Below are 1,153,433 nucleotides of genomic sequence, written 5' to 3'. Positions count from 1 at the left end.
TCATGAAAATTTGAACCTTTTTAAATTTGAATGATTTGAGTGACTTGTGGGTACTTATTTTGGTTAGTATTAATAGCACAGGAAATGCATTCCATAGTTACAATGTGAATCTTATCACTTTTATTGGTTAGCTATTGGGACACATTTCTCCCTCACCCACATTGGAAAACGATTCACTCAAATGAATTTTACACAGCACAATGGAAAAGACAGTGGTTTACTCATTTACCTATTTGTTCACCCAAAAGCAGCACTACTAAGTGTGAATGAAAATATTCTTTCATTACTCTATTCATAGCATCCCCTCAACTACAAATTTTTCTATAGCTCACCTATCCTTAACTCCTACTCAATTATGTTATTAAAATGGTTGTTCTTTCTGCTGTTATGATGGTTGATTTTATGTATCAATTTGACTAAGCCATGACATAAACATGTGAAACATTATTTCTAGATGTGCCTGAGAAGGTGATTCTGGAAGAAATTAGCATGCGAAAGCAGACTGATGTCCATGGTGTGGATGGGTATCATCCAATCTGTTTAAGGCCTGAGTAGAACAAAAAGGTGGAGGAAGGGAGAATTCACTCCCTCTTCCTGACCCCTTGAGGGGACATCAGGCTTCACTTGCCTTTGGACTAGGATTTACACCATTGGCTTTCCTGGATCTTCAACTCACAGATGGTAGAGCATGGAACTTCTCAGCATCCATAACCACGTGAGTCAATTCCTTATAACAAATCTCTCTATAGGAAGGGAGGGAGGGAGAAAAGGAGGGAGAGACAGGGAGAGAAAGAATCTCCTACTGGTTCTGTTTCTCTGGAGAATCCTCAATATACCGTCCAAACCTACCTCTCCATGTAGATTCTGAATTTCCTCAGGGTTCTCAATCAATTACTTTCCATCCCTCTACATCTTTGAATTCTTTCTTTCTTCTGACTCTCTAACTTATAGGGCTGTGGTTGGTAGAATTATTAGGTGATTCCCAAGATTCCCATCCCATCTGGTGTACATGTGTTGTGTAAGGCCTTCCCCTGCAGTATGGGGAAAGACCAGTGACCTTGATACTAATGATGGGATAGTCATTCTTGTGATTTTATTAGGGTAAGGTTTTACCCTATTAACTGCTATGACAGATTAGAGATGCATTCTTGGACCTTAAGAGACATGTTAGTAATGGATCATATGATTAGAACCTGAGGGTGACCCTTAGAAACTAAGACTGATCCCCTGCTGAGGCCAGCAAGAAAATAGGGAACTCAGCCCTATAATTAAAGAGAACTGACTTCTGTGAACAACCTGCACATGCTTTAAAAAGCCCCTTGGGCTTCAAATGAGAAGACATTCTAGCTGACACCTCCCCGTCAGCCTGGTGAGACTCTGAACAGAGGATACAACTATACTGTTCCCAGACTTCTGACCTACAGAAACAGTGAAATAATAAATTCATGTTGTTTTAAGATGATAAGTTAGACAGCTGTTAGACTGCATAGAAAACTAATACAAGAGTGCAGGGAATAAATATTTGTCAGATTAGTTATTAGACATCTACAATGAGACAGGGGCTAAGTTATGCATCATGCACAAATCATTTCACTTAATCTTCACAATCCTCTGAACTAGGTTTTATCATTCCCATTCTATGGAGTAAATAGGTATTTCTCATTATATAAATGAGGAAACAGAGACCGAGGGAGGCTAAGTGATGTAAAAGTGACACAAAGCTAGGAAGAGATTAGGATGAATAAAAAACATATCCTGCACTTGCAAATCCAATGCAATTTCTGCTATACTATATGCACTTGAGAATGACCAGTGACCTCGACTGGGTAGTCAGTACTGTAAAGTAGTACCAAATGAATTAGTCAGTCATCCTAAAGGGAAATAAAGTAGAAATAATTAAGGTACCATTTCAGGCTGGGATGTCCAGGTACTCTGGTAGAAAAAGTGAGATTTCAAATGACTCTCAAAGGTAGGTGGAACATTTTAAGGGGAAAAATATGCTGAGTAGAGTGATCTAGGCAGAGGAAATGGCAGGTGCAAAGCTCTGGGAGTCTAGTTCACAATGTAAACATGTTTAGAGGATAATTAGTGGCAATCATCATGAAATGGGCAAGAGAAGTTAGATGTGGGCAAATTCATGGCATTATCACAGAAGTAACATGGACTCTGAAACCTTCAAGGAATGTGTAAGATGAAAATGGCATGTTTAGATACTATATATTAATATAATGAGGTGGGAAAGAACATATTAATCATAGTAGGATTCATTCCTTGGCAGAAATGGGAACAATATATGTTTTGGGAAAAAATATTTGGTTAAAACACCAGTGAAGCATTTAGGCTCTAAGTGGCTAGTGTCAACTGAGACCAAGAATTCAGAGAAAAAAGAACAGTTCCTTTACATAAGGCAAGCACATAAATTTTTGTTTGGTTTGAGAGGGGAAAAAAAAGGAAAAAAAAAGAAGAAACATGAAAAGAAATATAAGGGGACCTAAGGATGAACAAAATAGATGGAGGAACTACCAGTGCAAGCATTTGAAATTAACCCCCATGCTAATAGTCTCCAAAGGCCATGGATGATAAGAATACAAACAGGGATATATTTGAAGATAGAGATGTTAATAGGTTTCTCAATGATGAAGTAGTTTTATTGTGGAATGTACAGATGAATAGTAGAGAGCATTTAAAAATCTCAGCCCAGTATATGCACAGGGCATGGCTAAAGAATTGGAGGAATTCTGCCCAGGATAGAGAGATTCCATTCCCATAGCTGTTACGTATGGAAAGCAAGAGGTTGGGACAGAAGTCAGGGTAATTTAAAGATTGTTTTAAGAAATAGCTGTATAATCAGGCTCTTTCCGTGGGCTATAAATGTTGCATGAGGTCCTTCCCCTCCAGAAAAATCCTGAGGAGAATTCTCAAGACAAACAATTTGCTGAGTAAGACCAGAGTTAGAGTTCACCCATTTAACTAAAATGAAGGCTGCATTTGTCCTGTCCCATCCATTCATCCTTTTCATTCAGAAAAGTGGCTTATTGGAGCGGGAAACCCATACATACTAGCTACATAATTAATCAAGGCTGTCTTTCATTTGTTATTACAGATGGAAAACCAAACTCACCAAACACTGGAGAAAAATAAATCGCATCAGAGAGTATGACCAAGATGAACAATTTACTCCAGAAATAATTAACAGATCAGAGCTTTTCACAAATATTTCTTAATGAATTCAATGAGATCCAAGAATATGTTACATCTCTAAAATATAATAGGTTGCTGGAAAAAAAATCAGGAAATGACAGTGTTCTTACAAATCAAATAGAAACATTGGACTTCTGTTACTGCTTAGGATGTAGAAATAAGCAAGAGTGTTGTTCTCACCCTAAGGAGAGCAAGACTGGTAGTCTAAGAAAGTCCCTTTTTTTTTTTTTTTCCCTAGCCCTTCGGGGAGCTATAATTACAAGGTAACAGGCAAACTGAAGTCCAAAGGGCAAGAAACCCTTTGGGGAGACAGGGAACACACAACTCTTTCCCTCTCCCTAGAACAAAGAAACTAGGAGAGTTGGCCATCACAGAAATAGGTAAGAAAAAAAAAATTTAATAAGTTCTTTGAGGCTGAGTGTGAGCTAATAGGACAATTCAGAATTCCAGACACAAGAAAAGTCTGTGCCCTTCCGACAGCCTTCTGGCAGTCCTCCACTGAGTTCTGGAAGGAACAATGGGACCTGACTAGAAGACCTGAGAAGACCACCTTGCTTGTGTGGGAATTTAGGACCTATCTACATATGAGGTTGGAACAGGAGAATCTAGAGAAAATCTCATCTTGCACTCCACACTCTGCACAAGAATAATGTAGTGGTCACCTGCCATTCGGGGACAATTGGGAAACCTGCCCACTCATCCTGCCCTATGTTGACACCACCAGAAGAGGCTTTCTGACCCTCAGGAGGGGCAGGAAACCCACTCCTACTCACCCTGCACAGATACAAGATATAGGTTTTCACTGTTGGGCTGGAGCAGGAATGCTGACCCAGCCCCATCTCTGAGGATCAAGCCTAAATCCTGCCTAAACTGAGGCAGGAGCAGGGAACTGAGAAGTCCCTAGCACCAAGCACCAAAAGCCTGCCTCAGGAGGGAGCAAGGACACAGAGAGACACCACCTCTACAGTATAGAAAGGGCCCTTTGGAAAGCTACCATTGGAACAGGAATATTGAGAAAAACTTCTGGTAATCCAGGTCTCACATTAAACATAAAGTAGCAGCAGACTGAATTTAAAACCTGTGGTACCTCTGGGCTTTTCCAAAACATAGAGTGAAAATACAAAAGAAAAAATATGAGAGAAAAATTAAAAGATATGGAGAATCACTTCACAAGTTTCAATCTCCATAAAATCGGAGTTCTTGAAAAAGAGAACAGGGACATGATTAAAGGAGTAATAGATGATGATTTTCCAGTGCAAAAAAACCATCAGGACTCTAAACATAGAGCCTTCCCAGTGCTCAACAGGAGTAGTGGAAAAAAGAACCCAACCTAGACGTATCTTTTTTAAAAACATAAGAATACCAGAACAAACTAAAGAACCTTAAACTTCCAGAGAGAAAATAAGGTCACCTGCAAAAGTACAATAATCAGATGGGTTTTAGAATTTAAATTAGCAATACTGAATGTTGGAGGACAGTGAAACATTGTGTTCAGGGTGTTAAAAATTATTTTGAACTATTAATTCCATACCAATCAAACTAACCAAGTGTGAGTTGGAAAAAACCAACAAGAGAGTCTCAAATATGGTGTACATTCTGCCCATGGCCTGACAAATTATCACTATAAATGGGCATCATATATACTGGCAGCTGTGCCAACATTAAGAATCACACAGTGGCCCCTCATCTGTGCTCTGGGGGGTTTTACTTTGTCAGTTATTCTCCATGGTCCTCTCTGGGGTTCTAGAGTGGGGGTTGAGTCTTTGCCCCCACCCCCACCCCCCGCACAGGATCCTCAGCTTTTGCAGCTTCTTCCTCTGCAAGCAAGTTTGGATATATGAGGGCTGTTTTAGACCAGGGTTTCTCAACTGGTAAAGTAACATTTTTGGGCTGCATAATTCTTTGTTGTGGGGAGATATCCTGTGTATTCTGGGATATTTAGCAGCAATCCTGACTTCTACCCCCTAGTAGTGACAATCCCCCAGTTGGGACGATCAAAAATGTCTTCAGACATTTCCAAATGTGCCCTGAAAGACAACACTGTTCCTTTTTGAGAACCTCTGTTTTAGGAGGTTAATAGCCTTCCCCATGGGGTTTGCAATTTCATTGGCAATAAAATTCTTTCAAAAATATGTAAACTATTGATCTATTTGTTATCAGTCATTTTCAGACACTAACAACCATGCAATAAACCCAAAGTTTATTCCTAGACATAATTTTCATGCTTGATTTCTTGACTCCTGTGGGGCCTTCGAGCTAGAGTGGGAAGACAACACCTGAATCCTGATGAGCAATAGTGGAACAAAGACTCTTTCAATCTTATATCCTGCAGCTTGTATTCTAGAAAAAAGTTGGCTTTTCCATTCCTTTGTGGCATCCAATTTCTAGATTCTATTTTCTTTCATTTCTGCTTCCAAACTAGCCAATTCTTATCTAAACTTATCTCATTCTTGTAATACTTTAGCCAGTAGCAGCCAACACAGATGTTCACTCTTATTCTTTGCAACAACTTCCTGAAAGTTTCAGGTTCAGTTGGCATATGGTCTCTTTCAAAGTGGTTGTAAATAACAGTTTACCATAAATGTTCCCACTGTACAACAGGTCTTCATAGGGTTCCAGCCTTCAGTTTGATTTTGTGCAATCTGCCACCCAGCCACAAAGTCACAAATTTTATGATTTGCATTTCTGCACCAGTTTACATGAAGGTACTGATTTCTGCATTAGTGAGTGTAGGTTAAATGCTCTAATAAACAGTTCCCAAATCCCAGTGGCTTGGCATAATATACCCTTATTTCTTGCTTAAATCATATTCCCGTTTGAGTCAGTGTGTCGGGGATATGTGTTCCACTCTGTCATTGAAGGCACCCAGAATTCTCCCATCTTGTTGCTTTTTTCTCTCCCATGTCCTCGGAATCTCCTGGTCTTCTCCATTTAGGTGGTGGATAAAAGAGAGAGTTGCATATCGGTGGTACTTGTGCACCAATTCTCCAAGTGGACCCATCACTTCTGTCCCTGTTCTATTAGCCACAGTTCTATCAAAATGTCCTTCTAACTACAAAGAGCCTGGAAATGTAAGAGCTGTGCACAAGAAAAAGAAAACAGGACTATACAAATACTGGAAGCACTAGTGATTTCTGTCACTAAAGTTAAAGAAAAATAGCAATTCTGAGGGTTTTAAGAGAAATAGATTTTAAAAGATTTTAGTAGATTTAAACGCAACAGATTATTTGATTGAGAAGCTAGAAATCTTACTAATGTATGTTAAAAATTATATACTTATTTTATCTCTAGATAGATCATAGATAGAGATTCTTTCTCTTTATATTCTCAATAAGAAAAAAATAACAGAAGAATAACATAGGAACAAAATAGTCTAGAAAAAAAATAACAAAAATAAAACTGGGAACTTCAGGAGGGAAAAAATAACTGTACAAATTGATTATATTCTAAAAATAAAACAAGTTATAATCTACATGATTTCAAGGAGCTGATGGTATAAACAACAAAAACAAAAACTCTGACCCTAATATTTGAAACCTGTCCTTTGCGTGGGACAAGTTTAGAGACACAGGAATAAACTGTCCTAAATCTCGCCACTCATGGTGAATAATGCTTACATAATATGATGATATAGTATATGAAATAATTTGTTTTAAAATGTACTCTAGAGAAAAAAATATAATTTAGTCGTAGTTATAAAACAGAATCTGAAGATTTTTCTTTTTTGACAATGTTAAAGAATATTCTATATATGAATTCAGAAAACCAAAATGAACAAAGATACAGAAGTATTCAGAACGATGAATATCTTGGCATTTAGACAGAGGAGAAATTACTACAGTTATAACTAAAAGAGAAGAACAGGGCCAATGGCACTTGTTCCAAACATTGTCTCTCCTAATTGTTGTTATACTACTGTGATTATTATTATGTCTGGAAAAGTTTCTCAAAGATGTTTCTCTATAGTGTTTTGTTTATTGATAATTATCTGCTATTACTTGAATTTAGAAAATCCAGGACTATTGTGAAAAGTAGGCAATTTTTCCACCAATTATTGCTTTGTGTGAAAATGGGGCTAGTGACTGGGAGATAGTAATAGCATTAGATTAGAACTACCTTTGTGAAAGCCTCACTCTGTAGGGCTCCTTCTATAGTTCAGATAATGTATCCTAGTTATTAGGGGTCTGAGGCTTATCAAAAGAGATGGAATTAATCATGCTGGGTTGTTTGATATGTTTTGGAGAATGGACATGACTCCACTAAAATGAAAAAAGCAAAATAATTTTCTGAGGGCTTTTGAATGCTAAGGTTACCCTCCTGTTCCCCCTATCGTCCATCTCCAGATTAAAGCTTGGAGCAATCATCAGATTTTAAAGTGAGCGGGGGAGATGGGTGGAGGCAGTCTGCACCTGGAAACCATTTTCTTGATTTGTGCTGGCTGGAGTCCTGGAGATATAACAGCAAGTATGCCTCTCTGGGATTTCTTTGAAATCTGGGCAGGATGATTGGTCTGAAGGGAGGAATTGGAGGATAGAGGGTGGGGAAAAAATTCATTCCTGGTTGCCACATTGTTGTTCTGCAATGGAGGAACTGGCCTGACTTGGGTTTGAGTTGAAAGGAAATCAACAAGCAGCCTCAAGTATGCAGGAATCTGCTGCCCTGAACTTGCCAATTTTTCAAACATAACTGGCTATTGTATCCACTGTAGGGGGTTGCCAACATCAAGGCTCACACTTCTATGTTGAAGATCTTTCCAATAGCTGCACAAATTACAATGTGTTTTCATCTGCTTTAGCACATTCAAAGAATGACAAATGGTTACCTCTTTGCTTACATTACCTGAAAATGCACAGTAATAAATTTGCTTGTGAAATTCCCTTTGTTGTATCATTAGACATTCACATATTTGAAAGGTGGGGTTTTTTTTTTTCTATTTGTACAAACTAGTAAGCTCCAAAATGTGAAATGTACTTCGCCCAAGAAGCAGGGCAAAAATGCAACAGAATGAAAAAGGTATTAATTTATGTGAACATTTTTCAGACAATTTTACACAATATTCAGTACTGAGTTTGTACCTCAAACTTCTGGTTGTCATGTAGTGCAAAGCTGTAAAGCCAATGTTTAAAGGCACAAACTATAGTAAGAATAACATTTTTTTGGAGCGCCTGCTTCATGCTAGGAACTTTATACACATTATTTCTAATCCTCACAGTAAAACTGCTCAGGACAGGTACTAATAATTGTAATTTAATGAGGAGACAATGACACTAGGAGAAGTTAATGGATTTCTTGAGGTTATGCAGTTAGTAAAGGTTTGCTCCCAGACTTGCACTGTGGGCACAGAGACATCAGACCTCATGCTTTTTAGATCAAGCCTGTGTGTTATGCATCATTTTACACATTCCCTCTTCCCTTTAGTAGAGCAATTTTTGCACCTAAATGTCAGGTTGTTGTTTTCCTACAAAAGATGCTGAATGTCCGTCCTGATGACCAGGGTTTGAATTTTGACTCTACAACTTATGACTTTGTAACCTTGGGCAAGACTCTTACTATGCAGGACACTTAATTTCTCTATCTGTAAAATGGATACAATAAGCATACCAATGCTATAACATCACTGTTCAGATTAAATAGAGTAAGAAAAATTCAATTACTCTAATAATAAAACTAAAGGAAATTTAGAGGAAAATTCAATCCAAAGAAATATAACTAATAGTCAATATAAGCCAAAATTTCTTTATCATCTCTTTCCATACAGTCTAACATGTATAATAGGCCTCTACATACTTTACCTTATTTCTCTTTTCTCTCAAATCTTCACAATTAAATACCTATTAATTAGGAAAACCCAAAATAATTCCTTTGTTGATACAATCATTAATAGATTCATTCATTCATTTATTCATTCATTTTTTAACTTATAATATTTATTAAGCAGCCACTACATACTAAACCTGGAGCTAGCTACTCGGAATATAGGTATAAAAGACCCAGTTTCTGTCCTCAAGAAGACAATTTTCTGGTGGGGAGTAGAGAAAGCAACTGTTTATATTCCAGGGTCACATTTGCTATAGTAGGGTTTAAACAGTGCACTGTGTCAGTCCTACGCACTGACTGTTTGGCTCTTAAAAGCTGATACCTCAAATGAGATGTGATGGATAAGTGGGAGTAAATCAGGCAAAGAAAGTGAAGGAGAGCCAGAGGGCATTGCAGAGGGAGAGAGCAGTGTGCACAAAGGCGCAGCACCATTAAAATGCAGGACACCCACCATTAACTGCAAGTAGTTCAGGCTGGTACAAGCACAGGGCACAAAGACAAGTGACAGGTAGTCTACAGAGGTAAGCTCAAGCTCCAAGGACCCAAATTATCAAGTCCACAGTTAGTTTGTTTACTCAAAAGAGATTATGCTCTGGAGAGAATAGGTGAGCAAGGGTAAATCTGAAGGGTGTACAAATGACTAGGTTCTTCTGAGTATTCTAATCTAGGAGTCATTTTAATTTGGTGAGTTGAACTGTAGCATGTCCATTGTCCATGCCATCAGCTGGAAAACAGTTAAATGTCAGCAAGCTTACAAAACAAGACCTGCAGAGTTTAGTAAGAAGGCAATTAAGAGAAGAAAATAGACATAGCAGATTTCATAATAAAATTTTTTTAATGAATGAATAATACTGCTGATTATGCTAGCTACTAGGAAGGAACTTTGCTAAAAGTTTATGTGATATTTATGAGATAAACTCCGCCAGGTTGAATGATATCACCATGGTCTACCTACATCAAGAAATAAGTACCACAGAAGAGGAGCCATGGAGAGTAGTGACAAGAATTGCCTTTCTTGAAACATTCACAATCTCTTGTACCTGCCTCATTGAAGCAGGTACATTTCTCAAAGTTGGAATACACATAACTTTTGGCTCAAGTGCATTAGGCCTTCATTTACCCAAAGTAAATGCTAATTTGAAGATCTGTCTTGTAAACATATTGCAATTAAAAGGAATCATTCTTTTGAAAATTTCCTGTACAGCAAGATCCCCAGCCTAGCCTAAATTTGCTCACTTGGAATTCAGTTGTTTCTTTCAGTCTGTTAGGTACCATTCCACAAGGATAGTGCTTGTGTGGGGGCAATGGGTAGCCTTTGAGAAAGAATCAATACAGAGGAGACAGGTAAGTCCTACTGAATGTCAGTGTAACAATGTGCAGAGGCTAGAAAAAAAGCAAAAGGATACTTCTGACTCAGATGGTCTTTTGGTCCAGACCCCATGCATTTCTTACAGAAAAGGGACTGGGGTGAGGACAGGTCACTAAAACTAAAAATTGAGAGAACTGTTTGCATAAACATAATCTTGATCCTTTGAAAACACAAAATGGCACTGATTTGGCACTTAAAATCCAAGTCAACTGATATCTAGAGTTTTTACCATGCACCATGTACTGTTCCAAGCATATTTTAAATCACTGAATCCTCTCAGCAACCTTATGAAATAAATATTGGTTTTATTCACAACATTTTAAGTAAATTGCAAGATAGGTTAAGAAACTTGTCTGAACTCACACAGCAAGTAAGTGGGAAAGCTGGGATTTGAACCTAGTCGCATTCAGCCTCCAAAGCTGTTAACCATTGTGCAATTTAAAGGAAATGGGGAGTTCTTCTCTATGAGTCCATCTGCAAGGGTCCCAGGGCATGGTCATCATTTGCATTTGTGTGCCTCATGTGGGCTTTGCACAATGAGAAACTTTGTTTCAGGATCTGAGGTGCATGACTTCAATAGCCCTCAACTTGGACCAGGGAATGCAACACTGGAGTTGGAGGGTAAGGGATTTGAGGGAGCCAAAGGGTTTATCACAAGCAGTAACAACGTGCACTGGAAGAGAGGAGAAAGATCAAGTAAATCGTATTGAGAGTGGTATTCATGAGTCCACATTGGGAACCCCCTTCCCTTCCTCTCTGAGATATGGGACACATAGCAAAGGAAGTCTCCCTATGGAGGGAGGACAACAGTCAGGAGATACTATTCATGAAAAAGTAGGATGATCCAACTTTGGGTGGGGCCTGAGAAACATAGAACATGTTTGCAATCATTAACTATAATTAATACTAGTGTCCAAAAATTCCCAAATGATCTCATATAGCTCACTTCAACTGTAAAACACTAAAAAGAAGTACAGTGAAATTGTGAGATGATCCAACAAGTTCCGGTGGAACTTGGTCAGGAGTTCTCTCAAATCTCAACTTCTTTATATCCCAATGTAACAAATAGGAAGTTTTGATATGCAGGAATATAGCAGTTATTCTTTAGCTTGTAAAGTTTAAAGTTAAGAACCTCAGGAATAACAGATTAATAGCATCCCAGCTTATGACTCAGACCTATTTATGAAATTTGATTTTTTTTTTTAAACAAACTCTGTTATTTGCCACTGTGTCTTTTAACCCCCAAGGGGGTGCACCATTCCTGGAAGTACTACAATACCAGGTCGATGTGTGGAGTGGATGGAGCAAGCTCCTATTCCATCTCCCTGTTCCAAAAATCTATATAATATATTGTCCTCAAATAGAGGATGCATTAGCTATTAAGCTGATAAGAACAGACATTACACTTGATCTTAGCCAAAAGGCCGAGAAGCGATTGAAATTTGATTTTTAACCATGGATGTCCTAGGTCTTTCTTTCAGTACTGTTTTGCAATAGTAATGTGACCAAGACCATATGCCAAACTAACACTTCCATCATAAATGGGGATTTAGGTCTTATACACAAATGAGATAGATTATTCCATCTCAATTAAATGCAATGTAATCATGCATGATGCTGGTCTAACAAAGGAAATCAAGCTTGGCAAATCATCCCAGAAATAATAGAATTTTAAAATAAAGGTCTAAATTTTTCAAAATAAAAATAATTTTAATTCATCCCAGGTAAAGTTTTTCATAAAGCATAATATTGTAGAAAACAAAAAAATGACACATAGTATCTGTAAAATCATAAAGGTACAAGGCCATTTTCCTAGAAGAAAAATAATAACTGGAACAAGCTTGAAGAATTCTCTTGATGCGGTATTCTCAGACAGCTAGCTACCCTACAAAGTCCTACTTAACCTGTTTCTGGGTGTCAGAGACTTTATATCTGTTATCAGTTGGGTTGAGGAAACATTCTTTTTTTTTTATATATATATTTTATTTATTTGACAGACAGAGATCACAAGTAGGCAGAGAAGCAGGCAGAGAGAAAGGAAGGGAAGCAGGCTCCCCGCCGAGCAGAGAGCCAGAGAGCCTGACTCGGGGCTTGATCCCAGGAGCCTGGGATCATGACTGGAGCCTGGGATCATGACTGGAGCCGAAGGCAGAGGCCTCAACCCACTGAGCCACCCAGGCGCCCCTTGAGGAAACATCTAACAGTACCCTCCTACTTGCATTTTTCTACAGGCTTAAGAACTTCCTGGTCAGGTAACTAATTTCTTCTTTGTAATGATTATGTTGTTGTAATCATAACCAAACCTCTTTTCTTTTTAATGCCTCATCCTGAAACTTATTTCTGTCTTGCACTGTAACTTACTATGCAGAGATGTAAAATACATCTCCACGAGTCAACAGTAGCATCATAAATACTCTATTATGGGACACTAATGAAAGGCACCGCCACGGTACCCACTGCGCTAGCTTAGCAGAGGGTGCATCAAAGAGGAATAAATCAGTCACTGTTAACAGCTGATTTGTAGTACTTAACATGTAAAATATGGTCTGTGTCATATATACAGCTGCAGATCTCCTAATCTACTGGTAAACTGATACACATATAAAATAACCAGTATATTAACATCAGACTGTGCCCACTTCATTTATGTTCCCTGACCTCTCTATGTGCAGATAACAGCTGAAACTAGGAAACTACCTCTCTTGGCTGAGTAATGTCGCTCCCACATGGGCCCTGAAAAACATAAGTGAACTTAGCAGGTTCAGGATGGAGATGGCTGCAAAGTATTCAGAATAATGGTGGCTTAGGCAATTCCCCTGCAAAAGAGCCATTTGTTATTCTAACAGACTCCTTGCTTAGAATATCAGCTGGGTGAGCCTGGTGGTGGGTATTATGGAGGGCATGTATTGCATGGAGCACAGGGTGTGGTGCATAAAAAATGAATTTTGGAACACTGAAAAAAATTAAATTAAATTAAATTGAAAAAAGAAAAAGAAAATCAGTTCAGTGATCACTTAGACAATGCTGAGTTCTGCGGATCAATAGTTACATGGTTAGAGCTATGTTGGTTCCCTCTGGACCCCTTACTGAGTATTTATTTATTCCATATTCAGCCCCCATCCCCTACAAATCACAGCCAAAACAGTTTTCCCCGAGCCTGGCATTTCACAGAAAGAGAGTCTCTTTGGGAACCTAAAGAATAAAACTCAGTGGGGAGTTTAGCCTCTGGCTGCTTTATAAAATAAATACTTCAACAAAACCATTTACATAATGAAACTGTATCATCCATAAGAGATTCAGGAAATTATATCAAATGAAGCTGAACTATAATTTAAGGATATGTTTTAGGGAGTAGATAAGTGAATCTTCTTAATCCGCATAGTTTTATATTTTGTTCTTTTTTTGGACAAAGATCTCTTCACTCAATTTTAGAATGGAGAACACTCATTGGAAAACAACAGCTGTTTGCTCTTGCCTGTATACCAATTTTCATAATTTATCTGGAGCAGCTTTTAAAATTTGTGGCGCTTTTTTCATTCTTTAACCTTGTCAGTCACATACTTGGTTAACAAGTTGGTAGATGATTGGAGCCTCAGGGATACCCATTGTTACAAAACAAAAGAGGTATCCGAGAATCACTTTGAACTTCTCCCCTTAAAACTGAGCTGTTCTTACTTAACTTGAAGCATGGATTTATGTTGTCACACACTTCACTATGCCCTGCCAGAAAAAGGCAGCTCTGCACTCATAAGCACTACTATGCATTTGCTGGTGCTTGTGCTAGATTCCAGAACCTTTGGATATTATTCAGTTTGTTCCTTTTTGGAGACTGCCAAAGGAATGTTTTGACATAATTCAAGAAAGGCAGTCAGAAATTTGCATTCTGAGTTTTCTGCAAATCATAATGTAATTTCTTCGGAGTTCCCTGGATCCTTCTCTTTAATTTTTTTTAACATGGTCTCTTGATCAACAGGAAATTTCTTTGAGGTTGGAAAAACTCAGATTAAAATAAAAGAATAATAGAGTTTTAAATCTTAATGAATAACATAATGAATACTCTGATGTCCAATAAACATTTTAATTAATTGCTTTTATTCTTATTTTCTAAGAAGCTCTTGCATTTCCAGAATCCTAAGTGATTTTGGACCATGCTCCCTCAACATTATAGCTGTCACCATTGAACATTTATTGGGTACAAGGCACCATAATTACTTGAGTTCTGAAACTAATCAAGGACCACTTTATGGAAATGAATAACCATACCTAATTAGCACATAGTCTCCTTTCCCTACTCCCAAACTGAACCACCTGCTTTGGGCTACTGAAAGGTCTCAGAGAGTCTTTAATCCTTATTTTCTGGGTAAGGGCATGACTAGGGGTAGTTGACTGTTTTAAAAAAAAAATTACTGATGTCATATTATTAACTGCATTTGATAAGTATAGACAGCAATTTCAGTGGGTCATACCCAGGAAGAATTTGCAGCTAGTATTCATCAAATATGATGAATAGAAGAAGCAAATACAACTTGTCCTGATATTTTCAATAGCTTCAGAATTTCAACTCACTTGAAGATATTTCTCTGATTACTCTGGTATCCCAATAAACAATGTAGGTGGGCTCTAGGTCTGGACCCATTATCCTGATTATATAGTAAGGATAGGCTAGGTTATGCTGTCATAAAAAAGTAAACCAAAAATCTCTGTGACCTGGCACAATAAAGGCTCATTTCTTGCCCAGGGCAATTCTGACACAGGTCAGATGTCTTCTCAAGGAAGCTGTCCTCCATGCAGTGTCTTATTAAGTGATCCAGGTTGTTTGGATTTGCAAACCTGCCATAATAATGTACAATTTCCAGACCACTTCAGTAAGGGAAGAAAGAGGTGAAGAGGCTCCCACCAGTTCTTCAATGCTTTGGCCCAGACTTGATAATGGTCTTACAAACCATTGGTTAGAAATTTTCCTGTGCCCTAACTACAAAAGGTCTGTGAAATGTGGAGGAGTATATAGATGTTTGGGGAACAATTGTCCAAATAATCTGAAGCATAGGCTACCGGTATGTCATAATGCTAAGAGGTAGATATCACTATTAATCTAACCTTTGAGATGATAAAAATTGAAGCACAGAAATGTAAGTAACCTTTCCAAAGTCACAAAGTGGTTCAGTCAGGGATTAAATCCAGGTAATTTGGCTCTATAACCCACAATTCTAGCCATGACAGTGTGCCATTTGCACAGGGTCATTATTAATTCTCTGTGGTTTTGGCAAACCATTAGATTTTTCTTAGTTGTCTCATTTGCAAATTAGGGAAAAGGCTATATCTATCCATTGGACTTTACTGATTACAAATAAAGTCACATATTGTGCAGATGGAATTTTTACCATTTTTGAAGTGTATTACATGCCAAGGATGTTGTATTTTTTTATGAACTATAATCCCCAGAATAGCCCAGTAATGAGGAGGGTGATAATGACGATGATGATTAGGATGATATCTGACATTTACTGAAAACTTAATACCATTCTCTACACATTTAACATAAACTATTCCATTGAATCTTCATTAAAATACCATGCTCAATTTTATACTCTCTTTACAAGCAAAGAAAAGGATGTTCAGAAGATGTCAAATAATTTTACCAAGGCCAATTAGGTGACAGAGCTAGGACTCAAAACCCTGTCCTCATTTCTACTACATTGCTCTGTATCCTACTGAATGAGCTGTGTAAGAAGTATTTAAAAAATGAAAATACTATGTCAACTTAAGTCATTATTACTTATTAATTTTTTTTTTATCTGTGGTAAAATTTCTGTTTTTACTTTATCACTCTAACATTCTTCCCTTACATATATTGCCTCATATTCTGGTCTTTTTTGATAAACAAATGACAGGAGTAGAAATTTCTTAAGGATTATAACTGGCCCTTTGGCTTAGTCTATAGTTCTCACAGCATGCCTCACAGTAGTAAGAGTTTAATAAATGTTATCAGAGTTAAATTTAAATACTGAGTAGAAATATGAAGTTTTGGTAATTGCGTTATGCCTTTATACATAATTCCAGGTATAAGCTTTAGCTGCTCTCTTTTCCTAGTCTGCTTTTAAGACAAGACGGTTCTTTTGCTCATCATTTTCTCATTCCTTAAAAAATCCAGTTAGTATGCATATCTCCGGTACTATTTACTGGGAAACTGGATCCTTGACAAGCCTCATATTGCTTTCTAGTAAACACATACTCTTTATATCCTTACAGGATATCTTTTGTATTCTCTATTTTCTATTTCCCTTTCTCTAGTAAAAATAATAGTGCATAGGGCACCTGGGTGGCTCAGTGGGTAAAAGCCTCTGCCTTTGGCTCAGGTCATGATTCCCAGGGTCCTGGGATCAAGCCCTGCATCAGGCTCTCTGCTCTCAGGGAGCCTGCTTCCCCCTCTCTCTCTCTCTGCCTGCCTCTCCGCCTACTTGTGATCTCTGTCTGTCAAATAAATAAATAAAATCTTTGAAAAATTAATAATAATAATAGTGCTTATTAGTAGATGACAATCCCAGTTGCCGCCAAGTTATGGCTGGTTTTATAACTCGGGTTAGCAGAGGCAGAAAGAGTCATAGAGATATATTTTAAGAACCATGTCTGTGGTTAACAATGATATCTATGAGAATTGGCTTTTTGGTTTGTTTTATTATGAAACATTAAGTAGACTATGAGCCAGAAGAATTCTTCCTTTGCTGTGAGTCCTCTGACCTTAACTTCTGAGATGAAACTGTTTTATTTTATGAAAACAAATTCCATAGGCTAGGACTCACTAGACTCCCTCAAGGTCAAGGCTCAGTCTCATCCTTGTCTCCATCCATGCCGTATCACAGGAACTTGTGAGCCTGAAAGATGTCCAATAAATATGCATTCATGTCTCCAGCTTCCTAGAATGAAAGAGTCCTGGGCAAATCCATACAGTAATGGAAATGTTTTGTCTCTCCCTCCCTCCCCCTCCCTTCCTCCCCCTCCTTCTTTCTCCCTCTGTACACCCCCCCCCCCCCCGTCTCCCTCCTGCCTTCTCCCCTCTGTCCCAGCCAGCCTCCTCTTTAGAATTCTCTCATTCCCATTTTTTTTCTGTGACTATCACACCCCACACCCTCATCCATGTATAAACTCAAACTTTTTAACTATTTGGCTCCACTTCCTTGAATTTTGCAGCTCTGTCCCAAGTCCTTTTCACTCTGTCGCTGGAACTACACAATAAAAAAAAAAATAAATAATGATACTAATTTAAAAAACAAAATTTTTAAAAAATCCTCTTTTCCTCCCATTGCTAGGAATCCAGCACCTGCTCCCTCCTCCCTACAGTAAGTAGCTTTCTCACCCCCTTCTCTACAGCCTCAGATGCCTTTTCTTTGGGAATGGAAATGACTGCTTTACAAACATGCATCTGTATCTTCTTGCCTAAATGTGACAGGTCTTCTTTGGCTCTTTTCTCCACTGTTCTCACAAAAACAATCAACTGTATAGAAAATTGAGACTCCCCCGGCAAAAGTTCAAGGGAAGTTAGTAGAGCGAAGTGAATGAGGAAAGGAAGATGTAAATTCCAGATTCTGAAGTGACCTTAAACACATCCGGATGAAAAATACTGCAACATTTGTCTAATTCCATCCATATTACAAACGAGTCTGGGTTAACCAGTTGCCTCGCTTTTAACTCTGTCTCCCCTCAGTTTATGCCTGGACAGATTTTGCATCTTTGGGATCCTTTATTGCTTGTCTCGTATCATTGGTACTTATTTATGCAAAAGGCCATTGCCTCACAGTATGATAAAAATAGTTGCATGTTCACTGACTTCCGTAAGAGTAATCATTAAAAGAAAGTATTTCTTCTTATATGTATTACATTTTGAAATTTACTTCGCAATACAAAATTATGAGAGTTCATGAGTCTGAGAATCTATTTTCCTTGTTTTTGGAATAAAAATAATTCCATTTTTTATCCTTATCTTTTTAATTATATTATCATTTATCTAGGGTTTTTCCTTCCCGCCTTCACATACTTTTATTTTTCCTTGCCAGTCACATTCTATGCCTAGATCAGGCAAGGAAAGACTCCTTTTTACAATTATTCCTGAAATTGCTCTCAGAGATGCTGAGCATGCTCCTGTTTTAATCATACATTGACTGATTCATTCAACAAATATATGTTCACTACCACCTGCCAGGTTCTACCACAGATACTGGGAACAAAACAGTCCCTGCCTTACAGGAACTTAATAAAGTTGAATAGGCAATGAACATATAAGCAAATATCCAGTATGAAAAATACAGAGAGTGAAATGACTTATGGAGAAAAATCATGTAGGAAAGTAGACTAAGAATGCGAGGATAAAAACATACATATTTTAATAGAGTTATCAGGGAATGCCAATTAGAAGACCAATAAACAACCATCACATAAGCCCTACCCAACTTTCTTTAATTCTTATTGAAAACAGAAGAACTGAAGGGAAGGGAGGTGAAAACCATTTCTTTTTCTTCTATGCATGTGGAAATATGATACTATTTAAATTTCTAGTTTCCTAATCTTATTTCCTAATCTAATTTCCTAATCTTATTAACATTTTGAAAAGAGCCCATGGTATATGTCTCTCTGTCTATCTGTCCACCCACGCATCTGTCCACCTATCCTAGCCAGTCATTGACCATAAGAGGCACAACCAAAAATGAGCTCAGAGACCATGGATATAGAATAAACTTGACTGGCCATTATCAGAAGGTCATTAATTAATTAGTCAATTATTCAAATTTTTTTTAGCCTTACCATGTACCAGGAACACTTAGAATCTGGAGATGTGAGATTGACAGGTTCCTGATCCTCAAAGGGCTTACATTCCAAGCTTTCAAACCAGGCAACACAGCTCCTTAAGGTAGAATCTCACTATTGGCCTGCATAGTTGCTCTAAACTGCTGAATGCTTGGAATACATACCCATGGGATTGCTGGTTTTTGTGGGTTTTTTTGTTTTGTTTTACCTTCAATGATATGTTTTACTTAACCAACGATATTCAGAATATTATCCTTGACATATAATAATAATTGACATATTTCACATTCTATTTTTATACTAAGTCTTTAAAACCCCATGTGTATTTTTTTTTTGAAGATTTTATTTATTTATTTGACACACAGAGAGAGAGAGAGCACAAGCAGGCAGAGGGGCAGGCAGAGAGAGAGGGGGAAGCAGGCTCCCTGCTGAGCAGAGATCCGGATGCAGGGCTCCATCCCAGGACCCTGAGATCATGATCTGAGCGGAAGGCAGAGGCTTAACCCACTGAGCCACCCAGGTGCCCCAAAACCTCATGTGTATTTTATACTTATAGCGTATCTTAATTTGGATTAGCCCTAATTCAAGCATTCAGTTGCCAACTGTGGCTATTGGCTGCCCATACTGGTCAGCACAACTGTAGAAAGTAGCATATGATTGATATTACACTTGTAATATCCTAAGTCTTTTGTTCTAGTTATTATTCTTGTATTGTTTAGAAATGTTCTTTCCCTGTCTGGTGGGCAGCTTCACCATTCTCCCTTTTGCTTATTACTCCTCACTTTAATAGTTATAGCAATGTCTTCCCCTCACAGCCTGAAAATTGTCAAAATGAGATCCCTTACCTCTGTTTACTCAAACTGCCTTACATGTAGACTTTTACTGGCCTGATCTGGCCTCTAGAACTTTGCTATTCCAGTTTCCCTGTCATCTAGGAATTACCACATCTCATATACAAGAAATTGTCATAGAGACCAGGTCATAAAGAGGGAAGTGTAGGAAAGTTACACAATCTGTGTGTTTCTATGTATTTCTTATTATGCTTTCTAACTGATAAACTGAAGCTAATTCATTTTTCCTTTAGCCTATAACAAAGCCAGAAACAAAGATTCAAAGAGGACATTTGCGTAAGTTTAGGGTGAGAAAACTCATATACACATTTGTAAAACAGTAATTTTCATTCTTAAAGACAAGTCAAAATCTAGGAGGAAGGGGAGGGTAAAGTCAATCACCCCAGAGAGGAGGGAACAGATACAACACGATTCACAAAAATGAGAAAAAAGCAAGCATTTATGTTTATTATTATTATATTGATCAGGGGGACTGAAAGGAAAGGAGCTAGGATTCAACCTCATTATGTCATTTCTTCTGATCCATCACTGCCAAACAGTCTTCGACATTTGGGAGCTCCTAATGGTGAGGATCTTGGATAATTTGGGTGGGAATGAAGAGAGCAAGTGAAGCCCATGGTATAAGAGAATGAAGAGAGCAGCCTATGAGCAAGGTAGAATCAAGGAGAGCCATTTTGGAATGTACCCATGAGCCAGTACAATGATGAATGTCTCAACACTGTAACACAACCAGTAGATAGAAATCCAGACAAGCAAACTTTGGGTAAAGGCCAGGCAAGTGCATCAGTAAATTTTAGTGATGTGAGAATACATAAAAAGACTCTATTGTTGGAGGAATTTTAGTGCCTAGCAAAGAAGCAAGACAGATACTGATCTGGGGCTAGTGGGTGAATCTCAGTGTATCAGTTAAAAAGTCTGGCCACAAATGACAGAGTTCCCTGACAATAACTTAAAACATTTTGGCATTTATTTTTTACTTTTCATAAAGTCTGGAAGTAGGCAGTGCCAAAGAAGGCTTAGAGATGAAGGCCAGAGTATCTCTCCACCTCTGCCAGCCTCCTCTTAATAGCTTTTGTACTCTGTTTATGATCTAAGGGGTCTCAGATTAACCAGAAAAACATTCTAATCATATAAACTTATACATGGTCTGAGAGTGAAAGAATGGAGAACAGGCCAATGGCTTGTTCCTAGGAGTCTCTATCTTTTAATCATGGAGGAAAAATATTTCTGAGAAGCTCCCAGGAGATTTGCCTCACATCTCATTGCCCAGAATTAAGTCATATACCCATCCCTAGCTAGAAGGAAAATTGGAAAAGTTTAGGTACCAAGGGACAGGGGGCTTTGCAATTGTTGTTTGGCAATACTCAGCCACTTGAAGTCAAGCACGTGGTCAGGGCCAAGGCCAGGTAGGGATGCTTTCTGCTCAGGTCATGATCCCAGGATTCTGGGATCAAGCCCCACATCTGGCTCCCTGCTCAGCAGAGAGCCTGCTTCTCCCTCTCATCTGCCTACTGCTCTATCTACTTATACTCTCTTTCTGACAAATAAATAAAATCTTTATCTAAAAAAAAAAAAGGAATCTGACTTAATTTCAAATCCATGAAATTGACCATGGACCTTTTTTTTTTTTTTTTTTTTTGGCCTGGATACCAGTTGTAGGCTGAGATCAAACTTAGTGTGGTGGTTAGATGCCCTTGTATAGGGAAAAAGAGGAAGACCAGTGACATCATCACAGGTGACAGGACCAATTTTGAGGACATTTCAATGCCAAGTAGAAGACTTTTTACTTTATTATGTGGATAAGGAGGATATATTATTAAGTTTTTGAGCAAAGACATGGCAATAAAAATTTTAAACCTGCGGCAATGTGCATCCTGGGTGTGGGTGGAGGTTAATCAGTGCTGTCTCCACTGGGGACTCTGCGATGTGCAGTGCTTTCTTGCATACTCAAAATAAGAGAGCAAAATCAGCATGATGTAGTTTACAGAGTCTATACATAATCCCAGAGTGTCATGGAAGTGTGAAAACAGGAATAATCTGAAGCTTTGACTCCAGGACTTTTAGTTCACTATATTTAAAGGTTGGCCAGTTATAAGAAGCACTTACCATATAAAAATTAAATAGTTAAAAGAGATGCAAAATGATAATTTTTCAATTCTAAAAATGATATCACAAAGGAGCATAAATACATTAATGGAAAAGTTGAAGCTCTGAAATTTGGTAAGAGAAAATGTCTCAAATTTGTATTATAAAGATAAAAATAGTAGTAAAATTAAGAAATCATTTTTAAAAATCATATTTCATTTTTAAGTTGAGCGGCTCTTCATTCTTAAGAATAACCACAAGAGAAAAGCTTCAAAGGCATGGCTGATGTATATTTTTATGGTTTTGCCCTCTCTGTCTTCAGGTAGAAAAAATTAAGCTTAATTATTCTACAATCATTAGAGTTTTCTCAGTCCTATTGCTCTTTGACCTTATAGCAGATTCTCCCTGGATAGCTTAATATTCTCTACCATTTAAAATCAAATATCCCACATTGCTTCTATTTTAAAAGGTCACATGCTATAGATATAATCACCTGATTTAAAAACCTTCAGCTTCAATGTTAAAAATATACTGCTTTTACCTTCTAATGAAATGAGTTCAGATAGTCCCAAGCAATATTTTTAAACTGTCACTTAATCCTTTACAGCTAATAAGCTGTTCCACAAGATCACAGTGATTATTCACAAGGTTGTGTAATTTATCTTAGAAAAAAATTTTCAGTATAATTGATATCAACAAACTGCGGTAGTCTTTAATATTATGATAAATTAATATCAGTCTTTAAAATACTGATTTATTATCACATACAAACCAAAGTTTTAAGAGATGCATACCAGTTTGCCCTTAAGCAAAGTAAATAAGTATTTCTGAAGAGTCAATGCCCATTTATCCTATTTGTTTTAACTGTTTATTGCTGTTGACCAAAGACCATCACTTGATGTTTGATGTAAGGAGCTGAGTATAGTGTGATATTTAGAAGAATCGGTGGAACAGTGATTTTTCTAAGCATAAAGATATGTAACACATCAAAAACAGTATCTAATAAAAATTATGACACTGTTCTGTGTAAGTTTGAGGAGTTTGATTTTGCTCTGATTTTTTAAACAGCAGATTAAAAATGGTAGATGCTAAATATTAAATACATATATTTGTATTAAAGAGTGAGCAACACTTTTCCAGAAAGTTATTTACATATACTGTTACCCCAGCAGTTAGGTCCAGAAACTGTGGGATAAAACTGATATGAAAGACAAGAGGTTCAAATATTTGTAAAATACAAGGTTGGTTAGGAGAGCCCAGAATTGTGGCTAAAGTATGGTCTAACAAAGTAGTATTTGAGCTTAGGAAGTTATGATTGCCATGAAGATTGATTCCTCTAATCACTTCAAAAAATTTCCAACAAACTGAAAAAAAAAAAAAAAACAAAAAAACAAAAAACCCACAACTTTGTTTTTCACCCACCCAACCTATTGTGTAGAACATTTTGGTTAAAGTTGTAAAGGTCAATGTCTATGTGTCAGACCAAACAAAAGACCTGATTGGCTTCAGGAGTCAAAGATGGTTGACTTGACTCAGCTGTGGGTGAGTTTTGACCTGTATTTGTTCATCCCTTCTTGGATTCACATATGCAGAGTTAACGGGGATGCTTGGTAGAGCCAAAGCAGTCACATAGCTCTGTCTCCAGTATAGAGACTGAGTTATTTAACCTTAAATTCACCCAGGATAACCTTTGGCCAAAGAATATCAACACACAGCAGAATGTTCCAACCTGCCTGCCTCATCACTGCACACACAGGAATAAAATTCTAAACCCCCTAGTTGCCATTTTATCCAGCTTCCTTTGTCTTGCCAAGTCTATAAGGTGAAGGATTTACTCATGCTCCATCATTCCACTGTTTCTCTTCCCAAGGTGTAGTTATTATTGACAGTAATAATAATCTGTCTTTATTGTTCTGTGGTTGAACAGGCATTTTGAGGGTAAGTTTCAGAGGAATGTCAATTTTGCCTAGACCTCAAGAAATGAAGGACTCTGACTAAACAGGGTTTTACTTTTCTCCAGTCCAGAATAGCAATTCCAGAAGATTGCTGGGAAATTATTTTGTAAGATTTTCTGTTTTGCCGTGTGTTTATGCCACCCCACCTCCCCGTTTCATGGAGAATGAAATTTAGGAGCTGTAAATTTAGACAGATGTACCCCAGTTAGTAGCATACAATCATACAAACGCACAAGAAAACAGAGGCCCTGAGAGTTATAGCCATTTGACAGAAGGTGCAAACTAGTAGTAAACCGAGGGGCCAAACTAGGACCTTCTAACCCCCAGCATGATAAATTTCACACAACTGCTCCTGGTCTCTTCCTGTACTACTATCACAAAAATCAACTTTTTATGACTTGATATAAAAAAGACCATTCTGACAACTGTTGTGCAACTATTAAGTCAGTTCTCTCAGATGTAGTTAATTAGGATCTGAGGAGACATTGCAATTTTGACAATGAAGAGTGGAAAGATCACCTGCTTAGGGGTAGGGAGAGCATCACCACTGAAGGCAGGGATACAGAAGGTACAACAGACCAACATTCCAATTTGCCTTTTCCTCACATTCTCATATTCTTTAGTGGGGAAAGAGGGCATTAGAAAGAACAGGATACCACACATTCTAGATCACCATTGGAGGGAAAAAAAAAAAAAAATCAAAGATCATACCTGTGGGATCTGAGAAAGAAATGGTTTTACAAACCACACTGAAGAATCTACAACTTCTCATTTATTGAACAAACCATTTTCTAGTAAAATGCTTAACTGAAATAGAGGGTACACTATCTTCCTGTTGATATTTGCTTGATGAACCTAACCACATCCAATTCACCCACCTGTTTCCCACTTGGTCTCAGAATGTTAATGGTACACAACTTTCCATGTATTTTATAGTCTCCTTTGTTGCAAGTGACAAAAACAAAACAAACACCCTCATCCTTCTTAGGTTAAAAAGGAAGGAATTTTGCTTACGTCATTACCATGGAAAGGGCCAGATTTTGGCCCCAAAGACAACTGAATGCAGAGATTCAACTCTTGTCCAGATACTTCTCTGTCCTTCTCTTCACTGCTTGTCTCTACCTTTCTCTGAATATTAGTGTCATTCTCTGCTACACTATAAGCAATATAGGTCTTTTTCCACCCAGCAAAGAATACACACACACACACACACACACACACACACACACACACACACACACACCAGCAATTCTGGGGTTATATGCTTATAGCCTTGCCAAAGGGAGAAAAGAAAACTTAACCAATTTAACTGAGATAGACAAATTCTTAGGAAGTTTCTGTTTGTCCTAGCTTAGGTCCTGTGCCTGCTTTGAACTGATCACTCCAAACAAAAGGTGTGAGCAGTCTTCCTGTCCTAACTTCGGCCATGTGTTCACCCCTGCCACCAAGGGGGAAAAGTTTTTACTAGAATAAGTAAAGGTAGTACAGACATGACCACTTTAAGAATCCCAAGCATATTAACTGTCCCAGTTTGCACATAACAGCTAATAGTCAACACTTAACAAATGCTTACCATATTATTGCTAATAGTCTAAGTGTTATACACTAATTATTTTAATCCTCACTGCCCTATGAGGTAAGGTCTATTATTACTTGTGCATTAGAACAAATTGAAGCCCTTTGGGGTTAAACAATTTATCCAGGCTACCCAGATAAGTGGCAAAACCATAGCAGGTTAGCTCAGGGCATATACTGTGAACTTGCACAGCATATTTTTACATCCTAGAGGCCCCTGGCAAAATTTGTACCCCTGTCTATAGAGATCATTCTTTCATTATGTCTGATATTTAGAGGTATTTTCTTATTTAAAGCCAATTCCTTCATTTTAACTCTTTACTCCACCCCCTTTTTCTTCTTTAAGGACTTACCACCAAACACTCCCTCCTTTACACAAGGTGTCTTCAAGCCCTTCCATTCTATTAGATCATCTCTCTGTTTTACCAACCCCCATAATCTCTCTACCTTTATAATTCAATCATTGTAAAGCAATATTTTTTAAGATTTTATTTATTTTATTTTGACAGACAGAGATCACAAGTAGGCAGAGGCAGGCAGAGAGAAGGGGAAGAAGGCTCCCTGCTGAGCAGAGAGCCCGAGGCAGAGCTCAATCTCAGGACCCTGGGATCACGACCTGAGCCAAAGGCAGAGGCTTAACCCACTGAGCCACCGAGGTGCCCCAAGGCAATTTTTTTTTTTATTATTCAATGCCTCCACTTTGTTATCTTTTTCCCCTCTCCCTGCAAACAACCACACCTATCATCTGCCCTAGCCTGACGCTCTCTTTTACTCACTATTCTAGTGACACAATTTAATCTCTGATATCACTACTGTTGAGTTCCTGAAGGTTAAATCCAGTGGATTAGCCCGCATTTTACCTCTGTTCTCCAAACATTCTTATTCCCTTACTTTGTAAAACTCAATGCTCCTCCCATACCTAAGAATATTGCCTTTCATTATTTTTACTCACTCTTCTTTGGCTTCTCCTTAAATGATAAGTTCTCCAGGGATCTGTTCTTTGTTTGGTTTTTTTTTTTTTCCTTGCTTTGTGAGAACGCCTCAGAAATTCTCACACAGACTTATGATCTTAACCCCCATTTCCACGCTGGCTACTCCCAAGTCTATAGGTCTAATTCTAGAGCTCTTCTCCCTCAATTTTGATTTCTTCAAATATCTTCATTTGGACCTTATAAGTTATAGGGATCCAGTGACTAGCTTCAAGCAGGATAGCAGTATAATCGGATGTTTATTTTATTTTATTTTATAAAAAAGGAAAACACTTAGGAAGCAACATGAGGCCTGAGTTGGGACTCTTGGTCAGATCACTTAAGAAGACATGAAATGATGCTGAGATCATGAAACATTGAATTAGAACACTTTGGATGGAGAAAAAAGGATGTGTGGAATATCTCAGACACGGACTAAATTAGGTAATTGATTGAATTTACATACAAGAAGAGTATGCTTAGGAGTAACTTCTGGATTTGACTTACATAATTGTATGAATGGTGATGCCATCCGACAAGAGTGGAATACAAACATAAGAACAAGCTCTGAAAGGAAAAATAATAAATGTAGCTGAAAGACTGAGTCCTTTCTTCTTTGCTGCCCACCATTCTAAACCTACATTATTATATTTACTTTAGCATATACGGGTTCCATGTTCATCCTTATGTCTGCTGGGTAGAGATCATATAACTCCCTTACAAAGCTGGAATAGAAACACTTTAAGAAAAGCAAATGCAGAAAAAATTAGCTGCTACTCCAGGGGGAATTCTCTATGTTAAAGCAAACTATCTGGTTCCAGAGCAAATGAATTTCTAACGATTTGCTCAAGTATATCTCTCTGATGGCAAGGTCTCTTTTCCCTGTTTGCCCAGTCCCCCAGTGCCTGTATCAATTTTAATCATTAACTTTGTTCCTCCTTGCTCACTAAACCCCCTCTTAGTACCTGTTTGTACCTTTAAAAGACCACTCTTCATACTGCCAATCTATTTTGAGTATTGTTAATTACTTTAGTGCTTTATTTTGAGGGACTATGGTCTTTATTTCTTTTCATCTATTCTCTTCAGGAGTCTTGCACACAGCCAACACTGGATCAGCTCCCAGCCCCAAAGTGGGACTTTCTACTCTTTTTCACAGATACAAGGACATTTGGGCCACTATTCCTTGCTTGGTTTCAAAATCCCTTTTTAAGTCACATATGTGCACTTCAGAAATGTTCTAAACCTGACTAGTGTTCACACTGTTATTACACTAATAATGCCCTAAAAAGCCAAGCATAACTAGTACTACATATGATTAAGACAGATGTTATTTATTGAAATATTGAACAACTTCCCATGGTTTTTCAATGCATATGACAAGCCATTCCTTGGATTTTAATTATGTCATAGGTATGGAACAAAGAAACAGATTTGGGAACAGAATAAATCTTAACTCTACATAAAAGCAGAGTTCACTGGAATTCCATCAAGGTTCTGAACCACCTCATGTAATTTCCCTGTGCCATGGCCCATTGCTTTATATGAGGAAACTATTCCTCTATTCTCAAATGCACATGTCTGAGAGGAAGGCATAGTGGGTAAGGAATACGCATTGACCTTCACGAGTTTACTTATGAGTTTGCTCATTTATCCTCAGGGTCTGGGTGATGGCAGTGCTTACAGAACACTGCAAAACAGGGTGGAGACAAAGGACTCTGTACACCAGAGTATGTAGGCAAAAAGAATAAAATACTACCAATAATACTAAACAAACTTGCAGATTGGCAAGGGTGGGTATTAGATTTCATATGTATCTGTAAATTTGATTGATAAGCCTCTGTCACACCATCTACCAAGTCTGAATTCCATTCTCTGGTTTCTCTTCTTCAGCATTTTAATTTGATATAATCTTCATAGAAATATTTGGGAGCTAGAAAACCAAACAATTGATCTTCACAGGGTCCAAAAGCTCCCAGCAGAAAGGAAAGATAATTAAATGTTTTTCTAAAAAAAAATGAACTACTAAATTATTTTTATAAACCTCTGGAAATAGTCCTCAGGAAACAGAAAATTACTTTCCTGAATAAAATATTTTAAAAGCCCTGTTTAAAAAGTATTTTATGAATGAATTCTATTTATTTTGTATTTATTTAAAAATAAAAACAAATTACTTTCTCTGTCTTGAAGTGAAAGCAATTCACTTCTACAGTACATGAATATGAGCCTAACCATACTACTTTCCAGCACTTGCATGTTGCTACTTCCGGGACGTTGAAAAAGAACTTGGCCTTGCTCAAAATCACAGCTCATTTACTAAAACCTCCTTTGAAACCACACCCATAAAAAGCATTAGTAGGAATCTTACAGCTGCTGAGCATGACCCCAAGACTGTTTCAGCAATTTATAATGCCCTGAGTGACTGAAGTCTATATATGAAATCTTAATTCCTCCTCTGAGCCTTACAGATTTTCGCTAAGAACTAATAGTGTTAGTGTAAATACACCCCAAAGGGTCAGACTTGCTAATGTATATTTAATTCTTTCCATGGATGACCATCTCCCTTGAGAATGATATCCAGTCATAAAAGTAACAAAGATTTTCAGCAAGGATCTGACACTGAATATGGAATAACTGAAGAATGAGATAGCCTGTTTTGATCACAGTCCTTAAAGAAATCCCTGTACTGCTGGGATTCTCTGTTAACTAAAGCTCATCACTTCTAATCTGGAGAAAAGCAGGAGGCCCTGAGGCCCAAATAAGAGAAAGTTATGTGGTCAACATGGTAAATAAGCCTCTAAAAGAAGAAATGTCCTTACCTTAAGAGATGTACTGTCTGAGAAGTTAGTGCTCACCAAAATTCTGAGATCTTAGAAAGAACTATTATTATTGTTTATATTCCCTGAAGGTGTCCTCTCTTTACTACTAGGCTTAATGTAAAAGAAAATATAAACTCCTTTAGCAGCATAATTGAACAGTTCTACACTGCATGCTTTTTATTGCAGGGAAATGGTAATTCTCAGGAGTTTATAATATGGTCTCTAACAGCATTCATTCATTTATTAGGACAGTATTAAATAATTATTTGGAATAAAAATCTCTCTAGGGTATCAAAACTTACTGGAAAGTATGCCAGGCAAGTAATGTGGATTTATTGTTGGTAAATAAGGTAGAACTTTTGACTTAGGACTGGCTCTAAGTTAACCTCATCATCATTAACAACTTTTATTTCAGGTATATATTTTTTTCCTATCTGCAGATACCAGTAAAGGAGAAAAATCACCTCACTTAATGAAGCTATTTCTCTTTTCAAGAGATATTATTACCATAATCACAAGCTTGGATTTACATGTATAAAAGGATTCTCTGCTCAAACTTACAAAAATGAAATCACCTATATCTCTTATTAATCCTCTCCCTAACCAACCCCCCGCCCCTCCATCCCCCCCACCCCCCCCAATCCTTCCCCAACACTCATTAATGTTAGGGTAGAGGCGCAATAGAATGGTTGCCAGTTAGCTTGACTTTTTCTCCTACTGAGCTTTGAGTTACATATAATTCAGATACCCATGGTGTACTCGACACTGATCTGGCAGCCAGCTGTATAATAGGATGCTTTCAAGATAACTATAAAGAACAAAATGTAAACTACTTCACTGGAAAATAAACTCATTTTCTTAAGGTATACTACTGCTATGTCAGAAGTTTGCTTTGGTTAACGTTATAAGGCTAGTTCAACGAACACCTTTGTACCTGAACACACTCTGTGCCTTTACCATTCACTTACTTAATATTTACCTCTACAAAGTCAAGTGACATAATGACTTCAATTACTTATAGTTAACTATTTTCAACAATGCAGTTGCCTAATTGTGACTGAAAAGTTATATGAATGTATTCAGAATCCTACCTAAGTAGAAATAAAATTACCCTCTGTGGTGGTTAATTTTGTGTGTCAACTTCCATGTTACCACAAGATGCCCAAATAGCCAGTGAAACAGCATTTCTGAGTGTTTGTGAGGGTGTCTCTGGAGGAGATCAGCATTTGAGTCAATGCATTGAGCAAAGCAGATGGCCCCTTGCTAATGTAGATGGGCATCACCAAATCCTTAGAGGGCTTGAATACAACAAAAAGGCAAAGGAAGTTTGAATTTGATTATCTCTGCCCGAACATTTGAGCTGGGATGTGGATCTCCTGCCCTTGTTGCTCTGGGTTCTCAGGACTTTAGACTCAGACTAGAATCTATACCATCAGTTCCCAGGCCTTTGAACTACTCATGGGTTAGCCTTCTTGGATCTCCTGTTTGTCAAGGCAGACTATTGGATTTCTCGGCCTCTATAATTATGTTAGTCATAATAACATATGACTCTCTAGAGAGAGAGAGAGAGAGAGAGAGATTTTCACACATATATACACACATATGTGAGATTTACACACACATACATACACACATATGAATCATATATGAATTATATATACATCTTATTAGTTCCATTTCTCTTGAGAACCCTAATATACCCATATAACTTCTATTTGGAGATCTGTTCCTCCCCAAATCTATAGAGGTTATCAATAGGACCAATGAAGTAAGTACTGCCACAACACAACACAGCACATCTATCAACCACAGTCCCCTCTACTCAGCAAGTGCCCTCCTGGAACCAAAGGATAGATTCATCAACAATTAAACTGTTCCTCATCCTATTTGTTGGGTCATTGGGTTTTCAGGCCTCACAGAAAAGTTACCTAAAGAAAAGTGTATGGCTTCAAGAATTTGATATTCATTATTCATTTATTCAATAGTTCACAGTCAGTATATATTCTTCTATTTTATTTATTTATTTATTTTTGAAGAGAGTGAGAGACAGAGAGCATGATCAGGGGATAGGCAGAGGCAGAGGGAGAAGCAGACTCCCCTCTAAGCACTGATCCAGATGCGGGACTCTATCCCAGAACCCTGGGATCATGAACCTAGCCAAAGGAAGATGCTCAACTGACTGAACCACCCAGGTGCCCCTGATACTCTTCTATTTTAAATTAGGGTATGCAAATGTCTTCTGCATCTTACCAGACAATTACTTTTTAGTGGGAGAGACTAACCTTGAGTCCCCAAAAACTGGCCAATCATCCAACAACCAACGCAATCTATTTCTCTGAGATGCAAAGCAAATTTCAAATTCTGTTCACTTTAAGAGAACTGAAACAGACTGGTGTGTTTATTCCCTAGAGTTCCCTTTGTTTCTGTCAAAGGCGATACATATTTAATATACAATTAAATATTATGATAAAAAATACATAAGCATTTAATTCTGAACTTTCCTACTGCTGAGTGAATTCTAAGTTTATTTTCAATAGCTATTTCACTGACTATAATTGTAATATTGAAGATCCTATTGAAAATTATGAAATTATCTGCTCTCTCCGATGTCATCCAAAAGCACACATTTACATTTTAATTATTTATATATCTAACATTAAAAGCTAAAACCAATTGAAAAGAGTAACAGCTAAGTTCTAGTTTTACCTGTTCCAAACAAAAGAGAGAGAGCTAAACTGAGGTTCCTTGATTTGCATGTGGATTTGGGCAATTCCTCATCCAACTTAATTTGCTCCTCTAGGGAGTATAGGTGACTCATAGGAGTATGAATTGAATATTTCCTAACAATTTACCCCAGAACTGGGGAAGTGGATTGTCTCATCCCTTATAAGATCACAGTTCTTTAAGGATCTATATGCATGTTCACACAAAGTGGTCCAATTTGGTTTAGTGATTGGTTATTCATCTCTTGTCCTATTACTCTCAGCCCCTTTTGAAGAATGTCAGGGGTTAATGGCTAGGAATTCAGTCAGGGATGCAATATCCCTCCTACAAATGTGGCAGAGCTCCAGTAGTATTCTTGTTCTCCCTCCAAATCCAGAGTCTTCTTACTTTGGGTTTCCAAGGATGGAGATGTTGAGTGTAGGGAAAAATACTCATGACAAACTAATAATTTGAGGGCTTAAATAAGAATAAAAGATGCTTGATTTTTAAAGTTTATTGTTATTGTTGTTAAACACCTCATTTGTCCAAAATAAATTTCTAGGAGTACAGCCAAATACTATAGCATAAAATGAAAATCAAGATGAAGTTGGACTAATAAGAAGTGCTGACAGAGAGTCATGTAAAATAAGGGAGTTTTCATTTCAGAGATGAGCAGAACAGACAAGAAAATAAGTAATTGTGTATCTGCCATTTAAGGACAAATTCCAACTGCTGAGAGGGTACCATTAATTCTGGTTCTGAGCAAACATATCCTTGCTTTCTTTTCAGAGGACTCTTTGTTTCATTGCTCTGGAATTTTTTGCTTTGTATTTTAAATCTCCTACCTTAGTTGCTAACAGACAAAATTTCTAGTTGTCTTCAGCCTCTTTCAGAGAAACAATGGTGTTTCTCTTTATTTCTACTGAGATTGATTTGAGTCTGCTTATTTGAAATCCATATCTATGATTAAGCACGGAGAAGTGATGTGGTTATAGCTAAAAGATTACAAAAACACATCAAGGATAATGTAAAAAATTAAAATATTTTAAGCTATTAGAGACTTCAGGTAAAGTAAGTACTGAATAGAGATCAAATGGGGTAAAACTGCTTAGTAATCATTCATTCAATCTTCATTATCTTCAAGTGAATGGTAATATTAGTATTTACAATTCTTGTAAGAGTTTAGTGTGAAAAGTTACCAAAATGATTATATCTTTGTGTTTGTGTATATAAAAATACACATATGGTGGATAGAGGCAAAAGGCAGATTCTTAGTAAAAAAGGAAGTTTTCAGGCTAAGTTGTAAATTAAACTTTACTGATACAAAGAGTTTTCAGAAATTAGATCAATCATATTGATCCTCATATTATTTTTATTTATTAAAGCATTTAAATAGCTTCATATATGAAAAGTTTAGATAGTTCCTTAAGCCAGAGATCAAATTCATAAGATTGAAAAGTTTAGCAACTAAACAGTCAGGATACTGGTTAAATGCAAATTTCAGATATACCACAAATAATTTTAATGTAAGTATATTCCAAATATTGCATGGGGCATAGAGAAAAGACTGCATGGCAAGAATGTGTTTGCTTGAAATAAGAATTAAGGCTGACAGTTGGCAGCTAAAATCAGTACTTCCATGACAGACACATATTTTCCTGTCTGCTTATCTCTAAAATGAAAATCCCCTTACTTTATATGAAAATTTGTCAACATGGGACAAATTTTATTTATTTTATTTTATTTTTTTAAAGATTTCATTTATTTATTTGAGATAGAGCAAGAGAGAGAAAGCACACAAGCAGGGGGAGAGGGGCAGTGGAAGAGAGAGAAAAACAGATTCCCTGCTGAGCAGGGAGCCCAATGTGGGGCTTGATCTCAGAACCCTAGGATCATGACCTAAGCTAAAAGGCAGACATTTAACTGAATGAGCCACTCAGGTGCCCAAACATGGAACAAATTTTTAAAAATTATTTGCTGTATATTTGAAATTAAAATTTAACTGGGTGTCCCGTCTTTTATCTGGCAGTACTAGAAAATACCAGAATTACTTTTAATACTAGGGATATTTAGCATTAAAAAAAAAAAAGTTGGCCCAAATTTTATATAATTTGGAGTATTTAACACCAGGGAAAAAAGAGTTTTAGCCAAGAGGAGATTTCTCAAATATATTTATGATCAACGATTGGTAGGGTCATTTTCCAATGTATCTAAGTTATCACCCTTTTCCTACCCAATGTCTTTAGCCTCTTTTGCAGTCTTATTTTGGGTTTTGTTGTGGTTGTTTTTACCCTGAAACTTGAATATAGGGGAGGAAAAATAGTCTTAATATCCTTTGAATAGATGTGTTCACCTCTCTTTGTTTTTTCATGCCATTCTACCAAGTCTTTGCCTGACAGTCAACACAAACTATACCCTGTCACCTTCTCTCTGCCCCAGTTGTACATGTTATCCAGGTGGGGTCCAGGGTCTTCAGACCAACTTTCAATTCTATTATTCAAACTTCATGAATTCTTCATATCAGCAGTAACCAGAAACTGAAGCGTTTAGAGTCAGGGACGCTTCCCTGAGATATCAATTTGTCTCTATCTCCAGTTATTTAATATGATCAATATGGTCAGTAAATGTTTCAGTGCTCACAAAAAACCATAAAAGCACTCTACTGCCCTTCAGTCTGGTAAAGGCCATTGCCATGTCATTTGATTCAAACTATAACTTAATGTAGATCCCACAGATAAATTCTAGAAACTTTTGCTTTAGCCATCCACAAGAGATGTTGCTCCTTAGGAGACAGAACTCATTTGTAGCAAAACTGTTCATAATTCAGCATAATCACTCTATGAGGGTTTCTCAAAGTAAGATCTTTGTCACAGATTCATTTTTTGGCTGAGGTAGAAGTTTAATGATTCAAACATCTTTCTGTACTTGTGAGTATCCCATAGGTCACTGTGAGAAAAGAAGACAAATTAAACTTAACATCATCTCAATAGTAAATTTAATCCTTTTCATTAATAAGCTCCCAAATAAAGTACAACTGTGTGAAGTTATCTTACTTGAATTTGTAAAAGTTATTTATACATTCTGGAGACAAGGGTTTTGTTCACTGTTAACGTTTTCTCCTAGTTTGTGCCTTGTGTTTTAGTTTCCTTACTGATGTCTTAATGAGCAGAAATTTTAAATTTTCACAAGGTACAATTTATAATTTTTTCCTCTGAGAGCTCAGTATAAGAAATCTTATCTATCTCAGATTGTGAGTATATTCTTCCTATGTTTCTTTCTAGAAAATCTATAGTTTTGGGTTTGTTTTTTTTTTAAGATTTTATTTATTTATTTGACAGACAGAAATTGCAAGGAGGCAAAGAGGCAGGCAAGAGAGCCTAATGCGGGGCTCAATCCCAGGACCCTGATATCATGACCTGAGCCGAAGACAGAGGCTTAACCCACTGAGCCACCCAGGTGCCCCAAGAAAATCTATTGTTTTATCTTTTGTATTTAGGGTCATAATCCTTCTCTAATTAATTTTGTGCATCTTGTCAGTTAAGGATCTTTTCCATGTGGTTTTCCTTTTTTCAAAAGTCATATCATCTCCAATTTCTGCTTGCTTTTGTTTGCTTTCCCGTGGGCTTCAAGTAGTAGTTGTTACAGGTGTTTTTAATTTTGTCTAGGGTGTATGGTTAAACAATAGTAGTGTGTTTTAGTACGTTTCTGCTGCTATAACAAAATACCAAAGACAGGGTGGTATAAACAACAAGCACTTATTTCTCACGATTCTAGAGGCTAGGGGCTTCAAGATCAAGGTGCTGGCATATCTGAGTCTAGTAAGGTTGCCTGTTTCATGATTTATAGATGGATTTCTCTCTGTGTTTTCACATGGCAGCAGGTTGATCCAATTCAAGTTACTCCTCCTACATTGCCAGAAACTTTTCCAAACATAACTAACCTGTTCCTGTCCAGGGAGCTTGGTAATAACGCCTAAGTACTTAACTCCTTCTTCTGGTATCTTGCCAAAAAAATTTTGTCTCAATCAGTTGTACCATATTCTGAGAGATGTAGCAAACTACCCAGACTCCAACTTTGAGGGGTCTTGAGATACATAAGAAATTTTAGGTTAGATGATGAGAAAAATGTACGCTTTAAACAGAGACTGAGCAATCCTTCCTTAGAGTTTAGAGTCTGATGCCCTAATGTAAGTGATTATCTCATGTATCACATAGTGTATATCTAATAATTTATTCATTTTATTGCTTGGTACTAATCTTTCATAACAAGCCCTTTCAATGGCAATGAGATAAAAAGTAGATGTTTAATGGAAGATTACTGAATTTCCATTTCTCAAGACAACTGGCAGTACGTAATTTGTCTATAATTACCATCCAACATGGGGGCAATTCCAATAGCCAAAATTGTGAAAACACACGTCTGCTAGAGAACTACGATTATCTACCTCAAAAGCTCATAGTTATATTGACTATTTAATGCATACACCTGAAGAAAATGACTTAACATATACCCACAGGAATATTTGCATATAAATTTGTGAAGCATAATTTTTCAATTAGATGAAGTGACTGTACATCTAAACTAATTTATTTTTAGTTCTAAGTTTTCTTATGCATGTATAAATAAAGCAATAGCTATTAATATATTGGTTCCATTAACTGAAATAAAACCTTTAAAATAGTTAAATAAAGCCAGCTTTATGTTAGTATCAAAGTCCTCAAATAATCAAGTTAATTTTTCAAATGTTTTGCTCCCAACCAATTTATAAAATCAAAGTAAGAAAGACCCTTTTTATTTTTTATTTTTAAATTTTTTATAATTTTTAATTTTGATTTTTTTCCATTATTTTATTTAATTAATTATTTTTAAAATATTCCCTAACTACTATATAGTCATAATTAGTTTTTGATTTAGTGTTCAATGATTCATTAGTTAAGTATAACACCCAGTGCTCATCACAGCAAGTGCCCTCCTCAATACTCATCATCCTGTTATCCCTTTCCCCTACCTTCCTCCCCTCTGAAACCACCAGATTGTTTCTTGCAGTCCATAGTCTCCCATGGTTCATCTCCCCCTCTGATTTCTCACCTTTTGGATTTCCTTCCCTTCCCTATGGCCCTCTGTGCTATTGTTTATGTTCCACATATGAGTGAAACCATATGATAATTGTCTTTCTCTGCTTGACTTACTTCACTTAACACAATCTCCTCGAGTTCCATCTATGTCAGTACAAATGCTGGACATTCATCATTTCTGATGGCTGAATAATACATACAAAAAATAATTAAACTATGCAATTTTGGTTAGTAAGCTGATCTTGAATATCAAATAAATACTTCACCATGGCACTATATGTTTTCCCTTATGAACCATTATCAGTTGAAATTTAGTGCATTTGAGAATCTGGGAACTATTTTTTAATTAATTATCTAACATGGTATTGAACATGGTATTTGCAAATGAGTCCTCAAAATTTCAGGCTTTGTTCAAAATTATTCAAAAATCTTGAGTCAATGTATTCACTGAATGAGGTGTCAGAATACTTCAAACTTTGAAGCGTTTATTGAATTGCTATTACTGAAAACAAAGCTTGCAAACAGGAAGACATTAAAATTTATTACTTAATATCAAGGGAGCAATTAAACAAGTTGAATATTAAGAGCTGAAATGGTGTACAATATTAAATTTTAAAATTCTGTAATTGTGATTTAGAATTGTATTTTCCAAACTATCTTTGGTAAAGAACCAGTTTTGTTTTTAATTTTCAATAATACACAGAACAATAGTTTTGTAAATTACAATAACAAAAATAAAATGGACAAAAAAAAACATAAAAAAATTCAAGCCCACATTTTTCATCATTAGTTTATGTAGACATAAAATTACATTTTAATAAATATAATTACAGCTTTCATAACAGAGGAAAAATAAAATTATAAAAATTACACATGTTGCTCAATGAAACTGTGTATATAAGCAACTAACATTTAGGGATTTTATTAAAATGCTTTTTTAATCATTCCACAATCGTAACACAAGTAAAAATTATGATTGAAATTGGTTCCCCATATTAAGCACCTATATGCACACTTTCAATGAGAAGCATGTAAATCAATATTTAAAGTTTTTAATGTGACAATCAAGTTTGATTCCTGATTGCTAATTTATGTACTTGTAAGAGACAATATATATCTAAAGTTGTTCCTTTTTATATTAGTATGAAAACACAGTAGAGAAACCAGAGTCACAAATATGTTAATGGAAATAGAAGAAGAGATTTTTAAAACTTTTCCAACAAGTTCAAGGTATTATTTATTAACTATTATTTAAAATTGAGCAGGTGATACTTGATGTTAAAAATTCATATTTAATCCTTCAGTAACCAGTTCTGACAGTTTGTCCTATAAAGTTAAACTTGTTATATAATTTTGTTAAAGAAATGAATTTCCTCTGCAGGATCTTCTTGTGATGAAAAATAAAATTCAAGACATTCCATTCAATTCAGGAAGTATTTGATGTGAATTTTTACATACATATATACAGTATGAAGTTCACTTCCTTGATAAGTGTGTTTAATCACAGAACATGTTAAAATAATCTATAGAAACTCTGTCTTCCAAGATTCTAACTTAAAGTTTTTCTAAAAAAAAAAAAGTATTTTCTGCCATTGAAAAATGTACTTCTTTCCTTCACTGTATGCATGGAATAAGATCATTAAAAATTCCAAAAAATATCAATAAGCACATCTAGTGCCCAATTTACAGCTTTAAAAACCTGAATCAAGTTGTTTTCTTATCTTGCATAAACCCATTCTTGACAGAACTTTACCCTTGATAACAGTCATACCTCCACATGCAACAGCAGTTATAGATGATCAGTTTCCCTATTATCACATAACAGACAATATTTTATATTTTAACATCTTTATAAAACTAGTATGAAACCTATTGTTCTCTGTTTCTCCAGGATCACTTCCAACAACACCATCACTGTTTCATTTACTACTATCATCACATTCAAAGAAGGCCTGTCTTTCAAGTATCGGAGCAAAGCTTATTTTGCCATCATTAAATTAAATTAAATAAGGGTCAAAAATGAGTAATAATACACTAAGAACCAAAACAATCCAGGTGAGCCAAATGAGTCATTTGGAAATACGTTAAAAAACTGAGTACTAAAAACCCTAAATGATCCAAATTCCAGAAAGTTACATTCTCACAAAAGAGAAAAACAATTCGCATCTGCTGTCATCTCTGAAATAGACAGGGAACAATCTGCTGCTAATAAAGGTAATGAGGACCAGCCTACCTTAAAATAAACCTTTTATGGTTATGTGTGAGCTGGTCTGTTGGATTAATAACTTGAGCCCAGTGGGGCACCTGGGTGGCTCAGTGGGTTAAAGCCTCTGCTTTCAGCACAGGTCATGGTCCCAGGGTCCTGGGATGGAGCTCCATATCAGGCTCTCTGCTCAGCTGGGAGCCTGCTTCGCTCTCTCTCTGCCTGCCTCTCTGCCTGCTTGTGATCTCTGTCTGTCAAATGAATAAAATCTTTAAAAAATAAATAAATAAATAACTTGAGTCCAAGACACAAAAGAAGACTATACCACTTTCCAACTCTTTCCCCCACATCTTTATTGGGGGTGATACCCTTAAATTAGGGCAGGAAAAAAGACCTGAAATTGCCCTTAGCACTTCAAGCTTTCAATTAAGGAAGAACATGAGGGGGCAGGAAAGCTATGTGAAATCTCTCAGGGGTAAGTCCTGTTTCATAGAGTGTAGACCAGCAAAAGCAACTCTCCAAAGGCCAAGAATGGTTAACAGGGATGAAAAAGATCATCAATTTTTTTTTTTTCCACAGAAAGCAGAGAAAGCAGAGGACAGGACTAGAGAGCAAAGAGAACTCCCCAAAACACCCCAAAAAGGTGAAAGTCAAAATGTAAAGTGAGGAGAGCTCTTCCACAGTTCAGAAGTCATGCAGTTCAGCAATGAGAAGCTGCAGAAATCCTGAAACTTGCCAGTGCTGGGATCCCAGGCCCTGCTGAAGGGAAAGGCTAGACCCATTCTGGATCCCATGATGCACTGTTATCATTGTTTTATTGACCCAGTAATCATCTAGATTTTCCCACTTTCCCTTCTTTCTGTTGACTTACATTTTTTCCTGAATCTGAATTTTCTTTTGGAATAATTTTTCTCTTCTTGAAGAACATTCTTTAGTACTTCCTTTAAAATAAGTCAACTATAAGCTAAATGTCTTCATTGTATCTCCATTTTTGGAGAATATTTTTGCTGAGCCAATAATTTTATTACGTAACAGAACTACCAGTTTAATGCTCTTTATATGGCCCTTCCCTTGAAATTTCAAGGTATTCTCTCTTCATTTGAGGTTAAAGGTAATTGAACACTGTCTCCCAGAGATGCATATGCTAAAAACAGACATAAATTGAAGATCTCTGTGAGGTACCAGACTCTTCATGGCCCAAAAATCTTACCAATATTGGTAGGATTTGGGGCACTCAACCCATCAAAACTCAGACTGACTTAATCAACCCTTCATAGAAGCTTATACAATACCTTTTGAAATCAGAACCAAAGGAAATATCAAGACCTATCTTATACCATAAACGCCAAGAGAAATTTGATGTAATATACATTTCATTATCCCTTGAATTACTCCTGCCTTAGGTAAGAGTTCAAGATCCTAGGGCTATTAATAGAATGATTATACCTTACTTTTTGGAACTGCTGAATTCTCTGAATAACATTTTTATAGTCATCACTCTATGCTAGTCAGTCATTTCCTTCCATTGGCCCCTTCTGATACTTAACATATCCCTGCACTACCAGAAATACAACAAATTAAGAATAAGCAATGGGGTTATTTTTTCTGCTTAGTTCACTTTTTCTCCTTAGAGACTCTTCAACAGCTTTATAGGAGTTTTTCAACTCCACGGAATCTTCCTTTCCCTCCAAATTGTTGTTCCTGTTATATTAAATGATTCCAACATTACCACATAGGCTGTGCCCTCTAGGATACTATTTTATTATATAAAACCAATTCTTTGCTTATTTACCACTAACAACCAATCTCTTGGGAAGTAAGTCTCCTGGAAGTATGTGCCTAGGAACTTAGGAAATGAAGTCACATAGTATATTCGGGAGAATTAACCAGAAGAATCACTAATGTACCTTTGTATTGACACCATTCAAGCAATAGCTCCTACACGGTGGTTTATACAAATGGAAAGAAGGTAAGAAATTAAACCTTAGCTGATATCACAAATCATAATTGTATCACTACTGAAGCTCATTAGACGAATCTGAACTTTTTAGTCCAAGTAGTAAAGACCAAAATAAGAGCTTTGGATTTTCTATTAGCTAGTTAGTGTGGTAACCATCTCACAGCTATACTTCAGCTGCACTTGGATGAACACTACTGGCCAAATAGAACAATTCATCTCTAAGGAGATATTCACCTGGCTCTTTAAAATAGATCCAAATGAATTCTGCAATGTGGGTATTTTTGTGTTTTTTTTTTTTCTTGCTCAGGATTTTAATCATCATTTTACTCTAATCATTTTGTTAATGGCCAAATGTGAACTCTCCAGAGTCTTAAATGTCTCTGCACAGCCACTGTCACATCACATGATGTAGCAACTCCTAACTTGATAAAAGGAGGTAAAAAGACAAAATGTGGTCCAAAGTGGTGTTTGTTGTTTCTCAGATTACATACTATCTAGAGATTAGGACAGCAGTGTAGATCTGGAATGAGAGTCTTCTCTGGAGGGAGATGGGTGGAAGATGGACTTGATCGGTGATAGGTATTAAAAAGGGCACTTCTTCCCAATAGTTCATTTTTGCCCTTGCTTCCCTTGCCTTTTGCATTGTTCCTAGGAAGATGTTGCTGCGGCTGAGGTCGAAGAGGTTGCTGCCTGTGTTCTCCTCAAGGATTTTGATGGATTCCTTTCGCACCTTGAGGTCCTTCATCCATTTTGAGTCTATTTTCGTGTGTGGTGTAAGGAAATGGTCCAATTTCATTTTTCTGCATGTGGCTGTCCAATTTTCCCAGCACCACTTATTGAAGAGGCTGTCTTTTTTCCATTGGACATTCTTTCCTGCTTTGTCGAAGATTAGTTGACCATAGAGTTGAGAGTCTATTTCTGGGCTCTCTATTCTGTTCCATTGATCTATGTGTCTGTTTTTGTGCCAGTACCATGCTGTCTTGATGATGACAGCTTTGTAATAGAGGTTGAAGTCCGGGATTGTGATGCCACCAACGTTGGCTTTCTTTTTCAATATCCCTTTAGCTATTCGAGATCTTTTCTGGTTCCATATAAATTTTAGAATTATTTGTTCCATTTCTTTGAAAAAGATGGATGGTACTTTGATAGGAATTGCATTAAATGTGTAGATTGCTTTAGGTAGCATAGACATTTTCACAATATTTATTCTTCCAATCCAGGAGCATGGAACATTTTTCCATTTCTTTGTGTCTTCCTCAATTTCTTTCATGAGTACTTTATAGTTTTCTGAGTATAGATTCTGTGTCTCTTTGGTTAGGTTTATTCCTAGGTATCTTATGGTTTTGGGTGCAATTGTAAATGGGATTGACTCCTTAATTTCCCTTTCTTCTGTCTTGCTGTTGGTGTAGAGAAATGCAACGGATTTCTGTGCATTGATTTTATATCCTGACACTTTACTGAATTCCTATTGGGATTTCATCAAGTCAAAAGCTTTTGCACAGCAAAGGAAACAGTTAACAAAATCAAAAGACAACTGACAGAATGGGAGAAGATATTTGCAAACGACATATCAGATAAAGGACTAGTGTCCAGAATCTATAAAGAACTTAGCAAACTCAACACCCAAAGAACAAATAATCCAATCAAGAAATGGGCAGAGGACATGAACAGACATTTCTGCAAAGAAGACATCCAGATGGCCAACAGACACATGAAAAAGTGCTCCAAATCACTCGGCATCAGGGAAATACAAATCAAAACCACAATGCGATATCACCTCACACCAGTCAGAATGGCTAAAATCAACAAGTCAGGAAATGACAGATGCTGGCGAGAATGCGGAGAAAGGGGAACCCTCCTACACTGTTGGTGGGAATGCAAGCTGGTGCAACCTCTCTGGAAAACAGCATGGAGGTTCCTCAAAATGTTGAAAATAGAACTGCCCTATGACCCAGCAATTGCACTATTGGGTATTTACCCTAAAGATACAAACGTAGTGATCCAAAGGGGCACGTGTACTCGAATGTTTATAGCAGCAATGTCCACAATAGCCAAACTATGGAAAGAACCTAGATGTCCATCAACAGATGAATGGATCAAGAAGATGTGGTATATATACACAATGGAATACTATGCAGCCATCAAAAGAAATGAAATCTTGCCATTTGCGACAACATGGATGGAACTAGAGCGTATCATGCTTAGCGAAATAAGTCAAGCGGAGAAAGACAACTATCATATGATCTCCCTCATATGAGGAAGTGGTGATGCAACATGGGGGCTTAAGTGGGTACGAGAAGAATAAATGAAAGAAGATGGGATTGGGAGGAAGACAAACCATAAGTGACTCTTAATCTCACAAAACAAACTGAGGGTTGCTGGGGGGAGGGGGTTTGGGAGAAGGGGGTGGTATTATGGACATTGGGGAGGGTATGTGTTTTGGTGAGTGCTGTGAAGTGTGTAAACCTGGTGATTCACAGACCTGTACCCCTGGGGATAAAAATATATGTTTATAATATTCAAAAAAAAATAAAATAAAAATAAAAAGGGCACTTCTTGTGCTGAGCACTGGGTGTGGTATGTAAACGGAGAATCACTGTATTCTACTTCAGAAACGAGTACTGCACTGGATGGTAAGTGAAATTTAAATTAAATTTCAATTAAGTTAAGAAAAATAAATCTTTTCTAAAAAGTCTTCTCTGACTGCCTCTCTGGCCTGGCTAAAGGCTGGCCAAAGGAGAGTGGTACAGAAAAGACCAAGAATAGGAAAAATCACCATCAGATATGCAAGACTGAGAACAATCTCTTATCAGCTAAATATTTATAAGCACACGAAGTCACGATTTGCTTAATACTGCTTAGCTCAGAATATCATCTACTTTGCATTGATCCTCCCACCTGAAATTAATCAACCCAAAGTCTCATTCTGCTTCTGATATCATAACCTAAGAACTTCTGATGCCAATCCATAAGCAATACAAACCCATGTTTTCTTTGTTAACTAAGATGCTTTTTAAGGTTTTCCTTGTATTGGTTCTCCTTTACTACAGAGTGTGAATAAATCTCCTGTTACTTATGTCATAGCAGCTTTCTTTGAGTACGAATACATAGAATACAGAACAACACATAGAATACAGAAACACATACACAAAATACAAAACACATAGAATACAGAAACAACATACATACAAAATATATCCAATTAGATTATAGATTAATATAAATATTCCTGGCTTAAAAAAGAAAAAAATGATTAAACAGAACTTAATCTATAAGCCAGAAAAGTAATCTCTCATCACAGAGCATCAAAATGCTATATTGTTTGATAACTCTTGAAAAATGGCACGTTAAACTATTCTAATAATTATTAGTAACACTGAATCATAGTATGAAAATACAAAAGAATATTCCAGACTAAAATAATAACATTTTATACTAATGACCACTGAAGAAATCCTGGGTTGAAGACAGCTTGCTAATACTTTAGACCTTTATCTTCTCACATAAAATGGAATGATAATATCTGCCTTGCTCAACTGAAAGTGTTACTCAAAGAGTAAAATTAAATAACGAATGTGGAAAAATTATAAAATGTCAAGTTCTATACAAACTTAAATGATTGTGACTGGGTATATGCTTCAGGTTTTATACAGCTTTTTTCATGATTTACACCAATGCCACACCACTCTGCTATCCCCTGGCCTATCCATTCTAAATTCCTGTGCCAAAAAAAAATCAAAATATTATAGCATTTGGAAAATTGAATCTACACATTGTAAACTGAAGATCCCATTCAATTTACTTATTTACTTGAATTTAAACCAGTAGTAGGATTGAGGGATTGGGATGCAACATAACAAATCAACTTCAATAAATGTCAACACTAAGAAATCAACTTCTCATAGTTTTGGTATATATAGTTTGGGTAACTATATGAATCAAAAAACCAATTCATTTAAAATGTAATTTTGCATGTGATTAATCTATAATCTGGTCTGATTGCCTGTGGTACATTTTTATAATTATAAATTGAATTAAGAATAAAGATAATTCAAATAATCTTATTGGCTAAGGCACAGGGCATTAATTCAGTTTATAATGGCAATAATGACCTCAGCCCAGGGCATTTCCAGGCAATTAATGACTGGTTGGAGTTAATGGCCCGAGTTTCAGCCAAGGACCATCAACTCTTCCTCACTAGCCATCAATCCTCAGAAATGCCCAGTGCTCAGAGCACAGTCAGACCCATTCAGAGTTTGACATCATCTCAACTTTTAATTTTCAAGTATATTTGTTGCTATATTTTCCCTATAAACCCATTTTACTTGTAATCTAGGTTAAAATGATTGATACTATTTTTGAATAATAAATTAATTCCTAGAACATAAGAGCTGGATGTCACAAGGCATAATTTATTAAGTAGCACTGTAATATTGAAAACAGTACAGACCCAAAATATAAGATATCCATTTTCCAACTCTATGAATGCCTCAAAATAGTCCTACTAAGGATAGCCTGGGTGGTGAGCCCCCATTTTCATGGTTTTATTTTATGTATCCCAGAGTGAAAATTGGAGCTAATCTGTAATAGACACATTTCTACTTTCTACCTAATAAGCTGCCCTGTTTGACTTTAAATTTTTCCTAAGATAAGTAGGAGACAGCAGAGAGAAACGTGATTTTTAATATGCAAGCCCAAGTAATACCACATGACAATATCATCAGTCATTTCAAGCTCCTATAGAGGACTTAACATATTTTTTTTCCATCTCACAGGAGACATATGAAAAAGATGACCTGGATCACCGGCATGTCACACACAAGCTCATTGTGAACCATTCAAGTAGAGAGAAGGATTCAGCCGGCCAGCCCCCATCTCTATGGGAAGCCACCAGGATGCTGCTCACCCAGGGAGTCATAGCCTACGGGAAAAGCACTATACTGTCTCATTGAATTTGCCCCCCACCAGCTTCCCTCTAGCACTTAAAAAAAACAAAACAAAACAAAACAAAAAGATTTCTTTGTAGTTTCAATCCATTAAAGGCAGAAGTCATGAAATAACAGTGTATAAAGTGGCCTGTACAGTTAGGGTCACTGGCCCGGAAGACATGAATTCAAACCACCTGTGGTGGTTAATGAAAGAGATGCCTTTATTCAGAGATTACACATGCCTGTAGTCCTGTTGTGGATGAACTTTTTGCCTTCTATTCATTATCTATTTGAAATGGTAATCCTTTTAGAAGTATGCATATTATATTCAAGTGGACAATTCATTATCATTATTACCCACATTAAGAGCCAATGCCCACAACAGGCTTCATGCAGGCTATGCAAAGTCGTTTTCCATATAGGGAAAGAGAAAGCCCCCCAGAAGCTGAAATAATGCCTCCCAGAGGGGTTTTCTCAATGGGACTGGGAGATGCATTGCTAAAGAATAAAGTCTGGTTATCAAAGATGACTGATGACAAGAATAGTCAAAATAATGTTAATAATAATACACTTTAAAAATAAAGGAAAACATTGCATTCCCATGTTTTCTTATTTATTGGGATGATGAGTATCTATCATTAAAACCATTATTTTTCCTGTCAAAAGACAGAATGAAATAACTCAAAAACTGTCACAAAGAACATTTACGTACTGATGGTTTGATGCTTGATGGTGCCAAAAAGAAAAAAGAAGTCTAAAATATGGGACATTGCTCATGCTCTAGGATGGCTTTTAAGGGAGTCTGAAGCTTCAGTTAGAAGATAGCAAAGAAGTGATGTCAAGGGGCGCCTGGGTGGCTCAGTGGGTTAAAGCCTCTGCCTTCGGCTCAGGTCATGATCTCAGGGTCCTGGGATGGAGCCCCGCATCGGGCTCTCTGCTCAGCGGGGAGCCTGCCTCCCCCTCTCTCTGCCTGCCTCTCTGCCTACTTGTGATTTCTGTCTGTCAAATAAATAAATAAAACCTTTAAAAAAAAAAAAGAAGTGATGTTAATATCCAAATGGCAAAACATGTTTTAAATATTCCCCCAAAGAATTTTAAACATTAATAATCAAGAATCAATTTTGCAAGTAGCATAAAGTGGTCTAAATGTTATTTAAACTAGGCCTGTAAGAAAAAAGTCATGCAGTTAAACATTGACTTCCAACGGAGTTGAGGAGGACCAAGAAAGAAGTAGAAGTATGTATACTTTTCTGGGAACCAAGTTGACAGTCTGTCTTCTTAGTCCTAGGATTAAAGGGTCTCTAGGATGTGTTTATCTTGTGAACTCCTATATTTAATTTCCATTAAAATTATACAGTAAGCATTAATTGATGGCCTTTCCTCTGTCTACTGAGAATATGCTTTAGTGGTTATTTCTACAGATGCTCTGAGCATGTACAGTGAAGTTGTTTTACCTTTAGAGAGCAGAGTTAGGAAACTGAAAAACTGAAAAATCTCCTACCAAAGGAGATAGCTTTTAATTCTCTTTTAAGATAAATATTGCAGGAGGTTATGATGAAAACACCTCAGTCTACCTCCTTTTTTACGGAGCTGACACAAGATGCTCTTTCTAAAGGCAGTCCATTTTTAAGATGTGGGGCACTCTCTTTAGAAGTATAATAACAAGCCCTGAAATACAGATAGGGAATTAGTTTCAAAATAGGCCTTATTCCCAATATCTATAAAGTGGTTGGTCAAACTGACTGCTTTTTCCCTTATAACTGTATACATAGGGATCATGTTGCTGAAACATTGCAGAAAATCAACCTAATTATTAACATAGTTGAAATAGGACCTAAGATCTAGGTCCTGGGATCAGACCTAATAGTGCAGAGAAGGAGAAGAGAGAAAAATGACAAAGTAAACGTTCTTTTCTTATCACAAACATCAGGGATGAGCCTCAGAAGAGTTTTGAAACAGGCAAATTGTATCTTGGAAGTTTCCTCACTTCCTTTTCTATATTGCTCCTGAGTATAGGGTATTTCTCTCCAATGCTGACCACACGGCCAAGGCTCTGCTCTTCAGCTCCCCTTCCCCAGCTTCACTCTCAGAGATCACTTACTTCATTTTCCTAAAACCTCATTTCAATCTCTTTGTACAGTAGTACTTGGGTAGGAGGTAGAAAAAAAAGACAATTTTAACTTAAACCCCTATACTCCATTTTCTTCTGGTGAAAAGTGGTAATAGTCCTTTGCCTAAATCACGTGCTCATAATAAGGAATAAAATTTAAAATACAAACAACATGAACTGCAAGCTGAATTTTAGGTGTTATTTTGTTGAATGAATTTACACAAATGTGTGAAGGACTTGCAGCCCATTAACACTTTAAGAATTATATATACTTTAATCAGTGAATGATGACTAACCCTCATTAATCTTAAATGGGGAAGATTTAAGGTAGCATCAAAAACACTAGTGAAAGAGTCGGTAATTTGGAATAAAGAGACTCTGGTCAAAGGCATCATTCAGATAGCCAGCCCCACAGTCTGACAAAGTTGGGTCTAAGAGATCATCCTGATATCTCAATTTTTCCCCTTTCTTTCCTTTGTTTTTATTCCTTATCAGAGACAAAGATAGATAGATAGATAGATAGATAGATAGATAACCTTGCCCAGCTGGCCATTCTATCATCTCTGATATGATAGCACAAAAATTTCAGCTGCAGGAAATGATTCAAGTCTATAGTTTCTCCAATCTGGGAAAGGTAACCCATTTTCTTGGTGCTAAATGACACATGAACTAAGTCTGCATCTTAAGACGTATGAGTGACGATCAACTACAGAACTTGCTCTAGAAAACGTTTTAGATTAAAAAAGGAAAGACCATATGAAATGGTATATGAGGGTGCCCTCTACAGGAAGGTCAAAGAGACAAAAACATTCAGTGGATTGAGAATGGACTAAATAGCTTCAGGATCACTGTGTGTCTGTGGTTCTTCACAGTAAATAATGGTAAAGATAATTTGATCTTACACTTTAGGATAAAAAAATTTCTCCTTACCACATCTTCTCCCATCAAAAAGCCTTGTAACTTGTCAAGACACTTAGGTGGAAGACTTTAGACATACTATCATAGGGCTTTAACCCACAGTGCTCCCTTGTTCAATCCCTGAAATATTCTCAAGAGAGGTTGAATCTTGATAAGTGCAAAAAGGCATTAGGAGCACTAAACGTTATCTGATCACTGTCTGTGATGGACCAAGAGTAGAAACCCTGGGCAACTGAAGGGTAGCATGCCTTTTGCATCAGTTAGTTATCACTGCATAAGGAACTATTCCAAGTTTCCTACCTTAAAACCACAATCACTTACTTAATCACAGTCCTGTCATTTGGGGAAGCTGGGTAGAAATGGCTTATCTCCATATCATATCAGTTAGATTGCTCAAAAGGCGATATTCCGTGGAAGTTCAACTGAATTTCCACTGGATATCTTGATATCCACGATGGTATTAATGTAGGAAACAGCAGCAGAAGAAAAATTATTAAATTTCCTTACCTACTGACAAGCCCTTAAAACAGGCAGAGTGACTCTCCTCTAGGGACTCAACTATCCTCACCTTGAGGCTTTGCTAAGGGCAAAGGACAATCCTAGCCTGACTGACCCCTACCCCCAACCAGGATCCTGTAGGTCTACTTTAACAATTCCTTTAGGAAACTTTATCTCGAAACCTCCAAGACAGTGCCAAAAATCATTCCCAAGCATATGGCCCACTGATATACATCTAAAGGGTATCATGAGAAGGTTTTATTACTGGTAATGAATAACCTTTTCCCCAGACAATAGCTAGCCCCCCAAGGTCCTAGAAACCTTGCTTCTAAAAATTCCTTAGAGACTTACGCCATCCCTAGTCCCTTCCCCAACTTACAAGTATATAATAGACTACTCCTCACATGCCCGGGGCAGCAGCTCTTCCTGCCCACGGGTCCTGTCCCCGCACTTTAATAAACCACCATCTTGCACCAAAGATGTCTCAAGAATTCTTTCTTGGTCATCGGCTCCAGACCTCACCCCACCGAACCTCACCTATATTCTAGAACTTCATCAGTATCACGCTTATGCATGATGATTCAGCTAGATGGCTGGAATATATAAGACCCCACTGAACATCCCTGTTTCCATATAGTCTTTCCATCAGGATAGCTGGATCTCTTTATAGGATTGCTCAGAGTTCCCAAAGAGTGAAAGCAAAAGTTCCAGGTGTCTTAAGACTTAGCTCTGGCACTGGTACAGTGCTACTTCCATGGCACTCCTAAATATTCAAACATATCACAAAGCCAGTTTTCATTCAAAGGGGAGATAAAGAGACTCTTGATAGAAGAGCCCCCCCCCCTCAAAAACACAAAACTTTAATATAGTATATATTTAATATAAATATAGTATATATTTAATATACTATATTAAATAATATACTTTAATATACTTTATCCCTGCATGTAAAATTTGGCAGTCATTCTAAATAAGATAGAACTTAATTCAGAAAGGGAGACTGAGAATGACTTAAGACATTTGTTGGTTTTTTCTTTTTTTTTCTTTTTCTTTTTCCAGTTTTGTAGCCTGCTGGCCAAGCATAGGGTCTTTGGTCCTATATTTAAATCTGACCATTCACAACCCCTTTAGCACCTATTTATCAGAGCAATAAGAACAGCAGTGGCAAACTACAGCCATGTCAACTGTTTTTGTATTTAAAGTTTGACTAGGACACGTCCCTTCCCAGTCATTTATATATTGTTTATGGTTGCTTTTGTGCTACAACAGCAGAGCTGAGTACTTGTGACAAAGACCGGTGTGGTCCTTAAAGCCAAAGTTGTTTACTTTGTGGCCTTATTTGATTTGCTGGCCTACCTTCAACTAGTACAGACCGGGTGGCTTAAACAACAGAAATTTATTTTCTCACAGTACTATAGGCAACAAGCTTTGAGATTAAGGTGTCATAGGGTTGATTGCTTCTCAGGGCTATGAGAGAATAATGTGCTTCTGGCCTCTCTGACTTGTAGATGGCCATCTACTCGTGTCTTCGCATCATCTTCCGTCTGGCTGTTTATGTCAATTTCCTCTTCTTATAAGGACACCAACCATACTGGATTAGGGGACAGCCTAATGACCTTGTTTTAAATTATCTCTGTAAAAACCCTTCCTCCAAATAAGGTCAGATACTGAGGTACTGGGGATTGGGACTCCAATATGTGAATCTGGGGATGGGGGAAGCACGATTCAACCTATAACAACGGTTGTTTACAGAAATAATTTGTTAACCTCTGGAAAAGAAGAAAGAAGACAAATCCAGCTATTGGAAACCTTGGATTCTAGTTTCAATTCTGGGCCTTACTAGCTGCGTCACTGTAAACAAGTCACATAAACTCTTTGATTCTCTATCTACATTAGTAAATTACACTCAGGGTGCTTGGACTACATAACCACACAAGGTGATTCTAAGATCAAACTGTGATGCTGTGCAAAAAGTAGCATGAAAAATAAAAGCTGGGGACGCCTGTGTGGCTCAGTCCATTAAGTGTCTGCCTTCAGCTCAGATCATGATCCCAGAGACCTGGGATGAAGTGCCCCCAACCCCCAAATCAGGTTCCCTGCTCAGCAGGGAGCCTGCTTCTCCCTCTGTCTCTGGCCCTTCCTCCTACTCATGTGTGCGCTCTCTCTCTTTCAAATAAATAAATATTTAAAAAGAGGCGTTACATGAGTTACATATCTACTACATATATTGAATAATTTATTAACATTTAACTCTAGGGCTTTGTGTATTTGAACTTGAGGTTGTCCTCCATTTAGTGGGAAATATATTAGCAGCTTTCTCCTGGTTGGAGAAAAAAGTGACTACAATGGTCAGATTTCCTCAATGTTTCTGAATCACACTGTTCAGCATACACTGACCTATAGTTTTCTTGATTTCTAGAAGATTCTTCAGCTTTTGACACACTTTCTCATTCCATGGACCCTCTGGTCCCTTATTCTGCCTACATCATTTGCTCATTGCCTTATATCACTCTTCAGTAACTTTAGCGTGGGAGCCTGAGGCTCCAGTTTGATTGAGGTCCAGGACCTTATTTCAATTTCCTCTGTGTTCTGCCACTAAAAAGCACAGCAAATCTCAGACTCCTGCCTTGTACCTGAAAAAGTTTCTAGAACTAAACTCCTTCAGAGGTATGACCCATCCCAAATCTTTTTAATTCTAATCTCTACTTCCATCTCTGTGTTCTACCTCCACACCTCAAAAAAAGAAGCTAGAAAACTCACACTTTTCCCTTTGATACTAAGTTGCATGAATCAGGTAACTCCAATTCAAGGCAGAGATTCCTAAGTCTCCTATTTGTATTTAGATGTCCTAAGACAAGCCACTAGATAAGAAAGCAAGGATGATTCCATAAGGTGAACATTAGTGGTAGTTTGTTCATTTTTTTTGTGGGTAACTTCTTAGTTTTTCAAGTAAAAGTTATTTTTAAAAAGCTCAGGAAAAATTTGTGGGTTTTTATGAAATTTCTAAAGAATAATAGAAAAATTATTCTAAACTAAATGACCATCCAAAGTGGTAAACTCAACTAAACAAAGAAGTCTCCCAAAGAGACTAATGAAATCATCCGACCTCAGCAAAACTAAGTATTAGTCTTTGGTGACCATGTGTTTGGGTAGATGGGTCCACTCAGCAATACCAGGATAGATCTCCTGTTGAATTGCTTAATGGAGAAAGATAAGTTGTTATTAATTTTATCTTGATAAATTATGAAATGCCATGCCAATCTCTCTCATGTTGACTTGCCACCTTGTCTTTTTTGCCCCCTACTTGCTGAGCCTGAACTTCCTAGATTGAGTCATAGAGCTTGGCAAATTTGCTGAGATTGCTGAGATGTGTCACTGTCATCCTGGAAAAAGAGATGAAAGTGTTACATGCCATAAACCAAAAGTCACTTATCCATGGAATTCTGCCACTCTGCCATGTATTTGCTGGAGAATGAATGCCAAAGGATCTTGAAATCTTCAGAAGATCCAATTTTATCACTATTCACTACTCCTAGCCTATTTGTATTTGCCTTGACTTTGGATACATACCCAGTGACATCAGTGATATGGTGATTCAGGCATAGTTCTCTTCATCTAAGTATCACATCAATTAAAACAAAATACTGGAGTTAAAAAAAAAAAAAAAAAACCTAGGTTCTTTGACTTCTGGATGCATTCTAACCAACTCATTAAGCTTTAGCTTGGTGCTACATCTACGTTTTGTTGAATTAAAATTTATGGAAAAGATTTAGCTGAAGACAAGCATAAAATTAAAAGTGTAATATGAGCTGAGGTCTCTACTCTGTCATTTTAAAAAACATAGGAGGTCTCCAATTATCCAATAGAATAGACTTAATAAAAGTCATATATAATGTCATAATAGATTTTATTACAATAGAACAACATTATTACCCCTGATTGTAAATCACACAAATATTTTCTGGCAACCAAAAGGAAAAAATTCACACTATTGATAATTGTGCAGCTTCTCACATACCAAAATGTATGAGGAGTATATGTTACTTGTATCATTAAATTCTTATTATATTATAATGTAGTAATCTAATTTCTCTAAGTGCCTCATTATTTTTCATTTCAACTGCCAAATACACATATATTTTATGTTGTTAGTGAATTAAACAGAGAAGCATGCTAAAGAGATTGATATTCTAGATTCACTCTGTGATTTAAATGTACTGATTATAGTATAAAATAAGACATGGAAAAATGTGCTGTTTCCTGTAGGTCACACCCAGTGGTTTATAATAAAGGCAATCTGTATTGTGCCCAGAAACATACTGTATGCAAACAACTGGTGTGATAAATAATACAATTTCAAGTGAGTCTAGTTGCCTATTTGAATCAGAATCACTGAGATACAAACAAAATTGGAGCTAAAATCTGAGAAAATTGTGTTGTGTAACATCCAGCACAGCCTAATGAAAGTGTAGCCACTTAATAACTACCCCATCCCTAGAAATGACATCTCTTGGGTGAGGATAGGCATGATTAACACAAAGAGATACGACAGAATGGTATATTCACTAGGAATTACTGGGTAACAAACCACACCAAAGCTTAGTCTCTTTTGGAAAAGGAAAAAAAAAAAAAAAACCTATTTAGCCCCTAATCCTGAATATTGTCAGGATTAGTCTGTGCTCAGCTGAGCTGTTCTGGTCATGGTGCAGTCATTTCTTGTGGTCAGCTACAAGCTGCACCAGTGGTTTTGCTGATCATGTCTGGGTTCTGTTTCTGGGGCCTCAGCTTGGACAACTTGGGTATATACAGCTCTGGCGATTGGTCTCTCAACCAGCAGCAGAGTAGCCTGGGTTTTTGTCACATAGCCATCTTAGGGGCCCTAGGAAAGCGAAGCACATAAGGCTTCTTGGTGCCTGGGCATGGAGCCTTTATACAATTACTTCCACTGATTTTTATTGGCTAAGCAAGCCTTGATTTAAGGGAGGCAAGACAAATTTTATCTCATGAAGGGAGGAGCTGCAAGGTTACATGACAAAGGACATAGACAAAAGTAAAGGTAGAGATTTGTAGTCATTTTTGCAATGTCCACAAGTGGTGATATATTAAAAGTGATACTGAAACAAATACATTATATGTTAATAAAAAAGTGATACTTATTAAAAGAATTAAATGTATTAATAGAATCTACCACCTCTCTTTTTACTAGGACCTGTCACGGAATCACAAATATTACTACTAGAGACTGAGGTAAGTCCAAATTGTGCGCTATAAACCTTCTACACCCCCTTTTGTCCCCTGTTGTGGTGTTTCAAAGAAGGATCACACAAAGAACCATAGTCAAGTGGATTCAATTACTATTTCATTGATAACTGCTATAAGGCCCTGATAATCCTTGATCAGCTGCATGTGGGAGGGACATTGGTAACAGCTCCTGAGTGTGGCTCTCTAACCTCTCAATCAGCAAGTTTCATGGAGAAAAAAATGTGGAGACAAGACCGGCTCTTTTTCTTTAATATAAAACCTTCATTCATTTGGAAAACATTCAGAGAATATTCTGGACCTCTGACAGTTGATATTAGCAGTTGTTCCTCTTCTTAGGATATCAGTAGCTAAGAAGGGGGTCTGGTCAGAAGTCGGCCTGGCCTGCCTCCATCACTTCAAATCCCAACACACTGGGTAAAAATTAACAAAAATAACAGTAACAAAGAGAGTTTGAAGCTAGGTCTCCTGCCAAAATCTTAGCCAGACTAATGCATGTGATTTGCACATATCACCAGTTCCATCCATTCCTTCTCACAAAACAATAACCCAATATGCTCATGGTCCTGTCCTTTGGCACAAGCTGACACACAAAAATACTGGTAACTTCATTAACACCTTTACAGCTGCAAGAGTAACCTGGAAACTCTTGCTATAGCTCCTTCCTCTTCCATTATTCAATATATAGGAAGAGACTATCTAAATTCTCTAAAATGACACTTTTCCTCTTTAATCCAGGTTCATAATTTTACTCTAGAACAGTAAAGTAAACAAAATCCCCAGACTAGAACTGCTAATCTCAGCTCTATAACTGTGCGATCTCAGAGACAGCTGGGGTAATAATACCTTCCCTCTCTCCTAATTTCTCCATATTAGAACTTACACATGCTTAAGCCTCTTGAAATTCATAAAAAGTAACATAATTTAAAGCCTCCTCGAATCCCTCATTCTTATATAGTAAACAACCTTCCCCATCTCTTCCTCGCAGTCAAATTTACTTTAAATTCCCTCCATTTCCCCCAATGTTTCACTCATCTGTGAGCCCCCTAATTCCACCAATCTTCTGCTAAAAGTGACCTCCATGTTATTACACCCAGTAAAAAATTCTCTATCCTCATTTTGGTAACTGCTTAGAAATAATCTGATACAATTAACCTTATTCTTTTTCAGAATACTCTCTGATTTTAGTGTCCCTTCACTTCCTGGGTCATCATTTTCTACCTTAGCACCTCTCTACATCTCTTTTCTGAGCAGTTATAACTACATGTAGACAAACCCCAAACTGAGCTCCGCACCCGTATTTCCAACCATCCATTCTCTCTCCATTTGTATGCTCCAGAGGCAGCTCTTGTCAAATGTCTCAAGCTGACCTCATCATCTTCTCCCCCTAACTAGCCCCTCTACCTGTATTCTCAACCAGAAACTGGAAACCATCAAACTTCTCCCTCCCTCTGCTGCTCCACAATATCCAAATAATCACCTCTGTCTCATGAAGCCATCCATTTATGCCCATCTCCCCTTCCTCAAACTAAAATAATCTTATTCTTGGCAGGTATAAGTTGAGAGTTTTCTAGTTGACCCCCCCACCCTCCACCCCACTTCCTTTCACTCTTACTGCCTGTGACTCATTATCTGCTTTTCTGCCCTACAGATGTAAATCTGCTCATGTCAATCCTCCATTTCAAACCAACTTTCCAATGCTCTTTCATTTCCCTTGGGATAAAGTCAAATCTCTGAAGAGAACCTAGCAGGTATTAAATAGCCTCCCAGTTATTATTAAATCATCTCTTGCAATTCTCCCTTGCTAGTTATATTTGGCCTTCTTTGGGCTTCTGGATCATTCCTTCCTCTTTCTTATCACTGTACATGCCTTTGTTTATCCACAGGAATACCCTTTACCCCATTTTTAGTTTAGGTTGTTTTTTTTCCCTCCCTCTGGCCCTCTTGATAAATGTGCACTTTCCTATCACTTTCAATTGCTAATTCAATAGCTGTGTTCCCTGAAGATTGTGTATTTCCTGAAAGCATGGGCTCTGCTATAACCTTTATGCTTAGTAAGGTGCCTTACACATAGTAGTGGCTTAATAAATTTAATTAATTAAATTTTAAATGTTTAAATTTAATTAAATAAAATACTATTTAAGGAAACAGTATTTATAGACCCTTGGGTTACCATAACCATTTCTAAAGTAGAAATGTTCACTTTTGTCCCTACTTCTGGTATTAGCTATTTCTTGAAGTTGTCTAGATTATATAATTAGTAATATTTTTTTTATAAAATAAAGGTGAAGGTCTTTCAGACACAAAGCCTTTTACAAACCAAAATATTATTATAACCACCTCTATGTACCATTCACCTAAATGACTCAAGAAGGACTGGTGAAGGACTGAGAACCTATATTATCATGAAGGAAAAAATAGTTTCAAGTTTAAATGATAAAAGTCAGCAACCTTAGGCACTTCAGTTGGAGGCCGATCATTACCAATATTACCATTACCTGATTATCTATATCACTAATTTTTATGCCTTGCCAAGATCCTGCTAGCTTTCCACCCAACACCAAATCAAAGTTTAATCACTTGCTTTTCTCTCCTTCTCCTCTGGTTTCATTTTTAAAATATTTATTATGAGGCAATCACTGTACCAAGTTATAGGAGTAGAAAGCTAATTATTAAATAGTTTTAGACATTTCCACTTGCTATTAAAACTGTGGAAACCATCTGATAAAATTTTGAATTTAAGAGGAAAGAATGTGAGACCAGAAAGGTGGGGCTTTGAATCTCATCTTTGCCACTTACTAGATCAGTGAGCTATAGTACATTTCCATTCATCAGTGTCCTTATCATTAACATGGGGTAGGAGGAGGGGTAAAACAACCATCAAAACTACTACTAACATCACCATTAGAATTAAAAGAGGTAGCATTTGAAGCATCTAGTGTGTAGTTTGAATTTAAGTAGATAATTACCTGTAAATAACTTTAATATAATAAATTAAATTAATAAAAAAATAAATTAATAAATTACCTAAATAAAGTAGAATTACCTGTAATAACTTGGTAACAACCCAAAACAGCAAATACATTGTTAAAATACTCAACAAAGGAAAACTATTTTAAGTTGCTTTTTACTGCATATGAACACAAATACCTCCTTTAATAAATTTCCAGTTTCTGTTTATGCTGTGATATATTACTTATCACATAAGTACATCCTCTAGCACAAATAGGTGCTTAAATAAAATATTTGATTATCATCAAATATTACTTTAGAAGTTCTTTAGATCAATGATTTCAGAAGTAAGGTATATACACCCTCAGGGATAATAAAAAGGATATATTAGAGCATGAATTTCTATAAACTTTTATCTATAACCAAGAAATAAATGTTTTCTAAGAGTTAATATGCACAAATAACCATGGAACTCACCCTGGGTCTATGAGGGAATAATGAGAGCTCTACAAGATTAAAGGTTTACTAGTAGCACATCACTGGTAGCTTTTCTTTCAGAGATCTGTGTGACACTGCAGTTTTCTTGTCCCCAGTTTGGTATATGCACAGATTAGATTATTTAGTCTGAACCAAATTAGCCTTTGCAAAACAGACAAGTGGCTAGGAGAACCGTAATCACCAAGCACAGAAGCAACATTAATAATTCATGCACAAGTAAACACCAAGAAAATGGAAAACTAGATACTTTTTCTATTACAAATCCTAGCTCTTCATCAGCCACATTATGAAGAGATGAAAAAATAGTGATAATCCAAACTTATTCAACATATGACTTTTCCTAGAAATTAATAGTTGAAGAGTCATTGAATACAATGCTTTTGTACATTAACAAATATAACCAGCTAGTGATTGATGCTTAATTCAAACTTTGGTGACACCTTTAGGTACATTCTATAAAAATTACCATATTTACAGAGCCCATACATATGCTTGTTTTGGTTTTAAGTACTGTACATATATTAACTCATTGAATCTTCACAATAACCTATAAAGTAGACCATATCATTATCTCCATTGAATCAACATGTAAGCCGAGGCACCAAAAGATAATGTTACCAAGTTCATAAACTCAGTAGATAGAGGAAATCAGGCAATATGAAACAAGAGTCCCCAATCTTAAGCCCTCTATCTCATTAATGTTTTGCCTATGTTACAATAGTACATGTAACTGATGTATAAATATATAAATATACATATTTTATGTCTGTGTCTATATCTCATCCAATGCAGTGTTTCATCCAAAAAATTAAGGTCCCCATTTTGGACCACAGAGAAGAAACTCCTGGCAGAGAATTCTGGGAAGAGGACAGCACAAATAAAGCTTGCTATTCTTCTATTCCAAAAATTAATCCATCTTTCCTAAGACAAAAGTTGCTGGGGCAAATTAAAAATGGAGGTAAGCAAGATCTTGGGCTCTGTGGGAAAGATGTGGTATGGAGCTTTCTCCTTCATGAGCTAGTGAGAGGCCGGACCCTAGAATCAAAAAGCTGTAGGGTGATAACCTGGATGCTTTAGATCTAGGAAAGATGTTGGCTTTTACCGTTCTGTAGACTCTGAAAAAGAGCTGGCATCAACCTTATGGGATCTAACTAAACTCCCTGCACCCAATGAAGCCAAGAAATCACTCAGTTGGGATATCAGTTCTATACAGAGGTTGGGAAAGGGTGAGAGAACCCTGGAATGGAAGGTCTCTTCTGGGTACCTTTGTGGACAGAGGAACCCTGCCTACTTCTGCACCTAGTCACCCACCCTTGCCTGAGCTATTCTAACCACCAGACAGACCAGAGATTCAATGACGAGAGGAACTCATTTCCCACCTAAGGAATCCTATCAGCAAGAACATTAAAAGCCGAAAATAGATAACCCACTTAACTGCTAGAGTACTGTATTCATTTCCTTTTGCTGTATAACAAATTATCATGACATCAGCAGCATCAAACATTAATTTACTATGTCATAGGAATCTGGGCACAGCTTACCTGGGTTCTCTGCTACAGTTCCTTGTATTTGTTTGACTGAGGTCTTCATTTTCTTGCTGGCTGTAGTCTGGGAGCCACAACTGGCTCCTAGAGTGGCCTACCCCTCTCTTACCATGGAAGTTTACTTCTTCAAGGCCAGAAGGAAATTAACGCAACATAAGTGTGGGAGTCACCATCTCATCACCCTTCTGATATACATTAACCTAAAAAGTGGGTAACTATCCCATCACATTCAACGTTCCCTCCACACTCCAAAGCAAGGGAATTACACTTGTGTATACCGAGAGAGAATCTGAGGGCTGTCTTAGATTCTGTCAGAATCTAAGGAGCTATGTTAGAATGTGCAAGAAGTCTGAGAGGGTGTGACCCACATAACAAATCCTAGAGAAATACCTGACTAAGTACTTAACCTAACATAAATGAAGCAGAATCGAAACTTCACTCACAATAGGGGAAAATAAGTAAGAACTAAAACAGCGGTAAGTGATGAACTTTACAATTTATATAATCTAAACAAATGATAATAGATCACTTAGAAATACATGATGAAAGCTCTTGAAACAAAATAAGATATTTAGGAAAACATTGTGATGATAAAGGGTAACATTTTAAAGACAATAGTCATAAACCCATGTGGAACATACTATATAGCAGCTAACTAGAAAATGCCAATATTCAAGAAATTCCAGGAAAACCAGATTAAAAATATAGTTAGAGACTTCGATATGCTTCATTCAAAGTTAAACAACTCTACTACAAACTAAAAATGAATAGATCATGCAGGACTTCAATACAAATAATAAAAAAAATTAATAGACATATATCCTCGCATCTCTACAAATAAGATAATTTTGCATATACACTAAACATTTAGGAAAATATCAACTTGTCCATAAAGAATATTCTAACATTTTTAAAAAGCAGAGGACACACTTTCTGATTATAATCCATTAAATATGGAAATAGCAAAAATTTGGCAAGAAAATTACTTAAAAACTGAGATATGTTCCTAGCTATTGCTCAGATCAAAAAATAACTCAAAGGGAAAATAAAAACTACCTAGAAGAAATTAGTAAGTGATTATGTGATATCAAAAACTATGAAAGACAACCAAACCTGTTTGCAAAAATTATTAACCTTTATAATCAATTTTTAAAAAGGTAGAAGATAGAAAGGGAAAGGAAAAGAAAAAGAAAAAAAGAAGAAACCTTATTACACATCATACAAAATTAGAGAAAAAGCAGTTCTCAGGATGACTCACTTTGGATCTTTTTTATAAGCTTATTCACAGCATTATAATGGGTCAAAACTTGGTTGTGTATATAGCAATATTTGCTTTATTGAAAAAATAATCCCAATGTGAAACAAATCTAACCTGAAAAGATTCAGTTCTTAGTAGTGACTGGTTAACTCAGGCAAAATGAAAAAGGATACCTAAATATCAAACTAGAGTGTAAATTAGAAAAATTATTATGGTATGGTAAGAGCAATAACAAAACATCCAAAGAACTATCTAGTACTTTCTGATGATATCTACCAGAATCATCTGTTTAAAGGTATCTGCAGTAAAGGTGCAGGCTTTGTTGTAGAGTATGCAAATGTGACATGAGAAATTCTAGAGTAGAGGTACCCTAGGATGCTAAGTCTTACAGATACCCCCAAGAAGCCAGACCTAGATGAAATGGCTCCATGTGTCAGACATGAAATTTCTTTAAGAAAGAAAACCCTATCCCTAGAGGGACACACAGAATAACTAAAGTATATGTCAAACGACTCACTATAGGATGAGTAACTGTGTTGTTCTGTGCATGCAGAAGTCTCTAGCTCCTTGTGCCCCCTCTAAAAATATCATAAAATGGCCAACATAGAGAAAAAGTGGGAATTCTAAATCAGCACTACTCATTAAGGACCTTACTTTGCTTCTCAAGTTAGTAAAAAAAAAAAAATAATAATAATAATGTTTAGTACCAACAAGGTATATTGAGATGGACACATTCCAAACTTCTGGTGAGACTGCCTACTGGAATGATATTTCTGGACAATAACTGTGCAAACTGTGTCCAGAAACTTATAATTGTTTATATCCTTTGGCTATAATTACTTCTCTAGAATTCTATCTTCATGAAACCTTTTCACTACAGCCTAATGATCAGAAAAAGATTCAAAAGAATATAAATATGTAACAAAAGATTAATTAAAGTATATTTATGGATCATCCATATTATGCAATCATTAAAATATCTATTAAAAACATGCTTGTTGGGGTGCCTGGGTGGCTCAGTGGGTTAAAGTCTCTGCCTTCGGCTCAGGTCATGATCCTGGAGTCCTGGAATCAAGCCCCGCATCAGGCTCTCTGCTCGGCAGGGAGCCTGTTTCCCTTCCTCTCTCTGCCTGCCTTTCTATTTACTTGTAATCTCCATCTCTCTCTCAAATAAATAAATAAAATCTTTTTAAAAAAATGCTTGTTATGTAATATTAACAAAACATGCACTCTAGAACTCTTATCTCCTGCTAAAACACAATGTAAAATGGATTAAGAAAAATCCTGAAACAAAATGCGACAAGATATTAACAATGACTATATTACGGAAAAATAAAAATTTTGTTTTAAAGACTGTGTTCCACTTTGAAGGAATAACATTTGCAGGATTTTTTAAGAAAGCTGCCTTTCCCACTTAAAGCTTACAAGCTCCATGAGTTTCGTGATCTGTATCACAGGTCATTTATCCTTATCTTATAGAACTGTTCCCTCTTTGGTTTAGATTCAGGATCTTTGATCAAATTATTCTTTTCTAATACCATATTATATTAGCTGAGTTCCAAATGAAGCCTCAGTTATGCCTATCATAACACTGTATTCTTGTATGAAAATTTTCATTTTGCTTGGTAAGCACTTTAATACACAGATACACGGAACCAGAAGTATAACTCCCTATACTGTCCATCTGAAAATTATGGATTTTTTTTTCCCTGCCATATCCCCTCTTTAACTGGCTCTCATTTTTGTCTCCTACCTGCAGTTTTATTAGGAGTTTTTCTTTCCACCCATTAAAATTCAGATTAAAATCAAGTGATGAAGCTTTATCTTTCTTCTTCTAAACATAGTTTCCATGGTGTTCATGATGCATTTGCTAAATCCCTTCCAGAAACCTTTATTTCACTTAATATGATATATACACCCTGCTGTGGACTCTTCATAGTCTTTCAGAATCATAAATACCAAGTGAAGAACCAAAACTGTCACCAGTACTCCCCTCACCACTCCCCCCACCCCATCCAGCCCGTCTTGGAATTTTCTTTCATAATATTAAATGCTAGAGCTGTAGCTGAGATTTTTACCTGGATGTGTAATGAATTTCCTCGTGCTTTAGTGGAAAGAAATAGTCCTCAGTAAATTTAAGGGATTGACCAAAAACCTCATCACATGAGTCCAAACTACAAGTCCAAGAATGCAGGTCCTGCAGTAATCCTGGACAAAGCTACCACCTAATGGCTCTGTGGCCAACCCCCATGACCTGAAAGAGTTGACAGAACCTCTTCAATTTGTAGTCCCTGGGCCTTCCTGCCTGAACTCTCCTCTGGTTGGACAGTGATGAGCCCTCTCTAAGATCTAAGTGACCAGTGATGAAAAAAATCCCCTGCTTTAAAATATCCCATGTGCTTCCTTTTCTGCATCTTCTATTTGTTTGTCTTTGTTAAAACAGATTTACTACCACACTCAAAATTCTATTGCCTAAGAATTCCCTCCATCCAAAAGTCTTAATAACTTTATTTTACCTAATGGGTGTAAAAATCACTTGGAAAGATATTATGTTTTAAATGTATGCATGCAGGTCCCTGGGCCCATCCCCTGGAAATTCTGTCTTAGTAAGACTAGGCTGGGTACAGGGAATCTGCATTTTTAACATTGTGCTTGATTCTAATAGAAACGCTTATCTAATTGTAATTGAGAAGGCTTGCTTTTACCTTCATAAGAACGTAGGAAATCATTCCTCAAGCTCCTTTTCCTATAACAGGCTCTAGTTCTCAAAATGGTCTGCTTCCAAGGGTTCCTGGTGCATGTCATGGTAAACCTACTTTGTTCTATCCATTTGATGGCTGCTGAGTATTAACCTACAGAGTACTTAAATACTCTTTTGTAGGAGACATATATACTTAGGCAATAACTAAGTACTTCCTACAATCGTTAAGTTTTCCTTCCTTAGAGTAGCAGGTAGCACCCTAAATAGTGTTGACTCACCTTTCCCACTTATTTCTGGACTCCTCCTGTACCCAAGTACCTGGGTCACAGACATCACTAATTGCAGCTTTCACTACCTACAGTTTCATGGTCAATTATGTCATGTAACTAGTAGTTACTTCTGATTTCTTGAAAAAATTTAAATCACGAAAGCTCCATTTAATTTCATTTTAACGTATTTGCATGTAATGCACACATTCAACCTCTCTTTCTCTTGCCCCTTCTCACCCTTCTGTAGTTTTTCCTACTTGTTCCTCTAATTATCAAATCAGCATAAACTTCTGCATTTACAAACCCTTTCCAAGTCAGCCCCACAGCTATACAAAGCTTGTAACAGTGTTTACTGTTAAGAGTAAAATGATGTTTGCTAATATTTAGGACCTTTTCAAGCAAGATGTGGGTTCCCATTATGTAATCAAGGCAGAGCATTACAATAAGTTGTGATATTTTTTTCTTCCATTCAAACATCTCACTTGAAACAAATGATCTGTACCCAATTAAAGTAAATTCTATGTTCAATTCTAGGGCAGAGTTTACATATTAGAAACCTTAATTTATAAAATAGCCATTATTTTTTTCATTCTCCAGTTAAGGTGACTGACAGTTTGCAAAGAAGGAATGGTTAGGAAAAAAATCATAAATAAGCCTAGCCCTTCATTGAGACCATGAATGTACAGCCATTTCTCACAAATGCACATTAAGTACAGCTGAACATTCTTTTTGAAATATGCATACTATCAGCTTGCCAATATCATCTTTTAAGCTAATGTACTCAGACATTTCTTGGGAGAAAAATGACTTCTGTGATGAATTTTAAACCAAGTAACAAAAATATGTTATAGTTTCAAACTGTATGACATTGCATTTAAATGTATCCCCACTTACAAATATTATAAATACTTACTGACTATAAATATGATGAATATAAAATAAGTGGAAAGTGTTTTCCCTTGAAATGCAACTTAAATCAGAGATTATCTCAATATTTTTCAACCATCTCTGAAAGCATGGGTACTATTTCTGAAACTGACTTGAGAACAGGAATAAACTGATGTCCTATGCAGCAGAAACTAAGAAAGAAATCCCTGCTACTCAATAGTTTGGATTGAAATCCGCCTTCACATCATAAAGTAAGTTATTTAATCTGCTTATACCTCTGTTTCCATATGTGAACAATGAAGATTATCAGAGTTCCTGTCTCACAGGGTTGTTGGGAATATCAAATGCAAAATTAAATGTAATGTATTCTGTATGTATTTTTGTTTGTATTTATATTTATGTACTTCACATATATTTCTATATTTTAGACATATGCATAAATGTGTAAGAAAATTAATATGAAGAAAAAATCTAAAAAAATTGCTCATTGGGAAAATTCACTAACTATTCGTTATTGTTATTACATACCATTTTAGGGCACTGAAATTTCCCAAAGTGATTAAATTGAGGTGCCTCTTTTTAAAAAGTTTTTAATAACTTTTTTTATAATTTTATATCTTTTTAGACTGAATTCTTGCAAAACTGGTATTTCCCAATGATACTCTTATAGTCAAAGTCTAAGATAATAAGCAAGTAAGATGATTTTAGGGCAAAGCACTTTCAAAAAAATCCTCTACAAATGTCAGGCATTATTATTATTTTTCATGACACTGGTGACAATGATGATGATTACACATTCCTCAAATCTTAATGTCATCCAGATGGCCCCATTTTTCCCAGCCTTCATGAGTCACTCTTCCTTTTTACACAAGTAACGGTAGTTTAAGTCTGTTTCCCCCACCACAGAGGACTAAGGAATGCATGCAGTGACACAGTTAGATTCTCTGTCCTGTTCTCCAATACGCACATAGCCTGCCCAACGACACCTAAAGCACAGTTAAGACCAAGGGGAAACCAAGGCAAATGAAGGATAATTGTAATTCAGGAAAAGAAAACATAACTCTCCATTCCTTCTTCCACAGTAGTCACTTATTCTCTCTAGCCCTTTAAATAGTTCTTAGCATTTTACCTGCCAACATATTACAGAATTCACTTGCCTTTCCCCAACCAAAGTTCTTTTATACCATGTCCTTCCTATTGAGAACGAGGTGCATATGTTCCTGGTAATAGAAAGAAAAGTAGCATTCCCCTGCTCACCTTAGTCTAAAACCTCAGTCCCAGACCTGCCTCCTGCCTACCCAAATGACACTCAAGGGTGGCGGCATTTAGGAAACAAAACAAAACAAAACAAAACCAACTATCTTAATAGCCAAGATTACATTTTCCAAAGTTTGGAAGGCATCATATGAAAGTCACAGTTCTTCACAATACTTTTTTTTTCAAAGTATTTTTTTTAAAGAGGATATTATATTTGCATATCTTTCAAGTCTTCTAATCAAGAAAGAATGAGAAAGAGAAAAGACAGAGAGAAAGACCCATCTGTCAATGACAGATATTTAATTTTCCGAAAGTCTAGCCAAAAGCCGTATTTAGGAGAAAATATATTGGTCTCTTTCGGGCAGCATACCCTTATAAATATATGCCCTTTAACAAATTTAACATATCAGTCCATGGCAACTGCATTTTTAAAATTAAGACATAAAAATATTATATGTTTCAGATGTATAGCATAATGATTCAATATATGCATACATTGTGAAATAATCACCATGAATCTAGTGAATAATTAACATCCATCACCATGCATGGTTATGATTTTTTTTTCTTGTGAAGAGAACTACTCCTTCAATTAGTAGTTTCTCAAGTACCATGAGCTAAATACATGCTTCATATCTTGTTGGTTAAAACTTCTCACAACACTGGACTCTCCCACAAAAAGAGAGGTTTAATCCCCAGCCTAAATTCCCTGGTCTACTGAAGTTTAGAAATAATTACCATCTCTTAAGTGGCGTTTTCTCAACTTCATCTGTTTTAAGATCTGGGGACATCCAATTTTGTAAATATGAATATGGATCCATATTTAAGTATATATAATGTACAAAAAGATATGGTCATTTTGGAAGGGATATAGGAAGCATATATGTACAATTCATGACAGGATATTCTAATAGCTATGAATTCTTATAAATATCAAATTATTGATCTCATATTTGCAGCTGAGAAATAGGAATTCCAAATAACTGTCATACACCAAAAAAGAACCAAGTCAAATAATGAGTTGATTCCATGATAGATTTTTCAAACAAGAGCATATTTGCTCTTCTAATCCTTATTAGGAAAAAAAAATTATTGTCTATTATTAGACAGCTTAGACTACTTATTAAATATAAAAAAGCATACTTATAATTAGTTATATACTAATTTAGAAAAAAAGAAAGATGAAGACTAAGAGGAAAAAAAGAATCATCCCCCAAACTACTTATAGTCAGATACCTTCACAATATACATACAACTACAAAGCACAAAGACTAGAGTCCAAAAGATATCCAGGCACCAGTTAAACTTATGATCTGAAGTGAGAGTTCTATGGTCCTATGAGAGTCTTACCTCCATCTGTAAACTTGATGTGTATGTGGCTTGGAGGGTGATGGGGCTATCCAACGAGATACTGAAGGCCCAGCATAACCCTTCTGGGATCTGCAAGGGGTCAAATAAAACTATCATGTTAAAAACGAAAAATAAGCAATGGGAATTCATTCTTCTTTGATCGATTATTGATAATAAAAAGTTCAAAGAAAGGTGATGAAACTGCCATCATCTTACTGCCTTGGCTGCATAATCAAAAGAAACAGCTTTAGTCTGAAGGCGGTTAATTACATTACTAACTAAAAAACTACCAGAAGTGTTTGAACTTCTGTAATCTTAATATTATTGCAATTATCTAAGCAAACATTTTTCAAAATCATAGTTTTTCTTATTTTTTTTTAAGATTTTATTTATGTAGTTGACAGACAGAGATCACAAGTAGGCAGAGAAGCAGTCAGAGAGGGAGGAAGAAGCAGGCTCCCTGCTGAGCAGAAAGCCTGATGCGGGGGCTCGATCCCAGGACCGATCCCAGGACCCTAGGATCATGACCTGAGCTGAAGGCAGAGGCTTTAACCCACTGAGCCACCCATGTGCCCCAATAGTTTTTCTTATTTAAAGCATGATTTACTTTCCTTTTTGCACTAAAAAATAACTAAACATTATTTCTTTTCTAGAACATTTTCTTTTCTCTGAAAGCATATTTACCACTTGTAAATCATCAGATTTATAAGAATGATATAAAAGATGACATAATAAACAGTTATGCAATTCAATGAATCAATTTGTTGTAATTGTTTTAATCTTTTTTCAATAAAAAATTGATTTTACTCAAGTAACTTCCCAATTCTGTCAAATTGTCAAGCTTGTAAGTGATTCAGATCTGCGTGATTTTGATATTAAACTATGCTATATTTAAACCTAGATTATCTTTATACCTTCCTGAAAATTCTGATATTGGGAGCATCTTTCTTTTCATGGAAATTTTTTTACATTAAGACATGTTCATGAACTTTGCATTACTATTGCTAAAAATTTACTAAATTTTCCTTAATTCTGAAAATAATTCTTATTTCAATCTTTTGCTCTTTTAAATGGTTTATTTTATAGGTCCACCCACCTACGTAGGAGTAAGTCAGGATTTTATTTTCTATTCTTTAATTCTCAAGTTTCATAGTAAAACAGAAGAGACTTCATAACTTTAGAAAGACCACCTATACTGGTTACCTACAAACATTGCCCTCTGATAATGAAAATTTAATCACTAATGGTGATAAAAGAAGATTCCATGGGTTGTATTTCAAAGTCAAGCAATAGTTCACTTTTTTTTCTAGATCAGTTGGCACATGGCTCACAATAGCCTTCCCATCTCTTCAGGAGAATACCCAGGCTTGTGTTGATTGATTGCATTTTTAACTATGTTGGAAGTAATGCTTTTTTATGGATGACAAGCAACAAATCCCTTCAATTATTTCTTTAATATCATTTTTTCCTGTGTAGTTGTCATTACTAATCCTCTCACCAATATTTCCTGTTATACAATTCCAAGAAGAGGTAGGTTTCTGCCATTCGCTGAAATATGTTGGTTTCCTTTTACTAAGGTTTTTTCTTTCAACTAAGAAATAGTTTGCTAATTGTAGGCTAATTATATAGGATCTTCTAATTGTTCATGTGTCTAGGCATAGGTGATGGCTCACAATGAGAATATATATGCATTAACATGGAACATCCACACATAGGTATAGTCAGTGGTGCTTTAGAAACTCTCTTCCGTTCAAACAGCACTCTGAATAATCAGTGCAAGACTGGCACACAGAACATACTCACACACACAAAACAAACACTAACTGGTGAAAAAAAATATTTAGCACCTATGTATCTCTATATTGAGTATCTTGCCTAATTTTCATATAACCCAATGAAATATTATCTATAAGATAATGAGAAAAAAAGAACACTTAGTAAATTTCCCAAGGTCTCATCTGGACTTCAAATTCCTACTCTATGACACCTAATTTGTAACCACACTCTCCATGAAAATAAAAATCAGTATGTGGGGTCTCTCATTTCTAAAGTATTATAATATTTCATTAAATACTCCATTCTGAAGGAGGATATTTTAGTATTAGTTGATATTTAAGTATCAGTGTAGACGGGGAAGGAGCAGTGTGATCTGTTGCATATTTTAGAGTCCTGGTGACGACATGGTATTTATGAGGGCCTGTTAATTTGCAAATGTTTCTGAAAAGGAAGAATGAGGACTTCAAAAATTATCATTTAGTAGCATTGCAATAGATGAATATCAGTAAAAACCTGTGTGACAAAAGTAAAATAGTTTTATCAGCAGGACCCTAAGAATGCCTAGATGTTGAGACAACAGTCAAGGATGACTGCTATGTTTCTAGCTTCCATGAATAAGGGAATTTTCATGCCATTAATTTAGAGAGAGAATATAGTTGAGAAATAGACTTTAGCTGAAATTACTAGTCATTTTTAGAACATGTAGTGATCCAAATTCCTGTAAGATGTATAAGTGAGATTTCCAGGAACCAGCTGGATTTATGGGTCTTGAGTTCAGGACAGAATTTAGGGCTAAAAATGTAACATGTAAGTGGTAATTGAAACCATGAATATGGTTTAAGTAATCTTATGAGTATGAATAGTAAAAGGAACACAGTGCCAAAGAAGATGACTAGGAGAATGTGAATATTTAAAGAATAGGCAGAAAAACATGAGCCCACAAAGGAAACTAAGAATTCTAGAAAAATAGGATGAAGTCCAAGAGAAAATAAAGTTGCAGAAGCTCAGGAGGTATTTCTGGCTTAAGGGAGAGAATGGTCAACAATGACAAGTAAAATGAAGACAAAAAGGATCTATGTTATATGTCATTCTTCATCTTGGGGAAAAAATAAACAAGGAATGAATTTGTACTGAATTGGTAGAAGTATTTATTCCTGTATAAAGCAGCTTGATTTTCACAAGCTCGGAACTCAGATATAACTAAAAGAAAATGTGATGTCAAGAGCCAGTATTTTAAAGAGAGGAGAAACCTCATGCTACACTTTTTTTCCATAGTTCTTACTTGTGAAAAAGTCAAGAGGTAAAACTATTGAGTCAATCTGAACCTATGATTTTACAAAGGATTTAATCAGAAAGACAAGGTGCAAGAGAGGCAGCATGATGGTGACAGATTGACTGACATGACTGACTTTAGAATCAAGGTTAGAAAGGGAAGAAAGTGAACCTAGAAAGAAACAGATTAAAAGGAAATGGAGTAGTTCAGATCCTGAAAGTTTCCTAAAGTCCAAGAGTAGGTGTATTGGTATTACAGAGTTGGAAAGAATAGGTTGTTACAGTTAAAGAAGAATGATAAATTGAAGTTGAATATTTCATATATAGAGTGTTCTAGGTTTTGATATACTTCAAGATGTGTCAGATACTGAATTAACTTAGAGGTGAAGACCATTAGAATTGAAGTCAGAGAAGTGTCTTGAATTGAGTCACCCACAAAAACACTGAAGTCACTTTGGAAGTTACTGAAATTAAAGTAAAAACTTTAGACACTAGAAAGACATTGCTAATCAGTTTTATGTCGGCCAACTAATAGGGCTTTCTCTTGGAATTCATTCAAAACTGAAAATGAATTGAAAGTATAAAATGTACACCATAAAATGAAAATATAAAATGACTACAAAAATAGTCAAATAGGAGCTGACTTATTTTGAGAATTAGCCAGGGCAACTCAAACCATAAATAGCATTATGGAAAATAGATAAAAATATTTGGATATTAAGTTTAATTGATAAATATCTTCCTAGCAAGAATCTACTGGGTTTTTTTTTTCATTTTTTGTACCAGCTTCTAAAAAACTGTCCTTAAATATTCTTGATTATGTCACCTTCATAGGACACATACAATATTATATAATGGTGGTGTATATTTTACTAAACGACACAAATATATTACTGTTCCTTTTTTGTCCCCAGTTTTACTGAGACCTAACTGACATATAACATTGGATATAACATATAACTGCATGATGCTTTGATGTATAAATGCATTGCAAAGTGATCACCACAATAGGGACTGGACATGTGGGCAAAGAAGTTGTACCATGGAGAACGAGAATGAAAATGGAAACAGAAAAGGATCTCTGGTTTATGCCATGGATTAAACTCAAATCCATAAGTTTGCAATTGGTACCATTTTCCCAGTTAAGTCAGTTGCTCTAACAGTTAGCCACATTCATGAGAAAGAAATCAAGGATCTATGAACATAAAATAACAAAAACGTAAGTTATACAGTGAAATGACTAAAAATGAAGTTTCACTTGGGATAGAGAAAAGTAATATGTGGAAGGTGCTAAATTCTTCAATAAAGGTCAGAGGGATCAATGCATGGCTATTGCAGAGAGGACAAATGCAACTGAAGAGACATGAGAGGCTAGTAGAGGCTAGCTAAGTGGTATGATTCTCAGAAGTTTCACCCAGATACAGAAACCTATCAGTCCTTAACAACATATATTTTTAAAAGAAAGGCTTATTTTATTGAATGGAAGCATTTTTTATTGTTTTGATATATAATCTCAGATTAATTTCTCAACAGTTTATATTATCAATATTAATTATGGAAGTTTTGCATTTACTATTACTACATGTGGTCAAGTCAGTGCAGCATAATGCACATGTTTGAACCAAAGCTAAGACAAGACCTCTCATACCACCTTCTTAAAATAGTTGTGTGTGTATTTAGGGCCAATCAGAACCAAAAAGTATTATAAGTTTCAGACGTTTAGATTCAGTTTTAACGTAAGAATTTTCAGTAGTAAGATCTTTCCTCTGAACAACCTCTGAAGATGATTTGTTCATTGTTTGGACACGTTCAAACTAGGTAGCAATGTTGGAAAGGAGATTCTACTGCATGAAAGGCTTTTAAAAATTGATGAACTTGTAACCATCAAATATGTTTATGAAAATGTATAAAATTCCAGGTATTCCATTTATGAATCACATCTCCAAATAAAAGTCACAGAGACATGATTTTCCTATCAGGGCTCTTGAAGAAGATTTCAAACAATGAATTTAACCAGTCTGGCCCATAGACCACAATACTTGGGTATACAAACAAAATCCAACCTACTCAGGAAGCTTCTTCCAGCTTAAGTATAAAGGGAGAGGGATGTGAGCTGCTATCTCCATGGTTTCTACCCCTGTTAATGTCTTCTTGTGACTGGAGAGGTATTCCCATCACTTCCTATTAGAATGGTAGTAGTGTCCCTGGTGCTCTCAGAGGTACCTCTGGCACAGATTAATCAGCAATCTAGTTGGTGAAGTTGTCTGAAAAGGAAGTCCTTCACAGTGAATGTATCTTCCCAGCATGTGCCAAACACCCAAGTCATTTTCATGGCTCCAGGTTCCAGGCTAGGTGACTCAAGTCTTAGACCAAGAGTAGGCATTTTTCTCCAAGTTTATGCAGTTCTAAGGGAATGAATCACTTCTTCTACACAAGAGGACCAAAATCCCTATGCACTCCACTAGGTTTATTCTCTTCCCTTTGCCTTCTTCCATTTGCTTGCCCACCCATATCATAATATAAACCCAATTTCTCCCAAAGAGAATTAGTAAACTACCTTCCTACCCCTTCTTGTATTTTGGAATGGGGGGGTTCTCTTACACCATCATTGGTTGGATGGCTCATTGAGTTTTAATGGTAACTGAGGGATTTGCCATTTCAAAGGAGAAACAGCCACAGTAGAAGAAGTCATATGTCTATCATGGGAATTATGTTGGTAGATGTGTACAACTTTCCAAATATATTTCCTAAAACTTTCCATGGCCTATGTTTTCATTTTTCTCTTTAATTGTTTACTTGTAGCATTCTATTTGAACTCTTCCATAGCTAAGAAATCCTGTATGAATGTATATATTCTTCTAAGAATGAATTTGATAGGAAAAGTTACTTACAACTACAGATTCAAACCAAATTAATAGTTGAGTACTGTAAGGATCTATGCTTAAGAAAAATTATGGGTGGAGCCAAGATGGCAGAGGAGTAGCAGACTAAGATGACATCAGGTTGTTGGAGTTCAGCTAGTTATCAAACCATTCTGAATACCTACAAACCCAACAGGAGATTGAAGAGAAGAAGAGAAGCAATTCTAGAAACAGAAAATCAACTACATTCTGAAAGGTGGGACATGTGGAGAAGTGAATCTGAAGCAACGGGAAGACAGACCACAGCGGGGAGATGTTGGCAGCTGGCAAGTGGAGGAGCAATGGAGCACAAAATCAGAACTTTTAGAAGTCTACTCCACTGAGGGGCATCACTACAGAGGCTAAGTGGGGGTGTGTCAAGTGGTCTCATGTCCCCCAGGGTCACAGAAGGATCAAGGGTGCCTGAGTGTAGCAGAGCTCTCAGGTATCAAAGTGGGGAAGCCAACTACAGAGACAGAGCTGAGGAGTGAGCACTCAGCTTGGGGTTACCTTAAACTGTGACCCGTAGCACAGTTGGACCACTGTTCTTTGAGCAGGTACCCCACAAGTGGCAGATACAGGGAAACCCACCTTCTTCAGCCAGAAGAGCAGTGTGGCAGGAATCTGCTGGGTTGGAGACTCCAAACAGGGCCATGTGCCAGATGCAGAAACACTTGGTCACAGGAAGGGTGAGCTTGGACTACGGCTGGAGACCAGGGAGATGGGAGTGATTGACTGCTTTTCTCTGAGGGTGCACTGAGGAGTGGGGCCCAGAGTTCTCAGCTCCTCCAGGCTGGAGATTGGGAGGCAGCCTTTTTCATTCCTGTCCTCCAGAGCTCTACGGAGAGCATTCAGAAAACAAAAATTCTGGAGAACAAACCCAAGCAGATTACTTAGCCTGGCCCCTGGCAAATGGGACACAATTCTGCCCCTAGCAAAGACATTTGAGAATCACAGCAACAGGCCCCTACCCCAGAAGATCAACAAGAACATCCAGCCAAGACCAAGCTCACTGATCAAGGAGAACAAAAGAATTCAAGAGGAGGAGAAAGCAAAGCATGGAATTCATGGCTTTCTCACCATGATTCTTTGGCCTTGTGAAGTTAATTAAATTTTTTTAATTTTCTTTTTTTTCTTATTCTATTTTTTTAAACTTTTACTCTTTCTTCTGTTAACATTTTTTTTTATTTTTTTTATTTTTTTTATTTTTTTTATTTTTATTTTTTTTTTTTTTATTTGTCAGAGAGAGAGCAAGTGAGAGCAAGCACAGGCAGACAGAGTGGCAGGCAGAGTCAGAGGGAGAAGCAGGCTCCCCGCTGAGCAAGGAGCCCGATGCAGGACTCGATCCCAGGACGCTGGGATCATGACCTGAGCCGAAGGCAGCTGCTTAACCAACTGAGCCACCCAGGCGTCCCTCTGTTAACATTTTTAAACTAGTTCATCTTATCAATACCTTTCCTTAAAAAAACCTTTTTTTTGAAACTTCATTATTATAGTCATACTTTATCCTTCATTATATTTAACTTTATTTTGTGTGTACATATAGGATTTTGCTTCCAAAAAATTTTGGGATAAAATTTCTCCTAATAAATCAACATATACCTTAAATCTAGCACATGCATTCGTCTCCACCCTGAGCAAATTCTCTCCACTTTATTTAACTTTCTTTTTCCTACTTATTTTATCAATTCTTTTTTAAGAATTTTTTTTAAATTTTCATCTTTACAGTCAAACTCCATCCCTTCATCATGTTTACCCTTATTTTTGTATACATACAAATTCTTCATTTTTTTTTTAATTTTGGGAGGTAGTTTCTTCTAAGAGACCCAAATACACCCAAAATCAAGTGGGTGGCTCTGTTCTATTCATCAGTCTAATATATATATTTTTTTAATTTTAATTTCTTTTTACCCTCATCTTCTCCCCAGATTTGGGGTCTCTTTGGATTTGGTCAGCAAACATTTTTCTGGTGTCTTTGCCATGCTTTTAGTATTTTATTCTCTCATTCATATATATTGGATAAAATGACAAGGTAGAAAAACTCACCAAAAAAAAAAAAAAAAAAAAAAAAAAAACCAAGAGGCAGTACCAAAGGTTAGGAACCAAATCAATATGGACATTGGTAATATGTCAGATGTAGAGTTCAGAATGACTCAAGGTGCTAGTTGGGCTCGAGAAAGGCATAGAAGATATTAGAGAAACACTGTCTGGAGAAATAAAAGAACTAAAATCGAATCAAGCTGAAATCAAAAAAGCTACAGTGAGGTGTAATAAAAAATGGAGGCTCTTATGACTGGGATAAATGAGGAAGAAGAGACAATTAGTGATATAGAATACTAAATGATGGTGAATAAAGAAGCTGAGCAACAGAGAGACAAACAGCTACTGGACCAAGAAGGAGAATTTGAGAGATAAGCAATACCATAAAATGAAACAATATTAGAATAAATGGAATTCCAGAAGAAGAAGAAAGACAGAGAGAGGCAGAAGGTATATTGGAGCGAATTATTGTAGAGAATTTCCCTAATATGGCAAAGGAAAAAGCATCAAAATCCAGGAGGCACAGAGAAGCTCCCTCAAAATCAATAAAAAAGGCCCACACCCCATCATCTAATAGTAAAATTTACAACTCTTAGTGACAAAAAGAAAATCCTGACAGCAGCCTAGAACAAGAGGTCTGTAACATACAATGGTAAAAATATGAGACTGGAAGCAGACTTGTCCACAGAGACCTGGCAGGTCAGAAAGGACTGGCATAATAAATTCAGACCACTAAATGAGAAAAACATACAGCCAAGAATATTATATCCAGCCAGGCTACCATTGAAAATAGAAGGAGAGATTAAAAAAACTTCCAGGACAAACAAAAACTAAAATAATTTGTAAGCATAAAACCAGCCCTACAGGGAATATTTAAAGGGATCTTCTAAGCAAAGAGAGAGCCTAAAAGTAGTAGACCAGAAGAAACAGAGACACTATACAGTAACAGTCACCTTACAGGCAATACAATGGCATTAAATTCATAGCTTTCAACAGTTATCTTGAATGTAAATGGGCTAAATACCCCAATCAAAATACACAGGGTATCAGAATGGATAAGGAAAAAAATCCAACAACATGCTGTCTACAAGAAATTCATTTTAGACCCAAAGACACCACCAGATTTAAAGTGAGGGGGTGGAAAACAATTTACCATGCTAATGGACATCAAACAAAAGCTGGGGAGGCAATTCTTATACCAGAAAAATTAGATTTTAAGCCAAAGACTATAATAAGAGACGAGGAAGGACACTATATCATATTCAAAGGATCTGTCCAATAAGAAGATCTAACGATTTTAAATATCTATATGTCTAAGATGGGAGCAGACAACTATATAAACCAAATAATAACAAAATCAAAGAAACACATTAATGATAATAGAATAATAATAGAAGACTTTAACACCCGCCTCACTGAAATGGACAGATCATCCAAGCTAAAGATCAACAAGGAAATAAAGGCCTTAAATGACACTCTGAACCAGATAGACATCACAGATATATTCAGAACATTCCATCCCAAAGCAATAGAATACACATTCTTCTCTAGTGCACATGGAATAGTCTCCAGAAGAGCTCACATCCTGGGTCACAAATCAGGTCTCAACCAGTATCAAAATATTGGGATCATTCCCTGCATATTTTCAGACCACAATGCTCTGAAGCTAGAAATCAATCACAAGAGAAAAGTTGGAAAGAACTCAAAAATTTGGAAGTTAAAGAGTATCCTACTAAAGAATGAATGGGTCAACCAGGAAATTGAAGAAGAAATAAGAAAAATTCATGGAAACAAATGAACATGAAAACACAACTGTTCAAAATCTGTGGGACACAGCAAAGGCAGTCCTGAGAGGAAAGTATATAGCAATACAATCCTTTCTCAAGAAGTAAGAATGGTCTCAAGTATACAACCTAAACCTACACCCACAGGAAATGGAGAAAGAACAGCAAAGAAAGCCTAAACCCAGCTGGAGAAAGGATAAAAGTCAATGCAGAAAATAACGCAATAGAAATGGAAAGAACAGTAGAACAAACTCAACGAAAATAGGAGCTGGTTCTTTGAAAGAATTGATAAGATTGGTAAACCCCTGGCCAAACTTATCAAAAAGAAAACAGAAAGGACCCAAATAAATAAAATCATGAATGAAAGAGAAGAGATCACAACCAATACCAAAGAAATATAAACAATTATAAGAACATATTATGAGAAACTATACACCAGCAAATTTGACAATCTGGAAGAAATAGATGCATTCCTAGAAACATATAAACTACCAAAACAGAACCAGGAAGAAATAGAAAACCTGAACAGATCCATAACAAGTAAGGGGATTGAAGCAGTTATCAAAAATCTCCCAACAAACAAGAGTCCAGGGCCAGACACTTTCCCAGGGGAGTTCTAAAAAACATGTAAAGGAGAATTAATACCTACTCTCCTGAAACTGTTCCAAAGAATAGAAATGCAAGAAAAACTTCCAAACTCATTTCATGAGGCCAGCATTGCCTTGATCCCAAAACGAGACAAAGACTCCATCGAAAAGGAGAATTACAGACCAATAACCTTGATGAACACAGAATGCAAAAATTCTCAACAAAATACTAGCCAATAGGATCCAACAGTACATTAAAAGGATTATTCACCACAAGCAAGGAGGATTTATACCTGGGCTGCAAGGTTGGTTCAACATCCACAAATAAATCAATGGGATACAATACATTAATAAAAGAAAGAGCAAGAACCATATGATACTCTCAATAGATGCTGAAAAAGCATTTGACAAAGTACAGCATCCTATCTTGATCAAAACTCTTCAAAGTATAGGGAGAGAGGGTACATACCTCAATATCAGCAAACCCATCTATGAACAACCCACCGTGAATATGATTCTCAATGGAGAAAAACTGAGAGCTTTTCCCCTAAAGTCAGGATCGCGGCAGGGATGTCCATTATCACTACTGCTATTCAACATAGTACTAAAGTCCTAGCCTGAGCAATCAGACAACAACAACAAAAAAATTTAAAGATATCCAAATCAGCAAAAAAGTCAAACTCTCACTCTTTGCAGATGATATGATACTTTATGTGGAAAACCCAAAAGACTCCACTCTAAATCTGCTAGAATTTGTACAGGAATTCAGTAAAGTCTCAGGATATAAAATCAGTTCACAGAAATCAGTTGCATTTCTTTATCCCAACAACAAGACAGAAGAAAGAGAAATTAAAGACTCGATCCCATTTACAATTGCACCAAAAACCATAAAATACCTAGAAATAAACCTAACCAAAGAGGCAAAGAATCTGCACTCAGAAAACTATGAAGTACTCATGAAAGAAATGGAGAAAGACACAAAGAAATGGGAAAATGTTCCAAGCTCATGGATTGGAAGAACAAATATTATGAAAATGTCTATGCAACCTAAAGCAATCTACATGTTAATGCAATCCCTATTAAAATACCATCCATTTTTTTCAAAGAAATGGGACCAATAATCCTAAAATTTATAGGGAACCAGGAAAGACCTCGAATAGCCACAGGAATGTTGAAAAAGAAAGCCAAAGTTGGTGACATCACAACTGCAGACTTCAAGCTCTATTACAATGCTGTCACCACCAAGATAGTATGGTACTGGCACAAAAACAGACACATAGATCAATGGAACAGAATAGAGAGCCCAGAAATAGACCCTCAACTCTATGGTCAACTAATCTTTGACAAAGCAGGAAAGAAGGTCCAATGGAAAAAAGACAGGCTCTTCAACAAATGGTGTTGGGAAAAATGGACAGCCACATGCAGAACAAAGAAACTGGGCCATTTCCTTATACCACACACAAAAATAGACTCTAAATAAATGAAAGTCCTCAATGTGAGAAAGGAATCCATCAAAACCCTTGAGGAAAACACAGGCAGCAACCTCAGCCATGGCAACTTCTTCTTAGAAACATCGCCAAAGGCAAGGGAAGCTAGGGCAAAAATGAACTATTGGGATTCCATCACAGATCAAAAGCTTTTGCATAGCAAAGGAAACAGTCAACAAAACCAAAAGATAACTGACAGAATGGGAGAAGATATCTGCAAATGACATACCAGATAAAGGGCTAACATATAAAATCTATAAAGAACTTATCAAACTCAACACCCAAAGAACAAATAATCCAATCAAGAAATGGGCAGAGTACATGAACAGACATTTCTGCAATGAAGACATGCAGATGGCCAACAAACATATGAAAAAGTCCTCCACATCACTCGGCATCAGGGAAATACAAATCAAAACCACAGTAAGATACCACCTCACACCTGTCACAATGGCTAAAATTAACAAGTCAGGAAATGGCAGATGCTGGCAAGGATGCAGAGAAAGGGGAACCCTCTTATGCTGTTGGTGGGAATGCAAGCTGGTACAGCCATTCTGGAAAACATCATGGAGGTTCCTCAAAAAGTTGGAAATAGAGCTACCCTAAGATCCAGCAATCGCACTATTGGGTATTTATCCTAAAGATATAAATGTAGTGATCCGAAGGGACACGTGCATCCAAATGTTTATAGCAGCAATGTCCACAATAGCCAAACTATGGAAAGAACCTAGATGTCCATCAACAGATGATTAGATAAAGAAGAGGTGGTATATATATACAATGGAATATCGTGTAGCCATCAAAGAAATGAAATCTTGCCATTTGCAACAACATGGATGGAACTAGAGGGTATTATGCTAGGTAAAATAAGTAAATCAGATAAAGATAATTATCATATGATCTCCCTGATATGAAGAATCTGAGAGGCAGAGTGGGGGGTTTCAGGGGTAGGGAAGGAAAAAATGAAACAAGATGGGATCAGGAAGGAGACAAATCATAAGAGACTTCATCTCAGAAGAGGGGAGAGGGGTGTGGAGAGGGTGATTGGGTTATGGATATTGGGGAAGGTATGTTCTATGGTGAGTGCTGTGAAGTGTGTAAGTCTGATGATTCACAGAGCTGTACTTCTGGGCCGAATAATATATTATATGTTAATAAACTAATTAATTACTTAATTAATTTTTAAAAAGAAAATGAAAATTATTTATACACTACTCAGGCATATTTTAGCTTGAAATGTCATACCATAATTTATGGGCAGCATCCATTAATAATAAAGCTGATTTTTAGAACATAAATGATAAACAGAATACTAATAATTATTATAGTTATGTTGCTTATAAATTTAGTACCAGCATAGAGATCTTTTCTCTTTTCCTTATTTAATCACCCATTCAGTATTTTTCTTCTGTTCTACCTTTAGGAAGCTAAGAAATTATCTGAAAGCATTTATATCCTTTAATATGAGTATACTGAATTATAAATTATATAGCTGTAGTAGAATTGAGTTCAAGCAAACTACTTAGTATTTCAAAGCATGAATTTGAGACTCATAGGACTTGAGTTGACTATAGACAGAGTTTTTTTTGTTTTTTGTTTTCTCTCCACATGAGGAGACAAACCAGCTCTCCTGCTCCATTAATATTTGGGGAAGTTGATAACAGACAAAATGGTTTCATCAACCTCAGCTCTAACTGGGAACTAAATTTGCTCAAAGAAGATTTCAAGGAAACATTGAGTCTATTCTGAGTTAATAAAATTCTACTTTTGCTTTAAAAATGGCCATTTCCAAAATTCAAACATTTTAAGCAAACACTCAGAACATGTTACTCATAAAAAAAAATTAAAGACAAATTTTACTCTTTAATCACTTCTTTTGACTTTTAAAGTAGACATTTCTAATTGGAAAAACTGGAAGGTATAAGTTACAAAAAAGTTTAATTTTCTTTCTCATTACAAATGCCATAATCCTTCAGTCATTTATAACTTTTTCCTGGCAGAGCTGCCCTGCAGCATTCATATGATCTTTTCCCAACCCCTAGCCAGGTTTCTACGGTGCTGCTTTCCAGGTATCTCTGGAATTAGAACCTTATTTTTCTTGTCATTCTTTTTTTCCTTCAGTAATTATGTCTCCTTTTTCTCTGTCACATTTAGCTATTGGATATGCTGGCTAACATCACAATGGTATATAAAAAAAAAAAAAAATTCTAGTCCCTATCTAAAAGATGGTATCAGGCCATAATCAACCTCATCAATAAGAGCTGTATGGAAAATCAATACTTTCAAAACTTTTAAGAAGATTTTTATACTTACTTAACTTTTTAGCAGTTTGAGATATAATTGCCATGCAGTAAACCGTAATTAAATTATACAATTTGATAGGTTTGCACATAGGGGTACACCCAGGAAAATCATCACCACCAGCAAGATAATGTAGATATTATTCATACCCCTCAAATTATCCCATGCCTGCTTATAATCCTTGCCTCCAACCCCTCCCCATATACCTTGTACACTCTCAGGCAGTCATGATCTGCTTTCAGTCATGATAAATTCACTTGCACTTTCTAGTATCTTACATAAGTCATTCAGCATGTATTGTATTTTATCTAGCTTTTTTCACACAACATAATTATTTTGAAATTCATCCATGCTGTGGCATATTTACATAGTTCATCTGTTTTATTGCTGAGTAGTGTTTAGTTAAATGGATACATCATTTCGTTTATCTATTCGTTGATAGATATTTGGGTGGCTTCCAGTTTAGGGCTATTACAAATAAAGTTGCTATGAACATTCATATGCAAGTCTTTGGACATATGCTTCTATTTTTTATAAGTAAATACTTAATAGTGGAAAAGTCTGATCATATGGCAAATGTGTGGAGAACTTTTTAAGAAATCCACAAACTGTTTTACAAAGTTATTGTACCATTCCACATTACCATTAGCAGTGTATGAGAGTTCCATCTCATTCCTGTCCTTAGAAACTTGTAGTAGGGTCTTCACCCACTACCTTTTAGCCATTCTATTAGATATATAATGATACCTCACTGTGATTTTAATTTGCCTTTCTCTAATGATTAGTGATGCTGAGCATCTTTTACTACTACTCTTCCTGGGGTTACAATGGAACCAGTGGTTTTGATATTTATACAAATATGTTGGGATTTCAGAAACTAAGGTCTCTACATACAAATGGTTGGATTAAGTGAGATCCAGAGTACTCGCATAATGGGAAATCTTAGAAGTGTGTAAATCTCTCAATTAAGATGACAAAGTGAAATAAAACATACACCTGGTGAAATTATATCACAAATCCGGAAAGGGGAAATACTCTTTAAAATTCAAAGAGATAGGTCAGGAGCAAGATGGTAAAGGAGTAGGAGACCTAAATATCATCAGGTCCCAGAAGTTCAGCTACATAGTTATCAAACCATTCTGAACACATACAAACTCAACAGAAGATAGAAGAGAAGAAGAACAGCAATTCTAGGAACAGAAAATCGATCACTTTCTGGAATGCAGGACATGTGGAGAAATGAATCTGAGGCAACATATGGGAAGATACACTGCAGGGGGAGGGGTCAGCTCCTGGCAAGCGGTAGAGCAGCAGAGCACAAAATTGGAACTTTAAGAAATTTGCTCCACTGAGGGATGTTGCTCCAAAGGCTAAGTGGAAGATGAAGCCCTCACAAGGACAGTGTGGTCTCAGGACCCACGGGGTCACAGAAAGACCAGGGGTGTTTGAGTGTGGCAGAGCTCCCAGGTATCAGAGTGGGGAGGCCAGCTGAAGAGAGAGCCAAGGAGTGGGCTCTTAGTTCAGGGCTACCTTATACCATGGTCCGAGATACTATGGGCCAACCCTCTTTGGGCAGGAACCCCACTAGTGTCAGATCTGGAGAGATCTGCTCCTTCCTCCTTCAGAAGGAGCAGGGTCAGAGCAGCTGCAGGAATCTTCTGGGTTTGGAGACTCCAATCGGGCCATGCACCGGAGACAGAAAAGCTCAGTCACACGTTGGGTAAGCACAAACTGCAGCCATAGACCAGGGAGATGGGAGGGATTGACTGCTTTTCTCTGAGGGGGCACTGAGGAGTGGGACCTTGAGCTCTCGGCTCCTTTGAGGCTGGAGATTGGGAGGCTGCCATTCTCTCTCTCGTCCTCCAAAGCTATACGGAAAGCCTTCAGGAAACAAAAGCTACCAAGAGCAAACCTGAGCAGATTACTTGACATTTGGCAAGGGCAGAGCAACTCTGCCTTGGGCAAATACATTTGAGAATCTTTGCAACAGGCCCCTCCCCCAGAAGAACAGTAAGAACATCCAGCCAAGACCAAGTTCACCCATCAATAAGAACTGCAGAACTCCAGAGTTAGGGGAATGCAAAACATAGAATTCATGACTTTTCCCCCATGATTCCATAGTCTTTCAAAGTTAAATTTTTAATTTTATTTTTTTCTTATTCTCTTTAAAAACATTTTTTCCTCTTTTCTACTTTAACATTTTTTAACTATTTTATCTTATCAATACCTTTTAAAAATCTTTCTTAATTTTAATTGTTATAGTGATATTCTATCCCTTCATTTTATTTAATCTTATTTTTTGTATACATATAGTTTTTTTTTTCTTTAAAAATTTGGGATACAGTTTCTTCTAACAGATCAAAATATACTCTAAATCTAGAGCACAACTTTGTTTTAGTCTCCAGCCTGATCACATTTTTTTCCTTTCTTTCTCTTTTTTCAACAAACTTCTTATCATTTCCTTTTTTAGATCTTTTTAAAATTTTCATCTTTACAGTTATACTTTCCTTTCATCATGTTTACCGTTATTTTTATATATATATAAGTTTTACTTTCTTTAAAATTTTGGGAAGCAGTTTCTTCTAACAGACCAAAATACACCCAAAATCAAGTGTGTGGCTCTGTTCTATTCACCAGTGTAATATATAAATGTATTTTTTTTCTTCTTTCCCCTTTCTTCTCAGTCCAGTTTCAGATCTCTTCTGATGTGGTTAGTGTGTATTTTTTTCTAGGGTTGTTGCTCCCTTTTTAGTATTCTGTCATCTCATTCATCTATTCTTATCTGGATAAAATGAAAAGGCAGAAAAATTCACCAAAACAACAACAACAACAACAACAAAAAAGCAAGAGGTAATACTGAGGGCTATGGACCTAATCAATACAGACATTTGTAAGATGTCAGAACTAGAGTTCAGCTGGGCTTGAAAAAAACATGGAAGATACTAGAAAATCTCTTTCTGGAGAAATAAAACCTGTGGTGTACCTCGAGGCTCAGTGGGGTAAGCCTCAGCCTTCAGCTCAGGTCATGATCTCAGGTACATGGGATCAAGCCTTGCATTGACCTCTCTGCTCAGCAGGGAGCGTACTTCCCTCTCCCCCTCTGCCTGCCTCTCTGGTTACTTGTGATCTCTCTCTCTTTCTCTCTGTGAAATAAACATCAAAATCCAGAAAGTACAGAGAATCCCCCCTCAAAATCAATAAAAATAGATCAACACCCTGTCATCTAATAGTAAAACTTACAAGTCTCAGTGACAAAGAGAAAATCCTGAAAGTAGCTCAGGACAAGAGGTCTATAATATACAATGGTAGAAATATTACATGGGCAGCAAATCTATCCACAGAGACCTGGCAGGACAGAAAGGACTGGCATGATATATTCAGACCACTAAATGAGAAAAATATACAGCCAAGAATACTATATCCAGTGAGGCTGTCACTGAAAATAGAAGGAGAGATAAAAAGCTTCCAGGACAAAAAAATTAAAACAAAACAGCAAAACAAAAACAAAACAACCCACCAAAAAAACTAAATGAATTTGCAAACACCAAACCAGCCCTACAGGAAATATTGAAAGGGGTCCTCTAAACAAAGAGGGAGCCTAAAACTAACATAGACCGGAAAGGAACAGAGACAATATACAGAAATGGTCACCTTACAGGCAATAAAATGGCATTAAATTCATAGCTTTCAATGTTTATCCTGAATGTAAATGGGCTAAATGCCCCAATCAAAAGACAGTGAATCAGAATGAATAAAAGAACAAGACCCATTGATAGGCTGTCTGCGAGAGATTTATTTTAGACCCACAGACACCCAAAGACATATGGACATCAAAAGAAAGCTGGGGTAGTAATCCTTATTTCAGATAAATTAGATTTTAAGCCAAAGATTATAATAAGAGATGAGGAAGGACACTATATCATAATTAAAGGGTCTATCCAACAAGAAGATCTAATAGTTTTAAATATCTATAAGTCTAAAATGGGAGCAGCCAATTATATAAACCAATTAATAACAAAATTAAAGAAACACATCGATAATAATACAATAATAGCAGAAGACTTTAACAACTGCCTCACTGAAATGGACACATCACCAAAACAAAAGACCAAGAAGGAAATAAAGGCTTTAAATGACATACTGAACCAGAAAGACATCACAGATATATTCAGAATATTCCATCCCAAAGCAAAAGAATTCTTCTCTAGTGCACATGAAACAGTCTCCAGAATAGATCACATCCTGGGTCACAAATCAGGTCTCAACTGGTACCAAAATATTGGGATCAATTCCTGCATATTTTCAGACCACAATGCCTTGAAACCAGAACTCAGCAACAAGAGGAAAGTTAGAAAGAGCTCAAATACATGAAGCTAAAGAGCATCCTACTAAAGACTGAATGGGTCAATGAGGAAATTAAAAAAGAATTGAAAAAATTCATGGAAACAAATGAACATGAAAACACAACATTCAAAATCTGTGGGACACAGCAAAGGCAGTCCTGAGAGGAAAATATATAGTAATACAAGCCTTTCTCATGAAACAAGAAAGGTCTCAAGTACACAGCCTAACCCTTCACCTAAAGGAGCTGGAGAAAGAACAGCAAAAAAAGCTTAAACCCAGCAGGAAAAGAGAAATAAATAATAAAGGACAGCAGAAATCAATGAAATAGAAACCAAAAGAATAGTAGAACAAACTCAACGAAACTACGAGTTGCTTCTTTAAAAGAAATAATAAGATTGGTAAACCCCTAGCCAACTTATCAAAAAGAAAAGAGAAAACAACCAAATTAATAAAAACCATGAGTGAAAGAGGAGATCACAACCAACACCAAAGAAATACAAACAATTATAAGAACATATTATAAGTAACTATACACCAGCAAATTTAACAATCTGGAAGAAATATATGCATTCCTAGAGACCTATAAACTACCAAAATAGAACCAGGAAGAAATAGAAAACCTGAAGAGGCCCATAACAAGTAAGGAGATTGAAGCAGTCATCAAAAATTTCCCAAGAAACAAGAGATCAGGGCCAGGCAGCTTCCCAGGAGAATTCTAACCAAACATGTAAAGAAGATAATGCCTATTCAGAAGATATTACCTGTATAGAAGATTAATACCTACTCTTCTGAATCTGTTCCAAAGAATAGAAGTGGAAGGAAAACTTCCAAACTCATTTCATGAGGCCAGCATTGCCTTGATCCCAAAACGAGAAAAAGACTCCATCGAAAAGGAGAATTACAGACCAATAACCTTGATGAACACAGATGCAAAAATTCTCACCAAAATACTGGCCAATAGGATCCAACAGTACATTAAAAGGATTATTCACCATGAGCAAGGAGGACTTATTCCTGGGCTGCAAGATTGGTTCAACACCCGCAAATCAATCAATGGGATACAATACATTAATAAAAGAAAGAACAAGAACCATATGATACTCTCAATAGATGCTGAAAAGCATTTGACAAAGTACAGCAACCTTTCTTGATCAAAACTCTTCAAAGTATAGGGAGAGAGGGTACATACCTCAATATCACCAAAGCCATCTATGAACAACCCACTGCAAATATCATTCTCAATGGAGAAAAACTGAGAGCTTTTCCCCTAAGGTCGGGAACACAGCAGGGGTGTCCACTATCACCACTGCTATTCAACATAGCACTAGAAGTCCTAGCCTCAGCAATCAGACAACAAAAAGGAATTAAAGATATCCAAATTGGCAAAAAATTCAAACTCTCACTCTTTGCAGATGATATGATACTCTACGTGGAGAACCCAAAAGACTCCACTCCAAAACTGCTAGAACCTGTACAGGAATGCAGTAAAGTGTCAGGATATAAAATCAATGCACAGAAACCAGTTGCACTTCTATATACCAACAGCAAGACAGAAGAAAGAGAAATTAAAGACTCGATCCCATTTACAATTGCACCCAACACCATAAGATACCTAGGAATAAACCTAACCTAAAGAGGCAAAGAATCCGCACTCAGAAAACTATGAAGTACTCATGAAAGAAATGGAGGAAGACACAAGGAAATGGGAAAATATTCCATGCTCATGGATTGGAAGAACAAATATTGTGAAAATGTCTAGGCTACCTAAAGCGATCTACACATTTAATGCAATCCCTATCAAAATACCATCTATTTTTTTCAAAGAAATGGGACCAATAATCCTAAAATTTATAGGGAACCAGGAAAGACCTTGAATAGCCACAGGAATGTTGAAAAAAAAAAAGCCAAAGTTAATGACATCACAGCTCCAGACTTCAAGCTCTATTACAACGCTGTCACCACCAAGATAATATGGTACTGGCACAAAAACAGATACATAGATCAATGGAACAGAATAGAGAGCCCAGAAATAGACCCTCAACTCTATGGTCAACTAATCTTTGACAAAGCAGGAAAGAAGGTCCAAAGGAAAAAAGACAGGCTCTTCAACAAATGGTGTTGGGAAAATTAGACAGCCATATGCAGAACAATGAAACTGGGCCATTTCCCTTTACCACACACGAAAATAGACTCCAAATGGATGAAAGTCCTCAATATGAGAAAGGAATCCATCAAAATCCTTGAGGAAAACACAGGCAGCAACCTCTTGACCTCAGCATTCCTAAAAATTCTTTCTAAAATCAATCTAGCGAATATATATGAGTATACATGTATATACACATTCACACACATACTTATATGTGCGTATGTATATGTAGATATAAATATATATTGCAAATCAAATTATACTTTTCATTGTCCAGATTCATGATTCCAGGGATGTTCTATCGTATAACTGATAACCATTTGGCAGGAGCCCCCAACTTTTAAACTTATCTTTAATAAACAAATAGAAAGTCATAGTTTTTAACATTTTCATTGGCAACAGCACCCTCTTCTCCATGGAAATTCCCTCCAGAACTCCACAGATGAGCATATTGAAAGGGCTCTGCTTTGGAGGGGGCCTGGATGGGACAGGTGGAGGACTACACTCTCAGAGACCCCAGGGTCCACTCCGTTAAACACAATTTGAAACAAATGACTTTAGAAATCACAAAGATCCACCATATTCACTGTCTCATTTAATTATTTATTTTGTGGTTTAAAATAATGCTGTTGGAAAAAAATAATAATAATCCTGTTGGGTATATCAGTGTAGAATTTCTCTTATTTTAAAGTTATAGAAATGGAGGCTCCAGTTAATCAGGTGTTGGTCATTATTGGTCAACTATCAGTTGTGTTCTTTATTGCCCCATTGACAGATTTTGGAAGACAGAAAAGACAGTGGGCAATGTGAGAAGCTGAGAGCAGAGAGCAAGTTGCTTCCTAGCAATGCTTCTTGGGAGTCCATTCTCATTTGTCAAGTAGCCCTAAAGCGGAGGGTGGGAGAGTCCGTGGATTGATGGTGACATACATTATGGTTTAAGAATTAGCAAATGTCTTGACCACCAATCATTTTTTGTAGTGACAAAAGTAAAAAAATCAGAAAGGGAGGCTTTTAAAATGAATAGGGGTAGTAACCCACTGCAAATATCATTCTCAATGGAGAACCTGAAAGCTTTTCCGCTAAGGTTAGGAACACGGCAGGGATGTCCATTATCACCACTGCTATTCAACATAGTACTAGAAGTCCTAGCTTCAGCAATCAGACAACAAAAAGAAATTAAGAGCATCCAAATCAGCAAAGAAGAAGTCAAACTATCACTTTTTGCAGATGATATGATACTATATTTGGAAAACCCCAAAGTCCTAGAACTTGTACAGGAATTCAGTAAAGTGTCAGGATATAAAATCAGTGCACAGAAATCAGTTGCATTTCTCTACACCAACAACAAGACAGAAGAAAGAGAAATTAAGGAGTCAACCCCATTTACAGTTGCACCCAAAAACCATGAGATACCTAGGAATAAACCTAACCAAAGAGGCAAAGAATCTATACTCAGAAAACTATAAAGTACTCATGAAAGAAATTGAGGAAGACACAAGGAAATGGAAAAATGTTCCATGCTCCTGGATTGGAATAATAAATATTGTGAAAATGTCTTTGCTACCTAAAGCAAGCTACACATTTAATGCAACCCCTATCAAAATCCCATCCATTTTTTCAAAGAAATGGAACAAATAATCCTAAAATTTATATGGAACCAGAAAAGACCTCAACTAGCCAAAGGAATACTGAAAAAGAAAGCCAAAGTTGGTGGCATCACAATTCCAGACTTCAAGCTCTATTACAAAGCTGTCATCATCAAGACAGTATGGTATGGGCACAAAAACAGACACATAGATCAATGGAACAGAATAGAGAGCCCAGAAATAGACCCTCAACTCTATGGTCAACTAATATTCGACAAAGCAGGAAAGAAAATCCAATGGAAAAAAGACAGCCTCTTCAACAAATGGTGTTGGGAAAATTGGATGGCCACATGCAGAAAAATGAAATTGGACCATTTCCTTACACCACACATGAAAATAGACTCAAAATGGATGAAGGACCTCAATGTGAGAAAGGAATCCTTCAAAATTCCTGGGACGAACACAGGCAGCAACCTCTTAGACCTCAGCTGCAGCAACTTTTTCCTGGGAACATCGCCAAAGGCAAGGGAAGCAAGGGTAAAAATGAACTATTGGGATTTCATCAAGATCAAAAGCTTTTGTACAGCAAAGAAAACAGTTAACAAAACCAAATGACAACTGACAGAATAGGAGAAGATATTTGCAAACGACATATCAGATAAAGGGCTAGTATCCGAAATCTATAAAGAGCTTATCAAACTCAACACCCAAAGAACAAATAATCCAATCAAGAAATGGGCAGAGGATATGAACAGACATTTCTGCAAAGAAGACCTCCAGATGGCCAACAGACACATGAGAAAGTGCTCTACATCACTCGGCGTCAGGGAAATACAAATCAAAACCACAGAGAGATACCACCTCACACCAGTCACAATGGCTAAAATTAACAAGTCAGGAAACGACAGATGTTGAAGAAGATGCAGAGAAAGGGGAACTGTCCTATACTGTTGGTGGAAATGCAAGCTGGTATAGCCACTTTGGTAAAAAGTATGGGGGTTTCCCAAAAGTTGAAAATAGAGCTACCCTAAGACCCAGCAATTGCACTACTGGGTATTTACCCTATAGATTCAAATGTAGTGATCCAATGGGGCACATGTACCCAAATGTCTACAATAGCCAAATGTCTACAATAGCCAAACTATGGAAAGAACCTAGATGTCCAACAACAGATGAATGGATAAAGAAGAGGTGGTATGTGTATACACTGGAATACCACACAGCCATCAAAACCCCCCAAATCTTGCCATTTGCAGCAACCTGGATGGAACCTGAGGGTATTATGCTCAGCCTAATAAATCAACCAGAGAAAGACAATTATCATATGATCTCCCTGATATGAGACAGGGTGGAGCATCATGGGTGGAATGGAGGGGAAAAAATGAAACAAGATGGGACAAGGAGGGTGACAAACCATAAGACCTTTAATCTCAGGAAACAACTAAGGTTGCTATGGGGTGGGGAGGGAGGGATGGGGTGGTTGGATGATGGACATTGGGGAAGGTATGTGCTATGGTGAATGCTATAAATTGTGTAAGACTGATGATTTACAGACCTGCATCCCTTAAGCAAATAGTACATTATATGTTAATAAAAAATAAAATAGAATTCATAGAGATATAATTCCTTAGATATTATGTAGTGTAAGAACCAGAAATATATATTACATATATATTTTTATGTAAAATTCATATAATATATATTTTATAATTTATAATAATTTTATTAATTATAAAATATATATATTATCTAAAATATATATAATTTTGAAAACTACTTGTTCCTCAATAATTTATAAAAAGGACTGAATAGAATAGAACAGGAGCAAAACACCACAGGAAGAGACTGGACTGAGATTAAAGTTCATCCATATAAAATGACAATAAGTATGACATCTTTTAATGTTTGAAGGCAAATGTCTGTGATGCTAGATTTTTATTCTCGCCAAATTGCCTTTCATCTAGGAAAGCAACAAAGATATTCACAGATATGTAAGAGTTCAAAAAACAATCAGTAAATCACTCTCCTTTTAAAAAAATTAAGATGTACCTCACTAAACTGAGGAATGACTTAATGTATTTGCTAAATAAATACTGAACCATTATCATTATCAGATTAATACAAACTTTGTAGTCATTTACCACTTACAATAAATGGATGGGAGCAACCAATTAATTACTAAATAATTGAGTAAATATGTAAATAAAATAATTTGATTATGAAGTCATCTGTCACCTTTACTTTAAGATTCATAGAAGATTTCAAGATTGTACATGTCATAGTTTCCTTTTTGTACCCTATAAGCATGTGCTTTTATTGTGAATAGCTGTGAACAATGGCTGGTTCAAAAATTCTGAATAATTGATAAAGTTAAACGTCCATATAGAATAGATTAAGTGACAACTAACTATTCTGTCCTGCAAATGATTGACTCGGCAAGGAGTGGAAGGAGGGAATCTGATTGCCATGATTTCTCTGACCCACTATCCCTAGATTAGACACAACCTTGATAAAGCACTGAAGGCTTTTATGTCTCTTATATAAATAGCAACTTGGAAAATGTTAGAATGTTGATTCTTACCAGACACAGCAACTGAAAAGCTTTTCTGACAGTAAGCTCCAGAACAAGTAGGCTCCAGAACAAGGATAAAGAGAAGAGCTGCTCTCACAGAGTCCCTAGAAACTGTGTAGTCTCCCTTCTTTAGAGGGGAGAATGTGTACTCTCCCTTCTTTAGAAATCCATGTTGTTTCCAGCATTTACTTCATGTAATGGAAGGTTTTTTTGTTAGAACCACAAGGGGGGGGGAGGACTTCAGAAAAACAACATAAATTTCTCCGCTATTATTTCCACATTCCTTGTTGACTCACATGCCTCTCCTGTAATAAATAATTTACTGTAATAAAAAATTTACTACACTAAAACTATCATTAAGGTCACTGAAAGAATAAATCATCGTGTTTTACAGAGTATGCCTAGCTAAGCTAACCAACTTTACTGCTTGGATTTTTATTTGCTGGGTGATGGGATGTGCGAGGCAATTAGAGGAAGTAGGGATTACTGAATAAAAATTAAAACATTCCTACAGTAAGCCACCAGGATTGAACTTGACCTTTGGGAAACAAATTGAAGAGTCTCATAAAAGTCATCCTTCAAACCACATCAGAGTTATTTTTATGGACAAAATCTGCAATGAGATCGTTGACACTGTGTGTACTCACGACTCTCAAAGGAAAGAACAGAACAGAATGCCAGTTTGTTAGTGATCCTTCAAAAACAATAGGACACTTTCAAGTCATTCTGCAATGTAAAATACTAATAAAAACTCCAAGAAAACTCCCTTTAGCCAGTGTCATTTTATTTATATGTATGCATGTGTATGTATATATATATAAATGTATGTATCTGTATACATATTTCCTATATAATATGGCGCTAGGGTTGCTCAGTTGGTTAAACGTTAGCCTTTGGCTCACGTCATATTTCAGGATCCTGGGATCAAGCCCTGCATCCATCTCCCTGTTCAGTGGGAAATCTGCTTCTCCCTCTCCTCTACTACCTCTTCTTCTCTCCCTACTATTCCCACCACCCCCCACTCCCTTTCTCTCTTACATAAATAAAATCTTAAAAAAAGATATTTCCTATATAATGAATTGGGTCTATTGGAACTGCTTTGGATAACTGTTTAATAACGGATTTAGATAACAATGTAAATAAACCATTATCTAATCACCAAATGAAATTTTAGATATGTTCCAAATTGCTTTATGAAACTTTTTTGTGGAATGAAGTATTGCTCAAATATAAATGACACTGTGTAGTTTTAAAATATGAGAATAAATTCAATGGAAAAAAGCATACCTGTGATGAAACCAAAAAAAAAAAAAATCATAGTACTTACTAAACCTTGTGTTATTCACAGTTAGAATTACAAAAAAAAAAAAAGGGGGGAGAATACTATTTGATCAAGTAAACATAATATTTACACCTGTGACTCCAAAGAAGACTATAAAGATAACTGAAGTTGAGCTCATAAACTCAAGAAGCCAGAGTATCAGCAAGGTTATCTATCCATGGGGAAACTGAAGTCACTGGAAATGTTGCCAGGTTTCAAATGAAAAGAATTTGGAGTCATGTGCAAAATCTCGAAAGCCAAGAATTGACAATGGCCTCACCTTCACTCATGTCTTTAGCATTTTCCCTTTCATTGTAACTATGTCCTCACACTCAGTATGTAGAATAAGAGATATCATTTCTTTGGTATAAGGCTTTTAAGATTTCTTTGTGGTGACCCAAAGCCAGTGGGTAGGAAGAATGAGCCACCTCATTCTTCTGTACATCTGCATAAGGCAGATGTACATTAGGACTAACCTGGACTGGAAAAAACAACCTAGATCAGAGGATGTGACCAAGTATAGCAGAAGGTTCAGGCACAGTGCCCAAGAGGGACAGTGACCAAAGTCACTCTTGAGGGAACTGAAGAACAGTAAGTGAAGCATGACAATACAGAAGTGGGGTGAGTACACCCCAAAGTCTGAGGACTGGCAGGCAACTATTCTCCATTCCTGAGCATCCCCAACTCAGCTGCCAATCAGACTGAGAAGAAAGGAAAAGTCTCCCCAAACAAGGAGACTGGCAAGAACAAGAGAGGAGAGATATCCCCAGGCACTGAGCAGAAGCAGGGAAACACTCTACTGGGTGAATGACAGGACAGGACTTAGAATCAAGGCAGCATCCCACACCCTCAAATCAAGCCAATACAAGTGAAAAAGCTTCCAAGTGTGCAAGAGAGTTTTGGGAAGGCTAGGCAGGATAAATCCAGGTGTTTTAAGACCTGAAGTTTATATAAATGTGAGAGCCTCTTTAAGCAAAATAATACAATATTATGAAAACCAAGTATTAGGACTCTTCTTAAAAACTTGAAAGTTGTCCATGCACATAGGGTTCTGTAACTTAAACTCCATTAGCTTTATAGCTGTGCAAGGAAAGGGGCTTGAAAAGGATACTGTGAAAACTAACTCTATTAATAGTTAATGAATTCTATTAATATTAATAGTAATAATACATATTAATAGTCATTCCTAAAGCACCTACCAGTTTCTGGAGTAAAATCCTGAAACTACTACAAGAAAGTATTTTCTGCCCTCTCTGAATGGCCTAGGAATCTGAGTTGACCTTACTTACCTTCAACAGCTGTGATCACAGGTGATAACCGTGGCAACGTGGAAAGGATGAAATCAGGAAAGCGAAGCAAGAAATTTACATAGAAAACTTTTATTTGCAAAAAAGGATGAAAACATTGATTTCCTTGCCAAATTTTAAAAGATGATTTATATATCTGAAAATATGATTACATGAACATGTATGCATATTTGAGCATTATTTTTTTATGTTAAAGAACAAAATAGCAGGGGCACCTGGGTGGCTCAGTGGGTTAAGCCTCTGCCTTTGGCTCAGGTCATGATCTCCGGGTTCTGGGATTGAGCCCCGCATGGGGCTCTCTGCTCGGTGGGGAGCCTGCTTCGTCCTCTCTCTCTGCCTGCCTCTCTGCCTACTTGTGATCTCTCTATCAAATAAATAAAAAATCTTAAAAAAAAAAAAAGAAAGAAAGAAAGAACAAAATAGCAATGTGAAGGATAAAAAAACAAATGCCAGAATAGAAGTAATAGACACCAATTGGCAAGTTTTATTTTAAATAACTTTTCAACTATAAAACATGTAATAACCACATTTTTTAAAAAACAGAGTAATCATTACCAACCCAGATACATCCATTTTAGTTTTTGTTCATTTTTCTCAGGTTTTTAAAATATTCATCTTTGCTTATATAATCCCTTGTCCTTTGAAAGGCTAATACTTTACTAGTAGTAGTGAAGTTCCTCAGTGTTAAAACCTATCTCTATTACTTATTCACTAACTTCTAAATGCCCCCCCTCCTTTCTTTGAATCTGGTCAAGCTGCACTTCATGCTTTAACCATCATTTTCATCCCTGTTGCTAACTGCTTAACAATAGCTAATGCAGCCCTCGATTTCATTAATGGAAGCATAATGCCCAGAACACAGGTGTTAATAGGCCCTCTTTACCCTGGGCTGGGCAGACCACATGTAGATCACTGTGTTCATTCTCAGAAACACATTTTATAAGGGTCATTGACAAATGGAATTACATTCGTTCAAAAGAGGATTATCAGGATGGTGAATGCCAAATGAGGGACATTAAAGAAATTGAGGGTGTTTAACCTTGAGAAGAAAAGCCCTGGAATGAAATGGGGAGATATGATAGATCCCATCAATTATCTGAAGTTTTGTCATGTGGAAGAGGCATTAGGCTTGTTCCATGCAGCTTGACCGTTAGGTGGAAGTTACTGGGAATCAAGCTGCTGCTCAATCTCAGTGAACTTTCTAACAAGGAAGGCTGCCTGAAATTTTAATAAGCTCTCTGCTCCCTGTCCCTAAGAGTGTTCAAGCAGAGATTGGAGCACCACCTAGCAGATGTGCTTAATTGGAAGTTAAGTCGAACTGGCTGGAGTCACAAACTCAGATGTCTTCAAAGCCCCAGGCAGGTACGTGAGAGGAAGTAGATCAGAGTTAATATGGAGAGATGAAGCATGGGGCACTCCAGAGAGTGATGCCCCTACCCCCTCTACCACCTCCACCCAAGGGCTTTCACTTTCATTTTTGAGGTATTGTAAATACACACACACACACACACACACACACACACACAGAGCAGGTCATATTCAGCCTATAGGCACCAGTTCATAACCTTTAACTATGTCATTTCTGAGATCTCTTATAAGGTTAAAGTTCCTGCATTCTAGGACTACGTTCAACTCTCTGTGCCCAAGAGATCATATAATTCTGTTATGTTAATGATGACAATTTAGTTCAAATTAAAACAAAATTATTTGCCAATAGTAGAATTTGACATTTTGTACTTTAAAAAAAAAACATATAACTTTTATAAGTTGGAATACATTTCCATTTTTTTCTCATCACCACCCCAAAACCCAATGTGAATCAAGAAGTAGTCCTTGTTAATGGCATTACCATTATATATGTAAATAAACAGGATCCTTAAAAATGGAGGATTTGAATAATATTCACGTTTACATTCTTTCCCAGTATTTCACACTAAATTTCCTACCAATAATTAACATGGAAAAAGGAGATTAAAATTAATAGATAGTACTTAAATAACTGTCCTTTTGTCCAGATAGAGGAATAAAATCCTTATCTTTGTTTCAAATAGCAAAATATAAAGTCAATTTTAACATGATTTTATAAAATACCATTAAAATGATAGGTTTTCTATATGTAAGTAGTTGTATTATTGACAATCAACTGCACATTTGAGAGCCATGAAATAATGCAAGTGGGAAAACAAGCTTAAATATACAATAAATTGTTATTTTGCTTCCAGGTCTCTGGTATATGAGGGAACTGATTGATAAAATTAGATGTGGGATTTGGTAAGGTGGTAGTTTTCATTGACAAATAACTGAATACCAATAATTGATAACTGAACAGGAGGAAATTATTTGGGAATGGGAATGACAGTTATGAATTTGGTTTTGGAATTCCCATGTGTTAAAGATAGACATAGATGGTTCTAGAACTCAAGGGAGGGACTTCAAATTTTATAGCTTGAGTGCAAATCTAAATACTACTTAAAGCCAAAGGAGCAGATAAGCCCGGGTTAGTCAAGTAAAAAGGGAGTGAAAGACAAACACTGGGATCTGTAATAGTTATAATGTGGGGAGAGTTAATCTGAAAAGAGGGGCACTTGGGTGGCTCAGTTGGCTAACCAGCTCAGGTCATGATCCCGGAGTTCTGTGATCAAGTCTCACATCGGGCTCCCAGCTTCATGGGGAGTCTGCTTCTCCCTCTGACTGTCTTCCCTCTCATGCTCTCTCTTACTTGCTCTCTCTCTCTCTCAAATAAATAAATAAAATCTTTAAAAAGAAGAAGAAGATCTGGAAATAAATCAGAGTAGAGGAGTCAGGGGGCTAAAAGCACTCCAGGGAATATTACTGCCTGGACTCCCAATTAGCCCAATTTCAAGAAAAGAAGGTGGCCAATAAAACAAAATATCAAGAAGGAAAAATGTCCCATGGTATGAAGGGCCCTTGGTGACCATAGCCAGAGAAATTTAAAAGAGGGAAGAACCTGAATCCAAATTAAAGTGGGTTAGGAAGGGGTACACGAGGCTACAGCCATGTATTGGGAGTTCTTTAGTATTTTTTGTGCTGTTATCTTACACATATATTTTTCCCAAAAATATAAAATACCTCTTTTAACACTTTTAGATAATGCTATATCTTTTTTCCTTCTCTGCTCAAGTAGGTTCCTCAAAGTTATACAGTAGCTCAATTCTGCTTCCTCAGCCCTCCTTACCTTTCTATTTGTTGATATCCACCTTACAGGAATATAAACACTAAGACAGATATACAGAAATATTCAAAAAACATTATGAGAATAATTAAATTTAGAGAAAACCAAAATATCCTAAATTGAGGGAGCATTAAATAAATTATCAATTACTATGGAACATACACCTATTAAAAATGAGCGAGATAGACCTGTATATACCAATGCAGAAAAAAACTTAGTATGTTGACAAAATTTAAAAAGCAAATTTCAGAAAATTGCCAAAGAATACAACCCAAATTGCTAGGAATTTTGTATTAGTTTAATGTTTACAATACCTAAGTATTATTTCCATATCTTATATAAATTTGTTTCTCACAACCAAGTGCTTTTGTAATAGCTTTTAAATTTTAAGTATGATGCTTACTTCTCCTTAATATACTCTATCAAATTAAAACCCCCTTTTTTCCATTCCTATCTCACTGAATTATCAACTCGATATTGTATTTTAATTCACACATCTTTTTGGCTGTTAATTCCATTGCTCAATAACCTGCAGAATACCTATATTAGAATGTACATGCAAAAAAAAAATAATTGCTACTACATTACTTGTAATAGTCAAAATTAAGAGAATACCCCAATAGCCACCAATGGAAAGATAAATAAATTACGATACATAGACTTGGAAGTATGCAGCAGTTAAAATGAAGGCACCTTGCCAACAGGTACATGAAAAGATGTTCAGTACCATTAATCATCAGGGAAATGCAAATCCAAATAATGAGATATCACCTTACACCTTTTAAAATGGCTACTGTCAAAAAAAAAAAAAAAAGGAAATAACAAGTGTTGACAAAGATGTGGATGAAAAAAATATCTTTGTGTACTTTTGGTAGGAATGTAAATTGTGGAAAATAGTATGGAGATTCCTCAAAAAACTAAAGTAGAACTACCATATAGCTTAGATTCCACTTCTGGGTATGTATCCAAAAAAAAAAATTCCAAAACACTAACACAAAAGCATATGTTCCTCCATGTTCATTGCAGCTTTACAATAGAATATTAGAATATTAGAATAGAATATTATGGAAACCACCTAAGTGTACATCAACAGAAGAATGAAGAAAGAAAAAACTAAATGGAATATTTTTTCACCCATAAAAAGAAGGAAGTCTGCTATTTGTGACAACATAGATGACTTTGAGGGCATTATGCCATGTGAAATAAGTCAGACAAATAAGACAGGAAGACAAATACTGTATGATCTCACTTATATGTGGAATCCTAAAAACAAAATAAAAAACCAAAAAACCAAACAGCAACTCAGAGACAGAAAACAGGATGGAAGGAGAAGAAATGAGTAAAGGATGTCAAAAGGTACAAACTTTCAGTTATAAAAAAAGTCATAGGCATGTTAATGTATAGCATGGTGATTATAGTTAGTCCTATATTAGGGATTCAAAAGCTGCTGAGAGTTAACATTAAGCTGTCAACAGAAGAAAATATTTTAACAATCTATGCCAATAGATGTTAAATAAACTTAGAGTGATCATTTTCTAATATATAGGAAGATTGAATCATTACATGTATACCTGAAACTAATGTTATACATCTATTATACATCAAAAAAAGAAGCATTGTCTTCATTTATGGCCATGGTTTTTGTTCTTTTAAGAAATTGTGACATCCATTTGCTAATATTTTATTTTCCATCTTTTCTCTTAAGTGAACTTAGTCCATGTAGTATTTTGCTACTGTTGCTGTTCATTACAAAGTTTTACTATTAATCTAATCTCACTGAAAGGGTAAGAACCTTTTATCATTTTCCCGTGATTTTGCATTTAATTATAGTGTACAAGAACTATTTTTTCAGGGAGGAGTCAAGATGGCAGAGGAGTAGCAGGTTGAGATGACATCAGGTCACAGGAGTTCAGTTACACCTCCAAATCCAATAGGAGATTGAAGAGAAGAAGAGCAGCAATTCTAGAAACAGAAAATTGACCACGTTCTGAAAGGTAGGACGTGCAGAGAAGTGAATCCAAAGCTACGGGAAGATAAACATGGGGGGAGGGGCCTGCCCCCAGCAAGCAGTGGAGCAATGGAGCACAAAATCAGAACTTTTAAAAGTCAGCTTCACTGAGGGACACAGCTCCAGAGGCTAAGCGGGGATGGAGCCTTCATGGGAACAGCGTGGTCTCAGGTCCCGCAGGGTCAAAGAAGGATCAAAGGTGTCTGAATATAGCAGAGCTCACAGATATTAGAGCGGGAAAGCTGGCTACAGAGACAGAGCCAAGGAGTGAGCGCTCAGCTCAGGGTTACCTTAAACTGCGATCCGTGGCACAGTCAGGCCACTGCTCTTTGAGTAGGGACCCCACAAGTGGCAGATCTGGGGAGACTGACCTTCCTTCTCTGGAGGCAGGAATCTGCTGGGTTTGAAGACTCCAAATGGGACTGTGTGCCAGAGACAGAAATGCTCAGTCACAGGCCGGATGAGCTCGGAGCATGGCCAGACACCAAGGAGATGGGAGTGATTGAGCGCTTTTCTCTGAGGGCCCACTGAGGAGTGGGGCCTGGAGCTCTCTGCACCTCCTGGGCTGGAGACTGGGAGGCTGTCATTTTCATTCCCATCCTCCAGAGCTCTACGGAAAGCATTCAGGGAACAAAAGCTCATGAGAGCGAACCCAAGCAGATTACTTAGCCTGGGCCCTGGCAAGGGCCATGCAATTCCACCGTGGGCAAAGACACTTGGGAATCACTACAACAGGCCCTCTCCCAGAAGATCAGCAAGAACATCCAGACAAGAACAAGCTCATTGATTAAGGAGAACAGCAGAATTCAAGAGGAGGGGAAAGCAAAGCATGGAATTCATAGCTTTCTCACCACAATTCTTTAGTCTTGCAAAATTAATTAAAATTTTTTAATTTTATTTTTTCTTATTCTAATTTTTTTAACTTTTACTCTCCCCTAACGTTTTTTAACTAGTTTATCTTAACAATACCTTTCTTTAAAAAAATCTTTTTGAAACTTATTATAGTCATACTTTATCCTTCATTGTATCTAACTTTATTTTTTGTATACATAGAGGGCTTATTCTTCTGAAAAATTTTGGGATATAACTTCTATTAATATATCAGAATATGGGTACCTGGGTGGCTCAGTGGGTTAAGCCGCTGCCTTCGGCTCAGGTCATGATCTCAGGGTCCTGGGATCAAGTCCTGAGTCCCGCATGGGGCTCTCTGCTCAGCAGGGAGCCTGTTTCCTCCTCTCTCTCCTCCTGCCTCTCTGCCTACTTGTGATCTCTCTCTGTCAAATAAATAAATAAAATCTTAAAAAAAATATATATATATATATATATATCAGAATATACCCAAAATCTAGCACAGGGCTTTGTTCTAGTCTCCAGCTTAAGCAAATTCTCTCCACATTATTTTTATTTATTTTACCAACCAACTTGTTTTATCAAATCTTTTTGAATTTCTTTTAAATTTTCATCTTTACAGTCATATCCCATCCCTTAATGATGTTTACACTTATTTGTGTGTGTGTGTATATATATATATATATATAAATTTTTTTCTTTTATTAAAATTTTGGGAGGTAGTTTCTTCTAAGAGACCAAAATACACCCAAAATCAAGTGGGTGTCTCAGTTATATTCACCATTCTAATATATATATAGATCGAGATAGAGATAGATATATCTAATATATATATAGATAGATAGAGATAGATATATCTATAGATAGAGATAGATATATTCTAATCTATCTACAGATATAGATAGAGATAGATAGATTATATCTATCTATAGATAGATCTATCTATCTCTATCTATAGATAGAATATCTATCTATATCTATATCTATAGATAGATAGATATTCTAATATATATATATAGATATATCTATCTCTATCTCGATCTATATCTATATCTCTATATATCTATATATCAATATATATGTCAGAGCAGAAATCAATGAAATAGAAACAAAAAAACAATAGAACAAATCAACAAAACCAGGAGCTGGTACAGTGAAGAATAATACAATAAACCCCTGACCACACTTATTAAAAAAAAAAAAAAACAGAAAGGACCCAAATAAATAAAATCGTGAATGAAAGAGGAAAGATTACAACCAACACCAAAAAAATACAAACAATTAAAAGAACTTATTATGAGCAACTATACACCAGCAAATTTGACAATCTGGAAGAAATAGATGCATTCCTAGAGACATAAACTACCAAAATGAAATCAGGAAGAAATAGAAAACCTGAACAGACCCATAACAAGTAAGGAGATTGAAACAGTCATCAAAAATCTCCCAACAAACAAGAGGGCCAGACAGCTTCCCAGGGGAATTCTACCAAACATGTAAAGGAGAATTAATACCTACTCTTCTGAAACTGTTCCAAAGAATAGAAATGGAAGAAAAACTTCCAAACTCATTTCATGAAGCCAGCATTACCTTGATCCCAAAACAAGACAAAGAACCATGGAAAAGGAGAGTTACAGACCAATATCCTTGATGAACACAGATGCAAAAATTCTCACCAAAATACTAGCCAATAGGATCCAACAGTACATTAAAAGGATTATTCACCATGAGCAAGGAGGATTTATACCTGGGCTGCAAGGTTGGTTCAACATCCACAAATAAATCAATGGGATACAATACATTAATAAAAGAAAGAGCAAGAACCATATGATACTCTCAATAGATGCTGAAAAAGCATTTGACAAAGTACAGCATCCTATCTTGATCAAAACTCTTCAAAGTATAGGGAGAGAGGGTACATACCTCAATATCAGCAAACCCATCTATGAACAACCCACCGTGAATATGATTCTCAATGGAGAAAAACTGAGAGCTTTTCCCCTAAAGTCAGGATCGCGGCAGGGGTGTCCACTATCACCACTGCTATTCAATATAGCACTAGAAGTCCTAGCCTCAGCAATCAGACAACAAAAAGGAATTAAAGATATCCAAATTGGCAAAAAATTCAAACTCTCACTCTTTGCAAATGATATGATACTCTACGTGGAGAACCCAAAAGACTCCACTCCAAAACTGCTAGAACCTGTACAGGAATGCAGTAAAGTGTCAGGATATAAAATCAATGCACAGAAACCAGTTGCACTTCTATATACCAACAGCAAGACAGAAGAAAGAGAAATTAAAGACTCGATCCCATTTACAATTGCACCCAACACCATAAGATACCTAGGAATAAACCTAACCTAAAGAGGCAAAGAATCCGCACTCAGAAAACTATAAAGTACTCATGAAAGAAATGGAGGAAGACACAAGGAAATGGGAAAATATTCCATGCTCACGGATTGGAAGAACAAATATTGTGAAAATGTCTAGGCTACCTAAAGCGATCTACACATTTAATGCAATCCCTATCAAAATACCATCTATATTTTTCAAAGAAATGGGACCAATAATCCTAAAATTTATAGGGAACCAGGAAAGACCTTGAATAGCCACAGGAATGTTGAAAAAAAAAAGCCAAAGTTAATGACATCACAGCTCCAGACTTCAAGCTCTATTACAATGCTGTCACCACCAAGATAATATGGTACTGGCACAAAAACAGACACATAGATCAATGGAACAGAATAGAGAGCCCAGAAATAGACCCTCAACTCTATGGTCAACTAATCTTTGACAAAGCAGGAAAGAAGGTCTAATGGAAAAAAGACAGGCTCTTCAACAAATGGTGGTGGGAAAATTGGACAGCCACATGCAGAACAATGAAACTGGGCCATTTCCTTATACCACACATGAAAATAGACTCCAAATGGATGAAAGTCCTCAATATGAGAAAGGAATGCATCAAAATCCTTGAGGAGAACACAGGCAGCAACCTCTTCGACCTCAGCCTGGCAACTTCTTCTTAGAAACATCGCCAAAGGCAAGGGAAGCAAGGGTAAAAATGAACTATTGGGACTCCATCACGATCAAAAGCTTTTGCATAGCAAAGGAAATAGTCAACAAAACCAAATGACAACTGACAGAATGGGAGAAGCTATCTGCAAATGACATATCAGATAAAGGGCTAGTATCCAAAATCTATAATGAACTTATCAAACTCAACACCCAAAGAACAAATAATCCAATCAAGAAATGGGCAGAGGACATGAACAGACATTTCTGCAAAGAAGACATGCAGATGGCCAACAACAAACACATGAAAAAGTGCTCCACATCACTCGGCATCAGGGAAATACAAATCAAAACCATAGTGAGATATCACCTCACACCAGTCATAATGGTAAAATTAACAAGTCAGGAAACAGCAGATGGAGGTGAGGATGTGGAGAAAGGGGAACCCTTCTACACTGCTCATGGGAGTGCAAGCTGGTGCAACCATTCTGGAAAACAGCATGGAGGTTCCTCAAAAAGTTGGAAATAGAGCTACCCTAAGACCCACCAATCACACTACTGGGTATTTACCCTAAAGATACAAATGTGGTGATCCGAAGGGGCACGTGCACCCAAATGTTTATGGCAGCAATGTCCACAATAGTCAAACTATGGAAAGAACCTAGATGTCCATAAACAGATGAATGGATAAAGAAGAGGTGATACACACACACACACACACACACACACACACACACACACACTGGAATACTATGCAGCCATCAGAAGAAATGAAATCTTGCCATTTGCGATGACGTGGATGGAGCTAGAGGGTATTATGCTGAGTGAAATAAGTCAGAGAAAGACAATTATCATATGATCTCCCTGATATGAGGAATTTGAGAGGCAGAGTGGCGAGTTTGGGAGGTAAGGAAGGAAAAAATTAAACACAATGGGATTGGGAGGGAGACAAACCATAAGAGACTCTTGATCTCACAAAACAAACTGAGGTTTGCCTGGGGAGGGGAGTAAGGACAGGGTGGTTGGGTTGTGGACATTGGGGAGGGAATGTGCTACGGTGAGTGCTGCGAAGTGTGTAAACTTGGTGATTCACAGACCTGTACCCCTGGGGCTAATAATACCTCATATTTTGATAAAAAATTAAAAAATTTTTAAAAAGAATTATATTTTCCTTTAAAATCATGAAAGAACAGGCCTAAAAACCATGTGGTCCTGGGTGTTTTGATTCCCCTTAACCTTCTTCTCAATTTATTCTGTAGTAATGGTTAAAGAAGAAAGCATGATGGAGAAAGTTGAATGTTTTGCTTTTGCAGGAAGTCTCATTTAAGTAAAAGCTTTGAGGTGAAAAGAATATTCCAAGGTCAAACTAAGAACATGGGCAATTTTGCTTTCAGACAGTACATTGGATCAGAGGGACAGAGAAACTACAGTGGATAGAGCCTCAGAAGAATAGGGGCAGAAGTGTCCTCTTGATCAGAGTACTCTTCAATTTGGGCCATGCTTGCATCCTGCAGATAAAAGCCCATTCAGAGGGAATTAGCTACTCCCAGGGGTCCCAAATTTAAGACAAAATCATATTGCTTTGGTATCAGAATTATTTGCAGCAGTGTCTAGGAAAATTAAGTCTTATGTAAAAGATGCAAAAGCAGACACTCTGGATTGGAGGAGTCCATGATGGACCACAAATCCCATCCAATTGGGGGGACTTGTCATATAGTTCCATTCCTTCCAGAAGCCGCCTCTATCTATTGTGATCTGTTCTTTCTCTTAAAACCAGTAGCTCTTAGTAACATTTGTCTAATGATAACATTTTTTATTAGTAAATGTTTTATTTTAAAATACTTCAGAATTGGAAAATTTGCAAAGGTAGTCCAAAAAGTACATATGTACTTTCTGCCAGTTTCCTTAATATTAATATTAATTAATTAGTATAGTTGTCAAAAATAAAAACTTGGCATTGGTACAAAATAATTAAACTATAGACTCTATTCAGATTATACTGTTTTTCATTGATATTCTCTGTTCCAGGATCCAATATAGTGTACCATGTTACAGTTAGTCATGTCTCCTTATTCTACTCTAATTTGTGACAAGAGTCTCAGTTTTTATGCGTTTTATGATTGAAAGTGGTAGAGTATCAGCCTGGTATTTGGTCTTTTAATTATTTGTCTGTGAAAGTACAGAAAAAATACCATAGAGGCAAGGTGTCCTTCCACTACAGACTCAATGTTCGTATCTCTCAAAAATTCATATGGTGAAGGCCCAACCCCCCAGTGTGATGGTATTTGGAGGTAGAGTCTTTGGAAGGTAATTAGGTCATGAGATACAACTCACATGATTGGGGTTACTGCCCTTAAAAAAAAAGATGAGAGACAGGGGATATGCTGTATGATACTATATGGTAGATACCTATCATTATACATTTGTCCAAACTAAAAGAATATCTGAGAAGGCTGCTGTCTGTAAACCAAGCAGAGGACACTAGCTGGACACTGTTGGCATCTTGATTTTGGACTTCCCAGCCTCCGGAACTGTGAGAAATATATTTGTTTTCTTTAGGCCACCTAGTCTATAGTAACTATTACAGCAGCCTGATTTAAGGCACCCTCTCATCACAAGATACCAAGAATATATGATACCAACATGACTTATCACTGATGATATAAACCTTGACCCTCTGAGGTGGCGTCTTCTAGGAATTGCCACTCTAAAGTCATTATTTTTCCCTTTCCATACTCTATTTTTTGTAAATTAATTGCTAAGACCAGCTCAGACTTCAGGGGAGACAAAATTAAGCTCAGTTTTCTAGAGGGGGGTTATTCACATATGAATTCCTCTGTAAGGAAAATGTGTCCCCTTTTTTATTCCTTTCATTCATCTACTTATATGAGTATGGTCTCATGGATACTTACTTTATTCTGTGGATTATAACCAAATACTGTCACTATTTTGTTGCTCAAAGTTAAAGTTCTTTAACATGTCACCAGATGTGTTTGTTATCTTTACCCTTTTCCTACCCCAAACCTCCAGATAGGCCCGACACTCTGAATCTAGGCTGTGCTTGTAGAGAAATCCTTTGTTCTCCTCCACGGCATCCAGCATATATCACTAAATATAGTCAATATTTGTCAAATACCTATTGATAAATATTAAGTAGAGAGAGAAAGAGAGACAGATGTGTTTCTGCCACAAGGTTAGTCTATATGAAAATCATACTAACTAGATAATTTTCTGCCTTAATCTTATGGATCTCAGGGGGGGGAAATGTTAGAGATTGAGGGCATTATAAGCATACTTAAGGAAAGTGACATCTTCAAGACAATTCTCAGAGGTAAAAAACTGTTTATATCCCACTTAACATGAGCCTTGCCTTTTCTCTTTCTACAATGTCCCATGTATGTTAAGCATTCTGGACTTTCCCATAAAACTGCCTATGTACAATGAAGAGCTGCAGATTAAAAAAAAATCAAAACTCTAAAGATTAATTTTAAACCAACTTAAAGTTAAAAAAAAAAAAAACTAACGTTTACCCAACATAGAAAGGAAACACTACAAATTTTAATTACCCTAATTTAAAAAAAAACAACTGTTATTATTGCAATAATCAATTCCAAAGCCGCATATACTAATGAGATAAACACACCACTCTGATACTTGAAAGCTCTTGACCCTAATGTACTAGAGATGTGTGATTCTCTAATTAGGATTCACACCATCATGTGCTATTACATTTATCAGCTGAGGAATGCGTTTGTAAATTCCTTCCTGTGAGCAAAATGCCAAGTGCTCAAAGGCCAAGTCTAAACAATCAAAATGAAGCAGAATACCAAGTAATTATACAACAAATTCAGACAGTGTAGACAATAATTACCGAGGCCAAAGCATTCATCCTAGGCTATGGGACAACTAAGTGACCTAAGCATTGGGCTAGCTGCATCTAGAAATAATATTGACTTAAACATATTTAGTAAATAAAGTTTAAGAAGTTTTTTTTTTTTTTTTAAAAGATTTTATTTATTTATTTGACAGAGGGAGATCACAGCAGGCAGAGAGGCAGGCAGAGAGAGGGGAAGGGAAGGAAGCAGGCCCCTGCTGAACAGAGAGCCCGATGTGGGACTCGATCCCAGGACTCTGAGATCATGACCTGAGCCGAAGGCAGCGGCTTAACCCACTGAGCCACCCAGGCACCCTAAAGTTTAAGAAGTTTGATTGCTATTTATTCTAATTAAGAACACAAAGCTAACTATGTAGAGGCAACTGTTATATCATGATTGAATTTAAAAAAATCAATTGCACAAACAACATTCCAGAGCCTGAACTAGGTTTGCAATACAGTTGGAAGAATGTTCTGGAGGGGTAGGGTTTAGGTGGAAGAAGCTCATCAGTAATGAAAGTCTATTTTTCTTCTTATTTCCTATTTGAAGTCATCAGATTTGACAAGCTGTTAGCCCCAAAACAGTTTAATTTCCTAATAGAATTGGCAATAGGCTGTCTGCTCTTTTCACGCAGGGTCAAAGTTAGAGTGTGCATGCTGTACATTGACAGCTTCTAGAAATATGATTTTCCCTTTGCTTACTTCGGGAAACACAACACCTGATCCCCAATTAACACAATGATTTGCATAAAATGAAAACCCTTATTTCTTTGTTTCCCTGTCATCCATGTGTAGTGTTCCCAGACAGGGCTACATTTAAAGCAACACCTGACAATTAGAAATGAAGAACACACACACTCATACACACACACAGATGAAACCACCATTGTTCTCTTCCACAAGTCTGGACGTGAGAGAGACTCCAACTTCTTAAATTTCCAGCACTAACACTTCTTGTTTCTCTTTCCACAGTTATTCCAAAGCACAGTTTCATCCAGTAACTGGGGGACATCAGAGCAAAGACCTCAATCATTGTGGGAAGCATGGCCTCTTTGCCTCAGAAAAGCCTCAGGGTCCTGCTCACTGCTGTTTCAAATTCTAGTTTGTTATAGTGTGCAGAAGAAATAAAATTGTTTGGGGAAACCAGGAGTGGTGGCTGCTACATGAGGAGTGCATGGCAGTGGGCCAATTACCCAGCTCCCCTGCACTCCAGAACAGTGAGCCAGGAAGGTGCTCTCTGTTGGGACCACGCCCTCTGTCCCATTTCCATCACTTCTGAAGCCATCTATTACAAGTGGTTCTTTAGAAAGATAAAAAAGAAGAAGAAATTAGACAATGGTAGTTTATGAATACTGAATGAGGTATATTCTCTTCTGAAATGACGATCAAGCACATTAGTTAAGATTTAGTTCATTATCAATTAATGTGTGTTAGGCAAAGCTGGTTTGGATGTATTTTTTCCAGTGTTAAATGAAATTAAACGGGAGAAATTGGAGGAGCAGACTCTATATTCCTTATTCCTTTCCATATTTATAGTTATTACCTATCAAAGACTAATTTTTTTCCCTCTCCCAGTACTTTTCAGCTATTTATCATTACTATATGAGCACTATAGGTAAATAGTTTATTTTGTAATATTTGAGATGTAATTTAAGGGGAAATAAAATTTTCCTTTGGCATCAAGGTACATATAATGGGATAAAATTATAAGTATAAACCTTGAGATGCCCAGTGTTTCATAGCTCTGAATTTGAAATTCTGAAGGTATGAGAATAACCATCTTGAAACAGACTTTAGGTTTTTGGTTTTTTTCTAAGAAAAGGTAGAAAGAAACTTAATATTTTCATTTCACTAAAAGACAGGAAACTTATTTAAAAAAATTTAAGACCTTGCCAAAACATAACACTGGAATTATGAAACTAGAGAAGCTTACAAAAAAGGTTTAAACATAAGAGATCAGAGGAGGGAGACTTAGGATCACTTTATTTAGAGAGAGTTTCACTATACAAAACATTAAAACATACTTATATTTTATATTCTTTGGACATGAGAAAATGAAGTATGATTAAATCCAGGTGGTAAATTTTACCAAGAGTGGCCAGGTGGTCCCTGTGTTAGAGGACATCATGCCACACCAGCAGTGGCCAGGAGGGAAGCATAAATGAGTAAAACTGAACTAGAACATGCTGTGGAGAACAAGACAGGAAAGGGCTCCAGCCAACTGTGACATGTGAAAAGCTGGCCACCCCGTGTTGCTATCATTGTTACTTTTTCAAATGATGCTTAGAATTTGAGGGTCCTCTTATTTTTAAGCATTGAAAATTGTCATTTTTTTTCCTTTTCCAAAAAATTTTTAGGCCAAACAACACAAGGTTGGGTCAAGCCCTCAGAAAACCATCTTATCCCTTGGATTTAGAATGATTCTACAGCGCAAAGGATTGATAATGTTAGGAAGGCAATCAATCAAACTAGAAATGTCACTGTCACTCAGCAAGTGCACTGACATGACCAATTTACTGGGGATACAATGTAACTTCTAAGGATGCTACTATGGACTGAATGTTTGTGTCCCCCTCCATCCACCAAAGGAAAAAAAAAATCAGGTTAAAGTCCTAATCCCAATGTGATGGTATTTGAAGGTGAGGCCTTTGGGAAGTACTTAGGTTTAGATGAGGTTATGAAAGTGGAGGCCCCATGCCAAGATTAGTATAATTATAAGAAGAGAAAGAGACCAGAGCCCTTTCTCTCTGCCATGTGAGAAACAGGAAGGTGGTGGCCATCTGTAAAGCGGGAAGAGTGCTCTCACCAATAACCCAATCATATCAGCATCCTGATCTTGGACTTCAATCTCCAGAACTGTGGGAAATAAATGTTGCATTTTTTAAGCCATCTGTATATAGTACTTGGTTATAGCAGCCCAAACTTAGGCAGATGCTTAACTTAAAATTACTGAGTAATTCTTGATGAAGCTCAATATCCTTATTGTGATATTTACATTAATGTATATATATATATATATATATATTTTTTTTTTTTAAGATTTTATTTATTTGACAGACTGAGATCACAAGTAGGCAGAGAGGCAGGCAGAGAGAGAGGAGGAAGCAGGATCCCTGCTGAGCAGAGAGCCCGATGTGGGACTCGATCCCAGGACTCTGAGATCATGACCCGAGCTGAAGGCAGCGGCTTAACCCACTGAGCCACCCAGGCGCCCCATTAATGTATATTTTTAATTTCACATTAATGTTTATGATGATGATGCAATGCTCTGCTTTTTAAAAATATTTTTAATGATTTTATTTATTTATTTGACAGAGAGAGAAAAATCACAAGTAGGCAGAGGCAGGCAGAGAGGGGGAAGCAGGCTCTCCACTGAGTAGAAAGTCAGATGCAGGGCTCGATCCCAGGACCCTGGCTGGGATCATGACCTGAGCCAAAGACAGAGGCTTAACCTACTGAGCCATCCTGGCACCCCTCCCAGTGGAAGAAATGGAGAAGTCACTTATGGTATTTGGCCAGGACTGCCTAAATATTGTGACAGGAAGGGCCTTATAGGAATTTTGGTCACAAGGTCAGCAGACAAATATCATGGACTCTGGACTGAACCCAATCGGGTTTTTCCTTTGTTCTATGCTTCCAAAGATACCTTGTTGCAGAGGAAGAGGCCAACCTAGTCCTCAGTAACAAATCAGAAGGCAAACAAGAAAAAGGTAGACCATATAGAGAGAACAGTCATAGGAAAACAAAGATGGAACAAGGTACAATGTGAAGGGAGGAAGTTCTGGAGAATGTCTTGGTTCCACCTCTATATCTTAGCATCCCTCAGACAGGTAACCTTGGTCAGCATCATAGAGGAGATAAAGGCATACAAAGAGACCAAATAAGCATAGATTTGGAAAGACCCAGGAACTCCAAGAAGGGCAGATATACAACAGCAGATTATTAAATACAAGGATGAAACATGGACAAATTTGGATATAACTTTTCTGAAAATAATTGAGCACAGTTGTAGATAAAATTATACTTCTATGGTACTCAAGGGTAGTGCTAATAGCTGCCTTTCTTAGTCTTTGTATTTGAATGATACTTCAAACATACTTTAAAAAGCATTTTTGGCAAACGGGTACAGTTGCAACCAGGAGTAGAAAATTTATCTTCAAATAACAATCAGTGAAACAACAGAAACACCCACAAGAAGAACAAGATAAAGACTTCCCCAAGTCTCAAGCCGTTCAGTCTTATTTTCTTGAAGAGGCTGGTAATACAGATCCACATCAAAGAGAGTAGCATGTATAATATTCCTCCAGAGTCATCATAATTTCAGCACGACCTTAAATCTGTGAAGCAGCATGCTCATGTAAATAGTGTCAAACCACAGTATAAAACTGTACAGCATTTGATATGGCCACACCTCTTTATAATCTAAGTTGATTTCAAGGAATCGTTAGGGGGTCATGAAATCTATTCTGTGCCTCATATAATCACTTGTAACCTCTCTCCTGTCTCCTCTTTTTTTGTTTTGTGCTTCCCATTGAGTATATATCCAATCTCGACAGGACGGTCTTTGGCTTAACTTCAACCTTTTCCATGACAGGAAACACCAGGAAACCTTTCGTACCAGTGATTTCTACTCTGGTAGGAAAGTTCTTTAAAGTCTACAAAGAATCTGTGGAATGCATGACCATGTGAACAGTTTTTCCATTATCGTTTTGTTTCAAAATGGCTGAGTGAATTAAAAATAAAATTGTGGTTAAACCATTTGGCACTATTCTAAATATGGACATACCTATAATGTCCCTTAAATTATGCAAAAATTTCAGGTTTGAAATTAGACTCATAAATTACTCTCCCTGCTTATCAACTGTCCTCACCTATTTTTGCTTTCTATTATTTATATTGAATTTTAGTTATTTCACTTATTACATGTGAAGAAATTGTTTTGTATATTCATTCAAATGTCCCATTGAACCTTTATGTGTCAAGTACAATACCAACTTATTCTGTTCAGAAGCAGCTAAGTTGGTAAGTAAATGAGTAAAGAATTTTGTTTTGAATAAATACATTTTTTTTAGAACTGTCATGGGTTGAATTATATTCCTCCCACCAAATTCATATGTTGAAGTCCTTACCCCCCTACCTCAAAATGTGAGCATATTTGCAAACAGGATCTTTATAGAGGTGATCAAGTTAAACTATCAGTACAGTGGGTTCTAATCTACTATAAATGGTATCCTCATAAAAAGGGAAAATTTTGACACTCAGATACACACAGAGGAAAGGCAATTTAAAAAGACAAAGACATCTACAAGCTAAAGAACAAATTCTCCCTTTTTAGACTCATAAAGAACCAACACTGTTGACCTTTTGATTTTAGACTTCAGACTTCAGAACAATGAAGTGAGACTACATTTCTGCTAAGTAAACTACCCAATCTGGTACTATGTTACAGCAGGCTTAGCAAACTAATACAAGAACATGCATTTTTATAGTATATTGGAATAAGCACCAAGTAAAACAGGAATGGTTTTCATTTCCAGGCATTTGGTACTACCTGGGAACATTTTTGGTTGCCACAACTTGAGGGGTGGGTACTACTGGAATCTAGCAGGTATAGAATATGGATGCTGCTAAATATCCTACAACATATAAGACAGCCCTCACAACAAAGAATTATCTGGGTCAAAATGCACATAGTGTTAAAGCTGAGAAATGAATAAAGCATCAGAAATCAAGGTCTTTGTCACCTACAATGACTTGTCAGATGCTAAAATAATCATGAAATTTGGTGTTAATAGCTATAAGATGGAAGTATACAGTACAGATGAAAGAAATAATGTATATGGTGGTGTGCAAAGAGGAAGGTAAGTGAAAGCTAACAATTGAAGTCATGGTGCCTTTCAGCGAGAGGTAGTGTTGTTATGTGATGGGCAGGGGTGAGGTGGAAGTGGGATGGGGAAGGACAGTCACATACATTACCCATCTAAAGCCAAATCATTAGGGGAGGTACTTGTGTAGAGAAAAGACCATTTTTGCCTCCTATTCTATTAAGGTCAGTCTTTGTGGTAACTTTGGGAAAATTAGAAAGATGTACCCTGCTCTGGGAAGACTGTTCTGCTCAGGCAAAGCAAAATGTAACCCCTTCTCCGTGGTAGACACTATCCTCTCTTGGGCCAAGCTACAGTCCTCCATGCTCCCTTGACTAGGCACTTTTGTGTACAAGTTTCCAAATTGTACAGCAAGGTACAGGGCCTGACTAGGGCTCTGAGGGTATATTGCTAATTACAGATTAATTTACAGAATAAGTGGGGCGCCTGGGTGGCTCAGTGGGTTAAAGCCTCTGCTTTCGGCTCAGGTCATGATCCCAGAGTCCTGGGATCGAGCCCCGCATCGGGCTCTCCGCTCAGCAGGGATCCTGCTTCCTCCTCTCTCTCTGCCTGCCTCTCTGCCTACTTGTGATCTCTGTCAAATAAATAAATAAAATCTTTAAAAAAAAAAAAAAGAATTTTAATTTACAGAATAAGTTACACTAATGCATTCCGCCTGAGACAATACATCTATTTGTAGCCCTTGAAAGGGCAGATGACACCCAGGGAAGGCTGAGAGAGCTGCTTAGGGAGAAGGCAAAACAAAGACTGATGGGAATGTCAAGCAAGAACACATCTTCCACCACGGAAGGTAAGAAGACACAAGTCAAAAGATTGGGACTTAGATGCATAGGACCTTGCAGAAATGTTGATTAAGGCAAAGAAGATCCATATTTCTCATATTCCCTGTGGTACTAGGAAATAGGGTATGTCCAAAGAAGCTCTGTATTCTGTAACACTATCTGAGAAACTTGCTAATTTCATTGAACTAATTAAATATGATGGTTAATTTGATGTCACATTGGCCAGGCCACAGTGTCCAGACATGTGGTCAAACATTATTCTACATGTTTCTGTGAGTATTGTTTGGAATGAGATTAACATTTCCATCAGTGAACTCTGATTAAAGAAGAGTACCCTCCACTTTAACCAATAATATGGGTGGGCCTCTTAAAATCAATTGAAGGCCTTATGGATCAAAGACAGACTTCCTGAAACAGCAAGGCATTTTGCCATAAGACTGCCTTTGGTATTGAACTTTAGCTTTTCCCTGGGACTAGCTGTCCTTCCACAGTTGCGGAAAGCCAATTCCTTAAAGTCTCTGTCTCTCTCTCTCTACACACACACCCTGTTGTTTCTGTTTCTCTGCAGAACACTAATACGTTAAGCACCTACTATAAATAAATAATAAATTTAACATTTTTAATGCTAAGAAAGCCAGGAAATACATCAAGCACTTAGCATGGGTTTTTCCATTTGAGACTCAACTCAATCTGGAGGAAGATAGTGCTATTCTTCAAAATATACAAATGAGGAAACTGAGGCACAGGAACAGTAAGTAACTTAGCCAAATTATTTAGCTAGAGATTCTACCTCCCTGGGGCACCTGGGTGGCTCAGTCTTTAAGCATCTGCCTTCAGCTCAGGTCATGATCCCAGGGTCCTGGGATCCAGCCCTACATCGGGCTCTCTGCTCAGCAGGAAGCCTGCTTTTCCTTCTCCCACTCCCCCTCCTTGTATTCCCTCCCTCACTGTCAAATAAATAAATAAAATCTTTAAAAGAAATAAAAAGTAAAGAGATGCTACCACTCTGACATCAGAACACATAACCTTAGCAATGGTCCTATTGTAGTCAAAGCCAGGCACCAAGCTAAGTCCAGGGGATAAATGGTAAGGTGGGTATGGCATTAAAGGCATATGAAATACATCTAGCCCTACAGTGAGTGACCCATAAATGTTTGTTCAGCTACAGTAAAGCATAGGACAGTAGCCCATCAGGTTAAATAAGAACAAAATTTTGATGAAGTAAATATCAGATACTTTACTACTCCTGTCCAAAAAAGGCAGGGCAGAGTGGGCACCAACAGTGGCCATTTTTCCCACAGTATATTCGTAAGTTGTATGGACCAGGTATAAAATTTTAAAAAGGCATTACATTGCATATAAAAGTGGCTCTACCCTACATCTGGAAATTACTGAGCCTTTGGAAAGAGTGATGCTTAGATAGTGTAATGTTAGTCTCTTGAGAGAAAAATGAACTAGATTTGTTTTTTTAAAATTTTCTCTTGTATATTTCAAGGTTTATAACTCCCAGAGAGATTCGTGTGCATCTCTGCTTGAACGCAGGCTCATTATGTTTGGAACAAAACCGGAGCAATGTGTCCTGCAGGTGTGATGTTTTTTCAAGCAAAACCATTAGTCCACCAGGACTTGCCCATTAAGCGTGTGTCTTTTTACAACCAGCTGGATCACTTCCTATTACTCATAACAGGGTTATTTACAAATGAGAAGCTGAAGGTGTAATGTTGTCTACCTCAGTCAAGGTACTTTCTGTTCTTTTAAAAATATACAAAATTAAGCAACAGAAAGGAAACACATTTCCTGCCAGTTAACGAGATGCTAGTTAAGAGCCTGAGGCAAAGCCCAGGGCCCTGAAGCTAACCGGTCATTAACTGCTAGGAAATGCCTACAGAGAGGTCACCACTGGTGATTCAGGAGAGCCCAGTACAATGTAGGGGAAATGCTCACCTCTGCGTGATGGGATCACTGAAGGATGCAAGACAAACACGGAACAATCCAAGGAACCTTTTCTCATAGATTTCACCTGAAATCAGTTCCATCATGCTACAGCTTTTTTTTTTTTTTTTTTTTCAGTGAAAAGAAAATAATAACATCCTATTTTTTCCTCCCGGTTTTTTGTTTTTCAAAGATTTTATTTTCTTCTACGTAATGGCAAACTCCACATGTAGGATCTGATTACAGATATGGAGCAAACAGTAGGAATTTTAATAAAAGACCTTAAGATGAAGGTCTGCTATGTTCTATGCTTCATTTTGGTTATGAATTGCACACAGTGCTGTTTTATTCTGTCTTGACCAAGGACCAAAATGAAACCAAACCTCTGCCAAATACCTAACTTGGGCTAATCTTAAAGCACTAGTAAATTTACTCCCTAGAAATATTCACAACATGCCATTCCTACTTGATTAAAGATGTGAAAAATCAATTTGGGTTTGAAACAGCCTTATACCTTGGAGCTGCTGCTGTGATATATTTCTTTTGGCTTTGGTTTCCAAAATGTCAGCACAGATGGAGAACCTAAAAAGTAGAATGATGTGCCTGGGTCCAGGAAAAAGAAACCAGAAGGTTTCTCCTACTGCTGAATGTCCCAAGTTCCTTGATCCCCACCCCGACTCAGTGTCTTACTCTGGGACACTTCTTACTGCTCCCTCTATGGGCCTTCCTTCACACATTTCCATTTGTTTCTCCTTGACCACCAATCCGCAGGGCTTCAGAGTTCTTCAGAAGCTCCAGAAATTATCAATTAACGCCAAAAGTAGTAAGGAACAATGAAGACTGTTCCCTAAGATTAAATGGAAGAAATAGGAAGGTCTTACATGATTTACCTTATAGAACCGAATCTTTTTTTTTTAAGATTTTATTTATTTATTCGACAGAGAGAGATCACAAGTAGGCAGAGAGGCAGGCAGAGAGAGCGAGAGGAGGAAGCAGGCTCACTGCTGAGCACAGAGCCCAATGCGGGACTCGATCCCAGGACCCTGAGATCATGACCTGAGCTGAAGACAGAGGCTTAACCCACTGAGCCACCCAGGCGCCCCTAGAACCGAATTTCTTAATTCAACATTTCTTTATCCAGATATCCCTGCTTTTGCTATCAACAAGGGGTAGGTGTTTGCAGAATCTTTCTTGATCCAGTGCTCAATCTTTCTGAGTGTCACAAGCAAGAGCACATGTATTGTCCCAAACTTGCATGAAAACCTAGTGAGTGTTAGCAGTGACTATCCCTTCAGGAGACAGTTTAACTATCTGTTGATACTCCCCAAAACATCCCTTCCAGTCACATAAACACTCACACTGTAAGGAATCTGCTAAGTGAAGTTTTCTCCAAAAGTATGTATGATCTTATACATACTTTCAAGCATGTGGAATTTACCAACGTAAGCTAGGTTTTGACTCACTTTTGAGAGGTAACTGCTCATGTAAAGCATTTAAAGAGGCAAAAGGAGGTGACTTTGTCAGAATGTCTTCTTAATTCAATATGGAATCCATCTTCTTTCTATAAAAAGCCTACTGCTATTAGTAAGAGAAATCCAGAGGAAAATCATTAGTGATGCCATTTTAGTAGAGGCTCTTCTAGGTTGGGAATTTCATTAGGTTCCTCACTCTGCTGGTCCCAAACATTTGGTAAAGTTGAAGGTAGGGAGGGTAGTGCTTACTCAATTTAAAAGGATGGGTGAAAGGAACAAGCAGAAGAGTATGTTTTGCCTAGTGAACCTAGGTACCTAGGTTACCTAGAATTTCCTTCTGCAGAGGAGTTAAAGAATAGCATTTTTCTCCTGTCCATCATACGATCAAACTTCACTTCCTTATCAGATTCAAACATCTTCATTTTTCTGGCAGTGTTAGTAAAGCAAAGATAGTTATTGCTATAAATGGAATTGGACTGATTAATAAGCTTTATGAGAGTAGACAATTTTACCTTGGTAACCAGTATCTTCATGTTAGACAGCTAAGCATTCAAGGGCACAGGGTTTAAAGTGAACTTTTCATGGCTGCAGAAAAGGTCAGCCAAAATTGGGAAGACTTTGGTTTCCCTAAATTGTTAGGGATTGTTTTTTTTGGAGGGTGGGGTTGTCTTTCGTTTTTTTGGCATGCTCATTCACACAATCAGGGAACATAAACCTAGTCTAGCTCAAATTCTCCAACAAGCTGAATGAAGCATCTTATTCCTTATCTCTTATTTCAAATATTGTGTTTGAGGAGAATAAGTTGTTTCATGCCACTCCATCAGGAATTACATATTCAAGGGGTGCCTGTGTGGCTCTGTCAGTTGAGTGTCTGATTCTTGATTTCAGCTCAGGTCATGGTCTCAGGGCTGTGGAATCAAGCCCCAAGTAGGGCTCCATGTTCAGCAGGGACTCTGCTGGAGATTCTTTCTCTCTACCACTCCTCTCCCTCTTTCTCTCAAAATAAATAAATCTTTAAAAAGTAATTACAAATTCAAACCAAAGCATATCATTACCAATTATAGTACTCTCTAGTTACAAGACACCTTAAAGTCATTTTTAATTCTTGTGTATGTTTGGAATTGGAAAATAGTAGAGCTTCCCTTTTTCATGCAAAGAAAAAAAACCCATACTTTTATAAGGTAAGTGATTATAAAAATGTCAAGTTCTTCAGTCATAGAGGATTCTTCTTCAACTACTACTTGCTATCCTCATTTAACTCCATTTTCATGGTAAGACTAGTCCTTATCTTAGTTGTCTCTAGTCTTCCATAAAATTAGTTGGGTTAGAAAATGGAGATATTTTGCATGTATAATGCACGTAAATTTTTCAATCTAACAATCAAATCTTTGGGACAGCCTGACATGAATTTGTCAATCACTATAACTGCTCCAACACTATTACAATTAGTTCATTGCTTGTCATTACATATGCCAGTAAATACTTTTCTTTCAGACTGTGCTTGTTCTTATCATTTACTAAGGCATGTACATCTTCCTCATGTCAATCCAAGACTTTCTGTGCAATGACTTCAGAAAATAATTCCAAAATTTTCCTGAAGAAGCTGAGTGAGGAAGGCACTGCAGCCTGATTGCCTTAAAACATCAACCAAATTTCACCCAAATTATCTAGATTAAAACTGTATATTTTATTGGGTTACAAAAGGTTTCATAATCATGGATCAGTGGCTGCGCATGTCATGAGAATGTACAAAGAGTAATGTTTGTGTTTTTAGTAAAACAACTGCTGCTAATTTGTCACCATACGGTCTCACATGCCTTTCTGTAAGTTAGGGCCTAGATGCAAAAGTAAGCTAGATTCTAGTGGAGTCTAGTGAATGGACTTGCACTCATACAAGGGAGCAAGAATGAAGACAATCACTTATTATTTAAGTGAAGACAGACATACAGGTAGAATAACTTAGAGAAAATGTTATTACTAGATGTTTATAATGTTTTAAGAAAGGGAAAAACCATTATAAGACACTATGTACAATATGATTCTTACCAGAAGTGAATACTAGAAATATATAGTCATTAAGGACAAAACTAAGAAAAAGTAAAAATTTTTAGATTTAGAGGCTTAACAATAATAATATCTTCATCATCTTTTCCCTTTGACTATATCACCAGTACTTTTAATTTGCTTGAAACCAGTTAAATAGATTCATAATTATATCATTTGATTTTGGTGAAATTAAAGGAAGATAAACCACAGAAGACTGCAAGGGTGTTTGAAAGCCACCTGCCAAAGAAACTACAACTTGCCATTAATATTAATCCTCTACACTCAAGCAAATAATTAAGTGGTAAAACTGACATCTCCCACTCCTATATTAGATCTTCACTAACCATATCACACCTTAGAAGCAATAACCATCTGACTATTCAAAATAATCAAGAAGAGTATTTGGAGTATGCATGTCTACACATATTTGAGAATAGTCTCAAGTGCATTCTGCCTGAAGATATTAACGATAGTATAAAACTATCACATTGGCAACATATAAAAAATGAACTTCCAAGACAAAGACAGAACATGAAAATTTTAAGGGATGTTTAAGTTATGTCATACACAGTGATATAACTTATGTATAACATAGTATTTTAACTGATTTCTCTATGAAAACTTATGACATGTGTTTAAAAATTTCCTAAGACTCTTTCACTACTTTGTGAAAAACCCAATGCCATGCACCAATGGGGAAACTCTTTCCAGCAATAGGAAATGGATGGCAATGACTTAATGAGAACAGGGACACAGTCTAAAACATGAGCAAAGATCATTTCTTTTTCAGAAAACACTGCTAGGATATAAAAGGCATTGCCAAAGACTGGAGGAAACAAGTCACATATCATATAGTGAAAGATTTGTTCCTGTGAATCAAACCATGGATTATGGTATATTTCAGCTTATGGTATTCATTATGTGTGGTTTCAGTAATAACAGGTACAAAGAACTACGATTTTTGTGTGAGGCACTAAGGGTAGTTGCCTGTGACTGGACTGGAGACAGGGATTTGCTTTAAGAAGTCAGATATATTCTGCCTGTGAAATTCATTCACTGCATCTTTCATAGAGCAGCTGTTGCAGCCAAGAGTTGAAACCAGCAGCAAATAAACTCAATAAACTGCTACAAGATGTCAATCAGGCTCCTGAAGCACAGCGCCAACTACCTGCAATATTGTATGAATAATACACCTTGGGGCTGGGCCACAATGGAGGCCTTGCTTTAGGTGTGGTCCCAGCTCCCCACTGCAGAAGGGTATTTCAGCATCTGACTCTTGATTGCAGCTCAGGTCATGATTTCAGGGTGGTGACAGTGATCTTGGGCTCCCCACTGAGTGGGGCATCAGCTTGGGATTCTCTCTCCCTCAATCAATCAATCAATCAATCTTGAAAAAAAAATACTAAAATATATTAAACCCAGCAGGTACTAGAGGGAAAAAATGAATACTTATTACCTTATTTTCAACAAATGCTTTAGAATCCTGGGGATGAAAAATACATTTTATTATTTGGTAGACAGAACCATTTAGATCTATCCTTACGAAAAAATATTTTTCAGCTGTAAAAGCCTCGAAATGTAGTATCAAAATAAACCTCCAGAACCAGATTTTAAGTTGTTATATCATGAAATGCTCACTGCAGACTTAAAAAAAGAAAAAAAAATTCAGTTATATTGCTCTAGTTTTAATAAATTTTGAGGGGTAACAGTATTTTGTACTGGTAAAGAAAATTCAAAATTTAATGTTTACTTCAACTTTTGCCAATCTTCTGAAATTTCTATTTCATGTATATTTCCATTATTTAATTATGTTAGTTCACTAGCAGAAGCAAAAAATAAATAAAAACCAATGTATATATATTCATTCGGAGATCTAAATGTTTACTTAATAGGATATGTAATTTTAAAGATGTAGTCAACTGCTCTTCATAATAGATGTGTTCAAACTTTAAACATAGTAAGAGAATGTTTAGAGGAAAGATCCCTTTCATATTATAAATAAGCATATCTAAATCAATTTATTTTTTATATGGATTAGGTCAGAAGTTAAAAAGATATTTCCCCATGCCAATATTATTCCTCCCAATTGTGTCATGCCTTTTTGATAACACTGTTTTTGCTGCTATGAAGGTTTCCAGGACCTCACTGTTCTGGCAGTACAGTCAGAACACCAGGAAAGCAGTATCTGTTACAGAAAGAGATCATTTCCCCAAATGAGACTGTGATCTCCAGAGAGAATAAGACCTTTATTTTCTTAAGCCTTCTGATAGCTCATGCTTCTGTTTAAATACCAACACTCTATAAAAATCATAGCCATTTATCTTGCAATTCAAGAATTCTCTATGGTTGCCACATAACGGTTTTATTACAGAAAACAAATGGGAAATAAATTTCTTCACTATCCCCAAATCGGATAATGGAACTCACATCTTTCTCCTTGTCCAAGTTATTTATCTGGGACTTCCTGGTAAGTACTCTGTACTTCATGTGAGCATCATATTGGGTACACAAAGTGAGTATTTGACTTGGGAATGGGGATATTGTTTTCCATTTGTTTGCTAACAGCTGAAAGTTTATTTTGAAGTCACAACTAACCATCAATAAGATAATGAGGATTAAAGGTGTGTATGTGTGTGTGTGTATCCCTAAATGACATTAAGTTTATTTCCATTATGTTTTGAAATTTTGAAAAATACTTTCCTTATACTAAGTCAAATAAATGTTCATTGTAAAAAATAAGAATAAATAATGAAAAAAATGTAAAACAATGAACTCGCATATAAAATGGGTGGAAGAATAAATTAATAGCCCCTCTAGTAAAATTAGAACTATATATCCCTGTGAGCTAACAATTCTACTTCTAGGTATATGCCCCAGAGAAACCTTTACCACCAAGCACCAGGACATACAGTTATCTTCTTGGCAGCACCATTCATTATAGCTCTAAACTGCCAACAAATAAAATGTCCATGGAAAGTAGAATCCATTATTGAAAGTTCACACATAGAATACTGTACAGCAGAAGGGGAACAAATGAACTACAGTTACACATTATATGGAATACTGCATAGAAATGTAAATAAATGAACTATTACTACATGCTATGGGAAATACCAAGAATAAATAGAAATAAATGAAAACTACATGCTTCATGGAATACTGTATAGGACTGAAAAGTAAATGCCAACTGCATGCTTGATGTGGAATGCTATTATATTTGTTCACCTGGATCAATATCACCAACAATGTTAAGAAAAAAATGCAAGTCATGGAAGGTTATTTTCATTTATTACATCTAAAGCAAGAATAGAACTAAACTATATTTTAAAGATATACTTTTATTTTAAAAAAAGACAACGGTCTTAAAGATATATAACAAGTGAATGGTTATCCCAAATCAGGGTAATAGTTATCTCTTATCCTTATCTCTTATCTCTTACAGGCTCCTATAACAAAAATACCATAGACTAGTGGTTTAAACAACAAACCTTTATTTCTCACAATTTTGGAGGCTAGCAAGTCCAAGATCAAGGTGCCAAAAGATCTCACTTCTGGTAAAAGCATACTTCCTGGCTTGTACAGTCAACTTTTCCCTGAACCTTCACATGGCCAAGAAAAGAATCATCTCCTCCATGTCCCTTTTCTACAAGGGCACTAATCCCATTCTTTTTTTTTTTTTAAGATTTTATTTTTTTTATTTATTTGACAGAGAGAGGGAGATCACAAGTAGGCAGAGAGGCACACAAAGAGAGAGGGGGAAGCAGGCTCTCTGCTGAGCAGAGAGCCCGACGTGGGACTCAATCCCAGGATCCTGAGATCATGACCTGAGCCGAAGGTAGAGGCTTAACCCACTGAGCCACTCAGGCGCCCCACTAATCCCATTCTTAAGGTTTCTATTCTCATTATCTAATTTCTTCCCAAAGTCTCCACCTTCCAAATACCATCATCAGATTGGAAACTAGGCTTCAGCATATGAATTTGGAGGTAGGGGAGGAGACAGAAATATTCACTTCAAAGCATCTTTAGACAGAAGGGAGAGAAATGTGACTACTGAAGGGCACATAGGCTGGGTTTTAGCTCAAAAGTAAGGTGTTGATAGAGTTATGCTTAATATATAATATCTACCTAAATAATCTTAGCATTCACCTCAATTTTTATCAGAACATCCACTCAAAATAGATACAAATGAGAAAGGACACAAAAAAATTTTTTAAAGATTTTATTTTTTTATTTATTTGACAGAGAGAGGGAGATCACAAGTAGGCAGATAGGCAGACAGAGAGAGGGGGGGAAACAGGCTCCCTGCTGAGCAGAGAGCCCGATGCAGGGCTCAATCCCAGGACCCCAGGATCATGACCTGAGCCAAAGGCAGAGGCTCAATTCACTGAATCACCCAGGCGCCTCAAAAGGACACAAGATTTTATAAGACTTAGTAACAGGTTATTTCAAAGATACTTAAAAACAACAACAACAAAAACTAAGGTATATCAGTTACAGACTGCATTCAACTGCAAGTAACAGAAAATAAGACTAGCAGTGGTTCATCATATATACTAAATCTTGGGTTAGCAGTCAGGGGTTGATATAGCAGCTCTGTGTCATTAAGAGCCAGCTTCATTTTTTCTTGCTTTGCTGTTCTCTATAAGGCTTTTGTCTTCATGGTAGCATAATGCCTGCTATATCTTAATACATCACCTCTAAAAGGTAAGCAGTGAACTCATGGCAACAAACAACTTGAGTCCTTTCAACTTATACCTGGCATTGTAGCAGCTATCTTGTTACCACAAAGACACAAATCACATGCTGAAGACAGTAGAGGATAAAAATAACAAGACGAGATCTTTGCATTTTTCTTCCTTTAGAAGATGTGTTCAGAAAAAGGTATGAATATGAAAATAAAATATTTTGCTTTTTATGAATATTAGGACAAATATGACAATCACTATGCAGATTTAAAGAAATTAGGGCCTATAATTTCTTTTCTCTCTGTTCTCACATTTCCAACTTTTTTTTCTTCATGTATCCAGGGAATTTATACTCCCTTATAACCACTGAAAGGGCTGCAAGGAGCTGAAAGGTTAAGTAAAATCCTTCTCTCTTTTTTAAAGCACTTCTATTCATCCCGGTTCTACAAATAATTTTTGTTGGAAGTAGGAGAACTCATCTTCCATGTGGAAATCCAGAGTCTGGGATACGACACCATTTGGACCTATCCTTGTTCCCAATAAATCATTCTATCTAAGTTCCTATAACGTGATTTTTTTAAGGACATTTTTTTTTTAAGATTTTATTTATTGAGAGAGAAAGGGAGAGTAAGTGAGAAAGAGCACAAGCAGGGGGTGAGGCAGAGGGAGAGAGAGAAGCGGGCTCCCTGCTCCGTGGGGCTCAATCCCAAGACCCTGAGATCATGACCTGAGCCAAAGGCAGATGTTTAACCAACACCTGAGCCACCCAGGTACCCCACCCTAGAACATGATTAATATCATGGGAGCCCAAATGTTTCATCTACGTAGTGGTCTTCTAGACTTCTCCTAAACCTGACTTAAGGATAACTGTGATCTTCAGATACCTAATTCCTTCTTGAAAGAACAAGAATTTGCATTTCCACCCTTCTCACATCTTCTCCAGGATGAAAACAGAAACAAACAAACAAACAAAAGTACACTGAAAATGTATAGAACCCTAGAAATATTGAGGTGAATACTTCAGAATTGTCTGAACTCTTTCTATTTCCATAAAGACATCAAAACATTATGACAAGGTAAGACATATGGTAAGACATATGGTAAGAACAATAATGGCCATGGAGACAAACCCAGTTTTAAGTTCCAATGCTGTTATTTACCGGTTGTGTAAGTTTCTGAAGCTTCTTATTCCTCATCTGCTATATCAGAAGAATAAACCTATTTCCTAGGGTGATTATGAGTATTATCTGAAAACAACATGTCTCATGCTTCACAAAATTCCTCAGAGTACTTTGCTTTGAGTCAGGAAAAATTGTGGTGCAGCCTCCTAGAACATAAATTTTATTCTAAGATTGAGGAGTAAGGGAAGTTAAAGTAATTTGACTCATAATGTAAAATATTGATTAGATATTAAGACAGGCACATATCATAGAGTTCAAGATTCACATGAATGCATAAGCTAAAACAAAAAAAACTTCAAAGAAATTTGACTTTCAGTGAGCTGTCACAAATATACACAAGGCATGCATACATTGCTTCTAAAACTTATCACCAAAGTATACATAGTGGAGAAGCATGAAATTTGGGGCAGCTCATTGTTGTGGATATATTAATAGATACTCAATAGCAATAAAGAATATTTCCTTATCTGGGCAAAATTTCTTTATTAATGGAAATTCCTTATGAAGTTAGCATTATACATCACACCAAGTATAATATATTCACAAAGATGAGTGAAGAAATTATAATATATCATATAAATGATAAAAAGCATAACATGTATGACAATCAATAACCCCTTGAACCTGGCAGACCAGGAAAGGAATGGGATTTGGGGGGAATTGAGAACTTGAGGAAGGGTTGCTAGCCTGAGGCAAAGCCAGAGGTTATTTGTCCCATATAATCATTTGCTTCCTAAAATGCCTTCTTTACCAAAATATGTACAGACATTGGTTGGTGACAACAGAGAGATACACTGACTTGCTAATAAATTCTTAAGTTGGCAACTTGGTGCCTAAACGAATAGGAGCAATATGCACCTTTCTCCTTTCATCCTTTGTATCATCTTACAGATATAATGAATAACACTAGATTAGCTTTTACGGTTTTGTAAGTAGGTATAGAAATCAAGATTTTCAAACAGGACTGCAATTTATTAGACCATACTACAAAATTCAGCTAGTCAACTAAATTTTTGGTTAAATATAACTAATTATTTTAGTGAATTTGAGTAGAATATTTTTTAAAAAGATAGCAGAGAGCTTTTATGTAGTAAAAGTAAGTACTGTATTTAGAAAATACTGTATTTAGAAAAATAGAAAAATTTAGAAATACTGTATTTAGAAAAGTAAATGTTTCTAGAAACTTTTGCTTCAGTTATCTGTGAACTGGATTACTGTGTGTATCTGAGGCTGGCCCCTATGTAAAAGGAATTGTGTATTGTAGGTGGTAGGGAAAGCTTGAGAGCCCCTGATGGAAAGTATCCATTGATTTTATAGATAATGAAACTGGAGCTCAAGAGTTTAGAGGTTTTGCTCAAGTCAACTGTGAATTTTTTGTTAATGTTAGCCTTAAAGTAACACTCAGGTCTCCTGATTCACTCCAAATTTATTTTTTTGTTTTCTGCCAAATTTTTCTATCTTGTCAACTAATCAAAAGCCTTGAAATCTTATTTCTTCTTTAGGAAATACCCCAGTTATATTTAAATAAGTACCCAAAATTTTAAAGTACTTTCATTTAGAAAAATATGAGAAACTAGGTTTATCCTCAAGGGCTTTGCCTCTTTTCATAAAAAGTTTGTGGTAGGCAATCTCTGAGATGGCCCCCGATGATTCAACTTCTGGTATTCATCCCCTTGTGTAACCCCTGCCCTTGAGGCTGGGCTAGACCCAGTCACTCACTTCTAATGAGTAGAATGCAAAAAAGTGATGTTACATCCAAGGTTGGATTCAAGGGGATTGAAACTTCCATCTTGCTTGCTTACTTACTTACTTACTCTTTCTGTTAACTGCCCAATAGTGTGGCCTCTGTGGGAATGAGCTAAGGGAACCTCTAGCAACACCATTAGGAAACTAAGGCCCTCAGTCCAACAAGTGGTAAAGAACTGAATCCTGCTGACAACCACATGAGTGAGCTGGGAGCCTCCTGCTCCAGTAAGCAGGAGTGAAGACCAGAGCTCCAGCCCATACCTTGATAAGAGTCTTATGGCAGACCCTGAGCTAATGGACCCATCTCAGTTACCTGTCAATTCTTGACCAACAGAAGTTATAGAAAATAAACTGTTTGTAGTTTCAAGCTGCTAGGTTTGCAATAATTTGTTATGAAGCAATAGAGAAGTAATATACCATTTTCCCCCATTGGCATATGAAAAAAAAAAAAATCAGTAAAATAGTGATTTTTCCCATCAGAAAAAGAAATGGTCACAGTGGCTTTTAACACAAATAATATCAGAGGGCTGACAAGATGGAAAATGAGGAAAAGTGAAGCAAAGGCATAGGAGACTATAATGTGAAATATAGGGTTGATAATAATAAGTTACAAAAGGTACTGTGATTTTTAAGTTTTTAAAAAATATATAGATAAGTATTGATAAGTATAGAGAAATTAGAAAACCTCATACATTGCTGATGAAGATACAAAATGGTACCATTACTGTGGAAAAGATTTTGGGGTTTCCTCAAAGAATTACACATAAAATTCCCATTTAATCTCAACAATTCTACTCCTGGATACACACCCAAGAAAATTAGAAACACATGTCCATATGAATACTTACATATGAATAATGTCGCTATGAGCATTCCAACAGTCAAACAGTTGAAACAACTCAAGTGCCCATTAACAAATGAAGGGATGAACAAAATGTGGCCTATCCATACCGTGGGTTATTATTCGGGCATAAAAAAGAATGAGGTACAAATAATACATGCTTACAACATGGGTGAACCTGGAAAATGCTAAGCTAAGTGAAAGAAGCCAACTCTGAAGGCCTCACATTATATGATCCAAAGTATATGAAATGCCCCAAACGGGCAAAGCCACAGAGAGAGAAAGTAGACTACTCGTTGCTAGGGCTGGAGCAGGTAAGGAAGGTGGTGTGACTGCTTAATGAGTATGGGGGAAATTATTCTGGAATTAGTGAATGGTTGCACAACACCAAATATACTAAAGACTACCAGAATTGCCTACTTAAAAGTTAAAAATGTGAATATGATGTCATGTGAATTTTATCTCAATTCCTTTAAAAAAGCAACAGGAGATGTATCAACATGGATGGGACTGGAAGAGATTATGCTGAGTGAAATAAGTTAAGCAGAGAGAGTCAAGTATCATAAGGTTTCACTTACTTGTGGAGCATAAGGAATAATGCAGAGGATATTGGGAGATGGAGAGGAGAAGTGAGTTGGGGGAAAATGGAGGCAGAGATGAACCATGAGAGAGACTGTGGACTCTGAGAGACAAACTGAAGGGTTTTGGGCAGGGTGGGGAATGGGGGGTGAGGTGAGCCTGGTGGTGGGTATTATGGAGGGCACATATTGCATGAGCATTGGGTGTGGTGCATAAAGAATGAATTTTGGAACACTGAAAAAAATTAAATTAAATTAAAAAATAAATATTAAAAACAGAGAACAAAACAAAAATGAAAAAAAGCAATAGGAGATGATGGAACGATATAAGGGGTAAGGGAATGAAGCAAAGCTGAGGGAAAGAATTCTATATTATTGATTCTTCTCCTTCCAAAGCACTGCTATTGGCTTGGAGCAGTCACTAATCCACTGAGGACCAACAGTGCCATATAAGCCGATTCCCTGGGAATAACCCATCTGCTTCATCACACTACCACTCAGTAATTGCTTCCAGGCAAGAATGCATCCTATCCTATGCTCTCATTAAACAGCAAACCCACTTCTTCCCTAAGCCAGCAAACTTTTCTCCCCCATCTTTACAGTACATTAAGGCCAGAGCTCATTTCTTCCCATGTAAAATTTTATAGGGGTCAGACATTTTATTCTTTCCAAATTATTCCCTAATGGAATTTTGTAGATAACCTACTAGATAGGAAATTCTTTGAAGTGCTTGAGGAAAAATTAAAAGCCTGTCATTAGGTCATAAAAGGAGAAAGGAACATTCCTTCGAGCAGAAGCATTTAATCAAGATCCCAGATAGAAGAAAACCTGATGTGTAAAGGATGAATCATTTTGTTATATTTCAGGAAGGAGTGCTCTGAAGCTGAAACAATTTATTAGGTTTTTACAAACCAAGTATATATAGATTATAAACTCTCCCATGGCTAGTTCTGGATTCCTTCTTCCCATCCACACCCCATACCTAAGCTCTGAATCTAAGGCTGTTTCTCTTTTAATTACAATGGCAGGCTTTTTTTTTTTTTTAAAGGTTTATTTATTTGAGAGAATGTGCCCAAGGGACACTAAGTAGGGGGAGGGGCAGAGGAAGAGAAGCAGACTCCAGACTGAGTACAGAGCCCAGGATGATTTAGGATTCTATATCCTCAATGCATGATACCAGGCTTGATCCCAGGACTCATGAGATCATGACCTGAGCTGAAATCAAGATTCAGATGCTTAACCAGCTAAGCCACCCAGGTACCCCACAGCAATTCTTCTAATTTCTCAATCTAAGCCCTCACCATTTCTTGGCTAGTTGTTTTTTATTTGTTTGTTTGTTTGTTTATTTTTAAATAATTCCTAACTGGCTCTGGACTTTAAATCTGTCTACCAGATTAGGATTTTGCTCTAATCCCTACTCTGAAGTCAAATAATTTTTCTACAAGTTAAGTATGATAGGTCATTTCAAGTATTCTTTTGCACTAGAGGCAGTAAACTCTTGGTGGGTCAAACCACTGAGTGGATCTTGAACCATTTTTTTCCCCTAAGGAAGTATAGAAAACACTAGAAGCAGAAAAAGGAAAGGTAATAGGAAAAAGGAAGAAGAAAAATGAAGGACGTGCTTTATTAATTGTAAGCCTTGTTTCAGGTGACTTGTTTTAATTACAATTTTAAAAAAAACGTTTAATTACAGTTTATTTAGAATTTCCTACTGTCAGGGTCAGAAAAGTTTGAAAGCTACTGATCAAGGAAAATCAAGGTTTAGGCTGATCTACAAAACCGGTTTCATCAGGCTTTTGCCTGCCTCCCCAACCCTTTTTGGTCCCTTCAGGTTCTCTCACCCCTGTGCCTTTGGTGTTCAAAGGCAGTCTTCCCCTACCTTAGCTGGCAAATGAGTACTTATCCTTCAAGAGGCAATCCAAATGTTTTCTCTATATAGACAACAGCTCAACTTCTAGGCAGGAAGCAACACTTCCTGTTCCAAGCTGCCATCAACCCTATTATAAGATCCCTTATCACACTGTAATCATTTGCTGATATACTGGCTTTTCTAAGGCTTGTGAAAGGCAGAATTCTGAGCAAACACATTATCTGGCTTGTACTAAGTGTTCAATAAACGAATATAAAATGTATGAATAAGTAGAGCTTAAATAGTCTTATGTTTACATACTATTATACTGCCTCTTGATTAAGGTATGCCTTCAGAATCTGTCATTTATGCCACAAGATTAGCAAGGGCTTGAGAACCTTCCCATCCATCACTAATTACACAGGTTGCTGCTGCTTCTCTCCCCACGGTTTACCACACAGGGTTTAGCATCCGTGTAGGAAACATTCAGCACGAGTTCTGCATCCAAGTGCCCACATGTGAAGCCTAGTTCCATAACTTCCTAGCTGCGACTTCAGGGAAATTACACAGCAGTTCTTTGCTTCAGGCTCCTCATCTGATGATAATAGTAAGGCTTAAATTATTTAATACCTATAAAGACCATAGAACCGTCCCCATCCCATAGGAAGGGGTCAATAAATATTAGCTATAGTTATTGCCCAAGTAAGAAGCAGAAAGTCAATACATATAATTCAGAGCTTCTACGCTAATGACTTTCAATTTGAGAAGCACTATTTAATTTGTCTGAAAACCTATTTGTTCTCTCTATCCTCAGCTCTTTGATATGTATGGCATACTTTCCTATCGTAGTCACATGGGCCTCTTGTTGTTGCTCAGGTTCAGCTACCGTGGATATTAACGACTTATCTCTGAGTTGCCTTCCAGGCTGTATATCATAAAGTCTACATTTAATTTAAACCAGGTCAAACACAGTTCTCAAATATCGAGAGTGAAAAAAAACAAAACAAAACACCTAGTTGTTTCATGGGATGAGATAACAAACTCAATTTTTTTTTTCCTTTGGTCAAGATTTCATCTTTTTGTTTTAGTACTGATAGGAATGTTGACTGCCAGTCTGTCATAGCTTATTTATTAATTTGCAGGTGCTATTTGTGTTCTATTCCTTACCTGGGTAATGGTCTATGTAAATGACATTTGTGAGTATTCCTTGCTTTGAGTCCTTATGACTTGTGGATGTTATACTTCAATTAAAATTTATTTTGGAAAAAACAAGCTTATTCAAACTGATTCATGCCCTGTGAACGTCTGTCTTATATGTCAGAGTATTCTGCCTGTTATAGTATTTCCAGTAAGAGAGAGCTCATCTCAAACCTCTCCCAAAAGAAATTTTCCCTTCACTAGTTAACCAGAATACTATCCACTCAATTCTCTACCAGAAACCACAGAATAAAAATTGATTCCCCGTCTCCATTATTACCATAAATACCCAAATAAATCAAGTCTCACTAATTCTACTTCTAAAACATCCCTCAATGCCCATAAAATGCCTTGGCACTCTCAAGGTCAGAACCCTAACCCCAGCTCTCAGCATTTTTCATTTGGATTACTGCAAAGGCCTGTTGACTTAACCCCTGACTCATGGTTATCTCCAACCAATCCTCTTCAATACTGCCAATGTCTCTTTTCTATGAATCCTAAGTGATCATGCAGTTTATACACTTAAATGTAATTAATGTCTTTCTATTACCTGTAACATGGAGTGTACATAATTTTAAAAGGATATAATTCAAGGCTTCCCCAAATTATCCCATCCTACTTTTCCAAGGTCATCCCTAGCTATCACCCAACCCAATAACTATCCACCACAGGTTTCTTTTTCTTTTTTTTTTTTTTAAGATTTTATTTATTTCTTTGACAGAGGAGAGAGAGATCACAAGCAGGCAGAGAGAGAGAGAGGGGAAACAGGCTCCCTGCTGAGCAAAGAGCCTAACTAGGAGCTTGTTCCCAGGACCCTGAGATCATGACCCGAGCAAAAGCAGAGGCTTAACCCACTGAGCCACCCAGGCGCCCCCACCATAGGTTTCTGTTACATGTATTATTTCTCATCATTTCCCAAGACTCTAATGTAAGTTCACGCCTTTATGCATTTCTCCACTTGGAAAAAATCCTGCTCATTCCTCAAGTTTCAATTCAAACACCACTCCTTCTGAGCCTTTCTCCCTTACCTGCACTGCATTTCCACACAGAGCATAATTAATCTTTCAAGTATCCTCACTTACCTAACTCTCCCTTCACATTTTCAGTATAGCATTACCATGCAATATTTGTTAGTTGTCTACATATTTATTTGTACATAAAAGGGTTTTGAGCATCACTTACATGCTAGGATCTCTGCTGGTTCCTTGGAATTCAATTATAAGTAGACTAGCTAAAGAGTCTGTTCTATTTTGTCTTCTAGACTGAACTGCTTGACATTAGAGAACATATGTTATTCATCTTTGTATCTTCAGGTTCATCTAGAGCCTAGCATCTAATTAGTAAATTTTCAATTGAATGCCTGCTCTCTCAGAATAGAGACTTGTACCAAGGGTACCTGAAAAAGATCTGGCACTTTTTTTTAGTTAATGCAAACACTAATATTTAATAATTCAACCAATTAATTTTCTATCCCAGTATCAGTGCCCTAATCCAGATATTGGATTATCTTCTAAAGAATATCAAATAGTGCTTTGCTAAATGAACCTACTTTTCAATAATTTGCTGCCATTGAATTGAATTACTGTTCAAGAAAATTAGAATAAAGTCTTGAAATATTTCTGAATAATATAAATCTTCCAGAATTAAAAAGTCCATTGTTGTGTCACTTAAGTATAGGATGGCAAATAATCCTTGAGACCAGACTTTTCAGTGGGAATTCCTGCCTTTTACTTCCCACAAGCATCATTGATGTCCTGCGTCTGTACATTAAGACCTGCTCAGTTTTCAAACCAATGCATATTAGACTGAAGCAATCCATTAGCAGCCTCTCTTAATTGCCCTGGGCCTTCCATGTGTTGGAAGACATGTAGTTCCCTGTTTGACCACTGGATCATTCTTTTCATTTTTCTAGGCTATCCTACTATCAATGTAACGCAGTTATTAGTGGCAACTGAAACCCTGACTTGAGACATTGACCATCAGGCCTAAAACCCAGTTCCTTTCTCATAAGCATAATTTTATAGCTTAGGGAAGAATTCTGCAGCTGAATCATTTATCTCTGCATCATACCCTGCTTAGTCCTAATATCTATCCTAACTCTACCAGTTTATATTACAAAGATCAGATCAGGATTTATGATAAAAATAACACTAAGTTAATCCAGTATGGCCTAATCATTACCACTACTTCCTTCCAAATGAAATATGATATTGTTCAGAAATTCAGTATCTATGTGCTCTATGAGATCCTTCTCAAACCACAGAAGTGAGTGTTAATTTTGCCAAGACAATTACAGCAATTCCATTCCTGCTGGCAGCAAGCTCACATGTGACACAATCCTACCAATGAGACAGAAGAGACAATCCGTTGGAGGGCATCAAGGAAAGTATCTCTTCAAAGACAGAAAACAGGCACCTATGACATCCTAACTTTGGAGCTGGTCATAGAGGATAAAATGCTTAAGGCTGCAACAAACAACCTGTTAACAAAACCCCAAGAAAACCTCTTGAGATTCTAAACTGAAGTCCCAATGAATCAGCCAAATCTGTAATCTCTGACCTCCAAAATATAAGCCTTTCTATATTTTCCTCATTGTTTAAGTCTATTTTAGTTGTGAATTCTTTATGTATAGGTAAAGGCATTCCAACTAGATTTATATTCAAGTTCCAATAGAAGCCTGAGAACCAGGATGGGTACAAAATTTCCTTCAAAAATTACAAACATATAAGAGGTAAATATGAGAACGCCTAGAACAAGAGAGAGAAAGTGTATACCTGGAGGGCCAGTAGATACGTAGGAAAATGTGAACTGCCACTTGGACTTCTTCTCTGGAAAAGATGAAGTAGACCCATTTCTCCCTGTTCCTCCCCCCTATTGCAACTATAAAACCTAGAAATAATGCAAAAGGCAACCAAAATAAAGGTCTGCAGTCTCTAAGGAGAATTCAAACTGGTTTAGGTGATCAGGTGTGTGATTTCTTCCCCCCAACAGAAGAAAGCCACCCAAACTCAGAGTTTCTGACCCTCATTCCATCACCAGAAGGCAGCCCAAGAAGGCCGGCTCCTCTCCTGGATCCACCAGGAGCCTGGAAAAAACAACAGTTTTAGAAGTGATTGAATAGCTAAGTGGTTGTCAGGAGTTTAAAGGGGATGGAGTATTGAGAGACGGGGGTGTAGGGATCCTTGGGGTGGTAGATACATGAACTTACACTTGTCATAAAATTATACAGAAATATATACACCCACACATGAGTACAGGCTAAACTGAAGAAATAGGAATAAGAGCAATAGGTTGTATCAATTCCATTATCCTGGTTGTGATACTATTCTATATCACCATTGGGGAGAACCTGGTAAAAGATACAAGAGATCTCTCCGCATCATTCTTTACAACTCCTCTTAAATATACAGTAATCTCAATAAAAGTTTCAATTAAACACACACACAGGACCAAATAGAACACCATACTGTACTTCAGTTTCTGATTCCTACTTATGAGCACCTCTGGATGGTCAGAATAGTTCTAGAAATACCCAAGAAATACAAGATCTCTCTTCAGGTCTTGGTGGCTTGGATAAACCTCTCAACCCAACTCTTCACAAAAATATCTAGAAAGGTCCAATAAACTCTGAGAAACCTGTTGTGTCAAACCTCACCCTACCTTTTGCTCTTTCTGTATTTGTGCTTCCACTTTCAACATACAGACAAATCCTGGCTCCTGAAGACAGCAAGTTTGCATGTGTATCATCTACTAAACCCTAGGTATTTCAGTAAACATAATTTACTCCCTGGAGATATCAAGGGCCAGGGAGATAAAGGGATAATGAAGGAAGTTTACAGTGAACATTATGGAAGTGAATAAAACCATGAAGTGCTATGCTAATTAGGTGAAAGAGTTGCCAAGAAGTCCTTACAAGGAGGACGCTATGGCTCCTGTACCAGCCATATGCAGCCTGCTTAATATATACTAACGTATACCTTCATCAGTTTTCATATGCAGACATAGTCATACCTCATGTAAATCAAAATGAATATCGAAAATCATCCATGTGTGGAGTTACATAGTAAGACATTAAGTACCTCACTTTTCTAAATATTTTCCAACCTGAGACTCTTCCCTCTTCCTCTGACATACCTTCTTCATGCTTCATCGAGTAGAAGAGAATGGAGGAGAACACACACCGAGGCATTCAGTGCTAGCTACTTCTTGTATGAAGTCATTTCTTCCTCATTCCTGGAAGGTTTCGTGGGGAAGACAGTCCTCCCACTGCAGGAGAATTGAGCAGATAGGATTTGGTCCTTCCTGAAGCTCACATATTAAATCGCAGCTTTAAGAAATTTACTTGAGTCTCTGATATTCTGGATCAACTTTATCACTAATGGTTTTCCTTATGAAAAAATATATAAGAACTAATTTGTAATTCTTTAGCCAAAATATCTGATTTCATTTTTTTCATTATATGATTAATTTTTTTTAAAGATTTTATCTCAGAGTGTGTGTGTATGTGTGTATGTGTGTGTCTTAGAGTGTGCACATGTGCATGCAGAAACAGAGGAGAGGGGCAGAGGGAGAGGGAAAAGCAGACTCCCCACTGAGCAGGGAGACCCATGTGGGTCTCAATCCCAGGACCCCAGGATCATGATCTGACCCAAAGTCAGATGCTTAACTGACTGAGCCACCTAGGTGCCCCTTCATTCATTTATTTTCTTAAAGAAAGTTTGCTTATGCAAGTTGTAATAGGAAATAAAATAAGGCAGGGGCACCTGGGTGATTCAGTTGGATAAACATCTGACTCTTGATTTTAGCTCAGGTCATGATCCAGGGTCATGAGATCGAGCCCCACGTTGCACTCCACACTCAATGGGGAGTCTGCTTAATATTGTCTCTCTCTCTCTCTCTCTCCCTTTGCCCTGCCACCACCCTGTGCTCTCTCTCTTTTTCAAATAATCTTAAAAAAAATTAGTAAATATAACATAAGACATTGAGCTGGATAAAGCTAGAAACATTAAGCGTTTGTTACCACTCAGTTTAATATTATACTTTTTTTGTTACCACACAGTGCATGGGCCTAATGGTGCTTAAAAGATGAGGGAACAATCACACTGGAAGCAAAGATAACATTTTACTCTAGGCCGCGGTGTGAACTACTGGACATGATTTTGACAGGAAGGAAAATACAAAAGAAGCAACTATTGAATTCTCCTTAAGATTGTAATTCAGTAAGTCACAATGCCTCCTGAGGCCCCTAAACCCAAGTCCCTACAGTCATTCAATTTATGACTTTTTGTCAATCTTTCTCTCAATTTATTTCTAAACCACTATGGACATTAGATCTAAAAATTGGATTCATGAAAAAACCCAAAGGGCATGTTGATACCTGTTTTAGGCTGTTGATGAAAACTACCTTTATGAATATATTAAACCTATGGCAAAACCTCATTTAGAAATGTTAATATGGAAACAAAAAAAAAATCTGAAAATGATGTAATCCATTTATGAATTCAGCTAAAATATCCATAAAACTAAACTGCTATACCTAGTAATTTTCTGTCATTGTACTGTTTATTATAACTTTCTGGTTCATTAGTACTGCAATATGCCACAATTACTTAAGCTATATCTTTAATTAAGCATTAATAAAATATGAGTTAGATAATTATTCCAGCAGTTTTATTATATAATTAGTGAGTAAGTTAACATGAGATTGCATAATGAGATTTCATATAAAATTTAGTATGTGCACATGAGCTTAATTTCATGACAAACCATCCTCAAAACAAAAATAAAGGTTGTTCTGAGTAAATGTTCTCTGAGTTCTAGAAATAATTCCCAAAGAGAAGGAAACTTTCCAAATAGTTGTGTTGTGACATTGTAGAAGCAAAAATAAGTATGTACCATCTGTAATTTTCAATTTTCGTCTTTGTTCCAGGGTACCCAACCCCCCCTCTATAAAAACTGTCACATGTAGCAGGACAGGTCATGGTATAACTTGGTTACAGCATAGGAACAAAATGCAATGCCACAGAGCATTTAAATTGTTTGCCCCATCACACCATCTTTCAGAGGTGAGGCCAGATACCCAAACCTCTGGTTAGTTCAGTTCTCTCTTTCCCAATTGCCTCAGCCTCTCTGTAGTAGAAAACATTAACAATTTAATGTTGTGATAAAATAAAAAATATATACACTAAGTTGATTGCTAAGACAATTTAAATCCGTGTTAGAGCATTCGTTTTAAAAACAGTAACCATGACATATGACAAAGTGGGTAAATGAAAAAAAAAAAAAAAAACCCTAAGTGTACCATAATATGAATGAGTACAGAGTAAATCAGGTGGGGTGGAGGGGGTGAGTAATCTTTCCTTTACTGGTTTGACTTTATCATAAATTATATTTGGTTCTATTTCTAGAATACCAAAATCTGGCCTCAGTACATGTTTATCATTTCTGCAGTATAAAAACTTTTACCTTAGCATTATAATTATTTCAGCTGGTACTTCATTATTTTTCCTAAATAAATGTTCTCTTTATTTAGAACTTAAACTTTTCTTGTTCAGTTTTTTCCTTAGGTGTTTTTGTGGCAATTTTGTTTATATGATGTGTGTAACTAGCCTATAATTACGTTCTCTTGTTTCTAAGTGATTCAGATGATGCTATTCAATTATTCAAGCATATTACTCACATATGACATTTTTAACTTTTTTTTTTTCCATTAGGGTCCATGCGCAGCATGGAGCCTAATGTGGGCCTTGAACTCATGACCCTGAGAGATCAAGACCTGAGCTGAGATCAAGAGTCAGATGCTTAACTGAGTCAGTCACCCAGGCTTCCCAGTGGTTTTAACTTCCTAAGAACTTTCTAACAATTTTTATTTCTATCATCTAGTTGTATAATCCTAGAGAGATAAAGAATTACAGAAGTCATGAAAACGTTCTTTGTCATTCTTTCATAGCAACATTACCTATTTGCCACTATAATGGCTTTTGTTTGATCTATGCATACCTAGAAATATAAAGGTATACATACATTCACACACTTATGTGGGTATGCAAATGTATATTTGTTATATGTATACAATTATGTATAACAGTCACTTTAAAATATACACACATTGGGGAGGTATAGAAAAGTAATATTACGGGTTTTAAACAGGATAGAAATTGTTCCATCAAATGCTTTTGGGAGACTCCATTCAAGTGATAGGATTTTTACCCAATTTATATGGTGAATGATATTAGCATGACTTCTAACATTAAATTCTGTTGTACTCCTGGTGCAAATCCCATTTTTGGTGTCACATTATTCTTTTAAAGTATAATGAATTCCATACCTAAGATTATTCTGTAGTACAGCTACTATGGAAGACAGAATGGAGGTTCCTCAAAAAATTAAAATTAGAACTACCATGTAATAACAGAAAGGATCCGCCTTCTGGGTATATATGTGAAAGAAATGAAGTCACTATCTCAAAGAGCTATCTGCACTCCAATGTTCACTGCAGCATTATTTACAATAACCAAGATACAGAAACCACCTAAGTGTCAATCAAATGGCAAAGGGTTAAAGAACATGTTATTATACTGCTTTTTTTTTAACATCAAAAATTAAAAAGAAGGAAATCCTGCCATCTGCAACAACACAGAAGGACCTTAAGGGCATTATGCCAAGTAAAGTAAGGGAAAGGCGAATACTGTATGAACTGACTTATTTGTGGAGTTAAAGTACACACACACACACACACACACACACACACAGAACACATTGGTAGTTACTGGGGAAGGGGATGGGTGAAGGTGGTCTAAAGTTATAAACTTCCAGTTACCAACCAAGTAAGTCCTGGGGATGTAATGTACAGTGTGGTGACTGAGGTTAAACATATTGTAATACAAATTTAAAACATGTTAGGAAAATAGATCTTAAATTATCACATGAAAAAATTATAGTGATGTTTGGTAATGTTAATTTATTATAATCATTTCATAATATAACCATATATCAAATGATTACACTGTACATATAAAACTAATGCAATGTTATTTTTCAGTTTCATCTCAAAAATTATTCTGAAATTAAAAGAGTTTTTTGTGGTAGTAGTGATGGTAGAGAAGTTGCTATCATAACTGCTCTGTGTATGTGTGTGTGTGTGTGTGTGTGTGTGATTTTCAGATTTAGGTATCAAAGTGATACTGGCCTTGTTAAAAAAGATGAAACATGAGGCCTTTCTTTTCTTCTCTGTGCCATTAAAAATGTAGAAGAATAATGGAATAACCTGTTCCTGAGAGTTACAAATTTTTACCTGTGAAACCATTTGGGGCCTGATCTTACCAACTTCTTCCATCGCTATTTGTCTCTTTGGGTTTCCTCTCTCTTTCAGCTCTGATTTAGATAAGATATCATTGATAATTCTACATTCCATAGATTGCAAAATTCTAAGCAAGCATATTATGAGCCTTCAGTTCATTTTACCTTTGACTATTTCCTAGTATTCTATTTTAACTTTTGCTCACATTTCTCCTAAATTAGTCCACTTAATGATTTATCTACTGTATTAAGGAGGAGTATGTACTTTTTTCTAAAGAGCCAGCTGTTCAGTTGGAAAGCAAAAACACTCATCAGAAAAATGTTGCCATAAAGCAGATAACATTTGGACAAAATATCTGTATGAATTAAAAAAGTAAAAATTGGGGGCACCTGGGTGGCTCAGTGGGTTGGGTCTCTGCCTTCAGCTCTGGTCACGATTTCAGGTCCTGGGATCAAGCCCTGAATCGGGCTCCCTGCTCAGTGGAGAGCCTGCTTCTCCTTTTCCCTCTGCCTGACAGCTCTGTCTACTTGTGCTATCTCTCTGTCAACTAAATAAATGAAATATTTTTTGAAAAGGTAAAAATTGAAGGAGCTGCCTCTATCAAATAAAACCACAAGTATAATTACAAGCACTTATAAAGGTACTTAACAGTATACAAGTGCTATGAATAAATTAACTCATTTAATCCTCACTACCTTCCTACCAAGTAAATGATTATTACCTCGATATTAAGCTAAAGAATTAAAGGCCCTGAAAAATTCCAAGTTTACATAGACGGTAAGAGGCAGTAGTGCAAAGTAGGGACATAAAAGCACAAATTTCATTTAACCAGGGGGCAAAAAGCCTATTGCAAATGAACCAGCCATGGGTGTTGGTTATTTTAAACGGTAGACTAAAACTAAATATCAGGGTTAGAATTATAGTACAGATTATAAATGGGATAAAGCAAATGTTGGAAGCAAAGGTGAGAGAAGTAGAAGTGTGCAGGCTTCCTTTTTATGTAATAGCTGGTACAAACGTAAGTCTTTAGGAGTTTATAAACCAAGTAAAGATATTTTAAAGTATATTTAAAGGTATAAAATCCAGAAGAAATATAATTAACTAAGAATCAAGTGATGGAGAAGTACGGGGAGTTAGGAATATAATAATTGTGTCACCTCTGAAAACAAAAAGTCAGCTGGTGACTTGAGTAGAAATGGAGAATTAAGTATTTTACGTGTTACGGACTGAATGTTTATGTCCCCTGAAAAGTTTCCATGTTGAAATCCTAACCTCCCGATGTGATATTAGGAGGTGCAACCTTTGGGGAGTGCTTAGGTCCCTCCTAAATAGGACTGGTGCCCCTTTAGGAAGGGGCAGGAGAGCCTGCTGTGTCTCTGTGCTCTCCACCATGTGAGAACACAGAAGCTGGTAGGTAGCAAGCAGGAAGAAAGCCCTTATTAGAACGCAACAACAGTGGCGCCCTCATCTTAGACTTCCAGCTTCCATAATTAGGAGAAATCTCTGTTGTTGATAAGCCACCCAGGGTACGGTACTGCTCCATAGCAGCCTGAGCAAAGATTTTACATAAACTTTAATTTTATCTTGACTAAGCCTCTATCGAGGGCATTTAGACAATAACCAACAAAACTAAAATGTGTACCCTTTCACCCTGAGCTTCGGCTTTTAGGAATTTATCACAGATATACCTAAACACGTAATATAAATATTTATGGGATATTTTTTTGTATTACTGTTAGATTGTTACAAAGTCTTTTACTAAGTATCCATAATAAAATTCACTAAATTCTGGTAACTTCAGACAATGAAATGCTCTGTAGTACAATGTCCAAGATGTGTAAGTGAAAATTGAAGCTTACAACAATGTGTATAGTATGCCATCAGGTAGGTCAAAATACTTAAAAAGGAAACCGTATATTTGTGCATGCTTCCATTTGCATAAAATTCCAAACAACAGAATTAGCATGATAGACATGTTTGTCAAGCAGCCCCCCAGTGTGTGCTTAAAAATAAACACTTTTTGGTACTAAGTGGCTCCATAAGAACACAATTGCAATCTCTTAAGATTTTTGCTTTAGTTTGAGCAGAGCAGAATTTATGAGGCATACAGGTATTTAAATGAAATCACAACTCTAATTAATTGAATGCATAAAAGCAAAATGATGCTATGTAAATACACTTACTTAAAGTATAATGACATGTGAATTAACATAAAATAGGAAAGACTCTACATCATACATCTAAACTCTGAAACATGCCCAGAGAAAAGTTAAGATCTCTATACAGATTCCCCAGTACAGGCACAATCTGGCTTGATGTTTCCATTGTTATTCAAAACTGGTTATCAGGAACAGTTGAACCTCCAAATGAAGCTCACAGCAAGTACAAGCTATAAAAAGCATTCGCTTGTCACTAAGAGAATATGAACAGGTTTAGCACATCTACTTTTCCACACTTCAAGTTTTCAAATGAGACTGTAAGGCGATTATCAAGGGATTTTGCAAGAAGATAACTTTCCCTCTAAATCTTTTCATCCAGGCGTGATATACAAATGTGCAATATATCTTTCCCATAATTAAGTAAACTGTTTCCTTGCTTCACAGTTACTCAGCAACAAATGACACCTACGCAGTCTCTCTGGAGGGGAAAAAATTAAGGCTTATTGCCAAGTAAACTCTCAGGAAATGGACATTTTAATTGATTATTCTGGTAGAAAATAATTGAGAAAATACTTTATCATATTTCTTCTTTATAAAGCTCTTTTATCTTCTTTTGAATTCTAGTCGTACTGTCAAAAAACTGCATTTTGTTACTTTGTTGTCTTGCCTCAAATGAAAAATGTCTTTCTGGGGAAAACTGTTTAGTCAAAAGAAAACAGGAGGGGTCTAAAGGGAAAAATACATATACATTGAGAAAATATATAGAAAGAGAGACACTCCTTTAGTGACGCTATCACTAATAAACATCAGTTCTGATAAGGTTTTAGAATTTAATAAAAACCCAAATGAGGGTTTAAGACTGTGCAAGATTGTTATATATATGCAATCTTTTGAGTTCCTTTTGGCATCTGTTTGAGAACTTTTCTTTCAGAGTCTGAGTTTAAAAATGGGACACATATTATTTCTGCCTTCAATGAGATCCTAATGTAAATATAGATGTATAAATTTAAAATATAATTAAACTATCAGAAATGCAAAAAATAGTCCACGTATGTCAAAAGATTAAGTAATGTGTTACAACTGGTAGATAGTAAGTGAAATCAGAATTTTATCTGAGAGGATCTCACAGAGTTCACTAAGATAAAAGAAGAGGAAAGTCCAGGCAGCAGGAAAGGCATACACATAACCATGACATGTGACACATCATTGTGTTTTCAAGGAACTGTATAAATAATTGAGTATTGCCAGAAGGTAAACTGTTGAAAATGAGGACTGATAAAGAGATCAGGGATAGAGAATTAAACTTAGGCCGAGTTAAGACAAACCTAAATAAGACAAACTTTAGGAACTGGGGGTTTCATCTTGAGAGAAATGCAAAGTTCTAAAGATCTTTTAGCAGAGGAATAACATCAACTTACCTACCGAAAAAAGGCAAAGCAGTTGCAATTAATAAGGGCCTAACTGTAGGCAAGGAAGCCATAAAAATCACATTATAGCTTTTGAACTAGCCTAACCAACATTTTTCTAATCTTATGCCTGTATTATTTTCACTTTTTGAACAAAAAAATTATTTTAAATATAAAATAATTATTTTGTAATAATTATTTTATAATAATTGTTTTAAATGTAAAATGGTAAACTATAAAAGGCTCTATGCCAAAATTTTTCAGCCACCCTTGTCCACAAGTCATCCAGACTCCCTCCTTGTAGGTAGCTAATAGGACTAGTTTCTGCCCATTTTTCCAGAGATATTTACACAGAAATCCTTACATATGCCCCTGCCCTATTTTTTACACAAATAGTTGCATATTAAACATACTGTTTTTCATTTTGCTTCTTCACTAAATGTATTTCAGAGATATTTCTGACTTAGTGCATCTTCAGTCTTTTTTAACTACTACCTACCTACATACATACATATAAACTATAACTTAACTGTCATCTATTGACATGAACAGTTGTATCTATAGGTTTCTCTTGCCATAACCTATTGCTGGACAACAAGATACTGTAAAACCTAGTAGCCTAAACCAGTAATTACTGCTGTATCTCACTATTTTGTAGGTCAGGAATTGGAAAACCTTGGAGCAGAAGAACATCCTAGCCGTGATGCATCAAAAGGGGGTCACTTTTTTCCAGTTAATTCATGGGTGGGTGGGTTGGATTGTCCAACATGGCTCAGTCTCTCCTCTAGCACCAAGGAAACAAACTTTCAGTTTTATGATAAGTTGTGGGCACCTAGTGTATAACATCAGGACTATAGTTAATGATACTATACTATGTACTTAAAAGTTGCAAAGAACATAGATCATGAGTGTTCTCACTACAAAAAGAGAAAAAGGTGAGGTAATGGATGTGTTAACTAACCTTATTATAGTAATCATTTCACATTATACATATCTCTCAAATCATCACGTTTTACACATTAAACTATGTTATAGGTCAGATATTTCTCAATAAGGCTTAGGAAAAAAAAAAAAAAAAAAAAAAAAAAAAACAGGAAAAAGACCGAAGCACTTGTTGCTGGTATCTTCATTAAGGGCCAGTGCTATTTTGTGGAAATAGTTATCTGTGGCTTTTCACTTCACCCTCTGGGTCCTTGCAACTCACCTAGTGGTCATGTTTTATTTTCCATAACAAACAACCCATTTTGTCTCTTGAGCAACATTTTTAACTTCCTCTCTACTCTTAGACAGTTGAAGACCTGTGGGATTTTGTTTTGTTTTGAAATATTTCTGTCCTTTATTCCAAGTTGATAGTACTAATATAATTCTCTTATAAACTTTGTGGGATTTCTATAAATCTTAATAAGGTTCACTACATTGGATTAAAGTCATAACACAAAAGGCAGGTTCCCTTTAACTTGGTATAAAGATCAGGAGGCTACAGAAGAATGATTAAGCTTCCCATAAGGCATTTTGTCTAGTTGAGAGGTTCTATGAGACACGTCCTTAAATCTTCATAACATCTTAGAGAAGCTGGGAATAAGAAACAGTTTTACTCCTAAATGGCAAGATATGACTATCTTTTCTCTAAATCCTATGAGAAAATGGGAGTTTTTCCTTTTGTAGCTCATTTCCCTTCATCTGTACTTTATTATATATGGCTAAAAAATAATAATAATATGGTACTTGAAAAACTGTTCCCAAAAAATGTCTGCCAAATTGGCCAACTTTATATTTATATATTGATATCTATCTATTGATACCTATCAATATCTATACCTATTCACAGATAGATATCAATATATATTATACAAGTGACAATGTTGCCAAACTTCTAGCTAATATATAAAAAAGTTTCACTTTCTCTAGCCTCCAATAACAATTTCCTGATTTCCAAAGTCAATGAAACATGTTTTAAAGTTTATGACAGCACTTCACTTCCATCTATTGAATTCTGTATTGCTCATCTATTCCTGTTAACAAATATGCTAAAATTTAGTGGTTTAAAGCAAAAACAATTTGATTCTATCTCATAATTTCAAAAGGTCAAAAATGGACAGTGCTCAGGTAGGTGACTCCTTCCCACATGAAATCAACAAAAATCTTTTGATGGCATTCAGCTGGCAGATAGGCTGGCCTTAACAGTCTAAGATGGTTATGCACATGTCTGATTGGTCTCTATATTCAAAGCAATTGATATAAAAACCCTAATGTGGTTTGTGAGAAATTTAATGAGCTGACTAAAAAATTTATGTAGAATAACAAAGCCCAAGAATAATGAAAACAATTAAAAATATGCAAGGAAAATTTCTCTACTACATCTCAAGACTTATTGTTACAATACGTTAACTAAGATGAGTGTTACTGGCATACAATTTGACCCACAGTGCAGAATACAGAGTTAAGAAGCAAAACTACATGCATATGGAAGGTGTATGTGTAAAAAGGAGCATTGTAGAAAACAATTATTCAACAAATTGCCCTAGGAACATTGAATATATATACACACACACACACACACACACACACAAGACAAGGGACTTCTATATTACATCGTACACACACACAAAATGAACATTTTATATTACCCCAAAATATAGACAGATATTACCCCAAATACTGCCCCAAAATATAGATAGATATTATCCCAAATATTACCCCAAAATATAGATAGGAGACAGATAAATTCAACCACATTAAATAGCTTTTGTTCAAACACACACACATGAAAAGTGGCAATAAAGTTGAAGATATTTGTGACATATATAACTGACAAAACTAATTATCTATGAAGGAAAAGTAGTTAAATGGATGGATGGAGGGAGTTGGGGTGGCAGTAGGGGAAGGGTGGTTTGAGTTGCAAGGGAATATTATCACTTAATAAACTGCAAGAGAAAATGACAATATATATTCAAAGGTATATTCCAAGAAAAATAACTGACAAATACAAAACAACCTCAATTTCATTCATAATCAAGGAGATTTAGATTCATAGTGAGTCATGATTTTCCCCTAAGAGGTATGCAAAAGTAATTGCATTACTAGGTACTGAGGCTTGAAGAAATAATAACTCCAGTGCAATGTAAACTGGTACAACTACTTTGAAAATCAACTTGATATTGTCTTAACACACTTGAACACTTAATACACTACACACTCACACACTATACAATCACAGGTATAGCACGGTGTTTCAATAAGTATGCCCCAAGGACAGGTACTGGTTCTCTATTCATTAAAAATGGAATGAGATAAAGAGCTTGTACCAGAATATAAACAAACAATACTTCATTGAGGAAATCTGGAAACAGCAACTTGGCTGAATTAAAGGGTGGAACTGTAATGACAGTTTGAGTGCAAGCTCCATATCTCATTCTAGATTGGATTTTTCAATAGCACGGGCCTAAAACATTTGTGTTTGATACTAATTAGCGGACCATGAAATAAGTTTCTAAAGTTACCTGGGACCCACTATATATGTTATACACACACACACACACACACACACACACAAACACACAGTTGTAATCAAGAACTTTCTTCTGTAGGTTCCTGCTAAAAATTTTTGAAAATATTCCTAAATAAATCCTATATTCCAGAAGACATATAGAAAGATTAAAATTATATAAAGTATCTCCTCCAACTACAACAGAATGTAATTAGAAATAAAAGATATTTAGAAATTCACAGATGTGGAACTTAAACCATATACTCTAATTGACCAATAGATCAAAAAAGAAATCACAGGGAAGTTTGATAATACTTTGAGATAAATGAAGATACAACATATCAAAACTTACGGGATACTGTGAAAACAGTGCTCAGAGGAAAATTCACAGTTACAAGTGCCCAAATTAAAAAAGAAGATAATATTCAATCAATCATTAAATCATCTCACCTTAAGAAATTAAGGAGGAAAATGTGCAATCTAAATGCAAAACAAGCAGAAGGAAAGAATTAGTAGAGATGAAATAAATATATGGAATATAAAAAGGAAAAAGAAAAATGTTGATTCTTTACAATCATTGAAAAAATTGTTAAGTATTTAGCTAGACTGAATAAGCAAAAAACAAGAAGTCTCAAATTACTAAAAACAGGGGAAAAAGGTGACATTACAGACGCACTGAACTTACAGAAAATTTTAAGTGAATAGGAAAAAAGAAATGCCAACAAATTAGATATCCTAGATTAACAGACAAATTTTAAGAAAGATACAAGTTTCTGATATTGACAGAAAATTTTTCTGATATAACAGAAAATTGGCATAGACTTATAACAAGAAAAGTGTGAAGGATTTTTGATGATTAATCATCAAAACTCAAACCCAGATGAATTCACTGACAAAATCGATCAAACGTTTAAATAAGAATTATGACCAAGTGTTTTTGTGTCAAAAATACCAACTGTAGAAGACAAAGGAATACTTTAACTCTGAAACCATCATTACCTAGATGCCAAACCAAATCAAAACATCACAAGAAAATAAAACTACATACTAGTATTCCCACTAAATAAAGGCAAAATCCTCAACAAAATACTAGAAACCAAATGCAACAGCATATAAAAAAGAATATTCACCATGACCAAGTAGGATTTATCCCAGGAATGCTAGGTTGGTTTAAATATGATTTACATACATATGATTTACATGTATGATTTACATACATAATATGATTTACATAGATACATAAAAAAGACACCTGACAAAATATAACATCCTTTAATGTCAAAAAGACTCAAACTAGTAACAGAGAGAAACTTGTCCTACCTGATAAAGATTAAAGAAAAAAAAAAGACACAGAACACAACACTAAAAGACTGAAAGCTGTACTCTTAATATCAGGAATGAAACAATGATGCCTATGCTAGCCACTTCTATTCAATGTTGCACCAGAGGTTCTGGTCAGGGCAATTAGGGAAAAATAAATAAGTAAATAATAAAGACATCCTCATTGGAAAGGAAAAAACTATATCTGTAGTTGACGAGATTTATAAATAGATAACCCCAAGGAATCTACAAAAACACTAATACATTAGAGCAAACAAATAAGTTCAGTAAAGTTGAGGGGTAAGGATTATTATACAAACATCAATATATTTCTGCTTATTAGCAATGAATAATCTAAAAGAAATGTTTAGCATTTGTAACAGTATCAAAAAAATACTTAAAGATTGACTTAATGAAAGTAGTATAAGACATACATATTGAAAACTATCAAACATTGTTGAAAAGAATTAAAACCATATATACAGAAAGACATTTCATGTTCATGAATGGGAAGATTAATATTGTAGTGATGGCAGCATTCTACAAATTGATCTACAGATTCAGTGTGATCTCTTTCAAAGTTATACTTCCTTTTTATATGAACTGATCCTAAAATTCATGTAAAATTTTAAGGGAATAAGAATAGAGTACAAGAATAGTCATAATAATCTTTAAAAAAGAAGAACAAAGATGAATGATTCATATTCTTCATACTGTAGCTACTATAAAACTATAGCAGTCAAGATAATGTGGGACTTCCATAAAAATAGATTAATAAATCAAAAGATAAGAATTGAGAATCCAGAAATAAATCCATCCATCTATGCTCAATTGATTTTTTTCATGAGAGTCCTAAGACCATTTGTATTTGTTTCCCATTGCTGCTGTAACAAATTAGCACAAACTGAGTAATTTCTAAATAGTTTTTTTTTTTTTTTTTTTTTACAGTTTTAGAGGCCAGAAATTCAAAACCAATGTGTCAGCAGGGTCTTACTCCCTCTGGATTCTCTAAAGTAAAATATATTCTTCGAGCCTTCTAGTTTCCAGTAGTTGATACTTTTACTGGCTTGTGGCCATACCATTCCCATCTCTGCCATTACCTTCACATAGCCTCCTTCTCTATCTTTCTTTCTTTCTGTTTCCTATGAAGGCACGTGTCAACAGGGCCTACCCTGATAATATAGGATAATTTCATATCAAGATTTAATTTAATAGCATATACAAAGATCCTCTTCCCCCAAAATATCACGTTCACAAGTTCTGGGGATTAGGATAGGACCTATCTTTTGAGGGGTCACCATTCAACCCACTATGTTATTCAACCCTCTATGTGGTGAGACAGATTACCACACAGGGGGAGCCCACATGGGAATATGAATCGCCATAACAATGGGCTTGGACAGAGAGCCCAAGTTTTTTGAGTTCTTGCAACCAACAGCTCTGTTGGGCTCCCCGCCGAGGGGAGGAGGCGCCCGGGCCAGCCGGAGGCCTCTCCTAGGGGCTGAGCGGGATGGCGAGTGTCGCGAACCCGGAACGCACCCACAGAAGACACCGGGCTCGGGGGATCTGTCGAAGCAGGATCTCACTTTATTGAGCGGGGTTGCAGCTTATATTGGGTAGGGGATGGGAAATGAGGTCAGCGGGGTGAGAGCCTATGGGGTTTGGTTACGTAGTCAGTAACTGGGTAGGGGGTGTTGGGCGAGAGGAGGAAATATCAGAGATATGCGGAACCGAAACCGCCACGTTGGCGCCAATACTGCCACGTTGGCGCCAATACTGCCACGTTGGCGCCAATACTGCCACGGTGGCGCCTTTTCTAGCCGGAAGAGAAGGCAGGCCAGCGCCATCTTTGCTGTGCCCAACATTTCCCCCTTTTGTTTTTGTAGGCATGACTTCTGTCTTAGGTTGCCAGTGGTGAGGTAACAGACTTACCCGTCATTGAGGGTCATACAGCAAAGGTATGTCCTCTGTCTTAGGTTGTTCTGTCCCTCCCATTGGTCTTACCCGTCATTGAATATCATGCAGCTACAAGGGGAACTTTCCTCTAAGGCCTGTCTTAGGTTGCCCTGGTCTTCACGGGGTCTTACCCGTCATTGGCCAATAAAGGTCGTTGGCGCTATTAGTAGGTGTCTTCATCATGGGCGGCCAATTTCTGATAATGTACTTGGACATTCATTAATTGAATGGCTTCCATCCTCTTTTGCACGAATTGGGCCAACTTGTTTATAATGCAGGGGCCAAAGGAAACTAGGAGGAGTAGGGTTAAGATGGGTCCCAGGAAGGGGAGGACGAAGGGGAGTAGACCATTAAAGCCTGTCCAAAAACACTGCCTTTTTAAGCTCCTTAAGGTCCCCAGGCTCCCATGGGTACCATGGAGCTGGATGGTTACCCCCTGGGTTAACATTAGTGGATGGGGGTCTCACAGGGGGGCTCTTACTTCGAGGTTTGGGTTGGAGATCTGGGGGCCAAGGGGCTTCATCAAAAGGGTTTAGAGGGGGATAGAGTTTTTGGGGTCTAGCGGAGGGGCCGTCAGGAATGTTTGAGGCGGGAGTGGGAGACTTCTCTTGTGGCTTGTCTGATATAGTCGGAGTGGGCGTCCCAGAAGGGAGTTTGGTTGCCTCGGATTGGGAAGGGGGAGGGGTGCAAGATTTCGGGGGGCAAGGTGACTCCTTAAGCCCCTTTGGGGGTCTGGGTGGAAAGCAACTCTTTAGTGCCGCCAGAGTAGGATATGTACCCAAAGGGGGTATCTCCCCCCTGTTTACGTGGGCTTTATGGATTAGCTGTTCAATATGATCCCACGTGTCCCAATCAAAAAGGTTACCTTCTGGAAGCCAAGGAGCCACCTTAACAAAGGCCTCCCATGTCTTAAGGGCTTGGGAATCGGTGAGGGAAAGACCGCGGCTTCTCAAAAGGAAACGCAGGGATTTGAGGGCAGGGTCACTTTTGGAAGATGACTGCCCCATAATTTATGGGGGTACACTCACCCGAAGACCGATTGGCCCGTCAGCGAGAAGAACGAGGAGAGGGTCCTCACACGGGGCACCAGTTGTCGGGCTCCGGTAGGTTTTGCGGGCCGACAGGCACGAGGAGAGCGTCCGGGCCAGCCGGTAGCTCCCCTTGGGGCTCCCTCCCCCAGAAGACCAGCCCAAACTTCCCTGACTCAGGAGTTGTCTAGTCTCAGTTCTGGTGGTGGTGGCAACAGGTCTCATTTCACAAGCAGACCATACTACAACTAGTTGAAACTCACTACATTCAGGCCAGGGACCAAACACTGCCCACAACAGACAAAGAGAGGCTCTGCAGATGACTGGTCTGAAGGATAAAGTAGCCAGAACACAACAGCAGAGCAAATGCAGCACACAATAGAGCACACAATAGAGATATTCCCAAAAGTACCATACTCTTTGGAATGGGAGACACTACATTGCAGGGCACTATAGGAAATTATCTTTATAAGGTCAATACTTTCAAGAGCGGGAGACACAGCTGACTTTCATAACACAGAGAAACAGGCAAAGAGACTTAGACAAAATGAGAAGACAGAGGAATTTGTACCAAATGAAAGAAATGGACAAGGCTATGATCTAACCTAAACTGATATAATTAACATGCCTGATGAAAAATTTAAAGCAATGGTCATAAGGATCCTCAATGAACTTGTGAAAATAATGGAAGACATCAGTGAGACCATTAACACAAAGATAAAGAGTAACACAGCAGAAACAGGTCTCATGAGAAACATGTTTGATGGGATGAATAGCAGACTTGAAAAAGCAAAGGAATAAATTAATGACCTAGAAGAGGGAGTAATGAAAAGTAATCAAGCTGAACAAAAGAAGAGGGGGAAAGAACTAATCAAAAGAAGAATATAGTTAGGGAACTTAACGACTTCTTCAAATGTAATAACATTCACATTATAGGAGTCTCAGAGGAAAAAGAGAGAAGGTGGGGGCGAGAAAGTATTTGAAGAAATAATAGCTGAAAACTTCCCTAATCTGGAGAAGGAAATAGATATTGAGATCCAGGAGGCACAGAGAACCCCCAACAGAAATCAACAAAAGCAGATCCACATCAAGACATGCTATAAATGGTAAAATATAATGATAAAGAAAAATATTAAAAGAAACAAGGCAAAGGAAGACAGTTACATACGAAGGAAGTCCCAAAGGGGTATCAGCAAATTTTTCACCAGAAACTTACCAGGCCAGAAAGGAGTAGCATGCTATATTCAAAATGATGAACTGGAAAAACCTGCAGCAAGAAAACTCTATCCAGCAAGGCTATAATCAGAATAAGAGAGATGAACCGTTCCCAAACAAAACTAAAAGAGTTCATGACCACAAAACAAGCCCTCTAAAAATTATTAAGAGGTATTCTTTGAGTGGAAAGGAAATATTAGAAATGACAGTATGAAGGTAGAAACACAAAAGCTATAAAAATTAACATTTCTGTAAAACAAAATGAATGAAAATAAATAAAAAATCAATCAAGAAACTTACAAAATAAAAAAACCTAATATATGACACCATATATCTAAAACATGGGAAGGAAAGTATTGAAACAATGGATTCAAACTTAAATGATCTTCAACTTAACACAGCTGTTATATGCAGAAGATGTTATAGACAAACCTAATGACAAGCACAAATCAAATACCATTAATAAATATGCAAAGAATAAAGAGAAAAAAATCCAAATATATCACTAAAGAAAACCAGCAAACTATGAAAAAGACAAGAAAGGACCAGAGAAAAATCTTCAGAAATAATAACCACAAAACAAATAACAAAATGTCAATAAATCCTATTACATACCAATTATTACTTGAAATGCAAGTGGACTAAATGCTCCAATCAAAAGACATAGGTTGACAGAGTGGATAAAAAAAACCCCAAAACACTCATCTATATCCTGCCTATAAGAGACATATTTTAGACCTAAATACACCTGCAGATTTTAAAGAGAGGAGATGGAGAAACATTAACCATGCAAACAGATATAAGTATTGCTACTCCAACTTATAGCAGGACAAAAAAACTTTCTTATAGCAGACAAAACAACTTTAAAAAAAGACTTTAACAAGACAAAGAAGGACACTGTATAATAATAAAGGGTACAATCCAACAAGATATAACAATTATAAATATTTATATACCCAAATACATGAAATCATCAAGAAAAAAGATTAGTTTCTAAATGATAATAATAATAGTAAGGGACTTTAAAACCCACTTATATCAATGGATAGATCATATAAACAGAAAAATCATTAAGAAACAATGGCTTTAAATGATACACTGGACCAGACAGATTTAACATATATTCAGAACATTAAATCCTAAGATAGCAGAAAACACAGTCTTTTCAAGTGCATGTGGAACATTCTGCAGAATCCTGGGCCACAAAACAAGCCTCAACAAGTTTAAGATCAAAGTCAAACCATGAATGTTTTGTGACACAATGCTATGAATCTATAAATCAACCACAAGAAATAATTTGGAAAGAGTACAAATACATGGAGATTAAATAACATGCTACTAAACAATGAATGTGTCACCAGGAAATCAAAGAAGAAATAAAGTATATGGAAACAAATGAAAATGAAAACAATGGTTCAAAATCTTTGGGACATGGCAAAAGAGGTTCTGAGAGGGAATTATACAGCAATATAGGCCTAGCTGAAGAAGAAAAAAAAATCTCAAACAACCTAATCTTTCACTTAAAAGAAGCTAGAAAAAGAACATATAAAACCTAAAAACAGCTGAGGTAGGAAATAAAGAATGGAACAGAAATAAATGACCTAGAAACTAAAATTATACACACACACACACAAAAAAAACCAAATTGATGAAACAAGGAACTGTTTCTTTGAAAAAGAAATCAATAAAATCGATCAACTTCTAGCCAGATTTACCAACGGGGGAAAAAAAAAAGAAAAAGAAAAAGGACTCAAAATCACAAATGAGGAGAAATAACAACCAATATCACAGAAATACAAACAATTTTAATAGAATATTATTAATAACCATATGCCAATAAATTGGTAAACCTGGAAGAAATGGATAAATTCCTAGAAACATATAAGCTACCAAGTGATAGAGGAAGAAGCAGAAAATGTGAAAAGATCAATAACTGCAAAAAAATGAATCTGTAATCAAAAAACTCCCAACAAAAAAGTCTAGGACCAGATGACTTCAGAGGTGAATTCTACGAAACAAAAAAATTATTAACTATTCTTCTCAAACTATTAAAAAAAATAGGAATAGAAGGAAAACTTCCAAATTTCTTCTATGAGGCTAGCATTACCCTGATACCAAAACCAGATAAAGATACCACATAAAGAGAGAACTATAGGCCAGTGTCTCTGAGGAACACAGATAAAAAAATCCTCAACAAAACACCAGTAAACCAAGTTGAACAATACATTAAGAATTCATTCACCACAATCAAGTAGGATTTATTCCTGGTTTGCAAGGGCGGTTCAATATTCAAAAAATCAATATGATACATCACATTAATAAGAGAAAGGATAAGAATCATATGATCATTTCAATAGATGCAAAAAAGCATCTGACAAAACATAACATTTATTCATGACAAAGAACCCTCAACAAAGTAGGTTTAGAGGGAATATACCTCAACGTAATAAAGACCATATATGAAAAACCCACAACTAACATCATTCTCAATGGGGAAAAACAGAGGTTTTCCCCTAAGGTTGGGAACAAGACAAGGATGTCCATTCTCACTACTTTTATTCAACATAGTACTGGAAGTCCTGGCTGAAGCATTCAGACAACAAAAAAGAAATAAAATGCATCTATACTGGTAAGGTGGAAGTAAAACACTCACTATTCATAGATGACATAATGCTCTATATAAAAAAACCTGAAAGACTCCACCAAAAAAACAAAAACAAAAACAAAAAAACAATACTAGAACTGATAAATACAGTCCCAGGAGAGAAAATTAACACATAGAAATGTGTTGCATTTCTATACATGAATAATGAAGTAACAGAAAGAGAAGTTAATAATCCCACTTACAACTATACCTGAAGTAGTAAGATACCCAGGAATAAACCTAGATATAGATGAAAGACTTGTAGTCTGAAAGCCATAAAACACTGTTAAAGAAACTGAAGATGAGACAAAGAAATGGAAAGACATTCCATGTTCATGGATTAGAAGAATATTGTTAAAATGTTTATACTACCCAAAGCAATGCATATATTTAATCAATATCCATCAAAATCCCAACATCATTTTTTGTAAAACTAGAACATACAATCCTAAAATTTGTATGGAACCACTAAGGACCCTGAAAAGCCAAAGCCAAAGCATCTTGAAAAAGAAAAGCAAAGCTGGAGGCATCACAATTCCAGAGTTCAAGTTATATTACCAAAGCTAAAGTAATCAAAACAGTATGGTAGTGGCACAAAAACAGACACATAGATCCACAGAACAGAATAGAAATTCCAGAAATAAATCTATAATTATTTGGTCAATTAATCTTTGACAAAGTGGGAAAGAATATCCAATGGCAAAAGGACAATCTCCTCAACCTATAGTATTGGGGAAATGGAGCAGCAACATGTAAGAAATGAAACTGTACCACTTTCTTATGCCACACATAAGAATAAATTTGAATGGATAAAAGACCTAAATGTAATACCTGAAACCATAAAAATCCTAAAAGAGAGCACAGGCAGTCAGTGGCCATAGCAACTTTTTTCTAGATAGTTCCTCTGAGAAATGGAAACAAAAGTAAAATATTGGGACTACATCAAAATAAAAAGCTTCTGCATAGCAAGGGAAATAACTGAAAAAATCTAAAAGATAAACTATGGAATGGGAGGAGATATTTGCAAATGACATATCTGATAAAGGGTTAGTATGCAAAATATAGAAAGAAATTAAAATCTCAGCACACAAAAACAAATAGTCCAATTAAAAATAGGCAGAAGTCGGGGCACCTGGGTGGCTCACTGGGTTAAAGCCTCTGCCTTTGGCTCAGGTCGTGATCCCAGGGTTCTGGGATCGAGCCCCACATCAGGCTCTCTGCTCAGCAGGAAGCGTGCTTCCCCCCTCTCTCTTTCTGCCTGCCTCTCTGCCTACTTGTGATCTCTGTCTGTCAAATAAATCAATAAAATCTTTAAAAAAAAATATAGGCAGCAGTCATGAACAGAGATTTTTTCAAAGACAACATCCAGATGGCCAACAGATACATGAAAAGATCCTTATGATCTGTTATCAGGAAAATGCATATCAAAACTACAATCAGATATCACGTCACATTTGTCAGAATGGCCAAAGTCAATAACACAAGAAACAATAAGTATTGGTGAGGACGTGGAGAAAAAGGAATCCTCTTGCACTGTTGGTGGGAATGCAAATTGGTATAGCTGCTGTGGAACACAGTATGGAGGTTCCTTAAGAAGTTAAAGAAAACCTTAGAAAAAAATTTAAAAAAACCTTAGGAATCAGCAATCACACTATTAGATAATTACCCAAAGAACACAAGAATGCTAATTCAAAGGAGTACATGCACCCCTACCCTATTTTTTTTTAAAAGATTTATTTATTTGACAGACAGAGATCACAAGTAGGCAGAGAGAGAGAGGAAGAAGCAGACTCCCTGCTGAGCAGAAAGCCTGATGCAGGGCTCGATCCTAGGACCCTGGGATCATGACCTGAGCCAAAGGCAGAGGCTTTAACCCACTGAGCCACCCGGGCACCCCCATACACTATGGTTTTAGCATTGTTTACAATAGCCAAGTTACAGAAGCAGTGCAAATGTCCATTGATTGATGAATGGATAAAGAGGTGGTATATACAGACAATGGAATATTATTCAGCCATAAAAATAAAGAAATCTTGCTACTCACAAGGACATAGATCAAACTAAAGAGTATAACACTAAGTGAAATAAATCAGCCAGGGAAAGACAAACACCATATGATTTCACTTACATGTGGAAACTGAGAAACAAAACAAGCAAGCAAAGGGAAAGAGAGAGACAAATCAAGAAGCAGATTCTTAACTGTAGAGAACACACTGACGGTTATCAGAGGGGAAGTCGATGGGAGGATGGGTGAAATTGGTGATGGGGATTAAGGAGTGCACTTGTCATAAAGAGCACCAGGAGATTATAAGAAAAAACAAACAAAAGAGCTTTCCTTCAGTTAAAAAACAAAAACAAACAAACAAACAAAACCACATCATGGTTAAGTAAAACAAGCCAGACACAGCTGGAAATGTTTCAAACAGGAAAATCCAAAAATATAGTTGGTTGCCAGGAGCTGCGAGAAGGAAAAAATTACTGATTGTTAACAGGCAGGAGTTTCTTTTGGTGGTGATAAAACCATTCTGGAATTAGATATTGCTGCTGGTTGCACAAATTTGGGAATTTACTAATGAGTAAATTATACATTTTTAACAAATGATTTTCATATTATGTGCATTTTAGCTCAAAACTCTAAAATAAGTTTTAAAAAAATAAATGAAGTACAGCTACCTACACCATGGATGAAAATTATAAAATTTTAACTAAATTTTATTTTTAAATCCTAGAGACACCAGATGTAAGAAGTTTCCATTTTTGTACAACTTAAACATGAGAAATTCTAAAAGGGAAATGAATAACAAAAATAAAATTTGGGAATTTCTTTAATTGTGGGAGTAGCCCAAAAACATATGCAGAACTAATAGGGACACCTGGGTGGAGCAGTCAGTTAAGCAGCCAACTCAATTTCTGCTCAGGTCGTGATCTCAGGGTCCTTGGATAGAGCCCTGGATGCAGCTCTGTGCCCAGCAGGGAGTCTGTTTGAGACTCTCTCCCTCTTGCTCTGCTCCTCCCACCCTGGAAAGTCTCTCTCTCTCTCTCTCTCTCTATATATATATATCTCTCTCAAATAAACAAATAAAATCATTAAAAAAAAAACCCTACTGGTAATATTTTTATTAAAAATGGTGTATGTTTGAATGTGTTAAGTTTAAGTATGCTTTTTACTGAATATATAGTTTTAGCATCCTTTAAAATATTTTATAATAAAAACATTTAAGTGACTTGCAGCTTTAGGTGGCTGGGAAAATGCTAGGGTTGCTAGTAAAAACAGTGGTGTTAAAAGCAGATGATCTGTCATTTCATGACATGGGTCAGCCTTCCTTCTTTTAGTCAATCTGCATCACCAGCCTCCACTAGTGATTGCTTCTTAGTCACCAATTTGTTGATGCCCAGCCAGCTGAGTCAGGAGCTGTGCTTTTTATAGATCTGGAGCATCAAAAATGAGTCATCTATTCCCTTCTGTTACAGTTCATTTCAAAATTCTTTCACTCCCCATCAGCTAAAATTAATCTGCCTTATATCTAAGCAGTTATCAGCTATTATGCTGTCTAATAATTTAAATTCTTAATTTCCCTTAAGTTGTGATGTCCTGTGATTCCTGATTTGTTACAGGAAAGTACTTCATTGCGTCATAAGAAGGTTATACACTGGATGAGAGCAAAAACATCCTTGCCAAGAGTATGTCGATTTGGACTTTCTAAGTTCAGGTTAAGGAAGTCACCTTGAAAAACAAATTTATTGTAAGAAGGGTTTTGTTTTTTTAAATTATCATTTTGGGTTTTTAAAGGGTTTGGTTTTTAATTCTAAAAGCTTTATGACTTCATCATAAGGGACAGCTCATGGGAGAAGAGGCTACAGTAACTCTTCAGGTTTGGGGATGCAGTTTGGTAAGGGAAGAGGCAAGCTGATTCAAGAAGAGAGGTTAGAAATGAAGTCTCAATTCCCAGCCTTGGGATCAAGCATAAGGTGGAGAAAATTACACAAAGGAGAGGAGACATAGGCTGTGTGAGCTTGCAGACTCTTCAGCAAAATAATCATTAAACTGATAAAAATTACCAAACTACAAGTATTTAAAAATCTCTGGAAATTGACCTTAGATTAAGTAATTAATTGAGAAGCATTTATTTAAGTAAGTTTACAGAGTGTTAGCACAAGTAGTGCTAATCTGTGGCATTTAGGTTGGGAAATGCTCCCATCACCCATACCCCACTTCCTACTCAACTTTCCAAAAGGTTTATTCTGGTTGGGCAGGCCAAGAAGAGACTGGCTCCCTTTTCCCTTCTCCTCTCCCACCCTCTCTCCCAATTAGAAGGCAATGGTTTCACTCTGAAAGAGTTCCCTCAAAGCCAAACCTAAGATCTAGGTTTCAGAAGATGCATACCTAGAGGGTACAGCCAAGGAGATAGGGTCTCCCGCCTACTCTACTTCACTTATAGGCCAAAGGCTCTATCCTGGTCAGACAATGGCACACCAGGACAACAAGACTTGGGTCTTCCATTGCCTCTGCCTTATCCCCCAAACCCAGCATCTGTTCATAGGACATAAGTTCCAGGTCAGTTAGGATAACTTAAAAAAAAAGGAGACTACCATTTTCCCAAGCTCCCTCTTAGGGCAAAAAAATAATAATAATAAACAATAAAAAATAAATAAAAATAAAAATCACTCTGGGAGAAGCAGACCCTATTCTATTCCCCTTCCCAGCACTGTAAACAAAATTTCTTTTTGGGGGAAGGAGGATGGGGAGCAAGATTTGAGGCCTGGCAGTTCCATAGCACTGCCTTGGGGGGCTGACTTAATCTGGAACAGAGAATACAGGAACTCCTTCATACAAGCTTACTCTGTCCAATAGAGTCTTAATAATATACAATTACAGAAGCAATTAGATACTGGTAGCATCGAACAAATAGTAGACCCATCAGAAATTTCACAAGGAAGGGCATAAGGGAAAAAAGACAGCCAAAAAAGACCCTGAAAGGATCACATTTATCCCTACTAGTCTGAAAGGCTGTACATATAAACTAGGGTACATCCACTCTGAAGCAATTGAACTGTTAATCCCTGGCTAAAAGCAGTGCAGATTTGAAATCTTCCTGAAATGGGTGGATTCTTTTTTTTTTTTTTTAATAAAGCTTTGTAGTTTATTATAATTTTTTCCAAATATAACTTTTAGTTACATTTTTTTCAAAAGATTTTTATTTATTTATTTGACAGACAGAGATCACAAAAATGGGTGGATTCTTACTGGCTCAGAAGGCTTACTCACAGTCCTTAATCCATCACTGACTGAAAACTAACCTACACTGACCCAGGAGCAACTTCTAGTTCTAGTAAACTATAAGAGATAAAAATTCTAGGCATAATTCTATAAAATTAGGCATAATTCTATAAAAATTCTAGGCATAATTCTAGGCAAAATTCTAGACATAAAAGATTGCACACTTGAGAAATGGACTTCACAAAATTAATCCAAGCAATGTGCTAAACAAATAGAACCAAGCAACAATAAGTCCCAGAAACTACAAACATTGTATAAAATGTCTAGTTATGAAAAAAAAAGAGACATGCAAAAAACAGAAGGTGTGATCTATACATAAGACAATCAGGCAATATGTTAATACTATTGAGGAATCTGTATGTTGGGCTTAGCAAAGATTTCAAGTGAACAACTACAAGTTGTACGAAGAACAAGGGAAATCACTCAAGAGAAAGAGGAAAAGAAGGGAAAGAAAAGAAAAAGGAAAGGGGAAAGAAAAAGGGGAAAGAAATGGAAAAGAAAAAAAGAAAAGGAGGAAAAGAGAAGAAGGAAAAGAAAAAAATTAGGATTCAAATACAGAATAATAAACATACAGAAAATACCCTCAAAAAAGGACATTCTAGAGTTAATATGTACAATAACTGAAGTGAAACATTAATTTACTAAAGTGGACTCAGAAGTAGGTTTGACCAGCAGAAGAATCTGAGAACTTGAAGGGGGGAAAAAAAATTTCTAGAGATTATCCAATATAGAGAAAGAAAAATATAGTAAGAAAAGATGAACAAAAACATGGAAAACTTTGAAACATCATAAAGATAAGCAACATCTAAAATATGAATATAACAGAAAAAGGAGAATACAAAAAATTGTTTCAAATAAAATCACTGAAAACTCTCTAAATATGATAAACATTAATCTGCACATCCAAAAATTCAACTTGCTCCAGTAGAATATACACAAAGTGATCCACATCTAGATAAATAATCAAGATATTGATATCTAAAGACAACAAGAAGATCTTGAAAGCAGGAGAAAATGGACTCACCATACAGTGGGACTAAAGTTCAAAGAGCAAAGTTGCTAATTTTAGAAAATAAGGCTTCTCAATAGGTGTTCAAAGTAGGGATTGTTCAGACACTTTATACCTGTAGTGTTTTTGAAACAAACTGACTTAGTAAATTCAATATTTTTCCCCTTAAAGCAAGCATCAAGTCTTGAAGATTTGTACCAAAAATAGTTCTAACCAAACCCAAGGAACATGCTGAGGCAACTCCAAATATAACTCTTCCAAGGAGATGAAAAAGAGCCCTTCCCTTATTCACTTTGTGAAACTGGTATAACTTTAATACCTTTTCTACTTGGAAAGGTCCCCTCTTTCTCATGAGTTTAAAGAGGTTTTCAGAAGATGTTTCAAGTCACCCAGGATGGCAAATTCCTTGCCATTGATCATCAATAGTTTATCAACAGACACTGATGCACAGAGATCTAGATCACATCACTAATAGTGTCAAAGTTTGGAATTGAGGTTTAAATGTCTGGTTCCAGAATTCATGCTCACATTCCTCGCTAAATACTTAGCACCCACAAAACAAAACTCACTAAATACTTAGCATCCACAAAAACAACCTCTTTTATTTTTCTAGCATTTTATACAAATTTATATTATATATGAAATTATGACTTGGCACATATAGTTTTAAAGAACTCTTAAAAACACTTTTCCTAGTATTATGTTTTAGATTTATATTATATATAAAATTATGACTGCACATATATTTTTTAAAGACTGTTAAAAAAGACTTAATAAGAACAACTATGATAGAATAAAAATGCTTTAAGAATTGTAACTGCAGAAATTTGGGGAGGAGCAAGATGTTGGAGAAATAGGAGGCTGAAATATCATCAGACTCCAGAAGTTCAGCTAGATAATTATCAAACCATTTTGAACACCTACAAACTCAAGAGGAGAGAGAAGAGAAGAAGAGCAGCAATTCTAGGATCAGAAAATTGACCACTTTCTGGAAGGTAGGACATGTGGAGAATTGACTCTGAGGCTGTAGGAAAATAGACCCTAGGGGGAGGGGCTGGCTTCTGGCAAGCATTAGATTAGAGGAGCCTAAATCAGAGCTTTTATAAGTCTGCTCCACTGAGGGACTTTACACCAGAGGCTAAGCAGGGGAGGAGGGGGGAGCCCTCATGGGGACAGTGTGATCTCAGCATCCCCAGGGTCACATAAAGACCAGGAATGTCTGAGGGTGGCAGAGCTCCCAGGTGTTGTAGTGGGGAAGCTGGCTGCAGAGATGGAGCTAAGAAGTGGGCTCTCAGCTCGGAATAACCTTAAACCATGATACAAAACACAGGCAGGCCACTGATCTTTGAACAGGGACCCTGCAAGTAGCAGATCAGGAGAGACCCACTCCTTCCTCCTTTGGGAGGAGCAGGGTGGGAACAGCTGCAGGGATCTGCTGGATTTGGAGACTCCAAAGGGGGCCATGTGCCAGAGGTAGAAACACTTTGTCACAGGCTGGATGAGTTCAGAGCATGGCCAGAAACCAGGGAGTCAGGAGTGACTGACTGCTTTTCTCTGAGGGTGCACAGAGGAATGGGGCCTGGAGCTCTCAGATCCTACAGACTGGACATTGGGAGGCCGCCATCTTCATTACCATCCTCCAAAGCTGTATAGAAAGCGTTCAGGAAACAAAAGCTCTGAGAGTGAACCGGAGCAGATTACTTAGTCCAGCCTCTGGCAAGGGCAGTGCAATTCCACCTTAGGCAAACATTTGAGAATCACAGCACAAGCCTCTCTCCCAGAAATTAGCAAGAACATCTAGCCAAGAGAAAGTTCACCTCTCAATGAGAGCTGTGGAACTCCAGAAGCTAGGTTGAAGCAACACATAGAATTCATAGCTTTTCCCCCAGGATTCCTAAGTCAAGTATTTTTTTTTTAATTTTTTTTTTTAAATTTTTTATTTTTTATAAACATATATTTTTATCCCCAGGGGTACAGGTCTGTGAATCACCAGGTTTACACACTTCACAGCACTCACCAAATCACATATCCTCCCCAATGTCCATAATCCCACCCCCTTCTCCCAAACCCCCTCCCCCCCGCAACCCTCAGTTTGTTTTGTGAGATTAAGAGTCACTTATGGTTTGTCTCCCTCCCAATCCCATCTTCTTTCATTTATTCTTCTACTCACTTAAGCCTCCATGTTGCATCACCACTTCCTCATATCAGGGAGATCATATGATAGTTGTCTTTCTCTGCTTGACTTATTTCGCTAAGCATGATACGCTCTAGTTCCATCCATGTTGTTGCAAATGGCAAGATTTCATTTCTTTTGATGGCTGCATAGTATTCCATTGTGTATATATACCACATCTTCTTGATCCATTCATCTGTTGATGGACATCTAGGTTCTTTCCATAGTTTGGCTATTGTGGACATTGCTGCTATAAACATTCGGGTGCATGTGCCCCTTTGGATCACTACATTTGTATCTTTAGGGTAAATACCCAATAGTGCAATTGCTGGGTCATAGGGCAGTTCTATTTTCAACATTTTGAGGAACCTCCATGCTGTTTTCCAGAGTGGCTGCACCAGCTTGCATTCCCACCAACAGTGTAGGAGGTTTCCCCTTTCTCCGCATCCTCGCCAGCATCTGTCATTTCCTGACTTGTTGATTTTAGCCATTCTGACTGGTGTGAGGTGATATCTCATTGTGGTTTTGATTTGTATTTCCCTGATGCCGAGTGATATGGAGCACTTTTTCATGTGTCTGTTCGCCATCTGGATGTCTTCTTTGCAGAAATGTCTGTTCATGTCCTCTGCCCATTTCTTGATTGGATTATTTGTTCTTTGGGTGTTGAGTTTGCTAAGCTCTTTATAGATTCTGGACACTAGTCCTTTATCTGATATGTCGTTTGCAAATATCTTCTCCCATTCTGTCAGTTGTCTTTTGATTTTGTTAACTGTTTCCTTTGCTGTGCAAAAGCTTTTGATCTTGATGAAATCCCAGTAGTTCATTTTTTCCCTTGCTTCCCTTGCCTTTTGCGTTGTTCCTAGGAAGATGTTGCTGCGGCAGAGGTCGAAGAGGTTGCTGCCCGTGTTCTCCTCAAGGATTTTGATGGATTCCTTTCGTACATTGAGGTCCTTCATCCATTTTGAGTCTATTTTTGTGTGTGGTGTAAGGAAATGGTCCAAATACATGGAGACTAAACAGTATCCTTCTAAAGAATGAATGGGTCAACCGGGAAATTAAAGAAGAATTGAAAAAAAATCATGGAAACAAATGATAATGAAAATACAACGGTTCAAAATCTGTGGGACACAACAAAGGCAGTCCTGAGAGGAAAATATATAGCGGTACAAGCCTTTCTCAAGAAACAAGAAAGGTCTCAGGTACACAACCTAACCCTACACCTAAAGGAGCTGGAGAAAGAACAAGAAAGAAACCCTAAGCCCAGCAGGAGAAGAGAAATCATAAAGATCAGAGCAGAAATCAATGAAATAGAAACCAAAAAAACAATAGAACAAATCAACGAAAGTAGGAGCTGGTTCTTTGAAAGAATTAATAAAATTGATAAACCCCTGGCCCGACTTATCAAAAAGAAAAGAGAAAGGACCCAAATAAATAAAATCATGAATGAAAGAGGAGAGATCACAACTAACACCAAAGAAATACAAACTATTATAAGAACATACTATGAGCAACTCTACGGCAATAAATTTGACAATCTGGAAGAAATGGATGCATTCCTAGAAACATATAAACTACCACAACTGAACCATGAAGAAATAGAAAGCCTGAACAGACCCATAACCAGTAAGGAGATTGAAACAGTCATTAAAAATCTCCAAACAAACAAAAGCCCAGGGCCAGACGGCTTCCCGGGGGAATTCTACCAAACATTTAAAGAAGAACTAATTCCTATTCTCCTGAAACTGTTCCAAAAAATAGAAATGGAAGGAAAACTTCCAAACTCATTTTATGAGGCCAGCATCACCTTGATCCCAAAACCAGACAAGGATCCCACCAAAAAAGAGAGCTATAGACCGATATCCTTGATGAACACAGATGCGAAAATACTCAACAAAATACTAGCCAATAGGATTCAACAGTACATTAAAAAGATTATTCACCACGACCAAGTGGGATTTATTCCAGGGCTGCAAGGTTGGTTCAACATCCGCAAATCAGTCAATGTGATACAACACATCAATAAAAGAAAGAACAAGAACCATATGATACTCTCAATAGATGCTGAAAAAGCATTTGACAAAGTACAGCATCCCTTCCTGATCAAAACTCTTCAAAGTGTAGGGATAGAGGGCACATACCTCAATATCATCAAAGCCATCTATGAAAAACCCACCGCAAATATCATTCTCAATGGAGAAAAACTGAAAGCTTTTCCGCTAAGGTCAGGAACACGGCAGGGATGTCCATTATCACCACTGCTATTCAACATCGTACTAGAGGTCCTAGCCTCAGCAATCAGACAACAAAAGGAAATTAAAGGCATCCAAATCGGCAAAGAAGAAGTCAAATTATCACTCTTCGCAGATGATATGATACTATATGTGGAAAACCCAAAAGACTCCACTCCAAAACTGCTAGAACTTATACAGGAATTCAGTAAAGTGTCAGGATATAAAATCAATGCACAGAAATCAGTTGCATTTCTCTACACCAACAGCAAGACAGAAGAAAGAGATATTAAGGAGTCAATCCCATTTACAATTGCATCCAAAACCATAAGATACCTAGGAATAAACCTAACCAAAGAGACACAGAATCTATACTCAGAAAACTATAAAGTACTCATGAAAGAAATTGAGGAAGACACAAAGAAATGGAAAAATGTTCCATGCTCCTGGATTGGAAGAATAAATATTGTGAAAATGTCTATGCTACCTAAAGCAATCTACACATTTAATGCAATTCCTATCAAAGTACCATCCATCTTTTTCAAAGAAATGGAACAAATAATTCTAAAATTTATATGGAACCAGAAAAGACCTCGAATAGCCAAAGGGATATTGAAAAAGAAAGCCAACGTTGGTGGCATCACAATTCCGGACTTCAAGCTCTATTACAAAGCTGTCATCATCAAGACAGCATGGTACTGGCACAAAAACAGACACATAGATCAATGGAACAGAATAGAGAGCCCAGAAATAGACCCTCAAATCTATGGTCAACTAATCTTCGACAAAGCAGGAAAGAATGTCCAATGGAAAAAAGACAGCCTTTTCAATAAATGGTGCTGGGAAAATTGGACAGCCACATGCAGAAAAGTCAAGTATTTTTAAATTTATTTTTTTCTTATTCTATTTTTAAAATTTTTTTCTCTTTCCCATTTTAACATTTTTTAACTATTTTATCTTATAAAGACCTTTTTAAAACTCCTGTTTATTTTCAATATTATAGTCATATTTTATTGTTTCATTATATTTAACCTTATTATGTGTATACATAAAGGTTTTATTTTTACTTTAAAATTCTGGGATACAATTTCTTATAATAGATCAAAATATACCCTAAATCTAGCACATGGCTTTGTTCTAGTCTCCAGCCTAATCGCATTCTTTCCTTTCTTTTTTCCAAACAACTTCTTATCAATTCCTCTTTTAGAACATTTTAGAATTTTCATCTTTACAATTCTATTCAATTCCTTCATTGTGTTTACCACTATATTGAATATATTTACCACTATATTGAATATATATAAGTTTTTCTTTCTTTAAAATTTTGGGAGGTAGTTTCTTCTAACAGACCAAAATACACCCATAATAAGTGTGTGGCTTTGATCTATTCACCAGAGTGTGTGTGCATATTTTATATATATATATATATAATTTAAAATATATTTATATAAAATAATATTTATATAAAATAATATTTATATAAAATATTTTTATATTATATATATATTTATATAAATATATATATTTTTTATATATGGGTGTATTTTGATCTGTTAGAAGAAACTACCTCCCAAAATTTTAAAGAAAGAAAGAAGAAAGCGAGGGGAATGAATATATATGAATATATTCATTCCCCTCGCTTTCTTCTCTCCACAGTTTTGGCTCTCTTCTGATTTGGTTAGTGTATATTTTTCTGGGGTCATTGTTCCACTTTTACTATTTTATTCTCTCATTCCTCTGCTATTATCTGGATTAAAAAAATCACTCCCCCCCCAAAAAAAAGAAGAAGAGGCAGCACCAATGGCTAGGGACCTAATCAATACTGACATTAGTAATATGTCAGAACTAGAGTTCAGAAAGATGATTATCAAGGTGTTAACTAGGCTCAAAAAAAAATCATAGAAGACATTAGAAAATCCCATTATGGAGAAATAAAATCCCTTTATTCAAGAAAAAAAAAAGAACTAAAATACAAACAAGTAGAAATCGAAATGCAATTAATGAGGTGCAATCAGAAATAGAGGCTCTTGCTGCTAGGATAAATGAGGCAAAAGAGAATTAATGATATAGAAGACCAAATGAGAGAATTAATGATACAGAAGACCAAATGACAGAGAATACAGAGGTTGAGCAAAAGAGAGACAAACAACTACTGCACCACAAGGGGAGAATTCAAGAGTTAAGTGATACCATAAGATGAAACAATATTACAATAATTGGGATCCCAGAAAAAGAAGAAAGAGAAAGAGGAGAAACTATATTGGAGCAAATTACACTAGATAATTTCTTTAATTTGGCAAAGGGAAAAACATCAAAATCCAGGAGGCACCGAGAATCCCCTCAAAATCAATAAAAATAGGTCAACACCCTGTCATCCAATAATAAAACTTACAAGTCTCAGTGACAAAGAGAAAATCCTGAAAGTAACTCGAGACAAGAGGTCTATAACATACAAGGATAAAAACATTAGACCTGGCAGGCCAGAAAGAACTGACATGACATATTCAGACCACTAAATGAGAAAAATATGCAGCCAAGAATACTATATCCAGTTAGGCTATTATTAAAAATAGAAGGAGAGATAAAAAGTTTCCAAGACAAACAAAAACTAAAAGAATTTGCAAACACCAAACCAGCCCTACAGGAAATATTGAAAGGGATCCTCTAAGCAAAAAGGGAGTCTATGAGTAACATAGACCAGAAAGGAATAGAGACAATAAAAAGTAACAGTCACCTTACAGGCAATACAATAGCACTAAATTCATATCTTTCAATAGTTACCATGAATGTAAATAAGCTAAATCCCCCAAACAAAAGAAACAGGGTATCAGAATGGATAAAAGAACAAGAACAATCAATATGTTGTCTGCAAGAGATTCATTTTAGACCCAAAGACAACTCCAGGTTTAAAGTGAGGGGGTGGAAAACAATTTGCCATGCAAATGGACACCAAAAGAAAGCTGGGGAGGCAATCCTTATACCAGATAAATTATATTTCAAGCCAAAGACTATTATAAGAGATGAGGAAGGACACTATAACATACTTAAATGGTCTGTTCAACAAGAAGATCTAACATGGGAGCAGCCAACTATATAAACCAATTAATAGCAAAATCAAAGAAACACATCAAAAATAATACAATAATAGCAGAAAACTTTAACACCCACCTCACTGAAATAGATCACCTAAGCAAAAGAACAACATGGAAATACAGGCTTTAAATCACACACTGAACCAGATGGACCTATCACAGGTCCATCACAGATATATCACAGGATATATCACAGATATATTCAGAACATTCCATCCCAAAGCAACAGTATGCACATTCTTTTCTAGTGCACTTGGAACAGTCTCCAGAATAGATCACATCCTGGATCACAGATCAGGTCTCAACTGGTACCAAAAGATTGGGATCACTTCCTGCATATTTTCAGACCAAAATGCCTTGAAACCAGAACTCAACCACAAGAGGAAAGTTAGAAAGAACTCAAATAGATGGAAGCTAAAGAGCATCCTACTAAAGAATGAATGGGTCAACAAGGAAATTAAAGAAGGATTTTTTAAAATTATGGAAACAAATGAACATGAAAACACAACTGTCCAATATCTGTGGGACACAGCAAAGGTAGTCATGAGAGGAAAATATTTAACAATACAAGCCTTTCTCAAGAAACAAGAAAGGTCTCAAGTATACAGCCTAACCCTACACCTAAAGGAGCTGTAGAAAGAACAGCAAAGAAAGCCTACACCCAGTAGCAGAAGAGAAATAAAGGTCAGAGCAGAAATCAATGAAACAGAAACCAAAAGAACAGTTGAACAAACTCAATGAAACTAGGAGCTAGATTCTTTGAAAGAATTAGTAAGATTAATTAATCCCTGGCTAGACTTATTAAAAAGAAAAGAGAAAGGACTCAAATTAATAAAATCATGAATGAAAGAGGAGAGATCACAACCAACACCAAAGAATTACAATTATAAGAACATATTATAAGCAACTGTACACCAGCAAATTGACAATCTGGAAGAAATGAATGCATTCCTAGAGACATATAAACTACTATAACTGAATCAGGATGAAATGGAAAACCTGAACAGATGCATTACCAGTAAGAAGATTGAAGCAGTCATCAAAAATCTCCCAACAAAGAAGAGCCCAAGCCAGATGGCTTACCAAGGGAGTTCTACAAAACATGTAAAGAAAAATTAATACCTATTCTCCTGAAACTGTTCCAAAGAATAGAAATGGAAGGAAAACTTCCAAAACTCATTTTATGAGGCCAGGATTGCCTTGATCCCAAAACCAGACAAAGACCCCATCAAAAAGGAGAATTACACATCATTATCTTTAATAAATACAGATGCAAAAATTCTCACCAAAATACTAGCCAATAGGATCCAACAGTACATTAAAAGTATTATTCGCCATGACCATGTAGGATTTATTCCAGGGCTGCAAGGTTGGTTCAACATCTACAAATCAATCAATGCAATAAAATGCATTAATAAAAGAAAGAACAAGAACCATATGATACTCTCGATAGATGCTGAAAAAGCATTTGACAAAGTACAGCATCCTTTCTTGATCAAAACTTTTCACAGTGTAGGGATAGAGGGTACATACCCCAATATCATCAAAGCTATCTATGAAAAACCCACAGTGAATATCATTCTCAATGGGGAAAACCAAGAGCTTTTCCTCAAAGGAGGAACATTCACTGTCTCCACTGCTATTCAACATAGCACTAGAAGTCATAGCCTCAGCAATCAGACAACAAAAAGAAAGTAAAGGTATCTGAATCGGCAAAGAAGTCAAACTCTCACTCTTTGCAGATGATATGATACCCTATGTGAAAAACCAAAAGGCTCCACTCCAAAACTTCTAGAACTTATACAGGAATTCAGTAAAGTGTCAGGATATAAAATAATGCACAGAAATCAGTTGCATTTCTATACACCAACAGCAAGACAGAAGAAAGAGAAATTAAGGAGTAGATCCCATTTACAATTGCACCCAAAACCATAAGATACCTAGGAATAAACCTAACCAAACAGGCTAAGAATCTGCACTCAGAAAACTATAAAGTGCTCATGAAAGAAATGGAGGAAGACACAAAGGAATGGAAAAACTTTCCATGCTCATGTATTAGAAGAAAATATTGTGAAAATGTCTAGGCTACTTAAAGCAACCCCTATCAAAATACCATCCTTTTTTTTTTTTTTTCAAAGAAATGGAACAAATAATCCTAAAATTTATATGGAACCAGAAAAGACCTCAAATATCCAGAGAAATGTTGAAAAAGCAAGCCAAAGTAGGTGGCATCACAATTCCAGACTTCAAGTTCTATTACAAAGCCAAGATAGTATGGTACTGGCACAAAAACAGACACATAGATCAATGGAAGATAAGAGAGAAAGCCCAGAAATAGACTGTCAACTCTATGGCCAACTGATCTTTGACTAAGCAGGAAAGAAGGTCCAATGGAAAAAGACAGTCTCTTCAACAAATGGTGGTGGGAAAATTGGACAGCCACATGCAGAACAATGAAACTGGACATTTCCTTATACTACGCACAGAAATAGACTCCAAATGGATGAAAGACCTCAATGTGAGAAAGGAATCCATCAAAATCCTTGAAGAGAATATAGGTAGCAACCTCTTCGACCTCAGCCATGGCAACTTCTTCCTAGAAACATCGCCAAAGGCAAGGGAAGGAAGGGTTAAAATGAACTACTGGAACTTCATCAAGATCAAAAGCTTTTGCACAGCAAAGGAAACAGTCAACAAAACTAAAAGACAACCAACAGAATGGAAGAAGATATTTGCAAATAACATACCAGATAAAGGGCTAGTATCCAAAATCTATAAAAAACTTAGCAAACTCAACACCCAAAGAACAAATAATCCAATCAAGAAACAGGCAGAGGACATGAACAGACATTTCTGCAAAGATGTGCAGATGGCCAACAAACATATGAAAAAGTACTCCACATCACTCGGCATCAGGGAAATACAAATCAAAACCAAAATGAGATACCACCTCACATCAGTCAGAATGGCTAAAATTAACAAGTCAGGAAACATCAGATGTTGGCAAGGATGCAGAGAAAGGGGAACCCTCCTACACTGATGGTGGGAATGCAAGCTGGGGCAGCCACTCTGGAAAACAGCATGGAGGTTCCTCAAAAAGTGAAAATAGAGCTACCCTAAGACCCAGCAATCACACTACTGGGTATTTACCCTAAAGATACAAATGTAGTGATCCGAAGGGGCATTGCACCTGAATGTTTATAGCAACAATGTCCACAATAGTCAAACTATGGAAAGAACCTAGATGTCCATCAACAGATGAATGGATAAAGAAGAGGTGGTATATATATACAATGGAATACTATGCATCCATCAAAAGAAATGAAATCTTGCCATTTGCGATGACGTGGATGGAACTAGAGGGTATTATATTGAGCGAAATAAGTCTATCAGAGAAAGACAATTATCATATGATCTCCCTCATATGAGGAATTTGAGAAGCAAAGTAGAGGGTTTGGGGTAAGGAAGGGAAAAATGAAACAAGGTAGGATCAGGAGGGAGACAAACCATAAGAGATTCTTCATCTCACAAAAGAAATTGAGGGTTGCCGGGGGGAAGGGGGTAGGGAGAGGGTGATGGGGTTATGAACACTGGGGAAAGTATATGCTATGGTGAGTGCTGTGAAGAGTGTAAACCTGGCAATTCACAGACCCATACTCCTGGGGCTAATAATACATTATATGTTAATAAAAAATTAAAAATTAAAAATGAAGAAGAAATGGGGAAGGGGGGGAAGAAATACCCAAATTCTTTATTCTACCAGTAATCAAATTGAAAGAATGCAATACCATTTTGTGGGTATTTAATTAGCCAAAAATTTAAATGATAGCAATGCTTGTAAGGAAGTAGAATAATGAATTAGAGTTGAGACTGTAGCCTCATTACCCTGTGTTTGAACTTTCAACCCATAATTTACCAGCTTTTACTTAATATCTTGTTTTAAAATGTTTAAATCTTGGTTTTCTCATCTTTAAAATTTGCCTAGTTTTTCCACTCCACCATTTTGAGTATGGAATAATTTAGTATTTGTAAACATGCATCTAATAGTGGTTAATATGTGTGAGATATAGTAATACTTCCATAAATGTTAGCTGTAAGTATAAGTAGGAATTTCCATAAATTGGCATGCTTTCTAAGAAGGAATTTTCTGCACTTGAGCATAAAAAGAACATTTAAAAAAGCATTAAAAAAGACTTTTATTTTTAATCTACTAACCCCCCTTCTAGGAAAAGTAGACCAACATAACAGTCACTAATTCCAACATTTATGTACAGTGATTTTTTTTTAATTAAAGAGTTTTGATAAATTGGAAGTCACTCAAATATCCAATATTTGGAACAAAATAAAAATCAATAAAATTAAGGCACTTATAATAGACTTTGTTTAAATGCTATTAAATTAATATGGAATACCTACTACAGCCAAGCTATAAAAATAAGGATCTAATTTAACTTCCTACCTTAACTAGAAAACTAGATAAAGTAAATGAAATAAAAATAAATTTTAGATATTGGACAATAGGTCAGGATTGTAATTCCTAAAAAGATGGAAACAAAGGAGTTTAAACCCTGCAGCTGTCCCAGTTTAGCCAGAAGCAATTTCCAGTTTGTAATGCAGTGAGGAGGAACTCAAAAGAACCTCACTTTTTGCTGAGTGAAGGCCAGTATCAGAGAGAGAACACTAGAGATCTGCAGAGGGATCCTCTCAAATCTTTGTCTTAGAACTGATTTATATATGTGAGAGGAAAGGAAAGGTACCACTGGTGAAAACATTGGCAGCTTAACTTCTGAAGCTCACATAAGACTGAGAATTTTTTTGGAACCCCACAAATCAGAATGGAAAGACATCAAACTGCCTGGAGCATTGGGTAGAGTTGTTACAACATACTACCTTAGTAATGGGAGTATATTACCACTACATAGAAGACATCTTTATTCCTTCCTTAACAAAGCTTAAAGGCTTCAAAATGATTTAACTAATTCGGAGTAATTTAACTATATACCATAACCAAAAAACAAAATAAAAAACAACAACAAAAACCAACAATAAAAACCAAAAAACTCACAATGTATAAAGTAGTACAACAGAATTAATGGACAAGGACATTAACAAATCTATTGTAAATAGTCTTATGTTTAAGATCTAGAGTAAACTGTAAGCATCTAAAATGAAAAAGATCCAAATATAGCTTTTATTTTTTTAAGAGGAATCATTTTACATGGTTTTTATTTTCAGAAATATCAGAATAGTAAAAAGCACATTTGATGCTGGTAAAGACTTACTAGTTCCTTCCTAAATCCATTCTTCTCTTTGTCCATAATAATAGAACTTTGACCTAGTTACCCTAATGAGACAACTGCAAGAGAAATTAGGAAATGTAGTGTTTATTCCATATGACTAAAGTCAAATATAGCTTTCAGAGGTAAGACCCACAGTATCTGAATTTTTTTAAAAAGGCAATAACAGCAGATGAGACAATGAAATCAGTCCCATGAACATATAATTAAAAAATATATATTTTTTTTAAAAAATGAACAGAGCACCAGTAAACTTATGGAATACCACCATGAAGTATTATATATAAAATTGGAGTCCCAGAAATTGAAAAAAAGGGCTGGGGAAGGGGAAGTGCCAGAAAAAGTACTTGAAGAAATAATGGCCAAAATATTTCCAAGTTTGATTTTAAAAAATTCACAAATGCAAAAGCTCAAATATAAAAATGAATAATCTTAAAGAAAATTATATCAACTTCTAATCAAATTACTGAAAGCCAGAAATAAAGAAAATCTTAAAAGAAACCAGAGGAACAAAGGTAAATAACAGTAGACTACATTTCAGAAACTGAGAAAAGCAGAGACATACCTTAAAGTATATACATAAAAATAACTAGGTATTAGTAAGGATGTAGAGAAATTGAAACCCCTACAGACTGTTGATGGGAATGCAAAATGGTACAGCCACTATGATTATAGGGGTATAGAAATTCCTCAAAATATTAAAACTAGCACTATAGTTATGGTCTGGCAATTCTACTTCTGGGTATTTAGCCAAAGGAATTGAAATAAAGATTTTGAAAACCTATTAGTACACTCAGGTTCATTGTAGCATGATGCACAATAGCCAAGATATGGAAACAAACTAAGTGTCCACACACAAGTGAGTGGATGAAAAGATATATATATATATATATATATATATATATATACATACATACAGTGGAATACTCTTCAGCCTTTAAAAAGAAAACTGCAGTAAGTAACTCCACAGTAAGGACATTATATAAAGTGGAGTAAGCCAGACATAAATAAATACTGCACAGTTCCACTTATGATTTACCTAAAACCATCAAATTCATAGAATCAAGAATGGAATAGTAAGTACCTGGGGCTGGAATGAGGGAGAAACGGTGAGGTATTAATCATCAGGAATAAAATTTCTGTTAAGAAAGATGAATAAGCTCTTGAGACCTGCTATACAAAATTGTCCCTATAGTCAACAATAAATATATTACACATTTAAAAATATGTCAAGAGGATAGAACTCATGTTCAGTGTTCTTTCTGCAATAAAGTTTAAAAAAAAAAAAGAAAAGGGAAATCATCTAGAATTCTGTACTAAGCAAAAACTGGTTCAAAATTAAAGTGAAAGAAACTCACCTCAGACCTAAAGGTACATGCAGACTGAAAGTGAAAGGATAAAAAACACATTTACCATGAAAATGGAATCAGAAAGAAAGCTGGCATAGCAATACCTATAACAGACAAAATACACTTTAAATAAAAAACTGTAACAAGAGGCAAGGAGACTACATAATGTTAAAGGGAACAATCAACAACAGAACATAACAATTGTAAATATCTATGCACCCCATAGGGGAGTACTGAAACACATAAAGTGACTACTAACAGAAATAAAGGAAGAAATTGACAGTAAAACAATAATAGTATAGGACTTTAACCCTACACTTATATCAATGGATAGATCAACCAAACCAAAAGAAAGAAAGAAAGGGAGGAAGGGATGGAGGGAAGAGGGAAGGAGGGGAGGAGGGGAAGGAGGAAGGGAGAAAGAAGGAAAGAAAACTGAAATCAGCTAGAAGCTTTGAATGACACACTCTATCGGATGGACTCAACAGATAGACTTAGAACATTCCAATGAAAAACAGCAGAATGTGCATTCATTTCAAGTGTACACAGAACACCCTCCAGAACAGACACATATTAGGCCATAAAATCAGTCTCAATGAATTCAAAAAGACTGAAATCACATCATGTATCTTCAATACAGAACTGCAACAATATAGAACTAAAAGTCACAAGAAAAAAAAATCTGAAAAAAACACAAATACATGGAGGGTAAATAATATACTAACAAAACAACAATGAATGAGTCAACCAAGAAGTCAAAGAGGAAAATCAAAAAATACATGCAGACAAATAAAGATGAGAACACCGGTCTGAAATCTTTGGAATGCAGCAAAGGCTGTTCTAAGAGGGAAGATTATAGAAATACAAATTTACCTCAATAAGTAAGAAAAAACTCAAGTAATCTACCTTACATCTAAAGGAGCTAGAAGAACTACAAATAAAACCCAAAGCCAGTAGAAGGAGGGAAATAAACATTAAGGCAGAAAAAAAAAATTAAATAGAAGGAAAAAACCTCAATGGAACAGATCCATGAAACCAGAAACTGGTTTTCTTTCTTTCTTTTTCTTTTCTTTTCTTTCTTTCCTTTCTTTCTCTTTCCTTTTTTTCTTCTCTTTCCTTTCTTTCTCTCTCTTTCTTCCCTTCCTTCCCTTGCTTCCTTCCTTTTCTTTTCTTTTCTTTCTCTTTCTTTCTTTCTTTCAGATTTATTTATCTATTTGAGGGGGCGAGGGGCAGAGGGAGAAGAGAAATCCTCAAGCAGATTTCCCTGAGAACAAATGGAGCCTGACGGGGCTCAAACGCAGGACCCCAAGGTCACAACCTGAGGCAAAAGTCAAGAGTCAGCAGCCTAATCAGCACCCCAGTGCCTTGGGAGCTGGTTCTTTTAAAACATCAACAAAATTGATAAACCTTTAGGCAGACTTATCAAAAGAAGAGTGAAGACAGACGAATTCAGAAAGGAAAAATAACAACTAACAACACAGAAGTGCAAAGGGTTATAAGAAAAAAATATGAAAAATTATATACTAACCAATTGGACAACCCAAAAGAAATGGATGAATTCCAAGAAACATAACCTTTTAAAACTGAATCAGGAATAAATAGAAAATTTGAACAAACAACCAACAAAGAAATTGAGTCAGTAATCAAAAAACCATCAAAAGTCCAGAACAGATGGCTTCACAGGTGAATTCTACCAAATATTTAAAGAAGAGTTAATATTTATTCTTCTCAAACTATACCAGAAACTAGAAGGAGGAAAGCTTCCAAATTCATTCTATGAAGCTAGCATTACCCTTTACATCAAAACCAGATAAAGACAATTAAAAAATGAATTATAAGCCATTATCTCTGATAAACATAGATGCAAAAATTCTCAGCAAAATATAAGCAAGCCAAATCCAACAATACATTTTTAAAAAATCACTTACCACAATCAAGTGGGATTTATTTCTGTGATATTGAATCACAAGTCAACATGATATATTACATTAACAAAAGTAGGGATTAAAACCATATGATCATCTTAATGGATGCAGAAAAAAACCTTTGACAAAATAAAACATCCATTCATGATAAAAATCCTCAACTAAGTAGATTGGGGGAACATACCTCAACATAAAAAATGCATATATATATAATATATATATATGTTTGTGTATATATATGTGTGTGTATATATAAATCTGGCAGCCAACATCCTACTCTATGGTGAAAAACTGAAAGCTAGTCCCCTATGAATAGGAACAAGACAAGGATGTCCACTCTCACCATTTCTATTCAACATATACTAGAAGTCCTTGCCACAGCAATCAGACAAATGTAAGGCACCCAAATTGGCAAGGAAAAGTAAAACTTTCACTGTTTGCAGACAATATCATGTCATATAGAGAAAACCTGAAAGACTCCACCTAAAAACTACTAGAATAAGTGAATTCAACGGAGTCACAGGATACAAAAAACAATGCACAGAAATCTGTTGCATTCTATACACTAATAATAAAGTAGCAGAAATAGAAATCAAGAAAGCAATCCCATTTACAACTGTACCAAAAAGAATAAAATACCTAAGAGTGAACTTAATGAAGGAGGTAAAAGACCTGTACTCTAAAACTATAAAACACTGATGAATGAAATCGAAGATGACATAAAAGAAAAAATACTCTATGTTCATGAATTGAGAGAATATTGTTAAAATGTCCATTCACCCAAACCAATCTGATTTAATACAATCTCAAATTACTGACGTTTTTCATAGAATTAGAAAAAAAAATTCTAAAATTTGTATGTAAGCACAAAAGACCCCAAATAGCCTAAGCAATTGTGTAAGAGAAGAACACAACTAAAGGTGTCACAATCCCAGATTTCAAGATATATTATAAAGCTGCAGTAATCAAAACAGTATGGTACTGGCACAAAAACAAATCAACAGAATAGAGAGTCCAGAAATAAACTGATGATAATAAAGTCAATTAATCTTCTGAAAAGGAGACAAGAATATGCAACAGGAAAAATGTCAATCTCTTCAACAAATGATATTAAGAAAACTGGAAAGCTATATTCAGAAGAATGAAAGTGGACCACTTTCTTACACCATACACAAAACAAACTCAAAATGGATTAAAGACCTGAATATAAGAGCTGAAACCATAAAAATCCTTGTAATAATTTCCTTGAAATCAGGTGTAGTAACATTTTCTAAATAGGTCTCCCGAGGCAAGGGAAATTAAAGTGAAAATAAACTACTGGAATTACATCAAAATAAAAAGCTTCTGGGGCGCCTGGGTGGCTCAGTGGGTTAAGCCACTGCCTTCGGCTCAGGTCATGATCTCAGGGTCCTGGGATCGAGTCCCACATCGGGCTCTCTGCTCAGCAGGGAGCCTGCTTCCCTCTCTCTCTCTCTGCCAGCTTCTCTACCTACCTGTGATCTCTCTCTGTCAAATAAAATAAAAAATAAAAAAATCTTTAAAAAAAAAATAAAAAAATAAAAAGCTTCTGCACAGCAAAGAAAACAATCAACAAAACTGAAAGACAACCTAATGGGAGAAGATATTTACAAATGACATATCTGAAATGTATAAAGAACTTTCACAACTCAACACCAAAGAAACAAATAATCAAATCTAAAAAAAGACAGAAGACAGATTTTTCTCCAAAGAAGACATACAGATGGCCAACAGACACAGGTAAACATATTCAACATTACTCATTATCAGGGAAACACAAATTTCAATGCTTACCTCACACTGTAACAAACTGATCTGAGTCATAATATAAGAACTGAAAGTATAAAACTTCCACAAAAAAAAAAAGGTAGAAAATATTTTCAACCTAGGGTAGAGAAAGATTTCTTTGATAGGACACAAAAGGAACAAACCACCAAAAGACCAAAAAATAAAAATAAAAAAAAAAAGTGAAATTCAAGGTCATTAAAATTGAAAATCGATTTTCTTTAAAGGACATGATTATAAAAATGAGGAGCCAAGTCAGAAAGAGAAAACACTTAGAGAAAACATTCACAATACTTACAGATAATAAAAAACTTGCATCTAGAGTATGTGCTGAACTCTTACAACTTTTGAAAATCCATTAAACAAAATATTTGAAGAGATACTTCATCAAATATTGTCTATTAATGCAAACAGGCAATTATGGGTTGGATTGTGTGCTGCCTGACCCCCCATTCTACATTGAAATCCTAATTTCCAATACCTCATATTGTCATTGTTTAGAGATGAGATATTTAAAGAGATAATTAAATTAAAATGAGGTTATTAGAGTCATTAGGTACGTCCTCATCAAATTTGACTAGTCTCCTTGTAAAAAAGAGATTAAGACATAAGCATACATAGAGGGAAGACCATGTGAAGACACAGAAAGATGTCCATCTATAAGCAAAGGAGAGAGGCCTCAGAAGAAACTAACCCTTTTGATATCTTGATCTTGCGTTTCTAGTCTCCAGAATTTTGAGAAATAAATTATGTTGTTTGAGCCAGCCAGTTGGTGGTACTTGTTATGGTAAACTTAGCAAACTAAATACAGACATGAATATGTTTATTATCATTGGTTATATGAAAAATGCAAATTAAAACATCCTAGAATGGCCAAATTAAAATAGACTGTTAATATCAAATGTTGGCATGAATTTGGGGCAACGGGGATTTTCATACATTGTTCCCGAGAATGAAAAATGGTACAGCACTTTGGAGAATATTTGTTTTAAAGTTTTTTGGGTTTTGGGTTTCTTTTTTCTTCTTTCTTTCTTTCTTTCTTTTTTTTTTTTTTGAAGTTAAATATATGCTCAACATAAACCCCAGCAATTCTATTCTCAGATACTTATGTAAGGGAAATGAAAACATACATTCAATAGAAGAGTCATATTCAACTATTCATAGATTAATTGATAATAACCCCAAAATGAAAATAACCAAAATGTCCAACTGCTGAATAAATAAATTGTGTTTTATCTCTATAATGGATTACTAATCAGCAATTTAAAAGGAAAATATTACTGACTCACGCAACACCACGGATGAATCCCAAAACTATTATGCAAAGTGAAGGAAGACAGATCAAAGACTACATATATATGTTTCCATTTATAGGAAATTCTAGAAAAAGCAAAACTATAATGACAGAAAGCAGATCAGTGGTTGCCAGCTCACCACTTCCCCATTTCTGCTATATATGTTTTTTATCTCAAGGCTTTTGTTAACCCTTAGCTTCTAGGTCTTGGTATCTTCAAGTGGTCATCTCTGTGTGCTTCCCATATCTCAAGATCAAGTTCTCCAGAGCAGCAATCAATCCCAGCTAATTATCATATGTGGAGATGCTAAACTGTAACCTAAAATTTAGAGATACTTCTCTCTTTAAGAGATAGATGTTAATACCTTCCACTCCCTTTGAATGTGGCAGACAGTGACGTTGTAGGTTTTTGAGACCAGGTTTTAAGAGGCATTATGGCTTTCTTCTTGTTGCCCTTGGCTTGGTTCACTTGCTTTAAGGGAAGGAAGCCAGTCACCATGTCATGGTAACCCTCAGGCATCCCTGTGGAGAGGAACTAAAGCTTCCTGCCAGTTGCCAGTGAGGAACAGAATCTTCCTGTCTTCAGCCATGTGAGTGACCCATCTCTGAATGGCTGACCCGGGCCAAGTCAAGCCTCGGATGACACAGCTCTACATACTCTCTTGACTGCAACAGCAAGCTGGTTAAGCTACCTCTGAATTCCCAACCTCCAAAAAAATAGAAGGTAATAAACATGTATTGCTGTCACATAGTAGGTTCGGGGTACTTTGTCTTATAGCAATCCTGCCACATATAAGTCCTAAAATTCCTCGTGGAGTGACTATTTTAGGGCATCCAGGCATAAAAATAACCCAAGAGTATTCTCTCAGCAAGCAGTCTGGATTTGGAAATGAACTTCCAAGTGAAGAGATAGGCAAGAAAGATACTTTTATTGGTATCTCTATTTTATCCAGTAAAACACAAACAACAAAACAACAAATAATAATAAGTAACACTGACTGAATAGAATAATAGGACAATCATCTACCTATCACTTAGGATAATAATCTACCTCCTACCTCCTTAGCATAATAATCTACCTACTACTACCTTTAAAAATCAGAAATAATTTTCTTCCATACAAACAGGACTCCAAATTAAGATAAATTAGTGTAATAAGCAGTTTCAGAGAAGCCTAGCATTCCTGAGAGTTGGTTTCTAAGATACGTTGTTTTGGGTTTTTAGATTTGCCACGTTAGCAGCGTAAACCTAAGTCAATTAGCCTTTTAGGGTCTCTTGTGTACAGTAGTTTTTAATCTAATTTTGGTCAAAGACACCTTCGTGAATCTAGAATCTTTCTCCTGATAAAGACATATTGCTATAGTGAGTTTTACACATTCTCAGCTTCTTCTGGAAAGTATTTCTAACCTGGCAACTTTGCCTAGTTAAACTTGAGTTATTCTGGTAGTTAGAGTCCACATAACTCTTGGTTTTCTGGCATTTTATAAATTTGAAGACTTTTAATTATACAGTTTACTACATACGTAGTACTTCACTGCATACACTAACTACTGCTTTATAAACGAAGTTGGTGTTTTTTTCACCAAGTGTTTTCTGTTCCCAAGGAAGCAGAGACTCCAAATGCTAATACAAGTGTAGAGAGTTACCCATTCTTATTACAGCTGATTTATATAACCTGCTACAACAAAGCTATCCGGTAAAATGTATGCTAAGTGTTAACAGTGGTAACTTATACCGGTATTCACCTAGGGAGACTAGATTTAAAGTAAACCCTCGGGATCACTCACTACCATGTATTCAGCTTTCTGTTTAATTAACCTTTTTTTACTGAAGTCTCTGAAAAGTAACTCAGAATAAAAGGGTACATTGATCACAGATAAGCAGCATCATTTTCTCAACTCCATTTTTCACGCACAGGGTAGCATATAGAGATTATAGCACTGTGCACACAATCTCTGATTCTACTGTATTTAACTGATTTGCATGACTCCTCCCAACACTCATAGCTGAGTATAACTACAAATACCCACAAATACTTTTTCCATAGGTTAACCTCTTTATAGACCAAAAAAAAATCAGAACAGAGTGCAGTTGAAATGAATCTATTAGATGCTTAAGATGGATCAATACTTCTTTTATGAAGGAAAGAAAAGAAGGTACTAAAGCATCTCATTTGAATACTGTTTGGGACAAGGCAGCAGGAAATCACCTGAGTGGGCTCATTCCTCCCTTATGGGTCCAGGGCAGAATATTCCTCAGAATCCATAACTTGCTCTCCAAATAAAGTGCAAACCATGCTTCCCTACTTACTAAATGTTTATGCTAGCTTAAGAGATACACTCCCATGGAGCTCTCCTGATTGGAGCCTTCCTCAATGTTTGGTTGCATAGATTTTTCATAATTTCACCTTCAAAATACATAATGATAGGGAGAATGGGGGATATTTAAATAATTCTTGACTGCAGCAAGAAGGGCAAAATAAACCCTTTCATACAATTCCTATTGTTTAAAAGATCCAAGTTTTTAAAATTTCTATTCCAAAGAAAGATACCTTTTTCTCTTTTGCATTAGAACACAGAACAAAAGAGAAACATTACATAGACAATTGGCTACACTACTCAAGTGTAAGGAGTGTTAAGTCACTGAAGGCCACCTCTCAACCCTCTCTGTGACCACAATTCCATGTTCTCCTCTTCGGGTGGAAAAAGAAAGAAAGAAAAGATGAATCCAGCTAACATAATTCAAGTTAAAAAAAATAACAGTCTAAAGCAATTTAAAAGATCTTTAGCAATTTATGATAATGTACAATCATATTCTTTTCTCCTAAAAGACTTTTGCCTACGATTGTCGTTATTTCTTATTAAGGTAAAATATCACTCATCTTGAAACAGATGTGAAATTATCCTTATTAGAGACTTTTCCTTAATGTTGGTATTTTAACACTGTGATTAAACCAGATGGAAGACAACTTTCTCCCCCCCTTTTCTTGAAAAAGGGGAGGGAGGAAAATAAAACACACACACACACAACCAGGTACTTTCGGATTCTAGTTGCCATAACAACTTGAGTCAGCTTCCATCATTAAAGCATCTTTTGATCACCCTTATGGATTTTTTTGTGTAACAAGTAAAAGATTCATTATTTCACTTATTTTCTATTGAGAAAATTCTCCTCCTCTTTGAAAACAGCTCATTGTCTGTTTTATTAAACAAAAGCAGACAAGTACTATAAACTCCCCCTCAAACCTGTAAACCACAGAGGCTCCACAAAGAAAGCTTTGAAGTATTATATTACACTTGCAGACTTCTAATTATATTTTTAAAGGGTATTTTGTTTCCATGAAAATTAAATACTTCTGGTAATTTTACAATGTGAGAATTATCCGTATATTTTTCTCTTTCAATAGGCCAATTCAAAAATTGTTTACGGTAAAACCACCAAAACATATTGCAGTAATACACCTTCCTTCTGGCCTCTTTCGTCTATTGTTTAATCTCTAGGTCTGAACACATCTGGAAAACAGTGAAGTCAGTGGGAAGTGTGAGAAGCCGGTATCAAAGCAAGTTGCTTCCTAGCAACAGCACTCGGGAAAAATAGGCTTCATTTGTCAAGTGGCCCCAAAGCAGGAAATCAGGGGGCCATAGGGACTGATAATGGCATATATAAGGTGCAAAACATAAGTTAACATTTACCTTCCCAAGGTGGAATAGTTAATGTCTTCTATAAACAGGACATACAAACTAAACAAAGTCAAAAGAGCCCCAGTGGGTCAGTGTGGAAAACCTCCCACACTTCTGTGATGAAGGACCAGCTTGTATGTGTGACCAATTCATAAAATCGTTACTTTTGTAAAATACCATTTTGAGAAAGTCTTTAGAAAACTGAAATTAAAAGGGGCATTACAAATACAAACCCAAATTTTAAATAAAAGCCAGCCCCCCCAAAAAAAAAATCTTTCAGATTAATTCCTTAAATGCTTTTAGCCACTTACATTCAATTTCTGTCCAGACCTCCTCACAAACCAGACACAGTGCCTACACAGCAGAAAACAATGGGCCACCAGACCACCACACAGTCAATAGCTCTGGTTTAGCTCTGAGCTTCTCAAACTTACTGAGTGTCAAGTTCACCTGGAGAGTCCATTAAATGCAGACCCCTGAGCCTCAATCTCAGAGAGTCAGGTTTAGAAAATCTGGGCTAGAGGTGGATACTCAGCATTTCTAACAAGCTCACAGCTATTGCCAATGTAGGAGTAGCAGTGTGGAGAAGATCTGATGTACTATATGGCACCACTAACGCCATCTAACGCCATCCCTGTGGATGTCCCATTATACGTATGCATTAAAATCTTGAAAGCTGGGTGATGGTAGGATTACCCAGGAGGAAAGGGAGGAAACTAAGGTTTTAATTCCTCCAATGACTCCTCCTTATTTTCAACGAAAAGCTAAATGCCATGGCTGAGATCACAAAATGCCTCAAGATCTACCTCATTCCCTCTCTTTTTGCCAGTCTGTCTTTATTGTACACTCTTTATCAGTATGGAATGTATGCATCAGTCACAAGGAATTATGGGTAAATGGAATCTGACACTGCCAGAGTTCTGTTCTTGTGCCTTCCCCCTTTCATTCCCTCACCTCCCCCACCCAACTCCTCTTCTTTCCTCTTATTTATTGTTTCAACAAATGTTTCTGGGCTACCTAACTGATAGGGTTTTATACGAGGTTTAAATGAGAATATATTTAGAGGACTCAGTATGGAAGGTAGCACATGTCAAGTACTTGAGAATCATGGCAATGTTGACAAGGATGATGGCAAAGATAATGAGTTTATATGCTGATTAGAATGTCTAGCACTTTGTTTTGTAACTACTGAGTCTTAAGTCACCTCAGTTAGACTGAAGTTCATTGTCAGAATTGTGTTTTCCACATCAACATTTCCATTTCCTACTGAGGTCTCTAGGACACAGTAAGGTCTTAATAAACATTTGCTGATAGAATGGTAAAAACCCGAAGGGGTCACAACACTTAACTATCCTTAATCTTATTCAACTGTGCCATGTTGTATCTTAAAAAATTACCCCTTTTCCAGGCTATCACAGGGTTTAAAAACACAAGGGGGGGAAAAAAACCAAACCTTCCTTTCTGACATTTTAAATAATCCTTGGGAAAGGCAAGTAAATGTATTTCTTAGTGAACTTGTTGCATTATTTCAGAGTTCTTAGAAATGGCTTAGTTCAGAGTTCTTAGAAATGGCTAAGCACTCCTCATTCATGTAATGGAAGGGAGTTGGGGCAGCTGGGCAGGTGTGTCCCTCAGACTCCCCCTCCAGAGAGAATTTGCCCTTTGGGATTTCCAGATTGTCTCAGCTTTCAACTCAAGGCCAGGAATCTCTCAGGCACCCCCAGTTCTGAGACTGAGGGTAACAGGGGAGTAGGACTTAGCTATTTTTGCCCAGTTTAGGCTTTACTCTTGAGCTTCCATTCAGCTAGCTTGGGCTTTCTGGTCTGCATCATGGTATGAGGCTCTTCTTCCCAAGCTGTTTTCTTTCCCCTCTTTTCTTTCACAGGTGTCCAATCAGCGATGCTGTGGGAAGGCTTTCCCTGCCCAATCCTGTATCCCTCGTGGTTCGCCTTTCACAGGTGTTACTTACCCCCTCCCTGTGTAATTCCAGCTTCATCGGAGCATCTCCTTCCAATGGCACAGGAGAATGAAAATGCAAAACCATGCTTTTGACTTTCTCAAAGGGAAATCAAGCATTGAATCAAACTGGGGTCTAGCTAAGAAAAACAACTTGAATAAGATATAAGCGAGACCTGCCAAGAACTTCCCCCATTTATCTGCGATTAGGCAGAGAGAAGTGTAATTGTGTCTCCCACCTGCTGTCATATTTCATTTTTTACCCCTCAATGTGTTCCCTTCACTACTGCGATTTGGATTTCACTAAGTCTATCTTCCTTTTTCTCCATTGTGTATGTTCCTGATGCCTTCAGACTGCAGGACCAATATTCAACAAGTCACTCTTCATCTGGTTTGTATTCAAAGGGGCAGCACAGCCTTTGTGGGTGAGTGAAAACAATTTTAGGTTTCTTCTCAACTATTTAACAACTAAGAGCAAGAGTATGTAGCCAGATTTTCTTTCTTTTTTACAGACAAAAGCTATAGCTATGTCAACATAGGAAAGATAAATTTATTCAAACACCTAGTAATAATTATAAAAAAATATGTCTGTACTGAATCAGGGGTTCTTAGTCTCTTTTGGAGTTTCAAATACCTTTGAATATAACACAAAAAGCATACACTCAATCCCTAGATTAAAAAGTACTACTATTATTAGAATGAAGAGCTTAGGGTATCTGCTCTACTATCATCCTTTCATTTTAATCAGTGTTTTACTACTAACAATTGTGAGTACAGACGGGGATAACACTTTGCTATATGAATATTTTCCACTTAACATCATTAGTTTTACTTAATTGCTCTTCTACAAATAAAACGACTTTGAATTCTGCCTCAGGGAGGGAAATTTTCAGTGAAATAAGCATACTAATACATAAAAGATACATATTTTCAGTGTTTGGCTTTTCAAAGCCAGCTTCTTGGTCTAAGCAATACATTTGTTGACCCAATTTCTTTTATCCTAGAGCAGATAAAAATTTCTAGTGCACAGGGCCAGGGATGGGGAGCAAAATCAGAGAATTCAGTGGATTTTGCTAAGTGACACTACTCATTCACAAAAGGGAAAGGGAGAGAATAGAAAGATAAAAAAAGATAATGTGCATATTTGAATGCAAGGTATAGAAACAAACAAGTTTAGGAAAAATGCCAGAGATTCAGAGGTATTGAAATATCATTCCAATATAAGAATGTGAGTCTCTAAGAAATATTCCTACTGTTTGCTATATAACAAAAGTCTTCCCACCCCAGCACCCCCCAAAATGCAGTAGCTTAAAATAATAACCATCTATATAGCTCATAAAACTGAGGGTTAGAAACTTGGGCTGGAGCAACTAGGTCCAGGGTTTCAGCTCTGCTCTCCAAAGCATGTTCAGTCAGCTGGTGTGGGAAAGCTGGGATATGTGGGTTTGCTGATCTTGGCTAGGCTACTTCGAATATGTGGGGGATCAGCTAGGACAACGGGGCTGACATAGCTCTGAAGCACATAGTATGCCACCTCCAGCAAAGTCAGCACTGTGAGCAAATGGAGGTGGGGTCCTGAGAGAGAGAGAACAAAAGTGTGGTATACAAGGTCTCTGTGGGACTCCAGTTGGAACTGAAAACCTATTATTTCCACTGCATTTATTGGCCAAAGCAAATCACAGATCCAATATAGATTTAAGGAGATGGTTAAAAAAAAAAAAAAAAAAGATTACCTTTTGACTGGGGACTTTGCAAAGTCATATTATAAAGGTTATGGACTAGAGAGCAGTGAAGGATGTGGCCATTTTTTCAGTCTACACCATTTAATATGATAATCAGATTTAAATTACCTTGAGTAACTCTGAATAAAAACTCAAAACCGTCCATCTCCATTTTACAGTGTCCCAAATCACCATATCTATCTTTTATATATAAACAAAAACAAATGCCTTTAGGACCCTAGTGAGCACTATGGTCCTTGAAAGCACTAATTAGTTCATCATGGCATCTAAGTGGCCTATTAGTCTGTGTCCTATAAAGGTGGGTGTCACCTTGGCAGTTTATGTGAGTCTCTCAAGTGCTACCTATTATTCCTCACTTCCCTGATACCTACAAGGCATCTTCCAGATAGAAACCAAAATTCTATCCCCTCTCTGACATATGCAAGACTTTGGCTTCATATTCTTCTGTTTGGATCATACTGACATTTGTGGACTAACTCATTCATTCACTCATGAACTAATATGCCTGAGCATAGGTTCAAAGATCAGTGGTGCAATTTTAGTATTTTGGTGGATTCACATGCCCCTTTGAGAAGGTGGTGAAAGCTACTGGCCTTCTAAAAAGGTACACCACACATCACACAAAATTTTGTACATAATTTCAGGAGGTCCATGGACCTCCTGAAACTTATCCATGGATCTTCTAAGAGACATTTAGATGATCTTGTTCTAGATTATGGAATCACTGCTCTTACAACTATGGCATTTAGCTAAGTGAATCAGAGGCAGCAGAAGAGCACATGGGAGCAGTCAAAACTCCTAAAGGCACAGTCACTGAGTTATGACTTCCTGAATGATGAATGTTCAGACATTATTCCAGGAGAGGCAAGCCTCCGATTTTCTTCTCAAATGTTAAAGAACAGAGGCAGACTCACTAAGTATGGATCCCAGTATCAGTTACAGAATCACTACTTGTGATCAGGACAGCAAAATATTCCCTCAGACCACACCTTCCCTCAGCTGAGAAAGTAGAACTTGATGCACTTTGAGCAATGGTCATTTCAAGGATGACACTGTTCTATTCCAATGATTCCCTATCGTACTTACAGATAAAATAAAATGATGTCAAGGATCTGCTTCAAAAGAATCCAGGGTGGAGGTGCATAAAGATGAAACAAAAATTGGGCATAGGATATAAAATTCCTGAAGTTGGGTGTTGAGTACAGGAGGGACTTTACATTATCCTCTCTACTTTTGCATGTTTGAATGTTCTTTGTGATAGAAAATTTAAAAGAGAAAGAGGCTTCAATATTTATTTCAAAGAGAAAGGCAATCCAGGCAAAATAGAGAAGCATATATATATCATCTTCTTTCCAACCACTCTGGAGTGAAGGAATTTCTAATTCTTACTTTATTCTTTCCTATACAACCACAATCTCTTTACTACCCCTATTCTTTTTAAAAGACTCCCTTACTGATATTTTTACTTTTGTCACTACAAAAAATGATTTCAGAATGGTCAAGACATTTGCTAATTCTTAAATCATAACGTATGTTACCATCAATCCATGGACTCTCCCACCCTCTGCTTTAGGGCTACTTGACAAATGAGAATGGACTCCCAAGAAGCACTGCTAGGAAGCAACTTGCTCTCTGCTCTCAGCTTCTCACACTGCCCACTGTCTTTTCTGTCTTCCAAAATCTGTCAATGGGGCAATAAAGAACACAATTGACAGTTGACCAGTAATGACCAGCACCTGATTAACTGGAGCCTCCATTTCTGTAACTTTAAAATAAGAGAAATTCTACACTGATATACCCAACAGGATTATTATTATTTTTTCCCAACAGCATTATTTTAAACCACAAATTAAATAATTAAATGAGACAGTGAATATGGTGGATATTTGTGAATTCTAAAGTCATTTGTTTCAAATTGTGTTTAACGGAGTGGACCCTGGGGTCTCTGAGAGCGTAGTCCTCCACCTGTCCCATCCAGGCCCCCTCCAGAGCAGTGCCCCTTCAATATGCTCGTCTATGGGGCTCTGGAGGGAATTTCCATGGAAAAGAGGGTGCTGTTGCTAATGAAAATGTTAAAAACTATGACTTTCAATTTGTTTATTAAAGATAAGTTTAAAAGTTGGGGACTCCTGCCAAATGGTTATCAGTTATACGATAGAACATCCCTGGAATTATGAATCTTGACAATGAAAAGTATGATTTGATTTGCAATATATATTTATAATCTACGTATCTATTTATACATACATATAAATATGTGTGTGAATGTGTATATACATATACACTCATATATATTTGCTAGATTGATTTTAGAAAGAATTTTTAGGAATGCATCCATTAAATAAAACAGGATGAGGGGCGCCTGCGTTCCTCAGTTGGTTGAGATTCTAACTCTTGATATGGGCCCAGATCTCAGTGTCATGAGATCAAACCTCATGTCAGGCTCCATGCTGAGCATGGAACCTGCTTAAGATTATCTCTCTCTCTCTCTCCTCTCCCTTTGCCTCTCCCCCCACTCACTCATTCTATTGCTCTATCTCACTCTTAAAAAAACAAAAAACAATAAAACAGGGTGAGCTAGAGTTTCTCAGGAAAGGGCAAACTACGAAAACAACTGTGACATTCTGGAACCAGATTAAGAATCAGATGACCTAGGTTTGAGTCCTGATACCAACATCTAACAGTATGACTTCAAACAAACTGTGTTTCTGTTCAGTGTCCTCAACTTGTGAGCTATTTGCAGTAATACTTGCCTTGTTATGAGGACTAATTAAAAATTTAAATGTTTGGTATTCCCATAAGAAACAAACAAACAAAAATCATGCTAGGATAACTCTGTTTTCCCTGAGAAACTGCTCTACATCCTTTTTTTAATAACAGGAATTATATAGCCATTCATGTCTTCCATCTTGTTTCATCTTCCCAAAAATTCACATCCCATTTTGAAGCTCAACTCTTTAACAATTAGGCTGACCCTTCGAGTCTGTGAATGTGTATTTTTCCTTTCCTTGGTATTGAATTTTTACTTTTGTGTAAATTTTCCTCCATCTCAGTTTTCAATTTCATTACCTTTTTAACATGCACTTTCTCATCTCACCTGTTCCCAGTCCTTTGTGTTGCTAAGTGGTAGAGGTCAAGAGGAGGAAGCAGGAAAAGGAGAAGGAGAAATGGGGAGGCTGGGGAGAATGAATCTAACGTGGTTTATTTTGTTTTTTGTTTTTTGTTTTTCAACAAATGCTCAATAAGCATTTGTGAAAAGGAAAATATAATGTGATGAATCTAGTTGTTGAAAGCTTTTGAAACTATTGAATTGAGGTGTTTAATTGACTGCACTTTCTATCTGTAGAGCACCTTTACTTCCCCACGATGCTGTGCCCTTGACGTTAGTGTCACAGGTAATATAGTCCCATTCTGACATCTTTTCTGGCACTGTGAGGATGGGACCAGTGTGGACTCATAAGAATACAACCTTTCTCTTGCTGCTCTCTCTCTCTTTTTAATCACAGTTTGGGTTATTAAATATAATACACCGGAGCCTTGCTCTAACAACGAATCTTTGCCACCAGCCACATAATTTATTTATGTACCTAGAAATATTCCTGTAAAACATCTATATACTATAGATGGATAGATAAATGGTAAGTGATAGCTGAAAGAAAAATAGTCTCGACCTCAGAGGAATGTAATAATTCAAACTTACACAGACAGCCTGAAGATAGTTAACATATATAGTATTGATTATATCAAGATTTAGTACTCTAGAGAAAAACCTCATAAAAAACATTTTGCTATCACAGGAGTTTGAGAAAAAGACAATTAAAATGCAAGAAACACCAGTCTTGTTTATATGAAATTTTACAAACATTTCCAGAAATAAAACCATTGTCTCCCAAGAATAGGTGTTTGGTTACAAATCTAGATTCTGAAAAGCCAAAGAACATGTTTTCTTCATTAAAAAAAATAAAATAAAAAATAAAAAAGGCTATGTGTCCCCCGATAGCAATATGCTCCAGGCTTATCCCCCATCATTCATTGCTAAGAGGGTACAACTTAACTGTTCTCATCCCAAAAGCTGGGGGTAAATATGTGAAGTAATGGATATGTTAATTATCTCAAAGAAGGGAATCCTTTCACAATGTATACATATATCTAATCATCCCATTGTATACTTTATTATAATTTTATTTGTCAATAACTCCTAAATAGAGCTGGGGGAGGAAAGCACGTGGAGAAGGTGCTTAAGCTCCAGGGAAAAAAAGAGTAGAAAACATAACTGAGATGCGGGTGAGGCAAGGTAGGAGTTTGGGGCCGAAAATGTTAGGATGCACCAGCTATCATGCACCTGTTAAGTTAGGACCTGAGAGGGAGGGTGTCCACACATTTTGTTTCCCAAGGACCTCATTCTAGCCTTGGCCTTGGTGGAAAACTTCTGACCTGATTATATGTCTCAGAGTCATTTGTAAAAGTATCCCTAGGCAGGTTGTTAGAGCCTTAAACATCAGGAACCCCTCTAATAGGAAGTTAAATATTTTATAGAGGGGGCAGACTCCCTTCTACTAGCAGTGTGCTTGAGAGGTTAAACATAATCGCTCTAGATAGGCTGGCAAGTAGAAACATTACAAATCAGGCATAATAAAAATTACAGTAGGCACAGGAGAACGTGTAAAGATGCTGAATCACTATGATGTACACCTGAAACTAATGTGACATTGTGTGTCAATTATATTGAAATTAAAAATTTTAAATACAATAAAAATTTAAAATCAGAGTGCAAGCATGCATATAAATGGTACTCATGATAATACATGTATTCAGTAGTAATTATATAGTACAGTATTCAGGGCAAAGCATCTAATGCTCCATTCTTTACGAGCTATGAAGCCACAGACAATCACTTATCCTCATAATATCTCAACTTCCTCATCTCAAAGTGAAAATAATAATAACACTCTACCTCATAGTGTTTTTGTGAACATTAAATGAGTTAATACACTGGAATACACTAGAACGGTGCCAGGCACACTGTGAACAAATCACAGCAATGTCATTTTACCTGCCCACCCAAGTCTCCTGTTTCTGTTTTGAGCAGAGCAGTTAGAGTGCTCTGACTAAAATGGAAATCAATCATATTGCTCCATTGCTTACAACATGTTGAAACAATTCTAAAACAGGTTACATGGGATATGACTCTATTCCTTGATTATATTCCTTGATCCTCAAAATTACAAGATTGAAGAGAATGAGTGCATGCAAAAATTAGTGAAAACAGAATGAAGACTGTCGTCTACATAACACCATCCTATCAATGTCATTTCCTGGTTTCCATATTGTGCTACAGTGTAATGAGATGCCACTACTGGAGAAAGATGAGTGAAGGGTTCAGGGGTTTTTGCACTATTCTTGAGACTTCCTATAATATCTTCAAAATAAAAAATATGCCCAAAAAACATGTCATAGGCTCACAATAGCCCTCGAGAAAAACAAACAAATGACTCAACCACCCTATCATGAGTCATAAGATTCTGAAGGATCCAGCCACAGATTGTATTTCTAGCTTTACTGCTTGTCACTCAGGTGATACGGTTTCAAGTGTACCAATGAACCCTAATTCATTTTATCTGGTTGTTTCATTAGTTTAAAGTTCTACAAATATTATCCTTATTAATGGGTATATGGAAACAGAAATAAATAATATGACATATTCTTGGTTTCTGTATCAATTAGCTGTCACTGCATAATAAACCACCCGAAACTCAGAATCTTAAAACAAAAAAATTCTTATTGTAATGAGTCATTGTGTCAACGGGGATCACCTAGGCATCTGTGGCCAGCCACGGGTCAGTTTTGGGGGTTCAAGTGGGTATAGGATTGTTTCAGGTGGTCTTAACTACAAGAACTAAGCTCTTCCACATGATATTTCGTCCTCCAGCAGGCTATTCTCACAGCTGTGGCAGGGTTCCAAGAGAGGAAGGAGATGCTCAAGGCTTAGACTTAGACTTGGCATGTCACAAATCCAACCCATATTCAAGAGGTGAGAAAACTGGAGCATTTCTTAATGGGACGAGCCACAAAATCGCATTGCAAAAGGTATGCACACAGTGTGAAAAATTGGGGCAACAAAATAATCTGCTGAAATAGCCAAATATAAACCACCCAAACAAGAATAATGCCTTTCCTATTACAGTATAAAATGCTAAAGTTCTGGGTGAAATGGCAAACATATTTCTAACATAAATTCAGTATTTAAAAAGACATCATTATATGGAGCAATGGAAAATCAGCATCTTTTGCAGACAAGTAATTATTCTCCTTAATTCCTCTAAGGTTATACATTTGACAAGCTTTTAAAAATCTGCTGCTTTCTCCTTTCAGCCCCTTTTCTAGGTTTAATTTCCTTTTTCATTTTTTGTTCAGTTTCAGTCTTAATGAAGTAGATTGGAATTCAAGCAACAGCAGCAGCTCACTCCCAGGGAGATCTATTGTTTCATATTAATGTTTACCTAAAATGAAGCAATGCCCTGCTGCCTTCACCATATTTATTCCATGAGAAATTCTAATCCTTAGAGAGAGATAAGTAGGGGTGACAGTGCTGCCCTCAGCTGTGTCCTTAGGGTGCAGGAGACCAAAGCAGTGAGCTGCCAGATGGGGGTGGGGAATCATCCTGTTGCCCAAGTCAGTTCCAGTTGCGAAACTCTAATCATCCAAGTGGGCAGGAAGTCACCTAGGCAATTCAGCTGGTGGGCGCCCATGTGAAAGGGAGAGATAATCATTAATGTCACTCCCAAGATGGGAAGGTCTTTACGGACAGAAATAGATTCCACCAGCACATTGCATGGAACCTATTGAAGTGCAGACAGTGATTTGTAAAATGTTATGAGAGCAGTAGAGCAGGCTTAAATCAAATTCAGCAGTATGTGATTAGTTGATAAAAATAACTATTTTGTTGTGCTTTGGACTCTATTAAGTAACATGACTTCAAATTCTGGATGGCAAGTCTTTTCTGCCTATTAAAATGAAAAGCTTTTCCTAAGTGGCATTTACTCCATGAAATTCTTCATATAAATGTTACAGATAAAGAAAGAATAAAGTCTGCCTACCAGCTTACCTACCTGACACAATGCCCTGGAAAATAAAATAATGTCCTTTTCCCAAAAAAGTCTCTTTCAAGAATCAACTTTAACTTCAAAGAAAGTAAAAAAATGTGTAGTTTATATGAAATACAGTCTAACAGGACCAAAGTTTTTCTTAGTGTCCATTCATTGCTTTCAATAGCAATCCTCTTATTTTCTTTTTTCATTGACTGAAGATATAACTGTGGTTAATGAGTGCAGTTTTCATTACCTAAAGAGATCTCAAAGCTCTAAGTATTGCTATGTTTATGCATACGGAAAATTTGCATACCTGGAAAACAGAAGCCATACCTTACCCTGGTACCCAGATCTCTTGAAGCAGAGAGAGAACGTGTATTTTTTTCATAGTTTAATAAGAAGGCAATACTCAAATATTGGTAAAATTTCAACTGCTTCTCTTACACTTCCATCTTTTAGGACATGTTTATGATAAAATATACCAAGAATTCGGTAAATGGGGATATTGTACAAGTAAAGATATGAAGGATTATATACTGCTTCTTAGTGTTTGGTAGGGTAAACTCATGACAGACACCAGATTTTTCAAAGGAGGGCAGAGTGTGATTTATAGGTCAGCCTATGTGCTGGCTTATGGACTACTTTTTCTTATTAATGAGTCAGATGAAATGACAAAAATATCTTGTAAATATGGATGGTGGCACCAGCTTATAATCACACAAGAATGGCTCTACAAACGATTCTAAATACCAGTAGACTACATTATAATTTACAAGACACTTTCTTCTTTATTTAAACTTAAAATTCTGGGGCACCTTGGTGGCCCAGTTGTTTGAGCATCTGACTCTTGATCTTGGTTCAGGTCATAATCTCAGTGCCATGATATCAAATCCTGCATTGGGCTCTGTGCTGGGCATGGGGTCTCCTTAAGATTCTCTCTCCCTCTCCCTCTACCCCTTCTCACCCCCATGAGTTCACACTCTCTCTAAAAAAAAACCAAAACCAAAAAACATAAAATCCTTACAATAACCCCACAGGGTAGATGGTGAGTGAATTGCAGATCCCTGAGGTTTAAAAGATCAAGAGGGTCACCCAAGACCTGTAGGTTAGTAAATGGCCAAGCCAGGATCCCAAACTTGGGCGTTTTATCTCCCCATTTAGTTTTATTTCTACTGTTATTATTCTGGTCAAAAAGAAAAAAAAAAAATCAGCACCTCCCTCCCATTCACAAACCTCTGAAAAGTGACTGAAATTTTAAATTGTGTTAAAATTAAAGACAATGTCTTAGATGGAATTGTCCAGAATAAAAAGCAAAGCTTCATTGTCTTAAATGTTACTAACATCCTTTGCAGTAGATGGGACAAGTAGGGTCTCCCAAAGGAGAGGTGAGGAAACAGCCCTATTAAAAAAAAAAAAAAAAAAAATTATAATGGTTTGCTGCCCTAACATTACTTTGCTCTTCTTGCCAATTCAGGGCAAGGATGGCACCCTATCCTACCTTTCACTGTAGAGCAAATCCCAGAGGGTGCTAGGATAAATTGCTCTAAAAATTAGATAGCAGAGTTGTGCTGTGTAGGTTGTGACTGAAAGTGACATGTGCTGCATAATAAAACCAGCTTTCAACTTTCCACTACTAAAAATACTTCCCTGGATGCAGAACTTCCTTTAACTGTAGCCCAAGCCTTCCATTCCACAATCAGAGATGAAAATCTGGAGCTGATACCTCTCTGGAGTTAATTTACACAATGAATTTGAGTTCTGACCCTTTCCAGAGCCCTGTGTGTATTGGCAGGCCTCCAAAACCCCTTCACGTAGTCTTGGGTGAAGAATAATCTAGAACACCTGGCTTGGTACACCACAATTAGGTGCTCCTTCAGCGTTTTCTTCCTTCTCTTCCCATCCCATTCAAACCTTCCTTGCTATGCCTGTCTAGACTCTGTACTCAAACACCTTACAATTTTTCCTGTGCTGGTCCTTCCACCTGAAATGTCTTTCTCTCTACCCCTGTTTGGAAAATCCACATTCATCACTCCCTCAAGGGTTTTGTGTAGCTTCTTCCAAGAAAAACCCATGGAGGCTCCCAGTATCCCTCCACCAATAACACCCTGAGAGCAACACTGTGTGTAATAATACAGTCTGCTGATAACATATATGCTCATAAAGAAATTCAATAAATATTTGCTAGATTAAATTTAGGGGATGGCATCAAGCAGACTGTGTCACTTGAGGAGAAAAAAGGACAAAAGATGAAGTGATAGGAAAAAAAGATATATTTGACCTACTTACACTGCTGTCCTGAGCGATGCCTAGAGGCATAGTTGGCCCTGTTCTCATAAATTTCTCTAAAGTCCTTGTTTTCTTAACAAAGTAGTGGTTGTAGCATAATAAGAAATATGACCTCTAATGAGTTATTTGCATATACTAGGATCCTTTATGCTCTCTGGTGTTAAGAAATAAATTTTCATATTATTTTGAGAAAATATTTTTAGGATTAGCAATTTGTTTTGTTTCATTTGTTTAGTGTTGGGTTTTGCTGTTTGATTTTTTTTTTTTAAACAAAGGATGACAAACATGAATACTTGGATCACTCTGGATTAAGTTATCTCTGCTGTTTTCTGTGTACTGTCCTACTACTGGTATCAGGGATTGTTTGCTTCCTCTTTTCTTCCAGAACTCCATTCAAGCGTCTCCTTATCAGATAGACTTTCTCTGACCCATTATTCTCAAAACAGAACAACTCAATAACTAGTATTTTTAGCTCCAACACTAAATTCCAAAAGGAAAGAATCTGACCAGCTTACCATAGCTTCACTGTAATACCACAGTCCCATCAGTTTCATCTTGGATGGGAGTGGCAAGGTCATCAGGAGAGATGATCTGCACTGCCACCTGGCTGTTCCTGGACCAGTCACTGTCACACCAGACAGGTCACAATTTCACTGTCCTTATAACTAGAAATAAATGTCATTAGCATCCTAACAGAACAAATGTAAGACCTTTAGTATTAGTGTATGTTTAGCCTATAAATTACCCTTCAAAACTTAAAGAAAAAGATTTGGGAGATATCTAACTGGTTCCTATTGAACACACTTAAATTGTTTCTCTTAAAAATATGTATATTTGATATTTTTTGAAATCTCCATATTATTTTCCTATAAAATATAATTCATTTCACTCCATAGAAAATATATATTCTGAGCCCCCATCTAAAAAAACAAGAGCAGAAGGTAGTTGTTTCAGGCTTTTTCACTTCATGGAGTTTACAAGAAGAGATGAGGAAGACATAATAGTATATAAGGAATGCCTCAGGGAGGTTCTGCAATTATACTGAGATTTCAGCTGAGGAGTTTTAAAAGTCCATAGTCAGAATCAGATACTCAAGATGAGATTAAATAAAGAATATTTTATCACCTTTCATCCGATTAAGTGTATTACGCATCTAATATGTGCCAGGCACTCTGCTAGGCTCTGTCACTTAAAATGGCTTATTTAACACCCACAATATAATACAATAGCATACACACTGTGGATGGTATTATTAGGTCCATCTTATAAGAGGAACAAAGAGATCCTTTTTAAAAATAAAAGTTATTTATTTATTTGAGAGAGAGTGTGCAGTGGGGTAGGGATGGGCAGAGGGAGAGGGAAGGAATCTCAAGCAGAATGTCACACCCAGAGCAAAGCCAGAGGCAGGGCTCAACCCCACAACCGTGAGATCATGACAGGAGCTGAAACCAAGGGTCCAATGCCCATGTAACTGAGCCACCCAGGTGCCCCTTGAAAATTTTATATATATGTACATATATACCTATATATAGCTATTTAATTCTATTACATAGAAGTGCTATATACATATAACAATTACGTAATAGAATTAAACAGTACATAAACAGATAATGTGAGTGTGTGTAAATAAAATAATTGTTTCTACAACTAAGTAGAACAATCTGGAGAGAATTGGTAAAAGTGAGCCTCAGCAAAAATTGCTGAGAAAAATTACAACAGAACTGTAAAATAGGTTTTAAAATCTAAAAACACTCTGTACTCAGCCTTGAATGCTTATTTAGGTTCTTACTACATTTTAAAAGGCTGAAATTGAACTCGCAGGTGATATATAAGTATACAGTTAATGCTTAAAAATGGTAGGATTCTGCTAAGCAGAACAGTAATCAAGGAAAAGACATTTTTCCAATATCAAAAGGCAGGAGAAACAATGATACTATTTGTATTAAGTTAAAATAAAAGTTCAAAGTGTATGTTGTAGGTCAGGTTCTCTGGAAACAGACTCAGGCAGATTTTTATGCATGGAGGTTCTTAGTGCTACAGCTATAAAGCAGTGAGGGAAGAATGAATCTGTACAGTGGGAGAAGTTAAAATCTCAAGGTGGCCCCAAATGAGGGGGAGGGGGAGAAACTTGTAACTCTCCTCCTTTCCACATCCATCAGTGATGGGATGAGAACTGTCTCTTGGGATAGAGATGTAACCAGCTTCAGCTCCCTTGGGGTAAGGGTGGATGACCAGGAGGGACTTAACTGTGAGCCAGAAATGACCAACACTTCCCGAAGGTACTTGATCCCAAAGTGGGAGGTCATTAATATTGACATATTAACAATTGAAAGACTATCTGAAAATAGCTTAGATAAAATTAAAATGAACTCAATGAGATATACTATGAAAAACTTAAACTGCATGTATATAAATATTCCTGAGGATTCTTTAATTGGGAAGTGACACTGATTAATTTCTTTTAGTCCCTTCAAATAGAATTATGTATAAATAAGTGGCTTTTAAACAGGGTAATTGTGTTCCTTCTCAAGAAACCTGTGGAAATATCTGGGGACACTTTTGGTTGTGCTACTGGCATCTAGTAGGTAGAAACCAGGATACAGCTAAATGTCGTACAATGCAAATGGAAGCATCCTCAACAAAAAAGTTATTTGGCCCAAAATGTCAATAGTGACAAGACTGAGAAACCTTGGTCTAAATCAATGCTTTGGTTAGTAGTTGCAGATAGAAAATATTTAAATCTTAGATGTCTTTGGAATTTCAACCTGTTGGTTGCAAAGTCATCTTTTTTCTATTTTATTCTAACCATTTGACACAATTATGTTCAAAAAGATACTGTGCTAAGGATAAAGATTGTGGCAGAGACTATTCTTTGTTCACCAAAATCTTACCCTCTTTTTATCTTGGGCAAGGAGCTAAACCACATTTCCCAGTCACAGGTTTGGATGGCTGAATGACTGAGTTCTAATTAGCAGAAGAGAAGCAGAAGTGGAATGCACCACTTTCACACATGGACCAGAGCAACCTCTGGTTCTCGTTTTCCATCCTTCAACTGGAAAACAGTGATCCCAGCATTCATGAGCTGCCGTTGCTCAACAGTATATTGGACACCCCTAGGAACCATAGCGAAGTCACAGGGTTTCCTGGCATATTATGAATTTTCAAGGGAAACACAGCAACATCTATCAAATATTGCGCAAACTGCTAACTTGAGGTAGCCTACAGTTTCAACATTGGATCCACACTACATTTCTTTCCAGAATTTCTTATCTCTGTGGTTGCTGTCATAAAAAGCAAGTGCTGCATAAAAACCAACACATACCAGGAAATGAGAGTGGGTGGTTTCCAATCTGATCTCAAAATTTAAGTTGTGCAATACCCAATGAGCATACATACTCCAATTGGTACATAACTGTGGTATGTAAGAATAAAAACATTTTCTTCTTTCAGCTTATGTGTATGAGTTTTTTTCAAATGGCTCCTAGGTTGTTAGGACATAAATACTTAGTAAGTTGTTGGGGATAACTGCTTAATCAACAGAACTGCTAGGTGTTTCTTTGGCTTAGGAGCACTAAAAAAGTTATGAGGACAGTGATGGTGCTGTGCACTGAGAATTAGAAGCCTCTGCCCTACAGCATGGCATAGGCACAAGACAGAAAGAACCCGTCTAAGATCTGTATTGTTGCAGGTTTTATCTGCTATAGCAACTCAGTGCCACCACATCTAACACAATGAATTAAATTAATTAATATAATACCATACAAATTACCATGAAGTTCTGTTAAAATGCAGTCCTTGGGTTGAAGCCATGAATCAGTTCTGGATTGGGAAGCAGATCGCCAAGGATGTGACATCAATTCCCAGGCCCATCTCTCATTAGCTGTGTAATCCATACACATCACTTGGAACTGCTGGGACCTGTTTAAACATCTATAGAATTAGGCACTAGTCTCTCTCTAGTGTTTTCTCAACTCCAACAGCTTAAGCACCCCCCAGCTCCCTGCCTCCTAAGGCTCTCATCTGGTCTCTTCCCACTCTTCCTTCTCACTGCTTCAGAAGAGTCAGATCAGTTTTCTTTTCTTAAAGCTGGAATACCTACTGTATTACTCAAGTTCTTACCCAGTCAACACAAGGGTTACAGTAGATAGAAATATCGAGGGCTCCTCTTCCATATGATTCAAGAAAGTAAATATGTTATTTCACTAACAACTATAGTAATTGTATTACTCTAATTAGTAACAACACTGGAATTCAGATCAGGGATAACAGAAGCAATAAACTTTATATCACAGTGTTCTCAGATTTTGTGTTAGAAATTTAGAACAATATGTCACTTATTACTTTGCCTTAAATCTCATTCCTTAGGGGTCATTCCTCTGTAGCCCCAGGGAGGGGAAAAGTACAAAAGGGCAGATGCCACATCCAGGGAAGAGAAGAGATGATATAGATAAGCATAGGAGGAAAGGAATCAGAGGAAGAAAGGCTAGCTCCTGTTCCCCTCCACCCAGTGCACTGTAGACGGGAGAGAAAAGACAGAAGATGGAGACAAAAGCAAATATACCTGTGTGTGCTGTATACCTTCCCTCTCTGCACCAGAGGCTGAGAAGAGAGAAAACGATTAGACAGGATACGGGCGAAAACAGAAGTAGAACAGGCTTTGGCTCTACCTCCCATAGGGGGCTGTAACAGGAGATTTGCATTACAGACTGGCATCATGCCCAAGGTGGCTGTTGCAGAGGAATAATGGTGAAGTGGCCAGTGTGGGCAAGGGAGGATCCCAGAGCCTCCTTCGGTGCTCATGGATCCTGAAAGGTATCCAAAACCTCCTGAGTGCTCTCTCACACCACACACAAAGGCATTTATAGGGTTAGCTTTCCAGATGTTGTGGCAATAAGACCCTGAAACCTCAAGGTGTTGGGAGAAGTCAAAGGCAAACCTCAATGCTGAAGTGGGGCAATGCCAGGAGGGCTGAAGCCCTAGCTCTGATAACTAAAACAACAACAAAGAGTTCCCTATTCAGACCTTAGCATCAAAGGTCAACTCTGCCAACTCTGTGGGGCCAATAAAGCCAAGGACACTACAAGAGGATGGCTCTCTTCCCTCCATTTGGGAGTTTCATAAACCTCCTTTTTAGCAGACAGATGCCCTCTTGGAAAGATATGAAGGAACAAAGAGAAAATTCTGAAGATGGATTCTATTTTTTAAAAATGAAATACTTAGGGATATACTTTAAATTAACAAACCAGATTGGGTTAACTGGATTTGACCAAATACTTTTTCTCTATTAAGATTAGATCAGTTATGAACAATCTGAGGGTTCTGAAGGGGCCGGTGGGGGGAGGTTGGGGGAGCCAGGTGGTGGGTTTCATGGAGGGCAGGTAATGAATGCATGGAGCACTGGGTGTGGTGCATAAACAATGAATTCTGTTACACTGAAAAGAAATCAAATTTAAAAAGTAAATAAATAAAGGGCTTTTCTTTGTATATCTGACAGTGGCACACAATTTTGATTTTTCTCTACTATGCCAGATACCATGCTAGGCACTTTGATTAGGGTCCTTGGTTTAATCAGTGGAAGTCCAATAGCCTTGTAATCTCCTCTTTCTTGCCGTCAAACCTCTTCTTTCCCCATCCTCCAAGTCTGCACTTTATTACACAGGATCCCTCATCCTTGGAGGCGCCTCTCCCTAGTACAGTGTTTTCCCAACTGCCCTGATGATTTAAAAAAAAAAAAAAAAAAAAAAAAAATTTCGTAGTGCTTTTCAAAATGAAAACTTCCTAGGCCTATTACTGAGAGATTCTGTTTCAGTGAGCCTAAGATGGGGCCAAATATTTTTAACATCTACTGCCAAGTAACTCTTATCACCAGAGCAAATTTAGAAAAGTTGTTCTCTCTCTTTTTTTTTTTTTTTAAGATTTTATTTATTTTATTTGACAGAGAAAGATCACAAGCAGGCAGAGAGGCAGGCAGAGAGAGTGAGAGGGAAGCAGGCTCCCCGCTGAGCAGAGAGCCCGATGCGGGACTCGATCCCAGGACCCTGAGATCATGACCTGAGCCGAAGGCAGTGGCTTAACCACTGAGCCACCCAGGCACCCAAGTTGTTCTCTTTTAATTCATATATTGCAATCTGCCCCTACAGTCAGCTGCAGTTTAGTAAAACATCACCATTTACCTTGATGCATAAGCCAAAATCTTAGTTCTTAATTCTGTACTTTCTCTCAACCCCCACATACAATTTATTACCCATAATGAATTTGATGCTGTTTTCAAATTATATCTCAAATGAACCCACTTCTCTCCATATTCTCTGCTAATATCACTACCACCCTCTACTTGAAACTTCTACAACTCTTAACAATGTTTCTGCTTCCACTCTTTCTCACTTTCACTATATATTCAGTAGCCAGAATCATCGTCTTAAAACATAGGTTGGATTTTTGTCAAGATCATGTCACAGTTCTGAGTAAATATTTTAAAGGATTAAATTTAGGATAAAATTTGAACTTTTTTCTCCTGGTTCACAGATCCTGTGTGTTCTGGCCCTGACTCTCACCAGCTGACTCGAGCCCTTTCTCGTAACCATGCATTATCTATCCCATTCAGTGTTCCTTGAAATCTGTGAACACAACAGGCTTGCACCTGCCTCATGGCCCTTTTTCTACATGGGCCACTCTTTACCCACTCTTTGGAGGACCAGGATCTACACATCCTTCAGCTTGCAACTTAAATTTCACTTCCTTGGGGGAAGACTTCCTTCACTGCTTCATAAAATGTAGAATGTCCCCTCTTATCTTAATCGCAGGCATTGTTCTTTTCCTTCCTATCACTTATCATGAGTTATAAATGTTCCATGTCATTTGGTTTAGTCTTGCATGCCTTCTTTTATTTATTTTTAGCTTTCCAACTAAAATGGGAGCTCCGGGGCACCTGGGTGGCTCAGTGGGTTAAGTGTTGCCTTCGGCTCAGGTCATGATCTCAGGGTCCTGGGATCGAGTCCCGCATCGGGCTCTCTGCTCAGCAGGAAGCCTACTTCCTCCTCTCTCTCTCTGCCTGCCTCTCTGCCTACTTGTGATCTCTCTCTGTCAAATAAATAAAATCTTTTAAAAAAATAAATAAATAAAATAAAATAAAATGGGAGCTCCGTGAGTGTAAGGTATGTATCTTCTCTGTTTAACAGAGCACACAGCACTCAGGAAATACCCTGTTGAATGAATAAACAAAAGTTAGATTATTAGACTTCCAAGCAACTCTTAAGTTCTTTGCAAAAAGAATCTCTCTCGATCTTCCTTCTGGAAAACATAAACCTGTTTCCTCAAGATCATGATAGGAAAAAAGTACAAATATACAAGATCTCCAAAGTAATTCTCTAAAATCAGAGGAAAGTTTGGGGCTCCTGGGTGGCTCAGTCAATTAAACATCTGCCTTCATCTCAAGTCATGATCCCCAGATCCTGGGATGGAGCCCCACTTCAGGCCCTCTGCTCAGTGGGGAGCCTGCTTCTACCTTTCCTTCTGCCTGTTGCTCTGTTTGTGCTCTCTCTCTCTCTCTGTCAAACAAATAAAATCTTTGAAAAAATAAACTAAAATAAAATCAGAATAAGGGAGAGGTGGGAAGAAAGAAAAGAAAGCAAGGTAACTTTCTAGAAAGAAATACCCTGGTAAGCTGGTACCTTATACAAACTTACAAGATAATCCATACTCAGTCCTTACATTCTAATTATCACTGTGTATGAAAAGTATACTCCATAGAATCATGTCTATCAGCCTATTTATAAAAGCAGAGTTGAAAACCACACAAATAACTAATTAATGTGTAGACAGTTGAGAGAAGAGCAGAAAATTGGTAGACTATTTCTAACACACTATTCTTTTCCTCTGTTCCTTGGAAGAAACACCATAGAAGGGAAAACTTTTATGTTTGTATTAGTCAAGTTTCTCCAGAGAAACTGACCCAATAGTGTATATATATACATACATATATATATATATATGCACACATATATTTTAATATATATTTTATATTTATATATAATATGTGAATATATTTATACATTTTAAAATATTTTAAATATTTTTATATTTTATATTTATATATATTTTATATACATATATGAGAATATTTACTATCTGAATTAGCTTACACAATTATGGAGGCTGGAAATCCCATGATCTGCTCTATATAAACTAGAGATCCAGAAAAGCTGATGGTATAATTCAGTCCAAATCTGAATATCTGAGAACTGGAGGGCTGACGGTAAAAATCCCTGTCTGAATCTGAAAGCCTAAAAACCAGGAGCACCAATGTTTGAGGGCAGGAGAAGACAGATGTCCCAGCTCAAGCAGAGAAAGCAAATTCACCCGTGCTCACTTTTTTGTTCTGTTCAGGCCAGAGCGGATTTGATGATGCCCATCCACGTTGGGGAGGATGATCCTTACTCGGTCTACCAAATCATACACTGATCTCTTCTGGAGACAACACAGAAAAAAGTGGTTCATGATATCTGGGCATCCCTTAACCTAGTCAAGTTGGCACATAAAATTAACCATTACAATGTCGATATCCAGGTATCAATAATGTCATAGAAAGCTGCTTCTTCAGGCATTTTGGAAAGTCCCCTATCCTTACGTATACTGGATATCACTCTCAGGGGGTTGTGAACATGATCTCTGTTGTGAGACTTTCTTCATACTATTCCTGATACATATTATGGTTGTCATTCTCAGTTTCACAAAATTTAGGGGGTAAGGGGAGTACTGTTTAAATTCACTATCATAAGACTTTTTATTACATTTTTGTGGCTTTGTCTTTTTCATGCTTTTTAAAATTAATTTCTTTAGTACCATTTTATATCCAACTTGACAGCTGAAGTGAATTACTTTCAAGGAGCTCACGGACTTTTGAAATGTTCGGACTACATAAGGAGCACTCTTTTATTTCACACATTTAAAGAGTCATATCCAAGAGGATGAATTATATCCTTTTGGTGTCAAAAATAATTGGAAAATCTCTTCATTGCCATTTCTTGATCATGTATTTTCTCTTTCTCTGCTAATGAAGAATTCTGAGATGTTACTAGCATCACAATTGCTGGCTGATGGCTATTTTATTTCCAAATTCCTTCTTTGACACTAATGAATGTTCAGTAGCTCTTCAAAATGATACTGTTTATTTATAGTTTATCCTGAGGTATTAAATCCTTTCTAACCTGACACCTCTGGGACATACATCAGTGCTCCAGCTGTATTTACTTCTAAAATGAAATCTAGGATGAGTTACTGATCTGTACAATCCAATGAAATGCCTTCATTTACTGTAATTTCACTCACTCTCACTTATAAAAAAGTTGTATTTTCACTGCCAAAAGAACAGTCTTTAAATGACACTGGGTACTATTGATTACTGACATTCAAAAGAGGCTCATTCCAACAACTATTGTTAATCTTTAAATTTGGCAACTTAATTCATTTCATAGTATGTCTTCTTGAGAAAAATAAAACCTCATTAAGGAATAGATGCTAGTCACTTAAACTTACCCACTAGCTAGGTTTTTCTCCGTACTTGTCCTCAAAGGTGTGGGGGGTTGTCATTTATACATTTACATGTGCCAAAGTAAAATATTTAGATATGTTTGGTGACTTTTTGATAATAAGATATATCTTTTAAAAATTTTTGTTTTGCACTCAAAATTCCAAAGAAGTCAAAATGGACTCTAAGAAAAAAATCTGCTATAGTAATATTTATTCCCACTTATAACAGTGAAAAATCAGTAACATTGAAGGGACTTGGTTAAACAAATTATAATACACGTATGGGATGGAATATTATGCAGTCATTAAAAAGAAATTCTAGAATGTGTAATGAAATGAAAAAATCTTAATAACAAATTTATTTATTCAGTAATTGATGACTGAGTGCTTAGCATGTTTCTGACACTGTTGGGTGCTAAGACCTCAACAGTGTTAAAGACAGACATAGTTCTTGACCTTTGATAAGGAAAAAAATGCAAAACAAAAACAATAAGGCATATCTTCGGCAAAATCTAATTTTTTTCTTATTTCAGATATATACAGACATAAAAACACTGGGGAACATATCACTTATTCTGATGATAGAACTGTAAAAACTTTAATTTTCTTCCTTTTGCTACACTTACTAAAATAATGACACTTTATTTTTACTAGAGGAAAACCAATTTTAAAAACAATTTTTGGCAAAGTGTTACAAATCTGCATATCACAGCTATGAGTACCACATGAGAATACTGAAACTGTAAATGCGAAATAAATAGATGCCAAGATGTCCACAACAGGTATAATGTGATTAAAAACAAGAAAAGTGTTTTCTCCCTTCAGCCAGTCAACTACCTTCATTGAATGCTTATATGCAAAGCATCACAGCAAATACTGCAGTCTACTTTATAGGCTGATTATTTTCCTTTTTATAAAATGCTTTGAAAATGAACCAAAATACTGTGTGATATTTATTATCATAACCTGAGCTGAAGGGCATATGCAGACAATAACTTTAATTATGCTCTTCTAATGATGAATACACTTGCTCTCACGCCATAAAGTATTTGGCCACCAACTGATGTGACTTCAGGGTGAGTTGATTTTGCCTTCACCCCACCTGGATTTTAAGATCCATTAAAGCATCTTGTTAACTAAACCTCCTTTATTGTGGGTTTTTTTTTTTTTCTCCAGTAAATCCAAGGTGAATTCAAATGAATAAAATAATGTAATTTAAAGAGCTTGGATGTTTAGTAAAACCTAAGGGAGATTATATTCATTGTGTTGCATAACAGTTAATATAATGAAGACAAGACTTTCTCCCCAGTGCTCACTTTGTGTGTTAAATGCTTTAATCATTTTGAGCATAAGGGCTTTCCTTCATTATTATTGCTATGCTAGGAAGGTCTAAGGTTATGTTTCTTATACAATCAATAATAAGAGAAACTCGTGTTTAGAAAGTGATTTGTACTCAGATGTTTCCAAAGCTCTTGGTACACAATTTTTTATTGCTCCTGTTGTTTGTTTATTATAAGCTTCTTTTATCTGATAACTTAAATGAGGTCAAAGCTTTATGAACCCCATTGACTAACTGTATTAAACTCTACAGTATTAGTACTTGTTGTGTATGTTGGGATGTGTCAGGGAGGTTGGGAAAAATGTGGTTAGGGTATAGTTTAATGTTTGAATTTTTATATTTTTATTCTTTTTATGTTCTTGGAAGTATTTACAAAATTTTCCCTTCAGTAAGGATTACTGGTGAAAGCTTTGTTCTTTTTCCAAATTTATTTTTTATTTATTTATTTTTTAAGATTTTATTTATTAATTTGACAGAGATCAGAAATAGGCAGAGAGGCAGGCAGACAGAGATAGAGAGGAGGAAGCAGGCTCCCCACGGAGCAGAGAGCCCGATACGGAGCTCGATACCAGGACCCCAGGATCACGACCGGAGCCAAAGGCAGAGGCCTTTTGTTCACCACTGGTGCCCCTATTTTTATTTTTTTAATTCTTAAAAAATATTTTATTTATTTATTTAGTTGTGATTTATTTATTTATTTATTTATTTAGTTGTGCAGGGGAGGGGCAGAAGGGGAAGGAGAGAGAGAATCTCAAGCAGTCTCTCTGCTGAGCATGGAGCCCAACTCAATCCTAGGACTCTGAAATCACTACCTGAGCCAAAATCAAGAGTCAGATGTTTAAACGACTAAGCCATTCAGACACCCCTGTTCTTTTTTTAAAATTTGTTTAAATCCACTCTACTATGGGGGACACAATAGCTTAAAAAATCTTGAAGTCATACTGAGTTTGGTTTTAATCCTGGTTTTGTGATCTTGGGCAAGTTATTTAATCTGGAGCTAGCTTTTTCATGGCTAAAAGTGAAAACTAACATCTATTTCACAGGGTTACTGTTTGAAAAAATGAGATGATGCATGGAAAGTGCCTGATGCTTACTAAATAATAACTACTAGCACCATTACCTATTGCTTCATGTGGACTCATGCTATAGATAAGGGCAGTGGTAGACAGTATATATCTGCACTACAAGATTACAATATTATATCACTGAATCTGCTATGGCTGCTGATATGTGAAGCCCAAATATAAACCACACAAAATAATTCCCATGGCTCTAGTTTTACCTAGTACAGAGACAATTAATAGTTTTGTATGATTCAGAGTTTATATCTCTGGTGCATTATTAGTCACTGTTCAGATTTTAAATGTCACTGAAACCCAACAGCTTCTGGGCATAGAGGCACAGCTGTGCCACTTGGTTTTTGTGTTTTGTGAGCTTGTTTACATGACATGCTGCACCACCACACCGTAGGTAAAGTCTCCACAGAGCTGTCTATGGGTCACTTCTAAAAAATACCAGAGTTGACATCCATAATAACATCTGGGGCAGCATTCTAGAGATAACCAGAAAACAAGGGTCTGATGCATCCAAGCGATGGAACACAGCCAGGCAGAGGTTTAGGATCCTAGTGGGGCAGAAGGACATGTCAAAGGAGATCTCTGTAGGCAAGCTGGCTAGAGCTGGCAGGGCAGGCTGCCGCTCCCTGATCGCAGAGCTCCTACTCAGAGTCAGGTCTGCCATCCCTGGCAATCTTGGAGAAATTGGAAGGCAAAGTGAGATGCTGGCCACAAGCATGGGCAGAAACCCAGCACTAAGTTTGGAGTACAGGATCAGGCCATTTGATCTCAGTCATTTAGACTAATGAACTAAGTGGGGCTCCCTAAATTCGACTTGTACGATTAGTCCAGAAGCTAGTACAAGCCTTGACTTTGATGTGCTTACTTTGGGTTCAGTCATCTCACTTACATCTCTGGCTTCTCAGTTGATTCTCACAGGTTTTCCAGTTAGCGTATGGCATCATTTGCAAATGAGGATCCTGCTGTCTCCACATTCCCAATCATTACAGCGCTTATTCTCACCTTCTTTGCATCAGGTAGGACGCTGAGAACACTACGGGCCCACATTCCCTCACCCAAAACTCTTGGGCTCTGATAGGTTTTAGAATTCAGACTGTTTCAAATTTTAAAAAGGTAGTAATACGGTTTCCCTTAGCAAGACATAAAGCAGTACTCCTTAACCAAATGAATATTTCTTCAACAAATAACATGAATGTTCTGAGGACAAATAAAGGCTACATAGCACCTCCCATCAGTTCAGGGCAGGTTTAGCCACCATATGACTAGTAGATAAAAAAATTTTTCAAAAACTAAATACCTCCTGGTTTCAGAGCTTTTGAATTTCATAATTGCAGGTAAGAGACTTTGAATATGCAGTAAGAAACAGTGTCTGTAATGAAAAATCATTTTTGAGAAGGGACACACTGGTTGAAACTTGTTTATTTTGGGACAAAATGGATAAGACTTGCAATCGTTTATTTCTAGAAGAGGGAAGAAGTAAAATGGACAAGAAAGAAGAGTGCAGCAGTGCTCCCCAAAAAAGTGGAAGCACATGGACCGCAGAGCTCATACATCTCTGACAAGAAGAGAGTGCCATCCTTAGCTGTACCCCTCAGCCTTTAGAGCTTAGAACCAGAGCACCCTATGATACATCCTTCTTACCAGTTACCACACTTATCTTATTTCCATCCTGCCCATAAGGTCCATGAGGGTCTAAATCATGCCTTCCATCTTTGCATTCCTGAAAACATCTCTCATGTGGCTTGTATTTGCTGTATAATAAGTATCCGTGGGATTGATTTCTTTGGATATGCAAAAGATTTTGAGTAGAAAAACAAGAAAATATTTTCAGAAGGCACTAATCTTGGCCATGCCATATACTGCATGGATCAACAGTTTCCATGACAGCATTAGCTAAAGAAGCTGTCTGAAGAGTCATGGTGAACTCAAAAGAATCTGGAAAAGATGGAGTGTGCTTCAGTTACTCAGCCTAACTGCAGAAAGTGAACAAACACTTGACCTCACTGATTTATGAGGTCATTGCAGAGGAGGAAGTGCTCCTTAAGCAAGCAGACTTACTCATAAAATAGCTCCAGGTCCTTGAATTCCACCTTTAAACACCATTGTAAAAATTCCTCTGTGGAACCTGTTCAGCAAAAATGCTTTAACAAGTCCCGGCCCATTATTCTCCTCCATGCTTCTCTCTCCAGTTCAATGACAGACTCACAATTGCACCCCTCCTTCTCCCTTCATCTTGCCAATCCTCAATCCCGCTCAACTTCCACTCACCAGTACCTTATATTTGCACAGGAACTTCTCTTCTGAGCAACTGCCTGCTGGGTAGACACATCTGCCTTATTAATCCTCAAGTCTGACATGTACAAAATCAAGCTCATCACATTCCCACAAGACTACTCCTCTTCCTGACTTCCAAGTGTTTATCAACTACATCACCACTAACAAACTTAAGGATGACAGGACCTCCAAAGAAAGTAAGATTCTAAATTCCTCTTCACTTTCATTATGGTCTTCCAGTCTCCCATCCAAACTATTTCAATAGCTTCCATACAGATCTCTTTTCCTCCAATTCATCCATCACATCAATAATAATCTTAACCACTCAATCACTGAATTGTATTCAGCTGTGAATAATAGATTTCTGAAAAATAGTGGCTTGAACAAGAATGGGGTATATCCTTCTCTCTCTGATTTAGGTTCCTTCTAGTTTGGGCTCCACCATGTTTAAGGAGTGTCTCATCTCAGACCTTAAAGATGGCTACTGGAATTCAAACCATCTTGCTCATTCCAAGAAGAAAGATCTAAGGGAAAAAGGACATGCCATCTGAGTCAGCCTCCTTCTTAAGGAGCTTTCCTAGAAATTCCCGAAATAACTTCTGCTTAGAATGTATTCTCATAATCCCCTCAAGTACAAAGGAGACTGGAAAATGTAGCTTTTCTTTCTATTTGTCATCCCCATTAAAATTGAGATAGAGGTAGTAAGAAGGGTGAGAAGAATGTTAAGTAGGCAAAATCAGACTATTATTTTTAAATACTGTGATAAAAAGAAAAAAATTCAGTATAGCCTCATTGACTACCAAGTTAAATCTAATATTATAGCAAAATGTTTAAGCCCTTTCATGCCCATCCTAGTTCACCCCCAACCAATCTTGCCAGCTCTTTCTTCTACTTCTCAGAGTAGTTCTCATATTTTATTTTTATTTAATATTTTAAAATATTTTATTTATTTATTTGACAGAAAGAGAGAGAGAGAGCTGAGAGCCTGATGCAGGGCTCAATCCCAGGACCCTGGACCATGACCTCAGCCGAAGGCAGAGGCTTTAACCCACTGAGCCACCCAGGCGTCCCTAGTTCTCATATTTTAATGTGCAGGTGAATCATCTGGGGATCTTATTAAAGTGCAGACTCTATTTCAGTAGGTCTGGGATGAGGGTCTAAGGTTTTGCATTTCTAACAAGTTCCCAGGTGATGCTGATGCTACCCATCCCTGCAGTGGTAAGTATTTAGCACAGTGATTCTCACCTAAGGGTCATACTGCCCCCCAGAAGGCATTTGGTAATGTCTGGGTAAATTGCCTGACACAACATAGAGGGATGGGATGGGAAGGATACTACCGACATCTAATGAGTAGAGGCCAGAGATGCAGCTAAAGGTCACAGGATAGCCCACTGTATCAAAGAATTATCTAATCTGAACTGCCAATACCACTGAGGTTGGGGAAATAAAAACAAAAAACCCTGTTCAAGAAGTAGCCTATGCTCCAGAAAGATGAGATTATATGTTATTCTAATATGTCCCACATTTTCCTATCTTTATCACTATGTTTCCTCCAATTAGTTCTTATCTTTCCTATAGTCAACTCGCTCAATTGATTTCTTCATCATGTGTCAAGCCCTGTTAATGTACCACCTGTTTCAGGAATGCATCTTAGCTCCCCTTACCATATGCTCTCTCCCTCCTCTGAATTGCTTTCTATGCCTTTGCTATAGACTAAATGGTTGTGTCCCTCAAAATTCATATATTAAAACCTAATCTCCAATGCAATGGTATTTGGAAGTGGGGCTTTGGGGAGATGATTAAGACACGGGGTAGAGCCAAAGTAAATTGGATTAGTGCCCTTATAAAAGAGATGAGAGTTCCCTCCCTTTCCTTTCTGAGGCCACATCCAGAAGATGGCTATCTATGAACCAAGAAGCAGTCTCTTACCAGACATCACATTTGCTGGTGCCTTGACCTTGAACTTCCTGGTCTCCAGAACTGCGAGAAATAAACTTTTTTTTTTTTTTTAAATAAACCACCCAGTCTATGGTATTTTGTTACAGCAGCCCTAATGATGAAGAGAGCATTTCTCTGTCACATATACCCCACCTCCATTATGCTACTTAATCTTCTCACTAGAAATACATTATAAGTTGTTCAACTTGGATACTATACTTTCACAACCTTGGTAAACTTTCCATGGTAGCTAGCATAGTGCCCTACACACAGCTGAATGGGCTCTCTTTTATTTATACAACATAAATAGACTTTAAAAATAATTGTTTAAAAACAAGTGTGTGTACGCGCGTGCGCGCGCACACACACACACACACACACACACACACATATATATATATATATATATATATATATATATATATATATAACATTGGGCCTTTAAGAAGTTCCCCTAATACAGTTAACAGTTAACTCACCATGGCTTTATCTTTTCTAGTCTTTTCCTTATGCCAATCACCAATGCAAATTGTAACACCTTCTGGTCCTCATAAAATACAAATGTGATTCCCACAGACAGCTTTAAAAGGCAGAAAAAAGGAAAGTTTAAACCCTTCTTTTAGGACCACTGCATGGTTTTCATTAAGCTTTCCCTGATTCTTTCAGGCCAGGGTTCATGGACCAGTGCCTGTTTACCTGGTTGGCTGAGATTCAAATGAGTAATAGACCCTCTGAGCCACCAGTACCATTCCTAATGCATTTTTCATTAAATTGAACTCCCACCTGGGTCCTCTTTCTGAGGTTCAGACAGTGGTAAGCGAGGTACATGGTGCTTGTTTACTAGCATTTAAACAAGATTGCTCTTTTCTCACAAACAATAACAATTTTGTGCTTAAGATGATTTCTGGGAAGGTCGAAACGTTGTGTTTATTTGACCATCTGTTAAGAGAATACTGATTCATTAGAAAAACTTGTAACTGATTCACATTTCAGAACTTTAATATTTTAAGCAAAGGTCAGATGGATAGCCTGCTTTCCATAAAAAACACCGAAACCCATATACCTATACATGCATATCCATCACACACATTTCACCAGTGTCACTTACTATTTTATTTCAAGCCATAGCACCTGTGCACATGCTGGAATCAAGGCTAATTGGGTCATCTTAACTGAAATCAGAGTTCCATCTGGTAAGGGACTTTACCCTTACCAGGGCTATGTCCCTGCCAGCACCACCCTCCCTACATACATACATAGCATGAAACCTTCTGCCACTGGAGACATGACATGTCATGTGCACTGTGCAAACAAAGGCATGAGCTCACACCAACAGCATCTTGACTGAGCTTTCCAGGCACCTGAAATTCTGCTCCCTCTGTTAGGCCAACTGGAACCATATAGGACCTCTTTCTTAGGGTGATTTTGGAAATATTGTTATCTTCTTTGTTCCTGACATATAGCTTATACATTCTGATGCACAAATCAAAATCATGCTATCAATGCAGATTTATTTGAAGGAAGAGAATATTACAAATTGAGTCTTCTTGAAAACCAAAGCTTATCATTATATTTACACCCCACCTCATAATGCAACCATGAGTAACAAATTATTTTCAGGCTAGATATAAATTATTGCAAAAACTGCTTCACCAGAGGTATGAGGGAAATAGTATACTGTTCATACCAAAATTGGCCATTCTAGGAAATTAATTAAGAAACAATTTTGCTCAGGGATTCCTTCTTTTAGCACACTATAGACAATCTTCTCTGTTTCTAATTCAGCCCTGTAAGTATTCAAACCATCAATTTCCAACCATCAATCCTAGCCAAACTCCTGACTATCACAGTATCATTTGTCCAGATTCCTAGAACCACCTACTCTCAAGCAAAACTGCTTACCTCTTTGCCTAAATAACCCTGTGAACAGTTAGTTTGTCCTGGTTTCCAAGTATCTACATTTGATTGTGTGTGTGTATAGGTAGGTAGTGAAGTAGGTAAGTAGGAAACCAGGTAAATAGTTATTCAAAGGCAGCCTTTAACACTCACCAAAATACCTGAATCCTGCCCCTTACCACCTATCTTTCTTGAAATCCGGCTCCTTCCTTGATGCTTGTGATTCTGATTTCACCAAGAAGACAGTTGCTATAAGGGTGCCTCTTTCCGCCAGATACAAGACAGCAAGATAGAGTCCTTCTCTAACTTCCCTGACAAGAGAAGAAAAGGCTACTGTGCTGCAGGTGGCTTGAGATGGGCCAGGGGTAGTAAAACAGAGGGAAAGTCCTGAGAGGAAGCAGAAGCCCATCACTTGAGTGAGTAAGGAAGGCGAAGAAAGTCCAGCCTGTCTGCATCTCAGAGAAGGGACTCAGGCAACCTTGCAATGAACTGATTTCCTTTGTGTTTTCTGGGTACTGACAAATTAATTAAACAAGGAGGACATTAGCCTGAGGTGGCTCTAATGCCCTGGCAGCCTGTGTAAACAAAGCTAAATCCAAACCTATAAGTGCCTCAAGGTCATGAAATAAAAACACTGAGGACGACCAATCACTAATAACCAACCAGGCTTTAAGCGGTAGTCAATCAATAACTCTCTTTTGCTTCCACTTTTCTTTATAAAACCCTCTCCCAGAGCTCCTGTGTGTGGAGTGTTTCTGACAACTTCTGGGTTTGATGCTGCTACATTTGAATTGATTTTTGCTCAAATAAACTCTTGAAATTTTTAATATGCCTCAGTTTATCGTTTAGTAGCATAAATGGGCCAACCAAGACAAAGGCCATGTTCAAAAGCTGTTAAATAACTCTGGCCATGGGGCTTTAGGACAGTTATATCAGTGAATACAACAGAGGGTCTATTTCTTGAATTTGTTTTATTAATAAAAGAAAACTAGGGACGCCTGGGTGGCTCAGTGGGTTAAGCTGCTGACTTCAGCTGAGGTCATGATCCCAGGGTACTGGGATCGAGTCCCACATCAGGCTCCTTGCTCAGAAGGGAGCCTGCCTCTCTCTCTGCCTCTGCCTGCCTCTCTGCCTGCTTGTGTGCTTTCTCTCTCTCTCTCTTTCTGACAAATAAATAAATAAGTAAAATCTAAAAAAAAAAGAAAGGAAGAAAGAAAGAAAGAAAGAAAACTAAAAATACATGAGAAATCTGGCCTTGCCCTCAAGCACCTCCCTGGTCTCCCTCCATTACTTTCTCTCATTTGTTCTGGGAAGGACACTCAAGTGAAGGTGACAACCCTCATCAGGGACAGGGTGATGATCACATGAGCAATATGAATTATCACATTCAGCCAGACCTTGGAGAAAAATGTAATTGCTGTTTCTTACAGTGGGACATCAGACAGGATATGGCAGTTCCCTGAGATAAGCCACAAATCTCTCCTATCTTAGGATCCCTTTTGAATCCTCCTGATGTGTCCCAGAGAGTGGTAGAGTGTCTGTAAAACTAAAGGAAGAGAATGGAGAAGAAAGTTGGCGGTGTCCTGCATGGGAAGGAGGGTTGGCTGTTCTCTACATGGGATCACAATAATATCAAAGTGTCACTCATGTCCATACATGAACAATGGAAAAATCAGGGAATTGTCCTGTGGTCACAATCCATGCATGTGTTTTTATACAGTTTCCCCGCGTTCTAAAGTAGAATGATCTACACCACCTGCACAAAACCTGCCCCTAGAGATAAAATGACACCCAGTGGGTACTGTTGTGATACGGTCTGCTATGTCTTAGGGTTGAAAACTGATTATCTGCTCTTCATGTTTTCTGCTTCTCCTGTTTTAAAACAGTTACGGTGCTAGCTGCGGGTGTTCGCTCTTATGACACTTTGAAATCTATGAATGTTTCTTGAATTTGAAGGAAAAAAAAATCCCACACAATGTTTATGTGACCTGTAAAATTAGAACTGAAAAAAATTCACTTGAGGAGGAGCCCCGTAAAGTGAGACTTCCTTTGTTTTATTTCCTCCCTCCCTTCCTTTCTTCATTCCTTCTCTTCATCCTTCCATCTTTCTCTTCTTTCTTCCCTTTTTGTATTAGCTAAAGAACAACTATTTGTGGACTGGAGTTCTTCCCTGTGTTTTGGGAAAGTCAGAAGGATGAATCCTTTGGGAACACAAATGAACTGCAAATTCTCACTCTTTGTATTCAGAGGAAATGGAACGCATCTGCAGTGGACTGGGATGTCAGAGTGAATCACTTTGTCTTTTGCCAGACTGTTACCTAGAAGAAGGAAAAATGGTTTTCCCTGAATGTGGAATAGACTGTGATACTGATGGGAGTGATCTAGTGCTGGATAACTCAAACTATAGCACATGGACCACAGACCGTTAGCACCGTGTTAGCTGGACCACTGTGATAAGACTTGTCTATACCTTGAGGAAACTGACAGGAAGCAGCTGTGTTCACCTTGGACCTTATAGAAGATTTGAGCTTTAAAAAAGACAAGTTATAAAACAAAAGAAGCCCAAGGTGATCTAAAAGGCCCCTCGTATTCTGTGGACCAAACAATATGTAGGCATATGAGACAAATGGGAAAACAGGTTACAGAAAATATAAGCATTCCTTGGGGAATTCCCAGAAATTACTTGGTGAGAAAGCATCAGGAATAAATTCACTCTCTGGCACGTACTTGCATGTGGATCATTGTTCAATCATTTTTAACAGTGACCTTAATTTGTACACATAAGCACTGGAGTGAAAAATGGTGATTACAGCTTATTTCTACTCATTCTTAACTAAGATTTTTTTTCTTAATTTACAGATTCTGTAGAGAAAAGCACGCAAATCTTAAATGTAAAACTTCTCAAATATGTACACATCCATATAATGACCACCCAGGTTAAGATATAGAGTATTTCTGGCCAATACTCCTTCTTCTCCCAAAGGTAACCACTATATCAACTTCCATCACTACTGAGTAGCTCGACCTCATACTGAATTTCATATAAATCAAATCATACAATATGTATTCTTTTTGTGTCTGGCTCTTTTTGCTCCACAATATGTCTGTGATATTCATTAGGTTATTCTGTTCTTTTTATTGTTTGTGAGGCATTGCATTCATGAATATATCAAAATGTATTCATCTATTCTAACACTGATGGACATTTGAGTTGTTCTTGTTTAGAAGCTATTATAAATTATAGCACTATTCTTGTACATGCAGTTTGGTGGATATTAACACTCAGCTTCCGTTGGGTATATGCTCAGGACTGCTTCTAAGGGTTAGAAGGAATGGGAATGTTGAGCTTTGAAACTTTCTCATGACAGTTTTACAAAGTTGTCTAACTATTTGCACTTCTACCACCCCCTGTATGGTTGCCAGTATATCACCAGTTCTTCTCATTTTAGCCATTCTGCTTGGTATGTGGTAGTTCAGACTGTATATATAATTAAATTTGTTCAAATTTATGACCTTGAGAATCTTTTGGTAATAGTGCATTCAAATATCCTTATTCAAATATCCAAAGATCAGAGCAGAAATCAATGAAATAGAAACCAAAAAAACAATAGAACAAATCAACGAAACTAGGAGCTGGTTCTTTGAAAGAATTAATAAAATTGATAAACCCCTGGCCCGACTTATCAAAAAGAAAAGAGAAAGGACCCAAATAAATAAAATCATGAATGAAAGAGGAGAGATCACAACTAACACCAAAGAAATACAAACTATTATAAGAACATACTATGAGCAACTCTACGGCAATAAATTCGACAATCTGGAAGAAATGGATGCATTCCTAGAAACATATAAACTACCACAACTGAACCAGGAAGAAATAGAAAGCCTGAACAGACCCATAACCAGTAAGGAGATTGAAACAGTCATTAAAAATCTCCAAACAAACAAAAGCCCAGGGCCAGACGGCTTCCCGGGGGAATTCTACCAAACATTTAAAGAAGAACTAATTCCTATTCTCCTGAAACTGTTCCAAAAAATAGAAATGGAAGGAAAACTTCCAAACTCATTTTATGAGGCCAGCATCACCTTGATCCCAAAACCAGACAAGGATCCCACCAAAAAAGAGAGCTATAGACCGATATCCTTGATGAACACAGATGCGAAAATACTCAACAAAATACTAGCCAATAGGATTCAACAGTACATTAAAAAGATTATTCACCACGACCAAGTGGGATTTATTCCAGGGCTGCAAGGTTGGTTCAACATCCGCAAATCAGTCAATGTGATACAACACATCAATAAAAGAAAGAACAAGAACCATATGATACTCTCAATAGATGCTGAAAAAGCATTTGACAAAGTACAGCATCCCTTCCTGATCAAAACTCTTCAAAGTGTAGGGATAGAGGGCACATACCTCAATATCATCAAAGCCATCTATGAAAAACCCACCGCAAATATCATTCTCAATGGAGAAAAACTGAAAGCTTTTCCGCTAAGGTCAGGAACACGGCAGGGATGTCCATTATCACCACTGCTATTCAACATCGTACTAGAGGTCCTAGCCTCAGCAATCAGACAACAAAAGGAAATTAAAGGCATCCAAATCGGCAAAGAAGAAGTCAAATTATCACTCTTCGCAGATGATATGATACTATATGTGGAAAACCCAAAAGACTCCACTCCAAAACTGCTAGAACTTATACAGGAATTCAGTAAAGTGTCAGGATATAAAATCAATGCACAGAAATCAGTTGCATTTCTCTACACCAACAGCAAGACAGAAGAAAGAGATATTAAGGAGTCAATCCCATTTACAATTGCATCCAAAACCATAAGATACCTAGGAATAAACCTAACCAAAGAGACACAGAATCTATACTCAGAAAACTATAAAGTACTCATGAAAGAAATTGAGGAAGACACAAAGAAATGGAAAAATGTTCCATGCTCCTGGATTGGAAGAATAAATATTGTGAAAATGTCTATGCTACCTAAAGCAATCTACACATTTAATGCAATTCCTATCAAAGTACCATCCATCTTTTTCAAAGAAATGGAACAAATAATGCTAAAATTTATATGGAACCAGAAAAGACCTCGAATAGCCAAAGGGATATTGAAAAAGAAAGCCAACGTTGGTGGCATCACAATTCCGGACTTCAAGCTCTATTACAAAGCTGTCATCATCAAGACAGCATGGTACTGGCACAAAAACAGACACATAGATCAATGGAACAGAATAGAGAGCCCAGAAATAGACCCTCAAATCTATGGTCAACTAATCTTCGACAAAGCAGGAAAGAATGTCCAATGGAAAAAAGACAGCCTTTTCAATAAATGGTGCTGGGAAAATTGGACAGCCACATGCAGAAAAATGAAATTGGACCATTTCCTTACACCACACACAAAAATAGACTCAAAATGGATGAAGGATCTCAATGTACGAAAGGAATCCATCAAAATCCTTGAGGAGAACACGGGCAGCAACCTCTTCGACCTCTGCCGCAGCAACATCTTCCTAGGAACAACGCAAAAGGCAAGGGAAGCAAGGGAAAAAATGAACTACTGGGATTTCATCAAGATCAAAAGCTTTTGCACAGCAAAGGAAACAGTTAACAAAATCAAAAGACAACTGACAGAATGGGAGAAGATATTTGCAAACGACATATCAGATAAAGGACTAGTGTCCAGAATCTATAAAGAACTTAGCAAACTCAACACCCAAAGAACAAATAATCCAATCAAGAAATGGGCAGAAGACATGAACAGACATTTCTGCAAAGAAGACATCCAGATGGCGAACAGACACATGAAAAAGTGCTCCATATCACTCGGCATCAGGGAAATACAAATCAAAACCACAATGAGATATCACCTCACACCAGTCAGAATGGCTAAAATCAACAAATCAGGAAATGACAGATGCTGGCGAGGATGCGGAGAAAGGGGAACCCTCCTACACTGTTGGTGGGAATGCAAGCTGGTGCAGCCACTCTGGAAAACAGCATGGAGGTTCCTCAAAATGTTGAAAATAGAACTGCCCTATGACCCAGCAATTGCACTATTGGGTATTTACCCTAAAGATACAAATGTAGTGATCCAAAGGGGCACATGCACCCGAATGTTTATAGCAGCATTGTCCACAATAGCCAAACTATGGAAAGAACCTAGATGTCCATCAACAGATGAATGGATCAAGAAGATGTGGTATATATACACAATGGAATACTATGCAGCCATCAAAAGAAATGAAATCTTGCCATTTGCAACAACATGGATGGAACTAGAGCGTATCATGCTTAGCGAAATAAGTCAAGCAGAGAAAGACAACTATCATATGATCTCCCTGATATGAGGAAGTGGTGATACAACATGGAGGCTTAAGTGGGTAGAAGAAGAATAAATGAAACAAGATGGGATTGGGAGGGAGACAAACCATAAGTGACTCTTAATCTCACGAAACAAACTGAGGGTTGCCGGGGGGAGGGGGTTTGGGAGAAGGGGGTGGGATTATGGACATTGGGGAGGGTATGTGATTTGGTGAGTGCTGTGAAGTGTGTAAACCTGGTGATTCACAGACCTGTACCCCTGGGGATAAAAATATATGTTTATAAAAAATAAAAAAATTAAAAAAAAAAATTAAAAAAAAATAAAAAAAAAAACATTTAAAATAAAAAAAAAAAAAAAAAAAAAAACAAATATCCAAATATATTCAAGTTGCTGTTTTGGTTTTTTGCTCATTTTTTCTTACTGAGTTGTTAACAGTGATGTAGGATGGATGGATGGGTGGATGGGTAGATTTTATTAAAAGGCATTTAACTAACAGATACATCTAACAATGTGTATTACTAATGTCTTCTCCTAGTGTTTGACTTGCCCTTTCATTCCTGATTGTGTTTTGATTAGCCAAGGGGTTTAATTTTAGTGAAGAATCACAAAATTCTTTTGTGATTAGGATATTTTGATGTAGATAATTCGATTTAAGTTCTGAAATATATTCTTTATGTATTTTCTAGAAGTTTTATTGCTTTGTATTTCACATTTAGGTCTATCATCTTACATGAATCTTTGCATACGATGTGAGATAGGGGTCACTGTTAACTTTTTCTCCATATGGTTATCCAGTTGACCTAGCACCATTTATTGAAAAACCTATACTCCCACACTGCCTTCTTCCCACACACTGCAGTGGTTTCTCTGTCATAAAACAGATGACCATATACATGTGGATCTATTTCTAAACTAATACTGTCTTCATTTCTGTGGCTATATAATAAATAAATCTTATATCTGCTAGTGTAAGTTGTTCACTTTTATGCTTCAAGTTTGTCTTGGCTATCTCAGGTATTTTAATATATGTATGCATTTTAGAATTAGATTGTCAATATGATACCTATAAAACATTTAAGGAAGAGTTAATACTTATTCTCCTCAAGCTATACCAAAAAATAGAAACAGAAGGAAAATTTCCAAATTCATTCTATGAGGCCAACATTACCCTGATACCAAAATCACATAAAGACATCACATAAAAAAGAGAACTACAGGCCAATATCTCTGATGTACATAGATGAAAAAAATCCTCAACAAAACATTAGTAAACCAAGTCCAATGATACATTAAAAACTCATTCACCACAATCAAGTGCAATCAGTGTGATACATCACATCAATAAGAGAAAGGATAAAAATCATATGATCATTTCAATAGATGCAGAAAAAGCATTTGACAAAGCACAACATCTGTTCATGATTAAAAAAAAAAAAAAAACCCTCGACAAAGTAAGTTGAGAGGGAACATACCTCAACATAATAAAGGCCATATATGAAAAACCCACAGCTAAATTCATCCTCTATGGAAAAAAAACTGAGAGCTTTCTCCCCCCTAAGGTCAGGAACAAGACAAGGATGTCCATTTTCACTATTTTTATTCAACATAGTACTGGAAGCCCTGCCTACAGCAATCAGACAACAAAAAGAATTAAAAGGCATCCAGATTGGCAAGGAAGAAGTAAAACTTTCTCTATTTTCAGATGGCATGATACTCTATATAGAAAACCTGAAAGACCCCACCAAAGAAGCTGCTGGAACTGATAAATGAATTCAGTAAAGTCGCAGGATACAAAATCAATGCACAGAAATCTGTTGCATTTCTGCATGCCAATAATGAAGAAGCAGAAAGAGAAATTAAGGAAATAATCCCACTTACAATTGCATTCAATATAATAAAATACACAGGAATAAACCTAACCAAAGAGGTGAACAACCTATACTCCAAAAAATATAAAACACTGATGAAAGAAACTGAAGATGACATAAAGAAATGGAAAGATATTCCATGTTCATGGATTGGAAGAACAAATATTGGTACAATGTCTATACTACCAAAAGCAACATACACATTTAATTCCAACAGTGATTTTCACAGAACTGGAACAAACAATCCTAAAATTTGTAGGAAACCACAAAAGATTCCAAATAGCCAATGTAATCTTGAAAAAGAAAAGCAAAGTTGGAGGCATCAGAACTCTGGACTTCAAGTTATATTACAAAGCTATACTAATCAAAACAATATGAAACTGACACAAAAATAGACATATATACTCATGAAACAGAATAAAAAAATCCAGAAATAAACTCACAATTATATGGTCAATTAATCTTTGCAAAAGCAGGAAAGAATATCCAATGGCAAAAAGACAGTCTCCTCAACAAATAGTATTGGGAAAACTGGACAACAACAGGCAAAAGAATGAAACTGGACCACTTTCTTACACCATACACAAAAATAAATTTGAAATGAAAGATATGACCTGAAACCATAAAAATCCTGGAAGAGAACACAGGCAGAACCTCTCTGACATTAGCCATAGCAACTTCTTTCTAGATATGTTTCCTGAAGCAGGGAAACAAACGCAAAAATAAACTATCAGGACTATGTCAAAATTAAACGCTCTGCACAGCAAAGGAAAAAACCAAGAAAACTAAAAAGCAACCCATAGAATAAGAGGAGATATTTTCAAATGACAATCTGATAAAGCTTTATTGTCCAATAATATATAAAGAAGTTGTAAAACCCAACACACACAAAAACAAATAGTCCAATCGAAAATGGGCAGAAGATATGAACAGGCATTTCTCTAAAGAAGAAATACAGATGGCCAATAGACACATGAAAAGATGCATATCATCACCTTTTGTCAGGGAAATGCAAATCAAAACTACGGTGGGATATCACCTGTCAGAATGGCTATAATTAACAACACAAGAAACAATAGGTGCTCATGAGGATCCGGAGAAAAAGGAACCCTCTTACACTGTTGGTGGGAATGCACACTGGTACAGCCACTATGGAAAACAGTGGTGAGGTTCCTCAAAAAGTTAAAACTATTTTAACTGCCTTATTTCTTTTTTAAGACTTTATTTATTTGTGAGAGAGAGCACCAGAGAACATGAGCAGAGGGGAGGGACAGAGGGAGAGGGAGAAGCAAAGGCTCCCAGCTGAGCAGAGAGCCCCACATTGGGCTGGTGACCTGGGGTGAAGGCAGATGCTTAACCAACTGAGCCACCCAGGCATCCCTATTTTAACTATCTTATGATCCAGCAATCACACTGCTGGATATTTACACAAAAAATACAAGAGCACTAATTCAAAGGAATACATGCACCCCTATGTGTATAGCAGCATTGTTTACAATAGCCAAGATATGGAAGCAGTGCAAGTGCCTATCCATTGATGAATGGATAAAGAAAGGGTGTTATATAAATAAAAAGGAATAGTATTTAGCCATAAAGAAGGAAACCTTGCTATTTGCAAAGACACAAATGGAACTAGCAGGTATAATGTTAAGTGAAATAAATCAGAAAAAAAAAAGTACCGTATGATTTCACTCATATGTGGAATTTAAGAAACTGAATAAACAAGCAAAGCCAAAAAAGAGAGAAATCAAGAAACAGATTCTTAACTACAGAAAACCAACTGATGGTTACCACAGAGCAGGTGGGTGGGGAGATAGATTTAATAGGTCATGGGGATTAAGGAGTGCACTTGTTGTGATGAGCACAGGGAGATATATAGAATTTGCTGAATCACTGTATTGCACACCTAAAACTAATATAATACCATATGTAAACTAGCTGGAATTAAAATAAAACCTTTACAAAAAGCAATAATCTCTCTGGTCTGAAGACTCATAGAACAGAATTCCTTAATGGAAAATAAAAAGGAAAATCCTAGAAAGGTGGTTTCAGAAAGAGAGAGTCCCAGATTCTGGCTATATCCAAATATCTGGCTGAACCATAAACAATGCATGTGTAGAGAAGACTCAAGGAAGCCCGGCTAAAGAAAAGAACAGAAATGAGACTTGAGCCATTGTCAAAGATACAGTATTTCAGTATGAATCCAGTGAAGGATAATGTCTAATTTTTTTAAAAATCTGTACTCTTTAAAAGTATGCGACAGAATTTAAAGTGTCTACTCTGTAACTTTCACAATGTACAGTGTACAACCCTAAGTAACTTAACACGCAAAAAACCAATAAAGTAAGACCCATTCTACAAGAAAAGACATTCAACATAAATAAACCCTACGATGACCAAGAAGCTGTATCTGACAGCAATATTAAAGCAGCTATTACAAGTATGCATTATGACATAAAGGAAAATATGCACGAGAGGAACCTGCTTAACATTCTCTCTCTCTCACTTCCCTCACTTTCTCTCTAAATAAATAAATAAATAAATAAATGGATAGAAGAAATATATATCATGCAAAGTGTATTAGTTTCTTTACTTTTTTAAAATTTCTGCTTTGCATATTACCCCAATCTTAGCAGCTTGAAACAACTCACACTTCCTATCTCCTAGTGTCTTTAAGTCAGAAGTCCAGGCAGGCTCAACTGGAGTCTTTGTTCAGGGTCTCACAAAATCAAGGTACTGTCTAGGGTAGGCTCTTATTTAGAGGCTCTGAGGAGAATCTGCTATGAAGTTCATGGAGGTGGTTGCCAAATTCAGTTTTTTTGCAGTTGTATGACAGATGTACCATGTTCTTTCTCATTGTCAACTAGAGATCACTTTCAGCAATGTGAGGCCTCTCTCAGATCTTTCTATATGACTTTCTTTGTCCCAGCAATGGAGAACCTTCCTTTTGTCAAAACCCCTTATACTTACAATCTCTCTGATTTCTGTGATCAGCCAGTTGTCTCGATCAATCAGCTCATACAATTAGAGCAGGCCTACCCCAATAATCTCCTTTTTTCCCATATAATATACCATAATTATAGAAATTATTTATCATCATATTCATAATTCTGGGGACTAGGACAATAAATCTTAGGGACGCTCTTGGGAATCTTCTGCCACAAAGTAAGTATAAGAAGGCTGTGGTGGTTACACTAAAATTAGATACAGTAGATTGTACAGACAAAAAGGAAATTTCAACAATAATGAAACGGTTAATTTAAAAAGGGAAATAAATAAATTTATTTATTTAAATATATAAAAAACAGAGCTTCAAAGCATAAAGAAAAAATTGACAGAATTAAAGGGAGAAATAGGCAAGACCAAAAGCACAACTGGTGATTTTAATGCCCCTTTCTCATAAATCAAAAGAACAATCTGATAAAAGTTAATAAGATATAGAAAACTGAACATTGATCTAATGGACGCTAAACACTAGTCCTAATAACTTCAAAATCTACATAATTTTAAAGGGTACAGGGGCGCCTGGGTGGCTCAGTGGGCTAAAGCCTCTGCCTTCAGCCCAGGTCATGATCCCAGCATCCAGGGATGGAGCCCCGCATCGGGCTTTTTGCTCTGCAGGGAGCCTGCTTCCTCTTCCTCTCTCTCTCTGCCTGCCTCTCTGCCTGACTGTGATCTCTGTCTGTCAAATAAAAAAAAATTAAAAAATAAATCTTTAAAAAAAAAAATTTTAAGGGTACATAGTATATTGACCAAGCCAGACCATATGTGAGGCCATAAAATGAGTTTGCACATAAGAGGATTATAATCATATGTACATATGTTCTTGTTACAAGAGAATTAAATTAAAAATCAAGAGGAAGATATATCACATTAACAAGATAAAGGATAAAAACCATATGACCATTTCAATAGATGCAGAAGAAGCACGTGGCAAAGTACAACAGACATCCATTTATTACAAAACTCTCAACAAAGTAGTTTTAGAGGGAACATACTCAACATAGTAGGCCATTCTACAGCTAAAATCATATGCAATGGTAAAAACCTGAGAGCTTGTCCTCTGAGATCAGGAACAAGACAAGGATGTCCATTCTCGCCACTTTCATTCAACATAGTACCAGAAGTCCTAGACATAAAAATTAGACAAGGAAAAGGAATAAAAGGCATTCAAAAAAAAAAAGGCATTCAAAATGGTAAAGAAGAAATAAAATTTTCACTATTTGCAGATAACATGATATTATATAGAGAAAATGCTGAAGATCACCAAAAAACTACTAGAATGACAAATTAATTCAGTAAAATCACAGGATAGAAGATTGATATATAGAAATCTGTTGCATTTCTATACACTAATAATGAAGCAGCAGAAAGAGAAATTAAGAAAACAACCCCCTACTAAAAAAAATCAATGACCTGTACAGTTATGGTAGGTGCATTTTGTAGTATGTAAATTTTACTTCAATAAAAGTTTGTGTACCATAAAAAAAAAAAAATCCCACTTACAACATCAAAGAGATAAACTTAACCAAAAAGGTGAAACACCTGTACTCTGAAAACTATAAAACACTGATGAAAGGAATTGAAGATGACACAAACAAATGGAAGATATTCCATGCTCAGAGATTGAAAGACCAGTATTGTTAAAATGTCCTTACTAACCCAAAGCAATCTATAGCATCAGTGCAATTCCTATCAAAATACCAACAGTAATTTTCACAGAAATAGAACAAATACCTAATATTTGTATGGAATTACAAAAGACTCTGAATAGCCAAAGCAAAATTGAAAAAGAAGAACAAAGCTGGAGGTATCACAATATCACAATCCCAGATTTCAAGGTAAATTACAAAACTCTAAAAATCAAACCAGTATGGTACTGGCACAAAAATAGACACACAGATCATTAGAACAGAACAGAGAGCCCAGAAATAAACCCGTGATTATATGGTCAGTTAATTTACAACAAAGGAGGCAAGAATCATATGGTTTCACTTACTTGTGGAGCATGAGGAATAACACAGAGGACATTGGGAGAAGGAGAGGAGAAGTGAGTTGGGAGAAATCAGAGGGAGAGACAAACCATGAGAGACTGTGAACACTGAAAAACAAACTGAGGGTTTTGGAGGGGAGGGGAGCTGGGGGTTGGGGGAGCCTGGTGGTGGGTATTAAGGAGGACACATATTGCATGGAGCATTGGGTGTGGTGCATCAACAAAGAATCTTGCAACACTGAAAAAAATTAAAAAAAAAAAAGAAAGAAAGAAATCACAGAGGTGGGGAAAAAAAAAAAAGAATATATAATGGGGAAAGGCAGTATCTCCAACAAATGGTACCAGGAAAACTGGATAGCTACATGCAAAAGAATGAAATTGGACCATCACAAAAATAAACTCAAATGGATTAACGACCTAAAATGTGAGGCCTGAAATAAAAAAAAAATCCTTAAAAAAAAACATAGGAAGTAATCTCTTTGACATCAGCCATAAAATCATTTTTCTGGTTATGTCTCTTCAGGCAAAGGAATTGAAAGCAAAATTAAACTACTGGGATTATATAAAAATAAAAAGCTTTTACAGAGTGAAGGAAAACATCAACAAAACAAAAAGGCAACCTACCAAATGGAACAAGATATTTGTGAATGATATATCTCATTAGGGGTTAATATCCTAAATATGTAAAGAACTTACATAACTCAACACCAAAACAAAATAAAAAACCCACAATCTGATTAAAAGTAGGAGAACATGAGGGTGCCTGGGTGGCTCAGTAGGCTAAGCCTCTGCCTTCGGCTCAGGTCATGATCCAGGGTCCTGGGATTGAGCCCCGCATCAGGCTCTCTGCTCAGCAAGGAGGCTATTTCCTCCTCTCTCTCTCTGCCCGCCTTTCCACCTACTTGTGATCTCTGTCTGTCACATAAATAAATAAAAATTTTTTTAAAGAAAAAAAAATAGGAGAACCTGAATAGACATTTTTCCAAAGAAGACATACACATGACCAACAGACACATGAGAAGATGTTTCACATCACTAATCATCAGGAAAATGTAAAGTAAAATCACAAAGAGGGATGCCTGGCTTGATCTTGAGGTTATGAGTTCACTTAAAAAAACAAAATCATGATGAGATATCATTTTATACCTGCCAGTATGACTAAAAGTAAAACACAAGAAATAATGAGTTTTGATGAGGATGTAGAGAAAAAGGAATCCTCATGCACTGTTGCTGGGAATATAGATTAGTGCAGCCACTGTGGAAAACAATATGTAAGATCCTCAAAATATTAAAAATAGAATTACCATATACTCCACTAATCTCTCTACTGGGTATTTACCCAAAGAAACTGAAATACTCATTAGAAAGGATATATGTACTCCTATGTTTATTGAAGTATTATTTGAAATAGCCAAGCTAAGGAAGCAATCCAAGTGTCCATCAGTGGATCAACGGATAAAGAAGATGTGTATGTGTGCATATACATATATACATTATATATACATATATACGTACACACACACACACACACACACACACACACACAAAATGGAATAATACTCTGCCATAAAAAAGAATGAAATCTTGCCATTTTCAACAATATAGATGGACCTAGAGGGCAAAATGGTAAGTGAAATAAGTCAGGCAGGGAAAGATAAATACCATATGATTTCACTCATATGTGGAATTTAAGAAACAAGAAAGAAGGAAGGAAGGAAGCAAGGGAGGGAGAAAGGGAGAAATTTAAAAAGAACTCTTAAATGAGAGAACAAACATGTTTTCCAGAGGAAAGATGGGTGAGGGGATGGGTGAAATAGATAATGGGGACTAAGAGTACATTTCTCTAAAACGCACTGAGAAATGAATAAAACTGTTGTAGTATATTGTATACCTGATGCTAATATAACACAGTATGTTCATTATATTTGAATTTAAAAAATTAATAGGAAGAAAATAAAGAGAAAAACACAAGTCAGAAATTACACAGTACACGTCTAAATAATCCATGTGTTAAAGAAATCACAATAGAAATCATAAAAAATTTTTACAGAATGATAATGAAAATATAACATATCAGAATATATGTATCTCAAAGAAAACATATAGCTTTAAATATTTAAATTAGAAAATAAGAAGGTCAAAAAAAAAAAAATCCATGACCTAAAACTCTATCTGAAGAAGATGGAAAAATAACAAAGAAAACCCAAAATAAAAATATAGAAAAATATTTCTGTTCAAGAGAAGAGCAGAAATCAATAAAATGAATAGACAAATGATAGTGACAAAATATTTTTTAAAAGCCTTAGTTACACCGATCACAAAAAAAGGAACACAAATCACCAACATTATGAATGAAAAAAGAAACTATCATTGTAGATTCTACAATTATTAAAAAAAATATGAGAATCTGGGGCACCTGGGTGGCATGGTCAGTTGAGCGTCTGACCCTTGATTTGGTTCAGGTCATGATCTCAGGTTTATGAAATAGAGAATCATTTTGGGTTCCTTGCTCAATGCAGAGTTTGCTTAGGATTCTCCCACTACTTCTGCTCCTCCCCCAAAACTGCATGTTCTCTCTCTCTTTCTCTCTCTCAAATAAATAAGTAAAACTTAACAAAATGTGAGGGTCTTATGAATAATTTTGTGCTAACAAATCCAGCAGATATTTTGAAAAATGCAAATTAAGTAAATTGACAAAAAATGAGACAAAATTTGAATACCCCCTATTGATTTTAAAAATTGTGGTTTTTTTATATATTTTTTTTAAGATTTTATTTATTTATCAGAGAGAGAGAGGGGGAGAGAGTGAGCACAGGCAGACAGAATGGCAGGCAGAGGCAGAGGGAGAAACAGGCTCCCTACTGAGCAAGGAGCCCGATGTGGGACTCGATCCCAGGACGCCGGGATCATGACCTGAGCCGAAGGCAGCTGCTTAACCAACTGAGCCACCCAGGCGTCCCTAAAAATTGTGTTTTTTTAAAACAAAAAGCTTTCCATAAAGAAAGATCAAGGCCTACATGACTTCACTGATGAAATCTAATATTTAAGAAAGATATAGCATTGATATTATGAAAACGTTTTCAAGAGGAGAAGGAAAGATTGCTTAACCTGTTTTCTTAGACCAGTGTAACCCTAATACCAAAACCCTGAAAAAGATATAACAAACAAACAAAGAAACAAATAAAATTACAGACCAATGTCTCTCATAAACATAGACACAATATTCTTAATGCTAGCAAATTCAACGCAGCGAGATATAATATTGATTAACCATACTAACCAAGTCATATTCTGGTAATGCAATGTTGCATTAACATTAAAAATCAATCAGTACATTTCAACATTTTAACAGAATGTAGAATCCCATACAATAATTCTCATAATTGTAAGGAAGCATTTGACAAGAGGAAACATATATTCATGATTTTTAAACAAACCTAGAAAACTAATAATATAAACGATCTCTTAAAATTTGTTAAGGCAGGGCTGCGTGGGTGGCTCAGTGGGTTAAAGCCTCTGCCTTCTGATCAGGTCATGATCCCAGGGTCCTGGGATGGAGCCCCGCATCGGGCTCTCTGCTCATCGAGGAGCCTGCCTCCCTTCCTCTCTCTGCCTGCCTCTCTGCCTGCTTGTGATCCCTGTCTATCAAATTAAAAAAAAAAAGAAAAGAAAAGAATCCTCTAAAAAAAAAAAAATTGTTAAGGCACTACCCGCCAAATGTCATATTTATAGTGAAATATTGAATGTTTTATTTGAAACAGGAACAAAACAAGGATGACCATGTCACCGCAGGAGTTCCAGTCTAAGATAACAGGCAACCTATGAGGACCCTGAACAGTACTCCTCCCAAGGACCCACCAAATCTATAGGTTCACTCAGAGTCATTCCCTCTGAAAGAAATCCAGAAACTAAGTAACTCTCATATGTCTGGCAAATGAGGAAAAACCCACATTTAAACAGGCAGAAAAAGCTCAGACACACTCTCCATAAACCTTACCCCTGGCAGCAACATATAATCAGGAGGGAACTCACAACTCCCATCTTCTCCTTGGGGAGAGAAGAGTTTAGACCAAATATCTAGTGTCCCAACCTTTACAACTCCCACTGAGGGAGTTTTGATATGTTGTACTTTCATGATCTATTTCCAAGATCATGCATTAATTTCTAATTTCCATTGTGATTTCTTCATTTACTAATAATCACATTCTAAAGCTCTCGGAGATTTTCTGATAATGCTTACATTATTAATTTCTAGTTTCATTACATTACAGTCAGAGAATATGCTCTGTATATTTCAGCCCTTTGAAAGTCACTGTCTTAAGTTATGGTCCAGCATAGTGTCTATTTTTGACAATGTTCCATTTGCCATTGAAAATAATGTGCATTCTGAATTAGTTATATTTCAAGTTATACTTACATTGTATATTTTTCAGTTTGGTCAAGTTTCTTAGTTGTAATATGAAAATCTTCTGTATTTTTAATGATTTTTCTGTCTTCTTCTTTCGTCCATAACTGAAATGGTATGGTAAAACCCCACTTCTGATTATAAAGATGTTAATTAAACCTTCTAACTTTGTCAACTTTGGCTTTTTATATTTTGAATTTTGCTACTAGGTACATACAAATTTAGGACTTTTGTATGTTCTGATGGAAAGGAAATTAAAGATTATGAAATCCTTTTCTTATCTCAAAATATATCCTATCTTATATTAATGTAGGTACATTAGCTTTTTGGTGTTAGTGCTAAATTATTTTTTTTCCTGGGTGCCTGGATGGCTCAGTTGGTTAAGCATCTGCCTTTGGCTCAGTTGATGATCCTAGGGTCCCAAAACTGAGTTCCACATTGGGCTCCCTGCTGAGCCCCTCTCCCCCTGCTCATGCTTGTTCTCTCTCTCTCTCTCTCGCAAAAATACACAAAATATTTTTTAAAAATTAAAAAAAAAAATAAAAGAAAATTATCTGTCTTTTCCATCCTATACTTTGAATCCAATTTTTATGTCTGTAATATATAATATTTTTATACATAAAAATATACAATATTTTTAGTGTTTCTTACAAAGAGCATACATTTGGATTTTGAGGTTTATTTTTTTATTTAGGTTGATAATCTTAACTTATTGAATTGCTTATTTTATTTACATTTAATGTAATTAAAGTAGTTATGCTTATGCCTAAGAACTTCCTGTTTACTACTTTTTCCATTTAGTCTTTGTTCCTTTATTCTTCCTTTCTTACATTCTTTTTGATGAATCAAGTAGCTTTTATTATTCTCTTTTTCTTCTCGAAGTTATACAATCTTGGATTATTTTGTGGTTACTCTAGAGCTTACAATGCCCATCCTTCATTTACTACATTTCACCGTAACTAAGTGCTTCTACTACTTCTCAAGTAAGGAACTCACAAGCATTTAACTTTGCTTACATACTTTGCCCCTTTTCTTTATTGCTTTCATATATCTTACTTCTAATATATATTATAAACCCTACAAGACATTATTGTTTTTATTTTGAAAAGTCAATATTGTCTTATCTTTACCCACGCATGTACCTTTCCACTGTATTTTATTGTTTTATTACTTTATTCCTTCCTACAATTTCTGCCAAGGATCACTTTTCTCCAGCCTGAACTTGTTAATATTTTTGTACTGCAGGTGTGCTCCTGTCAAATTGTCTAACATTCTCCTCATCTTAAACAGTCTTTATTTAGCTTTCAATTTTGAAGGGTATTTCCACAATTGATATGATTCCAGGATGGCAGTTCTGTCCTTTCAGCTCTTGAAGATGACAGTCCATTGTCCTGTGGTTTTCATATTCTGTGCTGCAGAGCTGGTCATCAAGTTTATTATTGCCACTTTATAGAGTAACATGTCTTTTTTTCCCTACCTACTTTTCATCTCTGCCTTTGATCTCCAGGAGTCTGACAAATTTAGCTTTTTTAATAGCTTGTTATATGAAGATATTTAAAACTATTTCATAAAGCTTTATCTAATGATAATACCTGTAATCCCCAGTGATCCCAAGAGATAAGGAAAGAAAAAAATGTAGACTTTAAACCCAGTTAATCTCATTAATACTTCTCAGCAAGAGAAGTATGATCTCCCTGATATGAGGAAGTGGTGATGCAACATGGAGGCTTAAGTGGGTAGAAGAATAAATGAAACAAGATGGGATTGGGAGGGAGACAAACCATAAGTGACTCTTAATCTCACAAAACAAACTGAGGGTTGCCGGGGGGAGGGGGTTGGGGAGAAGGGGGTGGGATTATGGACATTGGGGAGGGTATGTGATTTGGTGAGTGCTGTGAAGTGTGTAAACCTGGTGATTCACAGACCTGGGGATAAAAATATATGTTTATAAAAAATATATGTTATAAAAAATAAAAAATTAAAAAAAAAAAAAAAAAGTCTTAACCATTTCGAATAATAATTCTGACTCTCCTTTTTAAAAGATGATCTAAAAACACTGTGATACTTGGAGAAATAATTTCCTTGAGAAAAAAATACTAGAGATTTCTGAATCCTTTCAGTCATGATGCCTTAACTGTGTTTTAATAAAATACAAAGGGAAGTTGATCCCCATTATTCAGATTCTGTATTTTTTAATTTGCCGACTTGCTAAAATTTACTTATTACTCCAAAATCAATACCGATAATGTTTTCATTGTCATTTGTGGACATGTGAAGGTAGTAAGAAATTTGAGTCACCCAGCATGCACATTCCCAATTGATCAAAAGTCGCAATTTAACTTTTGCCTTGTTTCAGCCCTGATACTGTACATAAGTATCCTTTTTTTTTGGTTTAGTTAGTGCTAGATTTTTGCATTTTTATGTTTATACTGCCGACTGTTCTGTTTAAAATGTTTTTCAAGCATAGTGCTTAAGTCCTTAATGCAAGAAGGCTATGCTGGGTGTGTCTTATAAAGAAAATACATATGTTAGATAAGCTTCATTCAGGCATGAGTTTAGTGCTGTTGTGAGTTTGGTGTTAATGCATCAACAGTACATATTTAAGAAGGTATCTTTAAACAGAAACACACCTAAACAAGGTTACATATTGATTGGTTGACAAAAATACTGTACCGAGAAGCTCACAGGAACCCAATTCTGTATTTCTTAGGACCAGTGGGCCAATATTCACTAATACAGTGTTTGTACTAACTTTATACAACATAACTACCATGAAGAACAAGAATTGACTATAAATGGAAAAGTTTGGGGGCAAGTACTAAAATTGAACCTCAAGAGAACATGGATTTTTTTTTTTTTTTAGATTTAAAACACTCTTGGGGCACCTGGGTGGCTCAGCCATTAAGCGTCTGCCTTTGGCTCATGTCATGATCCCAGAATCCTGGGATTGAGGCCTACATTGGGCTCCCTGCTCAGTGGGAAGCCTGCTTCTCTCTCTTCCACTCTCCCTGGTTGTGTTCCCTCTCTTGCTGTCTCTCTCTGTCAAATCAACAAATAAAATCTTTAAAATAAAATAAAAACCCCCTCTAATTATGAACTAGTGATTATATTCAATTCAGTGTAAACTGGAACTTTAAAAAGTAGCTTAACTATTAATAATATACTCTGCAAGAAAAACTGGATGATTTTCCAAAAAAAAAAAAAAAAATGAAATTAAACACCACTTATAACTTATTTTTGGCAGAAGGGGACTTCCTTTACCTATGTAATGAACCCATTTCTCAACTGAAAGATATTTACTCTCAAAAGTGGCAAGAAACACACAGTCTTACTATTCCTGTCTTCCAGTCCTTATTCCCACAGATTGAGTTTTCTTGGAGTAGTATAAACATCTCTTTCAAGAACCCATGAAATGAGGTTTTTTTCTGTATGGTCATATTAGGTGATATTCATTCTACATTGTCTTGACTCCTTTGAGGTAGTGTAGTGAACAGGTTCAGGGAATGTACTTAAGCCAAAACTCTGACTTGGAATGTAGCTCTGCCACTTACCAGCTGTGGGATGCTGTACATACTACTTAAATTATGGGCCCAAGTATCCTCATTTATAAACGATAATGAAAATTACACTACCTCATAGAGTTAGGAAGAAAATTTAAGTAAGTTAATATTTAAAGCACTTAGAGCAGTGTCTGTATCCCATAAGTGATAAAAATGGTTCAATCATCATTATTTTTATTAGCACCTGGTGTCCAAGATAAAACTGCACTGGATGGAGATGTAAGTGGCTGAATGATCATACTGAAGAAAGTGTAAGTAATTTGGAAGGAGGAACTTGTTTGATACTGTGGGACTGTATTTTCCTCACTTTCCTGCCCAGTGAGTGTATCACTGTGTCTTAGATATAGACATTGATTGCTTATTAATCAAATCTATAGATGATGTGAAAATAGAGTGAATTCAATCATAAATTGTTATATTCCCTTATAATACCTATACTTTACTGCTACCAAAGTTACTTATATAAAACTTGAAACTAGTTGTACAATTTCCCCCTTAAAACCTCTCATGGTTCCTGATACATATAGAAACTTTCAAACTCTATTTCAGTTTGTGTCAAAACAAAGATTTCCTGATTCATCCTACTCCTTATTAAGAGAAACAGCTCCTAAAAATATGAGAATAAAGAGTTCTATAATACTTCAAGGAAGAAGCACACCTTGGATATTGGTCTCAGTTCTGGATAATACACCACCAAAACATCATCAACAAATTTAAGTTTGAACAAAAAAAAGCAGGAAAAAGGGATCTGGCACCATGTTCTTATGAACAATTTAAGGATCAGCCTAAAAACAGATAATTTAATGAGAAAGGAGTGGTGAGAGTATTGTATGTCTCTGCCTGTTTTCCAGGAAAAAATGAGCAGAAGTGCTCTGACCTGCCCTTGTGTCAAGATGGAGGAGAATGAGTAAGAACTTCATGAAAGGGAATTTCCATTCAACAGTATTGAAAATACAGTAGGCTACTCAAAACAAAGATTTTTTAAAATGAGCTGACAAAGTTACCTAGCTTCTTAGAACTATATTCATCTCCGGGTAGTTTTGATGAGTGAAGTGGGAGCTGGAAAAATATGTAAACTAAGAGCAATAGTTTTAAACCGAATTCTGAATAATACCATTTCTACACAATCATGAATATGCAAAGTTCATGGGTATCGTTTTCAAGAGCTTTCCAGACAGTAAGGAGGAAATGAAAATTCATAAATAATTTTATACATCATAATATACCTTTCTTTTGCAAACTAAAAAGGTTTCCAAGCTCTCCAAATAACAGAAGTGAGTTGTTACTTCTAAATTTGAAACTCATGCAAACACAGCAATAGTCTGTCATAGAAAATCAAAGGTCAATTTTAATCTAATTCTTTATCAAAGACCAAGTTTAAAAAATTCAAATTGGTGGACTATTTTGGACTTCACAATTCAATTTCTTTATGTAACCTCCCCAATTGATTTTTAATCCAGTGCTCTTTAGAGGTCAATTACAAATGGCTAATTATCAAAGTAAATCAATAATTTGCAATAGAGAACCATGGCTATGATCATACAGCCCCTATTCCTAGGTGCCCACAACCAATACCTCGCCAAGCATTCAAGACAAAGACCCAACCTGGAACCCCAAGGAAATACATATGTGTTCATTAGAAATAGTGTGTTCCTCAAGATATAAAGATGATTATTCAAACACTTAATGTTTCTTCGTAGTGACTCTGACCACAGCTACTTGCCAAACAGTAATTCATTATTGTGTTTTACTTTAGTCTTTTGGTTGAGATCATATTTGTAGCAGATGCTGTTCTACTTACACTTTCTCACCACCTGGCTTTCTAGTTGCAAGTTCTGCTGGCAAACTACCTGCAACTCTCTGACAGCTCTCTTCAACTGTGAGAACATATTCTGCCTATGTGCACAGTGGACTGGAATTACCACAGAGTTTATACCATGGAGAGCAGTCTCCAACTAAAGTGAAAGGTGTGAATAACTATCCCAGCTTCTTTGTCCCTTGGCTGGGATCATTATTGGTGATTTCTACATCATCTCCCAGATGTGTCCAGTGGAATTGTGCCTCAGTTGTCAAAAGCAGCAGCAATCTCTTTACTGACCCTCTTTAGTTCTTCTGTTCTTCATCTCTTCTCCACACTCCCCTGTTGATGTTTCTTGGGATCATCTGCCTAATAGGCTACCTGTTCTCACATAGTTTCAGCAGTGAACTCTGAAGCAATCGGTTTTGAGGTTTAGGCTTCTCAAAATCACTATTATACCCATATTTGAATATTAATAAGGAGCAGTCTTTTACATTTATTTTCCCAATTTTTAATAACATGGGTCATTTTTCTTTCAAATATGAAAAGAATTCACAGCCATGAACTACCACTATATTCAACAATATGGATGAATCACATGAACATAATGATGAGCAAAAGAAGGCACACAAAAGAATACACACTGTACGATGGATTTAAATATATTTTTAAAAGCAGGCAGTACTAATTTATGATGTTAGATTTCAGGACAGCTGTTGCTTTTGAGAAGGAGTATGAGGAAAGTAACAAGGAGAATATCTGGGTACTGTTTCTATCCTAATTCTCGTTCTAGGGGATGCTTACACAGATGTATTCCCTTTGTACTAATTCATCAAGCTTTATTCTTAGTGTTCGTGTGCATTTAATTTCTATATTATTTTTTAACAAAATTTATTTTTAAAAATTGGGTTAAAATTAGGTACTTCTGAACACTTACTAACCCCCAAAGTATTATTTATTTCTCAAACTTGATTTTATCTTGGGTAGCAAAAACAAGTATATGAACATATTTTTTAACCCATTGTGATATGCTCTCGTTGATTCTTAGATACTGGCTTTATTGCTCACAAACTGGTGATTATTTAACATTTTTAAAAAGGCAAACCTGATTGATGATCAATTAAATCTTCAGACTCAAGTGTTTCCCTTTCCACATATCGCCTTTGCACAGGATTAACACACCAACTACCATTATCTTCTAATTTCAGAAAAGCCTTAAGGAGGTAGCAACTGTACTAACGACAGACAGCACTACTCCCCTACGATTTACAAAAGCAATCTCTAAAAACAAAGTAAAACCAATAAAGACTCTTAGGCACCACATTGCTGAGTAATAATTTGATTAAGGAAAATAAGAGAAAGAAGGTTTTATAAATATTCTCTCATTACTGGCATTCACAAGTTATTTTCTTTAACTTTATTATAACAAAAAAAATTTAAACTCCACAGTTGATGTAATTTAATGTTTTCCTCACTCTTAAGGTTGAAAGAAGGCATTTTTATGGCAGAAACATTCTCTCATATTCCTTCTCACAAAATGTCCTCTCAATTGCCTCTCATGAATTCATCCTCTTTGATGAATTCGTGAGAGGGGTTGCTCTGGAACCCCATCTGCCTTTGCCCACAAACCTCTAGAAAAACCACTTATTTGGGGGCTCTTTTGCTAACTCTCCTAGGAAGCAGTACTGTGCAAGATGCTTTCTCCCCCTGCCATTCCTTCTCTTAAATAATTCAGCTACATTTTGTTCAATATTACTTTTAAAAGTTATGATTCCCGAGACTTGCTCTCTCTTCCTGCCACGCCCCCTTTCTGTTGTATAGAATGGTATCTTCCATTCAGACACAGGGTTTTGTCAGGAACTAGCCCAATGTCTCCATAAGCATAATGACCAATCACAGGCTTGTAATCTCATCTGTATCTTTACTCTTCTTCAAGGCTATACACCATGTCATATACTCATATTTCTTCCTTTGCCTTTTCAGTCTTATATCCATAATTGTATGCCAAGGCAACAATCTCTTTTGTTAAATACCAACAACTTCCTGCCCTATGATGTTTACTCATATTCAGTACCTTTTGCTCAGCTGAGAAATGATTTAGAACTGCTTCTTACATGTATGAATAGACATCATCACAATTGTCTACCATTTTTCTCACTTTCACTGTTACCTTTCAAACACACCTCTTTCTCTACCCCAAGCTTTTATCCTCCTCTTCAAAGCAACCCTCTCTTTGTCTTAAGATGAAAGTTCTTAATATGACTTAATATTGATCTCTCTCACAGTCTTTCCAGATAAACTCATTCAAAATCCTATAATAACTTTAGTAATTCCTTAGTAGTGGACACAATGCAAACATATGTGCATGTACATTTTCCCAGTGATACATATGTGTTATCTACTTCAATTAGAAAAATTGCTCCAAATAAGGGACTTCTTCCTTATTTCCTTTGGTATTGGCAGCAGGTACAGTGTTTTGATCACACAGCTGAGTCATGTAATTGGCAATATCTTCTTTTCTTTAAAAATTTTATTTATTTATTTGAGAAAGAGAAAGTGAACAAGAGAGAGAGAAGGAGCAGGAGAGGAGAGGCAGAGGGAAAATGAGAAGCAGACTCTCTGCTCAACAGGGAGCTTGATGACCTGGGGCTTGAACCCAGGACTCTGGGATCATGACCTGAACCCAAGGCAGACACTTAACCGACTGAGTCACCCAGGTACTCCAAGTATCTTCTTTTAAGAGATGGAATAATGTGACACAAACCCTTTACACGAGTGGCTTCCATAGTTCATCTGACTCCCTGAACCACAGTGGCCTCTGTGATCCTAGTCACAAACTCTATTCCTACAGTTATGAGTAACATCATCTCAAAGAAAATATGCCATACCTGCATCTATGGTACAAATTATCTTGCATTGACAACCATCAGAGCATTATCAAGTCAACTTATAGAAACTTAGTAAAGATTCAGAATTTAACAAAAATAGAAAAATGGATAATCAGATGATAGATATATCTGGCAGGCAATTAAGGAGGTAGATACACAAACAGACACAAACAGAAAGACAGACCATCCCAGTGAATGCTAAGGGAAAGGAATTACAATATAGAATAACTGCTAAAAAAAGTTATATAGGATTTCTATTACTCCAAAAGCCAAAGAAATATGAATTCATTTTATGTATGCTTAAGTGAAGAATGGATAAACATCATTCCATGAACATCATACCATGTTTGTTGAAAGAATTTGTTTTCTTCACTATACATTTGGTGCCAATGCTATAGATACCAAGACCAACCTTCCTGACTCTAAGGCACATACAGTCTAGCAGAAGATAAAATATAATCCAATGTGTGAAGTGTTTTATGTTGTGATAGCAGATGCTTGATTGCAGAATGTGCATGGTTGACTGGAAGGTGAAAAGTGAGTCTGGATTTTTTTTTTCAAGGGGTTTGATGAGGAAAGGTGTGAATAAAAAGAAAATAAGATTTAAGTGGACGTAAAGAAGATGGGTTTGTAGGCTGCATGGGAGAAACTAAAAAAGGAATGATGGAGAAATCATTGTAAGGGAGAAGTTGATGGAGAGTGATGCAAATACTGTTTTACTTATCAAGTCCTAGTACAGTATTTTTAATCATTAGAAGAATCATTCCTAATAAAAATGCTGATAGATTTTTACTGCTGCCATCACATTGTGGAAATAGATAAACTGTTCAAATATGCTTATGAAAAGATACACTTTAAATTAAAATTTTTTAATTACTGAGAAAATATCTCAAACTGCAGAAAAACTCAATGTAAGCATATTTATCACAGCATATTATCTAACAATGCATTTGAAACAAGGGTCCTTTAGAGGCATGATTAATTATAATAAATCCACAAAATAAAATGTTAGGCAACCACTGAAACTTTTAATGAAAATTTTTATAATACTATAACAAGCATTTTTAGCATTTTTAGTATGGGAAAAGTACGTACATTGTGATTATAGTTACTTAAGATAGAGAGGAAAGCAGAAGGGAGAGAGAGAAGAAGGGAAAAAGAAGGGAGAAAAAAGTAGGAGACAAAGGAGTGAAGTAGGAGGGGGAAGGGAAAGGAGAAAGAGAAGGAGAGTAAAGAAAATAGTACTATGGTAGCAGCTACAAAATATACCAGAAATTTTAAGAAGTAATTTTTAGTCAGTCATCTTTGTAGTGGCAGTATAGATGGACCCTACAAGCATTCTGAAATGATTTTCTTTTGGACCAATGATTTCATATCTGATCCTACCTCAGCTGTGAGATAATAAACAGGAGTTAGTTTCCATCTTTTCCTAGATCTGTTCTTTCTCATAATCATTCTAGAGGAATATTAATAGCTATTGAACTTTAAAAGGAAAGTTTTATGGTAGGGGAATTCTGAGAAATACCAGGTTAAACTGGTTTCTTAATGCAGAAGGTTTTCTTGAAACTTTTGTGTTAATGGCTATCATGAATCTCCAATGGGGTATAAACTAGACCGCATTTAACAAATGGATTTAGCCACCAAATACTTCAGTGTGTGTGAATTATTTCATGGAGCTCTTTTTCTGCCAAAAGTATCTGGAGGAATTTTTCACTTACCATCATGGTATTTACTTGAAAGTAACAAAACAAAAATTATCTGAAACATTAAGAGCATATATCTCTGTGATATCAAGGTGATACTAGGTTAATGAAGAATTTGAGAGACTTTCTCTGATACAGCCTCTTTAGCTCTGACTACATCCTACACATAATCCCTGCCAAGTCCCTTCCTGTCCTCTTCCTGGGGACGTGCTGAATATACTTACCAATGCCTTCAATTCCCTTCACCCTCAACTGGACCAATCTACATCATGACTCTAGCTTAGAATACTTTCCTGAACATCACACTCAGGTATCCAGCTTAACCCTAGACAGCACCTTCTCAATATCTCCTTGAGATATCACAGGCACCACAATATAATAAATTCAACCAACCTTCTGTCTTTTTTGTGTCAATGATACAACACCTATCTACCCAGTTACTTGGGCCACAGATCTAGTGTCAATTTGAGCTCTCAATCGAGAAACAAACTTTCTCCTCAGTTTCCCTATTGGCTCTACTCTATGGGGACTCTATCAACTCTCACTGACAAATGTGTGATGGCTTCTAACTATTGTCCATGCCCTTTAAATCCATCAACACAAAGTTGTATTTAAAATACAAATTTGTGGTGTCACTCTCCTTAAAAATTTTCATTATCTCTTCACTGACTGTTGAGTAAAGACAAAACTCTTTAACATATGTGGCAGGAATTAAGATTTTCACACTCAGATCAAGAAACATAACTTAATTTTTCAATCAAACATATCGTGTTCTGAGGATAATAAAATATTCACTGTTTCTTTCTTTGAGTTTGTCAAACTTCCCTGGTCTTGCAAAATAAACTGGAGTCTTCTCTGGTATACGGGAAATAAAAATAGAAGTCATGGCCTTTAGTTTATGGAGATCACCACTTTCACTGTGACTCTGTTCATTCATGAGGTTGCCTTCCAACTGCTCCCTCATCCTCCCCTAGACACTAATCTCATGCTGCTCAGGTTATGTCCTTCATAACTATGCCCCCCTCTTCTTTAACTGCATCTTGCTCGTAAGACACTCATGACAGCCACTGGCCAGAGTGGCAATACTCTGAAGCACATGGGTAGGTCTGTGCCACTAATGGAAATCCTCTGGAAACCTTTCCCACATACAGCTCCCATTATTCTGGGAAGACCATTTCCTCCTCTTCCATCCAGAACTCCAGCCTCACTCAAGAGAAATAAGGCCCCAAAGAAAAACCTAGGTAAGGGGATGTCCTCCAGGCGCCTCACAGCATCTTTTATCAGTCCTGAAACAAAATGTTATTCAGACCCTTTTTTCTGCCCAATGGACACCATTACAGAAGTAGTTGACTTTCTCCATGAGATGAGGACAAAAATGCCGTCTCATTTCTCATCTCTCTCTACACCCTATAGGTATCTCAATTCCCCTAGACTACTTAATCTAGTATTTTTTTCCATAGCACTTTTCACTTTAATATGCTGAAAGATTTATTTACTTATTTTTCTCATTGCTGATGATATCTCCCCTAAGCCTTAGGATGGCAGGCCTTTTTGTCTCTTCTGTCAAATGGATATATCTTGATTGCCTGTAACAGGGCCTGGCACATATTAAGTTACTGAACAAACAGTTGCTGGATGGATACATAGATTCATAAATGAATGAATGATCAGGATAAGGAGAGAAAATTCCTCTCATTTGCATCTCTTAAGATCAGCATAAACAAAACAAAAATCCATACTTTAATCCATACTGTACTACTTCTTGTTTTCTTGCCTTTCACTCCTTATACTGTTTTCTCTGCCTAAACATTCTCCCTTCCTTTTTTTTTTTTTTAAGATTTTATTTGTTTTGAGAGAGAGAGAGAGAAAATACACAAGTGGGGGGGGGAGGGGCAAGAGGAAAGGGAAGAGCAGAGGGAAAAGAAGGGGCAAGTGGAGAGGGAGAAGCAGACTCCCAGCTAAGTGGGGAACTCAATATAGGGCTTGATCCCAAGTCCATGAGATCATGAACTGAGCCAAAGGCAGATGCTTAACCACCTGAGCCACCCAGGTGACCCTGAATGTTCTCCCTTCTATCATATACATACTACACACACAAACACACATCCCTCAGGTAATTTTCAAGAAAAAGGGAGACATGAGCAAAGGTATCTAATCACCATTTCCTCCCAAACAGAACCAAACAAAATATAAAATTAGTGAAAACTTCTATCAAGCCTTCAGACAAGACTCTTTTAATTGTAAAGAACTGAAACTAATCTCGAGAAGTTATCCTCAGAAAACAAATAATATATACATTGACTATGTACAGTTTTTTGTGCTAATCATACCTCAATAAAGTGGTTTAAAAATAAATACTAAATTATATAAATTTAAATAAATGGCTATTGTTAACATTTTTATACTTTGGGACTGTAATGACATCAGAAACCGAGGCAACTTTAACTGCACTTGTTTCACCTGGTGGAAGTGAGGCAGCAGGCTCTCACTTCCACACTAGGTTCTGTAGCAACCAGCTAGCTCCCTCTGCTTACTCTTAGTTTCTGGTCCCTCATCAGTCTGTGAGTGACTACAATAAAACTGATATGGTGCTGATTCTTCTTAACGGATTCTTAACCAACTACTGCAAGGCTCCCTGAATCATTTACTTAGATTTTCTTAGCTCAGACTTGGAAAAGAAATAAATTGGCTCAACTTATTTTTTAATGCCACCACATAGATTGCTGCTCAGTCTATGCATTTGTGAGTCAGATTCAGATACCTATGATCCAAGCAGTTATGGCGAAGGGGTCAAGGTCATATGAAACAAAATACAATGATCTAGACAGCTAGAAGAATGTAGCATCAGCAAGACAGATATTCAGATGGTTGGCTTATTCAATACAACATGGTTACTGAGGCAGCAGGAGCTATGGATTCCTGAATTGGAATGCTAGAAATTCTAAATCAAAATAAGAAAGCAACAACTAAGATTCTACTACCTAAACTGTGACAGTAGTTAATTAACATGGGAAGTGAGTCAAAGAAGAGCTCCTGTTAGAAACTCATTAACTTCCCATTTGAGAGGATGAGAGCAAATAGGGGAATAGACGAGAAGCACTCGATTTCTGCTATTATAGGTCATTTAAGACCTGTTGTGACAACTGAATAATCTAAGACATACAGGATTACTAGATATGGTGGGTCCCTTCCCTGATGCAATCGTTAGTAGCACCAAGAAGAAAGCAGGTCACAGTCACACCATGTCCCTGGACATGAATCTAGGCTGAAGAGAAGCCTGCATAAAGAACTTTACCTGCATACTTTGACATCAGCACATATTAAAAAGAAAATAAGAAAAATAAAGGGCCCCTCATAGGAATATCTATGATCTATTTTCTCCCTACTTATTTCTGGCCTTAGAGTTTCATTGTCCAATACAGTATCCATTACCATATGTGGCTATTTAAATTTAAATATAATTAAATTATGTTAAATTTAAAATTCAAGGGTTTATACCCTAAGCAATACCTACAATTGAGGACTCCTCCCCAGGAGGCAGCTGCCTGTCAGCATGGGCTCAAGAATTTGTGGACAGCAAAATCCAACCTGAGAAGGTGGCTGTGTTCGTCAAGCCCACCTGCCTCTACTGCAGAAGGATCTACGAACTCCTCAGCCATTGCCCTCCAAACAAGGGTTTTTGGAATTTGACAATATCATAGCCATCAGTGACACAATCAAGATTCAGGATTATTTGCAACAGCTCACAGGAGCCAGAATAGTACCTTGGGTCTTTAAAGATTGTATAGGTGGATGCACTAATCTGATCGAAATGCATCAGAGTGGAGAACTGTTGAAGCAGCTAAAGCAAATTGGAGCTCTACACTAATTACAGAGCAGCCCCCAGGCTGATATCCCCCTTGAGAGCTGGATGGCATTGCAAATGACCAAACTTCCTGGTGGATGTTTCTGGGGCTAACAACTTTTTCCTTAAAATTCTGAAATACATTCACCAAAAAAGAGAGAGAGAGAGAGAGCACGAAAGAAGCAGGGCACATTTTTTGGCAAAAACAGCTTTTCCTTCTTTTGACTGAATTTTAAAAGTGGATCAACTCGCCCCAAATCACAGGTCTGAGAAGGTTGATGGACATCTTGAGTACCTCTCAACTGGCCCTTTGGGTTTGAAAAAGCTGTGACAAATTATGGCTTAGGATTCACTCAGTGACTCAAAGGATGTTCTTTCTCTTTGACACATGCTTCTTACTGACTATTCTCTATATGCTAGGACTCCTCTACCTCTAAGCCAGTGTTTTTCAACCAAGTTTATCCCACACCTTCTAGGATGAATCTATAACTGGTTTTCTGCTGATGCCTATTTTATTGAGTCTGACTTTATAGAATTTGCATTACAAAAACAATAGGTATTTTGAATGTGCTTTTCTAAGCTACATCCGTCTCCCCAGTCATCACCCCATCCCACCCCATCCCATCTTGAGAATTTCTGCTCTGAACCAGTTCTTAACCTTGACAACTCACAAATCTCATAGGAAATGTTCAACAACTCCATGAAGAGTTTTGAGGACCCAATCTGAGAAACACCATATGAAAATTTAAGCACGGTTGGTCTTCATTTAATGGATGCCACCAGGATCAGAGGTACAAATACAGTGGCTGTAGCACCTCTGTTATGTAAGATGGTTGTCCACATAATCTTGAATGAGTATTAACTTGTTTATATTATAAAGAGAAATAAAATATAAAATTTAAATATTATCAGAGAAAATTTGCAAACCCTCTCTTAAGAATATGTCAGAGAAAGTGGCTGAATTTGAGAAACACAGTCCAAAATTATTTTCTCTCTCTCTTTTTTCTTTCTACTTTATGAAAACTTGAGTCCCTTATTGTAAAGTTTCTTCTAGAATTTCCATATTAAGTTAATTTCCTTCTGTAGTCTCCAGTGTGAATGGTTAATTTCTTTTCTAATAAAGAAATACTCAGAAATGAAAAAAAAAAATAAGTTCCTCAGTTGCATTAGCCAAATCTCAAGTGCTCAATTGTCACATGTGACTATCATATTGGACAATGCAATGTAGAACATTTCTTTCCTAGAGTACTGATTGGTAGTAATATAGAAGTAATAAGCATCAAAATTATTAGATGAATTTCAAAAGTCCATTTGGAAAACATACATATGAAAATCTGAAAAACACCAAAAGGGGGGGGAGGGTAGGTAATGTGCCTTGAAATAGTATGAAAATACATGTAAAGCTTCTATAATTAAAACAGTACTGGAGATATCAAAAGAAATAGAAAAATAGATCAATGCACAATATGCTAGCACAGAATTATTTCTAAACATATGTGGGAATTTTAAAATCATTAAATGTGTCATTTTAAATCACTGCTATTTGAACTATATATAAATTCTGAAAGAAAATTAAATAATTAGAAGCTACTTACTTTACATTAATAAAAAAAAATCACTCCAGATAAGACTAAAGATCTGACTGCATTCAAAATAGCTTAATAAACTTGAGATTTAAGAATAGATGGAAAAGCCCTTTTAAGGAAGATATGAAACCCCAGGAATAATTATAGATACAATATAGGAAAAAATCCTGAGGTATATGTAAACCTGAACTTGCAAATTAAAATGGTTTGTTTTGTAACATCATAATAATGAAAAGAGGCCATTATCTGGAACTGGCTTGAACATTTTCTGAATTTCAAAGATAAAAAGAGAATTCTAAAAGGAATCCAAGCAAGGAAAAAAAAAAAAAAGCTCCCCCCCCAAAATAATACTTTTTCTTCAAGATTTCTTTAAGCAGTAACAAAAAATATATATTTAACTTCAAATTCCAAAAAAGTAGAAATAGTGTAAGTCACTTTGACCATGATGCAATAAAGATGGAAAATTTTTTAAAAAATAAATTTAAAACCCCAATCAAACAGAAATGTAAGGAAACAAAACCACACTGTTCTAAATAGTTCCTAGGGCAAAGAAGAAATCAAGGCTTTAATTATAGACTACTAGGTAAAGAAGGATATTAAAAAACTTCGGCTCCTGACAGATGATAAACTAGCTTGAGCTACTGAATTCCTCTAAAAAAATTAATTAAGACATATATAGGAATGAAAGGGGAGAGCTCAGGTACAAACAACTAACCTGTAAGAACTTCTCACAGAGAAATAAAGAAGTATTTCTAGAATCCTCTCTCTGGAAGAGAAAGAGAAGCCTGTCTTAGATTCTTGGTCTACAAAGGTAGTGCTCTGGCTCATCACACCTTGCAAATTATAAATAGTATAGTTATAGCGCCAAGTGAAACTGAGCTCGTGGACAAGAACAACTAGATGATAAAGAGTATATGAGAAATTATACTTTACAAAGATGCCCACACCTGTAAGTTCATTCATTCTAACATGCTCTTCTTACAGTGTAACTTTCACTCCCTTCGCCAAGATTTATGGTCTATATTCTTTCCTTGTGAATTTGGACAGAGATTCATGCCTGCTTCAAAGAGTGGAATAAGAAAAAAGTGATCTATCTGACTTCCAAGGCTAGTCCAAAAAAGTATTACAACTCTGCCTGATTCTTCTTTTTCCTTCTCTCTCTTTCTCTTTTGGAATCCAGACACCATGTTGTGAGGAAACTTAAGCCAAATAGAGAAGTCACATCTGGGTTTTCTTGTAGACACCCCCAGCCAGCCTCCAGCCAACACCTGCATCCACTACTAGAAATGTGAGAAAATGCAATTCATATCATTCCAGTCCCCATGCTTGAAGTCTTCCAGCTGAGGCCCCAGAGAGTGTGGAACAGAAACAAACTACCCCTACTGTACACTGTCTGAATTTCAGAACCACAGAAACCATGAATGGCCAAAAAAAAGATTACTGTTTTCTAAAGTCATTAAGTGTTAAGATAATTTGTCATAAATTTGTTGTGTGGCAATAGATAAATAATACAAAGGACATTTGTTACAAAGAAAAGATTTATTACATAAAGTAGGACAAAAAACAAGAATAAAATTCTCAAAGAAATAGTTCAGGTTATAGATTGTATGAAACAGGCACCAGAAGTCAAAAAGAATAATCAAATGGAAATACTGGATACTGAAAATATAACAGTCAAAAAATAAAATAAAATAGATGAAATAAACTGCAGAATCTATAAAAACAAAAAAGTTATAAAGAGATGAAATTAAGAGGGAGAACAGAATAAAATACTGACATATACACAACAGAAATCCCAGAAAATGACAAAAAGGATGAGAGAAAAATTCAAAGGTAATGATGATATATTTCCCTGTATTTCAGAATTGATTAAAGACCTTAAATCCAAAAATCTAGAATATGCAAAACTGAATAGTTAAGGAAAAAAGACCTACTCTCTACACGTTATAGCAAAATTTAAGACCATCAAAGTCAGATATTAAATGGTAATTTTTTTTATTTTTTATGTGTGTGCTCTTCATTGGTTCCCTACATTAAGTTTGTAATTAGAAAAATAACACAAAATATTTGAGATTAGATATCACCTTCTCCAGAAATACTTCCCTATCCAACCCCCTCTGAGAATAGATTCAGTGTCCCTATTTTGGGATGCCATAATATCCTGTTCATGACTCAGAAATTGTTCTTACCTTGCTATGTCTGTCCCCACCTATTAGCATGTTGAGTAGTGGTTATTAACAAGAGTGACACATCAAAACCCCAAAGGAGTTGCTTTTGTTACTGATGATGGTGTTTCTTAATCTACTTGTTCAGATGCCACTACAGAATTTCTAAATCTGAATCTTTAGGACTGGAGTACAGGTTTTTAAAAATACTCCAAGATTTAACCTTGGTTTAATCCATCAATACAGAGGAAAAGGCCGACATATTCACCTCTGTATCCTATGACTTACACAGTGCCTGACATATAGCATATGAGAAAAATATCTATTGAATGAACACATGATACCGTAGATGTACATTATTTCCAACATATGTTAACTAATGACATTTATGTCTCTAAAACCACATTAAAGTGTTTTGAGATATGAAAATTCAATGTCATTTACTAATCCTAATGTTGTCACCCCATGTTATCTAATATCCTATGCTACTCTTTTGTCAGAGATCAAGTTTTATATCCTACTGACATACTGTCAAGGTTCTTGATTTCAAGTGAACATTTTCCTTCCAATGTTAGATACTGGGCAGCTTAAACTGAAATCTGTCAGATACCTTTGCATTCCAGATTTAGTTATGATTACAAAACAGTTTTATTCCATGGATAGATATCTGACTTTCCCCCAGAGTAATATGATTCAGGTTTCTGGGTTAAAAAAGGGCAGCCTGGGTGGCTCAGTGGGTTAAGTCGCTGCCTTCAGCTCAGGTCATGATCTCAGGATCCTGGGATTAAGCCTGGGATTTAGCCCTGCATCAGGCTCTCTGCTCAGCGGGAAGCCTGCTTCCCCCGCTCTCTGCCTGCCTCTCTGCCTACTTGTGATCTCTCTCTGTCAAATAAATAAATAAAATATTAAAAAGGAGCACTGGATGTGGTACATAAACAATGAATTCTGGAACACTGAAAAGAAATTTTAAAAAATAATAATAAGTCGTTAAAGGCACGGAATAAGGAATATCATACATAGAAAAGATTAAAATTACTAAATGTGTGAAGAAACCAATAACTTATCTTTTCTTAGAATTTCAAATGATAGTAGTAACTATTGTCATTAAATGTGGAAAATTCCAGAAAACAACTGCTTATTTTCCACTATTCTTTTTAGGAAGAATCCATGCATGGGTCTCCACCCACAGTGATTATTTTAGTTTTGAAATGGTTAGGAAAATCTCAACAGTCCCTTGGCAATTTTAATACCTTATACTTGTGTAATGCCTTCCAATTTCCAGAGAATTTTCACTGACATTATCTCATTAGGGCATTATAGCAACCCAATGGGGTTTACACAGTAAGTGTTTTGCTGTTTCCCCTTTACAGATGAAGAACTTGAGATTCCAGTCTGATAAGTGACTGACTCAGAGACGCAGAGCAGAGCTGGGATGAAGACAAGACCACCTGTCTTCCTGGGATGGTGCTCTATAGTGCTTCCAGAAAATCCTGCCCAAAGAAACAATAGAACATGGGTATTTATATATTTTATTGTCCTGTACTCTCAAAGTCTACTATTGACTTACTTCAGTTGGAATTCTGGGAAGGAGCACATCCCCAATCATGTAAAATGAAGAAAGAGAATAAATAAGGATACAATATAATATCAAGAAAAGAGAATCTTTAGGGCACCTCAGTGGCTCAGTTAGTTAAGCGTCCGACTCTTGGTTTTGGCTCAGGTCATAAGCTCTGGGTTGTGAGATTAAGCCCTGCCTTGGGCTCCATGCTCAGCTCAGAGTCTGATTGAGATTCTTTCCTCTCCCTCTTTTGTTCCTCCCTGGGCTTACGATCTCTCTCTCTAATAAATGAGTAAAATCTTTAAAAAAAAAAAAAAAAGAAGAAGAAGAAGAAGAGAATCTTCATAGTCTGTTGTAATGTGCTTTCTATGTGTTATATGAAGAATTTTCTCTTTTTCAAAATGTAAAAATATATTTACAATTAAAAGCCAATTAACATATTTAAAATCACAGCCAACTCTAGGCAGTTAGCATTAGGTTTTGGTCCATCTTTATAGGAAACAGTTATTGTGTGGCAGGAACTTCAGTGTTTTCTATAATTCCTATTTAACCTTCCCTTCAGTCTTACAAGTGTAAGGCATTTACATTATTCCAGCTTTCATAAGAGATAAACGCACAGTTCTATACTCTGTGCCAGCAATAATCATAAAAATATGTTAAACGTGACCTGATGCCAAAACTAAGTTTCATGAAAAGTGATCTGTCCATGATGCAGTTGGCAGGCAGGGTGCACAGCTGACTGATATTTAAACTTTTAGGAAATTAATGCCCAGAGGAAGCATATAAGGCAGATGTGGAAATTCACAGAGGAGTTCATCATAGGACATTGTGTTATGGAAACGGGAGAAAATTTTTTCCACTTCCCTAATTCACAGGAATTTTGCAGGAATGAATGTCACCAAAACATCAAACCACCTAGATAAGAACAGTTGAGTCTCTCAAAAAAGACAAAATGTAAGTTAAAGATTCATCCAAATTCCCAATTTCTTTGTATAATCTATGTAGCTGACTAGATATGCAAGAGGGACAAATTAATGTCCCTTGGGAAGTTTTCCCACTTCATGACTCAGGGTTTTTAAATTTTATAAATTAAGGCTTAATTTTCATTTTAAAAATAAATTCCAATACAGAAGGAATAAATAGCTGATTCATTCTGGCTCTGTGTACTACTTTTCATTAGATTTTATATTTTTTGAGCCACCAGGAGTTCAACAGTGATGTCAGATAACATATGACACCCAGGTCATGCACCACACCAGTGGCCAGCAGTTCAGCTCCTCACCCCCACGGTGCTGAGCACAAAACAGAATTCTGGACCTCCTCAAATCTTCCCACTACCTCATTCTGAGATTTTCTCTAAGAGACAATAGGGTAGAACAAAAAAATGCCTGAGGCTCAGAAATGTGCACACTCATTTCAGACTAGCTCATATACTTTGGTCTCTATCGGGTCTCTAGACTAGGTCTAAGAACAGAGGAGAATCAACAGAACTCCCACAGTAAACAATTTTCTTCTCTTCTTGTATTCAAAATAAATCCAATAGCAATATCTAAAGTTTCTACCTTAGCCAGCTGCTTTAGCTGCACTTAGAGCTCTTTGACAAATATACCACAGAGCTCCAGATTGAAAATGCCTTCCCCTTCCAATCTTATGAGCAATGGTTTTCCACAGAATTTACATGGTATTTCAATATTGGAAATGGAATTAAAGTAGCAAGGACACATTCATTCAATATTCATTTACTGAGTATATACCATGAGCCAGGCACTTTGCTTATATTAAGTATTTTATAGATTTACATCAATAACTTGAATTACTTCAACCACATAATATATGTTAAATTGTATGCATGCAGTTGAGATACAATAAAGAAGAGTCATCACACTTAAAACAATGCCATTCAGAAAAGGACCATCTAACTGTAAATGGAATAGCTCTTAACATCATGCACTCGAAGGAAGAAAGCCAGAAAATGCCTGTTCTTTGCTGCTAGTGTTCATCCAGTCATACTTTCTCTCAACAAAGGATTAGTTACATTTGACATTCTAAATAAGTTTAAAACTGTGTAAGACAATAGATCATCTCTAAATGTTATGACTTTAAATTTATCATTCCAAGATTTACCCAAGACCCTTTTCTTACAACACACTTCTAGATGGTAAATTAACAGAACCCATGTCTCCTATCCATGAAGGAGTTAAAACAATATATTTTATTATAACCAGACTGACTTAAAAGAAGGTCTTCCACAGGTAAACCAAATAAAGATAAACTTGAAAAGATAGTGATAAATAAATATATAGGCTAATAAGAAGTGAGCAAGTCTAAGATCTTGATCTAGCATACATCTTCCCTCAGTACAAATGATTTCATTTGCCTTTTAAATAGATAAATACAAAAACAGCATTTTCCCTTGGCAAGAAAGTAACTGTTTTGTATTATTTACCTAGACTGCATCTGTGTTTCTAAAAGAACAGTAAATACATTTCTGGAGCAAGACATGTTTCTGTGATAATGTGAGTAATGCTTCTTAAACACTTTGGAGATTATTAGAATGCTTTCCAGAGCTGCTATTGAACTCAGTCAGTTTAGCAAGAACACAAGATAAAGAGGAAAAGATACTCTCAGCATTTTTCACTAAACTATTAGTAGAGAGCTGCAATTGAAAGGCCTCCAGTAGGGTAACTGTCAGAAGGTGAGGGTCAGGATTCTGCCCAGGCATTCAGAAAGAAATCTGATTCCAAGCCAGTTTGAAAGCTACATAGGCCCAGATGCCTTCCTCAGAAGGGTTTTCTGAATGATCAGCCCAAGTTGGGTGATAACCCCTACCTCCATCCCAAATACTGGAATAACTTTAAGCCTGCCATGAGAAGTTAGATTCACAATATGGCTATTGAAGAATCTTCTAATAGGTGTTCAGAACTTAATTAAGTAACTACATCACAACAATGAGAACACAATGAAAACACAACAAAGAGGGAAAAAAAAGACCTGATAAGATTAAGTCTTATATGTTCCCTCCCAAGCCAGGCCAGACCTGGAGAATTAAGACTTAATGGAATAGCCTTCTCATGTCTCTCACATACCCTAGAACTGGGTGGTGGTGATAGCATATGCATACTCATCCTTTTAAATAATGAAGGATTAATTCAATATCTACTGAATTTCTATGGTGTAAACTCATGGAGCTTATATGCTAACATGGAGGGGTGGGGAGACATACAAGTGATAGACTAATAAATACCTAACTATATAATAATATATCATATATATATATAATATGTTTGTGTGTGTATATATATATATTATAACAACTGGTTGATTTCATGTAAGTTTTATAAGTGTTAAAAAGAGAGTGAAAGAGTGACACTAATTTGAATGCAGGTGGTCAGAGATCTTGCTGAGAATGAGCCACTTAAGAGGGAAATTATATGAAGAATGGGAAACAGACTTTGCAAGTTCTAGTCATTCAGTTCCTCAAAGAAATTTTTGAAAGTCATCACTTTTTTTGACATTATACACTTGGGAATTTCATTAACTTTTTTTTTCAGTTCTTCTAACATTAGATGGAAAAGAGTACTCCTCCCAGATCGTCTACTTACAAGATTTTTCTAAGAACCCATATGTATTTGACAAAGTTTGCCTGTCTTGCTTCAGTGTATTTAAATACTTCTTCTAATTCCAGACTTCAGGATATATTACAAAGCTGTAGTGATCAAGACAGTATGGTACTGGCACAAAAAGAGACATATAGATCAATGGAATCAGATAAAAAGCCCAGGAGTAAACCCACAACTATATGGTCAATTAATCTTTGACAAATCAAGAAAGAATAACCAACGGAAAAAGTATCTTCAATAAATGTGTTGGAAAAACTCCAAAAGAATGAAACTGTGTCACTTTGTTATACCATACACAAAAATAAATTCAAAGTGGATTAAAGACCTAAATGTGAGACATGAAAACGTAAAAATTCTAGAGGAGAACACAGGCAGTAACCTGTTTAACATTGGCCATAGTAATTTCTTATTAGATACATCTCCTGTGGCAAGGAAAACAAAAGAAAAATGAAACTATTGGGATTTCATCAAAATAAAAAGCTCCTGCACAACAAAGAAAATGATCAACAAAATTGAAAGACAACCCACAGAATGGGAAAACATATTTGCAAGTGACATTTTTGATAAAGGGTTAGTGTTCAAGATATATAAAGAACTTATACAACTCAACATCCTAAAACCAAATTTATTCAGTTAAAAATGGGCAGAAGACTTGAAAGGTATTTCTCCAAAGAAGACATACAGATGGGCAATAGGCATATGAAGAGAAGCTCAGCATTACTTATCATCAGGGAAATACAAATCAAAACTGCAATGAGATACCACCTCACCCCAGCCAGAAATGCTAAAATTAACAACACAGGAAACAAAAAGTATTGGTAAGGATACAGAGAAAGAGCAACACTCTTAACACCAATGGTGTGAATGCAAACTGGGTGCGACCACTCTGGAAAATAGTATGGAAGTTCCTTAAAAATTAAAAATAGAACTACCATATGATCAGCAATTTTATTAGGTATTTACCCAAAGAATACAAAAGTACTAATTCAAAGAAATAAATGCACCCTGATGTTTATAGCAGCATTATCAACAATAGTCAAATTACAGAAAGAACCCAAATATCCACCTACTGATGAATGGGTGAAGAGGATATACACACACATACAGACACACACACACACAATGGAAGAAGATGGTGGAAGGTGGTGGTAAATACACATACACATACATACACGTCCCCAAACACACAATGGAATATTACTTAGCTATAAAAAAAGAATGAAACCTTGCCATTTGAAATGACATGGAGGAACTAAAGAGTGTTATGCTAAACAAAATAAGAGTCAGTCAGAGGAAGCAAATACCATATGATTTCACTCATATGTGGAATTTTTTAAAAGATTTTATTTATTTATTTGACAGAGACAGATCACAAGTAGACAGAGAGGCAGGCAGAGAGAGAGAGAGAGAGGGAAGCAGGCTCCCTGCTGAGCAGAGAGCTCAGTGCAGGATTCGATCCCAGGACCCTGAGATCATGACCTGAGCCGAAGTCAGCGGCTTAACCCACTGAGTCACCCAGGTGCCCTCATATGTGGAATTTAAGAAACAAAACAAATGAACATGGTAGGGGGGGGGGGAGAGAGAAAAGCCAAGAAACAGACTCTTAACTGTAGAAAACAAACTGACGGTTACCAGAGGGGAGGTGCTTGAGGGAATGGGAGAAATAGGTATTGTGGATAAAGGAGGACACTTGTGATGAGCACCAGATGTTGATGTAAGTATTGAATCACTAAATTGTACACCTGGAACTAATAGTATACTATATGTTAACTAGCTGGAATTTAAATAAAAACTTGGGATGGATGGATGGATGGATAGATATTCTTCTAATGATACCTCCACAGAGTCTCTCTGACCCTTTTACCTGGTACTTACTGATATATTTCCAGAATTTACTATAATAAATGTAAGTTTTGCTCTTTCCCCCCAGACTTTTTCCCAGAGCTTTGACTCCCACTCCTGTGACATTAGAATGTTATCTCTTTCCAGTTCAATTTACCCTCAAATTCAACATTTCTAAAACTTTTTATTCCATTCCCTCAACTTTCTTCCAACCAGATATTGCTGCTTTATTTCATCCTTTCTCTTAAGAGCATCACGATCATTTCATTGCTGTTTAGAATTTCAGTGTCGGTTTTGGTTTTGTTTTGTTTTTAAGAAAGAATGGTGTTTGTGTCATTTAATTTTGTTTTTGAAGTTTTTGAAGCTCAATTAGAAATACATTTAATATTTACTTACATAGACTTATACTTAGAGGAATGCTTTTAAATAACATTCCAGAATTTTCTGATCTCATTTATCAGTTGACTAATTGTAATTGGATCAGTAAAATTATATTTAGCAGGTTCACTTCAAAAGTGGTTGAACAGATTCAACCTCCTATGGCAAAAACAGCTTACACTTCTAAGAAAAACACAATTCTCTAGAGTAAACATCCTAACAAATAGGGTTGTTTGGATTTTTTTTAACAATCAATATGAAGTTTATAAAACGTCAGGTCTTGGATCTAGGACAACAAACTTTTAACTATTACAGAAAAACCTTATGCTCTTTTTAGTAAACAGGTTGACAGAAATTCAACATTGTATGGCAAGATACAGAAATATATTTAGCTTAAATTTGGGGGTACCATATTTAGCTTCTAATTCCATAAGGGTATATATAGCTATTATCTACTCGGTTTCTGTCAAAAAAATGTATTTTTTTTGTATATTTTTCATTCTTGTTCAAATGGCTAAGTACTATATTGACCATGGGTCTTTCTCCTCATAGATTCACTAACTAATGAAAAAGCTGTGTTCAAGTTATTTAAACTCAAGATGCAAACATAGATGGATAAAAATAACATTATTCCTTTAATAGACAAAGGTGTTCCCCACCTACCCATTCATATCTATACAGCTCTAATCAATACTTTGATTAGAGGGGAGGGGGTCCCCTGTAGTCAATGAAGGATTTAAGATGCCATTTCTTTCAACTTGTTTTTTTTAACCAACTAGGAAATTCTCTGTGCACTCACTCTCTCTCTCTCTCGCTCTCTCTCTCTCTCTCTCTCTATATATATATATATCTATATCTTTTTGTCTCCAAAAAGAAATAAATTTCAGAGAACCTGCATGTTAAATCTTACTCTTAGAAGAATAAGATGCCGATTAGCATATCAAGTAGTCTGAAGGATGTCCTTCTGAATCTGTTTAACATCATTCTAAGTTCTTGGACAGTAGCACTCTTTTTTTTCAAATAGCACCTTTAATATCTCAAAGAACAATAATCCTATAAAAAACCCTTTCACTGAAGGCTAGATCACTTTATTTTTTTATCCGTCCTTTCCAGAACCTCTCTTTCAATACCTTCTAACCATGACCAAGCACTTTCCTTTACCCCAGAAATAACACCCCTTATCTAGTTCCCTTATTTCAAGATGTTTGGAAGCACTCTATAATAGCTAAAATTTCAGCAAAGCTAAGAAAAGGGGGAAAATCAAGTATCCTGATATGAGAGGTATCATATTCCCAAAGAACCAAAGACATCACGGCATTCTTCATGTAACACATCTCCCAGGGTATATTTCTGTCATCTTGAGGGCAAGATTATATTCATCTTACAAACCGAAGTATTTAATAGTTTCAGACTCTAAAATATTTATTCAATGAGATAAGAGTATAATGTTAATTGCTAATTTGTTCCTAACTAGATGTTATACAAACTAGGTTACAAATATCTCTCTTGCCTTTTAAGAGTTTATAATCTTTTGGGGCACTTGGATGGTGCAGTTGGTTAAGTATCTGACTCTTGGTTTTGGTTCAGATCTTGATCTTAGGGTCATGAAATCAAGCCCCGAATCCAGCTCCTTGCTCAGTGCAGAGTCTATTTAGGACTCTCTCTCCTCTGCCCCTCCCCACCTCTCTAATATAAATAAATAAATCTTTAAAAAATAAAAATAAAATAAAAGCTTATAATCTGTGATAAAGAGAAAAAACATGGACTTTACAGAAAAATATAAGCATCTAATGATCAACTGACTTCATAAGCTTTTTAACCCACAAATACTTTGCACAGAAGAGTGTAGGCATAATAAAGCATAAATAGGCTATCATTGAACCTATGGAGCTGAAAAAAAAAATCTAGAAAAGAGAAACTCAGTTCTTAAAAGATAGCAGAGGCATAAAATGTACCATAAGAGAAGCAGAAAATATAATGAAGACCATGGCAGACAGATTCTAAGGAGGTGCCCATGACTCTTAAGATGTTCATGCCTTTGTGTAATTCCTTCCCCTTGAGACTGGACCAGACCTGTGACTTGATTCCAACTAGTAGAAAGTGGCAAATGTCATTCAATATGTACGATAACATGTACATGATTATGTAAGGCATAGAGCCCATCTTACTGGAGATCCTCTCTCTCCATTGCTCACTTGGAAAAATCTACAAAACCTGCAGTGGCAGAGAAATGAATTCTGCCAACAACCTGAATGAGCTTAGAAATAGATGGTCTAGTTAAGCTTCTACATGAAAACCCAATCCAGATGGCTGACACCTTGATTATGCCTTACGAGACCCTAAACAGAAGACCAGCTAAGCTATGCCAGAGCTCTTTCCCCACAGAAACTGTAAGATAACACTTGCATGTTATTTAAACTACCACTAAGTTTGCTGAATTTTGTTATGCAAAAGATAACCTATACACAGAGGTTCAAATGAAAGAATATCTGACTGTGAGCAATCAGAAAATTTTCATTGAGGAAGAAGCATTTTATAGATGTTAAGAAATGGTTATGATTTGAAACCTTAGAGATTAAGGCAACCATCTCTTAATTTCGTAGAGCTATTATGTCTAACTTGAAAATTAAAAATTATTAAAATAAAAGCATGGTATGTCAATAAGAAACAGTTCATATTCAATAGTGAGAAACTTGAAGCTTTCACACTAAGATCAGATACAAAGCAAGGACGTCCCCTCCCACCACTCCTTTACAGTACTGGTCTGCAAATACTTGCTACTGTAATACAATAAGAAAGAGAAACAAAAGGCACACAGATTAAGAAGGAAGACCTGTCTTTGTTCATAGATGCTATGGTCATCTATGTAGAAAAACTAAAATAATCAACAACCAAAAAAATTCTTGGAACTAATAAGCAATTATAGTAAGATTGTTTGATATATATATATACACAAATAATCAATATACAAAAGTCAATTTCTTTACTATATACCAACAAAGGACAAGTGGAATTTGAACTTAAAAACACAATACTATTTACATTAGCACCAAAAAATTGAAATAGTTATAAATCCAGCAAAATAAATATAAGATCTATAGAAGAAAAGCAAAATTATGAAGAATGAAATCAAAGAAGAACTAAATAAATAGAGAAATATTCCAAGTTTGTGGATAGGAAGAGTCAATATCATCAAGAAGTCAGTTCTTCCCAAGTTGGTCTACAGTTTTATTGCAATCCAAATAAAAATTCCTACAAGTTATTTTGTGGATATCAACAAAATGGGTCTTATGATTATATGAAGAGGCAAAAGACCCAGGATAGCCAATAGAATATTAAAGGAAAAGAACAAAGTTAAAGGATTGATGCTATCCAACATGAAGATTTATTATAAAGCTACAGTAATGAGACTTAATATAAAGTTATAGTAATCAAGACAGTGTGGTACTGGTAAAGTCATAAAAAGACATGAAGGAAACTTAAATACATATTATTAAGTGAAAGAAGCCAATATGAGAAAGCTACATACTATATGATTTCAACTATATAACTTTCTAGAAAAGATAAAACTACAGAGACAAGGGGCACCTGGGTGGCTCAGTGGGTTAAGCCTCTGCCTTCGGCTCAGGTCATGGCCTCAGTGTCCTGGGATCAAGCCCTGCGTCAGGCTCTCTGCTCAGCAGGGAGCCTGCTTCCCCCTCTCTCTCTCTGCCTGCCTCTCTACCTGCTTGTGATCTCTTTTCCTCTGTCAAATAAATAAACAAAATATTTATTTAAAAAAAAAAAACTACAAAGACAATAAAAAAGATAGGTGGTTGACCAAGGCTCGGGGAGGTGGGTGAATAAGTAAACCATAGATGATTTTCAGGCCAGTAAAAATACTCATTTATTGTTTTATAATGATAGTTATATGTCATCATACATTTCTCCAAAACCATAGAGTGTACAACACTAAGAGTGAACCCTAAGGTATACTACACATTCGGAGTAAATTTGACATGTTAATGTAAATTCAACCTTGGTAAAAATGTACCATTCTCAAGAGTGATGTTGGTAATGATGGGAGCTATAGGTGTAGGGGGGTGGTGAGTAAGGGGTATATAGGAAATCATTGTACCTACCTCTCAATTGTACTGTAAACCTAAAAGAATTCCAAAAACAACTTAAAAAAAAAAAAAAAACAAGAAATAGCTATAGCCCAGGCTACTTAGAGTATAGGCCAGGTAGAACTAACCAATATTCTTTGTAAGATGACTCAAATTATTACACTGAGGAGTTCATAATTTATATGGGGACCAAATAGATGTTACTGAAGATTTCTAGATTGACAGTAATGTGACTGAAGATGTGTTCAGATAAGATGATTCTGGTAATACAAAGCCCAAGCACTGTATTAGAGAAAGGTAAAAGCCCACAGGAATTGAGGTAAGAAGAGGCTAATTTATAGGAGTGGGAGAGGGAAATTTTCATAGGAGAAGTTTCCAGAAGCGTGTACAAATGAAAGTGAAAAAGCCTAGCAACTGCTCAGCATGGAAGGGCAGAGTTGACTCAAAGGTTTCAAACCTAAGCTTCCATCCTCTCATGAGCAGATCAAAAGAGATCTTTTGAATGGTCAAAGGAAAGGAGCACAGGAATTATAAAATGCTGCTGCCAAGCATTTTTATTGATGTGTCTTGATAGAACAGTCTTATCCAAATTTCCAAGTACCTCACTGAAAATGCTGTAAAACAAAGTAAAATATTTCTATGCAGCATTATTGGAAATAAGAATGAGTTAAATCCTATCAGCAGTGTCCATGCAATATCCTCTAGTCTTTCATATGCAAAACTTTGGATGGAATATGAGCTGCACTTAATAATTTTATCATTATACAACATTTCTCAAATGTATATGTATATGTAATATGGCTTTTTAATATAATGAGATACCAGACACCTATCTTCAGTGATAGATGAAAAAAAAATGAAGGCTTAATATCCTCAACCAAGCTAATTAGAGGTCATCAGATTACAGGTAATTCCGAGAAACTACAAAATCCAACATCTCTATTTCCACCATCACATACATTGAAACCACTGTGACAATGCTGTCATTCTCCTTTGTGAGACCGAGGCAGGATGACAGGCTCTAAATAATGCATAAGCTACCAACATTCCTGCTCATACCCTTTTCAAAAAGTGGTGAAGTGTCTCTTTTATCCCCAAAGAATTGAAATCATATGGTGAACTCTGATAATTGCTTTCAGGAGGAGCTCTTGGCCCGAGCTGCAGGTTCTTCAGTGCACCCATGTTGGGAACACAGACTGTCACAGCATACAGATGAGGATGGCACCCAAAGGCCTCCTGGATGCAGAGTTTCCCAACACTGGAAGATCCATGCAAACTTAGAACCCCACCTCTACCTCTTCCTCACCAATGAGCATTTCCCTCACCCACTCCATTTCTTTCCTATGAAGTCAGATTAATATTTTACACAAGTCAATAAGGCTCTCAGAAAAATGTGTGACTCTTTCCTTTACCTCTGAATACAGATCCCAGATTACGCAGACTGAAAACAGAATAGAAAATATAACCATTGTGCAAGTTAATACTAGCTCTCAGTTACTGGGCCACATAAGTGCATACTGACAGTTCAGTGTTTCCCTGAGAGTAGGAGCAAAGAGGTTCTAGGGGAGAGATGGAGTGGTGAGAAGAAAGCGCACTGCCCAAGAATAACGTGCACTCTCCTTTGTTATCTTCTTCTCTGGATACTCCCTAGGCTTTTGGCTTTCAGTATGAATTTTTTCAAGATCATTCTAACCCAAACGTCTTACTCTGGTCCCTGAATGCATAGCACACTAAGAGCATGACTCTCCTCTATGACATTTCTTACCGTGTTGCTTTGTTTAATCATTCGTGGTATGTATATGACTTACACTCACTATCAGGCAAAGGCCATAAGGCAGAGAATGTGTAATATCTCTGGTTACCACCTACATTCCATCCAGTACACAATACTGGGAACATAACAGGTTTCAATAAATATTAGTGAAATGAATAAGGACCAATCTGAGAAAAGCCAGTTTCCTTGGAGGAGTAGGATCAGTGACATGTACAGGGTTTACCAGATAGTAACCACACTATTGTAATCTTACATGAGGAGAAGTAATATAATTCCTTGAAGGGAAAGAAGAGCAAGATAAGAATAAGGGACTAAAAATTCACACTGTCTATGATGCATTCACTGTTAGGGCCAAATGTTTCAATTTAGCTTAAAACATGGAAAGCTCTTAATACTATTCAGTAGAGATTTACATGTTAGAGATTACAAAAATAAATAAATAAAGATAAATCAATTCATCAACATATTTTTTTCTTGCTATTTGCATAACTATCTTTTAGAAATGCATTTTCTAGTCATTTATCTTTCTAGTCACCTCACACAGCTTAGTTCCTTGTCTCATATTTGTGGGTACTGACATATTGGTTAGCTGATCACACACATACTGAGCTGAAATGATCCCCAAGCCTACTCCAGGTATGAATAAACAAGCACAAAAGGGCCAAATATTTTGCCCATGGCCTCATAACATAACAAAAGTCATTAATTGAGCCTTGCTTTTCTATGGCATGAGTACATTTAATTTAGTCTTTAGTCAAAATACACTATACAGTAGGTGTGGTGAGATATAAAGTATATTACAGACCTGCTTTTGAGATCATAGACCCATACAACTTTGAGAAAGTTACTTTAGCTCTCAATGACACAGTTTTGACATCAAAAAAGAAGGCAATTTCTAACAGGTAGGCATACTGTGATTGGAACTGTGTCTACAACAGTAGTTCCCAAAAGTCAAAGTCCATTAGAATCATCTGCAGAACCTGTTAAAAGATGAGGTGATCGGCTCCATCCCTTGGCATTTTCATTTTATAGTTCAGGAGTGGAGGCCAAGAATCTGCATTTCTAACAAGTTCTCAAGTGATACTGATGCTGAGAGTCTAGCGATCATGCTTTGAGAACCTCTGATCTTAAACAACTAATGCAGACTGGACATTCAGTAATTAGTAGCTATTATTATTTCTGAAGCATAGGAAGCATTTTAATGAAATGTTAGATTGTAGGGCAGGTATTGAACATAAACAGAAAACATAATCAAGAGCCAAGTCCTATCAACTCAGAACACAGATAGAAGGTCATTTCATCCAAAGCTAATCTGAGAGATTTGAGAAGGAAGTGATGCTCCTTAAGTTTTGCGGGGGGGGGGGGGGGGGACGCTTCATTTTATAAATGTCTTTTATACATTTTTTTAATGGCTAATACAATACACTATATGGAAATGATTTACTTGTCTCTCTTCTTCCTCTTCATGTGTGACCTCTTCCCCTGAATGTGGTGAAACGTTCATGGCCAAGAAGCTGGATGATTAACATTAATGGGAGGTGTCTGTGTTAATCCCTTGTGCTTACTGGGAGAATGGATTTTTATCTGCTAAACTATTCCAGATTTAGCCTTTACACACATAATATAATGTAGTGTCAGAAAAATTCAGTAAATGTGTTTTATGTAAAAATAAACACATGGAAGTTAGAATGTTGGCTCGTATATATGAGACATGGAATACTACTGAATATCTAATACTCATAATTTAAAACAATGAAAGCACATATGTGAGGGAAGTTTGAGAAAAAGAACTGCATACAACACAAAAATTTCTTTTGAAACTATATAGTTTTAAAAAAAGGCTATTATTAAAACAGATGTAAGCTTGAGACTTGGGGCCATACTGTGTTCCCTACTTTTATTAAATCTCCCAGTTATCAAAAGTTAAAAGTAAAGATAGTACAAATATTCCTATTCATCTTTTCTTCATATCTAAGATGAACTGATTCTGTCAACTCCTCTCAAATCCCTTCAATTTCATTTTCACTTCTCCCTTTCAGAGCCTCAAAACCTCTCACCTAGAATATTTCAATAACCAATTAATTCCTCATTGCTCCATTCAAGGACATCTTATACTTAATGCTGCATAATTTTTTGTCTTATCATTCAACCCTCTAGTCATCAGGCAATAATTTGCATTGCATAATGAATAAAAGTCCAAATTTGGCCTGGTAATCAAGACCTCCATGATTTGGCCCTAACCCTACTGCCCACTGTTTCACTATTTTTTTTTTATATTCACCTCACTCCAGGCATATTGAACAACCAGGCTGCTAGCAAATCTTGAGCTTTCATTCTCCTAAATTGTTGCCTACAGTACCTCTGTCTCTTTAAATAACTAATAAAAAATTTAATGTTTATTATTATTACAAAACAATTTCACAAGAATAGTCTCAATTGATCCCCAAAAGATTAAATAGAGTTGTAAACTAGGCATTTTCCTTTTCATTTAACAGAAGAGTAGAGACTTACAGAGATTACATATTGATAGAAATAGCCCAGCAGAGATACAACTGCAATAACTTTAAAACAAAATCAAACCAAACACACATATACATACATATGTGCACACCAATGCACATGTACGTGCACACACACAACTGGGAATCATTCCAGCCTTAGACAATCTCATCTTACAGATCATAATAAGGAAAGAAGTTGCAAGATCTATACATCAAAAGAATTCATCTGAGAATGTGCCGTGATAGAATGTGAATCAATTCAGTGATAATTACATTTAGGGCAGGCTGATGTTGAATGAATTCCAATAGCCTGAATATGGATCCTCTATGGAACTACCAAGTCATCTTATTGAAAAGTTAATGACTAATAGGTTCTTTATTAATTTCAAGCCTACGGAGTTTTGTACCCCCAGCAAATAGAATCCTGCCCCACTTTCCTTTCTTAAGTTTCTATTCTTTGGCTTTTATAGCCCCTTACCCCTCAAAAAGGAAACCAAAAGTTTGTGGTGATACTAGCTGCCTTCTTAGTGTTTAATATTGTTGTCAATAAAAAAATAAATTTATTTTATCACAAGAAAAAAAGTAGATGGTAGGATTTGACCTGTAGAATCTAAAAGATGTAAATTTTGGACTGTAAGACTAACTATATCAAAATGATCTGGTACTTTGTTAATAATGCAGATATAAATTATAATCTTCAGCTATGGGGCCCCAAAATATAGTTTTCAAGCACTCCAAATGATTCTCATGCCTTCTAATGTATAAGAAACAACAGAGATCTTCTACTCATATCAACAATATATAGCTTATATGAAACCAGACTTTCTGACTTGGACAATCCTAAAAGATTAATAAAATGCAGAAAACTGAACAACTTTTCAAAGGCATCTGAGAGCAACCAAGGAAGCCTGGACTTGAGGGATTAAACTCTTGAGTGAAAAGAGAAGCACACTGAGGTAAACCTCACATTAACAACCACTTTATTCTTTGACACATTTTCTAATTCCCAGCATGATTCATAGAAATCATACAAAAAGCTGCAGCCCCAATCATATAGCAGCCATGCTGAGCTTGGAGGAAAAATTTGAATTCAAAGTTCTAAAGGCAATCAGAATGTAAAGAGCCAAAATCCAGGAGAAAAGAGAATCATAGGGAAGTAAATAAACCATTGTTCAGCTTGGCTTTTGCCCTTTTAGTTACTGGCTGAATGGAGTAGGAGGTAAAAAAAAAAAAATTAAAAAATTAAAAATAAAATTAAATAAATCACTCTGAGCTGCTAAGATCTTTAAAAACTAAACAGAATCTTTCCTGTTTTTGTTTTTGTTACATTTTCACAGACCTTAGAAGTCAAAATATAAGTTCAGGGTCTTCCAAAGGTCAGGGGTTATAAACTCACCAGGCGTTTAAGTTAAACTTCAGAAGGATAACAGATAGTAGTAATAAGAACAAACCAGAAAGAGACCTGTCTGAAAATCAGCCTCAGTTTACCTCATCATTGATCAGATCTAAATGATTAACCTCTAACTGCCTTCTGGAAAAAAAATAATTCTCTCAGAAGGAAGGTGATATTATTAAAAACTTTTTAAATTCTTATACATAATGTAAAGCATGCAATCCAAATTTACTAAGCATAACTGGAAGTAGGATCAAATGACAAAAAGAAAAAAGGGAAAAAAAAAGTAATGAACCCAGAGTAATGTAAGTACTGGAATGATCATAAGGGGATATTAAAATAACTAATGTGTATGTTCAAGAAAATAGTTTAAAATATAGAAAATTTCATAGAGAACTGAATCTACAAAGTAAATGGTAGGTTTTGAAATAATTTAGAAATGAAGCAATTAAGAGATGAGTTTACTATCAGAGAGTATTAGTGAACTAGAAGAAAGTTTAGTATAGGGGCACCTGTGTGGCTCAGAATAACAACTTAAAAAACTGACAACAATTTTTCCAAATTGGTTGTGCCATTTTATATTCTCACTGGCAGTAAGATTATATTCTTTAGCATGTACTTCTCCTGTCCTACTGAGATAGGCAGACAGCACTAAAAATATTCACCATCGAAAGATCTTCTTCCTCCACAAAGGTCCCCACTCCATGACCAGACCACTTTAGCCAATACAGTTTATCTGTGTGAGTCCCTATTCAGCTGTGCTTCCTCTGGAGAGGAACCATTTCATGACCCAAGTCTCCCCTCCACAGGTCCTATACCTTCTACCTAACTGTGCAAACAGGTGAATGCCTCTCACCTTGAAAAAGTGTAATTTACTGGCCCCTAACTCTAACCACTAGTAGGCTCTCTCTACTCTCTTTATTGTTTTTAGTAGCCCTGTCTCTTGTAATGTGGGTCAGGGTTCCAGATGCTTTCTGGTTTTATCAAAAAGATATTTTTTGCTCATTTTTCTTCTGTTCTTTGAGTAGTTTCCAAGTGGAGAAAGGGAAATATCAAATTTATTCTGCCATACTCAAATGTCTACTTTGCCTTTTAGTATCAAATAATGAAAGATTAAGTTTTGGTGATTTTAAGAACACCTGAAGTCCATTTTTTTTTTTAAATGAGAGTCCTGTCCTGGTATTTTAGCATATTCTGGGAATTTCAGGGAAGTACCTCACATTCCGCAGATCTACCCTTATTAATATATGTCACCTCTGACAACTCTTACTTCAGATTGTTTCTTACGTTCTTGCAATTGACTTTTTGCTAACTCATAACTAACCTCCCCAGATTTCTCCTACTTTCCATAGGTACCTTTTTTAATTCCCAAAGTCCTGCTGAGTGCAAGTTACGATTTTAGCAAGATATTATGGAAGGCCTGAGGATAACAGCAACAGAGAAATAACAGAGAAATAACAACTGCCAGTTGAAATGGATGGTCTTAGCATTCCCAAGGCCAACCCCACCCTGAGTCCCTAGCTACTTCCTATGAAGCATTCACAGGCTCAGATCAATTCCCACCAATGAATTCCCACCAAAAGAGTTCCAGCCCTACTTCCGTCAGCCCCACAAGAATAGAGAATAGAAATGATTTATAGAGGAACCATCCACTGCATTGCAGGGAAACTCCATCGCCCTCTTTATGGATGCTATATAAGCCTACATCACCAGGACAAGAATATCACAATAGTCCAAGGTTATGCATTGTCAGATAATACGCCATGAGGAGCACACATGGAGGCAGGCCTGGTAGTGCTTAACTAAGCCCAGCTCAAGTTCAAAGCAAAATCTATCTTCCAAACTAACATAGCCTTCCTGTTCTAGGCTCATCTCCCAAACTTCCATAAACAAAGTCCTACTTAGATCAGAACACACACATGCACACACATGCGGATCATCTTCAATGGCAGAGTTCTTCTAATGTGAACATGTTCTTTTTTCTTTATTTTTTCATTGTTCCAGGATTCATTGTTTATGCACCAAACCCAGTGCTCCATGCAATACCTGCCCTCCTTAGTACCCACCACCAGGCACACCCCTCCTCCAAACCCCCTCCCCTCCAAAACTCTCAGTTTGTTTCTCAGAGTCCACAGTCTTTCGTGATTCCTACCTGCCTCCAATGTACCCCAATTCACTTTTCCTTTCCTTTTCCTAATGTCCTCCATGTTATTCCTTCCTTATGCTCCACAAGTAAGTGAAACCATATGATAATTGACTTTCTCAGCTATATTCTTAAAGTTTGTCTAAAATGCCTCCATTTGAATCACTCTGCTAAATCAGAGGTTTCTAAACCAAAATCAGGTCATATGTAACTAAAGATGGTTATCAAAATGTTTTCTCCCAGAACAAAGGAAAGATATGCCCTCATTCCTGTACTCCCCCAAAAGGCAGGAATTATTTGCAACTTCTAAAATGACTGTTTTTCAACTAAATATACTTTCATAAAATATTTATAACAGTTTAAGGAGTAAGCACCTTAGATATTCATATCCTTCTCTAACCAAGGGGTGTCTGTTCTTTATTTACATGGCAAAATATTTAATAAAACATAATACTGAAACTGAACACAGCTCTCCAGTAGACTCTGGTCCACAGCAAACCCGGTGGGGTCACAACTTATCTTGCCATGGGCACTCTACTTGGTTACTGCAGCTTAAGGTATCCTCAGCCTTCTTGGTAACCACCTTACATCACTGGCTCACTGAACACATTTTGGTCTGGGGGCACCTGAGCGGTGCAGTTGCTTCAGCGTCTGACTCCTGGTTTCAGCTCAAGTCGTAATCTCAGTCATGATATCAAGTCCCACATTGGGCTGGGTGCTCTGCACAGAGTCTGCTTGAGTTTCTCTCTCTCTCTGCCCCCCACCAAATAAATAAATTTTTTAAAGTTTTTGTAGGGGCGCCTGGGTGGCTCAGTGGGTTAAAGCCTCTGTGTTCGGCTCAGGTTATGATCCCAGGGTCATGGGATCGAGCCCCGCATCAGGCTGTCTGCCTAGCAGGGAGCCTGCTTCCCTTCCTCTCTCTCTGCCTGCCTCTGCCTAGTTGTGATCTCTGTCTGTTAAATAAATAAATAAAATCTTTAAAAAGAAAATATTTTTCGTCTGTTGCACAGAGATCTTTTTTTCCACAGGAATAACTATCAAGTAAAGTCTCTTTCTGCACTTTAGCATTCTTTTTTAACTTTAGGATACAACTTGAAATTTAGCCCTACTCAATTTCACCTTTCTTATTTTTGCTCATTACTCATCCATCAAATAACCATTTTGAATCCTATCTTCCAATGTTAGCTGTTTAGCTTCAGTTTTTATTATTCAAGAATATGATTAAGTAGCCTTCTATTTCATTGACAATATGGATAACATTTTTTAACAAAGCATAGTCTCAAGTGGGATCCTACAGTATGCCACTATATACTTTAGTCCAGATTGATCTTGACTCATTATTTAACATCATAATCCAGGTATCAACAAACTAAACCCTATGGGTAGAATTCAACTTGCCTTCTGTTTTTATAAAGAAAGTTTTATTGGAACTCCTGTCAGTCACACATTTATGTGTTTCTATGGCTGCACTCATGCTACAATGGCAGAGTTGAGTAGCTGTAAAAGTAACCATTAGCCACAAAGCCTAAAATATTTGCTCTCTGGCATTTTCTGGCAAAAGTGTGCAGACTTTTGCCCCAAAGTGACAGACAGATTAAACATGTATAAATATGACTTAATGGTATAATCATTCTCTTTTTAGTCACACAAACATTTCTCAAATATCATCTTGCTAAAATGAAAATAACTATATATATAAAGCATTGTCTTGGTCTATAGATTCTCACAGCATCATCCACAGAGGAAATGAAATTATTTTTGTTTGGATATTCTTAGAGCACTCCCAGGCTCCTAGTGATTACTGCTTCCTTTCTTCAATTAGCAATTTTCTGTCTTACTAACCCATTCTAAAATGTCGCTAGGAATCATTCATCTGAAGTTTTTAAATTCCTTGTGTCTTTTGGAAGTTGAATCTACCCTACTTTTTTGGAATATCTCTCATTCTTGTTGGTGAAGTATAAGGATTCCACAAATAGGAAAGCCATTTCATTTAACCTTTGTAATACCAGAGCAAAATAACCACGAAGGTATTTCCTTTATTTAACACTAAGATACCTAAAATAACATCAGTGTTTTACCTTTGGAATAATTTATGTGATATTAGGAGTTTTGAATGACTTACTTACATACCATGAATTTTGAACTATTTTTGAGCAATTAACAAACTAGTACATTTTATTGCAAATATAAAAATTTCTAAATGTTATGAAAAAGACAATAAACTTCTAACATTTGTATGTTAAATATATTTTGTAATTTTTATATAAGTCATTAGCTGTTCCCAGTTCTGACACTTTTTTTTTACCTAACTCCCTTTAAACCAAGCTGCTCTTGGAGTTGCTGCCTCTAATGTAGGACTTCCATTTATAGGCTCCAGAACCTTTGAGCTGAGCTAATTCCCTCAATAGTTTTCAGGAGTGCTGGCTCAGAGCATTAAGTCTGCTCTGCAAAGTGAGGCCACAGAACCGCAATTATCGTCCATATTCCCACCCACCCATGAGGTCTGGCCTGGGCTTAGTCTACATTTCCTCCAACAGAAATATCTACTCACATCAAAAGATTTCTCCTTCCAGTTCCAAGCTTAACCTTTCCTTCTATGCTTGGAGTCAGAAACTTGACTGGAGAGAGAGCTAAGAGCCTGGGTTGTTGCCAGCTACTTTGAAATTTCAAATTATATGAAAACTTAAAAAAAAAAAAACCTGAAGATGACATATTCTGACCCTATTCTCCTATCTGCTACCTTATTTCAGCTTACATCTCTCACCTGGATGAAGGCAGTGATCTCTGAATCCACCTGCTTCTGCCACACTGCCCCCCAAAAGATTTTCTCCGTGCTTCAAATCCTCCCAAGACTCCCCATTGCCCACAAATATAATTACAAACTTCATAACACATTGCTCTCTGTGTTCTCTTCCACCCAACACTCCAGCAGTAACACATCGCATATCCTTGAGCACAGGATGTATCTGTGTCTCTGTACTTATTTCTTCTTTCTGGAACAATCTCCACTTTTCCTTCAGAACTGCTACTGATCCTCCACAAAAATGGTAATTTTAACTCATTAGTTAATTAGTTCCTAACCTGTTCTTCCAGGCTATATTAAGTGTTCCTATTCTGTTCTCTAATCATACTCTTATACAAGGCTCCTTAATGGGGTTTATCATGTCATGTTACAGTTATTTCCTTACCTATGTTTCTGTGCCAGAATCTGAACTCCTTGAGGAAAGGGCCATTCTTTTTTCACCTTTGTATTGTTAACTGCTATCACTGTACCTCCCTGATGGCCGGAACTGAGCAGTACTTAATGAACAAGTAAACAGATGAGCAAACTCATTCAAAATAGTCTGGTCCTTTCTTACAAACTCTGTATCCATCTTTAACTCCAATTATGTCTTCATTGTATTTATTTGATCCTTTCTGCAGTTTCATATGGTCAGATCATTGGCAATTTCTATACCTGCAATTTGCAGCTTCTTTAATTTCATAATTTGAAATCCATTTTAAATGGATCTTTTCTCCTAGTTCACCTCAAGTCAAATAAATGGTAAATGAAGCTAAAAGATGTCTCTGCTTGCTTTCACATCCATCAATGCCTCTCTTCCCACTGGGACTATTTTTGCTTCACAGCCATTCCTCTGCACACATGACTGAATCCTCCCCTAGGGTCCCTTCTTGATTAGCCACTTGCCCATCATTATATTTTGAACTGTCACTGCCGACTGTCCCCACTCTCTATCCTGTTTGCTTTTCCTCCTCGTGTTTCTTTGTCTGCCCCACAAGACCTTTCCTCAGCATCACATGGCTTGTGAGAGGGAGCTGGAAATCAGAAAATGTAGAGCAAAGCTCCAGCTCCAGCAGTCACCAACTGAGAGTGCCAAACAGCACCCATCACTGCCACTGAAGCAGCAGAAGTTACTGCATTAGATACTTTCCTTGCGTTCTTAGGTGATTGTCAAAACACCCTACAAGGTATGTACAATCTATCTATTTTTTTTTTTTTAAATTTATTTGACAGACAAAGATCACAAGTAGGCAGAGAGGCAGGCAGAGAGAGAGGAAGGAAAGCAGGCTCCTCTGTGGAGCAGGGAGCCCGATGCGGGGCTCGATCCCAGGACCCTGGGATCATGACCTGAGCCGAAAGCAGAGGCTTTAACCCACTGAGCCACCCAGGCGCCCCCAATCTATCTATTTTTAAAGATATGGAAACTGAAACTGAAATGGTCACATGGCATATAAGCTGTGAACTCCAATAAGGCGCACAGGGTAAACCAGGCAGACTAATGTTCAGATCCGGACTCTATCACATATTATTATCTCGCCCACCACCAGCCAATTCGTCATTTTAAGTAACAGCTTTGTATTTATTAAAATGTGGATAATACTACCAACTTTGCAGTAATGTGTGTGATTGATAAGTGACTGGCACATAGGAGGTACTCAAGAAATCATAACTTTTTTAAAAGATTTTGCTTATTTATTGAGAGATAGAGAGAGAGAGAGAGAGTGTGTGTGTGTGTGTGTGCGCACACGCACGTGCAAGCAGGATGAGGGACAGAAAGTGAGGGAGAGAGAGAATCCCTCTTGACATGAGGCACAATCCCACAACCCTGAGATCATGACCTGAGCTGAAATTAAGTCAGCTGCTTAACTGACTGAGCCACTCAGGCACCCTGAGATATGGTAATTCTTAATGTGACACAGTGACACATTTGGCATTTGGCTTCAAATCTGGCTAAAAGTCCTTGTTCCTAGGACCATGAGGCCCTGATTTTTTTTTTTAAGATTTTATTTATTTATTTGATAGAGAACACAAGTAGGCAGAGAGGCAGGCAGAGAGCGGTGGGAGGGGTGGGGGCTGGAAGCAGGCTCCCCGCTGAGCAGAGAGCCCGATGTGGGACTCCATCCCAGGAACCTGGCTGGGATCATGACATGAGCTGAAGGCAGAGGCTTTAACCCACTGACCCACCCAGGTGCCCTGAGGCCCTGATTCTTATGCAATTAAGTAAGGAAGACAAGATGATTCTAAGTACTACAATGACCTGCCTCCTCCTTCTAGTTTAACATCTTCCTAACATAGGCTTGCCATTTAATCTCTGAACCTCAGTTTCCTCATCTATAAAATGAGGGGGGTATCTCTCCTATCTTCTTGAAGTTTTTTAGGGTCTGATTACATAACATAAAATATCTTGAGAAATACCATATGTAAGGGAAATCCTCAATGGAGTTAATTGATTAAGACTCTCTCACCACACCACCTCAGAAATGTTTACAGTCTCATAGGGTAAATAAGAAAATAAAAGCTACAAAGAAAAAAATTACAAATATCTAATTTTTGAGGCCCTAGACAGCAACAGGTAAGTGTGAGAAGACAGTCTACTGCTTAGCAAGGCATTCAGATAATATACCATGTGATTATATTTGGTTTCCAATTCATGAAGCCAGACCTAATGGAGCATCTGCTCTGAAAATCAGTGGGTCTTTATTCCTTGTCTAAACAGTAGATTTCAATTAAGTAAGGAAAAATTATCCTCTAAGAAAACAACAACAAAAAAATAAGTCCAACAAGCTGAAACAGAGTCCAACATAAATTGTGTGCAGCTAACACTGCCTGCAGTGTGAATGTACTTGGACAGGACTCTGTGCTCCTGGGCAACTGCACACCCCAGGAATATTATGGGATAGACGAATGGCTAAACATCTCGTTGGATATAATTGGTATTATAATTACAGAATCCACTGAGGAAGGTTTTCTCTGAGAGGGGGTGAGAGGTTGGAAGCTAAATCCCTGCATAACCTGTATTTCACACTATGCCCTGTCTGGTCCATGCTGAACCTAGATATAAATAAATGTGACCTGATACACGGGTTCCATTTCTCCATTGCTCAGAAAAGCCATAGCTACTTTATGAAGAAGGCTTGAAACATTGATTCTGACCAAACACTGGAAACAATCTCAGCACCCTACAGTGTCCTGGCTACTATGATTATCACAGTGGTCCTCTTACCAGGTTTGACTTATTTGCTTCTGTAGAAATAGGGAGATATGGTACAAAACAGTAAACAAAAACTCAGTGTAGAGTAGATCAACATTTAAGCCCTCCACCCAACTCTGCCATGCTGTGGTGTCTCTCCCTCCCAAGGGCAACTCTTCTTCCACCTGGCTATGGATCCATTCCCTCTCATTGCTTACATCAGGGATGTTTTTTTGGTTTTGTCTTTTGGGGTTTTTTTTTAAGATTTTATTTCTTTATTTGAACAGAAATCACAAGTAGGCAGAGAGGCAGGCACAGAGAGGGGGAGGCAGGCTCCCTGCCAAGCAGAGAGCCGGATGCGGGGCTCGATCCCAGGACCCTGAGATCATGACCTGAGCTGAAGGCAGAGGTTTCAACCCACTGAGCCACCCAGGTGCCCCTACATCAGGAATGTTTTATCTCCCACAGATCAAATCTGCTGTCTTTGTTGTTCCTCCTTCTTCATCTATAGAAGATTCTTAGCTCTTGTTGATACCATGAGTCAGTCTCCCATTTGTGACCATTGGAGGGCCATTAATCCTTAAGAACAGCAGGTTCTCTGCTGCGTCTACTTCCTCATAGATTCCCTGCAGCCTCCTCTAATATAATTTCCATTTCCAATAGACAACTGAAAATGCTCTCCTGAAATGTGAATAATGATGCCTACATATTAGCTCCTACTCTCTCCTTTCAGGCCTCAAACTACTGAAGTCTGGCACTGCGGCCCACATTCATCTTCTTGGAACATTTCTCCCCTGATTTGAGACACTGATTTCTATTGTCTCCACTATTCTTAACCACTTCTATTTTAGGCTTCTATTTCTCTTTGAGTGTCAACAGTCACTAGTACTCTTTTATCAGTACTCTTTTAACTATTTACCTTGACGATGATGATGAATGTAGTCACAACTTGGTTACAAAGGTTAAGATAATTGTTTAATACCTGGTGTTTACTAAGCATTCAAAATTAAAAGTAGTTATAACAAATTTTTTTACTTCATTTCCTATCACACTTTACTATAAAATCTACATTTCAATACAAGGAAGATTCTATACTTTCAAACAACAACTTGATGTTTTCTGAGATACTATCTTCATCATGGAATGTCTTGCCTCCTCCCCTAAGGACTTGTTGCTGTTGTTGTAAAGAACACTTTTTTATCGGATTGTAGTTGACATGTGGTATTACATTAGTTTCAGGTGCACAACAGAGTGATTCAGTGTCTATATGTTATCGTATGCTCACCGCAAATGTAGCTACCATCTGTCACCATGCATTACTACTATAATACCATTGACTATATTTCCTATCCTGTGCTTTTTAGTCCTATGACTTATTCATTCCATAACTGAAAGCTATACTCCCACTTCCTTTCACTCATTTTGACCATTCTCTCCTACTCCTCCCTCTGTCAACCATTTCACATATAAGTAAAATCATATGATATTTGTCTTTCTCTGACTTGATTCACTTAGTATAATACCCTCTAGGCCCATCCATATTATTGTGAATGGAAAAATTTCATTTTTTTTTTTATGGCTGAGTAATACTGTATGTGTGTATATATAATAATAAACATATACACACACATATATATGTACATACATATATATCTATCACATCTTTTTGTTATCCATTCATCTATCAGTGGACATTGAGTTGCTTCTGTATCTTGACTATTGTAAATAATGCTGCAATAAACATAGGGGTGCATATATCCTTTTCAATAAGTATTTGTAAAGAACATTTTAAAAAATAAATTACTTTAAGAAAAGAAAGTACAGAATAAAAAAAGAACTTTTAGATATTTACATGGTTTAAGCATCACACAACTCTAAGGACTTCTCACAGCCTTCAAAACCTGTTTAAATATCAATACACCATCAGAATTTTTCTCTGGGCCCTGTGAGCATATTGTTACCTCCATTAAAACGTATTGCCTTATGTCTTCAATAATAATGTAGCCTGTCAAAAAGCTAGGATCCCATGGGACTCAGTGTCTATATAAAAGTACATCCAAAGCACAGTCCAACAATTAAAATATTTACACATTAATTCCAGTTTGTATTTTCATCTCCATTTGTATATGCTATCCAATTTATAACCCACAATAATGCTTCTCAAAAAGTTCTTTTGCCATTTCTTAATTCTTTTTCATTATCTCCAACTGCTCTAGAACAATTCACATGCTAAACCCTCACTCATTCACCCAATACCCACGATGTGGGGAACAAAGGCAGAAGGATATGTAGATAAAAATTAAATGTCCTTATAACCTGCAGGCCACTGACAAATACTTGAGGCAGGCAGAGTATAATGTGCCTCCAGGAAGCTCCCAACTTTCTTAATATTAATGCCCTACCAGAGGTAAAAATAACCTTGGTTTGACAAATAGCAAGGCCTTTGGTATGCTGTGAGTCTTCTCTGGCATCTAAAAATCCTTTTGGAACCTCCCTTACCTTTACATCCCCCAACCTCAAAGTATATCATCAGTTGCTCCTCACAGTCCCAGGGAAACAGCTCTTTCTGCCTAGGAGTCCTGTCCCGTGCTTTAATAAAAACATCTTGCAATGAAGACATCTCGAGAATTCTTTCTTGACCTTTGGCTCCAGACCTCAACGACACTACTTCAAAAACACATCACCCATGGCATTTTTTTTCTTAACCTTCTAGATTGAATTAGCTTCTTATTTATCTGTTGTTTGTTTTTTGCATCAGTATTCAGATATTTTTAATTCTGTGTGTCGCAAAACTTGGAACGTCCCTGGAAAAGACAGAATTCTTTTAAACGTGACAGGATTTGAGTGATATAAACTTGGGACTGAAGAGGAAAATTACCCAGAGCAGGCCCAGGGGCAGGCCCTAGAAGATGGTTAGTTACTAGCAATAGCAAGAGATAACCAGAAGCTCCACGGGGAGCAAGAGGTAACAAGCTGTTTCTGCTTCTGTAGACAGGCTTTCTGCCAGGAGCCCGCACTCCCCTAACCACTATTCCTACCTAAATCAACTCTCCTCCCCAATTTAAAACCACCTACCAGCAGTCAGCACAGCTCTTGGAACCTGACCTCCTGCCCTGTCCTATAAAAGCTCTGTAACCCCACTACCCAGGGCCCAGAATTTCGAGTGCAAGCTCATCTGGATCTGCGGACATAAAATAAACCTGAGTTCTCCTACTTCTCTGAGTGTCGCTTGGTTTCTCACCAGTCTGATTTTTATTTTCTCCAACAGGACAAGGAAGAAACCAATAACACTCACATATGAAGAAATCACATCATCACAATTTTAATCACATGTGTTTTCTTCCCCTTGGTTTAAAATGGTACATAGAGGGGCGCCTGGGTGGCTCAGTGGGTTAAGCCACTGCCTTCAGCTCAGGTCATGATCTCAGGATCCTGGGATCGAGCCCCGCATCGGGCTCTCTGCTCAGCAGGAAGCCTGCTTCCTCCTCTCTCTCTGCCTACCTCTCTGCCTACCTCTCTGCCTACTTGTGATCTCTGTCTGTCAAATAAATAAATAAAATCTTTAAAAATAGATAAATAAATAAATAAATAAATAAATTAAATGGTACATAGAGGGAGTCTCTATATCATTTGCATTATAAAGCACCAAAGCACCCGTAATTCATGCATTTATTTGTAGAACATGCTGTATATATCATGAATAATAGAAGCTAAGATACAAGGGAGAGGAAAAGGAAGAAAGAAGAAACAGGATCAAGAAGGATATTGCTCTTAAAGAGCTTATGACAAGTGATCAAGGTCAATATGTCTAGCACATTAAAGACACTCAAAACTTATATGCTGAATTGATTGCACTACCCCAGCTACTATTCTCTATTTTGCAGCAAACTACCATACAAAATTTCATAAATAACTTGCATTTATCCTCAAACTAGGTGCTCTAATTGGTTGTGAGAATTCTAAGAAGTAATTTATAATAATAATTAAATGTTTGAAAGGTTTTTAATTTTTAAGATAAATTAGTTATTTCTGTAACAAGATCACTTTTACCTATTTGCTTATAATATACATTCTTAGCTCAAAGAAAAATGAATAAAATTAAAATTAATATGCTGTAAATTGCTCATAAGCCTGGGTATATCCATGAGTGTCTGCCTTGCATGTGACCACCATTCCCATGTGTGTTCACAGTGGGGAAAAAACAAAAGATGATAAGAACTGGTGATCTAATAAAGGCCCCATATTTACTACTTCTCATAATAAATCAGCAAAAAAGCCATCACAATGATTAAGAAACTCTGGCATTATCATCCTTTCTATTCATGTTTTCCCTCACCTTTTCTTCTTCATATACTCATTTTTATTCCTTTCACAAACTCCATTTCTTTCCAAATGCCTCTTTCCCCACTTGAACACTTTTTATTTTAAATGTTCATCTTCCATCCCTTTATATGTTCCTTTTCATTGCCATGCTTTCTCTGCTTCCTGCCCTACCTCACTCTGCAGCTCCCTTTGGGGACTAGAAGTGGCTAAAAGCAGCAGGAGAGGCTGAGAAAGCTGAGCAGGAAGGAGAGAGTGAAATAAAATGGACTAGCTATATGAATATGTCATTCAAGGGCTTACAACCACACAGACTTTACTTGGGGAGGTGACACGGAAGACTTTTAACCCAAGGGGAGATTCAGCATATGCTGAATAACTAGTTAAGACTCATCTGGATCTTATTTTCCTTGGAAAGATACTCCTGTATGTTAAGAATTAAAACCCACCATCCTCTTCATCTACTCTCAGGCAGTTCCTCCTGTACAATAATTGGAATGCCCTCTTTACCTTACCTTCTTACCTTACTTTGGAGGCAAATTCATGTGTCATATATATTATTCTAGAATTTTCAGTGCTTAACAAAGAATCTTGCATGTTGTCAGCATTTCATAGCCTACGAATTGGTCTTCTGTCCAGTTTTGCTTTGATTCCCTACTTGCCAATTTTCTTCACAGGAAACTCAGAGTAATATTTCTAAAATACAAAGCTATATAAACTGTTAACTGCTTTAAGATATTTAATTTCCCTCTAGTGAAATTGTTCCTATATCTTCTCTTTAGGACAATATCTATCTCTCCCATTAGTCTATAAACTCAATAAGTGCTTACTCTTCCATGTGTTGTATGGAGCAGTGGGTGTGGTGCACATACAATGAATCTTGAAACATTGAAAAATAAAATTAAATTTAAAAAAAATAAAATTAGGGCCCCCTGGGTGGCTCAGTCAGTTAAGTGGCTGCCTTCAGCTCAGGTCATGATCCCAGAGTCCTGGGATCCAGGCCCGCATCAGGCTCCTTGCTTAGCAGGAAGCCTGCTTCTCCCTCTCTCACTCCCCCTGCTTGTGTTCCCTCTCTCGCTGTCTCTCTGTCAAATAAATTAAAAAAAAATAAAAATTTAAAAATAATTAAAAAATTTTTAAAAAGAGCTTAATCTTCTTGGGGCACCTGTGTGGCTTAGTAGGTTAAGAGTCTGGCCACAGCTCAGGTCATGATCTTGGTAATGATCTCAGGGTCCTAGCATGGAGCTCTGCCTCGGGCTCCCTGCTCAGAAGGGAGTCTGCTTGTTCCTCTTTCTCTGCCCATCTCCCTTTACCCATCTCCTTTGGCTCATGTGCTCTTGCTCTCTCTCAAATAAATAAATAAAATCTTTTGTTTTTTCTAAGATTTTATTCATTTATTAGAAAGTATATCCATGAGAGAGAGAGAGAGAGAGAGAAGGCACATGAGCAGGAGGAGAGGGAGAAGCAGAATCCTGGCTGAGCAGGAAGTCCGATGTGGGGCTCAATCCCAGGACCCTGAGATCATGACCTGAGTCGAAGGCAGACACCCAGGTGCCCTTAAGTAAAATCTTTTTTTTTTTTTTAAGAGCTTAATCTTCTTATAATTCTAGTGGTCAGAAAAAAATCTAGCACCCAAATATTTGATTCTATTTATACTGGTTGTATTTGCTTAAATATTGGTTGAAATTACTGAATGGATCTTGGGATCTATGTTTTATTCAAAGACATGTTAACTTCCCTGGATTTGGAACAATTAGGACAACACATGTATTTTATCTAGTTTATTTGTTTATATGTCTCCAATATTCTGAGCAAATCATGTTCACTCTCCTAGTTGAAAGGGACCATGATTTATTTATAGTGTGCAGGATCTAGCAAAGTAAAATTTTCAAATATACAACAACTGTTTACAATGGTGTTACACTTGGGTTAACTGCCTAGTTTTTGAAAATGAGACAATAACAAAAAAATAGATTTTCAAAAGCCATATTTTTTAAGTACATTCTCAGTTTTATATTTCCCAGGACTCTGATAAATATTTTACAAATAACTAAGGATATACATCTTTCTCTAAAGAGCTTAAAAGTAACTGTCATTCTTCTTTATCACAGGAGGGTACTGAGACAGAGAGAATGAGTGATATGACCAAGGTCACAAATATAATCATGAGGTGCAGATGACAGTGACATAAACAGAATCAGATAACGATTCACATAACACAGGGAGGAAGGCCAGGAATACTAAACAGGGAATAATGATGGGGATATTAGACAGATAATTCTACAAATTCATACGCCTCATCCTAAACAATAAAATCCTTGACCATACAAAGCAGAGACCATCAGGAATAAGGGAAGCAAAATCTGAAAGCACATGTGAAATAACTGTCATCTCACTGAGGTTTTAATAAGAAAAAATCTTACAGACAAAAGCCAAAGATCATGCCCCCAACATAGCCTCTCCTAAAAGACAATGCTCATCAGGAACTGTCATCTGCATTCCTTAGGACAATCAATATTATGTAGGTTTAAAGTGGTTAATTTAACTACTATTTAGTACCTAGACTATCTAGTTCTTAGACTCTTCCTCATTTTTGCTTCTGAATGCTTACTTATTGTTCCTACTGAACCTATGGCCTGGTAGTTGATCTCACAGTCCATTACAAGAAAGTTTCAGGTTTCATGTTTCTTTAAAAGGGCATGATCTGGGACCCCTGGGTGGCTCAGTTGGTTAAGCAACTGCCTTCAGCTCAGGTCATGATCCCAGCATCCTGGGATCGAGTCCCACATCGGGCTCCTTGCTCGGCAGGGAGCCTGCTTCTCCCTCTGCCTCTGCCTACCACTCTGTCTGCCTGTGCTCACTCGCTCTCTCTCTCTCTCTCTCTCTAACAAATAAATAAATAAATAAAATCTTTAAAAAAAAAAAAAAAAGGGCATGATCTCGGGACATCTAGGGGGCTCAGTCTGTTAAGCATCTGCCTTCTGCTCAGGTCTCAATCCCAGAGTCCTGGGATTGAGCCCCACATCAGGTTCCCTGTTCTCAGTGGGAAGCTTGTTTCTCCATCTTCCTCTCCCTGCTGCTCCTCCTCCTTGTACTCACTCCCTCTCCCTGTGTCAAATATATAGTTAAAACTTTTAAAAATAAAGTAAATAAAAGGGCATGATTTCATACTACTTTTTGGAGTATTGGCCTTCCTAAATTCCCTATTTTACTATAGTCATGCTCAAAGGCACACTTCTTTCTCCACAATGGGCTTAGGTTTTCAAAATCTCTTTATTCTCTGCTCTTTCATGAACCTAATCACGTGCATCACCTGGTGGCTGACGTCACAGCCTTGTCAGCCCTTATATAAATGTATATGTGTTTATATATTATATATAAATATTATATTTATAAATATTATAAATTTATAAATTTAATTTTAATTTTTTAAATTTTTAACAAAAAATATAGATTTTATTCTCTTTTGGTCCCTAACTCCTATATTACTGCATGGAGGTTAAGATTATGACCATAGCATCAGACTACCAAGTTCAAATCCCTACTCCATCATTTGCCACCTGTGTGACCTTAGGTAAGCTCCTCACCCTCTCTAGGTCTTCATTTCCTCATCTGAAAAATGGAGATGATATAAATGTAGACCTCATAGAATGGAAGTGATGGTTTAATGAGATAATGTATATAAAGCATACATGACATAGAATGAGCCCTTCATAAAAGCCAACTATAGATTGCTTTACTTAAAAACTCTTTTTAGTTCTTGGGGCATTTTTAGGAACTAAACATTTTTAGGATCTAAAAATTTAGGTTGCTTATCTTCATATATAAATATAGAACACATTTATTTTCTAAAATATTTTACTGATTCATTTAATGTAGTAATAATAAAAGAATTTTAGAGACAAAGGAAAATTACATCTTCTAGCAAAAATTTTTTTCAAGGGCTGAGCATTAAAGTATAAACTGCACCATTTTAATGTGGGTATTTACTCAAATTCAGGAATGTTTTTAGGATTAAAGGGGCCTGTGGTCTAAGTGACTAAGTATTGCAGTTTGGCTTAGATTGTCCACATTCAGTAAATCTAGACATTAAAGAGTGCTATATAAATTAATCTTGATTGATCTTCAAAGGTATCTCTGTAACTTATGTCTTCTTAAAATCGGTTTCATTCTTTAACACCATTCCATTATGCTTTAGTATGTAGTTTAATGGTTTTTTCCTTCTTAGTATAAAATATAAGCTAAGAAATAACATGCTTAAGGCAGCATTTTTGATCTGGCAGTCTTCAATTTTACAGTCAAGAATGTGTTCAACAAGCCAGAGATGTACAATTCTCCAAGCAGGTGAAAAAATGTGATTGTGAGGGCTGACATGACAGTTTTCTACTATTTTCAATGCATGTCCTCTGCATCTGCTCTATATCTAGGAATATGTTTTTACATTTTTTTCTAGAGAAAATTAAATGAGCATTTCTATGTTTAGTTTCCCAGTTATCATAAAATATATAAAAGAAAATACATAAATTAAAGGCCAAGGAGATACCTATCTGAGTGCAAAGCAGTAAAATTTCAAGGTTGGTTATAACCCTAGACAATCTTTGTCATCCTTACAAGTGTTTCTTCAAACAGTGATGAAATTAATGCCCGTAATGGGCATGAAATAGAACCTTGTGTTTATTTTGTTTAAAGTGAATACATTCATTAATTTGTAGATAAATTTTGCAAGACTCTGAAGTCTCCTTTCAAATAAAGGCAATGAAAAATTAAAAACTCATTTAGTTGGTGCTATAAGTTTTGTCTTGAATTTAACTGGATTCCAATTAAAACTCTAATCAGCTTAGAGATATGATACCCATTACAAGATGTCTCACTTTTAAATATTTTAACAACACCATTATACACACACACACACACAAGAAAGCAGAGCCATGTATTACTGTTTGATTATTATTTTATATTATAATATAATATATCGTATTAATACTGTTGATTATAACCTGAGGTTTTTAAGAGATACTTAACATTTGTATAGACTACCCATATGTTTGTAATTATTATTATAAAAGTATTATTAAAAATATTATAGTAGTCAGTTATTTGTAATCTTTTGAAATTTTAGTTAGTAAAGACAATTGAGTAAAATATGCCCCTGCTATTCTATTTTAGTAAAACACTTCAGAAAGGAAAAATTTAACTAGAAAATAGGGCATAATCTTAATGATTGCTATGGACTGAATGTGTTTTTTCAAAATTCATATGTTGAAACTTAAATCCCCTATATCATGGTATTTCGAGATGGGGCCTTCAGTAGGTGATTAGGTCGTGAGGGTGGAACCTTCAGGAATACTCTAAGTGACCTTGCAAGGATACTCAGAGACCAGAACTCTCTGCTCTCCACTATGTGAGAATATAATAAGAAGATGGTCATCTGCAAACCAGCAAGCCATACCTCATCAAAACTAGATCCACGGGAGTATTGATCTTGGACTTCCCAGTCTCCAGAACTGTGAGAAATAACTATTTGTTGTGCAAGTCAACCAGCCTATGGAGAATTTTTATAGTAGCCCAAACTGACTAAGACAATAATATTCTTTTTTAGAAAATTTTTTTAAAGATTTTATTTATTTATTTGACAGAGATCACAAGTAGGCAGAGAGGCAGGCAGAGAGAGATAGAAAAAGAGAGAGAGAGAGAGGAGGAAGCAGGCTCCCTGCTGAGCAGAGAGCCCAATGCTGGGCTCTATCCCAGGATCCTGGGATCATCCCAGGATCCTGGGATCATGACCTCAGCCGAAGGCAGAGGCTTTAATCCACTGATCCACCTAGGCACCCCAGACAAGAATATTCTTTCAAAAGTATTCATTATTCTTCTCCTTGACTTCCTCTTCTCTTTGTTTTCCCTCCATTTCCTTCCTTTGCCATCCTGAGTAACTCAACCAAAAAGGCATTAGATGTGATAGGCAAGATAAATACTCACTTGGGGGAAAGGGTTAGAATGCATGGAGTGACAAGACCCAAGAAGGGTGATGAGGGATAAGATTAGGGTTTAAGAAACAAACAGAGTTGCTGGGGGCAGGGGGTTTGGGAGAAGGGGGGTGGGGTTATGGACATTGGGGAGGGTATGTGCCTTGATGAGTGCTGTGAAGTGTGTAAACCTGGCGATTCACAGACCTGTACCCCTGGAGATAAAAATATGTTTATAAAAATTTAAAATTTTAAATTAAAAAAAAAAAAAGAAAGAAACAAACAGAGTAAGAAGGTCATCCATGTTGGAAGGTGACCTGGTATAGGATGTCACAGTTCAGTTAAAAGATTCTCATTTAAATAGTTGCTTTACTACTATTATATTCCCATCTTTTTCTATTAAATCTGCCTGTTCTGAATAATTTTTAACTCTTTCCAGCTACATACTCATGAATAGTTGATTAATGAAAAAAAAAATTCTTTTTCAGTGGTCTTTAATTTTTTGTGTGCATAATATTGCTCATTATAATGAGATACTTATGAAACATGGTCTCTTAGAGAAGATAAAATGGGTCAAATGAGGGGCTTTCCTGAGGATAGTTGGGACAAAAGCATGGCCAAGCTTTGGGTTCTCAAAGATGATGCCAAAGAGCTGATTATGGACTATTTGCTCTCACATCTGTAAAAAATTAATGCTGTGTGTATCTTATGTCATTGGAATAGATTCTCTTCATTAACAGACATATTGATATACATAGAAAATCAATGGCATTAACAAGTTCTTGAGAAGGCATGAGGTACAAATGTTGAAATGTTGATATGGATACTTCAAAAGAGTTCTGAAATGTGAGCAACATCATTTGGCCTCTCTTTCAGGAAGAAGTTCAAAGTTGTTTCCAATTCTATGTTGATTCTGGGATCATCCCAGGATGAATATGGAATTTAGGTTCCTTTTAACTTCTTAGCCAGTATTCCTTGTCATGGCAGACATACTGGTGCACTTGTCTTGTCATATGTACCAACAGATTTGGGTAACTCTTCAATAAAGAGAATGAGCAATCTTGCCATTGAGAAAGCAAATTTGCATAGTGACTGAAAGTATGGGCTTTATCTTCAGAATAGCCTAGATTCAAATCTCATCTCTATCTTTTTACTATCTATATGATTAAGTAAGTCACCTGAGTAATGATTTCTTTAGCAATAAAATGGACAGAATGATAGCTAGCTCAAGGGGGTAATGTGAGTGTGAAGAGACAACGCTTACTGATTGTACTTAGCACACTATCAGGCACATGGCCATCACATAACACACTGCAGCAGTTCCAGTTGTTCTTTTAATTGTTCATAGAAGACAATGGGATAAATGGGGAATCAGTCATCTAGCCAGGTTTGAAATCCAGAAACCCATTTGATAGTAATTTTCAACCAAAGGTTCCTGATATAGCAGGTAGACCATAAAGGTATAATATAATTTAATTCACACATCCGTGGAAGATAGGAGAGACTCTAAGTCCCTAGGTACTCTTGACTGGTACTCTAACCATTCAATATTACAAATAAAAACCAACTGTTGTCTCTGTTCCTAAGATAAGAATCTAAAGAATGTACATGGCCACAGATATTTTTTTAGGTGAACATACTCTTGGTATTTTGAGTTCACAGATCTGGTACAGTTTCTTCAGCACTGAGACCCTAATTGAGCCTGTAGACATCTTGTCTGGAAACTTTAAAAATTGGTTGGCTTGGTTAACAGGAAATGGTGATTATTTTGCAAACCTTAAGTCAGGTATTCATCCAATGTCCATCTACAATAGTGAATGGTTAGTGCACCAATCCCTAAAGCCTGAATACAGCCATAAACTAAAATGCCAAGCAATAGCCAGGGACTAGCAGGAGTGTGATCAATAGCCCCAGCCCTGGTAGATTTCCAGCCTTAATATTCTGAGCCTGTTGCAAAAATATCAGCAAGAAATCTGTCTTTGGGGAATTCTAGGTCAGGTTCTGCTGAAAGGGTAATGATTAATGTAAATGTATCAGTCAAAGAAGTAAGTGCTTTATTCTGGCATTGCTTCTGAAATACATGGTAAGAGACTCAACAGGAACACAGAAAGAAAACATGGAATTGGAAACAACTTTGAACTTCTTCCTGAAAGAGAGGCCAAATGATATTGCTCACCACATTTCAAGCCAGAGAAACTTTTTACTGGGTAAAGGCAGTCACCATCTGGCTACCCTGGGCCATATCTCAGCCAGACCACCAGATGATGCAATAATCTTCTTACCAAAACCTAAGTAACTAAGAACAAGTGTCCTGAGTGAAATAAATCAAGCAGAGAGAGTCAATTATCATATGGTCTCACTTACTTGCAGAGCATAAGAAATAACACAGAGGACACTGGGAGGGAGATCGGAGGGAGAGACAAACCATGAGAGACTGTGGACTCTGAGAAACAAACTGAAGGTTGTGGAGGGGTGGGGATGATGGCTGAACCTGGTGGTGGGTATTAAGGAGGACATGGATAGCATGAGCAATCCTGAGTGCACTGGGTGAGGTACATAAACAATGAATTTTGGAACACTGAAAAAAAAAAATAAAATGAAATGGGAAAAAAAAAAAAGAACAAGTGTCCTCCTCAGCACCACAGAAGAGTTTAGAAATAATTAAAACTAGTGTTTCCTGTGTCACCTATAAGAGGTAACACCCATATGGAACTTTAGCATCATCCAACGATGGGATGAGGGGGCAGAAACAACATTGAACTTCTCTGGAGTTATCAACCTAATTTTGGAAATAATTCAACATAGATCAAGTGCAATGATGACTGACAATCTCACTTACCAAAGTGTATTTTATTCAATATTTCATTATTCCCTCTTATAGATTTTAATTTTAAATTTTTTTTTATTTTTCGATTTAATAAATATTTACATAGCATTTACCTTGTCAGGAATTTCTAAGCCCTTTACAAATATCAGCTCATTTCCTCCTTTTATAACTTTAGGAAATAGATACCCTTATTAACTACATTTTACATATGAGGGTATTGGTAGTGGTGTGATTTGAGATTCTAAAAGTGTTTCTAAAATCAGTGAAATAAAAATACTCAAAATGACTCTAGATTTCTCCAAAAATTGGCATTCTTATCAGCATAAAACAGGCCCAGAATCTGAAGACAAGAATATAACATACCCCAGATAAACCCTTAAAATGCCAAGTCCTGGTTATTTTAATGGCATACTTTTCAACAAAAATTTGGTGAGGTAGATTCAAATGCCAAATGGCTTTCCACTTACTATCCATTTCCCCTTCTGGGATTCCTGCTCTCTTCTTCTCTGCCTGTCTTTGTTTTCTTCTATGACTTGCTTCTCTCAGACTCCCTCAAAGAAGTAATTATCAGAAGATTTTTTTCTCTCTCTGATAAATGACAGGGGCTAATAAAGAGATTGGTGGAGAGGGGTACAAAATATGAAAGGACTTACTGCAAAGGACTTACTTCATAGGACATCAAAGTGATTTTTCAGGAAGTCAGGAGATGTTGCTGAACTAAGCTCGGGTAGCTTTCTTCTCCCCTCACCTCCTTGCTCAACCACTACTCAGGCAAGATTCCACAATGGAAGGTATTTCATTGCCCAAGCCGTCTTTCTCCTTCTGTACCAGCTAGCGAGAGTGACAGATGCATACCAGGTGTCACATCTTTTATTTTGATTAAGTAAATGCTCTCAATAGATATCACCGAATAATATTATCACCTAATTCTCTTGGGGTTTCTTTCTCTATCTTGAAGTATTTGACAGTAGTTTTCAAATTAGGTAGCATAAATGCAGGAAGGATTTCTGCCAGTGTGGCCTAGTGTGTTGAGTGATGAGACTAACAGATGAATCATCTGTGATGTTATCAAAAGCATATTATTAGAGCTGCAACAACACATTTTATAAGAAAGGAAACAAACGAGCTATAAAGAACCTATCATGCTACAAAACCAAATGAAGAGTTTACCTTCAAAACTGGACAATGTTGACAATATAACAAATACCCACACAGAAACTGAAAGATTTTGATTGTCACACCAATTATTTCAAATATATGGACTTAGGTTGTCACAGAAATGAAGCATTTGGATGCTTTTCTTTGTCACGTTTCATCCATATCTTAGCTATACTTACACCATATCCTCAGAGCTATTTCCGAGCCTTTCTTTCTCCTTAGTACCAAGGTCCATTACCCATTTCCCTTTGCATTTGCTCCACTTCCCAGCCCAAGCCCTGTCCAAAAGAGGGATGAATAACACAGAGAAAATATAAATAAGTCCGTTGTGTGCAAATATTTCATGGCTTGAAGTTGATCTGGAAGACAATGCTTTGGCATGCATCGTCTAATTCCAGCAGGACAGCCCATTTTATGTCAAACTTGAGAGGATTTTTGCTAACAGTTTGCTTTGCATTTTATCTTTCTAAGAATGTGAATCAGAAGTATAAGCAGTTGATGGTAGCAAACGTCTGTATTACTTTTCACTCAGTCTATCAACTATGTGATTCCATAGTACAAAGTAATGGGAAAGAATTTAGGAACAAAATGTCTTCTCCATCTCCTTAAAGATTGAAACATGACTGACTCATGCCCAGTGTTACCTCTAAGGACTTAGAAAAATTCAACATTAGATTTTTAGTGCTGTCATCATTTTACACCTGCTGCTAAAACCCATATTTTTCTAAACCTCCTATAGCTTTGGATTTACAGGGCTATCTACAGTAGAGATTTACTTTCTAATGTGTTCAAAAACTGTAATAAACGATGACTATTGTCAGCTGAAAAGCCCAGAACATAGTGCAGAGTCTGTTTCTTTTCCTTTGCTTCTGAAGACAAAAAAAGAACAGAAAAGAAAAACTAATCAAATTAAATGGTCATGTCATTTGGCATAGAAAAAGCATTTGACAGAATCCAATACCTCTCATAATAGAAACTCTCAGTAAGTTGTTAACCTCAACTTGATAAAAACATCCACAAAAAACCTGCTGCTAACATCATACTTAATGATGAAAGGCTGAATGCTTTCCCTGTAATATCAACAATGTAAGGATCTTTGACACCTACTCTCACCACTCTTATTCAATATACTACTGGAAATTCTAGCCATTGCAATAAGGCAAAAAAAAAAAAAGCATATAAATTGGAAAGAAAGAAATAAAACTGTCTCCCTTGCATGTAACATGGTTATCTACACAGAAAATCCTAAGAAATCTATAAAAATTATCCTAGAACTAACAGATGAGTTCAAAAAGTTCAAAAGATAACAAATAACATAAGAAAATCAATCACAATAAGCAGCAAAAACCAAGATTAAAATTACAATCCTATTGAGAACTGTTTGAAAAGAAATGAAGTACTTAGGTATATTTAAAATACAGCATGTATAGGATCTATATACTGAAAATCAAAAAATACAGATGAATCAATGTCCTAAATAAATGGGGAGACATACTGTCTTTATAAGTTGAAGACTCAATATGGTAAAGATATCAATTCTTCACCAATTGATTTTTAGATTTAATGTAATGCCTATCAAAATTCTATTGAAAATTTTTTGTAGGCATAGCAAGTTCCTTCAGAAATTCATATAGAAAGGCACAGCTCTTTGAATAGCTAAAACAATTTGACAACAAAGAACATAGTGGAAGAAATCACTCTGATATTAGGGCTTATTTCATGGTTATAGTAATAGAGACAGCAAAGTGTGTGGAGACAGAATCATAGATCCATGGAAGAAACTAAAGAATCCAGAGACAGACTCACACAAATATTCTCAACTGATTTTTAGCAGTCTGCTTTTGTGTCTGCCTTTGGCTCAGGTCATGATCCCAGGATCCTGGGATGGGGCCCGACATTGGGCTCCCGCTCAGCGGGAAGCCTTCTTCTCCCTCTCCTACTTCCCTGCTTGTGTTGCCTGTCTCACTGTGTCTCTCTCTGTCAAATAAATAAAACCTTAAAAAAAAAGGAAATGGGCAGAAGACATGAACAGACATTACTGCAAAGAAGACATCGAAATGGCCAAGAGACACATGAAAAAGTGCTCAATATCACTTGGCATCATCAGAGAAATACAAATCAAAACCACAGTGAGATACCACCTCACACCAGTCATAATGGCTAAAATTAACAAGTCAGGAAATGACAGATGCTGGTGAGGATTCAGAGAAAGGGGAACTCTCCTATACTGTTGGTGGGAATGCAAGCTGGTTCAGCCACTCTGGAATACAGTATGGAGGTTCCTCAGAAAGTTGAAAATAGAGCTACCCTATGACCCAGCGACTACACTATTGGGTATTTACCCTAAAGGTACAAATGTAGTTACCCAAAGGGGCACATGCACCCAAAATGCTTATAACAGTGATGTCCACAATAGCCAAACTATGGAAAGAACCTAGATGTACATCAACAGATGAATGGATAAAGAAGAGGTGGTATCTATCTAAAATGGAATACTATGCACCCATCAGAAGAAACAAAATCTTGCCATTTGTAACGACGTGGATAGAACTAGAGGGTATTATGCTAAGCAAAATAAGCCAATCAGAGAAAGACAACTATCATATTCTCTCTCTGATAGGAGGAATTTGAGAGGCAGGGTGGGGGGTCATGGTGGGTAAGGAGAGAAAAAATGAAGCAAGATGGGATTGGGAGGGAAACTAACCATAAGAGAGACTCTTAATCTCACAAGACAAACTGAGGGTTGCTGGGGGGTGCAGGAGGGAGGGATAGGGTGGCTGGGTTATGGACACTGGGGAGGGTATATGCTATGGTGAGTGCTGTCAAGCGTGTAAGCCTGATGATTCACAGACCTGTACACCTGGAGCAATAATACATTATATGTTAATTTTAAAAAAAGAATTGCCTAGAGATACTTATATATGGGATGATACTGATTTTTTTTAAATTTATTTGGGTGTAGTTGACAGATGATGTACATTAGTTTCAGGTATACAACATAGTGATTGAACTTCTCTGAATGTTATGCTATGCTTACTCCAAGTATAGCTACCATCTGTCACCATACAATGTTAAAATAATATTATTGACTATATTCCTTGCACTGTACCTTTTATTCTAATGGTTTATTCATCCCATAACTGGGAGCCTACCCTACTTCCTTTACACCTGTTTTGTCCATCTTCCCCGCCCTCTTCCCTCTAGTAACCATCAGTTTGTCCTCTATATGTATTGATCTGATTCTGCTTTGTGCTTGTTTGTTTATTCATTTGTTTTGTTTTATAGATTCCACATAGAAGTGAAATCATATGGTATTTGTCTTTCCTGGTCTGACTAAAATAAGGGAAAAGCAAACAGGAAAAAAGATCCAGAAGGAACACACAGGTAAGTCCAAAAAGCTGGAAATTTCTTAGTTCTTAAATTGGAAATGGATTCAAAGTGTTTATGTTATCTCGCTTTATAACCTTAATGTATCCTGCATATGATCATTCCTTATATGAATCAAATATTACAAAATAAAATTTCCAAAAAATTAAAAGTTAAGGGAAAAATTAAGAATAAGCTAGGGAATAAAAGGTAGACTTGCACTCTAAATTTCCCAGTAATGATTTCAGTAAAATGACCTTTAATGTAAGCACTTATTTGAGTGAAAAGATGGGTTTTTGAGTTTAATAATATTGGATATAAATACTGGCCCAGGGAATCCCAAGTATGTGACAAGAGTTTGGGCAAGAGTTACAGCTTCCCCCTCCATAAACAGAAAATAATTGCATCTATCTCACAAGCATATCATAAGGCTGACTTGTGAAATAACACAAGAATAGCTAGCACAGAATCGCTCAGTATGTTCAGTCAATGGTAGCTGTAATTTCACTGATGATGCTCTCCTACAAATTGATTAACCTTTGAGGCATTAAGCAATTACCAGTCTCCAAATTGTGGGGAACATCTTATTTTCACCACCAGGAATGAATGAAGAGTGGAGGAAGATGGAAACTACCATTTTAGTAGAACATCTACTATTTGCTAGGTGTGGTTTAGTCCTACGAGTTCTACAGATGTTCAAACATCAAATCCTCAGGCAATTACAATGAGGAAGGCTCTATCAACTCTGTGATACAAATGAGAAAATTGAGCTTAATTACTTTGCTGAGGATAAGTCTCTGGCCATTAACAGACCCAGAATTAGACCAAAGTGGGCTCCCTTGTCCACATTCCAGGGCCTCTGCTGGAAGAACAAGTGCTAACAAACAACCTTTCTCCTGGTTTAACCCAAGTCAGCCCCTACAAACTTACCCTCCAGCTCTTATTTTGGTCTCAGGGTCCTCTATAGCTCACAGCCCATTTTCGGAGAATGGAAAGTTGATGCCTTTGAGCTCTAAAGAGTTCTTAAAAACTGCCTTGAGTTCCTTACCTCTCTCATTTTTTAATTTTGAATTAGCTTTCATGAGTCTTCCATGAGGAAGTGACTGAAAAATTCTCGCTAAGTTTTACAATACCTAAACCTTCACAGTTTGTGTATATACCATAAGAATAATACACAAACAAGGTTATTACCATAAGACAGACCTTAAATCTTATTACTAAAACTCAGCGAAGACCTTTGGACTCTAGTAGACATTTCACTGAGGAAGAAAATAGAGAATGAAAGCAAAGCAGTGTACCAGGTGGGAAAAGACAGGAAAGGAAAACTGGAGGATTCCAAACTGAAACTGAGCCTGCTTCCCAATACTGCCAGTGGCAATTCTCACTCTGTATGATACACATCATCATCCTCATCTCACCACTCAGAGCTCCCCACCACGTTCTAGTCCTTGGCTTTCTAAAAGCCTACACAGTTTATGTTGTGCACATTTCCTTTAAGTCTGTCAGTTTTCAAATCTTCCTCTCTGAGATGGTTGGCGGGTAGCTAACAAATCATATTGCTGAAGAGTGTAGGCTCTGGAGTCCGAACTCCTCGGTTCTATCTTTTATTAGGTAGACAACTTTGGTCACGTTATTTAAGTTTTCTGAGGTTCAGTTTCCTCATCTTAAAGTGGATTTTAATTTTTATTTTTCCAAACATTTTATTTATTTGAGAGAGAGAGAGAGAACGAGATGGCAACAGAGATAGTGAGAGAGAGCATCAGCAGGGAGAGGGAGAAGCAGGCTCCCCAGCTTAGCAGGGAGCCCACTGCGGGGCTTGATCCCAGGGCCCCAGGATCATAGCCTGAGCCAAAGGCAGATGCTTAATTGACTGAGCCACCCAGGTGCCCCTTAAAATGGATTTTAATAATAGTATCTGCCTCATTAGATTGTTATGAGCATTAAATGAGGTAATGTAACACCTCCAAAGGGCATAGCCCATGACCCTGGTACACTGTAAGTGCCAGACATTTATCACCAACATTGGCATCAGCATCAAATCATGAGCTCCAAATTGAAGTAATACTAATACATTTTATGCAGAATAGGACCTTCTGTGATGTTTGATGATATTAATGATACGAGGTGATGATGTTGCAAGAAACCTACCAATGGGACAAAATCCCTTAAGAGAATTTTTTAAAAATATAATTGCAAGATAATTCACAATAGTTCTGTACTATAATGAGAGCTATAGGCAAACCCTGGTCCTCACTTTTTGTTTCTGTATATTGTATCCTTTTCTTCTTCTTTTTTTATATGGCCTCAACTTGTAAAATAATTCATCTTACTATAAGAAGGATTCCTAATTACTTTATAGAAAATAGGAATACTAGGGGAAGAAATCAGAAAAGCTGACACAACAGCATATTCTTTCATATTTTTACTTTGTTTGGTACCTTTCCCCCACCCCAAATGTGATATAACTGTATGTCTAAAAAGATGTATTCTTAGTGATTTCAGGCTCTACAAGAGCATGAAAAAAACCCTCATGTTAATTTATGGCAGTTTATTTTACATCCATATGGGAAAGTTCATTTGGCTTGAACTTTTTTCCAGACACTGATGAGGCTGCTATTGATTTAACACTCTCCTAGAATACAAACCCACAAAACACATAACAGGGGAAAAGCTAATTATGGTAATAAGAATCAAGCATGCATAATTCCATTAAAAATAGTCACCTCTCTTTGTATACCATGACTTTTTTTTTTTTTAACAACTCTTCTGTTCATTAGGAGAAAATTACCTTTTAGTGTTAAGTGGACTATAAATGCACTGTTTACATTGAAACCGGGAAAAAAAAAAAACTAATGTCATATTTTGTGTCAAGATGATTATTGCTATTGGTGTTTCCTGACTACATTACTTCAAAACAGTGTGTAATGAACACCTAGTTTGCACATGCTGAGTCACTGTCTGAGATTTCATTGCAGTAGAACATGCCCCTCCCAGTCTTTGTGGGTAAACAGTTGAGTTGAGGCTCATTTAAGTCTCCAAAGTTACCTTACTGGTTCTTACTTTCTATAAGGAGCAGGTGTTTTCTAGTAACTCAACTACTGGGACAAAAGTCTTGTGTGTTTTTTTGTTTTGTTTTGTTTTGTTTTTTAATTTCTCTAGGAACCATAGTGCAAAAATTCAGAGGGATCTCAGGGTTTCAGAGGTTGAAGAGACAGCCAAATTTTTCTATTCTAAACTTCCAACAACTGAAGAAATCCCCAAAGATGGATGCTTCCAGCAAGAAGTCCATTGCCTCAAAAGGTAAACTATTCTATATTGAGTATCCTGTTAGAAACTTCTTTACTGGTCTGAACAGCTCTGTTATCCTTATCTGTTGAAAAAAGTTCTTCTATCTAAACATAGATAAAGACCAGGAAGACACAGAGTAATGATGTGAGAAAGATGGAAAAGTTAAACAAATTGAACAAATACCACGAGAGGTAGGGAATATTTATGTGCTATAAAAATGTGAAAACTTGTCTAAATTTCTATTATCAAAAAGACACAAATTAATAAAATAAATTGCCACGTTTTATCTATCAAGCTGACAAGTACTTTTGAAAACTAGTAAATGTTAGAGGGTTGGATGAAGTAAGGAATGGGAAATAGGATCACTCATACAATGCCAGCAGACTGTAAATTATTACACATTTTTTACTGTGCATTTCTGCAGTAAGTATCAAAAGCTTCAAAATATATTTATTTTCTGACCCAAACTTCCATTCCTATTTATTTATTCTAAGAAAAAATGTACGTAAGGATGTTCATTAAACTTATTTAAACATAAAATTAGAAATCATAAATATTGGGGCACCTGGGTGGCTCAATTGGTTAAGCATTGGCCTTTAGCTCAGGTCATGATTCTAGGGTCCTGGAATCAAGCCTGCATCAGGGTGGTCTCCCAACTCAGCAGGTAGTCTGCTTCTCCCTCTCCTTCTGTCCTCCCATCCCCACTCGTGCTCTCTAACAAATTTTTAAAAAGAAATCATAAATATTAATGATATTTTTGTGGCCTTGTTTAATTCAAGAGGCTTCAAGGTGTTTTCAGGGTCAAGGGTGGCTTATACTGGATGCCTGAAGCTCTCCTGTCACCTTCTCTTTTGTGGAAATCACTCCCTGGGGAATTAGTCAAAGCAGGTCCAGAAATTCACAGAAAAAGAAAGTAAGAAATTCTGAACTGCCATTCTGGATCATTCTCCTTCAAACTGGAATCTGCATGAAATTCTGTCTTCACAATGGCAGCAACCCTAAACTAATGCCTCCTTCTTACTCATCTGAGTGACCATCATTTAAATCTTCATAAAGATCTTCAAATTCAGTTTCCAAAAAAAATAATTAAGTCATCATGCCTATCACTGTTGCCTAAGTAGTTGAAATTCCCCCTTCAACATTTTAATGTGGCTTACTCTGCAATTTTAATAGGAGCATGCTACTACAGATAATTACGTTATCATTACTTTAAGTTGCATCAAAGTTCTTAATTGCAAAAAAAACTTAATTGCTCATATTATGTCTTTCTTTTACCTTTCATTTGTTCATAAGTTAACCTTTCAAAAAAGATCTAGGAAAATCTTGTAATACTGTGTGGTTTTCTGACAATCTGTTAAGCAGGAATTAGATGTTCATTGAATAGATTGTAAGCTGAAGATATGTGGGAATTTGGTGTTGTGTATGACTGACTTTGGGTCAACTTAACTGATAGTACACAAATCCTCTTTATTTTGGTTTGCTCATGATAAATGATAGTATTCATGGTATATGGTATGCAATGATAAAAATCTCTTACAGGAAGCACTAACTACTTAAGTTATTATATTACTTAATTTAAAAGGGATCTCAAATGAGAAAAATTGCTTGTTGAGTACAAAGAGCACAGTGTTCTTTCATTGAGCCACCTGTATGAATGAAAATGCCCACATACTACTTTAAAAGCAATGTAAATAAAATAGAGCTAAAAATCAATATGAGCAAAACTAAAGGGACTAGAAAATTGTGCTACTGTAATAGTGACTAGATTTGTAATAACCTGGGGAAGGAAAAAAACGGGCATTTCTTTAGAGGAGGCAGGGAAGAAATATGACATAAGAGCCAAAGGCTATACTGAGTCAGTGAAATTGTCCATTATTTAAGCTGCAGGTGGTGACACTCACATAAACTGGTATAGCAAGATGCATCTAAAGCAAGTGATGGGAGCGGATTTAGTGTGAAATCCACTGCAGGATTCTGTTCTTCGTGGAAGAGCGCAGGTGAGCTCTGCCTTAGGAAAACATGGTCCTAGAAATGCCACCTCTGAAAAAAGACAAATTAAAGTCTAAGTACAATGAATCTATAATTTAAACCCTATTTCCCTATGTATGTATTATTAACAACTTGGCAGAAAATTTTGGGAATTAAGATTCCTGAGGTGGCAAAGAAGAAAAAGATAGCAAGGGAAAGGAAAAGAAATGACACAAGAAGATGAAGAGTAAAGCAAATGGAGGGGGGCTGAAGAAGGAAAAAGTGAAGACTGTGGAAAAAGAGAGATATCTAGGAGACAGGTAATAGAAGTAAGATCCAATGTTACCAAAATATTGAGACTATATCAATGGAAATCTCCAAAAAAGTCTTCCTGCTTCCAGACAAAACTAAAATTGATGCTATTGGTCTTCATCATGTCTACTCTTAGTCTCTATTTCAGTGATCATATTTTCTGTAAAGAGCCTGATAATAAAAGTTTTTGGCTTTATCAATTACTCAACTCTGCTGTTGTGGGATGAAAGCAACCACAGGAATGTGTAAGCATATTGAAATGGGTATGTCCCAATAAAACTTTATTTATAAAAACAGGCAATAGGCCACATTTGTTCAACAAGCCCATACTGTTCCAATCTTACTATATTTTTTTGCTTCCTCTAAGACTTTCCACTAATGCCCCATCACTCAATGCACCAACTCTTTATAAGTTTTACAGTTATGCTCCCTGTCTTTAAACTTGCCTCCCATTTCTTTTTTTTTTTTAAGATTTTATTTATTTATTTGACAGAGAGAGATCACAAGTAGGCAGAGAGAGAGAGAGTGAAGGAAGCAGGCTCCCTGCTGAGCAGCGAGCCTGATGTGGGAAACGATCCCAGGTCCCTGAGATCATGACCTAAGCCGAAGGCAGAGGCTTAACCCATTGAGCCACCCAGGCGCCCCCCATTTCTTATCACGTAAGTCTTTCTGTATCTTTCAGGTAGCATCTAGACACCATAATAAAATTTCCTGGCTTAGAAACTCCCAAGAGGAAGACAACGACACTCACAAGAGCACCACAGATCCTTCTATCACTACCAAATGCATCCCAAGTGAACTGCATTTGGCTCCTATCCAACATCTACATCATTATGTGTTCAATCATTCAAGAATTGAGTACCTGTTATGTCTTTCATCCTATAAACAAAGGTAATTTTTAGAAATTAATTCTTGGCTTTAAGTAACTTAATCTACAATCAGTAGAGATTACTTGCATGCCCATCACCTTCTTAAATCCAGCCCACCCCATCAAGTCATTAGAAAGCCATTCGTAACTTCAATAGTGGCAAATCAAACTGGAACAGGGAGGCCAGAAGTAGGAAAAAATAATGGAGAAGATACTTGAGGATCAAGGATTTGATGATATATGGCAATTATTTCTCCCCACAGGAGTTTTATTTCTAGTCAGTCACTAGGATATGTTGGGTAGCAGGCACCAAGAATGCTCTGTCCTGATAAGGGAGAAGAGAAGAAATCAATTTATCAGATAAAAGACTGCCTTTACTCCTTTAAGTTTATTTCATTTTGTGAAGAACTTCAGGAGAAAAATGCTTCATGATTACCAACCCTTGATACCAAAACTAATTTAAAATTTTTATTAAAAAAAATAAGATGCAAGAGTCTGGTTATAGCTATGGAACATTATAGTATATCAGATAAATCTTCCTGCGAGTGCCAACTAGAAGAGCTGGATAGCATGTAAGAACATCTGCTTGGAGGCAGCAAATGGCTACCATGGTAGCAAGACAAGCATGGAGGTACACATTCCAATCTCCATTCAAGAGAGAACACGCTGCAAAGATTGCACTTAGCTAACAGCTCCATACTTCAGGATGTGCTGAGGCACTCATGCTGAGGCCATGTACTCTCCAGGCTGCTCCTGCCCAAAGGAAACTCTGCTAATGAGCATTCTACTCTCCAGCTCCTTATTAGTCTAGCTGAGCCTATCTCAGAGCTGCACTAGTCTGAGAATCTTCCTGTCCAGTCCTCCTGTTTCCTTCCTTCTCTGCTCTCATGGGCATCGGGTCTGCATTGCAGTCTCTACCTACTTCTGCTCTCTCTATGATTCACAATTACCAACCTCAAAAATAATGACACTTTCTCAGTAGTGCAGCCACATTCCACAGAAGGCTAACAAATGGTATTTTAATCAAATACTTTGCTTTGGTATATAACCAACAGCTTATATAAACATAGCAAAATACTTCCTACCATGTGAACTTTTGGAGTGTTTTGCCAAGCAAAATGGCTGCAGTTTTCTATTAGTGGAGAAGTTTTTCCTGAATGGAAATGCATAATTTAGGTTTAATAAGACTTTTTAACATAAGCTGTACATACAAATGTGTATTTTCTTCTTTCCTTGTGTTTACAGCATCAGATAAGCTATAGACCAATTTTATGCAACCATTTTATATGCAAATAAGAGGTTATTTTTACGGGTCTTCAGTTTTATAGGAGACAGGCAAGAGAATTTCAAATAATGCAGTTTTCCACTCTAGTCAGAGAATTGACTTTTATATTTTCTGCTTTCTGTGAACATCTTTATCTCTTGACAGCTGATGACAAAATGCTTAAACACTAAAGGTTTAAGACATCAATACAATTTTACAAACAATTTTATTATTTCAGGTTAAATGACCTCATTTTTGCTTTTTTTTTTTTTTAATTTATTTATTTGACAGAGAGAAATCACAAGTAGACAGAGAGGCAGCCAGAGAGAGAGAGAGAGGGAAGCAGGCTCCCTGCTGAGCAGAGAGCCCGATGCAGGACTCGATCCCAGGACCCTGAGATCATGACCTGAGCCGAAGGCAGCAGCTTAATCCACTGAGCCACCCAGGCGCCCCCTCATTTTTGCTTTTTGAGCATGAGTTGAAATGGCCAGTTGACCTCTTCCTCCATTCAGAAGAAAGAAGCATCTTCTGTATGAATAATTTCCCAGGCTCCCCACATGGAGATAAGTCAGGTAATGATGTCACCTCCCCCAGTCCTCATAGAAAGGGGAAGAGGAGTTAATTTATTGGATGGCATCAGTGACCACAAAAGGAATTGAGAAGAGGATTCTAACATGAACAGATTACAGATCCCATAAATGGAGCTTCATTTTTGGCAAGATGGATAGGTTTGGAAGGACCCACAGACCTAACAGAGCTAATACAGACAGCATGCTGCTGATCCAATGATTCTCCAGCAGAAACAAAATCTGCTTTGGCCAATAGTACATTGAAGGAGCCAACGGCCATTAGGCAGAGGCTCAAGTAAGCAGGTGGTTTCTGTCAATGAATGTCCTACAGTGGACAAAACAGAGCATGGAAGAGGAAAAGGAAATAGGTACACAATAGGTAGAGATCTGGGCAGAGAGTTTTAATGGATATGGTATGGCAGAGGGAGCAGAAACACGAGTTCAGCAAGACTTCTGTTCTGATATAACTGAACAGAAGGTAGCACCTAAAATCAAGAGGAAAAGAAGTTCTAAACAGGGCTCGTTCGACAGGATTGACCAAAATCTACTTACTAGAGTCTACTTACTATATTAAGGGCCATAGCAGAATGACCAGCAATTATTTTCATATGCTCCATAGTCAGAACTCTTCAAATCCCCCCTGAAAAGTGCCAGGTCTGATGGAGGAAAGGTGGCCGGGAGAACTGCTGGAATTCACACCTGTGAGATTCTAGGGGCTGCTATAACAGGAAGCCAGACAGAATAAATAGAGGGAAGGGCTATGAGGGATTGGAAGAGAATAGGTCCTAATGAAACTCAGTATTACCATCTGAAAATAGAAAATAATGTCAACTTCTAGAATTGTGGAAATGATTGAAAGCCAGGTGGTTAGCTCACAGTAAGAACCCTATGGATATGAGTGAACCAGCCCTTTCAGCTACCCTTAGAATCATACAATGACCAAAGAAGGACGTTCTCTTAACTTGGGAGTTTTTAACAGGTTATGAGCAGTGTGGCAATTATAGCTAACATACCTTGAGTACTTATTATGAGCCAATCACTACCTTGGTTCTTTATAACTATTATCCCATTTAATCCTCTCAACCTTATGAGATGAGAAGCAGTATCAACCCCATCCTACAAATATATGAAAACCAAAGAACAGAGGAGAAGTGACTTGTCCAAGGTCACACATTAGCAAAGTGGCAGTAGCAGAATTTGAACAGAGACTTAGGAGGCACCACTAATAGTTGAATTACACATAGCATCATACTTCTATTATGATGGGGAGGGGGGAATAGAGAAAACAATGTAAAAGCAAGAATTGGTCCCTTTAGTACCTACTCAGAATACCAGTGGTAGATCACAATGAGATATGTAGAAAAAGTATTTAAACTGTGGCAGCAAATTTTTAATGTAATTTGTCCAGTGTTCATTCCCCTAACTATGTTCCTGGCATGGAGATATGTTAGCACAGCCATGCCAGGAGCAGGGTTTATGGCCAGAGTCTTTATTACCAGCATGAGCAATGGTGCTGTAATGACCAGCATCAGGAAGATTTAATATGGTTTGCAAAGGCATCGACTCAAAAAAGCTTTCAATGAGAGGGGAGGAGTCAAGATGGCGGAGAAGTAGCAAGCTGAGACTGCTTCAGCTAGCCGGAGATCAGCTAGATAGCTTATCTAAAGATTGCAAACACCTGAAAATCCATCGGCAGATCGAAGAGAAGAAGAACAGCAATTCTGGAAACAGAAAAACAACCACTTTCTGAAAGGTAGGACCGGCGGAGAAGTGAATCCAAAGCGACGGGAAGATAGACCCCGGGGGGAGGGGCCGGCTCCCGGCAAGCGGCGGAGCAACCCCGCACAAAATCAGGACTTTTAAAAGTCTGTTCCGCTGAGGGACATCGCTCCAGAGGCTAAACCGGGGCGAAGCCCACGCGGGGTCAGCGTGGCCTCAGGTCCCGCAGGGTCACAGAAGGATCGGGGGTGTCTGAGTGTCGCAGAGCTTGCGGGTATTGGAACGGGAAAGCCGGCTACAGAGACAGAGCCGACAGTAAGCTCGCAGCTCCGTGTTACCTTGAACCAGTCGCAGGCTCGGTGAGCTCGGAGCGCGGCCGGAGGTCAGGCAGACGGGAGTAACTGGGCGCGGTTCTCTGAACGCCCACTGAGGAGTGCGGGCCTGGACTCTCGGCTCCTCCGGGCCGGAGACCAGGAGGCCGCCATTTGTATTCCCGTCCTCCGGAACTCTACAGAAAGCGCTCAGGGAACAAAAGCTCCTGAAAGCAAACCCGAGCAGATTACTCACCCCGGCCCCGGGTAAGGGCGGTGTAATTCCGCCTGGGGCAAAGACACTTGAGAATCAATACAACAGGCCCCTCCCCCAGAAGATCAACAAGAAATCCAGCCGAGACCAAGTTCACCTACCAAGGAGTGCGGTTTCAATACCAAGGAGAGCAGCAGAATTCCAGAGGAGGAGAAAGCCAAGCACGGAACTCATGGCTTTTTTCCTGTGATTTTTTTTAGTCTTGCAGTTAATTTAATTTTCTCTTTTTCCTTTTTCATTTTTTTTTTTTCCTCGCCTTCGGGTAAAATTTTTTTTTTTTTAACTGTTACCTTTTTCTTTTTTAACGATTTTTTACTAGTTTATCTAATATATATATATATTTTTTTACATTTTTCTTAGGTGTTTTCTTTTTTTAAAAAAATTCTTTTCTTTTCTTTTCTTTTTTTTTTCTTTTTTTCTTTTTTCTTTCTTCCTTTTTGAACCTCTTTTTATCCCCTTTCTCCCCACTCACGATTTTGGATCTCTTCTAATTTGGCTAAAGCATATTTTCCTGGGGTTGTTGCCACCCTTTTAGTATTTTACTTGCCCCTTCATTTACTCTTATCTGGACAAAATGACAAGACGTAAAAATTCACCACAAAAAAAAGAACAAGAGGCAGTACCGAAGGCTAGGGACCTAATCAATACAGACATCGGTAATATGTCAGATCTAGAGTTCAGAATGACAATTCTCAAGGTTCTAGCCGGGCTCGAAAAAGGCATGGAAGATATTAGAGAAACCCTCTCGAGAGATATAAAAGCCCTTTCTGGAGAAATAAAAGAACTAAAATCTAACCAAGTTGAAATCAAAAAAGCTATTAATGAGGTGCAATCAAAAATGGAGGCTCTCACTGCTAGGATAAATGAGGCAGAAGAAAGAATTAGTGATATAGAAGACCAAATGACAGAGAATAAAGAAGCTGATCAAAAGAGGGACAAACAGCTACTGGACCACGAGGGGAGAATTCGAGAAATAAGTGACACCATAAGACGAAACAACATTAGAATAATTGGGATTCCAGAAGAAGAAGAAAGTGAGAGGGGAGCAGAAGGTATACTGGAGAGAATTATTGGGGAGAATTTCCCCAATATGGCAAAGGGAACGAGCATCAAAATTCAGGAGGTTCAGAGAATGCCCCTCAAAATCAATAAGAATAGGCCCACACCCCGTCACCTAATAGTAAAATTTACAAGTCTCAATGACAAAGAGAAAATCCTGAAAGCAGCCCGGGAAAAGAAGTCTGTAACATACAATGGTAAAAATATTAGATTGGCAGCTGACTTATCCACAGAGACCTGGCAGGCCAGAAAGAGCTGGCATGATATTTTCAGAGCACTAAACGAGAAAAACATGCAGCCAAGAATACTATATCCAGCTAGGCTATCATTGAAAATAGAAGGAGAGATTAAAAGCTTCCAGGACAAACAACAACTGAAAGAATTTGCAAATACCAAACCAGCTCTACAGGAAATATTGAAAGGGGTCCTCTAAGCAAAGAGAGAGCCTACAAGTGGTAGATCAGAAAGGAACAGAGACCATATACAGTAACAGTCACCTTACAGGCAATACAATGGCACTAAATTCATATCTCTCAATAGTTACCCTGAATGTGAATGGGCTAAATGCCCCTGTCAAAAGACACAGGGTATCAGAATGGATAAAAAAACAAAACCCATCTATATGTTGCCTCCAAGAAACACATTTTAAGCCCGAAGACACCTCCAGATTTAAAGTGAGGGGGTGGAAAAGAATTTACCATGCTAATGGACATCAGAAGAAAGCAGGAGTGGCAATCCTTATATCAGATCAATTAGATTTTAAGCCAAAGACTATAATAAGAGATGAGGAAGGACACTATATCATACTCAAAGGGTCTGTCCAACAAGAAGATCTAACAATTTTAAATATCTATGCCCCCAACGTGGGAGCAGCCAACTATATAAACCAATTAATAACAAAATCAAAGAAACACATCAACAATAATACAATAATAGTAGGGGACTTTAACACTCCCCTCACTGAAATGGACAGGTCATCCAAGCAAAAGATCAGCAAGGAAATAAAGGCCTTAAACGACACACTGGACCAGATGGACATCACAGATATATTCAGAATATTTCATCCCAAAGCAACAGAATACACATTCTTCTCTAGTGCACATGGAACATTCTCCAGAATAGATCACATCCTCGGTCCTAAATCAGGACTCAACCGGTATCAAAAGATTGGGATCATTCCCTGCATATTTTCAGACCACAATGCTCTAAAGCTAGAACTCAACCACAAAAGGAAGTTTGGAAAGAACCCAAATACATGGAGACTAAACAGTATCCTTCTAAAGAATGAATGGGTCAACCGGGAAATTAAAGAAGAATTGAAAAAAATCATGGAAACAAATGATAATGAAAATACAACGGTTCAAAATCTGTGGGACACAACAAAGGCAGTCCTGAGAGGAAAATATATAGCGGTACAAGCCTTTCTCAAGAAACAAGAAAGGTCTCAGGTACACAACCTAACCCTACACCTAAAGGAGCTGGAGAAAGAACAAGAAAGAAACCCTAAGCCCAGCAGGAGAAGAGAAATCATAAAGATCAGAGCAGAAATCAATGAAATAGAAACCAAAAAAACAATAGAACAAATCAACGAAACTAGGAGCTGGTTCTTTGAAAGAATTAATAAAATTGATAAACCCCTGGCCCGACTTATCAAAAAGAAAAGAGAAAGGACCCAAATAAATAAAATCATGAATGAAAGAGGAGAGATCACAACTAACACCAAAGAAATACAAACTATTATAAGAACATACTATGAGCAACTCTACGGCAATAAATTCGACAATCTGGAAGAAATGGATGCATTCCTAGAAACATATAAACTACCACAACTGAACCAGGAAGAAATAGAAAGCCTGAACAGACCCATAACCAGTAAGGAGATTGAAACAGTCATTAAAAATCTCCAAACAAACAAAAGCCCAGGGCCAGACGGCTTCCCGGGGGAATTCTACCAAACATTTAAAGAAGAACTAATTCCTATTCTCCTGAAACTGTTCCAAAAAATAGAAATGGAAGGAAAACTTCCAAACTCATTTTATGAGGCCAGCATCACCTTGATCCCAAAACCAGACAAGGATCCCACCAAAAAAGAGAGCTATAGACCGATATCCTTGATGAACACAGATGCGAAAATACTCAACAAAATACTAGCCAATAGGATTCAACAGTACATTAAAAAGATTATTCACCACGACCAAGTGGGATTTATTCCAGGGCTGCAAGGTTGGTTCAACATCCGCAAATCAGTCAATGTGATACAACACATCAATAAAAGAAAGAACAAGAACCATATGATACTCTCAATAGATGCTGAAAAAGCATTTGACAAAGTACAACATCCCTTCCTGATCAAAACTCTTCAAAGTGTAGGGATAGAGGGCACATACCTCAATATCATCAAAGCCATCTATGAAAAACCCACCGCAAATATCATTCTCAATGGAGAAAAACTGAAAGCTTTTCCGCTAAGGTCAGGAACACGGCAGGGATGTCCATTATCACCACTGCTATTCAACATCGTACTAGAGGTCCTAGCCTCAGCAATCAGACAACAAAAGGAAATTAAAGGCATCCAAATCGGCAAAGAAGAAGTCAAATTATCACTCTTCGCAGATGATATGATACTATATGTGGAAAACCCAAAAGACTCCACTCCAAAACTGCTAGAACTTATACAGGAATTCAGTAAAGTGTCAGGATATAAAATCAATGCACAGAAATCAGTTGCATTTCTCTACACCAACAGCAAGACAGAAGAAAGAGATATTAAGGAGTCAATCCCATTTACAATTGCATCCAAAACCATAAGATACCTAGGAATAAACCTAACCAAAGAGACACAGAATCTATACTCAGAAAACTATAAAGTACTCATGAAAGAAATTGAGGAAGACACAAAGAAATGGAAAAATGTTCCATGCTCCTGGATTGGAAGAATAAATATTGTGAAAATGTCTATGCTACCTAAAGCAATCTACACATTTAATGCAATTCCTATCAAAGTACCATCCATCTTTTTCAAAGAAATGGAACAAATAATGCTAAAATTTATATGGAACCAGAAAAGACCTCGAATAGCCAAAGGGATATTGAAAAAGAAAGCCAACGTTGGTGGCATCACAATTCCGGACTTCAAGCTCTATTACAAAGCTGTCATCATCAAGACAGCATGGTACTGGCACAAAAACAGACACATAGATCAATGGAACAGAATAGAGAGCCCAGAAATAGACCCTCAACTCTATGGTCAACTAATCTTCGACAAAGCAGGAAAGAATGTCCAATGGAAAAAAGACAGCCTTTTCAATAAATGGTGCTGGGAAAATTGGACAGCCACATGCAGAAAAATGAAATTGGACCATTTCCTTACACCACACACAAAAATAGACTCAAAATGGATGAAGGACCTCAATGTACGAAAGGAATCCATCAAAATCCTTGAGGAGAACACGGGCAGCAACCTCTTCGACCTCTGCCGCAGCAACATCTTCCTAGGAACAACGCAAAAGGCAAGGGAAGCAAGGGAAAAAATGAACTACTGGGATTTCATCAAGATCAAAAGCTTTTGCACAGCAAAGGAAACAGTTAACAAAATCAAAAGACAACTGACAGAATGGGAGAAGATATTTGCAAACGACATATCAGATAAAGGACTAGTGTCCAGAATCTATAAAGAACTTAGCAAACTCAACACCCAAAGAACAAATAATCCAATCAAGAAATGGGCAGAAGACATGAACAGACATTTCTGCAAAGAAGACATCCAGATGGCGAACAGACACATGAAAAAGTGCTCCATATCACTCGGCATCAGGGAAATACAAATCAAAACCACAATGAGATATCACCTCACACCAATCAGAATGGCTAAAATCAACAAGTCAGGAAATGACAGATGCTGGCGAGGATGCGGAGAAAGGGGAACCCTCCTACACTGTTGGTGGGAATGCAAGCTGGTGCAGCCACTCTGGAAAACAGCATGGAGGTTCCTCAAAATGTTGAAAATAGAACTGCCCTATGACCCAGCAATTGCACTATTGGGTATTTACCCTAAAGATACAAATGTAGTGATCCAAAGGGACACATGCACCCGAATGTTTATAGCAGCAATGTCCACAATAGCCAAACTATGGAAAGAACCTAGATGTCCATCAACAGATGAATGGATCAAGAAGATGTGGTATATATACACAATGGAATACTATGCAGCCATCAAAAGAAATGAAATCTTGCCATTTGCAACAACGTGGATGGAACTAGAGCGTATCATGCTTAGCGAAATAAGTCAAGCAGAGAAAGACAACTATCATATGATCTCCCTGATATGAGGAAGTGGTGATGCAATATGGAGGCTTAAATGGGTAGAAGAATAAATGAAACAAGATGGGATTGGGAGGGAGACAAACCATAAGTGACTCTTAATCTCATAAAACAAACTGAGGGTTGCCGGGGGGAGGGGGTTGGGGAGAAGGGGGTGGGATTATGGACATTGGGGAGGGTATGTGATTTGGTGAGTGCTGTGAAGTGTGTAAACCTGGTGATTCACAGACCTGGGGATAAAAATATATGTTTATAAAAAATATATGTTTATAAAAAATAAAAAATTAAAAAAAAAAAAAAAAGCTTTCAATGATAATTCACTAAAAATAAAATAAAAGTAGAAGAATGTTTTAAACAGCAGCCTGACATCTATGATATATCCGCAGTGTATTTAATATGTTTTGATGCATTTTTTACTTTTACTTAAGCACTGTATGCTCATTTTAGATAACTTAGAATAACATAATTTAAAAATCACCTGAAATATTACCACCAGAGATGATCATTATAAACATTTTATTGTTAAGCCTTCCAGAATTCTGTCCTGGTCATTTAACAGTTAGTAAAAATAAAAATATATTTGTCACACTATATATCCTGTATAACTGCCACACTCATTTAGCTATATTACGATTACCTTCCCAAGTCCTATATGAAATTACATTTATATATATATATATATATATATTTTTTTTTTTTTTTTTTAATTTGACAGACAGAGATCACTAGTAGGCAGAGAGGCAGGCAGAGAGAGAGGAGGAAGCAGGCTCCCCGCTGAGCAGAGAGCCTGATGTGGGGCTCGATCCCAGGACCCTGGGATCATGACCTGAGCCGAAAGCAGAGGCTTTAACCCACTGAGCCACCCAGGCGCCCCTATGAAATTACATTTTTAAGACTACATATTTTTATTTTGCTCTATGGGTGCCCATCATTTATTCTGTCAATCCCCCATTGTTGGATATTTGCATTACTTCCAATTCTTCTTACTTATAAGACTGCTTCTTGGGGCGCCTGGGTGGCTCAGTGGGTTAAGACTGTTTCTTACACTTAGCAAATTAACATTTAATCTATTATGTAGAAGTATTACATAGAAGTATTTAATCTATTATGTAGAAGTATTGTTGTCCAGTCTCTAGTTTTCCTTTTAACTTTATAGTAGTTTGCATTCAAAAGTAATTTTTTTTATTTTTGTGAAGAAGTGTATGAACATTTCAACTGTGAATTTTGCCTTTACCGCTACTCTGAGAAAGCCTTTCTTTCAATAATGAATAACCCTCCTACCCTGTGATATGTGTGTATTCATGAGTGTTTTCCTCCAAGGCTTTTATGGCATCATTATTTTTCATTTAATATGTTCTTGAAAGAATAGATACTAATATAATCCTGGAAAATCGCATAACAAGAACTTCCAGATAGCTTGCTTTGTAAAAGAATATGAGATGACTCTGCTTCACAGGAGAAAGGGGCCCTTGCATTTTATAAAAACTCAAAGTAGAAGACATTGGAGAAGTAAATGATTTGAGTACCTTTCTATAAAAGTTGGTAAGACTGTACTATAAGGACAAAGAGATACTATCTTCAGTGTAGATATCCAGAGCAGGCTACCTGTGATTAGTAAGCATAACCATTCCTTGCTCTATTTGTAAGGACTTTTTCCTGAAGATGCTACACCATTCCACCAGTTTACTATAATTCCAAATGGATTGCCTCCATGACTTCATCTATTTCTTAGGAGACCATGAGAGATATTTTTACATCAGAGTACACTGGTCAGAAAAAGAGAATACATACCATAGCTGCTACTCCTGATAATAGTACTACATTTCCACACCATGTAATTTGACTACAGAGGTTTTTTTATAGTAGCAGCTAAAAAGTTTGACATGTAACATGCAAATTGCAAACCTTGACAAGATTCAACATGCCTTTTTCTTTCGCTGATTTTATTTCTAAATTATTTTTTAGGATCCTACAATGCCTCTATGATTAAACTTTAATAACCTTAAAAATCTATTCATTATTCCAAGGCCACCTTTAATACATCAGCCAGTGATATCACTAACTTTCCAGCTTAAGAGGTTTTTCCCCTTGGAAGAATCTGTTCATTACAATAGTTAACAGCTACTCAGTTAGCAAAGAGCCCTAAGACAAGGCATGGGACAAGTTAATGGTGTAACAAATCAGTCGTCAAGCTAAACGGTCAGTTTGCACAGTAGAGTATTATTGCTTTATTGAATCCAACTTAAAGATTTACAGAAGTTACACTTTATTCCAGGTACAAGATGCCCAAATGAAATACAGAGGGGTGCAGTTTTGTTTTACGCTGCTTTCGTTAAGAACCCAATTGCATGGCAAAATCAGTTAGTATATATCTCGTTCCATGTGACAGCCAATTTTCCACTGAGATTGGAAACTCCTGGAGCCTTTTAATCCTTGTCCCTACTCTAGGAGTACAGGAGTGGGAGTTACAGCATGTTTTTAAATTGTTTAAAGTAAAGCATCAATGGTAACAAGGGCTTATCCCTGACTCCTGAGCAATGGAACATCTCTGGATGGATGGGGCATGGCCTGAACTCTAGGTCTACTTTGATGATGAAATCTGTCTGGGACATACTCTTTGGCCCAACATACTACAGTGGTTTTTAATCCAGTGAGAAAATACGTAGTGTTATAAACATAGCTACATTAAATAACCTGTGACACAGTCAACTTGACCACCTAAAGGTTCAAAGCTGATAGCATCATCATTCATTTAACAAATATTTTTTGTATCCCTAATACATGCCAAGTACTTGCAAAGATCTAGGGATATAGCAGGTACTAATTCTCATGGGGTTTATATTCTTGTGGAGAAGGCAGACTTCAAAAACAAATAATTTTACATTAATACATTATCATATTACATTAAACAGGATACATTAAGTACATAAAACATTACATGAAACAGGATAAAATACATTAAACACAAACATTAAACAGAATAATTTTGCAAGTAATGAGTGTTATAAAGAAAAAATATGTCCAGGAAGAGTGTTGAATGGAATTCAACTGTTCATGTAAGGAGTGGAAATTATGTTATTTGGAGGACTGCAGACAATCAGTCAATCAGGGGTCCATAAGTAAAAAGAAAGATAAGTAAGTATTTCACTGAATACTTATAAAGCACCCTTCTACATGCTTTCAAAGGCCTGTCTGCTGCTTTTAGTTTCCATGAGCAAACCTTTCCCTTCAGAATAGAAGAGCTACGGCGAAAGATTAAAGCTTAGCATTTAGGGATAGTGCATGCCCAAGATTCCTGCTCAGTGCCCAGCACTACATACATAATACTTTTTATAGCACTAACAACAATGACGAGAAAGGTCAAATAGCGAGGTTTTGGAATAATTGCTCAGTTCAGATCTATAAAAAACTATTAAATCTGTCCTCTAGAGAATAATATGTTTTGTTATTCTATAAGGGCATAAGTGTAAAAGTTATCTAGCTTACAGACTAATTCTGGACCTCAGCTTACTATCACTTAATACATTTATGTTCTAGAGTTGCAAACCACAAAATCACTTTTAATGTCTTTAGTGGGAATAAAATACCACAAAATAAACTGTTAGATTTTGTGTGTGTATGTAATAACATCTGAAAATCTTCACTTTCCAGACTAGTACTTATGAGCCAGCAACAAAAAAGAAGAGCTTTTTCAGAAAGCCTGTGTTTCAAAGTATACATATCATCTGAAATATTTTAAAAATGAATTCTTTTGGTAAGAGTTATTTCATTTTCATATTGTGGTTGGCAAGATAAACCCTTGCTTTGACAACGAAAAGGCTATTTATGAAAAACTAATGACATCATGTGTAGCTCACATCATATGGTATATTTACATAAATGTAAATGACATAATTTTAGGATCCTTTGTTTCTTGCTCCACTGGTACTCTTCCCAAATACAGCTTGACAATGTTCCTGTACTAATTAATCCATTTATTAAAACAACCATAACAAAGTAAAACCTGTTGTCCTTTCCTCTTGGAGCTCACTGAAAATTAAATGAGAATTCCTTGTCATGGTTCTTAGTTCTCCTGGCCTTAGAAGAGGAAGCAAGGTGTATCAGTCGGGGACCCAGCAGGAAACAAGTGGCATTGTATCAAAGGTAACTCAATAGAGTGTAAGGAACAGGACATCTTACAAAGGTGAGAGCAGGGTAAGGGAGACCAAGGCGGTGGTGCAGCAACCCAGACTGGCAACAGCAAGAAGAGTTTCCACTATGCTTACAATGGCAAGGGGAATGTGTTAGTTTCCTATTGCTGCTGAAAAAATTTACCACACTAAGTGACTTAAAACAACAGAAATTTTTTTTTCTTATAGCTCTAGAGACCAGAAGTCCAAAATCAATCTTACTGAGCTAAAATCAAGGTGTTGGCTGGCAGAGACACTCTCCCTCTCCCTCATGAGGCGGTATGGAAAAATCTATTTTCCTGTCTTTTTCAGCATCTTCTTTAATTTTATTTTTTCAGTGTTCCAAGATTCATTGTTTATGTACCACACCCAGGGCTCCAAGCAATACACGCCCTTCTTAATAACCACCACCAGGCTCATGCATCTCCCCATCCGCCTTCCAAAACCCTCAGTTTGTTTCTCAGAGTCCACAGTCTCTCATGGTTCATATCCCACTCTGATTTCCCCCAAATCACTTTTCGTTTCCTTCTAATGTCTTCCATGTTATTCCTTATACTCCACAAGTAAGTGAAACCATATGATAATTGACTTTCATTCCTTGCATTTAGGCTTGTGGTCCCTTCATCTTTCAAGCTAACAGTGTAGCATTTACTCCTTCTGACTTTGCTTCTAGCACATGTTTTTTCCCCTCATCTGTATGTAGTCAAATCTCCCTATATTCTCTTTTAAGAATATTTTTAACTAAGGCACTAGGTTGGCTCAGTTGGTTAAGCATCAAATTCCTGATTTCGGCTGAGGTCATGGTCTCTGGGTCATGAAACTGAGCCCCATATCAGGCTCTGTGTTCAGGGGGGAGTCTGCTTGAGATTCTCTCCCTCTCCTTCTGCCACTTCCTCCCTCTTTGCCCTTCCCCAGCTTGCATACATGAAAACTCTTTCTCTTTCTCAAATAAATAGCTAGATAAAATCTTTTGGTTGCAGGGAGTGCCTAGTTGGTTCAATTGCTCAGGTGTCTGACTCTTGGTTTCTGCTCAGGTCATGATCTCATGGGTCATGAAACTGAGCTCTGTGCTCAGCAGAAACTTTGCTTGGGACTATTTCTTTCCCTCTGCCCCTCCCCTCACCATGCCTGCCTGCGTTCTTTCTTCTCTTTCAAATAAATAAATATTTTCTTTAAAAAAGAAAATTATATTTTCTATAGGGCCCCCTTGGATAACCCAGGATAATTTCTCTATCTCAAGATCCTTAACTTAATCACATCTGCAAAGACCCTTTTTTATATGAGGTAATATTGATGAGCTCTAGAGATTAGGATCTGAATATCACTGGGGATCACTACTCACCCTGCTAGAGGATGAAGGGTCTGGAACTGGAACTGGAACCCAGGGAGATCTATAGCAATAGGGAAAAACCATCTGACAGAATATGTGGTTTATAAACACTGATCACATATGTTAGTAGAACATGGCCACTACTAAGAGATGACCAAACAAGAAGAGACTCTGGGAAATAAGTACCCCAAACTCTCTCTTATCCCACCCTCCAATTTCTGCCTGTGAATCCCACAGTCCAACCTCAAATGGAATCCAGAGGGCAAGGAAGGTCAAACCACCCATCCATAAAGGTCAGCCTGCTAGCACATAGGATGCCACAGAAAACTGACCAGTGGTCTCAAGAATCAAATGAAGAATATCCAGCAATGTGCACTGGAAGGAAACTGACAACAGTTCTGGGGCCATGTGTAAGAATGAACACTTCCACAAGAGACCGGGGAGATATGGATCACGTACCACTGCTTAAAAAAAAACAACCAAGCAGCCTGAATGCAGAGAAGTAGGTTCATTTCAGCATCCACCATAAGGGCTGACACTGGAGACTGGGAAATCATTCTAGAGTTCATTCACTGTGCATTCATGGAGCTCAGCCAAGCTTTAACTCTGCAAGACTCATTCCAAGATTTTGGAACTTTAATCAGGTTTTTCAACTGGAGATTTACAGTTTACAAATGCAAATAAAGAATGTATTTGTTAAAACCACTAATTCAAAGGGATAGATGCACCCCTATGTTTGCAGCAGCATTATTTATAATACTGGAAACTTGGAAGCAGCCCAAGTGTCCATCAGTGGATGGATGGATTAAAAAAAGGACATTTTTAATATAATTTTAAATATAATTATATATGTGTGTATGTATATATAAATAACACACACCCATACATATAATGGATGTATGTATGTGTGTGTATATATATATATATATATATATATATGTATATATATGAAATCTTGTCATTTGCAATGACATCGATGAAGCTAGAGAGTATTATGCTAACTAAATCAGTCAGAGAAAGAGAAATACCATATGATTCTACTCACATGTGGAATTTAAGAAAAAAAAAAGATAGAGAAAAGAGAGAGAACCAAACCAAGAAACAGACTCTTAACTATAAAAAACAAATTGATGGTTACCAGAGGGGAGGTGGCTGGAGATGCAGGAAACAGGCAATAGAGATTAAGAAGGGTGCACTTGTGATGAGCGTAGGGTGATGTATGCATGTTTGGAATCACTATATTGTATACCTGAAACTAATATAGCACTGTATGTTAATTATACTGGAATTAAGATTTTAAAACTTAATTAAAAAAAGAAACAAAAATATGTATTTGTTTTAATTGGGTGGGAAGAATCTAACCCATCTTATCTTGGTTTGTATTAATGGTATCATAAAAGTCAACATCATGTTTGGAGCCTCCTCTTTTTCTCTAGAGATACTTAAGCTGTAATTGAGGCAGATGAGATTAAGGAAGGCAAAACTTGGCTCGATTTGACATCCCACTGCCTTTATGGCTAGGAATCAACTTGCTTACGTCAGAGACCAAATTAGTGTCACTTCTAGGCCAAAGTCTCTGCAGGCAATTCAGTCCATGCTTCCAAAACTCTGAAACTCAGGATGTTTGGCCTTGGTGATCTGTATTTCACTGGTCATGATATTAAGATCCAAAGAGTGCCAATCCCTTGAGCAAAGCCTAAGGACAAAAACTTTGTGATAAAAGGGTACCTAACAAATGAATTAAATATTAGCATTTGGAAGAAAAATCATTGCAGTTTGTTGTGAATAGTAGGAATTCTAAAGACTACTTTACTTCACTCCCATTTTAGAAGTTATTAAAAATTATTTTTGAATAAAAGAATAGATAAATGTAAGTTAAAACTCTGCCAAAACAAAATGGTTGTAATATAAATAATTTGGTCTGTAGGTACAAAATACTTGTTATTTAATCAGTATAGTCCCAAATGACCATGGTTTTTATACCCTCCAAGCTGATCATAGTGTAACTCTTAAAAAAAAAAAAAAAAGATTTTATTTTGAGAGAGTGAAAGAGAGAGAGAAACAGTGGGAGCTGGACAAGGGGCAGAAGGAGAGGAAGAGGGAAAAAATCCCAAGCAGACTCCACAACTGTGAAGCCCCTCCTTACAACCCTGAGATCAAAACCTGAGTGGAAATCAAGAGTCATTCACTTAACCCACTGAGCTACTCAGGCACCCCATAGTTAAACTCTTACACAGAGAATTATAACCAAAAACCATAGACGAAGTATAATGCTGGTAACATTGCCAGAACCCCAAAACCATGGACAGGGACTGGACACTCAACTGGGCACACAGTGAGACTCCTCTCTTCTCTCACCTTCTTCTACCACTCTTGGTAGTCCTGTGTGCCACCCTCTTGCTTGAAGAGGGGCTGGAAAGTGGTTGCCAGTGGTGCAATATCTTGGAGTAGAGGAAGAACAAGTAAAAGATTCAATAATAGAAATGAGGAAGCTGAGGGTTGAAAGAGAGGAAGCCAAAGATTTTTCAGAAGAAGGAAGAAGATGTATTTGGGGAATCTAAAGACTTAACAAAGGCAGATGCATCTATCATATTTATAAAAGGAAAAAAAGAGACCAGCATTGTGAAGTTCCTTATAGACTTGATACATAGGGTACAGAACTTTTGTTGTTAATGAGATGTTTCATTTCATTAGCCTCAGGATCACCAATTTTATATCCAGAATATCACAATTCTTCATCTAAACACCATAGGGCCATTTCAGAAACAGGCAACTTAGAGTCCCCGTCATTCCTCTTTGAGAGTCCATGGGTGGTTGACCCTGTGATCTACTCATATATCTAAATTCAAAGATTTGAATGGCAATGTATTCCAAGATGCTATTTGATCAAACAGTTACAATTAATGAAAGAGAATAGGTTAGATGAAGAAAGTATTATATATAGTAATATATGTAACATATATAATAACATATTTACATATGTTTCTTTCTGGTTTTTAGCTATAGCTATTGGACTTTATCAATTCCCATAATCTAGACATCAAGAGATTTATACAGCAAATAGAAATATATACATCAAACCAGTGTGATGCTAGTGGGAATTCATTCTTCATAAAATTTCGAATCAGATTGATAAAGCTTCAACCAGAAGTTTTCCCAAAATACAGGCACAGAAGAAATCAATGGAATCTGATGAGCAAATGGTCTTTTGTTCAACAATTCAGACTTTACTTAACTGTTCCAGCATTTTTCAGTTTGGAGGGAATTAACACAGAGAAGCAATATCACCATAGAAGGCAACTGCAACAGATGTGTGGACTAAGCAACCAGTCAATGGTCATAACGATGCTGAAAATGGACCACATTCACTTCTGCAAAGTCACAAATTTACTTTTCTACAACCACTGGAATCAGTGCGTGTGTGATGTGTGTAAACAGTTGGCTCATCAGAATCATTATTGTACCACTTGAAGCACACCTTTAGAATACTAAATATAGCACCTGTGTCTCTTCTTATTCACAGTTTCTAATATTTCTCTCCCAAAATGCAATATATATTTGCCCAACAAGATGGCAGATTTCATGCCTCAAACTGTATCAAAGAAAACAATCTGTGTCTTCCCAAATCATTCCAAATCCACATTGAGGACACAGATAAGCCTGTTGTTGTTTTACAAAATAGTATTCTGAAGACACAAGTAATGCTTTTTTAGCATTTATTAAAAATGCTACTTTCTTTTCTTGTTCTTTAACATGCACATTGAGAAATTCTCTCAAGGAATCAAGAAATTTGGGGACCTTCCAGTGACAAAATTGTGAAGCATGAAAATTTCTGCTGACTTTGCTACATAAACCTCACCTCTATTTTTTAACAAAAACTAAATAGTGCCACACACACATACACACACACACCGTGAACAAACTTTGGGTTAAGGGGAAACATTGACTTAAGTAAGAATAGTTTATAAATGATCCATAATTAAATAAACATTGGTTAATGAACTATTTTTAAGTTCCAGAAAGTACTTAGTTTTCCTAAATTCTTATATACAAAAATTATATCATATAGCACTTATTATAGAAACTAAATCAATAGGTAATTTCACTGAAATAAATCTTGGGGACATACTTCAAAATCAGAAGTTGCCCTTTCGCTCTCCAAACATCTCCCAAGTAGGACACACGGGGCACAGACAGACAGGAACAAGTGGCTCACATGGAGTAATCTTGAAAACTTCTGGTCCAAGATAACAATTGGAATCCATATCTTTAATTCTAGCACCTCTATAAATTGTCCCACTTACATATCTAAAGAAATATAATTAGCAATTATTACTAGAAATTAGGTAAGAGTACCACCCACATTCTAGAAAATTTTAAGGACCTTTACATAAGGGTGGCTGGGTGATGGACACTCGGGAGGGTATGTGCTATGGTGAGTGTTATGAATTGTGTAAGAATGATGAATCACAGATCTGTACCCCTGAAACAATACATTACACATTATTTTTTAAAAAAAGATATAAAAAGATTAAACAAGATTGAGGTAAAGACCTACCAAACTACAACCAATGAAAAAGGCTGTCTAAGGAGTAGTTGAAAGAATTTTCCAGTGTAACTTAATAAGCACCCCTCCCCACTCCTCAACTCAAAACAGCAGAAAAAGAGGGTTATCAGCTCCTAGAAGAGATTAATAACTTAATCAGTCACACTAACACTGAGAAAGTGGCCAGATTCCAGAATTCACACAGATCCTGCTGAACATCTGACTTCTATGTGGTATGAGCAAAACAGCAAGTTAAGCAAGCAGGGGAAAGTACTATTTCTTAATATGGGTGTTTTTGCCTATTGGAGAAGTCAGTTACCCACAAGAGACTGAGGAAGAGCCCTCAATTGGTAAGAGATACAAGGAGAAATTTTGCCTTTGTGCTTTTACCTTCATAAGCCATTTGATTGTTCTACCTAAATACCAACAGATTTCTTATTTATCCTTAAAACCCAAAAATATCAACAACATTTATCTAAAAGTAGGTTAGGTTTCATCATTCTGCTTTATATTTGAATCTTCATCATTGTTTTTAATTTCTTTGACAATTTCTTTCTCATATTTCCTGTTTTCCTCATACAAATTTTATTATATGCCTAGTTGATATATATTCATCATGTCTCTTTTCTTGAATTTCCATGTACTGGTTCATGAATTTTGTAGAAATTTTTGAGTATAACTTTTAATAAAGCCATTTGCTTTTCATTGAATGGTATCTACAATTCACTGTTGCCCTTTTAATTAGACAAACACACTAAGAAGTCTTCCTTGGTCTTAAATTGTTCCTTTGTTATGTCATCAGCTCTAGTTTTAGGAGAACGATGTCTTCTCAATGTCACTAAGAAAATAAAGTAGGATAAATGTTTATTCTCATTTCTTTATTTATAAATGATCATTTGTCCAAATTTTTATTAGACCCCTGTGTTTTAAGTTATAAAATCCACATTTGCCTCTTGGTTTTCCTCCATTTGATCATCCTTACCAGCGAGAGTTCATATAATAGAAAATGGGAAATGAGATTTACTAACTTCTACTTCCCAAAATTATATTTATTAGTCTGCTCTTTTTTAATTAAATAAAAATGAAGATAAATGAACAAAATATTTACTTCAAAAATTTAGAAAAGGAACTTAAGAAAGCTAAAATGATGTCATTAATAAATATAAAAAGCTGATTAAAAAAGAGTAAATCAATTAGAAAATAAGAATTCAGTAAAATCAATTATTCAAAGAGCTGTTACTTTGAAACAATACAATAGATAAAACCTTGGTAAGGCTAGTTGAGCAAAAGTGAGAAAACAGAAATATAACCAGAATTATACTATTTTTGAAGCAAAATCATTTAAATGTTATCTCAGTATCTTTGAAAATAAAAAATTTTCTAAGAAAATATAAAATACCAAAACTAACTAATCAAACAGACAGTAGTTCAGAACAGTCTAGTATTCACAGAAGATATTTTAAAAGTTACCAAAGAATTACCACCTCTTCCACTTCTGTTCATCTGACCTGGATATAATCATGGTTTAAAAAATGTGATCATTCCTATAAGTATTACTGTCCTGAAGCACCAAAAATAATAATAATAATTTTAATTTTTTAAACTAGCTAACCTGCTATCAAAACCAATAAAACAACCATAAAATAGAACAACAAAGAAACCTTATTTGTGAATATATATTAAATATTGTAAATACATAGTAACTAAATAAAATATTACCATTTGAATCCAGCAGCAAGTTTGGTATATTGATTGATAAATAACTAGTTTTATTGTTGGTATTAAAGGTATACATTCTCCTTGAAGAATGGCAGGAAAAGCAAAAATCCTTCTAATTTCCACTATGAAGATATAACCACTACTAACATTTGGATAAACATGCTTCTATTTTCTCTCTAAAGAGGCACACACACATACATAGAGCTCAATGCAAATAACTTTGTGTGAATAAATCATAATATATGTAATCTGAGAGTTTCATTCAACAATATGTCATGGACATTCATCCATGTTAATAATATAGATTGATACCATCTGTAATGGTCACCTATTATTCAATTGTACTTATGTACCATAATTTACTTAACCAGTTTAATGGGTGTTTGGCTGTTTCCAGTTTGGTGCTATTATGAATAGTTCTGTACTATTATTCCTTGGGTATAAATCTCTTCCCATTTTGTGATGAATTCTTTTTTTTTTTTTTTGTGATGACTTTTAAAAGAAGGTTTGCTGGATCATATAGCACATACATTTACATTTTCTATTACCAGACTGCCTTCCAGAAAATTTCCACTATTTATAGTTCTATTGACTATGCTTGAGAGAGCAACTGCCTCACACCTTCAACAGCACAAGGTATTGTAATCCTTTAGTAATAGATAATGATTTGATAAAAGGAAACACCAGTTGTCCAGTAGTTTACTCACCATTCGGGGCATATAGTTTTTCAGCAAGTAAGATATAAAATGTCTATAGATGCCAGAAGCTGAGACAGGTCTAGGCACTGAGAATTTATTAATTGACAAGAGAAATGTGGACACTGGCTTTAAAAAACATTTTTTAATTGAAGTGAAGACACTAAATTAACAAATAAATAAATGAAGAAAATAATTACATATGGAGATACTGGACTATAGGAAATAAAAGATATTTTGAGAATAACAGGGGAAGGACATAATTTTTGGTGGGGAGATTTAGAAATTGCATCTCTAAAGAAGCGATATTTAGCCTGAGATAAGAAATATGAAGTAACATAGTTCTAGGCAGAAGGAAGACAAAGGCAAAGATTCCAAAGCAGGAAAGATATTATGTGTTCAGGGAAAGAACGGAGGCCAGTATAGCTAGCGTGCAGCAAAATGAAAAGAGGGAGGCACCAGACTATGCACAGCTTTGACAACTACAATAAAGATGGTTAATTATCTTTTAAGATCTGTGGGAAGACACTGAAGCAATTTAAATTTGATACAATTAGAACCACCTGTAAAAAATCCCACTGTCAACTCTGTGAAGATGACTTGGGTAAACCTTGGCTTAGAAAACTAAGTCGGTAGTAATGCCACTTACTGAAATGGGGAAGTATGGGTGAAAACAGGTTTTAGGGTAGATGAATACCAAGTATTCCGATTTTGTACATGTTAAGGTAGAGATGCCTATGACATATCTAAGTGGAGATGCAACATTAGCAGCTGTATATGTAAGTCTGGGGCTAAAAGAATTGTCATATATTTGGCAGTCCCCAGCATATGCATGATATTTAAATCATGCAATTGGATATACCCATCTAGGGAATGAATATACATCGAGAAGAGATTTAAGAAATGTTCTTAAATTAAAAAGGAAAAAAAAAAAGGCACACCAGAATGTAGATCTATAGTCAAAGATCAAAAACCAACTAATTACTAAAAAAAAAAAAAAAAAAAAAAAAAATCAACAAAAAACTGTAAAATATGTTAACCAGCATCATAAGAGATCAGTATTCATTAATGAGGAAATATCCAGTGCCATTTTCCACACTAAAAAAAGCATGGGTTGTTTGTCTTTACATTTTACTGCTTCAAACTTTGGAGGAATTGCTACTGAGTCCCTCAAGGTTGCTGTGGACAAAGGAAAAAATGAGGAGGCTGCCTCAGCCCTATGAGGTAGGCTGTGTACTCCTCATAGGGAGGCCAAAGTAGAGACAGAGGGGAGGTGGGATTGTGCTAGGAAATGTGTCAGTGATGACAAAATGCCCTCCCATTTTCTTCTACCCCAAGAGAACTGCACAACATTCCACCTAGTCATGACCCCCAGTACCAGAGTTGTAAGTAGGATTCCCTGCTTCCCACTGTGGAACTGGGAACCTTTCTTCCTTGGGAAGAAGATAAAGCACTGGGCATCCCAGCGCAGCATCATAAGATTCTGATAGAGAACACTAGCCACAGGTTAACAACAGTCTTTATTACAGTTATTATTACTATTACTATTACTATTACTACTATTATTACTATTACTATTATTATTATTCCTCATTGGCATATAATTCAGAAAGAGAGTTCTGAGGTGATTCCTGATAAGAATCATTAGTCTGTGTTATAAAAAGATGTAACTAGAGATGGTGGCACCTGTACAGGCAACTTTAGACATTATAATACAGCGAATTACAACATTCCAGCCAAAACAACATTTAGATAATGATCAATTCCTATTATACAGGTCAAATACAAGCCCCAAGAATAGAAGATAAATTTATCTTTCAGTGGCCTGTGTAAATCCCTTGGTTGAGAGAGGGGGAGGGGATGTGAAATATCACTAAAAAAATCAATATCTTTATTGATTAATCAGGCTACTGTGATTTATTGGGCACTCATTCATTTGTTTGTTGCCGTCATTTCATGCATTGCCTCTGGCTGTGATAAATGGTCTGGACTCTTCTTTGGGAAAGAGCAAAGCTTTTTAGCAGTTGTTCTTGTAGTGTGGGCCTTCCAGATACCTACATATTTACTACCATAGCAAACTGAAAGTTTAAAGATTGCATTTATGCATGGCCCTGAAAATATCAGAAAATTTTCTCAATGTAAGGAACTTAACAGCAGGGTACACAGACATCAACTCTGGATTCTTCCAAAATGGAAACAGAAAACTAACCCAGAAGTATCTAAAGATATGATACCTATTCCTCATTGGCATATAATTGGGAAAGGAGAGCTCTAAAACATACGATACTTGCTGACATGGTTAGGACTTACTATCTCAGAATAGGCCTGCAATTTCTGTATTATTTACTGGGTATGTGTTTTCATTAGGATGTCAATACCCTACCTTCTGCAGGTGCAGAATATTTTACAAATATTATGTAACCGGACTGTTGTCTCCCAGGACATAATCCTCCTTTACCTCTGGAAAAAAGCTGTCTGTTGCAAGGCACCATTGTTCATTATTGGGGAATAGGTATACTCTGGTTACTTTAAAACACAGTAAATAAGAATGTACCATCCAAGGTATCAAAACACCAGACATGACTTAGTATTACATCCTCACTTGACTTAGTATTACTACTACATCTTCTTCCCTTCCTGCAAGGGAAAGGAACATGGTACTTCTCTTCAATTTCATCCAGCAAACTTCTGCCCCTACTTGACTTCCAGCTGCTATTTCATTCTTGGCCAGAGATGAAGGAAAGAGTATGAAAATGGGCCAGTTCTTCCCTGACTAGGTGGCTTCCCATGCTTTGGGCCCACCAGATGGTAAAAGCTGCATCTCCAAGTGGTACCTGGCACACCAATAAAGGTGACTTTTTCTTTCCAAGGATATGTTTTCACTGGATCTTCAGAGGTTCCCCGCTAGATTGTGCTGGCCTACAGTTGTACCGCCCCAGGCCAAATAAGTACCTATTCCAAGAGGCCACTCGGGCTCCTTTCTCAGCTATGTTCCAGAATACTATGCTATGTTCCAGAATGCCCTCTACTGATATTCCTCTGCCCATCCAGATGGCTGTACTGGATAAGTCTCAAGATGACCCCATGCCTGCTCTCTCCCATGTGGTTCATATCTAGACTACAGAAAACAGGTCTCTCTTCCCTTGCAAATGCTAGTAGTGCTGATCAATCTTAACACAATATCAGAGTGACCAACCATCCTAGTTTGCCCATGACTATGCCAGTTCTATTATCAAAAGTGCCATAAATCAGGAAACTCCACAATTGTGGGCAAACTAAGACCCTCTAACTAACAGCTTTTCTTGGCTCTACCTTCCAATTGCCTCCTACAGTCAGACCCACCCAACTCTACAATCTTACTTGAGCTTTCTTGGTCCTAAACCTACCATTAGTCCTTTGCATCTCCTAACCACAAAGTTCGGCTTTTGAAGCTCAAAAGGGATCTTCTTTTTTTTTTTTTTTTTAAGATTTTATTATTTACTTATTTGACAGAGAAAGAGAGATCACATATATACAATGAGGCAGGCAGAGGATGAGGGGGGAAGCAGGCTTCCCGTTGAGCAGAGAGCCCGATGCAGAATTCGATCCCAGGACCCTGAGACCATCACCTGAGCCAAAGGCAGAGGCTCAACCCACTGAGCCACCCAGGCGCCCCTCAAAGGAGATCTTCTTAAAGACTCTTTCATTTGGCTGAGAATATAAGGTAGCATCACTTTCCACTAAACTATGGGGGTACTTCTCACACACCTTCAGAGAGAGGCCACCATGAGCCCAGAGGCTTCTCAATTTATAAAGTTACCCTAGGAGATGAACTGGTGTATTGAAATCATCCTTCTGGGAATTTGTTCCCAATTAAGTTCAAATAAGTGGAAAGCTTACATCTTGTTTAATTTGTGACAGAGATTCACTCATTCAAATTCAGGAAGACATAAGCAACATACAGCTCTGGGCCTCACTCTCAATTCCTTCCTAATAAAGTGTCCTGTTATCAAAGAGTTGTACTTTCATGGCACCTGAGTGGCTCAGTCAGTTAAGTGTGTGACTCTTGGTTTTGGCTCAGGTCATGATCTCAGGGTCATGGGATCGAGTCCTGCATCCAGCTCCTGCTTAGCATAGAGCGTGCCTAGGATTCTTTCCCTCTTCCCTTCCCTCACTCTGTCCCTTCCTTCCCCTCCATTCCTGTGTGCATGTTCTCTCTCTCAGTCACTCTCTTTCTCTCTCAAATAATAAGTAAAATCATTTTAGAAAAAGTTATACTTTCTACTTTTCAGCTATCATTGGTAGACATGGACAAGGTTTGTGGATTGCGTGTGGATGATTAAGCCCCCAACCACCATGCCTCTTCACATGGCACAAAATGGCTCAAAATACCCCATGGAGTCATCATGGCACCATGCTAACCAGACTGTGGCTATTGACTGGATTTGGTGGTCAAGATGAAATATGGCCCCAGAACATAAAAGGGAGAGAGAGATTGCTTATATGGATAACCACTTGGTGCCACCATCTAGACTTTCATAAAAAATTTCTCCTCCATGGAGAAATATTTATATACTTATATATTTAATATTTATGTATTTCTATATTCTCCTCCCCATTTCACACTACTCAGCTTAGCAGAAGTTAAAAAAAAAAAGTGCCTTGTTCAGCCACTCTTTTTCTCATGCACTGTTAAGACGGCTGTACTAACAACTATAGTGACATTTGGGTCTATGGGACTAACTTCTAAGTTCCCTTAAAATTCTACCATCAGTCAAAGGCTGAACTATTTCTTTCAGCCATTTTCATTGTAAGACTTCATGCCCTTTGCTACCCAGGACCAAATTCACACAAGAGATTCCATTTGAAATTTCCTCTGTAGCCATTCAAACCCCAAAACTGTAATATTCTCTTGATACCCCTCATGAAAGTCTTTGACCTCTCCTATTCTGGGATCATAGCCAAATTCCCTCATTTCATGACTTTGTCCCTAGAACACTACACATCTGTTCCTGCTTTAGAATTTTTTCTAATAGGCTGATTGCTCAAATCTTGCCAATCAGGAACAATTCTTCCTGATTCTTCCCAAGCTCTGCTCACTTCTGCAGAAAAAACCTTTAAGTTATTTTCCAACTACCTTCTTCAGCATCATTATCACAGGCTCCCACTGACATCTCCAGGATGATTACACACACCCTCAAGAAGCCACCACTCTTATCATATAGCTCTTCCTAGGCAGCACTAACATTAAACAACAAAATATAAGAAATTAAAATACACTTCAGTTCTTCAGGTTGCAGCCAGATGAAGATAATCTTGACTTCACATATGAATTTATGATGGTTGTAATATACAAAAGATCTGGTGCCAGAGTTCATATGTATAGAGTGTAATATGATGATTCATTTTCCTCAAACCATCATTAATACAAGCTGATGCCATAATGACCCCAAACTCCTCCTCTACTTGGCATGACAGAAAACAGGAACTTTAAGATGTCTATATGCCATATACCCAATATGTGCAGAGATAAAAATAATAATAATAAATAAGCTCTGGTAAAAGTCTGTAAGTTGAAGAACAAAGGGTTATAAATCTCTGGTCCCTAGGTGATACTCCTCATTGACATGGCTTCTGAGTAGAAATGCCTCCAGTAAGATAGAAAGAGAGGGTGTGGGTTGCAGCCCTTTGGATCTGCTGCTGTCTTCAGTCTCGTCTCTTGTGTTTATTTCCCTAGGGAAAGCTTTCTTGACCATCCACCACCCCTAGACTGTTCTTTACATGTTCCTGTATGTTTTTTCCTATATGTTCCTCTAAGAACTATACTTGTCTTATTACAGAATCCATCATACCTTGTTACAATTTCTTGTTTAATACTAGTCTGCCTGACTCTAGTCTGACCTTTGAGCACTGAGACCATGTCTACCTTGGTTCCTGCTACAGTCTTTCTGACAAATAGCAAAAGTGCAATACTATTTGATGAGTGACTAAGACAAAGAAACAAAGAAAAAAACAATGATTGGCTGATCACCCTCACAGATATTCAGGGCACTTGAATCAATTTTTTGCTTCACTGCAACTATTTGATTTTGAGGGCATATAATTAGATAATGTGTCACTGAACTGATACAATCATCCCTCATATGTTGATTCTTTAAACTCATCTACCTATCAGGCAAAATAGGTATAAAACACTAAACTAATTATTGTGATAAATAAAGCTTAATGCCTATATATAGTTTACAAATATTTACTTTGCTTTATACCAACTTGAAGTTCTAGTAATTTAAAATTAAAATTGGAAGGGCATAGCTCCTTTTAGACTAAATTTTCCATTTATTTAATCTTTAAAATATACTCCAGAGAGAACCATACATGAAGACTAAGTTCTAACTTAGTACTTGCTTAATAAGAGTTGTTTCATGAACATTTTATTACATCTTTGGAAAATTTCAACTAGTAACACTTTGTCTCCACAAGTTCAGAAAGGCAAAAATTAATATTGGCAGCCCCATTAAAATGGAAAGAGGGAAGCCTTCCACAAAAGTAGAGAATCTTTTTAGACTCACGACATGTCCCAGTCCCTGGCTATGTGCCTCCAAAGCAGCTGGAAACACAGCCCATGTTCACTGCCAGAGTATCTTCACCTACAAACAGGACAAAAATGTTCCCAGAGACGGACCGTGTTTCAAAAGGGGTAAACATACTTCATTTTTTATGAAGTAGCATTTTTAATGCTACTTCTAACTTTCTTTCTTCCCCATTTTTTGGAGAACTTGGGAAATTTGTCTCTGAGGCATCTGCATGTTTGTTCATTTTAGATCCTGTCTCATACTCAGAGTGACAGGAACAGCCAGCATTAATTTGAAATGGTCTTATAAAGACATATTTTCTCCCTGTTTTTGGCTTGGAAAGGCAGTACTTTCCTTTAGCGGATGGATTATGTGTTAAATGACCTACAGCAGATGGGCTTAATAACATCAGCTTCACTTGAAGAATTCTGCACGTGTTGAAAAGTCATCCTAAAGGCATTTGTTTTCATGATCCTTTCACATCTACTCTAGCCAAAGGCTGAGTTTCCTCAGGATTCTGTGAAGTCGGTGGCTACTGACATTCCTCAGTCAACCAAAAAGTCACCCTGGATTGAAATTAACACTGTTTAAAGACAAAACTGTGATACTCTTCTCCTAAGAGAAAGTTGTTACTTACCTTTGTTTCTGGTTTGAATTCTCCTCTCAGGTCTAAGAGTGCTCTCAAAATGTTTTCCCCATGACCCTTCTTGGTCCCCAAGCATATAACTTAAAAAACCATCCAACCTTCATCTGAAGGTACTTCCAATATGGGGTAAGAAACTGCTGAAAGATTTTCATCAGAGACATAGTCTAAGGACAAAAATACTGAGTATTTATGACTTGGAGAACTATCTCTGGCACCCACAAATATGCCCTCATTAGGATGATGGAATTTATTTTTCTTATTAACTGTAGTAATTATCTATGTTCACAGCTTTCTGAAATTGATGAAAATATGTTCAGTGGCTATGTCGATTTAACAGGAAGATCTTTTCTCAAAGTTTCACTTAACTTCAATGGCACAATCAGCCTAGAATTAGTGCATGTCTAAACAAAATCATTAGGACTCATTCTGGTGGGAAATTATATTGTATGCAACATATCATCATGAGTTAGGAGGAGTCTATGCATTGAATGTTATCCATCTGTCTGATACCCGCAAGACTCCAACAGCAAAGATCAAGATAGACACCTAAAATTCTAGAAAACCCTCATGCCCAACATTCACAGCCTGGCCACAGTTAATGGCCTGAAAATCACTAACTGATAATCAAGACAGTCATTTATTTTATGCCAGTCCCAGGATACCCAGGCCATCCCTCTAGACTCTCTAATCAACATAAGGTTCCTCCCCTACATTGTCTTCTGCTCAAACTTCCCAGATCTTCCCCCTTCCTTATTCTCTGCAATTATCTTGATTTCCCTGTTAAAGGAAGCAATTTTAGAGAACTCCACAACCTCCTGCCATCACATCTACTCACCCTCCTGCATGCGGGCCCAGATCCTCAGTTCTTGCCCGTATCTATGCTCTTTCCATGTCCCTAAATTGGCCAGTCCATCTCTCAGTGACTCAAATGCCAGAGCCCATTCTCATCTTTCCAGTATTAGCACTCCAGCAATTCTCCCCCCTTTCTCTTACATCATCAGCCTATCATTCTCACTGATTTCTCCCACTAACATATAAAATACTATTATTTTTCCCACAATAAAATAAAGACAATCCCCTCATGATCCCACTTAACTCCCAGCTACTGACCATTTCTTTCCTCCCATTTACAGGAGAATTCCTCCAATAGGTTGTCAGTCATTGTCTCTAATTCTCCTGTTTGCTTTTAAGCCTTCTGTAATCAGAGCTTTGCTTCCACAACTTCACAAGAACAAACTGTTCTTAGTGCTGTCACCTATGTGTTCTATCATACTATCCAAAGAAAGCTTTGGGGATCATTCTTACCAAAAATTAAGTCATTTTTGTGATTTGAGGAACATTGAAAGAATCCATTGGCCATCTTGATAAATTGAAAGTTACCTCTCTGGAATGTCCCCTTTTCCTAAGCTGTAGGTTCTTCTATAACTGCACTTTCCTACACAAACAAATTAGCATATATATAGGTCAGTGAATATCATCCTGAAAAACAGACAAATGAATTCACTCCATTCTATGCCTGTTAATGCAAATATACAATGAAAGGATTGGTGGGGCACATCACTCAGCCTACATGTTGGCATATAATCCTCTTCCTGCCATATGGGGCAGTGGTCAAAAGTGCAACATTAATTTATTTGAACAGATTTGTGTCATTGTCCCTCTTAGGGAAAAGGGCCAGAAAAAAAAATGCAACTTTTGTTGAAAAATATTCCCCTCCCCTAACCAGATCTATAATTGACTAAATTGCTAAGCATTCACTTTTAAGGATTAAAACTTGCTGTGCAAGAAGATAATTAGTTACCTAGCTAACACATTAGCATAGATTTCTTAAGGTAATTAATAAGCCATTGCCATCCACTAATGGCACTCAGAAAGTGGGGTCCAGAGGAAGGAAAAACTGTGTGAGAGAGGAAGAACCCTAATAAGATGAGGCTAGGATGGTGTGTGAAGGAGAAACTGTCCCTTGGGACAATGTTTGGCTGGCCATGGCATCTGATGAGCAGATACCATGAAGGAATGTGAGGGAGAAATATTGCAAGAAGTGGTAGAAGGCTACTTGGGGCTCTCAGCTTTCTTCACACTTTTGTCCAAGAGTAAACCCGCTTCTCAGATGTTTGACCTTCTATTTTCTTCTCAAGTCTATTGTCACTAAGCTCCAATAAGATAAAGTTCTGATGGAAACTACATTTTAAGAAACTTAATAATGCCTTTTTTGAGGAAAATAAAGTGACAGTAAAGTAGGTTTTATTTGTTGACTAAAACTGACTTCCAATCATCCTTTTCCCATCGAAATGTTTATTACTTAAATTTTAAATGTGTCTTTTGATCTTTCCGGCCAGCTTCCACTTATTTTGCTCAGATGTCTTTTTCTTCAACTCACGATGAAAAATTTGCATCCTCACCTTCTTCTCCTCTAATTTAACAATCCCCCTTTGACTTGTATATATATTTTTTTCTCTCACAAATTACCTTTACTGCTTAAACAAATGGTTTTAATAAAGCCAATGTATTGTTAATCACTGGCACATTGACTGTTCTCATCTCAGTTGGTACTAGAGATGATTCCTAAAGAGCTGGTGTTGGAATTAGAGCTAACCCTAGAAAAAGATGGGGATTTATCTTTTCAGGACTGCAGTACCCACTCTGAACCCCAGGGGAAGAGTTAGAGCTGGGATCTTAGAACGTTAAAGCTAAAGGGAAATTCAGAAATCACAATCACAGACCAGCCATCTCATCAGATAAGATGGACACCCAGAAAGATGGAGAGGTTTTTTCAGAGTTTTAAAGAAACCTCTCACAAAAGTTGTTACTAGAGAATTTTCCAGGGTCAGAGACCCTGAAAGCAAATTCTGAGAAAAAGTGTCATAAAACAAGTGATAAAGATCTGCTCCCAGGGGTGTCTGGGTTGTTCAGTGGGTTAAAGCCTCTGCCTTCGGCTCAGGTCATGATCTCAGGGTCCTGGGATAGAGCCCCACCCACATTGGACTCTCTGCTCAGCAGGGAGCATGCTTCCTCCTCTCTCTCTGCCTGCTTCTCTGCCTACTTGTGATCTCTCTCTCTCTCTCTCTCTGTCAAATAAATAAATAAAATCTTTAAAAAAAAAAAAAAAAGAAAGAAAGAAAGAAAAGAAATGTTCCCAGAAGCTAGTAAGGTATGTAACTAAAGTCTGTGGGGAGGGTCAGAAGGAATCAGTACCTCACAGAGGCTTCTGGTTCTCTGTACATGTGCAGGCAAAGCAGCTCCAGGAGCCCTCAGGCTGTTGGCTAAGGTGGTCTGAAGGTACAGGCTATTAGACTGAAAGCGCACAGGAGCTGGGGTCCAGTGTAAAGACCTGAAGAAATCTGGGCCCAGCATCAACAGTATCTCTGGGTGTTCTGTCTCTAACTCCACAAGTGTCATCCTGAGGCAATGGGATGGGGGAAAGATATTTTCCCCTTTTGTACCTTCACAGAATTCTTATAATTACCTTACAGAATTCTGCTTTTAAACACTCAAAGGTCACCTTGATCATGATCTTCCTGCTGTGGCTCCTGTTAATTTGAGATACAAGTCTAAACATTTCAGCTGGACATTCAAGACCTTCATAAATGTTATCTTAAACTCCACATAAGGCCTACTTTCCATCTCAGAAAAAAATGTATTTGAGGCAAATTATTAGCCATCTGTCTTAAATTTCACACCTTTCTACTTCCATGTTTTTCTCATACTAAGCACTGCCAAATCAGCAAATCCCCATCAATCTAACTCAATCCTCCAAAAATATCAAACTCTGCATTTTGTACGATCCTTTCTGACCACATTCACTTTAAGTAATACCTCCTTCCTCTGAGTTTCCACTGCAACTTTTGTCTAAACAAATTTGGCAACACTATTCTGCGAAATCATTCCTACTGCGTTGTTCTTCTATTTTACTTTTAATTAATATACTTCACATTTTAGAGCAGCTTTAGATTTAGAGAAAAGTTGAGCAGAAAATAAAGAGAGGTCCCATATATTCTCTGTCTCCTCTGCCCTCAGTTTCCCTTATTATTAACATCTTGCATTTGTCTGGTATACTTGTTACAAATGATGAAACAGTATTGATCCATAACTATTGTATAAAGTCCAGAGATTACATTAAGGCTTACTCTTTGTGTTATCCAGTTCTATGAATTTTGCATAATGCCATATAACCACTATTATATTATCATACAGATGAGATCTACTGCCCTAAAAATCCACTGTCCTTCATCTGTTCATCCCTCTCTACCCTCCCCTGAAACTCCTGGCAATGACTGATCTTTTTATTATCTGCATAGTTTTTCCTCTACCAGGATGTTTTCCTCAGCTTTTTAAAAATACCCTACTACTAAACCTAACCAAAGAGGCACAGAATCTATACTCAGAAAACCATAAAGTACTCATGAAAGAAATTGAGGAAGACACAAAGAAATGGAAAAATGTTCCATGCTCCTGGATTGGAAGAATAAATATTGTGCAAATGTCTATGCTACCTAAAGCAATCTACACATTTAATGCAATTCCTATCAAAGTACCATCCATCTTTTTCAAAGAAATGGAACAAATAATTCTAAAATTTATATGGAACCAGAAAAGTCCTCGAATAGCCAAAGGGATATTGAAAAAGAAAGCCAACGTTGGTGGCATCACAATTCCGGACTTCAAGCTTTATTACAAAGCTGTCATCATCAAGACAGCATGGTACTGGCACAAAAACAGACACATAGATCAATGGAACAGAATAGAGAGCCCAGAAATAGACCCTCAACTCTTTGGTCAACTAATCTTCGACAAAGCAGGAAAGAAGGTCCAATGGAAAAAAGACAGCCTCTTCAATAAATGGTGTTGGGAAAATTGGACAGCCACATGCAGAAAAATGAAATTGGACCATTTCCTTACACCACACACGAAAATAGACTCAAAATGAATGAAGGACCTCAATGTGCAAAAGGAATCCATCAAAATCCTTGAGGAGAACACGGGCAGCAACCTCTTCGACCTCTGCCACAGCAACATCTTCCTAGGAACATCGCCAAAGGCAAGGGAAGCAAGGGCAAAAATGAACTATTGGGATTTCATCAAGATCAAAAGCTTTGGCACAGCAAAGGAAACAGTTAACAAAATCAAAAGACAACTGACAGAATGGGAGAAGATATTTGCAAATGACATATCAGATAAAGGACTAGTGTCCAAAATCTATAAAGAACTTAGCAAACTCAACACCCAAAGAACAAATAATAAAATCAAGAAATGGGCAGAGGACATAAAAATACCCTACTACCAATCCAAAGTCCATGCACTTGTGCCCTGCTTCTCCATATAGATTGGAAAATTCTCATTATATTTCCATTAGCATTTACTAGTGAAAAGACCATGTACATGTAGACTTCAGTAAGTATGTATTAGTTTTATTTAAATGAGTGTGGATTCAGGTTCTTTTTTTCTTTATGAAAATTATTAGAATACCTACATCTTGATGTGAAGAATTGGCTTTCCAGTGTGAGGTAGATAAAGTTCGTTAAAGATTTTAAAATGTTAATTCAATAAAGAGAATCAGCTGAAGAAAGAAAAAAAAAAAACTTAGTCAGATGTAAATAAATACACTAAAGCCAATCTTTCCCAGATGCCAGAAATAAATTGATTCAAAACATAATGGAAAAAAGATTGTGAATAATCCTAAGAAAGATAAATCTATTAAGAAAATTATAACTATGATGTTTTATGGAGAGACATGAAGAAAAGATGTGAATAAGTGATAAGTGAACCATATTCATGGATGGAAGGATTCAACAATATAAAGAGGTCAATGTTTCCAAAACTAGCTCATGACTTACTTTTGAGAACCTAAAAACATATTTCTGAGGTTCATTCAAAAAAAATAAAGTATATGAATACAAAAAAAAAATTTTTTTTAAAGAAAAATAAGAAGCTAAAAGAGAAGTAAAAGAAAAATAAGGAGCTCTTTTCTGACGGGTATAAAAACATAATAATGACAAAAGTAAAAAGTATTTAAAATCTAAATGACTATAACCTTTATGTTTTCTAAATGTGTCACAAGCTAAAATATGTTTCATAATTTTGAAAAAGTAATAAAGGGAATTAATGAGTAGCCTAAAGAGAAGAGATGGAATCCAGAAAATAGAAATATATTTGGAAAGAATAAAGAATACTAATAGATATACTAACACTAGGGTATAGTGGCTAAAAACTCTTAATGAAGGGGTTATTAAATACTTAATTTCAATTTTTTACTTAATTTAATTTAAATACTTAATTTCATTTTTTTTTACATTTTTTACAATTTTTTTGGATGCAAAAAGTATTTTGCTCAAGACTTTCACTAGAAATCTGTAGTGACCTATGTACCTAGACCTGTGCAAACATGCCACAAAGAGAATCTTAAAGACCTGAGAAACGGGCAATGTATCAGCCATGCCTCAGTGCGAGGAACAGAATCCATCTGAGATATTTCGAACAGAAAAAATTTAAGAGATACTTTCAAAATATTTTAAAGGGCTGGGGAAATGAAAAACAGGGAGCCACAATACAGCTTCTGCCTTGAGATCTTATTATTGAGTCCAGGATCCAAACTTCGCTCTGCTAAGAACTTTGCTGCTAACATCACATGTGCCCCCGATTCATGAAGGTGGTAATAACAATGGAATGTGGAATCTGGGTACCGTCAACTTCCACACATCTTGGAAGCCTCTAATTCACCTGTAATTCTATTTCTATAGCCTCGCAACAGAAAGGTGGAATCAGTCCCCACTTCCACCTTTCAAAACTCATGTCCCTTTATCTGATTGGTACAACCTAATTCACATTTAGGGACTAGGGAAAAAGATGGATTTTAGTTTCCCACCTACTCTGAAAATGAAAGTAAAATGGAGATGAAAGAGCCTTCATAATTATACAAGACCAACAAACTACTAAAGAAGAAATCTGAATGGTACATTTTTATGAGAAAAAAAAAGTTGTTTTACTTGTCATTAAAGAAACACCAATTAAAACCCAAATATAATTTTCTTTGAATATTTAATAACAATCTGAGAAAAGTACAGTGAGATGAAAACTCTCATGCACTACAAAAGAGAACAGATAAAACTTACCTAGTTATCTTATCTGATTTGGCGATTAGTATCTAGAACCTTAAAAATGATTCCATCCTTTGATACAGTAATCTACGTGTAGGACTCTAACCTAAGAAATAATGTGGTCTATTATGCTCAGTGAAATAAGTCAGACTGAGAAATAAAAATAGCATATGATTTTATTCATATGTAGAATGTAAAAAAAAAAAAAAATGAACAAACAAACAAAATGTAGAGTCAGCCCTATAAACACTGAGAACAAACTGATTGTTGCTAAAGGGTAGGAGAGTGGGAAGAAGTTGGGCAAAATGGATGAAGAGAAGTGGGAAAACAGGCTTCCACTTATGGAATGAATACAGTCACAGGGATAAAATGTACAGCATAGAGAATATAGCCAATGATAATGTAACAGCGCTGTATAGTGACAAGTGTTAGTTACACTTGTGGTGAGTGTAACATAAAGTATAGAGAATCTGAATCATGATCTTGGACACTTAAAACCAACATCACATTGTGTGTCCACTATACCCAAATTTAAAAAAATATATTAAAAGAAAAAATTTTGTCTCCAATTTATGATCAGAAATATTGGCAATGGGGAAAAAATAGGCATTTATTTATGTGTCAAAAATTGGAAAATAACTAGTACCAACCAAAAAGGGCCCAATAATTAAATGTTATATTACCCCTATAAAACAGGTTATTCTAAAGCTTTGTAATGACAATGGAATTTTTTTCATGTTATAGAAAAACAAGTAGGACACAAAGATGTATAAAATATGGAGCTAACTGGGACACCTGGGTGGCTCAGTTGGTTAAGCAGCTGCCTTCGGCTCAGGTCATGATCCCAGCGTCCTGGGATCGAGTCCCACATCGGGCTCCTTGCTCGGCAGGGAGCCTGCTTCTCCCTCTGCCTCTGCCTGCCATTCTGTCTGCCTGTGTTCGTGCGCACTCTCTCTCTCTGACATATAAATTTAAAAAATCTTTAAAAAAAAAAATATGGAGCTAACTTTGTAAACTCTTGACAAAATTGATGTAACAGAGAAGGGACTAGGAGAAAACACATAAAAGCCCTAACACAGTATCGCTGATGAAGAAGGGGAGGGATAATTAAATTTAATCCTCATCTTTCCAGACTCAATACTTTTTAAATATTCTACAGTGAGACTACATTTCTCAGAACTATTAAAAATAAACCAAAATTTATCATTAAAAAATTAAAGTAATATTCTAAGAAAAAAAAAAGACTTACTTTTTTTCTCTTTCTCTCCGGTTTGAAAATGTATAAATATATTTTAGTGGATTAAGGATTTCTGTCTCAGTTTATAGCTAGAACTTAACATGTCCTTGAGTTCTAGAAACTGTACTTTAAATATGTCATGTCAAGGCAGGGATGAGGGTGGGGGGACTAAAATTTAACAAAAACATGGCATAAAGTTCACAGTTAGGAGACTTCCTAGTCATCAAGATTTCTCCAGCCACCTCAATGTGTGCTTCTCCTCACATTAAGACTATAGTCAGCAAACCCACTAGACACATTGGTTTCCATGTCTATTTCACGAGTTCAAATTCCATAAAAAGTTAGGAATTTCTGAAGAAAGAAAAAAATAGTAAGATCTATTTGTAAGAAGATAATAGTAAGATAATATTGTAGCAAAACTCCCATGAAAATATACATCTACCAGATGTCACATTTTGTTACTCTCCTTAAGAAAAGTTTTAGAAAATGGTGAATACTAATCCTTCCATCTTCAGAGACAATTTCACAAGAACTGGGTGGAGTCAGGGTGGCCAAATGAGAACCAAGAACAAAAGTGAATAAAGAGCATTGCTTTATGCAAGAATTATGTCAACACTAGATGCCAAGCAGCAACCCACACTCATGGCTATTCACAGCCCTTCCTTCTTCCTCACAGGCTAGGCTACTCTTCAAGAATACAGAGTAAATGAAAGATGGGATTGGGAGGGAGACAAACCATAAGTGACTCTTAATCTCACAAAACAAACTGAGGGTTGCTGGGGGGAGGGGGTTTGGGAGAAGGGGGTGGTATTATGGACATTGGGGAGGGTATGTGCTTTGGTGAGTGCTGTAAAGTGTGTAAACCTGGTGATTCACAGACCTGTACCCCTGGGGATAAAAATATATGTTTATAAAAAATAAAAAATTAAAAAAAAAAAAAGAATACAGAGTGCCCTCCATTGTTTCGTATCTTCCCTGCATCACCTCAACAAGTAACTCCACCTATCCACTTCCTCAGTTCCTGTCTCCTCCAACTGATCAGGCAAATAATTTTCAGTCAGCTTCCTTCAGCCTTCCAAGTGACTGCTACAGCATGGGCTTTTTCCTAGGACACTGAAAGAAAACCTTTGTCTTCAGCCATATCTGCATCTATATCCAAGGTCTTGATTGAGACTTTTCCAGACCATTCCTACGTTTTTGGCCCCCATTTGTTATTTATATGCCAATTAATTCACATAACTAAAAGCAAAACAAGAACTACAAATTAAATGTCGTCCTATTAGTTTCATTTTATTTCATTCAGTTAAGCTTCTCTTAAGAACTGCCCATGTTATAGATTCCAAAGGCTCCTGGCTTTGACTGAGGCAAAGTTCCAATAAACACATGGACTCTGTTACCAGTCTGGGAATAAGACGGATACATTTGCTCTCAACATTAGCCCTGGCAGAGGTTCTACTCTGGAGTCTGGGGAGTTTATGTAGTTTGGCCGACAGTTTTGCCTTTTATAAAAAGCTGAGATGATTGTTTCCATGTATAGTATTACAACTGTAAGGACAAAATGCACTTTCCCAAAACTCCATTTTTCTCATTTTCTAACATACTCTTGAATTAAACCATCATAGTTTATCGATCACAATCATTCTGCCTACTTATATACAATGTAACTATATATTGCTATACTAATGGAACCTAAAACCATGGTATAGTCTCATTGGAACAAAAGGAGCTTTCCTCCGTTGTGTGAATTTTACCTCAAAAATAAACCTCTATGCATCAAATTGATTAGATTTCTTCTAAAAGAGTAGCTGCCGTTGCAAATCCAAAGTAATAGATGGTTGACATGTGACACTAATAGTAGCCAATAAAACATCTACAGGAAAATTTTCCCAAATGCTTTGTAAATTGATTATCTATAATACCCTATGATAAATTGACCCATAATGTCATCTGATGGCTATTTATTTAGGCAGAAATTCAGTCTTGGGAATTTGAGAAACAAAATCTCAGAACTGCAATGATGAAGATAACACATTTCACAGTTCTCGAGAAGAACAGATATTGCTGTCTTTTACTAACCTTTGTCTTTGCCCATCTGCCTAAAATAAGACTTTCACTAATACTAGTTTGGTCAAGAAATAAACCTACTCTGAGTAGGTTCTCTAGCAGCACTTCAAACTCCAACTGTCACCTACCCCCCACCTCACTCCCCACCCCACCAAAATCAACTTCCTGATTTCTCTATTTCACTAATAGGACTAGCATTAGCCCACAATTCCAGGGGCAAAATGAGTTATCTCCAAATTATTTTCAGTGAGGTTGCAATTCAGTTATCACCAAGACCAGTTCTTACTTCTCACTGTCCCTCTCATACACCATTTCTTACACTCCCTCAACCCCAAAACAATTTCACTTATTAATCCTCATTCTCAACTCTGTAGTCCTCTGTTACTTGACCTCTCCACCTCTACATTTCCCTTCATTCTGCCTTATGAATTCCACACAGATCTGTGAGGGGTCACCCCCTCCCATTCATATGATTCAATGAGTCCCTCTGGCAAAGAACAGTGATTTTCCAAATTGATTTTCCACTGTGACATGTATGTATGTCATCCAAGCTGGAGCATAAATAAAATATGCAGTCTGGAACTAGAACTCTGCTCTTCAAATACTATCTTCTCTCTGCACCTCCAGGCAGAAATGATTCCCCTCCCTTGTGTTTTCCTATTTTGTCATACTCACTTGGAACACATCACCAATTGCTATAAATTGAAAATATTTATATATGTATTGTGGTAGGCAGAGTCAGAAAATGGCCTCCAATGATTCCTACTCCCTAATATATGTGATCTTGTATAATTCCCTCCCCTCAAATGTGGGACAGGCATAGTAATTTGTTTCTAATAACAGAATAAAATAAAAATAAAGGGATGCCATTCTTTATTCAAATATAAAAAACTAACTTCCACCTAGGTAGCAGACTCTCCCTATTGCCTATTCAGCTTATACACTTTGATATGCTGAACTCCAGCAAGGACCTAAAGCCCTCAATCCAATAGCCTTAAAGGAACTGAATCCTGCCAACAGTTGTGTGAGTGAGCTTGGAAGGGGAACCTTCCACACCAAGCCTTCAGATGAGACCAAGCTTTGGGTGACACCTTGATTTCAGCCTTGTGACAGACCCTGAAGCGCAAGACCCAGCTAAACTATGCCTGGAGTCCTGAGCCACAGAAGCTATGAGATAACTACTTTAAGTGCGAAGTTTGTGTTTGGTGGAGGGGAGTTATAATTTGTTGCATGTAAGTAAATAAAATACATGTATCTTATTTCACTTGCTTAACTATACAGTCTCTGCCAGGCACACACTGAATGGCAAAACTAGGTGCAAGCACAGTGCTAAGTGTAAATGATAATGCACAAGAAATGCTAATGTGCAGTAAATGCTAATTAGCAGTGATTGAATAAATTATTTTACTAACGCAATTTTCCCAGTCATTGCAGAGAGCAAGTATCACTTAATTTTTTCTGAATGTATGAACTACATATAAAGTTTACACTATCCCTCAATGTCAGATCTTGTGTTTTGATTTTTGCCTATTTCTCTAAGTCATTTGAATTTCCTCTTCCATTATTAGCAGAAATTTGGTCATATCATCTTATCATCTAAAGGACAGCATAATTCACAGAATGATAAACAATAATAAACTTGGACTCATTTTTAAAGGGCAATATAAAACGAATATAATTTCCTCTATGATATAAATGTGTTTAAGTGATAAAAGGAATAGATATCTATATCAGGATGCTTTGAGCAGCAAATAACAGAAAAATGGAACTTGTGATCCATAGCAAGGATATATTTGATATATTAGTAATTCTGTTGGTTTCAGGATTAGAAATTTAAGTAGGTCATCAAGGACCCAACAGTTTTTCTACTCTGCTCCGCTCTTCTCAGAATTTTAAGTAGCTCATAATTATAAGGTAGTTGACACTACTCCAGTAATCAGACATAAGAATATCCAGTGGAAGAAAAGCATTTCTCTTCCTGTGTGTCTCTTTTTTAACAGCAAAGAAACTACTCACAGAAACACCCAATAGACTTCCCTTTGCATCTCAATGACCAAAACTGGATCACCTAACACATCCTAAATTAAACCCTGATAAGAGAACTAAGATAACCATTATTGCTAGGGAAGGGCTTAGATGACTCAAGACAATTGAGATTTCATCAGCAGAAGAAAAGAAATATCTATACACCCATGGAAGATAACATAAAGTACTACATATTTCATCACAAAATGTGCTTATGTGAATTCAGCAAAAGAGGCAACTACTGTCACCTTGACTGGTTTGGGATTATGATAAAAGAGTTACATATTAGGAGATGTAAGGGGAAGATGGCAGAACTTGAAGATCCTAAACTCACCTCGTGCCACAGACACAACTAGATAACACCCACATCAGTGTAACTAACCCAGAAAATGACCCAAAGACTGGCAGAATAAACGCCACAGCTAAATGTAAAGAAGAGGTCACATCAAAGAGGTAGGAAGGGTGGAGATGCAGTCAGGAGCAAACAGACCTGTGGCCCTCCACAGTGGGGAGGGTGCTGCAGACCTAGAGAGGGGAAAGAAAGAGACTCTCACACTGGAAATCCCAAACAGGAAAAAATAACTCCCATAACACTTGACTTTGAAAACCAGAGGGGCCTAATTTTTCAAGTTTTTACAATTTGCAAGACTTAAAACCTGGAACTTTAAACATCAGGAGACTCCACCTGGGAGAGCTGGGAGGGTGAGAGGAAATGAGTCCCACCCTTAAGGAAACAGTACAACCAACAGTCCCACTGAGATACAGCACAGAAGCAACAGTTTGAAAAATGCCTGGTATACAGAAGTGTGTACTAGTGGTGCAGGAATCGTTGGGAGAATTCTCCAGGAACAAAGGAGCAGGCCAGCAACATTTCTTTTCCCTGCCCCCCATTAAAGTGTCAACATTTGCTACCTAACTTGCTAACACACATTCTGCCCCCATGATCACCTGTGGACATGAGCCCTCCAGCCAGGCCTCCATTCCAGGTCTCCTCCTACAGCAGACCCTGCAAACCTTGCAAACACTGCCCTCCACCCCCGCCCCCATACTTCTGCAGACCCACTCTCTCTAACCCAGCCTGCCTCAGTCCCAGTAGCTGCAGGTCCCCTCCTGCTGAGGGCCAGTACAAACCTTGCTAATACCCACCTCTAGCCCCTACACACTTCTGCAGATCCACTCCCTCCAATTCTCACTAGGCCAGAGTCCATTCAAAGCAGTGCCACAAGTCTGACAGTGTGTAAGCAGCTAGGACAGGGACCAGCACCACCCCAAAGTGACCACTGCCCCAGGAAAAGAGAAAGATAACCACATACAACAATCAGACTATGACCACGGCAGTGAGCTGAAGCAGACAACTGATAGACTGCAGGCTCCACCAACAAAAGAAAGCTTCTCACAGACAACACAGAAAGAGTGCCTTGTAGTTCTGTGTTACTATATCGCTGGCTCATGACTGGTTTGACTCAACTCAAGCCCAAGGCAGCCCACACTAACCTACTAACACCACAGGGCCCAAATCCTGCCCATAATAGGCAAGAGAGCCATTGCAGATGAATGGACTAAAGAAAAAAAGCAACTCAGCTACAATAGCAGGGTGCACACAACACATGTAGAAATTCCTGAAGCACCACGTTCTGGCAAACAGGGGACACTGCACTATAGCACCCTATAGGATTGCTTCTTCCTTAGGCCATTACTTTCAAGAGTGGGAGACATAACTGACTTCCCTAACACATAGAAATAGACACAGAGAGTTAGACAAAATGAGGAGATAGAGGATTATGTCCTAATGAAAGAATAGGACAAAATCACAGCAAGAGACCTAAGCAAAATGGAGATAAGTAATATGCCTGATAGAGAATTTTAAAGTAATGGTCATAAAGACACTCACAAAAGAGTGGAGGACCTCAGTGAGACCCTTAACAAAGAGACAGAAAACATGAAGAAGAAAAAAATCAGAGCTAAAAAAATTCAATAAATGAAATTAAAAGTACACCCAGTGGAATGAATAGACTAGAAAAAGCAGAAGAATGGATCAGCAACTAGAGTACAGGCTAATGGAAAGAAACCAATTTGAACAAGTGAGAGAAAAAAATACAAATGAAAACAGACTTAGAGAAATCAGTGACATCATCAAATGTAGTAACATTTGCATTATAGGGATTCTAAGGAGAAGATACAGAAAACTTAATAAGTGAAAACTTTCTGAGTCTGGGGAAGGAAAAAGAAATCCAGATCCAGGAGGCAGAGAGCCCCCAACAAAATCAACCCAAAAAGGTCCATAGCAAGACACATAATATTTAAAGGAACAAAAAGTAATGATAAAGAGAGAATTTTAAAAGCAACAAGAGAAAAGAACACAGTTACATACAAGGGAAGTCCCATAAGACTATAAGCTGATTTCTCAACAGAACCATTGCATGCCTGAAGAAAGTGACATGATATATTCAAAGCACCGAAAGGAAAAAAACCTGTAGCCAAGAATACTCTATCCAGTTCAGAATAGAGAATGATAAAGAATTTCTCAGATGAAAGTTAAAAGAATTTATGACCACTAAACAAGTCTTATAAGAAATGTTAAAGGGGACTCTAAGTAGAAAGGAAAGAACATGCACAGGAGTAAGAAAAGTAGGATTCACAAAAGCAGTGAAGGACAAGAAAAAATACACACACACCCACACACACACATATGAGATATATATATATATATATTATATATATATATATATCAGTATATCAGTATATATCATATGATATATGATACATATATATCAATAAATGGATTCATGAAAATAAAAGGATATAAAGTATGACACCTTATACCTAAAACATGGAGGAGAAGAGTAAAGAATGGGTTCAAACTTAAGTGACCCTCAACTTAATTTAGACTATATACAGAAGATGTTATATACAAATATAAAAGTAGCCACAAGTTAAAAACCAGTTATATATATGCAAAAAAAAAAAAAAATAGAGGAAGAAATCCAAGTATGTCACTAAAGAAAGCCAACCAACCATGAGAGAGAAGAGAGCAAGAGAAGAAGGAAACAGAGAAGAACTATAAAAACAAGGAACAAAATGGTGATAAGTACATATCTAACAATAATTACTTTGAATGGAAACATACTAAAAGCCCAAGTTTCCATCAATAGATAAATGGATAAAGAAGATACAGTACACATGAGCATGTGTGCGCACGCACACACACACACACACACATACACACAGGAATATTACTCAGTCATTAAAAAGAATGGAATCTTGCCATTTGAAATAATATGGATAGATCTAAAGAGTATAATGCTAAGTAAAATAAGTCAGTCAGAGAAAGACATATACTATATGATTTCACTCATATGCGGAATTTTAAGAAACAAAACAAAGAAAAAAAGAGACAAACCAAAGACAGACTCTTAACATAGAGAGCAAACTGATGGTTACCAGATGGGAGGTGGGTAGAGGCACAGGTGAAATAGGTGACTGAGATTAAGAGTACACTGATCTTGATAAGCAATGAAGAACATATAGACACACTGCTCCACTTTACACCGAGTTGCAGCAAGGCACATCTCTCTCCTGCTGGTCAGGAAGCAGAGGCAGGAAGAAACCTAGAACCCCTGTTAAGCACATACTATTATTAAACAGACTGCTCACATCTTTGCCTCTACATCCTTCACCAGAGGCTCAAATCTTTTTACTTCATAAACTGCCTGCACATTAGGGTTTGCCCTTCTAACTGAGGCTCTTTGTCTTTCCAAGTGGCTTCCATTCACTGGCCTTGGATGTGAAAAATGCAAATATGCATCTGCCCTGCTCTGTCCTCCTTCTGAATCTGGCATAGCTGAGAACCTCTTTAAACCTCACAGAATATATTTAATTCTGCGATTTCGTAAGCTAAGTCAGCAGTATCTTCACTGAACACTGAACAAGGCAGAGACAAAGGACTTGAAATGATGTTTATTTCTTTAGCTTTTATTCAGATTTGCAACTGAGTTTTTGTAAGTGATGGATATGCTGTAGTGAATCACCTTTATTCCACTTTAAAGCGATCCAAATCCATTCAAGACACCTCCTTGATTGCAAATCAAAGCAGTTAAGTTGTTTTTACCCATCATAATCATGGGATTCTGGTTTTAGAAATCTTATTAGTAGGCTGCAAAGAGTATTCAGCTCAGACTTCAGATTGTGTGGCATAATCACCTGGCCAGATACAAGGTAACAACATTCCTAGTATACTTTTGCTATTTTTGTTCTATTTTGTGTTTCAATAACCATTTCCAATTATCTTCTAATAAAGCAGTATTAGTATATTTGAGTACGAATGAATCATTGTCAAAAATTTCTAAAGTGAATAATAATTCACTTAAATTCACTGTAAATTCAAAAGTTAAAATCAGCATCTTGGAATTCTATTATTTCAATAATTATCTTACTTGCCCTGTCATATTGAATCAAAAGACAAACTTTTTAAGGCACCATGCACTGAATTAGAAGAGTAATCCATTTTTATAAGAATCATAATAGAAATACTAATTAACATATGAAAGTCCTTTGAGAACATTTTGATGAAGAACTTAATGAAAAATTGAAAGCAGTGGTAAAGATGGGAAATAGAGATTTTCTTGGATAAAATATACAAACATAAACTGATACTGCGAGCAATCTTAACTGAGATTACACACCAAGACATTTTTTGAAAATCTGATGAAATATTTTTTTAACTTGCACTACAACCTAGTCTGTATAGATAAATAATGTTATTCTATACATGGCAACTTTCAAATATGAATAAAGCAAATCTTAAAAATGTGTTGATATACACACTTAATAATTGTGTTGTTGGAAACCAAACTAACCTTCTAAGGGTGAAGGTAGGATCTTCTCTGGGAAAAAATCCTACTGCCAGTCTTCCTGAAAGAAGCCTATCATAAGAAAGAAATGATAACTCAGTGGAGCTTTAATAGAATAAGACAATTCAATGCCCCTTTATCTGTCCCTTTATTAAATATCTTATTTAATTAATTAAATTAATTAATTTAATTAAATTTAATTAAAATAAGGCAATTCCATGCCCCTTTATCTGTGGAAGTCAGTACGGTTGGGAATTCCAAGGTCTGAAGACACCTGGAGTAGTTCTGGTGGAAAGAGAGAGAGAGACAAGTAGATAAATGGAATGCCTGCCAACCACTATGGACCCAGGTAGCAGGCGGCCAAAGAGGATGTCTCAATTGTGTAATTATTATAAATTATTCTCTATCTAGACTATCTCTTCCCCTGACCCCACAAGTTTGGAGGATTGGGTAAAGTTATAGCCTGACTTCTAGTGCTCACAGAAGATAAAAAGAGCTTACCCTAACTTTGGATTGGGCTTTCTAAGAGGATAGTTCCAACACACACACACACCCATGCCCACACATACAGCCAGTGACTGCAGCATCAGAGGATCCCCTTCAGAGGAGAAGTAGCAATAGTGAGGAAGTAAGATGTATAGGTTGGAGCCCAAGCAACACTAGGCATCCACTGATGAACTTACCAGAAAGTAAACAATTCAACTGCTATTTTGACCAAATTAACCAGATGATTCAATTTAGTCAAGCTATAATTTAATCTTTATTTTCTTGTTAAACTAACCAATTGTTTATTTAAGCTTATTGTACTAACTAGTTTTTTTTATGTTTTATATAGATTCAAGAGGATCAAGAACTATATGGGGAAGAAATCTCATAGACTTTTGAATGTTCCTCAGATTTAAGCCCCTCACACTTGAGCTCTTAATTCTCTCTTCTGCCATCCTTTTATCATTACTTGAGACAAATTTAAAGAAAATTGGTGAAATGACTCTCTTTGAATATCCAACAAGTCAATAACAAAGAAAGAGGTCTGAACCTATATCCAAGGAAAGCATTCCAGTTAGAATAGCCAACAAGGTTAATATTTCAAAATTTTCACATTTATCACCCCATTTTCCCTCTCAATATAAAAAGCCTTTTAAGCTAACACTATAAAGATATTCAACTTATGTTGTCATTTAGTCATCTCAAAAATATGCTAGGAAAGAATTAGTACTTTCTATAACTTATAACTAAGCATTTTTCATTTTCATAAAATAATATGTTTTAGTTTTTTTATGAACCTTAGATTAGTAAAAGCTTATAACCAACACACAAAAAAAAGATAGATAGAAAAATGGAATTAAATACCTTACTTGGAATGATTCTATATATTGCATATATGTTTTATATTATTTCTTATATCTCCTAGCCTACAAAAGCTAAAAAAAAACAAAAAACAAAAAACAAAAAACATACACTGTTAAGCCCAAATAACAGGTCCGTGATTAAAGGAGCAAGACTGATACAAAGTGAAGGTCAAGCAAAGCTTTATTTTGCGCCAAGCATCAAGAATCTAACCGAACGTTCGGGGCTGCACCTCTTGCAAGAGAGGGCAACCCTTCTCTGTTTCACGGACTAGCTTTTAAGGGCAAAGTCCATGTGGTCGGGCCTGGCCAGGCACAGGTGGCCAATGAGATTGTAACACACACAGGAAACTACTCCACAGTGATGCTAGGTGACCAATTGAATTACAATTTACCCTAGTAGACATTAGAACCTATTACACCTTGATTAGAATTGTCGCCAAAAAGGCTCCCGAAGGGCGGGGGCCCATACTCCTTGGTAGCTAGGGAGACAGTATGCAACCCCCCACTAATCGGATGTCTCCACCTGGTCTGACCCATCCTTGTATCTGTGTTTTGTTACCTGAGGCTGGCTTCCCGGACTTGTTTTTAAGTGAATTCCTGGGGGAAGGGAAGCAGGGACAGTTTAACTTTTTAGCCTCTTGCTAAAAAGGTCCTTACATACACAAAATTGAAAATAATGTAAACTAAGCCATTCATTGAAATATTAATGAAGTTAGAAGAAAGGATGATACAATTCTCAAAAAGTAAATAGGGTCTATTGTTTAAATGTTTGATACAAATAAGAGAAATGACAACTAACAAGTCATGCACCTTTAAAAAACTGTTTTCTTCTCTCAGGAACTGTTTGCCACCTTAATTGTTTGTGTTTTCTACCTAGAAGGAAGAGCCATCAAATGGAGACAAGTCTCTTTATGTTTGTGTAGGATCAAGTGCATTTCCAGAACTCAATAACTAATTCTTTAGGAATAATTTGCCAATGAATGGCACCTACAGGCTGAAGCTCTTCATTGTGTAGTAAAGCTTACCACAGAATTCAAATCATCTTAAATCTTAGCAGGCAATATCTGTGCCTTCTAGCATTCATTATATTAAGGTTCTACCTATTTTTCAATCAGCTAAAGAGAAGATTAGCTTTTCTGTTCAAGGTATTCCTTCTGAATGCCTCTGAACACATTCACTTTTTACCTTTGCTAATTATACCTAAACACAAACATGTTGAAGGTTAAAGAAAAAAATTATTCGGACACATGTAAAGTGGTAAGGGAGATTGGGATGCCTGGTTGGCTCAGTGGGTTAAGCTGCTGCCTTTGGCTCCGGTCATGATCTCAGGGTCCCGGGATTGAGTCCCACATTGGGCTCCTTGCTCAGCGAGGAGCCTGCTTCTCTCTCTGCCTCTGCCTGCCACTCTGCCTGCTTGTGCTCTCTCTCTATCTATCTCTCTCTGACAAATAAATAAAATCTTTAAAAATAATTAAAAAAATAATTTAAAATGGTAAGGGAGACTTTACCCAGACTAAGACAATAGAGAGAAATCAGGCTCAACTCCAAATACAACAAATACAAGTGGGGATTTACAGCCACAGAGCAGCATGAAGGAGTCAATGGATGGAAAATTACTTAGGAGACATCAAGGGTAGGGACGTTTTGCTATACCAACTTAATAGGATTCTTACTGATTTCAGGCCAGAGTGATCAGAATGATTAGGGGTGGAGACTAAGAAGTTTCATTAGATATGAGGGTGATCAGAATCAAGGATGAGAGGATTTTCTCTAAAATGATTCTGCAGGATTCCTTCTAACACTAGACTTGGCAAAAACAGACACAGAAGCCCAAGGTCAAGACCCAGTCAAAAGAAGGCTTAGGGGAGCCTAAGAAAAGTTTGATCAAGGAAAGAGTCTGAGTCACTGAGAAGGTAGCCGATATAGGGAAGCAACATGGAAAACCCTTCTCTCCATATGCTATACTAGGTCCTAGTATCAACTCTCACTGACTAGGTGACCCTATCTTTATTAATATTTTTCTGTCTTTAAATCTGTTCTTTTAAAGTCCATATGCCTTGTACATATTTATAGGCAGCTATTTCTGGTATGATTTCAGAATGAGTACAAATCCTTTTTAAGGAAAAGAAGAATGGGCTATGCTGGAGTGCTAATGGATTTCAGCAGGAAGCCTATCACCCAGCATTCTGCCTGAACAGTCCTCAGCTGGACAGCACTCACAAGCCCAGATGCCAAGCTGTGGACAACTGTCTCCAGGCAGCACCATCTGCTTCCATGGGAATCTCCCCAGGCATTTGGTTGGCAGCTCCAGGTTGGCCTTGAGGTCGGCCATGTGGGAAGGATGCTGCTGGGAGGCTGTCTGGCTTTTCTTAACACTTGGGAACTCATTTCCTACCATTTAGCCAGAGTTAGCATTTCATTCAATTTCCTTTCTTTGAGGACAAGAGTAGACAGTTGAGTTCTCCTTGGTAGGAACTTAGCAGAAAGTAAAACTGAGTTCAATTATCTGTCCTTGCTGTTGAGTAAATCGTGTTTTTTCCTTAGAACAGCCAAGCACAGTGCATCTCCCAGAGTGTGTTGCAAACCTCAATTTTGCACAAATTGCTCCAAGAACAAAGGGTCTCAGAGTCAAATAAGTTTGAAAATACTTCACATCACACATCTTTAGAGATTGTACCATGCACATTAAGTAGTGATACCCTGAGAAGTACAGTGAAAAGCAATCACTTTAACATGGCTTAACTCAGTATTTCCCAAACTTAGGAGAACACAGAATTTCAACTCAGTTCAGCTACTTTTCAATCTGTAAATTGTGTAATTTGCACCCAGAAAAGGGATCATCAGAACACAGCAAGTCACCATCAATCATCAAAAGGGCTTGGTGGCCTTGGGGCAGCCAGCCTGGGCTGCACAAGAAAGGACAAATGTCTTCCATTTCTTTTATATTCTGTGGTTGTTAGAATACAGCATGTATTTTATAGATGGGCAGAATTCATTTATTCTTTTCCTCCATTCAACAAACATTAACCATGCCCCTACTGGCCCCAGCATAGTGCCAGGTACTAGGGATTTAGAAGCAATCCAAGTAACACGGCCACAGCTTATACTTAAACCATTAAGAGGCACATTTGGAAAGTATTTATAATGAAATGCTATGAGCCCTCACCTAAAATCAGGATTTGCCTCTGGATGTTTTCTTTAGGTTCATTGATTAGCAAGAGTTTACCTAATCTGGAGAATAGGTAAGGTCTCCCAGGAAGCCTCTTCCAGCCCACCCAAGCAGCTAATGAGTCTATCTGATGATAGCACAAGACACGCAAGGAGCCCTGAGAACAAAGATTAAAGACAAGAACAGATCATTAGTGGTCTTTTAGAGTCAAAACAGAAAACTCCTGACAGCCTACCACTGCATTTAACAACTCAACAAAATTCTGCACAACACCAGAGTAGATTTATCTTAAGGAAAGAGACCATTTCAAATAACTTTTATACCCTCTTAATTACACAATAGTTCCAGGTACATTATAAATTTTAAACAAAGAATAATACTGCATAATGTATACCTTCATATAAGTACTAGTAATAATGTCATATTCACACAACAGGTATTCAATAACTATTTAGTGGATGAATAAAAGAAACATTTGACACATTAAGGATCATTCAGAATTTCACAATTTCCAAAACTTTTTTCTTTTAAAAAGACAGCCCAGAGTATAAAAACTAGGAAGGTAAAGGAAAATACTATTTGTTGAGTCCCTGATATGCAAAGTAATCTGCTAGGATCTAGATTTTCTTTTAATCTGTATACTCCTTGAGGGTATTGGCAAAGTTTACACCAATCACTACCCATAACCGTGGTACATGGTGCCATGCTGGTACTATTAAATGCAGGGTAAAAAAAAATTGTTGGAGAAAAAAGAGAACAATGAATTCTGCCCATCACATAATTCAATCCTCAGGACAGACCCATGAGAAAGATACCATACTCCCAAATATTTTCAGGAAAATATTGCTCTGAACTCTTCTCAAGATTGTCTAATCTTTGAGAGGTAGGTACTCAGCAATTGATTAAATGTTTGTAACTTCTTCTAAACAACTCTTAGGTAACGGTTTTTTTCACATTTCTGCTCTAATGTGAGCAGAATGGAACACTAATAAGCACATTTGCCTCATCTTGTCAGCTGTAGTTTCAAATTTCTAGGTATCCATTTTATTTCTTGGCAAATATATGTAGAATTCTAAGTTAAATGCATGCACCATGCTATACTCCATAGTTAATCATAAAAATTTACCTCCTCTTTCCCCAGACCTTGGTTCAGATCTCTCATTTTCTTACCTTGAGCTGAACTTGCTCAAAGAACTATTTTGGGACAGGCTCTGTGCACAGGTTAATGGCTCCTCCTCCTAGGCTTGCCATGTCCACTCATTGCCCCTTCCCTGCCCTGACTCTCCTTATATGCACAAACACATACCAGCACACACAAATATGCTTCCTAAATCTTAAAATTGACTATGGGGAATCGTAAAGCACAAAAACAAAAGCAATCTAGCAAATGAGTAAGGTAGATAGCCTGCCATACTGCTAGTTAATTCCATCTGGTTTTTCTTTAAAGATCACTTCATATATACTTTACAGGTTATCTCCTTCATACTACATCCATAATGAGGCTATTTATCCTAAATACCCTATGGGATTGTCTCTTAAGTAACACATCCTCTATTCTAAGAGATGCCCCAGAGGGCAACCACTTCAACCATTAGAAGATGCACACTTTCATCTAAGAAAGTGGGACTTTTGTTCCTCAAAACCAAAGATGGCACCTCAAGTTTTAAAGTTTTCTGACTGTCACAATTACAGATGTATTATTTAGCAGGTACACTAGAATTCATGCAAATCATGTACACCAATTAATTATGCTAAGTGCTTAATCAAAGAAACTTGGTATGACTTTCTTGAAAATCTCCATGCAAACAATGATGTGTGAGAGATAGAGATTAAATGGACATCTCATATCTGCATATACATCAACTATTTCAAATCAAAGTCAAATCACCTATTTAAGTAACATCTCCTATTTTCTTTGCTCTGTATAAAAGAACAGCGTTAATGAGTACTGGAATGTCTCAAAGTCTAGCAGCAAAAAGGAGGAGAAAAAAAAAATGAAAGTATCAGCGTAATTCTTTTTTTTTTTTCCTTCCTCTTTTTTCAGGATAATTTTTATCAAGATTTTTTTGCTCCCTGAAAAATCAAGGGTTGATGTTCAGTATGAAAGGCAGGCTTTGAAAAGAAAAGATTTTTTTTTTTTCTCGCACATCTTTATATGACTGCTCAAGATTAGCAAGAGCAGGTCTTTCCTCGCTCTCCTTTATATGAAGAGACAAAGGCACAGGACTAGGAGTCTCCCCAACTCCCCCTTCAGGTTAGGCAGTGATTCCCCTCTTTGAAAGAGATTTAGTTATGTGAAATCTCTATTTCAAGGAGGACATGGCAAAAATCCAGGTTATTTCCCACAAATTCAAAGTGTTCTGTGTCTTTTGTTAAAAGATACTACTGGGTAGAGGTTGCAGTCATCTGTAGTTGCCTCCCGTTGGGTGATTGATGTCACGGTGGTGTGTGTGGCCTGGTGGGCTGGAAGACAGGCATGCTGCTGGGGAGAAGCCCGAAGCTCCACCCCACAGAGCCTCAGAGCAGGATGGATTCATGCATAGAAGAAATCGACAGCTATAGAAAACGGACTGATTGTTGAGACAAATCAATAATGATTTTAAGAAAATTAAATGCTGGCTGAAAAGGAGTGAAAAGCACCTTTGAAAGCTCGAAGGCTTTAAGTAGCAATGGAAGGTCTAAATTTAGGACCTCTTGGGTGATTTCCCAGACCTGAGCGTTTTGATTCTGTGTGACCATTCTCTAACTCCTTATCAGCTCATTATCTCAGATGACAGGGCTCCGGGCCTTCACTGTATAAACAATTGCTTAGAGAAGAGAAGCAAACTCAGTGGACCCAGCTATCTTTTATTTGTATCTGTGGGCCCTGAAAGGATTACTAAATGGAAGTCCCGGGGTTCTGTCAGGGCCCTAACACAGGCACACACCAAGCAGCCCAGAGACATTTTTACAAAAGAAGGAATAACACAAACACCACGCAATCACCATCAGGGACTTTCCCCCTCCACTCTGTGACTCTCCTGTTATCGCACATATCTCCATCAGTCCCCAAATGCTTATTTGCAAGACATACACATAAGTGAATAAAAAAAAATTCTGAGGAATATTCAACACTTAACTCCCTTCCCAAGTGGCATACAAAATCCCCTTAATAACGTTTAATTTGATTAACATGCTATTTAAACCCAGCCTCACAAATTAAAGTCTTTGTGTTTATTAGAGTATGGAAGATCCTAAAAAACATAACTATCTTTTGATCAGAAACTCTCTCCTGTGTTCCACCTAGCTCCACATAGTAAGAAATGTTGTAATTCTCCAAAGCATGGGATAAAATAATACTCCCTTCACAGTCCTGCCCACTCACAGAGACCCTCAGAATGTCCAAGTTTGTCCTGATCTGTGTTCATAGCTATGCTGGCTCCATCTGTGTGGGGCTTGGAAACTCACTACCAGTAAGGAGAGTATGGGGCCAGGTCAAGGAGGATAAAGAGGCTGGCACTGTGAGGAGGATAAAGAGGTCTCTTTTTAAAAGACTATACTGGCCTTACTGTGTCTGCTCTACTCCCAGTGTTCTATGTTAACCTAAACCCCTCGAACAGCTACATTGATAACCAATAGGATTTTACATCTGTTTGGCTCCTTGCCTCTTACAAGGCATGGCTTTTCGTATTATTCAACTGATGAACATAGCAATCCTGTAAGCTACACAGACAAGTATTTTTGTTCAACCCATACTTTAAATATTTTTTCAAATGCTAAATGATTTTCCCAAGGCACCACAGCTAGAAAGAGGAAGAGTTCTGTGCAAGGATTCAGCCTCTTTAAAATCATCCCCAAGAAAGAGAGGCAAATAGATTTAATTTCCACTCTGTAGTGTAGGAAAGTTCAGTGGCTATAATAAAAGCTTTGATTCAAATAAAAACTTAGCACTCCTCATGTAGTAGGTTGAATAATGGCTGCCCAAATATGTTGATATCTTAATCCTTGGAAGCTGTGAATGATATTTTTACCTGACAAAGGAGACTCTGGAGATGTGACTAAGAATCTTAAGATGGGGAGAGTGTCCTGAATTGTCCAGATGGACCCAATCTAATCACAACAGTCCTTTTAAGAGGGAGGCACAAAGGTCAGAAGGAGAGTCAGTGACATGACCATAGACGCAGAGACTGGGAAGATGTAAGACAAAGATTGGAAGATCCTACACTACTGACTTCAAAGATGGAGGATAGGGGCCATGAGCCAAGAGATTCGGGTGGCCTCAAGTAGCTGGAAAAGGCAAGAAAATGTATTCTCCCCTATAGCCTCCAGAACGAATATACCACTACCAACATCTTGACTTTAGTCCAGTAAGACTGTATCAAATTTCTCACCTGCAGAATTGTACTATACTAAATCAATGATGCATTAAAACACTAAATTTGTGGTAATTCATCCAGCAGCGATTGGAAACTAATATACATCATATGACAGCTTTCCTTATGTTAAAATGGATTCACAAAAAAATCATAAAATGTGATTTCATAAAATGGAAACTGAACCTACAATTTGCCATCTAGACCCACTCAAATTTGAAAATAAGTACCAAAGGCAATTATTGTGGCTTACAGAGAAAATAACACCTAATATTTATTGCTTCATATGTGCGATATAATGTTTTGCAGCAGGGGGGTTATGTATCTCATTTAATCTTTATCATAACCCAAATTATTTAATCTTTCTATGCCTCATTTCCCCTAAGTAAAAAAGGAGGAAGCACCTATTTCATATACTCTCTTGTAGTCATCACCAAGATGACCCCCAATGCTCAACTGTCAATATTGTGATTTATAAATATATGAAATATATATTTGGGCTTTGTCCACTTTCCTGACACACAGCTCCTAAAACACATGGACTTTCCTAAATGACTGGAAGAATAGGGTTCTTTTAAAATAATATTTGGGGTTTTGTCCTGGGTTATTAGTTTCAGTGATCAAGGTGACTATGGTATGTTTAGTTATTTATAACAAGTCTGTTTCAACCATATCTGAGTTTATGTTAAACAAGTGATTTGGGGGACATTCCCGAGGATGGGAGCTGGTTCCCAAGGGAACCAAACTTGATTAGAGAGTTGGAAATTTCAGGTTTCCCACCCTCTGACCTCCAGGGAAGGGAGGGGATATGCTGGAGGTTGAAGAGATCACCAATGGTCAATTATTTAATCAATCCTGCCTATATAATAAAGCCTCCATAAAAATCCAGAGGTCTTCCAGTTTGGGGAACATGTGGAAGTATTGGGAGTGTGGTGCCAGAGAAGGCCTGGATGCTCTGGACCCCTTGCTACATTTCTTGCCCTGTATCTCTTCCACCTGACTGATCCTGACTTATGTCCTTTCATAATAAATTGGTAATCTGATAAAACTGCTTTCCTGAGTTTGGTGAGTAACTTTAGCAAATTAGTGGAACTCAGGAAGGGGGTGGTGGGAACCTCCAATTTATAGCCAGTCGGTCAGAAGCACAGGAAATCACCTGAACTTTTCCAACAGTATGGTAAGAACCGAGGCATGCTGCCAACAATCAGCACTAACTTATCAAGCATGGGAATGAATGACCTTGGAAGCTGATCCTCTAGCCCTGATCAGGTCTTCAGATAACTGTAGCCCCAACAAACATTTTGACTATAATCTCATGAGAGATCCTAAAACCAGAACCATCCAGCTAGGCTGCTCCCAAATTCCTCATGTTCAGAAACTGTGTTGGATAATATCTTTTGTTGCTTCAAGTTCCTAAGTTTGGGGTTCATTTATTATGCATCAATGGATAACTAACACAGTTTTATGAGAATAGAATTAAGTTCATATTTTATTAATACAGAAGGTGCTTAAAGTAGTACGTGCCATAAGCTATGTACTATTTAAGTGTTTATAAAATCAATTCCTTCATTAAAAGTATGGATACTATGAACTGTATCCTGGTGTGTGACGGGATTACACAGATGACAAATACATAATCCCTGCCCTCAAGCAGCCCACAATGAAGGAGAGTGATGAGTAGGGGATGAACATAGACAAAACTGACATGTTTCATACATCAGAGCTACAAGTGCATAGAGCAACAGTCACAGGTGTGGAAGGCCAGCCATGAAAATTAATATATTTCAGTAAATTTGTATCAACATAAAATGTTTCAACAATTACAATGAACGTTTCAGTGGTTTGATTTTTCTGCAATTGTTATTCTCCCACTTCCACTTATTTGTTCCCTTAAGTTTTTAAAAAGGTTTGTGTCTTCATGTAATAATAACTTGGTATTTTCAAGGAATTCTGAATACTAAAATTCCCCACATTAATTTATGCTATTAATTTTCACATTATTTTTAAGCCATGTGCCTTTAAGAAAACATCTTAACTCAAAAATAAGGAATATCTTTTAAATACTTAAAATAAAAATTTTTGAAATAAAGAACATTTAAAATAAGGTAAAATAAGGAATATTTTTAAAGGAACTTAAGTTTATTCTTTATTTACTCCCTTTGAGTCATTCAAAAGCAAACCCGCCATACCAGCCTTTACCAAAATAATGTTAGAAAACAGGGACAGTATTTTTCTGTGAAAAATGAATCAAAATTATCTGAATGAGTCTAAACAAGATGTCTGTATATCTCTGCTCTCCTTGTGCCAAGATATCCAGCAACTTAGAATGCTGCTCAGTTCAGCAATGTTTCCGCAGGTTATTGTTTTTTACCCTGAGACTAAGGTTCTTACTACTTTTTTGCAAATTCTGCACTTGATTGAGCCAAAACCAAGATATCCTTTTAGCAGCTAAAGAGTATGTATTGAACATTTATTTTAGCTTGTAGAAATGCTCAAAAAAAAAGAAGGAATTAAAAAAAAAAAAAAAACCCTGTGACTTTACAAGGACAATCTTTGGTTTCATGGAACACTGAGGATGTCAGAACTGTCAGCTCTTGTAATACCTACCTGCAGTTAATTTGATTTCTCCATTCGAGTCTAAATGAATTGCATAACTGAGCAACCACATACTTTCCATCTTATTAAACCAATGAGTACTTTATACACTGTATCCTTCTAGTCATCCTAACTGAGCTCTTCACTCACAGCTGAAAGGTTTTAATTGCATAACCAGCTGTTATTGTCACTTGAGGCTCTATGTGTAGTAATTAGTGAGAAGACACTAAGTCAACCCAAGAGAACTCTGATAGAATTACGTTCTGCCCACAGATGTGCAAATCATTGGGTGTGTGTGTGTGTAGATAGTGACTGAGATACAGCATTAGTCCCCCCAATCCCCTAGATACCATCACAGCTGTATATTTAGGAATGGGAACAATTCCTGAGCAATAAAAGTTGATCCACCCAAATGGGTGCTCCAAAGGACAGAGGAATTCACATGGAAGACTAAACAGGAGAACACAGAATTATGAAAATTATATTTGAGAACAGCAGGGAGTTGAGTTTGGTTGGAGAGAGGCAGAGCTAAATCTACAGAGTAGTTCCAGCATGTGAAGGGCTTACATGTGAAGCTAAGTAGGCTGGGTCCTAACTGGGCAAGGCATAAATGTTCAAACACGTGTGTGTGTGTGTGTGTGTGTGTGTGTGTGTGTGTGTGTGTGTGTGTGTTGGTGCACAGATAGATTTGTTTCTTGGGAATACTGGCAGTGAACATAGTGGGAAGAAGCAAGATAGGAGTGTACTATGAAAACTAATGAAATCTTGAGCCAAATAAGAAACTGGGAATGTTATTTAAGTAAACAGAAATGACTTAAACTCACTTTTGAATAATGAAAATAAAAATAGCTCTTTTAAAGCTAAATAAACTGGAACAATTAAGAAGGAAGGAAGGGAGAGACAAATATTAGTAGTGAAAAAGAAAAGAAAATGGAGAGAATTTTAAAATTTTAAATCAAATCTATTTGGTAGCCATTTCTGTATATAAGAACGAATGAAAAGGCAAGAGAATGATACCTTATCCTTGATAATCTAGGACTCAGTCTAGGATAATGGTGAAGGTGTCTTAAGGAGATACAGTTAGATATTTACAGTCTACAGTTGGAAATGTGTCTCTAGAGCTTAGAAGAGGTCATGGTTTCAGAGGAAAAAACTCAATGGTCATTATAATATAGAAAACTACATTTATTAAGCACTCATTCCCTTTCTAGAGATTCTACTATATACTTTAGATATACAGTCTCATTTAATTTTTTAAAAAACCCTATTAATAAAAAAAAAATGCCTTCTACAAATGAAAGACCAAGATTCAGGAGGATAACTAATTTGCTCAAAATCATAAGGTTAGCAAGTGATTAAACTAGAATTCAAAATCAGTAGATACTCAGTTTAATTTCTGATGAATCCAATTATTTTAGAAGACTTCTTATTTTTCAAGATGAATAGTTGTTGGTTAAAGCAGGGAATCATTAAAAAAATGGTTGCCTATAAACTTTAAGTACTTCATTTTAACTTGAAAAAATATATACATACCAATGGTTAGCTGTTGAGCCAAGAGCTCTTCGTTCAGTATGGGCCCGCTAATGGAGATCTGTGCCTTCATAAATCACACATATAAATCATACCCATCATCCCCTGTCTGTGATTTCCACTTTGTATTTATTTTATTTTTTTCAGTGTTCTAAAATTCATTGTTTATGCACCACACCCAGTGCTCCTGCAAGAAGTGCCCTCCTTAATACCCACAACTAAGCTTACCTATCTCCCTCCCCTCCAAAATCCTCAGTTTGTTTCTCAGAGTCCACAGTCTCTCATGGTTTGTCTCCCCCTCCGATTTCCCCCAACTCAACTTCTACTCTCCATCTAGTTTGTATTTCTTAAAGAGGAAGGAGAACCTAAATCCATTTGTAAGGCATTGTGAGGGCAGAGGGTTTTCCCAGTATATTTCTGTTGCATTGCCCACACCTAACTTGACAGAAATTTTTAGGAAGTCAATTTTGTCAACTACTTCCAAAGTATTCAACTTAATTTCCACAAGATATACTTTTTCTTTTTATACTCAAAGTATAACAGTTTATCCAATATTTAAATAAATAAGTCACTACAGTCCATAATAACTGGAGTCACTGGTTTGTAAATAAACACGAGTTCCTTGCTAAGAAAACAACTCAACTGTTAGAAACAGAAATATGCTGGCACACATGGAATAGTGGCCTGCAGTGTACAAGGAATGTTCAATGTCCTCTGGGCATCAGCACTTATGAGCTATAAGTGAATGAGAGCATCAATCAACCTTTTGAGACAGTTCAGGGAAGATCTGTTAAGAAAGCTCCTACTTTAGCCTTATGTCATGGGAATTAATATTTGGAATGATAATCCTGAGTTATAAATATTTTTGAGCACATGAATCATTGTGTATTTAAAAACTGTGCAAGACTGGTTCCTGCCCTATGGGAATTTCAAATCTAGTCACTGAAGTGAAAGATCTTTAATCATAATGGTATTTGTTGAGTACTTGTGAATACTCCCAGACAGTGTTCCAAGTGTTGAACATAGATTATTTCATAATAATCTTTGAGTAGGTACCTTTAAGACCTGATACATAAGGAAAATAAAACACAGAAAGGTTAAATGATTAGCAAAATGTGACCCATTTAGTAAGTGATAGGTTAATTTCAAGCCCAGACTCTCCCATCTCCACAGCCTGAACTATTAACAGCAATCATATATGAATAAGTTATCATATGCCAGGAACTGGACTGTACCACTCATTTATTTTATCTAATTTTGATCTCCAAATAACACAAGATATATACTAATAGTTTCACTTTCAACATATGTCATGTCACAGAGCTGTGAAGTGGCAGAGCTAGAATTCAAATACAAATAATTTAACTTTAGTTTTCACATTCTTCACTCTATGCATCACTGTCTCACAATATTATTTATAAATAACTACATGCTCATCTGTATGAAAGAGCTCTGAAGATAGCAGAGAAGCAAATAAATCGCATTTATCTAACTAAAAAAACCAGTTGGGATGCTTCACAGTGTTATATACCACTGAACACTCAGATTAATTACCCCTGTTCTAATAGAAAATTACTTTCTCACACACACACACACACACACAGACACTAGATTATATTTAGACTACTTTTTCTGATATGCTTATTGAAGAGAAAATTTAAAATTTAGAAAAGTGAAATGAAGAAAGTAAAAACTATTCACAATTCCATCATTAGATATAATGTCTGTTAACATTTTCTTACATTATCTTCCAAATTTTTGAGTGCTTGTATGTATACAGAAATTTCTTCTGCAGATAATTTTTTAATATTAATTGGAATTTAACTGAATAATTAGCGAACTTCATTATATTATGTGGAGGAGTGTTTTGTGACTGTTCTTTGTTTATCATCATTATGAGTGATTAATGTGCTGGGAATTTGAAATAAAGTCTTATAGAGATGGAAAATATATCTTGGCTTTCTCCCTATCTCTTTCTGGCTGCTGCTTTTTATTTTCTTTGGCACATCTTTATCCTCCTCTAACAACTACATGCTGGCTTTCCTCATGACTCTGAACTCAGCACTTGACTCTTCTCGCCCTGTATTTTCCATAAGTGATGAGATCCACTTCTACAACTTCCAAATCACCTATGATCTGATACCTCCCTCAATTGTATTTCTAGTCCATTCCACTTTTCTGACATTTATAGATATCCCCTAGGCATCTCCATTTAGCTATGTAAAATCCATCTCAAAGTCAACCCTAGCTACACCTCTCACACCTATTCCCTATCTTGTATTTCCTTATCCACACAGTTCACTAAGCCAAGACTTTGAGAAACTTTTGTGGCATGTCCCTTTCATTTATATTCCATAGTCAATCCATTACAAAATCTACAGGTTGATACTTCCAAATTTATCTCTAATCTGTCTACTTCTCCCTAGCTCCGTCTTTGCTCAAGTAATCATCATGTGTCTTTGTTCAAGTAACTACGTATGACCAGGCAATAGTTGTATGTCCCACTTTTCTCACTCTTGAGCCCTAACACCTCTTTTATAGAAACTGAAACAATCTTTCTAAAATTAAAAAAACCAGATTAAGCCATTCCACTGTTTAAACTCTTAACATGGTTGCCCACTGCACATAGAATAAAATCTAAACTCCTTAACATGATCTATAATGTTTTATATAATTAGCCCCTCCTACTTCCCTGACCTCACTTCATACTCCATTCATTCCACTTCAAATATCTTCTTCCAGTTCTTCAAATACACTAGATCCTCTCCAAGGGAAGGAGAAAAACAATTTTGTATTACCAGAAGTTTAATGGTGACTCCTGGTCTAGACAAAAAGGCACAGACCCATTTTTCCCTGTTCCCACTAGACTATAAACCCTGGAAATAATGCAGCGGACAAGCAAAGAAGAACCCTGAAAGATGGCAAAAAGGCAAACTTGCACAAAACCCCAGGGCTGGAGGAACAATACAGTGCTGTGTGCTTCTCTCCTCCACAACAGAATTTGTAAGTCACTCAGACTCCACATTTTCAGGCCCCCAACCCAGCAACAAAAGCCTAGCCAGGCATCTTCCTTGCCCTGAATCAATGGGAGCCCTTCTGACAACAACAGGCATACCTGAGAAGAACTGGTAAGAAAGACCATTCAGGAGCCCCACTAATAATTAGTGCTTGTGGAATTATGCTTCTTGCTTAGTGGCCCAGACTCCCTTTCCTCACAGAAAGATACTAGAGATGCCAGGCGGCTGGAAGAGGGACCTAAGCACCACCAGCAACACAGTCCAGAAAGCCCCTCTAACCCTGCAGACATAATACTTCTCTTCCTTACTGGGAAAACCCCTCATTCTCCTCAGCCAGTACCAGCAAGTACTGGTGGGAGCCCCAGCAACAAAAAATAAATCAAGCAGTCTAAAACAATATAGCAAAGGCTCTAAAAATTAATCTGTCGTTTTAACAATAACCCAGGAAAGGAGGCTAGGATCTGCATGCTAAATAGGATGACCTACTAAACAGCCTAATAAAATGAACACTTTAATTTTTTTTGAAAAATTTAATTAGAACCCAAAGACTCCCAACATAATAAACAAAATTCCTAAGAACACATTCCTTGGCTTGTGGGCCCTTCTCCATCTTCAAAGCAAGCAGCATAGCATCTTTAAAGCTCTCTCTGATTCTCTTACTTCTGCTTCCCTCAGCATATCCCTTTTTATGACTCTCTGCCTACTTCTGGTAAGAACCCTTGTAATTATATTGGGCCCACCCAGACAACACACAATGATCTTCCTATCTCAAAATCCTTCATTTAATGATATCTCTAAAATCCCTTTTTGTCATGTAAGGTAATATATTCATAAGTTTTGAGGTTTAAGATATGGGCATCTTGGAGAGCAGTTGAAGGAGGGACCATTCTGTTTTCTATACTAATAGATTGTGATAAGTCATATTTGTATACTGTAATAACCAAAATAACCACTATGAAAACTATGCAGGGATACACTATCTAAAGAAAAGATGATATCTAAAAAAGAAAAAAATCAAGTAATTTACAAGAAGGCAAAAAGAGAAATAGAAGAAGAACAAGAGGGAGAGAAAACAACATTAAAATGATGGACTTAAGGGCTAAAATATCAAGATTACTTTATATGTAAATGATATAAATACACAAATCAAAAGACTGTGATTGACAATGTGGATTTAAAAAAAATATGACCCAACACATCCTTGTTGTAAGAAACTTACTTCAAATTCAATGGCATAAGCGTACATAAAGTAAAAGGATGAAAAAGTTATACCATGCAAAGGTTAAATTTAAAAATCAGGAGGGTATTTGATAAGTAGAGATCAGGGCAAAGGAAATTACCAGAGACAAAGAAGGATATTACATAATGATATAAGTTTCAGTATACCAGGAAGACATAGCAAGTGTGTACTCACCAAATAACTCATCAAAATATATGAAGCAAAAGCTAATACAGCTGAATGGAGAAACAGACTATAATATAGTTGGGACCTTAAACATCCTCCTTCCAGAAACCAATACACTTACTAGGGAGAAAATCAGCAAAAATATAGGTGATCTGAACAATACAACCAATAAGAAAATTTAATGGACGTATGTAGAACATTCCGCCTAACAATAGCAGAATACATTTTTTTTTTTAAGTACCTATGGATTAGTCACCAACTTAGACCATATCCTAGGTCACAGAACAAGCTCAAGGTAAAGAAGTAGTAAAAGAAAGAACTGAAATTAAATAAAACACTTCTTTTTTATATTTAAATTTAATTTAGTTTACATGTAGTCTATTATTAGTTTCAGGAGTAGAATTTAGTTATTCATCACTAAATGAGCCATAAATCAAAGAGGAGTCTCAAAAGAAATTTTTTTAAAAATATGTATAGAATCAAATGAAAACAAAAATATAACACATTGTTTCTAAAGCAATGCTGAGAGGGACATCTATGGTATTGCATACATTAGAAATGAAAGAAGTTTTCAAATTAATAATCTAAGTTCCTACCTAAAAAGGGAGAGGGTGGTTGGATTATGGACATTGGGGAGGGTGTGTGCTATGGTGAGTGCTGTGAAGTGTGTAAACCTGGTGATTCACAGACCTGTACCCCTGGGATTAATAATATATTATATGTTAATAAAAAATTTAAAAATTTTTTAAAAATTAAGCAAATAAAAAGAAAACCTAAAACAACTAGAAGGAAGAAAATAATAAAGACAACACAAAGAAAATAACAAAATTAAGAATAGAAAAACAGTAAAGTAAATCAATGAAACAAAAAGCCAGCTGCTCTTAAAATATGAAGACAATCAATAAGTCCTCCATAGGATTGAACAAAATAAGAAGAGAAATGACACAAATCACCAATATCAAAATATCATTACAGATCCTGCAATCACCTAAAAAACAATTAGGGAGTATTATGAGTAACTTTATGCCATAAATTCAGTAACTCTGAGGAAGTAGACCAATTTCTTAAAAAACAAAAACTACAAAAACTCAACCAAGATGAAATAGATACCAAAAACAAAAGCAATAAGAAAGAAGAGAACTACAGACCAGAATATAGATGTAAAAATCTTTGACAAAATAATAGCAGCCTAAGTCCAACAATGGAAGACAGTACAGAGATTCCTCAAAAAATTAAAGAGAGAACTACCCTAGGACCCAGTAATTGCACTACTGGGTATTTACCCAAAGAATATGGAAACACTAATTTGAAAAGATTTATGCAACCCTATGTTTACCATTAACAACAACATGGACGAAGCTAGAGAGTATAATGCTAAGCTAAATATGTCAAATACCATATGGTTTCATTTATATGTGGAATTTAAGAAACAAAACAAACAAAGGAGAAAAAAGAGAGGGACAAACAACAAGAAAGTGCTCTTAACTATAGGGAACAAGCTGACGGTTACCAGAGGGAAAGTGGATAGGGAGATGGGTGAAATCAGTGATGGAGATTTAGAGTACACTCATTGTGAGGAGTGCTGGGTGATATATGGAATTGTTGAATCACTATATTGTACACCTGAAACTAATATTTAAGCACTGTACATTAACTATACTAGAATAAAAGTAAAAATGTTTAAATTTTTTAAAAATGTATATAGCAAGTTAGGAATTCAGTGATATAACTTCAGTTTAATAAAACCATCTATAAAAAAAAACCTAGAAGTTATACCATATTTAATGATTTTTAAAAAGTTGAATGATTTCTCAATAAGATTGGGAGCAAAGCAAGAATGTCCATTCTCACCACTCTTACACCATATAGTATTGGAAGTTCTAATCACTGCAATAAGAGAAGAAAAGGAAATAAAAGGCATACAGATAAGAAGGAAAGAGATTAAACTGTTTCCATTTGAAGATAACATGACTATTTATGTAGAAAGTTCAAAAGAAGGGGGCCTGGGTGGTGCAGTCAGTTAAGCATTCGACTCCTGGTTTCAGCTCGGGTCATGATCTCATGGTTGTGAGATCAAGCCCCATGTGGGGCTCCATGCTCAGTGCAGGGTCTGCTTGGGGTTTCTCTCTTCCTCCCCACTTCCCCCCGACACTTTGTCTAATATAAATAATAAATAAATCTTTAAAAAATACAAAAAAAATTCCAAAGAAACTATAAAAAGTCTCCTAGAACTAATAAATGATTACAAGTTTACAGCATACAAAGTCAATCCCAATTTCTATATACTATCAATGAACATATAGAATACAATGCCTGTGAAAATCCCAGCAAGGATTTCTGCAGCCATAGACAAACTTATTCTAAAATTTATATAAAAAGGTATAAACCCAGGACACCTGAGTGCCTCAGTCAGGTAAGCCTCCAACTCTTGATTTTGGCTCAGGTCCTGATCTCAGTGTTGTGAGATCTCTGAGCCCTGCATCATGCTCTGTGCTGAGTGTGGTGCCTGCTTGGGATTCTCTCTCTCTCTCCTTCTGCCCCACTACTGGCACACATGTGTTCTCTCTATCTCTTTAAAAAAAAAAAAAAAAAAAAAAAGGTGTAGGCCCTAGAAAAGCTAAAACAATCTGCAATCTTGATTTTAAAAATAATAAATTGAGAGGAATTACACTACTGAATTATAGTGAGCTGAATATTAGCCCCCCAAAATATATGTCACATTCTGGAACCTACAAATATTATCTCTATGACAAAAGAGTGAATATTACCTTATATGGCAAAAGATGTGATTAAGGAAAAAATCTTGAGAAGAGGAACTGATCCTGGATTATCTGGATGGATGCTAATTATAATCACATATATCCTTACAAGACATACAGATAGTCCATACACAGAGGGAAAGAAGAGGTAAAGACAGAGGCAGAGATTGAAGTAAAGCAGCCATAGTTCAAGGAAGCCAAGGATTGCAAATAGTTACCAGAAGCTGAAAGAGGCAAGGAAGAATTCTCCTCTAGAGCCTCCAGAGGAAGCACAACCCTGCCTACACCATGATTTCAGACTTCTGGCCTCCAGAACTGTGAGAGAATACACTTCTATTGTTTTCAACCAAGTTTGTGGTAATGTGTTACAATGGTCCTATGAAATAAACATATAATATCAAAATGTATACAATCAGTATTTAATACAATGTGATACTGGCAGAGAGGCATAAATTAATGAAACATAGAAAACCCAGAAACAGATCTATACAAATAGACTTAACTGATTTTTGACAAAGGTACAAAACCAATTCAATGGAGGAAAGATAGTCATTTAAAGAAATGGTGCTAGATCAATTAGGCGTCTATAGACAAAACAAAAACAAAAGCAAAAACCTTGACTTAAACTTTATAACATAGACAAAATGAATTCAAATTGGATCATGGGCATAAATATAAAGGGCAAACTATAAAACTTTCAAAAAGATGAATAAGAGGAAATCTGGGATTGGGGCGCCTGGGTGGCTCAGTGGATTAAGCCGCTGCCTTCAGCTCAGGTCATAATTTCAGGGTCCTGGGATCAAGCCCTGCATCTGCCTCAGAATCCCTGCTGAGCAGAGAGCCTGCTTCCCCCTCTCTCTCTGCCTGACTCTCTGCCTACTTGTGATCTCTCTATCTCTCTCTGTAAAATAAATAAATAAATAAAAGAAAAAAAAAAAAAAGAGGAAATCTGGGATTTAGGGTTAGACAAGGAATTTTTAGACTTGACACCAAAAACATAATCCATAAAAGGATAAATTGATAAATCTCACCAAAATTTAAACATTTCATTGTGACGGCCTACATAAAGAGGATGAAAACATAAGCTACAGACTCAGACAATATGTTTGCAAACCACATATCCAAAAAGAATTATATTTAGAATGTTTAAGGAAATCCGGAAGTTCAATAATTTTTAAAAATCCAATTAGAAAATAGGCAAAAGTCATAACAGACATTTAACTGAAGAGGATATATAGATGACAAAAAAGCACATGAGAATATTTCAGCTTCATTAGCAATCAGATAAATACAAATTCAAACAAATAAGATATCACTACACATGAATCAGAAGGACCAAAAGAAAAAACACCAAATGCTGTGGAGGATGAGGAGAAACTAGATCACTCATACACTGCTGGAGGAAATGTAAAATGATACAGCCACTCTTGAAAATGGCAGTTTCTTATCCATCTAAACATACAATTACCATATGACCAAGCAACTGAACTCTTGGACACTTATTTCCCCAAAAAAATAAAAATCTATGTTAAACAAACACCATGACACGCATGCTCATGGAAGCTTCATTTAAAATAGCCAAAAGTTGAAGTAGCCCAGGTGGCCACCAGCAGGCAAATGCTTAAACAATACTATGCAGCCATCAAAAGAAATGAAATCTTGCTTAAACAAATTATAATACAAATTCCATGTAATACATTCATTAAAAAAAAAAAAAGAGGAATAAACACTTGGTACACATAACAACTGTGGTGAATCTCCAAGGCATTATGCTGAGGTAAAAAACCAATTCCCAAAAGTTATATACTTTATGATTCCATTTGCATAGCATTTTGAAATGATAAATTTAGAAATAAAGAACAGATGGTGATTTCCAAGGGTTAGAGAAGGGAGGGTGAGACCCAGGCAGCAAGAGGGAGATAAATATGGTACAAGGGCAAAATTTGGAAATTCTCAAGTGAAAAGATTTCAAAATAGAAGAAATTTTTGTTGTTTTTATTGTTGTTGATGTTTTAAAAAAGAATGCCGAGGGCACCTGGGTGGCTCAGTTGGTTAAATGTCTGGCTCTTGGTTTTTGCTCAGGTCATGATCTCATGGGTCCTGAGATAGGTCCCCACCTTGGGCTCCATGCCTGGCAGGGAGTTCGCTTGAGATTCTCTCCCTCTGCCCCAGCTCCACTCATCCTTATTCTCTCTCAAACTAACAAATAAAACTTAAAAAAAAAAAAAAAAAAAAAAAAGCACGCTGAATAATTTAACTCTCCAGTGAACTCCAGTGAATATTTTGATTTGGCAATCTACACAGATAAATTTTACTAGATTGTGAGAGTAAGCCATTTTACAGCAGTTAAATTCCTTCTAATATATGTGAGAAAATCTAAAATAAACATTGTGAAGATATTCTTCTTCTGAAACTCTCATAGCATTTACGATGTGAATATTAATACTGTATATTCATTCTATGTGATTTTTTTAAAAAATTTATTTAGAATCATATTCAACAAATTGTTCTTCATTTTTGTTCCTCCAGCCTATGCAACTGTTCTTGCAGATCTGAGAACACATACAGCTGTAAGGAATCTATTTCTCCTCACACATGACCTGGGGAATACTTGTTCACATATCCCTTACATACTTCTGAAATTATTAAACGAACAATGATTACATCTGTGTCTTGAATTATTTCAGTCAGAAAAAGCATGTACTGTCTTTATTGACATGATTACTACAGATTTGTTAATTAAACTACCACTACTGTCACAATTCTATATATAGATGAGTGCCAGTTTAGAAATTATTTAACCATGAATTCCTCTAAAATGGTAGCATTTTAAGTCTTTTATTAAATGAAGTTTTTTTTCCCTCTAATACAAAAGCAAGAAATTTTCATTACAGAAAACACAGATAAAAAATTAAACTGCTGGGACGCCTGGATGGCTCAGCCGTTAAGCATCTGCCTTTGGCTCAGGTCATGACCCCAGGGTCCTGGGATCGAGCCCTGCATCAGGCTCCCGGCTCAGCGGGAAGCCTGCTTCTCCTTCTTCCACTCCCCCTGCTTGTGTTCCCTCTCTCGCTGTGTTTCTCTGTCAAATAAATAAATAAAATCTTCAAAAAAAAAAAATTAAACTGCTAATTTCTGGAGAAGATGGCAGAGTAGGAGGATACTAAGCTCACTTCATTTCACAGATACAACTACATAACATCCACATCAGCGTAAATAACCCAGAAAACATCTCAAAGACTGGCAGAACAGACTCTCTACAGCTAAATGTATAGAAGAGGCCACATGAAAGAGGGTAGGAAAGGCAGAGACACAGGAGCCAAACAGAGACATGGAACTACATGCAGGAGAGAAGGATACAGTGGGTGCAAACAAAGAGGAACAGATCCCATGCCAGACACGGCACGTATGAGGGATCCCACTGGGAGAACAAATTCTTGTAACATTTGGATTTGAAAACTATAGGGGCCTAATTTTGCAAGTTCTTACAATCAGCAACGCTTAACAGGTGGAACTTTAAAAATCAGTGGGCTCAACTCTGGAAAAGCAAGGAGGGTGAGAGGAATCTGAAGCCCCACCTCAAAGAGACAACACAACAAATAACCCTGCTGAGATACAGTATAGAAGCCGTAGTTTTAAAAATACCTGGGGTATATGGGAAGGAGATTTGTTTACCAATCTCAGACCTTGTGCTCTAGGGGCAGGGATTTTTAGGAGACTTCTCCAAGAACAAAGGTGCTAGCAGGCATATTTTCCTCCCTCACCCCCAGCCTAGATACAGAGACACCTGCAGGAACCAGTGCAGCTTAGACATGCTCCACCTACTTTGTCAAAAGCATGCCCCACCCCATGTTCTCCCTTGAACATGCCCCCCACCCCACCATCCCAGCCTAGGCAGGAGTTTCCTGGATGGCCAAAACTTCCCTCCCACAGCAGACCAGCAGACCTTGATGGCAGCATAGGCCCTGCACCACAACCCTCAGTGGAAGTCTGTATAAAATGGCGTGACATGCCTGGCAGCATGTGAGTAGTCCCAAAAAGGGACAGCACTTCCAAAGTGCCCCAGGGAGAGGGGAAGATAACTACACAACCAACTGTGACACCAGTAGTGGCAGGAGGTAGACAGCTGGTCTGACTGCAGTCCCCAATAACCAACAAAAGCTTCTCAGGTGACAACACAGAGAAAATGCCCTGAAGTTTGGTGCTACCACAGCTGTGGCAAACACTTGGTCTGACTCAACTAAAGGCCAAGGTGGCCCCAAACTGGCCCAATAACAATATAAGAACCAAACCCTGCCCACAATAGGTAAAGAAAGCCACTACAGATGACTGGACTAAAAGCAAACATGTTTTAGCCATAATAGTAAGCACACACAACACACATAAGAGACACCCCAAAAATGCCAGGTTCTGGTGAAGAGAGGACATTGCACTACAGGGTGGTATAGAACCTCTTCTTCATAAGGCCACTGCTCCCAAGAGCAGGAGACAAAGCTGACTTTCCTAACATAGGGAAAGAAACAGAAAATTAGTCAAAAAGAGAAGTCAGAGGAATATGTGCCAAATGAAAGAAGAGGGGGAAAAAATCAAGCAAAAGAACAGAGTGAAATGGAGATAAGTAAAATGCCTAACAGAAAATTTAAAGTAATGGTCATAAAGATACTCAAGGGACTTAAGAGTGGAGGACCTCAGTGAGACTTTCAACAAAGAGATAGAAAACATAAAAAGGAACCAATCAGAGATGAAGAATTCAGTAATTGAAATTTAAAATGTACTGGAAGGAATAAATAGTAGACTAGAGGAAGCAGAAGAATGGGTCAGTTAACTGGAGGACAGACCAAAGGAAAGCAACCAAACTGAACAGGAGAGAGAAAATAATAATAATAATACATGAAAATAGATTAACAGATCTCAGCAACACTACCAACCACAATAACATTTGCATTATAGGGATCCCAGAAGGAAAGGAGAAAGAAAAGGGGGCAGAAAATATATTTGAAGAAATAACAGCTGAAAACTTCCTGAATTTGGAGAAGGAAACAGAAATCTAGATCCAGGGGGCACAGAGAGGCCCCAACAGAATCAACACAAGAAAGTCCACACCAAGAAAAAGTAATTAAAGTGGCAAAAAGTAGTGATAGAGAATTTTAAAGGAAGTAATAGAAAGGAAAGCAGTTACATAAGGGAACCCTTATATAAGGGAAACTTTCAGAGTTTCTCTGGAAAAATCTGCTGCTAATTAGCCTAATGCTATCAGCAGATTTTTCCAGAGAAACTCTGAAAGCCAGAAAAGAGTAACACTATATATTCAAAGTGCCGAAAGAAAAAAAAAAATCTACAATCAACAATCATGAATACTCTACCTAGCAGGCTATTATTCAAAATAGAAGGAAAAGAATTTCTCAGGCAAATAAAAGTTAAAGGAACTCATTACCACTGAACTATCCCTACAAGAATTGTTAAAAAGGGACTTTGAGTGGAAAAGGACTGTAAGCAAGAGAAAAAAAAAAGTAGCACCGGGCGCCTGGGTGGCTCAGTGGGTTAAGCCGCTGCCTTCGGCTCAGGTCATGATCTCAGGGTCCTGGGATCGAGTCCCACATCGGGCTCTCTGCTCAGCAGGGAGCCTGCTTCCTCCTCTCTCTCTGCCTGCCTCTCTGCCTACTTGTGATCTCTGTCTGTCAAATAAATAAATAAAAAGTCTTTAAAAAAAAAAAAAAAAAAAGTAGCACAAAGCATAAAAAAGTGCACACACAAAAAAAAAGCACAAAGCACAAAAAAAGCACACAAAAAAAAAGTAGCAGGAAGCACAAAGCAGTAAAAATAAGTATATCTGCAAAAATCAGTCAAGGGACTCACAAAATAAAAGGATGTAAAGTGTAACACTATATATATAAAATGTGGCAGGGGAGAGGAGTAAAGAATGGGTTCATATTAAGTAACCATCAACTTAATATAGACTGCTATGTGCTAAGATGTTATGTACAAACCTAATACTAACCACAAATTGAAAAACAGCAATAAATTTGCAAAAAATAAAGACAAAAGAATCCAAGTATATCACTAAAGAAAGCCAACTAACCATGATAGAAGAGAACAAGCAAAAAACAGAGAAGAAGTACAAAAACAATCATAAAACAAGTAACAAACTGGCAGTAAGTACATACCTATCAATAATTACTTTGAATGTAAGTGGACTAAACAATCTGGTCAAAAGACATGGGAAGATGGAATGCATTAAAAAAGAAAGAAAGAAAGAAAGGATTGGGAGGGAGACAAACCATAAGTGACTCTTAATCTCACAAAACAAACTGAGGGTTGCCGGGGGGAGGGGGTTGGGGAGAAGGGGGTGGGATTATGGACATTGGGGAGGGTATGTGATTTGGTGAGTGCTGTGAAGTGTGTAAACCTGGTGATTCACAGACCTGGGGATAAAAATATATGTATATAAAAAATATATGTTTATAAAAAATAAAAAAAAAAAAAAAAAAAAAAAAAAAGAAAGATCCATCTATATGCTACCTACAGGAGACATATTTTAGACCTAAAGACACCTGTAGATTGAAAGTGAAGGAATGGAAAAGCATTTATCATGCAAATGGAAGTGAAAAGAAAGCCAGGGTAGGAATATTGATATTGGACAAAATAGGCTTCAAAACAAAGACTGTTAAGAAGAATGAAATAAAGAAACAATTTAATGATAAAGGGAAGAATCCAACAAGAAGATATAGCAGTCATAAATATTTATGTACCTAACATGGGAGCATCCAAATACATAAAGCAGTTATTAACAAACATAAGGGAAATAATTAATACTAATATAATAATAGTAGGGGACTTTAACATCCCACATATATCAATGGATAGATTATCCAAGCAGAAAATCAACAAGGGAACAGTGCCTTGGAATGACACATTGGATCAGATGGATCTAAACAGATATATTCAGAACATTCCATTCTAAAACAGCAGTTTATACATTCTTTTCAAGTGCACATGAGACATTCTCCAGAACAGATTCCATGTTAAACCACAAAACAATTTTCAACAAATTCAAAAAGATCAAAGTCATACATACATCTTTTCAAACCACAACACTTAAATCATCCACAGAAAAAATCTGGAAAGAACACAAATACATGTTTGTTAAATTAAATAACATACTACTCATGAAAGAAATTGAAGAAAACACAAAAAGATGGAAGACCATTCTACACCCATGGATCAGAAGAATAAACATTGTTAAAATGTCTATACTGCCTAGAGCAATCTATACTTTCAATGCCATTCTGATCAAAATTCCACCAGCATTTTTCAAAGAGCTGGAACAAACAATCCTAAAATTTGTATGGAACCAGAAGAGACCCTGAACTGCTAAGGAAATGTTGAAAAAGAAAAGCAAAACTGGGGCATCATGTTGCCTGATTTTAAGCTTTACTATAAAGCTGTGATCACCAAGACAGCATGGTACTGGCACAAAAACAGACACATAGACCAGTGGAACAGAGTAGAGAGCCCAGATATGGACCCGCAACTTTATGGTCAAATAATCTTTGACAAAGCAGGAAAAAATATACAGTGGGAAAAAAGGCAGTCTCTTCAATAAATGGTGCTGGGAAAATTGGACAGATCTGTGTAGAAGCATGAAACTTGACCATTCTCTTATACCATACACAAAGATAAACTCGAATGGATAAAAGACCTCAAGATGAGGCAGGAATCCATCAGAACCCTAGAGGAGAACATAGGCAGTAATCTCTTCAATATCAGCCACAGCAATTTCTTTCAAGATATGTCTCCAAAGGTAAAAGAAACAAATGAAAAAAAAAAAAAAAGACAAAATAAACTTTTGGGACTTCTTCAAGATCAAAAGCTTCTGCACAGCAAAGGAAACAGTCAACCAAACAAAGAGGCAACCCATGGAATAGGAGAAGATATTCGCAAATGGCACTATAGACAAATGGCTACTATCCAAGATCTATAAAGAACTCCTCAAACTCAACACACACAAAGCAGATAATCACATCAAAAAATGGGCAGAAGACATGAACAGATACTTCTCCAAAGAAGACATACAAATGGTTAACAGACACATGAAAAAGTGTTCATCATCATTAGCCAACAGGGAGATTCATATCAAAACCACATTGAGATACCACCTTACACTAGTTAGAATGGCCAAAATTAACAAGACAGTAAACAACATGTGCTGGAGAGGATGTGGAGAAAGGGGATCCCTCTTACACTGTTGGTGGGAATGCAAGTTGGTGCAGCCACTTTGGAAAACAATGTGGAGATTCCTTAAGAAATTAAAAATAGAGTTTCCCTATGACCCTGTAATTGCACTATTCGGTATTTACCCCAAAGATACAGATGGAGTGAAAAGAAGGACCATCTGTACTCCAATGTTCATAGCAGCAATGACCACAGTCACCAAACTGTGGAAAGAACTAAGATGTTCTTCAACGGATGAATGGATAAAGAAGATATGGTCTATATATACAATGGAGTATTATGCCTCCATCAGAAAGGATGAATACCCAACTTTTGTATCAACATGAACAGGAATGGAAGAGATTATGCTGAGTGAAATAAGTCAAGCAGAGAGATCTATTATCATATCATTTCGCTTACTAGTGGAGCATAAGGAATAACACGGAGGTCATGGGGAGATGGAGAGAAGGGAGTTGGGGGAATTGGAGGGCGAGATGAACCATAGGAGAATGTGGATTCTGAGAAACAAACTGAGGGTTTTGGAGGTAAGGGGGGTGGGGATGGGTGAGCCTGGTGGTGGGTACTGTGGAGGACATGTATTACATGGAGCACTGGGTGTGGTGCATAAACAATGAATTCTAGAACACTGAGAAGAAATTTTTTTAAAAAATGCTACTAAACAATGAATGGGTCAAGCAAGAAATCAAAGAGGAAATTAAAAAAAATACATAGAGACAAGTGAAAATGAAACCACAACAGCCCAAATTTTGGGGGATGCAGCAAAAGCTTTTCTAAGAGCAGAGTTTATAGCAATACAGGTCTAAGAGGGGAGTTTATAGCAATACAGGTCTATTGCAAGAAGAAAAAAAAATTAAATAAACAAGTTAACCTTACAACAAAAGGATCTAGAAAAAGAAAAATCAACAAAACCCCAAACCAGTAGAGGGAAGGAAATAATAAAGATTAAAGCAGAAATAAATTAAATAAAACAAGATAACAGATCAGTGAAACCAGGAGCTGGTTCTTTGAAAAGATCAACAAAATTGATAAATCTTTAGCTAGACTCATAAAAAAAAAAAGAAAAGAATTTAATGAGCATGGGCACCTGGGTGGCGGGTGGCGCAGTTGGTTGAGCGACTGTCTTTGGCTCAGGTCATGATCCCGGACTTCCAGGATCGAGTCCCGCATCAGGCTCCCAGCTCCTTGGGGAGTCTGCTTCTCCCTCTGACCTTCTCCTCTCTCATGCTCTCTCTCACTCATTCTCTCTCAAGTAAATAAATAAAATTAAAAAAAAAAAAATTAAAAAAAAAAAAAGAATTTAATGAGCAAAATCAGAAATGAAAGAGAAGATAACAACAAACACTGCAGAAATACAAAGGACTCTAAGAGAATATTGTGAAAAATTATATGCCATCAAATTGTACAAACTGGAAGAAATAGAATAATTCCCAGAAACATATAACCTACCAAAACTGAAATTAGAATAAATAGAAAACTTGAAAACACCAATTAACAGCAATAAAACTAAATCAGTAATTAAAAGAAAAAAGAAAAAAGAAAAACCTCTCAACAAATGAAAGTACAGGAACAGATGGCTTCACAGGTGAATTCTACCAAACTTTTAAAGAAGAATTAATACTTATCATACTATTACAAAAAAATAGAAAAGGAAGGAAACCTAAATTCATTCTATGAGACCAGCATTACCCTGATACCAAAACCAGATAAAGACACCACATAAAAAATACAGCTACATGGGGCACCTGGGCTATTCAGTTAGTTGAGGGTCCAACTCTTTTTTTCAGCTGTGGTCATGATCTTGAGGTATTGGGATTAAGCCTTTCATTGGGTTCTGCATTCAGTGGGGAGCCTTCTTGAGACTTCTCTCTCTCCCTCTGCCCCTCCCACCATTTGTGCATGTGTAGTCTCTCTCTCTCTCCCTAATAAATGCAAAAAATCTTTTTTTAAGAAAGAGTACTAAAGGTCAATATCTGTGATGAACATAGAAGTAAAAATCCTCAGCAAAATATTAGCAAACCAAATCCAACAACACATTAAAAAAATCATTCACCATGATCAAGTGGGATTTATTTCAGAGATGTAAGAGTGGTTCAATATTCACAAATCAATCAATGTGATACATTATATCAATAAAAAAAAGGATGAGAACCATATGATCAATTCAGTGGATGCAGAAAAAGCATTTGACAAAGAATAACATCCATTCATGACAAAAACCCTCAACAAAGTGGGTTTAGAGAGAACATACCGCAACATAATAAAGACCAAATACAAAAATCCACAGCTAACATACTCAATGGTGAAAACCTGAGGGTTTCTCCCTTAAGGTAAGGAACAAGACAATGATGCCCACACTCACTACTTTTATTTGTTACAGTACTGGAAGTCCTAGCCACAGCAATCAGACAAGAAAAATAAATTAAGGACATCCAAGTGGGTAAGGCAGAAATAAAATTTTCACTTTCCAAATGACATGATCCTATACGTAAAAAAAAAATCTAACAAGTGCACGAAAAAACTACTAGAAGAGCACCTCAGTGGCTCAGTCAGTTGGGTGTCTGACTCTTGGTTGCAGCTCAGGTCATAATCTTGGGGTTGTGGGACTGAGCCCCATATTGGGCTTCACACTCAACAGGGAGTCTGCTTGAGACTCTCTCGTTCTGCCCCTTTCTGTCCCCCTAAATAAATAAATAAACAAATATTTAAAAAGAACTACTAGAACTGATAAGTGATTTCAGTAAGTTTGCAGGATACAAAATCAGTATACAGAAATCTATTGCATTTCAATACACCAATAATGAAGTAGCAGAAAGAGATGAAGTAGCAGAAAAAAAATTAAGAAAGCAATCCCATTTACAATTGAACCAAAAATAATAAAATACCTCAGAATAAACCTAACCAAATAGGGGAAAGACCTGTATTCTGAAAACTATAAAACACTAATGAAAGAAACTCAAGACAAACTGAAAAATATTCCATGCTAACGGATTGGGAAAACAAATGTTGTTAAAATATCTATACTACCCAAAGCAATCTACAAACTTAATGCAATCCCTATCAAAATACCAACAGCACATTTTTCACTGAACTAGAACAAATAATCCTAAAATTTTGTATGGAACCACAAAAGACTTTGAATATCCAAAGCAAACTTGAAAAAGAATAAAACTAGAAGTATCACAATCTCAGATTTCAATATATATTATAAAGCTATAATCAAAACCGTATGGTACTGGCACAAAACAGTATGGTACTGGCACTCATAGATCCATGAAACAGAATAGAGAGACCAGAAATAAACCCAAGATTAAGCTTCAACAAAGAAGACAAAAATATGCAATGGGAAAAAGTCTCTTCAACAAATGGTATTGGGAAAATGGGACAGCGACATGCAAAAGAATGAAACTGGATCACTTTCTTACACTATATACAGTAATAAATTCAAAATGGATTAATAAATGTGAAACCTGAAACCATAAAAATCCTAGAAGAGAGCATAGGCAGTAATTTCTCTTATATCAGCCATAGTAACATTTTTCTAGATGTCTCCTGAGGCATAGGAAACAAAAGCAAAAAACAGAAACAAAAATAAAACAACAACAAAAAAATGATTGGGATTTCATCAAAATAAAAAGCTTCTGCACACTGAAGGAAACAATCAACAAAAATTAAAGACAACCTAAAGAATGGGAAAAGTTACCTGGGTTGTTTTTTTTTTTTTTTCGATTTTATTTATTTGAGAGAGAGGGAGGAAGGACACAAGTATGACAGTGGGAGGGGGGGTAGAGGGAGAGGGAGAAAAAATATTCCCTACTGAGCAGGTAGCCTGATGTGGGGCTCAATTCTAGAACTCTACGATCATGACCTGAACTGAAGGCAGATAATTAGCCAACTAAGGCACCACTGGAAGAAGTTATTTGTAAATGACATATCTGATAAAGGGTTAGTATCCAAATCTATAAAGGACTTATACAGCTCAACACCCAAAAAACAAATAATCCAATTAAAAAAATAGGCAGAAGACATAAGCAGACACTTCTACAAAGAAGACATATAGATGGCCAACAAACACATGCAAAATTGCTCAGTGTCACTCATCATCAGGGAAATGCAAATCAAAGCCACAAAGAGAAATCACCAGACACCTGTCAGAATGGCTAAATCAAAAACACAAGAAAGAAACAAGGTTGGCAAGGATGTGGAGAAAAAGGAATCCTCACATACTACTGGTAGGAATGCAAAATTGTACAGCCACTGTGGAAAACAGTATGGAAGTTCCTAAAAAATGAAAAATAGAATGATGTGATCCAGTAATCACACTACTGGGTATTTACCCAAAGAATACAAAAACACTGGGGCGCCTGGGTGGCTCAGTGGGTTAAGCCTCTGCCTTCGGCTCAGGTCATTATCTCAGGGTCCTGGGATCGAGCCCCACATCGGGCTCTCTGCTCAGCAGGGAGCCGGCTTCCCCCCACACCACCGCCTGCCTCTCTGCCTACTTGTGATCTCTGTCTGTCAAATAAATAAATAAAATCTTTAAAAAAAAAAAAGAATACAAAAACACTAATTCAAAAAGATATATGTATCCCTATGTTTGTTGCACAATTATTTACAATAACCAAATAATGGAAGCAACCCAAGTGTCCACTGACAGATGAATGGACAAAGAGGAGGAGATAGATGGATAGATAGATAGATAGATAGATAGAATATTGTTCTGCCATAAAAAGGAATGAAATATTTCCATTTGCAACAACATGGATGGATCTAAAGCATATAATGCTAAGTAAAAATGTCAGTCAGGGGTTCATGGGTGACTCAGTCAGGTAAGTGTACAACCCTTGATTTTGGCTCAGGTCATGTTCTCAGGGTCATGAGATCAAGCCCTGTGTTAAGCTTTGTGCTCAGTGCAGAACCTACTTGGAATTCTCTCTCTCTCTCTCTCTCTCTTCCTCTGCCCCTCCCCCTGCTTTCTCTCTCTCTCTCTTTCTTGCTCAAATAATAAATAAAATATTAAAAAAAATAAAAGTCAGAGAAAGACAAACATCACATAATTTCATTTATATGTGGAATTTAAGAAATAAAAGAACTGAACAAAGGAAAAAGATTCAAACAAACACAAAAACCAGTCTCTTAACTATATAGAACAAATTGATAGTTACCAGTATTCCATTATGTTAATGCCTCTTAATTTACTTAACCAATCCCCAATGGTTAGACATTTAGATTTTTTCAATAGTTTGTTATGATTAATAGAACTAGAGCTAAATATTTTACATACCAATATTTATTTCCTTAGGATAAATTCCTAAAAGTGGCATTGCTTTAGAATATTTACAAAATAATTAGCAGAAAGAAAATAGCAATTTATAATATCACCAGTGATTTTTCAAAAGCTTAGGGTAGGGGGAATAACTCTGCCCTTACCTTCACTGTATCCTTACCGTCACTAAATACATCTTTTTATGTGTACCGATCTGCAGGCTAAAAGTGGTATGTTGTTGTTTTTATTTTCTTTAATTATTGAAGTTGAACATTCCTTTCAGCAATGTACTAGGTTTATTAATACTTTTGTGATTTGTCTCCCTGTGTCCTTAAACTACTTTTTCTTAATGACTTAAAGTGTTTTATGTAAGAGACCTTAATTTTTGTCACATGTTATGAATACTTAATTTTATTTAATATTTATTATTTAATAATCATATTTAATATTTATATTTAATAATTATTTAAGTTTTATTATTTAATATTTTATTAAGTTCAATTAGCCAACATATAATACATCATTAGTTTTTGATGTAGTGCTAAATGATTCATTTGTTGTATATAGCAATATTTATTGGGTATAGAGATATTTTTCTATTTTGTGCTATCAAGTTTCTCAAACCTCTCTTTTGATTTCTATGAGGAAAGTTCTTCTTCATTTTTAGGTTATATAAATAGCCTCCTATATAAAATCAGAAATTGGAAACTGCACTGAGATATCATATAGTCCATCATTTTGTAGTTAAAAGTTAGATTCTTAAGAGATTTTATTAATTTCTTATGACCACACCATTATTATCTAGCATTGCCAGCACCTGAATCCAAGTCTTTTATTCCCCCAGCTATTGGAAAATTAAACAGGTCTCTTTTCCTCCTGGAAGAATATTAATGAGATACACTGGCTGTCAATAATTGAGGGAAAGTCTCCATGCTCACTTCCCATATTCTCTACCCCAATTCAGGCTATGCTTTCCAATTCTCTGGATGGTACCTGATTCTTAGAGACCTGAGCATGCCATGAAATATCACATGGTAAAGAAAGATACAGTCTTTTGGTGGCCATTGAGTTGTGAGGGTAGCTACAAATGTGTGGATGTGAAATTTTGTGAATGAGCAACATACCTTCCTCAAGTTAGGGAAAAAAAAAAAAAAAGACAGCTTCACTGGCAGATGATCACCAATATTTACCTTAATGTCTAATGGATTAAGGCAATAAAGGTAAAAAAAGCAACGGACTGTTCAATAGAGAGAAAGGGAATTATAATGGAAGAATCACAGTAGTTCTTAGCAATCGGCAAAATGGCTGATGTGTTTGCGTGGCCAACACATGCTCATTGGTCTGGCAGCTACTTCTCTCAGATGCCAAATTTCTTCACTTCCTTAAATTTGGCCTACAGGGAAATGTTTCCAAGTCTTCATCCCTTCCATGAGGTTGACAATATTAAACATGCAGCTCTTTTCTTAGAATGCAGGGAGTAACAGAAGCCAACCTTCGTCTGTTGCTCTTGCTAACAAGCTACATGGTGAGTGCCAAGCAAAGACCACATGATATTTTAAAGGCAAGACAGACATTAAAACCAAGCACAGTCCCGGTTTTTCAACCTATACCTTTCCACCTAGTCAGGCAGCATTGGTGATTAAGATTTATTTGATCGATATTGGAGCAACACCTTCAGCAAATGCTGAAGGAATGTGAAGAGAAAGGCAGCATGGCCAGTTACTGCTGAATCTTTTGCCCACTGAAATCATCTAATGAGGACCATATCACTGTTTCAGTGCTCTGTTGAGAAGGCAGCGCAAAGGTCAGGGCAGAGCCACTTCCCGCTTATCAGAATTAGCGACCATTGTCCAAGAACTTGACTTGAAAGTGCTCAATTATCCAACCAGAGAGAGGAAATTCTCGAGAGATTATAGAGAGGCAAAGTGTTTTTATGTGACCTGGTTAAAACCTAAGGCAGAATGAAAGGCAGACACAAGGAAGCAAAAGGGCTGAACTTGCAATGAGTTATGGGAAGGAAAGAAGGGGCCACATAACAAATAATATTTTTTAATGAAACAGAATAAATCAGAAACTTTCTTATTCATTCTCTTTATTTGCTATATATCGGGTATTTTTAAACAGCTTAATCTCTGAACCAAACTAAAATTATTTCCTTCTACCCATCCCCCCACAAATACGTTGGTGGGGGGGACCTTCTCCGAACCATGGTTCCACATCTAATTATAGTATACACTACTTAGTGCTGTGATAGTAACCATTTTAAGGAGATGAAGATTCTCTTTGCTCAGTAGGGGAGGGATGAAAAGGTCTGGTTTTTCAGGAAAATATAGATTGCCAAATGAATGTGACTTGAAATAAAATCAGCTTTAACTCTGCTGGAAACCGGCCCTATGACCTCTTGCTTCCCAGCCCTCCACCACCACACCCACAGGCCTCCATTTCATGTTTCACCCTGGCGGGTCCCCAGGATACCAAGGCTACAGATCTCCCTCCCATTAGCTGCTGGAATCCAGAATATCCATGGCAACCGGTCTCTAACCCCAGGGAGAAGGCAGCAGAATTGAAAGGCTCCATTCTGTTTCTACATCTACAGCTCAGTGAATTGACAGCTTGGTGGTTCCCTTAGTTCCATTAGATTAGGATGCACTTTCTCCCTTCCTTTGTGTCATCTTTTTACCTGTGTAGGTCTCAGCCAAGGTTAAGGAATTTTTCAAATGAGTATTTCCCCTCTCTATAGCTACTTCTGCACATACCCAGAAGCATATTCCTTAAACGTCCAGGCATTGCAGCATTTTTCTAAACAAAACATAACAGTTCTGCTATTGGTCTTTTTACCTTCCTACAAAAATATCCCACGTTTGTTGTGCATGTTGTGCAAATTACAATGGTATCTGATTTCAAACAAACCAAGTCCTTTGTGCAACAAGATCGTATAAAAACCAGCAGAGAGATAATAAATACATAGAATTTTATCATGAAATTAAGTTGTAGCATCAAATAACTATAATCATGTTTAAGTGATTGTTTGTGCCACAGATATTTAGACGGGGTAACAGATTGCACAGTGTTCTCGCTGTTTGCTGATGGAGCCTGAATAACTAATTTGCACTCTATGCCCTGTGGAATGGCAGCTGAGTCCCCAGTGGATATGAGGAGATCTTAACAGAAGCAGACCATGTGGTCTGCAGATTCAGAACAGGCAGAAATGTTATGTACGGTACATAATTTAGAGTCATATGTTGCATCTATGGTTGCCTAATAACAGGATTGTAAAAGGAGGTCAATCTGCCAGTTAGTGCTATTTAACCCTTTTGAGTAAAATGGACCCTTTAATAAAGCCAGTAAGAGCTAGAGATTTTCCTCCCAGGGGAATGTATATATTCGTAAAATGGGAAGTTATACATGGCATCCCCTCTTGCTCAATTTTGGCAGAACACTCAAGGATGAGTATATAGTCGGCATCAAGGACCCCCTCGCAGTCTAACTGGAGAGGACATTGCCTAAAACAGTACACCAAGACTTCTAAAGAGGTACAAGAAATTAATTTAAGAAATTAATTTCTGAGATATGTAATACTTTTTTCCCCACAGAATCCCTCTTTCATTTTTTCACAAAATGACAAACATCTCATTCATCCCTATCTCAACTCTGGTGTACTGTTTGGGTTGTGAGCAACAATATGATCCCAAAGAGACAACATATATATCCATATCTATTAAGTTGCTGCTCATCAAATCCCAGGTTTGAGTCTCATGGCATATTTTATAGGATTCAAGAATAAAATGATGACAATTCCAAGTTTACTGATAACAGATTAGTATTATATTATGTATATATTAATATTCTATTTATATTCATATTTATATATTTTATTAAATATATTATATATTGATATTATAATCTATATATTTTTGAGCGCAAGTACAGATTATTACATTTTCCTGAGCACTTATTCAGATTAAGAGAATTTTTTTAACTTCTGTCCCCAAATTATTGTGTACTCTAATTATCTATTTGATTTTTATGCTTACTGTCATTCATTAACCTCTTCTCTGTTACTCCCTGCTACCATGTAATTCTTTTATTTGGATTTACTTAATGGGAAGGCATTATAGATTTCCCTGCAAACACTGCCATTAAAGGCTGTAATGAATCCTTTGTAACTACACACTTACTCATGGCCCACTACTTTCTTTTATGGCCCTTGCTGATTTTCACCAAACCCTTATTCTTCCTCAAAACTGGAAGAAGGAAGAGGAGGAATAGGAAATGGAAGAGGAGGAAGAGAAGAAAGGCCTCATCTCTCTTGACAGCACATTTCTGATAAAAGTTGACTTTCATGGTTAGGATATATTTATCAAAATGCATAATATTTTTATGCTTTAATCAACTGAGCATTAATAATAATTATGATAATGTAATTCAGAAAAAATACCTAAACATTACCTTATAATCACAGAAATGAAAAACTTTGTATTTTTATTGAAGAAAAGTATGATGGGAATAAGACTGGAAAGTCCAAAACTTACTTATATGGAAAAATTCTTTGGGTGAAGTAAAATGCAAAAAAAAAAAAAAAAAATTGTTCAAAGGGGAAAAAGAACAATGCAATATTTCCTAATATTAAAAGAAACTATTTATTTTCTTGTGCAGGTAGTGAGAGGACATATGATTTATTTAAAAGATGGTAGTAGGAATCAAGTTACTATGGCATTTAAGTTCCATTAGGTATGTTTAAAAAAATAATATAACACATTTATTTTAAAATATTGATATTTAAAATAAGCAAAAAAAAAACAGATCCTTTGGTACTATTTGAATTTATGATTAAAAATTTGAGATATGGGATATCTGGGTGGCTCAGTGGGTTAAAGCCTCTGCCTTCTGCTTAGGTCATGATCCCAGGGTTCTGGGATCGAGCCCCACATTGGGCTCCCTGCTCAGCATGGAGCCTGCTTCCTCCTTTCTCTGCCTGCCTCTCTGCCTACTTGTGATCTCTGTCTGTCAAATAAATAAATAAAATCTTTAAAAAAAAATTTGAGATATCAACATAAAAATGTTTAAGGGGAATACAGTTCAACTTTCAAAATAAGTTTAAGTGGTCTGCAAACCAGAGAGTTGAAAGATCAGTGCCCTAAAAGATTGTGAACAGTTGTACCACTGTTTGCCCACAAGCAACTGCCAGACTACCTAAGAGAAAGTAGAGAGAGTGAGCTTGGGTTTCTTTGGAGAAATTTCAAAATGAAGCATTTCTTTCCCCTAACTCCTCATGTGGAAAAGGAGAAGATTTTCTTTCTTTACTTGACCAATAAGACATTGTGGCTCCAACTGCAACAGAGAGAAGAGAAAAGGCAGTGTAGGTAACCAGTCACACTTCCAGAATTTAGCAAGGCAAATGCTGGGCAAATTCTCTACCAGCCAGATGTGCACCTCATAGAAGGTTGCACCGGGTCATTCTGGGAGACACTTTCTCCAAAAACCCTGAAAGAGCAACAACACAAGGCCGCAGATTGCAAGAACCAGGGGTTGTGGGGCATGGGGCTGATGGTGATGGTCAGATGTGGCCACCACAGCAGGTAAGCCTGAAGTCAAAGGAAATGCAACTTGACAATTCCCAGCCATGAGAAGGTCTCTAAAAACACACAAAAGATCCCTATGAGAAAGGATCAACTTTGGTATCTCTCATAGCCAGAGATATCAATGCCAATAAAAAATGAACATGAGTTAAAAAAAAAAAAAAAAAAAAAAGAACCAGAATAAAGTCTCTTTTCTTTTTATCTTACCTGTTTCCTTCCCTGGAGGGCCTTCAAAACAGCCAGCCAATGAATGAAAAATAGAGGATAAACTATTCCATCCTTTCACTGGAAGATTATAAGAGTAATTGGAAGATTCAATAGAGATACTCAATGAAATATTCAGATCTTTTATTCCCATACTTTTCTTCAATGAAAATACATATTTAAATTTAAGTTTTTTATGTCTTGTGATCATAAGTTACTATGTCTTTAGAGAATTTCTTCTGAAGTATGTTATCATAAAACTATTAAAACTGATGTGATCAGGGCGCCTGGGTGGCTCAGTGGGTTAAGCTGCTGACTTGGCTCGGGTCATGATCTCAGGGTCCTGGGATTGAGTCCCGCATCAGGCTCTCTGCTCAGCAGCGAGCCTGCTTCCTCCTCTCTCTCTCTGCCTGCCTCTCTGCCTACTTGTAATCTCTCTGTCAAATAAATCAATAAAATCTTTTAAAAAAATAAAAATTAAAAAAAATAAAACTGATGTGATCAAAGCAAAACCAACAAGTAGGGGTGGAGAAAAATAAGCTGAACTGGAGTTTGGTGTTATATGATTAATAAATTGGACTGAACTTTTCATCTAAATATGACCAGGAAACTCTTGAGTCCTACCCAAAGTTTCTTCCAATGAGTGGAGAATAAAAGAAGAGAGAGTAGAATCGAATGGGATAGTGGTGAGAAGCTTTTAGCTCCTACCTTACTGAGTCCAGTTTGTTCAATAAACTACCACAAGCTTTCATCAGCAGAAAAAGACTACAGATATATGCAGATTCCCTCTTGAGAAGCTGGCAATGATAAGGAAGGAAGCTTCCTTAAGGGGGAAGAGATAGCACTAAAAGAAAGAATGAACTGACATATTATTCTCTGAAAAAGATGTTAGAGCTTGAAGAGAATGAGTTAATTTAATTGGCTAGTTTTTCCCCCACCAATACCAAGACCAGGGGAAAGAAGATTGAGCACAAATGTATCAATTAAAAAGAAGGAAAGCTAGAGACACCTGGGGGGGGGGGGGGGCACCTGCCTTAGTCTCAGGTTATGATCCCAGGGTTCTGGGATCCAGCCCCACATTGGGCTCCTTGCTCAGTGGGGAGTCCACTTCTCCCTCTGCCTGCCACTCCCCCTGCTTGTGTGCATGTGTGCTCTCTCTCTCTCTCTCTCTCTCTCTCTCTCTCTCTAATAAATAAATAAATCTTTAAAAAATAAGGAATGCTATACTTTTGTACATGTGGGTTTTTCTTCTAACTTACTGCAACATGTGGGGCATGACTGGGAAACTGGAAATAGGCAAGATCATTGAGAGATGTGTAAAGTGAGAAAGGGATGCACAGGAGACAAATAGGACCAATGTCTAAGGGACTGGGAAAGAGCCCACAAGGGACAGTGAGAATAAGCAATCAGAGGTAGAGGAGAAAAACAGGAGAGTAAAATCATGAGTGCCAAGGAAATAATTTCTATAAGGGAATGGTCTATGTTCTCAAATGCTGGCAAAAGTCAAGTACTGTATGAACTGTAACTTCCTTTGGGTTAGCTACAAGAAAACAGTCAGTGGCCTTGGCAAGAGCAATTTGACTGGAGTGGCAGAGGCAGAAACTAGATTGAGGAGATTGTTTAAGAGGAAAAAAAAAAAAAGTCTAGCAATAGAGATGCTTGAGTGTAGGCAACTCTTTCAAAAAGCCTGGCAAAAAAAAAACATGTGGTAGATTGCATTTTAAATTATTCACTTCCCTTATTAATCCCTGACACTGAGCCTAGTCATGTGGTTGGCTTTGGGTAGTGGAATAGTGAATAGAATGGAGAGACAATGGTTGGAATGGGAAATTTTGCATAGGAAGATTTCTGTTCTTAAGATAGGGAAAAGTAAGGCATATTTAAAAGCTTATAAGAAAGAGCCAGTATGAAGAGGATCATCAAAGAGACAAGAATCCTAAGAAGGAAGAAAGGTATTGACCTCTAAAACAAATGAAGACAACTTGCCTATTGGATAAAGGCCACCTCTCCCATTAACTAGAATTAAGGAGGAGAGAATGGATATGAAAAAAGTTAAGTTTGAAGGTAGATATGGCAGAGAGCCAAGAGGGCATTTAATTTCTCTTCAAAATGGGAAGTGAAGTCACTCAGGAAGGGCCAGGGGAAGGAAACACAGAGAAGGAAAGAGAGAAGGAAGTGGTGTTGGGGAGCATGGAGGACATTTTTTGCTTAAGATACTCTAGATAACCACAGAGAGCAAGTCATAGAAAAGACAAGAAGCGGTACTGAGAACCAAATTGAGGTTGCCAACTATAAAATTTTATGGTAACAGTATTCACAATTATGTGATTTTTTTTGTTTCCAGCTCCACCGAGGACATAGATCTGGACGTGAAGGCCAAGTTGGGGCTCCATTAGGCATGTGGGATAAAAGGTTAATGGTGGGGGGTGGTTGGGACTGAGGATGTTGGCAAGAAGTACTAAATCCAGTTTAGCTTAAGTGTCAGATCTTTGCACTCGCTCTGTAGTTTTTCTATTATACTGTCTGCCTCAGTGTGCATTATACATGTCATCCTTCTACCTCCCTCTCTGGTTTCCTCTTGCTTTATTTTTCACTATCTTCCCCTATGATCCCCTATTTTGTTTCTTAAATTCCATATATGCATGAGACCATATGATAATTGTCTTTCTCTGACTAAATACACTCATATATTATATGTAAATGGTGTTCTCTGGAAGTACACAGCAGGCAATAGCCCTACCAATCTCCCTTAGCATGAACTTGTCACATTGTCAATGTTCAGTTGTCCACACTGTAGATGAGAGTCTTCCCAGATTGCTCAATTTGAAAATATTTTAATGCTCAAACTCTGGAATGTATGTCTTTTTTCCTTCTTACCCCACAAATTTTCTTCTAATAACACTTAATTATGGCACAAAATCCCTTACCTCTATCCTGCTTTGCTAGCCATGGAATTTGGGACATATTTCCCTTAATTAGGTTATCCCAAATGGGATAGAGACTGCTGGTTACTTTCCAATATTGTCTTTCTTCCTTAATAATAAGGTTTGGCTCTACCTTATAAATAATAGAATGCTTATATTTTGCTGAGAAGAAAGCTTCCCAGAAAACAACAAAAAAATAGATCTCCTAGTTTTCCTTGCAGATAAGCATATGGTCAGTAACTAAGTTCTGGTCAATGAGACAAAAGTGAAAGTACTGCAGGCAACTCTCAAGAAGTATACTTAAAGGACACGGACTCAATGTATCCTAATTTTTCCTCCTGCCTGGAATGTGGAGGTGATGTCCAGATCTCCAGCAGCCAACTTGGACTCCAAGGTAAACTCAAGGGTTAAAGCCATCTTCTGTGTATGGCTGTGCCAAAGAAGTCAGTCCCCAGGGCTTCCAAAACTGTCTGCTTCAGAATTCTTTTATGCAAGAGAAAAAAAACTTTGTATTTTGAACCCACTGTATTTCAAGTCTCTATTTCTTGCAGTTGAACACAATTCTTCAGTGGTTAAGGAAGACAGATGAATTCAATGGTAGATTTCCATTTCATTAATACTAAACAGATCTCATTTACAGCCAAGATATTTAATGAATGATTCAAATTTAAAAAATAAATACAGAGCAAAAACCAAGCAAGGCATATCCAGAGGAGAAAGTACTTTCTATTCATTTTATCCAATACTATGCTCTCCACACAAATACAAATACGTCTTTGGCTATTTGTCCTTCCTATCCCTCCTCTCAGCCTCCAAATGGCTAACATCAAAGTTTCTAAAGCTCTTAATGAAATTTGATCATCTCCTCATTTATTGTAATTTCAGATGTGCAATTCAATACCCAAAATAAATTGGGATGGAAAATACTTCTCCATAAAGATTGGTCATCCTTTCAGTTGATTCTGAACTTTGTTTCATTTTTTTAAAGACTTTTTTAAAATTTTTAAGTAATCTCTACACTCAACGTGGAGCTTGAACTCACAACCCCAAGGTCAAGAGTGGCATGCTCTACTGACTGAGCCAGCCACGTGCCCCTTTTTCATTTTTGAATAAGGCACTCAAACCCATTGTTTGTCCTCAGCACAATAGACAAAGAAATTATATTTTCAGGTATAAAGTTCCAGTTATAAGATAAATAAATCCTGGGGATATAATGTACAGCATGGTGACTACAGTGCATGTTTTATCTGAAAGTTGGTAAGAGAGTAGATCTTAAAAGTTCTTATCATAAGGGAAAAAATGTAACCATCTATGGTAATGGACATTAACTAAACTCATTGTGGTGATTATTTCACATTATATACATATATCAAATCATTATGTTCTACACCTAAAACTAACACAATGTTATATGTCAATTACATTGCAATTAAAAAGAAGAAATATGTTTTCCAAGGTATAGCTCGTTCTGCCATGGATATCAGCATTTTTTAAAAATTCACTAAATTCAAGAGATTTTTCTTTAGGCTACCTAGTTATTTACTATTGGAACAATAAGTACAGGTGTTAAATGTTGGAGTTTCCACAGCATACCTGTGTCAGGGCTCTCCCAGATATAATGCCCAAGTAATGAAAAAGCATAGCATAACATTTCCATAATTTGATCCCAATACAAATCGCACTAGCCTCTCACTTTCCCTGCACACCCAGGATGATACAATGTGCCCTCTTAATATCACTGTACTTTTCCCCCTCTAGCCAAGGGTAGCCACACTGGAGGAGAGAAAAGCACTGCAGGTTGTGGCAGCCCATACAATGCTGAACAGTCTTCACCGAAAACATACATTTCCTCCCCTATGGAGTGTACCAGTTCTACACTCTGGTAGGCACCAGAGCTACTCTCCAACTCCAACCATCCTAAGAGCACTCACATCAGCCACTTACCTCCCACGTCCCTTACTTACATCACCAACATTCCAGTCTTCAAACCCGGATGTCTCCAGCCCCCTACCTCTCCATCTAATTGTTAAAATACCAGGCTCATAAGCCATTCCTCTGGGTGTTGATATGAAAAAGGTCCCTATTGTCTAAGTCCAAACACCTTAAAGGTTCTTCATGGTGTGATAGCCATGTCTCCAAATTTACCTTCTCCCACTCTCCTAAATTTAGCTAGGTTTGGTCAAATTAATCACTTTCCTCCAAAAATATTTTTACCTCTGTGATTCAAGTCATGATACCCCCTGCCTGGAAATCCCTGATTTTAATTTTTACTTACTTACTATGTTGAAAACATTTGCTATACTGGGAAGTACTACATAAATGAAAGTAAGATTTTACTTTGTTTTGTTTGAGATGAAATACAGTCTAGTGGGAAAAGTATGAAGAAGCTTCCCAAACTACCACAGTAGAGTATATCTGCTCTCTCTAGTTGCTTATTTAATTGCCTGGCTGCTCAACTAGACTGCAATCTCCAGCCTAGTTGAGGGTAGGAATTGTGATTACCTATTTATTGTTGAATTCATACTACTCGACAGACTGCTTCACATATTTGGTGAATGAATAAATGTTGAATGTCTATAACAGCTTAGTAAGTTGCAGAAGTAAAATTCAAACTGAATCTTTGACATAGTTGCCTTGGGTCTGTTTCTTTATCTGTAAAATAGCAAATTGTTTTCATACAAGAAAAAGAACTTCTGCATCCTACCTGTACTTTTTCCTTCTGAGACTTCCTCATAATATAGCAAGGTATCTTTGTTCTCCAAATGAGTGATGGCAATGCAAAATAAAATATTGAGGCTATAAAACATTTAATACAGCCCATGGTGTACACTAGGCACTAAATAATATTAGAGGAGGGAATGAAGGAGAGCAAGGAACAAATAAAAATAGGAAGACAAGATAAATTAAGACAGAAAGGGAAGAAGATGTAGCAGAAACTACAGGTTGCTCCTGATACCTATTCTTCCATGATTATAAAATTTTTAGCAGGTACATGGCTGGCCATGCATGGTAAGACTAGTTTTCTAGTTTCCTTGGAGCTAGATATAACAATGCATTTAAGTTGTGACTGATACGTAGGACAAGTTCTGTGGGCCAGCTCTCCTGTAACATTCCCCCAAGAAAGAACTGGGTTATACCATTTGCTAACCCTTCTTTATCCCCGCCTTCAATCTGCTGCATGGGAGCTGGTGTCACCATCTCAGACTACATCCTATGGATGACAGAGAGGGGAACTGGAAAGAGACCATGTCCCTGGGAACTTTGTGAAGCAAAGCCATCATCATATTAGAACTAGATTACTTACTATCAGCCTTTTTGCATGAGAGCAAATAAACTTTTACCTTATCTGAGAGTCATACTTAAACCTACATCCTAACACACAGAATCAAGAAGAAAGGGCTAGGAGCAGACATGAATGAAAATAATAGGCAGGAAGGAAAACACAATTCCTGCCTTCATGATGACTTCCCTCTAGACACGCAATCTAAAGGGAGAAACCACAATTCCTATTTTACGAGAACATTATGAGGTCAAAAAAAGAAAGTAGCTACAGAGTGCTTGCTTCCTTGCTTCCTTCCTCAAAATCAGCCATGGCAAAACTCTTCTAGAGGAAGGCAATTATTGAACTGTCATTATCAAAAACTACAAGAAGTCAGGGGGAAACTGAAAATTGACTTGAAATAGTAAAGGAAGAGTTTGCCCAAGGATACTCTTTTCCTGGTACTTTACTAATGTAGTCCCAACCCTAGCCTAATGGGTTAACATTAGATTAAGGCCACGTTTTATGTGCCTAGAATGTTAATAAAGTTAACTGGGGACTAACCAGCTGCTCTGGAATCTTCACTCCTCCATCTTCCCCTGTCTAGGGAACCAAACTGTTGTTCTCCCAGTGTTATTCTCCCTGATATTTACCAATAAAAACTGAGCCCAAGTGTTAGGTAAAAGCCATCAGTGGTAGCGAGATAGAATCTATAAGGGCCTAAGCTAAAAAGGCAAAATATTTAGACACCTAAGGAGCACAATTACTATAAAGACAACAAAAAGAACAATACTTGAAGTATAATTGTTAGAATGACAAAAGATTTAAAATAAGCAAGGCTTTAAATATCTTTGAGAAGTTACTAATAACATGGAATATCAATAGAAAATCTCAAGAAAAGGAGCCCACTAAAATATTATAAATGAGAAATATAACACTTGGAATTTTTAAATAGAGCAATGGGATAAATAGTAGGATGCAAACGGAGTAGAAATTTGTGAACTGGAAGATTAAACTGAAACACTCTCAGAAAGCAACAGGAAAAGATTAGAAAATATGTATCAAAAGAAAGCTGAATCAACACCTTAACATCTAAGAGAATGTTTGTCTAATGTTAAACAGAAAGTGCCACAAAAAAACCAGGACACAGATCAATCGGACCACCAAATCCAATCTCTGAACTTCTCTGTTACAAGCTCCTTTGCATAAAACTTCCAAAAGTAGGCAAAGATGAGAGAAGAATAAATATAGCTCTTACAGGGGTGTCCCATTACTTCTATACAACCAGGCAAAATCTCAAGGTAGAGTTAGACACTAGGACACTTATGCAGAGGCAGGTTGCCAATATGAATTCCTAGTAATATTTAGATCATGCGACCTAAAAGTCCACTTTGGCAAGGTCTCAGATTAGGCAATGGTCTCTTGACTTTCTGTCGAATGAGAATAAAAAATGGTGAGAGAGTCCCTCTGTAGCACTTGTGTGTACAGATATCCCTGGGGAATGCGATACGCTACAATTTATGCAAGATTGGACAGTGGGCTATCCACGGACCAGGACAATGCCTGGCTCATAACAGCTGTCAATATTGTGAATTAGGTTCAACCACAGTAATACGAAGAGGTCGTTATATCACGAAGCATTTTTGGAGTGTGAAATACGCCTCTCAATAGAAAAAGAAATTTAAGTATAAAAAAAGATAAATTGAGGGGGGAGGAGTCAAGATGGCGGAGAAGTAGCAAGCTGAGACTGCTTCAGCTAGCCGGAGATCAGCTAGATAGCTTATCTAAAGATTGCAAACACCTGAAAATCCATCGGCAGATCGAAGAGAAGAAGAACAGCAATTCTGGAAACAGAAAAACAACCACTTTCTGAAAGGTAGGACCGGCGGAGAAGTGAATCCAAAGCGACGGGAAGATAGACCCCGGGGGGAGGGGCCGGCTCCCGGCAAGCAGCGGAGCAACCGTGCACAAAATCAGGACTTTTAAAAGTCTGTTCCGCTGAGAGACATAGCTCCAGAGGCTAAACCGGGGCGAAACCCACGCGGGGTCAGCGTGGCCTCAGGTCCCGCAGGGTCACAGAAGGATCGGGGGTGTCTGAGTGTCGCAGAGCTTGCGGGTATTGGAACGGGAAAGCCGGCTACAGAGACAGAGCCGACAGTAAGCTCGCAGCTCGGTGTTACCTTGAACCGGTCGCAGGCTCGGTGAGCTCGGAGCGCGGCCGGAGGTCAGGCAGACGGGAGTAACTGGGCGCTGTTCTCTGAGGGCGCACTGAGGAGTGGGGCCCTGGGCTCTCGGCTCCTCCAGGCCGGAGACCAGGAGGCCGCCATTTGTATTCCCGTCCTCCGGAACTCTACAGAAAGCGCTCAGGGAACAAAAGCTCCTGAAAGCAAACCCGAGCGGATTACTCACCCCGGCCCCGGGTAAGGGCGGTGTAATTCCGCCTGGGGCAAAGACACTTGAGAATCACTACACCAGGCCCCTCCCCCAGAAGATCAACAAGAAATCCAGCCGAGACCAAGTTCACCTACCAAGGAGTGCGGTTTCAATACCAAGGAGAGCAGCAGAATAACAGAGGAGGAGAAAGCCAAACACGGAACTCATGGCTTTTTTCCTGGGATTTTTTTTAGTCTTGCAGTTAATTTGATTTTTTCTTTTTCATTTTTTTTTTTTTCTCGCCTTCGGGTAAAATTTTTTTTTTTTTAACTGCTACCTTTTTCTTTTTTAACGATTTTTTACTAGTTTATCTAATATATATATTTTTTCTTTTTTACATTTTTCTTAGGTGTTTTCTTTTTTTAAAAATTCTTTTCTTTTCTTTTCTTTTTTTTTTCTTTTCTTTTTGTTTTTTTTTTTTCTTTTCTTTTTGTTTTTTTTTTTTTTCTTTCTTCCTTTTTGAACCTCTTTTTATCCCCTTTCTCCCCACTCACGATTTTGGATCTCTTCTAATTTGGTTAAAGCATATTTTCCTGGGGTTGTTGCCACCCTTTTAGTATTTTACTTGCCCCTTCATTTACTCTTATCTGGACAAAATGACAAGACATAAAAATTCAACACAAAAAAAAGAACAAGAGGCAGTACCGAAGGCTAGGGACCTAATCAATACAGACATCGGTAATATGTCAGATCTAGAGTTCAGAATGACAATTCTCAAGGTTCTAGCCGGGCTCGAAAAAGGCATGGAAGATATTAGAGAAACCCTCTCAAGAGATATAAAAGCCCTTTCTGGAGAAATAAAAGAACTAAAATCTAACCAAGGTGAAATCAAAAAAGCTATTAATGAGGTGCAATCAAAAATGGAGGCTCTAACTGCTAGGATAAATGAGGCAGAAGAAAGAATTAGTGATATAGAAGACCAAATGACAGAGAATAAAGAAGGTGAGCAAAAGAGGGACAAACAGCTACTGGACCACGAGGGGAGAATTCGAGAGATAAGTGACACCATAAGACGAAACAACATTAGAATAATTGGGATTCCAGAAGAAGAAGAAAGTGAGAGGGGAGCAGAAGGTATACTGGAGAGAATTATTGGGGAGAATTTCCCCAATATGGCAAAGGGAACGAGCATCAAAATTCAGGAGGTTCAGAGAACGCCCCTCAAAATCAATAAGAATAGGCCCACACCCCGTCACCTAATAGTAAAATTTACAAGTCTCAATGACAAAGAGAAAATCCTGAAAGCAGCCCGGGAAAAGAAGTCTGTAACATACAATGGTAAAAATATTAGATTGGCAGCTGACTTATCCACAGAGACCTGGCAGGCCAGAAAGAGCTGGCATGATATTTTCAGAGCACTAAACGAGAAAAACATGCAGCCAAGAATAATATATCCAGCTAGGCTATCATTGAAAATAGAAGGAGAGATTAAAAGCTTCCAGGACAAACAACAACTGAAAGAATTTGCAAATACCAAACCAGCTCTACAGGAAATATTGAAAGGGGTCCTCTAAGCAAAGAGAGAGCCTACAAGTGGTAGATCAGAAAGGAACAGAGACCATATACAGTAACAGTCACCTTACAGGCAATACAATGGCACTAAATTCATATCTCTCAATAATTACCCTGAATGTGAATGGGCTAAATTCCCCTGTCAAAAGACACAGGGTATCAGAATGGATAAAAAAACAAAGCCCATCTATATGTTGCCTCCAAGAAACACATTTTAAGCCCGAAGACACCTCCAGATTTAAAGTGAGGGGGTGGAAAAGAATTTACCATGCTAATGGACATCAGAAGAAAGCAGGAGTGGCAATCCTTATATCAGATCAATTAGATTTTAAGCCAAAGACTATAATAAGAGATGAGGAAGGACACTATATCATACTCAAAGGGTTTGTCCAACAAGAAGATTTAACAATTTTAAATATCTATGCCCCCAATGTGGGAGCAGCCAACTATATAAACCAATTAATAACAAAATCAAAGAAACACATCAACAATAATACAATAATAGTAGGGGACTTTAACACTCCCCTCACTGAAATGGACAGGTCATCCAAGCAAAAGATCAGCAAGGAAATAAAGGCCTTAAACGACACACTGGACCAGATGGACATCACAGATATATTCAGAACATTTCATCCCAAAGCAACAGAATACACATTCTTCTCTAGTGCACATGGAACATTCTCCAGAATAGATCACATCCTCGGTCCTAAATCAGGACTCAACCGGTATCAAAAGATTGGGATCATTCCCTGCATATTTTCAGACCACAATGCTCTAAAGCTAGAACTCAACCACAAAAGGAAGTTTGGAAAGAACCCAAATACATGGAGACTAAACAGTATCCTTCTAAAGAATGAATGGGTCAACCGGGAAATTAAAGAAGAATTGAAAAAAATCATGGAAACAAATGATAATGAAAATACAACGGTTCAAAATCTGTGGGACACAACAAAGGCAGTCCTGAGAGGAAAATATATAGCGGTACAAGCCTTTCTCAAGAAACAAGAAAGGTCTCAGGTACACAACCTAACCCTACACCTAAAGGAGCTGGAGAAAGAACAAGAAAGAAACCCTAAGCCCAGCAGGAGAAGAGAAATCATAAAGATCAGAGCAGAAATCAATGAAATAGAAACCAAAAAAACAATAGAACAAATCAACGAAACTAGGAGCTGGTTCTTTGAAAGAATTAATAAAATTGATAAACCCCTGGCCCGACTTATCAAAAAGAAAAGAGAAAGGACCCAAATAAATAAAATCATGAATGAAAGAGGAGAGATCACAACTAACACCAAAGAAATACAAACTATTATAAGAACATACTATGAGCAACTCTACGGCAATAAATTTGACAATCTGGAAGAAATGGATGCATTCCTAGAAACATATAAACTACCACAACTGAGCCAGGAAGAAATAGAAAGCCTGAACAGACCCATAACCAGTAAGGAGATTGAAACAGTCATTAAAAATCCCCAAACAGGGGGAGGAGTCAAGATGGCGGAGAAGTAGCAAGCTGAGACTGCTTCAGCTAGCCGGAGATCAGCTAGATAGCTTATCTAAAGATTGCAAACACCTGAAAATCCATCGGCAGATCGAAGAGAAGAAGAACAGCAATTCTGGAAACAGAAAAACAACCACTTTCTGAAAGGTAGGACCGGCGGAGAAGTGAATCCAAAGCGACGGGAAGATAGACCCCGGGGGGAGGGGCCGGCTCCCGGCAAGCGGCGGAGCAACCGCGCACAAAATCAGGACTTTTAAAAGTCTGCTCCGCGGAGGGACATCGCTCCAGAGGCTAAACCGGAGCGAAGCCCACGCGGGGTCAGCGTGGCCTCAGGTCCCGCAGGGTCACAGAAGGATCGGGGGTGTCTGAGTGTCGCAGAGCTTGCGGGTATTGGAACGGGAAAGCCGGCTACAGAGACAGAGCCGACAGTAAGCTCGCAGCTCCGTGTTACCTTGAACCGGTCGCAGGCTCGGTGAGCTCGGAGCGCGGCCGGAGGTCAGGCAGACGGGAGTAACTGGGCGCTGTTCTCTGAGGGCGCACTGAGGAGTGGGGCCCTGGGCTCTCGGCTCCTCCGGGCCGGAGACCAGGAGGCCGCCATTTGTATTCCCGTCCTCTGGAACTCTACGGAAAGCGCTCAGGGAACAAAAGCTCCTGAAAGCAAACCCGAGCGGATTACTCACCCCGGCCCCGGGTAAGGGCGGTGTAATTCCGCCTGGGGCAAAGACACTTGAAAATCACTACAACAGGCCCCTCCCCCAGAAGATCAACAAGAAATCCAGCCGAGACCAAGCTCACCTACCAAGGAGTGCGGTTTCAATACCAAGGAGAGCAGCAGAATTCCAGAGGAGGAGAAAGCCAAGCACGGAACTCATGGCTTTTTTCCTGGGATTTTTTTTAGTCTTGCAGTTAATTTAATTTTTTCTTTTTCATTTTTTTTTTTTTTTTCTCGCCTTCGGGTAAAATTTTTTTTTTTTTTAACTGTTACCTTTTTCTTTTTTAACGATTTTTTACTAGTTTATCTAATATATATATATATTTTTTTACATTTTTCTTAGGTGTTTTCTTTTTTAAAAAAAAATTCTTTTCTTTTTTTTTTTTTTTTTTTTTTTTTCTTTTTTCTTTCTTCCTTTTTGAACCTCTTTTTATCCCCTTTCTCCCCACTCACGATTTTGGATCTCTTCTAATTTGGCTAAAGCATATTTTCCTGGGGTTGTTGCCACCCTTTTAGTATTTTACTTGCCCCTTCATTTACTCTTATCTGGACAAAATGACAAGACGTAAAAATTCACCACAAAAAAAAGAACAAGAGGCAGTACCGAAGGCTAGGGACCTAATCAATACAGACATCGGTAATATGTCAGATCTAGAGTTCAGAATGACAATTCTCAAGGTTCTAGCCGGGCTCGAAAAAGGCATGGAAGATATTAGAGAAACCCTCTCGAGAGATATAAAAGCCCTTTCTGGAGAAATAAAAGAACTAAAATCTAACCAAGTTGAAATCAAAAAAGCTATTAATGAGGTGCAATCAAAAATGGAGGCTCTCACTGCTAGGATAAATGAGGCAGAAGAAAGAATTAGTGATATAGAAGACCAAATGACAGAGAATAAAGAAGCTGATCAAAAGAGGGACAAACAGCTACTGGACCACGAGGGGAGAATTCGAGAAATAAGTGACACCATAAGACGAAACAACATTAGAATAATTGGGATTCCAGAAGAAGAAGAAAGTGAGAGGGGAGCAGAAGGTATACTGGAGAGAATTATTGGGGAGAATTTCCCCAATATGGCAAAGGGAACAAGCATCAAAATTCAGGAGGTTCAGAGAATGCCCCTCAAAATAAATAAGAATAGGCCCACACCCCGTCACATAATAGTAAAATTTACAAGTCTCAATGACAAAGAGAAAATCCTGAAAGCAGCCCGGGAAAAGAAGTCTGTAACATACAATGGTAAAAATATTAGATTGGCAGCTGACTTATCCACAGAGACCTGGCAGGCCAGAAAGAGCTGGCATGATATTTTCAGAGCACTAAACGAGAAAAACATGCAGCCAAGAATACTATATCCAGCTAGGCTATCATTGAAAATAGAAGGAGAGATTAAAAGCTTCCAGGACAAACAACAACTGAAAGAATTTGCAAATACCAAACAAGCTCTACAGGAAATATTGAAAGGGGTCCTCTAAGCAAAGAGAGAGCCTACAAGTGGTAGATCAGAAAGGAACAGAGACCATATACAGTAACAGTCACCTTACAGGCAATACAATGGCACTAAATTCATATCTCTCAATAGTTACCCTGAATGTGAATGGGCTAAATGCCCCTGTCAAAAGACACAGGGTATCAGAATGGATAAAAAAACAAAACCCATCTATATGTTGCCTCCAAGAAACACATTTTAAGCCCGAAGACACCTCCAGATTTAAAGTGAGGGGGTGGAAAAGAATTTACCATGCTAATGGACATCAGAAGAAAGCAGGAGTGGCAATCCTTATATCAGATCAATTAGATTTTAAGCCAAAGACTGTAATAAGAGATGAGGAAGGACACTATATCATACTCAAAGGGTCTGTCCAACAAGAAGATTTAACAATTTTAAATATCTATGCCCCCAACGTGGGAGCAGCCAACTATATAAACCAATTAATAACAAAATCAAAGAAACACATAAACAACAATACAATAATAGTAGGGGACTTTAATATTCCCCTCACTGAAATGGACAGGTCATCCAAGCAAAAGATCAGCAAGGAAATAAAGGCCTTAAATGACACACTGGACCAGATGGACATCACAGATATATTCAGAATATTTCATCCCAAAGCAACAGAATACACATTCTTCTCTAGTGCACATGGTACATTCTCCAGAATAGATCACATCCTCGGTCCTAAATCAGGACTCAACCGGTATCAAAAGATTGGGATCATTCCCTGCATATTTTCAGACCACAATGCTCTAAAGCTAGAACTCAACCACAAAAGGAAGTTTGGAAAGAACCCAAATACATGGAGACTAAACAGTATCCTTCTAAAGAATGAATGGGTCAACCGGGAAATTAAAGAAGAATTGAAAAAAATCATGGAAACAAATGATAATGAAAATACAACGGTTCAAAATCTGTGGGACACAACAAAGGCAGTCCTGAGAGGAAAATATATAGCGGTACAAGCCTTTCTCAAGAAACAAGAAAGGTCTCAGGTACACAACCTAACCCTACACCTAAAGGAGCTGGAGAAGGAACAAGAAAGAAACCCTAAGCTCAGCAGGAGAAGAGAAATCATAAAGATCAGAGCAGAAATCAATGAAATAGAAACCAAAAAAACAATAGAACAAATCAACGAAACTAGGAGCTGGTTCTTTGAAAGAATTAATAAAATTGATAAACCCCTGGCCCGACTTATCAAAAAGAAAAGAGAAAGGACCCAAATAAATAAAATAATGAATGAAAGAGGAGAGATCACAACTAACACCAAGGAAATACAAACTATTATAAGAACATACTATGAGCAACTCTACGGCAATAAATTTGACAATCTGGAAGAAATGGATGCATTCCTAGAAACATATAAACTACCACAACTGAACCATGAAGAAATAGAAAGCCTGAACAGACCCATAACCAGTAAGGAGATTGAAACAGTCATTAAAAATCTCCAAACAAACAAAAGCCCAGGGCCAGACGGCTTCCCGGGGGAATTCTACCAAACATTTAAAGAAGAACTAATTCCTATTCTCCTGAAACTGTTCCAAAAAATAGAAATGGAAGGAAAACTTCCAAACTCATTTTATGAGGCCAGCATCACCTTGATCCCAAAACCAGACAAGGATCCCACCAAAAAAGAGAGCTATAGACCGATATCCTTGATGAACACAGATGCGAAAATACTCAACAAAATACTAGCCAATCGGATTCAACAGTACATTAAAAAGATTATTCACCACGACCAAGTGGGATTTATTCCAGGGCTGCAAGGTTGGTTCAACATCCGCAAATCAGTCAATGTGATACAACACATCAATAAAAGTAAGAACAAGAACCATATGATACTCTCAATAGATGCTGAAAAAGCATTTGACAAAGTACAACATCCCTTCCTGATCAAAACTCTTCAAAGTGTAGGGATAGAGGGCACATACCTCAATATCATCAAAGCCATCTATGAAAAACCCACCGCAAATATCATTCTCAATGGAGAAAAACTGAAAGCTTTTCCGCTAAGGTCAGGAACACGGCAGGGATGTCCATTATCACCACTGCTATTCAACATCGTACTAGAGGTCCTAGCCTCAGCAATCAGACAACAAAAGGAAATTAAAGGCATCCAAATCGGCAAAGAAGAAGTCAAATTATCACTCTTCGCAGATGATATGATACTATATGTGGAAAACCCAAAAGACTCCACTCCAAAACTGCTAGAACTTATACAGGAATTCAGTAAAGTGTCAGGATATAAAATCAATGCACAGAAATCAGTTGCATTTCTCTACACCAACAGCAAGACAGAAGAAAGAGATATTAAGGAGTCAATCCCATTTACAATTGCATCCAAAACCATAAGATACCTAGGAATAAACCTAACCAAAGAGACACAGAATCTATACTCAGAAAACTATAAAGTACTCATGAAAGAAATTGAGGAAGACACAAAGAAATGGAAAAATGTGCCATGCTCCTGGATTGGAAGAATAAATATTGTGAAAATGTCGATGCTACCTAAAGCAATCTACACATTTAATGCAATTCCTATCAAAGTACCATCCATCTTTTTCAAAGAAATGGAACAAATAATGCTAAAATTTATATGGAACCAGAAAAGACCTCGAATAGCCAAAGGGATATTGAAAAAGAAAGCCAACGTTGGTGGCATCACAATTCCGGACTTCAGGCTCTATTACAAAGCTGTCATCATCAAGACAGCATGGTACTGGCACAAAAACAGACACATAGATCAATGGAACAGAATAGAGAGCCCAGAAATAGACCCTCAAATCTATGTTCAACTAATCTTCGACAAAGCAGGAAAGAATGTCCAATGGAAAAAAGACAGCCTTTTCAATAAATGGTGCTGGGAAAATTGGACAGCCACATGCAGAAAAATGAAATTGGACCATTTCCTTACACCACACACGAAAATAGACTCAAAATGGATGAAGGACCTCAATGTACGAAAGGAATCCATCAAAATCCTTGAGGAGAACACGGGCAGCAACCTCTTCGACCTCTGCCGCAGCAACATCTTCCTAGGAACAACGCAAAAGGCAAGGGAAGCAAGGGAAAAAATGAACTACTGGGATTTCATCAAGATCAAAAGCTTTTGCACAGCAAAGGAAACAGTTAACAAAATCAAAAGACAACTGACAGAATGGGAGAAGATATTTGCAAACGACATATCAGATAAAGGACTAGTGTCCAGAATCTATAAAGAACTTAGCAAACTCAACACCCAAAGAACAAATAATCCAATCAAGAAATGGGCAGAGGACATGAACAGACATTTCTGCAAAGAAGACATCCAGATGGCGAACAGACACATGAAAAAGTGCTCCATATCACTCGGCATCAGGGAAATACAAATCAAAACCACAATGCGATATCACCTCACACCAGTCAGAATGGCTAAAATCAACAAGTCAGGAAATGACAGATGCTGGCGAGGATGCGGAGAAAGGGGAACCCTCCTACACTGTTGGTGGGAATGCAAGCTGGTGCAGCCACTCTGGAAAACAGCATGGAGGTTCCTCAAAATGTTGAAAATAGAACTGCCTTATGACCCAGCAATTGCACTATTGGGTATTTACCCTAAAGATACAAACGTAGTGATCCAAAGGGGCACATGCACCCGAATGTTTATAGCAGCAATGTCCACAATAGCCAAACTATGGAAAGAACCTAGATGCCCATCATCAGATGAATGGATCAAGAAGATGTGGTATATATACACAATGGAATACTATGCAGCCATCAAAAGAAATGAAATCTTGCCATTTGCAACAACATGGATGGAACTAGAGCGTATCATGCTTAGCGAAATAAGTCAAGCAGAGAAAGACAACTATCATATGATCTCCCTGATATGAGGAAGTGGTGATGCAACATGGAGGCTTAAGTGGGTAGAAGAAGAATAAATGAAACAAGATGGGATTGGGAGGGAGAGAAACCATAAGTGACTCTTAATCTCACAAAACAAACTGAGGGTTGCCGAGGGGAGGGGGTTTGGGAGAAGGGGTTGGGATTATGGACATTGGGGAGGGCATGTGATTTGGTGAGTGCTGTGAAGTGTGTAAACCTGGTGATTCACAGACCTGTACCCCTGGGGATAAAAATATATGTTTATATAAAATAAAAAAATTATAAAAAAAAAAAAAAAAGATAAATTGACTCTAATATTAAAAAACAAAAACTGTTGGGGCACCTGGCTGGTGCAGTCAGTTAAGCATCTGACTCTTGGGTTTCGGCTCAGGTCATGATCTTGGTGTCATGAGATTAAACCCCACGTCAGGCTCTCTCTCTTGCTCTCAAATAAATAAATAAATCTTTTAAAAAATTTATATTTATAAATTTTATATTATATATATTTATAAATTTTATATTTAAAATTTTTATATTTAAAAAATAAAATGAGAACAATTTTTTTAAAAAGAACAAAAACTATAGCAGTAATATGATAAAGAAATGTATCTGACTTATCACTATGAACACAGAAGATACAATTTGATTCAGAGTATAATTGTAGACTACTACATGGTTTTCTCCACAATTCATCTGAAGCATTTTTCAAATTGAACCAAAAATTAAACTTAGCTGTAAAGAAATCAGCAAACATTGTTGGAACTTCAACTTTCAAATGCACTATAATTTTTAGGGCTCAGAAACCTGACAAAACATTTTTGCTTACTTTTCAAACATCAGTCAAATAGTAGCTGGGGAAAATCTATTTTTAAATGATCATCACTTAAAATATCTGATATCTACAAGTTTCAATGGCTGGACATCTGTTTTCAAAAATATCAAAGGTTGACTCAGATCTTCCAAATATACCTGCAACTTGGGCACAGTTAATAGAAACATTTGTATGACAAGTTTGGGGGTCTTTTCCTACACTGGCAATAATTTTCTGTATTTTCCCCTGCTGTCACCAAAGCAATTTGTGTCTGAAAAAGAGCTTCTCCTGCATAGAACTTGGTTTCTCCTTCTGTCTGATCCTGCAGTGAAGTCATCATAATCTTGTTTTTACGATGCCACAGTCTGTTGCCATGAAAATGATTGCAATGTCATAAATTCGGCATTTCAACTTTATAGCAGAATCAAGGAGGAAAAGATGACGAGGTTGTTCGAAAGGAATGGTACAAGTGCTTCTGGTAATTAGCTGGAAGAACATGGAAATAGTAAAATGCACAGGGAGATTTAAAAAAAATAAAATGGGTATATGGGTCCAAGCCCTTTCATTTAAACCACAAAACTGCCTCATATGCTACCCATGAAGGTTTTAACATATGGCCCCTTCTACCATTAATTACTTTGTGCCCGTGATAAAACCAGTGGATTGTCATGCCCTTCGTAAGCTTAAGCATCTGTTCTTTGAATTAACACCAACACACTGGACAAGAGTTTGAATTTGTGAGACACAGTCACTAAACTTTTGAGAAGAGAAGCACTTGAAATGTTACATTTACAGTCTTTCCCTACCTAATGAGAACATTTTTTAATCTCAGTTTTAGTGTGTGTTTTATATTACTTTCAGGAATTAAATGGAAGATAATTTGTAATTCAATTTAAAAATGAAATTTTGAAGATCAAAAGAAAAACATTACTTCCAGATTCATAATTCCACAAAAGCAATCATTCCGCATTTAGCTCTCTCTGGTGTATGACACAAGGTCCTCCTTATCTGATACTATCATTTTGATTCTTATCTTCTCATATCTGTGCAAGAACAATAGAATGTTCTTCACAGGGATAATTGGAGGGACAAGAGTTAACCTTGGTACTTGGCACATAATACATGTTCAAGAACTGTAAGTGCCTTACTGACACCTGATCTTCAGTCTAGTGCTCTTTCAATTGTATGACATGTTCTACTTTTGGAAGTGCTTTGTTAACAGCTTCATTCATTGTCTGTTCCAGTTTGGCCTTCAATCTTGATTAAGTAACATCTTGAACTTCTATGACTACACTTCTTAGTTTTCCTCCTTTGTCTCTGGCCATGTCTTCTCTTTTCAGGTTCATCCTTCCTACTGGACCATTAAATACTGGGGTTCCTAAAAGTTCTTCGATGTTTATCAAGGTCTTCATCTCTTCTCTAGACAACCTCCCCACCCCAGTCTCATTCAGATCCAAAGCTTCAGGTACCATCTCTCTATATATACTGCTTATTCACACATGTATTTCCTCCCCCAGACCTCTCCTTTGAGCTCATGCCTCATCTTGTATGACATGCACAACAACATCATTCCAATGTACCACAAACTCGATTTTTCAAAACTAAGTTTGGCATCTTCCCCCGCTAAACTTGGCGCTATTCTAGATGTCTACATGTCAGCAAATGCCACTGTTGTACAAGCTGAAACCCTTGAGCCCTTTTGCACTGCATGGCGTATCTTACCTATCTTCAATACCTGTCAATTTTATCTCCCCAACAGCTCTCAAATCCATCTATTTGCAATACCTGGCACATCACCGAAGCTCATGCTGGCACCACCGAAGGAGCCTCCTATCTGCTCTTGCACATCCATTCTAAAGCCCCCTGTACTCTGTTTGTACTGCAGCCAGAGTGATCTTTTCAAAATCCTAATCAGAGCACATGACCTTCTTGCTTAAAACACTTTCACATTCTCTTGAAATAAAGGTCCAATCATGAATAAGACTGCCCTGGGCCTGCATTATCTGATTCCTACCTCCTTCTACTCCAGCCACCTGGACTTTTTCAGATCCTCAAATGTATTTGAGGATCCCTTTAACTCAGAGCCTTTGCACATGATGCTCCCTCTTTCTTTTTTATAAAGTTTTATTTATTTATTTATTTATTTATTTATTTGAGAGACCGAGACAGAGCTTGAGCAGGGGGCAGAAAGCAGAGGGAGAAGCAGATTCCCCACTGAGCAGGGAGCCCAGTGCTGGGCTCATTCCCAGAACCCTGAGTTCATGACCTGAGCTGAAGGCAGGTGCTTAACCGACTAAGCCACACAGGTGCCCTGATCCTCCCTCTTTCTGAAATGTTCTTCCACCTTCCATATCCTTCAGCTCTTTGTCTAGTTTGTCGACATTCATCCTTAATTATCACTTCCCCCTAGAGTCATGTGATACCTGAAATTATCACTTTCAGGGATAGGAGTAAGTTTACTGTATTGTAGTGTTTCAGAGAATCACTTTCTGTCCTTCAAAGCACATGTGTCATTGTACAATTACACAATTATTAGAATAGTTATTGAATTAACTATAGTTATTTAATGTAACTATAAGGCAATGAAAATAGGCAAGACGTCTATTTTTATTTCTGTTTTATCCTCAACTCCTGGCATAGTACCCAGCATGTAATATATTATCAAGATATTTTTTGGATTTATGATTGATATTCTGATCACAGTCCATTGAGATGTTATCACAAGTGACACTGCAAAAATTCTTTTAAAAAATGGTAAATATACACCCACCAGACTATCCAACCTTTCTACTTACTGCTAGATATATTTTCCATAGCATCTTCATTCACAATAGCCAAAAATAAAAACAAAATATAAACTAGAAAAAAAACCATCGCACGGCAACAGTGAATAGACAAACTATCCATATAATAAAATACTACTCAACAATAATATATGCTCAAAAATACCTTTTATGCTCAAAAGATGTTTTTTTTTTGCATATTAAATATTTATTAATATTACAGCATGTTTAATACTTGTTATTGATTGGTACAGCCTACAACACAGGCTTTAATCGAATTCTGTTTAAATTATGCCAGGCAATTGAAATGCACCCATCACAGCAACAAAGGAAGAATTAATTACAGAACATTATCTTGGTTGGCTTCAGAGATCAGTGCAGCACCTTTGAAAAGTGGTTGACCATATATACCAAAAGCCTTTAAAATGTTCATTATCTTTGCACCAATAATTTTCTCTGCTAAGAAGTTCCCCTAAGGAACTAATCAGAGAAGTGGACAAATATTTGTATTTAAAATAGGTGATTGCTTTAATGATATCACAAAGTGGGAAACAACCAAAATGGGTAACTGTAGGGGACTGTTTTAATAAATGATCATGTATTTACATGACAACATATTAGGCAGCTATTATTTCTCCCTTACCCCTAAATATGTCAAAAGATGTTTTTAAAAGGAACTATTAATATACCCCACAACATTGAGAATCTCAAAATCTTTATGCTGAATGAAGCAGCTAGACATTAAAAAGTATGCACTGTATGATCTCATTTTTATAAAGTTCTAGAAATGCAAATCAAACTATAGGGACAGAAAATAAGTCAGTGTTTGCCTGGGGACAGGGGAGAGAAAGAGATATTGCAAACGGATACAAGAAAACTTTGGGGGAGGGGGACTTATAGGAGATGCTTATTAATTGTGGTGACCAATTCATACATGTTTGCATATATCAAAAACAATCAATTGTATTCTTTAACCATATACAATTTGTCAATTATACATACCTTAATAAAGTTGCAAAAATGGTATAAATTTAATAGGAATCTTTAAGTGCTAACTACAACTCGTTCTGACTTAACATTATCATATTACATACTAAGGACAACAGAGGAAAGGTATGAAAGGTATAAATTTCAGCTGTTTACTAACAAAGCTAACAAAATAACTTTGTTATTGAGTCATTAGACAAATATGTATTATTTCTAACAGAAACCAGCAAAATAAAACAACTAAGAAATCCTTGAATTTATAGTTAGAAAATAACTCTAAAAATAACATTCCCTCTCATGAGCTTTTGGGTAAATTAAAGATACCAAACAAAATATTTCTACTTACATATTTATTTTCTGGATGTTACTAGAGACTCTCATGACTTGAGTCCCAGAATATATATTAAATATAATGGGCTTGGAAAATGGTATGACCAGAAATTGAAATAAATTAGGAGAAGCACAACTTTTAAAAGGCATTATTGCTAACACTAACAGTAGTAAACAAGTCTCCTACCCTTTAACTTTCTTTCCTGTTAGTTTTCATTGGAGTCTCACAATCTGTGTTTAAATAAAAGCTCTGAGCATTTTTGCTACAGGCAAAATTTTATATTCTCTTAGTTCTGTGATACAGAGGAGTCAGCCATTTCAAATTTTTGCAGACTAAATAGAATATTAATGGCCCTAATGATTTTTAAATACTATTTGCAAGGTTGTTTAAAATGACTGTGTCATAGTAATGATCAATAAGATAATAAATGTGAAAATACTCTGTACATGGCAAAGGGCTATGCATAAGCCCTTATGCATAAGCATAAGTGAAAAAAATGAAAAAATTCCCCTAAATTATTTTTCGTTGGAAAGAATAGAAGGGATGGAAAACAATCATAACTTACTCAAATACAAAAAGTACTAAAAACAAAAACCAGACAAGTATAGGTCGCTTGAGAAAACAGAAGCCCACTGTCTATTTTAAAAGAGGGAGACATGATTTCCTAAATAAGAAAATAAACCATTCTGAAAATATATGACTTTCTTATGGCCCAGAACAAAATGTTCCTTCATTATCTTCATTGTAAGAACAAAATCTAGAACAATATTTGCCGAATTTTTTTCCTAGAATGGTTCCACGGGAACAAAGAGTTTCAGAGTCAAGGAAGCCTAGGTCATTCTGAGTTAAACAGGGTTTAAAGGGCTATTAGAGTAATTTTCACAGACCCTAAGATGATTATAATAATGTGAAAGAGAAGATAATATGAAGAGAGAAGTATATTATGCAGTCTTTTCCAAACTTCCTTAACAAAAGAACTATTTTTTTTTCTCCAAGACCGTAATGGGAGTGCGAAAGGATTTTAATCTAAATGGAACCAGAGGATATGAAGAATCTCACTAATGTGCCCTCAGAAAAGGAAAACTTAAAGACTGAGACACTGATTTCCTGTAAATGTCTGATTTATGGAAAACAGAAACTTATCTTTAGACCAATGAGCATCTGCCAAGAATCTCTCCCCATCCTCGAGCCAATGAACTCACTGCGTGGACCCTGACTGGACTCCCTCCTCTTTGGCACTCCTTGCCCATAAAAGCAACCTACCCAAAATCTTGTTGGAATAGCCTGTAACTTGCTGCAACTTGTAGGTCCTAAAGGGCAATTTCTCTGCTATTCCCAAATAAACTTGCTTTCTGGAAACTCAAACTTCCCCTAGTTCACATCCTTTATTTTCATGTGACAGGTCTGACATGATCAATCTTTTTTTTTTTTTAATATAATTTTTTATTTTTTATAAACATATATTTTTATCCCCAGGGGTACAGGTCTGTGAATCACCAGGTTTACACACTTCACAGCACTCACCAAAACACATACCCTCCCCAATGTCCATAATACCACCCCCTTCTCCCAAACCCCCTCCCCCCAGCAACCCTCAGTTTGTTTTGTGAGATTAAGAGTCACTTATGGTTTGTCTCCCTCCCAATCCCATCTTCTTTCATTTATTCTTCTCGTACCCACTTAAGCCCCCATGTTGCATCACCACTTCCTCATATCAGGGAGATCATATGATAGTTGTCTTTCTCCGCTTGACTTATTTCGCTAAGCATGATACGCTCTAGTTCCATCCATGTTGTCGCAAATGGCAAGATTTCATTTCTTTTGATGGCTGCATAGTATTCCATTGTGTATATATACCACATCTTCTTGATCCATTCATCTGTTGATGGACATCTAGGTTCTTTCCATAGTTTGGCTATTGTGGACATTGCTGCTATAAACATTCGAGTACACGTGATCAATCTTTAACCAGAAACACTGAGCTAATCGGTATAGATGATTTAGGAATTCAGGGAATCCCATGAAGATCAGAACATAGAAATTTTACAAGAACACAGTCATAGTATGACTTTGACTACATTGGTTTTGAGTACATGAGATTACAGATTACTAAAGCACTGCATAAAAGTAACATTGCAGGGCGCCTGGGTGGCTCAGTGGGTTAAGCTGCCGCCTTCGGCTCGGGTCATGATCTCGGGGTCCTGGGATCGAGTCCTGCATTGGGCCTGCTCAGCAGGGGGCCTGCTTCCCTCTCTCTCTCTCTGCCTGCCTCTCCATCTACTTGTGATTTCTCTCTTTCAAATAAACAAATAAAATCTTTAAATAAAAAAAAAAGTAACATTGCAGAAAGAGTTTGGTTACAGAGAAGCTTGCAACCAAATGTGGGAATAAAAGTTGCTACCATGTTGGCCAAATAACTCCTATTTACTGAAACCCTTGTGTGAAAATTTATAGCACCAAAGAAAATTCCAAAACCCAAGGTACAATAAGAACCCAAGAAACTAGTGATAGCGATAGGTAATTGTTTCCCAAAATGGTAATCTTGGAACCCTGGCCAGATGTGTAACTTCTCTATAAAATCTGTCCTTCCTAGTCTCTGGGTACCTTGTACGAAGTGGCACATTCCAACACTCCTCACCCCTCTTCAATTTGAGATTTTCCAGGAAATCTCAGTCACTTTCAAAACCCCACCTTGGAACATGGAAGCTGTAGAAAGTGATTTTCATGTACACAGCTTCTGTGTACAATTGAGTCACAAGTGCACTGCACAAAGACCTCTAGGCAGGAGAGCAAATGGGACCCAAAATCCAAACTGTGTTATAGTCGCCAAGCCACGTATCCTACCCTAGCCTTGTGCTGCCTCCATCAGGAGAAAAAAGGTCCTGAGTTTTGCAACAAGGCACTGGTTAACTGGCCAGATTTCTATCTACTATCTTCATCCATGCAAAGAGGGTGTCTTTTTCTAATTCTCATAAAGCCACCCTCTCGGCTTATAACACCCTGCTCACAACCAATGGCCCTGACCCCTTGATCAAATATCTCTACCTTCCTGCACAAGAAGTGCCCTGTGGCTCTGGTGACACGAATGAAGGGCTCCTCTACAGGCAGAAAACATAGACCTAAACCTGAATCTGTTAGCCAGGAAAAGCTAGAAGCTTCCCTTCCCTGAGCAAAAAGAGCAGAAGGATTTGAGAAAAAGAAGCAGAACCACTGGAAAGTAGAACACAGGAAGGTGTACTTCACAAATAAAACCCCCATTACAGAACCTATTAGCCTAACCCAGTGTCTGGATGGAACATTTTTGAGCCAAGTGCCCACTCCTTTGGTCATTCAGTATCACCAAGAAGGAGAGTGGGTAAGATTCTATGATGCAAACAGGGCTGGGCTGTTGGTGGTGGGTAGAGAGGTATCTGTTCTTAGAAAAAGTGAATATGGCCTGGGCAGGTACACCACCAGAAATGTGCTACTATCTCTCTCTAGACTTGAGAGTGATAAATTTTTATATAGATTAAATAATCCTGAGCCTTTAACTTTCCACATTGGATTTTACATCTCAACTCCGTGAACTCTAACTTTCTTTTTCAAGTTAAGAGGCTCATTTTAGGTGTAAAACTGAGTTTTATAAGTATTTTGATAACAATATATGTGGGAGAATGATAAGGTGATTCTGCATGGTTTAGGCCTGTTTCCATTTCCTAATAGCAAACATAATTTTTCAAACCTTTTCACACTGATACCTGCATGGCTCTCCAACAGGAGTCAAAAAAGGGGAAAAGAAGCAAACTCTTCAACAAGAAGTCCTGCTTTGTGGAGGAATGATTCCCTCTTGACCCCTTCCCAAACACCTCTGAAGTTCTTATTCCCTCCTGCATCAAGGAATGATCTGACCAAAACTTTGACTCCCAGAATAATATTCAGGGAAAGAAAAGCAAAAAAGAAAACAAAAGATTCAGTTAGACACTGACAAAGGAATGAACTTACTCTTGCCCAAGAAAATTTAGGGACTGAGGAGCTTTATGTCCCCATTTTATGACATATCCCTAATAGACCTACTCGAGGAAGTTCAGAAAGCTTGGGCTGAAGGAAGTCAGAGATCTGAAAGGCTAAAAGGAAAGAAGGGAAAAAACACATCTCCTGTGCTCACCAAGAACCCCACGCACCAGGGCCAGCAGTGAATTCCTCCAGCTCTGTAAAAATGCGATTTTGTAACAGACACAGAAGAAAAATGAGACATCACAAGGTGTGACAGTGAAGCTCTGACAACACAAATGAAATGAGAAAGGCAGTCAGCCCAGGCTGGGTCCTTTGGAATTCTAAAGAATTCCCGATGCTTATTTTGTTCATGTTCGAATTAGTTTAACACTGGCTTCCAATGACCTCTCTGTGTGCCAGGACGTTTTTCACTCATCTCCAGGGCGTCCCGCTATTCAGGGAAGGCTTCCCTGAAGGAAAGCAAGCACACCCAGTGACCCACGTAGGAGCCAGATACCGCTGTCCTCCTTCTGGCGGAAGCCTTAGTAGCTTTCTTCCCACCAGCTATGTGCAAACCATTTGCAGCTGGGTATTTCCCTACTTGTGAAACCAGATTGTCTTCCCAGCAGAGCAGGACCTATTTGATGAATGGTGGCAGAGGGCTAAGGTGGAAGCAGATTTTGATTGCCTTGATTGCAAGAATCCAGGCGTTTAAAAGTGACCTAGATGGCTTAACCCTTTCTTACCTGTGCTACAGTAAATGACAGACAATTGTGTGTATATGCTGACACAAAGCCAAAGATAAAATAGGTGTTTTGCTCAGTGTGTTTGAAAAGCACTGTGATCACATTTCTAATTAGTCTCTGAAAACTATATTACATAAATAATTCATTAATGTATTTCAGCAAAAAAGAGCCAGTATATATGCATAGAGAGTAAAACGTAGAAGCCCATTTTTTTACCCCTCACCCACTCCCACTTTTCTTCCCAAAGGTAACCAAATTTACAGTTTTGTGTGTATGACTTTAGTCAGTTTTCTATATATTGAGGTAAATAACAGATTTTTCACGAACATATTTTTCTGTCTGTTGCTCTTTTCACTAACAGTACATCTTTCAGGTCCTTCCATGTTAGTATATAAAGGTCTGCTTCATCCTCTTTAATGGCTGCATAGTTGTTGTGGTTTGATATAGTGGAAAATTATCATTGTGTTGTCATAGCTAAAAAGAACTTCAAAAAGGAAGTATACAATTTGCCTGATTTTACAGCGACATCTTGAAAAATTAAATGGTACCTTCCACAGGCATATTTAAACTCTAGTCACTGAAAAAAAAATGCTCCGCGAAATGAGCCACAGAGCTCAGTGCTCACAGAGGCAGCCTGGTATGGACTCTGCCTTGTAATCTGGCTTTGAGGGAGCTCTTTGGGTGGCAACTGTTTGCAGTAACTCCTTGAAACTGATCAAGTGCAAATAATTTCCAATCCTGACAACCCTTTACATATAAATTGTATTAAACTTTGACCTGGTGGTTCCTTAATAGAAAGAGAAGGTTGTTTGGGGAACAAAATGACAACAAGAAATAGAAGAGCAACATTGACTTGTTAGGTTGATTTTCCTGACAGTGGTAACTTGCTTTCCATAAATTCTGGAATGCTTAAGCAGTCTTTCTTTAAATTATATTGGGCTGATTGGGTTACTCACCTTATTACAACACTGGTCTCTATTTTTCCATTGTGAATTACTACTGGCTTACTCTAAGCAAGTTAAAGATTCCGTAACCTCTTTGGTAACTAAATTTAAGGCATTGCAGCAGAAATGGGTCATGAGGAGTTCCCTACTAGTTTCCTTTTAAGAAAGTAAAATGAGCCTAAAGTTTAAGGAAAAAATAACCAACTGCATTCTACATAACTGCATTCGATAACACCTTGGCATCCTGCACTTTAAAGTCACAGTGTATTTTAGCTTCTCTGCAGGAGAAAAGAAGATAATCATTTCGTGTCAGCTTGTAATGAATTAGCACTACTCTTTGATCAATGGAATCAAAGGCTATTGATAGCACCAACAATATAGATGTTAGAAAATTTTGCATTGGTTTAATGCCTGAAATCAATCAGCCTTTCACCATTCTGTTTCCCTTCCATTGCTCTTACAGACTTGGATAACATTCAGATCCTGAATCATCAGAACCTCCTCTAAAGAGGGGAGTAGGCTCTACTGGAGAGTCTAGTAGTCTATAGCTACTGGATTTGAAGCCATCAAAAGCAAGAATGGGTAACTTAATCATCAAAAGAAAATCCTTCCTGCAAGGAAATGTCAAAAATCAAGGGGTCATTGCACCTTGAGATGGTTTTGTTTGTAGAACTTCCCAGTTTCACATCTCTTACAATCTACTGTGGTTACTCAAGGACAAGGGTCCTGGTGGCAGCAAGGCTTGCCGCCAGGATTTGAGTCTGAATGCAGCTCATGCTTTCCTCCACATTCCATTTGTTCAAGTAACTTTTCCAGGGCTATGCAGTCAGACCAATTATCTTAGAAACAAGCAATTATAACCACATTCACAGCTCCCTAAAAGGGTGAGTCCATTCCAGTAACAATTTCTCATGAAAGAAAACAGTAATTGAAGGATTGGCAAGGCTATTGCAATAAACCAAGACCTCTGGAAAGACATTTAATAGCACAAGTGCATGCCTACGCACACACACATACATGTCCACTTGCTTTCCTACCAGAGAAGCTTATCCTTTCCATCTAAATCAACTAGATACTGGGGTTGGGGAAGGGCGGACTATTGGCAATAGGAAACAAAATAGATGAAGCTATGGTTGGCATTCTGAGTTCTGGTCCTGTACTGTTCTTTATTATCTGTTCTTTATTATCCGTTCACCTCATGCTGACATGTTGTTGAAGGGAAGTCACAACATAAAATATTTATAAAGTCTTATTCCTGAGATAATACATGTGGAAGTACTTTAGAAAAGGTAAATTATTCTAATCAACCTAAGGTAAATTTAGTCCTTTTTGGAGGCTAATTCACATTTTCAGCCACAGTATACAGTACCAACTGAACCCAGGCATGGCACTTTGAGACAACCAAACTACCCCATCTAGAAATATTGCTCTAAACTGATAACAGCACCAGATCTCAATCTGAACTGGATACACACAAACACTAACGTGCACATGTAGCCTAGAGGCACATATCCAAATCCATCTACACGATGCTTTGGATCTAAGTGTCCAAAGGCTATTTTTCTAGGATTAGGTAATAAATTATTTGAGGGTAAGAACTTATTTATCTGGGCCTCCTCCACAACACAGACTGTAAGAATTTGTACATCATCTCAGTCAGTAACTAGTTGTTGAATTGATTAACAATCAGACTTTCATGATAGGTTTTCAGATACTGGACCTTTGAGATGACATGTAAACATATGCTTTGAGTAGACTGGTGAAAATATTGTCCATAAACATTTGCTTTTGGCCAAAGGAAAGAAATATGTGTGTGTGTGTGTGTGTGTGTGTGTTATTTATATATATTTATATATTTCTTTCCTTTGGGCAACAGTAAAATGTCTGTGGTACACACACACACACACACACAAGCACACACATGTATTTAGGCAGCAAAGCAGCTCATTCCATTTGGTTCAGAAAATAGGAAAGACAAACCCTTATGGGAGAGAATGGGATGTCTGACCTTGCTGCTTTGTTTTTCATGCATTCAACCAGAGTATTAGGACCAAGGGGAGACAAAGGTAATTGAGCTGGGATTCTGGGGAAGCATTTTGTAAGTGAATGAAAGGCCACAGTGATGAGTTCGGTGGCAGAGGGGGTTTCCAAACACATCTCCAGAGAACCTGGAATGAACCTAAATAGAAAGGCTTTTTTTTTTTTTTTTTTGTCAAAATGCATAAAATGCTAGGTTTAATGTTTGTCTCTTGTCTGTGCACGGGTTAACATGGGTTTTTGGTTTGCGGTTTGAACAGAACAGACCCAGCCCAGTTACCTTCCTGGGCTCCCTGGCTGCCTGAGCGTGGAAGCAGCGCCATCTACTGGCTACAGATGCAAGGAGCGCCTCGCATGTCCTCAGAGTGGAGTCTAGGAATAAAACATGCATCATTTTGTTAATAAGGCTTTTGGAACCCCGCTGCTCCAAAGTTAGGAATCCAAAAACAAATGACAAAGTACATGAGCTTTCCATTCTCTCTCTAATTCACCCTCCCCAAATATCCTTGGGAAGTAAACACAGAGGAAGAAAAAGAAATAGAAACTTGCTTAAGAAAGCAAGGAGTGATGGAATTTGGTCTGTCTGGAGGAGGGGAGAAAATAGAGCTCTTCTGACTCTGCAAACCAGGCTTCAAAATAGACTTAAACCCATGCTGCCCACCCCCATTTCCTCTACCCCTTGGGCTCAGCTAGCTAAAGAGGATGCTGGCTAGCTGGGGGGCTAGGGGTGACATGGAACAAAAGAACAGTAGAACTGGGCTGCAAGCAGGTCGGCCTGGGGCTGTGTTATGAGCCCTGTCAAATCCTGGACTAGTGGTGCTTTCAGTCCAAAGCAGAGCAAAAGCCCCCACCTTCCTCTGTCCCAGATGCTGAAGGACAGCCCTAAGCTCCCAGAACTACCCCATGAATGTCTCTCTATAGAGAGGCAACCCCAGAATAGTTTGATCTTCACCACCTGCATTTCCAACCCAGGGAAATTTTCCATCACAGGCAAACACAACCTTCCTGCTGCGAACTGCAGCTCACTTATTAAGTCCCCACTTCCAACAAATCCAAAGGACCACCAAATTCTCCATTTCAAAGGATTGGCATAAAAAAGCCAAAATTCATCATAAGACCCAAATCAGGAACAGTTTCTTAGCTCTCGTATTCAATGAATAGTACAACAGATCCCAACGGATCCCTCCTGTGAGATTTCTGATGTGGGACTATCAAAATGAGGAGCCATTTGTTCACACACACAAAACACAGCGGCATCAGATCAGCAAGTACGGAGTAAGACAGTTTATACCATGCAGTTTATACTGCAGTCTGCTCTTCTCCAACACTCTTGCCTCCTGGCGATCCAAAGTCAGCCCCCATCACCCACCCTGCTTTTCAGAGAGTACATCTCAGAGGCTGGCACTTCTTTAACTCCACAGACAGGATAAGTATCTCAAAACGAGGAGAATCTTTTAAAGAGAACCAACCAAAACCACATGTTTTTGAAAGATGTGATGACTGTTTCTCTAAAAATGAGACAAAAGACTCTATATTAGGTTGTCTTCATTTTGCCAAATGTTCTTAAAATAAAAATAATCCCAGGAAATAAAGTAAAGAAGCAGACTGCTGATGCATTTTTGAACCTTAACAAAACTTAGGAGAGAGAGCCATACAATCTAATTGCTTGGGTTTGGGTTTTAAATTACTCACCACGCAGTAACAAACTCTATTTCAAGCAGGGATGATTCTTACAATGGTGGTTACAATAGACAGTTCTATCACACTTTTGACATTAAGAAAATGAAAAACACCTATTCTTTTCTGGTTGCTGCTGCTTTATTTGTTTGTTTGTTTAAGGAGAGTGTGCATGAGCAGGGGGGAGGGGCAGAGGGAGAGGGAGAAGGAATCTCAAACATATTTCACATTGAGCAAAGAGCCGGACCTGAGCCTGAGTTGGATGCCAGAGATGTTCATGACCTGAGTGGAAACCATGAGCAGGATTCTCAACCCACTGAGCCACCCAAGCACCCTTATTCTTTATATGACACCATGTCCCCTCTTGCTTTCAAAAACTGCAATATTTAAGACCCTCTTTCTTTAGGAAACTGAATCATAGCTATCTCCAGCCAAGTCACTTCATGAAGCAACACCCAAATACTGATGTGTGTACAGTGATGTTGATAAAACGGGGAGGTGGGCCAGCAGGAAGGAGGGAGATGTGCCCTGATGTATACATTCATATGCGTTGCTTTTGTGTTGACCACACCTCTCCCGTTGAAGCATCAGTTCCTCCTAGAGAGAAAGACTTGGTTTGTCTTCCAACTCCCTGGTTTAGGTTCCTAAAATAGTGCTCTATGGAGGGCAGGTACTCACCAATGCTTTATTTTAGCCAGTTCAACCTGCCCAATTTCTAAACAAATCCATACTCAAGGGAAAAGCATAAAAACAACCCTGTTGGTTCAGTGAGTCACTGAAATGGCCATCTCAGACTCAGAATAAGGTAGCTCAAGGGGAAGAGCAGAACAACTGTTCCCATTTAGGACCTGGATCCCCAGGCAGTTCTTCCCTGTGGCCCCAGAATCCCCTTACCAACATCACTGCCCTATGTTGGCCCTGCCATAGATGGGATTCTGCTCCAGGCCTTGGACTCAAATTCTGGCCAGTAACTCCCACCTATATCCCCACCTCTCCTGAACATCAGGTGTTATCTTGTCCTCTTGGATCACAGTTTTGTCCTTGAATGATGACCAGCTATCTGGTTGCCGGCACTGCCAAACACTGTATTCTCTTGTCTCTCTGACTCAGACTGCTGGCCACCTTTATCTCATCTTGATATCCAGTGTGTAAACGATTTGCTCATGTTCAGTGATAATGCTGTGTTCTTTGTACAACTTTGTATGCCCCCATGTCTAGCACATAAAAGAGATATCTGCATAATTAATGTGGGAAAACAAATGAACAAATTAATAAGCAGATGATGTTAGTATCACCTAATTGACATCACCTCTTGGGTGGCTCTCCAGAAGCTATTCATCCCTAAAAAGTACACTGTATGCCTGGTCCTAGGGTCTCCTGTACCCCTTCTTCTTGTAGATAAAATCTAGAAATGAGTTAGCACTCCATGTCTTCCTTCCCAGAGCCTATGTGCAGGTGTTGAACCAGCTTGTGGGTTCTTCAGAAGGGCCATCTAGCCATGAGAAGATAGGCCCACCCCTGGTGAGTTCCCAAGTTATGGCAGGTATGATGAGAGACAGGTGCAGACCTAGCATCCCCTAAAACCTACCATTTTATTTTGCCAACACTTAAGAGTACTTACTACTCTGTGTAATACATCCATTTAATCCTTATAATAACCCTATGATTATCATCTCATTTGACATAAAACAGACACAACAATGTTAAGTCACCTGCCCAAGATTACACTGTGGCAGGGCTGGGCAGGTTGAGTCCAGAGCCCACATTCTTGTGCTCTACACTACGCTGACTGTCCATTCTGTGACCACCCAGTGGCTGTTATAGTCTCCCTATCAAGAAAGAAGTCAAAGATAATTTGACACAAGCCAAATTAAGAGAAAACTCAACTTTACACCAAACATGAAACTAGCCTGTCTCTTCCCTGCACCAATGAAATACTATTTAATTCAGAAACTGGTGTGGGCCATGACAATCTTTCGGCGGAGAGGTGGTATTAAGGCAGTAGGGATCCTGAATAAGTGCAGACTGGCTTTAAGAACTCAAAAGGTTGCACTGTTTTGGTGGGGGGAGGAGTTAAGAAAGCAAGCAGGGCCTAGGATGGCTCCAGTATTCTTACTGCTGTTGAATGGGTGAGGATGGCACCTTTAATGGGGGTTAGGAATATAGGAATAAGAGTGAGTTTTGACAGGAAAGGAGTGGAAACAATAACTTACTTTCATATGGGCTAAAAAACACATTGATGTTAAGACATGATTCACCTAAAAAGTACAAACAGTTAAGACATGATTCACCCAAAAAGTACAAGCACTATAAAGATAGCTCCTTTACAAAGCTGCAAAATAATTTGAAAGCATTTTAGATTCATAGAGATTTCCATTTACTTAAACTTTCGTATTGTTCTGCTCACAGCATCTCCCCAATATGTCAGGGAATGCACTGGACTCCACATACTTTCATGATTTCATAATTTCAAACTTACACCTGGATATGATTATCTCCCCCCCCCCCCAGTGTTGGGGCCATACTTCTGGCCAGAATAGTTCAGGAGGCAGAGGCCCATCTGCACTCCAGGCTCCTGCTTCTCTCCCCCGTAGGATCCAGAGACCAAGCTGTGGCAAGGGAATGCCTGCCAGGCAGGCCCCAGGTGTGGGAGGCAGGCTCAGATGTGGTCTGTACTTCACCCAGGATGGTCTGGGCCAGCTGGGCCCTGCTCAGCGAGACTCACAACTGAGACCAAAAAATTGATTTAAAGCAGGAATAAGGAATCTAGAGTAAAGGAATCCCAGGGTCTAATATTAAATGCACAGGATACTCCCTTAAGACTTCAGTTGGCAGTCCGTGGAAGTGATAAATTGTTACAGAAACATTAGAGAAATTCTAGGGAGGAACAATTCAGACAATCCCTTTCTTAGAGGAGACACATCAGGCCAATGCAGTACACCACAGACCCACTTCCATGTTCAGTATCAAGTTTCACAAGCAGCCATGTCTGTGACCAGCACCCAATTCTGTAGGCCTCCCCTCTCCTGCATTCCCGACTCCAGCCTCGCAGGAAGTTCATGTGTAGGGATGACCTACACATGTCCCTATCACAGCCAGTCTGTGGCCACTACAATATACTGTCAGTAGGATCTACACTGCGTTTACTCTCGGTTTAGCATAGCTGACCAACAGTGTCTCCCTCATAAGTATTTGGGAGGCTAGGACTAAATCTGAATTTCAAATACACTGTATTTTGTTTCTATAAAAGAACATCTCATGCAGCATGTGGACATATATATAAACCAAAAATTATTTATTAATCTGAAATTCAAACTTAAGTGAGCATCCTGTATTTTATCTATTTTCTCATCTATTTACCTAGTTCATCTATTTATCTATCTACCCAGGAGGTCTCCAAAGTTTGGATTTTGACAGCTTTAGGCCTGGTGCAGAGGACTCAACTTGTGCAAGATCACACAGAAGAGGCAAAAAAATAAACTGCTGCTGAATATAATTTTATAAAGGACCAGGAAATCACTTCTACTTAAACTCTGACAGAATCTTCTCTTCCTGTTTTCCTGATCTTAACGAATGGCATTACCAAACCATCCGAGCTGACATTCTGGGAACTATCCTAGACTCTGCCTTTGCCCTTAGTCCCGACCTCCACTGGGCCAGAAATCCACCTCCACACTAATTTTCAAATTCACCCCTGTGTTTTGGCAGTACAGTTTGAGCCTCTCGGCTCAAATATTGCCACAGTCTTCCAAGAGGATCCCCACCTCCCTCTGACCCTATTCAAGTGAGCCTGGAGATGTAGAGCCATCTAAAACCCAAATCTAACAGAGTCACTTTGCTTACAGCTCTTTCACAACCTACTCGTTGCTCCACGCCCAGGCTCTCTGCCGTGTGCCTCGGTACTGAGGAGAAGGCAGCCCAGGAGCCAACTGCATGTGCCTCTTCTCAACACAGCATTTGGTGACAATGTTGGTGACTGGAAAACTGGTCAAGGTAGGAATATTTACACCCTAAGAAATCAACAAGCACTACAAATCAGGGCCTTTTGTTTTTTCATTGGAAAGCTGATTGTTAAACATTTACCAGCCCACTACCACCTAGGTCTTCTAGGATACATTCATATTCGGCTACAAGAAACAGAAAATGCGGCCAGGAATAGATAAATGGCCAGTGAGGCTCAAGATGTGGTCCCAGACGATCAGCAGCAGCAGCATCTGGGAACTTGTTAAAAATACAAATTCTCGGGACTTACCTTGGATGTTCTGAATCTGAAGCACAGGGTGGAGGCCAGGCAGTCTCAGTTTCAATAAGCGCTCAGGTGACTCTGATACCCACCTATATTTGTGAGCTGTTGATGTAACCAGAGCTTGCAAATGTTACTGTTCATATACATCACCTGGAGAGCTTGTCAAAACGCAGCTCCTGGTTCCCTGGGTCTGAGGTGGAACCCCTGGGGATGCTGCTGCTTGTTCACCAAGCCGTTTTAACTAGCCAGGGTTTAAAGCACAAAGATACTAGTAATTTATTTAACAGGAGGAATGGAAGTTTAGGACTGTTTCGGCGGCTCAGTGACATCATCACACACTCTCTCTCTCCATCCACTCAAGCAGTATGCTCATAAATTTTAATTGCTGACTGGGGTTGAGGCACCTGCTGACTTGTAACATCATGATTTGTAGCTTTTGCCAGTTTCCATGGTGTAAATACTTTCATAAGAGTTATTTTTAATCTACCAATGTGATGCTGACCAGTTTGCAAAATTCTTGAAAATATAACACTCAGATCTCATAAGACAGTATGAGCTGACTCCAGTACACCACTGGATATAGCCCCATGATGCCCTGGTAAAGAGAAAATGCCACTGCCAAGGATGACAGTGCTCTGAGCATGGGAGTCTCCAGCTTTGCAGATCCATGCAAGCTGGCAGTGTTTTATCAAAAGCCTCTGGATGAACGGCAAATCTTTTTTTTTTTTTTTAAGATTTTATTTATTTATTTGACAAACAGAGATCACAAGTAGTCAGAGAGGCAGGCAGAGAGAGAGGGGGAAGCAGGCTCCCCGCTGAGCAGAGAGCCCGATGTGGGGCTCGATCCCAGGACCCCGGGACCATAATCTGAGCCAAAGGCAGAGGCTTTAACCCACTGAGCCACCCAGGTGCCCCTGAATGGCAAATCTTATTACTGGTTTAAATCAACCTAGGCAGATGAGGATTACCCCACATTTGGAAATTCTGAGTTACTATATGAAGAGGTAAGGTGCAAAAACCCTGTGGAAGATGAATATATGGTCCATAAATTAATCCACTGTACAAATGTGTATTGAGTACCTACTATGTACCAGTTACATGGCTACAGTGAACAAGATCGCTGAAGGCCCTTTCTTCAAAGTGTTTACCATCGGGGCACCTGAGTGGCTCAGTAGGTTAAGTGGGTTAAGCCTCTGCCTCAGGTCATGATCTCAGGGTCCTGGGACCGAGCCCCACATCGGGCTCTCTGCTCAGCGGGGAGCCTGCTTCCTCCTCTCTCTGCCTGCCTCTCTGCCTACTTGTGATCTCTCTCCGTCAAATAAGTAAATAAAATCTAAAAAAAAAAAAAGTGCTTATCATCTAGAATTAGAGTTGACACTCTACCTAAAAAAAAAAAAGTATTCAATGTAAAGTAAAAGTACAGCCATAATGTAAAGAAAAAGCACAAGAATGTGAGCCATGTGAGTGCAGGAATTTTTGTCCATTTTGTCCATTTTGTCCATTTTGCTCACAGCTTTTTCTCTGCATCTCCCCTTGCTGGGCAAACAGTACCCTTAACAGTTATGCTTGCGGCCAAGAATAAGGGGAAGCCACTCTGCCCTGCAGCACACAGTTCCAGAGGTCAGACCTCAAGAGGCCCGTGAAAGCTGTGAAAATGCACCGGGTTGAATAGGTGAGGACATACTAAAGTCAGATTCCTCTATGAAGCCACAGAGTCGAGTGATCCTATCTGCTGCCCTAGGAGACTGTGATTAGTTCAGGAAGAAATTCTAGCAAATTGATAATAAGACCTAAGTAGGACAGATGTTTAGAGGCAAGAAATACCCAGAGCCTGGCAGAGGGCTCTGAGTCACCATGTTTCCTGGCACTTAATCCATAAGAAATTAGCCAGCAGCAAAAGAAAACCATTTGATCTTGTGGGTATGGTTCTCCCAGGGTTTTGACTTCTCTCTTTTTTTTAAAGATTTTAGAACAAGCAGTGGCAGAGGGAGAGGGAAAAGCAAACTCCCCACTGAGCAGGGAGACTGATGTGGGGCTCGATCTCAAGACCCTGGGTTTATGAACTGAGCCAAAGGCAGACGCTTAACTGACTGAGCCATCCAGGTGCTCCTTGACTTCCTTATTTTGAGTGGGTTTCCTTCCTTTTTTTATTTAACTTTTTACTCTTGTTTTCATGAGTTAGCCCCAATACATGTGTCAGTCTGCCAGGGCTGCCATAAGAAATACCATAAACTGGGGGGGCTTCAAACAACAGAATTCTGGAGACTGGGAAGTCTAAGACCAAGGTGACCGTGAGTGACATGTGATGAGACCTCTCCCCTTGGGTTGCAGATGGCTACCTTCTTGCTATGTGCTGCCATGGCCTTTCCCCTGTGTGCTTGTAGAGAGAGTTCTCTTGTGTCTCTTCTTTTTTTTCTTTTTTTTTTTTTTTAAGATTTTATTTATTCATTTGACAGACAGAGATCACAAGTAGGCAGAGAGGCAGGCAGAGAGAGAGAGAGGAGAAAGCAGGCTTCCTGCTGAGCAGAGAGCCCGATGTGGGACTCGATCCCAGGACCCTGAGATCATGATCTGAGCCGAAGGCAGCGGCTTAACCCACTGAGCCACCCAGGCGCCCCTCTTGTGTCTCTTCCTATGGGGACACTAATTCTATTGGATCAAGGCCCAACTTTATGACCTCATTTATCCTTAATTACTTCCCTAGAGGTTCCATCTCTAAACACAACCATACTGGTGGGTTAGGGCTTCAATATATGAATTTGGGGATGAGGGAATACAATTCAATCTACAGCACACACCCTTTATGCAATTTAAACAAGTTGTGGGGAGGGGAAGGAAAAAGGTTTCAAGTCTAAATCCTGAGAGTGAGTGATAACCTCTGAAAAGCATAGATGAGGTAGACATAAAGCAAGAAAACACACATGACCCAAGAAGAAACTCATTAGCTAAAAGAAGCCTCTGTCAACAAGAAATTCCACCCCACTTGAGATTCTAGGGAAACTGAGAACTTCTTACTTTAAATGAGTCATATTTACAAATAATTTTCCTAAATTTAAGAAACAGATCAGGCTAAGGTTCAAAAGAATTTGAGTTACATATGAGGAAAGTAACTTTAGGCTCCTTGGAGGAAGTGGGCACTTCCCACAATGGCACTGGATATCCCTAGGACAGGCTGCAAAAGGCCAGGGAAGGAAGCCACCATTTCGCCTTCTCTACTAGCAACAAAGACTAATGGAAGAGTTAGGTGTACTCCATTCTTCTCCACATCACCCCAGCCTAGGAGAATTCAATGTGATCACAACAATAGTACAATGCATTTTTTTAATCTTTTTTTTTTTTTAAATAAACATATAATGTATTTTTATCCCCAGGGGTACAGGTCTGGAATCGCCAGGTTTACACATTTCACAACAACTGCATTTTTCTTATCCAGCTCCCATCCTCTATTAAAGGAATTTCAACCTCCTACAAAGGTCCCTATCTGCCCTCTGCAGAACTATTTCCAAGTGTTCCAGTGGATAACTTGAACTCAGACTTCTTCCTTTGGTAGAATGCCTTATGGTGGACTGCTAATGAGGTCTCTGACCCTGAAGAAGCCAGGGCACCTCAACTGCACACAGTATTTTGCAGGGCCTTTGCCACCCACCTTGCAGCTTTTGAACAGCCCACAGTGGCTCTGAAAGCTCTCAGATCTGGAGAGAAACATTCCCCACTTGGGTCCTAAGCTATAGAAATAAACCACATGGCTTTTTAGTGAATACTGACCTGCATGAGTCTTGATTCTTGTTGCTCTAAGCGGAAGTTCTTTCCACAAAGGCTCCTCGTTCTTTCTAACACACAGGAAACTAGGGATCACCTTTTTTGGTTCTTCATGAAAGGCCAACTATATACTCAGGTTAGGTGAACACAAGCTGAGTCAAGCTGACTTCCTTTCTACCAAAGGAATTCAGAAAGAAAGCCTTGGGGAATCTAACCTGAAATGACAGAAGACAATGTTTTTAGAAAACAAGGAGAGATCGGGAGTACTTCTAAAATGTCAAAGCAGGGACTTCCAAAAGTTCACCTCTTCATAAAAGCAACAAGAACACTAACAAATTGGTCAAAATCAACTTGCACTCTGGAAATTAACCAAAGACTTACAACAATCCAAGGAGTATTTATTTCTCTCTCTCTCTCTCACAAACACACACACCCTGACTGACTCTCATTATGAACAGCAAGTTTTGTGGCATTTTTACTTGCTCTATTTCCACTCTTGCAAATGTGTAGTAACTTTGAAAATCAGCGACTCTACAACCATGAAAGCTACAAAGACCATCAGCCTAGCAGCTGCTAGTGAAAAAATTAATTTAGACCTTCCCAGAGAACCGTCACTACTTGAGCTGTCTGGAAGTTCCCTATAAAAGTACGATAAATAGAGTTTTTCTTTACTTGACCTGATTTAGGGCTCACTCAGCAAAAGTCCTATCCCTAAGGTGTTAAAGATGTAATAGGCAATTATTTAAAATTGCAGCTACCTACCACAGTGACACCAGTAGCTATAAACAGGAGACTCGCTAAATAATTTAAAAGAAAAATCTAGAGAATAAGTTATCCATAGCGGGCTTTACAACATTCAGATATATTCCTAGAGATCAAGAAAGCCATGTACACAGGTGGGGCTGTGTGCCCACCACAAAGACCCGAAAAGGCCCTAATCTCTTGTTCTAGCTGTCTTACCATTCTGCACAAGCAGGAAGTGAAGACTAAGGCAGAGTTGGAAACTGCTAAGCATTGAACGCATCCTATAATTAGTTTCTTATTGCTGCTGTAACAAATTACCACAAACTTCATGGCGTAAACAAAACAAATTTGTTATCTAGTATTTCTGGATGTTAGAAGCTTTACATAGGTGTCACTGGGCTTAAAAGAATTGTTGGCATAGCTTTGTTCTTTCTGGAAGATCTAGGGGAGAATCCATTCCCTTTCCTTTTCTGTCTTCTAGAGGCTGCCCATATTTCTTGGCTCATGATTCCCTAACACTCTGACTTCTGCTGTTGTGGTCACATCTCCCCTGACTCTCCAGTCACCTTTTTTCCCCACTTTGAGAACCTTATGAGGTAACTCTATGAAAAGCTGCATACCAACAAATTAGATAATTTTGACAAAACAAACATATTCTTAGAAAAGCAAAATACCAAAACTGACTGAAGAAGAATTTAAGAATATGAATAAAGCCATAACAAGTTAAACAGTATGAGTTAGTAATTTAAAACTTTGCACAAAGTATAAATCCCAGAACTAGATTGATTCACTGGTGAATTCTACTAAATATTTAAAGAAGGATGCCAAGCCTTCACAAATCCTTCCCCCAAAAACAAAAAAAAAATTAGAAAAGCAAAGATATTTACCCAACTTATTCTATTACACTAATACTAAAACCAGACAAAGATATTACAAGAAAACTCCAGACCAATATTCCTTCTGAATAATGATGCAAAAGCTTCAACTAAATACCTGTAAACCAAATCCAAAAACACATAAAAAGCATTATACACTACAACTATGACCAGAGATTCATTCCAAGAATGTAAATTGGCTTGACATGTGAAAATCAATCAATAGAATATACTATATGAATAAAATAAAGGACAAAAATCACATTATCTCAATAGATGCGGAAAAAATATTTGACAAAATCCCATACCTATTTATGATAAAAACATTTGATGAACTAAAAATAGAAAAGATCTTCTTTAATTGGATAAAATATTCTATTTAAAAAACAAAACAAAGATTGCATGGAGCACTGGGTGTGGTGAAAAAATAATGAATACTGTTTTTCTGAAAATAAATTAATTAATTAAAAAAAAATCCAATGCTAAGGTAGTATTTGATGGTAGGAACCTGAATACTTTCCCCCTAAGATCTGGAAAAGACAAGGATGTCCACTTTCAGTCTCATTTAATTCTTCATTCAACATTTTTACAGAAGGTTCTGGTCAAGGCAACTATGCAAGGAAGGGAGAGGCTTCTGGATTGTAAACGAAGAAGTAAAACTATCTCTGTTCACAAATGATGAGATCTTAAAGATAGAAAATTCTAAGGAGTCCACAAAATACTATTAGAGCTAGTAAATAATTCCAGAGAAGCTGTAGGATACAAGATCAATACTTAAAAATCAATGATCTTTTAAACAGTAACCATGAATAAACCAAAAATAAAATTAAGTGTTGCACGTGAGCATCCAAAGGAATAAAATGCTTAGGAATAAATTCAACAAAAGGAGTGGAAGATTCACACACTGAAAACAACAAAAACAGCAGGAAAGTAATGACTGTTAATGGATAAGGAGTTTCTTTCTGGGTTTATGAAAATGTTCTGGGGGGCACCTGGCTGGCCCCGTTGGTAGAGCACATGACTTTGATCTCAGGGTTGTGAGTTCAAGCCCCACACTGGGTACAGAGATGACTTAAAAAATTAAAACCTTTAGGAAAAAAATATTCTGGAATCAGATAGTGGTGATGTTTGCACAACTTTGATAATTTAGAAAGCACTAAAGAATACTTTTTAAAGGGTGAACTTATGGTGTGTGAATTATATCTCAATAAAGTTATTTTTAAAAATAAGCCATTATTTTTAACCAGACTCCAAGTTAATGCTGGTCCCCAGTCACAAGGCACTCTCGTATTGGGGTATTACTTTCCAGTGGATCGCTTCTGGTGGCTCCCTCCCCCTTTTCTTTATCTTCCAATATCAGTATGATGTTCCCACTCTGCTTTACCTGTCCACTGGCATCTTCTGCCCCCATAGAGATCCAGAAGCATATAATTCTAATCTCAGGCTGATATCATGGGTGATCAGAGTTCTTTGGTAGATAATCAGCTCACTTTAGGGGACCGGTTGAAACACTGCCTCCTACTTATCCGCCATCTTGTCTCTAAACCATTATTTTTAAAAATAGGGGCAAAGAAAGCAATAAGAACTGTACTCTATATACATTAAAGAGCACATATTAGGTGACAAGGGACTCTGAGATAATAGCCTGGGTGTTCAGTAAAAAATAGATTCCAAAGAAAAGAGGTACAGGGAGAGACCAGAATCTACATTTCAATAGATCATCAAGCAATTTTTATGCATACTGCTATTGCAGAGCAATTTTTGTGTAGAGAATATAAATGCAAAAGACACAGTCTCTGCCCTAGGAAAGTTATAAAATAATACTGGATAAGTGTCCCCAGTCCTGGGATACCCTGCCATTAGTTTTGGCCTCTAGAGTCACCAGGGGTAATTTAAGCAAAGATCAAGCTGGGAGTTTATGGAGTTTAATTATCCTCAAGATGTTCCACAAGAGAAGGCAGCCTAGCCCATAGGGTACATTACTGACCAAAACTTACTTAGGTCACAAGAAACCCTATCCCCCAGGACAATATTTTATACTCTTTTCCCAATTCTCGGACCCTCTGCGTTATTGTAATTGTTGGGGTGAAAAGCTATTATCAAAAGAGCAGGAGGATTCAAACACACCTAAACTTCAGAAATGACTGTCTTCTGCAGTCCTTCACTCCCTTTTCTCTGGGTTTGGAATCTCATGACCCTTAGCATGCACCCAAAACACCGACCATCTCAGGGGTCTCCAAAGACATGACATAGGCTCCCTCTTTAATACAGAATCAGTCAGGTAAACATCAACCTGTAAAGAGAGATTTGCAAGTCTCTAGCATCTATGTATCTGCCAGGGTAAGGAATGTCTATCTTTATCCTACATGGAATTGAGGTAAAGGCATATATTATAATAAAGTGAGGAGTATGGGCGATCTCTGAACGGCACAGTTTAACAGATAAACACAGAGAATTAAGACATTTCTTAACGCAACATGACAAGAGGCTCATCAAATGACTCTTTTTAAAAACAAAGAAAGAGAACTTTTCCCCAGAGGTTAAGACCTCTTTAAATGGTAAGCCCATCATACTGCCACATTTACAAGAGACGTTTCCTTTGTTTCAGATTCCTGACAGATAAAACATAAGTGTGAATATAATTACCAATTCGTGGCACCAAAGAAAAGTGTTCCAAAAGTGCAAGGTCCCTTCAGATCTGCAGATGCCAAGCCCAAGATGGAGAAGATAGCCTTGGAGTTATAGGAGAGATGAACCACGTACCACAGGATACAGGGAATGATACAGGGGAATGACCACTAGATTTGGATTCTGAAGTCCTGAATTCTAATTCGGAGTAGTTGCTGACTTTATTGGGTATTTAATCACTACATAAAATTACAAAATTTCCCCTAATAGCCCTGAGCCTCCATTTCCTCCTCCATAAAAGGAGGATCCTCTATAATGTTTAATCCAAGGAGAACAGGACATGGTAGATGCTGTGGTGCACAGCCCGGAACCACCCCCACTTCCCCATAAGACAGAGGCACTCCTCAGTTCCCTCAGCTGGCTGAGAGAACGAGGGCTGACAGCTCACACAGAGTTTCCACTCCAGAGACTGTCCTAAGCTGAAGAGAGTTGCCCTTGCCCAAAGACACAGCTCTTAAAGGGAGAGCAGGAGGGAGCAACTTGCAGCCGACAGGGCTTGCAACCAACAGGGTCCAAGGCCCTGCCCCAATCTCTGCAACCTTCGAGAGCCAGCCCAGCTACAGAGCTCCTCTCTCTGCACAGGCTTCCTTCCTGTACTCCCCAGTTAACTGCCTGCAAAGCAGAGCTGACCTCCAGGAAGCTGGCAAGAAAGGAGATAAAGATTTTTCCCCCAGTACCCCAAATCTGAAACCTTCCATAAACCGGAAAGCCTTGACACAAAGAAGGAGTTACCATTAATTTATATGAAAAAGTTTTTGAGCATTCCCAGACCCCAACATTGACCTCTCTTAGGCATTTCTGATACATTAGGACACATCTTGCTAGCGGATGCACAACATAAATTGAAATAAACGCCACTGCTCACAGACACAGACACAGCTCAGAGCTCTGGCTGCTTGAGGTGAAGATGCTGGGTGTGGTGTGGGTCCTGGGGAAGGAGCCTGGTGGGGCTGCTCTCGCGGCTCGGGGTTCATGCTGCCTCTATAAGGTCTCCTGCAGAATAAACGCTCAATACTATTTTTTGCTTTTTGCTTTTTTTCATAAAAATGAAAAACCTCTTCAGATTTCTTCTGGTTAGCAAAAACAGGTAGTAATGTAGGTTTTTCATAAAACAGAAATGGCATAAAGCAAACTTTCAAAAGGAGGGGTTACCTGTAATGTAAGCCAGCTGCACTTTGCAGACCATGAAGTACTATTCAAATGTTTTACATGGTGTGTGGATGCACAGAGTAAATCAGTAACAAAACAGCTGCAGTCCACTCCCCGAAGCTAAGGGAACCAACTGTCCCTTCACCACCTCACACCAGCACCTTCCTCGAACCCCTGAGCTGAGCACATAAACTTCTGGGACGCAAGCATCAGCTGCTAAAAACTCCAAGAGCAGTCCAGGTTGCTGCGAGCGCCTCTTCCTCCATCACAGCTTCTGTTGCTGCCCAGCTCTGCTGTCCTTTCATTTACCAACACCTTCTACTCCCCGCCCAGCCTCCGCAGCACTGTTCCTTCCACCATCTCAGCAAGAAAGACTCATAAGGCACCTACAGTGTAGAGCCAGCCCCACTCCCCTTCCATGGCCCACTGAGTTCTTTTAAGCAACTTTCCTTCTCCTGGGTCATGGGCAGAGGGTTCTCCCAGAAAGCCAAGCTGCCTGGGTCTCAGATGTAAACCTGCGCATTGCATGCATTGGGCTTTTCATTCTGTTTCACTTTCCCAGGTGAAGCAGCAGACTTTGTCTTGCTCCTCTCCCTCATCCTTGACCACAACAGGGCTTCCAAGGTATCAGCCATGCCAGCCTCTCCACATTCTAGGAATCTGCCTTCCCCATTCCCCTTTTGTCAGCCACATTCCTCACAGGATTCCAAAGACAAGTTCAACTTTTTTTTTTTTTTTCCGTTCCCTTTGGGTCTATACAGTTCCCTTTAATGATGAGCAAGCTCTCAAGAAGTAGAAGCAGAGTAGATGTTGTAGGAGAAAAAGCAGCACAGACAAAAATGAAGAAAGAAGGTATGTGACTGGTCCTGCAGACCAAAGGAAACTCACACAAAGAAATATTAGAAGGAAAAGCTGGAAAAGGACACGGTGATCAGATAATCGAAAGACTTAAGGGCCAATCCATGGCATTTAGAATACACATCATACACCAGCAGCTTGCAAAATGATATCACCCAAAATTAATCCCAGGAGACCCACTGTGGGGGTGGCAAGAGGAGTGTTTTTATGGCTAGCTAAGTATGGGAAATGGGAACCCCTAACTGACATGTCTTCAAATATATTAAAGGTGCACAGAAGTTCCCCAGTGAAAACTACCACCCTTTTAGCTAACTTACTTTACTTACCTCAGCGCTTTCAAATCTATGACACCTTTATTTTGGCTAAAGGCAATGACCACATTCTACAAGAATATGGCTTTGGGAAATGCTGCTCTAAGTTCAGTGTTAGCACCTGAAGATGTTTGGAAAAGGAAACAGACACACAGCTGGACAATCAAGCTGAAGTTCACAATATATTGGAGAAGAGAAGGAAAAAGAAATCAATAGAGAGGTTTCTGCAAGAGCTGAGATAAAGGTGTACGGATCCAGACCATGGGAGTCGTGGTAAGAATGGAAAAGAGAAGTGAAAATTAACAGAAACTGTTGGCTGGAAAGAGAATTGTTTACCATCTAAATTTAGGAAGATGTCAAGGGAAAGAAAGGAAATAAGTTTTAGTGCCTGGTCTCTGGTCAAAAGAATAATTTCAAGGCAGAGATAAATAGGTACATCAGAGGGAAGAGTAATGGGTTCCATTTCAGAAATGGACATTTTATGTCCACAATATCCAGGATTTTGTCCTGTCCTGTTCTACTATGAATTCCCAAAACTTGACACGTGGTAAGTTCTCAATTAATGTGACTGAATAAGTAAAAAGGACTCCAATAAGAAATATTTGTAAAATATGTAAGAAAAAACATGAGACTTCTGTGTCCAGGATTAGTACCAAATCTACAAAAAGGACTGCAGATAAATCAAAATTGAATCTTTGGTCTTAGCATATCATCTCATTCCAAATCCACACAAAGAAGAGGGAATTGGGGGTCCTGATACCCAGAAAAAGAATGATGGAGAATGGAGTATCACTTTTCAAACACCGAGTTATATTTTAAAGAAGACACATGGGGAAACAGAACCATCACAGGAGACAAAAATAGTAATCAGTAGGGCATAGAAAAAGCTAAGATAGTGATTGAAATGATGTCAAAGGAAAAAGAAAAGAAATGACTAAAGCAAAAATCCTACCTGTAGATGGGATTTTAAAATATATTTTACATTCTTGTATTCTTAAAGCTTATTATTTTTTAGGTGAAAAAAGGCACTCCACCTCAAGAAACAAGAGGAGAAAAAGAGAGTTTAAAAATTACATGCTTTAGGCTCACAGAAATCTATTGTCTGCCAGCATCAGGCATGGTATTTACTTCAAGCCATATTCAGCCATGTACAGTATTTCAAAACTGCCACCCAATAATTTAAAATGACAAGAAAAATAATATAATGGATGCATGCCTGATTTCTCCTTCTCCCATCCCACAATAAGGGTGAGGGGTCTGAAGGCTCTTGATTATTCTCTCACCAAAAGTAGCAAAGACTTTGAAAACAGCAAAGCTGGATTTGATTTCTACTTGAATGTTTCCTTTGACGGCCTGAAGCTCATTGTTTCATTCCCCGAGAAGACAAGGTAAGGAGCATACTATGAGACTAGCATGAAGCAGGCGGGTGGCCCTGTGGTATTTCTGTTTTCCCCTCTGTGGGGTTCTTTCTCTTTCAGGGACTTGTGTGTAGGCACTAGCAAAGCACTACAATTAAATTCCAACTAGTCACTGCCTTAAGAACTTTCAGAAGTGTCTTATAACAGGACCTTTCTAGTATGCCCACAATGCACATTCTCCCCAAGATTATTCCCTATCTTTGCCTTCAGACTGTACTCCAAGCACATGGACATCTCACATCCTAAAGGACTCACACTTGTTCAAGTCCTCTTGTTGGTGCACTTTCTGAATTCCCTCTGCTTGGAATTCCTTACACCTCCTCCATAAAGGATGTCAACCTCCTTGGGGAAATCTTCTCTACTACTCTACCAACCACAGCCATGAAACATACCAAAGGAGAGGTGAAGAGGAAGTCTAGGAGAAAATGAGGCTGGTATCTATTTAAAATGCAGGGCTTATCCTTTATTTAAAAAACTAAAAGTCAACCTAAAACAGTGATAATGTATGGCTGTTAACATCCAAAAACAAAGACAACCAGACACTTAAGGCTCTTGATGGAAATATACAATACCACCTACAAAGTATTCTTGCCAAAAGAAAAAATAAGAGAGAGAGAGAGAGAGAAATCAAACCTGCATCTGATCAAGCCTCTAGGACTAACACCTATTTACAGGAAGCATGGGCAATGACAGCACAAGGATGTAATCAACAAAATCCAGGCTATGGGAAACCCTACACCATAAATTATCACATTTTGTCAACAATGCAAGTACAAGGTAAAACAGATGTTGGGGAGGAGGTTTAGATTAAAAGAGACTTGAGGGGCACATGAGTGTCTCAGTGGGTTAAGCCTCTGTCTTCGGGTCAGGTCATGATCTCAGGGTCCTGGGATCGAGCCCCACATTGGACTCTCTGCTCAGTGGAGAGCCTGCTTCCCCTTCTCTCTCTGCCTGCCTCTCTGCCTACTTGTGATCTCTCTCTCTCTTTCTCTCTGTGTCAAATAAGTAAATAAAATTTAATAAATAAATAAGACTTGAAAGATATCTCAACCAATTGCCATGTATATGCCTTATTTGGATCCTGACTCAAACTATTTAAAAATACGTGAAATGTCAGGATGCTATGAATACTGCATATTTGTTGATATTAACCAAATGTTATTAATGTTTAAGGGGTGAATATTGGTGTTAGAGTCATGGCTGAAAAAAAGGGCCTCACCTGACTCATGTAAACTCACCCCAATCCCAAAGTGAGACCCCCACAATTTAGAGAGATCAGCATAGAACCCAAGAAGAAAGGAACAAGTTCTTGACCCCTAAAAACAAATGTCACCGTCTCAGTTTAAGACAAATATTTGAAGGGAAATATAAATAGAAAGCCAAAGGAAAGTTTTCTTTTCTTTTTCTTTCCCTGCTTCAGGGACTCTTTATTTGTGCCCCAGGCCTTGAAGTCCAATGACAGGGCCCACTAAATAAAGATGTCCCTATTTCACAATGCTCTAAGAGGATTCTTTAAATCATGATTGATGAATATGGCAAAAAGACTATTTTAAAAAGATGAAATTCTTTCTTGTAACAAATTATTTATGCAGTATTTATTGATCCCAATAAACTGATGAATTGGGTTTGTGCTTAAACTCATTTTCAATACTAGTTTTCAGATTTTAAAAAACTTACCTTTAATAATGAGTCTTCATTATTCTGACAAGTGTAAGGGCAATTATATTTTTTAAAGCTATTTTATTTTATTCTATTTGGGTTTTTTTGTTTTGTTTTGTTTTGTTTTGTTTTAAGAGAGAGAGAGTGTGCACGAGCTGGGTGGAGGGCCAGGGGGAGAGAGAGAGAGAATCCTTCACAGGTTCCACACCCAGGATGAGGCCTGATGTGGAGCTCAATCTCACAATTCGGAAATCATGACCTGAGCTGAAATCAAGAATCAGATACTTAACCAACTGAGCCACCCAGGTGACCGTATTTTACTTTTTGTCAAGATGTAAGTGTATTCTTTAATCCCCACCCACTAGGTCCCCCATGCTCTCTACCCATCTCCCCTCTGGTAACCACCGGTTTGTTCTCTACAGTTAAGAGTCTATTTCTTGGTTTATCTCTCTCTTTTTTTTAATCCTTCACTCCTTTGTTTTGTTTCCTAAACTCCACGTGTGAATAAAATCACATGGTATTATTGGTCTTTCTCTGACTGAGTTATTTCACTGAGTATTATATTCTCTAGCTCTATGTTTTTGCAAATGGCAAGATATCATTCTTCTTTATGGTAGAAATATATAGAGAGTTAGATAGATAGATGTATCTCCATTTCTTTATCAATGGACACAGGAACTGCTACAATAGTTTGGCTATTGTAAATAATGCTAAACATAGGGGTGCATGTATCCTTTTGAATTCATGTTCTCATATTCTTTTGGTAAGTACCCAGTAGGGCAATTCCTGTATTATAATTCTATTTTTAATTTTTTGAGGAATCTCCATATTGTTTTGCATTAAGGCTGCACCAACATGCATTCCACTCAACAGTGCAAGAATGTTCCTTTTTCTCCATATCCTCGCCAACACTTGCTGTTTCAAAGGATAGTTTCTCAGTCGGTTAAGCCTCTGCCTTTGGCTCAGGTCATGGTCTCAGGGTCCTGGGATCGAGCCCCACACTGTGCTCTCTCCTTAGCAGGACGATTGCTTCCCTCCTCTCTCTGCCTGACTCTCTGCCTACTTGTGATCTTTCTCTCTGTCAAAAAAAGAAAAAAAAAAAGACAAAGGATAATTTTCCAAATATTAAGAACATGACTTTCAAGCCCATATAAAGTTAGCATGTATCAAAAATTGTATTCAACTCATTTATTAATAAAGAAACTAGTAGGAAATTTGAAGGACAGATGTATGTGTGTGTGTATGTTTAGATTTACAGGCAATCAGGAATGTTGAAATAAATTTGCTAATAGATGCAAAACTGCTTATTATCTTATAGGACAATAAAATATAATATCTGGGGCCACTTTTTTTAAATGAAAACTAACAGTATTCTCTAGTGATCAAAATTCATCTGCATTGCTATGGACACGAATTATCTGCATTACTAACATTTTAACAAGTTAACTTCTTCACCTACTGTGATGTAAAATAGTCTAGTCAACAGAAAGGTAATCAAAGAGGCACACACCTACAAATCATATAATCCTCCCAGGACCCACTAGACCACCATTTCTCAATCTTGGCACCATTGATAGTTGGGGCTAGATATTATTTGCTGTGAGAGCCTGTTGTGTGCATTGTAGAATGTTTAACAGGATCCTGAGCCTCTACCAGCTAGGTGCCAGGAGCACAGGCCTCACACATTTCTGACAATCAAAAATATCTAAAATATCAGGTAGTTCCTGATGAGTTCTAGTCACAAGGAAAAAAAATTCTTTCTTTTTTTTTCCTGTATGTATGTGAGATGATCCAAACTTATTGTGGTCATCATTTCACAGTATATGAAAATCAAGTCATTATGTTGTACACCTTAAAATTATCCAGTGCTGATGTCAACCATATCTCAATAAAACTGGGGGGGGGGGAATGTCTCCAGACATTGCCAAATGAGAACCACTCCTCCAGACAATGCCCACTACACCACAGAAAGGACATCTACTGGTCCCCTTTGCTCACTTTCACATCTTAGGCAATGTTTACTGACAAGCCAGAACCAATATCCCCCTACACACACACACACACACACACACACACACACACACACACACATCTTCTGCACCCATCCTGTAGATGGAAAAAACCCTCTGAACTGGGCAGAAGGAGAGTTTTTAGAAAAAGCCAGAAATATTCTGAACCTCTGCTCTTTTGAGTGAAGTGCCAGGCTACAGTGGGGAAAGGACAGGAGAACCTCTTTTTAAAAAAAGGATTCAAAGGGAGAGAGAACCTGAGTGATGGTTCTCAGTTACCATGTGAGAAAAGAGCAAGCCACAGAGAGATTCTCCACCTATACAGTGAAGAGCAGAATAATGGAGGACTTACCTAATCATGGAAAAGTTAGACACAATGCTTTGAATTTTATAAGACCTACGAATTCAAAACCTAAGTGGGATCTAGCTTTTAATGAGAGAGATTGAGCCAAAAGGGCTAGACTGAAGCTAAAACAAGAGGAGGTCCTGCAGAAGGATGCAGCTAGAACAGTCCTATTGAGGACCAGCATAAACTCATACCAGAAGACTGCTGGCTGAAAGGAGCTGAGGAGAACCCAGCCAAGATCTCTCTCATCTTAAAGGGCATTCAAGGAAATACCCCACATTGCCTGTGCTAAAGCCCAGAGGAACAGGTCATAAGCTGGCACAGGACAGAGCGCAGAGAAGAGGCAACCCTTCTCCCTCCACCTCTGTGCTCTGTGTTGCCACCATAGGGTATAGCCATGAGTCCATGGGGAAAGGGAAATAAAACCTAAAATGTTCTAACTGTGACTGGACTAAGTCTGAGGTGGCTGAGAAATCACTGAATATGACAGAAGTTCCCAGCAGGTTACTAGATTGAATTTTATGCTCTGCTCAGATTGGGAGTTCAGAGCCCCAGAATAAAATTTTATAGATAATAAAGTTATATTTTTGCACACTCAAGTTGGTGACTATAAAATATGTACCACTGCTGGGATAGGAAAGTCCGGGGACTGTCTAGAAGCCTAAGATTTTAACAGATAGAGATGGAGCTTGTTGCAGAAAAAGTAAGACTGAACTAAAGAGAAAGAACAATAACCAATGGAAAAAAATTCTCCAGGAACTAAGAAACTGTCCTAGTTCAATCATCCCCCAAAACTGCATTAGACATGGACCTATGTTCATGCATGGTTGCGAAGTTACTACAAAATGTCTGCAGCATAAAATCTAAGTAACAGCTGATGATTTTCATAGCATAGTTTCTTTCCTATGCATTTTAGCCACCACATCACAAACAAATGAGTTACAGAAAACAGTCCAAGATGTCAATATATCGATTAAGTTTCAATCAGAAGAGTAAATCATTTATAAGTTCAATAACTATTCACTGAGTGTCTTATGTACTCGATGCTGATCCAGGCATTGGAAAAGAGCAGTAACAAATGAATTAACACCCTGTTCTGATGTTTATGCTTTAGAAGGAGAGATAGGCATAATCCTCTAAAAACCAAACAAATATGTGATAGGTCCTATAAGAAAAACAGAGCAAAATCAAGGGACACAGAGAGTAACATATGTTAGGTGAGTATTCAGGAAAGAGTTCCCTGATAAGACTTTCGAACAGAGTCATGAATAAAGTGAAGGAACAAATTATTGGCTATCAGGAAAAGAGTGTTCTAGACAGAGGGAATAATAGGTCTTCAAAGGTGTGGGTGCGCTAGGTGTAGGTGTGCTAGGACTGTTTGAAGAACAGCAAGGAAGCCACTGTGGAAGAGCCGATAGTTGAAGGTTAAGGACAAAAAGGAAGGTGGGAGCAACGTTATATAGATGAAGGACCTTTGGCCCTTATTTTGATGGTATGAGAATCCACTGGAGAGATGTTGAAGAGAAACATGGAATAATCTGAAGTACTGGGGTGCCTGCGTGGCTCAGTGGGTTAAGCCTCTGTCTTCGGCTCAGGTCATGATCTCAGGGTCCTGGGATCAAGCCCCGCATCAGGCTCTGTGTAACGGGGAGCCTGTTCCCCCTCTCTCTCTGCCTGCCTCTCTGCCTACTTGTGATCTCTGTCTGTCGAATAAAGAAAAATATTTATAAAATAATAATAATAATAATAATAATAATCTGAAGTACTGCTATACTGAAAATTGACTGTAAAAGTTACAAAATGGAAACAAGGAGACTACCTAGCAGGTTATACAAGAGATCGGGTGAAATCAGTACGGTAACAATGAGTTCCTAAGAAACTGTCATATTTAGGACACATTAGAAAGGTAGAGTCAAGCAGAATTTGCCGATAGATTGAACATAAGATATGAAGGAAAGAGAGGAGTTAAAAATAACTCCTATTTTTTTTGGCCTAGAATTATCATTTATTAAAGACTAGGGAATAAACGGTTTGGCGGGAGAAACAGTAATTTGGAAATGTTCATTGGATATTCAAGTCTAGAATTCAGGAAAGAGGCTAGGGCTAAACATAATGCGTTTGTGGAAGTCATCAGCATATGGATATTTAAAGCCATACTTCTTTATGAGTTCCCCAAGAGTGTTTTTGTCTTGAGGACTCTCAAATCTATGAAAAAAAAAATGTCAATTTGCTGCCTAAAATCCAAACTCATAGAATAAATTTTTTTTTCCCATCCTTTACATCTGTCAAAGAAGGATCTCAGCCAGATAGGAAAAAATTATTTCTATCATGATAGATGGTACACCATCTAGGTTAGGTCAAAAACCTACATTTATAAAAGTTCTAAAACAAGAGATTATATGAGGATTTTGAGAAATAAGACAGAGGATCATAGGGGAAGGGAAGGAAAAATGAAACAAGATGAAACCAGAGAGGGAGACAAACCGTAAGAGATTCTTAAACTCAGGAAACAAACTGAGGGTTGCTGGAGGGGAGAGGAACGGGAAGGATGGGGGGCTGGGTGATGGACATGGGGGGGCGGCATGTGCTATGGTAAGAACAAAAAATAAAATTAAATTAAAAAAATAAAACAAGAGGTTGACATTTCCCTTCTTATTGCTTTGTTCCATTGTACAATACATGTTGAAAATATGTATGCTTAGTTTTCTTAAGTGGACTTTATAAAAAGTGTCACAGATACAATTGTTAAAATCACTCAGTAAATATGTGCAACTGATTAACCACTGTCAGTTGAAAGAATTATTACAATAAATAGTAGGCAACAGATTAAAAAATCATGGGTTCTTGGCTAAGGCCGCTTGTTCAAGTCATGGAAACATTTATAAAAATTTATTGTACTGTTAGCTCCTTTTCAAGATTTCCTTGAAACAAAGGGAATATTTGCCAAATATTTAATAAACAAAGACAAAAAGGGGCAATGTGATTTATGATTTTTGTAGATATCATATTGCATAGGAATGAGCTAAATTTGAAGCACCAAAGAAAAAGATGATTTGTGACTTACCTAGACAAATATAAAAATTTATATTAAAATTAAAATTTTTCATAATACATACAAGTAATAATTTCATATATTTGTCGAACAAGAATCAACATGTAGAACATGTTGATTATAACTAGTGCTGTTATGTGATTGGCTGTAAGAAGTATAAGAAAAATGTGAAGAATACTTTGCTGGTATTCATAAACTTAGAATTACTTTTCAATTTATGCCATACTCCTTTGAATTCAATGTTAACAAATACTGAATTGACACAAGAGTCAGCGAATTTACTTAAGTTGGACCGATGTAATTTCAAAACTCATTTTTGGCTTCAAAGTCAAATCGATGCTTTAAAAAAATGAACCCATGTTGTCAATATGAATAGGAATATAAGAGAACAATTACTTTTCCAGTTTTAATGTAATTATTGGAAAACTTCTTAGTATTTTTGAAAAGCTTGGATATATGAATCTACTTTTCAACTATAAATTTTACCAAATCTGAATGCAGATCAAGTATTCCCAATGAAAAGTCTGTAGTTAACATCCAAATTGAGATGAGCTCTAAATGTAAAATACATATCAGATGTCAAAGAGTTGGTAAGAAAAACAGAATGTAAAATATTTTATTAATACTTTTTATACGGATTACATGTTGAAATTATAATATTGTGGCTATACTGGATTAAATAAAATATATTAGTGAAATGAATTTTACTTATTTTTTTAATAGGGTTACCAGAAAATTTAAAATAACATTATACGGCCTACATTTATTTCTGTGGGTCAGTACCAGTCTGGGATAACGGAAGCAGTGAATGTGCTTTCATATTGGAGGGTACTTGTTAGAGAGAATGCTGCTATACATTGCATATTTGGATGTAAAATATCTAAATAAGAGCACCTCCATTCTTTGGTATATTTTACAGGTGTTATATAAGAAGTCCATTTTTTTTCTTTTACTACAGTAAGACATTCATTTCCTGTTGAAGACCTTAAGCAGAAAGTTATTCCCACCCAAAAGATCAAACTCATCTGCTGACATTAAACTTGATAAACTTGGCAGAGTGGATGCAGAGGACAAAGAACTCAGATACTGAGTATTTGGATTAAAGGGTCAAACAGCATATTCCCAATACTTTACAGTTAAGCACACAACCAGCCTTTACAAAGCATTTCATAAAGAAATCAATGCACTTGAAGAAGATTTAATATGTAGATATTATACCTTGAACAAGTGCATGAGTCAAGACCAACTCCTGTGAGTGCTGAAGCAGCCAGTCCCCCATAGATAGTGATGAATCTGCAGAAAGCATCTACTAAGCCAGAAAGAAAAAGAAAAAGAAGCTGGCCAGACCAGTTATTCTTTCTGTTAGGCAAGCGTTGACTTAATGAAAAAGGATTGGAAGCGAATATTCAAGTTCACTATAAACTGTTCATGGTACATATTTTATGCATTTATTATCGATAAGGTAAAAAGCAAAGAGAAAAAGTCTGAATCAGTAACTTTGAGTTCTTGAACTCACAACTTAATTTTTTATCGTAATCACAAAAATCTACTTTAAACAACCCATCCAGACATTTATAGAAAGATACAGGGACTCAGTGGACTCTTCGCTGGCAAGACTAGATGCTGGTGCTATTCACAAGAAAACCCAAATGAATGATCCCTGCTCAACAATTCGGCTTGCAGCCTGTTTCCATCTGAATACGCTACAGCTTGTCCGGATACCTTAACAAATCAGGAAGGTACCAACATCATCCCATCAACACCTGGGTTCTATCTCCTAATTCTGAAGAACACAGAAAAGAGATTACCTGGAAGATGCAGTATGAGAAGAGACCATCGAGAGAACGTGACACTGGTTGGCTGGCGAGCGGGACCCAGGCTTTGAGGCTCCTCACTTCTCCCAGGCTTGGAATGTACAGTCTGTCTCCACAGTAGGAGCCACTAAACCGACGCAGCTCTGAGCGCACAGTAGGTCCCTGCGACCATTTCCATATACAACCGAACCCGGTTAAGGCCTCTCTGTCCATTCGTAAGATTCTGGCAGGCAAGGATGGAATTCCCTGTCCTGAGGGCACTGGAGCCAAGCCTCCTTGCTTTTAAACCCGCCCCTTCCGAGTCTCTCTCCAGTCTCTCCTTTCCCTCTCCGTACAAGGGCCAGGTTCAAATTCCACCCGAGTCATTCCTGAGCCTGCTAAACCAATACACAGTCATAGAGCTCACCCCCCACTCATCTGCAGTTTCACTCTCGCAGTTTCGTTAACCGCGTGAACCACCATTCAGAAGGTGATGATCTTCTTGGCGAATCATCAGAAGGTCGACAGTAGACTAACGCGACGTCACGGCGCTGCGTCATTTACTCTAGAACGTTGGCTCAGCTCGTAAGCGTGTTATCCACTGGCGTTGTGCCAAGAAGGGTGAGCGTGATATAACCAAATATTTTGAGAGAGACTACATCACATTACGTAACTTTCATTACAGTATATTGTTATAATGGTTCGGTATTATTATTTGTTACTCTTGTTAATATCTCACTCTGTGGGAGCAGGCCTCTGATGGGCGTCTTCGAATGAATCACCTGGGGATAAGGGAGGATTACTGTGACTAATATCCTCAATAGATTTTTAAAAAAGATTTATATTTATTTATTTGACAGAGATCACAAGTAGGCAGAGAGAGAGGAGGAAGTAGGCTCCCCGCTGAGCAGAGAGCTCCATGTGGGGCTCGATCCTAGGACTCTGGGATCATGACCTAAGCCCAAGGCAGAGGCTTTAACCCACTGAGCCACCCAGGTGCCCCTCCTCAATGGGTTTTTAAAGAGAAATGGCCTGTGAATGAGGTAGCGGCCTGTGAATTAAATACCAGCCTTGATGTTATTGCAGGTGTGTTACTTTACCTCTCTGCAATTTCTTTCTTTTCTAATTTTTCTTTCAACGTGAATAGGAAATTTTGGTTCTCAGGCGGAGGATGCTATCAGAATCCTCTAAGAAGTTTTTCTAAATATACATTCCCATTTTGGGGGGACTCTTCCCTGGCATGACTGAGGGGGGATTAGGGGTGGTCAGGAAGAGAGGGTTTGTCATATGGCTTTTGGAAAAAAAACAAAACAAGCCAACAAAAAACCTCCAGGCTGAGTCCCATACACTGTTTGACTTGTGCACCCTATCCCCCACCACTGTCCCCAGCCAACTAAAACAATCCCTGATTCTATGACTCAATGAATCATGAAATAATCTAATAGATATGGCATAATACAAGACATGTCTCACCCACTGAATTCTATGACATTTGACTACAAATAGCCTATGGAGAATAATGGAGTTCCTATGACTTAACACTCCCATGACCCTTCTTCCCCTCTCCTGCCCTCCTCCCCCCCCCCAAAGAAACAAGAAAATCCAAGGGAAAAAAAAAGAAAGAAAGAAACTTACCACCCTCCCTTTAATTTATTCAAATCAGTTTCACATGCAAACCAGAGCCAAATTAGAAAATTAAACCTAGCAGACAGAAGTGCACTAAACATTTGCAGAATAAGCACATGGAAAGTACAAAAATCAGTTTTTATTATGAAATTTGTAAAAGCAACTTGCTTCCAATTTGGAATCTTCTTCCTAATGAAATCATTTTTCTCATCCTCCCAGCTGTGCAGTCCCCACTGTTACAACTCAGTTCTGTGGAAGTCAGAGGGGCAGATGAGCTGCTCTCTCACCATATTGAACGGATGTAGGGGATTTTGAATTTTAGTCAGCCATTCTGCATATGTTGTCTGTCTCAAATGTTTCGACATCAGTTCGCTTATATGACAGGGTAACTGATGAAAGACAAATCAACCAATAAATGATTTGAAGTGTTCCTTTATTCTACTTTGCATTTAAAGAGTTAAGTGTTGCTCTAGGATTATTTTGTTCTGAGGTTGTATTTTGAGATGAAATCAACTGCTAGAAATTGCATTTCTAAATAATAATATGTGAAAGAGATTGCCTGAAAGACTTTGCTAGCCTTCCTGAAAAGATGTCAGTGCTTGAGCTATCTTTTTAGAAAATTTTAGATTGACAGTAAAATGATATGTAAACACAAGTGGAGGTAACACTTTTGTTCTCTTTCTGCAATGTGTGTTTTAAAAAATATTTTCCATTTATATGCTTTATGAAAAAATAATAAATTCCAATTGGAGTGTGAAATATAGTTAAAACTTATATTCAGAGTACCATTAAAAAACAAACAAACAAAACAGAGCAAATGTAACTAAGTTGTATGCATGGCTTGTCACCATGCACTTTCTGCATTTTAGAAAGTAAGCAAGTAGTGCAGGTGACTACATTTTTTATAAACTCACCTAAAATTGAGTGTGAATGAAAGATAAAATCTGTGGACAGTGTAATGTTTTGTTTTCAAAGATATTGCAGTATATGTAGTTGGCATATGTAGTTGATATCTTTTTCTCTAAAGTTATGGAATTTTTTGCTTATATCTATTTATTATACTAACTTCTAATATTGTTCAAAAATATGTATTTTTTGAGAAAAATAAAAAATAAAAAATGGAGTTCAGTTTTGCAATCTTACATCCAAAGATTGCTATTTTTAACACACTCTGTGGACTTTAAGAGTATCTATGTGTATCTATTTACATGTATGTGTGTGCATATGCATATGTGTGTTGGGAAGAAATTTTAGAATAGCATTTATTCAAAAAACTCTTGCATCTTTAGATGAAAGTAACAAGGCATCTTGGATCAAATTTTCCTTTTCCAGAGAAGAGTCACTTGACTGACCCCACTTACATAAAAGTAAGGGTAGCAGGCACCTAGGGCCTGGAGGAAAGATACAGCAGAATTTTCTGGAGCCTGACAAAATCCTGCCTTCTCTGCATCTCTTGATATGCAGAGGCAGCATTTGTGGAAAAGGTGGACAAATTTTCATAAAGGTCTCTGAGCCTCCTGGGAGGAAAGAAAATTGAGAGTCATAGTTTCCCTTTTGAAGCTCAATGTTAGTAGAATATCTGGGATGGTCCTGACAATGGCCTGATGGCAGGAAATGACCACAGGGGCTCCAGGAGGGTAAGGGAATTATGGGGTAATCCATTCTCTGAAAGAGAGGGCCTGAGGTTTAGGGAAAGGATGTGTCTCAGCAGTGGGTGGCTGAGCCCAGGAGAGCCTTGAGCCCCAACCTCTTATGTGAATACAGGTAAATGCAAAAGAGGTAACCTTGGGATTCTGAGCATGGCACCCCACATGGCGTATGTGTATATCTGAAGCAACCAACAGATTGCTGCCTCAATGCACCAGAGGACAGAGACACTTGAGATAGTACTCCCAGAACAGGGTGACCCAGAGAGAGAACTCAGTAAAGGATCAGGGGAGCAAGGCAAGCAAGAAAGCATAGGACCCAATCAATGAAAGCAATGACTATTGAAGACACAGACCACCACTGAACCAGCCAGATTGTGCACATACCCTTCTAGACTGAATAAGCCCCTGAGGTTCTTGAATAATTTGGGGTAGAATAGTCTTCAAGTAAGCCATGGAAATTTCTCCTAAAATAAAATCATGGAATCCCCAAAAATCTTTGAAAACGGGATGTGACTGTATTTGTAACCCACTCTAGCAAAGTGACTATACCAGTACCATGTAATAATATATATGTACTTTAAAACAGAGCCCCTTATGAAATAAAAATTCTTATAAATTGCTCACTTTCTCTTAGATTTATTATAAGTTGATTCAGATAGTCATTCATTCATTCAGTAAGCATTTATCAAACACCTAATATGTGCCAGGCACTGTGCATACTTGTTGGGAAATGCATTGCCTAGCTTTCAAGGGTTGCATAGTTGAATAGGCAAGAACCATGCATTACAACACAATTTGATAAGTACTTCATTGAGAAATAAACAAAGAATCATTGAAAGCCAGATTAATATTATATAGAAGTGCCTTTATTTCCTGTCTATATTTCCTGACCACTGTCTAATCTCCCTTCTTTTCTGCTTTGCCTGTGGGCAGGAAAGCCACAGAAGGAAAGAAAGCCAAGGAGTACATTCGGCATGTCAAATGGTGAAGTCAGGTGAAAGTGATCACATCGTTAGAAGGTCAGTGGCGAATTACTCAAAAAACATTTTTAAAAATACTTCAATCTTTGCATTTCAGTGAGTTAGGACTCAAAATGAAGGTGCCTTTTGATAGAATTTGATAAATAAATGTTCCTAATCTTTTAGAGTATTATACAAATGGTAGCTGTTGGTATTCCACATTTGGATTTCTGTCACCTTCCCACTGGATTCGAGCAAAGAGAATAACCTACTCCCTGCTTTTGGAAACATCGTCCATTTCTCAGGACAAAAGTAGGAATGACCATGCCTCACTCAGAGGATCCCACTTGCCCCCTGCTGTGCAGCCTTGACCCCCTTCTCCCTGGTTAATGTATGTCACAGCCATGAAAAAGGTTCTATCTATGGAGGTAAGGATTAAGAGAGGTCATCCTTGAGAAAGACGAAAGAAATTTTTTTTTCTTTACTTCATGTTATAACCACCCACTTTTCTCTGTCAGCTGCCACTCTAGGTTGTCCTCTCTGGCTTCTCTGATTCACTATGGTACTTACATACTGAGGATGAGGAAGAGAAAGTCATCTGCAATTCTCTTGATTCTATCCTTACAAGAGATACTTCTACTCCTCTTCATTATTCTCAACTCCTTTTCCAAGGAGGCATTACAGAAACTTACAAATGGGAAGTTGGGCTTCAGGAACTTTAAGCTTTACAAACAGATGATATATTTTTTGAATATCACTTGATGGATACATTCACTTACCTAAATCTACCTGGTTGTAATTGTAGCTGCCCACTCAATTTCCCTTTAAAAACTCACAAATGCGTGTGGCAATAATTGTAGGTCCACTGGCAGCTGGATATGTTTTTACAAAGTGAAGGAGTCGCCTTCTAAAACCTATAAACTGTCACGGTCTGTCATCACTGCCAGGATGCGGCCATTATTTAAATTAGACTGTGAATGATTTTTTTCCCTCTGTGCTGGCTTTTCAGATGGTGATAAGTCATAGGCAAGCCACAATAAAGTGGCCTTAAGCATTCTCAGCCCATTAGTCCTGCCTATAATTTGGTGCTTTCAGGAAAGCATACAAATGATATAAAAAAGATCTTGTCAGTGCTTATGCCTGCCAGGAAAAAAATCCAAGGAAATGTTTTTGACATAACACCTGAATAAGAGTTGGGCATTATGACTGCTGCAGGTAGAAAAAAATAAAACGAGCCTCATTTATTACTGGCTATGATATATCCTTGGTGAGAAGTCTCTCTTCAAATCAGGGGAAAAGTAATCACTCACATTTGTTTAGTGTTCAAGAATTCATAAAACTTTAAAGAGACACAATTTATTTAATTTTCCTACAATAATGCTGTGCATTGGAAGAGCATGTGGTCTCATCAGTATTCTCATTTTATATTTGAGGAAACCAAGACTTGGGAAATTTTTGATGACTCACCCAGGGTTACAGCAGAGTTAGTAAATGACAGAAAAATCTAAACCCAGGGCTTCTACCTTCAGAGTTTCTCCCCCTAAAGCCTCTGTTGAGTGTTTTCTTGCTTTAACTTCTCTTTTGCATAATGAATTCATTTTCAAGTGTTTCAAAAACATGAACAGTCAAGTTCAAGAGGCAGAATCTTAGTGCAGTGGTTCTCACACTTCTCAAGCTGCTCATTAGAATTACTGGGGATATTTTAAAAATTACAACTCCTAAACTACACCCCAGTCCAAATAAATTAGAATGTCTGGATGTGGGACCAAATGTCAGTTTTATTCTTTGGTTGGTGGTTTTTTGGGTTTTTTTTGTTTTGTTTTTTTAAAACTCTCAAGAGATTAGAATGTGCAGCCAAATGCACTGTTTCCAAAAATTTCTGGGCTTAGAATCTCTTGAGAAGCTTGTCAAACAACAGGTAGCCCATGCTACATGGAAGATGTGGTTCATTAAACAAAGGGAGAACTCATGTGCCCATAGTCCCTAACTTAGGGTGGTTCAACTTAGGAGTTTTCGATTTTACAGTAGTGTGAAAGCAATAAACATCTGCTAGAAACAACACTATGAATTTTGAATTTAGATCTTTCCCTGGGCTGGTAATAGGTGATATGATCCTCTCAAGACACAGGGCAGGGCCAGCAGCCTCAGCTCCCAGTCAGCCCCCTGATCACAAGGGCCAGCAACCAATACGCTTCTGTCCCTGTATAGCTGCTCTGTTTTTCACTTTCAGTACAGGGTTCAATACATTACATGAGATACCCAACACTCTTTTTAAAAATGGGCTTTGTATTAGATGATGTTGCTCAACTATAGGCTAATGTAAATGATCTGAACATGTTTAAGTTAGGCTAGGCTAAGCTATGAGATTTGGTAGGTTAGGTGTATTAAATGTATTTTCGACTCGAGTATTTTCAACTTATGATGATTTATAGGGACAAATTCCCATCATGAGTCTAGGAAAATCTGTACCTGATGTTCTTTTAAAGCTTCTCCAGCAATTCTGGTGCATGCAAAGTTTGAGAACCATCATTTTAAGGGTTAGGGAGAGCAACTTTTGAATTAGAAGGACCTGCATTTGACAGTTGTGCCATTTACCAGCTATGTGACTCTAGACAAGTTAGTGAATGTCTCAAAGCTTTAGTGTCTTTGTGTATAAAGAGGAGATAATAGTAGTACTTATCTTTTACTGTTGTCTTGATGATTAAATGATCTAATGCAGAGGCTGTCAAAGCATGGTCCCTGGGCCGGCCGTATCAGCATCACCCAGGGTATTGTCAGAAGCACAAAAATTATCAGCAATAAACATCTGCTAGAAACAACACTATGAATTTTGAATTTAGATCTTTCCCTGGGCTGGTAATAGGTGATATGATCCTCTCAAGACACTCATGCCCATGAAATCAGAACTCTGAGAGCAGGGCCTACCTGTATATAACAAGAAGAGCTCTGGGTGATAGTTCCTGCTAAGGTCTGATCACTGATACAATGCTTACAAAGCAGCTAACCCAATGCCTAGTGCACGGGAAGGGCTCAAAAGTGTTAGGCATTATGTTGTTATTATTGACATTATTGTTATCCGCATTTGTGTCAAAGGCTTCAAAATCTCAGTGAAGTCACCCCATAGTAACAGCTGTGAATGAAGTCACAATGATCCAGGGAGAGCAGGCCCAAGGTCAAGATTACTACTACAATTATCATCACCCGTGTCTTGGTCCTCATGAACCATTCAGCATTCCTGGTGAGTGATCACCATTTGACCATATCATTTTCCTCTTTAAAAACCCATCAATAGGGGTGCCTGGGTGGCTCAGTGGGTTAAAGCCTCTGCCTTCGGCTGAGGTCATGATCTCAGGGTCCTGGGATCGAGCCCCGTATCAGGTTCTCTGCTTAGTGGGGAGCCTGCTTCCTCCTCTCTCTCTCTGCCTGCCTCTCTGCCTACTTGTGATCTGTCTGTCAAATAAATAAATAAAATCTTTAAAAAAAAATTTAAAAAATTAAAAAAAACCAACCCATCAATAGTTGCAATTACTTATAGTACAGAGTCTAAAATCTCCCTTTTCCTTCCTCACTAAATGTGTATGTGTAACTCTCTTGCTCTGCATCTATGCTCCTCACTTTTTTTCAGATTCTTGAATAAGCCACACTCTTCTCTACTTTCTGATTCCTGATAATTGGCTTACCAAGAATCATCATCTCTCTGGGAAAGAAAAGGATGCTAAATAAGTCAGAAACTAGTCCGTTAATCACAACAGCCTACTGAGTTCGTACCATGTGCCCGCTGTATCTTCAACAGCATGCCAGTCTGTGTGTCAAAAACCAAACCAACCAACCAACCTTATCCACCCCACCCCTAACTTCATCGAGTCTAATGGGGGAAAAGAACAGACATGAAAAAGATGTTTACAAATAATTAAAGGGCAAAATTCTACAAAAGAGAAGTGCAAGGGGTGAAGGGAAAATATGTTGGGATACATGGCAAGATCAGCAGGGACACAAGATCCTGCCGAGTTCAGGGAATGACTCCGAGGAAAGGATGTGTAACCTGAGACAAAAAGTATACATAAGCCAGGCAAGAGAAAGGAGCATAGGGTGGGTGGGATGTTGCAGTCATCCTAGGCTCGGGGAATACTTGAGTCCAGAGCGAAAAAGAGCATGGCACATTCAAAAATGTTTTGGTCAGAACAAGTCAGAGTTGATGAACACGTGTCCACTCTAGTATCTGTTATCAACATTAGAATGAAGTGTGGTGACTTAAACCAATATCAGCTTTATTCTGTGTTTGTCTGAAAACACAAGAAATAGTTGTTAGGTCATATTGGTGAAACTTTGGGACAGTAACAAGTGAATCAGCCATGAACAGAAAGCCAAACCCCTTGGAGTATTTTGAATTCAGTTTGGATTCCAGATCTCATCAAAAATTAGGTAGAATGAAGGGTGAAAAAATGTGATGAAAACTTAAAAGAAATTATATTATTTTTCCCTTAAGGAAAAAAGATGAAAAGCAATTTTATATTGGTCTCCAATATTTGAAAGGCTCTTATATATAAGAAGATGATCTGTTTTTCCTCATCTCCATTGAGAACAGAAGAGAAAATGTGTTTAAACAGCAGTATTAAAAATATAGGTTTGATATAAAACAATTTCCTGACAATAAAGAGAATTACGTTTTAGGGATCTTACAAAGGGAGACTTAAGTAGTTTCCCTAAAGGCATTTCTAAATAAGCTAGATATTCCTATATTGGAAATATTTTACCTGGAAGCAGAGTGGTGAACTATGTAATTTCTTCAAGTAGCTTGCTGTACTATGGAAGTCCTTTCCAAAGAAAGCAAAGATCAATGCAAACAAATTGAAACAACAGTGTCATCTCGTGGAAAGCTCTGTAATTACAGTTAATATACCTACCTATGATTGAATAAATCCCTATATACTTTAAAGTATTGAAACTAATTAATTTTCCTTCAAACCTAGATGCAAACCTGTTTCAAGATTGTGTTTTTCCATTAATGCCTTAGCCACATACGCTTAAGGGAAAAACAAGCCTAAAATCATCAGGCCAATTGATGACTAAGCCCTCCAGAGGAAACTGGCAGATTATAAGTACTTCGATAGTCACAGTTTAAAGACTAAACCCAACAGAATTGGAACGCTTTAATTAAATCCTTAACAGCCACACTCCCAATGCATGTCTTGGATTTCCAGATTTGAAGTACAAATTTCTGTTTCTGAGATAAAGGGTATTACTGATACATAATCATCAGAAAACTAAAATGGCTTAGAGGCCCTGCGGCTATCCTCCTATTGGTCTCTTCCACGTGATTTCTCTCAAACAAGGCCATGCCATTGTTTTAGGTGGTCTTCCTTACCATAGATCCCAAACTCCTGCTTTATTTTTTTTTCTTTTTTTAATGATTTCACCTGTTTATTTGACAGACAGAGATCACAAGTAGGCAGAGAGGTGCGGGGGGTGGGGGTGGAAGCAGGCTCCCCACTGAGCAGAGAGCCCAATGTGGGGCTCCATCCCAGGACCCTGGGATCATGACCGAGCCCAAGGCAGAGGCCTCAACCCACTGAGCCATCCAGGTGCTCCCAAAATTCCTGCTTTATTGTTAGTCAGAAAAACAGGTTCATAAGGCTTGGTTACATGGTCCCCCTGTTTGCTTTAATAATGCTATCTTATTACATCTAGCATGATAAGTATCCCTCTGTATTATACTGGTTCTTCTTGTCTATATTCTCCATTCGACTGTGTTCTCAGCACTTAGCATGCTGGCTGGACTATAGTGGTTTTTTAAATAAATGTCTTTTGAGTGAATTAAAAAAAAAAGGAATCTTGCAACTTACCCCTCAGTTAGATGTGTATGCTATTTATGATTGTATAAATAAAAACATGGAGCACTGGGTGTTATAGGCAAACAACAAATCTTGGAACACTACACCAAGAACTAATGATGTACTGTATGGTGAACTAATTAATATAACATAATTTTTAAAATTTTTTAAATTTAAAAAAAAAAAAAACATGCCTTTCCCACTGACAAGAAGACAGAATCAGCCAATACCCATAATGAAGAGGGTGGAAAAGGACTTATTCATCTATTTTTTTTTTAACAAGGCTAACCACACAGTTTCAACTTGACTTGTACTACATAGCATAAGGGGGAAAAAAGCGGGGGCGGGGGGGGGGGGAAGAAGAAGAAAAACTAGTAAAAAATATTTGCTTGGTTCATTAGTTGTGTGGTATATTTTAAAAAAAACTACTATGAGATGAAGATGAGTTATGGTAGTTAAATTGAAAAACAGAGCTAGAATTCTCTTTCCATGTACCTTACTTAATTTATCTGGAGCTTTGGAAAATCAATTACCCTAGAAATCTTATAGCTAAATGGAGCCTTAGAGGTCTGGTGTAAGCCCATCATTTGAAAGATAAGAAAATTAAGCTTTAATGAGTTTCGTCACTGGCTGCAGGTCAACAAGCAATTAAGTAGGGGAGCCAGGACTTAGTCAGGCGGGCTCACATGTTGACAAACTTGTGCTCCTCACACTGGGGAACACGTCTCCTTGCCCACTCAGTGCGCCCCCTGAGAAGCCATGCCAGGTTAAATGTCATGTGTAATGTTACTTAATTTATTGTCTCTCAAACTCATGTGCCCATAGAACCTTTTGGAAGCTTTGACATTCTCCAGTAATAAGTTTTAGAGAATTCTGAGGTAGTCTACGTATCCCTGCTACAGAGCCCTAACGACTGGGTCTCACAGATGCTACCAACAACTCATGTGGTTATCCAGCCAAAAAATGCAGTGGTGAACCCAGTTCTTCCGTGTAACCTGCCAAGTACACAAATAAGCGTGAGCTGATGACAACTGAGCTCAATAAAATGCCTACAAAAGCCTGAGAGTTTGCTCATGCTGAGTGTGCCTGTCACAGGAAAAGTTAGCCTGCACAGTAAAAAAGTGCGCAGCTGTCATCCCTTCCAACAGTCCTTCAAACAAAAGACTGGTATAGTCTGTCAGGAAGTGGTGTTTTGTTTGCAATGGGGAGTCTATCTTGAAAGCAAGGGACTGTGCTCTTAATAACACTTCTGCCTACTTCCTCCAAGCTCAGGAAGAGCAGAGGAAGAGAAAAATACAGTTACAAGCAAGCATATTTTCCAAGTGTGCACTAGTATTATGTCTTGCAATCCTGTCTTAGAAACAGCATGTAAAATGTATTCTTTTGATACTTCAAATATGAGACAGTATATCCAAGGGCATACATGATTGATAATAAGCTTAGCTTCAGGAGAATGGGGAAGAAAATCAAGCATCTTAATTCACTTGCGTCACTGGTACATTCCTTCCTGCCTTGCCCTGTGACTTTAAATATAAGTACGATTAAATTTACCGATGAATGATCTCATTACCTAAGCTTTAAAGACTTATTAAACAGCCAATGGTGATCTCTCACTGTAAGTACCAGATTTACCCCAGAATGGCTAAATTAAGGAACAGGGAGAACTCAGAGTAATTACTGACTAGATAAAATAGGACATAAATATATAAAGAAAATCGAATATGCCGAAGTTAGTGAAAGTCAACAAAGGAAATGCTCTCATTTCATTTTGTAAAGCCCCATGGGACACCCGTGAACAAAGAGCATTAGCTATATATTTAACTGAAGTGATTATTTCTGAACAATATCATTATATTAAAAATAGCATTGGTGAATTTGCAAATTGACTCAGTTTGAGAAGGGAAACAATATCAGACCACATCAGACTTTACAAAAGAAAACTCAAATATTTGCAGTATTTCAGTATCTCTTAGAAAAAATATTCTCCTGGGGCACCACCATGGATGGCTCAGTGGGTTTAAGCCTCTGTCTTCAGCTCAGGTCATGATCCCAGGGTCCTGGGAGGGAGCCCCACATCGGGCTCTCTGCTCAGCAATGAGCCTGCTTCCCTTCCTCTCTCAGCCTGCTTCTCTGCCTACTTGTGATCTGTCAAATAAATAAATAAAATATTTAAAAAAAAAAAAAAAGAAAGAAAGAAAAAGTGTTCTCCTATGTTTGCAGAAGCAGTATTACTATTAAAAAAAAACAATTTACCCAACATCATATCTGTACATTCTAGGGTTTTTTCCATATAATCCAAAAGATATCATTTACTCTAGTGAGTTTGACCTAGCTCGGGCCTCAAAAACAAGAATATGATTTCTTCAGTACACAAACCACAGATTCATCTCTCATGGGTAGACTCATAAAAACCAAGCTCTGAGATTGATGTTTAAAATCAGAATCCCAAAGAGATATTTGTACACATACCCCATTATTTGTCTAAGTCAAAAGGTCAAAATAACACAAGTATACACTGAAAGATGAATGGATAAACAAAATCTGGTATACACATACAATACAATATTATTCAGCTTTAAGAAGGAAGCAAATTCTGATACATGCTACAACATGGATGACCCTCGATGACATTATGCTGAGCAAAATGAACATATTTTGGTTCTACATATGTGAGGTATTACCAAAGTAGTCAAATTCATTCAATTCATCCAAATACCATTTAAAAGCAGAATGGTGGTTATCAGTGGCAGGGAGGAGGGGGGATTGGGAAGTTATTAATAGGTACAGAGGTTCAGTTTTGCAAGATAAAAAGAGTTCATGGATGGATGCACAAGGTGAATGTACTTAATGCCACTGAACTATACACTTAAAATGACTAGGATAGCAAATTTTATGTTCTGTGTATTTTACCAGTTTTTGAAAATTCAGAATTCTTGTTTCTAATTTCTAGAACAACTTTAGCGTCACAGGGACTTAAATATTTGCTCTTTAGTATATGTGCTGCCGAAGCGAGCACAAATATTTGCTCTTTTATAACTAGCCTAGCCCCTACAACAGAGAAAAAAAAAAAAAAAACTAAATCATAAATGGAAGCCTGCTTTGAAGGCATACATTAAAAAATAACAACAAGGGTAGTACAATGAATTTGACATTTGAGATGTCTGCCCAACACAGGTGACATATTAGTCTCACAAAGACAGATTTGTCAGAGGGACCAGAGCACTTGGATCTGGAGGCCAGGATTCCCTGCATTCATTTTAACAATGAGGACAGACCTTGGCTAGGGTTCCCTCCACGGGATCTACCAAAGCTGCCTGGTTTTCTTTCTCCTGTCTTTCCAAGACTAATTAATTCTCTTCTGATTACTCTAGCTGTTCTTCAGCAATGCAAATATATTTAATTAGATCGGAGCCGAAGCTCTCGGATCCTGGTGCTATTCTCTCTAAAGTGACCTTATAGATGAGAGTAAAGATGGTTGATTTTAAAGAATCTCATGACTCTTTAAAGAATCTTTTTTGGCGGGAGGGGCAGGTAACATGCTGTGACACTACTCCCTAGGCAGTAGTGAGGGTGGTCAGTTTATCTTATTACACAGACCGAGCAGTGTTCTGGAGGAGTAAGCTGGTTGGAAGGCAGGAAGAAAGGAACATTCTCGAGTTCTCTGGGAAAGGAACAGCCTGTCCAAAGCGAAAAGGAGGTAGACGTGAACCATTTGACTAGAGGAGGGGACAAGAGGGGGCCAGAGGCAGGAGACAAAGCTAAATGGGTTATCAAGGGCAGGCCCATAGAAGGCCAAATGTGTCATCTTAAAGACTGGATAATCCTGGGAAGAAAGAAGAGCCTGTGAATGGTTCTAAGCTGAAGATAAACTCAGGTGAGATTTGTGTTTTTGGACGGTCCCTCGGCCTGAGGTAAGGGGCAAGCCAGGTAGCAGAGGATAACCCACACTTGAGTAGGTGCACTTTGGCATGCCCTTTGGTGCTGCTCACCCTGAAGTGGGGTTTGAGGTAAAACAAATCTAGTCCCATAATGGGGAACACCAGGAAAATGAGACTGTACTACTTGAGTAGATGGGAGAATAGGCTTGCAGAGCAACCGGCGTGTCACTCCAAAAAACCCCACTGACCATCGCTTCCTTTGCTTTTCCCCATGTCCCCAGCTGATTCCTTATCTATCCTAGATCCTTTCCCTCTTTGACCCCACTTTCTGCTTCCATTTCTAAGTCAACAAAACAAAACAAAAACCAAGTAGTTCAATATCTGTGACATAGGACTCTCTGTCCCCGAAATGGGAAATGATCTGTTTAACCCACCAGAGCAAGGAGGTGAATGGAAGTAGTTGCAAGGGGCAGAAGTCGGAAAATGGGCAAATATTTTGCAGATAAAACTAGCAGGTTTCAGTGACTAACTCTGTCAGAGAGACAGAAGTCTGCACTGACTTGCTTCCCCAAAGGCCACTGCTCTAGATTAGGTACCCATCTGTCCATCCATCCATCCACCCACCCACACTTCCTTCCATCCATCCATCCATCATCCATCCATCCATTTTGGCCTAGACTTTTATGGAAATCACCAAACTGCAGTCTCCCATTTCCTAGTTTCTGTCCTATGTAGAAACCGGTTTTAGATTAGAGCAAATCTGATCGTGTCTCTATCCAGGTTACTGGACTTTACTGGACTTATCAGCTCCCCTTTCTCTCTAGGTAGAGGGCAAACTCTGTCACAAGGTCTACTAAGATCTTCAGGATAGAGTCTGTGTTCGTCAGGAGACTCATCCCTTCCTCTCCCCCATGTGAGCATTAACTATACTTAAAGATTAATGAGTTGTGATTTCAGAAATATACCATCCTTTCTCATCCATCTCCTAATACAACTTACCTTCTACTGACTTTTCTAGATTCAGGTCAAGCATCACTTCCTCCACTTTTGACACCCATTTCTAGTGCTGCCAGTCCCTCCAGTCCAGGCTGAGTGAAGTAATTCTCATCTGGATTACTTTGTGTACCTGTAACAGTATAAATTCTCTTGCTTCCTAATTATCCCCTTGCCACTAGTCTGCAAGCACATCGAGGACAAGGACTGTATCTTCTCCACCTCTCAAAACTCAGCATCTAGCTTGGCTTACAAAAACTATTTGTTGAACAAATAAATAAAAATGGTGGAACCAAGACTCAGATCTAAAACTTCCCACCTTAGATCCAGTGCTTTTCTCAATATATCACAGCCAGTAAGAATGACACATTATGGTAGAGGACCAAATACCTTAGCTGACAGATTTCCTGTTCTAATCTAGCACAGTGAAAAATTGGTGAGACGGTCATAAAATGGGTAAGTGAATGTGTATATTCAGAGACCATACTATGTAAGCCTACACTGACACTCAAAGTGTTCACTACCTGTAATGCAAATATCTCATAAAAGCTTTAGTCCTAGAGTTAGCAAGAAGATCCAGTATCATTGTATTGGATTATAAACAAACTTGAGAATATTCTAAAGATATATGTTATATGTAAACACATTCACATCATATCCATCAATAAGTATTTTTAATTATTTGGAAGCTAACCCAATTTTTAAAAAATTATATATTTTTATCCTCTTTCTCTTCCTTGCTATCCATAAGGGGGCATAGAAAACAAAAGGAATAGAATGCAAATCTGTCAGTGTGGTTGGTCTTTTCCTTTTTATATCCAGCAGCAAAAGGCTCCACTGGGAAAGAAGTTAAAAATTGGTAACTAACAATGGACTTTCATAAATATTTCTATAAATTATCTTTGTTCTCTGATTCTTTAAAAAGAATTACCACTGAAGCAATTTTAAGGTGCAGTAATCCAGCCCATGCAGATTTTGTAAAGAACCGTAACCAAGAGCATCTTCTTTCCTATTACAAACAAAAACCAAAATGCCAAGGAAACCGTAGCAATATATTTATTGGAAATGAACTAGACATTACATTAATTGGATGAAGATATAACAATGTGTAAGCATAACTGGTACATTTAAAAAAATCACAAAAGAAAAAGAAAATTCATTTTCAGAAGAAATACTGTATCTGAGACACTTTAATCTCTGAACACCATGACCCAACTCATAATGCTGACTTTGAATATCCAGAATCAAATTTACTTGAAACCAGACTGAAAGGTAAAGTTTCTTTTCCCAACTTAAAGATTCTTTGGCTACCACCTGTATAGCACACGCCTAAGGTAATCTTCATACCAGACAATAACCAGATGATATCTGTCATATTCCTCATAGGAAAAACCTCTCCTACAAGTAGAGAAATTTGAGGGAACCCAAGCAACAAATCAGTTGGTGATCCCAACTTAATAGGGGACCTAGAATCTGCATTTCCTAAAACTAGAAATTACATTAACTTTACTAATATGATTTTATTTTCTTTTTTAAAAAATTGCCTGGGTTAGAAGGCATGCTGATTTGTAACAAGGATCATTACATTTATACTATTTATGCTGAGTAATAGGGTAAAGACGGGGGTTCAGATGCTGATCATCTGCCCCTCAAGATTTTCCCAAACCTTAAGAGCTTTGCCCTTCTACCCTACAATACACTGTAGCTAGTGTATAAAAAGCTCCCTCTGAAGAAAATTATCCCAAGTAATCCATCTGTGAGAAGTACTGCAAAAAACAGTGATGATAAATATTGTTTGAAAGGCAAAAATGCTGCATCAACCTTCAGAGGCACCATCACAGAATCACCTCTGAAATGGAGAACTGCAGGGGTGCTCTGAAAATTACTCTTCTTCCATACACCAGCATGCATGAATGTCCGCTGATAAGCTGTGGGCTGAGCAAGTTGGGAATTCTAACACAGACGTAGGTCTTAGAAGGGCTTGGTGCCACCTTCCACTTCTCTCCAATGGATTTCAACAGTTTATTCTTAAACATTTCACAGTTCTCACAAACTTTCACATACAGGGGAAAGATGATTGAGAGCTTATTAGACTCAGTTCAGTCAGTTGGCCAAAAAAAAGTGTCTCAACACAACATACTATCTTTAGAAAACCAATAATTTCCCTATCTTTCATTTAAGGTAGAGAGAACTGAATTAGGAACTCCTGTAAGTGGGAAAATGACAAATCCTTGTTGTAAAGGGAGTCCATTCATGACTATAAAGAGTAATTTAAATAAGAAGTAGAAAGTTGATCTAGACAATTTATGTCCTAAATTAAATTGTGGAGGCCTTATATTTTTAGTCTGAGTAACAGTGCTGGTCTAATTTGCTGGGAAATGAGCAACATTCTCTTTCACCCTGAGCTGGGTGGGTGGCCTCCACTACAATGTCTTGCTTTCTCCTTACACATGTCCAAAGTTAATGCCTAACCTGACTCAAAATGCATGTAGACACAATATGCTAGTTGGCACAAAGCAGGCAGGGGAAGAAGGCCCCCCACCTTCCTGAAAAACCCATAGGAGCATGATTGGCAATCAGTCATTTTCGTCAGATATACATAATGTCAGCAGATTTTAAGACAGATACACATAAAGTTACACAAATGTTTCTACCTCTCCACTGTTAAGTGAAACATGCTTTTCTTTGGAGAAAAAAATACATTCATTTTTTTCAAGTATATTTCAATATAGAAAGATGCTCTAGTTTGTTTTACTACAAAGACAAAATGATTTCATCTATGTCCAAGGGGAATTTCATTTTAACTTCCCTTTGGTGTGGATTCCATGAAGTTTTGATTTAAAAAATTACTTTAAATATACATCTACTCCTTTGATCTGAAAGCATGAACTCTTTACGTCCATTGTATGTCTATATGTACATAGTCAACAACAAAAAAACCAGTCTACATATGTACAATGGCTTAGGATTGGCATACTTTAACGAGAGCAAGGTCCTCCCTCCAGGACTAGGGCTCAGCACCAGACTCCAGTGGTTCCGCCAGCTCCAGTGTCCAGCGTTGGGCTGGCCACACGCAGACGCTCCCCTTCTTCCATTCTAAGAGCAAGTTCTGCTGACGTTGGGCTTCTTCAATTATGGCTTGTTTCCTGTCTTGGCTTTGTTGTTAGGGTTGCAGTTGAGGTCTCTTAGCAGTGGTTCACAATTGGCGAGCACGTCGGCTGGCAGCAGCTTCCGGATTTGATCCACTGTCTTTTGATAAGCCATTTTTTCTTGTTCCAGAGTCCGGATTAAAGACTTCATTTTGGTCTCCCTGGTGAGAAGGTTTTCCAGACTGGATTCCAAGGACTGGATTTTAGCATGAGCTATCTGTTTGGGGGAAAGAAAAAAAGGCAAATATTTCCAAATCAAACATCTGAAGACACTGATTCCTCATCAGAACAGCCACCAGACCTTGCATCTATTAACTGATCATACTGTATTTCGTAGTAAAATAGTATGTGATGCAAATACTTGGAACCCTCTGTGACATGGAGATTTCGCAGTTTTGCAAAAATGTAACTGTAGTACTGACAAAATATGTCTCATTTCACTGACTGCAACAAAAGCACAATTTTAAATCAGCATCCCACAGTGGTGGGGGTGTCACTGAAATCTCCTGGAGTGAGTGGGATCTGGCGGAAGGAGAAACAGGAGATTTCTGATGCTGCTCATAGGTGCTAAAAGAGGCTTTCCACCCGATGACTAGAAATACAGAGATTTCTAAACACATAACTTGGGATCCTGTCAGTTTCAGTGGGTATCAGGGGTTCCTACATAACTTGGGAACCAAGACGTGATGATGACATTTAACTGTCAATGAAAAAGTTTGTAACTATTAATAAAAGTCTATTATGACATAAAGCAAGTACAAACCCATGTTCCCTAATAAGGAAGGACTCAATCACCACTGAAGGAAGCATCAATTAATAAGGGATTGTGCCCAACTGTTTTTTTGAAAAGAGTTGACTCTTTGTTTGAATAGTTTGAATAGTCTTCTGTGGGCAGGAGCTAATGTAAAGATGAATGTTCCTATCCTTGGGGAGCAGTTACTCTGGAGACCCCTCATTTCTAAGCCTTTCTCTCCTAGCCATTCTGGTCAGGGGACTTACCACATAGAAGCAGAGTTTTAGTATTCTCTAGTTTGGGAACAGGTATCAGGCTGGGAGCTCCAACTCAGAACTCATCTCCCTCACCTCCCAGAAGGTTCCCTTTCTAAGGTCCCCTCCACTGATTACTCTTAAGCCCAGTCCCTTGGAGCTACACTACACAGCTCACATCATACAAGCTGCAGGTGCAGAATATTAGATTGTACTAACTTGCTTATTGCATTTATAAATAAATACACAGTATTTTTTTAAAGATTTATATTTATTTATTTGACAGAGATCACAAGTAGGCAGAGAGGCAGGCAGAGAGAGAAGAAGGGAAGCAGAATCCCCGCTGAGCAGAGAACCCAATGCGGGGCTTGATCCCAGGTCCCTGACAGCATGACCTGAGCCCAAGGCAGAGGCTTTAACCCACTGAGCCACCCAGGCGCCCCATAAATACATAGTATTTTATATTTCCAAGTAACTGTAAACTCCTTGGTAGCAGGGACTATGTGTTACATGTTTTCATTCGATTCTCTCAAAAATGCCTCCCTTTCTTTCCATTTCAGTAAGTTTTACTCTAGACAATTTGCACTATCCCCAGATTTCTGCAAGTGATTTTTAGCTAGTCTCCATATCTTCTCTCCCCATGCGAATCTGTGCTCATCAAGGTTTCCAGATTGATATTTCTAACATACAGCTCAAAAGCTCTGAGAGATCTCCCTCTCAACAGGACTAAAGCCATGCTCTTCTGCTTGACACTGAAAGTTATCAGCAGTTCTGCCTCCATCACACTTATCCCACTTTCCCCAATATAAATCTTAAACTGACCCCAGGCTTCCCTGCTGCTCTGCCCCAACCCCCCACTCATTTCTCCCCCAAGTCCTTCAGAGTCCAACTCAAGCCCCAGGTCCTCCAGAGCTTTCCCGGTTTTGCCTATTCAAGCCCTCCACCCACCCCTGAACTTAGCTAAATACATGTAACAACCCATAGGTATTTAACCAGATTCTGCTTAGAATTGCCATTGAAAATTTTGTGAGTGTACATTTTCTCTTTCAAGTGAGATGTAGGTTGATAATGTGCATTTGTAGCCCCAGAACATGTGCACACAGTCTGACACACAGACCCTCTGTCGGCAGTGGGTCATGCCACATCATGTCTCTGTCATTCCTGGTAGAGTTCTGTGCCTTCAGGGGAGGCAGTCTAGAGTTTCTGAGCAAATCTTTATCTCTTTACCTGTAACTTTTCCAGGAGTTCCATGTTTTGTCTTTTCAGTTGGCTGTTGGCCCTCTCCAGCTTCTCCACAGGTTCACTCTCCTCACAGGCATAGGAGGACTCCTGAAGCTCATCCTGCAGCACGTGATACTCCACCTCGTAGGCATGTAACTGTTTAGAAATATCCATCTCAAACACCTGCCATGAAAATGCCATGGGTTAGTCCAGCCTTTAGTATGTATGCCAAAATACAGCCTATGTGTTGGTGTGTTTCCTATAGATTTCCATATAATAATGAAGAAGGGTATGGCATACCAAAAGGAAGAAAAACAGGTTTGATTATATATGGACAAACAGGGTATTTCTACACAACTGAAACATTCTCATAATGAGGCCTAGACCACTAGAGTAAGTTCATGCTCAAGGGTATTTTGCAACCAAAATATGCATCATCTGGCAACTCTCTAAAAATGGAGCATATCAGGTAAATACCATTACTTACTGAGTAGTTCTTACCTATGTTAGAAATACCTGTGTTAGAAATAATCTTTGCTGATTAGCAAGCGAAATTGCATCGGGTATCTCTAGGATAAAGAGACCAAAACACTTCTAATAATCTGTCAGTAGGGCAGATGGGACTTCTACGAAATATTCTTGTCCTGTTGCTAATCCATTTGAGCCTCTTAGGAATAACATATGAGAATCTTCTGAGGACTGTGCAGAGCTGTAGGGTTTAATCAGGGCTGCCCCTCTCTCCCAAATTGCCACCAAGCAGAAAAACCGTTTGCTTAGAAGTTAGTGGACAGGTAATACCGCCTTAGTCTAAACTTGCAAGGGAAGGAGAGGCAGTAGCTGCCATTTAAGCAATCATGTGTACACTAACACTATGGGGAGAAAAGAAACCACAACAAGCCTGTCTTAGTTATTAATCCTACTTCTATCAGAGGTGGTCAAAACTGAGAATTTAATTGAATTGTCTAGAGAAACTAGTCATCCCTCTCAAACAAACATTACTGTTTACCTACCTGGTTGGAAACCATGGGCATAATGGACTGTGGCCAACCACTAAAACTTATAGCATGGATCTATATTTATTGGCATGGAAAAATGTCCAGTACTCCAAATATATTTTTATAAAACATCAGGTTAATAATAGCATGTATACTATGATTTCACTTAATATTTCTATATAAGCAAAGAGAGATGTGTTTAGAAGGCTTTCTTTCCTTTTTTTTTTTTTTTTTTTTTTTGCTTTTATTTTTTCCTTTATGCTTTTCTACATTATTGGCATTTTTCAATGACCATATTTTATTTTATTTTATTTTTTTTTTAAAGATTTTTTATTTATTTATTTGACAGGCAGAAATCACAAGTAGACGGAGAGGCAGGCAGAGAGAGAGGAGGAAGCAGGCTCCCTGCTAAGCAGAGAGCCCGATGCGGGACTCGATCCCAGGACCCTGGGATCATGACCTGAGCCGAAGGCAGCGGCTTAACCCACTGAGCCACCCAGGCGCCCCAATGACCATATTTTAAATAAAGCTCATCGAGGTCTCCTTTAATATCAACAGTTCATTCCATATTAAATCTGCTATAATTGTTAGAAAGATCTCTCTTATATCAAGTCCAAATCTAACGGCCCATAAATTCTATCCATTCATCCTAGCAGTAATCTCTAAAGCCAGGTGATTCCCTCTTTAATTTTAGAAGAGACATGATCTGCCTTCCAATCAGTTTACCACTTCTCTAAAAGCACAATCTCTGACTGCTTGCCAGCCCAAAAAGATATTTCTGAAGAACTCATAAACAAGTAGATAGGTAAATAAAAGCTCCAGTTTTCAGCTTACTGAGCATTTTAACAAATAAAAACTACTCACAAGTAGTTACAGAATAATCTGCTTATGACTTAGATTCTATAAAAAGAAACTTCTATATGTCACAGAATAAGAGTTCATGTTATGGTGTGAATTATAGTGTATACAATTCTTCAACCTAATTGGTTAAATTTCCTCCTAAAAACAATATGGAAAAGGTAAGAGGATTATCCTTATTATTCTCAGTTTGTCAGGGAGGAAGCGGAGACTTAAAGAGCTTGAAACTTGCCCAAAGTCACACAGCTAATAGGTAGCAAGGCACCAAAATACGATGTCAAATTCCCTTTCTCTTGCTCTAAACTCTTTTATCTGCTATCCCCAGTGCCTCTAGGAAAGTGGTAAATTTTGTCAATGCTCCTAAAGTAGTCATCTGTGAATCTTAAGCTTGTTCATGTCATCTGAGTAACATCAGTCTATAACTACCACTTAACCTAGGCCCTATGAAGAGCCAGGGACTAGATACATGGTGTACTGATTATTCACCATTTGTTTCCCGGATCCATTCTATGCCCTCATCTAGTCTGCTGGATCCTGGAGACAGACCCTTGTGACCCACATCCCCCTTTCACACCTTCGTTCTTGCTGGCTCAGGTTGGGTATGGCCCAGAAGAGCAGCCAGCAGGAGATCAGAAAGAGAAGGAGAAAGGGGTTGATCTTTCTTCCTTGTTCCTTCCTTTCCTAGCTCACCAAAAGCACAAAATCCTCCAAAATCCCTTCCTGCATAATTCTGGCATTCCCTGGGCCTCGTAACAGTGTTAGATCCTTCCCTCTGTTACTAGTTCCTGGCATTTAGGTATCCACATTTGGTTCTCTTAACCCTGCCCAACCTCTAAAAAGTGGCACCTTTGTTTGAATCATTGAAGACAGACTCTTTACTGTGCTTCAGCCTCACAAAACCTCTGGATGAGTAGTGTCCTATTTGGAAGGTAAGAACACTAGAGTTCAGAAGATTAGGAAGATGTGTACAAGCCCATCAACTAAAAAAAGAGTTAGAACATGATACAAACCTAATACTATCTTGTTCCAAAGCCTGAGCTCTTGCCACATGTTCTCCTTACATATTTTAGGACAGAATTAGTATTGCAAGGGTAAGTGGGTCTCATTTTTATTTATTAGGTCGTCCTAATTCTGTTGGCTCTATCTTCAGTCTTACCATTGGTATAAACTGAAAGACTCACCAAACATTCCTTATGTAGCACTGAACCACTTTTCCTGTGTATAGCCACACAGACAATGTCACAATGTAGAAATTCCATGGTAATCTCATTTCCGAATAAAATATATCTGATCAAGGAGCGCCTGGGTGGCTCAATGGGTTAAAGCCTCTGCCTTCAGCTCGGGTCATGATTCCAGGGTCCTGGGATTGGGAGCCTGCTTCCCCTCCTCTCTCTGTCTGCCTCTCTGCCTACTTGTGATCTCTGTCTGTCGAATAAATAAATAAATCATGCTTAGCGAAATAAGTCAAGCAGAGAAAGTCAACTATCATATGATCTCCCTGATATGAGGAAGTGGTGATACAACATGGGGGCTTAAGTGGGTAGAAGAAGAATCAATGAAACAAGATGGAATTGGGAGGGAGACAAACCATAAGTGACTCTTAATCTCACAAAACAAACTGAGGGTTGCTGGGGGGAGGGGTGTTGGGAGAATGGGGTGGGATTATGGACATTGGGGAGGGTATGTGCTTTGGTGAGTGCTGTGAAGTGTGTAAACCTGGTGATTCACAGACCTGTACCCCTGGGGATAAAAATATATGTTTATAAAAAATAAAAAATTATATAAAAAAACTAAGTCTTCATGCTACTGCATTTAATGTATAATTAGTGGAGCAACTGCTGCATGATTTTATATCTTATTCTTATCATTTTAATCATACCTGGGTAATAATTTTTTCCATTTCAGATGTATTCATATCAGGTAGTGTGGTTTTGAGAAATTCGACAATACTTTCAAAGTTTTCACATTCCATTATAAGTGCCTCCTGGCTGCTCAGCAAGCTGAGTGCAACCTTAAATATAACTTCAGTTCCCTGAAGAAAAATAATATCTAAAAAAAGAGATACAATTTCATTATCAAAATTATGCATCCACTATTGTTAAAAGTGTACTCTTTGTGCTAATGGCTTTTTGAATTTCTTGTGGTTGTTGTTGTTTTTAATTACTTCAGTGGAACCGTAGAATAATCTGCAAAAAAATAATGGGTTGAGATGACCTAGAGTTAAAAAAATAATAATACGACTGAAACAAATAAACAGATGTTTAAGTATTTTTCTTACTTATTTGGTAATCTCATATAAGGCCAAGGTTAAGAGAAAAAAAGGTTAATTATATAGCTATTTGTCTATGTATTTATAATTTTAGTGGCAAATTTAATGGAGACTAGGTAAACCTAAAGATGCTTATTCAACTGATACTTTTTCCTTCACAAAGGGAATACAAAAACAAATCAACATAACCAATTAGTACTATTTAAACTGTTATTACTATAATAAAAAATAAATGAACCAGTAAATATGCAGTTAAACCCATATCAGAGCAGGAAATTAAAAAAAAAAAAAAACTTTAAAAGAAAAATCAAAAGCAATATATAACCTAAATCAAAAGTTAAAGAGAAAAAAAGAAAAGCTACCCTGACTCTGAACTCCATTTCCTAACAAGTACAAATAGGCAATAGTTTTGAAAGCACTAAATATTTCTATATGAAAGTTTCGATCTTTGCCACTGTAGAATCAGTAATAAGTAAAAGTGAGTCTTTAAAAACTAGGAAACTGTGAACTTCTGCTCATGCAGCTTTCCCTTTACTAAATTCAAAGAAAAGGACTGAGCAGCTACTGCAGAGCTGATGGCATCAGTTATAGTCTCACTGCAAAAAACAGAATTGTGTAGGTTTGTTTCTTGAATTCTAATATCATGCTCCAAACTGTAAGTCAAAGAGAAATGCTTTCAAACATTGTTTTATCATTTTGATTTGATAAATTATTCTAAGAAAAAATATATATGCTGAGAATAAATATATTTTATGTATATATTATAAATGAAAGGATTTTAAAAGACCCAAGAATAGGAACCCAAACTCCACCCAAAAACTTAACTGAAGAGAAGCAATTGAGTATTTCAATAAAGAAGAAAAATTTGGTGAACATTTGATTCTGCGCAGCTTGATTTTGCTCTTTTGTTGCACTTTGTCTGCAGAATATATTACACTAATACAGTGTTTAACTTTTTAAACCATAACCCCCAATAAGAAAGGCACCATTCATTGCATTCTGGTATATATAAACATATTACACACATATCTTCAAAATTGAAGCTTCTCCAAACATTTTTCCTATTTGTTATGTATACTATATATTTGTTTTATACACACACACACACACACACCACACACATTTTCATTATATTCCATTCTAGCTCTTTTTTTTTTTTTTTAAAGCCTGGTGATGACCTACAGTCAGGCCAATACTCACAATTTGACAAAAAGCTCCAATTTAGCAAAGGCACAGTTACAAATATTGACTGCTTTCACCATGGATACCAGATAAGCAGGATGTAAAAACTAGGGGAGCCCTTTCTGAGGTCACAGAAGTCCTAAACATCTTTAGGAACAAACCTCTAATAAAGAGTTGTTCTTTTTTTAAATTATTTTTGTTTTAAAATAATGGACTTAGATAAACCTAACCAAAGACTTGTGAATAGATTTAAGGACCCCCAAAGGGTTCATAAACCACATCATGGTCTCTTTTTTATTCCTGGGCCTAACACCGTGATGAAGCAAAATGGGAACTCAGTAACTTGCCCCAGACGTAACTGCCTGTGCTTAGTGGTTTTTCCGTGAGCCACCCAGTCTTAGAGACAGGTACCGCCACTGCACTGGATGGAAGGAGAGTCATTTAAGCAGTAAAATAGGAATTTCAGTTATCCTACTAACAAAAGTCAGATTTTTTAAAAAGTCATTAGAAATCATCCTGATACAGGTGCTTCCACTGACCGAACCTGAGAACATATTTCTCTCTCTTTTGAATTAGTGTTGAAGGAGACAATAGGAAAAGAATAACAAAAACAAAAACTGAGCTAAGAAGGATGTGTACAAAAATATGGAAAATTTACATAGTCAGTCCTTAGTTTAGATTTTTGAAAAAGTGTCTTCTGATTTGGGGGTCTAAATGAAAATAAGAGCTCCATCACAGCTCCCCAAATACACGGCCCAATTCTTCTTTCCCTTTTAATGTCAATTTCATTTAAGACCAATATGGTTTTAAATCACTCTCAGAATAGAACCAGGCACATTTATTAAATTCCATTAGCAATTTGCTGTTCTGTGTAACACCCGATAAAATAACTGGGCCACCACATGGCAAGAAGAATATTCCTGGGGATAAGTAACACTGTTTCATTTGATCACAGGCATCTCTTACCAAAAACTCTGGCTACAAATCCTAGTGGAAACTGAGAGGCAAACAATGTGAGGAACCAGGGGGCAGCATAAAGACTGGGGCTGATTTCATTTTCTTCAAGATGATTGTAGAGATCTCTGTGATAATCATGAAGGAGCCTGGACAGCTGGTACATTTGAATCTAAAGTTAATTTGGAGAAGAAAAATAAAATATTATGCATTTATCTGTGCAAAAAATAAACTAAATTTTATTACCTTAATATTTAATAACAAATTCACATATATTCAATACATGAAAGTAGTATTATTTTATTTTTATTATGTAAAAGCTGATATTAAAGACCAAGTTCACTTAACTGAGGTCAGAAAGCAGGTCAGTAAGAGTCCATCTAAGATGACTGAGCAAGTTTGAAATGGTCATCTTCCCTCGTGTAGGAAGGCATTGCTTTTGGAATTTAATCAGAACTGTCCTGGCCTAGGACTCTCATGGGAGGTCCATTCTAATTTCAGACCAATTCCAGAAAAGCTTCCATTCAAAAGGATCTACCACATTTAGTTCAGATGCAGAGGTTGCCTATCTGTGCTGGGCCCAGCATCTGATTTATGATGGAGCTCTGGCTTAAACCCCACCAGGCACCTGTGGTGCTAGGACACTGCCTGGCTTAGAATGTAATGGAGCCAGAAGCTTGAGACGGGATTTCCAATATTCAAGGTATTCCAGCAGCATATTTCTTTATGACAATGGGGATTAAAGCAAAAAGTACAGTCTGGCTGTCTCTAGTATTAAAAGAAGAAGTTATTTCACTTGACTATGGCTTATTGGCATTTCCAAAAAAAAAAAAAAAAAAAACCATTATGAAGGCAGCATATGGCAATAAATAATAAACATATTTGTGAATTGTGCTTTAATTTACATTTTTATCCACAGAGTAACATACTGAGTAGTGGTTCCTTGATCAGTTCTATCAGTTTGACATTTTGGTTTAAAATGTACATGGTACTTTATTAAAACTAACACAACTTGTTTCACTAGAAGATATCAAAATACCACCTTTAAATAGCTTTACAAAATGCATTAAAATAACCAATTATATTGTGAGTTCAGCTGTTGTTTCCAGAGCATACAACTAAAAAAGTACTGTGCATAAATACAGCAAATTATTTGTTTGATCCTTATCTGTAACACATACCTGTGGAAACTAAGTTCCACACACTGTAAAAGGAAAGAAAGGACACAGGAAGTCACAATTACAGAACAAGAAGCTTAGCTTCAGTTAGACATAAAGGTTTAAAAGAATGTGATTATTATCTCAATCATGTTGGAAAAATCATATCTTTCCCTTAGGCTGTTTACAATTTAGAAAATAGACATACTGGGCTCTATCAACAGAAGAATTAGTATTTTGGTAGCATAAAAATCAAAGAAGTCTAATTAGCAGAATAAAGAGAACATATTATAAATCACATTCTGTTCTTGTTCACGGAGGACTGTGACACAGAAGGTATACGTCAATGTTTTGTTTTTTTTTTAAAGAACTGTTTCCTTTTCTACATTCTAAACTGGGGGGGTTAGTACATTTCCTCCATCAAAGTAGATTTACATTAAATCTCTTCCGAAAAAGGCAAACAAAACCACAATTCAGTCTTCCTTCAAAGGAAACTTTAATGATAAAATGCCTCTGCTAAAAATAAATAATTCTTAAGTTTTTACAGTGTACATAACACGGCAAATCTTCTGATGGAGGAGGCAGAACCAGAGGAGAGATGTGGAGAGAGATGAGAAAGGCAGAGAAGACGGGGAAAGGGGAGAGCAAAGACTAGAGATAAAAGACACAATGTTTTTACACTCAACACGAGAAAAAGCAACTACAAAACATGAGGAGACAAAGTTAAAAGAGACCTCAACCTCCTCATGTCACACATAAGGGAACCGAGGCCAAGACCCAGCAGTACCTAAGCTGAAACCACGCAGGTGGTCAGAAATCCCATCAAGTGATCCAAGCCCACTGCTGCTTCCACTTCTGGAAGTCAAAAACACTTTCTGCTCCTGAAAGTAGAGAAGTGTTGTACCTCACTCTATGGAGCAAAAAGCTCTATCCTCCTGGAATAAGGCCCCCAGTCTTGCAGCCTCTACAAATACTGTCAAAGATGAAAACAACTTCACTGTCATTATTACAGACAGAAAACATTCCTTTGGTAGATGCAAACTATATAATTAGATTAATCCAATTTAAAATTTTTTATAGCAGATTGATGAGTTTTTAAATTAAAAAATCACTGCATTTTGGGGTGCCTGGGTGGCTCAGTCAGTTAAGCATCTGCCTTCAGCTTAGGTCATGATCCCAGGGTCCTGGGATGAGCTCAGCAGGGAGTCTGCTTCTCCCTCTCATTCTCGCCTGGGCTCTCTCTCTTCCTCTCTCTCACAAACAAATAAAATCTTAAGAAAAAAAAAAGGAAAATCACTGCATTTTTAAAGTGATAATTACATCTATCTTTCTATTTATGGACCTAAGTCAAACACAACTCACAGGTCCATCCTTTAAAATTTCTGATATGAGATATCAAACTTATTTCTGGAAATCAGAGCTACTTAATTCTTTACAAGGGCATCAATGCTTGCTATCTAACATGAGATATAGACGAACATTAGAAATAAAATAAAAAATAAAGCCTTCCATTGTCATTATTTAACTTGTGAAATGTTAACAGACCTATGAAGAGTCATCAGCTAGGAATCAAATCACTATATTTACATATCCTTATGAAAACCCTTCATATGAACTCATGTCTGAAAACCCAAAGCTGAGCGGAAAGCCCTGCCTATCTTCCTAGCAAAAATTTCATCTTAAAGAAGAAAAAGGGACCACTTCCTCTCCACTGATCTTCTTAAGAAAATACCACTTACTGTAATATTCATGGGGTGAAAACCCAGTCCTTTTCTGTCTATAGACTGGTACCTAAAATATTAAGTGTAAAAACTGATCCGTGGGAGCCAAGGAAGAGAGTATATCTATCTGAAAAGCATTTTTTAAATATTTTACTTCTTATCTACAGCATAATATTATAATGAACTGGGCATCATGCCTACCCCATTTGAAGGGAGGAAAACTCTGACATTCCTCTCTTTACAGTCTTCCTTTATATTTTCACTACTAAAAGCTTTCTTTTGGAAGGTAGTGGCTGTTTATGATATCATATCTATAGATAAAATCTAAACAGCTTGTCAGAAACCAATACATTAAGATAAGTAGACTTTGAACTAGAAGGGAGGGGCGCCTGGGTGGCTCAGTGGGTTAAAGCCTCTACCCTCAGCTGAGGTTATGATCCCAGGGTCCTGGGATCGAACCTTCCATCAGGCTCTCTGCTCGTTGGGGAGCCTGCTTCCCCCTCTTTCTTTGCCTGCCTCTCTACTTGTGATCTCTGTCAAATAAAAATTTTTTTTAATCTTTTAAATCTTTTAAATCTTTTTAAATCTTTTAAAAAAATAAATAAATGAATAAACTAGAAGGGAGAGCTATGTATACGGGGAGTCTGAAATCGGACGAAGATCACAGCAGCAGCAGCGAATGCCCCTCTTATAATGACTAAAATGTGGTAATGGTGCTTCCTCAGTGCATGCGAAGGAAAGCAGACTGAAGAGAGCCACTGACTTTTCCTCTAGAAGAGTGTATCTGACCTTAAGATAAAGGAGGGGAGACATGGTAAGTTCAAGAAGAACCATGACACAGCTATCTGCAACGGATGCGTTCACGGTAAAAGAAAAAACATTATATTTTTACATTGACCAAAAGATTTACGATCTTTCAGTTGACAGGTTGCGGAAAAGTGCAGTAAGAGGACTTAATTCTTTCTCCATCTCCACTTGCTGACTGAGGGGAAAGAGACTTGAATACCCACCCACTACCTTTCTAGAAATTGCTTATTTGTTCACTTCAGGAGCTTCATGGAAGGGTTTTTCTGTAGAGACACTGTCATACACTTACAGGTTTAGCCAAAGAGCAAATCCCACACTAAAGCCGTTAACCTAAAACACGTCTCTCCATTTATAAGAATTCCAAGATGGTGCAAATCTCTTTCAGTCTTAACCGTGAGCCAGGAGAGGGCTACTGCCACCACGATTGTTCATAAAGTTGCCCGTGTGCCTCACCTGCAGCGACATCATGTCAGGCCTGTACTGCTTGCGGAAGCCCTGGTCATACATGAGGAATTTCAGCATTTCAAAGGCCTGCTCTTCGCTCATGTGCAGAAGCAGCACTCCAGCCACAAAGCTGATCCCCTGACAGTAACCCACTTCTTGGTCCAGCAGTGAGTAGGCTTTCAAGAGGTTAAAGAGTGAGAGCTGCCCTGCCCCAAGCTGTGCTGAAAAATAGGGGTGAGTAGGGAACGTCCTTCCTGCAGAGAAAGAGAAAAGAAATAGTTTTAAGATATCTGGATGCTTAGGAGCCAAAAATGAAATTGCAATGCAGTGATTTCCAGGAAGAAACAAACATTCTTTTCTGGACCAGTGAGAGCTGCTTGGAGAACCCATCCACATATGAAAGGGAAGCAAACATTTGATGCTAAGGAGCACATCTTTCTAGAAGACAATAACAAATTCACAAATGAATCAAGGGCATGTCCAGGAGCGATCCCAGGAAAACAGAATATAAAATCTATTCGGGCTATAAATCAAGGCAAATTCTAAGTTCACACAAAGTCCACCCTCAGGGAGCCTGGGTGGCTCAGTCTCAGTTAAGCGCCTGTACTGCTCTTGATTTCGGCTCAGGTCATAATCTCACGGTTGGGAGATGGAGCCCTGCATCTCTCTCCCTCTCCCTCTGCACCGCACCCACCTCTGCCTTACTTGCTCTGTCTCTCTCTCTCTCTCTCTAAAAAAGAAAGAAAAAGAAAGAAAAGACCACTCTGACTGAAATCATAATCTTATTAAAGGTCTCCTATTATTTAAAAGGAAATCTTAGCAGTCCATAAGCAGATTTAGTCCTGCTTTCCTGTCCTATGACACTGGAGGAACTTTTTGAAATTGTTTTGTTTCATATTCAGTCTGTTTTTCATGAAATACCCCTTTTCTCAAATATTCTTTGTTCTCTTAAACCACCTCCATGAGCCATATACACCTCTTTCCTTTTTTCAATGTATTTAAAAAGAGCAAGTAAAGCAGAAGGTCAAGCTGATTTCAAATAAATTCCCCTCTAAAATTCACCTCTGAGCATAAAATTACGATAGAGACAGCCCAGCAAGCAAACAAAATCACTGGATCACTGACAAGCTGGTATTAAACACTGAAACAAAGCCATCTTCGTCACCAAAGCTGTGTACACTGGCACGGGGCTTTCCTTCTGCCACAGAAATGAACGGGCTATCAGCTTGCTTGTGAAATGACTACTCTTGTCAGTGAGTACTTGTAAGAATGCCAGAGCTTTAAATGTTTTCCACCACATATGCTAAAAAGTGATCATGTTTTATTTTTTTTCCCCAAGAACTGATAAGATTAATTCTGCAGAGCAAGAGGAAGACAGGAGAAAAGCAGCACAGCCTAAGGAGACACAGATGGCTACAAGGAGAGTTAAATCAATGATTTTTTTTAAGTTACCATTTTATTTCATTACTTAAAATTGTTGTTAAAGACAACTACAAATGTACTCTCTATCCAAGACATTAATTCTAGCTCCATTTTTTTTCCAGACCAACATTCCCTTATAATCTGATCTTCTTATCTCCTCTCTATTAGGAGTCTTGACTGGCCCTAAATGAACCATCCCAATTTCTAGTCTGGTCATCAACTTCTAGTCACAGAACCGGAGATCTGCGGGCATCCATAAGGATTGCCCATTTAAATGAGAGGATTGAGACTCAGAAGCAGAGTAATTTGCCTAAAACCACAGCTCAGTCGTAAAATCAGACAAGACTGAAGTCTTTAGTTTCTCTGTAAAATTCCCCTTTTCAAAAATTATTGACTCAAAAAATATTAAATGAGTCAGGTCCTTTCCCAACAATGGGATGTTTATCATCCTAAGGGAACAGAGATCCAATTTTAGTATATGTGCTGCCGAAGCGAGCATGGGAACAGAGAGCCAAACTTGGTTTTGGCTAGTGATTTTTTAAAGTGCCCTAATAAAAGGTGACCCCCAAATATAAGGTAATCCCTTATCTTCCCAAAGGGACTCAGGTAACGTATTTGGCCACTTCAAATACATTAACTTCTGGGGATACAGATGAAATAGTCAAATGCCAACATATAATATTTAATCCAATCAATTAGGCATTTTTAAATAATAAAATATATAATATGCTAGAGAAAAACTAAAGACAATGTAATTTTTAAAAGCATACCATTTTTACTTCCCATTAGTTATTTGAAATTTAGCATTTAAAAAGATAGCTTTATGATGCTGTCAATTCTCACAAGTACCCATTCACATAATATTAGGACAGTTCTTTTTTTTTTCATCCTATAGGGGTGTATTCATGGTTCCACAACATAGCCACTTATTGTATTGCTTTTTAAAGTGATATCCAAAGGCTTGTGTAATTTTTTGGTGCCCCTTTTAATCTATTCTAGCCTATTTTAAAACCAGTGTTGACTGAGGAAAATAAATGTCTATCTCAAACAAAAGTCAGTTGTTCAAAATAGAGGAACTGATAGTATCCGATAACATGACCTTTATAATGATTCAAATATAACACCCTTTTTGGGAGGCAGGTTTAGGAATGAAAACTTCATTCTGTATTCGACATATATGGTATCTTCAACCAGATTAAAAGCCAGCTTGCCCTCAAGAAAGGGCAATGTCAGCAGCTCTGCATAATTCAACACATCTTGTTTAGCAACACCAGAACAAAACAAAACAATCAACAACAACAACAACGACAAAACAAGAAACCCAAGCAAAATCCCCCCAAAAAACTCAACAAAGGGACCTACTGTCTACTTTTGTACAATAATCAATGGAGCAGACATACCCAAATCCACAAGAATAGCGTGCTGCTGAGCAGTGAGCTGCTTGAGAAGTTCTTTATAGGATATGTCAGGAGGTTGTTGCTTATTGGGCAATCTGTGCCTTAGACGATACTGTAAAGCTAGGAACTGCCAAATTTCTCCTCGTCGACTTTTGGGAACACCTGCAAAGATAAAAAAAAAAAAGCAAGGTCTTGAACTCCGGGATGAGGTTGTTCAATTGCAGCTGAGGAACTATGCAGGGCCTGAAAACAGGCTGCTGCGATGGCCTGCAGGCCACCCTCTGACCCACAGTATCATGTCCTGACAGAAGCACGTTTTGACAAGTATCATCCCATAACAGCCGATGTCTTGTAACGGCAACGTTAAGCTCAGCCAACACTGCTTGGGCACCTAATACAACGCTCATCGAGGGTGCCTTGCTACTCAGCGTCATTCCCAGAAAACCACCCAGTAAGACAGGCCCTTACTAATCTCCCCACTTTCCAGATGGCCAGACAGAGGCAGAAAAAAGCTAAGCAACTTGCCCAAGTTTGCGCAGCTGATAAGTGGAAGTTTAGAACTCGAACTCCCTGAGTCTGGCTTCAGAGACCAAATTCTGCAATCATGAGACGTATCATTGCCTAGTCCCATCTTTCATTTGGTTTAAAGCTAATAACAAATGTTAGTACTTACAATTTCTAAATGTTTGACATCAACAAGTAACCATGTAAAAGAGAATGAAATAGCATTTTTACTATTTTGTATGTATGGTCTATACAAGTTCTATCTTGTATGGTCATACAAGAATGAACTAATAAGAATGGTCAGTACAACATAAAAGCAAACCAGAGTGCTCCAAAACACTCTCTGACAAGACAACATCCGGCCTGTATCATGAAACGTGAACTCCGTTATGTTTGAGAACCAAAGGGTATCACAAGCATCTCAGAGTATGCCAAAACTTTGTTGTGTTTTTGTTTGTTTTGTTTTTTCTTTTATATATTTGAGAGAGAGAGAGCGAGCTTGGGAGCAGGAGGGGCAGGGGGAGAGGGAGAAGGAATCCCGAGCAGACTCCATGCTGAGCAAATAGCCTAGTGCGGGGCTTGATCTCACCACCCAGAGATCATGACCTGAGTTGAAACCAAGAGTTGGATCCTCAACCAACTGACTCACCCAGGTGCCACCCCCTCAAAAAAAAACCTTTTGTTTATGCCAAAGAAAATGAAGTAGGTCCTGGGAGGGACAGAATTCAATTCTGTATACTAAGATACCCTACTTCACAAAGTATTTTGAGTTCAGGTAAACTGGATGGGGAATAGGTTTCTGAGCTCCCAGCTGATTAAGGAAGGTTTAATGGCACTGATATCTTTGAACTTCAGTACCATTATTTGCATAAACCAAAAGTATTATTGTCCAGAAAGGTATAACTCAGGCTCACTGACATAATTTTTAAGGCCTTCCACAATACACCTCCAAACTTGTTCCTACTGTTGCCTTATGGACTTCCAAGTTTCCCCACTTGGTTGCACAGTGTTTTTCTATTCATCTGTTGTGGCTGAACCTCAATGCCATTCATCTACTGAAGATCTTTCTCATATCTCTAGGTAGGAGTAATCACTCCCTTCTCACACACTCTTTGACACATACTCTAACATCACCATATTAGATTAGATCTACACTGCATGTTTGCCTATTTTCCCTACTACCAATGGTGAGCTCCTTGAGAATAACAAGCAAATGTTCATCTCTGTATGATGAAAACCCAAAACATACCTTGCTATTTAAACATATGTTAGATGAATGAATGAATGACCACATGTCATTTTTTGGATAACTTTCATTAGCCCATTAATTGAATCTCTAATATGTGAGTGGGATGTTTTATTATCCACCCAATAACAATTTGGCAAGAAGGCAATTCACTTCAGCTAAGTAAGTATTTGCTGAACATCTAACATGTAGCAAAGTACAGAGAATGGTACTAAGGATACTTTATCCCTAGGAGATGAATAAATCCATTCTCAGGAATGGATTCTCATTCATTCATTCATCCATGTACTCATTCAGTAAATAACTTGCACAAGATGCTTCTTAGGTGCTAGGTAGGCAGTAGTGGGGTGAGAAAAACATTAAACAAATATATACAAAAACACAAAATTACAAATTATGATAAGCACAATTAAAGGGAAAGAAACATGAGAAAAATAATAAAGTGAAACTAATTTGTTTTGGTGGAAGAGAAATAGGGGCACATTATTTCTGAAGAAATAGTATTTGAACTGAGAACGAAAAGATAACAGGCTCCAGGCTGGGAATGTGGGCCGCAACCCCTTTGGGAAGAGGAATGTGATGGTGCCTGGGTGGCTCAGTCAGTTATGTGTCTGCCTTCAGCTCAAGTCATGATTCTGAGATCCCAGGATTCAGCCCCGACGGGGAGCTCCCTGCCCAGGGGATAGCTTGCATCTCCCTCTCCCTCTGCCCTTCCCCGCTGCTTGAGATTCTCTCTCTCCCTCTGCTGCTCTCCCTGCTTATGCTCTCTCTCTGTCAAATTAATCAATAAAATTGTTTTTTATAAAGAAATTAGTTATTTTTAAAAAGGAGAGGAATGTTTGAACACCATCAGATGGGCAAGGAATGGCGAGAGAAAGGAAGAGTAAGAAAGATGAGGGGTGGAAATAAAGGGATGATGGGAAATGGGGAGCAGGGAGAGACGTAGGAAGAAGAAATGTAGAGGGAACTGGAGCATTCCATGCAAGAAACAGCCTGGGACATACACTGGGACCCAGAGTAGTTCAGCCTCCCTGGAGCACAGGATACAATGAGCGTCGAGCCTGCCTGAGATCCTTTCCCTCTCCCTCTGTCCCCCCCACTGCTCAAGCACACGTTCTCTCTCTCTCTTTCTCTCAAATAAATAAATAAATAAATAAAAATATCTTTTTTTTTTTTTTTTAGATTTTATTTATTTATTTGACAGAGAGAGAGACCACAGTAGGCAGAGGCAGGCAGAGAGAGAGAGGGAAGCAGGCTCCCTGCTGAGCAGAGAGCCTGATGCGGGGCTCCATCCTAGAACCCTGAGATCATGACCTGAGCCCGAAGGCAGAGGCTTAACCCACTGAGCCACCCAGGCACCCCTCTTTTTTAAAAGTTTAAAATGTATTCTTCTTTTTTTTTTTTTAAGATTTTATTTATTTATTTGACAGCGAGAGATCACAAGTAGGCAGAGAGGCAGGCAGAGAGAGAGGAAGGGAAGCAGGCTCCCCGCTGAGCAGAGAGCCCGATGTGGGACTCGATCCCAGGACCCTGAGATCATGACCTGAGCCGAAGGCAGAGGCTTAACCCACTGAGCCACCCAGGCGCCCCAAAAAAGTTTAAAATGTATTCTTTATGAAATTGAAAGATGAGCACCCCAAAACGTCTGTGAAAGCCATTCCAAAGAACGCTGTGATCAACATCTCACGCACATCCTATTAACCCACTGTTTTGTCCCAAATAATACAGTCAATGAAAATCTTTACAACTCCCATATCTTCAAGGGAAAAAACCCCCATTTATGAGGCTTGTAAATGTAGCATCTTACAAAATTATTCCCAACTTCAATTTAAACTTAATGGTGCAACAGTTTCACACACTAATCATAAGCTTCTAAAACAAGACTCATTATCAGATTTCTTTGGCCATTTTTGGATTTTTATTTTACACTCATCAGTTCATTCAGGCCATGGAGATTCTCATTTTAGTATCTGGGTCACAGAAATGCTAGTTTTAATTTTAAATTTGAGATGTTTAAATATCAGTCAGTTTATATGGTAGAGAAGCAATGCAGTATAATGGCTGATTAAAAGCAAGCTTTCGAAAACAAACAAACATATGTGGAAGAAAAACTGACTGATTAATAAAAATGAAAATCTGTTTATGTATATATATACATAGGTGAAAATATACATATATAATACATTTACACATAAATATAAACATTTCTGACCAAATGATGGAAGTGGGTCAAGTTTATAAGTCTAAATTATTTTTATGAATGTAATCCAAGGTCTGTACCAATGCATTCACTCCCTCTTGGTAAACAACAACACAGGGCTAGGAAGAGCTGGTTGAAGTCGGGACAATCTCTAGGAAAGGTGTCTCCTAACTCCTCAGGGACAGGCTCTCCATTAAGCATAGTTTTCTTCCCAATTGAGCCACTGACTGTAGTCAAAAGCAAATTACTTCCCATTTTTTATAGGCAAAGCATATATGCCTGAGCTACACAATCAAAAAATCTCTAAATGTTTTCTTAGAGCGTATCATGCTTAGCGAAATAAGTCAAGCAGAGAAAGACAACTATCATATGATCTCCCTGATATGAGGAAGTGGTGATACAACATGGGGGCTTAAGTGGGTAGGAGAAGAATCAATGAAACAAGATGGGATTGGGAGGGAGACAAACCAAGTGACTCTTAATCTCACAAAACAAACTGAGGGTTGCTGGGGGGAGGGGGGCTGGGAGAAGGGGGTGGGATTATGGACATTGGGGAGGGTATGTGCTTTGGTGAGTGCTGTGAAGTGTGTAAACCTGGTGATTCACAGACCTGTACCCCTGGGGATAAAAATATATGTTTATAAAAAATAAAAAATTTTTTAAAAAAAAGAAAAGATTATCACATGGGCCCCTGAGTGGCTCAGTCAGTTAAGTATTGGCCTTCAGCTCAGATCATGATCCCAGAGTCCTGGGATGCAGTCCCACATCTGGCTCCCTGCTCAGTAGGGAGTCTGCTTTTCCCTCTGCCCCTTGCCCACTGCTTGTGCTTGCTTACTCTCATTCTCTCTCTCAAATATATAAAATCTTTAAAAAAAAAAAAAAATTACAATGATCCACCTGAAACTAATGTAACATTGTGCATCAACTGTAGTCAAAAAAAAAAAAAAAAAAAAGGATCCAGAATACCTTCTTTAAGAGAAACATGAATATCTTCCATATCACATCTGATTTTAGCTCTGCAGTTCAACAGCTTCTTATCCCAGGTTATTAAGACCTCCTTCTGACATACACCAACTTCTTCGTAGTCCAGTTTAACTTTTCTGGACTGGAGTTCATCTCTGCTTGCTAACAAAAACAGAACAATTTATGTAAAACCCGTGCATTCTTAAAACACAGGATTTTTAACATTTTTGTTTTATTTGTAAAATCATACCAAACGACTTTCAGGAATCATCCACTAACATCTGATCAGAGTAAACTTAAAAAAAAAATTGAGGATACCCGAAAGGTTCCCAAACTTTGAGTCATTTCATGTAAAAAAGTATCAGAAATAACTTCCTAAGGAGGTTTCACTCTGTATCTTACAGATGGGAACTCTGCTAAGCATGAAAAAACAAACCACATTTGCTAAGCTATAAACTGCAATTTTTTTGACAAACGTGATAGCCTCACAAGTAACAACTTGCATCATTTTCAACACCATTAATATTTTATATATGACATATAGGAGAAAACAATACCTCATGCTAACATTAATTAGAGATATATTTGACCATAAAACCCAATAAATTTTTATAACCATTTCCAGAGTTACCAATACTGCCTCTAAAAACACTAATCCATGTGTCCCTGTTCATATTTAATAACCTTAAAGAGGAAACTTCATTTCACTGAAATCAACACTACTTCCATTCTTTACTATATTACAGAATTCTCTCTCATTTGATAACCTAAAAGATAAGCCCAGAGCTCATTTTTAAAAAGGCCTCTAATAGCAACTACTATCTTAATGTGCTCTTTATCTTTAATAATTGATTCCAAAAGGGAAAATGAAAAAAAAATTAGCTATTTTTTTCTTCTCTTTCCTTAGGATCACTTTGAACAGGAGTCTCTCAGATCAACATGTACCCATTCAAGCTCCCCAGGCTCAACCCCTTACCTTCTGCAACACAAATCTTTGTCAAGCATCCAAAGTCCTCGACAGCACAAAAACAATAGCAGAATGAGTATTACCCTTAACTTAGTGTGTTTGAAACCATTTCAAAGAATTTAAATATCATATAATACCACTATTCAACTAAGGCATAAAAGTTTCTACCTAGAAGTCCAGACATAATCAAAAGTAAGTTTCATTACAAAACTACTCCTCCTGGAAACCACTAGATGGCTTTCTAGCAGAGTTTAGCTTTGTTTCTCAATATTTGCTTTATACTTCTCTATAATAGTCAAATAATTTTTTTTCAAGAAGTGGGTTCATTAAAGCACATGATTAATACAACCCTATATGTAGCTTTACTAATTTTTTTTTACAGTGGACACATTTCCTTTTCCCCTGCAACCTTCTCTAGATCATTATTCATTTAAAATAATAATCAAGACCTGTGCCAGCTGTAGGCCCTGAGGATAAAATGCTGAGGAAGAGCAGTCAATGTCTGTCCTCACCTGGTTAACTAGGCAAACAACAAAGAACCATCGATAAATGATTACCCACTGAATAGAATTTTAATCAGCTCAACTATTTTTTGTCTTTGTTACTTAAGAAATCCAGAACTAATAAGGGTTTCTTACCATATCTGCTAAATGTCATCTCTTGTCTTATCCTGAATAGGAACACAATCCCTCTCAAAATCTATAATAAAAGCTTGAGTGGGCATACCATTTATCACAACAACCTTTTAAAAGCTATCTCAGTAACGATTAATTGGGGTTTTAATTTTAAAGAAAAGAAGATTCATTTGCTAGGGTTATTTAAAACCTCATATACTTTCCATTCTGCCAAGAAAACAACAATGAAGAAAATACAGTGTTTCCTGGCAAACTAAATATTATTCAATTTAAAAAGCAAATTGTGGGCGCCTGGGTGGCTCAGTGGGTTAAGCCGCTGCCTTCGGCTCAGGTCATGATCTCAGGGTCCTAGGATCGAGTCCCGCATCGGGCTCCCTGCTCGGCAGGGGGGCCTGCTTCCCTCCCTCTCTGCCTACTTGTGATCTCTCTCTGTCAAATAAATAAATAAAATCTTTAAAAAAAAAAAAAAAGGAAATTGAATGGTAAGTCTAATAAGAGGAATCTTAAGATAGGTGGCAAACACAGAAATGTGAATGCCTGCACAAAAAAAGCTTTTTGGAAGATAACACAATAAAACCAAGCCAGAGAAAAACCTAGATTATACATTTTCCAATAAGTCAAAGGACTTCTTATAAGTCAAAGGGTAGACTTAAGCTAAATCATTCATTTTACAAATGTGGAAAACAAGGTCCTTTTTAGGTTAAGTGAATTGCCAAATAATATAACATGAATACATTTTTTGAGTCTGGTACTATCTGCACATCTCTTAATGTGTGGTTTGTATATGCTTAAATAATATTCTTTCAAAGTCTGGAAAACATATTCTAAAGCACTTGCTAGTCATAAACTAAGCCGTAAAGCACGAGAAATGGCACAGTAGGTATTGTAAATTATCCAATTATACATTTAATAAAGATTTGAATATGATTTGTTAAATAGAAAATGTATAAAGCCAACAACAAAAAAATAGGAACTTTGACTTGATAACAGGTAATTAGATAGTTGAACTGGGTACAAAACAGAATTTATTTGAAATAGGCACATTTCTTCTATTATAAATATAATTAGCCTAAAATTTGAATCAATTTCAAAAAAAAGAGAATATATTTTTTACGTTTAAGGGTTTTTCTCCTAAGTTATGCACAACAGCATGAAACTTGCAGTCATATCAAATGCACTGACTCCACAGAACCTACTTTCTGTACTACCCAATTACTATTTACCCATTTATCTATTTCCCATTACTCTAAAGGTGTCTGACTTTTTATCAAGGAAACAAAAATATAAATATTTTAAGCTGAACATTCCCATGTCATAGCAACCTTCCAAAATAACACTAAATGATGACAGCCAGGAAAATCCTAGTAAAAGTGTATTTACATTCTGAAAACGAGTGGGGGAGGCTGGGGTTGGTTTTAACCTAAACCCTTCCGTTATCTACTGTATCATATCATTTAGTCCTGTTTGAATGGCTAACCTTCAAGTTTCTGGTTTTCCTTCTCCATTCGAAGCAACAAGATTTGCTGATGTATGGCTTTTTTCCACAAACTCCTCAGTTCTTCTGATTTCTTTCTTTCTTCAGCCTTCTCTGGGTCATCTTCCCCAGACACAAATATAACCAGCGGTTCCTCCTCCATGGTTGGAGCAAGAGGGGACAGTGGCAGCAGCTCGTTCCTGTCCAGTCCATCTGCAGAGAAGAAAACAGTGAGAGGCATTCCTGACTCGTAACCCGGACTACGGAAGCTTTGTCTAGATCTGGTGTTCTCTCATCCTATCTTCCACCTATAAAGCTTTTTACAAAACCACTTTCCCAGTAACTGCATTTCTGGAACTAACGACTTAAGTAAATTCACTAGACTAAATTCCCCTGCCAGATTTCCCTCTTGAGTGAAACGAAAGCACATGTAATTTCGCCACTTCTTCTTTCCACACCAAATGACCTATAAGATAGGTGTTCTGAAGTGAACTGGCATTCCCCAGAGCCCAACACTTCTGCAATTTATCTCTGTACATTCTCTGATTGTGCAAAGCAAAAGGATTACATGAGCAGGTAGAAGCGATCTCCTAAGGGTCTCCATCTACCATCAGAGACCGGCAGGAGAAGAGCCACTGAGCAACACTGGGCATGTCCTGGCTCGGCACCTCTGCTCGCTCCTGCAACATTCCCTTACCCAATCGTGGAGCTCACTCTCTCCCTCTGTTCCAGGCCATCTTTTGCACTCCTGCCAATTATTTTTCTACTAACAAACACGACTGTGTCTCTTAAAACATTTCAATGGTTGCTGTATCCGAAAGCACAAAATCTAAATTAACTGCAAATAGCATATAGACGGCTTCAGACTTTGGCCTCATGGAAACTTTCTGGCCTATTTCTATCTCCCGTCCTCTGCTCCCATCATGCTGAATTTCTCGCGATTCTCTGACCTGCAAAGTTCTCTCCAATAACATCAGACCTTTGCTAGTCCCTTTTTCTGAAACATGCGTCTCTCAGCAACGAGTTTAAATGTAAATATCTGGGACACCTCGGTGGCTCAGTTGGTTAAGCAGCTGCCTTTGGCTCAGGTCATGATCCCAGCGTCCTGGGATCGAGTCCCACATTGGGCTCCTTGCTCTGCAGCGAGCCTGCTTCTCCCTCTGCCTCTGCCTGCCACTCTGCCTGTGCTCGCTCTTGCTCTCTCTCTCTCTCTCTCTGACAAATAAATAAATAAAAATCTTTAAAAATAAATAAATAAATAAATGGATTTAAATATCCAACATTTCTATATAGATTTCTCTGGCCACCCTAGGCAGAGTTCATTTTTTCTCAAGGAATGTGAGTTATTTTGTTTCTTTTTCTTTACTGACTGACTTCTGTCCCTACCCTTATTTCCTTAATAAATAATTTTTAAAAATTTTACTCCTTTTCTAGCTTCTTGAATGAATACGTCAGTATATTTGAGTTTTGTCTTTCCTGATTTTAGAAATGCCCTCTAAATACCGTGCAATGTTGATGTATATGGCTCTGAGCATATTTTATTTCTTCCAGTTACGGGTAGTTTTCAGTCTCCAAGCCCATGAGATATTTTAGTTGTCTTCTAATTCTTGATTTCTTTTTTTTTTTTTTGCACTGTAATCAGAGAATATAGTATGAATATTTATGATTGTGTCACTAAATTGCCTTTGTACCCAAGTACATAATTAATTTTTAGGAATGTTCTATGTGTGCTAAGAATGAGTGAATTTACCCTATAGGGGGCAAGGCTCTGTATAAATATTAGATCAAGCTTGTTTAATTGTATTTCTCAAATATTATCTGTATTTACCTTCTCTATATTTAATTTGCAGAGAGGAATATGTTAAAATCTCCCATGAGAGTTACTGATTCATTTCTCCCAAACATTCTGTAAAGTTCTATTTTCTGGCTTTCAGGGCTGTATAATTATGCATGTTCTCATTATTGTTGTATCTTTGATTATTGTTATATTCCCTTTGCCCTTTTGGAAGTCTTTGCTTTAATTACTAATAGGTCTAGTCTTTCCATTGATATTTGCCTAGTGTATCTGTATCCATTCTCAATCATTCAACATTTCTATATCACTTTGTTTTATATGTGACTCTTACAAAAGTGTAGGTTACTTTTCTAATAATAAAAAAATCTATGCTTTTGTAGCACTATCATAGTGCTTAGTCTGAGAAACATACTCATTCACTCAACAAGCATTTACTGAATGTCTAACATGTTCTAATGATAACTGAGAAGTTTACCACTGTATCAGATACAGAAACAAATTCTTTCTCTACTGTAATCATTTAAATCTCTTTGTACCCAAAGCACTGCATTCCATCCCCTAGTTTATGATACCAGGAAGGCGTAATTGTTTTGTGTGTACCACACAGACCCTGCTGCATTGCTGAGGGAGATTTGTTCATGGGAGAAGCAACCCTGAGGAAAATGCGCTGCCGCCAGGAGATTCGACGAGGGGTGACAGGGGTTCCTCCAGCGTTTAGGGACTCGTTGCTGCAAGTAGACGAGGTCCTTTTTCTCCCTTCTCCATCACTGTGGAAAGCAAATAAATACGTAACTTGTAAGGAGAACTGCATAAGATGGACTTCACCACGATATGGGAGCACAAGCCATTCACAAGTTCTGCCATGGGCAAGCACAAGCCTCGGGCAACATGGCGCAATGCGTCACCAGGCACACTGGTCACCCAGGCCGCCATATCCTAAGAAAAATGCAATCCAAGCCATAGCGCAGTCCTGAGAAGCTCACTGGTTTCTACTCATTCCATAGAAGCCAACCATTTCAAGTCCTAACCTGAGGAACAGAAGTATGTATACAAAGGAGCAAAGGTTATTTAAATAATTAACTCATGCTTTGCTAAAAAATTTGAAAGTGTATTCTAAGCAATGTAAACATTTCCTAGAAGGCTCATAAAGGGCTTTCCTTATGCTCTTATGGAAAAGGCTGATAAAGATAGCTTCTCACAGGCTGTGGCTCTTAAGATCTGTCTACAAATTGTTAGCCGCCAATATCTGGACCATGGCAGAAAGGAACCTGAATAAACGTGGAACGGTCAACCTTGGGATTATTATCAGGTGATATATCAATAAAAAACTGTCATCAATAAGACTGGCTAGATGAAGATAAAAAATATGCAACATTTCTTCATAGCAGGACTTCACAGAGACTATATTATGCTGGTATGCATTAGGACACTCCAAGAGGTAAGTAATATACAGACACACCCTCATTTGTTTAAATTACTTGACTCCATAATCACCTTCTCCAATTTTGGGGGAGTTTGAGGGTGTGGCATCTTTCTACATTGGTGCTTTATGAAATAAACATGTGGAAATGCTGATCTGCTCTAAAAATGTCATTTCCTAGGAAAGAACATTCTAAGTTATGTTAGGCCCATCTGCAATAAAAGGTCATTATGACTCAAACTCACTTTTGAGACCATTTCTGTTAGCAGCTGGAACACTGTGTAATAACTGTGACTGTCAGTGGTGGTAATATTCAGTTTCAAAGCCTCTGAGCTTTCCTGAGAAAATGATGAAGATAATAATATTGACAGGTGGTGATACCACCAAGAAAAGATACTTTTTTTTTTTTTTTAAGATTTTATTTACTTATTTGAGAGAGCGCATGAGAGGCGAGAAGGTCAGAGAGAGAAGCAGACTCCATAGAGCAGGGAGCCCAATGCGGGACTGGATCCTAGGACTCCAGGATTGTGACCTGAGCTGAAGGCAGTTGCTTAACCAACTGAGCCACCCAGGCGCCCCAGATATGGGACTTTAATGGAGTCAAGAAGAGTCAGTACTTAGGAAATGGAGCTGGAAAAACCACAACCCTGCCTCAGTAGTGCTGAGGCCATCAACAGTCAGGAGAGCAATTCTGCACCTGCCTGTCATCGTTTTTATTTTATGTCCTCGCAGACATCAGGTAATTCAGTTCTCTTTCATCTTGATCTATTTCCCTGGAAATACTCCTTCTGGATTCACTAAACTAAGGTGAAGTAAGAGGTCTATGCCTGAGCTGCTGCACAGTTAGCAAGTATCATGATATGTTCTGATACTTCACGAGGTAGCTCAGATGTGTACGTACATCTGAATACAGTCAAATCCCTTTGTCATGTATCCTAAATAAATCTATGACCCACTACATGTCTATGGTTCAAAAATCCCTGTAATCCCAATTAAGCATGTTCACCTTTCTTCCACTTTGGAAAGTTGTTGTTTTTTTCATATATACGACTTGAATAACAGAATGCTTATAAAAGATAGACATTTCTTTGTAAATTTGCACATGACATTTGTTTTTTTCTTCATGGCCTTTATGGACTGATTTTCTCTCCTCAAAATTCATATGCTAAAGTCCTAATTCCCAGTATACCTTACAAAGTGACTATATTTGGAGACTGGTCCTTTAAGGAGATAATTTAATTAATTTGGTTATTTATTTATTTAATTATTATTTAATTATTTTTAAAGATTTATTTAATTAACATATAATGTATTATTTGTTTCAGGGGTCAGGTCTGTGAATCATCAGTCTTACACAATTCACAGCGCTCACCCTAGCACATACCCTCCCCAATGTCTACCACCCGGCTCTTCCCTCTCTCCCACCTCCATCCCCTCCAGCAACTCTCAGTTAGTTTCCTGAGAGTAAAAGTCTCTTATGGTTTGTCTCACTCCCTGATCCCATCTTGTTTCATTTTTTCCCCTCCCTTCCCCCCACGACCCCCCACCCTGCTTCTCAAATTCCTCCTATCAGAGAGATCATATGATAATTGTCTTTGTCTGATTTACTTCTTTTGCTTAGCATAATACCCTCTAGTTCCATCCACCTTGTTGCGAACGGCAAGATTTCAGGTTTTTGGATGGTCACATAGTACTCCTATATATATATATATATATATATATATATATATATATATATATGCCACATCTTCTTTATCCATTCATCTGTCAATGATAACATCTAGGCTCTTCACTTTGGAAAGTATTAATTGAAGTATTTCCCTTTTGGAAACTGTGAATCAAATGTTCTGTAAATAACAGTTATATTCTGATAAATACCCCTGACGTACTCTGTATCTTCATTTTGGTAACACTATCTTACTAGCAGTTAGCTGCTATATGTCCAGTATTCAGAATGTATTTCTAGCTCCTAGTACAGTTACTAGAAAACAATAGTAAGCACTTAACAAATTTCCATTACATAAATTAATATTGTAAAACCATACAAAACATTAACTCAGAAGTTTAAGTAAAATGGACAAAAAAGTCATATTGGTTAGTCTAACATGTCAGGAATACCATTTTAAAACCCTGTGTGTAGCATGAATTTTAAGTCTTTCTGGCAAAATGTTCTAACAGCTCTCTTTCCCAAACGTACACACTGAGCCCTGGATGGCACTGATAAGTATTAACAATGACAGTGGTGTTAGGAAACAACTTAAGGCATCTTTCTTCCAAGTACGTGTGATTCCTGTCCTACAGAAGAGCATCTATAAGCTAAAGAAAGACTTCTGAAGAAGTACCTATTTGAATATGCCTCATGGGGTAAATGTTCAGTAATTCCTCTTTCCTTCTTAGCAGCTCTAATGAAGAGAACTAGAGTAAACTAAACCAAAGGATTGTTAAATTTTTATATTTTAATGCTGGAATTAAAACATCTTTTAAAAATTGCCTTCCAAAAAATCACAGGGCACCTGGGTGGCTCAGTGGGTTAAAGCCTCTGTCTTTGGGTCAGGTCATGATCCCAGGGTCCTGGGATTGAGCCCCGCATCGGGTTCTCTGCTCAGCGGTGGGAAGCCTGCTTCTCCCTCTCTCTCTCTCTGCCTGCCTTTCTGCCTACTTGTGATTTCTGTCTGTCAAATAAACAAATAAAAATCTTTAAAAAATAAAAAAAATTACCTTCCAATTCACTATTGATGACCCATCAAATGTCTGAGAGTACTAAACATAAAACCGAAAAGTACCCCTACCAACTTCATTATTGTCTCTAAAATATGTGCTTTTGGGGGACTAGGTCAGAAAACAGGTGCATAAATACCCCTCCCATTAGCCCATTACAAAGCTGAAAGTTTCATAACATCTAAAATTTCATATCCTATAATCTAAATAGATTGCCAAATGACACATTTTTCTTCTTAGGTCCAGAATTTAATGGTCAGAATTTATAAGCCCCAAATTACCAGTCAATATATAAGATAATGATTTACTGAAAAGAACTTGCATAACAGACCCTTGATCTTGATCCTTTATCTTGTACTAAAGAAGGGCATCCTGAAAAAGCAGGCTGGTGGCTGAGAAAAGGCAAAAGCCACCCTGCTTCACTTCATGAGAGAAACCCTGTCTCCAGAAGTCAGAGGCCAGATAAGGCTTTCAAAGTACGCAGCTCACGCAGCTCGCCTTTTGATTTACATGTGCTCAGCAATCTGACTTTCCTAAGGTTGCAACTGCCTTGTCTTAAGCATTTTACAAGTACAAACTCATTTTATCCTCACAGTGGGGTATGTGTTACTTCTGTTCCCATTTTTAGTGAGGAAACTAAGGTCTGAGGAACTTGCCCCCAGCTGTGTGGAGGAGCCAGGATTCAAACCCGGGCCATCCAGAAGCCAGAGACTCAGGCACTACAGCTTATCAGGCCAGTGTAAATACTCTGCATTAGTTCACCAAAGCACTATCAGACCATAAAAGTAAAGCTGTCCGGACCCCAAGGACCCTGTGTGCTCTAGTGAAAAAGAAGTCAGTCTCTAGCATGAAGTCTTTTGATCAGTATGCCTTTTTCCATCTTTTCAGGGAATAAAGTCATAACTTCAAAGAATTAGGTGTTCATTTATGCAAATGTCTCATTTCTTCTCTGCTTTTGAAATACCTCCATTCCAAAATGCAAATACTTTTTTTAAAATAATGGGATCAAATAAAAAACCACATTAATATGGTAGACTATACCTATATTAGTGTATGAATTATCTTTAACCTTTTTTTAATGATAAATTACAACTATTTCCTATTTTTTTTCATATAGCCTTTTTCCTCCTGCTTTTGCATTTTGGAACACCAACATGCACATTATAAACTGCTTCCCAAGAGACATATTCAGAAAAAGTATTTTGTGCCAGAATTACCTCTACTGAAAATGTCTGACATTAAAAATGAATAATTAGAAAGGGAAGACAATGTGGAGAATTCCCACATATTTTTGTATTGGTGTATTCTAGATATACATCCTATTACCAGCCAGCAATTAATTAAGCAATTAATTAATTAAGCAATTGATTAATTAAGCAATTGATTAATTAATCCAAAAGGGACCAATGCTTTACAAGGAAAGGAAACATCCTATCTTACATGTTATCACCCTATAGGCTGGGAGGCATTTCTAAGTCCTTCTGGACACAGCATGAATCCAAAGCTCTCAGTATAATATGAACCCTCCCACAAAGCTTCAAGATAACTTTTTAATACATCTTTGGCCAAGCAGTTAGAAGCTTCACCACATCAACTATTAAATTAACATCATACTTCTGTGTTCACACAGAATTTTTAATGCACACTTCTCTGCTTTAATAACAATTAATTCTATGTATTCTATATAAAATGAAGATGTTTTCGTGACCACTCACAGGGACTCTCTCTACCTTAAGGTTGCAGTCACATTTTACTCCCCCTCCCCCCCCACCCCCCCATCCCCCGCCCCAGGGCAACACAGATACATTTTTCACAAAGGTCCTGGGCAAGGACCAATATACAAAGGGATTATTCTGCTGAGCAGCAAACTGCCCCCCCCCCCCCGCATCCTCCTGCCCTCTAACCCCCACTGAAAACTATCAGCATCATCAAGTCCAAAAAATGACTAGTACTGATTAAAGCTACATGGAAATCACAATGTTTTACAACTCAAGATAGAATCAAGACTTGATTACTGTGATAGCAACTATGTGACAGAAATCTGAAAAAGCCTTCTCTTGGTAAATACCTCAAGAAAGGCTCATGGAACAACACAATGATGAAACTTCAGCTTTTCCCACAGGATCCATAGTATAATTTAACTCAGTCCCATCAGGTACACTAAGAGGTTAGCTAAAACCTGGCTTTCAACTGGGGACAATCCTATCATTCTATGGAAAATCTTTACTAATTAAATTAAATTGATATTGAACTATTCTAGTGGAAAACAATATGTAGCATCTAAGCTATGAATCAGAGATAGATTAATCAGCAGAACAATGTGTAAAACAAAAAGAATGAGAAAAACAAAGAGTTTTATTTCCTAAACTCTACATTGAATGTGAATTTTTAAAAGATCAAGTTCTTTGCATTGGAATTTAAAGTATCTCTGGGTAGCAAGCTCATTTGCTTACTCACATCCCTAAAACCTAAAATTAAGAAAATAATATCAAGCAAGATACAAAATATCCCTGGGGCTCAATTTAACCGTATGTAAAGTAAGGAAATTACAGGCCAAATGATTTCTAAGGTAATAATAAACAGACCTACTTCTATGCCTATAGTAGAACCTACAAAGACACACAGTAAAACTAACATTTTCATTCGGGTTTTAAAAGTAGATAAAAAGTATTATTTAAAGGTCTTACACCCAACCATTAAAAAGTGCCTGTCAGTGAAAAGTTTCAAGTCTTATCAGTGTAGCCAAAATAATTTTCTTTTTTTCTCCTTTCTCTTTTCTCCTTCTTTCTCATTCTAGTTCAGCCTTTCATATGTGTTTTCACTCCAGCTAGAAAGAAATCTAAATGTTAGTGGCTCCAAACAGGAAGATGGGTATGTCTGTTTGACTGGATTCCTGATATAAGCTAAGTATAGAAACTAGAACAAAGCAAAAAATAATCATCTTCAATTAAGTTTTTCAGCGATGATTTTGGATGTTTACCAAAAAAACATGCAGGTCAAGAGGAAGAAATGTCACTACAGATGTGGTCAGACTTCCATAATAAGGAAGTAGGTATTTTCCTTTGTCCGGACCTGCGGGAGGTCTGGCCTCCAGCAGTATCTAAAAGTAAGCAATGTGTGAGGAATTAAGATGAACAGAAAGAGATTAACAATCCTCTTTGAGGGAAAACCAGATTGAATTTTATGAGTATGTTTCTTTTAGGATGCTCATTTCTGCATCTTCTCAGGATTTGAAATAAATTCCTTATATATGCATATGTACCTCCAAATGAGCAAACTCATGTTTATTAATTCAAAATTAAAATTGGGCTTTGATTGAAGGCCACAGCACCGTACTAAGAAATTGCCACCATGGAATAGAGTAGAAACAGGATTTCTGTTTACAATCAACATTTTATATGATCATTTATGATCTTTGATTACACCAGGCATCACATTTTCCCTACTACATAACCATCAGAGTACTGGAATTTTGACATGCACTTAGGAGACAGCCAAAACTGCTTTTTAAAAGGAGTGATATTCAGTTGGAAGAAATTATGAGTTTTTATAAGAACATATTTAGACCTCAAATCACCTTGATTCTGAAGCGGTGTCCTGTCTAGTACAACAGGAAAAGAAGGAACATTAGCACACATACAGAGATATATGTCCAAAATCAAGATTTAGAATAAAGAGGCATTCCCATTAGTCATCAATAAGGCATAGATAAGGCAATAATGAACCATGAGTTATGATAATACTATTTTTATCAGTGAACACAAGAGAACTACATGGAACCAAAACTGTACCACAAAGTACATTAGCAAAAAATCTTTTTTTCTCACTGAAAAGTCTTATAAGTGAATAGCAATAATGACGATCATTTTACTTTTGACCAATAAACTTCAATATAAATGTTTTTTCAGTTACAGGCTTAAAAGCTAAGAAGCAATTATAAGGAGTGACAAAGATGATTGGTGATAGAAAGGATATTTCTGATAAATATTATATAAATATACTATATCATTACAATTATAGTTTAGTCACTAAACAATGAAATAACATTAACTTTTTAAAAATTAATTCAAAGATAAATCAAAACATGCTTATTGCTCTTCCTTAATCATTTCAGTGCTGTGCAGAAAAACCTACTTATCAATAAACCATGATATTAAAAATATCCTGGCTCCTTCTTCTCAGCCAGGATATTAAAAGATTTAATATTTTAAAACAGTAACCTGACATGTTTTTAATAATTCAGGATTATTAGAGGTCCTAGAGAAAGATGCCTAATCTGAGTTTCAAATTTCAAATTAATAGGCTTTTTAAAAAGTAGTATGGGTAAGCCTATATGCTAACCTGCTCTATGCTTTATTTGACTATGCATATTTAGAAATACAACTAATAAAATATAATTTTCTTTATTTATGGTATTCTGAACATCCTCCCTTTAATATTCTGAATATTTCCAGATACTACAGTAATTATGTATGCATAATGTTCTCTCTGAAAGTAGTGATGAGAAATGTAGATTCAGAAATCACTGGGTTAAAAGAATGCACTTGACTATCCTTATTCTTAGGAAATATAACTATTCAGGGGGAAGGGACATGATATATGCAACCTATTCACAAGTGGCTTAGAATGAAGATATATGTATGCATCTATTTACATACATACATACATACATGCATACATATATTTACATATACATTACGTTTATATATTTATATATGTAAATGAACAGAAGAAATAATAAAGAAAATGTGGCAATTTTTAAAAGTTGATGAATCTAGATAAAACATTTCTAGGAGTTCTCCATAATATTTTTCAGATTTCCTATGAATCTAAAATTACTTCTAAGTACAAATTGAAAAAACACCCTCTCCAAGACTGTAACTAGTAAATTTATGTCCAAGTGACTTACTAGTTAAAATAAACCTATTAGAATTTTGTCTAACAATTTTACTACTGTGGACGTAGTCCTCAATAATGGATAGATATGCACAACTAATAATATATAGGACTACTATTTTTTAAAGATTTTATTTTGTTAAGTAATCTCTATACCCAACACGAAGCTCAAATTTACAACCCCAAGATCAAGAATAACACACTCTAAAAACTGAGCCAGCCAGATGCCCCAGCAGTACTCTTTGAATAACCAAAAACTAAAGCGCCTGGGTGTCTCAGTTGGTTAAGTGTCTGACTCTTGATTTCGGTTCAGGTCATGATCTTGGGGTTGTGATATCAAGCCCCATGTCGGGCTCCATGGTGGGCATGGAGCTTGCTTTAGGATTCTCTCCACCTCTCTCCCTCTGTCTTACTTAGAGAGCTGCTCAAGCCCTCTCTAAATGAAAAAAATAATAAAATAAAATAAACCAAAAACTAGAAACAATCCATATGTCCACTGGCAAAAAACAAACAAATAAATAAATTGTAACATATTAGATGGAACACTATGCAGCAATAAAAAATTAATGAAGTGCACATAAAAATGGGAATGAATCTCAGAAACTAGCATGCAACGAAAGAAACCAGAATCATTCTGGGTTTTTTTTGTTTTATTTTTAAGATTTATTTATTTATTTATTTGACAGAGATCACAAGCAGGCAGAGAGGCAGGCAGAGAGAGAGAGGGGGAAGCAGGCTCCCTGCCGAGCAGAGAGCCTGATGTGGGGCTCGATCCCAGGACCCCGGGATCATGACCTGAGCCGAAGGCAGAGGCTTTAACCCACTGAGCCACCCAGGTGCCCCAGAAGAATTCCGTTTATATAAAGTTCAAAACCAGGCAAATATGAATTATGGTATTAGCGGTCAGGAGGAGGGGAAGGAATTGGGTGGAAAAAGGGGAGGAACTGTGGGAGTGCTGATAGCATTCCAGTTACTAAAGGAGCGGGGCACGGCAGGATTCACTCTGTGATAATCCAATGAGCTGTATTCTCGTGACTGGTGTACTTTTCTATGAAAATAAAAATTATAAATCTCTTTTTGGCCTGATTCTAGGCTTGTCAAATTATAAAAATGAATAAAAAGTGTACAGAAGTAAAAGAAAAATGTACAAAAATGTGCTCTCTGATTTTTACACTTTCTCAGAGCCAACAAAATATAACAAAGTACAGAAAACAGGATTCTTTCTAATGATCCTACAAATTTAAATTTTCCCATAGGGGTGACTGGGTGGCTCAGTGGGTTAAGCCTCTGCCTTCGGTTCAGGTCATGGTCTTGGGGTCCTGAGATCAAGCCCCGCATCAGGCTGTCTGCTTGGCGGGGAGTCTGTTTCCCCCTCTCTCTCCTGCCTCTCTGCCAACTTGGGATCTCTGCCTGTCAAATAAATAAATAAAATCCTTAAAAAAAATAATTTAAAAAATAAATAAAATGAAATTTTCCTACAGGTTTTAATATCACTTCAAGTAAGATAGCTACAAAAAGTGGAAATTTTCAATTTAAAACTAATATATACTTGCCTCTGATTTCAATATCCCTCATTAAAATGAGGTACAGAGGACAAAGAAGTGATAAACAAGAAAAATGCCTACACTTATGCAAAACCACTGAAGAAGAATATGTAATACTCTACACTCTAAATAATCTAAACACTATAAATAATCTAAGAAAAAGTCAATGTTTTGGTATTCTGCATTCTGTTCACAGCTAACCTTGGACCTTTTCAATGGCTTTTCCTAATTTTCACTTTCAGGCAGGCTTCTGTTTCCAGAAAAAAACTGGGACTGTCCAGATGCTCACTTGAACTAACAGAACAATAAGAAACTGCCCATGGGTTTCAATGAGAGTGTTGTATCCCTATTCATCGGTAGTACTATAGAGATAAGGCAAACTGATATTTTTATATATGTATATATTGTTGGTTCTCTCAATTCATGGCATATTCCATATATATTATACTGCTTTTGTAGCCAATTTTGTTTAACTCTTCTCCCATAAGGTTGTTCCTGAAAAACCTCTTATCTATGTTTTTAATATTTATTTTTTAAAGTAATTGCTATACCCAACGTGGGGCTCAAACTCATGACCCCAAGATTTAAGAGTCACACACTCTACTGACTAAGCCAGCCAGGCTCCCCTGTGAAAAAACCCTTAAAATCAGTTCTTCAGGTTAACTTTCTTCGCTAGAAACTCAATTTATGAACGTGACTTTGTGCCAATTTAGAACAAATTCAGATTCAAATTGTTTTAAATCCAATATTAACTACCTTTCTTGGAGTGAAAACAGTTGGCACACATAGACAGAAAATACTACTCAGAGATAATTCAAGGATTAGTCTAATGTAACCAGTTACTGAAGGTTACCCAGTTAAATGCTAACATTTGGGATATCTTAAGTCTGAAAAAAATGAGGCCAAAAGAATATCCAAGAAAATCTCATGGCACACAGGCTGACTGGTATCAGGCATTCCTCTCCTTGACTGCAAGAAGTGCCAAACATCAAATGACTAGAACACCCAAATGTCTATCAGCAGGAGAGTGGAAAAACTGTGGTGTGTGAAATGGAATACCAGAGATTTAAAAAAAAAAAAAGAATGAGTCAATCTACACGTAAAAACCGGAATGAATATCACAAAAGTCTAAGCCAGCAACAGTCAATCCCTTTAAAAGAATTCCCAAGTTAACGGACCACTTTCCAGAGGCTGTCAATATCCCACTAACAATTTGGATAATCAGTAAGGTTTCATAAATTAAAATTTTTAAAAAAGACAATTTCCCAAAAATCACTCAATCTAGTTTTGTGTAGCTAAAAGCACAAAGAAGAAGATTTAAAAGGCTATTATATTTTTAATATTGGAAATGAACCAAATCCAAATATCTACAAGATTCAAGAAATCCTTCCTGCTCTCTGAAAGTTCACATGAACAGGGTAGTACAGGCATTAAATAATTACACCCAGTTTCAGAGAAGTAAGTCTGTGTCACTGAAAACTCAAAGAAAGGCCTAAATACATTCTATGTACTTAAATAGATATAAAGAAAGATATATTGTATCTATTACTTAAGTACACTTGTTTTAATCAGTGGCTTTCAGATTCCATATCCAGAGAGGCTAAGAAAAAAAGCACAACTGGGGGAGATTTGCTTAGTCTGTGTTAGCACCAAGGCTTGTTGTAAACAACACAAAGCTGAGACTCTGGAGCATAATGGGGTAGAATCACACAAACGGTAGGAAAAGAGATAATTCAAAAAGTAAGATGATCATGTTGTTAAAAGCTTCAAAACACTCGTTTTAAAAGTTTGCTTGATAAAAGTCATCAGAATTAAAACCGACATATTAGAGATGGATTAGAACAAGCACAGCATACAGATGCATCAACGTCACTCCAAATTCATCAGCCACTTTTTAGTAACATATCAGTATATCACTGCAGAAAACTTTGCTTTGCAAACAGAGGACACTGATCTCACCTGATTTCATTTTCATACTGTGGGGACAGTCTACCTGAATTCTGGTAAAAGCTTTTCAGGAAAGAGGGGGCAGTGAAGGAAGGGGCAGAGAAGGAGGTGTGTAGACTTGGAAGGCTGGTGGAAGAGATACTCTCCTTGGGCATGCGCCGCACTGATGGAAGAATGCTGAGAAAACACAGCAAATTTGTCTTAATTTAGATTTCGACAAAATCTTCATTCACTATGAAAAAGCATATAAACTGGTTCTTGCTATCGATTGAAGCTTTCCTTTCAAAGGTCAGGGCTGGAAAGAGGGGAGCATGCAGTCGTCTCTTTCGATGACCATGACCTAGCTCACTCTTCACAAACTGACCTCCTCACCCAGCATGACCAACCAGACGTGTTGGTCTCTGAAAAATTCTTCAAGATTTTAGGACAAACGGTGTTTGTTTTTACATGCAAAAGATACTTCAAGGGAAAAACGTAGAAAAGCAGAAATAATTACAGGAAACACGTTCCTGTGAAAGATTATCAGTAATTCAAAGACTTAGCTATTTTAAAGATATAAACCCTTCAAAAAATTTAGGAACAACATGTTTGGTTGTTGAAAGCCATCATAATACCTCTGGCTTAAGAAACATTAATGTCCATGTACTCCCTACAGCCTGTGGGACTATGTCCACAGTTTGCCCTGAATCCTTAAACCTTCTCCACTGACAGCTATTTTCAAAAGAGTCCTTTCCTAGCAAGTTTTCACAATAGCACAAATAGCATCTTTTCATATTGACAAGAATTATTTGAGCATCTACATTATAAGATGTAAGGAGAAATAGAGAAATCATTTATAATAAGTTTAAAATAATGTTTTCTCTTGATAACATTTCCTGCAAAAAACAGACTTATTGCTTTGTATAAATATAAATGAGGTGGTCATTTAAAAAAAAAAACCCTTCATAGACACATGAATACTTAATCTTTTTTTAGAAAGGAAACTCTGAGAAAAATTAATTCTGTTAATCTCTTTTATTTTCATATATCTGAAATATCTATCTTATTTCTAAGTATCAAATCAGTCAAAAAACAACACTGAAGATAAAATAGTATCCTTAAAAGAAATGTGGGTAAATTTGATGAAAACTAATTAATTAATATAATTATTATATGTAATTATAACTAATATAATTAAGTAAGTAAGTAGTAATAAGTAATCAACAATTCATCTTCCCTTTTACTTAGAGTTCTGGATTTTCCTTCAACTGGGATGACTATCAGATTGTTTCCTGGATCAAACTCTCAGGCAAAGAAGGAAAACAAAATTAATTCTAGGATACCAATTGTGATATGTGCAACATAGGAAGAAGCAAAACCATGCTGCAATTCTGGACTTACACCCTTTATTCTATCTTACCAAATGCCAAACAACTCTGTTTAATTATTTCTTAAATACCATATCAGATCATTTCTAATGGATACTTCCTGTCAGTTATGAAATGTGTATTCTTCTATACAGTCATCCTTTTGCTCTAGATAAAATATTTAATAATTTTCATTTTTGGCTTTAATTCATTATGAAATATAGCTAAATTTCATCACAGGTACAAAGGTAACTTGGGTGATTTTTTTAACCCTTGTATTTTATTATAGGCTAACAGGACGTTCTACCGCAAATTTGCTGTTTCATTAGAGCCACCATCAAAAAGACACTGAGTAATACGTATTGTCACCAAGTTTTTCAGAGAAAACAATTGCATAATATCTTGGGGGCGGGAGAGAAGTGTCTTCATTTGAAATGCTTTAATTCTTCTCTTGGGGTGTACCTTAAAGCTTGCCCTGTTTCCTTCAGTAATGAAGGTTTTTATAATTCTATTCATTTTTCTGGTCTTTCTAAAACCAAAATGTCGACAGCATGAAGTCACAATAAATCTTGACTCCATACTGATCAGAACACGTGACAGAAGAATTGTATTTCATCCTCCAGAAAGGAGGTTTGGACTCACCTGCACTGTTCACTGGAGCTCTGCCTCAGAAGAGGGGAGCGGACACCGTGAGCTCTCCCATCCTGCAAATTCAGCTTTCTCTTTGTGCTTGAAGGTGGGTGGCTGAACGTGTGTGCCCGTCTTCGAAACTGTGGGGAGTCAGAATCCTCTTCGGGGAACATATGCCATGCCGAGGACAGTGGGGAGGCTGGTGGTGTTCCCGGTGGAGAGTCTCCTGGTGAATAGTCCTGAAAAGCAAGCCGAAGTGAAGTCTTTTTTTCCTACATGGGTCATGACAGACCTGCTTCAACACACAGAGTTCAAAAGTGACAGGGTGCCTCTTCTTCCTCCTGAGTCATGACAAAACTTTTTTTTTTTTTCACTCAATCTATGCTGAAGGCTAATCAGTATCAGCACAACCCATTTCTTCTGATAAGCAGCTGTAACCCAGCATCCGTAAAGATAGACAGAAAGTGAAAGGAATGATAAGACAAGGTATTCTTTCCCCCTAACACTTTGTGGTAAAACGCTATGGCTACTGTACTTTTCTCACTGTTGCCAGAAAGATGAAAAGGCATCATGACCAAAAGCGGGTGGAGTCTGTGTTTACAAATCTACTGATTTCCGTGACATATCGGCTACATGTTTCCTGTACTGTCAAAACAATATCACAATGCTTGAGCGTCCAAGTTCCATGGCAAAGCCTTCAGGAAAGTAAAATAAAGCCTGTTAAGTATCTTCCCTCACTGTGGATGTTTCTCTCCAATGACATGTTCCCTGAAGTAAAATTTTTTAAAAGACATGAAAAACAGGAAATGAATGAAAACTGAGCTATGCCGGAATGCCTCTCATATTGCATGGGGAGACATCATAAATCTCTCAATTTAGACAGGTATGCTGTTTATGCTTTCCAAAACAGGCACCACTGTAGAAATGTTGAGCTTGATAAACATGGCTTGGGGTTAAAAGACTCAGAGCGAGACTGAGTCCTCAATTCTTCTGACACAAAGTTTAGCAAAAATATTTTAAAACTGGTTACATATTGCGTGATCCAGGAAGCAGGAAATCAAACCTATTGAGAACTGTCTATGAGATAAAGAAGAGCCTAATGTGACCATTAATATAGCTGGGCTTGGGGGGTAGTTAGAAATGGAGGAAAGTAATGTGGAGACAGAACAAACCAAAAAAAGATCGCTGTACCTGTGCTGTAATTACAGGGCTTATTTTTCCGTGACTTTAAATCAACAGTTGCCCAAATACTGTCTTCCCAAGCCTACTATCTCCGAACAGTAAAAAGTCTGATAGAGCTCCAGGAGCCTGGAAGAAGGTGTGTTCTGTCCTAACACGAGAAAGGGGCAGCTGAGCAGAGAGCAACATGATACTTTCCAGAGCCTTTTTATTTAAAACAGTAGTATTTTTAATTTAGTTAAGCATCAATTCAATACCTTAAATTTAATTTTAAAGATTTTATTTATTTATTTGACACAGAGAAAGAGATGATTACAAGTAGGCAGAGAGGCAGGCAGAGAGAGAGGGAAGCAGGCTCCCTGCTGAGCAGAGAGCCCAATGTGGGACTCGATCCCAGGACCCTGAGACCATGACCTGAGCTGGCTTAATCCTCTAAGCCATCCAGGCACCCACCTTAAATTTAATTTTAATAATAACGAATATTTGTTAAAAGTCGTAAAGGACTAAACACAAAACGACAGAGTGATATTATCCTATCAGTGTCGGTTTTTGTCAAGCGGCAATTAGTATTAAAAATGAGAACCGAGATGGGATACCTTCTCTGAAGCAAGGCTGTTGGACCGTTCAAAGCTGTCCATACTTCCAAGCCGACCTCTCATTCTGTTAGCCCCCTGAATAAAGAGAATAAAATTCAATTGTTCATATGGTTTAAATTTTTACTCTAAAACTATAAAAGGCAGTCGCCTCCTTAGGTTAGCATTAAATGGATACTTTCTGCAGTTTGCTCAAATTCGTCCACAGTATTCACAGCCATGCCTGCAAGGTAAACAGAACTATGCGTTACCTACTCACACTGCTTCTAAATCAGTCATTAGATAACTAGATACTTAGACCAAGCTTTTTGATGTTACTCTGTTTATAAGGTTAAACACCCTTCATCCATAAGATCAGGAGAACTGCATAAGATCAGAGAGTACCCCATTCGCTTCATGTCTCATACAGATAAACACAACCATGGAAGACAGAACACACAAACCACAACCATTATAAAGAAAATGATTTAATACATGCAACACAAGCTGGATGGCAAACATCATCGTTCACATTGTAGGATTATCACAAACAGGTTTTTCAAAACTGTCATGAAATGCATAGATTTAGTTTCCTTCATTCTTCCATAATGCAAACTACATCAAGAAAGTATTTCTCTCTAGAAGACTACACATCAGTCTGCTTCAATACTGGTTCTTGATTTGCTTTTTATGGCTGTTTGGTATGAAATTCATGGATGATCTGAGAAAGAGGAACTAAAGCGATCATCTCATCTACTATATACTTTACTGTTATTACAACTCCTATCTTGTACAATCTATTTTTCATGTAGTCAACAAATATCTCAGCAATCACAAATTTATTACAAAAGTCACCCACAGAACTCAGTGTGGTCAAACATCACAGAATCATTCAACTACAATTTTTTTTTCCTTCTTTGTTGAGTTTCCCATTCTAGAAACTGGTCATTCTGCCCTACTCTAGATAGGTTGTAATTTAGACTTGCCCAGTATTTTTCTTCACTATCAATCTAGACATCTCCTTTAATACTACCCTATGTCAAAATTTGTGTCTTTGATCCATGTCTTCCTTTTTTTTTTTTTTTAGTTTACTTCCTCATTTTGGTGGAGTACGTACTCCAGATGCAATCTCAAAAAGGGAGATTGGGGTATTTTCTTTCTGCAATTCCTACCACTCAGCTTTTGGATCTTTAGATTGATTCTTCAAGTTTTTCCTTTATCCTATTTTCCATTTCTTTGTCATTTTGCTTTACTTTCTGGAAGAGTTTTTCAACTCTTGCATCCCAGACTTCAGTTGAATTTTTCTTTTAACGTCTATTACTAGAAAGTTCTACCAGTTCTTTCTTCTTCACCCAATTGACAGTTGATTCAACTGTTCACTCCAGTGACTCTTGTTGTCTCTCAAATGACTATTTTATATTGATGGTATCCCACACCAAGTTTTATAGAAGCAATCTTTATTTTTAGCTATGTATATTAATTATAGTTTTCTATTTCTGGTGGCACGATAAATAACAACTATACCAACAGTAAAATTAACAGCTGCATCAAATATTAGTGAGTTCCTACAGTCTGCTATATATCGTGTTAAGCATTTTATAATGCATTATCTCATTTAATCCTCACAAAAATTCTATGAGGTAGGTATAGTTACATAGCTCAACTTTACCGTTAAGGAGACTGAAATTCTGATAGATCATGCTGCCAAAGTTTACACAGCTAGTTAAGGACAGGGCAGCAATTTGAAGCCAGGATGTTCAGCTTAACAGTGAAGCTCTTGAATTGGTACCCACATCTCCTAGAAACAGAGTTTTGTGAAAAGAGGAATTACTGATAAAACTAAGTAGCCAATGCCGGTAATTTTGCAAATGTCCTAGAACCTGGTCAAGGTTTTTTCAGTTCTTCAGTTTTATGCAGAACAGGAGATAGTTCCAGAATAAACTATATTTGTGGCTGCCTGCTTATCTTAAAACAGGTTATTTGGTCACAAGTAATGAGTTGGACAGGTATCAAATCCTTGCCGTTATTAGAAAAACACCTAAATCACACGTTCTACTCATAATAGTGTTTTATCCGTATGTTTGTGTGTATGTGCACAAAGAAAAACAAACTTTAAAATTATCCTCTACCACAGTCATTAATTCACACATTTCAACAAGGAAAGACAATAGATAGTAAGTACCTGAGAGAAGCACAAAATAAGGGCTATTTTCCTACGACGCATGCTTTATACTGTAAATATCCTGTTGGGCACAGCAAAGATGGCGCTGGCCTGCCTTCTCTTCCGGCTAGAAAAGGCGCCACCGTGGCAGTATTGGCGCCAACGTGGCGGTTTTGGTTCCGCATATCTCTGACTACGTAACCAAACCCCATAGGCTCTCTCCCCGCTGACCTCATTTCCCATCCCCTACCCAATATAAGCTGCAACCCCACTCAATAAAGTGAGATCCTGCTTCGACAGATCCCCAAGTCTGGTGTCGTTCGTTAATGCGCCTGGACTCGCGACACTCGCCATCCCGCTCAGCCCCAAGGGGAGCTACCGGCTGGCCCTGACGCTCTCCTCGTGCCTGTCGGCCCGCAAAACCTACCGGAGTCCGACAATATCCCCCATTTGGAAATACATATCAATAAACATATTAGTAAAAATTTCCTTCTGGAGAACTCTGACTTCAGAAAAAGCAAGACAAACAAACAGAATACATGACTGTCTTTTCACCTTTGAGCAGAGAGCTTTTTCAATTTAACTATATGATGATTTGGTAATACATGTGTCAAGCCTTTTCCCTTGGACCCACTTTTTAATGTTAATGAGCCGAGCTTCTAAGCATTTTAAAAAACATACCCTATTTCATAAACAACCATAGTTAGTTAAATAAAGTGTGTAGACATTTAAAAATGGCCGCAATTAGGAGCCACACTCTATGACTGGAGTGTCAATTTTCTACTATGTAACTCAGAAAGAGATAAACTAACCAGTTTTAGAAGTACACAAACCTCTTTTCTATGTAACCTTTAACACAACATGGGTAGCTGCCAACCTTCCTCTTAAGTCCATTCTGTTGCACATGGCGCAAGCAAGATCTTGTTAGGTCACATAATTTATGGCACTTGGCAACACTGTGTGGTACCAGCTGCCGTCTCCGCCTTGACCAAAATAGACGGGGCTCTGCCCTTGCTGAGATCACAGAGGCTCAAGGCCAGGAGAGAGGCACTTCAAAGTCAGCCCTGCAGCGTTGTGCAGAACGCCAAGGTACTAAATGGGGATAAGGAGAGTAACACTCTAAGTCCCCTTCGGTCATTGTGTAAAGGACAGAGTTTCCAGTGCTCACCACTGTTCATACCATCTCATATCTACAGTGGGATATTTTCTTAAGAGACTGACATTTTATCCTCATAGTAACATGACGTAAGCACGTTATCAATACACACATCTCACAAATGGGAAAACTGGCAGGAAAGGTAAATAATTTGTCTGAGATCATAAATAGAAAGCCTATATCAAGATCATAAATATAAATATAAAATAGAGATCATAAATATAAAGCCAGGTCTTGAATTCAGGTCCCCTGACAACCTACTTAAATGGCCTTTCCACTAAAATTCTCACTAAATACTATGGAAGAGGGGGGGGGGAGGGAAGGGTGAAGAGAAGGAAGGAGTGAGAAAGGAAGGAAAAGGAGAGAAAGAAGGAACACACGTAATTGATAAATACGGGGAAAAAAAGGGGGTAGGAAAGTTTTATGAAATGTTGCATTCACACACCCCTGATTCATCTCCTAGAATTCTCTTTTCCTCCATCCCGTCTTCTGCTGACAACAGTATTGCTAACTGATCATGCTTGCTCTAAGGCTTTTGCTAGAATCAGAAGAATTTCAATCATTAAGAGGAATACCCATAAAAGTAATTTTGAGTTCTGGCAAAGGAATAAAAATAAGTACACCCTTTATCAGAAGGTACCGTCCTAAGGTTCTACTGCACATAACTTTCTTGGTCCTGACCCTTTGGAAGACAACAGGCTCATTATTTTGTAGACCGCACCTCAATGCGGGTTTGCTGAGGTCACCTCATGATTTGATTCATGTCCCTGCCCCTTTGGCAAGAATCGCAGAGAAGTTCTGTATCCTCTGTATCAAGTGGCACAAGATTTCAATGTGTCCCATTGCTGAGGACGTTCCATTAGATCGCTTGACAAAGGTGGTGTCCGCCAGGCTTCTCCACTGTAAAGTTACTACTTTCATCTTTGCAATTAATAAATATTCATTGAATCTAGTAAATAACCTGATCATGATCAAATTTCCAAGGTATGCTTTCATTTTTCATATCAGAGTAAGTCCATCATTTCCTATTTTCCATAACAGGTTACAATCCTTTGCTATCATTTATTTTGATGTTTACCAGTCAACGGTGAGAGCCCTTCAAGGTCTTTATGACATACCTCCATCTTTCTCTGAGCATTCCCTTCCTAGCTACAACACCAGCGTGCTCCAGGCTTATCCTGCACTTTCTCCTGCAGTCCTGGAATCAGACATTTCTCCCAGGATTCTAGCTCCTTCTTGTAGAATGATATACAGAAACCAAAATCTGGGTGTTTGGCTTAATTTAATCTCTAACATTTGCATAAAAGCTGTTCCCAGTTCCTATCAGTGAACAGAGCCAGGGTCCCTATCTCTCTCTCTCTCTCCCTCACACACACACACACCCACACACACGTTAACATATATTTTAAAATAAATTAAAATATATTAACGATATTAAAAATAAATTCAAAAGTACACAGTCAAATAACCAGGATCACATACTGTTACCTCTGAGTTGAATCCAACAACATAGCATTTATTCTAATTTCTTCCCTCTTCATATTTGCAATTCCCTTTTCCCAGATCCTTAATACAGTTCCATATTTGACCAGTCCCTTGTGTGTAAAATTCTCCACAAGTGTCACCTCACAGATGCTTTTCATCCTACTCGGGTTCCAACCCCTGACCTCGAGGCTGCCATCCACACACACAATGCCATCCTCACCCTGCTCAAGGACTCTAACTCCTTGTAACAGGCAACTTGAAAGCCTTCTCCCCTCCACTCACGCTGGCTGTGACACCCTGCACTGGGCCATCCTTCTGCAGGACGGGTTTCCTTGTTGGCTCTAGCTCTGACCTCCTGAACCAGATTGCCCTCCTACATGGATATCCTCCTCACCACACTCTTGTTTCCCCATGCTGCACTAGGCCACCCCCCACACAGCACCTCATGAGCCTCTGTATCCCCACTGTGAGCCACTGTGGGTCCCCCACCCCCCAGCTCTAAGATATCTACCTTGCCTGGGCTCATCTAAGAGCTTTAGGACTGAATTATTCAGGAAGAGAAAAATGAAGGGAAGAGAAATCACTTTTGATAGTAAAATAAAACACAAAATAAATAGAATATATAAATTCCTATTAATACTATTTCAGTATTTCCTGTCAGCTCTTAATAATAGCAAAATGAAGCTCACTTTATAACTTTATGTGACAAATGATAATAAGTTCATATAATAGTGGACGTCAATATTCTATTTCCCCTTTTTTATACATATGTCTCTACTACTAAATCTCTTCTCAAACTTAGATATTAGAGGCATCAGAATAAATCACAAGATTACTTAAGTCAGTTAACTAAAAAAAAAATTAAAAAATAAAGTCAGTTAACTACATTAAAGTTATCTTAGTAGTTTGTTGTGTTTTTTTTTTTAAAGGAAATTTTCCATGAGTCAGTTGAAAGTGAAAACAGTTGCAAACACCGACATTAATATCTAATTGAGAGCATCTCAGTTTAATCTTACCCTTGAGAAGATATTTTCCAGGGAGCTAGTTAAAGATCTCTTCGCTTTATTTTTCAGAATGTCAAGTTTAAACCTTCCACTGCTTGTTGCATTTTCCGGGATTGTACTATTTGAAATAGTCTATAGAAAGAAAAACAGATAAATTTTAGTTTAGAAACGCTCGAGGTTAAATGAGGCTTTAAATATGGGCTTGACTAAGCCATTAAGAAGCACAAGAATTCTTCTGTAGCTCTATTAAGGAGTAATAATTTAGGTTCCACAATGTGAGCATACAGATTATAAGGGCAAGGGTTCACTTTTTAATATTATAAGTAATAAAAAAACCACAGAAGATCTTTCCTTTATGCCTTTCTTTCTGCTAATATATTCCTGTTGGCATTTAACAAAAATTAAACTTGAGATGTCAATTTTTACTGTTATTCTGATTAACAACTATAATCATCCCTCTCCAAGCTGAATATTTTATATCCAAATTACCAAGGAAAACACAGAAAATCACTCTCAAAGAACACAGCATCTTCTAGTAAAACTGAATCTTGCTAATGCCTCTGTGACAATCCCATTTTCATTTGTGAGTGAGTCATTTATCTTTAAAATCAACAAGTACTCACTGATAGTACTAAGCTGAACGAGAATCTACAATATGTCCACTATACTAGGTTCTCTCTCTGTTTTTTCTGTTGCACTAACAAGCTACTATGTTGGCAGTGCTAGAAAATTTCCAAGAGAGACACTTTATTATTTGTTTGAGAACAGAATATATTCACATTAAACAGTAACACAAAGCAACATGTATCAAATCTGGAAGCATAAAAATTGGTTGCAGGTCTCAATGGCAGGAATAAAAAAATAGACAAGATTCTAAAGGCAGAAAAAAAAAAAAAATGGGGATAGAGAAGTTCCCAGCATGGGAGATGATGTTAGCAAAACCATGAAGACCAATGCTCATGGGACAGGGAGTCAGTGCAGGTGTTTGGCTAAAACTAAGGAAAGTAGGTCAAGGTTAACTTGGAAAAGTGAGGCTGGAGATGAAATTTTAAGTAGGAAGAAATCGCTGATCAGAATTTATAAGCAGAGGGGGCATCACTGTAAAAGTAATATTTGGGGGGAGATTTATCTGAAAGGACTATTCAAAAATCACCTAAAGGACAGAAAATCAGAAACTGAAAGACAGATGAGAGAATTCAGCACAGTCCATACAGAAGGCAATAAAAGGTCCACATTAGAATTGGCTAACAGATCTAAGCTACTGATAAAAAGAAATACAACCCCCATTAAGAAAGGAAAGAAAACAATGAATACGGATGTAGAATGGACTGAGCTCAGGTGTGGATAAAGGACTGAGAGGACATTCTTCTCAGGCTTTCAGGCAAAGAACATGACTAAAATAGGGAAATTGTATTGGGTACTTAGCACAGTGCCTGACATAGTAGCTGCTCAGTTAATACGAATAAATGAAAGGAAGAAAGGAAGGAGGGAGGGACATAGAGAGGGAAAGACTTAGACTGAACTTAACTACTAGCAAGAAAACAATTTGTTAAAGTCTCCTGTTCCAGCAAATAATCCAATCAAGAAATGGAGAGAAGACATGAACAGACATTTCTGTAAAGAAGACATCCAGATGGGCAACAGACACATGAAAAAGTTCTCTACGTCACTCGGTATCAGGGAAATACAAATCAAAACCACAATGAAATACCACCTCATACCAGTCAGAATGGCTAAAATTAACAAGTCAGGAAACGACTGATGTTGGCGAGGATACAAAGAAAGGGGAACCCTCCTACACTGTTGGTGGGAAAGCAAGCTGGGGCAGCCACTCTGGAAAACAGCATGGAGGTTCCTCAAAAAGCCAAAAATAGAGCTACCCTACGACCCAGCATTTGCACTACTGGGTATTTACCCTAAAGATACAAATGTAGTGATCCAAAGGGGCACATGAACCCGAAATGTTTATAGCAGCAATGTCCACAATAGCCAAACTATGGGAAGAATCTAAATGTCCATCAACAGATGAATGGATAAAGAAGATATGGTGTATAAATATATACATACACATACATACACAATGGAATACTATGCAGCCATCAAAAGAAAGGAAATATTGCCATTTGCAACAATGTGGATGGAACTAGAGAGTATTGTGCTGAACGAAATAAGTCAATTAGAGAAAGACAACTATCATTTGATCTTTCTGATATGAGGAATTTGAGAGGCAGAGTGGGGGCTTATGAGGGGTAGGGAAGGGGAAAATGAAACAAGATGGGATCAGGAGGGAGACAAACCATAAGAGAGTCTTAATCTCACAAGACAAACTGAGAGTTGCTGGGGGGTGAGGGAGCAGGGAGAAGGTGGCTGGATTATGGACATTGGGGAGAGTACATGCTATGGTGAGTGCTGTGAAATGTGTAAGCCTGATGATTCACAGACCTGTACCCCTGGGGCAAATAATACATTATATGTTAATAAAAATAGTTTTTAAAAAAAGACCACACCCCCACATTTTCAATTAATCAGCCAACTTGTATTAAACATTTAAAAAAAAAAAAAAGTCTCCTATTCTGGGATCTTTAGTGCCCTCCATCACCAAGAAGATGCATATTCCTGCTCACACGCTGCTTTGGGCATCTAGTCAACATCACTATCACCACCAGGAACTAAAATCAGCAAATCCATTAACAGATTTCAGTCTTTACGTTTCTTGACCTTCCTGTGTCGCCGAACATGGCTTGATGTTCTAACTTGAACTTTTCCCCTACCTTGGTCACCCACGATAGCAAATCTCTTCCAGTCTCTTTCCACCCTATCATCCTCTTTCAGTCGTTTTTGCTGGTACCATTTTAGTTCACTGGTTACGTGAAATGCAAGGGTCCCTCAGTACCTCCACTTTGACTTCAAATCTATGCCAAAGTTCATTGTCTTCCATATTTACATCTACTCAAATACCTCTGTGAGCACCAAGTCCATTTTTCTAATTAAATCTCAAACACATTTCTTTTTCCCTTTTTTGTGGGGGGGGAGGTGGAGAGAGAGAGAGCACACACGGATGGGGGCAGAAGGAGAGGGAGAGAGAAAATCTGAAGCAGGATCTATGTCCAGCACAGAGCCTGATGCGGGGCTCGATCTCACCACCCTGAGATCATGACCTGAGCTGAAATCAGGAGTCAGACACAACTGCCTGAGCCACCCAGGCGTCCCTCAAACACACTTCTAACCCTTAACTCCTATTTCTTATTTCCACCCCTTGTCCCACACTTGTTTTCTTACTGTTTTCCAGCTCAATTTCATCCCCTCCCCCCCATCCAACAGCCTTAAGTGTCTCCCAGCAATCCCCTTTCCCTTCCTTGACACATGTTCCCGGGTCACACGCAAAGTCCCCATGAGCATGCCTCCAAATCGCTCATCTCATTCCCCTCCCCACATCTCCTGTAGTGCTCTAGCTCAGCTTCTCTCCAAGACAAAATAAATTTTTAAAGACAGAATCACTCAATCTATTTATGTACCAGTGTTCTGTCTGTCTGGGGCATACTTGTATCATTATACCAATCCCACCATATCTCCATATTTTACTTTATTTGATTACATGTTGATTTCTCCTCCTCAACAATTTGATGGCAGAAAAGAGCGGTCATTATTCAACATCATTGCCTAGTGCACAGTATGCAACTTGATCAAAGTTTGTGCAATAATTACATGAATCACTCCTTGCATATTCTATTACAAAATTCTCCTGATTTGGAAATATGACTTCAGCCCTATCCCTGTCAACCCCTTCACCCATCAACCTGTCCCACAAATCAGCCATCACTATGACAACAGTATTATCTTTTTTTTTTTTTAAGATTTTATTTATTTATCCGTCAGAGAGAGAGAAGGAGAGAGATCACAAGCAAGGGGAGCACCAGAGGGAGAAGCAGGCTCCCCACTAAGCATGGAGCCCAATGTGGGACTCAATTCCAGGACTCTGGGATCATGACCTGAGCTGAAGGCAGACGCTCAACAGACTGAGCCACTCAGGTGCCCCAGAATTATCTCCTTAAATTACAAATCTGATCTCATGCTCTTACCTTCAATGACAAAGTCAGCCTTAGCACTTAAAGTTCTTCATCATCTCGCCACTGCCTATCTTCCCAGCCATTATTTCCCCATCAATCCCAAGGGCATCCTAAAAACCCAGTAAGTATTCTGAAGGCCTGCATGGAGTATGTTCTGGTCAGTTACTGCATAACTTTGTGCTCAATGTCCCTTTCTGAAAAAACACTTCCTCGACTTTTTCCATTAACAAACTATCTTCCCTAAAACTTTGGTCCCCTGCATCCCCACCAAAACATTTCTTCCTCTTGAATTCTTGAATTCTTCCCTCCATCCTTACTCTGTATTCTGACCCTAAAGCAAACACATAGCTACTTTTGAGCTCACTGCACATTCTTTTAAGAAGTCTGACTGTTGCCTCTGTCCTACGTGTCCATTTACCGATTTGCATTATTCCCCTTCCCAATACTTGAGCTCTTCCCTGGAGGACTCATTCATCTCTTTTTGGTTCACCATTATCACACAGCTTGGCTCAAAGAAGGTTCTCTCAAGGAGCTGGTTCGATGAATACAATTCAGGAATCACTAAAGAAAGTGATATGTGATGTCTTCTGAACAGACTGAAATACAGACTAACCTGACTGCGTGTTACTGAGAAGTAACTATGTCATAATCTCCTTACAAGGCTATTGTTGGTGTCTTGTGTTATCTAGATGCAGTTGGAAACACATTCTCAACCACGTGCATAAAAATACCAGACCTTCCTTTGTCTCTAAAATGGCTATTTCCAATACTACTGCTTCTTTGGGTGTTTGCTATTTACCCTTCAAGGTTGCGTAAACTTGTAATGAAATAAAATGTTTGTATGAATTTGAAATAAAATGGATCAATATAACCAATAAAGCATATTCATTCTAAATCATGAGCATTTGTTATTACTGTTTTTATACCAAGAACCCATTTTTTTCACATTTTAAAACCGATCAGTATTTTATCTCAATGTTAAAACCTCCTATAAAACTCGGAAGATGCTGAAAAATAAATCTGAGCTGTTAGAAGTTTGGCCCTAAAGGTGAGAACACAAAGAAAAGAAACTCCTTTCACCTCTTCTGTGATACTTAGACCAAATATATAAACACGACAAAAGTAGGTCAAGGGAAAAAAAAAGCATCTCCTCACCGATGGGCCTTCTCCAATGTGAATGTGTGTCTTCTGCTTGGCTTCACACAGCTGCCTCAGATGTAAAATCACAAGTTCATTCTCCTCCTGGTCACTGACGGGCTTCATTTTCTGTCCAACAGACAAACCAAAAGCACATAACGCAACACAGCTTGTCTCATTTTATTGTGTTCCCACTTGGTTTTATGTGTCTGGCAGACAGACATAAACAAAGCGAAGTGTTTCACTGCTCTCAGAAACAAGAGTAGCAGTGGTATTCTCGCTACTATCACATATAGCACAATAGGATATTTATCTTTAGCTTCAGAGAGGAGTGAAAAAAAAAAACCTATAAAAACAGAATCCAATTCTCGTTTCTTATATCTTATTTGGGAGAATATAAATCACGTTACCTGAACTCGCTCAAAGATGTCCGCTTGCTCGTTATCTGTCAGTGATGAGAGATGCCTCTGTATGACCAGCTTGGCTCTCGGAGGGTAGAGACCTACGTAAAATGATAGGGATAAGTATTAAGCAGAGCGTAACTGCAGAAATCAAAGTGCATATATCATGCATGACAGCTTGTCCCTTTGCCAGCAGGCTCTGAGGTTAAATCTTCTCAAGGAGAGGTGTTCCAGGAGGAGACCTTGGAGACCTTGGAACACACCTTGAAACACTACCACAAAATGATGAAGGCTAGATGAAACTCTTACATGTCAGTTATCATGAAGTCAGAATTATTAACCAGAAGTTTCTAAAGGATACCAAATCACCACCATAACCAGGTGCCATTTAGTATATGAACAGACACAGACACCGTAGAAACTCATCAGTGAATACTAACATTGCCCGAAATGTCTAAGCTTAAATACCAATTTAATATGAATAATATTAAAAGGCAGAGCCACAGCATTAACAGGAATCTCTCCTCCTCATGCAGGTCTTGTTCCATGGTAACAAAATTTCAGGAATAGCGACAGTACCTAGTGACATAATTAGTGTTATTATTCCACCATGAAATCGTTACCTCTTTCGATCATGTTATTTTTGTATCTTTCACACTCTTACACATAATTTATATCAAGTCCTTGGGCAAAAACATTTCCCATGAAAACAGTTTTGGTTTTATAATTTTTTTCTTTTTTTTTTTATTCATTTGAAAGAGAGAAAAAGAGAGCACAAACAGGGAGAGAGGTAGAGGGTGAGGGAGAAGCAGACTCCCCCCTGAGCTGGGAGGCTGACATGGGGTTCTATCCCAGGACCAGGAGATCCCAGGACCTGGAGGTTATGACCCAAGCCAGTCAGTCAACCAACTGAGGCACTGAAGCACCCCACAAATTTTTTTTAAAAACAAAAGAGCTATTTTCCTCTGAGTAAGATAATACTGTGTTTATTTGCTTTATATTTTATTACCCAAGTAAGAGAAATTCTACATTTTTAAAATATTTAATTATTATAGATAGAGCTAAGTTTGCCTTTGATAGGTAGTAGAATCAGTGAGCAAAAGCATAAGAGACAAGAAATTTGTGTAGATTCAAGATATCATCCCTAAAATGTTTGTTGGCTTCAGAGGAAAGAGTAGTAATTTTACAGCAGAAATTTGCTGAGAGCACCTGGACCAGGTGATAAAGGCCAACATGACCAGTAATGAACTCCTCAACATCACAAGCCCCTGACAGGAGGCACTAGAAAGAGGCCATGCCATTTCTTGCTGGGAGGAGCACCCTTAGTCTCAGTAAGAAGACATCAAACAGGGGGAACTGAGGGACATCCAGCAAAGTAATCCGTAACCAGTCAAAGCAACCAAAGTAACCAGTCTAGGTCACGGAGGACAAAGAAAGACTGAGCAGGAGCCGCAGACTGCAGGAGACCAGGGTAAGGCAACAACCACACACACACTAGAATCCTGACTGGGATCCCAGAACAGAAAAAGACACGAATAAAACAACTGGTGAAGAGCAAATGAAATGTTTGGTTGGGATAATAACACTGTACCAATGTTAATTTCCTGTTCTGCACATTGCACTGGGCTATGTAAGATGTTAACAGCTGGAGAGGATGGGGGACAAACATTTGGAAACTCTGTGACTTTCCTATAAATCTAAAAATAGACCATATTAAGTTTCTTTTAAAAAGAAATGCAGGGTATTATTTTATGTATTTTTCCAGGTATAACAAAGTGTATGTGTTATTCAGCATGTTATCATTTCACTCAATTATGTAATTTTGAGATGTATCCAAGTCGATAAACAATGGGAATTCATTCCTATTAACTGTTCCATTGTATGAACATACTTTAGTTATGCTACTGATACATACTGATACATTTGAGTTGTTTCCAATTTTCCCTTATTTAGAAACAATAAAACTTTGAAAAGGTCACCTTCTAAACCTATGTGAGTTTCTCTTACCAAGACAGGGAACTGGTGGATAATTTCAGGTTAATAAATTTCTATCAACTGTACCCCAAAATGGGTATCTTAGGTCACACTATATTCAGCCTCACATAAATGTATCAATATCTCCACAATTTCACCAACAGTTAATCTGATGACTATCTTATTGTTGTTTCCATTTTCATGTCTCTAACATCTAATGAGGTTAAAAAAATCTTCTCATTTTTATTATTGGACCTTTTCATTTCCTTTTCATATGAATGTTTTTAAATAGAAATTGTGTCATTTCCCACTGGTAGTTTCATCTTTCTCGTTCAAACACTAAGAGTTCTAATACATTCTGGTTACCAATCTGCTATCTTCTCATTTAACTTCCAAGGAAACAGTTGTTATGTAAAAAAATATAAATTTTGATGAGGTCGAATCTGTCAATGTCTTCTTTTATTAACAGCTTTTGCATTTTTGTATCTCAATAAAGGTTTCCTTGTTTAAGGACACCAGAATATTCTTATTTTCTTTTAATAATTTTAATATTTTGTTTACAGTGAGGGGTTTGATCCACCTAGAGAGTATCTTGAGCAAGAAAAGTGGAAGGACTCTTTCTCTCTTTGGATAACAAATTGATCCATCGCTCTTTCCTGAGCAATTCAGCCTTCTGCCACAGATTTATAATGTTCTCTTCACTGTACATCAAAGAATTTTCCATTTTTGTAAAGGTACAGATGCAAAAATAATATGCATTAGGTAAATTATAAATTTTAAAATCTGAATATTACATTTAAATAGTCCTAGATCACATAGCTGAACGGATATTCAACAAACACTGCTATGCATCATCAGTTTTGCCCTGTGCCTATGATCTTGCTGTCTACTGAACAGAAATCACAATTTGCATTTACACTGACAGGACTGTCCTCTGCCATGTTCTGGCACCTGCATTCTCCCCATCTATCGTAACAGCTGTCATCCTGAATTGCATTAACTGGCTTCCACTCTGGGCAGCAGGCTTCTGAAGGCATAGCCCACAGCTCAACCATTTCTGTATCGCCTAGTGCCACAATGCTTGGCACACGGCAGATGCTTAACAAGTGTTTATCGAACTGCATTTCTTCTCCTGTGAAGTAGTTTCCAACCTTTCTTGTTAATAAGAGATAATGAGGAGAAAGGGAATGTGAGTCCCAGAGTCAGCTCGTCCTCATTTCCCCTCCTCAGAACACTGTTTTTTAAAAAAAACCTGCTTCATGGTATCACATCCATGATCTCTCTCATTTTCAAATGTCCCTCAAAAGCCACACAAGGTTCATTCCAGTTCTACATTTTTAGGGGAAAGGAACACATCATCAAGGGAGAGGGGAATAAAAAGAGGCTTCAATAAACAGTTGACTTTGTGGGACGCTTTTGCCTCTCTTCACCCATTGGACAAATATTTGGTCAGTTCCCACTGAGTACACAGCAGTCTTAAGAGCTGTGGGAAACACGACTCCCTTCCTCGAGTCTGCCTTCAGAGAAAAAGAATTAAAAATGAAAAAGAGAAAGAAAGAGGAGGGGAAAAAGGCAAGCACCTCAGAGAGACTGCAAACACAAATTTGACCAGACGTGAGAAATGATTCTTTGGGCTCTGGTTTCACCTGGAAACAAAGACCCAACCGCCCACAGTAACGACTTTCTCATTTCCCAGATGCCAAAGCGAACTCCTTTCGCCCCCGCCCGTTCTATGGTACCTTCAATCCTTTCACAGAGCTTATGCAGAGAGTGCATAGGGCAGGCCTCGCACAGCTTAATCTGGGTCTTGGCGCTCTGCAGGGCAGCCGCGGTGCTGAAGGCCTGTCTCAGAGTCAGCATTACCTCATCCACCTACGAGAAGGAACATAACACAGGTCTCTAAAAAAGTGTGCCTTCACAGCAACACATTAAAAGCCCAGCAGCAACAATGAGACTTTGTGGATGCAAACTAAATAATCAATAATGGAATCTGGTGACTACAGAGCAAGTAGAGAGAAAATATCAACTGTAAAGTTTGACCTTCAATTATACTATCCCTGAAAGCTAGACAGAGGAAGACCATTTTCGTGTGTGTAACACTGAGTACTTGGAGGCTAGTTTTAGATCCCACTAAGTGTGACGCCTTCACTGACGGTTTGACTGACAGTCAGTTCGATCTTTGTTCCATTAAGTAGTCTGTCTGCTGTAAGGATCTGTTTAGCCAGAGTGCTTCCATCCCGTTAAACAATAACTTTGTTGTTTAAAACTTAAACTGTCCCTGCCCTCCTTCCCCCAGGGGACTTACTTAAAAAAAAGTCCCAGAAACCAGTCCCAGGTAACAAAGCCCGAATACAAGGATGGGTCAGGCCAGGTGGAGACATCTGATCAGTGGGGGTACGCATACTGGTCTCCCCGCCCAAGGTGCCAATTCTGACCAAGGTAATAGGCTAGTTCAAAAATCTACTAGGGTAAATTGTAATTCAATTGGTCACTTATGTGTGACCTAACATGACTGTGCAGCTTTCTCTGTGTGTTAACAATTTCATTGGCCACCTGTGCGCAGCCAGGCCCAACCGCATGGCCTTCGTCCTTAAAAGCTAGCCTGTGAAGCAGAGAGGAGTTGCCCTCTCTGTAAGAGGCGCGACCCCGAACGTTAGGTTTGATTCTTGATGCTTGGCGCGAAATAAAGCTTTACTTAACCTTCGCTTTGTATCAATCTCGCTCATTTAATCACGGACCCATTATTGGGGGAACCTAACATCTGCAATATATAAGGAGCAACAAAATAGGTTCATTGTCCACCTTTGGTAATAGCTATCCTATTTATTTTATCCTTCTGGATCACTTTTAGTGTAAAAACAAAACATGGGTTTAAGCAAAGTTCTGTGGTGGAGGGGAAAGAGTTCAATGTAACGAATGTTGAGGAAGTCAGTGAAGGCTGTCAGTCTTATCTCTCTGTTTGCTAATTTGTCATCATTTCCCTTCTTATGTGCGAAACTAAGAAGTTCTGACATTAGGCTGTCCCACAGCTGGGTCTCACCACTAGGTCAGCAGTTTGAAAACTACCAGCTGGTTTCTCCCTAGCCCTTCCAGTGACTCAATCAAGAAGTGTGAATCTAGCATTCTAGTTTCCTGCTTGCTTCTCTGGGGTCAACTATCAGCTCACGCTCCTGCACTGCTAACCCACTTCAGGCCATGTCTCTGTGATGCCATCATCAATGTAAGCTGTGGTTTTGCAGAACGTCTCAAACTTCAGTGCAGAGCTGTGGGGTACCAAGGGCCTCACCCAGCTAGCTTTGATACTGAAAACCACCTTTTAAAAGACTTTCTTTCCCCTCCCCCTTCAGCCTGGTTTAAGAATAAACTATTATTTAAAGGATTTAATCTACTTTTGCAAGTGAGTGTATGAAGAACCTGGAATGAAAAGCAACTTTATTCTTCTAATATTATTACTAAAAGGAGACATCAAGCAGTAAGCAGCCAGTCATTATCTAGTTACGTTTTACTATGTTTCCAAGTTTTTAAAAGGCTTATGAATAATTTCACACTGTTCCATAAATAAAATGGGTTAATCATAAAGTCTGTTCTTTCATGCTATAATTAAAAAATTATAAGATTTCTTGTCCTTTAAAATAAAAGCACTACATGCTTAATGCCTTTAAAGTTTCATTTCATTTGCCTTGTTATATATGTATTCAAAAACAATTTCAATTACTTATGCATATGTTTGCTTCTACCTTCTTGTTTCTCATTTGTTAAAGGCACTGAGGGGATGAGTTATCGGCTTAGCTTTCATATGGATTTGTTATTTAGTAATACTACCTTGTAAAAGACCTCCAGTGAAAATACTGAACTTTCATGTTTTCTTCTCTATTTCTAGATGAAATAAGAGGCCATTTCAACGGTGTCTAATACGTGGCTACCAATTTCTTTCTGACACAAATAGTACTAAATTCTTTATTTGACTTTTAGAATATTAAATGTTTTGCTTTTTAGATACATCACTTTTTTTTAGATGGCCTATAAATTCTATCACGGGATCAGATCAACTAAAAGTTCAAATGCAGTAGGAGTAACATGTTTCATTCTAGATACAACAACAACAAAAAATCATAGGATTTTTTTGTTAAAAGGCTAAAAGTAAAGGAATGCACAAAGATAAATCAATCATATGCAAACAGAAGGCGTGTATTCTTAGCATTACCATCACGCAAAATTAAATTTCCAGTGAAATCTCATACTTGAGATGAGATAAAGAAAGCCAATTTATGATATTAAGGTAAAAATCCGTAATGAAGATGATGTTCATAAGCATTTATGCACCAAACTTAGGTATTTTATGGCATTTAGGAATAAGCCGAAGAATCACAGAATGTGTAAGGACTTCACAGGATTACCTAGTTTAATTCTCTGGAAAAAATGTAAACTATTAAACCCTATAGACATAGTGTGTCTCAGAAGCCTGAGACATTTCTTGGATACCAACGTCTGCATCTGTGGGGTTTTACTTTTTTTTTGTCTATCAGCAGCAACTTTCATTTTTTCCCCACACCTTTTAAACCAATTTTGGAGAATGCAAAAATGGTGTTTTCCCCAAATCTCAAGGCTTGTTTAAACCAGATGAAGTCAACTGCCGACAGCTATTTTACAAAGGAAGGAAGGAAGTCATATCGAGCATCTAAACTTGGAGTGTAACTCTTCAGGACCCATGCAAACACTATGCTGTTCATCACTTCACAGCAATTGTCACAAAGATGGAAAAGAAAATGCTGGTGTATATTCTTTTTGCACAGAGAAGATAAGTCAGCATGTGTGGTTTTCCAATACTTTGTCTTATACAACTGCCAAGCCACATCAGTCATATACCCCTTAGACCTATAATAATTAATTAACTGTTTTGCTCTGTTCCCTATGTCAGCTGCTTGGACCATCCTCTTTTATACAGGAACTCTCATTTAATTTTTCTTCTAGATTGCACTTCTGACGCCCACTCTTCAGTTAAGATGCTTACTGATAAAACGAGAATCTACAAGTTTTAAAAGATTCTAGGGAAAGGCCTGCTGTCCTTCAATAACAGTGCCAAAAGGGCAAGTCTGATGGAGCCTCTGTGTGAGAGGAAGACATTCTCAGCCAGGCTGGTCTGTTGCCTTAGTCAGTGGAAAATACAGCATGTTCCCAGACCTTCCACTCTGACTCCCTGTTTCAAAAACTCATTCTACATGTATGAGGAAGAAAAAAAATCCTAAAACCACAAACAAAATAAAAGCTATAAATGAGGTTGCGAATAAGAAGGTTTTATGTAGTTTTCCTCTTAATGCAGGCTACACAGTAATGAGATTCACAGGTACCTAGACAGCACTTGCCTGAAATTAAGAGTAACGCACTCCCTCACTCAAAATACACTTACCAGGCACCTGCTACTCTAGAAACACTCTTGACCTTGTGGGATTCACAGTCTAGCGAACTAGAAAGCTATGTAAACAAGTAAGAGCGGGGATTAATAGGAACTGTTAAAGACCTAGGTACAATATCTGGCCAGAGCAGTGATAACAGAGTAACTAAAAAAAAGTCAATTTCTACCAAAAAAAAAAAAAAAATCCAAAAATACTTCACTAGGATGTGTACAAATCCAAGGTAGAAAAGAAGAAGGGGATTCAAGTCACAGGAAAGCAAGAATGTGAAAAATAGGTGATGAAAACAGAGCATTATCTCCTTATTCCACAGCAGGGCAGACCCTGAGACCCACATGGCCACTTTCTCTGCCTGATGATCTAAACGCAGGAGCCCCAGCTCTGGTCTCTCTGACACAGTGGCCTCCTGGCTCTGTGCAACCAAGAGTGATCTCAGAGTTTCGACCCCAGCCCCTCCCTTCAATCCCTGACCCCTTGCGAACCTCACATGAACCACTTGAGGCTCCGGTAGCGTACGAAAGGAAAGCTACACCACAGCGATCGCCACACCAGCCTCACTGTCCGGCCTAGGGACCAGCTGAGGAGATGGGATAGCCTGTGTGAGGACAGGGTCCTGAAAGGGAGAGGCATCCCGGGGGGATGCCACACAATCTAGATTTGTCTCTTAACAAGAAGGCATAAAATGGTTCCTGGAAATTTTGTGAGAAAATAAAGCTAGAGCAGGACGTGGGAAGTGGACAGATGACAGATTAAGCTAGTGGCAGGGAGACTAGTGAGGACACTAGCATGGGAGTCTAAATCGGGAAGATGAATGCCCAGAATCAGGTAGAGAGGGAAAGGAGGAGAAATGGATAGGGAAACTTTGTCTTTGTGTTAACAGGCTCTGGTGAACACATGGATATGGAAGGTGAAGGAGAATGTGTTACAATATCTACACTGGGAAGCTGGGAAAATGGAGATGCCGAGATAAAACACAGAATACAGGATAAGTTTCAGAAAGGGATACAGAACGTGGAAGAATCAACCTTATCGTGGACAGTGGATGAAGGAAGGAGGGAGTGAGGCGTGAGCGGCCAGCGGGACAGCAGATTCTCCTCACCTTCCTTTCTAACTACGTCTCACTTGGTTGGCACTTTCTAGTGCTGGGTCACTGGTTCTCTCGGGCTCTCTCCCCCTGCCTGTGCTCACTGTTCTATGACTTCAGCTGTCATTTACATAATAGCAACTATCAAATTTCTATCTCGAATCCTGAATTGAAACTACGATACCAAGAACACCTGGATCTCAACATGTGGACTTTTCCTAGGTACGGCTAATTATCTAGCGTGAGAATGAAAGACAAATGGAATTCTCTGGAAGAAACTGTTAGTGACGGGAGTGCTATATTCCCCAGAGAAAACAAGGTGAGACCCAGAGGGCCATAATCAGAAAGTGCCTTTGAATCAATTGACTCCCATTTCGTCATTATTCCTACACTTCCGTATTCCTTCCACGGGGTGAATATGGAAAGCCAAAATCGAGCAGAAATGATGGCACCAAAGAAATGAGAAGAATGCTGCCTGGCTTGTTGACTATGTCTAAGTGGTGTGTGTTTTCCCAGGAGAAATGTTTGTAGGAGGATTATATGCCCGAGGAAATATTTTTCTTCAAAGTATGCTCACGGACCTAAGGGTTGATATTAAAATGGTTAGGAGAGATAATACAAGTGGAAGAAGAAGTAAAAAATTTTAGGGAAGATTATTAAAATACGTTTAGTCACTCACAGGTACTTCTAAGTTTGCCTTAAATATTTCTTCAATTTCAACTGCTGTCATAAAGGGGCAGGTAGAGGGGGTGAGGAGAGGATGCTGGAAAGAAGAACAGACTTTCAAACTCCAAAGAAAGAAAATGAAGGATAAAATAAGACCATTAAAAAATAATTTTTAAAAAAAAATGAGAACAATGGCTAATGAAATAAGGAAAGAAAACAAAATCCCTCTCCGGTCTGCTGATGAAAGAATTTCCTCCTCTAAGATCTTATAATAATTCAGAGAATAAGAGATCAGTGGGTCCTCCCTATCATCTTACATGAGCAATGGAAAAAATAACAGCTCTTCTCCTATTATTAGTCTTTTCCTACCTTTTAAAAATAGCCCTGATGACATGACTGAATTCCTTAAAGTCAAGAAAGTATCTAGGCTTAAAAATTACCAGGACAATTTGTTTTTCTTTTCTTACTGCTGCTTTAAAGAGCAGGAACCTGTTTCTGGATGCCCTCTTCTTTTTCCATGGGTAGCAGTTCTGTGAGGCTCGGTGTCAGGCGGAGGTATGGGCAGGCACGCGCAGGCGACAATCATGCCACTTACCAGAGACTCGCTGGCACACTGGAACACGTAACAGATATACTGGCCCAGCCCGGGCTCTGCTGACTCCCGACAGATGAAGCCAAAATGATCAACATTCTTTATACCCTGCAACAGGGAAGGAAGTACAGTGTTTACTGCAATAGGTCCTTCTAATCAGACTATGGAAATCGGCATCAGTCCTACAACACTTTCACGCTTCAATGAATTCCTCCTTCTCAGCCTGGTAACAGGGGGATATAATGTCATAGCAAACTTAGGCGCTGGTCTTTTGACACGTAAAATAAAGAAAAAGAGGAACTCAGATTGTTTGTGTCCTGCACACCGTGACTCTGGGCCGCAGGAAGAAAAATGTGATGGCATAATTCATTGTCAATTGTAATAAAATGGCTACTGAGTGTTTGTAAGTAATGGGGCCCTCAATTTATCCATCCTGTTGGACTGAGCAGTCTGATGGGTTATCATAAAACCTGCTCTTGTCTATATGAAGCTCAGAATCAGAATCAGAAAAACTATCACTAATGATGCTCTAATTAAATGGAATGCAACCAACTCCTTAAAATGCGCATTCAACATACTAGAGTATCTGTCTTTATGGAGACATTTAAGGAGCCACAAACATTAGGAAACTAATATATTAAAGAAACGACAGCAGGGCGCCTGGGTGGCTCAGTTGGTTGAGCGACTGCCTTCGGCTCAGGTCATGGTCCCAGACTCCCAGGATCGAGTCCTCCATCGGGCTCCCAGCTCCTTGGGGAATCTGCCTCTCCCTGTGACCTTCTCCTCTCTCATGTTCTCACTCACTCATTCTCTCTCAAATAAATAAATAAAATCTTTTTAAAAATTTTTTTTTAATTTTCTAAAAAAAAAAAAAAGAAATAACAGCAGATGTCAATTATCCAAATTTACAAATTACCGTACTTCCTGAACGCCAGCTAAAGAACTTCAGTTACACTTACTAAAAAATTCTGAATCATCTGTGAACTTCAGCCAGGCTGAATACATACATACCAATTAGTAGACGGCACCTTGTCATTTTAATAGAAAGCACGGTGCTTTAAAAAGCCAGGTAGACAAAAAAATTAAAATTGTCTTGGAATTACCTAAATCCCGGTGAAAAGACAATAGGCTTCGGAGTCAGACAGATTTGTGCTTCATTCTTAGGTCAACCCATTATAAGGTATGAGCCATCGTGCTAAGTAACGATTTCTGAGGCTTCATTCTCATTAGAAAATGGTAGTAATGGCAACTATCTCGGCAATTTTTCAAATTTACAACTAAGAATTTTCTATTATCGTTACTGGCACATAACTTCGATAAACAGTAACCACTATTCCTGTAATGTGCTCAGTCGAGCCAATGGATATGAATAAAGGAAATCAGTTCTGACCAAAAGTAAGAAGTCAGGAGGAACGAGGTTGCCATTCAGGAGCTGAAAGTAAGCCTCATCTGGTACAAGTCCTTAGTGATGATAAAATCTCTTTTACTAGCTGAGTACTAAATGGGAAAAATTTGTAGGACCTCATTAGGTCAGGGAGTCCTCAAGCAGTGGCAAAGTTTCCAGGAAAGAAAAACCACTCCCTGATTCCTCACGCTGCCAGGAACACAGTCCTGTAGATTTTGCATAAAGAAATGTTTATTGGCGTGCAAATGTTAAAAAGCAGGCCTGTTGCTGGATGTGGTCACACTGTATCAGTTCAAATCTGTGGGAAGAAGTAGTAAGAGCAGGCCAGTGAGCTGCAGAGGTTAACTTGACAATTACTCTGATCAAAGGCCTCAACACAAAGGTTTCATTCTTTTTCTGAACCAGAGGTTAGGATACAAAGCTTGTTTGTTTGTTTGTTTGTTTGTTTTTGGTTTTTTTGTTTGTTTGTTTGTTTGTTTAGATTGTATTTATTTATTTATTTGACAGATGGAGATCACAAGTAGGCAGAGAGGCAGGCAGAGAGAGAGGGGAAAGCAGACTCCCCGCTGGGCAGAGAGCCCAATGTGGGGCTCGATCCCAGGACCCTGAGATCATGACCTGAGCCAAAGGCAGAGGCTTAACCCACTGAGCCACCCAGATGCCCCTTGTTTGTTTTTTTGTATTTCAAGTTTATTTAGTTAACATATATGGTGAAATTGGTTTCAGGAGTAGAATTCAGTGATTCATCACTTACAAACAACACCCAGTGTTTTAAATTCCTCACCAGTGCCCTCCTGAAGCCCCATCCCCCATTTAGCCCATCCCTCCACCCATCCACCTTCCAGCAACCCTCAGTTTGTTCTCTATCATTAAGAGTCTCTTACGGGGGCGCCTGGGTGGCTCAGTGGGTTAAGCCTCTGCCTTCGGCTCAAGTCATAGTCTCAGGGTCCTGGGATCCAGCCCTGCATTGGGCTCTCTGCTCAGCAGGGAGCCTACTTCCCCCTCTCTCTCTGTCTGCCTGCCTCTCCGCCTACTTGTGATCTGTCTGTCAAACAAAAATAAATAAAACTGGGCGCCTGGGGGGCTCAGTGGGTTAAAGCCTCTGCCTTCAGCTCAGGTCAGGATCTCAGGGTCCAGGGATCAAGCCCCGCATCGGGCTCTCTGCCCAGCGGGGAGTCTGCTTCCCCCTCTCTCTTTGCCTGCCTCTCTGCCTACTTGTGATCTGTCTGTCAAATAAATAAATAAATAAAAATCTTTAAAAATAAATAAATAGGATTTATTTAAAAAAAAAAAAAAGGAGTCTCTTATGGTTTTCTTCTCTGTCTCTCTTTTTTTTTTTTTCACCATTCCCCAATGTTCATCAGTTTTTTTCTTAAATTCCACATATGAGTGAAATCATACGCTATTTGTCTTTCTCGGGTTAACTTATTTCACTTAGCCTAATATACTCTAGCTCTACCCATGTTATTGGAAATGGCAAGATTTCATTCTTTTTCATGGCTAATATTCCTGTGTGTGTGTGTCTGTGTGTGTGTGTGTGTACATGTGTGTGAATAGCACACCTTCTTTATTCATTCATCAGTTGATGGCATTTGGGTGCTTTCCATAGTTTGGCTATTGGAGATAATGCTGCTATAAACAATGGGATGCATGTGCCCTTCCAAATTAGTATTTTGTATCCGTTGGGTAAATACCTAGTAGTGCAATTGCTGGGTCATAGGGTAGTTCTATTTTTAACTTTTTGAGGAACCTCCATAGTGTTTTCCACAGTGGCTGCACCAGTTTACATTCCCACCAGTAAGGAAAGAGGTTTCTCCTTTCTCTACATCCTCACTTTAAAAAAAGAGGGCAAAAAGCAAAAATCATGTTTGAATTGCCAGTTTTATATATTTGGCTTGGTTGGTTCTTTTCTTCTTTTTCCCCCACTACTTTGCTTTTTCCCCTTTGGATGTTCAATGAACAAAGCTGTTTCCTCACTGGGAGGTTTGAGGAATGTGTGGGTGAGGGGCACAGCTTCTTAGGATGACCCTTTGCAGCCTGGTGGGCAGGAACTACACTGGTTTGCACATCACTTTCTCTTCTGTACTTGGCACAAGGTCCCACACATAAAAATGTTCATTCAACATTTATTGAACACCTAAGTACTAAGCTCTATCTTAACATTTTATTCTGATGCCCTATGGGATGAATGCCCTACAGAAACACCACAAAATAAAGATGCCTGCCCTCACAAAGCTTATGATCTTGCGGGGACTCCCCAGCAAACAGGTAATTACAACAAGACTCAATAACTACTTTTTCAGTTCAAGTGAATATAATTTTTCTACCCAGCTTTTGGTCCCTTATATAGGAATTTAGAAAATTGTCATTTATCATTCCTATAATCAGATGCTGTGCCTCTCTTAGTTATTACAGTAGAAAGTTTTTATCTTCATGACATAATTTTATGATACCATTAATAGAACAAATACAAAAATATCAGAAGGGAAAAGGCATTAGCTGAGGCTGAGGTGAACAATTACAAAAGGTACAAAAGTTCATCATTTCTGAAAGGCAGAACATCTGAATATTATACCTAGGGCAACACTAACTCTGAAATTTAAAAATAAACAGGCAGACTTCATTTTTTGACATCAAAATAAAGAGGACTTTAGCAAGATTTAGGTCCCTAAAGGTGCCTTTAAGTCACTCACTAGGAAAGAAATTAATCCTTCTCTATTCCAGAGACTTCCATAGAGGCATCCTTGCATTCTTAACCTTCCCATATTTAGATTTAGATATTCTCTCTACTCCCAACAACTTAAAAAATCCTTCTATGCTTACAATACATTTAGGCGGCTCTAACTTTGGGATAGATATTCTAAATTACTACTGTGGTACTTAGAGGACACTGGTTTATGCCTACTATGACCTTGTAGACGTTGAGCTGTATCAATAATTTCAAAGCATTCAAATACACATTTTGTGAATTAAAAATAAACCAAAGAACAAAAATATACCAACATTTTCTTTTCAAATTTTAGCATTTACATTAAAAGAAGTGGAAAGTGCTAGTTCTCTTTTTACTACCAATTATGGCAAAAAGAGCAAACATGACTCAGTGATACCCACAAGTCCCACTGCCCAAGACTGAGGAACACTAACTGTGAGGTATTTTCAAAAAGAACTCACCACCACAAAAATTCCACCAGAGGAGAGAATGTGTTGAAGTGACGTTATGAGGAGAAAGGGTGATAAAAAGGAGAACCAGCTATTACGATACTGAGGGACCTGGACAGGATTTTGTTACACCAGCAGAGACACAAACAAAGCAGCACTCTTCTTTAAGACAAATCCACTCAAGGGGCGCCTGGTGGCTCAGTGGGTTGAAGCCTCTGCCTTCGGCTTGAGTCATGATCCCAGGGTCCTGGGATCGAGCCCTGCATCGGGCTCTCTGCTCCACGGGGAGCCTGCTTCCTCCCCTCTCTCTCTCTGCCTGCCTCTCTGCCTACTTGTGATTTCTCTCTCTATCAAGAGACAGAGAGATTAAAGATTTTAAATAAAACATTAAAGTTGTTTTGTGGTTAATTTAAAAATAAGATTAAGTTGGTTTCGTCAAACATATGACGTACTTTTATACGTACCTGAGAACAAGAAGAGATATCTTTAAAATTCTTTTCAAGCACGACTGATTTAGTGTCTGGGCTGATCAGGTTAATCTCAAACCGCCCAACCTTAAAATAAAAACATTCCAGTTAATTTCAACTCGCAAGGACCTAAGGTCTTACTTTATGATTATATATCCAACTAGTAATATAGATTCAATTGCTATACATGTTCTTCAACAACCAATGTGCTTCAACATCCAAACCAGCCAGTATTTCAACTCCAACTATCAGCAGCCTCAACACATTTCCTCCTTTTGTCTAAAAATCATGAAAATGAAGTTGATCTTAATTTATAAGATCTAAGAAACCATTCTGTTCATTCAACACGATCATCTTTTTAAAAACATGCTCCCTTTCTTCAAGATCTCTAAAAACACCAATTACTTAACCATCACTTATAATCATACTTTCTCCCAAATGGTCAACAAAAACATAATATTTGCAGTTGAGCACATTAAACTTTTTAAAAATCCACAGCCAGGGAAATTAACATCAATCACTGTGGCAAGCTAGGAAAATGAATACCTCTGAGAGCCTCAAAAACAGAGGCAGCTCAGTCAGTGTATCACCCAAGAAAAGCCTATGGATACTTTCATTACATGCCTAGAGTTATCAAAAGCAAAACAGGACAAAACAAAAGAACCCACAGACTTCTGATAAGCAAGTATTACACACTGGGACTGTTTATCAAGGTACGCTGTGGAATTTCCTACTCAAGTCTCTTTACCATAGGATAAAAGGACGGTCCCTCTTTTTTTTTTCTTTCCCCCAGGAAAACTCAGACCTTACAAGCTGAGGACTTAAAGAACTTCTCCAAGGCACTGTTTTGACTTAAGTTCTTTAAGGTGGAACCTGACATTTTCTGTATCTTGTACAAACTCAAAAACTACTTTTTAAATTAAGATGCCTCTTTTAAACCTACAATACAGCTTGTACGCCATTATTTTGGCAACGGATCCTGTAAGTTGTCAGGCTCAGGGTGTTTCTTTAACTTTCTTCTTTTTGTGGAACAGCATCTGAAAATACACTCAGGAGTCTCTAGACTTTTCCTTCTCTAAAGAAAACTTTCTCTTTGTCCTCCATGCCTATCACACTTTCCCAGATTATTCACATCTTTAAATCCTCTGCAAGGCACAACATCTATTTAGACATCTAGACACAACACACATCTATTTAAGAATCAAACCAAGGCAAATGCTGGTGATAGGGTAATCTATTTAATCGCTTCTTTCTCCATATCTCCGCGCCCTGTTCCCCCACTTGCTAAAAATCCACACTCCGTGTCTGCCTCTGGGCCCTTCCCTGCTTTCCTTTGCTCTTCTCTCCATCTGCCTGCCCTGCTCGCCTTGGCCCGGGTTGGGGGCGGGGTTGGGGGGGGGTGGGTGGCGGGACCCCTGCAGAGCGCGCGGTGCGATGGGGAGGGGCGGGCGCCGGCTGCAACTAACTAGCAAATCCTGCGCGCTTGGAAACCAGCCCCGCCAGCGCCCCGCCTGGCAGCACCTGGAACAGCATGGTCCTGTTCTTCTCCGAATCCGAGGGCTGCACGTGACTGGGCGCGCTGGCGTGTCTCCTTCGCGACAGTGGTTTTTGGCTGTTCTCGTGAACTTTCTTTTGCAAGACTCCGGTGACGCTGCTGCACCGAGACCGGAACTCCTGCTGTTCATCAAAGCCAGAATCTTCCAAAATCCGCTCTGGGAAGCCAGCTCGAGAGCTGGGCAGGCCCGGCTGGCTGGCTGTGGCGGGTAAGGTTGGCAGGATGTCAGGGACGCCATCCCCTTCCTCGGCCAGGATGTCGGCGGCTGGGCAGGGGGCCGTGGCCTCGAAGACCCCCGGGTCCTCCCCCGCGTCCGCACCGCGCTGCTCGCCCTGGATCTTCAGGCGCTGCTGCTCGTGCAGGCTGAACTTCTCGATGCAGTCGTCGATGAGGCTGGAAGGGGCCTTCTTGTGGGTCACCGTCACCTTCCCGCAGTACAGGACTTCGAACTTCTGCGAGTTGTAAAAGGCATCCTCGTTGTCTTTGCTGGCTTTGGCATCCTCTTTCATGGCAGCTTTCGATAACTGCCTTATACTGCTGATCACATCGGGAACCTGGGAAAATTGAAATTCCGCATTTCAGTTGAATGTTTAGAGATAATTTAGAGATAAATATTTAGAGATAAACTTGCTGCTATCACACAGAATGCATTCTCATCCTAAATGATAACATACAGAGAGTAAGAGTCAACTCCATGTAGGATAAAGGATAAACTTAAGTTACACTGCCAGACATAAATGACTTAAAAGTTAAGATAGAAATTTAATGTAAGTATTATACTTCCCCATTTTAAATGCAATGGTTTCCCGAAAACAAAACTGTGGGCTAAATAGGCCACTGCCAACTTTTAATAAATCATAATACATCCTTTCAGTACTTTGAAGAGTTGTTATAAGGGGTCAGATGTCTTTTAAAAAAATTAAGATTAAAAAAAGTATATGCTAACACATATCAACCAGGACTGAAAAAAATAAATAAATGCAAAAGATAAATAAAAGTTATGATAAGTGTCAGCTGAAAGGAACCAAACTTTCAACAACAAGGATACAATAAACTTTCTGGATAAAGAGAATAAGATCCAGACACTCCTCATCTGCATTAGCCTTCAGAAAAAATGCAAATGATGGGGCCTGGGTGGCTCAGTGGGTTAAGCCGCTGCCTTCGGTGGCTCAGGTCATGATCTCAGGGTCCTGGGATCGAGCCCCGCATTGGGCTCTCTGCTCAGCGGGGAGCCTGCTTCCTCCTCTCTTTCTGCCTGCTTTTCTGCCTGCTTGTGATCTCTTTCTCTGTCAAATAAATAAATTAAATCTTTAAAAAGAAAAAGAAAAGAAAAAATGCAAATGAAAACCACAGTAAGATACCATTATACACCTGTTAGAATGGCTAACATCAAGAAGACAAAGGCCTGCTGGGATATGGAGCAACTGGAACTTCCATACATGGTATATGCAGAGATATGAAATGGCAAAACCACTTTAGAAAATCTTCTGGGAGTTTCTCAGGAGGTGAGCATAGACCTATCTCATAACCCAGCAATTCCACCCCTAGAGATTTGCTAACAGCCCTGAAAACATATGTCCGCACAAAAGCTAGTCCACAAATATTCCCAGAAGCCTGAGTCACAATACTCAAAACAACCAACACAAATATCCATCAACACGTAAATACTCACTAAACATCAGGGAAATGCAGATCAAAACCACAATGAGATGTATCATCTTACCAAATAGTTATCATCAAAAAAAGACCAGAAGTAAGTACTGGCAAAAATGTAGAGAAAAGGGAATCCCCATGTTGTGTCAGTGGGAACGCAAACTGGTGCACTTACTATGGGAAACAGTATGGCGTTAACTCAAACTATTAAAAACAGAACTATGATATGATCCAGCAATTCCACTTCTGGGTACATATCCAAAGGAAGCAAAATTACTATCCCAAAAAAGGTATCTGCTCCCTACTATTCACTGCAATATTGTTAACAATAGCCAAGACATGGAAACAACCTCAGTGTCCCTCCACAATGAACAGATAAAAAATCTACAGATATACATAAGTGTACAATGCAATATTATTTAGTCATAAAAAAAGGGAACCTGCTTTTTGCAACAACATGAATAGACCTCAAGAGCATCAAGCTAATTGAAATAAGTCAGAGAAAGGCCAATACTGCGTGACCTCAGTTATATGTGGAATTTTTAAAAACTGAACTTATAGATGGAGAAAAATGATCGGTGGTTGCCGGGGGCAAAGGAGGTGAGGGGGCTTCTGGAAATTGTCAAAAGATACAAACTTCTAGTTATAAGTTAAGTTCTGGGACTTCATATACAGCATGGTGGCTTTAATTAATAATACTATATTGTTATTAGTTGCTAAGCAAATAGAATTAAATTAATTGAAAGTTGCTAAGCAAGTAGATCTTAAAAGCTCTCATCACAAGAAAAATACCTGCAACTATGTGAGGTGAGTGGTTCAACTGATTTTATCAATCATTTCCCAATATGTACACGTATCAAATCATTATATTGTACACCTTGACCTAATACAACCTTGAATGTCAATTCTATCTCAATAAAACTGAAGGAAAGAGCAGACAAACAAAATGTGGTACATTCATAGAAGAGAATACAAATAATCATTTCTCAAATAATCATTTCTCACTTGGCTTACTACATGAACCTTTTAACTAGTGTCCCTTGTCTCCTTCAATCTACTCTCAAAAGCCAGAAGGAGCCTTTTTAAACTGAATTAGAATCCTTCTTAAATGTCATGTTACTTACCTGTAAATCCTCCAAGCTGCCCATTTCGTTAAGAATAAAAGATCCTTACAATACCCTAAGGACCCATGCCATCTGCATTCGACATGTGTATATAAGCACCACGGCTCCATGTCTTCTATACGACCTCTAGTCAACTTTGATTTTCATCTTGTCATCCTAACTCCACTTCCTATACTTTACTCCTAAACTCCCTCTCACTCTATTGCAGCCACACTGGCCTCCGAGCTATTCCTCGAGCATGCCCCCACTCTTCTCCCTCAAGGGCTCTGAGCTCCACGCTCCTCTCCCAGTTCACTGCATGGCTCACTCCCTCATCTCATTCAATCCATGTTCTAAGGCCACCTTGTAAGGCAGCAAGCACTCCCCACCCCAAAACACACACATAGCCAACATGCCTTGGGTTTTTTCCCTGCTTCATAACTCTCTACCAGCACTTACCTCTTTTAACATCTTGTATAATTTATTTGCCAGAAAGTAGGCCCTAGGAGGGCAGGGATTTCTGTCTTTTGTGTTTTATTTTGTTTTCATTTTTTAACTTGTATCCCAGAACCTAGAATGATTCCTGGTACAAAGTACATGCTTACGTTGGCCAAAAGAAAAAAAAAAGGGGGGGTGGAGGTGGGGGCTAATCCTTATCTTTAGAAAACAGATTATATTCAGGGTTGTTTTACATTTAGGCATATATGGTATATCTTCAAATCTTCTAGCATCAATTCTGAAGTGGGAACTTCTTTCTCTTTCTCATAATTATTTGAGATATACTGCTGGAACACTCACAGTTCAAAATCATAAGAATTTCAGCTTGCTGGTTAAGTACTTCATATGAAAGAATAAAGTCCAAATGCTGTAGTTTCAAGGACTACCCTGAACACCTGACCTGTCTTGGGAAGGAAGTCAGCTGTTTTTACTAACCCATGACGAGCAAACTTAGCCCTCTGTCACTTATTTATTTATTTAGCCTTAGTATCTGACAAGGGCCAAAGCTAAGGAGGGTGAGCTACATATGCAACCCTGCTAAAAGCAAAATGATTCTGGGGTTCTTGGGTGGCTCAGCTGGTTAAGCGTCTGCCTTCAGCTCTGGTTCTGATCCCAGGGTCCTGAGATCAAGCCCTATGTTTGGCTCTCTGTTCAGCAGGGAGTCCACTTCTCCCTCTCCCTCTGCCCACCGCAACACCTGCTTGTTCTTCTCTCTCTCTCTCTCTCTCTCTCTCTGTCAAATAAATAAACAAAATCCTTAAAAAAAAAAAAAAAAAAGGCAAATGATTCTAGTGGCTGTTAGGCAAAACCCTAAGAGAAATGGATGCCTTCCCCTCACTAACCTTATTTCATGAAATACTTTTCCATCTAATTTTGCAACCCAAATGTTCCTAAGTTTCCAAAGTATCTCTGTAGACTGAAGAAGCATTATCTGTAGCATATTTTTTTGAACCTGCAGAATTTTGCTCTTGTTATAAATATGCAAACTATTATTAGAGTTATATTCTATCATCGAGACTACAAAGTTAATTCAACCTTCCGTGTGTCAGTCCCTCTCTATTCCACGTTTGTATACTTTACCTAGATTGAGAGCTCTCCTACATGAGGAACTGATTAGGCGCTGAATTTCTAGAGTCTTACTGACACCTCCTGTGACCACAGGCAAAGGCTTAATACCTCAGTGTAATTCAGTTAATGACCCAGTTTACATAAGCAAAGCTTATCATCTTGCCTCAGCTGGGCTGGTCATTTCATCTTCCAATAATCTGAGTTGTTAATTGCACCATGACACCCGCCCTCAGGTCACGACCATCAACAGCTTTCAGTGACCCGGAATGCAGAGGGGTTCCACCTGCAGAACTGCAACCTCCGGTTCTGTTTCTGAGTGTCATTACGGGGAAAGCACACATAAACCATTACACAGCCCCTGCCCCCACACCCAGAGCCCACATCAGAAGAGAGACACTGATAAAGTAAGGTCAGTAAAATATCCATAGTGGGGAAATGAGTTATAAGAGAAACGTGAGAACCTATGAGGCATTTCATTTGAGGGGCCAATCAGAAGAAACACAAGAAAAACAAAACTTGGGCCAGTACTTGCACATACATGTGATATTTTGGGAAAATGGCATTGTCCCCTAGTGTCAGTGTTAACTGACACATTTATATATACATTTCTATGTTTTTTGAATGAATTTGAGTCTTTGTATGTACTGCATCTTTCAACATCTCTTTTCTCTCCTTCTACTATTAGACTGTAAACTCTTTTTTTTTTTTTTTTTTTTAAGATTTTATCGGGGCACCTGGGTGGCTCAGTGGGTTGAGCCTCTGCCTTCAGCTCAGGTTGTGATCTCGGGGTCCTGGAACGGAGCCCTGCGTCGGGCTCTCTGCTCTGCAGGGAGCCTCCTTCCCCACCTCTCCTCTCCATCTGCCTCTCTGCCTACTTGTGACCTTTATAGATAAAGTCTATTTATTTATTTGACAGAGAAAGAGCGAGAGCATGAGAGAGCAAGCAGGGGGAGCGACAGGCAGAGGGAGAGGCAGATGCCCTGCTGTGAGCAAAGAGCCTGATGAGATATGCAGGGCTTGATCCCAGGAACCCTGGAATCTTGATGTGAGCCAAAGGCAGATGCTTACCGGACTGAGCCCCTCAGGAGCCCCCATACCACGAACTCTTAAGTGGAGGACTGACTGGTGGGGATTTTGTCCTTACTAGAGCTCTTCCAACCGCTGGGAAAGTATTCTGTTCTCAGAAGAAACTGAGTGACTACTGTCAGGAAACAGAAGTATAAATGGCACGTTTGATACAGGTTTAGAAAATTCCTGTTACTAACTTGAGATCTGGCATCCCCCCACAGACAGAAAGCCACAAGTTTTCCCTCTGCTCAGTGCTCACCCAGCCAGGAAGTGAGTGTTTGTGTGAGGAATGTCTCTCCAGATGCCACGGAGCACCTCAAACTACACCCTCTAGGTGCAGAATCTAGTTAGTCATACTCCAGCTAGGGATAACATCAGGGCTCAGAATCTGATTATGTCATATGGTAATGCCAAGTAAAGGCAAAGTTTTTGTTGTTGTTTTTAACGATTTTACTTATTTACTCACTTACTTATCAGAGAGAGCGCACAAGCAGGGGGAGCAGCAGGCAGAGGGAGAAGGAGAAGCTGACTCTCTGCTGAGCAGAGAGCCCGATATGGGACTCCATCCCAGGGCAGTGGGATCATGACCTGAGTTGGAGGCAGACACCTAACCCGCTGAGCCACCCAGGCGTCCCTAAAGGCAAGGTTTTTATTCTGTAGCAGCACATAATCTTGAACACAAAACAACAATGATGAAAAAGACTCTACCAAATAGAATCCCAGCTCTGCCGGGATTTTGTGCTATTCTGCATCCTAGAGCTTCCTCACCAGTCGAAGGGGGGAAGGGGGGCTGGGAGATGGTCAATAAGACCTCATCTAGACCCAAATTTCTGTGAGTTTATTTTTGCACCAGCGTCAATACAGGAGCAAGGAGATGGAAAACTCACGCTAATGTTAAACCAGAAATAATGTAAGTCATTGAAATGATCTATTTTCATTAAGGCACAATAGTCAATTCAACAAACAATAAATGAAAGGGCTTTTTTCAAATGTCTCATGATATTAAGAGAAAGCACAGTGCCACCTTAAGCCAGTATGCTGTTGTTACACCTTCAGTGACCTCACTAAAGAATTCAGACTCAAATATCAAAAAGCAGACAACAGCAATTCCTCATTCTAGAGGAGGAAAAAGGTTGCCGTTAGATCCCTGGATGTCATGCTGTGGTCTCTCATTAATTATCATAACTAGTCATAATTAATCGTAATTATCAAATATCATAATTCAAGAAATCCAAGTGTGGTATAAAAATTACACTCCACCTGATTTCAAAGGTAAACAAATTCTACAAGGACCACAAGTGATGTTTAAAAATCTGGATAGTAAAAAAGTACTAGGGAAAGATACCTTTAGTCAGGAAGCCAGCTGAACGACGTTCTCCAAGAGCAGGGAGTAGGCCGAACTGGTCAAGTCCTGAGTAATTAGCTTTTTATCACACTTAAGAGGGCCTCTCTCTTTTTAAATAAGCCAGCAGTAATTCTGTTGTATTTGTTAAAGTCCGCGCTATCTCTATGCAGCCAATTATGAAAGTTCCCAGGAATAACCGTTATTGCTTCAAAAGTAAAGTATTTCCTGCCTCTGCAATCAGGAAACACACTGATTGTTCAGGACTAAAGAGCAGAAGTTTTAGCTTTCTTTAAAAAGAAACATTTTAAGTTTGATAACCACTGTCTTATGCTGCTTAACTAATCACAAGGGTCTCAGGCTTGTTAATGATGAAAATAAGAGAAGATTAGAGTATGATATCCTTTTTCCACAAAACATTGGCGAACCTCGGTAAACATTTAAAAATGATGAAAATATGAATATGAAAATGAGCTTAAGAAATAAAACAAAAAAACAACTGGGTAAATTCTTTTACAATCGATAGGAGCTTAATTCCTTGACTCATTATTGATCATTTTATAATAGCTATAGTAGGCACAGAAAAATTTAGATAAGTATGAAAAAGAGGGGGAAAGAATTTTTTAAAAGTTGAGAAAAAAACACTAGCAAACATTTGAAGTAAGCCGAAAAGGCTGCCTAATGAAAAGAACTAACGATTTAAACTAGTCTCAGTTCAAGAGAGACAGCACAGAAAAGAAACACATTTGCTTTAAAAATAAGATGTGCCTTTAGGAAGAAAGCACATTTCCCTTCTAAGTATGTTATATTTACAGTATTAAGGGGCACCCGGCTGGCTCAGAGGGAAGAACATGCAATGCTTGATCTCAGGGTTGTGAGTTCAAGTCCCACGCTGGATACAGAGGTTACTTAAATAAATAAAACTAAAAATAAAAGAAGGTCAGCTCTGCATTTTGAGAAAAAAACAAATTTGGTCATTTAATGTTATAATTTCCATTTGGCTTTCAAAATCTCCTCTTCAACAAATGGAAAGCGATCAGAAGGTATGTCCATGCCATGAAATCACTTAGGTTAAAGAAACACTCCCCATTACCTGAGGGCACAAAAGGTTTTTCCAGGACCCGATACTTTCGAAGCATGGTCTGTGTTGTCGTTTCTTTAAGGTGAGATTATCTGACAATCTCAATAAGAAATACAACTGATTTTTTAAAACCATCTTAATTTTATCTGAAAGTGCTTCAGCAATTCTTTGTATTCAGTTAAAATATAAATTATTATTTTTTTTAAGATTTTATTTATTTATTTGACAGAGACCACAAGTAGGCAGAGAGGCAGGCAGAGCGAGAGGAGGGGAAGCAGGTTCCCTGCTGAGCAGAGAGCCCGATGTGGGGCTCGATCCCAGGACCCTGCGATCATGACCTGAGCTGAAGGCAGAGGCTTTAACCCATTGAGCCACCCAGGTGCCCCTAAATTATTATTTTAAGGGAAATTTTGCACAGTAAAAAGAGGCCTGATTATCACTAGATCTAGATTCAAAATCACTAGAGTAACGCAGGATTTTAAAATCACATAATTTTAAATCTAAAGGTGCCCTAACAGAATCACTGATCCCCACTATCTTGTTTTATAGAGGTGGAAGCAAACTACTTACAACAAAAGTTATAACAATAAAGAACAACAGGATGGGGGTGCCTGGGTGGCTCAGTGGGTTAAGCCGCTGCCTTCGGCTCAGGTCATGATCCCAGGGTCCTGGGATCGAGTCCCGCATCGGGCTCTCTGCTCAGCGGGGAGCCTGCTTTCTCCTCTCTCTCTCTGCCTGCCTCTCTGCCTACTTGTAATCTCTCTCTGTCAAATAAATAAATAAAATCTTTAAAAAAAAAAAAAAAAAAAGAACAACAGGATGAGATTACAGAATGGAGACTATTTAAAGCCAAAGAAAGCAGAATATCTCTGTGACTTAACACGACAGTCATCCAAGTTGTTTGGTTTTTGAGCCACATAGGCTCGAGTCAAGACAGTTTCCTCTCAGACCAGACTTTACTCCTTAGATATTCTTAGCCACTTTGCTCCAAACTCCTTTCTGGCTCAGCTTTTCTCTAAGTGCAATTTCTTGATGGTCTCTGAGTTAGCTCAAGCATCAAAGAGGGAAATTCTTAAAACCCTTCTGCTAAATTCTCCCCTCCCATTCTGTCTCCCTGCTTCCGTCACCGAATACCGTTGCTGGAAGACAGGGCTTGTGCTTTTATCACTGTTCCAAATTTACAAATGTCCTCAATAGCGGCTGCATTTGTGCTGGAGGGAAACACCATGACAAGACAGAAGATAGGGTAGAGGGTAAGAATTGAGATGGTGGAAGATTGGCAAGGGCAGTCCTTTCAAAGCCCCTTTCAAAAAGTTAAATCATGGGACGCGTGAGTGGCTCAGTTGGTTGAGCCTCTGTCTTCCCGCCCAGGTCATGATCCCAGGGTCCTGGGACTGAGCCCCTCATTGGTCTCCTTGCTCAGCTGGGAGCCTGCTTCTCACTCTGCAAGCTGTTCCCCCTGCTTGTGGTCTCTGTCTCTCTGGCAAATAAATATATAAAATTAAAAAAAAAAAAGTTAAGTCATTACTGAACTGTGGATTTGTCCCTAGTGTGGTATATTAGAAAGTACATAACATGAAGTTAGAGGGCTTGAGTTTAAAGCTCCATTCCAATATCTATTATTATCTGTAGTAAAGACACTATACATCTTTCTCAGACTTTGGTTTTCCCCTCATCTGTAAAATAGGAATCGCAATGTTGATTTCAGAGATCAAGTGGGAAAATTCAATGTGAAAATGTGCCTGACCCAGCCCTTGGACAATGAAAGCATTCTATAATGTTTAATGAAATCTACAATGCAAGCAGGATTTATACTGTAAAGAGACGGAAGAAGTGGGGAGCTGCTGATAAATTTTATGTATACACACACACACACACGTGGGGGAGCTGCTGATAAATTTTATGTATACACACACACACACACACACACACACACATTGCCTTCACAAAGTTTAAATTGCAGTGGAGGGATATAATAACTAAGTAAAATATAAAGGTTTCTAGATAGTGAAAATGGCCAAGGAGAAAAACAGTGCAGGGAAAAGGGACCAAAAAAACTTGGAAGGGGAGGCAGAATAGTTGTAATTTCAGTGAAAGGACTCTCTATAAAATATTTGAGTAAAAACCTGAAGTCAGCAAGGAGGTGAGCCGTACCCATATCTAGGGGAGGAACATTCCAGGCAGACAGAACACCAAGTACAAAGGCCCTGACGGAGAAATGTGCCTGGCGTGTTCAGGGAACGGAGAGGAGCCAGTGTGGCTGGATGGGAGGGAGATTATCAAAGAGGCCACTGTGGGGAACAGGAGGCATGTCAATCATGCAGGGCCCTGAGAGGACTTTGGCTTCCACACTTGGTGAGACAGAAAGCCACTGTGGGGTGCTGAGTTAGAGGTTTAAAGGCTCCCATTGCTCTTGTATGGAGAAGAGATGGCCAGGGTGGTAAGCAGGAGCCACTGTCTCCATCCAGGCTGAGCTAACAGTGGTTCACAGTGGAGGGACAGACAGCAAGGGAAGTGGTGAGAAAATGGAACTTTCTGGATATAATTTAAAAGGCACAGTCAAGATGATTTGTTGATGGATCTAATGTGGCGTGTAAGAGAAGGAAAGCAGACACGAATGAATTTTATGGGTTTTGGCCACAGGAACGAGAAAAAGAGAGCTGCAGTGAAACAGGCTGTGGGTGGGGGATGCTTCAGAGAGCAAGAGCTTAGTTTTAGACATGTGAGTTTTGAGCAGCTTATAGGCATCTAAGGGGAGATGTATACATGAATGTAAATGTCCAAAGCTCAGGAAAGAGGACAAAGCAGATAAAGAAAAATTGGAAGACAGTGAGTCTAGATGTCAGAGCCAGGCATAGAGAGCTAGGCAAAGAGAGTATCTCTAGGGACCAAGCCCAGAGGCACACCATGTTTATAGTCTGGGAAATGCGAAGATGTGAGCAAAGGAAAATACAAGACCCAGGGTCAAAACCAGCTGAGAATGGTATTCTGAACCAAGTCAGAAAAGTTTTCAAGAAGAAGCGGGTAAACAACATTAAGAGGATAGGTGACTTTGACAGTAAGTTTCTAGGGAGGACTTAGGGCAAAATTCTTACTGGAGTAGGTTCCAAAGAAAACTCCAGGAACAGAATCCAAAACACTAGGTGCAGGAAACCTATCAGGGCAGCAGCTGGAGGTACAAAAAGTGAGTCAAAAGAGGGTTTTCTCATAGATATAAGAAATGACAGCTCCAAGAGAGAACATCCTATAGTGAAAGGGAAACAGATGATCTAGAGGAACAAGACAGAATTGCTAGCCATGTCCTTGAGTAGGTAAGAGGAGGCAGCATCAAGGGCACAATGGAAGAGTCTGAACTGACCCAGGGACATGGACAGTCCACCTCAAAGGGAAAGGCCAACTGTAAAGGCACAGGTGCAGGAAGATGGGGTGGGGGGGCATGGAGAATTTCTCCTCTGACTGCCGTAAGTTCCTAAGTAAAATAGAAGGAAGGACCATCAACTGAAGCCATGATGGGGACGAAGATCAGCCGTGTATGGGACCACGGTGCAATTCGAGGCTGACTACAGGCAAAATTGTGAAGTGAAATCATCTTCAGACCTCTCAGGCCACACTTTCTATGCTCTGATGATGTTGCATGTGACCCCTACAACCCCTTCATGGGAAAAACGTGCACTTTAATCTAAGGCTGAACTTGAGAACTCATGTATCAGGTGAAATTCAAGAACCTAATAAAGGATTTCTACAAAAAACCTAAACTTAACATCATAGTTACTGGAAAGTAACTCAAAACATTCCCACTAAGATCAAGCACAAGGCAAGGATGTCCCCTCCCACTACTCCTCTTTTTAATATCAGTCCTTGCTAATGCAATAGGGAAGAAAAGGAAACAAAAGGTATAAATTTTGGGTAGGAAGAAATAAGACCGTCTTTGTCCTTAGATGACATAAAAGTCAATGTAGAAAATCTGAAAGAATAAAAAAACAAAAACAAAAGAAAAAAAAAACAAACAGAAAACCTCACTCTCCCAGAATAAGTAATTATATCAAGGTTGTAGGATATAAAGTTCATATACACAAGTCATCTGCTCTGTCATATGCCAGCAATGAACAAGGGGAATTTGAAATTAAAAGAAAATACTATCTACATTAGCAGCCCCCAAAATTAAACACTTAGGAAAAAATCTAACAAAATATGTACAAAGTTTATATGGGAAAAACGACAAAACTCTGATGAATCTAATGAAAGAAAAACTAAATAAATGGAGAGCTCATCCATATTTAAGATTAGAAAGACTCGGTATTGTCCAGAGGTCAGTTCTTCCCAACTTGATCTACAGATTCTATTCAATCCCAATCAAAATCCCAGAAACTTATTTTATCGACATTGATAAACTGATTCTAAAATTTATATGGAGAAGCAAACAACTCAGAATAACCAAGACAATACTGAAGAAGAGCAAAATTGGAAGACTGACACTTTCCAACTTCAAGACTTACTGTATAGCTACGGTAATGAAGATAATGTAGTGTTAGTGAAAGAACAGACGAATCGATCAATGGGGCAAACAGACAGCCTAGAAATAAACCCACATAAATATAGTCAGATGATCTCTGCCAAAGTAATAAAGAAAACACAATGGGACAAAGATGGATTCTTTAACATATGGTACTGGAACTGGACATGCAAAAAAAAAAATTCCTCTAGCCACAGAATACACCCTTCACAAACTCAATGAACTCAAAATGGATTATATACCTATATGTGAAATGCAAACATATAAAACTCCAAGAAGATAGCATAGGAGATTTAGATGACATTAGGTATAGTGATACCTTTTTAGATACAACATGAAAGAAATAGATACAACATGAAAGAAGAAAGAAAGTAAGTTTAGATACAACCTTTTAAGATACAACATGAAAGAAATAATAAGCTAGACTTTATTAAAATTAAAAACTTCTACAAAAGACATTATTAGGAAAGCTATAGACTGGGAGAAAATAATTTGCCAAAGATATTCTGCTACAGGACTAGCATCCAAAGTACACAAAGAACTCTTAAAACTTAAGTATCAGAAACAAACAACCTGATTTAAAAATGGCCAGAGACCTTAAGAGACACCTCACTTAAAAAAGATAAATAGATGGCTAATATGCATACAGAAAGATTTTTCCATACAGAAAGATTGCACTAAGGAAATGCAAATTACATCAACAGTGAACTACCACTACCTAGCTATTAGAATGGCCAAAATCTGGGACACTACCAACACCAAATGCTGGTCAGGACGTGGAGCAGAGGAAATGCTCGTATACTGATGGTAAAATGCAAAATGGTACAGCGGCTTTGGAAGAGTTTGGTGATTTTTTTACAAGGTAAAAATGCTAGTTTTTAACAAAACTAAACATACTCTTCAACTACTATAGAGCAATCACTCCTTAGCATTTACTCAAAGGAATTGAAAACATCTCTGCACACAAAAACCTGTGCACAGATATTTATAGAAGCTTTATTCATTATTGAACTTGGAAGCAACCAAGATGTCCTTCAGTACATGAAAGGATAAATTGTGGTACATCCAGACAATGGAACATTATTCATTGCCAGAAAGAAATGAGCTATTAAGCCATGAAAAGACATGGAGAAACCTTAAAGACATATTAATAAGTGAAAGAAACCAATCTGAAAAGGCTACATGCTGTAGAGTTGGAACTCTATGACATCCTGGAAAAGGCAAAACTAGGGAGACCATAAAAAGGGTCGGACGAGACAGGGATGGTAACTGGGCAGAGTACAGAGAGTTTTAGGGCAGTGAAAATCCTCTGTATGGTACTATCATGATGGATATATGTCAACATAAACTTGTTCAAACCCAAAGAATGTACCACACCAAGAATGAACCCTAAAGCAAACTATTTACTTGGGAGTCATCACGATGTGTCAATGCAGGTTCATCCTCCAGGTAACAAACACACCATTCTCACAAGTCACGCTGATAATGAGGGTAGCTGTATACGTGAGGAGCAAGGGTATGGAGAATCTCCATACCTTCCTCTCAATTTTATTCTGATCCCCAAATTTAAAAATTAAGTCTTGTAAAAAAAAGAAAGAAAGAAAAAAGGAAAGTCCAATACCGTTTGTATTTGCTCTGGGAAACACTAGAGGGAGCTTTCCTACATAAACTAGTTTACCTAAGGTGGGGGATAAAAGGGGAAAAAATATTAAGTCTTTTTTAATACTGAAAAAAATGCCACTCATTGTAAGGCTACTGCTCCCACTCTGACCTACAAAATTAAACAGTGGAAAATAAATTAATGGACACTTTAACTGACTGGAAAGTTTGGCAATAAAATTAGTACGTCTTCAAATCAAAGAATGAAAAAAGGGAGAGTATAACAAAATCAGCCCTTGATAACCTTGACTCTGTTAGATATTTTCAAACAGGACACAATAAACATGGGAAGAAAGGTCTTGGTCCATTATCATGATACATGAAAGTACGAAGCCCTCTAAACAAAATGCTAAAACTGGACACTTAGCAAGTGATCTTAACTTGTGAAATGCCCGAACTAATGAGGGGAGGACTTTTTTGAGCAAGGCTTAGTTGAGAAATGGAATGGGCCTGGGGAAAAGAGGGAAGGGCTCAAAGGCCAAACCCAGAGGGACCCGGACACGACGCGCTCTGGCTGAGATCGGGAGATAAAGCTGTAATATTATCAGGAAGAAGAAGAAAAAAAAACCAGCATGCCTTTCTCAGAAAACTATTTTTGTCCTGGCCTTCCTTATGACTTCAGATATTTATACCACCGCATCAGAATTTTTCGCCTTGCAAATGAAAATATTATATCCTTGAACTTTTTTTCAGAGTCATCAGTTATCTGTACTAAATGTGCATAGGTCTCCCTTCTTCAAAGAAGAAAAGTCCTAATTGCTGGCTACTCGAGGATGAAAAGGAAAACATACATCCACTTCTTTCCGATATTAGGTTGGAAAGAAAGGCAATAGGAAGCGACCAGAAGCCTAAGCCCTGACCTCAAGCAGCATTTCGGAGGGTGAGAGAAGGGAACTTGCATGCAGTGATTATTCATGCTGGAGTTCCAGATGGCACTACCCCAACCCTGGAACCCCGGAGTAGAATTCAATTCCTGCAAACAACGTAAGTGTAATGGAGGGTCCCGACACAGTTGCTCCTGGTACCATGAAAAATCAGTACATACAATAAAATCTTACAGCAACACTTGCATTTCTGGCCCTCATTCTCTCTTCTTATTTGTGACTATAGCAAAGATCACGTGGAAACGTTTCTGATCAGAGAATACTTTTTCCAGAGCTGATACTAGCTTTTAAAAGATATTCTTTGTTCATTAAAGATCAAAGACTGCCTTCCCACCCCCACCTCATGCACCTTATGTGGACTGGCTAAATGAAACCAGATAAACAGCATATAATCATTTAGGTGACTCAAACCCATTTTTGATTGACTGTGGGAAACAACAGGAAGTTTGAGCCTTTGAGAATCTTGAAGAAAATACCCACTCTGTGCACCTCATGGACATTGGTAGAAACCAGATTAATAACTACAGTACTTCCAAAGCAATAAACCTCTACCTTTGAAGTCTCCAAAATGTCACCATGTTGCCTAAAAGCCACCTGGAAGAGTGCCCTGTCTTTGCCCTAAAATGTGCCCTCTAGACAGAGATTGCCTATCCCCTTCAACACAACTCAATCACATGACACCATTACCTTTCAATTAACTGATCTTCTATGATTTTGTTAAGAATTCAACTTTGGGAACTCAATATATCAAAGCTCCCCGACCTCCCACCCAAACAAGTATTTTTACTTATCAAATTTCTTTATTTATTCTTATATCTTTATTTATATTTATAGTTTTTATTCATATATATAAAAATATAGATCTATATATATTTATTTATATATTTATTTGTATTTATATTTAATCTTATATCTTATTGTTTACTTATTCAAATTTTTACTTATTCAAATTTAAACATCTAACTGCCAAATTTTAATTCCTTGAAGAAAACTCTCACTTCAGAATTTTAAATAGAATATGTGACACTGAAACATTTTTCATGATAGAATAGTCTTCATTTTCTAATACTCAAAAGGCTTTCTTCTCTCTATTAAATGAATTTATGATTACAGCCAATGCTTCAGTGCTGACATTACAATCAACATAATTGAAGATAAAAAAAATTTAGGAAATTTGTTCAATGGCTACTAATAATTTGCCCATATAGTATGATAATGTGGCCAGAATTCATTTTCATAAATACTCAAAAAAGGAAATCTGAACTGTGTCTTGGCAAATTTCTAACTTCCAAGTCAGAAAGCAAATTTAAAGCAAACTAGTGATCCTTGTTTTTTTAATACATGGACTGCATTCGAGAAAGGATAAGATGAGGGGTACTTCGGTGGCTCAGTCGGTTAAGGGTCTGCCTTGGGCTCAGGTCATGATCCCAGGGTCCTGGGATTGAGCCCTGCATCAGGCTCCCTGCTCAGTGGGGAGCCTGTTTCTCCCTCTCCCTCTGCCTTCTGCTCTCCCTGCTTATGCTCACTCTCTCTCTCTCTCTCTCTGTGTCAAACAAATAAAGAAAACCTTTTAAAAAAAGATAACATTATTCTTACCATAAGTCATTTGTGAATGACCTATCAGCTGAATTAGGCATTGTTTTTATCTAAATAGCACCAGCTTTAATTTAGGACAAATGGTTCTAGAGGATGCTGTCAATCCTTGCATCCTCCTGTTGGTCCAATCTCTCCAGCCCCCACAAAGTAGACCGCAATACAGGGCCTCTCACATTAAAGTCCAGTGCACAGTACAGGTTTGTTTTAAAACATCGTCACATCATTAAGTATTAAAGACAAAGGTTCCTTCTATCTTCTTGTTCTGAATTTGAGAGGCCTTGACCCCACGGTCCAAATAGTGGCAAATGAATCCCAGGCAGCAGGACATGAAGAAAGAATGAATATGGAGGGGAAAAGAAAAAAAAAAAAGCAAGGGGCATGGCCCCCACAACACACACATACACACACACACACACACACACACAAATAATGAACACTTTCATTAAAAAGCTGCCACACAAAAACTCTACTTACATCCCACTAGTCAAAACTAGAGGAATTCCTAGCAGCAAAAAAGGCTAAGAAATGTAGTCCTGACTCTGAATGGCCATGTACCTAGAGCAGAATTCTATTACTAAGGGAGAACAGAAATCAGGAACAAAAGGCCATAACTGTCAACGATCCATCAGAGAAAAAGCATCAGGCAGAGCTCTTCAACAAAGAAAACACTAGGGATAGATATGTCAGAGTATTTAAATCATGTAATCATTCTGAAAAGAAAGGGCTCACATCAAAGCTGCAGAAATAGGCCCTTAATAAAGATAAGACTGATCTAGGGTGCCTGGGGGGCTCAATCAGCTAAGTGTCGGCCTTTGGCTCAGGTCATGATCCTGGGGTGTTGGGATCAAGCCCTGCTTTGGACTCCCTGCTCAGTGGGGAACCTGCTTTACCCTCTGCCCTTCTCCCTGCTGGTGCGAGCATTCTCTCTCACACGTAAATAAATACAAAATATTAAAAAAAAAAAAAAAAGATAGGACTGGTTCAATTGTTCTAAAATTTTCCCAAGCTGAAGAAACCAAACCCCTTCTGATGAACCCTCAAAGACAGTCATAGGACTATAACTTCTACTCAAATATAATAAAGCACTTGTGATCATTGTATCAGCAAGCTGCACCTACGTTCCTCACTGAAATTTTTAAGTATTTTTTCCAAAGATAGTCATGTTAGTCTGGTGGCCTTTATGTAAACTTTTATATGTCTATAGAGATAGCAATGGGACAGCAATCCACAAATAACCACCAAAAACCTATTTCAAACTGTGATAGGCTCCCACCTGTATTAATCTGGTGCAAACACAAAGCAACCAAGACCAATTAATAAATAAAGTTAATATAAAATATATTCTTAATTATGTTTCATCTTGGAAAATATAGTCAATTGATTCCAGTATAACAAACACAGCGAACAGTTACCTTTTAAATCAGCATTTATCTCATTACAAGAATTTACTGAGCAGCTGGGAGTTAGCTGTGTTGTCTGTAACTTTGTATTTTAATCTATTGGATTATGTATTACATAGATGCCTGACTTTATAAGCAGTATGCAGTAGGTATAATATAAACATTTGTGGCTGATTTAAAGTGTGAACATTATACCTTCATCGTAACACAGGAGGGTCCTCCTGTTCCTCCCCAGCTGCTAAATATCAAAAACTAATCCCAAGGTGGAGTGGAGCACCTTGAACTTCCAAACAGAGTGAGGCAGCTCAATGTCAAACATGCCCCACATTGCCTCTGGGAAATACAGCACTTATGAGAGCTGAGGTCCTACAAGAATACCTGCTATAGCCATTTGCTTTCGTACTTTTTTTTTACAACCCCTCAAAAAGGAGAGGTCTCTGCATGTGCTCTCTACCTACAAAAGCATTCTTTTCAATCATGTAGAACTGTCTAGTCTTTATTTGTTATCTCCTAGTCACAAGTGGCTACTAGGCACCTGAGATGAGCCTAGGACAACCAAGGAAAAAATTTTTAAATTTTAAAGTAGTTTCAATTAATTTATGTGCACATTTTAAAACAGATTCCCTATTCAGGTACTGGAAAACTTTAACATATGATTGGAACAAATTGTGTATGCCAATCTTTTTTCTCAACTGTTAACTTGAGAAATGAACTCTAATGAACTCTAAATATAGATACAGTATTTCCAGTGCAAATTTAGCTTCTGAATTGAGATGTGCTGGAAATGTAACACACCTAGTGAATTTCAAGGACTTCCTATCAAAATGTAATATATACTCATTAATAATTTTTTATTCTGATTACATGTCTAAATTATAACATCTTGGATATAATGGGTTAAAGAAAATATATCAGAATTAATTTCATGTTTGTTTTGCCTTTTTTTTTTTTAATTTTATTTATTTATTTGACAGAGAGAGAAAGAGATTACAAGTAGGCAGAGAGGCAGGCAGGGTAGGGGTAGAGCAGGCTCCCTGCCAAGCAGAGAGTCCGATGCGGAGCTCGATCCCAGGACCCTGAGATCATGACCGGAGACAAAGACAGAGGTTTAACCCACTGAGCCACCCAGGCGCCCCCTCTTTTTGCTTCTTTTAATACAGTTATTAGAACACTTTAAATACATATATGGCTCACATTATATTTCAATCAAACAGCATTGCTTTCAAATCTAGAATTCTAATTCTGTTCTCCACATATTCTTCAAAATCAAATTACATGACATGAACTCTATGCAAATCCTATCCTAAATTCTTTAAGTAGAAATTATCTCACTCCCACTCCCATAGTAAGCACTAAATAAATATTTATTAGATGAACTGCTAAAACATTGTTTTTATCCTCATGATACTTATTACATTCTGACCTGTATATAATCCATCTTCTTGCTTTGTGTCTCCTCTAAGATTCTAAATTCCTTGCCTAGTACTCTCTCTCATCTCATTATGTATTTCCTGGGCACGCAGTCTGTCAACTTCCCTGAACTACTCTTTCTCATCTACTGTTCCCCATCATTTAAACCATTTCTAAACTTATCACCAGTGAACTAACATACTCCTTTCTGGACAGCCCTGAAGCATTGCATCAAATCAACCTGACAGGAAATTTCCAGTGTCTCAAATATTCGACTCCAATTTGGCAAAATGAAAAGATGAAGGAAAAAAAATAGTAATAACAACAATAAACAGAAATAAAAACCCACTGCAAATCATGCAAATATGGGACCAAAGACTTGAAAATTGAATTACAATAAAAGACTCTCTTGGGGCACCTGGGTGGCTCAGTTGTTAAGCCTCTGCCTTCCACTCGGGTCCTGATCTCAGGGTCCTGGGATCAAGCCCCAAGTCGGGCTCTCTGCTCAGCAGGGAGCCTGCTTCCCCCTCTCTCTCTCTCTCTGCCTGCTTCTCTACTTGTGATCTCTGTAAAATAAATAAAATCTTTAAAAAAAAAAAAAAAAGACTCTCTTACACAGATACCCATTAAATGGTTTTCTTATGATTTATCTACAAGTCTGTGGGTTGGCTCAGAAAAAAGAATTTAAGGAAGAATATTCCTTCAGGAATGCCTGGGTGGCTCAATTAGTTAAGCGTCTGCCTTTGGCTCAGGTTATGATCCCACGGTCCTGGGATTGAGTCCCACATCGGGCTTCCTGCTCAGCAGGGAGCCTCCTTCTCCCTTTGCCTGCTGCTTCTCTTGCTTGTGCTCTCTCTCTCTGGCAAATAGATGAAATCTTTAAAAAAAGAATATTCCTTCAACATTTCTGAAGTAAACAAACAAAAGTAATGTTTAAATTTAAAAACAAATTCCAGGGGCGCTTGGGTGGCTCAGTGGGTTAAGCCTCTGCCTTCGGCTCAGGTCATGGTCTTGGGGTCCATGGGATCAAGCCCCGCAGCATCGGGCTCTCTGCTCAGCAAGGAGCCTACTTCCCCCTCTGTCTCTGCCTGCCTCTCTGCCTACTTGTGATCTCTCTCTCTCTGATAAATAAATAAAATAAAATAAATAAAAAATAAAACAAATTCCAGTATGGTTTATAGAACCTATGAAAAAATCTTTTGAAACCTCTTTGCCTTTATTGAATATTTCTATAAATTTGATGACCTGTAAATACTGGATAAACACATATGCTCTCTTTTAGAGTAGTCAATAGAATGTGACAAACAAAAAATAAAATCACTAATAAATCCTCTAGGCAAACTGTCTCAAGGGCGTATCAGTAGCTGGCAAGGGGTCCTGAGAGAACACGGAACAAGGTAGAAGAATTAAGCCACTCTGCTCTTCAGCCTAGGAGCCCTTTGGCCCACAGTTTCCCCTAACTAACACAACTCCCCTCAGTGAAACTTCCCTCCTCCGCCCTTTCTGAAGAGTCCTTGACCCTTACAGCCCAGTAACAGCAACACAACCCTCCACCTCACCCAAAGCACTCAGGGCTTCCCCGGGAAGAGCACTCAACACTGCTATATTTAGCCATCCCAAGGCATCTCTCTCCCACAGCTGTGTCTCGCACCTATCGGATCCCCAGCAAGAGGCTTACCACCTATGGCTCACACTTAATACATGTTTGCAAAACGAATGAATGAATGAATGGATGGATGAGCAAACAAATCAAAGAGAAAACGGTGACTCTGCTCACTTACCTAAATCAGAATACTAAACAGGTTCTTGCCTGAACTCAAGAGTGTTTTCACTTGGGAAATCAGTATGAATGAAATTACGGAGGCCATCTGAGAAGCAAGTGCCCACTCCAAAAAGAAAAGCTGATAAGAGCCTTTGCATGACCGTTGCGAATTTAACTACACGAACAATCTGTAACTGAATATCCGGGAAAGTTAGCTCTAACTAATATTTGCTATGCACTATCTGCCTTTCTAGTTAAGAATAGCTAACATTTATCAAGTACTTGTTATACTCCAAGCACTGTTCTAAATGCTTTATATATTTTATCTCCTTTAATCCTCGAAACCATCCTTTGAGATAATTCTTTTATTATCTTCATTGTACTGATAAGAAACTGCCCTAGATTCTGCAAATGTACCTAACCCACTCACTAAATCATCTTCACTGAACCAAGAAAGTGAAGATGACAATTTTCAATATTGCCAGAAGGATGAGATCAAAGACTGTGATATTATCCTAAAAACTGACATCAGAACGCTCACATCCATGAGTGTGCTAGCTTGTGATAGTGTGCACCATAAAGCCACCATGTCCTGCAATGGTCTTCAACAATCTACAGTATTTCTATAAACATCACTGTAATTCCATCTTCTAAGGCTTATTCATAAATACCAGAAAGAAAACAAAAGGATTAGGAAAGCTGTCCCCATAGGGCTGAATTACCAAACATCTGATATCAACATCTACTCGGTCAAGTTACCAGTATCACCTTCTTCAACAGGTAGGATTGAATGACCACATTAAAGCATCTGGCACTAAATTTATTTTTTTTTTAACATTTTACTTACTTATTTGACAGACAGAGATCACAAGCAGGCAGAGAAGCAGGCAGAGAGACAGGAAGGGAAGCAGGCTTCCCGGTGAGCAGAGAACCCAATGCAGGGCTCGATCCCACTGAGCCACCCAGGCGCTGGCACTAAAATTAATCACAAATCATAACTATTATTTAGCATCTCTAAAAAAGAATGCACTAGAAGAAGTTTGTTTTTTGGTTTTTTTTTAAAGATTTTATTTATTTATTTGACAAAGAACACAAGTAGGCAGAGAGGCAGTCAGAGAGAGAGAGGAGGAAGCAGGCTCCCTGGCTGAGCAGAGAGCCCGATGCGGGGCTCGATCCCAGGATCCTGGGATCATGACCAGAGCCGAAGGAAAAGGCTTTAACACACTAAGCCACCCAGGCACCCCATTATAAGAAGTTTTTAAGAACACATTATATAGGTTGGGTTATGGACATTGGAGAAGGTATGTGCTATGGTGAGTGCTGTGAAGTGTAAACCTGGCGATTCACAGTCCTGTACCCCTGGGGCTAATAACACATTATATATTAATAAAATATTTTTTTAAAAAGAACACATTATATACTTCTTATATAGTTTCACATGTTTTTATAAAAATGACACATGCTATAAAATAATATGGTTTTTATGTTGCTTTTCTGTTTTTAATGACACAGCCTCCCTTTCAAAGAATAAAGTCTTAAAGACAAATACATATAAGGAAATACCCAGGCAGAGATTACCACTACTGAAATTTTAGTGAACACTCCTCTAGACAGCTCATGTGCACATGTATTAGTACAGGTATAAAAAAAAATTTTTATTTTGCTTTTAACTGAGAACTCTTAGTGATGAAGAATACAGTGACCACCAGTAGTGTTTGGTACCAGTAGGGGGTCTGGGTGGCTCAGTTGGATAAGCATCTGCCTTAGACTCAGGTCATGATCTCAGAGTCCCAGGATGGAGTCCCACATCGGGCCCCCTGCTCAGCAGGCAGTCGTGTTCTCCCTCTGCCCCTCCCCCCCACTCCTGCTCTCTTCCCTCTCTCTCTCTTTCTTTCTCGCAAAAATAAATTTTAAAAATCTTTAATTTAAAAAAAAAATCAATCAATACATTGATTAATAGTAAGGCGCAAGCAGTTTTATCTACCTTTGCTTTTGTACCAGCTGTGCAAATGTCAACATAGTGAGAAGAACATATAGTCTTTACATTACGAAGAAATTAGTTGGGAGCCCCACTGAGAGTATCTCAGGGAGCCCACAGTTCTGCAAGCACATCTGAGACCCGTGGTAATAGAATATTCCAGGGACGCCTGGGTGGCTCAGTTGGTTGGACGACTGCCTTCGGCTCAGGTCATGATCCTGAAGTCCCGGGATCGAGTCCCACATCAGGCTCTCAGCTCCACGGGGAGTCTGCTTCTCTCTCTGACCTTCTCCTCGCTCATGATCTCTCTCACTGTCTGTCTCTCAAATGAATAAATAAATAATCTTAAAAAAAAAAATAGAATATTCCACCATGCCCACAGTAATAAAGTACTTAACACTGACTTCATCTCCACTGCATTTAATTATCTACTAAACTTATGGATATATAAGCCATAATCAAGATACAATGCCTTCCATACAATGCCTTGTTCATACAGGCTCCAATGTGTGCTCCTCAATTTACTAGCTGAATAGCCTTATTCAAATTTATATTTAACTTCTCTACAAAGTTTCTTTCCTGTAAAACACGGTTTAATGACACCTATTCAAATAATTGCTGTAAGGATTAGAGAGTATATATGCTTGGTGCCTAATAAGTGCTCACCAAAGGTAATCATTGTTGCTTACCATCTATTCTGGGTCCAACTATTTTGGATTTCTTTTTTTTAATTGATACTGCAATATGGCAGACTCTTCTCATCCTTCAAACAGGGCAGTGATATGCTTATTTGAAGCCTCTCTTTATGACAACTTGAACCATAGGATAGATTGCCGCGAATATCCACCCCCCCACACAACAGCCTGGACCTGCTTCTGTCAGTTATCTACCCTGCAGCCAAAATGAATTGTAAACAACCTTGAAAGGAGATTTAGAAAAAAAGACAGAAGCATTAATCATAGTTTTTATGTTTCATATTAAAGTCACAACCACATCTCTTTCCTGTGTACCTTTATTAATCTCAGAGGCTACTATTAGGATTTTCTTTCTTTTTTTGCGTCTTCAGAAAAAGCAGTCTATAACATACTAGTTCATAGAAAAGCTTAGTTTTATTTTACTATTGTATTTCCAGAGTTGGTTTTCATTTTTTTCTTTATTTAGCATAGCTATTTTATTTATTTGTGATTTTTTTAATTTAAATTCTAGTTGGTTGATGGTTTTCATTTTTTTAATGTTGTAGACTATGAGACACACTTAAGCAAACTAAATACTGTAGAATTAAAAATAATTAATCATTCCATAATTTTAAGAAATCATTCATCAATTCAGGAATAACAAGTATTATAATTTATAAACCCAATTTTTAAAATGCAATCAATTATGTTATAGTCTGATTAGACCAAATATAGGCCAAATACCAATTTTAGGCATCAAGACAATTGTGACAGATGGAGATATGGGACAGCAGAAAATGTGGGCAGAAAAGTTCTGAAAGTTAACAAATTCTAACAGAAAGACTGTGGAAAAATATTAGCAGATCAGAAATCTGGGTTCCTAGAAGTCACAAAAGGAATAAATCCAGAACATGATTGATTAAGCCAAAAACTTAAAATGAAAAGGTCCAAACAGAGGTGAAATGGAAAGTCAAGTCTAATGGTCAGAAGGTTCTGTATCCAGGAGATGAGGAACAAGTCTATGTCCAGAGAGATCAGAATGTGAAATCAACTGAGACATGGCTTTCTCTCACTAACCCAGCACCAAGTTTCAAGAATGTTCGTAAGATGCTACCCATTCTGACATAGGGGACTCCTCTTGCCATCTTTTTTTTTTTTTTAAGATTTTATTTATTTATTTACTTATTTGACAGACAGAGATCACAGGTAGGCAGAGAGGCAGACAGAGAGAGAAGAGGTAACAGGCTCCCTGCTGAGCAGAGTCCGATGCAGGGCTCCATCCCAGGACCCTGAGATCATGACCTGAATTGAAGGTAGAGGCTTAACCCACTGAGCCACCCAGATGCCCCGGGGATAGCCATTTCTCAGACACCGCTCTAACACCTGCCTCCTGCTTCTGACCTCCAATTTCTGTAATGTTCCACTTAACCACCTTTTTACTATAACAATATTTTCTTGGCTTTTAATATTTAAATAATAAATATTACGTAGGGTTTATTGTGTGCCAGGCTCTGCTCCAAACATTTTGCAAGTATAAATCGACAGATATCTTTTGCTCCACTAGAACTACCAGATAATGACTACCCACTATCGGCCACTTGGCTTGTGCTACACAGGCCATCTTCCAGTGCAACAACACAGCAGACTGGGTTGATCCTGACCTGTCCCAGTCCTTACTCCCAAAGTTATCCATATGCATGATGTGAAAAGGTTGTCAGGTTGTGTTGTAGGCAGTAGTTTGATGACTTGCAGTGTGTTGGGGGGCGGTTGCTCATTTTTAAGTCTGAAAAATGTCTTGGAAACATGGGTCAAATATTAAAAGGAACTTTATGATACAAAGAGGGAACAGACTAACAGAGAAATCTGTAGGTTTCTACATTCTTGGGTAAAGTCCTTAAAAGGTATAAATAATAGCCTTTCTACTTGCCTAGAAGATGAGTTTATTGAATTAAAGGAAAACAACAATAGGTTCAGAACAATACCCAATTGATTTCATTCAACAAACACTTACTGAGCAATTATACGTGCAAAGCCCTTGCTAGATTTGGCAGTAGAGGGAAGGAAACCACTTCCTTCAAAAAGATCACATCCAGTAGAAAACTTACTAAATACACATTGATAGAGTGTAGGCACTAAATACAGAGAGTCTGCCCATAGAATTGCATGTATTATAAGATAATTTCATCAAATTTTAATATGCTTTTCAAAAAGAATGCTGCCATTCTTTTAAGTGTAAAGTAGTCTTGTGAGACAAGTTTATGGACAAAAGTAGAAGTTCCCTAAAATTCCAAGAAATTGCAACCCTGCAGGTACATTGCTGGTCTGTATCTACTCAGTGGTGAATTAGAGCTCAAAAGAATACATCTATTGTTCCTTCTCCCCAGGGACTCCTCACCACAGAGGCCTTGGCTCTTAACTCTCAACAGGAAATCGTATAAAAAGCTAACTTCGACTAAAAAACGCTTTTTGCATATTTTTTAAGTAAGTAACAAAGTTTCCAAGTCACCATAAGAAATGCATTCTTGCACCTTTGCAGTAAAATACCTGTATACTAGCAAAGACCATTTATAAAGACTTTTTTGTATCACTTATTAAGTTACTAGATATAGCAAACCCATAAACAGTTTATGAAGTTCACAACCCACTAGAGGGGAAAAAATGATACATTGGTATGTACTGCAGCTCTGGAATCAGTTAATGTTTGTGTTCTTTCCGTTTTATTTATTTTTTAAAGATTTTATTTATTCACTTGACAGAAAGAGACCGAGTGAGAGGGGGAGCACAAGCAGGGGGAGTGGGCGAGGGAGAATCAGGTTCCCGCTGAGCAGGGAGCCCAATGCGGGGCTCAATCCCAGGACCCGGGGACCACGATCCGAGACGAAGGCAGACGGCTAATGACTGAGCCACCCAGGTGCCCCTGTTCTTTCCATTTTAATTGGTTGGTTTATATAAGCTTCCTCATTTATATACAGGATCAGGTTATTTTTGCAAACCACTGACTGGACTTCCTGACAGAGCGCCTCGCTGGTCTCATGACCTGCTCTTAATGCAGTTCCTGCTCCCAAACAATGTTTTCCACAGGGTTATTTCACAGGCTTATAATTTATGTAAATGGTGAATGCTTAATCCAGTTTCCTTCATTACAATCCACCAGTGCCAAATCTCATACCTTCAGAGGTGTACAAAAAACTCAGGAAAGCCTCACAGACAATGTCATTCTTTACACTAAAATAATAAAGCACATTTTTTCTTTCAGGCATGACTACTATTAATGAAGTTTATAGCTCAACCTTTTATTATCTCAACAGCTGTTTCAAAGCAGGGGTGATAGAACGGACCTACAACCACCACGGCTGACCTACGACCACCACAGCTCTTACGGACTGTGTTTGAAAAAGATAAATCTCAAGTTCACCTGCACAGTAAAACCTTCCTGAAACAAGAGTTTTAGCAATCTGACCATGTCTCAGAATAAGAGCAAAGAAGACTCTTAAACAGAAATTGAATGAGGACACTCTAAACATTTTCATGATTTTTCTTTTTCCTATAAAAGGAGTACCTGTTGGTTTTGCAATAACGATTTCCATCTAGGGAAAAATTCACAAGTTTGTCATTTAATGTAATTAATTATCAATAGATAAACCCAATAACTAATATCTGATTGCAATTTCTACAACTCAAAATTATGAATACCCAAAAGATTTAAAAAATTAAAACAACAAACATAGATGGGGGGATTATCAAAAAAGAAGTAATCACATCCCTTACATGCATTTATGGCATAATTAGGAGATAATGCTCTGAGAACTTAGGTATTTCTTCTCCCACATTGTTTAAAAAAAAAATTGTGGTCACAGAATAGACACATTTTCAGATAAGAAAAGATTCAGAAGATTTACCTATATAAGGATTTTGGAGAAGTTATTTAAAGATATACTTGAGCAAAACAAGAGTAAAATAAGAAACAGGAAGTCATGAGATGGAGGAAATAGTGAATCCACCCAGAGGGCTGTGCCCCAGACAACGGCGCTATGGGGCCCAGCTGAAACAAGTTACCAGTGGCTCGAGCTGAGGGGTTTCCAGGAAACCAAAGGACTTCAAGATTAGTTAGTATGGCTGAGATACAAGAGGAATTTAAGGATAGGATTAAAACAGAGAAAGCAAAAAAAACAAAAAACAAAAAAAAAAAAATTGGTAGGGACTTAAAATTTGAAATGGTCACATTTTAAAATCAACTTGTGACTGTGAAATGAACTAGAGGATTGTCACAATGTAATGATCAATTTTAACAACATTAAGTAAAAAAGTAGAGTAAGTGGAAGGAAGAAAAGAGATAAAGCCAAAGACAATAGAGCAGATATACACATGTGAAGAGATGCTGTCTACAGCTGACAGGAGAGAAACGGAGGCAACACGTAGAAGACGTGAATATAGTCACAGAACCATCCGGACTGGAGGGGCACAGTCAGGGAGAGTAAGGCAGGACCAGTTTCCTGTCCTTTTACTTTCTTTCCTTCATTTTTGTTTTGTCTTTTTTCGTCTGGGTCTCTTTGAAATTTGGACTTGGTTTCTTTGAAACGCACCCCTTAGTAAATGCTGACCTTTCCCAGAAAACTTGGTCCAAGTGAAGAGTATCAGAATCTACCAGTTACCTAAACCAGAAACACCTAGGAATTAACCAGAAACACTTAGGAATGACCCTGGCGCAGTGGACTGGAGACTGCCTCAAATTCTCAGTCGTTCTCTCATTGGGAGGTGAGGGTTACCTGCCTCCCTTTCAATCAGGGCTTGCCCTTGGACAGACAGAATGCAAAAGAAGTGGGAGAGCCGTGGAATGCCATGCTGTGAGGGAGCCTGAACCAGCCAGGCACCTTAGGGAGGGGAGATAAGCTGTTCTCACCAAGGAGAACCCACACTTCAGGGCAGTGAGTGCGTATGTGTTATTTGAAGCCACTAAGTTTGAGGGTGGTTCGTTATGCAACAACTAATACAAAATCAGTATCTAGAAATGGGTGATGCCAAAATGATATGGCTTCGGCTTTGGGTGTGGGCATTGCAGGTTGGTATCAAGGCAAGGGCTCATAAGAGCTGGAAGGACAGTGAGAAAATTGTTGTCAAAGAGTGACAGAAAGGAGACAGGAGTTGTGGTGAAACGTGTTTGTGGTCACGTGTACAGTAGAATGAGTACCTAATGAACTTGTGGGTCAGGCTGAAGAGATTCCAGAAAGAATGTTAGAGGTACAGCTGGCCTCTTTTGGGATCCTGTGATAAAATATGGGAGAAACAAGATAAGCTAAGAAGACCCTGTTTGGTTCTCAAGCAGAAATTAAAGGAAATTTAAAGAACCTAGGACTTTTTGGGTCCAAGAGTAAAACTGCTTCTCATCTGCAATTTTCCTCAACAAAAGATTCAAAGTGAAAAACAGCTTCATAATCTCTGGGCAGAGACCAGAATTGGGGTCTGTCAGTATAAATGGCTTCAAGAAAGTAAGAACTCTTTTCTTTTTGAAACTCCAAAGATCTGAGGGCCTGCTTCCTAGACTTCCTAGACTCCCTGGGTGTTGTCCCAGGCCAACCTGACAGCTAGCATGAAGTAGAGAAGGGCCAGTCCATCGCAAAGATATTTCTGGGTGTGACCTTTGTCCAACAAGGTGTTCTGTAATTTGATATCCAGGGAGCCCTTAAAAATTTTGTAAGCTATACCAGCTCGGACTAAAATGAAATGAGACATTCCAAAATGAAAAGAAGCTCGCTGGGACCCCCAAATTCTCGGGACAGGAAGCAGGTTGAAAAAGCTATTCTCATCACACTGGAAAGAAAGGATGACCCAGAAGGTGGAGCCTGAGAACAACAGAAAATCATTCCTAGTGAGAATAGGGCCCTACTCAGGGAACACTCCCTGCCCCCCAGGACAGGTGGGACGGATTGGATTTCAGAATTGCTAGAGACCGGGTTCTGAAATCTAGTCGCATATATCCTGCCACAAATTAACCATGTGAACTTGAGCTGGTCACTTTAAACCGGCTTTAGTTTCCTTTCCATACAATATTAGTGTTAGACAGGAACTAGATAATGTCTCAATCTCTCATTCACCTTACATTGGCTGTAATTCTCAAAATGCTTGTTAAAAATTAGGTAATAAAAGTAGACAAAAAATATATGTTTCAAAGGAGAAGTTACCCACACCCCCCTTCTCCCTGGTCCCAGCCCTATCTTCATGGCTGCTTGGCAATGACAGCTTGTCTCCAGATCACCTGGCCTCTTCTGTTCACAATCTGTCCCCTTTCTTCCTCACAGGTGACCCATGAGCTATGTATGAGTTGGGATCTTCACAGGCAAGGATGACCTCTCTAATATCTACAGTCAGTGAATAATCCTAAATGGCCTCTACAGTAGGCAGCTTTTTTCAGTAGCTAAAAGCATGATTAGAAGGAACCCAGTACTTTATCTTCAGAGACACAATCAAATCTTTTCCATCAGGAGTTACGTAGAAAATTTAAAAATATAACACTCTGGCAATGAGAAATTCTCTTATCAATAATTAACAAGAACTTACAGATTATTATACATTTTCTCACCCATGGAATGCATCAGGGTTATTTCTCAGATAATGAAGATCTTTTTTTTTTTTTGGACTTTAAGGTTTTTTTACCTGCAGACAAATAAAACAAACAAGTTCAAACTAGCATTAGAATGTGTCTATGAGGGGCGCCTGGGTGGCTCAGTGGGTTAGGCCGCTGCCTTCGGCTCAGGTCATGATCTCAGGGTCCTGGGATCGAGTCCCACGTCGGGCTCTCTGCTCGGCGGGGAGCCTGCTTCCCTCTCTCTCTCTCTCTCTGGCTGCCTCTCCGTCTACTTGTGATTTCTCTCTGTCAAATTAATAAATAAAATCTTTAAAAAAAAAAAAAAAAAAAAAAAAAAGAATGTGTCTATGAAACTGGAAGCCATAAGAAAGACTACATTGTAACCTCCGTGAAGACAGACACTTTTTCAGTCCTGATGGCTAGATTATCTGTCAAATTAATAGATGAATTAATAAGAAGTGAACGTTAAAGCTCTGAGGTATTACTCAGATCCTGAAAACCTGTTGACTTTGGTGGAAATGAACACTTCAAAGAAAAATCCTGACTCGCATCTCCTAAAACATGGAGATCTTGAGCTGTTCCTTCTCCATCTATTGCAAAGCTATTTTTTTTAATTAATTTTTTATTTTTTATAAACATATATTTTTATCCCCAGGGGTACAGGTCCGCGAATCACCAGGTTTACACACTTCACAGCACTCACCAAAGCACACACCCTCCCCAATGTCCACAACCCCACCCCCTTCTCCCAAACCCCCTCCCCCCAGCAACCCTCAGTTTGTTTTGTGAGATTAAGAGTCACTTATGGGGGGCGCCTGGGTGGCTCAGTGGATTGAGCCACTGCCTTCGGCTCGGGTCATGATCCCAGGGTCCTGGGATCAAGCCCCGCATCGGGCTCTCTGCTCAGCAGGGAGCCTGCTTCCTCCTCTTTCTCTCTGCCTGCCTCTCTGCCTACAGGTAATCTCTCTCTGTCAAATAAATAAATAAAATCTTTAAAAAAAAAAAAAAAAAAGAGTCACTTATGGTTTGTCTCCCTCCCAATCCTATTTAAATGACACCAGGTATACTCTGTAGGATGTGGAATAGTCAGCCAACGGTGTCCCAAAGTCAAGGTTATACACAGCATGCTTTCTAGCAGACTCATTCTTATTTACAGATTGGAGAGAGGGAGTTAAGTAATTTTAATAGTGAACCATTTAGAACATTTTTATTCTTTTTTTTAAATAATTTTTTAAGGTTTTATTTGTTTGACAGAGAGCAAGAGAAAGCCCAAGCTGGGGGAGCTGCTGGGGGGAGGGAGAAGCAGGCTCCCCACTGAGCAAGGAGCCCAATATGGGGCTCGATCCCAGGACCCTGAGATCATGACCTGAACCGAAGGCAGAGGCTTTAACCCACTGAGCCACCCAGGTGCCCCAAATCTGCAATCATTCTTAATACACATCGAAGCTTCAAAGTAGTTACAAATGTGTGGCGGCTGTAAGGATGCCACTCTCCTTCTCCCCACCTTCACTTTTCTCTCCCATAAGCATTGTTGAAAAATTCAAAAGAAATGAATAGAACATTTCACAGAACGTTTCACCACTCTTTCTCTATAAGAACCAGCCATTTACAAAATGACTGTAGCATCATAATTGCTCCCATTCTCAGGCAAGAGATTCAAAGAAAAAATACATACTATTTAAAGTATGTATTTTAGGGGCGCCTGGGTGGCTCAGTGGGTTAAGCCGCTGCCTTCGGCTCAGGTCATGATCTCAGGGTCCTGGGATCGAGTCCCGCATCGGGCTCTCTGCTCAGCAGGGGGCCTGCTTCCCTTCCTCTCTATCTCCCTTCCTCTGTCTACTTGTGATCTCTGTCTGTCAAATAAATAAATAAAATCTTTGGGAAAAAAAAATAAAGTATGTATTTTAATTTCCTAATTCCATTTCCCATTTAAAAGGCCATTTGTCTACCTGACTCCATATATTTTATTTGGTATCTAGAACTTCTACTTTAAAAACTATTTTCCATGTGCTCTTCCGCCCTTAATGTAGACACAGACACAGGTAACATGATCTGTGATGCAAAGTTTTCTAATAAATTTTTCAGTATATGCATTTTAATTCAGGTAAGCACAGAAGGGTAGAATGTACAAAGAATGTAAAAGAGAGAGACAGGGAAGACTTTTTACAGAAATAGGGCTGACACACACTGTTACCTTACTTTCAGGTGTACAACGCCACAATTCTGCACATTACACTATGCTCCCCAGCCTTTACCTGTAGCTACCATCATCACCCCCCAAAGCCACGTTATTAGGTAGATTCCCCATGCTGTGCCTCTTATCGTCATCCCCATGACTTATTTATTTTCTACTTGGAAGTCTGTACCTTTTAATCCCCGTACACTGCCAAAGCACTCAAGAGGAAAATAGAACTCACGGAGTTTTACACACACACACACACACACACACACACACACACACACACACCATGTGAACTTCTGTCACTGGCCAAAGTGAGAGGAAGCTGTGAAGCATCCCAGCCATCAGGCCCTCAGGGAACGAGGTCCACAGTCTAGTTTCACAGTATGTGTGGCATCTGTAGTCAAGGGGAAAGGACACACAACCCCCCTGCCCCAGGGCCTTTCTCTTCAGGTCTGTTCCAAGCGGCAGGTCCCAAAATAAACCAAACCAGGAGACTGAGCTGCCTTTCACCCATGGGTGATGACCTACTCCTGGCCCACAACCAGCTATCACAGATCCAAGGTCAATGCACTTCCAATTTCACATCTTCTACCGCATGTTCAGCTTTACATTCTTACTCATTTTATTTTTCAGAGAAAAGTTTGTGGGTTTGGGAAGCGAGCATTACAATAGTTATTGGTTTTAATTTCATAGAAGTAAGAAAAATCATTTGCCAGCAAATAGCTTTTCATCATTAACTAAACAAAATATGACTACAGGCTCTAGAATATTGTTCAAAGTACACTGTAAATGCTTTTGTGGGTTTTTTCGCATATTGTCACAGGGTGACAAAACTTATTAATTTTGGTTTGGTGACTAGCTTAATGAATACTGGCAAGAAGTGTAAATAATTTTTTTAAAGATTTTATTTATTTGACAGAGAGAGACGCAGCGAGAGAGCGAACACAAGCAAGGGGAGTGGGAGAGGGAGAAGGAGGTTTCCTGTGGAGCGGGGAGCCTGATGTGGGGCTCGATCCCAGGACCCTAGGATCATGACCTGAGCCGAAGGCAGACACTTAACGAATGAGTCACCCAGGCACCCCAGGAAGTGTAAATAACTTTGTTAAACACTCCAACATTTCCACAATTCACATGTTGTGCCAAAATAATTAACACATATACAAAGAAAATGATTTATTACTTGCTAGTACGTGTTTGTTCTCCCATTTTATTGAGGCATATTTGACATACATTATTGTATTACTTCTAGGCTTACAACATGATACTCTGATTACTTACTATTATTTCTGTATCTCTTATGATACAAATTTTAAATTAGACACTGGTGGTATAACTATAAATGAGAATAGGCTTTTGGGAAAACAACGGGGCAAAATGCTTAGTATTGTCATACAACTCAACCCAGTAAGTCTAGTTTTAGGAATCAATTCCCCCCTACATCTCAACAAAATAAATACAGAAATATATTTATAAAAATTATTAAATTATTCTTAAAAATAAACTTTTTAAAAATCATTTTTAGATTTTTTTTTAAATCCCACCCCCGTTTTTAAGAGAGAGAGAGAGAGGAAGGCAGAAGGAGAGGGGGAGGGAGAAAGAATCCCAAGCAGGCTCCACACCTAGTGCAGATCCCAACATGGCGATTGATCCTACAACCCCAAGATCATGACCTGAGCTGAAAGTTGGACACTTAACCGACAGAGCCACCCAGCTGCCCCTAAAAATCCCTTTAAAACAGGGGCGCCTGGGTGGCTCAGTGGGTTAAAGCCTCTGCCTTCAGCTCAGGTCATGATCCCAGGGTCCTGGGATCGAGCCCCCGCATCGGGTCTCTGCTCAGTGGGGAGCCTGCTTCCCCCTCTCTCTCTGCCTGCCTCTCTATCTACTTGTGATCTCTGTCACATAAATAAATAAAATCTTTAAAAAAGAATAAATGAATAAAATAAAATAAAACAGGGATATAAGTAAAGGATATAGCTATTCATCAAAGCATTACTAATTATTAGAAATAATTTCTGTGATATATGTGTGTGTATATATATATATAGTAGCTGAAGTATATATACATATATACAGTAAATATATATATACAGAGTATATACAGCATATATATACACACACACATATATCCCACATGAAAGAAATAATTTCATGAATTATATAGCATATTTATTCTGAGTAGTAAATAATCAGATTGTTTTAAAAGATGACACAATAAGAAACAAGACAGAACTATATACATAGTATTATTACAACATTTTAACATTTTTTAGAGTAGTTTTAGATTTACCGGAACGATGTGAAGATAGTATAAGGAGTTTCTATATAAACCAAACCCAGCTTCTCCTATGGTTACCATTTTTCTTTGGCATGGTACATCTGTCACAATCAGTGAACCCATACTCATACATTATTATGAACTAAAGTTCATGCTTTCTTCAGATGTCCTGAGCTTTTCAAAAACGCCCAGTCCTGTTCCAGGACCTCGTCCAGGATACCACACAACACTTAGCCATCTTGTTTCCTTAAGCTCCCCTGGGCTATGACAGTTTCTCAGACTTCCCTTGTTATTGGTGGCCATGACAGTTTCAAGGCATCCTCATCAAGGCATTTTGTAGAATGTTCCACCATCGGGATTTTTCAGATGTTTTTCTCACAAGTACCCTGGGACGGTAGGTTTGGGTTAGGAAGATCACAGAACTAAAGGGCTATTTCTAACAGTTCATGTAATAGAAGGCAGGAAAATAAAAGAAATAAAATGTTGATAATTAACTGGGGTTATGAGAGCCTGTGGATAATTTTTTTCTCCTCTACAATTTCTCCTCTACAATTATTTAAGTCACCACTTAACAAATATTTCATTAAAACCACTGTTTATGACTGTATAAGGAAATCACCTAAAGAGAAACCATGTAGTTAAAAATGGAACAACAACAGAAATATGTTCATTTGGTGACACGCCTCCCCAGCTCAGGAACGGGGTGGCTGACCTCGTCTACCAGCTGCTGTCTCTCCTCCAGGTCACCAGCAGCCATGCAATTAGGTTGACAGCTGCGGAAGGACTTCTAGGTACTGGCGTGTGTATTTAGGCTAGAGCTAGAGAGGGGGAAACTGGTCGGGGAGGCTCGTCATTCTCCCTGACATCTTTCTTGCATAAGGCCAACGTCTAACACCCTTATGGACACAAAAGGGAGAATTTGGCCCAGTGAATTCTCAGCTAGATGAAAGGAAGATGACGAACTATTAGGTAGCACAATAAAGCTGAAGACGGGCATAAATAGTATGATGTGATTTTTACAAAAAGTTCCAACATAGGGCGCCTGAGTGGCTCAGTTGGTTGGACGACTGCCTTCGGCTCAGGTCATGATCCCAGACTTCCAGGATCGAGTCCCACATCGGGCTCCCAGGTCCTTGGGGAGTCTGCTTCTCCCTCTGACCTTCTCCTCTCTCATGCCCTCTCTCACTCATTCTCCCTCAAATAAATGAATAAAATCTTTAAAAAACAATACAAAACAAAAAACAAACAAATAAACAAAAAAAGATACACATATACATCTCCAGTAAAACATATATATGTATTTTTTTTAAGTCTAGAAAGTATGCATTGGTCTATAATTTCCTGAGGGGTAGGAGAATTAAAAGGGAAGTTGTTTTTTGGTTGTTTTGTTTTTACTTTTTATACTAGCACAGTATAGAAACTTTACCATAAGCATCTTTTATTATAAAAAAGAGTTGTAAAGTATAAATAAGAGTTTTAGATTATAGAAAAGCATGAAGCCAAAAATTCATCCATTCAAGAGTGAAATCAAGCACTATATACAAAAGAAGGCATGGTTCCAAAGAGTGAACCAAAACATGAAGTTAAGATAAACTTCAAGCATGATGTACCAGGACTACAATTCTTCATTCACCTTTTAAAAACTTAAATGCCATATTTGTGTTGTTCCTTTTTTAAGTTGAAATTAAATGTAGCTGTCTATATTCCTTGCACATCTCTCTCTCCCCATCATCTTAAGCAGGGTATTCGTGACAAGCCTAACCTCAGGGTCAGTGTTCAGATTTCTCAGGCTTAACTGAATTAGTTCACTCAGGCCTTTCAAACAGCTGCGTGTCTAAAAGCATCCAAGCATGAGGGCAATATGCCTACGTGTTCCTTTGCTTTTTAACAAGCTGACTGGATACACAATTTTCAGGAGAATCTGTTAAGAAATCCATCTAAGAGTCCAACCCAGAAACATAACACTAATCAATTCCACAGAGGCTCAGAGAGTGAATACTGTGTTCCTTATAATTTTATTCACAAACCTTACTTATTTCCAAGATGACTGGGCAATCCCTGGATTTAAAAACTGGCAAGGGGAATTCAAATTTCTACCCAACTTAACTTCTTGGACTCCAAGCACCCCAGGCCTTTGTTCAAACACAAATGAATATGCTGATAGCGTATTTTATGCCTTTGTCTTTCCTTTCTGTCTCAGCACAATTTCATGAAACTGAATGTAGCAAAACAGAGTACCAAGGAAATTAAACACTAGAGGGTCCATCTTGATGAGGATAAGCAGCTCAGGAAGGATTGAGTCCATGGCAGTGGCTAGCCCAAGGCAACTCAAGCAATTTCAGAATATAGGGCATTGAGAGAATTCATTTTTGTAAGATATATAGTTCTATTTACTAACTTTTGATGGTTCCTAGAAGAGTGGAATAAATAAAAGTGATGTATTAGAGAAACAAAAAAGCTCAGGAAAGAGCAGGCAGTTTTCTCCATATCAGACTGGAAGGTCCTGCATGACAAGATATTATCTCATACACAGGATATGCCTGTTCATAAGGAGGGTGTAGGGTAGTTTAGGGTTGGAAAAAAGAAATCAGAGGCCATGTATTTGTGGGACATACGCCCAGCGTCTATGGATCAATAACAGGTCTAACACACGCTCAAGTACGTGCAGAATCCAAGACACCTACTTCATCAATGTCCTAAGGGAACCTGACATGATAGTTATGAATCATTTCACATTTCACAAGTTCTTGATAAACTAAGGCAGATAAGACAAGGTGACCAAAGCTTCAGAAGTACTTCTGATTTACACATGCAAGGAGGGGAGACTACCCATCCATGTCGCCTAGACGTCGACGCTCATAGGTGGGTCCTAGCTCTAAATTCCAATTCATTCTCCTTCGTCTCTCTGCACTTCTGTTTATTCAACCAAAGTTCATCTGGGTGTTATCTGATGCCAGCGCCTGTGCTGGATGCGGGATTTAGTGAGATTAATAAGCCCTGGGCTCTTCCTTCAAAGATATTAACATCTCCAAGAGGATAGCCTTTGTTTGGCCAGACTAATACCTTCTAAATCTCTTCCTCAAATTGTCTGAAAGACTCCGCTTCTGGATTCTACAAAAATGGCAGCAGCAATGGAAGCAGTTTTTGAAATCTTCCTAAATCTTTCCATGAAAACAGAACAACAGATTACAAAACCAAAACTCGTGGCCCACATCCACAACAAAATAAGGTGAGAAAGTATCCTCTTGAATCCCAAAATGCAGCAGGTTAGGTAAAGATCACATAGAGCTACAAGACTTGCATGGTCTCTGGATGCCTGGGTGGCTCAGTCATTTAAGTGCCTGTCATCAGCTCAGGTCAGGATCTCAGGGTCCTGGAATCAAGTCCTGCAATGGGCTCCCTGCTCAGCGGGGAGCATGCTTCCCCCTCTCCCTGCTCTTCCTCCTGTTTGTTCTCTCACTCTTTCTTAAATAAATAAATAAATCTTTTTAAAAAAGGGGGGGGGGGGGGGAAGATTTGCATGATCTCTGAATCACTGGGGAAAGAAAGGGGAAGCAATGGGTAAGTAAGGAGCGTGAAGATCAGAGTGGCCAGCAGGTACTCACTGAAGCCTGGCTGCCCACTCCGAGAAAAGCAGTGACACAGGCAGTTTTCCGTCTACTCCAAAAGCAGGTAAGTGAGAGGGGCCCACCGCAAGGTCTAAGGGAAACTGCTCCCCCAGGGCTCACTTTCAAGATAGGAACCCAACCTGATAAGAAACTGCTGTACATGGAATCAAATTTGAGCCATAGGTGGGAGAAGAAAAGAGGTCAGATAAAAGAGAAATAGGGAACCCGGCAGAAAATCTTGGAAAATAAGCTAGTGCATTTTTTAACAGCTTTATGATGATATATAACTGACATAAACTCACCTTTTTTAAAGGTGTACAATTCACTAGTTCTTAGTATATTTCTGAAGTTGTGCAGCCATCACCACTACCCTACTTGGGAACAATTCCTACATCCCCCCAAAAAACCTGGTACCTATTTCCAGTCACACCTCCATGCCTCAACCTTTCCCCATCTCCTCCAGCCCTATGAACCACTGATCTACTTTCCCTCGATGTACTTTCAACTATTTTGAACATGTTTATACAAATGGTGTTCTACACTATGTGGTCTTTTGTGACTGACTTCTTTCATGTTGCACTTTTTTATTTTTTAAGATTTTATTTATTTATTTGACAGAGAGACATCACAAGTAGGCCGAGAGGCAGGCAGAGAGAGGAGGGGAAGCAGGCTCCCTGCTGAGCAGAGGACCCCCCCATGTGGGGCTCAATCCCAGGACCCTGAGGTTATGACCTGAGCCGAAGGCAGAGGCTTTAACCCACTGAGCCACCCAGGTCCCCCCATGTTGCACTTTTTGAGGCTTATCTATGTTGTAGTATGTACTAGTAATTCATGAACTACATGCCTTTTTTTTTTTTTTTTTTTTTTTTTGCCAAATAAGTTTCCATTGCATGAATATACCACTTTTTTAACTGTTCATCACTTGATGGACATTTGGGTTGTTTCTACCGTTTTGGCTATGACGAATAATGCTGCTATGATATTCATGTGCAAGTTTTGTGTGCAGTATGCTTTCATTTCTCTCAGGTAGATACCTAGGAATGGAACTGCTGAGCCATAAAATAACTCCATGTTTAACCTTTTGAGGAATTCCCAACTGTTTTCCATAGCGGCTGCACCATTTTACACTCCCACTAACAGTGTATGAGGGTTCCAATTAGTCCACTTCTTTATCAGCACTGGTCATTGTCTTTTTAAAAATTTTTTTATTTTTTTTATTAACATATAATGTATTATTAGCCCCAGGAGTACAGGTCTGTGAATCGCCAAGTTTACACACTTCACAGCACTCACCATAGCACATACCCTCCCCAGTGTTATCAATGCCTTTTTTATTATAGTTCTTCTCTGGTAGGTGTCAGAAAATATCTCATGGTTCTGATTTGCATTTCTCTAATGGCAAATGATGGTGAGCATTTCTAAAGTGCTTATTCACCATCTGCATATCTTTTTTGGGAAAAATGTCTCTCACATACTTTGTGCATTTTTTTAATTGGATGATCTCTCTTTATTAATGAGTTGTAAGAATTCTTTATATACTCTTTAAATATATGATGTACATGGGTGCCTGGCTGGCTCAGTCACTGGAGTGTGTGACTCTTGATTTCAGGCTTGTGAGTTCGAGCCCCACAATGGTTGTAGAGATCACTTAAAAAAAAATAAATAAATAAAATCTTTAAATATATTATTTACAAACATTTTCTCTACATTTGTGAGTTGTTATTTCACTTTCTTGATGGTAAAAGTACACAGGGTTTTCTAATTTTTATGAAGTTCAACTTAATCAGCCTTCCCGTTTGACCTTTGTATTTTGGGGGTCATACCTAAAACCCTTTGGCGAAGCCATGAAGATTTGCTGCAATGTCTTCTTCTAAGGATTTTATAGTTTTAATTCTTACATTTAGATCTAAGATTCACTTTTTTTAAAAAGATTTTATTTATTTATTTGAGAGAGAGAGAAAGCAAGAAGAGAGCGAGAAAGCCTGTTTATTGCCAGATGGAAATTCTAGGTCTTAATCATTTCACTGTGGGCAAAATCAACACACACACACACACACACACACACACACAAATATATATAAAATGTCAGTTTTTAAGAAAGAGCTATAGATCAGTTATCAGTCTTACCCTCAAAACTTCCTGTGAAAATACTTTGAATATATAAATGTGCATGTATATAATTATACACATATGTGTATTTTTATAAGGCTAGGAATGTACAAGCAGAATCTTACCATTGTTCATATTACAGTGATGACTAGCTATGGACATTTTTTTCTCGTTGCTCAATTTGTTTTTAATTATTTCTGTAATGACCATGTACAATTTTTTTTCTAATTTTAAATTTTTTATTCATTTTTAAACAGTGTGTCTTCACTTCTGTCTGGGAAGTTCATCAACTGCCTCAATTTAAGGCTAGAACATAAAGGCTGAGTTCACACAATTACAGTGTTATCCAATTTAGCAGTTTTAGCAAATTTTATTTCTTTTCCAATGTGGATTTATTTAAAAATACTCATTAAGGATCCCCCCTGCTTCAAATATTGTGGTCGAGAGATAATTTAAAGTATTTGGACCTCTCTTGAATTTTCACAAGTTGGTTTAGTTCACTCCAGTTTGAAGTACACAGTTTGACTCAAAGTCATCTTCGGTGAAGTTTTATAGTAAAATGAAGAGAATCCTACAGACGATTTGAAAACAATCAGCTCTCTGCAAAGATCTTCAAAGAAATCAAAGCTGCCATCTCAGCTTCTCTTTAGATATATTTAAGATTTTATTTATTTATTTGACAGACAGAGATCACAAGTAGACAGAGGAAGGGAGATAGAGAGGAAGGGAAGCAGGCCCCCTGCTGAGCAGAGAGCCCGATGTGGGACTCGGTCCCAGGACCCTGAGATCATGACCTGAGCCGAAGGCAGCGGCTTAACCCACTGAGCCACCCAGGCACCCCCTTCTCTTTAGATATTTATGTAACCTCAATTAATAAATTTTGCAAACCCCTTTCTAGATAGCTATAAAAGTTCCTTCTAATCTTAGGATGTTAAATACTAGGGTCGATTTATACTTGTCTTGCTGTATCGCCTCTGGAGGAAATGAATCCAATGGGAAACTTTTAAACATTCTGATCTGCTTCACAGAAGCTAGAAAGAATTTACTCAGCTCCAGGATTTTTAAATTTGTTCACCAAATCCATGCTCGTTTATTTTATACTGATTGGCCAGAGACCTAAAACCCAGTTGCTTACTTTGTACAAAGGAAATGCCAACCCTCTCAGAGTACTGTTGGGAGGTTTAAATAAGCTAATACATATAATGCTTTTTTTTTTAAGATTTTATTTATTTATCTGACAGAGATCACAAGTAGGGAGAAACAGGCAGAGACAGGGGGGAAGCAGGCTCCCTGCTGAGCAGAGCTGGGAGGGCTCCATCCCAGGACCCCAGGATCATGACCTGAGCCAAAGGCAGAGGCTCTAACCCACTGAGCCACCCAGGCGCCCCTAATATATCTAATGCTCTTAATACAGTGCACACTCATAACAATCACTCAGTAAATGGTAGCTCCAATGAGTAATATTTAATACATGTTAAAGCTTTTCCAAATGATGCCTCTCTCCCCCTTTTAGACTAAAAGTTCCTAAGCTTTCGGTCTGTCTTCCACCGTGGTCTACCTAAACCACATACATCATGATGCGTAAGTAGCTCAGGTGTGGACACATCTCAGTATTATACACATCAAAGAACAATGTGTCTTTTGTCTCCTTCTCCTCAGCTGACCCTTAAATACTGCAACCCATAACCCTAGTGAACTATGCCCCAAATAAACTAAGTGCCAATGAAGACTAGAGGTCAAAACTAAAAATAAACTCCACACTCATGCTATTTGCCTAAGAAGATGGGTGATGGCCCACGGCACAGGCAAACACCACCACATGGTATGCAGAGCTATATTTAGTTACCAAAAATTTAAAACATGCTATTTGGTTTGTTTTTCAGAGACATCACACAGAAATCCAAAGGGAAAATAACTACCTTAGAAATACTGAAGGAGGGGCGCCTAAGTGGTTCAGTGGGTTAAGCCTCTGCCTTCAGTTCAGGTATGATGTCAGGGTCCTGGGATCCAGCCCCACATTGGACTCTCTGCTCAGCGAGGAGCCTGCTTTCCCCTCCCCCTCTGCCTGCCTCTCTGCCTACTTGTGATCTCTCTCTCTCTCTCTGTCAAATAAATAAATAAAATCTTAAAAAAAAAAAAAAAAAAGAAAAAAAGAAATACTGAAGGAGAAAAAAAAAGGAAGAATGAAAGAGGAAATGCACAACCTACATTCCCTACATTCTAAGCATCAATATAAAATATTTTAACCAATCTCAAGTGCCAAACACTTCACACCAGACCATGAATCCAAGTGGGAACTGCTATATCAAGCTATGGAGATAAAGAAGCCAGAAGTACCCTAACACCATGCCACATATTTTACAACAAATGATATAAATTCTGTACTCCACAACTGTTCCTTTGCTTTACTGAGCCTGAAAGGCAAGCATATGGCAAATATGACAACTTGAATTCTAATGCAGATCATCAGAATGAAGTGAAATACACAATACCATTCTTTCCACTCTTAGAGTATAACTTAACAAAATGGAACTAGTTACTACTCAGTATGAAATAGGCGTCCTTAAGTAAAACCCAATTAATAGTACCAATATTACAGTTGATACAATTATATCTCAATATGTGATAATATACTATCAAGGCTTCTGCCCCATGGAGAGGCCTCACAAACCCACGAACATATGGGGGAAGGATGATTTCCAAAATGCTTCAGAGCTGGGACCATTTGGCTAGCGGTTCAAAGGAACAATAGTGAAATTGTATAAAGCCACAATAACCACCCTACTTATTGAGCCAAGTAACTACAGGATGCTTGTGGTATCATTAAGGCCCCTGGGGTTCAAAATGCACTGCCTCTAATGGCAATGATAAGTTTATTTAATCCTATAAATTTTCAGAAGTTTAAGGATGAATCGGTTAGCTTGCCAGGGGATATACTTGGTATTTTATGTGAGAGAGGAAGGATTCTAGCCCTAAGCCAATGGACAATCCCAGCTGAGTTCTGGGTAATGCCATAAAAATATCTGACTTTATGGGGGCACCTGGGTGGCTCAGTGGGTTAAAGCCTCTGCCTTCGGCTCAGGTCATGATCTCAGGGTCCTGGAATCGAGCCCCGCATGGGGCTCTCTGCTCAGCAGGGAGCCTGCCTCCCCCTCTCTCTCTGCCTGCCTCTCTGCCTACTTGTGATTTCTGTCTGTCAAATAAATAAATTTAAAAAAAAAATCTGACTTTATGAAACAAAGACCAGCAGAAAGACTCCATAGAAAACCTCAGTAAAGGGCACATAAATCTCTTCCTACATACAGAAATCTAGAGGCATCACAGAAGAGTTCTCAATACAGTGAACTAAAAAGTGAATTGCTTACAAAGTCACACTGAGAAGTTCAGACCACACTCTATAAGCTCAAGGAACTACCCTCTGAAAGTATTTTAGTATGCTGAATTGATGGAAGTACCTTAGGATCATTAATCTGACCATGAGCTAGATCAACTAAACTGTGTGTGTGTGTGTCTGTGTGTGTGTGTGTGTGTGTGTGTGTGTGTGTGTGTGTTTACACACACACGCAGAATATGAAGAGGGTATTGGTATGTGAGTGTGGTGTGGTCTGTGTGAGTGTAGAATTGTGCTGTGTGTGTGTGTGTGTGTGTGTGTGTGTGGTGGGGAAGAGAAAATAGAAGAAGTTAGACCAGTTAGGATGCCACGTCAATAACCAGATATGAGGTGATCCAGCTTCGAGGTAACAACCCAGAGGTGGAAAGGAAGACATGCATACAGAGGCCATTCAAAGTCAACAATGCCAAGACTGTTATGACTACAGGGGTCGAAAGAAAGAAAAATCAAAGGTAAAGTATGAGACTTGAGATAGGTCATTGAATTATTACCATAATTTGAAAGGGGGATGTCAGGAGAAATAATCATGATTTTAAAAGATAAACTGGTTTGGGCACCTGGATGGCTCAGTCGGTTAAGCATCTGCCTTTGACTCAGGTCATGACCCCAGGGTCCTGGGATCGAGTCCTGAATTAGACTCCTTGCTTAGCGGGGAGCTGCTTCTCCCTTTCCCTCTGCCTGCTGCTCCCCCTCCTTGTACTCACTCTCTCTTTCTTTCTCTCTCTCTCAAATAAATAAATAAAATCTTTTTTTTAAAAAGATGAATGGTTTTAAAGATTTTATTTGTTGATGTATTTTGGAAGGTCGGGGGAGGAGCAGAGGAAGAAGGACGAGTACACTCCATGGTGAGTGTGGAGCCCAATGCAGAGCTTGATCTCAAGACCCTGAGATCATGACCTGATCCACAATCAAGAGTCATCAGGTGCTTAACCACCCAGATGCCCCTAAAAGATGAGCTGGTTGCAGACATACCTAGGTTGGAGTGACATAAGACATCCAGTCACCAGCACAGGAGGCAGGTGTGATGTAGAGTCCCAGTAACTACGAACTGCTGAGAATCTCTGACATTTAAAAAAAGTATTCAATAGATGACATTTCTATCACAGGTGATTCAACTGTCTGCAAAAACAAGCTCATCAAGCCATTTTGCATAGGCATACCACCTGAGAGTACAACTGACCCTTGAACAACACAGCTCTGAACTGTGTGGGTTCACTTATATATAGATTTTTTTTACAAGACAGTATTGCAAACATGTTTTCTCTTCCGCAGGGTTTTCTTAATAGCATTTTCTTTTCTCAAGCTTACTTTACTGTTGGAATATGGTATATGATACATATACAAAATTTGTGTTCATCGACTTTTTATGTTATTGGTAAGGTTTCTGGTCAACAGTAGGCTGTTAGTAGCTAATATTTGGGGGAATCAAAAATTACATGTGTGGGGTGCCTGGGTGGCTCAGTAAGTTAAGTATCTGCCTTCAGCTCAGGTCATGATCTCAGAGTCCCGGGACTGAGTCCCACATCAGGCTCCCAGGTCCACAGGGAGTCTGCTTCTCCCTCTGAACTTCTCCCCTCTTATGCTCTTTCTCACTCTCTCTCTCTCAAATAAATAAATAAGGTCTTTAAAAAAAAAAAAAGAAAGAAAGAAAAAGGAAGTAGGCTTTGTACAGATTAAAAAGTAACCCCCAGTTCATTAGCAGTGACAAATACACCATGCCAAAGTAAAAGTTTAACAACAGAGGAAGCTGGGCATGAAGTATGTAGGAAGTCTCTGTATTATCTCTGTCACTTTTCTATGAATCCAAAGCTAAAATTAAAAGTTTCTTTTAAAAAAAAGTAATCACTGTCCTTTTGGGGGGGGGCTTTTTTTTTTTTTAAAGATTTTATTTATTTATTTATTTATTTGACAGAGAGAGAGACATACATACAGAGAGGGAACAGAAGCAGGGGGAGTGGGAGAGGGAGAAGCAGGCTTCCCGCCAAGCAGGGAGCCCAATGCGGGGCTCCATCCCAGGAGGCTGGGATCATGACCTGAGCCAAAGACAGACAATGACTAAGCCACCTAAGCGCCCCCTTTCTTTTTTTTCTTTTTCTTTTTTTTTGCTTAAAAAAATCACATTTTGCTTAATCTCATAAGGAACTATTTATTCAATATCTAGATGTCAAACAAATGGATGTTTGGCTCTGTATAATTCCCAGAGATGACTAAGGAATCAGTTCTCTCAACTTGCCAAGCTCCCACACACGAGGAGCTCAAAAGAAGAGGGAGAGAAAACATAAGAACCAGGGCACTGAAAAAGCAATATGCAAAACCATAAAGCAACTTTTTTCCTCTTCTCAAGCACTCCTATAAATCCTTTCTGCCAGGCTAAATCTTCCTTGGGCCCTGGATTAAATCTAAGGTGGACCCCCCAGTTGGGTACCACGTGTTGGATAATAAAAAGTCCCTAGAGCAGTCTCAGTTCTGTCATTAAATACCCAGTTCGTGTAAAAACCAAACTCTGGACTTCATGTAAAAGTAGAGCATCGTGGCCAGCAGATTTCCCCAGCCACCTACTGGCTGATGAGCAGTTGCTTCTAACCCCACTGGGAAGGTAAAGGGATAGCAAGTTCTAATGCCCAGCAAGAATCTGCTCTGGTTTGCTGTGCACACACTCAAAGCTGCCTGCTCCACCCACAGGTGGGTGCCCTGCCCCGTCTCTGACCAGCTTGAATGCACCTTCTCTCACTGGTCACCTACAGATTCCTCTGGCCCACCGTCAGCGGGGGAAAGAGTTACTTCCCATCTATTGTCTGCCACTGGCTGCATCATACAGCTTCTTCCCCTTTAGATTTCTCTGGCATGACTGATGCATGGTCCCCTCTACTCCCCCCAAGCTCCAGGACACACTCATCAGGCTCTCCTTGCCACCCAGCTGCTGAGATGGGGCTCACAACACACTAGCCACATCATCTCCCTCTAATTTCCAATTCTCCTACCACCCAGCCAGTCTCATCTACAGGCTGAAGGCGGGTGCTGAGCTGGGATTCCCAAACCTGTGATCCACAACCCACCCTTAGCAAGTCCTTCTTAGGTGCAACTTTGGACCGTGAGAGTAATGAGCACATAGGACCTCAGCTCAAACTGAATGCCATTTTATCACCTTGTTAGAACGAGGACACTAGAGAGAAGTCAAGAGCTATAAAAACAAAAACCCTGTATGGTTTCAGAACAGATGCTGCTTCTAGCTTAGGGAATGGAGAAAGATTTGACCAAGGCCTAGCTTTGAGGACAAGACTTTAAAATCATCGAGACCAGTAAGTGTAGAGGAGTAATAGTTAAGCATAGAGGAGTCAGAAGACAAAAAGAATCCAATGAAAGCTAAGGTTTCCTCTGGGGCACAACTGTGGCTTTTTTTTCCCCCCCAGAAAGGTATGAATTAACATATTGAAAAATATTTTAACTGGTGGTATTTATTTTTATTCCAATGATTCATGTGTTACTAGGCCTTATAAGTAAATACCACAAAAGGGTGCCTGGTTTGTTCACCTTTTAGTTCCAACTCAGATTGACAGATAAACTCAGAAATCAGATCTAGGTTTAAATCTTGCCAATTACTAGTTATGTGACCTTGATTAAGTTACATAATCTCTTCTACAGTCGTCAATATGATAATGACACTGACACCACAGGGCAGATACCAAAATAAAATGGGCATATGTATTAATCACCATCCCATGTAGATGGGATGTATATGGGATATAATAAATTGCATTGATATATTGACTACTGTATTTTTATTATTGTTATTATCATCATCATTATTGTTAAAGATACTAAAAATTACATATTCCTTCTGGAATCATAAAGTGTTAGACCTGGTGAGGACTAACCTAAAAATAATCAAGTAGGATTCATTTGAACTTAAGTTAATCTGATTTCTAAATTTTAAAGACCCAATCAAAAAATAATAATAATAATTCAATGTTTGAGAGCTCGATTTTTGTCACTGTCAATGCTGAGCCCAAGATATAATGTTGAAGATACCACAATATTTATCTTCACAGTCTTTTGGGAAGTCAAAATCAGAAAAACAAATTGTCATGATACAGTGGAAAGACTAAATGAGAATCTAGATGGAGGGACAATCACTTCTCATGCAGGAAAGACATAGGTCTGGGAGCAAGTGGCATCTGAGCTGGGGTACTGGGCCCTAAAGCATAAGTAGGATTCTGCCAATGAGCAAAGGGGAGGACTGAATCCCCAGCAAAGAAAAACTCAGAAGCAATGAGACATATGTTTACCTATTAGGCCAAAATCTTGTAAGTTAACCCAAGAAATGACCCCTTTCTGTTTCAAAGAAATCTGTATTTTTTAAATAGAATACATGCATGGTTGCCAGCAATGGGGGTAGGGAGGTGAGCAAAATGGATGAAGGTGATCAAAAGGTACAAACTTCCAGTTATGAAATAAATAAGTTATGTGATGTACAGCAAGATGACCATAGCTAGTAATACTGTATTGTCTATTTGAAAGCTGCCAAGAGAGCAAATCTTGAAAATACCAATTACAAGGAAAAAAACCTATAACTCTATACAGTGTTGGATATTCAACTAGACTTACTGTGGTGATCATTTCATGATACATACAAATATCCTACCATGTTGTAAGCCTGAAACTACTATAATGTTGTATGTCAATTATACCTCAATAAAAATAGGGAGAATATTTGCTATCTAAATAGATTTTTACTGGGGCGTTGGGGTGGCCCAGTGGGTTGAGCCTCTGCCTTCGGCTCAGATAATGATCTCAGGGTCCTGGGATCGAGTCCCGCATCCGGCTCTCTGCTCAGCGGAGAGCCTGCTTCTCCCTCTCTCTCTGCCTGCCTGTCTGCCTACTTGTGATCTCTCTCTCTCTGTCAAATAAATAAAATCTTAAAAAAAAAAAACAGATATTTATTATTTCAAACAATGTGAAAGTGAAAAATAAAAGTAACACAAATACACAGCCTTATAACAAAATTGCTAAAAATTTGTCTCAGATGGGTCAGCTCTAACACTCCCTTTCAAAAGCTCATCCTTCCTCCATTTTTGAACTCACAGAGGTTCTAAAATCTCCAGTGCTGTATCCAAATTATTGTATGCACTCCCTACCCCTTCCACACCCCGACACTAACATACACATTAACCCTGTTTCCAGTACAGCAGCCGTGCTGGTTAGAGCCATAGTTGGCTAGAAGGCTGGGGCGGGGTGAGCAGCCGCTCACATGTGGGGTCATTGGGTGGCATAACTCCAAAAGGGCTCAGGCTCCCTGACCTACAGCTTTGTTTCTGAGAGCTTCTCGTTCTCTCTCCCTGTGTTTCCCTCCACCTCTCTTTCCCATGCATGAACAGATAGTATAATCGTTAATAACCCAAGGCACTTTTATAGTAATTAAAGTTAAAATAGAACCTTTACTTCAGGAGCCCCTTTCCTATGCAATTAATTTTACAATTCCCTCAGACCATTGCTAAAGAAAGTTTTGCTAGAGCTTATTTTGCTAGTCAATTTCTGGTGCAACCTAAGAAGTGATTTTAAGCAATCATCTGACCTCTTTACAGTTCTGCCCTCTTCCCATTCCAGCGCTGCCAGGAATACCAAAAAAAAAAAAAAAAAGTTGAAGTTTCGTACAACACCCTACACCCTATTCCTTGGATACTTCCTGAAAATGTCTTTACCTACTTCAAATCACAGATTTTACCACCTTTTTAGTGTTAGCCACCTATCGCTAGCAACAGACCAAAAGAAGGCAAGTACCTTAGCTCAGATTAAGCATACCTCCAAGTTATATGGGAAAAGCTACTAAAAAGAACAGTGAGGGGGGCGCCTGGGTGGCTCAGTGGGTTAAGCCGCTGCCTTCGGCTCAGGTCATGATCTCAGGGTCCTGGGATCGAGTCCCACATCGGGCTCTCTGCTCAGCAGGGTGCCTGCTTCCTCCTCTCTCTCTGCCTGCCTCTCTGCCTACTTGTGATCTCTCTCTGTCAAATAAATAAATAAAATCTTTAAAAAAAAAAAAACAGTGAGGAAAAATACACTTCTAAATAATCAAATAGGTGTTTTCTTATATTACAAGAGGAAATGAATGAGAATAAAAGGGTTTATGACAATTGACAGTCTTCCTAAGGATGAGGCTGACACAGATCGTACACTCACCTGGTCTCCTGGCCAAGGCCCCCTTCTGTATGTTGGTACATTTGGGACATCGCAAATTTCATTAAATCCAAAAATCTTTACTGAACGCTTACCCTGTACATGATACTGCTACATGCTATGGGAAATATAAAAAATAAATGAAATGAATATACTGTCTCTCCTCAAGGGTAATAAAACCCATACAAATCATCACAGAATACCAAATGTGATAAGCACTAAAAGAACATTATGCCACTGGTAGAGATTTCTGGAAGGATGAGAGACCTCATGCAGAAAGAGGCATGAGAGCTAGATTGTAAAGGAAGCACAGGATTTCACTGGGCAGAAATGGGAAGAAATCTGTATTAATGACTAGAAAGAAAGAGGAGAGGAAAGAATGCATTTGAGGAATGGCAAGTTACACATTTTGGCAGAAACAGGATAGGCCAGGGAAGGTCAAAGGGCCTGGATCTGGAAAATTCCTCAGGAAGGGGTGGGCAGAGCAGTGGAAACCAGAATGGAAAAAAGACTTCTCTCATGTGAGAGACACTTGACCGCAGACAAGTTCCAATGAATGAGGCGGCCACTGCTTACCAGTTGTAGCTAGCCTTCTCATTATGTGGCCTCCGCAAGATGCGAGAGTATTAGAAGTGGCCAAATATATGGGTTGATTTATAGTATGTAAATCATAAATATGGGGTCAGCGTAAGTTGTAGATTTTTAAAGGTCTGAATTTCTTTTTTTTTTATTGTTTTAAGATTTTATTTATTTGTTTATTTATTTGAAGAGAGAAAGCTAGAACCCAAGCAGGGTGAGGGTCAGAGTGAGAAGCAAACTCTCCACTGAGCAGGAAGCCCGATGTGGGACTCAATCTCAAGACTCTGGATCATGACCTGAGCCGAAGACAGACGCTTACCGACTACGCCACCCAGGCACCCCAGGTCTGAATTTCTTTTAGAGTACTGCTTTAGTGAGTCCTGGACAAGACCTACCTGCCCATCCTTCCTTCTGTAATTTGGGTCTCAGGTGGGGATCTGGTGAGGCCAATAAGCAAGAAATGTGCCAGGGCCTGAACCTGAAACACAGATACCTCTATTTTCAAGAAGGTAAGCAGGAATCCTAATCAGATTTCTATTAAAGCTTTTTTTTTTTTTTAAGATTTTATTTATTGATTAGACACAGAGAGAAAGATTACAAGTAGGCAGAGAGGCAGAAGGGGCGGGGGGCGGGGGAAGCAGGCCCCCTGCTGAGCAGAGAGCCTGATGCGGGGCTTGATCCCAGGACCCTGAGATCATGACCTGAGCTGAAGGCAGAGGCTTAACCAACTGAGCCACCCAAGCACCCCGCTATTAAAGCTTCTTGAGATATAATCAGAAATAACAAAGATTTTCAAATAATCCGACACAACTATGCCTTGTGAGATCGATATGAATCCTACCCAACAATAATTTAATAAATTACATCTAATAGAGTGGAAGGTGCAAGATGCCATGGGGACAGGAAGACAAAGGCCCAAGAAAACATAAAAGCTGGAAATCTTTCAGAAGAAGAGAACACATTTTAGAGAAGACAGGTAGCATATGTAAGAATTGAAGAAAACCTCTAGAAAATGGACCTTGAGTGCACACAACATGCAAAGCAGTTGTGAAAATTAATAATGATTAAAGCAGATTTACACCTGGTAATCAAAAGCCCAATCTTATCCATTTCCACACTCAACAGATGAAAACATCTCTCTTCGTTCAAAATCCAGATGTTTAATTAACAGAAACCATACCCACATATGCAAAACAAAGCACTAATAAAATCCTGGCAGTCTTTGCTTTTGGATCCCCAAGCTTCTTTCAGAGAAACGACAGAGAACAACCAGATGGCACCTCCACACTGAGGCACTGAGCTGCTTCTGCAAATCCCATGGTGGCACAAATGGTGTCTCAGAATGGTGACAATAAGATGAACCACTTTTTTCACAAAGCCTTTTCAAATGCTTCTGGCCAGCCGCGTACCTCTCCATCGTCGGGAATGTTGCTGTACTTGGTGGGGTCTCTCCGACCCTATTTCTAATCTAACTGTTTAATCTTATTTCCCAACTGGGTTCACAAAAATCCTCAAGGACAGAAGCTGGGTCACACTCACCTCTACAAGCTGTAAGGGCCTGGCACAGACTTCCCAGAAATTTCTCAGTGAATTGGAAGCCCTGTTACTAAATCTCTCTTTGGAGTATATTTATACATGCTTTCCTGTTACAAAATGTCCTGTAACAAGGACGCCAAAATAATTATTTTTGCTAAGAACAATGACACTTCAAAGGAATGCTAGCGAGAAGTGTATTGGTAGGGAGTATGGTCTTGCAAGAAAAACATGATATGAATCAGCATATCATAGAGCAGTCAAAGAAAACTTCTCTAATAAATTGTGTTTTCAGTAAAACAATTTTGGGCTTCACCATGTACCTCATTTCCTTCAGTATTAAAAACAAGTAAGGAAGTACTTTGAAGGTGACAACTTTCAGGGCACCTGGGTGGCTCAGTGGGTTAAGTCTCTGCTTTCAGCTCAGGTCATGATTGCAGGGTCCTGGGATCAAGCCACACATCACGCTCTCTGCTCAGCAGGGAGCCTGCTTCCTCCTCTCTCTCTGCCTGCCTCTCTGCCTACTTGTGATCTCTCTTGTCAAATAAATAAATAAAATCTTTAAAGAAAAAAAAAGTGACAACTTTCTCAGCAAAAGACAACCATATTCTAAGTCTATAAAAGATACTTGTGTGTTCTGAAGTTTCATTTTTGTGGCTTAGCGTCATCACTGATATTGGGATAAATCAACCACATACATTCTTTGTTGTTCTATTTTATTCAGTGTTCTACAAAAATTTTCTCTGCCCCTGTGGGTACATGGTATACAAAGAATGTGCCCTAAAATACACACATAGTGAATTAAATACTGTCTTTAATGTACCCACTGTAATATACAGGGACCTGATATCCAGACATTAGTGTTCCTGCTCCACATTGTGAAATCCTGAGCAAAGATGAGTGCATGCGTCCCATGACCTTATAGAGCTCCCTGGGATACAGTCTGAAAAATAGTCTTAAGAGAAAAAAAGAAAAAAAAAAAAAAACATTCAAAATAATTCTGGCCTGGTGGCGCCTGGGTGGCTCAGTGGGTTAAGCCGCTGCCTTCAGCTCAGGTCATGATCTCAGAGTCCTGGGATCGAGTCCCGCATCAGGCTCTCTGCTCAGCAGGGAGCCTACTTCCGCCTCTCTCTTCTCTGCCTGCCTCTCTGCCTACTTGTGATCTCTGTCAAACAAATAAATAAAATCTTAAAAATAAATTTACAAAAAACTAATTCCGCCCTGAACTTGGAAGACCCCGGCTTCTGTGGCAGCCAAGGATCACATCAGAGAGTATCCAGAACCCTTTCCTTCTCATAACCAAGATGAGACACTGAAACAAACAGCCCTAGATATGATTTCATTTATCTCTGTTTTACAATACCTTTTTATTTATGTATTTATTTACTTGAGAAACAGAGTGTGAGAGTGGAGAGCTCAGAGGGAGAACAGACTCACTGCCCAGCAGGGAGCCCGATGTGGGACTTGATCCTGGGGCTCCTGGATCATGACCTGTGCAGAAGGCAGTTGCTTAACCAACTGAGGCACCCAGGCACCCCTACAATATCTTTTGATAAGCGCATTCCCTTTCTGTCAAGCAAGGATTCATTTAATCACTTGAAATGGAAAATTCATTATTTTGCTATCAGAAAAAGTCTTGAGAATATTGAGAATTCTTACCATTAAGCTTTTCACTATCAAAGAAAATTCTTTAAAAAAATTCAATCTTTTACAATATTTAAATTCATCTTTTATTAAACCTGCTGTCCTTTTGTCACACATTTATTGAATCAACTTTCACAGTTGTGCCAGAAAGACTGTGCAAAGAATCTTCTGTGAACATTTATGTTAAAGGTAACATCAAGGCAGTGTGTCTCCTAATAAAAATAGTTACAGGGAAAAATTGCATTTTCCTAATAAAAATGGGGATGGGGGACTTCCCAATGTATTTTTAAATGTCACAGAATACTAAGCAGATCTTTACTTTGATCATTGTTGATACAAGCAAATAGCGAACTCTATCAAGTATTCAGGTACTTTTGGATTTTAAAATGGACTTTTGCCATAGTTTTTCATTAGATTGTATGTCTGGCCACCATCTGTTTACCAATTCTCTGTTAATTTACCTTACAGTTTTTATTCAAATTAAACTTAAAAAAATCAGTCCAATTTTAGAGCTGCATTCTTTTATTGTTTTATAAACATATAATGTATTACATACCCTCCCCAATGTCCATAACCCCACCCCACCCCGACCTCCCTCCCCACCCAGCAAACTTCAGTTTGTTTTGTGAGATTAAGAGTCACTTATGGTTTTTCTCCCTCCTGATCCCATCTTGTTTCAGTTATTCTTTTCCTACCCCCCAAACCCTCCATGTTGCATCTCCACTTCCTCATATCAGGGAGATCATAAGATAGTTGTCTTTCTCCGATTGACTTACTTCACTAAGCATGATACCCTCTAGTTCCATCCACGTTGTCACAAATGGCAAGATTTCATTTCTTTTGATGTCTGCATAGTATTCCATTGTGTATATATACCACATCTTCTTTACCCATTCATCTGTTGATGGACATCTAGGTTCTTTCCATAGTTTGGCTATTGTAGACATTGCTGCTATAAACATTCAGGTGCATGTGCCCCTTCGGGTCACTAGTCACTACGTTTGTATCTTTAGGGTTTTAAATACCCAGTAGTGCAATTGCTGGGTCATAGGGTAGTTCTACTTTCAACTTTTTGAGGACCCTCCATGCTGTTTTCCAGAGTGGTTGCACAGCTTGCATTCCCACCAACAGTGTAGGAGGGTTCCCCTTTCTCTGCATCCTCGCCAGCGTCTCTCATTTCCTGACTTGTAAATTTTAGCCATTCTGACTGGTGTGAGGTGGTATCTCATTGTGGTTTTGATTTGTAATTCCCTGATGCCAAGTGATGTGGAGCACTTTTTCATGTGTCTGTTGGCCATCTGGATGTCTTCTTTGCAGAAATGTCTGTTCCTGGGACACCTGGGTGGCTCAGTGGGTTGAGCAGCTGCCTTCGGCTCAGGTCATGATCCCAGCATCCTGGTATCGAGTCCCACATCGGGCTCCTTGCTCAGCGGGGAGCCTGCTTCTCCCTCTGCCTCTGCCTGCCATTCTGTCTGCCTGTGCTCGCTCTCTCCCCTTCTCTCTCTCTGATAAATAAATTTTAAAAAATCTTTAAAAAAAAAAATGTCTGTTCCTGTCCTCTGCCCATTTCTTAATTGGATTATTTGTTCTTTGGGTGTTGAGTTTTAGAGCTGCATTCTTGATTAGTTAGGCTAAATGACCCAGGTGACAAAAAAAACATACTATAATGGCATTATATCAGAGCCAATCTTGGCCAGGGGGCTGGGGGGGACATTTCAAAAAGCAACAAAACTCTTAATTGGAAATTAAAAACATCAGCCCAAAATAATAACAAACTAGGTCTAAATAGAGAGCTGGTATTTGCCCTCTGTCAGTTACTACAGTTTTATTGTCATATACCCATATTAATGTTTAATGTATATAAATAACTATTTATTTGGGGCACATGGGTGGCTCAGTTGGTGAAGCGACTGCCTTTGGCTCAGGTCACAATCCCAGAGTCCTGGGATTGAGGCCCATGTTGGGCTCCCTGCTCAGTGGGGAGCCTGTTTCTCCCTCTCCCTCTGTCTACTACTCTGCCTGCTTATGCTCGCTCTCTTGGTCAAATAAATAAATAAAATTTAAATATATATCTGTATATATATTTAAGTGTTTATCTGTTTGAAGCTAATTGATAAGTTTTAGGAAAATATCTCGGTAAATTTATGCATAATTTATTTCTAAAAGAAATAACATGTGCTTCCAACAGTAGAACATTCCTATAAAAGCTTTCCTACATTGAAATGGTGTAAAGAAAAGAAGCAGTTACCACTCATGTATATGGAAAAGTATATGAGTGTTCCCAGGCAAAACAATTAATCTCTCTCAGGTTTTCCTGATACCTTGGGACACATCTTGCCAGGAGATGCACACAATAAGTCAAGAAAAAGCACAGAAGCTCAGAGACACTGCTCAAAGTTGCAGCATCATGAGGCTGAGATGTAGAGTGTGGTTTCCCAGGATGGAGCCTGGGGGAATCATTGCTGCTCAGGGTACAGGCTGCCTCTGGGAGGGTTTCCTGCAGGACAGCGCTCAACGCCATTTTCCGTTTTTGCATTTTGCCATGAAAACAAAAATCCTCTTCAGATTTCTTTCAGTTGGCAGAAACAGATGCTCATGTAGGTCTTCCATAAAAGCAAAGTGTCATGATGGGATCTTTGGAAAAGTGGTCGATGCCTCGTATTTGCCCCCATTATGACATCAGTAAAAATACAAGAAGTGCTGTCTTTTTTAACAAGAGGTGGTTTGTTAGGACTAACACCTTGCTGCTGAAGTTATAATTTAAGAGAGAGTTTTCTCTTAGCATTGAAGGAGAGAAAACGCAGTAAAGCTATAAAAAGCAAGGAAGAGATTGAGTAACCAAGTTGGAGGGGGAACAAACCCAAGCAGGTGAACCCACCAATCAATTCCAGACGTTAACTGCTCTACTAACTCCAGGTACTAAAGGCTGAGAAAGGAAGTTTTTTCTACGAGACTCTACAGTAACTACATAGCTTTTATTTCTGTTTCATCTCCACCTGAAGGCCATTCTAGTATAATCCCTTTTGGGGGGGACATCTTCTCTGCTCTATTCCTAAACCACAAGTATTATGGTTGAAGGCATGCTGCGGAAAACAGTCACTTAATAAACTTTAAAACTTTTAATTATATTGTTTTTAAGTGCTTTTTTAAAAAATTTTTTTATTTCTTTATTTATTTGTCAGAGAGCAAGCACGACGCGGGAGAGAAGCAGACTCCCTGCTGAACAAGGAGCCTGGATGCGGGACTCATCCCAGGACCCTGGGATCATGACCTGAGTGTCAAAGGCAGACACTTAACCGACTGAAACATCCAGGCATCCCCTTTTAAGTGCTTTAGGTAATGCTGAAGTCAAATTATGTTTTCAAAATTAACATTGTGAGTGATTTCTATTAACAATTTCACAGGAAGCATGCCTACGGCCAATAACTGGGAAGGCAGGTCAACTTTTTGTTATGACTGGCCAGTATAACCCTGTGACTTTAGACCTATTAGGATAAATGCCAATAAATCAGAGGGTTCTTTTCTTTTTCACCTCCGATTTAAGCTCATTTATTGGCAACACCAGTATAAGAGTCTCGGAACCACCCGGGCACTGGCTCAGCTTCTCACCTGGCAGGGCAGACCCCTACACAGGCTTAGAAGTGGTCTGGATCAACCCAATGTCTGGTAATAAACAAAAAAGGTTTTTGATGTCCCAAAACTAGAAAGTAGAAAGAACAAATATCCACAAAACACTGACTTTTAGGTATCATGTATATCAACATTATCAAAACAGACCTTCAGAGCAGCTCCTGGCCCTTACACTGCTGTCGTGCCCCACCCCCACCCCTAGAGCTGGAGGCCTCACCCCCAACCCAGAGCTGGAGCCCCGCTACTCCTGCATAGAGACCTCAGTCCCACGAGCTCCCCCCCAGTCCTTCACACACTTGGCTTTTCCGCACAGCCCTTATTAGTTTTGTCAGGGTTGACACCACGGGTCTCCCTTGTCTTTGCATCTGCCCCAGCATTTACACCAATGCTTTATTCACTCTTTAAGTGAATAAAGGCACTTCTGTTCTCTTTTGTTCTGAGTTGCTTAGGGAGCAAAAATAAAATGAAAAACTATTTCTCTCATAATAATTAATTTTGTGAACTATTATTAATCAACTTGTATGCACCGTAGGAAATATTCCACTAACGCTTTATCAACAGGAAAAGGATTGAAGGAAAAAATAGACTGCAAGAGTACGAACCATAAAAATAAAGTCAGGAGGGGTGCCTGGGTGGCTCAGTCTGTTAAGCGTCCAACTCTTGATTTCCAGTCAGGTCATGATCTCAGGGTCGGGAGAGCTAGACTCACATGGGGCTCTGCTCTGGGTGTAGAGCCCGCTTAAAGTTTTCTTTCTCCCTCTTCCTCTGTCTCCCTCCCTCCCTCTCTAAAATACAATAAAATAAAGTCAGGAAATATGTATTTAATATTTGGTATTAAGCAAGAGAAAACTTAAGTGTTTATACCTTATATTCTCTATAGGTACAAAAACTTGGAGGAGATCTAAAAATGCAGCCTTAGTAATGGAGAGCTTAGGTACTGTGGGGTTTGTTTATTATGGCTTGGGGGGGTTTGGGGGGCGGAGGGCAACGGATAAAGTAAGCATGTATACATACACAGTATATACGTTTCATCTCAAGAGACAGATCTCAAACATATCTGCTTTATACCATTCTACACTAAGGCCCAATGTTAACTACCAAATCAGACTTGCAAGGAAAAAAAAAACAAAAATTTACCTAGGAAACTCTCATGTTTTGCATACCCTTCCAGCACACTTCTATCCCACTCTTACTTTTTAAAATCATATATGTAATCACTAAGAACTGGAAAACTGTTATAATAGTGTTTGTTGATCTGAATCTGCACTAGACTTTTTCAGAAAAACAAGGAATTAATATATAATATATAATTCAGCTCTTGTGAATAAAAACAATATCCCTGTGAGCTAAATCATCCCATGTGTAGAACCAGGGGATGAAACACAACAGAAAGGAAAAATATAATGGGCACACGAAGAACAATTTTCCTCCAAAGTGGATTCCAGTGACGTAATTCCCTGGACTGGCTGATTTGTCCATTTAGAAATGGAGCCACACTGCGCTGAGGCAGTGCCTTCTTGGACAAGGCTTGCCACAAACATCTTCAGGAAGACTGAGGGAGGGATCAATCAGGGAAGGCAAGTTGTCACTAAAACCCCCCTCCCACATTCCCTATGGTTCCCACACTTCCAACCACTGTAGCTTTGGTCTTTATTGGTGAGCTTCTGGAGGAGTAATGATGAGGGGAGCCCACTGCCTACAAAACCCACACATCCTGGAGATAAGACTAAGCTAACTGTGAAAACTGCCACCTGCTGAGCACCCCAACTATCACAACACTGTGTATCTATTACACAGAACCACAAGTGGTGACCATCCTAGCTATGGGTGAGAAGTTTTTGTTATTTTTAAGCATCAGTGGGAAATTAAGACCATCACATTATGGTTTTTCTATCATAAAATTACCTGCCAGAAAAAAGAATGAAGCCTATAACAGACACCCGGCCCCTATTCATAGTTTGTAAGTATCAAGAAATCTCACAATAGCAATTTGCTCAAACTTAGCATTTATGCCTGTGCATGTGTGGATGCATACTTAGATATGGGCATGTTTGTATGAATGCATTCATAAACATAGGAGGAAACAAAGCAAATAGGCATAGAAGTCATGTCCATGGGGCGCCTGGGTGGCTCAGTGGGTTAAAGCCTCTGCCTTCGGCTCAGGTCATGATCTCAGGGTCCTGGGATTGAGCCCTGCATCGGGCTCTCTGCTCTGCATCGGGCTCTCTGCTCTGCTCGGCAGGGAGCCTGCTTCCCCATCTCTCTCTCTGCCTGCCTCTCCGCCTACTTGTGATCTCTGCCTGTCAAATAAATAAATAAAATCCTTAAAAAAAAAAAAAAAAGAAGTCATGTCCATTACCAATGACCATGAATTAAAAAAAAAAAAAGAAAAAAAGACATGCATGCAACTTTATATTCTTTCTTTCTTTATTCACCATCACACAGAAGGAAAGACAAGTAATACCTTTGACTATCCAAATCTATCCAGTTTCTGGATCTGGATAAAGTTTATTTAGGTAACTAGGGATACCTGCATTCCAGACTTCTGAAAAAAGACCCATCATCTTCAAAAGCCAGCCTCGCCATTGGAAGGCTCCCTCCTGTTACCAGCCATAAATTCTCTGCTTTGTGTTTTCCACCTTATGTCCAATGAAGAATAGGTTCTACTTCACTGTGCCCGAGACTTCAGGCTGCCTTCTATGAAAACTGCACATAAAACATAAAATCTAATATTTATCATTCTGTTTAATGGCCAGGGCTCATCTTCCAATTCCATTTTTCATTTTAGTAAAAAGCATAGCATGCAGAATATATCAAAAGCTATAATAATGCAAAAACAAAGCAAACTGAGAAGTTTGGGATAATTAAATTTTGATTCAGTATTACCTTCTTAAATTATTTGTCTGGTCATAAAAAACCTCAACTTTCAAAACTGAGGTATTCTAGGACTCTTCCGAGAGGGTCCACTAAGCATAAGTTTGGTGTTCACAGTTGTAAATTATAACTACTGTAATAGCAATCCACAGGTTTTTTGAGCAACCTGAAATATTATTTTATTGTATATCTTAAAGGGGAACTATGAGATAACTGGAATGAATGATCTCAAGGGAACATTATCACATCAAAATAAAAAACTAAGCTGAAGGAGAATATTAAATAGATTGGAGGAATTATCAGATAAAAAATTAAGTGCTTTGGGGAGCCTGGGGGGCTCAGTCAGTTAAGCATCTGCCTTCAGCTCCAGTCATGATCACAGGGTCCTGGGATCAAGCCCAGCATCCAGCTCCCTGGTCACTGGGGAGCCTGCTTCTCCCTCTCCCATTCCCACTGCTTGTGATCTCTCTCTCTCTGTCAAATAAATAGATAAAATCCTTTTTTGTCAGATAAAATCTTTTTTAAAAATTAAGTGCTTTTTAAAGGGGATCAGTAAATGAATGAGAGACTCTCGGAGAACTCATTTAAAGTGAAGAAATGCAGCTCTAAAGCTACAGGACAGTGCCGGATGCCACACCAGAACTCTGCCATCCTGCACTAACAGCTTTTGACCATTCTCTCCCAGCCTTTGCTGTCATTAAGCAACAATCTTAAACTTCAGATCAAGTGTGGAGATCTACAAAACAAAAGAGACACATTTTCACTACGAACCCCAAGACTACCCCAAGACCACCCCAAGACCGACAGCGCCATCAACATGGCCTTCTAAAGCTCCAATGTAAAATTGGTTATACTACCTTTTTACTTTTTTTTAGGATATATTTATTTACTTGAGAGAAAGAGAGAGAGAGTACAAGCACAAGTGGGGGGAGGGGCAGAGGGACAGGAAGAGAGAAAGGAAGAGAGAGTCCAGCAGACTCCCCACTGAGTGCAGAGCCTGACTCAGGACTTGATCCCATCACCCCAGATCATGACCCGTCCCAAACCCAAGAGTTGGACACTCAACTGACTGAGCCACCCAGGCACCCCTCTACTGCCCTCTTAATCAAATGTCAATAAATCAAGTTGTCAATGTTTATGGAAATCGGTTCTTTACAGAAGTCTTCTGTTGCAACTTATTATAAAATTTAATATCCTTCTATAAAATAGTCTCCATTGCAGAGAGAACATCGCTGACTAAAAAACAAACCAAGAAATCTGTGTTACAATCCTAATTCTTTCACTAAAGCTACTATAGGATCTTCAACACGATATTTAACTCTCTGACAAAAGCTTATTTTCCTATCTGTAAAACTGAGATAAAGACATTTATCATGACTACTTACTAGGCAGTTGTGATATTCAAGTGACATGATTTTTGTGAAAGATTCAAATGACGTGATTTTTGTGAAAGTGCTTAAAAATCATATCCAAATATATTAGCTACTACTTTCTTTTCCTTCTGGAGTTCAAGGAGATTAAGACAAAAAAGAACAGATTAAGACAGACTGTCAAATAGAAATACTCCAATTTTAATGATCACTGGGTAAAATACTAAATTACTCTCCCATGCCCATCTCTAAAAAAAAAATTAGAGCAAACGGATTCAGGAATCCACATTCTCGAAGGATCCATAAAGGCAATAAGTATCATGATAATAAATAATATATTTTAACATTTTACATCATATGTTTTAAGTTCTTTATCATTAATATGTCATATCCATGATATCCTTATGCTTGATGATTTTTTTTCAGGGTATATCACAAAGGAAATGTGCATAGATGTCTGATCCAACTTTCTAAAGTAAGTCCATGTGACAATCAACAAGGAAAAGATGAAGCAAACCCCCTTCTGTATAATCTCCATCACAGAAAGTAAATCTTATTTTTATCTAATCACAAGAAAGGGTCCAGTTCCACAGTCCAGTCAATAAACTGAAGTCCTAATATGAAACAGAACTTCTGGGGTATGTTCATAAAACAGAGTGATCCAGGCCTGACACAACCCTTTCAAGATCTTCTGGCTTGACCTTGAACATCTAAGACTTCAGGGCTTGACAAATGTGGTATTATTTTCCAGGACGTCTATGCCCAGGCATTTATCTATCACAGAGTTACACAATTTTCTTCCAAAAAAAATCCTTGGTAAAATAAAATAAAAGCTATGCATTTAAATGATTCCAAAAGGGGTGCCTGGGTGGCTGAGTCAGTTGAGGGTCTGATGCTTGGTTTCAGCTCGGGTCATGATCTCAGGATCTTGAGATCAAGATCCGCTGCATCAGGCGTCATGGTCAGCAAGGGGTCTGCTTAAGATTCTCTCTCTCCTTCTCCCTCTGCCCCTCCCCCTACCCCCTCTCTCAAGTAAATAAATCTTTAAAAATAAATAAATAATCCCAAAATGCTTAATTTTTTATTTTTTTTATTTCTTTTCAGCGTAACAGTATTCATTGTTTTTTCACCACACCCAGTGCTCCATGCAATTCGTGCCCTCCCTAATACCCACCACCTTGTTCCCCCAACCTCCCACCCCCGCACCTTCAAGACCCTCAGGTTGTTTTTCAGAGGCCATAGTCTCTCATGGGTTCACCTCCCCTTCCAATTTCCCTCAACTCCCTTCTCCTCTCTAACTCCCCATGTCCTCCATGCTATTTGTTATGCTCCACAAATAAGTGAAACCATATGATAATTGACTCTCTCTGCTTGACTTATTTCACTCAGCATAATCTCTTCCAATCCAATCCGTGTTGCTACAAAAGTTGGGTATTCGTCCTTTCTGATGGAGGCATAATACTCCATAGTGTATATGGACCACATCTTCCTTATCCATTCGTCTGTTGAAGGGCATCTTGGTTCTTACCACAGTTTGGCGACCGTGGCCATTGCTGCTATAAACATTGGGGTACAGATGGCCCTTCTTTTCACTACATCTGTATCCCAAAATGCTTTTTAGGCTTATTTATGTAGAAAATGACACTAACATGATCCCAGGGTCCTGGGAGCAAGTCCTGCCTCAGGTTCCTTGCTCAGCAGGGAGCCTGCTTCTCCCTCTGCCTTCTGCTCCCCCTACTTGTGCTCTCTCTCTGCCAAATAATAAATAAAATCTTAAAAAAAAAAAAAAAAAGAAAAGAAAAGAAAGTGACACTAAAAAGAATAAGGAGGAGTACTTGGGTGGCTTAGTCAGTTAAGCATCTGACTTGGGCACAGGTCATGATCTCAGGGTCCTGGGATGGAGCCGCACGTGGGACCCTTCACTCAGAGTGGGGATGCTTATCCTTCTCTTCTCCCCCCACTTATGATCTCACTCTCTCAAAATAAATAAAAATCTTAAAAAGAAAAAAAAAGAAAGAAAGAAAGAAAAGAAAAGAAAAAAGAAAACACCTGAGGCAAATCAGAAAATTAAAAAAAAAAAAAAACCAACAGCAACAACAACTTAAGATACTTGCTATAGACTGGTATTTGTGGCCTCCACCCAAAAAATTCATATGTTGAAACCTATTCCCTCAGTGTGCTGGCATCAGAGGGTGGGGCCTTTCGAAGGTGATCAGGTCAAGCAGGTGGAACCTCAAGAATGGGATTAGTGACCTTAGAGACCCTGAAACCCCTTTCCCCTCACATCAAGTGAGGCAATCTATGAACCTCTGGTTCTCTTCAGGCACAGAATCTAACAGCACCTTGACCATGGACTTCCCAGCCTCCAAACTGAGGAAAAACAATTTCTGCTGTTTATAAGCCATCCAATCTACCATGTTTTTGTTATAGCAACACGAACAAATTCAGACAACACTGAAATGCAAAGAGGAATTCAGAAAAACCTTAATCTGAGAACTCACAGGACTTCCGAGCAAAAAGCAGTCCTGAAGAACTCGAACTACATGAATAGATTTTTAGATTAATGTTGTAATCTATGTAACAAAGTATTCTAAAACATACCCACGTAGAGAAGGAGGAAAACTGGAGTTAGTCCAGTAGGAGCAAGAGTGGATAAAAGTGTTTCACTCTTTTTTTGTTGTTAGATTTTCTTTTTTTTTTTTTTTTTAATTTGAGAAAGAGAGAAAGGAAGGGAGGAAGAGAAGGAAGGGAATGGGCAGAGGGAGAGAGAGAATCTGGAGCAGGGAATCTGCAAGGCTCCGTCTCCAGAACCTGAGCAGAAACCAAGAGTCAGATGTTCAACCAACTGAGCCTCCCAAGTGCCCCTGAAAGTATTTCACTCTTAATCTCCAACCAAAGATTGGGCAGAACAATGTATTCATTTACTATAGCAAGCCCCCAGTGAACATGATAAAGGAAAATTACGACAAACACTTAAGACAGCTGAGAATCCAAGTTTTTATAGGGAATATCGTGCCTGTAGCTCTATCTCACCGTTAAGTTGGTCTGTAACTGGAAATCACAAAATTTACTCTGTAATCTGGATAAAGAGATGACAAAAATTACATTTTAAAGTTCAAAGACGTTCCTGCCCCACTGAAAAACACACACGGTTTTAAAGCATGACAACGTCCTACTCTGCAAAAAGGAGTGCAGTTTAGCATTGTTTCAATGCTTCAAAATTGACTACATGGAATTTTATAAATTCTAAATTAAATAAGCTGCTTTTCAAAACAGTCTACCATACCCCAAGCCCTCACTCTAAAATCTCTTTTCTTTCATAGAGCCCCATGGTCTTTCCAGACATAGACAAAGGGTGGCCGCCGAGATTTAGGACAGTGAATGAGAAACTGGCATAAATTGGAAAGAGGTCACTCCAAGGGCTTCTCTTGCGAAGAGTTGTTGCTCTACACCACTCCCATTCCTCAGGAGACAGATGGAGGAATCACAACTTACCAAATGTTTATGATAAGTGCAGATGGCTGTTTCTGTTTTGATTTTTCCATTCTTTTAGTTCCCATTGGATCAGTGTGGATATGAACACTTGCTCCCCCAAGGCTTTTTCCTGTGCAATGAGGGCTCGTCTGGCAGAGCACCTCACCCCCTTTCCACCCTCCTTTTAAAATGGCCACCATGGGGGCACCTGGGTGGCTCAGTGGGTTAAAGCCTCTGCCTTTAGCTCAGGTCATGATCCCAGGGTCCTGGGATCGAGCCCCGCATCGGGCTCTCTGCTCAGCAGGGAGCCTGCTTCCTGCTCTCTCTCTGCCTGCCTCTCTGCCTACTTGTGATCTCTCTCTCTGTCAAATAAATAAATAAATAAAATATTTTAAAATGGCCCCCATGGCCACATCCTGGCTCTCTGTTTGCTCACGCTTGCCTTCCCACACAACCCCCCACAGTCCCGCCACCACAACTGAGAAAATCCTCGCCGATTCTCATTCAAAGACAAGGTGAACCAAAGGTTTATGGCTTAATAAGAGCTGAACTCAAACTCTGGTCCTGAGGGAACCCCAGCAAATGAACACTCACAGCAAACTTAAAGGAAGCTATTTCTGGGACTAAAAACGAAATGAGGCTGCAATGGGCTTTATAACGGCTTTCTAAATACTCTAAATAATCAATTTTAGAAGATGATCTAGAAATTACAACTGATTTTCTCATTGATTTGTAGAAACTAGTAATAATACATACCAGTTATTATGAGCAACTAAGTGTTGGCTTTGCTTCTTCTATTCAATTCTCAGTCTTAAAAATACTGAGGTTGGGACCCCTGGGTGGCTTGGCCAGTTAAGTATCTGGCTTCAGCTCAGCTCATGATGCCAGGGTCCTGGAATTGAGCCCCACATAGGGCTCCTTCCTCAGCAGGGAGCCTTGCTTCTCCCTCTGCCTACCACTCTCCTTCTCTCTCACTCTCGCTCTAGCTCTCTCTCCCTCTCTCTGACAAATAAACAAAATCTTAAAAAAAAAAAAAAAAAAGAACACTGAGGAAACAGATGTCACAAGTCTATCAAGCATATGGAGGTAGGATTATAGCAAAGGTTTTTTTACATTTTCTCAATTTTCAAAATGATTTTCATTACTCTAAAGACCAGAGTTAGGCAGTAAGTATAATGATAAAAATAAATAAAAGGAATTTTATACTGCATTCTTGTTACCAAAAATCTTTATTAAGGAATGATTTGCATACAGTTAGAAGTAGCCAAATCCTTGCCTTGTCATTCAGAAATTAAACACACAATTATTGAGCATCTATAATGTGTCTGAATTTGTATTCATTCTAAGAGATCTGACTATTTCTATTCCAGAAGGCTTGTGTACATAGAAATTTCAAAAAGATTGTGTTAAAGTGTCAAGAAAGCAGTATTAGAAGAACTAGCAAAAGAAAAGGATAACTCAGTTGAGTCTAACAGTTAAGAAAGACCTTTTAGAAGAACTAAATTTGCTTGAACTGAGCCTAACAGATGAATAAAATTTAGTCAGCTGAAGTGGGAGAAAGATTCCAGGCAAACCACACATCTCTGGTGAAAAGTAGCAGAAACCCAATTCAAACTAGCTCAAGCAGATAAAGACAATTCCTTTTTCGTGTGTAACCAGAAAGAATCAGGGCAAAACTGGCTTTACAAAAAAACCAGGGGCTCTCCAGCTCTTTGCTCCCCCTGAGTTGGTTTCTTTCCCTCTTGGCTACGAGAGCATCTTCCAGGTTTATCACAGAAAAGGATGGGCTCAAGTGTGAAATGCCCAGAGAAGGACTTTGCCTGGTCCGGTGCATCCTGGGAGCAAGCACAGTAAATGTACCAACAGCCCAGAGAGGTCTACGGCCCCCAGGACCATGACTGCAAGCTTCACTGAAACCACAAGGTCTGAGGCATTGGTTTCCTATAGCTGACTGTGACCCCAAACAGACAAAGCAGTAATGCCACAACACCAGAGGGATGTCAACAACCATCCAGAGAAACGAAACTTCATGGACCAAGCGGACAAGAGTAGGAAGAATGACAACAAGGCCTCTGCTGGCACAACATGGGAAGCTAAAGCATGACTGGGAAGTGTGGACATTTATAGTCCCTTTTAGACAAAAATTAAAATGGCACAGAGCAAGCAATTCAGAATGTGTACCTAATATTTACATAGAATAACTGTTTACAGGTCAAAAAAGCAGAAAAGGGTAACTAATACTTAAGTCGGATATTCTTCCTATAGCCATCTGACCATACCATGGGGTAGATACAATCACCTTCATTCTACGGGTGAGTAGACTGAACACTTAAGCAGCCTGGAGAGGACACACACAGCCGGAAGTGGAGTCGGAAGGAAAAACCACACCGGCCTCACCACAGGGCAGATAGTCTTCACGTGCTGCCTCACATAGCATTAGCACAAATAACAGGAAAAAATACAACACACTTGCACTTAATGCCTCACATCTCACCTGCCACTCCATGCCATGCAATAAATACCTTCTATGTGGGAACTGCTTTCCTTGTCATGCACGGTGACCTCCATTTTGTCTGCTGTTCCCTGCTTCTGTCTCAGGTCCCAGTGGCACCGCTCAGCCTCACTCCCCATACGCTCTGGGGAACACAGGAAGCAACTCCTGCCCACTTACCCAAAACAGTCTCTGAACTATACTGCCCTCATGTGTAGTACTTTTAGGTATGCGTGGAAGTGGGATTTTTTAAAGAACATACAGACTCTTGGCACAATCTATTCCCACATCTGTCTAATATTTTATCCAAAGCATGAAAATGCAGACAGGATAAGTCATAAAATAAAAACAACTGGGGCACCTGGGCGGCTCAATTGGTTAAGCATTCTGACTCTCCGTTCCGGCTCAGGTCATGATCTCTGGGTCGTGAGATTAAGCCCTGTGTCGGGCTCCATGCACAGGTCATGATCGGCTCAGGTCATGATCCCAGCGTCCTGGGATCGAGTCCCACATCAGGGAAATCTGCTTGAGATGATCTTCCTCTCTCCTCTCCCTCTGTCTTTCCCCGCTCCCCACTTCCTGCTCTCATGCAAGCACGCACATGTGTGTTTTCTCTAAAATAAATAAATCTCTAAAAAAAAAAAAAAAGAAAGAAAGAAAAGAAAAAGAAAACCTACTTGCCCTTGTTAGGAAATGAAAATGCAAAATCCTTTTCCCTTGTACAAACATGGAAGCATATGAGGTAGACGCAACCAATGTTCTTTAGTCTATAAATTACCTGTAAAAGAGCTAGATCTTTCCTAATATAGTTGATTCAAATATTATACCACATATGATACTCATATACTACTACATTACATTATCTCACACAAGAAGGTAACAGAGACTCTGTGGCAAATTGGAAAATTTCAAACAGATAATTTTTAAAAATTTCCTATATATGACTTTATTTTTATTGGTTTTTTCAGATTTTTTTTTTTAGATTTTATTTATTTGTCAGAGAGAGAGAGGGAGAGAGAGAGAGAGCGAGCACAGACAGACAGAATGGCAGGCAGAGACAGAGGGAGAAGCAGGCTCCCTGCAGAGCAAGGAGCCTGATGTGGGACTCGATCCCAGGACGCTGGGATCATGACCTGAGCCGAAGGCACCTGCTTAACCAACTAAGCCACCCAGGCGTCCCTCCTATATATGATTTTAAAATCTAACAATTCAACCTAACAATGAGTAAGTGAAGTTGTATAATTTTAAAACTATAAAATGAGGGGCACCTGGGTGGTTCAGTGGGTTAAGCGTCTGCCTTTGGCTCAGGTCATGATCTCAGGGTCCTGGGATGGAGCCCTGCATCGGGCTCTCTGCTTGGCGGGGAGCCTGCTTCCCTTCCTCTCTCTCTGCCTGCCTCTCTGCCTACTTGTGATCTCTCTCTGTGTCAAATAAATAAATAAAACCTTTTTTCAAAAAACTATAAAGTGAAAAAGTTCAGATAATTTCACAAAGCTAAAAATGACTATTTCCATTACTTCTATATATTTACCCCACAAAGAGGAGGGGAGAAAAGGTTTCAACTAAAATATACATGATTATGACAACTAAAAGAAAAAAACAAAATTCTGATATCACTGATATAATCAAAACATCTTCAAATAGAGACATAATGTGATTACTCTGTGATAACTTCCCAAGAATACCTCATCAATAACAACTCTGTAATAGGAGTTTTTAATTTAATCTTCACAACTTTAAATATGAATTAGTAAAATGCTAAAGGCAAGCAGTAATCTCTATTGCAAGAACATTATATTGTTTCTACCACTTATCTTTAAAATGTGAGACTAAATAAAGTAACCCAACCCAAGTACTTTGAAGAGCCGCAGAAAACAGTGATCATATCTCCCAACTCAGATATTTGCACATCTATGTGAAGTTGCCAGGAGGACCCTCTATTTGGCTAGCATAACTGGCATGTTTGTTGGGGCTGGGGCTAAACCTCTGGCCACTCTGGTTGTAACCAAGGAAGCACCAAGTTTGATCAATGCACTACCTGGTCAGCACAAATAAAATGATGAAATTTTTAGAAGTGAGGAGATTGAGCAATTATGTAAACATTTATGAACATAAGGAGTTCAGGATAAGGGAGGCAGGCTTCTCACTGATGCAATACAAAGTGACAAATTAATTGGGAGTCTATAATCATCTATGGTTGGGCTGGAATTGGAAGTACTAATGTGAAGGTATGATTTTATTGTCAATGGATTATTTTTAAAATAATGTTAAAACTCATGGTTTTTTAACATACAAGTAAGAGACTTACATAGGCACAGAAATAGTTGTAGATAAATGTGTGTGCATGCTATGGATTGAACTCTGTCCCTCCCAAAATTCATGTGTTGAAGCCCTAATCCCCAGTGTGATGGTATTTGTGGAGATGGTGGGGTTTGGGAGGTGACGAGGTTTAGATGAGGTTGTAAGGGTAGAGTCCTCATGATGGGAATAACACCTTTAAAGAGAAGCAAAGATGAGGCACCCGTGTGGCTCAGTCAGTTAAGCCTCTGCCTTCAGCTTAGGTCATGATCCCAGTGTCCTGGATCAAGCCCCACATCAGGCTCGTTGCTTAGCAGGGAGTCTGCTTCTCCCTCTTCCTTTGTGTGTACTCTCTCTCTCTCCCTCTCAAATCAATCAATCTTTAAACAAAAAAATAAAAAATAAAATAAAGAGGAGAAAAGAGAGCACACGCTCTTTCTCTACCCTCTACCATGTAAGGATACAGCAAACCAGGAAGAGAGCTCTCACCAGAAACCAAATCTGCAAGCATCTGAACCTTGGACTCCCTAGCCTCCAGAACTGTGACAAATAGTTTGCTGTTTCAGCCACCATATCTATATATTTTATTACAGCAGGCAAACACAAACATACATACATTTCGTAAGTCTGTCCACTGAGAGGTCCTAGGAGGTTTGACACCCAGGAGTAATGAGCACACCAAGCATCCAAATCTTGGTCTCTAAATACCATTCTTTACTACAAGAATCTGGGGCTCCTTAAAGAAATGACTGATTTCCTAAGTGGGGTAAAGTAAAGGTACGTAAAACAATGAGTCTGAAATATGTTTCTGTGCCAGAAGAAAGGGCAGAGAATGATGGGAGTATGTAAAAAGACAGAGAAGTCAGTGTAAAGGAGTTTCTAATAGCCAAATCTGAAACAATCTAACCACCAAAATAATAATGACAGTAGCAGATTATAGCCCACTGACCAAAAGGGGAATCTATGAATCCACGCTCATAAAAAGATAGAAAGGTAGATAAATAGATGATTGATAAAATAGGAATGGCCCTACATTATACAGAAAGCTGGGTAATTCATAAAGGTGGAATGGTGGAATAAATTTTTTTAACGAATCACCATTTCACAACCATCAATATTAATAGACTCAGGTAAAAAATCATCAATGAACACTAATGGGTGAAAGTATGAAAAGCTACCACCTCACAAATTACTTATTAATTGACAAGTACAAAATTTTACACTGGAGCAGCCTGGCAGATACCATCTTGAACCAAGTGGTAAAAATTAGCATCATTAAATGGGACCAATCAACATCTTGTGCCTCCTGATATGAAGCACTGGGAAGGACACATGTCTGTGGTATTCCTTCCAAAAAGCATAAACTGAATCTCATCATGAGGAAATATCAAACAACTGAGAGACATCCTCCAGAATAACTGGCCTCTTTGAAAACTAATGGGTGCTCTTTAAAAATGTCAAGGGGAAAAAAAAAAAATGTCAAGGGAATAAAAGAGAATGAAGATTAATAACTATTCCAGATTGAAGGAGACTAGAAACACTAGATATGGATCCTGGACCTATGAAGGTCAATATGGAGATCACTGATAAAAATCTATGTGGTCTGTAGATTAAATGGTAATAACAGATCAATGTTACTTTCCTGTTTTGATGGTAGCATTGTCATTATATAACACTATCTTTGCTTTTAGGAAAAAAAAAACACTTAAGTATTAATGGGGTAGTGGGGCATCACACATGCAGCATACCCTGAAATAGTTCAAAAAAAACTCATAAAAATATGTTAAAAATATATGAAGAGGGAATTATAAGACAAATTTGGCAAAAAAAATGTTAACAAATGGAAAATCTGTTAAAAGAGAATATGAGAGTTCTTTGTAATGTTCTTTCAATGTTTTTAGGAGTCTGAAATTATTTCATAATAGATAAAATAAAAACTGAAAATCTACTTCAGTTGACTGCAATATACACATTGCTTGAGTTCAATAGGAACATTATTCCCTTGGCGTAAATTCCTTGAAGTGATATTGTCATTACAGAAAGTCAAAATGCAGAGCTGTCCCTAGGTCCTATACAAAACACCACCGCACAACTTTTCAGATTGGATACACTAAAAAAGTAGCTGACGTCTTTTTAAGTTTGGCAGTTCTCCAGTGGATAACAGACTCTTTGAGAATAGCTAACTCACAAGCAGCAGCTAATTCCTCTATAAAACTGAGCAGGCTGTTAAGTGTCCTGACCTTCTCAGTGAGAAGTCACTGCTATTTACTGTGAAGTATTTGAAGATGACTTAACTCTTTCTGGTTGCTGGTAGAGGGCTGCCTAAAGAGTAGGGTGGTGCTTGAAATTAGTAATAAACCTGTTTTTAGACATTTTAGAGAAATTTTAGAGAAAATGCACCTGCAATTATTGTAATTTGGGAGAAATGTTGTAAGCCTAGAAGATACTCAAAAAGCTAAACTAATGAATGTGGTAAAAAGAAAATTTACAGATTCTACCATCACACCCCAGTATTATACAGTCATAAACTTCTTTTTGTCCATCCGCTCTATCCTAAAATTAAAACCATGGTAAACTGCTCCTTCAAAAGACAAATTCATCCTTTGAATTTTCAAACAAGCTTTCATCTAGAGGTTGTCCCATTAACTAGATTTTTCTAGAACCTACTAGGAAATTTTTAACTGATAAAGAATAAAGTGAATGAGCATCTCTTTTGATCTGCCCATGCTAAATAAATAAAATCCAAATAATTCAATTGTGTAATGAGTAATGAGTAAACATTACTCAAGTGAGTAATGTTTATGTTCAGTTTTGTCTTCCTTTTTAATTTTTTTAAATATTTTATTTATTTATTTATTTAACAGAGATCACAAGCAGGCAGAGAAGCAGGCAGAAAGAAAGGGGAAGCAGGCTCCCCGCTGAGCGGACAGCCCAATGTGGGGCTCGACTCCCAGACCCTGAGATCATGACCTGAGCTGAAGGCAGAGGCTTTAACCCACTGAGCCACCCAGGAGCCCCTCTTTTTAATTTTTTTTTTAAATAAAGTATACATTCTCTTACTGTTTTCTTTCTTAATATATTTTATTTTTTTAAGATTTTATTTACTCAGGGCGCCTGGGTGGCTCAGTGGGTTAAGCCGCTGCCTTCGGCTCAGGTCATGATCTCAGGGTCCTGGGATCGAGTCCCGCATCGGGCTCTCTGCTCAGCAGGGAGCCTGCTTCCCTCTCTCTCTCTCTCTGCCTGCCTCTCCATCTACTTGTGATTTCTCTCTGTCAAATAAATAAATAAAATCTTTAAAAAAAAAAAAAAAAGAAAAGATTTTATTTACTCATTTGTGAGAGAGAGTGAGTGCACACAGCAGAGGCAGCAGCAGGTGGAGGGAGAAGCAGTCTCCTCACTGAGCAGCAAGCCTGATGCAGAGCTCAATCCCAGGACCTGGGATCATGACCTGAGCCAAAGGCAGACACTTAACAGACTCAGCCACCCAGAAGTCCCAGATGTTCAGTTTACTCTACAAACATGTCATTAACTGTGCTTTTGCATACTAGCTCTTTCTGAAATACCCACGTTAACAGAAGCCTAGTCAATTGTAAATGCCTACAGAAGGGAAAATGGAAGCACTCCATCCTAGATGTACAAAAAGGAGCAAATCCCATCAATGCCCTCTAAAGTACCTGCCTTTTAGGAAGCACAGCCAACAAACTTGTAGCTAAATTCTGTAACAATATGTGTCTAAAGGCAAGAACACTCAAGGCCATATAATACAGAGAATTTAAGTTACAAACAAACAGTAAAACATTATAGAACACTTTCATAATACTAAAACTTTCATCCAGAAACATGCCACATCTCTTCACTTATTCTTTGTAACAATGCAATATCAACCTCACCCACTGCAGATAAACGTGGCTAATCCAATTGCCTTACACTCATATTTTAGAAAATGCATTAACAGTTTCCTACAACTACATACCTGTACAGTAAAAAAAGGCATATGAGAGGAGATGAAAGTATTTACAGTTAAAGGTAATTTAAGTGAAGAGTTACTCTTTTGATCTACCATGTAGTATTATGTGTACCACATATTTCGAGAGCAAAAAGGCTTAGTGTTGCAGCTGATGGTAAGCGCAAGCAACAAGACTAACGATGCTTTTCTCTGGAAGTTCTATAAGTGTGCTTGCCATAAAGAAAATCCCCAGAAAAACTCTTTGTTCCTCATCCAAGAGGAGGTCCAGTTTTTCTGATGGAGACCTGAAGTGAAATTTGCCACATATAAACATCTTTATGCTAAATTTCATATATAAACTTTAGCTCTTACAGTGCTTATGCGGATTTTTATTCATCGAAGGCCAAGTATTGTGATAAAATTTATAATTTTTACTCTCAACAGTCCATATTTAATACTTTGCCATCAGCCTGGATATGTTACTTGTAACTCTAGAAGCCCAATATTGCTTGACCTTTCAACCTTATGTTCCTTCTCTAATTCAAATCATACTGCTCGCTCAAAAGTATTCTATTAATTATACTAAATAGTAAAATCTGGTATGGAAAGTATGTAATAGAAATTATAAACCACGGACTATAACTAAATCATGGTATAAAAAAGATAGTCATTTGTGGTAGCTTAGAACACATTCCCTAATCTATGCTTTCTCCTGTCAATTACCATATTTGTTTTGCTCACTGTTGAGGAAAACAAGTTAAGTTTTTTAAGAGTTTAATCGGTATGGTAGGCAGAATAATGCCCCATCTCAAAGGTGTCCATATCCTAATCCCTTACGTTTTACAGGGAAAAGTGATTTGTGCCTGTGTGATTAAGTTAAGGATCTTGAGATGCAGAGATTATCTTGAATTATCCCAGTGGGATTCCAATGTAATTGCAAGGGTCCTTATAAGGGAACTAGAAAGACAAAGGCATCAGGAGATATAGGGCCAAAACAGAGGTCAGAGTGATGCAATTGCTGGAAAGGAGCCACAGCCGATGAATGCATACAGCCTCCAGAAGCTGGAAGAGCCAAGGAAGGCCTTGCCAGGCTCCCCTAGAACCTCCAGAAGGAAAACAGCCTTGCCAATAGGCTGACTTTATGCCCATAACACCTATTGCAGACTTCTGACTTCCAGAACTGCACGGTAATAAATTTGACTTGTTTTAAGCCACTAAATTTGTGGTAATTTATTACAGCAGTGGTCGGAAACTAATACAGTGCATTTATATTCATTATTAGCAAAAGTTTTGTCAGTATGAAAATAAACTGGTATATGTATAACATTCAAAACCCCCTCAAAAGGGGCACCTGGGTAGTTCAGTGGGTTAAAGCCTCTGCCTTCGGCTCAGGTCACGATCCCAGGGTCCTGGGATCGAGCCCCGTGTTGGGCTCTCTGTTCAGCAGGGAGCCTGCTTCCCTTCCTCTCTCTTTCTGCCTGCCTCTCTGCCTAATTGTGATCTCTGTCTGTCAAATACATAAATAAAATCTTAAAAAAATAAATAAATAAAAACAAAACCCCCTCAAAAATTGTACACTAAATGTGAACATTCACATGACTTTAAACCGTATCTTTTACTAAAGGAGTCTTGTAGAATGAGCATCATAATTACGAGGATGGTGTACAATCATGAGACATGCATTTTTTTTAATATACTATGTGTCAGAAGCTGGTATTTAAAGGATGAATATAAATATATCAAGACAGAAATCTCCATCTTCTAGTAGTTCCAAAGAGTCGTATAAGTGAATGATATTCGCAATAAGGCTTTCGCTGAGAACAAAGAGAAGGTCATCTCAATTGGCAATGGAAGAAAAACCAATGAAATGGCTAAATCTTCAAGAGGAAACATATCCCTTGAGAAGTGTGAGGCGAAGTGGAGCCAGGTCGCATCATGAAGTGGGCAGTAAGCCACACACAAAATTGGACTTCATCTCTCAAATAATGAGAAACCAGATGGAGATTTTAAGTAGTAGAGTGACTGACACGTATTGAACAGAATCGAAGTTTAGGGGCACCTGGGTGGCTCAATCTCAGTTAAGTGTCTGCCTTCGGCTCAGGTCATGATCCCAGGGTCCTGGGATGGAGTCCCACATCAGGCTCCCTGCTCAGCCTGGAGCCTGTTTCTCCCTCTGCCTGCTGCTTCCCCTGCTTGTGCTTTCTCTCATGCTCTCTCTGTGTCAAAAAAATAAAAATCTTAAAAAAAAAAAAAGAAAGAATTGAGGTTTATATGCCACCGTACTTTAATTTTACTTCACAAACATTCGGTGATCATTTACCTTACATCAGGCAGGTGCTGTGCTAAATGCTAGGTGATAAAAAGGGGAGTAAGACATGATTAGTACCTTTTTGAGATAAACTAGAGCTTTGAATATGTAAACGCTACACAAAAGGTGTACAATGAAAGCAGTTCTCTGCTTTAGGGTACTCATCTAGAAACCACATTTCCAAGAGCAGGCGTCAAATTCATATCATAAGAAACCACAGGTTAACATGAAAAAATAATTGTTATGTGGGTAATTTTTTCTTTTTTTTTTTAAGATTTTATTTATTTGAAAGAGAGGGAGAGACATAGGGAAAGAGGGAACATAAGCAGGGGGAGTGGGAGAGGGAGAAGCAGGCTTCCCACCAAACAGGGAGCCTGATGTGGGGCTCGATCCCAGGACCCTGGGATCATGACCTGAGCCGAAGGCAGCAACTTAATGACTGAGCCACTCAGGCACCCCTATGTGGATAATTTTCAAAAATGCAATGTAATCAATTTCAAAGATAAAACTTGAGGAAATTGCATTCTTACTAAAGGAAAAAAAACTGAACAGCTTCCATCACCCACAAGTACCTTAAGATCATTATATTTTTAATACCTGTAAAAAGATTAAAAATGTAGTTTCTTTGCAATAGCGCAGGAAAGTCTATGTACCACATACACAGAAGGCACACAGCACCTACTTTTTTGGAAAAGTATGTAGGTGTGACAATTTGAATTAATTTAAAACTGCAAGTTCTAAAAAAATAAAAATAAATAAAATTGTAAGTTTTAACAAGATCAGTTAAATCCAGAAACAGAATGAAACTCTGTAGCCTGCTCAATCCAGCCAGTAAAAACCAATCATGAAGTCCTTCCCAGTGCACTTTCCCCACTGAACTATCACAGCCCTCACTATCTGAGCTGTATTAGCTGTACATGTGTCCATTTCACCCATAAGAAAACTAGATAGACTCTCTCGGGCCACTTGGGTGGCTCAGTCAGTTAAGCGGCTGCCTTCAGCTCAGGTCACGATCCCAGGGTCCTGGGATCGAGTTCCAACCGGGATCCTTTCTCTGCGGGGAACCTGCTTCTCTCTCTGCCTCTGCCTGCCACTCTGCCTACTTGTGATCTCTCTCTCTCTCTCTCTCTGACAAATAAATAAATCTTTAAAAAAAAAAAAAAAAAGGAAAGAAAACTAGACTCTTCAATGCTTCTTTGTACCTAATGGTATAGTGTCGCTATAGTCAATATTTAAGCTCAATCAGTGTGTTGAAGAGAACTGAGGTAAATGTACTTAATAATGATTAGTCACAAGTTCTGTTTTATGTCTATTCAAATAATTTCAGAAAATACTGAGATAACTTATAAACATCATATTCTATTTGTGTACTTTTTTTTTTCCTACTTCCTCAATTATATAATGACTCAAAATAAAAAAATATCAGGTCTCAAAAAGGAGTAAATAGGGGGCACCTGGGTGGCTCAGTGTGTTAAAGCCTCTGCCTTCGGCTGAGGTCATGATCCCAAGGTCCTGAGATTGAGCCCCACATCGGGCTCTCTGCTCGGCGGGGAGCCTGCTTCCCCCACCCCCCGGCCCATCACCTGTCTCTCTTCCTACTTGTGATCTCTGTCAAATAAATAAATAAAATCTTAAAAAAGAAAAAAAAGAAGTAAATGGTATTTAAGTTTTTGGCAAATGCCATTTTATATTTAACCTCTCAAAAACCTCAGTTTCATCATCTGTGAAAGAGGGCTAATAATAAAACTTTCCTACAGAATCATCTTAGACCTGAATAAAATAAAACGTCCAGTGGAGAATCTAACGCATAATCAGTGTTCAGTAAAGGACAGTCATTGTAGTTGCTCTAACTAATCTTACTATTAAGAACCTAATGATCAACAGTAATGAATACAGCAAAGCTAAAGTATCCCAAAATAGAACACAAGTGCAAAATCACTTACATTAGATTCTGGAATATAATCTAAAACTAATTATTTCAATTTGAATGTGAATGAATTAGGAGGGAAAATGGTGAAAATTCACAGAAAACCAACAAACAAACAAACAAAAGAAACAAAAACAGAAAACAATATGGCGGGGCGCCCGGGTGGCTCAGTGGGTTAAGCCGCTGCCTTCGGCTGGGGTCGTGATCTCAGGGTCCTGGGATCGAGTCCCGCTCTCTGCTCAGCGGGGAGCCTGCTTCCTTCTGTCTCTCTCTCTCTGCCTGCCTCTCAGTGTACTTGTAATTTCTCTCTGTCAAATAAATAAATAAAATCTTTAAAAAAAAAAAAAGAAAGAAAGAAAACAATATGGCTTCTCTATTCCTGCCTGGGCTGAGAACTCTTCTCTGGGCCCTGGTCTATGCTAAAAACAGCATCACCATTCAACCTGATAAAAAGGACCATTGCCCATAGACTGCTACATGTATCATTGCCCTGTTTATTTTATGAAGTTTATCATAGCTCCTCTGGGCTCGTGTAGGTAATTAGTTACTTGAGTTTAGAGGCTCCTCGTTGAATGTAGGCAGATGGAAAAGTGAATGCAAACAGTAGCCAGGGCTTGTCACTGACCAATAACGGTGTAACTGCTTTGTTCCCTATTGAATTTAACCATAAAGAAATGAAAAGGCAAGATTGGTCCTAGGGTTTCTAAAGTTCACTAAAAGAACACAAAAATTAAAATTACATACACAAAGGAGCTAGCTCTACCAGATATCTGGTTTCTATCCAGGTTTAAACTTTCCATAGGAATATACGAATCTATCAAGTGTTTCCATATTTTGGTTTTATAATCATAGGGAAGTTTTAAATACAGCATTACATAAAACAAAAACAAAATGACGTGTGAATCAAAGCACCGGCAGGAAGATTCATACCAACTTCCCTTTCTCTACACCCGTGATTCTCAATAAAGGGGAAGGAAGAATGCTCATCTCCAAGGAAGCTTTTTCCACGATCCTGCCTGCAAAACCAAGACATTCCATCCTCTCTTTCATACCTGAGAGAACCATTTTCTATTTGCCAGGAAGCCCTGTACCTACTTGGAATCACAGCCATCAGCAAGTACAAACCAGGAAGAATGAGGCTGAAACAATGGCATGTCTTCACCTGCCTCGCCAAGCACTTCAGACTACCAACAACTCCGAAACCCAGCTAATGGAAGGTAGGACGCAGAGTCTTGACAACAGCCTAACGTTCATAGTTTGCTTGAAGCATTTTATAAGCAGATAAACTGGCAAAAAACAAAGATGTGAGAAAGGCAGTAGCTGCTGAAGTAACTAGGAACAAAGGCAAAGTAAACACTGGTAGGAGACATTCCCAAATGCTCAAGAAAATGTATTTAGTGGCTGTGGGTAAGGTGAAAGAATATATTTGTATAAATCAAATGGTGCTCTTCAGTATAAAAAAAAAAAATACTGTGACCGCCAATTTAGATAAGAGAATAAGAATGCTGAAGCAAGGAGAAAAAAGTGGGTCAACAGTTTACTAATTTCACATTGTAAATAAGAAATCGATTTTTGCTCATGCCTTATGTCTTTGTTTTACTGAACACTTTGATGAAACTTGTAATGTAGGTTTAAATCAGATATGGTATATTCCTGAACTTTTCTATTAGCCACCTTAAGACTTATAAAACAACTCAAGAGAGGAAGAATTAAAAAAATAAAATAAAATATCTCTGCCTCTAGGATTGATCATTTAGCCCTACAATCTGGATATTTGTTTATAAACCTAATTTCAGGGGGCCTGGATGGCTCTGTTGGTTGAGCATCTGTCTTCAGCTCAGGTCATGATCCTGAAGTCCCAGGGATCAAGGTTCCCTGCTCAGCAGGGAGTCTGCTTCTTCCCCTGACACCCCCCTCATGCTCTCTCACTCTCTCTCCCTCAAATAAATAAAAATAAAAATGTTTAAAAAAAAAACTAATTTCAACTTTTATGTTGGGTGTTGTATTAATATATTAATTTGTAATGTGAATTAATTATTATCTAAAGGTTTTCACTTCTCTTTATTTTGATATTGGAAGGATACAATATCATTGACTATAATTTTGTGACTGCTTACTATGAGCCAGGCAATTTTCTAGGCCCTTTATATTAAGTGATCAAAAAAATATCTCTGAATAGATATAATCATTTCTATTTTCCAAACATCTCTGAATAGATATAATCATTTCTATTTTCCAAACAACACTTGAAAAGAAGTCACAATGTGCACCTGGGTGGCTCAGTGAGTTGAGCAGTCAACTCCTGATTTTGGCTCAGGTCATGTCCTCAGTGTCCTGGGACTGAGCTCCACATCAGGCTCCATGCTCAGTGGAGAGTCTGCTTGAGGATTCTGTCTTTCTATCTCTCCCCTCATCCTCTCATCATTCTTTAAAATAAATAAATAAATCTTAAAAAAAAAAGAAAAAAGAAGTCACTTGCCCAAGGTCACAGACACTTAGTCAGTGGAAGAGCTAAGTGGACTTAGAACTATGTGAACCTCAAAGTCCATGCTTTTTCCTGATGCTATACTGAAGCTAGTATTTTCTAATAATGTTAAGCAGACATCAAGGAATATAACCACATGAATAATTGTCATTTCTCAATTTCACATCTTCTCAGAATCTGGAAGAATCTACAGGTAGATATCATACATCTCCGTATTTCGTAGAGCTTATAAAACAATGCATGGCGCTGTTCTTGAAAATGCTCAACTTGCTCTTGAATAATTAATATCTGCAAATGTGTAGAACAGAACGCTTCTTTGTCTACATGACCTACTGGACTTCTTGTGGAGATGCGAATATGAACTCGCCATGGACGTTGCACGCATTATTTCCTCATTTACCAAAAGGGATAATAATGTCTATTGTTCTATTTTCTCAGAAACCATTGTAAGGATCCAATAAGAACACATATTCAAAATGCTTTCTCAACCAAAGTATTAGAAACTGTTTTCCCTGCAACTGTTGATTGCAGAGTTGTAAATTTGAGCCCCACAATGGGTGTGAAGATTACTTTAATTTTTTTTTTTTAATCTTAACAAAATTTAAACACAGAAACTGCTTCCTAATTTTTGTGAAATCTTCTATAAACATAAACACTGAAATCAGCTGCTCCATGGTCCGGCACCTAGAATAGTGGTGATATACATTTCATCTAATTTGTGATCCCTGACTAGTACAAAAGCTCAGAAAAAAAAAAAAAATGTGAGTTGATAAACTTACAATTTACCAACATGCAACATACAATAGCACACTAAGGGATGATACAAAATTTTTCAAGTCTCAATGAAATTTGCCACTATTTCCCAGAAAGTATGAAGAATAAAAAGCTGTAAAAGACTACTGCCATTTTATCACCATATTTATAATCTAGCTCCATAAGCCTCATTCAAAGCCTAAAAACTTGTTTTTGAAAAAATTATTTCAAATAATTCTTCATCAGTTGCTTTGAGAACCATTTCTCCAGCCTCTCCTTTATATCATTGTCCTTAATCATATCCAAGATGCTATAGATTATAAGACACACCCAGATTGCAGAGATATTAAAAAGTGAGGAGAAAATATGTATTTTAGAATTAATGAACTGTAGTTAAATTGAAAACCTGTACTTTATTTTAAGTTGACCCAAACACTAGAATTTAGCAGCATGATGTCTATACCTGTGCAATCTACATATCCCTGAACAGTATGTAGTTTAAAAAAAAAAAAAAATTGGGGCATCTGGGTGGCTCAGTGGGTTAAAGCCTCTGCCTTCAGCTCAGGTCATGATCCCAGGACCCTGGGATCGAGCCCCGCATCGGGCTCTTTGATCAGCAGGGAGCCTGCTTCCCCCTCTCTCTGCCTGTCTCTCTGCCTACTTGTGATCTCTGTCTGTCAAACAAATAAATAAAATATAAAAAAAAAAAACAGAAATAAACTTTGTATTTTTTATAATCAGATTAGGTTGCTGTAACTAGTTTTGTAAAAACACACTACATTACATTGATTGCACTGACAATCATCCTTACCAAAATAAATAATCCTTTATAATATCAAAACCAGTTGGTCAGGCTTTGGAAGATTTTTCTATATTCAAATTGGTTTTGGCCTAGGCCTCATTATGTAACCTTGAGAAAATCATCACACTTAAGAGATTGTTGTTTCATCTGTGAAGAGAAAGGATTGGGGTAGGTTATTCTGAAAATTTCTTCTAGATTTAAAATTCTGTTTCTATGTCATTGTTCTTAAATTGTTTCTCACACGTAATCTTTAGGCCTCCAAACAAACAATCAATTTCTTAATGATGACAACCTTAAATAACTTTCTCTATGGTATACACACACACACACACACACACACACACAGTGCCTAGCACTGGCAAGCACTCACCTTTTCTTTTCATACAACCTGCTCCACCACCTGGGATCTTGTCCTGCTGGGACACGGAAGTGCATATGCACCTTCCAGGCCCAACCAGAATTTTCTAGAACTCTCAATCACAGCCACAGTGGTGAGACAATATATGCAAACATTTAGTACTAACCTCTGATTTCTACTCTTCTAGGTCCTTTGACAATAACTGATGTTGGGAAAACTGGATATCCACGTGCAAAAGAATTGGACCCCTACCTTACACCACTCACAAAAGTTAACTCAACATGGATGAAAGACTTAAATGTGAGACTTGAAACTATAAAACTCCTAGAATAAACCATAGAGGGAAAGCTCCTTGACGTTAGTCTTAACAACAGTTTTTTGGATATAACACAAAAAGCAAAAGTAATAAAAGCAAAAATAAACAAGTAGGACTATCACAAACAAAGCTTCTGCACAGCAAAGGAACCATCAATAAAATGAAAAGACAACCTATAGAATGGGAGAAAAATTTTGCAAACCATGTATTTGATAAGGTTTAATATCTAAAGTATATAAGGACAACTCAAAAGAAAAACAAGAAATGACCTTATTTTAAAAAGGGCAAAGAATGTGAATAGACATTTTTCCAAAGAAACATACAAATAACCAAAGGTAAGGTGTTAAATATCAGCAATTATCAGGGAAATGCAAATCGAAACCACAATGAAAGATCACCTCCTACCTGTTAGAATGGCTATTCTCAAAAAGACAAGCGGTAACAAATGTTGACAAAGATGTGGAGAAAAGGGAAACCTTATACACTGTTACTAAGAATGTAACTTGGTACAGCTATTATGGAGGTTCCTCACAAATTAAAAATAGAACTTCCAAATGATCCAGCAATCCCCTTCTTGGTATACATCCAAAGGAAATGAAATCAGTAGCTCAAGGAGATGGCTGCACTTCCATGTTCATGCCAGCATAATTCTCAATAGCTAAGACATAGAAGCAACTCAAGTGTCCATCAACAGACGAATAGATAAAGAGAATGTGATCTATGCATACACAAAGAAATGCTATTCAGACACAAAACAGAAAGAAATCTTGTCATTTGCAACAACATGAATGAATCTGGAGAGCATTATGTTAAGTGAAATAAGCCAGACAAAGACAAATACTTTATGATATCACTATACATAGAAAAAAAAAGTTGAACTCATAGAAAAAGAGCACAGAATGGTGGCTCTTTTACCATTTCCAGGGTAGGGGAAATGGGGAAATGTTGATTAATAAGTTTTGAGGATCTAATGTATAGCATGGTAACTACAGTTAATATTATATTGTGCACTTGAATTTTGTGAAAGAGCAGATCTGAAATATTCTCACCAAACACACACAAAAAGTAACTATGTACAGGGATTAATGTATTAATTAACTTGATTGAAGTATTCATTCCATGCATATATTTATTAAATCATCACATTGTATACTTCAAATACATACAATTTTATTTGTCAACTATACTTCAATAAATCTGGAAAAAACAAAAGATAGGAAATAAATTTTCACATAAAGTAAATCTACCATTGAATCTGACTTGAGAAAAAGAAACCTGTGCCCCAGGTCATTCATTCACTTATTCAATAAACTTTTCTTATGCATTTATTCCATGCCAGGCCCTGTACCAGGTGGTGTGAATACAACAATGATTAAAATAGTCCCTGGGGGCTTGGGTGGCTCAGTCATTGGGCGTCTGCCTTCGGCGGGTTGTGATCCCAGGGTCCTGGGATCGAGCCCCACGTCGGGCTCCCTGCTCAGCGGGAAGCCTGCTTCTCCCTCTCCCACCTCCCTTGCTTGTGTTCCCTCTCTGGCTATCTATGTCAAATAAGTAAAATCTTAAAAAAATAATAATAATAAAATAGTCCCGAAAGCCATGATTCTATGGGCAGATATGGCAAGATAAACAGAAGGGGGAGGGAGGCTCTGTAAGTGCTGGCCCCGGGAAAGTGAAATAACACAGGAGTGCAAAAGCATCCCCGACTGGGAACAAGGCACAGACTCCCAGACCAGTAGTGGTGGGAAAAGAACTTTAGGACAGCCCCTCCCCTCCCAGACTGAAACCTGGAGCTGCAGGGTGCATGTGTGAACTGGGGACAGCTGGTGGTTTTAGAAGCTCAAAGGGCAGAGATGTGCCTGGACCTGGAAGTGAGGGCTGGGAGTGCTGAGTGGTATTTAGCAGTACAGACACAAATGGAGTCCGTGTGACCTGGTGGGCTTTCTGGAGAACAGACTGTGATCTCTCTACTCTGAGACAAAGGATTGGATATGGTCACCTCTGCTCTGATTCTTGGAAGAGAAGCAGAAAGTTGCCAGGGAAAAGTACCAAAGATAAAAGCCCCCCAAAATCGGTTTTCACTGAGCCTATTCCTCCCCCCCCCCACAAAAAGGGGCCAGGCAATTCTGCTCAAACAAGGTTGCCTGAGTAACAGTGCCAGAGGCCCCTCCTCCAGAAGACAGGGTGAGAGAACAAGAGGCCAGCAACCCTAAGGTCCCAATAAAACAGGTGCATCTTGCTTGGGTTGTGGCCAATAGTGTGGATTCTGTACATTCCCTCAACCAACCAACTCTCAAAAGAATGACCAAAAGGAGGAACCTTCAACACAGGGAAAATTCAGAGACTGTAACCTCTGCCACAGAACTAATGGATATGGACATAAGCAAGATACCGGAAACAGACTTTAGGGTAACAGTTATGCAGACAAGAGCAAGGTTGGAGAAAACATTAAGGGCAATATAGATTCTCTAAGGGCAGAAGTGAGAGCTGATCTCACAGAACTTAAAAATGCTATCAATGAGATCCAATCTATAGATACTCTAACAGCTAGAGTAAATGAGGAAGAAGAACAAATCAGTTATCTAGAAGACAAACTGATAGAAAAGGAGGGTTAGGAGGAAGCCTGGAACAGTTTAGAATCCATGAAAACAGAATTAGATAAATAAATGATGCCATGAAACAGTCCAATGTCAGAATTATTGGGATCCCTGAGCGGGTGGAGAGAGAGAGAGAACTAGAAAATATAGTTGAGCAAATCCTAGCTGCAATTTTCTCTAATCTGGGGAATGAAACAAGCATTCATGTCCAAGAGGCAGAGCGAACACCCCCCAAAATCAAGAAGGGCAGACTGACCACCCTGACATGATAGTGAAACTCATGATTCTTAAAACCAGGGAAAACATCTTATGGGCAGCTAGGGGAAAGAAATCCCTTACATACAGAGGGAGGAACATCAGAATAATGTCAGACCTGTCCACAGAAACCTGGCAAGCCAGAAAGAACTGACAAAACATATTCAGGGTACTAAATGAGAAGAACATGCATCCAACAATACTTTATCCAGCAAGACTGTCATTTAGAGGGGCACCTGGGTGGCTCAGTGGGTTAAGCCGCTGCCTTCGGCTCAGGTCATGATCTCGGGGTCCTGGGATCGAGTCCCGCATCGGGCTCTCTTTGCTCAGCGGGGAGCCTGCTTCCTCCTCTCTCTCTCTGCCTCTCTGCCCACTTGTGATTTCTCTCTGTCAAATAAATAAATAAAATCTTTAAAAAAAAAAAAAAAAAAGACTGTCATTTAGAATGGATGGAGATATAAAGAGCTTCCAAGACCAGCAAAAACTGAAAGAATACATGAACATTAAGTCGGCCCTGCAAGAAATATTAAGGGGGATTCTATAAAAGAAGAAAGCCCCAAGAGTATACAGAACACAAATTTACAGACGCAGTCTATAGAAATGAGGACCTCACAGGCAACATGATGACAATAAAAACATCTTTCAATAATCACTCTCAACGTGAACAGTCAAATGCTCCCATAAAATGGCACAAGTTGCAGACTGGATAAAAAGTCAGAACCCATCCATATGCTGTCTACAAGAGGCTCATTTTGAACCTAAAGATATATCCAGACTGAAAGTGAAGGGATGGAGAATCATTTTTCATGCCAACGGACCTCAAAACAAAACTGAGGTAGCAATTCTCACATCAGACAATTAGACTTTAAAGACTGGAGTCAGAGATACAGGAGGACACTATATCATTCTTAAAGGGGCTATCCAACACGAATATCTAACAATTGTAAATACCTATGCCCTCAACATGGGAGTAGCCAACTGCATAAGCCAACTGTTAATCAAAATAAAGGGACATATTGATAACAACACATTAATTGCAGGACATCTTAACATTCCACTCTCAGCAATACAAAGATCATCTAAGCAGAAAATCAACCAAGAAACAAGAGCCTGAATGACACACTGGACCAGATGGATCTCATAGATATATATAGAACATTCTACCCTAAAACAACAGAATACTCATTCTTCTCGAGCACACATGGAACATTCTCCAGAATAGACTACGTACTGGGTCACAAATCTCTCAACCGATACTGAAAGACTGAGATTATTCCCTGCGTATTCTCAGACCACAATGCTTTGAAACTGGAGCTCAATCACAAGAAAAAGTTTGGAAGAAATTCAAACACTTGGAAGCTAAAGACCATTCTCCTCAAGAATGTTTGGGGGGAAAAAAAAGAAAAGAAAAGAAAAAGAATGTTTGGGGCAACCAGATATCAAAGAACTTAAACAATTCATGGAAACCAATGAGAATGAAAACATATCAGTCCAAAACCTATGGGATACGGCAAAGGTGGTCCTAAGGGTGAAATACATAGCCATCCAAGCCTCACTCAAAAAAATAGAAAAATCACGAATACACAGACTCTGTTTACACCTTAAAGAACTGGAGAATCAACAACAAATTAAGTCTAACCCATGCCCGAGAAGGGAAATAACTAAAATTAGAGCAGAGATCAATGAATTAGAAACCAGAGAAACAGTAGATCACATCAACGAAACTAGAAGCTTGTTCTTGGAAAGAATTAATAAGATCGATAAAGCACTGGCCAAACGAATCCAAAAGAAAAGAGAAAGGACCCAAATTGATAAAATTATGAATGAAAGGGGGGAGATCATGACTAACACCAGGGAAATAGAAACAATCATCAGAAATTGTTATCAACAGTTATATGCCAATAAGTTAAGCAACCTAGAAGAAATGGATACATTCCTGGAAACCTATAAAACTACCAAGACTGAAACAGGAATTAACTGACAACCTGAATAGACCAATAACCAGTAACGAGATTGAAGCAGTGATCAAAAAACGAGTCCAGGACTTGATGGATTCCCATGGGAATTCTACCAAACATTCAAAGAAATAATACCTGAGCGGGTGTCCTGAAGCTGCTTCAAAAAATAGAAACAGAAGGAAAACTTTCAGATATTTTCCATGAGGCCAGCATTACCTTGATCCCAAAACCAGGCAAAGACCCCATCAAAAAGGAGAATTTGAGACCAATATCCCTGATGAATATGGATACCAAGATTCTCAACAAGATCCTAGCTAATAGGATCCAACAGCACATTAAAAAGATTATCCACCATGACCAGGTGGGAATTATCCCTGGGATGCAAGGGTGGTTCAACATTCACAAATCAATCAAAATCAATGTGATAGAACAAATTAATAGAGAAGAGAGAAAAACCATATGGTCCTCTCATTTGATGCAGATAAAGCATTTGACAAAATACAGCAACCTTTCCTAATTAAAACTTTTCAGAGTATAAGGATAGAGAGAACATTCCTCAATTTCAATAAATCTGGCTATGAAAAACCCACAGTAAATATCATTCTCAATGTGGAAAAGCTGAGAGCCTTTCCCTTAAGATCAGGAATACGACAAGGATTCCCATTCTCACCACTATTGTTCAACATAGCACTAGAAGTCCTAGCAACAGCAATCAGACAACAAAAAGAAATAAAAGGTATTCAAACTGGCAAAGAAATCAAACTCTCTCTCTTTCCAGATGACATGATAGTTTATGTGGAAAACCCAAAAGACTCCACTCCCAAATTACTAGAACTCATACAGCAGTTCAGTAATGTGGCAGGATAAAAAAATCAATGCACATAAATCAGTTGCTTCCTTATACACTAACAATGAAACTGTAAAAAGAGAACTTAGAGAATCGATTCCGTTTACAAAAGCACCAAAAACCATAAGATACCTTAGAATAAACTTAACCAAAGAGGTAAAGGATCTATACTCTAGGAATTATGGGACACTCATTAAAGAAATTGAAGAAGACACAAAAAGATGGAAAAACATTCCATATTCATGGATCAGAAAAATAAACATTATAAATAATAATGTTTATATATGTATAAAATATATATAAATATAAATAAAAATAAACAAAAATAAACGTCTATACTGCCCAGAGTAATCTATACTTTCAACATCATCCCAATCAAAATACCATCAACATTTTTCAAAGTGCTGGAATAAATAATCCTAAAATTTGTATGGAATCAGAAAAGACCCCAAATCATCAAGGAAATCTTGAAAAAGAAAAACAAAGCTGGGGGCATCATGCTGCCTGATTTCAAGCTATATTACAAAGCTGTGATCACCAAGACAGCATGGTACTGGCACAAAAACAGACACATAGACCAGTGGAACAGAGTAGAGCGCCCAGAAATGGACCTTCAACTTTGTGGTCAGATAATCTTCCACAAAGCAGGAAAAAATATCCAATGGAAAAAAGACAGTCTCTTCAATAAACAGTGCTGGGGAAATTGAACAATATACAGAAGAATGAAACTTGACCATTCTCTTTCACCATGCACAAAGATAAATTCAAAATGGATGAAAGACCTCAATGTGAGACAGGAATCCGTCAGAATCCTAGAAAGAACATAGGCAGTAACCTCTTTGACATTGGCCAGAGCAACTTCTTTCAAGACATGCTTCCAAAGGCAAATGAAACAAACACAAAAATGAACTTTTGGGACTTCATCAAAATAAAAAGCTTCTGCATAGCAAAGGAAACAGTCAACAAACCAAAGAGGCGACCCACAGAATAGGAGAAGATATTTGCAAACGACAATACAAAGGGCTGATATCCAAGATCTGCAAAGAAATTCCCAAACTCAACATCCAAAAAACAAATAATCAAGTCAAAAACTGGACAGAAGACAGGAACAGGCCTTTCTCCAATGAAGACATACAAATGGCTAACAGACACATGAAAAAATGTTCATCATTATTAGCCATCAGAGAAATTCAAATCAAAACCACATGGAGATACCATCTGACATCAGTTAGGAAGGCTAAAATTAACAAGGCAAGAAACAACAAATGTTGGAGAAGAGGTGGAGAAAGGAGAACCTTCTTACACTATTGGTGGGAATGCAAGTTGGTGCAGCCACTTTGGAAAACAGTGTGAAGGTTTCTCAAAAGATTAAAAATAGATATACCCTATGACCCGGCAATTGCACTACTGGGTATTTACCTCAAATATACAGATGTAGTGAAAAGAAGGGCCATATGCACCCCAGTGTTCACAGCAGCAAAGTCCACAATAGCCAAACTGTGGAAAGAGCAGAGATGGCCTTCAACAGACAAATGGAATATTACTCAGTCATCAGAAAGGATGAATACCCAACTTTTGCATCAACACGGATGGGACTGAAGGAAGTTATGCTGAGTGAAATAAGTCAAGCAGAGAAAGTCAATTATCATATGGTTTCACTTACTTGTGGAACATAAAGAGTAGCATGGAAGACAGTAGGGGAAGGGAAAAATGAAGGGGGGAAATCGGAATGGGAGACTATGGATTCCAGGAAACAAACTGAGGGCTTTAGAGGGGAGGGTGGTGGGGGGATGTGTTGGCCAGGTGATGGGTATTAAGGAGGGCATGTATTGCATGGAGCACTGGTATTACACATAAACAATGAATCTTGGAACACTACCTTAAAAACTAATGACACACTATATGGTGACTAACCTAACATAATAAAAATAATAATAATAAGGGGCACCTGGTGGCTCAGTGGGTTAAAGCCTCTGCCTTCGGCTCAGGTCATGATCCCAGAGTCCTGGGATCGAGCCCCGCATCGGGCTCTCTGCTCGGCGGGAAGCCTGCTTCCTCCTCTCTCTATCTGCCTGCCTGACTACTTGTGATCTCTCTCTCTGTCAAATAAATAAATAAATATCTTTAAAAAAAAAAAAAAATAATAATAATAATAATAATAATAAAAAGAAAGAAAGAAAGAAAGAAAATAGTCCCTGAAAAGGATATGCACATACTCTCAAAGTATCTTTCCATAGTTCTCTATTAATTACAAAGGAGAAAAGTTACCTTGAGATGGAAAGATCTGGCAATACCATCTTAACCTCCTTATCAAATGCAGCATCACTGAAAATAGAACCAATGACATTTATGCTTCTTGATATGATGAAATGGGAAGAACACACTCTCCCTTAGATAATATTCTTGCCATGATGTTTAACTTGAATCTAACAGGAAATACAATCAAACAAAACCAGACTGTGGGGCACTGTATAAGAAAAGGATCTGTACTCTTCAGAACTACCAGTATTATAAAAGATATAATGCATGTCAACCAAATGTCCCTTCACTGATAAAAGGCTTGTTCCTTGACTGAATCCTAGATTGGGGAGAAAAAAAAAGAAAAGAAAAGAAAAACAGTTACAAAGGATATCTCTGGGACAACTGGAAAAATCTGAATGTAGATTTTATCAGATTACTATATAAATGTTAACTGTCTTGGCTGTAATAATGATAGGCTAGCTGTGGAATGAAAAGAAATATTTTTATTTTTATTTTTTGAGGATTTATGTATTAAAAAAAGATTTATATATTAATTTGAGAAAAAAGAGAGAGAGCATGTACATGTGCATGGAAACTTGTTGAGGAGCAGAGGGGGAGAGAGAGAAAGAGAATCCTCCAGTGGACTTCCGCTGAGCCCTGACCCAAGGTGGGGATCAATCTCACAGCCCTGAGATCATGCCCTGAGCTGAAATCAAGAGTCAGATGCTTAAGAAAGTGAGCTACACAGGTGGCCCCAAAATGTCCTTGTTTTTTTAAAGATACAGCCTGAAATATCATATCTACAACTCATTTTCAAATAGGGGCACCTGAGTGGGTCAGCCAGTTGGGCATCAACCTCTTGATTTCAGCTCAGGTCATTATCTCAGGGTTGTGAGCTTAAGCCCTGCATCAGGCTCTGCACTGAGCATGGCGGTGCTTGAGATTCTCTCTCTCCCTCCCTCTGCCCCTCCACAGTGCTCCCCCAATAAATAAATAAGTAAATCTTTAAAACAACAAGAACAACAAATAGTTCAGCATTTAGCAAAGGAGGTAATACAAATGTCTCCAAACGTCAACAACCAGTTAACCTACATGAAGGGAATACCATGTCCACAGTATTGTTCTCCACATTTTATAGTTTTAAAAATTATTTGAAAAAAGAAATTACCTGGAATAAAGGTTAAGATTAAAAATATATGGACCATGCCCACCAGTTTATAGTCTGATGTCACTATGTCATGATGACCTTTGGTTTCCTCTTCCATGAAAATAAAGTAACAATAAGAATCCCTTTTTTGTACTATACTGGGGGGAAAGTGTGAATGATTATACCCAGAGCTTACATATATGCAATGAAACTGGAACTCTCTGAAACTGTTAGTTTCACCACAAATTAGCAAAAGCTTTAAGAAAATCCACTTGAAAGCAGGTGTACAGAACCAATAAAATCTACTTTAATCTGGGGCACCTGGGTGGCTCAGTGAGTTGAGTCTCTGCCTTCGGCTCAGGTCATTATCTCAGGGTCCTGGGATTGAACACCACATTGGGCTCTCTGCTCAGCAGGGAGCCTGCTTCCCCCTCCGTCTCTGCCTACTGCTGTGCCTACCTGCAATCTCTCTCTCTGTCAAATAAATAAATAAAACCTTTTTTTAAAAAAAAAATCTACTTTAATCCTTCCATATTTCCACCATTGATGATAAATTAACCAAGTTTAAATGACAAAATATTTGCCTATAAATATCCTCTGATTATTTCTAGGTTTGCCACCCACCAAGTCCACTGACTAAAACAAGCAACTTCTGTAACCATGTTCAGTAATTATGTATCTTTGTGTAGAGTGAGGCTTATACTTTGTATCACCTTCAACTCATTTCTTAAACACACAAAATAGATCTTATCCTTCAAATTCTATTTCACTATTAACTGCAAAACACACCCCTGGCCCACACAATCAGGCTCCCATCTCCCTGGGACCTGCTGACAAAGGTCTTCTTAAGGACTTCCTGCCTTACATTCTGCCTCTTTCTCGTTAAAAAAAAAAAAAAAAAAAATTATCTGAACTTTTGAGATCAAGCAAGTAGGACTCAAGTATTTGTGGTTTTGCTACATCTAAAATTCCTATCATTGCCTCACAGAATAAAATTGTGTCTTTAGCTTTTATCGAAGGTTATTACAGAAAGAGCCATATTACAAATGTTCCAGTACCAAGTGTAAAACTGTAGTCACTCAGTGGGATTAGTCTCAAATGAGAAATTTCATTCAGAACCGAGTCGTAAGAAAAAATATTTCTTCTGAGGAGCTGGTATTCTTCTAGGTTTTTATATTACTTATCAGATGTACTTTCATGCTCCCTTACTGGGAAGCCTAAGAGTGAACCCTGACCTTAAATAAAAATGACATTAACACTTGTAGATTACATATTAGTTCCCTTCTCCTTTCCTGGGTTCTGATCTTCCATTTCTATTTCATTAATCATCTTTATTAGAAGCCACTTCCAGGCTCTTTTTACAAAGAAATCAATATAAATACATTTAGTAGATAACGTTTCAAAGTACAACACAGGGATGAAAATTTTAAACTAGACAGAGGTGATAGCTGCACAGCATTATGAATGTACTAAGTGCTACTGAATTCTACATTTTATCTAAAATAGTTCATTTCAGGGGCCCCTGGGTGGCTCGATTGGTTGAGTATCTGACTTTTGATTTCAGCTCAGGTATGATCTCAGAGTCCTGAGATAGAGCCCCCAGCCCCCTCGGGCCCAGACTCAACAGGGACTCTGCTAAAGTTTCTCTTTTCCCTCTGCTCCTCCCCGTGTTTGTGTGCACACTCTCTCTCTCTCTCTCAAGTCCTTTTTTTTTTTTTTTGAAGATTTTATTTATCTATCTGACAGACAGAGATCACAAGTAGGCAGGCAGAGAGGCAGGCAGAGAGAGAGGAGGAAGCAGGCTCCCTGCTGAGCAGTGAGCCCGATTTTAGGGGGGGGGGGGGGGGGGGCCTCGATCCCAGGACCCTGGGATCATGACCTGAGCTGAAAACAGAGGCTTTAACCCAATGAGCCACCCAGATGCCCCTAAAGTAAGTCTTTTAAAAAAAATAGTTAACTTCATATTCTACAATTTTTTTCCTCAACAACAAAGAAAATACAGCATACTCCCAGAAAGTAGCATATGTTTAGCAGCCAAATAATCCTATTACATTCTTCCCATTTTCACTGTGGTGTGTGGATAGACAACTAATCTGTTCTCTGCCGTCTGTATTGTTTTTCCCTTGCTTCTCTGTGTTCTGGTATAATTCCCAACTGCTCACTTTATGTTAAAAATCCTAAATATTGGGGCGCCTGGGTGGCTCAGTGGGTTAAGCCGCTGCCTTCGGCTCAGGTCATGATCTCAGGGTCCTGGGATCGAGTCCCGCATCGGGCTCTCTGCTCGGCAGGGAGCCTGCTTCCTCCTCTCTCTCTCTGCCTGCCTCTCTGACTACTTGTAATCTCTCTCTGTCAAATAAATAAATAAAATCTTTAAAAAAAAAAAAATCCTAAATATTCTCTTAGCAGCAGTTTCAAAACCACCCTGGTTTTGGAGTCAAGAGAGGTTTTTTTTTTTCTTCAAAAGACATCTTTCATAGACTCCCAGTATACAACTCGAGTAAAACCAGTGGCTATGCTTGCAAACTTGGGGTGAGAGGTTTCAGACTGCCAGACATTATGGCCCTGCGGTTACCCTCAGATCTTTCCAGCACACCAACAGGCCACACAGAAAGCTGGAAACAGACACTTTTACAAAGAGAAAAAAAGACTTTCATAAGCCATTTCTAGATAACCACAATTAAAATGGTATCTTATCTCCTGTGATCCTGATAATTACTTCCCTTTTCCACATACCTCACATAGGAGGGATTAAAGTGTTCTAAGATAGAGTTCAACCTCCACCAGCTACTCTGGTGAAAATTACTTGTGGCTATTTGTAACAACTTTCATGGAATAGTTATGCAATAAAGTGTGGGCTAATATTTCATCATAAAAATTGACAAGTTCTTAGAAAACTATGAAATAAAAATGATTTTTCTATAAACCACATACTCATTTTTAGTGCTTTTATTATGACCGTCAATAAATATTTCAAATTCTGTTTCCCCCATTTTTGGTTGGTGTTTCATTTTAGCTTCATCAACCAGTATTACAAATTTATCATCTTTTCCACTTGTAATTTTCTGGGGGTTGAGGGCACCTTGTAATGTATGTGTTTGTTAAAAATTAAATATCAAAGGTACTATTAAAAGGCTTAACACAAAGAGGTACACACTCCTTTCTGAAATTATGACGTAAATAAATAGGCAATACTAAAATTTGATACACACATATTTTCAGGAATGCTACTATTAAATGAAGTATAACTCTGAAAAGATGGAAATTCTGACAGTACATAATAATGAAGAAAAACAAGGAAAATAATGTATAAGAAATGAACAGCAACTCTGGCCACAATGATGTAAGGTAGATGGCAATAAACACAGGTGCACTAAGCCCATACAATGACAATTATGAAAGTACTGGCATGGTAAATTTCAGAAAATAAGCAAAATTTCAAGAACTTCATTTTCAAATGTATTAAAAGTCTTACCAACTTATACAAGTTTTATTCTTTTTTTTAAAAGATTTTATTTATTTATTTGACAGAGAGCACAAGCAGGAAGAGAGGTAGATGGGGGGCGGGGGGAAGCAGGCTCCCCTCCAAGCAGAGAGCCCGATGTGGGGCTCGATCCCAGGATCCTGGGATCATGACCTGAGCCGAAGGCAGAGGCTTTAACCCACTGAGCCACCCAAGCACCATAGATGTTCTCTTTTAAATTCTTACAAGACTTCTCCTAAAGTATATATAACTGTTGTTCATGGGGCATTAAAAGCTGCATGCAAAAATTGCTTCCAACTAATTTTCAACTCAAAGATTTTAAGTAAAAGATAGTATCACTTCCAAAATTAAACACATTCTATCTTCAGCTTCTACAGAAAACATATAGGAGCTGCTAGACTTCAGTAAGCACCAGGCAACTTCAAGTTGGCAGATGACTTTAGAAAAGAATGTATGGGGTGGAATTTGGCCTGTTAGGACAAGGCCGGCTCCAGATACAAACAAGCAAGACCAAACAAGAGCCTGTAAGGCCCCAGTACCTCTTCTCAGGATTTATATTGATCTGAAATAAAGGGATATACACGTTGGAGAGGTCTTCAAATATCACCTTCTCTAGTTGTCAGGTCCCTCTGATTCCCAACTATTATTTTTGAATATGAAGGTTACGTACTCTAAAAAAATGCAAACAGGAACATATAAAATGTTTTCCCTGATTAAATATATGGTTACTCTTTTACCCACTTCTGATTCTTTTTTCAGAAAATATGAATTGGTAAAAAACCCAAATTCAAGTTTAAAATTGTGAGATTTAGAGAAAATAATGAAAATAGAGACCATGTCTATATAACTCATTAAAAAGATCAAAAAATCTAGCTTTCCCTTCTTCCCTTCCTGTCTTTCAAACTACGTGGCTCAGTAAGAACTGGAGAGGATTTCTTCATCCACCTTTCCTTAAATGAGTTGATAAATTAACCCTTGATCTGAACTGCCTCCACAAAACATGCACACCCCATGTGCCTGCAGCCCACAGGCAACTAGCAGTTAGGGGCCCCGCCCTCTAAAAGGAAAGCAGACTGTTCAGGATCCGCCCCGCATTGGAAACCTATGCTTGTTAGTCTACTGTGTTTTGCCCCAGTCCTCTTGGTACTCACTTCATAGCTAATGTAATTACATTCATGTAACTAAATAGAATGTAAACCGATAAAAATAAGTTTCCAAATAAAAAAGAAAATATAAGTCACAAGACTAAGGTGAGGCACTAAAACAAAAAAAAACTTGTCAAATCAAGAACAGACAAAACAACCATACAGGAAAATGAGAAAAAAATTGTAAAAATGTAGGATGACTTTGTACTCAGACCAATTCACAAATTTCTTTTCATTCTGACTCTACATTAAAGAAACCTTTAAAAAAGCATGATTTTAGTGGAAAGACTCCACTCTCTCTAACATACCATCTGCAAACAAAGGTCCTTGACCTGGACCTACCTCAAAAGAGCAGTGAATGGTTGGCTGAAAGTATTTCAGAAATGGGTCCTCTCGGATACTCTACTTTAAGCAAAATATTAGCCTCCAACTGCCCACCACAATTTGTCAAGTAAAATTAATATATATATATGGATTAATATTATATAATATAGTAATCAGTATTATTATAATACTGTCCTTATACTTATTAATATTACTAATATTAATATAATATATATTATCAGGCTTTTTATAGAGTATCCAACTTAAACCAGTTGCATTTTATATATATACATATATATATGTGTGTGTATATATGTATGTGTGTGTGTGTGTGTATATATATATAAATATCTTAACCTCCTACAAATCAATAGTAAAAAAGGAGGGAAAAAATTATTAATGGGCAAAAGACTTGAACATGCACTTTGAAAGAGAATACCCAAAAACCCAGTTCAGTTATGCAGAAAGGAGCTTAGCACATCATTAGTCATGTTGTAAATTCAAACCTCCATAAGATAACACTACACTCCCACAGAAATGGCTAAAATGTAAAAACTGACAATATCAGACACTCAGAAGCAGAGCTACTAGGAAGGTCACCCATGGCTGGCATAGTGTGACACTCTGGAAAACTGCTTGGTAGTTATCTGCTAAACCCAAACAAACTCTGTCTTAAGATCCAACAATTCCATTCCTAGGAACATACAGAAGAGAATGAATGCCTATGTTCTTCAAAAGACTTCTACAAAGATATCCCAAGAAGCTGTCATTGTAACAGCCCCAAACTAGACACAATACACGGCTGCCAGCGGTAAAACAGATAACTAAATTGTGGTAGACATACTGCAACGATAAAAGAAGACAAACTTCTGCCCTATGCAACAAGAACGTATCTCCCAGACACAACGCGGAACAAAAGAAGCCACATTATGAGTACACACTGCATGACTCTATTCATATAAATACAGGCACAATCAAAACTAATCTATGGAGAAAGAAGTCTGAACAATGATGTCTGGAGGGGAAATGGGTATCTGCTGGAAGAAGGCACAAGACACCATTCTGAGTGATAGAAATATTCTCCATATTGGGGCGCCTGGCTGGCTTAGGTTGAAGAGCATGTGACTCTTGATCTCGGGGTTGTGAGTTCAAGTCCCGCACATGGTATAAAGAGCACTAAAAAAGATAAGCTTAAAAAAAATGTTCTACATCTTAAAATGGACAGTGGTCATGTGGGGTAGATATTATACCTCAATTTAAGATGTAGTTGATAAACTATTTATTAATTAATACAGAGAGAACTACTTGAGGGGCTAACCAGAGTTTCTAAACCTTGACACTATTGATAATTGGGACTAGATAATTCTTTGTTTGTGGGAAGTATCCTATGCACTACAGAATATTTAGCATTACTGAGGCACTTAGATGGCTCAGTTGATTAAGTGCCCTACTCTTGATTTTGGCTCAGGTCATGACCTTGGGGTCCTGGGATCAAGACCCCATCTCGCATCTTGGGCTCTGTGCTCAGCAGGGAGTCTGCTTAAAGACTCTTTGTCTCTTCTCCCACTTGCACAAGTGCACTCTCTCTCTAAAATAAATAAACCTTAAAAAAAAAGAAAAGAATATTTAGCATTATCTCTGGTCTCTCTACCCATTAGGTGCTTGTAATACCCACAGCATCAGTATGGCAGCCAAAAAAGTCTGTAAACAATGCCAAAATTCCCCTAGAGATAAAATCCATGCCCTCCCCCACCATTTGAGAACCACAGGTTAAATTCCTGGTCTAACCAGGAGAATACAGTAAACATTCCTTATGACTTCTCAAAGTCGGAATCAGAATACAATCAGACCATGACTTACAAATTAAACACTAGAATCCTTGACCCACAAGGATAGAAGGATTCAGAAGTCTTTCATTTGACACAAGCAATATTTATCCAAGTTACCTGATCACAAGAAATAACCTGGGACGTTTACAAACATGAATTCCCAGATGCTTTCCATAGAAATTCAGTAGGTGCGGGGTGAAGTCCAGAAATCTATATTGTCTCACAAGAACCTGAGGGGTTTTTTACAAACATGTAAGTCTGAGAATGGCACTCTCAGACAGCTATATTTAACATATACACCTTAGGTAGAAAATCCTTTGGCTAGAAGGATGACAAAAACCCTCAGTGTTTCTATAAGCACAACAAACAAGGCTTTCTTATTTTGTCATGCTTACAAAAAAATACAATTAAGATCAAAGTCTATAGAAGTGGAGACCCTGCACATAGGATCTGCCTAATATTTCAAGAAAGAAGTGTCAAGCCAGCGAGTAGCTGTGGACTCCCCTAAGGTCCTATGAGACCGATACCATCTTCCGATCGATTGTATGACCTTGCCTTTCAAACCTTGAAGTAGAAAGAGAAAGCACTACGTCAATTTAACTGGGATCCTGTTTCCCATAACCCTTTCAGCCATTCTTTTAGCTCAAAAAGCTCTCTACTCACCTCCACCGCTACCCTATCTCTTCTCACAATCTGCCCCTGCTGCAATTCCCCACTTTCCACAAGTCCCCCTAATTACCAGCTCACCCATTCAGCACACCAGCCCTTGCCAGCAGGCCCCGGGTTGGGTTGGTCAGGCTCCGGGATCACTCCAGGCCCAGCAGGAAGCAGATCAGATTTTTACCAGCCTAGGACCTTGAAGCCTTTGCTTCAAGGTCATCTTCATTTCCTTAGTTTTCTGTGTTCAGTCCTCAGCTGGAAATTTCTCTGCATTTCTTTCCTGTCCTCCAACACTGATGTGATACCCGTTCACTCCCAATTTCCTTTTGGCTAATCTGATACCTGATTCCTTATCTTCATCTTCTCCAAATACATTTCTTTTTTATTTTTTTTCCCCAAATACATTTCTCATTGTTTGGCTTCGCTTTCTATGGTTCCCTCATGAAAGTGTATGTTTATGCCTGGCCACCCTAATGTAATGATAACAATTTAATAATAATAATAATAATAATAATAAATCATTACCCTGTGTTTCCTATTTTGCATTATCTCACTTCTTTTTCATAATCCTGTCAGATAGGTACTAATATTATTCCTACTTTACAGGAGAGAATAAGAGATTTAGATTAAATAATTTGCTAATTCCCCCAATTCCATCTAGTCTATAGTCTGGCACTGTTTTGTTTTGTTTTGTTTTTAAAGATTTTATTTATTTATTTGACAGACAGAGATCACAAGAAGGCAGAGAGGCAGGCAGAGAGAGAGAGAGAGGAAGAAGCAGGCTCCCTGTGGAGCAGAGAGAGCCCGATGCGGGGCTCGATCCCAGGACCCTGGGATCATGACCTGAGCCAAAGCAGAGGCTTTAACCCACTGAGCCACCAAGGCACCCCGCTGGCACTGTTTTTTTTTCCCCTGTTTTTCCTCCTCCCGAATACATGCATACACTCTCTTCCATATCCCTTCTGTATAAATACAGCATTTTTTACCCAGTTTCCTACTGAAGACCTATCTCTTTTCTCTGGGTTCTTTTTCTTCAACAGTGGTAGAACCATTCCCTGTATTTAATTATTTAACATTTTCTCTGTGTGTCTTTTCTCTTCCAACTGCAGTATAAACCTCTTTAAGGTCCAGGTCAAATGTCACACTTCTTATACCTCTGGATACAAAGTACAGACCTACTCATGAAGAAAACCCTCAGAAGAAACAACAAACAACAAAACAAATATAGATTTTTATATTTATATTTATATTATTTATATTTATATGAAATTATTTCAACAAAGCACCTAATGAATGCCCCATATTGGTCATTGTGCTAGATGCTCAAGATACCAAAAAGACTGTCTCCACTTTCAATGAGCTTACCAACTAATGGAGACAGCCTTGCAAATAAACAATAAGAATACCAGAGAACTGCTGGAATAAAGCTATGTATAAGTATGGAGTGCAGAAGAAGAAGCAACTTTCAAACAGGGGATGGAGACGGATAGAGATTTTATAGAAAAGGAAGTGACTTTTGAGGGCCTTTGTAAAGATTAGGACACCACACCACCAGGACACTGGATAAAAGGACATTCCCAACAAAAAGACCAGTATGTGAACATAAAGATGTGAAAGGCCCAGTGGGCATGAGAAATGGTAAGAAGTTCAAAGAAGGCTGAAAGACAGAGCTGGGGTAGAGGAAGGAGAAGGGGCAGAACCGCAGCCATGTTAAAAAGTTTGGGTGGGGGGTGCCTGGGTGGCTCAGTGGGTTAAAGCTTGTGCCTTCAACTCAGGTCATGATCTCAGGGTCCTGGGATCGAGCCCCACATCGAGCTCTCTGCTCAGCGGGCAGCCTGCTTCTCCCCCAACCACCCCCACCGGCCTCTCTGCTTACTTGTGATCTCTGTCAAATAAATCAATAAAATCTTAAAAAAAAAAGTTTGGGTGGAGCCAAATTCACCCCCTCCGTGACTACAGAGTCTTACAGACTGGCCAATAGCATTACATAATGTTTAGTAAGCTGCACCGATTCATAATGTTTCCATGAATAGTCAACATGGCTTTTCATCCTCATCTTCAATGCTCACCACAATGCTTAAACCACCTGGCTTACAAGTACGCATCTAACACTGGGCTGTGTATTTGGGGGACAAGTGTGTGTCTGTACCATAGGAAGTAAACAACAGAGCAATCAGGAGCTCCTGCTCAGTTTGCCACTTTTTAAAACTTTTTATTCCAGACTTCTTAGAATCTACAATACACAACGGCATAAAGAAATTTGAGTAGCAGCTTAGAATAATAAGGATTTGAAGACTGTGTGTTTGTACCATATTTCAGAAAAGACTCCAAGTGGACTTCAGAAGGACTATCCGTGGATGTCAATTACCATAAATTCTCAAACTCCCATTTCCATATATAATGGAGCTATAAATTTCTTTAATACTAAGTTTCCAAAATTACTAGGTGCTATAAACTTGCCAACTCTACCAAGATGTTCTTTCAAAGTGACATGACATTTCTGAGCAACTCAGAAATCACTGTGAGGCCTTTTTTTTTTTTAATTAACTTGTTTAAATCCACAAATGCCATGTCCTTTATAGGAATTTAAGTATGACACAAAAACCATTAAAATTTCCTAATCACTACATTCTTTACCTCCTACATACAAGTGGACGTATTGACTTTAAAAAAAAGTCAACAGATTAAGAGTGACACTGCATTAAAGAATAAAAACCTACAAAAACCTTACGTGTTAATTATCGGTCCTTGTTCTCTAAACTCCAGAACCAGGCCCTGAAGCTTCCACATTCCTGGAGACTCAGTGCAGATGCCATGTCGGGGAATATGGAATGCCTCACCAAATATGCATTCTCTCAATAACTTCCCCGAGTAATTAACGCCAGCGTATGCTACTCTCACTGTTTACCTATTTCTGTAGAAATCACTTAAACCTCTTTCTCCCCAGCTGCTAACTGGCTAATCTTACACTTGACTGCCCTCCACCAATATTTGTGAATGGCCATGGCTGAGCTGATAACCACAGCAGTAATAAGGAACTTCAAACACTCTAACAACTACAAGATAGTCATGGCTTCCGCCATTAACATGCAACCAAAATTCATCCTCTAACAATCCTACACTGACACCATTATTTTTTTCTCTGATGACTAATTTTTAAATATAATAAATATAAAATAATAATATATAATAATAAAATAAAGATGATGAGGCCTTGGTGGGCATGCCCGGCCTCCTCAGGCCCTTGGGGGCCTCTATCTTTCTGGCCAGGGGTTCAGGTACCGTCTTAGACCCACCACCCCTGGGACGAGCAGGGGCCTTGGCTTTGGACCCCTCCTTGGTCACATGGGCAATGACCTCTTTAGGGATGTGGTTTTTCCTTCTTTATGGCTGGAGAAGCAACAGCATTCTTGCCCTTAGGGACCGTGGATTTTACACTCTGACTCCCAGCTTTTGTCTTCCTGGGGGCCTCACCACCTTGGCTCTTCCTTCTGCCTTTGACCTTTGACTTCTCACTGAGCCCAGTGGCACTTGGAGGAGCCCATGGGGCCTTGTCTGGCTGTTGAGAGGCCTTTATTATTATAAAATAATAAAATATGATATAATATATATAATTATATATACTATATATGTAATTATATATATTATATATTATTATAACATAATATTATATATAATTATATATATTATATATATTATTATAACATAATATTATATATAATATAAATAATAAAATATAATAATAATAATAAATACAAAATCAACTTTAATTATCGAGAGCAAATTGAATCAAAGGAACAAAGCAAACGTGTCCTGTGCTTGGTATGATGATACCTAAGACAAGTGCCAAAGTATGTATTACCTCAAAAATAAGTAAGCAAAGAGAAAAATGCTGCCTTTAACCCGCTATCTTTCTGGGGAAGTCAAATCAGAAACTTCTTACTAGGTAGAAGAGTTAATATGTTGCCTCCTTCCAGGACTGAATGTTCTCCTTCCCTCATTTATAAACCTACAAAGGTGGAGGTGGGGGAGAGCGGGAGACAGAGCAGAGCTAAGTTTCCTTCAAAATGCCTGAAGCATCATTTTCCAAAGCTGAGAGCATCGTTACCACCTAGGGCCAACTGCCTGGCTGCCAATGCAGTCCCAAACGACCATAAATAAAGCCTTAATTATATTAATTAGAGCAATTGCTTCCTGCTGACCATCTGATTATTTGAGGGCCCCTGACTCAGCCCTGGAGCCAGTACCTTCCTTGGCTCACCCCATCCCAAACATCTTACTTCCCCACTGCTGATAGCCCTGCTCCTAATTATGCTCCAGCATGTCCTTGACCCATTTCCTCTCCAAGACACCTCTCACTATGACAACAGAGGTCTACTACCATTATCCAGCGTTGACAGAGCATGGGTAGATGATGATGGGTAGATGATGTCCATGCCAGGACTCTAGAACATGACCTAAGATTCCAGGCTGGTCGACCACCTGATTTCTCATGGAATTTCCCCAGCTACCGATATGCAAAGTGTTATTTTAACACCTGTTTAGATATTCTAATTACCCAAACATGTAAACACTGTGTAAACTGTTAAGACACTCTCTATATTGCCCATATGCCTGCCTTCGCAGACAGTGGGTGACTCTCACTGTCGAAAGAAAACATGTAACAATTTGGCCAGAAGTGTTATCAAGAAACTGTATCGTCAGGATGACAGCTGAGGTGTTTTAACAACACCAACGTGCTGTGGCTACTGCTAGGGGTCCTGCTGTGTCCTGAACTTACAGTTAACGGATAATGGTTCCTGGAGTTGTCAGGGGAAGGGACCCTGCATCTCCATTAGCAGTGGTTTCTCAAATTCGCTGCACGCAGGGCCACGCTACCGCCAACCCCGTTACCAGCTCTTCAACAGATCCCCACAACTCACCCCAGAGCTTCTGATTCGACAGATGTGGGGAAGGGCCCAAGAATCTCGTAGACACGCCTACTTCTCTTAAACTCTGCAGGACGTTCTTATGCGCCATCAGGTTGGAAAACACCAGCGTAGCACCCTCCCCCCACCCCTGCTGAGACGCTATTTTCAGTGGCCCCCTTGTTGGTGAAAATGGTTGGCAATGCTTAAGAAACCATAATTACTGATGGAAGGAGGTCATTTCTCTCCGCTATCTTTAGTCAGAAAAAAGACCCAGCCCGCTCCCGGTCTCATTTTACAAATGAGAACTCTTGATTTTGCCCCTGAAACCTAGTTCTCCCCCACTCCTCCCACCAGCCTTCCTGACATCTATAAATGTATCAAATGCACTCATTAGTTTAAAAAAAAAAAAACGGGGGAGGGGGGGTGGAAATCAGCAAACTTGGGAATCATCCTTAATCATCACGTCCACAAGAGGCCTTCCCTGACTCATCTCTTGGTTTTGGTTATACGTAGCCGAAAGCTCAGCTCAATTCACATAACAAGAAGTTATAAACAAGTCTGCAGGCAGGTGCTAAGCAGGCTTATGCCTATCAGTGTTCAGATGCAATTTCCCAGGCCTCTCCGATTGCCTAGCTCGTTTTCATCGTCACTGTGGTAGGGAAATAACTATAACTACATTTCAGGTTTTAAATCTACTTGTAACAGTCAGGAGAAAACTTTCTTAGGACCCCCAAGAAAATTTCTCTCCTCTTGCGTTGGCACAAACTGTCACATTCCCTGGGACCACGGGAGCCCCAGGCACAAACTCATCACGTGGCTTGGGCCTGTACCCTGGACAATGGATGGCATCAGGGCTGGGGCTGGGGCCAGCTTTCCCGTAGATTCTAGACTGACTGGCAGAGGAAGCATTAACTAGAAAAATGTAAGATTTTAAACAGTAAAGAGACCTAGAGAATCTATCTACTGCACAACCCAACCTGAGTAAGTTTTCTCTTACTCTCTCATATCACCCCATTCTTTTCCTTCACAGCCCTTTTTAAATTGGATCCCTGTGGATATGCAGGTAACATTTCCGTAGTAGTAACCACATGGCACTGTTCTGCACGCTTTGAATGGATTCACTTAATCCTCACAACAATGCTCTCATCCCCATATTACAGATGAGGGGTTCAAGGTAAAGAGAGGTGCGAGAACTTGCCCAGGACCATGGAGCCCAGCCAGAGTGGAGCTTTGGGTCCCTGAGATCCGACTACAGAGCCCAGGCGCTTGGCAATTACATTATGTAGTTCTTTTTACTTAGTTTTGCCTTGCTTCTCCACAAAACTCTAAGATTCATGAAGCAGAGAATGCATCTGTTTTACAAACTACTCCAGCGTGGTGTCTAGTACAATACCAGGCATACAGGAAACATTCCATTCCTAGTAACTAAACAAATGAATAGACAGTTGAAGGTATAACTGAATGAAAGAATGAATGAATGAATGAGGTAATGAACAAAGGAACAACTAGAAAAACCAAGACCCAGATTAACACTGCACATATTATATGACTACTTGTGGAAGACTGGGGTCCAGAGCTTCAACTTCCTGTGTCGGGTTTGGCTTCTCCAACTGAAGGCCTGTTATTTCTGTGTCACCTGATCACACTTGCATCATTAATAATAAATGGACTTTTCTCCTTTGCAAATGAAAAATTGAGCAGATACATTATACATGAACATGTTCAAAAGAAAGAACAATATAAGAATGGGATTTTCCTGCATTTACACTAACTGAAATAGACAAACATTTTGTTCATTGAGAAGAATCAAAACGGAAAATATGTACAAAGCCCTTTGCAGGAGCAGGTACTGAGGAAATTTCATGAACATTTTTTTAAATCAACAATTTTTAGTAAACTCATCGGTTTAAAGTCTCCCCTTGATTTACGGAGATCTAAGTATACATAAAGTGTTGCTGTAATTCTCTTTCATGGTGGCAGCACAACATTTAAAAATAAATCATCTGGAAAATGTAAGCAGCTAAGAAAAAAATCACAGGGCATACATATGTCAGTTCCCACCATCAATGTCCAGAATTAATTCTGCTCTCCCAAAAGAAATCAGAGCAATATCATAGCAAACAAGGTTTCCGGAGAAACTATTAACTGGTATAATCACATGCACACAAAAGCTGTCAACCTGACCGGTTCCTAGGTAAATGGGTTAATGTATTATGACTCAAATCCAGTACTAACAAATATCAACTCCCATTCCCAGTATGTACAGTACAGCTTTTCTCCCCCGACAGAAGTGACTGGACAGTTTGTTCTCCAGTCCAGGAGAAAAGAAAACCACCTCTGTAAATGGGCAAACATGTTGGGAAACTGTATTTACCTTTTGCCTTAATAAGCAGCTACATTTGCTGTTTCAAATAAGGTGCAATTAGCAATGACCATGTCTTACACTGAACATCCTAATGGAAAGCAGGTTGTTAAAGGTCATTCCAATCATGAATAAAGGACAAGGACAAACTCCAGAAGCTCACTTAGAAAACACACAGCTTCACCAAGGGAGCAAAATGGAAATCTCCTACCCCATGCAAGGCTTCCACAGTTGAAGAAAATCTGGAGAGAAGGAATGCTCAGAGAAAGGCATGATGGAAGACAAGGAAGAAGCGAGGAGGAAATGCCCCTTCTGAGGAAAAGGCCGAGGGCCTATATTTATAAAAGCACATGACTGCGGCACTTTTTAATTTTTCCTGGAAAAATAAAGCCATCTTTCCTTGTGTTGTTCCCTTTAAAGTAGAACCCCAGGGGAACAGTGTAGAACAGGAATGCGTCCTACTGGTAGCTTGGTTCATGCCCCAGGGGCCACTGAAAACTACAATCAACCTATCTAAGTGTCCTTATTATAAACATTACACACAATGAATACAAGGTAATTACTCCATCACAAGGGCACACTGTTTAAGCAAATAAATCCAGAATACAATCCTACATCTTATGATCGGTCTAGAGTCACTAGGGACATTGGTCCTGGGGTTTTCTTTTTTCATCCCTGGCCACACTGTGGTGATCTCCTCTCCAGCCCCTCATTTCCCTTTTGGATTAAAATAAAAAGTTCTGAATACCTTTTAGGCCTTCCCCGCCCTTTCTAGGAGCAGGCTTAAAAATCAGGGCTTTGGAAATTGGTTAGATTTGGGAATAAAAACTTACAGAAGCCATCCAAAGCATTGTGTAACTAAATAGTTTGCCGGATGAGATCATACTTGCGACCGAGAAGCCTAAATAACTGAACTGGACTGAAAATGAAGAATAATCCAATTACTGTAAGGATACTTGCACAATACCACTCGCTGATCACCTTCCAGATGCCCGAAGGCTCGACTCATGTCATTCAGAGAAAAGGCCATGAAGACGCCTGTTCTCCTGTAGGCAGCTTCAGTAAACTTCCCATGTTTTGGTAGGGAAAAAAGTAGACCAACTTAAATTAGTCTAGAAATCTTTTCTTTTCTTTTTTTTTTTCAGAAATTACACAATATATTTTTTTTAAATGCCTTCTTGGGGTGCCTGGGTGGCCCAGTGGGTTAAAGCCTCTGCCTTCAGCTCAGGTCATGATCTCAGAGTCTTGGGATCGAGCCCCATATAGGGCTCTTCGCTCAGCAGGGAGCCTACTTCCTCCTCTCTCTCTCTGCCTGCCTCTCTGTCTACTTGTGATTTGTCAAATAAATAAATAAAATATTTTAAAATATGTCTTCTTTATAAACCCACTTAATATTATAAGCAGGATGATATCTCTAAAATTATAAATATTCACAACAAAAAATAAAACTGAGCAAACAGTACAATTAACTCTTACTAAAGTTAACAACTAAAGGTGACAAATATGGGAACATGCGCACATCCCGGCAAACAGATTTCACTCTCTTGCCAGCAGATTTAAATTCCTTGAGGGCAGGTACTGATTCTTAATTTCAATCTGTTGCAATGAATCTCTATTACAGAACTAGGTCCCAGGTATACAACCATGAGCAGACAAGAGCTCTCTCCCTATGAAGTTTACCTTACATTCTAGAAATAGTGGATGACATTCCCCTAGAATTTTTTAAAAATTAATTTTAGGGGCGCCTGGCTGGCCCGGTTGGTAAATCACGTAACTCTTGATCTAAGAGTCATGAGTTCAAGCCCCACGTTGGGTGTGAAGCCTACTTAAAAAAAAGTAATAATAATTTTAAAGGTACTCGTGTCAGAAGGAAAACAGGGCTGAAATAGAATGAAAAACTGGGTTACCTGTCTACTTTAGATAGAGGGTCACCAGAGACCAATCTGCGTAAGCAACATTTGTGATTTAGGCAAAGAACTGAGACCTGAGAAAAAGCCAATCTAGCAAGAATGCAGACCACACATGCAAAGGTTCTGAAGTGACCCCGGAGCTGGCTGGGCTTGTTTAAGGACAGCTGAAGTGTACAGCAGGGACTGGAGAGCAGCCATCCAAGCTGGACGGACCAACCCAACTGTAAGGGGAAATTTACATGTTACTCGGAGTGCAAAGGGAACCTGGTCTGGCTAGTGTTTTATAAGCACACTCCTGGGGTTCCATGGAAGAAGAGTCTGACAGGAGGGCAAGAGCAGAGCAGGGAGAACAGCGGAGAGGAGAAGAGGCCCAGCAAGAGATGGCAGGGGTTATATCACCTGGGGGCAGGTGTGGTGGAGAGATGTAACCTGTTAAAACTAAGTTTTGGAGGATGAATCAACAGGCCATCCCTCCAGAACTGTAGCTGGGGAGTGAAAAGTAGGACTCTAATATAATCCCTTGGTTTACCAGCATTAGTAACTACATCTATAAGTGTAGGTATCAAGGAAGCATTTAGAAACTTTAAAAAAAAAAAAAAAAGGCTTGAGTTCAGAGAAAAGAGCTAGGCTACCTTGATAAATGTGGGGGCCATCAATAAAAATTTACAAAGTGGGTTTTAGAAAATATATGGGGTATGGAATCCCAGATCCGTTCCTTGATAGCTTGTGTCCTTAGGAAAATGATGGGCTTCATTTTCTCACCTATAAAACGGGGATTAAAAAAAACCATTTAAAAAATATTACCTAGGGGCGCCTGGGTGGCTCAGTGGTTTGGGCTGCTGCCTTCGGCTTGGGTCATGATCTCAGGGTCCTGGAATCGAGTCCCGCATCGGGCTCTCTGCTCCGCAGGAAGCCTGCTTCCCTCTCTCTCTCTCTCTCTCTCTCTGCCTGCCTCTCTGCCTACTTGTGATCTCTGTCTGTCAAATAAATAAAATATATATATATATATATATTATCTAGAGCAGAAGTCAGCAAACTTAATGAAGGGACAAATAATAAAAAGACTTTAAGCTTGGTGGCCAGAGAGTGTCTGCCCAAAATACTCAAGACTGCCATGGAGCAGGAAACCGGCCACAGACAGTATGTAAACAGGGGAGAAGAGCTGGTTAAAATGAACCTGTATTTTAAAAATAAAGGTCATAGTTTGCCAGCTGCTGGTTTAGAGCAGTAGTTGTCCAAGGTAATCCTGGATCTGGAGTATCAGCATCACCTGGGAACCTGTCACAGACACAAATTCTGGACATCACCCAGGACTTTCACAACCAGCAGCTCTGGGGGCGGAGTCCAGTGATCGGTCATTATTACAAATTTCCAGGTGATGCATGTTAAAGTTTGAGAACCGCATGGTCAAGAAAATAAATAAATACATAGTGATTAGAACGAGTATCATTATTATTATTATTATTATTATTACTATTATAACTGGCTGCTAGAAGTTTAGAGTATAATTCCCAAAGACAGAAGCAAATGCTGGATTTTTATGGTATATCAAGCAAAAGAGAGACAAAATGCTAGAATCTAAGGTAGGCTTAGGTAAGACTACTTGAGAAATTAAAGATTGTTTTTTATGCTCTTTATTCTAAAGAACTCCTATATTTTCTCATATACTAATTAAGACATATTTTATTTAGTCTTGTTCACAATCCACTAGTCAAAACATATAATCTCAAATATATATACATCTCCAATCTAATTTTTTTTCTTTTAAAGATTTTTTATTTCTTCATGTAACAGAGAAAGAGATCACAAGTAGGCAGAGAGGCAGGCAGAGAAAGAGGGGGGGAGCAGACTCCCTGCTGTGCAGAAAGCCCGATGCGGGGCTCGATCCCAGGACCCTGAGATCATGACCTGAGCCGAAGGCAGAGGCTTAACCCACTGAGCCACCCAGGCGCCCCAATCTAACTTCTAAGAGAAACAGTTTTAGGGGCTCCTGTGCAGCTCAGTCATTATGTGTCTGCCTCCAGCTCGGGCCGTGATCTCCAGGTCCTGGGATGGAGACCCACGTCGGGCTCCATGCTTAGCAGGGAGTCTGCTTCTCCCTCTGCCACCCACACTCCCGCTCATGCTTGTGTGCTCTCTCTCTTCTCTCCCTCTCAAATAAATAAAATCTTCTTTAAGAAATTAAAGAAAAAAAAAAAAAGAAACAGGTTTAATGCCAATTAACTAATTCCCAGATCCCTAACAGCATATTATTCTCTGTTGCTATGACTAGTCTCTATTGCTAGGACCCAACACATTGTACTTATACAAGCACAGAATGAGCAAAGTTGTCAAATGTCATTTATTATTTTAACAGAACAATCTGACCTCTGGAAAAGGTTTAGAATCAATGGGGAAGTTAAAATATAAAGGGTGGTGCCAAGAAACAGAATGTAATACCATCCCTTTTTACATTATTTTTAATATTGGGATTAGAAACCAGAGATCTGCCTATTGAACATGCCTCAAATTAGATAAAAAAATTAGAGATGAGCAGTGCCTTGCTGGCTCAGTTGGTAGAGCATGTGACTCTTAATCTTGGGGTTGTGAGTTTGAGCCCCATGTTGGGTCTAGGTTACTTAAAAAATAAACTTAAAAAAAAAAAAGAATTATGGATGAACATAGAGGAGTCATGCCCACCATTACTATTAGGCTATGTTCATGTCAACAGACCTTTGCAAAATTCCATATGAAAACTAAAATAAAATCAGTACACAAGCAAGGACCAGACATCAGATCATCTCCCGGAAGAGGGAAAACAAGCGTCCACAACTGGAAAACAATTCAATCAAGCAGACAGCACGCAATATTTAAGAGCTAGGCAACAGGCACTGGCTGGTCTTCACAGTGAGCAGTCAGCACAGAGTGAAAAGATATCCTGACAGATACAGAGCATGCTCCCAGGGACCTATTGGGAAGAGAGATTTAAAAAACCAACCAGGAAGGCCATCAGCTTAATTTTAGGTAAACCCACAAAAATCTCTCAGGCTGCTCAGCTAATGAGAATGAATTGCCTGAAACCAGGGCAAGAGGTTAATTGAAAAAGCCAGGAGCCATCGAGGGCCTAAAAACAAATTTGCCTGTTGGCTTGTAAAAGGCCTAGATCATAAATGTATTTGTCCAGACTATATAACCTGCTCCTGGAAATGTTTATGAAGGTACAATGGTAAGATGCAAAAGAATGCCTGATTTGCCCAGAAGTACAGTTTGACTTCGAAAACTAAAACTGGGGGGCACCTGGGTGGCTCAATGGGTTAAAGCCTCTCTCTTCAGCTCAGGTCATAATCCCAGGGTCCTGGGATGGAGCCCCGCTTCGGGCTCCCTGCTCTACAGAGAGCCTGCTTCCTCCTCTCTCTCTGCCTGCCTCTCTGCCTACTTATGATCTCTCTCTCTGTCAAATAAATAAATAAAATCTAAAAAAAAAAAAAAAGAAAAGAAACTAAAAATGATAATGAACTCCTCCAAAGTGACATTGATAGTATAAAGTTCCATGGTTCTAACATTGAGAATTTTAGAAATTCATGTAAAAATTCACAGCAGTGTCAAAGTGGAAACTATGGAACTAGTTAAGGGCAGCCACAACGTAAAAGAACTGGAGCAGCAAATTTAGGCTTCTATATTTAGCCGGGAAAATCCCATTACTTGGAGATCCTCTTTCCAACCCAACCTCTTAAAAGAAATAAAACTTGGAAGAGATCAGTAATTTAAAACATTGTAACTCCCATATCTTCTTGGTGGGCTGCAGATACCAGTGTTAAGATAATCTGAAATTAAACCAACCACATTTTTCCCTTTCTATCATGTGATTATAAATTATCAGGGATCCATTAAATAACATCTAAAAGTTTAAACCCAGAGTTTTCCAAACTTATGGATTATTCAGTATCTTTTCAAAGAAAAGATACTGAAGAAGATATCGTTATTTCACTTAGTCTATTTAAATATGTTCACAAAAATCTAGATATAAACTCCATATGCTTATAGCATTAGTTTTTAAACAACTCTAAAGACAGAATCAATGTACAAAATAGCCACAAACACAAGTATAAAACCAGTACTATTTATACTAACAACCTAAATTCAATGAATAAAAGATATTTTCCCAAACAACAGGACTAGGACACAGCATGGGAACAGCATGCCGGTGTCATTATGGTCCTTGTGATTTTTTTTTTCTAAACCACTTTTTTCTTCTTGAACTCCTACAAAAGCATACATAAGCCCATCAAGTCATTGGGCTTTATTTTGACTTCAAATTTTACATTTTCTTGGGGTGCCTGGGTGGCTCAGTCGTTTAAGCATCTGCCTTTGGCTCAGGTCATGATCCCAGTGTCTTGGGATGGACACATCGAAATCCCCGCTCAGCAGAAAGCTGGCTTCTCCCTTTGCCTGACGCTCCCCCTGCTTGCGCTCACTCTCTCTCTCTCTGACAAATAAATAAATAAAACTTTTAATTTGAAAAGAAAAAAAAGCATCTGTCTTTGGCTCAGGTCAGGATCTCAGGGTCCCGGGATCGAGCTCCGAGTCCAGCTCTCTGCTCAGCGCAGACTCTGCTTCTCCCTCTACCCTCCCCTGCACTGGTATTCTTCCTCTCCACCCAAATAAATAAATAAAATCTTTTCTAAAAATTTACATATTCTTTTGTCTTTAAATTAAGATAATTATGATAGGACAACTTGGTTCCAGTACTTCTTGCTTGATCATATATATTTTATAATGATGGTAAGTGTACTATTTTTATATCTTATAATTTTATACTTTATACTATATAATTGTATAGTTTCATCTTATAATAGTTTAATAGTTTATACTTCATACTTTCTTATACTTTATAGTGTTTATATAGTTTATATATACTTGATATAATGCATAGTTGTACCTGTTCTTAAATACACATCCTAAAGCTTTATATTCTTTTCCAAACTTATTCTAAATTTTTATTCTAAACTGTACTTACAGAGTTACAGAGAGATTGTCATAGTTTACTTCCCTGCCTTCCTAAGGCCACTACATAAAAGATACACCAGAGTTCAACTTCCGCAGCCTAAGATATCATGTAGACCTTTTGCTTCTCATTAAAACAAATATATAAAAATATATTTGTTATAATGAATACACATATATAGGTATAACTATATCCAAGCATGCACTAAACATTAATTATTATTTTACAAATTTAATGAGCATATTTAACTATGGATATTTTTAATATAAACATGAGAAAGAGTAAGCAAATACTGCATAATCTCATTCACATATGGTACCTAGAAAGTCACACTCATAAATGCACAGAGGAGAATTGCAGTTTCCAGGAGCTGGGAGATGGCAGAAATGGAAAGATGTTGGTCGAACAGTACCAACCGTCAGTTATGCAGGATGACTAAGTTCTGAAGATCTAATGAGCAGACAACCTGGTGACTATCATTAATAAAATACTAAATTGTATACTTGAAATTTGCTAAGAGTAGATTTTAAGTTTTCTCAACACTCACACAAACGATAGCCATGGGAGTAATAATTACTCAGAATGGTCATCATTTTATTCACCAAAATATCAACTCTATTTCTTTTTGTCTGATTTTTTGTTTTTAAGATTTATTTATTTTAGAGGATACAGAGGGCAAGTGGTGGGGAGGGGCAGAGGAGAGGGAGAAAGAGAATTCCAAGCAGACCCATAGCGGAGCACAGAGTTCAAAGCAGTGCTGGAGCCCAGGATCCTGAGATTGTGACCTGAGCTGAAATCAAGAGTCAGAAGTCCAACCAGCTAAACCACCCAGGCACCCCTGCTTGATTTTCTTAACAGTCAGGGAGCCAAACATGCAGAATGCTGTTATTTCTCTGGATGCAAATAAATAAATCTTTATTTTTTGAAAAATCTTATCATAACCTCACATTGCGGCATACTCCCAAGAAACTTGCTTATTCCATCTGCAAAACTTCAAACTTTGGCTTGAAAGGTAAAGTTTTCATTCATCACATGGATAGTCCTAGGATGACCAGCAGAACAACTATCTAGGGAAGATATGCAAAGCCATTTAGCTAGAAATTGAAGATTTTCTTAAAAAATCTTCTGTAGTCAGATATTACTCCTCCTCACACTCACCTTGAACTTCTAAGTCTGAGAATTGCAAAAATAACTAAGTGTATAGAAGTGGTCATATAACCCAACAAATGAATAAATCATTGAGGGCAGTGGATCTCGATGTGTGGTCCCCAGACCAGTAGACTGAGCATCATCATTGGGAGAGCTTGTTAACATCAGAAATTGGAGGGGGTGTGGGTAGTCATGTGTTTTAACAAGCAGGTAATTCTTTTTTTTTTCTTTTTTTTGTTTATTTTGAGAGAGAGAGAGACAGTGACAGAAAGCATGAGAGGGGAGGTCAGAGGGAGAAGCAGACTCCCCATGGAGCTGGGAGCCCAATGTGGGACTCGATCCCAGGGCTCTGGGACCACAACCTGAGCCGAAGGCAGTTGCTTAACCAACTGAGCCACGAGGCGTCCACAAGCAGGTAATTTTGATACATACTCAAGTTTGAGAACCACAACTCTGGCTTATGATAAACAAGCCCAGATAACTGAATAGTCTCAGTCTTCACTATAACTAACACTGCCTCATAATTGGGAGGTTCTGGGCACACATTTTTTACCTTTCCCCCAGATATCAAGGTCAAGATTCTACCATGGTGTAGAGCCAGGGCAATTCAACCTCCAACTCAAATCAGGACAGGGGGGGTTGGTTGGCGACAAAAAAGCAACTATAGCAAACATGAAGGGAGAGATCTATCTGTCTAGAATGGCACAGACTATTCCAGAAGCAGAAAGAGAAACATGAAAACTTTCAGATTTCCATTTCTTTAGTTTCCTGACTAGTATAGCCCCATTAGCAATGAGTAAGAACTTCTGAGAAATGATCCCTTTTGAAAGCTATCAACAGGGGCGCCTGGGTGGCTCAGTGGATTAAGCCGCTGCCTTCGGCTCAGGTCATGATCTCAGGGTCTTGGGATCGAGTCCCACATCGGGCTCTCTGCTCAGCGGGGAGCCTGCTTCCCTCTCTCTCTCTCTCTCTGTCTACTTGTGATTTCTCTCTGTCAAATAAATAAATCTTTAAAAAAAAAAAAAAAAAGAAAGCTATCAACAGAACTAAATTGAAATTGGTTACCTGAATAAAGCTCAGAAAATACTAAATATTTTAAGAGAAACAAAAAACATTACAAATTTAGAGAACTTTGAGCTCAAATAAACTGGTGTCAAGTTCATCTTTAAGAATTTTAAGATCACAACTTATAAAATCTTTGAAATTACATTCTTGCAAGCCTCAAGAAATACATAAACAAAATCAGCAAAACTCATAGTAATCATGTTTTTGTTTTTTAAATGATTGCTTATTCTGTAATTTCGAAATATAATTTTCATGCAGTCTAATGCAAACGATAATTAACATCTTTAATCTCTAACAATATTTATAAACACTAAAAACTCTTGCTTTTTTTTCCATATGGTAAAATAGACATAACTTAGAATAATTTCTGCTTTTCATTTGGGAAATTGAGATAATGCTACGCATTCTCTTTCTGAAAGCAGATAAAGATAAAAATTTGAAAAATATAAGTGACCTACCCTAGATCTTAGATAGAGAATCAGATATTCTTGGTTCCTCAACCAGTTTTAAGTCTATAATTCAATTTATGCCAGTAGTTCTTTTTTTAATTATATAGTTAAGTACTTTTACTAATTCAAATATCCAAGTTTGGCTGAAATGTACTAAGCCTGACATTCCTCCTGTGCAGGACCACACAGGCTTGAATAAATGGGAACCACTCTGCACAGGCACATTTGATCTGGAACTGGTTCGTTTGCTCCTGACCCCTACCTCTCTTTGCACCTGGGACAAACAGCTCCTCATTAGGCCATTCTGGCTGAGAGCTCCGTTAGGCCCACATGCTTAAGTTGACTCTGACCCCCCGCAGAGGAGAGGGGGATCCAGAGGGCACATCACCATGGCAACACCCCACAACAGACCCAAGCCACTAGCACAGTGCTCCCATCTTAGAGGTTACCTATAGATCCACCCCCCAAAAGAGATGAACAGATACTCTGCAAAACCTTATCATTTCTTATGTGGAAACTAGCCATCTCAGTGGCTAGGTATAAACACAAACTTTTCCATTTAGCTGTGGTTACCGCATTTCCTGGTTTGCCCTACACGATCCGGGTTTATCCTTGTTATGTCTGTGTAATTAGCAGTGCCCCTGTTCTCAATAAAAATTGCCCTAGATTAGAGGCGCCTGGGTGGCTGGCTCAGTCAGTTAAGCCTCTGACTCTTGATTCTGGCTCAGGTTGTGATCTCAGGGTCCTAAAATCAAGCCCCAGGTTGGGCACCACTCTCAGTGGAGAGCCTGCTTAAATTTTCTCTCTCTCCTCCCTCACACGTACTCTTTCTCCCTCTCTCAAATAAATAAATCTTTTAAAAAAGATCATCCTAGATGATTCATTGAACAATTCATTAGACATCCTAGATTCATTAAACAATGAATTATATGGCCATCCTACACAAAGGCCTATTTCAGCAAAGGGACAGGCATGAGAGACAAACCAGAGGCAAAGTTATTCATGGATGTTTGCCGGCCTACTCCTCTAGGCTACTTTCCATACTTTATTCAGTGACTGGAGACTCTTTTAACAATGATCTTAAAGTCCAACTAAATAAATAATTCTCAGGGACAAAGCAGATAGTAGGTCTTCTTCCTTCTGATTTCAAAGGTGCCTAGAACCATCCAGAGCCTACTCTGGGGTATGAAGCATACCCCTAGATGGTACAATGTGAGGAATCCATCCCTTTACCCAGTTCAGCTGTAGAAACATCACTTTTGAGAATATTATTTATAAATTCCTCCCCCAAAATGGCCCTGTGCCTACTATGAGAGCCATACTAAGTGAATCCAGATGCCCAAACGGAAAAGTGGCAAAAAGCAACAGAGCCTGATGATTGCACTTGTCCTTTCAACAAATATTTATGAAAAACAATGTGGCAGCCTTTATATCTTTGAAGCCAAACCTCAGATGTGTTTTGTTTGGTCCAGATAGGAATCTCAAATGTTTAAAATATTTGCTAATACTTTAAAATATGAAGTCATACAAAAAATCCAGACTTCCACTCTTAGGAAACCAGAAGCTCTGACAACACCAGACTTGTATCTTGTTAATGCAATTTGCAACTGGTGCTGAGTAACTCCCTGAGAAACAAGCATCACTCCTGGTCCTTGGTCCTTACTCAATCTCCACCTCACTCAACCAGATCCCATGCATTTGAGTTTGCAACCCTGCTATATGGCTGGAGATAATCCTTCATGGAACAACATCTGGCCTTTCAATTTAAGGATCCTCTACCAGGGATTCTCTAGGTTCAGAGTAAACTGGAATCCATATCTTTAGACCAAAGTCTCAACAGGGAAATGACAATAAACAGGAAAAGTTAGGGGTTTTTTTCTCTTTTATCAAACGGGCATATGGTTCCCAGTATTCCTACAGGATCAAAAGGAAGAAATGAGCCTAAGCCTGTTGTTATTTGTAAAACAATAGCACATTCAGCCTCAAACACCTAAATACATAATTAAGGTAAAAAAGGGGGGGCATGTTTTTAATGATCCTCTAACAACGAAGCTGGGAAGGGCTCAACAGCCACTGTCAAGAATTTTAAGTGCTTCGACCTTAAAGAAACTTTGACCATCAATAACATTAGCCATGATGTATCAGATCTGAAGAAAATACTTTAACATAAGCTACCCAAAATCATAAAACATTCCTTACAGTCCTGGGAAAATGCAATTTCTTCCTCCTTACTGAGAGAACCAAAAAAAAAAAAAAAAAAATCTTAATACAACAAAATTAGTGATAATTTTCAGATATAAAGAACATACTGCACTCCCATTTCAACAGAAGTAAAAGCTAAAAATAAGCTTTGAACAAATAAGCACATGCATTTTAATCGTGGATTTAAATGTTGAGATCATTTGTAAAAAGGTATTTTAACGGTGGTCATATAACTTAAAACTGTTCTCTTCAGTTCTGAATGTTAAGGTATTAATCTAGCTTACAAAGTAATTGATGAAAGCTAAGACAATGAGCTTTTATTTTCTTCAATTCAGCTACAGGCCTTTTGTGAATAACCCTTTCAATGACAGATGCTAAAATAATGAATTAAGAAAAAAAGCCTATTTGCAGGATGTTTTTCTGCCTTGACTACTATTAATTTCCCAGCTACTCAAGGAACAGCCACATGTTGCAACTGAGACTTTGTTTACATATAGAGAACATTATTTTTCTAAAGCATCTAAAGCACTTTGCAAACATTAAAGAGCTGTTTTTAGAATAGCATTTCAGGGGCTTAGCACATGATAAAAACTCCTTACACTTTTATTTTAAAACGAGTTTTCAAAGACTTAATCACTGTCACAAAGTTTTATTTAGATTCCTCCAACCATTGGTAAAGGGGCTTGCCTGTTTTTAAGAAAGTAAAAATGCACTTTTTGGTAACAGACACTTCAATTTAGTAGACTTTGGAGAAATATTAGAAAATAGATCTTGGCCTCTTTTACGAAATGGCTTTTTAAATCTCCCAAGCTGGTATCTGTCTCCAATTAATGCGGAAACACACACACAACAACAACAACAACAACAAAACTGTTTAAAAAAAAAAAGGCAAAACGAAACAAAAAGTTTTCTTTGCACTCAAAATCTAAACGCAGATTCCTACTTGGTGACATCGTTGTCGACTAACTTTTCCCTAAACTCCCAGACACGCAGGTGCTGCCGTTACTAGGACTCGACATTCCACGTGGGTTAAGGTGCAACACTCCACCAAGGCGGAGAGTGAGTGCAGGGCCTCGAGGACCCCAACTCTCCAGTGCCTGGTCTCACGCACACGTACAGACGCAAACCAAGGCCAAGGCCAGGCTTCCCTCCTCCAGGCACACCCCAGACACCGCAGTCCTCCCAAGACGAGCGCTGCTCGCCGCGTCCTCCTGGGGCGCACCCGCTGCTCCACCACCCCGGGACCACTCTCCACCTCCCTCCCGCTCTCCCGCTCCCGCCGGGCGTCCGCTCCTGCCACCCCGCCCACCCCCGAACGCTGGCTCCAACACTCCTGGTCGTCGGGACGGGAGGAGTGGACGCTGGAGCGCGCCACGTGGAGGGCGCACGCTTAGCAGCCCGACCACAGTCCATCAGCCCTTCCTCAGGGGTCCCAGCGCCTCCAGCCCCGCGACTCCTCCCCAGGGCGCCGGACCCTCCCCCGCGCCTCGAGCCTCTGTCTTGCCTGATTGGGGTCTGTGGCGCGGAACACGTGGCAGGCCATCTGGGACTCGGGGTCGTCGGGCTGCGCCTTGATCAGGTAGGCAAAGTAGGTGAGATCGTGGCTGTTGTGAATGAAGCGCGAGATGTGCTGTGCCTTGTGCTCGAAGATGAACACCGCCGGGTTGGGCTGCGCCGCCGCGGGGCCGACGCCGCCCGCGGCCCCGACGCCGGGAGCGGGGACACAGCGCAGGAAGGGCGCGCTGAGCACCAGGAGCACCTCGCGGGCGGCCGGCGCCCCGCAGCCGCCCGCCTCCGGCTTCTGGCTGCGCCGGCGGATCTCAGCCATGAGCCAGGGCAGCATGGGCAGCGTGGTCCTGCGGTCCAGGCACGACCCCCCCACGTACCACAGCCGAAACCGTTTGTCGCCCGACTTCCCGAGGCCCGGCTGCGCAAGGGCGCCCGGCTCGGGCTCCAGAGGGTGCGGGAACGGCTCATCCTGAATGCAGCTGAGGGGCTCCATAACTCGCGCCCCACGAAGGCACCGAGGCGGCCGGGGTAGGCGCGCCGCGTCCCCGACTGCCGCGCTGAAGGCGCCGCCGAAACCGTGCCAGCTGCCGCACCCGGGCCCCGCGCCCTCTCTGGCACGGCAAGACCACGAACTCCGCGCTTCAGCGGCCCTGCCCCATGCGGCACTCCCCCCGGCGCGGCTCGCAGGCTCGGGCGGCGGGCACCCCGGGGAGCGCCCCGCAGCCGGACTGGCAGGAGAGGGTGGCTTAAATCGCCATCCTCCTTCCTCGCGCTAGCGCCTCGGGGCCGCACTTCCCCCTTCCTGCGCCGCGGACCCCGCGCCGCTGCCCGTCGCCGCCTGCTCCAGCGCTGCAGAGCCGCTGCGGCCGCCGCGCTCGCCCCGGGCAGGCAGACGGAGGCTGGGCGGGGAATGGGCTGTGGGCGGGCGGGGTGACTTGGGGCGGAGCTGACTCCTACCAGGGTGACCGGCTGTCACCTGGAAGGTCGGGGCCGCCGGGCTTCGGCGCGATCAGCCCTACGGAAAGGGCCTGCGAGCACTGTTCCGCTGGAAAACAACAATACCAAAACGTGGCCACGCTGGGCCGCTCCCCCTAGCTGTCGCCGCGGCCCGGCTCGCTGCTCCTCCTCCCAACTGTTCCCGTCCCTCCCTCGCGCCTTCCTTCCTTCCAGGCTGCTACTTTAATCGGGCTGCTACCCCGCCTCCCGCCGGGCGGGCGGAGAGCGTCGCCTCTAAAAGCTTTTCTGTGAAGTCGCCTCTCCGCCTCTTCCCCCGGCCCCTGTCCCAGCCCGCCCCTCCAAGCCGCCCCTGGGGCAGCAGTCCTGCTGCTGGCGCGGGCACTGCCTGCATCTACACCGCCTCTCCCGGGTCGCCGACGTCCCCGGCCCCTCGCGCGTCTCTGCTGCCCCCTGGAGAGGGGACCCCTCTCCGCTGGGCGTGGGGACTTCTTTTTTACGAACAGCATTTGCATGGTTTCAGTTCTTTCTGAAGACTTGCCTGACAATTTCTGAATCTTATTTCCAGATACTACCCAAAAGAATCCTGTTTTATCCATTTTTTGCACCCCGTTCAGAGGCAGTGTAGAGATTTCTCACCTTTTATATATTTCCGAGGTACACAGAAGACATTTTAAGGATAATTCGATCATTCTAACTTTAAAGTGGAGAAAGAAGTATTTTTTTTTTCATTTTAGCAAATTAGATTCTCGTTCTTTTTGCTCTTACTGAATTATAATGAAGAATTCGATAAGTAAACAAAATAAATGGGAAACACACTGCAAGTTCCCAATTTTCCCCAAAGTACCTACAGGGAGAATGAAAACCCAAACCCCAAAGGTTTCTCACTGTGTTTAATTTACTATGGCATGCTCACTTTCTGTAAAGTCCTGGAGTTATTTTTTTTTTTTTATCCTATTTATGTAAGATGATTATGATCAGTTGCCCTTAAGTATTCCTATACTGAATTTCTGGGTAGACCCTGATGGTTCTCTTGTAAAAAAGCAGCTAGGTTCCAAGAGACCTTATTAATTGTTTAGGTTTAGTCATTTGGTTTATAACTACTCCACCTACCTTTGTGCAAAATGTCTTCAAGAAGCAGTGACAAGTTCTCAGAATGTAGACTGAAACCTTCTAGAACCTTACCAGTAACTTTCTTCTACAAATTCCCTAGGCCATTTCTCTAGGCCACATATGCCGGAACCAAAAAGAGGGGGAGAAAAGAACAAAGAACTGGGGAGAGCTTGAAAATTTTGTGGGTTCTACCAAGTCAACAAGCTTGGGAGCTAGGACTGAATTTGGAGCCCAGCAGACTATTTCCTACTGGTTAAAGAAAATGAAGCAATAAACTTTCACTCATTGACAGAAAAACAGAATTGTCTTTTATCTTGTGACATCCTGCCATTGCCTCCTGTTCTAAAAGCCTTAGCCTTTTCTTTGTAACATTTTTGCCATGTTTATCTTACTATGCAGTGAGTGTTATTATTGTCTACCAATCTCTGATCTTTGCATCCTGATACCGGGAAGATAGCTCTTCTCTGCCCCCTTAAATTTAGGCATGGGTCATAAGACTTGTTTTGGCAGTGAAGTAACTTGGGTCACATCTTAAGTAGAAGCGTTAAATTGCCAGTAGTTGTCACTCCAGCCCACTGTTCCCCTCCAGTGGTCATCAGGGAAACATGTCCATAAAGAGGTTGCTTGTAATCAAAGCTCAGAAAGCTGAGTCAATGCAAGGAGGACAGCTGTCCTGAAGAATCTCCTGGGCCCACAGCACACTGCTTATGAGTGAAAAATAAACTTTCTGGTTCTGTTAAATCACTGGGATTATGGAGTTGTTTGCTACCCTATTGTTAATCTTATCCTGTTCAATAAAATTATTATACTATAGTATATTTATATAACTTATTTTATTATCATTTATATATTTGGATTTATTACATGCAGGAACTAGATGGTAAGTTATTCTTACCACTATTGTAACACCTGTAGGACCTTACAGAATTGCACGCACATGAAAAGTACTCCATTATATATTTGATCACTGAATTTTTAAAACAATAAGAAGACAAGACATGATTTTAAAATGTTCGGTAGGAATTACAAAGAATACGCAAGTCTATGATGTTTACTAAATGGTGGAGGGACAAATCAACCTCTGACCCCCAACCCTTCCATTTTCAATCCCACCCCATCCCCAATAAACGGTGAAAGAATATGTTCAGAAAAATATTTCCAATAATCTGCAAGAAATCTCTCTTGAATAGTCTTATAGGCACCACTGCCTGTGATACCCAAAAGTGACATCTTATATTAAACCAAAAAAATAGTGCTCTTTTAACATCCCAATCTAAATCAGTGGTGTCACAGTTAATTAGAAGTGGTAAGACCTGGTCAAACCCTAGTTTAAAAATGTATACCACAAGAGAATTGTAAGGGCCTGAGCTGGTGTGGTGGTGTAAGCCTGGAAAGGTTTGTTGCAATGTCTTAGCTTGTCTCCTTGATGCTAAGCCCTTGTCTTTATTTCTCTGACTCTCTCTTTCTCTCTCTTCCATTCAGCGTCCCCGTCCAACATCTACTTTTCTTCTCTGCTTAAAAATCTCTAAATGAGGGGCACCTGAGTGGCTCAGTGGGTTAAGCCTCTGCCTTCGGCCCAGGTCATGATCTCAGAACCCTGAGATCGAGTCCCACGTCAGGCTCTCTGCTCAGCGGGGAGGCTGCTTCCCCCTCTCTCTCTGCCTGCCTCTCTGCCTACTTGTGATCTCCCTCTCTCTGTCATGTTAACAAAAAAATAAAATCTTTAAAAAAAAATCTCTAAATGAAGATACATTTTTTTGAAGCTCAAAACACAAATCTTTCTGGTTTTGTATCTGTGGCTCCTGTCTTCCCTCTACCCAGACAGCGTCTCCATCCACAACCACATGGCTGCTCACTCTCTGGGCCTTCGTAGGCACTTTCCTCTCCCAGTTGCTCTTCTTCCTATCACCCCCCCCCCAACTCTGAAATTCCCCCTCCCCCACCGGTCCTTACTTACTTGAATACCCATTCATCATCGTTCAAGACCCAACTCAAAACTCACTCTTCTGTGAAGCTGTTGCTCATCTCCCCAGTTAGTGACCCTCTCTTCTTTGCGCTTTTTAAGATTATAGCGCTTAAGGCATTCTCTGTAATTACCTGGTGATTTGTCTGTGTGCCCTCCACTACAAAGAGGGCATTTTGAGAGAAGGATTACTTTTGTTGTTGTTGTTGCTGCTCCATACTTTCCTCCAGCGAGGTAGCTGACATGTAATAGGTGCTTAATAAATGTTGACTGAATGAATGAACTGAATAATAGCAAATTCAAATTGAAGAGACCAAAGATTATAAAGAGAGTTTTAATATCACAGAAGGGATATACCAAATGATATAATCAGCTTATTTCATAAACATACTAAATATATCTACTAGCTAACTATGAAGTACTAGAAAATAACGGGATGCCTCCCAACAACTGTAATGGAGCTCTGAGTGGAGGTGGCAAGGAAAGCACAAGTGTTTGTGACTGAATAAGATTTTGAGATAATAATCCGGTTTTTCCTCCATTGTTCCTTGGTTCCCTGGGACCTTCCCTCAGCCCAGGCAGCCAAGGCAGTGCATCTTCTCTGCTCCAGGGGAAGGATGACACAGCAAAATACAGATAACAAAAGAGTCCATTCTTAGCCTTGAGGTCCCAAAAGCTAAGGATCTGGCAAAGGCAAACGGTTTAGAGTATGTGCGCCATATCATTTTCTCCTGCTCTAGAAACTTAAAAAAGTTTTCCCAACCTTGGGAAATGGAGATGAAGAAGAAATAAATAAGAGGTAACTACTGGGAAACCAAAATACAAATGTATAACTTTTTTTTTTTTTTAATATATCCATCCAGTGAAAAGAATAGGGAATAAGAAAGAGAAAAAAAGAAAACAAAATTAGAGTATGATAATAGAAAACTTAAAATAGTATGGCTAAAATAACTCCAAATAGTAACTATAATAAATGGCAATTATTAGTTTAACCCACCAAAAGATAACAACTTAAAGATCCAGGAACCTGCTGCTTACAGAATCACTTCAAAAACACAACCATACAGAAACTGTACAGTAAATAGAAAAAAATGTATCAGGCACAAATGAATGAAAAGAAAGCCCGAGTAGTGGTTTCAATATCCAATTAAATAGAAATTGACGCTTATGAAGGGGAGGTCACAAAGAAAGATTTTCCAGGGAAAGCACTAAGATATTATTTTTTTAAACACATGCACTAAGGAAATTGCTTTCAAATATATAAAACAACTAAGAGAGCGACAGGAAAAATAAATACATCAACATTTTTTTATGGTGATTTTAACAAATCATTCTCAGGGATGCCTGGATGGCTCAGTGGGTTAAAGCCTCTGCTTTTGACTCAGGTCATGATCCTGGGATCAAGCTCCGCATCAGGCTCTCTGCTCAGCAGTGACCCTGCTTCCCCCTCTCTCTCTGCCTGCCTCTCTGCCTACTTGTGATCTCTGTCTGTCAAATAAGTAAAATCTTAAAAAAAAAAAAAATCATTCTCAGATACAGTGAGATTAAGTAAACTAAGTATAATCAAATCTATAAATTTGCTTAATAGAAAATGCAAAATTTTTATACAGTACCTGTGGAAGAAACAAAAATTGACGATGCACTGTGTCATACAAGAAACCCATAAATTCCAAAGAATTGACATCATATAGATGTTGTCTGATTATTCAAGGTAAATTAAAACCAAAAACATAGATCTAAAAATCACTACATCTGGAGAGTAAAAATATAATATTCAATATTCCTGATTAAAAAGAAAATTTTAATACATGGAATTATTTTTTTAAAGATTTTATTTATTTGAGAAAGAGAGGACAAATGGGGACAGGTGCAGAGGAAAAGGGAGAAGCAGACTCCTGCTGACCAGGGAGCCAGACCAGTCCATGGGGTTCAATCCTAGGACCCTGAGAATATGACCTAAGCCAAAGGCAGACCCTAAACGTACTAAGCCAGCCAGGCACCCCTTAATACATGAAATTAAATGATAAAAGTAATTTAATGTCAAAACTTGTCAAATATAGGTAAATATAGTGATTAAAATAAATAATAAAATCAAAAATTTTGAAAAAAATTTTATTGGGGATTTTTTTTTTTTATTGGCTCAGTCTGTTAAGCAACTGCCTTCGGCTCAGGTCATGATCCCAGAGTCCTAGGATTGAGTCCTGCATTGGGCTCCTAGCTCAGCCAGGAGCCCACTTCTCCCACCACCTGCCACTCCCCACTGCTTGTGTTAACTTCTCTCTCTCTCTCTGACAAATAAAATCTTAAAAAAAAAAAAAAAAAACAATGAATGAACATAAATAAACAAAAACTCAACTTAAAAAAATAGGAAAAAATGTCATAGAGAAGCCCAAAGAAATATAAAGGGAGAAAGTAATAGAGTTAAGTTTAGAAATTAGGAAAATAAAAAATGGGAAAACAATAGAAGGGAATAACAAATAATAGTCTCTTCATGTCTATTGATCAATCATCTGTATTTCTCCCTGAAGGATTTGGTGTTCATATCTTTTGCCTTTTTTTTTAACCAGGGTTCAACTTATAGAATTGTCCTGTATTAAGGTATTAGGGATAGTAACATTTTGTCCAAAATATATCTTGTATGTTTTTCCCAGTTTATCATTTATCTTTTTTGAACATAACAAAAAGAGAGAATACAGATTTTTTTTTCAAACATTCATGGAATATTCAAAGAAATTACACCTGCCTTTTGACATTGTTTAAGATGTCTTTACAAAAATTAACTATTCATTTACACCAGACCACACCCCAAATATAGGCATTACTCATTAATGCTCTTGACAGATAAATGGATGACAAGAATTATAAAAGTGCTGTTTTTCTAAAAATTAGGAAATTAAAGCACAAAGTAAGTGGGCAATGAAAGTAATGTGATAGAAAATGAGTGGAATGAATAGCAACTGATTGCTAATCAAATGCACAGTGCTTTGCAAACAGAAGGTGATTAATAAATGTCTGGCAAATGAATGGATTTACAGCTCTCTCAAATGCCAAAGAACAGAATCAGTTTCAGAAGTTAAAAATTTCTACAGAGGAAACAGATTTTTCTTCTACCATAAGGCTGAGATAATTTTACTATACCTATTTTTGTCTGACTGTATAATTCAGAAGTGCCTCAAGTGATCTAAAAAACTCTGTTGTCATAAAACCAATTTGAGAGGTGAAAGGAAGCAGGATTAAAATGAACATTTATTTTATGCATGCCCTCAAGTCAAAGAGCTCCATCTCAATAAAGCATATGAAATCAGCCATACGTTGGGAAGTACTGTATATTTGAGTGAAGATATTAGTGTAGCAAGATTAGATATTTTCCCCACTAAACACTCCTTTATCACTGAATGAAATTTCACATTTATGCTCAAAATTGTGTAGATTTACATTGGTATTATTGACTATTTTCTCTTGAACTTAGTGGAGTTTTTGCCACCAAAACTATATTGATACCACAAAAAAACTGTTTCCCTATAAGAAAACTTCTTGTTTACTTACTATTTCTAATGGGCCCTAAGAATCTTAAGAAGGAATCTATTTTAAGTCTCTCATGGATGAACTGTTTCATATATTCCTTGATGATTTTAAGATGCAACTTTCAAGCTTCTAATATAATAGGGATTAAAAGGAATAAATATATAAGTAGTATTTTTTTTTAAGATTTTATTTATTTATTTGACAGACAGAGATTCCCAAGTAGGCAGAGAGGCAGGTGGGGGGAGCGGGGGAAGAAAGCTCCCCACTGAGCAGAGAGCCCAGTGCGGGGCTTGATCCCAGGACCCTGGGATCATGACCTGAGCCGAAGGCAGAGGCTCAACCCACTGAGCCACCCAGGTGTCCCTATACAAGTAGTATTTTTAACACCCATTATTGTTTGGAATAGATGACATATGTAGATGGTAGAAAATTCTAGAAGTTACAAAAAAGAGGGGTGCCTGAATGGCTCAGTTGGTTAAGCATCCCTTGATTTCGGCTCAGGTAATGATCTCAGGGTCCTGAGATCAAATCTTGTGTGGGGCTCTACGCTCAGCAGGGAGTCTGCTTGAAGATTCTCTCCTGCCCCATCTCCAGCTCACTCTCTCTCTTAAAAAAAAAAAAAAATAAGGTTATAAAAAATAATAATAAGATTACCAAAAAATAAATAAATAAATATAGCAAAATACAAGCCTTCCTTCTACTCCTTTCCCCAGCAACCCATTTTCTTTCTGGAAGCAGCCATTTTTTTAAATTTTTATGTATGAATCTAAAAATGAATTAATAATAGCCACCATTTGTTGAGTACTTACTCTGTACAAATGATCCTCAGGACAATCATGTGGGTTTAGTAGTACTGGCTTTTTTTTTCTTCTTTTTTTAAGGAGATATATCCCATTTTTGCTGTGGCCTCTTCTCTAGGATTAGTTGTGAAGAGTCTCTTCTACCAGTCTGGGATCATTCTCTGGATTATTTACACTGATGTGGGTGTTATCTAGGCTTATCTGTGGAACAAGGAGAGAATGGACATCTTGTGAGTTGGTTCTACCAACTCAACCTGCTTGGGAGCTTGGACTGAATTTGGAACCCCGGCAGACCATTTCCTAAAGGTAAAAGAAAGTGAAGCAATTAACTTTCCCTCCTGGACAGAAAAACAGAAGAATTGCCTTTTATATCATGTGATACCCTAATTGTGATCACCTCCTGCTCTAAGAGCCTTTAGTATTTTCTTTGTGACTTTTTTGTGATGTTTATCTTACTATGCAGTGAGTATCATTACCATTTACCAATATCTGATTCTCTCTGCATCCTGACACCTGGGAAGATAGCTCTTCTCTGCCCCCACTTAAATTTAGGTGTGGTCATAAGACTTATTTTGGCAGGAAGGGGGGCCTGAGTGGCTCAGTGGGTTAAGCCTCTGCCTTAGGCTTATGTCATGATCTCAGGGTCCTGGGATCCAGCCCTGCATGGGGCTCTCTGCTCAGCAGGAAGCCTGCTACCCCCGCTCTCTCTACCTGCCTCTCTGCCTACTTGTGATCTCTCTCTCTCTGTGTGTCAAATAAATAAAAACAATAAAATATTTAAAAAAAAAAAAAAAAAAGACTTGTTTTGGCAGTGAAATTATTTGGGTCACGTCTTAAGTAGATCTACTGAGAGGCTAGAACCTGCCAGTCTGGAATATAAACTATCTCTTATTTACAGTTTCTTAAGCAAATAAGGTTCTCAAATTAAGATATGGCCTAAGGATAAAGGATAAAGGTCAAATCAAAGGTTTGGCCCTAGGACACTTTTTTAAGGTTTCTAAGGAATTTAAATTGGTGCTTTCTTTCTCAGCTAAACCAAATGGCATTTTGAAAGCACAAAGATAAGTCTCACAGAAGCCTGATACCAAAGTAGCAATAAATAAGTCTCAAAGGAGAAAACTGTTTTGAAAACAATTGTGGCTTGACTTCTAGAGCATAGAGTGGGCTTTGATCTCAAATATAGAAGGCCCCCAGAGTTCTTAAGGGAATTGTATTAACAAAAGTACTGCCAGGCTAGACTCATAGGGACCGTGACTGTTCAAATTGTAAAGAGGTTCCTGGACCCCTAACTTAACACAGACAGGAACAGGCTGAGAAGTTGTTCAAAGGACATGTAAGGAGATACAATGGAATCGAGCATTTGGAATTTTATGTAACTGTGGGATATCAGAGCAGACGAGTCAGAAGAGTTGAACATATAGGGCGCCTGGGTGGCTCAGTGGGTTAGGCCGCTGCCTTCGGCTCGGGTCATGATCTCGGGGTCCTGGGATCGAGTCCCGCATCGGGCTCTCTGCTCGGCAGGGAGCCTGCTTCCCTCTCTCTCTCTCTGCCTGCCTCTCAGTGTACTTGTGATTTCTCTCTGTCAAATAAATAAATAAAATCTTTAAAAAAAAAAAAAAAAAAAAAAGAGTTGAACATATAGTTCTGAATCTTAGGAGACATTTATGGGCTAAATGTATAAGTCTGTGAGTCTTTAGTACATAGTAAAAATACAGAAGTAGGAATATAAGCTTTCAGCCTTGAATGAAGTATAAGTGAAATCTTAGGACCCCACATCACATTATTCAATGAGAATCCTAAATAGAAAGAGAGAATTGTTGACACAAGTGCTTTTGAGAGTGCAAGGCACTGGGCTAATTTTACAACATTGTCTTATCAGTCAGGTTCTTGGAAAGAAAAAAAAAATCATCCTAAATGAGTTCAAGTTAATACTTGAATCAGGGGTGCCTGGGTGGCTCAGTTGTTGGGCGTCTGCCTTTGGCTCAGGTCATGATCCCAGGGTCCTAGGATCAAGCCCCGCATCAGGCTCCCTGCTCCGCGGGAAACCTCTTCTCCCTCTCCCACTCCCCCGTGTATGTTCCCTCTCTCACTGTGACTCTGTCAAAAAAACAAATAAAATCTTTTAAAAAAACTTCAGTGGCAGGATTGCAAAGGTATGGGAAGATATGATGGAAAAAAAAACACAGTATCGAGGGATTTGAGAGACTTGCAACAATGGGAAACTGTTATGACACCTAGAACCAAAAAATCAAGAGTAAAAAATTGTTAATGGAACTTCATGGGAGGCATGGCCCAGAAGAACCTTTCACTGGAGAGGGACACAGATACTGCCAAAGATACAACACAGAGCAGGACAGGAGCAGCGAAGAAACACCCCGACCTTGCTGTCCTCCTGTGTTACATCTCCTGCTGGTGTATCTCCCACTGGAAAAGCCAAAAGAGCACAGGTGATACATTTTTCAAAGGACAATATTCCAGGGCATAAAGCAAAGGAGATAAGGGCAGACAATGTATCTAGATAAGTAGAGAATAACACAGGTGTTAAGGTAAAGGAGAAGATTTAATAATACTGATAAATCACATATCATAAACCCACAAAGAATATGTAGCATGAGCCAGGTGGGAAGAAGGTCACGTTCAATTTGCATATACAGGTTCTGTCCCTTATAAATATTAGTCACTGGACAGTTCACTGAGAAGGACAAAAAGAACCTCTTTCGTGATAGTCTACTTTTTAATTATAAAAGGATTATCGTCATCCTCTTCTTTGGAATGGAACATTAACTCAAGGCAATAGATACCGTAAAGTTTTGTTTTCCATTTTGTTATGGTACTGTATTTTTGCACTACATCAGTTCTGCGTGAAAATTCATTGTGAAAATTGCCTCTACACATCTACATTGTAAAATATACCCAGCACTGGGATGACTAAGGTCCTACTATAAACCTAGGAACTTTCTTTTGTCACTCCACTGGTATTTAATTGGCATGAGATAGATTGCTAATCAGGCCATTTATTTTGGCCTTCTCCTTATAGACCTATTTAAACAAAACAGTCTTTGAGAGTCTCACATCTTCATGTCAACACAATGGCAAGTATCTTTCCTACATGATATGGATGATAATTACAGTCTTAGAAGCTGATCACATCAACCATAACGTGCTGACAAAGGAAAGATTGCCCAGGAAACCCTGAGGAACATCAACATTTAAGAGAAATACAGACCAAAATGTAGCCTGCAAAAAGACGGAGAAGGATGAACCAGACACTAGGGAGAATGTGGTATTATAGAAACCTCGTGAAAGAAGTGGTCCACATGTTTAAATGCTGCCTACAGATCAAAGTGAGAACTGAAGTGGTTCCATGCATCTCAGCCACAAGCTGGTTATTGGTGACCACAATGAAAGCACTTTGACTGGGAGCCATGAGAGCAGTAGCTAGAAATCTGTGTGTTGCAGACTGAATAAGATAGGCAGACATGAAAACACCGAGTACAGACAATGTTTTAGAGATGTTTGGCTGTGTAGAGGAGAACAACAAGCTAGTAGCTAAGGAAGGAGTTACGGCGAAAGACTTTTTTTGGCCTGGTTGGTTTTTCACTGGGAGAGCATTGAGCATGGCTAAAGGCTATTGGCAAAGAGGCAATAGTGTGAGACCAGCTGACTCTACAAAAGAGAGAATGGATGGAGCATGGTGTTTGTTAAAAAGTAGATGCTCAGTTAAGTATTTATTAAATAAATGAGTATATTCCTTGACAAGACAGAAAGGCATTTAATCCAGAAGCCAGCTGAAGAAATTATCCTAAGACAAGAGGTGGGGTATCTCTTCCATCAGAAAAGCCAAGAAAAGGAAATAAGGTGGATACAGCATATTTGGAAGATGTTGTATGAAGAACTGGAGAAACTTCCATCAGATGACTTCTTTTTTCTCTGTGAAATGAAAGATGGGATCATCTGATGGAAATAAAGGTATATTGGAGCCACCGAAAAGAATGAAAAAAGTTGATGAAATAGTTTCATGTTCTGGAAAGACGCTTCAGAGGAAAGCCTCTTGAAGCACCTGCCAGCCTCTGCTGTATGTGTGGAGGCTCATGAAAGGGGTTGACCCACATGCACTCCCCATCCTGGGCCTCAGTATTGAATCAGATCTTCTGGCACCTTTACCTGTTCCTTAAAACTTAAAACTCTAGGTCACAAACTTTAATATTTATTTTCTCCATTCTTTTCTTTCTTTTTTTTTTTTCTTTTTTTAAGAGTTTATTTATTTATTTGACAGAGAGAGAGTGAGAGAGGGAGCACAAGCAGGGGGAGTGGGAGAGGGAGAAGCAGGTTTCCTGTGGAGCAGGGAGCCTGATGTGGGGCTTGATCCCAGGACCCTGGGATCATGACCTGAGCTGAAGGCAGGCGCTTAACAACTGAGCCACCCAAGTGCCCCTATTTTCTTGGCAGTGCTCCAGCAGATTTGAAAAATGATGGCTCCCGAGAGTCCACAGCCTTCCACAGTGGACAGGTGTCCAGGTGTTCCACTGTCCAGGTGTCTCCCCACCTGGACAGTGTTTCATCATTCCATCTTGAGGACATTTCTTAAAGCTCACTACAGTTCTGACACCTGGCTGCCCAGATACTGAAACAACCATCAAGGCACCCACCAGTCTTCAAAGGAGTAAACTGAGCATGAGATGTATGAAGTAAGATAGAACTACTTCACTGTCTACATAGTTCCTTCTCACAGAAATTGAGCCATCTTTGGGCAGGGAAGCAAGGGCCCCAGAAGCCTGACTGTAAGCCCCTGCTCTAGCCTCCCAACAGCTTAGCCTCTTCAGTCTTCCATGTGGCTGATGGTGGAAAGGACTTCTCCCTCCAAGAAGAGATCCTACTTCAAAATCTACAGCACTCTGACCTTAGCCCATGGCAACAAGGAAACCCTATTAGGACATAACACAGAAAACCTAGCACTCCCCTACAGGAGAAAATAGTCATAAGACAAGTGAGTTTGTTACACAATCAGAAGAACTGCCAAATCTGTATAAGGATAAATACTACAACCCAACATGAAATTGAACAGAAGATTAAATGAACTATATGTTGATTTGGAGTCATTACCTAACCAATAGATAATATTATACAATGCATTTTTTTAAAAGATTTTATTTATTTATTTGACAGATAGAGAGCATAAGTAGGCAGAGAGGCAGGCAGAGAGAGAGGAAGGGAAGCAGGCTCCCTGCTGAGCAGAGAGCCCGATGCTGGACTCGATCCCAGGACCCTGAGATCATGACCTGAGCTGAAGGCAGCGGCTTAACACACTGAGCCACCCAGGCGCCCCTACAATGCATTTTTTAAACAAACTCTAGGGACTTTTAAATCAGTTCTCCACAAAATTTAGCTTCATAGAGAACTTGGCGAAAATAACGGATTATCTAGTAGTGAGATTACTTAAGAGAAAACAGTGGAAAAGGTGGCCTAGAGAATTCATTTTTAAGCAAATGGGTGAAGGGAAGGGATGAAAGAAAGAAAAAAAACAATGGCTGAAGGGTTAAAAATACCCTGAGAAGTGGTGGGACTGCTTCTGGTTTAGTTCTTAAGTTTTTGCATCAATTTGCTCTAATGTGTGTTAGGTTTTTTAGACAAAAGGTTAGGTTATTTAGACAAGGCCATTTTTTTTCAGGGTTATGGGTATAAATCTAGAGAAGAATTAGTCATCTCTACTTCAGATTATTAAACTCCATACATACATTTTATTAAAATTCCACTGCTTTCTCAGCTACTCATTGTGATAGTCCCTGTTTTAAAGTAATTCTCCTTTGTTAAGTGATCCATTGTTTTCCTTAAGGGGGGGGGGGGGCAATGAGAGGTAGATCTCTGAAAGAGATCTATTTCTTCCTCTTCTTCTTCTTTTTTTTTTTCCTTTCTTGTTGCTTTGCAAAAACAACAGAAAGATTCATGGAATAAAGGAAAATCTATCTTTTTGGACCTCCCCCATTTAAAAAGTGTGGGAAAACTTACTTCATGTTCAAAATAAGCAGTAAAAAAGAATTGCAGCCAGATTTCATGCAAAATTATTGTAAGAAGAAAAGGAATAAGGGGCAGGATAAAATCCCCACACACTATGATGAAAACACTTCACGAAGACATGCCAACAAATTGGGAAACTGTAAAATCTAATATTTCAAAATAAGCTAAAAATTTTTTAACAAAAGTATAAAAGCCATTAAAATTAAGCACATAAATTAGCATTAGAAAAACTCAAAAACTGCCAAGCAAGAACCTGAGGTTTTATTTTATTTGTCTTTTTAAAGTTTTATTTATTAATAAATAAAATAAAATTCTAAAAATAGAGACAGTGGAGGGGGTTGGAGCAGGAGAGACAGAGAGGATGAATCCTCAAGCAGACTTCCTGCTGAGCTCGGAGCTGGTTGCTGGGCTTAATCCCATGACCCTGAGATCATGACCCCAGTTCGAAATCAAGAGTAGGACACGTAACCAACTGAGCCACCCAGGCGCCCCAGGATCTGGGGCTTTAAACAAAGATGCCAAGAATTTTGCTAAATTTCTTTTTTGCTAAATCTTTTCCCACCAAAGATCAGCTTGAGCCAACTCTCAGGCTTTGCATGGCCCTCAGCAATGTGGACACACAAAAGCAGATTAGGCGTGATAGCTTTCACTGAACAAGAAAACAATGGGAAAGCAGAAGGAAAAGTGACAAAGGCCAAGAAAATGCAAAACATTTGAAAGGTTCTCTTGTGTAAACAAAAAGACTGACTGTAACAGAATATCATGAAAGGAAAAAAATGCAGATTGTGCAGCAGAAGGAAATTTAAATGCCCAACTTGAAGCAAACACGTTTAAAAGTCTTCTGAGCCAGAAATGACCTTATTACGACCTACGAGAAGCAAAACACATGCTCAACAAGGTGGTGAAGGTAAGACCAGGCACTGAGTGCGGGAAGTACTGCCCTCTTACTATAGCTTCCAATGACTGTTCATTGCAGGAATCAGGACTTCCTTCTAGTAAAGGATGAGGTGCAAAAGAATGTTCCCTTAAGACAAAACTGCTGAAGTCTGAATTGATCAGGAGGCCCACCTGTCTGAGCCAATAGCCAGCAGTGTTGAAATCCATAATGGAGGTCACAAAATGAAGTTTTCCAATACCCTAAAATGCCAGCTGGATCTCTTAGTTCAGGAATGATGCCAGAAGAATGGTGAGCCTTGTTTGGTATGAATAGCAACAGAAAGTTTTTGGATTAAGCCTGTGGGAGGTAAAGTTTTCTTCACTGCATATGACTATATTACGAAAGCAACTGATATTTGGAAAGACAAAATTTTCTATGTCACCCCCCTCTTTGTTCTGATATAGTTCTATATTTACCAGTGGAATACCTCTTCTGTAGCTATTGCCTTTGTCCTAACCATTAACATAGGGAGAAAATGCACTTGAACAAACAGGAACACGCCTCCAGTTCTAGAAGTAATACTGTAAAGGCCTATTTAGCCAGAGGATTCCATCTTGGATTAAATAGTCATTTTTTTGTTTTTGCAGTAAAATTTAAACTGTCCCTGTCCCCCCTTCCCCCAGGGGACTTACTTGAAAACAAGTTCCAGGGTACAAAGCCCAAATATAAGGGTGGGTCAGGCCAGGTGGAGACATCCGATCAGTGCGGTGGCGCATACTCTCTCCCTAGTTACCAAGGAGTTTGGGCCCTGCCCTTTGGGCACCTTTTGGGCACCAATTCTGATCAAGGTGATAGGCTGCTTAAAATATCTACTAGGATAAATTGTAATTCAATTGGTCACTTATGTGTGACCTAACATGACTATGCAGCTTTCTCTGTGTGTTACAATTTCGTTGGCCACCTGTGCGTGGCCAGGCCCAACCACATGGCCTTTGCCCTTAAAAACTAGTCTGTGAAGCAGAGAGAGGTCACCCTCTCTGTAAGAGGCACAGCCCCGAATGTTCGGTGTGATTCTTGATACTTGGCACGAAATAAAGCTTTGCTTGACCTTCGCTTTGTATCATTCTCGCTCCTTTAATCACAGACCCATTATTGGGGGCCCCAACATTGGGGACCCAACAATACAACTTTTGAGCCAGAGGTAGAGGGGTTCTGACAATGGTTGTATGACTTACGTAGTCTTCTCCCTATTCTCTAGCTCCAGATATTTTAGAGAGTTTTAAGTAAAACTTAAAGGGGGATGCTTACCAAATGAGGGACTCCACTACAAAGACTGGTAAAGACCAAACCAAACCAGTCTGCACCAAGGCAGATTCCACGGCTGACGTTTCACTGACTTGTTCCCTCATTATAATACTAAAAATCACACCCAGGGGTGGGGATTTAACATACTAATGAGACATTGGCGAAACGTGTTCTGTCCGCTGAACCGGTGTGCCAACTTCCTGTACCTCCCTGCCCCTACATGCTTAGACACCCCTCCTTTCCCACCTCAGTCTCTGTAAAAATTTTCCCTTGCCTTGGTCTGGAGAGCCAGCAGGAAGGACTTTTTCCTTTGTGCTGTCTCCTTTGTGCTCAAGCATAAGCCCCTATAAAAGCCTTGCCTGGAACTTCCAGCTTGGCCTCTAGGAAATTTCAATTGCTTGGAGAGCACAAGGACCAGAGTGAGTAACTTAAGCCCCTGTAAGTCTCTGCTTTTTTGATTTACTAAGCAGGAGGCAAGCATTCATTATAGCCTTGGTAGCTTCTGTTATTTGGGCCTAGGCGTTTTCCTCGTATGTAAATGTGCTCTGTTTAATAAAACAAAAGGTTTTTGTGAGGTAAAAAATGAGGGAACTCAGAACAAAAATTTTAAAAAATGTTAAGGAAGCATAAACAAGAAACACAAGAGCATATAACAGTAACAAATAATGTTTTAGCAGAAATCGAAGTTTAAGAAGAGAAAAATGTTAAAAATCAAAAAGAAATGAAGAAGGAGGTAAATCGGTTTTGAGAGAAAGTGACAGATAAAGGATACGTTCCTACATATGTATGCCAGAAGTACCCCAGGGAGACAACCAGAGCAACAGAACAGAACAAAATAATCTAAGAAAAAAATTTTGAAGGAAAGAAACAAAACAGAAAAACCTGTAAAATATACTGAAAAGCATACCTGGAAACACTGACACCAAAATGGCCAATGCCAAGAATTATTCTAGTAAAACAAATGAATTTTTTAAAATATTTTATTTATTTATTTGACAGACAGAGATCACAAGTAGAGAGGCAGGCAGAGAGAGAGGAGGAAGCAGGCTCCCTGCTGAGCAGAGAGCCCGATGCCTGGCTCCATCCCCAAGCGGAAGGCAGAAGCTTTAACCCACTGAGCCACCCAGCTGCCCCACAACAAATGAATTTTAAAGGAAATCTTTAAATATTCTATTGTATCAAGGCAAACACCAACAGCTAATCACTTACGAGAGAAAGAATATTAATTGCCAGATCTTTCTACCTCAACCCTTTATGGGTTGAAGATAATAATAGAGTGCGATACTTAACACACTCAAGGCAAGAAAAAATGACCTAAGGGTTTTGTACCGTGCAAACATATTCAAGAATAAAGACTATAGACAAACACTTATAAACATTCATGAACGAAAGAAATACTGTTTACTGCCCCTTTCTAAGATTATCTACTAGAGAATGAGCTTCGAACCACCAAAATGGCTGGACAGACTTCAATATCTTGACCTATGGAACTAAGACTAAATAATGACATAAAGGAGAGAATATAATATGTTATTGGTCACATGATCTAATAAAGTAGACTACAACGATCAAACATAGGAAGAGTAGGTGTGAGATGGGGAGAACATATGAAAAGTAGAATAAGCTACCTGATTACCTTATAGCTATTCCCTAGAAATAAGAGGATATTACTTCACATCAGATGCTGGGAGACAGAAAGAGAAGGAAGAAAGAAGAGGTAGTTGGCCAATTTCAATTATTTCTCATAGTAGAGAACAAATAGAAAGTTACTAAAGGTATGGTATAAAGGTATTAGTATACAACAGACATCCAAGCAAAAATACAAATTTTACCAGTAAAAGATATCCGGAGAGAAAGAGAGAAGCAAGGTGGGAGTAAGGAGAGAGGAAACAAAGATTATTTGGTATAAAACATACATATGTGTAAATGTAATCTGAAGACAACATGGCAGTATGGAAGTCCTAGCTAGAGCAAGTACACGAGAAAAAGAAATAAAAGGCATCGAAATTAGGAGGAAATAAGTGAAACTGTCACTATTTGCAGATGACATGGTATCGTATACAGAAAATCCTAAAGACTCCATCAAAAAAACTGTTAAAACTAGAAAAAGACAGGGTGCCTAGGTGGCTCAGTCAGTTAAGCTTCTGCTTTCAGCTCAGGTCATGATCCTTAAGCTTCTGCTTTCAGCTCCAGGGTCCTGGAGTAGAGCCCCACATCAGGCTCCCAGCTCAGCAGGGATCTTGATTCTCCCTCTCCCTCTACCAATCCCTTGCTCATTCTCTCTCTCTCTATTTAAAACTAAAAAAAGAAAACTCAAAAAAAAAACTAACAAAAGAGTTCAGTAAACTTGTAGGACACAAAAGTAATATACAAATAAAACCAAAACCCTGTTGGGTTTTTATGCATTAATAATGAACTGTCAGAAAGAGAAGTTAAGAAAACAATCACATTTGCAATTGTATCAAAAAGAATCAAATACCTAGGGATAAATTTATCCAAGGAGGTGATAGATTGATACACTGAGAACTATAAGACATTAATGAAAAAATTTGAAGAAGACATAAATAAATGGGATGATATTCTATGCTCATGGATTAGAATAATTAACATCATTAAAATGTATATACTAGCCAAAGCAATCTATAGATTCAGTGCAATTTTTTTAAATCAAAATTTCAATGGCATTTTCCACAGAAATAGAACAATCCTAAAATTTGGTGTGGAACCACAAAAGACCCTTCATCAAAACAATATTGAGAAAGAACAAAATTGGAGGCATCATGTTCCCTGATTTCAAACTGTACTATAAAGCTGTAGTAATCAAAACAGTATGATATTAGCATAAATATAGCACATAGATCAATGGAACAGAATAGGAAGCCCAGAAATAAACCCACACATATATGGTCAATTAATATACAACACAGGCAAGAATATACAATGGGAAGGACTGTCTGTTCAATAAATGGTACTGGGAAAACTGGACAGTCACATTAAAAGAAAAGAACTGAACCAATGTCTTGGGGCGCCTGAGTGGCTCAGTGGGTTGAGGCCTCTGTCTTCAGTTCGGGTCATGGTCCCAGGGTCCTGGGATTCTCTCTGCTCATCAGGGAGCCTGCTTCCCCTTCTCTCTCTTCCTACCTCTCTGCCTACTTGTGATCTCTCTCTCTCTCTGTCAAATAAATAAATAAAAATCTTAAAAAAAAAAAAAAAAAAAACTGAACCAGTGTCTTTTTTTTTTTTTTTTTTTAAATTTGACAGAGAGAGAGAGATCACAAGTAGGCAGAGAGAGAGGGAAGCAGACTCCCCGCTGAGCAAAGAGCCTGATGCGAGGCTCTATCCCAGGACCCTGAGATCCTGACCTGAGCTAAAGGTAACCTACTGAGCCACCCAGGAGCCCCTGAACCAGTGTCTTAAACCATCACAAAATTGAACTCATAATGGATTAAAGAGTTGAACATAAGGCCTAAAACCATAAACTTAATCCTTCCGGAAGAAAACATCAAAAATATCTCGTGCCTTTCCTTAATCAGTGTTCTTCATATGCTGAAATTGTAACTAGCCAAAGCTTAATAGCTACTTTCTCTGAGGGCAGTTGTAATTCAAAAGAACATAAATCAAAATCAAGTTAATCAAGCTATGCAATCTGTTATATTTAGTATTTCTTCATGCTATGAAATGTTGGTTAAATCCATAGATGGAATATTCCCCTAATCAAAAAAAGGCCCGAGTAAAATCAGTACTCTTGTTTGAGAATGATATACGAAATTATATAATTCCATTTAACCAATTTCACACGTAAGAAGTTTCTTACTCAAATTTAAAAACACGTAATACTTAAATTCTGAAGTTTCTTAATCCATGAATTCTTAATCAGTTTAGTAGGGTATATAGGCTAAATTTACACTGACATCATTCATTACATGAGATTTAATGAAATTAATACGAATGAACTAGTACTAACACAAGTAGGTTCTTTCTTTAGACAATATATAAGAAACTATTTAGTAAGTTATCTCCAGAATTTTTAATTAAGTTTAATCATCCGGGTGCAGAAAAAGTTAACATAAAGTTCTAACTTAAAAAGCTTAAGTCCTTACCTAAAAAGTCCGCCCTTAGCTGGCAGCTGGGAACATGGATTTCTGGAATGTTCCTACTATTAACCCATATAAGTGGCTCACAGTATCTAAATTGTTTGTACAAACAATATAATTTCTGCAAACCCCTGCTTTTCCTCTATGAATCCGAAACTTGGGTATATGCCAGACAGAGGGTTTCTGTATGATCAGACCCCAGTGAAAACCTTGGGTGTTCAGTCTCTAGTGAACTTTCCTGTTGGCAACATTTCCTATTCGTCACAGCATTTTTCTTGAGAAATTAAGCACACCTTGTGTGACTCCACTGGAAAAGGAATCTTAGAAGCTTACATCTGGTTTATCTGGTACTGAGCCCCATGGACCTTTTCTGTTTGCTGGTTATGCTTTTTATCCTTTCACTATAATAAATTGTAACCATGTGTATGACTACATGCTGAGTCCTGTGAGTTCTGAAGACTTTCCAAAACTCAGAATGGTCTTGAGGACTCCCAACACAATCTCCTAATCTACATCTACAAGAATCACTTAATTTGAGGATTAGTTGTTAGCATCTCAAGATAGGAAATGACTTCTAAGTGCACTACTAATGAAAATTTTAGGAATTCTATCAAACAAAAAAATCTACCACAATTGATTATAATTGTAACTTGTGATTTTGATTATAGTGGTATAACCAATATTACAAAGCATTGGTAGGAAATTATATTTCAGTTGTTGTCAGGATGTTATCCAAAATGACATCTGAGTCATTGTAGTCCTGTATTAGGCAGGAACTCTGGGCAAAATTCAGATCTCTTTGGCTTAATTAGGCTTACCTTTTGCTTTTATATTACAGTGACTCTTAACGACTGCTTGAGGGTTTTAGGTTTTTGTTTTTTTTTTTAACTTTAGAAAACTAACAGTTAAATTGCAACCCAATCTCATCTACTGTACAAGAATGTATCCTATACATGTTTCTCTGCACTGAGCTCATTTTAGCTATTGTATTTTCTGACGCATATTTATTTATTTATTTATTTATTTATAGAGAGAGAGCATGCACAAGTGTGGGGAAGGGGCAGGGGCAAGGGAGCCAGAGAATCTTAGGCAGGTTCCACATCCGGTATGGAGCCTGACACAGGGCTCAATCTCGGGACCCCGAGATCATGACCTGAGCTGAAATCAGGAGTCAGATGCTTAACCAAATGAGCCGCCCTGGCGCCCCTACTTGCATTTTTAATGTGTTCTAACTTCCTCAGTGTTTTTCTCTTTTATTGCTTGTATTGTTGCCAGACATTTCAAAACTTTTCAGATGAGCCATACTGGAAGGAAGAAAAGGAGTACTGAATCAATAACATCTGAAAAAAAAAATAGTGAAAAAAAAAAGGTAAACAGTTAATACAGGAAAATGAGAATGAAAGACTGAGAATTCTAGGGGCAAAGCACTTTTAAAATCAAGGCAGTATGTTGGAAGTTTCAATTCCTTTAAACAAATGTGGCTATTTTGCCTTCTTTTCTCATAAATCTGATACTTAAGTTAACTCGTCTCAGTAGCTGAATATATGAAAACACTGGGGGTTTGATGAGTTCAAGGGCAATTTATTCCCTTTTGGAAACTAAAAGCTCATTAATATCTTTTTGACTTAAGAATAAGTTTTCTTTTTCCCAAAAGTTTACATTTAAAACCAAGTGTTTAAAACTTGAAACACATTTTCCCATGGAAAAGTTATTACAGTGATTAACTGTCAGGCCATCCCAGTGAACTCATTAAACTTATAAAAAGTCAAAGGAGACATTTGCAATGAACATAGTATAAAACTGTATTATGAAAAAAAAAGCCCTTGTCTTTCAAATGCAAAAGTTAAATTTCCACATGCAGTTTAAATGTATTCTAATCAGATCCATTACTACAGTGTCTGAGCCAGGACCTCACTTTGGGACTCTGCATAACCACTGCAAATGGAGAGGGAAGAGTGAACTTGGGTGGGTGGGACAGGGAGAGACCCTGTGCACAGTCTGGGAAGGTAAGTATGTTGTATTTACCCAGATTGGTTTCTACTCTGATTTCTGGGGGTACAATGAAGTTGGTACCCTACAAGATAGAAAAGGGAGGGAAAGGGGATTTGGGCTTCTCAGAATCCCAGAATCATTAATATGCTACTATCCATAGGGTGGGTAATAGGGTATATCTCTGGGCAGCTGGTAAGCATGAATGACCATCTGGATAATTCTTTAAGCAGATGGGTTCTGAGTACCACAGGTGGGCAGCAACAGGCAGTGGACCTGGGCCCCTCTTAGCAGTGTGCTTCCCGCCAGAGGAGAAAGAAACAAAATGGATTCACATAGGGGACCTGTGGAAATGCCAACAGTGTGAAGAAGATATAAATTTCCAACACGGAAGATCAGAAGAGGAAACAAAGGTATAAGACATGTATCTTGTAGCAGTGTTAGCCAAAATGTTAGACCCAACTGGGCTCACCATTTCTAAAGCATTGCTAGGCCTATGACATATTTCACGTTTGTCTATCCTGGTTGGGGGAGGCACTTCACAAATAATCCTGCTTCTAAACACTACACATTTGTTATTCATTCTGTAACTGGAAGCCTGTATCTTCCAGGCATCTTCACCCATTTTGCCCATCCACCCCCCAACTCCCTTCCTCTCTGGCAACCATCAGATTTTTCCCTGTATTCACAGGTCTGATTCTGCTGTTGTTTGCTTTTTAGATTCCACACGAGTGAAATGATATATTTGTCTGTCTTAATCTGATTTACTTCATTTAGCATAATATCCTCTAGGTCTATCCACATTGTCATAAATGGCAAAGTCTCCTTTTTATGGCTGCATATTCATGTGGGTGTGTGTACACACCACATCTTACTTATCCATTCCTCTATTGATGGACCCTTGGGTTGCTTCCGTATCTTTACCGTAAACAATCTTGCAATAAACATATGGGTACATGTTTTCAAATTAGTGTTTTCATTTTCTTTGGGTGAATACCCAGGAGTGAAATCATTGGACCATGTGGTGTTCCTATTTTAAATTTTTTGAGGAATTTCCATACTGTTTTCCACAGTGGCCTTCCCAATTTGCATTCCTACCAACAGTGTATGAGGCTCCTTTTTCACCACATCTTTGTCACTTGTTATTCCTTGTCTTTTGATTTTAGCCAATCTGACATGTGTAAGGTGATACCTCATTGTGATTTTGATTTACATTTCCCTGATGACTAGTGATTTTGAGCATTTTCTCATATGTCTGCTGCCCAGAAGATGAAAGGGATTTGATGCAAACTGGATATGGCTTAGGATGCTTCTGCCCAGATTTCACTGGCTATAGCCCAGTCATGAAGTCCTTACCTTACTGCAAGGAAGGCTGGAAAATGAGTCTTCCTGTGGGGCCCAAACAGAAGAAATGGATGACATTCCACCAATTTTGCCAATATCTTTATGTACCGTAACTTTATTTCAAAGGATTTATTTCTGGACTATGAAATTTCTATATTGTGTGTCATCACTTTGTGTAATGACCATAAGAACTCCTATTTCTTCAACAGAGTAATAATATTTGGCACCATATTTGCTTTTTGAAATCTCCCCTCAGAGAAAAGAGTAGAAACTGATAGTCAGCAGGGTCCTGGTTTAACTTCCACCAAAAAGCAGCATTCTCGCTGTGCAACCAGGAAGGGCAAAGCAAGCAAGCAGCCTTTATTTCATTACACATGTTGACAGTTGGCGAAAATGGCACACACAGTGGCCCCCAAGTATGTCCTGCATTTTGCAGAGATTATTGGCTGTGGTTTTCCCCGACATTCCTGCACCACTGGATTTCTAAAAGCCAGCAAGAATTTTTGGTGACTTTTTCCTTCAGTCTAACAGGTTAGTGAGCATCTCATTTCTTGTGTAAAATCTCTTCCTACTTGAAATATTTAAAGCAATTTTTTCTCCAGACCAAGACTAGCTTATATATCAACTAACATTTGTCTTTAGTGGCCCGTTTTTCTCCAAATATAATTTTTTAGTTCTTGTATTTCAAATATGTGTTGTATGTTATAGCTATGGAGCTGCTACCTGCCTCAGCCTTAATGAACATAAATATTCTATAAAACTTCTAGTTTTTATATTTTAAAGGCATTAATCCATCTGGAATTCATTTTTGCCTATGTTGTCAGTGCTAGTATAATTTATTAAATAAATCACATTTCCCCACCCAACTGAGATACATCCCTGTCCCAAGTGGCTGGCTCAGTTTCTAGACCACCTAGTCTATTCTGGTGATTTATTTTTTTATTTCTAAGCAATGCCATAGAGTATTCTTTGCTGTGGTTCTATAAATAGTTTAATAACTGGTTTATAAATTTAAATTCAATGGAAACCATCTAACACAATAATTAGTGCTACCAGATTAACTCATTTATATAAAGAACTCAAGATAGGGCGCCTGGGTGGCTCAGTGGGTTAAGCCGCTGCCTTCGGCTCAGGTCATGATCTCAGGGTCCTGGGATCGAGTCCCGCATCGGGCTCTCTGCTCGGCAGGGAGTCTGCTTCCTCCTCTCTCTCTCTCTGCCTGCCTCTCTGCCTACTTGTGATCTTTCTCTGTCAAATAAACAAATAAAATCTTTAAAAAAAAAAAAAAAAAAGAACTCAAGATAAATCATATTGTTCTATCTCCGTGCATGTATGTGAACTTCCCACAAATATTAATAAGAGTAACAACTAAGTGCTTGGGTATAGAAGGCAGCAATGGTCAGTCCTAACCTGATCCAAATGCATGAGAAGGAGCAGGCTCAGTTTTCTTACTGATTGCTGTTATCTTCAGTGAATATTAAAATACTAAAATTTGATTTTATTAAATTAAATATGTATTTTATTAAAAATAAAAAAATTAAGAGTATTAAAAATTGAATTTGTAGTGTTATTACAATCAAATGCTACTTTTAAAGTTTATATATAGTTTATATATAGGACTCCATAAGAGATTCTGTTTATAAAATGGGTACAGTTATTGCTAAGTTTTAAAATTATTGGTCTAACACATAAACTTGTGTTGCCTCCAATATCAAGCATTCAACTGTTTGTCTGATTTTTTTATTGAGATAAAATTTATATAACATAGAATCCACCCTTTAGAGCATTCAATTCAGCAGCTTTTAGTATATTCAAAAAGTTTTGCATTGATCACCACAATCTAATTCCTGTTTGCCTAATTTTTTTATTATTAAAAAATGGAAAAACAAAAGTACAATTTTCGTTCAATAAATACCATTTGACCTTTATACAGTTTTGTTACAGGAAGTGAAGTCCATGATTTTAGGATGATGGTAGTAATTTATCAGCCAAGTAATCAGTTTTCACACAGTTTCTATAACTGCAGCAATTTCCTTGAACTGTCTGTAGAAATTCTGGAGAGAAAAAGGAAAAATAATATTAAATTAGTTTTTAAAGGATATGTAAGTAATTCTTTAACTTATTACACCTGACCATTAAAGACCACATGACATATTAAATTTGTTATGTTAAGTTTATATCACTATTATTATTGGAAAGCTATATAAAAAAAAGGGTACAATTTGGTACCACAAGCATAAATACTATTATAGAGTTGGATTATTACCTCACAACTAAAATATTTAAAATGACACACAAAAAAAGTTCTTCTGAGATCATACCAGAAAGAATTATTAAATACCCAACACTATACTATGCAATGAAGATAAAAACAAAAATGACAGTTTGGGGGGCACCTGGTTGGCTTAGTTGGTAGTGTGCAATTCTTTCTTTTTTTAAGATTTTATTTATGTACTGATTTTAGAGAGGGAGAGCAGGTGGAGGGGCAGAAGGGAAGGCAGAGGGACAAGCAGACTCTGTGCTGAGCATGGAGCTTGATATGGGGCTCAATCTCATGACCGTGAGATCATGACCTGAGCAGAAATCAAGAGTCAGATACTCAAGTGACTGAGCCACCCAGGCACACACAACGTGCAGCTCTTAAAAAAGAAAAAAAAAAATCCATTTCCAGGCTTTAAACCACTTTAAATCTAGTGAAAGACTTTTTCAGGATGATAGGAGCTGTCTTCTTTAAGATATGGGTTTATTAGTTACAGTAAGAAAGACCCAATAAGGGGCGCCTGGGTGGCTCAGCGGGTTAAGGCCTCTGCCTAGAGTCCTGGGATCGAGCCCCACATCGGGCTCTCTGCTCAGTGCAGAGCCTGCTTCTCTCTCTCTCTCTGCCTGCCTCTCTGCCTACTTGTGTTCTCTGTCAAATAAATAAATAAAATCTTTAAAAAAAAAAAAAAAGAAAGAAAGACCCAATAAATACTAGGGCACCTGGGTGGCTCAGTAGGTTAGCATCTGCCTTTGGCTCTGGTCATGGTCCTGAGTCCTAGGATAGCACCTGAAGTTCAGCTCCCTTCTTGGCGAGGAGCCTCCTTCTCCCTCTTCTCTCCACTCATGCTGTCACTATTTCTGTCTCTCTTTCTCTCAAATAAATTTTTAAAAATCTTAAAAGAAAAAAAAAAAAAAAGACCCAATACTGACAATGACTTATATAGTAAAAGGATAGTTTCCTTTCATTTAAAAATTAGCTGGTATGTTTGTTCTCCTATAAAAATCATCTTTTTTCCCATCTCCCACATCTCCAAGAGAGGAAGTAAACAAATTGTTTTCCTTTCTTCTCTACCTGCTAGGAACTAGGAGGCAAATCTGAAACTTAACCTCAGCAATTAGGATATGCTCTAATGATTTACATATCTGCATTTCCTTCTTATTTGGTCTTAATTCTCTTTGCTACTTAAACGTATATATATTTCATTTTAGTTTATATGTAATGAAGCCAGATGTAAAAACTATTAAGACTATATACTGATGGTCAAAATCTCAGCTACAAGAAAGATACAAATTAAAAGCTCAAAAAAGTTCCTATTCTCTCAGTCCTGCTCTGTTCTTGGTTAAAAGCCATGTAAAAACAACCTTTAAAAAATGTGTCCCATTTGTGATTCTTTTCTTTAGGAAAAAAAAAATTCTTAGAGGTAGAATCAGAGAGCATGAATGCTATATAAAAAAATAAGAATTGGGCCAAGATTGTGAATTATATGAAGGAATGAAAACTGTTGCTGGTTTTTTGTGTTTTTTTTTTTTTTAAGATTTATTTATTTCTTTATTTGACAGACAGAGATCACAAGTAGGCAGAGAGGCAGGCAGAGAGAGGGGAAGGGAAGCAGGCTCCCTGCCGAGCAAAGAGCCTGATGCGGACCTTGATCCCAGGACCCTGGGATCATGACCTGAGCCGAAGGCAGAGACTTTAACCCACTGAGCCACCCAGGTGCCCCATGAAACCTGTTTTTTTTAAATTGATTTGGTCCTTATATTGAATTGAAGGCTACTCACATATCATAATATACTATATTTCCTTTAAGACCAGTCTTAATTCTTTCCAGGATGCTACTTAGCATAATAATGTTGAATCTGTGACCATAGGTTTTTGTTTGAAAGCAGCAGTATCTATTTAATTTTTTTTTTAAAGATTTTATTTATTTATCAGAGAGAGGGGGAGACAGCGAGCACAGGCAGACAGAATGGCAGGCAGAGGCAGAGGGAGAAGCAGGCTCCCTGCTGAGCAACGAGCCTGATGTGGGACTAGATCCCAGGACGCTGGGATCATGACCTGAGCCGAAGCGAGCTGCTTAACCAACTGAGCCACCCAGGCGTCCCAACAGCAGTATCTATTTTAAAAGAAAGAAATCAAAGGGAACAAAAACCCTTAAAATGTAATTTGTAAAACAGAACTACCATATGATCCAGCAATCCTCCTTCTGGGTATATATTCAAAGAAAATAAAATCACTACCTCAAAAAGGTATCTGCACTCCCATGTTCTTTGCAGCATTACTCACAGTAGCTAAGATATGGAAACAACCTAACTGTATGTTGACAGATGAATGGATTTAAAAATGTGGTGTGTGTCTCTCTCTATATATACACACAACAGAATACCATTCATCCTTAAAAAGAAAGAAATCCTGCTATTTTTGACAACATGAATGAATTAGGAGGACATTATGTTAAATGAAGTAAGCCAAACACAGACAGATAAATATTGCATGATCTCACTTATCTGTGGGATCTAAAAAGTAGAACTCTTGGTAAGGTAACAAGAGAGTAGACAGTGGTTACCAGGGTTGGGGAGTAAGAGAAATGAGGAAATGTTGGTTCAGAAGAACAAACTTTCAGTTATAAGATGTATAAGTTCTGGAGACCTAATATATAGACAGTATAGTGACTATAGTTAATAATAATGTATTGTGGAGTGGCTCCAGCCACTCTGGAAAACAGCATGAAGGTTCCTCGAAAAGTTGAAAATAGAGCTACTCTACGACCCAGCAATCACACTACTGGGTATTTACCCCAAAGATACAAATGTAGTGATCTGAAGGGACACCTGCACATCAATGTTTACAGCAGCAATGTCCACAACAGCCAAACTATGGAAGGAGCCCAGATGTCCATTAACAGATGAATGGATAAAGACAATGTGGTTCATATATATAGATCAAAAAATGAAATCTTGCCATTTGCAACAACATGGATGGAATTCTAGAGGGTATTATGCTAAAGTAAATAAATCAACCAGAGAAAGATAATTATCCTATGATCTCACTGATATGTGGAATTTGAGAAAAGAGGCAAAGGATCATAAGGGAAGAGAGGAAAAAATCAAACAAGATGAAACCAGAAAGGGAGACAAACCATTAAGGGACTCAATCTCGGGAAACAACGTGAGGGTTGCTGGAATAGAGGGGGATGGGAGGGATGGGGTTTCTGGGTGACAGACATTGGGGAGGTATGTGTTTTGGTGAGCGCTGTGTATTGTGTAAGACTGATGAATCACAGACCTTACCCTGAAACAAATAATACTATTATATGTTAATAATAAAAACAATAATGTATTGTGTACTTGAAATTTACTGAGAGTAGACACCACACAGACACATATAAAAAGGTAGCCATACAAGGTGGTGGATTATGTTAATTAACTTGATTGTGGTAATCATTTCACAATCTACACATAATACCAAAACATCACATCATATACCTTAAATATATACAATTTTTATTTGTCAGCTATACCTCAATAAAGCTACGGAAACGGTGTAGTTTGTAAAAGAAGAAATCAAAAGCATCCTTTGGCCCATGAGAAGCTTTTCTTATATATTTTATTTTTATTTTTTATTTTTTTATTTTCTTATATTTTATATATTTTTAGTTTTACAAAGAATTCTCATTATATTTCCATTGCATTCACTTGGTGGTTGTTTTTTTAGAGTATTTTTTCTTTTCTTTTCTTTTCTTTTTTTTTAAGATTTTATTTATTTATTTGACAGAGAGAGATCACAAGTAGACAGAGAGGCAGGCAGAGAGAGAGAGGAGGAAGCAGGCTCCCTGCTGAGCAGAGAGCCCAATGCGGGACTCGATCCCAGGACCCTGAGATCATGACCTGAGCCGAAGGCAGCGGCTTAACTCACTGAGCCACCCAGGCGCCCCTAGAGTATTTTTTCTTAGAGTACCAACTACTGTGGGGAGTCTTAAGTATCCAAGCAATCAAAACAAACAAAAACAAAACTCTAAGGCCAATTAAAGTAGTCAATGATAAAACATTTCCTTGAATATATCTTGAAGAATATCTAATTTTTCACTCATCCCCTTTTCTTCTTCCTTGCTTACAGAAAAGCAGTAGAAATGATCATATGAATAAGATGACTCTACATATAAATTACTGAGTTACTCAAATCTCTAGCTGATAAAACTATTATCAAATACTGGTATGCTGATCAGAATTTTATAAACATTTTTAGTCAGAAAATTCAGGGTCAACTCTGTTTAAAGATAAGATTCATTTAGCTATCATTCTCAAATATTAAGCCTAAAAAGAATAAGAGTAGAACAGTTAAATGAAAAGTTCATCTTCCTGCCAAAGAAGATGAAAATTCCCTAAATATATTCACAGAGGAGTACTGTTAAAGTGATCAAATATGACAGTACACCAGTTCAGCATTATATTGAAAATAGTGAAATTTATCAAATTCCCAAAGAAAACAAGTTCAGATCTTTTGTGTGTACTAATAAATATAAAGCACATCAAAACTGAAAGTAAGGGACACCTGGGTGGCTCAGTTGGTTAAGCAGCTGCCTTCGGCTCAGGTCATGATCCCAGCGTGCTGGGATCCAGTCCCACATCGGGCTCCTTGCTCAGCAGGGAGCCTGCTTCTCCCTCTGCCTCTGCCTGCCATTCTGTCTGCCTGTGCTCGCTCTCTCCCCCTCTCTCTCTCTGATTAAAAAAAAAAAACTGAAAGTAAAAACAATTACAATTTTCCTTAAGAAAGATTTTAGACATTCTTTACTAGCAATTACAGAACAATGAATTACAATTGAATGAGTAAAATCACAAACCTGAAATTGTGGAATTGTCATTTCAAAGGACTTGTTCTTTACTTGGCCTGAATGATCTGCCACTTTCAGCAACACTGCAACATAAGGATACTTAAGAGATCTGCAACTGTCCGAGCTCACGGCCATACCCAGCTTCCACTGAAAATCTACAAGCTGTAATGAAACATTATAGAAGGATACATGGGTAATAACACTGCCATGAATGCAGATATTTATTCAATTTTACTGCTCTCACACTGAACTTTTAGTTTCAGTGCCAGTCACAGTCAAAGAAAATATCTTCATTTTAATATTGCTAGGGGAACAATAATCAAATGAAAATGGGAGAGAGGCAATATGGGATAGAAACAGAGTTGGAAAACAACACCGTCATCATTACAATAAAACACACACACATCCATCTTTACCAGATGTACAATGGAAGTAGAAGGAAGATGTGGTACGACTTCTGGTTTTCCCTTCATTTTGCTCCTGCATTTAATGGGACCACAAATGCTCTGTAGCCTCTCTCACCTCACTCTCCTGTTCCATATATGCTTTCTCCCATTCCATGACCCAAAATCCTAAAATGGAAGATGAGCTACATACCATCTTCATATGTGACTGGGACCCACATGGGAACCATTCCAGTTTCCTCACTCACCATGGTCCTCGACCTGAAGCCATACGCGAGCATAAGCACTTGCGTTAATGATTGTTAACTGTTAATGATGAACACCTGTCAGGTGATGTGCTATGTAGTTTATATGTATTAAATGCCTCATTGAATCATTGTAACATTATAGGCTATTATTTCCATTTTGCGGATGACAAAACTGAATTTCAGAAAGCTTAGATAATGTGTGCAAGGTCACACATTTCTGTGATCAGAACTGAAACCAAAGTCTGCTGGACTCCAAAGATTATATGCTTATTGACTACTGGCTGCCTTAATACTTTTAATCTAATTTCTGTTGATGATTGCTCAGTGTTCTGGGCATAAAACAGGATTGGATAAATTCAGCTCTTAATATTGACTAAAACCCAAGATGGTGAGTAGAAGGATTTTGTTTCTTGTTTTCAAAGCTTTAACAAGTAAATGGTACACAGCAGGCACTTACAAAAAATACTTGTTGATAGACTGATACTTTTTGCTATCAAATGAGTGCTGATAGGGCAAAAAGCTTTGCTTATAAATAAACCTCTTTTTATAAAACTTAGGATGTTTTATAAACAAGACTCATCTATATACTGCCTACAAGAGACAGGCTAATACACTACAAATGAAGGGATGGAAAAGGTATTCCATGCAAATGGAAACCAAAGAAAGCTGGGGTAGCTATACTTAATATCAGACAAAATAGACTTTAAAATGACTGTGATAAGAAACATAAAAGCAAGTTACATAATGAAAAAGGGTTCAATCCAATAAGAAGATATAACGTGTAAATATTCATGCACTCAACACAGGAGCACCTAAATAATAGACAAAGCAAATATTAACAGACCTAGAGAAAGAAACAGACAGCAGTACAATAACAGCAGAAGACTTTAATACCACTCTTACATCAATGGATAGAACACCCAGAGAGAAAATCAATAAGGAAACATCAGCCTTAAACAATATGTTCTAACATATTGGACTTAACAGATGGACTTAACAGATATTTACAGAACATTCCATCCAATAGTGAGAAAATACACATCTTCCCAAGTGCACATGGAACATTTGCCAAGACATATCATTTGTTAGGACAAAGAAAGTCTTATTGTAAGAGCACTGAAATCCTATCAAGCATCTTTTCTGACCACAATGGTATGAAACTAGACATTAATTACAAGGAGAAAAACGAGAAAATTCACAAATATATGGAGACCTAACAACGTGTTACTGAATAATCAATGGGTCAAAGAAAAACTCAAAAGAGAAATTTAAAAAATACCTTGAGACAAAGGAAAATGAACATGTAATATAACAAAAGTTATGGGATACAGCAAAAGTTGTTCTCAGATGAAGTTCACAGCAATAAACGCCTACCTACCTCAAGAAACAAGAAAAGTCTTAACTAAACAAGCTAACTTTACACCTCAAGAAAATAGAGGGGAACCTGGATGGCTCAGTCAGTCAAGCATCTGACTCAATTTCAGCTCAGTTCACGATCCCAGAACCCTAGGATCCAGACCTCCCTCAGCCAACCTGCATGGCTGGGAGTCTGCTTCTCCCCCTCCCTCTTCTCTCCAACCTCCCTTTCCCTCCCCACCCCCAGCTTGTGCTCTCTCTCTCTCTCTCAAATAAATAAGTAAGATCTTAAAAAAAAATTAGAGACACAAATAAATGGAAAGATATCCTGTGTTCATGGATTGGAAGAATAATGTTGTTAAAATATTGTCCATACTACTCAAGCAATCTACAGATTCAAACCAACCCCTATCAAAAGTCCAAAGATATTCTCTACAGAAATAGAAAAAATTCAAATAGCCAAAGCAAATTCTGAGAAAGAACAAAGCTGGAGATGTCATGCTCTCTGGTTTCAAACTATGTTACAAAGTTATAATTTTTAAAGGATAGCACTAGCATGAAAAGAGATTAATGGAACACAATAGAGAGCCCCCAAATAAACCCATGCATATATGGTCAATTAACTTATGACAAGGGAAGCAAGAATATACAGTGGTGAAAGGACAGTATCTTCAATAAATACTGGCAGACTGAACAGCCACATGCAAAAGAAGGAAACTTGACTACTATCTTATACCATACACAAAAATCTACTCAAAATGGATTAACAACTTGGAAGTAAGATCTGAAACCATAAAACTCCTAGAAGAAAATGTAAGCGTAAGCTCCTTGGTGATGATTTTTCCAGAAATCTTGGTGATGATTTTTTGAATATGACACCAAAAGCAAAAAAAGTAAAAGTAAGCAAGTGGGACTACATTAAACTCAAAGCTTCTGCACAGCAATATTCATAATAGTCCTCAATTGAAACCACCCAAATGTTCAGCAGTTGTAAGAAAGATAAATATGTACATCAATGAGCTTCAGCTACACTAACACCAAAATGTTGAAAGAAACAAGTCAAAAGATACATGATTCCATTCACTTAAACTTGAGAAACAGGAAATACAATGTTGTTTAAGGCTGCATACACAGGTAGGAAAACTATATAGAGGCAAGAATGTGATTATCACCAAAGGATCATCATTACCTCCAGGGAGAAGAGTAGGGAGAGGTGCGATTGGGGAAGGGTATGTGGTGGGCTTCTGGGGTACCAGTAATACTCTAGTTCTTGAATTTGATTATGGTTACAAAGGTGTTCACTTTAAAATTATTCATTAAGCTGGCCATGGTAATGCACTTTTTTTTGCATATGTTATCTTGTAGATATCAGGTGGGGGGAGGGAATATAAGTCACTGAATACAAAACACTTTTCTGGTGGAAAGGAAAAACTTATTGTAGGCTACAGTGATCAGAGGAATGCTTTACAGAGAACATAAGCTTTCAGCTCAGTTTTGAAGATTAAACAGAACTGAAATTGAGATGAGAATGTGTCTTCTTTAAATATTCCAAAAATATACACCTAACAGAGAATAAATGGTTACTAAATATTAAGCTGAACCAACCAGAGATGGAGAGAGTCAATATCTGGTACAAGAGAGCATTTAACTGCCTTAAAGTGGACAGCTCCTCTAAGGAAGTATGGAAGATAAAGCTGAAAAAAAGAGATGAAGAAGCCAATAATTATTTTCAAATTGTGGGTTTTCAGAGGTTTTTTAAGTATTCTCATATACTTTATCTTATGGAAAATATGTTAAATCATTTAAACTTTTTCGGTATGCAATGGAGACTCACTGAATTTTTTTCAGTAAAGACAAGGATGTGAAAGTATAGATTAAAAAATATTCATCTGGTGGTGGCAGAATACAATAATCCAGGAAAGAGGTTTTAAGTGCTGGAACTAAGGTGGTAACTAGCAGGATTAAACTGATCCTTAAAGAATGAATCAGTAGGTCCTGACATTTTTCTTCACAATTATGGGAGATCAAAGACAACTATGCAAATGTGAGTACAGATGATAGGGAGAATGTTGATATCATGTTACCAATCAGACTTGGTATATTTAAAGATTAGCAAGTGGGGATACAGGATATTTAAATAGGAATGTTCAATAAGTGGCTAAAAATCCAAGAACAGAATCTAAGAGAGTTCATGATTAGAGATACAGTTTTTGTATTAGATTAATGGGGATATCCAAAAATTTAATTCAGAGTACTTCTTAGACTTACTCAGCCTGTACAATTATTTTCTTTCTTTCTTTCTTTCTTTCTTTCTTTTTTTTTTTTTTTTAAGATTTATTTATCTGAGACAGAGATCACAAGTAGACAGAGAGGCAGGCAAAGAGAGAGGAGGAAGCAAGCTCCCTGCTGAGCAGAGAGCTCGATGCGGGGCTCGGTCCCAGGACCCTAAGATCATGACCTGAGCCAAAGGCAGAGGCTTTAACACAATTTCTTGATGCTTTACTGTCTACAGGAAAATGGTAGAGAAAATCATTACTTATCTGACTCTGAGTCCAAAATAAAACTCTGGACTATTTAGAACGTTTCAAACAGAAAATCAACAAAGGAACACAATGTTGGAATCCGCAGACAATGGTGAACTCTCAAGTGACAAAACAGGGAGAGCTACCACACAGACACTCACTGTGCAAAAGGAATACTCTTAAATAAAAGAAAGATGGAATTCAGTTTATGATTCTAAAACTGAACACGCAAATGCTAATTAAAAGCAAATTTTCTAATTAATGTGGTTTAGCCTTAACTAGGAATAATTGCACTGGAGATTTTAACAAGAAAAGAATAAAAGAAAAATCAGAGCAGAGCACACATCATTATGGAGGATATTAAGAATGAAATAATACACTCTCTAAACTATTATAGAATTAAGAAAAGGAAAATGTACAAAGAAAAAAAGGAAAATGTATAAATAAAGAAAAAAAAACTAGTAGTGAAAAAACATAAAAACATCCCCAAGTAAAATGAATAGAAAGAGGGACACCTGGGTGGCTTGGTCAGTTAAGTGTCTGCCTTCGGCTCAGGTCATAATTCCAGAGTCCTGGGATTGAGTCTCAAGTTGGTCTCCTTGCTCAGGCGGGAGGCTGTTTCTCCCTCTGCCTGCCCCTCTCTCTCACTCTCTCTCTAGCAAATAAATATATAAATTATTTAAAAAGAAACAACAAGAAAATTATAAAACAAATATAGATAAAAAGGAAAACAAAGAAATTAGCTATAGTCAGTCACGGTTTTAGTGTGACTAAAAATTTAATTGATCTAGGGGCTCCTGGGTGGCTTGGTTGAGTGCCTGACTTCGGCTCAGGTCATGATCTCAGGGTCCTGGGACAGAGCTCCATGTCCAGCCAGCTTCACACTCAGCAGGGAGTCTGGTTCTCCCTCATCTTGTGCCCTTCCCCGTACTTGTTTGCGTGCGCACGCGCACACACACACACACTCTCTCTCTCTCAAATAAATAAAATCTTTAAAAAAATAATTGATAGGTAGCTGCAGTTATCAATGTAAAAACATCATATAAAAACTATAAAGAAAAATATTGGTAAACACCATTTCAGTTTAAATTTACATTTCAGTTTAAATTTAACTTTTATTTTTTCAAAATACAACATATAATATTAGAAAAGCAATCATGCACTACTCTATCTTAACTACTATTTTCTTATTTCTAGTCTTTGTATGTATTTTTTATAGCTGGAGTCATAAAATACATACTTTGGTGTTCTCTTCTTTTTAAAATGAAAGTCTGCCAATGGAAGGAATGTAAAGTATTTTCCACACATTAATCTCTCTCAAAAGTAACTATGAGGAAAATACAGACCAAATAACTCACCCAACGATACAAAACTTGTATAGTTGCTATTCCGACCCTAATCTGTCTGATCCCATATTCTATGCAATTTTCATTATACCCAGTTGCAACATTACTCTTTGGAATTAAATTAAGTTCTAGTAGGTCAAAAAGTAAACAGGCCTCGGATGGCATGAAAATATCATCTTCTACATGCTAGACTCGAGCTGTCCAATACAGTAGCCATTACCCAAATGTGACTATTTAAATTAATAAAAAATTTCACTTCCTCAGTTGCACTAGTCATATTTCAAGTGCTCCAGAGTACATCTGGCTAGTACTACCTACTGGACAGTGCCAACAGAGAACATTTCCACCACCACAGAAAATTCTATTGGACAGCATTATGCTACACTTAGTGTTTGTGTGTGAAAATTGATTAAGGCATGAGTTATTAGCAAATTTCTACTGGAGAAGTCATATTACTCTAGTCCAAGTATACAACATTCGCTAAGTTATTAGGCTTCCTCACCTTGTTTATTGATACCTTTCTCCATTCTCTGCTTTTTAATTTTCTCAATAGCACTCATCATTATCTGAAATTATCATGTTTACTTATGACCTGTACCCCAAGGAAATTCAAACTTCCTAAGAGGAAGAGCATTATCCATCTAGTTTATTACTGAATCTACTACAACGATACTTGGTACAAAGTGAATGTTCAAATAAATATTTGTTGAACTAGTATGTTTCTAACTTCCAGAGCTTATGGTAACTGGTCTCCAAAGATAGATTCCAATACACCCCTCCACGTACATACATGTCACTCTTCACATTAAGTGGAGCTTATTTTCCCTCTGCACCAATATGAGCTGTCCCTGTCATTGCTCCGACCAGCAGAATATGGCAGAAGAGGCTTTCTGGAATCCTTGAGCCCAGGCCTTAGGAGAAATGGAAGTGTCCGCCTTTTTCTTTATGCAATGCTGGCTCTTGGGACTTTCCCTCTTGAAACCCAGCTACCTTAAGGTGAACAGCCATGTAGGGAGAATAAGCAAGCCACTCCAATGATCAGCTCTAGCTGAGCTCTTAGCCAACGTCATCACTAGCCATGGGGGTAAGCCCTCTGGGTTTCTGGCTCAATCAGGCTTCTAGATGACAAAGAGTAGAAGCTACCACCTAGCTAAGCCGGGATAATCCACGAGAGTCCTGAAAGATCACTCAACTGTTATTTCAAGTCACTAAGTTTTGCACAGTTTACTACCCAGCCAATACATAACTAAAGCAGATAAACATAACTGGCTGAAAATAACTTTGTCAATAAATTTAACATATGACATCAAAAACATATTCTCTTAACTGTTTAATCTAAAATATACCAATTCTAGAAATTTTAGCAAAAACAGCTAAAAGATATTTCAGATTTAGTTTGTTTAACCTGTTCCCTCTGAGAGATGCTAATACTTCCAATAAAAGTCAGAAAAAATAAAGCCTTTCCCAATAAACACACTCACTACTAAAAAATTCATAGTACATATGCCCTCTAACACCAGACATGTATCACCTTCCCTCAAAAATGTTTCTCATCCTCATTTCATTTCTACTGATGACCCCCTTTCCCTCAGTGACACAGGTTTGAAAAGTTGGTCAACTTTGATTTTTCTCAAAATATGTAACAACTGATAGGCATTCAAGATTTTATTTTAGCCAATGCCAACGTTTATTCCCTTCTTCCCAATCTCATTGCCCCAGACCTACACAAATACCTTTTTTGTTTTTAAATCTTATCTTAAATTTTACTGCAGCCTCTTAATTAGTTTCTTGCCTAGGTCTTTGTTGGCTCTAATCCAGACTATGGTCTCTAAATACTGTTTATAGATTAGCCAAATCTACTATCACAGGTCAAAACTTGTGACATTTACTGGCTCATGAGGTAGATACCAAGTACCTGAGTTATCTTGCAGCACAGACCCCATTTTCCCACTCACCCTCAAATAGTGCTGCATCCCTTCTTTAAATCTGCTTTTAGCTTTTATACCTTTGCTCATACTGCTCACTCCCCTTGCAGTAGAATTCTCAAACATCTACTTAAAATTCCTCTCAAATTCTACTTGCTCTGTGAAGTCTTTCCTACTTTATTCAAACTTACTATGAATATTCACATCATTTCTTACACCTTAGCACCTAGAACATTCTGTCTTGTATAGGTGGATCTGTCTCCCACCCCCACATCTACTGTATACTCCTTGAGGGCAGTTTATGCATCCAACACATAAACACAGAAAAACAAACATAAGCATTTATGAACCACTATATAAAATGTACAAGTTAAAGTCACTATGTCTCGTATATGGGAAAAGAAAAAACAGCACAAGATATTGTCAATGGAACATCTTACTTTTTTTTTTTTTGATGTATTTATTTGAGAGAGAGAGGATGAGAGAGAGAGAAAGAGAGAGAGCATGAGAGGGCTGAGGGTCAGAGGGAGAAGCAGACTCCCCACTGAGCAGCGAGCCCGATGTGGGACTTGATCAAGAGACTCCAGGATCATGACCTGAGCCAAAGGCAGTCACTTAACCAACTGAGCCACCCAGGCACCCTGGAACATCTCACTTTTTACTTCTACCATAAAACTGTCAAGGAAAGCAGTAACAGTGGTAGCGGTAGGAATAATCATTCATCTATGATGACGTGTTCTAGTTGGACATCTGTAAGAAATCACAAGCTACTTCGAAACAATGATTCTAAGTATCAGAACCGTGTAGTAATGAGTAACCTGAGACCTCTGGTGCTGGGTAAGATAGCACTATGATTTGTTCAATGTAACAAGCTCAAATTCCGAAGTCAGACCACCTGATTGGAATCTCAGCTCCCCTACCTTTTAACGATGTGGCCATGGACAAGTCACAATATGCTCCAATATTCAATAAAAATTTACTAAAGAATACTGTGGTCTAGGCATTGGGGATATAAAAAAAGAATTTAAAAAAGTCCCTGACCTCAGGCCTCAGGACCTTACCTTCTAGTGGGGAAGACAAACAATAAACAAATATAAAAAGTGTAAAAGAAAAAAAAAATGCAGGGTAAGGGACAGAGTGACCAGGAAGGCTATTTAGGTAGAATCTGGGAGAGACTTCTTTGAGGAGTGTCTTCTGAGTAGAAAGGGAACAGAATAAAGGAAAGGGAAAAAGCCACACAGACTTCTGGGAAAACAGAACAGTCTAGACAAAGGGAGAAGCACGCCTGACATGAACACGGAACAACGAGGCCCATGTAATTGGACTGGCATGAACCAGAAGAGGAGTCAGGGATGAGGAATCAGTTTTTGAAGGGCCTTGCAGGCCATGTCTATGGCTTTCTTCTAGTGTGACAGGAATCACTTCAAAAAGACTCTGAGCAGGAGAAAGACATGGTCTACCTTAGACTTGCAAATGGCTCATCCAAATTGCTGGATAGAGCATTAAGTTTAAGAAGAAAAGCAAGGAGACCCAATTGAGAGCCCACTGCAAAGCAGTGTAGACAAGAGGATGGAGGGTTGCACTTAGGTGGTAGTAAGGCAAGATGAATTTAGAGTATAGTTTAAAGGTGGAGAACAGTTGGTATGCTGATGGGTAATATGGGGGGTTGTGAACTCTCACTGGAGCTATCGTCTCAATTAACCTGGCTATTTCATACACTCATGAGAAATATTTAAAGACAGAATGTGTTACAGGTCAAGCCTAAACACTAGTTTTATCTAAAGCATTTTAAAGAGCATATACTGCAAACATAAATGACTTAAAGCTGGGTAATGGATTTTTTCCCCTTAACAATATTCTTGAATAATCATTTTTTTTCCAGCAGCACTTTTAAAACTGCATCGTGAACTATGAATAAAACTATGAATAAAAATGTTCTACTTAGGAGTTCCTGGTGGTAAAACTCATGGAAGCATACAGGTGCTTCCCACCCTTTCTCCCCCAGTGACTAGGTCCTTGAGGTTTTCACTCTCAGACTTATCCACAGTTCCTCTAAGCACTTTATCAATTATAGTTTAGGTTTTCCTACCCTGGCACGGGTTTCCACAGATTTCTATTCTGGTGACTTGTAATTCTCTGTATTCACCTCTGTCTCTCCAATTTGAAGGCAACAGTTTCCCTTGGGACCTCACTTATCTGATGGATCCAAGAGTTGTTAACTCTTCAGTTTGTTCAGCTTTTTACTTGTTTTTATGATGAAGTGATGTCTTCCACATTCCAAGCTCCTTATATGCCAGACTGGAAACCGGACGTCTAGCACTCATTGCCATTTCCCTCATAAAGGCTTTGAACAATCTTTTGTTAGATGACTGCAAGGTTTATAATTTATGTTATAAATGATATCTTTTACAAAAATATTTTTCAGCCTCTGTGTCTGACTTACTAACAATTGAATCAATCACCTTGCTAAAGTCTCATACAAGAGACTTAGAAACATTCTAATGTTTCTAAATTATTTTGGGCTCTTTTTTTTTTTTTTTTTTTTTTTTTTGGTCTTGGCTTCTTCCATGTAAATAATCCTATAACCTGTGAATGATTCCATGGAAGGAATGGGTAGTTGGCTCAGAACAGCTCCCCTTTCACCCAGCCAAATGTCCACATTCCAACCCTTGAAATCTGTGAATATGTTATCTTATATGACAAAAGACACTTTGTAGATTCAACTAAATTAAGGATCTTAAGGTTGGAAGATTTTTCCTGATTTATCCAGGTAGGTCCAACATAATGAGGATCCTTATCAGGAGGCAAAAGGTTCAGAGTCACAGAAAGAGTTGTGATCTTAACAGAACAAGAAGTGATGATGTGATTATGGAAGCTAAGGTTGGAATGCTGTGTTTCAAAGAAAGAAGTAGAAGCCACAAGCCAAGGAATGCAGACAGCCTCTACAAGCTGGAAAGAACAGGAAATAAAATCTTCCCTAGAGCTTCCAGAAGGAACACAGCCTGGGCAACACTTTGAGTCCCACAAAACTGATTTTGGACTTCCAACCTTCAGAACAGAGATAATAAATCTGTGCTGTTTTAAACACTGCCCCTCCCAAAACAGGCTCAATTTTTAAAAGCCTATAATCAACATAATTCAGTTTCAGGATGTCTTGCTGAAATAAACATATTCCTTAGTGTAAGTGAATAGATAAAAATGATTTGAGAGATTCAATCAAAGTGTACTAAATAACTCTGAGCAAAGCCAGGTAAGGGGGTTGTTAATCTATTTTAGTTCCCCCTACCTCCCAGGAATCCTCAAAAGCAACAGCAGCTGGAGACAGTTGACCGGAAGCAGCCAATGGGCTCTCCACTGTACTCCTGTTTATTTATTTCAGCCCTTTCTTATGTTTTGTTTGGACTTGGGAAACCCCTGACCTAAAATGCCCTAGTTTTTGTACTCTTCTTCTGGGAAATGTGTTATTAAGTTGTTCGTCTGAAAATAAGTTATTACCTGAAACAGGACAGAAACACTTAGAACAAAGAGGCATAAAATATACTTAAAAATTCAAATTCTTTTTTTCTCGCATAAAATATGTAGCCATTGAAAGATTGAAGAGATATACTTTCCTTCTTCAAAATAACGTTTTCAAAGGCTAAGGAAATGTTTGCTGTGCTACCTTTGTAGATTTTTAAAAATTTCTTCTATTTATCGTATTTTAAAATACCTTACACCTAGTTTTGAATAAACGGTCACCAAGAATAAGAATTGCTCGGTACTCTTTGTGCTGGAGTGGGCGGAAGAGGTCCCACTACAACGGCAGCGGCTACTGTAGCAGGTGCAAAGTGGAAGGAGCAATGCAGGCTGGCGGGATGAAAGAGACTCGGAGACACAGGCGTTGGATTGGGGGACTGCTGAGGAAGGCTCCCGGCGCATCGTCCCCCCGCGGCAGGGTGCGGGTCAGGTGCTACCGCCCGCCCCTCGCCCAGCTGACGCTCGCTGAGGGCGGGGCGGCCCTTCACTCACCTGGTTGGTGACCTAAAATGAAGGCAGAAAACACAATTTAGGGAAACATCCCTCCAGCTCCAGAGCCCCGCTGCCCCGGATCTTCTCAGGCCAGGACTTACCTCGGACTTCGCATCCAGTCGCGGCTCGCTGCAGCCCTCCATGGCACGGGACGAGGGCCCGGACCACCGATTGACCAGGTGGCCTGCCCCCACCCCGGCCGCCAACACTTCCGCTTCCTTCTCCCGCCCCTCGCGGCCTGGCGCACGCAGCGGAAGTGGGGGGGAGCGGAAAAACAAACATATTTGTGTAACTCACCCTTACTGTCAATTAAACATCAGTTTCAAGGAGATATTCATCAATAAGGACATTTATGTGGGGAAAGGTCCGAAGGCTACGGAGATACCTTGTGAGGGGAAGGACCGATTAGCTTCAGGATGCCATCTTCCCCTTCTAGCCTGTAGACGTGGACTCTTCCGCTGTGCGCACCCCCGCTCACCCCCCCGCGCTTTCTGCGCTCGCGCGCAGACTGGCGGCCACCGGAGGAATTGATCCCACCAAGTTTAAAAACAGCTGGAGACCACGCCTCTTTCGCCGTAGAAGTCGCTGGGCTGGAAGATGCCATTGGAAACGATAGTTGCGTGATTGGCTTTTGTCCCTCGGATTACTTCACTGGCCTAGCTGCGGGTGGGGTGGGGATGCTTTCCGTTATCACGCTGCCACCGACCAACTCCGGCTCTCAGCTGACTACGGGGTACCTTCTCATCCGGTCTTCCTTCTTTCCCCCTCCGCATCTCACATGCCTTCTCCGCAGTATCTAAGGCGATTTTTTTTTTTTTCCCTCGCCAACTTTTTATTTTGAAAAACTTGAAATTTTTTGGAGAAAAGTTGCAAAAGTAGTTCAATCAACATCCGTGTGCCCTTCATCTAGATTCATCAACTTAACATTTTATCCATTTGCTTTACCTCTAGCTACATATACGGTCATGACGGCGCTTCATCTCTAAATACTTGAGCTTATAGCGTCTTAAAACAAAGACATTTCCTAAATCATCACAATACCTACGACACTCAGGAGATTTAATATTGACAAAATACTATGATCTAACACGTGGACCAAATTCAAATATCAGTGGTCTCAATATTCTTTAGAACTGTTCCCCATGTTAACCCACCGCCAGAATCTAATCAAGAATTACCGTTGAATTTGGTTATCATTTCTGCTCCATCTCTTCCAATCTAGGACTGCACCGGCGAAATGTCCTTGGGACTGCATTGGTTCTTTGTTGGAGGCTCTCCGGGAGGATCCGTTTTCCACTTGTTGCTAGAACTCGGTTCTACGCAGGTCCCACTTCCTTGCTGGTTTTTGGATGTGGGGTTCTTTGTGTCAGAGACATCAGCATTCCTTGTGGTCCTCTTCATCTTCAAAACCATTAATAGCAGAGATTCAAACCTTGAATCTCTGATCTCCCCTTCTGCATTATCTCTCCTCTGCTGTCTTCTCACTAGTCTCTGAGTCCCGCTTGAGAATGTTCTGTTCTTAAGGTCTTAAATCATTATATCGAGCATTCTCACATAATCCAGGATAATCTCTACCTCTTAAGGTCCATAATCATAATTATATCTGCAAAATCAGTGCAGAGAAGTACCCAGATTAGTACTTGATTAAATAATCAGTGGATGAGACTCTTGGGGGGAGGAGCATCTTTAAAATTCTGCCACTGAAAACAGCCCTCTCAGGATTGCTGGAGAACTACATTGTTTTAATGAATGTAAAACTTCTAGAATCATGCCTGGCATGTAACACTGAGAATCTGTGCCAAAAAGCCACTGACTCGAGGTTATTGGACATAATTAAAAGTACTAACTGGCTTGGGAACATAGTCCCTGAATTAACCCAGTGATTTCTTTCTTATGAAAGAAAGTCCAGAAAAATAGAACACTGTGATGCATCCCACTGGTATGTCAATTCCATTTGTCAGGGATTATTTCTCTGAAGCTCTTGGTTGCCATCAGATGATGCTCCCTGGCGGCATTGTGCTCCATACCAGGCTGCACGTGCGTGTGCACACACGCACACCCCCCACCCCCCCTTAATTACATAAAAATATTTCTGAAAAGTGAAAAGATAACATATATTAAAAAGTTAATTTTGTTTTTCTGTATCTTTCCTGCATTCCTTTTATTTTTTTTAAAGGTTTTTAAAATTTATTAATTTGACAGAGAGAGAGCATGCACAAGCTGGGGGGAGTGGGAGAGTAAGAGGCAAGCTCCCCACTGAGCAGGGAGCCCAATGTGCAGCTTGATCCCAGGACCCTGGGATCATGACCTGAGCTGAAGGCCCCTGCTTAATGGAGTGAGCCACCCAGGCTCCCCTTTCATGAATTTCTTTTAGAACTGTTTTTGTTTTTTTTTCTTTAGACATTAGTGCCCCTTTTCAAAAATTGAAAAATTTGGGGAGAGTAAAATGTCTATTGTGTTTAGGCCAATGTCTGCCAGTTGTTAATCTTGTTCTGTGCTCCTGACACTTCAGCATGTTTGACCAACAGTTTACTTTTTTTTTTTTTTCAAGATTTTATTTATGTATTTGACAGACAGAGATCACAAGTAGGCAGAGAGGCAGGCAGAGAGTCGAGGAAGCAGGCTCCCCGCTGAGCAGAGAACCCGATGTGGGGCTTGATCCCAGGACCCCGGGATCATGACCTGAGCTGAAGGCAGAGGCTTTAACCCACTGAGCCACCCAGGGGCCCCTCAACTGTTTACTTTTAAGACCTCCATCTTATTCAAGATCAGAACTTACACAAGTTTCAGACTTGGAAAACACAGATTTTATGAATAGAGTCAAAAATGCTAAAATTCAAGATGTACAGCCATAACTTTTGTTTTATTTATATTTATTTTTTGTGATTACATGTTAAGTAGGACCTATAAGTAAGAAAACATGTTTTGGAGCTCCTAGCCAAACAAACAAAACCAACACTGACAGATGTGTAGGAGGATGTCCCCAGAACTATGGCATGAACTCTGACCTCTGTAGGTGTAATGGAGAAAACAAAACTGATACACATGAAGCAAGAAGTACTTCAATCGAAGCTTTTATTTTAGGGCTTTTCCGTGCCAAGCGACATTAACCCAGCTCAAAGTAGCCTTAGCAAAATAGCAAAATCATCCTGTCACGGGGTGATCTCTGAAATGCAGGGGTGGAGCCAAGTGCAGGAATCTCACAGAAGTGTGAGATTTTAATAGTAAAATTAAAATCTCTGTTTCTCAGCTGTGGTCTGATTCAGTTTGTCTGTCTGTTGGCTTATTCTCTTGGGTTTCTCCATATGCTGTAGAAGAGAGTCTCTGCCCATAGATGTATGACTGCTAGCACCGCTGAGGTCATAGCCTGTGGCTCATGATCCAAAGGGAAAGAGGAAGCTGCTCTTCTATCTCAATTTTTTTTTTTAAGATTTTATTTTATTTTAGAGTGAGAGCACACATGCACACATGTGAAAGGGAGGGGGTGCAAGGCACACCGAGGAGGAGGGAAAAGCAGTGGGGGAAGAATCTCCAGCACACAGACCCCCACACTGGGCTCACTCTCACAACCCTGGATCACGACCCGAGCCAAAACCAAGGGTCAGAAACTTAACTGACAGAGCCACCTGGACACCCCCTTTCATCTCAATTCTTTTTTTCTTTTCTTTTTTTTCCAATATAATGTATTATTTGCCCCAGGAGTACAGGTCTGTGACTCATCAGGCTTACACATTTCACAGCACTCACCATAGCACATGCCCTCCCCAATGTCCATAACCTAGCCACCCTAACCCTACCTTCCCAGGACCCAGCAACCCTCAGTTTGTTTCATGAGATTAAGAGTCTCTTATAGTTTGTCTCCCTCCCAATCCCATCTTGTTTCATTTTTTTCCCTCCCTAACCCCCATGACCTTCCACACTGCTTCTCAAGTTCCTCATATAAGAGAGTCCATCTCAATTCTTAAAGGGAGACTTTGATTTGCCTATTTGGGTCATATGCCCACCCCTTGGACCAATACTGTGTCTAGGGCGATGCATTACTATTTTTTCCCTCTGCCCCCTATTGTGGCCATGAGAGGTAGAATTGTGTAACTGGCAGTCAGTAGCAACAAAAGGGATAAGAACACATACCCTTCAGGAGACAGAGGTGAGGATGATGCAACAAAACTTAGATGAAAAGGTACTGAAGGAACAAAAACAATAAATGTCCACTAAATACATTTACTAATGCTATACTATACAATTGGTAGATATAATAGGCAAAAATAATGGCCTCCTAAAGAAGTGTTAAAAGATAAACCAAGTAAGGCCTGTTAAAAATTTTTAGAGTTTATTTGAACAAAGAAATCGATTCCTATCAGGCAGTGCCAAGCCAGAAATGGTTAGGAAGGCTCCACTCACAGGAACTCAAGAAGAGATTTCATAGAGAAATGGGGGAAGCAAAGTAAGGAAGGTATTGATTGGCAATGGCTTAAAGCCTAGTTGGCTGTGCGAGATTTGATTGTCCTTAGCATTTTGACCTTGTAAACTTGAGGCATTTAGAGGTGTGGATTTTGGTTTGCTTCACAGAGGCCACCACAACATTAGAGCCATCCCAGGCAAATGGGTTAATTTGTTTAATTAACAAATAGTCACTTCCCAAACCCCAGAATTTATGAATATAGTATGTCACATAGCAAGGAAGGATTAAATTTACAGTTGGAATTAAGTTTGCTAATCCCTGAATCTTAAAATCAGAAGGTGTTCTTGGTTTGCTGAGATGGGCCCCATGTCATCACAAGGGTCCTACTATGTGGAAGATGGTGACAAAGGAGTTAGAGTCACAGAGAAAGTGTTAGTGGTGGAGGACAAGAGCTAAGAAAAGCAGGCAGCTTCTAGAACCTGGAAAAGGAACGGACACGGATTCTCTTACACAAGAGCACAGCCCCGCTGCCACCTTGATTTTAGCCCAGTACAACCCATTTCGGATTTCTGACCTTCAGACTGTAAGATAACAAGTTTACATTGTTTTAAGCCACAAAGTTTGTGGTGGTTTGTTCCAGCAGCAGTGGGAAACTAGGACAGCACCGGAGGCTTTAGAGTTACATAGGCCTGAATCTAAATCTGTCTTCCACCACTCAGCTGTGTGACTTCAGTAAAGGCGGCCTTCCTGAACAACAGCTTTCCAATCCATAAAAATGAGGCTATTCATATTTGACTTAGACGGTTTTTACTAACTGCTAAATGAGATCACAACATAGTGAAGTCCCTGAAACATGGTTAAATACTTAATAAATACTGGTTCCTATTATAACCATCATGATATTCAATCCTCAAAAAAAGACGGTAAGTGATCTTTAGCATACATTGTTTCCATTTTAAAGATGAGAAAACTAAAGTTCACAGGGCACCTAAGTGGTTCAGTGCGTTGACCATCTGACTCCTGATTTCCGCTCGGATCATGACCTCGAGGTCATGAGACAGAGCCCCACGTTGGGCTCTGCATTCGGTGGGGAACCTGCTAGGGATTCTCTCTCTTCTTCTCTTCCTGCTCCTTTGCCCCAGCCTCCCACTCTCTCTCCCGCTCAAATGAATAAATAAAACTTAAAAAGAAGAGAACTAAAGCTTTAGAATGTTCTGCAACATCACCTAGCTATTAGGGAAAACTTCAAACTCTGGTATTAACTTACAGTCTGCAGTCTAATCTCCCAAGAACTCCAGAGGGATTCAGAACTCCCAGAGTACGTATTGAAATCTTTCTCAGCTGTCTTGTGCTAACGGAATGTTCGACTTGTACTCCAGGCTGTTCAAGAATATGATTGTGTGTGTGTCTGGTTTTTTTTTTTTTTTTTTTTTGGTGCAGGGGTGGGGGCTGTGGGAGATAGCAGTAGTACTAGATGGGGAACATGAGCAAAGAGGCAGGAAGGGGAATAAGCCATGACCACTGATCCTAGACTCATAGTAGGTTTTAGAGCTTATAGCGGATTATATAAATTCTTAGCCTTTGGGCCAAACCTGGCCTACCCACATATTTAAAACCAAACAAAGAAAATAAGAGGAGCTACATCAAAAACTGAGGCAGAATGCATTTAGACAGGTTTTACGTTTTCCAGTTTGTCACTATCCCGCATTCTACTTTTCAATTCACCTGGCCAATTCGCATGTTTATCTGAAAACTGCAGGATTCAGGTTTCAACTTTGGCTTAAAGGGACCTTGTAGAGTCTCTTATTTAAAAGGAGACCTAAGTCGGTTAAGTGCCTGGCTTACAGAAACACGGCTGGATTATGGTAATCATGACTTCTGATCAAGTTAAACCATCACACAGGCAGATGAGGTCAAATTATGCAAGGTTTGGATATGTTCTTTTCATTTAAAAAAATATTTATTTGAGAGAGAGAGAGTGTGTGTGTGCGCACAGGGAGGGAAGCAACAGGAGAGGGAGAAGCAGACTCCCCAGTGAGCAGGGAGCCAATGATACAGCGCTTCATCCCAAGACCCTGGGATTATGATCTGAGTTGAAGGCAGCTGCCGAAGGGACTGAGACACCCAGGCACCCTGGATATGTTCTTAAGCATTGCAAAGAAACTGTGTTTTAGGATGATGGTTTGGCAATGCAATGCAGGCTCAACAGAATACAGACACATATAGTAGGAAGACAGCTAGACATACTTCTATAAAGATAAATGGTATAAGACAGTGAGTAGTTATGGTGGTGCACCACGAATGAGTTACAGGTGTATAGAGAAATTGATCCCCATAGCTCCAGGGAAAACTGGGTGGGCCTGAACCTGGAAGATTCCCTGAGCTGGTTGACACTGTGACGACAACCTTATTGGGTTGTCAGGTGTTATACAAACACTGCATAACAATAACAACCATTGTTAGATTCTTATTTCTTTTCACATCTAACATCTCAGCAATTGCCCTGCTTCTTACAGGGACAGGTAGCCAGACAGTAGTTGTGACTCAGTTGTTTTTTCAAGTGCATGCATGAACTTGGTCATAGCCGATCAACACTTCTGTTGAGTTATGGGTATTGTTGACTATATACTTACTATGTTTAACTGCCACTTCAGTTGTCTTTAAAAAGATTATGCTTTATTTAGCATAAAGTTACTAGGTATGGAAATAGAACAACTACTTGGCAAAAAATTACCAGATATGGATGTAGAACAATGGGTGTAAACTTGTATCGGTAGAGCAAATATGGCTTATTAATGACCAAAAATCCATGTTTTCTCACAAAACAGCCAAATAATTTATTGCTCTTAAAAAGTAGATAGTCTTGAGTAGATAAAACAAAAAGGTAGCTTATTCCAGTTCAAGGATGGATAAATTACCAAATCCCTCAGAGTATGAGAAAGAAATTTATGAGGACGAGAGAGCACAGTTTTGAGAAGAAACTACTTTTATTAAGACATCAAACACCACTTTGTTAGAAACATACTGCTGTTTTTGAATAAAAGCTGTTGAATTTTCATTAGTGGGTGAGAAAATGATACCATGAGTTTAGTCAAGTAGGAAATGGTGACAAACCTTGATATTCTTTGACAACCCCCCAAATCAATCGGTTGGTGTTAAAGTCAATAAAAGAACATGAAATATATTGTTTATCTGTGTGTATCACATGGGAGAAAGATTGGGAAGCACTGGAATAGATAATAAATGCTACAGGAGCTTTAAGAAAGAACTTTAGGATGGATCCAAGATGAAAAGATGTGAAGTTATAACGCATAAGAATTTGAAAAATGTCCAAACTCATTCATCAGCAGTGAAAATAATATCAAATACCCTGACATCCACTAAGTTCTAGGATTTTTCTCCCTTATAAGGCTCCTCAAGCTCCTCACTTACCTCCTTTTTTTATCTCCTCCTTTTCATTCTCTCTCTCTCTCCTTCTTCCTTCCCTACCTTCTCTAACCCTCCTCAGACCCTCCTCTCATGAAGAGAGATGTAATAATGACTTTCTGTTGATTGTACTCCTGCTGAATTGGATGTCCTTGGGGCTCAGTCTCCAAACCAAGTGGTTCATCAATGGTGTGAAATTTTTCTGAAGAGACAGTGCAGAGGAATTCTGGCACCTGCTGTTGCAACAATACTTTTTATCTTCCTCCAATCCCCAGCTTATCTTCTGAGTACCTTTCCCTGGCTTGTCAACATCTTCACTGCTCCTGCCTCCTTCCTGCTTTGAAAAGAATTCTAAATCTGCTGCAGGAAATCTAGGTTGAAGTCTCATTCTGCCACTTGTGCAACCATGGGAAACAACTTACACTCTCCAAGCCATAGTTACTGTGATTGTAATATGGTGACAACCTTATCTCACCTGCCTACTTGACAGACTGTGGTGAGGATTCAACGAACATATGAGAGATGTCAAAATTTCTATTAAGAGTAAAGGCTGGGTGGCTCAGTTCTTGGTTGTCTGCCTTTGGCTTGGGTCATGGTCCTGGGGTCCTGGGATCGAGCCCCGCATGGGGTTCCCTGCTCGGCAAGGAGCCTGCTTCTCTCTCTCCCACTCCCCCTGCTTGTGCTCCCTTTCTTGCTGTGTCTCTCTCACAAATAAATAAATAAAATCTTAAAAAAAAAAAAAAGTAAAGCCTGAATCAAGTCTGAATACATATTACTGCTTCATTGCTAACATAACATAACATCTCACTTAGTTAACATAGTTCAATAGTTCATTAATAAATTAAAGTTGCATTACCATATACATTTTTTTAAATTTCTGGAGGTAAAACTTCACAATTTTACTTGGCTCTTAGAATTGGGGCAAGTGTATCAGTTACCTGGCCATTCCTTTTAACTTGATTATTTGAAGTTTTGGCAGGCATAGCAATTAGCTGATGCTATGTAAAAACAAACTAATGCCTCTTCCCCAACACACACAAATTCTCAATGTCCTGCTATAAGCAAACATTAATCTAGCTTACAATTCTCAAGGGTTAGCAATGTGTTGGCTAGTCTAGCCTGAGCCTAGATGAGGTGGTGCTCACCTAGGTGAGCTACCAAGAGCTACCAAGGTGTGCTCTTGGTATCTTTTACTGTGTTTCTAGGACCAACAGGCTAGCCCAAGCACATTCTTCTCAAGGCAACAGTAGAAGTGCAAGACAGCAAGCAGAAACACAAGCTTGTTAAGGCCTAGACTTGGAACAGGCACACCATTATTTCTGCTCTACTTTATTGACCAGAACAAGTTACATGGCTGAACTCAGTGTCAAGGAGTGGGGAAATACACAGTTGATTCTCATTATTTGTGATAGTTATTCTCTATAAAGTCACCATGAATACTGCATTACTAAATACAGAACCACTGCTCCCAGGAGAAATAGAGGTTCGGTTCCTGTGAGCCTCTGATCACATTTTCAGTAGACCAGTACATAACCTTGTTTAATGTGTTTCTGTTTAGAGACACCTCACTTAATATATATTGTTGACTCATTAACATTAAACTTCTGACCAACAATACCATAACTCATGCTTGAAGGAACTTACTTAACACATGTATTTTCTGTGTAAGGCACGTCACAGTATTCTTGTGTTTGGAACACCGGGCAGAACATTTGCACAATGCTTGGGGCCATATATACTCTGGAATCATCAACAAGCAAAAATGCAAAAACAAAATGTGGCATTAAAAAATTGTAAAAAGGACATTTGTTTCTAGTATGAGACCTGAAACAAGAAGGAAGAATATTGCCTGCTCAACCTCAGCTGGGAACTCAAGTGTTTTTTTTTTTTTTTTTTTTTTTTTTTTTTTTGCCACTGTGCATGTCTGCAAATGACGGTGGACGTGACGTGAGTATGAATTTGGGGGTTACAAATAATGTTAGCAAGTAGGCAAATTCAAAATGCAGAATCCATGAAAAACAAGGATCAACACTGCTTTGCCCCTTACTGGGGAAAAAGTTCAAAGTTCTATAGCAAAAGATGTAGGTGAAAAGGAGGGTTAAAAAAGTTGGGGCCAATAATGCAGAATCCAGGAGTTCCACCTCAGACTTACTGAATCAAAATCTGCATTTCAGATTCCCCAGATGTTTGTATGCACATTCAAGTTTGAAAAGTGCTGCCTTCAATAGGATGATGGGTATATTCATGCCAGAGTGTGGAAGTTAAACCTTACAAAGATTAGGGGCCTATTACATAATATTTGTATGAGTATTTATGAGTCTGGGGGCATACTGGGACAGCCTCTCTAAGGTGAGGAATAATTTACCTCATCTTGCAATTCCGATTAATAGGGAAGAGGCAGAGGACTTGAGCCTCTCTGGCTTTCTGAGAGCAGCATATGCCACACTTGAAAATATAGCTGCAACACATTTATTGGGCAACATGGATGGCTGCCAGTTTGAGTGGGTCCCTGAGCAAGATAGTGCTCTGTAGAAAGTCTATGCTGAAATGCAAGCTGCTCACAGTTTGGCCCTATGTCTCAGCAGATCTGATGATACTATAGCGGCCCACGGTCAGTAAGGATGCTATGTGGAGTCTTAGGTAATCCTAACAAGAGAATCACAGTGCAGAGCCTCAAGGTTCTGGAGCAAGGCCATTCTCTGATAGTCTGTCATTTGGAAAGCAGCCCCTGGCACGCTGCTGAAAGCCTGGCCATACAACTCAGTATTATGCAACAATGACTGCTTATCATTAGCTGGACATTTCAGATTTACCAAGTCACTTATGGGTAGGTATAACAGCAATCTATCAGATAGATAAGGAGAGAAAGGAGTCAAAAGATTGAAAATTCCTTGGAGGTCAAAAAACTGTGGCCAGAAGGACATGAATGGGAGAGCTGGACATTCCTCAAGAAAGACAAACTCAGTATAATAAAATTACCTTTTTCCCACTTTTTTTTTTTTGAAATTTTATTTATTTATTTGTCAGAGAAAGAGAGAGAACCCAAGCAGGCAGGGAGAGCAAGTAGAAAAGGCAGGGAAAAACAGGCTCCCCAATGAGCGAGGAGCCTGACACTGGACTCAATTCTAGGACCTAGAATCATGACCTGAGCCAAAGGCAGTCACTTAACTGACTGAGCCACCTAGGGGTCCCTCTTTTTCTCACATCTAAATTCTCCTCTCCTGGAATGCCCTCTATTGGGTGCAGAGTAGCAGTATGCACTGGACCCCAGATCAAATCTATGGTTACCATTAACAATTCCTGCTCATCAAAGGGATACCTCCTTAAAGCAGTTTCTCTTTAATCTGTGCCTACCTCTCCGTCTCCATGGTTATTGCCTTAATTCTCTCAACATTTCACTCTTACACATATCCTACAATATTGACAATATTTCAGCATATCTGATGATTCTATTCGTTCCTCAAGTATTTATTGAGCATCTACTATGTATCAGACACTGGGTGAGGCTTTAGGGAAACAATGTGAAGAATTTAAAAAGACACTCCTGCAGACCTCATGGAATTTACAGATTGGTGGAGGAGAGAGATGAAAATCCTGTGTAAAATCCTTCCATGGTTCCTTGCTGTTTTCAGAATGAAGCCCGGATGTCCGGATGGGCTTGTCCCTTCTTACCTCTCCAGCATCACCTCTAACCTCAGCCCTTCAGTCTTTCTGGGTCTACAGCCACAGTGCATACTTTCCCTTCTTCAGAGCATCCTCCTCTCTGCTTGGCTAAAGTCTTAAGAGTTCACTATGTCTTTTTTTTTTTTTTTTTTTAAAGATTTTTATTTATTTATTTGACAGACAGAGATCTCAAGTAGGCAGAGAGGCAGGCAGAGAGAGAAGAGGAAGCAGGCTCCCCGTGGAGCTGAGAGCCAGATGCGGAGCTCGATTCCAGGACCCTGGGATCATGACCTGAGCCAAAGGCAGAGGCTTTAACCTACCGAGCCACTCAGGTGCCCAAGAGTTCACTCCAGGAGCTCCTGGGTGGCTCAGTAGGTTTAAGCCTCTGCCTTCGGCTCAGGTCACGATCTCAGGGTCCTGGGATCCAAGTACCGCCCCCCCCCCCCCCCCGCACTGGGCTCTCTGCTCGGTGCCCCCCCCCCCCCCCGCCTTCCTCGCTGCCTACTTGTGATCTCTGTCAAGTAAATAAATAAAATCTTTTTAAAAAGTTCACTCCATCTGTTTACCTTCTGCTGGAAGCCTCTGGACATACTCTCCCCCATCTAGCTGCACATCTCTGCAGTTCTATGCCTCATGCTACCACTATCACATATGTATCATACTTCACTGTGATTTTTCATTCTTCTGTCCACCTCTTCTACCCTATGGTGAATGCAGTCTGATTCTTAACTGATGCTTGGCATTTTTTTTTTTTTTTTAGACGTAACTGAATAGGTATTCAGAGGGCACAGTCCTTCCCCCCACACCCTCCGTCCCTTACCCCTGCCCCATTCTACAACATTAGAAAAGGCCAATATATCAACTGCACTGTGACAAAAGAGCTTTTGGGACAGGACTCCTGGGCATCCTGGCCTTCAGGGGTCTTGATGTGTGGGTGGCAGTCCCGTCTCGCCTCTCGGGCGCCCCCTAGCGCCTCCAGATGAAGCTGCAGGAATGGGAGGGCGCGGGCGAACATGCGGTCCCCGGCCCTTGCATGGCGCATGCGTAGCGCGCGAGCGCCTGCCTTGGATAGGAACAGTCCAAGTGAGAGGGGAGCTGGCTGTGGATTCAGGTTCTTTTTCCTTGGGTAGTAGGGAGGTGGCTTCTCTTCTCCTCTCCGATTGTATCTTAATTTGTAAGGCTTGAGTGTGGCTCTGCAGAGAGCAAGAAAGGGGCTAGAGTGTTGCCAAGCTCCGCTTCGTTCTTCAGCCCCCCTCCCGGGGTGGGGGCGGAGGGTTAGACGGTCCCAGGTCAAGAAGCGCGGGGGCGGAAGCGGCGGCGGCTGCGACGGCGGCGGCTGTCAGACCTGGAGAGGCGCCGGGCGCAGCGGCGATGGAGGGTCAGCGCTGGCTGCCGCTGGAGGCCAATCCCGAGGTGAGCGCGGCTCGGATCTGGGCCCGAGGCCGCGGGCAGGGGTCGAGGGAAGCGGGCCGCCGCGGCTAGTCGGGAGCAGTTTGTTTCTATAAATTGTGTTCTCTGTTTCATTTTCAGGTCACCAACCAGGTGAGTGAGGTGTCTGCCGCTCGCGACCCCGGAGCCCTCCCTGCCCGCCTGCATCTCGGCGCTCACTAGGAATCTGGAATTAGATTCCGTGAGGGCCCCTCTTGCTCTGCTTCTGACGAGTGTGCCCCCTCTACGGCGTGTGCCTCCCACCTGGCTCCTGGAGATGCTCCCCGCTGTCTCAGCCCCTCCTCTGGTCCCATTGCCCAGTCATCGCGTTTCCTGGGGTCTCCGGGTCTGAGGCTTGTGGCGTGTTGACCCTGTATTCCCATACCTCCTCCCTCTTCGTTTTACTCGTGCCGATTCCATCATTTCCCAACCCTTGGACCTTCTGGGTGACTAATTTGTCTACACTACCTGACTCCAAGCTTTGTAAACTCGCCCACCCAGTCCTTGTAATTTCATCCACCGCCTGCACTATGAAATCATCTTCCAATCATCTTCTCTTGCTCCATCAAGTCCCTTCTCTTCCCCGCCACGCCCCCTTTCTCTTCCAGTCTCTTAAAACTGGAATTCAGTTTTGCTTTGATACCACAGAAAGCGCACTAATGGAAACCCACGCCATTCTTTGCCCACCTGCCAGCCCTTGAACAGTCCTCTAGAGGGTATGGAAGGTTCAGGTTTGGGAAGGGAAAAGGGAACATCTCACAGCCGCTCCTTAAAAGAACAATAAGTGATACCCGGTATATAAACTTTTGATTTGCTCAGGTGTATTTTGTCTTAACCTGTTTTTCATTCTCAACAGCTCATTGACTTTTTACTGCCTTCTTACTTTATTATATGATATACTCCCCCACCCCCAACATGATCTTCTCTTTTCATCACCAAAGAATAATGATTCATCATGTACGTAATTGATTTTTGGTTTTCAAACCTTGTAGAAACCTTTCAAAAATTTCTTATATACCAAAAGTAGATAGAAATGCTTTATCTTAATGTTGAGACCAAATCCTTCATCTTATGCAGTTTATTTTATGCTTTCGGAATGACTCCAAACTCTTGTCTCTTTAGTAACCTAGAAACATGCAAAACTGAAAACCAGCATATATCGTTTATATTACTCTTTAGGTGGCATTCCCTGCCCATTATCATGTACATTTTCTTTAGTTTTCCACCTTTGAAATTTGCTGTTCATTTTTTCCTTGAAACATTTTGACCCTTTTGTAAAACAAATTGGGGGCCTGAAAAAAAATCAGTATTTGCAACTTCTGATTTAGAGCCAGAGGAAGGAGGTATTTTTTTTGACTTAATCCAAAATGATATTTACACCTTTTGTGAAAAATTAATTTACCATACATGTAGACTGTTCTTTTCCATTTATCTGTGTGTCGGTTCTTTTCTCAATACCACACTGTTTTGATTACTATAGTTTTGTAGTAAATCTTGAACTCAAATGGCGAGTATCCTCCTACTTTGTTCATTTTTGAAATTGTTTTTGGTTATTTTAGTTCCTTTGTCTTAGCATATAAATTTGAATCATCTTGTCAAGTTCTACAAAAAAATTGTGATTGTGATGGTGAATGTGTGTCTAAGTATATAGATTTAATTTGGGGAAAAAATTAACATCCTAAAAATATTGAGTCTTGTAACCCATCATTTACTTGGATAAGACCCAAGTAAAAGTAATCTTTTGTTACAGTTGTTTTGCCAAGTATGAGAGATAATGAAGTTGAATAGGTTTCACTGTATAGTAGGGGTCAGGAAGCCCAAGATAATATATATCTCATCATTTACTTGGGTCTTTCATTTCATTCAACAGTGTTTTATAGTTTTAGCATTTAAGTCTTGCATATATTTTATAAGATATATACTTGAATATTAATGATTTTCAGTACTGTTGTAAATGATATTGTTTTAAAATTTTTAATTTCTAATTGTTATGTATAGAGATGTGGTTGATTTATGTATGTTGACTTATATCCTACTACCTTGCTAAATTCACTTATTCTGGTGGCTTTTTTATGAATGTTTTGGGGCATTCTATATAGACCATCATATTGTCTGGGAATAGACCTTTTTATTTCTTCTTTTTCAATCTGTGTACTTTAATATTTCTTATTCCACTAGTTGGGACCTTCAGTACAAAGTTGACTAGAATGGAAAGAGAGGACATGCTTGTCTTGTACCAGACCTTGGGTGGAAAACATTTGATTTTTCATCATTTGGTATATTAATTGTAGGGTGTCAGTAAATACTTTTTCTCAGAGAAATTTACTTTTTTTCCTAGTTTGCTGAGAGTTATTACCATGAATCCGTGTTTGATTTTCTCAGACGACTTTTCTGCATCCCTTGAGAAGATTATTTAAGGAAGAAATAATACCAATTCTACATAAACATAGAAGAAAGAGGGAAACTTAGGAATTCATTTTAATGGCCAGCATTACTGGATAAGCCATAATATGAGTAACTGCAGACCAGTATCCCTCATGGGATCTAAAAATCTTCAACAAAATGTTAGCAAAGAGAATGTAGCAATGTGTGAAAAGGTTAATATTTCAAGACTAAGAAGTTTATGCAGGTATTGCAAAGCTAGTTCATCATTCCAAAGTCAATCAGTGTAATTAACCAACCATAAAACAGGCTAATGAACAAAACTATTTTTTAGATTATAATGTTATTTGTTAATAAGATATAAATTTATTCAGCTGTGATGCGATCCAGCCGCTACTGGACTTTTCCTAGGTAATCGTAATAAACTATAAAATGCATTCACTAAAAAACCCCCAAGACCAAAATGTACTTTTTCAATTAATTAATAATATTATTCACATAATATATTATAAATAATAATACCTTTTATAATATTCATATAATAGAAATAATATCTTTTATAAGAGGGAGCTGGTTATTCTGGTGATTAAAATATTCATGGTTTTCTGTTTTTCATTTCAGTGTGAAGATAGACAATAAACAAGTAAGCAAACAATTAGCAATTGTTTTAAGTACAATGAAAAAAATTAATAGGATACTGTTTCTCCATTAGGAGAAACATAATAGGTTGGATGGTGACAGGAGACCATTCTGAGGTGACATAAACAGGGAAAAGATGTTATTTTAGTGTATGATTCTTTCCTATTTCTGGCTTGCTTTGATATGGTTCAATTTGTTTTAAAGAAGTAATATGCTTTTAGGGAAGAATGGCCAGATATCTAAGAAGTGATTAGTTCTAACCAAATTTTTGTGTTTTTTTTCTTTATTGTCTATATATTAGTGACAAAACTGAGGGTAGAAAAGGAATATAAATTTAATAACTGACTTAGAATTTGGAGAATTAATAAATTAAACCATAGATACACCCCAATAGCATCTATCCCCAGACTCCCTATTTCCCTAACTTAAAGGAATCTTAGGCCTTTTACTTGTTACAGTTTGATAGTTGCATATTATTGTACTCTTAATTTGAGCAAGTACTATTTTATGTTTTAATGGTACCTAGTTTGTAGAAGAATGATCAATCCATATTTACTATATGGAGAACATTATTAAATGTCAGATACTAACTAGTAACCATGTGTCTCTGTAGATATGGTAAGCAATGATTTTTCTTATTGATTAATATGCTGTTATTCCCTTTTAAGGATATTTTGTCATGTTGCAGGTAAGACTTACCTGGAATAAAATCAGTTAAGTGATAGAAAAAATTATTCTCATTTAACTCATTTCTCCTATTTCTGCATCTAGCCATTATTACTAATACATGTTTATTAGTAGTAATGTCAAGCAAGTACTAAATAAGTAAAATTTCCGTTAGAACCTAAATCATTAACAATTTAGTAATAAGGCAGAATCTGTTGTTGCCATGAGCAGGCCGTTAAAGACTGGAGAAAGTGGCTTTAGAACAAATTTAAAAGGAAAGTGAATATTATTTTTCTATTTTCTTAAATTTCTAAAATCAGAGTTTTTATTATTTGTCACCTAAAAGGAGGAAGAATTCCCTATAAATTAGGGGTAGAAGGTAACAATTTTTCATGTAGAGAAATCTAACTTGTGTGCAAAAACCTGGAGAGTAGAGGTGGTTATAGACCCTTTGAGAATGTAGACTTTGTAGCTAAAGTTAGAGAACAAGATACAGAAAAAGAGACTTCAGACAGTAAAAAACGAGGCTAGAAAAGTAAATAGGGATGAGAGCATCCAGAGCTCTGCATGTGGGTTCTGGTAGTGTGTGCTTAAAAAATCATGTAAACTCTCAGACTCCATGTTCTCAACTGGTAAAAGGATTTAATAAAAGCTACCTTGCCTGTTGCAATAATGGTGAAGGACTTAAAGCCTTTAGCGTGGTTTCTGATACATGATAGCTTTTAAAAATATTTAAAAATAATTTTAAATTTATTTGGTGGAAAATTTTATCATTGGACCATAGAATAAAAAAAATAAGTGACCTAAGGATCATGAGAGAGCATGCACGAGGAGCAGGGGGAGGGACAGAGTGAGAGAGACAAGCAGACTCCCTGTTAGCAGGGAGCCAGACACAGGGCTCCATCCCAGGATCCTGAGATCATGACCTGAGCTGAAGTCAGACACTTAACTGACTGAGCCAGCCAGGTGCTCCTAAAGTACCCCTTCTCATTTTTCTTGACTGGCCAAAATTTTAATGGCATTCTGAAAGTTTAGTGAGCTTATCAGTCAGAATTTTGTTATTTTATTATCCAATGTTTAGAAAAGCCAAAAATATGGTATTCGAGGTTATAATACCATTTAGCCTGCTCGATGCAAACTGGATGCTTCTAATTGTGTAGAGATGGCTTTGCAAATGCATATAAAGAATACTCTGTGGGCAGTCTGGAGAGATTTATTTTGGAGTAGTTTTAAGATTGTTATTTTGAGTTTTCTCCCAGTTTTGTAAATTTAACTAAAATACATATGTGTGTCAGTTCTATAGCTTTTTGTAACTTACAAACTATATATACCTATTGTGAAAATAACACATTTTTTAAAAACTGGAAAATAAAAGTTGAATTCACACCACCCAAGCTAACTGCAGTCAATATTTTAGAGAATTTCCATTCAGTCTTTCTCTATTTGCATAGGGTAATTTTAAACGCAGGTTTTGTTTTTGTCTTAATAATCAATGTAGGACAGCTTCATGATTAAAAAAAAAAGTAAGAGGTGAAAGTTAAAAGCCTTCTTCCTCACCCTTTCTCAACTTCCCAGAGGTAGTTACTATTAATAGCTGCCTTTGTTCTTTTTATTTGTGTGGTGACTTCCTATGTGAATCTTACAGAAATCTGGTCAGAGGGTGCAACTAATATTCTTGATAATGACGGAATTTTTTTTGTATCAATCTCATTTGATTAGTAATATGAGTAAAAAGTTTTAAAAAGTGTGATTCCAGTTAAAATTTAGCCCTTTGTATGTTAATTTAGTCGTTCATTCCTCAGTTTGTTACTTACCAATCTCACTAGAGTTGCTGCCCTAGATCTTGGTATTTTCATACTTAACAACTTTGGTTGCTGTGGAGCCAGTTGAGAAAAAGGCTTCTACTTCACAGAAATTGGCCAGTCTTGTCCACACTGTCACTAAAATATTTAAGTCTTACTTGCTGTTTGTGGCACAGATGTGAAATTACTCTGTTATGTGTACCATCTTGTTTTATAATTTTATGACAGCATGACTTTTTGGGGTATATAAAATTAAATAATTTAAATCCTCTCATCGGGGTTCATGATACTTTTCCTTTTAGAGGTCTCAATCCTGGGCAGGTAGTATTCTCCCAACCAAGTACTAACCAGGCATGACGCTGCTTAGCTTCTGAGATCAGGCAAGATCGGGGTGCGTTCAGGATGGTATGGTTGTAGACTGGGCAGGTACTATTCTGAGTTGATTAAATGAATGCCTGGTTTTAGATTAGGCAAATATATTTTTTCCATCTATTTAACATGACACAAATAAAAATGAACATATTTTAAATACATGTCCAGAGCTTAATGGACATATATAGACATAGAGATGGCAAGATTATCTGTTAAAATAGAGATATAATCTTCAGTTCAACAAGTAAAACTTTAGTGTCTTTGGTTTAGCCAGGCACAGTGCTAGGGGATGGGATTAAAAAAATGAATAAGACACCGTTCCTTCCCTTGACTTTGTCAGTTTTAATTGTTTTGGTTTCTACATAAAACTGAATTTTGAGAAGGGCATCAACTAAGAATTTTAGAGAAAGTGGAGAATGGAGAGAAAATTAGTTTGGAGTGAGGGGAATCAGATGAAGAATAGGTATAATATAAAGGAATGCATTGATTTTTGTGACCCCAGACTGTTGGAGGGCATGTGACTTGATTAACTTAATTAGGTGTTGAGCACATTCTACCAAGAGATGTTTTTTAAATTCCATATATTTCTTATTAAATGTATCTAGGACCTTATTTTTGACCAACCATATTATCATTAATTAGAGTTTCTTCACCAGGCAGAGAAGGAGACTGACTAGCTATTTAATTAGGAAGGCCTTTTCTTATAGAACCTGACTGTATGAGACGAATGGCACGGTTTATGTAACATGGCATTGTTTCTGTTGGTTTTGCAAGATCTCAGCTGATAGTCCAGGTACATGCGATCATTCTTCAGGGAGAAGTACCCAAGGCACTGTCTTATTTTCAAATTTTAGACAATGTTAGGTCAATAGGTATGTGTGTATATATATCTATATATATATACACACACATATTATATATATATGTTTTGATCTAACATTGTCAATATGTTTTTGACAATATGTTACCTATTGACCTAACAATATGTGTTTTATATATATATACACATATATATACACGTGTTACCTACTGACCTAACATTGTTTAAATATATATTCTTTCTCTAATATATATATTAGAGAAAGAGAGAGAAAGAGAGTGCTCAGAGAGGGGAGGAAGGGGCAGAGGGCAAGGGAGAGAGAGAGACTCCTAAGCAGACTCCATGCTCAGCGCAACGCCCAACTTGGGGCTTGATCTCACAATGCTGAGATCATGACCTGAGCTGAAATCAAGAATTGGACGCTTAACTGAACTGAGCCACTCAGGCACCCCATTAATTTATATTCTTGAAGTAAGATATAATGGCCCACTTTTTAGAGGGGGAGGGGCAGAGAGAGAAGGAGAATCTTAAACAGTCTCCACGCCCAGCGGGGAGCCCCAAATGGGGTTCAGTCTCATAATCCTGAGATCATGAGCTGAAAAGAAGAGTCAATGTCAAACAACTGAGCCACCAGGTGTCCCGTGATGCATTTTTAATATGATTTTTTTCCTGTCTGCTTTTTTTTCTGTTGTATAAACCTTATTTTGTAATGGTTTACTTTTATTTATTTATTTATTTTTAAGATTTTGCTTATTTACTTGACAGACAGAGATCACAAGTAGGCAGAAAGGCAGACACAGAGAGAGGAGTAAGTAGGCTCCCCGCTGAGCAGGGAGCCCAATTTGGGGCTCAATCCCAGGACCTTGGGATCATAACCTGAGCCGAAGGCAGAGGCTTTAATCCTTTGAGCCACCTAGGTGCCCCAGTGATCGTTTACTTTTATAAATCAATAGCTTCATTCAACACAAATACTTATTAAGACTTCACTGTGAAATTGACATCATTCTCATTATTTTTTCTCTCTGCAATAGATTAGGGTCTGACATTTTATTTTCCTATGAAATCTTAAGAGTTTAAAAAATCACTAATCTTTTGTTACAGTTGTTTTGCCAAGTATGAGAGATAATGAAGTTGAATAGGTTTCACTGTATAGTAGGGGTCAGGAAGCCCATAGTTTACTTCTCATATCAAGGATTTTCTGGTGTTCATATAATCACTGGGCTTTTTTGGCTTTATGTACTTTTTGCTCATTGATATAATTTGTGATAAATGTCTGTCTTAAACCTCAAGCATCATCTTTGGTAAGTGGATAAACTGTGTTTATCATCTAATATAATTCTTTATTTGCTAGGACTTAAATACACCTTAAAAATCATATATTGGGAATGAGTTTAACATATCAACCAAACTAATTTGTAGTGTTTGGTGAAGTCCTGGTTTATTATGTTTAATCCCAAAGTAATAGATTTTGAAAAAAAGAATTTTGCTTAATATATTATAAAATTTCAATGTTTCTTTCTCTCTCTTTTTTTAAGATTTTTATTAATTTATTTGACAGAGATCACAAGTAGGCAGAGAGGCAGGCAGAGAGAGAGAGAGGAGGAAGCAGGCTCCCTGTTGAGCAGAGCGCCTGATGTGAGACTCAATCCCAGGACCCTGGGATCACGACCTGAGCTGAAGGCAGAGGCTTTAACCCACTGAGCCACCCAGGCGCCCCAAAATTTTAATTTTTCTTAATTAGTATAAATATATTGCTATTTCCTCCCACCCTGTTCATGGAAAACCTGCTTTACTTCATTCTTACCAAACATCATTAATAATCGTACCTTTCATTCTCTTTTATGTATTAGATACTCAGTAATACATGTTCATTATTTCTCTGTTAACACTACAATTTTTGTTTATTTTCACCTTTTACCAGTTTCTCAAACAATTAGGTCTACATCCTAACTGGCAGTTTGTTGATGTATATGGAATGGATCCTGAACTCCTTAGCATGGTACCAAGACCGGTGTGTGCAGTGTTACTTCTCTTCCCTATTACAGAAAAGGTAATTGTTGACTAAGATAATAAAGTTGCTGGTAAATGTAATGTTCTCTTTCGATGTTGAATTAAAAACATGCTCTTCTTTAAGAACAGATGACTCCCTTATATAAAATTAAGGAAATCTAAAAGACATCTTAAAGGCCTAATTTTATTAAAGAGATGATATTTAGATTTTGATTTATAGATTGACAATGAAGTGCTGATTTAGATTTTTTTTTTTAAAGATTTTATTTATTTGACAGAGATCACAAGTAGGCAGAGAGGCAGGCAGAGAGAGTGAGAGGAGGAAGCAGGCTCCCCATGGAGCAGAGAGCCCGATGTGGGGCTCAATTTCAGGACCCTGGGACCATGACCTGAGCCGAAGGCAGAGGCTTTAACCCACTGAGCCACCCAGGCGCCCCCCCTTTTTTTTTTTTTTTTAAAGATTACGCTGAGTTAGATTTTAACTTGACTGGTTTTCTTCTTTTATAAAATATGATTAGTTTGCCTCAGCATGTTTTGATATCACTTTTAATCACATTTTGTTGTATCTACTTTAGAAATGTAAGGTACTGGAATAATCTTAAATCTGTCTTAGAGAAGGCATGAATAAAGAATATTCACAATTTCAGTATATAAAATATGTAATTGTTTCCAATATATGTAAAAAAGAAGTCTTTAAGGAGGTAGGTATAACTAATGACAGGGGTTATATTATTTTCAGAATAAACTCAGTATGTTTGGAAATCATTAAGTTTAAATACAGCTTAATTGGCAGATTTAGGATGTGTTGGGGATTATAATTAGCTTTTCTTAGGGTTCTGTATTTAATTTCATACCTCCATACTTCAGGCCTTTCTTCTAAAATGTCTAGATATATGCATTATGGAGGCAGAAATTTTAAGTTCATTTTATTTTATTTTATTTTTTTAAAGATTTTACTTATTTATCTGACAGAGAGAAAGAGATCACAAGTAGTCAGAGAGGCAGGTAGAGAGAGAAGGGGAAGCAGGCTCCCCACTGAGCAGAGAACCCGATGCGGGGCTCAATTCCAGGACCCTGAGACCACAACCCGAGCCAAAGCCAGAGGCCTAACCCACTGCACCACCCAGGCGCCCCTTTTAAGTTCATTTTAAAACAGCTTTTGAGTTCATATCCTTCTGATTTTTTCTGATTTTTATTTTAAATTTAGAAACAACAGGATGAAGTCAGTAGTTGTGAAAAATGAGGAAGTAAATGGAAAGATGTGGGAGAAGTGAAGTATTGATGACTTGGTAAATACATGCTCAGGTCATCTTATTTTTCAGGAATGAATGGAGCCAGGTCTCACAGTCAGTAAGAATTAGGCTTTGTTCAGTCCTAGAAATTCCTGGATAATTTTCTTTATGCCAAAACTAATTAGCCTCAATTCAATATAAATTAAAAATACTGAAATACTTCTCTTTTCTACTTAAGGTTCTATAAAACAAATTAATTAAGGAAGGGATTTTTATTCATATTTGCTGTTTATAATATAGGAACTCAAAGTTAGAAATTTCTTGTTGATTATCCATTATTAGACTGAACTAGTTTTAATGGTAAGGCTGTAATTATTCTGAAATTTGAGAAGGCATTAGGACGCTTAAGTTTACTCTTAGTCCAGCTTTATTGTAATTAATTAATTTTTTTTTAATTACTAAAATAAGCCAGTAGATAGCTATCCCAGGATAGCTATCCCTTACTCCAATTGTAAGGAACAATAAAAATAAAAGAAAACAGCTGCTTAAAGCTTAGGATTTCTTAGTTGGTGTGATACAAATGTGAGTTTATGATCTGAATTGGAAATTTCCCAAAACATTGAGTTTAATGATCTATCTTTCTTTTAAAGTTTCTTCTTATTTTTAAAATTTTTTAATTCACTTTTTAAAGTTAAAGAATAAACTGGATTGGTCTCCTTCATTTAGTGGGTCTTTAGTATTTTTAAAAAAGCCTGTTGTCCTTATCAATTGGACTCTTCATTTAGTAGATCACCAGTACTGAAAAGCTCATTGTGCCTACTGCTAGAAAGAACACAAATTCTCAAATACTGAAGTGGAGAATATAATGGCATCTACCACTTCAGGATCTCTCTTACAATTTGGTATATTCTTATTCCATTCATAAGTGATATATTAAAGTCACTCAAAAGATATCTAGTGGATATTTGAGGAATATGAAGTGTTTCCGGCTTCTGTGTTCTTTTTTCTTTTTAATATTTATTTGAGTGAGAGGGAGAGAGAGAGAGAGAGAGTGAAAGAGAGCGTGAGCAGAGGGGAGCGGCAGAAGGAGAGAGAAACAGACTCCCCAGTAAGCAGGGAGTCTGATGCAGGGCTCTATCCCAGGACCTCAAGATCACGACCTGAGCCCAAGGCAGGTGCTTAATTGGCTGAGCTACCCAGGCGCCCCTTAAACCTTAAACCTTTTTTTTTTGTAATCTATCGGAGAGAGAGAATGCACATATGCACATGAGTGGATGGGGAGGGGCAGAGGGAGAGAGAGAATCTAACCAGGCTCTGCCTAGTGCAGAGCCTGACGCTGGGCTCCCTCTCATGGACCTTTAGACCATGAGTTGAGTCAAAATCAGGAGTCACCCAGGTGCCCCTATAAAGTAGATATTTTAAAAACATAAATGAGAATCATATTAATATATATTGACCTAGAACCACCGTATAATCATGGACAAATTTCTGAGTTGGAATATGTAAATCTATTTTGTTCTTTGTAAGTGCTTTATAGTATTCCATTAAGATATGCCATAGTATGTTAACCAAACCCCTATTGATGAATAGTTAGAAGTGTCCCAGTTTTATGTTTTTTTTTTAAGATTTTATTATTTATTTTACAGAGAGAGATTACAAGTAGGCAGAGAGGCAGACAGAGAGAGAGAGGAGGAAGCAGGCTCCCTGCTGAGCAGAGAGTCTGATGTGGGGCCCTGAGATCATGACCTGAGCCAAAGGCAGCAGCTTAACCCACTGAGCCACCCAGGCGCCCCCCGTTTTATGTTTGATTTTCTTTTTTTTTTTTTTTTTAAGATTTTATTTGACAGAGAGATAGAGAGCACAAGTAGGCAGAATGGCAGACAGAGGGAGAGGGAGAAGCAGGCTCTCCACAGAGCAGGGAGCCTGATGTGGGACTCAATCCCAGGACCCTGGGATCATGACCTGAGCCAAAGGCAGCCGCTTAACCAACTGAGCTACCCAGGAGCCCCTATGTTCGATTTCTTTTTAATGTATTATTTTCATATTTAGACTATTGACTTTTTTTTAATAGTATGAAGTATTCAGAACAGAAGAGGAGGAAAAAATAAAATCTCAAGGACAAGATGTTACATCATCAGTATATTTCATGAAGCAAACAATCAGCAATGCCTGTGGAACAATTGGACTGATCCATGCTATTGCCAACAATAAAGACAAGATGCACTTTGGTAAATGATTTTATATTACTGTTTATCCCCTCACCCCCACCCAAGTTAAAAGTTAACCTATTGAGCAGTAGGTGGTGCTATAGTTCTCTCTTTTCAAGTATTAAAGGAAACCTTTTCCTCTCTCCTTTCTTTTATAGTGGGAAGTATTGTGTAGAAGAAATACTAATCTTTCCCATTCTTTTATATGACCCATGAACAAACAAAATTCTATCATTTATCCAAGTTTTCTTACATTCCCAATTTACCAGTGAAGAAGTTTTTACCTGAAAAAGTTAACATGCTTCTAGTATTTTCATGTATCAGTGAGATAGCAAACCTTCTCAATTTGATCTTTTTTAAAATTCTCAGAATCTGGATCAACCTTGAAAAAATTCCTCGAGGAGTCCGTGTCAATGAGTCCTGAAGAACGAGCCAGATATCTAGAGAACTATGACGTCGGTACCTTCTTTCTGTCTCAATCTCAGTTATGGGCAAAGTTTTGTGGGATTGTAGATTCTGTTTGGGGGTTTGTCTTAAAACTATAGTTTTGAGCACTTACGGTTTTGTTGTGTCATTACCTGAAATATCCATAAATATTGATAAATTGCCACTTTTCTACATCCAGAGCTGAATTAGAGAAAAAAGTTTTATTGACAAATTTTAAAAATGTTTTATGATTGGCTATTGCTTACCATTCCCTATAATATATATATGCCTGCCAATACTCTATTTGTTTTTCACTGGGAATCTGAAACAAGGCTGAAGACCAATGGAAAAAGCAAAAGTTTAATGGTAGATTCTAGACCACACTTTGGTTCTCTTATGCTCTTATTAATGTTTTTGCATGTGTGAAGACACAAGCCATAATCTACTTTTAAATAATTGTACAATTTCGTAGAATTGTTTTAGAGTGGCATTTAAATTTTATTGGCTTTGAAATCTATTTTTCTTTTGAGGTTCTTTTTACCTTTTAGTAACACTATTACGTAGATGGTAAATTCTCTAAAATTAGAAGCAGTGTGGTATACAGATTATTTGGCTAGAAAAATGACTTGAACAGAGTTTGTGCCCAGTAAAGTCATTGATTTGATTATGTTGTTTTAGCATTTTTATATACTTCAATTATCTTAATTTTTTTCTTTAAAAAACCTATAGATCTCATAAAATATCTTTATTTTCCACAAAAGTACAATAAACAACATAAAAATCACCAGTAATCCCACCAATGACAGGTAGCCACCATTAGTCATATTTTTTATAGGGAGTATATATGTATATACACAATTTTTTAAAACAAAAATTTGATCACACTGTAATACTGTTTTATAACTTGCTTTTTTCACTTAACTTATCACAAACGTATTACATACCAGTAAGTATATATTTGACATCATCATTTAATGGCTGCATAGCTTTCCATTGAGCAGTATTTTATTTCACCAATAAATTATTGTTGGAAATTTAATATTTTTCCTCTTTATTCACCATTTAAAAAATACTACAAGGTATATTATTGTAGCGAAATCTTTGCAAATATCCTTAATTATATATACTTATGTACAGTTACGTGTAAATCAACTCCTAGAACAGAAATTGCTGGATCCAACAGTTTGCATGTTTTTAAGGCTTTGACACTTACTGCCAAATTGCCATTCATAAAGGTAATTTCACCCCAAATTTACTACTTTTGCCTATTTTCTTCATCTTTGCTAATAGTGGGTATTGTAAGGGCTTTTTTTTTTTTTTTTAAGTTTAGAAAGCTAAAATCTCTAGTTTCTGATAAGTGCATGCTTTTTGCTCCCCATTTGAAACTGCTGACTGAAGCTGCATGATTAAGCATAACTATAGCCAGAGCTGCAGAGGAGCATGTAACCTGGAGAAACAGATGAGATAAGCTTTTTCCGTCTCTATCTGTGAGATGCTTACTTTATTCTAGTCCCAGTTGAATAAAGTGTTAAGGTGTCAGTTCTTTTTCTTTTTTTTTTAAAGATTTTATTTATTTATTTGACACAGATTACAGTAGGCAGGGAGATAGGCAGAGAGAGAGGTGGAAGCAGGCTCCCCACTGAGAATGAGAACCTGATTCGGGGCTCGATCCCAGGACCCTAGGATCATGACCTGAGCCAAAGGCAGAGGCTCAACCCACTGAGCCACCCAGGCGCCCTAGTGCCCAAGACGTCAGTTCTAACAAATAATTTAAATGACTCCCACTTCACATCTGGAAATGACAAGTAATCAGATCGTCTCTTTCCTAAGTCTTCAGGGATTTGTGTGTTGGAAAGTAGAGAATTCATTTGGTTACCCAGAAATCATTCTTTAATATTAAACTCTTTCTAATTTTCTTCCAATTTGTTATCTCTTAACAAAGCTTTAGGTGTTAGAATTTAGCATTGTTGTTTTCTTTTAAAAATTTGGATATAATCACTTTTTCCAGTTAATATCTTGTGTTCTTATTACAGGCTATTCGAGTCACTCATGAGACCAGTGCCCATGAAGGTCAGACTGAGGTATTTCACATTTTTCAAAACTTTTCTTGCCCTGTGTAAGTTTAACCCTGGTGTTGTTGTGTGGCATGTAGTTTTAGAAAATCACTTGGACATATTTTTTCCTTAGAGGGAATCTGCTTATGTAAAACTAGTCATGAAGTAGCTCAAGAACATGTATCAATAAGCTGTTAATAGGCACTTTGATATTGGCCATCACAGTTTGATCATTTAGAAGGATTGCAGACTGTGGGCGGGTTGCAGCTTCCTTATTAGATTCTTCCTACTTGTGCAAGTGATTTGAGAAAAATACCTGCGTGATAGTACAAGCAGATGAACCTGTAGGATTTTCCAGACTTTTAATCATGCCCAACCTCCAGCAAAAAGCCCCATCATTCTCTTTGCTCACAAAATTTGTTTGGGGGCAAAAAGATTTCTGCCATCTTCATTCTCATAGTAGTTCTTTACCTGGGTCACCTCTCCTCTCCTTATTTTGTCTCTCTCTCTCTCTTCTTTTTTCTTTTTTTTTTTGTTCTCTTGGTTTCTCTCATTCTCTCATTCCCTCTCCATTTCTTTTCCTTCCCTACAAGCCTCATGTTCTTACTCTTGGAGGAAGTTTGTCAAAAGGTATTTCAGTCAAAACAAGTAGAGTTTAATTAAAGTCGTTTGGTAAATTTATAACACATTTAAGTGCTAACACCAGAGAATTAGAGATTTTCTTTTCTCTTATCCATGTGTGACTTGAAACCAGGTTTTTTCACATACAGAGATCCTATTGCCTTTGTGCTTTAACAATACTTGGAAAAATACTTGAAAAATATCTGATGTAAAAATACTGTTCTTAAATATAGTTACTATCTCCAAAAAGGGGTTTTTAGTTTTTCGTTTGTTTTTTTTTTTTTTTTAAGGAGAAAATGATTCAATACTGTGATATAACTGCAGTTTTTCATAGATTATACTGGATAACTGAGTGTTTAGAATAAAGCTGTCTAGGAATTTAAACACTAATTTTCCCTATAGTGATATTATAACGTCTTGGTTGCTCTCAAATTCTGTTTTCAGGGGTGTAGAATATTGCTTTTTGACTAAGTTTATGCACACATACACACACACACACACACACAGCATCTCTAAATGACTGTAACACTAGATTGGAAATTAATGAAATGCTCCCTTTTTTAATTGCTTTGTATAGTCCTAAGCATGTTCTTCATCTTCATTATGCTTTGCTTTCTTGTTGGTAAACTTATAGTATTAAAATTAGCAATGATGATGATCAGCATGAGATTATTATAAAATATGAAGACAGTAATTTATAGTAGAGCTATTAAATGCTTTAATACATGTTTACTTCAAAAAGTTTTCTCTGCGATACCTTCTTTTGCCTTCTTTTTCATGGCTTTATCCATGTCATGCTTCAGTAATTGTTTTTAGATGATGTTCACAGTTTTTTCCAGACCTAAATTCTACTTTTCTTCATCTTAATTTTTTTTAATTTTCTTCATCTCTTTTTTTTTTTTAGATTTTATTTATTTATTTATTTGATAGAGAGAGAGAGAGGAGAGACAGCGAGAGAGGGAACACAAGCAGGGAGAGTGGGAGAGGGAGAAGGAGGCTTCCTGCTGAGCACGGGGCTTGATGCGGGACTTGATTCCAGGACCCTGGGATCATGACCTGAGCCGAAGGCAGACGCTTAAGGACAGAGCCACGCAGGCACCCCTCCACTTTACTTCATCTTAATCTTAAACTTTTAGATATTACCTAAATGACCTGAATGACCACCAATATTTTAGAATTCACTCGTCCTTGTTTGAGCTTATTATGTTGTACTTTCAACTTTTTCTTCCCTTTATTCTTCCTGTTTCTTATAATAGTTGCATCATACATTTTCCCCATTATCACTAATCGAATACGAATTTATTTCATTTCTTCCTAGAAGATCAGCTTCTTATGTAGATTTTCAATCTTAATCTTTATTTTAATATTTATTCCTTTTTACATTGTTCTCCTGGATTACTTTTCCTGAATTGTAACTTGATTATTGTGGGTACTCAGATTTTTCTGTTTTGTGTGTGTTTTTTTTTTTGTTTTTTTTTGTGATTTTCAAGGTGAGGTGGGGATAGAAGTTAGGATTTTCTGGACAGCTTTTTCTAAATTTACTCTCAGAAAATTAATTGCTTTTGGTCATTTTGCATCTCCTATAGTTGAGGATCACTGCTTGAGTGACCCTATTTTTTTACGTATACTATATACCCAAAGTTATTGGGTGAAAAAACGAAAAGTGTTTGAGAACCATTCCCCAAGCATATATAATAAATTTCAACTTCTTTAGCCTAGCTGTATTCAAGGTTTTCCCAGCCCTATCCTTCCAACTTTTCATCAGTGTTTTCTCTTTAAATATTTCTCTCTGGCCATCCCTCACTTAATTGTTGTTATGCTTTACCTCTTGCAGTATACTCCTACTAAAAAAATTCCTTTGTCAATCTCTGTTTTCCCTAATTCTACCCATTCTTCAAGATTTGGCTTAAATACTACCTTCTGCATGAAACAATCCATTCCTTCTATTGGCTTTTTTTTTTTTTTTTTTTAAATTTATCTAACAGACAGAGATCACAAGGAGGCAGAGAGGCAGGCAGAGAGAGAGGAAGGCTCCCTGCTGAGCAGACAGCCCGATGTGGGGCTCGATCCCAGGACCCTGGGCTCATGACCTAAGCCGGAAGCAGAGGCTTTAACCCACTGAGCCACCCAGGCACCCCTCTATTGGCTCTTTTATATGACTTCTATTATTTGCATTTAGCTATTTTCATTTATTTAAGATGTATACTTTTTCACTTTTTCTCCCTACATTTTAACAGCCCTGAAATTAGGATGTAATTTTACAGTTAATGTTGTAATTTACTTGCTTAGCTGTGCATAAAATGTGACACATCACATAACGACTGGTACCTTATATTTGATGAAATGGGTTGTCATATCTACTGTATTACTGTGGCTCTTAGACCTAGGATTGGTATCTGGTTCATTTGGATCTGCTCCAAAATACCCAATACCATCCCTTGCACGTGGGCACCACACATACTTATTATTTCACCATAATTCCCTTAGAACTATCTTTAGTGATGTAAGAACTAAACAGCAACAACAACCCCCCCATCCTTGTTTTTTCCATAGTTCTCTGTGTAAACAAGATATACCCATTAGCCATTTTTCTTCAATAGGGCACTACTCTCATTTTGGGAAGGGTTCAGTTCTTTGTTGTGTGGGGCTGTTTTGTGCATTCCACGGTGGACTATAAATTACTGTATTTTAGTCACTATTTTATTGACTCCCAGTCACTGAGGAAACAAAAACCTACAGCATACATTTTCAAATCCAGTCTGAACCAGCTTAAAACATTTGCCCCAGATACTATTTTTGTGATTGTCTCATTTAAGGTTCATCTGCCAAGATGGACGTAAGAGTTTTTGACATATTATTATCTCCATTGTCTCTGTATTCTAGCACACTGGTTTTTGTCAGTTCCTGGAAAACAACCAAGTCTTTAAGATTCATATTTGTTTGCTTGGGCTGCCATAACAAAATATCAAAGACTGGGTGGCCTAAGCAACAGAAATTTATTTTCTCACAGTTCTGGAGGCTAGAAGTCAATATCATGGTGCCATCAGGGTTGGTTTCTGGTGAGCCTCTCTTCCTGGCTTGTAGATGGGTATTTGTGTCCTTACCTGGCCTTTCCTCTGTGTGCATATGGAGAGAGGGAGAGAGAGAGAGAGAGAGAGAGAGATTGGTTGATCTGTCCATCGATGGAGTGATCTCTGGTATCTTCTCTTCTTCTTGTAAGGACACCAGTCCTATCCAGTTGGATCCCACATTATTAACCTCAATTATGCCCCCGAAGACCCTAACTCCAGTTGGGGGTCAGCACTTCAACATGAGCATTTTGGGGGAATGCAGTTCATCTGAACACCATCTTAGTGCTTTCTATTGATTCAGTACTCTTCTGGAAATATCCCTCCTATCTGTGTAGTTAGCACCTTATCTGTGAGGTCGCTTCTTAAAAGTCATTTTTTCAAAGAGGCTTTTCTTTTATCACTGTTAAATATATTCACTTCTGAATTTTCTGTCATAAAATCCTATTTATTTTCTTCATGGAACTTTTAAGTGATTTGTAATAAGGTGTTTTGTTTATTTGTTTTTTGTTTACTTACTAGACTATAAGCCCCATGTGGTCATGGGCCTTGTTTGTCCCATTCACCTTGAATACCCAGGACAGTGCTTGGCATGTGTAGGCATATATGAGAAATTGCATATACAAAGGTAAGGAACACAGGATATAGGTTTGTATGCTGACTCCACTACTTTGTAGCTCAGACAAGATACTTTCCACAGCCGTAAAGTGGAAACAGTAGCATCTACTCTATGGGATTGCTGTGAAGTTGGATGGGTTAATCAGGTAAAGTGTTTAGAATAGTTCTTGGCATGTAACGGACCTTCAGTAAATATTAGGTGGTAATTTTATTAGGCATTCAGAAAAATGAATATGGATGGCGGAGGATGAGGCTCTAATATGGTCCAGATGAGGCAGAGGAAGAAGTAATAAGGTGAAGCTCGATCAAGGAGGGGCTTGGATTTTATAGGCAATGGGGAGTCACCAAAGATGGTGCATTGAGTTTTCAGCATATCAGGTTTAAGGTGAATTTATGAGTCATCTGTGTAGAAGTTATATATGGAGCCTAAAGCTTCGGGGAGATACCTGAAATCTTTTGTATTTGGGTAGTAGTTAGAACCTTGAGAATTCTATAGAGGGAGAATAGTGGTGGACCACAATAAATCCCAGGACATGTTGGTGTTAAAGGAAATGGTTAGAGGAAGAGGAGACAGTAATAATATGTAATCGCAATGGTAGTCGTCATTGACATCGTTGGTACTCTGTCAGAACATGTTCATGGAAGTAGGACAGGCAGGAGCCTTAGTGCATGTAGAGATTTGTAGACTAAATGAGAGATCAGTAAGTCAAACCACCCAGATGCAATAGTGTTTTCAGAAGATTGGCCTTAATATGCTACTATTGGCCAGTTGTCTGTTTTCTTGTATGGTTTTCCCTCTCCCACCATCCCACCATAATACTGAGGCATACTTAGGCATACTAAATTTCTAATCCAGAAATTTAGACAGTAGCCCCACCTCACTTATGTTTCATTAACCTATACTGAAAATTATTGCTTTCATTTTTCACTTAAGATAAAAGAACAATGAGCTATGAGGAACTTAAATAATGTGTTTTTAAAATTGTGAACAAGTATCAGTGATACAATAATGGAAGCAATCTACAAGTCCAATGTGAAGAAAAGAAAAAAATCCAAAAAGGTATTTAATTTGCCTTTAAACTGTACTTTTATTTTGTTGCTGCTTATCTAAAAAGCACTTTCTAAAGTTTGTCATTTGTCCATATTAGTCTGGGAGCCAGTCTAGATAAAAGTAGAGATCTTCTGACTTTTTACAAAAGAATAAATTTATTTTACTGCTCAGAACCCTCCATTCAAGTTTATAATAATAAAGAAAAGTAATAGAAGGTGGCACTGTTGTTTTATTTATGGTTTTAAATAAGCATGCCAAAATGGAAAGTGTAGCAAAAATGCTTTTTGATATATATATATATATATATATATATATATATATTAAAAAAAGATAAATTTTAAAGAAAAGATTGGAAGTATAATTATATACTTGGAAGTATATATATATACTTCCAATCTTTTCTTTAAAATTTATCTTTTTTTTAAGATTTTATTTATTTTATTTGAGCGACAGAAATAGCAAGAAAGAGCACAAGCAGGGGGAACAGATGGCAGAGGAAGAAGCAGGCTCTCCGCTGATCAGGGAGCCCAATATAGGGCTCAATCTCGGGATCCTGGGATCATGACCTGAGCTGAAGGCAGACACCCAACTGATTGAGCCACCCAGGTGCCCCCTCCTTTTTTTTTTTTTTTTTTTTTTGAGAGAGGCAATTGGGAGAGTCAAAGGGAGAGTGGGAGAGAGAATCTTAAGCAGGCTTCATGCCTAGCATGGAAGCTGACTTGTGGCTTGATCTCACAACCCTGAGATCATGACCTGAGCTGAAATTAAGAATTGGATGCTTAACTATGGGAGTCACCCAGGCACCCCTTTAAAATTTATCCTTTTTTTTTTTTTTTTTTGTAAGATTTATTTATTAGAGAGAGAGAATATGTTTGTACAAGTTGGGGTAGGGGGAAAGGTGGAGAATGGAAGGAAAGAATCACAAGTAGATTCCATACTGAGTTCAGAACCCACTCCAGGGCTTGATCTCATGACCCATGGGATCATAACCTTAGCTGAAACCAAGAGTCAGATGCCTCTCAGGTACCCCCCTTTTAAATTTATCTTTTAAACAGTTAAGGAGCAGCTGGATGGCTCAGTCAGTCGGGTGTCCCTTCAGCTCAGGTCATGATCTCAGGGTTCTGGGATGGAGCCTACACAGTGGGGAGTCAGCTTCTCCCTTTTTCTTTGCATCTCCCTCTGCTGTTCCCCCTGCTTGTGCATGTGTGTGTGCGCATGCTCTCTCGCTCTCTCTGCATCAAATAAATAAAGAAATGAAATCATCAAAAAGAATCTTCAAAAATCTTCAAAAAAAGATCAAAAAATTTTGTGGGATTTTTTTTCTTTATATTTTATCTTTATATCTTTATCTTATATTTTTATCTTTATCTTATTTTTATTTTATCTTTATCTTTATATTCTATCTCTTCTTGTCTCTTCAAGACCTCCTCATAAAAAATTCTTTGTGGCTGTGTATTACCATGTGAATGAATCATAATTTACTTTGCATTTTTTTAAACTTTGGATATTTGTTTTGTTTTCAGTTTTTCAAGTTAAAACTATAATTTCATTAAATATCTTTATTCAAGTATTCATTCTAGGTTCTTTAAGTTACTTTTAGGTAGAATATTGAGACAAAGGGATGAACGTTTTTAAGATTTTTGTTAGAGAATATAAAATTGTCTTTCTTTCATTTGATCAACCACATAACCTGTCTGAGCACCTATAATGCCAGGCACTGTTCTAGGAGCTGCATGTACAAAGATGAATAAAACACATTTTGTGTCTTTAAGGATCTCTCACTTCAGTGGAGATAGCCTCAAAAATAACCCTTGCCAGGGTTAAATTCTATTTTTTAAATTTTAGCATGTGTGATAGAGGAAAATAGTAAGTGTGATTGCTAATGACAGTTCAAAGATCTTTAGGAAAAGTTTACAGAATGAATTTAAATTGTAAAATTAAATTGTAATTTATTTATGATGAAATATGTAATAATATATTCTGGTTAGTGTTGTTGTCCTGTAAGAGGAAGTTTAAGGTTAGGTAAGGTAAGCAAAGGGTAACTTGTGATTTCAGGTATGCATTCATATATGTATACATAGTTTAAAATGTGTGTGTGTGTGTATTTAATTTGCTTTTTGGCACAATCAGTGCAAACTGTCAGTGGAGGAAAACAGTGTCAGGTTTCATTTTCGTTATTGTAGAAGTATGGTTTCCATGGTTTCATTTTACTCTGCAGTACAGTTTTGAATGATTTTGATTATGTTAGAATTGGAGTCAATTAAGATATTCACATTTATTTCTCTTCTTTAAGGTTTTTTTCTTTCCTGTCTTTGAAAGAAGCTAAACCAATTAGGAAGAAACTTAGTTCTTATATAATATACAGTTTAAGTTCTTTATATTCTTGGAAGAATCAGATGGAAACAAATGGAACTCTGGTGAAAAGTATGCTTTTTAAGTTGTATAGTCCACTTTTGTTAAGAAATCTGAAATTGGCACTTTCTGATTTTTTTTCTACATTTACTTTCCGCACCTCATTTTCTTTATTCCATTCCAACAAGACTTAAGGTTAATCTTTTGGGCAACTTCATTTTATTTCATTCTTAAAATTGAGAAATTCTCTGTAACACCTATCCTAACTTCTTATACTTTTGCCTCCATCTCTTCTCCATCTCCATCTTTTTTTATTGCTGTCATTCCTTCTGCATATCATTACCCAGATAGAGGCATGATTCAAAAGTATATGTAAAGTTGAGTGGAGGAGCTGAATTTGAGGGAGGGAGTACAAATTAGATTTATTCATAATTGGGAAAATGTTATTGGAGTGGTTCTTTTCATTCCTCTATTTTCTTTTCTTTTTATTTTTTTTAATTTAAATTCAGTTTAGTTAACATAAAGTCTGTTACTAGTTTCAGGGGCAGAATTTAGGGATTCATCAGTTGCATGTAATACCCAGTGCTCATGACATCACGTGCCCTCCTTAATGCCCATCACCCAGTTACCCCATCCTCCCACCCACACCCCCTCCAGCAACCCTCAGTGTGCTCCCTGTAGTCAAGAGTCTCTTATGGTTTGCCTCCCTCTCTGTTTTTACCTTTTTTTTCCTTCCCTTCCCCTATGTCCAACTGTTCTTTTCTTAAGTTCCACATATGAGTGAAATCATATGGTATTTGTCTTTCTCTGACTGACTTATTTCACTTACCATAATACCTTCTAGTTCCATCCACATCATTGCACATGGCAAGATTTCATTCTTTTTGATGGCTAAGTAATACTCAAACACTAACACCATGTCTCCAATCATGTAATCAGTCATTTGCTATCACTAAAAAATGATTATAGATAGATTAAATTAGTTGTTGAAGGGTAAGAAATGTAATTACTACTCTATCCTGTTTATGCTTTTCTTCCTCCCTTCTTAGGTTAACAAGTGCTTTGCCCTAAAGTGGATCAAAATATTCTTTTCTTTCTTCATCCTCTTATTTATTGGTTTTTGGTTTTTGTTTTTTTTTTTGGACAATATGAGGGTTTTGGAAATAGAGATATTAAGCTATTACTTATTTTAAAAGAAAATTCTTAGACTGAACTCAGGAATGTACTCTTTCAGATCTGACTGGCCCTAACCCTTTGTGTAAAAATGTCTTCAGCAATAAACTAGAGTTAAGGTTAGGTTTGGGATGGTGAGGTTTTTCTGTTTGTTTTGTTTTAAACCATATCTTTCCAAAATGGAGGATAATGCTAGGATTTAAGATTCTTTTCGTTTGTAATAAATGAAAACCTATTCTCACATTGCCCAAAAAAAAAAAAAGGATTTCTGAGAATTCATTTGGCCAGCTTAACAATGGTAAGGTTGAATTTAATAGGACATGTACAGATATAAGTCATTATTTTAATAGAGATTTCTGCCATGGAGAATTATAAATTGAAGTGAGAAAACACAGTTGTTAAAACCAATAGAGGAGGGGCGCCTGGGTGGCTCAGTGGGTTAAGCCTCTGCCTTCGACTCAGGTCATGATCTCAGGGTCTTGGGATTGAGCCCCACATTGGGCTCTCTGCTCAGTGAGGAGCCTGCTTCCCTCCTCTCTTGGCCTGTCTCTCTGTCTACTTGTGATTTCTCTCTGTCAAATAAATCAATAAATTCTTAAAAAAAAAAAAAAACCAATAGAGGAAAAGTCTTTTAAGACATTCTTAAATGTGGCCATCTTGATTTATTAGGTGAGCAAAATGAATACATTTGCTATTATGCAGATTTTCCATGGACTATATGGTGGTATTTTGTGTATTTTGATATCTAGCCCATGTTTCACTTTGACTGCTTTGACTGGATACTCCTAGGAAAGTTTGCATCATTTGCAATCTTTGAATCTGGTTTTACTTTCCTATTTTAAATTTGGACCTTACATTTAGTGTAATCCAATGTATTGTATGGATAGTTACTAAAAAAATCTACAGAACTCCATTTAGAATTAGTTTATGATTTTTTATTTTAAACTTTTCAAGTTTTATATATGTATATGTGTTCTCATGCATGTGCACACATGTGCTCATACCTGTATGCACACACATTTATATTTTACTTCTTTTCATAGCATTTGGCAGCCCTAGGGAAGTTCCTAATTCTTTTTCTGTCCGTAGGCCATTTTTTTAAACTCAGTGGTATTTCTAACATCTGAAAGAACGTATATCTGAAAGGATATACATTCGGGAAATAACTATGAAATTTGATTGTGATCAAGTACAAATTTTATCAATCGGTCGATAAAAGGAATCATGATTTCTAATGATCATATAATGAGAAGCTAAAATTATTTTTAGAAGTTGAATTTCATTTTTTTTTTAGTATTTTATTCCAATTTCTACCCTGTGAAGAGAAGGAGATACTGTGAAGAGAGTGCACATTGTTGTCTACTAGACATGCACAGATATCAGAGAGCCCGATGCAGGGCTCGATCCCAGGACCTTGAGATCATGACCCAAGCTGAAGGCAGAGGCTTTAACCTGCTGAGCCACCCAGGCGCCCCCAGATATAGGTTTTAAAGCCAAAAAATTCTCGCTGTGAGGTGACTGGGATGCTTGGAGTTAGGCATCATTTTGGGTGCCGCAGTGTTAATTGAGGAAGTTTTCTTTGTAACTCTTTAGTGTCATTTATAGGTGAATAAAAATAGAAATTGAGGTGCTTAGTAGCTTCCAAATATTCTCATCTTCTTTTTTTTTTTTTTTTTAAGATTTTATTTATTTATTTGACAGACAGGGATCACAAGTAGGCAGAGAGGCAGGCAGAGAGACAGAAAAGAGGAAGCAGGCTCCCCGCTGAGCAGAGAGCCCAATGTGGGGCTCGATCCCAGGACCCTGAGATCATGACCTGAGCCGAAGGCAGAGGCTTACCCACTGAGCCACGCAGGTGTCCCTATTCTCATCTTCTTAATTCTTACTGCTTTTGAAAGTATGTTTGCCATCTTATTTTAATGATTAGTATAGTTATACTGTACTAATCCTCTAAATTCCTTAAGATTCATATATGTTACCCCATTTTATTGGTGGAAAATCTGAGAAATTACTTGTTCAAGGTCACATAGCTAGTAAGTAACCATGATTTGAAGGCAACACAATGTGTACGTAAATCAAAATCCTAACACAAAAAAGAAGAAAGGGAGGATTTTTAATTTTAAAGATTTGTTTTTATCCTAAAAGCAAACTTAAATACAGCTAATAATTTTTTATTTAAATTCAATTAATTAATATATAGTGTATTATTTGTTTCAGAGGTAGAGTTTAGAGATTCATCAGTCTTAAACACTCAGTGCTCATTATATCACGTAACCTCCGTAATGTCCATCACCAAATGACCCCGTTCCCCTCCAGCAACCCTGGAGGTTTGTCTCCCTCTCTGATTTCTTCTTCTGCTTTTCCTTCCTTTCTCCTTTGCTTCTCTGTTTTATTTCTTAAATTCCACATGTGAGTGAAACCATATGATAATTGTCTTTCTCTGATTGACTTATTTCTACAGCCAATTAATACAAATATGTAATGTATTATAACTGTCCAGAATGTGCTGAATACTTTATTCCTTGTTACCCCTATATCTAAGTTAGCTCTTAGTAGATATTTCCTTATATTAAACATAAAATCTCACCCATAAACCAAGATAGTCTTTTGATTATCATATCATGTATATTTCAGAAAACAGTAATTATTTTAAGTATCTACCAGCTAATGATCCCTTCATGTTCAGAAAATTACATGGTTATAATGATATTTTTCTTAATAATAGGATGCCCATTAAAATGAGAAGATGTTTTGGGTGTAAGCCAAAATCTACTTCATTTATTTTAGCATTTTAGAATAATTCAGATTTGAGCACTTAAATAACCTACCAAACCCTGATTTCTTTTCCTTTTTTTTTTTTTTAAGATTTTATTTATTTATTTGACAGAGATCACAAGTAGGCAGAGAGGCAGGCAGAGAGAGGGGGGAAGCAGGCTCCCCGCAGAGCAAAGAGCCCGATGTGGGGCTCGATCCCAGGACCCTGGAATCACGACCCGAGCCGAAGTCAGAGGCTTTAACCCACTAAGCCACCCAGGTGCCCCCAAACCCTGATTTCTTAATAGACAAATTCTTTTAGGCAGACCCCCTGTCCCCTTTTTTAAAAATGTCTGTATCATTTCTTTTTAGCCTTTATAGTATTTCTAATTCCTTGGTTAATGTTAAACAGTTTAAATCTTTTTTTCTTTTTTTAAAGATTTTAATTGTTTATTTGACAGACAGAGATCACAAGTAGGCAGAGAAGCAGGCAGAGAGAGAGGAGGAAGCAGGCTCCCTGCTGAGCAGAGAGCCCAATGTGGGGCTTGATTCCAGGACCTGGGCTCATGACCTGAGCCAAAGGCAGAGACTTTAACCCACTGAGCCACCGAGGCGCCCCTAATGTTAAACAGTTTAAAGAATAGTCTTCATTTTTCCTACACACAGAGGCGTGTTTTAGTTGAAAGAAGGTAATTTTCCTTTTTAAAGGGACACACACTCTCCACCTTTTTATTAAAGGTTTCGATCATTTCTTTTTAGTCTTCATGTTATTTCTATTTTTTTTTATTGTTATTAAACAGTTTAAGGAGCAATTGACTCATTTTCTCATATACAAGGTAACATGCATGTTACCTGTGAAGGAAAAGTAATTTGGCCTCGTAGGACCCAGGAATTTTGGTTCTGGGTTTTTTCTTTTCTTTTTCTTTTTTCTTTTTTTTTCTGAACTATTTATAAGTTTTGGAAAACAAATTCTTGAATTGTGCTTGGAGAATACAGATAAAGATAATAATAGATTTCCCTCTCTAAATCAGATAAATTAGTTGACAATTGATGGGTGAGTGGATTTGTATGTAATGAGAACACTGAATTTAGAGCCAGGAGTCATGTGTTCTGCGTCTCGCTTTGACGGTCACTAGTTGAATGCTGTGGGCAAGTCAGTTGAGTCCTTTTGCTTCTGAATATTAAAAAACCCCAACATTGTCATGATATACTCACTCTCTGTATTTTATTTTATTTTATTTTTTGGTGTTTTATTTTTAACTCTGAGGCTTTAAGTCGAAATGAGAATGCTTATAAATCTCTTAAAATGAATGTTTATACCTAATTCTAATTTATTAAATTCCTAAGAGTTTTGCAAAGAGCAAAACATTTACTCTGCTTTTAAAATACCTGGGGTTCTGAAAAGTCTATTCTAGATGTTTCCAAACATCATGTAATAAAGAGATAGATTTATAGTATATGCAAAGTGTTCTATATACATAGGTACATTATATGGTTGCATTACCCACACAGCAGAGGGGATGCAGGTTCAATGTTAAAGTCCTGGCAGGTGTTGATGTTTTTAGTAATTTTAGTGAAATACGTAATTTTTAGCAATTTTGGATTCCTCTACCAGAACTGAAAAACCGAGGGAATGAGCTCTTTATTATGACTCTTCTGAAAGATTCAAGAATAAATTATACATATTTGATCTTTTCCAATTAGTATGGAAGACAATGAAAAATCAGATATTTAGTCTCAAGATTCAGTTTACAGTTTAAATTTTCATATTTTGAAAGGAAGCCTGGGGCGCCTGGGTGGCTCAGTGGGTTAAGGCCTCTGCCTTCGGCTCAGGTCATGATCCCGGGGTCCTGGGATTGAGCCCCACATCGGGCTCTCTGCTCGGCGGGGAGCCTGCTTCCTCCTCTCTCTGCCTGCCTCTCTGCCTACTTGTGATCTCTGTCTGTTAAATAAATAAAATCTTAAAAAAAAAAAAAAGGAAACCTATCTTGGCTTCTTAAGCATTTGTATTGACAGTTAATATGAAAATTTAAAAGTTTGTGTAATTCTTTGTAATTCTAGGAAGAAAGCCTAGGAGTTTTAAGAATCCGTAATTGCATACTTCATATCAAAGTTATTTCATCTCTTGAAATGATATTACGTGACAACCTTTTCCTGAATTATCATATAAATTTTTATTAGAATTGAAAATATATATGATGTACACTGTTATGTCTAAATTATGAATTAGATTATCTTTAGAAATCATGTTATTAGAGAAAATATGTATATATTGTATTCATTTAGCATTAGGTAGAAATAAATATGACTAGACTAAACATTTAGAATTAATGCTTCTAACATTTAACATCTTAATATGTTCACTTATTTATTAAAAATAATAGTAAGCGGCACTTGGACTACGAAATAGCTTTCCTGCCCAAGACCTTTTCAAGGTGGTTAAAAGTAAAACAGTCATAATACAGTATTGTACCATCCTATTTTTTATTTTCTACAACATAAAAACATAGCCAGATACAGACACACATTCATACAAACTTAAAGTGTGGAACTCATTCCACACTGTGTACTTTTTTCATTCTTTTCTCTTATATAAGTTTACATTGGAAGATGTGATGAGTAAAAAAGGCTAAAATCACCTATGGATAATCTGATAGAGCTTAGACAACAATTGTATCTCCATTTTTAAATAGAAATGATCATAATTTTTACCTTATAGGGTTATTGTGAGGGTCTATATCATCTATAGTTTAGAACATCTGGTATATAACGATAGTCACACAATGTTAGCTATTACTATTATTCATTGGTGAACATATTAAAGATACTTGTGTGAACATATTTATAGTGGTTTGTAAATGTAGAAAACTACAAACAACCTAAATATACAATAATATATATATATATATATATTTATGGTTCATCTATCTAACCATATTTAAAAAATAATATCTCGCCTTGAAAAATGATAACAGATACATACTTATTGGGGTGGATAGATGCCCAAAATATATAGATAGTGAAAAAAGCCACATGAAGCATATGTTCCCTTTTTGTAAAAAGAAAAAAAGAAACAGAATGCTAAAAAAATTTTAACAAATTGCTAAAGGCCAAGTATAGACTAGTATATAAATTATAAAATTGCTGTAAGGGGCCCCAAAAGGGAAGCTTTCATTCACTCCACAAACCTCACTAGTACTTATAAGATAGACTAAGGACAAGACTAGAGAGAGACTTAAGGTACAAACCCGAGGAAGGGAGCAGTTTCTACTTCGGCTAAGGCTTCAAGCCTTGGTTCTTCTCCCTTACAGAACAAAACCTAAAGATGCTAGGACAAAATACCTTCTTTGGGTAAGGGAATAGATAAAACAACTTTTTTGGGGAAGGGGCAGAAAACGAGAGAAATAGTCGAAGGAGGAAAGACTGGTTCTTGATACCAGGGATAGACAGACTAGCTATAATGGTAGAAGCAATGGCTAAACCAGAATAATAAAGAATATTTCTGCCTTGCCACCATTAAAGACCAGTAAGCACCAATAAACAAGTGTCAAAAGTGTGTGAGTGAGTCAAGAACAAGGAGAGAGACCTCCGAGCCCATGCTCTAAGAAAAAGCCTAAAGCGGTGGGTGGAACAAGAACACTGAAAAAGAAAGCATCCAACAGTCTAGCTGCTACCCTAAGCATAAGGTAATGCTAGATGAATTTTAAGCTGGTAGGTTGCTGAGGTTAACCGTAGCACAATAAAACACAAACCAGCTCAACTCCTGACTAGACTGATTCAATTCCACACACTAAAGGTGTAGCAGAAGAGGTATGCCCATTCTCAGGCATAAAAAGTATTTACCTCAGTCTGCTCTTACACAGGATGTATAACTTTTAACCAAAAATTACAAGACAAAGAAGAAACAAGAAAAACAACAATACATTGTTATTAGACAAACCAGTCAACAGAATCAGAGTCGGATATGATCCAGATATTGGACTTGTCAGATATAGTTTGAAATAACTATAAATAATATGTTAAAGACTCATGAGAACAAAGTGGACATGTACTAACAAAGAGGGAATATCAGCAGAGAATTGGAAACTATAAGAATCAACTGGAAATGTTAGTAATGAAAAATATGGTATCAGAGATGAAGAATTCCTTTCATGGGTCTACCAACCAGAAGACTTCACAATATTGAGGGGAGAATCAGTAAATGTGAAGACACATCATACTCATACTAGACTGCAAAAGCAAAATATACTGCTGGTGGTAGGGGTACCCAGGGCATCCAAGAGTTGCAGGACATTTCAAATGATCTAATACATGAAAAGAGAATCCTAGAAGGAAAGAAGAGGCGAGGGTGAGATGGGGACATGGGACAGAAAAAATATTTCAAGATCTAATGGCTGCTTTTCAAAGATAATTAAAGACCTCAGATCACAGCTTCAAGAATCTCAAAGAGCACTAGGTAGGATAATACCCCTATCCTCCGAAAACCAAACACACATATACACTGAGGTACATAATACTCAAACTACTGTAAACGAAAGATAAGTAGAAAATGTTCAAGGCAGCCAGAAGAAAAAGATAGGTTAGATACAGAGGAACAAAGATAAGAATTACAGCAGGCTTCTCATGAGAAATTATGCAAGCCAGAACACCATGGAATGATATTTTTAAAGTGTTGAAAGAATTAAAACAAAAATATCTTTCAAAACTAAGGGACAGGGCACCTGGGTGGCTCAGTGGGTTAAGCCGCTGCCTTCGGCTCAGGTCATGATCTCAGGGTCCTGGGATCGAGTCCCCCATTGGGCTCTCTGCTCAGCAGGGAGCCTGCTTCCCTTCCTCTCTCTCTGCCTGCCTCTCTGCCTACTTGTGATCTCTCTCTGTCAAATAAATAAATAAAATCTTAAAAAACAAAAACAAAAACTAAAGGACACATTGAAACAACCCAAAACGATTCATTAGCAGCTTACCTGTATTACAATTTGGAGCTACACAAAAACTTGGGGAGGGCTGGAAATGGAACAAGGGAAGGTGAATGTAAAATAAATTTTGTTCTTTTAAAAAATTGCTTTAGAAGATAATTAACTGTCTAAATATAAAGTAGTAGCCGTGTATTATACATTTATAGCATACATTAAAATATATGGCATTAGCACAAAGGATGGGAGAAAGAACTCAGAATACTGCCATAAGGCTTTTAGATGACATATGGTGTAATATTATTTGAAGGTGCACTGTGACAAAAGAAACATTTTAAACCCAAGGACAATTACCGAAAAAGAAATCTAAGCAATAAGACAATAGTACATATAAAATGGAATCATAGAAATAACCCCAAAAAAGGCAAAGAAAGAACAACAAAGAACAGATGGTGAAAGTAGAGAGCTGACAAGATGATAGGTTTTAAGTCAACCATATCAATGATTACATGAAATTAATAAAATATAAATGGTCTTAATGTAAACCCATCAATTGAAAGAAGGATTATAATTGGTAAAAAAGCAAGAACACAATTATATGTATCTACAAGAAAGTCACTTTAAATGTAAAGACTTGGAAAGATTTAAATTAAAATAATGGGAAAAGATATACAATGAAAAGAGCAATCAGAAGAAAGCTGGAATAATATTGAAATTAGGTGATGTAGACTTTAGAACCAGGAATATTTTACAGTGATAAAGGACATTCTAAAGATAAAGAGATCAATTCACCAATAAGATATAAAGTATGTATTTGTAGCTGAAAATAGAACCTCTAAATATATGAGGCAAACACTGGGAAAACTGAAGGAAGAAATAGACAAATGCACAAATATTTGGATATTTTGGCAGTCTCCTCAGTAATCAGTAGAACAAGTAGACCCAGAAAATTAGTAAGACCTTAACATAGAAGACCTTCACAATGTTACTAAACAACTTGACCCTCTTAACATTTATGAATATTCCATCCCCAAACAGCTTAATACACGTTCTTTTCAAATACACAGGAATGTGCACCAGGCTACACCATATCCTGGATCAGGAAATTAACAATTTTCTTAAAAGTGGAAATCAGACAAAGAATGTTTTCTAGATTAATGAAATTAAATTAGAAATCAGCAATGAGAAATATCTAACAAATTCCCAAATATTTAGAAGTGAAACAATATACTTTTAAATACTTCATGGGTCAAAGAGGAAGTCACAAAGGAAATTAGAAAACATTTTAAATTGAATAAGATTTTTAAAAAATCAAAATATACAGGTTTCAGGTAAAGCAGGAACTGGAACTCTTTAACATTATGTGCTTATAGAAGAGAAAAAATAGGAGTTACAGAAAAATCAATAGCACTAAATGCTTATAGTAGAAAAAAAAAGGCAAGGATTCAAGATAAATTCATAGTATTAAACGCTTATAGTAGAAAAGAAAAGATCTTTTCAAGTCAGTAATCTAACATTTTAAACTTAAGGTAGTAAAAGAAGAGCAAATTAAACCCAAGTCAAACAGAAGGAAGAAATAATAAAGACAAAAGCAAATGTCAATGAAATTCATTATTATACTAAAGATCCTGGCAGGAAAGCAAAAAGAAGAAAGGTCATATGGGTTAGAAAGGAAGAAATAAGTGTTTGTATTCATAGCATGATGTTTTTTATGTAGAAAATTGTTTATTTAAAAATGGGGGATGGAGACTGTTGAAATGTTAATGTCATAAAGGACAAGGAAAGACTGTCGGAAATACTCCAAGTTAAAGAATACTGAAAAGACAGGACAAGTAAATTCAGTGTACCTGTTCCTAGGTCACGAGGGAAAATGCTCTGAAAGAAATTAATAGGTCAACTAACAAATTAAAATATGGGCAGACTAGACAAGATATTATAACAATCTAAAATTATGAAGGTGGTAACTACACTGCTGTTATGTAAGAGAATTCTCTTAGTCTGTAGGAAATACCTTAAGGGTAAAGGACCATGATATATGTAACTTACCCTAAACCCCCAAATGGTTCAGGAAAAAAATTACATAGAAAGAGAGCATAAATGCAGAGTGAATGGGAGCTAGGATGTTGTGGGCAAAGAGTTCAGTGCTTCCTGTGCTACTTTTGTTTTTGCAACTTTTTAGCTTGATTTTTTTTTTTTTTAAGTTTTTAAAAGGTTTTTCAAAAATGGCAAAAGAAGAAGGTCAATTACACTTGAAGGGAAACTGCTTTTCTCCCAGTAGGAAATTGTGAGGGATTAGGTAAGGTCTGCTTATAGGAAAGAGAATGTTTGCTTGCTTTTTGCTATAAAACACCATGCCGCAAACTCAATATTCCTCTCCTGGAATGCAGCTCTCCTTGTGTGCAGCCATCCACCTAGGCCCTCTGTGTCGCCCTCCCGTGAGCGTGAGCGCATGCAGACCTGTAGATGATCGTGCTCCTGGCTGTGCTAGAAGTCAAGTCCCTTTTCTCTGACCCAGGCATCCCAAGTCTTCTTCCAGCATCCCTGGAAAAGTAACAGGCCAGCTCTTTTGATTGAAAGGGTAAAATCAAATCCTAGACCCGGCGGTCTAGTTCTGTGAATATGTCTTCCTTGTCCCTATTTTCTGTTTTTTCTGACACTGAATTCTTGACCAGGAATCCCTTTCCCATTTCACCTCCCAAACCTTCCACATTCTTTCGGTATTCACCTTCCAGTTCTATTTCTAGCCTAATAATCTCTCCTTCTTGCTCAGAAGAGTGTTGTTTCGTTCCCCTGCTCATTAGTCATCTCTCCTTCCCTTTCTTTCTTTCCTCCATTTCTTCTCTCTTCCTCCATTTTTCTTCTTTTCCCCATTCTCTTCTTCCCTTTCTTTCTCCTATTTTAATGTAACCAGATTGAATATGTCAAACTTCTGATTAGACTGTGTCTGTAGGAGCAGACCATTTACTCTTGTATAGAGCCAAGAGGATTTATTTATGTATTTCTGGTTGACTGGTTCTTATTAAGAGCCACTAGTTTTTTAAACCCTTATTGCAGTGATAGCTTTATTTTAGGTTACTGTACTGTTCCCACAGATTGAAAATACTAAGAAGGATCACAGAATTTTTAGGGTTGAAAGAGTCCTAGAAATCATTTGGGGAAGACCCCTTCATTTTCCTAAAGAGAATAAGTCATGGTTAGTGAATATTATCGCTTCCCAAGGACTCATAACACTATTGTTATTGCTGCTTCTCACTATGGTTATAAATGATTATAATTTTTTCACACTGCCTTAAACTTCTATTTCATGTACTGGTAATATTTATTGGAGGTAGCAATCATAAAATTAACATTTGGATTACCATTAATAAGTTACTTATTGTAAGCATGTGCCTTTTGTGAAAAACTGTTGGGCCAGATTCAACCTTTGTGGTTGTTTGAAAGCATGATTCTCAAAATATCTAATTTTAAGAGGATTATACCTCTCCTCATTAGAATCTGGTCTATTAAGTTAGTTATAAAATCTTTCCCTTGGAAAATGAGGGTCCACATCAAGGTGATTCTACACAATGGATTCTAGAACCAGATTTCCTGTATCTGAATCCTATCCCTGTCGCTTGCTAGTATAATGGCCTGGGTTATATTATTTAACCTCTGTGTGTTCTGATTCCTCATTTGTAAAATGGGAATATGGTACCTGTCTCATGGATTGCTGGGAGATTAAATGAATAGATAATGTAAAGTGCTTAAAAGAGTGCCCAGGACAAAATAAACGGTACATATTTTAACAAACACTGTTGATTAGTGAAAGATGGCTAATAGGCTATGGTAGTTTCCATTTAACTTGTCAGTGTAAGTAAAAGAATACTTAATGCAGGTTATCAGCTTCAGAGGATTGCTCTACTCCTCTTTATATTTTAAAGGGTTTTTTTTCCCCTCTTAGAGTTTATTCCCACTAAAGAATTCTTTTCATCACTGCCTGTCACCATATTGTTTTCTTCTACACAGTATTCTTTGTATTTTGTATGTGTTACATGTTGTGTGTTCTGTGTGTGTGTGTGTGTGTTCTGTTTTTTAAACAATTTGATGTGATAATTCCATTATTAGTGGCTTTTAAATAATTCCATGAGACTGTGCTACACAAATGAGAGTAGGTAAATATTTTAGATGTATCCTTACAGAAGCTATGGCATATAACCTTATACCTTATATATTTCCACTTTATCCAGTTTTAACCAACATTCATATATGATCCTTTTCTAGATTATGCTTGATTAAAAGTACTAGACCATATAAAGACAAATATGACCATACGTTGCTTTTAAGAAAAAAAATGATCGCCCAGTAACGTGGTCTAAGTAAAATGTTCTCTTTTTTAATTATGTAGTCCTCCTCGCCATCCTCATCACAGCCTCATTCTAGCCACTGCAGAACGAAGGCCTCATCATTGTGTCACCATGCATCCCTGCCCTGGGTCAAACGTAACCATGTAGGCCCTGCAAAAGCTACCAGTCCATCTCTCCGTCTTCGTCGCTGGCGACCCTTCTTACGCCTACCATCTATGGGTCTCCATTCTGTTGTAAGTGTAGTCAATCTTCCATCTCTTCTTCCAGTGACAAGGATAGTCCATTTTTTTCCTTACACTTCTTCAGTCTTCAAAGCGCTTTTCTCTTGGTTCACTCAACCATTAGCTTTTTCTCCCCCAGTAAGATTGCAAGCATACCTCTATGCTTTGCAGTCTAGCTTGACTTTCACCAGTGCCTCGGTGAATATTCATCTTCCCACTCCATATCCCGCCAGCATTAGGATGCCTGCCTTTTGATGAATACTGATCGACATTCATGACAATGTTTAAGTTCCTGTCTGTTGTTAAAGTGAATATGTATTCTCTTAACCTTCATCTCTCTGATTTCATTTAGTTGACCCAGGTCAACAAATGCTGTGTACCTTCTGCGTTCTTTGCCATCTCTTTATTTTTTTTCATGTTTCTGAACATGACTATGGTCTCTTGTCATGCTCTGGGGTCACTTTACTTACTCTATCCTTAACCTAATCCTTCATGGTGTAGGGTGTTCATCTAAGCTATTTTATTCCCTGAGGTGTCTCAGGTACTTGGTTTAATCTTGATCCAATCTTCCCTACCTATTCAGTTTCTAAAGATCTTTTTCCAAGTAGGAGGTGAAGATTTTCTCCTTGAGAATTGCTTCCCACAAATTTTATGATTTTTCCTTCTTAGGTTGATTATATTAAAAACTATTAAAAAGTACATTTGTTCTTAAAATCTTGCCAATTATATTAAATGTTGAGGTTGATGATGGAATTCTAATAATTCTCATGATTGAAATAAATTGTAGGGTTAGGCAACTCCAGCTCTTTTCTTTGTGATGTTTGAGATTGTTAATAGCAATGACTGTGGTTTGGCAGAGTCTACCTAGAAATGCTGTATCTGAAAGATTTGATGTATGCTATCCATTTATAAGAAACTTGATGCTTCTGGAAATCCAAACTTTTGAAGCCAGAGGAAGTCTGATTCCTCGTACATTTAATGCTAAAAAAATTAAAAGGTGTCAAACATTCTTTCTTTCCCTTTATTTACTCTTCCAGAGCTAGACACAAACTGTGAAGTAGTCTTGACATGTTTCCTTAAATATCTGTTTCTACCAAATGTCAGTATGGTCATCAAAATAGCTTTTCATTTATGCTGAGTATCAGTCAATAAACTGCTTATCTCATTTTCCTCATTGGATCACAGCATGCATTTGCCATTTTTTTTCATTTATCGATTTAATATTTGTTGCTTCCCTACTGTGCCATACACTGTTTGGCATAGTAGGAGATAAAAGTGAATTGATCAGAGTAAAACCCCAATTTTGGAAATTCTATCTTGGGCAAAATTGATACTAAATATGATTGATTCCTTAGTACTTTTAAAATATTCTAAATATAAGTGAACATATCATAAAATTGGTGTTTCCAGTTTTATATGATTTTACATAATTTTGACCTTCACTCTCCATATTAATTCTGTTGCTTTATAGCATCATAAGTATTTTCATAGCATAGCATGGATTCTAAACTACCCCACCTGAGTTTGAAACCAGATTCTATCACCTACTAGCTGTTAAACTGTTTTCTTGAGAATAAATGAGTATATTATCTGTCTCATAGAGTTTACATGATGATGAGTTGGTCAGTACTTTGAAGGCACTTAAAACAGTGCCAGTGCCTACAAGTATAAATTAAATTTAAAATGTTATTTTCAACAATTTGGAATTTATATTTAGTATTTAATTTATTTCTAATTGATTTATTATATTATTTTTAGTTGTCAGAGATAATAATACATGTATTGTAAATTAGGGACCTTTGTATAAAATATATATATATACATGTATATATACATATATATATATAATCTGCCTTCTTGGTCATGTTTTGAAATGGAAGACTTTGACTTTATTGGTCTTGTTTGAAGTGGAACAATTTTGAAGCAGTTGGATAATTGCAGATTTTAGACTCTCAGACTAATGAGTCTGATCAAAGGGAAAGGCTCGCAATAGGTACCAAGGTTGTGTGTAAGGCTTAGAAGTTTTGAGCTTTACTTACCTTTTATAATAATAGTTTGAAGGCTTTTCATGCCCTCTTTAGAGCTGTATATTTTTAGTATGCACTGTTGAATAGAAGGTATAATGACTCACCATTATGAGTCACTAGTGTTAGTGATTTCTTATATTTGTGATAATGTAGTATTAATATTGTGAAGTTACATAATGCTTTTATAGCACTTAACAATTTACAAAATACTTTTAATGCATTTCATTTAAACTTTAAAACAGATTTTAAAACCTAGTGTACACAGGGTCTGATACATATTCAGGTCTCTGACCCCACTTATACTCCTTTTTCCTCTAGCGTGGTTGTATTTACTAACAAAATATGAAAAATCGAAGCTATAAGATGTATTATTTTTTTAAGAAGAGATGGTGTTGGGGCGCCTGGGTGGCTCAGTGGGTTACGCCGCTGCCTTCGGCTCAGGTCATGAGCCCAGGGTCCTGGGATCGAGCCCCGCATCGGGCTCTCTTCTCCTCAGGGAGTCTGCTTCCTCCTCTCTCCCTCTGCCTGCCTCTCTGCCTACTTGTGATCTCTGTCTCTCAAATAAATAAATAAAATTTAAAAAAAAAAAAAAAAAAAAAAAAAAAAAGAAGAGATGGTGTTAAAATAGTTTATAATTTTTGAAAATTAAAATACTTGATATCCTATTGGAGAATTGTCTTAAATTGAGTGAATGAGTAATGAGTAAAATAAAACTCTTTTCTAGTTGGGTAAAAAATCATTTCTAGTACGTTTCTGTTATAGATTGAATTTATACTTTGTAGAATTGCCTAGGTTTAGCCTTGAAAAATTGGATTCTCTTCTGGTTATTAGTAAACCGAGGATATTGGATTTGAGTGATGAGTAATACTTTTTGATTCTCTGACCAGGAAAGTAAGGGAACTTATTATCACTATCTTTAAATATTTGAAGAAATATCATGTTCAAGAGGGATTAGACTTTTTTCTGAGACAATGGAAAACACTGGGAGACATATATTAGTCTCAGTATGAAGTATAACTCAGCAAAACTGTCCAAAGACGAAATGGACTGCCTCAGAACCTAGTGGCAGTCCCCTGTTCTAGGGGCCACTGCAAATGGGGCTGCGCGGGGGAGGAGGCTACTACTGGAGCAGCAGCAAAAGTAGATCATTTTGATTCCTACCAACAGTGGAATTCTTTGATTTTCAATCGAAGTTAGGAATACCTAGTTTGCCATATTAATGTTATGTTGAGATTCTTCCATTCATAAATGGAAGGAAATATGAGAGTAATAGGAGATTAGATGAGTCCCTCTATCTGTACGTGTTTTAGAAATATTCAGTAAATCCAAAATAGTAATGTTTATTCTGTCGCTTTCAATTTTTTGCATCTAAACACTTCTTAAAGCTATTGTTAAAAAACTACTTAAAATTATAAAATTATCTGAAGGTGAAAAAAGTATGAACTTTACATTTTAGACACTATTGTGTTATAGGATGTTAATATGAGATGTGATTTGACTTATGCCTTTTTAAAATATTTGCCTCTAAAATTTCTGCTTGCATTTAATAATGATTATATTTTATTCCAGACCATTTAAGATTTGATATATAGCAAACACACAGTGTTAACTGGGCAGTTTACTGCATACCATAGTGCTATTTAATCATGTTTTGATTTTAGGTAACTTATTTACATTTCTAAGAAATGTAGCAGATATTGCTTAATGCAAATCGAATTTGGTAAACTAAAAAAAAAAGAAAACAACAAAAAAATAGGTATAATTTTAATTTCAAGTAGTTCACTAAGAAAGCAGGCAAAAAATCATAGGTTACAGTTAACTGCATTTTAATTTGCTTTTATCTCCCCCTCTACCACTTTACTCTTTTGGGCTAGTTTCCTGCATTTATTCATTTTTAAATGTTTTGAATCTATGATAAACAATGAGACTTGTTTTATTCTAAAACTGTATTAACATTTTTCAAAAAAGAGATTGTCAAGTTCAGATCATTAAGAATTTACTTTCTTGATGTCTTAAAATTTAGCATGGAAGGAGTTTAACTCTTACACTATTAATTTTTTTAAACTTTGTTATTTAAAATATCAAAAATTAGACAAATGAGTTCATGCATTCATTTCATTCAGCAAGTATACATTGTGCATCTCCTATGCTTCAGGCGTTGTGCTAGGCACCAGGGCTTCTGAGGTTGAACAATATTAAACGTTCTTAGATCAATTGAGATTAAGAAAGATATGCTTTTAGTCGATGTTTTCCTGTTGATGTCCTGAGGTCATTGTCATAAATGTGGTTGTGTTCATTCTTTGTCTACCATATCAAAGATTAATAAACTTTGAATTATATTGGTTAAGTGTTCTCTCATATCATTTCATATTTGTATGTATTTACATGTACTTCATTGATTTGACTACTAACGTGCATCATATGTATTTTTCCCTCCTATTTCAGGCACCAAGTATAGATGAAAAAGTAGATCTTCATTTTATTGCATTAGTTCATGTAGATGGGCATCTCTATGAATTAGGTAAGAACTGTTTAAATTTACTCTGGGGAGGGAAATGATAAGTGGGAAAGTCTCTATGATTCACAGGACTGTTGATGTTTATTGTGTTTAATATTAATTGCCCTATAACATTGAATAGACATAATGAAAGTTTTCCATTTAAGATTCTTTACTAGAAAAAAAATTTTCTTTTTGCTGTTTGAATAAGTTATAATTCAAGAAAGTATGCATACCTCCTTTGTATTTCAAGCAAAGCAGGGAAGTAAAAATCATAGGAAACTCCTATAAATCACTTCAGCATTCTTTACTAAATTATTAAGTTAGTTATCATCAACATCTGGATGAACTATCTTGATCTGGAAACAACTTTTAAAATATAGTGTACTATTCATAAAGACTAATTTTTGTAATCAATAATAAGTATCACTAGTTTTTAGGTTTTTGTACTATCTCTTTGTTTTGCATCTGATTTTTTTTTTAAAGATTTTATTTATTTATTTGACAGACAGAGATCACAAGTAGGCAGAGAGGCAGGCAGAGAGGGAGGAGGAAGCAGGCTCCCTGCTGAGCAGAGAGCCTGATGTGGGGCTCCATCCCAGGACCCTGGGATCATGACCTGAGCCAAAGGCAGAGGCTTAACCCACTGAGCCACCCAGGCGCCCCTGCATCTGATTTTTTAACTTCACAGGAGTCTGTGTTTTCTGGCAGCACTTCCCTAAGGCATATGTCAAAGTAGTCATGATTAATTATTTGGCATTTTGGCCTAAACCTGCACTTATTTTTTTAGAAATTTAACTGTAGATAGGCTATTTTGGGGAGTTTTAGAGGAGATCCTCATAATTTTAATTGATCCATTCAGATATAACAAACTTATTATGATTCTTTAATGGCTGGTATATGGTACTTATTGTGAGTATTGTGAGTCCTTCTTATCCTTTTCCATGAGACTTTCTTCTTAGGTTAAAAAAAGTCAAATAAGGGGTGCCTAGGTAGTTGAGTCAGTTAAGCATCTGATCCTCGGTCTTCAGCTCAGGTCTCGATCTCAGGATTGTGAATGCAAACCCTGCTTTGGGCTCCATTCTGGGCATGGAGCCTACTTGAAAAGTAAATAAAAGGAAAGAAAAGAAAAGAAATTAATTCAATTTAAAAAAGTTTTAAAAAGCCAAATAAAAAGAGAAGTCTTTTTCAATTTCTAGGTACCATAATTTTTAATTTTCTTTCTTCTTACTTGCTGTCTATGTATTAACTTGCCACTTTGATTTTCCTTAGCTTATTTAAAAGCATAAGAATTCTGAAAGAACTTCTGTGACTGTAAATGAGGTCTATAAAATTTAGATAGATTTTATGTTTAGAATATAACAACAGAATAATACACTTAATTAAAAAGAAATGGCTCTATTAAAGGGGACAAGGAAAGTAAAAAACATAATTTTGTAGAAACTTACATCCCTGAGGGTTTTGTATAGTAGTAGAGTGATCTGAGTTGGAATCAAACTGAAATGAAAAGAACACATCATTACGGACACATATGACAGACCTGCAAGGCAGTGTGGAAGACCAGCGCTGTGAATTCAGTCTACAAAAGTCTGTATCTAGAGATAAGATGTAATAGTGATCGGGGATTTCACACATCTGCCTGATTGCAGGAAGCTGAGTTCCTACTCTGAATTTTGAATAATAAAGAATAACTATGGGGCGCCTGGGTGGCTCAGTGAGTTAAGCTGCTGCCTTCGGCTCAGGTCATGATCCCAGGGTCCTGGGATTGAGCCCCACATCGGGCTCTCTGCTCAGCGGGGAGCCTGCTTCCCCCTCTCTCTCTGCCTGCCTCTCTGCCTACTTGTGATCTCTTATCAAATAAATAAATAAAATCTTAAAAAAAAAAAAAAAAAGAATAACTAGTGGGAAGGGAAGTAAAGAGAGTGCTGAGACTTGCCAGACACATTTTGTTGACTTTAAGAAAGTACACTTAGGAAAGGCTAGAGAAACGGTAAATATGAGCCATAACCGGAAACTATGGAAATGATGAGGACTTTCCGGATGAGAGACTTAGCAGTAGAACAAACAGTAACATCAGAAAGATATTTAGCAGGAAGAAATCTCTGATCATCTTAATGGGAAGGCATTGACTAATGCATTTAGTTAGCTAGCTCCCTGAGCTCAGAGGCTAGAAAGGACAGTTAGAAGGGAAGATGTATATCAAGAGTAAGCTATCTATGAAGAATGGTTTTCTTATAGCACGCCAAGATCAGTACAAAAGGATTTTAAAATTGGTTTGAACATCAGAAAAGGAAGACCATGAGAAAAGAAAGACAGAACTATTGAGGTCTTGCTGGTCAGGTATTCTTTAGTAAGAAGAATGATCACGGCTGATACAGAATTGGAGCCTTTGGGGGATTACATTCTTTAAATGAGTTTAAAGAATTTCAGAGTTCTAAAGAATAGCAGTACTCTTTTAGATGCTATAGAGAACAAGGTACAAGACAAATGAAAATGGGCAGTTGCTGATTCACTGCAAGGGAGATTGGCAGTAACACTGATGCGGATTCCTAATAAGTTCTAAAGGAATGTTGAGCAAGAGGACTATTGAGTTAGTGAATAGAAAACAGTGACTAAGAGAACAGCATAAGTTTTTTAAGGAAAAAAAATCATTTTGAAGTAGCCTTATTTATTTAAAAATAAGGCTATGTGATTGTAGACATGTGCAAGTTAATTCCTACAAGACAATTATTCAACAAAGGATACTGGGTATCTTTAATATATTTATTCCCTACTAAATTGTAAAGTTAACTGATGAAAAGAACTGAGTTATTCATCTTTTTGTTAACACCCCTTCCTTTTCTTTAGGGCTTCATGTCATTAATGGCATATGTAGGGGAGGAAAAGTACATGTTTTTAAATAGCTATAATTACTCTTTATGGGTAAATTAGAGCAATGGATTTGGTAGTGAATTCCGAACTGATTGAATCATCAGATTAGAAAACTGATAACTAACAATATATCTTCTCCCTAGACAGGAGTACTCTGAAACATTTAAAAAAATTTTATTTTGAAATAATTTTAAATTTTTAGAGAAATCATAGAAATTATTTACGGAGTTCCCATAAACCTTTTACTCAAGATTCCCCAGATTCAATTAAAGTGTCTGAACCATTTGAAAATAAGTTGCAGACACAGTGACCCATTATTCTTTAATATTTCTATATATATTTCTTTAGAACAGGTGGACACTCTCCTACATAACTATAGTGACTGTCAAAATCAGGGAATTAACATATTCCCTGTTGGATATGGATATCATATCTATAATATGGATATATCATATCCATAATATGGATAGTCAATCCATATTATGATTGAATTCACAGACCCTATTCAAATTGTTCTGATTTTTACAATATCCTCTGTAGGTTCAGAATCCAATTCAGGATTGTGTGTTGTATTCAGTTGTCACATTTGTCTCCTTGAATCTGGAATGGTTCTTGAATCTTTTCTTTTCTTTCATGTCTTTGACATTTATTTTATTTTTTAAAAAGATTTTATTTGTTTATTTGACAGAGGAGAGATCACAAGTAGGCAGAGAGGCAGGCCGAGAGAGAGGGGGAAGCAGGCTCTCTGTTGAGCAGAAAGCCCAGTGCAAGTCTTGATCTCAGGACCCTGAGATCACGAGCTGAGCCAAAGGCAGAGGCTTAACCCACTGAGCCACCCAGGCGCCCTGTCTTTGACATTTATTTTTAAGTGTACAGTATACACTAAAGTGTACATTTATTTTTAAGTGAGATTATTTTTTAGTTTGGGTTGTCTGATATTTCCTCATTATTTATCTAATTTTGGCACATACACCACAGAAGTGGCACTGTGTTCTCAGGGCATCATTTCAGGATGCTCGTCATGTTGATTTGTCCCATGGCTGGTGATGGTGACCTCTATCCTTTTTTTTTTTTTTAAAGATTTTATTTATTTAACAGAGAGATATCACAAGTAGACGGAGAGGCAGGCAGAGAGAGAGGAGGAAGCAGGCTCCCCGCTGAGCAGAGAGCCCAATGCAGGACTTGATCCCAGGACCCTGAGATCATGACCTGAGCAGAAGGCAGCGGCTTAACCCACTGAGCCACCCAGGCACCCCGACCTCTATCCTTTGGTCTAGGTTTTATCTGCATTTCTCCATTATAAAGCTAATGCATTTGTTAAACTTATTAATATGTCAACATGTTATAGTTTTTAATTAATAAATAATGAATAAATATTTTATCAGGAGATACTTTGAGCCTATGTAAATATACCCTTTCTCATTAAGCCTTTATCAGATTTAGCATCCATTGATGATTTTTAATTAATTGTCACTATGATGGTTGCCAAATGGTGTTTAAAAAAAAATTCCTCCAACATTAGAAGCTTTCCTTTTTCCCCCTCGTTCATTCATTCATGTCAGAATGGACTCATGGATTCGTATTTTATGCAAGTGGGTACATACAGTTCATTATCATCATTTATTTTGATGCTTACATTTTCCCAGACTTGGCCTTGAAGGGAACCCTGTCAAGCTGACCCTTTTGATCTTTTGATAGGTTTCTGTCATTCTTCAAGCACTTTCTGTCAGGTAGAATAAGATGTTCTAGTTTCATCTTTGGTTTTTTGTGCCCTGGCTCTGTTACTCAGTTACTTCTCCATAGAGCCCTGGTTCTGTGGAAAATGGTATTTAGAACCAATATCTGGGTGGTAGGTGTGCTCATTGCTACTAAGATATCATTGCTCCTAGGCCCTCTCAGAGGACAGAGGTAGGAAATGTTTGTATGTATTAGAAAAATAACTCACATGCATATATATGAATATGAGTATAAAGATACCCACAGTGACCCGTTTATATATTAAAAAGCATTCACTTACAGTAGCACTTCTAAATCTAATAGCATATAGTTTATTCTGGTGTTCTCCATTACCCTTTGTGTATTTCTTGATTTACCCATTGCTCTTGTATATAAATAAGCTCTCAGCCACCCCAGCCTGAAAATCAGACCCAGACACAGAGCTCCCTGCGCTTTCCCCTCCTCCCCCAGCACACTGATCCTGGCCTGACCCAGTCCAGACAAAGAGCAACAGCTCTGCGAAGTGGGGAGCCACCTTCTTTCTGATGCTTTGCAAATTCCTGAATCCTGCACTCTTTCTCTGCAGTCTCCTCATTAAGACTGTTGTGCTCTGCGTGGGTTTCCCATTTGTGAACTGGCAGAAAGCTATTACTGTTGAGCTCACATACAAACTACCAATTTCCAGATGTCTAAGAACAACCGTTTCAGCTATTTCTTCCAGCTTTTTCGTTGTTTCCAGTGGAAGGCGTCACCCGGTATCAGTTATTCCAGCGTGGCTGGAGGTGGAAGTAGCCTCAGTGCTATTTCTTCATTTCCCACAAGGAAGATGAGAATTTAGCTTTCCAGTGTCACCCTTATTCCTTACCCACCCTCCCAATCTTTCCTTTCTCCTAGTCTCCTAGTTCTGCTGAAGTTATAGTATTATGGCCACAGAAACATTTATTCTTAGCTGAGCCATAATTAAAACCTTGAGGTGCCTGGGTGGCTTAGTTGGTTGAATGTCATGGTTCAGGTCCTGATCTCAGGATCCTGGGATCGAGCCTCGAATTGGGCTCAGCAGTGAGTCTGCTTCTCCCTCTTCCTTTCCCTCTGTGATCTCTCTCTCTCTCTCTCACACTCTCTCAAATAAAAATAAATAAATAAATAAATTTTTATTTATCCAGTTTTAATAATTGTCTCATTTTGCCTTTTGGTTTGTTTGGTTAATCTTCCCTCATATTTTTCTTTCACAGTGGTATCAGCCCAGCTCTGTCACTGTGTATGTATATGGATTCAGACATTTTCACTACATTTGGAAGCCATGGAATTATAAAGGGATTGCGTTTTATGGATTGAACTTGAATTGTCTTTTCTTCTTTTCTAAAGATTTTGTTTATTTATTTGAGAGAGATAGAGAGCATGAGAGAGAACATGAGCAGGGTGGAGCGAGGGAGAAGCAGACTCCCCGCTGAGCAGGGGCTCAATCCCGGGACCTGAGATCATGACCCGAGCTGAAGGCAGACACTTAACCAACTGAGCCATCCAGCTGCACCACGAAGTGCCACTTATGAGATACAGGAGATTAAGATTTGCAGATAGAGTAGAGTATCAGTTAACTTTGGGTTAGGATGAGTTTATATAATATTGGACTTTTTCCTTTTTCCTTTTTTCATAGCATTCATTAAAGTAGTAGTTTATTCAAGATGTTTATAATTGTGTCTAATTAACATTGGTGGTCAGTGAAATAACCCTAGGTTATTTAGATTGTTGGTCTATACTGCTTATGCCTTGGTTGTACACAATTATTATTATACATTACTATATATTATATATATAGCTATATAAATCTTGTGGTGGTTCCCTTTCCTTGGTATAAGCATGTCAGTCTTGGGTACCTTCTGATTTGAAATAAGTTTTTTCATATTCCTAGGTAGAAACTAGGGTTGTTGCTTTTTAAAAACTGCCTTAGTTAATTTTGTATTTTTTCAAGAAATTAAAACCAATGTTTCTTTCTTTTTTTTTTTTTTTAAGATTTTATTTATTTATTTGACAGAGTGAGATCACAGTAGGCAGAGAGGCAGGCAGAGAGAGAGAGGGAAGCAGGCTCCCTGCTGAGCAGAGAGCCTGATGCGGGACTCGATCCCAGAATCTTGAGATCATGACCTGAGCCGAAGGCAGCAGCTTAACCTACGGAGCCACCCAGGCACCCTCCAATGTTTATTTCTTATAGATTCTTTTTATGAAGAGAATTTAGGCTTTCAAACATGGAAGCAAGGTCTAATAACATTTAATATAAAGAATACTGATAGCACATTTAAAGTATTTATTTTAGGATATATCATTTTCAGTATCTTTTAACTTTCGCCTCACTTGTGGGAAGAGGAAAATGGAAGTACATTATCCTGTATAAGCAGCTAAACTTTCAACTGTTTATTCATTTTCCACAGATGGACGGAAACCATTTCCAATTAACCATGGGGAAACTAGTGATGAAACTTTATTAGAGGTAACAATAAAACTTGTTGGCCTACTTCAAGTGTTATCAATGTTCTTGTTATCTTTAAAATATTTCTAAAGATCACTTGAATAACATTTTCTCTGCATTTGAATGCTTCTGTGTCCTTACCCTCTTGAGAAAATCCAAAAAGAAAATTATGAGTTAGTGTTAAAAATCTACACCAAATGAAGAGAGTTTCAGAGTTCTTTTTGTGAACAAGTATCAAATTTCAAAAAGATAAGAATAGTATTGAAAGAGTGGCACATCTTTTCCCATATTTCACTGATTCCAAGATACCACTATCTTTATCTTGATCCTAATTTTAGAGATTTTTAGATTTATGAACAAATTGTGTGGCTGAGATAGTAATTTTCAAGTTAAGTTTCTGTAAAGTATTTTAAGAAAGAACACTTACTGTATCTTCAAGTTTTGTACTAAGGAAATTAGGCTACCAACCATTCACTCTTTCTGGTCTGTGCTTTAAATTATTTTGTATTTAGAAAAAGACGTCTGCACTAAAGATTAGTATGAATTGGGAAAATATGAAACATTTATCATTTGAAAGGAAAACACAAGTTTATAAACTGAAAAATTACACATTTTTCCCCCCATAGGATGCCATAGAAGTTTGCAAGAAGTTTATGGAACGTGACCCTGATGAACTGAGATTCAATGCAATTGCTCTATCTGCAGCATAGCTTGTCAGTGACGGAAACACCAAATACTGTATTATTTGCAACAAAAATTAAATTTCCGCTGCCACACACTAACTCAAAAATTTTGATATTTTCATTAACTTGACTGATTAAACTTTATGTGAATTAAACTTTGACTTAATCTGCGTTTTATTTTTGTCCCACGTTAAAGCTGTCATTCTTTTCTCCCCTTTGTTTCTTGTGAACGACTTACCTTGTCTGGGAACTAGTGATAGGCTTCTTATTCTCTTAAATTTCATGGGAGATTTTTGTCTTGGGCACAGGTACAGTTTCCATCTGCATAGTGTAAATATATGATATATCACATATTTTGACATACTCCCTTAACAAGCAGTTGTAGAGTGTTGACTTGTCATGACCTGGACATGGTCCTAGGTACAGGAGTTACAGCCATGAACACAGTCCACAAGTTCCACAGTCTTGGAGCCTATGTGCTTGTGAGAAGAGATAAAGAACACATCAGTAAGAGACACACCAATGATAGATGTTAGGCCAAGTTAGATTTGTGTTAGAGAGTGACTGAGTGGCTACTTTAGAATTTGTAGTCAGGGGAGGCTCCTATGAGGAAGTAACTGTGAAGTTGAGATTTGAATAGCTAAAAAAACAAAACAAAAAACCAAAACAAACAAACAAACAAACAAAAAACCAACCCGAGAAAGGTGGTAGTGAAGAATAAAAGGAAAAAATACAGAGTCCCTCAAGTAGGAAAATCTTATGGTGTTGTAGGGCCAGAAAAAATGCTTATAAGACCAGAGCATAGAAAGTGAAGGGGAAGGTGGCAAGATGTAAGGTCGTAGGAGGAGAGGCTGAGTGATACAGGACAACAGAAAAAGGAATTTAGATTTATTGCAAGTGTGATGGTAGACCATGGAAGGTTTTAAGCAGGAGAGTGACCTGATTTGACTTATAATTTCAGAAGATCATCTTGACTCCTCTGTGGATAATATTTTGGGGAGGAGATAAGAATGAAGGCAGAGAGATTTGTGAGGTCAGTGAGAGACGGTGATGGCTTAATCTTAAAAGAAGTGATAATTTAGACGGAGCTATGTGTGTGAATTTAATGTGTGTTCTGAAGAAGGGAGGGCTTCAGCTGCATCTTGAAGGAGAAGTGGAAGGCAGAGGAAAGGTGGAAGAGTATTTATAGAGCTGGATCAAAACACAGGTTTGGTGTGATGGCAATGCCCTATATTTTGTGGGGAGAGTATTAATTACACAGGTGTATGCAATTATCAAGACTCAGTGAATTGTTCATTTAAAATCTGTACTTCACTGTACATTCCTTTTACCTCAAAAAAAAAAAAAATAGAGTTGGGTTGGAAGGATTGTAACAGTTAGGAGAAAGACCAAATTGGTCTGGAAGGAAGTTCTAGAGCAATCATTGAGTGTAAACGTGTATACCTGATTCACTGAGGTGACCTAGATTTCTGCTGCAGTGACCTGAGATAAGTGGTATTTCAGGAAGAGTAATGGAGTAGTGACGTAGAGAATTGATTCGATCTATGTTACTCAAAGTGTTACATCAGCATTACCTGAGAACTTGCTAAAAAGAGTTATTTTAGACCTCACCATAGACCTACCAAATCAGAACTTGCGTTTTCGACAAGATCCTTGGGTAATGAATATGCATATTAAGTTTGGGAAGCACTGGATTAGAAAAATAGACTATAAGGAGGAGGGTCCCTTTGGAAGACCTTCAAACTCTCTATGGTGAAGAAGGCTTGAATGAAGTGATGGCAATAGGGATGAAGAAATCATCTGAAACAACCAGTAGTGTATGAGACTGGTGCTTCTGTCCTGCCAGTAAAACCAAGTGTTCCACTCTGCTTTTCCATCAGTTATTTGCATTCTGTACTCCCAGCTGTCTTGTATATTATCTTAAAATTTCAAGTATTCCTAAACAGTTCTTGGTTCCCTTGCTGACTTTTTCCAAGTATCTAACTTATCACCAAAAATCTACATCATTTCTCAAAGTTTGCTGTGATGAATACTAATTTTTCAGACTTAATGGGCAAGAAGGGTTTGAAGTCAAGTATCTGTTGAAAACATTGGGTTAAAGGTAATTTTTTAAAATATAGGTTTTTTGGGTGGGAGCATTGCAGAACTCAGAGCTTTTTAAAAAAAAATCTATGTATTATGAATGTCATTTTCTAGATGTTTTATGGAACAACCATTTAGGACTGGCATTCTTTTGCACACACATTAAGATGCTAGTCTCTTGTGAAACTCAAAATTTGAAAATTTTCTCTTAGATTTATGTCTAGGATTTTAGTCCTACTACTGTATTAACTATAATACTTTGCTTAGTCACTTTCTTAAAATTTAGCACTTACAGAAGAAATTGATGATTAATTTTATATAGAAACTTGTAGAGAGACAGGGTGGTCAACAAATGGGACATTTCTGGAACTTGTTAATGATTAATACATTTGGGGGAAATGGAACTAAAGAGAACTGAAACTTTAAATGTTTTTACTTGGACTTTTGGGAATTAACTAAACATCTTTCAGCAGGTATAATGGTTTGCTTTTAAGTACTGAAATAGAGTTTATGATATCCATATTTAACCTCTAATATTTTTCGTGTTCATTTGTGACTAAAACCGAGGTTATCTGTATTCTGTGGTGATCAAATTTTAACATGTCTCAAGTGGAAACCATCTTTAATACTGTATAAAAATTATTCAAACATGATTTAAATTTAGTTTCATTCCAACTTAGATTTGTGTACAGTGCTTATTAGGTAAGCTTTGTAATTGGGTTGTGTATAACATATAACCTGTTTATCTCATTTTGAAAATAATATAGTTTAAGAGACATTTTCAGCTATTGTCTGTCTACTGTAATATCTTTCAAAGTAGCATCTCTAGGCTTATGATTCTTACATTGGTGCTTGTGAGAAAATTGCAAAAAGTAATATTTTCATCACATCTAAAACATTTTTCTATCTGAAGAAATTTCCTTTAGAGAAAGCTCACATATATGTAAATATGTGTATATATACACACATATATGTATTTGTATATATGTATATATTTTTGTGTATATATCATCTGGGAACAAATATAGAGATACCCATGTGCATGTATATGCACGTGCACACACATCCACACATGTTCACATATCCATACCTAGAATAGGCAAATAACTTTGATCTAAATTCTCTGTGGATTATTTAAATCCTTGGCTGAAATTAAAGTAAAGCCACTTTGAAAAGTATGTAATCATTACAGAAGGTTTTTAGCTAATTTAGAAGGATTTATACATACATGTATAAAGTTTAATAGTTAATGTCTTTATTAAGATTCTCTGGTAAGATCTTAAAATGAGGTTTCTTGTACTCTCAACAGAATTACCACTAAAAACCAAGTGTGGAAAATACTGAGTTTTTAGATAGCCATTAAGTAAGCTTTGTCATTTTTTTTGCTTCTTTTGATTTCAGAGTATGGCCTGTTGTGTTATAGATGATTCAGTATAACAAAGAAATTTAGTGTCCTGGTGCCAACGGTGCCAGTGGATCAGACCAATCCTCATGCCTTAGTTTCCTGTATATTTTTACTTGTTTTGCCTTTGAATAAAAATTATTCTAAGTCTTTCTCTGGACTTCTTTGTTTAGGATAGTGGTTTTGAACCTCTCTATTGCTTCTGCCTACATTGTAGATGAGAGTCCCCAGTATGACACTTCCATTTCCATACCTAGATAATAGTGGGAAGTTCTGTAGACACTAACGGCTATATATTATGAGCATTACCTCACTGTCTAATTGATGGGCTAGTTGGGAATCCCTAGTTTAGAGGCATTGAGTATACATAACCTATACTAAGAGCTATTTTGCAAAATTAATTATTTAAAAAGTTTAGGGAACCTGGGGTGGCTCAGTCGGTTAAGTGTCCAACTCTTGGTTTCAGCTCAGGTCATGATCTCAGGGTCCTGAGATTGAGCCCCATGTTAGACTCCACACTTAGCAGTCTGCTCCAGATTCTCTCTCTCTCCCATTCCCTCTCTCCCTCCCCCTGCTTTCCTTCTCTCTCTCTAAAATACATAGAATCTGGGGCGCCTGGGTGGCTCAGTGGGTTAAAGCCTCTGCCTTCAGCTCGGGTCATGATCCCAGGGTCCTGGGATCAAGCCCCACATCGGGCTCTCTGCTCAGCGGGGAGCCTGCTTCCGACTCTCTCTCTGCCTACTTCTCTGCCTGCTTGTCATCTCTGTCTGTCAAATAAATAAATAAAATCTTTAAAAAATAAATAAATAAAATAAAATACATAGAATCTTTAAAAGGCTTAGAGATATATAATAAAGCCTTTCTAATCCATAAGACAGCTATGAGTATAAATTGAATTATTGAGAATAAAAATCCATGTGGTCAAGAATAAATTCCCAATAGTGTGAATGACACATTTTAGTTGATTCAAAGTGTGCCCTTTATCAACATGTATAGTTAAATTTAGTTAAAAATTTTAAATTTAGTTAAAAACTGTATTTAAATACCAGTTATATTCAGTAGTGTATCCCTTTAGAGCTAAAGGATAAAGTCTCCATCCTGCACATGTTCTGTGAGGACAAGATGAAAAATTTCTTGAGGTTTTATTTGTATCCTAAACATGAAAGACTTGCAACACCGGCAAATGTCGTAAATCAGACCATTTAAAAATGTCCTAAAACCTGTCTGCTGAAACATCATCCTGCCTACTGAGAGTTTTAACTGCCTGGAGTAGAAGATGACAACAGGTTACATATGCATTTTCCTTTAGGACTAAGTAGCAGACAGTTATTTTTTTTTAATTCTGCCTCCAACATGAAGTATTTGGAATCAGAAGTTTCTCCTGTCCTTCATCAATACTAAAGGACTACGCACAGTTAATAATAGTGTGTACACAGTTGATGGGAATGTTACATTGTTTGTATTTTTACCTTGGAGACCAAAGCATAGTTCATGGTTTGGGTATAATTTAAAAGACACATTCGTCTGAGAAATTGATTTCTTTCATAAACAAAATGCAAATGCCTTAAATATTTCTTTATTTTAATGTGTTAAATAGAATTGCTTTTAGAGCCATAGTCTTGTATGGCTTGACAATCAGAGACACATGAAGTATTCAAGATAAGAGCATAATGGTACTGATTTTAAGAACTTTAGATAATAATGCTTTGGGCAAAAGAAAGACAAAGGAATATTGAAAGCCAACTGTTCACCTTACTGTTTTAATTTTTACTTTGTTTCATTTTTAGGAGACAAGAGCAGGTATTTCAGATACTAAAAATATTCCTGTGAAGGCTTTGTTTTTCAGGGATAGTGGTCAACTACTGTTTTCTTAATGTGCATGAAATGCCTAGAGAAAGTAACATCTTTAGCTAGATGAATAAAACATGGAATAGAAAATGCTTAGGCCAATTTATTCATACCCCTCCTATATTAACTGTAGAGTTGATAGCTATGTAGATTTTAGCAATTTGTTGAGCAACGAACCTGGTTTTAAAATTGATCTAGTTGCTCTCAAACTTTGCAGTCTCAGAAGGCCCTACACATTCTTAAAAAATATTGAGGGGCCCAGAAAGAGAACTTCTATAGGGATGATATCTGTTGACCCACAAATACTAAAGATTAAAACAAATTTTCTGAATATATTATTATTAAACAATATTCAAACAATAATTATTTTCTTTAAAAAGTTTGAAGAGTAGCAGTCAGTATTTTACATTTTTGCAAAATCTCTTTAGTCTCTGACTTGCGGAAGACAGCCGAATCCTCCTATCCGATAATGAATGAAAAGTGGAATTGGTAACTTAGAGAGTCAGTTGGTTATCCATGTAAAAACAATTTCAGAGATGGTCGTTTGAAGACAAGGACCATGTCTCTTGCACACCATGTTATCCTCAGAGTCTGGCACAATGTGTGGCAAATGGAAGAGGGCCAGATGACATTTAGCTAAACTGTATTAGACTCTCCTGCAGTGGGTTGAGACACAAACAGGAGGCGAAGATGTAGATTCAAGGAATATAGGCACCTCCTTCAAGGCACATGGTTGAGAGAAGAGAAATGAGGTCTTAGGTGTGTGGAATCAGGATCAGTGGAGGACTTTTAGGTTTTTTTATTTAAAAAAATTTTTTTAATGATTTTATTTATTTTCTTGAGAGAGAGAACATATGAGCAGAAGCAGGCTCCCCGCTTAGCAGGGACCCCCCCCCCCCCGCTCAGGCCCCTGCACAGAAATCGATCCCAGGACTCTGGGATCACAACCAGAGCTGAAGGCAGATGCCCAGCTGACTCACCCACCCAAGTGCCCAGCAGAGGACTTTTTTTAAAAAGAGTATTTCTATGTGAGGATAAGCAATACTAAACAAAAAATAGAGACAAGTTGAGAACACAGGTAAGAAATGGGACGCTTGAGGGATCTAACTGTGGGCACGGAGGCAGGGATAAGATATGTGTCATCTAGCAGAACATTTTGAATTTGAATGAGCATTGGAGATGCCAGATCTTGCCAAAATGCAGATTCTGATTCAGCCATTAGATATAGGGCCCGATATTATGCATTTCTAACAAGCACCCAAGCTGCTGGTCTGAGGACTCCCACTTTGAGCTGCGTGATTCTAGAACCCAGCTGAAGAGATAAACCATGGGCAGGAGAATTAAATACCTATGGAATTTGGAGATTCTGGCTGATGGAACTTTTTAAAAAAAGATTATTTATTTATTCATTTGGCAGAGAGACATCACAAGTAGGCAGAGAGGCAGGCAGAAAGAAAAGGGGAAGCAGGCTCTCCGCCGAGCAGAGAGCCCAATGTGGGGCTCGATCCCACGACCCTGAGATCATGACCTGAGCCGAAGGCAGAGGTCAGTAGCACCCACTGAGCCACCCAGGTGCCCCTGGCTGATGGAACTTCTTAAGGGAGCACTTTCCCCCTAATATCCAATTAGTACCCTTTCCCACTAAATGGCTATTTTATGAGAATTGCTTCACTAGAAAATTTCTGACCTTGGTAATTTAGAATCTCGGTGTTCTTGGGGCTTGTGGGTGGCTCAGTTGGTTAAGTGTTGGACTCTTGATTTCGGTTCAGGTCACGTTCTTGGGGTCCTAAGACGAAGCCCAACGTGAGGGGCACTGTGATGGGTTTAGAACCTGCTTGAGATTCTCTCCCTTCCTTTCCAGCTGCTCTCCCCACTCCGTCTCTAAAATGAAACAAAGATTGAATCTCAGTGTTTCCACAATGCTTGATTGACAGCATGATATTGACATTACGGCAGCAAATATAGTGGTTCTACCAAAAACCCACCGAAATGTCATTGATTCAGGAACAGAGCTCAGGCTCTGGTTTCAGACGTGGTTTGATTCTTAGTTCTGTCTCTATGTGGTTGGTCTTAGGAAAATTATTAATATATTAGATAAAAGTACCCTTATGTGGGTTTTTTGTGAGAATTGTAACTGTGGTACATAAAAGCCTACTCAAAAAAGATAGTTATTATTATCACAATCACCCCCAACGAGTGCAATAACCTGTATTGAACATATTTTTAAAGCTTGTGTCATGAATCATGAGACTCACCTAATTTTTGGAAGAATTTGAATAAGAAGATGGAATGAATAGATCTCATTTCGTTTCCATGCACAAGGGAACTGTGCATACTTCTTCTGTAACTCAGAAATGGTTTGACTTTAAAAAAAATCTCAAAATAGCTGAAGTTAGCAGACATGCAATTTAGCAAGGACGATTGGAATTTTGGTCTTTCCTGTAATAATACTATACCAAAGCATACTGCTCATTAGGAAAACATTTTTATCTGAATCTTTTACTCTTGAGGGCCAGAATGCTGTTTTTCTTTTTGATAGCTATGTTTACAGAATCTAAATCACCCCGAATAATTACTTCAACATTTCAAGGTATTATAACTGCTTATGCTTCATTTACAAGCTATTTGAATTTTGGCGAATTCCAGTATGGTGCTAGAGCAACAAAACGAGATCAGATAAGGTCACTATGGGGTTTGTGATATAAACCTATGTTAATTTTTATCACAACTCCTGTAAAGAAAATTCGGATATTAAAATTTCCACTTTTTACAGTTGGGCTTTCTATGCTGAGAATAGACCTCTGAGAGCTGGAAATTTGGAGGCAACTGATGAGTGCCCACATCTGGGTAGATGTGGGCTGGCTCTGATCCACGGAAGAGTCCACAGCACAGGACATATCAATAGTTCTTTGACTACATCTCCATGGTTGCTTTGAAAGCTCTAAGGCGTAATGCCTCTATCTGGTTTTCTTCTGGAACACATACAGTTGGAAAAGAGGAAGTCAGAAGGAGGTTAGAAAGTAAATACTACAACTGAGATAAAGTTAAATAAATCTCAGAGCACCTGGGTGGCTCAGTTGTTTAGCATCGCCTTCAGTTTGGGTCATGATCCCTGGGTCCTATGGAGCCCTGCATCTGGCTCCCTGCTCAGCGGGAAGCCTGCTTCTCCCTTTCCTACTCCCCTTGCTTGTTTCCCTTTCTCACTGCCTCTATTTCTGTATAATAAACAAGTAAAAGTCTTAAAAAAAAAAAAAAAGCTAAGTCAAACTAACAGACTATTCCCAGCCATATTCAATCTGAACTTTTATTGCCAGTAGCCACACTACTGCAAATATCTAGTGCCCTCCTAGCAATTTTGTAATCGTTACTGACCTCTTGTACTGGTAGGGTATGTCTGGGTGATGGACGACATTAAGGTAGCATAAGGCATGTTGTAGTTTGCAAGGTGCTACCACATACATGGTGTTAAGGACGTGCAGAAATGTCAACCAAGCTGCTGAAAGCCACTTTCAGTTTAGGTTTGTGAGCCCAGTGTTATTAAGATCCTTTTGGACTTAACTTTGAAAAGTTCTTCTCATTCTTTTTCTAAATCTTGTAATTGTCTCTAAGTACTACCTTCATAATTGATGCTCTTACTCTAGCCATGCTTTTGAGAGTTTTAAGAATTATAAGCCCCGGACTTCTTTCAAAGGGACCAAACTAGAAGTGGATACTTAATGGTGGGTGACATGTTGATTTATGACCACTACCCTAACCTGACATTAGATCTAGTCGACAGGTAGGGCAGTAAACATAGACAATACTAATGTCTGATTTTGAAAATTCTAGTTATGCATGAGAAAAATCTTGTTTTCTCTCATGGTATTGGCTGAGTATGTCAGGATATCAATTAAAAACTGATCTAAAAATTAGTAACTCCTGCTCTTTGGATGTAGCATCCAATAAACTTTTCTCTGGCCATGAGGGTTCAATGAACAGAGCATCTCTTTGGCAAAGAATTTTTCTGGGGTGAAATATTACCGTATAATCATTTTGTTGTACAAATTTTTTTTAAAAGGCTAATTTTGCATTGCCAATATATCTTTTTCTTTTTTGAAAAAAAAATTTTTAAAGATTTTATTTATTTGACAGAGAGAAAAGATCACAAGTAGGCAGAGAGGCAGTCAGAGAGAGAGAGAGGGGAGGAAGCAGGCTCCCCTTGGAGCAGAGAGCCTGACGTGGGGCTCGGTTTCAGAACCCTGGGATCATGACCTGAGCTGAAGGCAGAGGCTTTAACCCACTGAGCCACCCAGGTGCCCCGCATTGCCAATATATCTTTTAAATTTTTTTTTTTTAAAAGATTTTATTTACTTGTCAGAGAGAGAGAGGGAGTGAGAGCGAGCACAGGCAGACAGAATGGCAGGCAGAGACAGAGGGAGAAGCAGGCTCCCTGCTGAGCAAGGAGCCCGATGTGGGACTCGATCCCAGGACGCTGGGATCTGACATGAGCCGAAGGCAGCTGCTTAACCAACTGAGCCACCCAGGCGTCCCTTGACAATATATCTTGAAAAGAATTTTTCCTGTCTACAATAAATAGCTCTTTATATTTTACACAGCATACTGTTAGGTCTTTCCCTATAAACTTTTGCTTATCTAGACCATGCCAAGAGGTCTATCTCTGCAAAAATAAAATGGAGTCCATTATAATGCTTCCTGAAGTAACAAAGCCACATATCTGTAGTCACTACCTTTAATTATTCAAAGATCCAGTAGAAGAAGACACGTGTGTGTACAATCTGTGGAGAAGTGTTCTTGTGTGTGTAGCCTTGATCCATAACATAGTGTAACTCACTGTCTTAGTTAGCAGAAATGGGATAGGTAGGTGTCTTCTCTGTCCTGAGAAGGCCCCAAGGTCACGTTTTTGTTTTTGTTTTTGAGTTCAGTCATATAGGATTGAAATGGTTTGGACTGACTGGTCTGTTTCTGTCCACAGGGATCAAAGAAGTTGACAGTAGAGTCATGGATGGCGCTCTTCCTGCAAGAACTCCCCGGGACTTTGGTGATTTACATCACAGGCCATCTGGTTTCATTCATGATCCTTGGGGGCATTCTCAAGTGACCCCCCCCCTGCCATTCAAGGAAACCCCTTTACCTCTTTTCGTATGGAAGCTTCTGGCTGAGCTGGGCCCGAGGCTGGCCTCTTCTGTGATAATCTCCAATCCTTGAGGGAGAACCAGACCTGACTTGGCGCGATTTCATGGCCATCCTGGAGCTCTGAAGAACAGCCAAGGGCTTCTTTTCATAGCTCTTTGTAAGGTTTCTTCATAGTGTATGAAAGTAAGAATGAGCTTTGTTAGAAATTTGTCATTTGGGGTGCCTGGGTGACTCAGTCGGTTAGGTGGCTGCCCTTGGCTCAGGGCTGTGGTTCAGGGTCCTCAGATAGAGACCAACATCAGGATTCCTGCTCAGTAGGGAGCCTGCTTCTCCATCTGCTTCTCCCCCCCCCACCCCTGTGTGTGCTTTTCTATTAAATAAATAAAATCTTAAAGAAAAGAGAAAAGGAAATAAAAGAAAAGAAAGAAAAGAAATCTGTCATCTTACAACTGAGGCCCCACTAGTACTAGCGGTAAACCCAGGAGTACAACCTGGTCTCTTGTTTCTTGGGCCAGTCTATTTTGTAGTTTTTTAATCCTTTCCTTTTTGAAGGTAATATATTATCAATACCTAGCCAGTAAGAAAGGCTTATTAAAAGGATTATTAAGGTCCTTATTTTCTATAATTCTATAATGACTTCTATAATCAAAGCCCTTATTTTCTATAATTATATAAAAATAAGTTTCCTATAATGGATGAGCTGTTTCTTCTGTCAGTCCATTTCAAAATGTAAACAACGATGGTTATTATAAAGTGTTAATAATACAATAAACACTGTGCTTATTTTTTTTCGCCTGCCTTTTTAGCAGAACAGTTTGAACAGATAGTATGGTTGTTGCTCTATTTTAGTAAACTTAATGAGAAGTCAGGTAGAATTTCTCTTCCAAACCATTAAAAACAAAAAGAAAAAAAGAAATATGTTTTAGAGAAATCTGGACTTGACTATTTTTGTCTGTGATTTTTATTACTAAAAATATCCTTTTAGGGAAAATACAGAGTTTATTTTATTCATTTCGCAGAGCTTCAGGAAGAGAAATTTAGTAAACACACATTCTCTCCTTCTTTCCCAGAAGCCCCAATAGTTTATTTTAAAGCTAATTCTAGGGTAAGTCCTTTTGATCTCACTGCTATCACTTAGAGAATTACAGTGTGGTTTTGCAATTCTGGCTAGAACACAAATGCAGGATCTTAATGGCAACAGCAACAAAAAAAGTCCTACATTTAATGTGAAATGATTTGAGTTCAATGATAAGAAACTGTTCCACATGTTTAAAAAAAAAAAAAAAAAGCCAAACTCTAAACTCTTAAGATCTTTACCATAGGAAGAAAATAACTAACCGTTCTTCTTATTATGGGGTTGGTCCCATGTTTTGAAAGTTATAATCTCAGTTGATCTCTTAATGGGATGTCTGTGAACACAGGAGGAAGACTGATAAGAACCAACGGCTTCTCATCTATTTCTTCTCAGTTAACCATCCAGCAGGTTCCGAAGACAAATTTAGGAAGCCTTGTCTTCGTCCACTGGGCAAAGCACTCATCACAATCCTAAGGCTGTTCTAAAAGCCTCCCAAGGTTTGTCTGTGATTTGGGGGAGTGATAAAATATGGATTCACCTAGATTTTCCCCCTTCTATGTACCTCTGTCTTATCTTCATTTCTTAATCTGTAACATGTTAGCTTCTTTTCCTCTCTGGCTTCTATTGAGTTGAATCTACTTGCCTGAATGTCATTAATGTAAGGCTGGCAACATCATAATCCTTTAATTACTAACACTATTAGATACATTTTTGTGGGTAAAGATGATATAATTATGACTTTATCATTATATATGTATGTATTTTTTGTTTACCTGAATTTAATTTTTTCCAGCTTTATTGAGATATATTTGCCACACATTATGTAAGTTTAAAGTGTACAACATGATGATTTAATACACATATAGTTGTGAAATGATTGCCACAATAAGATTAGTTAACACCTCCATCACCTCACATTTTTTCTTTTTATTCTGGGTGATAACACTTAAGATTTACTCTCTTAGTAACTTTCAAGTGTATAATACAATATCATTACCTAGAGTCACAATACTGTACATTAAAACCCTAGAACTTATTCATTTTATACCTGGAAGTTTATACCTTTTAACCAATATCTGCTAATTTTACACCTTACTTCCCACCCGTCCCCACCCCCAGCCCTTGGCAACCACCATTCTATTCTCTGAGTTTGGCTTTTTTAGATTCCACATATAGGTAAGAATATACAGTACCTTTCTCTGTCTGACTTATTTCACTTAGCACAAACACTTCAAGTTCCACGCATGTCGTCCCAAAAGGCAGGATTTCCTTTTTTTTTTTTAATGTCTGAATATTCCATTTTGTATGTACATGTATGTGTGTGTACACGTGTGTGTATGTGTATGTGTATGTATAATTTCTTCATCTGTCAATGGATACTTAGGTTGTTTCCATGTTTTGGCTACTGTGGAATAATGCTGATATCTCTGAATGAACATGGGGTTGCAGATATCTCTGAGATAGTGATTTTGTTTCCTTTAGATGTATGCCCAGAAGTGGAATTGCTGGAGCATATGATAGTTTTATTTTTTAATTTTCTGAGGAAACTCCATACTAATTTTCACAATGGCTGCATCAACTTGCCTTCCCCCCCACAGTGTAGAAGTATTCTCTTTTCCCCACATCCTTGCAAATACTTGTTACTTTTGGTCCTTTTGTTTTCTAGCCATTCTGACAGCTAGGAGGTGAAATCTCATCGTGGTTTTGATCTGCATTTCCCCGACAGTGTTGAGCATCTTTTCATGTACCTGTTGGCCATTTGTATGTCTTTTTTGGAAAAGTGTTTTTTCAGGTCCTATGCTCATTTTCAAATCAGATTTTTTTTTCATTTTTCTTTTTTGCTATTGAGTTATATGGATCCCTTATATATATTGGATATTAACCCCTTATCAGATAGATGGTTGCAAATATTTTCTCCTATTATGTAGTTTGCCTTCTCATTTTGTTGATTCTTTTGTAGTACAGAGCTTTTTAATTTGATGTAGTTCCACATCTTTATCTCTGTTTTTGTTGCTTGTGCTTTTGGTGTCATATTCAAAAAATTATTGCCAAGACTAATGTCAAGGAGTTTTCCCCTCTATGTTTTCATTTAGTAGTTTTACAGTTCAGGTATGATAATTAATCCATTTCTGCTTAACTTTTGTAAATGATGAAAAATATAGGGTCCAATTTCATTCTTTTGAGCATGACTATCCAGTTCTTCTAATACCAGTTATTGAAGAGAATATCCATTCCCAATGTATATTCTTGATAGGGACTGCACTGAACCCACAGATGGATTTGGGTACTATGGACATTTTAACAATATTAAGTCTTCCAATCTATGAACACGAATATCTTTCCACTTACTTGTGTCTTTGTTTTCTTTCATCAGTCTTATAATTTTCAGAGTACAGATATTTCACTTTCTTGGTTAAATTTATTATTTAGATATCTTATTTTTTGAAGATATTGTAAATGGTATTGTTCTTTTTTAGATAGGATGTTGTTAGTGTACAGAAAAGCAACTATTTCTGTATTCTATGGCAATTTTACTGAAGTCATTTATTAATTTTTTGGTGGAGTCTTTAGACTTTTCTCTATATAAGATCATATCATCTGCAAACAATTTTTATTATATTTAATATATATTTTTTATCTACCCTCCAGTAGTGAATCTCCCCATTAATAAAGGTATTACAGAAGCATGAGAAATATATATACAATCCAGATGTTGGCTATCTTTGAACTCATGAGGATTGGTACATTTTGAACCATAACCAACCACAGTATAAATTCAGTTCTTTTATTAGAAGAATTTCCACTGTGCCTGTCTCTTCTTGCAGACGTTTTCAGTCATCAGATCCTTTTCCTCTTATAATCTTTGCCCAGACCTCATTCAGTCCGGTTCTTCCTTACCCCTTCCTCTTTATAACTCAGAATAGCCTTTGTCTTCTAATTCACCCCAACTCTTCTCTACCCCACCCATGTGTTGCAAGAAACTTGGGCTTGGGTTATGCTTCTAGGGTGCCAAAGCATTAACCGACAAAGCCAATCTCTTCCTGAAGAGCAGTGTTCTCAACTAGGGTGATTTGCCCGTCCCCCACCCAGGAGACACTTGGCAATACCTGGAGACATTTTTGGTTGCTGAATTTTTAGGGTGCTGCTAGTACCTAGTGGTTAGAGACTGGGGATGCTGCTATAACTCCCACAATGCACAAGACAATTCCCCTAATAAAGAATTATCTAGCCTGGGTTATTAATTGTACTTCTGTTTAGGAACTCTGCTGTAAAGAAATTCTTGTATTAGCTGCCATAATCAACAGTATTTTCTACTCTGCTACTATCAATGTTTTACTAGTTCTGTGCATTAAGAGTTGTTATATGTGTGTGTGAATATATATGTATACAGATACATATGTATCTATTTATGCCCACATATACTCCCATCAATAAATAGTTGTTAAATACCAGATATTTCTAAATTGCTCAAGGCTGAATGAGAAAAATAAATACAATACCTCATGAAAGGTGCTATGATGACATAAAGAAGAGATATCTAACCTATCCTAGGATGATCTGCAAAGATGTTTTGAAGGAGGAAGGAACTGAGCCTGGAAGAATAAGTAGGAGAAAGCCAGGCAAGGAGAGAGGGAAGCACAAATCTCACAAAGGGAGAAATACGGGTAAGGCATGTGGTTAGAGGTGTGGGCAGGACCAAATCCTGGAAACCATTAAATGACCCTTAAAAACAACTGACAGGTGTCTGGGTGGTGTAGTCAGTGGAGCATCAATCTCTTGGTTTCAGTTCAGTTTGTGATCTTAGGGACCTGAGACGGAGCCCCATGTTGGGCTCCTGGCTCAGTGTGGAATCTGCTTAAGACTCTTTCTCCTTCTCTTCTGGCCCTCCTCCCTCAAAAAAAATACATCTAAAAAAAAAAAAAAAGGCAATTGGGAGTCACTGAGGAGTAATGGAAGGTGGGATATTTTGGCTTCATGATAATATTTATATTTTAGAAAGGTCATATGATTTCTGAAATCCAGCTGTGAGCAAATGAAGGTCTGACCTAATATAATAGATATGGAGATGGGGAAGAGGGCCAACTGGAGATTTACTACAGAAATAGATGGACAGGACTGGGAATGGGGTAGACACAAGTCAAAGACAAGACCAAATTTTAGTCACAGTACCATTTGCCAAGTCAGGGAGGACTGGAGGAGGTTGAAGTTTGTGGGATGAGATAGCCAAAAAAGATATTTGGCTGTATCGTTGTGTCATATATATTTTCTCATTTATGAAAGTAATATATCTTTTGTAAAAAACTTATAAAAGAGAAGCACAATATCTCCATTTGGAAATAGTTGGCATTAAAATTTGGGAAATTTTTTCTGATTTGTTTTATGTGGCAAAATACACATTTGAAAAATGCAATCACATATTAGGGTGCTTTATACATTGCTTTTTATCCATTCCAGTATGTATTTTTAAACATCTCCCTATGTCTTGAGTTGCCTTTTACTTTTTTTTTTTTTTTAAAGATTTTATTTATTTATTTGACAGAGAGAGATTACAAGTAGGCAGAGAGGCAGGCAGAGAGAGAGAGGAGGAAGCAGGCTCCCTGCCAAGCAGAGAGCCCGATGCAGGACTCGATCCCAGGACCCTGAGATCATGACCTGAGCCCAAGGCAGCGGCTTAACCCACTGAGCCACCCAGGCGCCCTGCCCTTTACTTTTTAATGACTGAGTGATAACCACTCTATGGAAGAAACGTAATTTACTCCACTTCACCTGTTGTCACTTTAGATTACTTTGGGATTTTCATTTTTTTAAAAGATTGTATTTATTTATTTGAGAGAGAGAGAGAGGGAGAAACAGGCTCCCTGCTGAGGAGGGAGCCCAATTCAGGGCTTAATCCGAGGACCCCAGGATCATGACCTAAGCTGAAGGCAGATGCTTAATGGACTTTGACAGAGATCACAAGTAGGCAGAGAGACAGGCAGACAGAGAGGGGTAAGCAGGCTCCCTGAGCAGAGAGCCCGATGCGGGACTTGATCCCAGGACCCTGAGATCATGACCTGAGCTGAAGGCAGAGGCTTTAACCCACTGAGCCACCCAGGAGCCCCTGGGATTTTCAACAATGCTTCATGTCATCACAAGTTTTGTCCTCCAGAAGCTGAAAGAAATGGAGTTTGAAGAGCAAGATACTTATTAAGGATTGACCCCTGTGAAACAAAGAGGGAAGAACTGGAAAGAGCAAGGGAGAGAGGTGCCTGGGTGGCTCAGTCATTGGGCTTCTGCCTTCGGCTCAGGTCGTAATCCCAGGGTGCTGAGATAGTGTCCCACATCGGGCTCCCTGCTCAATGGGAAGCCTGCTTCTCCCTCTCCCACTCCCCTTCCTTGTGTTCTCTCTCTCGTTATCTCCCTCTGTCAAGTAAATAAATAAAATTAAAAAAAAAAAAAAAAAAAAAGCAAGGGAGAAGTTGAACTGTGACCCAGGCTTCATGTTTAGGGAAAGGATCCATCAACCGTACTCTGCTTTGGATAGAAATGACTGGACTTTTCTAACATACAGTCACTCAGTCAGCGGATGAGAGCAGCTCTGAGAGGACCATGAGCTCAGAGGAGGCTGCACTCAGCAGCTCAGGCAGACCTCAAAAACACTGGCAGCTGGCGACTGTCTGCTGACCACACTCTTTCTCCAAAGGAAGGTTTGGCTAGCATATCTGTGTCCACCACAGTGGCTCATTTCATGCACAGATCTTTCTTCATATTCTTAGGATGAATGCCCAGAAATGGAATTGCTGCAACAGAGTATGAGTAGTTAAAATTTTTAAAATATTTGTCAAATTACCTTCAAGAAAGATTGTACCACGTTCTCCCACCGACCGTTCATCGCTAATATATAAACACATGACAATTGTACTGTTTTTCAATATTGGAAGTTACTTCAAATTCTTTGGGAAAATGAACGATATTCTTGATGATTTATTGTTGTGAATTTATCTTTAAACTCCTGCGGTAGGTTACCTTTTTCTATAGAGCTGCATAAATCTTTCCAGAAGGATAAAACACTCTAATGACTGATAGTAGAAGGCAACGATTTGAGGTTGGGGTACCAGGTGGTGGGTATAATAGAGGGCACGGATTGCATGGAGCACTGGGTGTGGTGAAAAAATAATGAATACTGTTATGCTGAAAATAAATAAATTAATTAAAAAAAAAAAAAAAAAAAGAAGGCGGCCACGATTTGGATTTGGGCTTCTGAGCTGCAAATTGCATTACTAAAGAGGCCGAAATGGCTGATGCCTGAGCCGGCTTGAAACAGAGCTCACCATCCCCTACAGCTCTTTCCATGTGAGAATTTGAGCAAATAAACGAAACTCCCATTTATAAGGAAAAATTCATATTTGACACACTGCTGTGAGAGAGAGACTAATGAGAAATAATAAGTGCCTACTCTCTGTCAAGCGATGCCCTAGGCTTCCACATATACCATCCTACTTAATTCTCACGACTTCCCACCGAAGTAGTTATTATCATCACATTTTTCAGATGAGGTAATTTAAGGTCAGTGTGTCTGGTTACTTGGTAACCTTAGTCATTCAGATTTCCATCTTTGTGCTTGTTACCATCCTGGGCTGTTACCCCCTAAGCTTTTAGCCCAGTTACATAGCAGCCGGCTTTAAACAGTATAGTATAGGTACATAGTAACTGTAATAACAGTAACCCTCATGAAGCTTGGGGAATGTCTGTCCTTCTCCTGGACTAGAAATATATGGGAGTCAGTATCTAACAAGACAATGCTAGTCTAAAAAAACCAAAAAAACAAAAAACAGGAATTCAGGAAACAAAACAAACAAGAGAAAAAAAATAAGAGAGAGGCAAAACAACAAACAGACTCTTAGCTGTAGTTCTCTACTTGGTTATGAGAGGGGTGGGGAGAGAATGGGTGAAATCGGTGATGGAGATTAAGGAGAGAGCAGTTGTCCTAAAGAGCACAGGGTGACGTATAGAAGTGTCGAATTCACCACACTGTACACCTGAAACTAATATAACACTGTATGTTGACTCTACTGATATTAAAAACTTAAAAAATATATTTTTTAAAGATTTTACTTATTTGACAGAGAGAGATCACAAGTAGGCAGAGAGGCAGGCAGAGAGAGAGGAGGAAGCAGGCTCCCTGCCAAGCAGAGAGCCCGATGCGGGGCTGGATCCCAGGACCCCAAGATCATGACCTGAGAGGAAGGCAGAGGCTTAACCCAGTGAGCCACCCAGGCACGCCCCCCCAAATATTTTAGTAATAAAAAATAAAATACGATTAAAAAAAAAAAAAGCAGTGTGTGTGTGTGGGGGGGGGGGTGGGGAACGGTTGAAGGAGGCTATTCGAGGCTAAAAAAAGACCTAACCAAATGCAATTGTGTGGTCATTGTTTGGATTTTGGTCTGAGTAAAACAGCTGTAAAAGACATTTTGGTATCAGTTGAGGAATTTGAGTCTGGATGGGATATAAACTGATACGTGATAATTCCTTAGCTTCAGTTAGCTGTAGTTAGGTGTGAAAATGGAAATATTATGTAGAAAAGTGTCCCTTAAAAACCGAGATGTGTATTGTAATATCGAGGGGTGAAAAATAAGATCTTTAAGCAGGAAATGAAGGTGATGAAGTGAATAGGGTAAAATACAAACCATTGTTAAATACAGACGCTAGGTTTTTAGCTATTCTTATACTAGTCTCCTGCTCTACGCTTGTTTACTCCTTATAATGAAAAACGACGTCAATCAACCGGAAAAAAGAAAATAAGGGTTTCTTTCCTTTAGGAGAGTAAGAACCGGTCTTTACCTTCCTCCAAAGGTGCCGCCATCAACATGTGGCCTGAATAGGGCTTCGGGAGCATCACGCGAGGTCCAAGGGAGACCGGACCAACGAACACGTTCCTTTCCGAAGATTTAATTTTTGAGTGAAAAGAACTCACATAAGCCAAACCAGGAGCCCCGACCCTCCAGCCCCCTGCGCACCTACCCAGGACCGCTGGGGACACTGAATAACCTGTCACGTTACTGTCCGACGCTCGGGGTGAGGGCGAGAGAAATGCCAGGCTCCCCTCCGCTCCCACCCTTAGCGGAGAGGCCGGGCTGGAGTGGCAGGTACGTTCCAGCTCACCCACCTGGAGGCGGGGTGGAGAGGGGCCGGCCCCGAGTCGGGGGAAATGGGCGGCACACGCTCAGGCCACTTCCCTCACCTGCCACCAGGAGGGCTCGGGCTGCGGCGCGGGGCGGAGAGCTTGGGGCGGGGAAGGCCACGCACCTGGCGGCGGGGCCGCGCGCAGCGGGACAGCGGGCTCCGCGGAGCCGCGCGCGCCGGGCTCAGGCCGCAGGTGAGGGCGGCAGGCCGGGCGGCGGCGCGTCACGGCGGGCCGCGCTCCTCCAAGGGGGAAGTTTCTTGGCCCGGAAAGGTGCAATTGTGTGCAGCTATTCCTGGTATGTCAGGCGGGTCCGGCGGCCGCAAGCCGAGGGGGCGCCTCTTGCCCGGGTCCCCGGGAGAGGGAAGGCGGCCAGGAGGGCAGAGACGGGAAGGATGCGGGCGCGGGGGCGCAGTCCCTCGGGGCGGAGCCGCGGTCTGGGCGGGCAGCGCGGGAGCGTGGCCTTGGCCACGGTCTCCTGGCGGTCGGTGGCATCTCCTGGCCCAGACAGTCTGCCCACAAAGGCGACTGCGGCCGGGAGACCCCGGGAGCCGCAGGGGGGCGGACGGAAGCGGCGGCTCTGCGGCCCGGGGTGGGCGGCGGCGGGGTGGGCTGGGGCGGGGCCATTCCGGGGAGGGCGGCGGCCGCGGCGCTGCGACTTTTGAAGTCCTCACAGTGGCGGGGCGGGTGCGACGCACCGCCTCTCGTCTCCGGCCCGCCTCCCGCGCCCTGCCCGGACCCCCGGGGCCCCGGGGTCGTTTTCGGGAGTTGAGAGGAAGCCACGTCTTCAGGTACTTGTGGGTTCGAAACTTTCCAAACTGCAGAGCGCAACAAAAGGAAAGAGAGCCCCGGCGGCAGGGCCAGGCGCGCGCCGCACCCTCCCCCCGCCCCTCCGCGCACTCATCGCGTCTTTCTCCCCCTCTTACCCTAGTCCTGGAAAGGATGGAGGAGGCCGGGATCGACTGCGCAGTAGCTTTCGCCGAGGCCCAGAGATGGGTGGAGGTGAGTGCCTTTACTTTTTTCCGCACGAGTTTGAGGCCTCGAGGCCGCTCCCGCCGCTGGGCGCTTCACCTCCTCTCGGGACCCGCGCCGGCGCGTGGCAGCCGGTTGCTTTGCAGTTGGGGGACTTTGCAAGTGCCGCTTTTCCTATCTTTTAATATCCAGCTAAGCCGAGTGCTGCCCTCCCTACGACGGGCTCGCTGGCTTGCCCAGAGCTCCTCTGCCAGGGCGGAGGCCGGCGCTCGGCCACTTGGGTTTGGGGACCACACGTCCTCGTTCGCCAGACCACGTCAGCACCGGGTCCGAGGCGGCCCAGTGCCTCGCGAGCTGTGCTTTGGGGGTGTTGCAGTGGGAACACCCGACTCTTACCTGCAGGGGCAGTGGATTAAGCGTGCGATGAGTGGGAGGGCAGGTGGAGGTTAGGCACTTGAGGCGCACCTGGAGAGATGTTTTCTCCCGCGCAGCCTTTGGAGCCCGGGGGTGGGGGGAGGGATGCGAGTCAAGGTTTTTACTTATTCAGAGTCGGCACAGATGAGACTAAGATCTCCTGGGATCACTCACGGAAGGGTTGTTACTTTCCCAACTGTGCCTTAGAGAGGCGATCTTCCATTTCCACCGAAATGGAGATGGTCTCTTGGCGGTTTCGTCCTCTACGCTGTAAGGTTACATTTATCCGTAAAAAGTTAACACCAGGACTTCCTTCCGTTATTCTACTGGATGGAAAAGATGACTTTTTAAATGATGCTAGGGGAGTTCTTCAGAGTAGATGTGAATCAGGAACGACGGCTTGTTAGAAAATTGTTGCCTCCACCAGCCTGGCGGTTACTTAGGGGTTATTGATGCCGAGTGCTGGCTTGTTCAGCGCACTTAAAAATGCAAATTAGGTTTAAAGATTATTCCGTCGGAAAAACAATATATTTAAGAATCCCAAAGCACCCAGTGTTTAAACATAATTCATTTTTTCGTAAATGTATATATGTGGGGAAAAGGAGAAGAAACTTTCAGTGTTGCATTTCTAACAGTAAATAAAGGAATGTGAAATGTGAGTAGCATTACCCACTAGACTGGGGGAGGGCGGTCAAGAAGTTCGCTATTGGTGACCTTTCTGGACTGAACTTTGAACTAGTCTGAAGGTGATTTAGAAAGGTATGGAGGTCGGGGGAGAGATGTGAGGGGAGGGCATGGGGACGCCAGAGAAGAATAAACACTGTATTTTGAATTGAAATGAGAGTGGAAAAATTCCAGCAATGCAGTTAAGAGAAATGACTTCCCTCATTCATAAACTTTGAAAAGCCAAGGCGTCCAAAGGTAATTTTCCATTTGTAGTATTTGTTTTGCATAATTTTAGAAAAGAGATTAAACTTGTCTTTTGCTTTTGAGTGTTGGGGATAGAGAGAGAAAAAAGGAAAGAAATATGAGGACATTTTTGGGTCACACATGGCTCCTTTGTGGAGTTTCTGTCTGCATGCTGTGTATTTGCTTCAGGAAATCTATAAATATGGATGACTTCACACTTTTCTTTTTTAGTATACAGATTTTTGAAATCTAAACATTCCTTGTTTGTTGTAGCTTGCCCGTGATTGTGTGGCCTTTCTGGGAGAAGATGGCATCTAATAAACTCGAGGGAAGTGTGTTGCAATAAAAGATACCATAATGCATGTACACGTGCTCATCTTCCCACTCTCATCCAGCCCATCTAAACATGTTCCTCTTTAACTGACAAGTTTTCTAAAGACTTTGCCATATCATTATAATAAGTTAATGAGTTAATAAGTTAATGAGATTAAAATTCAAATCATTTTTTCCCTACTGCCACTGGGACCAAGGCAGTGAGTTCACTGAGGATATGTAAGTAGTTTAATATTCATGTACACTTTCCACATGCTCTGGACATTCAAAGTGACAGCAGTGTTAGTTTTTTTTTTTTTATCTCGCCAGTAGTGTCCAGATTTATTTGTCTCCTTTGCCTTTACAACTAAAGCACATATTTTAAAATATTGTTCTTGCCAAAAGTAGCAGAATGGATGACTCCCTTGTTGCCACAGTTGCCTCTTAACCCTGAGAACCCCTAATTTAAAGATAAAATATTGATTCTGAAGTGTATTTTATAACGTATTTTGGAAAGTGGGGAAGATTATGGTCTTTCTTCTACTTGCTAATATTCTTGCTCCATTTTCCCTATCATAGTTTTCTCTTCATATATTGAGGCATAAACAGGTCATTCATATATATAAACATATATAACATACTATACTTTGCTGTTTTTATTCTTAGCTGCAGCTTTGACTATCCCGAGGTCAATAAACGCCAATAACCTTGTAAAATTTTGAATGATGGCCAGTGTCCTTGTTAGTATGTCATTTCCATTCTCTATGATTTTAAATAGCTAATGTATTATTCCCACAACCAAAGTTAAAGTTTTATTTATTTTATTTCAGGAGAAGGAGAAAAGGACGAGGCAAGGGGTTATTGTGGTTATTAGTGGTTCTTGTTCTACCAGTTAAAATTTTATGACTATTTTAAATTTTGCATAAACGGTTAGTAGTGTATGTATACTTCACAGTAGTTTAATATTTCAATTTAAAGCAAATGTAAGAATGTCACCCTTTAATGTAATTCAATAAAATGCTATTGGTTTATTATCTGGTTGGAAATCCTGTTTGGAACATTAATGATGTGGCAGAGCTGGTTTATGATTAAACACTATTTTAAAACCAAATAATGTAATAGTTTAAAGGGAGAGTGGAGAGGAAGCCTGATTCCAGCAAGGTCACGGAGTAGGTGATGGAGCAGAAATTGCCAGCAGGACCCTCTAATTTTAGAATTTCTGCAGCACCTTCTAATTTTCTACACCTAACAGTTGCCTCTGTCTCTGTTTTGGGGCACTAAAAAACTTTTGTAGTGAACAGACAAAATACCAATGAGATGGAAAACTGGATCTATCACTCATTGCATTGGCTGGTCACCAGTTTCCAATCTGTGGGTTAATGTTGCTGTCTGGATTGAAGTTTCAGTATAGTAGTAAATACAGTATGGTTGGAGCAGAACAGGCTAACTTCATTCCCCACCCCCTTGCTCACCTGTGCTTCCTGTTATCTCTGAGTTTGATTCTTTCCGTATCACTGTCATCCTGGGGAAAGGCCTAAGGATGCCAAGTTGAGCTCATTGCCAAAACTGGCACCTGAATATAACTCCTTACTCAGTTACTTCCAATTAATCTGTTTCTCCACCCATCCCTAAATCTTTCTAAGTGGTTTCCCTCTTTCTCTGTAAACTGCACCCTTTCTGCTAGTGGTTTCCAACCTGTGTTCTGGTTTGAAAGGGTTTGCCTGGGAAGTAGGAGTCCTCAGTGACCACAAGCATTATCTGCGGACTGAAGGAAGGTTCTATGGACTTGTGCTGTTGCTTTTCAAATGTATATAGAACGATGAAACATTGAATTCATAAACGCATTTTTGGTAATTACGTATAATTTCAATGAGCAGAAATTAAACTGGGAAATACTATGATTGTAAAAATTTATTTCAGGGGCGCCTGGGTGGCTCAGTGAGTTAAGCCGCTGCCTTCGGCTCAGGTCATGATCTCAGGGTCCTGGGATCGAGTCCTGCATCGGGCTCTCTGCTCAGCGGGGAGCCTGCTTCCCCCCCCCTCTCTGCCTAACTCTCTGCCTACTTGTGATCTCTATCAAATAAATAAATAAAATCTTAAAAAAAATTTATTTCAAAATTTAAATGTTAGGAAGCAATTCCAATACCAGCTGTTGTAGCTGAAATTATTTTTGCAAAATAAAATCCTGATTTTGTTAGTTCCTTCTTTTTCTGAGAGTCATGAAAAGATTTTAAAGTCCACAGTCTTTATTGACATTGTACCATGAAGCATACCATAGCGTTGACAGTTTCTTACAATCTCATCTCTGCCTATCATCTATTTTTATTTTTTATCTCTTCTCTGTAACTATTTGCCTAGCTGCCAGATAGCATAGAGATTAAGAGCACTGTTTTGTACATCACATATCCAGTATTTCTTTGTCTTATAATTGGCAGTTTGTACCTTTGACTACTTCATCCAATTCATGATGCCTATAGTTAATGCTGCCGAGTGGTATATTTGAAAATTGCTAAGAGAGCACATCCTGAAATTTCTCATCACGAGGAAAAGAAATGCTTTTTGTAACTGTATGAGGAGATGGGTGTTAACACTTTTTGTGGCAAGCATTTTGCAGTGTATGTGACGTCATTGTGTGATTGTGTGGTGCATTTTAAACTATTCTATGGAACTAGGTGTCAATTTCATCTCATTGAAATTGGGGTGAAAAAAAAGGGGGGGGGGAAGCCCTCACAGGTTTGGGAACAAACGATGCTTCAAGTCCCCGCTTCGTTCTCTTCCTTGAACCTCGCTTGCTTGCTGGTTGTGCCTGTTTAGTGACCTACGGACTGTAAAGCAGTTAATGCTTCCTAATCCTTGCTTGTGTTTTCCCACCGCCCGGAAGCTGTTTTCTCACCTCCGGGCTACTGTGCATGGAATTCAGGTTATCCCTTGTTTAGAAAGGAAGGAGGGGCCAGTTAGTGTCTTCCCTGTTTACCTAACACACATTACTTCCCTTCAGTCCTCCCTGCTTGGACTAAAATCCCGTGGGGCCTTTTCTGAACCAACACACCTGCACTCCATCCATTGCTCCCTCTCCTCTCTTGCTCGTCTAGAGCTCTCTTCTTCTGCTCTGTGGTATAATTCTATCCATTTTTCCATAGTAGACTATGAGCTAACTGAGGGCAGGGACAGAATCTTTATTTCAAGGATTTGGCGTGGTGCCTGGTAAATGCTTATTGAATAAGAGTATAATCTGAAGGCTACAGCTTAAACAAAATTTTAAAATAGGGTTTTAAGGAACACAGCTTATTTCTTCTCCCAGGGGACACTTGCTTCAGTGTCTAAAGCTGAGTTCATTGCTTGGGGGTGCTTTTGTCTGCAAGATATGCCTTCCTCTGGGTGCCGATGTGTACTTGCTTCTTTACCTAGCATTTTCTCTCCTGCTCCAGTCCTGCTCGGGAGCCCTGTCGCTCTCTTCCTGCCTTCTGATTAGGGCTTGCCCTCATGGGGTCTTGCATTCAATCTTTTTGTTATCCAGAAAATGCCTATTATGTACTTACTCTGTCCCAGCCACTTGCCGGGCTTATTGATCCAAATGCCACATTCTCAGCAGCTTTGCTGGACCTCCAGACAGAGGCATGCCCCACAAGGAGCAGACACGCAAACACACTCAGCAGCTCTGTCCAATGATTGTCCTCGGGCAAGTTTGCACAGGGCAGAGTGACAGCATTTAGGAAGCAGCCCCAGTCTGCTGGGGAAGTTGACTGAGCTCACAGTGAGGCAGCATTACCATCAGGCTGCAGGGGGGCGAACACATCTGCTCACCTTGGGTTGATCACTTGTTGTAAGAGCTTGAAGTTGTAGACAGCACAACTCTTAGGAGTTGCTGGGAATAGTTTATTTTTACTCGGGTAATGTTTACAGGCAGAGAAATGCACAGATTTGAAGTGTACAGTTGTAGGAATTCTGTCAAATGTTTATACCTATGTAACCAGCAACTTAATCAACATGTAGAACATTTTTATACTCAGCAAACTTCCCTTCCAGAAGGGCACATGAGACTCTACCTCTTGTAGGCAACCACCCCTTTTTCTTTCCAGCATCTTAGATTTCTTAGTGTAGTTTTGAACAACCAAGAAGTATCCTGATTGTCAGTTCATTCCTTTTACTTTATGTAGCATTTTACTATTACTTGAACACAATGTCTTTATTTGGAAAACAGGACAGGAAGCCTGGCAAGAGATGATTGTGCTCACAGAGTCCTCTTGAGAAGGAACTGATTCACACAAATAGGAACCAGGGCGGGAATGCCATTAGAATAGCCTGACTGCAGAAGGTAGAAGCACACATGCCAAGATACTTCCTGGGCAGCTGGGAGGACTCCAGGACAGTGCTTTTCTGGATCTTTCAATGTACTCAGGCACCGAAAGCTAGAAATGGGCCTCTGCTTAAAATGGGGGGAAATACAAAGCCCGTGCCTTCCATAAAATGGAGTGTCCTTGAACCAGTTAGAGAAGTCGACTCACTGGGTCAAAGGGATCAAATGGTTTATTTGGTCCTTGACCTATTACCAAGTTACTCTCTGAAAGTGTTGTGCTGGTTTGCAACCATCACGTAGAGGTTGAGGGCCCCAGCTTCTCCATGTTCTGGCTGGAATTGGAAATTGTCATTTATGTTTTTTTCTCTAAGTAAACAGGTGAACGATGCATGTTGTTCTCCCTCTTCTCAGATCCCTAGTGATGTTAAACAGTTTATCTAACAGATGATTCATTGGGCTTCTTCCCAGTGAGAAAAGATGAAACTGAAACAAGGAGGTTCTGTCTCCTCACTGTGAGGTCACGAAAATGCTCAGAGGGCGCCTGGCTTGGTAAAGTGCATCCCCAAGGTCATGGGCGTGGTAGGACCACTAAGGAAGTGTCTCCTGAGTTCTCTTGTTTTTCTTCTGGGTTGTTTGGAGATGGACCCTCTTTTTTTTTTTTTTTTTTTTTAAAGATTTTATTTATTTATTTGACAGACAGAGATCACAAATAGGCAGAGAGGCAGGCAGAAAGAGAGGAGGAAGCAGACTTTCTGCTGAGCAGAGCGCCCGACGCGGGGCTCGATCCCAGGACTCTGGGATCATGACCTGAGCTGAAGGCAGAGGCTTCAACTCACCGAGCCACCCAGGCACCCCAGATGGATCCTCTCAACAGAATTATGAAATGAGGAGTAGAACAACTGGCCATTTTGAGGATATTTCTTCAGCCATTTATAAAGCACAGAAGCCCTTAAAGCTTCTCTTCGCTCTAGGAAAAGCATGCTGAGTGTGCGGCAGGGAGAGCTTTGCTTCATTCAATTCATTTGGTTTGTGGCCTTCTAGGCAGTGCTTTAGCATGCTTGCCGTCTGGATTCCAACAGTGCTTTGGCTAGCAAGGGACTCCTGTTAAGACTAACTTTCTCCTGGGCACCTGGGTGGCTCAGTGGGTTAAGCCGCTGCCTTCGGCTCAGGTCATGATCTCAGGGTCCTGGGATGGAGCCCCACATTGGGCACTCTGCTCAGCAGGGAGCCTGCTTCCCTCTCTCTCTCTGCCTGCCTCTCTGCCTACTTGTGATCTCTCTCTGTCAAATAAATAAATAAAATCTTTAAAAAAAAAAAAAAGACTAACTTTCTCCTTTTACATTCTCCTTTGTGTTTTTTTTTTTTTTAAAGATTTTATTTATTTATTTGATAGACAGAGATCACAAGCAGGCAGAGAGAGAGAGAGGGGAAAGCAGGTTCCCCGCCAAGCAGAGACCCCGATGTGGGGCTCGATCCCAGGACTCTTGAGACCATGACCTGAGCTGAAGGCAGAGGCTTCAACCCACTGAGTCACCCAGGCGCCCCTCCTCCTTTGTTTTTAAACTGCTTGTCAACATAATAGCATTTGAGCCAAAGACAAGTACTGGTTTTGAGAATGTTAGTTAAGAAAAACAAAGCATCAGGGGTGCCTGGGTGGCTTAGTTGGGTCCTGAGGCTTCTCAGGGTCCCCACCAGGCCTCTGCCTTTCCCCCTGCTCATTCTCTCTCTCTCAGATAATAAATAAAATCTTAAAAAAAGAAAAAACACCATTAATAAATTTGTCCAACCCTTTTAGTTTAGAGAAAATAGATGTTGTAGGAAAACGATTTCATCCCTTAGCATCTGCAAACCGAATTGCTTCTTTTGTTCTATATCCTCTAGTTCCTGGCAGAAAGTTCTCAAATGCTTGTTGAAGTGGTGAATGTTTTGTATCCTGTCAAGAGATTGGCTTCTTTAATTAATGCTTGCCCATCTCCGTAAGCCTGTTAGCTGTCAAAAGTGTATTAGAGCCTGAGGAAATGATAAATATGTGTACTCGTGCTTACTCTTCAGTTTCTGAAGGTAATTACTGGGTGTGCTTTTTTGAAAAGCACTTTTGATGTACTCAAAGCTCTTAATAAGGACAAGAGCTGTCATCTGTGCATAACTTCGCGAACCCAGGTTTAACGTGCTCCATCCGCCACTTTGCTCTAAGTAGGTAGGCATAAGTGCATTCTGCAGGTGACTCGCAACACAGAAACCGTCCCATAAACAGCCTTTCCAAAAACGGCAAAATCTGCCCTGACCCCAAAAAGGGTGCTCGAGGACTGGTTCTCATTTCTGTGTATACGATGATCAGTGTGGTGTTTGAGTGCATCGAGACGATGGTGCACAGAGCTACACATTATGTCTGTCCTTTGGTACAGTGGGCATTGTCGTAGGAGAGAGAGAAATTCTATATGGGTTCAAAGGGCAACACTAGTAATAATTGATCAGACACAATGAGACTTTGGCATCAGGTATTTTGTTTTAATCTATTTTTATTATTTCTTTCTCTTCTTTTTTTTTTTTTTTATTATGTTCAGTTAGTCACTGTATGGTACATCATTAGCTCCTGCCATAGTGTTCAACCATCATTAGTTGCATATAACACCCAGTGCTTATCCCAACACGTGCGCTCCTCAATACCCATCACCCGGTTACCCCTGCCCCCACCTTCCTCTGCTCTGAAACCCTCAGTTTGTTTCCCAGGTCCATAGTCACTCATGATTCATCTCACTCTTGGATTTCTCCCCCTTCAGTTTTCCCTCCCTTCCTCTATGGTCCTCCGTGCTCTTCCTTATATTCCACATATGAGTGAAACTGTATGAAAATTGTCTTAATCTGCTCGCATCAAGTTTTTTAAGGTGTTGCTATAAACAAAGTTCTGTCCTATGCCAGCACAAGCTGACACGGAGAGTGAGTTACCTGCTATGGAGGTTCTGCAAGAGAAGGTGAGTAACTGACAATTAGGGGGGCTAGTACTTTGTTCTACAAGTGCAAGATATGTGGCAAGTGTATTGCCCTTATAATGAAGGACTGTTTTTACCCAAGGGTGTTTTCTTTAAGGGAAAAGAGCAGTGAGAGGTCAAATCATTTGCTCAGGGAAACCCTAAAACTAGTAAGTGGTGGTGGGGCTTTGATCCCAGGTAATTTGACTCCACAGCCTACCCTCTTAATCACTACACTCTACTGTCTCAGAGCGACACTGGTCAGTAAATTGTGGTAAAGGATTTTTAAATCAGAAGAGAAGGAATGGGCTCTCAGTCCCCATCCCATCCGAAGCTGTAATCTTTGCTATTTTCTGTTTATGACAAGTCCTGCACACTAGAACAGCTTCTGTCTTGTGATGTCAGTGCCTGGAAAGCACGTGATAACTGAAAACATTCTATAAACTGTAGAGTTGCTGATAGACATTCTTGACCAATTGCAGACTTTAGATTTCTATGTTCTGCTATATCCAAGTGAATATATTGACGCTCAGCAAACCATTTAAAGTGTTATAAAAGGAAAGCATCTTTATATGCTGACACTGAGATGTGCTTTGAGCTAAAAGAGGAGATAAATTATATCCAGTTAGTTTCTTCTATATGACTAGTTGCAGAAGTATCAATTTCTTACTGACCTACATTTCAGTAGTCCAGGACATACCAGAACTTGTACAGACTGTTATTGTGCAGTGCTTTGGAATACATGTGGTGTTTTCAGTGAGGACACATTCTAGTTAGTATTTCATATGTGTAAGTATGGCTGAAGCCAAGACCACGATCAAAGATTTCCTCTTCTTGACTAGGTTGAAATTTGATCTAGATGTCTGGGCTGGGAAGGAAGTATCTTCTTTTGTTACAGCACCATTTCATAATCAAGAAAGGGCACTCATTGCCAAACTTATTATAAACTTGGATTCTGAAATTCTATCTCATTAGAGTTTAAAGTCTTTCATTCTACCTGAGGAAGAAAATAAGCAACCGTTTTGCTTGAGTAGTATGTAATCAATTTGGAACTTACCATATTGTCCAAAGAATATATTGTCAGTCCATCAAAAGCATCAGACACAGTAATACGTTCCTTCTTGAAATACTTCCTTCAACCATCCTTTGGACTTTTTCCAATTTTACTTGATATTTCTGATTTTCCTTTGCTGAATCTTCCCAATTATTTGATCAGTATATATTAGAATATCCCTCGGTTCATCTTGCCCTGTCTTCTCTCATTTGTCTATAATCTCTCCCTAGTAGACATTATCAACTCTGTAGTTTATATGCTGTCTGTATGCTGATAACTTCCTTATTTATATTCTTGGTCCTGATGATGTTTTTAATCTCCCTTCCCCCCCTCCTCCCTTCCCCTAAACCCTGTGTGTGTGTGTGTTCCCATACACACATATATAGACACATACACACACACACACTCAAGATTTCCCATTGTAGGTCAAATAGGCACATTCCACTTAGTTCAAAACAAAACTCTGAGTTCCTCCCCCTCCCTATCACCTACCTACTCATCCCTCCAGTGTTTCCCATCTTTGTAAATGGCACCACTGTTAACCCACTTGCTCAGTCTCCACCTTAGAAGTCATTATTAACTCTTGTTTTTATCACACTCCACATCTAGTCTGTCAAGAAATTCAGTTGGTCATATCTTCAGATATGTCTAGAATCTGACCACTTCTTGCCATTTCCACCATCCTTCCTGGTTCCAATGTAACAGCCAGATTCCCCTTTAAAAGTGTACACCAGAAAGAAGACATATGAATGGCCAACTGACTCATGAAAAGATGCTCGACATCAGTAGTCATTAGGGACATGCAAATCAAAACCACAATGAGATATCACCTTATACAGGTCAAAATGGCTAGAATCAAAAAGACAAGAAATAACGTGTTGCTGAAGATGTGGAGAAAAAGGAACATTGCTGGGAATGCACTGTTGCTGGACACTGTGAAAAACAATAGGGAGGCTCCTCAAAAAATTAAAAATAGAATTGCCGTATGATCCAGTAATTCCACTACTATTTACCCAGAGAAAAGCACTAATTTGAAAAAGATGTATGTACCCCTGCATATATTGTAGCATTATTTACAATACCCAAACTATGGAGGCAGCCCAAGTGTCCATCAGTAGATGAATGGATAAAGAAGATGGGGCATATAGACAATGGAATATTATACAGCCATAAAAAGAATGAGATCTTGGGGCACCTGGGTGGCTCAGTGGGTTAAAGCCTCTGCCTTCGGCTCAGGTCATGATCCCAGGATCCTGGGATCGAGCCCCGCATTGGGCTCGCTGCTCTGTGGAAGCCTGCTTCCCTCTCTCCCTCTTCCTGCCTCTCTGCCTACTTGTGATCTCTGTCTGTCAAATAAATAAATAAAATCTTAAAAAACAAAAAAAATACGAGATCTTGTCATTTGCAACAACATGGATGAACCTAGAAGGTATAATGCCAAGTGAAATAAACCAGAGAAAGACAAATACTATATGATTTCACTCATATGAAATTTAATAAACAAAAATATTAATAAACAACCCCCCCAAAATTAATAAACAAAAAAATTTTAATTAAAAAATAAAAAAATAAACAAAAAAAAATAGACAAAAACCCCTCAGAGGACACACAGGCAGTTGCCAGAGGGGAGGGAGGTAGCTGATGGGTGAGACAGGTGAAGGGAGTCGAGAGTACACTTACTGTGATGAGTACTGAGTAATGCAGAGTTGTTGAAACTTTACATTGTACCCCTGAAGCTAAAAAACACTGTTAATTATAATTCAATTAAAAAAATAGTAAATTAGAGATTGTATTTCAAACTCTGTTCCCCCTGCCCCACAATGACTATTTTGAGAAAAATATGAGTTTTTAAGCTGTGGTCCATAGAGTCATGCATGGGCAATACCCCGCTTTCTGTCTTACCTGCTTTCACTCTCTTACCATGCTCTAGTCATACTGGGTTCCTCCTCTTCCCTGGATGTGCAAAGATTTGTATTTTAGGGACCTGGTGTTGCTGTTCTTTCTGCATGAATATCTTTCACTTATTCAGATCTCAGTTCAAATGATACCCCCTCTTCTCTCCACCCTCCCTCCCTCCCTGTAAAATAACATTTCTGGTCATACCATACTCTTATATTTCATAGCATGTAACAGTTTTATAGGATATAGGTTTTGGTTTGGCTCTTACTCTCACCATAATAGATAAGTGTCTTAATGTGTAAGCACTTAAACTTTGTTTTTAAGCCTCAAATAGTGCCAGGTAGTTAGTAGACACTCAATAAATATTTGTTGGACAAATCAATGGATGAATGAACAAATGTCTTTGAATTCTTTGTACCTGATACCTTGTTAACCCTGTGATTTGACTGCCTCTCTGGTCGTGCTCCCCGAACAAGACAAGCTGGTTTTGTTATACCAGGTTTTTTACTTGTCGGCTTTTCTTCAACTTCGGTTCTGTATTGAGCAAGTTCAAAGGAATTTTTTAGAAAAACAAGTTTGAAGCATGAGAAATTGACTTTGTTCAACCAATTGTAAAGATGCCTAAAGGTAAGCAAGTATCATGAGATAATAGACATCCCAGAACATTTGAGGATGACCTGCCTGAATATCCTGCCCGGGGGACAGTATTTCGTCAGGCAACTTAGGGGTGTTAGTCATGAAAAAGGTCTCGCTGCTCACTGCTCAGTGTCCTCCCGCTTGAGTAGGGACCCTGGTACTAACTGGAGACAAAGAAGCAGGATACATCTTTACCCTGTTTGGAAATAAATGAAAATAATTCAAAAAATTTGAGAACAGGGACATTTCTTTCTCTGCCCCACTCAAAAATCAGAGGCCTCCCTCATAGTTGCAAAGTGCTGTACTCTTTCTTTTTTGTTGTTGGAATTATTCTGAAATGGCACATAAAACTGAGAAGTGGAAACTTTCCAAAGAGCTTTTTTTTTTTTTTTTTTTAAAGATTTTATTTATTTATTTGACAGAGAGAGATCACAAGTAGGCAGAGAGGCAGGCAGAGAGAGAGAGAGAGAGAGAGAGGAGAAAGCAGGCTCCCTGCTGAGCAGAGAGCCTGATGCAGGACTCGATCCCAGGACCCTGAGATCATGACCTGAGCCGAAGGCAGTGGCTTAACCCACTGAGCCACCCAGGCTCCCCCCAAAGAGCTTTTTTGAAGAAATAAGGGGAAAGGGGGAAGCTGAAACTGTCTGTTTTGATGCAAACTGACTTTGTCTAAATATACTTTTTAAAAAATCACTCCTCCAAAAAAAAAAAAAAGAAAAAATCCTCACCAAGATGATGTCCTATGAAGTAACGGATAGTATTCTTTTTATAAACATAATTTTTTTTTAACAGATGAGAAAAGAGTGGCTCAGAGAACTTATGTTTCTTTTCCAAGACCACACAACCGATATTGGTAGAACCAGTATTTGAAGTTAGATTTTTCTAACGGAAAAAGCCAAACTCACTTTGTTCACCTTTTCTGTTTCTCTCCTTCTGTTATGGTTGTGCCTGTGGTTTTTACACATATATACTCTTTTATGCTATAGCTGTTCCATGTGTCTGCTCTGCTCTCTGTTGGACTCTTTCTCTCCCTCGCTTTTTAATTTTAAGATTGGAGTTAAGTTAAAAAGCATAGGAAAGTTTTCAGATTTAATATAAAATGTGTAAATTCACACGAACATCTGCACCACTTCCTGCTATTAGAATGTGATGGGTTTAGAGTGAGGATGTGGAGAGGAGGGGCTGGGGAGGGCACTTGCTACAGTGGTTCTTTCTGGGGCTTGTCCTGACAAGAGAGGATGCAATCACAAGATAGTGTGGGAACGAAGGTGACCATGTTAGACACCAAATCTGCAGGGACTTTGGGGATCAGAAAAGCACTTGGAAGCTAATAGACAAGGTCCTTCGTGAGTTTGACCGAAAAGATGGTGGTGGAAATTAACGTGGAGGACAGCTGAGTTAGGCGGAATGGTGCTGACACAAGCGTGGGTCCATTGGGTAGTCTTATGGATAAGACAATGAAGCTAGTAATCTACTTGTGGAATGTACTTATTTGAAGGTAGGGAGAGTTACAAGATTAAATTGGAATACGGATTCGGAATTAGAATTTTTCCTTGAAATGACATGTCAAGTGATGTTGGAACTCCAGGGACGGAATGGGTCAGTGCAGGGGAAAGAGCACAGCATACCAAGGATCACAGACTGAGCCTTGGGGTAGGTCTTCTATTAAGAAGACCGGAGGAAAGGGAGGTCAGGTTCAGAAAGCGAGGCAGAAAACCTGGCATGCGTTAGAAGTCTTAAGGAAGCACTGGTTTCATGGAAGATGGAAAGGAAGGAGGACCACCTGTGTTCAGGATTAGACGTGAACATGGGAAAAGAAAGTGGGAGCAAGGCCAGTGAACCTGACAAGACAGTAATTTCTCACTTGTTGAAAGTATAGCCGCGAAGTGTTAGTGTGGGAGCCAAATGAAGCTTCAGAAAATCCTAAAGGCTTAGCATAGTCTTAGCTTAGGGGCAAGCGGGGCATAAGAGGTAGAAAGAGCTACCAAGAAACCAATATTCTTTCAAAAAAGCAATTTATTTGTGTTAGCAGAACCATCTCCTAACTCCAGTTTATGTTTATGGATGTGTTTAGTGACACAAACCCTTTGTAGTTAGGGGAGGTGTGCTCTAGGACAGTGGCTCTGAGGGAATCCTCGTGGTCTGCTGTGTAAAGTTCTCTTAGTATATTAAACATCAACTCAGAGTTTAATCTTCCGAATTTAATTTCCTTTAATCTTCTGGATTTAATTTCCTCTCTCCTAAAAAAATGCCTCTCCTATCCTGAGGGTTTTTAGCTGACAATAATTTGATGAAGATATTTTGTTTTTAACATTCAGAAAAAGATATCTTAATAGTTTTGATTTAATGACTCTAAGAAAATTAAAGTCATGTTAAGGGCACCTGGGTGGCTCAGAGGGTTAAGCCTCTGCCTTTGGCTTCGGTCATGATCTCAGGGTCCTGGGATTAAGTCCCGCATCAGGCTCTCTGCTCAGCAAGGAGCCTGCTTCCTCCTCTCTCTCTCTGCCTGCCTCTCCACCTACTTGTGATCTCTGTCAAATAAATAAATAAAATCTCTAAAAAAAAAATAAAAAAGTCATGTTAATATGAAAACAGTAATGAGAAAGGAAAACACTTTTCTCTCTGTTTTTTAAAAGGTTTCATTTATTTATTTATTTGACAGAGATCACAAGTAGGCAGAGAGGCAGGCAGAGAGAGAGAGAGGAGGAAGCAGGCTTCTTGCTGAGCAGAGAGCTTGATGTGGGGCTCAATCCCAGGACCCTGGGATCATGACCCAAGCCAGAGACAGAGGTTTTAGCCCACTGAGCCACCTAGGTGCCCCAACATTTCTAACTTTAAATAGAGGTACAAAATAGTTACCATGAAAAAGTACATTTTCAAAATGCTGTGTCTTTGTTTCTTTTTTGTGTTCCTGCATGGTGTAATGGTGAGAGTGGCAAGGTTTGGGGTGACACAGGATAGGTGTAGCTAGCACAGGGCAGATGCTGGAGAAAATGTGTCACCGTGGACAAAACCTAAGCTTCTCTAAGCCTACATTCCCATAACCATAAAATGAGGACTGTGGGGTAGTGATAGGTTTAGAAAAAAAGGACCTCTGTTCTAATCTCTGATTTGTGAATATGGGTGTTTATTGAGTCCTTTTTATATTGTTCTTAAACTGTGATAAAAATCCCTTATGAGACCTTGAGGTTGGAATGAACAACCAATTCATTACCTTAAGAGTAATGAATTCTATTTCTTTATGGTACTTCTGTCATTGTCTTCTCTCTAGGAATCCCCAGGTGCATTTTAACACTTCTTTCCTGTCAGTGGATTTTTATAAATCTTAGGCTAGTCAGCTTGCCTGAGACTTTCCAAGTTGAAGAATCCCACATGTACTGCATTGTTGAAAACCCTGCCATATGTTCTTGTATTCATTGCTCCTCTCCACTTAGCTTCTATTTGAAGTTCCAGATTAGAGTGGGGAGTGTAGATTCTGTGCATTAAGTTTCTTTTTCTCGTATAAATTTTTTTCAAGTTCCTTTATGTTTCTGTTATCTCAATTATTCTGGATCCTTTTACTTTTCATATTTTGTATGTCTTTGATTCATCTTATTTAGTTTTTCTGCTGTATTCAATTTGGAGGAAGCCATTGTAAGATATTTCCAAGGACATTTTGTGATGTCTTATTAAAAACAAACCTAATGAGCTATTTTAGAATGAGAAGCTTTTATGGTTTCCATGAATAAAGGAAATAAATTCTTAGGTGTTTTATTCAAAGGATAAAGTTTATATGCCTGGTTTTAAGCCAATTTGCAAGCATTTTTAGACTTGGAAAATATAAGTTCTAAAAGGTTTAACTTGCCAAATAGCTGATACTTTTGAAATTTGGCCTAAGTTCTGGTAAAAAAAAAATGTGGTTGACAGCCACACTGCAATTTACAGTAATCCTTTTTGTGTAAGGAAATGAATCTACTTGGCTTAATAAATTCCAGATGAGTTTCTGGCTCCTTGATTATTACCAAGTCATTTAAAATTCAGGTTTCATTATTCAGTTAACAACGGCCCTCTCTGCGCTTGTGATGGCCAATGTGATGTTAAAATCCTTTGCAAAACTGAAATACTATGGAGGGGACATTGCTTTTTGGGGTAAGTCATTTTGGGGTACAAGCTTATGATGTAACCAGTGACTCAGTATTTGGCATGATCTGTGGCTAAGAAGTGTCAGGCATCTCTGCTTATGGCTAGCAAATCCAGGGCATAAGGAGATCAAGGTGAGGCCCCGTAAGGAAGTTCTGCTAGTTGCACGAAGAGAACTTTTTTGGAAGCCCAGCTAAATATTTCTGCTGACTTTTCATGGGCCACCATTATCTGCAAGAGAGTCTGGAAAATATTTTTAGCTGGATACATCACTGCCTCTACCAATATGGGCTTCCTGTTACTAAGGGAGAACAGGCTAACAGTGTTCGGTTGACAGTGAATTCTCTGCTGTATGTATTTGCTTTTCTACAGGACTTTGCTTTCTTATGATGGCAATCAAATGGCTTGCTTTTGGAAGTGACCATATTGCAGTTTTTTTCCCCTCTTTCTTCCTGCATTGTCTCGGTCTCTTCAAAGTTCCTTTTCTGTTTTCGTGGTTTGTTTTTTTTTTTTTTTTTTTTTTTTTTTGGCTTTGGTCTCTTTTAAACTGTAATTTTCTTTTAAGCTTCTGATGATCATTGTTTACCAGTTTCTGTATATCAAGTGGCGTTTCTCACTACCCCTCCGTACCTGAAGATCTGGTTGCCTCCAGGTCCTGATTCTTTCCTGGGGGAACTGGACTATTCTGCAGTCTATGGCATCTCTTCACATCTCCTGAAGTTGAAATTTCCTCTGTTCTACTCAGTCAGCTACCTGTCCTGCATCTACTTTCTTTCTTCCAAAAGTTTGTTCAAAGTTTTCTTCTACTTTTCAGATTCCTTTTGTCCTTCTGAATTAATAACCTCAAATTTCCGTGCTGTAGGAGGCAACAAAAAGAAATGTGTTACCAGTTCGTTGATTGTGTTTAAGCGGACAGAAGTTGTGTGTGTATGTGTGTGTGTGTATGTATCTCAAGTGAATCATAGAAAAAGAGAGTAGAAAGACATAAAGATTATAATTACTGCCGAGACAAATTTCATACAATTAAAATAAATTCTACCTTATTTAAATTAGAAAGATCCTACCTTACTGTAAATTTGAAGTGAGAGAGCTCACACACTGTAATGAGGCAAAATTTAAATCACTAAGGGATGGTGAATGCACTACAAACAAAAAATGAGCATAAGAAAGATAAGCTAAAGCCATAGAGGAGTTAGAATTTCTGTCCCCTGTGGTAATATCTGCACTAGCACAGTCAGCTTAGCGACAGAGCCCTGGCCTCACCCCTGCCTTTCACAGCCTGGCTGCTGGGCCTCTCATTTACCTGGAGCTCAGATTATGGTGAGGGGGAGGTGCGGAGAAGGAATAGGGACTAGCATGTAATAGCTATTCAATAAATAAGAGTTTCTTTCTTAAACCTCTGAAAAATTGGTCTTTCAAAGAAAAAAAGGACGTTAACATATATTGAGTACCTATGCGCTGGTCACTTCAAACAATACATTCGGCAGAAAAGAAAAGTGAAGATCAGATAACATTAATAACCTGCTCCAGGAAAGATAAGCTACATAGCGAGACCCTGGCTTTGGTCCTCGTGTCATTTCTCCCACATCAGAATTGCTTCCAGTGATGCTCCTTCTGTGAATGTTTCCCTAAATGAGAAGAGAGAGCTTCACTTGTTATAATTAGTTGTCTGTCTTTCCTACAAGCTTCTTTTTTTACTTTTTCCTTAGTTAATGAAACTTTAATATTTTACTTTTTCCCCGTTTTGAGATATAGTTGACATATAACTTTATTAGCTGACAGTGTATAATACAATATGCGTACGTTCTGTGAAATGGTGATCATGGTGTCTAGTTAACATCTGCCACCACACGTAGTTAAACACACCTTTTCTTTTTCTTGGGATGAGAACTTCTTTTTTTTTTTTTTTTAAGATTTTATTTATTTATTTGACAGACAGAGATCACAAGTAGGTAGAGAGGCAGGCAGAGAGAGAGAGAGGAGGAAGCAGGCTCCCCGCTGAGCAGAGAGCCCGATGTGGGACTCGATCCCAGGACCCTGAGATCATGACCTGAGCTGAAGGCAGAGGCTTAACCCACTGAGCCACCCAGGTGCCCATGGGATGAGAACTTCTAAGATCTATTCTCTTTGCTGTCAAACACACAATATGTTTTGTCAACTATAGTTCTCATGAACTCTATCATCATGCTACACCTCATGCTACAGGCTTCTTGAGAAGACCGGACAACCACCCAGACCGTGCCTGAAGCTTGTGATGATGGCTCAGGAGAAATATCTTGAAAGAAAAAATGTTCAATGAACTTAGGGCTTTGCATGCACTGTAAGTTGTTGTGGAACAAGAACTGAGCCTTAGTGACTTAGATGTGTCACTTCTGGAGGGAGGAGATGCTGAGCAAGACAAGGAAGCCGTCAGGACAACTGGAAGCAGTCTGTAATGGCTCTGGAATTTTTTGACTGCAGGGGTCATAGTCCACATCTCTGATGACAGATCTCAATAAATCGTTTTCTCTCATTCTTGTGACTGTAGACCTGTAATTCTGGCATTGTTAGGCAACGGAGATTTCACCACCTGACACTAGGAATATGAGGTTTGTTACTCAGCTATAACGTTAGGTGAGATTGCGCTAATCACTTAATGTACAGCGATCTTAATTCGGTTGAATGATTATCTCCCATCTTCTTTTGTAACTCCTTTTGTTTGCATTTAGGTTTCCCACAGCTCTTCCCCAAATTTTTTCATGTTTTCTGTCCCTTTGTAGTTTTGCTCTGTGGTTGTTTTTTTGAGGCCTCGAAACTTGGTAGTGCTGATGCCTCAGTTCATGTGTTGATTTTTTTAAGTTCATGGAATATATATATATCTCCTATATATTTTCCCCAAAAATTATATATATATATATTCCACATATATAACATATATTCCATATATATAATATATATCCGTATATATAACATATATTCCATGTATATAATACATATTCCATATGTAACATATAGTATTTATATTTCCATACATTATATGGGTTATATATATACACACACACATATAGTTGCAATGGAGGAGTTTTTAATATTGACTCAATTTCCTGAAGTGCTAATTTTTGTTCAGGTTGTCACCTGTGTCCTCCAGAAGGTCTAATTCAGGAAAAGTTGGGAAGATTTTGTTTGTTTGTTCTTTCTTTGGCTGCTGGATGCCTGCAGGCATGTGGTTATTTTTCCTTGTCTCCTTGTTGCAACTCAGGTCTGGCTTCTGGACTGCCTCATGCGGAGGAGGCTCCGTGGTTTCTGTCCATGTGGCAGGCAGGTTCTTGTTCTATCCTGAGACACCAGCAGGACACTTCTTTGCTCCTAGGTTTCTTCAGGCTCGTAGACCCTGGTATAGAGGGCATACACCCCAACTTGCTCTAATTCTGCGGCCATGGAAGCTGATAATTCTTTTTTTTTTTTTTATAAAGATTTTATTTATTTATTTGACAGAGAGATCACAAGTAGGCAGAGAGGCAGGCAGAGAGAGAGAGAGGGAAGCAGGCTCCCTGCTGAGCAGAGAGCCCGATGTGGGACTCGATCCCTGGACCCTGCGATCATGACTTGAGCCGAAGGCAGCGGCTTAACCCACTTCCAGCGCCCTGGAAGCTGATAATTCTTGTTCCAGTGGGGATCCGGGTCTGTTTCTGTGTCACTTCTCCCTCGAAGTCACTGTGGTCATGGGCTTACCTGGGGTTCTTCTGCTGTGGGTCCTGTAGTTCGCTTGTACTGAAGGAAAATAATCCTGCAACAGCTCTCTTATTGCCCTCTGGGGCCAGATACCTGGCATGGAACTGAATTCAGGGGGGATATATGGCTTGGACTTGAAGTTGAGAGAGAAAGGAAGGCAGTATTTAATATACTACCACCTCCTGGGGTATGTGAAAATGTTTTAGGCTTTCTGTAGGTGCACTATTAATATTTATGTTTTTAACCACCTATCCAATTCAGAATGGTTTTTCCCCTTTGAAATATGTTTTTTTTTTTTTTTTTTAAATTTTGGGATTTTTTAATGCCTGTAGATGTTTTTAAATTTCAAACCCTAGACTGTAACATTTTATCTTAAATTATGACTTTGGAATAAATGTAGGCATTTTTTGTATATGAAGGGAATGTTCCAGTTATGGTTTCTGAAATGCCATGTTTAGTCTGTGGTTGGTAGACTATAGAACATTTATAATTGGAGCCAGTGGGGAAAAACCCTAGCCAACAAGATTTATTAGGTTGTAAAATATGGATTCTTGGAAAGGTTGTAGAGTTGTGTTGGCTATGAAAAAGCTTAGCTCAGTATGGGCAAACTGGCCGTGGGAGGACCTGGCTGTGGGGAATAGACTTGGAGATCCTCCTCTCTCTTCCCTTCTTGAGTCAACAGCCTACCTGTGAATCCAACATCACTCTTTAATGTTATATTATGTGAATTTGTACTATATAATTATACATAATTAATGTCCATTAACTTTATTAATAATTATCAATAATAAATAAATAATAATTTGTATAATTAATTTAATTATATATGACAGTCGATATAAGGTAATATTACATTATATGAATTTTGGGCCAAAATGATAGTCTTATTCTTCTGGAGTGTTGGTTCTCATCTGGGGGGTGATTTTGTCCCGCAGGTGATGTTTAGGAATATCTAGAGACATTTTTGGTGGTCACAGCTGTGGTAGGGGGCGCTACTGAGTCCTAGTGGGCGCGATCAGGGATTTTGTGAGCCATCCTACAGGCCACAGATTGGCCCATACCTCAGAGATTTATCTGGCCCAAATGCCAGTAGTGGAGGAATTGAGCAATCCTGTTCTTGTGTCTAGACTTTTCCCCCAAATATTTTTTGGCATAATGTAATTTTAAAAAATAGAATTACACATAGTGCTTGAAAAGTTATACTTGATTGTTGTTTTGCTTATTTCTTTTCTTGTGGAGTGCTGTATGTCTGGACATTATAGAAAACTGGGCAGCACCAGTGCGTCACTGAGCAACATGATTTTCTGGATGCTGCTGGGGGAACATAATGAAGAGAGTACAGACCGCTTTCAAGGACTGATTAATGAAATGAGGCCATGCCATGAATCTGAAAGATAAAATACAGTTTAAAATAGTAAACCATCTTTAAATAGTCTCCAAGAGTCAAAGAGTGACACTGTGTCACATTTGGAGCCCTCCTTGATTCCTTAGCTACGTCTTCCTGAATAAGCCCATGTTATTATTGATCACCCAGCAGTTCCCCTGAGCAGTTAGTATACGTTATTAGGGCAGGGAAACTCATGAATTGATGATATACATATTATACCAAATAGGGAGATTTGATGTGATTTTTTTTTTAAAAATAAAGATTTTTATTTATTTGACAGACCACAAGTAGGCAGAGAGGCAGGCAGAGAGAGAGAGGAGGAGGCAGGCTCCCTGCTGAGCTGAGAACCCGATGTGAGGCTCCATCCCAGAACTCTGGGATCATGACCTGAGCCGAAGGCAGAGGCTTTAACTGCTGAGCTACCCAGGCGCCCTGATGTGATTGTTTTAAATCACTCCCCTATTCCCTTTATTTGAGAAAAACAAACTTGTTAAGACTTGTGTTCTGGGGCGCCTGGTTGGTGTTGAGATAAACATCCTCAAGCTCGTCCACCTGTCCCACGCTACCTACTTTGGAGTGAGACCTGCTGTACCGTAAGATAGACATACCGTTGTTTTCACCATTAATGACTTGCTAGATTGCCTTCCAGGAAGCTCCCACAGCTACACACTCGCAGCACTGAACAAGTGTTTCTCTTCTTGCCTCCTGTCCTCACTGTTGAGGGTGATTTGTGTTCCTCCAAATAAAGATACTTTGAGGGGCACGTGGGTGGCTCAGTGGGTTAAAGCCTCTGCCTTTGGCTCAGGTCTGGTCTCAGGGTCCTGGGATTGAGCCCCGCATCGGGGTCTCTGCTCAGCAGGAACCTGCTTCCTCCCCCCCCACCCCCGCCCCTCTGCCTGTCTCTGCCTATGTGTGATCTCTCTCTGTCAAATAAATAAATAAAATCTTAAAAAAAAATACGTTGAAGTTTTAACCTTTCATATTGCAGAATGTGACCTTGTTTAGAAATTAAGTCTAGGTTTTTTTTTTTTTTTTTTTTTAAAGATTTTATATATTTATTTGTCAGAGCGAATGTGAGCGAGCACAAGCAGGAAGAGCCCCAGATAGAGGGAGAAGCAGGCTCCCCTCTGAGCAGGGAACTGGATGTGATCTCAGGACGCTGGGATCTTGACCTGAGCCAAAGGCAGATGCTTAACCCACTGAGCCACTTAGGCATCCCTAGAAATCGAGTCTTTACAGTGGTAAACAAATTAAAATGTGGTCTTAGGTTGAGCCCTAATCCAATATGATTGCTGTCTTTAGAGGAATAGTAAGTTTGAACGTGTAAGAGACAGACACCCAGAAAGGGAAGGTGTGAAGATGGAAGATTGAAATGATGTACCTACGAGCTAAGGACACCAAAGATTGCCAGCAAACGACCAGAAACAGGAAGACACAAGAAAGAATCCTTCCCTTACAGGTTGCAGAAGGAGCATGGCCCTGGCAACACCTTGATTTCTGAGTTTAACACTTTAGAAGTGTGAAACAATAAATTTCTCTTTTCTAAGCTGCTCAATTTGTGGTAGTTTGGTATAGCAGCCCTAGCAGATGAAGACACTCCTCATCACTGATATTACCCAATTTTGTAATTTTTGCCAGTCTCACTGGTGTAAAGTGGTATCTTAGACACGTGTGTGTGTGTGTGTTTTGGTGATACCAGCAGTCAAGATGATCCAGGAAAGAAACACCTGAAGCATAATTCTGAAAGTCCTTGACTGCAGTCTTTAAAGAAAATGAGATCTCTCAGATTTTGTGATCTAGATCCCTGCAGAGTAGAAGAGAGGGAGAATTCTAACCTGCACAGTGAATCATATTCTCTTCCAAAGGTGGCATAGTAACCCTCAAAAACTCTTTCGGATTGTTTTAATATGCATTTCTAGAGTTAAAAGTAAGATTGAGCATCTCTTCATATGCTTGTTTGGGTTTCAAATATCTTCTCAAGGACCTTCACCTGTCTATTACTTCTGTTCTATGATGTCTTTTCTTGAAAAGACAGTTTTTACTTTGATGTCATATTCATTCATTCTTATTTTATGTTTAAGTATTTTGTAATTCCTTAAACCATAAACGTACTCTTCTGATGCCTTTATGATTTTACATTCACACTTGGGTAGTTAATCCGTGTGGATTTTATGCTTGAGGACATAGTATGGTATGAGGTAGTAGTCAAACTTACCCAGCGCTGGTTTTTTTTTCTTCCAGTTTTCCCAGTACCATATGTGGGATCATCTAGTCCTTTGTTTTTGCTGCTTGCTTGAACAGGTATCAAGGTCCATATATACACAGGTTATCTATTGTGTCTGTCTATTGTTGTATCAATATCACTGTGTGGTTTTTGTTTTTTCTTAGTTGACTTTGAGCTATGTCAGTTATTAGGTAGTGTGAATCTCTTCTTTCTGCAGTATTTCAAAGTTGATTTAACTTATTTGTCAACTTAAATTTTTTCATACAAACTTTGGAATTAGAGAGTCCTCCAAGTAATCCAGGTAAGATTTAATTGCAATTTTCCAAATTTCTAGGTCAGTGTGGGAACTAAATAGTTTTATTGCATCTGTGAATTGGGTTTATTTCTTTATTTTTCAAGTTTTTAAAAAAAACATAGTCCTTTAATATGTCTTAAAATTATTATAAATTATAGTTTTTTATTATAATATAGAATAAAATATTACAATTCACAGTTTTTGTAATTTACATATAAATTATGAATTATAGTTTTTACATATCAGGTTAAAATTAGTCTGTTGCTTCTTTGCGTGATATTTGATTCAATGATGTCTTCTAATTTAGTGTTGACATTTAGTGTTGACAGATGTGACTGAGAAGTTTATCTTCAACTTGGGAACTCAGTTCTCTCATTAGTTTTTAGAGTTGATTTTTCTCTGCAGATAATCAGATCATCTCCAAATAATGACAACTTTCTCTCTTTCCCTCCAGTCTTCCAGATACATGTATATTATATTATATATTATTATATTTAAAATAGTTTATTATATTTAGTCAATAATTTAATTCTATTTATTTGATAGTATATTTATTTAATATTTAATATATATTTATATTATTATATATGTAGCATTATATTTATATATATGTATTTACATTTGTCAGGACGCACAACATGAGGTGGTATCTTTGACTTGTTCCTATCATCATAGAAATGCATAAAAGATTCCTCTTTTCTACTGTCCTACATGCTCCAGTTCGGGGTATGGAGCCTCGAAAATCAGTTGAGCACTTTCTTCTATTTCTGGCTTTGAGAATATTTATCATAATCCGAAGTGAAACTTCATCACATTCATTTTTGGCATCTTTTAGACTTATGTGTGTGTGGTTTTTTTCCCCCCTCTAATTCATTTATGTGGTGAATTATACTGACAGATATTCCAATCTTAAGCTACCCTTTCTTTTTTGGAGTAAACCCTTTGTGACGATGATTTAAAAAATACTCTGTTAATTTTTTCACTTGATATTTTTCTTTTTTTTATTTTTATTTAAAAAAATTTTTTTTAAAGATTATTTATTTATTTATTTGACAGAGAGAGAGAGATGACAAGCAGGCAGAGAGGCAGGCAGAGAGAGGGGAGGAAGCAGGCTCCCTGCTGAGCAGAGAGCCCGATGCGGGGCTCCATCCCAGGACCCTGAGATCATGACCTGAGCTGAAGGCAGCGGCTTAACCCACTGAGCCACCCAGGCGCCCCTCACTTGATATTTTTCTAAGGTCTTTCTCATTTATGTTCCTAAGGAATCAGCTCTGTGTTTTTCTTTTTTGGGCTTAAGATTTGGAATCAAGATTTCATTAGCCTCTTAAAAATGAATTGTGTGGCTGCTTCTCTTATTCTGTCATGTGTAAAAGACATTTAGTGTGGGGAAGGACAGATTAAAAACCCATTTCTTCTTGCATTTGTTTCGGTATTTCATGAGATTTCAGAAATCTACCCATTCCTTTTAGATTCTCAAATTGTGGTTGATAGTTTATAATATTCTTTTAAAAAGAACTTTACGTATTCCCTGAAAAAAAAGTTTATTGAGTGTTACGGAGCACTTACTATAACTAGACAGTACAGTTGGTGAGGACATTGCAACAAACAAGTGGATAGAAGTCCTAGCCTCATGGGACTTACCTTTGCAAATGAGATGACATTATTAGATCTTTGTTTATTGTCCCATTTCAGTCTGTCTGTTACTCATTGTAGTGCTTCCTTCAAATCTCACCACATTATCCAGGGGTGTGTGAATGTTATCGATCATTTCAGGAACGAGTTTTGATTTTGTTCTTTTTCTCGTATGCATATAGTCACTTCATTGTTTCTGCTCTTCCTTTAATATCAATCTTACCTTTTGATTCTTGGTCTTGATTATTTTCCAACCACTTAAATAGGTAGCTGATGGGTACAGCGTTTATGTTACTGCCCGGGGAGACTCCCTGCATCTTGCCCTTTCTCTCCTCTCTGTGTCTTTTCTTTCTTTTTTTTTTTTTTAATGATTTTATTTATTTATTTGACAGGCAGAGATTACAAGTAGGCAGAGAGACAGGCGGAGAGAGAGAGGAGGAAGCAGGCTCCCCACTGAGCAGAGAGCCTGATGTGGGGCTCGATCCCAGGACCCTGGGATCATGACCTGAGCCGAAGGCAGAGGCTTTAACCCACTGAGCCACCCAGGTGCCCTGTCTCTCTGTGTCTTTTCTTTAGCTCTGTTTGGTTTCTTCAGATCCCTGCTCCCCAGTGGGGTTAGGAGCACCCTGGCCTCCAGAGACTGGAGAGTAGGTCCTGTGCTGTGCCATGAGTAGAAGGTGCCTTCCTTCCGAAATATCGCTTCGTGAGCTTGTCATGGCTTCTGCCTTTAGAAATGCATTCGGGGGAATTCTTGAGATTTTATTTCTGCGTCTTCCTCCTGAGTGGTAGACGAGAGATGCCTTACCCCTGTCAGGGGTTTCAGGTGGAGTATAGGGCCCGCCGATCACAGACACTTTGCCAGTAGAATTTAGAATGTCAGAAGTATGGAGTCCCACTGAGGAGAGTTAGTTAATGAAAAACTATGGCCATTTTTACAGACTTGTGTTCTCACATTTAGTCTTCTCACTGTGTGCTCTAAATCCCTTATTCTAAGAAGTTTTGATTATTCTCTCCAGCAGCAGTTCTTCTATGTATTATTCTGCTTTTATTTTTCCTAAAGATTTTATTTATTTGAAGGAGAGAGAGACATAGCGAGAGAGGGAACACAAGCAGGGGGAGGGAGTAGAGGGAGAAACAGGCTTCCCACTGAGCAAGGAGCCTCATGTGGGGCTTGATTCCAGGATCCTGGGATCATGACCTGAGCCAAAGGCAGACACTAATGACTGAGCCATCCAGGCACCCCTTTTCTGCTTTATTTTTACCTCTACTGTGTAAACCCATCTCTTTTAAAATAGTGATTTTTTCTTAGCAGTTTCCTATCTACATGTAGAAATACTTAAAGGGCCAAGACCCTGGCTTTTTCATCTTTGTGTTTCCCGTATACTGTATACTATATATACATAGCAGGTATTTAAAAAAAATGTTGAGGTTTATTAAACTAAATTTTGTCAAATGTTAATTGTAGAAAAGGTGGCCTCTAGACATTGGACAGCCAAGAATAAAATTCATATATGTATATGAAACTGCTTTGTAAACTACCAAATATGACCATGAGCAAGTTACTGAAGTTCTCTGTATTTGTTTTCTCGTAAAATGCTTGTAAAACCTTTTTATGGTGTTCAGAGGAGGAGATAAGCCATGTAAGATGCCGTTTCAGTTTGAGCAATAGAGGAATGCAGAAGCTGTGGACACCAGAGGCACGGGAAAGGGTGAGGTTCCAGAAAAGGTAACGCCTTGGGAGTGCCCAAAGGGTGCCTAACAACTAGACCCACCTTCCAGCCACCGCCACCTCCTCTGCTGGCCAGTCCAGGAGGCACGGAAACTTCCCTCTGCCAGGACTGTCACATTTGGAAAGCACCTGCACTCAGGTCCATGATTGCTCCCTCCCTCCCTCCCTTTCTTCTTTCCATTTGAGAGAAAGAGACAAAAAGCACAAGGTGTGCCTGGGAGCCCAGGGGCTGGGGGAGGAGTGGAGAGGGAGGGAGGAGAGGGAAGGAATCTCAGCAGACTCTCTGCTGAGCTCAGAGCCAGTGAGGGGGTGGATCTCAGGACCCAGAGATCTTGACCTGAGCTGAAACCAAGAGTGGGACATTTAACCAATTGAGCCACCTGGGGCCCCAATTCTGGTCTCTTTCCATGCTTCATTTTTATTTTATGTTTTAACAACTTTGTTGAGTATGATTTATATCCCATAAAATACTGTGCTTTATTGAAGATTCTTAAGTACCCCCCTTGAAAATACTGTTGTAAAAACATAGGGTTACTTTTTTTTTTTTTTTAAAGATTTTATTTATTTATTTGACAGAGAGCGATCACAAGTAGCCAGAGAGGCAGGCAGAGGGTGGGGGGGGGGGAAGTAGGCTCCCTGCCAAGCAGAGAGCCTGATGAGATGCGGGGCTTGATCCCAGCACACCAGGATCTTGACCTGAGCTGAAGGCAGAGGCTTTAACCCACTGAGCCACCCAGGCGCCCTAACTAGGTTTACTTTTAGAGGTGAATAGTCTTATCTTTTTATAAGTGGGTGTGCTCTTCTGCTTCTGGAAATTGTGAATTATAAATATTCTTTATATGGAATTTATAACTTCAGATTCTTATTCTCCTACCATTTTAAATTTTCTTTTGTTTTTAAAATTCTTTTAAAAAAATTCTTTTCTACTTGCCATTTTAATGTTAAGTAAAAAGTGGCAGTTTTTTATTTGTTTTGTTTTGCTTTTTTAGGTTTTAAAGTTACATTTATTTCAGGTGTCTAACATAGTGATTTGACAAGTCTATATATTTTGCTGGGCTCACCATCTGTCATCATACAATGCTGTTACAATACCATTGGCTATATTCCTTATGGGGTATCTTTCATTCCCACAACTGATTCGTTTCATAACTGGAAACCTCTCCCTCCCACTTCCTTTCACCCATTTCTCCCATTCCCACTCACCCCCCCCCCCCACCGCTAACGACCAGTTTGTAAAAGTGACACAGTTTAACTGAATGGTTACTCATGACTCACCTTTACTCACCCTTAACCGTGTGTTAAACTAAAATTTTCAAAGTTCCAAAAGTTCTTTTGTGTGGCACTCATGGAATTCTTTAGAAACTGATCTTGTAACAAGCACTATATAATTTTCAGCTGTTTCCTTGCATTCTTAATTACCTTTACATTCTTGAAATAGTAGATCATTGTCACAGTTACCTGTGAAGGCCAGTGACGAGATGATTAATGCTTGGAAGAGGACTGGGTGAACAAAGTTGATTTAAGTGTCCCAAGTTCACATCTCTTACATTGCTGTTCTTACTTTTAGGCTTATTACTGTCCTGTGTCTTCTCATCTGGTCCTTTCAGAGCTCCTCTCCCCTGCGAATGGCAGATAAAATTCCCATTTTACAGATAAGAAAACTGAAACCCACTTAAGGGACTTATATATAGTTCCCAAAGGGTGGATTCGAGGGACTCTGATTTTAATCCTAGTGTGATTTATTGATCGAGTATATTTTCTTATGTTGTTGTTCTACTTCTTAATTAAAAGAAGAAACAAAGGTTTTGTTTGTTTGTTTGTTTTTGTTTTTATCAGAAAATAGCTTTAATTAGATTTTTTGGTTTCTATTGGTTTAATGTCTTTCTTTCTTCTTTTTTTTTAAAGATTCCATTTGACACAGAGAGAGAGATCATAAGTAGGCAGAGAGGCAGGCAGAGAGAGTGGGGGAGGGAAGCAGGCTCCCTGCAAAGCAGAGAGCCCCATGTGGGGCTTGATCCCAGGACCCTGGGATCACGACCTGAGCCAAAGGCAGAGGCTTTAACCCACTGAGCCACCCAGGCGTCCCAGTTTAATGTCTTTTTAAATTTTATAAAAACTAGGTACGGTTGAGAAATAGCCAATTTATCAACACATTTGGAATAAAAGCTATATGGCAAATTTAAAGTTTATATTAGATATTCAAACTCTTAAGCAATCCTTGAATTACTTTTGATCTAACAATTCAATACAAGACAAATAAGCCCCTTGTATAATGTTCTTAAAAACTTCAGGTTAAAATGAGACGCAAAGTTTTTTAATTGTCAAATTTAACTCTGTAAGTATTTACTGATTTTCTGGTATGTGCCTAGAAGAAAGAAATTATCGTTGTGAGGAAAGCAGCTGGTTTTTAGGAATAAAAACAAGTCCTGACCCTGCTGGTAAAGGAGTAGAAACTCTTATTAATTCTGTTTAATTACCCCCAACCCTTTTTGCCCCCTTCTGGAAGTTTTCTGATTTTGATTAATGTTGAGAGTTTAAAGGAGTATTGGTAGCATCCTCTAGTCAAACAGTGCCTTTATTTTTTGTTTTTATTTTTATTTTTTTTCAAACAGTGCCTTTAAAGTGACTGGTGTGCCAAGTTTCCCATTTGCTGTCGATGCGGATAGTAACTGAGATAGATGACCTCCATTATGGAGGGGACAAGTATATTGATTATTACGAAGGAGCTTTTGAGATCTCCTTCATTACTGTGTGTATGGTGTACTTGATCCTAGGGAATGTAATACTTTTGTTCTCATTGCTAAATATAAGACTTAGCTATTGAAGATTTTCTCTCTGATATCTGTATTTTACTTCATTTATTTGTTTATTAGATTTTTTTGGAAATAGCTATATTTTAAATTCAGATTTGTAAAATGTTTAGTCAGAGTTCAGGCATAATTTTGATTGATTTTTGTTACATGCTTCTTGAATATAACTTAAAGTACAGTTTCGGAATTAAATTTTGGAGCTCTAATATGTTTTCAATATCAGCCAAATGCTAATTGTAAGATTAAATGGATTTAGATTTACCTTTAATAGTCTTTATGCTAATCATTTACAAAATGTCACACAGAGGAAAATAAGTTAAGGACACTGCATACTGTTAAAAGTTAAAAACAGCAACAGGATTAACTGCAGCAATAACAAAAATTCTTCCTGAGGTGTGATGAAAAAAGTGACAAAATTTATTGTATTACAAATTTAATTACTGCTTGATTTTTCTTGAAGAAACAAAAGAGGACTGGGCACCTGGATGGCTCATTCGGTTAAGCCTCTGCCTTCGGCTCAGGAGTCCCAGGATCCAGTCTTGCACTGGGCTCCCCACTCAATGGAGAGTCTGCTTCTCCCTCTGGCCCTGCTCCTTCTTGTGCTTTCTCTCTCTCACTGTCAAATAAATAAACAATAAAATCTTAACAGAAACAAAACAAAACAAAACAGGACTTCTAAATATTTATGTAGAAAAGCCTTCAATGTTTCAAAATCCTGTGAAATATCAGCACTGATGATTAGTGGTGTATTTTAGTTTGGGAGCCGTTTCTGGTCTTTATGTCACATATTTAAGATCTAAAACATGTCTGTATCACTTGTTACCAAAATTAGAAAAATTTGCATGACTTTCTTAATATAAACTAAGTCAAGTTACACAATGACTAAATATTTTTATTATGTAAACTAAGTAAGTAACATAATGACTAAGGAAAAATGAATATCTTTGTCCCTGCGTATTCACATCTAGAAGATAATATATGCCAAATGATTTTTTTTTAACTAACTCGGCATGATACCTTTAGAATCCAATAACAAAATTGATTTTAATTTAGATAACTTCTGGTCCTTGAAAAGATCTTTTAAATATGTTCATAAGGCAACAATAGGTATATTATATGTGTTTCTGCTCCTAGGTTTTTGGGAAAAATTTGTTTCAGTGGTTGAAGTTGATAGCTGAAAAATATTTCCAACTAGAAAAAAAACTTACATGTCTCATTGATGTTTAGTGACTATGAAAATTTAAAAGTGTTTATGCCTTTTAATTCTTATTGAATTCAGTATGATGTCTAAAATAAATACTCCAAATTAGATGTAGTGCTAGAGTAAATAAGTTTATCCACTTTGAAAATATGTCTTTCAGGATTGAGTATTTCCTAGACTGTTTTTCAGCTAGTTTCTTTCCAGAAACTCCCAATACTCATCCCTCTACCAAGATTCTTATTCTAGCGCTGTTTTCTGTGGTACTTGCTCTTTCCACTGGTACCTCAGATTACTTGTTGATTTTTCTGTTTGGTAAATGGGATTTGGGGGTGGGAAAGATGATGTAAGGAGTCTGTCAGTGAATTCTTAAATTTTTTTAATCTAACATGTTGCCTTGGGGTGCTGGGATGGTTCAGTGGGTTAAGCCGCTGCCTTCGGCTGAGGTCATGATTTCAGGGTCCTGGGATCGAGTCCCGCAAGGGCTCTCTGCTCAGCAGGGGGCCTGCTTCCCTTCCTCTCTCTCTGCCTGCCTCTCTGCCTACTGTGATCTCTCTCTGTCAAATAAATAAATAAAATCTTAAAAAAAAAATGTTGCCTTGATTTTAATTTTACTATCCAGGCTGGCTAAGAGAACATTACAATGTGACCTCTCATCATGTTGGGCTTCTTGCTCGCTAAAGAATTACAAAGAAATGTTTTCTAGTCCTTCAAATGTACCTTAATATAGTTTAACATTTAGAGTGGATTATATACTTATTGATACCATAATCCCCATCTTTTATACATTATGTGTTCATAGTACAAAATTAGTATAAGATTTTTCTGTAGCCAACCTGGCAAGCCTTATTTTATTTTTTTAATTTTTTTTTTTTTAATTTGGCATGGAGAGAGATCACAAGTAGGCAGAGAGAGAGAGAGGGAAGCAGACTCCTTGCTGAGCAGAGAGCCCAATGCAGGGCTCAATCCCAGGACCCTGAGATCATGACCTGAGCCGAAGGCAGAGGCTTAACCCACTGAGCCACCAGGTACCCCTATTTTTTTAAGATCTATATATTTCAGAGAGAGAGAGCAAAAGAAGCACATGCGTGTGTGAGTGGGGAGAGGGGCACAGAGAGAGGGAATGAGAGAATCCTCAAGCAGACTCCCTGCTGAGCTTGGAGTCCATGGCGGGGTTTGATTCCAAGACCCTGAGATCAAGACCTGAGCTGAAACCGAGAGCTGGTGGCTTAACCAACTGAGCCACCCAGGTGCCCCAAGCCTTACTGATACGATCATACCTGAGAGGCCCCAGAGCTGGTATTACCCCCATTTAAATTAGCATAATGATAAGAAGGGTCAGATATGTGAACATTTTTAAATGTTGTTGTTTTTGAGGAAATAGGCTATTATGAATTATAATAAGTGCCTCATAGTTTTAACTTTGTTTTTATGCTCTTATTCTTGGGCAGAATATACTGGTAGGTTTTTTGGTAATTTCTTTAGAAATTTAAAGCTTTTTGAAAATTCTCAAAAAAAATTTTTTATAGATTTTATTTCTTTTGAGAGAGAGAGAGAGAGAATGGGAGAGAGGGACAGAGGCAGAGGGAGAGAGAGAATATCAAGCAGACCCTGTGCTTAAGAGAGCCCCACATGGGGCTTGATCTGACAACCCTGAGATGGTAACTTGAGCCGAAATCAAGAGTTGGATGCCTAACCGACTGAGCCACTCAGGTACCCCTCAAATTTTCTAGTATAAATTTTAGAACTAGTTAAAGCTCAGAAACAAATCTGTTCTGAGAGTTTCTTTTCCTGTTTAAAGACCATGATTTCTTTTCCGTAGTTTTTAAATTTTTCCTTATATATTTTGGATATTTGTGGGATGCCTGTATGGCTTGGTTAGTTAAGCATCTGCCGTCAGCTCAGGTCTTGACACCAGGGTCCTGGGATTGAGCCCTGCATCTGGCTCCCTGCCCAGTGGGGCATTTGCTTCTCCATCTCCCTTTGGCTTCTTCTGCCTTACTTGCTTCTCCAGCCTTACTTCTCTGTTTCTCAAATAAATACATAAAATCTTTTTAAAAAAGTTTATATTTTGGATATTTGCAAGTAGTCATTTAGACGTTCATAAATTCTTTATGATCAGATTTACTTTTGGATTGTTATTTTATAAATTAGTTTTATTTACTTTATTTTTATTACTTGATTAGAAAAGTTTTATTCTGAATGTATTAAATGGCCTAAATGACATTTATTCTGAATGTATTAAATGGCCTCTATTTTATATGTTCTATAGCTGTTCAGTGTTGGAAGCTAGAAACCAGAAATCCGTATGGTAAGGATTTCTACAAGTGTTGATTGTTACTCAACTAAATATATAATTTTGATTAAAGATTCTATTTTCTAGGCAATGAAAAGTGTTATTGGGGGAAAAAATCCTAAGACTTTATGTTTTTTTAATCTAAATATCCTCTAACACTTTTTTTTTTTTAAAGATTTTATTTATTTATTTGACAGAGAGAAATCACAAGTAGATGGAGAGGCAGGCAGAGAGAGAGAGGGAAGCAGGCTCTCCGCTGAGCAGAGAGCCCGATGCGGGACTCGATCCCAGGACTCTGAGATCATGACCTGAGCCGAAGGCAGCGGCTTAACCCACTGAGCCACCCAGGCGCCCCTCCTCTAACACTTTTAATCTAAATATCCTCTAACAAACATTGGGGGAAAATATCCTAAGACTTTATGTTTTTTTAATCTAAATATCCTCTGTTTGTTATGAGTATATTCTAATGTGGTTCTGTCTTAATTTGGAGTCAAAATATAAGACTTTTTTTGAAGTTGGTAATTTTTTGGTTATTGATGTAGAGCATGATTAACAATTTGCAATGAAATACATAACCTGATAACAGACTGGTTTATATTTGGACATTGGATATTACTATACATAACTTGTAATTTTTATTTTTCAAAATGAGATTTCCTCAATGTCTAAATTTTTTATATGTTTATATTCAGGAACTTCAAAAAGTAGAAAGCTTCCTGAAGTTTCTCATTTCTGCTCTTAATTCTAGAATGAGGCAGTTGATATTCTTGATGACCTACGCTGGTGTTGTTAAAGTTGTAGATGTTGTCCTGGCCTTACTCTATCGCTATGGCCTTTCCAACATTCCTGCAGCAATAGAAAGGAAGTTCCCTTGGTTTATTCTCCCTTCTTCCTATTCACTCATTGAACAGTCTGAAGTTGTTAATAGAGGACATGCATATAGGATATTTTACTTCCCACACCTGGTAACTGTACCTTTCTGTAGCTGTTCTCCTCACGATCAAGTGTAGGACATTTATCAGGCTGCTGCAGATTTCTTTCTTTCTTTCTTTCTTCTTCTTTTTTTTTTTTTTTAAAGACTTTATTTTATTGATTTGACACAGAGAGAGAGATCACAAGTAGGCAGAGAGGGAAGGAGAAGCAGGCTCCCCGCCGAACAAAGAGCCCAATTCGGGGCTCGATCCCAGGACCCTGAGATCATGACCTGAGTCGAAGGCAGAGGCTTAACCCACTGAGCCACCCAGGTGCCCCACTGCTGCAGATTTCTTGAATTTTCTTCCCACTTCAGCATTTTTTGTTATTTTGTACCTTACGTGAAAAACAGCTAATTGGAGCACTCCTTAACTGTCTAGTGGCAATTAGGCCATCTTAGCTTCTCTCATACCATCGTAGAATCTGTTCCTGGTGACCCAACATGATTAGTAGGTATTTTGGTACCTGTTTCTTCACCATCAGAAGTGATTTGTCACTCAGCACTTTCATCCTCAAATTCCTTTTCTCTACTTTATGTGAACCCCAAGAGGGCCAAAGTACTCATTCTTAAGGAACTGAAATTCTATTTTAAAGGTGACCCTCCTGGATGCCTGGGTGGCTCAGTTGGTTGGGCATTTGCCTTTGGCTCAGGACGTGATCCCACGGTACTGGGCTCAAGCCCCACATCAGGCTTCCTGCTCAGTGAGGAGCCTGCTTCTCCCTCTCCCTCTGCCTACCATTCCCCCTGTCTGTGTTTGCCCTCTCTGACAAACCATAAGTGACTCTTAATCTCACAAAACAAACTGAGGGTTGTTGGGGGGAGGGAGCTTGGGAGAAGGGGCGTGGGGTTATGGACATTGGTGGGGGGTGTGTGCTTTGGTGAGTGCTGTGGGGTGTGTGGACCTGGCGATTTATGGACCTGTACCCCTGGGGATAAAAATATATGTTTATAAAATATAAAAAATTAAAAAAAAATAAACAAATAAAGTTTTTAGGAAAGATAAAATAAAGGAGACCCAAATAATTTGATGTGGAGAAATAAGTTGAATACCTTGCTTGTAGCCTAGGAGACCAGGTTGTTAACTTCTGTATTTACAATTTGGGCGAATGACTGACTTTATTTCTTCATTAGATCCGTGTCCAGTAAGGATTATGTGTGTGTGTTTAATGAACAAATGTAATTCTGGATCTTATTTTGGGGATCAGAGATGAATAACCCACATTGTATTTCTTGGTTCAGTTGTCTGACAAATGCCATGAGGCAGAGAGGCAGAGGAATTATGGGAAAGGAGATAAGGGACAGCAAAATCAGACTGTACCAAGAAGAGTAGGAAATGCTTTCTGAGGAAGCAATACTCAGATTCTTGGGGATGAGTAGGTGTTAGCTGAGAAATATGGAACTGAAAGGCTTTTCTTTTAAGGAGAGGTTCAGAACATAGAGAGAGTGGTGTGCTCAGGGAACTCCCCCAAGTTTGGAATAGCTGAACCTTACAGGGGCAGCTGGGCAACAGAGGGAATCATGTAAAGCAAATATGGGCTCTGAGACCCCTTTTTGGGGGATCCACAAATTCAAAACCATTTTTAAAACAATACCAAGATTTTGCTTGCCTTTTCTTCTTCATTCTCTCAAGTGTATGTGGAGAATTTTCCAGAGGCTACATAATCTGTGATGACATCATTGTTTTCATGTTTAATGGGATATGCACTTATGTGTTTCACTTTATTATTATTTTTTAATTTAATTTAATTTTTTCAGTGTTCCAGGATTCATTGTTTATGTACCACACTCAGTGCTCCATGCAATATGTGTCTTCCTTAATACACACCACCAAAAGGTTTTTTAAGACTTTATTATTTTTTAATTATTTTTAAATTAACATATAATGTATTATTTGCCCCAGGGGTACAGGTCTGTGAATCATTAGGCTTACACACTTCACAGCACTCACCAGCACTCACCATAGCGTATACTCTCCCCAGTGTCCATAACCCAACCATCCTCTCCCTACCTACCTCCCCCTGGCAACCCTTAGTTTGCTTTGTGAGATTAAGATTCTCTTATGGTTTGTCTCCCTCCCAAACCCATCTTGTTTCATTTTTCCCTTCCTACCCCCAAACCCCCTACTTTGCCTCTTAACTTCCTCATATCAGGGAGACCATATGATAATTGTTTTTCTCTGACTGACTTATTTCGCTCAGCATGATACCCTCTAGTTCCATCCACGTTGTTGCAAATGGCAAGATTTCACTTCTTTCGATAGCTGCATAGTATTCCATTGTATAGATATACCACCTCTTCTTTATCCATTTATCTATTGATGGATATCTAGGTTCTTTCCATAGTTTGGCTGTTGTGGACATTGCTGCTATAAACATTCGGGTGCACGTGCCCCTTTGGATCACTACATTTGTAAATAGTAAATATACAGTAGTGTGGTAAATATCCAGGTAAATATCCAGTAGTGTCATTGCTGGGTCATAGGATAGCTCTATTTTTAACTTTTTTTTTTGAAGATTTTATTTATTTATTTATTTGACAGAGAGAGAGATCACAAGTAGGCAGAGAGGCAGGCAGAGAGAGAGAGAGAGGAGGAAGCAGGCTCCTCCTCCTCCTGCTGAGCAGAGAGCCTGATGCGGGACTCGATCCCAGGACCCTGAGATCATGACCTGAGCCAAAAGCAGCGGCTCAACCCACTGAGCCACCCAGGCGCCCCTATTTTCAACTTTTTGAGGAAACTCCATGCCATTTTCCAGAGTGACTGCATCAGCTTGCATTCCCACCAACAGTGTAGAAGGTTTCCCCTTTCTCTGCATCCTCACCAGCATCTGTCTTTTCTGAATTGTTAATTTTATCCATTCTGACTGGTGTGAGGTGGTATCTCATCATGGTTTTGATTTTTATTTCCCTGATGCCGAGTGATGTGGAGCACTTTTTCATGTGTTTGTTGGCCATCTGGATATCTTTGCAGAAATGTCTGTTCATGTTCTCTGTCCATTTCTTGATTGGATTATTTGTTCTTTGGGTGTTGTGTTTGATAAGTTCTTTATAAATTTTGGATATTAGCCCTTTATCTGATATGTTGTTTGCAAATACCTTCTCCCATTCTGTCATTTGTTTTTTGGTTTTGTTGACTCTTTCCTTTGCTGTGCAAAAGCTTTTGATCTTGATGAAATCCCAATAGTTCATTTTTGCCCTTGCTTCCCTTGCCTTTGGCAATGTTCCTAGGAAGACGTTGCTGTGGCTGAGGTCAAAGAGGTTGCTGCCTGTGTTCTCAAGAATTTTGATGGATTCCTTTCTCACATTGAGATCTTTCATCCATTTTGAGTCTATTTTTATGTGTGGTGTAAGGAAATGGTCCAGTTTCATTGTTCCGCATGTGGCTGCCCAATTTTCCAAACACCATTTGTTGAAGAGACTGTCTTTTTCCCATTGGACCTTCTTTCCTGCTTTGTCGAAGATTAGTTGACCATAGAGTTGAGGGTCTATTTCTGGGCTCTCTATTCTGTTCCATTGATCTATGTGTCTGTTTTTGTGCCAGTACCATACTGTCTTGATGATGACAGCTTTGTAATAGAGCTTGAAGTCTGGAATTGTGATGCCACCTACTTTGGCTTTCTTTTTTAACATTCCTATGGCTGTTCAAGGTCTTTTCTGGTTCCATATAAATTTTAGGATTCTTCCATTTCTTTGAAAAAAATTGATGTTATTTTGATAGGGATTGCATTAAACATGTAGATTGCTTAGGAAGCATAGACATATTCACAATATTTTTCTTCCAGTCCATTAGCATGGAACATTTTTCCATTTCTTTGTGTCTTCCTCAATTTCTTTCATGAGTACTTTATAGTTTTCTGAGTACGGATTCTTTGCCTCTTTGGTTGGGTTTATTCCTAGGTATCGTATGTTTTTGGGTGCAATTATAAATGGAATTGACTCCTTAATTTCTCTTTCTTTTGTCTTGTTGTTGGTGTATAGAAATGCAATTGATTTCTGTGCACTGATTTTATATATTGACACTTTACTGAATTCCTGTACAAGTTCTAGCAGATTTGGAGTGGAGTCTTTTGGGTTTTCTACATAAAGTATTATATCATCTGCAAAGAGTGAGAGTTTGACTTCTTTGCCGATTTGGATGCCTTTAATATCTTTTTGTTGTCTGATTGCTGAGGCTAGGACTTCTAGTACTATGCTGAATAGCAGTGGTGATAATGGACATCCCTGCCATGTTCCTGACCTTAGTGGAAAAGCTTTCAGTTTCTCTCCATTGAGAATGATATTCGCTGTAGGTTTTTCATAGATGGCTTTGATAATATTGAGGTATGTACCCTCTCTCCCTACATTCTGAAGAGTTTTGCCAAGAAAAGATGCTGTACTTTGTCAAATGCTTTTTCAGCATCCATTGAGAGTATCATATGGTTCTTGTTCTTTCTTTTATTAATGTATTGTATCACATTGATTGATTAGCAGATATTGAACCAACCTTGCAGTCCTGGAATAAATCCCACTTGGCCGTGGTGAATAATCCTTTTAATATACTGTTGGATCCTACTGGTTTGTATTTTGGTGAGAATTGTCGCATCTGTGTTCATCAAGGATATTGGTCTGTAATTCTCTTTTTTGATGTGGTCTTTGTCTGTTTTTGGGATCAAGATAATGCTGGTCTCATAAAATGAAAAAACTTTATTTTTTAAGCAATCTCTACACCCAACGTGCAGCTTGACCTCATAACCCCAAGATCAAGAGTTACACACTTCACTGACTGAGCCAGCCAGGGGTCCCTCACTTTAAATTTCTAAAATGGCGAATACTGAAAGGCAGCCCAAATAAACAAGAGCTTTTGGGAGCCTTTGATAATTAAGAGTAGAAAAGGGTCTTGAGACCCAAAAAATCTAAGAATGGTTTTCTAAAGAGTTTGGATTTTATCTTGAGTGAGGTAGGGGGTCATGGGATGACTTTTGCAAGAGGTTGACATAATTAGTATTCCTAGCATGGCTTGTGATGTGAGACACTAAGTGTCTCAGAGGCAGAGAGACCAGTTAAACAGTGATTTCTGTAATTCAGAAGAGATGTGAGGGCTCAAGCTGCTTTTTGTTGAGATAGATGTATTGGTGCCTATAGAGCTAAAGGAGGTAGATTCACTTGTCCTGGGAGGGCTTGAATGGAGGAAGATGTCCAGTTCACTCCCAGGTTTCTCATGTGGGATTCTGGAGGCCAGTGCTATTATAAGCTGAGTAGACTGTTATTTTCTTTCAGCATTTTAAACACAATGTATGTGTGTCTGTCCACCCCTCCCTCCCACCAAAGATGGATAAATGAATGAATGAATGTTCCACTGTTTGGTGGCTTTTATTGCCCTGATGAGAAGTAACTTGTAATTCAAATCAGTGCACGCCTCCATGTAATGTGTCATTTTTGTCTCCTTTTGAGATTTTCTGGTTCTAGTTAGTTTTTAGCAGTTTGTCTCCAATGTGCCCATGCGTCATGGTCTTTGTATGTACCTGCTTAGTATGATTTGCTTGTCTTCTTGACTCCTTCTTGGTTTGTAACCCTCCTCGAAGCTTCCTTGATATGATCTGAATTTGGCCCCTGTACTCAGAGGGCAAGGAGAGACCAAAGAGGCAGGCCACTGCAGCTGGGCAGGTGGCAGCTTTAATAAGTAAAGGGAACTTACATACAAGTCTTGTAATGGGCGGCAGCAAGACGAGTAGATCCTTGTACCCACCTGCCGAATCTTAGAAGTTTATAAAGAGGCCTTAACTGGGTTCAGTCATGTATTCTGTTCAGTCACATCACAGTCTCAAGGCTGTGTCCTTGGAGCATTCTCTGGAGCAGGAGAGGCAAAACAGAGTCCGCATTGCAAGGACAGGGAGGGAGTGAGGAGCCTCCCAGTGCCCAGGTCCAGCTTATGAGGCACTTGGCAGTCACGTCTTTTTGATGATGCTCTTCAACAATCACCAAACACCTTTACCCAATTTTGAGGAATTTTGGCCAGTATTTGGCGAAGTGTTTTTTGTTCCATTCTCCCTTTCCTTTTCTCTGGGATGTCTGTGGCGATCGTTACCCAGTTATGTTACACATTTTAATATTCCCCAGGTGCCTAGAATTCACTTTGCAATCTTTCATCTTTCTGTTCTTCAGACTGAATGATTAACATTGATCCATCTTTAATACATCTTCAACATCTTCAGGGAGTTCAGACTTGTCTTTGTCATCTCCATTCTGCTGTGAATCCCACCCAGTGAAATTTTTACTTCCCATACCTTATTTTTCAGTTCCTGCATTTTCATTTGGCTCATTTAATGCCAGCATTATTCAGGTTCATAGTTTATATTTCTCTGCTGAGATTTTCTTTCAGTCTTATGAGCATTTTTGCTTTCGATACTGGAGTATTAGAATGAGAGCTGTTTCAAAATGCTTGCTAATTAGAACATCTGGAACATCTTGGAGTCTCCCTTCATTGTCTTTTCCCTTGTAAGTAAGGCCCTGTTTCATGGTTCTTTTATGTCAAGTGATTTGGATCGTAGCCTGGACATTATAAATAAGCTGTGGGAACTCACAATTCTGTTACATTTTGTCAAAAAAATTTTTGTTTGTTTGTTTTTTGTTAAGCCAGACAGTTAATTTGGCTACAAATTCTGTTTTGCCTGCAGTAAAGGCAGCTTGGGTCTCACTTCAGCTGGTCTTGCCTTGGCCGTGGTGCTTGGAGCCTGCGTGTACACCTGTGGTTCAGGGCCATGTAGAGATTTGGGAGGAGTTTTGAATCTTTCCTCTCTCTTGCCTGGCATTCTGCTTTCATTTCCCAGTTACTCTGGTTGCCCTGGGCCCTCTTCTCTAGTTCTGAAACCCGATGAGATTATGAGCTTTGTACCAGAATTTTCCTCACGTGCCTGGTACAGATGGGGGCCTTTCATCAGGCTATGAACGCTACAAACTAAAAACTCACCTAGCGCAGTTCCTTCTCCCACAAATCAATTCCCCTCCAGTGATTGCCGGCTTTTGTCTGCTCTTGAGTGCCTTCAGAATACTGTGGTGTTTTTTTATTTTTTAATATGTAGCTTTTTGTTTTTTGTTTTTAATGATTTAACTTATGTATTTGAGAAAGTGAGAGAGCATAGGGGGAAAGTGAGAGGGAAAAACAGACTCCTTGCTGAGTGGAGAGCCCAACACAGGGCTCCATCCCAGGACCCTGAGATCATGACTTGAGCTGAAGGCAGACGTTGCACTGAGCCAGTCAGGAACCCCTGAATTTATAGTTCTTATCTGTGGGAGAGTTGGTTCAATAGGAGCTACTTGGCTATCCCAGAAGCAGAATCATATTGTGTTGACATTATTAACTGAGACAGAAAGAGAGAGATTCTAGAAAGACAACGTAATTCACTGGATTTAATTTTGGCCATGTTGGGTATGGGTTAGTCAATGTGGAGTTCTCCACCAAGTGGCAGTTATGGAAGTGGACCCCTAGAGGTGAAGTTTGGGCTACAGATACAGATTTAGAACTTGTAAGCATGCCGATGCCGACTGAGGTCGGGGGAACGGATCTGCGAGGGGAGAGTGTTTTGAATGAGAGGATTGACCTGAAGACCTGACCGTGAATTGATAACCATGCTTAAGAGGTAGGCATAGGAAGAAGAGCCGAGGAAGGAGATTAAAAATGTAAGTGGAGTAATTTATAAAGAAAAGTTGTTACAGAAACTAAGCAAATGTTCAGCAGTTCTTAACCTGGGATCTGCTGACCCAGTGGGTTTAGGATTCAGTTGCAGGAGGTTTCTGGATTCTCTACAGGGTATGTGTATGAGTTTTCTGGGGAGCGGGTTCATAGGATTCATCAAATTTCCAAAAAGGTCTGTGACCCACAAAGAGTTAAATGTTGAACAGTATCAAATTTCAGAAAAATGAATGAGAGCCACTAGTGGCTTCGTTAGAGCAATTTCAGACTGAAGGTGGAAAACCAGTTGGGAGTTCCCTGCAAAGTAAATCCGAGATGCAGAGGTAGTGATAGGGAGTGTAGAGTTGCTTTCAGAAGTCTGGATGATAAGGCGAGGAGAGATTGCTCGATAGAGGGGAGTAAGATTAAGAAAAGCATAGCCTTGCCCTGCCTGGCCTCATTTGTCACAGGCCATACTAGGCCTTTTGTGCATACACACCAAGTCTTCTCGTTTGTGAAAGCTGCTGTGCTGTGCAAAGCCAGGGGCTGCTTGTGTGGGCCGGCATGAATGCATTCACTGCTTTGGATCCTAGAGACGTTATGAGCTCCATGACAACAAGGACATCTCCCCCGCCCCCACCTCTGTATTTTCTGTGTTCATTCCCTATAGCACTTTCTACTGTACTCTGCTGAGAGTAAAGGCTTACCGTGGCTCACCGGCAGAGGTCTCCGGCTATCGGATAGGGCCACGAGCTGGTGGAAACAGGCGTCTGTGAAGAGAACGTCTCTGGTGCAGGGTTTCTCTTGCAGCTGGGCCTGGATGTTCCTGGGTCCCTGGAGGGACCGCAGGCTGCTTTACACAATGTCAGCTTGGCTGACGAAGGTTGACCCTTCAGAGGCCCTCAGGACAGGGAAAGGCCTTAGAACTTTGAGCAGGAGAAGTAGGGAGATATGGAATATCCACACCCTCCACCCCTTTTTGGGCCTCATGTCTTAAGAGGAGAGAAGTGTGATTAGATGGGGAGACACTTGGCTGAACTAATAAGGAAACTGGAAAGGTAGCCTGAAGTAGGGCAATGGAGATTTTGTAGCTTTCTGAACTCACCCTGATGTCCTTAAGTTAAAAGACAGATGGTAAAGGAGCTATGGAGCTCATTTCTATTGCTGCTTTCATTTTCTGCCACGATGCTGCTTCCCAGTGTCCCATCCTCACCCAGAGCATGATGAGTTCTTGTTCCTTCTAGCTCTAGTGATGCTTTCAGGTGTCTTTGTGTTTCTATCAAATAAAGATGAACATATTTCATCAAAGGTTAAATGAAGGTGAATCCCCCACCACCCTTCAATTATAGTAGAAAACTGTTAAAGAAATAAATCTGCAGGGGCGCCTGGGTAGCTCAGTGGGTTGAGCGTCTGCCTTCAGTTTAGGTCATGATCCCAGCCAGGGTCCTGGGATCAAGCCCCACATTAGGCTCCCTGCTCAGTGGGGAGTCTGCTTCTCTCTCCTCCCCCTGTTTGCCCCCCCTAAATAAATAAATAAATAAAATCTTTAAAAAAAATAAAGACATTTTAGACCTCATGCTTTTTAGGTGCATTGCTAAGGAGTAAAATGTATCAAATCAGATTTGGTGTTCCCGTTCCATAGCCCGCCTCCTCTCTCTCCTCTCTGAAGGCCTTCAGTTGCCACTCTTTGGTGGAGGAAATGCAGTTCAGGGGTGCGGAGTGAGTGTGCTAGAGGGGAAAAAACAACCTGACAATGGCAAGGCCTCTGGTTTCTTGTAGGTCCTCTTCAGCATGTGAAAGTTCTTTCAAACCCTCCCTTTTTCCTACTTCCCCCAACCCCATAGTATATAATCAGCCAGACCCTCCAATACCCCCAGAAGCAGCTATTTCTGCTCAGCGGTCCCGTCCCCATGCTTTAATAAACCACCATTTTGCACCCCCCCCCCCCAAAGTGCTTTAGGAAGCCTTCCTAATTCATATATTACTTAACTTTGAAGAGTATGAATGGAAACGTGATCTAGACGCTGGTCTGTTCATTGGTTTTGCTACTTAACAGTATGGCTTGAAGACACTTACGCACTGAAACATAAAAAGGTTATAAAATTTTTTATAGTTGCAAAACCCTAGTATGTGTAATTACTGTATTTCACTCAGTAGATAAACTAGAACTTATTTAGCCTGTCCTCTTTTGATACTTTTTAAAAATTTTTATCTTTGTAGTAATAAGCAATGCTTCAGTGAATAAAATTGGCCATAGATCATTTTGCATAATTGTGGGATTGTTCCCAGCTGTTGAATATATATGCGTTTCCTTTCTGGAGGGTCTGCCGGTTTATGCTGCGTCTAGCCAGGAAGGAGGGGGTCTGTACATCTATTACTCTTTGCTAGAAAGACGAAGATGGTACCTTTCAGTTTTGATTTTGTATTTATCTGATAACTGAGGCTGATCATCTCTTAATGTGTTTAAGAGCAATTTGTATCATTTCTACTAACTCCTGAAATCCCCTTCCTTCTTTTTGTTGGAGCTCTTTTGCTTATTAAGAAATGTGGCTCTTTGTCTGGTGTGTGAGCTGCAAATGTGTGTGTGTGTGTGTGTGTGTGTGTGTGTTCGTGGGGGTGGTGGTGGCTGTGTTTTGATTATATTTTGGTTTTCTATGAAAAAACTCATTTACATGTAATTGAATTTATTAATCATTTCTTTTATGGTTTCTGGGTTTTGTATCATAGAGACCTTTCTTATTCTGGAGTATAAAAATTCTCCCAGTTCTATTTAGGTTATTTTGTGTGTTCATTTTGTATGCTTTAAAATAACTGATTAACCGGGAATTAACTTCCATGAAAGACAGGAGCTATGCATCTAATTATTTTTCCCTCTAACGGCGTCCCAGGTGATTTCACATTTTTAAAAAACTTCTACCTAAGGCAGACATTTCCATTATCTACTGATATCCGTTCCTCTCTCTTCACAGTCTGAATGGTTTGTGAAATGGCAGTAAACCCTGATGAAAAGATTTGCTCTTGTTGGATATCTTTGTGCTGAGGGTGGCCTTGTGTCCCCGAGGACAATGTGGCAGAGCTTCCAGGAGAGCTATTTCCTTGTTGGCAAAGAGGAACAGACTGCTAGCCTTACCCTCTGGTCTCACCCTTTCCCTCTTTGCCTGTTTGCATGAAGGTATAAAGGGCAGATGCCCAGCATTTGTGGGCCATGAGGGAAATCCCTGCGAATTACACTTTGAGAAACAATCCTATGGATGCTGTGAACATCACAGAAAAATGCAATGGAAGTTAAAAGCCCTTGTGGAGAAAGTTCCTGTCCCTGGCAGCAGAGGTCAGAATGATTCTGTGCATATACATGTTGGCAAGCTCAAAGCAGAGGGCCAGGAGCCAGGGCTGAGAGCCGTGGGAGAAAGGGACTACACGGAAGGAAGGGCTGCATTCTTAGTTTTTATTCCCAATATGCTGGCCTTCCCCAAAGTGAACCTGAGAATAGGGGCGTAATTCATTGACACTACTGGATTAAATCTGCCAGCTTCAGTAAAGCTCATAGTGAGTAGATGGTTTCTGAGTTGATTTCAACTCCTTTTCCTTGTTACGTATAATTTTATCTTCATGTTAAATGGTAATGGAAGTGTGTTCAAACATATTTGTACCCTGTATTTCCTTGCAGTGTAAAATGTTTTGTAAGCCAAATTGAAGTTAGGTCCATGATTGTAAAATAGATATTTTTATGAAACAACTCATTTAGGAAATTGGGCTTTATTTTTTCAGATTGACACACCTTTTCTAACCAACCCCCAACTTCTCACCCACCCTACCGTTAGCATTTTATCTTCTTTCCAAAAATAAGCTAAACAGTCTTTTTTGGAGGATATTCTCTCTTCTGGCTTTTGGAGAGCCTGAACCAGCAAGATGAATCTGGAGATATCTTTGTGGTTAGAGGCTCGCTCTGAGGTGGCGGGTGAGCTCCCTGAGAGAGAGCTCTGTATGGAAATGTTACCCTGCCATTCATTGCTGGAATGCTATTCTTTCAACAGACAAAGAATGAGTTATTAACTGAGTGGAAGAAGGTGGTTCAATGAGACAGGGTGCTTACAGCACACAAAACTGAAGAGAGTTTTATAAGTTGCCTTCCTCACTCATAAATGTCTCCCTGTAAAACATGTACACATGCACATACATAGACACGCACACAGATGGGTATCATTTACAGTGTTTCTTGGAAGAAGCAAAGTCATAATTAAAATACATGGGGAAATTTACAAAATTTTCCTTGAAACTACACACGTTGGTGAAAGATTGCATACGGAATTAGGCTCCTGATAGATAGGCACTGATCGATAAAGTCACATTCCTGTTAAAAAGTGTCCTCGGCATCCTGCCAAGGTAAATGATTAGTAAATGGTGGAATGGATGAATCCAATTTTGCTGTCAAGTATAGCGTTTTTAAGTATGTGACTTACTCCAGATTGAATATTTGACTGACTTCATGAAATAGTGACTGTTGCTACTCTTTAATCTTTGTTACTGTGATGATAGTTACAAAAAAAAATTTTTTTTTCAAGTCTTGTTATTTTGTATCTAAATTATACACAAAGAGACCAAGCATTCCAGGCTTGGCTGAAGCTTTGCATTCATATGAATACCTTCTAAGTGTGTTTGACTACAGAGGGAAATGAAGCTGGAGGAAATGTAGCAGGTAATGCAACACCCAGGTGGGGGAGCAAGAATTTGTTAGGTGTTGATTCTCTTTGGAGTTTTGTGAATGTTCCTCTCTTTGTATCAATCCACACCTGAAGATTAGGTTTGTCCTGCTCTGGAGAAAACATTCCTTATTTAATGCATTCCACAGAGCTACCCACTGAATGTGAAACTCAAACCTTGTTTCATTAGCTAACAAAGATGAGAAAGCTTTGCATTATTAAAGCTTTTAGTCACTTAGAGGGGTGCTAGGTAAATAAGCTGAGGATACCCCCCCCCCCCCCCCCCGCCCATTGCTTTTCAAAGAAAACAACTATTCAGCAGTAGTACCTTCCTGTAATGTGGCAGTTCTTTGATGGTTACCTAGAAGTCTTTCTTAAAAGGCTTTTTACTTACTACACGTTTAAAATTGTAGTTTAGGCATATAACTTTAAGTCTGTAATTGAAGCTTTTAATATAAAAGTGGTGAAGTTTTGCTTCTGGATCAAATTCTGGTAGTACAACTTTTTATTTTTTTGCTTGAGATAAGAATAACTTAGAAAAAAACTCTTTCTTAGAAAAAAACCTTTTAAGACCTTATATATGGTGTAGAATGAGCCCAAGTATATATTTTTTTCCCCTGGATTTGTTTTTCAAGATTTTGTTTAATTCAGAAGAAGCACAGCTAAGAATATATACACCAAACAGTAATGAAGACACAGTCGGAGTGATGACATGGCCACAGTGGAAGATACAGACCATGGAAAGTCCTCTCTACAAAAATCTACTCTAATACCTTTGACTAATTAGAGATTCATTCACTTAATGGTTTTTAAAAATTGCAATTATTCTAATCTGGGAGATTGAATCATTGTCATTCAATTCTTACCAGTATATGTGATCATATTTTGAATGTATGGGGGATATGCTTTATTGATGTTTAAGAACTACTTTATGCTTAGATATTCATTCAAAATAATTTGAGTACCTACTATGAGTCAGGGACTTTTCTAGATGTCTCGGGTATATTAGTGAAGAAATCGGACAAACATATTGGATAATAAGTGTTAAGTTTATTCCATTGTTCAGCCAAGTTTATTCAACTTGCTGAAAATCTTTTGGTGCAAATTAGCTAGATTTCTTCTATGTCCTAATGAAAAGACTGTGCATTTATTCCTGCAACCTTACTTTTTGAGGATGTTGTCTAATGTGGTTCCACAGAGCAAAGCTCTGCGTGGTGACTTTGGGGACATGATGTGTGGGGATGGGATTTACTGTGTATATGGCTTTTCAGTGATGCTCAGAATCTTCTATCACGCAATACCCCTATCTTCCCCTTCCTCCCCACTGTATGAGACCAGCTCTACTCCTATCAGGTTACACAGGGGAATTCAGCGTGCTATTTCTCTAAAAATAAATGCTCCACTTTAGGTTATAAATGAAGTAAATGAATGTTAGAAAGTGGAGAATTATTTTCTCCATTTGAAGTTTGCCTTAAACAGACAAATTGATGGCTTAGATGTTCTTTGATTAACCTTTGTGGTCATATTCCATGTTTGCATGTGAATTTCATTTCTTTCTTGTCTTTCCAACTGGTAAAACTGTTCAAGGACACTAAACAGGTGATTATCTGAAATCCATAGCTCTTTGAGAATTGGAAGTTTGGAAAAGACCTTATACAGCATCTGGTATTTAATCATGTTTATTGTGCCCACTCCCTCCAGTGAGAAAGCCCTTGTTCCCTCTATTTATAGCTGTTCTGTCTTTGAAACATATTGAGTCATGCGGAACAGCTGGAGTTGATGAGCTTTGGCAGCAACAAGGCTTGTTCAGATCAAGAAATGATGGAAGGGTATTTGTATCAACTTTTGGCATGATAATGCTGTGTCAGCACCTCAAAGTGTAGTCTTTGGACTACCTGCATCAAAGTAATCTAGAACTAGTTTGTTAATGCTGCAGATTTCCCTTTTCTGCCTACCCACTCAAGAACAGAGGCAGAGGTCGGAATCTGAAGTATTAGGTAGCAGTCCTGGTCATTCCTAATTCTCAGGACAAGTTATGAATCATTGTATAGCCACTTGGATAATAGCAACATTTCTGATAGCCGTTTCACATTGTTGTCTCTCTCTCTCTTTTTCCTGAGGTATAATTGACAATGAAATTCATCCTTTTTATTTTTTTTATTTTTTATTTTTTTTTTTAAGATTTTTATTTATTTATCAGAGAGAGAAAGGGGGAGAGAGCGAGCGCAGGCAGACAGAATGGCAGGCAGAGGCAGAGGGATAAGCAGGTTCCCTGCTGAGCAAGGAGCCCGATGTGGGACTCGATCCCAGGACGCTGGGATCATGACCTGAGCCGAAGGCAGCTGCTTAACCAACTGAGCCACCCAGGCGTCCCAAATTCATCCTTTTTAGGTACTGAGTTCTGATAAATGCATTTAGTTGTGTAACTGCCTCGTCAGTCAAGGTTCAGCATTTCATCACCCCCCAAATTTCCTTGTGTACCTCTTTCAGTCCCTTCCCTCCTCATCCCCTAGCCCTGGCAACTGCTAATCTTGCTTCTGCCCTTGTTGGTCGTTGTGGTTTTGTCATTTAAGCAATGTCCTATAAATGGAATTATCCTATTTGTAGTCTATTGAGTCTAGTTTTTTCCTACTTAACACATTCAAGAATCATCAATATTGTTTGGATCAGTACTTGATTCCTTTTTATAGCTGAGTAGTATTCCTGGAATACCACAGTTTATTGATTTCCCTTTAAAGGACATTTGGGTTGTTTCTGATTTTTGGCAATTATCAAGTCACTATGAATATTCATGACAGGCTTTTTATTTCACTTGAGTAAATGCTGAGAAGTGGAATTGATGGGTCTTATCATAACTATATGTTTAACTTTATCAGACATTAACAAACTATTTTCCACTTGGCTGCACCATTTTTGCATTCCCACGAGCACTGTGGGAGAGTTCCATTTGTTTCACACCCTTATCAATCCCTGTTAATGTGAGCTCTTAAAATTTTAGCCATTCTACAATGTAGTAGTAATAGTATGTTTGTAGGCATGCATCATACCTTATATTAGTTTTAATCTGCATTTTCCTTATAACCGATAATTTTATTTGAGTACATAGCATGCTATATTGGACACTGGGGAGTAACTCCCTTCTCCCCCAGGAATTTATGGATGTCAGGACAAAGGACATACAGCTACCAATGGATGCAAAATCAAGCTTATCATTCATATAGTAAAGAGCAAGAGGATTTACTAAGGAGAAGAGCTTAAGTTTTGTTGAGAGTGAAACATGGTAAGGAAGGGATGGTTGGTTTGGGATTTTTACTATGTTTAAGGGGTGGAGCCTGGATGAGCCACTTTTTTTCAGGCAGGCTCCTCTTCTCTCAGCAAGGTTTGAAATTTCCATTAGTGTCAATGGACAGATGGTGCATGGGGGTTTTCTTATCACATTTTTGAGATGTGGGGTGAAGAGAAAGAGGAGGGCTGGGGGGTTGAAAGCTGCAGAAATCAAACACCAAAACTGCAGTCTTTCTCTTTACTGCCTGACAATGTTGAGCACCTTTTCATGTGCTTGTCACCCATATGTCTTCTCCGGTGAACTTTTGAGATTTTGCCCATCTTTTAAATTGGGTTGTTTGTTTTCTAGAGTTGTATATTCTAGAAGTAAGTCCATTATCAGTCATGTTTGGCAAAAAATTTCAGTGGCTTTTTTTTTTTTTTTTTAAACTCTCTTAACAGGGTCTTTCAAAAAGTAGAAGTTGTGTCCCAGTACTGTCATTCAATGCATTCAATCTTATAAATTTCTTTTTCTTTTTCTTTTTTAAAGATTTTATTTATTTATTTGACAGAGAGAGATCACAAGTAGGCAGAGAGGCAGGCAGAGAGAGAGAGGAGGAAGCAGGCTCCCTGCTGAGCAGAGAGCCCGATGTGGGACTCGATCCCAGGACCCTGAGATCATGACCTGAGCCGAAGGCAGCGGCTTAACCCACTGAGCCACCCAGGCGCCCTAAATTTATTTTTCTTAACAGATTCCTTTTCAGTTATTCTTCTCCAATACCTTCAAACCCATGGGCAATATCTTGAGTATATCCAGTGGCCGTATGGAGTAGTGGAAAAGAATACTTTTCATGTATCCCAACTTTAGCACTTTGAAATTCTTAGTCATTTTTTTTTTTCCTTTTAAAATTTTTTTCCATGGAGGTTGCGCCCGGCTGGCTCAGTTGGGTAAGTGTCTGCCTTTGGCTCAGCTGGGCTCCCTGCTCGGTGGGGAGCCTGCATCTCCCTCTGCCTCTGCCTTTCTCCCTGCTCCAGTTTGCTCTCTCTCTCTCAAATAATAAAATCTTTAAAACAAAATAAAAAATAAAATTTTTACCATCACAAGCAGGAAGTTTTGTGGGAAGGGCATAGAATTAGCTAATATTCTTCTGAAAAGGTGGTTCAGGACAGAGAACATAGAGGATTAGAAATTCTCTAATGTAGCCGGAGGGTGGCAGAGCCTGAGGCGGACCCCAGGTGAGTCGAACCTGAGGCATGTGCTCGCTGCCATATGCTGTTTTCTCTTCACTAACCTGTCTCTTTCAGTGAAAAGCCTTCAATTTCTCACCTTATATAGAGTCGTTTACAGTTTACAAAGAGTTTTAGATGTCAGCTATTAGGTAATTTTCAAGGGTTGATCTTCTCTGATGTTGGGACTTATTAGATTAACTCGGGTAAATTCCACCTATCTTCAGCTATTTGTAAATTATTGTGTAGCAGCAGCAATAGCGGAAATTTTAAGCATGTGTTCCCTAACTTTCCAGTCCTTTATCCTGCAGGTAGTTTCCCCAGAATTCGTTAGATAAGGAGAGAATGTTTTGCCTCTCAGGATCCTTTGGTGTAGATTTTCCATGGAATTCGCCTTTATTTTCATTTTGCGTAGACTCAGTAAACATCCTGTAAAAGTCAGATATGGTCTTGGTAGTAACCTGGGCTTGCAGTTTCTGTGAGCCCTGCTGGCCCCTGGGGATGAGGCTACCGCACCACATATTTGAGTGTCTTTCCCCCTTCTGGCTAGAGTTGACTCATGTTTGTGCAAAGTGGGAGGAAACTGAAGCCTCATCCCACACTACTGTCTTCCAAAAGAATGCCGTAGAGAAACCAATTAAAAGATGAAAGCCTGGCAATGCATTTTAATCTTCTCATCTGCCTGCCTGGAGTAGCCTCCAGGCCCTGTCAAAGAGAGGAAGCAGAAGAGCTTGTGGAATATTTACTTGGACTTGTCTTATGGAAACTCAGTACTCAGCTGGTCATGGTTTGTACCAAAATGACTCATGAAGAACATGTTGAAATGAAAGCCATGTTTTCGGACTTACCTTCGAATGTATAGCTCTGCGAGGCCCGCAGTGGTGGCTGACAGAGCCAAGCATTTAAGAAACAGAAAAGATGGAGGAGGCTCTTTAACAGCCTGAATGTAGAGGAAATATTGGTGACTCATGTCAACTGACCAAAAAAAAAAAAAAAAAAAACCAGTTTAGTAATGAGTTTGTCTTTTATTTAAGGGAAAACAGTTCATGGATTGGGAGGATACAGTGCCTAACCAGCAGTGGGGGACACCATTCCTGAGGGAGTTGGGGCAGAATGAGTTTTACAGGGCATTAGAAGCAGCAACATGGAAAGAGGGTATGATTGGCTTGGGGGGCAAGGATTTCCTGGTAGGAAGACAAAGACCTGTGTTTTCTAGGATAAAGTGAACTAGCTAGAGCTGAGTTAGAGGGTTGTGACTGGTGTATGTGAGGTTTCCTTGACCAGTGTTTCCTGAAAGTGCAGGCTCTCTTAGGCTTAGATTTGTGACAGGGCAGAGCCGCGGGGGTGGCCTCCATTTTGTGGGTCCTGATGTAGCCCTATATATATATATATTTTTTTAAAGCACATGCCCAGGTGTGGGGTGAGGTGGGAGAGGGGCAAAGGGCGAGGCAGAGGGAGGGAGAGAATCTCAAGCAGGCTCCAGGCTCATCACAGACCCCCAAAATCAACAGTCGGACGTTTGACCGCCTGAGCCACCCAGGTTCCCCTATCAGCCATAATTACGTATAGGATATGAGGGGTGAAAAATAGAATGAGAAATGGCTATGCAGTTCTGTCAGTTCACTGGGAAATGAGCCTTCGTCAAATCAAGATTTCTCTCTCATGTCTCAGCTTCTCCTGGCCCCCACCCCAAGGGATAAAATATATTGAAATTGGCTTTGTGTGAGGGGGTTTTAGATATGACAGACTAATAGCATGTGTACAGAGGGGTCTAAGCAAAGTCTGTGGAAACAATATCAAAAAGCAAATCTTTAGAACTGGAAGAACATTTAGGAGAAGGCAGTACATGTGCAATTTGTTACCTATGGGGGAATGAGGGATGCACTGCCAGCATGAAAGGTATTATCCCCATTCTGGATTTATTATTAGTGACTCTTTATACACACACACACACACACACACACACACACAAATATATATATATATTTGTATAAAATTACTGCCGGTTTTAAAACTTGACTGTGTTAGGATCTTTTTTTTCAGAAATATTCGGTATTGACTGGAATAAAGAAGGGGTAAGTTTTGAAGGAAAAAGGCTTGGGAAAATTCTAGAACAGTTTGATTTGGGAGAAAGCCCTGGGGGCGGGGGTGGGGTGGGGGACAGTGCTTCTCAGCCACCAGAGAGCAGTATTCATTTAACAAATATTTGTTGAACGCCATGTTTCGGTATACCACAGAGAACTGTGGCAAAGGATCATTGCCTCCCTAGTGAAGCCAGCTTTGTATTGGTTTTATACTCTTTCCCCCTTTTCTCTACCTGCCTAACTCCAACAAAATTTCATTTTTTTCTCTCAAACTATTTCTTTCTCCCCAAGCAGAGTTATTCCCCAGTTTTCAGTATATATGTGTCTGCGGCACTTACTATATTTTCTTTTCTTTTTTTATTGTAATATATTTGAAGGAATGTAAAGCTTAATTGCTTTTACCATGTGACTGTGAAATATTAACTTCACTGCCTCCCAATAAAGATTTAATAGTTACTTTTGTAACATTAAAATAATAACGGTATTTGTAAAAACAGTATCAATTGAAGCTGGTGCATCATGAAACAAATAGCAATCTTAAAAACAAAATTCCAGTTTAGTACTGTTAGGCTGAATTAAAGTATTGGAAACTCATTGGCCAAGTGGATGAAAATGAAAATGAATTTTATACTATGTAAGTTTAAAAATCCTAATGTATGCTTGTACAAATAACAGAAAGCTCTATTTCATTCATTTCACTAAGATAAACTCCTTAGAAAAGGACTGAAAAGTTTCCATAATTAACTTCCAAATTTTATGCTTTTTTTTTTTCCCCTACTTCTGTCCATTTCCCGACACACTTAATATAAGCAGGAAAATCTCTTCGGTAAATCAAGCGCTTAGAGCCCACAGATGGATTGAAGAATATCACTATCCAATATTGTTTTGGTTTCCTAGCTATTCTTTGCTTCAAATTTCCAGAGACATTTATTCTCTTCTCAAACGACCGGTGCATTTTCAGCATCCCTTTTGGCTTTTACACAGTCGTGGAGCTAGCAACAGCTCAGACAGTTTTTTTTTTTTTTTTTTTTTTAAATTTTTTATTTTTTATAAACATATATTTTTTTATAAACATATATTTTTATCCCCAGACAGTTTTTATACCAAGCTCTCTGGTAACTACCTGGTTGCTGAGTTCCTCAGTCTTCTCTGGGTTCTACTCGTCCACAGCCTGGTGTATGCTCTTGAAGGCCTGACTTACCAAATTTTTTTTTCTTTTTCTTCAAACCTATCACTGACTCCAAAATATCAAGTGTGTTTCTCTCACAGGCTTAGAGGTTGTTCCCTTATGAGGATTCCCTTTCATTCTTCAGCTTGTCTTTTCTGCCCACCTCCCCCCACCATCTTGAGGTTGGGGTTTTACATTTGGAATGTTTTTTTATGCAATTCTTGAAATAGATTCCACATATTTAAGGAAATTCCAGAAAAGCATGCTTCTGATGCATTTACGTTGTCCTCCGTTTCAGTTTTTGGTCTGCCTGTAAAGAAATCTGAGGTGTGTTTTTTCTAACTATCTCGTCTTTCTTGTCCTCTGAATTCTGGCTTCATTTTCAGAGTTCAGTGCAACATCACTTCACCCGGGCCAAGAGGAAGCAACCCATTCCACATCTTCTCTTCAAGTTAGGTCTTCAGGAAGATAGCTTTAGAAAGGCACACTTTCCCTGCCTGGCTCTATACCCAGAAGTCTGTGACTGTTAGGGCAGAGCTTCCCATCAGTTCTGCTGTGGGAAGAGTTTCCTCCAGGGATAGGACAAAATGCTCAGGTCCCAGATAGGATTTCTAGCCTATTGACATTTCCTTGAGTTGTAGGTGTTTCTCAGAATACACGATTGTAAACATGTCCATTTTCCTAGTGGGGAGCATCCTTACCCTTCTCACTTGGGTTGGGCTGGGATAGAGAAACCCTTTCCCACCAAAGACCTGGGAAGTTGCTGAGTTGCCCTTTCTGAGGACAGTGTGGGCCTGCCTGGGGTCTTCCCTGGCCCATTCTGCCCACATAGAGCCTCTGGGCAAGCGCTCTGGAACTGTCACATGTAGCCCAAGCCCATGTTGTATTGTTTATTTTGCCCTGTATTTGAATAGTCCTCTGGGGGCATGCTGTGTTTTATGTACGTTTGTATCTTCTCAACATTTGGAACTAATGTATTTGAATGAATAAATGAAAAACCTTGATAATTTGTCAGTAATGATGGTTGGCAAACTTCTTCTGCAAGGGGCCAGATAATAAATATTTTAGGTTTTATGGGCCATATGTCTCTGTTAGGATTACTCCATTCTCTCTGCCCATTGTAATGAGAAACCTCATTACAGTTGGTTGAAATCTGGGCTTCAGTAAAACTTTAAAAAACAGAATGGCAGGTCTGTGTTTGGCTCCAGGGCTGTAGTTTGCCCATCTCTTTTTAAGATGTATTTTTTCATAAAATTAGGTTTATAAGTTATTTTTCTCCTATATTGCTTTAATATAGAACTAAGAAAATACATATAAAGTACATTGATATTGTTGAATGGATGGCTAAACAATTGTTTCTAATGACTGAATAATAATAATAATTACTTTTCTGATCATATTTCATGGAAGTTTTCGTAGAATATATAAGGGATCATTTGTATGTTGTATTTGTAAGTATTTTAGATTATTTTTGGTTAAAGTAATTTAATTAAATTTGATTTAAATTTAAGTTAAAACTGGAGGTTTCGTTTTAGTAAATGAAAAATTTGGGGAAGCCCATTTGAAGTGTACTCTTTAAGCAAAACTAGAAGGTTTTTCTTTTTATTAGAGTGAGAGAGCACGAGCTGAGCCAAGTGCAGGGCCAGAGGGAGAGGGAGAAGCAGACTCCTCACTGAGCAGGGAGCCTGACACTGGACTTGATCCCAGGATCCCGGGATCATGACCTGAGCTGAAGGCAGATCCTTAATGGATTGAGCCACTCAGGTGCCCCCAAACAGGAAGGTTTTTCTAAGCTAAACTGTGACTGAGAAGAGTGTTTTCAGAGAGCTTTAAAAAATTAGGTTTGCTTCAGGGTAATGTGAATATAGCCAAAATATCTCACTGTTTCTAGACCATTGACCTAATGTTTGAAGTATTATTCATCCCATTAATCTCCTGGGTGTGTGTTGGGTAGAGGATATTTGTTTGTTTTAGTTTGAAAGTGCAAAATGTTTTATCAGAAGAAAAAATTCAGGATTTGTATGGTCTTGTCCTGACTTACTGCTAAACGTAATGGAAATCTTTAATATCATGGAGAGGTCATCTTTGCCACCAGCTGACCTCTGTGTCCTTCCTGTCAGCCTTTTTCACTACCCAAGATGGATGAGTTTTGGTCATCGTGCTCAAAACGTAGCCTCCTGGCCTGGTGCCCACACTTCCTCCCAGATCTTTCCACTCTGCCCTTTGGAATGATTCTGTGCTTTCAACTTCTACCCCTTCCTAAGCCTTCCCTTTGTCTTTTTCCCATATGAGAAACCTAGTCCTCTTTTTCTCTTACAGCCTTCCCCGGTGGAGTTTGCCCATTCCCACACCCTGTACACCTCCAGGCTGGAGGCAGCAGCCCCTTCAAGACACACTGGGAAGTTTACACGGAAATAACAACGCTACCGACCCCTTAGACCATGGGGCTCACCTATCCCGCGACGTCCTCCTCAGTTCGGTGCTGACCTTCCTGTTGTTCCAATTTATTCAGCGCGGGCTGGTGCCCCTGCCTCCCTGTTTCCCTTACCCCCTAACTAACCCTGCTGTCGTCTGGGAGACTCCGGTGAGCGGGAGGGGCCATCGGGTCCTCTCCCTACAAAGCCATGACTCCACTGCTATTCCAGCTGCTTTCTTGGACGTCCTGATCCTGGATGTCGTCAGTTCAGTTCAGGGGGAGTTCAGTTTTGCAGTGTTAAATCCCATCATCTCCCATCGCTTCAGTCAAAAACCTCTTCACTGGGGTGCCTGGGTGGTTCAGTGGTTAAAGCCTCTGCCTTCGGCTCGGGTCATGATCCCAGGGTCCTGGGATCGAGCCCCACACCAGGATTTCGGCTCCGCAGAGAGCCTGCTTCCTCCTCTCTTTCCCTGCCTGCTTCTCTTGCCTACTTGTGATCTCTGTCTGTCAAATAAATAAATAAAATCTTTAAAAACAAACAAACAAACAAACAAACAAAAAACCTCTTCACTTTCTTCCTTTTTACCAGCCTCCGGTCTTTCCCTCCCTCACCGGCTTAGCATGGTCTGTGCAGTCTAATACGTCACTTTCTTGACACTGACTTCAAATGGGCTCTCTGGTCGTCTCCCATCTCTTGGGGAATACCCAGCCTTTGACAGTCTGCTCAGGTTGCTTCGTCAGCACTAGCTGTAGACCTTTTGGACCCTTGTTCTATCGAGTGGGCCATGAGCCAACAGACACCAGCTAATTTTGGGGCCATTAGTCCACTTAGTGTCTCTTATTTAAGAGACCAGACTCCTTTTTGTCAGGGTTTTATAGAAGGCAGATAGCCCTGATGACCTTCGGTCTCATTTTGACTTTAGACTTTGATTAGATGACAAAAGAGGATATGGGAAGTAGTTCAGAGCGTTTCTCCTAGATAAGCTAGCGTTAATAAGGCACTACCACACTCTTGCGCAATCTGGTCTGCTCCTCCTAAGAGGGCTAAGGGTATGTGGTTATAGAAGCTGTAAGTTTGCTTGATGTCTCATGTTGAGACACTGGGAAGTGGTGTGGACGGGTCTCCCTCACTCATGAACAGAGCTATGTGGGTAGCTGAATCACCTAGCCCTCTGTGGTAACTAGTCCTCTGTGGTAACTAGTCCTCTGTATTAGTACAGTGAATCCAGGGGCCTGAGTGTCAGCTTAGGCTTCAGAAAAGTAACACTAGTTTTCATGACATAGACTGTGATCCTTCTCACCATTAAAAGCACTTATTAAACAGCCACATTTTGAAAAACGTACAAATACAGCTGAGTAAATAATGAAGGCAGTTTTACGTCTTTTTGTGTAGTACTGACATTTGTTCCATTATTAGCCTGTTTGTGGAATATAGGCTTTCATTGTGTGGCCATTAAGGAATTCATCAAAATTTCATATCACCTGCGTGGGTCCCCATTGTCCGCGGCTGCCATCTGGCTCTGCTTTTGCCAGGGGCACTGCCAGTCCCCCTCCCTACCTTACCTGAATCTGTTTCCCTTCTCCTCCAGCTTTTCCATCCCCTGACTCGGTTCTCTGTTCCAGCATACTGGGCCACTGTCCTCCTCTGTTAGCCAAAAAATGTTCATTGACGCTGGTTTTGGGCTTCTCTTGTTCCCCTCAAGACATTGTTTAGGTTTCTCTTGTGCTGCCAGGAGTACTGAGAGTGTTTTTCCACATCGTAGGTAACATTTTATCTGATCTGGGAGTCTTGTCTCTGAATTGTGGCCTGAGAGATGGTGAGACGGGTTTGCTCGCCCAGCTTCTCCATGGCTGCCTTCTGTAGATGGTAGGCGGTAACCTGTCTCATCACCCCTATGTTTGTTTGTTTTCCGAAAGTCAGAGTGTTTTTCCTGAGCCGTGTTCTTCCTTTACTATAATGCCTCAAGCAGCAGTTTCTCATTTCTTTCAGCCTTTTGCCTTTAGAGGAGGTTGATAATTTCTTACTACTTTCAAGTACTTGTGCATGTTACTCCGTGGGGAGGGAGGGAGAAGATGTGTAGAACCTTGATGGAGGTTCCTGACTTCAATAAATTTTCTGTCTGGTACAGAAGAGAAGATGACTAAATCATGGTGACAAAAGGCAGAACAGCCCAACTACTGAATTAGTGGCTCAAAATCGGAGTCACAGAGATTTGAGGGAGAAGGAATCTTTTTGGAGCAGTAGTGTTTGGGGAAGACATTTGAGTTGTTAAGATGGATGAAGGTTATTGGAGGACATTGAGTTCTTGTGTTTAGGCAGAATCTGGGATTTATGTGTGAGAATCCAGGGAAGAAAGGCCTGAGGGCAGGTAGGAAGGCTTTCCTCTACAGACCAAATGGACCTTTGGAAGATTTTAAGCAGTGGTATTTTTTATGACAAAAGCTTTTTTGATTTTTAAGGAGCAATAGGCAGGCATCCAAGTAGAGGAGTTATGGAGGAGATTTAAGGCAGAGCACCCAGGAGGCGGTACTAGAGTGTTACATTTGCAGGAAGAGAAGGCTAGACATTGGTGCACATAAAGAAGAACGTGGACTTGTAGTGACAAGGAAGGCGCAGTCTCTTGTTTTGGGTCTGGTCACCCTGGAGAATGTTGGCATTGTGATTTCGGTGGTGAGGTGAGGTGTGGCAGTTCCATCTTTTGGTGAGTGGGTGGGTTGATTTTACATGCTGGTTTTCTGGTGCTATAAGGTTCAAGAGGAAATGCTCCACTGGGAGCCATGAAGGAAACATCCCAGGGAAGAAGGACTAGAGTTGTCAGAACAGGATGACCTGCTTGGAGTTTATCCTGGAATGAATAAGGTTTAGAAGGTGGAGAAAGAGCTCTGAGCAGGTGAGCTAAGAATTTGAAGGAGGGAGTGGTTGGCAGGTCAGGCTTCACAGTTTCGAGGAGGGTGAAGTAATCATGAGAAAGCTTCCAGATTAACCCATGCTTGCCTGCCTCCCACACATCCTGTCACACCCAACTGCTCTCTGCTGTGGGTCCTTATGGTTTTTTGCCCGAAGATCTAGGCAAGATCTTCAGTTCATTACGATTGGCTGTCAGCCCATTTTCTCTCCCTTCTGGATTATATAGTTCTGGGCTTGGAGAGCAGACTCCATCTATGAACTAAATCCAGAAATCTCATAGGACCCAGATTCATGAGCTCCCTGGTGGTCTATCAAATGAGAGAGAAGCTACCCCGACCATTGAAAGAAATCTTAGAAATCTCACCCAATCAAGATGAATTACATATGTTTGGCCCAGAACATTTTCTGTATCAGAGGTTTGCTTTTTCCTAAAATGCAGGTTATTCCATTCTGGAAATTTTATTATGGTAGAAAGTTGTTCCATGTGGTAGGTCCCAAATCTACATTACACAGATTGTATACTTTAATGTGCAAGTTTTTCCACTAAAAGTCTCAAAATCTATTTGTGTGTTCCAAAGTCAGTTTTCTAGAAACACATTCAGAAGCTCTTGTAGAGAGACAGACTTGTGGTATTAACATAAAACACACACACACACACACACACACACACACACAAACAAAAACCAAACAGCTTTATTGAGGTAAAATTGACACAAAAAATTGTAAGGTATTTATTTTTCTTTTTCATCAAATGTAGCTTGATTTTGTATTTTTAAACTTGTTGTATTTTTTTATGTCCTTGGATCTAGCTGTTAAAAATAGATGTATATCCAGGACTGAAGTTTATACTTTTGCAGTACCAAGAACATGTCAGCAGGGGGTAGCAGAGAACAGGAACTAATTTCCTGCTTGCTTTCCTTAGACTTCCGATAAAGAGCCGAAGCATTGAGACCTGGGAGGAGATGTGGTGATTTAGTCCTAGTTCTTTTTCTTGTAAGGAAATCAAGACTCCTGAGAGCCCTATATACCTAACACGAAAACCGTGTTTATTAGAGACCATTCTTTTTTTGTTTTTAATTTTTTAATTAACATATAATGTATTATTAGCCCCAGGCGTACAGGTCTGTGAATTGCCAGGTTTACACACTACACAGCGCTCACCATAGCACTTACCCTCCCCAGTGTCCATACCCCCACCACCCTCTCCCTACCCTCCTACCCCCGGCAACCCTCAGTTTGTTTTGTGAGATTAAGAGTCTCTTATGGTTTTTCTCCCTCCCAATCCCATTTTGTTTCATTTATTCTTTTCCTACCCCCATTAGAGACCATTCTTAGTAAGACTCAGTAAGGGTACTTCTGAAAAAGGTGGACCTCCGGTGTCAATCCAGGCTGTTTGAATCAGGACCTCTTACAGAAAGCCCTGGATTAGTTTGCAAGCACCACTAGGGATTCTTCTACACATTAAATTCTGAGTCCATAAGCAAGAGTCCTTCCTACAGGGCAGGAATTCTGTTAGGCCTTGAGGATAAAATGAAAAAAAAACAAAAAACAAAAAACAAAAAACAAAAAACCCACGTGGTTTCAAAGGGACATGCCTGTGGGGACCAACCAGGTGGCATTCATGAACGAGGAAGGTTGGGAGTTGGCCAGTATGGGAGTATAGAGTTCTCACTGTCTGGAGAGTGTGTTCTCTCCAGAGTGGCCTGTCACTGACTCAGGAGCATCGTCTTGGGGCTGTGAGGTAATGCATGCCCAGTGTGGTCAGATGGTTTATTTTTTATTTTTTATTTTTTTTAAAGATTTTATTTATTTATCTGACAGACAGAGATCACAAGTAGGCAGAGAGGCAGGCAGAGAGAGAGAGAGGAAGGGAAGCAGGCTCCCCGCTGAGCAGAGAGCTTGATGCAGGGCTCGATCCCAGGACCCTGGAATCATGACCTGAGCTGAAGGCAGAGGCTTTAACCCACTGAGCCACCCAGGCATCCTGGATGGTTTCTAGAAGTTAGGTTTCTAGAAGCTAGCATTCTAGAACTTTGTTTCATATTTCCTTGTTTTGTGGCCCAAACAAAACATGTCTACAGGTTGGAGTCAGCCTGTGGGTTGCAATACCTCCTTTAGGAACTTAGGCCAATAGGGGAACCATGAATGTGAATACACATTTGCCATACAGTGCTGAGAACGGCAGGCGGGGAGGCAGGCAGGGATAGACATGAGTGAAAGGTGTGGAGTCAGGGGGTAGAGGGAGTCATCAACGCTGTTTGAGGGAGGCCAAGATGTTTTCCTGAAGTGGAGTTCTTAAGGTCACCAGCATTTTTTTTCTTTCTTTCTTTTCTTTTTTTTGAGTAAAACAGTCTCATTTATTCTTTTGGGTGGGGTCTTCCCTTTGTGTCCCTAAGAGGGAACACACATACCAATCTTTTATGTCTCAGTGTACCAGAATAGTGTTAAAAAAATATTCTCAGTGCTTCTATTTTTATAGCCTTGAAACAAATGATTCAAATACAGAGAAATAAAATTATTACTCAGGCAAGGATGTTTTAAAGTGGGGCACCTGGATGGCTTAGGCAGTTAGGCATTTGACCTCAGCTCAGGTCATTTTCTCAGGGTCCTGGGATTGAGCCCCAGGTCAGGCTCTATGTTCAGTAGGGAGTCTGCTTGTCTCTCTCCCTCTGCCCCTCCCCCCACTCATGCTCATGCTCTCTCTCAAATAAATAAAATCTTTTTATTTATTTATTTATTTTTAAAGATTTTTATTTATTTATTTGACAGAAATCACTAGTAGGCAGAGAGGCAGGCAGAGAGAGAGAGGAGGAAGCAGACTCCCTGCTGAGCAGAGAGCCTGATGCGGAGCTCGATCCCAGGACCCTGGGAACATGACCTGAGCTGAAGGCAGAGGCTTCAACCCACTGAGCCACCCAGGTGCCCCTCAAATAAATAAAATCTTAAAGGTGTTTTAAACTAATAATTGGTATGTTGCGGAGCCATCAGCATATCTACTTTGGAGATAAATAAACTGGAAACTTTGTTGAGATCTGTTAAAGCCTTAGAGAGAATGTAAGGGAAACTTGGCCCCTACAAGTTGAGGAGAACTGATTTTCTCAGCATTCTGTTGTTGGGAGTGTACTCGACTTGCAACAGGAGTTAATGTGGCGGTGTGTAAGTCCGTAGCTGTGGTCCTCCTTCCTACACCCTAAGTGTGTTTTCCGCTTTGAAACCATAGAAGTAAAATGAATTATCAAAAAAGGTCACAAATCCATGTCAGAAAACATAGGGTTGTGGAATTGTTTATATACAATGCAAAGGTGACACATTAAAAAAATGGAAAGATAGATACAAAAATATGAAAGGAAATCTCCCGATTTAATATTCAAATATTTCTGTGTGTAAGGTAGAGGGGCTGGACATTCCACTTTGGAAACTTAATCCTATTCCTGTGAAATATGTACAACTTTTTAAGGGAGGTAGGCATGTAGAGTAAAGAAATTACTTTTTTGACTTAGTGCCTATTGAACATCTTTTGGGTTTGGAGTATGGATACCATCTAAGGTTTTTGGGAAGTCTCTTGAAAAAAATCATCTTTATTAGATTGCAGTAAAATACAAATTTCTGGGGGTACAATTTGAGTTTTTTAAGAACACATTTATTGAGATAGAATCCATATACCATACAATGCACACTTTTAAAGTATACAACTCATTGGTTTTTGGCATATTCACAGAGTTGTGCAACCCTCACTGCTGTTTCATTTCAGAGCATTTTTGTCATTCCAAAAGAAACCTTATACCCATTAGCAGTCACTCCCCATTCTTCTCTTCCCCTAACCCCTGGCAACCACTACTCTACTTTCTGTCTCTATGGATTTGCCTTTTCTGGACTTTTCACATAACTGGAATCACACAATATGTGATTTTCGTGTATCTGGCTCTCTTCCCTTAGCTATATATTTTCAAGGTTCATCCATGTTGTATCATGTATTAGTAAGTACTTCATTCCATTTTATGGCTGAATGATTCTTCCTTTTATGACTCTACCATATTCTATTTATTCATTCATCAGTTGATGGACATTTGGGTTGTCTTCATGCTTTGGCTAATCTGAGTCATACTGCTGTGAACATTCAGATACAAGTTTTTGTGTGGGCATGTTTGTATTTCTCTTGGGTATGTGATTAGGAATATATTGTAACTCTCTCTTGGCTTCCTAGAAATTCATTGTTCCATGGAAGGAAGGCTGACAAATGGGTACCAGAAGGGCTATGTTGTTAGCTTGCAACTGGAATCCATTAAGCATTCTTTAGGCAACTCTTGCATTAGTGGTCACCTCAGCTGCATTCCTTAATACTAAACATACACTGGAGACAAAGCCTATCATTGGTGCTGGGGGTGTAACCATCAATTTGAAGTTCATATAAAATAAGTAGTGATTCTCACCTATAATATAGACACACTGTTTCCCCAAATGAATGTTTCCCACAGAGAGATGACTCTCCTAGTAATTCACAGGGAGATAAGCAGTTAATTGTTGAGACTTGCTAATGTGTGTGAGACATTTCTGCAAAAAAGGATGTCTCTTGACTCTTGAGAACCCATGATTATATTAAGCATTTGAACTATACTTAAAATATCCTGATAATGGATGTTCACATCCATGTGTGTGTCATGTGCTAGTTATTTAAAAACTCCTTGATCTAGAAAAAAACTAATAATTTATCCAGTAGACTAGTTAGTCTTTTGGCAGATTTTTTTCCCCCTTGGAACATTTTTTCCTATTGTTGCCAACAGCCTAAATTGGAGTATGAATGTGTATTTACAAAATGTACCTTATACTTTACCCTGTAGAAGTAGTTTTTTGTGATTGTTAACAGAACACAAAGTCGGTCTGTAAAATCTGAGCACATTAGTGTGTGTGGTGTTTTCGGTGAACTTAACTACCCGCTGATAGGTTCTTGGATTTCGTATCTAGATGAAACGTGCCATAGACATTGTCAGCCCTGGAGCGAATCTTCCTCTTTCCTTGGTTTTATTTAGTTCTTTCCAGTTCTTGTTCAGTTTTGGCTTATAAATGAGTGTGTTTTAGCCAAAGTAATTTGGGATTATACATGAAACATTGGTAACTGTGTAGGGAAGTGACCACTTCTGGAGCAGAAGTTATGTTTAAACTCTTTTTTTTTCTCCCCTAAATCTGAGTGTTGCTGACATTTGGCCTAATGATGATTGAGTGAGAATTTTGAGTGTTTATAAAGACAGTTGGCTTTTAATTATCTGGGGATTCAGCTGGGAGCTTCACATTTTGCTCCTTTCCCTTCCCAGCTTTGTGAGGACCTGGGAGTCTTCCCCAAGAGGAGGCAAAGTGGGAGGTGAATTTAAGGGGGCAGTAAAAAATGTTTAGATTTTTGACCATCATGAGACTTTTGGATTCCATGTAGAATTCAGGGATCTCGGCAATTCTGATTGCCACTATTATTGGGATCACTATTATTGGGAGCTGGCTTTGAATTTGCTATCAAGTGATATTAACATTGGCAAAAACAATCCTGGTTTACTCCAGGATATTATTTTGTATGATGCCAAATCTTCAGAGAGACCAGTGACTTGGGAATTATGTTGCTTGGAGCAATGTTATTTGCTGACTATACAGTATAACTTAACCAAGAACATGCTGTAATTCAGAGGGTTAACCACATTTTAAAGAGATACCCAGCCTTAAAATACCATTTTGACTACACATTGCAAAACAGGGTTAGGCTTTTAAAGAAGAATTTCCAAGAATTGCTTCACCTCACTTTTAAAATTCCTAGTGCCAAGCACCATGTCAGGTACGTGCATAGAAATTGTCATTACATGAGTTTTGAATGAATGAATAACTAGGTAATTTCTTATATCTTAGATAAAATTAAGAATGTTCGTTTAAATGGGGAAGTTAAATTCCAGGATATTGTTTAGCCTGGAAAAATTTCAGGTAACAAATCCATAGTGGTAACAAGCTCTCAACTTTGAACATTTTGTCCAAGAATATTTCCTTTTGAAGGGGAAAGGGTATATCATTAGAGTACCATGCTTCCAAGGACCTTTGTGTTCGTTCTTAAAACTATTGACCAAACTACAGTGGGTTCATTCTTATGCAGTAGAAGGCAACTTGAATAAAGTGATTTCAGGAACTGAGTCAGTTACTTCCTCTAAAGCAAACCCCCCCATCACCCCCTGCCCCATATTCCTGAAACAAAACCATCAGGTTTTTTTTGTTTGTTTGTTTTGGTCTTGTTCTTCTTTGCTTAAAATACTCGTAGTATAAGTATTCATGGAAAGAGTAATAAATTTAGCATACGTGAATAGTATGTGTAAGCAGTATTTCAACCACTAACAAGTTGGGCAAGACCATTTTGTCCCTGAGAGTATGCAGTTAAGACTGGGATGGCCGGACATAGGTTCCTGATGATGTTCTAGAGTTCACTCCATGCTATGATAGACCCTCTTGATGAGGGAGCACGAGGCTGGCTGAAGACAAAGCAAAAGCTGGCGCCTTGCACCCCCCTCTCCATCTGCTCCCTCTCAGTCATATGTGTAGCATCCCTCAGGCAGCCCTGACTGCCATGAACAATAAGCAAATAGTTAACTTGCAGGGCTCACAATCCTGCTAGACAGGAGTCTCCCTTGGCTTACAAATGTCCTAAATCTCATTAACAAAGACGATTGATAGCAGGATTGTGACATCCCACCAAAAAGTCTCCCAAAGCCTCCCTCGGGTAGGCCTTGGACATCCCTGCACCTTGTAGGCCCTCTTTAGCACATGAAAACTCCATTGAAATCTCCCTTCCCGTCATGTCACCTTCCCCCAACCGTAAGGTACAAAACCTGCCATCCCTCACACCCCGAGGCAGCAGCTCTTCCTGCCCACGGGTCCTGTCCCCGTGCTTTAATAAACCACCATTTTGCACCAAAGATGTCTGAAGAATTCTTTCTTGGTCATCGGCTCCGGACCTCAGCCCACCGAACCTCACCTAGGTTCTAGAACTTCATCACACTCACTTGATACTCACTGCCTGTTAGATAGGAAGCTATGTACTGATCTACCCCTCATCTCAAGCAACTATACTGTAACTCAGGTTCCTCATGTAAATATGGGGTAAGAGACCCTACCACGTATGGTGGGATTAAGGGAGACTGTGCTCAAAGTGAGCAGAATAAATGCTGGCAGTCATCATCTGGGTTCCTGATACATAGTGGAGACAAGGCCTGGAGAATATCCTCTTAGTTACACAAGGAAGGAGTATGAGCTGCCCAGCTTAGCTTCTCTGTCTCCAAGTTCCTTTTTATTTGGGACACAGTACTAGGGTAGTTTAAAAAGAACAGAGACCATCCTTTTGGGGGGAACCTGCTTCTCTAACATTGTGAATAACCTTTTTTTTTTTTAATTAATTTTTTATTTTTTATAAACATATATTTTTATCCCCAGGGGTACAGGTCTGTGAATCACCAGGTTTACACACTTCACAGCACTCACCAAAGCACATACCCTCCCCAATGTCCATAATACCACCCCCTTCTCCCAAACCCCCTCCCCCCAGCAACCCTCAGTTTGTTTTGTGAGATTAAGAGTCACTTATGGTTTCTCTCCCTCCCAATCCCATCTTGTTTCATTTATTCTTCTCCTACCCACTTAAGCCCCCATGTTGCATCACCACTTCCTCATATCAGGGAGATCATATGATAGTTGTCTTTCTCCGCTTGACTTATTTCGCTAAGCATGATATGCTCTAGTTCCATCCATGTTGTCGCAAATGGCAAGATTGTGAATAACCTTTTAAATAATTTTACTCAAGGAAAGGAACTAGGAAGTAGACATTTGTTCTATTTAAATTGCGTTTAGTTTTCACCTAATGTTTTTGACTGTGTGCCTTATCCTTGTGTTTATGTTTTTGGCATGTGTGACTAATAAGATCTGTCAAAGTTACTGTATCATAAATAATAATAGAGACAACTCATGGAGTAAAAAATTGGACCTGTATTGTGGAGTTGCAGGGATCATAAAGTGGTTGCTTCAAAAATGAAAAAAAAAAAAAATGGGGGGGAGGGCTGGGGATAGAAAAATGTGGGGGAGGGGCAGAGGGAGAGGGAAAAAGAATCCCAGGTAGGCTCCACACCCAGCATGGAGCCTGATGTGGGTCTCAATCAGGTCTGAATCTCAATTCAGACCCAGAAATCATGATCTGAGCCAAAATCAATTGAATAACCCACCCAGGTGCCCCCGAAATGTATGTATGTATGTATTTCTTATTTATTTATTTATTTTCAAAGATTTTATTTATTGGGCAGACAGAGACCACAAGTAGGCAGAGAGGCAGGCAGAGAGAGAGAGAGGAGGAAGCAGGCTCCCCGCAGAGAGCCCCATAGGGAGCTCGATCCCAGGACCCCGAGATCATGACCTGAGCCAAAGGCAGAGGCTTAACCCACTGAGTCACCCAGGCGCCCCCCCCCCCCCCAAAATGTATTTAAATTGAAGAAAGGAGAGAGAAGTATTTTTTAATTCTTTGACAGCTTTAGAGATTAATGAAAAGCATGGAAGCTCCTTGATTTGTGCTGCCTAGGGCTTCCAGCTGTGTAAACAGCGCCCGGTATGACCCTGTCATTCAAAGGTGAATACTCCATCATCTCCTGGAATGGAAAAATTAAGGCAGAACCATCTTTTGTGAATTGTTTTGTGATGTGGGTCCTGTGTTCCACAGTGGCTTCTGGTGGTAAATATTTCTTGGGTTTTGTTGGGTTTATTGCATTACTTAGGTTGAAATGATTGACATGATGGTGATCATATGTCTGTATCTTAAATATGACCTAGCAGTTGATCAGTTTGAATGTAACTTAATTTGGAATCCGTTGTGAGATCAGTTGAAGCTCACAGCCTAGTTTTTGTTGCAAACTTCGCTTTCTGTCTTTTAAAACAAGCTCAAATGGGCACTGTGTTTTTATGCTGTGATTCACACAAAAATATGATCGAGAGTGCTTTTTGGATTCTAAACATCTTTTACATGGCTGCTTAAAAGGAATTGAAAATTTTAAACAAGATGAGTGTCTGCTGACTTGCACTAGTGGGTGTTTTGCTGATAACCAGTCTGGTATGAAGTGGTCTTTGAGAAGTTCCCAGAATGTTTGGGATTTAAGTCATGTGGATTATGTGGTCCGAATTGGAATGGAGAGAGGCAGCGTTAAGGAAACGTGTTGCTTATATTGGTGGGAAGTCTCATCCAGCCAGAGGATTAAAATAAAACCATAAACAAAGCAATCGAGGGTATGAAGGTAACTCCCCATTTGTTTATTAAAATAATACATTTCATAGCAAAAGAAATGGCTTTTTGGAATTTTTGAACTTGCATTTATTGCCTGTATACTTGGCTGATAATTTTCCTCCTCACAGTATGCTCGTGGAAAACGTCCTATCATGGGCTTCTCTGAATGCTGCAGGTGGAAAGACAGGTTTGGCAGCAGTTTAATGGGGAGTATGCTGTTGGCCTGCTGCCCCACCCTTCATATGCTCGGAGACAGTCATTAATCCAGGGAAAGCTTCTCACCCAAGAGCCTCACCTTCGGTCCTGTCTCTTGTTAGCTTCTTTCCAATAGCAGAGCAAATCAGCACCCAGGACACAGGGCTGGAAGAAGCACTAGCCTTGCCTTTAGCATGCATTTGATTTTTGTTTGTTTTTTAGAGGAGTCAAATATTTTTACATATCATATTTGTACTGTGAAGTAGATAGGGCAAATACCTGGTTTTGTTGTTGTTGTTGTTGATGATACTGTTTTTGTTTTTAGTTAGGGGACTGAGCAGTGGTTTGTCCAAAGTGTGTCAAGTGAAATGGGTCCAGGATTCAGCCCCAGGTTTTTTGTCTGATGTCCCTCTGAGGTTAGTTCAGGTAATGGTTTTCTTTAACTGCATTAAGGAAATATGAAAAGGGGCACGCAAGAGGGAAAAACCAAGTTTTTGTAGAAGGCAAGGTGTGGCTGTTTGACTACACTTGATTATGGCTCTTGTTTGTGTTGACTTCTGATAACTTAAGAGGGGAACACGTAGTCTTTATGTATTTAGTGCCTATGAATCACGCCTCGTTACGTAAAACGTATCACACCTCAAATAACTTGCTAATGAGTAAGGTTCAGAATTATTGAACGCAATAGTAATTGTTAGAACTCCTAGGCAGTTTGTTCTTTCAAGATTCTGGAATTTCAGCATACTGAATTCTTCTTACATTAAGGATGGGTTTATATTTTAAAATATGATTTGGGATGCCTGGGTGGCTCAGTCGGTTAAGCAGCTGCCTTCGGCTCAGGTTGTGATCCCAGGGTCCTGGGGTTGAGCCCCATGTCGGGCTCCCTGCTCAGTGGAGAGCTGCTTCTCCCTCTCCCTCTGCCTGCCACTCTGCCTACTTGTGCTCACTCTTCCTATGTCTCTGTCAAATAAATAAATAAAATCTTTATTAAAAAAAAAGAGTATGACTTATTTATTTTTTTCCCCCACAAAATGCCTTCACTCTATTTGGAGGTCCTTTACAGATCTCTATAATTTTTATTCTTTCCAGTATACAGAAAGTAGTCTCGTGGATTTTTTATAATGTTGTAAATCAGTTTCTTCCTTTAATTAAAGGATATTATGTCTGGTAAAACAGATTTTTCTTTGATAAGATGAAACTTTTTATCTACATTCTGCAGATGGATAGTAACAACTGCTTATGCTAGCTGACACTTGTCAGTTCCCTCCTGAGTCAGGCAAATGTTGAGTGCCTCCCTTACTTTATCTCATTTAGTTCTCAGTAACGCTGTGAGATAGGGACTTTATGTCTCCATGCACAGATCAGAACACTAAAAAGTTAAGCTGGCGTCTCCAGAGTTACAGGGAGGAACTAGCAGGGGCCAGGGAGCCTGACCTGTCCTTACCTGGCAATAGTAAATGCCTATTGTAGGTTCTTGATGAACATGGCCCAGGTAGCCACTGTGGACCAAAAATCTCTGCTATTTATGCTTTCTAGGGGGCAGTTGGGTAGCTCTTGGTTTAGTTTAGGTCCTTTTCTCAGGGTCGTGAGATGGAGCCCTGGCTTGGGCCCTGTGTTCAGTGTAGATTCTGCTTGAGATTCTCTCCCCGCCCCACCCCCCACTTGCTCTTTCTCTCTGTCTCAAATAAATAAAAAAAATATTTAAAAATAAATTAATATATGCTTCCCTTTTTTTTGATTTAAAACTCCAGGAAAAACCTTTTTGTTTTAGTTCCTTCGGATGGGTCTTAGTTGAGTTTACTGTCACATGGATATATAATTTGCTAATTAAAAATTTTTACTTTATGATATTCAGATATTTTGAGTTATGGAGATTGAGTTAGCTAGCATATACAATATGAGTATTTTGTGTATGAAAATGTCCAGTGAAAATGTCCAGTTAATTTTTCATTTTATTAATGTTTCGAGTGCCATATTCGCACGCGCTCTCTCTCTCTCTCTCTCTCTCTCTCTCTCTCACATACACACACACACACACACACACACACACACACAACCACTATGTATTAAGACACAGATTTTTTTTTTTTAATCCAGGAACATTGTAAAAAAGTTAATGGAACATTTTTAATTTACCAAGTTACTTTTTATACCCAAAAGTATAGGAGGATACTTTTTACTTTTTATACCCAAAGTGGAGGATTATTTTGGAGGACACAGTGCATGGTCTAATATACTAATTTAGATTTTAAAAAATCTACATACAGATCGAAGACTGCTTAACTTTTTTAGTTTAGGAACATTTAGTGTGTGATGTAGTTAGGATCCTCTCTTACTGGGTACTTGTAAAATTCTGTAGGTTTTTGGTGTCGGTTGCATATGGATGGTTCTGTAACTTTCTGGAAAGTTAAACCTTCTGAGCCTCAATCCTCTCACTAGCAAAAGGGGATAATTAGGGATTATGAAATTCAAGGGTTATATGGATTTCATAGATAATGAGAAAAATTATGAGCATGAAAGTTTCCTTTATCCTTTAAATGTGGAGATATAGGAAATTGACTTAAATATAATGGTCTGGCCTTTTTGAATTTTTTAAGATGTTAATTAATTTGTATATCTATTGCACAAGAAACACCTGTGGTTGTTACAGATTATAAGCAAAAATATATTTAGGTAAGGTATAATTCCACCACTTAGAAACAATTACTGGTAATATATTCCGTATTTATTTATATAACACCTACTATAGAGGTATAATAATTAGTATACTTCATGTATTCCATAAATTACTTTATAATTAATACATTAAGTATTCTTTTTTTAAAAAAAGATTTTATTTATTTATTGGAGAGAGCAAGAGAGTGAGATAGCACAAGCAGGGGGAGCGGCAGAGGGAAAGGGAGAAGCAGGCTTCCCGCTAAGCAGGGAGCCTGAAGCGGAGCTTGATCCCAGGACCCTGGGATCATGACCTGAACCAGAGACAGATACTTAACTGACTGAGCCACCCAGGCACCCCTGCATTAAATACTCTTTACAAGTAAATAAACACTTTGATGATCTACGTTTAAATTTCATGTAGTTTTCAGCTTTATGGTTATATCATAATTTAACCAGTTTCTTGTTGGGCATTCAGGATGTTTATAATTGTTGCTATTCCACATAATGCTGGGAGACAATTCTGGCATCATGTCTTTTTGAGTTCTTGTCCTATTGTCTTACTATAAATTAGTATAATTTATTAGTGTAAATTCCTGGATCTGCATTGGTGTGCTTCAGAGTATGCAAATTTAAGACTTTAAATACATATCACAAATTGCATTCTGGAAAATGTTATCGTTTTGTAATACCTTCAGTAATGTACAGTTTGCCAGATTCCCATGTCCTTAAAATATGTACTATTATTTAAAAATCTTTGTTTAGCTTATATATTCTTTTTTTTTTTTTAAAGATTTTATTTATTTATTTGACAGAGAGAGATCACAAGTAGACAGAGAGGCAGGCAGAGAGAGAGAGGGAAGCAGGCTCCCTGCTGAGCAGAGAGCCCGATGCGGGACTCGATCCCAGGACCCTGAGATCATGACCTGAGCTGAAGGCAGCGGCTTAACCCACTGAGCCACCCAGGCGCCCCTAGCTTATATATTCTGTCTTCTTTATAAATACAGTATAGATGGAGTCTGGTTTTATATCATTATTTAGATTTATTTAGATTTTGTATCATTTTAATTTTATCATTATTTAGATTAATATATATGTATTAATCTAAATAATGATAAAATTAAAATGATACAAAATCTAAATTAAAAATCTAAATCTCAATAAATCTAAATAAAAATATACTCTTGTATATAATACATAATTAACATATATGTATTATATACAAGAGTGGTGTGTGTGTGTGTATATATATAATACATATATAATACATACACAGGAGCATGTTAATATTTTGACATCTGGATGGGGGTGGTCCAAAATCCATGGACCATGATTTTTGCCTTTCTATAGTCTTTTTGGGGAAATAAACCATTCTGGATACTTGGGTTTTCTGAATATCTCTGTATATTTCATTATTTCTATTTAATATTTGGAATGTAACTTGGCTTTATCTATGGTACAGAAGTGTTCCTTTGAGGGTTAATTATCAGAGTGTGTTGTCAGAGTGCTAACCTGAAGGTCAGTGCTTGTAATGAGGTTAAACTTTACAGCTGTTAGCTACCCTCAGGTATTTGATTGCATAGCATGTTGGCAATTGCAAGCTAATAATAGGTGATACTTTGCTTGTTTCAGATGAGTAGACTGGTTCAGAGAGATTATTTCACTTGCTTAAGATCACACAGCTCTTAGGTAGTGAACGTGGGATATGAATATACTTTGTCTGATGTGAACCCTTTCTCTTTCCATTTTGCCATTTGCTGCCCTGCTCTCTTGATTGTCCCCATCTAGGGCCATGGACTGTCACTCTTCACTGCTATCCATGTGTCAGTAGGTACAATCCTTCTTTCCTCTAACTCGCTGCTTCTAATCAAGGTTTATGTGGGAACTTAAATCACCAGATTGTGTCAGTGGTGGATAATTAAGTATCGGAGGTTTGAGGGGGCTGTCCTATGACTAGAGAAAATGGACTTTGACATATGTTTTGGATGTTCCTGGGAATTTTTCATGCCTTTTTGGCTTTGGATAGGAGTTCTCAGATAAATGAGAAGTTACTGTGTTTTCACTTGTTGAGGTCAATTTTTTTTTTTTTAACATTTATTTATTTTTGAGAGAGACCATGTGAGTGGGGGTGGGCGGGCAGAAGGAGAGAGAGAATCCCCAAGCAGACTCCCCACTTAGTGCAGAGCCTGACACGGGGCTCAGTTTCAGGACTCTTGAGATTATGACCTGAGCTGAAATCAAGAGTCAGATGCTTAACTGACTGAGCCACCCAGGCGCCGCACAATGCTTATCTTGAGTTTATTTTGGATCCATTTGGGGGAAAATTCAAGAGAGTTTAGTGCTGCACAAACCATGAGCATCTGGTTATGTGAGATAATCCATGAGCCACTCAAAGTTTTCCCCAAAGGAATGTACCACTCTGTTTGGATATATTTTATTGCATTTTCGAGCTTTGTGTCTTACTTATGTGGCTATGAAGTCCTTGAGAAAGAGCTTCCTGCATTTTTTTTCTTCAGCTCTCCACCCAATATCCAGGTAAGTGCCTGTAACAGAGACACTCAGCCCATATTTAATTCATGGGGCATTGTAGCCTTTCTTTAGATTAATGCTGTATAGAGGAAGGGATCTCCTACTTCTTGTGTTTGAATTTGTTACCTCCTGGCCCAGACTTCTGTCCACATTTACACAACCAGCTAATGAGAAACTAACTTCTGTTCTACAAAATAACTGCTGTTTTGTTAGTTAACAGACAATATGCCTAGCTATAGCGATATTGGGCACCATGGAAAAGATGCAGAAGGCATAACTAGGGATTGTAGGTGGGCTGAAAATCTAGCGGTGGTGAGTTATGACAACAGGAGACTTGTAGCTACTTAGGGTTAAGATCAGAGACTTCCCCCAAATCCCCAGATTTCCAATATGGTGTTTCTTCCCAAAGTGGCATGTGGAGCAAGTGGCAGGAGTTGTTCTTGGAACAGCTTTCTCCTAATGAGGCTTCCATTTTCTCTGGTAATCTCTCCTCTCTAAGACCCTCTTTCCTCCCTGCTACTCCACTCTTAAGAGACAGGATCTGTACATATGTTTCTAGTGGCTTTGCTAAGGAACATTGTGGTAATGTTGTGGTAACAACTATAGGTGGTCTGTTCATATGTCATAGCCTTCAGTGGGGAATTGTCTGTTTGAAGTACACAGGGTCTTCTGTGTCTGTCTTTTGTCTCTCTGTGTCAGGATGTCATAGCCCCCTCTCTAGAATGTTTCAATAAATGTGGCTCATTATGCAAATCAGGGCTATTTTATGAATCCATTTAAGGAGAGTCATGCCCTCTTCTTTTTAGCTTTGTCATGAAACTTCAGCAATTGAAGGATAGAATTGAAATTAATGATGGGCATGAATAATTGATATTTCATGTTTATATCTTAATCTGATTTTATTTACTCTTGGTAGGCTAGATTGCCTATAGGATTTTATGGAAAACATGTTGGAAATGGAGTTTCTAGCTCTTGTTGATTACCCGTAAAATGGTTCCATTACAGAAAACTCTCATTGTGGTCTTTTTTTCCTGTTTATGTTTGTTCATACTAAAATGGTTAATCTCTCTCTCTGTAACATAGAACCACATGTAATTTTCTAGATCAATTTCCTTAATCAGCTTTTGATGATATATGCACATCCTTCAAGGATAACAGTTGCATATTAATTAATCTAATGCTAAATTTGACTTGTGTATTAACCCTGGCTAAGAAAATTAACACCTAAATTTGTTTTTCAGGCAGTAACAGAGAAGAATTTTGAAACAAAGGATTTTCGAGCTTCTCTAGAAAATGGTGTTCTGTTGTGTGAGTAAGTATTTAAAGTAGTTAAAAAATAATTCAAAAGCAAAAGTGTGTATGTGTGTTCTGAGTTGTCTTCACTCCCCCCTCCATGGCCATCATAGTCACCGATCTGTTTTCTTGGTAACAAGTGAGATTTGATCTCTGCAAATTGATACCCCTACAGTACCAGACAGTAGGAAGGGGTTATCAGTCTCTGCATCTAAAGATAGCATTGGTGAAATATATATTATTTTAAATTAGTAAACAAGAAAGATTCTTTTATTGCTTGATGGGCCAGTAGGGGTGGGTGGTTGAGGAGGAAGCCTTATTACCTCCCACCAGCTCCTACTCTGAATCTTCTAACACACGGAATTGCCTGGATTAGAAATTAATATAAAACTTTTTCCTTCATCAGTAAATAGTGAAGCTTATAAACCAAATTTAGGCAGTAACAAATTTTTCTTTTAAGCTTTAAGTGGAGTTGTTACACTGCCACCATCAATTTGAGTCAATGGCGTATCAGCCATTCATTCAATTAAGATATTATTGAAAATAATATCTCAGGACTTGGTTATCATAAGTAAACTAGGCTGGTGGCATGAGTGATATGGTATGAAGCCTACATTGTCTAGTCCCACTGTTTTGTCCCCCAGGGGAGGCAAAGTGTAGCTAGCCAGGTATGTGACCTTTGGGTGATGGGGAGGCTGGCCTGTGGGATGTAAAGATGAAATCCCAGGTGAGGGTGTAGGTTGCAGAAGTGAGCAAATAAATTATAAGAATGTTCATGAGTAGGCACCCACAATTTTGAAAGGGCTTAAGTGCTCTAATTTAGACACTTATCACATAGGTATTTATGGAATCTGTCCACAAGTAAGCGTTGGGAGTATATGTGCTTGTATTTAGATGATTTTGATTATCCTTTTAAAGGAAGGTTGTTTCAGCAAAGATGTGGAGTCAAAGAGCTTAGGTTTGATTCTTTGCCCCATTACTTTTGGACATTTGAGCAACTGACTTAGCATCTGACCCTTATTTTCTCAACCCTGAAGTGGAGAGCAGCATACCTGGTCTGCCTAACTCACCGGGTTGCAAAATTCCATTTTTTATGTATATGTGTGTGCGTGTGTGTGTGTATACACACACACACGCACACACACATATATATAGTCTTTGCATAAATGTAAGTTGTTGCTGGAAAGATGGCCATGTAGATAACAACCTCTATCTCATTAGATCTATTGGTTGATATTCAAACTTTTTTGTCTTAGAGCAAGGTTAGTAAATGGAACCATATGAATTACTGATATTCAACCCTCCATGACCTACAGAAAAGTCAATCTCATGTGGTTTTACCTAGTACATAGCAGAACAGGCATCTGACGAAGGGCCTCAAGTAAAATTTAAGAGGTGTTTCTTGTCCTCTTATGATGTATATTTAGAAGTGCCATTGCCAAATATCTTTAAACTAATTCTAGTAGACCATGTGGACAGTCTAACTGGTCAATGTTAGGAAGTCACTTTTTATTAATTTGAAAACTATGGGATTTAAATGTGTTCTAAAGTGTTCAGAAGATGGAGGGGGGAATGATGGGTAGAAAGATGCATGTGATCTCAGAGCTATGAGTATGGACTATGTAGATGTTTGCAGTGAAATAACTTTCTCCTCTGTAAGCTTCACAAGTCAGGATAAGCCTTAGCTAAGAAGTGTGCCTGTGAAGCGCTGAGTTGTTGGTAGACATGTGAGAGCATAGAGCCCAAACAGGAGATCTTTTCAGAGAAGTCACTTTGTGGGTACATACTGCCAATGATGAGCTACCACTTAAATCATTTTTAAGGACCCCTTTTTTGAGTCTTTGCCTCCATAACAAGATCATTAAACATATTTGTGTGACTACTTAGTTTTTTGTTTTTTTAAATGCAATTTTTGCACCAGCCTGGTCTCTGAATGACTTGAAGTGATTTGTAAAAACCAAACCCAGTCAGAGAGGAAGTGCTTATTGTTACCAGGGAAGATGTTCAGAGTTGAGGAAAAACTATTTTGATCACAAGCAATACTGTTAGATGAAGTACATAAGTTCTACCTTCTCAGCTAAGATTTGGACGCCTGTTAAGAGATAATATTGGTTTAAAAAAAAAGTCATTTTAATTGACGACTTCCTAAAGCTCATTCATTCTTAGATTGTTTCCTAGCTTGAATAATACCAGTGGGGGGTTTTGTGCATTATCAGATTAAGTCTAATCAATATGTTTGGTATCCAGTATTCTTTAAATGAATGTTTTCCCAAAGTAGCATAAGTATTAAGCTATGGTAATCGGCAATTGTAGTTTATTGAGGGGCATCAAAGCCCTCCGTGATGTTTGTATTAAAAGAAAAAATCCTCTCTTAATTGTGAATCACATTGTGTACAGCCACTGGTCAATAAAGCATTTTTTTTTTTTTTAAAGATTCTACCTGTTTATTTGACAGAGAGAGAGAGAGAGAGAGAGAGAGATATCACAGCAGGCAGACAGAGAGAGAGGGGGAAGCAGGCTCCCTGGCAAGCAGAGAGCCCGATGCGGGGCTCGATCCCAGGACTCTGAAGAGGACCTGAGCCGAAGGCAGAGGCTTAACTCTCTGAGCCACCCAGGTGCCCCATGGGTAACAAAGCATATTAATAAAAGTTATAATGTTGAGGGGAAAAAACCTAGGTAACTCTGTTCTCTATAAATCTGTAGTGAAGAAAGCCTAGCTGGGTGGCCTGTGAACAATGAATCAGGCGTCACCGTTTGGTCCCTTTCCTCTGCCTGAGTTCTAATGCCCCCAAGGAAAGCACAATCCGCCCTTCCGAGTCTGGTAGTACGTCCTGTCTCCTAAATTCATGGTAGATATAGTAGACCATCTGTCTTTGAGAATATTTTACCCATAAGAGGTCTCAAGTTTTAGCTGAAGTATGATTAGGATATTTTAAAACTCTGAATTCATTTTCTTACAGGAAAAAGCTGACTTCTGCTTGGTTCATGGCCAGGGAAATGGATTCTTGTTAACAATCTCTAGGCATCCTGGTTCATTATCATCATTAAAGAGTTTTCTTATTATTTTATCTAATTTCAGCAGAGCCGTGGTTTATCCTTTATGAGCTGCCTCTCCGAAATATCAGTCAAGAGTTAGAGGAAGGGAGCTTATTATAGCTTCCACCCAGCTGGCAGAGTTCTGACATTTCAGATAGTCTAAATTGGGTATAAACTCCACGCTGAGGTTTTAGACAAGATACATACCCGTGCAATGAAGATAATGGGCCTTAATTGTCTTTTAATCTGACTGACTATTGAAGTTAGTATCTTCTGTTAATCATTTTAGTATCATTTAGTTTGATTGTGAGATCTAATTGAGTTGAGGGCTAAAGATTACTCCGCTGGCTGAAGTCTGTTATAGTAATTCTTTTACTGTATACCTTAGGTAATCTCTCTTGGCTTTCCTAAACAGTAAAGATGGGAACAACATCTAATTTGGGGTTGTTTTTTTTTTTTTCCAATTAGTGAACGGATTGACAAGAGTCTATATAAGGTGACTTCAGCCCCTTGTTAATCATTGATAGTATTCATTAATCAGTCCCCTGTCCCCTGTCTACAGTGTTTGTTAGTGTTCGTGAGGGCCTCACTATGTACGTTTTTAAAAAATGAGATTAGCTGTACTACCTAAATATCCAAGCCTCTCTCACTCTGTGGTTCTAGCAGATTTCTCTTCTCTAAACTTATTTAGTTGAGGCATATCTATCTAGCTAGTGATAGGAGTTAGTAATTTCAGTTACTCATCTTATGATAGCAATCTTAGAAATACTAAAACGAAAACATTCTTTATTCACCTTATGAAGTAAGAAGATACATTTGAAGATTAAATGTATTGGGTGTGTCTCTGAGTAGTCAGTCTATACTACCCATCCCTGGAATGTTGCCAGTCTTTGCTCTATCCCTTGACAGCCAGCCATGCCGCAGAAGTTTGCACGTGAGCCATGTCTCAGAAGTTTCTCTCTTTGAACTTGGCCCAAATTACTGAGAAAACTCTTCTCACACTGTTACTTCTTCGCCATGGCTCACAGCTTGGAAAGAGTGAATCAAGAGTGAATCACCTGTTGGTTTGAGAAATCCTGTTTTAATTTATTATGCCATTGACCACTACATGGTCTACATGAACAAAACATGTTTGGTTAAAGTTGCACTCAATAGAAGGAGAAAAGTTACTAAAAAGAATTCCTGTTAATTTTCTACGGGATCCTCAGGTGAGTTTTTTAAGACATAGGACAAAGTAAAGAACTTTGTTATTTCTCAATCATGCAAGAGATACCAGTCTTGTTAGAGTTGGAGACTTTGACACATTGAATGGCAGTGATACCAGTGGGCCCTTGGGCTTTTTTGCTTATTTCCATGTGAAGCCCAGAGAGCTGCCGCCGCCTTCTTCTTCTTCTTCTTCTTCTTTTTTTAAGATTTTATTTATTTATTTGTCACAGAGAGAGAGAGAGAGAGAGTGCGTGTGTGAACACAAGCAGGGGGAGTAGCAGGCAGAGAGAGAAGCAGGCTCCCCACTAAGCAGGGAGCCTGATGCAGGACTTAATCCCAGGACCCTGGGATTATGACCTGAGCTGAGGCAGATGCTTAAACCACTGAGCCACTCAGGGGTCCCCCAGAGGGCCTTCTTTAATGAAGACATTTTTCTTAGAGTTCTTTCTGGTTTAGAATTTCCTGAGGAGGGCACTTGTTTCCATACGTCTGTCTAGCACACCAACACTATCCATTGCTCCCATCCACATTGTAGCCACTTGCGGTATAAGTAACAAAAGTGATATTTCTGGGGTGCCTGGGTGGCTCAGTCTGTTGAGCATTCTACTTTTGGTTTCAGCTCAGGTCATGATCTCATGGTTCTTGGGCACCAGGCTCAGCAGAGTCTGTCTGGGATTCTCTCCCTCCCTCTCTGTCCCTCCCCTACTCTTACCCATGCTTCCTCTTTCTCTCTCTCTCAAATAAATAAATAAATAAATAAAATCTTAAAAGAATTTTTTTTTTCACTTGAAGTATTGAACTTTGAAGTTTCTATATTATTTGATAACCCAGTAGTTGGCAAAAGAAGATAAGTGTTGAGGTTCATAAGGGCAATTTTAAAATTTTAAACTTGTTTCTCTTCATGTTAGCATTTTGTGGTTGCCAGTGTATGTTCCATTTTTAAGATTCAAAATCATTTTTTTTCTTGTAATTTGATAACTACATACAACAAAATGTCATTTAAAAATAATTAAGTTGAAGACTAGCTTAGCAAATATTAATTTAAAAGTTCACTTCTGTTAAATAGTCACATTGTACGGACTCATTGCAAATTTTGCAGGTTTTTTGTATGGTGGCTTCAGTCCTGTTTCATAAACCTGCGTGTACCATCTATAGGGCTTTCCTGCCCTAAATATAAATCACTAAGAAGAGAACATAAAGCATTTCAGTGATAGGGCCTCTGAGACAGAAATGAGAATTATAGTCTTCTAAAAATAAAAGAAAGTAATGTGTATGATAGATGTATGAGATATGAGCAATTTTATTATAGTTGATCAGCAAGAAGTTATTACTGAAGTCAGTTTCTGTGTAATGAAGGGGTTCAGGTAGGTACATGGAAAACATTGTGTTGGCTGTGAAAGTCTGGTGATTCTAGTCAGTGTCTTGAGAAGTAAGTTAAATAAAGGAATATTGTAAAAAGAACAAATACATAATGGTATCACATTGGTTAAAAGTAGAGTAATTGCCTTATATGAGAGATTTAATCTCTAGAATTTTTTATATACTAACAATCAACAGTCAGAAAATTAGATGAGATCCAAGGGATTAAAAGCCATAGTGACAAGGTTTAAAACACTGCTTTCTTTAGAGAAATGTGTGAGACTTTTATTTTGCATGTCAAAAATGTAATGGTAAGCTATAGAATTTAAGAAATGAAGTTACATGCTATATTTCTAATAGGGTAATAGGGGTCAATTAATTTACAATTTTAATCCAATACTCATATTAAATCTAGACAGGCTTCTCTTTATAAGTATTATTTTAACATTCACATGGAAGAATAAGCAGGTTAGAATAGAAAAAATTCTAAAAATAAGAATTTCTATGAGATGAGCTTGTCCCAACATTAGAACACATGACAAACATGAAAAAGTACAGTAATTAAAAATTATGGACTGCTTTATTAATGCACATATAAATACAGGAATAATGTCCAAAATATATTCTTAGGTGTAGGAATTTGTAATAAAGGAGATATGAAAACATGCAGAAGAGAGAAATCACTCAGTTCATTGTATTGGGATAAATAATTGGCTAAGAATGAATTTATAGGCCCACCAAATAGCCTAGGTTAAGATAATATAAAGCTAAAAAAAATAAAATTGAAGAGTTAAAATCTGTGGAGGCAGTTTAAAATTCTAAGCTTTGAAGGAGAAGGAAAAAAAGAAAAAGATTTAAATCTATACATAAACAGATATTCTGACAACATTCTGAGAAAAATACATTAAACAAAATGACTTGAACATTATCTAGTTTCAAATAAGCTTCTGAGAAACATATTTGAAAACCTCAGGAGACAAATGAGCAAAGGATATGACCAAAGACTTCGCAAATAAAGAAATACTACTGGAAATAAGCAGTAAAATCTTCACCTATCCTTTGTAAGAAATAATTATGAGAAATCCAGATACTATTTTTTAATTGAAGGTGGTAAATAATTTGATATGTTACCACATGATGGCATATAATGGCAAAATGGTATAGACTCAAAATGACCAATTGAATATAAGCTGGTAAAGCTCTGTAAAACAGTGTGACAATACCCATCATGTAATTGTATGCAAGTTAATTAATTAATTAATATAAACATATATTAACTTACCATAAACATTATAGGACTTTTCCCAATAATCATCCCTTTTGGGAATCTATTTAAAAAAAAAAAAGGCTATTAAATGGGGAAATATGTATAAAGCTTCTTCACCGTGGAAAATATAAAAAACAACTTAAGTATCTCTAATGTGATAAAATCGGTGGGATCTTGTACATTCCCGGAGAGCAGCGCTTAGGGAGGCGGCCGCTCTGTGCAAGAGCGTGCAGTGCAGGGCGCAGGCGCAGAGGGACCGCGCAGCGGGTCTAGCCCAGCGCGAGGCGGGCACAGGAGTCCTGCCCGCTGGTGCAAAAGTAAATGGATTCGCATTGCCAGCTTCCTTCCCAGACAAGGAGCAAGAGCTTGACGCTGATGATTTTATTTCTAGAGACAGTGTATAGGAAACTCTAAGGAGCAGGGATGACGATACGCATACAGACCCGCCTCGGAAGCCTTTTCACAGTGGTGGGAAATTGGAGTGCAACCAAGTCCACCTATAAGAGAACAACATATCACTCTCCTTTGCATGAAGGGGTGGAGAGGACTGTAGAGATGTTACTTAATAGTAAACAGCAAGGCAGGACAGCATATGCTAGAGGTGTTTTGCTGCTGATGTGGTATTGGGAAATGTCCTGAGGCATCTGCCTTCAGACCTCTCAGACTTTGCTTGCTCGTTTCAGGATGCTTCGGGCCTAATAGTGAGGCTAAATAAGAGGGTCCTAGCATCATAAAACCATAATTATCAGGTGTATTGATCGTGACTTGTTGCTGTTGCACGCTTTCCCATCTTAGTGATTATTATTAACTATTTGTGTTTTGTTCTAATTCAGCACGATTCAAAATAACCACAGGAATTCTAGAAATTCAGCTTAGATCAATATTCATGTTACTACCAGTATTTGAACATATTAAGGTGAATATAAATGTTTATATTGTATGTTTTTAAACTTAAAAAAAAAAAAAAAACCCAACCATTTTTAGGAAGGGGTTAGGGGCAGAGGGAGAGGGAAAGTGAGCCTGGTAAGCAGGCTCCACACCCAGCACAGAGTGGGATGGGGCTCCATCTCACGACCCTGAGATCATGATCTGAGCCGAAATCAAGAGTTGGATGGATACCTGACTCAGCCACCCAGGCACCCCAAACTTTAACGTTTTAGATTATATATACTTTTTACTTTACTCAAGGAACTGTGATCACTAACTACTCAGAGTGGTTTTTGTTTTAGAGATATTGTAACCTAGGCGTTTAAATGGAGGTAATTAATGAAAAATCTTAGTAAGGAATTTCCTTAAGATAACGTCCAAATTAACATATCTGATAGAGAGTTTATTCTCTTGGTCAACACTTGCCTATTAGGAGAGATGACATCAAGGTTTGACTTAACAGAAAACCTAACAGAGGGGAGATGTCCTTGTTGGGAACAGCTAAAAGTGATTTCTCACATTTGAGTGAGACAAAAGTTAATGTTTTTCTAAATTAATTTCTATAAAGAAGTTAGAGGTTTTGAATCACAGAAAAATTTCTGTATTACAAGTCAGATGGCGAGGTTTTGCAAATAATTTGAGGCACACAATCAATACCAGATACACTACTAAGTGCTAGGAGATGTTTGGAATGAGAGAATTTCCTTGTACTTCGCAGTGTCACTGTGTGACTCGTGCAGTGTTCCGTCTTTAGTAAGCATTCAAATGTTTATGGACAGTTTCATCTAGAAGAAAACCAGGCAGATAAAGATGTGCTAAATAACAGATAAAACGAAAGTCATTGTTCTTTAATGTATAAGGAAATATAAATTGTCTTCATCATATCTTTAACGAATGTGATTACCAATAGGAAAATTTGACTAACGTGAGGATATGTATTTAGAAAACGTAGTCAGCAGAAAGATAATAGAAATATGTATGTGTGACTGACTGACCAAATTATTCAGAGATTAGAAAGTTCACTCTCCGTGAACTGATGTGCTCTTTGAAGCACAGGTCTCCAGGACAATTGGAAAAGATCTTTGGAAATAGGGAATTGAAAGGTGTCCCTGCTGAAGAGTTTTCCGATAAAGGGGAAAAGAAGTGTGGCATTTGGAACTAGTTTCTGGAGACTAAGCACCAAATTCTAATGCTCATTGACACCATTTATAACTGAGCTAGATGTTACACTGAACTTCATGTACAGTTTTCTTGGAGTGTCACCTCTGAGTTATATTTAAAGTGAGGACACATTCACCGGTGACAAGGTTTTGGAACAGAGAGAGCCTTCTAGCATGTTATGTAACTCAGCTCCGTTGGAGGAAGTGGGCAGGAGGTTTTGGAGAGAAGAAGGAAAGGAAGCACACAAGAATGCAGGAATGAGCTGAAGGAGAGGGTTTGCAGGCTTTTGCCCGTGTGGTCTACCACAGGGAGAGCAAATGACTAGGTGTTTTCCGTTCTGGTTTTCATCTTACCAAAAGAGCAAACCTCTGATGTGCTAACAAAGCACATAACTAGGTTTATGCCATGGCCTGAGGGAAGGCTTGGAGAAATCAAAGTATAATTATACATAGGATTAGAAGAATGGTGGGTTTGCAGGCAGATAAAATTGTCCCTTCACTGCCTCCACTTCCTTGTGCACAGAGGCTTCTGGAAGGTTATCATGTTATATGATTCTTGAATAGAACCAGTGACCTCAAGTGAGTGTTCCCTTTATGAATTCCACATGTGTAATTGAAGAACCCTTATTATGCAAAGAAGTTCTATTTATAAAAGAGAGTAATATCTCCCTTGTGTCGCACTTGTGTTTTATTTGGTGTAAGACTGTGCCCCAATTTTTTTTTTAAAGATATCCTTAAATTTCACAGAAGCTTAAATTTTATGAATTCATTTTCTCCTCTAGAAGAAATACCCTAAAAAGTTTTCCTTCAATTGTATGTGAAGATAATTATTCATGACTCGTAATTTGATTGGATGTTCAGTATTTGCCAAAACCATATGGCATTTTCTCCCCACTCTAGTGCTTAGACCTGCTACCATTTAAACATTTGACAAAGTAAAACAACATTTTCCTCTAGTGACACAACTTTTACAGGGTAGTTTTGTGTGTTATGCAGGGGGTTGTTTTTGCCTTGTGGTTATTTCTGTGTTTGTACATGGACTAGGAGGCTCCAGAGTCAAGAAGGAAGGCAATCCGCTGTGTGTATGTTGCTTCTAGGTAGTAGCTGTGGAACGTTTTGATGAAGGAGGAGTCGAGTCATTTTTGGGGAAACATCACTTATCTGTGCTGGTTCCTTTACTTCCTTCAATCCCTTTCTTTTGCTGACTCGATTGAGTGTACACTGTGTTATTATTCATTCCAGAAAGTATGTGTGTGTGTGTTTTTTTAATGCTCTTGGTATTACCATTACTGTAATAGAAAAATGATAAGTGAAGTAAGCAGGTAAATTGAGAGATCTGCCTAAAGTCATCAGTGACTCAAATGGGTGGAGGAGGAATTTATCACATTCGTCCTCCCGTAAAGACAACCGATGCCACACTTTCCTCACATTTGATAAGTTGGCCCAGTTCATTTTAGTCTCCAACTTTTTATGTCATTGAAAGATTACATTTTTAAAAAACATTTTATTTATTTATTTGAGAGACTGAGAGCCAGAGAAAAAGAGTGTGTGCGAGAGCAGGGGGGCATGGCAGAGGGAGAGGGAGAAGCAGGCTCCCCAAAGAGTAGGGAGCCTGGGATCATGACCTGAGCCAAAGGCAGGCACTTAACCCGCTTACCGCTTAACGCCATCCAGGCGCCCTGGAAGATTACATTTTAAGATCCAAGTTACTGTAGGAAAGTCACTGCCAAGCTAGTGGTCAACAACTCCATGAATTAGTTGATTTATACTATGCTAGAATAATGTTGCTATTAAGTAATGTTCCAGTTATTAGTGTTTCTAATTAGTGCTTCTAATTATTTAGAAGCATTGCATATGTGGTAAATAGGGAACGACTAGAATTAATTTGCAACTCATTTTTTAGAAACTGCTCAAATTTTTAGCTATTAAGGGAGAAAGGCTTCCTTCTCACATGGCTTTCAGTGCACAAATAAGAAATTAGGAATCAGAGAGTAATAGTTCTAGGAAATGCTTGGTTGAGGGGGCAATTTTATTATTTATGTTGTCTAAAGATCTTTGTGTGGAAAAACCTATGAAAACAGAAAAAACATCTTTTGTTCACCAGGCTAAATCTTTGTAAGCCATCATTTTGTAATTTTGAAATCCTGCTGAACAACATTCTGAAGGCTATTAAATTGAGACTTTTGTCTTCTTTATTTTTAGCACATTCAAGTGTGTATATAAATCTCTGGAATGTTGAAGGAGTGACATTCCACAAGTGTCAGATTTTTTTTTTTTTTTTCTGTTGCCCATTGTGAAGAGGAGACCAGTAAATTAAAAATGTTTGGTTCTCTCTCCTATATTTGCTTTTTTGGAGCTCTGTCTACAGAATAAAGAATTGCTTTTTGTAGCTAGTTTACTGAATAGGAAAATCACTGTTTTAAATTACTGTTTTCTGACAGGGACTAATAATTAACCAAGCTAGCATTAGTAGAAAAGCATTACTATAGTATTAAATGTCTCCAAGGCTTAGCAATGTTTCAGTGAACAGCAACAAAAAACACAGAGTTCACAATAACTAGATTTAGAGCCAAGAATGGTACTCTAAGGTACAGTCTTCAAAGGTGGCTTCTTTTCTCATGTTCTGGAATGTAGGAACTTACAGATATCTTTGCAGATCCATCAGCAACTTAAAGGTGTTCAGTGCCCCTTGGCGGGGGGGGGGTTTGATACATTTAATTTTTAGGCAGTCATTCTGTTAGGGTAACAAAGTGATCAGTCACATATTTGTATGAGTTACCAGTAGGAACTAGCGGGCTGTTGGGATGAGTTCTACTGCATCCTTTCTATCTGGCAAATTACATTTGTCTTTTGTACCCACGGATAGATCTAAGGAATATTAGGCTAATTGAAATAAGTCGGATGGAGAAAGGTAATACTGTATGATTTCATTTTCATGTAGGGATCTAAACACCAAAACAAACAGAAATAGACTCATAAGTACAGAGAACAAACTGGTAGTTGGCAGAGGGGAGTGGGTAGGCAGAACGGGTCAAGTGGGATTAAGAGGTACAAACTCTGGTAATAAAATAAGTAAGTCATGGAGGTATAAAGGGAAGACAGGGAATATAGTCACATATATTATACAGTCATAGGGAATATAGCCAATATATTAAACTTTGTATAATGACAGATGGTAACTAGATTTATAATGATCATTTCATAATGTATATAAATGTCCAACCACTATGCTATACACTTGAAACTAATCTAATATTATATGTCAACTATACTTCAGTAAACAAGTCTGGAAAAATAATGTGGTTTGAAGTTAACTTTTAAAATTCAGATCAGTATGAGAAAAAAATTAATGAAAATGATTAATTCTTAGACCCAAGAGAACTATATTATAATGAAAGAGAGTCTTTTTTTTTTTTTTTTTTTTTTTTTTTTTTAATTTATTTTTTATTTATTTTCAGCATAACAGTATTCATTATTTTTGCAACACACCCAGTGCTCCATGCAATCCATGCCCTCTATAATACCCACCACCTGGTACCACAACCTCCCACCCCCAACCCCTTCAAACCCCTCAGATTTTTTTTTTTTTTTTTTTTAAATTTTTTTTTTTTTTTAATTTTTTATAAACATATATTTTTTATATACATATATTTTTATCCCCAGGTCTGTGAATCACCAGGTTTACACACTTCACAGCACTCACCAAATCACATACCCTCCCCAATGTCCATAATCCCACCCCCTTCTCCCCAACCCCCTCCCCCCGGCAACCCTCAGTTTGTTTTGTGAGATTAAGAGTCACTTATGGTTTGTCTCCCTCCCAATCCCATCTTGTTTCATTTATTCTTCTACCCACTTAAGCCTCCATGTTGCATCACCACTTCCTCATATCAGGGAGATCATATGATAGTTGTCTTTCTCTGCTTGACTTATTTCGCTAAGCATGATACGCTCTAGTTCCATCCATGTTGTTGCAAATGGCAAGATTTCATTTCTTTTGATGGCTGCATAGTATTCCATTGTGTATATATACCACATCTTCTTGATCCATTCATCTGTTGATGGACATCTAGGTTCTTTCCATAGTTTGGCTATTGTGGACATTGCTGCTATAAACATTCGGGTGCATGTGTCCCTTTGGATCACTACATTTGTATCTTTAGGGTAAATACCCAATAGTGCAATTGCTGGGTCATGGGGCAGTTCTATTTTCAACATTTTGAGGAACCTCCATGCTGTTTTCCAGAGTGGCTGCACCAGCTTGCATTCCCACCAACAGTGTAGGAGGGTTCCCCTTTCTCCGCATCCTCGCCAGCATCTGTCATTTCCTGACTTGTTGATTTTAGCCATTCTGACTGGTGTGAGGTGATATCTCATTGTGGTTTTGATTTGTATTTCCCTGATGCCAAGTGATATGGAGCACTTTTTCATGTGTCTGTTGGCCATCTGGATGTCTTCTTTGCAGAAATGTCTGTTCATGTCTTCTGCCCATTTCTTGATTGGATTATTTGTTCTTTGGGTGTTGAGTTTGCTAAGTTCTTTATAGATTCTGGACACTAGTCCTTTATCTGATATGTCGTTTGCAAATATCTTCTCCCATTCTGTCAGTTGTCTTTTGATTTTGTTAACTGTTTCCTTTGCTGTGCAAAAGCTTTTGATCTTGATGAAATCCCAGTAGTTCATTTTTTCCCTTGCTTCCCTTGCCTTTTGCGTTGTTCCTAGGAAGATGTTGCTGCGGCAGAGGTCGAAGAGGTTGCTGCCCGTGTTCTCCTCAAGGATTTTGATGGATTCCTTTCGTACATTGAGGTCCTTCATCCATTTTGAGTCTATTTTTGTGTGTGGTGTAAGGAAATGGTCCAATTTCATTTTTCTGCATGTGGCTGTCCAATTTTCCCAGCACCATTTATTGAAAAGGCTGTCTTTTTTCCATTGGACATTCTTTCCTGCTTTGTCGAAGATTAGTTGACCATAGAGTTGAGGGTCTATTTCTGGGCTCTCTATTCTGTTCCATTGATCTATGTGTCTGTTTTTGTGCCAGTACCATGCTGTCTTGATGATGACAGCTTTGTAATAGAGCTTGAAGTCCGGAATTGTGATGCCACCAACGTTGGCTTTCTTTTTCAATATCCCTTTGGCTATTCGAGGTCTTTTCTGGTTCCATATAAATTTCAGCATTATTTGTTCCATTTCTTTGAAAAAGATGGATGGTACTTTGATAGGAATTGCATTAAATGTGTAGATTGCTTTAGGTAGCATAGACATTTTCACAATATTTATTCTTCCAATCCAGGAGCATGGAACATTTTTCCATTTCTTTGTGTCTTCCTCATTTTCTTTCATGAGTACTTTATAGTTTTCTGAGTATAGATTCTGTGTCTCTTTGGTTAGGTTTATTCCTAGGTATCTTATGGTTTTGGATGCAATTGTAAATGGGATTGACTCCTTAATATCTCTTTCTTCTGTCTTGCTGTTGGTGTAGAGAAATGCAACTGATTTCTGTGCATTGATTTTATATCCTGACACTTTACTGAATTCCTGTATAAGTTCTAGCAGTTTTGGAGTGGAGTCTTTTGGGTTTTCCACATATAGTATCATATCATCTGCGAAGAGTGATAATTTGACTTCTTCTTTGCCGATTTGGATGCCTTTAATTTCCTTTTGTTGTCTGATTGCTGAGGCTAGGACCTCTAGTACGATGTTGAATAGCAGTGGTGATAATGGACATCCCTGCCGTGTTCCTGACCTTAGCGGAAAAGCTTTCAGTTTTTCTCCATTGAGAATGATATTTGCGGTGGGTTTTTCATAGATGGCTTTGATGATATTGAGGTATGTGCCCTCTATCCCTACACTTTGAAGAGTTTTGATCAGGAAGGGATGTTGTACTTTGTCAAATGCTTTTTCAGCATCTATTGAGAGTATCATATGGTTCTTGTTCTTACTTTTATTGATGTGTTGTATCACATTGACTGATTTGCGGATGTTGAACCAACCTTGCAGCCCTGGAATAAATCCCACTTGGTCGTGGTGAATAATCTTTTTAATGTACTGTTGAATCCGATTGGCTAGTATTTTGTTGAGTATTTTCGCATCTGTGTTCATCAAGGATATCGGTCTATAGCTCTCTTTTTTGGTGGGATCCTTGTCTGGTTTTGGGATCAAGGTGATGCTGGCCTCATAAAATGAGTTTGGAAGTTTTCCTTCCATTTCTATTTTTTGGAACAGTTTCAGGAGAATAGGAATTAGTTCTTCTTTAAATGTTTGGTAGAATTCCCCCGGGAAGCCGTCTGGCCCTGGGCTTTTGTTTGTTTGGAGATTTTTAATGACTGTTTCAATCTCCTTACTGGTTATGGGTCTGTTCAGGCTTTCTATTTCTTCCTGGTTCAGTTGTGGTAGTTTATATGTTTCTAGGAATGCATCCATTTCTTCCAGATTGTCAAATTTATTGCCGTAGAGTTGCTCATAGTATGTTCTTATAATAGTTTGTATTTCCTTGGTGTTAGTTTTGATCTCTCCTCTTTCATTCATGATTTTATTTATTTGGGTCCTTTCTCTTTTCTTTTTGATAAGTCGGGCCAGGGGTTTATCAATTTTATTAATTCTTTCAAAGAACCAGCTCCTAGTTTCGTTGATTTGTTCTATTGTTTTTTTGGTTTCTATTTCATTGATTTCTGCTCTGATCTTTATGATTTCTCTTCTCCTGCTGGGCTTAGGGTTTCTTTCTTGTTCCTTCTCCAGCTCCTTTAGGTGTAGGGTTAGGTTGTGTACCTGAGACCTTTCTTGTTTCTTGAGAAAGGCTTGTACCGCTATATATTTTCCTCTCAGGACTGCCTTTGTTGTGTCCCACAGATTTTGAACCGTTGTATTTTCATTATCATTTGTTTCCATGATTTTTTTCAATTCTTCTTTAATTTCCCGGTTGACCCATTCATTCTTTAGAAGGATACTGTTTAGTCTCCATGTATTTGGGTTCTTTCCAAACTTCCTTTTGTGGTTGAGTTCTAGCTTTAGAGCATTGTGGTCTGAAAATATGCAGGGAATGATCCCAATCTTTTGATACCGGTTGAGTCCTGATTTAGGACCGAGGATGTGATCTATTCTGGAGAATGTACCATGTGCACTAGAGAAGAATGTGTATTCTGTTGCTTTGGGATGAAATATTCTGAATATATCTGTGATGTCCATCTGGTCCAGTGTGTCATTTAAGGCCTTTATTTCCTTGCTGATCTTTTGCTTGGATGACCTGTCCATTTCAGTGAGGGGAATATTAAAGTCCCCTACTATTATTGTATTGTTGTTTATGTGTTTCTTTGATTTTGTTATTAATTGGTTTATATAGTTGGCTGCTCCCACGTTGGGGGCATAGATATTTAAAATTGTTAAATCTTCTTGTTGGACAGACCCTTTGAGTATGATATAGTGTCCTTCCTCATCTCTTATTACAGTCTTTGGCTTAAAATCTAATTGATCTGATATAAGGATTGCCACTCCTGCTTTCTTCTGATGTCCATTAGCATGGTAAATTCTTTTCCACCCCCTCACTTTAAATCTGGAGGTGTCTTCGGGCTTAAAATGTGTTTCTTGGAGGCAACATATAGATGGGTTTTGTTTTTTTATCCATTCTGATACCCTGTGTCTTTTGACAGGGGCATTTAGCCCATTCACATTCAGGGTAACTATTGAGAGATATGAATTTAGTGCCATTGTATTGCCTGTAAGGTGACTGTTACTGTATATGGTCTCTGTTCCTTTCTGATCTACCACTTGTAGGCTCTCTCTTTGCTTAGAGGACCCCTTTCAATATTTCCTGTAGAGCTGGTTTGGTATTTGCAAATTCTTTCAGTTGTTGTTTGTCCTGGAAGCTTTTAATCTCTCCTTCTATTTTCAATGATAGCCTAGCTGGATATAGTATTCTTGGCTGCATGTTTTTCTCGTTTAGTGCTCTGAAAATATCATGCCAGCTCTTTCTGGCCTGCCAGGTCTCTGTGGATAAGTCAGCTGCCAATCTAATATTTTTACCATTGTATGTTACAGACTTCTTTTCCCGGGCTGCTTTCAGGATTTTCTCTTTGTCATTGAGACTTGTAAATTTTACTATTATGTGACGGGGTGCGGGCCTATTCTTATTTATTTTGAGGGGCATTCTCTGAACCTCCTGAATTTTGATGCTTGTTCCCTTTGCCATATTGGGGAAATTCTCCCCAATAATTCTCTCCAGTATACCTTCTGCTCCCCTCTCACTTTCTTCTTCTTCTGGAATCCCAATTATTCTAATGTTGTTTCGTCTTATGGTGTCACTTATTTCTCGAATTCTCCCCTCGTGGTCCAGTAGCTGTTTGTCCCTCTTTTGATCAGCTTCTTTATTCTCTGTCATTTGGTCTTCTATATCACTAATTCTTTCTTCTGCCTCATTTATCCTAGCAGTGAGAGCCTCCATTTTTGATTGCACCTCATTAATAGCTTTTTTGATTTCAACTTGGTTAGATTTTAGTTCTTTTATTTCTCCAGAAAGGGCTTTTATATCTCTCGAGAGGGTTTCTCTAATATCTTCCATGCCTTTTTCGAGCCCGGCTAGAACCTTGAGAATTGTCATTCTGAACTCTAGATCTGACATATTACCGATGTCTGTATTGATTAGGTCCCTAGCCTTCGGTACTGCCTCTTGTTCTTTTTTTTGTGGTGAATTTTTACGTCTTGTCATTTTGTCCAGATAAGAGTAAATGAAGGGGCAAGTAAAATACTAAAAGGGTGGCAACAACCCCAGGAAAATATGCTTTAGCCAAATTAGAAGAGATCCAAAATCATGAGTGGGGAGAAAGGGGATAAAAAGAGGTTCAAAAAGGAAGAAAGAAAAAAGAAAAAAAAAAAAAAAAAAAAAAAAAAAAAGAAAAGAATTTTTTTTTTAAAAAAGAAAACACCTAAGAAAAATGTAAAAAAATATATATATATATTAGATAAACTAGTAAAAAATCGTTAAAAAAGAAAAAGAAAAAGGTAACAGTTAAAAAAAAAAAAAATTTTACCCGAAGGCGAGAAAAAAAAAAAAAAAATGAAAAAGAAAAAATTAAATTAACTGCAAGACTAAAAAAAATCACAGGAAAAAAGCCATGAGTTCCGTGCTTGGCTTTCTCCTCCTCTGGAATTCTGCTGCTCTCCTTGGTATTGAAACCGCACTCCTTGGTAGGTGAGCTTGGTCTCGGCTGGATATCTTGTTGATCTTCTGGGGGAGGGGCCTGTTGTAGTGATTTTCAAGTGTCTTTGCCCCAGGCGGAATTACACCGCCCTTACCCGGGGCCGGGGTGAGTAATCCGCTCGGGTTTGCTTTCAGGAGCTTTTGTTCCCTGAGCGCTTTCCGTAGAGTTCCAGAGGACGGGAATACAAATGGCGGCCTCCTGGTCTCCGGCCCGGAGGAGCCGAGAGCCCAGGGCCCCACTCCTCAGTGCGCCCTCAGAGAACAGCGCCCAGTTACTCCCGTCTGCCTGACCTCCGGCCGCGCTCCGAGCTCACCGAGCCTGCGACCGGTTCAAGGTAACACGGAGCTGCGAGCTTACTGTCGGCTCTGTCTCTGTAGCCGGCTTTCCCGTTCCAATACCCGCAAGCTCTGCGACACTCAGACACCCCCGATCCTTCTGTGACCCTGCGGGACCTGAGGCCACGCTGACCCCGCGTGGGCTTCGCTCCGGTTTAGCCCCTGGAGCGATGTCCCTCCGCGGAACAGACTTTTAAAAGTCCTGATTTTGTGCGCGGTTGCTCCGCCGCTTGCCGGGAGCCGGCCCCTCCCCCCGGGGTCTATCTTCCCGTCGCTTTGGATTCACTTCTCCGCCGGTCCTACCTTTCAGAAAGTGGTTGTTTTTCTGTTTCCAGAATTGCTGTTCTTCTTCTCTTCGATCTGCCGATGGATTTTCAGGTGTTTGCAATCTTTAGATAAGCTATCTAGCTGATCTCCGGCTAGCTGAAGCAGTCTCAGCTTGCTACTTCTCCGCCATCTTGACTCCTCCTGAAAGAGAGTCTTAAACTGGCTCTTGGAACAGAATAAAATTCTACCTTTAACAAATGTGAAACTATTTTTAGGGACATGGCTTTGAGTATAGCAGTTTCTATAAGGTCTGAGAGGACACTCAACATTGTTTGGGGTGATTTTTTTTTTTAAGATTTTATTTATTTATTTGACAGATAGAGAGAGAGATTACAAGTAGGCAGAGAGAGAAGGGGGAAGCGGACTTCCTGCTGAGTAGAGAGTCTGATTGTAGATTCAATCCCAGGACCCCGAGATCATGACCTGAGCCGAAGGCAGATATTTAAAGACTAAGCCATCCAGGCGCCCCCAGTGATGTTGTTTTAACTCTGTTACTTAACTTGTTTTCTTGGTTGTTTGCCTTTTATTGGGCTCTTGGCTCTGAATCACATATGGGGCATGGACTAGTGGTATACATGATTTTTGAAAATGTTGAAAAGAATACTAAAATGATACTGGCATTCTTGTAATTGCATATGTTATTTCTTTATTTACTTTCAGTTTGGTTAATAAACTTAAACCTGGTGTCATTAAGAAGATCAATAGATTATCCACACCAATAGCAGGTTTGGTAAGTAAAAAATTATCTTCAAAACTGGATTTCTTTGTTTTCAAAATGTAAAAAGATGGGCATAGACTGGTCCTCTTATCTGGAATTATCATAGAAATTGGGTTTGGGGTTTCTTGCTCAGGAGAAGGTTTTTATTGATGTCCTCCTATATCTTCAGTTCTTTCTGTTTCCCTTCTGCTGGGAGACTTTTATCTTGTTGTTTGTTTTGTTTTTGTGCCCTCAAACCTTATGTATCTCCTTTCTTAGCTTATTTCTTCTGCAAATTGCATTTGTTTATGATCACCTTCTCTCTGAAGCTCAGCCCTGCCGACTTTGTTTGCTAGGTGACCACACTGTAGGGAAACCTAGGTGTTTCCCAGTTGTTACATTTCTGTTGCTTCATGCTTAGGCATGAACCTCACTTAGCCTGCAGATCTTGGAGTGTATTTGCAACATGTTTGCTTTGTATCATAGATTTCCTACCAGAGTTCTAGGTGGTATTGGGTAAGTCGCTATCTTCCCTTGCCTCATTAATACTACCTATCAGATGACTGTGGGATAAGTCTCTAGATTCATTATCGCTTTAAATTGGGATTTTGTGTATGAAAAATACTTCACACTGTCATCATATACTCTAGTGGATCAATAATAATTGAAAGACCAATAACAAGGTGGGGCTGTATCTTTGAAAAAAAGTAGTTTATAATTAAGTATACATGATGGGTTATTTTCAAAATGTTAGCAATCCCTAAGAATCAAGGCTGATGATAGGAGTCAGTCAAAAAGATGAATTTTGTAAAACACTGAAGTTTAACACAGCTACTACCTGGAGTTTAATATATGTGTGTGTGTGTGTGTATAGTATGTATATTTGTATATATATATAGTATGTATATACATATACACACATATGTAATATCTTTGGAATAGTCTAGCTGGTTATATTTGAGAACCTTCTGTTTTATCAACCATGTGTTTGCATATATCAAAGGCATGAAGGATAGCAGTAGAAAGGTAGCAGTATCAAGATTTCTGGATTTGCAGCTGGTATAAAAATCTTATTAAAATTTTGACAGGAGTAAGTTGGTCACAGGTTTTGTATTATTGGAAAATATCTGTTTAGAAGAAAGGGGTAGAAGAGTGTTAGAGCTTTCTTTTTTCTTTGTAAGATCAATTACAATTTTCTTTTAAAATATAGAATATGTATAAAGTTTCCAGAGCAGTTGGGCTCAAATATTAATTCCTTCTTTCTTACCAGGTTATTTCTGTTCCATTTCTGTCATGACATGTTATTTTTATTGGTCTCAAATTTGGTTAGGTAAAAAACCCATCATGTATGTATATATCATTCTATGAAGAGATGTGTGTGTGTATATGTGTGTGTGTGTATGAATGTATAGCAATATACATACATGTATGATTTACTTCCAGTGATATAGCAAGTCAGAAGGTATTATTTCTAGAATAACATTAAGAAATTTGGTTTTTGAATCTTTCTAGGATGAAACATTCAGTTTAATAAAAATAAAGCCTTATATGAAAATTACTTTTATCAAATAATGCCTGTGAAAATTAAAAGTTTGAATCATATTGAAAGTCTTTTCAAGTGGCTCAAGTTATTCTTACTTTAATGCTTAGATTTTGAATTGCCATTTCTTGGATCAATTACACACATTTGAAATGAAATTAGCCTTTGATTTCAAATACCCCACATATTTGGAATGCTTGAACTGTGGTGGTTTGTTGTTACTGGCCACTAGAGGTTTTATTCAATCTTCTGATTCTATGATTAGATGAAATCCAAACATCTCTCCAACGATTTCTATTTCAAGCATGGAGATTCTATCTGATTTGGATTTTATCTCTAGACACTAAAATGAAATGTATTTCCGGAATATTAAATGGGATGATTTCCCAAGTACAGGACACTGAGCATTTTCAATGGGATGTAGGAGCATAAGAATAACCACAGTTGCAGAATTGGGCTATAATTTGTTTGAAGTTGTCATCATGCCTCATTTGACTCCTTCTTCCCATACTTGTGTGTCAGGATGTTTATGTCAAAATTTCTTGAAGCCTAGGGGTGCCTGGGTGGCTCAGTGGGTTAAGTCTGTGCCTTCGGCTTAGGTCACGATGTCAGGATCCTGGGATCGAGCTCTGCATTGGGCTCTCTGCTCAGCGGGGAGCCTGCTTCCCTTCCTCTCTCTCTGCCTGCCTCTCTGCCTTCTTGTGATCTCTGTCCATTAAATAAATAAATAAAAACTTTAAAAAAAATCATTGAAGCCTCAATTTGAGGTGTGTGTTAGAGCTCCAGGATCTACCTGGTAGGATTGTCATATGTGGATAGAAAGGAATTATGTAGATAGTCTGACATACAGATACTCAATGAATGTTCTTTTGTTGCACATTAATTTTTAAACAATTAATTGAGTGCCTACTAGGTCAAGAACTTTTCTAGCTTATTGGGATATATTTGAGGAAGAAAGACTGATAAGGACCTTATCCTCAAAAAGCTTACATTTTAGTGGTGGAGCAGGATCTAACAAATGAGCAAGAAAGCACCAGATATAAATGTGCTGTAGGGAATTATAATAGACTGACATTTGGTGAGCACACCTGAGCAGTTGTAGTTGGTCTATGATGACTGACCTCTAAGAATTCCTCAAGGAGTATGTTAGAAGCCTTTGTTTTTGATGTGTGTAGAAGAAAGATAAAAAACCCCGAGCTGGACTCTTTATATGAGTAATTTTTGTGTTCACAGCAGCTAACACAATGACTGATAAATTTGGAGGTCAAAGATTTTTTTTTTTAAAAGACATTATTTACTAACCTGGTGATTCACAGACCTGTACCCCTGGGGATAAAAATATATGTTTATAAAAAATAAAAAATTTAAAAACCACACACACACAAAAAAAGACATTATTTACTTACTTGAGAGAGAGAGAGAGAGCATACTTCCAGAAGGAGAGGGAGAGATAGACTCCCCACCAGGCAGAGAGACTGATGCTGGGCTCCATCCCAGGATCCTGAGATCATGACCCTAGTCTAAGGCAGACACTTCACCGACCTAGCCACCCAGATGCCCCTCAAAGATTTTTTTAATGAATAAATGGAAAAGTTTTCCATTGTGAACAATAGTAAGCTCCAGAATTAAATCTTTGAAGGGATAGTGTTAGAGGTTGGATTATGCCTTCCCCCAAACATAATATTTTGAAGTCCTAAACTTTCAATACCTCAGAATATGACCTTATTTGTAAATAAGGTTGTTGCAGATGATGTACTTAGGAAGGATGAGGTCATAATGGAGGAGGGTGGGCCCCTAATCTAGTATGACATCCTTAGAAGAAGATGGCTCTGTGAAGACAGATATACCCAGGAAGAATGCCACGAGACAACAGAGGGCTGGGGTGACGCCTGTATACGCAAAGAGAACCAAAGGTTGCTGGCAAGCTACCAGACACTGGAAGAAGCAAGGAAGTTTGCTTACAGCTTTCATAGAATCGTGGCTTTGCAGACACCTTGATTTTGGACTTTTAGCCTCCAGCTGTGAGACAATAAATCTCTATTGTTTTAAGCTACCTAGTTTGTGAGACTTTGTCATAGTAGTGCTAGGAAACTAATACAAATAGGTAAGTGTTTTTATTTATTTTTAATTTAATACTTGCTTTTTAAAAAATACTTTATTTTGAAACAAATAGAGATTCACAGGAAGGGGTGGGGGAAAACAGTACAGAGAAGTCCTCTGTGCCTTTCACCCAGTTTCCCCCATGATAATATTTTGCATAACTGTGATACGATAATAAAACCAGGAAATTGACACGAGTACATCCAGAGACCTTAATCTGATTCACTTGTTTTATATGCAGTTAATGCTTTTTTAGTAACAAAGAGCAGAGATGCTTTCAGACTAAGTGAGATGAAGTGTTTTAAGGATTTTCAGAGGACTCTGTCATTAATTTGGTGTGCAGCCATAGATATGACAGTCACATTCCACATGATTACTTCTTTCTGCCCCAGTGCAAACAGGAAATGGTGTCTCTCAGTTGAGGTTCCCAGGAGAAGAATCCGAATGGATCAAATTACCTTGTCTTTCCAGGCTATGGATATCACAGGTCACTGGCCAGCCGGTGGATGCGTTCCTTGAGAAGAGTGTCATCTTGGCCAAACGGGCTGTGGTTAGGAGTGTAGGTAGCTTTAGGGTCCCTGAGTTCAGGTGTGTAGTTTATTCAATATTTTTTAAAAATATTTTTATTTATTTATTTGACAGACAGAGATCACAAGCAGGCAGAGAGGCAGGCAGAGAGAAAGGGAGGAAGCAGGCTCCCAGCCGAGCAGAGAGCCTGATGCGAGACTCGATCCCAGGACTCTGAGATCATGACCCAAGCCGAATTCAGAGGCTTAACCCACTGAGCCACCCAGGTGCCTTCAGGTGTGTAGTTTAAAGAGGGTTCTGTGGATGAGGTTTCTCTGGTGTAGATAACATTAAGTTAAATGTAGTAAGAATGATACAATTTCTATGCTCCAGGCCCTGGAAGGGAGCATGTTCTCCCTTCTTACTCTCTTTCCTTCTGCTAAAACTTTTATCCATTTCATGTCAGTTACTGTATTTAGCTTTGAGGTCAAGGCACTGGATTTCCTGTTTGTAGATGGACCTATGTGAAGCACATGGGATAGCCTCTGAGCAATGACAATCCGGAGAGAGGCGTTTAGATGATTTAGAAATACACTGAATACATTGCTTGGAACATTCATATTATTTTATGAAGGTTTTGTCTTGGGGAGATATTAACCATGTTTTCATAGGTAGAGATACAGTTTTTCTCGTTGGACTAAGTTTTAATTTTTAAAGAAATACATTTCTCTCTCTTTTTTATTCTTTATATTCTTTACAAAGCCATGCTAAAAAAAAAATCTCACACAAGAGTTCGAGTTTTACAAAAAATCAGCCAGTGTTAAGTGTGGATATGTTCAGTTTATTGAAACTCAAAACTAAAAGTTGATTTGGGAATTCAAAAACTCAACCTCAGAACAAAGCCCTGAGAAATAAGCAAGATATCCTGATGGTGAAAAGAGCCATTGAACCAGAATAATGTTTACCATCAGATGTGTTAACGTGCATGAAATACAATATGTGCAGAGAACGTCAAGGAAGTTATTAACCCTAAGACTTATAGTTGTCTTGGGCCCCTGATGATTTAATTGTATTTAAATGTGCAAGATTACTCTACTGTGGCACCGCTGACTATCAACATTTCAGGCCCAATAATTCCTTGTTGGGGGGATCTTTCCTGTGCATTTTACAATATTTAGTAGCTTCCCTGGACTCTACTCACTAGATGCCAATAACACCATGTTGCCTTCCCTGAAATTATGACAGTTAAAAATGTCTTCAGACATTGCCAAGAACCCTGATGGGGTAAAATCATCCCTAGCTAGGGGCCATGGAGCTAAAGGGTTAATAAACTGAACACTGCCCCTTCACATGGGCTGGTTTGCTTACTGAGTATAGATTTGAGAGATCGACTTATGCCTGCCATTTCCATCGCAGTTTCTCTTAGAAAAGCAATGGTGGTCTAGAAAATTTGGTTTGAATCATTTGTTTGTTTGAAAGTTTGTGTCTCTTAGTGGGCTTAATAGAAAAATCTTCTTGGTGCACCTGGGTGGCTCAGTCAGTTAAACATCTGACTCTTGACTTCGGCTCAGGTCATGATCTCAGGGTGGTGAGATGAGATGAAGCCCTGTATTGGCTCCATGCTGCGTGTGGAGTCTGCTTAAGATTCTCTTTCTCTCTCCCTCTGCCTCCCTGCCTGCCCCTGTCTGTCAATCTCCTCAGCATATGCACACTTTCTTCAAAAATATGAGCTGAATTTGAGCATCTTTCCTCTAAAGGGTTACTCTTTCAGATTATTTTTGAGATTGGAATGCATAAGGCGTGACTGTAGAGACTGGGAAGGTTGTCTCCTCATTCAGGAATGCTGTAGAATGCAGGAAATGGGCAAAGTTGCCAGCTAGCTGAAGCTGTTGGATGTGTCAGTTTCTCTTGCGTTCTTAATGGTTACTTCAAGAATTACTTCAAGAAATAATCCAAGTCTATGGGCTCCATTCTTGCTGCCATTTTCAGAAGGTTATTAGTGGTTAATGTTCTTGTGCCTGTGTAAAATTATTCCTGATTCATCTTTACTCTCCTGTGCACTTGGGTGTCAGCAAAGTAGTGTGACCCAGTCAGTGCCAAAATCGCTATTGAAACGTCTAGTTGTTCCCTTCCAGCAGTAATAGAAAGTGCACTAGGAATCCAGGTTTTATCATGTGCTTTTAAAAACCCACTTTCAGGCAGTGACTATATGTAACCTACTCTTTTTCCCAGGACAAGGGGAATGAGGGGGTTGGGAAAAGGGAGGCTTGTCGGACACTGAGCTTGTGAGCTCTTTTATAATAAGTAAGACCAAATGTGAGACCTCAAGACAAGCGTGTTTTCAGGGAAAAATAATTCAGGGAAAAGGCCCACTTCTTTTTCCTCTTCTTTCCTATCCAAGTTGAAATATATAGGAAAAATGAATATAATTATTATTTTCATTCAAGGGTGACACTTTTCTGGTTAGGAGGCAGGAATAAATTTTGTACGGTTGAAATGAAAATATTCAGGGAACATTAGAATGTGACTTGGATGGGCAACCAACCCATGCTTTGCTTAAAAGGATAGTGACAAAAGGTCATTCTGTACTAGATCAAACTCAGTGTGTGTTTCAGAGGGAATATCTCTCTAGTTGGTAATAAACAAGATATATTTATGAATGTATTTTGATGGTGGTCTATATATAACCTGGTAAAAAGCAACACCGTGGAGAGAGATAGGAAGATGGTATCGTAGAGCACATTTACAATAACCATTTAATGCTAAGATCAACAGTGTCTACTTTCTGTTCTTGTATTTTATTGCTAATTTGTTTGAGATCTCCACCAAGCACATGTGGGAGAGGCTTCCACCAAGTGAAATCTTTCTGATTCACTCATTGTTGCTATTTGATTGCATAGCCAGTGAGAACAGCGTTCAGGCTGAGCTGACTCTGGCTGCAATGCTCCCCATCTCCAAACGGATGGGGGACAACATTGAGGTCCCCTCCTAGAACACTACTTCTGCCTTAATTCTTACTTAATCTTCATGTTCTCAGTTTCCTCACAGTTGATAACTAAGGAAGGCTAGGTAGTTTATAAATGACCATGTTTTTCAATGATTGTTCATTTCTCCCCTATCACTGTATTGGAACAGTTTTGTAGATGTGGAATAGACTTTAGTGGTTTATTTAGTTAAATGATTTTTTTCTTTTTCTTCCACTTCTAATAGAGACAGGGAGAGGTTAAATGATATTAGTAAACTTGATGAAAATTGCTCAGTTGTGGTTTCAGGATAAAAACTGCACTAAAGAAATCTTTTTATTTCAAAGGGAGGGTAGACCTATTACAAGTTGTATAATTATGCCGCAAACAAAAAAATTTAAACTTTTTATTTTTCTAGTTTGTCAATCTATTTTCTTTAAAAACAGAACACCAATAACAAAAACGTGGAGTGCTTTTTCTTCTTAATGAAGTAACAGGAGAGTACTTTAGTGTTGCCATTATTTAATGTTTTCTTACACTTATGAAGAGATTATAGCATAAAAACGAGCCATTTACTAAAAATAAGGCCACTTTATGCATTGAAAAATTATATTTTCTGCAGTTGTACTTTAATTTTTTTCCAGTGTATATTGCATTGGAATTTCTGTGGATCACCGTTAGTATTTTGAAATACTTTGGTGTTATCCAATAATTAAGTCGAGAAAACAGACTGAATGGGCGTTATGCATTGCCTGTGTTCTAGGTAACAAATAGTAGATATTAAATATCCAAATACCTTAATACCTCCATATAAATGACAGATAAATAAGCCAATCATGACTGAGTTATTTACAAAGAAATTTTAGGTGATTTTCTCAAGAGTCTGCTTGTCTCCTTACTTCTAACTCGCAGTCAAGATACTTATCACCAGGAATGGAAACCCCAAATCTTGGTGTCAATGTGTAAAGTTGTTTCCAGTACCCTCATAATGATGCAGCACTGTACATCAGGAAACTCCTGTTTTATTTTGAGCTATAATTTCTTAGTCATGGCATTGGCACAAGTTTAAGAGCACTTCCTTAAAGTTCCAAAACTTGTTTTTAAATCCAAGCTGAACATATGCCAACTGTCAGCCTTGAGGGCAACCTTTTAAAAAAACATTAATGAATTAGAATTCCTAACGCAACAACATGATTAACTTGTAGAGTCAAAGAAAAATTGATTCAGAGTAGGATTATATCTTACATGATAGTTTTATTAAGATACTAAAATGCTTGGAACATCTCTCTTTAGGGACCTTTTGTTAATGTAGACATTGGAAACATCAAATGAGATTAAATAAGAAATAGAATCCAGGTGTCAGATTGGTATAAGCACATTGGTCATTTAATGGTCTTCGGCCCACAACTTTCTCTCCCTCCCTAAAAGTATTTATTGAACACCTACTATGTACCAAGTACTATTCTAAGAACTTGGAACACAGCCACAAATAAGGCACAGGAAGTTCCTCCCTAATGGACCATAATCAATAGGTCCCAATAATAACCTGTAAGGTACTAACAGTCGTCATGCAGAATTGTCAGTTGCCAATAATTACACTAAAAAAATAAAGTGAATGGGTAGAGAGTGATTGAGTGAGAGTATGAGAAGTGTTTCAGAAAAGGCTCAGTGATATCTTGTTCCTGGAGTTGACATTTGGTGAGGGACCTGAAGGAAGTGTGGAGGAGGGGGAAAATATGGGGATCATGGGACTTTTTGAGACAGAAGGAAAAGAGGGAAGATCAAGGCAGGATCAGGCTGGTTCAGGAAAAGACTATAGGTCTGGATCTAAATGAGGCAGATGGGGTGGGCCAGGAAGGTTGTATAGGCTTCATAGGCTTTGGTGAGTAGATCACATTTTACTCCCAGCATGATGAGAAGCCACTGGGGGCTTTTGAGAGCGGTTTAAATTTGTTGTTAGGATCACTGGATGCCTGTGGTGAAGGATTTACATATCTGTGAATATAATAAAAATCATTGAATTGTACCCTTTAACTTATGGTTTCTATGTGAATTATACCCCAATAAAATGTAAAAATAAAAAATCACAAGTTGCTGTGTGAACAATAGACTGAAGGAAATCAAGAAGAGAAGCAGGAAGGCCAGTTAAAGAGCAGTTTTGGTAGTTGTAATGACTAATTTTTGTCTGGCTTGACTGACTATGGAGTGTCCAGATACTGGTTAGGCATTCTTACATTATTCTGCATCTGTCTGTGAGGGTGTCTTTGGATGAGGTGAACATTTGAATCTGTAACGTGGGGAAAGCAGATTGTTCTCCCTAATGTGGATGGGCCTCATATAATCAGTTGAAGGGTTGACTAAAACAAAAAGTCTAATGCTCCTGTGAGTCAGAGGAAACTGTTGCTGCCTGACTGCATGAACTGGAACATTGGTCTTTCCCTGCCTTTGGACTTGGACTAAAACACTGGCTTTTCTTGGGTCTCAAGCTTGCCAGCTTTGAAACTGGAGAACTTACTTTCAAATGGAACATTTCATTGACTCTGCTGGTTCTCAGGATTCTGGACATGGACTGAAAGTACATCATTGGCTCTCCCGGGGGTCCAGCTTGTAGATGGGCAGATCATGGGACTGCTCAGCCTCCATAACCATATACGTCAGTTCCTGCAAATAAATGTCTTTCTATAGATATATGTATCTTGTTGTTCTATTGTCTAGAGAACTCTGACTAATACAGTAGTTCAGGCAAGAGGTGATGGTGACAGTATTGGGAATGGAGAAAATTGATGGCAGACCATATAGCTCTTGCTCATGGGTTGGCAAAGAAGCCAGGGTCTTTGCAACAGTAGTTTCTTGAGATAATAAAAAGGAATGAGAGGGTCAGTGAAGGGAAGGGAAGAATCAAGGGAGAAAATGGAAATTGAGGCAGTTTACATAAGATTGCAGATTTATAAATGTCAAAGTGATCAGTGTCAATCTTAGATATTGTTCCCTGACAACATCATGAAAAATATGATTAAAATGATGGTTTGTGATTATTTATAAGAAAGAAAATAACACTAGAAACTAGCCTTGTCCCCTGCAAACAGATGTTTACAGTGACCTATTCCTGGGCTGATCCCATGGAGAGACCAGGCAACCAGCTAGAGGTCATAAAATTGTTCATGATGTATTTTGTTTGACTTCACTGTTTTTGTTTATTTCTAAAACTTGAGCCAAAATTTGCATACCCTTAGATTTCAGATGAAATCCTCATATCTGGCTTCTCAGTGAATGTGACAACAGCAGGCCTGCATTCCCACAAAGCAAGCATTAGATTGGGCATCCCGTGGACAGGATGGGAGTCTCTGCATTGCTTGTTCTCTGGTCATTTCCTCAACGTGATGCCCATTTTTTTCATTCATGGTTTATTCAGTCTTTTTACCAGCCTTTCCCTTTTAGACATGTCTCCTTTCCTGCAAAATTTCTGTTGGGGTCTTGGTAAGAGTTAAGACAGAGAAAAATAGACCAGGTAATATCTGTAGGTGAAATCTTAAGTAGTTGAATAAAAATGCTCAATTTTAAGGAGCTAAATGGAAATCCATGTAAACATGGAGAGAAGTTTCTGCAGTTTGCCTTAGGACTTTGTACTTGCACTATTTTCGTTTAAAACAAAAAGGATGGAATAAATACTTGGGAAAAGTAGTCCTCTTTGTGGACGCTGGAAGAATAAGGTATAGTTAATTGACTGCATATAAAAATCTGCAATTTAAAGTGATCGAGAGTCACCAGGGTCCAGCGGTTTTATATTATCTGCAAACTCAATCATGCATTTTATACCTTTATCCATGAAACTTCCTTTAATAGAATCACATGACTTTCATTTCAGATTCTTCACATGCACCTTATTTTATTCCAAATTTCACTAGCCTCCTGACCCATTAAAACTCACCGTTCACTCCCCTCACTGAAATGGACAGGTCATCCAAGCAAAAGATCAGCAAGGAAATAAAGGCCTTAAATGACACACTGGACCAGATGGACATCACAGATATATTCAGAATATTTCATCCCAAAGCAACAGAATACACATTCTTCTCTAGTGCACATGGAACATTCTCCAGAATAGATCACATCCTCGGTCCTAAATCAGGACTCAACCGGTATCAAAAGATTGGGATCATTCCCTGCATATTTTCAGACCACAATGCTCTAAAGCTAGAACTCAACCACAAAAGGAAGTTTGGAAAGAACCCAAATACATGGAGACTAAACAGTATCCTTCTAAAGAATGAATGGGTCAACCGGGAAATTAAAGAAGAATTGAAAAAAATCATGGAAACAAATGATAATGAAAATACAACGGTTCAAAATCTGTGGGACACAACAAAGGCAGTCCTGAGAGGAAAATATATAGCGGTACAAGCCTTTCTCAAGAAACAAGAAAGGTCTCAGGTACACAACCTAACCCTACACCTAAAGGAGCTGGAGAAAGAACAAGAAAGAAACCCTAAGCCCAGCAGGAGAAGAGAAATCATAAAGATCAGAGCAGAAATCAATGAAATAGAAACCAAAAAAACAATAGAACAAATCAACGAAACTAGGAGCTGGTTCTTTGAAAGAATTAATAAAATTGATAAACCCCTGGCCCGACTTATCAAAAAGAAAAGAGAAAGGACCCAAATAAATAAAATCATGAATGAAAGAGGAGAGATCACAACTAACACCAAAGAAATACAAACTATTATAAGAACATACTATGAGCAACTCTACGGCAATAAATTTGACAATCTGGAAGAAATGGATGCATTCCTAGAAACATATAAACTACCACAACTGAACCAGGAAGAAATAGAAAGCCTGAACAGACCCATAACCAGTAAGGAGATTGAAACAGTCATTAAAAATCTCCAAACAAACAAAAGCCCAGGGCCAGACGGCTTCCCGGGGGAATTCTACCAAACATTTAAAGAAGAACTAATTCCTATTCTCCTGAAACTGTTCCAAAAAATAGAAATGGAAGGAAAACTTCCAAACTCATTTTATGAGGCCAGCATCACCTTGATCCCAAAACCAGACAAGGATCCCACCAAAAAAGAGAGCTATAGACCGATATCCTTGATGAACACAGATGCGAAAATACTCAACAAAATACTAGCCAATAGGATTCAACAGTACATTAAAAAGATTATTCACCACGACCAAGTGGGATTTATTCCAGGGCTGCAAGGTTGGTTCAACATCCGCAAATCAGTCAATGTGATACAACACATCAATAAAAGAAAGAACAAGAACCATATGATACTCTCAATAGATGCTGAAAAAGCATTTGACAAAGTACAACATCCCTTCCTGATCAAAACTCTTCAAAGTGTAGGGATAGAGGGCACATACCTCAATATCATCAAAGCCATCTATGAAAAACCCACCGCAAATATCATTCTCAATGGAGAAAAACTGAAAGCTTTTCCGCTAAGGTCAGGAACACGGCAGGGATGTCCATTATCACCACTGCTATTCATAGCACTAGAGGTCCTAGCCTCAGCAATCAGACAACAAAAGGAAATTAAAGGCATCCAAATTGGCAAAGAAGAAGTCAAATTATCACTCTTCGCAGATGATATGATACTATATGTGGAAAACCCAAAAGACTCCACTCCAAAACTGCTAGAACTTATACAGGAATTCAGTAAAGTGTCAGGATATAAAATCAATGCACAGAAATCAGTTGCATTTCTCTACACCAACAGCAAGACAGAAGAAAGAGATATTAAGGAGTCAATCCCATTTACAATTGCATCCAAAACCATAAGATACCTAGGAATAAACCTAACCAAAGAGACACAGAATCTATACTCAGAAAACTATAAAGTACTCATGAAAGAAATTGAGGAAGACACAAAGAAATGGAAAAATGTTCCATGCTCCTGGATTGGAAGAATAAATATTGTGAAAATGTCTATGCTACCTAAAGCAATCTACACATTTAATGCAATTCCTATCAAAGTACCATCCATCTTTTTCAAAGAAATGGAACAAATAATGCTAAAATTTATATGGAACCAGAAAAGACCTCGAATAGCCAAAGGGATATTGAAAAAGAAAGCCAACGTTGGTGGCATCACAATTCCGGACTTCAAGCTCTATTACAAAGCTGTCATCATCAAGACAGCATGGTACTGGCACAAAAACAGACACATAGATCAATGGAACAGAATAGAGAGCCCAGAAATAGACCCTCAAATCTATGGTCAACTAATCTTCGACAAAGCAGGAAAGAATGTCCAATGGAAAAAAGACAGCCTTTTCAATAAATGGTGCTGGGAAAATTGGACAGCCACATGCAGAAAAATGAAATTGGACCATTTCCTTACACCACACACAAAAATAGACTCAAAATGGATGAAGGATCTCAATGTACGAAAGGAATCCATCAAAATCCTTGAGGAGAACACGGGCAGCAACCTCTTCGACCTCTGCCGCAGCAACATCTTCCTAGGAACAACGCAAAAGGCAAGGGAAGCAAGGGAAAAAATGAACTACTGGGATTTCATCAAGATCAAAAGCTTTTGCACAGCAAAGGAAACAGTTAACAAAATCAAAAGACAACTGACAGAATGGGAGAAGATATTTGCAAACGACATATCAGATAAAGGACTAGTGTCCAGAATCTATAAAGAACTTAGCAAACTCAACACCCAAAGAACAAATAATCCAATCAAGAAATGGGCAGAAGACATGAACAGACATTTCTGCAAAGAAGACATCCAGATGGCGAACAGACACATGAAAAAGTGCTCCATATCACTCGGCATCAGGGAAATACAAATCAAAACCACAATGAGATATCACCTCACACCAGTCAGAATGGCTAAAATCAACAAATCAGGAAATGACAGATGCTGGCGAGGATGCGGAGAAAGGGGAACCCTCCTACACTGTTGGTGGGAATGCAAGCTGGTGCAGCCACTCTGGAAAACAGCATGGAGGTTCCTCAAAATGTTGAAAATAGAACTGCCCTATGACCCAGCAATTGCACTATTGGGTATTTACCCTAAAGATACAAATGTAGTGATCCAAAGGGGCACATGCACCCGAATGTTTATAGCAGCAATGTCCACAATAGCCAAACTATGGAAAGAACCTAGATGTCCATCAACAGATGAATGGATCAAGAAGATGTGGTATATATACACAATGGAATACTATGCAGCCATCAAAAGAAATGAAATCTTGCCATTTGCAACAACATGGATGGAACTAGAGCGTATCATGCTTAGCGAAATAAGTCAAGCAGAGAAAGACAACTATCATATGATCTCCCTGATATGAGGAAGTGGTGATACAACATGGAGGCTTAAGTGGGTAGAAGAAGAATAAATGAAACAAGATGGGATTGGGAGGGAGACAAACCATAAGTGACTCTTAATCTCACGAAACAAACTGAGGGTTGCCGGGGGGAGGGGGTTTGGGAGAAGGGGGTGGGATTATGGACATTGGGGAGGGTATGTGATTTGGTGAGTGCTGTGAAGTGTGTAAACCTGGTGATTCACAGACCTGTACCCCTGGGGATAAAAATATATGTTTATAAAAAAAAAAAAAAAAAAAAAAAAAAACTCACCGTTCATCTTGCTGTGAACTGTGATGTCATTGTGAACTGGTTGTTGCTATTGTATGTCTCAGTTAGCCAGTGGTGTGTTGGATGCCACAGTGTGAAGGACCCGTGGCCTGTAATGAGAAGTAAGGTCCACTTACTGACCCTTGCTATAGCCTAGAAACCGCCAATCACATGTCTATTTCCTCGGTAAATCACTGTTACTGTCATTTGCCAAGAGGGCCATCGTTGGTGACCCAAGTCCTTGTTAGTGACTTGGACAGTTAACCACATCTGGAGTCCTCTTCTGAGTTACAGGTGTTTCATCTTGAGAAGGGAAGACCTAACAAACAGGAAACTGTCTTCGAGGAAGTGTGGCAGTTGTCCTAGGAGGAATGGCTCCCCATAATGTCCACGCTCTAATCCGCGAACCAGCCAGTGTGTTGTGGTGGCGGCACATTGGGTTCGAGGGACGACTGAGGTGTAAATCCGTTGACTTTGAGATGAGGAATGGATCGGGATTATCCAGGTGGGCCCATTATAATCCCGATGGTCCTCATAAGTGGAAGAGAGAGCGAGAATTAGTTGGGTGGTGGTGTGACAGACTCAGGCTGATGCTGCTGGCTTTGAGGGTGGAGGAAGGAGCCTCTAGTGATGGAAAAGATGAAAGAAATGGATTTTCTCCTAGAGCCTCCAGAGGAAATGGAGCCCTGCCAACACTTTGATTTTAACCGGGGGAGACTGATTTTGGACTTCTGACCTCCAGAACTCTAAGACAATAAACTGGTCTTGTTTTCAGCCATCGACTAGTGGGGGTGTGTTTCCCTCATGGTGAAAACAAACATATGGGTTAAGAGCACAGACGCAGGGATTGGACTGCTTGAGGTTTGAATGACCTCAGGTTCGTCGCATACCTCTTAGGCCTCAGATCCTTCATGTGTAAAATGGGAACAAAAAGACTTCGTATGATATTTTACTGTGACTTAGAGATAATTTGCATAAAGGGTCTCAGCATGCTGCCTGGCATACAGTAAGAACTCCGTGAATGTGAACTTGAGAAAAACAGCTGTTCAGCGGAGGGCCAGTTGGGACGACAGGAGAACTGAAAAGTGTCACAGAGGGTCAAGGGGGGTTGAGAAACCGGGGCTATCTGAAGAGAAGATGTGAGGCTGGGGCAACGTGTGGCGTGTCTGAGGCAGGAGAGCTTTCTAAGTGGCTAAGGACTCCCGTGGGAGAAAGACGAGAACGTAGTGCGCATTAAGTAGGCAGATTTAGGATCAGTGTTTTACAATGACAGCGAGGGAGTCTTTGGACTTTTTTTTTTGACATAGAAATGATGAAAAGTGAGTCAGCCTCATAAAGCAAGGAGTCCCTGGGGCTGGGAAAGCTAAAAGAAGGGCTGATGATCCAGACACGTCCCCTGTAGAAGTGACTCGGAAAGCGGGTGGGAGCAGCGGTGCTGAACGGAGTGTGGATTCCCGGCCCACTCTAGGCTCATACTCCATGTTGTTCTCCTTCATTAAATGTACGTCACTGCTTCGTATACTGTGTTTTGGCATCATCATGACATGTTTCTTTTCTTTTTTTAAAGATTTTATTTTTTTATTTGACAGAGAGAGACCACAAGTAGGCAGAGAGGCAGGCAGAGAGAGAGAGGAGGAAGCAGGCTCCCCGCTGAGCAGAGAGCCCGATGTGCTTGATCCCAGGACCCTGAGATCATGACCTGAGCCGAAGGCAGCGGCGTAACCCACTGAGCCACCCAGGCGCCCCATGACATGTTTCTTTAAGCAGTTATGTATTTGTTTTACTTTGGAACAGAGAGCATGGATAATTTGAGGACAGAACTTTTTTTTTTTTTTCTTTTATTCCCATTTTGTCCACTGACTTTTGGCAACCACCAGTCTGGTCTCAGACAGAAATTCTTAAGCCTCTATTTCAGCATTTTGTGTCCCTTCCCTTCCCTTTCCCCTCCCCCCCTTCCTCCTCTTCCTTCCTTCCTTCCTTCCAACAGAGTAGATAGGTTTTAGAACTTCATTTTTGATGTATAAAGTTTCATTCGAACACCATGGAAGACCATACTTAATCCATGCTGCAGTTCGACAGAGCCTGTTGCTGCTTCTGTGAATTTAATTGCAACCCACGTTGATTAGCATTTCAGTAACTAGCCCTTCAGCCAAGCACGGTCCTCATGCTTTTGACCTTTCGCTGCCCTAACTTGCCAGGGCTCGGTTCTGCCTCTCGGTATGGTTCCTGCCCCTCCTCTGCCAAGCAGTGCTGGAGAAAAGCATGCCGTGATTTATCATGTATAATCCCCTGGGCCCTCAGTGTCACTTGGCAATTGCTTTTAAGCATTCCTAGTTGGTTCTTACACCTGTCGTCATATGTGATGGAACTTGACTGCTCTCCTTGTCCTCAAATCCTTTGCTTTCAGCACACGACTGAGGCTCTTTGCAGAGAAGCAGCAAAGGAAAATGTGCTGTGTACTTATCTCACAAATAACCTACTGAAGTTGGGTCTATGTGTTTTCCTACAAACTGTAATTATCCCATGCAGGGGTTAGTAACACAGCTTCCATTTATTCACTAAGCCACACATAAGGAGATGGCGTCTCTAATAATAAAACTCGTGCCACTGATCAAAATTGCAACCACACCACTTCCTTCATAGAAACTGCATAACTGAAATGCACATTTGAGTGTATCGTTGTCACTCCGTGCTTGGCAGTTGCTTTAAAATAATTCTGAATGGTCCCAATGAGTATATCACAGGAATGGAATTTGGGTACTTTTGGGGATGACCTAATGAGGAGCTCCGGAATCCCTAGGCGACCGCTGCTCTTCCTAAGGAGAAACACTGCTATCAATCCTAGTTGGAAATATTTTCCTTATTTTGTTATTTTGCCACAAAACGATGTCTATGAAGATTCGAATCTCCTGAGATTTTCTTAGCATGTGGATTCTGATGGAGTCAGTCCGGGGCGGTACTCGAGTCTGCATTTCTAACCGTCTCCCAGGTGATGCTGATGGTGTGTGGATCCCACGTCAAGGACTAAGAGGCCGGGCCAGCTGTTCCTAGTTGTGTCGTGAGCATCTCCTGTGGGGTGACTGTGTGCTCCCTCTGCTGATTCCGATGTGGCCCACTGGGGACTGCTACTCTAACATAGAGATTTAGGTTCGGTTTTTCTGTCTCAAACTGTGGTTACAACCTCTTGGTTGTTGGCATATACTTCCTAACTTTTTGTCACTGTTAACTCTAGGGACAGGAGACAGGGGCTTTGGTGCTATACTGTAAATAGAAAAGGAATTGAGGTCACCAAGCCTCTTGGCCTTCAACTTAATTAATCTGCACCCCACGTGTGCTCAGGGTCCGAGGAATTGGATGATGTGCTTCCTTTTTTAATCAAAAACTCTTGCTTGAAGTAGGCATAGAAACTTACCGGGAGTAACAGACCAGAGTGAGCATCTGAGGAACGTTTGGTTCATTGATGGGGCCCACTTCCAGGTGACGTCATTCCAGCGCCATTGGTTTAAGGTGGTGACTGTGTGGCCCTTGTTGCTTCTACGGTTATAGCCCTGAGCACCGTTTTACTCTTTTTCAGAATCGGTTAGGATTTTGGTCTTATTCAGGGCTTCTGAAATAGGTCTGAAGGTGAAACTGAGGGTGAGGCTGTGAAATCCTTTAAGATCTTGGAAAGATCTGAAATAGTACCTTGGAAGTCTGTCCTGGCAAGCTGTAGGGCTTCTAAGAGCAGAAAGCGGATGTCCCTCTGTCATCTCTGCAGACCAAGACGGAGAAGGCTTCTCTGGTGGGAACTTGTGGGTGTGGCTTTTCTCTAAAGTGTTTAAGTGCAGTAGGATGCATCACAGTATTGAGGGAATTGGATGTGCAGAAGCAAATACTGTAAAAGTAGAGCGAAAAGGACAGAGGATGACCAAATGAAAAGACCTTTAGTTCCCCCCAGCCTTCACAGGCAGGAAGCGGACTGGAAGAGCTACATACCTGCAAACACAAGCTACTTCGCAGGGAAGTAAAAGGTGGTTGTGAGGTGGAATCACCAGTCCAGAGAGGGAAGTGGAAATCTATGGGGAGTTTGCTGGCCTTGGATCCTATGAAGGACCTTCCAGTCTATGCCTTGTGGAGTTTCTGTGGATCAGCGACTCCTGTGTACCTTAATTCCTCCACACTTTGAACTAGAATATGTCTAGAGGTTACCCTACACCACTGTATCTGGGTGTGTGAGGGAGGGTAACTTGTCACTTTAGTTCACTGATTTTCACCTTGAGAGGAACTGTGTTCAAGGGCTATCCTCAAGGATCTGCACTTGAGGAGCCGCGTGTAAACCTGGATTTGGTTCAGATGAAATTCCAAACTTTGAGCTCCCCTTGCAAAGGGGTAGCATTTCCAGGATTTTGGGAAAGGGTTCATGTATTTTGCATGTGGGAGGGACATAAATCATTGGGGCTAGAGAGTGAACTGGAGTGTCTGGTCCTCAGAGATCCCACTCCTGCTCTTTCTGTTCTTGTGTGGTTCTCCCTACATTGAATAGGGCTGCCCTATGTTACTGGCAGGAGACTCAGGAAGTAATGATGTAGAACTTGGAAAGATAGGTCATGAGACACTACAGCTGCCACCTTACTTGCTTTTGGATCATTCATTCTGTCCGGCAGCCTCATAGAGAAGTGTGTTTGGTAAAGAACGCAGGCTTCCTGCCATAACCAGCCCCAACTTGCTGGCTCTGAGGGCACCACCCTGGACATGGCTTCTTCAAGCCCCAGGAAGGTCCTAGGTGATTGAAGTCTGGCCTAACGTCTATAGCTGCTTGGAGACCTCCAAGAGCCATCCAACTTGGGTTACTCCCGAATTCCTGATCTTCAAAGACTGTGAAATCATAAATGTCTATGGTTTTAAGCTGCAAGTTTTGGGATAACCAGTTCTGTAGTGGTAGATAATCAGTAGAGGTACCCTAGGGGACTGATGGAATCCTGGGAAGATTGGTAAATTTTTGTGGATTCCTCATCTTTCCTCAGTTGTGAGCAAATAGTGTTCCTGACTCCCTCACTCATCTCTAATTCACCCTCATTGCTCCACCTGTCATGGTTACTTTGTAAATGACTCAAGGCCAAGGGCTGGAGAGGGTTTGGGGGAGACTATGAAAATCTTAAGTCATCCTGCCTTGTCGGTTTAACTAGTGTCTGCTTTTATTCATGTTGTAGATAAATGACTCTGAAAAGAGCTATTGCAGATCTTCCGGGACCCTCATTTTGTTTTGTTTTTGTGAAGCCACTTGTGGTTCTCACTGAGTAGGAGGTGCAGAAGTTGGGTGCAGGCTTTTGACATGAAGTCTTGAGGGTTAGGTCAAGGGGGACCGGCTTCTCTCCTCTTGCACAGAGCTGTGTGCCCTAGGGAATGGGGTGCAGATCCAGAAACTACTCATTTCACAGATGAGGAAAATGGGGCCAGAAAGGCTGATGAATGTTTCCAAAGCCACACAGTTGGTTAGTGGCAGAGCTAACTTGGGGTCCTGGCAAACAGTCCAATGAGAAGATGTTTCATGTTTGTCCTTTGTTTTTACTTTATCTTGGCTAGTTTCAAGTGAAAACGATCCCATTAATGAAACTAAATGCTTCCCTTTTAATATGTTGAGTGGGGTGTGGCTTTATGATGTTCCAACAGACATTAAAATTTTATAATTTTGTATCTCCCCTTAGGCGACTCTCTGCCTAGGTCTTTTGAAATTGCAAAAAATAAATTACCAATAGGCTCAAGTCCAAAAAGCAGGATTTATGTGGCAATTCTGATCTTAATTCAACTTGTTCTTGCTGCATAGGCCACGTGGGGCCGTGTTTGTAAAGCTCGTCTGTTTTAAACCTGAGCATCATTGAGCTCTTTTTTTCTTTTTTTTTTTTGTCTTTTTTCCCCCCTTCTTTCCTTTTTTTTCCTCTTTTTCCCCCCTTGCTTTTCATCATCATGGAGCTCTTTAAGAGAACTTGCTTTTTAATGTAATGGCTTTATTTAATACTAGAAATTAATCTATTTTTATTGTCTCCAATTAATTATAATCACTTCAGATTTGAAGTGGTTTCTTTCTAAATAGGTGGATGGGTTTTGAGGCATTTGTGGCTTTATTTATTCTTATCAATAGGTACATACTTGTCAACCGGATACATGCTATTATGTCTTTAGAAAACACATGTAGAACCATTCTGGCTGTTCATTCAGTAGGTTTACTTTCAGTTTAACTTGCTCATAATGTTTTATAACATTTTAAACATTCAGACCAAATTAAATTTGTGGGAAGACTTCTTTTTTCCTTTTTTTTTTTTTTTTTTTTTTTAAGTAGGACGATTTCTAATGGATTATTCTTCCTCTTTAGAAATGTGCTTTTCTTCCTGTAGGATTTGAGGTACTAGGAAACCAAGCCGTTTTTTCTTGTCTGCTTCTTTGAAGGCCAGTTTTAGAACTGTTAATTTGAATGACAGTAATGAGATAGTGTAGGTTTTAAAAATTATGTGAGCTTAACAAAATGATCACTTTTGCTGATTCTGGAATTTTGCCAATATGTTATTCCCCCTTTTTTCTACTAAGATTGAATACCTTCCATTGAGTTGTTCGACTTTTGACTTATAAATTCTTTTAATCTTCAACCTCTTGCTTCAAATGATCTTGGATTCCACAATGGACAAATTATGGGAAGAGCCCCAATGTTCATCAACTGATGAATGGATAAAAAAAGATGAGGTAGACACAATGGAATATTACTTGGCCTTCAAAAGAATGAGATCTTGCCATTTGCAATGACAGGGATGGAACTAGAGTGTATTATGCTAAGTCAAATGAGTCAGAGAAGGACAAATAGAATATGATTTCACTCGTTGGAACTGAAGAAACAAACAGGTGAACGTATGGGAAGGGGAAGAAGAATAAGATAAAAACGGAGAGGGAGGCAAACCATAAGAGACTCTTAACTATACAGAACAAACTGAGGGTTGTTGGAGGGAAGGTGTGTGTGGGGATGGGCTAAATGGGTGGTGGGCATTAAGGAGGGCACTTGGGATGAACACGAGGTGTTGTATATAAGTGATGAATCACTAAATTCTACTTTTGAAACTCTACTCTTGAAATTCTACTCTACACTGTATGCTAATAAACATGAATTTAATTAAAATCTTGGGAGAAAAAAAAATCAAACAATTGTGGATTTCAACTTTCAGCTGGGTAGTTCACGCTGCCTTTAACTGATAGTACACTAGGATAACCTCTCATCTCGACACACACTTTGTTTTGAAGGTCCCTTAGTGTCTAGTAGTCAGGATGGCTTTTCTCTTGCCATACATTTGCTTACCCTTTCCCTAACCCCTCTCACTCTCTCCAGAATCTGTGCTGTTGAATTTAGCCTCTTCATCCTTGCTCCTCTATTGTTTTCTCCCACTTCACTGGGCCACCCTGCCTCTTCTCCTGGGGATGAACTTCTTCTGATGAGATAAGAGTCATCGTCTTTCCCCGAGGGGCAGCTGTCTTCTGGCTCCTCACGGCCAGCCGCCAGGGAGGTGAGGTCTCAGGGAGGCCCTCTCTCACGACGGATGTGGTGGTGCCAGTGTGCCAGTGCATGGACGCGTGTTGGCATGGACGCGTGTTGGCATCCTAGCAGGCTATTCTCTTCCCCGAGAGTCCTCACAAAGAGAAGGTCAATGGTCCCCATGCAACCTTCACAAGCTCAACCCCCTAAAGGAGAAGAGGGCCGCTCACGTGGAGTCTGTTCACCAAATGTGTGTCTGAGGTAGCCAGGGTCCGGGCAGCCGTTGACAGGAAGGGAAAGCACTGGTTTGTGAAAGGGGGATTTGTGTTTTTGAAATTAGCTAGGAGGACAGCCTAGATTTTCATTCTTTTTGGAGGCCGTCCCTGAGGCAGGTGCAGGGCGTGAATAATGTACCACACCTAAACTATGTGACTCGGCCAATGAACGTTCAGCTCCTCCTGGGTCCTATAGTGTGGTTTCCCTGTCTGTCAAGAGCTGGCTCGGCAGCCGAACCCAGATTCCAGGTGTGGTATTCCACAGTCGTTCTGTAATTTGTAATCATAGAAACAGAATGTTCCTCCTCTTATTTCTTCCCTGCCAACAGTTTCTGGGTGGGTGAATGTCAGTAGCTGGAGTTATTTTTAAAGAGGAGAGGTGAGGCTTGTCGTGCAAAGCTGGGAAGAGGGCGTTTGTTTGCGGAGCAGAGCTGACATCAAAGTGTAGATTACTGCTCAGTGGCTAGGCACTTGTCCTGTAACAGGTAATGTTTAACGTGCTGGTCACAAAGATCACAGAACAGCGTATGCCCGGGCATAAGCTAGCACTACCGTTTATGCTCTGCAAGACTGAAAGGCTACACATGCCCGTGTAATTAAAAAAAAAATGTATGCATTGGTCTTGCTGCCTCCTTTTTTGCTGGCTGTAATTGGACTTTGAAGCCTAGAAGTTCTATCATAAAAATTTGTACCCTTTGTTTGAGAGAGAGCTCGGCTAAGCAATCACTTTCCACTTCTTTTCACAGGATAATATAAACGTTTTTTTGAAAGCTTGTGAACAGATTGGATTGAAAGAAGCCCAGCTTTTCCATCCTGGGGATCTCCAGGATTTATCAAACCGAGTCACTGTCAGGTAAGTTTCACTGGTTTGTTACACATTTTTTTCACCTTAGGGCTTATGGCTGAAGTGCAAAGAATTTCTGAGATTTTATGATTACTGAAAAATCGTACCTCCGTCTTCCTCTGTTCTCATTCCAAAACTGATTATTTAAAAAATAGCTTAGGGATTGTGAATGTGAAGCTGTCTGTAATTGAGACCGTGGCATGTTGTTATTTTAAATCTCGATACTAGCTAAAATGGTAGTTTATATTTTAATGCTTGTCCAGCATGGTAGTGTTTGGTGGCTAATGGTGAGGGTACACGTTATAGAGTGACTTTACAGGTTATATTACATTTTATAGAGTAAAAATGTGGTCTTTATATATTTGGAATTAAGACTAACAAAAATGAGACTGGGACAGTGGTTAAAGAGACTTTCTTTTGTAATTTGGAAGGCAGTGGTGGCTGGCACCAATGTGGAGCGCTAATGACCTTGTCAATTGTGGTTGATTTCTAAAAATAAGCTGTTTTTCACTATTTTAATAGTATAGATGAGAAAGTGAAAGTGGGGGGTGAAAGCGTGCACAGGTGTTTCTGTTGTGTTTTAGATGGAAAATGGTGTCATGTAGGAGTATATGGTTTCAGGAAATCTGGTTTTAAGCTCCTGTGAGATTGTTTTCCCCCCTATAAATCTAATTTGCTTTCAGTGAGTCAGAATAAACTTGTGTTACCAGATAATCGTGACAGGAAAATGATTTAATTTTGTAGGAAAGACTACCTCTTTATCATGACCCTTAAAGCTAATTAACATTTTTAAAAAGAGAGACTATAAACACCTTATTCTAGCTGTAGAAAAAAGTAGAAATGGAAAAATTAGTTTCTACCATTTTAGACAAAGATTTAGTTTATATGGTTGATATCCTGTTGTAATAGCTTTAAAAGCTATTTAAGAATTGATGGTAAAATCTTAAAAATGGCCAATGATTTTTCTTAAAGAAAAATAACCCTGTGTATAAGTATCATAGTACGCATGGTCTTTTAGTAGTAAAAGCTAAAAGTCCAGATAAAATTCATATTTTCAAAGCCTAACAGTACATATTTTTAAACGATCAAGCCATTTTGAACGTATATGCTTCTAGTTCTGTTGAATTAGCGTTTCTAAATTACACAGCCTTGGTAAGTGCATAGCAGGGATGGGTCTGTCTGCATTTCTGATTAATTGGAAGATAGTTTGTTCCTAAGTTTCATCACCAAAATGGCATGTTTACTTATGCAGTATTGTGAGATCATGCTTGATATCCATGAAAATAACCGCATGGATGACTTTGATTTATTTTTCCTGATCAGCCTTCTCTAGAGACGTATCTGATGGACAAGTAAAGTTTTCACTTAGAAAGTGCTTTATTCGTAATGAACGGGGACAGCTTAAGGAAAACATCCCCCCACCCCCACCCGAATCCTGGAAGGTTTTGAAACTCTGTAGCAGATGTTTGAGTAGGCTACTGATTAGGCAAAACATGTTTGTTGGCTTCTAATTCCAAAAATGCTCTGAACAAAACCTGCCTGGAGCTGTCTTCATGAGATGTTGGGTCTAAAGTGTTTAGGGAAAAAAAATCAGTACCTGGGTTCAGTCTCGAAGGAAATTAAATCACTGACAAACCGAAACTGGGAGGTCGCGTAGTTAGAGCTGTAGTAGGAAGCATGCAGAACAACTTGTTTCAGTGGAAACCGCAAGTTCATAAAGGTGTGCCTAGGTAGTACCAGCAGGAATGCCTGAGAGCCTGGACTCTGCTTGGGAACATTTCCCCCTGATAATTCTGTCTCGTTGGACCAGAGAGCACAGGGCTTGACCCTGGGTCTACCGCAACAGAAGCCGGGAGGCGCCCCCCCCCCCCCCATTCATGAAACCTGTGCAAACTGACAAGAGGCTTATTCAAAAATGTTGGCCGCAGCTCTTCTGCTTGGAGATAGCAGTTTTATAAAAGGAAGCAAGTTTATGGGAAAACAAGTGACTGGTTACTAAATATCCATGTATTTCTTAGTTTTTAGTTTTCTTAATATAATGCAGGGAGTTCTGTAGGTCAGACCCCGTCCTGTCATTATTGTAGATTAAAGGACTTGGTGTTGGTTAGACCGGTGGTTTTCAACTGGGAACAGTTTTGTTCCCCCGGTGGAGGTTTGGGAAGGTTGAGAGATAGTTTTGTCACTACAGTTGGGCTGGGAGTGCTGTCGGCATCTCGTGGGGCAGGAATGCTGCTAACTACCCGTCAGTGGACAGGATAGTCCCCCAAACAAAGAAATTTTCAGCCCCAAATATCGGTGGTGCTGAGGTTGAGAAACCCTGACTTAGACTTTAAATTCCTTATTTCCACTCTGCCTGCAAGTTAATCATGTGGAAATGAAGGCTACTGACTGACAATATATTCTGCTAAAATGTAACTTTTTGCTTATATTGTTATAATAATTTATGTATTTCCGTGTTAGTATGTTTGACCATTTAAAAAGGAAAGCTCATTATCTCCATGTGTTTTTTTGCTCATCTGTGTATACATTAAAACTAGCAAAAATGGGGCAAAGTACTCAATTATTTTAAATGCTCTCTCAGAGCTCGTCTGGTAAGGCTTCTTGAGCAGTTTGTAGACATGCTGCGAGTGTGATCTAACATGCGTGTTTGCATGACACGCTGAAAGCAGATTGGAGAGGTTAGTCAATAAGCCTCCAGGCCGGCAAATGGGAGGTATTTCTTGTGAGAGGGCAGCGACTAAAAAAAAAACCCACGATGGCACATGGAGCCCAGGAGAGTTTTGTGAGGTAGGAATGAGTGGCAGGAACAGAGGCAACCAATTTTTTTTTTTTTTAAAGATTTTATTTATTTATTTATTTGACAGAGAGAGAGATCACAAGTAGGTGGAGAGACAGGCAGAGAGGAGGAAGCAGGCTCCCTGCTGAGCAGAGAGCCTGATGCGGGGCTCGATCCCAGGACCCTGAGATCATGACCTGAGCTGAAGGCAGAGGCTTTAACCCACTGAGCCACCCAGGCGCCCAGGAGGCAACCAATTTAGAGAGCTGTGCTCTTCGTTAATTTAACAAATCCAGACCCTAACTATGAAAACTCATTTTCCAGCAACTACAGATTTGCAATTTACTTTGCAATAAAAACTTTTCCACTGGTCAAACAGAACTAGGGTATTCCTTATATTTCTATAATTATACGTATTAATATGTAATCTAAATGTTCTAACTATTACTTCTTGTAGGAAGTAGTTGGAACATTTCCAAGCATGTTTGAATTATTCATTTATTTTGGGACTGCATGTATTCAAATATCAAATACTTATATTTTGACATTCCTGACTGTAATGAGTAGGATCCATCTTGACCTGTTCTTTCCCCCAACAGGAAAAGCAAATCTGTGAGTTTGCCTTCATGAGTTACAGTAGATTGAGGTTGAACTTGCCCTGGTCAAGACACTTACCGAGGCCGTGAAATTTAGCTTCTGCACCAGTGAATAATGGCTTCATTATTATTAACCATTCCCTAAATATCCGTCCTGAACTCAGAAACACAATCCACAGAGAAGAGGCGGTGAGACTCCTACAGAGCTGTCTTTGCACACTTTCTGCAGAAGGCTTTAGCAGAGGAAGCACCGTGACCCCAACATCATGCCACTGCACACTGGAGAGTCCCATAGCAAATGTCATGCTCTTTGGGGTGGCATCTGGTCACTCAGTGGCACCGAGCAATTGCTTGTCATAGAAGTCCACTTGACAGAGTGGTTCAGAGGTTGTCCTGTATTAGAGGAATCAAAGTTGGCAGAAAGGCGGAGTTGACTACTGTAGGTTTTAATTATATTTTTAGCAACTTGGCTCTGAAACACCGTCCCATATTTAAACCATTGCTCTAACGAATTATATATTGAAATTTTGAAGCTGAGAATTTGAACAGATTGTAAACATGTTTCTTCTTTCTACCCCCTTATCATTCCAAGCCAGTTTTTAGCACTTCCTCAGACGCATTCTGTTCATAATACAATTGCAGGATGGCCATGGTCTTGAGCATGCTAGTGCAGTTATGCGAAGAAAAATTATTTTCAAGTATAGAATTACGCTTCCCTTTAGGCTACTGATATTTTAGGTGTAAACGGTAACTTAAAATGTTTTGGTTTTTAGAAGATGTCTCTCAAAGGGAGGGTACAGAAATTGATTTTTTTTTTTACGCATACTAGTTGACAAAGGAACAGTAGTTGGAAACAATTAGTGTTAACATATTTCCCTCATGAAAATAAAGGAGGCTCAAAACGATATTTTAAGGATTTAACTGTTCTCTGGAGCTTCAAAAGGATACTTGATTTTGTGGCAATACTGTAAAGTCATTTCTCAGGAATCTGGTTCCCAGATGGCAACTCGAACCGCCTGCCAAACTGAGTTTGGGATATGAATGTGTATGTGCGTATTTATTTAAGATTTTAATTCAAGTAAAAGTAAAAATATACCTACTCTGAAGTAATTTTCATCATTTTCTTACTTAAACCTGCTTTTACTTTTTTTTTTCATGCCCTTCAAATGAGTTTCTCAACATCTTAATCTTTTTTTTTTTTTTTTTTAAATAATGACATCTAAACTTGGATCAGTAACTTGATCCCAGTGACTTCCACCTGTCAATTCATGTTACCATTTTAAAATGTTCTCTTCCTACCAAGCAATTAGAAGGGAATGAAACAGAAAGGAAGTTTGCACTGCACACACCTCTAACCCGTTTCAGCGATTCTCTGGTGTTAGGGAGTTCCTGAAAGGGGGCATTCATTCTTTCGGGTTGCCAAGACTCTCTTTAAGGCCAGCAGCAAAAATGTGTGGACGTGTTTTCAAATGTTCTTTAATTGCAGGGTTAGATTATCGAAGAGTCTGTGTAGTTGCAGAGAAAGGTTCTGGAATAGGAGGCAGGTCTGATGCAGAGACAAGCTATAAAATAACTGAAGTTTTATGTAGGATTAGTTTCTCTCCATTTCCAGTTCTTAGCTAACTTCTTGGATAGAGAAATAGGTTTCTGAATGCCAGCTCTCTATCCTCAGCACTACACCCACTTCAGTCCCCAAGGCTGGGGGGGCCTGATTGGGTCTCGGCGTGCTGGGTGAGGCTTGATGATGTAGGCTTTTCTGGCCCACGGTCTTTATAGTCAAAAGGAACCTGTTCTGTGTTCTTTGCTCCAGAGTCTCCCTGGGCAGCTCATCTGCGTAGAGGTTGACATGAGTTTGTTCATGAGAGAATAATAGAATTTGCTTCCCTTTGACCGGCTGGTATTTGTTTTGTAACAAGGTCCTTCAAAGGGTGAAACCAAAGAGAAAACCTTTTGTTGAAGAGGTTCTTCTGTCTTTCAGATTATGACCTGTAGGGCTGCATATGTTGAATCCATCAAACTTTTAACATGACACACATTATAATATCGGTAGCCCCTGTTAGTCACTTTTGAAACTGAAAGCTTCACCAGTAACTAGAGGTGTTAAGCATTGCTTTGCTCTGAGTTTCTTACCATATACTGGTAGGATTTACGTGAGCGTTTGTGTGCGGTGTGTGTGTGCTTCCGTGTATTTCTGGAGCTTCGGAGGAGAAAATGGCACATAATTCAGTAAGGGGAAGTTTTGGTGTCAGAAGTCATTGGCTTGTATGTCACACAAACAAGCCCCAACTGGGCATTTTCTCTGTAGCAACTAAATGTGCGGTTCCCAGAAGCCACTCTTACCAGTCAAAATACGGGGGAGCCAAAATACTGCCCTTAGTGGGGTTCCCTTTAGAATTAAGGAAATGTCCCCATAAATTCACAGAGTACATTGTTTTGAGATAAATTCACAGGCTTCTCTGGGTATATAGAGATGAACAATCCTTTCAACTTCTTATCAGGAAAACATTTCCAGTGGGGGGTGACATTGATTTCTCATGTGGGCTTTGAGAGCACTTCTGTTTTCATCAACATCTAATTTTGGCCTAAACTTGAGACCATTTGAGGACAGGGACAATTACATTATCCCCCTTTTTCCTTAGTTTCTGACACCTCTAAGTGTTAAGTATTTATTTGAAAATTAATTATTTAATTTTTTCAGTTAGTCAGCATATAGTGCATCGTAAGTTTTTGTTACAGTGTTCAGTGATTCATCAGTTGCATATAACACCCAGTGCTCATCCTAACACGTCTCTCCTTAATACCCCTGATTATTTTGACCTCCTGGACATTTTAAAGCCAGGTTTTGAAAATGGAAACTTAATTTCTTTTTCCCTTTGTCAAGTTTTCTTCTCTTTCCGAAATTGCAAGGCAGATCTGGCAAAGCAGCTATTGATCTCCTGGTTTTTAATTGCCTTTCACTTATCATTCCAGAATAGTATGTGGCATATTTCAACATACTGTAAAATGGATACAATTTAAAAGAGGAATGTGTGTTTACCTCAGTGTGTAGTACACTAAAGTGGAAACTTTGGACCTTGTGCCTTTCAAAGTAGTTGATGGAAGTCCTAATCTTTATGCTAATGTGCAAATGATAATCACTAAGTTTAATGGACATTTGAAGGATGTTCTGAGCTTGCTTATATGAAGTTTTAGAAGAATTTTAATGTTTTCATATCATGATCACAAGTCACTTCATTTTGTGAAATAGATCTAAATATATGCTTAAGACTTTTGGGTGGAAAATAAGTTGGTTCTATAGGTAGTTAGAATAGCTTGTAGAAATTGAAGGGCAAGAAATAAAAAATTTTAAAAGCAGGGATCAATATTGGAGGTACTTCTTAGAGAATCCTAAAAGTACTTCATGAAATTTTATCAACAAGTTCATAGAAAGCCTCATTCCTTCCAAAGTCAGGCTACCTGCCTTGGTACCTTTTCCCTATCCCTAGCATCAAACACCAAAGCCAGTAAGAAAAAAGTCACAGGTTACCTATGACTTTGACGTCACTTTGACTGATGGCAAGATAACCACGTGAAGAATGCACACAGGGCCGCCTGGGTGGCTCAGTGGGTTAAAGCCTCTGCCTTCGGCTCAGGTCATGATCCCAGGGTCCTGGGATTGAGCCCCACATCGGGCTCTCTGCTCTGCTTCCTCTTCTCTCTCTCTGCCTGCCTCTCTGCCTACTTGGGATCTCTGTCTGTCCAATACATAAATAAAATCTTAAAAAAAAGAATATGTGCATACAGAAACTGGAAAATTTCTTAACATACCATTTGAGCTATTTCTTCAGGCTGCATTTCTCTCACTTTCCCTCAGGTTGGAACAAAAAGTTGAGTCAGTGTGCATCAGTTGTCATGAACAGATAAGCGTCTAGGATGAGAGCAAGGATTTAGGTGTCCCCTGACACGGGTTTAATCCCATCCCGTTCTGTCACACGGTAGCTGAATGACCTTTAGGTTATTTTTCCTTGCTGGGATAACTTTGCTTCTCGCTGAACAAGATGGATGTCATGGCTGCTATCTTGGAGCTTAGCAAGTAACCCCATTTAGGGGCTACCCCTACCTCACAAAGATGTAATGATTACAAAATCAGGCATGTAAAGTGCTAAGTGTTTGGCATACAGTGGTGCTCAATAAATGGTGTTGAATTATAATTGTGATCATTTTCATAATTTGGCTCTTCCTTCTTGACCTTATGAAGATACATGTCCTCTGCAGAAGAACATGGATTGAAAAAAATGTGGTCCCTGGATCCTTAAATGGTGACAATTAACTATAGGTTTTAGATTTTAAATGGGAATTTAAGCCTTTTTAGACTTAATTTTTCCTTTCTTTTGATTGGGAGCCAATATTAAAACAGGTATGTTTTTCTGACCTTTATGTGTAGTCAACTTTTTACAATTTATTTTGTTAAACTAGCAAAGCTGGAAACCAGAGAAACAGATAGCTAAGATATTTGCTTTTGCTCCTGTATATGAGGGGCCAAAAACAATTCTTTCCTTTATTTTTCCTTTGGGAGAAAGAGAGCATGAGTGGGTTGATGTGGGGCATGGGGCGGGGGGTGGGGGAGAGAGACCATCTTTTTTTTTTTTTTTTTTTAAGATTTTATTTATTCGTCTGACAGACAGAGATCACAAGTAGGCAGAGAGGCAGGTAGAGAGAGAGGAGGAATCAGGCTTCCCGTCGAGCAGAGAGCCGGATGTGGGGTCGATCCCAGTTCTCCAGTATCATGACCTGAGCTGAAGGCAGAGGCTTTAACCCACTGAGCCACCCAGGCGCCCTAAGAGAGACAATCTTAAGCAGGCGCTCATGGAGCTCAGTCTCATGACCCTGAGATCATCACCTGAGCTGAAATCAAGAGTCAGACTCTTAACCGACTGAGTCACCCAGGCACCCTGGGATGGAAAACAATTCTATTACTTTTTATGAGAACTCAGCTTTTTGTACATTTCCTGAATTGTAAATGTTAGTTTGATTTGCATCTTTTAAAAGTTTTGCTCCCATATTTTCAAAATAAAAACTGATGTAAAACCAAAATTAGTCTATCCACAAATCCAAATCCAAACCTTTATTGTTTTACTTTTATCATCCCATTTTCCCCCCTTCATTTCCATGAAAAGTCTGTCCTTTTGGCCATGAGGAGAGGAAGTTATCTTTTGGGTAGGCAAGATCAGACACTGTTCTCTGAAATGCTTTTGTAGGGCTTATGAATTTTTTCCGAAATGTGTTCATAAACTTTAGGGAACTCTAATGCACGCTCCAGCCATGTTATCCACCAGACAGAAAACTTAGCTGCTACTTTTGGGCATCTCCCATATGTTTTGTCCATCAAAAGGCTACTATACTAACAGCATAAAGTCTGGTTTATATTATCTAAAATATTTGTGGTTTTTACCCTGGACGCTATATATATATGTGTGTGTGTGTGTGTATATATATACATCATAAATAGCAATCATCACTATTTGGAAGGTCAAAAATCTTGCTGCTTACTTCAAGATGTACTTGTACACAAGGTGAGAAAAGTGAAGAAACCTGGAAGCATACTTTTATGTTAATACTCTGCCATAACATAACTTGATTTTTTTTTTGTTTTTAAAAAGAGCCTTGCTATCAAAAATATTAAATTGATTGGGTATTAAGTAACATATTGACCATGTATTGGTTTATTTTTAAGAGTTTAGGTTAATGGAGTAGAAATGTTTTAGGGATATTGCCCAGGTATAATCTGTCATGTTGAGCAGCCTTGTCTGGTGAGAGTGACTGCTGGTCATCTTAGACATGATTTTGAGTATCCCTACTGAACTGACCAACCATCCCAACTAAACTGTCAGGCAGGGTGATGTGTTCTAACTTTTCCTTAAGAGCTTAGGACTGTTGCTCCAGATACCATTGGCCAAGTATGTCCAGTAAACCTCAGAAAACATGGTTCAAAAAGGGTCACTGAAAAGCCTTTAATTTCAGGGAAACAGCATATACTTCAATGTAATGACAGTGAATGTAAATGACAATTCCATTAAAAAAAAAAAAAACAGATTAAAAACATGATTGGAACACACTTCAGGTAAACCAATATTTCTTAAGCTGAGAAGGGGGAAAAGTAGAGGATCTCGGTGGCCTGGAAGAGGTGGCTGTTGTGAATGAACTGTATTAGCCACTAGCAATTTAACAAGGATTTTGTCTGTGTGCTTTAATCAATTTGGGGGAGAAATCTTTAAATAAATACCTAAACCAAAAAATCTTTAAATAAATACCAAGTATCACTGTTACTACATTGACAGACAAGACTGTTACTACATTGTTTTTCATTACATTACAATAATATTGACTGGTAGATTTTTTTGAAAATGCTTCTGTTCTGTATCTTTTTAGTTGACTGAGATATGGAAATAATCTTCAAAAGAATCCATGTATCTGGGTAAACAATTTGGCTGAGATGTTACTAGGCTACTTTTGGCTTAATATCGAGAAGAAAAATGTCCACGAGATGGTTATCTCATGCTCTGTTTTGTACGTAATGATGTGTATTCACCTATAGCATGTGCAGTAGTGCATACACACACACACTAAGTAAGAACATATGTGAAAATTTGTGTAAGGCTTCAGAGCGTGAGTCTTCAGATCCTGAGGGGTTCCAGATCTTTGTTCATTTTGGAGATGAATTCATTCTACAAAGGAGCTTGGGCCCCCTCTGTCTTAGAGGAGGAACAGCAATGGTACAACCACTACCTATGAGTGTCTGAAGCATGCTGATCCCAGATGATTAAGAATTAGAACTGTATGTCTTTTCTCATATTTTCCATTCTCCTTTTAATTCTACTTGCAAGGAAGAGGCAGGGAAAAATGTCCTTCATTGAAGACTTTGACTTCCATGGATATAAGCCTTGGGCTGTTGGAGCTAGAGATGCCTGCTCTAGGGGAGCTGGAAGCCTTACTGACCTGATGGGCTGATGAGGGTGGGTGAGTCCGAGCCTGGGGGCACTGAGTCCTCTCACCTGTAGACCTCTTGTAGCGTGGCTCCTTCAACACATCCATCACATACTTAATGTTCACTGTGTACAGATCCCGAATGCTGGGTGGGTACAAGTGAAACACGTCCTCCTCCTTTTCTGTCTCGATCTTCAGACCCAAAGTGAAGAAGATGAAATGCATTCTGAAGTCTCAACGTTTGCTTTTTTGTCTCAAGGAGCCCTGGCATGATTTATAGTTGGCGAGTCTAAGGGAACGCTGGGTTTGGAGGGATGAACTAGGTAAGGAAATCATGGTGCTAGAGTGTCCAGAGTATTTCAAATACTCAGTTAGGTTTAGACAAACTGGATGAGAGCTCTCAGGCACAGCCATTATATGAATTACCTCCGACCCAGTAACAGCCCAGCCACGTATTACCATTTTGCTTCTGTTTTGCTTCCAATGGGTGAAATGAATTGAGTTAGAACAGTAACTTGTTTTGCCATATGACCTTGGGCAAATAACAGAGCTAGAATTTAAATTCAGGGGCTGTCTTAGACTTTGTAGCTTGGACTCCTTCCACTATATTGTCAAAACAGACTTAAACAACCTTAAAAAAAAAAAAAAAAACAACTTGCTGCTATTATTTCTAGTGCTGTATGATTGAAGTGGTCTTGAGTTGTTTTTTAACCAGGCCAGCTAGATCCAAACTGGATTTGTGTTTGTGATTGGTACATGGCAAGTGTCTTTTTATTATGATTTGAAGTTTCCTTCCTAGTTTGTGAGCCATGTGACTTCAAATGGATCTAATATTACAACATGCTATCAAATTTCAGATCAATAATAAGGCCTCCTAATTTTAGGAGTGCTAAATGAACCATGTGTTTGTCTTAAAATAGAAGAAATATGCTACATGTATGTTCTTAACACTGGTTAGTTGAAAAACTAGAGTCTTTGGATTTTACTGATATGTGTACATAAGTTTATAAGGTTTATGACTTTCACAAAGACATTTATGAATGTTCAGTTGTATTTGCCATGATAATGGAACATTCCTGTTAAAGCTGCGGATTGTAAAACCTTACTAATCTAAATTGCTCAGGATCATGCTACCACAGTTTGACCTTTATAACACTGTCATAGACAGTATCTTTTAAAAATAGAACTGGTAAATAATTTATTTAGAATAATTTCTTACCAATTTTTGATGCTCTATTTTACTTGTTAAAACCAAACTAAATTCTGACTCCCTCTTCCAAATATTCTTAGCTGGGAATAAATGCTTATTAAAAATATACAAGATAGGGGCTCCTGGGTGGCTCAAAAGGTTAAGCGTCTGTCAAGCTTAGGTCATGATCTCCAGGCCCTGGGATTATGCCCCATATGGGGCTCCCACCACAATGGGGAGTCTGCTTCTGCCTCTCGTCCTGCTTGTGCTCTCTTTTTCCATCTCTGTCTCTGTATCTCTCTCAAATGAATCATTGAGTGAATAAATAAATATATATATGATGGAAAAAATATATATAAGGTGGGATATTTTTAGTATGGTTTAGGTCATTGTATAGTAAATCTCTCTAAAAAGTCCTAATTATAAATAATTCTGTCTCATTTGAAGGTCTAAATTATAAACAAAAGATGAATTATAGTCCTGTTAACCTAGTGTAATGGATTAATGAACGATTACTTGAGTACATTGCCCGAAGTCCTGCTATCAGTGTAGCCATTGGAGGGTTAGAGACAGGTGGTGAGCACAGAGCATCAAGTGTAACAATAAATAGCACAGTCTAATTCCAGTAAGATGAAACCCCTCTCTCATTGCAGAGAAGAGTAGGGGATCAGATAGTGACTCAGAAAAGCAAAGTCCAAGCAATGACTCAAGCACAGAAACACTTTAAAAATTCCTTTACCAAGACGTAAGATAAATGGAGTGATCACTTCTTTTTCTACCAAGTCATTAGAAGTTATTTTTTGCTAGTTGTTAAACATAAAGCATCAGGAGTAATTGCCTTTCTTTAGTAGGAAGACATATTTATTAAACTGCTTTTCTGTGAATGTGATGTTTTAGACTACCAAACACAGATGAAACTGCTAGTAGCCCAAGATATGGATATAGGAGAAGAATACAAGGAAATTTTTCCTTTTAAATAACTGGTGGAGTGGGTCTGAGGCAATAATAGGAAATGCTTGATTTTTAAGGCCAGTAATATGTAAAGAGGAAAAGTCCTGTTTGTGAGAGAGGAGGTGGAGGAGAGTAGAAAGAAAATAACATTTCAATGTTTTAGTTAATGCCTTGTGTAATTGTATAACCATTTTGTAAGATAGGGTGGTTGCCTGATTTTACAGATACGGAAACTGAGAAGTTCAGGGGCTTGCTCAAGGTCACATGCTTAGTTCAAGTGGGAACCCTCCTTAGGACTCCTAACCCAGTGTTCTTTCCATTATAACATTCTGCCTTTAACATATCCCCTAAGGAAAGATAATAAAGATTGAAAAAAGGACTTTTTAAAGAAAAAATGTGTTAATATGTATTTTGTCAGAGATGACCTCCATGAAGTTGGTTGGGTAGGAAGTAAGTTTTGGAGATATGGAAGAATTTGTAATTTTTAGATCCTGTGGGTAAGAAATTACTCAGACTTTTTTCGAGGCACAGTGCTGTAAACAAGTGCTTCTCAAACTTCAGTGTGTGTATAAAACACCTTAGGATCTGGATCAAATGCGGATTCTGGTTCATTAGGTCCAGGCAAGGCTGGGATTCTATATCTCCAGCAAGCTCTCAGGCCATGGCCATGAGGACCACATTCTGAGTGACAAGGATTTCGGCCTCCAATGTTGGTGGTCACACTGGAGTGAAGATTTCACAGAGGCGCTGGGGAAGATGTAAGGCTTGAGTGTGGATTCAAGAGATGAGAAGGATTTGAGTGAGAGGTGGGAGGGAATGTAAGGAGATTGCCACATTGGTACAGAATTCGAATCAAACATTTTTCAGAGCCTTTGGGATGTAAAGAATCTCTGCTTCTGAGGCCTTCGTTTTTTGGGAAGCTGAGAGTGGGAAGCACAGGAATGCATTTCCAGGCCAGCAGATTGGAGGCAGGATGAAGGATGATTGGGCCCAGTTTGAGTGGTACCTTGAGTATCCTGGCTAGGGAATTTAAGTGTTATCTCCTAGGTAGTGGGATTATTTCCAAAAGCTTTCCATCAGAAGGTCTAATGTTAAAAGCAGAGATTGAGAAAGATGGGGTAATGAAATAGTGCATGAAGTAGATTGGCTGGAGGCTTGGAGAAGGGTTAGGAAATTGTTGGGTGTTTTGATAAGGATGGTGTTTCGATAAGGATGACAACCGCTGAAAGCCATGAATAGGTAAATGAGAAATGCTGAAGATGTTTCTAGTAAGACATGATGGGGGTTGATTTTATGAAGGAGCTAGAAGAATCCGCTCTTGAGCTTGTGCAACCGCCAGCAGAGACAGGGATAGAAGATGGAAATGAAGTTTGAACACATGGCGTCGGATGGGACAGTAGAGCGTCCACACGGAGACGGAGAGGGCAGAGTATCATTCAGAAATGATGGCTGGCTATGTCGGTTTAAGAGTCCTTTGTGAAGAGCAAAGAGGCACTGGGAGGGAAAAGCCCAGCTCTGAGGAAGTGAGGGTGAAGAGGAAAACAGCTGGCTAAGGACTCCTCCTCCTCCTCTCCTTCTCTGCCCCCTCAGTCAGGTGTAAGTACGTCTATTTACGACTCGCCTGTTCCATTGACCGATTACCTCGCTTTCTGCCCGCACTGCACATGGTCTGGAGAAGTGTAGCTTTAACCATTCTTTCCTTCATTTAAACTCAATAAAAATTCCCTCATTCTGTTAAGGTTCAACTTTGTTTTGTGAACCACCTTCTGGAAATGTGAGGCCTCATTTCCTATCCTGGAAATTACTTTGCTTCAGAAAAACCAGCAGTGGATGTGTCATTCCTTCCAGAGAAGCACCATGGGCTTCTCTCCTCTTGACCCAGCTGGGTGTTCAGACTGGTTTAGAGAATCCAGCTTCACTGTATGCCCTGTGCTTGGGGTCCTTACACTGTGATTCTCACTATTTGTGTGGGCTCCTGTCAGCTGTACTTAGCCCTACTCATTTACTCTATGGATTCTTCTACACAAAGAGCAAAAATTGTTGCCTACTTGTTTTTCTTTCCCGTCCTGCTCCTTTAAATCCAAATTCCGTATTTCCCCCACACGACTATTCAAAAAAGAATACGTTCAACTCCCAACAGAACCATTTCAGGCACGTTGCATTTAAATTTGTACAACAAAATGTATTTATCTTCCCATTCCCCCTCCTTGGAAACCCTACTCCCAAACAACAGCACTGAAAATAAGCCCATGAAGTTGACAAAACGATATCCAATTTAGCCTGACAATTTTATAACCAAAAACTACTTCCACTTCTATCTACCAAGGTTGAAAAACAAAAAAATACAAAACTACTTTAAGGCATGTGTGCCACTAGAATATTTGTATAATAAATGTATGTATTGATGAATGAATGAGTTCAACAAACACTTACTGAGCTCCTACTGTGTGCCCAGCACTGTTCTAGGTATTGGGGATTCAGTTTCATAGTGAAAAGACAAGGCCCTGCCATTCTTAGGCATATATTCTCATAGAAAGGGCAGATAATGAACAAAGAAGATAACGTGAGATGGTGATAGGACTACGAAAAAGCAGAGAGGAGAGGGCATGTCTGGAAGATTCTTTTGGATATTTTAAGCATATGTCGAGAGAAAATATTACATGCAGTAGATTTAGAAGTACCAATATGACTGGAATTAATGTTTTATTTGAACAGTATCATAGTTTTAGTATAATTATCTCTTGAGAAAAGTTCACTGAACTGAAGCTTTATTGTGCTTTAGAATCAGAAAGCAGTATGCCTAAAACTAGTGTGATATCTTGTGTCAACTGAACTTGAATACATTTTTTTTTTTTTAATCAGAAGGGCATACTAATTTCTGAATGTTGGGGTCCATTTGTGTGTATACATGAGTCCTTTCCTCCTCAGCACCTGTACTCCCAACTTGGTGAGCTGCTGGCTGGCTCTGACCAGATGACCAGATGCTTATGATATGGATTATGCTTATGGGTTTTCATAAAGAGGTTTGGTATTATCCATTTGGTATTGTCCGTGGTCTCACATCTTGTGTGTATACTTGAACTGTGCATTCACTTATGAACTCACCATGGCTGCTAGTCTACCATGTCACTTGTAAGCACACCCATAGACTTTCAAGGCATTCTACCTTCTGGTCACTTTTTGGTTATCCACCTGCATTTATTTCCCTTCCATACAAGCTGTGTCAGTCAGGCCATCTCCCTCTTTTGCTTCCTCTAGACAGCCATTCTTGGAGTCCAGGCTCCATCTTGCCTCATCTACGAAGCCCACCCTCACTACGAGAAGAAGCCAGATGGTTACCAGTCCCAGTTTGGCCAATATGGCCTATGTGGACATTGGCAGTTACCGTACCTCTTTGTCCTTTTATTTCTTACCTGTAAAATGGAAGAAAACACTAAAACTTGCTGCATAGGGACCATTTTGAGGTTTCAATGAGTTATGATGGGTAAAGAACTTAGATACCTGACATGTAATAAATACTCACTTTATGTTAGCTGTCTAATTATTAACGACTCCTGGTACTTTTTTTTATGGTAAAATCTTGGACTGCTCTTTGTTCTCTGGACTACCATGGTTTGTACAATCTACGTGATGACATCTTTCTTTCTTTTTTTACTTGTATGGTAGGTACTACTCTAGTATAACTAGAGCTCGGTGGAATCTAAAAACACTTGGTGAATGATGATGGGGTAGGTAGGAGTGTGAACACTGGCAGTTACAAAGAATACTTAAGGATGGATCTTAGCCAGCTGCATGAAAGGCTGAGAGGAGGGGATGGACCCAAGGTGCCAAGAGAAGGTACCACTGAGTTGCTGCTCTGTTTTGACTCTTAGATATGGCTTAATTTATGAATTTACTCATAGCGGTATTGTTTATTGCGGTACGAATACTTAGCATGCGATCTGCCCTCTTGCATAATTTTTCAGTGCACAGTACAGTGTTAACTATAGGTACAGTGTTGTGCACCAGCTCTCCAGAACTTATTTATCTTGCATAAGTGAAGCTGTATAACAATACAATAGCAACATCCCTGAACGGCAATACACCATTTTTCCCCTCCCCCAGTCTGTGGCGACCATAACATTACCTATTTCTATGAGTTTGACTATTTTAGAGACTTCATATAGGTGGAATCATGCAGTGTTTGTCCTTTTGTGACTGTCTTATTTCACTTAGTAGAGTGTCCTCCAGTTTCATCCATGTTGTTGAATATGGCAGGATTTTGACTAGTGGGTATATACCCCAAAGAACTGAAATCAGAATCTCAAAGAGTTAACTATACTCCCCAAGTTCATGGCAGCATAATTCTCAAGAGTCAAAATATGGGAACAACCCCCAATGTTTATTGGTGGGTGAGTGGATAAAGAAATTGTATAATATCTGCAATGGAATAGTATTCTGTCTCACAGTTGTCTTGATTTTGTAAGTTCACCTCAGTTTAAATTCTCAAGTCTTTGGTTCCCTTTAGTTTCTTAATAAAGATGCAGGTCAGAAATGCTTTGTGGTTAATAGTTGGCTGAGTCTTAAGAAAAGATTGAAAGGATGCATTTCTTAAATGAACTAAGCAACTTGATTTTATCCTATGAAGAATAAGCATGAGAGGAAAGTAAGGCGTCTGTCTGTATGAGGAGAAAGGGGAGGGAGAAACCCTTCCAGGAGAGAGACCTTGGCATGTGTGGAGGAGGGAGAGGTGTAGTAGAGGGACTCGAGTGGTTCCCTTTGTTTGGAGAGAATGGTATGACCCAGGAGATATTCCTACAGACTCAGTCTATGCATCATACTATAATGGGAGAGGAAGGAACTCTAAATACTCTTGCCCTTATACACAAAAACTTTTTTAAAAAAATTGATAGTTAGAGCAAACTAAGAACTCTAAGCCAATTAAATCCAAATCTTAAGGGATGGAAGGCTATAGATGTAGGAATATCTCAGATCACTTGATATCCCTTGGATATTTGGATTGCTGTGACAACAGTTGTAAACCCAGGCTTCATTTTAACCAATAGTATTCAACAGTGTGCTGAGAAAGAAAAAGATAAAAGCAAAAATGTTTCTGCATCCTAAATATAAAGTACCTAAAACTGTTGAACAGTCCACTAATAATTTACTCTTGTTTTGACCTAGTGTATTATTAGGAATGAGTATTTTTACTATTTCTTTAAAGACTTGCTTATATGTAGATACTTTGTCCTCTTAATTTTAGTGACAGTCCTATTAAAGTATATAAATAGGAAGAGCATTATTTTATCAAGAAGTTAGTAGTAAATCATCTTGTCTAAGGGTCTAAAGTCTTGTTTGTAAATCAATTCATTCATAAAATGATGAGAATTATGGAATCAGGGTCTATGTAAGTACACTTTTGAACTTTTTTTTAAAGATTTTACTTATTTGTCAGAGAGAGAGAGGGAGAGAGAGCGAGCACAGGCAGACAGAATGGCAGGCAGAGGCAGAGGGAGAAGCAGGCTCCCTGCTGAGCAAGGAGCCTGAAGCGGGACTCGATCCCAGGACGCCAGGATCATGACCTGAGCCGAAGGCAGTCGCTCAACCAACTGAGCCACCCAGGCGTCCCAACACTTTTGAACTTTTAAATATTCAGCCTCCACTCCCAAAAATACTGGTCATGATTCTTTTTCTCTTCCTTCACTCCCAAGCGAATAATTTGACAGTCTGGTGTTCAATCTCTTTCTTATGGTCTGTTGAAATGTTAAGAAGAAATTTGGGGGCACATCATTTGAAAGCTTATTTTTATGTCAGAAAATTGCTTTTCTGGAATGACTTTGATAACTTACTAATTATCAGTTACTTTGTGATTTCAAAGGCATTTTTAATTTCATAAGACTTAAGAACTGAGGTGATTTTCAAGGAGATAAATATTCAGAGTTGTCAGCCTTCAAATCTGGAGCATGTTATCCCACAATTACAATCAGTGTAATGTAGGAGGACATCTGTTTATATTAGTTTGGAATGCTTAGTCATGCCGTCCAGTTGACAAGTGTTCATTGTCTTATTTGGACTTAGCAGAAAGGCCCTTCTACCAGACCAGTAAGTTTCTATTTTGCCTTTCATATCAGTTTTAGTACGGAGAATTGTTAATTTCAGAAGTGCTGTTAATGAGTATTTTTTTGTAAGAGGCAAAAATCAGATTTTCTTAGCTGGAAGGTACGAAAGAGAATCTCATTTGATGCACTTCTTTCACAGAGGAGAAAGTGGCTCAGAAGAAGTCAGGTGGCTTTTGCAAGGGGCCACCCAGTGAGGTAAGACAGGTGTTCTGACTTTAGCCCTCACTCCTGGTCTGGGTGTAGCAAATGACTTGAGCAGCAAATGACTTGAAGGAGGGTGATATTTCATTTTACGTGGTGTTAACCTTATTTATTTCCATGACTGGCTGTTCATATTGGCACTAAATCTACATTTTAATTTATTACTCTATTTTAGATTTAGTAAACTGAATAAAATAAGAGCTAGAATGAAGTTTTAAAGGAAACTACCTGCTTGCATCAGCAGACCAGAATATGTTCACAAGGTTACACTTTTTACCATGTAAAGAAGGACGTTTACCAATGGCAATTTAATTTTTGGGTGCAGGTGGCACCATACATTTTTCTTCATCCATGTTGTGCATCTCTTCTCAACGAGTTCTGTGTTTGTGTTTTAAATCTGATGCCTTTATAACTCTTTACTCAAGATGATTTTTACAGAAACTACTTTGGTATTATAACTTTTGGTGTAGGATTTTCTATCAAGGCGGCCTCGGATTCATACTTAATCTTTTACCACGTTCAGACAAATTATTCCAGCATTATTTAATTCCGACTTCCTTAACTGGGGTAAACAAATGAGAGATTAGGTAATAAGAAATATGTCTAGGCTTTTTAATTAATTAATTTATTTTTTACTGATCACTCTTCTTTTGCACCTATAAAATAGGAATGAATGCCATGAGGAAATTATAAGGAATGCAACAAAGAGTAACTCACTAGAATCTCCTGAATTGTACTCCTTTAAAACCGGAAGTGGTTGACTTTTCAGAAAATCCCTTCTGCGCTTCTTGAAGCATTCTGTTCTGTGGACCTGAAGCGTGTTTTTATGCTAAGGTGTTCTCTTTTGGCTTCCTTGGACTGTTGGTGCTTATGGAGTGTTAAGTAATAAACTCAATGACTTTCCCCGTCCTTTAGATCCCTGGACCAAGACCTCCTGAGAGCCTGCTTAGGGTGCTGTGGAAGCAACAAATCAAGTGTATTTTTATGGTGCCCTCTAAAGCAAGCCCAAGCACAGGGAAGCATGTGAGGTTTATTCAGTGCACACTTGAAAATCGTTGGCAGGAGTTCCAGGCTTTTCGCTTAATTTTGAGTTTCTCTGTGCTTTTTGTTTTAAATTCTGCTTGGGTGAGTCTAGAGGAATTATGTTTCATTTTAACTTCCTCTTTCAGAGAAGTAGCTAAACTAGTTGAAGCTGTAGTTTCAGTTAAAGATGTCGTTTTCAGTTTTATATATTTATAGGGCAGTGGCTCTTAGTCATTGGCAGGCACCGGGATCACTGGGAGGGCTCAGTGAGCCACCTTACAGGACCCCAACCCCGGTTGCTAATTCCATAGGTATGGAGTAGGACTTGAGATGATTTTTTTTTTCCCCCAACAAGTTCTAAGGTGCTGTAGATGCTGCTGGTCTGGAGACCATGCTTTGAGAACTTCTGTTGTAGGGAATAAATCAATGAGAACTACTCCAAAGAGAAAGTATGTGAAATTGTTATCCTAAGAATATTTTTATTTAAGTTCATACTTAACAAAACTGCTATTATATAAATAATGTTTATAATAAGAAAAAGGTTCGTTCTCAGAGTTCCTCCGGAGGTGGTGATACAAGTATACAAGTATATTAACATTAGCAATGTACGCAAGTGGATGAATAATGGTATGGCTTCATTTTCATGTAGCTATTATCCATATGCCTGTATGAGCTATTCAGTCTCCAGAGTGATGGTGTTTTCAGGTAATGGCATTGTCCTGTGGGACTTCACTGGAAATTGACATTTAAGAATGAAATATGTGATCGATTCTGGGCATTGTAGGCTGAAGGAATGGCATATTTGGCTCTTTGTAAGAATGAACAGGTTCTGACTTTCTTTTTTTTTTTTAATTTTTAATTTTTTATAAACATATATTTTTATCCCCAGGGGTACAGGTCTGTGAATCACTAGGTTTACACACTTCACAGCACTCACCAAAGCACATAACCTCCCCAATGTCCATAATCCCACCCCCTTCTCCCAACCTCCCTCCCCCCAGCAACCCTGAGTTTGTTTTGTGAGATTAAGAGTCACTTATGGTTTGTCTCCCTCCCAATTCCATCTTGTTTCATTGATTCTTCTTCTACTCACTTAAGCCCCCATGTTGCATCACCACTTCCTCATATCAGGGAGATCATATGATAGTTGTCTTTCTCCGCTTGACTTATTTCGCTAAGCATGATACGCTCTAGTTCCATCCATGTTGTCGCAGATGGCAAGATTTCATTTCTTTTGATGGCTGCATAGTATTCCATTGTGTATATATACCACATCTTCTTGATCCATTCATCTGTTGATGGACATCTAGGTTCTTTCCATAGTTTGGCTATTGTGGACATTGCTGCTATAAACATTCGGGTGCACGTGCCCCTTTGGATCATTACGTTTGTATCTTTAGGGTAAATACCCAGTAGTGCAATTGCTGGGTCATAGGGCAGTTCTATTTTCAACATTTTGAGGAACCTCCATGCTGTTTTCCAGAGTGGCTGCACCAGCTTGCATTCCCACCAACAGTGTAGGAGGGTTCCCCTTTCTCCGCATCCTCGCCAGCATCTGTCATTTCCTGACTTGTTGATTTTAGCCATTCTGACTGGTGTGAGGTGATACCTCATTGTGGTTTTGATTTGTATTTCCCTGATGCCCAGTGATATGGAGCACTTTTTCATGTGTCTGTTGGCCATCTGGATGTCTTCTTTGCAGAAATGTCTGTTCATGTCCTCTGCCCATTTCTTGATAGGTTCTGACTTTCTTGATTGAAGTCAGAGTATGGGATACAACAAGAAATGGCTGAAAGATGGAGATTGGGGCATGTAACTAAAATTAAGTTTGAGATTAAAGCCCAGAGAGCCCTGTATTTTAATGGGGACGAAAGGAAGTAAATGACATAGTTAAATGTCCCCTTAAAAATAATTCTGGGTACTTGGATAGATTTTTAGAGAGAAGCGGGAGTGTCTAATACTGAACCAAAGTTAAACAACATTCTATCTCTGAGTTCATGCATTCACAGTCTAGTGCAAGAGACTGCAGGGGAGGCATCCAGGGTAGTATAGTGGAATGATAGTATAATGGATGTACAGTATAATGGAATGTTCTAAAAGCAGTCTGCATCGAGTATACATGGGATCACATGGGAGAAGGCCTCTAGGAGAATATAGAAAGTCTTCAGAGGTGGGTGAAATGTGAGCTTAAGCTGAGAGAATGAGTAGCTCAAAAGAAGGGAAGAAGAGTCAGGAAACTTCTAGAAAGAAAAAACCTATTGTCTCCCATGTAGAGATGGGAGAGATCAGGGATGTTGAGAGAATTCTAGGGATGTTTCATGGAAAGAATGTTGGGTTTGTGCTGGGGCAGGTCAAGAAATAAGGTGGCTAAAAGTAGCTAGAGCTGAATGCAAATGCCATATTTGGATTTTACTCAAGGGGAAATAAGCCATTAAAAAATAAGAATGTGGGCGCCTGGGTGGCTCAGTGGGTTAAGCCGCTGCCTTCGGCTCGGGTCATGAGCTCAGGGTCCTGGGATCGAGTCCCGCATCGGGCTCTCTGCCTGGCAGGGAGCCTGCTTCCTTCTCTCTCTCTCTGCCTGCCTCTCAGTGTACTTGTAATTTCTCTCTGTCAAATAAATAAATAAAATCTTAAAAAAAAAATAAGAATGTTGGGGGTGGGGTTATGGACATTGGGGAGGGTATGTGCTATGGTGAGTGCTGTGAAGTGTATAAACCTGGAGATTCACAGACCTGTACCCCTGGGGATAAAAATATATGTTAATAAAAAAATAAAAAATTATTAAAAAAAAAAAGAATGTTAAGGAAGGGCACATAGAGAGCATTCCATTTTAGGAAGATTCTTGAGTCACCTCTGTGAAGAAAGAGGGGGAAAGACCGAAGATAGGAAGTAGGTCTGAGAAACAAGCGATGATTATGAGAGATATTTAAGAGCTAGAATTGATAGGATTTGGTTGGTGGGGAAGTGAGTTTGGAGGAGAGAAAGTTGTTTGGGTTAATTAGGGCTCAGCTTTCTGGCTCTGAAACTTAACCCTTCACTGGATGGGAAAACATAGAAGCATGAACAGGATTGGGGATTAGATGATACATGCATTGGAAAAGAACTTACTAGAAGAATTTTACATTCTGAGCTGGGATGTTAGTGGGAATATAAAGGGCACATCTGAGAAAAGTTGTCTGGGAAGTACTAGTTGAACTTGGTTTGGACTAAATACAGTGAAGGTGGGGAGGGGAAAGAAGAAAGAGCTGGTTAGGTTCCTGAGTCTCAGAAATTTCAAAAAGGTATTTGCAAATAAAATAGGAAAATTGAAGTTGATTGCAATAAATGCCAAGTAGTCTGAAGGATATTGGATTGAATGTATATTGACCTTGAAAGTTAATTGAAAGGCAGGGTTATATTAATCTGAATTTGAAAGCCAATTATGTTACTCCTCTGAAGCGTGTCCATTCTTTCTCAGTGGTTTATGTAAGGATGATTGGTGATACTTTGATAATATTCTGAAATTTCAAGTGTTAGGTAGAAAGCTAAATAAGAAATAGAAAAGCTGTCACAGGTGGTATGTGTACATGGAAAAGTTTTAAATAATGCATGATGTTGGCTTTCTAATAAAAGACAGGTGGCTTTATACAAACTGCAACAAGATAAACCATAAAATATTAAATTAAAAATGATTTTTTGGAGGGCACCTGGGTGGTATAATTGGTTAAGTGTCTGATTCTTAGTTTCAGCTCAGGTCAGGATCTCAGGATCCTGGGTATGAGCCCTCCACTGGTCTCCAGGCTCAGTGTGAAGGCTGCCTCTTTCTCCCTCTCCCCCTCTTGCTCATGCTGTTTCTCTCTGTAAAAGAAATAAAATCTTTTAACCCCCCCCCACTTTTTTTTTTTTTTGACAACCAGTTCCTCAGACTACATTTATTTCTACTCAGGAGGTAGATTGGTTTTGGTTTTATTTGTTTTGGGAGATTTGGAAGATATATTCATGAAGAAAGAGAAATTCTCCATTATTTTCTTCCCTTTTCTAATGTTACCTGTACTACTTCTGTATTTGTAGTTTTGCCATGGGGCAGATGTCTTTGTGGATTTTCATATGAATATAGTGACAGTTCAGCTGTGAATGGAGTTTTGTTGACACAGATTATATGCAGGTAGCCCTGTTGGCAGTGGTTGCTGTGGATGAAGTTTAAAATGGACAATAAGGAGTCCATGCCTTTTTTAAGCCAAATGATACTCTTACTGCTTTGAGTTGCCTTTTAGGTGAGATAGATTTGGGCCTGAATTATAGCTATACAGGAAAAGTTCTAGGAAGTCACTTAATCTCATTAAGCTTTAGTCTCCTATCTGGCAAATGGGGATAGTACTGGGGACAGCACAGTATAGAGCTCTACTGAAGGAAATGCATGGAGAGATGCTGATATAGGACTTGTGTTAGTGTCCTGTGGCCACTGTTTAGTGACTTAAAGCAACACAAATATATTCTTTTATGGTTCTGGAGGTCATATGTTTAAAATTAGTCTTCAGGGCCTAAAATCAAGGTGCCAGCTTGTCTGGTTACTTCTTGAGACTCTAGAGGGAGAATCTGTACTTCACCTCTTGACTTCTAGAGACATCAGGCATTCCTTGGCTGCCTCATTGCAGTCTCTGCCTCTGTGGTCCCATCCCCTTCTCCTGTAGTGGTCAAGCCTCCCTCTCATCAGGATGCTTGACCCTTAGGGGCCAACTTGACAATCCAGGATATCTCTTCATCTCAAAATCCTTAACCTGCAAAATCCTTCTTGCCATGTCAGGTAACATTTGCAGATTCAAGGGATTAGGATGTGAACATTTTGGGGGAAGGGGATGCTGGTTATTCAGTCTGTGGTAGTACTCAAATTATCAATATTGTGAACAAAAAATAAAGAATTAGAGATGAATATTTGTGTTGAATTTAGGAAAATCTATAATTTATACACTATGAAATAGCAATACACAATATATTTTATATACAGATGTATTTTAAAGAATGTACCTAACCATTCTGGATTGTATGAAAAATGGGACCTCACTTATTACTCAATAATGGCTTAAATAAGGTTTAATTGGAGGGCCGTCTAAATTGGTCAGACTTAGTAGGACATGGTTTAATATGATTGTGATAGAGAACGTGAAGATCTGATGCATTATTTACCACTTTAAATATGAAGGATAAGCAAGCTTGAATGGATTTTTCCAGGGTAATGAGAACTTTGAGCTCCTAAATTATACTAATTTGTAATTCTTTGAGCATTTGGTATATATTTGATAAGTGTCTGTTACGATACAGGCACCAAGTTAGGTCTTGCCCTTGGATCTCATAGTATGTTTTTCATGAACTTCTCAAGTGTTTAGTCATTGCTTGGCTGTTTGCATCGATCACACTTGGTATCTTTTTCTAGATAGCAGTCATTAGATGCCACTTTCCACTAATTTTCAACCCATGGGAACCTTGAGTATGCTTTTTTCGAAATCTTAGATCCTCCAAAACAGTGGTTCTCACTCAACCATGGGTGATTTTGCCCCCCAGGGGACATTTGGCAATGTCTGGAGGCATTTTTGATTGTCATGGCGGGTGTGAGTGGAGTGCTGCTGGTATCAAGTGGGTAAGGCCAGGCATGCTGTTTAACACCCTACAATGCACAGTATAATTCCCCCACAATAAGGAACTATCCAGTTCAAAATGGTAACGTTGCCAAGGTTGAGACACCCTCCCTGCTCTAAATTTATATTGCTTCCATGAACCTTTGGATTAAATAAAATTGTGAAAAATTAAGTTTTTTTTTTCTATCTTGGAATTGTTCCAGTAAACATTAGATAAAGAAGGGCTTATCTAAAATAGGCAAAATTTAGGACTAAAATGGTAAAATTGGGATAGGGATTTTTTTGGAGGGGAAGTAGTGCTAATTTTTCCCATAGTGGAAATGGAAATTAAAAATTTTGAAACAAGTGTTAGATACAGGCCAGGGAGAATAATTTGCTTCTAAGAAATATGGAGACTTTTGAATGTGTAGGTTGAATAAGTAGTATGTATTACTTTGATAATATGGAATTGTACTATACGCACACATAGCACATTTAGCATAAATTACAGCTGAGGAATTAGCAGTGTGATAGCTTACTAATAATTTATATGCTCTCATGCTTTGCTGCCAGGAATGTTCATGTGTGTCAGAAAGTTTTTTTTTTTTTTTTAAGATTTTATTCATTTATTTGACAGATCACAAGTAGGCAGAGAGGCAGGCAGAGAGAGAGGAGGAAACAGTCTCCCTGCTGAGCAGAGAGCCCAATGTGGGGCTCGATCCCAGGCCCCTGAGACCATGACCTGAGCTGAAGGCAAAGGCCTCAACTGACTGAGCCACCCAGGCGCCCCAGGAAATAAGTTTTTACATGCTAGGCACTTTAAATATATCTCAGTTGAAGCGCCTGGGTGGCTCAGGCATCCAACTCTTGATTTCGGCTCAGGTCATGGTTTTAGGGTCATGAGATTAAGTCCTCTGAGTGGGGTTCCATGCTCATTGGAGATACAGCTTCTATCTCTCTTGAATAAATAAATCTTTATATACAGGTCAAAAAGTTAAAAAAATACTATATACTTTAAAAATACTATATACTTTTGACCTATAAAGGTAAAAAATTACTATGTTTTATATATACACACACACACACACACACACACACACACACACACATATATGTATATTTTGACCAAAAAAGTAAAAAAATACCATATATATTTTTGCCTCCTCTACCTTCTTTCCTTACACCTAGCATATACATATATCTTAATTTTCACAAACCTAAAGGTAGATCCAGCTTTTTTTAATATAGGAAAAATTGCCTTTAGGAGACAAAAGATTTTCTCATTTCATCTCATTTGTGCTTAATTTATAATCTTATTTATAGTTGATGAGTACTTGTCTTACAAAAAACTATTCATGAAGGCTTAGGAGTGTTAAAGTACAGGAAATCTATATTTGGCAGTTACTCTCTTGCTCTGAGAATTATTGTGATATATTTAATTTACTTAGAAGTCTTCTATAAAGTGCTCTGGCAGTTTTCCATGTGTGGAATCCCATAATGGGTTTTATTTCAAGGCAGTGGACATAGCTAAACTCTTATTGAAAATTTGGTAATGGGGAGCTTCTGATGTTGTCTCTGGGAGGCAGGTTTACTCAGGATATAGTTATTGCCATAGGTAAGTTTTGAGCCAACACTTTGAGAGAATATCGAGAAACCTATTTCAGGATAATATAGAGACAATTATTTTTTCAGAATTAGGAAAAAAATGAATTATTTTAAAAATACATAATGGTGGAAAGTGTGATTACACTAATACTAAAACATGGTCTTGGTCTATGGATTTTAATTTTTGAAAAGTATGGATCGCATCAAGTCTTAATAATTTTATGACTCTGGGAAAGTATTAAGCCTTTGGAGTCCTAATTTTCTACTTACTAATCATTAGATGGTTCTGGGGATTAAAGGAGATAACGTATAATAATCAATATAATGAATAATATGAAGGACTTAATAAAGGCAATTATTTTAATATACATTATATAATTGAGCATAAAGTGAGCTTAAAACAGAACATAATTGCAAAATATTCATAATACCAGTGTCTCTTAATATTTCAATAACAGTCGTGCCAAAAAATAAGAAAAAAATTTTCAAACTTTAAGTGAAACAGCTCTCTTGTTGCAGGTCTTCTCAGAACTTTAATTGGTTATTGTGTATACTTGAGAAGAAAATACACAATACTTTGCAAAATTTTCCACTTTAAATCCTATTAAATTTTCCCATTCTCATGGTACACAGTTTGAGAGACACTGACTTTGAAAGTACCTCACCTAGCACATTCCAGTATCATGATACTAGAAGATTTATGCTTCTAGTTGGTTCTCATATTGACGTTGAGCATGGGTTTGAACATCTGGAAGGACTCCTGAGATATGTAGTTCAGTATTCTCCTAAGTTGTATCTTTGGGACATCAGTGGTTTTGACAAGATTTTTGTTGACAGTTCATTCTCTTCCCTCCTTTGAGGAGAAGCAAACCAATAATTTAGTCATTGTGTGTATGTGTGTTAGATACTATAAGGATTTAAGAATAATCAGGTAGCAGTTCCTTAGCTCTGCTCTCAACAGTATTTTTTAACCTTTTTGTCCTCTCTACTTTCTTCCCTTACCCCTGACATGCCTCTGTCCCTGTCACATGGGATGGGCCTGTCTGCTTTGCTGGTTTCTCCTCTACTTAACCCTTACTTGTTGGGTTTTCCAGAACTTAGTTCCTAGATATCTTCTCATCTACCTTTATTTTCTAGGTGATACTATTTTAGCATTATGACCTTACATTTCTTCTCTGTGCTGACAGTTCCCCAGATTATATCTCCAACCTAGATTCCTAGCTTGAACATCTTACTTCTGTGTCTAATTACCAATTACTTACCATTTCTACTTTGTTAAGTGTCTCAAACTTAATGTCTGAAACCCAAACTCCCTATCTTCGTTGCTGCTGCTACCTAGCATTGTTAGCTACAGAAGTAAAACGATGGGTCAGTCTGTAGTTGACATCCTCTCTAGCCTCTCCCCAACACATTGATATAGTCAAATGTGTAATTCCATTTAGGACACAGCATACATCATGGGTACTCAGCCTCACATTGAGAATTGCCTGTTTTGGGGTTGCAGTAGAACGGGGAATGTACATGTATGAGTTTCCAGTGTGCAGTCAGTTGTATGTGATAGCAAACATTCCATCAAGTAGAAGAGAATTACAAAGAATCTGCAATTTTGAGAGTTAGAGAAAGCTCACGTTTCAGCTTCAGTGTCATTTTTGAAGCAATGTCAGTGTCTTTGGAGGCATGCAGTTTTCTTCCTCCTTTAAGTGAAACTTAGCTATTCTTAGTAGCGTGTGGGAGTGTGTGAAATTTAATAAATTATTTTTAACAAGAGGTGCTTACTTGATTGTCGTTTGGAGGGGAAAAAGCATTTTATATTGCTAGGGTGAAAACTGTTGAATTTCCAAGATTTTTTTCTCACATAGGTAAGTTCAGAAAGCACGAGTTTATCTCTTTGTGCTCACTAATTACCTCCAGGTTTCATGCTGTTTTCCCAAGACTCATTTGTACAGTTTCCACATTCAGGTAGACCTGCATTTTGCAACTATGGGAGATGAAAATCTATGAGTCACATAGATTGTCTGACATTGCTGGAGGATTGTCCAATGGAATGTAGTTTCATTTTTAGGGATGAAGGTGGGAGGAAAGGAAGAATTTCATTTTTTTAAATGCAGCTTACTTGGAGAGAAGGAAAGAGTAAGTGCAGTATTCTAAGAATTCTTCTTGAACTTGTTATTCACAGGTCTCTTCCCCCTGCTTGACGCGGTCATTCAAGAAAGGTGGTGGCATTTGCTCTATATTAAGTAATGCAGTGGGTGAGCTTCCATTAATAGAAAAATAGAGCTTCTGTTAGTAGGAAAAAACCATTATTTGATCGGTTCCTACATTGCTTCTTTGATTCCTGCATTTGGAATAAAAACAAGCCATTTCCTCAGACAGTAGTGTTAGAAGTTATTTGTTACATTTCTGAATACTTTCACTTAGTACCCTTTAGGGTTGCTCGAGTTCTGTCTTTGCTACCTTGTAGAGGCAACCGTCTTGTTGCAGGTATAAAAATGATGCCACTGCTGTCATGAGGAGACATCTGCTGCGACTTGTCTCCGCCATCTCCCACTGCCACACAGGTGCCTCCCCCTTTCAATCTGACAGATTGAAAGCAGATGCGGTCCACACACTTCTGCTTGTGACTGTTTATGAAATCATGAGTCAGGGCCTCATTTCTTGAAATATTTTTAAGGTTGTGAACAGGTGGCCAGACTTCATTAGCAACAACTAGAGGGCAGAGATCACTTAGTGGCTTGAAGAGCCACCAAGTATCTGGTGAGTCCAGTTTCTCTACCATCAGCCCGGTTTCCAAAGAGGCAACATCCAGGTCAGCTGTGCCGTGGAGGGCGGGGCCAGACTAACTCTAGAAGGGTTGGGTCCCTATCAGGAATCCCGGTCTTACTCATTCTGGGAAGTCGCCTCAGGAAGCAGATGCCTGGTGACAAAAATCATCCAGTGAGTTGCAGTTGTTCTGAGGCACAAGGTGAAAGTTTATTCTGGGCCAAGAAAGGAGGACTAGGGGGCGTAGGATTAGGGGCCGAAAGAAGGTTGAGTATGTGTGGCAGGGAAGAGATGGGTGGGGTAGGAAGCTGTACTTGAGCCCCATATAGAATTCCAGATTCCTTGTTAACCAGAGAAGCTTGAGGGAGTGGCTCACCTCACTTCTCATTCTTCCTATCAGGATGTGGGGAGGTCTCCCCCTGTGGTACCTGAGGCAGAAATATTGCCAGTCTAGAAGACGTTCCAGCATGATTTTTTTTTTTTTTAAAGATTTTATTTATTCGACAGAGATCACAAGTAGGCAAAGAGGCAGGCAGAGAGAGAGAGAAGAGGAAGCAGGCTCCCTGCTGAGCACAGAGCCCGAGACTCGGGACTCCATCCCAGGACCCTGAGATCATGACCTGAGCTGAAGGCAGTGGCCCAACCCACTGAGCCACCCAGGCGCCCCTCCAGCATGAATTTTTAATCATGTTCCTTGATGATTCAGTAAGACAGCTGTATTTTAACTTTACCAGTTGGTGAAGGCTTGGAAAGGATGGGGCTTGAGATCTGGGGAGGAAAGTTGATTTTGGAGCATGGAATATTCAGTTCTTTGGGGATTATGATATTGTGGGAGAGCTGAGGAGATTGGACCTTTCACTGTTGTAAATGAGGAAGTTGGTAGCTTGAAGAAAAGGTGTGTCGAGATATGGAAGAGGAAGATAGAGAAGTGGGTAGGTGTTTAAAACTACGAAATTTTACCTGATTTGGTGAAAAATTCCCTGTCTCTTGGTCCTTCATCTGCTGGACTGGCTCTGTGAGTGCCTTTAAGTAACTTCTACGTAAACGCATTGAGTGCAGGCCTGTGGCTGACTCCACAGATAAGACCATGAGTCAGGCACGCTCCAGTGCTCTGCAGTCTAGCAGCAGGGATGATGGGGAGGCCTGCGGTGGGTGGGCCCATGCTTGTGGGTGGGGGTGGGGGGTGGTGGTTAGCTCTTCCGATAAACGGAAGGTATTTGGAAATACTTTTGATGAAGCCCTAGAACACAACTGGCTACCCCAAGCTATAATAAAACTATAATCTCATCCTTTGTTTCCAAACTATGCTATCAGATATTAGGGGAATAGATTTTGGCCATGTAGGCACCTTTCCCTCTTCCTCTACCCACCCCTCCACCGTGATTTTTAGCATTTGGAGAATTTGAAGGTTGGCCAATGCAGTTTCTGTTAGAAAAAGGATGGATGAAGGGGCTGGCTTGATGCCAATATGGATATTTGGCTAGTGATAATAATACCACAGCAGTTTGTCTTGACCTTTGTTTGACCTTATTCTAGAAATACTTTCTTGTTCAAAGCTTTCCATGGCAAGAGGGCAAAGAAAGCATAACATGAGAGTGTCTTGGATTGTGCTTCACAGAAACGTCTCTTCCAGGGAAAGATATTATGTGTGGACTGTCCTCTGGCCATTTCTCTTCCCCCACAGTTTGTTTGAGATGGATAATTGGAGGATAGTTTTGAAATGTCTCCATTACGTGATCTGTTTCAGTTAAGCACCTCTTAAATTTCTCATTTAAGCCCAGCAAGACTGGTATGTTGTCCTAGGTGAGACTCGGAGACTTCAGTACATGACTGAGTTCTCAGGAGTAGTCATAGTGGAGTCAGAATTTGTACCCAGAAGTGAGACCCCAGAACATGGCCCCTTAGCCAACCAAGCTGGCTCTTTGTGGAAGAACCCAGCCCTGGGGATCTCTGCAAGAGAGCTAGAACATGGACGTGGATTTTATCTCCCTTTGCTTAAAGGTGGTCCTCTTGATTGATGATTTGTACTAGTATTTTAAAATAGCTTCCGATAAGGAAAGGTGGTATGAGACCTAGAGCTTCCTGGTGCGAAGTGTACCAGAACCTATTAGGATAAGGTAATTACAGATGAATGTGTTCACTGATGGGCTCACTTGAAAGTTTGTGCTTCTTTTCTTCCTGATCTCTGGCAAAAGGTTCAGAATATAAGTATGGGTATATATTTTGTGGCCCTTTGTCAGGTTGCAAAGAAATGATCAGAACTATTAACAGTGGAAGATTATACCTATGTTATACTTGTGATTTTTTGAATATTATAAATGCAGTATTAAAAATTAGTGTATGAGAAGGCTGGCAACATATTCAATGTAGTCATTTTTGGAAACTATTAATGTTTCATCTCTGTCTCTTTTTATGGTAAATTTGGGTTTCAAGGAAGGTTTAGATTCCTTGCCTCTTGTCTTTGAGAGCTCTGCTGGGAAGCTTTTCATTGCAGAGACTAGCCCTTCATCTTTGTCCTTAGCACTCTGAAGCTGGTCTTTTTGTTTTTGAATCTCTGCCTTTTTTTTTTTTTTTTTTTACTCATTGATGTACAATTGTAAAGAAGTCCCCTTTGTTGCAATTTTAAAGGTAGTCTTTTAAGAAAGTAGCCCCATTATGGGTACCAATACAATTTGAGTCCTTGGGATATGTTTTAAGCAAGCTAGTGCTATTTAACTGTTCTGTGACATCATGCATATTTATGAGGAATCACCTGAGCTTTTATGATTTTAGGCTTTCTTTTGCTTGCTTACATTTCTGCAAGCTAAATAAATGTATTCGGTCAATATTTGAGAGCATTTGTGTACCATGCACTGTGCTAAGCATTGTTAATAAATATTACGTGGTTGCCAGGTGATAGACTGTCTTAGGACACCTGGGAGATGGCAGGACACAAAAGCACATTCTGGTGGAGGAGAGTCATAAGGAATGCATGCAGTAGACAGAAGTGCAAAAATAGACCAGAGATGAGAGATAGGGAGTATCCGAGAGCCTGGTTGCAATTTTTAATATTTGGGTTCAGCATGGCTTCACAAGGAAGCATTTGTGTGCAGCGTGGTAAGTGGGCCCTCCCCTCACATGGCTTCTGGTCTAGCGATGACGGATTCCTCATGAGCACTTACCATGAGGCTGGGGATTCTCTTAAGTACTGTGGACATTTCCTCCTAGTCTACTAAACTGGGGATTATTCTCCCCAGTATCATCAGAAGGAAATGGAAGTTTTTGAGAGTCAAATTGCTCAGATGAACATAGTTAGCAGGATCCAGATCTGACCTGAAGCCCATTCTCTTAAACATGGCCCAACAGCATGTTCACTCTTGAAATGTTTATGGAGGAATTAGCCAGCTCCGTAGATTGGGCTGCCTTATTTTTGGTTCTCATGTGTTGGGCAGTAACTTGGTTGGCTCATGGAAAGTCTGTGTTAGCATGAGCTTTCACACAAGCCTGTTCTATTTAAAAGGCTTTGGGGTTTGGGGTTGTGCCCAGTGGCCACAGAAGGTAAAGAAGCCACATGGTTACTGACTTCCATCCAGTGGGATGAGTTTGTTCTGTGTTGGAGAGTGGCCTCTGTTGACTTCCGCAAATCATTGACAACTTGAATTCCTGGCATTGCATTTCAGTGGTAGGATACTAATTTGGCTGGCTTATGTGTCATTGTGTTCAAGAACACATTATAAATGCTCATACTTAGAAGGGAATGTAAAGTGTGTGAAAGGTTGCAGTGCCCAGGTTACTGCTTATTTTGTTTATTACAGAATAGACCATATATATTTATAGTGATTGCTTTATTGTAATAAAAGTAAGTGGTAAAGGAGTATGTTGGAATAGAAACCTTTATGGGGGGATGTGGAAAGGAGGTCACGGGTTCAAGAGCCCTCTGTTATTCTTTTGCCCTTAGTGTGCTTGCGATAACATTTGACTCAAATCGACCCACTTTCAATGGTATGGCAATTTTCAGCATAGTCTGTCTTTTGAATTGAGTATTAACAGTTCTTATGTGCTTTGGCTAATTTAATTTCTGAGGTGTATATGTTGATCATTCTTGTAAAAAGAAGCTATCTATTTTACAACTCTATGTGTTATTTTTTATGGTCAGTTTTTAGTGATTCCCCCTCCATTAACTACTTCCAAAATTAAATGTTGATTTTTACAAGGTGATTTTCTTTTACTTAGGAGATAAGCTATGATTTGAGCACTTAAGCCGAACAGTTTATTCTTTTAATTTACTTTTTTTTGGAGTATAATATACACATATAAAAGTTATACATTACAAGTGTACAATTCAAAGACTTCAGAGGTCGGGGCACCTGGGTGGCTCAGTGGGTTAAAGCCTCTGCCTTTGCAGCTCAGGTCATGGTCTCAGGGTCCTGGGATCGAGCCCCGCATCGGCCTTTCTGCTCAGCGGGGAGCCTGCTTCACCCTCCCCCTCTGCCAACTTGTGATCTCTCTCTCTCTCTCTCCCTCTCTCTCTCTGTTAAGTCAATCAATCAATCAATCAATCAATCAATCTTCAAAGACTTCAGAGACAGAACGCATGTGGGTAGTCAGCTTCCAGATCAAAATGAAGAGAAGTATCAGTGTCCTCTTATTTGTTCTAATCCTTCCACCATCCTTCCCCACAAGGGTAACCGCTCTTCTAATACTGTATCTTTGGTTTTTTACTTCCTGTGAGTGAAAATTACAATTTGTATTGTTTGTGTCTGGCCGCTTTTGCTTCTCATTGCTAGACTGAATCGTATGGTCACGTGTAGTTGCAGATTGTTCATTCTTATGGCCACATAATGTTTCATTGTGGGTATTCCCTGATTTAGCCATTCTATTTTTTTTTTTTTTTAAGATTTTATCTATTTGTTTGACAAACATCAGAAGTAGCAGAGAGGCAGGTAGAGAGAGAGAGAAAGGGAAGCAGGCTTCCTGCTGAGCAGAGAGCCTGATGCAGGGATTGATCCCAGGACCCTGGGATCATGCATGACCTGAGCTGAAGGCAGAGACTAGCCCACTGAGCCATGCAGGCGCCCCCAGCCATTCTATTGTTAACGACCTATGTGCAGTTTCCAGTTTATTCTATTATGAAGGGTACTTCCATCAACCTTCTCATATATGACTTTTGGTGAATATATGTTAGCATTTCTGCTGAATCCCAGGTACAGCCATGCATTCCAGCATTTCTGTTGTATTATAATCCCAGATGTATACCAGGGATTGGAGTTCTTGGGTTCTAGAATACGCATATACTCAGCTTTTGTAATTATTACCGGGTGGATTAAAGGTTAAAGTCATTGCATAAATTTACATTTCCACAGTAGTGTAAGAACCCTGTTTTGGGGTAGATAGGAGGTGCATGTTGTTCTCAGGTCCATTTTACTTCATGTTTGTTTTCTGGAAAGGAATGGCTATAGCTGTCTCACTGATTCTTTGAAAGTTAAGTTAAATGTTTGTGTGCGCATTCTCTCCCCTTTTACTTTTCTGTGTTCAGGTCTTATATGTTAGATATGTATTTTATATCTCTCCTATGTACATATGACATATATGTATATACATTTTATGTGGAAAATATAATACTTACAGACTTTTAGGCCAGAAAGTTGATCTAGTTCTGGCTTCTCCAGTCTCTGAATTAGCAATGATCCTGCTTCAGTCTGTCTCAAGACAGGAAGCAGGAAGTTTAGGGTGGCCTCTTGGTAGTTAACTGATGTTGCTTCTTCAGCACTGAGGTGACATCTGCCTCCTTCTATCTTCTCGCATAGATGCCATGCCCTTTCATAGCTGTGGGAGAAAACTCATGATTCTTGTGACAGACTGAAATCTCTTCAGGCAGAGAGTCATGGCCATTTTTAAAACTGTAATTCTCAACATCTGCAGGACCTTGATCTCTGAGCATTTTGCTCTGAGGAATTTGGGTAAAAAACCCATGGACGATGGAAAAGAAAACTCCATGAGAAACTTTGCACCCCATCCCACGCCCGCCCCACTCTTTAAGGTTTTTGTCTTTTCTCCATTTTTGGGCTGTGAGGCACACTGACCTGCCCCACTTTTGGATGGGTTTAAAACACTGCTTAAAATGAAAATACAAAAAATGCAAATAGTGCATTAAAAAAAATCAGACTAATGAAAAAAAAGAAAAAGACAGCCTTGCTTTTTATAGAAAATGGATCATTCTATTTCATGAAATCAGTGAACGTGGAAAAACTCTGATGGATAATATGCAGTTGAAGGTTTTTGAATGTCCAGGTGGTAATAATATTCATAGAACATTAGAATAAAAAGGAGTTTTTTCTACTTAATAATTTAAAGCTCATAGATATTACTTAATAGGCATTTTCTTTTTTTCTTTACAGGCAAGAAGAGACTGATAGGAGAGTGAAAAATGTAAGCTATATTTAAGGGAACATTATTAATGGTTTTTTACTTATGTATTCTGTAATAAGGCAGTGGGATCTAAAAATATCCGATATGCTGTGAATCCTTTTTCTAGTGGAATTGTTCCCAGTAGCCAAGCAGTGAGGAACTCGAAGTATATTTAATATTAAATTGTAAATTCTCTGATGTTAGGGAGTAAGAGGGGCGATGGGACCAGGGGGTGGGGTGGGGTGGGTCCTTATACATGAGAAAGGTGGGAAAAACAAATGAACGTACTTCAGGATCTTTAGAGGAGTATGTCAAACCACCAGATCAGACTTTAAGGAAAAAGACTGCATGTTTAAAAACTGTGGGTAATTGCTCAGTGCAGTTATATGTCTAACATTCTGCATAGTAGAAGAATTTCTAAAGGTGTGCATGCTGTATTTAAAAAAATACAAGAGCACCCTATTAAGGAAGCTGAGGATTACTGATTTTAAGGGTTCATTCTAAAAGTTTGTCAGAAAAATCGATTGCTTTTAAAATTTAATTCGGTTTCTTCATAAATGTTCTTCCTTTATGTACTGCTAGAGTATACAAATTGCTGTTGGGATCTGAGCTTTTGGTCTGAGAATGTGCTCAGAGACAGAACTTGAAGAATAATTCATGTTTTTAATGATCCTTCTCCTTCACATAATTTAAAAGAAACTCTACTTCTTTTCAGCCTCCATAGATATGCTGTCTTCCATCTAGAGTGCTAACCAGTATCTGGACTTGCAGTTAGTTACTAAATAGACTTACCTTGTTGTTTTTGTGGAATTTTTCAAGGTTTTGATAACGTTGTACTGGCTGGGAAGAAAAGCACAAAGTAATCCGTACTATAATGGACCCTATCTTAATTTGAAAGCATTTGAGAATCTTCTAGGACAAGCTCTGACTAAGGTAAGGAAACCACATCTGGATGAGACGACTACTGTTCCCAATCCTACTACTTCCTCCTCCTTCCCCCCGCTCCCTACACTCCTTTCCTTCCACTTCTCCTCTGCCTTATTCCCCTCTTCTAACAAATATGGCGGCTCCTGTTATCTTTGTTCCACTCTAGATTGTGCTGAGTAGAAAGGGTTGTTACTGGTTTTATACACTACCACCAAGGAGTGAGTGAGTCTAGGTATTTCTTTCTTAGTTTTAGGTAATTCAATGACCTACTCATTTGCTTCCTTTCTAAGGCCCTTGATATAACTTAACTCTTTCTATATTAGGAACTCAACCTGTAGTCGAGAGGTGCTTTAGGACTATTACAGGTGTGGAATTTACTCAGTCTCTCTGTCTTAATATCTTGTCATGGGCCATTATACCTTCAATGCCCATGCTCCAGTTTCCCCATGATTCTGCCATATTGCTGCTTTTACCTGGAGAGCAGTAAATGCTGTTACATGCAATGTGATAAGGGGTTTAAATTAGACTCTTTTTCGTTCTAGACACATTTCTAGTCCTTTATATCTTGGAGTCCATCTTGCAGCTTTTGAATGTTTAAGGATTGTTTGAGGAAGAGTCCAGTGCTAGGGCTGACCACAGTTGTAGCAAATTTTCTTTTGTAAGATCCAAATGGGAAAATTAAATTTCCTAGGGGAATATTGATCCAGGGGAATTTGCAGTGCTCAGAAGAAAATAGGTAACTAAAATAATATGCTACTGTCTAATTAACAGTAGTTGCTGCATGGATTTTTATAATGATTAAATGGCACTGTACTGAGAAGGTATTAAACATTAGTCTGTGGCACATTGTAAGGATGTAATAAATGTTAGTTACCATAATTGGAAGATAGAAATGTTACGATGAAGATGAACACCTTGCCTTACATTGACTCTGATCTTCAAATACTTCTGCCTGAGCCCAGCTACATACATTGCAGAAAGATGAGATTATAGGTATTCCTTCTTGATTTTTATTGCTTTTCAATGGGAGAGAGTTGATAGTACTTCACTCAAATTTTTTGAAAGAATTAATTCAGGTATTAGAGTTATCTTGCACAAGTGTTGTTCTAGATGTTGGGAGAACACTCGCAAAAGGCCATCCTCCTAGAGCACCACTCTCTGAGGGAGACGGATGAACAGATAGGTCACTGCAGTGGGAGAGGATAAGGCTGTGACGGATGACGGTGGAGGTAGCTTGGGACATGAGCAGAGCCTTGCCTTACAGTTATGCCAGCTAAGAAAACTTCTAGTTAAAAATAGTATGGGACTTTGGCTCCTGTCTTAGTGCTCTCTTACAGCCTTTGGTTCTTTTTATGGCAGTCTGACTCAGATTGAATAATCCTAGTACAGCGTTTGTGCTGGGGAATTCTTTATTCAAAGCTGTTTCCTGTCACTAGTGTTAAAACAAGAGTAGGTAAAACATTTTCATAGATAAAACTACAGCTGTTTCCAGTCCATTATTATGGAATGGGGATGGCTATAAGAAGTGTGTCAGTGTATCTATCTGGTCACTGTTTTGCATCTGTTCTTGTAACAGTCACTTGTTCAAGTGTTTCACACTGAAATAGATCATGCTTAATGGCCAAATTAGAGTTTCAGTTAAAAAACACACTTGAGGGGCGTCTGTGTGGCTCAGTGGGTTAAGGCCTCTGCCTTTGGCTCGGGTCATGATCCTGGGGTCCTGGGATGGAGCCCCACATATGGCTCTCTGCTCAGCAGGGAGCCAGCTTCCTCCTCTCTGCCTGCCTCTCTGCCGACTTGTGATCTCTGTCTGTCAAATAAATAAATAAAATCTTAAAAAAAAAAACAACAAAAAAAACCACTTGGTAAGCTGTCATACCTGAGTCATCATATAAACTGGAGGTGACTCATTTTAAGTGACTGGTCAGAGGGAAGTTCTTGTAAAAGCCAGGCACCAGAGTCAGACTCAGGTTCTTTTATCACTGAAGTGGCCCATCATCAATAACTTGAACATTTTATGAGGTCAAAAATCATCTCTCTGTGTCAAGGACTCTGAGATTCAACAAGTACATTTCTAAGAAAACTGATGGATCTATAGATTTTCTCAGAAATTTAAAAATCTTTTTATATTTTGAGAAGTATTTTGGTGGTATCAGCACTAGGCCCAGCTTCCCCATCTCCTTGGAAATGAGATGCAAGTTGTAGGTGCTCACGTTTTCATGGCAGGCTGTCAACTCTAATGTCAGGGTATCTGGTGTCTGATGTATATGAAATCTCACATAAATCCACTAGACCTTAAGGATGCTTCACATATTGGTCAGGGAGTTGAGCCAAGAATGGACAGATCCAGTCTCAGCCAAAAGTGTGCCCAGGACAGCTGCTAATTATGCATTGTGCACATTCTCTTTTCAACTTTATCCATATGTTGAAAGTGTTCACAAATGAAAGTTGAAAGGATCGTACAACAAATACCCAAATACGTGTCATCCGACTCAGCTATTAAAACCTCCCCATATGGGCTTTACTTGTCTACCCATTCATTTGTTTCTACTTAATCATTTCAAGGTAAATTACAGATCTCTCACCTCTAAAAACTTAGCCAGCATCTCCTCGGAGCATAAGTATTCCTCCGTGTCGCTACAATGTCTGTTATACTGAAGGAAATTAGTAAATGTTCCCTACCATCTAATATCAAGTCCATATTCAAAATTAGCCAACTGTCTCCCAACTTTTGTTGACGGCTTATTTTATCTGAATTCTGATTTAATCAAGATTCACATATTACATCTTGGTGTTACGAATTCCGGCATTCTTCAAACTCTCTGTAGCTAGCTCATCTGCAGCTAGCATTTCTGATTTGTCTGCTAACGACACATTCACCTTCACTGTAGGAAAAAGTTAGTCATAGATATTCTTTGATTACTATATATTGGGACAGTGCTGAGGACTTTATAATTTTATTGAAATTCTAATTTTAGAAAGTCTAGTTTTGGGGCTCCTGGGTGGCTCAGTGGGTTAAAGCCTCTGCCTTCGGCTCAGGTCATGATCCCAGCATCCTGGGATTGAGCCCTGCATCGGGCTCTCTGCTCTGCGGAGAGCCTGCTTCCTCCTCTCTCTGCTTGCCTCCCTGCCTGCTTGTGATCTCTCTCTCTGTCAAAGAAATAAATAAATAAAATCTTAAAAAAAAAAAGTCTAGTTTTATTTTGCTATTAACATTTTCATAGAGAAATGTTATTCAAAATAATGCTATAGGGGTGCCTGGGTGGCTTAGTGGGTTAAAAGCTATGCCTTTAGCTCGGGTCATGATCTGAGGGTCCTGGGATTGAGCCCCACATTGGGCCCTCTGCTCAGCAGGGAGCCTGCTTCCTTCTCTCTTTCTCTGCCTGCCTCTCTGCCTACTTGTGATCTCTGTCTGTCAAATAAATAATGCTATATATACATACACACACACACACATATATATCTTCTAAATATATCTAACATATCTAAAATACCTAAATATCAGATCTTCTAAAGATTTTACTTTTAAATAATCTCTGCACCCAACATAGGGGTCAAGCTTACAATTCCAGGCACCTGGGTGGCTCAGTCATTAAGTGTCTGCCTTTGGCTCGGGTCGTGATCTCGGAGTCCTGGGATCGGGTCCTGCATCGGGCTCCCTGCTCTGTGGGAAGCCTGCTTTTCCCTCTCCCACTTCCTCTGCTGTGTTCCCTCTCTTGCTGTGTCTCTCTCTATTAAATAAATAAATAAAATCTTTAAAAAAAAAAAAAAAACAAAACCACAAACTTACAACTCCAAGATCAAGAGTCACACTTTCCTCACTGAGTGAGCCAGGTTCCCCCCAAATTATGCTTTTAAATGAAGTTCTGTGTAATTTACAAACCTATGGCTAATCATGTTTGTTACATTTCTATATATATGTCTTACATGAGCCAAACAAATATTTATTTGTTTGGATTCAGAGAACGTAAATTTTGAATACCCACAAGCAAGTCTGCTTTCTTGGCAGATCTAGGTTTTTTGTAATCAATGGAGATGAGTGAATTCTGTGGTGTGTGCTTGCTGTTGTGTCTTCTTTCTGTTCTTAAAGGTTTTTGTTAAGAAACCATATTAATTACAGTGACTTCATTATAAAACCTCCGAATATTTCCTGGAGGTAGGCTGACTATAATCTTATGAACTTACCTCCTTTTGGATATCAAAATTATAGTTGGCTTTATGCTTTGACTCCTTTCATGTTTATTGCCAGATAAATAATCACTGACTTTATCACTTGAATGTATTATTAGCTTTTCTTCTCTTAAAATGTTCCCCCATTATTTTTAAATAAATGATAGTCTTTTATTAAATAATATTGAATGCCTCCTTTTTTTTTTAATACCTCCTTATTGTTACAAAGGTGCCAAGTATATTGGGAAAACATTTACAGATTTATACTCTGATTTTTGCCAGATTTTCTTTTTTTGGTTCACAGAGAAATCTCATTGCCTCCCCTATCAAAAATAGCATAACTTGAGCTCTGCAAACAAGTAAAGACTGATTGCATTTTTGAAAGTTTATAATAACTTCTTTAAAAACTTTTCCTTTAGGCTCTAGAAGACTCCAGCTGCCTGAAAAGGAGCGGCAGGGACAGTGGTTACGGGGATATCTGGTGTGCTGAACGTGGAGAATTTCCTACTTCTCCAGGCAACCATAAGCGAGAAGACTCCTTCGAAAGCTTGGACTCCTTGGGGTCTAGGTCATTCACAAGCTGCTCTTCTGATATCACATTGAGAGGTGGACGTGAGGGTGAGTTGCATTTTTGACTGTTTACTTTTAATGTGTTTGCATGTTAAGACAGATTTGGGAATGGTAGGAGAAAAGTGGAGCAAAATCTATTGGGGCAAACATTTTTAGCAAAATGTGGATTTTCACAGAGACTAGACTATTGGACGGTTTTTTTTTTTCCTTTTCTTTCTCTTTTTTCTTTTTCTTTTCCTTTGTCTTTCTCATTCCTTCCTCACTGTATCACCACTAGAATGGTGATAGTTTTCACTTTTTTTTTTTTTTTTAATCCTTCCATGTTCAGAAGAAAGCAGGGAGACTATTGACCGAGACCTGTTGAATCAGTGATAATCGATCCTCATTCTCTTTTCTCCAGATTCAAGTTTAATAATCTGTGCTCGGAGGCCTATTCACTGATACATTTACACATAAAAAAGAAAGAGTCTGTAAAAGTCTGTTCTAGTTCCTGAATAATTTTCTCCCCAGAAGATAAAAAAAAAAAAAAAAAACTTAAGGAAAAGCAAGAAGAATATTTCCGTAATACTCTCCCCAAAATGATTGATACCTATCACGATGGAGTATTATGCTAAACTTTGATAAATTAAATAGCCGTACTAGCATGGTATTAGAAAACCTCTTTTGCTTCTCTTAGTCCAGAGTAAATCCAGGATGGTATGAGGAAAGAACATGCAAATGAAAGTTACTCTGTTATGAGAGGACCCTTCTTTCAAAATCCTGATCAGTTATTTAAGTGTATGTCTTCTTCCAGTGGCCATTGGGTGGTGTCAGAAATTTCTTACTGTGTACCTCTAACAATTCATATTTAGGTAGATTGAAACCACCAGTAAAATTTCTGTGCTTCTACCATCAACATGAAAACATTGAGAGTTCTGGTCGTGAATTTGTGCTAGATTGTTAGGGATTTTACTTTGCGGGTTATATTGATAATCACACTTAAATTTTTAGTTGTTTTTCCTAAGGTTCTTATTACAAAACATTTAAAACCTCAGCAAAGTTGAAAGAATTTTACAGTTGAAGACCATTGTTCTGGCCACGTAGTTCTACCATGACATTGTACTATGTTCGCTTTACACATATTTACCCCTACATTATTTATACATCTTGTTTTTCCGAGGTACCTTAGAGTACCTTATACTTGTCCTAAATACTCAGCACACAGTCATCAACAGCAAGCTTTGTTGTTGTTCTGATGTAGTTTTACATAAAAGTGATGTATGATAGATTTGGTTTTGAAAAAGAAAATTAATCAACAAATTAAGGATCACCAACCCCCACATTCTTAGGTTTTAGAGCAGTAGTGACATTTGAAATTAAAAAAGTAAGTAGCTATCTAAGAGTTAACTTTTATATTTGCTTCTGTGTTCGTTGGTTGTCTGCTCTCTGATAGTTGCCTGCTGTCCGACGTCTGCTCTCTAACATTTCTGTAGCCCAGATGACCAGCACAGTTTTAAGGAAATGAATCTGAGCTTATAATTCATCTGAGTGATTAAAGCTGTAAAAGCAGAGGCTGAAATTCTCAGCACACTATATTGCTTTGTGCTGACTGGATAACCTAACACATGCACTGTTTACATGTATCCTGCCCACAAAGACGGAGGGCATGTGGGAATAGACTTCCGGTGCTTCCCGTACGGTGGGCCTAGGGTGGAATGAAAGTCCTCTTGTTGGATACTTGCTGGAGTGGATGCCTGGTACATGTGACAGAAAGCAGAAGGCCACTGTGCCCTGCTTCCTGATAGTGGGGAGGGAGTTGCAGAGCTTGTTTGAAGAGGGTGGAAGGGAAGGCTAAGTCCTTACAACTGAGGAAGGGAAGAAAAGCCTATTGGCTGCACAGATAATTGAACTTTTGTGATCAGTATGCTGAAATTCTGCTACGTACTGGTTGTAATCCCAAACTGATCTCCGCTGTTAGGATAGTATTTTTAGGTTAACAGCATGGCAGAGTCAAGGTGCTTGGTTTTATATAAAACCCCTTATTCTACCGAGAATATTTGCCTACTCTGTAGAAAACGCCACTGGACTCAAAAATAAAGAGATTTTAAGTTTAAATATTCCAAAGTAGAATAATCTCCCTGTGTGTTTAAAATTTCACAGGTACACATTTTGGCAAAACTCTTGAAGATCTTTCTTCTTTGCCAAAGATGTCATCTTTAGGAGGTCGTAAAAATGAAGCATCAGATTGACTCTTAACCCTCCTGGTCTTAGCGGCTGCTGCTTCCTCCCTTTCTGCCTTTTCTCCCTTACCCTGTTCTGGCCTCCTGGTCTCACAGGGGTGTGCTCAACCACTTCCTGTAGGCTATTCTCAGTGTTACTGACTGTAGATTTCTGGTGAGCAGGAGAGAGGAGACCAGACCAGCTCCAGCACAGGTTAACCCTATAGGGGTTCGTAGTGCCGAGAAGCTACAGTTCTCAGGTCCTCAGGTCCGTGGGTATGGAGCAAGGTCATGCTCCCAGGGAGCCCTGGTGGGAAGCAAGAAACATTTGCAAACTTTCTTTACAGATACACAGAAGCAGGAAGGAAAGGGCAGATAAGGGGGACAACTCAGCTTGGATCTCTAGTAGTACTTTGTAGCCTCTTTTCTTCCTGTTCCTTTAAAAAGAGCAGACTTATTTATTTTATAAAAACAGATCAGGATTTGTATCTGTCTGACCTTGAGGTGTGTCAAAGTACATTGTTTTGAATTTGTGTTTGAATGATTGGGAATCAAAACACAAGGTTCCTAATATTTCCATGGCCACCCTCAAAAAACCTTGAGTTTGTGTGTTCATTTAGGAATGAGACTTGAACCCCTTCGAACCAAATGATTTCTAAAGTCCCAGCCTCCTCTCTGATGTGTGACTTTTGCTTCTAGAGGTCTCACAAGGATCTGGCTAACCCCTTTGTGATATTGTGCTTTCTGCTTCTCTTTCCATGTCCTCCCGTATCTCTCACCTCACAGAAATTTGAGACAACGGCATACTTTATTTTAAATTGCGGACTTTCCCTTGAATGACTCTTGGATCTCATTTTAGGCATCTTTGACTCGATCGCTACGTGTTACTCATTACAAGTTTATTGCATCCCACCAATAAATTTGATGTAAAGTCACAGGGGCAAGGAATATTGGGAAGAGAAGGAATTCAGTGGTTAATGGGGACGTTTTCTGCTTAGACTATACAACAGGAAAAGAATGTAGCGCATGCGCCTACAGTATGCAAAGCAAGTTCCTCCTAATGGATCTTATCACAACTTCATGACAAATTTCTAAAAATATTCCCCAGAGTTAGCAGAAGAGCCCTGGGTTTCCAAGGGAAGGACAAAGCAGGCTCGCTGTGTGGGTTCAGTTAGACAAATGATCTGGAGAATAAAGCACATTCTCTTGCTTTTTTTATAGGTTGTGAAAGTGACACAGATTCTGAATTTACATCCAAAATGCAGGATTATAATAAAGATGATATGTCCTATCGAAGGATTTCAGCCATTGAACCCAAATCTGCTTTACCGTTCAATCGTTTTTTGCCCAATAAAAGTAGACAGCCGTCCTATGTGCCGGCGCCATTGAGGAAGAAAAAGCCGGACAAAAATGAGGATAACAGAAGAAGTTGGGCCAGCCCAGTGTATCCAGAAGCAGATGGAACATTTCCAAGGTACTGGGATGCAAGCTGATGATGGTGTTTTAAAATTCAGTATGCTTTGTGAATTTGCTGGGATTTTAAATATGGGAAAAGGAATGGTTCTTAAAATGTATTTCATGGATAATAAATTTCAGTAATGAAAATATTTTTTTCTTACCTATATCTCTAGTCATGCATATCCTGATGATATTTCTTCCATTTAAAGTGTCAGCCTAGGAAGAGCCGGTTCTATTTTAGACGCATGCCTTTAGCCTAATGACATCTTTCAGCTGATTAGATGACTTTTGTTGTTCATTGTGAGCAGTTATTTTCTTCCATTTTTTTCCCCTGTCTTGATTGATCTCAGTGGACACGCAGACAGTCCTTTAATTTCCCATCAAATTAGCAGAGCAGAGTGGGATTTGTCAAATGCAACTTGCTGTCAGAAGGAAGTGTATGGTTCTGAAAGTGGTTCGGACTCCGAGGATGAACGAAGGTTGCCTGATATAGTTTTGGATGACTTAGCCAACCGTAGATTCCGAGTGAAAAAGAGGCCCGAGTGTTTCACATCGAAAACCACCTCTCCTAGCTCTTACTCACCAAGGTTTCCTCCTGCTGACACATTAGCCCCTGGGCCGTACGCACTGACGAGGTCAGAAAAATTCTCCCAGATCAGAGTGTCTGTGATGTTGGTTTTGATACATAACACCCCAGGTTGTTTGCAGTTTGTCTCTTTTTAACACATCTTATAATTATCTTTGGCCCTTGTGTATCAAGTTATTCTCTAATTAAAATGAGATGCCGTTATAATGCCTTAACTTTGTTCTAGGAACTTTAATGATGAGAGTGGCAACTAATATGTCCCATCCAGTGGCATAAACTCTGTGAGCCAAAAAGCATGCCTTTTTGTTCTGTGTCACAAATTGTCATTTGGTATCTTAACCGGTTGGATGTTTTGAACAGTAACGAGAGGAGAACTTGGGGCAGAAATGTGGAGAACTGGCCAAGAGCACAAGAAGCTTCAAGGTCCTCTTGTTACTTGGAAGTGGAAGAAGCCAAGACAAGCTTGCCCAACACCATCAAGGATGATCTTTATGTGCGAAAGCTAAGTCCAGTCATACCAAACCCAGGGAATGCTTTTGATCAGTTTCTTCCCAAGTGTTGGATCCCAGAAGATGTGAACTGGAAAAGAATAAAAAGAGAAACTTACAGACCATGGTATAAAGAATTTCAGGGATTCAGGTTTGTCTCTGTGCACGTTTCTGTTGTCCTAGTGTTCCTTCGGCACCCTGGCTCGGTGCATTCTATGTGTGCTGCTTAAGGAGAGAGAGAGAGAAAGGTTACTTTTCTCTTCAATACCTATAGAAGCTCTGTAACTGAAAAAAAAAAAAAAAAAAAAAAATGCTGTTTAAATGTAAACCTTAGGACCTGGATCTTAAAAAGCCTTCTGCATGGCAGGATTTTCAGTAGATGTAGTGTTCTCCAACTCTTTCTCCTTCCCTCCCTCCTTTCTCTGCATCGCTCTACAGTAGGAGGAATTCAGATTCTGAGGATGAGGATTTGGGCTCGGACAGAAGCTCCTCCATTTTTAGTAGAATCCAAAAAGCAAAACATAGGCTAGACAGCAGCTGCCAAAGACGTTCACTACTGCTGGAATTGGCAACCAAAGGGGCCAGGAACTCCCGGGACACCCATGCAGCCAGGAGAAGCAGCAGTGCCGCCGAGGAGCCCAGGTGTATCTGTGTGCATGAGCCTGCCCGCCTTGAGTCTGTCCTGGGACCCCTGCGCCAGCTGCTGCTGCTCCATTAATCTCTGACCGTGACGTGCTGGATCCTGACACCTCATTCATAATATTTAGCACAAAAGCCTAATGTATGACGCATTGCTTTCTGTGGGAGCGCATAAGCTTGGAAGTCTATAAAGTTAACTATTCTTCAGCACAATGATGTACAAGATAGTACATAGTTATGTGGGGCATAGTCAAATCTTTTGGAAAACTATTTCTAAAAAGCTTTTGCAGAAGTTGAACTTAGTATATGGTTGTGTTCTGTGTGGAGATGTGGAGAAAGGAAATAACTTTTAGATAAACATCAGGGCCTGCCAGTCTGGTGGGAAAAGGCAAAGAAAAGATTCATCAGGGTCTTTTTGAAAGGTTCACAGCATTTTCTTTTCTTTTCTTTTTAAAATTCTGCTGACTACCTGGTTGCATAAAGTGCTTGATGACCAACTCTTTGATCTCATCAAGATCGCTCCTGCTTCTCTGGGATGGGGACTACATCACCGTGGCTAACAGAATAAGGGAAGGGAGAAAGCAAATGTATGTACGACAGAGAGGCAAGTGCACTCTGTCTAGGTTCTAGCCCCATCAGTTGACCTGGCTGATGCCCACCTTTGCCAAGAAGTACACTCTGAATTTGCTTCTTTAAATGGTATCCAAGAAGGTCACGGGTGATGGTGTTAAAGGCTAGTCTTTCTTCCAAGCAAGAATCTCTCCCATGGTACCCTAAAATAATTCACCCATGGTAACGGGCTAGTTGCTCTGCTGCCTAATTACCTTTTCAACCTAAACTTAATAAGATTCTCCCTTCCTTTTTCTTTTCTGTGCTTTAGTCAGTTTTTATTACTTCAGGCACTCCAAACATACTCTGATGACATCTTATCTTCTGAAACAAATATCAAAATTGATCCCACTGCTGGCCCAAGGCTCATAACACGCAGAAAGAATCTCTCTTCTGCACCGGGGTATAAAAGAGATGACCTTGAGATGTCAACCCTCGATCCTGACTTAGAGAATGATGATTTCTTTGTCAGAAAGACTGGAGCTTTCCATGCAAATCCATATGTTCTCCGGGCTTTTGAAGACTTTAGAAGGTTTTCCGAGCAAGATGATCCTGTAGAGCGAGATATAATTCTGCAGTGTAGAGAAGGTGAACTTGTACTTCCAGATCTAGAAAAAGATGATATGATTGTTCGCCGAATTCCAGCACAGAAAAAAGAGGTGCCTCTGTCAGGGGCGCCAGATAGATACCAACCGGTCCCTTTCCCCGAACCCTGGACTCTTCCTCCAGAAATTCAAGCAAAATTCCTCTGTGTACTTGAAAGGACACGCCCACCCAAAGAAAAAAGGAAGAGCTGTAGAGTATTAGTGCCTTCCTACAGGCAGAAGAAAGATGACATGTTGACTCGCAAGATCCAGTCTTGGCAACTGGGGACGACTGTGCCTCCTGTCAGTTTCACCCCTGGTCCCTGCAGTGAGGCGGACCTCCAGAAGTGGGAGGCCATCCGGGAGGCCAGCAGACTTAGGCACAGGAAACGGCTGATGGTCGAGAGGTCAGAGTGTGTTTCTGAAAGGTTTTTGCTTGTCATGGATGGTCTTGTGTAACTTTTCCTGTGTGAGAAAGTGGAATTGTATCGCCCAACTCTGCATGTCACGGGCCATTTTGAAGCATCCTGTAAAAATTTATATTGTCGTGAGAAACCTGTAGTGATTTCTTGGAAAAAGTGCAATTCCATATTTGTACAACGCTAATTCAACTATTTGAGGCCTGTTTTAAAATGTGTAGACACAAACCTTGCCTTTGGCCTCAAGGAAGACTATGATACTATCTGCAACATGATGTTTCCGGAAACTGTTTTCCAGCCATGTTTATCGACTTTATATTCTCATGTCCAGGCTTTTCTGAACCAGTCTGGTTGTAGTTTAGTTTTCTGTGTTTCTCATATTTTGGAATGTATGATTTTATATGTAAACATTTCCTTTAAAATATGGCATTGCAAATTTCATTTAACTTAATTATGATTTTTGGTTTTGACCTAGGTTCCTTGGACTATCAATATATGACTTTTTAAATTTATAGTTTAAAATTCAGTGCAACCCTTATTAAAATGCATGAATGTTATTTACCGTCTACTACATTTTACCTGTATGCAATTATGGCCATTTTGATGATAATGTGTCTGCATTTATGTGTTGTGCAACTTGCCATTTTGATGTTTAGCTTGTTGAACTTTGGGATGGACAAATACAAGGTTGATTAAAATCAGTAGATCCACATCTAACTTCTATTCCTGGTAACAGGAAGCTCCTTGTTATGGATTTGTTGATTCAAGGTAAATTAGGAAACTCTTTATCTCACTTAATTTGATTCCTTGAGATATGAGATCAATTAGAAATTGAGACATTATCAAGAAGGTAATAAAACCTTTTGAGATTTGTCCATCTCTAGTTAGGATTATAAAGATATTGAACATTTAGAGAGTAACAGAATTGAAAAGTGACTTTTAATTTTTGGTTTTCTGATTTCTTAGACTCTTTCAAAAGATTTATGGTGAGAATGGGTAAGTGTTTTAGTTCACAGTTAAAAAAAAAAATCTGTGTATTGTTTGTCCTTTGTGTAAAATGTCACTGCGCTTCTATTCTGGCATGTCACTAAATGGGTACGCTGTGTGCTGTGCATGTAATTTTTAAAAATGGGAAAATTTTTCTTAATTTTGCAACCTAATGGTAGTATTTCTGTGCCCAAGCGCACAGTGCATGCAGTGCTATGTGACTGCGGTAGGTTTTTTTATTAGAAGTTTAAAATTTGGGTCTTCCCCCCCCCCCCATTCTTTTCCTTTTTTTTTTTTTTTTTTTTTTAAATTTAAGGAGTTGAATAAAAGTAACACAATTACTTGCCTAAGATTGGGTATATTTAACTTAGTATTTGATTGCTACAAAGACCAAAATTCTCACTTCTGCCTGTTGAAGCCCAAATAAAGCTCTTTTATTCTATTTTATCTTATTTTTCCAAATAAAGTTATTTTAGAACATTTTAGAAACTCTATGTTGGAAAAGGAATGCTAGCATTCACTTTAAAGTTGGAATTCATACAGTTGGCATTATCTATATACTCCTATTTTGGGGGGAGCTTTATTAACTGGGATGAGGAATAACATTAATTTTTTTTTGGTAGAGTTTGGAAACATTTTCACGATTCCTGATTAGAATAAAAAGTTATAATATGGCTGCGTCATAAAGCCAAAATCAGCTTCCCAAAACTGCAAAAATTAAAATCTTTTAAAATTTTCTGGAAATGTTTCCCTAAAGTAACAGTTAAAAGCAAATGCTACCATACTTTTACTTTTTACTGCGCATTGTAGATTCATTCATTCTTAGTGCAGAATAACCAGGTAAATGCATCTTAATATTTTCCATCAGACTTTCTGTGACTTTATGAATCTAATTGTTAATAGTTTTTGAACAAGAAGAAAATTTAAGTATGTCAAATATTTAAATCTGCCTAAGCCTTTGCAACTAAGTATCTTCCCCCACTGGGATTTATGTCATTTCTAAGAATCTTTCGTTTTGATAGGATTGGATAATAATAAGTGTAGAAGTCTTGGAAATTACTAAAATTACTATTTGAAGCCATATAACCATGCTAGGTATCAGAGGTGTAACTGAGTCACGGGCAACTAATTGCAAGTACTTCTCAGCGACTGATTTTAAAAAATCAGTCTCCCAGCATGCTTTCAATGTGCCATGCAAAGGCACATTATTCCCTTTCCAGCTCCTCAGGGCTGAAAGCTTTCTCTTTGGTGAGGGTGAACGAGGTGCTGGACAGCATGACGCTTAAGCATCTGCTCATTTCATCATGGGAAAGCTTTTTTAACGAATGAAAAGTCTTTGCAGCTTTGAGCATTTTGAATGAAAACTTCCAGAATTTTCATTGCTAATAAGACCTGATAATGGCAGCAGTTTGTTTTTCTTAAAGAGGATGGAAGGACCCTGAGTACAGGCATGGGATCTGGGAACGCGAGCACGCACAGCTATTTCCGGGACTCCCTGTGTTCCTCTGGAGGGATGTGCCCCGTCTGACTGGGCTAAGAAGACAGAAGAGGAACTCAAATGCCAAGTTCAGAAAGCTAGAGATCTTTCTGGCTCTAGCTGGCAGCAGCAAATACCTTCTGTAGACTATTTCCAGGTTGTTGCTCGTGCAGTACAGTATTTGTTTTAAAGCCTGGTCCCCCTTGTAGTTGAGCGCCACGGTAACACAAATAAAGCAAGGCTGTCTGTAAATTGAGACTGATGAATAATGCATGACTTGTCAGATAATGGAGAGTAAAGTGAAAATGTCTTCAGAAAACTAAAGTGCGTTTTATACCACTTGTCATCAATACCTTTTATGTGGACATTTTTTTTTTTTCAGTGTTCTATCAGTTAGCAATGTTTTTCTTAAACCGATTTGCTGCAATGAAAACAAAAAGTTGGATTGAGTATAGGCATTTCATCTAGAACTTATTTCCTATTTCTAGACGTGTTCCTATTACAGGAAACAAGTGATATCTCTTAATGATATTTCTTGGACATCCTCTCCGTTTTCAAGCTTAGAATACTTACCTGGAAAATCTTTATTGCTTAACATCCTGGGATTGAAAAATGACTGCCTGTAACGTGAATGCTTTCTTTTTGGTTAAGGACCAGGCGAAAGAGGAACGCATATTACCTCTTGAAGTCTTAGCTTATTCATTTTGGGCTTGCTTTTTACTGGCCTTTAACATCTGTCAGTTTGTTTATTTTTAATATGATGCTTTATATGTGGTATTTTGTCACATGCGCTTTTTATGTTGCATGGATTGTCTGTATGGTTCCATGACAGTTGAAAACATGGTTATGATGCCTCTTGGCAGAAGCTGTGAAGGACAAAGTTGTTGGCAGGGTATGTCGTTATAATTTAGTCCTAGTAATAGGACTAAGCCATTCAGTCTTCTGCCAGGATCAACAGGAGATGAAAACTGATTGAAGGTAAAGTTGTAACCAGAGACAACGAAGAGATGAACATTTCCTGTGTGGGTTTTGGCCAAAAAATTCTGTAGAACTGTGAGGACACCTAAAATAACAAAAAGGAGGAGGCAAATAAAGTAGATGTGAGTTTCTGGGGGTCTTGTCCCTAGTGGACATTCAGCAATATCCATAGACATTTCTTTTTCTTTCTTTTTTTTTTTTTTAAGATTTTATTTATTTATTTGACAGAGAGAGATGACAAGCAGGCAGAGAGGCAGGCAGAGAGAGAGAGGAGGAAGCAGGCTCCCTGCTGAGCAGAGAGCCTGATGCGGGGCTTGATCCCAGGACTCTGAGATCATGACCTGAGCCGAAGGCAGCGGCTTAACCCACTGAGCCACCCAGGCGCCCCATCCATAGACATTTCTGATTGTTACACTGGGTGGGTTGGGGATGGGGGTTTGCTACTAGCGATCTGGTACTTTTGTATCCTGGGATGCCACTAAATTGTCCTACAAAACACAGGACGGCCCCCTACGATAAGTAATTTTCTACCCCCAAAATATCAATAGTGCTGCTCTAGGGAAAACCTGATTTAGACTGTAAACCTATAAATGAAAAGTTTCTTATGTTATCATAGTAGTTTGTAGTCACTCTAGAGCCTATTATCCAGGTTTTTTTTTTTTTTTTTTCCATCTTTTATTTTTTTTTATTTATTTATTTTTTTTAATTTTTATTTTTTATAAACATATATTTTTATCCCCAGGGGTACAGGTCTGTGAATCACCAGGTTTACACACTTCACAGCACACACCAAATCACATACCCTCCCCAATGTCCATAATCAATTATCCAGGTTTTAATACTGATTATGCTTTCGAGAATTCCTACAGTACCTAATGAAAATATATTCAAAAATGCATAAATAAGTATATCCCTGTCTTCCCCTGAAAGTTCAGGACCCCAGGGACCCCAGACTTAGTATCATGGAATTTCTACTTGCTCTTTAAAGCAACCAGTGATTTTATATTTAGGACATTTTCTACATGTTGGTCCTTTCTGATCCCTTACTTCTTAGATTATCTCTAGTCTGTGAGGCAGACAGTAGGTATTAGATGCATTGCAGGTACCTGAAGAAAGAGACACAGATATTGCAGCTTTCCCGAGGACGTCGAGTTAGTGAGTGGGAGAACCAGATGAGGGCATCATTTAAGGAGCTAACCCAGGTAGACCAGTTGGCAGTGTGACTGGCACACGGTAAGCCTTCAGGAGTTTAATGTTATACTGGTAATTCTGATAAGGAAGGAAAGAATTCTTCATGATCTGGCTGAAAGACTTCTGTACTCAGAAAGTTCTAGATTTTATCAGTGTGGCCTGGGGTGGCCTCACTAGTCTGAAGCTGTTTTGGGAGTTTTGTTCAAGAGATCCCATGCAGTCATGTTTGCCTTCACAAGAATAGTTGGTGTGTAGCACTGATGGTGATTAAAATACAAGCGGTGTAACCTTCCTTCTTTTCTTACAACAATCCCTTCCTTGCTTAGAAGATGAGGACCTGAGGCTCAGAGAAGCTAAGTGATGTTAGGTTGGGATACAGATTGATGCCACTACCAGGCTTGGGAGCCTCAGCAGGGTTCCCAGTGCTCCATTCAGCCTGAATGGAATGTGCCCAGGCTTTCTTTAGGTAACTTTACACCCTCAGGAACAAAGGGAACTCCCATTCCTCCCTGACGCAGGGATTAGTCTGCTTTGGACGGTGTTGGGCTCCCTTGGTTCACACTGGGGATCTCCTCCTGGGTGCCTGACTCTGTGCTCTGAGCTCTCAGGAGGACAATGTAGCCTCTGTTCATGGTGAACATGTTTTCTGAAAAGGACTGTGTTAAGGTTTTATAGTGCAGGAGGGTGAGAGCTAATAGAGCGTGCGTGGATGTGTCTGGGCCAGCCGAGACTATCAGCCTTCCCTCCTACCAAAAGATTATTAAAATATTAGCATTTCCGTGTTTGTCCTGGAACTTAGGAAATCTTATGTGTTGGGTATCCAGATTATTCTCATGCCTTGGTCCTGAAAAATTTTTTCTTCCCTCTTTTTAGGAAGTCTGTTAAAATCCTAGCACAAAAAGTCTTATTCTTTGCAGTTATAGCTTAATTTATATTTTCAAAATCACATAAGGCAGGTTTATATATAGTCATACCTAGTTAAGAATATATTTTTAAAGATCCAGTATATAACTTGATATATATTTTATGTGTAATTCCTTAATACTCTTCAATAAATCCTACAAAGCTTTTCTTAAAAAACATTGGGGAGGAAATCCTGATTTATCCTACACACATAAAAAGAAACACTTTGAGTTTATTTTGCTTGATTAAGTATGATAAAAACATACCTCATTCTTGCCACAGGTGTTAAATGCATGTATCCTACATGCCTTGTTATGTGTTAATGGGTTTTTCTCCAAATGACATGTGGATTTGTGAGGGAGCTAAACTAAGCGCACGTGCGTGCAAACATACACACACACACACACAAAACCCTGTAATGCTAGGAGAAAGGTATAGCTAAAGCATTAGAGGAGTGGAGAGATAGGCCAGACCACTTTTGGCGTAGAAGAGGTAGGAATTATTATCCAAGTGGTAGAATATTCTCTAGATCAACACATTTATCAACACCTACCATGGGCTGGACACTCTTCTAGGCTGAGGTGATACGGGAGACAAAATTCCTGCTTTGTAATCATATAAGATGAGGCAGGTGGTGTGTCCAAACACACATCCCTGTAGGGTGGTCAGGGAGGGAAGCATTGAGGTAATGTCCAAGCAAATGACTGGAAGAGATAAGCCATATGATTGGTTGAAGAGTCAGTAGAAGAGCAGGAGGTTGGGCACATGCAAGGAAACCAGTTGGTGGAGCAGTGTGAGTCAAGGGCGTGATGGGAGATGAGCTGAGAGAGGTGGGCAGGATCCAGGTAATGTCCTAGTTCTTGGAAGAATCTGCTTTTAACTTGTGTGAAATGGAAAGAAACTGGTGGGTGCATGGTACAGAGATGTCACGATCTGAGTGCAGTTTTGAGAAGATCCCTCTGGCTGTGCTTTAAGCATATACTGTTGAACAGGAAGGGGTAGAAGCAGGAAGACTGATTATTGTAATAATCCATGTGGGAGATACGATGGCTTGGATCAGGGTGGTAATGGTAGACGTGGTGAGAAGTGGTTGTGTCCTAGTTATAATTAGATGGTAGACTGACAGTGTTTACTGATGGGATCAGTTATGATGTATAAGAAAAAGAGGCATCTAGGAGGACTCCAAGATTTTTGGCCTGTAATCTAGAGGATGGAGTTGAATTTCATTGATGAGTATGTTATGGGTGAATAATCATGTTTTTGGTCTATGACAAGTCAAGTTCAAGTGGGAGAATGAATAGAAAGTTATACATACCCATCCAGTGTTTAATGTATCTGGGATCCTGAGGAATGAGTGGCATTTTAAAAGGTATATATACAGATGAAGGGCTTTCATATTGGAACAGTTAAAGACAGGTTCACTAGACCTGGAGCCTGGGTGATAATTTAAGCTACTTTAAAGGTCTAGGTAAGAGTTGACTGTGTTCTGATCTAGGGTGTTGGCAAAAGAAGTGGAAAGAAAAGACACTGAATAAGAGGACTTGATAACTAATTGAAAGTAGGGAGAAGGGAGAGGCAAAGGTGAAAAATGGCTCTTAGGTTTCAAATGTGGAGGATTGGAAGCAGGTTACACCATTAACAGCCACAGGCAGAAAAGCAGGTTTGGGGACGAGATTGAGTTTGGCTACATCAACAATAACCATGTGTTTAGTGAGTTATAGTTTACAAAACCCTTCTTAGATATTATTTCAATTGGTCCTTTTACAACTAAGGTGCCTAGGGGATATCCATGCAGATATTTATTCAACAAGTAATTGGAATTGAGTCAAGGTAGGGCCTGGCCCGGGGCTGTGGATTGGGAATCATTTGCATAGAGGCCCACTGAATTCCTGAGCTAGCTAAGAGCAAGTGTGTCATAAAAGAAACATGGTGATAGCAAACTCTTGGGAGGGTGAAGTTTAAAGGTCCAAGAAGGAAATGTAAAGTTACTTAAATAACTTACTTAAATAAAAGTGGAGTCTGTTAAAATGAAATAAAATCCACAGTGCATTATGAAAGTTCTGTAGGAAAGCACATTTTGGGTACTCCACTTTGAAAAGCTCTCTTTCATTCGTGCCTGCTCTCTAGTATTCATATTGGACTACCCCATGCCTACTACTCTAATCTCCAGTGCAATGGACCATCCCTTCCCGGTGCCTCTAGTCTAACGCTGCACTCTGCTCATTGGTTCTACTCTAGATTGAGCTCTCTGAGAGCTAATCCTCAGTACATACTCATGACAATATCACACATCAGGTGACATGCACTCTGCCTTAATAAAACAGAGGGCTGTGGAGGTCATTCCATTATAACTGGCTATTAGAAACTACCCATGGTGCATTGAGAATACGTCTAGTGCGGTGGTGGCTGTATTTTAGAGAATCCTTGAGAAGAAGTAACACGTTTATTCATGGTAATGAACTTGAGGAGAAAATATCAGGTAGTCATTAAATTATTTAATAAGTGCCCAGAAAAGGCAGCCAGACCTTAAAAGATTATCTTTGGGGAAGATAGAAACCTACAGATGATTCTAGTAAATATTTCTTTCTGAAGTACGCCTTTTATGCATGGACCACTCCAAATATGAACATTATTTCTTTCAGACTCATGGAGAGCTCATTTAGCCATTTTGTGAAAGAATTCACACTTGAGTTGAGTGCTAGGCTCTTGTTTCTGCGTTTTGGAAAAACACCATTTATCTCTGTAGTGCTATTTCTGTGATATCACGAAAACGTCTAGGTAGTACAGCAGAAATTTAGATGGAATTTCCAAACAAAAGCCCAGCCTTCCAGTTTAACCCTAAAGCCGGTCATGTGACCCTTGGTTACCATGGGTATTTTTGTCGTAGGAGTAAGTCCATGAGTGATGTCAGCGCGGAGGATGTTCAAAACTTGCGTCAGCTGCGTTACGAGGAGATGCAGAAAATAAAATCACAATTAAAAGAACAAGATCAGAAGTGGCAAGATGTGAGTACTTTATTGGGAGAAGGGAAGGCTGGGGGAAAGTCTTCTTGTTGGATTCCTTCTTGCTTCTTTTACAAGAAGATCAGTATACTTGAGATGATTTTCCTTCCTACAGAATGGGAGTTCTACAGAAAACATGATCAGCTTCCTTTGAAAAGGCTTGTACCCCTTTCTGGCCTATCACTGTCGCCTATTTCTAAAGGCCACTGTGAAAAATATAGTAGGATATTTATTTTCTCATATTTTCTGAGTTCTCAAAAATGCGAATCTGCTTCCTTACAGTGTGGTTAATCTATTCCTGTGCTGTGGTCAGTTGAATTTGGGGGTATGACTGTTATTGAAGCTTATGAAGGGGAAAGACTTAATGCAAAGTTTAGAGGGGCAGGGGTTCCAGAACAGTCTGGGCATTTGCAGGGAGAGATGAAGGGGGTTCTTAGAGTTAATACAGATTTGGGGAGAAATAAATATAACTAGGCGTAATATTTTGGCTGGAAAAGTAATTGTCTGATATGAATCAAAATGAGATGTTTTCACAGAGCTGATTTATATCCAGATGTTTATATGGACACAGACTTAATATTTAACTTTGTCCCTGCAGGGAAAAAGCTTGACCTTTTTTGAAAGGGGTAATTGTTACAAACCAAAGGAGTGTCTAGAAACACAATAGATAAATTATACAGAGCAAGCCCAAAGGAGTTTGAGGATAACTTTATGGGAAGAGTAGAGCGTTAGGATGAACAAAAGGGCCAAGGAGGGTAAATCTTCATTTTCAGAGAGATTAAAGTCTATGAAATGAAGAATCTCCTGCCTTGGCTGCATTTCTCAATTTCGGTGTCTCTTTTAGTTGGGAACTTGAGTTAATGATCAAGAAATAGTAATTCAATGTCACTTTGCCCAGATACATGGGGACAGTTTGGGTGTGAAAATGAATATTGAGGCGTTATCTGTTAATGCTGTTGAAAATACATGCTGATTATTTGTAGGACTAAACACACACTGCTTTTGTTCTTTTTTGAACAAAAAGAAGTGGTTCTTACTGGCTTCAGGCTGTTCTTAAGCAGGAATGGCTCTGTCAACTCTTAAGGGTATGAAACCGGACTAGTTTAGTCTGAGATCCTGGATGTGCCTCTCTTTGCATTGGAATAGCAGTTCTTAGCATGGCATTTCTCCATTTTGGAGACCTAGAAAAGTCTGTACCATCCAAAATGTTTTAAACCCTTGAGAGTCACAACCAGCTTAGGCTGCTAGGGCTCATTTAAAAGCAAAATCAGGTTGCTTGTCCTGGGGTCGCCCGGCTAGATTAGACTGTTCCTGGGAATATGAGAAACACGTCCACTTTTCCTATGGGATCTTCCTTATTGCCCTGTTGTTGCGTGGAGTATACTTGCTTTAAAATCTTATCCTCAAGCCTGACCTCCCCAGGAAAGCCTTTTTCAAACTCTGCCCTCCCCTGCCAGAGGTAGAGTTGTCCACTGTCTCTCCTTCAGACCCCCACCATCCTGTGCTGTCCCATCACACTCATTGTTGAACCTTTATTTACAAGTCCCTTTCCTTTCCAGACCAAGAGTTCCTTGAGGGAACCCACATTGTACGCGTCTGCGTGTTTGTGGTCCTCTGCCTCAAAGTAGGGATCCAGTGCAGCGTATGTTAAATGAAAGATAGAGTATGCGTTTACGCTTCACCATTACCATCCTATCTCTGTTCCACCTGTGCTAGTGAAATATGACATTTCACACAGCAGCCAGATTATTGGAGTAAGGTAAAAATGAAGTTGAAACACTTCCTGATCTTTCTGGCCGGACACCCAATCACAGGCATTTAGCATGCATTGTGAAATGAGCAGGGAGACAGGAAAACAGTAAGGGGGTCTATCTTATTAGGTCAGGTTTTTTCGACAGACACACGAGATAAAGGTTAGTACAGAAACGCCAGCTATAAAAAGCAAAATTAGGCCACCTTGGCATCAAGTTGGAGTGTTTCAGTTTCAGCGATGTAATGGGACACTCCGGCGTGCTCTCCCTGCCGGAGAGGGTGTGTAGAAATTCAGGTGTGCCTGCGCTGATGTGATTTTCTTCTGCTAGGACCTTGCAAAATGGAAAGATCGTCGAAAAAGCTACACTTCAGATCTGCAGAAGAAAAAGGAAGAGAGGGAAGAAATCGAAAAGCAGGCACTCGAGAAGTCTGAGAGAAGCTCTAAGACGTTTAAGGAAATGCTACAGGACAGGTAATAAAGCTGAGGACATATCACGGTGGGAGTTCCTAGTGTTAGAAATCCATATTTTATATAAAGGGAGGATACCAGTATTAAACCATAAGCAAACAGGATTTGCTGTGCAATGAGAAAGTATTGCTGTAATAAATAGTGACTTGGATTAACAAAGTGGGTGCTTGATATAGGTGTGCATTCTTGATTTTTATGTTGTATATTCAAGTTCAGTATTGGGTTGTTGGCCATCTTTGGTGCAGAAAATAAACTACCTTTTCTCCTTTTAAGATGAATTTAGGAATGGAATGGCCACGTAAAACCAGCTCCCACTCATCTAAATTGTGTAAAATATCAAGTTCCTTTTCATGTTTTAGTGGTGCGATTAAAATTCTGTTTTAAAGGAAGACGATATAAACACAAGCGTAAGGGGTTTATTTTTGGCATTCCAACATAACAGGATAAAGGTCCAATGTAAACTTTCCTGTAGAGCAATTCCTATGAGAAACCTTGGAATATTTATAGGTCAGGGGAAGGCAAATATGCTTTAAGGATAATGTCAAAGAGGAAATGTGCTGTCAGGTGAAGTTAAACAAAGCTGCTTTGTGCCTTAGAAGCAAATGGTAAGCACAGTTTCATTCACTTAGGAGGTATTCCCTGGTGAAAGGTAGCAATGAGGTTGGATGTGTCATGGGCTTCTCTATAAATATGAGTGGTGTCTTTAATTTGTAATAATTGTCCATGCAAGTCCTATCAAGCTGTATGAAATCACCTACTAACTTGATCTTAACTGAAGTCTAAGTCTTCTGTGGTCTTTTGTTTTTACTAAATTATTTAAAATTATATACAGGAAAAAAACCTCCCAGCCCTATAAAGGAATCCACATCTTTGGAAGGTTCAAACTGGTTGTCGGACAATCAGTTATACTTAGAGTATGCTAATTTGGGAAGATCGATAAACTTGTAGGTTAAACTTTGTGCATGTTCCCTTACTCAAATATCCTCATTTTCTCATTAACATCTCTTTACGACTAAAAAATCCCGCCGAGGTATTTGAGAGCCAGTTTTAGAAAAAAAGAAAAGAAAAGAATCTAGTTCCTACAATCTTTTAGTGTGGCACTAAAAAAAAAAAATTACCTGTACTTATACTCCTATTTTGTTAATATCATGTTGGTTATTGTGTGACGTCAGTAGCCTTTTTATTCTTAGTCCGTTATATGTTACTGCCCAAGTGACCTCTGTGTTTCCACCTTGGTGTGTCACATGCGTAACCTGGTGTCGTGGTGTGCTTCTTCTTGCTAAGGGAATCCCGAAATCAAACGTCCACAGTTACCTTGAGGAGGAGGTTGCATTCTTTTGATGACATATTGCATGAAGAGATGCTTTCCCCTACACGGACCATGTCAGAAGCAAGTTACCAGAGTGAGAGAGTAGAAGAGGAGGGAACAGCATATTCTACAGAAATTCCTAAACAAGATGCCACGACTTGTGCAAAAAGAGAAGATGCTGCGGCCGCTGACGTCCACCTTCCTTCTAAAAGCCCCATCGAAGAACAACGCCCAGACTCTTTTTCCTCTCAGCCTTCACTGACGACACAAAGAGAGTCGACTCGAGTTTCAGCCTCTCTCCCTAGAAGTTACCAGAAAACCGATACAGCCAGGTTAACATCTGTGGTCACAGCGAGACCTTTTGGCTCTCAGGCAAGGGGAATCTCATCACTCCCGAGATCCTACACGGTAAAAAATATGTTCCCAGGTTATTTAATCTGTTCTCAAGAGCCAAATGTTGGGGAACTTGTGTCGAAGTTTGATTTACCTCTACTTGATATAGAAAATACGCATAACTTATGGATAGGGCCATTTTGTGTCAGCTGATCTAGATTCAATAGATGTTTAATGCTTAAAGTAGAACAAGTCTGTGGAGCTGGTTAAACTTGACCTTCAGTGAAAGTAAGTAAGGCCTGATGTATTTTAAAGAACGAATAAGCTGCTTTCTAAGGCAGAGCATGTTTTAGTGTTGTATTTTCTCAAATAAAGCTTTTGTAAGGTATTAGGCTAAACCATATGAAGATGCTAGTAGTTCTTTTTGACCTACAAAACAGCAATTTTGCGTGGTTCAACCTAAATATTTTCAGATGCCTTAGGTACAACTTTCTATTTTTCTCTGATTACCTGCTTTATTAGAATTTGATATGCTTGAATGCGGTTATTAAAATGTATCTAATGGTTCTATTTATATTGGGATTTTTAAGAATAGAGAAAATGGAAATATTTGCCCTGAGAATGAAGCAGTATTATGTAGCTGACGGTGAGGGCATTGCAGGAGAGTGTTAAGGTCAATGTTCAGATTTATTTTTACCCCTGCCAGTAAAGTATCCTAAAATCTAAGAAAAAAACTTGAAAAAATATTCAAGGTAAGGAAAACCTCCCTAAACTAGCCAGGGAAGTCCTAATCATTATAGTAAATAAAATAGAGATATATTTGGCAGCATAAAAAAAAAAATCAAATATATATAGCTCATTAGACAGTCAAAAGACAACTTACAGTTAAACAGTCAAAAGACAACTTACAGTCAAAAGACAACTAAACAGTCAAAAGACAACTTACAGACTCAGAAAAATATAGCAAAATAAATTCTGGATGTAAGTTTAATATAACTAGGATTTCACATGTTCCTACAGATTGATAGGAAAAAAGATAAGGGGTAGAATAATGGATATAGAAATGAGTAGCCAATTTAAGGAAGAGAGAGTTCAGAATTTTGATAACATAGCACACACTGAGGCGTGTTCAGCCTCATGAGAGCAAGAATGAGGTGTATAGCTTTTCACACATCAGATTGACAAACACTCAAAATATTGAAAATGTCTAGTGTTGGCAAGAAGGCAGAGAAATAGCCATTCTTCTATATTCCTTTGGGAGTGCATTGCTACAGTTTTTTTCGAGAAGATAAATATATATAAAATTTATATATTACTTTTTAAAATATTACATGTATTATATCTGAAATATCCTTTGGTCCAGCGAGTTTACTTTTGGGAATCTATAAAAATAAATATTGCAATTATAGAAGTATGTGGGTACTTGTTGTAGTGTTTTTGGTGGTTACAGAACACTTGAAACAACACTGAACGCATATCAAATGAATAAATTGTAGAAATCCGTACCATGGAGCATTCAGCAATTAAAAGGCTAGTCTAGTCTGTCTATTGGCTAATTTATCTATTGACCTATCAGGGTGATTTAAATGAGCAAAGCAAGTTTCAGCAGTATGTTGATAATATCATCACTTTGTAAAAAAACGAATCCCCTTCCCACTACATATGTGCCTATCTGTGAGCAGGAACGAATGTGCTCCGAGCTTTTAGTCATAGATGCTGTGGGAGATATGTTATTTTCATAGTTTTAAAGTATTTAATATACATGTTTTTTTAAACAGAAATCTAATGATACCAACCTTGAAATGGTGTTTCCCTTTTTAGATGGATGACTCTTGGAAGTATAACGGACATGTAGAAGATGCTAAGAGAACTCAGAACAGTCTGGTCAGCACCTCTGTGCAGAGACCTGACCTAAGCCAGCTCGTTTCTAGCAAGTCCAGCGAGAGAGAGAGAGCCGAGGTGGGAGAAGGTGTGATGGGGCTGCCGTCCCCCACACCCTCCTACTCATCCCTTTCCCAGGACCAGGCTGACACTTCCAGAGCCACACTGTCTTCCACATCTGGCCCTGATTTAACGTCTGAGTTTGGAGAAGGGGGAAGCTCACCACAGATGGAGGACTCAAGGTCACAGGTGAGTTTGGGAAGGCTGCCTGTCCCCCAAGCTCAGAAACTTCAGTATTGAAACCTGGAAACGGGGCTTCTAACCTCTGGGCATTATTATCTGGGTTGATGGTGTCCAAAATCATGTGGCTGTTGGTTTTTAGCATATCTCAGAAGAAGTAGGCCTCTTGCACCTTTCCGTTTGTAGGTCCAGAACACTTGTGTTGTGTGTGTATTGAGGCTTTTTGGAGCAATCTCTTTAGGGTTTGGCTGTTTTTTTCCTCTCTATTCCTCAGTCCAGCAACTGTTGTCTTATACCCCTAGTGGTCAGTGGTCCCTGGTTCAGGTGTTGGGGTCACCTGGGAGGTTACAGATTCAGGTCTACCGGGTAAGTGAGGTTAACTGACCACCAGGGGAAACGGGTACACATGCTCGTTGTGGCCTCTAGGGACGTGGCCTTTCTGTCCTATCATATTAACCTTCTCATGACTTGTATTTGTTTATTTGAGAGAGAGCTTGAGCCTGTGAGCAAGCAAGTGGGGGGAGGGGAAAGGGGGAGGGAGAATATTTCAAGTAGACTACGCTTCCCCTCGACCTAAGCAGGGAGCCCTTTACAGGATTGGATCCCATAACCCGTGAGATCATGACCTGAGCTGAAACCAAGAAGTCAGATGCTTCACCGACTGAGCCACCCAGACATCACAACCTTTCCGTGACTTTTAATACTGATTTACAAAGTCTACAATTGTGTGGCTTTTCTTGTATTTTAATGGGAATATTGAGGCCTTGTTACAGTATGACGGTTATATTCCTTAATGTTTGGAGTCTAAACAAAATGTACGATCAGAAGAAGAATGATGGGGGGGGCACCTGGGTGGCTCAGTGGGTTAAGCTGCTGCCTTCGGCTCAGGTCATGATCTCAGGGTCCTGGGATCGAGCCCCGCGTCGGGCTCTCTGCTCAGCAGGGAGCCTGCTTCCCTCTCTCTCTCTGCCTGCCTCTCTGCCTACTTGTGATCTCTGTCTGTCAAATAAATAAATAAAAAATCTTTAAAAAAAAAAAAAAAGAAGAAGAATGATGGGGATGGGGTGGAGGCATGTGTAGTTTTTCTTACTTAAAACCATCATAGATTGCTTTTAGGAGAATTGCTAGGTAATGAATGTAGTATGTTTTATATGTAAGCTAAAAGTCATTGATTGTCTAGAGAACGGAAAGCTTTTCTTAAAAAAACAAAACAAAAACCAAAGCCCCCCCAAAACCCCCAAACATCTTTGTTAAGCAGTTTGATAGCTGTATGAACCCCGTAGCATGGAGGAACTCCTTTGGTTCTCTGGCTTAGTCAGGCATCCTCTGCTGCCTTACCACCAAGGTGTGTGTGTCTTCCAAGGCATAGTACCAAGTATATAACTTGGCCTAAATTATATTCATGAAAGAACTATGTCACTAAGTTGATATGGCATATTTGCTACAGAAAAGCATTACAAGCTTAAGAATTTTTTTCTGATTGTGAAGTACTTCGTGCTTGAGAAAATTTGGGAATGCAGGAAAGGGTGCATGATAAAAAGGACGGGTAATCCCATCTTTTAGAGATGACCTTTGTTAACATGGAGGTATATTTCTTCGTTGGGCCCATGCATATTTACAAACATGTATCCAACAGTGATCTCTTCAGCTTGCTAGAATCATTAGGTGTAAAATTTTTTTGCTTCGTTTTTAAAGAATTGGAAATCTGTAATTAGCATCCTGAATTTCAGTGGATGAGAATGGTAGCCTATGGTATACTTGGAGAGCATAAGCGACCAGTGGGTGAGTAGTAAAAGCAGAAGCAAGGTGTCTTTTGTTTTCATGGACTTGCATGTTTGCCTTCATGTTTTCAAATAGCAGACCCAACAAAACAGCCTGTTGTGCTTTTGGTGGTAGGACACCCTCAGGCTGGCGCTGACACCCGCATTTGGGGATTAAGAAAAAGAGGCAAGTGTGGTGCTGGGTGTGTTCCAGGTTGCTGGAGTTCGGGAGAACCTGAATTAACATGGTGTGGTTTCAGGTTTCATCATTAATGGATTTATGCTCCTTTGTCTCCAAATCTGGCATGGCACCCTACCAAGCAAAATTAAGCTTCGCCGAGTCCAGCGTTGGGATTCTCGCACATACGTACAGCTCACACGTTGACTTGCCCAACTCTGTGTGGCTTGGCATGTCCCCTCCTCCCCTGCGGACAGTGCTGCTACTCAGGTAGCATCACCTGCTCTTACTGCTGAGAAGGAGCTTACTGCCTCGGGAACAGGGCTGCTAGTGTACAGACAGCCCATCACAAATAAGTCAAGCGTGTTTGTAACGCTCTTCCAAGTGTTTGGCCACCCTCTATCATTCTACGTGTTCAGAGAACAGAAGAATAAAAAGTAGTATGTGGGCAAACATCTAGATGTTTGGGAGCTTGATGAGTGTTCTTCTGGTCTTTCTCTACTTCTTACCTCATCCTTTTGCCAGTAATATCCTTAGACCTTAGACCTCCTCCAGAATCTCCCATGGCAGTCTTCCTTTCTGTCCCTGCTTCCACCAGCCTCATTCTCAGGGTCCTTCCCCAGCAGTGAGAACACTTTGTAAATTGTCACCTGTCTGTGCGATCCCTGCAAGCCCATGTTAGGTTGACTTGCATAATGTCAGGCTGCACTTGGTCATTTCTGGGTTCCATGGCCTCTGGTGGCATTCTGTGGTCTGTTCAGTGAGGTTTACAGCCCTCAGGGGAGCACTCTGGCCCCTCTGCACTGGTCCCGAGGTCCCTTTGGAGTGTTGTAACCACTGCTTACTGAGCTCTGGCCATGGGCCAACCAGGCTTCTCAGGCCGTTTCTTAGTCCTCAGGGACACTTGTGTCCCTGTTTTGCTGTTGTGGAAATTGAAGCACGAGCAGTCATGTCACTTGTCCAAGACCATACAGGGTCCTGAGTGGTGGAGTCAGGATTTGTAACCAGGCACTCTGACTCAAGGTCGCCTGTACCATGCCATGGAAAAAGGAATTCAAAGTAGGTGACCGAGCCACAGGACACTGCTTGCTTTTTCTTAAACACCTCGTCCACGTTCTTAACACACCACAGAGACTTGTTCTTATGTTCCCAGATTCAAAAATGCTCATTTCACCCATATTTGTCTTGTGAAGTTGTCCTGCTCTCTCAAAGCCCAGGAGGGTCACTTCCTTCGTGAATCAAGACCTTTTCTTCTCCTACTTGGAATTGAACGCATTTGCTGGATTCCTTGTTCCAAATGTTCATTGTTTCTCCTTCACTGGTATTCTTTATACCCTCCATAGCCTTTACACGTAGTTGGCGCTTTGGTTTACTGACTCGAATTGTATTCAAGGCCTTGATCACCAAACTGAAGTATGACCTTTTCTGGCAGGTAATTTAGGTCCTCATAGGCTCATTAATGTGGGCGTGTTAAGATTAAGGTGTATTTTACGACTTAAGCACGGTGCTGTTCTGTAGAATTATTTTAAGGAAACAAAGTCTGGGGGGCAGAAACTGGGTTGGAGCCTCTTGCAGAATTGTGGTCATGAGGTGGTTCGTGCCATTAAGAAGGGAAGGCTTAGTGAAGGAAGGAACTTAATATAACCTCATTTAAAATCCCACAGAAATTTCTTTCCCATCCCCATTGCCCAGGTGGGGTTTCAGTCCTTCCCAGTCCCATTTCTCCCCTCCTTCTCTTGTGATACGGCTTCTTTTCCTCCCTCTTTTTCTGATCCAGGCTGCCGGGGCAGTTGTGAAGGTGACCCCAAGGCTAGGGAAGAGGGTGACCCCAGAGCTCTTCATCCTCCTCTATCTGCCTCACAGATGTGGCTTTGATGATTAGTCCCCTGACGGGTCTCATCGACAGGGTTTCGTTTCCTTTTCTGTCTTGTCAGAGCCCTCTTCTCTCAAACTTCATCCAAATCCCCATTGCAGAACCTCTGCCCTAGATTTTTTTTTTTTTAAGTGCTCCCCAGAAGCTAGATGAGAGAAATGGAAGGAAGGAAGCTTTTTACATGTTAACTTCTCGGTTGCCAAGCCTGCCCTGGTCTGGTGCCCCTTTTGAATAGCACCCAGAGCTAACTGCATCACAGCACCCCCCCCCCCCCCCAACCACCAAACTTGTCTAGATTCCCCTCTCCGGGAGAACAGGAAGCAAGCCTGTCCCCATCACTGTTAGCACAGTACCTGGATCTGAGCGTGTTTCTTGAGTGCTGTGTTCTCAGGGCTGCAGAGTTAGGTACGTGAGTGTTAAATAGGACTTTCTTGAGTTGACCTGGAAATTGCTTAACCAGCGTATTATGTCATGTGTAGCATTGTTTCCACGCGGAACAGAAAGTAATTACGCGGCAGCCGGGGCATACCTTGGCACTTCTTAAGTGTTTCACTTAATCCTCCCAGTAACCTTTCACAGTAGGTAGTATTATCCCCACATTTTCGAATGAAATACTTGAGATTTGAAAGTTACATAACTTGCCCTGGGCTGGTTAAGTGCTTAGGCCACAACTGTAATTTCTCTGACCTTATTTTTTGGGAAATGTGACAAACTCCAATTTGAGATCTGCCTTATGTGTGGTTAAGTCTCCAAATGTTGACTTAACTTTGCTGTATCTCTAGAATCTTAGAGCCAACAGGGACCAAAATATCCTCTGTTTCATGAAGATAAAATCATTCTTAAGATTGTTTTTGAGGAAAGCTACATAGTTTTTGAAACTTACCAGCACCGAATCAGAAATGTGGAATTTCTGAAATGCAGAGTTGGAAATCAACCCAATAGGTAGTAAGGAGCTACCAGCAATGTTAAAACGGGGTACAGTAATAATAATTGACATGTTCTGTGACTACACTTCTGGCAGCTGTGTAGAAGATGGAGGGAAAGAAGGGCTGAGGCAGGAGCACCAATTAGGAGGTGGCCCCAATAGTTGGGGCCATGGTCTCCCCTCTAAACTAACATGGTGACCTGAAGACCAGTGAAAGGATGGGATAACTCAGAATAGATTTATGGTTGGAGGACTCAAGAGCACTTCTTTCAATACATGAGTGCAGCAGGGATGGGGCAGGAAAAGAAGGAAGAGGCAGCCCCGGTGTTGCTAAATGGGGCATCTGGTCAGGTAATGATATAACTATCTAATACTTGAGAAACAAGAGGTGGAAAAGAGTAGGTTTGGGAGGAAGATCCTAAATTTAATTTTTGATACATTGGGCTGAGCCAGTAACTGAAGATACAATAGGGAAGGTTATTCAGGAAAGCTTGTAGTCAAAAAGATGGGAGACTGGCTCAGGAACAACAAAAAAATGAGAATAGGAGAGGTGGCCAGGCAGATGGAGAAAAAGACAGGAGAAAGTAGGATAATGGGTGATGTAGAGGACGGTTTCTGAAAGTAATAATAGTTGGGGTAGTGCCTGGTGGGAGGGGGACTGAAGATGGATTTGGTAGGAAAGAGATCAACTTGGAATGGGCTAAGTGATGAGACTGGAAATACGACCTGCCTCTAGAAATGGAGAAGTGGACGAAGTAGGTACAGACATGGATCTTGTAATGGAAAGTGACTTCAGGGCCAGAACAGCACCATGATTTGGGGGTCATTCCCTTCTGTTCATGCCCCACTTGCATCCTGAAGAAATGATACAAAAGAATCATGTGTACAAAAATCGAAGTTGATCTAGTTCCTGTTATTTATGACTGTAGAGCCCAAGTTTGTGTTTAATGTTTTGTTTAATTTTATCAACTTCAGTAGGCTTCCCTTAAGTCAGCAACATTTATCTAAATGGAAAAGTTTGGAGAAAATAGCTTTCTGACCTCTCAGTGTGTAAGACTGACTCTCTTTTTCATCAGTTCTCATCTTTGGTGATAGGAAAGTCTTAAGTCATCAGATGTTCTAAAATTTAATCTTGTCATTGCTACTCTAAATAGATCATCTCATTTTTGTCTAAAAGTCTCATCTTTTGGTGTATACTTCTGCATAAATTGGATCTAATTTGAGGGAAATTATTTTTAAATGTTAATATTTTGATAACCATACGTTATCTTTTCTGGCATAGACAACTGGAACCGCTTTATCAGTCATCAAGAATCTAGCTTTCCCCCAAGAACTTAAATTCCTGGTTCTATCCTGTTTAAGCAGAGATTCCTCCATCATTGTCTTCTGAGGCATGGATCTTTTGTAGAATACTCACATGGCATGTATCTTGGAGAGATAAATTAGGAAGTAGAAATCCTAACTGAAATCACTGTTGAACAGTTTGTGCTTGACTATAATTATAGATATGTTCCCTTGTGGAGTCCATGGGCTGATCTAATTCAAGGACCTAGGATTCCAGAGAGATGCCTGAGGGCCTGCCACCATGGGCAGGCCACGCCATTGAAATTATAGTTTGTAATTGAAATTATAGCTATTCACTCTAATCCCTTTTATGTATTGGTTTGGGAGGAAGGTGGTCTACATAAGACTTTCATTTGAAGACAGGTTTTTGCAAAACAGAAAGCGTGCAAAGTCATTATGAGAGAGAAGACCCTGGCAGACTCTGCAACATGCCTGAGGTCCCCTGGTTATTGATAGAAATGGACCTATAATTGCTCCTGTAATTTTTCCTTGGCCTGTCTACAGTTCTAAAGACCCCCACACCTACAGTCTGCCAGGCTGTAGCCACTCTCAGGCTGTGGCTGTACATGACAGTGTAACCCCCTGTTAACTGTTTTAGAGAGTTGGCTATCTGTGCCTTTTTTTTTTTTTTAAAGATTTTATTTATTTATTTGACAGACAGAGATCACAAGTAGGCACAGAGGCAGGCAGAGAGGAGAATCAGACTCCCCACTGAGCAGGGAGCCCGATGTGGGGCTCAATCCCAGGACCCTGAGATCATGACCTTAGCCGAAGGCAGATGCTTAACCCACTGAGCCACCCAGGCGCCCCGGTTATGTGTTCTATTATTTGGTATGGTCAAGTGGAGGTTCATTTGCAAGGCAAGAATATCCTTTTGTGGGGCACCTGGGTGGCTCAGTGGGTTGGACTCTCTGCCTTCGGCTCAGGTCATGGTCCTGGGGTCCTGGGATCGAGCCTCACATCAGGCTCTCTGCTCAGTGGGGAGCCTGCTTCCTCCTCTCTCTCTACCTGCCTCTCTGCCTGCTTGTGATCTCTGTCTGTCAAATAAATAACTAAAAAATCTTAAAAAAAAAAAAAGAATATCCTTTTGTGAGACAATTCTTTTGGTCTAATAAAATTGTGAGACTCTTTCATCTGTAGCTTAAGCTCATTCTCTTTTATCCTATATTTGGTAGAAAAGGATAATGTTTACTTGCTGTCTCCCACAAAGTATTCTTTATGTAGTTTGAGGCTATTTATTAAAACTCCATCCTGTCTTTTATTCTTCAAGTTAAAAAACATCAATTAGTATCTTGCGTATCTAACCCATCATTTGTCCTCTGTCCTCATATTGCAGTAGATTCTGTGCTTTACTTGGCTTTTTTTTTTTTTAATTTTTTTTTTTTTTTTTTTTTTTTTTTGTGGAGGGTAAGTGTAGCGAAGATGACCACTTATTTTCATTGAGTCATGTCTAATTTAAGTGTGTGGTAGTTTCGGTTAAGGAGAGGAATTAACCACTAATTTTTTCTATTCATAGCAGAGTTTTATTCTGAAGATCGGTGTTCATCAGGCTGATTATTAACGTGTTTTCGCTACCCACATCAGGGTTTCTGTATTTAAACTGCTTTACAAACTTTCCGATGAGAACTTTTCTGTAGTATTAGTTACAGATTTTTCTTTTTTTTTTTTAATTTTTTATTTTTTATAAACATATATTTTTATCCCCAGGGGTACAGGTCTGTGAATCACCAGGTTTACACACTTCACAGCACTCACCAAATCACATACCCTCCCCAATGTCCATAATCCCACCCCCTTCTCCCAAACCCCCTCCCCCCGGCAACCCTCAGTTTGTTTGGTGAGATTAAGAGTCACTTATGGTTTGTCTCCCTCCCAATCCCATCTTGTTTCATTTATTCTTCTTCTACCCACTTAAGCCTCCATGTTGCATCACCCCTTCCTCATATCAGGGAGATCATATGATAGTTGTCTTCAGCCTCTTCAATAAATGGTGCTGGGAAAATTGGACAGCCACATGCAGAAAAATGAAATTGGACCATTTCCTTACACCACACACAAAAATAGACTCAAAATGGATGAAGGACCTCAATGTACGAAAGGAATCCATCAAAATCCTTGAGGAGAACACAGGCAGCAACCTCTTCGACCTCTGCCGCAGCAACATCTTCCTAGGAACAATGCAAAAGGCAAGGGAAGCAAGGGCAAAAATGAACTATTGGGATTTCATCAAGATCAAAAGCTTTTGCACAGCAAAGGAAACAGTTAACAAAATCAAAAGACAACTGACAGAATGGGAGAAGATATTTGCAAACGACATATCAGAAAAGGACTAGTGTCCAGAATCTATAAAGAACTTAGCAAACTCAACACCCAAAGAACAAATAATCCAATCAAGAAATGGGCAGAGGACATGAACAGACATTTCTGCAAAGAAGACATCCAGATGGCGAACAGACACATGAAAAAGTGCTCCATATCACTCGGCATCAGGGAAATACAAATCAAAACCACAATGAGATATCACCTCACACCAGTCAGAATGGCTAAAATCAACAAGTCAGGAAATGACAGATGCTGGCGAGGATGCGGAGAAAGGGGAACCCTCCTACACTGTTGGTGGGAATGCAAGCTGGTGCAGCCACTCTGGAAAACAGCATGGAGGTTCCTCAAAATGTTGAAAATAGAACTGCCCTATGACCCAGCAATTGCACTATTGGGTATTTACCCTAAAGATACAAATGTAGTGATCCAAAGGGGCACATGCACCCGAATGTTTATAGCAGCAATGTCCACAATAGCCAAACTATGGAAAGAACCTAGATGTCCATCAACAGATGAATGGATCAAGAAGATGTGGTATATATACACAATGGAATACTATGCAGCCATCAAAAGAAATGAAATCTTGCCATTTGCAACAACATGGATGGAACTAGAGCATATCATGCTTAGCGAAATAAGTCAAGCAGAGTTACAGATTTTTCTTAAAGTAGTTCCATACTCAACTCTGGAAGAGTCAGTGATTATTTTTTGAGAAAAAAGACCATGCCTAATCCATCTTTATTTCCCAAGTATTAAGCCCTATTGTCTTATACAAAATAGATGCACAGTAAGTGTATATTGATCAGATGAATATGTGCATATTGTTTTAATACTTCTGTGTCCACAGAATATAGTAAGTTCTTGGTTTGGTGCCTTCCTTGCCTTGTTTCTAATTCTTTTTTTTTTTTTTTTTTTAAGATTTTATTTATTTATTTGACAGAGATCACAAGTAGGCAGAGAGACAGACAGAGAGAGAGGAGTAAGAAGGCTCCCTGCTGAGCAGAAGGTCCAATGCGGGGCTCGATTCCAGGACCCTGGGATCATGACCTGAGCTGAAGGCAGAGGCTTTAACTCACTGAGCCACCAAGCCACCCCACCCCCTTGTTTCTAATTCTTACGTAATATCAGTTTTTCATAGAATAGAGTCACTTGGATTTTAAACTTGTTTTAGAGGTGAAAAAACTTCAGCATAAAGCTTTATGAATTGCCCACTTAGCCCTAGGTTCAGTTTTTTTAATTTATTTATTTATTTATTTATTTAACAGACAGACATCACAAGGGAGAGAGGCAGAGAGGCAGGCAGAGAGAGGGGGGGAAGCAGGCTCCCCGCCCAGCAGAGAGCCCGACATGGGGCTCGATCCCAGTACCCTGGGATCATGACCCGAGCCGAAGGCAGAGGCTCAACCCACTGAGCCACCCAGGTGCGCCCCTACGTTCAGTTTTAACTGCCACACTGACCTGGAGAATTTATAGGTCTTTTTTTTTTTTCCTGGAAAATAAAATGGCTTTAGGTAGAACTTCTGCTTTTGAAAGAGTACGTCTCAGTTCTTAATTATTCTAAATCAAAGACTGAAACGAGGCTGGGAGTTTCAAGTTAAAATTCATGTCTGCTTGTTTACCCAAAACAAAACACATACATTATGAAAGGCAATCGAAATTTTCACAGACATCGTGTATTTCACAACTTAAAACATTTGTTTTGGAAAATGGCTGCCCTTCTGTGAAACTGAGCGTTTGTTGCTGTGTGGTATAGTGACAGAGGTGGAACCAGAGGTCTGTCCGTTGTCCAAGAGACTGTTGTTTCTTGGGCTTGTTGGCTGATGTCACTTGGAGGAAGTTGTGATGTCTCTGTTGGGGCCCTCCTGGCATCTGACCTACCCTGGTTCCCTAGAGATGACGTAGCTCGCATTGTACAGCTCGTGTGGCGTCTCTTTCTTCACCCCTTGATCTTCATGAGGCAACAGGGCAAACAGTGCTTTGCCAAAACTTCAGATGCCCAGTAGGGGGTGGTCCCTGTCTTAGCGGAGCTCTACGTGTAGCTGAGTTGTGTGTCAGTGAACCCACTGACATTGTTCAGCTAAATATGTTAGTCGGATTTGCCTTTTTAATAAGTATGGTGGCATTTAGAAAAGCATTTAATTTTTTTTTGCATTTCCAAAAATGCTATTGTGTTGAAATAAATGATATATGACATTGTATAAATTTAAGGTGTACTGTATGTTAATTTGACACATTTATATATTGTAATAGGATTGCCATTGTAGTGACAATTAGCACCTTGATCACCTTACATAATCATCCTTTCTCTTTAGTGGTCGGAATAATTAAGTTATAGTCTGTTAGCAAGTTGGATTAGAATACCGTGCTGTGTATATTCACTGTACCATGCTTTAGATCTCTAGGGCTTATTTATTAATAGCAAGTTTGTACCACTAAACAGTATGCACAACATGCCTTCTCGCTCCTTTCCTGGGTAATAACAAATGGTCTATAAATTAAACCCAATTGTAGACGGGGCAAATGCCCAAGCTTTATTCATGGCCAGCTGATTAAAAATATTAATGTGAAGAAAAAACATCTGTTGATGTGAAGGTTTCCCTTGTTTTAGCAGAAAAATAATAAACTCATTGATATATGTATAAATGAAGGTTTTACCAAACCCAGGTTAAAAAGATTGCTGCTTCTGGTCTATCATGAAATAACTCAAGTGTACCTTGCATATAGCCTCCGTTCTTTCATGGATAGACTTTCCTCCATGTGGGTGCCAGGGACACCTGATCCCACCGTTTCGTGTTTGTTTTCAGGATCAGTTCAGTGATATGAGAATCAGCATAAACCAGACGCCCGGGAGCGGTCTTGACTTTGGGTTTACAGTAAAATGGGCATTGTCTGGGATCTTCGTTGCATCAGTCGAAGCAGGTAATTCATAGATTTAGTTCTACTCAACTTTCTTCCCCTTGTTATTCTATGCTGTTCAAAAAACCCTCCAGAAATTAGTTTATGTGATACAGGAGGAGACAGCACATGTGAAAAAGGCAGTAGTAGAGTGAGGAGATGCAGCCTATTCCCAGAGACTAATAGTATTTCTTCTGCTTGCCTCATTAATTTTAGTTTTGTAGAATCTTATCTTTTGGCCTTTACAGAATTCATTTGTCATCTTCCAATTAGCAATTGACTGGAAATTCCAAAAGAACTGTCCATGATTGGCTGTGTTTGGGGTGGCTATGTATGTGCTGTGTAATAAATTGGTGTTTTCTGAGCATCCTAATGTATCTGTTGCTCGCGGAGTCCTCAGGATGCTTTGGGACTTGTACAAAAGCAGCCCCTCCCCCACCCAGGGTTCTACCAAGTCCCTCCCAGGAATTTTAAGCAAAATATTACCACAGAGCCTAAAATTAAGCTACTGTAGTTAAGAGGAGCTCCTCATTTACATATTTTAGCTATATAAAATTGCATGCTAACTCTGGTTATTTTTTTTGAAAATTCAGAAAGACGGTTTAATTAGATAACGGGAAGTGGTAATTGTAAGGGGTTTTAAATGGCCTTGCTTTTTTTTAAATCTATTCCAGAGTGCATTTGGATTTGGAAGCTCAATTAAAGTACAATATATTTCACATTTTGAATTTAAAAATAATTTAAAATTTTATTTGTTCTTACGAAGGTAATAAAGAAATTTTATGGAACAGATGAGCTTATTCTTTTATATGTTAATGAAGATACATGCTCTAGCATAAAAAATGGATTTGGTGCTTTTGTATGTTGTAGGTACTCAAATATTTTGTAACTTAAAAAAAAATTCCTTACTCTGCTCTACCTGAAAAATCTAAGAATGGTTAGTTGAGATTAAGAAGTCATTTTTTTCTCTAAGTAAGCAATGACTAGCTAAATGTAGATTTTTTTGTTTGGAATTTTTTCTTATTGGTTGTTTAATTTATTTTGCTTTCTATAGGTAGCCCAGCAGAATTTTCCCAGCTACAGGTAGATGATGAAATTATTGCTATTAACAACACCAAGTTTTCATATAAGGACACAAAAGAGTGGGAGGCAACCATGGCTAATGCTAAAGAAACTGGAAACCTAGTAATGGATATCAGGCGCCATGGAAAGTCTGGTGAGTTGGGTTTTACCACTGTCTGCCTTTCTCAATGGGGAACTGGTCTTTGGCAGTGGTTATAACAGCTGGCTTCAATAACTTTTTTCTCATTTTTTATTTACTTTTTATTTTTTTGCTTCAAGATGTTCTGTGGTTATGCCCAAACAAATATGGAACAATCCCTCCTTGACTATTCTGTCTGCAAACTTTTCTCTAGCACATTTACTGGATTCTACGTTATTGATTGATTGATTGATCGATATGCTATACTGACTCTGAATGCAGATAGTAACTGAAAGCTATTTTAACTGCATCTGCATTTGGGAATCTCATAACAATTCTGAGGATCACGAATCTTTACTTTCTCGACAGCACCGTAGCTAACTGGTGTTAGAGAGAACAGGGTAGGTCATATTCCTGCTGCTCATACTCAAGGCACTGTCAGTATAATTCTGTTACTGTGTTTCTTCATTGTTGAGGTTCGATGGAGAAGGGCATTAAACTCCCTGCCACCTTCCAAATTATGATCTCAAAATGCGATATTCAGTTCTGGTTTACAGAAAGAGTCAGTAAGTTTGCTAGTCTCCTCCTTATTAATATGACCTAACCCTTGTGTTTTCAGAAGGCGATCTGTTGGCCAAAACCCCTGCACTCTTTACTTCTTTCACACACTACCTGATTTTTTTGGGTGTCTTCTGTATGTATATTTTGTGTATGTGCATTCACTAACTTTGTTCTTTCCACGTCACCATTTACGTGTACTCATTTCTTGATCATCATATGCCAATCAGACTGGGGCAAAGACCAGCCTTCCCTGCCATTTACACGGCATAAAACTCTCAATCTCACCAGTATGGCTACCAAAATTATAGGTTCACCCGAAACAAAGTGGATTGATACAACTTCTGGAATTTACAACTCAGACAAATCTTCAAGTCTGTCAATAACAACTGATTTCTCAGAAAGCCTCCAGCATTCTGTAAGTATTTTGAGAAGTAGGAGTATTTGTGTACAGCAAAGTGTCTGTAGGAAGTGTGTGGGGGGAAAGAATTTGAACAATTTTGATGCTACTTCAAAAACATGTAGTTGAATAAGGTAATTTATAGTAATGAGAGTAAAATGTGATTCTGATAATCCTAAGGCAGCCCTCATAGATAAGTAATAGTTATATCATTGTAAAATCAAAAGATCCCGTAGTAGTGTCCTATAGGTATTGCCTACCAATCTTCAACATTATACCCATTTCTCAGATCTTTGTGGATGTGAAGTGGTAATGTAATATACTATAATTTTACATGTAATGTAAAATTATGTACTGTAACTTTTTATGCTTTCTTTAGTCTTTGTGGGTAAATTACACACAATTACTATACTTATTTTAAAACATGAAACATTTTTAGATCTTGTGTAGATGACTTTGATGGGTAGACTTCAATGTGTGGTTAAGAGATACTTAACTACATTAACTGATTAAAAATAATTACAATGTAGAAATTTTTCCAAGTATCAAAGCAATAGTTAAATTTCAAATAAATATTTGTCTTGACTCCCTAGATATAGTTGTTATTATCTTAAGATATTCTTTTGTCTAATAAGGAGATCCAGCTGCATTGTGTAGGGAAAGCTTAAATGCTGAAGAATTCTCTATGCTTGTGTTGCTTACTCATAAATATAAGCTAAGTGAACTAATTATTTGGCACATAGTGTTTCTTGGAAAAATAACGACTGATTGAACTTAATGTAAAAAGCTGTAAGAAATACACTAATAGCCTGTAAAACTCATCTTATTAAAATATTTTCACTAATGGGAAGTGCATTATTCGAACCCAAAGTCCAACTGGACAGAATGTTGTTAACTGGCCTTTTATCCTTCCAGAATACTGAACCCAAGGAAATGAATGGAATTCGTGATGAAAGTACTACTTTTGAATCAAAAGGTAAATATCACCATTTTAATTATGTTTATAATATAGAAGTCACAGCATTTAAGTTCTTCTATTATAAAAATTAATAACAAGTTAGTCCAAGAAAAACCGATCCCACTGCAAGCTGAAACTAAAAGGTTAGCATAGAGATCCTGTTGCAGCCAGGTGGAAGGGCGTTCAGTTCCAGGGTTTGAATAGTTCAGGAACTGCAAACAAAGCTTTGGCAGCCTGTCCATGAGCTCCGAGGGCCTGTGTGTCTAAGTCAAATAAGAAAGGCTGGTTTTTCTGAGGCCGTTAGCCTTCTTGCTGTGGTATGTTGGCAAAGGGAATCTTAGTTAAATCCGACACAATGAACGAGGCTTCCTTTCCCCCTTTATTGTGAAATGGACAAGTTTGCAGGCAGCTAATATCAAGTAGAGAAATGGTAATCATCATTGTTAGGCAAAGGACCCATTTGTAATGAAAAAGCAGGTGTGGTATCTGGGGAGATATTGTATCATGGAGTTATCACTCTCTTTCTCCTTCTGTGTGTCCACAAATCATTGTTGCTTCATGCTATCTACTACTCCTTAGGCATACAAAATAAATAAGAAAGATCTGGTCCACAAAGTCAGGGAAAGAGACTCAAAGAAGACCAGACTCCTCCTACCAGGAAACTAGACTCCCATCTGGCTGGGTCAGTTTTATGGCTTTGCATCTGCCTTTACCAGTTCATAATATGTTAGGTCACAGCCAAACCAAGTTTCTAAATTCCCCTTTATTGATTATTTATTTTGGTATTTAATTTCTGATAGGTAGAAGTAACTGCATCTTAACAAATAGTGCATTCTTTATCAAAGGAGTTTTTAAAGCAAACATGATTTATTTTGGATTCCCCATGTTAAATCCAAGACACCCAGGTCCCACTCTGCCTGTGACTCAGGCAAAGCAAACTGCTAAGACCCGGACTCGTCATTAGTGACTATGTATGCACGCTTGTCATTGGAGGGTTTGCTTTACGCAAGTGAGCACCAACTAGTATCAAGTAATAATTGCATTTACAACTTATGAATAAACTGAAGTATACGAATCGTTTGTGATAACCTTGCAACAGATCTGTAAAAGTCAGAATGTTTCTTTTCTTTTCTTTTTTTCTTAATTGGACTGAACTCCATTTACTTAAAGTTAGTGGCTATAAGATATTAAACTAAGGTAAAATTCTTTAGATAGAATATTTTAATGTGGACATTTGTTCTTATTTTATCTTTCCCTGGGTATTAATTTATTTTCTTGTCTAACTCCCCACTATTTCTCAGTTCATTTTTTGCTTAGTAACGCAGAAACTCTTAGTTACAAACAATTCTCCTTGGACTTTGAGATTTTGGGTTGATAAACCTAATCAAAACATTTTAGTTTCCATTTCCCTAAAGCTGTGTGATCTAGCACGGAAGATTTTTTTTTGGCTTCTATGAAACTATGATGCTATCTGCTAGAATTTATTAATAAAATAATTAGTTCCATTACTAATTTAGATGTAGAATAGACTACTAAAAATATGTGTCTTTGTACATTGAAATAATCCATATCTTCTATGGCTATCAGTTTTGTCATTTTTCAACTAATGCTGTGGACTAGAAAGGTGTGTCACATACCATTTAGTTTTCCAGTGGTGAGAGATTAAAATGAATGACATGGTATTGATGTTTTTTTTTTTTTTTGTATTTTTCAACTAGCATCTGAATCTATTTCTTTGAAAAACTTAAAAAGGCGATCACAATTTTTTGAACAAGGTAAACTACCAAGATAACAATTCATGTACTTTCATAGAATTGTTCCCATTCTCCACTCTGTCCTTATAGTCTTTGGTGCTGGGCACTTAGCCTTTTCAATTTGGCTGCCATTGTGACCAAGCAACGTAACCCATTTCCATTCTTTTCCTAGGGTCATCATGCTTTTCTTACAGTTCATGGGTCTACCTCTGTGGTAATGGGTCTTTGCGTGTCTTTTGTATACCTCTGGACTTTTTTTTTTTTTTTTCTAATAAAAAAAGATTGAGATGCTGTTAAACACACTTCTTTCCACTGGGTGACAGTAAGAAATGAAGAACCTCACTTACGCCTTACTGCTTCCTACCAATTGCATAATACTAGATTACACCAACACCTGATTGTTGTACTTCTGAAAACTCTAACTTCCGGGGAAAATGCTCTTTAAAAAAAGCAGAGTTGTTTCTTGCTATTGGAACGATGGCTTTGCAGTGTTCATAGGACCGCCCTGTTGACCCTGAAGTAAATAAAATGTAAATTTTAGTTGCGCGTCTGAACATGTGCGTTTTGAGCCTCCCCGTGTTGGTGTAGTTGGGCTGCGCTGCCTTCTGTGCTGTGCATGTGGCATTCCTTCCCCCTCACGGCTGTCTGATGCCCTGTCTCATGAATGCAGTCTGAGCTGAGCTGTGCTGTGCTGTCAGAACTTAAAAGTAATATCCAACATTTGAGATGCAATGGCACAGAGAGGAGTGTGCTGTAGGCATCTAAATGTTATTGTTTCTTACTTTTAAGATGATCAAAAACCTTTACATGCTTGCCTTCTATTTACTGGATTCAAAGATTAAAAAAACAAAAACAAAAACCGAGGAATATTTCTTTGGGGAACTAAGGTTTCTTTTTGACCATAAATAGGAGTAGCTCACCAGCTGTGCATGTACGAGGTCTATTTGTGTCAGTATCCATAGTGTTTTTGATTTTTTTGTTAAATTCCCATTTTTCTACGGTAATTTAGTTGAAACACTATGATACTTTTAGCTTAAACTGGCTAACAGAAGATAATTCCTTTCTTTCTCTAGTCTAATTTTCACTCACTTCTCTTCAACAGGCTATTTTAGGGAAGAATATTTTCCTAAGTCTCAAAGCAGTTTTCTTTAAAAAAAAAAATGCGTAAGTGAACAGTTTATTTGACAGCTGAGGTTTCAGGAAAATTAAAAATACTGTATGATAGCATCTTTCATGAAATTTGCTTAGTTGGTTTTTGGATTTTTTTTTTTTTTGTACTATATACAGACACGCATTCCTATAGTACCCCCTGAGAATAAAGAGAAGAATATTAGGCCCATAGGTGTACACATGAAGTTTGAATATTTGTGCGGCAAGTAATAGGAGAGGAAGGGGAAGGATTTCCTGAACGTGCTTTTGTGGTGTCTTATTTAAGAAAAGTAGCTTATTAGCAAGGAGACCTGGAAAATCTGATACAGAGCTGACACGTTAGCTTTAAGTAGTGGCAAGTAAAAATTTGGATTTGGCAGGTAATCTACCATTTGAAAACCTTTTTTCTCTCCCTGTTGTGCTCAGCTGTGACATACTACCTGGTGTATTCATAAAAGAACCCTGAAACCTCTTCAGAAGACACTAGCCATCCAGCTCGAGTACCAAAGGCTAAGGGATATCTTTGGCACCCATACTTTCTCTCTCTTTGTTTTAAATGACTTTGACTTTGGAAGAAGAGTAACAAACAGATGGAATTGAAGTGGAAAACTGAGATTCTACTGCAGTTAAAAAAAAAAAAATCACTGATCTCACTTAGTATCCTGGCATAGAAACAGCTAATATGACTCTGTAAAAGATTATTTCATAGAAATGAAAAGACTTATATATTTTTTTCTTCCTTTCCAACACGCTGCAACACAGGAAGCTCGGATTCTGTGGTTCCTGATGTAAGTAGCATTCATTTGTTTTTAGAACAAGTAAGGTGACTTTGGCGGGACTGAATTAGCACATACTAGCATTGCTTCTTTTCAGTTGCATAAGAATTTATCAAGGGGTAGTCTTTCCAGGTTGAAAAGACCCACTTTGAAACGGAAAGCCAAACCTCCTCTGGTACCGCTTAGGCAAAGGGTGGGATGAATCATTCATAAAAGCTGGAGTGCTTTGGTAGATGACTGAATGAAGTAATATGTTCTTCCTCTGTTTGCACGTCTTCTCTTCTAACTGGCTAGCTTCCGGTTCCGACCCTCAGTGCCCCGAGCCGCTGGGTGTGGGATCAGGAGGAGGAGCGGAAGCGGCAGGAGAGGTGGCAGAAGGAGCAGGACCGCCTGCTGCAGGTAGAGCGGAGTGGTGTGGGCCCACAGGCGTTCTGCTGGCTTTCCCTGCTCCGTGTCAACCGGCACCAGGAAGCAAACTAAAAAATCAGAAGCTAATAACCTCATAATTAACAAATCTTTTGCGAGGCGGCACATCTTGCATTCGTTTCATTTCTATTTTGAAGCTTTCCGAGTCCTCCTTTTAAAACAATTATTTACCCTGTATATTTTTTAGAACATGGCGCTATGGTTTACTGGATTTTCTTATGTGTGACAGGTGTGTGGATTGTAAGGCCTTGCACCCGCTAAGCTGTGTGTGTGTCCACTCCACTGCAGGGAAATTCAGTCCCCCTAGCAGTTACCCAGGGGCTTCACTCAATTACAACTGTGGTAAAGAGTGGCTACAGGTTCAATTCTGAGTGTCTCCCCTTTCCCGAGACCACCATTTAATTCGATATAAGCTATTTCATACTTTAGGGATGAAAGTCTAATTGGTGAAAATAATATCACCATCTTTAAAGATTGAGGTGAAGGGTAGAGCTAGCAAAGAAGCTGGTGAAAGAGATTCCGTGTAACATCATTAATCTGTTAATTAACTAATTAACTAATATGCCATCTCTCCTTATAGGAAAAATATCAACGTGAGCAGGAGAAACTCAGGGAAGAGTGGCAAAGGGCTAAGCAGGAAGCTGAGAGAGAGAATTACAAGTACTTGAATGAGGTAGTGTTGGAACGTGCTGTGTTCTTCTCTGTCTCAGTGAAATTATCTGGGGAATGGAAGATCCTCTGTTTCACCTGCTTTTGCCACATATTTACTTACATAAGCTCTTTGAAAAACACAGCGAGCTCTGATCTGTCAGAATTTTGCTCTGATGTTGCAGCCTTTCTCTTAGTTTCTTTACTGTATCATCAAATGGTTCTATTAATGAACCCTACGTGCATCTTTCTCCCTCGCGCTTGTATTTCCCCCACGTGTGGCTTTGGTAGTGATAAAAGGAACCCCTGGCGAACTCTCCAACAGAACACGAGTAAATGAAATTGTGACGATGCACAGATTCAGACGGGCTTCTCTTTCCCCCTGGTCACACAGGAGCGGATGGTCCTGAGCTCAAACAGCATGTCTCTGCCCACGCGGGAGCCCGCCGCGGCTGCCTGGGACGCCTCCTGGGGTGAGGGGTCCAAGTCGTCGGACCAGGAAGGAAGCCGAGCAGGGGACGAGGAGACAAGAGAGCCGCCCAAGGACGACGCAGAGGAGGACCAAAGGAAGAAGCTGCAGGAGCGCCTGGCACTTGAGGAAGAGAGGCAACTGAGGGAGCAACAGTGTCAGCAGGAGCAGGAGCAGAGGCGGCGGGAGGCGGCCCAGGAGCATGCCCGCCCCGCAGAGATAGAGAGAGAGACGTCAGTCAAGATATACCAGTACAGAAGGTTGGTGCTGCCGCCAGAGCACACTGCGATGTGTTCACGTTGGCTCCGCTTCACTCCGCCCATTCCTCCACCTTCAGAGGCTCCTGGTGGGTCCCTACCATCCGCTTGCTACACAAGCGTTACATTGTAGAGCAGGTGCTACCCCCTTACAGCTGTTCAGACGGCTTCCTGTCACATTGGAGTATCGCCTGGGTCCTCGCGGTGACCTCGGAGGAGCACACGAGCTGGATCTGGACCCCGTGGTCTTACCTGGCTTCCCGCTGTTCCTCCCCTCCCTCCGTCTGTTCCAGCCACACGGGTCTCCTTTTTCCTGCTTGAAAATGTCCAATGCATTCTGCCCCTGAACGCTGGCAGTTTTTAGTCCCTGTCTTTGCAGAGAGGCCTTCCCTCCCCTCTTTCCTCGTCTTTCATCTTCTTTGAGTCTCTGTTCATACGTCCGTCCCCTTCTCAGACTTTCCAGGATACCTCGTCTAAAACATGTGTCCTTTCCCCACACCGTCTCCCACATGCCTTACCATGTTTCATGTTCCATATTTATCGGGAACCCTGAAATGTAAGAATGACATTTAATATTCTTTTTGTTTTGTTTGCTTCGGTAGCCCAGCCCTAGAGCGGTAGCAGGCACTCCCTCTACATTTGTAGGATGAGTGAATTGCAAATGTCTGTTGGTATCAGTGGGTCTTCTTTCTGCAGTGATTGATCAAAATGCTTCTGTATATTTTGTTTTCAACCCAGAGACCATCTCATGAAGAGACTAAAATAACCCTTTTCTGATGTCAATTTTTCTAACTCAGGAAGAGTGTTAAAGTCCAATATGTTGACCATAAACTCTTCTTTCACAATTTCATTTACTTCTTTCTGTCTTTTAGACCTGTTGATTCCTATGACATACCAAAGAGAGAGGAAAAATCTTCAGGGTTGCTTCCTAGTGACAGGTATGTGGGACATTTTGTTGTAATTTCATTGGAATAATAGATGAACATTGGAGGGCTCACCTAGATGTATTTTAGAAGTATTTTGGCTCTTGATCTTTTGTGGGATATAAAGAGATCTTGCTGGTTGACCTTTGTATGGACTAGCATTTGCTGTGTAACCAGCTACCCCTCAACTTAGTGATTTCACATGATTTTGTGGGTATTTTGGGCTGATCCTAATTGGCAGTTCTTCTAGTTGGTCGGGCCCCTCACACATCTCCTACTAGGTTACTAGGCAGCTCTGCTTTGGGAGTTGGCTGTAAGCTGGAACAGTGAGAACAATTAGGCCGTGTGCTTTCAAGATCTAGCGAGCCAGGGCAGTCTCATGTACATGGGGGCTGAGCAGAGAAGACAGAACTAAAGAGAGGAAGCAAGACGCCTTGCAGTCTACATTCTGAACTGGCCCCCCATGCTTCTGTTACATTCTGTTACCTAGAGTAAAATCACAGGCCAGCCGAAGTTCACAGAACAAAGAAAAATTTTACCTCTTCACGGGAGGAGCCACAATGCAAGGGGAATGGACAGAGGGTAGAATTGTGTTCATTTTGTGCAACTGCCTTAGTTTTTATTTTAAAGAGGTTGTAAGCAATGGCATGAGCTTGCCCCAAATGAAGTTACATGTGGACATCTGAAATGAGATTTGTGGCCTTCTCTTAGTCTGTTGAGAAGTACTGGTCAATTCCAGTACATGTTAGCGCTATCTTAAAATTTCCTGAGACATAAATTTAATGTTTTAAAGTAATTTTTAGAATACTTTGCTGTTTTGAAATCACTAAGGACTTCTGAACAGACTCTGTCTATAAATACCCAGTGTATGACCATTAATTTGTGTTTTCAGAGCTGACATTTCTTTCTCAGGAAGTTTACCTTAGGGATATGGAAAGACTTGTCTCTACGGGCAATCAGGCTGATTGAGTGGGACTCCTAGTAGGGAAAATTAATATATAGATAGTAATGGGATGACAGGAAGCTAAAAAAAATTTTAGTGATGGATGCTTTTATTTATATTGAAGATTTCTGGGTAACTGTGGATCATTAAAACTGTGTATCTGCCTTGTTACAAATATGCATTTATATATATATATTTAAATAGTCTTTCTAAATGTAGCTTATAACCTGGAGAAAGTAATTACACTGCAGTGGAAAATGTAACAAATCCTGGAAAATATAGAATGCTGCTAGGCTATTGTGGTAGAACAAGCCTTTGAGGTGTTAAGGGGTATGGCTGGACATTTTGTAATAAAAATCATTTTCTCTGTTAATGCAAGTGAAACCATTCATGAAAGTTGCCACCAATCGTGATTACTTTATTATGAATTATACTTTATTATATGTTGTATGTATGTACATATGTGTTATATATATATAAGTGTGTAATGTATAGATATGATAATGTACATTATTCATTATTACCACTATTGTTCGAAGTTATGGTGCTTAGTGGTGAGACCTGCCTAGACTGATTCAGAAACTTCAATGTTCTCATTATAAAACCCGGCATCTCTAGAGGTTGCCCATGCCTCTTGACATAGCCAAGGTAGCATTTGGTCAGTGGCTGTTTTGGAAGAAGTGCCTAAAAAGTTGAGTTCTTGGCCTTTGGGCACCTTGAGGAAGAGATAATATGATATTAGATGATCTGATGACAGTTGGTTGGTACAGCCTATGTGATTGAGATCTGGAGGGAATCAAAGTATACAAATTGGTTAAAAATCATAGGCTTAATCATCCTACAAACTGGAGAGGGTCTTCACATGTTCTTCCCATGCTCTTCTCTTATTTAGAGACATCTACCTTGTACAACATGAAAAATTCCTTATTAAGAAGGTAAATGTAGCTTTCCACAGATATAGGAAATAAATCAACTGCTTTTTAAAGCAATCTTTTTGGTATTCTTACATCATACATGTAAAAAACATGTTCTTAGGGTACCCGGGTGGCTCAGTCATTAAGCATCTGCCTTTGGCTTAGGTCATGATCCCAGGATCCGGATCCAGCCCTGCATCAGGCTCCCTGCTCGGTGGGAAGCCTGCTTCTCCCTCTCCCATACCCCCTGCTTGTGTTCCCGCTCATCAAATAAATAAATAAATACATAAAATCTTAAAAAAAAAAAGATGTTTTTAAGGAGATGTCTATAATATTTTGTGTTTTGTGTTGTAGGAACAAATCCAGATCCACAACTGAGCTGGATGATTACCCTACAAATAAAAATGGTAAATGTGAATTTTTTTTCCAAATTCTTCAGCATAGTTGTTTGCTTATGCTCTCGCAGGCTACGATCAGTATTTTTAAAGTCAATATAGTTCAGATTCATTAAGATTACATAATTAAAATACCAGATCTTTTTAACATTTGTGTATAAAAACAAAGCTATCTTATGCTTATTTTGACTTTACTTTATAATAGAGGGAGTAAAATGGTTTTAAATAGCTAATGAAACATTTTGAGATTTTTCAGTGTTACTGATAGTTTTGTATAGATCTTATCTTGCAGCCAAAGAAATGGGACAGAAAAGTTTTCTGCAGAATACCAGGGGACTTAAAAGTTGTTTATAAACTTGAAATTATACATTTAAGTGTTAAGATGTCCAAAAGTCCAAAATGATAATGATTTTGCTAACCTGGCAAAAATGGTTAGGAACCTGATATTGTTAGTATAAAGTGTATTTTTAGGAATGCATGTAGCTGAAATTATGTAACTAAGGAGGGAAAAAACCACGAAGCAAAAAGCATCATTTTAAGCAGGGTTTGCATATGAGGTTTTGGGCAAAGCAGGGTGCTTGCTGGTCAGTTATATAAATGAATGAAGGTCCAGGTGAGGATTGGGGTGAATTGGGTAGACGTGCCCACGGAGCGGAGAGCCACGTGGGAGAATGCAAGCTTGCCCCTGCCATGTGGAGAATGCAAGCCCAGTGTTTCTGGGGTCAAAGCAAAGTTAAAAACAATGTGGATTTTCATGTTATCTTTGAAGTGCTGACAAGGATAAATAAAATTTAAAGCCCTCTGTGAGCCAAACCACACATCTGCAGGCCTAAATGGTCAGGTAGCAGCTAGTGTGTAACCTCTGGTTAAAGCTTGTAGAATTTAGTTTCTAGTAGGTTCTTTGATCATTCCTCTTTAACTCTTAGGGGTTTCTATTATCTGGTCCTAGTTTAAATTTCCAGCTCTTCTGCTCTTTTTCCTTTTAGGGACCCTTATCTAAAACCAGAACTTTCTCTTTTGCAGTTGGCAATTGAGATGCTTTCAGATCTGGTTGCTCTGGTCTCACTTGTTTGAATTTCTGGGTTTCTTTTCCCTGTGAATTTGCCTCTAGCCACCATTAAAAGCAAACTTTTAAGTTCTACAATCCTCTGTATGTGTTTTCTTCCCTCTACTAACCCTAAGCTCTTGGATAGAAGGCAGTGAACTTAAGAAATATGTTATTGAAAAAGTTGGTTATGGCAATAAGTCACTTTTAAAGTAGAAAATGTTTCATTTAAAATATGACCAAATTGATAAGCTGTGGGCACCCACACAGGTAAATATAGGTGGGTGTGAGAAAACGTTGGCCTTGTTGACTGCTTGCTGGAAGATGAACTAAGGCAGAGATGCATCGTGAATTTTGAAAAACGAACAATAGTGGTAAATCTGGAGAGTGAAAGGAAACAAATCCTTAGATGGAATTCTCTAATCCAAATTGAAGGGGGAAGAGACCTCAACATTATGGAAATCTTACCCAAACCAGAAATTAATCGCAAATCCAATGAGACAAAGCCTTCAGGATAAAACCTAACTGAATTGTCATGCATGTATTCAACATCCGAATTATAGCTTCGTCAGTTTCTGAAAGGACCAACATGCTTGATAATAGTCCTTGGTTAACATGTGGGTTACTTGGATATTTTTCAGTTTCACAAAAGCTATTTCAGTGATTGAATGTGATCTGATTCCTACAATTCGGCCATCACTTATTCTAGAACTTACACCATGAAGACTCGAGTTGGCAGGAGATGCAGGCATAAATGTCTTGCTCTCCCCAAGGGGAGTGTAGGTTTTTGAACACATTGTCACAGCAAGTTTTCGATGAGTGTGTGTTTGATTGATTTAATTTCGGAAGGAAGGGACAAGTGGAAGAGAAACGATATCTAGACGAGCACTTTGTAACTTGATAGCGCTGAAGTCAGTGCTGGTTGTTTCCTTTTTGGGCGGCCTCCGTAAGTCTTCCGGAGCATGTTCTGTGGCGTGCCTCTGGGTGTGGTATTGGCATTTCCAGGAATAGCAGACTTTACTTTTATGTTCCCATGCAGCAGTCTCATTGAGAACTGATGTTAGCATATGTGTACAATGTCACGTCTTTTGCTACATTGTATTTGGAGATGTAACCACATTCCTTCCCTCCCCACCCGCCTTTAATAACGTGCTAATCCTACAGCTTCTGATGTGTTTTTAATTTAGGAGGCAATAAATATTTAGACCAAATTGGGAGCACTAGCTCATCACAGAGGAGTTCCAAGAAGGAACAAGGCCCATCGGAAGCAGAGTTAGAGAGACAACAAATTCTTCAAGAAATGAGGAAGAGAACATCTCTTCTCAATGACAGCAGCTGGATCCGACAGCGCAGTTCCAGCGTAAATAAAGAGCCGATTTGTCTGCCTGGGATTATGAGAAGGTGCGGGACGTTTTAGGAGTTATTTCCTCTTCTGTGCTCTGAAGCAGATGTTTAATTTCTAGACATGCTGGTTACCCTGGACAGGAGAGATGTCATAATTTCTTGTCTTATCTGAGGTTGAGCGGAGAGGGGAAAGTACAATGAATGTCATCAGGCATATGTTACCCAGTGCGTATCAAGTGCCCCACGATATGCCTGTTACTAATCTCCATCATCTGACTTGCTCTGGGGACAATGTTTGGAGGCAGGGGTAGTGATGCTCTTTTTCCATATGGAGAAATGGTGGCTCAGGTCCGGAATACACTTGGACAAAACCACATGGCCATAGGTTGCAGAGTGGAATGTGGAACTCTGATGTACAGTTCAAGCACTTGAATGTCCTTCCTTGAAAAATAAAATTAAGCCTCTTTTTATTTATAATGAGATAATGGTTTGATTGGATTCAAGATAATAGTGTTCATAAGTACGAAACCCAATTTTTGTAACTTCAAGAAAAATATATAGATATAAATTAATTAGAGATGAGAAGACGAATATTCTAAAAGATGTATCTTGGGTAAATGAGTACTAAAGCTACTTTTATTTAGTATTTTCAGGAGTGACAAACTGAGGAAAATCTATAACATGTTCAAAAGGGCTAATGTACAAGTAACTTTTGTAAATCAGTAAATAAAGTTTGATGACTTTATAGAAATATAGATAGGCAATATGAGCAGAAGACTTTACAGAAAAAGAAACTAAGTCAGTAAATATTTAAAAGATCAGCACTTCTGGGGCGCCTGGGTAGCTCAGTGGGTTAAAGCCTCTGCCTTTGGCTCAGGTCATGGTCTGAGGGTCCTGGGATTGAGTCCTGAATCGGGCTCTCTGCTCCACGGAGAGCCTGCTTCCTCCTCTCTCTGCCTACTTATAATCTCTCTCTCTGTCAAATAAATAAATAAAATCTTATAAAAAAAAAATCAGCACTTCTTCTAAAACAACAATCCCATATCTCGTTATGAGATTTGTAGATTTAAATGATTGACTAACTCAATCCAGTATTGACAGTGGTATAAAGAAACAGGAGTTCTTGTCCCCAGTTGAGTGGAAAGTTTTTCGGTGTTTACTAAGCAAAAGTTTTAATGTCCATACCCTGTGAGAAGTTTAGTTCCTGACCCTTTATATTCTGAATGGATTTGGATAAGTATGCAGAGATATGTCAAAGGATATATGCTTAAATATTATTGGCAATAGCAAAAAAGAAAAGAAGCAGAGTATCTATTAATACGAGTACTTAGCACTTGCCTAATAAAGAGCAGCACACGGATCAGCCCACTAAGTTTTGAGGTGGTGGATGATACGGCAGTGCCTCTTTTATCGTTGTATTCATATTTTGCCTTATCACAATTTGTATCAAAATTGACTGGACAGCTCTTTGGATGATGTTGGTGGGGTCCCTTGGACAGTTAAAGTCCTTTTGAACTGGGGTTGACAAAATTTTGGGGGGGATGAAGGACCAGATAGTAAATAATTTTGGCTTTGTAGGCCATGTCAGTCTCTATCACATATTCTTTGTTGTTGTTTTTATGACCGTTTGAAAATTAAAAATGCCCTTAGCTTACGATTTGTACATCTCCTGAAGGTGAGCCATAAATTGCTGAACCCCTGATGCTGACGCTGCCCTGAGAGCTCATCAGGGGCTGTTGGCCGGGAGCTTCTGCTTCCTCATGGCCTCTCCACACAGCTGCTCGGGCTGCCTCAGGACATGGCACCTGGATCCAAAGAGGAAACCTTGCAGGCGAATAAGCCCTAATGGACAAGTGTTTCTCAAACCTCCATCTGTATCATGTTTGCTAATGTTCCATTGGCCTAACATGTCACATGGCCAAGAGAGAATCAGTGGGAGGGGGGCGCACAGTGGCAGGAATGCCAGGAGGATGATTCCCTGGGGGACTCTGAAGTACCATCCATCGCATGAACTGACATGAAAATAACTCTAGGATAACATCGTACCTGGAAAAAACAGTTATGCAGAGTATGCATTGTAGAGTAATCCCATTTGTTTAAGAGTGTTAAACTCATGAACACATTACAGGTGTATATAGACGTGGCTCTACTCATGTCAGCTGGTCTCTGTATGAAAATCTGTGTGTAAACAGAAAAAGTCCCGAAGTTAACCGTGGCCACCTCCAGGAATTAGGGCAGGTAAATTGTGATAAGTGAGGATGGAGGGAAATTTTATTCTTCCCTCAGATACCCTTCTATATTGTTTGGGTCTTTCTCATCAAGATGAGGTAGTATTTCTGTTATTTTAAAAAGAAAAAAAATACATATTTCAAACGTGGGATAAAAGATCAAGTTTTAAATGTAATAACAAAATAAACCATTTATAATTTGGAGTCAATCTCTGTAGATCAGAATTGATGTAAGCACTTGACTTAGAGAGATTTTCTGAAAGTTATATTTAAATCTGAAATTATCCCCAATTAAATATAACTTTCTGAAAGTTACATTTAAGTCAGTTTGTGAGCTAAACTCTATTTTATTTTTCAATGATTTTTGGGCATCTTTTTCATTTGTTTATTTGAGAGAGAGAGAGAGAGACAACGGAAGAAAGCAGGGAGAGAGAATAGAGGGAGAGGGAGAGAGAATCCCAAGCAGCCTCTGCACTGATTGTGGAGCCCAATGCGAGGCTCCATCCCAGGACCCTGAGATCACAACCTAAGCAGAAACCCAGAGTCATCCACTTAACTGAGCCACCCAGGTGCCCGAGTTCTATTTTAAATGCATATTCAGTTGAAGGGGAGTGGTTAATGAATGCTTCTATGAGATGTACATTAGACAGTTGATTAAATTCAGGATTTGGGGTGAGAGTGAGGACTGCATAGTAGGAATGGTCTGGATTATTCTGAAATCAGGGAGATACTGGTTTGAAAGCCAGTTCTACCACTAATTAGCTCTTTCTCTTATGGGCAAGTTAACTTGTGTGAGATAACCCCCCCGCCAAAAAAACCTGCCTATAGTGAAGATTAAATGAGTCAAAAATTTTGTGACAGTGTTTAGTCTAATACCTGACATATGTAAGTGTCTAAAGTGGTGGGTTTTTTTTTTTTTTTTTTTGGTTGGGTTTTAAAAATTAAGATTGATGTATCTGATCTGTTGAAGATTTAAAGAAGGAATGTATGTCTTTATAGTAATTTATTTAAAAAAGTTTTTTTTTTTAGTATTGTCTTTTCCACTTCGGTGTTTTTTCTTTAAGCACCAAGTGAAAAAAGTAAACATAAATGAAGATTAATTGAAACATCGTGATTCTGGTGAAAAGAAACTTTAGTTATTGAAGGTAATTTTAAATGTAACTGTTAGATTACTACCTACTTAACTAAACATAAAATGGATGTTTTAGGGACTCTAATGATATATGGATTCTAGCTCATTGTATTATATAATCTTAATTAACTCTTTCCATGTTTCAGAGGTGAATCTCTAGATAACCTGGATTCCCCAAGATCCAATTCTTGGAAACCATCCCCTTGGCTCAATCAGTCTTCAGGAGTCCGTGCTTCTTCCTCCGTTCAAGACTTCAGTCGGCCCCCACCTCAGCTGGTGTCCACCTCAAACCGGGCCTACATGCGCAACCCATCCTCCAGCATCCCCCCTCCTTCAGCGGGGTCTGTGAAGACCACCACTTCGCCTTCCCCCACACCACGCAGCCATTCTCCTTCAACTTCGCAACCGAGCTCCCAGCTACGCAACAGGTGAGCACCTTAGTCTCAGGGAGATTTTTTTCATTAAAATTTTCCCCAAAGTCTTGTCCAAATTTTCTAGTGAAAACCAAAAACAAGCCTTTTGGAATCTATGAAATTCAGTGCTCCTTTACCAAACTCTATTAAAGCCTTCATAATGTTTTTCCATGCTACCCCAAGAACATTTATAGGTGTCTCGTGAAGCCATGGGAGACCTTTAAAACATGTACCTCGTTGCCCCTGTCTCGTTTGCTTTTGCTTGTGGTCAGTGCAGACATACTCGTATAATTCTCAGTGTGGAAGCTTAAAAATACACAGTAGCTTGTGAATGCATTTGCAATTTATGAATAAAAGCAGCATTGTAAAATGTTTTATTTTTATTGAGGCTGTAGTATAAACTCGTTTTATAGGAACTGAGTCGAAAAGGAAAGCATTATAATCAAGCTCCATTGTCTGCGGAACTTTTAACAAGCTGGGTAGAGAAATGTTAAGTAGTTAGATACTGCTCTTTTTGTTTGTTTGTTTGTTTGTTTGTTTTGTTTCTGATTTTCAAAACCGTTGCTGGCTTCTTATCTAGTTTGCCAACATTCTGCTCGGACGAGGTCAGCTGAGTTCTATAGGTTATATGCAGCAGGAACTGGGGAAGAGTTATAGCTCTAGGTCTTGACTCAACTTGTCTTTTGACGTGGAGTAATGCCCAGATTTCAACATGTGTTGGGGTTTGAGGTTTGGGTAGCTTCTCTACAGACTGTCAGTGCTTGGTGAAGCCATGTTCAGCAGTGTTTCTGCTCTCTTCCGAAGGGAGTGCTATTGGCTTATGGGATTTTGCAAGTGAAATACTGAAAAGTAAAAACACAGTGATAGGTACTGGAATTTTTTTTAGCTGTCAAGGGATTTTGTTAGGAAAACATATCCATCTAAAAGAATGTTGCTTGTACCAGGATCTCTAAAATGTATATCATGGGATTTGAACTAAGAAGGGGCACACATGTGTGGTAAATGTTGGTCAGAGATGAAGGCTCCCCAGTAGGAGGGAGCCTGAGGAGAGAGTGTGCATTTGCTTACTGAGCTCCACTGTAGGAGGACAGATGGGACACAGGCTGTTGGCTTTTCTGCCCTGGAAAGGTCTCTGTCTTGGAGGTTGCCCTCTTATGTGAGGTACTTGGCAGTTCTGTACTTTCACTGTCACTAACCTGGGCCAGTACTGTGGGATGCAGTGGTACTAAGTGACTTTTACCTTCCCACCTGGAAAGACTTGCAGGAGAGACTTGCATCCAAAGGAGAGTAGACACCCTCCAATACTTATGTCCATGATAGCTGCCAGCCACTTGTCATCTTCTCCCAGAGGCCATCCTGGAAGCCAGAGACACCCCCAGGAAAGCTCTGGTCCTGCTGTGTCACTAGAAGAGCAGGTGAATGAAGAGGAGGATGGGAAAATAAGGTTAGGATGGTAGAAGAAGCACGTAGCGCCTTTTGGGTGGAGCTGGGGCTGCTGTCCTAGCGTCCTGACGGGTGTGACAGGAGTGGGGCCGGGCTTTGGCAGGCGAACTGGCTGGTTAGAGGAGGGAAAGACTTGTGCTGAATACAGATGTGATCTCAGGAGAATAACATCAGAAGTTAGGGAATGGACTAATTACACTGAAATTGTTAATTTACGTGAGTAGGTGTAAAGGGTTTCTGAACCACCACAGAGCTCTTTCGAGGTACAACATAGCATGCTTTGATTGGTTGGTGATAGTTTTCCTCCCACAGATCTATGCTTCCCTAAGTAATTATTAATTAATGTCAATGCCAGAGTGTGATTTTAAGTAACCTTGATTTGCGCCGATGAAAGCCTCCCTTCCATTCTCGTTCCGCGTCTAGGTCAGTCAGTGGGAAGCGCGTGTGCTCCTACTGTAATAACATTCTGGGCAAAGGAGCTGCCATGATCATCGAGTCCCTGGGTCTTTGTTATCATTTGCATTGTTTTAAGGTGAGACCAAGATGAACAGCCTGCAGGTCCGCAAAGCTTTGCTTGGAGAGCGCATGGCTTCTTGGCGCGCTGGGTGTGAATGTCCCACTAACAAACTCGGTGCTACATTTTGTCAGTCTGTGCTGCACTTTGAATCGCAAATTGCCTGTTCTCAAATCTTGAACCTAGTCACAAAAATTAAATCTAGAGACACTATGCATTCCTGGTCTTCAGTCTGTTAAGATTCTGTGAGTAAAATTTACAGCTTATAAATCCTTTCTTTAACACGCTGTCATAGGCCTGCTTGAAATATAATTTCCCAGCATTATTAACGGCATGGGGACGTGCAATTGGGAGTGTCGGAACCATAGCTTTGATAGAGAGAGTATGTAATGAAGAGCATCGCCAAACATTTTTACGATTGCAAAGCCTGCCACACCTTATGGGATTTGCACAAAAGAACTAAGCCTGTAATTACTTTATTTTGTCTTTAGAGACACCTCTCTATGTGATTCTAGAACTTGCACTGGGCTAGAAAGAGACCCTGGTTCTTATCTCTGGAGTCCTGCAGAGCACAGCTTGTTTAAGCTTGCGTATCGCTGCCTTGAGCAGTTCCCGGGCAGAACAGAACCAGTCCAAATAACCAGTGTTTGAGCATGTGGAACCAAAATACACAGCCTGGAAGTGCAGGTGCCGTGTGCAAACACTCACCAGGTGGGGGCCGTGGGCCACTGGACATTGCCCACCTCAGCGGACAGTGCCAGAACCCCACTCCTCATTCATTCTCTAGTTCTTCCCCGTGATGCCTTACCCTCTCACATTCTGCTGCAAGAAATGAAGACTCAGTTTTTTCAAGCCAATCAGCAGATCAATTTTACTCTTTCGGTATATTTAGAATGATCATTTTGGCTCTTAAAATTAGACTTATGAATTCTTTAATGTCTCCTCTGGCAGGCTTGATTTTAATCTACTAATTATCTTTGGGGCTTTTCCTTTTTTTTTTCTTTTCTTTCTTTCTTTTTTTTTCCTTTGCTGAAACATATCTAAGAGCTTAGAAGCTGCATTCTGCTCAATTTCTCCCCCCTGCTGGGAGTGCCACCGGAGTTCGCAAACTGACTGACTGTGGTTGTTCTTTCTTGTCCCTCAGTGTGTGGCCTGTTCGTGTGACCTCGGAGGCTCCTCTTCAGGAGCTGAAGTCCGAATCAGAAACCACCAGCTCTACTGCAACGACTGCTATCTCAGATTCAAATGTAAGAGAGCAAATCAGGGAGAAAATTTCTTGTCTTTTAAGGAGGCCACGGGCTCCCATGCATTTCCCTGAACCTGCAGCTGTGTCCCCCTCCGGCTCCCTGCCTTAGAATTCTAGGTTTTAGGAAGCTTCGTGTGTCACCCCCCCCCCCCCCAGCCCTTTCAAAGTGGGTATGGTGAATGGGTCAGGGCTCCAGACTCCAGCCACTCTCGGGAGGCTTGAGGGGCTGAGGGGCTGGAGAGGGACGCGTGCCTGAGTCAGGACGGCCTCCTCTGCTGTCTGCTCTGCGTGTGGAGGAACTTCTAATGATGTGAGGCTATCAATAAACTTATACAGACAGTTTAAAATGACCCTTCTGTGTAGACTGTACTCTGGTTCGTGGCTAGGAATCAGTCCCTCATTATCAGCAGATTTCTGTCACTTCACAGTGGGCTTTGCTTCTGTGATTTAGAACATGACCAACTTGAAACACCGTGGTCTGACAGAGGGAGTGGAGAACAGCTTGTGCTTTGCTACTCTATAAGCCTGTGTTAGTATGATTAATATTTTTAAAAGGAGAACACGAATTCTGATTATATGGTGTTTCGGTGTCACTTTTGGGAAAACTGAGTTTTTCAAAAACTTGACATGCTCATCTGTGTCTAAGCATGTTTTCGTTTGTGTGTTATAAAACCTAGGATAGCTCCAATGTGTTGCGTATCGTTTCTAGCCACGTAAAGACAACCATTACTGCTGTTGATACTTTGAAGCTTGATGGTAGTAACATGTGTTTCTTCCTTATTGTGAAAGGGTGTTACAAGTGGTATCAGCAAACCATTTGCTTTTGAACTCTGAGGTATTTATATGGCCCTTTATGTGAAGAGTGCTTTGAAAACGGTTTCAGCCCAGTCAACTCTCTTTTATCTGTCAGCGGGATGGGAACCTTCTCTCCCCGGCGTCCAGTTCTTTTCTGGATGTGACCACTGAGGTTGGAGAGCGGCAAGGCTGGGCATCCAACGGCGGGAGTGTGTGTATGTGTGTGCGCTTTTCTCTTTTGAATCAAATTCCCAGGCCAAATAGAACTGATTTTTGGAATATTCAGGGGGAAATTGCCCATGCTTTTGCCTCCTCCAGTACAAATAATAGAGAGTTGGGTGTAACTTATTTCTATGTCAGCAGTTTATTTTTACTTAATTTTTGCAAAGAAATGATTTTAGAACCAAGGCTGTGATTTGTTTGCCCAGCTTTATCCTAAGTGAGTACAAGGTCACTCTTTCTACCTCACGGGGCCATCTCTGAGTGATGACTGCTACACCCCGGGTGGTGATATCCAACTATTTCTCTATCCTAAGTATTTTTCTTTTTTTCTCCTTGCTTGATCAGCTGGACGGCCAACCGCCATGTGATGTAAGCCTCCATACGAAAGCACTGTTGCAGATAGAAGAAGAGGTGTTTGCTGCTGATGTAGATCTATAAATATGTGTTGTATGTCTTTTTTGTTCTTTTTTTTTTTTTTAAAAGGATAACACTTTTTTTTTTTTTAATTTTTTGCCTCTTTAGATTACATCAGAGCATTATAGTCTTGGTAGCACCTGTATTTTTGTTGTTTATTTATAAGAAAGTGATTTTGTGTGTTGGGGGGACAGAAAGTGCAGGATTTACTTTTTGAATTCAACATCTTAAAAGCACAAGGGAAAAATAAGAATGAAATATTTTTGACGCTGATGATGATCAGGTTTGACTTTCTAGTGGTGTCTCGAAGAGGGTTATTTTATTGTTTTTTTTTAAAGTTCTGAAACATTATTTGAAATAGTTAATATAAATATATAATTGTGATTGCTCTGTTTATGTATACTAAATAATGCAGAACCGTATAGAAATTTCACTAAAATCTACCCACAAATTTGCTTTCTGTGTCCTTCTTTTCATCTATGTAATATTGTGCTTTTGAAAAAAAATTTTTTTAGCATATGTAACATTTTAGTTGCTTGGTGAGGGGATCTCTATTTTCTTCACCAGAATGATCACTAAGCAATGCCCAATAGAAAGCTGCTTCTTTTCATTAATACAGAATCATCATGGTTTGTATACCAGAAATTTTCTCCAGGAACTAGTAAGCCTTTCTGTTCCACTGTGTTTGTAAATAAACTTGCTGAACCATTAAGGACTGGTTCTCTTTTTTTATTCTGTGTGTATGTATGTGTTTGTCTACCTCCCAGACCTTTTACTCCCATTTCAGTATTAAACTTCTATTGATATTTTTTATTTAGCATGTTTACTGAGATAAAAAGTGACATATAACTAAATTCACATATTTAAACCATACAATATGACAAGTTGGAAATGTGTGATTACCTATGAAATTACCACCATAATCTTCATATTGTTTTACTGGAAAACTTTCACTACCAACTTTGTTTTTGATGGAAGGTTGTTTCTGAATGCCGTACCCTTCTACGGTAAGAGGAGAATGAATAGTGAATTGTTGGATCTTTTCGATAAATTTTTTATTCTTCTGCTTCCCCAGTGATAAAGGAAAATAGCAATGGGTTTAGAAAATCTATAGAGGGGGAAAAAAAAAAACCCAAATGTACTTTGTTTTAGAAATCTGGAATGGTGAGGCAAGAATATAAAACTTGAGCATGTTTTGAGCAAAAATATCAACTCGCGTGAATCCTTTATTATAGTCAGAGCAGGATGGGTAATTCTAGGGTATGAGAACTGTATTTGGAATCAGTTAGAAATAAACTGTAATGTGGGAAAGTATTAAAAATTTAGTTTGCTTTTGTTTTGTAGTACTTATTACTTTAATAATCTGAAATAAAGAATGTGCTTATTGGAGCACCTGGCTGGCTCAGAAGTTAGGCGCATATGACTCCTGATCTTAGGGTTATAGCTTTAAGCCCCATGCTGGTTGTAAAGATTATTTAAAAATAAAATCTTAAAAAAAAAAAAAAAAAGATTGTGCTTATTGAAGAAAATTGATCAAATGCCCCAAAACATAAATATAACACCCAATTCCCAAACTCCAAAGACAAGAACTCTGTTTGAACTCATTCTGTATATATTTACCCTGCATTCTTGGCATTGGATTGTGAATTTTTCTGTGTTCTTAAAATTGTTTCTATTTATTAATGGTTGCCTAGTGCTCCATTGTTTGGAGCTTTTAATGTTCAGTTGATAATTCTGGGTATATTTCATTTGTTTCTAATGAACATTTTAATATATATAATATGATTAGCTATATCCATATAAATATATTTCTAATTGAAATCCTGTGATGGACTCCTATTTCTTTATATTGTCATAGATATGAGATTATTGCCTCAGACTATAAGCTCAGGTTAAAATATGCATTTTTAAAGCTGTCATGATACATACTGCCAAAGTGGCTTCCAGAAAGATGCCACCAGCTTAGATCCCACGAGCAGTACGTGGCCTTGTCCATTTCTGTGCGTGCTTGCCAAAATCAATTTCTTTTTCTTCCTAAATATTTTATTTATTTATTTGACAGAGATCACAAGTAGACAGAGAAGCAGGCAGAGAGAGAAAGAAGGAAGCAGACTCTCCACTGAGCAGAGAGCCCAATGTGGGGCTCGATCCCTGGACCCTGGGATCATGACCTGAACTGAAGGCAGGGGCTTTTACCCACTGAGCCACCCAGGTGCCCCGCAAAATCAATTTCTGTTGCCTTGTTTTCTTCCTGACATTCAGTAGCCCTCAATATGTAGTAGCTGTGAAAATTAATAAATAAACCCCTGCTTCGATTTCAGTCCTGTTAATTCTGTTTGCGCAGGCCTCTAGTGCAAGCTTTAGTTCATACGTGGTGATTTTAACTTTCTGATCCGACATCCTTTTCGTCCTTCTCATCTAAGTCTCTTAACTTTTAATCTGTTCTGTTGACTTTAGGCCTTTTTTTCTCAATGTTTCTCACATTATCTTGCTCAGTGGTAAGTTTTTTTAGTGCAAATTGTTAGGACATTTTTCAGAGGTTTTCTTCTAAGACGCTGGTTCTACAGGACCTCTGTATACCCCATGAGTATGTGTCACTTCATCTAAGAACAAGGAGAGATGCTGTCATGCAACATTTTTTATTCATACTTTATGTCCCAGGCAGTTTTCAGCACGGTAGACAGAGCTACACATAAATTCAGTCTTGCTTTTAATGGCACTTAGATTTCTAGTTGGGCGAGAGAAAGACAAAAAAAGGCGCAAAAAGGTAACCTCCAATATGGTTCATGGAGAGCAGGTGATGGTGTGAGGAGGACCCTCGCGTGCTGGCAGTGGGAGTTTGGCCATGCTTTTTTATAAGCGTTGTCAGAGGCTGCCTGTTTGACCTCTGAGCCAAAGCCTGAGGGGATGAGGGAGCAAACCTTGCAGATCGTTGAGGGAAAGCATTGCAGACATAGACAACTGCACGTGCCAAAGTCTTAGGGTAGAATATTTGATGTGTTCAAGAACCAACCATGGGGTTGGAATGGGAGGAGAGAGAGGAGGGAGGGCCCAGGTCAGCGGACGGTTCTGGGATTTTGGCTCCTATTTTGAATGAGATCAGGAGACATTGGAGGGTTGAGCAGAGGAGGGAAATGAATTACAATTTACAAGGACTACAGACCACTGTGTGAATAACAGATGGCAGAAGGGCAAAGGTAAAAGCAGGGCGACAAGTCAGGATGCTATTGAATTTGTGCAGGCAGAAGATGTTTTCTTCAGCAGGGTAGGGGCAGGGGAGGTAAGGAAGAATGGGCAGGTTGGATAGTGTGTTTACGTGTCTTGAAGGTGAAGCTGACAAATCTGATGACTCGGGAGAGAAAGGGAAGGGTCAGAGTCTAAAGGGTTGTCTTGAAGAGCTGAACATTAAAATCTTCATTTTCTGAAATGGATAAGGTTGTGGGTAGAACACATTTGGGGTAGGGGGACAGGGAGGTCAGAACTTTGGTCTTTAAACATGGTCAGGCTGAACAGTCTATAGATGATTAATGACCATGTCGAGGAGGCAGCTGGCTATGCGAGTCTGGAGTTCAGGAGGTCAGGCCAGAGAGAAAATATAGGGCCGCCAGTCGATAGAAAAAACTTCAGCTAGGAATCGGGAAGACCTGCCCTGGGTTCTGACTAGAGAAGATGTCCAAGGACGCCTTCCTGAGAAGCCTGGAACTGGTGCAGTGCTGGATGCAGAAAGAAAGTAACATGAAAGTTTGCTCTATTCAGGAGTGTACTCATGGCTCTTTACCTAATGTTCATTTATATCACAGGGTGAACACCACAAAAAAAAAAAAATATGATCTATATTCCAAAAACCACACATGGACTAGTCAGCACTGCCTGTTAGAATTGAGGGACCTGTCTCTTAGGATGTGGCAAGGCTGGGATTCTTCATTAACATCCATCCCTGCAATCTGGAAGAGGGATTAAATGCATGTTAGTACAGGTCCCAGGTCATATCAGTAAAAATGGCTTTAAAAAACCATAATTTGTCTTTAAAATCCATAAGTATGGGACAGGAAAAAAAACAGCTTTGAGATTCTTGTCCTAAAACACATCGATGCTGGGAGTATATTTGAGGAATACAAAGCAATCCTATTCTCCTGCAGAGAAGAGGAGCACATTCTCTAGATATTCTAGTCCCTGGGGGTGCCTGGGTGGCTCAGTGGGTTAAAGCCTCTGCCTTCAGCTAAGATGATGATCGCAGGGTCCTGGGAGAGAGCTCCGCATTAGGCTCTCTGCTCAGCGGGAAGCCTGCTCCCTGCCCTGCCCTGCCCTGACTGCCTCCCGGCCTGCTTGTGATCTCTGTCAAATAAATAAATTAAATCTTTAAAAAAAAAAATTCTAGTACCTGGTGTGAGAGGCCAGGGCACTACAATGTGTGAGAATCCACGAGGCCTTTACACTAAGGGAGTAGAAGCAGCTGAATTGATATTTGAATGGCATCTTTAAGAACAGATACAATCTTGGCAAATTATGTAGAAGGAACAAAACACCATGTGAGTGGAGGTCCAACTCCCGGAGTCGGCTTCCTTAACTTTGCATTCCCATCAAAACCATACACATCGTGGGAGCCTGGGTGGCTCAGTGGGTTAAGCCTCTGCCTTCGGCTCAGGTCATGATCTCAGGGTCCTGGGATTGAGTCCCGCATCGGGCTCTCTGCTCAGCGGGGAACCTGTTTCCTCCTCTCCTCTCTCTGCCTGCCTCTCTGCCTACTTGTGATCTCTCCCTGTCAGATAAATAAATAAAAAATCTTAAAAAAAAAAAAAAAACCAAAAACAAAACCATACACCTCGTTTGGCCCATTTTGCAGGGGAATGGGAAGATCCCTTGATGGGTCTGTGTGTGGTAGGGTGTCCATGAAGCTCTGTGGGTCTGGCCTAGGGTGGGGAGGCGGCAAGAAGGACTAAGGTGAGAGACGATGACTCTGAAATGGGACAAGACTAAACGGTAGTGAAAGAATAGCTCTGGGACCTCAACGTTGTGTAGGTCAGAGACAGATGCTGTTGCTTGGGATGAGTTCTGTTTTAGACACACTGTAAAGCTGACATGTGAACAGAAGTCTCTAAAGGTAGCTGAATTGAGATTTTAAAAATGGTGTCCATTGTTCATTTGCATGATCAAATTAAAGTTCACTTCCTCACCCGAGAGGATGTCAGGAAGGTGGATTCAATAATGTCGTCAAAGACCCATTCGTGGCCATTCATCTGAGGCTGTTTCGCCATCCATGAGGGTGGCCTCATCCTAAGGGTAGTTACTATCATGATTACAAGATGGTTGACAGGCTTCATGCTTCCTCATTCATATGCACTGGAAAAGAGACTGACTCCTCACTGCTCTTAAGTGAGTAGGGGAACTTTTCCAGGAGCCTTTAGAAAAACCTCTCTCTCCTTTGGCTGGACTTAGGTTACTTGCCTGTATCTGAAACAAGGGTAATCCCATCTTCTGGTAATCAGGACCCCCTTAAGTAGGGTCCCACTTCTAAATCATGCGATTGCCCATTGGCGTATGATTGAATAAAGTTGGGGAGCCAACCACAACACGTACCACAGTTAGCTTTTATGAATTTTCTAGAAGATTGAGTATTTGCATTGTGCAAGACCCTGTCTTGCATTCATAATTAAAACCTTGTTAGTGTGTTTCCTAACAATACAGAAGAGACAGGGGAAGGGATGAGGTATTTCCTTTCATCATATCCAACAAGGACCATTTGAGGGAGTAGTTGATAGAAAACAAACTGTTCAAGCAAATACAAAAGATCAGCTCATGGTGGTGATGAGGTGAAAAATTGGGAAACTGGATAATTTGTGAATACTTTGTTTCTATAGAAGTGTGCAAAAATAATCTCTTTTGCAGGTTTCTTAGATAAAAATTCCTGAAAGAAAATCATGGGTTAAATACTCATCTTTTATGATTAAATTTTAAGCTTTTTAAGATTATGGATTTTAGATGCTATAATCCCATGATATCGTTTAACACATTCAGTTGACTCCATAACTCTCTTGAAGATTCTGTTTGACAACTGTGTGTGAAGCTCCTTAGAGTTTTCTCTATTCAAGATCCTCAAAGCTCTTCCTGGACAGTAAGTATTTTCAACACCCATTTCATAACACAATCCTGTGGAAGATTATTAAAGCATCTTGCTATTAAAATTAGATTAGAGAAAAAAATAGGGTTTATTTACCATTCCATAGGAGAGACCTGGCAGAAATCAGGAAAATGATGCAGTAATAATTTCTAGGTTAATTCAGGCTTTTAGCTTACGTATTTTGTGTAGTACTTGTTGCTAGTTTTTTTTGTGTGTTTTTGTTTGTTTGTTGATTTTGTTTGTTTCCAGCTAAAATGCCTTATTAGATCCATAATGACTTCAGTGTCCCAGAACCGTGTGGGAGGCATTGATCTGACTGTTGCCACTTCAGGCTAAATAGAGCATCCCTCTTACATTTGTCAAAAGCTCATTCACCTTTCTGACCTGTTCTATGGCAGCAGGAAAACATCAGTCAAAGATGGCCAGAGGAAGTCTTTGCCCTTAAATCCATTTCTTGCCTCCAAATCAGACAGCTCCCTACGATTCCTTAGTCATAAAATGCCAAGTTTGTGGCAGTTTCAAGTTCAGATGTATAATGAGGTTTTAGCCACGATGCCTCCATTCTGATTATGTATAAGGTCTCGTCTGGGGAATTTAGCTCCTGGCTGCGGAGGAGACCAGATGGGAGCAGACAGGAGAGAAGACAGGAAAGAACCTCTCCCACTACCTGAGTTCACTTAACAAGTGTTTACTGAGTACTCACTACCTGCCAGGGACACGAGAGCAAGCGTGATGTTTTCATAGGATGAAGTTTAGCTATAAAAATTAAGATTTTTGTCATTGAAATTAATATTTACTTACAGCCCCAGTCCGTCTAAAGGCAGAAAAATCTAGTCTATTTCTTCTCTGCAGCTTTTTCAGGTGTAAATCCAGTCAAATCAGAATTTTCTGTGTCCCCTCTTCTTCTTTGGCCTTGTTTACCTCGGGGCAGAGTCATGGCCCTGGGGTGGGCCATGGAATCACTTTGTTCCCCCTGGTTTCTAGACTAACGTTCACTACAGCCCTCTTTTCCTCTCTGGTCTTTCCAGTTGGTTAACCCTACATGGTGGCCTATCCTGGGGTGTCCCCTTCCCCATCTGATCAATGGCATGGAGGTCCATGCAGTACAACCAGGATTCTGCTTGAACATCCATCCCTTCTCTTCAAATATGTCACTCCCTTGATCAGCCTGTCTGCTCTTTTAGCAGAAGGTCATCTCTACGCCCTTGGTCCTCAATCACAGGTTCCAGAGATTAGGATAGGGCGTCATTCAGCATTCCCAGCCACTTTGCTACTTACCCGCTACACATAGGAGTTAATATCCTCCCCTCGTGCCTCTTTAAAGGGAGTATACTAGGATGATTCTGACAAAATATTTTTCTCAAATTGTATTTATACATGTGTGCTCATCACTAAAAGATTAATAAAATGGCATTTGTAGTTTCAGTCGATTGAATTTTCAGTGCGGCGGTGGTGGTAGTGGTTCCAGTGACTTGGACATTGCCTGCTTTTCTAGATCTCGAAGCATTTCTTGTGGGAGCGGTCTCCGCAGTGAGCAGCCAGCAAGATGATCCACTGTATTGTAGGAAGAATATATCCCATTCATTTACGTTTTACACTTCAAAAGAAAAACTTCAAGCTTCTCTAATAGTTCAGAGAAGGGTTGGCACATCCCTGCCATCTTGATGTGTGTTAGACCCGTATGGCACAAAAACCATGGAGTATCCAAGGGCTGACTGGGAATTCCACACTGTGCAGAGGTTGACGATGGTGCCCCAATTGGCATGTACAATGTACTCGTGGCATCACCTTGCAAGGTCTGAAAACAATGGAGCATGAAGAAGAACCTCTACGAATTTGTCAGTGATGTTTAAAGTCAAGATTTAATCTGTCCTTTACATACCACATAAACATACCACAAGGGTACATGTTTACAGGTGTCTTTTGCAGACAGTGGAGAGACAAATCCTGTTCTTCCTCAGGAGGTTAAAATAGCAGCAAGGCTGGCAAGAGTATAGAAACCGACACACCCGTGTGTTCCTTTGGCAACAAGTGGAGAGGCAGAGGAAACATTGCTTAAGTCAAGAAGGCACAAGCATGAAAACAAACAATTCATTGTAGGTTTGCTACAGTTTGCAAAGGTTATCTGCGCCATAGCTCGGTGTGTGGTATTTGCTCAAGTCTGTCTCGGTGATGGACTACAAGAAGAACTATTTCTTTATGAGCCATCAAAAGGGAAATAACCCAGCAGATCTAAGCAGCAGTAAATTATTTTTGTATTACAAATTATTTATGGTAAAACTGTGCATGTTTACACATTGATGAAACTATTTTGGAATAAGAAGGAGATTATAGGACATAGGTACAGAGAGTTTTCTATAATTATTGTTTAGCTATTTTTACATTATTTTCCCCCAAGTTTTAGCTTGAGATTGTAGCCAGAAATTCACAAACGTTAATCTTATAAAGATCCTTTTCCAGCGATTTGATACACATATATACTGTGAAAGGAGGCCCCCAGTTGAGTCAATTAACCTATCCATCACCCCGCATAGAGTGGTGCTCCCTTATCCTGGCTTTTGCATTCTGAGGTTTCGGTTAACAGCCTCTTCCACGCCCCAGGATCTGGAAGCAGATGATCCTCCTTTCGACTTGTGATGTATGGTCAGAAAATGATAGTGGCCTAATGCTCCCTCACAGTGTGCCTGTGGCTCACCTCTTCATCTCATTACCTAGGCATTTTATCACCTCCATCAATGCAAGAAAAAGGGTAGAATAATTGAGAGACCACATTCAAATAGCTTTTATTACAGTACATTATTATAATTCTATTTTATTATTAGTCACTGTTAATGTCTTACTGTGCCCAATTCATAAATTAAGCATTATCTTAGGATGTGTGCTGGGAAAAAACATAGTATATGTCGGATTCGATAGTACCTGTGGTTTCAGGCATCCACTGGAGGTCTTGGAAAGTATTCCCTGAGGATAAGGGGGAGACTGTTGTATTTGTTCCGTTTTTTTGGGTGAAAACATTTAAGTTCTCCTCTCGGCAGATTTCAGTTCTACCATACTGTGCTATCGACTGTGGTCGCCATTTTATACACGAGATCCTCAGACCTAATTTGTCTTGTCACTGAGAGTTAATACTCTTTTAGGAAGCTCACCCGATTTCCCCCACCGCCCAGACCCTGGCAAATGCTTTCCCACTCTTTAAAAACAAGATGTTTACTAGACTAGAATAACACTTTGTAATAAGATAGAGAATGACCATGAAAATCTGGTGTGTGTTTTTTTTTAAATTTTTTATTTTGCTATCCTTGATGGCAATAACATTTGATGTTTTTGTTTTCTTTACTCCATTTGGCAGTAGTTGAACTTGAAGATGTTACACATTTTTTCCTTTGCAAGAAAAGTGGTCCAGATTTGTTGACCTGTGCCTTTTCCTTGGCTATCTGTGGTTTTCCTAGCAGATATTTAAAGTACAAAAACATAATAATCTTATTGTACAATAAAGGAGCTAATTTAAAAATAAATAAAAAATAACTCCTTTGGAAAAAAGCATAGGTCATAGAATACCTTGAAAATTCATGTTTAGACAGTTCCTGTTGTTAAAGGGTTTTGTTGCAAAAAAAAAAAAGTAAATATTTCATGCATAACAGTTCTTACTGGAAACTAATATGCTTAAAAATATTTTCAAATTACACACTTCAGAGTTTGAAGTAATTTGTTTAAGCATACCCAAACAAGGTTCAATGAATGATTATAATGGGATGAAATTTATCAACTCATTTTTAAAAGCTTTCATTTTAATTCCAGTTTACCAGCTCATTTTTTTTTCAAAGATTTTATTTGTTTATTTGACAGACAGAGATCACAAGTAGGCGGTGGGGGAGGGGGAGCAGGCTCCCTGCTCAGCAGAGATCCGTATGTGGGGCTCCATCCCAGGACCCTGGGATCATGACCTGAGCCAAAGGAAGAGGCTTTAACCCAGTGAGTCACCCAGCAGCTCCAAGGCCATACAGGTGCCCCTACCAGCTCATTTTTAACAAAACTTCTGCCTAAATGGTAGAATTGAGCAATGAGTGTCAGGATTGAGGTGCAACCAAGGACAATCTCTCCACGTGCCTATTTGTAACACCCATGCAGACCGAGAATTCCCATATGCTAGCTCATACCCAAATCTTCCAATTTTTTCTTCTAATTTTTTCTTTAATCAATGAACCAAGGTATTTTATAAAATTAGGGATTAGTCATTCATCCTTGTGGTCACAAAAACATCTAAAAAAATAAAAATTTTGAGGGAAGAAAGTTGATTACTAGTAAATGGTTTAAAATAACTGCTTTTTATATCAATCTATTTACCTTCATATTTAGCTTATTTTAATACATTTTAAGCCTAATTTTAATAGGTTATTTAAACCTATTCTAATACTTGTATATGATTTACACATAAATACTAATATTGGGGGCATCTGTTTCTTTAAATTTTTTTTTCTCCTAAACTGTGGTGGCAGCATGATTTTCAAAGGTGGGATTAAAAATGTTTACAGTCCTGGCAACTGAAACCCAAAGAAGCAAATTGAATTGAATTAAGGTGTCTCAGACCAGAACTGGAATTGAGGTCTGTCTTTTCCTATGTGCATTTTCCCATCTTACATCCTTTTAATGTGTTTTTATTACCCTAGGTGAAGAGGATTTACACCTGCTGGAGAATTGGAGCATTAGCAGTGGGAATCACTCTATTGTTTGGTTATAACACAGTTGGGGGTAAGAACTTGAACTTCCAGAGACCTATATCTCCATGGGAAAAGCCATGGGTGAGCAGATACAGCAAAAGATCTTACCCGGATTTTTGCTCTTTCCATAAAGAGCTGTATTGTTTTGTCCATTGAGGGTTGGATCCAAGTTTTCTAATTATTTTGTACCACCTTAATGGCAATTAGCACCACGTATGAGGTCAGGACAGTGCAAGGGTTAGACAACAGTGAATATCGGAAGTCACAGGGTCTCTTGGGGGGGGAGGGTCTACTAGATGTATGACCTTGTCTGACTGACTTCCTCTCCGTGACGCACTCTTCTCATGTGTGGAAAAAAAAACAAACAAACACAAAAAACACTAGGTGGGTTACTAATAGCCTATATCTCATGAGCTTCCTGGGACCAAGATCCAAGTCAACTCCTGTAAAGCTCTCAGAGAAGTGGCTGACAAACAGAAACAATCCATGTGTAACCCTGGGCTGAATAGTGATGGCTGAGTTCTGGAAGAAAGAATAAAGAAGCTATTTTCTAAAATCTTTCCATCGGCTTTTGAGATGAAAACGGATTGACACAATCTTAGAAAATTGACAAAGAGCCTAGAGTGCAGCTGTGTTCCTAATTTTGGACTTCCTTGTGAGGATTTTTACTGAGCAGAATTCCTTTTCTGTATTTATAACACTAGGTGGCAGTATTGGCACAAGATGGGAAAACCCAGTGTGTGGGTTTTGTTTTTTGTTTTCTTTTCTTTCCCCTTCCAGATTTGTAACTTCCTAGCCAGCTTCTGAATCTCCAATCAGTCCAGTATTAGTAGTCTGAGCACAGCCCAGAGCTGAATCCTACAGGAGACTGGCTAAAGGACTAACAGGAAATTTAAATGATCATTGTCTCCTATGGGCTTGTCAAGTCCTGGAGAAGCTAAGGCCTTATTTCTCTATCTGGCTTTGGCCTTTTTTTTCTGCGCAGAATGGATTAGGGAAGACTTCCGCACTCTAGGTGCTCTAAGTGGTGGCCTGGAGAGACCTTGCCCCTCGCAGAGCACGCCCCGGCTTTGAGAGGCTGTTGTGTTCAGGAATCTTCATGCATCCTGTGCTAAGGAGCCAACCACACTTTGCCATGGGGATTTGGCCACAGACGTTTCTTGCAGACTCTCTCCGTGGGGCAGGCAGATATTTACCAGGACACTTGGGTCTTGACTTTTAAAACTGTCAGTTTTTCAAAATACAATGTCGACTCACTTTAGATTGTTTTATCTGGGAATCCTCCAAGAAAGGTAAGAGTAGATTGCTGGAATTATCACCCGTTAAAATGAAAAATGCAACTGACTCAAGTGGGCAAATGCATAGGGACCAAAAGAATATGGGGGCTGTTCCTGCTACTTCTTTGAAATGCATGTTCGCGGTGTTTATTGACCCCAAGGAGTTCTCATTTTATCACCTCTTTGATGGATTTGGCCATCTCTCTCTCTCCCACATTTTTATTCATTCAAACCACAAATACTTTTTAAAAAAAAGATTTTATTTATTTATTTGACACACACACAGATCACAAGTAGGCAGAGAGGCAAACAGAGAGGGGGAAGCAGACTCCCCACTGAGCAGAAAGCCTCATGCAGGGGGGCTCGATCCCAGGACCCTGAAGATCATGACCTGAGCCCGAGGCAGAGGCTTAACCGACTGAGCCACCTAGGTGCCCCCAAACCACAAATAATTTTTTGAGTGCCCACTGTGAGCCAGTCACCGACCTCAATAGTGCAGATAAAGCAGTGAACAAAACAGGCTATGTCACCCCTCTTACAGAGCTTACAGAGCTTATATTGTGGCGGGAGACACACAACTATGGTAGGTCTAAGTGCAGAAGCCGAGTGGTATAAAGGAGTAGTAATTGGAAAGGACGGATATTCAATTTGAGACAGAGTGACCAAAGAAGGATTCTTGAGAATGGTGATGTCTGAGCAGACCCCTGAAATTGCTAAAGTCTGAATGTTGTCACCCCTCCCCATTTATGTGTTAAATCCTAATGCCTTTTGTGATGGTAGTTGGAGGTGGGATTTTGGGGAGGTGCTTAGGTCATGGGAGGGGGTTAATGTTCTTATAATAAAGGTGTTAGATCCCTTGTCTTTTCCACCATGGAAAAATACAGCAAAAAAAAAAAAAAAAAAAAAAAAAGATACAGCCATCTAATAACTAGGAATGGGGACCTTACCAGACCATACATATAGTCTGAGGAAATTGGGGTGTGAGGTGTGGAGGCAGGAGGGGCAGATACAAATTGATGGGACCAGAAACTTATGAAAATTAGTCACCCTCCTTAAAAGAGAATACAAATAAAAAAGAGAATACAAAAATAAATATAAGAGTAAATATTTACAAAAGAGTACTCCAAGAAATTACAAAACTAAAAAAGCCAACAAGTTGTACAAGCATAAAAATCTAGTCAGGGCATTTTACTCATTAACTGCCTGACACACCTAGAAAATAATTTTTTCCTAAAGTTTTGGCTATATACTCTTCAATTACTTCCGCATTCAACTTTGACGGTGTAATACATTTTTATAGTGACCATAGAAAGATAATTTAGTCTTTCCTTTAGCATGGCTGAGCAAAATAGTATCGACCGTTTATACATTTCTTTCAGCTTCACGCCTCTTTTTGCTTCTGCTCTGTGAATGTCCAGGGTTCCTGAAATTGGGAAATCTCAAAGATTTCTTTCAAATAGGAGCTCTAAGATTTGGAATAAATTTCCACGGAGTTGCTTTTGGTGTTCTTCATTTCTATCCTTGCTTTTTTAACCCACGACCAAATGTCTCTAAAGCTGGCTGTTGTGGAACCACATCCATCTGTCGTTTGGTTTTGTGCCCACTGTCCCATCATGACGTTGCAGGGCGGGTCAGCGTGAAGAACAGGCGTCTCCCGGAGCCCTTCCTGGGGCGGCGGCGCGGACGACATACATGTGTCCATATCTCACTTACACAGATCACATCCTGGAATCATATGCTCTTCAGACAGATCCTCAAAATGCCCGGGGCTACTCCACTGTCCTCTGACCTGACAAGCGGAGAGCCAGTAACAGAGGTGAAACAGGACTGGAAAGAGAGGTCTGAGCTGATTTAAAATATTTTCCTTTACAGAATCTTAGGACTAGGACACCACATTACTGTATGAGTAAGGGGCCTGAATCTTAACACTTTATTAACTTCATGATAACTCTCCCTCTTCCACAATGAGACAATACCCCTGCCCCACTGTTAGGTCAGTGTAGGGAAAGTAGATGGTCCAGGAATGGGGGATTTGTTTTGGAGAGTAATAGAACAGAGTTCCAAAATTTACCCAACAGGCGTGGCGGACAGGTTTCCCAACTTGTACAGTTGTGCTTCCCTGAGAGGACATGAGACTGTGGGATAAACATGGGAAGGTCATTTTTACTGGGTGTGGTGGTGCTGAGGTAATTTCACTGATTAGTTAACCATTTTATTTTTTTTTTTATTTTCTTTTTTTTTAAGATTTATTTATTTATTTATTTGACAGAGAGAGAGATCACAAGTAGGCAGAGAGGCAGGAAGAGAGGCAGGCAGAGAGAGAGGAGGAAGCAGGCTCCCTGCCAAGCAGAGAGCCCGATGTGGGACTCGATCCCAGGACCCTGAGATCATGACCTGAGCTGAAGGCAGCGGCTTAACCCACTGAGCCACCCAGGCGCCCCTAGTTAACCATTTTAATATTGAAATAGTTTTAAAATATAAATCCCATTTATAAAGTATAGCGATACATGTGAATTTTTAGGTCAGAATAATCTAGAAGAATTTTTCCCTTGTAGCGGCCCATGTGAGGGACATCGCTGTAGCCTCTGCCCAGGTAGGGCTTCCTTGGGAGGAGATTTAGAGAAGCGTGTTTTGACTAGAGGTTCCAACCTGGCATGGCCTATGATCTCACGTCCACCAGTGCCACACTCCTCACAACACTGGAGCTGATGGTTTTCCTCGTTGTTATGGTTCTTCACACAGCCCGCTTATACGGACACACAACACAGCATAGAGGCTGACAGGGCAGATTTTGGTGCCAGAATGGGGCTTTTCCTTGGATTCCACCATTCACTTTCAGGTACTTTACCCATTCCGTGTCTGTATCCTCTGTAAAATGGGGATCATGAAAGCATGTACATCATGCAGTTATTATGAGCATTAACTGAATTAATCCTTGCCATGAGTCAGTCCTTGGCACAAAGGAAGTATGCGACTTGTCATGTCAGCTGCTTGAAAGATCTCTCCCTGTGACTCCTACTCAGCCTCTTGCCTTATTATCAGTCCTCACTGAGAGACAAGTTTTCGGCATTCATGGTGCCACTTCTGTAACATATCAGAAGGCCCAACGAATCAGGGTGGGACTTACCACCAGGCCTCAGTCGGGCCAAGCTCTATTCCCATCATATTGTTAACAAGTGTCTTAGAGCAGAAACTTTTTGCTACAAATAAAATCATGTAAAAACATGGCTGCTCAGGTTGAGCCAGAGATGGGGGGTTCCAGAAGCACACCTATTTGTCCCCCTTCTACATTAGACCCTTCTCTTCCCGCATGCTGGGAAAGCTCCCAAGTCTGGTTCCATAGAAGATAGTCCGGTAACCCTAAAAATCAGCAAACTCCCTTTCCTAAATTTCAAAAGACAGATACTTTCCTAAATAGAGCCTAATCATCCCGTCGTGTTAATGGAGCTGGGTTTACTGAAGAGCAATTTATCCTTCCAGAAATCCACAGAGTCATAATCTTGGGTGCCAACCAAACTTCTAACCAAATTGTTAGATGGACTGACCTGAGTTTTTTCTCTGGTTCCTGCCCGGTGCCTTTGACAGTTTCAGTGTGAACAATGACAAGAAGAAAATTGAGGGTTGGCTCTTTTCATCTTAAATTCAACTACCATTTATTGAACATCTAGACATCATTCTACAAACTCTCATTATTAACCAGTAAAGTGCATATTTATATTTTCAGATGAATCCAGTGGGGCTCAGAGACATTAAGAGCCTTGTTTACAGCAGAGCCATCATGACTTGGAAGCTGTCTTTAAAATGCTGTAGACATTATCCCCAGTTCCTTGTGCAATGGGCACAAGTTGCATTTATATAAAATTCTGCTATGCACAAAATACTTTGACTTTTGAAAATCTGGATATTTGGGACTCAAATAGAATTTTTTTTAAAGATTTTTATTTATTTATTTGACAGGGAGAGATCACAAGTAGGCAGAGAGCTAGGCAGAGAGAGAAGGGGAAGCAGGCTCCCTGATGAGCAGAGACCCTGAAGCGGGCCTCGATCCCAGGACACTGAGATCATAAACTGAGCCGAAGGCAGCGGCTTAACCCACTGAGCCACGCAGGCGCCCCTCAAATAGAATTTTTTTTTTTTGTCTTCCTAAGTATTTGTTCTCAAACTTGGCTTTTAAAGATGACAAAATGGAGTCTCTGAAGATTAGCTTAAGATCACAGCAAGTGAGAGACATAACTGAAATTCCAAGCAGTTTATCTAGCCACAAACTCAGGGTTCCATCCCCAGCCCACCAAGACCCCGGGGGAGAGGGCTTTTATCCCTTCTATCTCACTTTGCCCACTTTCCTGGTAGAAAATGTTCTTCCTGACTCCTAAATCAGGATTTTCTTAACGTGGTTTGATTTGGCTTTTTCCACCTGTGGGGGAGTTCAGGCCTGTCTCGTCACAAGCATCTAGAGACTTCCTTTTTTTTTTGCCACAACCATTAGTATCTGGTGCCATGGAAGGTTAGCCAGGTGGTGGAGGGCCTAGCAATTTAAACCCCCTTCATTCCCAAAGGAAAATGGTTTTATTGCTTAAGAGAGGTGAAGTAAATGGATTTCCCTACTTTGTATCCATTAAGTGTCCTGTTTAAACTTCCCTCAGCTCTCTCCATCTGGTTAGAACAAAACATGAAGAGGAGTGATAAAGTTTGGACTCTAATTCTGCCTTTTAAAACACTGACCTTGGGGAAGTCCTTTTACCTCCCAGGGCCTCTGGTTTCTCATCAAGAAAATGAGATGATTTCTCTCATGCCTGAAGTGGGTGTGTGTTACCACCAGGGGGCAGGCAAACACAACCCCTGAGGGGCTTTGTATCTGCCACAGGCGTAAACCGTGCAAAGTTTTAATACAAATAATAGAAATATAGATAAATTAAACATGTTTTAATAAAATATGGGCCTACTGAGAGGGTCTTTGAGGACTCTCAGCTCTGGGTTATACTCAGGGTTGTTTGGGTTGAGTTGCCTACATTGTAGGTCACAATAGTGTCTAGCATTTTTTGAGTGCTTACTGTATGCAAGACACGTGTTGTACATGTTGCCTTTAATCTGCACAACAAACTGTCCTTTTCCCAGAAAGACCCTGAAGCTCAATGAGGTTAGGGAACTTGCCCAAGGTCACTCAGCTGGCAGCTGGCAAAGCTAGGATTCAATGTAGCTCTGATGGCCCCAAGCCAGACCCTGCTTTTATTCCCATAGTTCTCTCTTCTCACAGGCTCCTGAGTGTGCACTTGGCCCAGTCCATCACTGTGGTCACCCCGAGTCCCGATGACACCGTGGAAACACTTCCCTTTCTGTAGGAATGATTCTGATTTCAGAAAACCATAGAAATTGCTAGTATGTAAAAGAACATGACAGTATTTCTGGAACATTCTGGATTCAGCTGTTCTGTCTCCATTCAGCCCCCACAGCTCCAAGGCCCACCCCCTACATTCCCACGAAGGCTGCTGCCGCTCAGAGGCCCTCCTTCTCCAGCTCCTCTGCTGTTGGGTGTCCACATGGTGCACCAAGGAGAGGGGAATGGAAGCTGCACGTACCCCTAGGATTCATCACAAAAGCTTCTTTCTGGCCCTTCCTCATCTCCACCCTCCCCTTCCCCCATCTCACCTTAGCTCGGGTTTTGCATGTACCTGCTAATTTGCACGATTTGCAAACATGTAAATCAGTGTATGTTTCCTAACACTATCGAGCCTTTAAACCATCCTTCTCCGTACCCCCCACTTGTTACTTCTCCTTTGTCTCCTCTACAAAGCCCTCCTTAAATATCACTACTCAACTCAGAATGAGGCTTTGCTGGGATTTTATTTTTTATTTTATTAATTTTGTTACTGTGTGTATTGTTTCTCAGGTCCCCTGTTTCATACGTTTATAATATGTTCCCAACTGGACTGCAAGTTCCTTGAAATCACTGGTATTTGATTTCTCCAAGTATTTAATGGAGTATTAATAATCATACATTCTCACTGACCTGGATTCCATTTCTGGTCCTTATTTATGAGGAGGGATCAGATCTGAAGCATCATTTCAGTAGCTCAGTGGACATCAGTTTGCCCCCTGGGTGGCATTCATGAACACCTATAATGTTCCCAGTTCTGTATTTTGTGCTTTACAACATGCTCTGGTGTCATTCTCTTGGAAACGGTGTGAGGTAGATATCATTATGATTTACATGTATGTAATGGTGAATGCAATGGTCAGTAGTCTTGTCCAGAGGTGTAGTGCTGCCTTAGAGTGGAATTTGAATTGGGCACAAGTCTGACTCCAGAACTCTACCTTATGTCCAGATGTTGGTACCGCTCGGTCTCGAGGTTTCAGAGCTGGAGTGTGGGAGAGAGGACATGAATAATGACGGCAAGAATGGGAAAAGTAGAGTGGAGGAGCTGGTGGAAGTCTTCTTGCTCCACACGCTGAGTCTTCCTATAGCCCCCAACATCTTGAATAATTCTTCTAAAGTCATGAAATGTCTGAAACTAGAGTTCTTGCAGAAACTCTGTGAAGTGGCTAAGTAGCTCCGGAAGATGCAGAAATCTTGGTAGAATGCATATCTCTTTCTATTTATTTATTTATTTATCTATTTATTTATTTATTTGACAGACAGAGATCACAAGCAGGCCGAGAGGCAGGCAGTGGGAGAGGAAGGGAAGCAGGTTTCCTGCTGAGCAGAGAGCCTGATGCGGGGTTTGATCCAGGACCCTGGGACCATGACCTGAGTCGAAGGCAGAGACTTTAACCCACTGAGCCACCCAGGTGCCCCAAGAGTGCATATCTCTAAAAAAAGTAGGTACCCCAGCTGATTCTGAACAAAAGCTATTATTTTGGGCACTAATCGCTAAAACAAAAAAAATACCACCACCACCAACAAAAATATTACTTTGAACTTAAATGACTTGTTCAATCTCAAATAAAAGTAAGGCTCCATTTGAGATTCACTAGGCTTTTATGGTCTTCCCAAGCCTTCCCCTGGTCCTCTTGCTGCTGCAATGGTCACTGTGGGGACAGCTCTTAGCACTAGGAGAGCAGTCAAGAGGCGGAAAAGCAAAAGCCGGTGATCTCTCCCTGACCCTTCCATCAGATTCTTGGAATCTGTTGTAGCTGCTACAGAATAGAAGGGCCAGCTCTCAAAATGTCCCCAAGTCCCTTATTCATTGACTAGTACTGGAGTTAATATTGAAAATATTGAACCATTGGACTGGCCTAGATAATGATCATCAGATAATAATCATCTAATTATTTAGCAGAGAGTATCAATTAAATATTGGATATGGTTGGTCCAAGCATGTGCTCTCCTGTTTCTCTGCTAGCAAAGAAGGAAAAGGTGGTAAAAATCAGCTCTTGGCTGGACTTCAGGTGGCACAGAAGACGGATTTGTTGCTGCATTGGCAATTCTGGTGGGTGCTGAGGGAAATACGGGGTAATAAAATTATATGTGGTATTCCAAGAACAGAGGGGCAAGTAGGTGGTACCCAAACCTGGCTGATGATTGGAGTTATCCCATGGTTAAAAACATACAAATGCTAGACCCTGCCCACGGCCTGCTGGATTTTTTTTTAGCTCTGGGGGAGGAGAAGCTGTCTTCAAAAAATAAAAATTCCCCAGGTGATTTTGATAATCAGTTTGAGGAATAACATAGTTGAGGGAACATTCCATCATTGTTCTTTACTTTTCTTGAGATTTCTTTATTTCCTGGTAGAGATCCAGGATGGTTTCCCTGATTGCAAAGGTCAATTATCTGAACAAAGGGCGAAGTAGATAGAACATTCAGAAAGATTTATGCCATCCTTGTGTGAGTGTGTGTATGTGTGCTTGTGTGTGTGTGTGTTTGTGTGCATATGAAATGACTTCCTAATTAAGCTCAAGAAGAATGTGATATTTTAAGCCTTTGTTTCATTATGTGTAAAATGGTAATGTTAGAATAAAAATGACGATACATGTAAACCATCCCAATAGTGTCAACTGTGCATCTCTGCTAAGTTCATGGCGGCCATTGGTCAACTTTTGCTTAATCCCACAGACAGCCTCAGTTTTGTTTTCCTTTGAGGTTAAGAGAGTTATTATTTATTCTCTTCCAAACTTTGAGCTCTCAAAGATCTTCCAACAATAGAAAAAGACCAGCACAATTCCCTTAATGACGGCAGCTCTTTTCTCAGGCTTTCTATTGTAAGACAGCAGTCTTTGACTCAATAGATTGGCCAGGGGGAAGTCTCTACTGAAATCAGAACTATGCCCATGAGTTTGCTTGGGGATTACCTCAATAAACTCTGGGAAATAGAACTCTTTCTGCAGAAGAATAAATAATACTTACCTGGGTTGGAGCCAGTTCTGAAACAAAGGACTGTGTCACTGGTTATAGTACTATTTCTAAACCAAGTGATGCAGAGTGTTCTCAGTTGTCAGAAACTGACAAAGACAAATAAGACGATTAGATACCCATTGTGTTTATCAGAAGCTCGAAAGCAGAAAACCAGTGTTGGGGATTCTGTGATCACTGTAAAAATAAACTCAAAAAATTAAAAAATCAGATCAAAGCTGCAATTCCCAATCAGTTTTCTCTAAAATAAATAATGGGGAAAAGATTGTTAATTAAAAAATTTAAAATTCTAATTAAAAAAGCATATGTCTATTATGAAAAGACCAACTAATAAATTATTTAACAGATGTTTCTCAGGAAAGAAAACTTTTTTTTTTTTTTTTTTTTTAAAGAGTGAGAGAGAAGTGGGAGGGGGCAGAGGCAGAGGGAAAGAGAACATCTGAAGCAGGCTCTGCTCCCAGCACAGAGCCTGATGCAGGGCTCGGTTTCATGACCCCGAGATCATGACCTGAGCTGAAATCAAGAGTCTGATGCTCAACTGACTGAGCTACCCAGGCACCCCAAGAAACAAAACTTTTTATTATTTATTATTTATTACTTATTTTTAAAAAAGATTTTATTTATTTATTTGACAGAGAGATCACAAGCAGGCAGAGCAACAGGCAGAGAGAGAGGGAGAAGCGGGCCACCTGCCAAGCAGGGAGCCCGATGGAAGGCTCAATCCCAGGACCCCAAGACCATGACCTGAGTTGGAGGCAGAGGCTTAACCCACTGAGCCACCAATATTTACTGGTGCCCCAATAAAACTTTTTAAAGAGTGGGCATGGGAAGGCATAAGAGGAAATAATAAACTGTAGAAAGGATGAAATTTTGCTTCAGGATATTCATTACTCAAAAATAAACTGAGTTCCTTGTCTCTAATTGTATTTTGTGACATAAGCTTGAGCATATTGTTTAGGATAGTGTATCCCGACTGTTCAGTTGTTACAACTTCATTTCTTCCCAATACACTCTGTAATAGTACTTGTACTTTTATAAGAATTGGAGTGATGCATATTTACAGTGCCACGATTAATTTAATAGTATTTCAAATAATGTATAATATATATATGTATAATATATAATATGTATAATAACATATACATATATATATATGTGTATACACACACACACACACACACATTGATATTTTATAACCCAGAACAGTACATATAAGCTATATATGATTAAAAATAGTTTTGGTGCTGGGGCACCTGGGTGGCTCAGTGGGATAAGTCTCTGCCTTCTGCTCAGGTCATGTTCTCAGGGTCCTGGGATTGAGTCCCACATCGGTATCTCTGCTCAGCATGGAACCTGCTTCCCTCTCTCTCTCTGCCTACCTCTCTGCTTACTTGTGATCTCTCTTGCTGTCAAATAAATTTTAAAAAATCTTAAAAAAAATAGTTTTGGTGCTTACTCACTCTTCTTATATCTAAGTCGTCATCCAAGGGCTCCTTCTCTGATTCTGACTGCCACCTTCCCCATATTTTCATACAACATGAAAGAGCGTGGTGTGTGTGCATAATACCCTATAGTTAACGTGCTTCTGATATGTCAGAGGTCTCTGAGTCGCTCCCTTTTATGCCTAAAAATAGTAGCTGCTTTATTTGCAAGAAAATACGTGCAACCTGCAGACAATGTTTGAGGATGTGTGCTTTGAAGATATGGATTCTTTCACCCTCTTTATACTAACTCTCCAAATTTCCAGGTGATTCATGGTCCGCATATCTGGCATCACTATTTCACAGAGTGGAAAGAGGAATAGTGACTGAGACACACTGTTGGAAGTTTCTTGGCTGAAACGCATTCTCTCCTGCTTGTGTCTGTGCTGACCACCGACTACATCTGGAAAGCCCTTGCTGACTGCAGTCCTTAGCGATTCTAGTATGTGACTCAACAGTGCGATGCAGGACTAGAACAAGAGAACCGGGGGAGAGTGTCCAGTGGCTAGTACTGGATTGGGACCTGGGGTTAATCACGTAGTCTACCTTTTTATGTACAACATAAAGATTCTATTGCCCCTGTTATTAACCCAGCTCACAGGGGACCAAGAGGAATAAAATTAATAAGAAACAACAGTCTGAAAGCTTTGGCTGAAAGGTATTATTTAAACCACTGGAGAAAACTGTCCAATTATGGATCAGGATGTAGAGCTGATGTAAACTTGTGAGTTTTTTCCACTTATGTAAATTAATGGTAAGAGGTCTAGAACATACAATTTTCTTACTTACATTTTATTCTTTTGCTAGTAGATAGAAATAAAGGCACACAGCTGCAAAAGAAAGTTGGAAATAGTAGGACAGAAAGAGCTATTCTTCCTGTTTTCCTTGTCCCGTAGCTAGTCCGGTCTGTAATTTCGGCTGCGTGTCTGACCGAGCCGTGGCCCTAAGCACCCACCCGCCTCCGGTGGCGTGAACACCCAGTACTCAGTGCAGTGTAGATGATTCTTTGGAAGTTGTTTAGATGAATAAATAATAATTTTTTATACATTCAGAATACTGTTTATTCCTTGAACTCACAAGAGAGAAACTGTAATCACGGCAATATTAAGTACTATAGTGAACCCCGGGGTAGCAGATGGGCCCTGAGGTAAACTGTTTCTGTACTATTGATTTACTTATTTGGTTTCCTTGTAAAACGTCCATGACCTGAACCATGGCTATAGCATACAAATACAAGTTTCCAATCCAAGCCAAATATGAAGATTCTTTCTTTAAAAACAGTCCGAGTGTTTTCTGGAAAGCACAGGGAAGGCTGGTTAGGGTCTTGGGCCCTGGAAATCAGGGTTTTGCAGTTGGTCATGTTTGAGAGGATGAACTCTCCTCATAACTTCTATCATGACTCCACCCATATGATTCCATTTCCAGAAACTTCTGTTTAGAGCTCCATATCTGTTTGGCATTCTGTTGTGAACTATCATGACATAAGACACGGCATTAAGTTAGGATTTTTGTCCTTAAAGAAATACATGCTATTTATAGTATTTTTATAATTTCTTACAGTTCTCAGAAGACATATAAATACATCAGATACAAACAAATGCCTTGGACAGGTAGACTGTGTCAGTGTATGAAGCTGGTTGTTACAAGACCTTTGGGAGTGGTGGGGACTGTGGTCCGCTGGGACGTGCATTACCTTCTTAAGTTCAAGTTCACATTAAAAAAATTCTGCTCTGTTGTTCAAATGAAACATATATATATATGGGCTAGATTTACCCTGTTGACCTCTTTTCAGACACACACACTTTCATTTGAGCTTCTAACACCTATTGGAAGTTAACTTTATTGACGGTAGTTTGCAAATAAAGAGACAGAAGCTCTGTGAGGTTAAAAAAAAAGGTAACTTAGCTAGTAACTGGGAGGACACATATAGGAACTTGAAGTTCTATGGACGCATGTCCAGTCATTTTCATAAAGTGGGGCAGAAAGAGGCAGAAATTGCTCATAGTTTTGGTGTTAACTCACTCTTCTTATATCTAAGTCGTCATCCAAGGGCTCCTTCTCTGATTTTGACTGCCACCTTCCACATATTTTCACCCAACTTGAAAGAACATGGTGTGCGTGCGTCATACCCTACAGTTAATGTGCTTCTGATAGGTCAGAGGTCTCTGAGTCACCCCTAATGTATTGATTTTCTCTTGGAAGACAAGAAGTTGCTGAGGAATATAGCTTGACGCAAAGGGGAAGCTCCTGCCTTCTGAGCAGGCTGGTCTATCTGGAGTGGAGCCAACACAGAGCTTCAGACCTTACTAGGACTGCTGGGAAGGGATGCTTCAGAGGGTGAGTACAAATGAGAGACATGAGGTACTATCTTTAGGCCAAATTCAAGTGTCAAAATACAGGTTTTAGAGTCAGAAAGATTTGGATACAAAGTACCTTGTCTTGTGTGACCTCGGACAAAGGAATTCAATCCTCAGTGTCAACTTTGTTGTTTGAAAATGGAGAAAAAATTCTTGTGGGGACTAAGTAAATATATGTAAAGCAGGTGTTAGGAGCCAGTTACTGAATAATAGGTCCTTGGTAAATGCTGGTTCTCCTCCCTCCCTCTTTCTTTCCCCTCTGTGCCCCATGGAGGAGGCTTGTGGCCATGCTGATAGGAGTTAGGAGAGGATGTGCTTTGAGCGCTCAAAGACCATAGTCCTCATCGTCACAACCAGTATAGTGTCAACGGGCACAATATCCGCCTTGGTATGCACCAAATATTTTGTCACCCTTAAGGAACAGTGAACAGGAAATAAGTTATGACAAACAAAGTACAATTTCTGGAAACTGCTGGCACGAGAGCTCTGAAGGGGTCACATGCAGATTAGCATAATTTTTATTACATGGTCTATTTTTGTCCTGTGAGATACTTATTTGGACTTCATTGTGCCCATTGCGAGGCTTTTGTTCTGAGGCTGTGAGTTTAATTATTTCGTTATTTATGAGTGCATCTGGGTATAAGTGCCACAGTTTTATTTCAGTGACAAATTTATGGTCAGTGAATTTTAGTAATTAATGAATAAATTATTTCTCCTTCATAAATGCCTCTGCAATTTGTGATTTCCATAACAATTCATAATACTTAAGAAAGGTTCTTTATTAGTTGAAAAATCCAGTGCTAATGGAATCAGGAAGGGGAGATTTTAAATTGCTTTAATTAGCTGTGTTAATTAATATCCAACATGTGTAAGATATTGGGTTGGCTTTGGTTGGCTTGCTTAGAATTTAGTTGCCTAAAATCTGCCTAATATGTGAATGTACTTTGTTAAAAGAAATTCCAATTCTTTTGTGAGATAAATGGCAGGAATAAAAGGATTTCCTCAGTTATAATCTTTGATTCCCTGGCATATCCCTGAAACTCACCAAAAGAAAAACAAAATCAGCACATGCAAACAAATGCACATATTGACTTTCCAAAAAAGAAAACCTTAAAGCCACTTTGTGATGTGATTTCAAGGAATTGGGGCAGCTTATGAGAATTTGTAGGTTTCAGATCTTTTTCAAGAAAATCAACACAAAAATTTTTAAATAAATCCCATTCTCCACAAAATCACTGCACTAAGTGGACTGGGGCAAAAAAAAAGATAAATAAGAATCCCTACTTCCATGCAGCTCATAGTTGGAAGATGGAAGATGGAAGACACAATGATTTAAATGGAGAGTTGGGAAGAATTTGGAGAGGGAGGAAATGTTGAGTGTGGGGCATGTGCAGAAGAAAGGCACGTCGCCCAACCGACTGTTTCCTTGAGGATGGTAAGGCTATATTTTTAGATCCTCCCAGGGTTAACATATGGTTTCTCAGTGGAAAACACAAGAATCATTGTTGATTTTTTTTTTTCCTCACATCCATATCCATTTAATCAACAATTCCTATCAGCTCTACTTTCAAAATATGTATTAAATCTAGACACTCAGCATTTCTGCAAATATCATGTAGGCTTAGACTAGACTCCCTGTTTCCACCTTGATACTCTCCAGTCAATTCTTCACCAGAGTGGAGAGGAGCCAGAGTGTTTTCTTCTCTGATCTAGTCACACTGGGTTCTTGTTGACTTATTACTGACCCCAGGACCTTTGTACTTGCTATCTCTCTGTTGGAATAATTTCCTTCCTGGTACTCTGAGGCCTCTTTCACTGGCTCATTTAGGTGTCTGCTCAAATGTTACCTCCTCAGAGACATATGTGACCACCCTATTTAACCTCCTCCTATGTCTCACTGACCAGACATCTAATTAAAAAAAAAAAAAATCATTGTACCTATATCAATCATGGTTCAAGCAGAGAAATACAAATGATATCTGCATCTGTTACTGGAGTTTGATGTCCACATGTGATATCTACATATCCATGATGTCCACAAGGAGTTGGGTGGGGATATCTGTGGATATCTGCATTTGTGCATGCAGAGTGGACAAATCAAGGGCTGGTTGGACCCAACTGGGACAGAGTGAAACCTGTGTTCATCTTTTGGCCTCCAACCTTGAAGGCAAGGGTATCCTGTAGAAACAAAGCTTTTCATCAGAGAGCTACACACACACACACACACACACACACACACACACACACACACATACCTGTCCAGGAGTCAACTTGGCCCAGGTATCAAAGAAGCAGGAGGGGGATTGGGAAAGGTGGTCCCAGCTACTTCTTCAAGCCAGGGTAATTCAGCAGATCATCAACAACATGTTTGAGCTACACAGGCAAGGGCTGCTGCTCCCCTTCAGCTCTCCACACCTCCCAAGAAGCCGTCCTTCTCTGATCTAATAGGAAAGACATGAGAGGTGGAACTGTGGGAAATGTAGTTCAGTACAGCCAAACAGATACATGATGAACCCATCATGGTATTTTTTTTTTTTAAGATTTTTATTTATTTATTTGACAGAGATCACAAGTAGGCAGAGAGGCAGGCAGAGAGAGAGAGAGAGGGAAGCAGGCTCCCTGCTGAGCAGAGAACCCGATGTGGGACTCGATCCCAGGACCCTGAGATCATGACCTGAGCCGAAGGCAATGGCTTAACCCACTGAGCCACCCAGGCGCCCCCCATCATGGTATTTATAGTACCTAACATTGTGCTATATATTTATTTGTTCTGTGACCGCAGTTATTTTTCCCTTGTTCCCATCAGAGCAGTATTTGGCACATAGTTGATACTCAGTAAATATTTATCAAATTAAATAGCAAATATCTAAAGTGAATTTATAGGTGAATATTTGGTTGGCATGTCCTGGGCCTGAGGGCAGGAGTAAGGGGCAAATGAAGAGGTCAGGAGAGCAGGCTAAGTGAACTTGTAACTGAGTTATTGAGCAAGCTGGACCATATCTGGAGACCTCGAGCTGGAAGAACTCCGTCTTTCTCCCAGCACCCCTTCAAACACACTCTGGACTCAGACTTCCTGGACAAAATTGCAGGCCACGCCCATAGTGTTTCTGATAGTCTTTATTCAAAAGAGCAGTTTTATTTCAGTGGGGCTAACAAACCATGAAATTTTAAATCAGGCCATAGCATTTCCCCACCCCAGGTTGCTTCTGCTTCAGGCTTGGAAAGCTATCGTAAGGGAGGAGGACTTTGTCAACTTCTCCTTCTGGCTTTCATCCTCTACCTGCCACCGCTTCCTACTGGCTGTTGGCTGTGGCTCAGTGTTGGGTCACACAGATGAAGGGATTAAGGAGTAAGGGAATTAAGTCTTCTGGGCCATTGATGTTCTGTTGCAGCACGAATGTCCTCCATTTCTAGTTCTTTCTGTCATGGGAGGGTCATTTTGAGGGTCTCTAGCTGTTTCCCCTGCCTGGAACCCCTAAACTACTGCTTCTTGCCCCTCACTCTCCACCCTGCCACACTGATTTGTGTGGGACTGTGGCATGAGAGAGAAATAAAGCCTTGTGTCAAGTCTCTGAGAATGTGGGCTTTCGGTGGTGTAAGCCAGTGTCACGTATCTTGTCACAAAGGCATGCACGGTGGCTCATGCTAAACTCTGTGCTGTGTCATGGTTGCTGCTGGTGGCGCCCCCTGTCCTCTCCTTTTGTCTTCAATACCAAAACTCAAAGGGATCCAGCTGGCTAATGATAATCAGAACTTGGACACCAGAGCCAAGAGCTGAGGTACAATGTCCCTGAGTCTTGGTCAAAGCACAGCTCCTGTTCAGTGTGTGTGTGTGTGGGGGGGTGTGTCTCCTTGGGTCCTTGAAGAAAGAGCAAGATGGGGGAGGGAGAACCCTAAACCCCAAGAAACCGGTAATCACTAGATGAAAGAGGAGAGAACTGAGTCAGCAAATCACATCACATAAGCTTTCCTATTTTGTATAGACTGCACCGGAGGGTGAAGGGTTGTTGAGGTAGAAAGTGGAGACCGTTTATGGTTTTGAAAAAGAGCCGCCTCCAGAGATGTGGTATAGAAATGAGTGGATTCTGGGGTACGTGGGCAGCTCTGTCAGTTAAGTGTTTGACTCTCAATGTCAGTTCAAGCCTTGAGGGGAGGGTTGTGTGAGCCAGTTCCATGTTGGGCTCCATTCTGGATGTGGGGCCTACTTAAATTAAAAAAAAAAAAAAAAAAAAGTGGATCCTGAGAGATGAGAGTAGAGGACATGGGAGTTAAATTGTGAGGTGAAAGATTTTGTTAAAAAAAAAAAAGTAGGTATCTGGACTGGACAAGATTATGCTGAGTGAAATAAGTCAAGCAGAGAGAGTCAATTATCATAAGTTTCACTTATTATGGAGCATAAGAAATAACATGGAGGACAGTGGGAGACGGAGAGGTGAAGGGAGTTGGGGGAAATCAGAGAGGGAGACAAACCATGAGAGACTGTGGACTCTGAGAAACAAACTGAGGATTTGGGAGGGGAGGTGAGTGGGGGTTTGGGGGAGCCTGGTGGTGGGTATTAAGGAGGGCACGGATTGTATGGGGCACTGGGTGTGGTGCATAAACAATGAATTCTGGAACACTGAAACACAAAAAAAGTAGATACAGAGAAAGAGATAGATCAAGAGATGTTTTGAAGGAAGTAAAAATAAAGAAAGCTGGTGTTGACAATAAAGATTAAGAATGGGAGGGAGATTATCAAAGCATTAAAAATTTCAAGGCTCCAAGATTTGGGAAAATGAATAGTAGTATCATTGGCTGTGACAGGAAATATTTGGGAAGAGAGATAGTTGTTTTTTTTTTTTTTTTTTTTTTTTTGAGAGATAGTTTTTGATGGAAATCAGATGAATTTGTTTTGGATAGGTCGAGTTGTAGTGACTTGGAGACATCCAGAAATGCCCAGGAAACTGTTGATAAAAGTATCAATCAGGCTGACTTTCCTTTTACTTCCAACTACCCAATAATTAGACTTCTGATCATTAGAATATTTTAAAAATTTTGGGGGTGTTCAAAACTGAAGTTAAAATAATACTTTTCAAGCACTGGGTATATATCTTAGGAGGATGGAGATATTTAATACCTCGTCCACTTTGCTATCTCTTATTCTATTTCCCTTGCCACAACAATAATTAAGGAGCCTACACTTTGTTCACCCTGCTAATATATTTATAAAGTGTGGCCCCACTGATCTTTCATGCCCTTGCTAGTTGCAATTTATTTTCTGACTTGACCTTTCTGACTTGGCCTCTGCATGTGTCAAATTGCCTTATACACGTCCTTGATCTTTTGCCCTGCTAACATTTTGCATGTGATTACATTTCAGAGTTTGGAATCTTCAATCATGCAGTAAACAGAGATGCTGCATTAATTTTAAATTCAGGAGATTGAAAAAGAGGTCAGCTTGGAGCTCGACACAAACTGAATTTCTGTAGGAGGCAGCGTGCCGTAAAAGCCTATATTTTAGCCTGATGATTGGTGAGTGACCCTGGTGGCTGATATGCAGGGACAGAAAGAAATGATGTGGAGGTGACAGCTGAGTTAGTGCATCACTACTGGTCGGTTCCCATTGCCCTGGGAGACCTAACACTACAAGATATGGAGGACTGTTACAGGAAAATGTGGAGGTTCAGAACCCCATCGGATCCCCAGGTTGTGCCAGGAGAACGTCTGCCCTGATGAGTCAGTCAGTGCCTTTTTATTTTCCTACCCATGGCAGAAATATCTGGAAACAGCTCCCTTCTCTCTCTGAAGCTGTCATACAGCCAGCCTCATGGGCCAGTTCTTTCTTCCCTTCAGTGGCTTTTGCACACACATTGCAGATCCCACTGTACTGCCTGCCCCTGAGTGTGGTGATTGTCCGGCAGGTGGGGGACATGTCTCTTTGACAGATGTATTTGACATGCTTATTCAGATATGCCCAGTGTCCACCAATGCTTGTAGAATGACCTCTTGCCATTGCCACGGCTGGCCTCTGCTTCTGCACAGGAGGCAGAGGTGGGTTCTTCCATCACATCCCCATTTCTAATCTTGTCGGAGGAGACATAGAGATGAAGGTTTTCCCTTTTCTCACTTCTCAGCCCAACTCTGCAAACTGATAATAATGTCATTGCCCTGGATTGTATAGATTTAAAAATAAAGAGATAAAATGATTAATACTAATGAGCATAGGGCAAGATAATCCATGTCTGCAGCGTGAGCTGAGCTGTGCACACACAAATGTGCAATAAGGTTTTTCAGATTATCTCTATGGACAGGGGTTGCATCAGAGTAAGCAGGGGGACTCTCCTTCAAAAATGCCTAGGTGACACTTTCACCACCTGCAATGACAAGCAATAACAGGTGATATAGCTAGAAGTTCACTGTGAATTTCACCAGCGTAGAGGAGAAAAAAGTTGAGCGCCAAGTCTTGAGTGATTGATTAGAATAAGGTGAGAGGATCATTGTTCAGACTGAAGTCTTTACTGATAGCAGATCAGAAGCTGAATATGAAAACCAGAACAAACATACTCCTAGAATTCAACATTTCCAAGTTAAGTAGACTTAGAATTAGATTAGGCTTCTTTATGCCTGAGGTTTAATAAGATTAGAAAATCATGTTGCAATTATGCATGTTTTGATGAAAAAAGGATAGGAATACTTAGCACATGATTCAAATCATGGAGCAGAGCCCTGAAGCATAAAGTGATGATTGCCCATGGTCCATATAGTGTAATGGGAAAAACCAGGCTTTGTAGATGTAAGAGTCTGAGTTTGATTTCTTGATTTGCCATTTGACCTCGAGCAAGTTTCTTAACTTTGTTTAGCCTTGGTTCTTTCCTTCGCAAAATCAGGATGTTAATACCTCTCATTCATGTTTACAGTAGCCAGCAAATGAATTAAATCTACAAAAACAGTGTCAGGCGTGTGGTAAACACTGAACGAATGGGGGTGCTAGTGTTATTATACATGCTTAGAAAATCAAGAGTGAGGAATAGAATCTGTATCCACATTCTAGAACACAGCTTGCTTCTTTCTTTCCTCTTTTCTTTTCTTCTCTTTTCTTGTTCCTTCCTTCCTTCATTTCCTTTCTCTCTCTCCCTCCCGCCACACATCCCTTTCCCTCTCTCTTTCCTTCTTTCTTTCATCTTCTCCTCATATAACTCCTAAATCAAGTGCCCATTAATCAAGACTAGTATTTGTAGAGAGTTTGCACGTATTTCACACCTGCTATTCATGACAAAAAGGAGTGGGTCAGTATTTTAATCCAGCTGGAATGATAAGGGACATTGACTTTGAGAGGTTAAATGACTTTGCTCAATAATGCTAATAAGAAATAGAGCTGGGATCGAATCCAAACTCAAGGTTCTCTTCCTCCAACTCACTCCAGCTTTATTTCTTTACAATCAAGGTTCTATGGGTCACCATTTCCTCCATGCCCTAATTAAAGGGGCAGTATTAGTGCTCCTTAAACATTTTCTCTTTCTTATTCCACATACATGCATATATTTCTGATATGGTAATGTAACTTTGAATCAATTGAACTTTATAGGGTCAAGTGGAAAGCCAGTTTATTATTTCTCATTATTGTCCTTTCAAAAACTGTGGATATTTTATTTAACTGGAATGAAATAGCACCAGATTCTGATGTCTCCAGGCAATCTTAGAAAACAAAATATCAACTGGCTTCCAGCCATGGTGATAACTGGTATTTGACTAACTCTTTTAACATAAACAACAATAAAGCTAGGCAAATGTATATAGAGCAACTGTTTTCAGATGATGGACAACAGATAGTCCTAGACTGTAATTTATGTGCAAAGAGAAACACCTGAGCCTGTGATTACCCTCAGATTTCTGACTGGAGGCACTTTTAGACCATGGCAAGGAATTTGAAATCCAAGCAAAGCAGCACAATCTCACTGTGCTGAGGTGGCAGAATTTGGAGTTGCTACGGCGGAAACTGTCAGGGATGGATACCTGAAAGGAGGCAGGTGGGCAGAAAAAGAGCTTCATAAATCTTCATAGGGGTCCCTTGAATCTTTGGCCAAATACTAAGCTGCATGTGTAGAGAGACTGCAAGGCCTGATAGCAAACATCTACTTAGGGAACTATAAGCTGACCTGCAATTTTGGAGATCACAGAGTTCAGGGTTGCATTAAAATTCAAATCAATCAGAATAGAGAGATCTTGCTAAAACTTCAGGCATTTAAATGGAATTCCAGGAAGACCACAACTCAGGTACTGGGCTTCTTTGGCTTATGAAAAGAAGCAGGAAAACATGCTCTATAATCATTATATAAAACAATCAATGGAAACAGACCCAGAGATGACAGAGATACTGAAATCAGCAGAAAAGAACTTAAACAGCTATTATAAACATATTCAATAATTTAAAGAAAATGTCATAATTAGTGAACAGATGGGTAATCTCAGCAGAGAAATTGGAATTATAAAACGAGAACTAAGCAGAAACACTGGAACTGAAAAAAAAAAAACAAAAAAAAACATATGAAACGGAAAATTCCCTGGATGTGTTTAACAGAAGATTGAACACTGTAGATGAAAATATCAGTAAACTATTCAAATTGAATCATAGGAAAAGAGCCTAAAAAAAGAAATGGCCACAGAGATTTGTGGGGCAACATCAATCAGTGTAACTCATATGTAACTGAAGCTCCTAAAATAAGGAAGAATGAGATTGAAGCTGGAAAACAAGGAAAAAACAGTTGCCAAAAATTTCAGATTTGATCCCAAAGTTTGAAAACAAGACTAAAACTATTTTTCAGCATTATATTTGAGGTGTATAGTATAATAAGGTATAACAAGTAAATTTAACAAGGTTTCAGGATTCAATATCACTGTACAAAAATATTTGCCTTTCCGTATACAATATAGCAAGAAATAATTGGAAGATGAAATTAAATGTCAATTCCTATTGTCAAGAGCATCAAAATTATAAAACACATAGAAATAAGTTAAATGAAAGATGAGTAAATTCTCTATATGAAACACCACAGAATAATATTAAGAATAAAGGCCTAAATACATGGAGAAATATACCATTTATGGATTGCAAGATTTAATAGTACTAAGAAATCAACTCTTCCCAAATTATTCCATAGATTCAATACAGTGCCAATTAAAATCCAAGCAGTTTTTTTTTTTTTTTAAATAGAAACCAGTTAAGCTGCTTTATGTGGAAATGTGGACATAGAATAGCCAAAACAATTTAAAAAAATTACTTATACTAATCAGTTTCAAGACTTATTTTAAATTATAATAATCAAGATATTATTACAGATGTAAAGATAGATGAATAGATGAACAAAACAGAAAAAAGAGTCTGTGACTAGAACCCCATATATATGATATTACGGTTTTAAAGAAGAATACAAATTCTTAGATACACCTCTGATCAGGATGTGGGATTCTCTTGAATCTGGATAGTTCTATGACTGCTTTTATCAAAAGAATATGGTGGAAGTGACACTAATTTCTGAGAGTAGGTCATGAAAGGTGATGTGCCTTCTGCAGGTTTCCTTGGGATATTTCTTTTTTAGGGGATGCCAGTCATTGAGTAAGATTGACTACCCTATGAAGGCCATACTGGAAAGGTCATGTGTAGATATTTTCATTGGTGCTCTCAGCTGAGCTCCCAGTAGACAGCCAACATGCCAGTCATGTGAGTGTCCTCCATCTAATGTCCAACCCGATCAAGACTTCAGATTGCTGCACTCGCATGCAACACCTGAGTGTACCCACATGAGAAGCTCCAAGTTAAGAACTGCCCAGCAGAGCTTTTCGCAAATTCCTGACCTGCAAAATAGTCACCAAAATAAAAGACATGTTCTAAACCTTTCATTTCTGTGGGAGTTTATTATGCAACAAGAGTAATTGGATAATTTAATGAGCAAATGAGACTTTTCAAGAAATGGTGATGGAACAACTGGATATCTGTATGGGAATAGAAAAAGAACTTCAATCCATACTTCCCATCATACATAAAGCATTATTTAAATAGGAGGACAGAATCAAATGGAAAGGGGTGCTTGGGTGGCTCAGTCAGTTAAGCATCTAACTCTTGGTTTCAGGTGAGATCATGATCTCAGGGTAGTGAGATGAAGCCTGGCTTTAGGCTCCATGCTCAGCAGGGAGTCTGCTTAAGATTCTCTTTCTCCCTCTCCTCTCTCTGACCCTCCCCCTTGCCCTCTCTTTAAATAAATAAATAAATCTTAAAAGAAGATGAAGTGTAAAGACAAAACGTACGAGCTTTTAGATAAACACACTGAACTAAATTTATTGTTAGCCAACATATAATACATCATTAGTTTTTGATGTAGTGTTCAATGATTCATTAGTTGAGTATATTATATGTTGGCTAATTGAACATAATAAAAAAACAAATAACTGTATTCAGTGGCATATATGTGGTAATAAGAAAGTAAAATAATCTTCTGATATATGCAAAATCATGATTGTACCTCGAAAACATTATTCTGAAGAAAGTAAGCCAGACACAAAAGAGTACGTACTATGAACATACTTATGTAAAGTCCTAGGATTGATAAAATGAATCTATGATGGTATTGAGCAGTAGTTGCTTCTACACAGGGAATGAAATCCTGGCACTGGTGCCTTCTATCAATGTCTGGTCCCTCACACTGATTATTTTCTTTTGGGAGCTTTCATAGCTTCCACAGAAATACTCATGCTGGGCTCTCTAATTGTAATTCGCATAATTTGAGTCTCAGCCTCTGTGTGCCCAGCAACTCATCTTATGCTAACTGCCTCTTTTTGGGTTCTATCATATCCTTGGGGGATCTCCTGAGCAAAGTTCACCTTAAGGCAACTCTGAATCAGCTTTCCTCCCAACGCGGTCCACATGCTGCCACTTAAAAACACTCACAAATCCTTGTCCCACTGTGAACTGTAGCTTGTTCCCAGTGCAGGGTTTTACTCTGTAGACATTGGATTCAGGTTCTTGCTTTGGATTTTCTCCAGCATGGTCTGATATCTGTCATTGGACCCCACATATGCCAGACAATCAAGGTCAAATGCTCTTAGCTCTTCATGAGATGTTTCTGTTACTTGCCCTCCCTTACCCCACCCTCCAGGAGGGGAAGAAAAAAATTCTAGCCCTCCAGAATTTGCTGCACTAATATGGCTCTGCAATCCATCTAACTTCCATCTTTTTATACCTCAAGAGAGTTGATAAGGAATGATGGCAGCCCTGAGTTCTTACCATTCACTTTGCAAGTTCTGCAGAGGTGATATTGCCCTGCACTTTGTCACGTAGGGGTACTTAGTGCCTATTGTTTGCTTTCCCCAGCTTTAGAGTAAGGCGGAAAGACTCCAATTTTAACATCTTGTCATGTGAAGGGGTCATTTCAATGCCCTGGAAGCTGACCTTTAGCTGACATTCTTGGTGTTCCAAAGCAGAGCACTTTTACTAAATCATTGGCTGCAGAAAATCTGTCAGAAGATTCAGTTTGTCCACAATTAACATTAACGTCAAGTGAGACAGCTAATTCTATGTTGCTTTCAGCAGTGAAAATTCTCCTGTCTCACCAGTCTTTCTGCCATCCACAAATAAAACAAGCTGACTGTCAGTGGATATAACCAATTCTTCTCCATTAAAAAATTCTGTGTTCTCACTTTAGAATTTTATTTCTACATAAAAAAAAAATCAATGTGTTCGATACTATCATGGGATAAATCATAGTCTCATTGCTATTAAAAGAAAGTTTTAGTTTATTTTTTGTGTTTTTTTAGTTGTATTTAGGTGTAAATGATACACACAAAATGCACATCTTTAATGTGTATATCTTGAGGATTTGGATTTGGATATGCCAATACCTGTGATGCTATCACCACAAACAACATACCACATATATCCTTCACTTCCAAAAATGTTCTTGTATCCGAGTGTGTGCGTACATGCCCGTGTGTGATGGTAAGAACACTTGACATGAAATCTATTCTATTTTATAGTGCACAACACCATATTGTTAACTATAGCTACTATGTTTTACAGCACATATGTGGAACTTACTCATTTTGCCTAACTGAAACTTTGTACACATGGATAAATCATTCCCCATTTCCCCATGCTCCCAACCCCTGGCAACTACTATGCTATTCTCTGCTTCTATGAGTTAAAACTTACGTCAATTGCTGTTGGAATCTGCAGCATCTGTTGCAATGACAAATATCTGGGGCTGAAGTCGCATGACCTCCATGTGAACAAGTCATGCCAAACAGGATGATTTAGTCATGGACTTCCCGATAAAAATAATAACTACAGTGAAAAGCCAACCAGAACCCAAGAGTATGTACTGACTACTGTGGCTTTCTTTGTGAAGAGCAGATTTTCTACTGCAAAGTTGAATTTCTTTCCCTTCCTTCTCCCCTTCCTCCTCCCCCCTCTTCCTCCTTTTTTTGTATTGCTCTCTATATGTCATTTTTAGTTAAAAAATTGTTTCGCTTTCAAGAAGATCTAGTGATTTCCATTCTGAAGATGGTGACATAAAATTGGCATTTCTCTCTTCTTCTTTCAGCTTCTGCGAAAGCAACAAGAAAAGAATGAGAGATGCAAACACAATACCTGTCGCCAATGAAAGTGAGAGATGATAAAAATTTAGAAAAACAATGTAGATGAAGTAATAATATAACAATGGTGGTGAGCAAACCACCCAGGGTCAGGTAAAATTAAAATGATGTCCCTGTAAGTAGATCCTAGAAACCAGGGTGATTTTCTAAGGTCTCATGTAGAGGTGCAGAATTTTAAAGCCCTTGCCAGGAAATTGGGAGAAAGGTTCACTGGCTGGCATGGAAGTTTTCCCTTTGCTTGGTATTGTTCTGAGAAATGAGGAATGAGAGAAATGAGAAATGAGGAACAACACAGACAAAGGAGGAATTACATGGGTAAATAATTTGCAAGAAGCAGACTGTCCTTGTGGTGATGGATGGAACTTCAAGGTCTTCACATGATGAACCTCCCCACAACTGATGAACTCCACAGCTAGGGAAAAGTAAGTTCCCAAAGAGCTCATAGTTACTACCATGTCTTGGCTCTTTGCCCACAGGACCCTCACATAATTACATATAGCTGCATACATATAATTTGTTCGTGAAAAACTTACCTCTTTCAAATGATGTGAGAAAAAAAAGAAATCAACATATATACATACAGTTATTACTAGAAAGAAGGAGAAAAGGAAAACAGGACAAATTGCTGATAAAGAATACTCAGTAGAAATACACTGCAGATAAATATTGTATGCAGAGATCTGTCCAGTCATTAAAAAAAAATTTAAGAGGTAGGGCATCTAGGTGGCTTAGTTGGTTAAGCATCTGCCTTTGGCTCAGGTCATGATCCCAGGGTCCTGAGATGGAGTCCGCATCAGGCTCCCTGCTCTGTGGGGAGTCTGCTTCTCCCTTTATGTGCACGCATGCATGTGCACATGTTGTCCCCCTCAAATAAGTAAGTGAATCTTTAAAAAAAAATTAGAGGCAATTGCTCTAATACAGAAAAGAGACAAAGCAGAAATATAAGGCTTCAAGGGGAGCTTGTTAGAGAGTACGAAGAGATGAACTGTGAGTTGGCAGAGTTCAGGAAAAAGTCAAAGCAAAAAAGAGATAAAAAAGAAATAAAAACTGCTATAGAACTAAAGGCAAAATGATTAGCAGCATAACAGAAACTTGCCACTGATGAAAACACAGTAAGGGGCCTGATAAAAATGAGCACACTGAAATAGAAGCTAAAAGTTAAAAAGATTAGAGAAAAAAATTATAAACAGATGAAGGTGATATGCCTAATTGGTGTCCTAAAGATGAAAAATGGAGATAATGATTCAGAAAAATATTTAGGCAATCTTACAGATAAAAGAAGACTCTATAGTTTGAAAGGGTATGCTATTTCCTGGGAAGATTTTACTCAGACTCATGCATGGAATCTTCAAGTAAAAGAGAAATTCCAGTTAAAAACAGGAGTTTAGGCTCAGACTTCACAGAAAATAGTGGGCAGCACTTAAGAATTTCATACCCAGCCAAAATATTAAGCCTGCATTAACATAATAGACATTTTCCAATATGTTAGAATGCGGAGAATGTCGACCCCTTCTTTAAAAAACTACGAAAGGGGCGCCTTGATGGCTCAGTGGGTTACGCCTCTGCCTTTGGCTCAGGTCATGATCCCAGGATCCTGGGATCGAGCCCCACATCGGGCTCTCTGCTCAGCAAAGAGCCTGCTTCCCCCCTCTGCCTGCCTCTGCCTACTTGTGATCTCTGTCTGTCAAATAAATGAATTAAATCTTAAAAAAAAAAAAAAAAACAAAGAAACTACTAAATGATAGGGGTGCCTGGGTGGAGCAGTTGGCTAAATGTCTGACTCTTGGTTTAGGTGCAGGTCCTGCTCTCCGGGTCTTGAGATAGAGCCCTGCATCTGGCTTGGCCCTCAGTGCAGAGTCAGCTTGGGAGTCTCTCTTCCACTGCCTCTCCCCCATGTATTCTCGCTCTCAAATAAAGAATCTTAAAAAAATGTTAAAAAACTATTAAAGGATAAATCACAGCAAATCAGGAAAGGGATGATAAGTATAGGAAAATGGTGATGGGACTAGATCCACTTCATTGAACAAAAACAAAATATTGCTACAAACAACACAAATGCTATAAACCCTGATAAATATGGGCAAGAGGTAAAGAGAAAAAGGTATTATCATTTTGTTGTTTTTTCATCTCTTACAGTGAAACATTCAAAGATCCTACGTAAAGCTGATGAAACAAGCGAGGGACACACGAAGGGACACGTAGCAGCGGGAGTGGTATCTCCTTACGAGGAAGAGTATTAACCCTGGGTCTGTATTATTGCAGCTGTATCACTGTCTTTATGACCTGGCTTGGAGTCGGTTTTACTTTTGTTTTAAATTTTCTAAGGATCAGTGTGCAGTCTTACTGCTAGCACCGGGCTGGGACCGTACCCACATCCTTGCCCTTGCAGAGCCTCTGGATAAAAGCACAAGTGTATTTACCATCACAAAACGAACACTAAAATGATACTAGCATCAGCTAAATGGGGCAACAGAGTAGAGGGAGGCAAAGGGAAAGGAAAATATATGGGCTAATTTCATCTTTGGTCAAAGCATAGAGTTAATTGGCACTGTAGAAACACGCCCCTGTGACTTGGAGTAGGCAAGGATTTATTAAACAAGGATGCCTGCGGCTCAAATCATAAAGGAAGGATGTTTTACCCCTAACAATTCTAGAAAACTTCTATTCCTTAAAAGAAACAGTAAAGTATGTATGTATGGATGAAAAGTCATACATAGACATGTAATCACTAGAAAAAAATTCTTCCACATTTTCAGAAAAAAATAAAATACAAATCTAAGGTAAAAAAAAACAAAGAAGAAGCTCACATAGGGAAAGATTTTTAAAAAAGGAAAATAAAGAAGACATACTTTTCTTCTGAAGAAAATGAGAAGTTTCCTTCCTGACTCTTTTTTTTTTTTTAAAGATGTTATTTATTTATTTGACAGAGAGAGACACAGCGAGAGAGGGAACACAAGCAGGGGGAGTGTGAGAGGGAGAAGCAGGCTTCCCGCTGAGCACGGAGCCTGATAATGGTCTAGGTCCTAGGACACTGGGATCATGACCTGAGCTGAAGGCAGATGGTTAATGACTGAGCCACGCAGGTGTCCCTGATTCACTTTTCTTACTTTTTTTTTTTTGACTTTCCCCTCATCTCTTGCATGCAGAAGCCAAGAGAAATAAAATCACTTCGCTCTTTTGGAAAGGCTTGTGGTAAGGGGTGAATGCTGGCCCTCAAACAGAGAAACATGGCCTTTTATAATCATAACTATTACCATCAGTTGTTGCCATCACTTTGCCTCCCTTTAATTTTGCCTGAGAGTTGATAAGGCTTAGAACCAATGCCAAGCTGTGCCCGTCACTTCCTGTGAGGGAAGAACATAGGTTGTGGAGAATGATACTTATGAATTTATAATGTAGCTTTGCCATTCCCTCTCTGTGCAACCTCCTTACTTCTCCAGGCTCAGCTTCCTCATTTAGAATATCGGAATAAGACACTGTGCAGAGTTGTCATGTAGGTAACGAAAGGTAACATTTATTGAGTGTTTACTGTGCACCAGGCTATTTAAAGCACCTTAGGTTGTGTTAATTCACTGAATTCTCTCACAGATCTGATGAGGCAGGTACTGGTATCATTCCCATTTTACAGATAAGTAAACTGAGGCACGGAAACAGGAAGCTATTCATTCAAACCCACACAACTGGCTAATGGAGTAACTGGGATTATGAGTCTTGGCAAACTGACCCTAAAGCCTGCATTCTTAACCTCTTTGCTCTACTGTCTGTTGAATTCGAAGGATGAGAGGTAACATGTGTCATATGACCTACAACAGTAAGTAGATGTCAAAGAAGAAAATGGATACCAAGAAACATTCACTAATGTTTCAGGTCAAGGCATGGAGAGGTCAGGTGAACTGTTGATTTTCAAACCATCATGAAAAGGAGCTGAAAATTCAGGAAAAAATGAACAGACAGAAGGGTAGTGGAAATTCCGGATAAGTAGGATTCCTCTTGGGAAGCCGGAACAATGAGCAGAAGGTTTGGAGCAGATGTCCCTGGCCACCTGCACTGTCATTCTTCACGAAGCAACGTTGTCTGTCTTGAAAAAGAGGCTTCCTGGGAGGAGCCTGGAATAACCTGGGGAATGGCTTTAGAGCCATTTTGTGGGGTACAGGGCAGACTGAAAGGCTTCTGTTACTTTTGGTTCTGAAACTCGGGATGTTCAAGTCAGTTTATCTATAATGAGTGGAGTTAACAGTCATTGATCTCAACAGGGAAGTTTCAATACTGCATCAGTGAGTTGAATGGATAAGCTTCTCCTTCACTTCAACAAAAAGGGTTGCAGTATACACACATACTCACCCTTACCAGCATAGACACACATTCACATGCCCACATACCTACACACACGTGTGCACACATGTAGGTGCATCCCACCAGCACCCACCCCCCATGACCTTTTCAGATTGTGAGTCCCAAAGTCCTCCAATCTGTTTAATTGACTTCTGTCTGAGGCGAAAATGCCATTGATCTGCCCATGTGGAAGCCTCCTTCTCTCTGTGTGAATTCTGCCTTTCCAAGCGAGATTGCAAAGTTCTGCCAGGACCGAAGGAGCTGACTTGAAATGCAAAGCAAATGTTCGGAAGGAAGGAAGTTGCTAAGTGCTTTGCACCTTGAATGCAAAGGCCTATTTTTGAGTCTGGGGACGAAGAGCTTTTGTCCCCTCCCTGTGCCTCCACCCAGAGCCCAGGTGCTCACTGGCCGCACAGCCCACCCCACTGTGGGCCATGAGCAAAGACCCGGGCTTCCCAGCTTCCCAGAAGGAAGAGAAGCTTATCCAGTACGGCAAAGGACAGGCCTTCCGTTCACCTCATTCTCTGCTGCCCTCTGTCATCTCCTGACGTTATGACTCTTGATTTCCAAAGTCCAAGTAACTTACTTGTGCTGCTCAGACCCTCCTGTGTCCCCTCCATGGTAAGAACAGCCATTCTACTGTGCGCCAGAAACATTTATCTCCAGTCATGCTGCTGTGCCGAGCTGGCAAAACAGATGTCCGCTTTGTGCTGGAGAGGCTCTTTGATCTTTGGCTCCCACAGAGACCAACCTGGCAGGGGTGCAAGGCAGAGCAGCCGAAGGGAAAGCCTCACGGTTCATTCCCCACCTGGCTCCCAAATGTGCAGAGCCCCTCCTGGGCACCGAGGGGATGCAGGCGCACGGCCGCCCTCATTGGCCGCTGGTCCCCGGTCTTGCCTAAGACGGTGGTTTGAGGATGAATTGTTAGAAACCATCCTGCTCATCCAGGGCCCAAGGGAGGCACAGCCTTTTGATGCAAGGCTCTGTACACTACTGTGCTGCTTAGCAGGGGTGAATGGCTATTTGGATGAAATTAGATTCTAAAGTTAAAGCCACATGGGCATGAATTATGTCCTAAGTGGGCTATGGGATGGCAGATAGACCCTGCCACCTCTGCCCTCGGGCTGTACCAGGAAGGTGCTATTGATCTGCCAGGGTTCTTTCCGGAGTCTGAGTTTGAACAAGCTCTAAAAGCTGATTTCAGGGGCACCTGGGTGGCTCAGTGAGTTAAAGCCTCTGCCCTCGGCTCAGGTCATGATCCCAGGGTCCTGGGATCGAGCCCTGCATCAGGCTCTCTGCTCGGTGAGGAGCCTGCTTCCCTCTTTCTCTCTCTGCCTGCCTCTCTGCCTACTTGTCTGTCAAAGAAATAAATAAAATCTTAAAAAAAAATAAAAGCTAATTTCATAGCGACACTGAAAGCCTCAGTAAGAAGAGGACAGTGGGTACCTACAGGGCTCAGACCCTTCCACATCTCTCTCTCCGGTTGGCAACCTTTCTTTTTCAAGTGAAAGGGAATGTATTGTAAGTGTGGCTGAAGCAGATGTGTCCTGTTTTCAAATAGTTATAATTACAACAATGTAGAGATAAAAAAGGAAATGAATTAAATTGAGGACATAAAATATCAATCCAGATGGGATTGGATATGTTCAGAGTCTATGGACTGCAGGCTTCCCCACATATGTGGTATCTAAAATAGTCAGGTGCGGGCTTCTGGGTGGCTCAGTCAGTTGGGTGTCTGTCTTCGGCTCCAGTCATGGTCCCAGAGTCCTGGGAGGAAGCCCTGCATCGGACTCCTTGCTTGGTGGGGAGTCTGCTGCTCCCTCTGCCCCTCCCCCTTGCTTGTTCTCACTCTCTCTCTTCCTCTGTCTCTCAGGTTCATAGCATCTGCACGAAATGGTGGTGGCCAGAACAGGAGGGAGGGAGAAATGAGGAGATGCTAATCAAAGATTTCAGTCTGGTGAGATGAGTTCATTCCAGAGGTCTGCTGTATGTCATTGTGTCTGTAGTCAACCGTACTGGGTTGTGCATTGAAAAACTTGTCAAGGGGACACATTTCATATGCTTAAATAAAAAGAAAAGAAAAGAAAATGTTATGTAATAAATCAAATCAATAAATGTTATGTAATACATCAAATATAAAATAAAAATCAATCTAGGAAAAGGGCCGGAGGCACACCAGGAGAGAGGACATGGCTTGCTAAGGTGCCCATTGGTTTATGGATAGGGGAAGCAAAGGCAGTGATTTCTAGAAGTGCTGGCCCCACGGCTGTTTGGTGAGTGAGGTCTGAGTCTCAGAGCTGCATGAACACACTCTCCTTGTCATCAGTGTGAGCGTGAGGAAGGTAAGGGGACGCTGTCCTTTTTGGCACTGTGTCCGCCTTACCTGGAGGCACTCTGAATATTTGCTGAGAGAACATGTCGGTTGAATTGCCGTCTGCTGAAGATACAGAGCGGTGGATTATCTTCTCTCAAAGATGCACACGACCTCATGGATTTCTGAGTCAGCGTGGTCCTGGTACTCTCTTTGCGTCAGGGAGAAGCAATGGCAGGAGATGCCTGGTTTTCGGGCTCTCTGCATAGGAGTGCGGGAGTTGGACTGACTCTTAACCTGGAGACTGGCTATGGTTCTCAGTCTACTCAAGAGGAGGGGAGAGCCCCAAGAGGATTCCAGCTCCCCTAATGGAAAGAGGCCTGAGCTGGCTTTGGTATGCACTACTCAGTAGCAGAGATGGACCAATATTTACATCCAAGTCCCCGTGGGACTGCACTCTATTCGCACGTAGAAATCAATTCGTAAACTCTTTGAGTTAAGGTTTATACAAAGATGCTGACTTAGTAAGAAAGTCCTGGGATGAAGAAACAGTTTCCAGCATGGGTAGCTCAGGATAGGAGCCATAGGAACACAGATGAGAATCTAGCCCACAGCAGATTAAAAAATTTTTAATATTATCTTTTGGAGTGAGGAGACATTATTAATTAATATCATAATCTATTTCATTCTTTGTTAAATTATGAATTATGAATAGTATAATTTATAATTATGAATAGTAATTTTATAATTATGAATAGTAAAATACACATATCAAAGATGTGGACTTGGTTATCCTCTGTCAGCTTCTAGAAAGCAAACTTTTTAAGAAACCCTCCTGGTTTTGTCATAAACAGACACCTGGGTCTCATGACAGCCCGTGAGGTTCTGAGTGGGCCAAGCGAGGCAAGCTGGTGTCCTTATAGAATTTTATCTTGAAGTAGCTTCTATCTGGCTTGCTAAGGTGCCCATTGGTTTATGGATAGGGGAAGCAAAGGCAGTGATCTTATGCTCACATGGTCTTTATCTGACATTCTTTCTTACTGATAGCAGAGTAGCAAGTTTTCTGAGGGATTGGCAAAGACCTTAATTCGGGTCTCTGGGAAGCGGTGGAAGGAGTTAGCCTGGGGTAGGTAGGTCTTCGTTGTCTCTCAGGGACTATGGTTTAGAAGAAGCCTCCCATGGCCTCTTTTACACTGTAATTTTCTCTGAGAGGAGTCACTTGATACTCAAAACAAAACAACACTTGGTATTTCCTGAGTATCCGCTATGTGTTAGGTTGGGGGCTCTGTTCCGTATTTTAGGCATATACAACTCTCTGAAATCAATAGTACCATATCCATTAAGTGGGTGGGAAAATTAAGAAGTAAAGAAAAGTAGAAACTTGGCCTTAGCTAACCAGAGAAAGGTCCTCCTGTGATGGGACCACTGGGATGGATTGAGGACCCCAGCAGAGCGGATACAGGAAACCAGAGAGAAACCTTGCAGGTTGCGTGGGCTCTGAACCTGCCATGACCGTGAGCCACAGGCTGGACCTTCGAGGAGCCGCTGTGTGTGTGTGTGTGTGTGTGTGTGTGTGTGTGTAATACCTGATTGCGGGTTGGGCCAACCGAGGATACATTACGGAGGCTAAGTGGAATGCCGCACAAATGGAATAAAGGATTCAGGGGTCATTTCCTAGCTAGACATCTAGCAAATAGAAGTGATGCGTGCTTTTACCTGCGGGAATGCTAGCATAGCAGTTTGATAATAATATTTGACACTTGCTTCGCCGAGTCCTACTCTTCCAAAATGATTTCCTGAAGCAGCTCTGCTTCTAAGTCCATCTCCTTAAAATTAGACTCCTCCAGGGTCAGGATCAGGGGCTGGAGCGGCTACCAGCTGCCCCAGCTCTTTAGCCGCACGGCCTAGGTTTATGCCATGGTGGTTTTTTCCCCATGTTTCCCAAAATTTCTCTGACTGGGAAGTGGAAGACAGGAGAACAGTGAGGAAGTGTGAAGCAGAAATAAATCTTCTTTTAGAGACATTATATTATAGTGATTCAATTTCTTTTCAGCTTCGCTGAAGCAGATCAATGTACACCCAAGATAGTCAAGGTTTAAAAAAAAAAAAAGAAAAGAAAGGGGGGAAAAAAAGAATGTATAATAAAATAAAAGTTTATTTGGCAGGATTTCTTCCAGGGGAGGGAACATTTTGGTGTGTGTGGTGGAGAACTTCAGTAAGTTGCTGGGGAAGGAGAGTAAGACCCAAAGGGCTTGCCCAAGAAGGAAAGGAAAGTTCCCTGATCTCAAGACATCCCAAGAAAGGCAATCTTACAAAACACATAGATGTGGAGGATTGGGGAAGGGGGGGTTGATCCAGAGCTGAAACTCCAGGAGCCACATGGCTGGGGGAGGTTTTGGAAGAAGAAAAATACGCTCCAAGAATATGTAAGTTGGCTTTTGCCTGCGCTCCCGTAGTTTCTCTTCTCAGTTTCGGCTCTCCCACTCCCAACAGAATAATCTTCAGCCCAGGAGATGTTTCTCACTCTTTTTAGGGGGATAGAAGTGGATTCTCTTGAGGAAGTTTGAAAAGATGTTTTTCTGTTTGGGGCAAACAGGAGGCTGGTGGGACTACAGTGGGTAGCTGATGTCTGCTTTAGAGTGACAAGTGATAGCGACCTGTATGAAATTAGCAACCTTTCACTTTTGTCATTGAGAATGTTGCATTTTATATGTAGGATATTTCATTTAATTTTGCTTTGCTTATGATTCTATCTTTTCTTTTTTAAAGAAGATTTATTTATGTATTTTAGAGAGAGAGTGCGAGCGAGCACAAGCAGGAGGGGCAGAGGGAGAAGGAGAGAGAATCTCCAGGGGGCTCCTTGATGAACTGTCATGGGGCTGCAGCTCATGAGCCTGAGATCGTGACCTGAGCCGAACCCGAGTCAGAGGCTTAACCAACTGCACCACCTAGGTGCCCCCCCAATCTTTTCCGTTTTTGTATTTTTTTTAAGATTTTATTTATTTACTTGACAGAGAAGGAGAGAGAGAGAGCACAAGCAGGAAGAGTGGCAGGCAGAGGGAGAGAGAGAAGCAGGCTCCCCGCCGAGCAAGGACCCTGATGCGGGACTCAATCCCAGAATCCTGGGATCATGACCTGAGCTGAAGGCAGACGCTTAACAACTGAGCCACTCAGGAGTTCCCCATCTTTTCCTTTTTATTTTATTTATTTATTTATTTATTTTGTGATATTTCATACAACTCCCTCCAGGAAAGCTAAGGTGCTCAGTAACAGGTTGGCAGATAATACTGCTTGTGGGTAATCATTGCTTTCTCCCAGGAATTACAGATTTTATGACTTTTTCAAAGAACAGTCTATGGCTTGGCAAGCTGTCGGATCACAGTAGTTCCCATTATCCATGGTTTTGCTTTCTGCTGTTTCGGTAACTGATGGTCAGCTGTGGTCCCGAAGCACACCCAACTGTTACAAGGTAAACAGCAGCCCCATGCTGCAGTGTCTGGGTCATTCCCCTTACATCAGTCATCTCAGCACGGAGGCATTTTACCACCTCACCCATCACAGGAGGGATGAATACAGCAGTGACAACATTCATATAACTTTCACTGCAGTGTATTGTTAAAACTATTCTGTTTTATTATTGTTGCTGCTAATCTCTTACTGTGCTTAATTTGGAAATTAAACTTTATCATAGGTAGGTATGTACCCATAGTACAGATGAGGCTAAGTACTCTCTGTGGTTTCAGGCATACATCTGGGGCTGGGACAAGAGAGGTCTACTGTCCTCTCCTATAATCCAGAGATACCATACACTCTCCTGGAGAACTAGTTCTGAGTTGCAAAAATACGAAAATGAGACTACGAGAGAGAATGCATCGTTTATGGTGAGTGAAAGTAAATGCAGAGGCAGATAGGAACGGAGGAGAGCTGTTTGCTCTGCCTGAAGGAAGGCACTAGAGACTGTGGAAAATAATATCCTTAACATTTCTATGGCTCTTCATAGTTTTAAAGTGCTTCCTGGTAATTAAGTGTCATTAATCAGATATTAGCTGCGGGGTCATTCAACGAATTAGTTGTTGATTTAGACTGAGAGCTGTTCATAATTTTGCAGACTAAGAACAAACATGATTCCTTTTACATTTCACAAAAATTTTGACTTCCTTATGGTCATTGAGTGTTCTAATGTGTGTGGGTTTGGATTATGGATACCAATAGGTACTTATTATTATATGCATTTACATTTATATACACTACTAATTTATAACCTATTAGTTTGCTATAGTGGTCCCCCTCTCTCTGTGGTTTCACTTCCTGCAGTTTCAGTTACCTGCAATCCACAAGCAGAGGATCCTCCTTCTAATGAATCATCAGGTCAGTCATAGCCTAATGCTATGTCACAATGCCTCTGTCATTCACCTCACGTCATCTTGTCATGTAGACATTTTATCATCTCAGAACAAGAAGGGTGAGTACGGTACAATGAGATATTTTGAGAGAGAGACTATATTCATATAACTTTTATGACAGTATATGGTTATAATTGCTCTATTTTATTATTATTGTTGTTAATCCCTTACTGAGCCCAATTTGTAAACGAATCATTATCATAGGTATGTATATAGGAAAAAAACAGTGTAGATAGGGCCTGAGACTGTCTGTGGTTTCAGGCATCCAGTGAGGGTCTGGGGACCTATCTTCCTTCGATAAGGGGGGGTGGGGACAGCTGCCTTTACAACACCTGTGCAGGTAAGACTATGTAGGGAAACTCTTAAGTTTGAGAAGTGTCACCATGAGAGTCATCACTGAACACCCTTCCCTAACACAGAGGGGCGTGCTGGCATGGAGTAGCCAGTAAAAACACATAATGGAGTCTCCTATAGCTTGAATGTTGCCACTTGGAAACACCAAGAGATTGTAAGGGGATCTGGAAGAAATACCATTTTCGCTGTGTAAGGGCATATTTAGCCAGAGCGGCCCCACCTTGGTTGAACAGCCCCTATTTTGTTGTTTATGCAGTAAAACTTAAACTGACTGCCCCCACCCCTGCCCAGGGGAACTTACCTAAAAGCAAGTCTGGGAAACCAGTCCCAGGTAACAAAGCCCAAATACAAAGGTGGGTCAGATCAGGTGGCGATAATGGTCAGAATGCAGGAATGAGTCGGGTCGGGTGGAGACATCCAATCAGTAGAGTGCACATACTGTCTCCCTAGCTACCAAGGAGTGTGGGCCCCACCTTCTGGGCGCCCATTCTGACTAAGGTGATAGGCTAGTTCAAATAGCTACTATGGGGTGAATTGTAATTCAATTGGCCACCCGTGTGTGACCTAGCATGACTGTGCAGCTTTCTCTGTGTGTTACAATCTCATTGGCTACCTGTGTGTGGCCAGGCCCAGCCACATGGCCTTTGCTCTATAAAAGTTAGTCTGTGAGGTGGGAGCGGGGGGGTCACCCTCTGCGTAAGGGGTGGCCCCGACCGGTCTGTTTGACGGTCGGTTTGATTCTTGATGCTTGGTACGAAATAAAGCTTTGCTTGAACTTCACTTTGTATCAGTCTCACTCCTTTGACCATGGACCCATTATTGGGGGACCCAACATTGGGAACCTAACAACTGCAAGTGGATGCCTTATCTAGTTGGCTATTTCTATAAATTATAACTCAGTTTACCTTCAGTCTAAGCTGAAATAAATTATACATATGAGACTGAGGTTTATTTGGCATATTTATGTCTAAATATCAAAACACACTTTTCCCCACTAGTATTTCTGCACACCTGTTCTTCAATCAATTATCACAAGTAACTGAGGTCTGAGGGAAGCCATAGATCTTTGGAGTAGAGCTTTTTAGAAATGAATGGGGGACTCCTTTGGGTCTGATGCTTGAATCTACCAGTATGACTATGCTTCTTGTTCGTTTTCCTACAAAGGCTGTGAAGCTGTGGTCATTTGTCCTAGCAGAGCCTCCACATTTCCCCTTCTTCCTATGATCATACCCAGTCTCTGTAGCCACTTGGCCTGGGTTTGAATCTGGATTCTCTGACTTACTAGCTAAGTGACCTTGGGCAAGTTACCTGCTTCTCTGATGCTTGGTTTACTTATCTGCAAAATAAGGAATAATTTCTCTCCTGTCTTCAGATGTTAGAAGGGTTAAATGAGTAAATAGTTATAAAGTGCTTAGTACAGTGTCCGGCATGTTCTTACTACTGTGTAATTATCTGTTCACCCTATTAAAGGTTTCACATTTCACATTTCACATCACCTCGCTGAGTCAACTACGGAAGGTATTCTATTAGTGTTTGCTAAGTCTCTTTAAAATTCACATTTTAAAATACTTGGCCAAAAAATGAGTTCGGGTTTCTTCTGTTAGCAGAAAAGAAATTATACTTTGCTACGGGTGAACTTTAAGAGACAGAAATTGGCTACCTTTGCACTACAAAGAACTGCTTTTCTTGAAAATACCAGGGGCCTGAGAGCTGGGCAGAGGACATTTGGTGGTGGTTATTGAACATTGTGGACGAGATGGCAGGGAAGCCACAGCTCACGGAGGTTGGTCACTGGTGAGTCCAAGGCAGGAAGCTTGGCCGGTCTCAGCAAATCTTGCTTGAAGTTTTTCAGTTTCATCCACACTATATTTCACTGCTTTATAGGTTAAGGAAACATCACAAAGCAAGTCAACAGCCAGAAAAAGGGGAATGATTTGTTTCAGGAATGTTTAAAAATTAAAAATTACCCCCATGCTCAAACAAAACAATTTCCATTCAGTAAAAATATTTTAATGTTATACAGCAAACTTTTAGAAGGCCAAGTTTTGTCTACAATGAAATAAATATGAAATAGCAGGCTATTAAAATTCCTAAAAGATTGTATTGAATTTAGGACATTTTTGCTTGGAAGCCAAAATTTCAGGATCCTCTTAGGATCCTACAAATGAGATTAGGAAACGGAAATGTGCCCGGCTGATGCTCCAGCCTGGGGCCCACCGTAGAAATAGTGACCGTCAACTGCATCTCAAAAACTAACACAGAGCTGATATTTCCTCCCAAGACCGGCTCTGTGTTCTCCTTTATTTCACAATGTTGATTCAGGTTAGGAGGATGATTAAGTTAAAGGAGGCTAAATTCTAGTTCAGTAACAAATGACCCCAGTTCTGACAGGTCCCAGAACTCTGTTTTGTGTCAGTGCCGAGTCCTGGATCCAAGTGCCCTGTCCCCTCCAGGCTAAAAGCTTTTGCCCCTTTTACTCTTCCTCACCCTGCTTGCCCTCTAGCTATAGAAGCCTATTGCTTGTTAGTCTGTGAGAGGCTCATAGTGAAGACTGGAAGTGCCTCCCTCTTCCTCAGGGACAGATGACGTTTGCCTCAACCGCTCCCTGAGAAACAGATTTTACCTGAGCCCTGGCGGGTGGGAATGTTCCCTGTCCCTCCCATGCCACGTCAAGCTTTTGTTCTAAACTGGTTCCTGGTAGTTCTCATTTGGCCTTTGAGAACTCATTAAAATTGAAGCTGGTTTTTTTTTTTTTTTTCTTTCTTTCTTTTCTCCTAATCTGCTTTTATGGTAGCTAACTCCTCCTCCCGGGCTCTGGCAACTGTGACAGTCATGTGCTCTTTCCTCCTCTGGGGAGCTTGGTCCCATTTGTACTTTGCTTGGTGCCATGTAACCTCCCCTCTCGGATGGCCTCAAGAAAAGTTATGATTTTGTAGACCACTTTTTCTGGTTCTCAGAGTGGGAATGATGCTCTCCTGCAGCTTTTTGCATTTTAAGCAGAAGCTGAGTTGATATTGAAGCCTTCCTCAGACTGTAATTGTCTCCGCTTCTCTATCCCAGACAGGTGATGTAGAAAGGCAAGCGTTCCAGAAATTTTAGAGGAACGAGCTGTATTTGACCCAGCCGGAGGAGCACACTCTTGTTCACCTTATTATGCTCACGGGAGCATCGTTACTATGTCTTGTTCAGAAATTTCTACATAGCCAACTGTTTCATGTGGAATTAATCATAATCTTTCTCTCTTATAATCAAGACCACTTCAAACGGATCCTCAAATATTTTTCTCGACATCTCCCAGCACACTCAGCGGCACCTGTCCACCTGCAGGAGCTGACAGACCTCCAGAGTGGGGTTAGACTTCCTTCCTGGGAATCCAGAGTAGGCCACTTACACTGTGGCCTACGGCTAGCTGCCTAACCTCTCCACCGCTCAGCTTCTTCGTGTGTAACATGGAAAAAGTAGTTAATACTTACTTACCTCATACGTTTGTTATGAAGCGCCCAACCTGCTCTAGACTAGTCCCATTTCTCTGAGAACCTCCTCTGTCAAAGTAGAACACGTAAGACACTTATGTTCAGCTCAAGTTTCCCCCTTGCTGTTTTTAAGATCAGCCTCTGTGAGCAGGTAAGAAATATGAGCTACTTCATATGGGAAAGGGGGAGGTCCTTCTCACTACCTTAGAACAACCGGTGAAGCTACCTGGTTTGATGAGTTCTACTGTGTATACCATCTTTCCAAGCCTTTTCTCCTGTTATCCTGTTTAGCTTAAAATATTGTTATTCCGACTAAAACAGTGTTCCAGTTGAATAACAATTGATTTAAAGTTCTAGCTATCTATGGAGTTTTAAAAGCATTAGTTCTCTTGGGGCGCCTTGGTGGCTCAGTGGGCTAAGCCATATTGCCATATTGCTGCCTTAGGCTCAGGTCATGATCTTAGTGTGTCCTGGGATGGAGTCCCACATGGGGCTCTCTGCTCAGCAGGGAGCCTTCTCCCCCACCCCGCCCCGCCTCTCTGTCTACTTGTGATCTCTCTGTCAAATAAATAAATAAAATCTTAAAAATAAAAAAAGACATTAGTTCTCTGCATTGTAGCCCTGTCCACTGTTCTTGCCTGAGGAGTCACTTCAAAGAAGTAGCCAAAGAAGGAGAGAGCAGTGTGTTTTGAGACTGCCTGGAGGGTACATGCAACTGAAGGCTGTTAGGGCCCCTGTATAAACTTTTAAGGTTCTGCTGGTGGGTGTGGAGATCTACTCCTCTTGAAGCTGCCATAGACAAGCCTCATAGGTTCCCTACCATTCTGGGGTGACTGGCCTCTGTGTCTAGGGACTGGTTTCAGATTTCAGTCAGGGAGCTCCCCAGGTTTTGAGCCGGCAGAGGGAGGGTGTAACCTCTCTCAAATTTAATTTCTGAGTTCTTTCCCAGACACGGTACTCATGTGTATATGTTTAGTGCCCACAGAAAGGAAGATCAGCCTCTGGAGGTATTCTGGGTGGTAGACCGTTAGCTGGCCTTGCTCTGATGAGTTCAGACCCATTAGATATACTTAGCGGAGCTTACTGAGTGAGGAAGATGGATTACAAAAGGTTCCTGACACTGTTTTATTTACTGAGATGAAGTGAGTAATTTGCCCCCCCCCCCCCAGAAAAGAAAAGAAACCAGCCAGGTACTGGGTAGGGGTAGAAAATTTTCTGAGATAGAGAATCCTCATTATGTTCATTTTAAATCCCTTATCCAGCCCATCCCTGTGCTGGGTGCATAGTAGGTCTGTTGATGGACACAGCATGTACTGAACAAACATGTTTGACTTATTTTGTCACAATAAAAAAAAGTGCACCATAGGCTCTGAAAATTAAGATCAGTCTAAGCAGGTGGCTGTCATTTAAGGACAATCCATGTGCCCATCTGCGTGCTAAGGATTTGAAGTAGGATGAATTGCTTATTCTCAGAGAACCTACAAAGGTAGATATTACTATTATTACCTCCATCTTTTTGATGAGGTATCAGTGTTAAAGCCTGGATTTGGAACTGGTGTCCTGATGAGGTCTAGAAGATAGGGAACTGAGAGAGGTGGAGGGTTCTCACCCCCTCTTCTGTTATATCACTCCTGCTTTCCTTTTCATCCTGTGATGGGATAAGGGCTTTGGTACCCTGATCACAGGGCATAGAGACTCATTTACATATCATTTGGATTTCTCTTTATAGACTGGTATATGTAAAATCAAGGAATTGATAAACACCTCCAGCTTGCTGAGCCGTAATTAATTCCTATGCCATATTCCCCATTTTTAATGATTAATAAAATCATACTTTCACTACTTCCTCTGTCTCACCAGCATTCATTAGAACTATTGTTAGCCTAACAAATCCCCTGGTACTCCTCTTAGATCATCTTCTCATTTAATTTCATCCCCTTTGTTACGCTTAATCCTTTCTGAATAATGTCTCCTACTGATTTCTGGTCTGATTTGAACTTCTTACTCTTTCCCTGTGGATTTTGTTTGTCCAGCATACTTATTTCACTCTTGTTCAATTTCCCTATTAGTCAGCTCTTCTACTTTCTAAATTGTTTTGTGTTTCATTCTGAATGATTTCTGACATTTAAATTATTTATGGTTAGGAACTTTGCAGAACCAAATGCAATATCTTTTGGAATTGCACAGAATGTGCCTGGGGGGAAAGCCCAAGTGTGCATCCATCATTTCCATCTTCTTTTTTAGGGACTGTTGTGAATGATTGTGTCCCACGAAAAGCTATGTTGAAGTCCTAACACTTGGTGCCTGTAAATGTGAGCTTATTTGGCAATATGGCATTTCCAGATGTAATTAAGTTAAGATGATGTCACAGTGGAGTAGGACAGGCCCTTACTCTTAATCCAATATAATTGGTGTTTTTATCTGAAGAGAAGAGATATAGAGAAAAACACGTGAGGGAATGCCTCCTGATAATAGAGGCAGAGATTGGAACGATACATCTACAAGTCAAGGGGCAGCAAAGATTGCAGGCACCTCTAGATGTTAAGAGGAAGGCATGAGCGTGCCTGGGTGGCTCAGTGGGCTAAAGCCTCTGTCTTCAGCTCAGGTCATGATCTCAGGGTCTTGGGATCGAGTCCCACATTGGGCTCTCTGCTTGGCAGGGAGCCTGCTTCCCCCTCTCTCTGCCTGCCTCTCTACCTACTTGTGATCTGTCAAATAAATAAATAAAATCTTAAAAAAAAAAAAAAAAGGAAGGCATGAGATAAATTCTCCCCTCTAGAGACTTCAGAAAAAGCACAGCCCTACTAACTCCTCAGTTTCAGACTTCTAGTCTCCAGAATTGTGAGACAACAAGTTTCTGTTATTTTAAACCACACAGTCTGTGGTAATTTGTTATGGCAGCCTAAAAAACTAATACAGGGACTAGATCATTTCCTGATTTACCGTCCTTCTCACCTTAGTTGTCATGGCATCAATATACTGGACACTCTGTGTGTTGCTGGCACTGGGCCAATTGTAAGCATGTCATATCTGATTGAATCTTCATAGCCCCTGATTTATTTTTCCTGATATACAGATGAAGAGACCAAGCCCTGGTGTGGCTTAGAGGTGGACCTTGAAATGAATTCAAATGGATTGACTACAAAACCGCTATTTTTTTTTTTTGGAGTACTTTGAACCACTATGTTTTTCTGCCATACAATGAAGCAGTGTGGTCATTTGTTTTTACTGATTTAACATTTTGAAGATTATATTCTGTGTATAGTATTCTGGCTTCATTTTTTTTTTAACAGGATGAAGTCATTGTTACTCCCCCCCCCCCCCCCCCCGCAATACTCCGTTCCATTTCTAATGTTTCTAGCAACCTCTGTTCCCTTTATTGCTACTTACTTCCTTTCTTTAGATACATTTTAGTCACTAGTAAATTATAGAATCAGATCAGGAGAAACTTAATTATTATTTGTTTATGTCTCTGAGGAAGAGTATAGGTCAAAACAATTTCTCTGTACCTTGTGATTCAAGGAGATGTGTACCTATCTACTAGGACACAAATGTGCCATGTCTGCCTTTCCTTCCAGTTATAATTTGGTTAAAAAACTATTCCTGGGGGTGCCTGGGTAGCTCAGTGGTTTAAAGCCTCTGCCTTTGGCTCAGGTCATGTTCCTAGGGTCCTGGGACTGAGACCCGCATCCGGCTCTCTGCTTAGCAGGGAGCCTGCTTCCTCCTCCTCTCTCTCTCTCTCTCTGCCTGCCTCTCTGCCTACTTGTGATCTCTGTCAAATAAATAAAATCTTAAAAACACACACACACACAACTATTCTTGGCTGAAACAAGGAGCAATAATCAAAGATTCCTTGGCTTTATGCTCTGAGGCAGTGTTTTGAAAAGCTTCTAAAATAACCCAAAACCTTTTGGCATGGTTGAGAGCTAAGTCTGGAAAGGAGAAGTCCCTCTACCTTTCTCCCTTTCATTTGGTTACTTGATTTATATTTTAAGCCTTTATTTTTAGGTTCTATGTTAATAAAAAATATTTTAAAGTTTTATTTTATTAACTATAAAGCACTTTCATATATATTATTTCATTTGATTCACACAACACTCTTGAGATATAGGCAGGGTGGGTACTATTATTTTTATTTAGGAATGAGAAAGTAAACCTGTAGAGGTGACATGGTTTGCAATAAATGGACGTGGGATTAGACCCGGAGTATTGTGGTTTCTAACATCCAGTTAAATTTTCACAGATCAATGCAACTTAATAATGAAAATTAACATTTACATTGTATATTTAATCTCATAATCCTCACAACGACATTATAAAGTAGGTTTCTAAAACTCCTATTTCACAAACCCATGGCCAGAGACTTAAAAAAGCAGCTTGGGAAGGTTGAGTCAATCATCCAGGTCACACGGGTTGTAACGGTACAGAGGGTTTGAACCTACCACGGAACACATACTCTTTGCCGTTCTAACTGCACATCTTTCCCGAAGGAAACATTTGTTAATGGGAAGGTAAAACCAAGGAATGGTTTAGCGCTTGATGATACACCAAGGTCAATCTCAGCCTAGAATCAAAACCAGGATTTCCCTCAAACAGGCGACACGGACCGGTAGTGTAATTTGAATGAAAAAGCCATAGTGTAGTCCTCCCTCATCTGCAGTTCCGCTTTCCGCAGTTTCGTTAGCGCATCAGCCCAGGTCTGGGAGCCCATGATCCTTTTGACGAATCATCAGAAGGTCAGCAGCAGCCTAACTCTACTACGTCACAGCGCCTGCGTCATTCTCTTCTCTTTCTCCCTTGGCGCAGGCGTTTTCTCATCTTACATCATCAGGAGAGGGTGAGTACAGTGCAGGAAGATGTTTAGAGAGAGACGACATTCATGTAACTTTTATTAAGCATATTGTTGATTGCTTCTCAGGCTTTTGGCCAGGTATGATTACAGGATATTTTTATATTATTATATATTATAATTATTATAATTATATATTATATTAAAATATAATTATAATTATTATATTATAATAATTTCAGGATATTGTTATGTTATTATATATTATATTTATTATAAGTATATATTATATATAAAATATAATTATAATTATTATATGATAATATAATAATAATTATATTATTATATATTGGTCAACTATATTACAGGATATTATTCAATTTTATTATTAGTTATCATGGTTAATCTCTTACCGTACCTAGTTTATTAGTTAAACCTTATCATAGGTATGTCCATATGTATCGGAAAAAAGCATAGTCTATATGTATAGGGTTCACTACTATCGTCGATTTCAAGCGTCTGTGCTGGGGGTGAGGGTGGGTCTGGGGACAGAGCCTCTGTGCACAGGAAGGGACTGCTGTGTATTTCTTTTACATCAGAACTTTAGTTGGATTCAGCTTCTCTTGGTTCCTAACTCACATCACTTAAATAATCCCTATTCTAACAGAGCATTTAAATAACTTACTTGACTTTTGAAATGCATATTCCTAGGCCTTCTTCCATGTTAGGGTTATTTCAGGTAACCTCCTGAGACATGAAGAGCTGAAATCCTTGAGTGATGACACACTCTGTGCTGTTAGGTGACAGGTTTCAGGAGCCGACAGACAACCTAATTGGTTTAACAGTGATCAGACTCTTGAGAAGTTAAAACCACCTTCACATCACAATGACATGTAATGGGAGAATTTGGGGGGGAATTAAAAACACCATTTCTTCCCCTCTGCACTTTATTGTTATATGTACTGACCACAATTATTTTTTTAACAATTACGTCTTAGGGACAAAGGATTTTTTTCTTTTCAGAAAGCAAGCTGGCTTAGGAACTTTGTCTGATGTTTTCTATTGAGCATATTTCTCTGAACTCATTTAAAAAAATAAATAGAAATCTCTTACTTAAGAGATGCTTGACAGAAAATCTTTGCGTACTCACCATTTGTTTATTGACTTCTCTGTCTAATACTTAGATTGGAAGATATTGGAATATTTTCTTTAAATCATTCATTGAAAACCTTTAAAGTGAATTTAAATCTTCAGGGATATTCAGAGCCCTTATTTCCAATGAGGAAAACAACAAATTCACTTGGAATTGTTTGTGTCTAAATATCAATGTATGTGAATTATGTTTACTTTCACAAGTGCCATCTAATGAAAATATTCAGAGTAGCTTTTCATTTTTCAACTAATCTTAAATAATTTATTCATCTATAAAATCAGGCAAGCATTAAATCACTTCCTAGGATATTGACAAAAACCTGTTTTCTTCTCAATTTCAGCATATATTAAAACCCAAAATGAATTTAGCATTGGAATTAGTGATTAATCTAATTTATGCTACATGTAATTAAAAAGCCTAATGTTGAGGGGACATATACACACACACATATATGTATATATAATCTTATATATATATATATATATATATATATACCCACACATATACATGTATATAAATTTTTTCTTTAAAATTTAAATGATTTACTTTTAGGATGTTTGATGATTTTATTGGTTGTCTTACCACATTGATCTCCACATGTGCTGGATTGATTGAACACATCGAATATGTTGGTTTTAACAGTCCACTTCAATACAATAGGATGCATTATTACTGCACCTCTTAATACTAAAGAATTTATTGGCCATCACTCCATAGTGAAGGCTTTTCTTTTTATTTATTTATATTTATTTTTTATTATCTTTAGCCAATGTATAATACATTATTAGTTTTTGATATAGTGTTCAATGATTCATGAGTTGTGTATAATACCCAGTGTTCATCACCACATGTGCCCTTCTCAATACGCATCTCCTGGTTACGCCATCCCCCATCCCCTCCCTGTCTCTGCTTTGATTCAGGCTGTTTGTAGAGGGCCAATTTAAAGGAGAGACATACTTTTCTATTTTATCAGTGATATTCTTTAGTTGAAGAATAACAAAAAACAAAGTGTTCTCAAGATGTAAACTGGAATATATTCTGTATTCTGACATTTTCTCAGTGCGCCTTTTTTGGTGTGTAATTTTCCTAGTTTTTTTCCTATTGTATAATATTTTCTAGATCTTTCTTACAGAAAGCTAACTCAATGTTAGAGTTAAACATTTCAGAGTTTAGTTTCCTTAACATGGGAATCTTTTGTTTTCCAGGATTATTCTTTAGGATTCCATTGATATGGGGGGGCCTAAGTATTCTTTAGTAAAAATTAAGAGAAAAGAAATTTGGAACTTTTGCCAAGACTCTGGTTACCTGAGTTTGGACACTTCTTTGTGGTATATGCAATACTGAGGGCACTTTGTAGGGACTACAAATGCATACTCTAAACTGACTTTCGCCCATGCAAGCAATACTGACTAGTGATTTTAGGCATAGAGTTTATCCTGGTATTGATCTGAGTCTGTGTGTTGTATGACCTTGGGCAAGGTGATTGCTTTACCCTTTAAGCCTCAGCCTCCTCATCTATAAAATAACAATAATAAAACAGTATTTGCCTCCCAACGATGACTTGAGAATAAAATTACCTAGCAATATGCTTTGATAGAGTAGGTGCTCAAGAAAAGTACTGTTGGGGTGCCTGGGTGGCTCAGTGGGTTAAAGCCCCTGCCTTCAGCTCAGGTCATGGTCCCAGGGTCCTGGGATCGAGCCCCACATCGGGCTCTCTGCTCCACAGGGAGCCTGCTTCCTCCTATCTCTCTTCCTGCCTCTCTGCCTACTTGTGATCTCTGTCTGTCAAATAAATAAATAAATAATTAAAAAAAAAAGAAGTACTGTTGTTGTTCCTCTATCAGTTAAAGGGGTAGAGGGGTTGGTAGGAAGACTGAAGAGATCAGCTAAAATTTTATTCATTCTTACCTGAGGTTCCACTGCTCCAGGACTGAATTAAGCATTTGAACATATATTAATAGGACAAGGACAGTAAGGAAATACAGCCAAGTGATAATTCACAGGTGGTAGATTTCAAAGTGATATTTTATTTCTTCTCTATATTTCCTATGCTTCCCATATTTTATATCATAAAGATGTGTTACTTTTTTAATCCTGAAATTTGTGTTTAAGAAATAATATAAAACTATATTGACCTTTGTAATTTTTCTTCCTGTTAACTCAGCTCCAGGGATCTTTGATTTAAGTCACTTGGAAAGATTTTACAGGATATTTGCCATTGGTATTGTCATAGGGTCTGAGATAAGGGCTATGTTCAGAAAGCTGGAAACACAGGTTGGGGATCAGACTAAGCTAGGCTTGAGTCCAAGCTCTACCAGTAACAAGCTGTGCCTTCTTGAGAATGTTACTTCATATTTCTGAGTCTGTTTCCCAAACTGGATCTGTAAAATGAGAGTGACAGTCTCCTTTGCAGGGTCGTTGTTAGGATTAAATTGAGTGAGAGTTCCTTTGTAGAGCATTTAACACAGCCTGACCCATAAAAGTATTTATAAATGGTGGCTGTTATTAGTCCCTGAAAGATTGTTGAAGGTCAACTTCCTCTTTTTCCTGAAGAAGCAACTGAAACACATGGAAGTTACATGATTTTTCTGATGTCTTCTAGATAGTAAATGATAGATCCTGGACTAGAAGTCAGGTTTATGCACATCTGTATGGCATTCTTTCCAACAGACAGGTGTTCCAAAATGTGTATTCTTGAACAGTCTTCATAATTTTTCCATATTGACATAAAACCCTGCTATTATTTGCTTAATATTTTTTCTATATGTTTACTTAAGTAATTTTTTTTTCACTTCAGTAAATTTGTTTAGAAATTGTGTGCCATTACTTTAAATATAAATTCAGTATCACTTTCAGTATCATAAACAAAAGGTAATTATGAAATACATTCAATAACACAGAACAAATCTATTATATTTTAGGTAGATAGTATGAGAGGCAAGTTCAATGGGAGAACACTTCATGACATTAAGGAACTAGCGCCTTAATAGTAAGAAATGAAAAAGCAGAAAGAAGTTAAGTTATGGTAACTTGCTGTAAGAGACTGGCCATTTGTACTTAGTTTCAGAAAGGGTCAGAATGGGTGATGACAATGGGACAAAGACTGGTCGTTAGAGTGAGTAGAATTCATTTCTGTTTTGGAAAGGTCTGAAACTCTCCCAGATTTCCTAAAAGGCTCTTACTTATTTAAGAACTTACCTAGTTTATTCTAACTGATTCCTCAGCCATCCATCCCACTTTCATTCAGTCTCTGACTTTCCACGTTGGTTTTACAACAGCCGTTGCTGTTACTCTTATGGTAATGCTTAGAACAGGAGTTTTATAGCAACGAGGCAATCCATTTTCAGTGACAGGTTGTAATGAACTGAACAGGGTTACACTGTCAAATGCACTGTGGTGGGAGTGATAGTAGAGCAACATATACATCAGTCCCATTGTCAAAGAATGTCCTTCTGCATGCCAGTTGGGGATATAATAATGTAACCACATGTGACACACATGGGGTGAGGCATGTTGGCAAGAAACCTTCTCACCAGAGGTTAAACCTCCAGAGTTTTCATCAGCAATGAGTGAGTAATTTCTCTCTGTCTCAAGTCAACATTTTAGGAAGATAATTACTGAAGTGCACACATGAAAACAATGCTACATTTCTAGAAATGAGGAACTCAAGGAAGTCATACATATGACTAAGAAACTCGCAGGGAAGCCCCTCTTTCTTTACTTAAAAAATCTTTTTGTTCTAATCTTGTCACTTCAATTCTCTTCCTCACTTTCCTTTGTTTATATCTTTATATTTTTCTCTCTGAAAGATTATCATTCAATTTTTCAAGTAACTTAACATGGACTTCCAATTTCAACTTACTATTTTTTTGGAGAAGGTCTACAAAGGAGAAATGTCCAGTTGGGAAACTAAAGTCTTGAGGAGATTGTAATCAAAGCCCAGGAAATACATGAAGAGGGGAAAGATAAAACGGGTCATCCCCAAATCCTCACATAAGATTTTTCTGCGAAGCTTAGAAGTGGTAGATATCAGATACAGAACCCCCCCCCCCCCCAGGTAACTGACATTTAAGGGATCTATCCCATGATTTTTTAAGTCTTTCAAATTATAAATATCAATGAAATATAAAATATTTCACATAAAATTGAAGAAAAGAAAATATACTGAACTGTATGTGTATTTCCTCTAGACTCTTACTGAGTCCTTACATTATAAACTAACGCCAAATTATGGCAGTGGCTTATTGGTTGGCCGATGATACGAGGATGAGCAGTTTGGTAAATAAGCAGTCTGGCGGGTGGGATCAGCAAGAAAACATTTGTGATGCAATTGGTGGTAAATGCATTGGTGAAGCTGCTCAGACAATATTTAATTTTATCTGTCATTTGACAGTGGGTAATTTTCCCACTGGTTGGAATACTAGCCAAAACATTGTCATTAATTGTTTTCTTTCCATTTCTTTATAAGATATGTAATGGACTTATTCACTTTTATAGCTATGGGCACTGCTGAAATAGACATTCTTTAATTTATCCCAGAATCTATGTTAAGCTATATTGACTATATGAACCATCACTTTCTTAACTTTAACATTCTGTTAATACCACTATCATTTGCCTTTTTTAAAAGAATTACTTTTTCCCAAGGAAATAAGTATGTATATGTGTTTTTTAAGATTTTATTTATTTTTGAGAGAGAGAGAGAAAGAGAGAATGAGCATTGGGGAAGAGAAGCAGAGAGAGAAGCAGACTCCCTGCTGAGCATTGAGCTTGACATTGGACTGGATCCCAGGACCTTGGGATCATGATGTGAGCTCAAGGCAGATGTTTAACCATCTGAGCCACCCAGGATCCTCTTGTGTATGTGTTTTAAATACCATTCAGAATACTACTGTGTTGCTTCTAGTAAATTGTCCAAACTACATATATTTGTGTCTTCTGGTTCTGGAACATATTGTCGCCCAGTGAATTTTAATTTCTCTGCATATCTTATTTGTAGAAGACATAATAGCGTACTTGAAAAATTCTAAAGAATCAAGATAAAGCTAACTTAAACAATAAAAAATTCAGCATAGTAACAAGATTTAAAATTAGTGTGCAAAAATTAATAGCAGACATATACATAAGTAACTGGTTACAAGTTATAATGGAATAAAAATCCCATTTACATTAGTGACAGGAAGTAATACATGTAAGAATAAATTTAATAATAAATCTTTCTGTTTTGAGAATTAAAGGAGAAAAACTTGTGAAATACGTATAATGTACTGTCAGTATAGTATTAGTGTGCCTGGCATTATGTTAGTTATTAGCAATAGATGGTGAGTAACTTGAAGACGAGAGTCTTATGGAATTCAACTCTATCTTCTGCAGTAATAACCAACATACTGGTCTACTTCAGTATTCACTGTGTATTTGTTGCATCCCGTGGGAAGCATGCAGTTGATGGCCATTGGAAATTCCCAAAGAAGAGATACAAATGTTCCTTCCTGGCTTTATGTGGTGACTAAGTGTTCCTGGGACGGAGCTCTCCTTATTTTGTGCATGATCCTTGCAGAAAAGTTCCATCATAGTCTCTGGTAAAAAGAATAGTGGCAGCTGGACTGAAAACCCCAATATCTGTGGAGCTTTGCATGCTGATGGTGATGCTTTATCGGAGTATGTCCAGTTTGTCAGCTGGGGCTCCTGGAGGGAAAGTGTATGTACATTTACAAAGCAAATATATTTACGGAACAAATGATTTATATGAAAAATTTAAAATGACCTTCCACTCTGTAAACACATAGGATGATTAGTATTCAGTATCTTTCTGGCAGTTCTAGTCAACATAAAATGGGAGGAAAGAGCGATAAGCTATACATATTTTAGAAAAGAAGAGATAACTTCTTTTTATTACATATGACATGAAAATTAACTATTTTTATGTGTTAATAAAATAGCTATTTTGTTACAGATGGCATGAAAAACCATTAGAAATAAAAAGATTTTAGTAAATATAAGATCAACTATAAAACCCAACAGCATTCTCTTATACTAGAAATAACTTGTTAAAAGACATAATAAAAAAATTTCTAACCTATGATAGAAAGTGCTTGGGAATAATAAATAAATAAAAATAAATAATAAAGCCCAGTAGGCTGTGAATTTGATGTCTTCTGCCACCTTTACTTTTAAACCATATAAAGGTCCCTTGCTGCAGAAAGTTGCTCATTGGTACCAAGTCTCAGTAGCTCTCAAAATCCCACTTCAGAGTGCACCCTTGGAGAGGCAGCAAACTGGTGGTGAGAACATGGTCCAAAGGAAGGTTGCCTGGATTTGAAACCCAGTTTCAAGGTATAATAGGTAAATCACCAGCAAGCACTGGTCCCAATCGTCTCATCTGTTAAGTGGGGCTAATAATTACATTTATGTAATAGGGCTGGAATATCCAGTAAGTTATTACATATAAAGCAGTGTCTGGCACATTGTAGTTACCATACAAGTATGAGCTCCTCTTAGGATTATCACTGTGTATCCTGTTTGACATCATCCGCTTTGTGTTCCTACTTAATTCCCCCATAAGGCCCTCCCTTAACAGGTATAATAAAGTTAATTTCATCTCCAAAATGTAGTTATCAGAGAAATGATAGACATGTGCACCACAAAGATGGGTCAGACTCTCAGGTTCAAAGGATTTAGGCATGTTCTCCAGAATGTGCACTCCATCTTTCTACCTCACAAACCTCTATAAAACCTCCCTGACAGTTTTATAAAACTATAAGACTTTTCCAATGGAGAGACATGCTATATTCCAGATGAGATTCAATATCATGGATGTGACAGTTCTTCCCAATCTAACTTATACACTTAATTCCAGTGTAATAAACTCTCTCTGCACTTTATTCCTAACTTAGCAAACTAATTTTAAATTTTGATTGGAAGACTAAACGTACCAGAGAAGCAAAAACAAATTAAAAATAAAAGAGGAGAGGCGCCTGGATGGCTCAGTGGGTTAAGCCTCTGCCTTTGGCTCTGGTCATGATCCCAGGATCCTGGGATGAAGCCCCACATCAGGCTCTCTGCTCAATGGGGAGCCTGCTTCTCCCTCTCTCTCCGCCTGCCTCTTTGCCTACATGTGTATACTTGTGATTTCTCTGTCAAATAAATAAATAAAAATCTTTAAAAAATAATAGAAGAAGAATAATAAGTAAACACTATCATTATTCTTCTATTTTTTAAAAAAAGATTTTATTTATTTGACACAGAGAGAGAATGAGAAAGGGCACAAGCTGGGGCGGGGGGGTGGGGGGAGCGCAGCAGGCAGGCGAGGGAGAGGGAGAAGCAGGTTTCCCGCTGAGTAAGTAGTCCAATGTGGGTCTTGATCCCAGGACCCTGAGATCATGACCTGAGCCAAAGGCAGCTGCTTAATCCACTCAGTCATCAAAGCACCCTTCCTGTTTGCTTTATTATAAATCTAATCAAACAATAGAGCTCTAGTGATGGAAGCAGTGTAGTGCTGGTCTCTAGTACATTGTGCATATGGTAGCCATTAGCTACATATGATCATTTATATATAAATTAATTAAAACTAAATAAGATAAAAAGTTTAGTTTTTAACCACAGTGCATTTTCAATGTTCAAGAGCTACATGTGGCTGTCACATTATACAGCACAGACATGGAGCATTTCCATTAGCTCAGAGAGTTCTATTGAACAGTACAGTTCTAAAAACAGATATATGGGGATGCCTGGGTGGCTCAGTGGGTTAAGGCCTCTGCCTTTGGCTCAGGTCATGATCCCAGAGTCTTGGGATTGAGCCCTGCATTGGGCTCTCTGCTCAGCGGGGACTCTGCTTCCTCCTGTCTCTTTCTCTCTACCTACTTGTGATCTTCTCTCTGCCAAAAAAAACCCAAAAAACAAAACAAAAAAAAAAACCCTTAAAAAATCCCCCGAATAGATATATGATAATCCAGGATAAGATAAAGATGGCAATTCAAATAAATAGGTAAAAGTGGATCTTTTTAGGGAAACATTTAAATTTTTTCTGGTTGGAAAAGGTTACTTAAAAAATAATAAAATAGGGGTGCCTGGGTGGCTCAGTCATTGAGCATCTGCCTTCATTTCAGGTCATGATCCCAGGGTCCTGGGATCAAGCCCCGCATCAGGCTCCCTGCCTGGTGGGAGGCCTGCTTCTCTCTCTCCCATGCCCCCTGCTTGTGTTCCCTCTCTCTCTGTGTCTCTCTCTGTCAAATAAATAAATAAATAAATAAATAAATAAAATAATGAATACTGTTATGCTGAAAATAAATTTAAAAAAAGACAAAAAAATAATGTAATATAATTGTCACAACTAAAAAAATATAATAATAGTAATACTCTGAAGCCACAAAGAAAAATAAAACAAACAAGAGTACATCTAAACTTTTCTGTAAGAAGAATATAAAGAAAATAAAGGATAGATGACAACCAGGAGAATTTTGTAACCTAACTGCCAAAAAGGGCTATTTAAAGAACTCTTGAAGATTTATTTTAAAAAAGGTAAATTGGAACACCTGGGTGGAGCAGCGGTTGGGTGTTCCTACTTTTGGTTTTGGCTGGGGTCATGATCTCAGGGTCTTATGATCGAGCCTGGTGTGGGGCTCCATGCACAAGGCAGAGTCTGCTTGGGATGTTCTCTTCCTCCCTGTCTGCCCCTACTTTCTGCATGCGCCGCTCGCTCTCTCTCTCTCTCTCTCTCTAAAATAAATAAATAGATCTTAGAAGAAAAAGGTAAATCTTCAGTAGGAAAATGAATATTTTCATTTAAATATTATTAAATATTAAATATCCTTTCAAAATATCATTTCATTAAATATGATTCCAAAAAAGAAAGAATGCCATGAGCATTTGACTTATGAGTAGACGGTCAATTTCTCTAGTTAAAAAAACACAAAACAGGGGCGCTGGGGTGGCTCAGTGGGTTAAGCCTCTGCCTTCTGCTCAGGTCATGATTTCAGGGTCCTGGGATTGAGCCCCACATCAGGCTCTCTGCTTAGCAGGGAGCCTGCTCCCCCCCCCCCATCTGCCTCTCTGTCTACTTGTGATCTCTCTCTGTCAAATAAATAAATAAATAAAATCTTAAAAAAAAAACCAAAAAACCCCTCCACAAAACAACATTGAGATATGCCTTTTTACCTGTCATACTGTCAAAGTTTAAGAAAGAATAAACACAAGACTTCCTTCATACTGTCAAAAGGAATAGAGATGGCTACCATGTGTTTGTTAAGAAATTTGGTAAGAATGTAAAATTTTAAAACATGCTTACTTCTTGACTGAGCAATGCCACTTCACATAAAGATGAAGTTGTGTGTAAAAGATTAATTGCAGGACTATTTATAGTTCACTCCACATGGAAATGGGATGAACACCTGTCTGTAGGGGATTTGTTATGTTAATTATGACATATATGCACATACAAGGGTGTATCACTGTGTACATACTTAAATCTGTGCATGCATAACAAAAAGACGGTAGAACCATTAATAAAATGAGGTAGCTCGGTATGTTCCAGTGTGGAGAAATACACTCAATGTACACTGAAGGAAAAAGAATATTACTTCTAAGTAAATATGATACATTTTATAAATTTATAAAATAATTAAATAATTGACTTACAAAATTATTTATAAGCAAAACAAAGATGATGATGTAGAGTATTACCCAAATTTTGTTAAAATCTGTTTTTCTCTCTCAAACGTGTATTTTTCATATGCTTAGAAATAAGCCTAGAAGACTTAAAACTATTTATATCACACTTTTAGAAATAAAAATATTCTCGTGGTGATATAAGAGACTAGAGTTATAGATGTAAAGAAAAATTTGGGGAGCCCAGGAAAGAGGGGCTTTAAAGTTTTCAGAAAACAGGGGTGCCTGGGTGGCTTAGTGGGTTAAGCCTTTGCCTTCAGCTCTGGTCATGATCTCAAGGTCCTGGGATCAACCCCAGATCAGGCTTTCTGCTCAGCGGGGAGTTTTCTTCTCCCTCCCCCTCTGCCTGCCTCTCTGCCTACTTGTGATCTCTCTTCCTCTGTCAAATAAACAAATAAAATCTTTTAAAAAAAGTTTTCAGAAAATAATTTGTGCTGGTCAGGTTGAAATATGTATTCTACAATGTGTAGAAAAAATACTATGGAGGTCCCCATGGAGGTGTGACTAATTCTAACTTGGGGGAGGTAGAACAGGGGAAGGGGTCCCAGAGAATATCTGAGTTAGTTCTGAAAAGAATAGTATTTTATTGTTCCTCCTTTTTCACATCAAAGAAGCAATGAGAGGATTTTCTGAAGCACTTAGCCCAATGCCTAGCACACTGAATGCTCAAGAAAAAAAGTGGGGCATTCTAGGTGGGTGGAGCAAAATCTGCAAGACAAGGTGTGAGCATTATGGTTGTTTAGGGGAAATGTAATTGGGTGCCTGGCGTTGAGGATTGTTGTGAATGGCTGGCAGCCAGGGAGGATGGAGAGGAGAGAGAACAGTGGGAGGGTTTTGAAAGATAGCGTGGGTCAGAATATATAGGACACACTGCTGGCTGATGAGTTTAGACTGTATCTTGCCACCAAGCAATGGAGAGCTAGTCAAGGGTTTTGAAGAGTGATGAAGTAAGATCAGCCGTGTGTTCTAAAAGATAAGTTTGGTGGCAGGATGCAGGATGACTTAGAGAAGGAGGAGACTAGAAACTCTTCAGGGTGTCTTCTGTTTACACCGGGCATGATATGATCCAGAACAAAGGTATTGATGACAGGGGAGAACCTCTGAGGTAGTACCTGCAGAAGCTATAAATGTATTCCACCCACCTCACAGCATGTTTTGGCTACTTCCTGGATATTCATTTCACACCATCCTTCCCTGTCATGGGTTTTGTCTGTTGCGCTTCTGCCAGTTTTCTCTTTCAGGAGCTGCCTGCCAGCTATTAAGGCTAACATGGCTTTCTGAAATACCATAAGGCTTGGAAGCACTATTGAATTAAACATTAATTAATTAGCAAAGCCCCCCTCATAAGACAGATCCTTTTTAGCCAGAGAAAGCTAAATATCTAAATGTAGAGTATAAACATGACTGTGGTTCACTGTAATTGTGAAGAGTATGAAACAATTTACCTAGTGGTTTAAGATGGGTTTAAAGTGGGTTTAATAGAAACTCATTGCTGTCCAACTTAGCATGGCCCTTCCCTTCTTAAATAAAGGAAGTAGAAGAGTACAGACAAGGGCACCGAAGGCTAAGTGACTCACCATCTCCTTCTAGACAGCCCCGTTGCAGGAATCATTTGGAGACAGATTTTTCTTCCTCCAAATTCCCTGTGCTGTCTTGTGGATTTTGTTGCTAAGGAATCCAGCTAGGATTGAATGTACCTGGGAGGAGAAATTGAAGATTGCCTGGGTGTTGGGTCATTTTCCTCTCTGGGAATCACTAGCTTTTTATACTTTTACTAGGAAAGCACCATGGCATATGAGGGAAGCCAAGAGGCTTGAGACTCAGTCTGGGCCTTAAGAAGCTTGCAGTTCAAATGACAAAACCAGACTTCAAATGGGGAATAGTTAACTCAGTAAGAGACTGTCAGAAGAGTCACCATCCATATTGTTTGCATAATACTAAAGGCATGCTGTCATCAGAAATAAGTCTCCAGTCTGTATTTGGTTCTCTGGCTACCTGAAAACCACTCTCGTCTCACAATGTCTTGCTCAGCCAGTATGTCAACCCGACCCTGGTTTGCAATGGTTGAATAAGAGAATTCCTTGTGTGATTCAAGTTGCATTAATCCTAAGGCGTTCAGAAGATGGAAAGATTGACTCAGCCCGGAAGCCTTTGATGCACAGGTGACACTGAAGGCTGGATGTGTCAGAGCAGGCAGGATCTGAGCAACTTTACATCTTCCTTTTTAGGTCGAGGAACTCAAATGCTGTTATGATGCTATTCAGAAGGGAGCAGGACATACCAACAGTATTTATCAACACACGTATACAGCTGCTGAGCCACAGAGAGGAGAAACAAGATGAGAAAACCATGCTTCCCACCCTGGAAAAGCTTCTGGATGGAAATGGAGAAATATTAGACTTAACATCTTTATATTTCCTGCATCTATCGGAAGATAACAACATCCTGGCCAAAGGTAGGCTGTTTTCTCCATCCAGGTGAAACAGGAGCGAAACACATGGAATTTCAGTTAACCAGTCATTCAAGCCATGCTCTTGCTATCCCTCTGAGTCTTCTTGAAAGGTCTTGAATCTGGGCCAATGGCACTGGGGCTATTTACTTTGCTGATTTCAGTGACACTGGCCTTCATGTCCTAAATTCTAAGAAAGTTCATTTGTCTTCTTTTCAAAACTTAATCTTACCCATAACCACCAAAGAGCAAGAATGTTAACTTTACTGCAGTAATCATTAAGTCTGAAGAATAATGGTTGGAATATTTATTGATGTTTGAATGACTTACATTTTTCAAATGCACTCCAATGGGAAAAATACTTAAATTCATCTACCTGCTTAATCTTTGTATTTTTAAAGAGATTCAGAATTACCATCATATTTCTACAGTTATGGTGATGAAGAAAACCATTGTTATACTGATTTGTTTAATTTCTGTTCATAATTCAGCAATACTACAATCCCGAGGTCATATTCATCATTGTTCCTGCATGCCCTTCCCCTAGGCTGTTTGTCTTCCTACTTTCTACCCCATCTCTGCTCAAGGCATTCAGTATCCTTCCTGTAATCAGCAAGAATCCGAACACTGGGAGCCTCTTTGTCTTCTCCCCTTCCTTTAGCTCTGTATCTAGTTACTGGTCAAATTATGTCTTGCCATGTTGCTTTTCCCAGATCTGTTCTCTTCTATTACCTCAGTAATGAAATCTAGTTTTTAATTGCCTTTAATGGCTGTGCAAAATAAAGACTACATCTCCCAGTATTTCCTAATTGCTGGATGTGTTTCTGCGTTTTTGACCTGACAATGTTGCACAGCAACTTCTAGGAAGTTTCTTAAAAGATAATATGTGTGGTGTTTATCATATTATTTTTTGTCTATGTACTCCCTGGCTGGAACTCAAGCAGCCATTTTGAAACATGAGGCAGCATGTGATGTGATGAGCGCTGGGTGTTGTACACAACTGATCAATTATTGAATACTACATCTGAAACTAATGATGAACTATATGTTGGCTAATTGAATTTAAATGAAAAAAAAAAAAAAAAGAAACATGAGGCAACAATGCTGAAGACAGTGGAGCAGCAAAGATAGCTGAGCGGTGGCCTGCTGGTGTGGAGCTCTCCTCCCAGCTCTGGACTAGGTAACTCTGAATTTCTTTCATGTGAGAGAAAAATAAATTTGTCTTTTAAAAAGGCCACTCTTTTGGGTTTTCTCTTACTTACATGAGTCAGATCTAATCCTGATTAATACACGTATGCTACTCTCACTTTCTTGCCATTCTTGCTATCACTATCAATCTCAGAAGAGACCAAGAAACATAGTGTAAGCCATAGAGTGGAAGGCTTAGCAGCCCAGGCTCTGGAATAACTCTTGTCTGATTCTTTGCTCTCTATCTAGCTATCTCTCTGCCTCAGTGTCTTCATTGTTAAATGGGGACCACAGAAGTCTATTGACAGGAATGAATGAGATAATGCCCTTGAAAAACTCATCTGGAGAGAGTCCAGTGACAAGTGCTCGATAAAGGATAGCTTCCCTTGGTATTATCATATTGTATAATTTAATCTAAGAGAGAGATCTTAGAACAAATGCCACCAGACGTGAGAGACTGATACAATAATTTACTAAACAGTAACCTGCCAGTCATACTCTTCTCAGATAAGTCATTTTTATGTTTATACCAAAATTTCATATTTGGAATATTTATGTTTACATTTAAACTCAAGGTGCCCAAATTTACAGGCCATATTAAATCACAGGCTTGAAACAATTAGGCTGCACATATAAATGTGACATATTTCTCGAAATATTTTTTTGGCATCATCTTTTATTCTGTCTTCTTTAGCATTGATGTCCCTTGTGCCCAGGTTTTCTGGTTTCTTCTATAATATTTACCACACCTGGAAGATTATTCCGCTTTTTTGCCCTAGGTTTTCTTTATGCAAACAGAAGGTTGTGAAACAGAATGTTTTCCAGTCAATCTCAGCAACCCCTTATTTCCTGATTAAAATTCAGACATTCAGTTAAGCACTTCTGCCAAATCTCATACTCCATTTATTTTTTTCTCTTCAAATATCCTTTAAAAATAAAGTTTAAAAACATTGATTAAATACTTTCATCCCAATAGTGTTCATGACCTGGCTGAAATCGGCAGCGTTCTTTAATTATTCTTAACAACCTAATGTATTTTATTTTAAAATCAGCTTTCAGGGCACCTGAATGACTCAGTTAGTTAAGCATCCCACTCCTGATTTCAGCTCAGGTCACGATCACAACGTCTTGGGGTCCAGCCCCACAGTGGGCTCCATGCTCAGTGGGGAGTCTGCTTGGAATTCTCTCTCTCCTTCTCCCTCTGTGGCTCCCCACCCCCCACACTCTCTTTCTCTCTCTCTAAAATAAACGTACAAATCTTAAAAAAAAATAAAAACAGCTTTTGCTCAGCATACAATTATTGACGTCCACTCTGCCACTGTAGCCCAACAACCATAGCAGATTTCCTGTTACTCTGGTCCATGTGCTCTTCTTGCGGCCTTTCCTGGGTCACTTCCTAAATCCTCCTACACATCACTGCCCAGAACTCGATCAAGTTACTCTCTTGCTCAATAGCTTTGGTTCACGTAGCTGTTTTCTCCTTAGCTGTCTCTCTATTATATTTTCTGTTCTTCCAGACGAATGCCACTGGCTCCATGAAACCTAACACCTTCAGCCAAATGTGACATTTCCATTCTTCTGCCTTCCCTTATCAAAAGGGAAAAATTCCTCCAAAGCATATGTTTTATAGAATTATTATGTTACCTCAAATTATCCAACTTTCTTATTTATGACTGACACAACTGGATACGAGCGAGCTAGATTCCCCTTGGCTTTTGCCTTGTTGAGTGTTTCTTTTCCTAAAGGTCATAGGGCAACAGGTTAGAAATCTAGGACACAAAAATGTGAGCAGAGGTGAATACGTGAACAGCAAAATTGGAGAAGTCAGAGAAAAAAATTAAAATTGGAGTTGAGCCAAAGTTTAAATCATGTTGGATTAATGACCAAGCGAGTCAGAAACAAGCAAAGCTGAAGGAAATTGATAATGGGTCTTGGGAAACCACTTTGATTTCTAGCCAAAGTTCATGGCTGGCAGGACCAGTGGAAGGTAGATGATGGATTGCTGGATAGGAGACATGAAAGTACAAATCTAACAGGACCAATTAGCTCTGTATCTTGAAATGGCCTTAAAAAGTATTTTGCCATTTTTTAAAAAGTAGGGTGGGTGGTGGTGTGAGATTATTAGAAGGAGAGGCAGATGGTGTCACTAATTTGGATTGTCTCCCAAATGATGCCTCTTGGCTCTGTTCCTTGGATTGTGGATCACATTCTGTATTGTGTTGGGTGGCCAGCAGCCTCTTCAGGCAACAGCAAGGTAGAAGTGGGCTTAGTGGTGAGCTGGAAGTGAAAACCCTTGTTGCTATGGAATTGTGGAAGTACGCAGAATTAGCAACACGAAGGTGGGATTTGAGCTAAGTCAATCATTAGTACTTCTGCAAACTGCAATTTCTGGATATCCCAGAAGAGTTAATGCTGTGTATTAAATTGGGGGGATTTTCATGGACCCACTGTGGGTTTGTACAGAAGGCAAGGCTTAAAGCCCTGTCATGGTTTCTGTGAGAAATCTCCTGAGAGCTGTGTTTTCTTTGTAAGTGTTATAGTCTCCTAGTGTTGCCATATTATAATGGTACTGTGTACGTCTATGTGTGTATATGTGTGTGTTTGTGTATGTGTCTAACTCTTTCAACAGAGGAGTCAAAGCAATTTGGACTCTCCCTCCATAGTTCTTTCTTATTGCTCACTGAAACTCTTTTAATAGTCTCCTAATTGATATGCTTCTAGCTCTAGCCTTATATCCTGTAGTGCTTCATTTGTACTTCTAGGAAATCTTTGTGAAACACAAAGCTAATGGTTTTTCATTGCCTAAAATAATTTGGCCACATATCTAAAGGTGACATTCACCTACATGCCCTAAAAAATGCAGTCTTTTATTGTAGACATGGCCCTTCACATCACAGCTTTTCAGTATATCTCCTGCTTTATACCACTGCAGTCCTTTGCTTTACTCATGTCTCTGTATGCAGTTTACTAATACTCCAGATTGTTTCTCCTCCGTGTGCCTTGCTTACAGTACTGCCTCTGCCTGAAAATTCCTCCTGAATCTATCCTATTGAAAAATTGATCCTTCCAGACTCAATCCAAATGCAGTAGTTTTAATGATGACTTTCCAAGCCCCTTTAAATAAGTGACTTAGTCACTCTCTTCTGTCTGCCTTAATATTCCATGCATATGGTATTTATTTTTTTATCATAACACTTATTTTTAATGTTTTAGTGTATCTTCATCATTTTTATTAGGGGAATAAAAATCTGTTATGATTATTGTTTTAAGCAGAAAATATTCATTTAGATTGACCAAATATTTACCTGTTTTAAAATTTACTTTTCCTTTCTTCTGGCATGTCCACTCTTCCATTTGGGATCGTTTTCCTCCTGCCTGAAAAACTTCCTTTACTGTGTTATGTAGTATGAGCCACTGGTAATAAACTCTCTTAGTTTATATTGTCTGAAGAAATCTAAATTTCATCTTTTCATCTTCATTTGTTGATGGTGGTGTTTTTTTGTTTTTTCTGTGTATGAAGTGATGTGTTGGTCCTTTTATGGTAATACATCAATTTTTTTCCCCCTGTGGCTGCTTTTAAGGTTTCTTTTTTTTTTTTTTGTCTTTGGATTATACCAGTGTTTGCACCTACGTAGTCTTCTTTTTGTATTGCTATAGTTTGTACTTTGTAGGCTTCCTTGAACCTGTGGCTTGATTTTTTGTTGTTTTTTTCCCAGTGATTTCCCCCTTTTTTCTATTTGTTTAGTCTCTTTCTTTATTTCTTTATTTTTTTAATAAACATATAATGTATTATTAGCCCCAGGGGTAGAGGTCTGTGAATCACCAGGTTTACACAGTTCACAGCACTCACCATATCACATCCCCTCCCCATCCTCTCCCCCTTTTTAATGGGACTTCAATGCATATATATTAGATTTTTTGCACTATAACTTTAATGCCCCTTGCATAATTTTTTTATTCTTTTTTTTCTACATTTCAACTACATATTTTTATGACCTATTTTCTGCTTTGCTTATTTTCCTTTCAACTGTGTCTAATCTGCTATGAAACTTATTAACCATTATTATTATTTTTTAAATGCTAGCATTTCTATTTGGCTTTTATTTATTATTTCCAGTTTACTACAAAAATCCTGTCTTGTCATCTGTCTTCATGACCTTGGTAACCGCATTTAAAGTCTTTAGCTGATAGCTCCATTATTTGGATATTCTGTGTGTCTTTTCTTTACTGTCTGTGTTTCTCTTCATTTGCTTATATTGCTTTGTGTACTCATGGGTTAGGCTGTTTTTGATTGATTATTAGATGATGTATCTAAAATATGAACTAATTTTGAAGTTTAGGATGGCATTATTATCTGCCAGAAATAATACATATTTATGTCTGAAAGGAGGATTTAGCACTCTGATTCTCAGTCCCTTTTTTTGGAACTGGCATATACCCCTGATGGAGACCTCTGGTCTCAAAAGCAGGCTCAACAGCCTGGGTTTAATTCTTCTGCCAGATAGTCTTTACTGACTTAGTACTCTGATGTCTTCAACCACACACACACACACACACACACATAGTTTATCATTTCTAGTAGTTCTTGGTAAGAGGGTTGATCCATCATTACCAGAAATTGAAGTGTAAATGATTAATTTTAATTCACTGGGAAAATAACATAAAATCTTCCAAAGTAGAGAACACAAAGTTCTCTTGTTCTTGGTGAAGGGGGACCATAAGGAAGCATTTGTGGATTATTCCTAGCTCTACTCTTAACTCAGTTATTTACCAAGAATTTACAGAGTCATACTAATAATTCTGATTTTCCATTTGGCAAGATGTGTACATGAATATGGGTTACTATATTTTTCTAGCCTCTTAAGTACTGTTCTTGCTATATATGTTTTTCCTGAGAAAACTATATTTCTAATCCTAATCATAATATAAAGGTTTCGATTATTTAGTAATGACATTTCTTTCACAAAGTCTTGTGAATTAAAATGTTCTCCCTAGGCACTCTTAGTTACTTGATGTGAAGGAGGGTATTTTGGCTGAGACTCCTAGAAGTACATGAAGTTTGTTATCACACTCCCCCAGAGCACCTCTGTTTCCTCTTGGAAGACAGTCCTTTAACTGTCAAGTATTTCTCAGAGAAAAGGCTCTAGCCATTTCTTTATTAACTAGGGCCCTGAATTTAATTAGAGTTTAGAAATATATAAACATACTTGAAAGACTGAGATGCAACCCCCAAAAGCCACACTGATAGGAAGCCAACACAATTAGTTCTTGAGATCTTGAGAGAAAAATCATGTGAATGTATAAGGAATCATAATAAAGTGGGCCACAGTGAACGTAATTCCAAGTGCAGCACAAGGCTGGGCTTGGCTGCCCTCCTTAGCAGCCCTACCAGATGGCTGTACCTCCTGGTAGTATGATAAAAAGGATCCTGGTAGACAGGTATCCATAGCTCTCTTGTGTGGAATTCTTCCTTTTTTAGGGCTGAATATCTGCTGAAGGTGTTTCTTTGTGCCTGAGAACCAGGTGGAAAGTGAATGAAGACTTGGTAGAAGATGGTGGAAATTCCAAGGCATTAGTATTGATGAGTGAAGATACTTTATTCCTCTAGGGACAGTAGTGGTTCAAGGAAGAACATAGCCTTTGACAGAGAGAGGCATTGCTGAGTAGGGTGATGGTTAGGACATGGAGCAGATACACAGGGATAATTATAGTCAAAAGAGAGGAACCATAGAACCATGGTGCTGGGACTGTATTCTGTGTGACATGCTTTCCTTCTCACCTACTGGAGACTGTTATGGATCGAATGTCTTTGTCCTCCCAAAACTTACATGTTGAAACCTACCCCAAGTGTGGTGTTGTTAGGAGGTGGGGCCTGTGGACATAATTAGGATTATGTGAGTTCATGAAGGTTAGGGCCTTCACAAAGGAGATTAGTGTTCTTTTAAGAGTCAAGACAGAGCTCTCTCCCTCTCTGCTCTCTGCTTTGTGAGGACATAATGAAAAATCAGCAGCTTGCAACCCAGAATAGCAGTCAGAACTAAGACCAGGACTCTTATTGTGGCTTTAAAAAAGGTGGGAGCATGGAGGTTCTGTTATTCAAAAGGTGAGACTCTTTAATCTCACTTTAAAGACTACTTTTTTTTTAAAGATTTTATTTATTTATTGGACATAGAGAGAGATCACAAGTAGGCAGAGAGGCAGGCAGAGAGAGAGGAAGGGAAGCAGGCTCCCCACTGAGAAGAAGCCTGATGTGGGGCTCGATCCCAGGACCCTGGGATCATGACCTGAGCCAAAGGCAGAAGCTTTAACCCACTTAGCCAGGTGCCCCAAAATTTGATTTTTTAAGAGGAAGAGAGGAATGTCAATTGTTTAAATACTTCAGGATAAGGGATAGGGAAAAGGAAGAAATTGTATGAAGGACACCATTTTGGAAAATAAGAAGAATACTTTGATATTTACTAAATAATTTATAATATGTCAGAATATTGTGATGGGATCTTGAGTCAGAGATAGAATTTGTGGACTTTTACTTCTAGAAGATAATTAATGTCTCGGGAGGAATATTATAGTGATGAAGACCTGAAAGACTGTTGCCAGAAAGCACCTAGAGATGTGTAGAATTATTCTGCTGTTCCAAATGTGAAATGGTGGATGTAAGAAATGACACCTGGCCCAAAAATGCATTATGAAAAAATAAGATTTCCCTAATGAAGCTAAGAAGTAACATTCTTGAAGATGTTTGTTGATGCAACCATATTTATAAATGCAATAGTTTCTTATCTTGCACAAACTGAGTAAAAAAAAGTGTCTAATAACAAAAATTTGCACTAGGGAGGCTAGGGCTTGACCTGTTAATGCAGAGCAAGACACAATATCTGCTCTGAAGGAGCACATAAAACAAAAGTCATTTTATACCCAACAGTGCATTGCTGTGGAGCTATATTTGTCCGAGACAGATATAAATGCAACCAGACTAGAAATGCCATTTTCATGCTTGGAAACATAATCTAACTTCATACTAACTTGGAAGTCTGTGTGTTATCTGTTCTCTGATTGGGAGGTTTGTCAAAAAGCAATGCAATCTGATCTGACCATGTATTAAAGGCATGAGAACATCCATCTGTAACAGTTTTTATTATTTTCATCATGGAACATGGAATAAAATGTCTGATAACAGAAGACACCATATAGATATGTGGTCATTTTTCTGTAACAGACCATCTGCCTACCTCTGTACAACATGGTTGAAGAAGCATAAAATGAAGACCCAAATCCCTTTATATTCTTGAAGACCAGATGCCTTATGACATGACTGATGGTGGGGAGAGATCCACCCCAGTGTCTATCCAGAGGGTAGACATTAGGTAACAGGCAAAAGAACCAGCTGTCAGGAATCTGAAGCACCGTAGCATTTTGTAATTTCATCTTTACAATTTAGCACGAAACTGTAAAGTCTAGAATTAGTATTTTAAGAATGAGCTTAGAAAAATAATGACACCATAGAACAGGCAAAATGTAGCTGTTTGCTATATTATACTAGCTATGACCAGTTCTTGAAAAAGTTATATTCTTGAGTTTTGTAATAAGCTCAATGACTCTTTTCTTGGGAAATCATGAATTTAGCGTTAAACATAATGCGGCTGACCAGGAACTCAGACATGAGCTGTTTTAATCCTGTGTCCAGGTAGGGAATGCTCCGTAAACCTGGTCACTGGAAAACAGAGAAGTATTCCAGAGCACTTCTTCCCAAGGCAGAAGAATTTTGTAATGCTTGACAGGGCACTGGGTATAAAATGAAAAGTAGTAACAGTGATACTTTTGCAGAGACGAGCCTCTTACTTCTGCTGAAGTATTTTAGTATGCTGCCCGATTAGAGACAATATGAGAAATGAGCCTCTCTGATTCTCATTTTTGGCTAAAAGTCTTGGCTAGCTTTGGGACAATCTGTTATTGCTGGCTATTGCTCTGTGGGTGAGTTAATGCCAGCCATTCAGATGCTCACTAAAATCTATATTCACGTGGAATGATGGTTTTCTGCTTCCAAGTGATCAGCTTGCCATTTCTTTTTCTGCAGCACAAGCAAAAAAAGCCTCGCTTTCTGCCCCTTGGCCTTGCTGGAGTTTTGGGCCTGCAGCTCACACTCTCTGTACTTGCTGAAGCTTGTTAGTCAGTTTACAGCCATCTGTCTTTGTAGCATTAACCCACTCGATTGGACACCATACTGTTGTTTTCTGTGTCTGTTCTGGTAAATTATGTGCATCCTGAGTTGTTCTAATGACATGCTGTTCTAATGACAGTTCCCTCAGAGGGGATCTGGGCAGAGACTACCTCTGGGAGAATCTCAGACTGTGGCAGATTTTGGCCCTGGAGCGGGTGGGGAGCAAATGGGAGGATTCAATAAGCGCAATCCTTGCTTCTGCTGGAGGAACAGTGAAACAACGGGAATGTGCCGTCTCTTTCCGGCCGGTGGATATGGCTAGGATTCAGGGAAGCTTAAGAATCAAATGGACCCTGAGGCCCTTCTCTAGGCCTGGTAGAAAACAATTGCACAAAGGCGAATGACCACATGTGTACAGCTGGTAGGGCCATGAAGTTCCTCCTCTTCTTTCTCTAACTTGTCCCATGCCTGCCACATGATGAATTGTCTCCCTAAATTCTACTCATACTGCTGGGATGGGATAGAGATAAGTCGATAAAACAAGCCTGGGCTTCCCTGGAAGACCTCATACAGCTTTAGAAGCAGAGCTCGTACCTGTCATAAGGAGAGAAGGCAGGACTCTGGGAGCAGAGCTAAAATAAATGTTTCTGAGGATTCTGTGGAAGACTTTTAAGAAATGCTGGGAGGAGACAGTATCTCAAGATTCTGCATGCTGTTTCAAGAGAGAAAGAAATGAAAGTGACAGTGGCTGTATGTGAAGCAAGGAAGCAATGTATCTTTTCTCCCATTTAACTATTAAAAATTCAATTTATAAATATCGATTCAGGGATGGTTATTTTATTGTATGGGTTTTAATCCAATTGCATCATTATTTTATTGCTCAGATTTTTCTCTTTCGGCCACGAGGAGTCCCTTCACATTGCTTCTTGCATCTAGGCTTATGCTTTCTCTGCCCCGACCTTGGAATCTACCATTTTTCTAAGGGGTCCTGGTTTCCTTTATTAGAGAATAATGTTAAAAACCAACATCTGGGAGCTAAATATATTAATTGCTATTGGGATGTTATTGCTACTATACCCTTTCAGTGGACAAAACTAGGAAATAAATGTAGGCATATGCTCTGTGCATATATACGCATCTGTATTTATTTCTGTATCTATCTGTAAGAATATTAAAATCCAGGGGTGCCTGGGTGGCACAGTCAGTCCCCGTCAGGGGTTATGATCTCAGGGTCGTGGGATTGAGCCCTGCATTGGGTTTTGTGCTGAGAACAGAGTCTGCTAAATTTCTTTCTCCCTCTCCCTCTGCTTCTGTATACCTCGCTGTCTCTCTCTCTCAAATAAATAAATAAATCTAAAAAAAATTTAAAATTCAATTTATACTGTTCCTCTTATTCCAATCCAACACAGTAGGGTCCTTCCCTCTTTTCTTATTTTTAACTGCCTCCTTCAATGGTAAGAAACTTGGCTTCCATTATTGACAATATATTTACTTATTTGTTCAGTCCTTGTATACATATAAGGTAGTTTCAGAATTGCTAACTCATGCCTCTGTGAGAAACACATTTACTGACTAGAATACTATATTTGTGTATAGGATTTTTTGTCTTTAGGACCAGGCTTATTTTGACAATACATTTTATTTCCTCTCAAATTTAGTTTTCAAGGTGACCTTCTCCAATATGAAGTGTAGTGAGATAATTATCACCCAAATAGATTTTTGGTGGTACAGGTTATCACCAGAGCACAGCAATGTGCAAACTGTTTGCAGATAACAAACATACTTGTAATCTGAAAGAAAAAAATTCACCTAAAGTTCGCTTATTTCATAATTAGAAGTAGACACTTTGGTATAACTTCACCATTTTTCCTAGTATCAGCTCAAACATCAGTAGTTCTGTGAAGTCTCAAAGCAACATACTAAATTAAGAGGGGAAGCCTATACCATCACAAACATTTTAGATTTCAATTACAGAATTAATAAATCAAAATGACTCAAAAGTTCACTGCAACTACCCTTTTGAATAGAACTTTGCTCATTCAGAGAATTTCAAAATAGTAGATATTAATCCATGTTATGTCTGTATATCTATATCTTTATATATTATGTGGTAGCTTCTTATAGATTACTTGCACAGTTTAAAATCCCTAAAACTGACTTTTTTCCAACTTTGTATTTAGTGGAAATTTTTCAAATCTAAAGGATACACAAATACTTCTTTAAAATTCCATCAGAACATTAAAATAAGATCATATTGACATTATATGAGTTAATATGGCAGTACTTAAATATGACAATGAATAAAAGTAATCCATTCATACAGTGCATATTAGTTGATTCTCTGTTGTATGCTAGATGTTGAGAGAACAGTTGTAATTAAAATGGACAAAAATCTCTGTCCTCACAAACTCATATTCCAGTGGGAGAAAGATAGGCAATAAACAAAAGAAATATATTGTATACTATTGGAAAATGGCAAATGATATGGAGAAAAGAAAGCAGGACATGTAGGTAGGAAGTGTTAGATCAATTTAATCAGGATAGCCCTGGAAGGTATTCTTGAGAAAGTGACAATTAGGCAAAGACTTTGAAGGATGGGAGGGGAGAATCTGGGGGTACAATCTGCATGCAGACCTCAAGGCATGACCGTATTTGGAGCACAGAGGTCAGGATGGCTGAAGTGAAATAAATTAGAGGGGTTTTTAAGAGCTGAGGATGGGAAGGTAGTGAGGTGGGTACAGGGGCAAATACCGAGAAGCAGGCTGAGAGTGGAGTGTCTTGAAGGTAACATTAGGGCTGTAGTCTTTATTTGCAGAGGTGAGCACTGGAGGCTGTTGAACAGAAGTGAGATGTGATCTAGATCCTGTTATTGCCAACCAACTAACCCTTCCACAAACTCCATTCCATGCATCCTGCTCTATGACTACCAACTCTTGTCTTTTCAGCTTACTTCCTCTAGAAACCCAACTTCCACAATTCTTTGATCCTGTGGTAACCTCCAATCCATGGATCTCAGCTCCATTCTTTCCTCCTTTATTCCTTGATGTCTTCCCCCTACTTCTTAGACTGGTGAAATCCTATGGTTGGTTAATCAGTATGATCATGCCATTCACTGTACTTTTCTTTGTAGTTGTGTGATAAAATCATAACCCTGGTTAAATTTAGCTCCCCACATTCTATACCTGAATTGGTGCAGCTGAATGGGGCAGGAGAGAAATCACATCTTCAAGGACCTGTCTTTCTTTGAATTCATGACGATGAACCTCAGATACACTCTGAATGTCTTCAGGCAGTCATCCCAGGGTTTATACTCTGATGAGTGCTCATTCATGCTCCCACCCTCCTCCATGATTTATTACCTTTTGTCTTGCTTTAAACCTGCAACACATTCTCTACATCTTTCTCGTCTTGCCTACTATCTTACTAAAATAATTAAGAAACAAAACAGGATCATAGGGGAAGAGAGAGAAAAACAAAACAAGATGAAATCAGAGAGAGAGACGAACCGTAAGAGACTCTTAATCAGGAAATAAACTGATGGTTGCTGGAAGGGAGGAAGGTGGGGGGATAGGGTAACTGAGTGATGGACATTAAGGAGGGCATGTGATATAATGAATACTTGGTATTATATAAGATTGATGAATCATGGAACTCTATCTCTGAAACTAATAAGACACCATATGTTAATTAGTTGAACTTAAATTGAAAAATAAAAATAAAAATGCATAAAACATAAAAGAAATGTATATGAAATTAAAGAAAAAAAAAGAAAATCAAAAAGTCTTTCCACAGACTTCCATACCGATCTACCTACTATCAGTAGCAGCCTGATATCTTGTGCTTTCTTGCCTGCAACCAAAAATAAACTTTAACGCTACTATCTAAAGCTTATTCCTCTACCTTGTGCACCAGACCCCATTTTTCAGTGTCTACTAAAGCACATCACTTCATCCATCCCAGAGTCAATTGTTTTACTCCCTTCTGGAACACACTCATTAATATGTGGCTGTTCTCCTCATTAAAACAACAGCAACAACAGCAGCAACAACAATTTCTAAAAAACAACAAAACATCTTCCTTTAATCCCTCTTCTCTCACCAGTCTGTTCCTTTGTCCCGCCTTACAACAAAATTCTACAGAAACATTGTCTCTGGTTATTGACTTCATATTCTTTTTCCACTCTACCTTACATTTATCCCCATCAGGATTTCATCTTTGCCATCACCACTAAAATTGCTCTTGTCAAGGCCTTAAGGTCACCTTACCAAATCCTCTGCTCGCTTCTAGTCTTACGTTACTTGACATATGATCATTATTTTTTAACAGTCAATTAACCACTGGCTTCCAGGACACCAAACTCACTTGGTTTTCTTTTTACTTTTTTGGTGGCTCCTCCTGAGGCTTCTTTGCTAGTTCCTTCACTGTTCCCTACATCCTACTGGTGGAGTCCCCAGAGGCTTAGTTTATGATTCTCTGTTTCATTGCCACTCATTTTCTTGGATCTCACCTAGTCTCATAGTTCTAAATATTCTTCATATGCCAGCAACTCCTAAATTTATATCTCCAGCATGGGCGAGTCTCTTACATCTTACTTCCATCCACTAGAATATTGCTTGGACTGTATCTTGAAAATGTATTCAGTATACTTAGAATCTGATCACTTACCATCAACTCTAGTACACTTACCCTAATGTATAGCCACAATTCATTTCTCACTGAATTATTACAGTGGTCTCATAACTGGTCTTTAAGATTCAATTCCCCTATTCATTTTATCAGCACAATGGACAGTGGACAAAATGAGAATAGACTCTATGAGGTACTAGTATGAAAGTAGAGAAAACTGAAGAGAAGTTAGACAGCAGTAGTGGTGGTGAGAAGTGGTCAGATTCAACCTTTTGAAGGTTGATCTGGTAGGATTTGCTGCTGAGAGAAACAGAGGAGTCAAGAATGCCTTCAAGGTTTTTGCCTTGAGCAGTTGAGAGCATGGAGTTTGACAAATAAATAGGGGTTCTACATTACCAATAACTCTTAAATTTCATAGTTTTTTAAAGAAGCAACAATACAACCTGTATTGTAGGCCTTTAGCCACTGGTCCTATTTTGATTTTTTTTCAGTAAAAGAAAAAGGCTCTATTTATAAAAATGGTCATTATAACATTGTTTACAGTGGTACAGAAATAACATGGAAAATATGTACAACATAACGTTAAGTGAAAACATGAAATGATATATTCACTAATAGGAACTGGAGAGTATTATGCTGAGCGAAATAAGTCAGTCATAGAAAAACAATTATGTGGTTTCACTCATATGTGGAATTTACGAAACAAAACAGAAGATCATAGGGGAAGGGGGAAAATGAAATAAGATGAAATCGGGGAGGTTCGGTGGGGAGATGGGGTAATTGGGTGATGGGCATTAAGGAGGGCACATGATAAAATGAGCACTGAGTATTATGTGCAACTGATGAATTAGTGAACTCTCATCCGAAATCAATGATTCACTATATGTTAACTAATTGAATTTAAATTAAAAAGTTAGTAAAAAGAATACTGTAAAATTTTAATGGAAGTGGATAAGCCAAAATCATTGCAAAAATAAATCCATTAATTAGGCCATGAGAAAATGAGTTATTCATTTTTAAGTTAAAATACTGTTTTTTGTTTGCCTATTTCTTTTTTTTTTCTTTTCTAAAGATTTTATTTACTTACTTGACGAATAGAGATCACAAGTAGGCAGAGAGGCAGGCAGAGAGAAAGAGAGGAGGAAGCAGGCTCCCTGCTAAGCAGAGAGCTGGATGCAGGGCTCTGGATCCCAGGACTCTGGGATCATGACCCAAACCAAAGGCAGAGGTTTAACCCACTGAGCCACCCAGGCACACCTGCCTATTTGTTTCTTTGTTTCTTTCTTTTCTTTTCTTTTTTTTTTTTTTAAGTTTTTATTTATTGATTTGACAGACAGATCACAAGGAAGCAGAGAGGCAGGCAGAGAGAGAGGGGAGGAAGCAGGCTCCATGCTGAGCAGAGAGCCCAATGTGGGGCTCAATCCCAGGACACTGAGATTACGACCTGAGCCGAAGGCAGAGGCTTTAACTCACTGAGCCACTTAGGTGCCCCTGCGTATTTGTTTCTTATTTGATAGTGTCGTTCCTAAAACCAAATTTTCTTGTTTTAGTCTTTATGACATGTGTTTTTGCATTCTTATTCACTAGTTGTTCAAGCCATAATCTGGGATTTTGTAACATTTTATCTCTAATCCATCAGCAAATCCTGTTGGCTCTACGTTCTAAAACACACAATATTTAAATAATTTCTCATTGCCTTCACTGCTGCTACTGTGGTTCAAGTCACTGCTATCTCTCGCTTGAATTATCATACTACCTTTTCAATTCATCTCCCTCCTTCTGACTCTCAATAGTCTATTCTTAATACAGTAGTACCTTAAAAATAATATCTGGGGCACCTGAGTGGTTTAGTCAGTTAGGCATCTGCCTTCAGCTCAGGTCATGATCCCAGGGTCCTGGGATTGAACTCCCTGCTTAGTGGGGAGTCTGCTTCTCCCTCTTCCTCTCCCCCTGCTCATACTCTCTCTATCTCAAATAGATAAATAAATAAATAAATAAATAAATAAATAAATAAAGTCTTCAAAAAAGAATAACATTAAACCATGTCAGTCGTCTGCTCAGAATCCTGCAATAACTTTCCATGTTACTGAAGATAAAAGCCGAAGTCTACAGTATTTTATAAGACCCTACCTGATGCAGTTTCTGAATATTTGAACTCCTACTCTCTCTTTTTTTTTTTTTTTTTGGTTCTTGGCCCATTTTCCTTCAGACTGTTATTTATTATTATTATCATTTTTTACTTTTTGACCCTCTTCATCCATTTTTCTCACCCTCAGCAGTCACCAATCTGTTTCTTAAATCTTGGATCTTGGGTTTTTTTTTTTTATTGTTTTCTTTTGTTTTTTAACAATCCATGTGTAAGAGAGATTATATGGAATTTGTTTTTCTGTCTGACTTGTTTTTCACTTAGCATAATGCCCTTGAGGTCTATCTATGTTGTCACAAATGACAAAATTTTATCCTTTTTTATGGCTATAATATTCATTCTATATATACACACTCTAATTTAAGTATTCATCTATTGGACACACAGGTAGTTTCTGTATCTTGACTGTTGTAAATACTGCTGCAATGAACATGGAAGTGCATACATCTTTTTGAGTCACTGTTTTCATTTTCTTTGATAAATACCCGGAAGTGGAGTTGCTGGCTCATATGGTACTTCTATTTTTAATTTTTTGAAGAAACTTCATAGTGTTTTCCAGAGTGGCTGCACCAATTTACATTCCTATCAGCGTTGCACAAGGTTTCCCTTTTCTCCCATCCTTGCCAATACTTGTTATTTCTTATCTTTTTTGATAGTAGTCATTCTAACAGGTATGAGATGATACAGAATTGTGTTTTTGATTTGCATTTGCCTGATGATTAATAGTACTGAACATCTTTTTATGTACTCATTGGCTATTTGTATCTCTTCTTTGGAAAATATGTGTATTTCAATCTTCTCCCCATTTTTTAATTGGATATTTTTTGTTGTTGGTTGTATGTTGGTTGTTTATATATTTTGGATATTAGTCCCTTATGAGATATATAATTTGCAGACATTTTCTCCTATTCATTACGTTGCTTTTGATGGTTTCCTTTGCTGTGCAGAACCTTTTTTTAGAGGTAGTGTCACATATTTATTTTTGCTTTTTTTTAAAAAAAATATTTTATTTATTTATTTGACAGAGAGAGAGCACAGGTAGGCAGAGTGGCAGAGGAAGAGGGAGAAGCAGGCTCTCCACTGAGCAGAGAGCCTAATGTGGGGCTTGATCTCAGGCCCCTGGGATCATGACCTGAGGTGAAGACAGCGGCTTAACTGACTGAGCCACCCAAGCATCCCTATATATTTTTGCTTTTGTTGCTTCTGGTTTTGGTGGCATATTAAAATCATTGTCAAGGGGCTCCTGGGTGGCTCAGCGGGTTAAGCCGGCTTCGGCTCAGGTCATGAACTTGGAGTCCTGGGATGGAGCCCCTCATCGGGCTTTCTGCTCAGCCTGTTTCCCCCTCTCTCTCTGCCTCCCTCTCTGCTTGCTTGTGATCTCTCTCAATAAATCTCTCTCAAATAAATAAATAAAATCTTTAAAAAAAAATCATTGTCAAGACCTATGTTAAGAAGATTACCATTAATATTTTCTTCTAGGAATTTTGTAGTTTTAAGTCTTACATTTAAATCTTTAGTCCACTTTGTCTTAATTCTTGTATGTGGTGTCAGATAGTGGTCAAGTTCTATTCTTTAGCATATGGCTATCCAGTTTCCCCAACACCATCTATTGATGACATTGTCTTTTCTCTATTGTATGTTATTGATTTATTTATCATAAATTAATTGACTATATATGCATGGATTTATTTCTGGGTTGTCTATTCTGTTCCATTGATTATGTGCAATTTTTATGTCAATATCATATATTTTTTTTAAGATTTCATTTATTTATTTGAGAGAGAGCAAAAAAGCACAAGTAGGGGGAAGGGCAGAGGGAAAGGAGAATCAGGTTCCCCATTGAGGAGGCAGCCTGATGTGGGGCTCGATCCTAGGACCCTGGGATCATGAACTGAGCCAAAGGCAGATGCTTAATTGACTGAGCTACCCAAGCACCACAATACCATATTGTTCTAATTACCATAGCCTTGTAATATAGTTTGAAGTCAGGGAGTGTGATGCCAGGAGCTTTTTTCTTCTTAAGATTGCTTTGGCTATTTGGTTTTTCTTGAGGTTCCACATAAATCTTAGGATTATTTGTTCTATTTCTTTGTTGAAAATACCATTGTATTTCAGTAGGAATTGCATAGATTTCTAAGTAGTGTGGACATTTTATCAATATTGATTCTTCCAATCCAGGCATATGGACTTTTTTTTTTTTAGATTTATTTATTTATTTGAGAGAGAGTGAGAGAGAGTGCACAAGTGTGGGGCTTGGGGCAGAAGGGGAGGGAGAGAGAGATTCTTAAACATATTCCATGCTGAGTGGGGACCCCCATGTGGGGCATGATTGCATGACTGTGAGACCATGACCTGAGGTGAAACCAAGAGTCAGACACTTAACTAACTACACCACCGAGGCACCCCAGACTACATTTTTATGTATTTGTGTTTTAAATTTCTTTCATTAATGTCTTGCAGTTTTCAGTATACAGGTCTTTCATATTCTTAGTTCATTTTTTCCTAGGAATTTTACTCTTTTTTTTTTTAAATTTAATTTTTTATTTTTTATAAACATATATTTAAACCTGGAATTTTACTCTTTTTGATGTAATTTTAAATGAGATTATTTTCTTTATTTCTCTTTCTAATAGTACATTATTAATGTATAGAAATAGAAAAGATTTTTGTGTACTGATTTTGTATCCTAAAACTATTAAATTCATTTATTAGTTCTAATAGTTTCTGATGCAGTCTTATTGTTTTCTATAAAATCATGTCATCTGCAAATAGTGACAGTTTTATATCTCCCTTTCCTATTTCTTTTTCTTATCTAATTGCTCTGGGTAGGACTTCTAATCCTATGTTGAATAAAAGTGGACATCACCATCTTTTTCTTTATTTTAGAATAAAGACTTTCAGCTTTTCACTGTTGAGTGTGAAATTAGCTTCAGGCTTATCATATGTGGCTTTTATTAGGTTGCAGTATGTTCCCTCCATATTTATTGCAAGTTTTTATCGTAAATAGAATTGAGTTTTGCCAAATGCTTTTTTCTGCATCTATTGACATCATCATATGATTTTTATTCTTCATTTTTAAAGTGTGTATTACATTGACTGATTGGTGGATGTTGAACTATCCGTGAATCCTTGGAGTAAATCCCACTTGATAATGCTGTGTGAACCTTTCAGTATATTGCTGAATTCAGTTTGCTAATATTTTGTTGAGGATTGTTGCATCTATTATTTATCAGGGATATTTGGATGTAATTTTCTTTTCTTTTTGTAACCTTGTTTGGTTTTGGTATGCTGACTTCTGAAAATGAATTTTGGAAGAGTTTCCTCCTCTTCTTTTTTTTGGGAAGAATTTAGGAAGGATTATTATTAATTCTTCTTTGTTCGGTAGAATTCATCAGTGAAGCCATCTGTCTTGGATTTTTGTTTTTCGGAAAGTTTTTGATCACTAAGTCAATCTTACTAGAATGATTCTGTTCAAGTTTTCTATTTCAACGTGACTCAGTCTTGGTAGGTTGTATGTTTCTAGGAATTTATCCATTTCTTCTAGGTTGTTCAGTTTGTTAGCATATATTTATATTTGTTTATAATCCTTTCTATTCCCCACCCCTGTGAGTCATGCCAGTTTCATTTATCTTTCTAAATAACCCATTCTCAGTTTTACTGATCTTTTTATTGTCTTTTTAATCTCTATTTTGTTTATTTCTGCTCTAGTCTTTATTATTTCCTTTCTTCTCTAACTTTGGGCTTCATTTCTTCTTTTTCTGCTTCCTTGAGCTGTAAAATTGAGTTTCTTGAGATTTTTCTTGTTTCTTGAGGTAGGCATAATTGCTATGAACTTGCCCCTTAGAACTGCTTTTGCTGCATCCCACAAATTTTAGGTATGTTAAATTTTCACTCTCATTTTTCTCAAGGTATTTTAAAATTTATCTTGGTTTCTTTGACCCATTGCTTGTTCAGTGGGATATTGTTTAATATCCACATATTTGTGAATTTTCCAGTTTTTTCATGTAATTCATTTCCAGTTTCAAAGATTTTATTTAGGGGTGCCTGAGTGGCTCAGTGGGTTAAAGCCTCTGCCTTTGGCTCAGGTCATGATCTCAGGGTCCTGAGATGGAGCCCCACATTGGGCTCTCTGCTCAGTGGGGAGCTGGCTTCCCTCTCTCCCTCTGCCTGCCTCTCTGCCAACTTGTGATCTCTGTCTGTCAAATAAATAAATAAACTCTTTTAAAAAAAGTTTATTTATTTGACAGAGAGAGACACAGCAAGAGAGGGAATACACGCAGGGGCAGAGTGAGAGGGAGAAGTAGGCTTTTGCTGGGCAGGGAGCCCAATGTGGGGTTTGATCCCAGGACACTGGGATCATGACTTTAGCGGAAGGCAGACGCCTAAGGACTGAACCACCCAGGCACCACTAATTTCTAATTTCATACTATTGAGTTTGAGAAGCTTGATAATGATTTCTTTTTAAAATTTTATTTGAGAAAGATAGAGCAGGGTAGGAAAGGCAGAGGGTAGGGGGAGAGGGACTCCTCTGGCAGGCTCCCTGCTGAGTACAGAACCCATCACCTCAACCCAAGACACTGAGATCATTATCTGAAGTGAAATTAGGAGAGATGCTTAACCAACTAGCCACTCAGTAGACCCTTGATATGATTTCAGTACTCTTAAAATTTATTAAGACTTGTTTGTGGCCTATGATTTATCCTGGAATTTTACATGTGCACTTAAGAAGAATGTGTATTCTGCCATCCATTTAGATGGACTGTTCTGTATATATTTATTAAGTCCAACTGGTCTAATGTGTCATTGAAGGCTGATTTTTTAAGTTCATTTTCTATCTGGATGACTACTTCATTGATGTAAATGGGGTATTAATATCCCCTAATATTATTATATTACTGTCTATTTTTCCCTTTAGGTCTGTTAATATTTGCTTTATATATTAGGTACTCCTGTGGTGGGTGCATAAATATTTATAAATGTTGTATCCTTTTTTTGGATTGACCTCTTTATCATAATGTAACACCATTTTTTGGTCTTTTGTTAGTCTTTAAAGTTTATTTTGTCTGATACAAGTATTGCTACTCTAGCTTTCTTTTGGTTTCCATTTGCCTAGCATATCTTTCTTTTTTTACTATTTCACTTTATATCTGTGTGTATCCATACATCTAAGGTGAGTCTCTTGTAGGCAGGACATAGATGGGTCTTTTTTGTTTGTTTGTTTGTTTTGTTTTTAATCCATTCAGTTACTCTATGTCTCTTGGAGAACTTAGTACGTTTACATTTAAAATAATTATCTTAATCTCACAAAACAAACTGAGGGTTGCTGTGGGGAGGGGGATTGGGAGAAGGTGGTGGGGGTATGGACATTGGGGAGGGTATGTGCTATAGTGAGTGCTGTAAAGTGTGTAAACCTGGCGATTCACAGACCTGTACCCCTGGGGCTAATAATACATTATATGTTTATAAAAAAAATAAAAAAATTAAAAAAAAATAAAGTAATTATCAATAGGCATATACTCATTGCCATTTTATTGGTTGTTTTTACTGGCTGTTTTTGTACTTCCTCTCTGTTCATGTCTTTTTTTTTCCTTTGTGTTTTGGATACTTTTTATAGTGGTATACTTATACTCCTTTCTCTTTATCTTTTGGGTGTTTGCTATAAGTTTTTGCTTTGTGGTTACCATGAATTTTAGCTTTTGCTTGTCTTTCATTTTTCCTTCAATTTTAAATGACAACTTTGCCAGATAGAGTATTCTTGGTTGGGAGTTCTATTTTTTTGAATATACATTTGTACCACTCTTTTCTGGCCTGCAAAGTTTCTGCTGAAAATTTTGCTGGCAGTTTTATGGGGATTCACTTGTACATAACAGTTGTTTTCTTTTTTCTGCTTTGGCATTCTTTCTTCATCTTTAACTTTTGACATTTTAGTTATGTCTCTTGGCCTCATCTTGTTTGCAAACTTTCTGGGCTTCTTGATCTGAATGTTGTTTCTTTCCTCAGGTTAGGAAGTTTTCAGTCATTATTCAAGGTTTTGGCCCCTTTCTCTTTCTCTCTTCTCCTTCTGGGACCTGTATAATGTGAACGTTAACCTATTTGATGTCCCATAAACCCCTTATGCTATTTCATTTCTTTTATTTCTTCTTTTTTTTCCTATTTGCTGCTCTGATTGGTGAATTACACCCAATCAATTAAGACATGTTTGTTGCCTAACATACAATTTATATCTTTGAGTTGACTAATCTTTTTTTCTGCTTCAACTAGTCTCCTAATGAACCCTTCTAATGTATTTTTTCAGTTCAGTTGTATTCTTTAGCTCTGTGACTCCTGTTTGGTACTTTATTATATTTTTCATCTCTTTGTTGAAGGTTTCACCTTCCATGTTTATCCATTCTTCTTCCCAGTTTGGTAAGGATCATTATATTGAACTCTATCAGCTATATTACTTATCTCTCTTTCATTAAGTTTTATTTCCTGAAGTTTTATCTTATTCTTTCATTTGGGGCATATTCTTCTGTTTCTGCACTTTGCTTGACTTTCTGTGTTGGTTTCGATACAGCAGATGAAATAATCACCTCTCCCAGTTCTTGAATAACGTGAGATTTTATGCTCAACCCTTTCCCAGTTCTTTGTCATATCCCAAACCTTTGTGCTTGTCCAAGCAGAGTATCATATTTTTAATAGCTCCAGTATTTGAAGATATGCCAAGACTGTCAGTATTCTTAAGAGGAGGATCTCAGCACTCAGCCTGCTTGCCAGGGCATTAGGTGTTGTCCTCTGATCTGTAGTCATAAAAATTGGAGCTCCAAATGAGTATATAGACTTCTTTCTGGGAGATACTGGCAAACTGGAACAAGGTAGAGAGAATGTCAAAATGGTGTCCACAAACTATGTTCCTTGAGGAAATCCCTGTAATCTACTAGATGTGTATGAAACCTGAAGTCAGCCTTTACACTAAAGCTCCAGGACAAGCAATGAGACCTCTTTCACAGAAAGACTGGGGTTGTACCTCATTCTGCTGTCTGCATAGTGCCCTGGGTTGGCTGTCAAAAACTACCTCTAATTGCTGACATCTTGTGGACCCACAGGACCCACAGTATAAGGCCTCTTGGCCACTAGGGCCAGGTGATCAAGGGACTTCTCCTGGACAGCAGCTTCCAAAACTGGGGCATCAGATGTAAAATCCAAGGGAACTAGCTATGATGTAAATCTCACATAGATACTGGTGCTCTGGGTGTGGCAGAGGGAGAGGGAAAAGATAGTGCCCTCCCTCCAAAGTCTCTGGAAGGATTACAGTCAGCACCTAGATGTGTGTTTAATTAGAAAATATGCTATAGCCATGATAATTAGCTAATAGACCTCCTTTACAGAAAGAAAGTGCTCCTGGGTGTTAGCTGTTTAAGATCTCTATCCATTGGTTACAGTCCTATGGGACCCATGAACAAAAGCCCCACTGGTCACCAGAGTCAGGCTACATAGAGGTGTTGCCTGGCAGCAATCACAAAAATTGGGGCACCAGACATGGGTATGCACTTTTCCTGCATGACACCAATTATTACAGTCCCATGAGACCAAGAATGCAAGCTTCCTTGGCCTCCAGAGCTAGTAGTCAAGAGCTGTCCCTTGGGCATCATCCATAAAAATTGGGTGACAAGATGCATGTAAATGTTCCATACTGGGAGATACTGGTGCTCTAGAGAATGGCAAAGGGAGAGTGTGAAGATGGTGCCTCCAGTCCCTGGAGAGTGTTCTCGTGGGCTCCTGGCTGTGTGTGTTAAGTTAGATGCCTGACTCTCAGGCTGACACTTTAATATGAGTGTTGAGTGTCTTTCACTTTAATATATATATATATATATATATATATATATATATATAATTTATTTATTTATTTATTTATTTATTTTTATTTCTTTTCAGCATAACAGAATTCATTGTGTCCTTCACTAAATCTGGGCACCTTTGGCTGTCTCTGAGCTTGGTCTGTGGTAAGTGAATCTGAGTACTGGGCTTTGTAAGAGCAGTTTCCCAGGTCTCTACAATCTTATGGGTCTTGTTGGTTTTCAAAGTTAGATGTTTTGGGGGCTTGTGTCTCAGGTGCATGTCCTAAACGTCTCTGTGTCCTAAAAGCCTGATGTGCCATTTGTTATTTGGGGAGAAGCTCCACAGGTAAAGTTTTCTCCCAGTTGTGGATCACTGTACTGGGGATAGAGTTTATAGTGAGCTTGTGTTCCAGGCTCTCAATGTGGTTTTCTTATTTGTTCAATGTGTAGTCACCAGTTAGCAGACCTTTAGTTTTTTTTGAGAGGAAATTATTCCATACATAGCTCTAAACTCCGTGTGTCTATGGGAGAAGGGGAGTTCAAAATCTTCCTGAATTGCCATCCTGATTTGGAACTCTTATTTTGAAATATTTTTTTTATTTATAAAAGGTAAATACATTAAGAATATAACTTAGTGTCATCTCTTTAATTTAGGTAATAGCTGTATCTTTTTGTACATTTTTTTCTAGAAGGCATTTACTTTTGTCAAGTGATAAAAAATGCTTAGCGAAACAAGTCAAGCAGAGAAAGACAACTATCATATGATCTCCCTGATATGAGGAAGTGGTGATGCAACATGGAGGCTTAAGTGGGTAGAAGAATAAATGAAACAAGATGGGATTGGGAGGGAGACAAACCATAAGTGACTCTTAATCTCACAAAACAAACTGAGGGTTGCCGGGGGGAGGGGGTTTGGGAGAAGGGGGTGGGATTATGGACATTGGGGAGGGTATGTGATTTGGTGAGTGCTGTGAAGTGTGTAAACCTGGTGATTCACAGACCTGGGGATAAAAATATATGTTTATAAAAAATATATGTTTATAAAAAATAAAAAATTAAAAAAAAAAAAGTTTAACAACTCATTATTTAAATTTACAAAGATTTTTAATAACTATAAGTAAGTTCTCACAAATCGCTTCTCAGCCTTTTGGCTAAGATCAAGTGTAGTATAAATAAGTTCTCACAGACTTAATCTCTAAGAGTTCTGTTTTACCCCAACAACCCTGTACTAGAATGCAGAGTCAAGGGATTTGATTCCAAGGTCCATGTCTGTCAGTTTCTCACTGCGTGATTTTGATTGAGGTAGGTAACTTGAATCAGGTTTTATGTTTGCAAAATGTGGATATTGGTCTCTTTTCTATATACTTGATAGAGTGGTTGTGAAGATAAAGAGATAATGTATCTGAAAATGCCTGAAAAATTAGAAATCACTACAGAATGTGAGGGATATGGTAATTTAGGTTGAGATCACTTCTACTTCATTCCGAAAATTTTATCCTTAGGTCTTAATTATCATCTTCTGCTCCTTAAAGTGTTGCTTCCCTTTGAATGCAAGCCAATTATCTTTAAAAAACTAAGCAATAATGGAAACATGTCTTTTCAAAGTAAAAGCAAAATCATAGGATGTTAATAAACCATGTGATTGTCTTACAAAGATTAGTAAAAAAAAAATTGAAATAGGCATAATTTCTGGTATAATCTTACACATTCTAACAGTGCCCTTAACCTGAAAAAGTAAGTCTAGCAAAAGTTACACAAAATTTTAAAAACTTGAAAAAAGGAAGTAGCAGACTACTCAGTCATCTTATCTATATTTTGAATAGGTCTTTTGGAGCAGGTGAAATATGAAATTACTTTATTAACAAAAGGTTAAATTTTCCACCTGGCCAACAGTGTATAGGAAGTTGTCCCATGCACAGAAACTCAGAATGCAGAACAGCAACTTCTCATTAATCATCAGCACTTTCTTGAAGAAGAAGATTCAAAAAGACAGTAACCCAGGTAGAACTGAAGAATGGGAAAAATGCCAGTTTTAAAATTTAAAAAGTTGAAACTATGGCTCTTTTAAGAGAAACAGATTTATGCAGCACGTGTTCAACAATCACAAACAAAAGGCAGATGAAAGGGTTTACTGGTCTGCAAGAAATCTTTGCATTCTCTCCAAAGCTGCATATATGTTATGGGTGATACAATTCATCAGGATAAAAATAGAATGCATTGTAAATTGAGAGAAGCCAATTATTATTTTTGAAAGGACAACAAAAATTTGCCTGAAGTTTATAGCTACTGCTGCAAAAGCTATACAATAAAAGCAATGTGATTATACAGTAGTTTAGCTAAAAGCAAATCATTTGATGCCAGAGTAAATGGACAGAAATAAACTGCAAAGTATATCTTTGTTCATAAAAATGGGAATCGGTTTTGGCCTAGATCCAAACTGAACTAAATATAAAAAAAAGGAGGAAAGGCAGGGTTTAAGAAGTTTTCCTCCACTCCAGACTGCAGCTCTGTTCTTTCCTAATTATGTGCATCCCGCTTTCTCTATAGTGGCTTCAGAGTAGAGGCAGACTTTGTCTGTTAAGAAGGTAGGTGACAACCATTTTGAGTCTCAGTTCTGTCATCTATAAAATGAGAAAGTAGAAGATTATAAATTCCTTTCCAGCTCTTAAAAAAGAATACTTCTTCCAGTTTTGTTTTTGTCCAACTTAAACACCAATTTTAGGAGGGGTAGGCTTCAAATATTTTTGCTACAGACTGCTAAGTTGATTGTTCTCTAGGACTATTTGACATTTTAGTTTTCTTTATTTTCTCTTGTATTGGATTCTCTGTGCCCTTGATCCCATGTATTCTTTTCCTTGGCCCAGTCCCTCAGTTTGTGGGAACATAGTCTCCAGTAAGTCCTGATGAAGAAAAAAATGCATGGGGGGTGAAGATTGAATACCTGCATATCTGAAAATGACCTTTATTGTGTCCTTATTCTTAACTGATTGACTGGTTTCAGAATTCTGGCCTAGAATGCATTGGTCCTTTAGAGTTTTGAAAGAGTTTCTCTATGGTCCTTTAGGGCCTGTGGTGCTGTGGATAGGCCATGTGCCATTTTGATCCTTATGTCTTTGTTTATGAGTCTGTTTCTCTCTGAAAGTCTTTAAGATCTTCTCCTTATTTCCAGAGTACTGAAAAAATGCGCTGTGGTGTGTTTTTAAACGTTTATTGATTTATTTTTATTGTGCCTGTTGAACTGGATGTTCATTCTCTTTTGTTCTTAGAAATTTTTATTTCATTTTGTACTTTACAACTTTTCCCTCACTGTTCCCTGATCTCTGTTTCTGCAGTACCCGTCAATTAGATGATTGATTCTCTACTTTTCTTGTATTTGTCTCATTTTCCTTCTCTGTTTTACTTTCTGGGATGTTCTCCTCAGCTTTATTTCCTAATCATGGCATTAAATTATTTATTTTTGTCATCAAATTATTCATACCCAAGAGTTCTATTTTGTTCCCTGAAAGTTCTCTCTTGGACTTTTCTGTACTTTCTGTCTTTCTGAAGAACTTAATTTAATTTTATGTTTTACTGGAGTTTTTCTTGGACTTTTCTTTGCTTTTGAGTTCCTTATAGCTATTAGTTTGTCTTGGTCCTTCTCATTTATACTGGTGACTTCCCTAAAATGTCCAGTGAACCTTAGATGTCTACTCATATTTAAGATAGAGTCCTTAAAAACCAATTGGAAGCTGTTTATATATTGTCAGGACTTATTGAGGGTTGTGTTATGGCTGCTTCAAACCTGAATATTCCCCCAAGGAACCTACAACCATTAGTACATTTGAGGGCTCTGCCTTGACCAGTGGCCACTTTCCTCAGGAAAATTCTCTTTAACCTCTCACTGGCATCAGAGTGCATGGGAGAAAACTTGGCTTCCACTTGTCCCTCAGAACTCAGTCAGAGGAAGGAGGTTATGTGGCAGAAGGGATTGTCATTGTTCAGTTCTGTTTTAAGAATGGCATCCTTCCTTCATATACTCCTGATGTCCCTGTGTACTGATTCCCTAGTGTAGACCCGTAGTCTCTGCCTAGGTCAGAGAGCAGCAGCTGAACTCTGTGGGGCTCTAGAGGCCCAACTGCTCAGTAAACTCTTCTGTCATCAGTATCTCTTCCATATCTACCTTCAGAAGTATCTTTGGTCTCCAATCCTTAAACCTATCTAATGTTCTATAGCAATAATTTTCTTGATGATTCATTAGCTTTCCTGAATTAGATATTTCCCAGTTTTCCAAATATCATTGATATCACTTTACTTCTGTCATTTATTTTGTTATCTTTCTGTTTGTGTTTATTTTTCCTTTTTCTGTCATTTTAGTTGTTATTTGGCATTTTTGGGTAACAGAGTAAATCTGTGTGTTTTTCCTTTCATGTTGAAGCATAAATTATAGTTAGCAAATTCTAGATAATAAAACAAACTAATTCTCCATTCTCTAGGTTTTAGTAATTAGCACAATAGAAGTTGATTTTTCCCTTATGTAATTGTTCAAGTGTGTGTTCCTGATTATTATTGTATATCTTTCCTCCATGTTATAATCCAGGGACCCAGGCATCTCCCATTTTAGGAATCATCTATCCCCTGGGAACTCCTTGTCTTTGAAGTAAGCTGGCTGAACCAAAATAAAACATTGAGAATACATACCTGATTTTTCAAAACATTGGCCTGCAAGTCACAGGCATTATTTTTGCCTCATTTCATTAATAAGAAATTGCCACATGGCAGCATAAAAGGGAGGGAACAGGAGCTGTTGGCTGCTGGGGAAATACAGTATTTTGCTTCCCAGCTAATTATCTCTGCTAGTCTTCCTTTCTAGCTACCAAATGTTCGTTTGTATCCCTATTTTCCCCATATGTAGAACCAATTTACTCCTTCCTCAATGAGTATAGCCTGAATTTCCAATTTTATTTCTTTATCCATTTCAAAATCCAGTATGCCTGGACAATGTCAGTCATTTATATCAGATGCAGGTGCATATGGTTTCACAACTTACAGAATAAAAGACAAGTTCCTTTGTTTCCTGACACTTTTCTATGTACACATATACCTAATGTACAATGATGGAGTAGAGCCACCTGTCTAGAAAGAGAAGAATTGATAAACACAATAATTTTTGGTTTGTAGCAGTGATCGAATCCTGATGGCAGGATTCTGCCAAAAAAGTAAATTCCTTATTTAGGAGCTTTATTTATTTATTTACTTATTTTTAAAGAGAAAGCATAAAAGCCAGAGTGGGGAGGGAGGGGCTGAAAGAGAGGGAGAGTGAGAATCTTTTTTTTTTCTTTTTTAAAAATTTAATTTCTTTCAGTGTAACAGAATTCATTGTTTATGTACCACACCCAGTACTCCATGCAATGCGTGCCCTCCATAGTACCCACCACCAGGCTCACCTAACCTTCTCCCCACCCACCCTTCAAAACACTCAGATTGTTTTTCAGAGTCCATAGTCTCTCATGTTTCATCTCCCCCTGCAATTTCCCTTAACTCCCTTCTCCTCTCCATTTCTGCATGTCCTCTGTATTATTTGTTATGCTCCACAAATAAGTGAAACCATATGATAATTGACTCTCTCTGCTTGACTTATTTCACTCAGTGTAATCATTTCCAGTCCTGTCCATTTTGATACAAAAGTTGGATATTCGTCCTTTCTGATGGAGGCATCATACTCCACAGTGTATATGGACCACATCTTCCTTATCCATTCGTCCGTTGAAGAGCATCTTGGTTCTTTCCACAGTTTGGTGACCGTGGCCATTGCTGCTATGAACATTGGGGTACAGATGGCCCTTCTTTTCACTAAACCTGTATCTTTGGGATAAATACCCAGTAGTGCAATTGCAGGGTCATAGGGAAGCTCTATTTTTAATTTCTTAAGGAATCTCCACACTGTTCTCCAAAGTGGCTGCACCAACTTGCATTCCCACCAACAGTGTAAGAGGTTCCCCTTTGGGAGAGAGAGAATCTTAAGCATGCTTCTCACCCAGGATGGAGCCCTATTTGGGGCTTAATCTCATGACCCGGAGATAATGACCTGAGCTGGAATCAAGAGTCAGACACTTAACAGACTGAGCCACCTGGGTGCTCCATGGAACTTGATTTAACTCTGGAAGAAATTCTTTTGTTCATTGCTCTCCAGAGCCACCTACACCCCTTGTTGTCCATTATCTTTCATGGACACACCTGAAGTGGGTGTTGGTGAGTATGTATCATACTTCATATTTGCTTATGTTTTCCAACAACTTTCTACTTACTCAAGTTTACAGGAGGAGCCTCTAGAATTGTTTGAAAGTCTTAACAGTCAAAAGTTTTTTGAGGGTATGCTTATCATGTCTTTGGCCAAACACCTGATTTATTTATTTTCAATCTGTTTCATTGTCAGGATTCCACCCCCAACAGTGTAATTTTCTAGATATAGTTCTCTAGTATTCATTGTTTCTATGGTTCCTAGTCCTTATAACTTTTTCTCATTGTAATGATGGTTATCTTAAAACCATCTGAAACAATAGTTTTGACATGGAAGGCAGCATACCTAATCATTTGATTTTATAAGACTAAACTCTAACTGGGCCATTTTAACAGATTTTAAGTTTGTAAAAATTTATTTAATATTTTTATTGAAGTATAGTTGACACACAGTGTTGTATTAGTTTCAGGTATACAACATAGTGATATAATAATTCTGTACATTACTCAGGGCTTATTACAAGTGTAGTCACCATTCAATGTTAATACAGTATTTATTATTGATTATATTCCCTGTACTGTACTTTTCATCTAAGTGACTTAAAACTAAGATTAACATTTTGTTTCCACAAAGTACTTTTAAATTTCCTCTAGAGGAAATTTAGGTCTAGAAGTGGTCTAGAAGTGGTCAGATCTTATAAACTTTTTTTCCTTGCCTCATAAACCAGCTAACTTTTGCCTGAGCTCTGCTCTTTCTTGTAATATCTTGCTAAATCTAGTATTTGTCATCCAAAACAATATCTTATCTTGGCTTTTCACTTTTTCCACAATCAAATTCTGGATTAATTCTATCTGTTCTGATAATTAGACCCCCAAATTTAATGGCTTATCCCAAGTAAAAGCTATTTCTTCTTCATGTGATAGTTCCTGACTTGTGGGAGGCTTTCCTCTCTGAGAAATTTCAGAAACCTTGCTTCCTTCCGCTGGTTCTGCCACTCTTCAGAACCAGCCAGCAAAAACGGAAGAGCACATGGAGAATCTCATGTGCATCTTTAAATTAAGTCTATGTAGATAGTTACACACACGCTCCACTGTTGGGAAAAACTGGAGACATGGGGGGCGCCTGGGTGGCTCAGTGGGTTAAAGCCTCTGCCTTCGGCTCAGGTCATGATCCCGGGGTCCTGGGATCGAGCCCCGCATCGGGATCTTTGCTCAGCAGGGAGCCTGCTTCCTGCTCTCTCTCTCTGCCTGCCTCTCTGCCTTCTTATGATCTGTCAAATAAATAAAATCTTTAAAAAAAAAAAAAAAACTGGAGACATGGGACCCATCTAGATAGTTGCACGTGCACCTGGAAAACCTAGCAATGGTTATGCATTGGCTTCCTCAAAACAATTCTGTAATGTGGAGAGGGAAGGAAAAGTTTTGGAAGATAGCTGTCTCTCTCTACCACATTTGTGTGAAAGCAGAGATAAGTTATCTGCCATACCATTTTATTTTTCTATCACTTGATTTCTGCACTTGTCAAAAAATGTTTATTTCAGAATTTTTTTATATTTTTAAAATGTTTCTTATTTTACTGGCACCAAGGAAGCTGTTTTTTATTTCTATTTTCTTTTTAATTCTTTGTGTTGTTTCTAACTCAATAAATAGAACAGTTATTTGGCATCATATTGTATTAGTTGTAAAAGATGAAATTTGTTTTAATGCTGAAAAAGTTAGTTGTATAAGATTCTTGGAAAAAGCTCATGACACTTTCTCTTCTCACTGAGAGTAGTTTCTATAAGATATAACCCTGGTCCTTGGTCAGGCTACTGATACAAACTGAGCTACCCATCTTTTAAAAAATTGAAATATATTATATGTTAATAAAAATTATATGTTAATTTAAAAAATTGAAATATGAAAACAGTGAGACCTAGTGATTATGACTGATTAAAACTGAGTCACTTGAGTGGTAGTTTTCTAGAAATAAATGTGTCCTTGAAATTCTGTGCTGAGATTCCTAGAGCTGTCTTATTTTCTTCTTTTCTTGACCTTTTTTGTTCAATTCCTCTGCAACATCTTGAGAAATAGCAGCACTCTTTCAATAAATTCTCTCATATTTAATCTAGCAAGAGTATCTGTTGCCTGTTGACTACAACCCAGAGACCCTTAATTAGTATCCCAGGGAAAGCAGATTTATTGTGGGATCTTCAATATCTGTCCAATACCCATTGGCATTTTGAAGATTTTTTTCTCATTAATTCTAACGTTAATGGCTTCGATTGACTATGTTATAGTGTGGGCTATACATCTTTACAGAAGTCCAAGAAGTGATTTCTTAGAACTAGGTAAATGTCAGCTCCTCTGTTGAATAGTGAGAAGTTCACTCATGTTCTGCCTTTTTGTTAACAACATCATGGTGATAGGAAAAGAGGCAATACTTTTTTTGGAAAGTGGCATTATAGGGAGTAAATATCTTTCTCAAAGTCGTATAAGAGGTAACTGATGGAGATGGAATTTTAATCCTTGTCTGCAAAACTTCAGAGCCAAGTTCAAGACCACTAGATATACAACCTTTTATGTGCCATGTATTTAAATAGATCTTGAGAGATTGGAGATTAATTTTTTAAAAACTGCTCTTTGTTCTTTAAAGCCCTGTAGTCTCTCAGTAATTAAGTGATATCAACATAATATTGTGGTTAAAGAAAAGGTATACTTTTGTGAATTGGTGGTTTTATGTGGTGATATCATCTGATTCCCTTCCTTTTATTTTTTTGTGAATTTACTGCTTTGTGGTTACTGTGAAGCTTACATAAAACATCTTATAGATGTATCAGTCCATTTTATGTTGAAAGCAGCTTGTCTTTGATCACATATAAAAACTCTACCCTGGGTCAACTGGGTGGCTCAGTTGGTTAAGCATCTGCCTTTGGCTGTGGTCATGATCCCAGGCCTGGGATCGAGTCCTGCATTAGGCTCCTTGCTCAGTGGGGAGCCTGCTTCTCCCTCTCTCTCTCTGCCTGCCCTTCCCCCTGCTTGTGTTCTCTGGCCTTTGACAAATAAATAAATAAAATCTTAAAAAAAAAAACCCAAACACTCAACTCTAACCTTTTGTCCCTCCATTTTATGTTTTTAATGTCACAATTTACCTGTTTTTACATTGGGTATTCATTAAGAAATTATACTAGTGTTAAGTAGTTTTAATACTTTAACATTTATAATACAGTTAGGTGATTAACACACCATCATATTACAGAATTAGGGTTCTGAATCTGACTATATTTACTTCTACCAATGTATATTTTGGTATGTTTTCCTGTTACTAATTAGTGTCTTTCATTTCAGTTTGAAGAATTCCTTCGGCATTTCTTGTCAGGCAGTTTTGCTGCTGAAGTCCCTGAGCTTTTGTTTGTCCTTTGTTTCTGAAGGATAACTACCAGATAGACTATTCTTGGATGGCAATTTTTTTTCCTCTAAAACTTTGAATACATCATCCCACTCTCTTTTGACCCTAAGGTTTCTGCTGAGAACTCTGTTGATAATCTAAGAGAGCTTTCTTTGTAGGTTACAGTCTTTTAGGGTACTCTCTTTGTCTTTGATTTTTGACAGTTTAATTCTAATGTGCATTGGTGAAGATCATTTTGAATTGAAATAATGGGTGCTCTTTTAGCATCATGAACTTGAATGTCCAAGTCTCTTCCTGAGTTTGGGAAATTCCAAACCATCATTTCTTCCAATAAAGTTTGTGTTTTCTTCCCCCTCCTCTTTTAGAACTCTGATTCTGATATTGCTTCTTTTGATGGTGTTCCATAGATTATTTAGGTTTTCTTCGCTTTTTGACTTTTTTTTGTTTATTTTCTTCTGACTGAGTTATTTCAATGTTCCTATTTTCTAACTTGCTGATTCTGTCTTCTGCCTAATCTGTTCCATTATTGATGTCCTTTGTTGCTTTCTTCATTTCATTCCTTGATTCTTTAGTTCCAGAATTTCCATTTGGTTCTTTCTTTATTTCTATCTCTTTGTTCAATTTCTCATTTTGTTTGTGTATTGTTTTCCTGATTTTGTTGACTTGTCTTTCTGTGTTTTATTGTAGCTCATTGAATTTCCACAAAACAGCTATTTTGGGTTCTTTATCAAGTAAATCCCAGATGTCTGTTTCTTTGGGTTTGGTTATTGGAGCATTATTATGATCTTTTATTAATGTCATGTTTCCTTGACTTTTTATGTTCTTTGAAGTTTTGCACTGTTTTCACATATGAAGCAGCAGTCACCTACTCTAATCTTTACTAGCTGCCTTCAGTTGAAGGATATCTTTTGTTGGTCCTACTTATATCCTGGGTCTTTCTCTGACCTTGTATGGATACTCCTGCATCACTATTCTTGCTCCCTCTCGTGAGAGAATTTTAAAGCTTGCATGTCTTCTCTTAAATTTTACAAGGCACCATCAGGCTGGCTGTTGGTAACTGCGCTTTTGTTTTCCTAAAAGTGGTGGTACAGTTCAGGATTGTGATTTCTCCCTTGCTTGCAGACCCTGGCTTGTTTTCTGTGTGTAGTCCCTGTCTGTCTGAGCTGACACTCACCACCACCCTTAGCCACATAAGGACCTGGCTGCAGAGTTATGGGAAGGTGTAGGTTTGGCACGTAGCGCCTTAGGGGTGTCCATGAATCAACTGGGAGATCTTAGGTGAGAGTTTCCTAGCTCTTGGACAAGTTTCCTGCCAGAGTCTAGAATACTTAAGCAGGAAACGCATCCTTTTAACGCCCTCTGATAATCTTAACTCCCTATCTCTTTCTCTATCTCCTCCCTCCTTCCAGTCCTGTAGCTCTTACTTTAATGCCCTGGGTGCTTCACGAAAAGAGTTTCTGTAGTAGCATCCTACACAGCTGGGTGCTCACTTACTGTTCTCTCTTCCCCCAGTGTCCTCTAAACTGTGCTGCCTTTATGGGGAGGGGTGATGTAGGCAAAGTTTCTCTTGCCACTCTAATGAACTCAGAACTTTTTTTTTTCTCTGACAGAGTTTTTTTTTTTTTTTTTTTTTTTTTTTTTAAAGATTTTATTTATTTATTTGACAGAGAGAAATCACAAGTAGTCGGAGAGGCAGGCAGAGAGAGAGAGACGGAAGCAGGCTCCCTGCTGAGCAGAGAGCCCGATGCGGGACTCGATCCCAGGACCCTGAGATCATGACCTGAGCCGAAGGCAGCGGCTTAACCCACTGAGCCACCCAGGCGCCCCCTCTCTGACAGAGTTTTAAACTTCTCTAGAAACTTGGACTTCCACAAATGCTCTCATCTGTCAGTATCCCCCCAAGTCAGTGTTTTCCAGGTGCTTTTGGAGCATAGCTGAGAGGAGTTGGGGCCAGTTCCCAGGCTCCAGCTAGTTCCAACCCATACTGGGGTCTCTCTGCCTATTACCAATTCATAAGTGAGATAGACTCCTCTTGGGCTGCTTAGTGTATGGTGCTGGATCCACAGCTCCCATAGAGGCACTTTTGTTCATGCCTAGAGGCTGAAATTTAGATGTTAAAGGGGGGACAGAATTGAAGGAAATCTTATGCCACCATGATGCTGATATCACCTAGCTCCATATTTTTGGTTCTTGCTTTAAGAAATAATCTAGGGGTGCCTGGATGGCTCAGTCAGTTAAACATCTGACTCTTTGGCTCAGATCATGATCTCAGGGTTCTGGAATATAGCCCCTTGTTGGGATCTGCATTCAGCTGGAAGTCTGTTTCTTTCCCTTTCCCTCTGTCTTTCCTCTGCTCATGCATGTTCTCTCTCCCTCTAAAATAAATAAATTAATTAAAGAGTAGTCTTCAAAAAATAAATAATCTAAAAGTGGGATCATTAAGTCAAAGGGAATGACGTAGTTTCACTCTTTTGTTTATTTGGTATTCTTATCTTTTTTCTAATTAGACTGTATGTTCTTTGATGATAAGTCCAAGTCTTATTTATGGATGAGTTCTATTCATCATTGAAAGAATAAGTTGCATGTAGCAGGCAGAGGGGCCATTGCTTCAACTTTCTCCACATCAACTCTACTTCTCCATGGAAGAAATTGGTAATTAAATCTCTATTATCTAGAACAGCGTCTCATCAATAGCAGATGCTCAAAATCTGTTGAATGAATGACTAATTCTAGCTTAAAATTTTGATAGGCTATGTTTATTGATGGGTAAGTTTGCTGTGTGATCAGAATCAAAACCCTTCTTTATTTATTTATTGAGCCAGGCAAAACTTTTGGGGTTAGTCTGGTTATTTAAATTTCCTCCTTTTTTTTTTTTTTTTTTTTTTTTGGTGCTTGCCTGAGTTAACTGCTCATCATCCTTGGATCCTTGGTTTATTTATCATGGGACTTGCCAAAGAATTTGGATTCTGACTTAGGATAAGGGAAAAGTCCTGTTTTAGACTCTGGCCTGAACTGTGAGCACTAAGCTTTGTTTACCATGTAATTCTATATTAGAAGATTAGGTGCCTTTGTCAGATTATGACAAAATGGTAAGTTACTCCCCCATCCCCAAATTGGTCACTGTGTGTGTGTGTGTGTGTGTGTGTGTCTCCACATGTCTCAGGAATCATGAGGAGGGAAGGTAGAGAAAAAAAAAATCTTTCGTGGAGAAAGATTTAAGTTTTCGTAGGCAATTGGCTGCAATACCATAAATCTCATCTTATTTTTAACAGTAATCATGCAAAATTACTTTTGACTTTAATACACTTGAATCCTGACAAGTTTAGGATGAGAATAAATTAGACACCACTGTGAATTAGTTTGGAGGGTTATGTAGGGTATATGCAGACCTAAGCAAAAAATTATTTTAGAACCAGTTTTGTCTTAACATGTTTTGGAGAATATCCAAGTTTGACTGAAAAACAAAATGCTGAACTAAATTAGTGCTGAAATTGAACAGTTTGTATGTCAATTACCATAAAATAATCCTTCAGCCTTTTTCTTTTTAAATTTTTCATTGGTAGCTTAAAACTTCACACTGTAGATTTTGTCCAGCCCTTCACTTTGAGTAGATCTTGCAAACTTTTGATGGCTTTGTCTTTTCACAAGATTTCAGGCACTATGGAGTCTGCCGCTGAACATAGTTGGATATCCCCACCATTTTTTTTTTTTTTTGGCATTAATAATACAAGAGAACATTCCTCTTAGCTTAGAAGGATTAATACTTTTTTTTTTTTTTTGCATTCTACCTTTATTTATAGAAAGAGTAGATTAGTGAAGATAAAATCAGAGAGAGCAGGAAGAGGCTAGCCTATTTCAACTCTCATGACTTTCTCTTCCATTGTCTCCATTTAAGCTGGACTCCCAAGTCTGGTATTGGTCACGCTTAAAGCACAACAGGCAAGTGCAGGCTTCAAAAGCTGGTCTAAAAGAGCTCAGAAGTTAGCTTGAGACACAAGGAGGTGGACTAAAAGATTAGAGAGGAAATGATGTGATGTTCTGAAGGAAATTGCACTTCCCATTCTTTTTCCTATGTAGTTCTTTGGGAAAGTGGGGTATGAGAGATAAGAAAATACTGGAGCAATAATGTTTAATTTTGATTATTAAATTAAAAAATTTTAAAATGATACTACATTGAGAATAAAATTCTGATCTAACTTTCTCTAATGTGGGAATTGTCCTGCTTCCTTTTTTACAATGATAAGGTTTCAGGTGCTTTTTTTGGTCCAATTCTCTGATAAAGTATTAAAAGTTTTATTCTTACCAATAGTTGTAATAGATAGGTAGATTATGTGCTTTTGTTTTCAAATGCTATTTTGGTATCACAACAAATTTTGAAACCCGTGATGCTTACCAAACAGGGAACATAGGAACAGAAACAGCTTTCTTGTATCATAGTTAATGATGTACAAGAACTTGGATATAAACTTGTAGATCATGTTTCAATAGGTGTGCATTTTAGAAGATCATATAGAACAAACCTAACTCTCATTTGTCATATAAACTAAATGATATTTTCATATCCATTTATTTTGAAAATGGACACATCCCATTTTACATGGTAATGAAACACTAAGAATAGCATATTTGTATGAGTTTGTTACATATTTCATAAATGGAGATACAATGGTTTTTTGAATTTTACTTTGAGTGATAGCTAGATAAAAATCTAAATGAACTGAGGGGGGAAAAAAACCTAGTACAATTAATCAGGCCCTGAGAAAAAGTTTTATAGAATCCATTTTCCCTCATTTAGCCCAATAAATTTTTGTGAGGTGTACCATGTACAGGTTCTATGTATAGAAACCAGGTCACAAATCCAATTCTCAATGTGTTCACTATCAAATTAGGATTACTGACAGATTTGCATAAAATTAACTTTTCATCTTATTCATTTTTTCTCGAAGACCTAAATAGCGTATCTCTATTTATTGAATATATTGCTTAGGATATAGTTCAAATACAGTATGTAATAAAAAATAAGATCTATCTTTTTGATTTAATCATTTGGATTAACTTGGTTAGTAATTTGGAATTTCCATAGAGTCAATTATCATATGGTTTCACTTATTTGTGGAGCATAAGAAATAGCAAAGAGGACAAGGGGAGATGGAGAGAAGGGAGTTGAGGGAAATTGGAGGGGGAGATGAACCATGAGGGACTATGGATTCTTAAAAACAATCTGAGGGTTTTGAAGGGGTGGGGGTGGGAGGTTGGGTGAGCCTGGTGGTGGGTATTATGGAGGGCATGTATTGCATGGAGCACTGGGTATGGTGCATAAACAATAAATTCTGGTACACTGAATAGAAATTTAAAAAATAAAAAATTAAAAAGAAAGAAGTGAAATGTGTTATATATATATATATATATACCAAAAACCAAAAATCAGGCTGTATCAACCTTTTGGATCAATTGTTTTGACTGAATGAAACAAATATTTTTGACTACTTAACTTTAGTCAAATTCATCTAATAATTCAGAATTTATGTATTAAACAAGCATTTTTGAGCATCTATTAAGTGAATAGTAAGACTAGACACTGAGGTTACAGTTAGAAATGCTTTCAGAAAGAACCTTAGAAAAGTCACAAACTTGCTTAAATTTCATGTTAAATTTGTCAAGTGTCAGTGAGATTTTAATAATAAATGACCATTTAAAGTATTTATATAGGTTTGTAAATTAGTCCTTTTGAGTAGGTCTAGCCTATGAATAGCCATTGCTCATGTTTGTAAATTGAGGGGTTTGTGAATATTCCCAGTTGTAAATAAATATCTTTGTCATGGTCCTACCAAGGCTCATTGTCCACCATTAAAACCATATTACTTTGAGTTATTGGTTTAATTTCACACATATTTACTGAACACCAATTATGTACTAGCTACTGTGGTAGATACTTAGAGTACTCAGAAATTACTTAAGATTATGAGGAAATTATTAAACTTTGCAAATCCTTAGAGTGAATACACTTTTTATGGGAGATTGCTCTGTTTTTTATATGAGAGAAAGAGACAAGAAGGAGCTGTGCCACAGATGTTAGGAGGAAGGTGAGATAGTCCAAACAGAAAAACAGAGAGGGGCTTTTAGGATAATAGCTAAATTTAATATCTGAAAGAAAATATCGTGAAGTATCTAATTTCATTTAATATAGTGATTTCATATATTATATTTATGAATTCAATGATTTTCAAATTGAAGAATCTGTAAAAGATTCTCTCTGATCTTTGTTAGTTCTGATATGGTTTATAAAATTTTAATGAGTCTAATTTTTTAATTGAAAAAGAATGAAGTTGCTTGATATTTAAATAAATAATAATAACCAAGTAGCTCAATAAGATGTTAACAGGATGAAACTGTCTCTTAACAACATGATGCCACTACCAGACTTCTTTTGCAATAGTAGACTATTTAGAGATAACATTATTCAAAAGCATTGAATTTAACAGTGAATTTATAGTTGACTTGGAAGAGTAAGATCATTTTTACTTAATTTCCATTTGTTTCTATGAACTCTTGTGTTGCATAACTTCTAGTTCATCTTAAAATCACCAGTTCTTATATTAAAAAAATTGAAAGTCATACATATTTCAGTAGCAGTGCAGTTATATTAGATATTCTGACTTGGTTGTTTACATTATAAGAAAACCCATCAATTACCCTGAATTGTCTCAGCCAAATTGAAGTCTAAAGGTATTAAAAATGAAAAAGACAAAAACTCCATGCTTATATTGAAGTTTTCGCTCTTAGATTAATATACTTTCATTTCTTTTCTTAAAAGCAAAAGAAATCTGGACATATAAATGCACAGATAAGTTATCCTCCTGTTGGGTGATTAATGTGCATTTTATTAGCTCTGTAAATATGAATTTACATAATAGTTGCTAATGGTTTTGAAGAAGTGGTTAAGGCCGAACAGGTTAATGATCCATGATTTCTAAATTCCTTAAACACATATTTGCATAATTTACCTTTCAAAAATTTCATAAATGCATATTTATAGGATAGACTAGGTTTAATATTTATTGCCATTTCTATGCTTCATAGTATAGAAACCATATTAGTTTATTGGTTCTTGCACACAAGTTTCAGGGACATTTTTTTTTTTTTTTTTTTTTTTATTTTTTATTTTTTATAAACATATATTTTTTATTAAAATTTTAATCAATCAGAAGCCAGCTAACTGGAAAACTTCAAATATTTAGATTCTCCCATGGAGGTGCATGTTGTACATCATAATTTTATAAGAGGCGAGTCAGTAAATATGTGTTTCATACCTACATACTTGCTATGTACACTGTGGTGGAAACCATAGTTACAAGTTGAATAAGGCATTGATTCTTTGCTGAGCTCTCTTTTAGTTGGTTAAGTTAGATAGGTGAACTGATAATTTAATTTCATTTTTCTAAAATTCATTCTAGGAGAAGGAGACATGTATAAGTATGTGAGGATAAAGTCTTTACTTAAAAGTTCATCTCTACACTATGTTTTAGCATCACCAAAACTTTTGTCCTTTCTTGGACACTGCTTGCCTCTACCTACCCTGCTCCACTGTGAAAATTACCAGCCTGAACAAGAGGATCTCTCTCATTGGTTGCTGTGACCACGGCTTGCCTCATTTTCTCTTTCATTTGGTTAAAAATCTCTCATCACGTGCTGTGAAGTGTGTAAACCTGGCGATTCACAGACCTGTACCCCTGGGAATAAAAATATATGTTTATAAAAAATAAAAAATTAAAAAAATTCTCTCATCACTTTCTCATAAATTCAGAGTTTAAAAGCACTGCTTAATTGCTGGTGATGTCAATTCAGATGACTTGACTTCACTTTAGTTCAGAAGACTGTAGTCTGGTTCTGCTTAGGGCAGTTTGTATCAGCTCCCCGAATCGTTAGGTGAGCAGGGTATAGTTTTCAGATCTCATGATCACAGTGGAAAAGCAGGCAAAACTAGCATGAACGTCCGTAAATACATCGTCTTCATGATTTGTGGTATGTTTAATGTAGGTAACAACCTTGTCCTTCATTACACTGTTCAGTTTTTGTGGAATTTTCTTTAAGACAGTATCCCAGAAATTCTTTTTACGATCCTACCTCTTCCTTAAAATGACGTATCTATGTCTATATAAGCCTTTAAATATACTTAAATATATTCAAATAGAAACATATTCAGATATGTTCATATGTAATGATACACAGACACACATGTATATATTTTAGTCTCTGAACAAAGCACATTATGGTCAATATAATTTAAAAATGTTTTTTATTCATTGGTTTCTTTAAATCCTTCAACTCCACCCATGCCCAAATGCTTCCAATTTCTTTGTCCCCACACTCTCCCCATTACCACCTTCATTTTCATTTAGTTTAAAAAAGATATTTTATTTATTCATTTGACAGAAAGAGGGAGAAAGAATACAAGCAGAGGGGACACTAGAGGAAAGGGGGAGAAGCAGGCTCCCCTGCAGAGCAGGGAGTCAGCTTGGGGACTTGGGGCTTGGTCCCAGGATTCTGGGATCACAACCTGGGCAGAAGGCAGATGCTTAACCCACTGAGCTATCCAGATGCCCTGTCACACTCATTTTCAAATTCTGGTTCTTTATGCAGTGGAAACTTCCATTTCTTAATGTTATTGACAAATTCCTGATAAACAAATGCTACTGTAAGGCTTTTTATTTCAAACTTGGTTAAATATATCCAGTTCAGTTCACCTCAACAAATGTTGGTCTATTGTTTCCTTGTTAGTAAACAAAATACCATAAATACTGGGTTTTTAAATGTAATTTAAATTATTGAGCCTTTGTATCTTCCTCTGTAAAGATGTTTTGAAAAAAGATGCACTAGCAAGATACAGGAAATGTCAGCTCCCTTTCTTCACTGAAGAATTTTAAATTCTGTGCCTGCAAATTTTTGACTTATAAATGACAAGCTAAAACTTCTAGGGTTGGGAATCCTTCAGGAAGAATAAGGCATTTGTTTGACAGTGTCTTCACAAGTTGTAAATCATAATTCCATGCTCCTCTCCTGGTTTTTGGCAGCCTGGATGGAGGGCAAATTAGGATAGGAGAGTTGTAATCAACATGCAGAATAGAGAGCTGCAGTCCAGGTTACGATTCCAACTTTGGTATAGCCAAGGCCAGGTTAGATTCTAGACATGGGCCTCCTTCGTTTTCCTGACTGCTCAGAATTGTCATGAAAAGCAGTGTCTGCTTCTGTTGAAAGAATCCACACAAACCTGCTGGCTGAGGTTTCCTTTCTTACTGTATTCTGCAATGCTTTCTCTCTATTTTTTTCCTTATTGCTTTCACTGTCTAATCTAGAGATGATGAGACATTGGCAGGCGCTGCCTTGACACCTTTTAATTTTCTTCTGTCACTCTTTAGGCTGTTATTTCAAGATTCCTTCATTCACCTGCCATTCACCTTCTCATCTAAATTTCAGCTTGTTTCTACATATTCAGTGCATCGTTTTCAGGGGAAAGCATGTATGAGGGATCTTTTCTGATAGCCAACATATGAAATTTCTTTTTAATTGAAACACTTTTCAGTTTTTTATGCAGTATCCACCTCTCCCTGAGCAGACCATCAATGCCAGGAAAGCAGATAAGAGCAAAAAGACAAAATTAAGAAAAAACATTCTGAAAAAAAAAAAAGAGAGAGAAGAAAAAAAATTCTGGACCAAGTATCCACTTGAAGGTCATCTATTGTAATTTGTTATCATGTTTTCTTTAATCTCGAATAGTTCCTTTATTTTTTTTTTCACAACTTTGACATTTTATATAAATACAGGTCAGATATTTTATAAATTTACATTAAATTGTGTTTTTCTGATGTTACCTTAATATTAGATTTAGGTTATGTATGTTATTTGGGGTGAGGAGTAATGCAGAAAGATACAGTATTGTCTTTCTCACTGGGAGATCTCAGCAGGCACAGGATATTGATTTGTCCCACTACTGATGATGTTACATTAATCTCTTGGTTACGGTAATATCTGCCAAGTTTCTTCACTGTAAAGTTACTACTTTTCTCTGTGTGCTTTTTAAGTATTTTGTAAAGCATACGTGAAATTATGTCAATGTCCTGCTTGTCATGAAATTTTACCTACTGGTTTTAGTATCTAAATTGGCAAAATTTGAAGACTATTGGATAATATTATTATAATGTTAATTTCCTTATTTTGATAAGTATAACATGTTTATGTTAGATAATATATAGATCAGAACTAAATAATGAGACATTTACAATGAAACAGATCTATGATTACTAATTATGTGAGAAACTTTGAAGGAGGCAAAGAGGTTGTAGTGTTGGTGAGTAATAAGAAGTCTGCTTATATAGCATGGTCAGGGAAGGCCTCAAAGGACATGACATAAATCAAGTTCAGTAATGATACTGAGTAATTTCGCCAATAAAAAGATTAAACTAATATCATATAAATAAAATTTACTGAATTAAATGGCACATTAAAAAAATCCCTCACTATAAAGGTTTATCCCAAATGTAATGATAATTTTCTTTCAGGAAATCTATTAATGAATGTAATTCATCACATCTATATGTCCATTAAAAACAAAGATATTTAAATAAGGGATATAGCTTTTACAAATGAAGATTCAAATTATTATTTCAGTCATTATGATTATATGTAACTGGAAATTTTAAGAATGAACTAAGCTCTTAACAATAATAAAGAGGCTCAAGATAATAGAAAGACACAAGACAAATATAAGAAATATCAATGTCTACACTATGTAGAGGTAATATCCAGGTAAAAGATAAAATGGTAAGCATTTCTATGCCAATAACAATGAAAAATCTTAAGTAAGTAAAAATAACTCTGGTAAGAAGCATGCAGAAGTTATTGAAATAAAGCATAAAATTTTATTAAGAGAAGTAAATAAGATTGGATTAAACATGTCTGCCATACTAAAGCAATAGTATTTTATCCTTCAGGCCAGAACTTACAAATTTGGAATTCCTGCAGGTAGTATTAAAGAGTGAAGAGTACAAAGGGAAGTATTTTGTATTCTTTCACATTATCCTCCTAGAATCAATAATCTGAGCACCGTAATGAACTACATCTGATTGGGAGGACAAAAGAGAGGGTGAGAATTATGGCCACACAGAGATACATACATTCTGTTGAAAGGCAGTGGGGTTTCTCAGTTCCTGCTGAGTTGATTCCATGTGGGAATTTGGGCACAATTCAAATTCAGTGTTGTCAAATATTAATATTTTTTTAAGAGATACCACAAATTTAAAATTTTATATGAAGTGACCTGATTTGTGAATTTTGATAATGATTTCAATTTTTTTAAGAGCATTTATATGCACCAATACTGTGAAGACCAAACAAAGTAAATCTGAAAACTGGACCTAGATGGAGGAACACAAGTTTGTGGACCTCTTCTAAACAATGGGAAGAATAAATGTTTAACCAAAAAACTTCATTAATATCCTATATCTAGTTTGAGGCCCAGCCACTGATCAAAGGGTTGGAATATGAAAACATTATATTACAATTATATATACAATTACAATTATATTACAATTGAGTAATATTATATTACAATTGAGTAACGTGGTTACTCAATTGTAATAGAATGTGAACGCCCTATTACTTTTGATGATTCAGAAGGCACTCTAATTTTTGGTGAAGCCCCAATTTTGATAACTGAATTTAGTGTTTCTATAGAACAGAAGTGCAGTTGGTCTTACAAAGTATCAGTTAATAGAATGTGACACATCATCTTTTTATTCACTAATTTAGAACAATATTGAGTACCTACCAAATGCCTCCACTATTTAAGGCACAGGGGACGGAGTGTTGACAAGTATAGCAAAATCTCTGCCTTCAGGGAGTTTTCATTTGACAGTAGGTGAAGTCATCGTTTCTATATACTAGATCGCATTGTCATATGCTATACAAATAGTAATGGTCCCTTCAAGTGTTCCTGTTTTGAAAGATAATTACATTCTGTTGGACTTTCATTAGCTTCTTCTAATGGTGTCCTTGGCCCCAGTGCTCAATTCATTAGCTTGTGTTAATTAGAATTCCAGAAATATACTTGAAATGCCATAACCTTAATTTTATAAATGAAATTATTGGTTGCATGTTTAAACATTAGATACTACACATAATTTATGAATGGCCCCTGTGAGGTGGCCTATACCTAGATGTGATTATGGGAATTTATACTATATTTGGCAAACCATTCATACCAACTTAACTTTACCTATATAATCCTCAATTTAAAAGGTGACTTAAGTTTTTAATAAGTTTTTTTTTCTTTAATAGGGCTAACATGGAATGGAAACAGGGAGATTATGTGAAATAACTGCTACTGGGGGCATAACAGGAAACATACTGAACATAGAACAGTGATGTGGGCACATTGCCTCTATCTGTTTGCAGAAACCTCTTTCAGAGTTAAATTTCTTTCAGATCAACTAAAGGGAGAGATTCTGTAGAGGTAGTTTGATATTCTTATATTGTACTTTCAGTCTTTAGGGAAGAAAAATGAGTAGAGTAAAACTCATAGGTCTATAAGATGTATAAATAATCAAGGCATGCCACAGACATGAAACACTGTGAACAAGTAAAATGAATTTAGAACCAGTTTGGATAGATTGGGACCATAAGTTGTAAAAATGGGTAAAATCTTGATCAGCTGTTCTGTAGTATCACTTCTAGAATTGGGTCTGGCAAAGGGACACAGGAGCCAAGGGAATTGGCCTGGAGCTAGAGTGTGGTAGCAGTAAATAAGGAAGGAAGCAAGACAGGAAGGGCAGAGATTTGGCATGAAAATGTAATAGATGAACATACTTTCCCAAATGTCATACAGTAATGAGAGACACAAGGTCCTTGTCTCACCTCTTTCTATTCCTAGTCCTGCTTCCCAGAAGCAACTATATATATGTAGTTGAATTAGTAACAGCCAATGTTTAAATTATGCCTGGATCAGCCAATATGCTGTCAGCTAACTGATATACTGTGATATTCCATTTTCTAACTTTTTTCTTCCTTACAGTTAATATATATTAATAAATTTAAAAAATTTACATTTTTTATTTGAATATGTTTCATTATTCTGTTATTAATATATTTTTTCCTTTTAGGTTATGCTGAATTATGATTAAATTGAATTTATTTAATCATAAAAACTGAAATAATTATAATAAAGATACGGAGAACATGTTAATTAGCATGTATGTTTCTACTTCACACATGGAAGAAACCTGTTAAATGCACAGCTTCTTAACTTGTAAATTTATAATTTCCAACTTATAGTGTTTGGTTAAAAATATATTGACAACTTACAGATTTAACTAAAGGAATAAATGGCCAATCCCCTCAAAGCTAGTGCTAGTTGCCTAAAGATATCATTTATTCATTATTTTGAAAATAATTACTATTCCTAAGAATATCAAAGCAAATTGTTATTTTTTAAAGATTAGGCTGTAAAAATTGAAACAAGCCTTTTTATCATATCATATAAACCTTTTAAAAAATTTAAATTCGATTAATTAACATATAATGTATTATTTGTTTCATGGGTACAGGTCTGGGATTCATCAGTCTTATATAGTACCCAGTGATCATTACATCATGTGCCCTCCTAAATGTCCATCACCCAGTTACCCCATTCCTCTTCCCCCTCCCCTCCAGCAACCCTCAGGTTGTTTCCTATGATTAAGAGTTTCTTATGGTTTGTCTCCCCCTCCGGTTACATCTTATTTTATTTTTCCTTCCTTTCCCCTATACTCCTGTCTTGTTTCTCAAATTCCTCATATCAGTGAGATCATATGATAATTGTCTTTCTCTGATTGACTTATTTCACTTCGCATAAAGCCCTCTAGTTCCTATTTTCAAAATCTTTGGTTCCAGGAACACACCTCTCTGTTTAGCAGCATTGCCCCTTCCATGGTTTCTGTTGCTCTTTCCTCGTTTGCATGATTGGCTCCTCATCATGCGGAACGTAGCTAAGGGTTATTTCCTGAGAGAGGCCTCTCTGAGCCTCTCTAAAAAGTGGACCACCCTTTTTCATTTTTCTCACAGTTATAGCACAGCAATAATTAGCATTTTAATAAATTTGTTAATCTATTGACTTGCTTATTGCTCATCTCCTTCATTAGAATGTAACCTTGATGAGGGCGGGGACTTCCCCTTATTCTTCATTGTATTCTTGTGGACTAACACAGTCCAGGGAATGGAAGAGCTTCCAAAGAAATATTTGATGATGCATTAATCACTTTGAAAAAATTAACTGAGGGGCACCTGGATGGCTCAGTAGGTTAAGCATCTGGCTCTTGGTTTTGGCTCAGGTCATGATCTCATGGGTCATGGGATTGAGCTCTGCCTCAGCCTTCACCCTCAGCTAGGAGTCTGCTTGAAGATTCTCTCCCTCTGTCTCTTCCCCCCAGCTTTTTATCTCTGTCTCAAGTAAATAAATAAATAAATCTTTACCAAAAAAGAAAAAAAGAAGAAAAAATTAACTGAAACAATTGGTTCATAGACTCTACTGTTTAGGGCGAAATGCTGGGAGAAAGGAACTACTCTATATCTGGTTCCTGGGTCCTACTGTGTTCTCTTAGCACTTAGCCCTGTGGCTCCAGCTGCCCTGAGCCTGCTGCAGTTTCTTCAATAACCCACATGCTCTCCCACCTCCCATCTGCAACAAAGCGCTGTATCCTCTGATATGCCTCATGATCTCTGCTCTCCGGTGCCTGACCACTCTCCACTTGGTCCCCAGGCATCCCACCAAATTTCAGCTCCTCTCTGGAATCTGTGCTGATGTTTCAAGATCAGCTCAGGTGGTTGTTTCATAAGTTCCTGTACTCTCTGTATTAAGCCTTTCACTTTGCATACGATCAGAACTGGCTCTTTTATTTTTCTATCATTCACATGAGAAATAAACTCCTAAACGCAGAGAGACTGAGACTTTTTCACTCTTTTCTCAGCGTGCGGAAGGGATGCTTCAAAATCTGCACTCAGTTTATAAGTGTTGAATAAAAAACGTGTAAGTAAGTGAATACTGATAGAGAATATACTAGAGAGGAAATCATATCTTCAGAAAGAATGTTTTGGAAATGGAATGCACAAACAGCAATCTGTAGAGAGAACTTTTTTTATTTTTTATTTTGATGAGGTGATAGGTCATAAGGAAAATGGCAATAATAACTTTGTGTAGGCATATCAGAAATGAAGGAGTACATCAATACCCAGGCCACTGTAGGAAGAATCTCTTAGTGGGGGTGACAGAGTTCTGATTGTAATGCAGAAAGCCAAATGAGGAGGTTATGTTGATAAATACAGATACACCTGTACACACAGTGGTGACAACTAACATACAGTGGGAAACTTGATGCAAATCATTATTATTACTCTAGACTGTGCTGGGTATTACATTACTGTGGTTTCTACACAGTAATATAGGTTATAAGTAATATAGTAACCTAGGTTATTGAACCCATGTTATCTCCACTTTAGAGGTAAGGTTGGGGGAACCAGGACTTTTTACCATCTATGTCAGTCTTTAAAACTGGTGTTCTTTCCTTTAACTCCATTACTTGCCACTGTGAACAAACAAGGAAACAACCTAAGTGAATTTTAACTTTGAAACAATGTGATCACTTAATGTAACTGTCTGACTGTCTGACTGAAAAACATTGAAATGAAACTCCTGATTTATAATCTACTTAGCTGCACAGAATGATGCGTAGGCTGAGTCTTAACTCCGCACACTGTGGTAGAAAATAATATTCATGGAGTTTTAATAGCTTGAATTTTAATATGAAAGTTTGGATTTAAAAAATTTGGAAAAACTGTTCATTGATTTATAGACTGCATACTGAAAAAGTACAGAAATTATAAGGGTGCAACTTGACTAATTTTTACAAATTAAACACATGTGTGACTGTCCTAAGAATGTAGATGTTGGATATAATAGGGTAAATTCAGGATGGCCATAGGAAGAAACAAGAAGGAAGCTTCGAAGGAAGGCATTTTTTATACTCACAGGTTCCAGATGTGGGGGTCACCCTGTGCTATGCAGAGCCCCAGGGGTAGCCAGGTAGTAGTCAGGTGGCAGGAAACAGTCGCCAAGGGAAAGTCTAGAGCAGAGTCTGTATTGAGTTTTCCACAGGAAAGGCGAGACAAAGCAGAGTAAACAGTAAACTTAATGATTTAAAATCTTTAGTGATATATGCCTATTAAGATTGTCTATTTCTTCTTGTGTGAGCTTTGGCAGATTGTATCTTTTGAAGAACTTGTCCATTGCATCTAGGTTATCAAATTTATTGGTATTGAGTTGTTCGAAGTGTTCCTTGATTATCCTTTTAATGTTGGTGGGATTGGAGTAATGTACCCTTTTTGATTTTTGATATTAGTAATTTGTGTTCTCCATTTCTTTGTTTTCCTGGATAGAGGCTTATTGATTTTATTGATCTTTTCAAAGAACTAGATTTTGGTTTTGTTGTTTTTCTCTATTAATTTTGTTTTGAGGTTTCATCAATTTTTGTTCTAATTTTATTTCTTTGCTTCCTTTGGATTTAATTTTCTTTTCATATTCTAGTGTTCTAAGGTGGAAGTATAGGTGATTGATTTTAGATCTTTTTATTTTAAGATTTTATTTATTTGAGGGGGAGAGAGAGATCACAGAGGGAGAGGGAGAAGCAGACTCCCCCCTGAGCAAAGAGCTTCGTGTGGGGTTCGAGCCTAGGACCCTGAGATCATGACCTGAGCTGAAGGCAGATGTTTAACTGATTAAGCCACCCAGGCACCCCATTTTTTCCGTTTTAAAATATATTCATTCAATGCTATAAATTTCCCATTTACTACAGATTTCACTGTATCCCATAAATTTTGATAAATTATGCTTTTATTTCCATTTAGTTCAAAATATTTTAAAACTCTCGTGATCTTTTTCATTGACTCATGTATTATTTAGAAGTCTGTTGTTTAATCTCCAAGTATTTTGTGATTTTCTGCCTACCATTCTGTTACTGATGTCTAGTTTAGTTCCACTGTGGTCTGAGAGCAGACATTGTATGATTTCTTTTTTAAAAAAATTTTGTTAATGTGTGTTTTATGGCCCCAAATGTGGTCTATCTTGATGAATATTCCCTGATATTTTGAGAATATGTATTCTGTTGCTGTATCACATAGTCTATAGATGTCCATTATATCCAATTGATTTATGGTATGGCTGAGTTCAAATACATCCTTAATAACTTTATGTCTGCTGGATCTGTCCATTTCTGAGAGGGATGTTGAAGTCCCCAGCTATCATAGTGGATTCATGTGTTTCTCCTTGAAGTTTTTCAGGTTTTGCCTCATGTAATTTGTCATGTATTTTGAAGCTGTATTGCTAGGCATATTCACATTAAGGATTGGTATCTCTTCTTAGGGAATTGACCCCCTTATCATATATAATGCCACTTTTTAATCCTTGATAACTTTCCATGTAGTAAAGTTGGCTCTGTTTGAAAGTCGTATTGTACTCCCAGTTTCTTTTAATTAGTGTTAGCATGGCATACCTTCATCCATTTACTTTTATTCTATATATGTCTTTATATTTTAATTGATTTTCTTATAGAAAACATGTGGTTGGGTTTTTTTGTTTTGTTTTGTTTTTGTGTTTTCTCTTTTTTAAAATTTTAATTCCAGTATAGTTAACATACACTGTTACATGAGTTTCAGGTGTACAATATAGTGATTCAACAATTCCGTTTACCACCTGGTGCTCATCATTGCCCACCCACCCCTCTAGTCACTGTGAGTTTGTTCTCTCTAGTTAAGAGTCTCCTTCTTCGTTTGTCTCTCTTTTTTTCCCCTTTTCTTGTTTGTTTTGTTTCTTAAATTCCACATGAATGAAATCATATAGTATTTGTCTTTCTCTGACTGACTTATTTCTCTTAATGTTATATTCTCTAGCTCCACCCATGTCATTGCAAATGGTAAGATTTCATTCTTTTTTATGACTGAGTAATATTCCATTGCATGTATATACCACATCTTCTTTACCTGTCAGTGCACACTTCCATAATTTGGCAAACCATTTTTTTTTTGCCTTTTTGTATGTCTTACATTTTTTCTTGATAGCTAGGCATGATACACCGGGCAAAAGGAGATGCTGTAAATTGGTAATGTGATAGTCCTGTAATTAGGTGTCAGTCTTTGAGTCATCTTATCCCTCTAGACTGTGAGCTTTATACTTTTCTCAGTTCCTCCTCCCCTCTTAGGTATGAGAGGATGAAGCGGTGGAGGGGGGGTGATGGCTAGAGTTGGTCCTTTCCCTTCACCTTGTGGAAAACTCTACCCAGCTGGAGTTGGTTACTTCCCTTCTCTGGGACGGTCAGGCTGTGACTAATTAGTTTTCCCTGCCAGCAGACCTTATTAAGAAGAGATGCTCTAAGGTATTTCAAAATGGTTCTTATTTTCACTTTCTCTTCCAGAGGCACAGGGGATTTTCCTCCAATATTTACTGTGAGATAGAGCTTCTGGAGGTAAAACTCAACAAAAGTGTGGGGTCCCCTGATGATTGGGTTCCCTGGAGTTTTTCTCTCTCAGACTGTCCTCTCTGGACTTACAGGTATTTGTGAATTAGAGTTCAGGTTTCCCCAAGTGGCACTGGTTCCTGTGGTGGCTGCTCTTTCTGGATTCCTGCTCAGGTGATTTGGGATTCTCTGAATTCCCTGGTGGGTCTCTTTAATTTTGGTGGTAGCAGTTTACTCTGACCTCTTATGGAACTAGGAAGAGATGTTGATTTTTCACTTTGCTTAGCTTTTTACTTGTTAGGATGCAGTGGCAACTCGCAATCTGCTTATATGCTGGGCTGAAAATTTCTCACACAACTTTGATGTTAATCTCATTAGCTTTTGATATCACAAATATTTTCTCCCATTTATTAATTATCCTTCATCGAACAGAAACTATAATTAAAAAATATGGCACAGGGGCACCTGGGTGGCTCAGTAGGTTAGGCATCTGCCTTTGGCTCAGGTCATGATCTCAAGGTCCTGGGATCCAGTCCTGCATAGCCCCCTGCTTAGCAAGGAGTCTGCTTCTCCCTCTCTACCCCTCCCCCCATTTGTGTGCTTGGTCTCTCTCTCTCAAAATAAATAAATAAAATATTTAAATAAATTATGATACAAAACATATAATGTTTATCATCTTAACCATTTTTAGGTGTATATTTCAGTAGTTTTAAGCACATTTATATTGTTGTGGACAAGTTTCTAGAACTCTTTCATTTGAAAGGTGTAAACTCCATACCCATAAACAATAGTTCTTAATTCTCCCCTTCCCCAGCTCCTGGAAGCTACCATTTCTACTTTTTCATTCTGTGAATTTGGTATTTCATATAAACATAATCATACGGTATTTGTCTTTTTGTGACAGGCTTATTTCATTTAGTTCAATGTCCTTGAATATTGTCCATAGAAACTTTCATTGAATTTTGCCTTACTGATTGTATATTTGAAATACTAAGGGGGCTTTCTCTTCTTTAGGTCACAAAAACTCTCCAACTATTTTACATTATATGTTTAGATCTTTATTTCAGTAGGAATCTAACTTCAAATGTTTATGTGATTTTACACAGGTATTCAGTTTTATTTTCCTCAAATAGTGAGTCAGCCATTCCAATACTATTAAACAATTCTTTCTTCTACCAGTATTTGTAGTCTTATGAGTATCATTTTCTTATATGTGTCATCTGTCTATAACTTATAATTTGTTTTACTGTTCTAACCATGTGTTGCTATACCAAAACTTTGTTGCTTTTTTAAAAAAAATGAACACTCATGTTCCATTATTGTTCCAAATAAATTTTATAGTAAGTTTATCATGTTTCTCAGAATAATTAGAATTTTGCTTAAGATCACTTTTTTTTTTTTGAGGAGGGGAAGAGGCAGAGAGAAAGGGAGAATCCCAAACAGGCTCCACGCCCAGGGTGGAGCCCTAAGTGGGGCTTGATCTCATGACCCTGAGATCATGACCAGAATCGAAATCAAGAGTTGGACACTTAACTGACTGAGCCACCTGGGCACCCGTAGGCTAACTTTAAATGTGTAGATTAATTTGAGTCATACTATTCAATAGCATGAGGTATCTTTCCATGAATTCAGATTATCTTCTGTATTGATTACTAGAGTTTTAACATTTTTTTCCATAGAGATTTTTTCAATTCTTATTAGTTCCTAGATACTTTGCAGATTTTATTGCAAGAGTAATTAATTTTAAATTTTATTTTCTGTTTGAGTATGGTAGATTTGTAGAAAATTAATTTTTATATCTTCCACTAACCCTTATGTATTAAATCTTTTGTATATATTGTGGCTGACAATCACCTAGAAGACTTCGTGTCCAATTGAGCTAAATTAAGGGCTTAAATTGATCAGAGTGGTTTAAGGCAAATATTATACTGAATTCCTCTTGCATACCGCCCTGTGTACTTTCTGCCTCATCTCTGCGTTCAGCCAATAGTTCTACACAGGATTTGACCAACTTTATTCTGGTCTTTTGTTTCTGTCCTGGAGCTTCTCTGGCTTAGGGAATGGAATGATCATGGGAGCACACATGACACTCAGAGTGACTCATAATTACTGGTGGACAATTTTGAGATGCATTCTACAGTTTCATTGAACACCAGTTGTCCACGCTGGTTTACAACCTAATAACATGTTTTTACATTGTCTTGTCTCCCTTTTCTTTTTTATCCTCTTTATTAGGTTCCCCAGAGATACTGAACCAATCAGATTTGTGTATGTATAAATTTATTATAAAGAGTGAGCCCACATGATTCTTCAGCATGAGTTGGCTCAAGACATAGAAGTCTCTGCTTCAGTTTGAGTCCAAAGGCATGAAAAAGCCAATATCCTAGTTCAAAAGTAGTCAAGAAGGAGGGATTCTCTCTTACCATTTTGTTTTATTTGGGCCTTCAACAAATTGGAGAAGGCCAACTCACATTTAGGGGGAGTGATCTTCATTACTTAGTTTACTGATTTACATGTTAATCTTATCCAAAAGCACCCCCCAGAACACCCCAGAATGTTTGAACAGATATCTGGGCATCCCTTGGCTCAGTCAAGTTGACACATAAAATTCACCATCTTGCCCTCCTCCCTAGTCCTTCCCTTCTGCTCACTAACATCACTTATGAAGTATTTCACCTGCGTACCAACCCTGTCTTGTTTTCAGGAAAAGCCTGAGCTAAGACATCCATGTAGTATTTAATATGTGGAGTAAGGCTTTGATTATGGGTGCTAATACTGGTGCAAGAGATATTTATAATTATTGTAATTACTAAGTCATTGAACAATAATAAAATAGTTTTTCATATGCATATATATTTTCTACTCTTCTTTTGAGTTCCTTTGACATTTAGAACTGCTTTATGTGAAATAGAATTCTAGCATTTTTCCAGACATTAAAACTGGGTGTGCATTTGAACACATGGATACTCTTTTTAAAGGGAAGGATAGCACCCAAGAATGTTTCCAATTTTCTGCAGTCACCCCTTTCACAAAGTAAAGAACAGCAGAGAAGTCATTGTAATGTGAGAAGAGGAAGAAAACATATCAGATTCTTGCTCTAATTTGACATGCTGAGTTTAGCTAAATTTATCCTAAGAATAGCTGCAAAATGCTGGTTGCTAATAAGACCCATCATTACCATTAATGGCTTGAACAGTCAAATTCACTTTTATTTATTGAATGAAAGAAAAACTGCTAAAATCTTTGAATAACTCAACATAGTCTAAAGATTTAAGAAAATTGTACTACTTAACATATTTGCTCTAGAAAAGAATTTACTTTTCTTGATTGGCAGTGTGTGTGTGTGTGTGTGTGTGTGTGTGTGTGTAAATTTATATACATACTTGTTTTATCTTCATATGAATTAAAGACCTACTTTTCTGATACTGTATAGCCTCATTACAATAAAGCTTCTTAGCAAGTGAGATTTATTATGTAGAAGTATTGGAATAATGCAAAAGGGATTATATATTGCTTTTGTGTACACTTGACCTTTCAAGCTGCCTATCAGTTGGAAAGATTTTTAGCTCTTAGCAATACTGACAGACCTTTTTTGTAGCTATTGGGAAATGTAGCAAAATCATTCATACCAGTTAACCTCTGACATTTTCCTTTAAATCATGCAATGTTATTGTCTGTTGAGTGAAGACACTTCATTTCTATCTCCTGGATTCTTGGTTCTATCCAGGCAATCATGCTGATATAGCGGTATTTAAAATAAAGAGAGGGAAGCTGTGCTAAATTCTGCTAAATTTTAGGTTTGCTCTGAAAATTTCTGAAGATACTCTATACAAACCAATGACTGCTGCGACACTAAATAGAAGTTTACTCAAAGAGGAAAGAGTGGGGCATCCAGAGGGTAGGCAGCCAATTGTCTCTTGCATTCAATTAGTGACCCTGAGTGTAGCAGGTTCTCTTCTTTTTTTTAGAAGTTTAGGAGAATGGCTGTCAGGCCTCTGAAATTTAAAATTTACTCTGTAAATGCTCATAAGATGATTGCTATGATATTAGGTCCAAGCTGGTCTTTTCAGAGAGAATAGAAAAGGAAATAAATCTGTAACTGACTTTGTTTAGTCTTATTCAAAGCCAGCTTAAAGTCCAGTTTAGATGTATTTAAAAGTAAAAGCAAACAGGGGGTCCTGGGTGGTGCAGTTGGTTAAATGTCTGACTCTTGGTTTTGGCTCAGGACCTGATCTCAGGATCCTGGGACTGGGCCCTGTGTGGGACTCCACGCTGAGCCTGGAGTCTGCTGGAGATTCTTTTCTCCCTCTCCCTCTGCCCTTCCTGCTTGTGCACTTTCTCTCTCAAATAAATAAATAAATAAATATTAAAAAACAAAATAAAAGCAAGCAGTATGATTCCTACAGAAATATGGCAGTAAGTAACTCTGAAGTGCTCTCTTTTTATTTATTGCTGCTTGTCTATTATACAGATGGTAATTATTCAACATTGTCAGGAATTTTTGTGTTTACTATATGAAAAAATTTTGTTGCTGAATAATAGAAGGGTTAGTACATTCTGGATTTCCAGGTTCTGGATTCAGTTACATCTGGATTAAAGTTCTGAACCTATGATTTACTATCTGTGTGACCTTGAGCAGATCATTAAATTTACATGATAGTTTATAGATCACTTAATTTACATAATAGTTTCTGCATTAGTAGAAGGAGAATTAAAATGCTTACCTCCCAAATTCACTGTAAAGATTAGAATTGGTATATGCAAAATAGCTGGCACAAGTTAGGTTCTCAGTTATTAGTAGCCACTCTTCGGTTTATCATACAAAGGTTAGACATTCTGGGTGTCTTTCCTGCAGAGCTGAGAAACAGAATGGTCTTCCTACTGCATCTTTGTCATAGATTTCAATTTTGTTATAAGCTGTACTTTCTCTAGTCAGGGTCATGTCTGTACTCAGATGGTGGATATCCTTGGACGGGCTGGCAGAGAGCAAGCAGGAAGACTGAGCTAGCTACATTTAAACCTAGTTCGTGGGCATCATTCTAGTTAAGTTTAAGATCCTCTAATGTTTGTTTTGTAGCTCAAAAGAAAGATTTGAAGATTTTTATCTGCCATCTTTGTAAGTGATCTTATGTATTAGTCATTATTGAAGCTTTGCTTTTTTATTAACTTTTAGGTTATTTGTATGTTTGTTTATTCTTTGTGAAATAGTTCTTACCAATAAAAGAATATAAAGGATGATTATGAAACAAACACTTCTGTAGCTACCATGGAGCTTAAAAATACAAATAGTGACGATACATCTAAAGTTCCCGATATTCACCCCCAGTCTCATGCTTGAAGCTAACCTCAGTTTGGTTTTTGGATTAATGATCATTGTGCTTTTCTAAAAATAGTTTTAATAAATATATATAGACCCATGAACAGCTTATGTTTATAAATTTATTAAAGTTTTGTAAAAAAAAAATCACAAATGTATAGTAACTTTTAGCAATTGCTTTAAAAAATTCATTGAGATGGTTGAGATAATACTCTTAATTTCTTAATTTAATGAATTTAAAGATTTTCTAATATTGAACTAAACTTTCATGTTTTGACATTAACATAACTGGTTCATGATAAGTTATCTTCTATATGTATTGTTGTATTGGATTTGTTCACATTCTTTTTAATACTCACGGTTTAGATTGACCCACAAATTTTCTTTCTCACACAGTTCTTACCTGTTTTCAAAATCAAGGTCTTATTAGCCTCTTTGAAGGATACAGACAATGCTTTGGGGGATACAGAGAATGCTTCCTCTTTTCTAATCTCTGGAATTGTTTCTACAGATCGGATTTTTTTCATTGATGTTTGCTACAATTCTCCTGCAAAACCTCATTTTATTTATGGGGAATATGTAATTGCTGATTAAATTACTTTAGTAAATATAGGATTTTTCAGGTACTTTTAACTTTTCTAGGGAGATTTTTATAATAATTTCTAGAATTTGACCATTTTATCTAAACTTTAACAGTTATCATAGGTTATTAAGAATATTAATATTTAATATGCTAAGTCTGTAGTTCTCCTTACTTTTTCCTTTCTAGTATTATTAATTTGAAAATTTTATTTCTCTTTTATGATGGCTAAACCAGTTTATGGATTTGTTGAAGCTGTCTTTAAATCTTTGTCTTCTGTTTTTGTTAATTTTGACCCATATAGTTCTTTTTTTTTTTTTTTTTTACTTTGTCTAGTCTATTTGGGTTCATTCTGTCTTTTTTCCCTACTTTTTCAAAGGTATATATTTAGTTTATTCATTTCTAGCATTTCTCCCTTTCCAGTTTATATATTTAAGTCTCCAAATTTCTCTGTAAATACCATCCTCTAAGTTTATACATAGTAGTGTCTGTTTGTATTTCTAAGTATTTTCTAATGTCCATGTTAGTTGTTTTATTTTTCTAAGTGTAGGAGGTGTAAAGGTTGTGTTTTTCTTGTCTTTAGTAGCTTTTGGAATGTTTCTGAGAATTGATTTTTGGCATATGGAGTTTTAGTAATGTCATATGTATGATGAAAAATATGTGAATTTTCCCAGTTTTTAAATGTAACATTCTACATATGTCTCTTGAATTAAACTTGTTAATTTTAGTTTTACTATTTCTTTCCTACTTTATCTTTTGATTATTGAATGAAGAATGTAAAAATACTCCACTTTCACAATGGATTTGATAACTTTTCTTTGCATGTGCTCATTGTTTGCATAGAAGCTAGTTTTTCACATGCATATAATTTAGAATTCTATATTTTAGGAAGATAAAATTTTATTAGTATGTAATGACTCTTTTGATCTCTAGCAATATATTTTTTTTCTATTGTCTATTTGGTCTGATTTTATTATTGTTCTAGCTTTTTTATGGCTATTGGCTGGGTATGTATCTTCTAAATATTTGCTTTCAATTTCCAAATATTTCATATTTTAGGTTGGGAAGTTAATTTGAGACTTTAATCCATTTATATAGATTTGAATTACTTATTAGTTGCAATTATATTTATTGGATTAATTATTATTTATAATTGTTTAGTGTGCTTTTTATGTAGTTTTCCTTTTACTCCTTTTAACTTTTTTTCTGAAAGATTTGTAGTTTTGTTGTTTTTTTCACTTAATTTTTTTTCTCCCTTTTTCCCACCAATACTAGTTTTGATATTACTTTATTTCTGATTTTTAGTACAAACTTTAACATGAATTTTTAAACAATTTATTGAGATATAACTCACACACCATACAATTCACCTTTTAAAATACATAGCGGTTATTAATATATTCAGAGTTGTGCAGCCATCATCACAATTTTAAACAATTTTCATTACCCCAAAAATAAATCTCATATCTTTTTTTGTTTTTTTTTTTTTAGCTCTTCAAAAATATCCCTGGGCTTGCTTAGGTAATAATTAATCTCTCCAGGTCAGACGCTTTTCTGACTATCAATTTGTCTATTCTGGACTATTAAATGCAATCAGTGGAACACAATATGTGTTCTTTTAAGACTGGTCTCTTTTGGGGCACCTGGATGACTCAAGTCAGTTAGATGTTTGCCTTCAGCTCAGGTCACGAGCCCAGTGTCCTAGAATCAAGTCCGGCATGGGGGCCCCTGCTTATCAAGGGACAGGTCTCTTTTGTTTAGCATAATATCACAAGGTTCATCCATGTTGTAGCTTTATTAGTACAGCCTCCCTTTTTTGGACCAAATTACACCATGTTCTCTTTATTCATCAGTTGCTTGACATTTGGGTTGTTTACATTTTTTAGCCCTTTTTTTTTTTTTAAAGATCTTATTTATTTATTTGACAGACGGAGATCACAAGTAGGCAGAGAGGCAGGCAGAGAGAGAGAGGTGGAAGCAGGCTTCCTGCTGAGCAGAGAGCCCAACGTGGGGCTCAATCCCAGGACTCCCGAGTTCATGACCCGAGCTGAAGGCAGAGGCTTTAACCCACTGAGCCACCCAGGAGCCCCTTTTTCGCTGTTTTGAGTAATGCTGTTATGAATATTCATACACTAGTTTTCATGTGGATGTGTATTTTCATTTCTTGTGTATCAATACTTAAGGGAGGAATTTTAAGATCATATGGTAATTCTATATTTACCTTTTTGAGAACTGCCACACTGTTTTCCACTTTAGCATTTTCCTAATGGCTGTTTATGCTAAACATCTTTCTGTGTGCTTATTGGCCATTTGCATATCTTCTTTGGAGCAATGTCCATTCAGATCCTTTGCCCAGTTATCAAATAAATATTTTTATTTATTTGAGAGGGGGAGAGAGAGAGCGCACGCAAACAAGAGCACAAGGGCAGGAGGAGGGCGAAGCAGACTCCCCACTGGGCAGAAAGCCTGACACAGGCTAGATCCTAGGAGACAGGATCTCGACCTTAGCTAAAGGCAGCCGTCCAACCAAGTGAGCCACACGGGCACCCCTCCTTTGCCCATTTTTAAATTGGATTATATCATTACTGAGTCATAAGTTTTCTTTATGTATTCTGAATACAAACAAGTCCCTTGTGAGATACATGTTTGCAAATATTTTCTGCTAATAGTAGGTTGTCTTTTCATTTTCCTGATACTGTCTTTTGATGCACAATTTTTATTTTGATGAAGTCTAACTTACTCGTACTTTCTTTTGGAACATAGAGGAGCTATCTTTTAGCCAAAAAACTAGCTGAGTTAGGATCTGGGAATTTAGGACTTTCAACAAATGTCTTTAAGACACAACTATTAATAGGGATAAATGCAAATAAATATCTCATACTCCCTGTGTCTTAGTAGTTTACAATCTACCTAGGTAGAAATATAAGTGCAATAAAATGTTGAATAAAATTTACAGTTATTTAGGCCTTTAATATTGGCTCCAGAATCCCTTGAAAACTACACTTTAGAATCCTTCTGCCACCACCATCCATAATTAATAGTTTATTTATATCTGATTCAGGACCTGCCTGAACCTTTTTCAGAAGTGTTTTTCCAGATTTAAAAATTCCTCTTTTTAGATTTTTAATTGTAAAAAGGGATGACAACTTAGATTTGCATTTCTGAAAATTTAATGTTATCAGTCTTTCTTTGAGTTTAATGGTTTGGTTAAAATAAAAACAAAATTGGTGGATTTTACTTTCATTTTTTAAAGTTTCTAAATTTATTTTGGAAAGCATTCTAATGTCTATCAAGGTGCTCAAAGTTTGGAGTAACCTAGAGAAGTGAGTCAGAAAAGCGCCTGACCTGGAGAGATAATTATTATCTAAGCAAGCCCAGGGATATTTTTGAAGAGCTAAAAAAAAAAAAAAAAAAACAAACAAACAAACATCCCTAGGATAGTTCTGTAGAACAGAAAACAGCAAGAAAGTAGAGATTTCCTTTCACCGTGTGTGTGTGTGTGTGTGTGTGTGTGTGTGACTTGCAAATTAAATTATTCCCATGGCTGGGTTGGCCTTCAGGAAGATAATCAGGCATTGTTAATCTAGTGTTGACAGAACATGGGATGCTTCTCTGATCACTGTCATATGTACCTGGTATTTGGCATTTATAGTACTGTGAAGTTCCATTCAGCAAGAGTTATTAACTATGCTAGTGTACAGGGCATAATGATAAATAAAGCACATTTTTCCCCTCTAAGCTGAAATAGTAGAGCAGAAAAATGAGACACTTAAAAAACCCCAGTTTATAATTTTTTATTTTGCTTTTTAAAAAAGATTTGTTTATTAGAGAGAGAGCAAGTATGTGTGTGCATGCATGAGCAGGGAGGGGCAGAGGGAGAAGGAGAGAGGAGCTCCAGCACATTCCCTGCTGAGCACAGAGCCCTGAGGATCCCACAACCTTGAGATCATGACCTGAACTGAAATCAAGAGTTGGATTCAATCGACTGAGCCAACCATGCCCCCCCAAAATCCCAGTTAATATACTGTGATAAGTACCAGAAGACTTGCTGCTAAGATAGTGTTAGCATAATATAAGGTAACAGAGAAAGTGACATCCTATGACCTTTGACAGACTCTCTTGGTTAGCAGCAAGTCACAAGTTCTGTCTGTACTTAGTAAGAGGAGATCATTCAAAGGCATGTCGTGCTGTGGTTTTTATTGCCATGTTTAGTGTTCTAGGATCTGCAGTACGCATATGGGAAGAGACATTGAGAGAGCCAGTGTGTTGTACCTACACCATTATATTTCTGGGCAGGGAAGTTGTCCATTGTGACTGGAGCCTAGGATCCTGGGAATAGTTCAGTAGATGCCGCTGGAGAGGCAGATGAATCGAAGTTATAAAAAGTCTGGTATGTTATGCTGGGAGTAAGGAGAGTTCATTTCCTTTCTGCAAGGGGGCCTGTAAATCCTTCAAATGAGGAAATGATATAATCAAATCAGAATTTTGGAAAGATTTAAACAAATTTAATTTTAAAGAGACTGAGTTAGGCTTTTATTGCTTTATAATAAATGAAATAAATTAGTAACAAATAAATAATAAATGAAATCCAATAAATTTTATTGTTGTGTAACACAAACTTAGTAGCTTAAGATAAAGTACATTTACTAGCACACAGTTTTGTAGGACAGAACTCTGAGTCTGCTACCTGGTTGGGCTCTCTGTCTACGGTCTCAAAAGGGCAAAATCAAGATCAAGATGTTGATGGGAATGGATTCTTAACTGGAGGCCCTAGGGAAAAATCCACTTCCAAGCTTTGGGTTGTTGGCTGAATTCAGTTTCTTGTGGTTGTTAGGACTCTGGTCCCCATTTTCTTACTGGTTGTTAGTAGCAGGGCTGCCTCAAGACCTTACATCTCAGCAATGGAAAAATCTCCCTTCTGTCAAATCCCTCTCATGCTTTGCATGTCTCTGAAATACCCTCTGCTACCAGCTGGAAAAATCTTTTTGCTCTTAAGGATTCATGTGTTTAGGCCAACCCAGATAATCTCCCTATCTTCAGGTCAATGAATTAGTAACCATTATTACATCTACAAGATCCCTTTGGATCTTGTTACATTTGGAAACACGATTAGTGGAATGACACTTCATCACATTTATAGGTTCTGCACATACTAGAGAAGGGATTATGTAAGGATGAGGATCACTGAGGTCATTCTTAGAATTCTGCCTGTCACAGAAGGACAGTAAGAAGGGACTGAAAGCTTCTGGCCACTTATGGCTGCCTCCAACCACTGGAGTCTTAAGTAACAGGCTCATTACTCAAGGTTCTTTTGGATTCATGTGTCAGCATAGAATGATACCTGAAGGGGATTTTTAGGATTTTAGGAAGACATTGCAACAGAAAAAAGTTTCTGCACATTTTTGAGCTTAAGCTCCATAATGAGAAATCATATGTAACTTTCTACAAATGATATGTAGTATATTTCTATATTACTTTCTAATTCAGTGTCACTAAGTATTTGGTGACTACTATCTGTGTGACTGAGGAAACAGTCTTTGATCTGGTTTTGAATTGTGAGTCCCCATTGCTGCTCTGTTCCTCTTTTCAGCTATTTGTTCTAGATGGCTAGATTCTTGTGTCTGGGCCCTTATTACCAAGTCATGGCCTTTACTTCTGCATTTGATACTTTAAGCATCAAATCTTATGGATTTCTGTGCTGTATTCTATATGCTCTGCAAAGTTGTAGCTGCCTCTTTATATCTTAAAAACAAAAACCCAAACCCAGGAAAAAACCCCTCTTTACTGCACCCAATAGTGATGGTTTAAAAAAAAAACACTCCTGAAAATAGACACTATAAAGAGAAATGAGCCAGACAATGAGATAAGAGTTGGAAAAATAACTTCAATAAATATATATTTTATTTCTAGAAGTCCTTTACTTTTTTTTTTTTTCAGTCAGCTCTTTATTCTAGATAGTCTCCTTTCATATACTCAGCATTGTGATTGTTTCCCTTATTTATTTATATTACATACATGGCCCTTCTGCAAACTTGGAGATCTGCCTCTTGTTTCTATTAACTCTGATTCATAGTGGCTTGCACTGCAACCTTGATTTTAATTGTCAACTCATTCCTTCTATGGGTCTGACCCAAGAAAGTGTTCATTTAATCTGCATATGCTTCTGTTTTAGATGACCACCAACCTATATCTGATACAGACTCAAGAGGGGACAACTAGTATCACTGCTTTATCTTACTTGCCTCCCATCAGACCCCAGCTCAGTTTATTTTGCTCTTTTTAAGGAATGGGAAAAGGAGTCCTTTGAGAGTCCCCTCCCCTATAGTATGTGTAGTGAGAGATTTGGTTGCATGGAAGGGACTTGCTAGCACTTTGTTCACCATAATGCTGCATCAGAATCAGATGTTGAATTGTTCAGACACAAGGTTAAGGTTACGTTTGATTTGTGATACTACTAAATATTTTTTTTTCCTGGTTACAATGACTCAGTTCTTTTACTTATTTCTCACTTCATGCCCATTGATTTTTGGGTAATGAGGCAGAGATGTATGATTACTAAGGGAATGTTGATCAAGCCATTGAGGTTCGTGGGGTTTCTTGAAATCAAGTTGAATGTATATTTCACTTTACTTTTAGTAAGAAATAAGATAGCAGTTTAGAACGGAAACACTTCATATTTATTAGTAACAAAGACCTTTTTTATTCATGGAAAATTACATTTCTAGAAAAGTATTTCATTAGGAATAATTATTTTGACTCTGATTTTCTGTAGAAACAATGCTATATGATGAATAGTACTTCACATCTGATACTTAAAATGTTCCTTAATGATGTACTTATGTGCACCTAACATATTGAGGCTAGAATTTGATTTCCCCTCTTTTGTGATTATCTCAGCACCTTGTGCATTCTTAAAGTAATTTTATACGAATCTGTTTCCTGAACTGAAGAAGCATCTCTAAGGGTATGGGTTATATTTTATTCATTTGCATGTCCCCAGAACCTTTATATCCCTTGATCACAATGCCTGGTGTATGATAATTATGCAATAGTTGCTTGTTAAATAAAAAGCTAAAGAATTATCTCATTAGAAAATCTTTTTGAAAAAAAAATGAAACTTATTGTTAAAAATGAAGGAATTTATTAGTATAAGACAAATTTTTCTTAAGTAACAATTATCTATTTTTATACTACTTATTGCCTATTTTCGGTCACTATAATTCTTACTATGATTGTAAGAATGAATTTTGAAGAGGATGTTTAATCATTAGGAAATAGAAATATTCTGAGGAGAATTAGAAAAAAAATTTAAAGTTCAACTAGAGTTGTATGAATAAATAATTAAATAAATAAAAACAGGAAAAAAATGCTGATAACATTTTTGGTATTTTTTCTTAACATGAGTTTTAGTTACCTCATTAAAAAGTTGTGGCAACAACAACAACAAAAAGTTGTGGCAAGTGAAGGGAGAACCAAGAGCTGATTTAAATATCAGTTGTGGAACTTTAATCATATTTCAGAAATAAAGACTTGTTTTTTTAATTACTAGTGACCCCATGAAGCATTTTTAAAATTCCTGGGATGGGGGTGCCTAGGTGGCACCAGGGGGCGCCTGGGTTAAAATTCCTGGGATGATCACAGTTTTACTGTTTTCTGGTTTTGTGTCAATGGAAAAGTCTCTCAAATTTTCCACTGTGAAGAAAATTTACCCAATTGCTGTCAATCTTCTGTATTTTTGCTCCTCATTTTCACTTACAAATATTCAAGCATGCAGTCTGAGCTCCAAAGTCCTCCTTTTATGTTTGCAAAACATGCTTTCTGCACAAAGAATTGAATTTCAGAGAGACTCTTGGTAGGGTAGAGTGATATCCAGGGTGGGGAAAATGGTTGAAAGTGGTTTTGTTTTTGAAGAAACATCAGTTGCTAGGCAGGCACATAGCTGCTACTATAATTAAGTCACTAGAACAATTGCAAAAATTATTAATTCTTTATCTTCTTAAGCAGTGTAACAAAAAAAAGTTCTTGGTATATTGTTCTGATGGTAGTTGGAGTTATGTATACTTTGTACAAAATTCACCCTATCTGAAACCCTTAAGGATTCTATCCCACAAGACAGTGCTGTGGTCAGTTTTATTTCCCATGCATTAAGTACTCTGTTTGATAAATGGTCTTGATCAAATACGATTTCTCTTTTGTCTCTTTAAACTCTTTTGCCACTTTTCCTTAGTAATTCCTTGAATCCAAGAGTTGGAAGGCATTTTATCTGAATGATCATACTCTCCAGATTCTCAGGAAATGCAGACTTTGCTCTGTCATAGCTCTGACAACCTTTGCTTTACACAATAATAAATATAACATCCACCCTTATTCTAGTCAATAAAAAGGTTATCATTAATAATTAAAATTTTATCTAAGTATTAACTGCAACCTGCCATTCCCAACTCTCACCTATTTATTCTATTTGTGCTTTGTATTCTGAAGCTATTTGTGAAGTTTCTCTTTGATAGCTTTATATAATCATCTAATTTTACCCTTCATTCTTAAACATCCACATACTGTTGGTTCTACTGACACCCAATTCTCATAAAATATGTAAGCCAAGGTGGTTTGTCATCTGTGAAGTGATCTTTGAATAGAGTTTATTGTTCTTGCACATTATATTAATAAGCTATCATCCTCTTTAATCTTGAAATTTATACTTTCTATGAGCTTTTAGTCTCCCTGCTCTTTAACTTCTTAGTTATTAGAAACATACGAGCAGTTATTGCTTTTGCTGTTTGTCTATAAGATCAAAGGACTTCAAAGGACTCTTGTTGGTAGGAAGTAAAAAATCCCAATAATTTAGTAAGGTATTAGTTTTCTGCACCTAAGATATATTTATGCAAATATAAGCATAGTATTAGCATATTGTGGGTCTTTTCCCTCAGTTTTTTTCCAATTTATTTTTTACTTATTTACCACCTCAAAAAAATTGAAGAAAGGAAGATTGGGGCAAAAAAAAAATCACTATTTTAATTTCTCAAAACAACCTTAAGTATATATTTTTAATTTCCATTTTATAAAGGAAACATCTGATTTTCAGGGAAGGTACTAAATTTGCCCAAGTTTATGACTAATAAGTGGCCTTAAAAAAATATGCCCCTGTCAAAAGACACAGGGTATCAGAATGGATAAAAAAACAAAACCCATCTATATGTTGCCTCCAAGAAACACATTTTAAGCCCGAAGACACCTCCAGATTTAAAGTGAGGGGGTGGAAAAGAATTTACCATGCTAATGGACATCAGAAGAAAGCAGGAGTGGCAATCCTTATATCAGATCAATTAGATTTTAAGCCAAAGACTGTAATAAGAGATGAGGAAGGACACTATATCATACTCAAAGGGTCTGTCCAACAAGAAGATTTAACAATTTTAAATATCTATGCCCCCAACGTGGGAGCAGCCAACTATATAAACCAATTAATAACAAAATCAAAGAAACACATCAACAACAATACAATAATAGTAGGGGACTTTAACACTCCCCTCACTGAAATGGACAGGTCATCCAAGCAAAAGATCAGCAAGGAAATAAAGGCCTTAAATGACACATTGGACCAGATGGACATCACAGATATATTCAGAATATTTCATCCCAAAGCAACAGAATACACATTCTTCTCTAGTGCACATGGAACATTCTCCAGAATAGATCACATCCTCGGTCCTAAATCAGGACTCAACCGGTATCAAAAGATTGGGATCATTCCCTGCATATTTTCAGACCACAATGCTCTAAAGCTAGAACTCAACCACAAAAGGAAGTTTGGAAAGAACCCAAATACATGGAGACTAAACAGTATCCTTCTAAAGAATGAATGGGTCAACCGGGAAATTAAAGAAGAATTGAAAAAAATCATGGAAATAAATGATAATGAAAATACAACGGTTCAAAATCTGTGGGACACAACAAAGGCAGTCCTGAGAGGAAAATATATAGCGGTACAAGCCTTTCTCAAGAAACAAGAAAGGTCTCAGGTACACAACCTAACCCTACACCTAAAGGAGCTGGAGAAAGAACAAGAAAGAAACCCTAAGCCCAGCAGGAGAAGAGAAATCATAAAGATCAGAGCAGAAATCAATGAAATAGAAACCAAAAAAACAATAGAACAAATCAACGAAACTAGGAGCTGGTTCTTTGAAAGAATTAATAAAATTGATAAACCCCTGGCCCGACTTATCAAAAAGAAAAGAGAAAGGACCCAAATAAATAAAATCATGAATGAAAGAGGAGAGATCACAACTAACACCAAGGAAATACAAACTATTATAAGAACATACTATGAGCAACTCTACGGCAATAAATTTGACAATCTGGAAGAAATGGATGCATTCCTAGAAACATATAAACTACCACAACTGAACCATGAAGAAATAGAAAGCCTGAACAGACCCATAACCAATAAGGAGATTGAAACAGTCATTAAAAATCTCCAAACAAACAAAAGCCCAGGGCCAGACGGCTTCCCGGGGGAATTCTACCAAACATTTAAAGAAGAACTAATTCCTATTCTCCTGAAACTGTTCCAAAAAATAGAAATGGAAGGAAAACTTCCAAACTCATTTTATGAGGCCAGCATCACCTTGATCCCAAAACCAGACAAGGATCCCACCAAAAAAGAGAGCTATAGACCGATATCCTTGATGAACACAGATGCGAAAATACTCAACAAAATACTAGCCAATCGGATTCAACAGTACATTAAAAAGATTATTCACCACGACCAAGTGGGATTTATTCCAGGGCTGCAAGGTTGGTTCAACATCCGCAAATCAGTCAATGTGATACAACACATCAATAAAAGTAAGAACAAGAACCATATGATACTCTCAATAGATGCTGAAAAAGCATTTGACAAAGTACAACATCCCTTCCTGATCAAAACTCTTCAAAGTGTAGGGATAGAGGGCACATACCTCAATATCATCAAAGCCATCTATGAAAAACCCACCGCAAATATCATTCTCAATGGAGAAAAACTGAAAGCTTTTCCGCTAAGGTCAGGAACACGGCAGGGATGTCCATTATCACCACTGCTATTCAACATCGTACTAGAGGTCCTAGCCTCAGCAATCAGACAACAAAAGGAAATTAAAGGCATCCAAATCGGCAAAGAAGAAGTCAAATTATCACTCTTCGCAGATGATATGATACTCTATGTGGAAAACCCAAAAGACTCCACTCCAAAACTGCTAGAACTTATACAGGAATTCAGTAAAGTGTCAGGATATAAAATCAATGCACAGAAATCAGTTGCATTTCTCTACACCAACAGCAAGACAGAAGAAAGAGATATTAAGGAGTCAATCCCATTTACAATTGCATCCAAAACCATAAGATACCTAGGAATAAACCTAACCAAAGAGACACAGAATCTATACTCGGAAAACTATAAAGTACTCATGAAAGAAATTGAGGAAGACACAAAGAAATGGAAAAATGTTCCATGCTCCTGGATTGGAAGAATAAATATTGTGAAAATGTCTATGCTACCTAAAGCAATCTACACATTTAATGCAATTCCTATCAAAGTACCATCCATCTTTTTCAAAGAAATGGAACAAATAATTCTAAAATTTATATGGAACCAGAAAAGACCTCGAATAGCCAAAGGGATATTGAAAAAGAAAGCCAACGTTGGTGGCATCACAATTCCGGACTTCAACCTCTATTACAAAGCTGTCATCATCAAGACAGCATGGTACTGGCACAAAAACAGACACATAGATCAATGGAACAGAATAGAGAGCCCAGAAATAGACCCTCAACTCTATGGTCAACTAATCTTCGACAAAGCAGGAAAGAATGTCCAATGGAAAAAAGACAGCCTTTTCAATAAATGGTGCTGGGAAAATTGGACAGCCACATGCAGAAAAATGAAATTGGACCATTTCCTTACACCACACACAAAAATAGACTCAAAATGGATGAAGGACCTCAATGTACGAAAGGAATCCATCAAAATCCTTGAGGAGAACACGGGCAGCAACCTCTTCGACCTCTGCCGCAGCAACATCTTCCTAGGAACAACGCAAAAGGCAAGGGAAGCAAGGGAAAAAATGAACTACTGGGATTTCATCAAGATCAAAAGCTTTTGCACAGCAAAGGAAACAGTTAACAAAATCAAAAGACAACTGACAGAATGGGAGAAGATATTTGCAAACGACATATCAGATAAAGGACTAGTGTCCCGAATCTATAAAGAACTTAGCAAACTCAACACCCAAAGAACAAATAATCCAATCAAGAAATGGGCAGAAGACATGAACAGACATTTCTGCAAAGAAGACATCCAGATGGCCAACAGACACATGAAAAAGTGCTCCATATCACTCGGCATCAGGGAAATACAAATCAAAACCACAATGAGATATCACCTCACACCAGTCAGAATGGCTAAAATCAACAAGTCAGGAAATGACAGATGCTGGCGAGGATGCGGAGAAAGGGGAACCCTCCTACACTGTTGGTGGGAATGCAAGCTGGTGCAGCCACTCTGGAAAACAGCATGGAGGTTCCTCAAAATGTTGAAAATAGAACTGCCCTATGACCCAGCAATTGCACTATTGGGTATTTACCCTAAAGATACAAATGTAGTGATCCAAAGGGACACATGCACCCGAATGTTTATAGCAGCAATGTCCACAATAGCCAAACTATGGAAAGAACCTAGATGTCCATCAACAGATGAATGGATCAAGAAGATGTGGTATATATACACAATGGAATACTATGCAGCCATCAAAAGAAATGAAATCTTGCCATTTGCAACAACGTGGATGGAACTAGAGCGTATCATGCTTAGCGAAATAAGTCAAGCAGAGAAAGACAACTATCATATGATCTCCCTGATATGAGGAAGTGGTGATGCAACATGGAGGCTTAAGTGGGTAGAAGAATAAATGAAACAAGATGGGATTGGGAGGGAGACAAACCATAAGTGACTCTTAATCTCACAAAACAAACTGAGGGTTGCCGGGGGGAAGGGGTTGGGGAGAAGGGGGTGGGATTATGGACATTGGGGAGGGTATGTGATTTGGTGAGTGCTGTGAAGTGTGTAAACCCGGTGATTCACAGACCTGGGGATAAAAATATATGTATATAAAAAATATATGTTTATAAAAAATAAAAAATTAAAAAAAAAATTAAAAAAAATATATATATATTTAAGGATATATATTTTTCCATATATTTTTATGGCTTGACAGCTCATTTTTTATTAATAAATATTATTCCATTATAAAAAAAAAATATTACACATAGAGAAAGGAGCAGTGATACGACTAGAAAGCCTATGAAACAACAGAAAGTAATACACTCAGGCTTCATATTTTAATAGATCCTGGGTAAAGAGGCAAATCTAGGATAAAGTAAAAAATATTCAATAACATTTCAAGATTATGGAGCTATAATGAATAATTATTCAGGTAGAAATAAATTCACGTAAAAATAAATCAATAATTAGTTCCAGAAGATTCCAGAAAAGAAGAATAATGAGAAGATGTGGAAGAACACCATCATGAGTATCCATTATGAAATGGCATGGGTAAAATAGAAGGTAATGATAATGATACTTAATAAATAGTAATATGACACTAATAAATACTAACACTGATATAAATAAATATATATAAAGAACATACCTAATATCTGTATCTTGTTTTATAATTTACAGATTTCTTTCTCATACATTATTTCATTTATTGATCAAGGTAATCATTCCAAAGAAACATGAGAATTTGAAGTGGATGAAATAAAGTTAGTCAAATACTGCCTGTGTCACTCTGGATTTAGAGATGTGTGTCCAGAGTTGTCATCCTATGACCCATGAGGTAGACATTCTGGTGACTGATAACAAGTGTAGAACTAGAAAATGATTCAAGATAATATTTAAAGAAATTTAAAAGAGTCTGATATATTCTCCTTATTTTTTGTAATAAAAATTCATGTATATAATCTCATAACAGTAGGAAGGACCTTCATGAATTTGAAGTCAAGGAGGTTTGGTTTCTGATCTTAATTCTTTAAGTGATGGAAACTATCAATTGAATTCTTTGGCCTTTATTTATCTGTAAAATAAGAGGTTTGGATAAGATCAGCAGTTCTCGGTTGGGGGTGCACTGCCCTCAGGGTGTGTTAGGAACACACCTATGGCATTTTCCTATGGCAGGCTCTCAAGTAGTCAGTCTGCGGCATGGTGAAGTGCTGGCTGTAGGAATGTCTCATAGGCTCTTTCTGTGATTCAGGCTATTCACATCTACTTCTTCAGAAGTTACTCATCTTTACTTACTCACTTATTGAAGGAGGACACCACGGAGCAGGTTTTAGTCAGGGAAATGTTAATTTCCTTTCCTTTTCGTTCCCTGTTCCCTTCCTTTCCTCTTCCCTTCCTTTTCCCTCCCCTCCCCTCCCCGCCCCTTCCCTTCCCTTTTCCCTTCCCTTCCCTTTCCTCTCCTTTCCTTTTGCTCATTTTTTTCTAAGTTAAAGAAAAGCTAGGCAGATTTCTTTAAGGAAATACCTTAAATATTCAGATGCTTCATTCAAAGGGAAGATAGTCTGTATCTACACTGTGAGACATTCCAGTGACTTGAAAGGAAGAATCCTAACACTAGGATAGATAATAGCCACTAAAATCAGTGCTGCCTGAATAATCTTAAAATAATAATGCAAGATACCTGGCCATAGCATGAGACTAAACCTTACTGATCAGTTTTCTGTTGCTATTTTGTTTTATCCAATTTCATTTAGGTTTACTAAACCAAACCATTCAGCCTTGATATATAACCTTCCTTAGGAGAAACTCAAAAGTATTTTCAAGCGCCATTGACTTTTACTGGAGTTTTTCAAGCAAAACTGTTTACCAAGTGTTAAACACTTTATTTATACTCTCACTGGATAGTTTAGCTTCAATTGAAGATGTTGGAAAATTCTCAGGAAGTGAGGTGTGCCTCATAAAATGAGTTATTTTTCTCTATTTTAGGATTATTGCTGAAGTCACAAAGCTTCGTGGTTTTTGAGTTTGGAATGGTTCCTGTGCTTTTATCCTTTCTGAAGTACATCAAACAGAAATGATAAAGAAAGGCACCCCAGCACTGCTCTGACCTGCTGGAATATCTCTGGAGAAATTTTGGTTGCCAAAGATTGCTTCTCCGACTTTGGAAAGGAAAAAGTTTATTTGGGATAAGTCAAGATAAGCATCTAGCCTTGGTAGAAGTCTCTGTGACCCCAAACTACCAACTTCTGGGAACCTTACCCTTTGCTAATCTTAGCCTGCAGATTTCTCTGAGCTTAATCTGGCTCAGTGGAGCAGCAGCCATTGAGACTGTGAGATGTGAGAAAAGAAAGTTTCATAGATTTAAAATGACTGGTTGTGGTAGAGTGTAAAGTATCTAAAAGAAAAAGTGAAATTTAAAAAAGTCTGCACCCTTTCAGATTTTGCATAATGAGGATTTTGAGAGCAATAGATAATAACCATGTAATTGATTTCATTCTTAGGGAACTCGAAATACCAGTAGAAAAAACACATTCACCTTTATTTTTAGAAGTGAATGTTTCTTGCAATGGTTTGAAGAGGTTTCTTATAGATTGGATGCAAATTATATCTGCAAAATGTGATGAAAACAGTGATTTGCAGCAGTGTTCTTCCTAGCTGCACCTGTGCTCAGTCATAAACAGCATAAAGGACCCCAGAAGTACCATCTACTTACCACCACAGTGGAGGGTAGACAGGGCAGTACTTGGGCAAAATTATAAGGCACAGAAGGTAAGATTTTAAAAAATTCTAAACTTCTTTGTATTTATTGGAAGGACCTCTTTAAAAAACAATATTCCTCTCCATTATCAAGGCTCCTTCTCCTCCTTAAAAAATACCCAGAGATGTCCTTCCATCTGCCCTCTTAACTTGCTGTTTTGAATTCAGCATAAATGAATGTGAGTTTCTCTTACTGTATAGTGTATTTGTATTTGGAACCATTTCTCTAAATCTTTGTTTTCTCATTAGGATATAAGCACCATTAAGATAGGTATTTTTTAGCTTTTGTTCTACCGATGTATTCCCCAAAGCTGTGCACACGGTTGGTGCTCAAAAGCATCTGCGGGGTGGATTTGAATTTACAATGAAATTATTCAGAGGCAGAATGCCTGATTTTGTCTTTAATTTGGTTTGAGTACTTTAGATGGGGGGGGGGAGCACAGAAAAATTGAGGTGAGCCATCTTAGATGACTTTGCAGCCAGGTAAAGCAAAATCAGCTCCATAAGTTGGTAAGTTACAGGTAGAATTCTGCCACACAGTCTTTGTCTTTTGAGATGGGAAAGAAAAGCTGTGGGCACCATCGGATGGTGAATGTGCCATGCCACCCCCCCACATCGCCCCCAATCCAGGGCCTCTCTGCTATGTGGCTCAGGGCCTATGACCCTGGCCACTAAAGAGCAGAATATTGAGATATACAACATCCGACCTGTTTTGGTGACTGACCTTCCACCTCCCTCCTGAAACCTGGAGGTGTTCTAGGTGAGAAATTCCCCGCCGCTCATTCTAGGCGCCTCTCTTGCATACTACTCTGCATGTTCTCCACTCCCATTTACATTCTTTTTCCTGCTCTTGCAAGGATTTTGCCTTCTGTCCCCATGTCTCTCCTTCCTTTCTTTGGGTACAAGGCCTTCAGGGCTGGGAAACAAGAATATGATCTCATTGCCAGCTATATATGAATATCCTGTACCTTTCTGTCACAACCTAGGCTTCAAATATTTTAGCACTGTCTGTTGCATGTGGTGAAATTTATGGTAACTTCTGTTCCTTGAACATCAGCCTTATGAGAAATACAATGAGTTTCATCCTTAAAACACACTCACCAGGTCAGCATTTATTAACAGTTGAGGAAATTTGGACAGAGAGAAGTTGCTAGTTATAATCTAAATTCTCTAATTCCTTAGATGTGACATTTCTAGTCTAGGTAGTTTGCTTATTCCTTGAACTAAATAGAAGGAACATTGTTAAGAAGAGGTTTTTGTTTTTGTTTTTAAAGATTTTATTTATTTATTTGTCATAGAGAAGCGAGAGCAAGCACAGGCAGACAAAGTGGCAGGCAGAGGCAGAGGGAGAAGCAGGCTCCCTGCCAAGCAAGGAGCCAGATGTGGGACTCGATCCCAGGACACTGGGATCATGACCTGAGCCGAAGGCAGCTGCTTAACCAACTGAGCCATCCAGGCGTCCCTATTTAAAATAGGTAGAGAATTTGTTTGATTTCTTATTAATAGTTCACTCTGGGGATGCTTGGATGGCTCAGTGGGTTAGGCATCTGCCTTTGCCTTGGATCACGATCACAGATCATGATCACAGATCACGATCACGATCCCAGAGTTGAGATCAAGTCAGAACTGGGCTCCTTGCTCAACAGGCAGCCTTCTTCCTCTCTTCTCCCCCTGCTTGTGCTCCTTTCTCTCTGACCAATAAATAAATAAAATCTTAAAAAAAAAAAAAAAAGAGTTCACTCTACAGATCAAAGAAACTGAATTGATTTTTGACCTAACATACTTAAATTGGACTAGTTAAGTTTAGATATATATATAAAAGGCAGAAATTCTTTCTGTTTAGAAACTTGTAATTAATCATAAAGAGGAGTGATTGATTTGTATCTCTTTCAGCTTCCCATTTCCATCCCTTTCCCCTATTGTCCTGTTCTGAGCCAGCTCATGTGTTTGGAATATTGCTCATTCATTCAGGGAGGCAGGTTTCCATACCAGCACCACACTGCTCTGTTGTCACAGTCGAAACTCCATCCTGCTCATTTGTTCCATTACTGTATCCCACAGGGGACTCATTGAAGTAGTGGAAACCAGAGATTCCAAACTGGTGGCCAAAGGGGTGCATCTGGCCCTCAGAGGTATGTGATTTATTAAAAAAAAAAAAAAAGGGCCAGCATTTATATATTAGGAGAATTCTCAAAAAATCCTGCTTTCTAGATTAAAAAAAAATACAACAAAACAAAACTAGGTGCTCTGGCAACAATTAGTGGGAAATGAGTATCTGCTGACCTGTTTATTTAGGCACATTCTTTCCAGTCAGCCAGAGTCTCCATCACTCTGTATTGTGTTCCTGACCCTAAGACTGCATTTTCCATGTGCACTGTTAAAGAGTAAGTATGTGACACTGGAATGTTACAATTCTTTTTTTTTTTTTTAAAGATTTTATTTATTTATTTGACAGAGAGATCACAAGTAGAGAGAGGCAGGCAGAGAGAGAGAGAGGAGGAAGCAGGCTCCCCGCTGAGCAGAGAGCCTGATGCAGGACTCAGTCCCAGGACCCCGAGATCATGACCTGAGCTGAAGGCAGCGGCTTAACCCACTGAGGCACCCAGGCGCCCCTGGAATGTTACAATTCTTATGATAGGTCCACTTCATTCCACTCCACCTATCACCCTGTAGAACCCAAGGTGTGCAAACTGTTGTAACAGTCTCTGTCTCAGAAGAGTAGTTCATTGGTGCACTCCTTGCCATTTATTAACCCAAGAACTCCTTCTGTAATGCCATCTCACCCTTAGGTGATGCAGTAATCTGGTGACCTTTGCTAAGAGAAAAGGCATTTCTCTGGAATAGGATTTGAAGCCCTCTCTATTCCGGTGATGCAAGATCAAATCCTTAAAGGAGCAGGGTTTGCCTCAGAGATGTGAATTCCATCTATTTCCCCACAGTGTTTAGGTCTCAGGAAGCTCAGAGGTGGTTCAGGATGGTGTTCAAGGTCCTTCATACTTATGGTTAAGAACCTTGCTCAAGGTCACACAGTTAAGAGAAAGAACCAATATTCAAAGGCACTCTAAATTTTTGTGCCCAAGTTCCAGAAATATTTGTCAAATGCACACCTGAATCTGTAAGATAACATATAACATTAGCCATATCATACAATTATCAAGATTAATTTAGAACCTCAGAAATTAGAGAACTGCCTTGATTTCTCTCTCTTTTTAGCATCCCTGACTAATTGATTTTGTTTTCATAATGCATCTCAGATCTGTCCATTCCTTCCATCTCCCGGTCACCAGCTGAGTCCAAGCAGTTACCATCTCTCAGCTGGCCTGGTACAATAGTATCTGAACCAGCCTCTGTGCTTCCACTGCTGTGCCCTCTGCTGTCTCTTCTCCACATTGCAGCTACAGTGCACTAGACACATTCTTAGGGCTCCCAGGGAAACTTTCTGAATCCTTAATGTGGCCCACAAGGCCCTGCCTGGGCTTCTTGGCCTGGTCTTCACCCTTACCTGCATGGTTCTGCACATCCTCTAGAGAAGCTCATTCTGCTTCAGGGCCTTCCTAGCTATGGCCTGGGATAGTCTTTTATTTTTTCTTTCTTCAATTTTTTATTTAAATTTCAGTCAGTGAACATACAATATAGTATTAGTCTCAGGTATAAAATTTAGTCGTTCCTTACTTATGTGTACATAACACCCAGTGCTCATCATTGCCTGGGATAGTCTTATCATTCCTTTTTTTTTTTTTTTTTTTTTTTTGCTTATTTAGCCCAAATTGATTCTTTCCAAAATTCCTTAGAGAGATTATTCATAACTCTAGTTCTTTGGTACGTGTGTACACACACACAAACACACACACAGAGACAACACATTTCCTTACCATTCTTTGCTTTTCCTTCATATTACTTCTCATTCTTTGTAGCTATATAATTAATTAATTATATCACTATTTGATTGTCAAACTCCTGAACAGGGAGTGGCCCCAGCACTGAGCACAGGTCATGTTCTTAACAGGTATTTGTTGAATTCTATAAGGTGAATGCAGGGACATGGGGTTTCCAGAAAGCTGATTCTGAGTCACATTTTCTTTAATGGAAGTGCTTGATAAATCGTATAGAGAGTCTCCCAGAAGAATATATGCTCTGACTGGAAAAGACTATGGCCCAGAAAAATTGGAAAATTTCTTGGATCACACAAGTGTCATTGCATATGGAGGGAATGGGAAAATTTGAGGAAATACAACTGAATTTGTGTGGGATTAGTTATAGGATTGAGAGTGCTAATCAAAGTTGACTCTCTTGTTTATGGTTTTCTCAGGTCATTTTCATACTTTCCTGGGGTAGGTAATATTATCCTCAGTTTGTAGTATAGATACAACTCTGGTATCCCTGGCAGCCTTACTTTCCATTGGAGAACTAGTCACTGGGGAGGGCCTCACTGAGCTAGGTTCTTTCTGCTATGTGTGCTCAACTCACTTCTGAGAAGTTTATGTCCCCTTGGCTAAATAGGGTGAAATCTTAATTTAACTGACAAGGTGTATGAGAGCTAGGTAGAAGAGTGCGATTGTCTTCTTCAGCTATTCTGTAACCTCTGGAAACACTGAAGTACTAAATAAATAAATAAATAAATAAATAACAGTTGTTTCAGACAGAGTAGAAGTTTACAATGTGACGGTAATATTAGGTTTTACACTTCTCAGAGTGCTAGTACCCCACTCTTAGAAAGTATTTACTAAAATACACATATCATGAACTTGTTTTTCCTTATCCTGGTACATAGAGCTATGAGGTATTAGGTGGCTTTGAACATTGACCTTTCCCGTCTCATTCTATTGGCACTTTGTAATTTAACTTGTTGCCGAATTATTAGCAGTTAATCTTAGTGGTGTGCATATAGTGAAGTGAACAGAAATTTGAGGTTTAATCTCTTCCGAATTCTTATGGACTCCATGAGGTTCTTGGTAAGTTTCTCAATTTGTTTGAAAGTCTTAAAGACTAAATGTGTAGTGTGAGTTAAGAATAACACACAAGTTAAGAATAGTTGAAGATGCCATTGTTAATGGCTAACAAAAACAAGATTTAGCAACAGTTGAATCAACAGGTTCATAAACAGTTCCCTGTGGCTATGTGTGGTAAACCCAACTTCTGAGAGTGGAATAAAGTAAAATTTTCCTTCATAGATGTTCATGAATGAAACAGAAGTTTTCTTGTCATGTCATTTTTCTGTGTACATGAGATTTCTGAAATAATCCTCTTCATATTAGAAATTAGAGTCTGTGGATCCTTGAAAAAACTGTTCTATATTGAGCATGCATGTGTGCAAGCGCACAAACACACACACACACACACACCGGAGGTGACTGACATTCTGTCAGGATGGCTTGCATATGTGGTGATACAATCTGCATTCCAGTCTTCAATGGGCTTTGCCAGCATTGCTGATCTTGTTCATTGAGCCGTGTGCATATGGCCCACAGATACCCGTAGCACCGGCACAGTCTTCACTCAGTCATCCAGGGACATATAAAAGTCATGAATATTCAGGGTACAAATTTTCTCATGATCATTCTTAAGGAAACATATTGTGGAGGATAATCAAAACTAAGTGAAGCAGAAATGATAGACATTTCTTTTTTTAAAAAGGATTCCTTCAAACAGTGGCAAAATTGGTCCAATCCTTATGTTTTTTCCCCATTGAAAGCTTCTTTTAGTGAGGGGGATTGTGAGGTTTTAAATGGAAAATAATGATGGTAGAAGAAAATGTAAGGAAAACAGATGAAAAAGACAATCACTTGTTCTGAAGATGGTTAACGAGCTCCTGATCGAAAGGGTTCCCTAAAAAACACTGAGTGATACTTTACTTATGGGTCCACCTCAGTTCCTCCTGAATCAGTCACAAAAAAGAAGTGAACTTTTATGTAGTACTTTCTATGGTGTACTCTCTTGCTTTATCATGAAAAAACAAAATAAACAACAACAACAACAAAAACCCTTTAAAATGCACAGATCCACCACTTGAATGTTAACCCTATTCTGCTGAACCTGCAGAATGCTCTGGCTTTGGCCACCTGGGAATTAGAATTATATTGTGATCTTCTGAGAGCCCTGCGGCATGGAGTATGCTGTGGGAGGTAGAAAAGAAATAGGAGAGGTGGCCCTTGTTCTCAAGAGGCTCACAATTTAATTTGAGAGAAATTGCCTCACCCTTTCATACACATGCTCTTGAGCTATCTTTGAAACAGGGATTAATTATTTATCTAAGGTTTACTGGGAAAGAAAAAACTTCTTATACATTTCTATATTCTGAAGATCCAACAAATCAAGGAATTATAGAATGTCAGAAGCAGGAAGGTACATTAAGAATCTCTTTGGTCTATCCTCTTAAAGTGCCAATTGGAGCATTCTTTTGAAATACCGTGAAGGAAAATTTTAGAGCATTTTTGAAACTGAAATGAGTAAGTTACCCAGTTATTAAATAATTTTATATGAACAAGTTTCAAGTGACTAAAATGTCTAGGCTAATCTGAATGCCAAGGACAAGCAGAGATTTTTAATCAAAGAAGCTTATGTCTTTAACCTCGTCTTTTGAGCACTGGAGAGAAAACTAGAGAAATAATGTTAGAGTAATGTGAGTAGGAATTATATATGTATATTTTTCTGAAAACTTTAGTCCATAAAATTTTGACTGAGGAACTTACCTAATTGACACCTTAAATTAAGAAGTTATGAAAGAACTTGTATTCCATTTTATATACTAATTCAGAAAACATGGTCTTTTCCTGGAGTGAAAACTTTTAACAAACCAGAGGTGTGATGTACACAGCAGTCCTGTAATGTACTATTATTATTGTGCTGATTAAGACAAGGGGTCTCACAGAGGTTAAGCGATTATGAAGGTTACAGAACTTCTGAGTGGTACAACTACCATCTTGAAACTCAGTCTCTCTGATGACCAGAGCTAGAGTTCAGGATACTGACTACAGTCAGCTTGTTCTTAGCAGTTAAGGTATAACATCTGAAAATGGTCTTGCATACCCAAATTTACAAAAAAAGACAAGCAAGCAAACAAAGAAACAAACAAAAACAAAAACAGAGGACTTCTCTCCCTATTTCTGTATGGCAAGAGATTCAATTTGCAGCCCACTTCAGGGTCCCTGGCTGCCCTGAATCCTGGCTGTGAGTTATCAGGAGAAAAAAATGATCAGCTCACCATGGCTTTGGTTTGGTGGTGCTTTGAACTTTGATATTCCTTCCCAATTCACCTGCTGTTCTTTTTAGAGCCCCCAACACCTGTTCCTGTTGTTACACTGTCAGATGCGTTCAGTGAGACAGAAACTTCTTACACAAATTAGAAATTTATATTATTTATAGAATGGGAAAGACTTGGGAAATAGTATGGTTCATCGTGTCTTTTTAAATTTTTAAAATTTTATTTAAACTCAATTCAATAACATATATCATTAGTTTCAGAGGTACAGTTCAGTTATTCATCAGTTGCATGTAACACCCAGTGCTCATTTCATCACATGCCCTCCTTAATGTCCATCACCCAGTGACGCCATCCCCTCACCCCCACCCCTCCAGCAACCTTTAATTTGTTTCCTTTAGTTAAGAGTCTCTTATGGTTTTTCTCCCCACTGATTCATCTTATATAATTCCCCCCTCCCCTATGATCTTCTGTTTTGTTTCTTAAATTCTATATACGAGTGAAGTTATGATAATTTCTTTCTTTGATGACTTATTTTGCTTAGCATAATACCCTCTAGTTCCATACACATAGTTGCAGACTGTGGGATTTTATCTTTTGATGGCCGAGTAATATTCCATTGTATATATACACATATATACCACATCTTCTTTAACGTTGTCTGTCGATGGACATCTGGGCTCTTTCTGTAGTCTGGCTGTTGTGGACATTGCTGCTCTAAACAGAGGGGTGAGGGTGCCCCATCTATCTTTATATCACAGAATCACAAGACTTCCAGACCAGGAGCTTCTTTCTTCTTAGCAGTCTGTAGAGAAGGACTTTTCATATCATCCTTTCCTAGCTCCTTCCAGTGTTGGATCATCCTGTTGGTCAGAAAATTTCATAGATAAGGATGAAATCTTTATTGGTAAAGGAAATTCTTATTTTAACATTTCACTTAATAAAATTCACCAATTTTTGAGTGCCTACAATAGTTGAAAGTCTGGTATTTTGAGAATGAACATTCTGGTTGTCAGCCTCCTTCTGCTAGTACATATCACCACTTACTCCTCAGCATTAGGCTGGACAAACTAATTTGGCTTCTCTTTGGAGAATTGCTCTTGTAACATAGTCCCTCAAGAGAAGTTTTCTCACCTGTACTTAGCACTGAGCAGGACAAACATCCAATAAATGCTCCTAAGCTTGGGACGACTTGTCTTGAGGTTACAGCCTTTAGAAGTAAGGCACTAAAGTTAAAGAAATGTAGGGAATATTAACATTTTTTTCTTTTTTTTATTTTAAATTTTTATTTTTTATAAACATATGATCTCCCTGATATGAGGAAGTGGTGATGCAACATGGGGGCTTAAGTGGGTACGAGAAGAATAAATGAAACAAGATGGGATTGGGAGGGAATATTAACATTTTTAAAGAAAGAACAAACGGAGGTGTTTTCACTATCTTTCCAGATATACACTCCATTCTAAAAACTTAACCTTCATCAGAAATCCCCTCATTCTAATTTTTTGAAGGCATAGACATTTTGTGTTTCCATGTTTCACTGCAAATGTTGTCCATTGGGCCCATGGGTCTACTATTTCTCTACTATTCTAGTAGAGATGTATTTCTTTACTATTAGGAAGAGTCTGTAGAAAGACCCAACTTCTTTCTCATAACCTAGTTCAGTAATGCTTAGCAATGTCAGGGTTAATATGTCAGTCCAGGCTGACTTGTTAACATGGAGAGAATAACAGGGACACAAAAATGATGTGATTTGGTGTGATGATATGGGGAAATAACTTTAGATCCCATTGATGCTGTTAACAATCTAATCTAGTATTATTTTCTTTCTTGTTCTTATTCTTTCCCACGTCTTTCATCTTTTTGCCTGAAGGGGAGAAGTGCCTCCCATCTACCTATATGTATGGGAATGTTTTTGCATAGAAAGTCTCTGATTTTCTTTCAATGATCAAGGCAAAAGTATGCATTCTGCTCTTTAGTTACATAATCTAAATGTAAGCATGAAGAAAACAAAAACAGTGCAGACCATGGAGAGGCAGTGCTGCTGATCTGTTGTTTGTGAGCTTTTCCCAGAACAATGTGTAAAATCTGGAATTCCCTGACAGTTACTTGTTCTACTTGACATTGCATGGAGACCTTAATATTTAAACTGTATTTCACTTCCATTTAATCTGAAGACATGGGCCTATGGAAAATAGGTGAAAATAAAACTGTAGTTTAGATCGTCAGAGATAAGGAACCACCTCTTCTTTAAAGAATAAAAAAGTCATTCATTGATGGGTCCAAATTTATTGCCTTAAGATCTTAAACTAAATTTTATATTTGCACATGGCAAAGTCTTTTTATTTCTGCTCAATTAAAAAAAAAAACCTACTTGAATTGCCAACTAAGTAATGTTGAGTTACTGGATTCATTTACTACCAATCTGAAAGCTAAATTGGGGGGGAAAAGTCTCCTGTAATGAATATCCAGGTGGTAGACTTGCTGAAGCACTGTAGCATTATGGCACTCAGAAAGTAATCCTCAAATCTGTTGTCAAGTATTTGGCCTTAGGTAAAGGGGTCTGATAAGAGGTACACTGAGTACTATGGCTTTATGAACAAGGACTAATACCTTGCTTTTAGATGCTCCATTTAGCAGTTGGGCATAAGTTGCATAAAAATTTGCACAATGGGAAGGCTTTGACAAAGTAGTATGTGCTAGCTCTTGTGTCTTAGAAATGATGCAATATTTAGTTCTGATTAATTACATGAGAAGGTGAATGTTATGGGTTGAATGTTTGTGTCCCTCCAGAATTACCCCTTACCCCCAAAATGGTAGTATTTGGGGAGGGGGGTCTTCAGGAGATAACTTGGTTTAGATGTGGTCATGAAGGATGGAATTATAAGAAAAGAAAAGAGACAAGATCTTTTTCTTTCTGCCATATGAAGATATAGCAAGCCAGGAAGAGAGTCCCCACCAGGAACTCAGTCAGCTGGCAGCTTGATCTTAGAATTCCTGGCCTCCAGAACTGTGAGACAGAAATTCCTCTTGCTTAAGCCACCCAGTTGATGGACTTTGTTATGGCAGCCCGAGCTAACTATTCCAGTGAGCTACAGAAGTGAAAATGTAGTAAGAACATTTGAAATCACCACACTTTCGTTAGTTCTTGGCTTGGTTAGAGTGTTAATATAGAAAGAAAAAAAATTTAAGCTTTTGAAGCTGCTTAAATTGAATCTTAATAATTCTGAAGAAAAATAATTGATAGATGTTGAATTGCCTATCATTACTGGCAACTGTTAGACTTCTGACTTTCAAATAAAATCTCAGATAGACTAAAACCTCAAAGCAATATAACCTTAATTAATTTTCAAACTTAATTTTTTTCTTCAGAATTTTGTATAAGGTATTTTTATGGCATTTGGTAATTTTCCAGTCACTTTGATACAGACTATTAGAAATTGTTATTTCAATTGAAAGTAAAAAGGGGAGCATGACATTGAAGAAATAACACAAAATATTTTTTATTCCAGACTATAGTATTGTATTTTACATATGTATAGTTCACACAAAGAATGGATAGTAAAATGTGTGGAATTAGAAACTCAGAAATATCTTTTAAATATAGGGACCTTACATTGCATTGATATCTGAAAAATTCAGCATTTTCCAAAATAAGAAATTAAAACATTTCTCAAATCAGTGTTGAGTATGCTCAAAGACATTTCCTTCCATTTTTTTTCATGAGAAATCTTACCAAGCCTTCAAAAATTACATCAAATTTTAAGTCAGCTCATAAAACTCTGCCTAGAGATCTATGAGTTGTGTGTACCTGTTTTTTTTTCCTTAAAGTTGTGGAACAAGCAATTTGAAGGACTGCTTTTTTGAAAGCTTGGTGAGTTCCCTAGGATCACCTGACTTAAGCCTTGTGAATATGAGCCAGACACTGACTTCTGGTGTGAGTGGGAAGTGTGTAATTCCAAATATGTGGGCACCTTATATAGATGTACATATTCTATAACCCAGCTAGCCATCTTATTATCTGAAAACTAAAAACAACAAACAAACAAACCCAAAACCACAAAATAAAATAACAACTCTGTACAAAGCTAAAATATGGATCCAAAGCATACAAGGCTGCAATAGAACTGCCCTGCCCCCACCTAGAGCCAAATCCTTCCTAATGGCCTGGATCCTTGTCCCTCTTTGCCTACTTGACTCCTATAAATTTACTTTGTCTCTCTTACATCATCAGTTTCTTTAATTAAATATTTCTACTAACCTAAAGATGCTATACTTCCCATCTTTGAAAAAGAATTTTTTTCCCTCCTCTTTCTTTTCAGCTATTGATTCCTTTTTCTGTTCTCTAAGAAAACTCCCAAGAGAGCTGTCTAGACTCACCACCTCACCTTCTCCATCCTTTTTCTCACTTCTTACCTTTCCTGTCAGACATGGCATCTCTCATCACCAGCTCCACTGAAACTTCGCTTGTCACGGTCACTTCCAGTCTCCACATTGCCAAACCTTTGACCAATTCTCAGCCCTTACTTAGTTGATTTCTCAGAAACTTCTGATATAGCTGTTTTTTTTTCATTCTTGAAATATTCAGATGGCTTCTAGATCTTTTGGGTTTCTTTTCTCTTACTGGCCACTCATTCTCAGTCTCTTTATGCTGTTCTTTCTAATTCCTGGTTGATGGAATTCCTCAGGGTTATTCCTTCACCCTTTCTTCCCTAACCATCCTTACTCCTTAGGCAATTTAATCAGTTTCCATAGCCTTAGATAATATCCATAAGCTTCCAACTTCCAGATTTTTATCTCCAGATCTGATTTCTCCCCAGAGCTCAGACTCACATATTCAACTTGCTATTCTACACCTCTCATGGGAATTTCAGTTCTAATTTGCACAAAGATAACCCCTACAATTCTTTCCCAGCCTGCTTCTCCTCTGTCTTCCCGAACCTAGGATTTAGCACATGATTTTTCTATTGCTTGGGTCAAAAATGTTGGGCCATCTTGACTAACCTTTCTTCCAATCTATTGATCGGAAAATCTTTTGTCTCTGCTTTCATAATATATCTTGACCCCAACCTGTTTCGTTTATTTATCTTTGTGCAACATTATCCCAGATTCATTAAGATAGTTTATATTCTTAGTTCTAATTTTTCTTTTTAATTTAGGTCTTTGGCCCTTCTGAAATTTGTGTATATAGTGTGAGGTTGGATTCTATTTTTTTTTTTTTTTTCCTCTGTTTCTTTGTAGTTAACAGGTGTTCTGGTGCTTTCAATCTGCCTCTGGGGGCACTAGTCCATGACCTGTTTTAGAATGATATTTTACTTTTGTTCCATGATGATATTGTGAACATCAGGAATCCAGTCACAGAGCCAACAGTTGGCTTCTCTCAGTTTCTGGTGGGGGGCTGTGTCTGTCACCCTACTTCCTGAGATTCAGAACTCCCCATAAAATAATTGCTTCAGGATGACAAATGATCAGCCTCTCTTCATGAAGGCGAGTCTTATGTGAGCCCTGGTTTTAAGTAATTAGCATGAGTCCTATCCCCTGTCCTATATAGAAATCTTTTAATTCCATCATACCCCAGAAAATCAGCTCCTCTTTACTAGCACCTGCTTTCTGCCCAGGAGGCCATGAAGCTTGGATTTAATGTCCACTGTTTTTGTTTTATATTTGATCCACTGATTGGTTAAACATTTGGAGCCTAATTTTGTCTCATTCTTTTTGTCTGTTAATATTTTATCTGTCTTTGTTTCAAGTAAGAGAGTTGTGTTAAGGCAGGAACTCAGAGCTATGTGAATTGGAAGCCAAGGATTGACCTTTGGTGATAACTTTTGACTGCAGTGCATCAGTTCAAACAAGTAGTGCCAAAGATGGCGTTTAAGTCTCTAAGGTAGATTGATGGAGAAGATATTTAAAGCCAGGAGTAGCTTTACATATCCTTCATATCACATCGTATAGGCATCTTTTGATATGATCAAGAGAGCTTGGGAGCAGTAGCCTGACTTGAGAGAGGGAAGCAGAGGGTATTTTCTTCTACAATTACATGTCCTTGGAAACATTATTAATGCTATAAAGACAATCTCAGGATGAATGACTTCAGATGGAGTACCAGCACATTATTATTTTAGAACCATAGCAGAGTTTTGAACTCCACCTCCTCAATTATTTCTAAAATATCAGTTACAATGTATGGAACCATAATTGTGTGCCAGTAACTCAGTGCACTAGATGTTTTCATATACTACGTATTTGTATCCATTTTATAAATGGTTTTATAAAGAGTTTATAAAGGGTTATATTACTTATCCAGGTGTGGAGTAGTCTGGATATGAATTCCAGATTCCAATCTATTTCATGTTGCTATGCCTTAAAAAAAAAAAAAAATTATTTATTTATTTATTTATTTGTTAGAGAGAGAGAGAGAAAGAGAGAGAAAAGATAGAACTGAGCAAGGAGACTGAGGCGGGGCTTGTTGCAGGGCTCAATCCCAGGACCCTCATGACTTGAGCCGAAGGCAGGTGCTTAACGGACTGAGCCACCCAGGTGCCCCTCATATTGCTATACTTTTATAGGCGAGGTGAGAAGCGGTGGGCTCCACATGAAAAGATGACTAATGAAAGAGATATTAATCCCTTTTTCATTTGATTTAGCTCTCACTTATAAAGCTTGGCTGCCACCATTGCACCATTCATCATTCTTTCATTTATTTAATATTCTGTGTATCTGCATTGTGCTGGACATGGTTCTACAAAGACAAGCTGTAGTCGATTACTCTTTTTTTTTTTTTTTAAAGATTTTATTTATTTTATTTGACAGACAGAGATTACAAGTAGGCAGAGAGACAGGCAGAGAGAGAGGAAGGGAAGCAGGCTCCCCGCTGAGCAGAGAGCCCGATGCGGGGCTTGATCCCAGGACCCTGGGATCATGACCTGAGCCGAAGGCAGAGGCTTTAACCCACTGAGCCACCCAGGCGCCCCAGTAGTCGTTTACTCTTACTAGAAATACTCATTCTTCCTATATATCATCCCTAATAACTGAAACATTTTTTATCTGGCAATAAAAATGTGTACGTATTTTCATTCTTGAATCATTTATAATGTATATCCCTGTTTTTTTATATAATTGACTAGTGACTTAATGAACAGATAAAAACCTCTTTCAGACATATACTTTTCAATGGAACTATTTCTCTAAGAAAACAACTTTTATGTGACATTGAAGGTCCACATTAAGATTATTTTTATAATCTGGTCAGAGTAAAATTCTGCACTTACAAATAAGGCATTATAATATTATTCAAAATCCTCTGCAGCAATATACATAGCACAATACTGAATATTAAAGTAAATAGCTTAGCTCCTGTGCACACAAATTGATGACATTTCCCCCCAACTACGTGTGAGTGCCTTTAAGGCATGCAGTATGTCTCACCTGTCTTTTTTCAATGGCAATTTGGTACCTAGTAGATGCTCAAAACTTATTTGTGCAATACATTATTTATTGAATGGATATTCAGTGTTGGTTGAATGGATGGAATATAAGGACGAATGGATAAATGAATTGTTGGCTTTTTTTACATGCAACACTCTGTAAGATATTTGATACTTTGCCATATATCTTTAGGGGAAAAAAAAGCCTGATAGTTTTTTGGGGAACATGTACTTCGTATTTGGCTTTTTTTTTTTTAATTTAAATTTTTTATTTTTTATAAACATATATTTTTATCCCCAGGGGTACGGGTCTGTGAATCACCGGGTTTACACACTTCACAGCACTCACCAAATCACATACCCTCCCCAATGTCCATAATCCCACCCCCTTCTCCCCAACCCCTTCCCCCCGGCAACCCTCAGTTTGTTTTGTGAGATTAAGAGTCACTTATGGTTTGTCTCCCTCCCAATCCCATCTTGTTTCATTTATTCTTCTACCCACTTAAGCCCCCATGTTGCATCACCACTTCCTCATATCAAGGAGATCATATGATAGTTGTCTTTCTCTGCTTGACTTATTTCGCTAAGCATGATACGCTCTAGTTCCATCCACGTTGTTGCAAATGGCAAGATTTCATTTCTTTTGATGGCTGCATAGTATTCCATTGTGTATATATACCACATCTTCTTGATCCATTCATCTGTTGATGGACATCTAGGTTCTTTCCATAGTTTGGCTATTGTGGACATTGCTGCTATAAACATTCGGGTGCATGTGTCCCTTTGGATCACTACATTTGTATCTTTAGGGTAAATACCCAATAGTGCAATTGCTGGGTCATAGGGCAGTTCTATTTTCAACATTTTGAGGAACCTCCATGCTGTTTTCCAGAGTGGCTGCACCAGCTTGCATTCCCACCAACAGTGTAGGAGGGTTCCCCTTTCTCCGCATCCTCGCCAGCATCTGTCATTTCCTGACTTGTTGATTTTAGCCATTCTGACTGGTGTGAGGTGATATCTCATTGTGGTTTTGATTTGTATTTCCCTGATGCCGAGTGATATGGAGCACTTTTTCATGTGTCTGTTGGCCATCTGGATGTCTTCTTTGCAGAAATGTCTGTTCATGTCCTCTGCCCATTTCTTGATTGGATTATTTGTTCTTTGGGTGTTGAGTTTGCTAAGTTCTTTATAGATTCGGGACACTAGTCCTTTATCTGATATGTCGTTTGCAAATATCTTCTCCCATTCTGTCAGTTGTCTTTTGATTTTGTTAACTGTTTCCTTTGCTGTGCAAAAGCTTTTGATCTTGATGAAATCCCAGTAGTTCATTTTTTCCCTTGCTTCCCTTGCCTTTTGCGTTGTTCCTAGGAAGATGTTGCTGCGGCAGAGGTCGAAGAGGTTGCTGCCCGTGTTCTCCTCAAGGATTTTGATGGATTCCTTTCGTACATTGAGGTCCTTCATCCATTTTGAGTCTATTTTTGTGTGTGGTGTAAGTAAATGGTCCAATTTCATTTTTCTGCATGTGGCTGTCCAATTTTCCCACCACCATTTATTGAAAAGGCTGTCTTTTTTTCATTGGACATTCTTTCCTGCTTTGTCGAAGATTAGTTGACTGTAGAGTTGAGGGTTTATTTCTGGGCTCTCTATTCTGTTCCATTGATCTATGTGTCTGTTTTTGTGCCAGTACCATGCTGTCTTGATGATGACAGCTTTGTAATAGAGGTTGAAGTCCGGAATTGTGATGCCACCAACGTTGGCTTTCTTTTTCAATATCCCTTTGGCTATTCGAGGTCTTTTCTGGTTCCATATAAATTTTAGAATTATTTGTTCCATTTCTTTGAAAAAGATGGATGGTACTTTGATAGGAATTGCATTAAATGTGTAGATTGCTTTAGGTAGCATAGACATTTTCACAATATTTATTCTTCCAATCCAGGAGCATGGAACATTTTTCCATTTCTTTGTGTCTTCCTCAATTTCTTTCATGAGTACTTTATAGTTTTCTGAGTATAGATTCTGTGTCTCTTTGGTTAGGTTTATTCCTAGGTATCTTATGGTTTTGGGTGCAATTGTAAATGGGATTGACTCCTTAATTTCTCTTTCTTCTGTCTTGCTGTTGGTGTAGAGAAATGCAACTGATTTCTGTGCATTGATTTTATATCCTGACACTTTACTGAATTCCTGTATAAGTTCTAGCAGTTTTGGAGTGGAGTCTTTTGGGTTTTCCACATAGAGTATCATATCATCTGCGAAGAGTGATAATTTGACTTCTTCTTTGCCGATTTGGATGCCTTTAATTTCCTTTTGTTGTCTGATTGCTGAGGCTAGGACCTCTAGTACTATGTTGAATAGCAGTGGTGATAATGGACATCCCTGCCGTGTTCCGGACCTTAGCGGAAAAGCTTTCAGTTTTTCTCCATTGAGAATGATATTTGTGGTGGTTTTTTCATAGATGGCTTTGATGATATTGAGGTATGTGCCCTCTATCCCTACACTTTGAAGAGTTTTGATCAGGAAGGGATGTTGTACTTTGTCAAATGCTTTTTCAGCATCTATTGAGAGTATCATATGGTTCTTGTTCTTTCTTTTATTGATGTGTTGTATCACATTGACTGATTTGCGGATGTTGAACCAACCTTGCAGCCCTGGAATAAATCCCACTTGGTCGTTGTGTATAATCCTTTTAATGTACTGTTGAATCCTACTGGCTAGTATTTTGTTGAGTATTTTCACATCTGTGTTCATCAAGGATATTGGTCTATAGCTCTCTTTTTTGATGGGATCCTTGTCTGGTTTTTGGATCAAGGTGATGCTGGCCTCATAAAATGAGTTTGGAAGTTTTCCTTCCATTTCTATTTTTTGGAACAGTTTCAGGAGAATAGGAATTAGTTCTTCTTTAAATGTTTGGTAGAATTCCCCTGGGAAGCCGTCTGGCCCTGGGCTTTTGTTTGTTTGGAGATTTTTAATGACTGTTTCAATCTCCTTACTGGTTATGGGTCTGTTCAGGCTTTCTATTTCTTCCTGGTTCAGTTGTGGTAGTTTATATGTTTCTAGGAATGCATCCATTTCTTCCAGATTGTCAAATTTATTGGCGTAGAGTTGCTCATAGTATGTTCTTATAATAGTTTGTATTTCTTTGGTATTAGTTGTGATCTCTCCTCTTTCATTCATGATTTTATTTATTTGGGTCCTTTCTCTTTTCTTTTTGAAAGAACCTTTCAGAAAGTGGTTGTTTTTCTGTTTCCAGAATTGCTGTTCTTCTTCTCTTCGATCTGCCGATGGATTTTCAGGTGTTTGCAATCTTTAGATAAGCTATCTAGCTGATCTCCGGCTAGCTGAAGTAGTCTCAGTCTGCTACTTCTCCGCCATCTTGACTCCGCCCCTGTCGTATTTGGCTTTTATTCCCAATTTTCAAAAGCATGGGGCAACCAATAAATGCCAATTTCCTCTTTTGTATCTCACTGCCAGACAATTTGTTATTACAAATTTGAAAGGATCATCCATATTCTGTATTTTTTTCTGTATTTATCTACCTAACCTGTTGCTTAGAAACATAGATTGTCAGTAAGAGCTTGAAATTATTTCATTATAGTGGTGCTTGCTATAGTGAGCTATTCTGCAATAGAGTAAGTTTTTAATTATTAGATAAATTTAAGAACTAAAAAGATGCCATATAGCTTTCTTCTTTATGAAGGTTTTTTCATTATATTTGTATATATCACTTAAACCTCACAATAACCCCAAAGAAGCTTTTTTTTTTTTTTCAACTTACATATAGGAAAATGAAACTTTTTTTTCAACTTACATGTGGGAAGTGAAATGACTTCTTTACAATCATTTGTTTCACAGTCATGCCAGATATTCTTCTGTGTAATCATTGCCTTCAAAGAATTTATAGTCCTTGCAGGGTGGGAGGACAAATAAAGAGATAATTACATTACAGTGAATGGAATTGTACTTAATGCATGTGCAGGGTGCTGTGAATATGTGTGGGACATGTATTTCTATCAGTTGTGCAGAAGTTTGTGG

The 1,153,433-nt window shown here is 38.3% G+C and overlaps 4 protein-coding genes, 1 long non-coding RNA gene, 1 other non-coding gene and 2 pseudogenes across 25 annotated transcripts; 4 read left to right on the top strand and 4 right to left on the bottom strand.

Moving 5' to 3' along the window:
* Window positions 1–11,632: 11,632 nt before the first annotated feature.
* On the bottom strand, window positions 11,633–11,823 carry LOC131814244 (U2 spliceosomal RNA). Its single transcript, XR_009347232.1, has one exon. It is a non-coding gene; the product is annotated as a U2 spliceosomal RNA (small nuclear RNA).
* A 140,179-nt stretch (window positions 11,824–152,002) lies between these two features.
* Window positions 152,003–247,547, top strand: LOC131813597 (glutaredoxin-1-like; annotated as a pseudogene).
* A 211,852-nt stretch (window positions 247,548–459,399) lies between these two features.
* TBC1D4 (TBC1 domain family member 4) lies at window positions 459,400–651,119 on the bottom strand. 5 transcript variants are annotated; one of them, XM_059144337.1, is made up of 20 exons: window positions 650,495–651,119; window positions 530,649–531,236; window positions 529,125–529,214; window positions 524,100–524,204; window positions 518,083–518,215; window positions 514,379–514,470; window positions 513,987–514,097; window positions 508,777–508,896; window positions 502,983–503,057; window positions 501,220–501,446; window positions 499,244–499,408; window positions 487,316–487,473; window positions 484,915–485,124; window positions 481,839–481,997; window positions 476,926–477,084; window positions 474,113–474,357; window positions 469,987–470,146; window positions 467,449–467,618; window positions 463,723–463,899; window positions 459,400–461,725 (listed from the first exon to the last, which is right to left on the bottom strand). In XM_059144337.1, exons 1-20 carry the CDS (start codon window positions 650,990–650,992, stop codon window positions 461,492–461,494), a joined length of 3,876 nt encoding a protein of 1,291 aa, XP_059000320.1. In that variant the 5' UTR covers window positions 650,993–651,119; the 3' UTR covers window positions 459,400–461,491. The 5 variants fall into 5 exon arrangements, with proteins under 5 accessions (XP_059000320.1, XP_059000321.1, XP_059000323.1 ...); XM_059144338.1 differs by lacking the exon at window positions 499,244–499,408 and adding an exon at window positions 494,422–494,445; XM_059144340.1 differs by lacking the exon at window positions 650,495–651,119 and adding an exon at window positions 537,418–537,485.
* Window positions 650,292–764,740, top strand: UCHL3 (ubiquitin C-terminal hydrolase L3). 5 transcript variants are annotated; one of them, XM_059144344.1, is made up of 9 exons: window positions 650,292–650,569; window positions 714,897–715,025; window positions 718,289–718,445; window positions 718,794–718,879; window positions 720,884–720,931; window positions 741,839–742,030; window positions 746,491–746,566; window positions 753,556–753,614; window positions 764,581–764,740. In XM_059144344.1, exons 2-9 carry the CDS (start codon window positions 714,951–714,953, stop codon window positions 764,704–764,706), a joined length of 819 nt encoding a protein of 272 aa, XP_059000327.1. In that variant the 5' UTR covers window positions 650,292–650,569; window positions 714,897–714,950; the 3' UTR covers window positions 764,707–764,740. The 5 variants fall into 5 exon arrangements, with proteins under 5 accessions (XP_059000327.1, XP_059000325.1, XP_059000326.1 ...); XM_059144342.1 differs by lacking the exon at window positions 650,292–650,569 and adding an exon at window positions 705,945–706,279; XM_059144343.1 differs by lacking the exons at window positions 650,292–650,569; window positions 764,581–764,740 and adding exons at window positions 705,949–706,279; window positions 754,220–754,437.
* Window positions 676,323–693,612, bottom strand: COMMD6 (COMM domain containing 6). The gene is made up of 4 exons (XM_059144348.1): window positions 693,477–693,612; window positions 693,376–693,387; window positions 681,576–681,728; window positions 676,323–676,532 (listed from the first exon to the last, which is right to left on the bottom strand). Exons 1-4 carry the CDS (start codon window positions 693,516–693,518, stop codon window positions 676,482–676,484), a joined length of 258 nt encoding a protein of 85 aa, XP_059000331.1. The 5' UTR covers window positions 693,519–693,612; the 3' UTR covers window positions 676,323–676,481.
* LOC131813840 (uncharacterized) lies at window positions 734,572–764,872 on the bottom strand. Its single transcript, XR_009346996.1, has 4 exons — window positions 764,740–764,872; window positions 754,515–754,597; window positions 747,991–748,039; window positions 734,572–739,995 (listed from the first exon to the last, which is right to left on the bottom strand). It is a non-coding gene; the product is annotated as an uncharacterized LOC131813840 (long non-coding RNA).
* Window positions 764,873–774,630: 9,758 nt separating this feature from the next.
* Window positions 774,631–991,883, top strand: LMO7 (LIM domain 7). Of its 12 annotated transcripts, none has more exons than XM_059144326.1 (33): window positions 774,631–774,768; window positions 774,909–774,979; window positions 851,126–851,196; window positions 870,646–870,715; window positions 893,900–894,006; window positions 930,128–930,158; window positions 930,957–931,070; window positions 935,654–935,852; window positions 939,224–939,476; window positions 939,811–940,095; window positions 940,407–940,685; window positions 942,054–942,773; window positions 943,752–943,781; window positions 951,209–951,326; window positions 953,405–953,547; window positions 954,829–955,261; window positions 957,008–957,316; window positions 968,514–968,628; window positions 969,659–969,820; window positions 970,675–970,781; window positions 971,679–971,739; window positions 973,440–973,496; window positions 975,387–975,412; window positions 975,695–975,799; window positions 976,407–976,499; window positions 976,869–977,203; window positions 978,073–978,138; window positions 980,335–980,387; window positions 982,608–982,821; window positions 986,271–986,552; window positions 988,404–988,512; window positions 989,639–989,741; window positions 991,103–991,883. In XM_059144326.1, exons 2-33 carry the CDS (start codon window positions 774,920–774,922, stop codon window positions 991,123–991,125), a joined length of 5,133 nt encoding a protein of 1,710 aa, XP_059000309.1. In that variant the 5' UTR covers window positions 774,631–774,768; window positions 774,909–774,919; the 3' UTR covers window positions 991,126–991,883. The 12 variants fall into 12 exon arrangements, with proteins under 12 accessions (XP_059000309.1, XP_059000307.1, XP_059000313.1 ...); XM_059144324.1 differs by having other exon boundaries at window positions 970,594–970,781; XM_059144330.1 differs by lacking the exon at window positions 939,811–940,095.
* A 94,203-nt stretch (window positions 991,884–1,086,086) lies between these two features.
* On the top strand, window positions 1,086,087–1,086,173 carry LOC131814247 (U2 spliceosomal RNA; annotated as a pseudogene).
* The last annotated feature ends 67,260 nt before the right edge of the window (window positions 1,086,174–1,153,433 follow it).

This window comes from Mustela lutreola, chromosome 13 (assembly GCF_030435805.1).
Source record: "Mustela lutreola isolate mMusLut2 chromosome 13, mMusLut2.pri, whole genome shotgun sequence".
Lineage (NCBI taxonomy): Eukaryota > Metazoa > Chordata > Mammalia > Carnivora > Mustelidae > Mustela > Mustela lutreola.
This window is presented reverse-complemented; position numbering and strand designations above follow the sequence as displayed.

Excerpts from the sequence above, each read along its gene's own strand:
- UCHL3 (XM_059144342.1), top strand. The coding sequence starts at position 706,238 with ATGGAGGGTCAGCGCTGGCTGCCGCTGGAGGCCAATCCCGAG. Across the intron at positions 715,026-718,288 it reads TCTTCCCTATTACAGAAAAG|TATGAAGTATTCAGAACAGA; the intron begins GTAATTGTTGAC and ends TTTTTTTAATAG. Across the intron at positions 718,446-718,793 it reads TAAAGACAAGATGCACTTTG|AATCTGGATCAACCTTGAAA; the intron begins GTAAATGATTTT and ends TAAAATTCTCAG.
- TBC1D4 (XM_059144337.1), bottom strand. The coding sequence starts at position 650,992 with ATGGAGCCCCTCAGCTGCATTCAGGATGAGCCGTTCCCGCACCCTCTG. Across the intron at positions 531,237-650,494 it reads GCGCCACAGACCCCAATCAG|GTTCCCGATGTGATCAGCAG; the intron begins GCAAGACAGAGG and ends CAATTTTCCCAG. Across the intron at positions 508,897-513,986 it reads ACATTGGAGAAGGCCCATCG|ACTATTTCAAATAGTACAAT; the intron begins GTGAGGAGATGC and ends TTCTTTCTATAG.
- LMO7 (XM_059144324.1), top strand. The coding sequence starts at position 774,920 with ATGGAGGAGGCCGGGATCGACTGCGCAGTAGCTTTCGCCGAGGCCCAG. Across the intron at positions 894,007-930,127 it reads TCAAACCGAGTCACTGTCAG|GCAAGAAGAGACTGATAGGA; the intron begins GTAAGTTTCACT and ends TTTTCTTTACAG. Across the intron at positions 980,388-982,607 it reads TTACCCTACAAATAAAAATG|GAGGCAATAAATATTTAGAC; the intron begins GTAAATGTGAAT and ends TTTTTAATTTAG.
- COMMD6 (XM_059144348.1), bottom strand. The coding sequence starts at position 693,518 with ATGGAGGGCTGCAGCGAGCCGCGACTGGATGCGAAGTCCGAG. Across the intron at positions 676,533-681,575 it reads TGACAATTCCACAATTTCAG|AATTTCTACAGACAGTTCAA; the intron begins GTTTGTGATTTT and ends TTTTCTCTCCAG.